Source organism: Anolis carolinensis, chromosome 3, assembly GCF_035594765.1.
Source record: "Anolis carolinensis isolate JA03-04 chromosome 3, rAnoCar3.1.pri, whole genome shotgun sequence".
Classification (NCBI taxonomy): domain Eukaryota; kingdom Metazoa; phylum Chordata; class Lepidosauria; order Squamata; family Dactyloidae; genus Anolis; species Anolis carolinensis.
The window spans coordinates 166,195,695-167,265,248 of NC_085843.1; the positions used below are offsets into that span (position 1 = coordinate 166,195,695).

General features: G+C 40.2%; 5 protein-coding genes and 3 long non-coding RNA genes across 61 annotated transcripts; 4 read left to right on the plus strand and 4 right to left on the minus strand.

Annotated features, from left to right (window-relative positions):
• The first annotated feature begins 112,538 nt into the window (after positions 1–112,538).
• Positions 112,539–239,022, plus strand: rhobtb1 (Rho related BTB domain containing 1). 6 transcript variants are annotated; one of them, XM_062977372.1, is made up of 13 exons: positions 112,539–112,625; positions 115,721–115,761; positions 119,367–119,463; positions 154,637–154,736; positions 190,954–191,155; positions 192,156–192,259; positions 213,597–213,782; positions 215,418–216,394; positions 219,525–219,643; positions 229,448–229,598; positions 230,288–230,376; positions 231,801–231,906; positions 234,866–239,022. In XM_062977372.1, the coding sequence occupies exons 5-13, from the start codon at positions 190,964–190,966 to the stop codon at positions 235,033–235,035; spliced, it is 2,094 nt and encodes a 697-aa protein (XP_062833442.1). In that variant the 5' UTR covers positions 112,539–112,625; positions 115,721–115,761; positions 119,367–119,463; positions 154,637–154,736; positions 190,954–190,963; the 3' UTR covers positions 235,036–239,022. The 6 variants fall into 6 exon arrangements, with proteins under 6 accessions (XP_062833442.1, XP_008112975.2, XP_062833441.1 ...); XM_008114768.3 differs by lacking the exon at positions 112,539–112,625 and adding an exon at positions 188,766–188,910 and having other exon boundaries at positions 115,563–115,761; XM_062977371.1 differs by lacking the exon at positions 112,539–112,625 and having other exon boundaries at positions 115,569–115,761.
• Positions 239,023–249,728: 10,706 nt separating this feature from the next.
• cdk1 (cyclin dependent kinase 1) lies at positions 249,729–272,200 on the minus strand. Its single transcript, XM_003223435.4, has 8 exons — positions 272,060–272,200; positions 267,558–267,612; positions 263,414–263,570; positions 262,251–262,374; positions 260,196–260,366; positions 257,801–257,964; positions 255,107–255,248; positions 249,729–250,069 (listed from the first exon to the last, which is right to left on the minus strand). Exons 1-8 carry the CDS (start codon positions 272,069–272,071, stop codon positions 249,953–249,955), a joined length of 942 nt encoding a protein of 313 aa, XP_003223483.2. The 5' UTR covers positions 272,072–272,200; the 3' UTR covers positions 249,729–249,952.
• A 22,427-nt stretch (positions 272,201–294,627) lies between these two features.
• On the plus strand, positions 294,628–880,774 carry ank3 (ankyrin 3). Of its 46 annotated transcripts, XM_062977313.1 has the most exons (51): positions 294,628–294,733; positions 338,594–338,632; positions 678,414–678,515; positions 679,994–680,092; positions 683,831–683,929; positions 693,391–693,489; positions 696,499–696,684; positions 697,532–697,555; positions 698,855–698,953; positions 699,891–699,989; positions 709,669–709,767; positions 721,936–722,133; positions 725,975–726,073; positions 728,970–729,068; positions 732,496–732,594; positions 732,933–733,130; positions 735,256–735,354; positions 736,416–736,514; positions 742,104–742,301; positions 748,540–748,638; positions 767,766–767,864; positions 767,967–768,065; positions 770,772–770,867; positions 774,568–774,640; positions 774,817–774,882; positions 787,473–787,596; positions 792,851–792,953; positions 808,549–808,655; positions 813,370–813,402; positions 817,469–817,693; positions 818,379–818,477; positions 824,415–824,569; positions 830,799–831,010; positions 832,055–832,262; positions 834,132–834,228; positions 836,216–836,444; positions 837,814–837,939; positions 838,483–838,605; positions 839,049–839,075; positions 842,693–842,774; positions 846,996–853,448; positions 855,454–855,528; positions 857,153–857,284; positions 861,751–861,894; positions 866,164–866,824; positions 869,375–869,744; positions 871,228–871,395; positions 875,349–875,432; positions 875,565–875,624; positions 876,713–876,795; positions 879,194–880,774. In XM_062977313.1, exons 1-50 carry the CDS (start codon positions 294,677–294,679, stop codon positions 876,776–876,778), a joined length of 12,786 nt encoding a protein of 4,261 aa, XP_062833383.1. In that variant the 5' UTR covers positions 294,628–294,676; the 3' UTR covers positions 876,779–876,795; positions 879,194–880,774. The 46 variants fall into 46 exon arrangements, with proteins under 46 accessions (XP_062833383.1, XP_062833387.1, XP_062833384.1 ...); XM_062977317.1 differs by lacking the exons at positions 294,628–294,733; positions 338,594–338,632 and adding an exon at positions 382,215–382,795; XM_062977311.1 differs by lacking the exons at positions 294,628–294,733; positions 338,594–338,632 and adding an exon at positions 552,100–554,593.
• On the minus strand, positions 313,495–314,935 carry LOC134298022 (uncharacterized). The gene is made up of 2 exons (XR_010004995.1): positions 314,833–314,935; positions 313,495–313,681 (listed from the first exon to the last, which is right to left on the minus strand). It is a non-coding gene; the product is annotated as an uncharacterized LOC134298022 (long non-coding RNA).
• Positions 578,900–594,599, minus strand: LOC134298019 (uncharacterized). Of its 3 annotated transcripts, none has more exons than XR_010004990.1 (4): positions 594,509–594,599; positions 593,413–593,491; positions 592,051–592,121; positions 578,900–583,197 (listed from the first exon to the last, which is right to left on the minus strand). It is a non-coding gene; the product is annotated as an uncharacterized LOC134298019 (long non-coding RNA). The 3 variants fall into 3 exon arrangements; XR_010004991.1 differs by having other exon boundaries at positions 592,035–592,121; XR_010004989.1 differs by lacking the exon at positions 578,900–583,197 and adding an exon at positions 590,843–591,056 and having other exon boundaries at positions 592,035–592,121.
• LOC134298020 (uncharacterized) lies at positions 867,249–908,172 on the minus strand. Of its 2 annotated transcripts, none has more exons than XR_010004992.1 (3): positions 908,042–908,172; positions 900,170–900,270; positions 867,249–873,981 (listed from the first exon to the last, which is right to left on the minus strand). It is a non-coding gene; the product is annotated as an uncharacterized LOC134298020 (long non-coding RNA). The 2 variants fall into 2 exon arrangements; XR_010004993.1 differs by lacking the exon at positions 867,249–873,981 and adding an exon at positions 898,885–899,132.
• A 9-nt stretch (positions 908,173–908,181) lies between these two features.
• Positions 908,182–960,699, plus strand: ccdc6 (coiled-coil domain containing 6). The gene is given in 11 exon segments (XM_062977374.1): positions 908,182–908,742; positions 938,095–938,244; positions 943,462–943,590; positions 950,273–950,376; positions 952,102–952,262; positions 955,473–955,629; positions 956,936–957,036; positions 957,896–958,020; positions 959,961–960,096; positions 960,099–960,207; positions 960,209–960,699. Coding segments are annotated over 11 exon segments (1,878 nt in total). The 3' UTR covers positions 960,354–960,699.
• Positions 960,700–1,016,143: 55,444 nt separating this feature from the next.
• slc16a9 (solute carrier family 16 member 9) lies at positions 1,016,144–1,050,420 on the plus strand. Its single transcript, XM_008116401.3, has 7 exons — positions 1,016,144–1,016,420; positions 1,029,945–1,030,009; positions 1,032,410–1,032,632; positions 1,037,122–1,037,265; positions 1,039,853–1,039,948; positions 1,043,544–1,044,452; positions 1,049,237–1,050,420. The coding sequence occupies exons 3-7, from the start codon at positions 1,032,437–1,032,439 to the stop codon at positions 1,049,419–1,049,421; spliced, it is 1,530 nt and encodes a 509-aa protein (XP_008114608.2). The 5' UTR covers positions 1,016,144–1,016,420; positions 1,029,945–1,030,009; positions 1,032,410–1,032,436; the 3' UTR covers positions 1,049,422–1,050,420.
• Positions 1,050,421–1,069,554: the final 19,134 nt, after the last annotated feature.

Here is a 1,069,554-nt window from a genome sequence, read left to right on the forward strand (position 1 = left end):
AAGTTTACAATGCTTTCCTTTTAAAGAGGCTCAAAGAGATGGGAGTGTCAGGGCCAAGTGAAGACATTTCACTGCCTTAAAAAAACCCAAACGCTATTTCCACTCATATGGAAACTGAGGTCAGTCAATTTATTTTGACTTAATAGGTCAGGGAATAATATATTTGCTGTTTTTTTTGTGTAATATAAAACCAGCCACCTGAAGTTAATGGTAGGGCTCACTCCACACCAAAGATCGGAGGTTGCACAATCACCCCATGACTTTCTATTTACAAAGTCTTCTAGGATTTTTTTTCCAGTCTAGGAAGTGAGAGTAAAGAGTTTGACCTATCCTTAAAAATTACTGCAATTCCTGGAGTCACATACACATGTGGTGTTTTTCACTTATCACTTTTGTTAAATAAAAGCAATTCTTCAGTTGTTGTGAGTTTTCCGGGCTGAATGGCCATGTTCCAGAAGCATTTTCTCCTGACGTTTCGCCCACATCTAGGGCAGGCATCCTCAAAGGCTGTGAGATATCAATTCTTTTCCCTCACTTTTAAGGTGCATCTACACTGTAGATTAGTGCAGTTTGACACCACTTTAACTGCCATGGCTCATTGCTGTGGAATCATGGAAGCTGTAGTTTTACAAAATGTTTGACCTTCTATGACAATGAGCACTGGTGTCTCACCAAACTAATAATAATAATAATAATAATAATAATAATAATAATAATAATAGGAACGTTGAAAAAGGCGATGGAGGGCCTGATTCTGGCAGCCCAAGAACAAGCCATTAGAACCAATGCCATCAAAGCCAAAATTGAAAAGTCAACGACAGATCCCAAATGTAGACTCTGCAAGGAAGCAGATGAAACAATAGATCACATCCTCAGATGCTGCAGAAAGATTGCACAGACAGACTACAAGCAGAGGCATAACACCGTTGCTCAGATGATTCATTGGAACTTGTGCCATAAATACCATCTGCCTGCGACAAAGAACTGGTGGGATCACAAGCTGGAAAAAGTTACAGAGAATGAACATGTCAAGCTACTCTGGGACTTCTGAATTCAGACAGACAGAGTGTTGGAGCACAATACTCCTGACCTCACAATCGTGTTAAAAAACAAAGTATGGATTGTCGATGTTGCAATCCCAGGTGACAGCAGGATTGAGGAGAAACAACTAGAAAAGCTGGCACGATATGAAGATTTAAAGATCGAATTGCAAAGACTGTGGCACAAGCCAGGCAAGGTGTTCCCAGTGGTGATCGGCACACTAGGTGCAGTGCCTAAAGGCCTTGGCCTGCACTTGAACACAATCGGCGCTGACAAAATTATCATCTGCCAGTTGCAGAAGGCCACCTTATTGGGATCTGCACACATTATTCGCCAATACTTCACACAGCCCTAGACACTTGGGAAGTGTCCGACGTGTGATCCAGTACCAGCCAGCAGAGCGTCTGCTGTGGACTCATCTTGTTGTGTTTCAAATAATAATAATAATTATAATAACTTTATTCTTAAATCCTGCCCCATCTCCCCAAAGGGATTCAGGGCAGCTCACATGGGGACCAAGCCCAGCAATATACAATAGAACACAATCAGATAAATAACTTAAAACAAAACATAAAATCATAAACATAAAATATACATTAAAACATACTCAGAACTGATAGAAATAAACAGGTGCAGTGAGCATAATCAAGCCAAAAGCTAGGCAATGTTACATATGAACAGAATTTTGCAGTTTCTATTGAATGGACCAGGAGAAAAACAGTAGCTGGATATAGGTGGAGGTAAGGGACTGGCGGTGCTCCATGCAGTCATGCCGGTCACATGACCTTGGAAGTGTCTACGGACAATGCCGGCTCTTCAGCTTAGAAATGGAGATGAGTACCAACCCCCAGAGTCGGACACGACTGGACTTAACGTCAGGGGAAACCTTTACCTTTAAGGGACTGGCGTCAATGTATAATAACTCAGTCATTGGAAAAGGCAGGTTTTTAAATCTTATCGGAATGTGGCCAGGTTGGGGGCGAGTCTAATTTCTATTGGGAGTTCCAGAGCCAGGGGACCACCGAGAAAGCTCTCTCCCTCATCCTCAACAACTATGTTTGAGGTGGTGATGGGAGAAAAAAGGATGTCAGAGATCGCACAGGCACATAGTAGGAAATACAATCACAAAGATAAGCCGAACCTGAACCGTGTATAGGTGCTATCCAGTACCTTGAATTGGGACCAGAAACTTATCGGCAGCCAGAGGAGGCATTTTAATAGAAGGTGTAATGGAGCTAATTATGACTGCCACCAATTTGGAAAGATGAAACCACCAATTGAGATGATCTAGCCACCAAAGACTCAGGGAGGAGACCTGTAAAGATGTCATGATCATTGTGTTTTATTCATGATTGCTATGTTTAGGTTGACTGTTTAAGGTTATATATTTCAGCTATTCTTATACAGAAGCTGGGAGCCTCTAAGGCATGGCCAGGAAAAGGGGCGTGGCTTCACCTTGCTGGTGGAAGCCTTAGAATTCAAATTTAGCAGTTGGAATTGGGCAGTTGGAGTTTGTCGGTTGACCAGAGCAGTTGGTTCTGTTCAGTGGGGAAGGAGTGAGATCGAGAGAAGAGATTGTGGGAGGAAGTTGAGCAGCTAGAGAGTTTTAGCGGACAAGGGCTAAAATTAAAGTTGCTGAGCCTTTAGTAGAGATAACTAAAGAGCTGAGGCTGCATCCCTAAGTCAAGGAAGACTAGGGTTGACCAGTTAAACTCCCCAGTCCAAGTTTGATCGGGTACAGATCAACTAAGTTCAAGAAGGACAGTATTCCTAACTGAAAGAAACAAGTCATATAAAGCTGATACCATACTAAGCTCAGTGAAACTATTGAGAAATCTTGCAACACTTACTGTACAGAAGTAACATCGTTCACTTCAAGATATAACATTCTTGCGACTATCAAGCTTTGTGCTATAAATAAACAAGTTACTGTTTCTTCAAATGTTGCTTATTATTTGAGCAAAGCATCTTTCAAAGGTGGTGGCAGCGACAACATTGAAAAGTGGAATACATAGAGGTAGAAGTTGAATCCTTCGCAATTTGGTGGCAGCGGTGGGATCCAAAAGATTCCATCCCTGTCATCATACTTCTTTTGGATGAAACCACCAATTGAGATGATCTAGCCACCAAAGACTCAGGGAGGAGACCTTTTACTTTTTATTCCTTTCTTCTTATCAACTTAAGATGGTAGTGTATTTGGTTCAGATTATATATATGACAGAGGCATCGATGTTGGAAAAACAAGAACAAGTTTATTCAGGCACAAAGCTTAATGGTTACAATGATGTTTCTCACGAAGAGGTATTCTTAATAACAGTTACAACTCCAGAATAAGACGAATCAACTCTCTAAATTATTACTTCTTTTACTTAAGGAAACTCTATTCCTCAGCCACTTTTATACCACAGTCACCCCTGTGATCTGCTATCACGGATTCTCTGTTCCTTACTAGGACACAGATTATATCAAATAAGTCACCAAACTTATTTTAAACTGACTCAAAATGACCAATTGAGTCTCCCTGATCCCCTTAACCTAGGATCAGTCTTCCCTGTGCCTCATCAGAGCACAGATTGGCCCTGTTTTTTTTTTAAAAAAACTCTGCACTTCTTCAGCAAAATGGCAGTTGGCTTCGCCCACTTCTCCATGGCAACCAGCCTCTGAGTGCTGAGAGCAGCAACTGCAATACTTACCATTCTAAACACAAACACACAATTAAACATAACATTTGTAAACCAAAAAATTGTACTTCATTACAGAAGGGTTGTCCGCTATCTATAATTCGCTCCCGTTAACAACCTGGCTGCTGACAGTTGTACAAGTTGAAGTTTCTGGGCCATCTTCAAGGGCAGCCCCACATACAGTGTGTTACAGTAATCCAATCTGTAAGGCATGGAGCACCATGGCCAAGTCAGACTTCTCGAGGTACAGTCGCAGTTGGCGCAAAAGCTTTAACTGTGCTAAGGCCCTCCCTACCACCACCAACACCTGAGCTTCAAGTGTCAGCGCTGAGTCCAGGAGGACCCACAAACTGTGACTTCAAGGGGAGTGTAACCCTGTCCAGCACAGGTTGCCACCCTGTACCCCGATGAATCCCAGGATCATGGCTATTACAGTGGTGCATTAATTTTATAGCGTAGATGCACCCTCAATCTGACATTTGGGATAAGGGAGTATTATGCTCGAGTTGTCTTTGTGGTTTCCCCAACTTCCATCGCAACCCAGAATTCTGAAAAATTACTCTTTGAACTGCAACTTCCAGAACCCCCCAGCCATTTTACTTGAAGTTGTTTTACAAAGTCACTTTTTTCCGGGTTGTCCCACACCCTAGAAAACATGGCAGAACAATTTAACACGGCCTAAGGTTATTTATCTTGGATTGTGCTCTTCTGAAAATAAAATAGGTGCGTGCGTGAATTCACCACAGGGAAGATGAGAGCGCACCCACACATACATAAAAATGTAAGCACATGAAATAGAATATTCCCTACAGCTTCCCAGAAGCATCATCCCTTTGCAAATGCAGAAAGGTAGCCAGAAAGCAGAGGTCTTGCTCAGTGCATTGCTGATTATAGCAATTGCTGTCTATGAATATAAATAATGAAAGATGCTGCAATGGAAGATTGCCAGCTTTCATTTTTCCTGGAAATATATAAAACCTCGGCTGGAATTAATACAGAGTCAGGTTATAAAATTGCTTGTACATGGAGGGGCTGAAATGGAATGGAAAATCACAAGTAAAGCTTCTCAGTGCAGGCATGATTTTTCAATCACATTAATACAGAGCTCTACAAGTAAATAATGGGAAGGACAGTGGGGGTAGCAGATATACCTATAAGAAAATAAACATATGGCAAAAGCGCTCTCTCTTGAACAGTGGTGTTCTCCGTAATATAGAGAAGAGTATCAGAAGATTGATTGAAGGATCAAAATAAAACCAAGCTCACTAATGTGGTCTAGTGGATGAACACAGATAATCCGCTCCTGGAATTTGAACCTGGGACCTTTCAGTCGGCAAATTCAGCAGCTCAGTGCTTTAACACACTTCACCACCGGGGCTCCTATCCTTTTGAAGTGTAACACTCTCTCTCTCTCTCTCTCTCTCTCTCTCTCTCTCTCTCTCTCTCTCTCTATATATATATATATATATATATATATATATATATATATATGGCCCCTGGTGGCACAGTGTGTTAAAGCGATGAGTGGAATGAGTGCCCGCTGTTAGCCCCAGCTCCTGCCAACCTAGTAGTTCGAAAACATGCAAATGTGAGTAGATCAATAGGTACCGCTCCAGCGGGAAGGTAACGGCACGCCATGCAGTCATGCCGGCCACATGACCTTGGAGGTGTCTATGGACAACGCTGGCTCTTCGGCTTAGAAATGGAAATGAGCACCAACCCCCAGAGTCGGTCACGACTGGACTTAACGTCAGGGGAAACCTTTACCTTTACCTATACACACACACACACACACATATATATGAGGGTGGATCAAAAAGTTTTGCCTCCTGTGTCATAAAAATGTTATGAATGTACATATAAGAGCAGAAGTTGCGACAGATCATAGCGTGACCTATCCTCCACACCAGGGGTTCTCAACCTGGGATCCCCAGATGTTTTGGCCTTCAACTCCCAGAAATATTAACACCTGGTAAACTGGCTGGGATTTTTGGGAGTTGTAAGCCAAAACAACTGGGAACCTACAGGTTGAGAACCACTGCTATACACAAAACTACTGTTCAACATTGTCACCATAAATTTGTACACATTTGCGCCATTGTTTAACCCAGTCATCAAAACAATTTTTAAAAAATTCAGGGTTTTGCTTTGCGACCCATGATTTTAAAGCTGTTTTAACGGCATTCAAGTCATTGAATCTTTGTTTTGTCCAAGAATAACAACCACAAGATGGCACTGATGTCTGTTGACTACAGTCATTTTAAGTCTTTCACTTAAAGCTGTTTCACTCAAATTTCGCTATTGCAAAAAACCAAAAGTCTGTTATTTCATTGACATCCTTGACTGATTTAAGCCTGTTAAAATGCTCTGTGTGCATCTTTTGCTGTGGTAATATTATCTTCAGTCATTGTTTTAGGAATTCTGTAATGATGACAAAAGAAAAATTCATGTCTCTTGAGTTTTGAATGTATGTCTACACATGCATATCTGTATGTGTATATACAGTAGAGTCTCACTCCAAGCTAAACGGGCCGGCAGAAGCTTGGATAAGCGAATATCCTGGATAATAAGGAGGGATGAAGGAAAAGCCTATTACACATCAAGTTAGGTTATGATGTTACAAATTAAGCACCAAAACAACATGTTATACAACAAATTTGACACAAAAAGTAGTTCAGTACGCAGGAATGTTATGTTGTAATTGCTGTATTTATGAATTTAGCACCAAAATATCACTATATATTGAAAACATTGACTACAAAAATGGCTTGGATAATCCAGAATCTTGGATAAGCGAGGCTTGGATAAGTGAGACTCTACTGTATTAGATTCAAGGTCTTGTCATATCATAATAATCAGGAATATCACAGTACTGTAAAGAATAAGAAAGGTATTATGATACAATCCTTTCTGGACTAAAAGTCATATTAATCAGGTTATGCTGACTGTATTTGACTGGAATCCAAGGGAAAAAATATGCCATAATCAGTTGTTTAGTCTATAAGATGTCACAAGGCTCTTGTATGTTTTTACTGCTGAAGAACAAAGCTAAAGCACTGGAAGACATTCTCAAGTGGAAAGCTTGTATTTTAAAAAGCATGTGTTTTCAAAAAGTAGCAAAAGGGGCTTGCCTTAAAAATGGGTCGGTGGCTAAAAACAAAATTGTGAAGAAACTGCAACTGGGGCAAAGGTTGGCAGCCAGGTTGTTAACTGGAGCTAGTTACAGGGAACGGATGCCTCCTCTACTGAAGCAGCTCCACCGGTTGCCGATAAATTTCCGGTCCCAGTTCAAAGTGCAGGATATTACCTATAAAGCCCTAAACAATTTGAGTCCTGCTTATCTTCATGACCTTATCTCCCTCTATGAACCAGTGCAAGCTCTAAGATCTGCCGAGGGCCTTCTCAGTGGTGGCTCCCTGGCTCTAAAAGTCTCTCTCCAAGGAGCTTAGATTAGTCCCCACTCTGTCTACTTTCCATAAAGATTTGAAAATTTGGATGGTCCGATGTGCCTTTGAAGAACGGTTTAGTTCCTGATCACGTCTGCCCAGACCTAATTTATTGTTTTGGTTCTTCCAGCACTTTACTTCCAGCCCTACCCAATAGTCTGGATTTTGCACAAGCTTTGCCCTGCCCTCTCGAAACATGTCCACTTTTTCCGGCTACTGGTTGTTGATGTCAACTGATGTATTTTTATGATTTTTCCCTTTTCTGGTTTTAAATTGTTTGAGTTATATTTTTTTATTTATTGTTGTTGTTTATTTATTTATTATTGTTATTTATTTGTTATATGTTTTTACTTTTGTAATCTGTGTTTATTCTGGGCTAGGTTCCCATGGGTCCCCTGGTGGCACAGTGTGCTAAAGAGCTGAGCTGCTGAACTTGCAGGCCAAAAAGTCTCAAGTTCAAATCCCGGGAGCGGAATGAGCGCCCGCTGTTAGTCCCAGCTCCTGCCAGCCTAGCAGTTCAAAAACATGCAAATGTGAGTAGATCAATAGGTACCGCTCCGGCGGGAAGGTAACGGTGCTCCATGCAGTCATGCCGGCCCCATGACCTTGGAGATGTCTATGGACAATGCCAGGTCTTCGGCTTAGAAATGGAGATGAGCACCAACCCCCAGAGTTGGTCACGATTGGACTTAACATTAGAGGAAACCTATACCTTTACCTATAGGTCCCCATATAAGCTGCCCGATTGTTATTATTATTATTGTATGACACAGCAAACAAGATAGATATGCTGGATTTTGTATCATAAAATCACAAGTTGAACACTTCCCAAGTGTCTAGGACTGTGTGATGTATTTTCGGATGATGTGTACAGATCCCAGTAGGGTGGCCTTTTGCAGTTGGCAGATCGTAATTTTGTCAATGTCTATTGTTTCCAAATGCTGGCTGAAATCATTTGGCACGGCACCCAGTGTGCCCATCGCCACCGAGACCACCTGTACTGGTTTCTGCCAGAGTCTTTGACGTTCAATCTTGAGGTCCTGATAGCGGCTGAGTTTTTCCTGTTGTTTTTTGTCAATGCAACCGTCACCTGGGATGGCGACATCAATGATCCAAACCTTTTTCTTTTCCACAACTGTGACGTCTGGTGTGTTGTGTTCCAGAACTTTGTCATTATTATTATTATTATTATTATTATTATTATTATTATTATTATTCTCATTATTCAACATTAAAGTCAAGGTTTTAATCCAATTAAAGATATATTTTGTCATAAAGTGTGCCCTCTTCTGTGCCACAAAGGACCCTGATACATACTATAGGATGTTTTTACACAATACCCAAACTCACCCAAGCTGTTTCAGGAGCCAAAGTAGCTGGAGAATATATTTGACAGGCGAACCCTAGATATATCTACACAATTGGTAAGCAAGTGTGAAGACAAGAACCAGAACAGTTATGACCTCATAATGGAGCCACATCATTTTCCCTAGTGACAATTCCAATCTGCTTTTGTCTGTTGGGACTATCTACAAAGGCCACAAAATCTGGGGCTAATTCGCCGTCTCCATCCCACCGCAGAACAGAGTCCCAACTATTGATTTGGTTGACCCTATTGAATGTCCACCCTTACCTTTGTGGTTGTTTGTCTCCGTGATGGTGTTAACAGAGCTCTGGAGAGCTGTTGGCTGTTGCTAGGTGTCTTTGCTGATGTCAACAAAGATACCAGTAAAAACTGGTGAAAGATGGGGAGAAAGGAGGGATGATCAGCAAAGACACCTACCAATAGCTGTTGTGGCAACAAACAACAAGTATATACTCATGTATAAGTCTAGAAATTTTAGTTAAAAAATCAACCTCAAAAAAACTGGGTCGACTTATCATTGGTCAATCAAAACTCTTATCAAAAAAGGAACCATCGCCTTCTCTGAAAAGAATGGCAAAAAGTCAAAAACTTAGTCCATCCTGAAATAACCCCAAAATAAACCAACTCCTTTTACTGTCTCTGCCATGGCCTTTTTGAATGCCTGGGTGGAAAATGGTGGGTGACTGCCAAGGGCAGCTGACCTCCTGATATACATAATACAAAAGATATACATAAAACAAAAGAAAAGAAAACAGCCAGCTTGTGAAAACAATTTTGCAACAGTTTTTAGAGATGGGAGAATCACAAGTGGGTAGACAAACTGGTAGTGGAATGCACACACTGTCATGTGATAGGGCAATGCCAGCTGCAATCCGGCTTGCCTAACTTGTGTGATAAAGTCCTCAGATAGAAAGAATATGCATAGGAACAGCAGTTATTTTTTGTGTTCTCTCACATTTTAGTTATAAAACCATTATTCCACATAATTGTGTATATAAAATGCTCCTGGTTTCTGGCTTCTCCAAGAGCTTTCCCCTTTGACTTTCCTTCCTGCATTTTCAGAAGTAGCCTCCTGTAATGAAGTCCGAATTTTTGATTTACAGATGTCATGTTTAATTGTGTGTTTGTGTTTTAAAAGGGTAAGTATTACAGTTACTGCATCTCAGCACTCAGAGGCTGATTGCCATGGAGAAGTAGGCAGAGCCAACTGCCATTTAGCTGAAGAAGTACAGAGTTTAAAAAAGAGAGTCAGTCTGTGCTCTGATGAGACACAGGGAAGATTGATCCTAGGTTGAGGGGATCAGGGAGACTCAATTGTTCATTTTGAGTCGGTTTAAAATAAGTTTGGTGACTTATTTAAAGTAGTCTGTGTCCTGGTAAGGAACAGAGAATCTGTGATCGTATATCACAGGGGTGACTGCGGTTTAAAAGTAGCAGAGAAAGAAGTGACACTTTAGAGAGTTTGACTTATCTCATTCTAATATTGTAACTGTTAAATAAAATACCTCTACGTGAGAAACATCATTGTAACCACTAAGCTCTGTGCCTGAATAAACTTGTTCTTGTTTTTCCAACATCGAAGCCTCTGTCGCATATATTAAAAACCAAGTTACACTACCATCTAAAGCAGAGGTCCCCAAACTTTTTAAGCCGAGGGCCGGTCCACAATCCTTCAGACTGTTGAGGGGCCGAATTATCATTTGAAAAAAAATACAAACAAATTCCTATGCATACTGCACATGTCTTATTTGTAGTGCAACAACAACAACAACGAAAGAATACAATATTTAAAAATGAAAACAATTTTAACCAACGTAAACCTATTAGGATTTCAATGGAAAGTGTGGGCCTGCTACTGGCCAATGAGATAGTCAAGTTAATTAGGATTGTTGTTGTTGTTGTGTGCCTTCAAGTCATGTCAGAATTTGTCCGAGCCTAAGTCTAAAATTAAATACTTATTTACTGCATTTATTTACTACATTTATATCCCACCCTTCTCACCCCGAAGGGAACTCAGAGCAGCTGTATGTACATACAATATATTATATTATATTAGCGTAACACAATATTAGCATTATATATTACTATATTGAACTAAACCACTATACTATTATATAATATGTAATATATAATTAATATTATTATATGGTATTACTATTAGTATTATATTGTATAACATAATATTATTATCAATATTATATGTATATACAATATATTATATTATTAAAACTGATATAAAAATATTATATTATAAAACTGAGGGCGGGGGCCAGGTAAATGACCTTGGAGGGCCGCATCCGGCCCCCGGGCCTTAGTTTGGGGACCCCTGATCTAAAATAAATAAGAAAAAGAAAAAAAAGGTCTCCTCCCTGAGTCTTTGGTGGCCGCATCATTATAAATTGGTGGCAGGGGTGGGATAAAAAGATTCCCCCCTGCCTGAAAGAACCTTAGTCGTTCTTAGTCCTTCACAAATTGGTGGCAGTCATAATTAGCTCCTCCTTTTAAACTATTCTTTTTCCTACTACCCCACTCCACAACTATAATAAACTGGCCAAGGGAAAAATGGCACCCCCAGGTAACATCTCATGTCTGTCTATAAGAAGAATTGGAGCAATTGGGCAGTGAATGAATGAAACTTTATTTATAGCCCACCCTATCTCCCCAAGGGGACTCAGGGCAGCTTACAACAAATACACAGTGACAAACAATGATATACAAACAAATCCAAAACAACTCAGTAAATGACAAAAACAGCTCAAGTAAACCAATGTGACATAATATACATAATTACAGACATATTAAATCTTTAAAATCTCATTAAAACATTTCTAAAATTAGGCTAAAATTGTTGGAGGGGGAGTGACAATAGGATAGTCAGTGTAATCTTTTCTGTTTTTTTTTGGGGGGGGGGTTGAAGTGCATTTCAGCACTGTATCACCAGTTAGTACTGATTTCTACTAGTGGCATGCCTTAACCCTCATTTTGAGCTTCCACTCTGTGAAGAAAGTTTTCTCTCAGAAGTATTTTGGAAGAAAAGGCATTTTTCTTAAACTGCTGAAATGAGAACATAGTCTGGTTATAAACAGGCTGTGGTCCTGCTGAGTGAGATTTCAATCATCTTGAAACCTCCACAGGTGAAAAGCATCAGTACTATAGCAACCAATTCATCATCATCATCATCATCATCATCATCATCATCATCATCATCATCATCATCATCATCATCATCATCATCATCTTCATTATCATCCTGCCTTTTCCCTAAGAATTGAGCTTTAAGGGTCTACCAAATTAAAATGCTTATAATATAATTTAAAAAATGCAAAAACTTAATATTGAAATAGAACACATTGTTATTAAGAGACTGCTTGAAATCTCCTTTGGAACATGATCCTCCTTGTAAAGAAAAGAACAAAAAGGAACTTTTGCTGTAATCCAGCCAACCCAAGTTTAATTCAGTGTTAAGCCTTTGAAAATTATTTTCCTTTCCATGCATATCAGAAGACAAGACAGATTTATTTGAAAAAATTAAGATAAGAAGATCAATTCACAATGCAGAAGCAAGCACTGCTTTATCACGAAGCGCTTTATTCCACCTCCATATTGGCTTTGCTGATTTGTATTGCTACAAGTCTACCTTTGTTCAGCCAGGAAATAGCAGGTTTTATATTGGTTACAATGACCCTGGAGGTGTCTATTGATAACGCCGGCTCTTCAGCTTAGAAATGGAGATGAGCACCAACCCCCAGAGTCGGGCATAACTAGACTTAATGTCAAGGGAAAACCTTTACTTTTTGTATTAGTTACATAGATTATGGATTATTTCACTTACATTCTTCAAATACTTATTCAGAGGTCTGCATGGAGTGAGTAGGTGAAATAAACCCCATTTTGATTTTGGACTGAATTCTAAAAATGTAGCCATTTGACAAAAATGTCCAACCATTGTTTGTTTGTGTAAAAGAAATATTTAATATTTATAAGTAAAATATTTCACCTGCACAAAACACAGAATTCTTCCAAAGATAATATCAAATTTAAAAAGAAAAACAGATGTTATATGTCCATTCCGGAGTTTATTCTACTTTTACTTTCAGGTATTGGCGACTCTCTTCATTTTGTGGCTCATATCTCTGGGCCTGTTGCAGTTTTAATGGAGGTGTCCAAATGATGCCTCCTGTGATGTCTCATGGGCCTTGTAGTCCCGTTCCTAGTACTATTGTGGCAGACGAAGAGGAAAACATGGGATTTTCACCGGTTCAGCTTGAATCGGAGCCCCTGCACCTGGAGGATGTTTGCCCTCAAGAAGTCAGCCAAACAAGCCTTGGGCAGAATTCTCCCCCGTTTTCCCAGAGAGACAATTATAATAGAGATAGAGGGGCGAGGGAGGCTAATCGCCGGTCTCTCAGAATCGCTGCCAGACAATTAGCTGATTAAGTCTGCTTCCCTTGGGAAATTCTAAGGAGTCATGCATCTGGACACAGTTTGGGTTTCACTTCTTGTTCTCCAGGGAAAGTGTTCTTTGGCGGGAAAACAAGATCCTATATAGGGGTTTTGCCGCAAGGGGAACCTTGCGGAGTCAATTCGTCAGCTTGAGGAGTGAGATCGTGTGTGGACTTCGTACCCCAGTTCCCTGTTCTTGGATCGAGTTTTCAGCCTTGTCTTGTTTCACGGATCAAGTTTCCAGCCTAGCCTTGTTTCACGGACTTCTTTGGACTCAGTTCTTATTTCTTGTTGCCTTGTTTCAAGTTTGTTCTAGCCAAGATTCAAGCCTATTTTCCAGCCTTGTTGTCAAGCTACCTTGGACTCTAAAGACCCTGTCATTCCCCACACCATTGCTTGGCAAGGTGTGTGTTTCGGTCAAGTGGATTATAACTTTGGACTTTAATATCTTATATTGGACATTATTTACCTGGACTATATTTGACCTTTCCTGAAAGGTCTACTTCTGAACTTTATTCTTCACTTGTTTTTATTGACTTTATATATTCCTTAAATAAAGATATTAGATAGAATCTGGCCTCTGCGCATGGTTATTGGTGTTCTGTAGCCTGGGTCCTGACACCTCCGTTAAAACCAAACTAATTTGGAACAAAGCAGTATATCCATGCTTTGTTCTGAATTAATTAAATACCTGGTAAGACCTGGATCTTAGGTAAGATCCACGTCTTACCAGGTGTAGGCCCTTTGTGAATTGGACCCAGGCACCATATCACACACAGACATCCTGGTTTTTTGGGCTCCATGAGTAAGTAAGTAAATAAGTAACTTTATTTTTCTATCCCGCCTCCATCTCCCAGCTGGGACTTGGGGTAGCTAACACGGGACAAAAGCCCGAAAATACAAACAGGTAGATCAGTTAGAATGTGTTACAATAAAAATTCAGTAAAATCAACAATTATGCAAACAGTTACCTTAAGCAAAACAATGCAATAGACCATCAAAACTCAGTTAACAACTAAAATCAGATTAAAATAAAATAGAATAATGGATCAACCAGGTTGGTGGAGGGGATAACATGGAGGGGCCACTCGAACTAAAGTGCAAAAATATAGTTCTAAAGTGCTTGGGGCCAAGGACAAAGTGCAAATGTTTCTAGACTGATGGAGTGGGAGACAGACGTCCAAATTATTATGAAAAGAGGGACCTGTGCGGAGAAAGGAGTATTAATCTAAATGTTGGTATTGGGGACTGATTTATTCAAAAGCGGCAAGGGTGGGTGCCTGCCTGATCTCCCCCAGGAGGGAGTTCCAGATCCGGGGGGCAACTATTACTTATTTTATTTATTTACAGTATTTATATTCCGCCCTTCTCACCCCGAAGGGGACTCAGGGCGGATCACATTATATACATATAGGGCAAACATTCAATGCCTATAAACACATCGAACCGAGACAGAGACAGACAGACGCAGAGGCAATTTAACCTTCTCCTGAGGGGATATTCGATTCAAGTCATGGGGGGAGCAGCTGCTTCATCATCCACTCTGACGGCAATTCCTCATTCCAATGTCATAAATTAGTTAAAATTGCCTCCTCACTTTTATAAGTGGTACCTTATTTCCTACTTGGTAGATGCAACTATCTTTCGGGTTGCTAGGTCAGCAATGAGCAGGGGCTATTTTTTATTTTTAATTGATGGGTGCTCACCCTGCCATGGGCTGGCCTCGAACTCATGACCTCATGGTCAGAGTGATTTATTGCAGCAGGCTGCTCTCCAGCCTGCGCCACAGCCTGTCCCCCAACTACTGAGAAGGCCCGCTCTCTCGTCCCCGCCAACTGAGTCTGCGTTAAAGGTCTGCAAGAGAAGGGCCTCCCCGGATGATCGAAGAGGTCGTGCATGTTCATAGGGGGAAACACGGTCATGAAGGTAGGTGTAAGAACCTGCACCTTGAATTGAGACCAGAAGATAATCGGCAGCCGTTGGAGCTCCTTAAACAGGGGAGTCGAGAGGGCACCCCCCCACACACAAAAAAACCAAAGAAACTTTAAAGTTTTAAGATCTTACCCAGCCACCATTATTGTCCTCCTCAGCTCCTCCTGGTATGAGGAAATGACACACCAGGAGACAGGGGGGAACGAGGAGCTTCGACCCCCCCCCCCGCCCTCCCAGCGCATCATTTCATATGCCAGGGGATCAGAGGAGGACCATAATAGTGGCCAGGTAACTTTTAAAAACTTTCAAGGGTTTTTTTGAGGGACTGTGCTGTGGCTGCATGCCATCCCCTCCCCCCGAGAAAGCCTGAGTTTTTTTGGTGGGAGTGGAGACAGAAATGCATGCCAAAGTGGGTTTTAAAAACCCGCTTTGGCACACATTTCTTCAGATGTCTGGAAGCGTTCTAAGAGAGAGGGGATTTCTGTTAAGGAAGTCTCAGGATCTATTTCTGAAACTACCAGTTAAAAGGTTCTACTAAAGCAAGAGCCATCAGGGTGTATTGGTTTAGGTATTGAACTCAAGCTCTGGAGACCAGGAAACCAACACAGTGACTTTGGCAAATCACTCAGCCTCAAAAAGGGGCAAAGGCAAATCCTTTAAGCCCCCTTCGCTGTCATCTGCATTGAACTGGATTATATGGCAGTGTAGACCATGGTGGTGCATCGTGTTAAAGCGCTGACCTACTGAACTTGCAGACTGAAAGATTGCAGATTCGAACCTGGAGAGAAGAGTGAGTGCCCACTGTTAACCCCAGCTTCTGCCAACCTAGCAGTTCGAAAACATGCAAATTTGAGTAGATTAATAGGTACCGCTCCGGCGGGAAGGTAATGGCGCTTCATGCAGTCATGCCGGCCACGTGACCTTGGAGGGGTCTACAGACAACGCTGGCTCTTCGGCTTAGAAATAGAGATGAGCACCAACCCTCAGAGTCGGACACAACTGGACTTAATGTCAGGGGAAAATCTTTACCTTTAACTAGACTCGCATAATCCAGTTCGAAGCAGATAATCTGGATTATCTGCTTCGATAATCTGTATTATATGACAGTGTAAAAGGAGCCTTAGACCTCATCTTTGATATCAGTGTACTCTGTAGGTCAGTTAAAAACAAACACGTGTATGAAGACATGTGTTTCCTCTTTTTCTCTGGCAGGCAATGGTCTGAGAAAGGAAACAGCAGTGGCTCCACAGGAAATCTAACTCTAAAGGCCTGGTGGAAGGAATCTTGACATAACAAGAATTCTTAGCTAAGATGTAGTAAATCTACTTTAATTTTCAGTGATGAGTTGGAAACCATTATGCAGCCACATCTGGACAACCCTTTGATAGGCCAAGCAAGTTTAACTACACTTTTTGTTATTATTGCTATTGCTAATAAAAGGAGAACAGTCAGCTTTTCCATAGATTGCTAAAACATTGTGTCCAAGTTATTGCACTAATGCAGTTTTCCCCCACACACTTTGGGTACAGATGGTTTAAATATCAAGACATTAACACTCTCTCTTTCTAAGTGAAAGGACATTGACTCTTACATCATGTAGAAAATGTCATAAACCTCAAAGCAGTAAAACTCAGCTCAAGCATTTAATTCTTAATATGTGTAGTAGTGCTTTGGAAATTACATTTAAAAACCTGTAGCATTAGCAGGGCCCATCATTTCCAAGAAGGCATAATGATTCTGGTAAAACGGCAATAAAGACAAGTCTTCCTGTATCTCTCTCTCTGTGTAGTCTTTGCAGAATACCAAATTTTCTGGCAGAAGCACTGAATTGAACATTCAAAGTGTAATGGAGAGTGAGATAAGCTATGTAGGTGTTGCTTTGACATAGTAAGCAAGCCAATCCTTAAGAAAGGCCAGAGAAGATAAAGAATTGCTGAAATAGGTTGAGCCTAGCTGCCCATTGCCTAATGCACTAGCAACAGGGTGAGATGCTAACCACAAGCAGTTGGTTTTGTGTGCAATGAATTTTGTATAATAAGAGGAGTTTCTCATAGTACAATACACTGTTGCTGTGAAATTTTCTATTTTGTTCACCAAGCTCAGATAAAGTTGGGATACCTTTGGAGCAGAGATGGCAAATGATGTGATCGTTCCTACTAGTGAAAAAGTCTTGATCGCTTTGGTTTATCCTTATCCTTTTTCCCACATGATGGGGCATCAAGTTGTATGCAAAAGTCCACTGTTCCTAGGTCAGGGGTTCTCAAACTGTGCTCCTGGGAGCTCTTGGGGCTCCACGGGTGATAGTGAGGGGCTCCGTGGCACCATGTTGCTTCCCACCGCCTCATCTTTCCCCCTCCTGAGAAATGCAGGGAAATTAAAGTTTTGAGCTGCTGGAAACAGCAGCAATAGCAGTGTCATCTCGAGCACAGGCCCTTTTGCCCCTGCCTATTTTGCTGCCCAGATTCTTTTCCTTGCTACCCAGACCCCTCCCCACACTTTCTTTGCTTCCAAAGCCCTATTTCCCTCCCACCATTCAGGTAATGCTTTGTTTATGTTTTTGCTGCATAGCAGAAGGGGGTTGGACTGGATGGCCTCTGAGGTTTTTATTATTATTATTATTATTATTATTATTATTATTATTATTATTCAACAATAATAATAATAATAGTAAAGGTAAAGGTTTCCCCTGACGTTAAGTCCAGTCTTGACAGACTCTGGGGGTTGGTGCTTGTAATGAAGTGTGATTTTTTTTATTTACAGATGTCATGTTTCATTGTGTTTTAAAAGGGTCAATATTTCAGTTATTGCATCTCTGCACTCAAGAGTTGGTTGCCATGGAGAAGTGGGTGGAGCCAATTGCCGTTTTGGTGGAGAAGTGCAGGTTTGAAAAAAAAAGTTAGTCTGTGCTCTGACGAGGCACAGGGAAGACTGATCCTTGTTGAAGAGATCAGGGAGACTCAATTGCTTATTTTTGAGTCAGTTTAAAATAAGTTTGGTGACTTATTTTAAGGTAATCTGTCTCCTGATAAGGAACAGAAAATCTGTGATTGTAATTCACAGGGTGATTGCGGTTTAAAGGCAGTAGAGAAAGAAGTGACATTTTAAGGAGTTTGAATCAACTCATTCTAGCTTTGCAACTGTTAACTAAAGTGCCTCTAAAGAGAAAGTTATTGTAACCTCTAAGCTTTGTGCCTGAATAAACTTGTTATTGTTCTTTCAAACACCTAAGCCTCTGTCACATATATTACCATCAATAGTAAACAACAAGAAGAAAGAAAAACAAAATTTAAAAGGTCTCCTCTCTGAGTAGCTAGTGGCTACATCTTTCCAAAGTGGTGTCAAGCATTAATAATCCCCTTTACATTTGGTGGCAGAATTATAAAGACTTTACTAATTGGTGGCAGTGTAGATAAACATCTTTACATTGGTGGCAGCAGTTATATAATATATATAATTATAATTAATAAAAACACCATCTCCACAGTGCTCATCTCCATTTCTAAGCTGAAGGGCCGGCGTTGTCCAAAGACATCTCCAGGTCATGTGACTGGCATGACTGCATGGAGCACTGTTACCTTTCTGCCGGAGCAGTACCTATTGATCTACTCACATTTGCATGTTTACGAACTGCTAGGTTGGCAGGAGCTGGGATTAACAGTGGGTGCTCGTTCTGCTCCTGGGATTTGAATCTGGGACCTTTTGGTCTGCAAGTTCAGCAGCTCAGCACGTTAACACACTGTGCTACCAGGGGCCCCTAATAATAATAATAAACAACTTTATTTCTATTCCACCCTTTCTCCCCGAAGAGACTCAGAGTGGATTCCAACAAACAACGGCATACTTTTAATGCCTTCATGAAACAAATATTGGCATAAAATCCCAACTAGATCCCACATATGAAAACAGTGTTAAAACCTAACATCAAATTAAGCCCACTATCAGTGAATTGAACATAACATCGATAAATTAAACCAATATAGTCGGACAGAATCAGACAAGAATTACATAGTGACATGAAATCTAAATAAATGTCCACTGTAATTTACAAAAGCCAACTGAAGTTCAGCACAGTTGTATGGGTTGGATTATGTAGCCTATGGTGGTAAATTGGGTTGACATAGACTAACCAAGCCCAGATACAGCATAGTTCTCAACAAGGATCCGGAAGTGGTCTCTAATTAATCCTCCTCCTCTCCATATGCTAATGAGCAGAAGTAGATATTTAGTTGTTTTTTGAAGAACAGGAGGCCAGCCTTATTTCTTGAAGGGAGTTCCAGAGGTGGGGAGACCAGAGAAGACCCTCTCTGTCATTCCCACCAACCGTACTTGAAATGGGGGTGGGACCAAGAGCAGGGCCTCCTCCGCTGACTGCAGTGCTGGGGCTGGTTTATTACTACTACTACTACTACTGTCACTGCTACTACTATTACTACTACAAATGCTGGATGACCATTTTTGGATGGTGCTTTGATTGTACTTTTCCTGCATGGCAGAAGGGGGTTGGACTGGATAACCCCAGGAGTCTTCCACTGAAATACTTTTAAGTTTATGTTGGTTAAAATTGTTCTTCATTTTAAATATTTATTGATCTTTCTTTCATCCTTTCCATCTTTTTTTCCTTTTTTTCTCTGCACTGTGTAAATTAGTTCACACAAATATTCTCCATCCATCTGCCACTTGTCTGGCTCATGCCTAATATACAGTAGAGTCTCCCTTATCCAATATTCGCTTATCCAACATTCTGGATTATCCAACGCATTTTTGTAGTCAATGTTTTCAATACATCGTGATATTTTGGTGATAAATTCGTAAATACAGTAATTGCTACGTAGCATTACTGAGTATTGAACTACTTTTTCTGTCAAATTTGTTGTATAACATGATGTTTTGGTGCTTAATTTGTAAAATCATAACCTAATTTGATGTTTAATAGACTTCTCCTTAATCTCTCCTTGTTATCCAACATATTTGCTTATCCAACGTTCTGTTGGCCCATTTATGTTGGATAAGTGAGACTCTACTGTATATACATTATATATAAAATAATATATAACATTTCTTGATGCTCCATAATAAACTTTTGCTTTAAAAGGGATGTGTAACTAAAAATTTTGAGAACCCCTGCCCTGGGTTATGGAGTCTTTTCCCTCTAACAACGAACCCAGACCATTCTGGTCCAGCTTCTTGGCCTTTAAGACCCACCCAGAGAAAATAGATTGCTAGATTTAAATATAAAGAGGATAATCTGTCATTGGGGCAGGATAGGAGCTTCATCATGAAAGGAAGACATCACTACCCACAGTAAATTAAAGGCTGGAGAAAACATTATGTGGATTAGGAAAAGATAAAGGTTGGGGATAGATTTTGAAGTGAGAATGACAATCTAATTTTGATGGAGATCATTTATAGTTCTTCTAGAAAGTGCAAAGATGTAGTCTGTAATAATTAAACAACTGGTGTTTTCCCACTACTCTGTTGAGCCTTCTGCAAGTACATAGATACATGGCATTGGGTCGGTTTGGGTTGGATGGTCCTTGTGGTCTCTTCCAACTCTACAATGCTATGATCCATATACTTGGCCAAACTTCCCAAGCTTGTGTCCTCCAAGGGTTCTATATTTCAGTTCCCAAAAGTCTAAGCCAGCATGGGCAATAATCAGGAAATCTGAGCACTGAAGTCCAAAACATTAGAAGATGCAAAGTTTGGGAATCACTGCACTAGGCTGTGAAGAAGGTAGGATCGTTTAAATATGTGCCTCTTGGTAGCTGACCTAGATCTACAGTGCCATATAAAATCCAGAGTTTCTGCTTTGAACTGGATTATATGGCAGAGTAGACTCATATAATCCAGTTCAAATCAGATAATGTGAATTATCTGCTTTGATAATCTGGATTATATAGTAGTGTAGATCCAGCCTGGGAAACAGGATAAAGCTCTTAGCCAAGGATTTTCCCTGAAGGCTTCAAGGTCACAGATTGTTCTGGTCTCCTCATTTTGGGAAGTGGGAATGTTCCTTCCCCTAAGGTGGACATAATCATAGTTTATCTTCCCATGTGATCCCTTCATCCTTCCTTCAACTCTTGATGAGTCAGATTTGCCAGGAACTGTTTCTATACATAGCTTGCTACATATTCTTTACTACTCCTGGCTGAAATTCTCCATGAAATTCTGGCTCTCTGATCTCAGTTAGGGGTGGGAAAGAAATTTGCATTAACGGATATTTTTCAAATACATTTATCCAGTTCATAGTTTATGAATCTTTTAACAAAAGATTTCGGTCTCCTGACATCAGAAGCGAAAATGTGCATCTAATTTTGTTATTATTAGAAACAAGTAGATGCACAGAACCAAGAAATGATATATTTGACAAATGTATGCAAACATGCATAGTCAATGGAACAAAAAGATGTATAAATGCATGCAGCCTGAAATATGTTTGGTAGGAAATATAGGTGAATTTCTATGCGGAAGGAAAATGTCATAACCAGAATGACAGGAGAAGAACAGTGGCAGAATTTTAAGAAATGTACCACAAATAAGGAGCCCCGGTGGCAAAGTGCATTAAAGCACTGAGCTGGAGACCAAAAGGTCCCAGGTTCAAAACCCGGGAGCAGCGTGAGCGGCCGCTGTTAGCTCCAGCTCCTGTCAACCTAGCAGTTCGAAAACATGCAAATGTGAGTAAATCAATAGGTACCGCTCCGGCGGGAAGGTAACGGTGCTCCATGCAGTCATGCCGGCCACATGACCATGGAGGTGTCTACGGACAACACCGGCTCTTCGGCTTAGAAATGGAGATGAGCACCAACCCCTAGAGTCAGACATGACTGGACTTAACCTCAGGGGAAACCTTTACCTTTCTACCACAAATAAAGCTTCAGATTTTCACATCCAATCCCAGCCTTCTTTCAGGTTCTGTAAATTACAGTCATCTTGGGATTGTAAACCTTCAACTGTTTCATCCTTCCATGCAAGGTCAAATTATTATTGGGGGAGGGGGGTTGCCCTGTGAGATAATACTAATATTTCTCGACTCCCCATATTTATTTGAAAGTACTCTGGAGAATTTTTCAGTGGGGAAGGATGTCAGAGTGGCAGTGGAAGATTGCGCAAAAACCACAGTTTCTGTGCAGAAAATTGTTTAATCTCTTTTTATTTATTTTTGTGCAAAAAAAGTCCTATAGAACACTACGATCCAGGCATTGTAGTCCTAAAAGTAAATTTCCCAAGCTCTATTCATATCCAGTCAGATCACAAGACCTAGGTTGAGGTCATATGCTGCTGCATCAAACATATATTTCAAGCTGTTGCTATTATAAGCTGTTTTAGTGGTATTTAGTGATATGCAGGGAACCCCGGTGGCGAAGTGTGTTAAAGCACTGAGCTGCTGAACTTGCAGACCGAAAGGTCCCAGGTTTAAATCCCGGGAGCGGAGTGAGCGCCCGCTGTTAGCTCTAGCTCCTGCCAACCTAGCAGTTCGAAAACATGCCAATGTGAGTAGATCAATAGGTACCGCTCCGGAGGGAAGGTAACGGCGTTCCATGCTGTCATGCCGGCCACATGACCTTGGAGCTGTCTACGGACAGCATTGGCTCTTCAGCTTAGAAATGGAGATGAGCACCAACCCCCAGAGTCGGTCACAACTGGACTTAACGTCAGGGGAAAACCTTTACCTTTAGTGATATGTGGTTTTAACTTCTACCCCAGTTCTAATATCTTCTTATGTTTAATATTGATAGTTATTATTTTAAATAATTGTTTTTTAGAAAAACTGTTCCAGGAACCTGATGGGGTTACTGCTCAAAATAGACATCAATTAGTCAATCTGTTACCGGCATTGTTCAAATCTACAGTATTAGAACAATCAATTCCTACCTGCTAGTTAATTTGGTAGTTTAGACATCAAACTAATCCAATGAGTCAAAATGTCTCTATCAAGGCTTACTTACCAGTGATAAGAATTTTAAACTAAAATGCAATGGTATATCTGGTCCCACAATTTGACTCTTCCCACTAGATCAGTGGTTCTCACCCTTCCTGATCCTGTGACCCCTTAATGTTGTGGTGACCCCCAACCATAAAATTATTTCCTTTGCTACTTCACAACTGCCATTTTGCTACTGTTGTGAATGATAATGTAAGTATATGATATGCAAGATGTATTTTCTTTCACTGGACCATATTTGGCACAAATACCCGATATGTCCAAATTTGAATACTGGTGGGGTTTGGGGGGGTTGATTTTGCTATTTGAGAGTTGTAGTTGCTGGGATTTATAGTTAACCTACCATTAAAGAGCATTCTGAACTCCACCAATGATGGAATTGAACCAAACCTGGCACACAGAACTCCCATGACCAACAGAAAATACTGGAAGGGTTTGATGGGCACTGACCTTGAGTTTTGGAGTTGTAGTTCACCTACATCCAGAGAGCACTGTGAGCCCAAATGACTATGGATCTGGACCAAACTTGGAACAAATCCTCAATAGGCTCAAACATGAACACTGGTGGAGTTTGGGGAAAATAGATCTTGACATTTGGGAGTTGTAGTTGTTAGGATTTATAGTTCACCTACAATCAAAGAGCCTCTTGAACCCAACGGATAGAATTGGGTAAATTGGGCTTTTGGTGGGAGGATTCGCTGTCTGTTTCCACAAAGGAAGAGGAAGATAGGTGGAGAGATCTTCATTCACCCTTCTCTGCCAAAGCGGTTCATAAGACCATCAGAAATATGTGTTTTCTGACTGTCTTTGGCAACCCCTCTGACACCCCCACATGACCCCCATGGCATCCCAACTCCCAGGTTAGAAACACTGCACTAAAGGAATACGTCTGCTGAAAATTTCTCTAAAATTTCAATCAGGTTTACATATTCTTGTTCAAAACCAGAGGTAGGAAACTGTAAAGGATGTGAGAGTGGCAGTTTTTTCCCAGTGCCATCTAAAATTAAATACAAATTTGTTCTCAGAAGTTTTTCACTTCAGATCTTGCCCTCAAATGGCTCAAAATGAATGCAAAATGCAGTGGTTTGGCTTCTCCAACCCCCAGACCTCACCACATAGAAACCTTACAGACCTCTAGAAATCTGCCGTCAAATTGGCTGAAATTAGGTAATGAACAACATGGTTTTGATTAAGTCTGACTTTTGGTGAATTTGGGGGTTTCTAACAACCTTTTGAGATATGTGTGTAGTTTAGAGGAGCAAAACTGCTGCACTTTATGGCAATATTAAGAAATTGTGGTAGTAGGGAGTTTGAGGAGGAAAACAATTCCTATAATCTTTTTTAAAGGGGAAAATCGGTTTATGCAACTTTGTTAATATGTCATTCCTGTTATCATTCCTTTCTGACTTGAGGTTTCCATACTCTGCCTTCCCTTCAATACTAAGTAAAAGGAGCAGTCAGATCATCTGGTTGTGCTTCTAGCTTTCCAAAATGCTTTTACCTTGGTTTGCCTTGCCCCTTCCTGAGCTTTTATCTGGCCTGTCCTTTGCTTTGACCCCTTCTAGGTTGTACCACCTACAACTGGTTGGCTCATCTTGACATCCTTGGCCATTTTCCTTTGGCACCATGCTGGCGTTTTTGTATGGATTTCAAATCCTCTTTGATTCAGAGTCTTCTCTGCCCTTATCTGATTCATGATGCCCGAGTACTGAACGAAGCCAATTCCTGAGAAGATAAATGCTTCAGGTTTCTGTGATCCTCTTCTTGAGTCTGTCAGTCTTTCAAAACCATGCTCCATATCGCTGTCACGTTGACATGCTGTACTTTTATATTTGGCATGTGGAAATAACAACCTGCTAAACCCCTCTAAGATACCAGCAGTAAATCTTCATACGGACACCTGCAGATTGAAAGACGATCATTTCCCCCATTCATCTGTCCACCTTTGCAACAAGTTTATGAAACCTTTTCGAAATGATGTCAGAAATGTATGTTGCTACCAACTAAGTAACGAAAGTGAAGATAACAAAGAGGTCAGCTTCCCGCTGATTTTCTTTCCTGTAGAGTCAGCCTGGAGGTGACTGAACCTTAATTACTGAAAGTGTTTTCATCGTGTGTTTTTAATGGCTTGAAGAGAAATGTGCATTTTGTCTCAAAATATATAGGAAGCCCTTGTGAAATTTAAGCATTGTGACCTAGGGGTAGTCCATTTCTATCACTGTATATTGGATAAAATTAGGATGGTTTGACTACGACCATCCTAATAGGAGCCCCTGGTGGAGCTGCGGATTAAACCGCTGAGCTGCTGAACTTGCTAACTGAAAGGTTGACGGTTTGAAACTGGGGAGCAGGGTGAGCACCTACTGTTAGCCCCAGCTTCTGCCAACCTAGCAGTTCGAAAACATGCAAATGTGAGTAGATCAATAGGTGCCACTCCAGCGGGAAGGTAACGGTGCTCCATGCGGTCATGCCGGACACATGACCTTGAAGGCGTCTATGGATAACACCGGCTCTTTGGCTTAGCAATGGAGATGAACACCAACCCCCAGAGTCAGACACAACTGGACTTAATGACAAGGGTAAACCTTTACCTTTAGTTTTACCTTGACTACAACTCCCAGAATTCACCAGGGTATCTAGGAATTGTAGTCTAAAGAAGACTGTTTCCATGTTCCCTGGTCTAATGCTACATGCATGTGAATTCAGAAACAACCACTCAGATAACAGCAGATTCTTTGACACACAACAGAATCTGAGAAAACAACAAAGGTGACACTTTAACTCTGAAATTGCACCATGGAAGAAATTTGCACTTCCCAAGACATTACATAGACCACAATGTAATGAGCTTGGAAACTCCTTCCCCACTAAATTCTGCCGCCTCCGTCGTCAACCCTTCTCCCTTGCCACAGCTGCACAGCATTGCCAAAACGCTGCGTTGCCAGCCACGCCCCCATTGTTGGAAACAAGTGGTTCATGAGAGAGGCGGCAGAATTTAGTGGGGAAGGAGTTTCCAAGCTCATTTATCGCTATGATAAGTGCCTAGATTTGAATGGCGACTACATGAGATGTGGTATTTGGGTGTGGCTTTCAACTGCATATGGTAAATGTTTTCTCCGATACCTTGTTCATTTTTAATTCCAAAACATAATGTACTTTCTGGATAGCCCTCGTATTACATTTTAAACTACGTCATTCAGCCTTGGCTCCATGTAAGCCACCCTGAGTCCCTTCGGGGATATGGAGGCAGGCTACAAAAATATAGTTATTATTGGATTGCTTCTCCTTAAATTATTTTCACCTCCAGATGCATTGGGACATAAAGATAAATGGGTGCACTGAAGTCCTCTCCTTAATGATTAAAGGCCCTTCCACACAGCCGTACAACCCAAAATATCAAAGCAGATAACCCACAATATCTACTTTGAACTGGATTATCTGAGTCCACAATCCCATATAATTCAGTTCAATGTGGATTTTATTCAGCTGTGTACAAGAGGCATTAGTTAAAATTCACCTTGGAAAGACTAATATCTATTCTGAAGTCTTCTTCAATATGTATTTGTAGCTATACAGTGTTGTGTGTGTGTATGTGTGTGTTTTAAACATCTCACGGCTCTGCTGGAACTGCAAATGCAAATGTAAGCACTCTGAGACATTATGTGGATTTGCCACACTCCCTGAAGGACTGAAACTATATAAAGCAATAAGTGAAAAAAAGAATGTGAAATTGGAATCCCTCTTTATGACATTTTACATGTAGCTGCTTAAAATAAAGTTCTGTTCTGTCTTATGATAGTTACTCTCGTGGGGTCTAGCAAGAGAGCCTTTTATACATGTGCCCTGGAAAAATGCCTTTTCTGTACAATTTTAATAGATATTCATCTTTCCACGCTAGGCTTTAAAATTTAATTTTACAATTCTGAATATCTCTAAAAGCTCCGTGTTGATAATGCTTCATTTTTATATCATCCATTTCTCATGACAAACCTCTGATATAGTCTGTGAGCTGCATTTTACCGAAACCAAGACACAATTAAAGAGAGAGAAAACAGTTCCAGGTAAGTATTTCATCCAGTGGTCCAATTCATTTTTTTTCTGGAATGTTTGAATGTGATGATGTCCCTGATAGATTCCAATGTGTTTGATTTCATACATATGTATATGTGCTGGGATTTGGTTCCAGACCCCCCATAAATACATGATTTCTAACTCCATGGATGCTCAAGTCCCGTTATATACAATGGTGTAATAAAATGGTGTTCTTTATATGAAATGGAAAAATCAAGGTTTGCTTTTTAGAATTTAAAAAAATATATATATATTTTCAAGCTAGGCATGATGGCATCCATGGATATAGAAATCATGTATATGAAGAGCTAGCTGTATATATTTTAGGTAAAGCTTGGAAAAATACTTGTTGGACTAATGCAACTTTGCAGAAAGTATGACTAGTGGTCATGTTGCTTCAGGAATGAAAGAGGTTGTAAGTTCCCCTGATTCTCTACTTTTGGCTGGCATTCTTATTTCAATATTTTAGTGCTTTTGACTCCTGGGCTGCCTGTTGACCTTTCTGTATTTATAGACCCTGAACTTTCTGAATGAGCTGCTTGTTTTCTCAAATTGGGATTGTCTATGCTTCTGCCAAATGGACTCTCACAGATAAATATGCTTTCTGAGCCCTGTTGATGTATTGTTCTCACCTGAGATTTCTCCCAGTTCAACGAGAACGAAAATCTGGTCTCTGAACCTCCTTCCTCTTTATTTATTTATTTCCTCTCCTTTCTGCAAAGCTGACCATTGCTTTGGATACAGCACATAAGCTCTAAATTATTAAATATTGTTTTATGTTGCAAACAGGTGGCAACTACTGGCTGGTATATGTTCTGTATCAGAAACTAGAGCTGATATGGTCTATCCAATGCAGTTTTCTGAATCAGCACCCCAAATAACCTAACCAAATCGAAAGTTGACCAAAATCTGATTGGTAACCCTTTTGGTACTAATGATGGAGAGTGGTCCCTGGTCAAAGTAGTCCCTGGTCAAGTAGACCCTGGTCAAAATGGGCCCTGGTAAAGTGAGCCCTGGTCAAAGTGGTCCCTGGTTATATAGTCCCTGGTCAAAGTGGGCCCTGGTCAAAGTGGGCCCTGGTAGTAGACCCTGGTCAAAAAGTGGGCCCTGGTAAAGTAGTCCCTGCTCAAGGAAGGCCCTGGTCAAAGCTGGCCCTGGATAAGTGGGCCTTGGTCAAAACGGGCCCTGGTAGTGGACCCTGGTCAAGTGGGCCCTGGTCAAAGTGGAACCTGGTCAAGTGGGCCCTGGTCAAAGTGGAACCTGGTCAAAGTGGGACCTGGTCAAGTGGGCCCTGGTCAAAGTGGGCCCTGGTCAAAGTGGGCCCTGGTCAAAGTGGGCCCTGCTCAAAGTGGGCCCTGCTCAAAGCAGGCCCTGGTAGTGGACCCTGGTCAAATGGGCCCTGGTCAAATGGGCCCTGGTCAAATGGGCCCTGGTCAAAGTGGGCCCTAGTTAAGTAGTCCCTGGTCAAAGTGAGCCCTGGTCAAAGTGGGCCCTGGTCAAAGTGGGCCCTGGTAGTAGACACTGGTCAAAAAGTGGGCCCTGGTCAAAGTTGACCGTGGTCAAGTGGGCCCTGGACAAAGCGGGCCCTGATCAAATGGGCCCTGATCAAAGTGGGCCCTGATCAAATGGGCCCTGGTCAAAGTGGGCCCTGATCAAGTGGGCCCTGGTCAAAGTGGGCCCCGGTCAAATGGGCCCTGATCAAAGTGGGCCCTGGTAGTGGACCCTGGTCAAGTGTGCCCTGGTCAAAGTGGGGCCTGGTCAAAGTGGGCCCTGGTCACGTAGGCCCTGGTCACGTAGGCCCTGGTCACGTAGGCCCTGGTCAAAGCAGGCCCTGCCAATTAATCAATCAGCTTTGAATGATTAAACTCACTAAATGACATATTGGTATGTGATATTCATTAAATGTTGATATAGGAAAGCGGAGTTTAGGTAATTCAGAAATAATGTAGTGGGGAAGTCTTTAAAAGTGTTCACCCAAACTTGGTCTACTAACCAGGCAGATAGGATATTGTTGCAGAATTCACACAGAATTAACCCTATAAGGTAGAAGAGTTGTAAACTATATCCCTAAGTTTCAGACACCTGCATTTTTAGGACTTTTGTTTCTTACAAAGAGCAGCAAAGACAAAAGTTGTCCCAACAAATCTCAATAATGTTGGTTACATTCGTTTCTTCAAGCAAGAAATAGCCTGAGGGACCTTTGGTGATGATGGAAGAGGAATGGCAGAACAACAGACCACAGCAGGAAGAAGAGCTGTATTCTCTGCCTGGCAGCCCATCCTGGGGACCTCCCGGCACGGGCACCAGGCACCTCGCAGCGCAGGCACCGGGCACCCCTACGGGCGGCGGTCAACCGGGCACCTCTATGGGCGGCGGTCAACCGGGCACCCCTACGGGCGGCGGTCAAACCGGGCACCCCTACGGGCGGCGGTCAAACCGGGCACCCCTACGGGTGGCGGTCAAACCGGGCACGCCTACGGGCGGCGGTCAAACCGGACACCCCTACGGGCGGTGGTCAAACCGGGCACCCCTACGGGCGGCGGTCAAACCGGGCACCCCTACGGGCGGCGGTCAAACCGGGCACCCCTACGGGCGGCGGTCAAACCGGGCACCCCTACAGGCGGCGGTCAAATCGGGCACCCCCACGGGCAGACGGCAACTGGGCACCCCCACGGGCGGCAGTCGACCGGGCACCCCTACGGGCGGCGGTCAAACCAGGCACCCCTACGGGCGGCGGTCACACCGGGCACCCCTACGGGCGGCGGTCAAACCGGGCACCCCTATGGGCGGCGGTCAAACCGGGCACCCCTACGGGCGGCGGTCAAACCGGGCACCCCTACGGGCGCCGGTCAATAGTTGACACAGAAAAACTGTATCAAAAGTCTGAGATGTTTTCCTTTTGTCCCCCTGCTCAGGTGTGCCTGATAGAGATCAACATTTTTTACCAAGCTGTGTACAGAATTAATCTTCGCTTGCTCTTCCTAACACATAATTCCTTTCTCTGACGCATGTTTTGCCTACATCACATGATGAGACTCTTTGTATTTTGAAATTATAATAAGAAAACTCTTTTTTGATTTCACTGCATTTGACCATTTCTAATTAAATATACTTGGCACAATATATATCTTCTAACCTTGCTCTAGGAAATGTTCCTACAGCTTATTTTGTGCACTGAAAGAAGAGAGGGCAACTTTAAAAAGAAAACACAGCACTTCTAGGTTTATTTATAATTTAAATGGCATCTGGAAAATGAATGTATGTGTTATTCTGCAGTGATAGTGGTCTCTCACCTGCCTGGTTATGAATTTGTTAGCAAAAATATATATTTGTAATGCAAACCATTGGTGTTTTTTCTCAACTGGGGTTTGGTTTTCAAACCCCCAAATTGGTATCAAAATCTGTGGATCCATGTATCATTATATAAAATTGTATATATACAATACAATGGTATTGTCCTATATATAAAATGAAAAAAAATCAAGCTTTGCTCTCAGGATTTTTAAATATATATATTTTCAAGCTGAGAATGGTGAATTTGTGACTACGAATTTTATGAATGTTGTTGTTGTTGTTGTTATTTTCTTATCCACCTCTCCTCATGGCTCAAGGTGGGTAAAGGTAAAGGTAAAGGTTTTCTCCTGACATTAAGTCTAGTTGTGTCTAACTCTTGGGGTTGGTACTCATCTCCATTTCTAAGCTGAGGAGCCTGTGTTGTCCGTAGACACCTCCAAGGTCATGTGGCCGGCATGAACTGCATGAAGCGCCATTACAAGGCGGGTTACAACATAACTAAAATACATAATCATCATAAACTATGTAAAATGCATATATTATAATGTATTTCTACAAATACATATATTAAAATACACAGAACAAAGATTAAAATATAGTGAACCTGTGATGATTCATGGGCCATGTAGTCCCATTCCTAGTGTTGTTGTGACTGATGAAGAGGAAAACTTGGGTTTTCCACCATTTCAGCCAGAAAAGGAACTATCCCAGCCAGAAATTGAGCCTTTGCACCTGCAGGAGGCTTGTCTTCCAGAAATCTGCCAAACAAGCCCTGAGTCGAGTTCTCCCCCTTTTTCGCGCCGTAATTATTATCTCCAGCAAAAAGGAGTGCAGCAGGCTAATCGCAGGAGCTTGAGAATTGCAGCAAAGCATTCAGATGATTAAGCCTGCTCCATGAGAAATTTTAGGGAGTCATACATCTGGACACAGAGATTGACTTTCGTTTCTGATTCCCCAGAGAAGTGTTCTCTGGTGGGAAAACGAGGCCTATTTAGGTTCCTTGCTCCCGAAGGAATCTTGCGGAGTCAATTCGTCAGCTACCGGAGCAGCGTGTGTGGACAGCTACTCCTGCTCTCAAGCCTTTGTTCCTGTTCCAAGCCTTCGTTCTCAGCCTTGTTTTCTCCCCGGATCTTGCCTTGTTTCCCGGACCTCGCCAAGTAATTGCCACGGATCTTGTTCTTGCTCCTCGTTTCCTTGTTGTCTTGAATCAAGCTTTGTGTTCCAAGAATCAAGTTATTTCCCAGCCTTGCTCAAGTTCATGGACTAAAGGACCTTGTCATCTCCCCTCACTTGCTTGGCAAGTGAGTGTTTCGGTTATTGGATTACAACTTTGGACCTTAATATTTCATATTGGACATTGTTTCTTTGGACTAATTTTGACCTTTCCTGAAAGGTCTACTTCTGGACTAATTCCTATACTTGTTTTTATTAACCTTATATATTTCCTTAATAAAGATATTAGATAGATTCTGGCCTCTGTGTAAGGTTATTGGTGCTCTGCAGCCTGGGTCGTGACAGAACCCAAGACACAAGTTTAAAATTCATGATTAAAACTGACTGGCTAGGCCTGCCGGAAGAGATAGGATATGGAAGGCCAACTGTAGTTTTAACATTTTCTCCAAACAGGAATATCTAGTTGGATATTCCCTAAGATATTACTCTACCTTTCTCCTGACATGGGACAAAAGACACCAATATTATAGCAAGGCAGTCCTCAAAAAAATACAACTGATATTCATTTTTATTTATTACAGTACAGTCTCACTTATCCAACATAAACGGGCTGGCAGAATGTTGAATAAGTGAATATGTTGGATAATAAGAAGGGACTAAGGAAAAGCCTATTAAACATCAAATTAAGTTATGATTTTACAAATTAAGCACCAAAACATGTTATACAACAAATTGGATAGAAAAAGTAGTTCAATACACAGTAATGTTAGGTATTAATTACTGTATTTACTAATTTAGCACCAAAATATCACAATGTATTGAAAACATTGACTACAAAAGTGTGTTGGATAATCCAGAATGTTGGATAAGTGAGTGTTGGATAAGTGAGACTCTACTGTACTAGCTTGGGAACCCGGTGGTGCCCAGGTTATTAGAAGAAGGCATTTTTGTTTGGGATGATATCATTGAAGTTTGGTCCAGATCCGTTTTTGACTGGTTCACAGCTCTCTCGATAAGGGTGAACTACAACTCCCAGATACGAGGTCAATCACCCCCAAACCAGGCCCGTATGTGCAGTTGGCCATGTTGATTCTGTGTGCCAAGTTCAGTCCAGATTTGACATCAGCTGGGTTCAGTGCTTTCTGGATGCAGATGAACTATAACTCCCAAAATCAAGGTCCATTCCCACTAACCCCTGCAGTGTGTTCAGTTGGTCATGAGGCTTCTCTGTGCCAAGTTGGGTCCCAGTTCATTGTTAGTGGGGGTCACAGTATCAGCAAAAGTACTGCAAGTCCCATTATCCATGACAAGTTGGTCCAGATCTGTCGTTGGTTGAGTTAACAGTGCTCTCTGTGTGTAGGGTCAAGTACAAGTCTTGAAAATCATGGTGAATTCTCCCCAAACCTCTTGTTCAGTTGCTAATCAATTCCTCTGTTAACTGTATGCCATAGGAAGGGGTAGGAAAGGGTTAAGGGAGAGGCAGTGGGCGGGGTCATGCAAATTAAGGAACCCTGGGAGGTCCATTCTGGAGGCAAAACAGAACATCTAGGAAGAAATTGTCCCCGCATGAAAGTCTTCACTTGGGTGGGGGGCAGAATGGTGTTTGTGGAGGACACTGGCAGAGTTTGGGCTACATGTTCATTGCACTCTCTATAACCTGCATGTCAGTGGAGGGAGGGCCATTGGTGTCTTCTGCTCAGTGGGAATTAAAGCTGTTTGTGGAGGCGGTAGGCTGTCTGTGTAAGTGGGCACCTCCTCCAGATATACATTTTTCATATTTATTATGTGTATAGATTTTGTAGAACCAAGTACTATAACATAGCAATGAGAGACACTTGCACATTGAATAATACAGCTGAGTTCTCATCAATGTATTAGTCCAAAAGGTTCACTTGACAATTGGATTGGTTCAGTGAAAATAATAATAATAAATTAAATCAAATCCTGGACAGCTGAATTGAAGAAAAGAGTATAACGCACTTCATGCTTCCCTGAAACACATGATCTACTTCTGAACATTCCCTGAGTCAAACTGTGACTGTCATTTGGTTACTTTACTGCTGAATCACTGCTAATTAGCCATTTCACCTTTTCCCTTTTTGTTTTCTCTATTGCTCCTTGATCCTTTAAATCTAGGAAAGAAGCCTTTCAAGGCAAGAAACAAGCACAACAGTGCCCCCAGACTGTCAAGAGACACTGTAGCAAGTGCATAACAATACAGTGTTCCAGTTTATTTTTGGTTGAAGTTTGACTGGAGTGAGCAATCTGGTATGAAACGGTGGCATGTGCCAGTTTGGAGAAAAATTCATTCCAAATGCCAGTTCTGAAGCCACAATCTATTCAGGGCCTAACTCCATCATAGACGCAAGCTGCTTTTCTTGACAATAATAGTCCCAGTTGGAAAGCTATTGTAAAGTAGAATGCAGAAACATTTCTTGGAATTAAACTACAGTTTTGACATGTGTCTTCAAGTTACCTCCTAACTAAAAAGTGAAAACTTTGCACAGGGGCAGAATCTGTCAGCAGTCACTCCATATCAGTAGACAACTCTCTCTTAAAGATTTGATATTAGCTAAGATACAGCTTGCTCTCAGTATCTGCAGATCCTGTATTCATGGATTCAACAATCCATAGCTTGAAAATATTCCAAAATAATTTTCGAAAAGCAAATCTTGATTTTTCTATTTTCTATAAGGGACATTGTTTTACCACACCATTATATATAGGGCAGACCAAAAAGTCACAAAGGCATCTGATTTTTTAATAAGTTTTGAAAATGTTTTTTGGAAAAGATTATACATGTAATGTCATGAAATTTCCTATTTATACTGTATATAATGGTCGTGTAAATTAGGAACAAAAAACAAACAAGTTATTAAATAAAACCTCTTTGTGACTTTTGTCCCACCCTGAGCATCTATGGATTTTTGTATCCACAGGGTGTCCTGGAACCAAAACCTTGCAGCTATCAAGGAGCCACTATAGATGCAATATTTCTATAGGGACTACCCTTCAAAGTTACCTTTTTTGGATTAAGGCAGAAACTATTTTCTTGCTGTCATGATAAAAAGGATGTATCTCTGTTCACCTTTCCTTTTCTGTAGCAATTTGCTCTTCACATTCATAAAAGTAGGTCTGATGGAGCCTGTTGCTTTTTTACAACCTCATTAGACAGGCAAAGTTGCCCGTTATATGACACTCCCTCTTCACTTGCAGCACGGCTCCCATCCTGTGAAATACCCTGTTTCCTCGAAAATAAAACATCCCCTGAAAGTAAGACCTAGTAGAGGTTTTGCTGAATTGCTAAATATAAGGCCTCCCCTGAAAGTAAGACCTAGCAAAGTTTTTGATTGGAAGCATGCTCGCCAAACATAACACCAGAGCATGCAGGATTGGTAAATGTATTGTACATGGAAATAATGGTAGTAACAAGACATTCTTGAAAGGATTCATAGTTTGTCTGGTTATGCTGGTTTGTGATGACAACTACTGTACTCCATATAATAAATGGGGGTTTTTTTGTTCAACAATAAATGTGAATTATTCTTCATGGAAAAATAAGACATCCTCTGAAAATAAGACCTAGCACATCTTTGAGAGCAAAAATTAATATAAGACACTGTCTTATTTTCGGGGAAACATGGTAGATCTACTTCTGGTGGGGCCCCATGGCACAAGTGAAGAGGGAGCATTGTAAGCTGTGGTGGCGGCAACACGGGAGGCTTCTCGTGTTGCAAAAGCAACAACGAGAGACAGGCATGTAGCCAGGGGTGGGGCTTGAGGGGCTTCAGCCTCCCAAAAGATTCTCAGGGTGGTCCACAAGAAGGCCTTACTGGTATGTGGCACTGTGGTGTCCTTGTCCACGCCTAGGCCCTCGGCGCACTCTCCTTTTCGGTGCCCTGGTTTCAGCCTTCGGTGCTGGGAGAGGAAGGAGAGTGTGCCGACAGCCCAGGCGCCAAAGAGGATGCCACCACACCACAGACCAAAAAGTATTCTAAAAATTTTGTTAATGAAAGTAAATAAATAACATTTCTTATTTAAACTGTTATGTTTATTCATATCATGATCTGATCACCATGCTCAATATATCCCATATGCATGGGGGTATTGGGATAACGATACAAAAGGTTTGCTAGGATAGATCCTCTCTCCCTCAGACTCAGCGCCCCCCCCCCCCCCCCGAATCAAAATCCTGGCTACGGGCCTGACGAGAGGCTTCCTGTGTTGCGTAGGTAACAATGGTGGAAAATCAGGCAGCAGATGCTTCATCAAGTAGTATGGGGTGAGGGAGAAGTGGGGAAATGCAGGACATGAGGCAACAGTTAGTGGAGCTAACTATAGGAAGTGTACAATGCCCCTATTAAAACAGCCCCACTGGCCACCAATAAGTTTCTGGTCCCAATTCAAAGTGCAAGTTATGACCCTATAAAGCCTTAAATGGTCCAGGTCCTGTTTAACTTTGAGACCTCATCTCCCTCTATGAACCGGTGCGAGCTCTAAGATCTGCTGGGAAACAAGCACAGTTGGTGGCGATAAGAGAGAGGGCCTTCTTCGTGGCGGCCCCCCGGCTTTGGGAAATTAGACAAGCCCCAACATTGGCCACTTTCATAAGGATCTGAAAACCTGGTTGTTTCAGCTTGCTTTTGACAACACGTAGTCCCTTGTCACATATGCCCAGCGCCTATGTTCCAGAACATTATGCTGCTATCTCATTTCATCCAATACCCAGCCCCATCTTTGCTGCTTGCACTATGCCATGCCTTTGCCCTTGTATACCCTGACCACGCCTATTGCACTATGGCAATTTCGTTGTACGCGGCTGGTTGATATTCTTACATTTTATTGAAACTGTTTTTAACTATTTTGTTGCTTTTATTGTTTTTGTTTTTATCTAGATTTTTGTATTTGTATTTTGGGGCACTTGCCCCATGTGTAAGCCACTCGGAGTCCCAATTGGGAGATGGTGGCAGGTTATAAAAATAAAGTTGTTGTTGTTATTATTATTATTATTATAATAACAGGTTTCCCGTGCCCTTTGCTGGGTCCTGCCAGATTCACCACAATGTGTGGTCTTAATGTGATGAGGGTTTTTTTTTTTTAATCAAAGTGGATGAAAATGATGCTGTCCTTTCAGAATACAGCTTTTTCTGTTTTTCTTAAAATTAGCACTGCTGGACCATGAACTGGGGTTGTGAAACTGGCCTTTGCCTTGGGAGGTAAAGCATCCATTCAGATTAACTTAGTGGGATGAACTCTCTTACTGAAGGGAAATGGATGTTATTAATTCCTTTCATTGGTAAACTCTAGCAGTAAACATTTCTGAGTTTGAAAAAGGGAAGAGTGATTGGCCAGAAGAGAAACATGTTTCAAGCCAAGTCACATGCCTGGTATAAAGATGAATGCCTATTTAACGCTGACACACAGATAATGACAGCCATTTCCTAGCATCATGTGCTCACTCCGAAAGTACCATTATTACTGAGTCACAAGACATAGGCACTTGACTGTAAGGTTATAAACCACTCGGAGAGTCTTGCAACATATCCATCTCATGCCCAAATGTTGTTTTCTTGTGCCTGTCACATTTCCCATCTCTTTTTTTACTGTGCTTCCCAGCTAACACTGGAATTTGTTATACCTGTCTCTATTAACAATACTACCCCCTGCTTCTAAAACACAGTTAATCATAGACTCTTTCCATGAGAATGAATGAACTATGCAGTTCAAAATAGAAAGCAGGGATATTGCAAAACACAGTACACCCATTTATAAAACCATTGCAACTGCCTGAGTTTAAAAACAGATCAACAAGTACATTCAAATGTGTAGAAAATTCATGATGTCCTGCAAACATTTTTGGGGAGAAGCAATCTGCATGCTCATTACCACCTCTTCATTGGAAGTTTGTTCATTGCAGGGCTAGGAAACAATTTCGGTAAATTCTTTCCAGCACAAGAATGATCTGTGTTAAAAAGATTACTTGTTTGACTTTCAGCTGAATTACAGCTCTTAAAACAAGACCCCCTGGGGATAACCGACAGCTGATTTAATTTTTAATCAGCATTTAAAAGCCTTTTTATTCTTGTAAGTTGAGCCCATTTTCATTAATTTAAATAAAGAGCCTCCAAAAAAAGCAAAAGGTCTTTAAACATTTGAAAGCACATACCAGTCACGCAGCATCAATGAGGCACTGAAGTCCTTTTTACTGTTTGTCAAGGGACTTATTAAACATAATGTGAACTGCTTGTTCCTGTGGTCAATTGAAATGTCACACACTGCATATTGCCACACTGAGCATGCACAGATAGTATATTTTGAGCCTATTTTGAAATAATCATTCAGTATTTCCCTTTTTCTGGCCCATTGTCTCCATCTAGCTATAGCACAATGCATGTCCTAAATCTGGCACATGGCTGATATTCATGCATGAATACTGAAAGTCGCAGGGGAACTGCCTGGAAAAGGAATTTACACACCTCCTTGCCTGGGTGAAAAGTATGTCCTGAGACTTTGTGAGACCTAAACTGGAATGGCAAATGTTGACAACACCCTTCTGTGAATAAGGTAAAGGTAAAGGGTTTCCTCTGACATTAAGTCTAGTTGTGTCCGACTATGAGGGTTGGTGCTCATCACCATTTCTAAGCCAAAGAGCCTGTGTTGTCCGTAGACACCTCCAAGGTTATGTGGCCTGCATGACTGCATGGAGCACTGTTACCTTCCCACCATAGCAGTACCTATTGATCTACTCACATTTGCATGTTTTCGAACTGCTAGGTTGGCTGAAGCTGGGGCTAATAGCGAGAGCTCACTCCACTCCCAAATTTGAACTGCAGACCTTTCGGTCAGCAAGTTCAGCAGCTCAGCAGTTTAACTCACTGCGCCACCAGGGGCTCCTTGGTTCCAAAGTTAAGGGTTATCTATTTGAGGAACCCTGGTGGCGAAGTGTATTAAAGCACTGAGCTGCTGAACTTGCAGACCGAAAGGTCCCAGGTTCAAATCCCGGGAGCTGAGTGAGCACCCACTGTTGCTCCAGCTTTTGCCAACCTATCAGTTCGAAAACATGCCAATGTGAGTAGATCAATAGGTACCGCTCCGGCGGGAAGGTAACAGCGCTCCATGCAGTCATGCCGGCCACATAACCTTGGGGGTGTCTATGGACAATGCCGGCTCTTCGGCTTAGAAATGGAAATGAGCACCAACCCCCAGAGTCAGACATGACTGGACTTAACATCAGGGGAAACCTTTACCTTTTTATTTGAGTATATTTACATAATTAATTGAGGATCACTGTAAAACCTATTTGAATATTATGATAAAACTCTGCTCCATAACTATACATGTAATAAGGGGTCATAAAATATCTTGTGACTAATTTCTATTAGCATTTTCAGCAAAAAAAAAAATACACGACAGCCCTAACATTCACCAGGGTTAGGGATAATGCACCTCCACAAAAGGGGGAAAACCCTGAATTTAAAAAACCCACTGTTTTTATAAATGAGAAAACACCTTTCGAGGAATATCTAGGACCTGCAGTACAACACTGTGGCCAACATCTGATGATAATTCATGAATAACCAAATCTGAAAACGTTCAAATCCACAAATGTGCAGGGCCGACAGTACAGATGTTCATGCTTTGGAGCACAGTGAAGAATATGTCTGGATGGTGAATATCTAAGCAGCAAATGGAAGACATGTAAACACATGCTTATAACATCCATTAACATGAAGATGTATAAGACATTTTTGTATACATCGGCTAAGAATAAGTACCAATAATTTCAATGGAACTTCTAAGTTGGAGGACAACCCTGTTATATGCATGCGAAACATGGACTGTCTACAGATGTCACACTCAACTCCTGGAAAGTTTCCATCAGTGTTGCCTCCGAAAAATCCTGCTAACCTCTTGGGAAGTCAGGCAAACAAATGTCAGTGTGCTGGAAGAAGCAAAGACCACCAGCATTGAAGCAATGCTCTTATGCCATCAACTCCACTGGACTGGCCACGTTGTCCCAATGCCCAATCACAGTCTCCCAAAGCAGTTACTGTACTCCCAACTCAAGAATGGGAAACATAATGTTGGTGGACAGGAAAAGAAATGTAAAGATGGAATCAAAGCCTACCTTAAAAACTGTGGTATAGACACCGAGAACTAGGAAGTCCTGGCCCTTGAGCGCTCTAACTGGAGGTCAGCTGTGACCAGCAGTGCTGTGGAATTCGAAGAGGCACAAATGGCAGGCAAAAGGGAGAAACGTGCCAAGAAGAAGGCGCATCAAGCCAATGCTGACTGGAACTGCCTTTCATCTAGAAACTGATGTCTTCTTGAATCTATGTTAAAGAAGCACATTGTAATTACATTATTAAATAAGTTATCCATATCTATTTAAAGGGATTTTTTTAATCTTTTCCAAAACATGTCTAGGAGCTGCATGTTACCTTATGTGCTGCTTTAATGTTAAAGGAAATTTCTATCCTCCTTAAAAAGAAGAACACCTGTTTTAAATTAAAACAAGGACCTATTTTCCCAGCACATGTGATCTCTCTATTATTAAGTCTGTGACTTTCTTATCAGGTGACATTAATGAAACCACTGACCTGTATCAAAAGGGGTGGGGGGAAAAACCCACACAAACTTGTTCTCTTCAGAGCCAACAGAATTTTGCTATTCCTTACCCCAAAGATGACACTGCCTTGGTTTAGCTTTTGTAATATCTATAGGCAGCCTGATAAAAGGAAGTGTTTGATGTTGCTCCCAGAATGGAATGATGTTTCAATTACTGCAATAATGGCTTTAAGCAATTTAAGCCGGTCTTGGAGCTTTTCATTTAAAAAACAAAACAAAAATCATTTTATAAGCTCTGGCCAGGAGGCACCGACCCTGCCAAGTGCTGAATGCTTTTTCCCAGGCTCTTCAGAAATACTTGAATGATTTATAACCATATGGTGTAACTTCAGTGCTCAGTGCTTAATGTGGTGCATCCTCATCGCTGCCATTGTTTTGGATTTATAGAGTCTGCCTTTTTATGCATATCTACAAGAAACTCAAGGAGCCCCCCTGTAGCGCAGTGGGTTAAACCGCTAAGCTGCTGAACTTGCTGACCGAAAGGTCAGCAGTTTGAATCTGGGGAGCAGAGTGAGCTCCCGCTGTTAGCTCCAGCTTCTGCCAACCTAGCAGTTCAAGGAGCCCCCAATAGCACAGTGGATTAAACCACTAAGCTGCTGAACTTGCTGACCGAAAGGTCAGCAATTTGAATCTGGGGAGCAGAGTGAGCTCCCACTGTTAGCTCCAGCTTCTGCCAACCTAGCAGTTCGAAAACATGAAAATGTGAGTAGATCAATAGGTACCACTCCAGTGGGAAGGTAACAGCACTCTATGCAGTCATGCCGGCCACATGACCTTGGGGGTGTATATGGACAATGCCGGCTCTTCGGTTTAGAATCGGAGATGAGCACCAACCTCCAGAGTCAGACACGATTAGACTTAATGTCAGGGGAAAACCTTTACCTTTACCTTACTACAAGCAATTCATCATTATTTAAATTGTGATTTCAGAGAGGGTTGTGATCAAAATACAGTACAGTAGAGTCTCACTTATCCAACATAAACGGGCCGGCAGAATGTTGGATAAGCGAATATGTTGGATAATAAGGAGGGATTAAGGAAAAGCCTATTAAACATCAAATTAGGTTATGATTTTACAAATTAAGCAAAAAAACATCATGTTATACAACAAATCTGACAGAAAAAGTAGTTCAATACACAGTAATGTATGTAATAATTACTGTATTTACGAATTTAGCACCAAAATATCATGATGTATTGAAAACATTGACTACAATAATGTATTGGATAATCCAGAACGTTGGATAAGCGAGTGTTGGATAAGTGAGACTCTACTGTACCTTCATATTCACTGGACCAGTAATTGCAGTTTTATTTATCCATGTTAGACAAAATACATCCCCTCTGGTCATGTTCTGGGTTCTCTAGCATGAATGACTGCATCTATACTGTATAATTTATGTAGTTTGACACCACTTTAACTGCCATGTCTCAATGCTATGGAAACTTGGGATTTGTGGTTTGGTGAGACACCCTCACTCTTCAGTCAAAGAAAGCCAAGGCCCTTCCTACACTGCTGAATAAAATCCCACATTTTCTGCTTTGAACTGAAATATATGGCAGTGTAATCCCGGTGGCGTAGTGGGTTAAACTACTGAACTCACTGACTGAAAGGTCAGTGGTTCGAATCCGGGGAGATGAGTGAGCTCCCACTGTTAGGCCCATCTTCCAACCTAGCAGTTCAAAAACATTCAAATGTGAGTAGATCAATAGGTACCTCTCCAGCTGGAAAATAATGGCAATCCATGCAGTCATGCCAGCCACATGACCTTGGAGATGTCTAGGGACAACGCCGGCTCTTCGGCTTAGAGGTGAGCACCAACCCCCAGAGTCGGACACAGTTAGACTTCATGTCAGGGGAGTGATATATGGCAGTGTGGACTCAGATATCCCAGTTCAAAACAGATATTGTGGGATTTTCTGCCTTGATATTCTGGGTTATATGTGGACAAGCCCTCAGGACATTGTAAATCTACAACCCCCATGATTCCATAGCATGAAGCCATGGCAGTTAAAGTGGTGTAACTCTGCATTAATTCTGTAGTGTAGATGCACAATTTTTCTCTGTGGAATAGATGGCCACTAATTTGGTCACTAATGTCAACACAGTACCAATCAACTCCATAAACAAGTGGCCTTCCTTCCTCCAGCCATAATAGAAATCTCATCTACTAGTCCAGTGGTTCTCAACCTGTGGGTCTCCAGGTGTTTTGGCCTACAACTCCCAGAAATCCCAGCCAGTTTACCAGCTGTTAGGATTTCTAGGACTTGAAGGCCAAAACATCCGAGGACCCACAGGTTGAGAACCACTGTACTAGTCTGTTGACGGTGGCTGTATTCTCAGTGGTGGGATGGCTTTCAGCTTCTAGTTTAAGATTTTCAGTGAAGAAATCTGTCAGAAACAAAGTCCAAGGGAATGTGCTGTACAGTTCTTTGTCACTACAGATCTTGAGAAAGTTCCTCTTTTGGACTGCAACTCCCAGAGTCTCCAGAAGACCAAGATGTGGGCGGAACTACACTGCAATTTTGGAAGAATTGCGTTCTACTTTCATCATGCATTCACACTGAAGGAAGCCGTAAAAGTTAGGTGCTCAGTAAATGATTTGCTACATGTTAGCGTATTTCAACATGTTGCTTTTTCTAACTGAATTTGGAAAAGAGCTTTAGCTTGTGTTTTGAAGAAGATCACAAAAAAGGCAATAAGCGTTGGCAATAAGTCAAGGGATGGGAATTTGGCTGCTTGTAGGGCATGCTGCAATGCTTGGATTCCCCCCCCCCCCCCAAAAAAAAAATGGAGAAAGGAATTCAGCTGGAAAACTCACGTAAGGGGCTGCAAATTAATTCCAGTTAATTCTAGAGGTCTTCTTTGCCTACTGAATGCTGTTTGGAATTGACAAAAACCCAAATACACATTGCTGTTTCAGTGACTCCTGACATCTTCTGACTCCAGTACCTATTGATAGTTGCATGTTGTTGTACTACTAGGTTGGCAGAAGCTGGGGCTACCAGAGGGAGCTCACTCAGCTCCCCGGACTCGAACTGCCAACCTTTCTGCCAGCAAGTTCAGCAGCTCAGTGGTTTAATCCGTTGCACCACCAGGGGCACCAACTTGCAAATACTAATTTATTATCAGTAAATGATTTTTATACCTATTTTATATATCTATATACCTGGGGTCATGTGAAAATGTCTCAGGCCGAAAGCGGTCCCAAGTGAAAAAGTTCAAGAACTCCTGCTCTATACCAATTGCTAGGGAACATGAGTGGGAAGGAGCTATTGCTCTCTTGTCTCACTTAAAAGCTCTTCATCCCAATCTGATTCCTCCTGTGTGGAGAGAATGCTAAGCTGAATACGTATTTGCAATGAATTATTTAAATATTGTGAAGAAATCTTTAAAAACTCCAAAGCATGAAGACTTTGGGGTGGTGGTTGTTTGGGTTTTGAGAGCAAGGAATGCATCATTTCATGATTTTACAAGAACAAGCAGTTTATTCTCCTCTCTTCCCTAAAAGCAAAGTACAGATGGCCCTGTTCTGTTATTTTTATCACAGCAGGAAGGCTTTGGTGTTCCTACAGTTTAGGCAGTTATTTTTGGCAGGGTAGAGTTGTGAGAAAAGGAGTGAATGACATCATTGTTTCACCTGCATTCATTCTACAGTCAGATTTATCATCTGTCGCTATGAATCCAAATGACTGGGGACCTTATTTCTGTATAGACCTACCGTGCTTTGCATGTAGTTTTCAGGGTAAAACTGGAAAAACACTTTTTTGCTTTCTTCTTTTATATTCAATTGCAAAAGGGTGATTTATTAGATTAATTAATTAATTTTGTGTCAAAAGCATTGTACTACAAATACATTTCAAAATGATGGAGAAAAAAAAAGGAAATCACAAGCAACTAAATAGTTTTGGACCAAAAGCGGGCAACAGCAACTGCATTGTCCGTAGCTTTAAACAACTCCTCCTCCGTACATGAGGCAGGGCATTGTGGGCAAGCATTTATTAGATAAAAATACTGTTTTGCAATATAGAGCGTCCTGTCTTCAGTCCACTGAACAGCAGAATTACAGATGTGTCCAATGTAAAAAAAAAAGTGAGTAATCGAAGACCATCACTTTTGAATGACAGCAAATCTGAGGAACTTTTCTCACTCTTCAAGTTTTGGTCTACCACTCCCATCAGTTTAACCAAAATGGCCAAGGATATAGGATGGTAGGTGAGATATGTAAAAACATATCTGGAGGCCTCTATCATGCCCACCTCTAGGATGCAGCTTTTTCTGAACTATATTAGTGAGACTTAATATTCTATCCCCTCTGCATGACTAGAAAGTAAATGTATCATTTTATTTTATTTATTTATTTACAGTATTTATATTCTGGCCTTCTCACCCCGAAGGGGACTCAGGGTGGATCACAATGCACATATACATGGCAAACATTCAATGCCATTAGACATATGGCATATATAGACAATAAGTAAAGGTAAAGATTTCCCTTGACGTTAAGTCCAGTCATGTCTGACTCTGGGGGTTGGTGCTCATCTCCATTTCTAAGCCGAAGAGCCGGCGTTGTCCGTAGAAACCTCCAAGGTCATGTGGCCGGCATGACTGCATGGAGCGCCGTTACCTTCCCACTGGAGCGGTACGTATTGATCTACTCACATTGGCATGTTTTCGAACTGCTAGGTTGGCAGGAGCTGGAGCTAAGAATCGTAATGTTGTGTGTAGTGTAATGGGGTCCCAAGGGTGGGCATGCAGCTATGGCTATAAAGTACAGTTCTCCCAAGTCCTAACCAACATAGTCAATTATAGAGGATTATCCAGCAACACTTAAAATACCACAGTTGCCCACTCCTGGTATAGACAGTCCTCAATAGGAGCAGTGTTCTGATTCGGTATTAGGCAACTTCCTATGTAAACAATTCTGGAATTATATGGTTCCCTAATTCTCCACATTTGGCAGAAGCAAAAGGAGAAATGAAAACAGAAGCCTGCCAAATTACATAGAAGGCAAAAGAAAATGTGTTTAGGGAGAGAAAATACACAGCTGACACCAAAAACATCAGCCATATGTTTAACATTCCCTAACAGCATCGAGAACTTAGTCACATTCTGATATCACAACTTTGAATCTTTCCCTATTCCCCATTTGGTATCATTGGTTGATGTTGGCAGAGATTGAATGCAAAGAAAGAGATGAGAAATTCAAGCTGTGGAAAACAAGTTGTGTTAGTTAAGTTGTTTAATGGTGCTATTTGTTGTTTTGTAAGAAAATTAAAAGAACTTGAAAACATTTGCTCCACACTACCCAATACACTAAATGCACCACATCCTATCTGATCTTGCAAGATAAGCAGGGTCAGCCCTGGTTAGTGCTTGGATGAAGACTTTAATGAATGCTAGTTGTTATGAGCTATAATTCCAAGAAAGGAACTCATGGGATTCTTGGAGTTTCCATAAATCAGCTGCAACTTGAAGACATCTACACTAGGCCTGTGTGATCAATGAAAAAAATGTTTCAATACTCATTACAAAATTAGGGGGTGGGAAAAATTGTTTTTAAAATGTTTCCAAAATTGAACGGGGTCTTTATTGTAACTATATTGAGTTAACTACCTTTTTAAACTTTTCATCAAGTAATTAATTGTGCCAATGGGAAAACTTCAGGGACGCCTTTCTCCCTCATTGGCATGAAACCAATAGCTCTTTACAGTGGTAAATCATAGAAAACAGAATGTTTCACTCATCCATAGATTTTGGGGGAATGTTCAAAGTTTTTACAAACAACTTTTTAAAAGAAAACTACAAGAGCTATCTTCTTGACTATTCTATACAATGACACAAAATAACAAGGGGTCATTTCCCACAAGTTTCAAAAATATTCACACATCTACCAATTTTGGGGATTTAAAAAAATTGATAAAAATGTTTTTAAAGCCACAACAGCTATCTCATTGAATGTCTCTCATATTAACCAATAGAACTTCAATTTAGGGACTTCTTCCCAGCTCAGCACTGATCAACTTACTTGTATTGAAGTATCAGTCAATCCTCTTCTTTGCAGATTCAACAATTTATTGGAGCTCTGGCTGCTTTCTGATGCTGAGCAGAATTCTGGGAAATGAGGTTTAGGGCAGGGCCTTTTGAATTTTCTACCATAGGGTTCCTCACCTTTTCCAAACTACATTTCCCAGAATTCTGTGCTCTTTCAGTCTCCTTTCCAGCTCACTTAGCTTTGCCCCACCCTGTTCCTAAAGAGGAATGGCAGGCTTTTTGGCTTCCCTCAGTTGTGCTGAAAATGAAACTGACTTTGATAGATTCCGGAGCATTACAGAATTCAAACGAAAAAGTATTGGGTGAGTTTTGATTCTTAAGTTTTTGCATGGGTGCTGTCAGGGATTCCTCTTCTTCAGAAGGAGAAGGGAAGCAGAAAAGTGTTCATGAATCTGAGGGTGAGTTGGAGTCTGAGGAGGAGACTTTGCTAGTACCCTCATTCCAGGAGAGGCGGAAGGAAACAGAGCAGAGACGTTGTTCAGCTAGATTAGCTTCCAAAAATGCAGCTGAGTAATTAGGAACTGCCCTAGCAGCTGTGTGGGGACCCAGGGCTATAAAAGCCGAAGCAGGTGCAGCCAGCTCTTGCTGGTAACAAACTGACTCTAATGCCTTCACTCTTTGTGTGCCTGCTCCAAGTCTGCATCTGGATTTATGCCTGTTTCTTTGTCTGAAGTAAGACTTCCTGGCTTTCTTTTGCATTATTTCACGGAGTGTACTGTACTTTATGTTTTGCTGAAATAAAGCAGTTTTCATTTACTTACCACAGTGTCTTAAAGCTGTTCTTGAAAGACAAAACAGGACAGGTGCCCCCTTCCCGTGTTTCTTAATATCTGTTCGTATATACCAAACTTGGAGCCCCTGGTGGCACAGTGGGTTAAACAGCTGAGCTGCTGAATTTGCTGACTTTAAGGTCAGCAGTTCAAATCTGGGGAGTGGGGTGAGCTCCCTCTGTTAGCCCCAGCTTCTGCCAACCTAGCAGTTCAAAAACATGCAAATATGAGTAGATCAGTAGGTACCGCTCCGGTGGGAAGGTAACACGTTCCATGCAGTCATGCCTACCACATGACCTAGGAGGCATCTACGGTCAACGCTGGCTCTTTGGCTTAGAAATGGAGATGAGCACCACACCCCAGAATCGGACTCAACTAGACTTAATGTCAGGGGAACACCTTTACCTTTAACTATATACAAAACTTACGAATCAGATACTACTAATTAAAAATGAAATTATGCACAGCCCTAATAAGCACACACACACCAAACCCAAGTTTTGGAGCTCAAAACTTTGACTTTTCCAAGTGCTTCTTTAAAGCGATAGCTTTTAAAAACACCAGAATTTTACCACAATTTTGTGATCAAAATTATGTGATCAAGAACCTGGAAAATTGGATCAAGATGATGTATAGGTGGTACATTGCACCCCAAAAATTGGCGAAAATGTACCCAAAACTGAGTGACAAATGTTGGAAATGCGAAGAAAAAACGGGGACATTTATACACATGTGGTGGAACTGCAGAATGGCTAAGAAATATTGGTCAGAGATTCATGAAGAGATACAGAAAATCTTAAAGGTAAAAATTCGATTGAAGCCAGAATACTACTTGCTGGGTATAATCGATGATAAAATGGCTGAAAACAAAGAGAAACTCTTTCACTTCTTATCAACGGCGGCCAGGATCAATTACGCCAAGGTGTGGAGATCAAAGGAGAAACCAACAATAGATCAATGGATTTTGAAGATAATGGATATTATGAACATGGACGTACTGACTCAAACACTAAAACACTTCCAAGGAATGAAATGCAAAAAAACAGACTGGTCATCATTAAAGAAATATATGTTGCAAAGGAAAATGAAAATGATAATAACGATCTAGAAGAGAAAGTAAGAATGATATAAAGCAAGGTCTAGACAAGAGTAGGGGATGCCACAGTGAATATTAATGATGCGAAAAGTATAGACCGCAAAGGAGGAGATTGGAAGTTGACGAAACCCCTCACCCCCCCCCCCCCGGTTCCCCGTACCCCATTATCCCTGGAAACAGACACATAGTATAGAGTAGATAGACCCATAGAGTAGTTCTATCCTTTCCTACTTTCCTATCCCTATGATTGTTCCCCCACTTTTTAATGTATTTTTTTTTCTTTGAAAAGAGGTTTCACAATAAAAATTTACTTGAAACGAAGAACCTGGATGTTAAATGTCATTTGTAGAAAACTGAATCCTCCTGTGCATACAAACTCAATGAAGATGCTGAATACAGCTTTTCAAAATGTAAACTTCTAATTAGAGTGGAAGCTTTCATCTGTAATCAGTGTAATGCTTTAGTTGAATAATAAAAGGACAACTCTAATTATTGAGGGCAAACCTGACTGATGACCTATGAATTTATTTATTTAGAACTTTATATCTTTACTTTTCAGCTCAAATAAGGCCCCACAACATCACAATTAAAATAATAGAGATACATTCTTGAAGTTGTTTTCATTCTGCTATAGCACTGTAACAGGAATGAAAAAGTTGTTCCAGATCTAGAAAAAGCATCTACGTTTAATTTTTGAGAATGTTGAAATACATCATAATTTCCAGTTGATTTAATTAATATCAACAGTTTTTAAAAATCTGTCAAGAGCCATATTTATATCACATTGAAATACTTTCATTTTGTTATTTTTTTTCCTTTTAATTTCACACATACTGTAACATGTTGCAACAAGAACAACAGCAGCAAAACCAAGACTCTCTTTCTCTTCATTTGGACAAATTATGCTCTGGCACTTAAAGGTTACTCTGGAAATGTGACAAAGAGCTTGGGAGTGATCCAAACAACATATTCTAAGAGATTGGGTTTTTTCATATTGCGAATAGGACCCAAGCTATGCTGTAAAGGTAGTCTTGCAGGCTCTGCATGATCCAACACAAATTTGGCTTGTCCTCCACCTAGCTAAATTTCTCTAACAGTCATAGTTCAGCCATGACTAGTATGAGATAGGAATGGCTAACCGGCAACGTACAACTTAGGTCCAGGTTATTCTATGGACTGTACCTTTCTCTACAAACCCGTCAAATATCTATGATTATCTGGAGAGAGTCTTTTCTCCGTCACACCACCCACTCAAATGTGTTTGGTGAGAACAAGGGAAAGGGCCTTTTTGGCAACTGCTGCCAAACTCTGGAACTCCCTCCCAAGAGAGACAAGGATGGCAACATCCTTGCTGATCTTCTGCAAGCAGGTCAAGGCCTTTCTCTGCATTTGGAGAAGGATAAGGGGCATGTTTCTGGGGAGGTTGTGAGTGGGATTTTGGGGGAGATTTCTGTTTTAAATGTTATTTTTATTGTATTTATTGTATTTTTCTTGTATTTTAACTTTTTATCCTCACACTAATATTTGTTTTTTAATTTGTGTATTTGATTTGTTTGAAATTGCTATTAGATTGTGTGATTGTTAACTTGAATCCATTTGGAAAGAAAGACAGAATATAAATAAAGCTAACTGGGGCCCCTGGTGGCACAGTGAACTTGCGGACCAAAAGGTCCCAGGTTCAAATCCCGGGAGCGGAATGAGCGCCCGCTATTAGCCCCAGCTCCTGCCAACCTAGCAGTTCAAAAACATGCAAATGTGAATAGATCAATAGGTACCGCTCCGGCGGGAAGGTAACGGCGCTCCATGCAGTCATGCCGGCCACATGACTTGGAGATGTCTATGGACAATGCCGGCTCTTCGGCTTAGAAATGGAGATGAGCACCAACTGCCAGAGTCGGTCACGACTGGACTTAATGTCAGGGGAAACCTTTACCTTTACTTAACAACAGCAATAACAACAACAACAACAACAACAACCAGCAGACTGAATGTTATTTGGGCCTAAATACCCTACAGGCACCAGATTCCTTCCGATCTTGGAAACTAAGTAAGGTCAACTCTGGTTAATACTTGGATGGGAGACTACCAACAGATACCAAGTGCTGTAGACTATATTTCAAAGGAAGGAACTGGCAAAGCAACCTCTGAATATTTCCTCTCTAAGAAAAATCCTAGGAAATACAATTTTTTTTTCATTGTCAGGAGCGACTTGAGAAACTGCAGTCGCTCTGGTGTGAGAGAATTGGCCATCTGCAAGGACATTGCCCAGGGGACACCCGGATGTTTTGATGTTTTTACCATTCTTGTGGGAGGGTTCTCTCATGTCCCCGCATGGGGAGCTGGAGCTGACAGAGGGAGCTCATCCATGCTCTCCCCAGGTTGGATTTGAACCCGCAACCTTCAGGTCAGCAACCCAACCTTCAATTCATCAGTCCTGCCAGCACAAGGGTTTAACCCACTGCACCATTGGGAGGAGCCCCGTGGCGAAGTAGGTTAAAGCACTGAGCTGCTGAACTTGCAGACCAAAAGGTCCCAGGTTCAAACCCCGAGAGCGGCGTGAGCGGCTGCTGTTAGCTCCAGCTCCTGCCAACCTAGCAGTTCGAAAGCATGCAAATGTGAGTAGATCAATAGGTACCGCTCCGGCGGAATGGTAACGGCGTTCCATGCAGTCATGCTGACCACATGACCTTGAAGGTGTCTACGGACAACGCCGGCTCTTCGGCTTAGAAATTGAGATGAGCACCAACCCCCAGAGTCAGACATGACTGGACGTAACGTCAGGGGAAACCTTTACCTTTTATATTAGTGCCATCATTTGGTGTTGGGTACCACCCAACATCACAGTGAATTGCTTTCCTCCCCATTATTTATTTGAAATTGGATTCCTCACCTGGTTCTTTTCTCCAGATGATTTGAAATACCCTTCCTATCAGCTTCAGTTAACATGTCCATTGTCAGGAGTGATGAGGGTCATGAGCCAAAATGTCTGGAAGGTCAACGCTGGGGGGTGGGGGAAGCTTATTACCAAATATGGAGTATACAGTCAACATACAATAAATCTCACTGCCAAATTTGCACTCTGGGAATTGTTATTACATACCATTGTCATGTACTACAACCACTCAAGTCTGTTTTGGAAATACTATTGCTTTGCCCCCATTTTAGACTTATGGGCCTTGGATCTATATTTGTCCTTGCTAGATTTTATTTTCTTTTTACCATCTCAGCTCTCAGGCTTGAGATAATGTTGAAGGTATTCACGGCTTACATTTGGAGAAACAATGAACCCTTCTCATAATATCTCCTAATAGCTTGTATATGAGATGCTCTTAAAACCATTTAAAGCAGGAACAGATGTTTACAGAAACTGTCTGATTGCAGTCCAAAGCAAACAAAGACCGATATCATTAAAGGATTGGCTGAGAGAGGAATAAAATGAAATAAAACAGAATCAACAATAGCTGCCAGGATTAAACAAGGTGCAGATGGAAAGGAAATCATCCCTTGCTGAGATTCCCATGGCTTTTATTTGGGGGTCTTTATGCAGAGTGACATGCACTGGAGCGCTAAAATGCAGGACTTCTAGAAATGTATCAATTTCAGCCTGATAGCAGATTAATGCTCTCACCAGCACTGTATTTGTTCCCCAGTTCTCCTCTGAATCTGGGGAAGGCGGGTCATCTTCTCCAGGCTTTGAGGAGGAGGAGAAACATGGCCCTGGCGAGAGGGCTCTCGCCAGGACTATGTTTCTACCCCCAGTTCTCTTCTGAGCCTAGGGAAGGCAGGCCGCCTTCTCTAGGCTCAAAAAGGAGGACACACGCTGGCGTGTCTCTGCCTCGGCTCTCCTCTTAGCCACATGCTAAGAAGGGGGCCAAGGCAGACAGGGGCCGGAGGGAAGAGGCCAGAGGTCCGTGTCCGGCCCACAGACCTGGGTTTGCCCATGCCTGCTATAGACTCATATCTATTCTACCTTGGTCAGACCACACCTGGAATACTGTGTCCAATTCTGGGCACCGCAATTGAAGGGAAATGTTGACAAGCTGGAATGTGTCCAGAGGAGGGCAACTAAAATGATCAAGGGTCTGGAGAACAAGCCCTATGAGGAGCGGCTTAAAGAACTAGGCATGTTTAGCCTGCAGAAGAGAAGGCTGAGAGGAGACATGATAGCCATGTATAAATATGTGAGGGGAAGTCATAGGGAGGAGGGAGCAAGATTGTTTTCTGCTGCCCTGGAGACTAGGATGCGGAACAATGGCTTCAAACTACAGGAAAGGAGATTCCACCTGAACATCAAGAAGAACTTCCTAACTGTGAGAGTTGTTTGGCAGTGGAACTCTCTCCCCCGAACTGTGGTGGAGGCTCCTTCTTTGGAGGCTTTTAAGCAAAGGCTGGATGGCCATCTGTCGGGGGTGCTTTGAATGCGATTTCCTGCTTCTTGGCAGGGGGTTGGACTGGATGGCCCATGAGCTCTCTTCCAACTCTAATATTCTATGATTCTATGATTCTATGTTATACCTCTTGGCAGGCCTATAGCCAGGATTTTGATTCTGGGGGGGCTGGAGTTTTGGTTCGGGGGGGGGGGGGTAGTCTGGGTGAGAATGGATCTACCCTATCATTATCCCAATATCCCCATGCATATGGGATATATTGAGCATGATGATCTGATCATGATATGAATAAACGTAACAGTTTAAATAATAAATGTAAGGCTCTCAACCCCCCCCCCCCCTTCCCGGCCTCTTGGTTACTTATAGAATTCATAAGCAGGTGTGACAACACTGCAGGATAAAATATTAGAATTCAATGCTTTTCTTTGTATGAGTTATGCAGAGATCACAGCAATCCATTTTCTGCCAGTTTCATTCACAGTGGAGGAGAAAGGCTTGTTCAGATGAAACATGACATTCTCTATTAGTAAATTGGATGTCTAATTAGTTAGAGATCTGCAATTCCAGCAAATATTCCCAGTGATGCAAAAAAAAAAAACCTAACTTAATTTTAAGACAGAATTTGATGCCTTTATTTTTCTGTTTCAACCGTTGGGATCTGGTTTCAGCTTTGGTTTGTGGAATGTCCCTGAGAGAAGCTTCTTTCAAATTTTCCTTTATTATCAGTAGGGATTAAAAAGCATTTCTCTGTGAAGAATATCTACTTTGTGTCTCATGAAACTGGGAAAAGCAAAAAAAAAAGGCATCTTGGCCCAGAAATCTAGATTTTCAAGGCAAGCAGTGTATTTTGGCGTGAAGAAAGATGAAGGCATGATTTTTTTAAAAAAATATGGAGGATAAAAAGGCAGGTATTTGGGGAAAATGGCATTAAAATATCAACAGATATTAGGGGCCACAGTGGTGCAATGGGTTAAACCCTTGTGATGAATTGCTGACCTGAAGGCTGGCAGTTTGAATTTGCGGGATGGGATGAGCTCCTGCTGTTAGCCAGAGCTCCTGCCAAACCTAGCAGTTCGAAAACATGCAAATGTGAGTAGCTAAATAGGTAATAGGTAGAGCCAGAAATGAAAGGAGAAGCCTTTGCCTTGTTCTGTGTAATGTATGTGTGTCTCATTGTATTGTAGCAAGGCATTGAATGTTTGCCTGTATATGTTTATAAATACTATAATCTACCCTAATTTGGGGAGAAGGGCAGAATATAAATAAAATGTTATTATGTTATTATATTTTAGGAAGAAAAAGGAAAAGATATGACATCGGGATAGAATGAGAAACCCACCGAGATTCTGAGAATCTGAACAAAAATGAAACTGGTTAATTATTATGCCCATAATTAATTACACATGCACAGATATACAGTACATACACAAATGGCATATTGGTTAGTCCAGTGTTTCTCAAACTCTGCTCCTCCAGGTATTTTGGATTTCAGCTCCTAGAAATCCCAGCCAGTTTACCAGCTGTTAAGAATTGTGGGAGCTGAAGTCCAAAATATCTGGAGGAGCAGAATTTGAGAAGCTATGGGTTAGTCCCAGCAACAGCAGACCTATTGGATAGGCCTTTCAATGATGAGTCAACACATAGGTAATTCCAGCCGATTTAATGAGTCAACTGTAGTCAGCACTAATAATAGAGTTTAGGGTAATGTCTTTGAAATTTTTCTTTCTCACGAAATAGGAACTCGTACAGTTAGAGATGGGTTTTGAATTGTTGTGTTGCTGTGTTTTCAAGCAATTTCCAACTTATGATGAGCCTAAAGCAGACCTATTACAGGATTTTTGGAGCTGAGGGCATTTGGCTCACCCAAACTCAGTAGGTTTCCATGGCCAAACAGGGTGTTGAATCCTGGTCTCCAGAATTGTAATCCAGTACTCAAACCACTACAACACTGTGACTCTTGACTATTGAATAGGATGGTAATTTTCCACTGAAAGCTCTGTCAGGGGGTTAATTAGCTCCAAACCACCCTGATTTATTGGTGAGTCAGGCCTCTCGCCAATCCATCTTCCATCAGACTGCTTAAGCATCTGGCTAAGCAGCACCAACAAACGACACCACAGTCGTAATTCAGCTAATCCCAGCGGTTCTGAGGCTTTATTATATACAACTATATACAATTACAAAAGCCATCGCTCATAGGACTCATGCTTTCCTAGCAAAGGCAAAGCATGTCCTCACTCTTTGCCGATCGTCTGCAAAGCAAAAACTGCCGGCAACTCCCACATTCCATAGCAGAATGTCCTGTCCGCACTTCTGAGACCGGAAAGCTCAACCTATTGGTTAGGCAGGCTATCAATCAAGCTGGTTTGCCATTGACCCGTGTACTGCTGGAAAGCATGCTGGAATACACAGTTGCAAACCTCCAACAGCACAACACTTGATTCAACATTTCACACTTACAACAAAATAACACCAACAAGCTCATCTTCATAAAATAATAAGTCTGCAACTTTTCTTAGAAGGGCAAAAGACTTCTGTTTATTAAGCTGCTAAGTAGTCTGAAGGGCAAGCAATGCACAGAAGTCTCCCAGTGGAGTCTTTATCCATATATCCTTCACACATACAAATTCTTTCTTTTACAATGGACACATGAAACCATGTATTTATCTTAAATATGTTGTTTGGTGGAAGAAGAAAGTGCAAAAGAAGAAAGATAAAAGGTAAAAGAAGTTGCAAAAGCTGGGTTGCAGTTAAACATAAAAAAAAAACCCAAGATGATGGCAACCAAACTGATTGGTAACTCGCAAATAGAGGGAGAAAACATGGAGGCAGTGACAGACTTTGTATTTCTAGGCGCAAAGATTACTGCAGACGCAGACTGCAGCCAGGAAGTCAGAAGACGTTTACTTCTTGGGAAGAGAGCAATGACCAATCTCGATAAAATAGTGAAGAGTAGAGAAATCACACTGGCAACAAAGGTCCACATAGTTAAAGCAATGGTATTCCCCATAGTGATCTATAGATGTGAGAGCTAGACCATAAGGAAGGCTGAGCAAAGGAAGATAGATGCTTTTCAACTGTGATGTTGGAGGAAAATTCTGAGAGTGCTTTGGACCGCAAGAAGATCCAACCAGTCCATACTCCAGGAAATAAAGCCCGACTGCTCACTGGAGCGAAGGATATTAGAGGCAAAGATGAAGTACTTTGGCCACATAATGAGTAGACAGGAAAGCTTGGAGAAGAGAAAGATGCTGGGGGAAAGGAAGGAAAAAAGAAAAGGGGCCAACCAAGGTCAAGATGGATGAATGTTATCCTCTAAGTGATTGGCTTGACCTTGAAGGAGCTGGGGGTGGTGTTGCACCTCAGGCTAGTTTCACCTTGCTTTATACACCAGGCTGCACATAGGTTGAAGTCTTTTGTAGCTTCAAAGAATAATCCAAGAAATCATAAGGAATAAACAAGGTCCCCTTAAGGCATGACAAAGTCCCATGAACATGAACACACAAAGGCTGCAAGATAATCCAGGAGAACGAGAGCTTGCTTTTTGACTCAAGCGAGACATTGCTTTGACAAAGGTTTGTCTCCCAACACACTGTTTAAATATCCTTTGCATAGCATGAAAGCATTTCTTTGGCCTCTGACCTCCTTCTTGTTTGCTATTCTAACATTCCTACAAAACCTGAATTCCAAATGGCCAGCTCGATTTAAAGATTCTGTTTCATCAAGGCCAGCCAGCTCATTAGCGTCTGTCTGCATGCTATCAGATTGAGAACTGTCCTCCTTTTCTGTGTCAATTTGCACCTGGCTAGTTTCAGTATCAACAACATTCCCTGCTGTGGGAAAACCTCTCTGTTCCTCATCTTCTGCAACAGGGACACTCTGAACCTGAATCCCATAGTCCTCATTGGAGTCATTTTGAACCTGAATCCCATAACCCCCATCAGAATCACTCTGAGGCTCCAGCTGAGGCTCCAGCTGAGTCGCAGCAGGTGGTGACAGATGACAGGGAGCTCTGGCGTGGGCTGGTCCATGAGGTCATGAAGAGTTGGAAGTGACTGAATGAATAAACAACAAAATGTTTTTGGGCCTTATTTTGGTACCTAGATCTAAGTCACTTCAGGATGGTTCTAAAGCAGCAGTGGAAAATTTCTAGCCCTCTAGATATTGCTTAACTGCAATTCTCATCAGGCTTAACCAGTGTAGCCAACAGTGAGGTATGATGCAGTCCAATATTATGCAGTGGGCAATATTCATGAATTGCCCACTACATAATCCACACATATATTGATTACTGTATGTGATTATTCCAAATGCAGAGATTTAGGTGCATCAAAACTCACATGGTATAGTAGATTGACTGTTAGATTAGGACCAGAGTGACCTGTGTTTAGATCCTCAATCCCTGACTCGTCACCATCTTTCCAACTAGCCTAGCCGATAAAATCAGTGCAAGAAGAATAATGAGGGGGAAGAGAGCCCATAGGAACTGTTGAGAGGAAAAATGGAATAACAAATGAAATAAATAATTAATATTCTCAAGGTGTATTTAGAATACCAAATCCTAAGCCAATATTCACAGCTGCCCAAGCATTTGGCATCTATCAAAATGCAGATGGATTTCTCTCTCTATAATCCAATACAACCTGTAGATTCCATTGAAAGATATCAGTCCTGCAAATTATCCTTCTTGCAACAATTTCATGGGTTTTACTTAGGTTCTGTATTATATTGGAGTGACTTAATGGGCACTCTTCTTAAGCTAATGGGCTGCTTTTATCAATGTTTGGAAAGTCAGCCACTCACTGTAATAAATGGTGCTATCAGACTTAACAGCTGTTGTTTATCTACCTATGATAAAGCAAAACATCCATCCAATGCAAAGAACACTCTAAGTAATCTTACCTCTCCCTTATTATCTAAAGATAATTTTCCGGTTTTACGCGTAACATTCTTGTTTATTATTATGCTCTTTCATGTCCACCACCAAGCAACTGTAAGGAACAAATGAGTACTTGGAAACCACAAATGGGAGTGTTGAGGGTGGGAAAATATTTTGTATAAAACTTAATATAAAATCTTTGTAAATATTGGTCTAAATTCTTGGGGGAAAACTAGGTGGCATGATGTATTTTCCCATTTTTCTGCTATTCTCTTTCTCTAAAGATAATAGGAAGATTTTCCCCGCATTAAAGTGCTGTTTTCTGTGAATTATGCCATCCCCATGGGACTACCAGCAATTACAGCTTATACACTCAGGAGAAAAGGATGCTTCGATAGAGATGTGAATAGGCAGTATCCACAAGGCAATTGTGCATGTGTGTGTCTGTGTATATGCAGACACAGGTACACAAAATTTGGCAGAAGGCACAATTAGTTCCAAATGAGTAACAAAAATAGTAAATGAGGTAACATTCACATTCACATACCTGGAATTTCACAGGGCAACGTGATAAGGAGGTTGACGGTTAAGCACAGCCCTTTTCTGGCTGTTCTTCCACTGCCTCACTTTCTTTCCCCTATGATCCTTTGTGATCAGGATACAATGCATAGTGCTGTGTCATTTCACAATTGCAGCAACACTAATAACTGCAGCTTTCCTAGGCCTATATTGCTTAATTTTTACTGCACCAGAATCCCATGTTAGAAGAGGCTCTACTAGTAAGTAAGTAAGTAAAAAATTATTTATATACCGCCCTATTCCCCAAGAGGACTCGGGGTGGTTTCCGACATAAGGCAAAATATTCAATTGTTAAAAAGGAGAACCATACAACAAAATTGAATATCATAAAACAAAAACATAAAAACAACCACAAAAATTAAAATCCAGTTTCAATTTACAACAATTACTATATTGTAAGCTGCCTTGGGTGCACTTGTAGAAAAGGGCAGGGTAAAAATATCTTAAATAAATAAAATAAATAATACCTCATAATGTCTCAAGGATAATATGGCTCTCTTTGTGGCTCTTTCTTTCTTTCATTCCTCCCCTCTTTTCATACACGTGTCTGTTGTGGTAATCTCTGAGCGGTTAGACTCAATTTAACCCTCTCTGCAGGAGATTCCACCAAAATCAGCAGAGTAGCAAAAGCAAAGCTTTCAAATGCAGCAGTTACTTACACGGGGTGAGCAAGGAAAGCCTTTGTCTATTTAGGATTGCAATGGACTGCAGAGTCTCAGTAAAAGTTCAAAAAGTATTTATTCAGGTAAAAAGAACTCCATTGTAGATAGAAAGGCTTGGGAGCTGTCTAGTCTACTCTAGACTGGTTTCTAAGGAAAAATAAGAAAGGAAAAATAACAAACATCTAAATAGTTACATCTTGCCAGGAGAGATGGTGAGATGCTTCTTGTTAGCTTGAAAAACAAAGGGAGAAGAGAGAACCAAATGGTTCCAACCTCATGGTCCAGTTTATTGGGGCCATAAAAGACATTCTGACCAATGAGATGTTAGTGTCCCTGGAGAGTCACATTTCTGCTAACTTCAAAGTAAGGGATGTGACGTAAACAGGATAGAGTGAAACACAGTAAAGCCTGTCTAGGTATGCTTTGGAAACAGGGAAAGGATTCCCTCAATCTAACTCTATCATCTATCTAACTACATTTAGACTTGAGTAGTCCAGGATGATTCCCAACAGTGTCAACTTTCTTTCCCAGTGACATCACAAACGGCAACATCCAATCCTTCATCTAGCAATTGCCAATTGATGATATCACAAAGGGCCACTAGATTGTCACCAACAACTGCCTTTGTGGTACAGACAAACAGATGGTCAGAGATATAGTTAAACATACTTTACTTTTTTGCAGATAGATTAGTTACAGTTATGCTTTCTATACCCACAAGTATTTTGTTGCTATGATGATTACTGTTGCACTATGGCCCTGAAGCTTCTTTTCACCACAAACCACACACTGTCCAGATGATCCAATGTAAAAATTTATTAAAAGCAGGGTATAATAAAAGCTGGTTATATGAAAAGCAAGCAAATATGAAAAAAGAATCAAAGTTCAAAAGGTTAAATCCATAAAAGCCAAAGTCCAAAACTTCATTCAAAGAAAGTCTCTAAAACAATTCTATTGAAATATTCAAACACAAGGTACATAGATCCAAGGCAGGCAAAATTATGCCTCATAAGACCAGGACGCAGGAACAGCTTTAAGACTTGATTACATGACCTGATGGCAGCATTGCTCCCACTAAGAGCATGCCAGCATGAACCACTTTTAAAAAGCCAAAATCCCTCCCATGAGATCATTTCCTCTGAACCTGGATTCCAGTTACTTATCTCTAAGTCACTTGGAGAAGTGAATCCTTAATTGCAGTTCCTGTTATCTCAACTGCAATCTTTCTGACCTTGACAAACATTTATCTCCCACAGTCTGAACTTCTGGCAAGTTCCTATGGGAACAGATCTCACATTCACCGTTTTCTTGGAAACTGACAGGAGATTCCAAAACATTTCTCCCAGGGCCCTCTGAATCTCTCCCAGCATCCCCTTCCTCATATTCTGAGCACTCAGAATCTGACCAGGTTATAACTCGTCTTTCCTCTTTGTTAAAATATGTAAAAAAATATGTAAAAAAATGTTGTTTTAATTAAAGTGTGTATGTGTGCCTTTAAATTGACTGTTGATTTTTGGTGACCCCATGAATTTCATTGGGTTTTCTTAGGCAAGGAATACTCAGAGGTGGTTTTGCCAGTTCCTTCCTCTGGTATCTAGCCTACAACACCTGATATTTTGTTAGTGGTCTCCCATCCAAGTACCAGACCTGACCTTGTTTATCTTCCAAGGTCAGATAGGATCTAGTGCCTTTAGTTTATTCCAGCTATTTTTGTAATTTTAGTTAATTACAAACACATCTGGATGTTTTCATTTAGCAGCACAGTGAAGAGCACAATCCAACATTGAAAACACATTGAGGGAACTATCCATGGTGCTGATCATATTTGGAAGACAGTGTTCAACACCTAAAAAAACTCCTAGACTATAACTCAGAAAAGATCAAGCATATCATTCACCAAAATAGAAGTCACCATGGGGCTTAAGGGGTATAAACTATATCACTGCTTGAAAACAAAACTGACACAACTATTCCAGTAAAATGCAATATAGCTTCCTGGACCTAAGATTACCTGTTTACAGTGTTCTCATTTTGTGAGGATTTAGTTTCAGTTTGTTGGCCTTCATTGAGCCCACAATTACATCAAGAGTTGGTCCACCATATTCTCATCCTCATGTCTCATCCAGATAACAAAAGTTTTCATAAACTACTGTTACCCATGTAAAACACAATCAAATTATTAATCAGGATTGTCTTTGTCAAACTGGGACAGTTGTAGGGTATGGTAGCATAAACCTACAATCGCTTTTCAAGAGGAAGGGCAGCAAAACAAATAGGTGGGAACTGTTTCTCATTTCTGTTTTCTTCTATTTGCAAATCCAGGGAGGATAGTTATAGCAGGAAAGATGTGACAAAGAATCAGGGATGAAGCGGTGAATGGGAAAGCATAATTTCCAGTGCCCTCAAAATATGAAAGGCTAGGGATATCAGAAGTATGTGTGGTGAAACCTTTCTGGCCTGATCACATAGGAAAGGGAAACACTGTTTTCTGATTGTACTGCAGCTGTTCAAGACATATAGTTCTGAGCTATGAAATGATGATGACAAGGTTGATTTATACAACTCTTCAACTCGATGTATTCCACTTTATTTTTAAGTGTGTGCACACCCACTCTCCTGAGCAAAACTACTTGAGATTTATTCAGTTCTGTTTAGAACCTCAATGCAAATTGTTAACATCAGATGCAAAATATGTTGGATTTGCATTTAATGTCTTGAATAAATACCTGAATAAAAGTGCTGATCTTGTCAAATAAAAACTGCTGGGAACACAGGCTCCAAAAATGGATAAATAATTCATTAGGCAACCATAGTGAAAGATATTTTTAAAGAGCTTTTAAAAAACAAGAGTGATTTTTTTCTTTCCCCAACACACACATATGTACACTTGCTGATGGTGTGGAATATAGAATGTCTTCAAATTATGTCCTCTTATGATCAGACAGAATGGGACAGCTGTAAGCCCAGGTCCATCAACCCACATCTGCAACAGTCACAGGTGACAATGGGATATCCATATTTAAGAGCACAACATTACACTTGAATTATTTCCATGTCAGTAGGACACTGAATCCACTGACTTTTAGTCTGAACTTTAAAGATACTATCCAAAGTGTTGAAACCATTGGAGATTTATGTTATAGTACTTTGGATAGATATTTTAAAATTCTGACTAAAACTCAGGAAATTGCACTGATCCACCAAAATGGAAGTCACAGTTGTGAATAAGAACTGTTGAACACAGCAGGTGTCGCACTAGAGCCTTAACATACCTTTTCACCACTAACCACACTCTGTCCAGGACATCCAGTAAGTAAAAGTTTTTAAGAGAAGTGTATATAAAAATAAGCAAATCTAAAAAGGAGAATCAAAGTCAAACAGCTATTTCCAAGATAGCCAAGATTCAAAAATCCTTTCAAATATAGTCTCAAGAGTCAATCCCCAGATATATCCATAAACATGATAGCATGAATCCAAGGCAGGCAATCTATGACACATGAAAATAGAACCGGGAACAAACTTGGAAACTTGAATACACAAACATAGGAACAGGAAATGAGAGATGTTCACCTAAATACAGCGTTGCTGTCACACAGGATTGTAGCAGCAGAAAATCATTTAAAAGGCCTCAAACCCTCCCATGACATCATTCCTCACGCACCTGCTTTTCCTCTCCTTATCTCTAAGCTACTTAGAAAAGCAAGTCTGTCTCTGTTGTATGTAACCATGAGTAGTCACACCCTTTCAGCCTCACAGGAAAGCAAAAACATTCCCCCTCTGAATAAATCTTGCCAAGAAAACTCCCTTGGGGTTGCCATAAATCAGAAATGACTTGAAGGCACACAACAATCACAAAAGAAACTTACATTCATCTTCAGCACAAGTTTATTTGTATCTGGTCTCTTCCAACAACAAAAAAACTTGAACATCCTTGAATGGATAGTGTATTCATTGAAGGGTAGATGTGATATATGCTTTTCCAGCTCAGACTGGAAAATGTCTTGGACCAGTCCTTGTGTCAAATCAACAAGTGTGTATTTTCCCTGCATTTCGGAGAAAACATTGCATATCCAAAGGTCCTTGCAAAGTTTAAATGTGTTTAAAAATTCTCATAATTTGTTAAGCATTTCAAAAATGTTTTCCAAATAGAACCAAAGCCGTTCAAAGAAAATATCAGTGTGACAGAACTAAAAACCTGATGACAGAAGAGTTTAACATTCATTAAATTAAGCACCATGTTGAAAATACCAATCTAATTTTATAATAGTATACAGCCTTAAAATATTTTTAATCTATTATATGTCATTAACATTGCTCTCTTGAATAACAATTAATGTTTCACATTAATATATCTGATTCCATTAAGGTTAATGGAGGTTGATGCTATTTTTGTAGGATTTTTTAGTGATTTTAATTGATACTAAATTTTTAAACACTAAAATGTTGCTTAGGCATTAATAACAAGTAATGTAAGAAATTAACACTATTAGTTTCTCTTCCGGTTTTAATGCTAAGAGATTGATTCCCATTAATATCTTAATATTAATATGTTAGTATCAATGCTACTATTTCTAACTGCTGATCTTGTCCATCATTCCACGTATTTTGAGGCTAGCCATTGAAAACAGGCTGTGCTTTAACTGAATTCTGGCTTGGAGTAAGACTTCTTGATCTGACAGATTGAGCCTCAACTCCTCAAGGAATCATTTCAAAAAAACAGGATAAAAATAGTAGCAGAGATGCTATGTTATGAAGTCTGGCTGCTGTGACTTGTTCCTTAGTCAGCGTCTTGCAAAAAAAACCAACAATTCAGCGCTCCACACCAATCTAGCAATACTGTTTTTTCTCTCTTTTTGCAGTAACTTCTATAACAGTATCTGGAACTACAGTTTTTTGCTGACTTTATTTGCTGTTCAAATCACCGGAGGGAGCTAAGTAAACACATACATCAGTTAGAGTGGAAACTGACCTTAGTAGCAAAAGAAAACATACAAGGAACTCTAAATGACACTAAAAGCAATAAAAAGGGATCAGGGCTTTCCAAAGACAGCAGCTTGAAATATATTAATTTGTTCAAAGATTAAATGACGCTTGCTGATGCCAGGAATTTTTAAACAGCAACGCAGGGTTCATCATCTACACCAGAGCTTTCCAAACTGTGTCGTGACATATTAGTGTGTCAGCTGCAGTGCATAGGTGTGTTGCGCAAACATAATTACAATGACAAAAATCTTGGAAATGTATATTATTATTTTAAAAATCATACACACACACACACACACACACACACATATACACAGATATACATATACAAAGTGTGTTAAAACACTGAGTTGCTGAACTTGCAGACCGAAAGGTCGCAGGTTCAAATCCCAGGAGCGGGGTGAGCGCCCGCTGTTAGCTCCAGCCTCTGCCAACCTAGCAGTTCGAAAACATGCCAATGTGAGTAGATCAATAGGTACCGCTCCGGCAGGAAGGTAACAGCGTTCCATGCAGTGTGATAAAAAAGTAATTATTGTATGAAAAATTTTAAATTCAATAAAAACTATTTTAAAAAATAGGTACCGCTCTGGCAGGAAGGTAACAGCTGGCCACATGACCTTGGAGATGTCTACGGACAACGCCAGCTCTTCAGCTTAGAAATGGAGATGAGCACCAACCCCCAGAGTCACCATGTGTGTGTATATATATATATATATATGTGTGTGTGTGTGTGTGTGTGTGTGTGTGTGTATATATATATATGTGTGTGTGTGTGTATATATATATATATATATATATATATATATATATATATATACACACACACACACACACACACACATACATATATACATATACAGTAGAGTTTCACTTCTCCAACGTAAACGGGCCGGCAGAATGTTGGATAAGCGAATATGTTGGATAATAAGGAGAGATTAAGGAAAAGCCTATTAAACATCAAATTAGGTTATGATTTTACAAATTAAGCAGCAAAACATCATGTTATACAACAAATTTGATAGAAAAAGTAGTTCAGTACGAAGTAAGGTTATGTTGTAATTACTGTATTTACGAATTTAGCACCAAAATATTATGATATATTGAAAACATTGACTACAAAAATGTGTTGGATAATCCAGAATATTGGATAAGTGAGTGTTGGATAAGCATATATATACTGTATATATATAATTGTGATTATTCACAATTTTCTTACACTTAACAAGAAAAAAATGTCAAAACATAGCAAGGCATGATTTTGAGACAATGACCAAACACTGCAAGACTTTTTGGCAAAACAGGTCATTTTAGTGAGAAATGTATTTTTGCAAAAATGACTTCTGTGAAAAATAATATTTTGGAAAGGTAATAATATATTATTATTACATACATATATATATTATTTGTATGATTATGTATGATGTTTTCTGCACAGGAAGTAGTTGTTTGTGCAAACAATTTTTCCCAAGAAATATCTAGAAATACAAACAAAAATTGAACAATATGCGACCTTTCCTTGCATGAAATGATTGAAAGGAAAAAAATATCAAGTGACTGTTTACATTTCTGTTCTAGAGAATGTTAAAGAGATAACATTGTAGATAAGTTTATTTTTAGATGTGATATTTGGGACTGACAATTATATACAAATCCTGATTTTTTTACATCACGCTGACATGAAGCAACTCTGGTTTTTACAAGGAAGATTGTGCTAGCAAGTCAGTAGGTGGCACTCTCCTATCTGCTTTGTTATTTATTGACCTGAGGTTATGAGATAGGCCTTATTTTCGAGAATGATGCTTTTTATTGGGAATGAATGACCTTTAAACAAGATACAGTGAATGCACCTTGTTTCTGAATGTCACAATTCCATTCCATAATAGTGCTTTCTATTATAAACAACCATTTTTCAGATTTCGAGCTGGTAATGTTATCATGTTGAATGAGAAAACCTGAGACAAATTTTGAAAGGCATCTCTGCTCTAGTATAAATTTATGTGCCATGTAGCTTAAGTCAGTGCACACATAGAAGACCTTATCCCACCCATCCCCATTTTAAAACAGTTTTAATCCATTGAGGGTATGATTTATGATGGAGCTCTTCCCACGATGCAGAGGAACTTCCTATCAGCTCCATCACGATTTATCAGTTAAACATCAGAAACAGTCATAAAAAAAGGGAAGGGGAGAAGACAATCTGAACTTGTTTTCCGGACTCCATAACAGGGATATTCCATTCCAAAAGTACAAAAACGCATGCGATAAGAGCTGTCAGAATCGTCTGCAGTGGATCGAATCTATGATATGAGCAAATGGGTGGTCTCCTAATCAGAAGTGAGTCCTCGATACACTGCCATCCTTTCCAGTAATTTATTATATATTAGTTGTGCCCGGCCACGCGTTGCTGTGGCATTGTCTGGTGGTGTCTGTATTTTATAGGCAGTGTGGAAGAGGCCTAAGTGAGGCCTAACTTTGCCTGTCCCCTGGGCTGAGTGGGTTGCTAGGAGACCAAGTGGGCAGAGCTTAGCCTTCTAACTGGCAGCAATTGGATAAAAACAATTATTCCTCTCCCTCTAATTAGGACTTTATTTTTCTTTTCTTTTTGTTGTATCAACCTAGAGGCATGGGTGAGGGGTTGTGCTGTCAATTTTTGAGGTTGTGCGGTGTTTAGTTTTGTTGTTTTGTCGGTCGCCAGGATTCCATCACTCTTTTATATATAGAGATATTTAAAACTAAGAAATATTGCTACTTTAGTAGTTTGCTATTTTTATTTGCCTTTTTAAGGCAAATCTCAATACCACAAAAGTTCGATCCCTCACGATGTTGAAGTAAAACCCTTTCTTTAAAAAGGGAGGGAGAGGGTGGAGTATCTACTCACTCATGGGATAAGGATGAAAACAGTTAGTAGTGAAAAAACCAGCAAATTCAGACGATGTGATAAGTAATGCATATGATAATTTGGAATGCTAAACGACTAAACACCATGATTACATTGTTCCCTCACTTATTGCGGGGGTTACGTTCCACATTATATTTACACATTATATTAGTAATTAGGTGGTCTTTCTCCCTTTCGCAAGCCTTCTTCTTGCGCTTCTTCTTGGCGGCCTCCTCTCCAGTGCCTGCCAGTTTCCCTTTTGCGCATGCGCCTCCCTCTCGTCGGCATCCAGAGTGGCACAGAGAGGGAGAGCACATGCATAAAAGGTAAACTGGCATCTTTTGCGCATGCACCACCACTCAGAAAAAAATCTCCAAACAGTGAGGGAGCAAAGAGTGAAACGCAAAGTAGGGAGGGAACACTGTAAATGACACTACCACTCTCCTCCCCCCCCCCCCCCCGGGCACATGGGTTGCAGTCCTTAGTCAGAAATAAGAAATAATGTGTTTTGTAGGACACATTTCCAAGTAAGGATGGCCCTACCATTAGGCAGAGTAAATGAACTGCCTCACCAGGTACCATCACCAGGGGCTCTGAGGGAAATGGCATAATTTTGCCTGCCTTGGATCTATGTACCTTGTGTTTGAATATTTCAATAGAATTGTTTTAGAGACTTCCTTTGAATGAAGTTTTGGACTGGCTTTTATGGATTTAACCTTTTGAACTTTGATTCTTTTTTCATATTTGCTTGCTTTTCATATAACCAGCTTTTATTATATCCCGCTTTTAATAAATTTTTACATTGGATCATCTGGCCAGTGTGTGGTTTGTGGTGAAAAGAAGCTTCAGGGCCATAGTGCAATAGTAACCATCATAGCAACAAAATACTTGTGGGTATAGAAAGCATAACTGTAACTAATCTATCTGCAAAAAGGTAAAGTATGTCTGTCTATATCTGTTTGTCTGTACCACAAAGGCAGTTGTTGGTGACAATCTAGTGGCCCTTTGTGATATCATCAATTGGCAATTGCTAGATGAAGGATTGGATGTTGCTGTTTGTGATGTCACTGGGAAAGAAAGTTGACACTGTTGGGAATCATCCTGGACTACTCAAGTCTAGATGTAGTTAGATAGATGATAGAGTTAAATTGAGGGAATCCTTTCCCTGTTTCCAAAGCATGTCTAGACAGGCTTTACTGTGTTTCACTCTATCCTGTTTACGTCACATCCCTTACTTTGAAGTTAGTAGAAATGTGAATCTCCAGGGACACTAACTTCCCATTGGTCAGAATGTCTTTTATGACCCCAATAAACTGGACCATGAGGTTGGAACCTTTTTGGTTCTCTCTTCTCCCTTTGTTCTTCAAGCTAACAACACGTCCTGCCATCTCGCCTGGCAAGATGTAACTATTTAGATGTTTGTTATTTTGCCTTTCTTATTTTCCTTAGAAACCAGTCTAGAGTAGACTAGACAGCTCCCAAGCCTTTCTATCTACAATGGAATTCTTTTTACCTGAATAAATACCTTTTTGAACTTTTACTGAGACTCTGCACTCCATTGCCATCCTAAATGGTCAAAGGCTTCTCTTTGTTCGCTCCGTGTAAGTAACTGTTGCATTTGAAAGCTTTTGCTTTTGCTACTCTGCTGTTTTTTGGTGGAATCTCCCCCAGAGAGGTTTAAATTGATTCTAACCGCTCAGAGATTACCACAACACTTTGTTCACCTTGGCCCTCTCTTGAGTGAACGCTGCCACCGCAACCCTGATTTTGTGTCTCATTTCTCCCCCGATGGAACATCTGCTCCATTAAAACTATGTTTAAATCTGTTTTATTGCATTTATATGTTTTAACTGTTTTATAATTTTTTTATTATTTGTTGTATAATGTGGCATTGGATTTTGTCATAATTTGTAAGCTGCTCTGAGTCCCCTTTGGGGTTGAGAAGAGCGGGATATAAATATAGTAATATAATTAATTAATTAATTAATTAAATCCCTGGTAAGATCTGGATCTTAAGGTAATATCTGGGCCTTACCAGATGTGGGCCCTGTGGGAAATGGACCCAGGTATCACGTCACATGAGTCCCACGCACAATCCATACAGCCATTTCAGTTTTCTAGGCTCCTGGGCACACCAGGATACCGGGAGGGTAGGGGGGTGAGGAGGGAATTTCCTCCTTGCCCCCTCGCCACATCATTTTCTCACTCCAGAAGTGTGTGAGGAGAGAACTATGATGGCTTTACTTTACTTTTAGGGTGCATTGGAGAGTTTGGTGAATTTTAATTGGGGTGGCATGTAGCCACATACATACACACACACCAAGAAAAGCCTGAGTTTTTTGGACACTGTGGGGACTGAAATCCGCACCAAAGCTTTTTAGTCCTGTCTGGAAGTGCCCTATGTCTTCTGGCCATTTCCTTCTCTTGGGGTGAATCTACACTGTAGAATTAATGCAGTTTGACACCAATTGAACTATACTGACGCAACACTATTGAATCCTAGGAGCTCATAGGTTCATGAGGTGCCAGCACTCTTTGCTAAAGAAGAACCCTTGTAAAACTATAACTCCCAGGATTCCAGAGGATTAAGCCAAGGCTGCCAAAGGGGTATCAGACTGCACTAATTCTACACTGTAAATGCAGCCTTGGATGATGGAATTGTGTGTGCCATGTACCCATAAAGAGACATCACTGTCTGATCCCCACGATTGATATCTCATTCATTAATCAATCCGGTTGGTCATTTTGCACCATTTTGTCAATTGTCTTAACTAGCATCAAAATATCATGGGTCACCTGTGCCTGCAAGTTAATATGCATGGGACAGTAGACTAGGGTAGCAATCCTATAAACATCGAATAGTATCTGGAAGTAAATCTCATTGGACACAGAAGGATTTACTTTTGATTAGCACTGAGCTATTGGTATAGATAGACACATAGATAGATAGATAGATAGATAGATAGATAGATAGATAGATAGATAGATAGATAGATAGACAGATAGATATAGTAGAGTCTCACTTATCCAAGCCTTGCTTATCCAAGCCTCTGGATTATCCAAGCCATTTTGTAGTCAATGTTTTCAATATATCGTGATATTTTGGTGCAAAATTCGTAAATACAGTAATTACAACATAACATTACTGCGTATTGAACTACTTTTTCTGTCAAATTTGTTGTATAACATACTGTTTTGGTGCTTAATTTGTAAAATCATAATCTAATTTGATGTTTAATAGGCTTTTCCTTAATCCCTCCTTATTATCCAAGATATTCACTTATCCAAGCTTCTGCTGGCCCGTTTAGCTTGGATAAGTGAGACTCTACTGTAGATAGGACACCATTTCACCATGCTTATCTGTGCTGGTTCAGAGGAAATATAAAAGACTTGGACCAGAGTCAAATCTATATCAATAATTTTTAAAGGGGAGTCAAAGAAAGTTGACTGTATAAACTGTATCATGTTTACATTGCTGTATAAACTGAATCATGTGATTTTAACATTTTTAATAGTTTTGCTCATTTTATTAGGTATGGGTTTTACCAATGTTATTTTGTAACACTGAGGGTTTGCATCTTTAACAAGTGTCTGATAAAAATTCAGCAGGTGAGAATTCTGATGCAGGGAATAATGGAGGTAGTTTCACTTTGGAATAAATTGTCTTTAGCAAGTACCTGTGAACAAAAACTCAGCGGGTGAGGATTCTGAGACAGGGAATCACTTTGGAAAGGTTTGACAAGCATAGTAAGCTTATATAGATGCATTTAAACACTATAGAATGAATGCAATATGACACACTTCAACTGCCATGGCACAATGCTATGGAATTCCAGGAGTTGTAACTTCGTGAAGCACCAGCACTCATTGGCAGAAAATAAAGACCTTGAAAACTACAAATGAGTCTATAACCTTGAGTTATGGTGGTTAAAGTAGCAACAAACTGCATTCATGATATAATGTAAATGCACCCTGGGTTCCTCAAGCAAATCAGATGTTCACCAGGCATCTTGAGAGGCATGTGAGTCTCTGTGCAAGAGGCCTGCAGTGTTTCTCCTCTCCCTGCAAATGAATGGGCATGTTGAGATAGAATGGTTTGGAGCTTATGAACTATAGTCTGGTTTCATGAACTGGTAAACCAAGGCAGGAACAGATCCTGGTTACATATCCAGATTAGCAAGCAGGAAACAAACCACCATTCCTAAATCTGAATGTAATGAAAACTGTGGTTTAAGCAACTGATAAAACATGTCTAAACACTGAAGGATCACACGTTAGTGGAAGTTTGATGTGGTATTCAGTTTATTTCTCATTGGCTGACAACTTATCAGGCTGAAATTATTCTGTTTGAACAAGGGCACTGTCTAGTCATCCTTGCTCTAAACCACATATCTTTACTAGCTTGGGTGCCTGGCGATGCCCAGGTAATTTGAAAAGGGCCTTCTTTGTTTTTGGATGTTTGGTCATATCAGTGTGGTCATATGTTACACTATGTCATAGAAAAACTCAGTTTTTGCTTTTGTTTTTTATGAATGTTCCCATTAGAAAATGCATAAGGATGTGGGTGAACTACAATTCCCAAAAACCTCGGGTCAATACTCCCCAAACCCCACCAGTATTCACAGTTGAACATGTTGGGTCTGTGTGCCAAGTTCGGTCCAGATCCATCACTTGCTGGGTTCTTAGAGATACACTTCTTTAATGGTTACAATGATAACATTCAATGAAACAACTCCCAAGAGGAATATTTCAGTTTAAACTTTTTCCCTTACAACTGATGTTTCTTATTTTAACTGATCACTACAGACTTCTACTGGGATTTCCTTTCCTTTGTTACTCAAACTCCACTACTAACTTAAATAAGTCACTTGACCTATTTAAAATGACACAGACTAGAACCTGAACTTTCCTGATTCTCAATACCTTAGAACCAGCCTTCCCTGTGGTTCCCTGACCACAAACTGACTCCTGTTTTTTTCAAAATCTGCCCTCTCTTACCGAATGGCAGTTGACTCCGCCCTCGTTTCTATGGCAACCCACCTCAGGGTGCTGAACTGGCTACCAATCCTCCAAGCAATGCCAACTCAAATACTTACCTTTTTAAAAAACCTCTACCTACAATTAAACATAACTGTAAACCAAAATCCACACTTCCCCACAAAAGTGCTCTTAGATTGAAGGTGAACTATAAATCCCAGTCCCTATAAATCATGGTGAATTCTCCCTAAACGTCTCTAGTATGCTCAGCTGCTGATCAATTCCTCTGTTTGCTGTGTGCCATAGAAAAGAATAGGAAAGGGTTAAGGGAGAGACAGTAGGCAGGGTCATGCAAATGGAAAGAGAAAGGAACACTGGGATGTGCTCGCTATAACCTGCAATGTCCTGGGAGGGAATGACTTGGTGGTTCCTCAGCACTGGAAACTACAGCCTATTTATGGAGGCCAGAGGATGTGTGAGCAGACACCCATGCCACATACACACATACAAATTTTCATTTTTATTACACTCATTTTGTATCTATACATTTAGATATATAGATGTGACTACAGATCTCTGCATATGTCAGTTTTATGCAAATCTGTACCCTTTAGAAGGCAAGACAAATAGATTATTTTGTTGCATTTAAATAAATTATGTCGAAGCCTGTATGGTGCACTGAACTACGATACTGGATCCACATTCAGCCATGAAATCCACCTTGGGAAGTCACACACTCTCAGCCTTAAACTAAGGCTATTTCCAAGAAAACCCAGCGATAGGTTCAACTTAGGGTGGGCATAAATCCGAAAGAACATGAAGGCACAGAACGATAGCAATAACTTATGGTAAACAGATATGGCTCTGATCAGTAATCTGGATGGAAGAATAACAGCAGACATGTGAATGTGTAATAAATGCTTTTAAAGCAAAATATTGATGGAAGAAAAATGAATTACGTTAACTGGACTTGTTTGCAGCTGATAAGAGAAAGGCACACAGATCTATAAATGTGCCCCGCATGCTGCAAAATATTAGCACCATCCTTGTCTTTACCCATCATAATATGATACATTTTTCTGGCATGGTTAAAAAGAACCCCTTCTATCCAAAATAAATTCTTTGCCTTCTATATCCTGCTTGCACAATTCATCACAGCAATCAGCTATTACTTCCAAATGCCAGCAATTCAATGGTGCACATTGAGTTCACAGATTAATATCCATGAATAGAAAGAGAGAGAGAGAAACATGTTGCTTTATAATCTTTAAAATCCTTTCATTACCCTAAAACTCTGAGGTTTTTTCTCTTGTTTTGGAGAAGAGGATTTGACATCCTTTGGCCTCAAATGCAAACAATGGCAAGCTTTTCTCCAACTATACAAACACAAGATAAGGAGTGTCTAATCTGGAGGAAAAATCGCTCGCTTAAGGGCAAGCTACGTGTGCAGGAACATGTTCCCTTCCACACTGGTAAATATGAAAGCTGAAGCAATGCTTCCCCCTGCTATCCTTTAAGTTGGAAAGCAGCTTTGCCATTTATAACACCGCGTGGCATTCCCCTGCGGCTCCTGATTGGATGATATTTTAGACTCTGAAGGAAAGATTTCTAGGTTAATAACTACAGCACTGCTGTATTATGTTGGCTGGCAGAAAGCCATTGACAATATAAACTATACTGAACTCTGTTTGAGTTTCACGGGTGCTTTATCGCCCTTTCTTTGGGGGAACTATTACCAGCTGAGACAGAGTTCATTAGTGCCCAACGCTTTGACATAACAGGAATGATCTGATGCGTCCATCAAAAGTGTTGAGGATGATAGTTAACAGAGCATCGATTTATACAATGGAATTAATTGGGATCAGTAATAATGCCTTGGTCTATGTAAGTCGGAGCCTTGCGCATGTGTGTTTCTAACCTTGTTCCACATGAATCAGAGCTGAGAAAATAGTTGCATAAATTCAACTATCTGTTTTCTTTAAAAATGATTTTATTGATTAAAATAAATTATTTACAATATCTAAAAAAGTAGGGTATGGGAAAAATTGAGGTTAAAGTGAAGTGGGGAAATATCTATATATATAAAAGAGTGATGGCATCACGGCGACCCACAAAACAACAAAACTACAGGCCCCCCAATCACGAAATATGACAGTACAACCCATCATCCACACCTCTAGGTTGATACAACAAAAAGAAAAGAAAAATAAAGCCCTAATTAGAGGGAAAGGAATAATTGCTTTTATCCAATTGCTGCCAGTTAGAAGGCTAAGCTCCTCCAACTTGGTCTCCTAGCAACCCAATAAAAAATAATAAAAAACACTAAAAAATTAATACAATAAAATACTATAATAACAGAAAATAACTAAAAATAATACAAGAAAATAATAAAATATAATAAATAAAAATATAACTTACAATAAAATTAATTTAAAAATGCAAATAAAGTCAAATAAAAATTACACAACAATTTTTAACCAATACCACCACCACTTTGCCACAGCAACGCATGGCCGGGCACAGCTAGTGTGTGTGTGTGTGTGTGTGTGTGTGTGTGTGTGTGTGTGTGTGTATATATATATATATATATATATATATATATATATGATAAAAGTTTCCCCTGATGTTAAGTCCAGTCATGTCTGACTCTGAGGGTTGGTGCTCATCTCCATTTCTAAGCCAAAGAGCCGGCATTGTCCGTAGACACCTCCAACGTCATGTGGCCAGCATGACTGCATGGAGTGCTGTTACCTTCCCACCGAAGCGGTACCTATTGATCTACTCACATTGGCATGTTTTCAAACTGCTGGTTGGCAGTAGCTGGAACTAACAGCAGGCTCTCACTTCGCTCCCGGGATTTGAACCTGCGACCTTTCGGTCTGCAAGTTCAGCAGCTCAGTGCTTTAACACACATCCCCATCGGGGCACCATCTATCTATCTATCTATCTATCTATCTATCTATCTATCTATCTATCTATCTATCTATAGAGAGAGAGAGAACCACTACTTTCTATGAATTTGGTTTAGTAAAAAAGGGGAAGGGAATGAGGAAAAAACTGACTTCCAGACTTCTTCATTCTGATTTGTAATATCTTTGTTTAATTCTTGTTGTTTTCTGCTACCCCTCTTTGCTTCTCTTCCATGTGAGACAGAGGAGCTGAGGAGCCTTATAACCAAGGTGAAAGAAGAAAGTGCAATATCTGGTTCGCAGTTCGACATTAAAAAAAAAACAAGATTATGGCAACCACACTGATGGATAACTGGCAAAGAGAGGGAGAAAATGTGGAAGCAGTGAAAACTTTATATTTCTAGGTGCAAAGATTACTGCAGACGCAGACTGCAGCCAATAAATCAGAAGATGTTTACTTCTTGGGAGGAGAGCAATGACCAATCTCGATAAAATACTCTACCTGAACACTGATAGTATCCCATGTTCAGGTATCACCCTCCTACCACTCTTCCTCGACGCAGCCAGCAAGGAACCCCGCCAAAGTAGATGTGTGTTGTGACATGAGATTCTGTGGGCTCCATGCTGGCTGTATTTATTGAGGAAATGTCGTAGGACAAGGAATTCATCTAATGTGATGGGGTCCAAAGTCCAACACCCAAACCACCACACCATGCTGGATTCTCTCTCTGTCTTTGCAACTTTTCCTACCCGATCTCTTTTCAAGTGACTATCCCTAATAATGAATTCATTACTTAACTTCTTTTCCTGAAAGACTCTAAATCAACAGCCATTTCCTTCATTCAAGTACTAGGTGCATTATCGCTAATCTGTCTGTAGAATTACTCCTTCTGCATTGATAGTTACATTACAAATGGGAACATATATTCCAATGTTGCACTGGCACATGGCCATGGATATTTTAGCAAATAATTATCAAGATTTGTGGGGAAATGTCCATTTAAAATATACTGATCTTAGAAAATCCTTCTATTGGAACAAGCTCTATGTTCATTTTGGATAAGATTGCTAGAAGAATTAAAGGAGACATTTATTACTCACATGCAGGAATACTAAAGATATCATTGTAAAAGAAAGAATAAATACACTTGAATGCTTTGTTCTGGGCCATAACTAGGTTTACTCACTTAGGGAAAGCAAACCATATTACTAAATCTCTTGTTTTCAGATTTAAACATGTATACAGCCACAAGGTTTTAAAATTCACTTGTTGTTCTTATTCTTTCCTGTGCCTAGAATAACTTCTTTCGTCCTTAGCCTTCTCTTTCTGTTTAATTTCTTTTCTTCAAGAGCTAATACTGGTCGAGCATTTCTTATCTGGTCCACCCCAGGAGACTTATGGATCCGGATGGATTCCTGACGGCTCTTGGGGAGTTTCCAGCCACCTTGACTGGTGACCTGTCGATGCTCGGGTCGCCTTCTGGAATAAGGAGGCGACTAGGGCAATAGACACGATCGCTCCGGAACGTCCCCTCTCGAGTACCTGAGCTAAACCATCTCCTTGGTTCACCAAGGACCTGGCAGCGATGAAGCGAAAGAAGAGGGAACTAGAGAACGTGTGGCGTTCAGAGTCAAATGAGTCAAACTGAACACAGCTATGTTCCTACCTTAGAGCATATGCCATGGCAATAGATGTTGCAAATAACTCCTCCTTTGCAGCTAATATTGCGTCTGCAAAGACCCGTCCGGCGGAGCTGTTCTGAATTGTCTGAAGGTTGTTATATCCCGTCTCCCAAGACGGGATCCCTGAAAACTCGGCAGCCCGCTGTGAAGCATTTGCTCGGTTCTTTGCAGACAAAGTCGCTTTGATCCGCTCTGGCTTTGACTCCATATTAACAGCAGTCTCCGAGGATGTAGCACGAGCACCTGCTTGTCCTATTTTGATGGATTCTTTTCAATTGGTTCAGCCTGAGGATGTGGACAAGGTGCTTGGAGAGGTGAGGGCTACCACATGCATCCTAGACCCCTGCCCATCCTGGCTGGTGAGAGAAGCCAGAGGGGGATTGGCCGAGTGGGTGTAGGTGGTGGTGAATGCCTCCCTTTAGGAAGGCATATTTTCAGCGAGCCTTAAATTTGATATGATCATACTGCTGTTGAAAAAGCCATCACTGGATCCCATTCAATTGGACAGCTATCAGACTATCTCCAATCTCCCCTTTTTGGGCAAGGTTGTGGAACATGTGGTGGCCACACAACTCCAGGCATTCTTAGTAGAAACTGATTTTCTAGATCCGGCGCAGTCTGGCTTCAGGCCGGGGCATGGTACCGAGACAGCCTTGGTCACCTTAGTCGATGATCTACGCTGGGAATTGGACGGGGGAGTGTGTCCCTGCTGGTTCTGCTGGACCTCTCAGCAGCCTTCGATATTGTTGATCACGGTATCCTTCTGGGACACTTTGCCGGAATGGGTCTCGGAGGTAGTGTCTTGCAGTGGCTCCGGTCCTTCCTGGAGGGTCATTCCCAGATGATGTCATTGGGGGACACCTTCTCAGCCCACAACCTTTGCCGTGTGGGGTCCCGCAGGGGTCAATATTGTCCCCCATGTTATTCAACATATACATAAAGCCACTGGGAGAGATCATCCGGAGTTTCGGGGTGAGGTGTCATCTGTACACAGATGATGTCCAGCTCTGTCATTCCTTTCCACCTGTCACTAAGGAGGCTGTTCAGGTCCTGAACCGGTGCTTGGCCGCTGTGTTGGACTGGATGAGGGTGAACAAATTGAAATTGAATCCAAACAAGACAGAGGTCCTCCTGCTCAGTCGCAGGGCCGAACAGGGTATAGGGTTACAGCCTGTGTTGGACGGGGTCGCACTCCCCCTGAAGACACAGGTTCGCAGTCTGGGGGTTCTCCTGGATTCATCGCTGAGCCTGGAACCCCAGGTCTCAGTGGTGGCCAGGGGAGCATTTGCACAACTAAGACTTGTGTGCCAGCTGCACCCATACCTTGGGAAGTCTGACTTGGCCACAGTGGTCCACATTCTGGTTACATCCCGTTTGGATTACTGCAACGCTCTCTCCGTGGGGTTGCCTTTGAAGATGGCCCGGAAGCTCCAATTAGTACAACGGGCAGCAGCCAGATTAATAACTGGGGTGGCATACAGGGAGCGTACCACCTCCCTGCTAAGCCAACTCCACTGGCTGCCGATATGCTACCGAGCCCAATTCAAAGTGCTGCACTTGACCTATAAAGCCCTAAACGGTTCTGGCCCAATTTACTTGTCCAAACATATCTCCTCCTATGAGCCAGCAAGATCCCTAAGATCATCTGGAGAGGCCCTGCTCTCGGTCCCACCTGCCTCGCAAGCACGGCTGGTGGGAATGAGGGACAGGGCCTTCTCGGTGGTGCCCCTCCCGGCTGTGGAACACCCTCCCCAGAGATATTCGACAAGCCCCAACCCTTCTGGGCTTCAGAAAAGCTGTAAAAACGTGGTTATGTGCTCAAGCTTTTAATGAGTAAATGGCAAAGTCGACATGGTCCAATTTAAGGCTGAAGCATGAGGTTTCTGGATGAATTGATATAATTACATGTTTTAAATTTTATATTGTAATTTAATAGTTTTTAATTGATTGTATGTACTGTTTTTGATTTATAACTGTGTTGTAGGCATTAAATTTTGCCAATTGTTGTAAGCTGCCCTGAGTCCCTTTGGGTGAGAAGGGCGGGGTACAAATGTTGGAAATAAATAAAAATAAATAAATAAAATCTGGATTTCTGAAATTCAAAATTGCCTACATGAGTGGCTGAGATAGCAACACTTTGGTTTTTTATGGTTCAGTGTACGCAAGCATTGTTTCATGCACAAAATTCTTAAAAATATTACATAAAGTTATCTCAAGGCTGGAGCCTCAGTGGTACAATGGGTTAAACCCTTGTGCTGGCTGAACTTCTGACCTGAAGATTGGTGGTTCAATTCCGCGAGACAGGGTGAGCTCCCACCTGTCAGCCCTAGCTTCTCATGTGGGGACAAGAGAGAAGCCCCCTGCAGAATGGCAGCACATCCAGGTGTCCCCTGGGCAACATCTTTGAAGATGACTGATTCTCTCACACCAGAAGCAGCTTGCCTCAATTCTCTTCTGACATGATTAAAATCTCAAGGCTATGTCTATAAGATTTGATCGTGCACAAGGTTCTTTAAAATATTGTACAAAGTTATCTGCAAAAGTTATGCCTGAAGGAAGATGTGAAAATCATCCAGGCAATGAAAAAGGATGTTAGAGTCAGAGATCTACAGATGTCATTTAAGATGGTCAAGAATATCTGTGTGGGCAGAGGCCACTCCACTTTTTGGCTTTGCCAAGACCGGAAAGAAATAAAAGACAGGTAATAAAATTTCAACTCCGTTAGCAACAAAAAAAAAAATCCTTGTTTTTAACCACTTTTCCCTGGTGAAGATGTTTATGAAGCTTCGTAAGCTTGCATGGCGTATTTTCTGGATTTTGGTTGGCCAATTAAAGTACAGTAGAGTCTCACTTATCCAACATAAATGGGCCGGCAGAATGTTGGATAAGTGAATATGTTGGATAATAAGGAGAGATTAAGGAAAAGCCTATTAAACATCAAATTAGGTTATGATTTTACAAATTAAGCACCAAAACATCATGTTATACAACAAATTTGACAGAAAAAGTAGTTCATTACACATTAATGCTATGTAGTAATTACTGTATTTACAAATTTAGCACCAAAATATCATAATATATTGAGAACATTGACTACAAAAATGCGTTGGATAATCCAGAACATTGGATAAGTGAGTGTTGGATAAGTGAGACTCTACTGTATTAGCAAAGTAAAAATTTGAACTTTAGAAAGCTTTCACTTAAGAGCGGGTTGGCACTTATGTCTGGATAAATGAGACTCTACTGAACCACTCTTTTCTGGATTTTGGATTTCATAAAGAAAGCCAGCTTTATGGCTGTCCATGTCACGGAAATCAAATGAAAAGTATTAATTTTCTTTCCAAAAAAATCCTTAAAAGACCACAGAATTTAGTAACAAATTGTACTTAAAGTCTCTGACAGGTATTTTTTCCCATTCACTGCAGGTTTCCTGCTGGTCCCCAACTGTGTTAGATGATATTTCAGAGGCAAATGGTCCTCTGAAGCCTTATTTTAACTTTACAAAGCTAAATTGGGACTTGTTCCCGGTTTGGTGGTTTCAAGTGGAAAAAATAAAACATGAAAGCAGCCTTCCTGCTTCTGAAGGAGTGAGACAGGCAGCTAGCTGGGCAGGAGCAGCATTACAGACTTTCCCCTCTTTGAAGTTTGTTCTTCATCTAAATGATGCTCTTTGTGGGTGGCAGAACCGAAGAGGGGAAATGCCAGCGCCATGTGCCTCTCCCACCTGAATGTTTCAGGCTTCAAAATGTGAAAGAAGCTCCCATTCTCAAAACACTGTGCTGTTCCTGGCACCATTCTCAGGATCCAACCTGTTCCAGAGTTGAATCTATTGACATATTTATCACATTTCAAATATTGTCTTTCCCCAAAGGCATTTAGGTCAACAAAGGACCCGCTTATTTTGGGATGGATCACCCTTGGCCAAGGTTAATCTCCTTCCTGTGAGCTCATGGCAAGACTGAATTGGGACAGAGACTTATTCTCAACAATATAATTACAATAATAAATAATCAAGACCTGGATCCTACCTGCATATCAATGAAACCTATGCCATCAATGCCAAATTCTCTTTTGAATTGTAACTTCCAATTTCTAAAGCTGGAGAGTAAACACAGTATCTTCTCTGGTTTAAAAAAAATTGGCCCATATGTTTTTCCACCGATAACGGAAAGAAAAATTAGCACGAGGGACTGTTATCTTCACTAAGTAGACTCATTTAAAAATTAATAACAATAGGGGCAGTTGGAGTTATTGTTTGTTTTAGGACTACAGTAGAGTCTCACTTATCCAACATAAACGGGCCGGCAGAACGTTGGATAAGTGAATATGTTGGATAATAAGGAGAGATTAAGGAGAAGCCTATTAAACACCAAATTAGGTTATGATTTTACAAATAAAGCACCAAAACATCATGTTATACAACAAATTTGACAGAAAAGTAGTTCAATACGCAGTAATGTTATGTTGTAATTACTGTATTTACGAATTTAGCACCAAAATATCACGATATATTGAAAACATTGACTACAAAAATGGCTTGGATAATCCAGAACATTGGATAAGCAAGGCTTGGATAAGTGAGACTCTACTCTGTGTGTGTGTGTGTGTGTGTGTGTGTGTATCCCCCAAATAGAATCATCTTCTAAATATTCATGCTTAAAGCATAAATCTCTTTGCCTCAAAACTTATCTTGATATCTTTCTCATATATATTTACCCAAATCATGTTGTTAGTTGCAACTAGAGTAGACTCATTCAAACAATGATATTTAGCTACATTTTGACTTATCATCAACAATCAATTCAATATGTTAAGACAGGTATATGCTCCTCTTCAGCAATTACTGTAAGTAAAAAATAAATATGTACTTTTCCAAATGTGAAATTACTGCAAAACGATTTCTCCGATTTAAATACAATGATTTGTATTTAATCAAATCAAATTTATTACAAAAATAAATAATCGGCAATCAGTCTCTAACAATATAACACTCAACCCCTAACAACAATTCATTATAATAGAAGAAGAATGCTCAAGACATAAAAAGTAGCTGCAATAAATGCTCTTAAAATGCACTCTTGGGGGCTGTTGTTGTTTTTGATAATGATTTCATCATAAATATATTCAACATCAACTCTGAAAATCTTGGCTCCTGTCAACAGAAATCCGTATGTTCAATTACAGTATTTTTATGCAGTTATCTCCCATGCGAAAAAGGAAAGAAGTAACTTAACTTTGTATTTTCTGACGCTGGCAATTGGACAGACGTGACATAACAAGGCATATGGAAATATTAAAAATATGAAAACCAGGCTATTTATATGTTACATTTATTTTTTACTTTATGTAATATAACTAATGTGGCTCCCCCACAAAGTATTCTGGGGATTGTGGTTAGGTGAGGTGCCAAGAATTATTTGTAGAACTTCCTTTCTTCATCTTCTACATTTACGTTTTGAAAAGCTCCCTTGGAAAAGAGAATATCTGCTTAAACAATTTAACTATATAACCTAACGATGTACTGATGAATCAAGATTTATGGGGGGAAACCCATAAAACAGGGTCAGGTAATAATTTGATCACCAGATGTTCTTGGACTATAATGTCCATGTTCTCTTTCTATATGCCATTGGTAGCTTAGAGGGCATCTCAGGCTGCCATTGTTGCCCATCCATGGCATTTGCTCTGCTTGTTAGGACTTAAGAGAAATTTCAGTCCAGCTATATGTGGTTGCCACTATTATTGTGTCATAGGATAATGGGAATTGTGGCATGGGGGTGTTAAAATGGATTGTCAGAGAAGAAGAGGGTGCAGATATTTGCAGGCTGTTCCTTTTCCCCACTCTTAGCCCTTCTGTTATCTGTATCAGCTATGTTTTCCCACACCACTGGTGTGGTGTTGTTGATGTTAAATGGTAGATTAGTTCATAATAATTGTATAATTATTTTCTTAGGGATGATTGGATTGACTTAGTATGTATCACTCCAATCTGAGGGAATGAGCTACAGGGATGGCCGTTAATCTCACCCAGCTTTTCCTGTTTACAGACCCTCTTGGGGATAAACTGTCATTTGGAAACCAATTAATGTGCCTAAATATAGCATGCTAAATCAGTTACATAGATGGGGCTTCAGTATTTGATGTATGTATGGTGTATAATGCCTTCTGGATAGTAATTCTAATTTGTTTATTCCTTATCTATACCGCATAGATACTTCATACAGAGTAGAGAGTCCTCCTTCTAAACCAGGCAGGGATGAGATAAGCACCTTTAAATTGTTTGGAAAATCTATAAGGTTAGAGGTAAGTGTGACACGAGATGTACAATTTTCAAATCTACCACAAGTGCCGGGAAAGCTGGCATCATTTGAAAAGATCACCAGGCCCTTTCACACTACAAAATTATAGTGCTATGGATCCACTTTAACCATCATGGCAATATTCTATGGAACCCTGGGATTCAGAATTCAAGGAGAGGTATGTAGACTTCTCAGCCAGAGACCTCTAGTGCCTTACCATACTACAAATATCAGGGTTTCATAGGATGTGTCAGGGATTCCTCTTCTTCAGAAGAGGAAGGGGTGCATGGAAATGTTCATGAATCTGAGGGCGAGTTGGAGTCTGAGGAGGAGACTTTGCTAGTACCCTCATTCCAGGAGAGGCGAAAGGAAACAGAGCAGAGATGTCGTTTGGCTAGAATAGCTGCCAGAAATGCAGCTGAGTAATTAGGAACTGCCCTAGCATCTGTGTTGGGACCCAGAGCTATAAAAGCCGAAGCAGGTGCAGCCAGCTCTTGCTGGTAACAAACTGACTATGCCTTCACTCTCTGTGTGTCTGCTCCAAGTCTGCATCTGGATTTATGCCTGTTTCTTTGTCTGAAGTAAGACTTCCTGGCTTTCTTTTGCATTATTTCACTGAGTGTACTGTACTTTTTTTCATTTACTTACCATGGTGTCGTAAGGCTGTTCTTGAAAGACAAAACAGGACAGGATGCCACCATGGAATCATAGGACTATAGCAGTGGTTCCCAGCCTGTGGTCCATGGACCACCAGTGGTCCCCAAGAACTAAAATATGGTCCACCGCCTTACCATTACTACACTGTTGCAATGAGAATGACTGGTCTTGTGAAACCCTCTTATAGTGCTGAGGCAATGGGGGTGTTGGGAGGGAGAGGCTGACTACCCACGAAAGGTGTGACAAAAAGCCTCCTGGCTGCTGCTTCTCCTCCTCCTCCTCCCTAACCCTGAGTGGATCTGCTTCATGTGGCACCTAGAAGCGAGGGCACCTTGATGTCTTTGTTTTTATGCCTGTTCCTAGGGTTATTTGGGGTGCTGATTCAGAAAATGGCATTTGCTAGACCACATCAGCTCTAGATTATTAAATATGGCTTTCTGTGGGCGAGCAGATGGCGACTGCTGGATGGCATATGTTCTGTATCAGAAACTAGAGCTGATGTGGACTAACCAATGCCATTTTCTGAATCAGCACCGCAAATAACCAAAGTGAATCTAAAGTGCCCAAAAACTGATTCATAGCCCTTTTGGTACTGATGTTGGAGAGTGGTCCCTGGTCAAAGTGGCCCCTGTTCATGTGGTCCCTGGTCAAAAAAGGGTTGGGAATCACTGAACTATAGTAATGTATAGTACAAGCCTAATATCCAATACTGTATATAAAGTTTTGTTTATCCAAAGTTTCACTTATTCATACAGGGCTGCTTGTGAAAGCTGCACTTTCTTCTTGGTACCTCTGTTGTTTGTCCCATTTAAAATAATAGGGTTTAACATATCCACAAAAAGTCTGGGAATGTATCCCCCACAGATAGGGAGGTCATACTGTATTCGAAAGGAACTAATGTGAGTATCTTGTCACATACCACTCAGCCATTCAGGTGGCTGTTAGACATGCTTTCCTAGACAACAAACTCATCCCCAGCTTGGTGGCCCAGCAGGAGTCCTTTTATGACATTTACCACATGAGTTAAGGCCAACATCTGCTGAACTTGCCATCTCAGTTGAGAACAGCAGCCAAATTCAACCTGCTTCATCTTTTGCATGCCAGATGTTGAGATTGATACTTCTGTCCCAAACTAAACATACTGTCACGCTCAGGCAGCGGAGCACTAGAACCAATACACTGAGGCCAATAACAATCTAATATCTTTATTAAGGAAATATTATAGTAGAATAAAAACAAATAGAAAATGTAGTCCAGCAATAGACCTTTCAGGGAAGGTCAAATATAGTCCAGAAATATATTGTCCAGTATTTAATATTAGAGTTCAAAGTGATAATCCCAAACCGAAACACACTCTACTTCCAAACAGTAGAGTGGGGAAAACGTCCAAAGTATTTCTAAAGTTCAAAGTAAATCCAAGACAAGGCTGGAAACAAGGCTAAATACTTGGCATAAGATGTAAAGCTGGAAACACGACGAGATAGTTCATGAAAACTTGGCAAGGCAAGACAAGGCAAGGCAAGGCAAGGCAAGGCAAGGCAAGGAAACTGGAGTTGCAGACCTAAAACGCAGTCCACACTAGGCTGGAACCGAAGTTAATCCTGAAGCTGATCTGTTGACTCCGCACGGATTCCTCGGTGCGGGGAACTTTTAACGAACCTCAATCTTCCTGCAAAGCAGGTGTCCAGAGCTTCCTTTCCCGAGGGAAAGAGAAGCGAAACACAACTTCATCCAGATGCGTTCCTCCCTGCAAATTCCCAGGGGAAACTTAGCTAATTATCGTCCTGTCTGACTGCTAATCTGGTGCTTCTCCTTGTTTGTTCTTTTTTACCGCGACTCGCAGCATAGAACTCTTTTCTTGCGAAGGGGGGAGAGGCGCTGGGAAAAGCTTGTTCAAGGTCCGTTTTAATGGGCTCTTGGCAAGAATTGTCAAAAACAGGCATCTGGAATGACTCCGTCTCCTGCTGAGACGGCAAAAAACCCATGTTGTCGTCATCATGAGCCATAATGGCGCTGGGGTCAGAACTCCGAGGCCCATGGGACATCACACATACCCAGTACTTTGTACTTTCAGGTCTTCCTAGAACACAGTTCCAATTGCTTCACCATCTCACTCACTCCCTGGAAACAGAGGTTTGCTACAGAGTTCATATTCACTTATTAGTCCCAGCAGTGATGTGGGTTATACCACAGGATTCACTCATGAATGCAATGAGTATCTCCAATTACCATGGTGGTGATCTACTGTGAAGGTCCTCATTGGGGACCAGTTAAAATTTAACACTGCTCTGATAATATGAGGGCCATTTATCTCTCTCTGTGTGTGTGCCATAATTATATAGATAGAAAATGACACAATTATATTCTGTATTAACACAGTAGTGCTAAATCCAAGTTCTACACCTTAAAACGTGCTGCAGTCTCTCGTATTTAAATATAGATATAGAGCCAATGTGGTATAGTGGTTTGAGTGCTGGACTATGACAAGGATTCAATTCTCTATTTAGCCATGGAAACCCACTGGGAGATCTTGGGTGACACTCTCGGCCCCAGAAATCCTTGTGATGGGGTCACTTTAGGGTACTGGAAATTACATGAAGGCACAGAACAAGATACAGTGTTCCCTCACTTATTGCTGGGGTTAGGTTCCAGGACCACCCGCAATAAGTGACAATCTGCGAAGTAGGGACACTATATTTATTTTAATATTTATACATTATTTTAGTGGTTATTTACTATTTTAAGTATGATAAATCGCCTCCTTCTCCTCCCGTTGCCTCTTCTCCTTCCTCCCTTCCTTAGGCTGTAAATTGTAATTTTTTATTATTTATAATAGTCTTTTAGAGTTTATTGAAAAACCGCGAAACAGCAAATCCGCGAAAAGTGAACAGCAAAGTAGTGAGGGAACACTGTAGATAGAATGACAGAGATAGATGATAGATAGATAGATAGATAGATAGATAGATAGATAGATAGATAGATAGGCAAAGCTTTCTCACTCTCCCACCACTCTGTTTTGTGGTTGTGTATGTGCTCGCATACATACTAATGAGAACCTTACAAGATTGAAGCACATTGTTACGACTATGATTCCCTGAGCAACTAATAAATCTCCTCTTAGCAAAACTAAGAAGACACTTGCAGATTGTAGCATACCTCACAGGGTTGGGATGGGTGGGGAAACAACAGCAAAAGAACATTATGGTTTAGATTTATGAAGAAATACATCCACTGACCCCGTTCCCCTGGGAATAAAGCCACATTATTCCACTTTTGTACTTGGGGGCATGCTGAACTCTCTGCCCTAAAGAATTCAGTGAAAACAAGAAAGCTTTTGTGTACCTTAACTTAAAATCCCTTCTCGAGGCTGTGTTTTTCTCGATGAGCATTTTTTGAGAGGGTGGAGGATCCTTAAATAACTGTCGGTATCTTAGCAAAGCATTTTATTACCAAGAGAAATATTCTGTTTGAATGTGGGATAGTCAGAACCAGAAATGGCGATTAAACAGATTAGCAAAGAATGTAACAGTTGACTTTCCATAGCAATGGGCACAAAGTCAACATCGTTGCTCATCATTGTCATACATGAAGTGCCTTGGAAAATTTGGCTCTTGCCATCCAGATCTTTGTTTTCACCAATAGCACATCCGCGTGGGATTTAAGAAAAATTTGACAACCCAATGATCAAATGTAAAAGGGTGTATTTGGTGATACCATTGGAGAGAGAGGACATTCTCTGACCCTGCTGAGAGCAAAAACAACATAAATAACTTGCAGTTTATTAGCGATATTGCTGTTGTGGCAGATCTTAATACAATATGAGCAATGTATTGATTTTACATTTTAAAAAAACTGAAGCATTATTGGCTATAATGTAGCTGGTGGTTTTAGTTATTATAGGCCTCTGATGATTTGGTTGGAAACTTTGAATGTTTGAAATGTAAATACAGTAGAGTCTCACTTATCCAACGTTCTGGATTATCCAACGCATTTTTGTAGTCAATGTTTTTAATAAATCGTCATATTTTGGTGCTAAATTCATAAATACAGTAATTACTACATAGCATTACTGTGTATTGAACTACTTTTTCTGTCAAATTTGTTGTATAACATGATGTTTTGGTGCTTAATTTGTAAAATCATAACCTATTTTGATGTTTAATAGGCTTTTCCTTAATGCCTCCTTATTATCCAACATATTTGCTTATCCAACATTCTGCCGGCCTGTTTATGTTGGATAAGTGAGACTCTACTTTATGTTGTTTCCAAGTCATATAAAGCCTTAAATATAGCCAAAATCTCTAAGTATTGTAGAATGTGTTACCAAGAAGATAGGCACAGCTTAGTTCCAGGGAAAATACCAGCATAATTATCAACATTGATAAACAAGGATAAAGAGTGACTTGATCAATAATGGATCCAAACACAGAAGCTACCTGAAGAGTGTTGGCTGATGAAATAAGGTGGCTGATGTAAACTGAGAAAAGGCAGCAAAGATTTAAGTGCATTTCATGTTTTATCACCTCTAGCAGTCTAATTGTTTAGATAAATGAGGACTAATTTTATTTGGTCACGATCTGTTAGCTGATTAGGTTAGGGAAGATATAAAACAAGCCAAGAAACAAAAGTTAGTTGTGAATGTTCCTGTTCTATGAAGAAGGATGTTGATAAACAGCTGCTGATTTTATTTGATAATCCAGACTATGCTGATCACACACACACACACACACACACACACACACACACACACACACACACACACACTTTTGGTTCCCAAGATTGCCAAGAACCTTAAGATAAATACATGTTGTGAAATATTTGTTCTTCTTGTTGGAGTCTACTGTGTAATATTAGTAACAAGTGCTTGTTTTAATGACACAGGCCCAAATTACTTAAATTGGGCATCATCTGCAAATTCTTCTGTATCCAGAAATTCTTCAGAAAAGTGATCATCTCATATAGTGCATCTATGGAGTGGATAAAATCTTATCCTGGATAATATAGAAGAATCCATGTAAGGATTTTTTTGATGATTTTGTTGTTGTTTATTCATTCAGTCATTTCCGACTCTTCGTGACCCCATGGACCAGTCCACACCAGAGCTTCCTGTTGGCCGTCGCCACCCCCAGTTCCTTCAAGGTCAAGCCAGTCACTTCATTTTTTGATGATATTGGAGACACTATACTCCTATACTCCTATTGGCTTTTTTGGCTGCAGCATCACATTGTTGATTCATGTTTTACCTGTTGTTCATGAGGACTCAAAGATCTTTTTCACGAGTAGTGTTATTGAGCCAGGCATCCCCCATTCTGTATCTTTGCATTTCATTTTTTCTGCCTATGTGGAATATCTTGCATTTGTCCCTGCTGAACTTCATTTTGTTAGTTTCAGCCCATCTCTCTAATCTGTTAAGATCATTTTGAATTCTGTTTCTGCCTTCTGGAGTACAGTAGAGTCTCACTTATCCAAGCTAAACAGGATGGCAGAAGCTTGGATAAGCGAATATCTTGGATAATAAGGAGGGATTAAGGAAAAGCCTATTAAACATCAAATTAGGTTTTGATGTTACAAATTAAGCACCAAAACATCATGTTTTACAACAAATTTGACAGAAAAAGCAGTTCAATACTCAGTAATGTTATATTGTAATTACTGTATTTACGAATTTAGCACCAAAATATCACGATATATTAAAAACATTGACTACAAAAATGACTTGGATAATCCAGAAACTTGGATAAGCGAGGCTTGGATAAGTGAGACTCTACTGCAGGGGTCCCCAAACTAAGGCCCGGGGGCCACATGCGGCCCATCGAAGCCATTTCTCCGGCCCCCGCCTCCTCCCTTGCCCGGTGCGCACCTTCCAGAGCTTTGCTTGTTTATAATGGTATTTTAATTATTATTTAATAATTAATTAATTAATTATCAAGGGGTGCTTTGCTAGAGCTTTTGGTGCACAAAGGCAGAAGGGGGCTGGACTAAGTGGCCCAAGGGGTCTCTTCCAATCCTCTTTATTATTATTATTATTATTATTATTATTATTATTATTATTATTATTATTATTATTGACACAAAGACACAGTATAACACAGCAAACGAGATATATACGCTGGATTTCGTATCACAAATCACAAGTTCCCAAGCATTTAGGGCTGTGTGATGCATTATTATTATCATTATTAACAACACTGAGGCTGGGTGGCCATCTGTCAGGGGTGCTTTGCTTGTGCTTTTGGTGCACAAAGGTAGAAGAGGGTTGGACTCAATGACCTAAGGGGTATCTTCCAACCCTCTTTATTATTTTTATTATGATTATGATTAACATTGAGGCTGTATTTGTTCCCGTTTGGGTTTTTTTTTTTACTTCAAAATAAGAGCTGTGCAGTGTACATAGGAATTTGTTTATAGGGGGTTTTTTTCAACTATAATCCAGCCCTACAACAGTCGGAGGTACCGTGAATTGGCCCCCTGTTTAAAAAGTTTGGGGACCCCTGCTCTACTGTATTAGCTATCCCTCCCAATTTGGTATTGTCTGCAAACTTGATGATCATGCCTTCTAAATCCAACAAGTTTATATTATAAAAAATATTTTAACCATGAAAAATGCAGTGCAGAGTTCTGAGTGATTATCCAAGAACATATACCTAAGAGTATAGCTGCAACAAAAAAGTCCAAGCTTTAAAGAATTAGCTGAATTTATAAGCAAGGCTTTGCAAGGAGAAATGCTGCAGTATCCAGCAACAGTGTAGAATACATTATAAAAGACTGCCATGATTCTTTGCTAACATTGTGGAAAGACATTTATGAAGGCATTAAAAGGGGAGGGGGGAGTAGAGAAAGAAGAGAATTTCTAGTCACTCACTGTAAAAATAATGAAGCAGGATGAAATTAATGTTACAATTCCTGAAAGTCAATTTCAAATTGCGGGGTAATGTAAGGCTGAGTCCCACTGAGGAAGTAACTCTCTCAAGTGTGCTTGACAGTGTTCTTAACAAAATCCCGCATTTCCATAAACCAATAAAATTAAGCTACCTTGTTCAGCTACCATTCAAAGTGGGAACGCGAGGAAATATTGTTAATGCAGAGAGAGATTTGCCTTAGGGGCTGAGAGATTAATGCTTCCCCTTGACAGACTAGCACAGGATTTGTTTGGTCATAAAAACAGTCAATTACAAGTAACTTAGCTATAATTTAAGGGAAAATCCTCTCTTTCTTTCTGCTTTTTAAAAGCACTCTTCAATTACACTATGCAACAAAATTTGCAAAATGTTCTGTTTCTGGTTTGAAAGTGTTATTTCCTGTTTAATTGTGTAATACGCACTTTGAAAGTAGTTGTTTTTGTGGCTGCTACAAACTATGTGGAATTGGTTGGGACTCTATGAGATATTCATTGAAAAACTATAGCAAAACGTGCTGCAGGATGTCCCGCAAAAGCAAAGTTTTTGCAGTTTAATAAACTTTTTTGTTTTTATAATAGAACCAATTAAAAATGATATTTATAACTGAGAAACAAAAATCACATTACATAGTGTTATCAGTTTAATTAAACCAGTAAGTGCTACACTGTATGACAAAACTCAGTAGTGTGCCACAAGAGAACTACTAGCATGTCATGAATCAGTTGCATTCCCCAGATGTTCTACATCTCGATATGAACTCTTTCACATCACTGATCCATCTTTAGCAGGTTATGGTTGTTTTGTGCCTTCAAGATATTTCCAATTTATGGTGATCCTAAGATGAAATTTTCCTGGCAAGATTTATTCAGAGAGGGTTGGCTTTACCTTCCTCTGAGGCTGAGGACATGTGACATGCTCAACGTCACTCAGTAAGTTTCCATGGGAAAATGAGGATTCAAAACCGCTTCTCCAAAGTTTTAGTCCAACAACCAGATCACTATACATTACTGGCTACACCTTCTATTTTTTTCTAACTATCTTCATCAAGAGCACAGCTTGCAGTATTTCTCAAACAATGGCTCTTCAGCAAGACAGGTCCTCAAAAGCAAAGGCTTTGGATACATACACATAAAGTTCAGAGAGAGTCAGCATGGTGTATTGGAGTGAGCGTTGGTCTAGAACTCTGGAGGTTGTGGTTCGATTCCCCTCTCAGCCATGGAAACACAATGTTCCTCAGCCCTATAAAACCTGGTAATAGATTCCCCTTAAGGTAAAGGTAAAGGTTTCCCCCTGACGTTTAGTCCAGTCGTGACAGACTGGGGGTTGGTGCTCATCTCAATTTCTAAGCCAAAGAGCCGGCGTTGTCCATAGACATCTCCAGGTCATGTGGCCAGCATGACTGCATGGAATGCCATTACCTTCCCGCCGGAGCGGTACCTATTGATCTACTCACGCTTGCATGTTTTCAAACTGCTAGGTTAGCAGGAGCTGGGGCTAACAGTGGGCATTCATTCCGCTCCCGGGATTTGAACTTGGGACCTTTTGGTCCGCAAGTTCAGCAGCTCAGTGCTTTAACACAGTGTGCCACCAGGGGCCCCTTAGATTCCCCTTAAGAACATCATAAGTTGGGAATGACTTGAAGGCACAACAACAACAGCAACAACAAGAATAACAACATAATCATCCTGATTTCCACTGACTTCCACCCTGGAAGTCAATATCTGCTGCACAATCTGTTTGAATACAAACATACAAATTAAACAAGGATTTCCACTGATATAACTCGGGATTACAGCAGTATAAACAACATAGAATCACATTATCATAGAGTTGGAAGAGACCTCGTGCAAGCCCCTGCCAAAAAGCAGGAAAATTCATTCAAAGCACCCCCGACAGATGGCCATCCAGCCTCTGCTTAAAAGCCTCCAAAGAAGCAGCCTCCACCACACTCCTGGGCAGAGAGTTCCACTGCTGAACAGCTCTCACAGTTAGAAAGTTCTTCCTAATGTTCAAGTGGAATCTCCTTTCGTGAAGTTAGAACAGTCAAACTTCAGTTCTTCATTTCTTTAGACAATAATAATAATAATAATAATAATAATAATAATAATTTATCCAATACCTTTTTGCAGAACATCAACCAGCAACACAGTGCTAGTCAGCCAGTGCTCAGCTTTCCTTCTTGACAGTGGTGTGCCCATGTTCCAGCCACTTCTGTCGCATATCTGTGGGTCAGGGGAGGAACAGGCTTTACTTTCCAAATCTCTGCTATAAGTACACCAACAGAGCTTTATTCTCTGCTATTTTATTTACTAGAGCCAGTATGGTATAGTGGTTTGAGTATTGGATAATATCTCCGGAGATCAGGGTTTGAATCCCAACTTAGCTGTAGAAACCCATTGAGTGACCTTTGGCAAGTCACATACTGCTAGCCTCAGAGCTAAGGCAAAACCCCTCTGAACAGATCTTACTAAGAAACCCTCACGATAGGTTCACTATAAGGTTGCTGTAAGTCAACCGTGACATGTAGGCACACAGCAACATAGTTTGCTGCGGCAAACCTGTGGTTTGAACGGCAATTTGTCTCCTTTAAAAAGAGTCCTATTAGTGAACCACAGAGATCCAAAGACTTGGAGACATACAAGAAAAACATTATTAATTTGTTTTTATTTATTTATTTGCTTATTTATTCATTTAGTTATGATTGTTGTTGTTTATTCATTCAGTCGCTTTCGATTCTTTGTGGCCTCATGGACCAGCCCAGGCCAGAGCTCCCTGTCGGCCGTCGCCACCCTCAGCTCCTTCCAGATCAAACCAGTCACTTCAAGGATACCATCCATCCCTCTTACCCTTGGTCGGTGCCTCTTCCTTTTCCCTTCAATTTTCCCCAGCATCATTCTCTTCTCCAAGCTTTCCTGTCTTCTCATTATGTGGCCAAAGTTCTTCATCTTTGTCTCTAATATCCTTCCCTGCAGTGAGCAGTTGGGCATTATTTCCAAGGATGGACTGGTTGGATCTTCTTGCGGTCCAAGGCACTCTCAGAATTTTCCTCAACACCACAATTCAAAAGCGTCTATCTTCCTTCGCTCAGCCTTCCTTATGGTCCAGCTCTCGCATCCATAGGTTACTACAAGGAATAACATTGCTTTAATTATGTGGACCTTTGTTGCCAGTGTGATGTTTCTGCTCTTCACTATTTTATCGGGGTTAGTCATTGCTCTCCTCCCAAGAAGTAAACATCTTCTGATTTCCTGGCTGCAGCTGGGTCTGCAGTAATCTTTACACCTAGAAATACAAAGTCTGTCACTGCCTCCACGTTTTCTCCCTCTATTTGCCAGTTATCAATCAGTCTGGTTGCCATAATCTTGGTTTGCTTGATGTTTAACTGCAACCCAGCTTTTGCCATTTCTTCTTTCTCCTTGGTTATAAGGCTCCTCACCTCCTCCTTGCTTTCAGCCATCAGCCATTAGTTATGATACTCATTTATTATTGTTCAACCTACCAGAGGCCCTAAGGTGACATTCCTCATTAAGGTTTAAATTTACTAATGACTGTTGGAGCCTCTGGTGACTCAGTGCGTTAAAGCACTGAGCTGCTGAACTTGCAGACCGAAAGGTCCCAGGTTCAAATCCGGAGAGCGGAGTGGGCGCCCGCTGTTAGCTTCAGCTCCTGCCAATCTAGCAGTTCAAAAACATGCAAATGTGAGTAGATCAATAGGTACCGCTCCAGCGGGAAGGTAAAGGCACTCCATGCAGTCATGCCGGCCACATGACCTCGGAGGTGTCTACGGACAAGCTCTTCAGCTTAGAAATGGAGATGAGCACCAACCCCCAGAGTCAGACACGACTGGACTTGACGTCAGGGTAAACCTTTGCCTTTGCCTTTTGTGGTACTGAAGCAGTTAAACAGTTGAAGGAATTGATGACATTAAAGCTAGCTAAATTGTTAACACTAGAGGGACATGACCTATGTGCAGGATGGCATGATTACCTCTGGTATGGTAAAAAAAAAAAAACAGAAAAAATATTGGCAACCATTTTATACGAGCCTCTCTACTTAGAATTTGGGAGAAGTATAAAAACAGACTCTATGACAAAACTCCACTATGGATATCCCCGATGGAGGCAAAGCATAAAAGAGAACTAACTAGTGAAAATTGGCTGTTCTACCAACAAATCCTAAAGGAAACCAGTAATAGAGAATTAACTATGAAATCATACAAAGAAATTAAGCAAGAACACAAACAGATAACTTGGTTTCAGTATTTCCAAATAATGCAATGTTACAAAGCAGGCACCAATATGGAATTTAAACGAGAACAAGGACTTTGGGAAATAATAATGGAAAGAAATAAAAAATTGATTGAATTATTATACCACCAAATTCTAGAATGGGCCACTGAAGAAGAACAAATCAAAGATTGCATGGTAAAGTGGGCCAAAGATATTGGACATAGTATCAAATTAAAAGAATGGGAAGAAATATAGCCTAAAAAATTAAAATTTACAACATCAATAGATATCAGGGAAAACTGGTATAAAATGCAATACAGGTGGTATTATACCCCGGTAAAGCTAGGAAAGTTCAATTAAAAAGGCTCAAACAGATGCTGGAAATGCGGCAGAGAAACAGGAATGTTTATACATCAATGGTGGGAATGTATAAACATCAATTTATACATCAATGGTGGGAAAGTTGAAAATTTGGGATAAGATTCACCAAAAGATACAAGAAATATTAAAAATAAAATTTAAATTAGAATCTAAAATGTACCTATTGAGCTTAACAAATTTCAAATTGAATGAAAACCAAGATAGATTTTTTTTTCACTTAAGTACTGCAGCGAGACTTGTATTAGCAAGAGTATGGAAGGAAAAGCAAATACCAACCATAGACGACTGGGTCTATGTAAGGGACATAATACAGATGGACTGTTTGAGTCAAAAATTGAGCGACGGAAAGAAGAAAACTGATTGGTCAGGTTTTAGAGATTTTATTAAGAAGAATGGAAATACATTTTTAATAGATACGTCTGGTTTATAAATAAGGTATCAGAAATAGGTAGCTTGGATGGACAGAAGAACTGTAAATGATGAGTTCTGAACCCTGGACAGACGGATGGGAAATTGAACCACTTTTTTTTTCTTTTCTTTTTCACTCTCCTTGTTCCCCGCTCTTCCTTTCTCCTTTCTGCTATGTTTCATTATTTTCTTTTGCAACACATTTTGTTCCCCCACTTTCACTGTATTTAACGTTGAAAACTCAATAAATAATAATAATAATAATAATAATAATAATAATAATAATAAAACACATTTGTTTTGTTCTCTTTTACTGACCATCCCCTAAGAGTACACATTCGTGGTTTATATCAACAGAGATAACAGATGGATGAGTAAAGATGACTCACCAGGCCTGGCTAGCCATTTGTGGCTTTATTTGTCCTGACTGTGAGGAGACTTTTCCCTCCTTCTTTCTTCTCCGCTGTGAAAATGGCCCTTTGTTCTTCCACATCTAATTTGTATTATATGCAAAAGTAGCATCTGCGACAACAGAATGGCACACCCACAACTTTTAGTGAATGAGGACAGGGTGATCTTTCAGGCTGCCAAAAATGTTTGCATTTCTATTTTGGGTGCCATTTCAAAAATTCCTCTGTAAATTGAATGCATTTGAGCCTTCTTTCTCAGAACTGACCTCAATCAATGACCGTAATGCTGGTGCTTTTCTGAAGGAGAACACTGTCATAATGTTCAGCTCACTACATTGGTCTCTGAACATTGTGATGTGATGATGATGCTACAACCCATAGATAAACCTGGTTGGTTCAAAAACTGTCAATGTTTACATTGCCTGACAGCAGCTTCAGGAATGGGCAAGATGGAAATCCAGGGGTTGGGAGTGACTTTCTTTATAAGGCAAGCACAGAATGATGCATGGCACTGGTATGAAATTTCTGATATTTCTCTGCCATAACATGTAAGATCACAAAGCCTTGCACTGGGAAGACTGCTGTTGGCAGAGGCAAAGTACCTCCTGCTTTTAGTGGCACATTGTGGCAAGCTAAAGAGGAAGTTAGATTTACCTGTTTCAGAAAGTTTCAGTGGAGGGTAGAAATGACCTCTCATTATAGCAATTCACAACCATCCTCAGCAGAGGATATAGAAAAAATTGGAAAGACGTGTCTCATGATAGCTTTGTTTTAGGGTCACCATAAGAAGGCACACAAAAACAGCAACAGGCAATTTCCACCCTGTTCTTATTGTGTACCTTCATTTCTGTCTTATGACGACCGTAAGGTGGGTTTCCATGATAGAGTGGGAAACTGAGCTGTAGTCTCTGGAGTCAGTGCAACACTTAAACCACTACACCATGCTTTCTAACAACAGCAACCACTTTCGTACTTCTCTTTGTAGATGCCATTTTAAATCTTAGGTAAAGGTAAAGGTTTCCCCTGACGTTAAGTGCAGTCATGTCTGACTCTGGGGGTGCTCATCTCCATTTCTAAGCCGAAGAGCCGACGTTGTCCATAGACACCTCAGAGGTCATGTGGCCGGCATGACTGCATGGAGCGCCATTACCTTCCCACCGGAGCGGTACCTACTCACATTGGCATGTTTTCGAACTGCTAGGTTGGTAGGAGCTGGAGCTAATAGCGGCCGCTCACGCCGCTCCTGGGGTTTGAACCTGGGACCTTTCAGTCTTCAGCTCAGTGCTTTAATGTTTAAAGTTGTTTGGACATCCATCCTGGCTTCTGCAGACTCCTCCCATTTTTTCCTCCTAATTAGAACTGCTTGAAATTGTACCTTCAGCAGCTCACTTTCTATCAAGAACTACCATTCCCCTAAATTTACTGAAATCAACTTTCTTAAAGTCTAGAATGTATGACTGTCTATGCTTGGCTTCCCTGTTCCACTGTACAAGAAACTCTATGAGAACATAATCACTCCCTTCTAAGGGTCCCACCATTTCCATCTATCAACCAGGTCATCACTGTCAGTTATGATCAGATCTAAAATAGCCAATCCCTTTGTTGCTTCTTCTACTGTCTGAAAAAGGAAATTGTATGCAAGGCAAATGAGGAATTTGGCAGTGTGTAACTTCCAGCAAATATCAGGACAGTTGAACTGCCCTCTCCCTGTTACTACTATATCTCCCCTTTCAAAATGTGTATCATCTGTTTTAAGAAGGGATCATCTGGCTTGAGAGTCTATAGTAGACTCCCACAGTGACATCACTGTTTTTTCTCTCCTCCATAATTTTAACCCAGATGTTCTGACTTCTACCATTTAAATCATAGATCTCCTTATAGATGTCATCTAATGTTACTCTTCCCTCTTTTTGTTTTATTTATTTCTCTGAAATAGGTTGTATGTATTCCTCTATTACTACTTTCCAGTCATGAACTCATCCCACTAAAGTTCCATGGCACCTATCATATCATATTTGCTCTCTGTGTTGAGTTTAAGTTCATCTTGTTTATTTCTCTCTCTCTTTTTTGTGCATTGATGAAGAGACCTCTAGAACCAAGGGTCATTACCCCAGCTGCTTATTTTTCTCTCCCACTATTAGGCTTTTGTACAATTAGCTCAGTTCTTTCTGTAACATTTCAAATATTATCTTCAACACTTGATGACATTCTGCCCTCAAGAAAACTATCTCTCTCCCCATGTAACTCTGTTTCATGCTCTCCTTATCAAATTTATGAACCCTTAGCAAAAACATTCCTGCCAACTGCTGTGAGATGCAATCCATCACTTGCCAGAAGTCCATCTGCGTGAACACACAGAGCACTGAAAAGTTAAGTCATTCCCAATGGCACCATTTGTGGAGCCAGTTGTGCAATTCCATGATTCTTCTCTTCCTTTTTGGACTGTGCTCTTCAATTCAGAGAAAATATGTAATCAAGGTCTTTCATTTTCCCACCCAGAGCCTCATAATCCCCTGTGATATCTTGAAGGCTATCCCAGGAAGGGTAACAGTCAGTGAGGTTGACAAGTTTTGTCAGTCTCTCTGTTACATCATGGATTTTTGTCCCAGGGGGACAGCATTCCTCTTGGAACATCCTGCCAACCCTGCAAATTACTGCTTCTGTTCCCCTCAGCAAGTATCCCCTACAATCACCACACTTCTCCTTTGAGAACTAGTTGGGGGCATTCCAAGTACTGAGTCACCTGCACATTCTCTGAGGACTGACACTGTTACTCTTGTTCCTGTTCCTTGTCATCCTGATAAGAGAGAGAGCTTTGTGTTGTAGTCCAGCCTGTCCTATTGTCTGATATGTCTGATGTCAATGAGGTTTCTGGGCCTGTGTCTGATTGCAATGGGGATAATAGTATTGACAGGTCTGATTACAATGGAGATAATGTTGGACAGGCTTGCCTTAGAGCCAGAGGTTTCTGCAGAACAGAGACAGGAAGCTCAAGGCCACATTCCTGAAAGGGGCAGGCTTTCTGAGGAGGATTTGTTAGATGCAGATGTAGAGGTTAATGAGCTGGCAGATCAGCAGCGAGACTTTTGTAATCAGAGAGAGAGTTCCCAGGTCCTTCAAAGGTCAGTTAGCCTTCAAGAAAAAAGGGCAGACAAATTATCTGGTGAGAAAGTGAAATGAAATGTGTTTTTCTCACTACAGGAGGCTTTTTAAGAGAAAGAGAAAACCTTTTGCTTCATTGGGGTCAACGTTGGTGATTCAAGTCAGTCATGCCAAGTTCATGCTCTAACTTTCCCAAATGGATTTCTAGCTACATAGTTCCTATCCTGTCAAGTTCCTGTTCTTTTATTCCAAGTATGTTTTAGTTTCAGGGTTCCAGTTTACCAAATTCATGCATTGACTATTGGGATTTACACTGCCTTGTGTTTTGGATTTTGCAGCCTTGTACCTAGTGTTTTATTCTTGTACCTTGAAAGTTGTGGACTATTGGTGATGTTTTGAAGAAACATTTTTTGGACTGTACTCTCTTTTAAAAAAAATGCTTGGCTTTTATATATTCTTCAATAAACTGCTTGCTGATAATACTCAGCTGGTGTGGTGTCTTACGGTCAGAGGGGTTCTAGCTCTGGGATACAACACTTTGAATCAATTCTGCAGCTCCAAACTCACAGAATGATCCCTTGTCCTTATATGTGTCACAGGCCTCAAAATGCCTACCTCTTGTGTTTGGGAAGTGAACTTCTCAGAGACATACCATTTGTTTCTTATGCACAATAATCTGTTCTGGTCTGTCCAAGAAAACCCCATGCTCCCTAATATGTTGAAGACTAGATGCTTGGTCCTCTAGTTGCTGGACCTTCTCTTCCAAGCAGGTTACAACTTACACTTGCTACAGGTGTAGTGAGTTACCCACATCCTCTGGCAAGAATGTAAGTATACTTCAGCTATTACAGGTGACTGCAACAGCTCTCTCACCATCCAAATCAATAGTCTTAAGTAGGCACCGAATCAGAACTTTGTCAATTCCACATTAACATCCATACAAAATGCCTGCTGGTCTTGTCTCTTAGCTGTTCACCAAGCTCCGGTGACTCGGGCAGTAGCTATAGAGAGAGCAAGTGGCTTTAGTTTGCAACATTAATATATTTTGCTTTTGTTTGTAGCATCATTTTTCTAACCAGAAAAAATACAGAAAAATGCCATCTGCCTATCAATTGTGGAAATAGGAGCCCGCAGATGTCATCCCCATCTCTCGATGGTTATTTTGTAAGGCAGAGTATTTGGATGTGACTTGTATTGATGCCTCCAGTTTCAGGCACACATCTAAATGGATGGATTGCATAACATTCACATAACTGGAGTCTCCTGCAGAAGTGTTTTGGGGTAAATCAAATTAACAACAATAACAACAATCTGTGGCTTATGTAAAATTAGGTCACACTCTGAGGGCATCGGCACAATATTAAAAAGCAGTTCTGGTTGTAAACAATACTATTTTTCACCACTGAGTAGCTAATTAAACAATATTAGTTTATTCCGAAAGCCAATAAAGGCTGAGAGAAGTTTTCATTATTTCTTAACGTACATGTAGTTTAACACACATAGGTTTTCATTTCTTCTCTCTTGATTTTTTCAGGATATTTTATATACTGAAAAGCAAAATCGAAGGCATCTGGGCTTGTTTGTCCTTCTGAGTCAAGAGTTAGACAGGAACAAAATAGTGCATGCCACTTTCAGGTTTATCTATACAAAAAAAATCTGTGCCTACCTCTATTTAGGAGCAGTAGAAACAAACACCATTTGACCCTTTCTAACAGTGAAAGCACTTCTTTTTGATTTTAATGCATTTTTCCAGAACTCCTGAAAAAAAGCTTTGTTTTTCTAGTGTATATAGATCATGGGGGAATGGGAGAGTTATGACAGATTGGGGTGAACTATTATCACCATTGTTCCTCTCACCATTGATCTCATGGCTGAGCATGTAACTTTACAAGTGGGGATCTTCTGGGGAAGTGCTTGACAGCCCCAAGGAAAAGACACAGATTATCATAGAATCATAGAATCATAAAGCTGGAAAAGACCACATGGGCCATCTCGTCCAACCCACTTACTTCAACTTTTCAAGGGTGAGGGAATCTACCCCATCACCATTGATCTGAATCATAGGTGGGAAGTGGGTGATGGTACCATGGAGAAGTGGGGGAAGTGGTCCCAATCTGAATTTGGGGATGGAAATCTGTGGCCATCAATACAATTGTGCTGTTGTATGTGTAGGTGAGGCACTAAGGGGGATGCTCATTCTCCCTTTTATCTCCCTTTCCTTGGGACTATTACCCAAAATACTTCGAATGGCAACTGGATTATTTATTTATATTATTCATTTCTATCCTGCTTTCTTCCCATAGGGACTCAAGGCAGCTAACAATATTATTATTTTTTATTAATTTTTAATTAATTAATATTAATTTGGTGGTGTTGCCAACCCGTTTGTTAAAGCCTTCATGCTGCTCAGTCGTTTAGTCATCTCCGACTCTTTGTGACCTCATGGACCAGTCCACGCCAGAGCTCCCTGTCAGCCATCACCACCCCCAGTTCCTTCAAGGTCAAGCCACTCACTTCAAGAATACCGTCCATCCCTCTTGCCCTTGGTCAGCCCTTCTTCCTTTTTCCTTCCATTTCCCCCCGCATCGTGATCTTTTCCAAGCTTTCTTGTCTCCTCATGATGTGGCCAAAATACTTCAACTTTGCCTCTAATATTCTTCCCTCCAGCTAGCAGTCGGGCATTATTTCCTGGAGGATGGACTGGCTGGATCTTCTTGCGGTCCAAGGCACTCTCAGGATTTTCCTCCAGCACCAGAGTTCAAAAGCGTCTATCTTCCTTCGCTCAGCCTTCCTTATGGTCCAGCTCTCACGTCTATAGGTTACTATGAGGAATACCATTGCTTTGACTATGCGGACCTTCGTTTCTAGTATAATGCCTCTGCTCTTCACTATTTTGTCAAGGTTGGCCATTGCTCTCCTCCCAAGAAGTAAACGTCTTCTGATTTCCTGGCTGCAGTCTGCATCTGCAGTGATCTTCGCGCCTAGAAATATAAAGTCTGTCACTGCCTCCACGTTTTCTCCCTCTATTTGCCAGTTATCAATACATGTAGTTGCCATGATCTTGGTTTTCTTGACGTTTAACTACAACCCAGCTTTTACCCTGGGCCAGTCATTCTTCCTCTGCTTTGCGTAGCTCCTGGTGTTATGATGAGAATAAATAGGGAGAAGCAGACCTACATATGCTGCCTTGAATTCACTGGAGCAGAGGTAGATGATAAGTGAAATCAATGCACATAATAATTTACAGCAAGCTGTCACAAAGACAAACTCTACTTTCAGATACTGAATAGAAGGAGCCTTTGAGATGTCTCTCCTGTGTGTTGCGCCACCTTTTCGGTGAAAACCTGCAGATTCCCCAAACATAATATTTTATCACCACCCTGTTAAGGATTGTAGATGATGTTAAATAGAAGCTTTTACATCTACCTGTGAACCAAAGTCACCCTGCAGGGTAATGAGGTGCCACTCAGTTTGGTAGAACAATTAACAGGAACTTTACTGATTTCAAAATGATCACACAGAGCAATAATATTTACAATAGTCTATCTGATTGCTTACAGAGAACAGTATGAATAAATAGTCCATTTAAAGTCCATAAAATTGCCTCAGTGCCTTAGAAATAACAGGGCCACTGAGAGCCGGCAGCCATCTTCTCTCCTGGCTGTTTCCAGTCAGTATACACGCAATCACTCTCTGAGGAAAAACCTGCTCAAACCAGTTCCCCAACAGTATGGCAGAGAAATTGACCAATCAGATTCCTAGCTGTTCGCAGGCTCAGCCAATCAGCTTCTTACATGTACTTTTCCAGTTAGCCCATCCATAATGATGTCTTTACAAACCTCAACACACCTATCAGAGTTCCTAGTGTGTTTGGACTATAATCCTGTAATCCACAAGGAATAGAGATTATGGGAGTTTTCGTTTAATACAGCTGGAGGTCAATTTGTGGGACTTCTTAAGTGTCACTGGTTGGAATGATATTGAGAAAACACATATATCTGACATTCTGAAATAAAATTTTCAAAATGCATCCATGGATATAATTCAGATTACTTTTAAATTAGCATTAAATTAAGACACTGGAGGGAAAAAAATCTTTCAATGAAATCTACTGTGTTTTTTGCCACAGTCTTTCTGGTACGTAAAAGGAAATATTGGCCTTTTTCTATCAAATTTGCTCAATATATTTTATTGGGAAATGAAAGAATCCCTTATTTATGAGCTGTGCTCATTACTGAATATGAATCTGACAGCACAATGGATTCAGGAAGTAGTAGGGTTATATTGTAATGAGTAATACAAGGCTTCTTCAATATGACATGGAATATTGTTCCTTCCAGAATATCCGCTTTCAATACAAGCACCATGGTTTTTTGAAAGGCTGCAGATTATTGCTCTGTTTGAAAAAGCATGTGCCTGTTCTGAGGATATAGTACAATTATGCATAAAACTTTAGCTGAGAGTTTTCCTCCTTTTTCATTCCAGCTGCCATTATGGAAGCCACTAGTCTGAAAAAAATAACAGCTACAACAGATGGTTCTTCCATTTGCAGCTACCTACTGCCATAGTTAATGCTATTGGAGGGAATGAAGCACCAGCTAAAATCCAGACACGTGGTTTACTGCATTACAATTTGCTGGACTTTGGGTCAAATTAGTAGTATGTCATGTTTTTTGCTGAGATGCTATCCCAAATGGGAAAAGATTTCTTTTTACTATCACATGCCACTTTTCTGTACCGATATTCCTTGCACCTATTGTGTTTTTGTTTTGACATTGGCCACAGGGGCATCTCTACCATTGGACTGAAAAAGGCAATCCCCTTGGATTATGAACCAACGGGGAATTACCTAATGATAAAGCCACCAGCTATATAGACAATACATTTCATTTTTGTAGGCAGAATGGATAATTTTTCTTCTTCCTACAAGAAATAATGGGAAACTCTGCCATTTTGGGAGACTATTAATGATTTGGATTTCTTCTGTGCACAAAATGTGTTGGTACACAACACTTTCTGTGCACCTTTTTTTCAGAATTTGGTTTTTTTCCTGCTGCAGAAAACATTTTTTTTTTTTGCACAAAACAAAACAAACTTTCTGCAGAGGAAACAAATTTCAAAAACAAAATTATGGAAAATATGGGGGTTGTTTTTGGAGAGGGGTCACTTTTGGCAGTCTGTACAATCATCCAGAGAGTTCCAGCAACTGAAATTTGGCCCACAAGCCCAGGACAGGCATCTACTCTGTTGACAAGATAGAATCATTCCTGAGCAAAATAGAAGCATATTGTATACAGTCCGAGCACTTCATGCTGACAACTAGCAGAAGAAGTAAAATTGCAATATCTGTATATAGTCCACTCTTTTTAAACAAGGATAGCTTATGCTTCGAAAGCTTTGCCAACATTTAGAACAGGTCATTTAGTTGCACTTTCTAAAGGTCATCCCTGGATATTTCCAATCAGAAAATAATGATCTTGCTTTACATCTTGGCAATAGTGACTCCAACAGTCCATCTCATGCTCAAACTGTCTGGCTTTTTTTTTTATCAAAGCCTGTTCAAAGACTTTCTGCTGCTTGATATAAATTGTATGAGGCCTATTCAGAAAGTAGATTATGTTTTGGAATTAAAAATGAACAAAGTATGGGAGAAAACATTTACAATATGCAGTTGAAAGCCACACCCAAATACCACTTCTCAGCATAGTCGCCATTCAAATCTAGGCACTTATCATAGCGATGAATAAGCTTTGCAACTCCTTCCCCACCAAATTCTGCCACTTGGGTCCTCAACAGTGTGCGGCCTGCCGCACTTGCAAGCCCTGGCTGATCCTGGCTGCTTCTCCTCGGGAGCCTACGCCGCTCTCCTCCAGGCCGCTTTCCAGAGCTTGCTCAGCAGCCAGGCCAAGCAGGCCTTCTTAGGTAAGCCCACACCTTTTCCTTGAGCCGGCAGGAAGGGAAGGGAAGCCGCAATGTTTTGATTCTCTCTTGAGATCTCCTTGCAAAAGAAGCGAGATCAGGGTTCTTCCTTGCTTGCTTTTGCTCCTGGTGCATTCATTGTTCAGCCTGGCTGTGTTTCAGCATTACAATAGTGTGGAGATTTTGCTGTTTCACGGGGACGCCCGGCCCCACGTGGCGGGTCGCACACTCTTGAGGACCCAAGTGGCAGAATTTAGTGAGGAAGGAGTTGCCAAGCTCATTCATCGCTATGATAAGTGCCTAGATTTGAATGGCGACTATGTTGAGAAGTGGTATTTGGGTGTGGCTTTCAACTGCATATGGTAAATTTTTTCTCCTATAGTTTGTTCATTTTAAATTCCAAAACGTAATCTACTTTCTGGATAGCCCTCGTAGTATGCCTGCTTATTACCAGCATTCATTAAAATTGTTTCATTGTATTCAAAGAGAATTTAGAAAAATGCCTAAACAAGTATTTTCTCCTGGCTTTCAATATGAGATAGATCAGCTGAGAGAAACTCAGTTTCATGGCTCAGCAAGGATTTCAGCCAATTTCTCTGAAGTTCTGGCCTAAACCTGTAGTTGCTTCACCACAGAGTACTTATGTGGCAACAGTTAGCAATTTCAGGGTGGCCATTGGATTCCTTGTTGGTGGGAAAGCAAATCTCCTCTAGATTTTAGTTCAAACTTGAAAGGTGCTAGTCAAGGTGCTGAACTCTTTTTAAATAGGTTCAGCCCCTTTGATAGCTCATTTGGAATGGATTTGCCACCCAACTGATACTGAAGGCACCAGCTCCCACTGGTGCACAGTACTATCGGCCTTTTCATATTATTCTATTTGCCATCCTATGATATGATTTGCAATTCAGAGACAGATGTTTCAAATTCTCAGCCAGAGAGCTCTAATGTATCACCAAACCGAAAATTCTTGGATTCTATAGGAAGTAGCCATGGCAGTTAAGGCAGAAGCAGAGTACTGCTTCTGAATCTATAGCTATGCCTGCATTCTTCAGATGTTGTGTGGATTTGGGATGGCTTTGTTGCTTCAAGGCAACTTGTCTTTATACTCTAATAAAATGAGAGCTGATGTGTCCAAGTGGTTCCAGCAATGGACTGCAGACCAAGGTTAGATTCCCCACTCAGCCATGGAAATTTACTAAGGGTGAGTTCCACACTCTGAGCCCCAAATAACCCCATGGTAGCATTGCCTGACGGCTTCCAAAAGTCAGAAAGGACTTGAAGGCACACAACAACAACAGCAACAGCACTGCAATATGTAGTGAACGATTGCAGAAGGGAAGGGTAATAAATGCAAACAGAAGACAAAAGAAGCTGAGCAAAGATAACATGCAGGACACAAAATAAATGAGAGAGCTGGCCTTACAAAATGTAGGCTAGATGAAGTTAGGTTTGTTGAAGCAAACCTGTTGAATTTTTGGCATGTTATGGAATGGTGCCAAGGCTGAACAGAGGGCCTGGAGAGTATTCTGCAATGCCCTGGTGTCATTTATGAATGCAACCTATGTCCTAAATGTAACAGAACAAGAAATCCAGATACTGGAATCAGGCTGACAAAAAATTCCAACTATCCAAGGATCCTTGCAACTAAAACAGGCAAACTTGTCCCACACCTTTAAATAATTGAAAAGAGGAGGGAAATCTAGTCTGTGGTGGTAACTGAGGAGAAGTATGTGCTGTGCAATGAACCAAAGGACTGAGTTCATTGCTTCTACTGCACTAGCTGTGTATCAAGAAGATACTCAATGGCAGACTTAAAAGCTCCAGTTCTATAGTCTCAGGAGAAAGATGTTAAAAGGAACAGACTATTGAAGGGGTAAAGGAGGCAGTGGGGTGAGGGAGAGAGATCATCAAATTAAATGTTGCAACCCATTTAAAAACACTTTTGAAAATTCAGGCTTCAGTTAGTTCTGAAAGGAAGTCCCAGATCTTCCTTTTTCTTTTCTTTCTAACACTGTCTATCACGTTCTGCTTCTCTACGGGAAAATACCCAATGGGCTATAATCTATTGAAGCAGAAACAAAGCTTTGTGTTAACAGAGCGGTGTAGCGGTTTGAGTGCTGGACTATGACTCTGAAGAATAGGGTTTGAATTCCCGCCTGGTCATTGGACACACTCTCTCAGCCTCCAAGAAAGTCGATGCCAAACATTTTGTGACTAAATATTGCCAGGAAAGCCCTGTAATAAGTTTGTCTTAGGGTCACCACAAGTCAGAAATGACTTAAAAAAACAAAACAATAACATTTTTAAAACTATCAAATACAACTTAACACTTCTTTTTAAACATTTCCAGTGGTGGTGTGGGGGGGGGGGGCTACATTAATGGATGGATAGCTGTTTGATTATTAGTCCTTCAGGTAAATCATGCGGAAAGTCTGCTTACACATGTTCAATGGAGCAACTTTCACGAAATCCAATATACCTTATATCTGAGTAGGAATGTGTAAGATGGCCCCATACATATCAGCTCAGTATACTTACACTGTGAACAGTTGACTAATATTTCAGAATATCATGAGAATAATCCACAGCAATTTTAGCAGCGGAGTAGGTTTCTGTTTTGTTTTGTTTTTTTAAGTAAGCTAATTTCAGCAGTAATTCATAGATGCCTTCTTTCTCTAAAGTCTCCCTTTTAATCGTATGGTATTTTCTTCTTTTGAACTTCAAGAGATTTCTGAAGCTTTGTAGGAGGTCTCATTTGAATGCTTCTCTCTTGGCTCTGAATTCAGTTACACGCTGAGAAGGTCTGTGTTCATGATTAACAATTTAATATAAACCATATCACAGGAGAGGCACATTGTGCACTTTTCGTACATAATTTACTGTACATGTCAATTGTGCCTCTTTGAGTAAACAGCTCCTTATGAATGGGAAGCCATGTAAATTGGCCATATCCACAAGCAATAAAGGGAGAGAGCTCTTACGGCACTAGCCAGTTTGCAAAAGCCAACATATTAATCTTACATTTTTGCTTACCAAGATTAAGCACCTACATTCTAGATGAATATCATTTTACTTATTTATTTATTATCTATTTAGAGATTTATACTCTATGGTTTGCTTAGCTCAGCTCCCAAGATGACTCCAAGTTACACTAAAAGCAAATTGGAAAAAGTAAAAGCTACTCAAAGGAGCAGCAGAAACCAGTCAGCTGAATTAAAATAAATACCTAGCACCAGCAAAGCAATCAACATGGCCTTCTATATGGGGCAAATGTGTTGGGAGGTTGTTGTATCTGTTGCTGTCAATCTCATTTTGGGCTTTTAAAACATCTAATAACATATCTGTTGTGCTCGACTGTTTTCTGGCAATTCTTGAAACCAGCTGCAATATTTAATCCCCATTCTTGAGTTGATTACTTTTTAATTTCAGGACATACGGTATTCGAACAGAAAAGCATCCTGTGCTTCTCTGTCTTTTTATTCCTCGGGGTTTAGCGCATCAATGGGAACACCCAGTGGCGCAGTGGGTTAAACCCTTGTGCTGACTTGAAGGTTGGGTTGCTGACGTAAAGGTTGCCGGTTTGAATCCAACCTGGAGAGAGAGCAGATGAGCTCCCTCTATCAGCTCCAACTCCATGCGGGGACATGAGAGAAGCCTCCCACAAAGATGTTAAAACCATCAAAACATTTGGGCATCCCCTGCGAAATGTCACTGCAGACAGCCAATTCTTTCACACCAGAAGTGACTTGCAGTTTCTCAAGTCTCTCCTAACACGAAAAAAGTGCATCAATGGATCAATGAAATGGCATCTTTGTGCTGCATCAATAGTACTCCATTTTTGGGAGGGGGAAAATAAAGTGCAGAAGAGACAATATTACATTCAAACCATTTTATCATGTTTTATCATGTGTTTTATAATGACTGTGATTTTATTTTATGCCTTTTAATTTTATTTGTGTGTTTTTTGTATTTGATACCACTGTATGCTTGTTTTATATCTGTGAGCTGCCCCGAGTCCCTCTGGGGAGATGGTGGCGGGGTATAAAAATAAAATAATAATAATAATAATAATAATAATAATTATTATTATTATTATTATAAACCATAGGAGCAAACTTTGTTGTTATTGTTGCTGCTGCTGCTGCTGCTGCTGTTGGGTGCCTTCAAGTAATTGCCAACTTATGGCAATCTTATTATGAGATTTTCTCAGCAAGGTTTATTCAAAGGGGAGTTTCCTTTGTCTTCCTCTGAGGCTAAGAGTGTGACTTGTCCAAGATTGCCCAATGTGTTTCTATGGCCAAGTGGGGAATTGAACCCTGGTCTTCAGAGTCTTAATCTGACACTCAAACCATTACACCCTGCTGGCTCTCTAGTAAACTATACACCCTGTTGTTGCTGTTGTCGTTGTTGTTGATGTTGTTGTTGTTGTTGTTGTTGTTGTTGTTGTTGTTGTTGTTGTAATTGGGACAATCTTAGTGCATATTCCTAAAATGACTACAAACAAACCCCCAAAATAACCAAGTTAGGTGATTACAACTGGCAAAATCCAACAAACACAAAAAGCTATGTCGCAAGAAGCGACACCTAGAATCACAGAATTGGAGAGTTGGAAAAGACCTCATGTGCCATCCAGTCCAATCCCCTGCCAAGAAGCAAGAAAATCTTTTTAAATATTAGCTGACCCCGAAATGACAGTAAAAGAAATACCAGGCAAGTGTCTGTGGCAGAGACATTCTACAGTCTGGAGGACAGAAAAGCTACAGCTAAAGCTGAGATGATAATAATAATAATAATAATAATAATAATAATAATAATAATAATAATAATAATATATTTTATTTCTTATAACCCACTTCCATCTCCCCGAAGGGACTCGGGGCGGCTCACAAGGGTCACATATCATACATTCCTGATATGCCAAAATTTGATTACTTAGATATTGCATTTTGTGTAAAATATGTCACAATGGTGGTCTTAATATGTGGCACATTTATCTTTTATTCACAGTAAGCAGCATACTTTGTGCTGTCTAAAAAAAATGGCACTTTTTTCAAAGTTAAGAGTGGCAATTAGAAGCCTGGCTAGAACTTGGAAAAAAATTGGGGTTGTTGTGTACTTTCCAGGATGTATGGACATGTTCCAGAAGTTCTGGAACATGGCCATACAGCCCGGAAAACACACAACAACCCAATGATTCTGGCCATGAAACCTTCGACAACACATTTTTTTTATCATTTCCCCAAACTCCAAATGTTAACTAGGAGTTGTAGTCCCAAATGTAGCCTTTCCAAGGTTTCAGCTGATCCATGCATTTTTATACCTATGCTCTTATAAAACAATGCTTGGTAACATTTAGAGAACCCAATGAAGGAAGCAATGTAGCTGAAGAAGGAGTTCCCTTTACCTGTTCAATATCCCACTTCAAATAGCAACAGGGCAGCCTGATTATTAATTTGCAAGTGAGATTTGGAGCGATTCACATAGTTGTTGCTAGACAGTTTCAGTACACTTAAACTATGGTGGGAAAAACTGACTTCTTCTTCATCCTTGTAGCCAATCAATTATGCAACCTCAAAGATATCCAAGGGAAATGAAGATACTTTGGATCAGTTTGTCACAACATTTGCACGTAGCTCCCATGTCAGAGAATCTGTTCTATAATTTAATCTGAATTCTTAAGGAGCTATTCAAGGTGCTGAACCTTTTGGAATTACCCGTATATACTTGAGTATATAGCTGACCCAAATATAAGCCGAGGCACCTAATTTTACCACAAAAAAACTGGGAAAACATTGACTCCAGTATAAGCCGAGGGTGGTAAAATTCAGAAATAAAAATAGATACCAATAAAATTACATTAATTGAGGCATCAGTAGGTTAAACGTTTTTGAATATTTACATAAAGCTCAAATTTAAGATAAGACGGTCCAAATCTGATCAAATCATTATTCTCATCTTCTTCAATGTAAATGTGCTTATGTATCCTTTTAATAATAATAGAGTAAAATAATACATGTAATAATAATAGTAATAAATACAGGAAAATAATACAAGTAATAATAAATAGAGTAAAATAATAAATGCAATAACAGTAATAATAAGATCAGAGTGAAATAATAAATGTAATAATAATAATAATAATAATAATAATAATAATAATAGAGTAAAATAAATGTAATAGTAGCAACAATAATAGAGAAAAATAATATATGTAACAATACCAATAATAATAGAGAAAAATAATAAATATGCCATATATTCTCGAGTATAAGCTGACACAAATATAAGCCAACCAGGACCCTCACCCGAGTATAAGCCGAGGGGGGCTTTTTCAGTCTTAAAAAAGGGGCTGAAAAACTAGGCTTATACTCGAGTATATACAGTAAGTTCAATTTAAAACTCAGAGGGGAAGCCACCAGACACATCAGATACATTCTCAACATGCCATGTTTCCCTTTTCTCTTTCCAAAAACAGGAAAGGCTTACTCCACTATCTCTACTAACATAGCAGCAAGGGCCCTTCTCCATGAGGTCCTTCAACCAGGTTTTTAGCTGAAGTTGGGTTATTCCTGAGGAGGACAGAAAACAAAACCCCTGAGCACCTAGATACCTAGAAAATGTCTTGGACAATTCCAGGACTTATGGACAGTTGGGGGGGGGGGATAGATTACATGATAAATTTTGATATCTCAACAGACAATACAGTACCTGTAGGGTCTGTTGTTAACTTCAAGAAAGAGGGTTCAGTTATGGATCTTGACCTAAGCTCAGTGCTATTTTTTCATATCCTTAACCCAATTGTCCATCGTAAGTTAATAATAATTATTATTTTATTTCATGGCACAGCAAACAAGATAGATATGCTGGATTTTGTATCACAAAACCACAAGTCAAACACTTCCCAAGTGTCTAGGACTGTGTGATTTTTGGATGATGCGCGCAGATTATTAGGATTGAGGAGAAACAACTAGAAAAGCAGGCACGATATGAGGATTTAAAGATCGAATTGCAAAGATTGTGGCACAAGCCAGTCAAGGTGGTCCCCGTGGTGATTGGCACATTGGGTGTAGTGCCTAAAGACCTTGGCCTGCACTTGAACACAATCGGCACTGACAAAATTACCATCTGCCAGCTGCAGAAGGCCACCTTACTGGGATCTGCACGCATTATTTGTCGATACATCACATAGCCAGCAGAGTGTCTGCTGTGGACACATCTTGTTGTGTTTCAAATAATAATAATAATAATAATAATAATAATAATAATAATAATAATAATAGGCATTGACAAAATTACGATCTGCCAACTGCAAAAGGTCACCCTACTGGGATCTGCACGCATCATCCGAAAATACATCACACAGTCCTAAACACTTGGGAAGTGTTTGACTTGTGATTTTGTGAAACGAAATCCAGCATATGTATTTTGTTTGCTGTGTCATACAATAATCATCATCATCATCATCATCATCATCATCTCATGGTCCCTACATAGTAATGGGAATCAAGCCACACTGAGGGCTAGAAGAGTAAGAAATTCTAAGCTATGCCTTGCTGGGGAGGCAGTGCAGAGGTGTCACAGTCCAACTTGTTTCTCAGCTCATTCATTTGGGACTGTGGTAGGATTTTAAGAAGGTTTTGGTCTTTAAAAACTTTGAAACATTCCATTTGCTGAGTGACGTAGGTAAAGATATAGAATAATCCTCTAAAATAATATTGAAGAAGGCCTTCATCAAGCACCACCATTGAAGAGGAAGGTTCTTCCTATGATTTGGCATGGAAGGGAAATCCAGCCTTTTGCCATGGGGGCACAAGAGGGGAGAGAAAAAGAAGGTGCAGTGGACATCTGGGACTGCTTCTCATGCCAGCAAAACCTGGCACTAGTTGCTGTCCCCAGGGTGTTGTGCCATTAGTCTTCTGTTATTTACAGCCTGCCATTTTGACTGTCGTGCAATGTGCAGCTTGTAAAGCATTACAGATATCACAGTTACTGATGACACTCCAATGCACACCTTCATGATCTCTTCCACTTTTGGTGCCAGGCAACAACTTAAATCACTCTTTGTAAAAGTCCTATAATAACAGGCCTTTTTTTTTTGGGGGGGGGGGGGTTGCGTGCCATCCCTCTTCCTATCTTTTTTAATACTGCTCTGCCCATACCCTCTTGTCCATATCGGTGAGAGATTCTGAGTGATGATCCCAACAGCTCCCAACACGTCCTGCTGCCTCCCTCAATGTGAGAGAGGAAGTTAGCAACATGCTCACATGTTGATAGTTCCATTGTGATGTCATGTTGATGTTGCCTGCCTGAAACCAAAAAAGGAGACTGTTCATTGTGACCTCATCAGGATGCTGCCTGTCTGAAAGCAGAATAAAAGGCTTCACTAAGACAGCAATTTTCAATACTGCCCTGGGGAATTCCCAGTTTCATAACAGCAAAACCATGGTGAGTATTGCGGCTAATGAAACCTTTATTTCTCTAGCTGCTGTTCTCTGCTTCTACTTTACCACTTGTAAATAATTCACAATATAGTGTCTTTTTTTCTGGTGTGTGTTTATTGAAAACATTATTTAAGACACTTTAAAAATCTGAAGTGGTTTGTTACACTATAAACCAAAAGTGAAATCCAAGTCAGTTTCAACTAGAGTGGACATGATGAAATCAATAGGATGTGTTAAGTAAACCCTTATAAGGAATCCTTTAATTCAGTGGGTCTGTTTCAATTGGGAGTAATTATTTGATTGAACCATAAGAAAATCCAACAAAATCAATTTATGGGAAAGAAAAACAACCAGAAAACATTAACATATTTCATTGAGATCATCAAGGGAAACTGATTAATTTAATGATCAGCAAAATGCCAAAGCAAATAAAGTTTCACTTGCTTGGTGAAAACATCCTTTGGAGACTATGGACCTCATCACATTGAGGTCAAAATTGCGGGTGATAACACATTGTGATGAATCCGGCAGGCAGTATGGAGAACCCGTCACACTGCATCGCCCACATCGCCATTTACCTATCCTATGGGTGGGGGGGGGGCATTGCCACCCAACTTCCCTCCATTCCTGTCAATGAGGACACAGAAGCCTAATGTGCTGAGTCTTACAACAGAGGAAGTCCCACACTTCTAGTGACATTCATATTGAGACCGAGTGTATATGGTATCCCTATCTCTCAAAGTGAACAGACTGAGGACCTAATCAAACAAGGGGCTTTTAGGGAAAATAACAGAGTTAGAGTTAGAAACAGATGAGGCAATGGATTTTGAGGGCATTCCTGCTTCAGTTCCAAGCCCCATGGCCTTGCAGGTGCCGGATATTGTGGAATCACAGGATCCGCTAATTGACGAACATTCCAAAGTCTCTCCAGTGTTACCCGTACCAGATGGTACAGACTTGGGGGAGAATGGAACTTTTAATTGGAGAGATTTTGTTACAAAAGATAGAATCTGGAAACAAGTGGTGAGAATAAGTCAAAGACTCGCTCTCAATTTGGATAATGATTAAATTTCCCATGAGAACTTTGTGGGTCCTGTACTCCCTAATTGTTGCAGACTTGGGATTCTGTTAAAAGTACTCCTCACTCTATTTTGATTGCGGTGTCAACTTTGCCTTTCCTCGGAAGAGGTTCCAGTTTCCAGCTCCTGTCTTGTCTCCTGAATCCATGCTGAGTTCCCAGTTCCAGGCGAGCTGCGTCAAGCCGCGACTCCCGAGTAGACCTTGCCTTGTTACCGCTTCCTTGTTCCTGAATTGAGATTTACTCTGCTTTGTTTACCTTGCTTCCTTGACTTTGCTACGGGACTTTTCAAGTGGATTTGCAGTGCTTTGTTTCTGCTATTGCTTCATGGACAAACTTTGATTTCTAAATGAAGCTATCGAGCTTCACTTGTGGATTACAAATTGGACATTGATAAACTCTTTCTGAATTGCAATAGACTATATATTATGGACTATTTCTTACTCTGACTGTTCCACCTTAAATGCGTGTGTGTGTGTGTGTGTGTGTGTGTGTGTGTGTGTGTGTGTGTGTGTATATATATATATATATATATATATATATATATATATATATATATTCTGCTTCAATAAACAGTTTGTGTGTTGTATTGGCTCCTGCCTGGTTTTCAGGTGCTCACGCTGTCTTGGGGTGTAACAGCGTGGAAATAATTCTTCTAGTTGCAGTGGCTGCTTCTGAAACTACACTTTCGTCTGTTTATACCTTACAGATGGGACCTTCAATCACATATACATTTCTATATGTCCATGACTCCTTCAGGTTAAGTCCGGGGGAGTGCATTTTCTTGCCCTGGCAACCCTGTGGAAAGCACACAGGTTGCCAAAAATGACAAGAATTGTTGTTGTTTTTTAAAAAAATGGAAATGCAGAAGTCCAATTCTGGCTTTGAAAAGCACAGCTTTTTAAAGGTAAATTTTTGTAAGAGGAATGTGACCTATTTAAAATATCAGTCACAATTCCTGGAAGCTTGCAGTGACAACCATCCCTTCCTCTTTGCCAGAAAATTGGGAGAGGAGAGCCGGGAGCAACAAAACAGGTGTAGGCCCACACCTTTGCCAACTGCCATTATAAGCTAAGAGTAACATTTTGAGCCTGGCAGAGTCTGGGAATTTTACTTTTGGGGATTAAATTTCCAGAATTCTGGAGCCAATATGGTCATTCTGGAATTTTGACAGTTACTCAGCCTGGGCCACTAATGCAACTGTGTATAACTGTCTGCTGTGGAACTACACAAGGCATCTGTGAACCTCTTTTCCAAGAATTTGACTCCCAATTGTTAACATAACATTTCAAGTCTACACCTCTGCTAGCACAGTGGTTCTCAACCTGTGCGTCCTCAAATGTTTTAGCCTTCAACTCCCAGAAATCCTAACAGCTGGTAAACTGGTTGGGATTTCTGGGAATTGTAGGCCAAAACACCTACGGACTCACAGGTTGAGAACCACTGTGCTAGCAGGTCTATGAAAATTTGATTTTTTTTTCTTAAAAGGAAGCAGGTTGTGTATGAAGTATTGGACTTCATTTCTTCTTGTTTTTATGCTTTAACCAATTTTGTTATTTTTGTGATCATCTTTTAAACTTTTTATAATGTAAATTTTTAAACTTTTGTTTAACTGTCCCTAACTGGACAAAAATGCTGGATAATGATAATGAAAGTAATTTATTTTATTTATATGCCTCCATTTTCCCCAGAAAGGGTCAAGATGCCTAACACTAGAAATAAAATTAGCAACAGAGTAAGAGAAACATTCAAAAGTACAGTAGAGTCTCAATTATCCAAGACTCACTTATCCAAGGTTCTGAATTATCCAAGGCATTTTTGTAGTCAATGTTTTCAATATATCATGATATTTTGGTGCTAAATTCGTAAATACAGTAATTACAACATAACATTACTGCATATTGAACTACTTTTTCTGTCAAATTTGTTGTATAGCATGATGTTTTGGTGCTTAATTTGTAAAATCATAACCTAATTTGATGTTTAATAGGCTTTTCCTTAATCCCTCCTTATTATCCAAGAGAGTCGCTTATCCAAGGTTCTGCCAACCCGTTTAGCTTGGGTAAGTGAGACTCTACTGTAAAAGGCAGTAAAAGATTGTTTATTGATTATATGTATTAAGGAAAAATTCTGCACACAAAAACACAGAAACAATTATCTCATTTATCAATAATCCTGAGAAAAGTATTACACCCATCTATAATCTGGATTTCTGTCATAGCGTAGTATTTGTTATTATGTGTTTTTAAGTCATTTTTGAACTATGGCGACCCTGGCAAAGCTATCATGGGGTTTGATTGGCAAGATCTACAAAATCATAGTCCAGTGTTCAAACCATTACACTGTGACCTGAATAACCTAAAGGCACTAATCTTTTCTGATCTTGGAAGCTAAGCCTGATCAGCCCTGGTGGTATTTGAATGGAAGACCATCAATGAATACCAAGTGTTGTAGGATCGAAACTAGAATAAATTATACAATAGAATATCAATTTTCTCAATGATTTCAATGGATAAGACTTAGACAAAACAAAAACAAAAAAGATGTCAAGTAGTGAACTAACAGGAAAGTGTGGTAAAGTGAAAATATAGGATTGCCAAAAATTGCTTCTGGGTTCTTTACACTCTAATGAAAAGGTGAAACTTTTTACATGAAATACTGTAAGTAGTATATAATTTTCTGTACTATCTGTGACTCATGTTGCTTTCAAAGGCTCCAGAGGGGAAACTGATTTTCAAAAGAAATGTAAAAACACTCCTAATCCTTGCAAGTAGCTTTGTTATTCCTCCAACCTGAAAAACAACAACCTAGCACATAAATATATACACAGTCAACCCTCTGTATCCATGGGTTCTCCCTCCATGGATTCAACTACTCATGGCTTGAAAATATTTAAAAAGAAATTCCAAAAAGCAAATCTTGACGCTGACACTTTATATAAGGAACACTATTTCCCTACACCATTATATATAATGGAACATGATAATTCATGGATTGTGGCAAACGAATGCTCAGCCAATACCAAGTTCCCACTATGTATATGTGTATCCCAAGGTATGAGTCTGTATATCTTGTCTGTTTTCATAATTTCTTCATGTCCTCCCCCTCCCCCTCTTGAACAGCCCCCGAAGAAGCCCATTATTTGCAGGCCAAAAATACATTGCACAATGTATTTTAACAATAAAATCATTTTTGTTTTCAACACAATGCAATTTTCTCTTTTCTACAATGCGTTATCATTATCATGTACCAGGCAGTAAAATGTTCTGGGTCATTATTGGTAAGACTGAAAGTTACAAAGGTAGCTTCTAAAAGGACAACAATGGTTTTCTATAAGGGAATCTCACACCCAATTTTTGCAACATTTGGAGAAGTATAATTTCTCTATCCCTTTTCTAAAGGGATCTTTCACATCTACAAATAGCATCAGTATCACTATCAAGCAATTATTAGCACCATAACTGATAAATTGATAATTGATGAATGTGGCAATCAGAATAAGGTTAGAACTGGTTCTGCCTCTGAAAGATAGATTACATCATTGATTTAGTTGAAATTAATTACTATAATGTTTACTATACTGAACGACAGTTGGGGTATAGTTCTCTGCAATGCACAGCAGAGGGGAGAGGCTAAATTTTGTATTTTCTGTCTTTTTATCATAGTAACAAACTTAAAATCTATACACATAATAAAAGTGAAAATCTTTATGTGTGTGTGTGGCATGGTTGTCCGCTCACACAGACAACCTCCGGCCTCCACAAACAGGCTATAGCTCCCAGTGCTGAGGATCCATCAAGTCACTCTCTCCCTGGACATTGCAGGTTACAGCGAGCACATCCCAGTGTTTCTTTCTCTCCATTTGCATGAGCCTGCCTACTGCCTCTCCCTTAAGCCTGTCCTACCCTTTCCTATGGCACACAGCAAATAGAGAAATTGATAGCAACCGAGAGGTTTGGGAAGAATTCACCATGATTTATAGGAGTTGTAGAGAATGGGATGTATAGTTCACCTGCAATCTAAGAGCACTCTGAACTCCACCAACAATGGACCTGGAACTAACTCAACATGGCCCAATTTGCATACTGGCAAATTGACATCCAGGAGTTATAGTTCACCTGTATTCAGAGAACACTGAACCCATCTGATGATGGATCTGGACCAAACTTGGCACACGGACCCAATATGGCCAACTGTGAATACTAGCAGGTTTTGCGGGTGATTGACCTTAGCAAGTTATAGATTACCCGTAGTCAGAGAACACTGAACCCAGCAGATGACAGATTTGGAACAAATTTGGCAAACAGACCCAACATGGCCAACTGTAAATACTGGGGGAGTTTTGGGATGGTTGACCCAAGATTTTTTAGGAACTGTAATTAATTAACCCACATCCTTATGCATTTTCTAATGGGAGCATTCATTAAAAAAAAAAGACTTGAGTGTTTTTCTAAAAAACAGCATAACATATGACCAAGCAGATATTTCCTACCATCCAAAAACAAACAAGGCCCTTTTCAAATAACCCAGGCATCACCAGATACCCAAGCTAGTATATAATAAACCAGCCTGATTTTCACTTGCAGCCTTACCTTAGTGAATAAAATATGTCCTCCCCAATTAATAACCTTTGTTTATTAAGTCCACAGTGATATAGTGTCATCAAGTATCATAATCAACACAATTTCTTTATACAGCGCCATCATTGCACATGGCACTTTACAAATAAAAGAACCCTGCCCTTTAGCTTACAATTTTATTAAGACATGACACAAAAGGAAAAACGGGTGTTAATATGAAAGGGGACCAAGTCTTACAGAGTCCAGTGTTGGAGTAGGATTTTGGGACAGATCTTCAGATTCTCCCTAGCATATGCTTGAATAGTTTACCATTTATACAGGGGACACTATTTTACTATACTGTTGTTTATAAAGGGACTTGAGAATTCACAATTTTGGAATCCATAGAGGTATCTGGAACTAAGCCCCAGTAGACAACAAGGCTGCAGTGCAATGGACTTCAGTTCTCAGAATCCCTGACCATTTCCCAGCCTGCCTGCAGGTTCTGAAATTTCCAGTCCAAATTATCTGGAAGGCCAAAGGTTATATTCTCCTATTGTACTGGGTAACCTGACAGTGATCACTACAAACGTGAAACATGCTTTGTATGTATGGAATTCTTACAAATCCATTGAACTACCATTCCTAAACCCTATGGATTTTTTCTGAGATGTCATTTCAGTCTGCACATGGTTCAGGACTTGACATTTTAGTCATGGTAGATTGCATCTTATTAGGTTTTCATCTTCCTTCATATGCTTGTTATAAAATATTATTTGTAAACACATAATGCTAATGCCAGCTTTTTCTCTTCCCTCCATTTAATTCCCAACAGAATTAATTAACAGAAAATAACTCCAAAAGAACCCTTGATAGTACAGGCAGAAGACTTCAAAAAGAAAGTGTTGTAAATAGAAGTCATAATTTAGCAGCATTATAATACTCCCATCAACGACTTTCAGAGAGACTCTCTCACAGTGACCTGATTTGGATATAATTATTTGAAAATGGTATTCAGAGGGATGTTGAGCAGCCAAAGGGGGATAAAAATCAGACGTCCATATTTATAATTCACCATGTCAATACTGAGTATTGTTTTATATTCTAGGAACTGCACTGTGGAGGGCACAGAAATGGTGCCACCCTTCAAACTTTTTGTTTCAATCAAATCATGAGCGAAATTGTCAACATCAATCTGGGCAATGGTAAGTTAATTTCCCAATGCAGTTTAAAAAGAGGACTCAAAATGAGTTCACCAAGTTACATCCCAACTCATTTGCAGTTTGAATGACAGCTATACATGTCAGAGATAGACTATGGTTTGACTCTTGCTTCTTGCTAAAAACAAAACACACCATAACCATATTACAATGGGTCTTCAGAAACTGCTTTGGTCTGTTTCTAGAATTCCCTCCACCCCATAGATACCAAAATACATGGATGCGCAAGTGTCATTATATACAGTACTAGCTGTGCCCGGCCACGCGTTGCTGTGGCGAAGTCTGGTGGTATGGGAAATAAAGTATTGAGGAATTGGTGGTAGTTAAGGTAAAGGGTAAACGTTTTCCCCTGACGTTAAGTCCAGTCATGTCTGATTCTGGGGGTTGGTGCTAATCTCCATTTCTAAGCCGAAGAGCCGGCGTTGTCCGTAGACTCCTCCAAGGTCATGTGGGATGACTGTATGGAGCGGCGTTAACTTCCCGCCGGAGCAGTACCTATTGATGCACTCACATTTGCATGTTTTTGAACTTCTGGGTTGGCAGAAGCTGGGGCTAACAGTGGGGGCTCTCTCCGCTCCCCCAATTCAAACCTGTGGCCTTTCGGTCCAGAAGTTCAGCAGCTCAGCGCTTTAACATGCTGCGCCATCGGGATATTATTTCCTAAAGGTTGTGAATATACAATATTTCTGATTGGTTTTTTTTGTCTGTTGGAGGCAAGTATGAATGCTGCAATTAGGAAAAATGATTAGGATGTAATGGCCTTGCAGCTTTAAAGCCTGGCTGTTTCCTCCCTGAGTGATTTTTTTGTTGGGAGGTGTTAGCTGGCCCTGATTGTTTCCTGTTTGGAATTCCCTTGTTTTCAGAGTGGTGTTGTTTGTGATATTTTATGTGCTTCTACTGTCTGTGGCCCTGAGAAAACAGAGGATTTTCCAGACTTGGATGATGGGAATACTTTGTAGGGAGGTGTTAGCTGGCCCTGATTGCTTCCTGTGTGGAATTCCCCTGTTTATTTACTGTCCTGGTTTTAGAGATTATATTGTTCTGCATTATTCTATCCCAGTAATTATTTCATATTAAAGTAGAATCTCACTTATCCAACATTCGCTTATACAATGTTCTGGATTATCCAACACAGTCTGCCTTTTCATAATCAATGTTTTTGTAGTCAGTGTTTTAAATTCCTTGTGATATTTTAGTGGTAAATTTGTAAATAAGTACTGTAGAGTCTCACTTATCCAACATAAATGGACCGGCAGAACGTTGGATAAGCGAATATGTTGGATAATAAGGAGGGATTAAGGATAAGCCTATTAAACATCAAATTAAGTTATGATTTTACAAATTAAGCACCAAAACATCATGTTAGACAACAAATTTGGCAGAAAAAGTAGTTCAATACGCAGTAATGCTATGTAGTAATTACTGTATTTACGAATTTAGCACCAAAATATCACAATATATTGAAAGCATTGACTACAAAAATGCGTTGGATAATCCAGAACGTTGGATAAGCGAGTGTTGGATAAGTGAGACTCTACTGTAATTACTACATAGCATTACTGCACGTGGAATTACCTTTTCTGTCAAATTTGTTGTATAATATGATGTTTTGGTGCTTAACTTGTATAACGATTACCTAATTTGATGTTTAATTGGCTTTTCCTGAATCCCTTCTTATTATCCAACATATTCACTTATCCTGCCGGCCTGTTTATGTTGGATAAGTGAGACTCTACTGTATATTGATAATCTTATATTATCTGCTTAGAACTGGATTATGTGAGGCGCCTTCTTCACAGCTGTATAAAATGCACACTGAAGTGGATTATATGGTAGTGTGGAGTCAAGATAATCCAGTGCAAAGCAGATAATATAAGATTATAAATGGGTTATATAGCTGTGTGGAAGGGCCTTGAGTCTACACTGCCATATAATCCAGTGCAAATTAGATAATCTGTGGAAGAAGCCTAAGAGAGGCCTAAATCTGCCTGTCCCCTAACTGAACCCTGGCTGTCCCTTGGTGAGTTGGTTGCTAGGAGACGAAGTAGGTAGAGATTAACCCTCTAAACTGGCAGCAATTGGATAAAAACAATTATTGCTCTCCCTCTAATTAGGACTTTATTTTCATTTTCTTTTTGTTGTATCAACCCTGAGGCGTGGGTGATGGGTTGTGTTGTCAAATTTCGAGGTTGGAGGGCCTGTACTTTTGTTGTTTTGTGGGTCGCCGTGATGCCATCACTCTTTTATATATATTGATTTTTGCACATGCCTGCCTTCTCTGTAATTTCTTAATAGCCTCACCATTTAGTCCTGATGCTTGCTGATATATTTAAGGAATGTTATTTTACTGTTATTGTTTTAATTACTGTATATATGCTGTTGTTGTATTGTTTTATCTGTTGGTTGGGCTTGGTCCCCATGTGAACCACTCCCCTCAGGGAGATGGAAGCGGGTTATTGTTGTTGTTGTTGTTGTTGTTGTTGTTGTTATTATTATTTTATTGTATGACACAGCAAACAAGATAGATATGCTGGATTTCGTTTCACAAAATCACAAGTCAAACACTTCCCAAGTGTCTAGGACTGTGTGATGTATTTTTGGATGATGCATGCAGATCCCAGTAGGGTGGCCTTTTGCAATTGGCAGATCGTAATTTTGTCAATGTCTATTGTTTTTAAATGCTGGCTGAGATCTTTTGGCACGGCACCCAATGTTGTTGTTGTTGTTGTTGTTGTTGTTGTTGTTGTTATTTTATTATGACACAGCAAACAAGATAGACATGCTGGATTTCATATCACAAAATCACAAGTCAAACACTTCCCAAGTGTCTAGGACTGTGTGATGTATTTTCGGATGATGCATGCAGATCCCAGTAGGGTGGCCTTTTGCAGTTGGCAAATCGTAATTTTGTCAATGTTTATTGTTTCCAAATGCCGGCTGAGATCTTTTGGCATGGCACCCAGTGTGCCGATTACCATCGGGACCACCTGTACTGGTTTCTGCCAGAGTCTTTGAAGTTCAGTCTTGAGGTCCTGATAGCGGCTGAGTTTTTACGGTTGTTTTTCATCAATTCGACTGTCACCTGGTATGGCGACATCAATAATCCGAACTTTTTTCTTTTCCACAACTATGATGTCTGGTGTGTTGTGTTCCAAAACTTTCTCAGTCTGGATTTGAAAGTCCCACAGTATCTTTGCATGTTCATTTTCCATTACCTTTGCAGGTTTGTGATCCCACCAGTTCTTTACTGCTGGCAGATGGTACTTGTGGCATAAGTTCCAATGAATCATTTGGGCCACATAGTTGTTGTTATTGTTGTTTTTGTTGTTGTTTTTGTTGTTATTATTATTTACAGCAGTACAGCAACATGGAATCCCTTACATTAAATACTACCTTGGGGAACCGGCGGTGCCCGGGTTATTAGAAGAAAGCATTCTTTGTTTTGGGGTGTTAGGTAACATCACTGAAGTTTGGCCCAGATCCATCTTTGGCTGGGTTCAGTGCTGTCTGGATAAGGGAAAACTACAACTCCCAGATCTGAGGTCAGTCTCCCCCAAACCAGGTCTGTATGTACAGTTGGCCTTGTTGGGTCTCTGCCAAGTTTGGTCCAGCTCCAATGGCAGCTGGGTTCAGTGCTTTCTGGATGCAGGTGAACTATAACTCCCAGAATCAAGGTCCATTCCCACTAACCCCTGCAGTATGTTCAGTTGGTCATGGGGCTTCTCTGTGCCAAGTTTGGTCTCAGTCCATTGCCAGTGGGGGTCAAGTATCAGTAAAGGTACTGCAAGTCCCATTATCCATGGCAAGTTTCGTCCAGACCCATCGTTGGTTGGGTTAACAGTGCTCTCTGGATGTACATCAAGTACAACTCTTGTAAATCATGGTGAATTCTCCAAACCTCTTCTTCAGTTGCTGATCAATTCCCCTGTTAAGTCTGTGCCATAGGAAGGAGTAGGAAAGAGTTAAGGTTGAGGCAGTGGAGGGGTCATGCAAATTAAGGAATCCTGGGAGGTCCATTCTTGAGGAAAAACAGAACATCTAGGATGAAATTGTCCCCACATGAAAGCCTTCATTTCAGTGGGTGGCAGAATGGTATTTGTGGAGGACACTAGCAGGGATTAGGCTACATGGTCATGGCACTCACTATAACCTGCATGTCAGTGAAGGAAGGGCCGTTGATGTCTCCTGCTCTGTGGGAACTATAGCTGTTTGTAGAGGTGGGATGCTGTCTGTAAGTGGACATCTCCTCCACATACACACATGCACATTTTTCACTTTTATTATGTGCATAGATAGACAGATTGAACAACTCAACAAGTGCCAGGGAGAGCTATAGGATCTGTGAAATCATGGGAGGCTAGAGCAAGGTCTTCACATCACTACAGCGCATGGTAAAATCAGTGTTTGCTTTTTTCCACTTCAGTATTTTTAACTAAACTTAATTATTTTTTTACTAATTGTTGGAGCCTCTGGTGGCCAAGGGGATAAAAGCCTCGTGACTTGAAGGTTGGGTTGCTGACCTGAAAGTTGCCAGGTTCGAATCACACCTGAGGAGATTGTGGATAAGCTCCCTCTATCAGCTCCAGCTCTATGCGGGGACAAGCGAGAAGCTTCCCACAAGGATGGTAAAATATCAAAACATCCGGACATCCCCTGGGCAACGTCCTTGCAGATGGCCAATTCTCTCACTCCAGAAGCAACTCCGGTTGCTCCTGACACGAAAAAAAACTAATTGTTGGTTAAATTGTGAATACAAAATCTGTAATAGTAATAGTTTTATACAATAATCACCATTAATAAATTAAGAACTTTTAAAATTTAAAATCACTCTGGGGGTGAGGGAAAGGAGAAATTTATTAGTGATACTGCCAGTTCACTACAACTTTGGAAGAACAGGGTTCAAATCCCCATTTAGCCATGATAATCTCTAGAACGACCTTGGACAGATCACACACTCTCCACCTGAATAAAGCAACAGCAAACCTCCTGTCAATACGTCTTGACCTGAAAATCTTTGGAAAGGGTGTTCATAAATCAGAGCTGAGTTGAAGGTACATAACAACACTGTAACATTTTTGGAATCTGCATTCTTGTGCATCTTTATTCTCAAGTGACACCAGCTTGCCAAAAAAAAGTTTCCCTTTCCCTTCGCATTCTAATTTTACTCTGCCCAGCCAACAAAGATGGAATAAATGAACAAGTGAAAACTCCCTGTAAGAAGATTATACAGCATCAAGGAATCCTATTTATAGTCCGCTTCCTTCAAGGAGACTTACCTATTATCAAGTCTGGGAAGGTATGTTCACAGACTTGGCAGATGGCAGGGAAGCAGCTTCAGCAAATTGAATGCCACTTCCCATCTCTGAAGGGAGGCACAAAGAATGGCAGAAGCCTGAATACTGGTTAGTGGTTAAGCTTCATGGGAGGCAGTGGCAGTGAAGGAGAGGGCAAAAAACATTGATTCATCCATAATTACACAGATTGGCTTGTTCTGGCTAGTTGCCTTAGACATGGTGAGCTCAGCTTGCCAGGCTAAGAAGAACAATGTCACAGTCAATATCCTTTACTGCTTTTTTAAAAAATCATGAATGGGTCAAGTGCCTGGATATACCACAGGGATGAAATAATTTAAAGAATGTTTCAGCTGCAAACAGTGTTTGAAATCAAACATGAATGGAACATAAAAGGGCTTGAGGGATTATTTCAAAAAGACACACATATTTAACAATGGACTGGAGCTTGGAAAATGTGCCCACTCCTCCAGAATACAGAGAAAAGTTACAGTACAAAAGAAAGAGCATTTTTTCCAAAATTCTGGAACCTACATATGATTTTACATGCTCTCCTGCACTTGTTTTTTTTAAGTCCAGAGGCAACATCTTTTGTAAATGCAACCCCACTCTCGTGAGCATATGTCCTACTCAGCTTTACCTCTATGTAAACCAACGTTTCTCAATCTGGGGGTCGGGACCCCAGTGGGGGGTCACGAGGGGATGTCAGACAGGTTGCCAAGGACCATCAGAAAACACATATTTCTGATGGTCTTAGGAACCCCTTTGTTATAGAAGGTTGAAGATCTCTTCGCCTGTCCTTCTCTTCCTTTTTGGAAACAGGCAGTGAATCCTCCCACCAAAAGCCCAATTTGCCCAATTCTATGGTTGGTAGGGTTCAAGGGGCTCTTTGACTGTAGGTGAACTATACCAGCAACTACAACTCCCAAATGTCAAGGTCTATTTTCCCCAAACTCCACCAGTGTTCACATTTGGGCATATTGAGTGTTCGTGCCACGTTTGGTCCAAATCCATCATTGTTTGGAGTCCACAGTGCTCTCTGGATGTAGATGAACTACAACTCCCAAACTCAAGGTCAATGCCCTCCAAACCCTGGAAGTATTTTCTGTTGGTCATGGGAGTTCTGTGTGCCAAGATTGCTTCAATTCCAACGTTGGTGGAGTTCAGAATGTTCTTTGATTGTAGGTTAAGGACAACTCCCAAATGACAAAATCAATCCCGCCCCCAACCCCACCATTATTCAAATTTGGGCATATCGGGTATTTGTGCCAAATTTGGTCCAGTGAATCAAAATACATCCTGCATATCAGATATTTGCATTACAATTCATAACAGTAGCAAAATGACAGTTATGAAGCAGAAACAAAAATAATTTTATGGTTGGGGGTCACTACACATGAAGAACTGTATTAAGGGGTCACAGCATTAAGAAGGTTGAGAACCACTGATGTAAACAGACTCAGGGTTGTACTGTGAGATCACTGCATAGTTAACAGTGCCCATTCATTTATTTACAAATGCACAACTTGCAATCATGAATGGACAAGCATCCAAATTAATACAATTAATAGCAGTGTCAGCATCTCCAACATCTAGTAGCATAACTTCAGAGCCCCTCAGTATCTTGGCTGTTTGAAAGAAAATTACAAAAAAAGACCAATTACACTGGCAATGTTCCACCTCCACAATACTACAATATTTGATTCCATTACTAGTGCATAAGCACATAAAGCTTTGGCAGAGCACACATCTAAGCTCTAGCACTATAGATCAGAGTTAGAGATTATGTGTCTCCAAAGCTCTATCTGTGGTCTTGGCCAACAACAATAACAACCATCAGCTCCCAGCCCATGGGAGAATCACACTTCTAAGGGAAACAACCGTATTCTAAATTTCCATGTTTTCCTAGGAGAAAAACTTTTTATTAAAACCAGAAATGTGTGTGCCTGGATAGACATTTAGTTAGAACTTTGAAGTTGTTATCCAAGGTGGTGAGTTCCCTATCTCCAAAATAGATTGGCACCTTGGATAGTTCCTTTCGAATAAAATCTGGAATTGATTTCATGATCCACTGATATAAAATCTTCTGGCTGCCATTTCATCAATATCTGGTAAGGCTCTTAGCGAAATGAAAGACTACTGACAAGGTCTCCTCAGTTGACAACACACAGATGCAATCTTAAATGCTTCATTACAAAAGCATCACTGAAACCACCCCTTTATGCCTGCCATCCACACAGCTCTAGTCCAGATAATGAAGTCACTTCTGCAAATGTAGCTCTTCCTGTTGACAAAATGAAAGCACTGAGAGCCAAACTCAACAGGGAGACATGGAATGGAGCCGGATTATCAATGATTCAGTTGGTGCAAACCCTTCAGGCCCTCATGGCTAAAGGCCCAGCATTGAAGAGAAAAGGTATAACTTGTTCCCACTCCAGTTACTTCCTGAAGCTCTGTTATTGTATCTGTCATTGCCAACATTTGGTAAATTACTTCATTAAATGAATAAAATGCATGGGGTCATGTTGTTAGTCTCGCTAATGCTGCAGGATTGAAAATGAGTTTACCTAAGGAGATTCTTGTGTTGCAGTCAGTTATATTTTCTAATGTATTTATTATTTTTTCATGTGTTTAATTTCTTTTCCACCTTTCATAGAGGAGATCATTTATGTGCACAAGAAAGCACTTTGGGGATCCCAATCACATCAAAGTCTTCAAGAAAAATGATTTAGACATTGGACTATAGTCATCATCACAAAGGGCTATGGATTTGCCACACATCATGGCAAATCTATGGGGTCCTGGCGGGGGGCATGGGGAACCCGTTGCTCCAGTCCCCACATCACCCAACTTACCAGGACTGCCATCCCATGGGGGAAGTGTCACTGCCCAGCTTCCCCCCATTCCTATGTTGCAGTGATGGTGGCATATGTCTTTGTTCTCTCCTTTCGGCATGGAGCCTGACCAGAAGTCCCTGTGCATTGTGCAATGGGCTCTGTGTCAAAAATGGAGAGCAAGTGGCATACAATGGTCAAATCAACCCGTCTGATGAGGTCGTATGACTCTAGAAACCTGTGTTTGAATCCCTATTCAGCCACGGAAATCCACTTAGTGATCAATGGAAAGTCATACACTCTCATTCTCAGAGAAAATTATAGTAGCCCCATGAAAGTGGGAAAGTGCAACAAACAGCTTTCTTAAGAAAGAGAGAGAGAGAGAGAGAGAGAGAGAGAGAGAGAGAGAGAGAGAACACTTTTAGGTCCTCCAGTATGATTCTATGGTCAATTTCCACCAAAGTTGGTTGTAGAATCATCCTGGAGGTCCTAGAGTTTCTTAGACAGGTTATATAAATCAAATCTGTAAATAATCAAATCTGAAAAAAGTCAAACTCACAAATGTGGAGGGCCACGTGTAATTGGGAATATTACTTTATATACTCATGTATAAGTCTAGATATTTTAGTCAAGAAAACCGGACCAAAAGAACCTAGATTGATTTACCCATTTGTCAGTATAAGTACTGTACTATAGTAAAGGTAAATAAAGGTTTCCCCTAATGTTAAGTCCAGTCACGTCTGACTCTGGGGGTTGGTGCTCATCTCCATTTCTAAGCCGAAGAGCCGGCGTTGACCGTAGACACCTCCAAGGTCATGTGGCCGGCATGACTGCATGGAGTGCCGTTACCTTCCCGCTGGAGCAGTACCCATTGGCATGTTTTCGAACTGCTAGGTTAGCAGGAACTGGAGCTAACAGCGGCCTCTCACGCTGCTCCCGGGGTTTGAACCTTTCGGTCTGCAAGTTTAGCAGCTCAGTGCTTTAACACACTTCGCCACAGGGGCTCCATCTGACTGTACTATAGCTCTGATAAAAAGGAACCATTGCCTTTTATGAATAGAGTGACAAAAGGCCAAATCTCAGTCTATCCCAGGAAAGCCTTTAAAAAGCACTGACCTGTTTTAACCTCTCATGTGAAGCATCATTTTTGGCCTTTTTGCTTCTTTGGTAAAATAGTGGGGGCAGTTTTCAAGGGCAGATGACCCCTGAGGAGGTGCTGGCACTGATAATTTCCCTTCTCCATGGAATAGCCCATGGGTCATATCAAAATTCATCATTTTGACCCCCAAACCTACCCTCAGTTTATAGAAGAGTATATACAGTAGGTATTTCTTAGTCCCTTGCTAGTAATCACAATAAATGAAACATGAAGATAGATTCTACTTCAATATTATTGCAGGGGCAACATTGGTTCTTTAGTAGAGTTTTATTGTATCTTCCCTTTGACAAATTATAAAGAAGAATACTAGAAGTTACTATGGAGGAAGACTTCCTAAATTTGGGAATAGTTAACTATCCCAAAGAGCATTACTTATTACAAGGAATGCTTGGTAAATGTTGATTCCGTATTTATGAGATCATGAACTGGCAAGCCCCCTCTGAATAAATCGTGCCAAGAAAACCCCATGACAGTCTTAGGATATATTAGAAGTCACAAAAAAACAACTTATGAGGATTCATGTGTATGGTTAATGGGTAAACACGACCCCAAACTCCTTCCTCATCAGCCTGGCAGCACTCCAGCTTAAGAGTTCCTGAGCTTTTAGCTATTGGGGCTCTGAAAATTCATATTAGCAGTACTCTCCTAGTCAGTGCATTAACAGAAGCAGTGGTAGCAGGATCATGAGGGATCTCACCACCTACCTGTTCTTGGTTGGATTGTTTTTACTGACTTATTAGTTCCCATTTCCAGCTTGTGCATGGGTAGATTCAGTCATGCTATGCGGTCATGGCATATAAAGTAGATCTTGCTGCCCAGCAGTGACGGCAAAGTGAAGAAGCAGAATGCCACATATTTCCCTGTGGAAAAAAGCAGGTGAATGAAACTCACTTGTCGATCGATAGTCTTGCATCTGGTGAGCTAATCTTGGCATTTGGGAGCTGGAGCAGGTTCAGAAACTAGTTTTCTGTTCTTGGAACTGTCTGGGCGTTATATGCATGGCCAAAAACATATACACATAAAAAGGATGGAGGAAGGAGAAAAGAAAACAAACATATATCTCTTCCCCAAACCCAGAACCAGCTCAAAAGAGAACAGATATTTGCACTGTGGAGGAGTGCTTTCTCCATTTATAGTGACCTATAGATGCAATTCATTCTTGTTTTATTTTATTTGATCAGAAAAGGGGGGTTACTGGGAGAAATGAGAGTCCCCAATACAGCATTGTGAAGCCAGTATGGTGTCATGGTTTGAGTGTTGGACTATAATTCTGGAGAACAGAATATGAATATGAATCATCCATAGAAAACAATTACTGTAAGTGACTTTGGGCAAGTCACATACTGACAGGCACAGGGGAAAGCAATGGTAAACCCCCTCTGAACAAGTGTTGCCAAGAAATCTCAGTAGGTTTATTTTAGGGTCATCATACAACAGAAACAACATGAAAGCGCACAAAAACAACAACATCAAAGCCTTGGGGGCTACATGGTGTCTTAGGGATACACAGGTCCACAGACCAATACTTAACGCACAAGTAGATTATAGCAAATTCTGAACATTTTCTTAAACTGTGGGTCTCGGCCCCAAATGGAGTCTCCTTCACTCACTATTGGGGTCACGAAAAATTTGCACAACATGCGGCCCGGGGGCTGAATGCATCCCACATAAGAAGTTGGTGCAGCCCACAGAGGGACCAAGCAACAAGGGCATAGTACTTCCACTACCCTCAGTTCCATGTTCCTGACACACAGGGCTTCCTCCCATGGCAAATTTGGTGAGCAGTGGAGGAACCTGTTGCCCTATGCCCCACATTGCCCACATCACCCACCACATAATAATGATAATAATTAATAATAATAAAAAATAATAATAATTGTGTGGGTTTTTGGCATTGTATATTTCTGCCGCTTCTGTGACTGTTCATTTGTATTTTGATTGCGTAGCCCATTTGTCGATGGATGTCCAGAATCAGCAGCATCCACCGCGGTCCTTTTTATCCTGGGCAATGACCGAGCCAGTATAGACTTCGTTTTGGTTTGATTCTCCATAATGCTAATGGGTTAGGTGCTCTTAGTTCTGCTCCTTAGCTGAGGCCTCGCTGGCCTGGTTGGACCTGCCGGTAGTTACACTACCGCCAGCACAGCCCTCAGTCATCATTGGAGCAGTTAAGCCCCCCACCACCACCACCACGTCAAGGTGGCACCTGCGGGGGGGAAGACCTGGCTCTGGTTCACAAATGGGACACTGAAGAAGGAGACAGAACACCTGATTCTTGCAGCCCAGGAGCAAGCCATCAGAACAAATGCAATTAAGGCCAAGATCGAAAAATCAGCTGATGACCCAAAATGCAGACTGTGCAAGGAAACCGACAAAACCATTGATCATATCCTCAGCTGCTGTAAGAAAATCGCACAGACAGACTACAAACAGAGACACAACTATGTGGCCCAAATGATTGATTGAAACTTATGCCTCAAGTACCACCTGCCAGCAGTAAAGAACTGGTGGGATCACAAACCTGCAAAAATATTGGAAAATGAGCACGCAAAGATACTGTGGGACTTCCGAATCCAGACTGACAAAGTTCTGGAACACAACACACCAGACATCACAGTTGTGGAAAAGAAAAAGGTTTGGATCATTGATGTCGCCATCCCAGGTGACAGTCGCATTGACGAAAAACAACAGGAAAAACAGCCGCTATCAGGACCTCAAGATTGAACTTCAAAGACTCTGGCAGAAAATAGTGCAGGTGGTCCCAGTGGTGATTGGCACACTGGGTGCCGTGCCAAAAGATATCAGCCAGCATTTGGAAACAACAGACATTGACAAAATTACGATCTGCCAACTGCAAAAGGCCACCCTACTGGGATCTGCGTGCATCATCTGAAAATACATCACACAGTCCTAGACACTTGGGAATTGTTCGACTTGTGATTTTGTGATATGAAATCCAGCATATCTATCTTGTTTGCTGTGACATAATAAAATAATAATAATAATAACACTTTATTTATATTCCTTCCTATCTCCCCAAGGGGACTCAGGGCGGATCACAGTACATATATACGGCAAACATTGAATGCTGTTTAGACAAACAGGACAGACCAGAACAGACAGACAGAAGGAGGTATGTTGTCTTGAAGTCCAAGGGTTTTTTTTTGTGCCTTGGAGATTGAGGTTGAGCTTGAATTCAGTCACAGGGGGTGCTGTTGCTCCATTCTCTTTGACAAAGAGCCATCAGGACTTCCTCCTTCCACCTTCCTCTTGGTCACCACATTTCTGGTCTTGTTCTTTAAGGTGTTGTAAAATACCTCCCGCGCAATTTGCGGTACCGAATTTCTCTACTTACAGCTCTAAGCTGATTTCAAACTGCTTAGGTAAACAGTGAGCTGGGCTTGACAGTCGAGTACTCACCCTGACCGAGCTTCGAACTAGTCACCTTTTGATCGGTAGATCTTATTACTGCTGGTGATTTACCAGCTGTGCTACAGCCCAGCATCACCTCTTACCCATCCCACGGGGGGGGGGGGGGGCATCACTTCCTGTCTTCCCTCCATTCTTCTCAATGAGAACACAGGAAGTCTCGTTGCTTCCTCTTACAACAATTTAACCTTAGTTTAGGGATGGAGCCCTGCCAGAAGTAGATGCATGTCATTTGATGGGATCTGGAGGGCTCTATCTTTGAACTGATATGAAAGTGTCATAGGATGGGTAATTTACCCATGTGCTTATGTCGTCTCTTTCTCAGATCCTTGAGCTGGCTTCCCTCTCTGTGATAGGCTCACTTTACAGTTGCCCTAAGTCAAAAACAACTTGAAGGCATACAACAACAACAACAACAACAACAATCCTAATTAATTGTACCTTTGATTATACCTTTACTTGGAAAGTAAGGTGCAAAAAAATCTATCTGCAGCCCCAAGAGGTTTAGCTTATTTAATTTCGGCCCCTTATTACTGCCACATTGAGCAGGCTTGGTGTAGACATAACCATTGTTTTCATTTCCTTGATAGGATTAGCCTAAATGCAGTTAGGAATTTTGCATGTCTCAAGCATGATCCAAAAGTCTGTAGAAATGCCTTGCTTAGGAAAGTTATACCTGTTGAATATCTGCATCTCCACACCTGTTAAAGGCACAGGAGATTCTGGAAGCTGAAGTCCAAAACACCCGGAAGACCAGTATTTGGGGAAAACTGGTCTAAACTAATGGGGTACTGAAATCATTGCCCTGGTATTACATATGAGCAGAGCCACATGGCAGGGAGGTTCTGGGAACTGTAGCAATGTTTTAAAGCTTTGTTTATATGGCAATTGCTTTGGGTTCTTGGAAGAACCATGCTTATTATAATGCAACAGTGTTAAAACAGAAGTTAGGTTTCAAACCCCACAAAGGAAACGGAGAGACCTAATTTAAAAACCTCCTTCTTTCAATTTGCCTCACAGAATGATTGTAAATATAATATATGGTACCTTCCTAGAAAAAACAAAACAAAAATAAAATAAAAATGTTTTTGATTCTGTCAGTCATGTGAATATGAAATAGATTTCTTTTTAAAAAGAAGAGTAATGGTACATTAGGAGAATTATTAAAAATTAATAAAGGTCTGTGGTTTAAAGTGCAACCTAATAAGATAATTGTTATCTCTTGTCAGTTTACTCTGCAATAAAATCCAATAGACTTAAAACTATTAGACCAATGTAAGGTCTTCTTCTTGACATCTGCCTTGACCTAAAGATAACCCTATATTGTTAGCTGTCTGCTTTGATTGCTCAATTCAGAATGATAAAATATGGACTCACTATAGCAACAATAAGATAGGGATTTTTTTCCAATTTAGTAACACTAGTGATGTGAATATATTCCTCCAGTTCCAAAGGTCAATAAGATTATTTTGGTAAGTACTTGCAAACTTCCTAGATTGTAGAAGATGGTGGGAAAAGACTGGAACTATTTGATGCTGTGATCCTGCAATGATACAAAGGCCTTTTCATGTGATATTTGCCAAACTGAGATGTAAATTGCCACCCACAAAGTCCATGTTTATCTGCCTTACTGGAAGAAGATAATATCTAGATTAAAAAGGCTATTTTAATCTAATGATTTTATCTTATATTGCTGCTATAGTCCCCTCCCTACCTTTGAAGTTGACTGAATTGCATTGGTGGTTGTTTGATATTATTACTGTTGTATAAACCTTTGTTTTAACTTCTGTTTTATCATCTTCTTGTGTTTTAAACTGTGTATATTATTAATGTATTTGCGCTGTTACTTTTGTAACATTGTGAGCTGCCCCGAGTCCCCACGGGGAGATGGTGGTAGGGTATAAATAAAGTTTATTATTATTATTATTATTATTATTATTATTATTATTATTATTATTATTCAAATATACACAGTCAGTTTTATTTATATACCACATTTGCCACAAATACATGATTGCTGTAGCTGGCTCATAGAATACAAACTGTAAACGTGATAACTATTTCTAAAACATTTTAATAATATAATGAATGACTAGGATTGATTGCTAATGTAAGAAGCCCAGAGTAACATCTCTATGCATTTCTGCAACCCTTTCGGAATCATAGACTGGATCTACACTGCCATATAATCCAAGTTATCGATGTAGGTAATCCACATCATCTGTTTTGAACTGGATTATATAAATCTTTACTGTCATATAATCCAGTTCAAAGCAGATAATCAAGATTTTATATGGCAGTGTAGAAAGGGCTTTGTGACCTCATCACATTGATGTTGCACGGGGCAATTTGCCAGCTTCCGAGGCGAATGGGCAGGGCCATGGGGCAATCCTGGTGCCCTGCACTCGGCCTCATCAATATTGACGCTTCCCCATCACATGCAGAGAAGCGTCACTGCGCAGCTTCCCCCCACGCTGGCCCTGTTGTTCCGAACAGAACATGGGAAGCCTGCCATGTTCTGGGCGCAGTGTTGTAGGATGCTTGTGCCCCAGTTAATCGACAGAGCCCCACTGGAAGTGAATGTGCATCGGAGGAGCAGAGTTTGAGGGCCCTTCCACACTTAACTAAATTCCGGGAGTAACTGGAAAATAATATCCCAGTTCCTCCCAGGATTTACTCCCCACATCCTTCCACAACCATGTGCTTTCCCTTGAGGTGGCTAGAAGCCTATGAATTCTAAGTATCCTCCAATGGGGCCATTGTAGTTAAAGTGAAATCATAATGCTATAATTATATAGTGACGAAAGGCTCCTGAATTGAACAAATTTGTTCAGCCAGGACCTGGAAAGACATGGATGGAAGAATATAGGGTTCTTAAAAGGTCACTTTTCCTAAGTGCTAATGTCAGCATGTGTTGCCTCCCACGGTTATTATAAGGTGAAACACACCAAGCTTTGAGAAAAGGATGACTATAAATATAAAAGTTATTGGACTTGTTTCTTCTCCATCAGGTGAGGAACTGGAGGCTTGCATGCTGGCCAGTTGTCCTTCAGGGATGGCGACAGGCAGGCACCAAAGTGTTTCTAGGGAGACAGAATTAGCACCAGGTCACATTGGGCAGCCTTTGAGACAGGGAGCATCAATTGAATGGCCAGTCTGTCTCCTTCAGGCATTGGCATAGGCTCATAATACACTGTGTGCGTGTATTCGCTGTCAAGCTGTCTGTTAACTAATGGCGACCTTATGAATTTCATAGGGTTTTTTAAGGCAAGGAATACTCAAAAGATAGTTTTGCAGACTGCAGCCAGGAAATCAGAAGACGTCTACTTCTTGGGAAGAGAGCAATGGTCAACCTCGATAAAATACTGAAAAGCAGAGACATCACACTGGCAACGAAGGTCCGCATAGTGAAAGCAATGGTATTCCCCATAGTAACCTATGGCTGTGAGAGCTGGACCATCAGGAAGGATGAGCGAAGGAAGATAGATGCTTTTGAACTTTGGTGCTGGAGGAAAATCCTGAGAATGCCTTGGACCGCAAGAAGATCCAACCAGTCCATATTCAAGAAAATAATGCCTGACTGCTCACTGGAGGGAAGGATATTAGAGGCAAAGTTGAAGTATTTTGGCCACATCATGAGAAGACAGGAAAGCTTGGAGAAGATCATGATGCTGGGGGAAATTGATGGAAAAAGGAAGAGAGGCCGACCAAGGGCAAGATGGATGGACGGTATCCTTGAAGTGACTGGTTCGACCTTGAAGGAACTGGGGGTGGCAACGGCCGACAGGGAGCCCTGGCGTGGACTGGTCCATGACGTTACAAAGAGTCGAAAATGACTGAATGAGTGAGACGATGACGAGTTTTGCTAGTTCCTCTGAAATACGGCCTATAATACCTGGGACTCATTGGTGGTCCCTTATCCAAATGCTAACCTGCTAAGCTTTCCAGATCAGATGGGATTTTGTGTCTTTAGGATGTTTTGGCCTTACCATTCTTATGTATTAAAGCAGCATCAATGGTTGTCATAATAGCCAAGTTTTTTTCTGCAGGATGGCAGGCAGGATCAGCATAAAGTTATAATGGCCAACTTCTCTTTGTCTGCATCAGCATGACATCACAATAGCCAGGGTCTCTTTCAGGAAAAATCAGTGTCAGCAGGAGACCACAGTGGTCAGCCTCTCCCAAATAAGACACATCAGCACCAGATCACAATAGCCACTGTTTTTCCAGAGAGACAGTATCAGCATGGGGGCATGACACTGGTTAGTTTCTTTTCTCAATAAAGCAGTAATGGTGTGGGAGCACAGGGACCACCAGTTTCCTTTCACTAAAGGCACTGGAATGTGAAGCAATTGTCTATCTGCTGCCATCACAAAATGAAGGATGGGTCCCTGAATACCCAAAATCATATACACTTCTTAGAAAAGGCTGTCTTTAACCTACTTGTACAGAAGGCTGCCCCACATCCTTGCCATTGGACCAATGGCACTTCCCTTCTAAACCGCTGTGCTGTGGAAAAATCCTGCCAATTGAAAGGTACCCGTTCAAGCCCGGGTCAGGATGAGCACCGACCATTGGCCCCAGCTCATCTGCCCACATAGCAGGTCGAAAGCAGAAATGTGCGTAGATAAATAGGCATCGCTTTTGGCAGGGAGGCAATAAAGGCGCCCTTAAGGACATCAATCAGGAGGAAGGTCCTCAGCATGGAAGATGGAGCGACAGCACCCCCCCCCCCCCCCCCCAAGAATAGAGGCATAGCCTCCAAGAAACCAGAAATAAGATGGGGAAAACTGCCTTTGTCTGTGTTGTCTGTCCTGGTGAATTGTATAATCAGCATTGCCGTATATGTGTTCTGTAAGCCGCTCTTCAGGGTGAGAAGGGTGGGATATAAATACTATATATATTTTCCCAATTCATATACTCCAGCCAGATATTAGGAGATCTCTATCACTAATAAACTGCAAGATTATCAGTTGTGAAATGTTCCTCTGCCAGTAGAATCAGCTTCATGTGGCCTGGAACATCCTGGTTTTCCATGACCCAAGTGCAATTTCCTTTCCTTCTCAGATGCTTTTCTATTCAGCTGCAGATCCAGATAGTCTTCCCTCACCCAGTCAGATATTCCAGTACTCTTTCCTTACCACAAGTTAAACATTCTTCATTCTTCTTATTTTAGTGTGCTCTTCTCTCCCACTTTCTTTTTTCTTTCCCTCTGTCCCTCCATTCAGCCTCTCTCTACTCGGTCTTTTTCTCCAGCCTTTATTTTGAACCAGCATCTTTTCTTGTTCTAATTCAATCGGCTTTCTGCTACTGATCCAAAAGAAGACTTTTCCTCTTATCCCATGCAAGTTTTGGATTTTAACATTTTTATTATGGGGGATAATGAGAGAATGCTTTTGAAAGTCTAGGGCCCCTTCTACACTGCCATATAAAATCCAGATTATCTGCTTTGAACTGGATTATATGGCAGTAGACTCATATAATCCAGTTCAGTCAATCAACATTTTATTATGGTCCAAAGACCCTTATTGCACCATAGATGTACACGGTATGCAGAATAATGAGATTAACAATTATAATCCAGTTCAAATCAGATAAAGTAGATTTTCTGCTTTGATAATCAGGATTATACGGCAGTATAGAAGGGGCCTAAGTAAACTGTTTTCCAGTTACTCATATACAGTGTTCCCTCACTTATCACTGGGGTTAGGTTCCAGGACCACCCACAATAAGTGAAAATCCGCGAAGTAGGGACACTATTTAATATTCATACATTATTTTAGTAGTTATACACTATTTTAAGTCTTTATCAACCAATCGTGTGTTGATAAATCACGTCCTTTTCCCGTTGTCACTTGGGCTACTTTTCTCTCTCTTTGGCTTCTCCTTCCTCCCTTCCTTAGGCTGTAAATTGTATTTTTTATGATTTATAATTGTCTTTTAGAGTTTATTAAAAACCGTGAAACAGCGAATCCACGAAAATTGAACTGCGAAGTAGTGAGGGAACACTGTATGTAAGCTTATTGGCACTTTTACCACGCAATATGGAAAACAGATTTTCAGCAGGACTTATCGTTCTGCATGCTTTATAATTATTTTGTAATGTATCAGTTTACCTAAAATAAATACTAACCTATTTTTATAGGATTCCTCAACCCCCCCCCCCCCCCCATTTTTAATGGCACTAATTGGCCACATCCTAATGCATCATTACAAAGGCCATTCTTAGCATTATCTTATATATTTTTAGTAGAAAGCTAGCAAATTCACCTTTGAGTTTTTAAAAAACCCATAGGTGAATTTTGTGGTATAGACTTACCATGTTTCTAAAGAATAGTGCTGAGCTGAGATCCTAATTTCATCACATCAGACTGTTCCCATAAGTGTATCTAGAAGAAAACAAATATCTATGTGAGCAACACACTATCAAGCGGATAGTAATATGCTTATGGCTGTAAATTAAACAGGAAGGACACAATCCTCCTCTAACCACATATGTATGTATCTTTTTGCTCATGTTAATACCAGAGGCCCAGCTCTCTGTCCCTGACCTCCACTATTTGAACTCTGGCAAATGGATATGTGAAACAAGAGCTTTTCTCATTGTTGCAACACAGCTGTGGAATGCTCCTGCAATGCTCCTATACCTGTCTCTATCATTCCTTGCCTTCCAAACATAAAGGCACGGTCAAAACATACTTTTGGAAGTGGACTTCTGGGGATATTACATACTGATATTCTATAGGACTGCTGATTATATCTCCTGCTGCTTCTGTGCTTTCTTGGGTTATATTGCTTAGCGTAAGTTTTGAAATCATATTTCAGCTCTCTTCATTTCATTATGATTATTGCAGCAGCTCTTCTGTATTACACAAAATTAGGATGCACTATTTAAAAATAAAGAAATACTATAAAAAGCCAATGCACATTAAATCATAGGCACTTTTGAATAAATTTGCATAATATTGGGCTGAAATCTAAATCATCCAAAAGTGTCAGTACTGCAATACTTTTCTTCAGCACTAGTTACAATGTGGCACTAAATTTAAAACAAGTTTAGCTGGGTGTAAATGTTACTGGAATAAATAAATTAAAATGAGCTCTGGCCAATAGATGGTTATTTTACTACTGTTCTTCTTGTTGCTGTATGACTATAAGTTGTTCCCAACTTATGGAAATCCAGTAGGTTATCTTGGGGGGAAAAAAGGGCTTGCCTCTCAAGCTTCCTCTGCACTGTCCTTATATCCTAGGATCTGATCCCAGATTATCTGCATATCCCAGGTTATATGACAATGGAGACTCATATAATCAAGTTCAAATCAGATAACCTGGCACCAGATCCTGGGATATAAGGACAGTGTAGAAGGGGCCTCAGGCTGAAAGTGTGTGATTTGTCCAAGGTCAGTCAGGCCCCATCTTCACTACCATATAAAATCTAGATTGTCTGCTTTGAACTGGATTATATGGCAGTGTACACTCATAAAATCCAGCTCAAAGAAGATAATGTGGATAATTGCTTTGATAATCTGGATTATATGGCAGTGTAGAAGGGCCCTGACTCTCATGGAAGCTTAAACAAATTGAGTATGCAAAATATTCACAATACAGTACTTGACACCTGTTTGGATTTTGGACTTTTCAGGTTTTTGGATATCTGTATTTGCATATACTTTGTTGAAGATGGAACCCAAGTCTAAATACAAAGCTCATCTATGTTTCATATTCACCTTATACTTAAAGCCTAATTCCATGCACAATATTTTTAATAACTGTGTGCATGAAACAAAGTGTGCATATACAGAACCATCAAAAAGGAAAGCTTTCACAATCTCAGCCACCCATGTGAAATATTTCAGATTTAGAAATTCTGGACAAAGGATGCTTAACCTGTCCCACTGATTAAATTCATTACTTTGTAATTCTATATATATTTAATTACCTAGGAGCAAACCCTATTATATTCTTCTTTGCATAAAAATGATTAATTGTGCATTGTTTGCCTTTACTCCAGATGGAAATAGTACTCATAATTATTTGTCCTAAGGTACAACAACACATGTTTCCCGGCAATCAGCAAATTCTTACAGGAAGAATAAGAGAACAGTTAAAATTGAATGCACAGTTTTTCCTGGCACTTGAAAGTTTTGAAGTGTTGTGGAAGAAATATTCTGCAGGAAAATGTGTGTTGGGGTGCAAAAAAAATGTCTGTAAAGTGGGTTTCTTGCTCAGGAAACAGAGATTTTTTTAAAAAAAAATAATACAACATCCTGTTCTCTGCAGAATAACTCCTCCACAACATTTTGAGACATTCAGATAAAAGGAGAATATTGTAGAGGAAGATTTGTTTCTCCTGTTTGTTTGTTTTTTAAAGAAAGGATTACATTATTTGTCCTCGCATCCAAGAATGAAATAGTTGAGGATTTAAACTCTTCTTTAATTTGCTAGTGAGGCACTGCTTAATAAACTGTTAGACCTGGCTTTGAACGGACTTTTCTTCATTGTCCCCATCCCACCCTTTATTTAATCTCAGAAATCACATTCTATATTTGATATATGAGATTCTTGTGATTTCATCACATGCCTTGACTTTCTGAACTTCTCAGACAGTTCTTCAAACAATTACTTGCATGATGAATCTGTGATCAGATAACCTGTTGCACACTCCCTCATTAAAGCGCATACCAGCCTTCTGTGTTTGTTTTGGGCTTATCTTTAAGCTCCTTTAAAATAGGCAAGATGGCTTTACTCGTGACAACCTTGTGATGTCAGAGGTCCAGGAAGTCCTGTAAAGGTGGCACATGGCATGTGCAATAAACCTGCATTCCTGTTGGCTTATAATGAAGATTGGTCACAGCAATAAAACACACTTCAATCTTCAGAGGATCACCAGATTCCGAGATATCTAAGTACAACCAAGTCACAAACAGCTACTCGAAAGTAAGTTGGAAATAGTTCTAATTCAATGAGTTTTAGCATGGTTATCCTTCACATTCTGTCTTCCATCAAGGCCTGCAAGACCCCTTATGGATCTATGAGTGTTAGCAGATTGTGTTATACTCAGTGGGATGTACCATACATCCAAGCAACAATGTATTGGAGGCAGTTGTGTGTGTTGCAAGAGAGACTATTTGGGATGGTGTCCAGTTGAGAGGTTATTAAAGCATGGACTATGCCACATTCAAGGTGCTAATCTTAGTATACATAGGACTAAATAAGTCAGGACCTTGGTGTTTAGAAAACTGCTGTCCGCAATACTGATCAACTTTACATGGGGCTAACAGCAGGTGCCCATCCCGACCTAGGCTCGAATCCTAACCTAACCTAATCCTCGATCGACAGGATTTTTCTGCAGCACAGCGGTTTAAAGGAAAGTCCGCAATACTGATCAACTTTGCATGTAAAAGATAAAGGTTTTCCCCTGACATGTAGTTGTGTCCGACTCTAGGGGTTGCTGCTCATCTCAATTTCTAAGCTGAAGAGCCGACGTTGTCCGTAGATGCCTCCAAGGTCATGTGGCTGGCATGACTGCATGCAGCGCCGTTACCTTCCCGCCGGAGCAGTACCTATTGATCTACTCACATTTGCATGTTTTCAAACTGCTAGGTTGGCAGAAGCTGGGGCTAACAGCGGGAGCTCACCCTACTCTGCAGATTTGAACTGCCAACCTTTCACTCAGCAAGTTCAGCAGCTCAGCAGTTTCATCTGCTGTGCCACTGTGTGTGTGTGTGTGTGTGTGTGTATATATATATATATATGTATACCCTGTTTCCCCTAAAATAAGACATCCCCAGAAAATAAGACCTAGTAGAGGTTTTGTTGAATTGCTAAATATAAGGCCTCACCCGAAAGTAAGACCTAGCAAAGTTTTTGTTTGGAAGCATGCCCGCTGAACAGAACACCAGAGCATGCAGGATCGGTAAATGTACATACCATAAAGTGTTGTACATGGGAATATTGGTACAGTAGAGTCTCACTTATCCAACACTCGCTTATCCAACATTATGGTTTATCCAACGCATTTTTGTAGTCAATGTTTTCAATAAATCGTGATATTTTGGTGCTAAATTTGTAAATACAGTAATTACTACATAGCATTACTGCGTATTGAACTACTTTTCTGTCAAATTTGTTGTCTAACATGTTTTGGTGCTTAATTTGTAAAATCATAACCTAATTTGATGTTTAATAGGCTTTTCCTTAATCCCTCCTTATTATCCAACATATTCGCTTATCCAACGTTCTGCCGGCCCGTTTATGTTGGATAAGTGAGACTCTACTGTAGTAGCAAGAAATTCTTGATAGGATTCACAGTTTGTCTGGTTATGCTGGTTTATGATGACAACTACTGTGCAGTATATAATAAATGTTCATTTTTTGGTTCAACAATAAATGTGAATTCTTCTTCATGGAAAAATAAGACATCCCCTGAAAATAAGACCTAGAGCATCTTTGGGAGCAAAAATTAATACTGTCTTATTTTTGGGGAAACACTGTATATATCTGTGGAAAGTCCAGGGTGAGAGAAGAACTTTTTGTCAGTTGGAGGCCAGCGTGAATGTTGTAGTTAATCACCTCAATTAGCATTGAATAGCTTCATCTCCTGGCTTCCAGCCTGGGGGCATCCTTTGTTCAGAGTCGTTAGCTGCCCATGGTTCCCATGTCTGGAACTCCTCTGTTTTCAGAGTGTTGCTTCTTATTTACTGTTCTGATTTTTGAGTTTTTTTTAATACTGGTAGCCAGATTTTGTTCATTTTCATGGTTTCCTCCTTTCTGTTGAAGTTGTCCATACCTCACAACCTCTGAGGATGCCTGTCATAGATGAGGGCGAAACGTCAGGAGATAATACTTCTAGAACATGGCTATACAGCCTGGAAAACCCTGTGATACTGGCCATGAAAGCCTTCGACAACACATCATCATCATCACCTAAGCCCCAGCAGTCCCCACAATCCCGCCTCCATCAAAGACTGAAGGGAAAAAAGAAGCACCTTCTTCTCCCCCCTCCCCTGGCGGTTAGAACGGGCGTCACGTGACCCCGGTGCCGCTGGTCCCAGCCAGGGGCGTGGCGCTTGGCAAAAGAGAGAGAGAGAGAGAGTGGAGAGGGGTCGAATCTCGAGGCGCTAAACTGCGCCTCAGGACGAGCGCGAGGGACCCTCTCTCTCCTCCCGCTCGCGCGCGGCTCTCGCTCTCAATTTCTCCCGCCCTCTCTCCGCCCCGTCTCATCCGCGCGCCGCTTCTGCCTCAGGGAAGAGTGTGCGCCCACTCACCCACCCACCCAGGCGTCAGGTGAGGTGCGCGCGCACGGAGGGGGTGGTGGTATCCCCCTCCCCTTCAGGGAGCGCGAGCGGGGTTCGATGGCTGCGGGCCAATGGGAAGCGAGGAAAGAAGGCGCACCTGGAGGGGAGGGGAGGGGAGGAGGGAGGAAGAGGCAGTCAGGCAGAGAGAGAGAGAAAACGCCAGCTTGCTATTTGGACATTGCAAGAGACAGTGTAAGAAAGAGAAGCCCGCCTATTTAAAAGAAAGGCAACTTCTTTATTCACATTCTTCACTTTCATGAGGGTCCTGTGCCCCAATACCCCAGTAAATGTGGAAATCTGACAGTAAAAGGCAAATAATTCTAATAATAATAGGTAAAGTAAAGGTTTCCCTGACGTTAAGTCCAATCGTGTCCAACTCTGGGGATTGGTGCTCATCTCCATTTCTAAGCCGAAGAGCCGGCATTGTCTGTAGACACCTCCAAGGTCATGTGGTCGGCATGACTGCATGGAGCGCCATTACCTTCTCGCCAGAGCGGTACCTATTTATCTACTCACATTTGCATGTTTTTGAACTGCTACCCTGTTTCCCCTAAAATAAGACATCCCCAGAAAATAAGACCTAGTAGAGGTTTTGCTGAATTACTAAATATAAGACCTCCCCCGAAAGTAAGACCTAGCAAAGTTTTTATTTCGAAGCATGCCCACCGAACAGAATACCAGAGCATCCAGGATCGGTAAATGTACGTACCATAGAGTGTTGTACATGGAAATATTGGTAGTAACAAGAAATTCTTGATAGGATTCACAGTTTGTCTGGTTATGCTGGTTTGTGATGACAACTACTGTACAGTATATAATAAATGTTCATTTTTTGTTCAACAATAAATGTGAATTCTTCTTCATGGGAAAATAAGACATCCCCTGAAAATAAGACCTAGAGCACCTTTGGGAGCAAAATTTAATATAAGTCACTGTCTTATTTTTGGGGAAACACGGTAGGTTGACAGAAGCTGGAGCTAACAGCGGGCGCTCACTCCGCTCCCCAGATTTGAACCTGGGACCTTTCGGTCTGCAAGTTCAGCAGCTCAGAGCTTTAACACACTGTGCCATCAGGGGCTCCATTCTAATAACAATACTGTAATAATAATAATATTATTTGTTATCCACCTCACGGCTCAAGGGCGGGGTACGGTAGGGTTACAACACATAGACAAAATATAGTAATAAGGCAGGAAGCAGACAGGCTTTGAAGCCGCAAGGCTATTCAATAATAATCAAGGTGGCTAACTGCAACATTCACACTTGCCTCAAACAGACAAGAGAGTTCTTTCTCTCACCCTGGACATTCCACAGATATGTTTATCTGTGGGTCAGTGTAGTTCGGAGGGGTGCTAAAGACCTTGAAAAACTACTACTATTTATACCCCGCATTTTCTCTTCAAAAAAGAGACTCAAAGCAATTCTGTAACTCCCATGATTCCATAACGTTGACCCATTGCAGTTAAAGTGGTGGCAAACTGTATCCATAGATTCCTGCAGCTTGCCTCAACCCAATGATAATGTATGAGTTTTGTGGAGAACCATCATATGGACACCCCCCTCCTCCAATACTGTTTCTAATCCAGTTAGATCTGTAGTTCTTTGAGATATTCTTTAATTTGAGAACTGTCAATGGCTGTCTTTTCTGATGCCTCCTTTCAGAGCATTCATTTCAGAGGTCTGAATGGTAAGCCGTCCATTCAGAAAACAGACATCTATTATCTGATCCCAAGCTTTTAGCTCCCATTAAAGAAGATTGCCTCTCATCATCTTGGCCGGCTAACAAGGGATTACCTTAATAAAGGTTGGGCATTAGCAACTGCAGTAGCAATATTACCACAAACCATAAAACAACAGTGTAATAACAGTGGTTATTAAATTTCTGTCTTCCTCCAGCAACTCATTTACACTTGGTTTAGATTATAGAGTTGCTTCAAAAATAATTTGATTCATAAAGAAATTGGAGAGTGGGGTCCAAGCATGCCTTGAAGTTATATACACTGCCCTCACTCTTTGACATAAGTGAGAGGGAAGCATTCTACACAAATGTAAACATATTGAATTGCTTTTGTGTGTATTCCAAGATCTAACTCTGCTGTTTAAAAACTAGTTACAGAAATACTATGCATATCTACTTAAAAGTAAGTCCCATTTAATTCATTTGGGCGTATTCCCAACTAGCAGTGCATAAGATTCCTCTAAGACTTTGTGAATTTTAGCATAAGGTAAGCATTGCTCCTTTAATTTCTTTTAAGATATACAGTTTATTTTAGGATGTCCAGTTCAGCATTTTTCCTTCAGGGCCATGTCCTCATTTTATTTCATCTTTCAGCCTGGTCATTCAGGAGAACGCAAATGGAAAAAGGAAGAAACCATATAGTCAAAGCAAGGATGCTTAAGCTCTCTTATTTTTACTGAGTTCTCTCCCACTGAAGGTTACTTAACAGTGTTTTAACTTTGGATAGATCGAACATAGTGTTTCTAAAGTGTCTTCAGAGCTACTGAAGAAAACAGGTTAAAGAATAATGAATAATGGTTTTCTGTGTCCTCTCTCCGGTAGTTTGCTCAAGTCATGTTTAATAAGACAGAATAAAAGCTCAACTACAAGTTAACATACCCTGATAGAAACCATATATCTCACCTTGTGTATATTTATGCATCATGCACATTTAACCTATGGTTTTCATCAGAGTTTTCTTCTATTATCAGATTTACCATATATACTCATGTATACATCAACCTCATGAATAAGTTGAGAGCATGTTTGGGATCAAATTAAGGATTTGGAATTTTTTAATATTATCATATATAAAAGGAAAGGTACACTGTGGATAAAAATGTCCTTGCTCTGAAGTAGTTAAAATCAGCACTGCGTAATATCTTCATTAGGATTGATGTCACAAAAGTGGTAGTGTTTGGTGTTCTTCAGGTTGGTGTTGTTTTGATTGTTTTTCACATTGTTTGCCTTCAAGTCATTTCAGACTTGTGGCAGCTCTAAGGTAGTTAAGGTTTTCTGGGGCTGAGAATGTGTGACTTGCCTAATGTGTTCTCATTTGAACACTTTCCTCCAAAGTTGCAGTTCAACACTCAAAGCTCTACCTCATGCTGGCGGCATGTTACTTATAGACAATACCCTACAGTTGTGTTTTGTTTTTCTTCCTGGATCACATGGCTAGTTTTGTTTTTATGAAACAGCCAGTTACTATTATTGTTCTTTTCAGTAAATCCATTAGATCAAGTATAATGCTGCTTTCTACTACATGATATCCTTGCTAGATCATTGCACACAAAGTTCATGTTTTGTTGTTAATAATTATTAATTATTTATGCATTTTAATAATTCATTGAAAGTTCTTATATCTCTTTTATGACTGAGCTTTAAAGAGGGGATGATACACCACATCTTAATACCACTCATAGTTTTTTCAGCTTATATAAATTGAAAAGAAGCAAGCAAAATACAACGTTGCACTTTCCCTCCTACTTTCATTAATAATTTAAAACTCTCATAATGGAAATTTGATACACCACTTCCTTGGATCACCTGGCACTTATCAAACACTATAATATAAGGGAGAATGTATCCATAGAAATTGGATAGGGCCTTAGTTTTTCCAACCCCCGGCTCAAGAGAAGACTGGTATCTTCTTGATAGAAGCTCACTTCTCTTTTCAAAAACACCTAGTAAAGGAGATTGCCACAGCTCCCTCCTGCAGTGAGTTTCCTTTGTGCTTATTGACTTTGAAATCCATTAGGCAATTTTGTATTTCATATGAAACCTTGTTGCCTAAAACGTAGTACAACATTTTGAATAATATGAATTTCAATTAAGGGTAAATCATGAACTCATCTCCAGTTCAAATCAATCAATCAATCTTTATTACAGTCCAAAGACCCAATTTGCTCAGCAGGGAAAGTGAACTCATCTCCAGTTTTCTAGTTGTTCAGAACTTTTAAGAACACTAATGTGATATAGGTTGTTTTCATCAGGTTAGTATTTGGACTTAGAGGTCCGTAAAATAGGCTTCGTATATTAGCAGATGTAGGACCTGAAGATTTTAATGACAGGAATAACATTTGCTTTCTTACTTAGTCAGTATATCTTGCCTTTCACTTAAAACTCGGATGCAGGGAAGCTTACACTAATACTAAACTTATAGAAGGAAACTACTGAAAACTATTAGAATAAAATTAAAAGCACTTACTAAAACAATTAAGTGCATAATTTAAAAAATACAGTCAGCCCTCCATATTTGCTGAGTTAGCAGCAGAGGAGGCACACAAAAGAGGGAAAACTGAATAAAAACATATTTTAACATGATGGAACAACTATCTAGGGACCTCTCTAGACAGTACCTTTATCCCAGGAGCTCCTACAGCAAACAGCAGGACGGTTAGACTCTGTTCCTTCAAAACACGGGAAAAGATGCTACAAACAGCAAAAAAGCGAGATTTTCAGGTGCAGGAATATCCCAATTGTGAGCCAAAAATGTGCATCTTCAGATGTCTGTATGTCCCTGCAATTGGAAATCATGGGATTTTTTTATCTAGGTTTGCTCCAGGGTTTAAAATGTTTGTTCCTGATTAGTTGTATCCTAAAACATTGCAACAGTTGACTAGAGGGCAAAAACTTTATCCTGGAAGGTGAAACTTCATTCTTCACATGTTTAATGAAGTTTGTGACACACAAACAAAGGTTTTGCCATGTAGTCAACTTGGCAAATCCCCACATCTTTTGGATAACAGCAATGAGGAAGAGACATGTATCACCCAGGAACAGCACTCTGAACTGGTGGCCAGGCATGCAGGCTCTGAAAAGTGTCAATAATGACAGAGTTCTGTTCTTGGCTTGTAAGTGTATGTTCCTGTTTGATTGTGCACTGCTGACTTGGGTAAAAGTGGTCCTACCCCATTAACTTTGTTTGTGGGGCGGATACTTCATTAAACATGTCGAGGGCAAAGTTTCTTTGGCCAGGACAAAGAACGGAACTTTTGCAACAATTTGCATTGCCGCTTCTTGAGTTTTTTTTAAAAAACTGGTGAAGTTTCCGGCGAATGTCCCGTAGTCCCGTATTACTGCAAAATACTGCAGCAAAGCATCAAGTGTGGACAAAAGCAAAAATCCTGTGACCAACATATCTGTTTGTGGACCTCTTCTGAAGTCTCCCTCACTAAAACCCTCAATATGGTGCTGTCTGGAAGCATCCTATGAATCTCTAGATCAGGGGTCCATAAACTTTTTAAGATGAAGGGCTGGTTCACGATCCCTCAGATTGGGGGGATTCTTTTGGTCAATGTCACATTAATTAGGACTGTTGTTGTTGTGTGCCTTCAAGTCGTTTCAGACTTAGGGCACCCTAAGTTTAAAGTTTAGGGCAGGGGCCGGGCCTCAATTTTGGGACCCCCGCTCTAGATCCTCTGGCAGAATTCTGTGGCTGAAGTTAACAAAAGAGTCATGCTTTAGGACCTATAGATTCCTAAAGAGAACATATTAACTTAATCTGTGAATAATCAAATCTGCAAAAGTGAAATCCACAAATATGGACATCCAACTGAAAATTTCAGCATCCAGTGTTAACAAACTCCATCCTCAACAACCAGCTGATTACCAAAAGCCTGCCTAAATAAAGGGATTTTAACTTGACAATGGAAAAGTAAAAATAAAGCTTAGCATCTACCCAGTAGCCCTTTAATTAATAGGAATAATTAGTGACTATTACTTCTACGCAAATTGATGGTTAAGACTTGATATGTTCTTCCTAATTTTATCTGGCTATAAAATTAGGCCCCTTCTACGCTGCCATATAAAATCCAGATTATATGGTTCGAATGGGATTATATGGCAGTGTAGATGCTTATAATCTAGTTCAAAGCAGATAATATGTAATATCTTATTCAATAATCTGGATTAAATGGCAGTGTAGAAGGGGCCTTAGTAACATTTGGAACAGAATGAGCATGATTGGGGGTTTGAGAGTTGGGCTAGGGCTCTTGAGACATAGGTTCAAATTCACACCTAGCCATAAAAACCCACTAGGTGACATTGGGCCAGTCACATTCTCTCAGCTCAGAGAAAGGCAAAAGAAAAGTCCCCTCTGAACAAATATTACCAAGAAAACCTTGTGATAGGTTTTCCTTAGGGTCACCATTAGTTAGAAATAACTTGAAGGCACACAACACTTGTCTTATTAGTAAATTACAACCAATATTTGATCGAACAATTAAAAATCCTTTTGTTAGGTCTGACTACCGGAGATCCATTGAAGTAGGGAGATTTACCTAATATGTTTACTCGCTATTCAAAAATTGATTGAATAAATCTACTTTAGTAGATTCGCTAATTTTTTTAATATGGGTTTGTTCCCAGGTTTTAGATGTTTGTTCCTGATTTGTTGGTTCCTAAAAAGAAGGTGACAATTGTGTAGAAGGCAAAAACTTTGTTCTGGGAAGGGGAACTTTGTCTTTCACCTGTTTGGTGAAGTTTGTGGCAGAAAGTTCCTGGGATTCAACAAGTACTTTTACAGTAAAAAATGCACAATGAAACAGGAACAGACACTTTCATACCGAGAACACAATGTCATAATTACTATAAATCAGTCTGGACAGATGGCTAGGCAGCCAGGCTCTAAAAATAGTAGATAATGGCAGAGTTCCGTTCCTGGCATTAAAATGTGTGTTCTTGTTTGATGACTTGGGCAGTAGTGGTCCTACGCCATGATATGTGGGAGATACTTCATGAAACGTCTGGAAGGCACGGTTTTTCTGACCAGAACAAAGAACTGAACTTTTGCAGTGATCCGCATATCCGAATCTCCACATATCTGCATCTCAGGGATTTAAAAAAACTGCCGAAGTTTCTGGCGGAAGTCCCACAGCGGCCGTCTTGGCAGCCTCTAAATCTCAGAACAAAGCATCAAGTCTGGATGACTGAAGCAGAAATCCCGGGACCAACAGGTCTGTATGTGGATCTCTTCTGAAGTCCCTGTTTAAAACACATATTTTAGTTCTGTCTGGAAGCACCCTATATTTCAGAAGAATAAATGTCAAACCATCTCTGAGTATTCCTTGCCTTAAAAAACCTTATGAAACGCCATAAATTGGCAGGTGACAGACACAAGAAGCATACACAGCATTTTTGTATTACCTGGACACAAATTAATGGCTTCATCGCCCTCCCTGCCACATTTCACCTGAAGCAGTTGGTATTATCCCACGGTGTGGCAGGGCCGGTCATTCCAAAATGTAGCAAATAGGGCTTCTGAACAATGTTGTAAAATGTTAACTGCATGTGGAGCCTATTTTATTATACAGAAATGGAATGGTACATGGCAGTTGCAGTTCTGAGTACCTCCATTAAGGCCAAAAAGAGGAAACTTAGGGTTTTTAAGCCAGCCTTCCCACAGCTTGTGATCTCTCAATTTGTTGGACTATAACTCTTGAACAAGTGTGGCTAACTGACGTGGAGATGAGAAAGTTATTTGGCAGAGGGTCAAAACTGATCTTGAAGCCGAGTTAAGATTGACTAAGGAGTCCTAGGTGGATGAGCAGCTAAGAAGCTTGGGCTGTGGGATATTTTAGTCAGTAGCTGAAAATCAGCTTTATCTATCCTGCAGCCTGCCAGCACTATATCTGCAGTTACAGGAAAATGGTGAAGAAGAGAGCAGCAAGAAAATCAACAATGGCAAGTGTGCACTAGAAGTCAGTAGTCCAGATGGAGTCTAGCTAGAAATGCCTATTCTTTAAGTGCAGAATAAAACACAATTGTTCGTGAAAGCTTCGAGACGTGATTAATTTTACAAAAACTTATCTCGTGCATGTGATTTAAATTCACTTTAAAGTATTTTAACTACTCAAACTTTTAAAATCTGTTTTGAAATTTAACTGTTTAACATGAGTTCTAGGGTTTTATAGTTATTTTAAATATTTTTACTGTTAAAATTCGTTAGATTGGTTTTAGTTTACTGGTCTTAGATTCCCAGATTAATATATTAATAAACAAATATTTTTAAAATGCAGGGAAACTTTTGTTGTTGCTGCTGCTGTTATTGCATGGCTTCAGTTCATTTCCAGCTAAGGCAAATCCATCACAGGGGTTTCTGGAACTGACTGTGAGTGACTTGCCCAAGATCACCCTGTGGGTTTCCATGGCTGAGTGAGGAATCGAAAGCCTGGTCTCTGGAGTCATAGTCCAACATCTAAAGCTTATCTATTATGACACTATGGCCAGTATAATTGATGAAAATAGGAGAGAACAATTCAAAATGTGTGTGTGTGTTCCCCTTACTATAGCTCCCAGAGTTTTCTAGCCTTCAGTGCATGCTGGCTGATGAATTATGGGAATAGTAGTCTTAAAAAGGTAACTCTGTGAGATAGGTGAAGCTGGTCCAATGTCAATAAGAGAGTCTCATGGCTCAGTTATAAGTTAAATATGCTTCACTGGGGAGGAAAACCCAGATATTCCAAACTCCAAATGAACATTTAATCACTACTCCCCAATGATTCTGATAGGAAGATAAGTACAGGATATTTCAAAAAGATGGATCTAATTTGAAATTGCTATATCACTGCAACCAGTCAACACCCATTAATGAAATACTCATGACTTGAAAGACAAGGACATGGAGTTTCAAATGATTCCTCTTAGAAGCCTCTCAGCACACAAACAGTCCCTAGCTTCAGTAAACTGTAAGAAGACAACCCTGCAACATAAGGCGTTTTGTGATCTTTTTTTAAAAATGACTGAGGCTAGGGGCTGTTTGTGTACTGAGCAAGGGATCTAGTGTTAATCAAACTCTATGCTCCACTCTACAAGTGATGATATTTTCATTCAAGGGTGGTTTGTGGTGACCAAGATAAAGCACTTTCAAACTGGGTCCATCTTTTGGGAACCCCTGTATTTTATCTTTGTTGTTAAGTGCATGTCCACAAATATTTAGTGTGCAGCAAACAGAGGAATAGTGCACATTTTGTTTATATTTGGCAGGTTATTTGGAACATATTAACAAATAACACTTGGTCCTGGGTGGTTGTTGTGTATAAGTGTTGCAAATTGAAAACATATTTTGCTTCAGTGATTGATCCTACGGTTCCATTATTCTTAATTTTGTCATCTCAACATTGGAAATTCAAAGCCAGTTCTTCCAGTGTCCTAGTCCATTACTCAAACCGTGCTATGCTAGGTCTCTTGGTTCCCAGAGCTTTAGTTTTAAAGCCCTTGGTTCCCAGGGCTTCAGTTTTAAAAGGCTATATTTGACTATTTATGTGGCTAGTTCTCTTACCTCCATCTCAGACCTATTATAGTCTTGATGTTGTGTGTCTTTCATATATTTTTTATGAAGTACCTCAAATATGTGTGGCTTTGTCCTTGATTCCTTTTCACCTTTTAAAAATGGCTAGGACCTGTTTTGGACTGAAGTTCTCATGGACACTGATATTGGCCATGCTAAATGGTACTAATGGACACTGGAGCATAAACGTCTGGAGGACAATAAGTTGGATGGGGTTGGCCTATTTGCAACTTTCCAGTGTTGGCTGGAGGATTCCAGGGTGGTGGCTAAGGATTACAGAGATTGCGGTCCAAAACTAACTTTTCCAAATACAGTTGAAATCACAACACTTTTTTTCTGCTGCCAGCAGCCAGTGTTGTGAAACACAGGCAGGGAGACATGTATCACAGTACATCAGCCAGTCCTTCATTTTGATTTTTCCTAAATTAGTTGCAATACTCACTTTCCTTGGAGAACACATGCAAGAAAGGAAAGAAGGAAGGAAGCTGTTACTGCTATGACTCTCTCAGGGAGGACATACAAGAAGAAAACGAAGCATGTGGTAATAATAGCTAATGGGACTAAATAAGGCAAATGATGTGGATACAACCTTAGAAAAACAAGTTGTTTAGTTAATGACTGATTACTGGAAAGCACCTGAGTGCCCGGGGTGGGGAGTTGAGCAAGGGTCTTGTTATCCTTTCTGAAAAACAAGGACTTTGAAAGCACATGACTCTGTGTCTTGAAACCAGACGAGAAGAAGCTTAAAGTAGTATTGCTGATATATGGATTAAAAACAATAAGAAGCATAGTTTTGGAGGCATGGCATGAACATGTATATTTACTCAGGATCACAAACCAAGGTTAAACCACTGAGAGCAATTTCTGGAGAAATCCATTTGTATAATGGGGAGTGCCAGCTGTATATACTAAAGCTCTGCATTTGTGGTTCAACTAATTCTGAAAAAAGGAAACAAAGGTCTCATTCCCACCAGATCACTTATCCTGCGAGGAATAATTTGTGTGCTGAGATTGTCACATTCCAAATAATAGAACCTACAGACAATAACACTCAGCATCTCTATAGTGTTTTTAGAATGATAAAAGAAATCTGTAAATGTCATCCCAGCAATGTTCCAGAATAAATTCTGTAATTTCCTTCCTTCCTTGTTCTAGTATACGATTTTGGCATTCTTATACTGTCATTTCTCCATGGGACTCAAGAAAGCATACCTGTCTCCTTTCTCCAGTTTATCTTTAAAACAACCCTGTGAAGTTAATTGGATTAAGAATATTATGTGCCAAGTGATTTTGGTTGCTGAATAGAGAGCTGGACTCTGGTTTACCCAGACTAAGGCATATGTAACAACTTCACCACTCAGAATTTTCACTCTTTTCTTTCTGCTTTGCTTCAATAGTTCCCTTGTTGTCTCTGTTCACTTGTGGAATTCCAGGCTTGATTGTTGCATATTACTTTTTCAAAATTAGAAACATGTTTTCCATAATTATGTTGAGAGAGAATACAATATGTTTTGAGATATATGATGTTAGCTATAGTCAGGCATCAAAAGGGGGCGGGGGAATCCCTGAAGTACATGCTTGGCTAATAGAGTTGAGAGAGGGCATATAGTGACTCCTGCCAGAGTGTTATGTAATGATCACACGTGTTAGGCTAGTGAATGATTGGTAAATAATTCCCGATAACTAGGAAGCAGGTGCCCAGAACGTCAGGAATTGTTTTTTATTGCAATTAGTGTCCTAAGTTAGTGATGGACAGGTTCCAAGACACCAGTTGGAGTATTTGGGAAAATATAGTCCTAAATAAAAACAAAATTAAGAAGTACTGTGATTGCATTAAGCACTGCTATTATTTCTCTCATAGGGAAGAATAATAAGGAAACCTGTGAAAGGTTGTTTCTAACAAAGGATCACTTGAAGAACAACCTCTTATGATGGCTGTGAACATACTTTCCTCTTCCATGGTAAGTAGAAATTTGCTTTGGAAGTGGGTTTTGTTAGAGGGTAGAAGACTAAAGGTGTATACTTGGTAAGTACATTAAATTGAACTCATTGGAGTTAGCCTCTGAGTAGACATGTTTCAAATTGAACTTTAGTGCTGCCATCGCGCATCTAGCTATTTCAGGAATATGTCATCTGCAGTATAAAAGAATCCTCCTTGTCAGAAATGTTTTCATGCTCGCTCATGGTCTAGTAAAGCTATCAGCAAACCTGCTATAGACATGCTTGGGAGTGTGAAGATGTTGTGAGTGCCACCATAGAAAAATTGCTGGGAAAGCATAACAGTGAACAAATAATCTCCTGAAGACCTACCGTGGTTTAGTTTGTGGATTATACAAGCTATAACTCAACTCTCTACTTGGGGCAGTCTTGCAAAAGGATGTGGAGATCCAAAAACTTGGACTCTGAATACTAGAAATCAAGTTTTCTAACATATCCAGTAATGTGATGTCAGCTGGAGATTATGTTGATCATGATTGATATGGTAAAAGATATTCTTTTTATTATAGTATGAAAAGCTGATAAACATAAGAAGAAGGAAGAGAGAGGGATGAAAAGGGGAATGGAGCAACAACTTTAAGATTAACTGGTTTTTATTTTAGCATTGGCTTTTGTCGATATTTGATCACAGGCACAGGTTTTTTGTGCTATGGTTTCATATCAGGAATAGTGGAGCATTACCAACGCTTTAGGCAATATCCTGGTATTCAAGATAATTTGCTCTCCATTTAACCTTCCAGGTTTTGAATAAAAATAATCTGAACCAGAAGTTAATCTATTTCAATTTTCCATCGATTAAGTGAATGCAATTTGGAAATTCAGAAACAGTGGCTATCAGCTTCTCTTACCCTTTTTACTTCTCCATTACATTTGTACACTTCTAAAGTTACCCTTACTTGGCTGCAGGTAGTGCTATGATAGCATAATTACTCCTATTCCTCTTTATAGATGTGTGTCTGTATATAGCCAATGACTGTGCTCGTCAATGACTCGTTCTTTCTAGCCTCCAAGGAGGATTTGGAAGCTTTCACTTCAGTTTTGGATTAGCTGGATCTTACTTTGACACCTGTATTAAAGACAAAATGGTTAATTTTTTAAATGGTTTGTTGAAATGAGTCAGTATGAAACTAAATATGATGCTGTCATATTTCAACAGTTAAGATCAACCATTTTATGGGGTTGGACAACATACAAAACTGTGGTTAATTTCAAATGGAAGTGGAAGCTTCCAAACTCTCCCTTTGTGGACACATAAGTGAAGGTGAGAGGTGGAAGTGCAAGCGAATGAATGCAGTACTTAAGGCTGCTCCCTGTGCAGCCTTGAGTACTGCATTCAAAGTCAGCTATAGTCTCAAAATCTGTCTGCACATTGATCTATGCAGTGTGTTTATAGTACTGCTTTTGTAAACAAGAGTTCAGAAGTGTTGCAAAACTGAACATATACCCCAACTCTACATTTCTTCTTATGTGACCTTCTTGAGAAGGTCTAAGCATAAATTGAAATGATAGTCTAAGCTAGAGTCAATCTGTTGAATCAATAGGATTTACATAAATGTTGACCCACCATTCAGTAATTGCTTTTGTAGGTATTGGGAATCAGCAAATGGATCTAGCCCTAGAACAAGCATAATTCTAAAAGTTTTAAATGTTAAAGCCCGGCAGAGGTACTGCTTTTTAAAAGCATTGTATTCAGTTTAAATGAAGATAGGATCATTTGGAAGGGTAATGTTCTGGGCACAGTTTTAAAACCTCAATATTATGGCTGCAAAGAAGTTAAAAGTCACCAATGGTGCTGGACGTTCCACACACAGTTTACAGTTTAAATATGGATCTAAAGCAATGGTTCTCAAAGTGTGCTCCTGGGGCTCCATGAAGCATATTGAGGGGCTCCACGATGGCCCCTTGGATTTCTGTTGTTGTTGTTGTTAGAAAGGCTGGGTGTCCATCTGTTGTAATAGTTTCTAATAATAAGCTGTTGGAATTCTCTTCCTGAGTGACCAACCTGGCAAGAGGGACAGGATTTGTGCCAGTCCAAACAACAGACAAAAAAAATTCCTTATTCCAACTTGAGGTCCAGTAGGCTGGAGAAATCAATAGCAATACCTCCACCGGAGATTATCACCTCTAGTCTAATTAACACCTCTTGAGTTCATTCCTTCTCTTCTTTTTCACCATAATTGTTAAATAATAAATGTTGTTGATGTAAAAAAAAGGAAAAGAAAGAAAGGCTGGGTGGCCATTTGGGGGGGGGGGGGCGTTTCGATTTCGATTTTCCTGCATGGCAGAAGGGGATTGGACTAGATGGCCCCTGAGGTCACTCCTATTATTATTACTACTACTATTATTATGACAAAGGCTGGATGGTCATCTGCTGGGGGTGCTTTGATTGTGCTTTCTCTGCATGGCAGAAGGGGATGGGACTAGATGGCCCCTGAGGTCACTCCTATTACTACTACTACTACTACTACTATTATTATGACAAAGGCTGGATGGCCATCTGCTGGGGGTGCTTTGATTGTGCTTTTTCTGCATGGCAGAAGGGGATTGGACTAGATGGCCCCTGAGATCACTCCTATTATTACTACTACTACTACTACTACTACTACTGCGACGACAAAGGCTGGATGGCCATCTGCTGGGGGTGCTTTGATTGTGCTTTCTCTGCATGGCAGAAGGGGATGGGACTAGATGGTCCCGGAATTCTCCCACTGATATACTTTTAGGTGTATGTAAGTCAAAAAGTTTGCCCATGCCTGATATATATAAATTATATATTATATATAATAAATAATATATAAACATTTATTGGGGCTTCATGAGAAACTTTTGTTTCAAAAAGGGCTCCACAGCTGAAAAAGTTTGAGAACCCTGGTCTAAAGTATAGGGAAGTAATTGTGGGATGTTGGACAGAGTACTCTAGAAGGCCTGTTTGAACAGAGGATCGGATGGAGTTTTAAGGTTTATGTCTGTGTATAGAGGGGCTTGTTCAGGGGAGGCAGTAATTGATTTTTTTTAAATATATGCGTTTACCATGTTTCCTTCTCTCTGTATCCATATTTTAATGTTTGGATTGTGCATTTTCATGTTGTAAGCTGCCTTGGGTCCACTTGCGGGAAAAGGCAGGATACAAATATCTTGAATAAATAAATAAATAAAAGGGCGTAGAAAATAGAAGTGGGTCTTTTATATGTGCACTTGTGTGGTGCTGCTTATTACAAAGTAAATTGTATCTGACAAGGCTGTTGCTCAAAGATTAGTAGTGGTTAGATTAAGCTGTCCTTGATTTTACCATTTAATCCAGCCGTCATGTTTTGATATACTGAACAAAACAAGATAATAGGGCACAATGACCATGTTAAGAATCCTAAATCCTAAATGCATATCAGCCATTACAGAACCCCTCTACAGAGCATTTATTACAGCCACCAAAACGTTGTAGACACTACTCCAAAATCAAGGGTAGGACTGTCTGTGTGTGTTTGTGTATTGCAATAAAGAAATCAGAATTTTGCAACCTGTACCAAGGAGAGAGGTTTTGCAGTTGTGCATCATTACTCTTATGCAGGTAGTTCCGCAGTGTTTGTTCAATGTAATGTACTCTTGTTTTGCTAGTCCTAGTAAAAGAATCTATGGTCTATTTGTGGCCAGCAAATGGGCTTGTTTCCAAACACTGAAATTTTAGTCTCCGTTCTAGCCAATAGGATTTCACAAGGCATTGCTCAGACACACTCAAGAACATATAATTGCTGGCTTGCCCTGGGGCTTGGATATATGTGGCATACCCATGACCCTGCTCATGACTCTGGCTGATAGTCTTAAATAAGAAACCATGGCTCAGGGCAAAATACTCCTATTTTCCTTGAGTTATGAAGCTTTGTAACTCAGCAGAAACTGTAATACTGTATATAGTACTGATTATTACCCAAGTAATAGATATACCTTACAGTAGTCCAGCTTCTTACTTGATCTTCTTAAGGGTTTTAGAGACTTCTTGCCTTATCATCTAGGATTTCTTTTCCTTTCTTTTTTCCAAATGTTTTAGGTTGTTTAGTCAAAGTGATTAACTAAATGGTATGTTGTGGATAGTGGCTGGACTCCTCTTGGTTATTCCCAGTTAGACTGGACTCATAAAATTAATTACTGATGGGTGAATCAACATTTAGGTGAATTTAAGTGATTCAGTGGATCTACTTTAGTTGAAACTAACAATATGATGAAGACTGGTAAGTGCTAATATTTGAATTGATTTTATTAAAATTATATACATAATATATAATAATTTTTACATAATATAGGTTTTTAAATGTATATATGTATGTATGTGTGTATATATATATATGTATGTATGTATCCTGCTGCTTTGATGCATTTAAATGTTTGAACCTTAGCAAAAACTGCATTTCAAGAAGTTTAATTACTCAGCTGCCCAAAACCACCATAGGTCTCAATGTATACTCCCATTTCTCACCCTCTTGTTCTAGCCACTGGCATGTGGACTAGTACTTTTCAATATTAGATTCTCCAGGTGTTTTGGATTTAAATTCCAAAAGCCTCTGTGAGCGTTGCTAATGTTCATGGCTGTTTAGAGTCGATACTCGAAACATCTGAAGGGGCAAAAGTGTAGACTTACTAAGCTAAACTGCTGCAATGATTGGGATGTTTGTATCTATATCTTCAACCTTTGTTTTTTGACCCAGTGTAGTTTTCTCAGGCTGTGATGGATATGGAATACAAGTCTTTTTGTAGCTGGATTCCCATTTAACAGCATACTGCAAAGTCTTACCATCTGTTGCATTGGTGAAAGACTCCAAGGTCATACTTGTTGCATTGTGTAACTCCAGATCTCAGATATGTTTAAGTCATTGAATGTAGATGACCTATACTATTCTGGAGAAAGGTGGGGAGGACAGACATAAAGAGCACATTTGAGATATATCTCCTATGAGTGAGGTCATGATATGTTTGGGCACATAATTTAAAAATAGGAATGTTTTAATATTCCATTGTAATAATAAGTTAGATTTTAGTGTGTATGCATCTCATTTTGGAAGGATGTGCAAGTTGGTGTTTTAATATATTATATAAATTCAGAAAATATGAAGGAGAAACCGTTTCTACCTTTTTCTCCAACCAATTTTGTCCAAAGCTACCAATGATTGTGGGAATCCTTCCCTACTGATATAGCATTTCTCTAGATTCCTTCTTAAAATTCCCCATACCAGAAAGTCTAGGAAATGCCCAATCTTGAAAATATAAATTGCTAACAAATGATGGATAAATTATGTATCACTGAGCTTCTTTGTTTTGATCATTTGTTTGTTCTGAGCAGAATTCTCTGAGGCTTCTCTTTACATTTGTGTGACACACCTACACACTGCAGCCAACACACTAATGTGCTGCGACACATACTCTGCTCTAAGAGATACTTCCAGATGGGTGGCTGCTATTGTTGTCAGTTAAAACACCTGGTACAGCTGTTCTCTTTCTCTTTTAATACAATTTTTTTGTGCCTTTGACATATGTTTTTTGTACAAAGACTATTGAAATGGATCTGTTACAGCAGTTGTAAGAGCCAGGGTGGTGTGGTGGTTTGAGCATTGAATTGCAAGTTTGGGGGATCAATCCCATCTTTGCCATGGTCACCCACTGAGTGAAGTTGGGTAACTCACACTCTCCCAACCCAGAGGAAGGCAAAGGCAAACCCTGGAATGACTTGAAGACACAGAAAACAATATTACAGTAGTCAGTCAATGTGAAACTAATATAAGGAAAAAAAATCAGCTCCTCTCTAAATGATGTCCTTGATATGAGTAACCATGACAATTTGGGAAATGCAGTCCATACCTTTTAAAACAAACTGTCTCGCTTTCATCAATGTGCGAGAAAAGATCATATGCAGGGTACTGTACTGTGGGATATTTTAAGAACATCAGAGAGCTAGGATTGCCATCAAGGCTGATGTGAATATTTTAAGTCAGGTTTGAATTACATAGTTGAGGTAGGGTAAGGATATGAATTTCCTTTGTGAAGAAAATGTTGTTATTTTGGTGTGTGTCCTCAAGTCGTTCTGAACCTATAATGGGGTCCTGGGACTGAAATTATGTGGCTTGCTCATGGTCATCCAGTGGGTTTCTGTGGTTGAGCAGGGAGTCAAACCTTGGTTTCCAGAAACCTAGGGCCCTTCCAGACAGGCCCTATATCCCAGGATCTGATCCCAGGCTTTCTGTTTGTCCCAGATTATCTGGCAGTGCAGACTCATATAATCCAGTTTAAAACAGAAAACCTGGGATCAGATCCTGTCTGGAAGGGCCCCTAGTCCTATGGTCAAACCACTGCACCAAGCTGATTCTTAGAGGCAATGTGTGCAATGCATTCTGCTTTGAGAACAGACAGGGGTTTTGTTTGACCCTGTCTGTCTCTAGGTATGGCATCAGAGATGCATGAAGTAGGTGTGTAGTAGTTACCTGGTCTCCCCCCCACTCTCTGTAATGAAAAACACGGGAGGCTGAGAAACTCAAGCAGAATAGCAAAGAAGGTGACAGTTTTCAGATGTCCCTCCAGCACTGGAGTCTGCAGTGGGAAGGATGTCTTTTCATGCCACTACTCCATTACCCAGATTTCATGACATTGAAATCTCCCCTCCCTTCAAATTTCTACTATTCTCACACTTTTCTCTTCAGCAACAGAATATACAAGTAATTGTATTCATTTCCTATAGGCAAAAAAACAGTTGGCAGGTAAAAACTGAGTGTGGAAACATTTGTGCTGTTGATGGATGTTTTTTATAATGTTTTTACTTGTCCGGTTTATTTTTTTATATGTTTTAATTATGTAATTTTGAATTACTTGATTATACTGGGCTTGGTCCCCATGTAAGCCATCCCGAGTCCCTTGGGGAAGATGGAGGCAGGTTATAAAAATAAAGGTATTATTACTATTCAGTGAGGATGATAGTCTTCTTCCCTCATAATCCTCAGTGACAACAAAATTCAGCATTATGTCCCCATTACATTGTTTGTCTTGGGCAATACCATGAGAACCAGCATGATGTAGTGGGTTGAGTGTTGGAATAGGAGACCAGAATTTGAATTCCTTCCACTTGCTCCTGTGTGGCCTTGAGCAAATTGCACTATCTCAGCCTAAGAGAAAGGTACTGGCAAGCTTCCACTGAATAAATTTTGTCAAGAAAGTGATGGATTTTATTGCTCAGTAGGTTTGCTGCAGAATTGTTCTGGGTTAATTCTGTCTTTGCTCTTTCATTATCACACAAGTTTGTGATTCTCCCATTGCATTGCATTTCCATCATCCTTTGATTGTGAAAACCTGTCAATGCACACTAATGTTGCTGCTGTTCAACTATTGGTTTTGGTGTGATAGTTTCATTCCACAGCAGTTCCAATATTCTGGTAGTCATGTGGTGTGAGTCCTTAAACAGACATCCTTAAAAAGACAGAAGTCACATTGCTTTACTCCAAGGGTCCCCAAACTAAGGCCCTTCAAAGTCATTTACCCAGCCCCCACCCTAAACTTTAGACTCGAAGGCACACAACAACAACAGTCTTAATTAACTTGATTATCTCATTAGCCAAAAGCAGGCCCACATTTCCCATTGAAATACAGGTCAGTTTATGTTGGTTGAAATTGTTCTTCATTTTAAATATTGTATTGTTCTTTTGGGGGGGGGGGGGTGCTACAAATAAGATATTTACACTATGTATAGGAATTAATTTATGTTGGGCTTTTTCCCAAACTATAGTCCAGCCCGCCCCCCAACAGTTTGAGGAACTGTTCACTTTATTCTGTTCCCCAGGATTTATTTTATTTTGAATTTGTTTTGCAGTAATTTTGCCATGGGGGAGGGGGGATGTGGCAGGGGGTTCCAATTACAGCAATGTAAGAAGCATTGAGGAGCCTCCGGTGGCTCAGTGTGTTAAAGCACTGAGCTGCTGAACTTGCAGACCGAAAGGTCCCAGGTTCAAACCTGGGGAGCGGAGTGAGCGCCCGCTGTTAGCTCCAGCTTCTGCCAACCTAGCAGTTCGAAAACATGCAAATGTGGGTAGATCAATAGGTACCACTCCAGTGGGAAGGTAACGGCGTACCATGTAGTCCTGCCGGCCACATGACCTTGGAGGTGTCTACGGACAACACCGGCTCTTTGGCTTAGAAATGGAGATGAGCACCAACCCCCAGAGTCGAACACGACTGGACTTAACGTCAGGGGAAACCTTTACTTTTTACCTTTAAGAAGCATTGAAATTGTTAAATAGTGCAATTGCATGAAAAGAATCACAGGGCATAGGCAGGAAGGCAGATTAAAGCAAAGCAGACCAATTGAGGGAATGTGTATCACTGAAGCAGCACCACAGTGCTATTGGAGAGGAGATGTGAAAGTGATGGTTTCCATAACAGTATGTTTTTGTCTGCTTGAACAATCCAGTTGCTGCAAGATAATAGCCTGGTGATAGAGTTGTCATTATTTATTGAAGAGACACATCATTGCCTGCTTTGAATCATTATGTGGGATACTCACATAATATTTGCCCCCAACTTAAAGCTTGTAGCTTTCAACATCCCTCTTCCATTCCTTTCAGGATTTTCCCTAGTATAATTTCAGGGGAAGAGGCTATTGTGTAACTTTGTGATCCACTATCGATCTGGAGCAGCTTTATAAGAGCAAGTACAGTAGAGTCTCACTTATCCAAGCTAAACGGGCTGGCAGAAGCTTGGATAAGCGAATATCTTGGATAATAAGGAGGGATTAAGGCAAAGCCTATTAAACATCAAATTAGGTTATGATTTTACAAATTAAGCACCAAAACATCATGTTATACAACAAATTTGACAGAAAAAGTAGTTCAATACGCAGTAATGTTATGTTGTAATTACTGTTTTTACGAATTTAGCACCAAAGTATCATGATATATTGAAAACATTGACTACAAAAATGGCTTGGATAATCCAGAAGCTTGGAGAAGCGAGGCTTGGATAAGTGAGACTCTACTGTAATTCATCCTGTTGGGCCCCTTCTACACTGCCATATAATCTAGTTCAAAGCAGATAATCTGGATTTTATATGACAGTGTAGAAAGGGCCTTACTCATTAAAAAAGTTTTTAAAGTAGCCTATTCTTAATTCTCATTGTGTTCGTATATGCATTAAAGTTGCCTGTCATGAGAATTTCACAGGGTTTTCTTCAGCCAGGAGTACTCAGAGGTGGCGTTGCCAGTTCCTTCCACTCAGGGCCCTTCCACTCAGCTATATAACCCAGAATATCAAGGCAGATAATCCACAATATCTGCTTTAAACTGGATTATCTGAGTCAATACTGCCATATAATCCAGTTCAATGTGTATTTTATACAGCTGTGTGGAAGAGACTTGAAATATATCCTACAGCATCTGGCATTTAGTGGTGATCTTCCAGGCAAAGCTGATTCTGTTTTGCTTCAAAATCACAGAAGACTTGGTGCTTGGAGGATACAGTAGAGTCTCACTTATCCAACATAAACGGGCCGGTAGAATGTTGGATAAGCGAATATGTTGGATAATAAGGAGGGATTAAGGAAAAGCCTATTAAACATCAAATTAGGTTATGATTTTACAAATTAAGCACCAAAACATCATGTTATACAACAAATTTGACAGAAAAAGTAGTTCAATACACAGTAATGCTATGTAGTAATTACTGTATTTACAAATTTAGCACCAAAATATCATGATATATTGAAAACATTGACTACAAAAATACGTTGGATAATCCAGAACGTTGGATAAGCGAATGTTGGATAAGTGAGGCTCTACTGTATTTAGGCTTTTGTTACTCATTCCCGATTTTGATAGGACATTTTAAACTCTGATGTTTGTATTCTCTGATTAAGCATAGAATTGGTTTTTTCCCCCCCTTCTTTCAAGAAAGTGTCAAAAAGTAACCAAAGCTTTTTTTATTATTGTTACAAGTTGAATTGATACTTGAGGAGATGTTCATTGAAAAACTATTGTGAAATGTGCAGCGGAAGGTTTTTGAAGTTTAATTGTCTTCCATGTTTTTTAATGATAGAACCAATTAGAAAATTACATTTAGAAGCCAGAAACAAAACCCGTGTCACTACAGCTCAATGTACACTGTCCTATGGCCCCTTCTAGACTGCCATATAATCCAGATTGTCAAAGCAGATAATTCACATTATCTGATTTGAACTGGATTATATGAATCGACACTGTCATATAATCCAGTTCTAAGCAGATAATCTGGATTTTATATGGCTGGATAGAAGGGGCCTAAATCCCAGGATCTGATCCCAGATTATTTTCTTAACCCAGATTATCTGGCAGTGTAGACTCATAATCTCGTTCAAAGCAGATAATCTGGGATCGGATCCTGGGATATAGAGCAGTGTAGATCCAGCAATAGGCAGCTTCTACACTGCCATATAATCCAGATGATGAAATCAGATAATACAGATTATCTGTTTCAAACTGGTTTATATGAGTCTACACTGCCAAATAATCCAGCTCAAAGCAGATAATCTGGATTTTATATGACAGTGTAGCCTCAGGCCCCTTCCGCAGAGCTGTATAAAATCCACATTGAACTGGATTATAAGGCAGTGTGGACTCGGATAATCCAGTTCAAAGCAGATATTGTGGATTATCTGCCTTGATATTCTGATTTTATGGCTGTGTGGAAGGACCCTTTGTGTAAGAGAAGGATGCAGGGAAGTTTAAAACTTCCTTTCAAAATGCCTGTTCAGTAAAGGTTGAAAATGACCAAAGGCGGCATTAAAATTAGCCTCAGTAATGAAACTAGGCTGCTGTGTGTTTTCCAGGCCGTATGGCCATGTTCCAGAAGCATTCTCTCCTGACATTTCACCTACATCTATGGCAAGCATTCTCAGAGGTTGTGCCTGCCATAGATGTGGGTGAAACGTCAGGAGATTATGCTTCTGGACATGGCCATATAGCCATGAACTCACAGCAGTTCAGTGATTCCAGCCATGAAAGCCTTCAACAACACTGTAATGAAACTTTTTTACAAATTAAACTTCTATACTGTCTAAGGATCTTTCCACACAGTCATCTAATCCATAATATCAAGGCAAGTCATCGACAATATCTGATTTGAACTGGGTTATCTGAGTCTACACTGCCATATAACCCAGTTCAATGCGGATTTTATACAGCTGTGCGGAGGGGGCCGTAAATGTCACCTAAAAGCCAGATCTTTCTTTTTAAAAAGAAAAGAAAGTTGATATTTTAAAAATAATTATACAAAAACATTAAAATGCTAGTGAAACAAACAAGGCAAACTATGCATTGTCAAAGGATTTCATGGCTGGAATCACTGGGTTGCTGTGAGTTTTCCAGGCTGTATGGCCATGTTCCAGAAGCATTATCTCTTGATATTTCCCCCCATATCTATGGCAGTTATCCTCAGAAGTTTCAAAGTCTGTTGGAAACCAAGCAAGTGCGGTTTATATATCTGTCCACTTGCCTAGTTTCCAACAGACCTCACAACTCTGAGGATGCCTGCCATAGATGTGGGTGAAACGTCAGGAGAGAATGCTTCTGGAACATCTGGAATACCTGGCTGCTCTAAATGAATTCAAGTCTCAAGGGCCGGATCAATTACACCCAAGAGTATTATTGAAGGAACTAGCGGAAGTTATTTCGGCATAAATAGGATATAAGCATCTAGATCCAGGGAAGTCATGCTCCCCCTCTATTCTGTCTTGGTCGGGCCACACCTGGAATACTGTTTTCCAATTCTGGGCACCACAATTGAAGGGAGATGTTGACAAGCTGGAAAGTGTCCAGAGGAGGGCAACTAAAATGATCAAAGGTCTGGAGAACAAGCCCTATGAGGAGCGGCTTAAAGAGCTGTGTATGTTTAGCCTGCAGAAGAGAAGGCTGAGAGGAGACAAATATGTGAGGGGAAGTCATAGAGAGGAGGGAGCAAGCTTGTTTTCTGCTGCCATGCCGACTAGGACGCGGAACAATGGCTTCAAAGTACAGGAAAGGAGATTCCACCTGAACATCAGGAAGAACTTCCTCACTGTGAGGGCTGTTCGACAGTGGAACTCTCTCCCCCGGACTGTGGTGGAGGCTCCTTCTTTGGAGAATTTTAAGCAGAGGCTAGATGGCCATCTGTCGGGGGTGCTTTGAATGTGATTTTCCTGCTTCTTGCAGGGGGTTGGATTGGATGGCCCATGAGGTCTCTTCCAACTCTACGATTCTATGATTCTACATGGCCATACAGCCTTGAAAACTCACAGCAACCCATGGCAAAGTATCTTCATTCATGGACCTTGTTTCAGAGGGTATTATGAACCCTTGTTGTCTGTGAAAGCTAGAAGGATCACAGTGTTGGGAGCCAGGCTTCTTCATTTCCCGGGGCTGTGTGAGAAAGGCCTTTCCGAGGAGGGGGAGAGGGCAGAGCTGCCTTTCGGGGAGGGTTTGTGGCTGCTTGAGTCCTTGTTCAAGGGCCGGGCCAGAGGAGGTGCCAGGGCCGCCTTGCCCTCCCCCTGCCCGCCTCCTTTACGCGCAGCCTGTTTTCATGAATGAAAAACCAAGCGGCGGAGTATAAATAGCTCCCAAGGCTGGCCGACGTCACGGGGAGCGGGACTTGTGCTTCGCAGCCTGGCTTGTTGTTGTATCTTTTGATTTGGTTTGCCCGGCGCTCCAAGATTCACCCTGGATCCCGAGGGCTGCACCAAAACAACAACAACAAGGAGGAGGAGAAGGGCGGCGTTGGCCGGGGCCGCGCCATGCTGCCGCCTTTGTGCCAAGTTGGGCGGCTGATGCTGCTGCTTCTGAAGCTGGCTGGCGGAGGGTCCGTGCGCTGACTCGCTTCTTCATCCTGCCTGCCGGGTAAGGCGCTCACCTCGACTCAAGCCTCGCCCTGCCCTTTGCCTTCCACGTGTGCCGCCTTTCCCGCAGACAGAAAGTTTGTACCCTAAAAGGCGTGTTCTGAGACTCTAAGCTGTGTCCCCGCCACCCCCTCCTTTCCGCTTTGGAAAGCGCCTCTCCCCGTCTGTCATAATGGGAACCCCGCTTCCTTTCTGCTCCCCTTTTCCCTGCAAGGCCCCTCCTGTGTTGTGCGTGTCCATGGCAACGCCCAGGGGCTGCTCTTGGAAGGGGGCGCCAAGCAGACATATTGGAATGGGAGGAGGCATGAGTTAGATTCTGCTTGTGTTTTAGTGTTGTTTTGGTCGTTTTATCCGTTGTTTAATGTTAATTAGAGGGGAGGCATAATTGCATATGAGGAGGAGGAAGTAGAGGGGCATGAATTTTAACCACACTGCCATATAACCCACAATATCAAGGCAGAATGACCCACAATATCTGCTTTGAACTGGAATATCTGAGGGCCCTTCCACACAGCCATATAACTCACAACATCAAGGCAGAATGACCCACAATATCTGCTTTGAACTGGAATATCTGAGGGCCCTACCGCACAACTGAATAAAATCCCACATTATCTGCTTTAAACTAGGTTATATGACAGTGTGGACTCAGCTAACCCAGTTCAAGGAGCCTCCGGTGGCCTAGGGGATAAAAACCTTGTGACTTGAAGGTTGGGTTGCTGACCTGAAAGCTGCCAGGTTCGAATCCCACCCGGGGAGAGTGCGGATGAGCTCCCTCTGTCAGCTCCAACTCCATACGGGGACATGAGAGAAGCCTCCCACGAGGATGGTAAAAACATCAAAAACATCCAGGCATCCCCTGGGCAACGTCCTTGCAGACAGCCAATTCTCTCCAGAAGCAACTCAAGTTGCTCCTGACAGGAAAAAAAAAGGCAGAATGACCTACAATATCTGCTTTCAACTGGAACATCTGAGGGCCCTTCTACACAGCTGAATAAAATCCCACATTATCTGCTTTGAACTAGGATATATGACCATGTGGACTTAGATAAAAAGGTAAAGGTTTTCCCCTGATGTTAAGTCCAGTCGTGACCGACTCTGGGGGTTGGTGCTCATCTTCATTTCTAAGCCAAAGAGCCAGCGTTGTCCATAGACACCTCCAAGGTCATGTGGCCGGCATGACTGCATGGAACGCAGTTACCTTCCCGCCGGAGTGGTACCTATTTATCTACTCACACTTGCATGTTTTCGAACTGCTAGGTTGGCAGGAGCTGGAGCTAACAGCGGGCGCTCATTCCGCTCCCGGGATTTGAACCTGGGACCTTTCAGCCTGCAAGTTCAGCAGCTCAGCGCTTTAACACACTGCACCACCATCAGGGGCCCCGTGGACTCAGATAACCCAGTTCAAAACAGATATTGTGGATTTTTCTGCCTTGATAAAAAGGTAAAGGTTTCTCCTGACGTTAAGTCCAGTCGTATCCGACTCCAGGGGTTGGTGCTCATCTCCATTTCTAAGCCGAAGAGCCGGCATTGTCCATAGACACCTCCAAGGTCATGTGGCCGGCATGACTGCATGGAACGCCATTACCTTTCCGCCGGAGCGGTACCTATTGATCTCACATTTGCATGTTTTTGAACTGCTAGGTCGGCAGGAGCTGGGGCTAACAGCGGGCGCTCATTCAACTCCCGGGATTTGAACCTGGGACCTTTTGGTCTGCAAGTTCAGCAGCTCAGCGCTTTAACACACTGAGCCACCAGAGGCTCCTTCTGCCTTGATATTCTGGGTTATATGGCTGTGTGGAAGGGCCAGTCTTCTACAATAGTTTGGTTTGTAATATGCTTCCATTCTGACCCCCAGCCAAATTCTGTGTTGATTGTCATTCTATTACTGATGAGGTGGCCATTGAAAACAAGATGGTTTTACAATGACTGAAGACCCTTCCACACAGCTCTATATATCCCAGAATATCAAGGCAGAAAATCCCACAATATCTGCTTTGAACTGGGTTATCTGAGTCCACACTTGGATAATGTGGGATTTTCTGTCTTGATATTCTGGGTTATGTGGCTGTCAGGAAGATACCTGAGTCCATGCTGCCATATATCCCAGTTCAAAGCAGATAACATGAGATTTTATTCACCTGTGTGGAAAGGGCCCCAGATTATCAAAGCAGATAATCTACTTTATCTGCTTTTTTATTTTGCTTTGAACTGGACTATATGAGTCTACACTGCCATATAATCCAGTTCAAAGCAGATCATCTGGATTTTATGTAACAGTCCAGAAAGGGGCCCAAGTGTCCTGTTTGAGGGAGAAGGGCACACTCCCTGGTTGGTTGTTTTTCACTCATGGCCACCCTCAAAACAGGGTTTTCTTGGCTGCAAACCTGCAAATTGCCCGTCTATCCCATCTGAGAAGAGTTGGGCCACTCTGGTGTTGACATCCCTGCTCTCTTTCTGAGGATTCAGGCTCTTTAATGAATGGGAAGACTGGCAGTTTGCTGGCCTCGGGATCTTGAATGAATGGGAAGATTGGCATTTTGTTGCTCTTTCCCCCAGCACTTCTGAGCACCTATTCTTTCAATGGGCAAGACAGGCAAGTGGAGCAGGTGAAGGTTTCTCTCTCCCAGAGGAAGAAATGGCTCTCAAAAGCCTTAAGATTTGGCTGCCTCTTCCCCCACAGAGCCTTCTTTCTCCCTTCTTCTGCTTGAAATGACTGGCATCCTGCACTCTGAACAGAAAGGGGGGGAAAGGCAAGGCAGGCAGTTTGACCGACTTGGCCGTAATGCAAGCCATGTGGTCCCAGAGCTGGCTTTGCACATCTGTTCGCAGAGATCCCTGAAGTTCTGCATATGGTCCCAGGGAGAGTGAGGAGGCCATGCCAGAATATTCGCGCTGACTGACAGTAGCTCACCCGCCGTTTGTTTTCTGTTCCTGGATGTTCTGTTGAACCACAGCCAAACATGTAGTGCCTAGCAAACTGGCGGCGTTGGATAAATGCTAAGGAGGACTAGGGCTATTTTTAAAAAGGCAAAAGAAGATTGAAACAGTGTTATGTTGTTCGTTCCTTCCGTGGCATGCATGCTTGTGCCCTCACCACTTAGCCGTAATGATGTTTGCCTTAATTACTGTATATACTCAAGTATATGTTGACTTCTTATGTAAGACAAGGACAGGTTTGGGGGCCAAAATTTTGAATTTCAGTATGAGTTATGGATAAGTCAAAGGTATTCTGTGAAGAGGAGAAAGCACTTGTGCTACCTCAGGAGGCTATCCACCTCTGGCTGCCATCTGGCTCCATTCAAAAGGCCAGAAGTGGTACTATAGCAGAAAGAGTAAAGGGGTCAGTGTTTCTTTTAGGTTCCCCGAGGACCCCGAGAAGGCTGAATTCTTTGCCACTCTACTCAGAGAAGAGGTTGGTTCTTTTTTCAATAACAATGTACAGTACTAACATTGGCCTGTAGATAAGTCAACCCAGTTTTTTGGGGTTGGTTTGTGCCTAGAATGTCTACACTTACACATGACTATATAGGGTAATTATTCCTGAGTTAATAGTTTGCACAAAACAGTTATGTATAGCTATTTGCCTCCTTTGCCCTTCTCATAGAAAGATAATGTACTTCAACATTCATTTTTATTTCTGTCTTTGTTTTAAGAAATAAAAATACTTCTGAATGGCCAATTTTGTGAGCTAGATGCATGGGATATGTTTCTTCCTGTTTTACTTTTCTCTCCAATGTCTTTTTGTGTGTACATTAATATACATTAGTAAATTGACTTGGGTACTTTTTCAAGGCCCTTTGGCTAACAGGAGTCTATGCTGCTGTTACTTTTGGAGAATTGATAAATCAAATTTGAAGTGTATTATCTTAATCCCATATTATTACAGGCTATAAACCTGAATAGGAGAAGAGTAACTTGGAATTTAATTTAGTATGTTTTCTAAGTCTAAGGAACATACAATACAATTAGATTCTTACATATGCCAACAGAAAGGTAGCTTCCATTAGCTTTTCAGCACTTTGATCTCAGTCCAATTGCTAGTTCTAACTAGAGTAGACCTATGGGAAAAGTAAATCAATACTTCCGTAAATCCACTGATTCCATGGGTCTGTAGTAGTTGAAATTAGCAACTAGATTTAGGCTTTGCATTTACTGGTTCTACAAATGTGGTTCATGTCCATTTATGAATTCGTCTTAAGTCTCAAATCTTTTGTAGGCATTTAGCATGGGACCATGACATTTGACTGTAATCATTATAATATCCATCCAGAATGAGAGAAACAATGATCAAGGCAATAATTAAGTGTTACAAACCTCTTTTTAAAATTCAGTTATACATTAATATATAATAGGACATAAAATAAAAAGATAGAAAGATCCTGGGCCTCTAATGATAATAACTTTTCTTATAACAACAATTTCCTTTAACAACTATCTGACACACCCTCCATTAATCATATTGGACTAAACAAGGGGGAGCTTTGTGTTTGTTTCCTGTTGAGTCCTGCACTACTTAAAGATAGCAGTTACCAACCAGTATAGCCTCAGCGGGATATAAAAATATCTAGATTAGATACAGTATTTGTAATGATTTCTCTTCGAAAAAGATACAAATTAACAACAATAAAATTAACCCAATTTACTAAAAACACCAATAAAACCCCTATTAATTTTTTAAAACCTATAAAACCCAGCAGGCTGCAAAAATAGCAGCTGTGTACAATCTCAGCCCCATAAAGTGCAGAAGTGAAGCAAATCACTAAGTCCTTGCGTATAGTGATAAAGGCCATAATCGCTAAACATGGTTAAAGGCTTGTTTAAAAGCTATGTTTTCAGGTGTTTCTGGAAAACTTGGTGAGTGGGGGCTACCCTAATCTCTTTGGGGAGGGCATTCCAATGCCGGGGAGCCACCACCAAGAAGGCCCTCTTTCTCATCCCCACCAACTGCTTTTGAGACAGACATGGGATCGAGAGAAGGGCCTCCCCGGCAGATCTTAGAGCCCATGCCAATTCATAGAAGGAGATGCAGTTTCTAAGGTAAGTTGGACCCAAACCGTATAGCGCTTTGTAGGTTCAATTTAATTGCACTTTGGGGCCCGGAAACTCCTCGGCAGCCAGTTGAGCTACTTTAATAGGGACATGGCTTGCTCCCTATAACCAGCCCCAGTTAGTAATCTGGCTGCCGACCTTTGCACTAACTGCAGTTTCCGAGCTGTCTTCAAAGGCAGCGCCACATAGAGTTCATTGCAGTAGTCCATTCTAGATGTGACTAAGGCGTGGCCAAGTCAGGCTTTTTGACGTATGGTCACTGCTGGCACACAAGTTTTAATTGTGCAAAGGCCCTCCCAGCCACCGCTGACACCTCAGCTTCCAGCGTCGCAGTGTGCTATCTTCTATAGATCTACTATCTGTGGACAGCTTATCCAAAATGGTTTCTGCAAACTGAGGTGGGGCCACTGTCAAAGTATGTAAGAGCCTCTCCCATCTTCCTCCTCTGTTATCTCTTTCTCTGCATCTTGCCAGGCTTCCAAAGAAAGAAATAATTACTATTAAATATTACAGATCTGGGGAAACATTTCTCACAATCAGCAGTATCATGGAAAGCCAACCTGTAGCAATCATTCAGTGATTTTGTTTTTTCTTGGAATGGAGGAGATATTTTGATATTTAGAAAGTAAGAAAATACTCCCCAATCCCTGGAATTGCTAATGGTGGAAGTCCAGCAGAACTGAGTGAGCAAATAAGTGTGTATTTTGTGGAAAAATAAGAGAACAGTAGCATTTCAGCTCTGCAATGAATAATTTGTACATGCACAGAACAGGATGGCCTTGCTATATAGTTAGAGTGTAGTTTCCATCAGCCCTAGCTCACATAGCCAGGAGTTTTGATATAATGTGAGCTTTAGCTCCAACAACATCTGGAATGCTATGAGTTCCCACCCTGCATTAAGAAGAGGAATGTTTTCATAGCCTTACTTTATACTGTATGCCAGAATATTTATACTGTCATGCTGTCATTGACCTCACTGGCAGTGTGAGCTGTTTAAGAATGTTTACATTGGACATTTGAGTTGATTCATATGGGAAGAGAATTCTTTACAACAATGGTCAAATATGTGCTCAGAGAGGGAGAGAGTAAGAAAAAGAGAGGCCAGTCTAAAGAAGATTAAGAAAGAGGTTAGGATATGATTCATATCCCTAGAGAATCAGAAGGCACAGTTACAGTATGATTGTACTCTCTAAGGAGCATGCAAGCATCATTTTTCAGTGGGGAAGAAAACAAGGAATGGGAAAAGCAAAGATCCTCAAAAATGAAGCCAGCATGTTATATGTCAATATGATCAATTTTGACTTGGAGTGAAGAATAAAGTATTAGATGAAAGGTTTCATCTGAGAGTGGGTAACCAGGACAGATTGGGGATTCTGCTTGTGTACCGACCACCCTGCTGCACAACAGATTTCCTACCTGAGGTAGCGGAGTTGGTTTCAGGCCTCATGTTGGAGTCTCAGGGGTTTATAGTGTTAGGGGACTTCAACGTCCATGCCAAATCCACCCTGTCGGGAGCGTCTCAGAACTTCATGGCTGTCATTACAACTATTAAGTTGTCCCAAGTGATATCTGGGCCCACTCATGTAGCTGGACACACTTTGGACCTGGTTTTCAAGGTGGATGGGTGAAATGTCAGTATGGAGGAACTCAAAACTTCCCTTGTCATGGATCAACCATCACCTGATCAATTTTAGACTAGCTGCGGCCTCTAACCTCTACAGGGGTGGAAGACCCATTAAGATGGTATGTCCCAGTAGACTTATGAATCCAGATGGATTCCTGATGTGTTTTGGGGATTTTCCTGTCAGGGCGGTAGACGATCCTGTCGATGCCCTGGTCAACTTCTAGAACTCAGAGGCGGCCAGGGCAGTAGACACGAATGCCCCTGAACGTCCCCTCCCATCCCATAGACTCAAGTTGGCTCCTTGGTTCACTGAGGAGCTGGCATTGATGAAGCGGATGTGACGGGGACTATAGTGTCGCTGGTGGAAGACTCAGAAGGCATCTGACTGAGCACGAGCTAGAGCCTCACTTAAGGCCTACTCCGTGTCAGTCGGAGCAGCCAGGAAGGCTTTCTTGACTGCCCGCATCACATCTGCAACAAATAGACCTGCAGAGTTGGTCCGGGTGGTCAGAAAACTCCTTCATCCTCATAAGGGGGAGTAGTCCCCTGATGACCTGACAACTCGATGTGGCGAGTTTGCACATCATTTTGCAGACAAAGTTGCTCAGATATGTTCCGACTTAGATGCCAATTTTAGAGCAGTACCAAAAGATGTAACCGAGGCACCTGCCTGTCCGGTTTTGATGGATTCGTTCTAGTTTGTTCAGCCTGATGACGGTGAAAGAGACCACATGTGCTCTAGACCCATGCCCCTCCTGGCTTATCAAACTTGCCAGCGGGGGATTAGCCGAGTGGTTTGCGAGGATTATAAATGCCTCTCTGGATCAGGGACAATTACCAGCTAGCCTAAAACAGGCAATTGTGAGACCAGTCTTGAAAAAGGAGTCCCTAGATTCCTCGGTTCTCAATAACTACCGGCCAATTTCTAATCCAGAGATTCTTGGAAGAAACTGATTATCTTGATCCATCACAGTGGACCTCCGCAGAGAGCTTGACAGGGGGAGTGTATCCTTGTTGGTTCTCTTGGACATCTCAGTGACTTTCGATACCATCAACTATTGTATCCTTCTGTGGCAGCTCTCTGGAATGGGTCTTGGGGGCATTGCTCTGCAGTGGCTCCGCTCCTTTCTGGAGGATCGCACCCAGTTGGTGAAGCCAAGGGACACCTGCTCAGAACCCTGGGCTTTGGCCTGTGGAGTTCCGCAAGATTCCATTCTATTCCCCATGCTTTTAAATATCTACATGAAACTGCTGGGGAAGACCATCTGGAGTTTGGGAGTTCAGTGCCATCTGTACGCAGATGACACACTACTCTATTACTCCTTTCCACTGAATTCCAAGGAAGCCCCTCAGATCCTAAACCAGTGCCTGGCTACTGTGATGGACTGGATGAGGACTAACAAGCTGAAGCTTAATCCAGACAAGACAGGCCCTCCTGGTCAGTCGTGAGGTTGATTGGGGTATATGGTGGCAACGTGTGCTCGATGGGGTTACACTTCCCCTGAGGACACAGGTCCACAGTCTGGGGGTCCTCCTGGACTCAGCCTTGATGCTTGGAGCTCAGGTGTCAGCGGTGGCCGGGAACTTGTGCACCAGCTGCGATCGTACCTTGAGAAGCCGGACTTGGCCACAATGGTCCATGCCATTACATCATGATTGGATTACTGTAATGCACTGTATATGGGGCTGCCTTTGAAGACGGCTCGGAAACTGCAATTTGTCCAAAGATCTGCAGCCAGGCTACTAACTGGAGCCAGCTATAGGGAGCACACGATGCCCCTATTATACCAGCTCCATTGGCTGCTGATAAGTTTCTGGTCCCAATTCAAAGGGCTAGTTATCATTTATAAAGCCCTAATCAGCTCGGGTCTTGCCTATCTTTGTGACCTCATTCCCCCTCCTATGAACCAGCACGGACTCTAAGATCTGCTGGGGAGGACCTCCTCAGTGTCCCACCATCGTCACAAGCACACTGGGGGGGGGGGGGGGAGAGGGAGAGAGCTTTCTCAGTGGTGGCCCCCCGGATTAGGAACTTCCTCTCCAGGGAGATTAGACAGTCCCCCACACTGTCCTCCTTTTGTAGGGACTTGAAGACATGGCTTTTCAGTCACGTCTTTGAGAATATTTAGTCCCTAGTTGTCTTACATAGTAATCGCACATCCTTCACTTATCCCATGCCCTTTTTCCATTACTGTAGCTGCCACTTATTTTGTTCCATTATTTACAGCACAACCATGGTGCCAATTTACCACCACAGTTTGAGGATTACAGCTTCATTGAGTCTGAATTGATGTTTTATATGTTTCATGTGTTTTAATTTATTGTATTTTATATTGTGTTCACTTTTATGTTTGTTTTTAGGCACCTTGTGCCATCTAAGCCATCCTGAGTCCCTTTGAGGAGGTGGTGGTGGGATATAAGAATAAAGTTGTTATTATTATTAGTAGTAGTAGTATTATTATTAGTATTATTATTTCATGGGAAAATAAATTATGGTCACTTGCATGTATGTGTATTAATTACCCTGGATGGAGGATTCTGAGAGTTTCATTCCCGAAAAATTATTTTTCTAAGATCTGTTAAACATTGAAATAGAGAGATTGAGTCCCCTGGGGAGATAGGGTAGAATATAAATAAAGCATTATTATTATTATTATTATTATTATTATTATTATTATTATTATTATTATTTATTGACTCTGTCTTTGTCTGATGGAGCTCAAGCAGAGACATGCATGCCTCTAAGGCCCCTTCTACCCTACCAGATAAAATCCAGATTATCTGCTTTGAAATGGATTATATGGCAGTTTAAAAGGGGCCTTAGAATGCTTTGATCTGTTTGCCTCTAACAGTGTGAACAAAAGCACCTTTCTAGAGCTCACCAGTATCAGGGACATAGGATTGTTATTAAAGTGACCATGTCCAGCCACAGTCAAGCAAAGCCTCCTCTACACTGCATTTGTAGCATAAGTCTCAGTGATACTGACAGATAATATAGACTCCAAGTTCAGTTCTACCTACCGTGATCGGACCTTTTGTTGTCAAGAGACATTCAGGAAGAAGCCAATACATAAAATGACTGCAGACATTGTGTTCATCAAGGGAGTTCTGTTAATGCTATCAGAGAAGCAAAGGGTTCTAAGAGACCACAAAGACCACTCAGTCTAACATCCTGCCATGCCAGAACCCACAATCAGAGCACTCCTGACAGATGGCCATCTAGTTTCTATACATAAATCGCCAATAAGGAGACTCCACCACCCTACAAGGCAGTGTATTTCACTGTTGAATAGTTCTCACCATCAGGATGTTCTTCCCAATGTTTAGATAGAATCTGTTTTCCTGCAATTTAAATCCATTGCTCCATGTCCTAATTTCTGGAGCAGCAGAAAGCAAGCTTGCCCCCTCCTCAATATGACATCCTTTCAACTATTTAAACATGGTGATCATGTCCCCTCTTAACCTTTTCTTCTCCAGGCTCAACATACCCAGCTCCCTAAACTGCTTCTCATAGGACTTTGCTTCTATACCTTTCACAATTTTGTTTGCCCTTCTCTGGACAGGTTCTATCTTTTCAATATCCTTCTTGAATTGTGGTGCCCAGAGATGGACACAGTATTCTAGGTGAAGTCTGCCCAAAGCAGAATAGAATGGGACTATTATTTCTCTCGATCATCTTCATCCTCCTGTATTTGAAAATTGACATGTATTGATTTACCAAGTTCCCACTTATTTAGTGGTCCCTCCTAGTTGGGGCAATCAGATTCAGCTCACTCACACAAAAGAGCCAAATGATGTAAAATATGGCCTTTCCAGAGTTTGAGTTGGGTTGTGCTCAATTCAGCAGGCTGGTTCAGGCCAGATAAGGCATAAGATGGGTTTTGTTTTCACTGCAAACATAGAATATGCACTGCATGCAAAATAAACTCTGCATTTAGTGTTGTGTTGACAAACCTTAGTTCTAATTAAACTATGAACACAGAAGCTGTTCATTTCAGAGCAAAATCCAAAATGTGTATTTTGGATGTCAGCCCTTCCCCTCCCCTTTTTTCCTTTTTGCTCAGACCACATCTAATCTAATCCAACAATCTGTTTCCACTAGCCAGCCATCTTTGTAAGCCTATGAGAAGGGCACAAACTGAAATATTTTGCCATATTTTTGGTCCTCAAGTATCATTCAACAATACACTATTTGGAGGAATTCTGGGTATTGTAGCTCCAAATGTAACTTATCTAAGGTTTGCTTATGATAAATGTAATAGCAAGGGGAAACGATTGATTTTGGATTGAGTTGGGTTTTAATTATAGCCTGTAAATTTGCCTGTTTGTTTAGTGCTGATGTGATTGGCTTCAAGCATTTATGCATACTTCTTCACTGAAGCAACCTAACCTGTTCCTTTCTTTGCATAAAAGTAAGTTGATTTTGCTGCTACCTTGAATAGAAGTACCTCATTATATAATGTTTCAGGTACAGCCATGTAGCTGGTATTTGATGCTGTGTTCTGCCTTCTTTTACTCAGCCTGTTTTGACATTGCCTTATACTCATTATATGAAATGAGAGTAGCCTCCTGCCTTCTGTTTTCCTTGAAAAATTAGAAATATTATACAATTTTTCCCATTTGAGCAAATGTACCACATTTTGCTTTTCATACAGCTCATTTCAGTTTACTTCTGCAAAACTCATGGTTTTGTCTAGTTTGGGAATCCATCTTGAGGAAAGTCAGAGTATAAATCCAATAAACAAATAGTAATAAAGTGTTTCACCAATGAAGCAATATCTCTCTATTGCTTGCTGCTTCTAAAGTTGCAATATGGAAGGATATTGTCACATCATGCTGGATGCAAGTTCTGCCAGGATTCAGTGGCTCAGGTGTGTTTTGCCTCTGATATTAACCTGGTTCAGAGGATTTTGAAAGAGTTGGAACAAATCCTAGACCCATGTTTTTCTCCACATATGAGAAAAGATGTGTAAGCTTCCATTTAATTTTTGCAAATTACACAATCTCATTAGATATAAATGTTGACCACTGTATTTTTCCTAGTTCTATTTAGTTAACAAATCAGAATAGGGCTTGCGATGATGCAATGAGTTGTGCCGGCTGAATTGTCAACCTGGAGGGTTGACAACCATGCAGGGACATGAGAGAAGCCTCCCAGCATGATGGTAACACATCTGGACATCCCCTAGGCAACGTCTCTGTAGATGGCTGATTCTCTCACACCAGAAACGCTTCTGACACAATTTTAAAAATCAGAATATTAAACCATGGCTTAATACGGAGTTGTTGTAACTTACCTGAGTTAAAATAAACCAAGATTCCCAGAAATAGAAGGTGACAGGAAATACAGTTTTTAAAAAGAACTGGGAAAAGGAGGCTTTCTCATTCTGTTCTTTCATGTGAAGGAGGGGAGGGAGAATATGTGAACTTGATGTGGCTCATTAATGATCCTCTAGTCCAGTGGTTCTCAACCTGTGGGTCCCCAGGTGTTTTGGCCTTCAACTCCCAGAAACCCCAGACAGTTTACCAGCTGTTAGGATTTCCGGGAGTTGAAGTCCAGAACATCTGAGGACCCACAGGTTGAGAACCACTGCTCTAGTCATAAGTTTGTGAACAAGAGTAACTGGTTTTTCTTCTAATTTCCTTTCTGTTTATTTAATTCTCTTTGGGCGGAAATCCTCATAATGTCAAATCATGTTATCATACTCGTATGGTAGCATTGGGTGCTGCCGTACCTGGGCAGATAACAAACAGATTTCTATGTCTCCCTGTTGTGGGAGCGGTCCCAGAGCTTTCATTAGCTTCCCCAAGGGGGGGGGGGTGTCCAAAAAAACCCCCGATGAAGATTCACTGGAGTCAGCTCTCATGAAGACAGTAATCAAAACTAGACAATTTTTATGTTGAAGTCAGGTATGATCTTACATGGGCAGATTTGCCTTCAAGAAATAACTTTCCTTGTGTTCAGTTGTGAAGTTGGTTTTGTTGTTAGTGGGGGGAGTGTACTTGTTTTATACTCCTTTTTAAAAAACAGAACACCTCTGTAAGGCAGGCTATAGATGCTAGTTGCCTCAGTTGGGAATACAAATCCATACCTTCTTAGGTTTTACCCATTTTTCTCTTGCTCCAGACTGAGCATCAGTTAAGTCCCAGACCTTTGTGTCTTAACTGCAGCTCTTCTTTGCAGTCATCACAGCTCTTTTTTATTCTTTATTTTGAGTTCTCACTGGTTCTGTGCTGCTAATAGCCTGGTCACTTTTTGGCAAGAAGTCTTTGATGTGGCACAAAGAATAAGTTATATTTCCATACTTTGTACAGTCTGTTCCATTACTTGGACAAGTTGCACCTTTGGAGTCATCATTGCAGCAGGAGCCATGATGATTGGAAGTTTCTGGGAGTTGTAGTCCAAACTCAAGTACTTTGTCCAAGCTCAATTTTTTTCTCCAGAAGAGGAAGGAGAGCATCCTGCTGAGAGTTGCAGGGACTAGAAGCTTTGCCTCAGTGTCCATCAGGAGTGATTTGGGCACGTTTGACAATAACATCACTTCTGACTCAGTCTCTATAATCTACCCTTATGTCTTACTGCAAGTCAAAGGAGGAGTAGAATATCATTTTTCGGCAAAAGTTTTGTAGGTGGACAATTTTTAAATCCTGCTATTCAAAGCTTCTCAGTCTCTAGATCCATTTTGTCCATCTTTATCTGATCAACAGATGGCCCTGGATCTTCCAAAAAGAAAAAAAAGAAAATTTTCTTAAGCCCAGACCATCCTCCCATGTTGTTGCATTCGCTTTTTATTTCATGAATGTAATCAGAAAGGAATTAAATAAACAAACAAATCAGCTCAGTTCTTTATATGTTCTTCATGTGTTGAAAAAAATGTAATTTACACAAAACTCCTATGTCAAAACTCCAAATTATCTTGGTTTGATATACCTTTTGACATCTTTTGACATCTCAATTAGTTGGAGACCCATCTTAAATCTAACCGAAAGATAAAAGACAAGACGATAGCAGCTGGGCACAAGGAGGAGAAAAAAGAATATTACCATATTTACTCAGGTCAAATGCTCACCTTTTTTGGCTAAATTACATTGCCAGAATTAAGGTGCACATTGCATTCAAGTAAATACAGTAACTTCCTTTTATTGCCATTGTTTCAACTATAACTACTACCAATAACTCAAGACTCAGAGTCAGCAGCTGCATCAGATCTCAGTAATCAGGCATATATATCAACCCCCACAGGAGTCCCCTCAGGGACCCATCAGGTCCAGCAAGACATCCATATCCAAGCAGCAGAAAACATCACTTAACCCTGATTCCTACCTGGCATGTGTGGGACCACACCATGATTTTTTCCATGTGTGGAAATCTACAGCATTAGATAGTTGGATTCCCACATATAAAATTGTGAAAAGTTATCTGCACATTTTTTCTCTTCTTTCCCAAGGTCAAACACCTCATAATGTTGCAAGCAGTTACTTGTCATTTGGAAATTAGAATATTCAAGAAGGCAGCATCCTCAGCGTCTTGAGAGGATGTTATTTAGTCTTTATTGTGCCTGAGAAAAAGTGATTGTTGAGAAATACTGGATCTGAAATGTTTGTTTGTAGGAAAATAAGTAATCCACATGGAGAAGCTTTGAAACCATTCTGAAAGCCCTGTACTTTCAGGCATTTCTGGCAACTTGAGCTCACTGAAGCCTATGGTAACATCCTGAGTCAGATATCCCACAGACAGTGTCTGACGTTTTCTTACCAAGGGCATCATTATCAATTCAAGACCCTTCCTTCTGCATTGTCCACAGCCCCCAAATATTTACTGGTAGCTCACTGGAGAAAATTATGTCTCCATGTATTCCCATCTGCATAGCCACATGGATGTCCAATTGGTGGTGCTTTCAGTAATGGTTTTCTGATTACACCATTTTTGTCCCTTACAACATTTCAAAGCTATTGTAAACACAGCCATAGTACTGATATCTTTCTTATAAGAGTCCAGAAGATCAGCGAGACCATCTACTCAGTCCTATAAGCAGAGTTCTTGGATGTCCTGTTCCTGGCGTGGCTCTGAGACATCGTGATTCAGCAATCCAGTGTGTTCTGTGGCCCTGTTTTCCTGCCTCAGTGTTGTCCTGCTTCAGTGATCACATCTTCCTTACCAAAATAACCAAGAAAATCTTCATGACCATTTCATTAATACATTGAAGATTGCACATAGATTGGTTCTGATAATCGACAACATGAAACCAAAGCCAGAGGTGGGGGCAGGATCTCTAATTTCAGAGAGTCAAAATTACCAACCATAACCAAATCTGACTTTCTCCTCTTTGATGCCAACCACATTTGAGTGCCAGATAGGTAAAACACTGATGATGCCTGGTTCCAAAAGTCCTTCAAATGATCATTTGTCAGTTCAGTCTACCAACAATTGACCTTTTTGCCTCTCTTGCATACCATCAGATTAAGAAGTTTCTCTTCAAGTATGAGTCTGAGCGCAATGTGCAGATGTACCGAACACACCTTAGCCAAATGGACTTCTGATTGTTTTTTTTTCATCAATGGCACTTTATTAGTCACCCTCTTTTGGCTGAAACAAACTTGATCCTCAGACACCCTACAGCTGTCACAAGGGATAATGGGCCCAACTGGCACTATCAGATCAACTAATCCAAGGAGAGGGCTGGGAGGGGAAGATATCCAGACATAGCTGGTTCAACCTTCACAAGAGAGGTTAATGCTAAAAGGGTTGAATTCATTGTTAACACCATATTATGCATCAGGAAAATCACATAGATTGTGATTACATGTTCTGGGCTTATCCCTGTTGATGTAAAAGGAATGTCTCAGTTATTACAAGATCTCTGTTAATTCCATACTTTTTTCTGTAGGAGGAGTTGAAAAAAAAGATTAAAGTCCAGCCCATTGAAAAGACCAAACAATAACTTCTGTCTTTCCACAGGAACAGGTTCCACCCTTGTCTTATCCACATTTTTTGTATAGTTCTTCCTTGCTGAAACTGCCAGAGTCCATAATTATATGAATGGGGACCTTCATGAAGTATTTTTTTTCTGTGAAATTATTTTAATATTGTTGTTCTGACTTGGTTTGCTTCCCTTTCGTTTCTTTTTTAATTTAAAGTAGGCATCAAGCAGGAGAAAACCATGCTTCAAGAAAAAAAGTTTTTTAAAAAGCATCAAGTAGCTCCACATTTCTAGTGATGTCAATTTTATAAAATGAAGCACTATACAAGGAAGCAAATATGTAGTAGGAAAAGTATTCAGCTCTAAAGACAGCCAATGCTGTAGTAATTTTATCTCTGTGTACTAATGAGCCCTTGGTGGTTTCCATTCTTATTATTTTCCATCATTCTCTTTTGATCTGTTCCCTTCCTTGTTTCTGCCTACTGCTTTTAAAAAACCAACTAGTGAAGGCTTTGTATTTCCTTACTTTGGAAGAGTAACCTTATAGGTTCTGACTATGACACTGTATCTTTCCCTCTGGTAAATTTTTTAGAAGCCCAGTTGTTGATCACATCTAAGCTAGTTCTTCAAGAAAACGACCTGTATTTGGCCCCAATTACTAATTCCAATTTAAATGATTTATTTTTCTTCCTTGGATGTTACTACATCTGTTGGAAATGAAAACGGGTTGAACTCTGAAATAATTTTTACACACCTTTAATGTATCCAGGCTGACAGTTGTCATTTCTTAATCCCCTCATGCAAATGAAGAAAAATGTGCTTGAGGCTTTGCTTTCTTGGGGCCAGTCACATCATCATCATCATCATCATCATCATCAACAACAACAACAACAACAACGAGATTTGCAACTTGTAATTTGAAGTGCTCAGAGCACATAACACAGCTCCTTCCATCATTTATAATGTTTACCTCTCTGTTTGCTGGGCCAGCCCCTTCTTCAGACATTTCTTCAACTCTTTACGTATCCCCTGTAAGGACGTTGTAGTCCTCTCTGGGTTTATGGGCCACATATTAAGCATTACTTAAACATTGGACCTTGTCACAATGTCAGGATTTGCCATACATCATGAATTCGTCACCCCACATTCCTCATCGCCCAACTTACCTTTGGCCTCATCTCACAGGGGGAAGTGTCCACTGCCTGATTTCCCCCATTGTTGCAAATGGTGGTGGCTCCCCGGCTGTGGAACACCCTACCCAGAGATATACGGCAAGCCCCAACCCTTTTGAGTTTTAGAAAAGCCTTAAAAACATGGCTTTGTGCCCAGGCTTTTAACGAATAAATGATAAAGACGACCCAGATTGTTATATGGATAAAGTTGGAGGATATTGGACGAACGGATTTTAAGCATATGTTTTATGTTTTATATTTTATACTGTATTTAATTAGTTGTAATATATTTTTATATGTTGTTGTTTTTAATGATGTATCAGCATCGAATTGTTGCCAATTGTACGCCGCCCTGAGTCCCTCCGGGTGAGAAGGGCGGGATAGAAATATTTGAAATAAATAAATAAACACGGGAAGCTTCACGTGTTGCTGTAGTGGCAGCAGCGTATGCCACTTCTTCTCCCCTTTTGCCATGGAACCCCACTGGAAGTAGGTGTATGTAGTGTAATGGGCTCCGTGACAAAAGAGGAGAGAAATCGGCATATGATGGGCAAATTAGCCCATATGATGAGGTTGATCATTTGAATGTAAGTCCCAGCAGCCCTGATTAGCTAGTAGTGAAGAATGGTGCCCAACAACATCTGAAAGACACAATGGTTCCAAAATGTGTTTTATACCTTTTTCTTACTCCTGGAAGTTGCCAAGCCATGCCTCTTCCTTGGTGTACTGCATTTTTTTTTGGGGGGGGGGGGGGGGACAGAAGTGCAAATTTAGGGATGGAGTGATGGGTAGGTTAAGCAACTAAAACAGTTCTATCGGTGGAAGTACAGTAGAGTCTCACTTAACCAACATAAACGGGCCAGCAGAATGTTGGATAAGCGAATATGTTGGATAATAAGGAGAGATTAAGGAAAAGCCTATTAAACATCAAACTAGGTTATGATTTTACAAAGTAAGCACCAAAACATCATGTTATACAACCAATTTGACAGAAAAAGTAGTTCAATGCGCAGTAATGCTATGCAGTAATTACTGTATTTACGAATTTAGCACCAAAATATCACAATGTTTTGAAAACATTGACTACAAAAATGTGTTGGATAATCCAGAATGTTGGATAAGCGAGTGTTGGATAAGTGAGACTCTACTGTACATATATCTGAAACCCACATGAAGGCTAGGATTCAACATCATGTATGCTGGATAGAGAAAATGCTTCTCTCATAATAGTATTGGCCCAATTGCTGCTGTGTCCCACCATAATCTGGTTTTATCCAGCTCACATTTGCTGGCCAGTTGTTAAAGTACATTTCTCCATCAAAAGCCAAACACTTGTTCTGTTTTGGCTTTTTCTGTTTAGTACATACATTTTATTATCATTTCATCTGATTACATAATAGATTGATCTGAAGCTTAAATTAGCAACTGGCTTGTTGATGTCTCTATATCTCTGACATTGCAAGTCAAAATCCCTGCAAGCCTCAGCCCTCCCGCCTCCTCTGCTACTGTCCACTTTTAATCATTTTGCTGCCTGTGTTCTTGTGCTTCCTTTTTATAAGCTGATCTACAGAATCTGCCAGCTGTTGATTGTATAATTCAGTGCCATAGTCCATAGTTTGGAAGCACTCGATATTTTAATCTGATGGCAACTGAAAAAAATTCAGATGAAAGATGTTTTTCCCCCATATACTGCCTTTTAAATGGCTATGCAACCAGGGCTGGCCCAAAATATTTTTCTTCCTGAGAACCGAGTCCCACCCTACCCACATTCCAAACACAAAAGCCAAGGTGCCTATGTGATGGGCGGCATCGGTCATGTACCTTAGGGCAAAGGTAGGGCAGACTTTAGAAAAAAGGTACTTGTTTTGGATAGCAAACAATAGAATCCAGTAGCTAGCATGCCTTTTTTTTTCAGTCCCCGGAAACTAACTTTTTAAAGCCCTTCAACTGTTCTGGTGGCTTGAAGCATACACAGTGCTGACCCAGAGTGCAACTACATTCAAGAGAAAGATAGAAGAGGCAGTAGCTCCTAAGCATACAGTACTACACAAATAGAGCTTCCATGTTCAGAAGCAATATAATATTGAAAATTAGGATTTGAGAGGAAAACAAAGGGAAGGAGAAAAGTGTTGCTCTCATACTCTGCTTGTAAACTTCCTACAAGGGTTTCCTTGGAAACATAGCATTGAAGTAGATTTGTTATTGTTACTACTACTTCAGTACTTATCTTCTGGATGATGAAAGCAGTTTGTATCAAACCTTTGTAAGCTACCTTGAATCCTAGACTGGGGGGAAAGTGGAGTATTTCTCCATCATGGCCTCTACTTCCATATTTTCTGTGTATTTACAATGAAACAGCACTGTTAAAATTCACTATAATATTTTTATTGTAAGAGCCTCTTGTATAAAACAGTAATTGTGTTAGTCCTGGTCATATGTTCACCAGTATTATCAAAGCAATTCTAGAGGACCTGTTTCTTTTATTATGCAAATTGATCTTGAATTTTCTTCCATATTTTTCTGTCTATGCTCTTTTGTTGTCTTAGTGGTTGAGGCCACATTCTCCATAAATTGAGTCCAGTTTTGTTTTCTTGATGCATCTGCTTTCTACGTAAGGAGGCAAGCTTATCAGACCATGTAAAGGTCTTGTTCCACTCTAGAATTATAATATATTATGCAAACTGAGTATGCTTTATCTGAAATACCTAGGACCAGAAGTGTTCCTTATTTTGGATTTTTTCAAATTTTGGAAAAATTACACACACATATATATACACACACAAACTCACACACATATATTGTATGTGGGAACCAATAATAATAATAATAATAATAATAATAATAATAATAATAATAATAATAATAATAATAACTTTATTTTTATACCCTGCCCCATCTCCCCGAAGGGACTCGGGGCGGCTTACATGGGGCCAGGCCCGATAAAACAAACAAATAACAGTAACAAAGCAATAAAACAATAAACCAACTCTAAACACAGAATTCCTTTATATTTTGTATACACCTTATATACATAGACTGAAATAAATTTTATATACAATATTTTAATAATGTTGTGCATGAAGTGAAGTTTATGTTAACTGAACCATTAGAGAGCAAACGTGTCACTATCTCAGCTACCAATGTGAGCATTTAAGGGTTGTTTTTTTTTACAGTACTTTGGTTGCTTAACCTATAGTGCACACCAAGTTTAGATTAAGCTAGTAAGAGAATTGGGAGAATTAAATAAAATAAATTCCAATTTGGGTAAGTTCTACTTCTAGAGTGCTGCCTTGGTACTGCATCAGGTCAGGCTGGACAGGGTTTGTCCCTGGGCCCAATCTGGGCACCTCCTCCTTGCCCAGATCCCAGTTGATATGAGCACGGCCATACATAGCCTTAGTGCCAGTTATCCTGAGTGCATCATTAGTTTAGCAGTTGGGAAATGGGGCCAAGATGAGGACCAGTGCTTGGGAATGATGGGCATAGACAGACCGACAACCAACCTCTCCCCAGGAAACTTTTTCTGTTGACCCCATGACAATATAAGAAGCTTACATGGATACACTTGTAGCACCAATTTGGGCCCCTGGTTACAAAAGGCCTTGTTGTACTGTTGATAATACAGCCACAGCTCAGATCCCTTGAAAATTTCCTTCACACTTCTCTGTGAGGGTTCTCTGTTACATAGGTAATATTTAGTTCTTCTGTTAATGTCTGAAGAGTCATGTCGGTTGAAATAAAAACAAAATTAAAATTAGTTACAATCCCTTTAGTATTAAAACATCTCATATTATGTTGTAGAAAATGTAATTGATTAGACAGAGCAAATATTGAACATTTAAAGCCACTATGAGAATGCTTTCAATGCATATTCTATAGTTATGAACAGGGTAAAACGGTGATTATGCACTGCACATAAAGACAAAATTGCTCACCTTTGTAATTATACCTGTTCCATAATATTGAAATTACTTTTCTGTGTAGCCAAATAAAGGGGAGTAATAAAAGATTTAATTACATTTTGACAGCTATTGTACATTTCCAGGAAAACTTCTATTTCAGCATGCCCAGGGATTTGTTCTCCATGAAATGTGGTGGTCTGGGTCTGCTCTTCTTTCATATTTGCCAATAATGGGGAAAACAGAACGAAGTCTTCACTTGGTTCTCTCTATTGTATATGAAGAATTGTGTATCCTCCTTAAAGAGACTGCTCATATACCCCAAATTTGCATGCTAGTACCAATCTAAATGTTTAGACCAGCATGCATTTTCTGAGATGCCCACTCGTTGCCCTGGCTCAACATAATTGCAAGGGACATTTCAGCAAAGAACTTGATTCATTTTCTCTTCTGGTGCAGACAAGGTGCTGCAGAAGACTGATGCTTTGAGCCATGCCCTACCTGCTTTGGAAAAGTAAGCAGTATCATATCTCCCATTTAGAAGTGGCCGCACTTAAATATGGAAAAGTGGCGTGAGGAGGTACTGATGTCTTTCTCTCAAATGGTAATTGGTTTCTTGTATTGGAAACTTTAATAGTGGAGGTTTGGTTTTGTGTCGGTTTTTTTAATACCACTGATTGGCATCAAAGAGCTAAGAAGGTAAGAGAAATCATGCTTCTGCTCATCTATATTTGGACTTTGCTCCATTTCACTTGTGTAAAGGTTTGGTAGAATCATAGAACCCAAAGGGCCAACCTGTCTGACATCCCTCCCCCAATGCAGGAACATATAAATAAAACACTCCCAAAAGAGATTGCTTAAAGGCTTCCATAATAGGAGAGTCCACAACACACCAAGGCAATCTCTTGCCATACTGTTGAATAGCTCTTACAGATAAGAAGTTCTAGGTCGAATCTCTTTTCTTGTAATTTGAACCTTAGTTCAGGTTCTAGTCTCTCGAGGGGCAGAAAATAAAGCTGTTCATTCTTCTAATGATATCCCTTGAGATATTTAAATATGGCTATCACATCACCTCTCAGTTCTCTAATAAAAAATACCATGAAATTAACTCAGTGACTTAGTATTTCCCCTCATCTGAACCTTGTGCTCAAGACTTGTGAGAAGGTAGAGAGAAGCAAGAGCAAGGCCATGTTGCCTTGATGCAAAGGCAGGATGCAAATGTATCTAATAATATATTTCTTCAAACTAAATAACATTTTCCTTTTTCCATGGAATTTCAAGAAAATTTCAAAACCCATGTGTAGTACTTCCTTCGGTAAGTTGGGAAAAGAACCCCAATATTTTATCAGTACCACTTGGTAACGAGAACATGTACAACTTCTTGCAGGCAATTTACTTGTTAATGTAGGCATGAATCTGAGGTGTGAACATACTGAAGTGCTCTTGAACCTTTTCCTTTAAATTGCTAGCCTTGTTTTGGGGGTTATTTTAAAATGAAAAAGAGAGAATTGAATCTACCACACACAATATAATTAACATGCAGCCATCGAAAGATCACAGGAGATAAAGTGAAGACTGGGTTTTCCTCATTCTTCATCAAAAACCACACATTCCTCTTTTTGTAGTTAGCGTTTTGTTTTTCAGCCAGATATCGTATTGCTGAATGGATAGGTGGATTTTTCAAATGCAGGTTTACAGGATTATCCAAATATTTGTGGGGCAAGATTCTATACTGTCCAGATGTCTTGAGCACCCTAGTATTCTTCACAGCTAACACAAAGGATTTCATTCAACATTAATGTAGTGGAGAGAAAGTACATTATGTGGTATCGATCTACTAGTAGTTGCACAAGAACTAGTGCAAGCAAAACCTAGCAAACAAATTTGTGAATTGTACAACAGCTTGTACATGGGGAATCAAAATATTAAATTTGTGCAAGAATGAAAGCAGAGTTTCTATGAGTAGAAGACGCTGTGTGCATTGTGTCATCGGAACAACTGATGCACAATTGCAAGACATGTTCTTGAACACCTGTAAATGCATATTTTTGAAATCTGGCTAGTTAGGTACTAGTCCTTCAACACTTGTCCAGTCCATACCTATTAGACAAAATTTGATATCAAAAGCAGTATTCAAATTAAAGTGAGCCAAACACAATCCTTACTAGACTCAAATTTAGTATATTTTTCATTTTTAATAATTTCTATTAATATGTTTATAACTGGAATTTTAAGAATTGTTTTTGTTTTCTTGTGATTTGTACCTGTTTTACTTCTGTAGTTTCATACAAAACTTTTTTAAAGGTTTAGGAATGCTTCACCTTGTGTGTTTGCCAAGTGGTAATAGTGATGTAAACACAGTTGTGTAGAAATAGCAAACCTGAAGGCACCATTGGCTGGAGCTGGTTCACTAAGCAAATTCGTGTTTATAGAAAACCATGCAGAAAATAACACACTAGCAGGAAGAAAAACAGTGGTCAAAACAACCACTTGGGTTTCTTGAACTGTATGAGGTATATAAATCAGCTTTGGCAATAGCACAGTTTTGTCTCCACTTCAGACTTTGCCCTTGAGAAAGTCAAATAAGCAGAATCCTGCTGTAGGATTTGCTCCAGTCTAAGAAAACAGTGTTATTGTCTTGTTGCAGTCTCTGGTAGATGGATGCTGACATGGACTACGAACGACCTAACGTTGAAACCATCAAGTGTGTGGTGGTGGGTGATAATGCAGTGGGGAAGACACGCTTAATCTGTGCAAGAGCATGTAACACCACCTTGACCCAATACCAGCTTCTGGCAACTCATGTACCTACTGTTTGGGCAATTGATCAGTATCGGGTGTGCCAAGAGGTATGTATTGTTAACTTTAAGATGTTGATGACAGGTTTTCATTTGCACTGATCAGTTCCCAATTGTTGTAGTTGTATGCCGTCAAGTTATTTCTGACTTAGGACAACCCTAACATGACCCTATCATGGAATATTTGTGACCAGATTTATTCAGAGGGGGTTTGCCATGGCATTCCTCTAAGGCTGAGTGTGTGTGACTTGCCCAAGATCACACAGTGGGTTTCTGTGACTGAGTGAGGATTTGAACTCTGTTCAAAATACTCAAAATATTACAACTGCCTCTTCTTCCAGTATCTAGCTTTCAACCTGGTGTTTTCTAAACCTGGTGGAAGAGTAATTCCAAAATAGGCCTCCTATTAGAAATTACAGAATGGATTGTGAACCATTTCACTCCAAATAGGCAGATATTCATTTTGTTGCTTTTCCAAGAGGGGACCCAATTTATCTTACTGATTTTGATATGACTTTAGATCAATTAAATTAGTTTGCAGCCAATCGCAAATCATAATTTGTCAATTCAACAATCATATCAAATTGTAGGGCTGTGGCGCAGGCTGATAAAGCAGTCAGCTGCAACAAATCACTCTGACCAAGAGGTCGTGAGTTCGAGGCCAGCTCGGAGTTGCGTTTGTCTCTGTCTTTGTTCTAAGTTAAGGCATTGAATGTTTGCCTTATATGTGTGATGTGATCTGCCCTGAGTCCCCTTCGGGGTGAGAAGGGTGGAATATAAATACTGTAAATAAATAAATAGGTAAGCTCTCTAACCAGACAAGTCTGAATTGAGTCTTCCTATACCTGGAGCCTCCAGCTGTTAAGGCATGCAAATCCTACCATCCCTGGCTATTTATCAGACTGCCCAAAGATGATGGGATTGTATAATCCAATAGTACCTCTGTACACTAAATTGGAAATTTAGCTCTTGAACTTTATTGTTATCTTCATACTTTTCTTTAGAGGTGCTTGCTATAAGCTTTAAATGAGCAGGAATGTTTGTCTTTCAGGTTCTTGAACGTTCTCGTGATGTTGTTGATGAAGTGAGTGTTTCTCTCAGGCTCTGGGACACATTTGGAGATCACCACAAAGACAGACGCTTTGCCTATGGAAGGTAAGTAAAAATTAGTTTTTCATTGACAAGTATCACAAAATCTAGAAAAGAAACTAGTTTTACAATAAAATGTGGTAGAGAAGGAATGATAGCTTACAGTGTCACATGAAAGACATACATTGATCCCTATCCCTTTCAAGGAATGATGCCTGTCCCAACAGTTCTAAATATTTATATGCTTGAAATAAAATATTTTTAAACTCTTAATGTGAGTTTATCAGTGGACTAAATGTTTTGACAAAAGACTTGCAGTGCCATGTATTTTGAAGAGCACTTACAGAAATTTTGTAAGAAGTAACTAGGATGCTGTTAATTGCTTGACTCCAGCCTTGAGGAAGGGTAATCAATTCACTTCCTCCTGAAATAGCTGCTGTGCCAGGTGCATTTTGAAGAACACAGTTACTTTGATTCTATAAGGGGGAGAAATCTGTTCAAGCTCCCATTGCCACACAAGGAGAAATTTGGCTCACCTTATATTTAGTTTCAGGAGTGATCCATCATTTTCCTAAAGCTGCTTTTTTCTCTTATTAACTGCTGCAGATGGAAGAAACACTTTGTGTCCCCAGTCCAAAATCTGTTGTACTCAGCACATTCCTGACAGGGTCAGAGTAACAACTTGCTTAAGATTCATGTAGGATTGCAACCTGATTGAAGTATGTTAAAGTCAATAGGAGACTTCCTCACTATTTTCTTAATTTAATTGTAACTAAAGGGATTAGGTTGCATTATGTGAATATCAAATATCTTAACTTTAATCTGACAGATCTTTGGCTGGATTCCAAAGGGCAACTTTAGCCTTACCCGTAAGAGTTTGGTATTGAAGGTAGTCTGTTAATGTGGAGTGGGGGCAAGGTACTACATGAGAAGCCTCCTTTGGCAATGCAGAATGAGTTGCATAGTCATCTTTATCTAAGGGCCTGTTTACATTGACTGTTTACACTAATCTTAAATTGCTGCTGGCTGTCTCCATGACGTCCAGGGACTTATCACAGGGCAAACCTGGTTAATTCAGTTTAGCTGTGCATTAAGGAAAGTTAGGAGATGCCCCAGAGCAACCCCACAGTTGGTACATAGTGTACATAGTGTGAGCAGCACAACTGGGTCCAATGCAAAATGGTCCACAGTAAACATGGACCATTATTGTAATCCTGTGTTTATCGCTGGGCTTGGCTCCATGTGAGCCGCCCCAAGTCCCTTCGGGAAGATGGTGGCGGGATATAAGGTTGTTGTTGTTGTTGTTGTTGTTGTTGTTATCCCCTTTTCCCTATCTGTAGAATATCACAATTTCTTGTCTGTAGAAGATTGTAATTTCTCATCTGCAGAAGGTTATTTCTCATCTGTTGAATATCGCAATTTCTCATTTTCTGCAGAATACCACAATTTCTCATTTTCTCATTTATTTATTTACTGCATTTATATACCACTTTTCTCACCCCAGGGGGGACTCAAAGCAGTTCACAACATAATAATGGTAAAATTCAATGCCTAACATACATATAAAAATCAAAACATAAAATCTAAGCAAGAATCATATAACTATGCATTAAAATCAATAAGACAATTATAAGATATAAACAACATTTAGATATGAAAATATGGAATTAAAAACACCTAATATAAACATTAAAATCACATGATCCAAATTCCTATATCGGGGCCATTCCAATTCTCAATTGCACATGTTCCATATTTATTTACTTTACTGGCCAAAAGCTTGGTCCCACAACCATGTCTTTGTTTTCTTTCTGAAGGCCAGGAGGGAGGACACTGATCTAATCTCACTGGGGGGAGAGTTCCAGAGCCAAGAAGCCACCACTGAGAAGGCCCTGTCTCTCGTCCCCACCAACCGCACTTTCAAAGCAGGTGGGACCGAGAGCAAGGCAGTTTTCTTTGGGAAGAATTGCTTCTTGTTTACCTTGAATAGAAGACGTTCCTGCTATCACCACTTCCAGATGGCTGCAGAGTTCTGTGAGAGTTCCTGGTCATCATAGGTGTCCCATCCTGACATTAGCAGAGGGCCCCACATGACCAGGAAGCTTGTTCCCCCTCCTCCCTGGTCATGCATTCATGCAGGTGCCTTTGCTGATGTCAGTATACGATCCCCATAACAGCCAGGAACTCTTCTGGAGCTCTGCAATCATCTGACACTGATGATGGCGACGGGAAAGTAAGATGACAATCCAGCAGAACCGAACCAGTCTTGGCCCAGCTGGACTGTATAGGTTCTGTGCCGCAGCCACTGCACGTTGGAGACAGAATGTGTGGCTACTTCCGGGGCCAATTGAACCTGTGTTGTTGCTGTCACCACTGCATGACGGACCACCTTTCATTGTAATACTGATTGTTCAGGCAGGATGTGTATTCTGTACATTCATAACTATATGTCAATTTTTAGTTCACCAAAAGTATTAATCTGTACATTTAAATAGGTTCTTGGATTGCTGGAGCAGAAATATAGTCACATCATTATATTCTAAGTCCAATTGCTAGTAGTTGATTCAGTGGATCTGCTCAATGTTGAGACTACCAATTAAACTAATAATGTTCAGAGTTCACTTTAGGACAGAAAAACATCAGGGGAGGGAAACGCTCCCTTCTTCCTATATGGATTCTGTTACACAGAGAATGTATAGTCTACATCCTCAGCCTTACTCAGCATTTTCCTCTGGAGAAGGAAGGAAGATCAATAAGGGCCATCTTATATGTCAATACGGGGTCTCACATGTGGACTCTGCAAAAATAGATTCCAAATGATCACACTCTAAGCAAGGGACTTAAAGTTTGCAAGCTTCTGGCCATGTACAGAGATCTGATTGTAATGGGAATCTATGTATAATGCCACATATTTCTAAACCTATTACACAATCAGACTGATACTTGTCATGGCAAGCTTACAAATATTATGGACTCTACACTGTAGCTCTTATGTGTGATGGTCCTTAGTATTTCTGTCTGAGAGTAATATAAACAGCAGTTGCAGTAGAAAAGGCTGTTAAAGAGAAAAGCGCAACCTCGGGGACCTATGGTAGCAGTAGCATTTTGACAACATAAAAAACATTTGCCTTGCTTTTCTGTGTTCGATCATCCCTGTGTGGATGGATGGATGTTCCACCTTTTTTCTTGTTTGGGGCTCAGAACAGTTTAGAGCGCTTCTATATTGCCGTATAATTCAGATTATCAAAACAGATAATCCACATTTTTTGTTTTGAACTGGATTATCTGAGTCTATGCTGCCATATAATCCAATTCAAAGCAGATAATCTGGGATCAGATCCTGGGATATCCTGCAGTATAGATCCAGCTTACTTCTCTATGAAGGGAATTCCAGTGCCATCAAAAAGGCCTTCTACTGTGTTTGCACTAGATGTACCTGTGAGGGAGATGAGAAAGAAAAAAGGCTGATCTCAAAACACGGGCAGGTTGGTAAGAATCTGATCTTTCACATAACCTGGACTTGAGCCATATAGAGCTTTAAAAGTCATACCCTTCATTGTGAATGGTGCTGTTGCAACAAGGGAGTTGTGTGCTTTTGTGTAGCAATCTGGCTTCGGCTTTTTATATCAAACACTCTTCAGCTGTAGTTTCCAAACACTCTTCAGAGGCAGCATCACATGTTACAGCGTGTTACAGAAATCCAAACAGGGTATAAGTCAGGTAGGTGTCACCATGGTGAGATCTGGGATCTCAGGGAATGGCCACATGTAACATCCCTCTGCAGTCATCATCCTGACAGTCAAAGCTTTCTGATAAGTGACTTGTTTAGTAGCCATCTTCTTGACACTTCATCTATGAAAATGCACACGTAGAGGTATAATTAAATATTTTCTTTGCCCTGGTGCACCTGAATTCCTCATGCAAAGGCTGCAAAATGTTCAAGACATTTCTCAAGTTGGCGCTAGATCCTAATCTAATCAAGGGTTAGCAAGTCTAAAATCCATTGGTTCCTGATTTAGCAGAGCTGGCTGTGTCTGTGTTGACTCTTTGCCTCCCTCCTTGATGTGTCCTTATAATATATGTCAACATAACACCCTGTCACTGAGCAGATTAGTGGAGATTAGACAGGCAAAATCAGGCATGTTCCAGAATTTGCAGAGATAAAAGGGTGGGATAACAACATACTTTGGTACTTGTTTTACAAAGATGATGCATCGTTTGTTTGAGAATAAATACACAAGTAAAGTTGCAAATAGTGTTGTGAGGCTTGGAGAATAAACTTCTCAAAGCATGTCTTTCCTCAGAACTGGTGATCAAAAATGTTACCAACACATTTGACTTTTATCAAGTGTTTTTTCATGGTTGCAAATGCGAATTTAGAAAATTAGCCACGTCTCTAACTTTTCCTCACTGGAGGCAAAAGCCAGGGTGGGATACATTAGATAGAAAAACTATATAAAGGATAGGATTTAGAAGCCATAAACACACCATTACCCATTTTCTGCTTCAAAATGAAGCCTCAGTGGCTGCACTATATATGGGAAGATAACAAAAATGTGACATATCTTGCGTGACCACATACTGCATTTTTTTGTTCTTAGGATCACTAAATGTAAAACAATAGCTACTCAGTAATAGCCATGTTCACCTTTATCATAGGTTATGCGGCTTTCCTATCCTTTGGGGAAGGTTCTGGGTTAAATGGGATTTTACTCTACATTTGTGATTATGTTTTGCAATATTATGGAGTAAATTTATTGACTAACACTGATACAAATGCTCTTCTTACACATTTATGCATGTACATATCAATATAAATTACATTTCCTTTTGGGGAATTTAAAACATAAGATTGCTTGGTGTTATTATATGATTTGATGACTGCTTTATATTCTCCTATCAGTACCCAAGCAAAAATGTTGTAATTAAAGATTAATTATCAATTCATGTTTTAGTCATTACAATGCTGCCCAATCAAGATTTCATGTTTGGGGTCTGAGAGAAAGATTCTGCCAACCAATACGTATTGTTAGAAAATATATATATTGAGTTGCTGATATCTTCAGATAATATTTATTGTAGCATTCATAGGGCACAGTGGTTCTCTTCTCAGGAAATATTACTCTGCCTTGTAGTCAAATAGGTTTGTGGTATCTATAGATGTAGATATAATAAAACTCTTAAGATAGGCCTTCTGAAAAAAGGTATATCATTACAAAAACATTTGTGTATCTCCCTTCAAGGCTCCATCTACACTGTCATATAATGCAATTTCATAATGCAGTTTAATTGCCTTTAACTGCCTTATATGACAGACTCATATAATGCAGTTAAAGGCAATTAAACTGCATAATGAAACTGCATTATATGGCAGTGTAAATGGAGCCTTGAAGGGAGATATACACACATATACCTTAAGTCACCCATTAACTTATAGTTTCCCCATTTATTTCATAAGATTTGCTTAGGCAAATCATTGTTTTCCTTTGAATATAGTCTACAGCATCTGGTATTCCTTAGCAGGCTTCTCTCCAAATCCTAACCAGAACTGACCCAGCTTAGCTTCCAAGTTCCAATGGGAATCTGGTGTGTTTAGAGTATAGTATGTCGGAGAGGGGGGGGGGAATAATTTGCTACAAAATAGACTGGACTGTATGTGGTCAGCTGACTATTAAATGTTAATCAGCATTATTTAGTTGTAGGCACAGAATAAGTTCCTGCAGTGATTTGATATTGACATTAGGGGCAGACATATACAAAATGCTGGGAAACTCATCTGCTTGAACCTTCTGCCAAATATGAGAGTATTTCTGTAAGACAAAGGCACTGGAAAGCACACAAACTTGTGAGCTAAGACATAATGCTGTATGTCATTATGTGTATGCACAATCTCCCAAGATTTTAAATCATGCAGCACATGAGAACTCAATTCCTGGTATATGGACTGCTCCAAGTGAGAGGCATTGAGTAGTAGATGATGAAATGTGATATGGAAGTCCAGGAATGTTAGTTCATTATCGTAGCCACTCAGCGTTCATGATAGTAACACTAGGAATAGACAGATCTATGAATTTGATTTTCTTCTCTTAATTTCCATCTGACTCATTTTCATATCAGGTTGTAATTTTTTAACCTGTACATGAAACTTTGCCAGCAGCCTTTGTGCGCCTTTTTCTATTCCTACACATTTTATGTTGAATAATACGACTTTTTTGCAAGCATTCCCCTAATATAATGCATTTTTATACATTGCTTTTGGCAATATATGCATTTCTGTGTCTACTGTAATTGATGGATTTGGGGGGGGGGGGTCAGTCAGAATTTCAGTGAAAACGTTGCTGACAGTATTGCAGTATAGCTCTGACAATAAACAAAACCAAGTCAAAAATTATGGTGTTCGGAAAATGCCCATCTAGACACAAATGGGTTCTAGATGCAGAGCATATAGAACAGGTTAGCTCTATTACATATCTAGGCTTAGTATACTCAGAGACTGGCTCTTGGCTGGCACACTCCCAATCTTGCACGATCAAAACTAGGGCATGCTCCAACACATTGGCAAGACTGCTAACCCACAGATATCCTGGCTCTTTAACCCCAATAATCAAAGTTTATAAAGCAAAAATCCTCCCCATGATATTATATGGAGCAGAAATCTGGGGCCTAAGCAAACTACCAATACTAGAACAAACACAATCAAAAATTTTAAGACAGATATTTGGCGTTGACACTAAGACCACTGCTGCTGCAGTTAGAGCAGAGTTAGAAATATATTCTATTGAAGGTCTTGCCAAAATCAGGGCCTTTAATTACTGGTCTAAAATAAAAAATCTCGAAAATAACAGACTGCCAAAATTGTGCTTTTTGGAACAATCTAATGGTTTAAACCAAGATTCCTGGGCAGAACAACTAACAAGGTTTCTTTCCACCTGCAGATTACAAATTACTTCCTTAGACCAGAATAGGGATGCCGAAAAAAGGACAGTAATCCAAAGGATCCTAGACATTGAAGCCCAAAAAGACATGGCCACCCTGTCAATTACAGGATCTCTGAAGCGGTTAGGACGCTTTAAACGTAATTTCCAGTGGGCGCTGTACCTAAAAACAGATATGCCAAGACACTTAAAAATCACTTTGACCAGGGCAAAATTTGAACAAATGGAGTCCATGGAGAGATACGGCAGATTCAACTACATCCCATATGAAGAAAGATTATGTATTTGTGGTGCCCCTGAAGTTGAAAATTTGAACCACATTTTGCATAATTGTAATCTATATGAAAAAGAAAGGAAACAATACTTATGGCCTTTTGTTTGTACAACAACAACAATTTATTGATTAGCCAGTTGGCCTTATCAAGCACAGACAATTTTATTTGTAATAAAACAAGCTGGGTTAGTGAGGCCAAAACTTCATTTTTGTTTGCCGCTTATAACCCCACTCTGACAACAAAAGTGGCCCTGTATCTGTTTAAAGCTGCTAAAAGGAGATCTTAGTACATAGATCAGATTGGGGTGCAGTGTATGGGAGATGAGGATAGTTGATGCATAGATCTATAGTTAAGCTACATTGGCACCAAGCAGGCAAATACCTATATATCTGTATTTTATTTTAAGTGAACCAGATAGATGTTGTATGTTGTATGTTATGTTTGTATTGTCTGTTCTTGATAAGGCTAACTGGCTAATCAATAAATTGTTGTTGTTGTTGCATTGCAGTATAGCCATTTCACTTTAGAAACTTTGGATTGGATAGCTTTGGATTTCTGTCCCATTCCTACCCTCCATTTTTTTAATCATGATGAACTTTGGAAGTATTCAGAAAACAGAGAATTCTTGTTCCTTTTCTGAATGTCATGAAATTGCAAAGTAAAATGAAATAAGACCACTCTCATCTTTGGCTCTGGAGAAGTATGAAGGCTTTTTGTGACCTTATAGAGACTTCAAAGTCATTAGAAAAGCATTTAACACTTCTCTCTACTTTCCGATTCTCTCAGTCATTTTGATTTTGGGTTGATTCTTAAAGTGGGTGAATCTCTCCTTGACTTCACATTGAACTTCTTTCACCAGATTAAAAGGTGAGCTCTCTGTTAGTAATCCTTTGGATGCATTTGAGTTTTCTGCTTGTGATTTTTTAAATGCAGTTTCTTGCGCTCTTATTTCTTGGTTAGGAAGAAATATAAAAAGTATATACATACTATAAGTTAACTTATATTTCTTGGTGTTCCTGCTTGTGACTCAGCGATGTTCAACATGTCACTAGGTTTACACTGTTCAAAAATATTGATAAAACAATCTCATAATGATTGTTCAAAACAAGCAGGATGCTGAACAGAGCGGCAAGACAATTTCCTTCTGCCTTTTGCCTCACTACAAAGAGCACATCAAAGACACTTTTTATGCTCCATTAACAAAACGGTGCAAGTATGCCGCCAAACCCATAAAGGGCATCAAAACAGCCCTTTTAAATTGAATGCAATGGAATGTCACTTAATCCACCAATCAAGTTAATGTACTTTAGCAAAGCTAAATTCCCTCTGTAAATGCACAGATGGTTATAATTTTGGTTATAAAACATTGTAAGAAGTTAATATTTAAGTGCTTCAAGTATATAAAAAAACAAAAAATATTAAACTAGTTTATAGCAGTACGGAGAGAGTTTTCTGTGATGCCCACCCCATAAAGTCTTAGTAGCCTATCATTTTTGCTGATTAGGAACAGCTCTTTAAATTCTTGAATGAAAGAAAAGAAAGAACTATGAAGTGAAGGCAGTGAGGCAGGAAGAGATCAAAGTTTAAGTTTCTTTATACAAATAATACAGTGTTCTTATGAAGTTCATTATACACAAAACATGGTTGGAGACAGGTAGATCTAGCAGCTCCCAGCCACTGGCTGAACCAGAAATTGAATGTTTCCTAGACTCAAAGAACTATTATAGGCAAACAGAGTTGTGTTTCTTCATGAAATGCTGCCTCTTACAGCCACAGGAATACAAAAATCAAGTTTCATGTTTTGCCATTATTGCAACCCTAAAGGAACCTCACATCACCCCAACACAAAAGGTAACCTTTGAGTTCTTCTTCTTGGAAACTGGGCATCTTTTTATGTTATCCATCAATATTCTGAAGATGTAGTTCAAATGGCCTGAGCCATTTGGGTCAAACTGTACATGTAAAATATGTAGCATGTAGTTCCTGGGGTTTTGATTAGTTTGAAAATGTAATTGGGGTTGGTGGTGGTTTAGATTGAACCAAAATAGTTAAACAAAAACACAGAAAAGCACCGCATTACAGCTAAGGCCCCTTCTACACTGCCATATAAAATCAAGATTATCAGCTTTGAACTGGATTATAAGGCAGTGTAGACTCAAATAACCAGTTCAAAGCAGATAATGTAGATTAGCTTCTTTGATAATGTGTATTATATGACAGTGTAGAAGGGGCCAGACTGTCATACAAGATTAATTTTTCTTCAACTCCTCTCTTATGCCCCTTCTACACAGCCATTTAACCCAGATTATCAAAGCAGATAATCCACATTATCTGCTTTGAACTGGATTATATGAGTCTACACTGCTATATAATCCAAACAGATATCTGGATTTTATATGGCAGGGTAGAAGGGGCCTAAGTATTGGCAAAAAGAGTATCTTATTAAGTGATCAATACAGCAACCAACCATTTATTGGACTTTGCAGAAAAGCACACAGAAATTTGATTCCTGGTAAAAATTTGTCTGGATATATCTCCAATGTTTCTCACATCAAATGTTTTTTTATGGAAATTATGGATTTGGTGAAAAGTGCCAAGATCTTGTATTCCTAGGTTTACAGCTCTGAAAAGAAATGGAAAGGGGATTTGTTCTTTTAAAGACTAAAGATAATGGAATATATTTGGCCAAGGTTCAATTAACTGACTGCAGGTAAGAAGTGCACTGAGACGTGTTAGACATAATATATACAGCTGCTAGGTATTAATTCAATTTCCAGCCTTATATTTACTTTTACAAAAATGGATGTATGGGTCTCGGAGAACATTTCAGGCATGATAATTCAGTTAACAAGTTAAATATGAGCTAAATGCTGAATGCTGTCTGTTCAAACTCAGCTGAGCAGCTGGCTTTGCCCACTCCAAGGAATATGTACAGGGACCCATCACAGCACAAGAGAAAATGCAGTAGTCAAATGCTTGTGATTAAACGAATGTTGCTGCTTTCATATGCAAGTTCATTTCATCTGCTTTCTGTCTACAATCTGCTGCTGGCTCCGGGCATACATTAATTCATGTCTTCCATGGTACAGCAGATACTCACTAGATCAGCTCCATGTTGTCGGTTGCGTCACTGCTGTCATTTTACATCACCAAGTCATAAAAGTTTCAAGCAGGCAGCAACAGAAAACATGTGAAGCAGTAATAAAAAGAGAATTGAACATTAATATAAATAATAGAACAGCTCTACACTTAACAAAGTCAATGGAGAGAAACAAAGTTCCCAAAATGTCCATATTTCTTCATTAAAATGCTCAAGGTGTTTCAGTTACTGGTAAGTCTTTTATTTCATAAGGGACAGGCTGACAGAGGATTCCTATGCTCTAGGAACGATGGTATCTCTGTCTTATCTCTTAGAAATGGATGTGCATCTGTTTTATCTCTTGGCTTTGTTTCGTTTTCAAATCCACACTTAATCGTATTTAAACCCATTGAAAGCAGCAGATTCCCCATTCGTTTCAATTGGTTTTTTCTCAGTTTAAGTCTGGATTCAGTTCATAGTGATTTGATCCCCTCCCTCCAATGTGGCACCCTATGGTATTTGTTTTTAAGGATTTACGAGGCTTCTACAGTGATGGATTAGTTGGGATACTCTCTCTGTATGTCATCACTTTTAAACAAGGTTGTTAAGCTGAACTGTCAGGGAAAAATAACTCTTTGAAAAAAATAACTGTGTTCCAAACCAATGATTGGTCAATGTCATCTGAAGGTAGTTGGGAGGCTGGAGAAAGGATTCTGTCCTGTCAGTTTGTTGCTTGATAAGGTCTTGGTGTTTTCCTATAATTGAGGACAACACCATTTTGGGCCCCTTTTCTACCAGAAGGTAAAATAGAAATTAACTTCATTAAAAAAATTAAGAGGGGTGCCTTTTGGAAGTTACTTGTATCTCATGAGCTGTAGTTGCTCTCCCTCGCCATATGGCTATAGCATACAGTTCGTAAAACAATTTGGATGCCCTCGACACCATTATATTTAGCCCAAAACACCTTTACAGGTTTACTGGAAGATTAAATATAAAACAGTAGTCATACCTGTTGGAGAGATTCAAAAAAGTAAAAAAACAAATGGAATTCGGTTCATTTTAGGAGTAGAAATATCTGACAGGTGTTGCTTTCCTGTTTCTGTTTGCAGGGAATCAACCAAACAATGTTAATACTTTGTAAGATTTTCTCTTTTTTTACTGTAGTATCCTTTTTTACTAAATCGTTCAAAGATTAATATTGTGGGCTTTTTAAAATAGTATTATTCAGAGTCATGACCTCTACCAGATTATTTTTTCTCAGCTCTATATAGAATTGTTATCTTATTGTTTTGCATATTTTTGAACCTCACCTTTTGATTTTTTAGCATTTACAGCAGGACCAACATGGCTATTATATAAAAAAGGCTTTTATAAATCTCTTGAAAAGCAAGGAAGGATAATAGTAAAAGGTTCTGTGGCTCAGGTTTACTTTAAAAGCCAAGCAATGTTTTCTAGTAACTCAGGTCCCTTCCACACAGTCCTATATCCAAGAATATCAAGGCAGAAAATCCCACATTATCTGAGTGTGGACTCAGATTATCCAGTTCAAAGCAGATATTGTGGGATTTTCTGCCTTGATATTCTGGGATATATAGAGCTGTGTGGAAGGGTCCTCGGTCATTGTAAAACCATCTTGTTTTCAGTGGCCATCTCATCAGTAATAGAATGACAATCAACACAGAATTTGGCTTGGGGTCAGAATTGAAGCATATTACAAACAAAACTCATTGTAGAATGGATATGAACAATTTGGTCATCTGTATTTATTTATTATTTACAACATTTTTACCCTGCCTTTCTCACCCGCAGGGACTCAAGGTGGCTTACAGGGTTCGATAAAATCAAACAGCACAATTGCATCAATTAAATACTTAATAAAAACATTATACAACATTTAAAACACATAGATAATTCAGTCAATTCATCCAAATGCCTCGTTCATAAACCTTAGTTCGGGCCATGTCAGATCATAATACTTATTTGTTAAATACTTGCACACAGAGCCATGTCTTTACATTTTTCCTAAAGCTCAAGAGGGTCGGGGCCTGCTGAATGTTACTAGGAAGGGCGTTCCCCAATTTCAATTTAAAATGGAGCAGCAGGAGGTGAAATCATTATTTCCAAATGATTTCTGAAGATGTAAACTTGTTTATCCTTTGAGGCTGTAATTTAATAATGATTGGAAAGGCTTTAAATGCAGCATATTGTCTAATAAATATTTTTTAGTCAACACTGCTTCACACATTACATTTTTCTGCATGGAGATAATTATCATCAAAATAATATTCTGTGCCACTTGAAATGTAGTATGGAGGCCACGTTTTGTATATGACAATAGTGACACTTTAGCGACTTTAAGACTTTGCCACAGTTCAAAACAGAAGGCAGTATACTTTTCAATATGCATTCGGCTCCTCTCTGTAGGGGGAAACATAAGTTGTGAAGCAATCCCTGTTTAATAAAAAATGGTATACAGTCCTCATCTGGCAGTGTAAGCTGAAATTGACTTTTTCCTTCCAAGAGATAGCTGCTGCTGTGTTTAATTTTGGATCCTATTAAGATTTCACATTTTACAGGTTCTTTTAAAAATATTCTGCATGCTCCTCATATCAGATTCTAAGTACATATCTGTATATATATTCCAGGATGTTTTGACTGTTTCACACATTATACCTGTACTTAAGAAGCCTCACCACTCTTGGTAAAGTATAGAGTTGAATTTTCTGTTCTGTTCCCACCCAGGCTGGTGCATGGTTTGCCCTGCCTTCATTGAATAGTGTTCTAGCCCTTTATATGCTAGGCCACTCCTTTCATTGCAGTCTTGTCTGTTGTGAGCATGCATACATGGGCTGCATTTGGACACTGAAATAACTCTAGTGTTGTGGCAAGAATGAGATGTATTGAATCTTAGGTTATGTGCACCCCTTCCCTCCTTCTCACAAAGAATAGGAAATTGGAAGCTTTCCATCACATTTCTCATTAACTATAGCTTAATGTTCCATCTGAATGCTAAACCATGGTTAATCCTAACTATGGTGTCATGAACCTCTAGCACCCTAAAGCCATGGTTTGGAACTGGTTTGTTTCCAAGATATCATATTTAAAAATTAATTATAGTTTTTGTGGGATTTGTATAAAACAATAAGCTAAGGCGTGCTTTCTGTAGCTTGTTTTTGTCACAATAAACCACGGTTTATGATGACGTCTGAAAGCAGCCATTGCCATTCATTTACAGATCATTTGATTATGCCTGCTGGTAACTTAAGGCCTCCTTCATCTTCATGTGGTGGCTGCTACATTTTACTAAAACCTGAATATCGTGAAGACATTGCCTTCCTTACAAGCTATATGTGCAAATGTTTGTTGTTGTTGTTTTCTTTCCTGGCCCTGAAATATGTGCATGAATGCTGTGTGCATTTAGCCAGGATAGCAGAGCCTGAGTAAATACACTTGTAGAAGATGGTTTTCTCTGCTATGACCAATATAATTGGGAGGGAATGGTAAAAAAAAAATAGTCCAATTGGGTATGTCCAAATGGAAACCTGCATCAGTTTTATTCCAGCGTAATTATCATGGCTTGCCCAATGCATCCTCAGGAATTGTAGTTGATAAGACATAACTAGCCCTGAACTATTTTTGAAAGACAAGATGGCAACCTTTCACCATTCTATTTGAAGATGTCATTGAACTGGAAGTTCAACCTTACTTCAGCTCTGACAAAATGAGAGTATTCTCTGGTAGACTGGAGGCATCAAAAAGTAATCTGGGGGGCTGAGAAAAATTGTGTGACAGAGAGGAACAGTTGTAGGGTCCAGGGGCAACAAACAGATGACTCCTACTGCTGTTGTTATGTGCCTTCAAGTCATTTTTGATTTATGGCAACCCTTAGCCAACTTTTAATGGTGTTTTCTTGTCAAGATTTATTCAGGGGGAGTTTCTCCTTCGCCTCCTTCTGAAAGAATATTACTTGCCAAGGTCACCCAGTGGGTTTCTGTGGCTAAGCAGGGCTTCAAAGCTTGGTTTCCAGGCCCATAGTCAATAGTCATGCTACACAACGGTGGCTCCCTAGTGCCATCTGTAACTGGATGATAGGACGTGATTTAATGGGCTCCAGTATTTTTGTTTTTCCTACTCCCTCACCTGGAAATGGGAAACAGAAAATGCTATAGGACTAGCCCTGAGTCAACAACACACCACAAGGCTTCTAAACAACTGAAAATTGATCTGTAACTGAGGCTCATTCTACACTGCCATATAAAATCCAGATTATCTGCTTTGAACAGAATTATATGGTAGTGTAAACTCATAAAATCCAGTTCAAAGCAGATAATGAGGATTTTCTGCTTTGATAATCTGGATTATATAGCAGTTTAGAAGGGGCCTATATGTCTGGAAGGAGTGACCACAGGGGAGTGGTACCAAAAGGAAATTGGCCCCACGCCTAGAAAAGAGCCTTTTTAGTGATCTTCTGGAACTGAACAGACAACGCTGGACTCATTTGAAAAAATATAAGGCTGATTCATTGAAGAGAAGTAAAGGAGAGACTACATTCTGTTTAGTAACTCATAGTTCAGACTGTTAATGCCATACATATAATGTAGCAAAGAAGGATAATTTAATTTCATATTGGACCCGGTGAATTCAGGAAAGTTTAGGAAAGTAGTTTTTTTCACACTGCAGTTCTATAAGTCCTCTGTCCACAATGGCCAGTGGCCCTGCTGGCTGGGTAAGTTGCAGAGTCATAGCTTCCAAAAGTATTTTTTTTTCAAGCTCTGGTCCTCCTGTGGTATTTGACTGCTGCAATAAAGAATGAAAATTAGAAGATGATATTTGCACCCTCAAACATTGCTGCTAATATAATCCCATGTATTTTTCGGTTGCATATATTGGCACATGCCAGTCAAATACAAGTGTGCTGTGTGATTTCCTTCTGAATCAGAGAAATTGCAGCTCTGCTTTTGTTTTCATAGTATTTGGTTATCCTAACAGACCCTACGTCACATGTGTCAAACCCTAGGTCAAGTCAATGTAAACCACGAGGAGTTCAGTGCCAGGGAAAAATAGTTGCATTTATATGGTCTTAAAATTACAAATGCCCCTTTGAAGGTAACCATAGGGCTCATGTGGCCCCGGTAAAAATGGGTTTGACACCCTTGAACTACATAGAAAGTCGGAAATTGAAAATAATTATGCATAAACTATGTAACGTGTTTTTTTTGTTTCTGGGTTATAAGTGTCATTTTCTGATTAGTTCTATCATAAAAACATGGAAAAGGTTTATTAAACTGCAACAATTTTGTTTTTGCGGAACATCCTGCAGCACATTTTACTATAGTTTTTCAATGAATATCTCATTGAATATCTCATTGAATCTCAAGTCTCAACCAATTCCACATAGATTGTGGTTCCACAAAAACAAAGTTTCTGTAGTTAAACAAATACTTTCAAAGTCAATACTGCACAATTAAACAGGAAATAACAAGAAAGTTTTCAAATTTTGTTACCTAATGTAATGGGTGCCGTGCCTCTTTTTTTTAGTGGCCACACATGAGAGAGCTGTATCAGTGAGATTGTGGCTTCTTCCATGGTAGTGGTAATGTACATCTCTACTCAAAAGAAGATGCTGAGTAAAACTGCATAATATAATAATAATAATAATAATAATAATAATAATAATAATAATAATAATATTATTTTTCTATCCCATCACCATCTCCCCGCAGGGACTCGGGGTGGCTAACACAGGGCCAAGCCCAAGGAACAAATAATAAACAAAACTGAATACATATAAAAACAACATTTTCAAGCAGATAAAATAAAATAAAACACATTAAAACCATAGTAATGCAATATAATACTTAACCCAGAACCCTTTGGAGTAACCTCATGCTAGATGAGAATGATGGGAGTTATTATCAAGCACATCTGGAGGACACTAGGCTAGAGAAAACTGGACCAGAAATTTCTCCCACCCTACACCAAAAATGTATTCTATGATATACTCATCTGTAGAGTCAAAAAAGTAAGCAGTTTGCTCTCCTGGTTGCAGAGTGCCATTTATTACATAGTTTGCAGTTTCTGGTTACAAATATGATTGTTCTTGTTACAAATTTTGGGTTTGAAATCCACTGGGGTTTGGAAGAAATTAATTTCTTTCAAAATACTTTGCCTTACCAGAAATACAAACAGCACAGGTCATGTGATACTATATCTAGTATAAAATAACATTAAAAGGCTGTCATCAGCTGAGTCAGTGTTCCCACATCATAAGGTTCTGTCTGGTCTAGCTGGCAACATTCAAGTACAGTAGAGTCTCAGCCAACATAAACGGGCCGGCAGAATGTTGGATAAGCGAATACGTTGGATAATAAGGAGGGATTAAGAAAAAGCCTATTAAACATCAAATTAGGTTATGATTTTACAAATTAAGTACCAAAACATCATGTTATACAACAAATTTGACAGAAAAAGTAGTTCAATACGCAGTAATGCTATGTAGTAATTACTGTATTTACGAATTTAGCACCAAAATATCACGATGTATTGAAAACATTGACTACAAAAATGCGTTGGATAATCCAGAACATTGGATAAGTGAGTGTTGGATAAGTGAGACTCTACTGTATTATGCAGTTCAATTATCTTTCCAATAAATGAAATTGACTGTCACATTACTCTACAAAGGCAAGAGCCTTAGTACCCGCTGAATTGACATCCTGAATTAGCTTTTGATATTTCAGTCTTAGGAAGTTGTTTCCTGGCAAATCTTAGATTTGACAATGATCCTCACCTTTTAGATTTAGGTTTTCCAAAATGAGATACCCAGCTTCTTGAAGAAGAGGCACATGCGGGAAGGGGGAAAAAAGATTGCAAAGTATATTGGGTTTCCATAATCTTTCTACAGCTCCAGACTCCTGTTTAGAAATATGTGACATTTGTAGTATAAGAAGAAAAATCAGAGTCCTAAACCCTAAAGCAAAGACAGGTGAATCTCTGTCAGTTTTAAGAAGTGAAGAGAAGACCTGTTCAGGTGACTTTGACAATAAAAGCAAAACAAATAGATAGTTCTTTGCAGGATGGGCAGCTCAGTCACAACCAATATACTTTTGTAAATGTCCAGTAGTGCTCCATTTTACTCCTGTGGAGATATGGAAAGCTTGAGATGCACACATTGGTATGAAACACTAGCATAATCTGCCTCTGGCACGTCACTATATGTGTTTCTTTTTCCCCGCACTGTCAGCACACCCTCTTCACACATCGCTGTGTTGCTGTAAATGGGTGATCTAGTGAAGTTCCAGAGGGAATAAAGAAGAAATATTGAGATTTCCTGGATTTGGAGGAAGGCCTCCTCAAAGTATGAGGAATATGAATGTTCTTTTGCCACTAGCCTCTTATGTTAAAGATTTCCTATAGCAGACACATACAAAACAAAAACACTTGTCTTCTTTTAAATATAAATTCACAACATAGCCTGCGCTGCACAATACTGCATTGCATTGTTCTGAGGGTTATTTTTAGATTTTGCTAAGACATGCTAGATAGAGTGGTGTCCTCAATGAAACAAGGAGAGCTGCAGTATAGTACAGGTAGATCCTAAATAATTTAGCAGGCCAATGTGGAAATTCACAGGTCTTCATCTATTAACTGTCAAGCCATGGAGGCACAAATAAAAGTTTATCCGAAATGGGTTAGGTCAGAAGGGTTTATTTTAGCTTGGACCATAACTGAGTTTGTTTATTATTTTTAAATAGCCAATTCTTTTTCCTTTACTTTTATACTTCATAATTTACTTTTCCGGTGAGAGATTTGCATTTGCTACTCATGTTTATTGTGACATTGGTGTCTGAGAATGATGATCCAGTTGCTTAATTTCTGTTATTTTAAGGCCTAGCTAATGTTCTGATTTTTAAAAAGGCAAAGCAAAACCCAACAACCCTAGGAAAATGAACAATTAACATGTTAAATGTTCATTAATAGTTTAGCAATTCTTCTCTGTAATTTTATAATAGTTATTTAATTTATATTTAATAACTGGTATGTTCAGGATTTTAAACATGATGTTTATTTAATTTAATCTCTTTCTTTCTTTCTTTCTTTCTTTCTTTCTTTCTTTCTTTCTTTCTTTCTTTCTTTCTGTCCATGTTTATTCCACTCTTGCTGAGGAATTGATACATCTTGTTGGAGCAACAGCAATATAGTGTATGACCACTATGTCCACGGGACCAGTACCTAGATTTATTCTTAATCCATGGCTGCTGGCAGTGGCCAAAGTCTTTCCACACTGGCACAATTGCTGCTGGGTTGCCTGTACCTTTCTTGGCTCAGAAAGCGGTGCCTGTCTCTCTGTTCCTCCAGATGAGGTGAGATAAAGGGATGGAGACCTCTTGCTCAGCCAAGAAAGATATGGGCAACCTGGACCTCCACTGCCTTTGATTTTAACACAGTGACTCTGTAAGAGACAGCAGCCTGGAGTCGGGTCCCTACATGGGTGGTGGTAGCCATTGCCCTAGAGCCCTGGCCATTTGCTTTGGTTACTCTTCACACTCAGCTGGCCTTGGCGCTTGAGGGGAACAAGTTGTGCCCCAATATGTGAGTCTTCCCTTTCACTATTCTCCCCTCTGTGAGTCATCCCAAGAAGGGGAGTAATGTTTGAAAATACAGTGATGCCTTAAGAGTTTAATTCAAAGGCCGGGAGGGCCTTTGCACAATTAAAACTTGTGCGCCAGCTGCGACCATACCTCGAGAAGTCTGATCTGACCATGGTGGTCCACGCCTTAGTTACCTCTAGACTGGATTATTGCAATGCGCTCTACGTGGGGCTGCCTTTGAAGACGGTCCGGAAACTGCAATTAGTTCAACGCACGGCAGCCAGGTTTCTAACTGGAGCAAATTACAGGGCACGTTCAACGCCTCTGTTTAAGGAGCTCCACTGGCTGCCGCTTACTTTCCGAACCCAATTCAAGGTGCAGGTTCTTACCTACAAAGCCCTAAACGGTTTGGGACCCGCCTACCTTAGAGACCACATTTCCCCCTATGAACCCGCACGATCTCTTCGCTCGTCGGGGGAGGCCCTCCTCTCGCTCCCACCACCCTCGCAGGCGCGGTTGGTGGGGACGAGAGAGAGGGCCTTCTCTGTCGTGGCCCCCCAGCTTTGGAACCTGCTCCCTAGGGAGATTAGGCTGGCCCCCACCCTTCTCTCCTTCCGGAAGAATCTGAAAACCTGGCTTTTCCGGAAAGCCTTTGATGAGTGACTTTTGTTGGTTTAAGATGCCTGCCTATGTAATAATAGACCCACTGATCTGCCCTTTTATTGTCACTATTGTCATTTATAGTACTTCATTGACTATGTCAATTATGTAACTATCTCCTCCCGATTTGACACATTCACCTTTCAGCCCAGACTTGTGTTTGATATACCTGTTTTAACTTTTTATCTTGTAAGATTGTCCTTTTAGATTGTTTTACCGATATTGCTGATTTATTGTTGTAAATTTGTGTTTTTGTTTTGATTTTATATTGTGATGTTGGGCAAGGCCCCATGTGAGCCGCCCCGAGTCCCTTCGGGGAGATGGGGCGGGGTACAAGAATAAACTATTATTATTATTATTATTATTATTATTATTATTATTATTATTATTATATTAAACTATTAATCCATTCCATGACTGAGCTCTTAACTCAAAATGCTCTTAATCTGTTCCAGCCCCCGAAACACCCCCCAGTCTTTTGTTATTTGTTTTTTAAATAAGAAAGTGTACTTCATAAATAACAAATAATGTATAAATGCACATTCACATGGAACAATAAAAAAAGAAAAAACAACCTTTTAATGATAGAAGCACAAAACTGTGGCAAGGAAGCACAAAGTGAAGAAACAGAAGCATCATTTTCTTCTTAATGTACTCATTCCAGCCTCCCTCCGTCTCTTGCTGTCTATCTCTCTCTTCACAAAGCCAAATATACCAGGAATAAAAACCACATGAAATCAACTAACCCCAAAGTTCCTTAAAGCGAACAAGAGCAAAGCAGATAGCAATCTCCCAAATCAGACAAGAGCACGAGGCCCAGAGGCTTCTCCCTTGAAGCCCTGTACTCTTGCACTAGTGCTCCCTCTGGCATTAGCACTTAACTCAAAATGCTGCTCTTGTGTCAAAGTGAAACCTGGGCCAAGCAACAGCTCTTAAATGAAATCATTCTTAAGTGGGGATGCTCTTAAGTAGAGGTTCCACTGCTACAACTTGCGGATTCACATAGTCACGTGAAGTCCTGGAAGGTAACCCCTATGGCAATGGTTCTCAACCTGTGGGCCCCCAGATGTTTTGGCCTTCAACTCCCAGAAATCCTAACAGCTGGTAAACTGGCTGGGATTTCTGGGAGTTGTAGGCCAAAGGACCTGGGGATCCACAGGTTGAGAACCACTGCCCTACGGATATGGGAATGGTACTGTAAATAAAGAAATAATAAAAATTAAACAATTAAAGAAATATGTATTGTTAGGCTGGAACAGAAGAAACCAAGTTATTTCCTTTCATCTCTTTCCAATTTAGGAAAGCAAAGTGCCCAATTTATAAGTAATGAAGATGCAATGTGTAAATGAGACAAGCACATTGGAAAGCATGCACTATCCAGCTACATTCAACTGAGCCGGAATTGGCAATAACTATCTTGAGTGTGTATTTGGTGGCAGATTTGGCTTTTCTGCCACATACTGTACGAAACATTTCCTCAGAGATAGTTGTTGGCTCATCTCAGTATTTCCTGACTATGTTCTATTAAATGGTTGGGCAGCTACATAACTTTTTCATGCAAATGAGGGTTTGGCATGTGGTGGTGAGAACAGAAAGCAGCCAATTCCCAGCTGCAGTGGCTTCTGTCCCATTTGGCCATTGCTCAGGTCCTCTTCAAACATGATATTTCTGTCAACTTTAGGATAATTAGGGCTTTTGCTGATGAAAGCAGACTTTTAAAAGGAACTTTTCATGTGCATGATATGTACTCTGAATAGCCTGGTCTTTATGCATCTCTCAGAAATACTTAGAATGTAACAAACACCTCCCTCCCTTATTTTTGAAAGATTGACATATAATTTAAAATAAACATATTTATTTCAGGTCTGATGTGGTTGTCCTGTGCTTTTCCATTGCTAATCCTAACTCCCTGAATCATGTGAAAACTATGTGGTATCAAGAAATCAAGCACTTTTGTCCTCGTACACCTGTTATTCTGGTTGGTTGCCAGTTGGATCTTCGGTATGCTGATCTGGAAGCTGTAAACCGAGCCAGAAGGCCATTAGCAAGGTAAAGTTGGCAAATAGAATGAATAAAATTCCCCTATTTGTACATATCTCAACTTCTGTAGACTATATAGTCTTCCACAGAATGTGCAGGAAAACAAAGTTTGTCTTACAACTCTGAAAATTATGCTCCATTAGAATAACTTTTATAAACTCTGCCCTGTGAATGTATTAGACATAGATTGAGTGAAATTATTTGTCAATAGGGTTGTTGTATGTATCAATATCTGGTACAATACTCTGTTCTGTGAGTCGATCTTCAAGACCTATGGGGAGAAGTCTCAAACCACTTCTACACTGCCTTATAAAATCCAGATATCTGCTTTGGACTGGGTTATCTAGTAGTGCAGACTCATATAATCCAATTCAAAGCAGATAATGTGGATTATCTGCTTTGATAATCTGAGTTATATGGCAATGTAGAAAGGGTCTCAGCCAGTCTTGTAGCTCCCTGAAATCCAGTAACTGGAAATATTGAGGATTGAATCTGTTGAATGCAAAGATCTTCTGTTCTGTTTTGGATCCTCCTTCACTTTTTGCATCTTTTAAAATTGGCAGCAACAGTTCAAGACAGGTTGTCCAATCTGATCTCAAAGGTCTATTTCTCAACATTTTAAGCAGACCTGCTTCCTGTTTCTCAAAGGAAACTTTGTTTTCCATCAAATAACACAAAGTTCCTATTGTGTGGACTAGTGTTCAAAACCAAGTTGTACCTTGAGAGCTCTTGATTAGACTGAAGAACAGGAGACTTAGTTGTGATAGTAGCTACTCAGATTGTTTTTAGACCTCTGCAACTAGAGCCTGAATAAAGGATCCGTTGTCCTTCCTACATTCCTGCTAGGTGGTATTTTCAGATTATTTCCTCTGACTGTTACAATGTGAGAATTTATCTCTGTGAATTTATATAGTTCCTTAAACACCTTTAAAACTGGTGGCTATCATCATATTCTGTGGTCATAAAATCCATATAGTTTACTGTATGTTGTGTCAAAGTGTGTTTTGTAATCAAATTCCAAGATAATCTGGACTTTAGGTTGAATTTCATGGAAGCCACTGTAACATAAATACAGTATTAGCAATTTGGAATGGCTTTGCAGAATTGGTCACTCTTACAGATGAGCAACAGGGAGAGAATTTAAATAAGCTAAAACCCAAAATAATATTACATATAATTCCATATTGGGAGGTAGAAAGATTGTACTATTCTTCAGCTTTTGTGAAAAATATGCCTGAAGTTTCCTTAATCCATCTACAGTTTGTTATGGCTCAGTATAAATGAAGAGATCTGGGTAGATAATGAATAATTAAAAGGATAAAAATATTAATCTTACTCTAGGGCTATTATTGTGAAACGGTAACTTCAAAACAACATCAAGCAATTTCTAAAGGCATCTCCTTACATAAAAGGATCTGAAACCATGGGTGAGGTAGGAAATAATTGAGGCTGTAAGCAAATTATATCTACATCCAGTGAGCCTTTGCATATCTGGTGAAGAAAAAAAAGAAGCGCAAGATGGGATTAAGTCAAAAAGTGCCAATAATTGCTTTGATGGGATACTAAGGATACATAGAAGTAATTAGTTGAGGCTTGGAAGCTGCATCTAGTTCATTTATGCTGCTTTGTTTGTTTCATTCACAGGCCTATCAAGAGAGGAGATATTTTGCCCCCAGAAAGAGGAAGAGAGGTTGCAAAGGAACTTGGAATACCATATTATGAAACTAGCGTATTTGATCAGTTTGGCATCAAGGATGTGTTTGATAATGCAATCAGAGCTGCCTTGATCTCCAGGCGGCACCTACAATTCTGGAAATCCCATCTGAAGAAAGTTCAGAAACCTTTACTTCAGGCTCCATTTCTACCTCCAAAGGCACCTCCTCCGGTTATCAAAATCCCAGAGTGTCCTGTCACCAGTATCAATGAAGCCGGATACTTATTGGACAATCCATTGTGCGCCGATGTCATGTTTATCCTTCAGGAACAGACTTACATTTTTGCTCACAAGATCTACCTAGCTACCTCCTCTTCAAAGTTTTATGACCTTTTTCTAATAGAATGCGAAGAAACCCCAGACGTACCTGAAGCACAATGTCATAAAGAAAAGGCTGGTAGAAGCCTGATGGACAGAGCATGCAGCTTTGAAACGGATGATAGTAGTGAGGTGGTAACCTTAAAATCTCCCAGCACCAAACTGGTATCATCAACAGATGGTAGCAGCCCCTTAACAAGGTTGGAGCTTGAAGAGGGGGAAGCCAGCTGCCTGAAGCAAGCTCCAACGTTTTGGGGCAAAGGCTTTGTTAGCATGCATAAAGAGATGCAAGTCAATCCTGTTTCAAAGAGGACGTGTGCTGTGACAGTTGTCAAGATAGATCCGTCTGTTCAGTCTGGACCTTTTAAAACTGTTTTGCAGTTTTTATACACAGGGCAACTAGATGAAAATGAAAAAGATCTCACCAGAGTCGCTCAGATTGCTGAGATCCTGGAAGTATTTGACTTGCGAATGATGGTGGAAAACATCACAAATAAGGAAGCCTTCATGAACCAGGAAATTACAAAGGCTTTCCACGTCAGAAAGGCTAATAGGATAAAAGAATGTCTCTGTAAAGAAACATTCTCTGGTAAGTATGCTGGGATATCACCTACTCAAAACAATCCTTCAGATAACACTATGTAACATGATTATTGTTCTTGGGTTATAAATGTCAGTTCGTAATTGGTTCTATCATAAAAATACAGGAAAAGTTTATTAAAAAGGATATTCTGCAGCACATTTTGCTATAATATTTCAATGAATATCCTAGACCCTTTCTACACTGCCATATAATCCAAATTATCAAAGCAGATAATCTGGCTTTTATATGGCAGTATAGGAGCCTCATAGAGTTTTGTATGGCAGCCACAAAAACAGAAGTTTCTGGAGAATACTACAGTAGAGCCGTGGTTATCCGAGATAAAGGGGCGGGCCCCATCTCGAATAACCAAATGGCTTGGATAGGGTGAGGGTTCGCCGAGGAACGTCTCCCCGGATCTTCCTCGGCCAGGCCCTTGCTGGAGTGGGGGGTTTCCTCCAGCAATGGCCTGGCCGAGGAAAACCCACAGCACACTCCTCGTTTCTCGGAGGGACACCTGAATGTCTCTGTAATGTCTAAGCAAGCCCTCGTCCCTTGGGAGGCAGCCCATGAGCGCTGCTGCAGCAGCGATCGCGGGCGCTTCTGGGTGCTTCCTCCTCCCTCTCCTTCTCTCGCGCTCCCTTCGCATGAGTGGAGAGGGAGAGGCGGGGCGCTTCCGTGGTGCTTCCTCCTCTCTTTCCCTCTCCTTTTCTCGAGCTCCCTTCACTCAAGAGAGGGAGAAGGAGGGGCACCCCCAGCGGACCCTCGGATAAAGCAGATCTCGGTTAAGCGAAACTCAGTTAACCAGGGCTCTACTGTACTTTCAAAGAAAGTACCACCCAGTTAAACAGGAAATAACACTTTCAAACTTGGAACAGTTTCTTTCAATTTTTGTTGCATTGTGTAATAGTTCCATTTGTAAAACAATTTATGATCCTTACATAAGAGTCCAAAGGAGTTTCAGGGAAAACCTTTCAGGTAAAGCAGCTCTGTAGTGCAGCTCCATGGGGGATGTAAAAAGGAACTGGTGTTCATCTTGACTCATACTGCAGGGATTCATGTAGGCAAGGAAGCTGAAAAACATACATTCACACACCTTATTGCCAGTGGCACCAAATTCTATTGGCTCGTGCACAGCTTTCCTCTATGAGGATGGGGCCTTGAGCTCTACTCCATGTGAAGGACTGCTTTGTGTATTAGAATCACAGTACAGTGGATCATAGAGCTGCACATAGCATCTAAAGACACAAAACATTTTTACACAATTCAACCCAATCAGTTCATATCTAATAATTCCATAAAAGAGATCAGTGTGACAGGACATGTCTTTTTAAAGCAGATAGCAGACTCAGTCCCAAACAGCAAGAGCAACAGATTCAAACTACAGTAAAAGATTCCACCTTAACATTTTGAAGAACTTCCTGATGGTAAGAGCTTCTTGACAGTGGAATAACCTATCCAGGAATGTGGTGGAGTCTTCTCTGAAGATTTTTATAAAGAGGCTGAATGGCCATCTGTCTGGAGTACTCTGATGGTGTATTCCTGCATGGCAGGAGTTTGGACTGGATAACCTTTGCGATTTCTTCCACTGTATGATTCTGTAATTCTGTTCTATGAGTCTAGTTGGAAGAGACTCCCAAGGACTTTCCGATCCAACCCCCTGCCATGCAGTAATACACAATCAAAGCACCTCTGACATATGGTCATCCAGCTTCTGTTGAAAAATCTCCAGAGAAAGAGATTCTACCATACTCTGAGGCAGTGAGGTCCACTGTTGAACAGCTCTTACCTTCAGGAACTTCTTCCTAATATTTCGGTAGAATCTCTTCCTCTGGTTCGACTCCATTGCTCGTGCTGGTGTTTGGGACTGAGCCTGCTATCTGCTTTAAAAAGACAGGATCTGTCGCCAATCCCTCCTGTGCAATTATTAGACATGAACTGATTGTGATGAATTGCATGAAAATGCTTTGTGTCAGATGCTCTGTGCTGCCTGCTGACTAGCTTAAAAATGTTGACTAGCTGAAATCACTTACCTCTGTGTGTAAAGGAGAGTATGATGTGTGATCCAAGGGACACTTTTAGGGCCCTTCCAGACAGCTCTATATCCCAGAATATCAAGGCAGGAAATCCCACATTATCTGAGTGTGGTCTCAGATAATCCAGTTCAAAGCAGATATTGTGGGATTTTCTGCCTTGATATTCTGGGATAAAGGGCTGTCTGGAAGGGCCCTTAGCCACAGGAGAGACTGGTTGGATCTACACTGCCCTATATCCTAGGATCTGATTCCAGATTATCTGCTTTGAACTGTGTTGTCGAAGGCTTTCATGGCTGGAATCACAAGGTTATTGTATGTTTTTCGGACTGTATGGCCATGTTCCAGAAGTATTCTCTCCTGGCCTTTCACCCACATCTATGGCAGGCATCCTCAGAGGTTGTGAGGGTGCCTGCCATAGATGTGGGCTACACGTCAGGAGAGAATACTTCTGGAATATGGCCATACAGCTCGAAAAACACACAACAACCCTGCTTTGAACTGGATTATATGATTCTACAGTGGACATAATCTGGGATAAGAAGATCTAGGATCAGATCCCAGGATATAGGGCAGTGTCGATCCAGCCTGTGTTGTGTGTTTCAAGAAATTAAACACCAGTCGACTTCTAGCTTTGCAAAAATGCAGTTCTGAGATGAAGTGAGGCAGTGTGTACGTATATACATATATGCCTTATTTTACAGATGTACTGCTACTCCTTGAGGTTTTCCAGAGCAGCAGTTTTCTTTACCGACTTTGCCCCATTCTCCAATTTGGAAACATGAGTTCCTAAGTAACCTCAAGAAGCCACACAGATGGATAGAGGCCCCATGCCCAGCCCACGTTGCCTACCCTTGACATAAAGGAAGCCCTTCATGGCTGGACTTTGTTAAGCAAAGGCTGCTAAAATTATTTCTGTGGAATCTAGGGTTTAAATTGCTTTCTGCTTCGCATTTGAAACATAACTATGTGTCCTTTCAGAGATCCTTAATGAAGGACATCCTGAAAAGGTTATCTCTCTATGATGTCCCATTCTAGTTTGTGCATTTGACTGCAAGCAATTGGCACCTTAAATTATAACTTGGTTTCTTTGATCCCATGGTTAGATGTGACATTTAAGTTGGAAGATGGAAACATCAATGCCCATAAACCACTGCTGATCTGCAGCTGTGAATGGATGTCTGCAATGTTTGGAGGATCATTTGTGGAAAGCTCAAACAGTGAGGTATTTGTCCTTTTTATGTGTAACCTCAGAAATGTACTTTGTAGTTTGGGCAGCTAAACTGTTACAGTTTTTAAAAATGTTTTATAGTGCAGACAATATTTTCACAATATTATAGATTCTAAATTATTCTTCTTGCTAACATAATCTTGCTTTAATTAGCTTTCTGCTTTTGACCCAGTAGGTCAAAGCAAATTTTGCATTTTAAAGTAAAGTCAGTGCTGATATCCTTATACTATTATAGATTAAATGGAAAAACCCAGACCAGCTCTTCGAGGTCCCATCTATACTGCCATATAATCCAGTTTCTGCATCCAGATTATCTGGTTTGAACTAAATTGTATGGCAGTGTAGACTCACATAATCCTGTTCAAAGCAAATAATCTGAATTCAGAAACTGGATTATAGGGCAGTGTCGGTCCAACCCAAGTCACTCTTCTATAGGTCAACAACTACAGAGAGTACCAGGTTTCAGGCTGACCGGTCTCGGTCACAATTCCCCCATAGATTCATGCTCCAGCAGCCACCTTTTCTTTGAATGAAAAGCAAACTATTGTCTGAATGCTAGAAAGCCAAATCTATATTCAGATGGTCTTCAGTGTTATACTAACCAATCCATGATTTTTCAGAATATCAAATAAAAACAAATGCATTCTTCAATGCAAAACTTTTAAAGACCAGCACAACATGATAAATAATGCAGAAAATTTTCTTTTAATTTTATTGTTAAATAATACCAAAGTGGAGTATTGCAAAACTGGGAGCAGTATAGAAAAATAATATCTGCTATGTTTTGGTTACGGTCTGTGCTTTAAAACAAGAGTGAAACTCAGTCCAACCTTGATTAATATTTATATAAACCCAAATATTTGGAATAATTTTCTAATTATTCATCGTACTTTAGCTGTAGCACCTTTGCTTTTGGGTTACTATTGAAAGATACACCCACATCAAGGGAAATTATTTTCCTCTACATTGCTATATCTCGGTCCCCACACCCTTTCCCCCCTCTTTATGTATTTAATATTCTGGAAGACTGCATTCTACGTATTTTTTTCTCATTACTTTTAAAACAGCAGTAAGCATAATTCCTTCCCTAGAGGTGCTCTCAGCAGGTGGTTCATTAAAAATACATACCTTGATTTTTAGTAAGCAGTGTTCTACAACAAGAACATATATTCAGTTTCTACAATCTGCTTCCTAATTATAAACCCTAATAGCTTGTTTTCTTCATGGTAACCTTAAATATTCATTGCAGAGGTATTGGATTTGCATAGCACGTGTAGTGCCATATCTGAGATCTTTAAGTTTGAAAATAGCGTGAGTATGGAAATAATATTGAGAAGTGGCAGGTTCTAAAGTATGTATAGCACCTAAACAATGAGACAAGTCATCATGAATGTAATGAGCTCCTCCAGATTTATTTATTGTTTTGAAATTCTGCAGAAAGAACTCTCTTCTTCTTTTGCAGCCATAAGTCATACATTTACATGAAATGGCCAGTAATAACTACAAAAACTCTCTCCAGGGAACAAATCTGTTCTGGTTATTGTATAAGCTGGAGCTACACTGCCCTATATCTCAATATCTGATCCCAGATTATCTGCTTTTCTCAGATTATCTGGCAGTGTAGACTCATATAATCCAGTTCAAAGCAGATAATCTGGGATCAGATCCTGGGATATAGGACAGTATAGATCCAGCCATAGTGACCCCAAGACTTACCACGATTTTTTTTTTACAAGAATTTGTTCAGGGACAGTTGCCTTTGCCTTTCTGTAAAGCTGAAAGAGTGTGACTTTCCCAAGGTCACCCAGAGAATCTCCATGACCAATTAGAGATCTCCTAAGTCTGCTAGTACAACACTTAAACCATTACATCACACTGATTTCTTTCCAATCTGCTGTACTCTAGATTAAAGCATTTCAGGAGATGGTGAATCTTTGCCCTCCTCTAGTGGCAGCTGTTTACAACTTGAAGATTTGACTCCAAATACATTTTTGTAAAGAGGCTCCACACACACATATACACTTTAGTTAAGTATTTCTCGAGAAAATATTTAGATAATCATAGCTCTTCTTCTAATAGTCACCTTCATTAGCCTAACCCCATAGAAGAAGACTCTTGAGGGGCATAATTTCTTAGAATCATAGAATCATAGAATAGTAGAGTTGGAAGAGACCTTATGGGCCATCCAGGCCAACCCCCTGCTAAGAAGCAGGAAATCGCATTCAAAGCACCCCCGATAGATGGCCATCCAGCCTCTGCTTAAAAGCCTCCAAAGAAGGAGCCTCCACCACGGCCCGGGGGAGAGAGTTTCACTGTCGAACAGCCCTCACAGTGAGGAAGTTCTTCCTGATGTTCAGGTGGAATCTCCTTTCCTGTCGTTTAAAGCCATTGTTCCGTGTCCTAGTCTGCAGGGCCGCAGAAAACAAGCTTGCTCCCTCCTCCCTATGACTTCCCTTCACGTATTTGTACATGGCTATCATGTCTCCTCTCAGCCTTCTCTTCTGCAGGCTAAACATGCCCAGCTCTTTAAGCAGCTCCTCACAGGGCTTGTTCTCCAGACCCTTAATCATTTTAGTCGCCCTCCTCTGGACGCTTTCCAGCTTGTCAACATCTCCCTTCAACTGCGGTGCCCAAAATTGGACACAGTATTCCAGGTGTGGTCTGACCAAGGCAGAATAGAGGGAGAGCATGACTTCCCTGGATCTAGACGCTATACCCCTATTGATGCAGGCTACAATCCCGTTGGCTTTTTTAGCTGCCGCATCACATTGTTGGCTCATGTTTAACTTGTTGTCCACGACGACTCCAAGGTCTTTTTCGCACATACTGCTGTCAAGCCAGGCGCGCCCCCATTCTTTGTTGTCTGAACATGATTTTGGATCCCCACTGACCAGATACATGCAGGATTAGCTTCCCATTGCTAATTCTGTCCTCTGAAAATAAATCCACATGCTTCTTTTCAGCTGCATTGCATCCAGGATTCACTCTGATTCAAGGTTTATAGGGTTTTTTTGTGGGAAGGGGGCTTTTAAGATGATGTTTTGTAATCTGAGGAACACCTAGGTAAGGAGATGTAGACAGAGGCATGATCCCCCTTATCACATGCCTAGAGTTAGTTCCAGATTTGATAGGGCCATTTGCAAAGGACCATTATTTACTCCCTCCTATATGAACATCCCTTTAAAGTTCACAAGGAGTTGAATGTATGGTGTTCTCATTTCGTTTCATGTAGCTACACTAGAGAAAGTAAATGAACTTGCTTATGAGACTAAACCATGTTGCCATTAAATGTGGAGAAACTCCAGCTCACTCAAAGCCACTCTGCAGGGCCTGCAAAGAATAAATGTGACTGGAGTTGACATATCTAAGTGCTTATGGCGTGTCTTATCCCCATGATAGGTAAGCAGTAGAGAAGCAGTTAGGAGTAAATATCTGTAACCTGAAACCCGAGGAGTAGCTTGAAGACATCACCCTGGTCTTTGTACGTGCAAAGCTTTGAAAATGCATCAGCCATATTCCTTCTGCCTTTCTTGGAGGTGTGATGTCACCCTTTCATGCTGAAGCCTAAACACGTGGCAAATGACTCTGGCCTAAGAGGGTGTATGATCATAGAGGATATATGGCCTTATTAAAATAGTCACAGCATCAAGTTTCATTAAACTGAATATATTCTATACCTCACGTTAGGAAGCAATATAAGTGAATGTGATTCTTATATACGGTTGACAAGAGACATTAATCAAAAGCTTGTTAGATTCTCCTCTTCGTTTGGGCACTGTGTGATCGTCAGATCGCTCCTGCTTTGCTGAAAAGTCGACATAATTCTGTCATGGACAGAAAAAGAAAATCGCTGCCCATCCCTCATCATTTCTTCCTCTCTAATTATTGTCAGTGAAAAGGTGAAGGGTGTTGTGTGAGTTGGGACTTGATGACAGTCTTCTACAAAAATTGCATTGGCAAAAGAGGCAGAACTGCCAGGGTTCTAGATATTTAACAGTGCCATAGGATTTAGTGTACTCATGTAACTTTGTAGTGAAAAGTCTTAATCAGTTTTCCCTTGGCCTCTTGAGTTTCATTAATACTTTATGTGCTTCCCAAGGATACAATTAAGAAATGATTCCCTATAATATTCTAGAGATGCGTCTGGCCCTTCAGGGGGGCTTGTTCCTCAATATACAAGGAGGATACTTAACATGTAATAGGAAAGATATGGATGCCCGGATTTTCACTCATTGGTTATATTTAAAGGGTATTTGAATGTTTCATGTTGCATCATAAATGCTCCTAAGTAATGTCACACTTTTTGCAGGTGACTATTCATCTTGTAGTGCCACAGTTCTAATAGAATCACCCTGCTCACATTTGGGCATGGCCCTTCTCATATGGCGTAATATGGTTCCTGGCAAAGCCTAGATGCAATTCATATCGAGGTTGACAGATCATAATCAGCAATTTCAGTTGTTTCTGGAGATAGACCTGTAGCCACTGAAGGTATCATAAAAGGAGGGTGTCTGATCCCTATAGTTGGCTGTGACCAGTAATTTAATCATAGCATTATTGACCAGCCAAAGTTTTCAAACGATTTTCAAAAACTTCATTTGCTTCTTACACCAGTGCTGGCTCATTACTACCTGGAGACCATTTTTATTTCATCAGTTCTATGACCTGATTGATTTTTAATCCATATTTAGCCCTTTAGTTTACCTTTTTGGTTTTTAAAGGTTCCTAGTGAATTTTGGGGTTTGTTTCTATTGCTGTTTCTGTTTTGTTAATCTTTTGTTACTTGTTGATCATTAGTTTTGATAGTTCCCATTTATAGTTGTTAATGTCCAAATGTGACCCTAAAAACATACCTATTAAGCTAGTCATTACTCTAACTGGAGGGTGGGCAATTGCTGGTTATTCCACAGTACATCTGCACCAGGACATGGCTGTGCTATTTCTTTTGTCCTAGTTCATTAGAGGCAACAGAAACATCTGTCTTTTTAAAGTTATCCAGGTATATCTATAGAAAATCTACTCTCAGTAGGTGTCAAGAGTCAGACGCCAATTAACGAACAAAACAGAGTTTATTCAGGAGATAGGCCAAAAAGTAAACATAAACACAGATGATAGCTTTAAACACTTAACTACCAGTGTTTAAAAGCAGTCCAAACAAAAATATATATCAAAAGTATGTTTTAGCAAGCCAACCGGATTATCCACGCAAACATTCAGATAAAACTAAAAAGGTGCTTCAATTCAGCTTCTAAAACAAATTGAGTTGACTTATAAAAATAGACAAAACAAACAAGGACTTGGAACCTTCCAAAAACCTTCCAAGAGCTACAATTAGTAGCTTAAATCCGGAACTCCCAACAGGAAAACAAAGCCAACAGAGCCGGTGCAAAAGGCACTGTGGGTCCAAGCCCTTTCTGTTGCAAACAGCCGGCTCTGTGGATTTAAAGGGTCAGTTCTCAAAAGAATCACCAAACTGGTCTGAGGACAAATAAACTGGAACTGCAGCAAACTGCTTCAAAGATGCAGATAATGCCAGGAGCTCCAAGGAAAAGGCGTCAGGGTGATCCAGGGTCAGGGCAGGAGACAGCAGCAGGGTCAGGAGGGCAAGCCAGTAGTCAAGAGCCGTGGGTAGACATCAATCAAAGGGCGAAGGCAGAAGCAAGGTTGAGTTCCAGTCCAGGGTCCAAAAGGGTGCAGTCATCAAAACCAGGTCCACGAAATGGCACAAAGAGCCAAGGCAACGAAGGTAACAGCAGCTAGAAATAGTCATCAGAGTGCAGTCCAGGGAAACCCACACAGTTCCAGCCCTCCGTTGCAGAGCAACCCAGATAACTTACATCAGAAGCAAAGTCCCAGTCCAGTCTTCTTGAACGAACAGAAATCCCAATGGCGCTTCAGCAACACCTTACCACATGCAAAGTGAAATGACCAAACATTCCCAATTTATTCCCCTTCCTCTTGGGTGTCCAAACACCCACACCCAAACAGCAGGTGTCCCGGATCTTACTCAGTCAGAACTCCACACAGCTAGAGCTCGTGGATCAGGCGTGCCTAATTGCTCATCGGAGTTCCAGTCATCCTGCCCACACTCAACCCCATGCACACTTAAAGAACCATCCTCCCTTCTCCAAGCAGCCCAAGTGGGATCTGCTCCTGAAGATACCCAAGGTTCAATAGTATCCATAGGCCCCAATTCCCCAGACATTTCCGGTGGCTGTGCCCATTCAGTGCCCACTTCCTCAGCCACCACCTGTTCACCAGCATCCATTTCTTCCCCAAACTCCCCATCTGAATCTTCCTCAGAAGATTCCCCATTGAGCTCTGTAATCCTTTTCCTGCGCAACTCCTCCAGTGAGCCCTCCTCGCGAGGATTTTTCCTTCCTCTCCTAATCCCACCACCATCATCCATAGTCCCCGAAGGCGCAGTCACAACAGTAGGCTTTCTTCTAGTGTTGAGATGAAGTGTACATCTAAATTGGGGGAGGAGGGAGCATGATGCACTCAAAGTATATGAAACACTGACATATTTATCCCTGTTACGGAGAATGGGACTGACCCATTTTCTTCATTGTGCCCAATTGCAATGCCCATAGCTGTAATTGCTCCTCATTTGGGAGAAATGTCATTGACAGTGCCTAAAGTAGCAGTAAAAACAGAGTTACTGGAAGCAATTGTCCTCAGAAAGGTAATACTGCTAGGTGCTGAAAAATAATCAGCATCCAGAAATCATTCTGAATTATTTTTAGCTACACGCTGTTTATATTAAGTTCAAGATTGAGTTAGTGCAGAGGCAAAGTCCGAAAATGACAGTGGGAAGTGACCTTGACATTATGTGCATTCATTTTCCCTATATATTATTTTTCTCCAGCTTAGAAAAGATCAAGCCATTTTCTATTCCTATTAGCATCTGACATGTGATGGTTATACACACCTGCTTCTGTGTTTCTACACAGAGATGTATAAGTAGACTAAGGTTAAACACCTATAAGGTCTTTGACTTGAATAGAAATCAAGTCAATTTTATTTATGTGTCTCTCAATGTTCCCAAATTTAACCAATAGCCCTCTATGAAGAGCCCTCTCTTTAGGGTTCCAGTCTCTGCCAGCTCACCCCTTGATGAGATATTTTTAAAAAGTCCCTCTGTGCAGAGAGAAATGACTTAAGTCGCTGTCTCTTCAATCATCTTTTACAGGAGAACATTCTTATTTGATATAGTACCATAGAGGGTGATGATCTGAAGAAAATGAAATTCACCCTATGCAATCAAGAGAAATATATGCCACCTTTAGTTATATTGTAGCCACAAAAATAATGTTAGCCCCAGCTGAGTGCAGCCAACTTTGCTAAGTCTTCCTTCATTGGTTTGGCTTTCTCACACAGGAAAGGTAGTGTGGGAGCCAAGCACATGCAGCTAGTACTCAAGATGATTTTCAAAGTGTCACTGGAGTATTCTCTACTTTGCTCCATCCTCACCTTCCTTGCACAGGGTAAGGTGGGTAAATGAATGACCCTGATAATACATTAGGAGCTGGCAGGGTCATTCATTCACCCACCTTAACTTTGTGCAGGAAAGGAGAGGATGGAGCAAAGCAGGGCATACTCCAGTCACAGAATTAGTCACCTATGCCATCCTGTCTTCTTTTCTTTAGGGAAAAATATGCACCCCCAACTTCCCTGTTTCTACATACAAGCAAGATAACACTAAAACAAGCCTATGCAGAGTCAACTGTCTTTCTTTTCTGAAAAGCATATTCACCTTTCCCTTTTGTCCTCCTTGAAATCCTGCATTCGGGTGTCATCTTGTAAGATCATAAATGTCGGCTTTCTGAATTATTCAGCCTTGTTTAATGCTGCTATCTATGTGGTGCACAGTTCTCCCTTCCTGGGGGTTCTGCCTTCTCTCTTTTCTGGATGCTTTCACTTCAATAAAGGGGTCTGTCTGACACAACCTGGGTCTCCGAATCACTTATACTCTCCCACCACCATAGTGCAATGGCCAAGATTTAGCTTTCTAAGAAGCCCAGCTTCCATTTAAATTGTTGTTTAAAAAAATCAATGTTTTAGCTTTTAAAGTTTCAAAAATACACTTTAAAATATGTATGAAGTATCTCCTGAAATCTGAGAAGTTTGAATGAATAGAATATCCAGTAGTCAAATGTTAAAGCATCTTTACTATAGTGTTCCCTCACTACTTTGCGGTTCACTTTTCGCGGATTTACTGTTTTGCGGTTTTTCAGTAAACTCTAACAGACTATTATAAATCATAAAAAATTACAATTTACAGCCTAAGGAAGGGAGGAAGGAGAAGCCAAAGGGAGAGAAAAGGGGCCCAAACTGCAACAGGAGGAGGAGGAGGAGATTTATCAACACACGATTGGTTAATAAAGACTTAAAATAGTGTATAACTACTAAAATAATGTATAAATATTAAAATAAATATAGTGTCCCTACTTTGCGAATTTTCACTTATTGCGGGTGGTCCTGGAACCTAACCCCAGTGATAACTGAGAGAACACTGTAGTTCCTTGCTTTTCCCCTCATGACACTGATCTCAATTATTCTGTTGTTGTTGTTCTGTTGGCCTTCCTCTGAGGCCCCTTCCACACAGCTGTATAAAATCACATTGAACTGGATTATATGGCAGTGTGGACTCAGATAACCCAGTTCAAAGCAGATACTGTTGATTATCTGCCTTGATATTCTGGGTTATATGGCTGTGTGGAAGGGCCCTGAGGCTGAGAGAGTGTGAATTGTCCAAAGTCACACACTGAATTTCCATGGCTGAGGAGGGATTCAGTCCCTGATTTCCCAGAGTCTTCGTCCAATGCTTAAACAACTCCAATGAAACTGCAGCACTTCATCTGTTATCTTGAGTTTACAACTTTTATAATGTGCACTTTACTTAGTATATTATCATAACCTCGCTGTTTATAATTCCCTGTTTTATTAAGTGTGTTTTTATTTCTAGAGGTTAATGTTTAAATTTTATAATTTGTGTATGTTTTTGCTCATTGATGTATTGTATATTGTTATTGCTTTTATCTGGTATTATCTGTGAGCCGCCCCGAGTCCCCTTCGGGGGAGATGGAGGCAGGGTATAAATAAACATTATTATTATTATTATATCATGCTAACTCTCAGTCTAAATTATGGTGAATATTTTAAAGAGGAAGAAAAGCAGAAAACGTTACACAAATCAAGAGTCACGCCAAATTATTTGGGACAACAGTAAATGCAGGTTGCAAAATGGGAGTCGTTCGTTTAGTGTAGAGATGGGAAGGCCTAGATCTGGGAAAAACAGTTTTTTTCCTGGTTTCTTTTTTCCAAAGCCATTTTTCCAGAAAAAAAAATTGAGGAAAAAGTGTGTAGAAACAAAAAGTGTCTTTTTGAAAAATCTTTCATTAAGGTCTTCATGGTATATATTTTGAATACTAGGTCATAGATATATTACTTATCATTGGAAAATAACATATTCTACATACTTTTCAATTGGGGGGAGGGCTGGCTTTGGAAAAAAAAAACAATTTTTCTACGCAATATTTCAATTTTTTTTCCCAGGCCTTCCCATCTTTAGTCTAGTGCACATACAGCCTCACATATAGATTTAACCCCTGTCTGGTTGGGGGCTAGCTTTTCTTACAATAAAGTGCTTCTTCTATTTTTTACTTTATTTTTTTCTTAGTTTTCTAGAATGTGGGGAAATAGCAAGAGTCACATGTCCCATGTGTTTGGTCTTTAACTGGACCAATTCTGAGTGCTACATATCCTAAATATACCTTCTTTTCTGCTCATTTCCAGGTTGTTCTTCCCAACATTAACAAGGCCTCCATGCAAGCTGTTCTGGATTATCTGTACACCAAGCATCTCTCGTCCAGTCAAGAGCTGGACACACTTGAATTAATTGCTCTGGCGAACAGATTTTGCCTTCCACATTTAGTTGCGCTGGCAGGTAAGGTTTTGCAGCAATTCACCGGTGTTGGCAGCAACTTCTTGCTAGTAATGTTGACATTATTGGTGGTTGTTTTTCATCGTCTTTAAGCAAACAAAACACAAGCATTCACTTTTGTTTTGCAAAACCAAATGAAAGTACACATTTTCAGCTCTCTTTGTGTTGAAGTAATTTAGCCCACTAGAAAGCTTGGGTATGATTAAGGAAGAGAAAGCCAATAATACTCTGCAATTCAGAGCGCCTATTAGGCAACATGATTACTCTTAATTGCCAAAGTGCGAGCATTCAACTTCCCATTGTCAATTTTGGCTTTGAGAGTCTATTACAGAGTCTTAAGCAATTTCAATTCCAGTTCAAATATGTCTACATAAAAGAAAAAGTCCAAGTTTACTTTTATTGCCCTAGTCTGACTTGGTTAACTATTGTGTTAGTAATATCATGATAGTTAATGCAAGAATTGCCAGTGTTGCTTCATTGTCTCAAAGAGAATTGGCTAGAAACAAGATTACTCCTTGGCTTGAAAATAAAACCACATGAGCTCCAAATTGCAGTGTTGTAGTAACTGTTTTCTCTCCCATTTCCTGGGGCAGTCTTGTGATGAATAAACAATGGAGTTGATTTAGAGACTGGTGTGAACTATTGTTATGTTACAAAGCATATTGGTTTGTGTTCCCTTTCAACCATTACAGAGCAACATGCGGTGCAGGAGCTTACCAAAACTGCAATGAGTGGTGTTAGTATAGATGGAGAAGTTCTGTGCTACTTGGAAATAGCCCAGGTTAGTGCTACCCGGACGTAATGTATTATTTATGGCAGTAAAAGGGAGCAGAGCTCTTCTGATCATTCTTGTATGCTTGGAAAGGTATGACAAGCTGAGTATCCCTTATTGGAAATGCGTCAGTTCAAAAGTGTTTTGGATTTCTTTTTATTTTTTATTTTTTTATTTATTGGATTTTGCAATATCTGTACTTGAATATATATTCCTAATGTATATCTTCGAGATGGAACCCAAATCTATAAACACAAAATTCATTGATTCTTCATTTATGCCTTATAAACAGAGCCAGAAGGTAATTTTATACAATATTTTATTAATTTTGTTAATGAAATAATTTTTTTGTGATTGGTCACTGCCTCAGTCACACATGTGGACAATTTGGGATTTTGAAATATTTCAGATTTTGGAAAAGGGATGTTCAACCTATATTTCCAAGGATAAAAGGATATTTAAGATTTTTTTCTAAAAAAAATTCTGTGATTTTAATTGTAGCTATTGAATATCTGTGAAATGCCTTGGGGATTTATTAGGTTCGTCTTCCAACTGTTTCTTGAAAAAGTTCAATGTGAAAATACACATGTCTTTAGGAAATATGCATTCCCTAATCTCTGTTTGCTGCAGAATTGTGGGCATGAAAGATTGGGAGAGAAAAATCAGCAGGAAGCTTAAAGAGTAGGCACATTCCTGCATTTTCCTCCAGTGGTCTAAATCCTGGATGTTGAGCCCTGGTGCGTGGAGTTGGGGGAGAAATGTTTTTAAAAAGTTCAACCTTTCAGGTCTGCTTTCTCAAGTTAGACCATTTAGATGTGGATTAGAGCTCCCTTTATTCCAGCCAGCATGGCCATGATGGGAGTTGCAGTCCACCCCATCTGGAAGGTACTATGTTGAGGAAACCTGACTCAGGGGCATCTGTGAGATTCAAGTTCCCCATTTTGTTCCCCAGTTCTTCCCTGCAGACTTTTTCCCAGCGTCTGTGCTAGCAAGACAAAATAAACACAGAAACCTCTGTCTGTCTCATGACCTCCCACTTCACCCCCAAAACTATTCCCTCTTAGCTTCTAGTGGTCTGCTGCCCCAACTAATTTCCTTTGCATTCATCTGTCACGATCCCATTCCATCTCCATTAATTTTTTGAATGAGAATCAAATCTGCAACCGTGCTTTTAGAACATTGTCTCAAAAACACATCACCTGCTCCTCCTCTGGACCTTGGCACATTTTGCTGCTGTTAATTTTAGGTTCCTCAGCCTTTATGCTTTCATTGTGCTGAACATCATGCTGTGTTCTGCGGTGATGTTAAACATTCATGATTAGCCGAGATGGCTCAGTTCCAGATTATTTTTCTCTTGCCTAAGCATCAAAACCCTTCTGTAAACCCACTGTTGACGACACAGGATATATCAATTCACTTGTCTTCTCTTCCAGTTCCATAATGCTAACCAGCTGGCAGCTTGGTGCTTGCACTATATCTGCACCAACTACAACAGTGTTTGTTCTAAGTTCCGAAAGGAAATCAAAACTAAATCTCCTGGTAAGGCTCCTTGGTGAGGTTTTTTTTGTTCAACCCTTTGTGCAATGTTTGTGCATGTGTTTTCTCTTTATTCTTTTGGTCTGTGCTTTACAAACAACAATCCAAATACAGTAGAGTCTCACTTATCCAAGCTAAACGGGCCGGCAGAAGCTTGGATAAGCGAATATCTTGGATAATAAAAAGGGACTAAGGAAAAGCCTATTAAACATAAAATTAGGTTATGATTTTACAAACTAAGCACCAAAACATCATGTAATACAACAAATTTGACAGAAAAAGTAGTTCAATGCGCAGTAATGTATTTGTTTTTACGAATTTAGCATCAAAATATCATGATATATTGAAAACATTGACTACAAAAATGGCTTGGATAATCCAGAAGCTTGGATAAGTGAGGCTTGGATAAGTGAGACTCTACTGTATCTAGATTTTCCAAGGATTTTAACATTTCCCAAAAGATTTTGAATAGGTTGAGAGTCATGGGAATAGGTGTTTTCCAGAGGGCATCTCTGCCCAGTTTCCCACCCACCCCAGAATCCCTGCAGGCTATTTGGGCCCTTCTACACTGTCCTTATATCCCAGGAATTGATCCCAGATTATCTAAATTGAATTCGATTATGAGTCTCCATTGCCATGTAATCTGGGATAAGCAGATACTCTGGGATCAGATCCTAAGATAGAAGGACAGTGTAGAAGGGGCCAAAAAAGAGTCCGGATTATTTCTAAGAGGCTTGGGGGAATACATCAGGTCTGAGGTCATCATGTTTTTTGAATGAATTATGCCCCCTGAAAGTTTCCAGGTTCATACACACACACACACACACACACACACACACACACACACACACAGAGAGAGAGAGAGAGAGAGAGAGAGAGAGAGAGAGAGAGAGAGAGGTTGAGAAATAATATGAACTGATTCCAACAGTAGGGCGCATGGTCCAATATCCTACATTGGATCTGTGTAATGTGAAAATACTTCATTCAGTTAGGCATTGATTGGGCCACACAATCCTTGAGTTGTGCAACTGCATGTGCAGCCAAAGGAATGGGTGAATGTATGCATAATCAAGGTTTGGGCCCGGCCATGCAAGAAGAGTTATCCTTATGCAGTCTGTTTCCCAGACTCAGTAAGTAAAAAAATGATCAAGGCAAGAGAACATATCAAATACAAATTTGCAAGGGAAAAAATCACATTTTCCTTTTCTTTTTTGCCTTGAACTGCCTGCTATATAACTGTAAAAAAAGGGAAATCTTGCATGTCACCAGTGGGTTAGAACCTTTCAGAAGAAAATGCAACCTTCACTCTCTCAGTTTCTCATATGTCTAGAATATAATAATGCCCCTTAGGTCTAGAATGTATTTATTTATGGGCTATCTTTATCACCGCTCAATCCACTAGGGTCTCCAAACTGAAGTGCAGTCAATAAAAACATTTTTAGCATATTAACTAACTACAAATCAGTTAAAACACTCTAGAGCTTTCTTTTTAAACTTTAAGATCATATATTTTAAAAATAGTTGGAGCAGACAGCCTCATTTTAAGATCTAAAGCCAAGGGAAATAGCAGCTTTTTCTGTCCAGTGGAAGAATATATACCAGCCCTTCCACCACATATGCAAAGTCTGGTTGGTACTGAAATGCCTTGCAGTCACTCTTGTTGCATCGCTGGGTCAGTTTGCTCAGCCGAATTAGGATCCCACTAGTCCATCAAGCAACTGCTCATGCAGCATAACATAAATAATCCACAGGCAGATTGCAAACTCTCTACTGATGACCAAAATGGTATATCTGTGGATCAATGGTTGATGACCGTGGCTGAAAACAGCTATTCCACATTGTCAAAAAATTAATAATTCCATATACATGGTGCCTGCATATGTCATTAGCAGGATGGTGGCCCCTGTGTGGCTGTAGCAAATCTGGTGGCTACAAGGGAGAGTGTCAATGGCCACATTCAGCACACTGGCAGGATGAATTATCATCTTATATTGTTCCTCTTTGTTGATACTGTGACATTAGTTTGCTCTCACATTTGTTACTGAATTTGTATTCCTTGCATTTCTGCAGGATCTTTTAACCCCACAGACTTGGCATTTCCTTTTTTGAATGTATTATATTCTAATATTTTATACTTTTCATACGTATCATTTCTAAAAAGTTGCTTCTGGTTTTTCTGTCTGAGAACACAATCTCCAAAATTAGAGAATGGGAAGAAAGTCCTGTACCTGGACTTCCCATGTATTTTAGTTCTTATGGTAGAGTCTAGAAACGGAAGAGGTGGTCTTTTTAAAGGAAAACCATCATTTTCCAGAAGTCTTATAGAGGTTCTACATTCTGAGAAATTTGCTGACACACAGGAGCAACATGGCCCTGGATCAGAGCTCTCCAAACATTTCATGTTGGTGATGCATCTATTTAGACATGCATCATTTCGCAACACAGCAATTCAGTTTTAGTAGCAAACCAGATGTTAAACCAACCCCTCATAAGAGATACTGACACATACATAAATCGTAACAACGACATGTATGGAGACATGACATGTCTCATAAAAAACTTTTTTTTGAAATATATTATTTATTGCTTATTTTGTATAGACTCAGAGGTTTCTCTTTATGTTTGCGCGACACATTGCAGCTGACACACTAACTTGTCATGACACACAGTTTGGAATGCTCTGCTCTAAGAAATTCCTCTAGATGAATGGCTGATACTGCTGTCAGTTAAAACACCTTGTACAGTTCTTCTTTTTCTTTTCACATAGACTCAGAGGCTTCTCTTTATGTTCGTGCGACACACTACAGTAGACACACTAATGTGTTGCAACATACATTTTGGAAAGTTCTGCCCATAGTATTCCACTTTATATGAAGTAGTTCAGGAAAACAGATAGGTGTCTAACTATTTGTGGAATGAAAATACAGTCTAGTTACAGCTTTCCTTGTTTTTTTTAATACAGATAATCAGGAATATTTTGAGAGACACCGCTGGCCGCCTGTATGGTACCTCAAAGAGGAAGATCATTTCCAGCGTGTTAAAAAGGAAAGAGAAAAAGAAGACATTGCGCAGAATAAACATCATTCGAAACGGAAATGGTGCTTCTGGAACACCTCCACAGTAGTTGCCTAAGGAAAGGAGATAGGTCTCTCTCAAGACCATGGCTTGAATTGGAAAACACTGCTTTCAGAAAAGTCTTAATCAAAACAGTGCTGCAGTTCACAAAGAATGGTTCATGTGCCATTGAAATGAATGGGAGTTGAACAGGCTGTGCTCTCCATTGAACTCCTGTTTGTTTCAGTGGCACCTCCACAAGGAGCCCTCCCAGCGAGTGGTGTGGAAGATGGTTTGAAAGAACAATTTTTCTTCCACCTGTGTGCATTTATGGTTTGTAAGATCAACAAAGCACAAGCTCACCAGAAGTGAGTTCAAAACAGCTCCTTAAGCAACGTCTGTATTATTTGTTGTTTCAGAAGCTAAAAGTACTGTATAAACTAGTACCAGTTCCCTCTTTTTTAAGATATACAAAACAACAACAAATCCAGCATTATCCTTTCAGTTTCCTAAGTGGAAAGTATTTTTATACAGTTGTTTATGTGAAGGTCTTAAACAAAAATCCTGGTTCATTTTCTTTCACAGACCATAAAGTAATTGTGTAAATAAGTTTTTAATTTAGATAATCAGTGTGTCCTCCCCTTCACCCAGCTGCAAGCACAGTCAAATACAAATTCCATTTCTAATGAGTTTCCTTGATAGAAATTGTGAGTCTAGCAAAAACCCAACTTTTCCTAGGTAACACTTCCCAAGAACTACCTTTTCAATAACAGGTTCAATAATGGTGAGAGTATTCATGCTGAGCAATGGGATATTACAAGATCCAACTCCATCAGAATTATACAAAATTTACCTTGCTGATCATTTGATGAATATGAAGCTTAATTTTTCTTTTCCGATGCCTGATGCCTGACAAATCCTGTATTTACCATGTAAGAGCAGAAGGCAACACCCATGTGGAACATCTCCTCCTTTGTGTATTCCTTGGATGAAGATGTGTTAGATCATCTTAACATAGAAGACCATGTTACATTTGTGTCTTTATTCACTGCAGATTTCCTTAAGAATCTAAATCCAACAGGAGTAGCACTCTTAAATTGCTTGGATGATTTCTTTCACATTATCTAGGTCTCTTCATGGAAGAAACTTTTGCATATTGAAAAAAATGTCTGCTTTGTTGTGAATATTCATCTGTCAAGGGCTGATGAGATGAATCGATCTCTTCTATTTTCAGTGTTATGCTAACAAAAAGTAACCGTTCCACTGCATTGTAACCAACACTGATCTGCCCCCTCCCCAAATAATATTTTAGTTGTGGAATAGCCCTGATAGCTCCAGCAGAAGCAGAAGCAAAGAATTCCATGCATAAATGCTCTTAACATTCGACTTCATCCATTTGCATGTAGTGGACATATCAGATTCATGGCAGATACACTTTTGTGGTGCTAACTCTGGGAATGAGCCAACCCGTAGGCTAAGAGCATTGTTACATTATTGCTCATAGAGTCTTTATACAGAGGAGGTACTCTTTCCAAAGCTACTGGTGTATCTCTTCCGTTCGTAAAGCTTTCCAAGTATTTGTTGCCTTTTCAACTGCAAAAGCAATCCTAAAGGAAAGCCCAGACTTTTCGTCACTATCTTTTTTTTTCAGGTGAAAAATACATAGCCTCCTACCAAGTTTCCATTGCTTTGATGTGCCCTGAATCAAAATCACTGACATTTTAGCGCTCCATTAGATACCGAGACTTAAGACAGTCAGTGAAATTTGGTGGGTAAGGTGCTGGCTAGCACTCATACAAGATTTCTGGGAGCTTTAATGTCACACTGTGTTATCACACTGTAAATTTCCAAGCCATCACCATGAATGTGGAGAACAGGGAGGGAGAAAAAAACCCAACAAAGTGATGAGAGCTAGGTATTAAATGGCATATGGCAAAGTTGGCAATCACCATAAGAGACTGGAACAGAGAAACATCTTGACCAGCCATGAATTTTGCAAGAAAAAGTAAATGTGATTAAAGAGCTCTGGGCATTTCTTGTTAGAATATCTATATATATTGAGGCAGAAGGTTTAGGGAGAAAAAGTTGCCCATCCCTCTTCTATCCAGTTGTCATTCCAAGTGTCTCAATTGTAACCACGATCTGTTTCATACTACACAACTGTGCTCCTTTAACTGCCATAGATTCGTCTATTGAATCCTGAGATTTGGCAGTTTTAGAACTATTTGGACTCCTCAACTAGAAAGATCTCACCAAGCTACAAATCACAGAATTCTCCTAAGATGCAGTTGAGAACGGTAAAGTGGAATTACATTACTACAATTGAGTAGTGTTAGTATTGTTTATTCTCATTCCTGGAATCACTCTCATCCATTACATGTACAAACACAGCAGTTGAGTTCAAACTCAACCACTTAGATTAGAAAGGCTTGTGCAGTGAAACCCACCCAGCTTTCCGAAATGATTCAGATTACAAGTAAGGCATCTTCTACACTGCCATATACAGTGTTCCCTCACTTATCGCGGGGGTTATGTTCCAGGACCACCCGCAATAAGTGAAAATCCGCGAAGTAGGGACACTATTTTAATATTTATACATTATTTTAGTAGTTATACACTATTTTAAGTCTTTATCAACCAGTCATGTGTTGATAAATCACCTCCTCCTCCTGTTACCGCTTGGGCTCCTTTTCTGTCTCGGCTTCTCCTTCCCTTTCTTAGGCTGTAAATTGTACTTTTTTATGATTTATAATATTCTTTTAGAGTTTATTGAAAAATAGCGATTCTGCAAAAAGTGAACAGCGAAGTAGTGAGGGAACACTGTAATCCAGATTATCAAAGCAGATAATCCACATTATCTGCTTTGACCCCGATTATTTGAGTCTACACTGCCATGTAATCCAGCTCATAGAAGTTAATCTGGATTTTATATGGCAGTGTAGAAGAGGCCTAAAATGATGTCATACCTGAACTGATAATATTACTTAAGATGGCAGAGGAGAGATTCTGTCACGTGTAGATGATTAATATTCTGGCTGCATCAACCAAAACAAACATTGTACCGTTGCAAAGGGCTATAAAGGGAAAACCAGTTTTCAATCTACTGTTTTTTTTCCCAATTCTAAGACTAGGTAAACATCTTTAAAAATAGGGTGCGTCTTCAAATCACAGTTTTATCCTATCTACATTTTTGTTGATGGTGGTTGTACTGAAATTAGGGTGCATCTTTCAATCAGTGGTGTCTTACAATTGAAGAAATATGGTCTATAAATTAATTGATTATGAGGAATCAGGAGAGTGAAGATAGAATAGTTAAAAATAAAACTGCTGTTGTTGAGGCTCACTTTTCATTCAAATGGAGGGTGCAGGATAATTTTCAAAGCATACGGTTATCTTGGGTGGGAAAAATGCAAGACTGTCCCATCCACAGTTTTTTAAGTACTCATCATTTGAACAACTCCCAGTGGCTGTGTTTGCTGGCAGATTCTGGAAGTTGTAGTTCAAAAAAAATTGAGTTTTCCAAGTTCGTTTCGCACTTATGGCGTCTAGATGTCACAACTGTTCCCAAAAGAGGAGGAAGAAAGAAGGAAGTAGGTTGAGCGCAACTGAAATGTCTTATAGAAAGAGCCTAAGGGGTATAAACATCAAACAGAAAGAAGCATTGTCTCCCCCTTGATCTCGCCGCATACAATTGGGGCAGATCAGAGTTCAAACAAATGTTCTTGATTGTACCATTACATTGTAGATTCAGCCTCCGTTGTCAAATGTCAGCAGACTATGTTTTATGAAGTATTACTATGAGGTTTTACAAAACCAAAGCTACTCTTACGATTGTAATCTTGCCAAAATGACATGGACATGCATAAATGAACTAGGAGTATATGCAATAATAACCAGCTGTATTAGTTATCAGCTACTACAACCAAGTGGCTGGTTCATTTGGTTTAATTCTGCCTATGGCCATTAAATCTTGGTGTGGGCGGGGGGGTGGGAGTTGTTTTTGTTTTAATTTTGCAAAAGAAAAACTAAAAAAGAGACCTCAATAAAATTGTTTAGCTATAAAAATGTCTGTTGATTGATTAGTGTCGTATCTGGTCATAGCATAAACAATTGCAAAGCTGTCCTTTTATGTAGCCACCAAATAATGGATGTGCCTATTCTAGCGTGATTTATTGTTATGGGGACAGAAGCAAAACACCAGCAACTTCATTCTGTTTGCACACACTCCTTCACCCCTCCCACACACAAAAGACGTGAAATATAACGTCTATGTACACTCCATAAAGAGTGAGATGTGGAGGTGCAACTACTGCTAGATATGTTGGGCCGAGGTGCCATCAGTCAATCTTTCCTGATAAAATAGGTTTGCCCTGACGTTTTGCTCTGTATGTAGACATCTCAATCTCCTCTGAGCTATTTTCTTCGCCTTGTGGTTTGGATAACCTAGAAGTTCCTGACCGAGATGTGTTTACATTGATAGAGCTCTGTTGCTGAGACGATATGCAACCATGCTATGATTTGTGATGATGTACAACAGGGCGAGATGTTCCATTATGCAAGAGATGTTCTGATTACATTGGGACATGTTGGACATTGAGATTGTTGGGCACTTACTATTCTTCAATGGTCCCAGTGGTATAGCAGCATCACTGGTCCCTTCCTGAGTATGCAAATGTGTGATGCCATAATTCAACTTGGTTTGATTGTCAATTGGTTTATGATGATATAACTTCATAGCAAGATACCAGGGCCTGTATTGTGACCTCTTGTTCAACTTCTTTGTAAATCTTAACCTAGGATGAAAACAAAAATGAGACTATGTTTCTCCTTTTATATCCAGTCCTGGATTGGATCCATGGGATTACGATCTGGATGTCTTGGTATCTGACTCATTCACATACTATTTCTTTTCCCACAGACTCACACAGAGCTGAGATAATGCCAAATAACTTTATTCAAAATAGTTAGGAGCAAAAAAATCCAAATAGAAGTTATGGGAGGAAAGTGCAATACTCATATTTAAAGCTTTTCCCTTACTCCCAAAGTCTAGGTCGGTCAATCTATGTCTTAAGGATTTACATTTAGGGAACCCAAGGATGCAAATTATTGGTGTACCCTCTAAATTCTGCCAGAATGAGATTGTAATTTAGGAAAAACTCAGGCTGGATCTACACTGTCCTATAATCCAGTTTCAGGCTGTGGAGTAACTATATTGAGCTGGATTATGCCAGTCTGTACTGTCCTATAATACAGATGAATGCAATTATAGATTAATGCAGGTCTAGATCCAGCCTCATTGAAATAAAATGAATTGAAATAAAAGGATGGTGTGATGTTTGTCTAAAGTTATGTCTGCATTTTTAACTGAAATTTTTGATTTGGCTGAAAGCAGACACCAGGAGTAAGGGCAAAGTAGCCCTCTTCTTTCATATAGTACGTTGGGACTTTGTGGCAGGACAATATATTAAATGGGTTGTTGTATGTCTTTCGGGCTGTGTGGCCATGTTCCAGAAACATGGCCACACAGCCCGAAAGACATACAACAACCCTGTGATCCTGGCCATGAAAGCCTTCGACAACACAATATATTAAATGTTGAAAATGTGCTTATCTATATACATAATAAAAGTGAAAAAGTGTATGTGTGTATGTGGCAGAGGGGTCCACTTACACAGACAGCCTCTTGCCTCCACAAACAGCTATAGTTCCGAATGAGCAGGAGACACCAGTGGCCCTCCGTCCACTGACATGCAGGTTATAGTAAGTGCCATGACCATGTAGCCCAAAGCTTGCCAGTGTCCCCCACAAACACCATTCTACCCCCCACCCAAGTGAAAACTTTCATTCGGGGACAATTTCATCCTAGATGTTCTGTTTTCATCCTAGATGTTCCTAGAATGGACATCCCAGGGCTCATAATTGGCACAACCCCACCCACTGCCTCTCCCTTAACCTTTTCCTACCCTATCTTATGGCACATAGTTAACAGAGGAATTGATCAGCAACTGAACAAGTGGTTTGGAGAGAATTCACCATGATTTACAAAAGTTTCATTTAACCTACATCCAGAGAGCACTGTGAACCCAACCAATGATGGATCTGGACCAAATTTGCCACGGATGATGGGACTTGCAGTAACTTTACTGATACTGTGACCCCCACCGACAATGGACTGGGACCAAACTTGGCACAGAGAAGCCCCATGACCAACAACATACTGCAGGGTTAGTGGGAATGGACCTTGATTTTGAGAGTTGCAATTCACCTGCATCCAGAAAGCACTGACTCCAGCTGATGTCAGATCTGGACCAAACTTGGCACACACACCCAACATGGCTTGGTTTGGGGGTGATTGACCTTGAATCTGGGAGTTGTCGTTCATCCTTATCCAGACAGCACTGAACTCAGCCAACAATGGATCTGGACCAAACTTAAATGATATTACCTAACATCACAAAACAAACAATGCCTTCTTCTAATAACCTGGGCACCGCCGGGTCCCCGAGCTAGTTGATGAAAAAAGGGAGCTAGCAATCAGAATACAACTCACTGTCAGAATACAGCACAAGGTTTTCCATGCTTTCTCTGTCCTTAATATAATGGTATATAAGTCCTTATAACTCTTGCCTCTGTATGAACACAACATAAAAGGGGCAGAAACCAATAAAAGACATGGTCCGCCTTGGACAAGGAGACAGAATAGAATAGAGTTGTTACAGTTTTGTAGTATACTCTAAACTCTCCTGTAAAGTACTTTATAGCAAATTTTGATAGCGTTTTTCGAGTGCCATATAGGAAATTCACATTGTAAGGTAGTGGTCATGTAACAGCAATTTTCTTTTTTTACAGCCAGGCTTCTAAATAATCCACATTTATCTTCTTTACACTTCGTTCATAAAAAAAAGCTGTCAGATGGAAGGAAAATGCACTTTCTTTGTTCTAACTGATCCATCAGCAAGTCAAAGGGTTTGAGGTAAGGAGAAACATTTTTGGCACCAAATACCCAAATACACTTTATAAAAAGCTTTTATATATACATATACAATAGAGTCTCGCTTATCCAACGTAAACGGGCTGACAGAACGTTGGATAAGCGAATATGTTGGATAATAAAGAGAGATTAAGGAAAAGCCTATTAAACATCAAATTAGGTTATGATTTTACAAATTAAGCACCAAAACATCATGTTATACAACAAATTTGACAGAAAAAAGTAGTTCAATACACAGTAATGCTATGTAGTAATTACTGTATTTATGAATTTAGCACCAAAATATCATGATATATTGAAAACATTGACTACAAAAATGCATTGGATAATCCAGAACGTTGGATAAGTGAGACTCTACTGTTCATACTGAATTATAACATATAATAATGCATGAGTCAGATAAAGAATATAGAGAAAACGAGAGAGCAAGTGTTGTGTAGTGATTTCCGCATTGGGCTATACATCTGGAGACCAAGTTTCAAAACTCCACTAAGCTATAGGGTCAAATCCCCACACTGTCTCAACCTCAGAAGATGGCAAACACAAACAAATTTTGCCAATAAAAACTTGTGATAAGATCGCCATAAAATGGAAACTACTTGAAGACACACAAGAGAGCTTCTGTACACCAATAATATCTTATAAATGCTCAACTTCCATTATATAATGTAGTAAAATGGTGTCTCTTATATGAAATAGCAGAATCAAGTACAGGCAGTCCCCGAGTTACAAACATGCGACCTACAAATGACTCATAGTTAAGAACAAGGGTGAGATAACAGGAAGTGAGCGAAATCTATCCCTCAGAAGCGAAATTCACTCTGGAAGAGTTATGGGGGAAAAGTATCTCAACTGAAACTTTCCACAGCAAGCCCCATTTTCCAAAACATCATGTTTTACAACAGATCAACATAAAAAGCAGTTCAATACACAGTAATGTTATATAATAATTATTGTAATTATAAATTTAGCACAAAAACATCGCAATGTATTGAAAACATTGACTACAAAAAGGCAGACTGCATTGGATAATACAAAATGTTGGATGAGCGAAGGTTGGATAAGCGAGACTCTACTGTAACACCAACTCTAACTCTAACTCTATCCTACTCATGCGCCAGGACCCAAACCCAAGCTTGTCTGAAAACTATTTTCTCAAATTAGTTTGCATAAATAGAAAATGGAACTTTGTTTAGAATTGCAACCTTCAGGTATAAGTTCACATGTTCTTGTAAAATAGTTTGGTGAAGTGGGTGGCATCTTAGATTGGGCCAAATTACTAATGCCATCCTAATTAATATAACACTGTGTATGTATTAATTAGGAAACTATGTTTCAACTCTCTCAGTTCGTAAGCATTAGTTGCACGATTTAATTCTCTCCTCTCCATTGCACTGAAGATTTCAAAAATCCCCTGCATGGCTTGGGGAAGTCGAACTGTTGACCCATGTTCTTGGTTATTGCTTTTTTAATCACGATATTAGGAAAACTTTTATTGAATCTGCCTTAATTAAATTGCCAAGGCGGTCCAATTCTTTTTATGACTTCTTCCTCCTCTCCAATGAAAATGCATCAATTACTTTTAGTGCCACTAAATTTTGTGCTGCCACATGTACCTCTTGACAAGCATATGTACCAGCCATCACCCTTCCCCACTTGGAAGTGTAAGCTGTTTTACTCCTTATCGTTCCCATTCATTTTAATTAATTTTGTTGTATGCATTTTCTTTTATAGCACATAGAATGTAATAAAGATTGATTGACTGAACTTGGATTTAGAAGATCTGATTCTAGTCCCAATTCAGCCATGAAATTTACTCAGTTATCCGTCATTCTCCCTTAAACTGACTTACCTGATAGGGTTGTGAGGACAAAGTGGATAAAGAATCTATTCCACCATGAGTTCATTGACAGAAAAGTGGGTTATAAATGTAGTAAATAAATGTTGAGATTTACACCATATGTTTAGGAAAAATATAAAGCAGCATTTCTCAACCTGGGGGATTGTGAAGGAGTGTCAAACGGGTCACCAAAGACCATGAGAAAACACATATTTCTGATGGTCTTAGGAACCCCTTGGGCAGAGAAAGCTGAATATCTCTTCGCCTGTCCTTCTATTCCTTTTTGGAAACAGGCGGCACATTCCCCCCACCAAAAGCCCAATTTGCCCAATTCTAACGTTGGTAGGGTTCAAGGGGCTCTTTGATCGTAGGTGAACTATAAATCCCAGCAACTACAACTCCCAAATGTCAAGGCCTATTTTACCCAAACTCCACCAGTGTTTACATTTGGGCATATTGAGTATTCCTGCCAAGTTTGGTCCAGATTCATCATTGTTTGAATCCAGAGTCCTCTCTGGATGTAGGTGAACTACAACTCCCAAACTCAAGGTCAAGGCCCACCATACCCTTCCAGTATTTTCTGTTGGTTATGGGAGTTCTGTGTGCAAAGTTTGGTTCAGTTCCATCATTGGTGGAATTCAGAATGCTCTTTGATTGTAGGTGAACTATAAATCCTAGCAACTACAACTCCCAAATGACAGAATCAATCCTCCCCACAACCCCATCAGTATTCAAATTTGGCCCAATGGATGAAAATACATCTTGCATATCAGATATTTACACTACAATTCATAACGGTAGCAAAATTACAGCTATGAAGTAGCAACAAAAATAATTTTATGGCTGTGGGTCAACACAACATGAAGAAATGTATTCAGGGGCTGCAGCATTAGGAAGGTTGAGAAACACTGATATAAAGTAATAGCAATTGGGAAAGTGTCATTAAATGCATTATTTAAGTAGGCCTTGCTGATTCAAATCCACACAGAAAACAATCATTGACAAACAACAACTCATTCAGTGTCATGCTGTTTCTTAATTCCCATATAGGAAATACATGGTGTGTTGTGTTTTGTTTAATGTCTTTCCTAAAAGGAAGAGATGGGAATGCATGACCCTTCAGCTGCTGGACTACAATTTCTATTAGTCCTAACCATAATAGTTTATAGTGAGGATGATGAAAAATGCAACCCAGAACCATATTGGAGGTCACGTCATACTCATCCTTTCTGTAAACTGTTAGGGTTGGTATTCTTTTCACACTTTTAACTGACAAATTGGCACGCATATACAGTAGAGTCTCGCTTATCCAACCCTCGCTTGTTCAACATTCTGTATTATCCAATGCAATCTGCCTTTAGCAGTCAATGTTTTTGTAGTCAATGTTTTCAATACATTGCAATGTTTTGGTACTAAATTCGTAAATATAGTAATTACTACATAACGTTACCTCTACTTTCTACCTTTTATTTTTCAGTGATTGTTTTTTTTTGGGGGGGGGGGCCACCAAAAATACTGTTTGCTTACACTTGAAAGTTGTCTAGGGCTGTCCCTGGTAGTAGGCCAAAACACCTGGGAAACCACAGGTTGAGAAACACTGATCTAAAGGACTGGCTGAGATCTGAGTCCAACAAAGTACCTCTTGTAGTGACATTAATAAGGTTGGTGTCACCCAGTGCAGTACTTTATGGTAGGGGTGTGTGAAACGGCAGAAAAATGTTCTTTTTTTGTTTTGAATCACCCATCCCCCATTCTGTTTTTGGGAAGATTCTTCTTGAAATGGAACAGAAATTGAACTCCAGATCCTGAATAACAAAGCCAAACAACCCCGCCTCCTAATCTCCCAGAATCTTCCTGAAAACAGAATGGGTGGGAGGGCACCCAAAATTCAGAAAGCAAATAGAACAAAGAACGGATTTCTGCCATTTTGCACACCCCTACTTCATGGTGCCATCCCAGCGGGCTGCCTCCTGCACCAGACGATATCACAATATTGTAGCTGTTGTTGTTTATTCGTTCAGTCACTTCCGACTCTTCATGACCTTAATGGACCAGCCCACACCAGTGGCCACCCCCAGGTCCTTCAAGGTCAACCCAGTCACTTCAAGGATACAGTCCATCCATCTTGCCCTTGGTCGGCCTCTCTTCCTTTCTCCTTCCATTTTCCCCAGCATCATGATCTTTTCCAAGCTTTCTTGTCTCCTCATGATGTGGCCAAAATACTTCAGCTTTGCCTCTAATATCCTTCCCTCCAGTGAGCAGCCGGGCATTATTTCCTGGAGGATGGACTGGTTGGATCTTCTTGCGGTCCAAGGCACTCTCAGAATTTTCCTCCAGCATCAAAGTTCAAAAGTGTCTATCTTCCTTCGCTCAGCCTTCCTTACGGTCCAGCCCTCGCATCTATAGATCACTATGGAGAATACCATTGCTTTAACTATGCATACCTACGCATAGGTACGTAATGTCTCTACGCTTCACTATTTTATCAAGATTGGTCATTGCTCTCCTCCCAAGAAGTAAACGTCTTCTGATTTCCTGGCTGCAGTCTGCATCTGCAGTCATCTTCACCCCTAGAAATATAAAGTCTGTCACTGCCTCCACGTTTTCTCCCTCTATTTGCCAGTTATCAATCAGTCTGTTTGCCATCATCTTGGTTTTCTTGATGTTTAACTGCAACCCAGCTTTTGCACTTTCTTCTTTCAACTTGGTTAGGAGGCTCCTCTGCTCCTCATTTTCAGCCATCAAAGTGGTATCATCTGCATACCTAAGGTTGTTAATGTTTCTTCCAGCAATTTTTACTCCAGCCTTGGATTCACCAAGCCCTGCATGTTGCATGATGTGTTCTGCGTACAAGTTGAATAGGTAGGGTGAGAGTATACAGCCCTGCCATACTCCTTTCCCAATCTTGAACCAGTCTGTTGTTCCGTGGTCTGTTCTTACTGTGGCTACTTGGTCTTTATACAGATTCCTCAGGAGACAGACAAGGTGACTTGGTATCCCTATACCACCAAGAACATGCCACAATTTATTATGATCCATACAGTCAAAGGCTTTAGAATAGTCAATAAAGCAGAAATATATGTTTTTCTGAAACTTCCTGCCTTCCTCCATTATCCAGCAGATATTGGCAATTTGGTCTCTCATTCCTCTGCCTTTTCTAAACCCAGCTTGGACATCTGGCAACTCTCACTCCATGTATTGCTGGAATCTACCTTGCAGGATCTTGAGCCTTACCTTACTGGCATGGGAAATAAGTGCCACTTTATGAAAGTTTGAGCATATTGTAGCTAAAATACTAGAAAATCTGACAAAACCAATGACTATATAAAAAAACCAGGAGCACCAACAGCTTGTAGTGTGTGCAGACAAAGTATATCTCCTTCGCAGCATCGTTGTAATTGGATAATAATGACAACTCTGACCAGAGCACATGCACATTAGAAGGACCAAAAAGGAAATTAGCAGAGAGTTTAGCCTTGGAGGTATATTAACACAGAATATGCAAGCTGGGTTTACAAAAAGGTTTTGGTGATTATGTCTACCAACTTTTTTATTTTAAAAAATTAACAAAAGTATGTTGAAACACTGAAATTTTCTGAAACAACTATTTTTATGTCAGCAATGTCTCTACCTTTTCCAGTCTTGGTCTCACTCCGCAATGGTTATTTCTTTCGCTTTCCATTTTTAAATGAGTGTCTGTATATATGTGATAGCCAGCCAATTCCTCATTAGCCAGATTTCATTGCATAAGCAAATCTTGCTCCTCTTTCTTTCCTTTTTTCTAAAAAGTGAAATTCTGAATTCCCTCCGGGGATTTCTTTTTCAAAGCTGAAACCGCTAATGAGGATTATACAGAATGACAGTTATTAGTCTTGTACCTCTCTCTGCCTAAGCATTGAAGCCCCCTTCAAGTTGGAGAACACTTATTGTCCAAATGTGCTGATCGGGGGGAAATTTTATTACTTATGCCCCATCAGGGGGGAAATGCCAGACAATTTTTAAAAAAACGCTAGCCATAAGCACCTACAAATCCCTTCTGAACTAATAAAGGCTTGTCTGTACAACATTATGACCATAATTTAAGTGGCCATAAAATCTTTTTAAAAACCCTTGTCCAGCATCTATATTTTTTCCCAGATTAAAGTGCAACAAAATTAATATAGAACCAAACTCAATCATGGCCAGAATTCCAGGCATACTCCAAAATTCAAAACTGTCCACATGAATGGCTGAAATAGGGACACTTTTGCTTTCTAAAATTTTTTATATTTCGTCCTATCTCCAAGATATCTCATGATGTACATTTGCAAATATAGATATTCTCAAATCCTTTTTTAAAAGAAATCCATAATCCTTCTGATCTCAGGCCTTTAAGAAAACAAACACTCCACCTGTATTGCCTTTTCATTAGGTAACATATTCGACAGCAGATTAGAAGATTCATCAAATATTTTCTTTTCCTAAAGGGGAAGGTAGGATTGTCAACTTTGGGAATGACAAAATCCGTAAACAAACACAAAACAAGGAGTGGATAGGAATTTCTAAGAGTCTCACTTATCCAAGCTAAACAGGCCGGCAGAACCTTGGATAAGCGAATATCTTGGATAATACGGAGGGATTAAGGAAAAGCCTATTGAAAATTAGGTTATGATTTTACAAATTAAGCACCAAAACATCATGTTATACAACAAATTTGACAGAGAAAGTGGTTCAATATGCAGTAATGTTGTTTTGTAATTACTGTATTTTAGCACCAAAATATCACGATATATTGAAAACATTGACTACAAAAATGCATTTGTTAATCCAGAACCTTGGATAAGCGAGTCTTGGATAATTGAGAGTCTACTGTAATTCCCAGCACACCCAAGCTCAAATTTCATTCTCTGGGAGATGGAAAAGAAGAGAAGTCATGACAAATTCATTTGTACAGAGTCAGCAAATCACCATCCTATTTGAGGTCTCCAGAAATCTACAGCAGTGAAGATGCTACAAAAGGTTGGTGCTTGCATGGCCACAGTGCTAGAATGAAAGGGGAGAGAGGCTAGCACAGAGTTAAATAAGACTCCAGCACATTTTCCATGCATCTCTCCATAAAGACAGCTGGGAACAAGAAAGTGGCTCACTCTCTTCTCTTGTCTAGAAATACTGTACAAAATAATCAGTTCATGTTACACAATTGTCACCAGTCTCCTTCCCTGCGCTTTTCCAGAAATGTTTAAATACGACATTGACATCTTGTGGCCACAGAGAATATGGCAACCAAACAAAAGCACACTTATGTGTTTACCTACCTATTTGATGTAACAAACTATCCAAAGGATTTTATTTCCCACTTGTATCATTTAGTGCGTATCAATTGTGTTTTCTCCTTCCTTATTTTTTATTTCAGCGCAGCACTACAGCGTTGCCTCCGAAAAATCCTGCAAATCTCGTGGGAAGACAGGTGGACAAATGTTAGTGTGCTGGAAGAATCAAAGACTACCAGCATTAAAGCGATGCTCCTTCGCCATCAACTCTGCTGGACTGACCATGTTGTCCGAATGCCCGATCACCATCTCCGAAAGCAGTTACTATACTCCCAACTCAAGAACGGGAAATGTAATGTATAGTCATGGTGAAAATATAGGTTTTTCCTTCCCCCAATCTAGTTCTGTTCTCAAGCACAAAGCTTAAATGAGTGGCTAGAATTAATTGCTTTGGGGAAGGTAATGGGGTGCACAGAAGGGCAAAGTCTGAATCGTTTAATGTTAGTTAGTCTAGCCAGAGAACCAAGCTTACCTACCTCTAACTTAATTTCTTCTTTTGGCTTCCGCTCCTTTTTATATCAATTTATTAACAACTCCGTTGCAGCATAAATGCTATTCCATCTTCCTTTAGTGGTATTCAAGACTTTGCTAGCATGTTTGAAAGGAACAAAGACCCTCACCACACTTGTCCTACATTTAAAGTTTTTATTTATATAACACTGGATTTCATTAACAGTTTACAACTTTATTGAGCAGTGAATATGTTAATATTTACAATCAAGAAAGACTTTAAACAGAGCACTCTGAAACAGGGCTACAGTTTTAGAATAAGACCACATATAAAAAACAGGAGATACAGACACTTTCGGAGTCTTTTTTTCTTTACTCCAGACACCCACAGATTTCTTAGGACAGTTAGCATTTCTTGATACAGTTGGCTGGCAGTTTGGATCTCTCCAAGTCGTCAAAGTAGGGATGATTTAAAGCAGCACGGCCAGAAATCCTTTTTGCAGGATCGTAAGTTAACATTTTCTGCAAGTTAAAATATAGTTCAGTTTATTTCAGACCAGGCAGGATACAAGTAAACTTAGAGAAAGTAAGGGTCTTTAAAAATAAAAGTCTCAAGATCTAGTCAGCCTTCCACATTCACAGAGCTTCTGAGAAAGTGAAAAACATGAATAATAAAATTGCTGGGTCATTTTACTTGAAAGAACACCTCTCTAAGAATCTCTAGGTCCTCGAAGCAAGGGTTTATGGCCAATTTATACTGGAAGCGGACTATACAAATCTATCCTTGCACTAGTCCTCCACCCAAATATTATTATTCCCCATCTTACAATTGCTTACCCCGCCCATCCATGCCTAGAAATGGACTTTATTACAGGCTCCTTGGTTGTTAGTTCAAGATTCTTTTTATTCTGTCACAACTGCTATGTTTTTATTATTGTTGTTGCTTTATTGTTTTATGATACAGTGTATGTACAGTAGAGTCTCATTTATCCAAGTCTCGCTTATCCAAGGTTCTGGATTATCCATTGCATTTTTGTACTCAATGTTTTCAATATATCGTGATATTTTGGTGCTAAATTCATAAATACAGTAATTACAACATAACATTACGTTATATTGAACTACGTTTTCTGTCAAATTTGTTGTATAACATGATGTTTTGGTGCTTAACTTGTAAAATCATAACCTAATTTGATGTTTCATAGGCTTTTCCTTGATCCCTCCTTATTATCCAAGATATTTGCTTATCCAAGGTTCTGCCATCCCGTTTAGCTTGGATAAGTGAGACTCTACTGTATTTTAATGTGATTATATTATCTTATGTTGACCCGGCTCGTCCCCATGTAAGCTGCTCCGAGTCCCCTTGGGGAGATGGAGGCGGGGTGTAAAAATAAAGTTGTTGTTATAATTATTATTATTGAATTGCACTGGATCTAGAGATTCCTAGAGAGAAGAATCTGTGAATAATCAAATCCAAAAATAATCAAATCTGCAAATATGGAGGGCCAACTGTAAATCTGTACGCCTTGCCAGTAGCCCACTCTCTTTTAGAAGTATTAATATTTAAAAACATTCATTGGGGTTACAGACACAAGATTACAAAAAAGTGGGAAAATGTGGATTTTAAAAAAATTAAACTGAGAGCACATCTCCAGGAATCTCTAGATCATCCAATATGATTCTACATAGTCAATGTTTGAGGGATACTGATGCCAAAGACGCACTGGAGGAGCTAAAGATCCTAGAGAGAACATTAATGAAATCTGCAAATAAATCCACAAATGTTAAACATGTCTTCATGCCTCTTATTTATTACTTCCAGTTTCATCCCAACATCATTTGTTCTTGCAAAGCAAGAAATGTTAGAAGGCAGAGTTGAATTTCCCAAACCAAGTTCTAGAGCTGCTTTGCCCCTCTTCCCACTGTTCTCAACTGGGAAGAAATCCAGACTAGAGACCTCATTGTGTTAACCAAATATTCTCCCACAAATACAGCAAGGAGATTGTATAAATTAGACATCTATAGGAACTGTGGATCTGCACTAAGCATCATACGAGGTGGGACAAAAAACCATTGATTTTTCTTCTACAAAGAGGAGTGATATTAAAGTTAATTTGCTCAGGCCATTAACTTCATTACATACACATGAACACAACTGATGGAAACTCAGAGAATTAAACTACATCAGACCAACCAGACAATCTGGTTAACTGTAAAGCAGAGTGTGGATGATAAGTGGAGAACAGTTTATAAAACTATTCATTAGAATAGGGCCTGGTATTTGTTTCATACATTTCATTCGTGCTTTTGTTCCGTACCCTTTCATTTGTATTGCAAGGTACGGCAGACCCCTCCCCACACAGATGAAACAGTGAAACAAAAGTGAAAGCAGCACAAAATTATTTGCTTTGCTGCTATTTGTTCTACATGGTGCACCCTGAGTGGCCCTGGCAACTCACTGCGGGCACGTCTGCTGGCCATGCTTGTTGCCTCTTGCCTGCCTGCTTATTCTTTATGCTCAGTTCTCCTCTGCATATGGAGAGGAAGACCTCTCAGAACCAGTGGTACCTTAAGCCCAGTCTTTACGCTCAGTTCTCCTCTGCATATCAAGAGGAAAACCTCTCAGAACCAGTGGTACCTTAAGCCCAGTCTTTACGCTCAGTTCTCCTCTGCATATCAAGAAGAAGACCTCTCAGAACCAGTGTACCTTAAGCCCAGTCTTTACGCTCAGTTCTCCTCTGCATATCAAGAGGGAGACCTCTCAGAACGTTTGTACCTTAAGCCCAATCTTTACACTCAGTTCTCTGCATATCAAAAGGAAGACCTCTCAGAACCAGTTGTACCTTGAGCCCAGGCTTTACGCTCAGTTCTCCTCTGCATATCAAGAGGGAGACCTCTCAGAACGTTTGTACCTTAAGCCCAATCTTTACACTCAGTTCTCTGCATATCAAAAGGAAGACCTCTCAGAACCAGTTGTACCTTGAGCCCAGGCTTTACGCTCAGTTCTCCTCTGCATATCAAGAGGGAGACCTCTCAGAACCAGTGGTACCTTAAACCCAGTCTTTACACTCAGTTCTCCTCTGCATATAGAGAGGAAGACCTCTCCGTATCAGTGGTACCTTAAGCCCAGTCTTAACGCTCAGTTCTCCTCTGCATATGAAGAGGAAGACCTCTCAGAACCAGTGGTACCTTAAGCCGTTTTTACACTCAGTTCTCCTCTGCATGTCAAGAGGGAGACCTCTCAGAACCAGTGGTACCTTAAGCCCAGTCTTTACGCTCAGTTCTCCTCTGCATATCGAGAGGGAGACCTCTCAGAACCAGTGGTACCTTAAGCCTAGTCTTTCACTTCAGGTATCCTCCGCAGATTGAGAGTAAATCATTGTCATCTTACACCCTTAGGTTAGAAGGGCAGGACCGGCGGGGAAAGAGGAAATGTTTTAAAGGAATTTTTATAGAAAGAAAGAAAAATCCCTAAAATTTGGGGGATGACCCAAACCTTGTAAGAGTTGTAGGGCTAAAAGTGTATTTGTAATGGCTCAGTTCAAGGATATGGACAAGCTGGAACGTCTCAAGAGAAAAGCGACCAAAATGATCAAATGTTTGGAAACCCTGTAAGAAGCAGCTTAAGGAGCTAGGTATGTTTATCTTGGAGAAAAGGAGACTGAGAGGAGACATGAGGGCCATCCAAAGTGGTTCTTATTGAGTTATCAAAGCCTGAGGAAAGACATTTCATATTTAATAGTGTTGCAGCTTCAAAGCCCGGCCAGTTTCTACCTATGGGAATCCTTGTTTGGCAAGCTGGAATAGCACCAAATAATCTTGCAACTTTAAAGCCTGGAAACTTCCTTCCTATGGGAAGGGGTTTGTTGGCCAGGCTGAATTGCACTGAATAGCCTCACCACTTCAAAGCCTGGCTGGTTTCTACCTAGGTGAATCCTGTGGTGGCCAGGTCCAATAGCAATGAATAGCCTTGCAGGTCCAAAGCCTGGCTGTTTTCTACCATGGGCCCAGGCTCAGCGGCAGGAGGAAGCGGAGTAGGCCCCGCTGAGGGCCCTTCCGCCTCAGGCCTCTCCTAAGCCTCTGTAACAATTGGGGGGGGGGGGGGGAGAGGGCAAGGAGGTGGTTTCTTGCGCATGTGTAGTATTGTTTTCACATTAATTTGTTTTTTGGTGTCCTTTTATTTTATTTATTTTTTTAATTAGTTGGTTACACATTGGGTAGTGAGGAGTTTTGTGGCCAATTTTGGTGTGTTTTGCTCCAGGGGTTTTGTTGTTTCTTCAATCCTAAAAACGGACAGAACACATTTATATATATATAAATTGGTGGCAATTGAATCTTTCAGCCTTTTGGTAGAGCAATGCTCACCAAAAGAAAACACTGTGAGTGTTATGGTTGAGCCTCATGGCTCTACTACTGGGAGACGTGGGCGTAAGACTCCTCGAGAGTCAGATACTCTCGAGGAGCGAGAAAGGAAGCGGCTGCGAGATATCTTTGCAGAACCATCTGACGAAGATTCTTTTGAGGGGTTTACTGAGAGAATGGAGGAAGAGGTGGTTAGCTCGGAAGAAGATGATATGGAATGGACTCGGGTAAGGGAGGATTTGGGTGCCACTGGCAATGATACTATGGAAGACGATTGGGGACCTTCAGGATTAGACCCGTGGACAAGCTGGAGGGATGGGACGGGATCCACAGCTGGGGATGCTGTGGGGCGTAGTCAGAGGTGTTCCAGTTCTGATGAGGAAAGTGATGAGGAAACGCCCGGGCTAAGGAGAACAGCTGATAGCGATGAGGACTTGTAACTGGCATAAAATGGGGGTTGGGAGCAATAGCAAATTGCATTGGGCAAGGTAATCTGGACGAACGCTTGGGATCTGTGTGGGAAGTTTTCCTGAAGACGGGTGTGATTCGTTTGCTGACTACGTAAGTTATCCTGGACATTGGGCTCAGACGGCGGGAGGAATTGTGTGGGGTTTTGTTGTGCAACCTCTGCTTAATCTTAATAGCTTTGACCTTCCGTCGTCTTCTTGACGGACGCCATCTGCTACTCTGGATTTACGGACTGAACTGACTACGGCCTCGGATTCTCCTACCTGTGTTTGTCGTTGGAACTGGTGAACTACAAATGTCTGCATCTGCCTTACGACCTTCGGAACGGACTGGGACTACGCTGACTGCTTCAACCCTCATCTGCTGTGTTTGTATTGGGAATTTGCCTGCTGTGTGGAGGAGTAACCTCTAAGTTACTCAAACATAGTTTTTGGCAGCAGAGAAGCATCTGCTGCCAATTAGTTGCATTCTTTTGAACCTTTTGTTCACCAGCTTCTGTTTGTTTAATTCCAGGCTGAAGCAAGCTGTTTTGATTTAGTCCGAATTAAACTCCGGTTTAATTCGGTTTATCTTTTGAACGTTTTTCTTGTCTCTTTTTACTTTTAAGGCCAGTGTTTGCCTAGCCCTTGTCTTTTACGGGCATTTTTGGTTCTGTAACTCCAATAAACTCTGTTATCTTTTATCTTGTGGCGTTCTGTCTTTGACAGTGAGAGTGAAATAATCACTTACAGAAAGCAAGTCTAGTCCGTTGTCGTCCAGGTGTTTCACATGAGAGGCCAAGCTGCTCGGTTTCCATTTCGGGAAGGTGTTCTTGTAATCCTGCAAGGATTCCACTTCAGGCCACACATCATTATTGGGGGTGCCCAAAGCCCTGCAGGAGAAAAGTATCCAGAGATGAACAAACAGTCTTCTGCTAAACGTCGCATTAATGGACTCTACAGAGAATTGTGAAAGTTCTTACTATAGTAAGGCTCAGGAATTCTATTGTACCAATTACATGTTTCTGAGTTGAAATCCACATAGAACATACACATAAGAAAGACTCCAGAGCCAAAACACAGCAACACACATTCCTGTATAGAAATACAGCAAAAAAGTATTTTCTTTGGCTAAGTAGAGTCACTCAAATACAGCTCATTTCCCCAACTTTTCTGGAAAAGTGTTATCAGGCAATACTCTATCACATGGATGCTCAAACTTTTAAAGTCAAGGGCTAGTTCACCGGACTAGTTTGGAAAAATCATGAACAAATTCCTATGCATACTGCACATATCTTATTTGCAGTGCAAAAAATATATATGAAATAATCTCTACACGTAAAAAAAAGGTGTGTGTATGTGGCGGAAGTGTCCACTTACACAGTCTACCGCCTCCACAAACTGCTATAATTCCCACTGTGCAGAAGACACCAATGGCCCTCCTCCACTGACATGCAGGTTATAGTGAGTGTCATGATCATGTAGCCCAAACACTGGCAGTATCCTCCACAAACACCATTCTGTATCCCACCCAAGTAAAGGCTTTCATGTGGGGACAAATTCATTCTAGAAGTTATTTTTTTCTCCAGAATGGACATCCCAGGATTCCTTAATTTGCATGACCCTGCCCACTGCTTCTACCTTAACCCTTTCCTACCCTTTCGTATGCCACACAGTTAACAGAGGAATTGATCAGAAACTGAACAAGAGGTTTGGGAATAATTAACCAAGATTTACAAGAATTGTACTTGACCTACATCCAGAGAGCACTGTTAACCCAACCAACGATTGATCTGGTCCAAACTTACCACAGCTAATGGGACTTGCAGTACCTTCACTGATACTTGACCCCCCACCGGCAATGGACTGGGACCAAACCTGGCACAGAAAAGCCCCATGACCAACTGAACATTGCAGAGATTAATGGGAATGGACCTTGATTTTGGGAGTTATAGTTCTCAACTAAGTGTGATCCTAAGTACAAGTAGTCCCTGAATTAACAACAAGATAGGTTCTGTAGGTTTGTTCTTAAATTGAATTTATCTGCAAGTTGGAACAGATACATCTTTCAAAGTGTAACTCCAGTCAAAAATATTTTGTTTAGTTTTAAATAGCACAGGGAAGGGTGAATACTCCTATGGTGTTTGTTTTGCTGTCTGTGTCCTTGTTCAGAGGATTTTACCTTACTTTCTGTCCCTACGATAATTGGATTTTGAAAAATATTGGGTTGTTGTGATAAAACTTCAATGGAAGGCCCCTTTTCCCATGTTAACTCTTAAAGGAGTGAATTTCCCTTCTTAAGGGAAGATTACCCTCTCACTTCCTGTTGTCTCACCCCCAGTCAGATGTCTGCAACTGTATAACATACTAGCTGTGCCCGGCCACGCGTTGCTGTGGCGATGTGTGGTGGTATGGGAAATAAAATATTGAGGAATTGGTGGTAGTTAGTGTATGTTATTTCCTAAAGCTTGTGAATATTCAATATTTCTGGTTGTTTCTTTTTTTTTTTGTCTGTTGGAGGGAAGTATGAATGTTGCAATTAGCCAGAATGATTAGCATGTAATGGCCTTTCAGCTTCAAAGCCTGGCTTCTTCCTCCCTGGGGGAATCTTTTGTTGGGATGTGTTAGCTGGCCCAGATTGTTTCCTGTCTGGAATTCCCGTTTTCAGAGTGTTGTTCTTTATTTCCTATCCCGATTTTAGAGAATATATTGTTCTTTTATTATACCACAGTAATTTGTATATATTTATAATCTTATATTATTTGCTTTGAACTGGATTATATGAGGCCCCTTCTACACAACTGTATAAATTCCCCAATGAACTGGATTATATGGCAGTGTGGACTCAAGATAATCCAGTTCAAAGCAGATACTGTGAATTATCTGCCTTGGCATTCTGGGTTATACAGCTGTGTGGAAGAGCCTTGAGTCTACACTGCCATATAATCCAGTTCAAATAAGATAATCTGTATTTTATAGGCAGTGTGAAAGAGGCCTAAGTGAACCCTGCCTGTCCGCCAGGGGCCAATGTGGCTGAGAGAGTTGTTATGACGTGAAGGGGGCGGGAACTGAAGGGGGTGGGGCCTACCCTTCTGAATGGCACCCAGGGAGAGAACAGCTCTTCCTCATCCTCTGTAATTTAGCCTTTATTTTTCTAGGTTTTTTATTGAAAGACATAGATTGGATGACTATGTTTTTTGTGGCCTAATTTGGTGTGACTTGGTTTTGTTGTTTACTCCATGGGAAAACATTTTTATATATATAGATTGTTTGATAATTCACCATTACAACACAAAGAAAAGGCAAGCAAGCAAGGACAGGTGTGAATTCATCGCACACAGCAAAACACAACAGTTAAACAACGGACAGAGAAGATACAACATTTTCATAAATGCGAATCCGATCTTAAACACAACGTTACGCTTCTTTCCAACGCCTTAGATACCTAAAGATTCTGAAGAGTTGATCGATTTCCGAGTCTCCATGGAAGAGCGGTTTCTTTGTTGCCATTTCTGCAAATATGGTACCTATGCTCCATATGTCTATGGGAGTAGAGTAACGTGCGGCACCTAGCAGCACTTCTGGGGATCTGTACCACAGCGTTACTACCTAGAACAAGGAGGAGGTTGTTAGGATTTTTTAAAAAAATACAGATTAGACAATGAACAGATCTAAGACACTTTGAAGCAATCCAACGTTTTTTAGGGAAATCAGTAGTAAATTTTATACATCAAAATTGCTATATTTATAGTTTAGGATGAATTATTACTAATAATCACATTTATGTCCATTCAAGGTGCTCAACTGACTAAATGATTATGCCTAGCTTGAGACTTCAAGGCAGTTGAGGAACCATATCTCTCTGATCTCGGTCCAACATCTGAGTTGGTCTGTGATAGGTAGATTTCATATAATGTTCTATCTATAGGCATCTTTTGAGAACAGTTAGCCCTCCAAATTTAATTTTTGTGGATTTGATTAGTAAGCTGTCTATTGGAATCTCTGCTGGACGTTGTCCACAAAATTGCCTTAGGAGACCTAGCGAGATGTCCTCTCAGGTTTCAGCAGGTTTTTTCATTAACTGCATTTCCACTTTTGTGGAGGTCCTGTGCATTTAACTTACTTGATTTATTTAAAATATTCATGTCCTATTCTACATTAGCACATCATAGGGTGGGATACAATAATACACTTTAAACAACATAACAAATTAAAAGCATAACTACTACAACAAAACTATATTTATATCTCGCCCCCATCTCCCCGTGGGGACTCAGGGTGGTTCACAGACATAAAAAGGCAAATATTCAGTGCCTTGTATTGTAATAAATAACACAATTTAAATAAAATACAGTTTCAATAGTATAAAACAAAGAGTTATAAAAGCAATAACAACCATCCTATAAAACACATTTAAACAACATTAGTAAAGGGGAAATTGCACATTTCATAGGCCACGAATTTAATCATTCATTTCACCATACGCTTGGGAACATAGGAAGGTTTTAAGTTGTTTCCTGAAAGAGGGCAGTGATGGGCCGTTCTGATGTTTTTCGGGAGAGGGTTCCATAGGCGGGGGCAACAGAAGAGAAGGCCGCTCTCTCATACATGCTAAATAAAACCATTTGGCAATAAAAGCTTTTTGAAAAGATTGTGTTTCAACTTGGCAGTTAAAGATGGCAATGCTGATATCAAGATGGTTAAAGAGGAGGGCATTCTACAATTGTGGTGCCACAGACACAAATAATCAGTGCCTCCAGTTCTGGTTGCCTAATCTTCCTTGTGAGCTGATGATATTTGAAATATATATGATGGGATATGGCATACCATGAGTGTAAACTAGTATCTACCGTTTCTCAATCTTTTATTCCTATGCCATCTATTAACTTTCTTACATTCCTTCCCATTAAGCAAGTTGCCAGGGATAGGACAGACTTCCCAGACTTTGTACTTCAGATTGCCTATTTATAAAACTACAGGTTGATGTTTATTATTTTGCCTTTAGAGTTGAAATTTTTAAAAGCTCGATGATTGCTAGTGTCTGCAATTCTTAGTATGTCTTATATCAAGTTTAACAGAAAATGGATCAAAATCAATATTTGTCTCCCAAACCCAAAGTGTGCTGACTGGTCCTATACTTGTACAAAAAACAATAACAATAATAATAATAATAATAATAATCATCATCATCATCATCATCATCATTTGTATACTGCCCTATCTCCCCGATGGGAATCAGGGCAATTTCCAGCATATAAGGCAAACATTTAATCGCTGGAAAGAAAACCATACAGACAATACAACAATCTAAGTGTAAACACCATGTATGGCCCCAACTGGTCAATAAATGAGAATTCTAGACCAAAAGCACAGAATGAGTTTGGTATGTATGAATTTAACATGGTACAGTTTTTGTTTGGGTTCCCTTACATAACACACCACACTAATTGTGATCAAGAATGTGGCATATCATAACAGAAAGACAAATCCATTAAATATAGTATAGATAACTGCTGGGATGAAGGTGAGATTAATGCTGTGTAAGCACACCTAAAAACCCAAAAGGCATCAGGACCTATGTGATCTTAGGAGCAGAGCAGCGTCAGATCTGGCCAGTGCTTGGATAGGAGACCACCAACAAATATTAGGTGCTTTAAGCTGTATTTCAGTGGAAGTGGTAAAAAAATCTGAATATTTCTTGCCTAAAAGAACCATGAAATTCATGGGGTGACCATAGGTTGAGAGACAAGTTGAAGGGACACAAATGCAGAATGTAGCATACTCATCTCCATTAAGTACAATTTTCGGCATTTCAGGGGATATGCAGCTAGTCTCCTTACCTCATGTGTGTAGACACGGACAGGGATGCCAAAAGCCCGGGCCAGCCCAAAATCAGCTAGTTTAATTACTCCGTTGTCGTCAATTAGGAGATTCTGTGGCTTCAGGTCTCTATGTAGAATTCTTCTTGAATGGCAGAACTCAATGCCTTGTAAGATTTGGTGCAAATAACTCTGAAAGGACACATGTAAAGAGAAAGGTTACCACAGAAGGTATGCAGGCACGTTAGAATCAATGCTTTAAGACAATAGTTCCCAACCTTTCCTTGACCAGAGCTCACTTTGACCAGGGCCCACATGAACAGGGACCACACTCCAACATTAGTATCAAAAGGGTTACGAATGAGTTTTTGGTCTAATAATAATAATAATAATAATAATAATAATAATAATAATAATAAAATAAAACTTTGTTTATAACCTGCTTCTGTCTCCCCGAGGGGACTCAGAGAGGTTCACATGGGGACCAAGCACGATCAACAGATAAAACAATTCAACAGGTACTCATTTCCATGATTTAGTTGCTGCCAAGGAGATATGTTTAAAGGGGTCCATCAACTCTTCCACTCAACTCCTGCAGTAAAGTGGTACAGTAGAGTCTCACTAATCCAAGCCTCACTTATCCAAGCCTCTGGATAATCCAAGCCATTTTTGTAGTCAATGTTCTCAATATATCGTGATATTTTGGTACTAAATTTGTAAATACAGTAATTACAACATAATATTACTGCGTATTGAACTACTTTTTCTGTCAAATTTGTTGTATAACATGATGTTTTGGTGCTTAATTTGTAAAATCATAACTTAATTTGATGTTTAATAGGCTTTTCCTTAATCCCTCCTTATTATCCAAGATATTTGCTTATCCAAGCTTCTGCCGGCCCGTTTAGCTTGGATAAGTGAGACTCTACTGTACTGCGTATAACCCTTTCTCCATAAACCTGATATCTAAGGTTTTATATACCTGCACTCCAAAAAATATTCCTCCTCCCTCCCCAGTAGTTTATGAGCCCCTCGGGGTCTTCTAGGGTTATTGTGTGGGATGATTCTGGTCAAAGTTTAGACAAAATTTAGAGTTCATTATTATCTGTTGCTTCCAGTATCCACTGCGGATGTTGGAATGTCTCCCTAGGAGAAACATGGGTTGTTCTCTATAAAACTACACCATTATAAATTTTAGTATAAAAGGTAATGCAAAGGCTTTCCCCTGGCATTAAGTCCAGTCATGTCCAACTCTGGGGGCTGGTGCTCATCTCCATTTCTAAGCTGAAGAGCTGATGCTATCCATAGACACCTCCTAGGTCATGTGGCTGGCATGACTGCATGGAGCATCGTTATCTTCCACCAGAGCGGCACCTATTGGTCTACTGACATTCGCATGTTATTGAACGGCTAAGTTGGAAAAAGCTGGGGCTAACAGCGGGAGCTCACTCCGCTCACCGGATTCGAACCACCGACCTTTTGGTCAGCAAATTCAGCAGTTTAATCTGCTGCGCCACCAGTGGCTCCAAATTTTACTATAGAAAAACTCTTAACAAGGCCTTTCATATTCGGTTTCTGGAAACTCCTGAGAATGTTGGATGACAAGAGTTGGAGGAGACTGACAGCTTCTTTATTTTTACTGAACTTTTAAAGTGATGTGCAGCTACAAGGCATGTGAAATGCTTTCCAGGCTGCACTGGTCGGTGCCACAAAGAGCCACGTGTCTTTGTATACAGTGAAATTTGTTGGAGGATTGTAACATGCTATTCATACTGCAGTCATATGGAGCGGTTCCTTGGAAGAAAGAGCGGTATTAACAATAAATCATAGGTGTAACATTACTTCTGTACACAAGTAACACAGGGTCTTCCTGTCCTTTTTTTATCCTAACAATCTTGGGAAGTATTTCAAGTGCACCGAAGATGGTGACTGACTTATGGCATAAATGTGAATTTGAACCTGTATCTCTCTACCCTGTGCTCAATATTTTAATTGCTACATCAAATTGACTTTGAAATCTATGCGGAAAAAAGGTTGTCAGGTAGGCAGTTGTTTTAGAAACACCAAATTCCTTACCTTCACAAGCATACGATCCAAAAACTGCCCAGATGGAATAGAATCCAGGTATTTCTTGAGATCCATAGAAAGAAATTCAAAGATAAGATAAAGCCTTGAGTCTTGCATAAGCACATCCTGGAGACTGTAACAGAAAAATAAAATAACACAGCTCAAACTCCTTCATAGAAGACAAAAGACATTTATTTAACTGTCCCAGAACCAAGCATTTCACGGTTTGTGTTAATAATACTGAAACAATTTAAAGCAGCTCTCACAACATTGTGTTGTCGAAGGCTTTCATGGCCGGAATCATAGGGTTGTTGTGTGTTTTCCGGCCTGTATGGCCATGTTCCAGAAGTATTTTTCTGGAACATGGCCATACAGCCTGGAAAACACACAACAGCCCTCTCACAACATTATTATATTAAAAAGAAACGCATCTGCATATCAACTTGCAGGTCATGATGTATCCTACAGCATCAATTAAAACTGAATCACACAGTAAATTTTGGAATAGTTGTAATGATTACGTGATCATTTATGTTTAGGAGGAAAAAACAACAAAAACCCTTTGTGCTGTCAACCCAGTTTAGTTCCTCGAGGTTTAATTGACCAGGCTGGATTTAGATTTAATGGCAAATGTTACATGTTTGGTTTAAATGCAGTGTAATATCTGAAATCTACACTTGTAGTCTCTTAAAATTTGAATCCTTAACACATCACACTATACATCACAAAACAAATCACACTGTGAAAAAAAAACTACAACACAACCCAAAAAGGATTCACTGGGGTATATTTCCGACTTATGATTGGTGGCGCTTATTGCCAATCAGTTCTGCATAACATTGCAATCTTTAAATGGCATATATCTGACACTTTACTCAAGTATGATAGGAATCTGTATTATTTTAAAACCCAGCACCAACTTTTTACACCAGAAACAACAACGTACTCCCCTTGAGAACTTGCTGAACCACAACTTCCATCATTCCTCACAAATGATTAATGGGAGGTAGAGTCCAACAAAATTTGGAACGCCACGTTTTTTCAGTTCTGTCTTTAACCCAGTTTAATATCAGACAGATTTCCTTGCACTGTTATGTAGAATTGCATGTACTTTCTGGATGCGAACACAGAGGGGGGGACCTAATTTTCCAACAGTCAAATGATTCCCATACCAAACTATATTGGGGTGATGTAGCTCTTTTAATAAGGAAACTTCTCTGATTGCAGTGCTAGGAACTCCTTCTTCATCACTCTCCAGTCGAATCTTCTTCATGGCGACCACTTTGCCCGTGGCTTTGTGTTTGCCTTTATACACAATGCCATAAGTACCTGTGGGAGGAAATGAAATCAACTTACCGTTTCATGATTCAAACACATGGGACATGGTGTAGCAATTTAGGAGAAGGAAGTCACTTTATTACTGTGAATACCAAAGGTAATAAAGATAATGAGACCAATAAAAGTTGGCTATTTGACTATTAAAGGGCGAACAAAAGAGATGCTCAGAGAAGCAGCTTCACTCCAAAATGTATACAAACCTCAAAGCATATTAAGACAACAGTGAATTTCACATCAGGCATTCACAATAATCCGAACCTAATCTCAAAAAAAAAAAAAAAAAAAGGAACATGCCAAATGTTTCCTCTTCCTCGTAATCCTCTGTTATACAAAAAGATTCTTCAAGAAATCTAGAACTCAGATAATTTAGCCTTTCCAAGTGTGTGGAGAGTTTAAACTTGCATGAAACAGTATTTTTCACTGTTTTTCTCTATGCCTATCTCCGTGATCGCATCTCCCCCTAGGAACCAATACAGGCTCTAAGATCCAAGCGCAATTGGTGGGGACAAGGGAGAGGGCCTTCTCAGTAGTGGCTCCCCTGCTCTGGAACGCCCTTTCCAAAGAGATTAGACAAGCCCTTTCTCTATCCTCTTTTTGCAAGGATCTGAAAACCTGGTGGATCTTGCAGATCTTTGAGTAAGACTAATCCTGGCCCTTCTATACTGTTTTACTTGACTTGCCTAGCACCTTATAGTTGGCCACTCCAACATTGAACCTTGGCCACTGTATCTTTGCTGGAGTATTTTGTCATTAGTTTTTAAGGACTGATTTCTATGTCTTGTGTACTTATGTTTTTTATTACATTATGTTTAGGTAAAGGTAAAGGTTTCCCCTGACGTTAAGTCCAGTCATGTCTGACTCTGGGTGTTGGTGCTCATCTCCATTTCTAAGCCGAAGAGACACCTCCACAGACACCTCCAAGGTCATGTGGCCGGCATGACTGCATGGGGAGCCGTTACCTTCCCGCTGGAGCAGTACCTATTGATCTACTCACGTTTGCATGTTTTAGAACTGCTAGGTTGGCAGAAGCTGGAGCTAACAGCGGGCGCTCACTCCGCTCCCAGGATTTGAACCTGGGTCTTTTCGGTCTGCAAGTTCAGCAGCTCAGTGCTTTAACACACTTCACCACCGAAGTTTAGTTTAGTTGTTGTAAAGCTTTAAGCTGTTGTATGGTTTTCTGTTATGTTGGAAACTGCCCTGAGTCCCTTGAGGAGATAGGGCAGTATATAAATAAAGTATTATTATTATTAATATTAATATTATTTGAAAAGACTAATGATATGGCGGTAAACCTTGCTTGCTCTCCTTCCTAATATTTTCAGGTTACCCTGAGCACGGCTTAAATATATTCATATTACAGCATTGCCATTTTTGGCATTTGGTGCATAATCAAGAAGCATGAAGAATGGTTGAGAATGACTATTCCACAAGGAAATACAGGACCACAGTCACCAAAGAAACCTATCCTCCCACTCCCACAAAGCCAACACCTCTTTCTTGGCCATCATCGCTTCAGATCTAGAATCATAGTTGAACTATGTGCCATCAGAGGCTTTGAAAATATGATCAGATTACTGTGGCTTAGCTCCTACTGGAGTCTGTAAATCTGTGTGTCACTTCAATCAACACTGTTTCCCACCTATACTCTCAATGTTTTCCGCTATGACTATTCCCTTCCCATAGCATGATGGATGTCAAGGAGGAAAGTACAATGGAACCTTGACTTAAGAGCATTTTGAGTTAAGCGCAAGCGCCAGCGCAAGAGTACAAGGCTTTAGGGCTTCAAGGGAGTAGCTTCCAGGCCTCGTGCTCTTGTCAGCTTTGAGGAACTTTGGGTTAGTTTAATTTTGTGTGGTTTTTATTCTGGTATGTTTGGCTTTATGAAGAGAGGGAGAGCGAGCAAGAGAGGGAGGCTGGAATGAGAGCACTATGAAGAAAAGGATGCTTCTGCCTCTTCACTTTGTGCTTCTTTGCCACAATTTATGCTTCTGCTATTTTAAAGTCGATCTTTCATTGTTCTATGTGAATGTGCATTTATACATTATTTGTTATTTGAAGTATTTCCTTATTTAAAAACATGCAACAAAATGGGGGGGGGGGGTTGGGGGCAGGAACAGATCACAGTGTTCCCTCACTACTTTGCGGTTCACTTTTCGCGGATTCACTGTTTCGCAGTTTTTCAATAAACTCTAAAAGACTATTACAAATCATAAAATTTACAATTTACAGCCTAAGAAAGGGAGGAAGGAGAAGACAAAGGGAGAGAAAAGGAGCCCAAGCGGCAACAGAAAAAGAAGGCGATTTATCAACACACGATTGGTTGATAAAGACTTAAAATAGTGTATAACTACTAAAATAATGTATATTAAAATAGTGTCCCTACTTCGCAGATTTTCACTTATTGCGGGTGGTCCTAGAACGTAACCCCAGCAATAAGTGAGGGAACACTGTAATAGCATTTCAATAGGAAAATTCACTTTGAGATAAGAGTGAGGTGAGTTAAGAGCTTGGTTACGGAACAAATTAAACTCTTAAAGCAAGGTATCACAGTACTGTATATACTCATGTCTAAGTCAACCTCATGTATACAAAACTGAGGGCAGGTATTGAGAGTGAAATGGTGGCGTTTGACATGACTCATGGACAAGTTGAGGGTCATCCTATGGAGATAGGAACGTGGCAGCATCACCTCAGGAGCCAGCCACTCCTGAGCTGCCATTGTTCCTGTGCAAGCATTCAAAAAGGCCAGAAGTAGATAGAAAGGAGGTGACCAGGATGGACTACGTTCTTGCATTTCATCAGTGAACTCAAGATCCTTATTTAGTAAGAGTGAAGGTACTGTACTTTACAATGACCCACGGATATGTTAAACCAGTTTTTTGTGGAAATTTCTGAACTAAAATTTCTAGATATATATAAGTGTATACAGTAAATAACATATTCAATGATCTCATATTAACTTGTTAAACCCCACAGCTGCACCAGTGAGGACTGAAACTCAGATTGTAAGGAAGGCTACCAGTCTCCAGTCCATTGCTTTTACGTGTCCAAAATGGTATGCTGTTCACCGATACTGACCAGGTTCAGATAGTATTGTAACAGTCAAATCGGTTTATGGCAGGCTAAAATTTATTAGATGGAAAATTAATCATGGCTCTGTTCTGGTATTTGACTGAACACCTGTAGAAATAAAACTGTGGACAAGAATGTGACTATGATGCAAACCTCTGTCACACCAGGGTCCCCAGGCAACAAGTAGTACGTTTAAACCTTTAGGCCCTGTAATTATGTCTGGCTAACTGCAGGCAATACATTCCTGTGCGTGGAAACACTGCTAACATAAAATTATCTCTCATAGGCTCTTCATGAATACATTAAATACAGTTCAAAGCCTTCTTCAAATCTTCATGTGCAATGTGCAAAGGCGTATTTTTTATGATACTCAGGAACAGGCTTATGTGTCAACCATATCCCTCTGTTTATTTCTAAGCACACTCAGATAATGAGATCTCTTGGTTTGCGGGTTGGACAAGGACACTGGGAGACCAGAATTCAAATTCCCACCTGATCACTGAGTGATCTTGGGCAAGTTACAGCCACAGTAAAAGAAACCTTCCTGAAGTAATTCTGCTAAAAAATACCCTACTCTCTTAGGGTCACCATAAATCAGGAATGACATGAAGGCAAACAGAAACAATACTTAGGTAATTAATGAAGAGGCCCCTTCTACACTGCCATATAATCCAGATTATCAAAGCAGATAATCAACATTATCTGATTTGAACTGGATTATCTGAGTCTACATTGCCATATAATCCAGTCAAAACAGATAATCTGGATTTTTATGGCAGTGTAGAAGGGGCCTAGGACTACTGGGACCATCAACATGACTTCAAGCAAAGATGTATCTCCATGCGTACATAGTGAGCTTGGAGCTCCAAGAAAGGCCTCGTTTAGCAGCAGATCTTAACTACTTACCTTCACCAATCTTTTCGATTTTTGTGTATTTATCCATTATGCTGTGATGTTGTATCTGAAATGGGAGAAGAAGAATAAGCATTTGGAATGACAGGTGCATATTAATGTTTTTTTAAATCCTTCTGTTCCAATGGCCATTTGGGGAATACTTAAACTAGCATGCATTCCTATTCCCGTACAACTTGCAACTTGGCCATTTATAATTCAGAGCAAAGATGTTTTCTTCCACTACTGCCTTGATATTAAGGAAGCAAACAAGATATCAATTTCAGTTTACTTATTACCAGTTGAGGTAGTAAGCTAAAATGGCAAGGAATGTATAAAGAAAGGTTACCCCATAGCAACTGTCATCACATACGCATGCAGGGTTTGAAATGAAAGAGGTATTACTTTATGTATACCCTGGCTTTCTCCCTGAGGGGACTCAAGGCTGCTAAGAGCCACACACAACATCTGTTCCCACTTGAGCAGAAAAATGCAGGACAGGGTTCATTTTAGGATGCCTTTGTTAAAGATGCAAAGGAATGAGCACACAAATCTATCTAACTTCAGCCAAACTCTGAATAGCCATCTATGACACCAGGGCCCCTTCTATGCTGCCATATAGAAACCAGACTATCTGCTTTGAACTGATTATGTGGCAGAGTAAACTCATATAATCCAGTTCAGATAATGTGGATTATTTGATCTGACAATCTGGATTATATGGCAGTGTAGAAGGGCCCTGAGCCAGTATTCTCTTGCTGGGAGGCATCTACACTGTAGAATTAATGCAGTTTGGTACCACTTTATTATTATTATTATTATTATTATTATTATTATTATTATTATTATTATTATTATTATATCCCGCCCCATCTTCCCGAAGGGACTCGGGGCAGCTCACATGGGGCCAAGCCCAAAAACATACAATAAAATACAACAGTATAAAATACAACAATATAAAATACATTAAAATCACACTTTAACTGCCTCGGCTTCATTGAAAGATTTCTGTCCTTCAACTAGAGTCCCCGATGGAGCAGCAGGTTAAACCCCTGAGCTGCTGAACTTGCTGACCGAAAGGTTGGTGGTTCGAATCCGAGGAGCGGGTGAGCTTCTGCTGTTAGCACCCAGCTTCTGCCAACCTAGCAGTTTGAAAACATGCAAATGTAAGTAGGTCAATAGGTACCACTCCAGCGGGAAGGTAACTGCACTCCATGCAGTCATGCCGGCTACATGACCTTGGAGGTGTCTACAAACAATGCCGGCTCTTTGGCTTAAAAATGAAGAGTCAGACACGAATGTCGGGGGAAAACCTTTACCTACCCAATTGGTTCTATCAGCACCAATCCCGCAGCGGTACCTATTGAACTACTCACATTTTGCATGTTTTCAAACTGCTAGGTTAGCAGAAGATGGGATTAACAGCGGGAGCTCACCCTGCTCCCTGGATTCGAACCACTGACCTTTCGGTCAGCAAGTTCAGCAGCTCAGCGGTTTATCCTGCTGCGCCATGCTGAACCAATTAGGAAATGACATTTATAACCCAGGAACAGAAATTCTGTTAGATAGTGTTTATGGAGTACCCAACTCAATTCTCTATTGCTCAAAGGACAGTGTCCCATCCTTCTTAAGAGTAAAAGGAGTAAAGGAATGAAGTTAGGTTATGGTTCTCAACTTGTGGGGCCCCAGGTGTTTTGGCCTTCAACTCTCAGAAATCCTAACAGCTGGTAAAATGGCTGGGATTTCTGGGAGTAGATGGCTGAACCCTTAACCTACCCCACTTGTCTATAGGCCTGCCTACACCAACACTATTGAATTTCTATGTTCCATTCAACGTTGTTCCTTGCCAAGTGGTTCCCCATCCATCATTGGAAGAGGGATGTGTATTTGAACCACCATGCTCACATCGCCCCATCATCTTTAGACTAGGCACATTCTTCCTGGTGAACCTGAATTTTTAAGTGACAAGAGTCCATCTCTTCTGTCAATATAGGTGTCTAGTTCCCTTCTACTATAGCAGTGGTTCTCAACCTGGGGTCCCCAGATGATTTTAGCCTACAACTCCCAGAAATCTCAGCAAGTTTACCAGCTTTTAGGATTTCTGGGAGTTGAAGGCCAAAAACATTTGGGGAACCATAATTTGAGAACCACTGATAGTGTTACTTCCCATACCTTGGGAAGTCTGACTTGGCCACTGTGGTCCATGCTCTGTTTACATCCTGCATAGATTACTGCAACGTTCTCTACGGGGAGCTGCCTTTGAAAACTGTTCGGAAGCTTCAGTTGGTCCAATGGGCGGCAGTCAGGCTGCTCACCGGGAGTGGCACAGAGGGAGCATACCACCCCCCTGCTATGTCAGCTCCACTGGCTGCCAGTCTGCTACCGAACATAATTCAAAGTGCTGGCTTTAGCCTAGGTAAAGGTTTTCCCCTGACGTTAAGTCCAGTCGTGACCGACTCTGGGGGTTGGTGCTCATCTCCATTTCTAAGCCGAAGAGCCGGCATTGTCCGTAGACACCTCCAAGGTCATGTGGCTGGCATGACTACATGGAGTGCTGTTACCCTCCCACCGGAGTGGTACCTATTGATCTACTCACATTTTCATGTTTTCGAACTGCTAGGTTGGCAGGAGCTGGGGCTAACAGCGGGCGCTCATTCCGCTCCCGGGATTTGAACCTGGGACCTTTTGGTCCGCAAGTTCAGCAGCTCAGCGCTTTAACACACTGTGCCACCAGGGGCCCCTTTAGCCTACAAAGCCCTAAACTAAGGCCTGGGGGCCAGATGCGGCCCTCTGGGTGCTTGCCTTAGGCTCTTTTCATTTTCCCTGTCCTCTTGGCAGAAGGACACAGTGGCCCTCCGCGTCCTTTATGTCAAAAAGATGGGGAAGGAAGGCACATAGCAGCTGAGGGCCACCTGGAGCACTCTTAGCCACCGTGTGTCTCGCCATCCTCCCAGCATAAGGATGGTGTGAGCAGCCCGATCCTTAAGCCAGGAGGATGGCTTGAGGAGGGCTCGAGGAAGGCATGTGGCGGCTGAGAGCCCTCCGGAGTACTCTCAGCCACCGTGTGTCTTGCCCACCTCCCAGCATAATGCCAAGAGGACAGCCTGAGGATCAGGGGTGAAGGATCCGGGCAGTTACCACGTATCCTGCCTTCCTCCTGGCATAAGGATGGGGTGAGCAGCACAACCTGAGGATGAGGCGCTACCCTGCCACCTCCTGATCTCGCCCCCTTCTGGACCCTTCCCACCCCAATTGTGCCCGGCCCCCCTCCCGGCCCAGCCTACAATGCGGCCCTAAGGCAAAAAAGGTTTGTCCATGCCTGCCTTAAATGGTTCTGGCCCAGTCTATCTGTCCGAACGTATCTTCCCCTATGAATGACCTTGGAGTCTAAGATCATCTGGGGAGGCCCTGCTCTCAATCCCACCTTCTTCGTAAGCAGAACTGGTGGGAACGAGAGACAGGGCCTTCTCAGTGGTGGCCCCTCGGCTGTGGAACTCCCTCCCCAGTGATATTAGACCAGCCCTCTCCTGGCCTTCAGAAGGAGAGTAAAAACCTGGCTTTGGGAGCAGAACTTTGAAAAATAGCACAGTGCAATGACTTGGAAATCATGCAGTTGATTAGGGAATGGCCTTAGACCTTGCTTTTGGATGACACGTCTTAACATTGGGATGTATTTCAATTATGTTTTCATTTATGTGCCAGGAGCCCCGGTGGCGAAGTGTTAAAGCACTGAACTTGCAGTCCGAAAGGTCCCAGGTTCAAATCCCGGGAGCGGATTGAGCGTCCACTGTTAGCTCCAGCTCCTGCCAACCTAGCAGTTCGAAAACATGCCAATGTGAGTAGATCAATAGGTACCACTCTGGCGGGAAGGTAACGGCGCTCCATGCAGTCATGCTGGCCACATGACCTTGGAGGTGTCTGCAGACAACGCCGGCTCTTCGGCTTAGAAATGGAGATGAGCACCAACCCCCAGAGTCAGACATGACTGGACTTAATGTCAGGGGAAACCTTTACCTTTACTTTTTTTTATTTATGTATTTAATTTTAATTTAATTTTACTTCAAGTTTACGTTTTTATGTCCAAGGCACTATGGTAAATAAATAAATAATACATCATAGATTTTCTATTAAGAGCTCAGCTACTCACAAGCAGGAAAAGGAAATGCATGGGCTCTTTTTTAAAAAAGACTAACATGTAAAGGGATTGTGAAGCATCCGCGTTGTGGAATGATTGCGGCGTGACTCCACTTTAACACCCCTGGGATCGTGGGAGTTAGGAGTCTTTACAAGGCCAAAGAGGGCCCAAACGACAGTTCCCAGGGTTGCACGGCAGTGAAAGTGGGGCCAAACTGCATCCATTCTCTCTACAGTGTAGATGCAGTGGATGGCTGGGGGATTCTGGGTGCTGCAATGGACGGAAACCTATGCTAGCAACACCTTTCATTCCCAACTAGCCCGGCTTTATGGGGGGATGTCGAAAAGGGCACAGCCCCCACCCCCCGCCACTCGCCCCTTACCCCGTCCTTCATCCGCGGGCGCTGCCCCTCCAGACGCACGCCGCGCTCAGCCGCCTTCCTCTCTCTCTCCCTGCAAGCCTCCAAGCAGCCGAGCAAGAAGTGGATTCAAATCAGCCGAGCCGCCGCCAACGCGCCAATGGGGACGGGCCGCCGCTTTCAAAACGGCCAATCAGCGCGCGGCAAACCACCGGCGCCAAAAGCGCTGCGGAAGAGCGGTCTTGGCTCGGGCCGAGCCCAGTCGGGCGGGCGCAGGAAACTGAAAAAAAGTTGAACAGGAACAATAAATAAATAACAAAATAAATCAATAAATAATACGATGCGCGAGCCGTGCTGCGGGGGTTCCCAGTTGCGAGGCAGGGCACGTTTTGATGACGCGGCGCCACGTTGATACATAGTTTCCCCATCAACCCTCATAAAAGGTATACATAGACTCTCCTGCTTTAGAGAGGCTTCCCAAACTTTGGGTTGCATTGAACACTTTGGAATTGATGCAGGGCTCTTCCACACAGCCCTATATTCCAGAATGTCAAGGCAGAAAATCCCACTATCTGCTTTGAACTGGGTAATCTGAGTCCACACTGCTATATATTCCAGTATAAAGCAGATAGTGTGGAATTTTCTGCCTTGATATTCTGGGATATAGGGCTGTGTGGAAGGGCCCTGGGTTATGTGAGTCCACACTGCCATATATCCTAGTTCAAAACAGATACTGTGGGATTTTCTGCCTTGATATTCTGGGATATAGGGCTGTGTGGAAGGGCCCTGTGTTATCTGAGCCCACATTGCCATATAGGTAAAGGTAAAGGTTTTCCCCTGATATTAAGTCCAGTCGTGTCGAACTCTGGAGGTTGGTGCTCATCTCAATTTTTAAACCAAAGAGCCGGCGTTGTACGTAGACACCTCCAAAGTCATGTGGCCGGCATGGAGAGCCGTTACCTTCCCGCTGTAGTGGTACCTATTGATCTACTCACATTTGCATGTTTTCGAACTGCTAGGTTGGGAGAAGCTGGAGCTAACAGCGGGCGCTCACTCCGCTCCTGGGATTTGAACCTGGGACCTTTCGGACTGCAAGTTCAGCAGCTCAGCGCTTTAACACACTTTGCCATCGACGGCTCCACATTGCCATATATCCTAGTTCAAAACAGATACAGTAAAGTCTTGCTTATCCAACCTCCACTTATCCAACATTCTGTATTATCCAATGCAGTCAGCCTTTTAGTAGCCAGTGTTTTTGTAGTCAATGTTTCCAATACATTGCGATCTTTTGGTGCTAAAATTTGTAAATACAGTAACTACTACATAACGTTACTGTGTATTGAACTGCTTTTTCTGTCAATTAGTTGCAAAACATTATGTTTTGGTGCTTAATTTGTAAAATCATAATGCAATTTGATGTTTAATAGGCCTTTCCTTAGTCCCTCCTTATTATCCAACATTTTCACTTGTCCAACATTCTGCTGGCCCGTTTATATTGGATAAGTGAGACTCTACAGTACTGCCTTGATAATCTGGTGCCCCTTCCACACAGCCTCCAGCCCCTTCTACAACTGAATAAAACTCCACATTATCTGCTTTGAACTAGGATATATGGCCGTGTGGACTCAGATAACCCAGTTCAAAGCAGATATTGTGGGATTTTCTGCCATGATATTCTGGTTTATATGGCTGTGTAGAAGGGCCCTGAGTACACACTGTCATATATTCCAGTTCCAAGCAGATAATGTGGGATTTTATTCAGTTGTGGTTTCCATTGCGAGATAACCTGGGATATTAAGCCCCAGATTATCAAAGTAGATAGTCCACGTTATCTGCTTTGAACTGTATTATATGAGTCTGTCATATAATCCAGTTCAAAGCAGGTAATCTGAATTTTATATGGCAGTGTAGAAGGAGCCTAAGTCGTGACAGTTAAAGTTGGGTCAAACTTTAAATCTGACCCCATACTAAAGAGCATGGGTGATGGGACAGCACAAAAATTAAGAATTATTGGTGCTATTGGACACTTCCCATATACACATGGGCAGCCAGTGGGATCAAACTGCATTAATTCTACAGTGGATATGGGCCCCTTAATAAAAAGCAGAGGTTCATCTACAAAAATAAAAAGATGGCTCTCCACGACCCCTTCTGCACTGCCATATAATCCAGATTATCTGCTTTGAACTGGATTTTATGAGTCTACACTGCCATATACTTAGGTGATCCCTCGTAGTTCGAGGATGATGTTCCTCCATTTCTGTTATCTTGGGGATGGATCCATAGATGGCTGGAGAGACCTATTCTTGAGCTTCATGTTCTCCCGCAGTGAGGACATTGGTTTCCAGGTGGAAGGCAATCTCGGTTAGGGTTGGCTTGATGGGCCTTCCTCTTGGCACGTTTCTCCTTTAAGCCCTCCATTCGTGCCTCTTCGAACTCCGCAGCACTGCTGTTCACAGCTGACCTCCAATCAGAGCGCTCAAGGGCCAGGGCTTCCCAGTTCTCACTATGCCACAGTTTTTAAGGTTGGCTTTAAGCCCATCTTTAAATCTCTTTTCCTGTCCACCAACATTACATTTCCCATTCCTGAGTTCAGAGTAGAGTAGCTGCTTTGGGAGACAGTGATCGGGCATTCGGACAACACTGCCATATAATTCAGTTCAAATGAGATAATCTGGATTTTATATAACAGTGTAGAAGGGGCCCTAGAGATTCCTCAAGAGGGGATTTTAATGTCCGTGAATAAATCAGACCTACAAAAGTCCAAATTGCAATCGTGTCATTTCTATTGAAGTTTGACACTAGTCTAAAGTTCTTGGAGAAGCTCATTTTGAACTTCAACTCACACAATGGACCAGACAGCATAACCAGTCGCCATGCTGGATGGAGGATTTTGAAGATTCAGCAAATAACTTCACAAGTCTTGTTACTGCAGTCATCTTAACAACTGAAACAAAGCTATTTTTAAAAAGAAAAAATGGACCAACTACTTCAGTCTCCAGAATTTTGAATGACATACAGTATAAGCCTTTCCAACTGTGGCCAATTTAAAGAATAGAAAAGAACGAGAGAAAAGAGTTTCAGGTATACTTGGTTGTTTATACCAGCTAGAAGTTGACACAAAGACATCCTGAAACTACAGGAAAGAAATGAATAATACTTTCCTGTTGTTAAATAGGACTTAAAATAAACTTGCAATGAGTGATTTCCAGTCACTTTGTTTCATTCCATCCCCAGCTAATTTACACAGAGTTTTTATTGTAGTGTTTTGATTCCCACTCAGTCCCAGTTGTTGTTTATTCGTTCAGTCGGTTCCGACTCTTTGTAACCTCATGGATCATCCCATGCCAGAGCTCCCTGTTGGCTGTGGCCACCCCCAGCTCCTTCAAGGTCAGGCCAGTCATTTCAAGGATACCATCCATCCATCTTGCCCTTGATCGGCCTCTCTTCCTTTTCCCTTCCATTTTCCCCAGCATCAGTATCTTCTCCAAGCTTTCCTGTCTTCTCATTATGTGGCCAAAGTATTTCAGCTTTGCCTCTAATATCCCTCCAGTGAGCAGCCGGGCATCATTTCCTGGAGTACGGACTGGTTTGATCTTCTTGTGATCTAAGGAATTCTCAGAATTTTCCTCCAATACCACAGTTCAAATGCGTCTATTTTCCTTCGCTCAGCCTTCCTTATGGTCCAGCTCTCGCATCCATAGGTTACTACGGGGGATATCATTGCTTTAACTATGTGGACCTTCATTGCCAGTGTGATGTTCTCTACTCTTCAGTATTTTATAAAGACTGGTAATTGCTCTCCTCCCAAGAAAACGTCTTCTGATTTCCTGGCTGCAGTCTGCGTCTGCAGTCATCTTCACGCCTAGAAATAGAAACTCTGTCACTGCCTCCATGTTTTCTCCCTCTATTTGCCAGTTATCAATCAGTCTGGTTGCCATCATCTTGGTTTTCTTGTTGTTTAACTGCAACCCAGCTTTTGCACTTTCTTCTTTCACCTTGGTGATAAGGCTCCACAGCTTCTCCTTGCTTTCAGCCATCAGAGTGGTATCATCTGCATATCTAAGGTTGTTAATGTTTCTTCCAGTAATTTTAACTCCAGCCATGGATTCATCAAGCCCTGCACATCGCATGATGTGTTTGCATACAAGTTGAATAGTTAGGGTGAGAGTATACAGCCCTGCCATGCTCCTTTCCCAATCTTGAACCAGTCTGTTATTCTGTGGTCTGTTCTTCCTGTCCCAAATTATCTGGCAGTGTAGACTCATATAATCCAGTTCATATCAGATAATCTGAGATCAGATCCTTGATACTGAGCTGTGTAGAAGAGGCCTAGGATGACTACCAGGACATGTAGGGTCAAGCAACATCACAGTATGGTCAAGATAGGGAAAAGTTATTAATGAGGAGAACACAAGCAAGGAGAGGCTTGGCCAGCTATTTTTTGGTGTCTGGATCCCTTCTTCTCAAATTGGGGAATTCATGTCTTTTAGATAGCCAAACTGTAATGTCAATACTGGTGACTAACAAAGGCTTAGGGCGCTTTCAGTCAGCACCAAATCATGGGTTTTCCATAAGGGGCGAAAAAACCTGGGACCTGAGAGCAGATCCGCACACAGGCCTGTCGGTCCCGGGATTTCCTTCTGCGACATCCAGACTTGCTGCTTCGTTATGGGATTTCTAAGCTTACAAGATGGCCACTGCAGTATGTCCACTGGAAATTTTGACTTTTAAAAATAAAAACACTTTAATACACAGATGTGAATATGCGCATCGTTCATACGAGTTTTGTTCCTGGGTCATACATATCTGTTCCTCATTGCTTTTATCCTGAAAAGATGGCGAAAGTTGACTAGAAGGCAAAAGCTTTGTCCAGGTAAGAGGAACTTCATCCTCCACACATTTAATGAAGTTTGTGGGGTTGAACCACTACTTTCAAAGTCAGGATTACACTATTAAACAGGAATGAACACTTTCAGGTCCTGAACAGAACTTAGTCATTATTATCATTCAGAGGCTGCATGGCCAACTATCCAGATAGGTTTGGTCATGTACTTGTGTCTGGGAACAACAGGGTGATGTTCCTGGGTTATACAGAACTGTTCCTCGTTGCTTTTATCATAAAACATTGGGAAAGTAGATTACATGGCAAAACCTTTGTTTGTGTGTCACAAACTTCATTAAAGGTGTGGAGGATGAAATTTCTCTTGCCAGTTTAAAGTTTTTACCCTCTATTCAACTGTTTCCATTTTTAAGGATACAACCAATCAGGAACCAACATGTATAACCCCATAACAAACCAACATAAAAAATCCCATTTTTCCTAATGTAGGACATACACATTGATACTCTGAAGTTACTACAGACTATTCCTAAGAAATAATAAGGATCAGAACTTTTGTAACTATAGTGAAGCAGCTGCAGTGTGTTAGATGGGCATGTTAACATGCCTCTGATAGCTTCCTTGATATGGGGGAAATATGCTCTACATATTATTGCAAATGGTGATACTGGTTTTATCAAGAATATTGATTTAATTGCATGAGTAATATAGACCTTAATATTACATAAATCTGCAAACCATGCAATATTTATCCATTATGTTTGGTTTATGTTCCTATGTATAACTGAGAGAAAGATTGCATGTAAACTTTTTGCCTACATCAATAATATTGAATGAATAAAAAATATATTGTAAGACAATATCAAAACAGTTCCCAGTTCATAGCATTGCTGGATTTAATTCTTATAGCATTTTATAACAGGGCAGCTCGTCTCACTGCTGTCCATTAGAGGGCAGAGTAGACTAATGGATAGACATACAGATTTATAGTTTTGACTCATTGCAGAAAGTGTTACTGCAGAGAGACATAGGTTAGACACCAGAGATCAGCAATGCATGGTCTCCAAATGTTGTGGGACTATATCTTCCATCAACCTAGCCAGCATAGCCAATGGTAAGGGAGTTGCAGTCCAGCAATGTCTAGAGAATCACACATTCCCTATGCTTGCTTTTAGTGACCTTTTCAGAAAGGCATGGTTAAATTGTAAATCTTGTGAGAAATTAATGTACCTAAGGAAAGGCAATTAGCTTTGTAAAATGAAAAATAGTGTAAAATAGAAGCAGAAATACAAAAGCATAAAACTTTGAAATGCTCTCTGAGAACTTGCAAAGTAAAGATTGCAGGGTAGGTGAAACAATATAACATGTTCTTACACATACCCAATTCAGTATATCGTTATTACGTAAGTGACTAATATGCCATAAATATATTAGCTTCACAGCCAGTTAGTCAAAAATTGCCTAGAGTCAAGTAATGGTTTTTACTCTTTGTACCTCCAGATGTTGTATGGATTCATTTCCCAGAAGCCCAAGCAGCAAGGATTATGGGAGTTGCCATCCAAAATATCTGGAGAAGAACTGGGGAACAGTGCAGATCCTATGATTGCATCTCTGCCCATAGCTGCAAGGAGCAGGAGAAAGCAGGTTGAAAGACGTCCCTCTGAGGCCCCTTCTACATTGCCTTATAAAATTCAGATTATCAGCTTTGAGATGGCAATGTAGATTCATATAATCCAGTTCAAAGAAGATAATGTGGTTTTTCTGCTTTGATAATCTGGATTATATGGCAGTGTAGAAGGAGCCTAAGACCCTTGAGAGCTACTTACAGTCGTAATGAACATGTCTAGGGGAGAGGAACAACTAGCTTGAATTGTGTCAATGTTTCCCCCAATTGGTTGTGAAACAAATCAGATAAAAAGCCACTAGAAGACTTTAAGCAAGTCACATATCCTCAACCTTAGAGGAAGGCAAAGGTAAACTGACTCTGAACAAATCCTGCCAAGGAGACCCTGTGATAGGTTGGTATTAGGGTCAACATCAATTAGAAATTATTTATTTGAAAAGGAGTAGTTCAGAAAGAGGGTGAGCCATATGAACTGTTGTCAGAGACCAAGATATCTAGGTCACTCTGGAAACCTTTCAGCTAAAAAGCAGAATGAAATCCTTTAAAAAATAGCCCCCACCTGAAAAACACAACCCCCTCCTGAAGTGGGTTTGCTTTTTCGTCCCTTGTTGTGTGTTGCTCAGAAAAGACTACAGTGCTACTATTCTTTTGGTCCCAGGCAGACCACCATCACTCCATCATAATATGAACCTTGTATTAAAGGATAAGAACTCACAGTATAACTATAACAAATGAGTTTTATTTTTTGACTAGTCATCAGCTGCCAGAGTCAATGTAGTTTTGTCTTATTATAGTTTCCTGCAGCAATGATGTCTCTGTATGAAAAACAGAAAGTATAATCTGTTTTTTACATAATGATGAATCCAAAGTAAAGTTGGTTCATGTAGATGATGAATAAGGTTCAGTTTCAAAAGATAAAGAGTTATGTGTTTATTATGGAGTACATACATTCTGACAGAATATTCTCAGTGGGAGATGAGGGTTAATAAATGGTTTGCTTTGTTTATTTACCATATATACTTGAGTATAAGCTGAGTTTTTCAGCCCTTTCTTAGGACTGAAAAAGCCCTGCTGAGCTTATACTTGAGTGAGGGTCCTGATCGGCTTATATTTAGGTCAGCTTATACTCGAGTATATAGGTAATCAGAGTTAGACAGTCTTATCTTAAATTACAATTTTTATATTCAAAATATTAAATATTCAAAAACATTTAACCTGCTGATGCCTCAATCAATGTAGTTTTATTGGTATCAATTTTTATTTTTTTTATTTTTGAAATTTACCAGTAGCTGCTGCATTTCCCACCCTCGTCTTATACTTGTGTCAATAAGTTTTCCCAGTTTTTTGTGGTAAAATTAGGTGCCTCAGTTTATATTCGGGTCAGCTTATACTCGAGTATATAAAATAATTTGCTTTCATGGTAATTGACAGAAATATGCAGGCTATGTTTGCAACACTTCTGAAATTTAAGATATGCAGATGACACTATACTATTAGACAAAAACAACAGACTTGAAACTATTACTGAAGGAAGTCAAGGAAGACAGTGAAAAGGCAGGTTTATGGCTGAACATTGAGGTGGGAAAATAATTACCACAGATTATTTAAATAACTTTAAAATAAATGATGAAGCCATTGAAATAGCTGAAGATTTTCCATACTTGGCAGCCAAGAAATCAGAGGAAGCCTAGAACTTAGAAGAGAAACTTTGGAGAAACCTGAGAAGATCTTGAAATCTATATATATGAAAGAGTGATGGCATCAGGGCAGTGGACAAAACAACAAAACTACAGGCCCCCCAACCTCGAAATTTGACAACACAACCCATCATCCACGCCTCTAGGTTGATACAACAAAAAGAAAAGAAAAATAAAGTCCTAATTAGAGGGAGAGCAATAATTGTTTTTATCCAATTGCTGCCAGTTTAGAGGGCTAATCTCTGCCCACTTGGTTGCCTAGCAACCAAGGGACAGCCAGGTTTCAGTTAGGGGACAGGCAAATTTAGGCCTCACTTAGGCTTCTTCCACAGATTATCTAATTTGCACTGGATTATATGGCAGTGTAGACTCAAGGTCCTTCCACACAGCTATATAACCCATTTATAATCTTATATTATCTGCTTTGCACTGGATTATCTTGACTCCACACTGCCATATAATCCACTTCAGTGTGCATTTTATACAACTGTGAAGAAAGGGCCTCATATAATCCAGTTCTGAGCAGATAATATAAGATTAGAAATATACAGTAGACTCTCACTTATCCAACATAAACAGGCCGGCAGGATAAGTAAATATATTGGATAATAAGAAGGGATTCAGGAAAAGCTGATTAAACATCAAATTAGGTAATCGTTATACAAATTAAGCACCAAAACATCATATTATACAACAAATTTGACAGAAAAGGTAGTTCCATGCGCAGTAATGCTATGTAGTAATTACAGTAGAGTCTCACTTATCCAACACTCGCTTATCCAACGTTCTGGATTATCCAACGCATTTTTGTAGTCAATGCTTTCAATATATCATGATATTTTGGTGCTAAATTCATAAATACAGTAATTACTACATAGCATTACTGCGTATTGAACTACTTTTTCTGCCAAATTTGTTGTCTAACATGATGTTTTGGTGTTTCATTTGTAAAATCATAACCTAATTTGATATTTAATAGGCTTTTCCTTAACGCCTCCTTATTATCCAACATATTCGGTTATCCAACATTTTGCCAGCCCACTTATGTTGGATAAGTGAGACTCTACTGTACTGTATTTACAAATTTACCAGTAAAATATCACAATGAATTTGAAACACTGACTACAAAAACATTGATTATGAAAAGGCAGACTGTGTTGGATAATCCAGAACATTGTATAAGCGAATGTTGGATAAGTGAGATTCTACTTGGATATGAAATAATTTCTAGGATAGAATAATGCAGAACAATATAATCTCTAAAACCAGGACAGTAATAAAAAAATAAAGAAATAAAGAAAGTAAATAAAGCAAGGAAATTGGAAATTCCACAAAGGAAACAATCAGGGCAAGCTAACACCTCCCAAGAAAGGATTCTTCCAGAAAGGAAGCTGAGAAGGCAGTGAAGCACTATGTATTACCAAAGTCCTTATTATTACTATCCTTACTATTATTATTATTATTATTATTATTATTATTATTATTATTATTGTGTTGCGGTCAACCGTGAAAATGAATACAATCTGGCTCCAAGTATTCAAAAACACTAAAATCAGAATATAAAAAAATTAATGTGGTATAATAAAACAGAACAATACAATCTCTAAAATCAGAACACTAAATAAAGAACAACACTCTGAAAATAGGGGAATTCCACACAGAAAACAATCAGGGCCAGCTAACACCTCCCAACAAAGGATTCCCATCATCAAAGTCTGGCCAATCCTCTGTTTTCTCAGGGCCACAGACAGTAGAAGCATATAAAATATCGCAAACAACACCACTCTGAAAACAAGGTAATTCCAGACAGGAAACAATCAGGGCCAGCTAACACCTCCCAACAAACAAATCACTCAGGGAGGAAACAGCTAGGCTTTAAATCTGCAAGGCCATTACATCCTAATCATTTTTCCTAATTGCAGCATTCATACTTGCCTCCAACAGACAAAAAAAAAAACAATCAGAAATATTGCATATTCACAACCTTTAGGAAATAATGTCCCCTGATGGCACAGCATGTTAAAGCGCTGAGCTGCTGAACTTCTGGACCGAAAGGCTGCAGGTTTGAATTGGGGGAACTGACAGAGCCCCCACTGTTAGCCCCAGCTTCTGCCAACCCAGAAGTTCAAAAACATGTAAATGTGAGTGCATCAATAGGTACTGCTCCGGTGGGAAGGTAACGCCGCTCCATGCAGTCATCCCACATGACCTTGGAGGAGTCTACGGACAACGACGGCTCTTCGGCTTAGAAATGGAGATGAGCACCAACCCCCAGAATCATACATGACTGGGCTTAATGTCCGAAGAAAACGTTTACCCTTTACCTTAACTACCACCAATTCCTCAATACTTTATTTCCCATACCACCATTCTTCGCCACAGCAACGCGTGACCGGGCACAGCTAGTGTAAAGATATATAACTGAATACTAAAGTTAGGATTGTTCGTGCTATCATATTTCCAATTTCTAGGTGTGGTTGTGAAAGCTGGGCAGTAAAGACTGGACAAAAATAAATTTCTTGAAGGAATGTGCTGATGAAAATTTATACTGATACTACTAAAAAGGCAAATAAATGGGTCCTAGAGCAAATTAAACCCAAACTCTCCTTAGAAACCAAGAATACTAAATTTAGACTATGGTACTTTAGACATGAGAAGGCTTATTAAAAGACAGAATATACCTTTGCATCATAGTTGACCTTTTTATCCACAGATGCAGCCAACAATGGCTTGAACGTATTAGAAAAAGATAACTCCAGCGTATGTTCCAGTTATTCACCATTTTATAAGGGACGCTGTATTAGCATACCATTGTACATAATGGGACTTCAGCATCCATAGATTATTATGAGATGCAGTTTAGTGAGACACCAGCAGTATTTCTTCCTAGACCTACAGGCACATTTATACTATTGCAATGAGCTGTGCATTGAGTTACCTCTATACCAAGTTCGGAAACTCCAATCAGTTCAAAACATGGCAGTCAGATTGGTTATAGGAATATCTAGGACTGGGCATGTTACACTCATATTAAAGTCACTCCACTGGTTACAAACAAGATTGCCTTCTTCCACACAATCCAGTTCTTAGGACACTGAGATCCACTGGGGTACGTTTACTCCAACCAGCCAAAACCTGACTGGCGACTGTCACCTTTTCATCAGCCACCTCAAGATTGTGGAATGACTTGCCAGAAGAGCTCCGACAGCTAAACAAGCTGTCATAATTTAAAACAAAGTTAAAGACCTATGTCTTCTGACTGACCTATCCAGTCAACTTTGAATCATGAGTTTTGAATTTGCATTCTCTTGCCACTATGTTGATTTTCGTACCCAGTGTTTTATGCATTTTATAATGGTGTATTTTTAAGCATTTTATTGTATGTGTTTCTTGTTCATATGTTTTGACTTTGTTGTATCCCACCTTGATTCATTAGAAGGGGTTAGGGTTAGGATTGACACAAAGACATAGCAAATGAGATATATACAGTGTTCCCTCACTTATCGCTGGGGTTAGGTTCCAGGACCACCTGCAATAAGTGAAAATCTGCGAAGTAGGGACACTATATTTATTTCAATATTTATACATTATTTTAGTAGTTATACACTATTTTAAGTCTTTATCAACCGATCGTGTGTTGATAAATCGCCTCCTTCTCCTCCCGTTGCCACTTGGGCTCCTTTCCTCTCCCTTCGGCTTCTCCTACCTCCCTTTCTTAGGCTGTAAATTGTAATTTTTTATGATTGATAAGATTCTTTTAGAGTTTATTGAAAAACCGCAAAACAGCGGATTCGCGAAAAGTGAACCGCGAAGTAGTGAGGGAACACTGTATGCTGGATTGTTGTTGTTGTTGTTGTTGTTTGACAGAGAAAGCTAAAGACCTTGACAACCTACAGCTCCCATGATTGCATAGTATTGAGCCATGGCAGTTGACACAGTATATGTAATTCATTTTTCATCGTAGATACACTCAAAGTGGAACTATCAAAGAGGCACTTTGATATGGAGTTGAATGGAGGGAGAGTCAAAACAGGGTGTCATGTCCCCAGCACACAGATCCTATGGAAAATTGCTTCCCAATGTGTATTCTTTCTTTTTAAAAATAATTTTATTGAGATTTAACACAAATGCATTAAAATCCAAGGGATGGGGGGGGGGGGTTCAGGGGAGGGGATGAGGGGCAAGGTATGGGGGAGGGGATGAAGGAGGAGGAGGAAGAGGAGGGAGGGTAGGTAGGCTGCACTTCCTTTCTTCTATAGTGATTTCTTGATTGAAATTTGTTTATTCTTTTGGTTAAGTTTATGGCACCTCCTCTTTTTTAGCTTATCATGGTGTTGCGTTTTCTTCTTTCTATTATATTAACATCTTGTAGTTAGATTCTTTTAGCCATTCTCTAGCTGGGTTACAGTCCATTGTCCTGCTATGTTTGCCTTGAGATTTGGATATCAGGAACATTAATTTGCCCATATACATAATATCTAATATCTTCTCTAGCCATTCTTCTTTTGTCGGTATTGTTGGTTGTCTCCAACTTCTGGCAAATATTATTCTTGTGGCTGTCGTTATGAATGTAAATACAGTAGAGTCTCACTTATCCAACACTCGCTTATCCAACATTCTGGATTATCCAACACATTTTTGTAGTCAATGTTTTCAATAAATTGTGATATTTTGGTGCTAAATTCGTAAATACAGTAATGACTACATAGCATTACTGCATATTGAACTACTTTTTCTGTCAAATTTTTTGTATAACATGTTTTGGTGCTTAATTTGTAAAATCATAATCTAATTTGATTTTTAATAGGCTTTTCCTTAATCTCTCCTTATTATCCAACATATTTGCTTATCCAACGTTCTGCCGGCCCGTTTATGTTGGATAAGTGAGACTCTACTGTAGCTTGTCTTTATTTTGGTTCCAATCCATCCCTAGCAGAAAAACTTCTGGTCATAATTGGATGTTTTGTTTTAATTTTCTTGAGATATTTCATGAATTTCTTTCCAAAAACATTGCATATTATTCCTGTTGACATAAGGCGGATCAAAGAGCTATGCAGCCCAATGCAGTCATGTCCACTGAGAATCTTTATGCACACATGCATATGCTTTTGTTTAATATACATAGACTACAGGCAGTTCCCAAGTTAAGAACAAGATAGGTTCTGTAGGTTTGTTCTTAACTTGAATTTGTATGCAAGTTGGAAAGGTACATTTTAGGTGGAACTCCAGCCAAGGTTTGAATAGCATAGGGAAGATGAATAGCCCTGTGGTGTTTATTTTGCTGTCTGTGCCCTTGTGCAGAAGATTTCACTGCACGTTCTGTCCCTGTGATAATTGGATTCTGAATAATTGGCTTGTTGTGGAAACAAGGATTGGTGATACAGCCTCAGTGGAGACAGCTTTCCTCCATGATAACTGTTCCAAGAGTGAATTTCCCTTCTAATGGGTAGATCTTTCTCACTTCCTTTCTCTCACCCCTGTTCTTAACTATTAATTGTCTGTAAGTCAGATATTTACAACTTGGGGAGTGCTTTTATATCTTTCCACCAGCCTGTTCTCCCAGGGTGCTTCCAAACAGCACCAAATTGTGGGATTTCCAGGAGGGACCAAAAAAAAAAATCCTGGGACCTCGGAGTAGGTCCCCACACTGACCTGCTGGTCCTGGGATTAAGCACGGAAAGTTTAAATTGAAAACATTCCACTCCTTTGTAGGTTTGCTGTGCAACTGTCGAATTGCCAGCTGTGATGTTTGGCCACACACCTGACTGTTTTCATCTGTGCCTGCTTTTATGCTCTCACATAGAGAGCATAAAATATATCAACCTGCAAATCAAAACAGCATGTCCCTATTGAAGGGATGGGCTAAACCAGCACAACCCCTCGGGGTTTGTTTCTTCATTGCGCAAGCAACAATGAGGCAAAGCAGGAGCTAGGAAACATTTAGATAGCTGGTGTTTTGAGCTGCTATGCTTTGAAACAGCAATAGTTGCTCTGTTCTTCCAACTGTGAATACTTCTGCTGTGTGGCCAAATACCAATGAACTAGCTATCCTAGAAAATGCTTAATTTCAAAAATGTACATAAAAGAGATGTTGCCATTGCAATATTATGCACAAGGCTAGTGGATCCAAGTTATCTCTCTGTCTGACACAGTAGCGTTGGTACAACTGTTAGCAGTTGGCCATATTGGGTGTGTGTGCCAAGTTTAGTCCAGATCTATTGTTGGCTGGGTTTGGGGCTCTTTGGAAAAGGGTAAACTACAACTCCCAGATCCAAGGTCAATCACTCCCAAACCAGGCCTGTATGCACAGTTGGCCATGTTGGGTCTGTGTGCCAAGTTTGGTCCAGATCTGACGTCAGCTGAGTGGACTGCTTTCTGGATATGGGTGAAATATAACTCCTGTAAGCAAGATAAATTCCCAAAAACCACAGCAGTATGTTTCGTTGATTATGGGGCTTTTCTGTGCCAAGTTGAGTCCCAGTCCATTGTTGGTGGGGGTCACAGTATCACTGAAGGTACTGCAAGACCCATTATCCATGGCAAGTTTGGTCCAGATCCATTGTTGGTTGGGTTAACAGGGCTCTCTGGATGTAGGTCAAGTACAACTCCTGTAAATAATAGTGAATTCTCCCCAAACCTCTTGTTCAATTGCTGATCAATTCCTCTGTTAACTGTATGCCATATGAAAGGGTAGGAAAGGGTTAAGGGAGAGGCAGTGGGTGGGGTCATGCAAATTAAGGAACCAATGGATGTCCATTGTGAAGGAAAAACAGAACATCTAGGAGGAAATTATCCCTGCTTGAAAGCCTTCGCTTGGGTGAGGGGCAGAATGGTGTTTGTGGAGGACACTGGCAGGGTTTGGGCTGCATGTTCATGGCACTCACTGTAACCTGCATGTCAGTGGAGGGAGGGCCACTGCTTAGTGGGAACTATAGCTGTTTATGGAGGTGGGAGGCTGTCAGTGTAAGTGGACACCTCTGTCACATATACACATTTTCCCTTTTATTATGTGTATAGAAGTTATGTATAGAAGATAGATATAGATATGAACATTAAAACATGATTAAATATAAACACTATTAAAAATCTCCAGTTAAAAACTATTAAAACAAACCACAGCACCCTTTGAATTGATCTTAAACATCGTCGTCTTTAAAAGCCTGCCTGAATAAAAAGTTTTAGCCTGTCGCTGGAAGGACAGCAGGAGCAGGCCATTCTGGCTGAAACAGCAGAAATCTGGAAGATTACATTTTCTAGTATGTGGATAAGCTGACAGGTAAACAGTATCAACTGAATTCCTCTGTGTGGCAGATTACTTCATTTGACCACTTAAACAGCCAACCCATTTTCTGAAATTCTTAGGGAAAAGGTGAAGGCACTCATAGAATACCAGGCTTTGGATTTATTTAAATGTCTGTACTTTTCTGCTTCAAACAGCTTCTAGATTAAACAAAAACAAAAAACCTTTGTGCTTCTCTGTAATTGCATCCCTCAATTCTTTATTCGTTCTGTTTATCATTGTCATGGCTATGGTTGTACTTGAAATTTATATATGTTGTAAAATGTCTGGAAGGCACTTCTTGTAGGGCAGGCTATATATCTAAACAAATAAACCAGCCCAAGTACTTTCCCCTGTTACACGGCAAACATGGACATTGACCATGAATAGAATAATTATAGGGGTAAGGGCAGGATGTGTGGGTGTACCTCCTTCTACCCACTGTTTTCTACTGCAAATTGTAGTTTGTACTTTCATCACTTTTAATTTGCTGCAGATGTATTGGGATAAAATCTGCTAGCAAGTGCCAAGTACTGCTTCATTCTCCTTCCTTAGTGGTGATTTTTCTGTGTCAGGTTTTCATACAGGGCTTCTGCCTGAAGTGATTGTGTTGATCAGGGCCAGATTATCAATAGTTCAACTAGAACAATTACTCCAGGCCTCTCACAACTAGGAGCCCAGTGCTGAAAGAAAAAAAAAGTGTAGCTTGTAGCTTTCTTCCTTTTCACCTTCATTTGCTTCATTAATAACAGCCCAACCAAAAAAATTATCTTGGTCTCTTGGTTTTTAGGCCTGTTGCTGGATGTTTTTAAAGTGATGATTTAGAAAATTACATTGGATAGACTGCATCAGCTCTTGTTTTTTAGGTATGGTTATTATGATTTTCTATGGGCAAGCAGATGAAGACTGGTATATGGCATATGTTCTGTATCTGAAAACCTAGAGCTGAAAGGGGGAAACTGGTGCCATTTTTGACATCAGCAGGCTCTATGACCAAGCCTTTGGGGGATCTGTGCAATAAACAAATATGGATTGACTTGTATTGACTATAGGAAAGGCCCAGATTATGCTAATGGATTATGTGATTATTTGTGATTGTTGGTTTTTAAATGTTTCTAATTTGTTTTAATTGTATTTTATTACCCCATTTTCAATGTCTTTTAAATTTTGTATTGTTCTTATGGCATGTAAAGCTGCCTTGAGTCCCCTTCGGGGTGGAGAAAGGCAGGATAGAAATAGTGTAAATAAATAAATAATAAACTAACGATATCCCAGAAACAGGTCTAACATTTGAGACACCAAAATTTATGTTGGCCAATGTAATGTTTGAGTGTTAGAAAATAGATAAATGCATTTTAGAATTGCTCCAAAGCCCCAATCACCGTAATCTGGTTCAGTGTAGGATGTTATATTGTCTCTTTGTTACTACGGTCCTTAGGTCTCAACTCACAGTGCTGCATTTTAGAACCTACCTGCCAGGCATTAGCAGAATCCCCAGGGAAGTGTATATATTTGCTAGGTCAGTTTGGTGGCTTTCTAAGTAAGAGGAGCCCCCAGTGGCACAGTGGGTTAAACCACTGAGCTGCTGAGCTTGCTGACCGAAAGGTTGGTGGTTTGAATCCAGGGACCAGAGTGAGCTCCCATTATTAGCCCCAGCTTCTGCCAACCTAGCAGTTCTAAAACATGCAAATGTGAGGAGATCAATAGGTACCACTTCTGCGGGAAGGTAATGGTGCTCCATGCAGTCCTGCCAACCACATGACCTAGGAGCTGTCTACGGACAACGCTGGCTCTTTGGCTTAGAAATGGAGATGAACACCAATCCCCAGGTTTGGATACAACTAGACTTAATGTCAGGGGAAAACCTTTCTAAGTAAGCTAAGGAGTCCAAGCTGTTGGAGGAAAATATGCAATTAGCAAGTCTAATTGATCTGAAACACACCAAGAACAGAGGTTGGGTCAGTCAGATTATGTTGGTTATACTCTTTGCTTTGCTTAGTTCTGTTGTTTTTATATGCCTCCACATAATTTTCAGCCTATAATGACCATAAAACGGTTTTCCTAGTGAGATTTTATTCAGAGGGTGTTTGTCTTTGCCATCACTGCTGAGAAAAGTATGGCTTGTCTAAAATCACCCAGTGATTTTAATGACTGAGCAAAGATTTGAATCCTGGTTTCCAAAGTCCTAGCTCAACACTGAAACTACTATTCGGTGCTGGCACTTGATATCCTTTACAGCTTATTATGAAATTGGTAGAATTGTTACTCATCAGAAGTTGACTGCAGTGCTGATACAGGCTAGGAGCAGGGTATTAATATCAGAATAACCCAGCTTCACTTTAGAGTTGTGGAGCTAAAATGGGCCAAAACAAAGGTTTCTGCTTTTGTCAACAGAAGTTGCTAGGCAGGTAGCCTGATCTTTGTTAGCATTATAAACAAAGCCCACACCGTCAACAACATTATAAAGAAGGACCTTCGAATACTGAAATACAATACTTTCCCTTGAAAGTAAACTTTACTGAACTCAGTGCTAAATATGATGGTGCCACAATGAAGGATGGATTCTCCCAATAAAACCAATTTTTGTTGTTGTTACTTGACATCAAGTTACCTGATTTATGGCATCCCTATGAATAAAAGAACTCCATGAACCCTGGTCAATGGCTTTGCGCAGGTCTTGCAAATTCAGGACTATGTCTTTCTTTATTGAATTACTCCATCTGTAAAGGAGGCCCCTTCTATGCTGCCATATAAAATCCAGATTATCTGCTTTGAACTGGGTTATCTGAGTCCACACTGCCATATATCCCACAACAACAAACCAGGGATGAGCTTGCAGTAATGCCTAGTCTGGAGGAAGTCAGCAATTCCATCAGCCAACAAAAAATACCAAAGCCAGCAGAGCTAATGGGATCCCTGCTGAAGTCTTTAAAAGAAGGTGGACCTGAGCTGACACAACAACTCCACCAGCTCATTAAAAAAAAGTGTGGGTGACTGAGAAAACTCCAGCAGACTTCAAGGATGCTAGCATCATAACTCTTTTTAAAAAAGAGGATAGACCAGGCTGCGGAAACTATTGAGGTATCTCCCTTCTAACCTCCGCTGGGAAAATCCTCGCAAGAATCCTTGCAAACCACCTTCTACCTGTCTCAGAAGACACCCTCCCAGAATGGCTTCCGCTCCTCCAGAGGAACAGTGGACATGATCTTCACTGCATGACAGCTCCTAGAAAAATGCAGGGAACAAAATCAACCTCTGTACATGGAATTCATTGACCTTGCAATGGCTTTCGACACAGTAAATCACAGTGCTCTCTGGACCATCCTCCAAAAAAATGGGTGCCCTAAAAAATTTGTGAAGCTGTGGCTCCTCCATGATGACATGATGAAAACAGTTTTGGATAGCAATGGCTCCCAAAGCGACCCATTTAAAGTGGAATCAGGTGTCAAGCAGGGATGTGTTATTGCCCCAACCTTATTCTCCATCTTCATCGCTATGATACTTCATCTTACTGATGGGAAACTTACCACCAGAGTGGAAATTATCTATCAGAGAGATGGCAAGCTATTTAACCTCAGCAGACTGAAAGCAAAGACCAAGGTCACAGCGCCATCTGTTATAGAACTCCAATATGCCAATTATAATGTAGTCAGTGCACATTCAGAAGAGGATCTACAAGCCACTCTAAATACCTTTACAGAATCATACGAGAAGCTCGGCCTCTCATTGAACATCAAGAAAACCAAAGTGATCTTCCGGCAGTCATCAGCCAATTCCTCTGCTATACCAGGAATACAGCTTAATGGTGTAACATTAGAAAACATTGACCATTTCCGCTACCTTGGCAGCCACCTCTCCACAAAAGTCAACATTGACCCTGAAATACAACACAGCCTGAGCTCTGCGAGTGCCACATTTCTCCAAATGAAGCAGAGAGTGTTTGAGAATTTGGACATCCATAGGGATACCAAGGTGCTTGTTTATAAAGCGATTGTCCTCCCAACCCTGTTATATGCCTGAAAACGTGGACGGTCTACAGATGTCACACTCAACTCCTGGAAAGATTCCATCAGCGTTGCCTCTGAAAAATCAAGCAAATCTCTTGGGAAGACAGGCAGACAAATACCAGTGTGCTGGAAGAAGCAAAGACCACCAGCACCGAAATGATGCTTCTACACTATCAACTCCGCTGGACTGGCCACGTTGTCCAAATGCCCGATCACTGTCTCCCAAAGCAGCTACTCTACTCCCAACTCAAGAACAGAAAATGTAATGTTTGTGGACAGGAAAAGAGATTTAAAGATGGGCTTAAAAACTGTGGCATAGACACCGAGAACTGGGAAGCCCTGTCCCTTGTTTGCTCTAACTGGAGGTCAGCTGTGACCAGCAGTGTTGTGGAATTCAAAGAGGCAGAAATGGAGGGCGAAAGGGAGAAACGTGCCAAGAGGAAGGTGCGTCAAGCCAACACTGACCGGGAGCACCTTCCACCTTGAAACTAATGTCTTCTCTGCGGAAGAACATACTGGTCAAGAATAGGTCTCCACATCCACCTAGGCATCCACCGCCAAGACACTACACACCTGGAGGGCCATCATTCTTGAACTACGAGGGATCACCTAAGTAAATAAAAGTACAGTAGAGTCTCACTTATCCAACATTCGCTTATCCAAGGTTCTGGATTATCCAACGCATTTTTGTAGTCAATGTTTTCAATACATCATGATATTTTGGTGCTAAATTTGTAAATACAGTAATTACTACGTAGCATTACTGCGTATTGAACTACTTTTTCTGTCAAATGTGTTGTATAACATGATGTTTTAGTGCTTAATTTGTAAAATCATAACCTAATTTGATGTTTAATAGGCTTCTCCTTAATCTCTCCTTATTATCCAACATATTCACTTATCCAACGTTCTGCCAGCCCGTTTATGTTGGATAAGTGACACTCTACTGCAGGGGTCCCCAAACTAAGGCCCGGGGGCCAGATGCGGCCCTCCAAGGTCTTTTACCTGGCCCCCACCTTCAGTTTTATAATATATTTTTATATCAGTTTTAATAATATAATATATAGTATATACATATAATATTGTTGTTTTATTGTTGTTTTTATTGTTATTTTAAAGCTAATTGTATCATTTTAATCTATTTCTGTAAACCGCTCCGAGCCAAACTGGGAGTAGCGGTATACAAGTCTAATAAATAAATAAATAAATAAATAAAATATTATAATGTTATACAACATAATACTAGTAATAATACCATATAATAATATTAATTATATGTTATATATTACATATAATATTACAGTATAGTGGTATAGTTCAATATAGTAATATATAATACTAATATTGTGCTATGCTAATAATATAATATATTTTATGTACATACAGCTGCTCTGAGTCCCCTTCGGGGTGAGAAGTGTGGTATATAAATGTAGTAAATAAATGTAGTAAATAAATAAATAAATAATTTTCGACTTAGGCTCGCCCAAAGTCTGAAATGACTTGAAGGCACACAACAACAACAATCCTAATTAACTAGACTATCTCATTGGCCAGTAGCAGGCCCACACTTTCCATTGAAATCCTGATAGGTTTATGTTGGTTAAAATTGTTTTAATTTTTAAATATTGTATTGTTCTTTCATTGCTGTTGTTGTTTTGCACTACAAATAAGACATATTTGCATAGGAATTTGTTCGTACTTTTTTCAAATGATAATTCGGCCCCTCAACAGTCTAAAGCAGGGGTCCCCAAACTTTTTAAACAAAGGGCCATTTCATGATCCTTCGGACCGTTGGAGGGCCGGACTATAGTTGGCCACCGAGCAATAATAAACAACAACAACAACAACAACAATAATAAAAAAGTGGGTTGAAAGAGACCCTTTGGGCCATTGAGTCCAACCCCCTTCTGCCTTTGTGCACCAAAAGCACAAGCAAAGCACCCCTGACAGATGGCCACCCAGCCTCAATGTTAATAATAATAATAATAATAATAATAATAATAATAATAATAATAATAATAAAGAGGGTTGGAAGAGACTCCTTGGGCCATTTAGTCCAACCCCCTTCTGCCTTTGTGCACCAAAAGCACAAACAAAGCACCCCTGACAGATGGCCACCCAGCTTCAATGTTAATAATAATAATAATAATAATAATAATAATAATAATAATAAGGGTTGTAAGAGAAGAAGAGACCCCTTGGGTCATTTAGCCCAACCCCCTTCTGCCTTTGTGCTGTGGGGGCCAGATAAATAGCTTCGATGGGCCGCATCCGGCCCCCGGGCCTTAGTTTGGGGACCCCTGGTCTAAAGGATTGTGGACCGGCCCTCTGCTTTAAAAGTTTGAGGACCCCTGCTCTACTGTATATATTCCAGTTCAAAGCTGATAAGGTGGGATTTTATTCAACTGTGTGGGCCTTAGTTATTGACAATGTTACTATTATTAACAATGTTACTACATGGAACCCCGATGGTTCAGTGTGTTAAAGCATTGAGCTGCTGAACTTGCGGACCAAAAGGTCCCAGGTTCAAATCCCGGGAGCGGAGTGAGCGCCCGCTGTTAGCTCTAGCTTCTGCCAACCTAGCAGTTCAAAAACATGCCAATGTGAGTAGATCATAGGTACCGCTCCGGCGGGAAGGTAACGGCGCTCCATGCAGTCATGCTGGCCACATGACCTTGGAGGTGTCTACGAACAACGCCGGCTCTTCGGCTTAGAAATGGAGATGAGCACCAACCCCCAGAGTCAGACATGACTGGACTTAACGTCAGGGGAAACCTTTACCTTACCTTACTATTATGTACATCCCATATTTTCTGTCTTCAAAGAGACTCAACTTGGGAGGCCAACAGTCACAACTTGTGGGCATTCCCTCCCTCCCTCCCTTCAGGTGAAGAAGAAGGAATTGCTGGTTAGGTGTGTTTTTAGGGACTTTGGGGGGGGGGGGGGAGGGGAAAAGGCGCGCGCTCGGAGCCGCTTGATGGACTCCGCTGCACTCGCGCGCTCACACACACACACCTTTGAGTGACGGGCGGGGCTCGCGCGCCCACTTTTCCTCACGCTCCTTGGCTGCTCAGGAGCGGCGAGTGGGCGTGGCTTCGCAAGGCCGGAGCTGAAGGCGCCACTTTTTTCCGCCGCCTCGAAAGTAACAGCCGAGTTAGGCGCTCGGCTGCCCGGCTTGGCGGTCTTTCCACATGGCTTCCTCCTCCTCTTTCGTGTCCTTAAGCGGGGACGCCCCGGGAGTGGAGCAGGTGAGCCTTCCTCCTCTTTTCCCCTCTTCTTCCTTTCAGTCCCTTCTCGCCTTGGAACTGTAGAGTCCATGTAGTTTTCAGCCTGTTTGGACTCATTGAAGTTGTGCTTTGACTTTAGAGTAGTCATGGGCAGACTTGAGCCTTCCAGGTGTTTTGGACGCCAACTCCCGCCATTCCTCACAGCCTCAGGCCCTTTCCTTTTCCCCCTCAGCCGCTTAAGCGGCTGAGGGGGAAAAGGAAAGGGCCTGAGGCTGTGAGGAATGGCGGGAGCTGGCGTCCAAAACACCTGGAAGGCTCAAGTCTGCCCATGACTACTTTAGAGTCTTTCCAAAGACCGCTGTGCCTCCCCAAACTGCAACTCGCCTCATTCCCTAGCATTGAACCAAGGCAAAGCAATTCAAGTGGTGTCAGGTTGCATTCATTGCACATTTTGGAGATGCAGAGTAAGCCTGGGTCTATCCGACTGGTTCTCAACCTTCCTAATGCTGCGACCCCTTAATACAGTTCCTCATATTGTGGTGACCCACAGCCATAACATTATTTTCGTTGCTACTTCATTACTGTCATCTTGCTACTGTTATGAATTGTAATGTAAATATCTGATATGCGGGATGTATTTTTATTCACTGGACCAAATTTGGCACAAATAGCTGATGCGTTCAAATTTGGATACTAGTGGGGTTGGGGAGATTGATTTTGTCATTTGGGAGTTATAGTTAATGCGATTTATAATTCATCTACAATCAAGAGCATTCTGAGCTTCACCAACAATGGAATTGAACCAAACTTGACACACAGAACTCCCATGACCAACAGAAAATACTGGAAGGGTATGGTGAACATTGACCTTGAGTTTGGGAGTTGTAGTTCACCTACATCCAGAGAGCACTGTGGACTCAAACAATGATGGATCTGGACCAGACTTGGCACAAATACTCAATATGCCCAAATTTGAACACTGGTGGAGCACACAACTCCCTTGTTACGCAAGCTCCACTGGATGCCAGTCTGCTACTGAGCACAATTCAAAGTGCTGGCCTTAGTCTATAAAGCCCTAAATGGTTCCGGTCCAGTTTGCCTGTCCTAATGTGTTTCCTCCCCCCCCCCCCCCCCCCGATGAAGCACTTCAGAGCTTAAGATCGTCTGGGGAGGCCCTGTTCTCAATCCCACCTCCTTTGCAAGCGTGGCTGGTGGGGGAGAGAGACAGGACCTTCTCAGTGGTGGCCCCTCCAATGATGGGTCTGGGCCAAACTTGGCACGAATACTCAATATGACCAAATTTGAACACTTGTGGAGTTTGGGGAAAATAGACCGTGACATTTGGGAGTTGTAGTTGCTGAGATTTATATTTCGCCTACCATCAAAGAGCCCCTTGACCCCCACCGATCGAATTGGGCCAAACTTCCCACACAAAACCCCCATGACTAATAGAAAATCCCTTTGGTGATCCCTCTGAACCCCCCGGGGTCCCAACCCCCAGGTTGAGAAACGCTGATTTAGACTCTTGTAATTGAGTGTGGATTATCTGATTTGATAATGCGGATAATATGGCAGCGTAGAGCCCGCCTAAGGCTCCTTCTACATTGTCCTATATCCCAGGATCTGATCCTAGATTGCACTGTGTAACATGATTTTTTGTTCCTGGGTTATAAATGTCCGTTCCTAATTGTTTCGATCATAAAAACACAGGGAAAGCTGGGTTGTTGTGAGTTTTCCAGGCTGTATGGCCATATTCCAGAAGCATTCTCTCCTGACATTTCACCCACATCTATGGCAGGCATCTTCAGAGGTAGTGAAGTATATAGGAAACTAAGCAAGGGAAGTTTACATATCTGTCTTCTTCTTATGCGATCTCTCAATGTCCGGGTATGATGGCCCTCCAAGTGTAGTGTCTTGGCGGTGGCGACTGTAGAGTCTTATTCTTGACCTGCATGTTCTTCCACAGTGAGGGCATCTGTTTCCAGATGCAAGGTGGTCCTGATCAGGTTTGGCTTGACATGCCTTCCTCTTGGCACATTTCTCCCTTAATTTGTGCCTCTTTGAAATCCACAGCACTGCTGTTCACAGCTGAACTCCAGTTGGAGCACTCAAGGGCCAGGGCTTCCCATTCTCTGTGTGTGTGCCACAGTTTTTTAGGTTAGCTTTAAGCCCATCTTTAATTCTCTTTTCCTGTCCACCAACATTACATTTCCCGTTCTTGAGTTGGGAGTAGAGTAGCTACTTAATGTCAGGGGAAAACCTTTACCTTTACCTAATACTGATAAGATGTAATAGTATATAATGATAATACTGTTTTATTATTGTATATTTGTATATTTTAAGTTGTAATGTTTTCGGTTGTGAGCCACTTTGAATCACCGTATGGAGAGATAAAGCGGGATATAAATAAATATAAAAATAAATATTTCGTAGCAGTATGATTGCTGATGGGAGGCATACAGATTTTCCTATCACACACAAAAACAGTGCTTCAGCAATGGAAGAATTCATAGTATTTCAATAAACATGATTAGAATTCTGCCTTCAAATAATCTGTTTTTGTGACGCTTTGCAGACAGCTTCCGATAGAATTCTGACGGGATGGGGCAAATGTCATGTGATGGGCGATTCTAAATCAGTCTGGAACAGTCTCAGAAATTGAGTATTTTCTAATGTTATAAGGTCTTGAGTCTACACTGCTAGATAATTTTGGGATAAGCAAATGATTGGGAATCAGATCCTGGGATACAGGGCCATGTAGATCCAGAGACTCCGAACCAAGATGTTCTCATGTAACATGGGTCAATCCTGGTGAAAGCAGTGATCCATAAGCCTCCAAAAGCCTTTTGCTTCAGACCGGGGTGGCATCCGAGTTTCAATCATCTTGAGCCCTGGAAAAGGTCCCACAAATTGTATTACTTTTGCTTTGAAATAAAAGGTGCAGTGTAAAGGCAGAAATGTTGATATTTTGTGATGTGGAAAAAGTTCCTGCAAAGAAAACTTGTTTCGTCTGCTGCCTTTCAAACAGCAGGTGCTGTTTTCTTTTTTTATTTCCTGGTACTGTGTTTGCATGTTAGCTCAGGGTTTTTTTTTTTAAAAAAGCCTAAATTGCAACTTGAAGGGAACATAGGATGCATCTATACCAGGGGTCCCCAAACTAAGGCCCGGGGGCCGGATGTGGCCCATCGAAGCCATTTATCCGGCCCCCAAGGCACAAGGGCATAAGGGGATTGGGCTAAATGACCCAAGGGGCCTCTTCTTCTCTTACAACCATTATTATTATTATTATTATTATTATTATTATTATTATTATTATTATTATTATTATTATTATTAAACATTGAGGCTGGGTGGCCATCTGTCAGGGGTGCTTTGCTTGTGCTTTCGGTAAACAAAAGCAAAAGGGGATTGGACTCAATGGCCCAAGGGGTCTCTTCCAACCCTCATTATTATTATTATGTGTGTGTGTGTCTGTCTGTCTGTGTCTGTCTATCTATCTGTCTATCTATCTAATCCACCAGTATCTACGTTCTGTCTGCCATCCATGCCCATGGATTCAACCACTCACAGATTATTATTTTTTAAATCTGACTATTAATATATACAGTAGAGTCTCACTTATCCAACACTCGCTTATCCAACGTTCTGGATTATCCAACACTTTTTTGTAGTCAATGTTTTCAATACATCGTGATATTTTGATGCCAAGTTCGTAAATACAGTAATTTCTACATAGTATTACTGTGTATTGAACTACTTTTTCTGTCAAATTTGTGGTATAACATCATGTTTTGGTGCATAATTTGTAAAAGCATAACCTAATTTGATGTTTAATAGGCTTTTCCTTAATCCCTCCTTATTATCCAACATATTCGCTTATCCAACGTTCTGCCGGCCCGTTTATGTCGGATAAGTGAGACTCTACTGTATAATGAGATTTGAGCATCCATGCATTTTGGCCTCCATGGTGGACAGGGAAGGGGTTTTTTTTTGGTACCAAAGTCTAGAAAATACCAAAGGCCTACTGCACATGCATATCTGTTTACATATACACATATAGTTGGATTGATGTGGACATTGTAAGTATCACAGAAGGGAAATGAATTGCAAAAGAGGATAACCAGATGCAGTTGAATTTGAGCTTTAGTTGATGCAAAACACCTACAGTTCATGGAAAGGGTTGCTGTGCTTACTTTGCATATGTCCAAATTTCTAGCAGACTTTTCAGTATGTATGCTTCTTTTAATTTTTATTTTCTTCTGACTTCACAATCTCCAATGCCAACCAAATCATATGTATGTACATTTGTCATTGTGGATGACATTTTATGTAGTTCCAGTAATCACTAATAGATTAATATCTGCCATAATACAGAGACAGTTTTGTTTAGTGAAAGTGACAATGTATAAAAAAGTCCACTTAATAGAGTTTACTTGGAGGAGGAATCGAAGGAGGAATCAAATAATTGGAGTTGGAAGAGACTTTGTGGGCCAGAGTATTTCTCTAGGAGAGATTTGCCTTTGCCATCCCCCAAGGCTGAGAGAGTATGACTTGCTCACAGTCACCCAGTGGGTTGAATGAGGATTAGAATCCTGGTCTCCCAGAGTCCTAGTCCAACACGCAAATCACTTCACTATGCAGGTTCTCTGGTATAACAAATATGCAATTGTTATCTATTTTCTGAATGAGAAACAGGCATCTTCCCCCCAAGAAAAGCACTGTTGTTTTGCAGGATCCCTTGGCACAACAGGGTACTGTTGCTGAGGAAAGTCTCCACTTATTTCTTCAAGAAAATGGAGTATTTGCAATGAGAATGAAAGCATGATTTCTCCATTCAGGCCCAATTCCCCCATTTTCTTATGTGTTTTGATGTTAACACTAATGCTCAGTCTAGAACTGAAAAGTAGCACTTTTAATGGGGTCGAGCAGAGGTAGGAATCCTGTGCCCAACCAATTTCTCATCCTTATGTATCAGAATGCCTGTTAAAACCACACATATCTTCCATGTTATATCATTGCTGGATTAAGATGAAAGTATTAATGAAGTCTCCTTATATACATTCGCCTTGGCTCCTAGCCCTGCTCAGCTATTGTTCCTGCAAACATCTTCCCTACAAACATAAATAAATACTAGGAATTTAGTTTAACATGCTACTTGATTTCTCTTAGAACAGTTGTTCCATAGTAGAGTGAATGAGGATGCAGCCACTTCAAGTAGGTGGAATAGGCAAAGCAAAATCTATCCTTGGAAATTAAGAAGCCACACAGTGAAAAAAAAGAGAGCAATCTTTGCATTTGATGTTTATTGGTGTGATTGAATTTTGGATTAGCATTCCAGATAAAATCAGCTGACTGGTGTGTGGGCTGATGTGATTTGATGTAAAGTTTCTGTGGGTGTGGCCTGAACTACCTGTTAAAAGAGTGTAATGATGTTTTGCAATCCCCAAAATATGCTTTCACTGCATTTCAGGCGTGTCTAGTTTTGTAAACTTTGCCATGAGTTTGAGTCAGAATTCGCCTCTGATATAAACACTTTTAAATTAATTCCATGTTTGCGTGAATTATGACTAAAGCATTACCTGTTCTGCCCAATTATTCAAAGCAGAATGGAACGAGTGTTTTTGGGATTAAGTTTTCTTTTGATACTTGAGAAATATATACGTTGTTGTTGTTGTTGTTGTTGTTATTATTATTATTTATTTCCATCATTTTTACCCCGCCTTTCTCCCCAGGGGGACTCAAGGCAGCTTACAATAAATAGGCAAAAATTCAATGCCTAAAAACAGTGTACAAAACAACAATTCATATAAAAACAGATACCATTACAAAATAAAATCACATTATATAAAATTTTAAACATAACCAAGATTAAAATCCATTCATCCAGAATCCTCAACATAAGCCTTGGTACAGGTCATGTAAAGTCCATGTCCTTATTCATTAAAAGCTTGGGTACACAACCATGTTTTAAAGCTATCCTGAAGCCTATGAAGTTGGTATCTGCCATATGTTGCTGGGGAGGGTGTTCCACAGCCGAGGAGCCACGACTGAGAAGTCCCTGTCCCTCGTTCCCACCAGCCGTGCCTGCAAGGCTGGTGGGACTGAGAGCAGGGCCTCCTCTCATGATCTAAGAGTTCTAGAAGGCTCATAGGGGGAGATACGTTCAGACAGGTAAGATGGGCCAGAACCGTTTAGGGCTTTGTAGGTCAAAACCAGAACTTTGAATTGGGTTTGGTAGCATATCGGCAGCCAGTGGAGCTGGCTTAACAAGGGAGTAGTTCGCTCCCTGTAAGCTGCTCCGGTTATTAATATGGCTGCCGCCCGTTGTACTAGTTGGAGCTTCCGGGCCATCTTCAAAGGCAGCCCCACATAGAGCGCATTGCAGTAGTCCAAACGGGATGTAACCAGAGTGTGGACCACCGTGGCCAAGTCAGACCTCCCAAGGTACGGGCGCAGCTGGCGCACAAGTCTTAGTTGTGTGAATGCTCCCCTGGCCACCGCCGAGACCTGGGGTTCCAGGCTCAGCGATGAGTCCAGGAGAACACCCAGACTGCAGACCTGTGTCTTCAGGGGGAGTGTGACCCCATCCAACACAGTCTGTAATTCTATACCCTGTTCGGCCCCACGACTGAGCAGGAGACCTCTGTCTTGTCAGGATTCAATTTCAATTTGTTCGCCCTCATCCAGTCTGACACAGCGGCCAGACACAGCGGCCAGACACCTGGACAGCCTCCTTAGTGACAGGTGGGAAGGAGTGACAAAGTTTGTCATCATTTGCGTACAGATGACACCGCACCCCGAAACTCCGGATGATCTCTCCCAGCGGCTTCATGTATATGTTGAACAACATGGGGGACAGTTCTGAACCCTGCGGGACCCCACAAGTCAGTGGTTGTGGGGCTGCAATAAGTAGACATAGGGGCCCTTCCAGACAGGCCCTATATGCCAGGATCTGATCCCAGGTTTTCTGCTTTAAAATGGATTACATGAGTCCACACTGCCAGATAATCTGAGACAAACAGAAAACCTGGGATCAGATCCTGGGATATAGGGCTTGTCTGGAAGGACCCATAGAGGAAGGACACGTTCAATCACTCATACTATCTAACATTATTACTACTGTCTACTCTGAGGCATCTTTCATTCTTAATTGCTAAGCATTGTTGCACTTCCAACCTGTTATTCATATTTTACAATACTTAATTGCCTCTAAAAATCTGGCCCTGCTCTGTTATTTCAATGTAAGGAAACACAATTATCTCATTGTTTTCCAGAGAGCATTTACTCAAACTATTCCAATTGGTCAGGGACTTGTGATTCTGTGTCTTGAACCCTGTGGGTAGTTTCAACTAAAGCAACCCCATTTAGGCTATTGTTGAATAGTGAATCAACATTTATGTAAAACTCACTGAATCTGTGAGACCCCTTCTATATTGCCATATAATCCACATTATCAAAGCAGATAATCCACATTATCTGCTTTGAACAGGATTATATGAGTCTACACTGCCATAAATCCAGCTCAAAATAGACCATCTGGATTTTATATGGCAGTGTGGAAAGGGTCTGAGTCCACTTTAGTTGGCCCAGCCAACAGAATTCTGATTTGTATATGCAAGTCTCTTTCAAATGATCTGTCGTGATCTAGGTGACAGAGTCAGAACCATTATGATTCTAATGTATTGAACAAACTGACCAAATTGGTGGGTTTGAAACTTTGCAATTACTGATGGTTGTAGTAATCCAACGTATGTAGTTAGAGGTTAGTATCTTGAGCATTTCTACTAGTCTACACTGCCATATAATCCAGTTCAAAGCATATAATCTGGAATTTATATGACAGTATGTAAAGGGCCTAAGAAAGGATAAGAAGAGCCTACATTTTATAATGTTTGTACAAATGGTATATTTTTCTTATTATCACATGATTTACATCCTGAGGATGACATCACATACACTGTACTGAATGCTACCTTTCCTGTTAAGAAGAAATGAAAGATTAGGGCGTTTGATTTATTGCTTTGGCTTATTGCCCAAATCTACTCAGGTGCCTTTATATTTGAAACTGTAAGATTAGTTATAAATCCAATAATGGGTGAATAGATTTTACCATCTATTTCTTTCTTTACAGTTTTCAAAGCTGCCTTGAGTACCCTAAATCTGTCTTTATAATTCCTCTTAAAATCCAGTGGTGCAGCGGGTTAAACTGCTGAGCTGTTGAACTTGCTGACCGAAAGGTCGGCGGTTCGAATCCGGGGAGTGGGGATTGCTCCCACAGCTAGCCCCAGCTTCAGCCAACCAAGCAGTTTGAAAACATGAAATGTGAGTAGATCGATAGGTACCGCTCTGGCAGGAAGGTAACAGCATTCCATGCAGTCATGCCGGCCACATGACCCTGGAGGTGTCTATGAATGACGCCTGTTCTTCAGCTTAGAAATGGAGATGAGCACTAACCCCCATGACTAGACCTAATGTCAGGGGAAAACCTTTACCTTTACCCACCATCATATTCTATTTATGTTATTTGTGTCTGAGTGTTCAATAGGTAGAGAAGTAAATTCTTTCCCACCATGCTGGCTATGTTGTAGCAGCTGAACCATTTCAAAGCTTTTTATAGGTCTAGGTGTGTCTATTAGAGTTTTATTTTGATATTGTGCATTCTGAACAATTCAGTTTTGTTGTGGAGAAGCCAACATGCTGACTGATTTCTTTCATTTATGATTGAAGAAATGATGGGTCTTTTGTCTGTGGTTCGTTTATCACAGAAGCCAGTGCTCAGTCACTAGCTGGAAGCCAGTGCTCTGGTTTACATCTTCCCTGGCAAAACACAATAATAGCCCCAGAAAGAACCATTTATTATTACTTTGGTTTGTTAAGAAAGATGAGATAGAGTGCCAGTGTTGCCAAACACATGGAAAATACTCTGATTTGTTTACGTATTATAGTTTTAGGCAAGAGAATTGGTTATTGTTTGCTAGCACGTTGCTGATCACCAAATCCAAGGTGTGGATCAGGGCCTCGCTATAGGAGCTAGGAGGGTTTTAAAGCTTTGTGTCAGATGCGGTCCAGATCCAGATCTGCCATTCTGTGTCCCTACTTATACAACAGGCATAAATGCAGTGTTGTTGTTGCTATATGCTGTGCCATGCTGTACATGGTAACCTGTACTGATCATTTGTTTTTATGTATAACTCTAACTGGATACAGTTGAATTCCTTTTCAGTATATTTTTCCAAGAGCTTTATTGTGATATTGTTTTTGTTGCAGTTGCTTAACAAGTAACAAGAACTAGCGATAAGTTATTACAACTTTTCTGTGTTTCTTTTTTCATTGTTTATGAATACCATCTCCCAAACCCTGTTGGCAATTGGCCCTTTGGGTTTCTTCTGGTTGAGGATTTATTTGCTTCCCTAACCTTTACATGGCCTATTTAGGCTAGTATCCTTTCGCATAACTGCGCTGATGATTATAATGTGCATTTAGGAATTTATTTCCACACATGTAGAATTAATATTCAAAATGCTTGAAGAAGCTGATCTATTTGAATTTAGTCCTGAAGGAAGTTTCATTTCTGCAGTGTTTGAATGGCTACACATGGTATGGTCCAGTGAACAACTTCTGTTGTGAGGTTGGGATGGGAAGATCCCTTTGGTTTTCTTCCTCCTCCATTCATTTTTTAAAAATTCTGATTTAATAAAAATAATAATAATATTTTTTTTATTTCTATTCCACTCTATCTCCCTGGTGAGACTCAGAGCGGATTACAAGTACATATATGTCAAACATTCAGTGTCCTTATACAATCGACAAAGACAGACAGTGCATAAACAGAGGTGAGGCTTCCCCTTTTTGTCTCCGGCATCTGGCTGTGCTCAACTCGGCCATGGGGAGGTGCTATTGTTTCATTTTTCCATGCTGAAGACACTGTCCATGGACGTCTTCCTGGTCAAATTTTGCCGGCATGTTTTTCAAGGTGCCTTTTATCTCCCCACCAAAGCGGTATCTATTTATCTATTTACATTGTTGTAATCTGAAAATTTGGGAAATGTTTTGAAATGAACTGAAACAAAGTTTTCTCCCATCTGCATTGTGTGGATTTAAATCCATACCTTTAAGATGTAATTGCTAAAGTCCTTGTGACTTGATGGGCAGAGAAGTGAATTTTTCTCAAAAACATCGTCATCCTCTCTTAATTCTTTCTATTCCACCCATGAAGACATTTTCCATTTTTCCCTATAACAAAGTTTTTCTTACTAAAAACCCATTGAAATTAAATTATCCCTCACTTCTGTTCAAAAGTACTGTTTGCTTATTTGTGTTACTGCTTTATTAGAATCGTGGATATTCTAGTCTAAGTAATTATTGCGAATCTGGAGTTGCTCCAACCCTTTATGCCCACCAGCATAGACTGGTGAAAAATATGATAACTAGAAAGTTATAGTAGCCTAGGTTTTAAACACCATCTTCCTACCCATCTTTTGAAAACAATAGCCTATCTTTATAGATAAACATAGTCCTGTAACTTACTGCTTACATATAACCACTGACTCATGATTCTGACATATTTCCCAATTTTATTTCATGAGCACCAATATATATCTGTAGGTGGACAGTTCTGGACCCCTTCATCCCTGTGGGGGCTGCCCTGATCCCAAATTTCAGCATTGCTGAAGCAACAGGGCCTCAGGGAAAGCAAGAGAATCTATGCATTCCTTAAAAATGTTTCAAAAAACATAATACTGTGTCCAGCGTTGCAACTATCACACTGCTAATATTCAGGGGCATAGCAACAATGGTGGCAGGATAGTCAGCATGCAACTCATGAAATTAATGATCTACATTTTTCCCAAAAACTGCATTCGAGGCTGCCACACTCAACAGGTGGCATCTCACTTGCTGGGATATTCCAGCAAAATCCGGTGTATCTCTACATGGTGTGTGACCCCTTTATATAAGACCTGGGTTATGACCTGTACAATCTTGTAAATTTGAAACTGTTGCCTATCTGTCCTGTAATACTGAGTTTGAGGCTATGCACATTTTGCCGAATGAAGATGTTCCCTTTTCCAATTGTTCTTAGTTAGCCTGAGCTGAGGCCATTCAAACCCCTGGTCAAAAACTATGGTATTGGATGACTTTCTGGCAGGGAAAGTAAACTTGCCCACCTGGAGCTATTGTAATCCATGTGCTAGTTTGCCATTTCGGCATATTGTATAGATGAATTTGGCAGTCAAGCATGACAGCAATATAAAGCTTTCTGCCCAGAATACAAGGAGTAAAGGATGGAAAATGTCTGCACCTGAGGTTGTTATAACTGGATCGCTGGAGGGTTGTAAAAATAGTTTTGGTATTATCTAAGATTATACCTCCCCTTTTGTTCTTTCTGTGGCACCTGTCATGAATGCAAGTAGAATAAGCACAGCTGTGCTGTTCAATGGTGCTTTTATTGCAGTATCTGTCATGGATTCAAGGTATGGAACACTATTCTTTTTTGTGATTCATAATATCATAAGGCCAGCTTAACATTTAAGAGACATCAGTGTTAACCTTGTTTTAAATTAAGTTATACCTTGCATTAATTATTTTTTCTGTCCAAGTTAAGCAGTATGCTTGAACACGCTTTTCTCCTTTCTGAAATTTAAAGTGGTTGTAAAAATTACTAATGATAGGATTGCTGTGAGTTTTATGGCCATATTCCAGAAGTTTTCTCTCCTGATGTTTCGCCCACATCTGTGTCAGGCATCCTCAGAGGTTGTGAGGTCTGTTGGAAACTAGGCAAGGGAGGTTTATATATCTGTGCAAAGTCCAGGGTGGGGTAAAGAACTCTTGTCTGCTGGAGGCAGGTGTGGATGTAATTAATCACCTTAATTAGCATTTGATGGCCCTGTGGTCTCAAGGCCTGGCTTCTTCCTGCCTGGGAGAATCCTTTGTTTGGAGGTGTTAGCTGTCCCTGATTGTTTCATGCCTGGAATTTTTCTGTTTTCAGAGTGTTGTTCGTTATTTACTGTTCTGATTTTAGAGATTTTTTAATAGTGATAGCCAGATTTTGTTCGTTTTCGTGGTTTCCTACTTTCTGTTGAAATTGTTTGTGGATTTCAGTAGCTTCTCTGTGTAGTCTGACGTGGTAGTTGTTAGAGTAGTCCAGCATTTCTGTGTTCTCAAGCTGGAGGAAGGATCATATTATTTGTTTCTATAACCACTTTTTCACAAAAAATGTGTACTATATTGCAGTTGGAGCTTTGCAGCATACTGATTTATGCTTTGATAACCTCCCAATTGGATTACAGCATTGCATTGTGCACAGAACTCCTATTGAAAGCCAGGTTATTCAGCAAGAGATGAAAACATGGTTAGATTTGTATTCTCTTACCTCTGAATTTTGGAGAATTCTGATCAATATTGGATTGGAAAATACAGTAATTCTTATTCATCGCTGGAAATGGGAAAATCTCTCACTTCCTCCTCTTTTCATGTATTCAGATTTTTCGAATTTGCTAAATTCTTATAGAAACCAAACTCACATTGAATTTCTACCTATGCCTACCTTCAACTGGTGCAGAACATGTGCCCACTAGATTTTCAATTGATATAGTCAGATTTTTGCATTTACCCAGTAGAGCAGTGGTTCTCAACCTGGGGTTCCAGATGTTTTTGGCCTACAACTCCCAGAAATCCCAGCCAGTTTACTGGCTGTTAGGATTTCTGGGAGTTGAAGGACAAAAACATCTGGGGACCCCAGGTTGAGCACCACTGCAGTAGAGGCTGATGCTTTTTTCTGGGTTTTCATCTAAAGTGCGGGAATTATCCCCAAAATAAGGTCAGCATCTTGAATAGCTCTTTTACTATTTTAAGTCTAAAACCTAGGGCAAATTTGCCATTCCTCTGGCACGGGAGTCAGTAGCCACCACTACATGTAACAGAAATTTTGAAATAATTCCATGGTTGTTTGTTTGCTTTTATGTTCTATTCAAGGTATCAATACTTTAAAATAGTTTGGGATCTCAAATGACTGAAGTTCTTCTAGGATTTCAGATCTTCATGATCCCGCTGTACCAAAGATATGTTTTCAGTAAGAGAGTGATGGCTTTGCAGTATTACAATGCACAAGCTCAACTTGTAGCAGTTATACTTTCTCTTTTTGTGCACCAGGTGAATGGTTTTGTTTCCTCCCTTCCTAGGCAGTTTCATTTGTTAACTATTACATATTTCTTCAATTATTTCCATGAGCATTTAAGTTGTATACTGTCCTGATATTTGTGAATTGTGCACTACACCCAAACATGAAAGGTACTATGAAAGTGTTTTAAGCAGACAGCTTTATAGATTATGACTCACACGCTTTCTCCTGTCATTTGAAGCCATACATTTATTTACAGTATTTATCACATAAAAAGAAGTGTATGCTCCTAGGTATATTCTTTGCATCAAGGTTGCATTTCAGACTTTTTGCATTCCTTGTGTATTCCTGTGATGAGTTGTATTAATCATCATTTATGTTTCCCTCTGAGGAACTTTAAGTGCCGTATCTGTCCGTTCCCGCCCCCCCCCCCCCCCCCCACACACACACTTGTAGTTTCACAACTTTAGAATAATGACTAAGGTTACCCAGTGAGCTTAATGGCTGAATAGAGATTTGAGCTTTGGTCTTCCTGGTTTTACTCCACCACTCTAACCATAATAGCACACTGATTCCGGGTAATGAATATACAAAATGAATTTCCTTGTTTCATTGTTCTAGAAGTTAGCATTGAGTGACTACCAGACCCTTTGAAATCCAATCCACTGCTTATTTGTCATTCTTTTTAGACTATTAAATTCCAGTTTCCTGGCTTAATATGCTTGTGCTATACTACTACAGAACTGATTATACCTAAAGGAAAACCATTAGCTATTTCCTGCATAGCTTGTGTGTGTGTGAAATTTACTTACTTCTTTCATCTTTATGAAATGGTATTCTTATTTAAATGCTATAATGAGACATATCAAATTTGGATGCCTCAAGTATTTATAATAATGTCCTGAAATTCTGATAAAGGATGGCACGAGTAGATTGTGTAGATTGACCAGTTGTCTACTTGGTTTGGGTTTCGTTTTAATTCTAGATATACCACCAGCACCTGATGGCATCACCATTGGTCTGTATTCCAACTTTTCATGTTTTTTTTTTAAAAAGTGTCTAGCTCTTTTAGAAGCCAATATAGAGGGTAAAATGTGGAAGAAATTTGTGCTGAAACTGCTCCTCACGAAATAAGTTTACCTGGGAAACTCAGCCATTAGAGAAGGGGAAATGAGTGGAGAAAGTGACTGAGGGCACGAAGCAAGTGGGGATCATAATACAAGGATGCAAGATAACGCAAAAGTAAAACAGATGAGAAAGTGAACGGTGCAAACAGCCAAGTGCAAAAAGTTAAGCTATTGGGGGAGAGGGAATTGGTGAGATGAGAAAATAAATAGTGCAAGTAGCAAGCATGAAGCAAGAAAAGGTTGAACTGTGAGAGTTCAAGACGGGATAAGGGAAGGAGTAGAAAAAACAAGAGGTGTAAGTGGAGGTGAGTCAAGGGAAGAGAACAGGAGAGATAGAAAAATGAGCAGTGTGAGTGAGGCCCCATCTACACTGACATATAAAATCCAGGTTATCAGTTTTGAACTGGATTATCTGGTAGTGTAGACTCAGATAATCTAGTTCAAAGCAGATAATGTGGATTATCTACTTTGATATTCTGGATTATATGGCAGTGTAGAAGGGCTCTGACTGAGTGTAAAAAAGAAAGAAGAGGGTACTGAACTGCAAGGTATGTTGAGCGGAAAACAGTAGAAGGGACAAGAGTGTGAAGTGAAAGCAAATACTACAAGGGCATGAGGCGATGTTCAGGAAGGGCTAAGAAAGGTAGTGGGAAGAAGGGGATAGTAAGTTTAGGGGAAGAGAAAAGGGAGGGAGGGAAGGAGGTTAAGAAGTGCAATAGCAGGATGAGAGGAGCAAGAGAAGTTGGCCTGGTAAAGTGCACGGGATAAATATGTTGTATCACAAGGTAAAACAAGAGGATTGGAGATGCAGCAACAAATAAGAAAGAGGGAACATGACCAAGTTTACGGAGAGAGAAAATTGGAGTGAGCCATGTTAGAAACACCTCACCAAGCACGAGGCAGTGGCAGTAAAGATATTCTGGGTTGGAGAGATGTTGTAATTATTTGATTTCACTCTGAGGAAAGGAGGACCTGGGAAAAGGCAGGAATGCCTGGAAACTGCCAATTACTTTTCAGGAAAGGTACAAAGGTGTTAATTTTGACCTTTAAAGCCTGACATGGTTTGGGTTACCTACAGGATCGACTTCTCCTGTACAATCCGCCCCACACACTGATGTTCTCTGGAGCATCAGCCAGAACTTGGCTGGCAACTGTCACCCAGAGAAGCTTTTCATTGGCTGCCCTAAGATTGCCGGAAGAGCTTTGGCAGCTAAAAGAGCTGTTGGAATTTAAGATGCAACTGAAGACCTGTATCACCCAGCCAGTTTTAATCATGAATTTTAAACTCATGTCTTGTGTTTTAACCTTTTTTCTGTGTATTTTAGTATTTTGTAGAAATATTTTTAATATGTGCATTTTATGGAATGTTTATGATGTAACCTGCCTTGAACCATGAGAAGAGGCATGTAAGAAATAAGATTATAATGATGATTAAAAGAGTATAGATGGCAGCTTCCTAATATTGGTGTTTGATGTGCATCTTCATACATTTTCGGAAGTTGATTGAAACAGTGATCTAGAAAAGATGGCATGACATTGAAAAAGTCTGATCACACATATTTTACAAATTTAAATGTGTACTTTTACAATATAAATACTTCATCAGGTAAACAGAACAGTAGCCACAAGCGTGAACATTGAAAGGATTTATTTAAGAAGTACAAGGATAGGGAGAAACATATTTAGCACACTTAATTTTCAGATGTTAAGAAGCTGGAATGTGTCCAGAGGGAGACGACTAAAATGATCATGAGTCTGGAGAGCAAGCCCTATGCAGAGCGGCTTAAAGATCTGGGCATGTTTATCCTGCAGAAGAGAAGGATGAAAAGACACATTATGTATACATATGTGAGGGAAAGTCATAGGGAGGAGGGAGCAAGCTTGTTTTCCGCTGCCCTGGAGACTAAGATGTGGAACAATGGCTTCAAACTACAGGAAAGGAAATTTTACCTGAACATTAGGAAGAACTTCCTCACTGTGAGAGCTGTTCAGCAGTGGAACTCTCTGCCCCGGAGTGTGGTGGAGGCTCCTTCTTTGGAGGCTTTTAAACAGGCTGAATGGCCATCTGTCGAGGGTGCTCTGAATGTGATTTTCCTGCTTCTTTGCAGGAGTTGGACTGGATAGCCTACAAGATTTCTTCCAACTCTATGATTCTATGATTCCCCAAATGATACATTATAAACTTTTAAGAGGGTAGCTTAGTTTGGCTGTTGCAGCAAAATACAAAATGATCTTTGCAAACTGCAGTGCCACTGAATGATCATCACTTGTCTTAGTTGGCTCTAATTAGTAAGACAGGAGGGAATGGAAACTCTTAAAGTATAGACATTTATCATTACCTTAATTGACATTAATAGACAATAACTGAGTCAGGAAACAGATGTCTTAGCATGTATGAGCTGCTTAGTATGTACAGTTTTATGAAAAGTGAAATAGGTGAAAGAAAGTTCTAGTAATGTTGAATATTTTCAGGTTATAAATAATAATACGTCTATCTCTGAAAGAAATCAAACCATTTGTTCCTCTTCAGTTGCTGTTGTTTGTTCTTACTTTCCTGTTTCCTTTAAATTACCATATGTATTCAAGTCTAATGTACCATTGAATCTAAGGCGCCCTTTAATTTTCAAAACCCTGAAAGCCAAAAAAGTATTTACAGTGTTCCCTCACTCATCGCTGGGGTTAGGTTCCAGGACCACCCGCAATAAGTGAAAATCTGCGAAGTAGGGACACTATATTTATTTTAATATTTATACATTATTTTAGTAGTTATTCACTATTCTAAGTCTTTATCAACCAACCGTGTGTTGATAAATTGCCTCCTTCTCCTCCTGTTGCCACTTGGGCTCCTTTTCTCTCTCTTTGGCTTCTCCTTCCTCCCTTCCTTAGGCTGTAAATTGTAATTTTTTTATGATTTATAAGAGTCTTTTAGACTTTATTGAAAAACCGCAAAACAGCGAATCCGCGAAAAGTGAACCGCAAAGTAGTGAGGGAACGCTGTACCATATTATTCAAATCTAATGCTCTCCCTAATTTTGGGAAGGTAATTTAGTCAAAAAAGGCGAGCATCAGAATTGAGTAAATACAGTAGATTCAAGTCTATGAATCAGGAACTTTATGGGTCTGTAGTTTTTTGTCATCAGTGAAAAATTGATGGATATTCCCCCTCCCTCCAGTGATTTGATGGGAATAGTATTGGAAATGTCTGTGCATGACAATATATTAATATTATTGCTGTTGTTATTTCATTTGTAATATACTATGTATTACATAATGAATGGTCCACTTAATATAGTTTCCCTCTGCCTTTAATCCCAACAGGAATCCTATAAGGTAAGTGATGGAAGTGAAAATTCACATAGTAAATTGCATGATCATGCACTTGTTTGAACTTGGGCCTTCTGGTTCTATTAAAACACTTCACTCTAAAGGTTCTCTTAGTTCACTTATAATTGATAAAAATGCTATGAAGGTCAAGAAATAGAAGAAAAAATGTGACACTGCATCTATTACACATAGTTGAAATAGTTTGCAATAGTTTGAAAATTAGATGCACAGATTTGGGGAGGTGAAATATGGCAGGTGAAATGTGGCAACCCCAGGATTATGTGTGCAGCTGAAATAACTGTAGTGGAACCTTGACTTAAGAGCACCCCAACTTAAAAGCATTTGAGTTGAGAGCTGTCACTCAGCCCGTTTTTTGCTTTGACATGCAAGCAAAGTTTTGGGTTAAGAGCTGGTGCCAGAGGGAGCAATGTCCAAACGCATCTCTCTCTATGAACCACCGCAGAGATTAAGATCTTCAGAGAAGGCCCTGCCCTCGGCCTTCCACTGTCACAGGCGCAATTGGCAGGGACGAGAGACAGGGCCTTTTTAGTGATTGCCCCCTGGCTATGGAACTCCCTCCCTGGTGAGATTAGAGCAGCCCCATCCCTCCTATCCTTCAGAAAGATGAAAAAGACATGGCCGTGGGACCAAGCCTTTCAGGCAGTGCAATAATGGCAGCAATAGGAAATTTCACCCTGTTGACTGGAAACGGATTAATAAGCACTTCAATGGGAAAATTGCTTTGAGATAAGAGCAATTTGAGTTACAAGCTTGGTCATGGAACAGATTAAACTCTTAATTCAAGATATCACTGTATTTAAAAGGCCAAAAAAGAGAGAAAAGAATGGGCGAGGTTGTTTTGAAGTAATTCTGCATACCACCTTGATGTTAGGAAATATTTATGTCTAACTTTTCCTCTCTGAACTTTTCAAACTGCATTCATGGGGAAAAGGGTAGGATATAAATAAAACAAGTAAGTAAATAAATAAATAAAAGTTCTGTTATTATAAGGTTAGCTCTATACAGCCAGGCCAGAGGGAGATCTGCCAAAGACAGCTTCATGTATCAGCTATGAAAATTTTTAAATTAATTGCTAAGAATTCCATAAAAGAAAGCTGTAATCACTGATTTAAGGACAATATAAGATATGGCAGGACTCAGCTGAGACAGAATAGAGCAGTCACTAAAGAAATGAGAAATGTATGACTAAACAGTCATTCTCTGAAATCTTTTATTCTCCTTTCCAAAAACCGAGTAACTCTTTTGATCATAGTCAACAGACATCTCCACTTTGTCCTCTTCAGCTTAATGGCCATTCAGTAAGGCAATATCTCACCAAGGGTTGGTAAGTTTATAAATCCCATTTTTTGCAAACTGCACATCAGCACCAGCTCTTTACAGCTGCTTACATGCGGAAACAGAAAATAAAAACATCATTGTTGCAACTGTGGTAAGAACCAGCATGGCGTAGGGGTTTGAGTATTGGACTAGCGGTCAGTGAGATGTAAGGTTCAAATCATCACTCAACCATGAAAACCACTGAGTGAACTTGGGGAGTTATGTTCTTGCAATCTAAGTGGAAGCCAAGGGCTAACCTCCTCTGAATAAATCTATCTGAGACAAAATGTAAGATCTTCTCCATAAGTCAGAGTTCACTTGAAGACACTTAAGAACAACAGAGCAACCATGGCAGTCAGTTATGCCAGCATTTTTGGGGGGAAATTACAAGAACGTAAAATGCTTTTTGAAATGCCATTGGCAACCTCTCCCGGGCAGTGAGAGCCTGGGCAAAGTTATCCATGCACTGGTGACATCCCCTCTTGCTCTTTCCCTGGGGATATATTTCAGTCAACTGACAGATCGAATATTTCATTAGTCTAAAAAAAAAAATGACCTACTCCCCTTTTAGCAAAAGATTTTAGAAACTAACTTCAATTTGTAATAACGGTTGCTTTGTTTATATTTTAATTGCTTTTTCTTTTATATCTGACATTTTACTCTGGTTGTCGAGGATGAAACAGTTAAACGTTTTCATTTATAGAAACTTCACTAGATATTGCTATGGTACTTTATTCTAACTGCAATTACCATAGTAATATCTTGCCATTTCTATAAATGCATTTTTTTACATTTATAGAAACATGACTACATATTGCTATGATAATTGCAGCTATTTTAAAATTATTTAATATAATTACAGTTATTTTTAGTGTTAGTGTCATTGGATTTGCAATAATGATTTTGTTTATTAAGTTTCCTAAAGATAAAATCTACTGATTATTTCCAAACATTACCTTCTATTCCAGTGGTTCTCAACCTGTGGGTCCCCAGTTGTTTTGAGCTACAACTCCCAGAAATCCCAGCCAGTTTACCTGCTGTTAGCATTTCTGGGAGTTGAAGGCCAAAACATCTGGGGACCCACAAATTGAGAACCATTGTTCTATTCTTTAAAAAGTCCATTTGTTGTAGTTGACTGGCCATACTTGTTTTGACTAGTCTGATGTCAACTCTACCTTATGAGCCCAAATACAATGTTTTCCAATGGTACTCACACACACATCCATGAGTAATGTAACCCTATGAAGATATTACAATTTGGTTTGTGGAACCTGCAGTGAGGAAGCAGTTTTCCCTCTGAGCCCAACCCACTATATGTCCATATTTACACTTTAGATGTCATAATAGAATAGGGCCTTCCAGAACCTGACTCAAGGATTCTAGAAACTGGTGCCTCAATGACTAACATATCAGCTAACTAACAAGATAGGTTCTGTAGGTTTGTTCTTAAGTTGAATTTGTATGTAAATTGGAAGAGGTGCACTTGGGTCAGTGTAGCTCCTGGAGCTACACTGACCCAAGTGCACCTCTTCCAATTTACATACAAATTCAGCTTAAGAACAAACCTACAGAACCTATCTTGTTTATAACTTGGGGACTGCTTGTAATGGTAATGATAATGAATGAATATATATATATATATATATATATATATATATATATATATATAGAGAGAGAGAGAGAGAGAGAGAGAGAGAGAGAGAGAGAGAGGCACTTTGGATAGTATAGGGAAGGGTTAACACCCCTGTGGTGTTAGCTGTGCTGTTTGTGCCCCTGTTCAGAAGATTTCACCTCACTTTCTGTCCCTGTGAGAATTGGATTTTGGAAAATGTGGCTTGTTGTGGAAACAAGGATTGGTGAGACAGCTTCAGTGGAAAGACCTTTCCCCCATGATGACTCCCTTCCAAGGGGTAGATTTCTCTTATTTCCTGTTGTCTCACCCCCATTCTTAACTAGGAGTTCTGCGTAAGTTGGATGTTTGTAACACGGGGACTGCCTATACTATGATCATTGCATGTATTTTAATATTACAATTATAGAGATAATACAGAATATTCAACTGTGATCTCCCATTTTTAATTATTCTATTTTTTGTAGTTATAACAGCTAGCGGTCCTTAACCTTGTCACCCCATATTCCATTTGTAACTCACTTTACTAAAGAACTATCTTTAGGAGTGTATGGGTGTAGTTGATCAGATTCCAATTGTATACTCCTGATTAATCCTGTGATCACTGCTACTCATTCATGCTTCTGAGGTGATAATCGATTTTATGAAAGGAACAGATGATGTACGAATAGAGCTGCTTCAATCTATAGAGACAGAATCTATTCTAGTTCTAAATAAAATTGGTCAACAAAATAATGGCCTATCCATTAGAGATGTTCAATATATATTCTAGTCGCCAAGAAAAGGGGATGTCAAGGTCATTACATTAATTTCCTGTGCAAGCAACATTAGGTCCGAAATTCTACAATAAAGTCTTTGATCATATATTGACCAAGAGATGCCAGATATTTACTTGGGTTCAGGAAAGGAAGAGGGACAAGGGATCCTATTGCAAACTTACGTTGGATAATGGAACGCACCAAAGAATTTCAAAAGAAAGCCAGCTTCTGCTTTATAGATTACTAGCTTGGGGACCCGTCGGTGCCCGGGTTATTAGAAGAAGACATGGTTTGTTTTGGGATGTTAAGTAATATCACTGAAGTTTGGTCCAAATCTGTCATTGGCTGGGTTTAGTGCTTTTTGGATAAGGGGGAACTACAACTCCCAGTTTCCCGGGGCAATCACCCCCAAACCGTGCCAGTATTTGCAGTTGGCCACATTGGGTCTGTGTGCCAAATTTAGTCCAGATCTGTCATCGGCTGGGTTCAGGGCTCTCTGGATAAGGTTGAACTACAACTCCCAGATCCCAGGTCAACCACCCCCAAAGCAGTCCTGTATGCACAGTTGGCCATGTTGGTTCTGTGTGCCAAGTTTGGTCCATATCTGACATCAGCTGGGTTCAGTGCTTTTGGGATGCAGGTGAAGTATAACTCCCAAAATCAAGGTCCATTCCTACTAACCTCTACAAGTATGATTAGTTGGTTATGGGGCTTCACTGTGCCAAGTTTGATTGTCCATTGTCAGTGGGGGTCACAGTATCAGTGATGGTACTGCAAGTCCCATTATCCATGGCAAGTTTGGTCCAGATCCATCATTGGTTGGGTTAATAGTGCTTTCTGGATGTCATTTGGGTGGGGGCAGAATGGTGTTTGTGGAGGACACTGGCAGGGTTTGGGCTACATGTTCATGGTGCTCACTATAACCTGCATATCAGTGGAGGGAGGGCCACTGGTGTCTCCTGCTCAGTGGGAACTATAGCTGTTTGTGGAGGTGGGAGCATGTCTGTGTAAGTGGATACCTCATCCACATCCACATTTTTCACTTTTTTATGTGTATAGATAACAAAGCCTTTGAATGTGTGGTCATGAGAAACCATAGATTGCTTTGAAAGAAATAACTGTGCTACAATATTTGATCATCTTCATGCATAACCTATACTCAGGACTAGAGGCTGCTGTTAGAACAGAATATAGAAGTGGAATGGTTTCCAGTTGGCAAGGGGACCAGAAAAGGGTACATTTTATCTCCCTATTTGTTTAAATTGTATGCTAAACATACCATATGTAAAGCAGGATTAGACCCAGAGGAAAGAGGGCTGCAGATTGGAAGAAGGAACACAAACAGTTTTAGATGTGTAGATGATACCCTGCTACTAGCAGGAAATACCAAAGATTGGGAATGGTTACTGAAGAAAGTAAAGAAAGAAAATGCAAAGGCAAGTTTACTTGAACATTAAGAAAACAGATATAATGACTACAGATGATGATATTGAATGGAGACTGCAGTCAAAAATATAGACAATTAGAACTTGGAAGGGCATTAGAAGAAAATGCAGTGTAGAAATGTATCATTGTATACTAAAGTTAGGATTGCCCATACCATCATATTTCCCATTTCTATAAATGGTTGTGAAAGATAGACAGTGAAGCTGATAGGAAGAAAATCAATTAATTTGAAATGTGGTGCTGAATAAGTATTCCATGGGTGTTGTAGACTTTTTTTAAAAAACCAATAAATGGGCCCTAGAGCAATTCAAGCTTGAACTCTCCATGGAAACTAAGATGACTAAATTGAGATTGTTGTATTTTGGCCATATCATGAGAAGACACATTAGAAAATATGCTAATGCTTGATAAGGTAGAAGGCAGTAGGAAAAGAGAAAGGCCATATTCCAGATGGAGAGACTTAATCAAGGAAGCCATGGCCTGAGCAGGTCTGTTGATGATAGTTTGACTTTGAGGCCTTTTATTTATGGGGTCTCCATAAGTTGAAGTCGACTTCATGGCAGTTAACAACAAGAAAGATTATACACTTAAGGAAATGAGATTTATAGTATATAATTTGGCAGCCATTTGCTAATTCTCATTTTACCTAGACTTATCTTTGTTGTTTATTTGTTCTCTTTTTAAAACTTAAATTGCTTTGGGAGTCTTTATGGGGGTCAGTGCGCTGTGAGAAAAATATCACTAGATGGTGCTATAATCTTTTATATAAAGATATAAAAACAACAGGAAAATAAGATGTTCACTTGAAAATATATAGAATCCTGATATTTTCTTACTCCTCTCAGTCCTTGAACATGGCTAGACCTTTCCAGTAGCTTCTTCAGATAAAATTGCACCCCGTATCCCTCATTTGGATGCATAAACTTCCCTTTTTTGTTTTTAAAAAAACAGATGTCGTAGAGATTATGGACAGTAATCATTTTTCTCTGGTGATTTTTGGTCTTCCAGCCCAGCCCCTGAAACAGCAGGAGAGTAGACATGATATGCAGTATAGCTTGAAATTTATCATAGTGGGTTTCTCCAAAATAAACTCAGTTTTTTAAAGCTGTCTCCATAAATAAAAAACCAAGCCATGCACCTAAACGAATAGTGGTGATCAATTTCTAGATAAAGTGAGTGTGTTCTTTCATGTATCTGTGTCTGTAAAATCTCTTGCAAGTTAAAGAGAGAAAATAAATATATTCTGGAGCTAGGAAACTATATGGTGTGTTCAAGGCCACCATATAAATGTATTGTCGAAGGCTTTCATGACCAGAATCAATGGGTTGCTTTGAGTTTTTTTGGGCTCTGTGGTCATGTTCCAGAAAGCATTCTCTCCTGATGTTTCATCCACATATATGGCAGGCATCCTTAGAGGTTGTGAGGTATCACAACCTCTGAGGATGCCTGCCATAGATGTGAGTGAAATGTCAGGAGATAATGCTTCTGGAACATGACCATACAGCCCGAAAAACTCAAAGCAACCCAGCATATAAATATTGGGCCAGATTTTATATTTAATTAGAAAACTACAGAGTCAATATAGTGTAGTGGTTTTAGTGTTGGGTGATGAGGCTGAAGAACGGGATTTGAATTCCTATTCAGCTATGTAAATCTATTGGGTGACCTTGGGTAAGTCGTATTCTTGGCTTCAGAGAAACTCTGAACAAATCTTGCCAAAAAGATCCATTATGGGTTCACCTTAGGATCACTGTAAGTCAGAAATGTCTTAAAGGTACATAGCGAGAAAACTCTGCACCCCTCTTGTACATTCCTAGCTTAGAATCAAGAGAGCAGGTAACTATTATTCATTTGACATCAGTAATAACATACTGATTGCAGCAGAAATGTTGATTTGTACAGAGTGTTATCTGATCTCTGAGTCAGAATGGCTGGACTGAGTTGCTGTCCCAGTTCTCATTCATACTTGGCCAGGATCCTTCTTCATCAGGTTTTCATGCTCTTCACCTCATCTATGAAGGGATATGTGACCTAGGCATTCACTCCACGCGGGGGTTCAGTTTGGATGATATGATATAACAAGTGAAGATGAAACAGGAATTTGTGTGGCTATTTCGTGCATATAGACTTTCATAACACATTATGTCAGCATTTGCCTGCTCATTTCAGGTACAAAACAGGGCTCTAATCATGTGACAGAAGGTGGACAGGCTTTTGAAATGTGTGAATATAAAGCTTTGCTTCTGTTTAAATCATCTTATGAAGTACTGTAATATTCCTGCTTTTACTCATTAGTCTTAATACACAGTTTACTTGTGAATGCTAAGGACTCTGAAGTGTGACTTTGGAGTCCTATGGAGGGATAGTCAATACTCCATAAGACAGGAGCAGAATTCAAAATAATCTTAAGAGATTAGAGTGATGGGCCAAAACTAACAAAATGAAGTTCAATAGGGACAAAAGCAAGATGCTCCATTTAGGCAGAAAAAAATGAAATGCGAAAATAAATGGAGAACACCTGGCTCAACAGCAGTACATGTGAAAAAGAGACCTTGTGGACAACAAGGTAAACATGAGCCAACAACGTTATGTGGCAGCTAAAAAAGCCAATGGGATTTTAGCCTGCATAAATAGAAATCTAGTGTCAAGATCCTCTATTCTGCCTTGGTCAGACCACACCTCAAATACTGTGTCCAATTCTGGTCACGCAATTTAAAAGGGATGTAGACAAGCTGGAATGTGTCCAGAGGAATGCGAGTAAAATTATCAAGGGTCTGGAGAACAAGTCCTATGAGGAACGACTTAAAGAGCTGGGCATGTTTAGCCTGCAGAAGAGAAGGCTGAGAGGAGACATGAAGGCCATGCATAAAGGGAAGTCATAGGGAGGAGAGAGCAAGCTTCTGCTGCCCTGGAGATTAGAACTCGGAATAATGGCTTCAAACTTCAGGAAAGGAGATTCCACCTGAACATTAGGAAGAACTTCCGCACTGTGAGAGCTGTTTAGCAGTGGAACTCTCTGCCCTGGAGTGTGGTGGAAGCTCCTCCTTTGGAGGCTTTTAAACAGAGGCTGGATGGCCATTGGTTGGGGGTACTCTGAATGCAATTTTTCTGCTTCTTGACAGGGGGTTGGACTGGATGGCTCATGAGGTTTCTTCCAACTCTATGATTCTGTGTTTCTGTGACTTATGTTTCAAAGTATTCGTTTGGCACAGGGGTACAACACAGACTGCTTTCTCTTCTAAATCAAACTGTTAATCCCAAATAGAATACACCCAGGGAGATTTATCACACTGTTGACTTACCAAATTTCCATTGATTTAATGGCCCTAATGTAGGTGTGACTAGCCAAATTGGATTAAGTAGCATTTGATCTTATCTGTCTCTATTTGTACTTGTCACAATTTGTCATCCTTCTGATTACCATCATTTTTAGATTTATCTTATATGTGTTAAATCATTTAGATAGTAAAGTTTAGTTGAAGCTGTTTAGACTATTTCTACTGCTTAGTGTTGAGTAGTTTAAATCTATATATAGTCATTCAAATGAGTCTTTTTATCTGGAGGTTTTTCCTCAGAAGCTGAATTACCATCTGTCAGAAATGTTTTGATTGTGTCTTCCTGTATGGAAGGCGGTTGGACTGGATGGTCCTTTCGGACTCTTCCAATTCTGAGACTCTATGAAAACAGCCAGAGATTATCATAACCCTGCCTAAATGTTATGATGATTCAAAATGATTCTTTATTCCTGCCATCTTACTTGAAGGCTAGAAGGAGAGATGTGGGAATGAAGTTTGAATTCTATAATTTAAACTTTACTTCTCACACTTAAGGAAGCATTACTTGGGGCCCAGACACATATAAGTATTACAAAATCGACTAGGTTAGCGAATTTCTTCTCTCACATGGAGAAGGCAGAAAGAGAATGTTGTAAGACCACTGTTGCCTCCTGGATTGAAATTTCATCCTCTGATAGATATAGTTTCAGGAAACGAGGCTGTCTCCTGTCATCTAGCATACATAACTCTTCTCCTGATTTGAACTCCCGACCAAATGTTCTAGGCATAGCTCTGTTATCGGTGTTGGACGGATCCAAATCAGACTCCCGGCAACTCCATGATGTAAAACCAAAAGTGTTGCATCTATTATGTAACAAACGAGAAAGCCTTTGGGAAAGGCAGCTGGTGCCAGATTTCCCATTATTGCCCAGAGGGACATTTCAAAGTCATACCAATATGACTACAGCAGAGAAAAGCAACATAATTCCGAGGAACTAGGAAGAAGAAAACGTGTGCATGTCTGCACACATGCCACACACTTGAGAAAATGTGGGACTACCATAGAAAGTTTCCCATTGTATTTCATTTAAATATATTTAGGACTGAGCTCTGAGGTAGGTGGGAAGAGAATGATAAATTATTCTTCAAGTCCAAAGGAGAGATGGTTTTACATAAAACAGACTGGCACTGCCATGTCTCTTTCTCAACACACTCTTCTCCTTTTGTTTAAAATATGCATTAAATGATGAATAGGAGCACCAGTAAATATACATGGGTCACTTTTTCTATTAATCAAAGGGTGGGACTTCACTGATCAACTATAAAGCTCACTATGGAGCTCTGTGACTATTTCTCTTTAGCTCAGTAGTTCTCAACCTTCCTAATGCTGCGACCCCTTGATGCAGTTCCTCATGTTGTAGTAACCCCCAACCATAACATTATTTTTGTTGCTACTTCATAACTGTAATTATGCTACTGTTATGAATCGTAATGTAAATATTTGATATGCAGGATGTATTTCGATTCACTGGATCAAATTTCGCACAAATAGCTGATAGCTCAAATTTGAATACTAGTGGGGTTGGGGGGGGGGATGAATTTGTCATTTGGGAGTTGTAGTTGCTGGGATGTATAGTTCATCTACAATCAAGAGCATTCTGAACTTCACCAACAATGGAATTGAACCAGACTTGGCACACAGAACCCCCATGACCAACAGAAAATACTGGAAGGGTTTGGTGGGCCTTGACCTTGAGTTTGGGAGTTGTAGTTCACCTACATCCAGAGAGCACTGTGGACTCAAACAATGATGGATCTGGACCAGACTTGGCACAAATACCCAATATGCCCAAATTTGAACACTGGTGGAGCACACAACTCCCTTGTTATGCAAGTTCCACTGGCTGCCAGTCTGCTACCGAGCACAATTCAAAGTGCTGTCCTTAGTCTATAAAGCCCTAAATGGTTCCAGCCCAGTTTGCCTGTCCGAACGTATTTCCCCCCATGAAGCACTTCAGAGCTTAAGATCGTCTGTGGAGGCCCTGTTCTCAGTCCCACCTCCTTTGCAAGCGTGGCTGGTGGGGATGAGAGACAGGGTCTTCTCAGTGGTGGCCCCTCAACTGTGGAACTCCCTCCCCAGTGATGTTAAATCAGCCCCCTCCTTTCTAGACTTCACAAGAAAAGTAAAAACTTGGCTCTGGGATCAGGCTTTTGGTGATTAGTACAGTGCAATAACAGACATGGAAATACAGATAATTGATGACGGAACGGCCTTGGACTATGATTTTTGGATGATGTGATTTTAATATTGAATGTAATGTTTTAAATGTTTATTATGTATTAATTTTAAATTTAATTGATTTTAAGTCTCTGTTTGTATGTATCTTAAGGCATCTAATGGTTGCCATATGTAAGCCACCTTGAGTCTCCTTCAGGGTAGAGAAAAGCAGGGTAGAAATATGATAAATGAATGAATAAATAATTGAGGAAAATAGACCTTTACACTGAGCCCCGGTGGCGAAGTGCGTTAAAGTGCTGAGCTGCTGAACTTGCTGACCAAAAGGTTCAAACCCCGGGAGCGGCCGCTGTTAGCTCCAGCTCCTGCCAACCTAGCAGTTCGAAAACATGCCAGTGTGAGTAGATCAATAGGTACCGCTCTGGCGGGAAGGTAACGACGCTCCATGCAGTCATGCCGGCCACATGATCTTGGAGGTGTCTACAGACAATGCCGGCTCTTCGGCTTAGAAATGGAGATGAGCACCAACCCCCAGAGTCAGACATGACTGGACATAACGTCAGGGGAAAAACATTACCTTTAGACCTTTACAATTTGGAGTTGTAGCTGCTGGGATTTATAATTCACCTATGATCAAAGAGCCCTTTGAACCTCACCAATGATTGAATTGGACCAAACTTCCCACACAGAACCTCCATGACCAACAGAAAATACAGAGGAGTCCCAGACATGGGAACCAGGGGCAGCTAATGACTCTGAACAAAGGATGCCCCCAGGCAGGAAGAAGCCAGGAGATGAAACTATTCAATGCTAATTTAGATGATTAACTACAACATTCACACTGGCCTCCAACTGACAAAGAGTTCTTCTCTCACCCTGGACTTTCCACAGATATATATAAACCTTCCTTGCTTAAGTTTCTCCATACCTCACAACCTCTGAGGATGCCTGCCACAGATGCGAAACATCAGGAGAGAATACTTCTAGAACATGGCCATACAGCCTGGAAAACATACAACAACCCAGAAAATACTGATTTTCGGTGACCCCTCTGAACCTCCCTCGCAACCCCCCTGCCCAGGAATTCCGACCCCCAGGTTGAGAAACGCTGTGTTATAGTAACAAAATTTTCACTAAATATACTTTAGAAACACTTTAGAAATGAAGCGCCGGTATCCCTCAGTTTTATAATGACCTTTGATCTATTTTCAATGACTTGACCAAGTTGTGTTTCTATGGCTGAGTAGGGATTCAAAACCTAGTCTTTGGAATCATAGTCCAATGTTCAAACAACACCGCCATTCTAGCTCCGATCCTTTTATTAACATGAAAACACATTTTCCAGAGCATGATGTTCAAACTGCATGACATCACTAGGCTCAAGCCATTGATATCTAACTCTTTTTCTGGAGGGATTATTTTTAATAGGGCTATTTCTTGATTGTGAAATTTCTCCATTGGAATTCTGAAGGTAAATGTTCAAGCTGCAGATTGGACCCAAAGTCTTCCTTGCCAGTAGCTTTAAATACTACTGTAATATTTCAGGCTTACCCAAACAGATCTGCGAGTTGATATAGCGAAGGTTCATAGTGGTGAAGAGTAACCATAGCAACACGGTACAACTACACATTTTTTTCTATGGCAACCTGGCCTCGAAGGAATACTAATGAGTGTCCATGGCAACAGGAAGTGGAAGTGATGATGTCTGGAGACGAAAATATTTCATGTATCATTTATAAAGGGAAAAGGGCTTCCTAATTGTACACATTTAATTCATAGATATCCCTGCCTTAGAAGCAAACCAGATAAAATGTATAAATCCATTGTGAGATGTTAAGCGGTGCTTTTATGTAAAACAAAACCCCATAGTAATATAGCTTATTGCTATACTAAATGGGGCTTTTTCGAATTTAATAAAGACAAATCTATCGGTGTAGCACATCAGAATGAATTTTGCATGTTCCAACAGCTACAGTTGCTAAACGAAAGGCAAATGGTAAGAGATGCCCAAAGTGACAATCTTTGCTGTTCTAATCTTCACAAAACTATGTATTTGATGCTTCTCCACCATATGGAGCCCCTGGTGGAACAGTGGGTCAAACCACTGAGCTGCTAAACTTGTTGACCGAAAGGTCGGTGGTTCAAATAGGGTGAGCTCCTGCTGTTAGCCCCAGCTTCTGCCAACCTAGCAGTTCAAAAACATGCGCTCTGGCAGGATGGTAATGGCACTGCATGTAGTCATGCCGGCCACATGACCTTGGAGGTGTCTACGGACAATGCCGGCTCTTCGGCTTAGAAATGGAGATGAGCACCCTCAGAGTTGGAAATGACCAGACAATGTCAGGGGAAAACCTTTACTGTTACCTACAACCATATTAAGTTTGGAGAAAGTTGCATTCTGGACATGTAATTTCCTATCAGGAAATTATCAAGAGTCAGGACGGTGTATTGGGGTTTGATGGGAAATTCAGTAGGCCAGGGCTTGAGTTCGAGTATGGAAATCTACTGGGTAACCCTGAACAAACCAGACTTTCTCAACTTTACAATTACCTCTAATCAAATCTCCCATAGAAAACCCCAGAAGTGAGAAGGCAGAGGAGGAGGAGGAAGAAAAGGAGGAAAAGGAGAAGGAGAAAACAACTTTAGGGATCATGGGTGGAGATGAAAGAGAAGATTCATCCATCATTTTACCTATAGAGACAAAGGTCTTGCTGCATTGGTAACATTTATGAACTAAGTATCTACAAAAGTTTGCATGTCAACAAGCAATATGATATGAAGTCCAGTGCACTGTCCATAGAACAGAATGGAAGCCCAATGCAATCTAGATTCTCAAGACAATTTGGTAAGATTCCCCAATGAACTAAACAATAAATAAGTGGGAATTCCAGACAGGAAACCATCAAGGCCAGCTAACACCTCCCAACAAAGGATTCCCCCATACAGGAAACAGCCAGGCTTTGAAGCTGCAAGGCCATTAAATGCTAATCAAGCTGTCTAATTGCAACATTCCCACTTGCCTGAAACAGACAAAGAGTTCTTTCTCCCAACCTGGACATTCCACAGATATACAAACCCCACTTGCCTTGTTTCCAACAGACCTCATAACCTCTGAGGATGCCCGCCATAAATGTGAGCAAAACATCAGGAGATAATGCTTCTGTAACATAGCCATACAGTCTGGAAAACTCACAGCAATCCATTGATTCTGGCCATGAAAGCCTTTGACAACACATTAAACAATGAAACTCCTTCAGCATAATCTGATACAATACTGTGGGGTAGTAATTGCTAATACTTCAACTACATTGGAGGAAGACATCACCCTATGAAACAGAAGTCATATGGATAAGCAATTCAAATGAGAAGCATCCATACAATGGGTCTGTGTAACACATTGCTTCTGACTGTCGTGTTGTCTACATTTGCTCTCTTACAACATCAATCATGCTGGCTGTATATCTGATGGAGATTTAATCCACTGGAGATAGAAATAAAAAGCTATTTCTCAGAGAAAAGCATACCTCACCAGAAATGCTAAATGTATCACCATAACTCATTTACAAGGTCTAACACAGGCATGAGCAAACTAAGGCCCGGGGGCCAGGTGTGGTGCTCTGGGTACTTACCTCAGGCCCTCCTCATTTTGCCTGCCTTCTTGGCGTAAGGCCACAGCAGACCACCACATCCTTGTGCAGAAAAAGTGGGGGGAGGAAGGCACACAGCAGCTGAGTGCCCTTTGGAGCACTGTCAGCCTCCATATGTCTCGCCTTTCTCCTGGCACAAGTACGGTGTGAGCAACCCTGTCCTCATGCTAGGAGGACAGCTTGAGGAAGGCATGCAGCAGTTGAGAGCCCTCTGGAATGCTCTTGGACGTTGCCAGTCTTGCCCTCCTCCCAGTATAATGCTGAGAGGACAACCTGAAGATCGAGGGAGGAGTATTGGAGAGGGGGATTGGGGCAGTTGCATGTCTCGTTTTGCTCCCGGCATAAGGATGGGGTGAGCAACCCCATCCTTGTGCCAGGAGGACAACCTGAGGATGATCCACCCCCTCCTGGTCCTGCCCTTTCCCAGGCTTTCCCCCTCCAAGGTCCATCCCACCCAGTATGTGCCTGGCCACCCTCTTTCCCAGCTTCGCCCTCCTGGCCGGCTCAGAATGCAGCCCCAAGGCAAAAAAGCTTGCCCAAGCCTGGCCTAACATGTACTTTGCTGTTGTTGTGTGCCTTCAAATCATTTCCAACCCATTGCAACCCTATCACGGGACTTTCTAGACAAGATTGGTTCAGAAGACATTTGCCATTGCCTTCTTCTAAAGCGAATAGTGTGTGATTTGCCCAAAGTCAAATAGTGGATTTCATGGCTAGAAAGGGCTTCAAACCCTGGCCTCCAGAGTTGCAGTCAAATAACCAAACAACTGAACCACTCTGGTTCCTTAACATGTAACAGGCATTATAAAATAGCTTTAAATTGAAGAGGTCTAACCCAAACGCTTCTGTCTATCATTTATGTTACCTTTTTTCCCAGAAGTTTAAAGGATGGTTCAACTGTATAAGTATCCCCATTCCACTGCCATCTTTTTCGCAACCATATAAGACAGCTTATAGCAAGAGTGCCTAAGACAGCTAAAGCAGTGTTTCTCAATCTGGGGGTCAGAACCCCTTGGGGGGGGGGGTTGCCGGGGGGGGGGCATAAGAGGGGTCACCAAAGACCAGTATTTCTTGTTGGTCATGGGGGTTCTGTGTGGGAAGTTTGGCCCAATTTGGTCGTTGGTGGAGTTCAAGGGGCTCTTTGATTACAGGTGAACTATAAATCCCAGCAACTACAACTCCCAAATGTCAGTGTCCATTTTTCCCAAACTCCACCAGTGTTCACATTTGGGCATATTGAGTATTTGTACCAAGTTTGGCCCAGATCCATCACTGTTTGATTCCACAGTGCTCTCTGGAATCAAACTCAAGGTCAATGCCCACCAAACCCTTCCAGTATTTTCAGTTGATCCTGGGGGCTCTGTGTGCCAAGTTTGGTTTAGTTTCATTGCTGGTGGAGTTCTGAATGCTTTTTGATTGTACATGAACTATAAATCCCAGCAACTGCAACTCCCAAATGACAAAGTCATCCTCCCACCAACCCCACCAGTATTCAAATTTGGGCATATCAGGTATTTGTGCCAAATTTGATCCAATGAATGAAAATACATCCTCTATTTACATTACCATTCAGCCCTCAATATCAGCTTTTCTTTTTTTTTTTAGTTACAGCCACCATTTTAGAAATGAGTTGGAAAGGATTGCACAAGGGTCACATGGCGAGAGTATAGTCACAGGTCTAATACTGCCTTCTGGTGAAATATACAGTAGCATTTTGGTACGCGTGTATTTTATACTGCATTCAACAGTGCTGGCGGGCCACACATTATATGGCCTTATATGTGAATCAAAACATACCAGCAGAATTAACATGCAAAGACCAGGAAGGGAGAATAATTTGAGTTATCATAAAAAGAGAAACACAGAAGATATTAGTATGTAATATATATGCTCCTAATGGCCCAAAAACAAATTTTGTGGAAAAGATGTCAGAACTAATTTACGGATTAGAAGTTGATGAACTGATAACAATGGGAGATTTCAAGGGGGTTATGGACAATTTAATGGATAGAAACAAACAAAATGGAGGAAAGAAAGAAAAAGGAATTGGAAAACTGCCTAAAACATTCATAAACCTACTATTACAACTTGAAAGATGCTTGGAGAACTCACCATCAGAAAGATCACCATAAGAGCTGGTCAAGAATCAATATGATCTGGCTATCAGATACAGTGGTAATGAAAGTAAGTAAGATTAAAATCTTACCAAGAGAGGATTCTGACCACTGTCCCATAGAAATGATAATAAAACAAATAGAATGTATACATCGAGATTAAATGATAATTTATTAAAATTTGACATGAATATCCAAAAAAAAAAAAAACCCCAAGGAAATCTTAAAAGACTTTTTCGGCTTGAACGACATACCTGAAACACCAATAGGGACCATATGGGATGCCAGTGAAGTGGTAATGAGTTGACATCTAATACAACAAAAGGCACACAAAAACAAACTGTACAATGAAGGTGCAGACAGCAATAGTGGAAATAGAAGAGAAATTTAAAAAGAACTCGAGAGATATAAAACAGGAGCTAGAATTACTAAAGAATCACATATTGTTGATTTTATGACAAAGATTGTGATCCGATGGAAATTTGAACATGGGCCGCAATTGGCCCATGGACCAGACTTTGGTCATGCCTGCCGTAGGGTCTCAGTAAGTTAGAAATAGGTTTAAGGCACACAACAGTAGTAGTAACAACAAATTTGGGACCCCTAGCAAATTCTGGTTTTACTTCACTTGTCTTCTTGGCTATCTCCATACCATATGTAGATTGTATGGAAAGTACTGTTGCCAGATGTTCGAAATGGCAAATAAAGGCAGTCAAAATTCATGATCACAGGGTTGACAATTGGAAAGTAGTTACTAGCATGTTTGTATTCTACCTAAATATGAAATATTACTTTCAGTTAAGCTTGTCTTGTAGTTCTCTGCAAAATGAACACATACATAAACTACATAATACAGACATTTCTGTCTTTATGAAGGGCACACATCCCACAATATGAATGGGTTGGGAATCATGAATCTATATAAAAGGAAAAGCTTTCAATCCTCAAATAGGGAATCCCTGCCAGTCCTGTAAGAGACAAGTTTTTGATTTTCAGATGAGAGATACCATTTATAAGGAATCTCTGGCAATTCTAATGGGAAGTTTTTAGTTTATGCTATTAATTGTGTCATTGCAAAATTTCAGTTGCCTTTTTTAGTCCAGATAAAAGGATGAACAGTGTTCAGACTTTTATTTAACCAAACAATACTCTTAACTCTTGAAATCACAGTGGTAGGGAGCAGCTTTACCCAAAGACACATACAGTAGGCCTGCCTATTTTGCAGGCTCATAATGTGCATGTTCAATTATACATGGACCCTCTCTGTGGATGAAGGAAAGGACAGTAAGGAACCAGGTTGCCTTTGCTGAGCTTTCAAAAGCAGCTCCCTCCCTTGGTGCTAAATCCAGTGTGATGCCCAGCTACATAGAGCCATAAACCTCTATCTGCCAGGAAAGGAGTTTGTCTCCTCCTGCTGAGAGAAGCATAGCCAAGCTTCCATCGCTTCTCTTGGCAGAGAAAGGACTACATGGAGTCCTCATAAGTCAATGAGCAACTTGAAGCACATACACACATTTCATTAAAAAGGTGCCCCCAGGTACAACTTAGGTTACAGGGTCACTTCAGGAGTTTCTGCCAAAGTTCTCCAATCGATAAAATGATTTAAAATCCTGGACTATTAAAGTTTAAAGTAGCCTTTCTCTAACCCAGCACCCTCCAGGCATTGTATTACAACTCCTATTATACATACCTTCCTAAGAGTTTGAGGTTAGAGAAATCATTCTGTTAAAGAATGGCTGTGTGCTTATATAATTTGCATCCTTTCTTTCTCCCAGCATGGCATTCAAAGTTTTAAAATCAAAATCAAAATTTGAAAAGCCCCTCAGTACAAAAAGTTAAAGCACAATTTTAAGAAATGCAACTTAAAAATAAGTTTAAAACAACATGAAAGGATGCTTTAAACATAATAAAATTAAAATATCCCTCCACTACCACCACCCTTTTTTTTCATGTCAGGAGCAAGTTGAGAAACTGCAAGTCGCTTCTGGTGAGAGAGAATTGGCCATCTGCAAGGATGTTGCCCAGGGGACGCCTGGGTGTTTTGGTGTTTTTACCATCCCTGTGGGAGGCTTCTCTCATGTCCCTGCATAAAGCTGGACCTGATAGAGGGAGCTCATCTATGCTTTCCCCGGGCTGGATTCAAACCAGCATCCTTCAGGTCAGCAACCCAACCTTCAAGTCAGCAGTCCTGCCAGTACAAGGGTTTAACCCACTGCACCACCGGGGGCTCCACCACCACCCCATTAAAAGCCTTATCTGCTATAACATGCTAAAAAGCAAAACATTTCCTTAAATAAAAAGTTCTTTACTTGCAGGTGGAAAGATAGCAGAAAAGTGTCCAGTTGGACTTTCTGGGGATCTCCCTTCCTCACATAAACAAAAGAATGGGTTTTTAGTGCGTGGGTAGAGAAAGGTTTCTTTTTGGGTTTTTTTTTTTGCAGCTGTCATGGATAAATAGGATCACAGGCAAAAGGATCTGTCCCTGGCGAATGCAAGCTATGCCAAATGGGCCGGGACAGAGAAACAACTCATTGAGTTGAAGATAAGCCACAGAGGTTTATTAAGTTCAGTTGAACAGGATGTGAGTACAAGGAGATGCTTCAAAAGTACAAGCATAACATACAGAGAGAAGCATGATTTTTTATAAACATGACAACTATTCAAAACTCCTGCTTTCCTCTCTAACTGGCCAAGGGAGAGGCCAGTCTGGATCTGTGCCCTGATTGGCTGAGGGTACTGCTGACGTTGTGGCCTCCAGGTGGAGATTGCCTTTTGCGGAAAAATTGTGGTATGGGATTTGCCATCCCAGAGCCAATCAACTATTGGGACAATCCACTGGGAGAGGGCATTCTTCATGGAAACAACAGTCAAAGAGATGATAATGTGTCCTTGATAGACTCAACAGTCCAATTCCAAACCTTAACAAACATGTGAGTTCCAGGAGACAAAAGGTGATGATCCTGGCAATCAAGGATTGGGATTGTAATAAAAAGGTTAAACAAATGTACGTTTTTTGAAACTCTTTTTCTGCGGTCAGTAATCTCTCAGCCCAAGATGGGCCCTTAGTTAGACAAATATTTACAGGCTTATTTGGTCTGACACAGAAACCACCTATCTCTTTGCATGTATGTACAATAGATCATGATGATTGTTCTGGCTGGGAATGGCCAGAGGGATTTGCCCAACCTTTCCTGCCCAGGAAATGTCACAGTGGGGCTACAAAAAGTAATGACACCTGGGTTTTGCTTTGCTACACTTTATCAAGAAATATATACATGTTATATGTTGGAATAGATACAATGTAAATAATGATAAAAAGTAGACAGAAGGTTACAATAAAAAAGATACATTTTATTATAGGGTTGAAACAATAAAGTCTTTGTGGGGTAGCCGCTGCTGCTGGTCTGCTCTCAACCTCTGATGCTTCAAAATAGTGGAAGTTTAGAAAAGTTCTGGAATTTTTTTAAAAATTATGAAGCCCTTGGGAAACTATATATTTATTAAGGTACGGTTATCATGTTTCGACAACAACTGAATCAAAGAGGATCTGATGGAGTGGTTCATTATCTTCCCGTTACTCACTTGGTCAAATCAGAAAGGCCCTTTAGATATATGTACATCTTTATGTAAAAGATGTTCAGAAAGTATTTTTGTTCTAGTGAAATGTGGGTGAGAACAGCCACTAAAACAGACTTTTAAGAAATCTATAAGTGAGAAGGAGGAGGCAAACAGCATGGTGTCCTTGCTTGTTTTTAACCGACATGCAATCACTTTCAACACATTCTGCTCCCAAAAAAGGATCTTGGAATAAGCACACCTCTCAGCTATTTTATGTTTCTTTGAATCCAACCTGTATATTTCCTGTTTTTGTTTCAAGCTGAGCTGTGAGGCCTGGTAGTTCATGAGCACTATGCATGGATATGCATGCATGTGTCAGGGTACACTTTTCTTAATGTTTGTGTTTTTCTTCATCCATCCATTCTTATATGTGTGTGGGATTTTTCTGATAATGATTTTTATGTTTGTATTTCATTTAAAGATATACATTTTGAGTTGTTTATTTCCATTCATATTATTTCAAACCAGAAAAAGTGGAGGAATTGCAGTGGATCCCCACTTTATATATACATCAATTGCTTATGAGGATAACATCACTGTCAGAAGTGAAATGATATCTATCACTGGAAGCTGACCTGAATAAGAAGCAGGTGATGATATATTATTATAATCTATATATTGGTTGTCATCCCCCCACAGCGAAGCTTGTGAACCAGACAGACCTCTTTGGTGGAGGGTGGATGGCAACCTGCAGCTTCAGGAAGCCAAGTAGCAATGATTTCAGTTGCCAAACAGCTCCCACAAAATTCTTATGAACCAACAAACTTGGGAGGGGTAGATGGTGAAAGTTGAGGGGGTGCTTTTGTGCCTTCCCAAAACTGTAGGGAGCAGAGAAGTAGTGATCTCAGTCACAGAATCATAGAATCATAGATTTGGAAGAGCCATCCAGTCCAACACCCTGCCAAGAAGCACACATTCAAAGCACCCCTGAAGATGGCCACCCCATCTGTCATCAACCACCCCCATCAAAGTCTTCTGCTTAGTAGACTTTGATAGGTGGTGTTTGGTGACTGAAATCACAGCACCCCTCCATATCTGCCAACTGGACAAGGAAGCCTCACTCTGTTCCTGGAGATAGTCAGGGTTTTCTCACATTTGTGTGGATTCTTTACCACTAACCCAACCTCCATGAATGTGGAGGGCTGACTCTAAAAGTAAGTAAGTAATTTCTAGCACCTATTGTAATTGGCAACCACATCTTTGAATGAAAAGTCTATGGATTTGTTCACACTGATGTTGGATGTGTCGGGGTGACATTTGAAGATAAGGGGTTTTTGAAAAAGCAAAATAAAAGAAAGCTACCAAGAGAAATTGAGGGGAAACGAATTGTAACCTAGATGCAGCAGTCTGAAACCTGCTGAGAGGGATAATTTTCCACATTCTGAAATAAGCCAGTGCTTCAAGCCTAGTCTCTTTTGTTCTCTGATCTCTTTGGTTCTGCATTCATATTTATGTGAATGCTTTGGAGTCCAGCTGTGCTGTTGATTAGAAATCTAGCTTTAATAGTTTCTAGCTGTTGGCTGCTATCTGCTTCCTACTCTGACCAGTGTGTGTTTATGTGCCTTCAAGTTGCCTGTTGATTTACAGTGAATCTATAAATTTCATACAGTTTTCTTAGATAAGGAATACTCAAAGATGATTTTGCCAGTTCCTTCCACTGCCATATAGCCTACAGCATCTGGTAAAGGTAAAGGTTTCCTCTTGACATTAAGTCTAGTCATGTCTTACTCTGGGAGTTGGTGCTCATCTCCATTTCTAATCTGAAGAGCCGGCGTTGTTCATAGACATCTCCAAGGTCATGTGGCCAGCATGACTGCCAGGAGCACCGTTACCTTCCTGCCAGAGCGGTATCTATTGATCTACTCATATTTGCATGTTTTTGAACTGCTAGGTTGGCAGAAGCGGGGCCTAACAGCGGGAGCTCACCTCGCTCCCCGGATTCGAACTGCCGACCTTTCAGTCAGCAAGTTCAGCATCTCAGCGGTTTAATCTGCTGCACCACCGGGAGCTCCACAACATCTGGTATTTGTTCGCTATTTCCTGTCTAAGTATTGACCAGAGCTGAACCTGCTTAGCTTCCAAGAACAGATGGCATCCGGTGCACTAGTGTATTTAGGCAGTACTCATCTCTAAATAATTGTGATTTCCTTGCAATAGGAGCGACAAAGTATATCCCTTTAGATATAATTGGACTGCAGCTCCCAGGATTCCTCACTATTGGCCAAGCTGCCTAGAACTGATGGGAGTTGCAGTATAACAATATCTGTAGGTTCCACATCACCCCCCCCCCCCCCACACACACACACACACACTTCTACACACTAATTTGGCTCAATTGATATTGGGAACATGTTTTCATCGTCACTCCCTTCTTGGTGTAGTACAGATACCTGCTTATTAAATTTCCATAGCAACTTAATAAGCAGGTATGTGTGCCAAACCAATTGTATATAGGGTAATAAATGAGGTGAGGTGAGTGAATATGCCTCTAAAAGTGATCTTCCTTAAGACATTTGTCTGTCACCTCCCAACACACCAGGGCTTCCAAGTTATGAAAAATGAATGAAAATGTTTGAAACATTAAATAAGACACTGGGTTGTTGTGCATTTTCTGAGCTGTATGGCCATGTTCCATAGCTAAGACAGTTAAAAAGCAATGCAAGACTCTTTAAAGATTGCAGTTCACCTGACTGGGAAAAAACCTGTCTGCTATAAGGAAAACTATTGAGACTTTAAAAGTGATGAATTGCTTTGGACACAACAGTAACTCAAAATGATAGCAAACAGCTGTAATTCTGAAAGTACTACGGGAGTTTTTCTTCCAGTGCGAATAATAGTTGGGGATGCATTCTTGTTAAAGAAGGCATTAAACTCTCTTTTCCTCTTGTGGTACTATTTACATATTTTATAATCATTTTAATTGTTTGGCTTTGGGTGACTGATTTTTTTAAAATGCTAACTTAATTCCTCATACCTCCCTTGAACAAAGTGATCTATATCCCCTGTGAAAGTGTTTTATGAGCAGGTCTAATCTAATATATGTTTGTGTTATTGCAATGCTGCGATGTCATTGGCCCTTCAGATGTTTTCACCTACAAATCCCCAAATCTTACTCAGCATTGCCAACTGTAATAGTTTGCGGAAGTTGTCCAAAATTCCTGAAGGGTCAAAGATTCCCTATCCCTTCCCTGCTGGTATCTATGCTATACAGCCTTGGATAGTTACCATCATGAGGAACAAAGGAGCCCAAATATACTGACTTGTTCAAAAAACAAGAACAACGGTGTTTCACACAACTCTCCCAACTTCTGGAGGGCCATACAATTTCTATTCTAGTGTTTACAGTTAAGCAGTGCTGAGGACTCAAAAGGCACTGGGGCGTTCTACAATAGAAGATAAATCTTTCTTGAACTTAGTTGTTACTGAACAGCAATACCTTTTTATGAAAACTGCCATAGGGGCTTCTTTTCTGGTGCAAAGAGCAGCTGAAGAGGCATTCTTGTAGCAATCCCATCAATGGGAAATAGGATCTGTGGGGGAGAAGCTTTACTCAAATTAATAATTAAATGCTTTCTGTTTCTCAGGGAGACTAGGACTGTTCTTGTAGTAACAACCAGATGTGTAGAAATTAAACCTGCCAGCAGTTCTCAAACAATTTTTCCCAGAGCGTCCCAACAAACTCAATTGAACACCACTGAGATATTTCAAATGTTTACTTCTTGGAGGTGGCCATTCCAGGAGGACCTCATCCTGTTCAAGAAAATGTCCTTCATAACAAAGGCTGAAGGTTGTGGCTCTAGAAATGTACAGCCTTACTGTAGTCCTGTGATGTCCTCATCAGAGTAGAGTTGGCCAAAGTTATCATTGACTGTCCTGAACTGTGGCTGAGTTTGAAAGAGCTGTGGCTGAGTTTGAAAGTAGCAGGCCTTTGACTCACATGTGAAGGATACGGGTCAAAGCAGGGGAGTCTCATTTTGAATATATGCAACTACCCTTTCTAGTGCCAAACAGTGAATCTCGAGATCTTCTGAAGATGCCACCCACAGATGCTAGAATACAACCATACAACCCAGAAACCACATAACACCCCAATCTAGAGAGTAGGGGCAATGGTATAACTCATATGCCAAGTCAAAATACGTGGTAATTTAAATATGTACTACGCCTTCCCTTTTCTCGTTGCCTCATGCTGTTTAAAATTGTGGAGCACAGCAGGGGAAGTTCGGCCCTTTTCTCCTGAATTTTGACCTCCTTCTAAAATTGTTCTCTTTGCAACAGTTCCTAGTTATAAAGAGACTTCCTTAGATTCATGAGTTCTGTTTAAATTTGCTATTTCTGCATGGGGTGGTTAGGGAAAAAGTAGCTTTAGCCTTCTTTATGTATTGGAGTCCAAATCTTGTCCAGTTTGTCAAATTGAAATAGAGCTTTTTTGTGTGTCTGATTTGACCCTGTGATGATTTAATAAGATGTTGGCACTGAATATATAACCTTGTGCATTTAGTTCACGGGCTTCCCCATGTAAGGCAAAAATGCTATTTTATTAATCACTGTTTTCAATATTTTCTGGCTAATTAATCCCTCTTTGTGCTCACGTACACCTGGATAGTGGTGATGGGGGTTCATATAGCTCTCCAGATGTTGTCGGACTTGACTGTGTTGTCCATCAACATGTGAAGGATGGCATGATTCCCACCTCTACTGTAATGGATTAGGAATTTTTTTTTTTTGTAATTGATTGGATTGATCCCCCAAGTGCATAACTTTAATAAATACCTATAATAGTTTCCATACAATCTCCAGGTCAAGAATGGTCCCTTTTATCTTAGGGGAAAAGGTAGCTGCAGTATAAGCAAGAACAAATCCCCAACCCCAGAGTAAGATGTACACAGTGCAAAAACGGAAATTGCCTACATCATGCAGTAAACAAACAACAAAATGGACTTAGCTGAGCCGATGAATTAAATAAAGATGATATGCATGGCTTTTGACTATATAAGATTATTGCTCCATTTAAGACCAGTATCACGTGCTCTTAAATTTTGGCAGTTCTCCAAGGTTTTAGGTCTCCTATATATTCTTAGATATAATCCGATTATCTAGAGCTTCTTCTTTTCATGTTTCTTGCTCGTTTGGGATTATTCTTTTCTGTTTTACCTTCTATCCATGTTAATATGGTTATGCACATATACTTTGAATGAGTTCTGAACTCATGGTTTCCTATGCCTCTTGTAAAGTGTGGTACCTCTGCTAGCAGTTTTTCAATTGAGTGTTGTCTATGCGGGAGCAGTGTACGTCAATGTGATGTTGCAGGTTCCAATATTCTCATGTTTCCTGTAGCAGCAATAAGACAAACATTCCCACTTCCTCTCCATCCAGCAGATTGCTGGAGATGACCATTGGGAGAGGTCCCCTTTTCTGCTTTTTCCCATTGTTCCACCTACCCCCCCCCCCCCCCCCCCGGTCCCAATATTTTTTTCTCTGTGGCTTATTCTTGTCTGAATTGGCTGTTGGTTGTACACCCTTGTCAAAATGTTTTGGAATATTCAAATGGGGAGAAGGCAAAATTTAGCAGTGAATAGATAGGAATTGGATAGTGGCTGCTTGGGTAAAGTAAGCACACCAAATTTGGAAAGGGGCACAATGTATAGACGTTTTTTTGTTATTGCTAATGCAAGCAGCCTCCAAAGCAAGACAAGGAGTAGGTGCAGATCTAGACTGTTTTGTGGCAGATTAGAAATAGCTGTACTAGACATAAACAAACATCTATTGAGAAAGTGAATAGATATCATACAATTAGCAACTATGATTCTGTGGAATCTCAAGATTCAGAGACCAACATGCCACTAATGTTGTACCTATAGAAAGGAAAGAATTTAGGGATGTCTGACTTATGGATGTGCAAGAAGCATATATTTGGTTAGTGTTAGAAACCATATATATAAAGCAGGCTTATGTTTATGTTGTTACTCTGCTGCCTTGTTGCTCTGTCTGATTTTTCCTGATATGGATTTACTATGCTCTGATGTTATTGTAGTCAGTAACCCCAAGGCCTCCCCTTCCATTTGATGGAAAGTAATGGCTAATCCTTCTCCAGATTTCCATGCCTTGTATATATATTTGCTTCTTCAAGCACTTACTTTTCTACTTATTGCTGTTCTCCCTTGGTACTCTATGTGGATGTAATATTTTTCTTCAACCAGCAAAAAGATGTTTTTTTCTCTTAATTAAAATTCTGTTTCTTTTCTTTTTAGATTCATCACATACGCTATCCATCTGGAGGTCCTAGAAAGGTAAATAAATATATAAATATATGTTCAGGCATTGGTACCTATTAGTACTCAATATTAGAACTTCCACATTAACCACAACTTTCATGACAGGAAACAGGAGTCCACCCGCATTACCTTCTAGGTTTGCCCTTTCAGGAAGCATCAAAGACACAGTAAACAATACTTCCAAGCCCCATTCCAACAAGGCAGCACAGAAAGATGTCATGGTTAATGAGCATTAAAAGCCACTGATATCCATAAAAAAAAACAGATATCCAGGTTTATCTCCCAAAATGACCAAAGCTGTCTTTTCCCCAGTCTGAAATGGATGTAGGTAATGTGTTTCATCCAGGAACCTCTGGGACTAGGTGGCCACCACAAACTTCAGTCCTTTGCCCAGAATGGAATGTCGAAAATTGGCCATTGATTGGATAGCAGCTATTAGAGCTGTAAGAAAGCCATGGATGTACACCAGGCAAGAGCAAACTTTGACCCTCCAAGTGTTTTGAACTTTAACAGCCAATAAGCTGTTAAGAATTGTGGGAGTTGAAGTCCAAAACACCTGGTGGGCCGGAGTTTGCCCATGAATGGTGTACACTGTTGGCTGGGATTTGCTGAAAGCAAAGAAGTCAGCTTGGTACACAATACATATTTGCTTCTGGATTTTGTGGGGAGAAAACCTTTGCATGACCGGCTTTTGGCTATCACATCATCAAAGGAGCTCAGTCAGGGCAAGAGCACGTGTAAATCAACTACATAAATTAACAAATCACAGCCAACCGGGATCTTTAGACCCAGTCCTTAAAGTATATAAGGCAAAGGTTACCCCCATGCTCTTATACGGAGTGGAAGTTTGGGGTCTAAACCAGGTACCATTATTAGAGCAATTGCAGTCACAGCACCTGCGAAGTTTTCTAGGAGTGGACAAAATGACCCCAGCTGCCACAGTAAGAGCAGAACTGGGAGAATATATATTGATGGCTTATCCAAAATCAGGACCTACAACTACTGGGTAAAACAGATTGCTATGGCAAATGATAAGCTACCAAAACTGTGCCTGTTAGAGCAGATAAAAAATCAACATGAAACCTCTTGGCTAGTTCATCTGACAAAATACATTAGGAGTTGTGGACTTCCGATTTGGTACCCAAATCTCTTAGAAGAACTAGACCCAAAAATAGTTGCTCAACGAGTACTGGACATAGAAGCCCAAAAAGACATTGCCACCCTCAGTAAAGCTGGCTCATTGAAATGGCTAAGTCGCTTTAAATATACTTTCCAAACAGCCCAATATCTAAAGACAGAAATGCCTAAACACCTCAGGAGGGTATACCAGAGCTTGATTTGAGCAGCTGGATACAATGGTGAAATATGGAAGGTTTAATCAAGTCCCATACAACAAATGATTTTGTATTTGTGGAGCATCAGAGGTGGAGGATATCGCACATGTACTGTTCAGCTGTGAATTGTATAAGAAAGAGAGAGACCAATACCTTGGGCCATACATTATTCATAAAACACACTGGGACCCACATATTTAAAACTACATCTTTGTTGGCCGGCCAGAATCCTAAAATAACACACAAAACAGCCATTTTCTATTCAAAGCAACACAGCTGAGAACTGCAAAGGTGATGCAGATATTTGACCTGGACGGGATCTTGTTAACAGCTTGTTTATTTTAACTTCTTTTGTACCGTGGGTTGTATGTTGTATGCATGTCTATGTGTTAAATGTTTTGATATGGCCAATAGGCTAATCAATAAAACGTACTACTACTACCTTTGCATGAGATATTTTAAGTAATAGGAGATGAAAATATACCAGTGCCACATTCATAACATAGTGTGATAATTTCATAAAATATTGCTATAAGGATGCTCTAATCTAATCTATTCAATTTTAATATGCAAGATCTATATATCAATTATTTCATCTAGTACTTTTATTTTATTGCACTTGTATATTATATTCATTTGTGAATATGTGAATGAGCTGTGACCTAATTCAGGGGTCCTCAGACTTTTAACTTGGATGTTCATGGTCCTTCAGACTGTTGGAGGACAGGACTGTGGTTTGAAAAAAATGGGTGTATTCCTATTCATGCTGCACATATCTTATTTGTAGTGCAAAAAATGAAAGAACAATATAATATTTAAAATAAAAAATGTAGCTAACATAAACTTACTAGCTTTTGGCTGATGAGGTAGTCAAGTTAATTGGGATTGTTGTTGTTGTGTGCCTTCACATCATTTTAGATTTAGAACAACCCTAAGTTTATGGTGACGGATGGGTAAAGGTCATAGGGCCACATCTGGTCCGCAGGCTTTAGTTTGCAATCTGGTCTAAAGGATATGTGATTTCAGCTCCACTAAAATTGGGGGTTTAGGACTTGGAGTGTCTATCTTCCCAGAAGCCTGAAAGAGACACAAGATGGGGTGAAGGCAAAATCAGAAGTTTATTTTCAATGGCCAGAGAGGATGTCAGTGGAGAAAGCACTCTAACGAACTGACATTTGGCAATAGCGAGCACAGAACATTTTTATTTCATTTGGCAGCTATTCTAGAAACCCACAACAGCTCCTGATTGGTTGAGGAACCGTCTGGCTGTGATCTGCGTGCATCCTGTTTGGCTCAGGACTTTGCTTGACATCATCATTAGTTAGCTCTTTGTGGTGACAGGAAGTTTAATAAATTTTCAGTCCCTTTTTCAATCTGCCTCTGATTGGGAAGGAATATGGTGTAGCAATTGTCAATGGACTTTTTGATGGGCTGAATGGTTTGGCTCCAGTGGACGGAATAGTTTTAGTCCAAAGTACACAATAGATGCTTGAAAGTGATGACCCTTTTAATGAGTGAGGCTGGCTTGCGGCATGGGAGATGGATCTTTCCCACAGATAGCTCCAATCATATCAGAAGAAACAGGAAAAAGGACCCAGGAGTTCTGACACAATTCTACTGTAAATTTCCTTTGTGCCTCCCAGTTAATTGTAAGAGAATTATGGTGATTTTAAGGTATCGTCCTGGGATCCGGTGGGGTGTTAGACAACATTCCAAAGTTAATTCATACAAAGGATTATTGTAGGGCAAAGGCTATCTCTGAATCCCAATGGAGCCATGTCTCATAATTCACGCACTTTATATATATTTAATAATTTGGGGATTTAATTACTCAGTGTCATATCCAAAACACTAGCCATCTACTGAATGGACCACAAAATGAGAATACAGTACAAGTTTTTTTGGAAGGTGGTGGTAAAATTCTATGCTCTGGTGTGTACTGTATTTTAAGTTTCAAAAGTATTAACATCATTGTTTTCCTGGAAACATTGGAGTTTTTCTCTATTTTAATTTGATATCACTGGAAAATCTCTCGAAAGTGCAGAACAATTTTCGACTCCATCTGAATGAGGGAAAGTTATGCTAAACTCAATGGGTCTAAAACATAATTTGGTTGGATTGTGTCAGTTGCATTGTACTTCCGTTGAGTGGCTCTTTTTTAAAAATAGAACTTCTTACCTGTCATCTTGGATTTAGGAGAATAGTTTTTACAATGTTGCTGTAAAAAACGTTGATCTGAAAGAACTTAACATGCTGAATTTTCATGAGGACTGTATTCAAAAGCTAATCCCAGAGAATATTATCTCCAAGGCTCTGTTCTGTTTCTGCATGAAATCCCCCCAATACAATTAATATTTTTAATGCTTTTTCCCCAAGAAGAAAAATGCATAACTATTTCTATCATTTTAGTTGGGGCTGAAATATGAGTTAGTAATATGCGTGTGCAGACTAATACAGAGATGTCATCTGGTTCATGGTAAGAAAGATACAAAATCGAATGCAAAATGCACTTCTAACAATGTGATCACTTGCTGATAATACAGGTTGAGCACCCCTTATTTAAAATTCCAAAAATCTGAAATATTTAAAAATCCAAAATTATCCACATGGGCAGCTGAGTAATGACAGTTGAACGTGCTAGGTTTATTCTTGGATTTATTATGTGCTACTTATTTTTTATTTTCTTTTAACCTATGTGTTATATTTTTATCTGGAAACTTTTACATATTTAAAATGCACATTGCTCCGATATATTTTTTATTATCTGAGCAATGTTTTTTTAAAAAAATACTATTTTTATTTTTAAAGACTCTTGTTGCCTTGCAAGATTTCTGATATTTATTGATGCTTCTAATTAAAATCAGAATGAAAGATGTGCAGTGATGTAGAAAAAAATAAAATTTTTAAGGTTGCCGGATTGCCTTTCCCTTCCTCTGTTTCTCCATCTCTTTTTCTATTTCTCTTTTGCTAAAAGCAAATCAACAAATTATAATAATATAAGAAAAGATGGAACAAGAGGCAGCCTATGGACCAGTTCTCTCAGCCATTTTGCCTAATTCTTGGCAGTTCTGTGTGTCCTTGATGACTGAAGGAAACCCCATGAATTTAATATGGTTTTTAAAGGCAAGGAATACTGAGAGGGGCGAGCTCTTACTGTTAGCTCCAGCTTCTGCAAACCTAGCAGTTTGAAAACATGCAAATGTGAGTAGATCAATAGGTACCACTCTGGTGGGAAGGTAACGGGAAGGTAACGGCGCTCCATGCAGTCATGTCGGCCACCTGACCTTGGAGGCGTCTACAGACAACGCTGGCTCTTCTGCTTAGAAATGGAGATGAGCACCACTCCTCAGAGTCGGACATGATTAGACTTAATATCAAGGGAAAACATTTACCTTTACCTTCCCTATGTACTAGTAGTCATTGGTGATCTTTCATCCTACCGGGGTTGACCTTGCTTAGCTGCCTAAATCAGACAGAATGTGATTCCTTTCACTATTTAGGCCTCTATTGTTATTTAAATTAAAGTGTTGCCTATTGGGTACTCATGGCTTCTCTTGTAATGAAAGAAGGAACATGCCTAATCTCGAAGAAAGTGAGATTTTGTAGCATTTAATTTCTCTGATTTCTCATTTATTCATATTACGTGAATGTTTTGATTTTTTATTTATTAATATCAATAATGTATTATTGTTATGAATCTTTAATATTATGATGTTCTCTTCATTGATGTTATGCTAATATGCTATCATTGAATGCCTGGGCTTCACAAATGATAAGACTTAATATTTGATGGAGACAGCTTTCTTAATCAGCCTCAGTATTCATAAGATGAACTGTTTGCATGGTGAGATGTACCTCTGCCCCCCTTCTTTTCCTGAAAAGAGTGGCTTCTGAGAATAGAAAATGTGTCTCTTCATGGTTTTGTATATTTGAGGAAAGTATTTTTAAAACACCATTTTTAAAATAGAGATTAGAGAGCCAATGTAGGGCAGTGGTTTGAATGTTGGACAACTCTGGAGATCACACACTCTCAGTCCCAGAAAACTCTATCATAGAATCTCCTTAAATCATAAATGACTACATTCATGCATAGAGAAGCTTCATTATAGCTCAATCTACACCATACGATTAATGCAATTTTACACCACTTTAACTGCCACGGCTGATGGCTGTGGAATTATAGCCAAAGACAATTGGTGCCTCACAAAACTCTCAGAATTCCCAATCATAGTGCTATGGTAGTTAAAGTCGTGTCAAACTGCATTAATTTTATGGTGTAGATCAATGGTTCTCAACTGTGACCCCTTAAGACAGTTACGCATGTGGTGATTCCCAACCATAATATTATTTTCGTTACTACTCATTTTGCTACTGTTATGAATCATAATGTAAATATTTGATATGCAGGATGTATTTTCATTCACTAGACCAAATTTGGCACAAATGCCCAATATGCCCAAATTTGAATACTGGTGAGGTTGTGGGGGGGATTGAGTTTGTCATTTGGGAGTTGTAGTTGCTGGGATTTATAGTTCACGAGAGAGAGGGCCTTCTCCGTTGTGGCCTCCCGGCTTTGGAACACCCTCCCTAGAGAGACCAGGCAGGCCCCTACCCTCCTCTCCTTCCGTAGGAGCTTAAAAACCTGGCTCTTTCAAAAGGCCTTTGATACTTAATCTGGTGTCGGTCTGATCGATCTGCCCATTTTATAATAGCGCCATTCTTGAGGTGTTGCCAATGCTATATTGCACTTTGTCTATTTTAACTGTGAAATTACCTTCCCCATTTCGGCCCATTTCGGCACATGTTGCACGTTGCCTTGTTCTATGAATTAGTCTCCAGTGTTAATATTGTATGTTTTATGTTGATTTTAACAATTGTTTTTACTGTAATTGATGTTTTTATTGGATAACTGTTTTATTGCTGTGTTTTGATATTTGATTGTTTTATCGGGCAAGGCCCCATGTAAGCCGCCCCGAGTCCCTTCGCGGAGATGGGGTTGGGTATAAAAATAAAGTTATTATTATTATTATTATTATTATTATTATTATTATTATTATTATTATATTATTCACTTAGAATCAAAGAGCATTCAAAACTCCACCAGCTATGGAATTGAATCAAACTTGGCACACAGAACTCCCATGACCAACAGGAAATACTGGAAGAGTTTGGTGGGCATTAACCTTGAGTTTGGGAATTGTGGTTCACCTACATCCAGAGAGCATTGTGGACTCAAACAATGATGGATCTCGACCACACTTGGTACAAATACTCAATATGCCCAAATTTGAACACTGGTGGAGTTTAGGGAAAATAGGCCTTGACATTTGGGAGTTGTAGTTGATGGGATGTATAGTACACCAACAATCAAAGAGCCTCTTGAACCCCACCAACAATCAAATTGTGCCAAACCTCCCACACAGAACCCCCATGAACAACTGGTCTTTGATGACCCCTTTGAACCCCCCTCGTGACTCCCCCGGGGGTCCCGACCCCCAGGTTGAGAAACACTGGTGTAGATGCACCTTAAATCCCTGCTTCCAACCATCATGCCAACTCCTGACTTTGAAATGTACAGCTTTCATAATTCCTAATCTCTAGTTCTGGTTGGGGATTTTAGACTCCAAATATCTCAAAGGCAAACCATTCCTGATTTTCAGTTCTTGGTTGGTGGGCAAGCCAGATGTATTCAACAAAACAATTTGTTACTCATGTGTTTTAATCCCATGCATACGCGTTTATGCATGGGATTAAGCGCTGAGCTGCTGAACTTGCACACCGAAAGGTCCCAGGTTCAAATTCCGGGAACGGAATGAGCTCCCGCTATTAGCCCCAGCTCCTGCCAACTCTAGCAGTTCGAAAACATGCAAATGTGAGTAGATCAATAGGTCCAGCTCCAGCGGGAAGGTAACGGCACACCATGCAGTCATGCTGGCCACATGATCTTGGAGGTGTCTACGGACAACGCCGGCTCTTCGGCTTAGAAATGGAGATGAGCACCAACCCCCAGAGTCAGACATGACTGGACTTAACATCAGGGGAAAATCTTTACCTTACCTATACGTGTTTATGGGTAACTCCAATGGAACTCATGGGGGTTTAATTCTGCAAAGACATCTACAGTACTGAGTCCTTTCACTTGTAATTGATTCAGTCTGGATTTGTACTTCTATATAATCCACTTTCTGAATCCAGATTATCTGCTTTGGATTATTTGGATCACTGTTTTGTAATCTAATCCAAAGCGGAAAATCTGGATTCAGAAACTGGATTATATGACAGTGGAGATGGGCTCTCCGAGTGGAGCTATGGCTGAAAATGGCAGTCCTGGTTTGAGCTTTTTGAAATTCTAGTGCAGTTTGTGCATATCCTGGCATTAATTAATGCCATGTGCGGTTCTTGTCCATAGTGTTAGTAGGCAGTGAAGTCAAGGCCCAATAAACTATAGAGGTGGTGGAAGGAATCTGTAACAGGACTGCCATTTTCAGCAAAAGCACCATGTTTTGTGATTGGGACTCCTGCCAATAGTAAAGGCATTTGCTGACATTTCATCCTCCCTTGTAATTTTCTCCAGAGCTTGGATGCAATGAATGATAGCATTTAGCAGTGCATTATTTGGGAATAGGGCTTTTACAATGAGCTGTGAAGCAAACTATTTTGTTTCATAATGGAAAAGGCATCTGGCAACTTTGTAAAAGAATGGGAACCCCCTGTATCATTATTTATAAAGAAAAATGTAAGAATGCTTTCAAGTTTTGAAGAATAAGTACAAAAATAAGATAGACAAAAAGAGAAAAAAGGAAGACAAAGGAAGGGAAAAAAGAGGGGAAGAAGGAAGGAAAAAAGAAAAATGAATGGAAGAGAAGGAAGAGAAAGGCAAGAAGTGGGGAAAAGTGTATGAGGGAAAGCAAGGGAAGAAGAAAAAGAAAGGAAGAAAAGAGAGAATTAGAAGGTGTATGAGGGAAAGGGAGGAAGGAAAGAAAGCAAGAGCCACAAAGAGATCCTGCCCATTGTTACCAGAGCATTGCCATGGAGGCATTGTGAGGTATGTCTTCTCAGAGCTGGAGAAAAGAAAAGAAGGCAAGCAGTGGCCGCTTCAACACCTGGGAAATGCAAGGTATATATGTTAGTGTATGAATACAAAAAAAGAAGAAGAAAAAAAGTAATTTTCAAAATTCTGCATTCCCCCCGTTCTTTCACATGATAGTGTCCTTTCATTTGTTTACTGAACTGTTGCCTTTTTTGTACTACCATGTATTTTAATTTATTTTTTAAAAAGATCATCTCAATATCATAGATTGAAAATCACTTGGGGCCTTAAATCTTCATAAGTAAGAAATAGAATTGAGCAGTTTCACAACATCAATGTTCAGCAAGGGGCTGCTGTTAAGTTACTATATAGAGCAGTGGTTCCCAACCTTTTTTTGACCAGGGACCACTTTGACCAGGGACCACTTGACCAGGGACCACTTGACCAGGGACCACTTTGACCAGGGACCACTTGATGGGGGCCCATTTCACCAGGGACCACTTTGACCAGGGATCACTTGACCACGGACCACTTGACCGGGGACCACTTGACCACGGACCACTTGACTGGAGCACATTTGACCAGGGACCACTTGACCAAGGACCACTTGACTGGGGCTCATTTGACGAGGGACCACTTTGACCAGGGATCATTTGACCAGGGACCACTTTGACCAGGGACCACTTGACGGGGGCCCTTTTGACCAGGGACCACTTTGACCAGGGATCACTTGACCACAGACCACTTGGCCACGGACCACTTGACCGGGGGCCAATTTGACCAGGGACCACTTTGATCAGGGACCACTTTGACCAGGGACCACTTGACCACAGACCACTTGACTGGGGCCCATTTGACCAGGGACCAATTGACCAGGGACCAATTGACCAGGGATCTCTTGACCAGGGACCACTTGACCATGGACCACTTGACAGCGGACCACTTGACCGGGGCTCATTTGACCGGGGACCACTTGATGGGGGCCCATTTGACCAGGGATCACTTGATCAGGGACCACTTGATCAGGGACCATTTGATGGGGGCCCATTTGACCAGGGATCACTTGACCGGGGACCACTTGACCAGGGTCTGTTTGACCAGGGAACACTTAGACCAGGAACCACTTGATGGGGGACCATTTGACCAGGGACCACTTTGACCGGGGCCCATTTGACCAGGGACCACTTGATCAGGGACCATTTGACCAGGGACCACTTTGACCAGGGACCACTTGACCAGGGACCACTTGACTGGGGCTCATTTGACCAGGGACCACTTGATGGGGGCCCATTTGACCAGGGATCACTTGACCAGGGACCACTTTGACCAGGGACCACTTTGACCAGGGACCGTTTGACCACGGACCACTAGACCAGGGACCATTTGACCAGGGACCGCTTTGACCAGGGCCCACTTGATGGGGGCCCATTTGACCAGGGACCACTTTGACCAGGGACCACTTGACCAGGGACCACTTGACCGGGGACTATTTGACCGGGGACCACTTGACCAGGGACTACTTGACCACGGACCACTTTTTTTTTTTTGTGTCAGGAGCAACCGGAGTTGCTTCTGGAGTGAGAGAATTGGCCATCTGCAAGGACATTGCCCAAGGGACGCCCGGATGTTTTTTGATGTTTTACCATCCTTGTGGGAGGCTTCTCTCTTGTTTCCGCATGGAGCTGGAGCTGATAGAGGGAGCTCATCCACGCTCTCCGCGGGTGGGATTGAAACCTGGCAGCCTTCAGGTCAGCAACCCAACCTCTAAGGCTGAAAGTGTCACTTTCCCTTGATCAGTGGCTCTCAACTTGTGGGTCCCCAGATGTTTTGGCCTTCAACTCCCTGAAATCCCAACAGCTGGTAAATTGGCTGGGATTTCTGGGAGTTGTATGCCAAAATACCTGGAGACCCAAAGGTTGAGAACCACTGCTCAGCGGAGTGGAGATTTGAGCCCTGGTCTCCACTCCAATGCTCAAACCAATACATTATGCTGTCTCTATTTGGGAGAAATGGCAACCATAAATCCAACAAACAACAGAACACTTTTAAAAAGCAAATGACTGAAAAGCACACTGCCATGAACCAAGATGTCTGTATTTAGATATTATGCATAAATGAGGAATCTTAGATATGAAACTCAAGTCTAACCACGAATATTCATTTGTTTTTCAGAAACAGCTTATACACATAGTCTTATGGTCATTTTAAATAGTATTTTAATAATTTTCACAGGAATCCCTATGTCAGCCACCCATGTGAACAATTTTAGGTTTTAGAGTATTTCAGATTTTAAGATTTTGGATAAAGAATGCTCAAACTATACTGACACTATGAGGAATAATATATTTTGGAAAACTTAAACTTTAGAACCACTTGACGGATCACTTAACTGGGGCCCATTTGATCAGGGACCATTTGACCGGTGCCCACTTGACTAGGGACCTCTTTGACCAGGGACCACTTGACCGGGGACCATTTGACCAGGGACTACTTGATCAGGGACCATTTGATGGGGGCCCATTTGACCATGGACCACTTTGACCAGGGATCACTTGACCAGGGACCATTTGACCAGGGATCACTTGACCGGAGACCACTTGACCAGGGACCACTTTGTCCAGGGACCACTTGATGGGGGCCTATTTGACCAGGGACCAATTGACCAGGGATCACTTGACCAGGGACCACTTGTCCAGGGACCACTTTGACCAGGGACCACTTTGTCCAGGGACCACTTGATGGGGGCCTATTTGACCAGGGACCAATTGACCAGGGACCACTTGTCCAGGGACCACTTTGACCAGGGACCACTTGACCGGGGACCATTTAATAATAATAATAAAACTTTATTTATACCCCGCCACCATCTCCCCTATGGGGACTCGGGGCGGCTTACATGGGGCCATGCCCAGACACCATACAATATAACAAAATAAACAGCAAATCATAACACAATATAACAGTGCAAAATCATCATATATATATTACAACCCAAATCGGAGAAAGCAATGAAAACCAGGGCAGGCCACATGAACACTTCATTAAAAACTCGGGAGAGAGAGACATAGGAATAAGGGGAAACAGGGAAATAAAATGGTGAAGCAGTCTAAAGGATACAAACCAAGGGGAATAGCCAGAGTAATATAGTACATTTACTCCCCAAAGGCACATCGGAAAAGCCATGTTTTTAGATCTTTCTTAAAGGCTAACAAGGTGGGGGCTTGCCTAATCTCAGTGGGCAATGAATTCCACAGTCGGGGGGCCACAGCAGAAAAAGCCCTCTCCCTCGTTCCCACAAGACGGGCCTGGGACAGAGGCAGTGGCGAAAGGAAGGCCTCCCCGGATGAACGAAGGGAACGAGCAGGTTTATGGTAGGAGATACGGTCCCTAAGGTAGGTGGGTCCCAAACCGTTTAGGGCTTTATAGATGATGGTCTGCACCTTGAATTGGGACCGGAAAGTGAACGGCAGCCAGTGGAGCTCTTTAAACAGGGGAGTAGATCGTTCCCTGTAGCTCGCCCCTGTTATTAATCTGGCTGCCGAGCGCTGGACCAATTGTAGTTTCCGGGCCGTCTTCAAGGGAAGCCCCACGTAGAGCGCATTACAGTAGTCCAGTCTAGAGGTAACTAAGGCATGCACCACCGTGGTCAAGTCAGACTTCACGAGGTATGGTCGCAGTTGGCGCACAAGTTTGAGTTGTGCGAAAGCCCTCCCGGCCACCGCCGACACCTGAGCCTCAAGCGTCAACGCTGAATCCAGGAGGACCCCCAAACTGCGGACCTGTGATTTCAGGGGGAGTGCAACCCCGTCCAGCACAGGTTGCCACCCAATACCCCGATCAGATGGGCGACTGACCAGGAGGGCCTCTGTCTTGTCAGGATTGATCCTCAGCTTGTTCCTCCTCATCCAGTCCGCCACAGCGGCCAGGCACTGGTTCAGCATCCGAGGGGCTTCCTTGGAGTTAGATGGAAATGAGTAGTGGATTTGCGTGTCATCTGCGTAGAGATGGCAACACCCTCCAAAACTCCGGATGACCTCTCCCAACGGTTTCATGTAGATGTTAAATAGCATGGGGGATAAAATAGACCCTTGCGGGACCCCACAGGTCAATGGCCAGGGGTCTGAGCAGGTATCCCCCAGCTTCACCATCTGGGAACGACCCTCCAGGAAGGACCGGAGCCACTGCAGAACCGTGCCACCGAGCCCCATCCCGGCGAGCCTCCCCAGAAGGATACCATGGTCGATGGTATCGAAAGCCGCTGAGATGTCCAAGAGAACCAGCAGGGTCACACTCCCCCTGTCCAGCTCCCTGCGGAGGTCATCCACCAAGGCGACCAGAGCCGTCTCGGTACTGTGCCCAGGCCTGAAGCCAGACTGCGAGCGGTCCAGAAAATCAGTGTCATCGAGAAATTCCTGGAGCTGCGTGGCAACCACCCGCTCCAGAACCTTGCCCAAAAACGGGAGGTTGGAGATTGGTCTGTAGTTGTTACAAATAGATGGATCAAGCGAAGGCTTTTTTAGTAGTGGTTTTACTACCGCCTGCTTAAAGTAGGATGGAACCGACCCCTGAACCAAAGAAGCATTTATTATGGTCACAAACCAATCCAACAACCCATCTTTGGCCAGCTTGACCAGCCAAGAGGGACAAGGATCCAGAGCGCAGGTGGTCGCCCTCACAGACCCAAGAATCCCCTCCACGTCATCAGGAAGAACAAGCCGGAAAGAATCCCATAAGATCGAACAGACAGGTACCTCGGTTACCTCCGCTGAGACCACAATTGAGCTGGAGTCTAGCTCAAGGCGTATCTGAGCAACTTTGCCTGCAAAGTGGTGCGCGAAATCGCTGCACCCAGTTGCCAAGTCATCGGGAAGCCCCTGGGCCTCAGGAGGCCGCAGGAGCTCCCCCACAACTCGGAACAACTCCGATGGCCTGTTGGCTGCAGACGCTATGCGGGCAGTCGTGAAAACTTTCCTGGCTGCTCGCAGAGCCACGGAGTACGCCTTAATAGCGGCTTTAGCCCGTGCTTGGTCAGACACGTCCCGAGATTTCCTCCAGATGCACTCTAGTCCCCTCCTCCTACGCTTCATCACAGCCAACTCCTCGGTAAACCAAGGAGTCGACGCGACTCTACGCAGTGAGAGGGGACGTTCGGGAGCGATTGTGTCCAATGCCCTTGATAGCTCACTATTATAGCGATCAACCAGGACATCGACAGGATCGCCGGTCTCCAGGACAGGAAGATCCCCAAGAGACCTCAGAAGTCCATCCGGATCCATCAGTCTCCTGGGGCGGACCATCTTAATGGGTCCACCACCCCTGCGGAGGTTAGAAGGCACGGCGATACTTAAACAGATCAGATGATGGTCAGACCATGACAATGGAAGAATATTTTGCTCTTCCACTCTGACTGTCCCACCGTCCACAACAAAAACAAGGTCCAAGGTGTGTCCTGCCTGATGTGTGGGCCCTTATATAACTTGAGACAGCCCCATGGTTGTCATGGCAACCATGAAATCCTGAGCTGCACCTGTCAATGTGGACTCGGCATGAATGTTTAACCGGGGCCCATTTGACCAGGGACCATTTGATGGGGGCCCATTTGACCAGGGATCACTTGACCGGGGACCACTTGACCAGGGACTGTTTGACCAGGGAACACTTTGACCAGGAACCACTTGATGGGGGACCATTTGACCAGGGACCACTTTGACCAGGGATCACTTGACCAGGGACCACTCGACCGGGGACCATTTGACCAGGGACCACTTTGACCAGGGACCACTTGACCAGGGACCACTTGACTGGGGCACATTTGACCAGGGACCACTTTGACCAGGGACCACTTTGACCGGGGACCACTTGACCGGGGACCATTTGACCAGGGATCACTTGACCAGGGACCACTTGACCACGGACCACTAGACCAGTGACCGTTTGACCAGGGACCACTTTGACCAGGGACCACTTGATGGGGGCCCATTTGACCAGGGACCACTTGACCGGGGACTATTTGACCAGGGCCCAGTTTGACCGGGGCCCACTTTGACCAGGGATCGCTTGACTAGGGACCACTCGACCGGGGACCATTTGACCAGGGACCACTTTGACCAGGGACCACTTGACCAGGGACCACTTGACTGGGGCACATTTGACCAGGGACCACTTTGACCAGGGACCACTTTGACCGGGGACCACTTGACCGGGGACCATTTGACCAGGGATCACTTGACCAGGGACCACTTGACCACGGACCACTAGACCAGTGACCGTTTGACCAGGGACCACTTTGACCAGGGACCACTTGATGGGGGCCCATTTGACCAGGGACCACTTGACCGGGGACTATTTGACCAGGGCCCAGTTTGACCGGGGCCCACTTTGACCAGGGATCGCTTGACTAGGGACCACTCGACCGGGGACCATTTGACCAGGGACCACTTTGACCAGGGACCACTTGACCAGGGACCACTTGACTGGGGCACATTTGACCAGGGACCACTTTGACCAGGGACCACTTTGACCGGGGACCACTTGACCGGGGATCACTTGACCAGGGACCACTTGACCACGGACCACTAGACCAGTGACCATTTGACCAGGGACCACTTTGACCAGGGACCACTTTGACCAGGGACCACTTGACCGGGGACTATTTGACCAAGGCCCAGTTTGACCGGGGCCCACTTTGACCAGGGACCACTTGATGGGGGCCCATTTGACCAGGGACCACTTGACCGGGGCCCATTTGACCAGGGACCACTTTGACCAGGGATCACTTGATCGGGAACCATTTGACCAGGGATCACTTGACCAGGGTCCACTTGACCAGGGACCATTTGAGCAGGGACCCCTTGATGGGGGGTCCATTTGACCAGGGACCACTTTGACCAGGGACCACTTGACCGGGGACCTTTTGATCAGGGATCACTTGACTGGGGCTCATTTGACCAGGGACCACTTTGACCAGGGACCACTTGACGGGGGCCCATTTGACCAGGGACCACTTTGACCAGGGATCACTTGACCATGGACCACTTTGACCCGGGATCTCTTGACCGGGGACCACTTGACCAGGGACCACTTGACCACAGACCACTTACTGGGGCCCATTTGACCAGGGACCACTTGACCAGGGATCACTTGACTGGGGCTCATTTGATCAGGGACCACTTTGATCAGGGATCACTTGACCAGGAACCACTTGACCGGGGCCCATTTGACCAGGGACCTCTTGACTGGGCAGCCCATTTGACCAGGGACCACTTGACTGGGGCCCATTTGACCAGGGACCACTTTGACAACAGGACCCAATGCAAAATGGCACCCAGTATGTGGTGGGACCGATGCACAATTGTAACTGATGCTCAATGGAGAGAGCAGTGAGGAAAGCAGGCTGATGAACACAGGGAACCAGTGCACAATGAAGCATGAGCTAAGGAATGCTGATGAAGCTCGGTAGAGCCCAATGCACATTGAGACACTCTTGCCAGTATCCCATTTTGCATCTTTGCAATTCATTAACACGATTCATTAGTGTCTTTGCTACATAGCTATGTGTATATAAAGATATGTTTCTTAGACCATAGTACAGAATTTGGCCATAATTTGAATACCTTGTAATTATTTGCATAGATATCTGGGTTAGGAGTTCTCTAAATAAGTTACAGCAATTTTGATTCCCCTGTATCTATCTCACTATTTATGAAACAGCTGTTCTACAAAACAGCTCGTAATTCCAAGCATTGTTTTCCCCTATGGCTTCATCTGTCTACACAGCAGAAATGATTAATTCTGTTCTGGAAATGCAAAGTTGACTGGGCTTTCTTCCAGGCATCCATTATGTAAACAGTTTCTTATAGCTCTGCTAGTTGCATTGGAGTGGGGTATAGAAAATAAATGGATCTCGACTGGGAGTTTCTTGAAACAGTCAGCTGAGGACAAGGATACTTCCAGCTCTAGATGAGCTCAGTGCTTTCAGTAAAATCCAGAAAGTATACAACAGCAGGATGGTCAGGTTTTAAGAATGACTGAATGGATGACACTTTCTAGTCCCTGTTATTTGTGAACATTTTTTGAGTATGAAGAACTGTTCAGAAATCTTTGACTTCTCCCTCAAGCCTGTGTATATTAAATAAATGGAAGAGATTGCTTAAAATATGCATTTCTGAAATTGTGGAGTGTGCAGCAAACTAAAATTATAATAGAAGGTCAGTTATCTTTTTATAAGCTGAATTGGAATTTAAAAAGTGAGATTATTTTTAATATGTATAGGCAGTCCCCAAGTTAGGAACAAGACAGGTTCTTTAGATTTGTTCTTAATTTGAATGTGCATTTAAGTTGGTACGTTTTTGTTACTCCAGCCAAATACAAATACTGTAATACATGCAAGCTTTGGATAGCACAGGGATGGGTTAACACCCCTATTATGTTTATTTTGCTGTCTGTGCCCCTGTTCAAAAGATGTCACTTCACTTTCTGATTCTGTGATAACTGGTGAGATAGCTTCAGTGGAGACAACTTTTCCCCATGACACCTCTTTCAGGAGTGCATTTCCCTTCCAGAGGGGTAGATTTCTCCCTGTTGTCTCACCCTCATTTTTAACTAGGAGTTGTTTGTAATTCAGATGTTTGTAACTTGTGGACAGCTTGTACATGCAAACTTGTTTGAGAAGTTGTACAACAGAAGTTGGACATTTCTTCCCTTTATAGCAGGGATGGGTAATTCTTGCAGGCTGGGGACAATTTCAAAGAAATATCAGAAATTCAATTTCTTTAATCCTGAAAAGGCATTATTGTCATGATTTTGGGCTCTCTGGACTAAGCTGCACTTTTCACACCCCTGGTATATGATATCCTTCTCCATGGATCTGATTAGGATGACTTAATCAATTGGTTTGAATCTTGACCACAACCTGAGCAGATAGTGTCAAAACTAACTCAAAACTACATTCCTTATTTGCTTAATAGTATGGAAGAAAGAATGTTCAGTGCTAAAAATGGGATGAGGTGGCATCCCATTTCTCTTCACATACATGATATTGAGTTTAATCATCCACCCTACTTCAGGCAGTGAACGTTGATCAGTTTCGTGGAGTTTTTGAAATGATGGAAGCAGTATAATGTATGTAGTGCTGCCAAGACTAATGCTGTAAGCATACCAGTAATGATGAGGATCATGCTTCAGACCTACAGTACTTTACTCCTACAATACCTTTTGAAGTATTGATGCAAAAATAATCTGTGCCAACAATGATGAGATATAAGGGATAATTGATTAGTTGTCTCCTTAATTTGAGTTACACCATGCTGTATGTTATATTGTTATTTGGCATCAAGTCAGCTTCAACTTATGGTGATCCTATGAATGAAAGATCTTCAGAAGCAGCAAACATCAATTGCCTTTCTCACTCAGGTCTTCCAACTCATGAGTTATGGCTTCCTTGAGTGAATTAATCTAGTTAGTACAGTCTTCCTCTCTTTCTAGTGCTTTCCATGTTACCATTAATGGAATTCAAGACAAACATTATTGACTTTTCCAGAGTTTTCTATCTATGTTGTATATATGAGTTAATTGCAATATCATATTTTACATGAACTCCTGTGTATACTATTTCTGTAGATGAAGATTTCAACATCTGATAAATGAAATATAAATTAATACAGAAAATGAAAATACAAATGTTTTCTGTAATAGTCCGGATGGTACATCTGACAGCTGACATACAATCATTATGATATGGAATAAATGATCTCAGTTCAGTGCGGACATACTTGTGCTAAGACGTTTATAAGTTCATGCCATTTTTTGGTTACCAATTCTATTCTTCAGGGGAGCAGTCCTTTCTTTATGCTTTTCTGTTGGTTTTTCGTCATCAGTGATAGTCAATTATGCTGTATTAATTAATGTTTCTAACCAAGATTTGATTTCACCTGTTAGCTGGGAAAAACTAAAGGCCACTTATTAACTAATTGTAGAACTTATCCTAGAAGTCCTTTGTCAGTTCATCATAGACAAACTGTAGAATTGAGGTGTGATCTTGTAGACATTAAGCAACTTCAGAAACATGTGGAATGGCTTCCTGTATGAGATATATCAGCAAAGGAAAGTTGCTTTCGAACCATGATTGTACCTTCTTATAAGATTGGATTCCATTGATTTTTCAAGAGAAATAAACTGCTTAGTCATGAGACATCACATCTCACTCTGTTGTGTGAGTCATAGTGAATCACCAAAGATGGGAAAAAATAGGCAAATACTAATAGCAATTCCAAAAATCATTTTGTGTTATGAAGAACTCATTTACAAATGTAAATATTATTCCTCTGCTTCGGCTATTTTGTGTGCTCACGAAATACAGTCATTTGGTAAAATAAACAGTTTTCAACATTAAAGTTCCACATTACATGGTGTGGATTAGACTAAATTGGTTGAGTGAACATTTTTGTTTTCATTCCCTTTCCTATTACAATTTATTGCCATCCACAGGAGCCATTTCTACAGTACTGGCAATTTAGTATGTCTGGATGGTCCCCCAAGTGGCTGCATGCGATCTGCACAGATTGCTTTTATTAGAAATGGTAATGAATGCAGCTGTTTAAAAAATACATATTTTTCTGCTTCTTAGTTATTCAGTAGTTTTTACATGGACCAGAAGTTTAACATTAACCCCAAAATCCCTCCTCAGACACAATCAATGTATGTGTTTTGCTTTTAAGACTTGTACTACTTCATTTGGCTTTTTTGTGAAAGATAGCTGTTGAATATAAGCAAGTTAATGGACCATAGCACAATGTTTTGTATATTAAACTTTAATATCTCTGTCTGACATCATGCTGTTCAATGTAATGTACTATGCAACAACAAATAAGCCCACAACAGCTGCTGTAGTAGTCCATAAAACAAAAATCTGAATTTGATTATAGAAGGCTTCGATCCAGTTCAGCCCAGCCGTTCTTACTGAGCATGAAGCAGAAAGCTTACCTTCCTGTTTGGTAAAACTATGAACTCTAAATATGAATGCCCCAGATTTGGTAACACTCTACTATTTCAGAGATGAACACTGGGGCACGTGTGTTGGCCAAAAAACAACAGTGTGATCAAGATGGCAAAAGTTATCCAGGAGAGCCTACAAGTCGCTTTTGCCAGAGCTTGCTAAGAACGTTTAGGCTCTGCCCCACCTCTCCTTTCTTTCCAGATGAATTAACTGAATGCAGAATACTTTTTTACTTTTAACTGAATTTGCAGCTATCAAAATAAGCTGAGGGCAAAGGGGGGAAGATAGAAACTAGCACATTTTAAAAGTGATTTTAAAAAAGGTGGCGTATCAAAGGTTTAATTAGGATGGCCTCTGCCAAAATGGGAAAAAAGAATGATATGATTGTAATCTCCACTCCTATCTTTTACAGTGCAACGTTCAGATATGTAACTGTGCAAGAAATGTAAAGGCTGTTGTTGGGATCAACATTGGCATGCATATGCATATTTAATAAGTATATAGCCTGTCCCACTTCTATCATGGAACTCAATGTGTCGTGTCTGTGGTGGCCATCTACACAATGAAGTGTCATTTTTAGGGCACTAGTAGATGGCTCCTACAGCATTAGTTAAGTCTTACCAATGCTTCATATATACCAGTGGTTCCCAGCCTGTGGTCCGTGGACTACCAGTGGTCTGCAAGAAATAAAATATGGTCCGCGCCCTCTCTGTTACTACACGGTTGTAACGCCCCATGGACCATACCACCTTCCTTGTGGCCATGAGCCCGTGGCAGGGAGGCAAGAGAAAGCCATTAGGAACAGTTTCTTGGATCTTGTGCTCCACTTCTTGTATTTTTTAACCACAGCCCCCCCCTTTTTCACACAAGCATTAACAAAATCCATGGATAATAAAAAAAATTCTTAGCGTCTTTGTTTTTAGACCTGTTCCTAGAGTTATTTGGGGTGCTGATTCAGAAAATTACATTGGATAGACCACATCAGCTCTAGACTATTAAATATGGTTTTCTGTGGGCAAGCAGATGGGGACTACTGGATGGTATATGTTCTGTATCAGAAACTAGAGCTGATGAGGTCTATCCAATGCAATTTTCTGAATCAGCACCCCAAATAACAAAACTGAATTTAAAGTTGGCCACAAACTGATTCGGAACCCTTTTGGTACCAATGTTGGAGATTGATTCCTGGTCAAAGTGGTCCCAGTTTAAAAAAGGTTGGGAATCATTGATATATACCTTATACACATAACCAGAAGGTAATTTGATGTACAATATTTGTAGTAATTGTGTGTGTGAATCCAAGTTTGTGTACATTGAACCATCAGAAAGCAAAAGTATCACTATCACAGTTACCCACATAGATGATTTTAGTGCACTTTGGATTTCTGTATAAAACATACTCAGCCTCTATGATATTGTAGCACTTAAGTGAGCCCTTCACATGGATCTTTGTAATCCTGGTTGTCTGGATATAGTCAATCTGTTGTGCATAGGCTTGAAAAATAAAATCTTTGCAGTTACTTTATGTATCCTTTTAGGCAAGTTTCAAATATGCCTTAGTGTGAAAGAGAGAACAGTAGGCTAAGATTAGCAGATTAACTTTCTTCATTCTACCAGAGCTTGTTGCCTGGCAGGGGATGAGAATACTGCAGAGAATATTGGAAATGAAGGTGAGAATTAGAACACATTAGGAAACAATGGCCATAATATGTAAACTTCAAAAGCCATGAGCATGGTTTAAAAGACAGTTCAATATAATTACAACCTTCAAGTTCCGAAAATAGATATCTGTGCAGAACAATCATAATGAATTAGTTGATCGAGTATCAAGCAATCAGCTCCATGCAAATAAGGAAAGACTTTAATCAAACCACTACAGTCTTATATAAATATTATACAACTAAAGCAAGTCATAAAGTTTTATGCCCCTCATTTGCAAATCTGTCTCATTTCATGGAAGACATGTGCCAAGTCAGGGACATGAGTACAATGGGTGTCAGCATAGACTGACCTCTGATTTAAAATTCCCTTTTCCTTTTTTCATTTTGAAAAGTGCAGTCAGTTTCATAGGCCAAGGGACAGATTGCACTTGTCTGTAAAAGAAAAGTTATCCAGGCATTGCAAAGCAGTGTCCTTACATCTACAGTGTGAGCCAACATAAATGTATTGTTAATATTATTATGAGATAGATGCAATCTATATATAAAAATGTAATGTTTGTTTTTACTATGGAGTAAACAACAAAGCCACTGAACAAAATCACACCAAATTTGGCCACAAAAGACATAGTCATCCAAAATATGTCTTTCAATAAAAAAAACCCCTATAAAAATAGTCCAAATTACAGAGGATGAGGAAGCGCTTTTCTCCCCTTGACTGCCAGTTAGAAAGGTAGGCTCTGCTGCCTTTACCCCCCCCCCCCCCCCGCTGCCTTTAGGCCCAGCCCCCTTCATGTCCTAGCAACTCCCTCAGCCAAGATGGCACCCAGGGCACAGGCAGTTAGGCCTCTTCGACACAGCCTATAAAATACAGATTATCTGATTGAACTGGATTATATGGCTGTGTAGACTCAAGGCCCTTCCATACAGCTATATTATCCAGAATGCCAAGGCAGGATAATCCACAGTGTCTCCTTTGAACTGGATTATCTAGAGTTCACACTGCCATATAATCCAATTCAGTGTGGATTTTATACAGCTGTGTAGGAGGGGCCTCATATAATCCAGTTCTAAGCAGATAATATAAGATTATAAATATAATGTGTAATAATTACTGTGGTATAATAATACAGAACAATATAATCTCTAAGACCAGGACAGTAAATAACGAGCAACACTCTGAAAGCAGGGAAATTGGGAATTCCAGAAAGGAAACAATCAGGGCCAGCTAACACCTCCCAACAAAGGATTCCCCCATGCAGGAAGCAGCCAGGCTTTGAAGCTGCAAGGCCATTAAATGCTAATCAAGGTGCCTAATTGCAGCATTCATACCTGCCACACCGAGACTATTAATTGCTATTCAAACTGGCCAACCAAGGATTCCGCAAGGTAGAAAGCAGCCAGGCTTGCAAGCAGCAAGGCTATTCAGCGCTGTTCAACCTGCCAACCAAGATTTCCCCTAGGTGAAAAACCCTCAGGCTTTGAAGCCACGAGACTACTCCGTCCTATTCAACCTGGCCTAGCAAGGATGCCCTATGTAGAAAGCAGCCAGGCTTTTAAGTTGCAAGACTATTCAGTGCAATTCAATCTGGCCAAACAAGGATTCCCCTACAAAGGAAGTAGCCAGGCTTCAAATGATTTGATTGAGGGTGCTACTCCAGCTCGCCAAACAGGGATTCCAATAGTTATAACACAACCAGGCATTGAAGCTGCAAGGCTATTCAGTGCAATTCGAACAGACCAACAAAGGATTAACCTTGGTAGAAAGCAGCCAGGCTTTGAAGCACTGATACTCCTCTGTACTATTGAAGCTGACCAACCAAAGATTCCCCTAGGTAGCAAGCATCCAGGCTTTGAATCAGTGAGGCTATTTGTTTCAATTCTAGCAGCTCAAAAAACCATTCCCCTAGAAAACAAGCACCCAGCCTTCCTAGCATCAAGCCTATTCCATTGCATTCCAGCTCACAAAACAAGGATTCCCATAAGAAGAAAATGGCCAGGCTTTGAGGCTGCAAGGCTATTCACTGCTATTCCACCTGGCCAACAAATGATTCCCATAAGCCACAGCAATGCGCGGTCAAGCAAAGCTAATAAAGATATAAATGCAAAGTACTTTTATAGAATAAATAGCTCAGTCCCTGATCCCTTTTAGCTTACTGGGCCAGAATTTACAATGGCAACAACAATATTCTTCTTTGTGATGCCCAGGTGGAGGGCTCGGTCATATATCTGCCCTAGTGCACAATATATTTTAAATTTTGTTAAATTTAATCTGTGTAAGTCATTATGATATGATTAGTTTAGTTGTGATTTTTTTGATTTTGTCGTTATGTATTAAGTGTTATGTTTTATTCTTGCTTGATTTTATATTTATTTGTTGTAAGCTGCCCTGAGTCCTTTTGGAGAGGGAGCAAGATATAAATAAAGTTATTATTATTATTATTATTATTATTATTATTATTATTATTATTATTATTGCCAAAGTAAACTCATAGAGAAATAATAAAAATGTATAAGCCTAATCCCTTTGCTCAAGTACTGATAAGATAACCAAATCATTCATCTAGAGAAAAATAGGAGAAAGAATTGGATGATGCTTGGTATCTGCAGTCTTTTCCTCAAGGATTGCAGAATACCTGAAAAGACAATTTCATACTCCTTTGCCTCCAAGAAAAACAGAATAGTTCTTGAGGGAATAAAGAATACTGACAGCTTGTGATGTTTATGTTTGTTTACTCATAATATGTAAGTTAAGCATGTGGAGGGCAGGCAAGCACCAGATGGTGCTAGCTTTTAAAGTGGGATCAGCTTTCTCAAAAGTCAGCAGTGTACACTTGCGGGGTGCCCTAGCTAACTGCAAAAGGTAATTGCCATATCCTCCTACATTTCACAAATGAAAAGCAAAGCCCAAACTACACTACCAAAGTATGTTCCTCATTCACAAATGTTGTGAATGAGGAACAACACAAAAGCTGGGAGGGTCTACAGTGTTTGCTTTTTCCTGAGTCTACAGGAAGGGCAGCATTCTGCCACCGTTTTCCCGCTCTTTATCTCCACTGACTTGAGTGCAAACTACTTGTCTCATTTGACCTCAGTTTGCAGCAATTGAAGAAAGCAGAAATCAAAGGAAAGGAGTGTGAGGAGAGAGAAACTTGGGTATTTTAAAAGAATATGAAAAAGGGATGGCAGAAGACTAACTAGGACTGCCAAATTGGGACATGTGGAGACTTTGTAAAATTTACATGGCCTTTATAATAATAGGTAAAGGTAAAGGTTTTCCCCTGGCATTAAGTCTCGTGTCTGACTCTGGGAGTTGGTGCTCATCTCCATTTCTAAGCCAAAGAGCCGGCATTGTCTTTAGATGTCTCCAAGGTCATTTGGCCGGCATGGCTGCATGGAGTGCCGTTACCTTGCAGCAGAAGCAGTACCTATTGATCTACTTACATCTGCATGTTTTTGAACTGCTAGGTTGGCAGAAGCTGGGTCTAACAGTGGAAGCTCACCCCGTTCCCCGGATTCGAACTGCTGACCTTTCAGTCAGCAAGTTCAGTAACTTAGCAGTTTAACCCGCTGCGTCACCAGGGCATCCTGTGCCACCATTATAATTATTATTTATAATAATAATTTATTTATTTATTTATTTATAGTATTTATATTCCGCCCTTCTCACCCCGAAGGGGACGCAGGGAAGATCACATTATACATATAAGGCAAACATTCAATGCCTTGACATAGAACAAAGACAAAGACAAACGCAGGCTCCGAGCTGGCCTCGAACTCATGACCTCTTGGTCAGAGTGATTGGTACCAGCTTGCTGCTTACCAGCTTGCAAATTTTATTTGTATACCGCTCTATCTCCCTGAAGGGATTCACGGCGATTTCCAACGTAGATAAAACATTCAATTACCAACACAGAACATACAACATAGCCGTAATAAAAAAACAAACATAAACATATTATATACACATATACTCTGTGTATTCATGTTTTCATTACTTCCAAAGAAGTAGAAAATGTTAAGTATTTGGTAGCCTTCAACTGTCAAAAGTTGTTAATTAAACAGTTCTGACTATTTTTGGTGATAGACACTTCTCTATGATTTTGAACTGAATAAAAACATTCTCAACAAAAACATTCTCAATATTGAAATTGCAGTTTGCTAAATCCAGTTGTGTTACTTTTAACTAGAATTTGTTGTTGTTTATTCGTTCAGTCGCTTCCGACTCTTCGTGACCTCATGGACCAGCCCATGCCAGGGCTCCCTGTCGGCCGTCGCCACTCCCAGCTCCTTCAAGTTCAAGCCACTTACTTCAAGGATACCAACCATCCATCTTGCCCTTGGTCAACCCCTCTTCCTTTTTCCTTCCATTTTCCCAGCATCATTCTCTTCTCCAAGCTTTCATGTCTTCTCAGTATGTGGCCAAAGTACTTCATCTTATTCATCTACTAGAATAGACTCACTAAATCAGTGGTTCTCAATCCGTGGGCCCCGAGGTGTTTTGGCCTACAACGCCCAGAAATCCCAGCCAGTTTACTGGCAGTTAAGATTTCTTGGAGCTGAAGGTAAAAACATCTGGGGACACACAGGTTGAGAACTACTGCACTAAATGAATGAGACGTGCATTCACTTACCAAGGCCTATGGATTTAGTGGTTTAATGTAAATATGTTATCTATTTTAAATATTGATATATTGCAATTTATGTGTTGTATGGCACCTTCATGTGCTATTTTGTAAGCTGCCCCGAGTCCCTATGGGAGATGATGGTGGGTTATAAATAAAGTTTTTTTTTATTATTATTATTATTATTATTATTATTATTATTATTATTATTATTATGTTATTATTATGACACAGCAAACAAGATAGATATGCTGGATTTTGTATCACAAAATCACAAGTCGAACACTTCCCAAGTGTCTAGGACTGTGTGATGTATTTTCGGATGATGTGTGCAAATCCCAGTAGGGTGGCCTTTAACAGTTGGCAGATCATGATTTTGTCAATGTCTGTTGTTTCCAAATGCCGACTGAGATCTTTTGGCACGGCACCCAATGCGCCGATCACCACTGGGACCACCTGCAGTGGTTTCTGCCATAGTCTTTGAAGTTCAATCTTGAGGTCCTGATAGCGGCTGAGTTTTTCCTGTTGTTTTTTGTCAATGCGTCTGTCACCTGGGATGGCAACATCAACGATCCAAACCTTTTTCTTTTCCACAACTGTGATGTCTCATGTGTTGTGTTCCAGAACTTTGTCAGTCTGGATTCGGAAGTCCCACAGCATCTTTGCGTGCTTATTTTCCAATACTTTTGCAGGTTTGTGATCCCACCAGTTCTTTGCTGCTGGTAGGTGGTACTAGAGGTGAGGTATGGAATTGTGCATACCTCACAACCTCTGAGGATGCCTGCCATAGATGTGGGCGAAACGTCAGGAGAGAATACTTCTGGAACATGGCCACACAGCCCAAAAGACATACAACAACCCAGTTGTGCCTCTGTTTGTAGTCTGTCTGTGCAATTTTCTTACAGCAGCTGAGGATATGATCAATGGTTTCATTGGTTTCCTTGCACAGTCTGCTTCTGTTTATGTGATTGTCTTAGTCAATTATTCTGGGTTTTGTTTTGGTTTTTTTTGTATTTTTATAGCATTTTATAGTGTTCTCTGTGTTTTTTTTGTACAATGTTTTATGCTGATTTTATATTGGAAACCGCCCTGAGTCCCTTTTGGGAGAGAGGGCGGTATACAAATAAACTTTTACTTACTTACTTACTTACTTACTTACTTACTTACTTACAGTCTGCATTTTGGGTCATCAGCTGATTTTTCGATCTTGGCCTTAATTGCATTTGTTCTGATGGCTTGCTCCTGGGCTGCAAGGATCGTGCCTTCTGTCTCCTTCTTCAGTGTCCCATTCATGAGCCATAGCCAGGTCTTCTCCTTATCAGCTTTTCCTTCAATTTTGTCAAGGAACTTTCCATGCAATGTTTTGTTGTGCCAGCTGTCAGCTCTAGTTTGTAGTGCGGTTTTCTTGTACTGATTTTTTGTCTGCTGTGCTTTAGGGGGTTTCTGATTTTTGACTTCAATCAAAGCAGGTTCTTCACTTTGCTTTACATATTCTGCCAGGGCATGTTCTTCTTCTTTGACTGCTTGTTTGACTTGTAAGAGTCCTCTGCCCCCTGATCTTCTAGGCAGATATAGCCGGTCAACATCACTGCGAGGGTGCAGTGAATGATGAATGGTCATGAGTTTTCTTTTTTTTCTGTCCAAATTGTCCAGTTCCGCCTGTGTCCAGTTTATACTGCCAGCAGCATATCTTATGACAGGTATGGCCCAGGTGTTTATGGCCTTGATGGTGTTGCCTCCATTGAGCTTGCTTTTGAGAATTTTTCTGACCCATTGTGTGTATTCTTTGCTGACCACAGTTTTCACATGTTCATGCTTGATGTTGTCCAGCTGTAGTATGCCCAGATATTTATAGGCCTCTGGCTGGTGACACTTTATTGTTTGGCCATTAGGCATATTTATGCCCTCACTTTCAATGATTTTTCCTTTCTTCAATGCCACTGTCGAACATTTGTCCAAACCAAACTCCATGCTGATATCAGTGCTAAAAATTCAGTGTTGGTCAGAGACTGGATTTCAGTTTCCGTTTTCCCATACAGCTTCAGGTCATCCATGTACATCAGATGTGAAATTTTGTGAGATTTCTTAGATGTTTGATAGCCGAGATTTGTTTTTTGTAAGATTGTTGACAGAGGGATCATGGCAATAATGAAAAGCAGAGGGGACAATGAATCTCCCTGGAAAATTCCTCTTCTGATGTTAACAAGTCCATAGCTTTCATTTCCAACAAACAGTTCAGTTTTCCAGTGCTCCATCATGTTTTCAATAAAGGTGCCAACGTTTTTACAAATCCCGATGGCGTCCAGGCACTTGATGATCCAGCTGTGTGGGAGTGAGTCAAAGGCCTTTTTGTAGTCAATCCATGTCATGTGAAGATTAGCTTTTCGGCTCTTACAATTCTCCAGAATCATTTTGTCAATCAATAACTGGTCTTTTGTGCCCCTGCTTTTCCGTTTGTTGCCTTTCTGTTCATCTAGCAAGATGTTTTTTTCTTCAAGATAATCTTGAACTTTGTCAGCTATATTGTTATTATTATTATTATTATTATTATTATTATTATTATTATTATTATCATTACTTGCTGTAGCTGATACAAACCAATAGGTTTATCTCAATTCAAAACAAAACATCATTTCTACTTGCAAAAAGCTCTTTTAACATACTTTAATTCTGCAAAATTATGAAGTAACTTGAAAGAAAACCACATGGCATTGTTAATTTGAATTATAACCTGCAGGAGATAAATGGGATTGAGGATGCTCTGCAATATGACCAGTGATGTGAGCTAATGAAATTGAGGTAGTGAAGCTCTTACTTTTGCAGTCACCTCCATCTCTACCTATTACTTATGCAAAATAAGTTATCTGCTCCCTTGATACAGCACGTTTTTAAGCTTTTTGCACTTCTAAGAAGTAGCAATTCTTCATATTAATATTCACAGTCATGGTTATTTAAATATTTGTACAGCCACCCATGAAATAAAATATATTTGAGTGGAGACAGAACTTCATGCAGAATGACAATTACAGTGTTTTTATACTTTGGAAAAAATCCCCCAGCCATTACCATTCATAATTTATTCAGTGCATCAAGAGATTAATAATCAGCCTAAGTTAATCAGTGCATCCTGTCACTTATTAATCTCTAGAAATTCCACCATTAAGTACAGTATTTTTTAATGCAGGGGCTGTTCCTTTCTCCCTATTGTGGTGTGATAATGAGCTTGAAGCTGTATAACTGGACATGAGAGTCCAAAGGGATTGAAGCAATAGCTTGCAATTTGCAAAATAAAACAGTACACGGTTTCTAAAATGTGAACTTCAGAAACAACTACAATATTCAGTGGAATTCCTCTGCTGCTGTACATTATCAACCCAAGGATAGTCATTAGTGTTGAAGACTGCTCATAGCCATCTGAGGTTAGAAGCACTCTCAAGTATCTAATGTAGATTAGATATTCCTATTGGATAATGTGCGAGAAATTGCCTGCAAAAAACCAAGAGGAGATGGTTGTTAAGCTGCAGATTATTTCCGTATTGAGAGAAATGCTGCTCTTCCTTGGCTCCTTGTGACACCATATCATGCTTTAAATTCATGTATAACTTTGCTTGCAATGAAGTAACTATTTGGGTTAAAACCAACACATCCTAATAAGGTAAAGGTTTTCCCCTGACATTAAGTCTAGTTGTGTCCAACTCTGGGGGTTGGTGTTCATCTCTGTTTCTAAGCCAAGGAGCCGGTGTTGTTCATAGACGTCTCCAAGGTCATGTGGCTGGCATGACTGCATGGAGTGCTGTTACCTTCTAGTGGTACCTATTGATCTACTCACATTTGCATATTTTTGAAATGCTAGGTTTGCAGAAGCTGAGGTTAATAGTGGGAGATCACCCTGCTCACTGGATTTGATACAACCCACTTTTGAGGCAATAGGGCTCCTTCACAAGGCAGAAGTCAGAAGCTGGTAGGATTGTGGCTGCCCTGTGCCCTTTTTAGTTGTCAGCATCTTGTGTATCATCATCATAGGCTATCACCCGTGGCCAAGTATGATTGTCTTCCAAGTGTAGAGTGTAGTGGAAATGGTCAACGTCTTCTAGCGTTACACCATTAAAATTTATTTCTGACATTGCAGAGGGATTGGTTGGTGCCTGCTAGTAGAGCACTTTGGTTTTCTCGATGTTCAGTGAGAGGCCAAGCTTTTCATATGCTTATACAAAAATATTTAGGGTGACTTGTAGGTCTTCTTCTGAATGAGCACGGGCTACATTATCATCAGTGTGTTGGAGTTCTATAACAGACGTTGTTGTGACCTTGGTTTTGGCTTTCAGTCTGCTAGAGTTGAAAAGCTTGCCATATGCCTGATAAGTGATTTCCACACCGGTGAGAAGCTTCCCATCACCATGGTGTATAATCATTGCTATGAAGATAGAGTATAAGTTTGGGGCAATAACACATCCCTGTTTGACATCTGATTACACCTTAAATGGGTGACTTTGGGAGCAATTGTTTATTATTTATTTACTGTATTTGTATATTCCTTTTTTCTCACCCCTGGGGGGACTCAAAGCGGTTTACAACATGGTAATGGAAAAATTCAATGCATCACATACATGTAAAACCAAATCATATAGCCATTGCTCTCAAAGATTGTTGCCATGATGTCATCATGGAGGAAAGAGCCCGTGGTGGTGCAGTGGGTTAAACCCTTGTGCCTGCAGGACTGATTGCCTGAAGGTTGGGTTGCTGACCTGAGGGTTGCTGGTTCAAATCCAACCCGGGGAGAGCATGGATGAGCTCCCTCTATCAGCTCCAGCTCCATGCAGGGACATGAAAGAAGTCTCCCACAAGGATGGTAAAAACATCTAAATATCCAGGCGTCCCCTGGGCAACATCCTTGCAGATGGCCAATTGTCTTACACCAGAAGGGACTTGCAGTTTCTCAAGTTGCTCCTGACACAAAAAAAAAATCATGGAGGAACCACAAGATGTTCATAAATTTATCAGGGCATCCAATTTTTAGGAGGAAGGTGCAGAGAGTATTGCAATTCAGTGTCAAAGACCTTCACAAGGTTGATGAATGCCATGCACAGAGGTTGGTTTTGTTCCCTCATTTTTTTTAAAATGTTGTTTAGAGAAGGTCTGGTTTAGAGAGTTCTTGAAGAGCTTGAGTATTCATTTTAAGCCTTATCTTTATTCCTCAAAGTCTACGTTTAGGAGCAATCTTGATGGGCATCATGGATCAAATTAGTCAGTGGTCTGTCCAGCAGTCTTCAGCACTCTTGTGTATCTCAGGATGTTACAATGTATTTCAGTTCCAAGTTGTAACAACAAAATGTGGCAAAATTAAAGGGAATTATATACAGTATTTCTGCAAGGCATTGTACATTGTAGACATTGTGCACTGTGAATCTAAAAAGGCAAGTTTTGTGTTAAGATTTCCATGGGAAATTGAACAAAATTGTAGTGAAAGGGGGAACAATTATCCTGTACAAATATTTCAAGTTATTTCCAGTTCCTTAATTTCTAGTAAATTATTATTTTAGTTTTATCACAATATTTTCCTGTGAAGAAACAATGAAGTGCCACTGATGCAAAAAAAAAATCTAGAAGATTTTCTGGTTTTTTGAATCAGTCTACAAGGGCAAAGAATAATAATGGTAAAGACTGTATCTATTACCTATCTGAACCAACTCCAAGAGAATAAGTAAATGAAAACCTCTTTTTTTTGGTAAATGAAAATTATTAGTTTTGACTTTCATGTTAGCTGATATCAAAACTCCAAATGGCAGTCAGGATTCTTCTTCGTTGTGTGCCAAAACCAGGACAAGCATGACAGTATTGCTGGCAGTAGCAGCATTCGGTGAAATCAGATAGAAGAAGCAGTAAATATATTTTAAGATGAGGTTGCTAGCTGTTCCTGGAAAGAGCATGTATTATATAAGACTAAATAACCTTTTACCTATATGTACAAACCTTATCCAGCTAGGTGCTTATTACTGTCTTGTCTTTTTTTGTATTTTTTCAAATTAAGCTTTTCCAAAATACAGAGTTTTGCACATCAAATTCAGGGCTGCGGTGGTGCAATGGGTGAAACCCTTGTGCTGCTGAACTTCCAACCTGAAGGTTGGCAGTTCAGATCTGCAGGACGGGGTTAGCTCTTGCTGTTAGCCCTAGCTCCTGCCAACCTAGCAGTTTGAAAACATGCAAATGTGAGTAGCTAAATAAGTACCGCTTTGGTGGGAAAGGCATAAAGACGCTCCAAGCAGTCATGCCAGTCACAACGCAGGCTCCTTGGCTTGAAATGGAGAAGAGTACTTTCCCCAGAGCCAGAGATGAGCACTGTCTGTGTGTCACATTGTATTGTAACAAGGTATTGAATGTTTGCCTGTATCTGTTTATATATACTGTAATCCACTCTGAGTCCCCTCAGGGAGAAGGGCAGAATATAAACAAAGCGTTATCATCATCATCATCCAGCATTCATGTGCAAAATACTCATTTCATCTCCTCCAACATTTCAACAAATAACATAAGAGTACGAATAAAATGGTAAAAGTTATTAATGAGGAAGAATATAAACTAGGAGAAGCAGCATGATTTGCTTTTGCCTGAGTCTATAGGGAAAGGAAAGTACACTTCTTTCTTTCCTCTCCCCACTGCTGAGTAAACTGAGTTTAAACCATGTTTGGAGTTTAACTTCATTTGCAGAAACTGAAGTAAGCAGAGAACAAAGAGAGAAAGTGATATGGGGAGAAAAAAATAGAACATTTTCAAAATAGTGAAAAAGTGGGACAAGAGGGAATTAATTAGGACTGTCCCTGCCAAATTGAGACAGTTTCTTTTAATCGTGCCAGAGGTAAATTGAAGCAAGTCCCTTCTGGTGTAAGAGAATCAGCCGTCTTCAGAGACGTTGCCCAGGGGATGCCCAGATATGTTACCATCCTGCAGGAGGCTTCTCTCATGTCCCTGTATGGGAAGCTAGGGCTGACAGATGGGAACTCACCCAGTCTCACGGATTCAAACTGCCAACCTTCAGGACAGCAGTTCAGTTGGCACAAGGGTTTAACCCATTGCACCACCATGGCTCCTTATGGAGACAGTTGATGAGTATTCCATTCTGCGAAGGAAATAGATAAGTACAATAGTAAAACCATGGGCCAGAATCTTTGATAGTGCATATCCGACCCACCTTTTAAGGAAGATGTTTGCTGAAGAACAAAGAAAACAGGGTATTTTTATTGGAACAGAAATAAAACATTAACATGCATATCAGCTATGATGTAACTTTAGTCATCTTAGTTGGTTGAAATGGCAATGACTGCCAAGGAAATACATCTAAGGGATCTATATTCCCATCTCTGCGAAGGTTCCAGTCCTTTAAATCTTAGATCTTAAGATTTAACTTGAAGGTATATCCCCTTCTCATTGAAGTGATGAGATACGACAATCGCAAGCTGAAGCAGAAGTTCTGCATTGACTGATAAGTATATGTCATTTCTAGAACTGGAGGTAGTAGATATATGACTGCATGAATTTTGAGATGAATGCATGGATTTTGAGAATTTTCTAAAGAGAGTTATTTTAAAATAACAAGACATACAGAAAGATGGATGATGCAGATGTGTCAGTTCAAAATATAAGAATCAGCCCTTTTTTACATGTGTTAAGTAAGTGTATTTCTAGGCACAAAGGTTACTGCAGACACAGACTGCAACCAGGAAGTCAGAAGACGTTTACTTCTTAAGAGGAAAGCGATGACCAATCTCGACAAAATAGTTAAAGAGTAGAGGCATCACAATGGCAATGAAGATCCACATAGTTAAAGCAATGGTATTCCCCATAGTAACCTATGGATGTGAGAGCTGGACCATAAGGAAGGCTGAGCGAAGGAAGATGGACACTTTTGAACTGTGATGTTGGAGGAAAATTTTGAGAGTGCCTTGGACCGCAAGGAGATCAAACTCTAGGAAATAATGCCCGACTGCTCACTGGAAGGAAGGATATTAGAGGCAAAGATGAAGGACTTTGGCCACATAATGAGAAGACAGGAAAGCCTGGAGAAGAGAATGATACTGGGGAAAATGGAAAAAAAAAGGAAGAGGGGCCGACCAAGGGCAAGAGGGATTGATGGTATCCTTGAAGTGACTGGCTTGACCTTGAAGGAGCTGGGGGTGGTGACGGCCGACAGAGAGCTCTGGTGTGGGCTGGTCCATGAGGTCACGAAGAGTTGGAAATGACTGAACAAATAAAAAAGCAAGTAAGTGATATGTTAAGTCTAATATGATATGTAAATTTCCATTCCTTCACTATGGTGCCCTTATTCTTCCTATGTGAGTCTTCTCACCTTCTTTCCCCAATTTTAGTCTCTGTGGGAAAGCAGTCTTCAAGGTGCTGGCTGTTTCTCCAACTGTGGCAAGCTGGATCTTACCAGCATTTGCTCATCTGGCAATGAGCTTGATTTGGCACAGAAAAGGTTGAAAGTGTTTATAAGCAAATATTGGTCCAAATGCAGTGTATAATTTATGGGCTGAAACAAGTATCTTTCAGTTGAAGGTGAGGGCAGGGTGACTATATCTTAATTTATATGCCAAGTACTGGCGGGTCCACATCCAGGGTTGCCAGCTGGACAGGTTTATAGTAAAGCATAAGTTTGATCCACCTTTCTATGCATTGTGTTGTTGAAGGCTTTCATGGCCAGAATCACTGGGTTGTTGTGCATTTTCCAGGCTGTATAGCCATGTTCCAGAAGCATTATCTCCTGGTGTTAATTGCTTCAGTCCGTCTATGATAAGCAATGAAATTAACAATGAGTGAAATTCTGCTGCAACTGATTTTATTGTAGCTATGTGGACAGGCAAGGTGATCAGTCTTTTCCTCTACCATCCCTTACTGAGTATTCATGACCAGCAAAATGAACAGAAAAGGGAGAGCAATTAAGGCCTCCCTCAATAGCTATCCCTGGTATGTTGTTTTTTTTAAAAAAACCCAAACATAAATCTGTATGCCTACCAAACAAAATGGAAAATAAAATAAAATATTTGGACTGTGTCCAACTTGCTGTATACATTTGTGAACAACTTCATAATACTTATTTTATTTTTAGTGAAGCAAACCTGTGAAAGACTACATTAGGCCAGGCGATCTCTTTCAGGTTGCTTAATCATTATTGGCACATACCCAGGAATCAATGAGTCAAATATTTTTACACTCTTTTTAGCTGAATTTAGAGTTTCGATACCATGCCAGCCAGACATCTTGGAGACGGAATTCTCATCAGCACAGAGAACAAGTGCAGCATAAATCACAAGTGGTGTGTAAGGGGCACAATTATTTACGTCTGTATGGGATGGCAGAACTAACAGACTTGTTTCTGAATTCTGGAAAAAAGTATTATATTTTTGTGACGCATAGTAATTATAGTAAAGCTTAGGTCTTAGAATGTTGTGTTTGAAAATTAATTCTATTTTGTTGTGACACATAGTAATTATAGTAACGCTCAGGGCTTAGAAAGTTGTGTTTGAAAATTAATTTGATAATGTTAACTGTTAGATCTTGGGAAAATGATTCACTAATATAAATACTAATGAGTTATCATTAATTAACTAATTGATCAAAATGTCAGTGAACAACATAGACATAGTTACCAAATGGTGAGCACAACTTAGCTGTTCTTTTGCTCCACAAGTCCAGTTATCTCACCAGAGCTCTACCAGATTTTCTCTCTCCTTCTCCATGTTCTCTGTTGTCTTCTCAAAGAAATCATCCAGATTAGCCCACTAAACAACAGTGTCACATGAAATACTTTTTTCAGTCCTAATATTTCTTCTGAGACAACAAGTCTTTCTTTTTTCCAGAGGGAGAGGCTCTCACAAAGATAATTCTAATGACTTCATTCTTTAAACTCAGTTTTAACTCCAGTGTTAATTGTGGAATTTATAGAGTTAAGTGAGATCACTTGAAAATCAATAGTAAATAGTTAACTCAATGGGTTAGCTAATGGGTTTGGTCCAAGCACACATCTTCTAAATAAATAAATAGATTTGTGCATTTGACATTTGTAGTCCATAGTCTAGTTTAATTGTCTTTTGACAATCATTTTTCATTTGCAAAGTTTCATGAGTTGATGCTTAAGGGAAAAATAATATGTCATGTACACCAGGGGTAGCCAGATATCAGGCTACTGATTTTTACTTTGTACTTTAAACATTAAAGTTACTGATAGTTGGCCAAGGGATATAAAATGGTGGTTCAGAGTGATGCTATAAGTCTAGATCTAAATTGGGATCAGGTCTCCTCATATAACAGTATATCAGAGTTACAAAGAGGTCTTGTGAAAGGCAACACATGGATACTCGTATTTTACAGGATGAGAACGCAGAAGCTGAGAGAGCAGTGAGTGATATGTTATTGTCTATGTTATTGTTTTGTTGTAATGTTGTTAATTTTTATTGAGATATGTTTTAATCTATGTTTGGTTTTACTCTTGATTGGATTGGTGTTGTCCCCATGTAAGCCATCCCGAGTCCCTTCGGGGAGATGGAGGCAGGATATAAAAATAAAGTTGTTGTTGTTGTTGTTGTTATTATTATTATTGTTATTATTTAGTAGTAGTAGTAGTAGTAGTAAACTGTCACAGAATTTTTAAAAGGTGCCCTTTTAATATTATTCAGGGTCAGAAGTCATTGGTAACCTACTTAATGCCATCCAGAAATCTATCAGTACATTGATTTTTATAATGGCCAGAGCCAGTGTTAGGCAAAGTAAGATAGGTGTCTCAGGCAGGAGTGACAAAGTAATTTCTGAGCACCCACCCCTAGAGACAGACACCAACTTAGGTAGGTAAGAGATGATGACATTATGAGAGACATCTTCATGATGCTAGGGGAAAGAAATGAACAATGGACCAAGCAGTGCTCTGTGTGGGAAGGGTGGGAGTACCTCACTGTGTGGTTATATCCATACATCTATGTGTATGCTTTGGTTATACCCCATCCACTCCTCTTTCTCTTCTCTCTTTAGTTTGAAAAAATGTTTCAAATGCTATGAGATGTCCATATTTCTAGCCAAAAGATACCTTCAGCACGAGGTGCCTCTGGCATAAAGAAGATGGGAGTCTTTTTTCTATCATGTTGATCCTTCTTCCCTTACCCCTTACATTTTGTGTCCACAGTGGGACTAAGGGCAAGGGTATTCACAGGGCAAGGTTAATGCCTCTAACAGTAGCTCTTGAACCCAATCCTGCCCAAAAATGTTCCTCCCATAGCCCAAAGGAGTGGAGTAGGATGTGTCAGCTGCTTGCTTTGTATAAGCTTTGCTGGTTGGAGCCAGCTGTGAACAACATGCTGGTAAAGCGGGCAAGGTGTTCTACTCCTAACATAGGGATAGGTATAGGCAGGGAGAAGTACAGTAGTCCAAATCCAAACATACCCTTAGTTTATCCTGGATACACCCTTTCAGACCTGAAGGAAATCTGTGATAATTCTCTATAGTAGTACATATACCGTATGCCGTGTTCTCTAGACATGAGTAATAGCACATGTACTCTTGTGTAAATATATATGCGAGAAAAGAGGGAAGGTAGATGATCAATTAGAGCTGTGGGGCTACTATTATGTGTGGATGGAGATGCTATATGATATCTATATCTATATCTATATCTGGGATAGTTATGGAAGCACTGTGTTTCTTGCATCAGATGACAAGAGAGCTTGGACTCTTCCTATCTATGGTAGTGTCTCCCAGCCATACTTCTATTTTTCTGACGTTGTGGAGTTTTCACTTTGCAGATTAACACTGGAGTTGCTTTTAAGGAGATAATTGTGTTAGTTTATTTTGTCTGAAGATGGAAAAGTATTGAAGGCAGGGGGGGGTGGTGGAGTTCTAGCAGTACTTTTGGGACTAATTGTTACATTTCACCATAAGAGTCCATGAAAGCTTATGTTGGTATAGATCAGTTAATTTAAAAGGTACACTGAGATCTTTCCTCTCATAATGTTCCTACTTAGACAAGAAGGCAGAGGTTTCTCCCTTTGCAGCATAATGTCTTTGGGTTCTTGACAGATCATGTGATGAAGGCACCAGATCCTATCTGATCTCAGATACAAAACATGATCAAGCCTGTTTAGTATTTGGAAGGGAGACTGCTATAACTACCTTAGGCTATATTTCAAAGGAAGGTAATAGCAAACCTTCTCAGAATAAATCTTACCAAGAAACTGCTTCTGATAGGGTCACTGTAAGTCAGAGTTTACTTGAAGTCACACAACAGCAAACTACCTAGCACCGATGACACTTTCAGTTAAGCTCATATGATCAGAAAATGGTCTCATGGTCCATCTTCCTGCATTTTTTAACCTTTAAAAATATTGATCACTTTAGCTTAAGGACTAAAAAGGAAAATCCTGAAAGAGCAACAGGGGATACCTTAATTAGTTATTTAGTTTAATCTGATCAGAGATCCAGTTAAATTATCAAGCAATTATCAAAACTGAATAGGGCTCCAGTCATGCGTTCACTTAAATTGGATGAACGTAGTGGGATCCTGAAAAAATACACGAGCTGTTGAGCTCACAGGTTAAACAACTAGTCTTACAGTATTCAGTAGCAGATATTGGAATGGAAATGGGAACTATTTGAAAGTTCAAATGTAGTAAAGTGTATGAAGTGTAATAGCATTATATATGGTGAATAAAGTAAATAAGAAAATCTGGAAGCTGGTGCTTTCATAAGAACTGTCTGTATTTGGATATGTTTTCTCTTGATGCTGCCTTTAAAGCAGTGGTTGTCAATGTGGGGTCCCCAGATGTTTTTGGCCTACAACTCCCAGAAATCCCAGCCAGTTTTATCAACTGTTAGGATTTCTGGGAGTTGAAGGCCAAAAACATCTGGGGACCCCAGGTTGAGAACCACTGCTTTAAAGCAACTCAGCTGAGAACTGCCTATTTGGAGTCGATTGGTATAAATTGTAGGGGTGATGCAGACATTTGATCTGGTTCAGGATCTTGACCCCTTGTTGTTAACAGTTTGCTTATTTTAACTTTGGTTGTAATGTGGGTTGTATGTTATATGTGCTGAATGTATTTGTCAAATATTTTGATACGGCCTATCGGCTAATCAATAAAACATGCTACATGAGGTACGAGAGACCTTGTCCCTGCGCAGGGATACACTTGCAGCATACTAGAGCAGATTACATATGGCATAACTGATAGCAGAGAACATTTAATCTACGAAAAAGAAAGATACGTCTCCTATAAGTACAGTCTGTTCCATGCTTTATTAGTTCCAGCTACTTCTGTCACTTCCAGTGTTCATTTGAGGCTCATCTTCATAACCTGTATTACCATGTATATATGACCTAATATACATTAATTTGCAATAGAAAGCAAATTGTTGCTGGTTCTTCTTAAAACGACCCTCCTACACGGGCTCCATGCCCCTTCCTTTTCCATGCATGAGATTATAAATAGAACTGCCCTGGTAGACACCACTTGGCCTACCCTGTTGTCCTCTTATGCGAGTTATTTTTTGATCTAAAAATAGAAACTCTGCTAGTAGATCTGCATCGTCGAGATTCTGAAAGTTCACATCTAAACCATGCTGTAATTAAGCAATGTGTTAGAAAAGTGCATGGGCAACATTGCTGTTCACAGTCGTCACAGCGTGAAACCATACTACTTCTGAGACTCAAGACTATATTAAATGTTAAGAACCTTATGTCGAAACACTTTTATAAAATATAATGATAGAATGCTAAAATGTTCTTATGGAAGCATAGGAGTTTATATATGGTTCAAAGTGAAAACGTCATGGAATCTGGATTGAAAGAAAGAAAGAAAAAGGCCATGTTCCACATTATCAGTTTCGGTGTTCTAGAGTAATAATAGCTAAATTCCTAGAACAGTTCTGAATTCCTGCTTTGATGGAGAAATACAGTGTTCTTGTTTGCTCTTGCATATAGTGTCTTGAGTGGGGGTAAACCTATTAAATCTTTGCACTAGAATATTCCACACCAGAAGTATCAGTAAATGCTTTCATGGCCATAAGTGTTCAAAAGGTAAAGGTAAACGTTTCCCCCGACATTAAGTCTAGTCATGTCCGACTCTGGGGGTTGGTGCTCATCTCCATTTCTAAGCCAAAGAGCTGGGCGTTGTCTGTAGACACCTGTAAGGTCATGTAGCTGACATGACTGCATGGAGCTCCGTTACCTTCCCGCCAGAGCGGTACTTAGTGATGTACTCACATTTGCATGTTTTCAAACTTGGCAGAAGCTGGGGCTAATAGCGAGAGCTCTCCCCGCTCCCCGGATTTGAACCACCGACCTTTTGGTCAGCAAGTTCAGTAGCTTGGCAGTTCAACCCGCTGTGCCATCGAGGGCTCCAAGTGTTCAAAAACAAGTCTTTATTCTATGTTTTTGGAAGAAATTGCTGTACATCTCTTGGATTCTACTGACCTGAAATGTTATACTAGCAATATGTAATATTTATGTTACAACAGAGATGGGAACTAAAGACCTCCTAGATGTTTGCTGTCTGGATTCCCATGATCCATCAGCACTGTTTTAGTTGTATAGTGCTGCTGAGTTTCATTTCAACAACATGAAAGTCCACACTTTATCTACTATTGCTAAAAGACAAACTGGCATCCTCTTCCATTAAGCATAGACAAATCTGTATTGACTAATTTAACATGGAGGTAAGAGGCAGTTCATGACTGTTGAGAGGTGTATTTATATGAGACAAGTACCTGTAAATACATCATCACATTTGTGCATTTTTTAAAAAGAAGTACACACCTAAGCAACTGTGAGTGAGAAATGCCCTCCCTACCTTTTCACAGTAGTGGCTTTATTTCTGTACAAGTGTGTGTTTTGTTTTTTAGAACAGTAATAAAACTGCAGTGACTAACTAAAGCTTAGTTCATGCTGAAGTGGTGAACCTTCCTCAAGGCCCCTTCTACACTGCCATATAAAATCTGGACTGTCTACTTTGAACTGGATTATATGGCAGTGTAGTCTCACGTAATCCAGTTCAAAGCAGATAATATAATCCACATTTGATAATCTGGATTATATGACTATGTAGAAGAGGCCCTAGACTTCATGTTACAAATTGGAGGCTCATATGACTTAATACTTCCATATGGAAGACACATTTTCAGCGGATAGGAAGCTACAGTGGGCCTTTGATATCCATTGAAGTTTGGCTTCAGGATCCTTGAGGATACCAAAATCAGTAGATGCTCAGGTCCCATTATATACAGTGGTGTAGTAAAATGGTCCCTGTTATCTAAAATGGCAAAATCAGGGATTGCTTTTGAGATTTTAAAAAAATGTTTTCAAGATGTGGATGGTTGAATCCATTGATGCAGTCCATATTTTTATCTGTGGGTTCCTAGACATTGTCCAATACCTCCTACCATTCCCAGGCATTGTCTCTACCGTCTAGGGATGATAAGAATCGTGGCCTTACATTATCCAGGGTGGGTTGGAAAAGGCTGCTTTAGATCGAGGCTCAAATTGATGAGTACCGGCAATACATACTTTGCCTCAGAATCAGGTGATATCTATGTAGTTCAGCATGATTTGAGCATTGGGCTATGACTCTGGAGGTCAGGGTTCAATTCTATGCTTGGCTATGTAAATCCATTGGGTGATGTTGGGTGAGTTACAGCAGCCTTGAGTCCCCTCAGGGGGAGAGAGTGGGTTAAAAATAAAGTATTATTATATTATTATTATTACACATTCTCAGCCCCAGAAAACCCTGTGAAAGCTTTGCATTAGGTTGGTCATAAGTCAGAAAAGAACTGAATGCATACAACAAAGACATTTCTATGTTTTTAATTTTTTTTAAAAATAAATGTAAATATTTTGACTTATTTAAAAAAGTAATCTATAATATGATTTTAGAACTATAATTATTTTTTACCAATTAAATATAAAGTTTATCTCAAAAATCTTACAGAAAATGATGAGACAGAGAAATAATACTGGTATGATCAGTTGCCACTTCTAAAATACTTTTCTGGAAGTGTTCATATGGGGGAAATAAACACCATAGATGTGTATAATTGTCAAAGACTTTCACGGCTGGAATCACTGGTATGTTGTGTGGTTTCTGGGCTATATGACCATGTTCTTCAGATCCTCTGAAGATGCCAGCCACAGATGCAGGTGAGATGTTAGGAGAAAATACTGCGAGAACACGGCCATATAGCCCAGAAACCACACAACACTCCAACGTGTACAATGTTTAATATTATTGATTAATATTTTTGGGAAGTCTAGAATTACTGTCAATGGCAAGATTGGGGCACCAGTGATATTATCAGACTCCACTTTCCACTTGCCCTTGGGATCAGAGATTATGTGAGTTGTGATCAATAGCATCTAGAACAGTACAGGTTCTCACTCTTGAGAAATGAGTTTACTAGCATCTTGGCACAGGACAGAGGTATGGCTCATCATGGTTGTGCTTGAAATGTTCTAGATTAGTCCCCAGTTCAAAAACTGTGGAGCCCCTGTCTGAGACCACAGAGGACCATTGCGAGTTGAAGAAGCAAATGGAGGGTTGTGTTGACTTGTAGCTTGAAATAGTCATGCACCTTGTGGTAGTATTTATTTTCACATTGGTTGAGAAGAATTGACAAAGGGAATGTCTGAGGTGGGCAGCTGAGTTTTGCTGTCTCAGGGTCTGCTCCAGTGGGCCATTGATGTTTTCTGGGAACTATTGTTAGAACAGTTGTTCTCAACCTGGGGTCCCCAGATGTTTTTGGCCTTCAACTCCCAGAAATCCTAACAGCTGGTAAACTGGCTGGGATTTCTGGGAGTTGTAAGCCAAAAACATCTGGGGACTTCAGATTGAGAAACTGTTAGAAGAATGAGCTGAAAGGTCCAATGCATAAACAGGATAAGCTGTTTGAGAGCTGAATAAACAGTCAGAGGGTGATGAGCTCTTCTTCTTTTTAGATATTTCAACAGAGGTTGAGTGACCATCTTTTAGGGGTGCTTTAGTTGTGTATTCCTATATGGCAGGGAGTTGCATTAGATGGCCCTTTGGAGTCCCTAATAGCACTGTGATTCTTGAATGCCATGCATGGAACTGTGGATCTTGGCCACTTTATGTAATGGATTCTAGCTAAGGCAAAGTGTTTCCTGAAATTCTATTGCATTAAAAGCTAATTTGTTAGCTTTTATTTTTTAATTGAACCCAATTAAATGTTTTCATGACTCCACATACAATGCATTGGTATAAAGGTAACATGATGGCATCTCCATTTACTACTACTCTTCGGAGGGGGCTGTTCTTGTGAGGCCCATACATGTCTGGCCAAAATATTTTGCTGAGTAGGGCAGCAGTGTGTGGAAACATGATCCAGAAACTCTCCACGACTTTGGAGATACCTCATTCAAAGGCATGTAGCACTTTCTCCATGAGACCTACATTGGAGAAGGTTGTGGGGTGGGGGGAAGCAAAGGGGAACTGCCTATAAATCTAACGTCACAGGCAAGAAGGCACATCGGTTGGCCACTTCTGAGAGGATAATCATTGTAAATCTTTCATTTTATGAAAATATCTGTTGCTTTTATGTGATAAATAATTAAGGAGTTAATACATTTTAATGTCAATATGGGCAATTTGACGTGCTCATGGAGCATGAAGGGCTGTGTATGTGGCTCCGGAGAGACGTCAACATTAATTCAGCAAGGAATGTTGGCCATCTTTCTTGTTTTAATATTTTTCTATGTATAGGTCTACCCCCCACCCCCACCCCCAAATGATAACAATAAAGAACAGGGCTGAAATAATAATTATTGAGAAGCAGAGTGCCATTATTTTCATTCTCTCCCCCATCAGCTGTCTTTGCAATCTCTTGAAGGCTTCCCTGCCTGGTGGTGTGTGTCCTGATACATTCAACACATGGGCTGGTACTGTGCGCTCTCGGGAATCAGACCAATTTACGCTCAGTTTCTCCGCCTGCAAGGAGCAGCAAATCATCCGCTGGTGAAAGCTTCTGAGACCTGTCAGCAATCTGCAGCTGAGTTCTGTGCTTATCGAGACCATTTAGAGACTGGGGAGGCACTGTGGATGGAATAAGCTACAAAATCTTGCCAAGATCTTACCCCCAGGGGTAAGACTCAGAACAGAACAAAGGAGGGGAAGCGTTTCTCTTTCCAGTGGAATAGTGGCATATCTGAAACTCGCTCTGCTCCTTAAGGGAGGCAGGAAGAAAGAGCGAGAGGGAGGGAAGGAAGGAAGGAGAGAGAAAGAGAGGGGGGAGACTAGAAGGAGGCTGTGAGTAGCTGTACAAGCTTATGCAGGAGGAGCTGAGGCTGTGTTTAAACAGGACTTATTCTGTTACTGGTCTGAGAAGCGTCAGCAGATGGACTTTGGTTTCAATGCTCTGATATTTCCACGGGCTTTGGATGTTGGAATACAAGTAGTGGTCTTCATAGATTGTACATTTTACATGCTGCAAAATGAGTGAAGAAGCAAAAGAGAAGAGTGCAAAACCTGCTCACAGGAAGAAGAAGGGAAAAAAGGTAACCCCACCACCTCAGAGGCTCCCCTGCCTTTTATGTTTGGATTTAAGGGTTTCTTTTCCCCTTGGCTGGGCTCAGAAAAGGATTTTTGTTGTTTAAAAATGCTGAAAACAATGTGAAGATGCTAGAATGGGGATGTTTTTGTTTGCGCTGGGTGGGTACTGATGGGCGTGTTCCTAGCTAGAAAGAGAAGGTAGTATTGTAATTGTTTTATGTTGTTCAGATGTGCAAACATTGAGAAATGGAATTCCAACTCTATTAAGAAGCAATCTGGTTGGATGTACCTTCAATAGTAACCTGCTGGTCCACACCCAGTGTTCATAAATCTACAGTCCAGTTAAGGTTTGAAAGAAACTCTGCCTAACGACAGTGTGTGCTTAGTGATAGATGTTGTTTGTGGATGTTTAAGTTTGAAATAAACTTGTGTTTGTGTCTGTGTGATCCATCAAAAAATCTGTATCAAGAATGCCTTAACCAATGTAGTGCAGTTTTCATTCTGTCACTGAATAAACTGGGATAAAATTTAAGTGTGGATACAAAGCCTGCTTGTGATATGTAGCCTTTTTATTATAGTGAGCCACACAGGTGGTTCTCGGACAAATTTGCTAGAAAACCTTTATTTGTGGCTTAATGTGTATAATCTATTTTTATTTTTAGAATGATTTTGTTTGCATTGGCTGGAGTATCAGCTACTGAGCCTTTTAATGATGGATAAATGACTTTGTGGTTTCTACTCATGTTGGCTACAGTCCGTAAAGCACTACCAAGTCAGTAGAAGGGATTATTTGAAATTAGGAATCGCTATGTGACCCTTCATTATCTAGGTCTCCCACTCCTGCCCCACACAAATTTTTGAGGGTTGAGTCCAATTTCTAATGGAATCTACTTATGAGGAAGTACACTTGGTGTTAACTGCCCGAGAACCCAACTGTAAACATGCTTATTTAGATGCATATCCTGCTGAGCTCAGTGGGGGTTACTTCCTGGTAAATATCACAGCCTTAGCAAATACCCAAACCAGTTAGATTAAACCATTTGAAATTAACTTACATTCAAGTATTGAGGTTTAAGTGATCTACAGGTTGGACTATATATAACAAGCTGGGATGGAGCACTATGGATTTACTCTTAATGGCATTATGGAAGGAAATCAAACATGCATCTTTTCCAATAACCTGTGTCTCTATGTGGGTGGGTGATTCTTCTTTGGGAAATATATGTTGGGGTTTTGCTTTAAGAACAACAGGATCCCAGAGCCTTTTCCATGGTGGAATAAAATGCTCACATCAAATGAAAAGCTTCTCTCTGACATGGTAGTCCTTCAGGGTGGGAAATACAGTTCACTGTGGGTTTATGATGTTGCTTTTAAAAAGATGAGTGCTCTTAAGAAATGTAAGCAGTTGGACTGTTTTCTACAAGTGTTATTGTTAAACCTAGCACAGAAGAAATAACATATGTCCCTGAAGTGACAATTCATCAATAGAAAAAGTGACTTCAAATATCAAGTCATTATTGTGGGCTGTGTTTACATTAGACTGAGCCCCATTGAGAAAGGTGAGAGTTACGTCCAAATAACTAAACATAGGATCAGAGTTGTTTGGATTATTGTGAGCCAAAACAAGCAGTAACTTCATTGCTAAAATTCTTCTGTGAAACATGGATCCAAAATCAACATAATCACATTCATCATTCAGGATTATATAGAGACAAACTGATGGCTATTTCCGTCATGTACTCTTCAAAGGAAGGAAACTATTGGTGTTTACGGAGTGTTTCTGCCTGAGGAAGACATTTCAGATTACATATACAGATGAGCTACATGATGTTGGAGTATTCACATTTGGTGGCTTTTGAGTTGCCATCTATTCCCTGTCCTCCATCTTGGTGTTTTGCACCCATCGTCTGTATGTGTATGTGCAAAAGCAAAAACAGCTTATTATAGTATCCTCTATAAATACTAATGCACAAAATGGGGATGTTCTTGCTATTCTACTGTATTCCAAAGCTTTGCACCATGAAATGTTTTTATGATGTGTATGGGCATGTCTTCACCAGTGCTCAGGATTTGTTGTTGTTATGTAGCTTCAAGTCGATTCTGAGACATGGCGACCCTATCATTGGGTGTTCTTGGCAAGATTTATTCAGCAGAGCTTTGCCATTGCATTCCTTTTAGGCTCAGAATCTTCTGCCCAAAGTTAGCCAGTCAGTTTTCATGGTTGAATTGGGATTTGAACCTTGGTTTCCCAAATTCGTAATCCAAAACTCAAATGACTACACCCAATTGGCTCTAAGACTGATAAATATGCATGCACATAGAATGGATTAATATTATACACTAATATATAAATAATCTAAGAAGTAGAGTGCAAATACAATTATAATTCCATGATTTCAGTGGGAACTCTCTTCCATTGTTCACTGGATTAGAGATCTCATAATTTGTTTTTGCCCTTTAGTCTCACCTTGACAGATGATGGGCAGAATGGAAGGATTCTGGCATATGCTCTTCATGAACCTATGTGGTTGCTTGAGAGATATGAGAAAGCTGGACCAATCATTTATTTGAAAGAACAGCTGTTTAAACTTCACAACATATAGATATTTTTCTTACCTAGTGTGAGTCTTTTCAGACAAGGCTGTTGACTTTGCTGTTTTTGAATCTTGGGGAAGACTCTGGATGATGTAGGAGGAGGGTGTTTTGGCAGCTTGAAGCACTTACTTTAATTAACTTAACTGAGCCCTCTGAGAAAGTTTTTGGAAAGTACAGCATGTTTGGAAATGAAATTAAACAGCCAAATGTATATAAACCATTATTATGGAGCTGCCTGAACCTGACACCATTAAGTGAGTATCAAGTGGAACCCGGAACAACCTATGGTATCTTTTTTCTTTGGATTGTTTACACATGGAGATAGGATACACACATGATATTTTTGGCACATCCTGTGTGCTTCCTAATCTTATGTCAGAGTTCCAAATAAGTATATCAAGACTTAGCTTGTTTTAAGTTAGGCATTCAGCAGGTCTCAATCTATTTATTGATTCATTTTAGAATTGGGTAGCAAGAGAGAAAGAGGGTGAGGATGCTACTGAGTTATTTTTGTCATGATCTGACTGCCAAGGAGCAGTAGCAGGATGTAAGTCTCACTAAACTCAGTGAGATTTCCTACCATATGTTTGGGACTGGGCTAATATCCAACTGGTTTTTAATCTCGTTTGAGTCTTGTTAACCAGAATGCAAAGTCTAGGCAAGAGCTTTTCAATTGTTTAAAAATTGAATTTAAAAACACAAAATCAAACCAAAAGCAGTACTGGTGCTTTTGGTGGCCAGGCAGATGTTCTGGCTCTTGTCAGATCCAGAATAAATGTGCAAGGTGGGAGACAGAACTGAAAGAAATAATGTTGGGCTTTTGGTTTCAGCATTTCCCCCCATTAATTTAGAGCATGTATACACCATCATTCAGTCAAAATGCTCCCAGAATATCTTTAAAAGGGTTAATTTAACAGTTCACTGCTTTAAGGTTTTCAGTCTAATAAGACAAGACACTCAAGGAAATGGGGATGGTAGTTGGGGAGGGGATTCAGCCCAGAAGATGTTGGCTGCGTTTCTTTCCCTTAGACACTGTAGCAGATGCATTTGGTATGGAGGGAGGGCCAAGGCATGTTGGAGCTGTTTCTACCTGCTGGTTTCTCCTTCTGAGGCCATGACATAGACGAGACATAGGTCTAGAGTTGACAAGACATACATGAGAGGGAGCTACAAGGATTTGGAAACGTAGCACTTCTGTGTCAGAGGACCTCTGAGGATGGATCTACACTGCTCTATATCCTAGGATCTGATCACAGATTATCTGTTTATCCCAGATTATCTGACAGTGTAGACTCATATTATCCAGTTCAAAGCAGTTAATCTGGGATCAGATCCTGGGATATAAGGCAGTGTAGATCCAGCCTGAGATCACCTCTTTGGGAAGGCTTACAGGACAAGAATTGGGAGTGAGCAGATCCAAATAGGGCAAGGCAAGATGTATACAAGAAAAAGAACATGGGAACTAATCAGAGAACCACAAGTTAAGAGGTAAGGCAAAACAAACACAGAAAACACAAGGGACTCACAGGATTTATATCAATAGCCTTTCATTCCAGGTGAGAAACAGTCATGGAGTGTGTGGCAGTTCAGCACTTCCCACTATCTATTTTAGGTGTATACATGTACATTAATATCCTCAGCTACAGTTGGGATAAGTGAATGGCATTTTCAACATTTTAAGAATGCCAGTGTCCCAAATAGCCCATAGAATCGTAGAATCATATAGTTGGAAGAGGTCTCATGGGCCACCCAGTCCAACCCTCTGCCAAGAAGCACGAAAATCACATTCAAAGTACCCCCAAAGGATGGCATTCCAGCCTCTGCTTAAAAGCCTCCAAAGAAGGAGCCTCCACCACACTCCAGGGCAGAGAGTTCCACTGCTGAACAGCTCTCACAGTTAGGAAGTTCTTCCTAATGTTCAAGTAGAATCTCCTTTCCACTTGTTTGAAACAATTGTTCTGCGTCCCAGTCTCCAGGGCAGCAGAAAACAAGCTTACTCCCTCCTCCCTTTGATTTCCACTCACATATTTATACATGGCCCTCATCATGTCTCCTCTCAGCCTTCTCTTCTGCAGGCTAAACATGCCAATTTCTGTTATTTATTAGATACCATATTTTCTGTTTAATTTTGTGTTATTTGGTTTACAATTCTGCAGAGTAATCCATTTTTTGAACTGAAAGGTATTCAAATACTGTTAAGAGAGAAAACTGCGTTGGGAAAATTCATCCAGTTGGAATGCATACAATAATTTGGCATGTTCGCACACACTACATACAACTAACTGTAGTACAAGTGTTATTATTTCATTTGAGAATTGTTATGTGAATTAAAGGATTGCAGTCATATATTAATGTGAAAATGTGAAAAGTTATCTTCATGTGAAAATGAATCCTCCTCCTCTTCCATGAAATAAATGTAAAGCAATATGAATACAATATATTGGTCTGTGGTGCAGTTTGTTTCTAACCTTTCCACCACATTTGTGTACAGTACTCAAAATAATGGTGTGTCACAACAGAAAAGAAAATCATGTGAAGTTTATAGTGTTGTGTGGATACTGATCTTTCAAGCTTCATTCTCAACAAGAAGTCAGCTTCTGATATTGTGACCACCAGATGCAATTCAGTATATTGGAGTGACTAGATGTAAAACCAAGGGGTTGTACTTCGGCCCTATATGAGTTGCACATGACACAAATTGTTAATAGAGAAAGTGCACTAATTTTCCATGGCTACTACTCCCTTGCCTCTACCTCCACTTCTTTTTCAACCTTCCATTTTAAATTGGTGTCACAGGTGTCATGAATATTGGAATCTGTAGTGTTGCCACCATCTTGAACTTCTTAAGCAGAGGGCCAGTTCACGGTCCCTCAGACTGTTGGGGGGCTGGACTATAGTTTGAGAAAACATGAACTAATTCCTGTGCACACTGCACATGTCTTATTTGTAGTACAACCCCCCCACCCAAAGAACAATGCAATTTAAAATAAAGAATAATTTTAGCCGACATAATCTTACCAGTGTTTCAATGGGAAGTGTGGGCCTGCTTTTGACTGATGAGATAAAAGTTAATTTTATCTTCAAGTTGTTTCAGACTTAGAGTGATCCTAAATCTAAAGTCTAGGGTGGGGGGCAGGTAAATGTCCTTGGAAGGCCATATCTGACCCACGGGCTTTAGTTTAGCCCCTGATTTAGAGCATGAAAGAATGGGTGGCTCCAGCCAATGGAAGTAGAACATTGGATGGCAGTGAAAATATTAGGTTGGTGCCATAAGTTGAGAGTAAATGCTTTCGCAAAATAACTGAAATATTTTTTTTTAAAAACAAAAAACTCACAGCAACCCAGTGCTTCTGGCCATGAATTGATTGATTGATTTTATTAACTGTATTTGAAAATTGCTTTTCTCACCCCTGGGGGGACTCAAAAGCGGTTTCCAACATAAGCCTTTGACAATACAAAAAATATCACTTGTTCTGGCCCTTCTTCAATTATTTTCAGGAGATGAATACTTATGGATGAGGACCAAGTTAGTTCTGGCAATTCACACGAGTTTCCTTCTCAAACTCTTGCTTTAGATTAGTTTATTCCAAAAAACTCCAAAAAGTTATGAATGAGAAAATCTGATCAATTAATTGATTTTAAACTGTAGAACTAAATTTACAGGTTACATGGCACTAAAACGACTTTCTAGTTTTCTGAGTAAAATGTTTTTTGAGGTATTTTAGGATTCATGCATCCAGTTTAAAATCACACAGTGCAGGTATCATGAACTCTCAGATAAACTGGATTGTAGAAGCTGATGGATTCTTCCCTTGAAGGAAGAAGGTGAAATATTTGTGAATGAAACCATGGAAATGTGGCAGTTACAGACTCTGGGCTTCCCACTGACATCTGGTTGTCCACTGTGGAAGAAAAGATTTTGGATAAGCCTTGGCTCTGGTGTTTTTAAGTCTGAGGCCCCTTCTACGCTGTCCTTCTATCCCAGGCTGTGATCCCTGGTTATCTGCTTTGAACTGGATTATATGAGTCTCCACTGCCATATAATCTGGGATAAGAAGATAACCTGGGATCAGATCCTGGAATATAAAGACAATGTAGAAGGGGCCAGAAGTGCTCCGAATGTCTCACATTCCAGTTACAACCAAAAGCCAATCCACTATTCAATTATAGTAAAAGTGGTTCTTATTGAAACTATGCTGTAAAAATGATTTGATAATAATAGAATTACTAAATTCCCAAGGGATAAAACCAGTGTTGGTCTTACTTAGAATAGGTGCAATTGAATTTAGTTCCAGTTTCCATTTTTAAGTGTTCCCTTTCACTGATGTTTTTCACACGCATCCTTCTAAAATATTTAGATTGTGTTGTTGAAGGCTTTCATGGCCGGGATCGCAGGGTTGTTGTATGTTTTCCGGGCTGTATGGCCATGTTCCAGAAGTATTCTCTCCTGACGTTTCGCCCACATCTATGGCAGGCATTCTCAGAGGTTGTGAGGTATGGAGAAACTAAGCAAGGAAGGTTTATATATATCTGTGGAAAGTCCAGGGTGAGAGAAGAACTCTTGTCAGTGGAGGCCAGTGTGAATGTTGTAACTAATCACCTTAATTAGCACTAAATAGCTTCATCTCCTGGCTTCTTCCTGCCTGGAGGCATCCTTTGTTCAGAGTCGTTAGCTGCCCCTTGTTGATTCATGTCTGGAACTCCTTTGTTTTCAGAGTGTTACTTCTTATTTACTGTTCTGATTTTGAGTTTTGTAGTACTGGTAGCTCAGACTACACAAAGAAGGCATTGAAATCCACAAGCATGTGGACAACTTCAACAAAAAGGAGGAAACCATGAAAATGAACAAAATCTGGCAATCAGAACAGTGCAATAACATGATAGGTGCTGAGAACAGAAAAGCCTAAATGAAAGATAGTACTATTGACTTTTAATCAGCAGTAAACCCACCTTTAAATGGGAAACTGTTTCAGAACATCTCTTACATTTTGACTTTTGAATTTGCAAAAACACTAATATAGAAAAAGTGCTCCAAGGCACAATCAGAATCCTGTGATCAGTAAAATTAAAATTCTCCTTAATGCTGTTGTCAAAAACATTCATTTAACTAAATGATCAGTAATGTGTTCTGTGGGAGGATACAGGTAGGAGGTGTCTTCCGCACAATACTGTATCAATGACTCTTGAGTCACGTCTACATGTTAGACAAGAGCTCAAATAAGTGTCAAAATAAACAGCACTGCATGTTAGATCATTCTGATCTTGGAGGAGGAAAGACAATATATTTGTGTGTCATATTAAGAATATGTGAACTTTATATCGAAATGTGTGCTAGGAATTCCAGCTTCCTGAGTCAAGCCTTATTTATGAACTCATTAGGTGGTCTTGAGTGAGTTTTACATTCAAAACTCATCCACCTCTTACAGTGTGGAAGCAATAATACTGGCCTGCACATGCCTGCCTTTCCTATAATTTCTTAATAGCTCCACCATTTAGTCATGATGCTCACTATGTATTTTCTGAATGCTATTTTACTGTTATTGTTTTAATTATATATGCTGTGGTCGTATTGTTTTAACTGTTGATCGGGCTTGGTCCCCATGTGAACTGCTCTGAGTCCCCTCAGGGAGATAGAAGCTGGTTATAAATAAAAAAATTATTATTATTTATCATTATACTTCTACAGGCTTTTAATGGGGATGATTGAGGTAATGCATCAGAGCTCTCTAGACAAGCTGCTCCTAACCAGTCACCCATTGAATGTCTCAGATAGTTCCCATTAATCCTCAGGTCATAGTAGCTGGGCATTACTACAGGTTGCAGGGCAGAGGGAGGCTGGCCAACTTTTTTGAATGTAATATAAGTACAAATTATTCATGCATGGAAGCTGTTTGTGCTGAGCTTCTAATATCCATTCCATGTACCACAAAGCCTGTTCTTTAGGAAAGATGATATATCTCAAACCATTGCAAAGCTTGTAGCAAATTTAACAGATGTGGTAGATTGATGCCTTTCACATTTGTTGCAAGCACAAAGGGCAGCATAACTTATGTAAAAAGCAAAACAGATGAAGATAATTTGAGAAGATGAACATCATAATGAGTGTGTTATTGGAGAGGAAGCAGGATTGTGGCAACCATGCTCTCAGCCTATGATCAGAATGATGTTCAGTCTGTATGGTGCACACTTATATCTCATCCCTGACAAAGGCAGAGTTACCAATTATATGTGCATGCACAGTTTGTACACATACTGGGGTGATGCTCAGTAAGTGGGAATTGTGGGCAGTGGGTGTGATCTTTACTTTATGTCAATTCACACTCATACATAAAATTTGCTCACAATCTGCTTTGCTATCTATTTCTGGCAGCTGTCCATTTCACCATACTGTTGAGTTGGCTTTTGACTAGCTCTCTTAGCATTAAGCTGGGAGTAGCATTTCCTGCTTATTCTGAAGTAGTAAGGCATCTCGTCCCATCCATACTTCACTGCTGCACATTAATGTGGGAAAGAACTGGAAAATGTTTAAAGCTATGAAGTACATTTTAAAGATGGCGAGCAGCTCTTGTTTTGTTTCAAACAGAGGTTTTGCAGATTGAATTGTAACCTCACAAACCTGACAAAAGAGCTGAATTAGACATAAGGTAGAAGGATGGGAACCATCACATATAATATTGACTTATAACGTTATCCCATGGGCAGGCAGGAAGGGAGGGGGAAGCAGAGGAAAGCAGGAAGAAACGTCCTTAATATTTATTTTTTATTTATTTACAGTATTTATATTCTGCCCTTCTCACCCTGAAGGGGACTCAGGGCGGATCACAATGTACATATACATGACAAACATTCAATGCCATTAGACATACAACATACAGATGGAGACACAGAGGCTATTTAACATTTTCCAGCTTCTGGATTCACGAGGGTATGCTCGATTCCAGCCACAGGGGGAGCTGCTGCTTCATCATCCACTGTGATACCGAGTCCTTGATGGAGTACTTCCTTATTCTTCTGCACACACATTGCTGGACATTTTTATGGTGATGTAAATTAGTTACATTAGCCTCCCTGCATCAGCGGTCACTAAATTTTCCTACTTGAAAGATGCAACTGTCTTTTGGGTTGCTTAGGTAAACAACGAGCTAGGCTATTTGACGGTCGAGCACTCAATCCGACCAGATTGGTTTTGAACTCATGACCTCTTGGTCAGTAGTGATTTATTGCAGCTGGCTACTAACCAGCTGCACCACAGCCAGCTAATAGTAGGGACATGACCTAGCCAAGCAAGATCCATCTTTGGGGATGGTCAGCCATCCCACAACATTTCCGTGTTTTCCTCCACAGGAGTTGAGGGACATCTGACTCCTGGAAAAGGACTACAGAGACCATCTTTGCATCCTGGCTACATGGATTTCAATACAACCACCGGAAGTGGCTGTGCTTCGTGGAAAAACGTCTGAAGAATTCCGTTATGCCAGTGTGAGAAGATGGTCAGAAAGTAGGGGAAATTTAGTGTGATATAAGTTCCCTAGAAAACAAAGTGGTTCAGGGTATGAAGATGGGGCACATGGGACTGGCAAACAGTGGGATAGAGAGATCTTTACTTGAACACCAGAAAGATATCATGTGACGAATTCAGGGAGTTTGATATAATTATCTCAAACCTGAATGAGCATTGCAACCAACCAAAACACAGCTATAAATTGAATAAGCGTTTTTGCGCTTCTTGCTTCGTTTGTTCTTGTATTTTTGTTTGAAGGATTTTAAGCCATGTTGCTCACATTTGCACAAGGTGGTTAGTCCAAGAGTTTGGACTAGCTCTCCATTGTACTGAATATACTTACTTTGTTTGTATATTGCAGTGGTTCTCATCTTGTGGGCTGCGGCCCAGCAGTGGGCCGCGACAATCAAAATCTGGTCCACGAACCTTCTTCCTCTCTATTTACTTATTTTATTTATTTTATTTCTGCTCCTTTCTGCAGAGCTGACTATTCCATTGTATAGACCACATCAATTCTAGATTATTAAATATGGTTTTCTGTGGACGAGCAAATGGCGACTGCTGGATGGTATATGTTCTGTGTCAGAAACTAGAACTGATATGATCTATCCAATGCAATTTTCTGAATCAGCACCCCAAATAACCAAACCGAATCTAAAGTTGACCAAAAACCGATTCGTAACCCTTTTGATACTAATGTTGGAGAGTGGTCCCTGGCCAAATAAAAGGTTGGGAACCACTGATATATTGGGTAAGAATTGAATAACCCTCCAGATGATTTTTGTCTGAAAGCCTCACCAGCCAGAAACAATATAGGCAAAGCTAAGGAATAATAATTATTATTATTATTGACACAACGACGTTGTATGACACAGCAAACAAGATAGATATGCTGGATTTTGTTTCACAAAACCACAAGTCGAACACTTCCCAAGTGTCTAGGACTGTGTGATGAATTTTCGGATGATGCGTGCAGATCCCAGCAGGGTGGCCTTTTGCAGTTGGCAGATCGTAATTTTGTCAATGTCTATTGTTTCCAAATGCTGGCTGAGATCTTTTGGCACGGCACCCAGTGTGCCCATCACCACCGGGACCACCTGCACTGGTTTCTGCCAGAGTCTTTGAAGTTCAATCTTGTGGTCCTGATAGCGGCTGAGTTTTATGATGATGATGATGATTATTATTATTATTCTTTTATTCTTATATCCCGCCCCATCTCCCCGAAAGTATTTGGGGCGGCTTACATGGGAACCAAGCCCAGTGGAACAAAAATTAAACTACAACACCATAAAATACATGTACATTGCAAAGCATAACCACATAAAAATATGTAAACCATCATTCAAAACATAACCTCAACAGAAATTGATACCAGTAGCCAAGCCCAGTAGTAAATTTAATCCATGGTTTGTGGTACACTGCTAACTTGCAGAAGTCAGGGAGATTCTCAATGAACTGTTCTATTTCCCATTATACAGAAAATCTCAACCAAAATCTATGTAATTAAAAGCTGAGGTGTTCTTATTGCTCACCCACCCCAGTGGCACACGACTTCCAGACATACCACACGGCTACCAGAGCTAAAAGGTGGGCCAGAGCTTGTGCAATATACTCCAGGGATGGGGCTGGTGATAAAGTGCCAGGGCTAGATATTAAATAGGACATGAAAGGCCAAATTTCATGAGTGGGGGGGGGGGGATATCACCGAGACAGTCCTCTCCCTCGTCCGCACCAACCGCACTTGTGACGGAGGTGGGAACAAGAGAAGGGCCTCCCCAGAAGATCTTACGGTTTGTGAAGGTTCATATCGAAAGATGCGATCGCAAAGATAGGCTGGACCCAAACTGGAATGCTGGGAAGTGGAGGTCATCAACATCTGAGGGTTGGATTATTTTTATTCTGAGTGTAGATTAAATAAATTTATAAGTTGTCTTGAGTACTGTGGAAAGTTACTCTGGACTCCTGCTGTTGGTTTACTCAAGGATGGAGATGCAAGGTAATTATAGCCCAAGGCACCAGTCTACTCACTAAAGTGGCCTATTGGAACATCCTGTTGCTACAGCTGTCCTACTTTCTTTCCACATTCTCTTATCAAGTGGTAGACAAGAGGTTGTCTGTCAGGAAGACTAGGTGGCAATTTGGAGACTCATTGCTCACCTCACTATAGATCATTCTGCCCTTATTTTTATCATCACTTTTAGCCCATAATAATTCAAATTTCCTTGGTTTCACAAATCCAAGAGTTTTTTAAAAAACCTAACAGAAAATATGGAGCTGCAATTACTGTATTATCCCATACTCCATTTCTAAATGCTATAGGGCAGTATTAAAGGCTAGTAGGCACCTAGATTCAAGACCCTGACTATCCTCCACTGAACAGCTAGATAGTAGATGCATGAGAGTGAACAGCTAATAGAACCATGAGAATGAAAGGCAGAGTAAAAGAGAAACTGTGTTGTCGAAGACTTTCATGGCCGTGATCACCCTAAAAGAGAAACTGTTTTGAAATGGTGGGATAAGGAATGCCTAAGAGTATTTCCAGTCACTGCTTTCTTTTGAAATGTCATCCTTTTAGTTTCTTTTCCTGTTTTGATACTTTTGCTTTTACTTATCATGCTTTTGTCAGAGAATGGTGAAGATGCTGCTTTATTGTGCCTGTCAACAAAAGGCAAACCAGACATACACAAGTGTATGTTTAAACAGATATGAAAGGTATCACCACCTGTATCAAAGTAATTTTTTTCAAATCTGCATATGATTTTGATGAGAAAATGAATGAAATAAGGTAAAGGCATAAGATCCTGCCTGATCTTGAAATCTAAGCAGGGTTTAACCTTGGATGGGAGAACACCAACGAATATCAGTACTGTGGGCTATATTACAGAGGAGCAAACTGACAAAAGTATTCCTTGCTTAGGAAAATCCCATAAAATTAATTGGGTCACCATAAGCCTACAGGCAATTTGAAAGCATATATACACACAGAAAGACCTGGCTAGAGTACAAAGACCTGGGGAGAAGAAATATGTTTAAAGCAAGGAAGACCATTGAAATATCAGCAGGGGATGAAGACTATAAAAATAGGAAGTAAAATATGGATGAAGCAATCAATGTTTGTTTTGTAGAACAACAGTGAACTAATAGGAATTAGTAATTTTTGTGGCAAGTAGAAACCCAGAAGCAATGCAGATGAAACATGAACATAATTTGCAAACCTGAAGGAACCCAAAAATGAGATACAGAAATGGAAGAATAGTAGACATTGGTGGACAGTAAACAACCTGCATGTTTTAATTAAGAAAATGAGATGAAAGCCAAGGATAAACCACAAGATAGCATTCTGAAAAGTGAGATCGGAAACAGAAATAAAAACTTGTAGATAGTTAACCTTTTTTGAGTAAAAATAATACACAAGAGTTAATAAAGGAAGACTGATGGCTGAAATGAAACATGAGCTTGATGTTATGCTAGGAAACTGGGAAGGAGTGACTGGAAAGGATAGAAACAAGCCCAGAACAGTACATCATCGGAAACGTACAACAGCACAATCATCTAAAAAAGCAAGTGCTCAAATAAGCAAGTAAGCAAGCAAGAAAATAATGATCTGCAGTACTGGCATTGGGTTTGAGGGGGCTAATCACAAAAAATTGAACAGAGAGAAGGCCCTGAAGTGTAGCAATTCTACCATTAGAAATGGGATATACCAGACTGAGCAGGAATGTTGGACATCAGCACTGAAATCAAAAGGAAAGACAGCGAGAGGACACTGGGCCCACCAAACTATTTAAGAAAGTATTTTAGACAAACAAAAACAGTAGAACTCTCAAAATGGTTCAGATTGCTGTTTATTAATATGCTTTTTCTTTTAAAGATTGGGGTTAGAATGCACTATTTGAATAAAGGAGGTGATAAATGGAGGTTAATGATGTATTTTATGAATCAGGGTTGTTGTATGTCTTTCGGGCTGTGTGGCCATGTTCCAGAAGCATTCTCTCCTGACGTTTCGCCCACATCTATGGCAGGCATCCTCAGAGGTTGCCTGCCATAGATGTGGGCGAAACGTCAGGAGAGAATGCTTCTGGAACATGGCCACACAGCCCGAAAGACATACAACAACCCTGTGATCCCGGCCATGAAAGCCTTCGACAACATATTTTATGAATGTTATTTTACTGTTATTGTTTTAATTATATATGCTGTCATCGCATTGTTTTATCTGTGGATTGTGCTTGGTCCCATGTGAACCGCGCCAAGTCCCCTCGGGGAGATGGAAGCGGGTTCTAAATAAAGTTTTATTAGTTTATTATTAAATATATAAAGAAGATAAGAAAGAAAGTAGGATCGAGAAAGGGGAGAAGATAAACCTGTTTTTACTGAAATACTGTAATGTTACATACGTATATGATTCTGTGTTGTACATGGAATAGCATGTATTCTTTGATAACAAGGATGTATGAAATACAGAAGTAGTAGTGAGTTATGAACAAAGTTATATTCCCAAAGGGACCAGAGGCCAAAATTCAGTTGCTACTGCAAACAATCATTGATTCATTGTGTCAATTGCTGAATGGTTAGTCACATAAAGTCCATTGGTTCAGTGGATCTTATACGTACTTGAGACTAGCAATTGGATTCAGACCAGTGATCAGTATTTCAGCAGCTTGGAGCCCCTGGTGGCACAGCGGGTTAAACTGCTGAACTGCTAAACTTGCTGGCCGAAAGGTTGGCGGTTCAGATTCGGGGAGCAGAGTGAGCTCCTGCTATTAACCTCAGCTTCTGTCAAAAACATGCAAATGTGAGTAGATCGATAGGTACTGCTCTGGCAAGAAGGTAATGGCACTCCATGCAGTCATGCTGGTCACATGACCTTGGAGGCATCTACAGACAACACTAGCTCTTTGGCTTAGAAATGGAGATGAGCACCAATCCCCAGAGTCGGACACGACTAGCCTTAATGCAAGGGGAAAACCTTTAACCTTTATCATCAGCTCTGTCAAATATATATGTGAGCCATCAAACTCTTCCTTTCTCTGCTTGGATTTCACCTTGATTTATGACTCTTGATTTTTTCAGTGTGGACTATATCGATCTAAGCGATCAAGCAGTGGAATATAGTTATTAGCACATTATTGTTCTTAAAAACAGTATACAATTGTTTTCCTTTATATGTTATCTTGGTTTGAAATCCCTTTGCTGTCCAATGTCTGCTGCCTCATTAGTAGTACTTATAAAGAGGTCCTCTGAACCTCATGTCACACAGTGATTCAGACTTCCACCTCTGTATTGCCCTCTGGTGTTTGATAGAGCTCTCATTCAGCTGTCGTTCGCTCCATTTTACCTTTTGGAGTTGTTTCTCTGAACTTGTTATGGGCTTTTGTAACTGGGATGCAAGATGTCTTAGGCTGATTTGTAAAACGTGGTGATCTTACTAGTATTCACAAACTTTCATTGGCAATCATACTTTAAATGAGGGGGTGGAAGCTGGGAAGGAAGATTTTCTTCCTTCTCAGCTTTTTCTGGCTCACATGTGTTGCTGTACTTTTCCTTGCCTCTCCCCCTTTCTCAACTATCTTAGGAAAGCCAAGCAAAAATAATTTGGAGAAAGAGGGTAGCCTCACATTTTGCATTGCATTCCAAATTTATATTGGAAGAAACTATGAAGCAACATTGCATGTTACAGAAAAAATACTTTCTAACAGCGCACATACTTGAAATCTACGTATAATGGTTGTAATGTGTGCATGTATGTTTCTTTGTTACCCAGCGTGATGTAGTAATTTAGGTTTTGGACTACTGGATTATGACTGCCGATCATGGGTCAAATCCTTGCTTTGGCATTGAAACCTACTGGGTGACCTTGGACAGTTCACACTCTCTCAGCCTTACAGATAGGCAAGAGCAACCCAACCCCCTTGAACAGATCTTGTCGGTAACACCAACCACCCAGGATAGTTTGCCTTAAGTCAACCATAAGTTAGAAACAAGCTGAAGGTGCACAACAACATTTCCTTGTTCCGTATTCCAGAGAACTGGCTTTCAAACAATAATTCATTTGCTCACCTGTGGCGAGCAGGAATTGTCTCCAGCTAAGCAAGCAAACAAACAACCCTTTTGTGAGCAAGGTAAACAGGTGCGTGTTGTTGGTGTGCTGTAAATGAATCACTGTAATATATGTGAGAGGGTGAACTACTATAACATTTTTGTATTCGTAAAATTTTTACAGAATGATTCCCAAATCTGCACCTCCAACAAGTTCTTTCTTCAGTCTTAACTGGTTTTCTGTTCTTTCAAAGTTGTAAGCTGATATTTCATTGCTGGGAGCGTGAAGTGTGAATTTCTCTCTGTGTGGTATATATCATGAAACAGTACACTGAGTATTATGAGAATGTTTTTACTACTGTCAGCTATTAAATGATGCACTAGGATCGAGTTGCTATACAATGAGCAAATTCTTGGCAAGAAAAAGGGTTGGTTCAGACCTTTTTTGAAAAAAAAGTATAGACTGCAGATCTCATGCCCATTCCTCTTTTCACTGTGGCTGAATTCAGAGCATGGAGTAGTTATTTTCCTTGTTTACTATTCTCCAAATCCATCCAGACGTAAAGCTAGTTTCTCCTTCTGTAACCTCTGTTAGCTAAACCATAGTTATTACCAGTTGTGATAAAGGTGGGTATCACTTGGCTGTGATAAAAGTGGGTAACATTCATTCATCCTGGAAAGGGGAGATGATGTGAGACCCACTTGTTTGTTTTCTACTGTGAAGAGAGCCCAGAATGTGATCTTTGCACCAGCTCATATTCTCACAAAGAAACAAAATATTTGTGTGTCCCTCCCATTAAGGAATCTCTTCACATGGTTCTCCATTTTCCTTCTTCTAAATCAGCATTTCTCAACCGGGGGGGGGGGGGGTCATGAGGGGTGTCAGAGGAGTCACCAAAGACTATCAGAAAACATTAATTCACAGTGCTCTCCACAGGTAGGTGATCTACATCTCCCCTAAATCACAGTCAATTCCTCCCAAATCCCTCCAGTATTTTCTGTTGGTCATGGAGGTTCTGTGTGGGAAGTTCGGCCCAATTCTATCATTGGTGGGGTTCAAGGGGCTCTTTGATTGTAGGTTAACTATAAATCCCAGCAACTATAACTCCGAAATGACAAAATAACCCCCCCCCCCCAAGCCTACCAGTAGTCAAATTTGGGCATATCGGGTATTTGTGCCAAATTTGGTCCAGTAAATGAAAATACATCCTACATATTAGATATTTACATTATGATTCATAACAGTAGCAAAATTATAGTGATGAAATAGCAATGAAAATAATTTTATGGTTGGGGGTCACCACAACATGAGGAACTGTATTACAGGATCGTGGCATTAGGAAGGTTGAGAATCAATGTTCTAAATAGTATACATTAATGACATCAAACAACACCAGTTCTGTCTTTCTACAGTCACAATCTCATCAGTGCATGTCCCCCTCTATTTTTTTTTTTTACTGAGAAATGAAATTGTATGCAGGGAGAAAAATATAAAATCTCGGATACCCCGGGGAGGCACGGGATCTTATTTTAAAACTTAGTTTACAAATCAAAACCACCCTGATTTCTGGTGCGTTTGAGCCTAAAAAGACTAGACAAAGAAAAAAAAAAGGACTCTGGGTTTTGTTTTTTAAACATCTGCCTTAGTTCATGATAAGGAAATTGCATGAGGTGCAGGGAACACAACTCTCAAATTAACTATGCTAATCCTTCAATTCAGGGACAAAGGATTATGAAACTAAGCAATTTTTTTTGAAAAAGGCACTAGCTATAAAGGAGTTTCTTTTCTGAAATTCAAGGAGTTGCTATGATTTTTTTTCCTTCTCAGGATATAAGACAGAATTTGTGATAGATGTGGCAGAATACCAGCCAGAATAAACCAGCTGAAGACACATTTATATTACAGACTTAGACTGATTCTGTAATGATTTGCTGCCTCACATGGACACTGAAAAGTGTACTGTTGATCTGGAGAAGGCAGGAATCTGTAGCTGAGTTCTTAACACCATTACTGTACTACAGTTGAGTATCTTTTTGAGAACCCATGAGAAATAAATGGGTGTAAAACAAAGATAGCAAAATGATGGCTGTAACTTATTAAATTACTAGAACATAATAACTTCTATTTAATTTGGGTTCTGTTAGGGATTCCTCTTTTTCAGAAGAGGAAGGGGTGCAGGAAAGTGTTCATGAATTTGAGGGTGAGTTGGAATCTGAGGAGGAGATTGTGCAAGTACCCTCATTTCAGGAGAGGTGAAAGGAAACAGAGCAGAGACATCGTTCAGCTAGAATAGCTGCCAGAAATGCAGCTGAGTAATTTGGAACTGCCCTAGCAGCTGGGCGGAGACTCAGGGCTATAAAGCAGAAGCAGGTGCAGCCAGCTCTTGCTGGTAACAAACTGACTCTTCGCTCTTGTGTCTGCTTCAAGTCTGCATCTGGGAAACTGCTCCTAAGGATTTATTGCTGTTTCTTTGTCTGAAGTAAAACTGCTATTTGATTTGGGAATTTAACAGAGACTAAGAACTGTGTTTACCCTAAGACTTCCTTGCATCCTTTTGCATTATTCCACTGAGTGTGCTGTACCTTATGTTTTGTTGAAGTAAAGCAGTTTTCATTTACTTACCTCAGTGTTTTAAGGCTGTTCTTGAAAGACAAAACAGGACAGGTTCACAGTGCTCTCTGGATGTAGGTGAAATAAAACTCCCCCAAATCAAGGTGAATATCCCCCAAAGACCTCCAGTATTTTTTGCTGGATATGAGGGCTCTGTGTGCCAAGTTTGGTCCATTTCCATCTTTGGTGGAGTTCAGAGTGCTCATTGATTGCAGGTGAACTATACATCTCAGTACCTACAACTCCAAAATGTCCATACCAATTCCCCTCAAAACTCACCAGTATTCAAATTTGGGCATATTGGGTATGCATGTTAAGTTTGGTCCAGATCCATCATTGTTTGAGTTCATAGTGCGCTTTGGATGTAGATGAACTACAACTCCTCTAAATCCCCCCCCCCCCCCCCCAAGACCTCCAGTATATTTTGTTGATCATGGGGGTTCTGTGTGCCAAGTTAGTTTCAGGTCCATCATTGGTGAAGTTTAGAGTGCTCTTAGATTTCAGGTGAACTATACATCCCAGGACCTACAACTCCTATAAATCATGGTGAATTCTCCCCAAACTTCTCCAGTATATTCCTCTGTTTGCTGTGTGCCATAGAAAAGAAAAGGAAGGGGTTAAGGGAGAGGCAGTGGGCAGGGTCATGCAAATTCCATATCAGTGGAGAGAGTCAGATGCACTGGAATGTCTGTGATGGAGGAAAAACATAAAATCTAGGATGAAATTATCCCCGTATGAAAGCCTTCACTTAGATGGTGGGCAGGATGGTGTTTGTGGAGGACATTGGCAGGGCTCTTGGACATGTTCACGGTGCTTGCTATAACTTGCAATGTAATTGGAGGGAGGGCCATTGGTGTCTCCTGGGAAGTAGGAGCTATAGCTATTTGTGGAAGTGGGAGCTTGTCTGTGTAAGTGGACACCCCAGGCACACACATAAAAACATATTTTCACTTTTATTATGTGTATAGATTAGAATTCCATGTCTGCCAATAAAAGACCTTTGATACTAAAGAACAGGGAGTTTCTGAACATGTTCTCAGATTTTAGGTGGAAAAATAATTTTATTGCCAATATTGTTAAACAATTGAATTAGAAGCTTATGACTGTCTGCTGCAGAGGATGCTTTCTGAACTTCCTACGACTTCCAGAATTGTAGCAAAGAAGCTACCCATTTGGTTCATTTTTGGGAATGTGGAGAGAGATGGACAACCAAATGTCTATTCATCTTGATATTGGCATCACTGGATTCCTTTTGCCTCAAGGCTGCGAGTGGGTTTCTTTTTTCCAGGGATTCCTGGTTGTCCACATATTACCCATGTCTGTTGTTTTGATGTCTAAGCAACATGCTCTTCTAATTTCTTGTATCTTTGGACACATGTACATCTTGTTTCCAAAGCAATATATCCTACACACATAAAACCTCTCCACATTTCAAAACAATGTTAAATGTGAAGCTGATGTTGAATTTTAAGTCAAAAATGCTCCTAAGGGGATATGTTGAAAATACTATTTTAACATCAGATTGTGACCAACAAAGTGTGCATGGCATTAATTAGAATAAAAGCTTTGTGAATTTAACCCCAGTACAAATATGATGTTGAAACTGATTGAGAGAAATCAGTCTGTGACATAGTGAAATATATGTAAATCCACCTCTAGAATGTTATATCATTAATCACTTCCTACAACAAATACTGTCAAGAATACAGATCTTAGAATCTTGCATATTATGACTGTGAATTCCAATATGCTGGATGAATTAACTTTGTTGCAGCTGGTCTTGATTTTGCAAGGAACCATGTACACCACTATTCTGTCATTCATACTACATTTCTGAACAGCAGCTGCACACAGTCATCTTCATGGTTTTCTTGGCCAAACAAAAGCAAGCCCCATAGCTGTGAAAACTTTAAAAAAATCTTTGAAAGATCTTTGCATTTTTAAAGAAGTAAATAGGAGTTGAATGGGGTGTTCTGAGGTTTATTGTTTTTCCACTGACATCCATCAGAGCTGTCATCATCTAATTGCAATGTGAAGACCAGATGATAAAAAGAGAGAGACAACATCTCTCCTGTGTCTGTGTGCTGATAAAATGCCTAATGGGTCCAAGGGGAAGGATATTCGTGTCCCCTCCCTAGATGAGTTAGCAGTTTTCACATTTTCTGCTAAAAGCTTTATTGGGGCTGTGTTGGCCTGACAATGTAGAACTTGCCTCACATTGAACACTGCAACAATGTTTGGGCGTGAATGATTGCTTCAAAATACACATAAGAAACCCAGGTCCCACCAATGAAATAGTTCTTACTTTTAGGCCTTCCAGACATTTTGATCTTCAGCTCCCAACATCCCTGACCATTGCCTATGCTGTCCAGACTTTCTGGGAGTTGTCAAACAACAGCGGAAGGGCCAAAGATTAAGAACTCTCATACTAATCCAGTGGTTCCCAAACTTTTTTTTTAACCAGGGACCACTTGACCAGGGACTACTTTGACCAGGGACTACTCTCCAATATTAGTATCAAAAGGATCACGAATCAGTTTTTGGTCAACTTTAGATTCAGGTTGGTTATTTGTGCTGCTGATTCAGAAAATTGCATTGGATAGACCACATCAGCTCTAGTTTCTGATACAGAACATGTCATCTAGTAGTCGCCATCTGCATGCCTACAGAAGACCATATTTAATAATCTAGAGCTGATTTTCCCCGCATGTCTCACAGACCTTATTTTAGGTCTCACTGGGAACCACTGCACTAATCCATCAAACTGTTTCCATCAATAGCTAGCCAGAGTTTTCCAGGAAGTCGGAGAAATATGTTTCTGTTTATTAGTTCTCAAGCTAATAGCTTGCTCTCAGTATGGTGGCCCCATTTGAAAGTGAGCATTTGCCTCAACCCATTTATCAGGGGAAATGAGGAAAACGTTCTGTGGTCATAATGGCAGGAAGATTCTGGAAGTTATAATCCACAAAAGTATTTTTTCAAGATATTTTGAATGAGTATCTGTACCATGATTTTTAACGATGTTAGAATCTAAGATATTTGGGATTTTGCCCACAAACTCTTCCTATGTGAAATATTACATATGTACGTATGCACATAAATCTGCATGCTTCTATAAGCATTAATTTATAAACCTCAGCCTGGGGGGTAATCTGTAGTGATCTATTTGCATTTGGGGAGATTATACGTTGAGACTGATGCTTTCCATAGCCCCAATGCCATGTACAATTTGTATGTAGTACATAGAGAGAGATGGAAATATGAACTTTCAAGGGTATAGTAGTCTGAATCCTGGATCTGTTGAATGAAGTTGGGAAAAATATGTTTGAATGCTCTATAAGTAAACTCTCCACACTCTGTCAATTTACTGTTTTCACAATGCCTGGAAAATATAATAGGTCTTCCACTGGGGTTTGGTTCTAGGACTCCTCCATTAATGCTGAAGTGCCATTATATACAATGGGATAGTAAAATGGCATCCCTTATATAAAATGGTAAACAACTCGAGACAAGTGCTGGAGAGAGCCTAGGGATCTGTGAAATGGCAGAAAGCTACAGCAGGCATGCCTTCATGTCTACTGTTTGGCAGAGCAAACAGTCATATGCTGTGAAACGTGTTAAGGGACAATTGATTTTTCAATTGCAGGTTTGGTTTTGATTGGATTGTGTTTTTTTCCATTTGTTGTTTCTTTTAATTTATATTACATTGGTATATGGTTCAGAATAGTTTTACTGTGCAGGGATAGTAGAAATTGCAAGAAATAGGACTGTCTCATGGAACTGGTCTCAGGTTATCTATTTTATTGGGTTCTGATGCTTGTGTTTCACAATAATGGGAGCTTACTAGGAATGTCTTTCAAATATATGTAAATATGGGTATTTACAAAATATGATTAAATAAGAGGCAAATATATTTTTTCTTAGAATTTTAAATTTTAAAAGACCATCAAAGCATCTTAATGTGTTTGTTGCATGTAGAAAGCTGATGGGTGATCTAAAAAGCTTCTTCTCCAGAAAGGAGGACCACCTTAGGTTCACCATAACTTGGAAACAACTTGAAGACACACAACAACGAGATGCATAGATGGTTAACCAAAAGAAACCATGCTCCACCTCTTGTTGGATGGGTGCCCGCCTCTCCTTTAATAACCATCGCCTGTCTGTATTTTTCCTATTGGTAGAATTAAAGTGGTTGAACAAGCGGTTCATAATCCAGCTCCAGGAACCCTTGGAGGTAGCTGGTTTTCCTAGATTCATATCAATGGAAGTTCAGAGCAGGATTCAGGACTTAAATGAATTTCTTGGTTGCCTTGCCAGACAATTTGGATTTTGAGTTAAACAGAACTGAAGAAACGTGACCTTAATCATTCCTCTTTATCTTTAGTCAAAATTGATCCTAAGACATTGTAGATCCCAGATTATCTGCTTTGAACTGGATTATATGATTCTAGACTTCAAGATAATCTGGGATAAACAGATAACCTGGAATCAGATCCTGGGATATAGGGCAGTGTAGATCCAGCCTATGATTAGTAAACAAGAATCCTATAGACGGTAGACTTTCAGTTAACTGGGACTCAAGCAACCAGAACTCTCATGCAACCAACAAAAAAACTCAAATACATAATATTTTAAGTTAAAATTAAAATATATTTATAATACAGTTTTGTTTGTCTTTATTTGTCTTTACCTGTTTTTAATTGCTGTATTTCAGTATTACTATTAAGCCAATGCAGTGTTTATGGTATGGTATAGTATGGGGTATAGTATTATTTAAGCCTATTTTTAATAATAACTCTCAAACACCTGAGACTACATTTATCAGGCATCTACCAATCCCCATGGGTACTGGTTAATTGAGAGTCTACTGTATGTATACAGACTTTTCAAGATTGTCCTCTTGCCCTGAGATTCTTCCCACTTGTTCTAAGGATTGTGGAACAGGGACCAGGTCCTAAGGTCTGGCAGCCCTAATTTGGATCGACTGAATTAGTTTATTGGTGGAGGAAATGCTTTGCAATTCCACTTTCCTGTCTGTCACATTATTTTAATTTAAAAGGATGACCCAAACAATTAACTTCTGGTCAGCCTCACATCGATACCAGGCAAAATTTTGAAAAAGATCATTAAAGAAATGGTGTGCAAACACTTAGAAATAAATGTGGTCATCACCAATATTCAACATGGATTTATCAAAAACAAGTCATACCTGACTCATCTGATCTCTTTTTTCAATAGAGTTACAAGCTGGGTAGATGCAGGGAATACGGTGTATGTAGCCTATCTGGATTTCAGTAAGGCCTTCGCCAAGGTCCCCCATGACCTTCTGGCAAACAAACTAGTTAAATGTGGGTTAGGCAAAACAACGGTTAGGTGGATCTGTAATTGGTTAAGTGAATGAACCCAAAGGGTGATCACCAATGCTTCCTCTTCATCCTGGAAAGAAGTGATGAGTGGAGTGCCATCCGCAGGGTTCCGTCCTGGGCCCGGTTCTGTTCAACATCTTTATTAATGACTTAGATGAAGGGCTGGAAGGCATGGTCATCAGGTTTTCAGATGACATCAAATTGGGAGGGATAGCTAATACTCCAGAAGACAGGAGCAGAATTCAAAATGATCTTAACAAGTTAGAGAGATGGGCCAAAAGTAACATAATGAAGTTCAACAGGGACAAATGCAAGATACCCCACTTAGGCAGAAAAATGAAATGCAAAGATACAGAATGGGGGATGCCTGACTTGACAGCAGTACATGTGAAAAAGAACTTGGAGTCCTCGTGGATAGGAGGTTGAACATGAACCAGCAATGTGACGCAGCAGCTATTTGGCCTGCATAAATAGGAGTAGAATGTCTAGATCAGGCATCCTCAAACTCCAGCTGTTTGGGCCTCCAACTCCCAGAAGCCATGGCCAAACAGCTGGATGGCCACAGTTTGAGGATGCCTGGTCTAGATCCAGGGAAGTCATCCTACCCCTCTATTCTGCCTTGGTCAGACCACACCTAGAATACTGTGTCCAATTTTGGACACTGCAATTTAGGAGAGATGATGACAAGCTGGAATGTGTCTAGAGGAGGGCGACTAAAATGGTCAAGGGTCTGGAGAAAAAGCCCTATGAGAAATGGCTTAAAGAGCTGGGCATATTTAGCCTGCAGAAGAGAATACTGAGAGGAGACATTAAGGCCATGTATAAACATGTGAGGGGAAGTCATAGGGAGGAGGGTGCAAGCTCGTTTTCTGCTGCCCTGGAGACTAGGACACGGAACAATGGCTTCAAACTTCAGGAAAGGAGATTCCCCCTGAACATTAGGAAGAACTTCCTCATTGTGAGAGCTGTTCAGCAGTGGAACTCTCTGGCCTGGAGTGTGGTGGAGGCTCCTTCTTTGAAGGCTTTTAAGCAGATGCTAGATGGCTATCTGTTGGGGGTGCTTTAAATGCAGTTTTCCTGCTTCTTGGCAGGGGGGTTGGACTGGATGGCCCATGAAGTCTCTATGATTCTATTATTCTATGAGTTCCTAACTGAAACCTTCATCTGTCAGAATGTTATAATGTTAGCCCCAACCATCTATCATTTACTTTACAGATCTCCCTGGGTACAGTAATTAGATGTTATGTTGAAAGACAACAAGAGAATAAGAGAAATTGTAAATAGCTGGAAAGGATTTGGTACAAATCTCAGCAAATAAGAACTTGTCATTGCAGTGTCTACTAGCAGCACAGAACAGAGTGCATCCGTGCATATGGCCTAAAAGAGCCTAAAATAACCCAGAATATCTGAAATTTGACTAGACAGGAACTGTTTACAGTGGAGCTGTGTGAAGGGCACAGTGACTTTAAATAAAGACCCAGTATCTGAGGGGGTGTAAGAGAGCTTTGCTTCATTTGAGGAAGAAGAAGAAAACCTTAAATTAAAGTATCAAGGTATATGCAGTGGTTGGGAGAAGAAGTGAGAGATTGATCTGAGGATGAAGGCAATTATCAGCCAAAACTCTACCTAGTTGGGCATCTGGTTTCACTGATGGACTTCTAGATGACTACTATTTCTTTTCCCCCTCCCTGCCATTCAGCAACTGTAAATGGGCATTTCCTTTAGCTGTTATGGCAGCTGACCTATCTACTATTTCCATTTGTTGAATATTTTCTCTTATATATATCTGTTCTTTTTGAATTTGTGCTTCTCAAACTTGAATGCTCTGGTGTTAATGGACCAACTCTCAAGTAGTTCCAGCCAACACAAAGAGTAGTCAGGATTCTGGGAACTGCAGCCCAGTTTGGGAATCAGTAATCCATGGCCACTATGTTCTGCTGACAAGTTCCCGAAGTTATTGAAGGTTAGATGTGAAAAAACAAGCATGCTTTGCGTCATCTCGAATTGATTGCACATACATTTCCATCACGAAAAATCAATCGTCGTCTAGGTATGTATTAAAATTATTGAGAATTTGGCTATCCTTTTCTGCACTATTACATTCAGTAATGAAGCATATATCACATACGCAATTTCTTAATTGCATCAATAGTATTTTAATTCTCATTTACACAGAGTGAGTGGGCATTGGAAGCACTTGCATTGCACTGAAATTATCCTTGGCCATGAAACAACAGTTACATTACTGTATATACCCGAGTATAAGTTAACCTGAATATCAACCGAGGCATCTAATTTTACCACAGAAAACTGGGAAAACTTATTGACTCGAGTATAAGATGAGGGTGGAAAATGCAGCAGATACTGGTAAATTTTAAAAATTAAAATTAAAATAAATACCAATAAAATAACATTAATTGGGGCATCAGTAGGTTAAATATTTTTGAATGTTTATATAAAACTGTAATTTAAGATAATAATAAGACTTTAATAAGATAACTCTGATTACCTATATACTCGAGTATAAGTCGACCCAAATATAAGCTGTCCAGGATCCTCACTTGAGTATAAGCCGAGGGGGGCTTTTTCAGCCCCCCAAAATTGCTGGAAAACACGGCTTATACTTGAGTATATATGATACATATATTTTGATAACAGAAGTTGTATGTGCTTTGTACTAAAAGTCAGTGGTATGTAGACCTCAGGGTGGATTTTTTGGTTAGAAAAAGAAATCATTATTTTTACTCAATAAAAAGGGAAGTTAACGTTACTTTTAAAATGTTGCAGCTATAATGACAATTGATCGCTTTGTAGGGCCTTGGAGCTATAATGGTGACTAATACTTTTTAAAGGTAGCTCCTGAGATTTGCCTTTTAGTTTATTTAAACGTACTGATTTTCTAACAGCGAAACCTGTTGACAATCTTTGTTGATATAACATGATGGGTACTCCTGCTATAGCTCTGTTCTTTCTTGCATAAAGTGATCCAAATCATTTCTGTTCTTTGGCCATTATGTTGTCATTTTTTTTCTTCCAAAAAAAGACTTGGAGAAGTGCTGCATTGAGATCAGTTAATTAATATGTCCTGTCTGGAAGTATGAATCTTGTTGTGATTCACAATGTACTGAATGTGATTTAGGCCTTGCTCAGAAATGAATCACATACACTATGAAAAGTCACCTTATTTTATTCTCCATTTTCTAAAGAGTTATGTTAATGTTCAGGCAATTCGTTACTGTTTATTATTGATTTATTCTGCAAAAACAGGTGAGATGGTCAGTTCTTCCTCTAAAAATGAGAGGAAACACCAGCTTTCTCTGATATGTAGGTTCACCAGTTTCTGTGCAGCAGTTAGTTTAATACATTACCGACATCTCTGAAAAAAATTCAATCACTTTGTTATGTAGAATTTTGAGATGTCCCCATTTTTTCACTATGAAGATTAGTTGTATGGACAGTGTGGTTGCATCATCTAACTTTGATAAGAGCTGGTAAAAGCTTAAGTTTTTACCAGAAGATTGATACCAAAATGTCATTTTTAGATACTGAGGCAAATAACTATTATTTTGTCAGACCCAAGATCATCAGCTAAGGCCCTTTTCTGGCTTTCTTTGCCAAATGAGGTGAAATGGCACCAGATCATTTCCATCATTTCTGCAAGTGCTTTTTTCTCCCCATTCACTTTATATTACTTTTATTGAATGCAATTAGCAGGATTTCTTTTATTTGGTGGGATTTTGGCTTGCATAAATAGGATTTTAGCATCTAGCTCCAGGGAAGTCATGCTACCCCTCTATTCTGCCTTGGTCAGACCACACCTGGAATAATGTGTCAAATTCTGGGCACTGCAGTTGAAGGGAGATGTTGACAAGCTGAAAAGCATCCAAAGGAGGGTGACTAAAATGATCAAGGGTCTGGAGAACAAGCCGTATGAGGAGCGGCTTAAAGAGCTGGGCATGTTTAGCCTGCAGAAGAGAAGGCTGAGAGAAGACATGATAGCCATGTATAAATACGTGAGGGGAAGTCATAGGGAGGAGGGAGCAAGCTTGTTTTTTGCTGCCCTGTAGACGAGGATGCGGAACAATGTCTTCAAACTACAGGAAACGAGCTTCCACCTGAACATTAGGAAGAACTTCCTCACTGTGAGAGCTGTTCGGCAGTGGAACTCTCTGCCCCGGACTGTGGTAGAGGCTCCTTCTGTGGAGGCTTTTAAGCAGAGGCTGGATGGCTATCTGTTGGGGGTGCTTTGAATGAGAATTTCCTGCTTCTTGCAGGGGGTTGGACTGGATGGCCCATGAGGTCTCTTCCAACTCTACGATTCTATGATTCTATGATTTTATGATTCAATGTGATGCAAACGAATGGCGCTATTGGGGTACATAATGAAAACAACAATGAGAAGAATGAATAGTGTCAATAGTTTTCCACTTATGTGGAAGAAATGAAGCATTTGGTGCAATTTTTGGATTTCCAACAGGGAAACCTATGGTACAAAGTGTTTTCTGAAGATAGTTTTAAAAGTGCAGAAAATCTGTTTTCTCTGAAAAAGGTAGCGTTTTCTCATATAATGATGTATTTTGCACAAATCCACAAGGGAGTCCTGTATAAGTTTGTGCAAATATATTGTTTCAGAAGTCCTGAAGTGTGAAGAATCTCATAACTACTTTCCTTACCCTCCCTCTGAGTCAGGCATGCTATTTTGATCAAGGATGTGAAATAAACATGTAGCCTTTACAGCCCTCCATAGAGAAGTTTGTCTAGCACCTGCATTATAGTATTTTGGCACCTATTGAAGACTTGTTTATCCCCCTAGTATTTAAAACAGCGATTTAGTTTTTGTACAACTTTATATGTTTATCCCAGCAGCTAGCAATTTTTATTTGGTTTTGTTTGTAAAATTCTTGTATTATCTGCTATTGGTATTATCTTAGTTTTCCATTTTGGTTGCTTAGTCATTATTCTACTGTGTGGTGGTTATATTTTTTGTGCTATGACTGGTAACCAGGTTTGAATCCCAGTTCGGCTATGGAAACCCACTGGGTAATTTTGGGCAAGTCACACTTTTTCAGTCTTAGGACCTCTTCACGCAGGATTATTTTCAGCAACAGTGACAGGTTTTTGGCAGGTTTGCCATGGAGCCTGCTGACTCCCATCACACCCCAAAAAAGTACTTTGTGTCTCAAAATTCCTGCCACCACAAAATAGCCAGCAGCGAAAGACAGAAGGCATCAACAAGTTGAGCCTGCTTACTGATGCTTCCCCCCATGTGATGAGGTTGGGGTGAAGCCGGGACTGTGCAGGGCGTGGTGCGAGAGGTCCCCACATCCTTTGGGCAGGCACCTCCAAGCTTGCTGGAATCCGTGGCGATACTCGGTGATTCTGGCGGTGTGTGTTAAGAGGTCCTTAGAGGAAAACAAAACCCTCTCTGAACAAATCTTGTAAAAATGATGATAAATTCAGCTTAGGATTGTCATAAATTGTCATAAAGCTTTAAGGTACACAACAACACTGCTGTGAGTAGGCTTGTCCGATCGATGGAAAAATTGTTTCAATTCTCGTTTCTAAAGTAGGGGGTGCCGGCTCTTCGATATAGAAATTATTTCTAAATGTTTCACCCAAAATTTTTGAATATTTCCGAAAATTCGTAATGTTTCTAAAATGTTTCTAAAATGGCGGACACGCATGCGCAATCGCCAAAAAACAGGAAACCAGGGGGGACTTTTCTGGGGGTCTCCTACCCTCATTTCTTGAGCTATCCTCATCAAATTTGGTACAGTGGGAGATCACATTCAACACTCTTTGCTCAACAAATTGCAGAACATTTCCTGTCTCCTATGATTTTTGGCGAATTTTCATAACTTTTTATAATACACTATTTTTCAATATTTGAAGAAACCTGTTCCTGGTTTGAAAGACTTATTTCCTGTTCAATTGGGTTCTTATCACTGTAAAAGTCCCTCTTCTACTTGTGTAGACTTTGGATTAGAAACGCAGCACACGCCAAGCAATGCCTTGGCAGGAGTGCCACTGTCCTTTGGAAACTATAAATTGCCTTTGAACCTTTTGATCAATGGTGCCACTGGCTGACCTTGTGATTGCAAAAATGAAACTCTGGCTGAGGACTTTGGATTAGAAATGCAGCATACGCCAAGCAATGCCTTGACAGGATTGGCAACGTCCTTTGGAAACTATAAATTGCTGTTGACCCTCTATTGAATCAAATCAATGTCTGACTTTGTGATTGCAGAAATAAAACTCAGCCCAAGGCTTGGGAATAGAAATGGAGCGTGAGGGAAGCAATGCCTTGGCAGGAGTGCCCACGTCCTTAGGAAACTATAATTTTCTAGTTCCCCCCCCCTTTCAGGATTGGAAAGAAGGGCTTATGTGGTGAATGATTCCAAAAAAGAAAAAAAGAAAGGCAAAGGGTCTCCCTCAGGAGTAGGAAAGGAAAGCAAAAGCACCCCTACTGCTTACAGGGACACAGACGTCCTTTGGAAAATAAAAGTTCTCTAAAGCCAGCCACAGCAAGGACTCTGCCCCAAGCCAGTTTCCCCCAAAAGAAACACAATATCGAACCAGCAACAACAGACACTCTACCCCAGTCACTTAGCCCTCTCTCCCCCAAGCAAGCAAGCAGCTTCCCAGCGCGCGCGAAACACCCTCTCTCCTCGGTATCCTAGCCCAGAATGGCTTGGCTCCGTTGTGGAGGACGTGGACGCGGAGGACGCTAGCCCCCACCTTTTTCAGCCATCGTGGAAGACTGATTGGCCAGGGAGCGGTAGCCATGTTAGGCTGCGCTAGGCTCCCATTCATGTTAGGTTGCAGAAACAAAAAAATAAATAAAAAATAATTTTTAAAAAATATTAAAAAATAATTTGGAAGGAAAAAAATTAACGAAAATTTTAAGAAACAATTAGAGAATGGGCCAACGATGGTTCGAATTACATTGCCAGTTGCGCCCAGGGAAAACGTTTCAATACTCGTTTCAAAAAACGAGAACAATACGAAATAATTACGAAACAAGAATTATTACGAACATATGGACAACCCTAGCTGTGAGATTTGTTGGTTATTGAGTGATTTGTTGTGCAATAAATGCATAGTTGCATCTGTGGTTGTTACAATGTTGACAGCAATTACATATTGAATCTTGATATTGTTCCAAAGCAGGGCTGCAGCAATATTGCACATGAGTTGAATGCAGCCCCTAGGGCCACTCTGCCATGAATCTCCATCTTCCAAATTTTTGATTTTAAAACATTATTGAAAAATATTTCTCCTTTGATGCCATCTGATAAAGTTTTCACTATATGGTTTTTGTTTGTACTAGCCTGTTGTTGTTATTAATTGCCATCAAGTGGCTTCAAATTATGGTGATACTATAATAGGTTCAAATCCCGGGAGCGGAATGAGTGCCCGCTGTTAGCCCCAGCTCCTGCAAACCTAGGTACTGCTCCGGCGGGAAGGTAACAGCGCTCCATGCAGTCATGTCAGCCACATGACCTTGAAGGTGTCTACGGACAACGCCGCCTCTTCGGTTTAGAAATGGAGATGAGCACCAACCCCCAGAGTCGGTCATGACTGGACTTAACATTAGGGGAAAACCTTTACCTTTACCTATAATTAAGAGATCTCCAATTCCTATCTTGCTCAAGCCTTGCAATCTCAGGCTTGTGGTTTCCTTGATTCCTTGATCTTCCTCTTACCCTACTGCCTCCCACTTTACAAAGCAAACATAACCTTTTCTAATGCATCACAGTATCGCATGATGTGTCCAAAGTATGATAGCCTCAGTTAGATAATTTCATATTAGTCTAGAGTGGTTTTTTCCACCCAAAACTGGAAATGGCTGAAGAAAAATGCTTCGTGTAGTCCTAAAATATTAGAAGTAAAATTTCCATTCACTGACATGTGAGAGCACAAGGGGATTTTTCAGCAAAATAAAGAGCTGTCATGAAGAAAGGTGTAGGGAATGGAAAGAGTTGTGACCCATCCAGGTCCAATAAAGGATCTATGGCAGTCTCAGTTCTGTTGCAGTTTCCCCCCTGTTATAATCTCAGAACTTGAGTAATGGTGAGGGCATGCTCTTTGTCATTCATGCACACAAACACAAACATTTTAGTTTTAGAATAAAATATTTTATGAATTTTATAAGGTCGTATAAGGTATTTTTATAATGGTGCTCCATGTAGTCATGCCGGCCACATAACCTTTGAGGTGTCTACGGGCAACGCCACCTCATTGGCTTAGAAATGGAGACGAGCACCAATCCCCAGAGTCAGACATGACTTAATGCGAGGGATAAACCTTTACTTTTACTATATGGTGGTAATTTTGGTTGTGTTTTTTTGTGTGTGTATGTTGCAACATTTTAGGCTGCTTTTGTTCTTTAGGAAACACTGGACTAAATCGGTCTTAAGCAAGAAGAAGTAAATAAATAAAGCTTTTGAGATGAAAAGGGTTCCATTGGTTTTAGTGCCCCAAATTGCCGTGAAGATGGATAGCTCATAAAATGCCACAGACAAGCAGCAAAATAATATTTTGCTTTCAGGAAGATGCCTTTCATGTCTCATGAACTTGATACGGAGATTTATAATATGGAATGAATTCGGCTGATGGCTAATCCGGTGGAGGATTTAAATATCTGAATTAACTCCAGCACTTCCGCTGCTTCAGACAAGTGAGACGTTGCATTGCAGGGAGGCATACTCTTGGCCAAAGGAGCAATGATTGCACTCCATAGCGTTTCCTGTGCTCAAATAGTTTTACTTACTATTAAAATTCTGGTCTGTGAGTTAAAATTAAAGTAATTCTGCCATTAATGGCTGGTTACCTATATTGAACATATCTTTTCTTTGACTGATTTAGTGCTATACATGTTGTAAACCTTCATTGCATGGCCATTTCTCTGTCATTATTTCCCTCTTCTGTCTCTATTGCTCAATATCACTGACTTCAGTTGGGATTATTTCTGAGTAAATATTGGAAATATTCAATCTACCAGGGCAATAAAGTTGCTGCGTTCTAAAATTTCATTTAAAGGTCAGGCGAAATCTCTGCTGCTCCATGGAGTGCTTCCATTGTGTTCCATTTCTCTACATTATTTATCACAAGCTAGGCTACCGGCACAGCCATTTTGTAATGCCGTGAAGAGCACTTACTGATAGAAACATTAGTCTTAGTGCTCATTTGGCATTGGTACATAAACTGAGTTCACATGCTTGCAGTTATTTTGATAAATTTTGATGAAGAAAGGTGTGGAAGGAATCTTTTTGGAAAAGAACATAAAGTCAGGTGTAAAACTTTTAAATATTTTTGTGGCATCTCCATTTTCCCCTACTGTTATTTTGTGTGTAAACCAAAGATAAAGTATGACTGTGAATTTAAGGCATGGCTCATATATTCATCCATGTAAATATGTAATCGCGGGGGGGGGGGGGGATGGGTTTGCATCAGCTGGCTGGCTCTGCTTTCAATTTCCACGTATTCACGCCAACCTATAAATACATTCTTGGCATTACAACTTGTATGTGTGTGTGTGTTTTTTAAGGAAAGGAAGTGGGGGAAGGAGTCTTATGGCACCTTTCAGAATTTTTTTAGCATAATTTTTTTTCTGGACAGCGCTCCACTTTCTTGAATGCACTGAGGAAGTACAATATTCTTCCTTTGGGTATAAATGTACCATTACAGTGACCGCTCTGTAACCACAGATTCTGCATTAAAAATATTTCCCTCTCCTAAAAGTAATAATCTCAAAAAGCAAACTTTGATTTTACTTTTTTATATAAGGGCATCCAGGGAGTGGGGTGAGCGCCCGCTGTTAGGCCCAGCTTCTGCCAACCTAGAAGTTCGAAAACATGCAAACGTGAGTAGATCAATAGGTACCGATTTGGCGGGAAGGTAATGGTGCTCCATGCAGTCATGCCAGCCACATGACCTTGGAGATGTCTACGGACAATGCTGGCTCTTTGGCTTAGAAATGGAGATGAGCACCACCCCCAAGAATTGGACTCGACTAGACTTAATGTCAGGGGAAAATCTTTACCTATATAAGGGACACTATTTTATTATATCATAGTATATGATGAGAATCAAGAATTCATAGATTTGGATCCTAGAACCAAACCACAGTGGATGCTAAGGCCCACTGTATGTAGTCATAGACTGGGATCAGACTGAAACGTGAAAGTCTTTCTGTGATTCTGTCTGTGTTATGATTTAGTGTTACATTTAAAAATGGTGTCATTGATATCATATTTGTCAGTTCAGTATCTCTCTTGTTTACCAATCCATTACCAACATGTTCTATCCTGAACTTTCAAACATTATGTGGGGAATTATGTATAAGAAGTTAGATACTATGGATGTTTGGTTGGAGAAGGCATGGATGCTTGAAGGTTTCCACTAAACCTTTACTCGTTTTGATTTCTACTGAAGAACTTCCATGTCTAATCAGATAAGTTGTTCTCTTGCTCTTGGGCTCTAGTATCCATGGGCACATCTACACTGATAACTTAGGTTAGAATAGGTCCAGATCAGCTCCATTGTGGCCAAACACTACATGGAGCTTATCTGGGATAACACAGGACAAGGCCACCTTATTGCAGTATTGCCTTATGTAAACCAAATGTAAGGGGATAGTCCGAATTCTGGACCAGAATTTGGAGAATCTCACAACATTGGATTTGTCTGAATTGGCTATACCTCATTACCACCCCATGTTTCCAGTGCTCAGGTGGCTGGGGGACACAGGATGGTACTTACCAACCCTTCTTCTCCTCCATATCACAATAGTCTCCAGGGATCCTAACTGTCCACTTCTGCCTGCAGTGATTCCTCCTCTCTACCCAACTCCCACATCCTCTTCATCCTTTTGCCTTGGCCAATGCCACTGCAGAAGATGGCAGACAAATAGGACCATGGTCAGAGACCACCGAGACATAGAGAGTGGCGGGAGAGGGGGAAAGTATCCACAATTTTCCTGTCTCCCTTTCTCAGGCTTCTCTCAGCCCTTTGGGGAAAAGTCATTCTTCTCAATTCTTCTGTATTCCTCCTGTTTTCATTCAGTGCATTCCACCGCTTCTTTGTCAATCCAGTGCTCACACATTTACTTCTAGGGGCATCTACAATACTTGCACCCCCTCCAAAGTTAATAGTTGAACACCAAACCATAGCCTAATATCACTTATTAATTGTTGTTAATTTCTAATTTATTAATTAATAAGAAGACAGATGCTGTATTTTTCTAACAAATCTTGTTAGAAATGGCTGAAACGTATTCTAAATTCTGACTATGTTTTTGAAGCAGTTTCTATACTTATTTTTTAAGACAGCGGATAATGATTTTTCACACAACTATGTCGTTATTACAAGTATCAATATTTTCATAGCCCACTTGGATAGTTCTGGAAAATCTGATCCCAAAAATTTGGAAAGAAAACCTCCAACCCATGAATATTTCTATGAGCTTGTCTTTTTCTGCTGCTATGAGCCACTCTTGTTCATAAACATTTACTGAAAATGGATCTCTAATTCAGTTTTTTGCTTGCATTGGGAACAGGAAAATATTCACAGAAGCTATGCTGCATTTTCTATCAACACATTTAAAATTAGGGATGCCTTTATTGTAAACACAGTTGCTTGTTCCAGAGGATCTAACACACGCTACAACCCATTTCCAAACAATGAGACATTGTCCGAGTTGTTTGGAAATGATAGGAGTTGAAATCCAATTCCATGGAGAGTTCCATATTTAGGAAACTTGTCTAGCATATAGAAGTGTTTATCTGCAATTACTTAGTTTTATTTTTTAAACACTTTTAAAGCCCCCTTTCCTCAGACATACACAGATCCCTCTTAAAAGAAGGTCAATGTAGGTCATAATTATTTTTTCACAGCAGAAAACTTGTAGAATGTTACATTCAGTATGGGTTCAATTTTGGTTATGAATTTGATAAATGTTGTATGCCATTCTTCTGTCCGAGAAAATTGAATTTTAATTTTGCAGTATTGGTTTCTAAATGTGGGACATTAACAAATGCATAGCTTTCCTTTCTAAATCCCCTGCCCTTCTGTGTTGCTTAATATAGGCTAGACAGGGGGAAGCCCAGTGTGTGTGTGGTGAGAGAGAGAGAGAGAGAGAGAGAGCATGTGAGAGCGACTGTCTGAAGCGGAGGCAGAAGAAAAATGACTCAAGATCATGTGACAAGGAAGCCAAGTGTGCTGAGGCATGCATCATGATGAAGTGATTCCACGATTATGGTATTGAGAAAGTCTCAGCTGTCAGGGTCACTTGAGGAAATGGGAAGTCAGAAAAGGAATTTCATCCCTTACAAGCTCCACCAGTGGGAAAAAAAAATCAGGAGAAAGTGTTGATTGTGAAATCACCAAGTCAAGAGCAGCTCCCGATGAGCAAGTGAAATGTATAGCCTCAGCTTGAACTTCACAAGAGAAAGAACCACCAGCATAAATCCTGTGCTAATGGTTGACCTGTGAAGAGGAATGTATGCCTAGAAATTTCAGAAGGTCCTCCTGGGAGAGAGCAGTTTTTGTTTTATTTTGCTTCATATTTTTCTTTTTCTGGGGTTTGGAAGCACTGCATGTGTCATCTGCATAGTAAACACAGTATTTACTAAAACAAAGAAAATTTGATGTGATTTCCCATAGCATCATCTGCATGTTATATATATTCTGGACATCTAAGGTTCGGTTACCATGTTAAATCAATATCAATGAGGAAAGTGAATTACATAACTTGGCAGAAATCCAGCAATGTTTTCCTGGTACTCTAAGCTCATTTGCAAAATATTTTGCTAATACTTAGCACCTGTCATCTCTGCTCATTTTTACCACCACTGAATGTATTTCAGAGTATTTACATTAAGCATCTTGACCTGAATTGGCTCTCTTCCTCACATCTGTTTTCTTTTGGGAATTGGGGGAGGGAGCGGGAGGGGGCATGCAGGGACTAACACTTGTCGGTCACACAATTTTTACAGTCAATCGCATTCCTTTCACTTGCCAGATTTCCAGAGATTTATTAAATTTAGAGTGATTGTTATTCTAACATGTAACATACAGGTATGAATAGAGAACAGCGTTAAACTGGACCTGAAGACTATCTAATTCCTTTCTTGATTAGGAAATCTGAACTAAAGTGTCTCCAAGAAATTACTGTCTAGTCTCGCCTTGAAAACCTCCAGCGAGATGAAAAGGCCATTAGTTCATGCAGCTGGTTCCATTGTTAAACTGGTCTAGCTTTTTAATCCCCAGCATTTCACAAATGAAAACCACGACACACAATACCAGCATATTGCCATAATGCCAAACCTATTACTGAAGATCACACAAATTAAGAGATGCTATACTTCAGAGGTGGTTTTACAAGTTTCTTCCTCTGAGATGTAGTCTGCAACAGGGCTTTTTAAATTGTTTCCTCTCGCGACTCCTTTTTGTCTTAAGAAATTTTCACACAACCTGGGTATATAGGTCATCATAGACGATCACTTGTGGCCGAGTATGATTGTTTTCCAAGGGTGGGCCTGTAAGTAACTGTGGAGACATATTCTGAATCCACATGGTCTTTTGCAATGAGGACATAGATTTCCAATAAAAGGCGGTCCTGACAAGAGTTTGTTGTATGCGCCTTCCTCTTGACACATTTCTCCCTTTCACCCTCTATTCATGCCTCTTCAAAATCCATATCACTGACTAGAGCTTCCAAGATTTATTTATTCCACATTTTTGAAGGTCACCTTTAAGCCCATCTTTAAATCTCTTGCTGTCCACTGACATTCTGTTTTCCATTCTTGAACTGGAAGTAAAGTAACTGCTTTGGGAGACTGTGATGAGGCATTCAGATAACATGGAAGCCCAAAAAAGCTGATGTCATAGGATCATTGCTTCAATGCTGGTGATCCTTGCTTCTTCCAGAACACTGATGTTTGTCCGCCTGTCTTCCCAAGAGTTTTTCAGGATTTTTTAAAGGCAACGCTGATTAATTTTTCCAGAATTTGAGAGTGACGTTTGTAGATGGTCCATGTTTTGCAGGTGTACAAGAAAGTTGGAAGGACAATCTATATATATAAAAGAGTGATGGCATCAGGGCAGCGGACAAAACTACAGGCCCCCCAACCTCGAAATTTGACAACACAACCCATCATTCACGGCTCTAGGTTGATACAACAAAAAGAAAGGAAAAATAAAGTCCTAATTACAGGGAGAGGAATAATAGTTTTTATCCAATTGCTGCCAGTTTGAAGGCTAAGCTCCGCCCACTTGGTCTCCTAGCAACCTACTCAGTCCAGGGGACAGGCACAGTTAGGCCTCACTTAGGCCTCTTCCACAGATTATCAGATTTTAACTGGATTATATGGCAGTGTAGACTCAAGGCCCTTCCACACAGCTATATAACCCATTTAGAATCTTATATTATCTGCTTTGAACTGGATTATCTTGACTCCACACTGCCATATAATCCACTTCAGTGTGCATACTAAACATAAAGACAACCATACAACAGACATTCAATACCACAACTACCTCAACAATTTCTCACCAACACAACCAGACAATGCCACAGCAACGCGTGGCCGGGCACAGCTAGTAGCTTTATAAACAAGCATCTTGGTATCCCTACAAATGTCTTGATCCTCAAACGCTCTGCTTATTTTGAAAAAAAATTGTGCGTGGTGATGTGTTTTGGTCTAAATGTCTACTCTTGTGGAGAAGTGACTGCCTAGGTATTTATAGGTATATAAATAGCTATACGAATCAAACATTGACTGATAATAAATCATAAAGAAATGTATTTTACAATAATTCCTCTACGTATCATCTCTAAAATTATTTATAATTTATAAATATAATTTTATTATTTATAAAATGAAATCAATTTGCATACTAATGACATAGGTATGCTTGTTTATTTTTACATAAAGAATTGCATTTTGATGTAGAATTCTGGTCATAGACCGTAATAGATTGCTGATACTGATACAGGATGTAGAGCATCTTCAACATGTTTTCATGCAATTTTGGCATGCTTTGTTTGCAGCCTCAAATGGCAGAATATATTAGCCTCCTGTTTTCTCCTGATTTGCTGACACAATGGAGTGTTTGTGAGGTCAATAATTCTAACTTAAAAGGTCCCAAATGGCAGAGTGGGCCATGTGCAGATTTCAATTTGATCAGATGTATTTTTGCCAGGTTAAATTCCAGGGCTGCTTCAAAATTAAAGAAATATTTAAGACCTGAATTTTATTGTTATTTCTGCTAAAACCTCAGTATTTATAAGCCAGAAACTTGTACATCCAGTTGGTCCTTGCATGAACTAACCCCAGTCAACAGCTTTCAATGTTGTATTGGAAGCCACTTGATATATATTCCACCTTAAATTTGAACACCCCCCCCCCCCAAATAAACCATAACCTTTCAGAAAGTCATAAGTAAAGGTAAACGTTTGCCTTTGACATTAAGTCTAGTTGAGTCTGACTCGGTGGGTTGGTGCTCATTTCCATTTCTAAGCTAAAGAGCCAATAGGGCTACCTATTGATCTATTCACATGTGCATGTTTTCGAACTGCTAGGTTGGCAGAAGCTGGGGCTAACAGTGGGAGCACACCCCACTCGCCGGATTTAAATCATCCATCTTTCGGTCAGCAGGTTCAGCAGTTCAGCAGTTTAACTCATTGTGCCACTGGGGGCTCAGGAAGTCATAAAAAGGTAAATGTTTTCCCTGACGTTAAGTCCAGTCATGTCTGACTCTGGGGGTTGGTGCTCATCTCCATTTCTAAGCCGAAGAGCCAGCGTTGTCCATAGACACCTCCAAGGTCATGTGGCCAGCATGACTGCATGGAGTGCCGTTATCTTCCCGCCGGAGCGGTACCTATTGATCTACTCACATTGGCATGTTTTCGAACTGCTAGGTTGGCAGGAGCTGGAGCTAACAGGAAGTCATAGAAGCTACTAAAACACAGGAGAAGCATACTGCCGTTTAGTATTCACTAAACAGAAAAATGGAGTGTAAATGTTTATAAGGTTGTTTTAAAAACTGGTAAATTAGCTTTACCTCATGGCACATTACAGCTGTAATGAAGGAAGATCACATTTCTGCTATCGGTCATGTAGCATATTCATTTTATTTCACAAGAGTTATGAATTACTTAGATTAAGAAAATTCTAATTAACATAAAGTAAAATGGTAATAAAATATATGGAAGATTAAATGAGACAGTAGCATAAAAACAGGGTAGATTGAAACTACCTTTCTGGGGAAACTTCTTGATACAGGCAAATTTCCAATCAGTACTTAACATGTAGAAGAGATGACCTTTTTAAAGTAGTAGAGTAAGACTCCCGTAACCATGAAACCCATACTTTCACTTACTACCTTGTCACACGTGCCACTGGAATGATGCTGTCTCGCCATGTCCCAGCAGCACTCACGCAGAGGGCATGGAGGCCCCCTTCTCCTTCGCGGCTTCTCTTTGCCTCATCACTTGGGGGGAAGCCTGTTTATGGCAGCTCAACCCATCTTTCCTAATGGAAAAACAGGAAGCCTGTTGTCCATCACGACCATTTTTTCTGCGGTGGCAGCAGTTCAGCCACAGAGATGCCCTAGAAGTAGTTCTCTAGGATGTGAAGGGAGCCATTGGGCTCTGTGGCTAAAGAAGAAAAACCCAGTTGCGTCATCAAAAAAGATAAGTGTGAAGCGATTCTTAATCACACCCTGAGAAAAATTGTTTTTCTAGAAATTTGCTAGGTCTTCTAGTTCAGCATTTCTCAACCTGGGGGAGATTGCACTACAAGTGGATTGATTAAGTCATGGACATCTCTCATTCATAGGATCACCATAAGTCACAATCAACTTGCTGGCAAATAACAACAAACAACAGAATTAAATAATAGCATGTTGTGATTGTTTCTTATGGTCTTCACTGTTTTGCGAGTTGTATAAGTTTTTAATTTTGTGTTATAATGTGTGTATTGTGTTGCTTATTTAATGTATGTTGCTGTTTTTATGCTTGTAAACCGCCCTGAGTCCCTTCGGGGAGGGAGGGTGGTATATAAATAAAATTTTACTTACTTACTGTAACTGCAAAAGGATGGGTTTTTTTTCCAGTATTTAATGGGTGAAATGAGGGATTATCTTATAAAGGACTTATAGTAACTGCAAAAGCGGAGATTGCCAGAGCTTGGGGAAATGCCAAGGACTTTCATTTCACAGATAGCATAATAGAATAAGGTCAGTTGCACTTGCAGGAACATTAACCAGCCATTTTGGTATGGTGAGATGAGAAGCATAGGAGGGTAGCTTTGTAGCAAAATGATATCAATTTAAATGAATTTTTAAGGACTGAAAGTGGAAGATGGATTTCAAAGTAATAAACTGGATATTTTTTCATAGCATATAGGAATATATTACAAAAAAGAGCATATATATAGGGTTGTTGTATGTTTTCCGGGCTGTATGGCTATGTTCCAGAAGTATTCTCTCCTGACGTTTCGCCCACATCTATGGCAGGCATCCTCACCTCACAACTTCTGAGGATGCCTGCCATAGATGTGGGTGAAACGTCAGGAGAGAATACTTCTGGAACATGGCCATACACCTTGGAAAACATACAACAACCTTGCGATCCAGGCCATGAAAGCCTTCGACAACACATTGAACATAGATCAGGCATGGGCAAAACACCCTCCAGGTGTTTTGGACTTCAACTCACAGCTAGGTTGCTGTGAGTTTTAGGGGCTCTCTCCTGATGTTTCACCCACATCTGTTGCAAGCATCCTCAAAGGTTGTGAGGTATGTTGGAAACTAGGCAAGAGGGGTTTATATATCTGGAATAATATCCAGGGTGGGAGAAAGAACTCTTGCCTGTTGAAGGCAAGTGTGAATACTTCACTTGGTCACCTTGATTAGCATTGAATAGCCTTGCAGCTTCAAAGCCTGGCAGCTTCCAGTTTACTGGCTGTTAGGAATTGTAAAAGTCCAAAACACCTGGAGGGCCGAAGTTTGCGCTTGCCTGCTATATATGATTAGATAAGTAATAAGCTAAGGTATTTGGGGTGGACTGAGCAATAGGGTTGAATTCTAAAAAGGAATTAAGTATTTTAACCAATCTTTTTAGAAGACATTGCAAATATTCTGAGTGGCAGAGAAAAATGCCAAAGGTTTGCCACAAATTTTGATCCCTGTGATTAAATCCTGTGATACTCTATTTGCTGATACAATGCTGACGAAGTTTTCCTCCAATATTTTTGTTCCTGCTGTGGATCTAGTGACTGACTACTGTCATTGTCTACAGGAAAACTAGCTTTTAAAATTGTATCCTTCCTTGTAATTTAATTGTCATTGATTAGGTAGGCGTATATGCTCTTGTTGAAAGAAAAGATGCTAAAACTAGCTGATTTGGCTAACTGAAAATATAGCAAAGCTGTGGGGGTGGGAGACATGACACAAAGTTGTCTCAACCTAATAAGGAGAAATCAGAAAGGCAAACAGAACATGGTTATTAAGATTTTCTGCAGGGATTGTGAAGTGCAGCCCTGACGCCATACAACAGGCATCCCCAAACTAAGGCCTGCGGGCTGTATGCAGCCCTCCAAGCCTATTTAACCAGCTCCACCCTAAACTTTAGACTTAGAGTCACCCTAAGAGTGAAATGACTTGAAGGTGCACAACAACAACAGTCCAAATTAACTTGACTATCTCAGTCAAAAGCAGGCCCATACTTCCTAATAAAGCACTGGTCAGTTGTGTTGGTTAAAATTGTTTTTTATTTTAAACTAGCCTGGGGACCCGGCGATGCCCGGGTCATTTGAGAATGGTATTATTTGTGTTTTAATGTTTATTCTGTTCAGAGTGGGTGAACTACAATTCCCAGAATTGTGTGGTGCAGTACTCTGTGGATGGGGGTGAAATACTGCAATTTCCAGATTCCCTATCTATCAGTAGTCACAACAGGCAATATTCAGTCTGTGTGCCAAGTTCAGTCTGTGTGGCAAGTCTAGATTCGTCATTGGCTGGGTTCAGTGGTCTTTGGATGGAGGTGAACTACAACTCCCAAAATCAAGACCCCTTCCCACAAGTACCTGCAGTATGTTCAGTAGGTCATGAGGCTTCTCTGTGTGAAGTGTGCTCCTAGTGTATTGTCGGTGGGGGTCAGTGTTTATCTGGTTGCAAGTGAACTATAACTCCATTTTCCCCAAACTTGTCCAATATGTTGTATTGGTTATGGGGGCTCTGTGTGCTAAGTGTGATGCTCATTCATTGCAGGTGAACTATAAATCCTAGTACCTACTGCTCCTGAACTTCCAGTCCAGTTCTCCTCCAAACCCACCAGTAGTCAAATCTGGGCATATCGGGTCTGCATGGTAAGTTTGGCCCAGACCCATCCTTGTTTGGGTTCATAGCGTTCTGGGTGTAGGTGAACTACAACTCCTGTATATTCCCCAGTAGGAGTGACAGTGCTCTGACTTGATGCAGGGTGAACTACAACTTCCACCATGTGGAGTCAATCCCTAAACTCCTCCAGTAAGTTTAGTTGCAGCTCAGTTGTGCTCTGTTTGTTATGCAGAGAAATTGGAAAGGAAAGGGCAGTGGGCAGGGCCATGCAAATGCCACAGCAATGGAAAACCTTGGGATGCCTGCCTGTGGTGGAAGAAAAAGCAAAATCTAGGAGGAAATTGTCCCCAAATGAAAGCATTCCTTGAGTGGTGGGCTGTAGTGTTTGGGAAGGACATTGGCAGGGTTTGGGCTGCATTTTCATGGTGCTCGCTGTAACGACAATGTCAGTGGAAAAGAGTGACTTGCTAGATTTTTAAGCCTGGGAAGTGTAGCCTGTTTGTGGAGGCCGGAGGTTGTCTGTATGAGCAAACATCCATGCCACATACACACATACGTGTTTTCGCTTTTATTATGGATTTAGATATTGTATTGTTCTTTCATGGTTTTTTCCACTAAAATAAGATATGTGGAACATTAGGAATTAATGCATGTCTTTTTTCAAACTATAGTCTGCCCCTCCAACAGTCTGAGATACCATGAACAAGCCCTCAAATTAAAAGGTTTGAGGACCCCTGCCATACACAGTCCTCCAAATCTAGTTTTATGACATTTGAACCATCCAAAGAACAGTGAATCTACCCATGCCTTTCTTTTCTGTCTCTCTCCATCTCCTTCTTGCCATGTTCAGGAAGATTGGTGGGATGTGATGGTTATGAAGAGCACAGGTCTCTGCTTGTCCTTTTCCTTTTCTGAGGAATTTCAGAGAAGACCATATACACATATGTGTGGAACAGATGGCTGAATCCATTCTGGACTCGCCAATCAACCCTGGAGTCCTTATTTTATTTGATGCTGTCATAGCACTTCATAATGCACGTTTCCGTTATGGAGAGCACTGTGTATTTTTAGGTCACGTATAGCACTTAGCTTTGTACTGTGTACTTTTTCAATATACGTAAGACTTTGCTAGGTGTTTTAATGCACGCATCATTTTATTATGCACATAGAGAAACATGCTTGCCCTGTGAGGCACTTGCGATATGAATTTGTCACTGTGGAAAGACTACAAGGAGAAGGAGAGGAATGGTTTGGAGGGGAAGCTGGAACAGACAATAATCTGTAAGAAGGGACAAATCATTCCCAACTTACTTAAAAAGCATTTTCTAAACATTTTCAAAATAAATACACCCCATTGCACATCTGTTGTCATTTAAAAGATGAATGAAGTTGGGGTGGCCTTACAAACATCTTACAAATGGTATGATTACCCATTTCTGTTCATAAGTACAGTACCTAGTGAGAAACTGCCCACACATTTGTCCTGGAAACCACAAACGTGATGTGTATGAAAACACTTGATCTAACACATTTTGGATTGTGTTTACATTTCGCTAACAGCTCTCCTACCTTCTCAGATTTCTCTTTCACTTCTCCACCTTCAGAGTTATTCAAGTCCTATCTGTTCCACTCTTCCTCTTTGCACATCAAAATTTCACTTCTTGGGTTGTCCACTTGTTAATACCCTTTGTGTATTGTTTAACATAATAATGGCCCATATTCAAAACTCTTACAGTACTTTTAGTTCAGAGGGAGATGCTCTCACGGTTGAGCAAGGGCCAAACTTTGCCTACTGTGTATCTGTCAAAGGAAATATTGTTTGTTCCCAAAGTTGAGAAAGACAGAAACGTTGGTAAGGACACAAAATGTAGGTGAAAAATAAACTTTTCTCTTGAATAAATTCAAATGTAATGGCTTATTAGAATGTGATTATTTTTACTGTAAGTAGTGCCAGTAACACCACAATCTCCTCGACAGAATTCTTTTCTAGGCTATTTTCTCAGCCCTTGAGTAAGGAAGCTAGAGGTATCTGCTAGAAGTTTTTGGATCCTAACCTCATACTCCCTGTATCCCCCTCTTTTCCTTTTTCTCTGAGAAATTGAGTCTTGAGTAAACTGAAGTGAACCTACTTATCTCTCTTCTCTCCCTGAAGAATAGTGCACCCTGTGTACCTGATGAGTCAAAGTTCCAGTGAAGTTCAGAAGAAGGTTTAAAGAGAAAGTTTAATTCTAAATAAAAAGGATTGCATTGGGCCAATAAGGCATCATACAGCTTGGTGACCTCCTGCCCCTGCCAGGTTATAAGCTTAAGAAGTTACAGAGTTCTAAAAACAAATTACTTTGCATTATATTTGAAAGCAACCATTAGCTAGATAACATAAAATTCCTGCAGCCCATTGTTAAATGATCCCTCTTTACTTACACTGAGATAAATATTCTCTTCTCAAGTTTTCTGCTGTTGAAAAGCCACAAGTATAGATCACCATCTAGCCTTAGGCAAGCCTTCCCTGGAACTCTGGATTTTCTTTGTTTTTTAAAAATAGCCCTGGGCTCCAAAGATTCCAGATGTTTTCGGAGTTTTCCTTTTTTCCGTGGGGTATCATTGGAAAAAGGTCCCTCACCTGATCTTTTGTAACACTGAGATGGCTAAATTAGTTCTTTGTTAACTAGAAACAGCTAGTTTCAGAGTTAATGGCATGGAAAGACATTAGCACAGACTTGTTACTAGTCTTGTGCATTTGTATAGAATCACTATCCATTTCTATTTGTACCATTCGTATGGCCCTGTTTCTGTTTCTGTTCACTGCTTATGGAAATGGGCGCATATAAAATTAGCTTTTCCATCCAAGGTCTGAAAAAAAAAACCCAAAGATTTTTGGGCCTTGGGCGGCCCTGCCTGCTGGACCTACAAGCGTCGAGCGTTTGGTTATAGGCCCTGCCTGTTGGGCCTATAAGCATCAAACACTTGATGGCTCATAGGCCCGGCTGGCAGGGCCTACAGTCGAGTGCTAAGTGCTCGATGGTCGTAAGCCCAACAGGTAGGACCTATGAGCATCGAGCACCCAGCACTTGGCTGTAGGCCCTGCCAGCCAGAGCCCACAGCCAAACGCTGAAAATCAGCCGATGAAACGACTACCGTTCCCCCCCCCCCTTTTTTTTTTTACGTTTCACTGCTTCTTTTGTTCTGGAGTGGGTTGTATCGTTCCGTGCCATCCAAATGTATGGAACGGTACAAAACCATGAATGAAACAGATGAAACAGGATTTGGGCCCAACTCTACTTGCTACTAGTGATTCCTACAAGTCCCATGAAACCTAGATCTCTTGGGCCCCTGCTACACTGCCATATAAAATCCAGATTATCTGCTTTGAACTGGATTATATGGCAGTGTAGAATCATATAACCCAGTTCAAAGCAGATAATGTGTATTATATGGCAGTGTATAAGGGCCTAGGACAACTCCAAAACATATACATTAAGAAGCATTCATAGTATTATATCATTGACAGTTTGTTGATATAGGAAGCTATTTCTTGAATAGACATTTTGTTGACCAATACAGTGTTCCCTCACTACTTCGCAGTTCACTTTTCGCGGATTTGCTGTTTCGCGGTTTTTCAATAAACTCTAAAATACTATTATAAATAATAAAAAATTACAATTTACAGCCTAAGGAAGGGAGGAAGGAGAAGCCAGAGAGAGAGAAAAGTGCCCAAGTGGCAACGGGAGGAGAAGGAGGCGATTTATCAATATACAATTGGTTAATGAAGACTTAAAATAGTGTATAATTACTAAAATAATATATAACTATTAAAATAAATATAGTGCCCCTACTTCATGGGTGGTCCTGGAATCTAATCCCAGCGATAAGTGAGGGAACACTGTATATACAAAAGGGCAATAAACTTATAGGCATTCATTCATCAGAACTGGATATGCCAGTTCTCTAATGTATCCTTGAATTCCATGTCATATTGATTTATTTAATTGTTGCTGTGGATACTTGGTTGGCCTCAATGTTTCTAATGTTAAGGAAACCTCAAATGCATGTAAAACTGCAGCGTCAAATCAGGATTGTTATAAATGTTTCAGTTGGTTCCAGGACACCCTGTGGGTACCATAATTTGTATCATTATATACAGAGTTGTAGCAAATATTGTCCTTTATGTAAAATGGCAAAATCAAGATTTGCTTTTTGGATTTATTTCCCAAGTTAGGATGCACATTAGATTCACGTAATATGGTAAATACCTTTTGGCTTTCAGGATTTTGAAAATTGAGGTGCACATTAGATTCGATGGCGCATTCGACTCCAGTAAATACGGTATTTTAAAGCTGTGAATAGTGAGTGCAGAATCCACACATAGAAAGAAAGGCAACTGTATTACCCAAACTGAAAAAGAGAAAAACTCATCACCATCAGGAGAACAGACTAGTGTAGAAGAGATCAGTGTTGATCTTGGATTGAGGTGTAATTAGGTAGGAAAATATTAAAACTATGATAGAGGAAGGGTCAAGCTGAAAAAGTCTATATATTTATTTTAAATCACGCTCAAGAAACATATGAGCTATTTTTCTTGTGCTGCAGGTGTTTTTTGTTTTGTTTTCCTTTGCTTTGTTTTTTCATGTTTTTTTTATAAATTGGAAGATTGTGAAAGTTTACACTCCTGTGTATCGGCTGATAAGGGATGTCGGATAAACTTAGGAAGAATGAGAAGCTGATGGCAATCACTTGCTCAAAAAGATCACTTCAGTTTCATTTTCTGTTTCCAGCCAAGAGCTGGAATACTTTAATTTGGAAGACAAAGTCCTGGCTTATCACTCTAATTGCTTTTGCATTACTTCAGCTGCTTTTAACCCAATTAAAACAGAGATTGTGTCTATTCACTGCACACAAGCCTTCAATACTTATTTGAATAAGCAATTAAGCCGGAGGGAATGTTGGCTTAAACAGTAACATGGCTTGGGCAGGCTCCTTTTGGTTACCCAGTTACCGCATGAGTGTTGTACCTTTGCCTGGAGTCATGGGGGCAAAGAGGATTGCTTCAGATAGTTCTGCGTCTCAAGATGTGGAAAATACTTTATTCTTCCTTCAGGGTCTCTTTTGACTCAAATTCTCTTAATTTTTTCTCATGACTTAGTTCTATGTAATCCATAGTCCATGAAACAGAGTACAGCCCATATCTAATGTCCCACAGCTTATTTCAATAAGCTTCCAGCTTTTGTTGCCAAAACTAGGTCATTTTCAACATGCTGTGAAATACGGCTACAGATTTGTGGTCTGGTTTTACGTCACTCTTGCCTGGGATTTCCTCCTTCAACTGGCAGCAATATTTTGAGATGACAGGTCGGGTCTCCCCTTTCCTTGATGTTAGGAATGCTCTCCCCTGGGTTAGAAGTATTGCTTTCCACTCCTGTCCTGTAGTCTCCAGAGAAACCTACCAATTCTTTCAAGTACTTTTAGTTTTTCCATGCAACCTCTTAGACTGAGTCTATACTCCTGCCTTGAAGTAGTCCAGCAAGCCAGCTAGTAATATAACAAGGACCCGTGATGAGCCAGACCAAAGGTCTAACTAGGCCAGTAGTTCTCAAGCTGTGGGTCCTCAGATGTTTTGGCCTTCAACTTCCAAAAATAAATATAAAGAACCATAAAAAAGGGAAAACAGAGCTTTAAAGGTGCCCTTTAGCAGTAGGATTTCTTCTACACTGCCCCATATTTCAGGATCTGATGCCAGATTATTTGCTTTAAACTGCATTATGCGAGTTTTCATTGCCAGATAATTTGGGATAAGAGTATAATCTGGGATCAGATCCTGAGATATAGGGTAGTGTGGAAGGAGCCTCACTTACCTCTACAGCAGTAATTCTCAAACTGTGGGTCCCCAGATGTTTTGGCTTTCAACTTCCAGAAATCCTAACAGCTGGTAAACTGTCTGGCATTTCTGGGAGTTGTATTTATTTATTTATTTACAGTATTATATTCTGCCCTTCTCAACCCGAAGGGGACTCAGGGCGGATCACATTACATATATAAGGCAAACATTCAATGCCTTAACATAGAACAAAGACAGAGACAAACGCAGCCTCCGAGCTGGCCTCGAACTCATGACCTCTTGGTCAGAGTGATTTGTTGCAGCTGGCTGCTCACAAGCCTGAGCCACAGCCCGGGCCCGAGTTGTAGGCGAAAACACCTGGGGACCCACAGGTTGAGAACCACCACTGTACAGCAAACTGAATAGACATATGGTTCACCTGCTTTGTCTCCCTTATTATACTGTGATGTACTTGTCTTATTGAAATTATGAGAATTGCTTCCATATTTTGAGAAATGTTTCTTCTTTTCTGATGATATCTAATAGGCCATCTTACTGCTGAAACACACTTGCATATTAAAAAAAAAACCCCAAGATATAGTTCCCAATATTTCCATTTAAAATGATGTAAGGGAACAGGGTTAGGGGAAAATCTGACTTGATATCTTGGAGTGTTTCCATAAGCTAATGTGGAAGAATGCATCCAGCTATCCTTTATTTTTTATTTTTTATTTTATTTTACTTTTATTTTTTGTGGGGCCCCGGTGGCGAAGTGTGTTAAAGCACTGAGCTGTTGAATTTGCAGACCGAAAGGTCGCAGGTTCATAGAATCATAGAATCATAGAATCATAGAATAGTAGAGTTGGAAGAGACCTCAAGGGCCATCTAGTCCAACCCCCCGCTAAGAAGCAGGAAATCGCATTCAAAGCACCCCCGACAGATGGCCATCCAGCCTCTGCTTAAAAGCCTCCAAAGAAGGAGCCTCCACCACGGCCCGGGGGAGAGAGTTCCACTGCCGAACAGCCCTCACAGTGAGGAAGTTCTTCCTGATGTTCAGGTGGAATCTCCTTTCCTGTAGTTTGAAGCCATTGTTCCGTGTCCTAGTCTGCAGGGCAGCAGAAAATAAGCTTGCTCCCTCCTCCCTATGACTTCCCCTCACATATTTGTACATGGCTATCATGTCTCCTCTCAGCCTTCTCTTCTGCAGGCTAAACATGCCCAGCTCTTTAAGCCTCTCCTCATAGGGCTTGTTCTCCAGACCCTTAATCATTTTAGTTGCCCTCCTCTGGACGCTTTCCAGCTTGTCAGCATCTCCCTTCATCTGCGGTGCCCAAAACTGGACACAGTATTCCAGGTGTGGTCTGACCAAGGCAGAATAGAGGGGGAGCATGACTTCCCTGGATCTAGACGTTATTCCCCTATTGATGCAGGCCAAAATCCCATTGGCTTTTTTAGCTGCCGCATCACATTGTAGGCTCATGTTTAACTTGTTGTCCACGAGGACTCCAAGATCTTTTTCGCACACACTGCTGTCAAGCCAGGCGTCCCCCATTCTGTATCTTTGATTTCCATTTTTTCTGCCGAAGTGAAGTATCTTGCATTTGTCCCTGTTGAACTTCATTTTGTTAGTTTCGGCCCTGTTGAACTTCATTTTTGTTAGTTTGTTAGTTTCGGCCCATCTCTCTAGTCTGTCAAGATCGTTTTGAATTCTGCTCCTGTCTTCTGGAGTGTTAGCTATCCCTCCCAGTTTTGTGTCGTCTGCAAACTTGATGATCGTGCCTTCTAACCCTTCGTCTAAGTCGTTAATAAAGATGTTGACGACTTAGACGAAGGGTTAGAAGGCACGATCATCAAGTTTGCAGACGACACAAAACTGGGAGGGATAGCTAACACTCCAGAAGACAGGAGCAGAATTCAAAACGATCTTGACAGACTAGAGAGATGGGCCGAAACTAACAAAATGAAGTTCAACAGGGACAAATGCAAGATACTTCACTTCGGCAGAAAAAAATCTCGTTCAAATCTCGGGAGCGGAGTGAGCGCCCACTGTTAGCTCCAGCTCCTGCCAACCTAGCAGTTCGAAAACATGCCAATGTGAGTAGATCAACAGGTACCGCTCCGGGAAGATAACAGTGCTCCATGCAGTCATGCCAGCCACATGACCTTGGAGGTGTCTACGGACAACGCCGGCTCTTCGGCTTAGAAATGGAGATGAACACCAACCCCCAGAGTCAGACATGACTGGACTTAAAGTCAGGGGAAAACCTTTACCTCATACTTTATTTATGCTACAGTCAAAGTATCTCTCTGTCTGACATACTGTACTTGTTCATGTTCTTGATCACAGAGTTACCAACTTGGCATTTTACCTAATGGGATCAAGGCAAAGATCATAATAAAGATTTGGATCTATTATATACGAGCTATATGTTGGAAGCTATTGCAGGCATCTCATGAACAAGGACTTCAGTTTTCCATTATTCTTTAAAATGTATATGTCTATACATTAATATTGACCAAAGTTGATGTTTAGATTCAGGATAACATACCAAACCTTTTTCATGGTGATTTGAGACTAACTGGCAAAACACATTTTTTTCTCTTTCAAAAATTGCTAGGTTGGATCCATTTTATATGGAACTTGGCATGAAACAAATTTTAAGGATTGTTGTTGTTGCAAGTCAAAGTCTTGTTTCTGGAAGATGGTGAGAAAAATAATCAATATTAACCCGGGAAAAGCCAGATAAAATTTCTACTAAGTAATAGTTGAAATAGCTGGGGGTGGCAACAGCCGACAGGGAGCTCTGGTTTGGGTTGGTCCACGAGGTCATGAAGAGTTGGAAGCAGCTGAAAGAATAAACAACAACAACAATAATTGACTTGGAGGTCTATCAATCATGGGGTTGCCATAACTCAAAGTCAACTTAACAACAAATAAAGTAATAGAGTCAGGTGCTGTAGACTTGATGAATAGCAGTTAAAGGTATGAATTGAGTGAATGTAGGAAAAGCTCTGTCTATACCGGTAAGGCACCTTCCACACAGTTGTATAAAATCCAGTGTGGACTCAATCCAGTTCAAAGCAATGTGGATTATCTGCCTTGATCTTCTGGATTATATGGCTGTGTGGAAGGGACCTTAGATAGCTTTTGCCTGCAATCACTCTTCACACATGTATTAGCTGAGCTGTTTATATGTGAACAAGCTGTGTTCAAAATGCAAAAACCAAAGCTCTCCCTTGTTTGTGATCTGACACAGCATTTGTATTAAATGAAGTACTCATGTTTATATCTTGAACTGAGAAATGTAAGATTCCATTTATGCCATCTTGTGTGGCATTTGATGATAAATTTTGTGCAACTTCAACATATGATTACTCATTTTGCTCAAATGCTTAAATGTATCTGTGCTTATTTGCCAAGTACATGATATTTACATTTAATAGGGTTTTTTTTCAACTTCAGAGAAACACAAGTATTGTCTGCTGAATGCATCATATACTTTACCCAGCTAGGGCTGGATCTACGCTGCCATATAATTCAGTTTTTAGTCTTTAAACACTCAAAATCATGTTTTCTGCCAATGAAAATTAATTATATAAATTTACTATATTTGCATTCAGTGTCATATTATGTTAATAGTTTGTTTTTCCAATATAGAAAAACCTAAACTATACAGGATAAAATTTATAATTTAGGCATGTAGGATAAATGACAATTGGTTTTATATGATTATTTTATAATAGGTTTTGTACTCCATTCTTAAATCTCAATTAACAGTAGGATCTCATAATATATCATATCATAACATATAATAATATAATATATCATATCATAGCAAGGGTGCCCCCATTGGCACAGTGAGTTAAACTGCTGAGCTGCCAAACTTTCTGACCAAAAGGTCAGCAGTTCGAATATGGGGAAGCAGGGTGAGTTCCCATTGTTAACCCCAGCTTCTGCCAACCTAGTAGTTTGAAACCATGCAAATGTGAGTAGATCATAGGTACCACTGTGGTGAGAAGGTAACGGTGCTCCATCCAGTCATGCCAACCACATGACCTTGGAGGTGTCTATGGACAACACTGGCTCTTCAGCTTAGAAATGGAGATGAGCACCAACCCCCAGAGTCGGACACGACTAGATTTAATGTCCGGGGAAACCTTTACAGTTACCTATCATAATATAAGGAATTTTGTGTGTATGTGCCTAAGCAGAGCAGTTGATGATAGGGTGATTTGGAGATCTCTTAAGCCCCTTCTACACTGCCATATCATTCAAATTATCAAAGCAGATAATCCACATTTTCTGCTTTGAACTGGATTATATGAGTCTATACTGCCATATAATCCAGTTCAGAGCAGATAATCTGGATTTTATCTGGCAGTGTAGAAGGGGCCTTGGAGTCCCTGAATAGGTATGGAGCTAGGTAGCACCAGATAACATTTCACCTAGTAGACTGACTTTGAGCATTAGTGTTATGAAAAAATATTATATTAAAGGGAGTAGAGAGAGAAGGGCTTTTTGGCACATGGGTGGATTCCAATAAAAGATTAGCATGGAATTAGAAATTTTTAATATAACTACCAAATTGCATTACATTTCTCATATTTCTTTTTGCTGTAATACAGTATTGGTTCTCTAATGGACAAGGCTAAAAGATATTTAACCCAATTTCCAACATGTAGTGGATGATTTTATCATATGTTCTGCAGTAACTTGACTTCAGTTCCCATTAACTTAAATTAGCTTTGTTCCTGGCGCACTAAGGTTTTGTTTACACAGTTGTTTGTCCTACAGGAAAAGACGTTTCATCCAACTCAATTCTTTTTGCATATTCTTTTTAGCTATATTATCTAATTTATGTAATGCTGCCTTAAGTCTGGTTTGGGGGAAAAGATGGATGTAAATATCATCTATCATTACAGCATTACCATTTGCAAAATCATCAGTATTATCTTCATCATTGTTATAAATGTGGAAGTAAGACTCTTATGTGAGTTTGATTCAAATTGATAGAGTTAGAACTTTTATTGTGTCTGAGAAAAAAAAGAGTACTTGGATTATAGATGTGGTATCCTGGGGGAGGAGAGAGCAGAAAAGCTGAAGATGAAGAGAGGGAAAGGTTATGAAATATTGAAATCTACAAGTAGTGATTCAGTATCTATGTGAAAAGAAAACAGCTGTGGTTCCAGTGGAGATAGGTGGTCTGGGAGCAATTCCAAATAGACTGAGAAAACATCTGAGTGAAATCACCATAGAGAGAATCACAATAACATAATTACAAAAAGCAGAACTACTTGGAATATGCTGCATTATTCATCACAGTGTAGTTGCCCTGTCATGCTGCTGCCCTCCAAATCTGCCCCTTAAAACTTCAGTCACTTCTGCAGTTTTGGATTGGGATTTATGGTGTGGAGATGGCTTGCTATTTTGATAGGTCACCTTCGATTGTTTGGAAATGAAAACACATACTAGTTGATGAAGTGCTAATCCTAATATAATTATTTTGATTATTCTTTAAAATCTGCAAGATTTTATGGACCCTTTCCTTATTATGAATTCATTGTTTTCTTCATCACCTCTAGCATTCTTTATGCTGATATAAAACTGCTCACAATGTCCAATATAAAATACCCCTCTACATGCTAGTTTAACATGATATCATACTGTGTATTGATTTCCTAAAGAATGCCACAAAAACAATTTTTTTCCAATAGCTGGGAAACACATTTTAATGCTAGGCTATAAATTATGTTAAAACTGGCAATGTATTCCTTAATGCACTTACCTTTTAACCACTACTTATTCACTCAAGTTATTCCTCATTAGCCATTGGTTCTTAACATTTTTTCTTGCTTTTGCTATTCTGCTCTCTCTGACTTTATTCTCCTTTTCCTTTATGTAAACTGCGGCTGGATCTCCACTTCCTTATCTCCCAGGATCTGATCCTAGATCATCTGCTTTGAACTGGATTATATGAGTCTACAGTGCCAGATAATCTGGGAAAAAGAGATAATCTAGGATCAGATCCTGAGATATAGGGCAGTGTAGCTATGGTGCTATTTAAGCATTGATCCCAGACCATTAGAATAACCATCAAGTAAACCGAATGCCTCTGAACCTAGCAGAAAAAACCCCACTTAATTATTTTATTATTGAAGTGATGAATAAATGATTATTATTGATCCCCTCCTTGCTGTAATAAATTTACAGGACCAAAGGGTAATCATCATTCAGATAATGATAAGGAAATATTTATTTTCCAGCTCTAAACTCCAGTTTAACAAACATTGGGTCGACTAACATAAGAAGCGTAGCCAATTTAAAAGAGATGTTTAGTTGAAACAGTTTAAGATGAATTTCACCAAGCATCCCATTTTTGCAAAAATGGGTGTGAGACATCCTCTTGAAGAAGGGTGAAGAAAAGGGCTTTCGGAGGAGAGAAGATGCTCTAACAACTCAGTAAATTTAGTTCTCATTGTACATGTTCATGAAATGGAGTTTCAGACCTGGAGTAAGGATGTTTGAATCTCTGAATCACCTTCAGGTTGATTGAATGAGTTTGAGGTAGTCACATCTCTCAGCCCATCATGGTATCCCTTGTCCAAAATGCCTAGGACCAGATGGTTTGGATTTTTAACTGATTTTGGAATATCTATATTTCTGTATACACATACAATGAGATATCTTGGAGATGAGACATCTGAACATTAAATTCATTTATATTACATTCCCTGTTTCCCCCAAAATAAGACCACCCTGAAAATAAGACCTATCATGATTTTTCAGCATTTCTGAGGATGCTCGAAATATAATAACTTTATAATAATAATAACTTTATTCTTGTATCCTGCCCCATCTCTCCAAAGGGACTTGGGGCAGCTCACATGGGGACCAAGCCCAAAATACACCACAAAATACAACAACAAGGTAATTTTAAAACATATAAACATATAAAATCAAAGGCGTATAAAATTCAATATAAACATACAATAACTAATAGCCTAATAGGTGCAGTGACCATAATCAGGATTGGTGTTAAGGCAGTAAGATTTATTTATGTGCAATATCTTGCAGCCTCAGAGCTGGGCCAGAATAAAGTGGTGGTGAAAGGACACTGTCAATTTGTGCTAAATCAGTTAAATGCACATTGAAACAGCCAGGTTGTCAGCTCTTTCTAGAATGTGACCAAAGTGGGGCTAAACTTAATTTCCCTCGAAAGGGATTTCTAGAGCGGGGGGGGGGGGGGGGACTATCGCCGAGAAGGGCCTCTTACTCATCCACACCAACCATGTTTGAGACAGTGGCGGGGATCTCAGGGATCGGGTAGGAAATGTGATCACAAAGATAAGCCAGACCCAAGCCATTTAGGGCTTTATAGGTGATAATCAGCACCTTGAATTGGGACCGGAAATTTATCTGAAATATTAGCCCTATTTCTAAAATAAGCCCTAGATATAGTTCATTTAAAAAGTCAATTTGGAAAAACAAGACTGCCCCTGAAAACAAGCCCTAACACATCTTTTGGCGCAAAAATTAATATAAGACCTTGTCCTATTTTTGGGAAAATGGTATATACCTTATACATGTAGTCTAAAGGAGTTGTTATACACAATATTTGTAATAATGTTGTGATGAAATGAAAGCTTGTATACATTGAACCATTAGAATAGAAAGATGTTACAATCTCAATCATGCATGTGGACAATTTAGGATCTTGGAATATATTTGGATCTCAGAATTCCAGATAAGGGATGTTCAACCTCTATGAGGATAAAACTGTGGTAATTTTGTGAATGTACATATCACTACACTAATTTATTTAACAGAGTGGAAAGTTTTCTACAAATTAGTCTCCTGTTTTTAACACTGTATCCTGCTTGTTGATTTTAATGATTGTTTTTATTGATGTTGATGTTTTTTACTGGGATAATTGTTTTATTGCTTTGTTACTGTTATTTGTTTGTTTTATCAGGCCAGGCCCCATGTAAGCTGCCCGGAGTCCCTTCGGGGAGATGGGGCGGGGTATAAAAATAAAGTAGTAGTTGTTGTTATTATTATTATTATTATTATTATTATTATTATTATTATTTTCATGAGATGATTTCATAAATATTGTTTTTCAGTAGGTAGTTCCATCAGTAATGGTTGCAGTTAGGGGTGTGCGAAACAGCAGAAATCTGTTCTGTTTTCATTTCGAATTTTGGGTGTCCCTCCCTGTTCTGTCCCCCAGGGGTTTGATTTGCATTGTCCCATAGTTGTAGGAAATAGCACCCTTTTTGCGTTTCTTTCAGGGTTGCTACAGACTCAGCAACACCCTGATAGTTAACCATCAACAGAAGTTTGTAGCCAGCCTGCAAAGCCTTTGCTTGTTGGCTTGCAAAAGTATCTTTTTGATCTTGAGGGCCGCCCCTTTTTCCTGGGGATAAAATCTCCATTTGAAAAGCCCTTTTTGCCTTCTACCAAATAGAGAAAAGAACTCAGATGTGCTTGTGTGGTCAAGCCAGGCCAGCTCAGACAAGCCATCATAAGTACTAACCTCTTGCCTTTAAAACTAGTTCTGAGTTTAGATAGGGAGAGACCTGCTCTTTCTAAAATAGCAACTCAGCACTAGGGCAGAGAATATCCCACAGTTTCTCTGCCATTGGAAGAAGCTCTAACCACTTCGTCTCCAAGCTAGCTTTGAGTTTAGATAGGGAAAGACCTTCTCTTTCTGTTATAGCAACTCAGGGTTAGGGTAAAGAGCATCCCAGGATCTTTCCACCTTTGGAAGAAGTTAATCCAGCAGCTAAGGGGAAACATCTGCATGATTCATAAATTGACTGTTTGTATTTGTAACCTCAACAACTTGTGCCAGGCCTGTCAAGAACTTTGAGAAAATAAAAATCTTGCTTGATGTTCAATTTGGAGTGGCCTTAGTTGCTGGGACTCCTGCGCTTCAAAGTAAGGCCCCCGCGATCCACCCGGCAAAGAAAGGAGCACATCTTCATTTTAACTAAAGGTGCCTGGGTGTGAAGGCACACTCCCATTCTGGTTTTGGGAAGATTTTTCCCAAAATGGAACTCTGGATCCCAAATTATGAATCCAAATGGCCCCTCTCCTAATCTCCCAGAAACCAAACAAAACAAAATTGATTTCTGCCATTTCGCATACCCCTAGTTGTGAATGATTACAAATCTGGAAGTTTATTTTTGCTCCATGGTCTCAGTGTGACAGAGAGCTATACATGCCACACTTTATATGTTTTATAAGCTATGTTTAATAAAGGGTGTTAGAATTTCAATTTCTTGCTCATTGATCCTTGAAAGAATAAGCAAAATGCCACCTTTTCCTCTGCTAGAAACTGTCATCTTACAGTATGGTCTGAATAGAAAGATCTGGCCAAAGAGCCTCATAAAATGGAAATAAAAATGTCCTTTGATGTTATGCATAAAGAAGCAAGGGATATTATTTAAACATATGTTTGATAAGGAAAAGTGCAAGAATCAGGAAGCTGCCCAAGTTGAAATTGATCGCATTTCCTTTCCATATTGTATAAAGGACGTTGTTTTTATTAAAGAGCTGGAAAGATGGCTGAATCATTTGTTGAAGGCTTTTCTTAACTGCCTGAAGAATTAGTGTTGATTTAAAAAGATGATCACTAGAGAAGGTTGGGAGAGAACGAGAGAGAAATGTTTCTGGGAGTCTGTACTGAGAGAGCCCTGGGCTAGACTGTAGAGATGGCAAGGCAAACATGATTCAGAATGGATCAGTATTTAAATGGGGCATTAGAAACATCATGAGAGTAATTTGGAAGAAAAGCTCCAACACCGAAAGCTAGAAGCAGTTGCAGCAGCCATTTTGAAGAGGAAAATCATTTCTTGAATAACTGCAGATGCTGCCCTATGCATAAATCATTTTAACAAACTAAACAGCAGCAGTGTCAGCCACAGCACATATACTAAATCTCAAAGGAATCTCCTTTTTTAGTATGTATGTGAAAGATGAAAGCCAGAATGATATTGTGGTTTGAGTGTTGGACTAGGGCCTCTTCTACACTGCCATAAAAATCCAGATCATCTGCTTTGAACTGGATTATATGGTGGTGTAGACTCATATAATTCAGTTTAAAGCCAATAATGTGGATGATTTGCTTAGATAATCTGGATTATATGGCTGTGTAGAAGGGGCCCATGACACCAAGCTTTGAATCCCCAGTTGGCCACAGAAACCCACTAGGCAAACTTGGGCACATCACAGTTCTTGCCTAAGAGGAAGACAAGGGAAAAGCCTCCTTAACAAATTCTGCCAAGAAAACTCAGATCACCTTTGAGTTACATAAGTCAGGAATTATTTGAATGTTTATTAAAGGTGTTTTCCAACTAGGGAAGCCCACCACAAGAAAGGTCCATAGCTTTTGGCTGCCAGTTGTCAAGCATTACAGAGAAGGTGCAAAAAGTAACCATAGAAGTAGAAAGTTAATTTTTCATTTCATTGCAAATGCAACCAATTTGCCTGGTAAATAAATCAAAAGATTTGTGGATAATCAGTTGAAGAACAGTAAACGTATAGGCAAGGATGTTCGAAATCTTCCTCACTTTAACAAACAGGTGGCTTGTTGTATTCTTTGAAATTAAATATGTATTAGGCATTAGAGGGGGGGGGGGAACCAAATCTAAAACACGTGGTCATCTCATGTAGATAAAGGTAGCCTAATTTCTCCAAATGCCTGTGGTCTAATTTCACCATTCCTGACCACTGGCCATGCTAGATGGAGCTATTGGAGCTATGCTAGATGGCCATGCTAGATGGAGCATGCTAGATGGAGAACATGTAAACCATACCCTTAGGCTCTTTCTACACTGTCATACAGTCCAGTTCAAAGCAGATAATCTGGATTGTATATGGAAGTGTAGAAGGGGCCATAGTTTTCTTGAATGCAGAAGTGCTGCTGGAATGGGATTAATAAAAATGGTGAGAAAAGGGAAGGAGTTTGTATACATTGCCCCACTGACATGAACACCTTGTAGACATTTTATAACAAACCAAATGTCATAATAGGTCCACCTCAAAATTTCAGTTGTACTGCTCCAGAAGGTAGAACAATCCCTAGGAGAAATGTGGGAACATAGTAAAGGCATTCTGAGGCCAAATATTTTGGCATGGACCTGTGGCCCCTTTCAGCATACCACAAAAAGCTTGATAAAGTTGTAGTCAGAAAAAAAGTGTTCCTCTGTTAGAGAACATTGTGCCATAAACGACAAGAGCCAGAATATTCTCCAGGGTTATTGTCTCAAGCTGATGCTGCCAAATTCCCTTAATAGAGCAGAGTGCTAAAATGACTCGGATCCTTTGGGAGATTTTGTTTTCAATGCCTTCTGTTTGGGAACACCAGTACTCCTGAGACCGATGAGAGGAAAATTGACAAAGGTGACCAGAAATGTGATGGGAGTCATGGTTTTCAATACATACTCTTGATGGACGACGTCCTTAAAAACATGGAAGAACGCAATGAAAATGCTTGCCCTTGTTCTAATCTGATTCATGAGTCTAGACTAAAAAAAGATTTTATCATCCTTTTGGCAGAAGACACAGTGCTTCTTGACTAAATCATTGCAGGACACGCATTAGTCCTATATCTAGAGAAGATGATGTCATTTTGCAAACACTAGTGGAAATACAGATCTGAAATGCATGGGATCATTTTGATACCGATGCCTTCAAAAGGTGTTCTTTGAGACAACATACCTCCTTTCTGTCTGTTCTGTCCTGTCTGTCCAAACGGCATTGAATGTTTGCCATGTATGTGTACTGTGATCTGCCCTGAGTCTCCTTGGGGAGATAGGGTGGAATATAAATAAAGTGTTGTTGCTATTATTATTATTATTATTATTATTATTATTATTATTATTATTTTGTGCTAAACATGCCTTCCTTTAGCCTGGATTTTTCCCTTCACAAATTACAAAACTCATAATAGTATTGTACTCGGGGAATAATCCAGTTGAGGGATGCTGTCCCAAAGCATGGGGGCCCATCTTATGTTGTAAAACAGTGGGAATAATAAGGCAACAAGGAATCAGCTGGAGAGAATACCACATTGTCTCATGAGCTGCGTTGTTGTTGTTGTTGTTGTTGTTGTTGTTGTTGTTGTTATGCTTTTTTCTCTTTATGCACTCCAAAAGGTCACCACTTCTGTACAGAGAATCATTGGTTACTCTCTTCCCTCTTTGGAAGCCCCATAGCCTTAAGAGCATTCTTGGAGATCCATCTCACCCAGCATATTGGTTTTTTGAATTATTACCATCTGGCAGATGATACAGGGTGACACAGGCAGGGACAAACAGACCGGGAGGCAGCTTTTAGCCTAGAGCTGTGGCTATGTTGAACTCCATGGTTTTGCATTGATGTGGCATTTGGGGCTGTGTGGTGATGGTTGGAGTGTGGAAGGATGGGTGTGTTGTTTTGTGGTGTGTGCTGGGGAAAGCATTTAAGTTCATTGTACAATGTACAATGACAATGAAGTTATTCTATATTATTATTATTATTATTATTATTATTATTATTATTATTATGTGAGTCTACACTGCTGGATCATCTGGGATCAGATCCTGAGTTATAGGGCAGTGTAGATCCAGCCTAAGTCAGCTTCTATACAAGTGTAGATGCACCCCACATCTTGTTCAGTTTACTTCTCCTAACATTACCAAATTATAGCCAAATTCATTTACAGGAAGACAAATAAAAATTCTTAGCATGACATAGAGTGTATTCTTACTTTAGACTAGCCAATCTTATAAAAAGATTGTTACTAGACCAGTGGTTCCTTCAAGAGGTTTTAGACTTCAGCTCACAGAATCCAGGCCACTAGCTATGCTAGTTGGTTCTCGCAGAAGCAGAGGAAGCAGGAGGACATTTTTGCTCCCTGGCTTCAGGTAGGATTTGGCTAAGATTTGGCTAAGATTTTAAACTGAGTTTGGGCTTGGCTCCTGTGGTCAAAGTCTAACTGTTGTGTGACTGTTGTGTTGAAAGAGAGCCAGGTACTTAAGTTGATTGACAGCAGGCATTGTCCCCTGTTAATTGAGTTTCTGGGAAAGCTTTATTTGCCAGTGTGAGTTTCTGCCAGAGCCTGATCCCAGAAGGGCAGTTGGTTCTCGCAGAAGCAGAGGAAGCAGGAGGACATTTTTGCTCCCTGGCTTCAGGTAGGATTTGGCTAAGATTTGGCTAAGATTTTAAACTGAGTTTGGGCTTGGCTCCTGTGGTCAAAGTCTAACTGTTGTGTGACTGTTGTGTTGAAAGAGAGCCAGGTACTTAAGTTGATTGACAGCAGGCATTGTCCCCTGTTAATTGAGTTTCTGGGAAAGCTTTATTTGCCAGTGTGAGTTTCTGCCAGAGCCTGATCCCAGAAGGGCAGTTGGTTCTCGCAGAAGCAGAGGAAGCAGGAGGACATTTTTGCTCCCTGGCTTCAGGTAGGATTTGGCTAAGATTTGGCTAAGATTTCAAACTGAGTTTGGGCTTGGCTCCTGTGGTCAAAGTCTAACTGTTGTGTGACTGTTGTGTTGAAAGAGAGCCAGGTACTTAAGTTGATTGACAGCAGGCATTGTCCCCTGTTAATTGAGTTTCTGGGAAAGCTTTATTTGCCAGTGTGAGTTTCTGCCAGAGCCTGATCCCAGAAGGGCAGTTGGTTCTCGCAGAAGCAGAGGAAGCAGGAGGACATTTTTGCTCCCTGGCTTCAGGTAGGATTTGGCTAAGATTTGGCTAAGATTTTAAACTGAGTTTGGGCTTGGCTCCTGTGGTCAAAGTCTAACTGTTGTGTGACTGTTGTGTTGAAAGAGAGCCAGGTACTTAAGTTGATTGACAGCAGGCATTGTCCCCTGTTAATTGAGTTTCTGGGAAAGCTTTATTTGCCAGTGTGAGTTTCTGCCAGAGCCTGATCCCAGAAGGGCAGTTGGTTCTCGCAGAAGCAGAGGAAGCAGGAGGACATTTTTGCTCCCTGGCTTCAGGTAGGATTTGGCTAAGATTTGGCTAAGATTTTAAACTGAGTTTGGGCTTGGCTCCTGTGGTCAAAGTCTAACTGTTGTGTGACTGTTGTGTTGAAAGAGAGCCAGGTACTTAAGTTGATTGACAGCAGGCATTGTCCCCTGTTAATTGAGTTTCTGGGAAAGCTTTATTTGCCAGTGTGAGTTTCTGCCAGAGCCTGATCCCAGAAGGGCAGTTGGTTCTCGCAGAAGCAGAGGAAGCAGGAGGACATTTTTGCTCCCTGGCTTCAGGTAGGATTTGGCTAAGATTTGGCTAAGATTTTAAATTGAGTTTGGGCTTGGCTCCTGTGGTCAAAGTCTAACTGTTGTGTGACTGTTGTGTTGAAAGAGAGCCAGGTACTTAAGTTGATTGACAGAAAAAGGCACCTTTACTAACTATCCTTTGCAGTACATACAGGAAACAAAGCAACATAAACAAATACACAAAGACGTGGTTTGTTGCAGTCTGCACATAAAGTGCGTGCATATTACTTAACTGTACAAAGATCCCACTTGGCCACCACGCTCACCAAGAGATGCAACAAAAGCAAAACATTCCCATCACATGCACCAGCTGTGGCATGTTCCGCTTTTTCACACAAAAACTAGACAACTACATCTGCTCCAAATGCAAACAGATGACTCTGATGGAGCAGAGGATCCAACAGCTCGAGCACCGTATTAAGACCCTTAAGGACATTCAGGCACTCGAGCTCTTCTTGGACACTGCACAACACGCTGCTGTAGATCAGCAGCCTGCATCACACCAACACCACCAAGACCATGATCAGGAACCTTATGGGGAGATCAACTCAAAGGTAGACAACCCTCAGGCTTGGAAGGAGGTCACCCATAGAAGGAGACGCAGGACCAGGCAGCCTCCACAGAACTCCTCTGCTCAGCTGCATTTACACAACAGATTTGAAATTCTTACATCACTAACATACAATCAGGAAACACATCTTGTGGAGGACCACAGTTTCTTAGATACCACTCAGTGGACCATCCTGGATCAATGCGCAGGGGATAGCCCTGACAGGGACAGTGCATCACCACAGTCACACTTATGTAATCATGCAAATGCTCCATCCCCAATCATAGACCAGGAGCAACAGGAACATCCTTGGGAGAGTAATGGGCTCTCGGATGTATCTCAATGGATTGTCATTGATGAATGCACTGGGGATGTTGAGGAGGAGGACAACACTTTACACCTACATGATTCACTTCAACAGGAACACTCTTCAGGGGACATACACACTGTCTTGCACAAAAGGGACCCTGTCAATCCTCAAAGGAAACAGGTCTTGGTAGTAGGTGACTCCCTCCTTAGAGGAACGGAAGCCATCATTTCCAGACCGAATGGGATGGCTCGAGAAACATGCTGCCTCCCGGGGGCAAAAATACACCATATCACTCAGAGGCTCAGCAGGCTCCTAAAGCCCCATCACCCTCCCCACCTTATGTTGATTCATGTAGGTACCAATGACACCGCTAGGCATACTTTTCAAAAGATCACAAATGATTTTCGAGCTCTGGGAACAAAGCTAAAACTGTATAATGTACATGTGATCTTTTCATCCCTCCTCCCCGTTGTAGGACATGGCTCTACAAGGGCCGGAAAAATAGTACAGGTCAATAACTGGCTCAGAAAATGGTGTCAAGAGGAGCATTTTGGCTTCCTTGACCATGGTCTACTCTTCCAAGAGGATGGACTACTGGCAAGCGATGGGGTGCATCTCACACAAGTAGGAAAACATCTTTTTGCACACAGACTCACAAACCTCATCAGGCGCACTTTAAACTAAATCCACTGGGGGAGGGGAACAACAGCCTGGCGAACACTATATTACCCACGACCACAGGGAACCGCCGTAAGGCTAAACGGAGGGCTGCACAAACACAGCAAGGACCAAGTACAGAGAGCACAATAATCCCAAATAAACAGTTCGAGGGGAGGTCACAGGGGCTTACATGTCTTTACACTAATGCTCAGAGCATGGGAAATAAGCAAGACGAACTCCAACTCCTAGCACAGCACCACACATACGATGTCATAGGCATCACTGAAACCTGGTGGGATGACTCCCATCACTGGAATTTAACCATTGAGGGCTATAACCTCTTTCACAGAAATAGAACAAAGGGGAGAGGAGGGGGAGTAGCTTTATATGTCAAAAACAGTTACGTTGCAGAAGAAATGCAAGACTGTAATCCGGGAAACCAGCTTGAAAGCATCTGGATAAGAATCAAGGGAACTGGGACTCAAAAAGATCTTGTCGTGGGTGTCTACTACAGACCTCCGAGTCAGGATGAAGGACTTGATGAAGCCTTCTGTCAACAGCTGACCAAACAGGCACAAAGAAGAGATATAGTAGTCATGGGCGATTTCAATTATCCCGATATCTGCTGGAAAACAAACTCAGCCAAGAGTACAAAGTCCAACAAATTCCTCACTTGCCTTGCAGATAATTTTATGGTCCAGAAGGTAGAAGAGGCAACAAGGGGATCAGCAACTCTTGATCTAATCTTAACAAATGTGGAAGACCTGATCAATACAGTTGAAGTGGTTGGATCCTTAGGGGCAAGTGACCATGTGCTCCTGCAGTTTGCAATACAAAGGAATGCTGAAACTAAGACAAGTCAAACACGCATTCTGGACTTTAAGAGAGCTGACTTCCAAAAAATGAAGGAATTACTGAGCGGCATTCCATGGACGCCGATATTAAAAAACAAGGGAGTTAAGGATGGATGGGAGTTTTTCAAAAGTGAAATACTCAAGGCGCAAATGCAAACAGTGCCAACAAAGAAGAAAAATAAGACAAGTGCAAAGAAGCCAGAATGGATGTCCAAAGAACTTCTAACTGAGCTAAAGCTCAAAAGTGACATGCACAAGAAGTGGAAAAGGGGAGAAATCACCAAAGAAGAATTCAAACGTATAGCCAACTCCTGTAGGGAAAAGGTTCGCAAGGCTAAAGCGCAAAATGAGCTCAGGCTTGCCAGGGACATAAAAAACAACAAAAAAGGTTTTTTTGCTTATGTTGGTAGAAAAAGGAAGAAAAAGGAGGCGATAGGGCCACTGCAAGGAGTAGATGGGGTGATGGTGACAGGGGATAGGGAAAAGGCAGAACTGCTTAATGCCTTCTTTGCCTCGGTCTTCTCACAAAAAGAAAGCCATCTTCAACCTCAGCAACATGGAATGGACGAAGGATTGGGGGAAATCCAACCCCAAATAGGGAAACAAGTTGTCCAGGAACACCTGGCCACTCTAAACGAATTCAAGTCCCCAGGGCCAGATCAGCTACATCCAAGAGTATTGAAGGAACTAGCGGAAGTTATTTCAGAACCACTGGCAATCATCTTCGAGAGTTCTTGGAGAACAGGAGAAGTCCCAGCAGATTGGAGGAGGGCGAATGTGGTCCCTATCTTCAAGAAGGGAAAAAAGAACGACCCAAACAATTACCGTCCGGTCAGCCTCACATCAATACCAGGCAAGATTCTGGAAAAGATCATTAAGGAAGTGGTCTGCAAACACTTAGAAACAAATGCGGTCATTGCTAATAGTCAACACGGATTTACCAAAAACAAGTCATACCAGACTAATCTGATCTCTTTTTTCGATAGAGTTACGAGTTGGGTCGATACAGGGAATGCCGTGGATGTAGCATATCTAGATTTCAGTAAGGCCTTCGACAAAGTCCCCCACGACCTTCTGGCAAACAAACTAGTAAAATGTGGGCTAGACAAAACTACGGTTAGGTGGATCTGTAATTGGCTAAGCGAACGAACCCAAAGGGTGCTCACCAATGCGTCGTCTTCATCATGGAAAGAAGTGACAAGTGGAGTGCCGCAGGGCTCCGTCCTGGGCCCGGTTCTGTTCAACATCTTTATTAACGACTTAGACGAAGGGTTAGAAGGCACGATCATCAAGTTTGCAGATGACACCAAACTCGGAGGGATAGCTAACACTCCAGAAGACAGGAGCAGAATTCAAAACGATCTTGACAGACTAGAGAGATGGGCCGAAACTAACAAAATGAAGTTCAACAGGGACAAATGCAAGATACTTCACTTCGGCAGAAAAAATGGAAATCAAAGATACAGAATGGGGGACGCCTGGCTTGACAGCAGTGTGTGCGAAAAAGATCTTGGAGTCCTCGTGGACAACAAGTTAAACATGAGCCTACAATGTGATGCGGCAGCTAAAAAAGCCAATGGGATTTTGGCCTGCATCAATAGGGGAATAACGTCTAGATCCAGGGAAGTCATGCTCCCCCTCTATTCTGCCTTGGTCAGACCACACCTGGAATACTGTGTCCAGTTTTGGGCACCGCAGATGAAGGGAGATGCTGACAAGCTGGAAAGCGTCCAGAGGAGGGCAACTAAAATGATTAAGGGTCTGGAGAACAAGCCCTATGAGGAGAGGCTTAAAGAGCTGGGCATGTTTAGCCTGCAGAAGAGAAGGCTGAGAGGAGACATGATAGCCATGTACAAATATGTGAGGGGAAGTCATAGGGAGGAGGGAGCAAGCTTATTTTCTGCTGCCCTGCAGACTAGGACACGGAACAATGGCTTCAAACTACAGGAAAGGAGATTCCACCTGAACATCAGGAAGAACTTCCTCACTGTGAGGGCTGTTCGGCAGTGGAACTCTCTCCCCCGGGCCGTGGTGGAGGCTCCTTCTTTGGAGGCTTTTAAGCAGAGGCTGGATGGCCATCTGTCGGGGGTGCTTTGAATGCGATTTCCTGCTTCTTAGCGGGGGGTTGGACTAGATGGCCTTTGAGGTCTCTTCCAACTCTACTATTCTATGATTCTATGATTCTATGATTCTATGATTCTATGACTGAGACTTCTGGGAGGTCTCAGAATTTGGAGAGCCAGAGCACTTCTGTAACAAGAACAAATGAAATATGAATATTTGATATGTTGGTATGAATGGAAGAATGAATGTGAGCTAGTAAATTTGAAGACATCAGTCAGTAGACTAAGGCCTGCAAACCATTAACAACCTGCTCAGGAATTGTAATTAAAACCTGCTAATGAGACCTGAAATAGTTGACCTGCCTGGTAAACTGTGATAATAACTGTGACAGTGATAAGAGAAATGTTTACAATTGTTAACAAGGAAGTCAGCGCAGAGCTGCTTGTATTTGCTAACACCAATCAAGAGAAATCAACATCTGGTCCAGGAAACTGAGGATGGAAGATGGCTATCATTCATTTACAACTTTAGGACAACATCAGCAAAACTTTGCTATATAAGTTACCCTATGACAGTCCGGAAAGTGTGACAGACAGCGACGCTGTTCACCCACCATGCTCAGTGGAGATGGTGTACTTGGGAGTGGCAGATCTGCTATGGGAAAGCAGGATTCTGTTCACTTTTTGGGGCCTCCTTTTCTCAGGGAAAGACGAAGGAGTGCATTTTGAAGTCATGGTCTTTTTGGAGTTTTGGCGTTTTGGCATTTTGGAACTATGTGTTGGCAGACTGCAGTGGAAGCTGGGTCTGGCCTAAGTAGGTGCTTTTCCAAGGAGGGAGAAAGAATATGATAATATTTGTGTGAATGAAGATGGATGCATGTTGTGTGTGAATGCTGAGTGAAAATGTAACTCCTCCCCCCTTGTCTGTTTGTTAGCCAATGTAACTGTAGGTTGTTGTGAACCCAATGTAGTTGCATAGAATCTGTATGTCTGTATGTCTAGGGTCATTCTTTGTTGTTCTGCAAAAGTTCTGCTATACCTCTCAGACTGAAATTGTAATAAAAGGAACTTATACTTTAAAGTTATTGAAAAGTTATTCATAACACTTCCACACAGCCATATAACCCAGAATATCAAGGCAGAAAATCCCACAATATCGGCTTTGAATTGGCTTATCCGAGTCCACACTGCCATATATTCCAGTTCAAAGCAGATAATGTGGGATTTTATTCAGTTGTGTGGAAGGGGTCCTAATTACTAAAGAGATTTATTCAGCTAAACAGCTGAGTTGAAACAAGACCAAGAAGTCAAACTTCTGAAACCTGGAGATCCAAATTTTATATCAAACCGGGTACTGAAAATACATGTCTATCCCCTACTAATGTACAAAGAAGGAATGCATCATTCAGATCATGTTCTGCCATGATTAAAAGCAAGCTGTTTTGAATAAATCAATGGCTACGTTTTCCTGTTCCTGTGAAGGAACAGTCAGGCAGTGTAGAAAGAGTACCTGAATGCTCTTCTAATCAGACTGTTCCAGAGCCAGCTGGACTCACAGTGCTGTCAGTAATGAGATCATCTCCCATTCTGCTCGAGTCATTCCAAAGCCTGTGCGATTTGCAGACGTGACTGATCAAATACATTCACAAGGTATTTGCAGTGATATTGGATTTTTGCTTGGTTTAAATACATAGCAATGTGTGTCTACGTATTTGGAGAAAAGGAGGAAGAAATCTGTGAAGGAATGATCATTTTCCCCATGACTGAGCATAGTGTAGGGATTTTTTTTGGCACATCTTTTGGCTTTGTTGAATTGGCATCTTCTGAGAGCTAGGCTAAGAATGGGATGACCCCAGATGTTGCTAGACTGTGACTCTTCGTTCTTTGGCAGTACTTCCACTGGTTAAGGCTTCTAGAACTTGGTATGCAGTACATTCTGGAGGGTCTCATGATTCCCACAACTGTTTTATAGCAGTAAAAAATATGGGCTTCCTGAGTTTAGAATGAGGCTGGATCTAAAGGTAAAGGTTTTCCCCTGACATTAAGTCTAGTAGTGTCTGACTCTGGGGGTTAGTGCTTATTTCCATTTCTAAGCTGAAGAGCCAGCGTTGTCCATAGACACCTCCAAGGTCATGTGGCTGGCATGACGGCATGGAGCGCTGTTACCTTTCTGCTGGAGCGGTGCCTATTGATCTACTCACATTTGCATGTTTTTGAACTGCTAGATTGGCAGAAGCTGGGGATAACAGTGGATCTACACTCCCCTATAATCCCCTATAATCCAGTTTCAGAATGTGGATGAACTGCATTGAACTGGATTATATCAGTCTACACAGCCCTGTAATTCAGATCAATGCAGTTCATCCATACCTTGTTTCCCCGAAAGTAAGACAGTGTCTTATATTAATTTTTGCTCCCAAAGATGCTCTAGGTCTTATTTTCAGGGGATGTCTTATTTTTCCATGAAAAAGAATTCACATTTATTGTTGAACAAAAAAATGAACATTTATTATATACTGCACAGTAGTTGTCATCACAAACCAGCATAACCAGACAAACTGTGAATCCTATCAAGAATTTCTTGTTACTACCATTATTTCCATGTACAACAATCTATGGTACGTACATTTACCGATCTTGCATGCTCTGGTGTTCTGTTCAGCGGGCATGCTTACAAACAAAACCTTTGCTAGGTCTTACTTTCAAGGGAGGCCTTATATTTAGCAATTCTGCAAAACCTCTACTAGGTCTTATTTTCTGGGGATGTCTTATTTTAGGGAAAACAGGGTATTCTGAAACTGGATTTTAGGGCAGTGTAGTTCTGGCCTGACAGATAGTCCTAGGTCATCCAATGAGCTTTCTGGTTAAATGTGGATTTGAACCTCTGTCTTTTGGTCCTAACATGCTCGCTGTTCTGTACCAGCTACATTAGGTAAAGGTAAAAGTTTTCCTCTGACGTTAAGTCTAGTTGTGTCTGACTCTGGGGGTTGGTGCTCATCTCAATTTCTAGGCCGAAGAGTCAGCATTGTCCGTAGACACCTCTAAGGTCATGTAGCCGACATGACTGCATGGAGTGCCGTTACCTTCCCGCCGGAGCGGTACCTATTGATCTACTCACATTTGCATATTTTCAAACTGCCAGATTGGCAGAAGCTGGGACTAAGAGCAGGAGCTCACTCTGCTCCCCGGATTCGAACCGCCGACCTCTCAGTCAGTAAGTTCAGCAGCTCAGTGGTTTAACAAACTGCGCCATTGGGGGCAGCTACATTACCATCTCTTATGTGACAATAAGAGTCAGTGCAATGCAGTAGTTTGAGACTAGGATTCTGAGAGACATGGATATGAATCCTTGCTCAGCCATGAAAACCTACTGGGTGAGCTTGGCCAAGTCACAATTCTTCAGCCTCAAAGGAAGGTAATGACAAATCCACTCTATACAAGTCTTGCTAAGAGGAATCCATGATCCTCTTCACCATGAATCAGGAATGACTTGAAGGCACACAACAACAAACCTGACAGTAAATATTGCATCACCAAGATCACAGAGATGGGGCATCTGTATCTGCTCATACCAGTATAAGAGTTATGCATGCACAGCATAGCTGTTGAATAATTGAAAGGCTCAGCATTGTTTTCTTAAATTTCTTACATTCTGCTGAATGCTTTTCTTTTTTAGCAACTTTAGTAGATAAGTAAGAAAACCATGCTTCCCCTTCTGCTTGGCATAGCACAGAACAACCTTCCAATTATCTTAGTGGCGCCGTTCCAAAAAAGGGAGTCGATTTTCTTTTCTTTTTTTAAGGTCTTCCCTAGCCTACACTGTTAGTGTTTTTTTTTTGTTTTGTTTTTTTGGGTCACACAGCACTAGTCTTTAGGGAAGAAATAAGATGCTTTCTCTCATCAGGTTTTATTTTGAAAGGACCCTTCAGACTTGGCTTTTATGACTGAAGAGAACTCAGTCGGGCTGTTTTTGAAAAGAAGAAATGTCACATACATGTCTTTGGATGAAGCTGCATTTTCTGTCTTGTTATGTGTGAAAAAGAATTCATGAATTCTGCAGCGGGAATGTATGGGATAAAATACACGTCGCATCTGTGTCATGACACAGAGCAAGTCTGAATGGAGCTGCCTTAATACAGCTGTTTCAGATATTTCCACTTGGCTATTCCTATCCAAGTGGAATACAGCTGTTCTGTGACTTCATTCTCCAGATCATTTGACACCTGTGACAACTTGCAGCAAGAAATGATCCCAAATACCCAGAAGGAATTTTCACACTTATTAGGAAGTTAGTTTCACACTTCCTTTGAAGCAGAGAATTAAAAAAAATGTGCAGCTTAAATACGTTATAGCTGTTAGGTGGAACTGTAGGGTGACTAGCCCTATTGGGAGGCAATACGGTGAAAGTGATTCAGGACTACCAGTGTCTAGCTTTCAAAAAGTTTGTCCTTCCAGAAAATGCAACTGCAGGTAAAGTGTGCTGAGTGGAAGGGAAGGGATTGAGGAGATTGGACCCCAAAATAGAATCAACTGAAATCCATCTCATTGTAATAAGGCATTCACTCCACTCCTTTCTCCTGGCCTACTCTCCTGGCATCCTCACCTGCATAAAGACCAGAAGAGTCACCCAACAGGAAACAGGACTGGACACAATCATTGATAAAGATGCTATTTCCTCATGATTTGCCTTTAAGTTTCCACCCATGCATATTGGATGGAAATGGTCATGCTGTCCATAAAATTGTCTTTATTTCTAAGCAGGATAGGAGGAGGTTTGAGAGGTGGATCCTTGCAGTCAAGAGTGGGGACGTTAAACTCAGGCTTACCTTCTTCTTCCGTCATCTCTTTTTTCCGGCATATTGGCAGAATAGGAGACTGGATCTTGGCTCACAGGCAGCTCCTCCTGCAGATGAAGGGAAGTGATCAGCACTGTTACCAGCTGTGAAATAGGAGACACGGCTTTCAACGGGAGTGTGCTGCTGATGTGCCTGAAAATAGATCCAAAGCTTTCCCCCAAAGTGTCCAGAACTGCAGTTTAAAACATTGAGTTGAGTCTGTGTTTGGGAGGGACTGATTTCCTTCTCTGGACACTGCAAAACCCGAAAAACTTCTTTGTTGTGACTGTATTATCTAATGTGCAGTTAGTAGGAAACACTTTGTCATGAAAGGGAAAATAATTGGCAGCCCACTAGCTTCGTGAGCACAGACGTTTGTTGTGATTCTTGAATTCCGGTTTTCAAAAGAATACACAATTTTTGTTATATTTCCTTTCTTGTGCATATCAAGCAACTTTGCATATGTTCAAGAACTGGAGATGGCGGAAAATTTTGATCCCATTCAAGATAATATACAAGGAAGTGAAGTATGAATGCTATATTACTGTGATGGTTTGAGTGTTAAACTACTATTCTGGAACCCAAGATTCAAATCCCTGCTCAACCATGGAAGCCCACTGGGTGACCTTGTCCTTTGCCTGAACAAATCTTACACCAAGGATCTCTTTGAGATCACTATAAGTTCAAAATCATTTAAAAACACACAAGAAAACTTAATTAACTGCTTGTAACTTACTCCTTTTTCATTCTCTGACAAACAGTTCAGCACCAAGAAGAAAGGATGTGTTAAAATTCTCATTCCTATACAGCCAGCTTTTATGTGTGTGTCAGGAATGACTTGAGAAACTGCCAGCTAAGTAGATTGCATATGTACCAGGATAAATTGCACTATGTAACAAAATATTGTGTTCCTGGTTTGAAAGTGTTATTTCCTGATTAATTGCACAGTACTTACAGTACTTTGAAAGTAGTTGTTGTACTCCAGAAAGTTCATTTTAGTGGCTACCACAAACTATGTTGAATTGGTTGAGACTCGAATGGTTGAGACTCAGCCATACACTCTCACCTACCCAAAACCCCATGATAGGTTTCCTTAGGGTCACAATACATTGGAGAGTTGAAAGCAAATAACAGTAAGACAATGTAACAAAATTTGAAAAAAAATCTGTTCCTGGTTTGAAAGTGTTATTTTCTGTTTAATTGTGCAGTATGTACTTTGAAAGTAGTCATTATACTCTAGAAACTTCATTTTAGTGGCTACCACAAACTATTGAATTGGTTGAGACTCGGTGAGATATTCCTTGAAAAACTATCGCAAAATGTGCTGCAGGATGTTCCGCAAAAACAAAGTTTTTGCATTTCAATAATCTTTTTCCATGTTTTGATGATAGAAGTAATTAGGAAATGACATTTATAATCCAGGAACAAAAATCGTGTTATATAGTGTTATCTGTATTTGTCGTGGCCTTAATCTTGTAGAATGTTGGTAATTACATCCTCTGTGATTTACATACAAAATTCAGACTCCACCAAGGAAAACATTATTTTAGTTAAGGTATGACTCACCAGCCTTTCAAATCTGGTGTACGCATTTGAAACTGGTGCCACTGTGGAATGGACATTGTCAGAAAATATTTATTTTGCGGGGGGGGGGGGGGCAAACAGACGAATCTAAATGACAAAATATGCTCATGATGCTGATACAAAGTAGATACATCCTGTGCCCACATGTGCGTACACACACCTCTAATATCATTTGATTAAACTAACAGATCTGACTTTTCCAGGGTTAGCCTCAGCAGTTTTTTTCTCCATGTGTCATCATAGGCTATCACTCGTGGTGGGGTATGATTGCCTTCCAAGTGTAGGGTCTTGGCAGTGGGTCTGTAGGTGACTGTAGAGACCTATTCTGGATCCGCATGTTCTTCTGCAGTGAGGACATTGATTTCCAGATGGAAGCCGGTCCTGACAAGGATTGGCTTGATGCACCTTCCTCTTGACATGTTTCTCCCTTTCACCATCAATTTGTGCCTTTTGGAATTCCACAGCACTGTTGGTCACAACTGACTTCTAGTTAGAACGCTTGAGGGCCAGGGCTTCCTAGTTCTAGGTGTCTATGTCACAATTTTAAGGTTCGCTTTAAGCCCATCTCTAAATGTCTTTTCCTGTTGGTGGCTGCCAAGAAGCTGGAGGAAATGGATGCCCGGTGCAAGGTGGAAGAAGTCTGCAAACAGAAAGCTCTGCAGCTGGAAATCACCTGAGCAAAACTACTACTACTACTACTACTACTACTACTTAGGGAACCCCTCGTTGTCTAGGTATGAGTATACACTCTCCATGTGTATGTGTATCTCCATCCTCTTTTTCACTTTATCATCCTCTGAATCACCCTTAAACACTCTTGTCAGTCCCCTAAGTTCCCCACAGATCTCTCTAATGTTCCCAAACCACAGCTGGTTGGCCTGCAGCCCTGCTCAAACCTTGCAAGATATGCAGATGGAAAAATCATTGGGGAGCCCAGAGTTTTCCCCCCCAAACCCTTATCTCATATGCCAGGTTCCAGTCAGTCAATCTCTTAGTGTTTTTTTTTTCTACATTAATTTTTATTCAGAAGTCCAGAAATATAAAAAGGTTTGGTTTTTAAAAACAATAAATCCGACCCTGAGGTCTGTCCATGCCATAGCTCAAAAAGTTATTTCTAAGGAGCTATCCAAGCCCCCCCCCCCCCCAAAATTGACTATTTTTCTGTCATAATATAATTTTGAATGGGCAATTTCACTTGAGATAGATCAGAACTTTAAAAGTACCCAAACCACCTCTTGCAGAAACACTGATGATTTTTGTCAACAGTTAGAACAATAATATTCCATTTTAAGTTTATTTTATATTGTTTCACAATGTAGTTTACTTGCAGAGGCACTGGAACTATGATGCATACGTAGGAGAATATGCCTTAACATTTCCTAATTGGTTCAGTCTGCGTTCTGAATTTTTCCTTGCAGCGTTTCCTCCCCTAAGGAAAAGGGAGCGATTTTGGCTTTTAGCTATGATAGTGTTCCTTGAGTGATGCACTTTGAAGTCGTCACAGTGAGATTGTGTAGAATTCTCTGTGAGAAATAATACAGAAATAAAAGATTTCCAGCTTGTAAGTAAATGTTGTACAGGAGAAAAAGTGGCTGATTACCCGTATTTTTACAAAGAGAAGCTACTATTCATGGAAGATCTAGATTGAAGTACTGGTATTATTTTAACGTACAATATACAGAGGAAAGCCACTATTTTTCACATGCGATGGCTACTATTCAGATTCCCCATGGCAACAAGTTCCATTTTCTATGGCAAAATCACCAGTCCTACATTCTGTGTTTTGAAAAATGGTTGAAGAGATCACTACTTTGAACATGGACCAAAAGCACAATCACCACAGTGGGGAGTTCACATGTAACTGAAATAAAATTCTAATTGTGTCTTTGTAATGTAAGGGGACATAATTTACCTGCTGAGTAGCAAACTCAAAACTATATTGGCTGCAGAGCAACACATACTTATTAATTCTAAATAATAGTCTTTATTGAAGTGCGGATCCTTCCAGTTCATCCATTCATCTCTCCAAAGTGCAAGGAGAGGAAAAGAGAGGTGAAGAAAGGCAGTTCATCACTTTGGAATCTATTCCCAGTCTTGGTTGGAATTATAGCAGGAAAAGTACTGCCTGAAATATGCTCTTCAAGTGGTTTTTGTAGCACAGAAGTCCAAGTTGCTTGTTTATTCTGAACAAACCACGAGGTGCATATTGTGGATAGAAAAAAATAATCCCAGGTGCTGAATTGTATTACTTGGATGCCATCTCTGCTTCCAAATCAGTATCTTTTGATTTCTTTACTGTTTTATCTTGATTAAACAAGAATCAAGAAATAGTTGTGGCACTGCATTAGGAGATTCATTGACAAAATCAAAATCTATTGATGTGAATACAGAGATTGGTTCACAAACACATTAATTTGCTGACTTACCTCTTGTGACTTCAGTCATTACCATTATTCATCTATGCATCTTTTACAGTGATAGGCTTATGCTTTGTTTGTTTTTTTACTTAATGTAGTATTAAGCAGGAAATGACATTCTGTAAAACTGGAAAATGTTCACAAATGTGTGTAGAAAAGATTTTTCCCCATAGAGCCCATTTTGATGCATAGGAACTGGAAGAGCCATTAAGGTAAAGGTAAAGGTTTTCCCCTGACATTGTCTAGTTGTGTCCGATTCTGGGGGTCGGTGCTCATATCCATTTCTAAGCCGAAGAGCTGGCATTGTCCGTAGACACCTCCAAGGTTATGTGGCCAGCATAGAGCGCCATCTTCCTGCTGGAGCAGTACCTATTGATCTACACACATTTGCATGTTTTCAAACTGCTAGGTTGGCAGAAGTTGGGGCTAACAGTGGGCTCCCCGGATTCGAACTGCCGACCTTTTGGTCAGCAAGTTCAGCAACTCAGCGATTTAATCTGCTGCGCCACCAGGGGCTCCAGAAGAGCAATTAGATGTTATCAAAGTTTCTGCACGATGTTCTAAGACAGTGGTTCTCAACCTGTGGGTCCCCAGGCGTTTTGGCCTACAACTCCCAGAAATCTCAGCCAGTTTACCAGCTGTTAGGATTTCTGGGAGTTGAAGGCCAAAACATCTGGGGACCCATAGGTTGAGAACAACTGCTCTAAGAGCTGTTGCTACTGTACCTTGACAACAATTAGGGCTTGGACTATCCCATCAGGAGTCTCAGTGGGATTTCAGTTGCACATCTTTTTCTTCTTCTTGGTAAAACGCATCATTCAGTGTTTTTTTCATTAGGTTTCAGGAAGAGGTCGCAGTTGTTTCCTCCCTCCTCTATTGGGGCTATGAGAACCTGAAGTTTTTAATTTTCAAGAGTAATGTTAGGGATCGCTGCTATTGTGAGCATTACCTTGCTTAGTTATTTTACATATTTTGGTGTCCCAAAACCCTGCAAATTTTATTGCAGGGTTGACTTAGATAGGCTTCGTTCCCAGTCCTAGGAGAAAAGTGAAGCCCGGGTTGGGCGTGAGTGCCCGACCTTAAGCCCAGCTCACTGCCCATCTAGCAGATCGAAAACAGCTGTGAGTAGATAAATAGGTACCTCTTAATTGGGGAGATATTTAATGGACTCATAAGGAAATACCAGACAAATGCTGGCAATTTGATAAAAAGAGGAAGTCTGTGAACAGGGCTCTTTGGCATCGTGGATAGGTTGACAGCAACCCCCAATGTCCAAAATCAAGCACAGCCTCCAAGATGCTGAAGATGGGAAAAGCCTATATACCTCTATCTATGTACTGTGTTTCTCCTGTCAGTACATAACGGCATTGAGTGTTTGCTGTATATGTGTTCTGTGATCTGTCCTGAGTCCCCTTCAGGGTGAGAAGGGCAGAATATAAATAATCTAAACAAAGAAACAAATAAAGTGGGATACAAATGATAACAACATATGCAAATGCAGGCATTTCAAATTAAGAAAAATAAAAATCATGAATTTTGGATAAGGGATACTCAGGGCTGTATATGCAATTTATACTAAGTCCACAGCTTTTCTTTAGCAGAAGTGAGATCTGGGAAGGGCCAATACAAGGTATTCTTCTTTTCCTAATAATTGCAAGAGTCCAGAATGCATTTTATTCCACAGCTGGGATGTTAGGTGGAGCAGGGAAGATATCAACACGAAACTGAAATGAGTGTGCCAGGGTTTATGGCTACTATTTGTAGCTCCTGTGAGCAACCAGTTGCCTAGGAGATGACTGGCATAATCCCAGCAACTCCTTGCACCATGTTCGGCTCTGAAGAGAGGCCAGCAGCAGATCTAGTGGCAATCATTAGATGCTTCCTGAGAAAACACCCAGGGTGGGTGGGTGGGGGGGGGGGGGGTTGAAGGCTCATATTCCTGCCACCTGTTTCATTGTAATATCTGCTCTTCAGCACACCGAACCGGAAATATGCATTCATTTTGATCTCCCAGTAAATATATAGTACTCCTGATTTTGTTTTCCAAAGGTTAGGCCGAATCAAGATCAATTAAAAAACCACAAGGTTATTTATTTCCTTCTCAGCAGCTTTGCAATCCTTCTTTGAGTCAAAGCTAATTTGCCATGATTGTAAAGAGCTTAGTGAGCTGTGTGATTAACCCATTCAACCTTTCCCCCTCCTTCTTTTTTTCTAGGTAAGTGAATGTGGCATTGACCATCCCTGACTTCACCCAAGCGCTTTCTTTGACTCGTATTTGCTGATGCCCAGTTATGGAATAGAAACAATCATAGTCAGTTAGGGCAACTTGACATGCAGGTATTGTGGATACACCTGGAGTGCATGTATTCTGAAGAAGATGGTAAGTACATTTGTGTTTTCCATGGTGACCTTATCTGGCCCATGGCTTCTCTGGAGGGTCTGAATGTGTTGTTGGCGCCTAGCAATTCCCTCCTGGTAACAAGCTCAATTAGTCACTGCAGAAAGGAAGGCGAGCAAGAGAGCTGCTTTGCTAGATTGTTGTGTATTGATTTTTCTACAAATTTCTTCCAGACTACAAAGAGTGAGGGGGTGGCCAGGAGCCCACAGATACATGTCAGCATTTTGCTTTAGATTTATGGATATAGGATTCAGATTTGAGAGTATTTCAGCATGGTCTGCTGAAGGAAGCATTTTGAAGTGGAGTGAAGGGAAAGTGTAGGAATGGTTCAAAACTGTAGGCCAGAATCAAAATAAGAGTGAATTTCATGGGTATAAAATAGCAGGCTCGGCAGGTTTGTTAAAAATAATTTAAGGAAGTGAACAATTTGGGTTTTTTTCCCCTATGTTATTTGTCAGTGATACTGTATTTTCAAGACGCCACTTACAACCTAGGAGTTGTTTACCGCATTCATTCTAATAAGTGTGATCCCTAAATGACTAAGAGCTGTGCTCTCCTTTCTAATAACATCCTATGTTGTTTATATCATCATGTGTATATTTTTAATTATTTGTAAAGGCAGCATGATCTGTGCTCTCTATTTAAATGTATCTATCTATGGCTTTTAGTAAAACAGCTGTTGAGAAAACCAAACATCTTGATTTAGTCTCTCATATGTGGTGTTAATATTTTTCTCTGATGCTTTGAGGACATCATTTCTTTGCCCTACTTATCTTCAAAGAGATCCTTTACCTACTTTCTGACTCCCAGTGGACAGTGTTTTCCTCTTCACTTTGGGTGTTAAGACTTTAGAAAGGTCTGATCTGAGTCAGTGCCACATTAATTTCAATCCCAAGGCAAAAGTTGGTGAAATATCTTCAGAAGACAACTTAGACTTAGAGCAGTTGTCTGATAGCCATCCACAGTGAGACTAACAGTAGTCTCAAAACCCATACAAATTAAAATGTGTGAAGTAGCTCTTTGGGTTTCAAGATCATTTAAGACCCTGTCTTATATGATGGTGTTAATGAAGCGTGCAGAACAAGTGTGTAATACAGTACGATTCCTATATCTGCCGAACCAATATTACTTATCCATATTTTCACTTATTCTGTTGTTCACTTAGGTCCTCCCAGGGCTATAGCCAAGGGGGAGGTATAGGGGTTCAACCCCCCCCCCCCCCCGAAATTTTCATTAAAAAAACTGGCTTACTCATGAATTTTAACTGATTAGTCAAATCCCCATGAGTGTCCACTGAAGTTTATCGAAGGAGCCTGATTTCTAAATTATTTTGCATTATGGAACTACTCTTCATGATTCGCTAAAAAAAAAAAGAGTTTCAACCCCCCCACCCCTGATTTTTTTTACTGCCTATGGTCCTGGGTCCTCTTGTACAAATCACCCCCTCTTATATGTACCTCTGTTGTTTGTTTTATTGAAAATAATTGGGTTTGCTATTATCTGTGTTTTCACACAATCTTGTGCTTGGCCTGTGATTGAAATAATAAAATTCATTCATTCATATCTATGTGAATCCCAGGATCTTATTCTTTGCAGATATGGGGATCTTACTGTACAAGATAAAGAAATATGCTTCAAAGCTTGTGAGATCTACAGCAGTGTTCTATATTTTAAAGAGCCAGAATAAAGGGGGAAGTTTGTCAGTAACAATGAACATATATTGCTTTTGATTATATCTTGAAAAATGAGAATTGTCTACTGGTTTTTGCAGTATAAAGTCGCTTGAGAATTAGCATTATCAAAAACATTGCGTTAAGGGAACAAACAACACATACAGCGCATTTTTGTTGATGCATTTCTTGGCTTGTAGAAGCCAGTCTGTCGCTCTAGTCATAGAGAATGGAGAACATGATTGATGTTCACCTGTGACATCTCTGGAGGCTGTTTTTGGCTGCAAATGAGTCTCGGTGTGACTGGAGTAATGTTTCTGTGGAGCAATGAATTAAAAGTGTGACACGTAGTTATTTCTCATATTAAGTCAAGCTGTAGTAAAACTCTGCATTTTAATGGCCCAGGTAAATGTAAGAACTGTTGTGTTTTCCCATGAATGCCTGCTTATGTTAATCATTACATTTCCAGGATATGAAGCGAAACTAGCATTTTGACCTTCTAGCATTAAAGGTTTCAGGGCAGGAGGGGGGAAACACAAGTATGGACATGTTTGGAAACATTGTGCAAATCCTAGGTGCATCTTGGTACATATTTATTTTAAAAATACATGACTTTATGCTCTTGTGTCATGACGATGCAGCATGCACCCCATGAATGTGAAATGTACGTTTGTGGCAGTGTGCACATATGCTTCAGGGTTCAGGGTGCGGATGCAGAGGAATTGCTTTGATTATGACATTAGTCTTCTTTTTGCAAGGTTATACGAAACACAAGGTGAAGTGATAATCCTAAACAAATGGTGACTGGCGTAAACCTGAGGTGCAACCATGTTTTAAATTTTTCACAAATTATTTTCCATATTTCATAGTAAAACAATATGATGCATTAGTGCAAATGCAAGCAAGCTTTCAAGGACTAGGATGCTGTTTGTGGAATTAGAGGGAGTCATCTGTCTTCTCCATTTTTTGGACCATGTGAGTTTATTCAAGATCACATTTGTCTTGGAATAAATACAATCAAGGATCTTGAAATTGTCTGCCTCCCTTTCATCTAATCTGTATTTTATTATTTGGTTTATTTCTATATAATTAGGAATTCATAGAAATCTGTAGCATTGTCCAGAAAGGGGTAGGATGTACATGCTCAGAATTTTGTATTAGAATCAAATCTTAGGAAGCTGCAAATGATACTACCAGGTTGGGATAGTTGTGGCAGGACAACTCTTAGAGACATCCTTCTGTAAATGTTCACAAAGATGGTTCTGTTATTTGTTCTGATATAAATGGCATAAGTGGTTTGGGAGAACTGCCATTTCCATTGGCTGCAGGATTCTAATGTCATGTTACTTATTCAGAATCTAAACCTACTCCAAGCCCTGTAAAAATAGGATCATCCCTAGCCAAAGGTGTTTAATTCTCTTGATCAACAGAAAAGGAGCAGGGAAACGAAAGGAGGGAGAAGAGCTACTGATAAGGCTAATTCACTAATCACAGTAAAGAATGGGGTTTACAGATGGTTTGTTTAGTAGATTTGTAAAATGGTGTGGGTTTCTATATGAACACTATTTCTTAACCGCTTAGAAAACTCCAAATTGACAGTGGTATGCAGCTTTATCCTTCCACAAAGGTGTGTGGATTAATGTGTTGTCAAAGGCTTTCATGACCGGAATCACTGAGTTGCTGTGAGTTTTCCAGGCTGTTTGGCCATGTTCTCTCCTGACATTTTGCCCACATCTATGGCAGGCATCCTCAGGGGTTGTGAGATCTGTTGGAAACTAGGCTAGTGGGGTTTGTTTATATACCTGTGGAATAATGTCCAGGGTGGGAGAAAGAGCTCTTGTCTGTTTGAGGCAAGTCTAATGTTGCAATTGGCCACCTTGATTAGCATTGAATGGGCCACCTTGCAGCTTCAAATCCTGGCTGCTTACTGCCTGGGGGAATCCTGTGTTGGGAGGTGTTAGCTAGCCCTGATTGTTTCCTGTCTGGAATTCCCATTTTCTGAGTGTTGCTCTTTATTTACTGTTGTTTTTTTTAAAATACTGCTAGCCAGATTTTGTTCATTTTCATGGTTTCTTCCTTTCTGTTGAAATTGTCCACATGCTTGTGGATTTCAGTTGCTTCTCTGTGTAGTCTGACAGGGTGGTTGTTAGAGTGATCCAGCATTTCTGTGTTCTGAAATAATACACTTTTTTATTTGGGTGATGGTTGGAGTTTTTATGTAGGTATCTATGCATGCGTGTAGGTTTTCTATAAACCGTGTGGCCTAATTGTTGATTGGATTTGTGGATGACTAGGACAGCTAGAAATAGCAATTTTCTTTCATTTTCTTTTTCCATGGTGAATTGGATGTTTGGGTGGATGTTGCTGAGGTAGTCCAGGAATGTTTTTATTTCTTCTTCTCCATGACTCCAAATGGTGAAGGTGTCATCCACATATCTGAACCATAAAGTGATTTTTTTGTTGGTGCTTCCAGAGCTTATTTTTCAAAGTGTTCCATGTAGAAATTTGCTATAACCAGGCTAATAGGGCTTCCCATGGCTACTCCATCTTTCTGTTCTGGAAGGAAGTGGCAATTCAACTAATTTATCTTCAGCCGTTCCTAACTCAGAATCATTCTTCTCAATAGTATTTTCTTCTTTTTATAACTGAAAAGGAGATACTCATCTCCCTATCTGTTCTTTTGCTGAGTGAGAAATTGTAGGTTTCTGAGTCTTCCATGAAAAATGGTGGGAGGCAAAAATGAACAAGGAGTCCCTTTGCCTTTATCAGTCGTCCATTTAAACTCCATAATTTCAGTAAAAAAACAAATCTTGTGTGGGAGAAAAAAGAGAATATGCATCATGTTTACTTTGACAATGATACTTCAGCTGAAGAAATAGCTTAGGTACATACAAAATGGCTATGATGAAAAGACAAATTTCTTGGATTGGATGGATAACAACTCCCATCATTCCAAGCCAGTACTAGTGCTTCTGTTTGGGGGCTGAAGTCAAGCACATATGGAGTGTGTGGTTGGAAAAGGAAGATCAAGTTAAAGAAGTATAAGCCAGAACCCACACCTAAGAATGATACAAGATACTGTTATGGTGTCTAATAATATTAATTGGGATTTAAATAAATACATTTACGTCAATATTCCAGATCACTGTACCTTTTTAAAATCCCATTGGTTTCAATTGTGGTTGGGACTGTCACACAGGTATGCTATTCAAAAAATGCAAGTTCAGTGTCATTGTGTTGAATATGAATGAGTACTGTCACTTCTTTGAATGCTGGTCATTTCACTGCGATCAGCAGAGCCGGTCCAACAATGAGGTGAATTAAGCGGTCGCTTTGGGCGCCAAACATACGGGGGCGCAGTCGAGACTGCTTTTTCTGTTGATTTGTTATAAAACTTGATGTTTTGGTGCTTAATTTGTAAAATCTTAATGTAATTTGATGTTTAATAGGCTTTTCCTTAATCCCTCCTTATTATCCAACATTTTCGCTTATCCAACACTTTTATTTTTCAGTGATTGTTTTGGGGGGGGGGGGCGCCAAAATTTTGTTCACCTACACTTGAAAAATACCTAGGGCCGACTCTGGCGATCAGTGTGTCATCCCATTTAGCTTTCCAGATAAAGTCATCCAGGGTAGTTCAAGATGAAGGAATTCACACTGAAACTAGAGTGCCAGCAGACTTGCAATCATTCCCCCATTATACACACAGTTTATTCTCCTTGAACCTGCAATGGTTTTGATCTGACACAGAACCATCTCATTCTGCTTTCATGCCACCAGAGCCTCAGTCATGAGAACATTTCATGCATTGCAGGAAAGCAGCTGCCACCAGATTTTGTGTGCAAGTGGACCCCTGGAATGCGAAGCAAAAAACCTTCCAGTTCATCCACAGGCATGACTGGTTTGGAATGTCTTTTTGGACCTTTGAAGAGGGCCTGGCATGAGAGGATGTGGGCTTGAGTAACAGTCCCAGAAACTTCCTCTGTATCTTAATGCTGGAAAGGTTCCCAGTCAATGTTGGCAGGGAGAGTAAACTGCCAATGCATGGAATGTGTTTTGTAAATCAATTTGATAGTGCTAAAGGGTAGAAATGGGAAAATTAATTCATTAGCATCAAGGCTAATACTATTAATTAGTTGGTTAAGTTATCATTGCTTAACTCACTATTTAAAAATTAGGTTGGAGACATTCCTTGGGATTTACAGGAAAAGGTCATGGAGGTTCTCACTGTTGGCTCTGGAGACACATTTTGTTATGGACCCCTCCAGATGTGCTATTTTGTATCATTCCAACCCATTTTTTCCTATCTGGACTACAACACATCTAATATAACACTATATTTATTTATTTACAGTATTTATATTCTGCCATTTTCAACCCCAAAGGGGACTCAGGGCAGATCACAATGTACACATACATGGCAAACATTCAATGCCAAATGAACATAGAGACAGAGACGCAGAAGCAATTTAACATTCTCCAGCTTCCACCTTACTGAGGGTATGTTCGATTCAGGCCACAGGGGGAGCAGCTGCTTCATCATCCACTGTAACACTGAGTCCTTGATGGACACTTCCTCATTTCAAACATTGCTGGACAATTTTTATGGTGTCGTAAATTACTTAAATTAGCCTCCCTGCATACGTGGTACCTAAATTTCCTACTTAATCGATGCAACTATCTTTCGGGTTGCTTAGGTCAACAAGAAGCAGGGCTATTTTTTAATGGTCGGGTGCTCACTCTGACACAGGCTGGCTTCGGACTCATGACCTCTTGGTCATAGTGATTTATTGCAGCTGGCTACTAACCAGCTGTGCCACAGCCCGGCCCCTATGTGACATGATTTTTGTTCCCGGAATATAAATCTCATTTCCTTATTTGTTCTACCATAAAAACATGGAAAAAGGTTATTGAAATGCAAAAAATGTTGTTTTTGTGGGACATCCTGCAGCACATTTTGCTATAGTTTTTCAGTGAATATCTCGTAGAGTCTCAACCAATTCAATATACTTTGTGGCAACCACAAAAACTCAGTTTCTGGAATATAACAACTACGTTCAACGTAAGGACCATGTAATTTAAATGGGAAATAACACTTTCAAACCAGGAGCAGAAAATGTTTCATATTTTGTTACATAGTGTAATTGTTGCGTATGAGAGAGTTCTATATGTTTGGGATTTTCCAAGTTGGGAAAGGCTATCCTAAATCATGGGATCTTATCCTTCAACTTCTTCTATTGGAAATGACAACTTTCTTCAAGAGTTCCCTAGTAATGTTTATCTATGATGCTGTTGCTTACTGTTCCTGTAAGTATGTTCTGGTATGCAGCTTCCTTTACTCTGTGGTTCCTGAGAAGTTATAAAAGGGGCTACAGACCACATAATCACTTCAGACTACTTCAGACCTCAGATCACACACTTGCTTGGTGTTTTGTTGTAAGAGATGTCCTGGCTAGATGGGACAGAGAATTATCTCAAATGTATCTGAAACTAGGCTAATAAGTTTTATTCCTGTGTATGATGAACACATGAAGGTTTTGAGTAAATCAAATATGTTATTTTTTATCAAAATCTACTTCATTTTTGTCTCTTGAGTACATGATATAAAACAAGTTTTTTATGGGAGTGTGTCTGTCTCTGTGTGTGTGTGTGTGTGTGTGTAACTGAAAAACACTTCTAAAGCTTTGCTGATTTTAGGCAGTGACAAATCTCTGTTTTCCTAACACATCAGAGATAACAGGTTATTCAATCTAACAACTGAAACCATTGCCTTGCATAATTATATCTGGTTGTATACCACAAGAGAAGATTCTCCTCTAAAGGATTTTGGCTCTTCTCCAAAAAGCCATGCTTTTCTAAAAACGTTATGATTTCCAAAAAGTGTTTTTCCAAAAGGTTATAAATGCCATTTTCTAAAATCTTCAACTCATAACTATACTTCTTTAAGTTTCTGTCTCAAAACTCCCAGTCAAGGATTGTGCTCTGAAAATACCAATGGTGGAGCACACATTTTGCAGGCAAGAATCTTGAATTCATTTAAATGAAGTGTTTAATTAACTATGTAATTAAAAGGTGGTAAAAAGAGAAAGGAAGGTTGGGAAGAGAGACACAGACAGGGCCAGAACAGCCAAGAGAGAAGAAATGTGTGGGGGAGGTCAGGGAAACATTTCATTATAAAATAAAATGTCATTTTAATTGAATTACGTAAATGCATAACACTAGACAAGCAAAATAAGATTTTGTTCTCTAGAAACTTTTCTCACTTTCCTAGCAATTATGTCATGTATTTTCTCCAGTCTTAATCCTTGAGGCAAAAGGCCTTCCTGTTTTACTGTATGTGTTAGACAACATCCCTATTAAAATCTAGCAAATTAGTAACTAAACAAGTTAATTAACAAGTTAATTCAAGATGGAAACTGGTGCTAGATAGGACTGAAATATCTGCCCTACTGCTTCCCCAGGAAGCAGAGAACAGAGAACAAACAATACCCGTATTTACTTGAGTCTAATGTGCCATCAAATCTAATGCACACCTTGATTTTCAAAAGCTTGAAACCAAAAAAAAGTATGTGCTGCTGAATGTAATACACACTGGCAAAAGTACACTCTTTGTAATTTAGGACATCAAAGCTTCCATCAATGGGGGAAAAAAAACTCTTGGGGTGTATCTATGCTGTAGAATGAATTCACTTTAATTGCCTTGGTTCAAGGCTATAGAAACCTGGGTGTTCTAGTTTGATGCAGTTTTAAACCTTCTCTGCTGAAAATAAGTTGAACCTTCTCTACTGAAAATAAGTTTGGAAGGGTGCTTGGAGGATTCTTTTGAAAAATAAAAACTTACTTAGGTTGTTGTGAGTTTTCCGGGCTGTGTGGCCATGTTCCAGAAGCATTCTTTCCTGACGTTTTGCCCACATCTATGGCAGGCGTCCTCAGAAGTTGTGAGGTATATTGGAAGCTAAGCAAGGGAGGTTTATATAGCTGTGGAAGGTCCAGGGAGTTGGACGCCAGTGGTTTTGGTTGGGAGTTGTGTATGAATTTGTAGAATTTGGTTCCAATTCATGTTATAAAGAGTTGAATCTCCCTCCCTTCTGAAATGATCTCAAATAATTCAGAGTCTCTCATTTGGAATGTTGGTGTTGACTTTTGGAAGCCTCTGAAAGTTAGCATGGTCTCCCTCTCCCAGGGAATGTATTTCCATGGAAATAAAGCTAATCTTTCAAGTTCAAATCCCAGGGTTCAACTCCAGGTTCACTGATCTTTCAAAAATGTTACACCTCCATCTCTCCTGCTTTGTTTAAATTATCTCTCCCCACACACAAAAAATCCCCATAACTTTCTGGTTCCTTCCCTTTGTTGTTATTTTTCTTTCTCTTTGGTTGCCAGACATTCCAGAGGAAGAAAATTAGCCCTGGTTTGGGCTCTCTAAACCTCCCTATAAAAGGACTAAAATACTTGTATTGCTCTCCAATAAGTTACTGTTTTTATATGAGTGTATCCTGCGGAAGTTCCCGTGCTTATATATGCTGTAGATCTCTCCCATGTGAGTCAATTATTCTGTGTTTCTATTATTACAGCCCAAACCCTTATATTTTGGTAATGAGTAAAAGAAAGGTGTGTGCTTGCTGTATGCTTTTTGTATCAATTTACGGAAACAAGAGAGAAGGTTTGAAAGAAAGAGAGAAAAATGGGATTACCCTTTCATTTTATTTTCCAAATAAGTCTGTGGCTAATTGGAGCAGTCCACATGATTTCCCATCAGAAATGGTACACAGCAATCCCATTGTGACAGCTTCCTCCCCTTCGTTTTTCATGCATGCATTGTCAGGCAGTTTAGAATACTAACTTTGGAGTCAGCTGCCAAAATTAGTTTTCCAGCTCTTTACTTGGGATAAATCCTACATTTTTTAATGGAACAAGTTCATTTGGCATTGAATAAACTGCAGTTGATATTTAGATTGTTTTGAACTTAGTCATGCACAATTGCATTTCAAAATGAAGTGAGACTAAGTTAAATGCCATAAATGAGAAATGATTTGAAGGTACTCAGCAACAGGAGCAGCAACAACAAAAACAACAACAAGTGTTGAAAAGAACAAGATGCAATTACTGGAAGCATTGCAATGCATTAAGTTGAAAGGTGTGTGAATCTTTGTTTCTAAAACACTACCAAGACACAAAAGCATCGCATTTCCTGACTGGAAGACTGTTTGTATGCTAATGCTTATCTCCAGTCTGAGACCTCGATCTTAGAACTTCCTCAGTGCATTAGATAGCAATGGAGCAAAAGGAAATTGCCTGAAAGACAGAGAGTAGTAAATGCATTTTATAAGTTGTGGACTTATCTGATATCTAGCAGAGCATAGCTTTTCAGCTGTGGTGCCTGTTTTTTCTTGCAAGGCTTTTTCTGACTTGGTAGCAGTGTCCTCCAAAGATCCCTGGCCTGCAGCCAAAGAGTTTGGTACTTATGTCAAATCAATGTGTGGACTCTCCTCACTCCTTCCTTCTCCTTTTCTTTCAGATCCCTTCCCCTGGCTTTTTCTTTTTTACTTCATTTCTTTAGAATTCATCCATTTTCTTTTATGTTCCATCCAACTCCTACATATCATAGCTTACTACCATCTTAGGGCTTGCTCTACGTCCCTATGTCTTTCCCATGGCCCTTTTGTCAGCCCACCAGAACTTGGACGTAGTCATTTAAAAGCAATGTTATAGCCATTTTAACTTGACAACAACAAAAATAACGTCTTGACAAAATCTAGGCCTGTAATTCTAACATTTTCATTTTTTTCATTCTCCTTATGATTTTTAATACCATTGCCTGAAGAGGAAGCCAATGGAACTTCAAAAGCTTGTATGATGTATTTTGTGTATGCTTGGTTGGTTCAGTAAAAGCATGGCTCTTTTGTGGATTTGGGGTGCTGTTATATTTTATTATGTGGCTCACATGGCTTTCTCTAGATAGGAAATAACTTATAGCTAGTTACCACTCCTTGCAAACCTTTTGGGAAATCAGCTGTACTTCAAAAGTAACATCATGGGTTGCTTCAGTGATGGAATGAGTAACGTTTTCTGGTTACTTAATCAGAACACATAGTACAATGATGTAAGGGCAATGAATTAGGTAACTGTTCATATTTTGTAGTCCTCCCCATTCCAGAGTGTGTGCGTTCAGCCATAGTAGAGCTTGAGAAAGTTACCCTTCAACTACATCTCCTAATAGTGATACGACTGGGAGTTTCTAGGAGCTATAAGAAAGGAACTTTTCCAAGTTCAAGATACTACCAGACTTATGCTTGCTCTGTTCCCATTCCTGTCAGAAATTTCACTGCTACTACAACATTTGAGCGTTTTACAATACTGAGCAGAGTTGTGTGGACAACAGAGGAGAAAAGGGCATTATTCTGGACATTTTACCTCCTTTTGCCTTGGTGCAACCATAGAATTTTATCTCCAGGATCATATGGTCCAAGCTACTGGTCAGTGGTGAATCTGCAAAGTAGGAATCTGAAATACAGCTACTCTGAGTAATGCTCACCTATCCTCTACTTTATTAATTCTAGGAAAGAATAGGCTATCACCTCCAGAACCAACCTGTCTTTACTATCAAATATCTCTTTCTCTTAGGAAGTTCCAGAGGCAACATCACAACTAGAAACTTCTCAGTTTTACAGTTCAAATAGTCTATATAACTAACATCTTGTTCATCTTTTTTTGTAATAGCATATTTGTCATACATGCATCTAATCAGCAAAATTATAGTTTGCAACAATGGATCTCCTGTTTCCCTGTACAAGGAGGCTCTACATTTCATCTCATAATAACTCTATCCAGTAACTAAGACTGGATGTTTGTTTGACAATAGCCAAATTTAAATAGGAAGCTTGTCCATGCAGTGCAGAAAGTGTTACTTGAATGAAACATTAATATGAAATTAATGATACTCATGTGGATGATAGTCACATTATTGAATTGAATTGTCCCGTGATTGTAGTGCAAACTTTTTGCCATAATCTTGTTGATAGTGGAGGGAATCATGTATCTTATCCAAATATTTCTCCACAGTGTGTCTTACAAGTTTAGAGACTTGTTCATATGAAAAGCTCCTGGTAGCCCTGTGCAAGGAACCCAGACTTCTGGGATACTTTCATGCATTTGGATACTGACTTTCAATTAACTTTTTAAAAATAATGGCTTAACTATGTGCTTTGAAACACATGCTGTTAAAGGGGACAGTGTTTATTTATGTGTTGCAATTCAGCAACTAGTTACTATTGATTTTAGAAAACATCACGAGATCGTTTTGAATACCATAGGATGAATGTTCTAGCAAGATCTGCCAGCTGGATCCTATTGTATTTGTGACCTGAACAAATGCAGGCTTCTCCACCATTCCCATTTTATTGTGCATCATCCACATGGGCCATTGCATGAAAAATAATTAGCAAAATTAGTTGCCAGACAGGTGGAAGTAGAAAACAATTTTCTCTATGATAGTGAAGATAAGTCCATTTGAAGCCTGGGTATTTTCCTGTCGTTAATCTTAAACTTTTGTTGTTTTGGAGACCAGGATAAGACACATTCAGTTCAAATCTTCGGAGATCTGTCTGCTTCATGAATAGACAAAGAAGCATTTCAGCATGTTTTGCTTCCACATGATTGGGGCTACATGTGAGAAGTTCTCAGTCCATAGAAGGTCAGCAGATGTGAGATCTTCTTTGAAAAATAAGACAATATAAATATAAACAAATTTGTCTAAAACTATCTTCCCTTATCTCTCTGTGTTTGGGTACATATTGAAAGAGAGATCTTGGGATCAGTTCCTTATGAGAGGAATTTCGTAGGCATGCAGAGACAATCCTCCACTTCAGCAGTCGACTTGGAGCACTCCATTTCATGCTTTGCCGTGACTGTGAAGCATTTGTCATGTTGTGCTGACCATAGTACTAAAGGATCAGAAAGTAGAGCACTTCTCTTCAGCAGCTATGAGCTTCTTGGGTGACTAGCTTATGCTTTAGGGGTAATTGATTTGACCCGTATAATGGGTTTTCATTTCCATTGGACTCTTGCTGAGAAAAGCCAGCGTGACCTGCCAAGCCAGGTGAAAAGGGGTGGGTGGGACATTGTACAGTTGTGCCCTGAAATGTAAATGGCCACAAATTACTCTATGTAAAGCCATGACTCTTTGAGACTTTTTGAAAAAGACATTTTAATCATTTGTAGTCTGGCAGTGAAAGAATTAGTCCTTACACTGCTGGGCTGTGTCCCTTTTATAATGCCCCTGACTCCTCTATCTTTTCAGATGTCTCATTGTGGATGGATAATTTTAGAAGTGTTAGACAGATCATGTTTCCAAAACATATTTGCTGTACTGTTATTGACATAATTATTCCAGGTTCACATACTTTTGTCTCCCCCTCCCTCCATCCTTCATGTGGACAAACAAATCCATATTGTGTTCCCTGTCTTGTGCTCCCCTCCTTTCCCTGTTCATATCACTGACATCTCTCATTTGAACTGTTTGGTTAGTCCTCTCCCCAGCAACAAATGAGGTCAAGGAAGTTATTCGGTGCAGTCAGTGTCGTCTGAAACCACAAAGCTTTTCTTGAGCCTTTCCTGAGCTCATTGCTTCGGTCACCATCACATATGTACCTGCGTTGCAGACTTCACCTGCTGGTCTACCTGTTCCTTTGCTGTAGAATGAACAGCACGTATGTAAAATATCAAACAAAAAGTTGCTTTTAGTGGCACCTCGCAAAAAACTTCCCTCATCCCTGACTTCAGCAAGAACAATTTCAAACGTAACTGATTTTTTAAAAAAGGTAATGCTACTGAATATAACAGCTATAGATGAAGCAAAGTCCCCTTTGTAGTTCTGGAAGATCCCATTTTTTACCATGTCTTGTTGCAATGAAGTGGATTAGAAAGAGTAACATAATATGATGAGAAAAGGATACAGGAAGACATTCTTGCCAACACTGAAGAGGAGGATGGAGTACAATACAAAGATGCAATTTTCAGGAGCAACCCTTTGTTTCTTGCAACATGGAGTTCCCCTTATCTGCTATGATCATTTTGAGCCATTATTGGACATTTTTAGACAACACAGGGTTGTTTTGATCATAACAGTGGAGGTAGAACCATGCATGTTCTCTGGAGAGCCTTGGAAGATAGTAGGATGAATGCTGTATGAAGTGGTTTTTATATATTAGTATGGAATTGCATGTAGGTTTGTATTCAGAAGTGTTTGCTTTTGGTAGCCTATATATTGTTAAAAGGGCCAATGAAGTAGACTACTTCTCTGTGCATTAGTGAATGCACAGACTCACATATTTCCACATTCTTATACTGTTACTGATGTTAAGCTAAAAATGACTCAATTTTGAGTTTGTTTCCCTTGTCAGGCTTAATTCCCCTTTGCCCCCACCATTAATGATCTGAATTTTGATATGGGTTAAAACATCATTTCCTGTAACATGTGCATTAAGTAGTGATTCAGTAGTTCAGTACTCAAAACTGCTGTGTAGAAGAGAAAAATGGATTTAAGCAGGCAAGAGGAAATAGATGTTGTTCCCGTAATGCTTCTTAGTCACTGTCTTGTTTCTAGTGGTAAATATTGATCGTTATTGAAATGAACCCTGGTTTTCAAATTGAAATGTTGCTAATTTAGTAGAATGTGGAAACCAAACTCAGTAGTTAATTCTCTTCAAAAGCAGATGAACTATCTGACAGTTCTAAAATGCATAGATTTAAATAAGTGCATATTTTAAGACTCTCCCTGCCAGAGTACATTGATTCAGTTCAAGTTGATGGATTTATGGGATTTTCAAGTGTGTGTGATCAATAAAATATATAGATTCTGCCATTCTTATTTTGGGGAAGCTGGCATCTTAATATCTGATATAGAGGTCCTAGCTTCTTTTATTAACTGTTCTTTGGTTCAATGTTTGAGTGGCCTCACAGCATTTTGGGATTATTAATAATGGTTGCGATCTGCTGGTGCCATTTTCTCCAGTTGATTAAAAATTACCTCTTGTGTATTAATTGTACTAGAGAGCTAAGATATTTTTCCTCTGGATTGTCTAGGGCAGTTGTTCTCAACCTGTGGGTCCCCGGATGTTTTGGCCTTCAACTCTCAGAAATCTTAACAATTGATAAACTAGCTGGGATTTCTGGGAGTTGTAGGCCAAAACACCTGGGGACCCACAGGTTGAGAACCACTGGTCTAGAAAGATATGAAATATTTGCTGAGGATAATACAGCCTCTCATTGTTTACTGGATGCATTTATTACATTTCCTTCAAGGATATTAGGATGGATTCAGTGGAATTGTCCTATTTTGTTTCATTAGGGCTTAGTTGTAGAGCATCTCCTTTCCATGCAGAAGATTCAACCCCAGACATCTCTAGTTATGAAAGTTTCACATCCTTGGTATCTTTCCTCTACATCAGTAGTTCTCAACCTGTGGTCCCCAAATGTTTTTGGCCTTCAACTCCCAGAAATCCTAACAGCTGGGGAACTGGCTGGGATTTCTGGGAGTTGTAGGCCAAAAACATCTGGGGAGCCCAGGTTGAGAACCACTGCTCTACAACTTGCATTTTTCTATGCAATCAGCTCCCCAATGGAGAACGCTCCTTTGGGGAGGGGGCTTTGACAACTTATGCTCCCAATTTCAGGATGCAAATCTCCCATCATCCTTTAGACCAGAATTTCCCAAGTATTTTGGACTTCAACTCCAAGAATCCCTGAAGCTTCTGAATGTTGAAGTCCAAAATACCCGAAGGACTAGAGTTTGGGAATCACTATTTTAGACTGTAAACATGATTTCCTTGTACTCAGTGCTGCTGCTTGGCAAACATAGGAAAGTGCAGCTATAAAGATTGCAGTCATCTCTTCCATAGAGACTCACTTGAAGATGAGGTCCTTTGCTGAGACAAAATCTCCTTATAGCTTAGCTAACAGGAGCTGTCCGGGGTCCTGACTGCTCTGACTATATCAGTGGTGAAACTGAACCATACCATAGCTTGACCTACATAAGCTTGACTAGTGTTGAACAGGCCCACCTGGTTGGTCACATCCTGGAAAGTCTACAGGACCTACCCTACTTCCTTTTCTTGTGACTAAATTTACTTGATTGTAATTGCATGAAGTCCACCTGAATATTCCTTCTTTTCTTGCAAACCCCAAGATTTAACCATCACATGGAAGACTTCTAGTACTGGAAGGCCATTGGGAATTGGAGTTATCTGTGTAGGGGCAGATGTTCCATCATCTGATTCAGGACAAAGGAGCTTCAAATAGCCAGGTTTAATCTAAGATAGGGTGGGAATCATACAGGTTTCCAAATGTTGTTTCACTGCATCGTCTAGTATTCCCCACCATGGGCTATATCTACTGGGGCTGATGGGAGTTGCATTTCAGCAATATTTAAAGGGCAATATGATTCCCTCCTCTGGTATAAGAGGCTGTTTAAAGCATTAATTCTCAACCTTTAGTCCTCTAGGTGTTTGATACTTCAACACCCAGAAGCCCCAGGTAGTTTGGCCAATTGTCCAAGTACCTAGTGAACCAGAGTTTGGAAATCACTGATCTAGAGCTGTGATGCTCAACTGTGGGTCCTTCAGATATTTTGTACTTCAGCTCTTAGTATCCATGACCATTGATTGTTTAGGCTGGGAATTCTGGAAACTGAGGTCCCAAACACTTGGAGGACCAGCATTTGAGAACTGCTAGTCTAGAAATCAATATCTGCCTTTCCACAAATGGAAGAACTATTTCATTCACAGAAATCACTTAATCCAGCAAAGCATTTCTACTATCTGATCGGAGGGAGAAACAAAAATGGAGGGACTCCTTTGAGCATGGGGTGCTAAAGGAATGGAGCTTGCTTCATTCTTTGCTTCCTAGTAGCTAGAGTCTCCTCAGCTGAGCTCCTCTTATAGAGGAACTTGCCAAGTGGAGACTCTAGATTCAAGTTTTCAATTGCCTAAAAATCACCCATTATAATCAGGGAGTGCAATGAGACTGGTATTACACTTTGGCACTGCTTCTCAGCTTCAGCATTTCAAGATATTGCTAATAGTTATGCACTAAAAATGGGTGTGGGTGGGGTTGCTGCACAGTGTAATTTCTCAAGTAAATGTATATCTAATCTATGGAAAAATACTGCCTTTAAGGTACTTAAAGAAACAAGTCTAATTGAGTTCATTGGACTTTCAAGGAGGCATGCATTAGGATTACGCCATTAGCTATACCAGAAGCCAGCAATCTGAATTTGTGCCAGTTGATGTATTACCACTTGTAGTTCTTTTGAGAAATAGGCTGTGGATGAATAATAGTCTGGGTGATTTTATTTGAAATAAAGTGTGTTTGTGTGTGTGTGTGTTAGAGAGAGAACACAAGTGCACATGCATTTCTCTAAAATGGTACTGGATTTTTCTTTTTTAGAAAACTGTTTGCCACCTGTGCTTTGCAACTGATGATAAATTATGTTTGTGTTTTAATTAAGCATAGAGAAATCTGTTTATTTAGATATTTTTAGAGTTTCTGTATGACAGGGCACAAAAAGGAGCATAAATGCAGAGCAGATGTGTGTATCTGGGGACGAATCAAACGCTGCTGAATCCATTCCCATTTCTCACATTGTTAGACATAAAATTGCAGCTCTTATCTACACTGTGTAACCATGGCTACCATGTGATTATTTTCAGCCGAGAATTATGTACAAGTACAGGAGAGAGTGGCCTTGTCTCAGCTCAAACCATATGTATTTGGCTGATAACCATGTTAATTGGCTGTCATCCTTATCAAGGTTGCACATTTGGCTGTTTTAAATAGGGAGAGATTTAAATCTCCGTATAATTTCCCTCCCTTATATGGAAAAAATGCTACAGCTTTTGCTTAAAATGCAATCAATGATGGTGTGTGTGTGTGTGTGTAATCTCCCAATCAAGTGGATCCATCTTGCATATTTATATGGGTAATTATATGTTATCAGGAACACAGGACTGCCATTGAAATTGGTAGCCTTCCATCAGTCTCGCTCTGCAAATTGCACAGCTCATCATGCTAGTTCCTGTGTTATTTCACAGTGTGTTTGTTTGTTTGTTTCTTGTCTCCACTTCAGATTATTGGTGCCCAGGAATGGGAAAATAATGATCACATTGAATTGCATGTTTCAAAGGATGTGTGTGTGTATGAGGAAGGGGAGATGCACTGTGAAGCTATTTTCTTTGCAAGTAGCCCTCTTATTTTGGAGAATATGTTTATATCTAAAAGAAGGGAAAGAATAGAGGAAAAAAAGACCTGGTGTGGTGTAGTTTTTATAGTGCTGAACTAGGACTTGGGTGATCCACATTCAGGTCCCTACTGAGCAATGAAACTCACTTGAGTAAGACAAACTGTGATTCTCTCAACTTCCTCTTGCCGTCTTTCATTTCTTTATTTATATTCTACTCTTTTCCCCAAAATCTAGACTCGAGATAACTCTGTTTTGGACTAATGTACCTCTCAAGGTTGATGTGAAGGGTGATATGAGGAAGAAGTAGGCTGTTTATACAGTTGGCCCTCCAGACTTGGAGGTTTAATTTTTATGGATTTGTTTATTTGCAGATTTGATTAATATTATTCTCCCTAGGTTTTCCAGTGTGACTCTGTGGTCAATTTCCACCAGACGTTGATCTCATAATTGAACCGAAGGACGTATGAATTCTTAGAGAACAAAATAATTACTTTTTTCCATTTTGGGGTGGGGTCCTGCGACCCTAACTCCAGCAAATTTGGAGGATTAACTGCACTGTCTTAAGCTACCTGTTGGGAAGACAGAATATAAATACAGTAGAGTCTTGCTTATCCAATGTAAACGGGCTGGCAGAACATTGGATAAGCGAATATGTTGGATAATAAGGAGAGATTATGGAATAGCCTATTAAACATCAAATTAGGTTATGATTTTACAAATTAAGCACCAAAACATCATGTTTTAGAACAAATATGACAGAAAAGGTAGTTCAATACACAGTAATGCTATGTAGTAATTACTGTATTTACAAATTTAACACCAAAATGCGTTGGATAATCCAGAACATTGGATAAGCGAGTGTTGGATAAGTGAGACTCTACTGTACATTGAATTAAATGTTGTAAATACCTGACGGCTGGGTTAAATCCATAGAACTACTATGGATTAGTCCAGACTTATTGTGCTTTAAAATTTATCCTGAAATAATTCTGATGTCTTCCTACATCAAAGGGAGCAAGATTTATATATGCATCACATGTCACTGAGACTGATGTACATGTTCTTTAGTTTTATTTAGTTTCTTCAAAAAGAGCATCTGTTTCAGTATAAAATGGGAATGGGGGATGAAGGAACTTTTGAGACCAAGGGCCCTTTCAAACTACACAGTTGTAATGCTAGAATTCTACTTTCATTGCATGGGGCATTTTATGAAATCCCGCAGTTTCTAATTTATGTGTCTTAGATGTTCAATATATTCACTTGTATGCAGCGCATTATACCAAAGATACAGAGGCATGATAGCAATATGATTGTACTTTCATTGCCATGGCTACAATCTCTGGAATTCTGGGGTTCATAGTTTGGGGTTCATAGTTTGGTGAGAACATTTTCCTAGAGAATTTTCAGCAGCCCTTTCTAAACTACATGTTCCAGAATGTACACATGGAACTGTGGGTGTTAAAGGAAAATTATACATATGAATTGATAGTTTAAAAGAATCCTATCTGATTGGTTTTAGCATGAGCTTTTGTGGCTATCAGAAGTACTTATGAAGTATAAGACTGGTATTCTTAAAAGCTCATGCTAAAATAAACCAGTTAGCCTCAAAGGTGCTGCTTGATTTCTTTATCCCTATATCATTCCATTTTAGGCTATGTTAGAATGATCAGGAGCCCCCGGTGGTGCAGTGGGTTAAACCACTGAACTGCTGAACTTGCTGACCAAAAGGCTGGCAGTTTGAATCCAGGGAGCGGGGTGAGCTTCCTCTGTTAGCCCCAGCTTCTGCTAACCTAGCAGTTAAAAAAAATGCAAATGTGAGTAATCAATAGGTACCACTCAGGCAGGAAGGTAACAGTTCTCCATGCAGACATGCTAGCCTTGGAGGCGTCTATCGACAATGCCGGTTCTTTGGCTTAGAAATTGAGATGAGCACCAACCCCCAGAGTCGGACATGACTAGACTTAATGTCAGAGGAAAACCTTTACCTTTACTTTAGAATGATCAGTGGTCTAGCTTGGTATATATCATAGTGTATTAAAAGTCCATAATAGGTTTATCTTAGGGTTGCTATAAGCCAGAAACAATTTGGAGGCACACATTAACAACATAGGGAACAGAAATGGGGAATTGTTAAGTGATGGGGAATTGTATTGTTCACTTTCTGTTAGGAAACACACTTCCTCTAGTCTAGATCTAAGCTCAATGGGAAAGAAATATGACAACATTGCTTCCATGCTCTCTAGGCATGGAGCATTTGGAGGCATTATGAGGCAAAATTTAAAAGAAAAGTAAAAAAATTGAGAAGACAGTGGCTTCAAAAATTAGCCCAGGGTTGCATGAGCCAAACCTTCTCCAGCCTAACATAAGGGATAATTTTATATAAGGGAATTTCTTTTAGCGTAAATTAATGCTGCTTCACATTTAGTAGTGTTTCTTCTGTTCTCCTCTTCAATGAGACATGAAGTTCTCTCCAGTTCCAGAAGATCTGAATCAATTTGCTCCTGGAAAAAAACAAGAGCCCAGAAACATTACAGAAAGAGTAAAGCTTCCTGTCCCAGCCTATGTCTGATGCTACTTCTTGATACCTGTAAAGATTTTTACATAAAGTGTTGAACTAAAAGAAATATAGCTCGTGGTGGCAATATATATATACTAATATTCTAATATCCTGCTCTCTGCTTCTCTTTGTCTATTTGAAGACTGACAAAATTCAGTGTCTACAAATGCCTGCCAGTGCTGAAGCACGCTTCTCTCCTTGCATTGTTTTGGCACCAGTGGAACCTTTTAAAACTAAAATGTCTGGTGATTAATGGTGTCCATGTTGCAAAATGTGCCACCAATTATATCTAGCCCAAGGAGGTGCAGAAGTTGCTGTATCCTCTCCTGGCATGCTTCAGATTGCTTGGACTCTTCCCCAGAATGTGAGCCATGAGAAGATCTTGCAGGGAGGGAAAGAGAGAGATTTTCTTCATGTGTTCTGTCCATGTGTCAGCCTTGGAAACCTGTCTTACACTCTTGAATGCACTTCCTTTGGACTGGACTTTACAAGCACAAAGGCCTGAGTGCTGGTTGCTTCTTGGAACCAAAAGCGGAATAGAAGGGTATTAATTTGTAACTTGGAGCAAAGCCACAATTTCCATTTTGATCAAATAGCAAAATGCCAAAATATAATTGCTCCTGCCCTGAGAAAGTTGATTTGTGTTCTATAAACTCCGACTTCGAAAATATAATTTTGAATGGAATCTGGTTACAAGTGACTATTTTGATATAAAATTGAATTTTGTACTCTAAAATGTAACCTCTATTTTTATTTTGTTCTACACTGGTAAGGGCTGATGTGAGTCGCAGTCCAGCACTGTCTAATGGTCTATTTATTTCCCACCTTACTTTTCATGCCACTAAAGTAAAAGTCATTTTCATTTAAGCATTTCAAACTATAGGGTAAGCACTATCAATATACTAATAACACTATGTAACACGATTTTTGTTCTTTGATTATAAATATCATTTCCTAATTGATTCTGTCATAAAAACATGGAAAAAGTTTATTCCACTGCCAAAACTTCATTTTTGCAGGAAAATTTGCAGCATATTTTACTATCTTTTTAAAATTAATATCTCATAGAGTCTCAACCAATTCAATATAGTTTGTGATAGCCACAAAAAACAACGTTTCTGGAGTATAACAGCTGCTTTCAAAGTAAGTACCACATAATTTAAACAGAAAATAACATGTTCAAACCAGGAACATATTTTTTTTCAAATTTTGTTGCATAGCATAATATAAGACATGTTCTCTGTTATCAAACTATGCAATAGAAATGTGCAGAAACATGAAGCAATGTTTTATTTACATTGTAAATGTATATTCTGCTTTCCATTCTATTTTTAGCATTTAATCTCGCTCCATGACCTATTTAATTAATCTTTACCCATGGTTCAGAGATGTTTTTGGAAGTATATACACATTTGGTAAACAATAAAATGATATTAATATGTTAGTCACTGGCACATTTTAACTGACCCTAGTGTTTCTACTAACAAAAACAGTCACTTGATGTTTAGTGGTTTAAATATCTATATGTTTTATGTTTTATATGTTTAATTATTACATAGTTTATATTGATGTGTGACATTCTTGAGTTATACTCCATCCTATTTATTATGACTTGTTTTTATTTCGGATAATTTAACTTTGTTTGATTTTTTATGTTTTTTTAATTATCATGTATACTGTTGTCTTATTATAAGCCGCTCTGAGTCTCTTTGGGAGATGGGGCAGAGTATAAATAAAGCTTCAATCATTCATTCACTCCTCTTTGATATATTGTATTTCTCCTTTGTGTGTATATTTGTAGCGTTTAGTGGCTGCAATGGTTCATGTACTGATTTTGACACAAAGTGTACTGAATTATGGCATTGTACAGTAGAGCCAGCATGATGTAATAATATGAATATTGGACTATGACTCAGACCAGTAGAGCCATGGAAACCCATGCTCAGCCATGGGTTAGCCATACACTCTCACCTACCGAAAACCCCATGATAGGTTTCCTTAGAGTCACAATACGTTGGAGAGTTGTAAGTACATAACAATAACAATAACACCATGTAACACAATTTGAAAAAAAAATGTTCCTGGTTTGAAAGTGTTATTTTCTGTTTAATTGTGCAGTATTTATTTTGAAAATAGTCCTTATATTCCAGAAACTTTGTTTTTGTGGCTGTTACAAACTTATGTTGAATTGGTTGGGACTCTACAAGATATTCATTGAAAAACTATAGCAAAATGTGCTGCACGATGTCCCTCAAAAACAATATTTCAGAGTTTAACAAACCTTTTCCATGTTTTTATGATATAATAAATTGACATTGATAGCCCAGGAACAAAAATTGTGTTACATGGCGCAATAACAACAGAAGGAGGCAGCGGAAAGAGGAGTGCCATTCAGTGGCTGCCATAGGCAAAACACACAAGTACCACTCCTGTTTGACAAATAACGACAACACTCAAATACAAATCTAAAGCAGAGGAAAGTGCATTTTTTATTTTTTGTGAGTTGCCTTGCCTCCCAGTTCTTGAGAAAAAATACCAACAAAATTCAGGAGAAGATGAGCAGCAGCAGTGACAGTAGCAGTAGTATGTCTTTGAGAGTGGAAAGAAGACTGTATTTAGAGATGAGAAGTCCTTGTTCTGGCATGTATGAGTGTGATTGACTACTGGAGGCATGAACAGAGGACTGCTGTGGATTGCTAGAGGAGAACTGAAGTGTCAGCCATCTCCTGGTTCTTAGTGATACGCTGCCTGACTATTCTTGCAGCTGGGCAGAGGGAGTGAAGAAGGGCCACCAACGTGCCTCTTTCTCCTTGGTAGTACAGGGGTTGCCAATAATAATGGTTTCTTTGCCAAGATATTTTACTGCCTGATACTGAGACCATGTATTTATGTCTACTAAAGTTAAAATGTACTAAGAAGACTTGCTGCACTCTTCTCTAGCCATGCTGATGTGTAGTCCAAGAAACCAATCTTTCCAGCCTCTCTCTTCCCCGCATGCACATCACTGAAGATGGTTGTCTTCTGCATTGCAAGGTGAAGCTGGTCCTGAAACTTGGCATGCCACTGAGAAGCACCAAGTAGTAACACAGTTTTGCCCTTTAGCAAAGTATTTCATCAGGGGCAAACAAATGAATAAGTTTTTGATATGTTTATGCTTGAAAAAAAGGAGCCCTGGCGGCGAAGTGTGTTAAAGCACTGAACTTCCAGACCGAAAGGTCCCAGGTTCAAATCCCGGGAGCAGAGTCAGCGCCCGCTATTAGCTCCAGCTTTTGCCAACCTAGCAGTTTGAAAAACATGCCAATGTGAGTAGATCAATAGGTACCACTCCGGTGGGAAGATAACGGCGCTCCATGCAGTCATGCCAGCCACATGACCTTGGAGCTGTGTACTGACAATGCCGGCTCTTCGGCTTAGAAATGGAGATGAGCACCAACCCCCAGAGTCAGACATGGCTGGACTTAACGTCAGGGGAAACCTTTACCTTTACCTTATGCTTGAAAAAATGGAGTATCAACATGAGAGTACTCTGAGATTATTCATGTTGCTGGCTAATTTGTTTTCTTTTATTTTTCAAGCTTTAAATGACTTTGAGTACTATGGATTCTTAAGTGGTGCCTCATCCCTTCAACAATATGATTGATATATTAGCAATGTTAATAGATTCTACAGATTAGCAGAATGGTACAAAATCTCTAGTAATGATTGGAATAATCACACTATGTAACAATATTTGAAAATAATTCTGTTCCTGGTTTGAAAATATTATTTCCTATTTACCTGTGCGGGATCTACTTTGGAAGTAGTTGTTCTACTCTAAAAACGTTTTTTGGGCTGCCACAAGCTATGTTGAATTGATTAAGACTCAATGAGATATTCATTGAAAAGCTATAGCAAAATGTGCTGCAGGATGTCCTGCAACAATAAACTAGAATCAAATCATGAATTATGCAATAAAACATAATAATGAAAAAGGTTAGCACTTTCAGATGGTATTAAATAATAATGGAGAGACATATTGCGATTCCCTGTGCCAATGGTGGAAACAAAGGCTGCTAATTCACGCTGGATTATCGAACATAATAGTGCCTGATGGCAAATGGGCTGGACAAATAGAGGGTCAATTTAAAACTTAATTTAATACAACATATTATATGAAATACACGAGATGAATCAGGCCCTACTACATTTTCGTATATGTGTGGTTATGTTTCATCAGGCTTTTGTGGTGGCCCAAATGATGATGAATTTTGATGACTGGGGAAGAGCAAATCTAATTAGATTTTGTGATTTGCATCTGGGAAATTATTTTATGACCTTCAGTAAATTAGGCGGTGGAATGCAAGACCTTCTAGGAGCATGCATTTAGAAACTATGAGTAAGGAGTCCTGTGGAGAAAGTGTCAGTAATATCTGTTGCCAGGGAGACCTCTTTTTAACATGGAAATTCGATAAAAGCTTACTTAAAATCAGAGGGAGCTTACGTACAACTGAGCCAGATTATTGGACTTTTCCCTATACTAGATGGCAGCTGCTTTCCATGATTTCTGGCAAGAGTTCATCCCAGCCCCTGTGTGAAAATGCCAAAGATCAAGCTGCCACAAAGAAGTATGAGCCAGAGCACATAAAAGGATGTATCCCGTCACAAAAACATAACCTTAATGGAAAAATAAAGGTGCAAACTCGACAACACTAAATCAATTCAACAAAGTCCTTGTCAGTGCTATAGGAATACTTTCTAAAAACATGTACAGAAATGCATTGCTGATGCTACTGTCATCATTAAAACCCTGAATTCTCCCTAAAAATGGGACACCTGGGTAATATGTGAGAAAAATAGAAAAATATATCAAGCAAAAAATGAAAAGCTCATAAAGAGATCCTAAAACAATATTGGCTTTTGCTATTTATATTTTAAAGTCTATGGAGGTATGAACCATAGATTTTTAAAAATCCATGGATATACTTTGCGTTGAAAGCCTTTCTCTTACAGACCCTTAATAGTTTTGCAAGTAAAACACCTCTAAAGAGAGAGAAACATAATATTAAAACAGGAAAATAAAAACTGTAAAACAAAATAATTGACAAAGTTTGCATACGAAAGGATATTGTAGCATCTTTGAGCAAAAAACTAAGAGAAAGAAGTAGGTCGAATATGTATTTATAATTTCAGCCTACTTCAACAGATGTAAGACTGCTTTTGGGAGTTCCTATTAATGTATGTGCTGAAGATAAGAACTTAAGAAAACCAAACTATTACTTGTCAGTGGAAGTTTTTATTAGGCAATTGAATTATTTATTGGGCATATCCAGCAATAATTGTTAAAGTGGCAGTAAGAGAAATTTCTTATAAATACTTGATCAAAAACCTGTCAGTAAGAATAAAGAAAACATATTGTGCCATTTCAGAGAGACATTTGAAATGGGCTGCATGTTAAACTGTTGAGGGTTTTTTCATATTTAGCATTAATGTAAAATCATGCATACTTTTTTGTTCAAATTATTCAGAATAGTTAAAATGTTGTGGGTGATATACTTTGTCCCTCTCCACAGGTTCCAGCATTAAAAGAGATGCAGAAATAGAAGTAGGTAATTTATTGGCTGTTACTAAAATGATGTAGCATAGAATTTGAACTAGTATTTTAATGTTTAAAATGCAGAAGAATGGAAAGGTGCTGGATATTATGGTTATGTGCCAATTAATTTCCTTGCTTAAGATAGGATCTGGCAGATTTAACGTCAGGTGGAAAAGATATTGTGAGGGAGCAAACAGTGTTGTAAAATAAATAAACACAGTTGGAGTGTTTGTTGTGTATTTTTATATGACAAGATTATCACCTTTTTAATCCATCACTTCTTTTAAAATGTCTGCAGTGCTTTTCTCACCTTGCATTTGGATTTTCACTCAGAGATGTTTGCACATCACCAGTAACAGAAGTCACACCAGCAGTGGAGAATCTCCTCCTAGTCATGGTAGCTAGGGTTGGTAAGAGCTGGAGTCCAACGACATCTGAAGGCCATAATGTTCCTCATCCTGAGCTTGGCCAAGTGCTTTATTTGGAAGGAGGAATTAGAGTTGTAGAGCAGGGACATACCCATTATTCTGCTACAGAGATGAGTGTGTATATGCATGTTGTAACTCCTGAATTTTGCAGTCCTAGTTAACAGACAAGTCTATCTGATAAGTCCATCATTTAAAGTTAGATTGTCACTTCAACTAGAACTGCCAGTGAGCTAAACTACAATTCAAAAGGCTTGCAGACAGTAGATGCAATGGAACTTAGATCCAAGTAAAAACACATAGGATTACTATGTTGTATATTTGAATTATTACATAATTGACCAGTCAGCTAAAAACATCTCACTGTTCATTCCTGGAGTGCTTTCCTGTACACTCATCCTTAACATTCCTTTTTTCTTTTTGCGTACTCTGTTGATTTTCATATCCTTGATCGTGATAACTGGTTATGTTCATATCAAGAAAGTAGTGAATTAACTCTGTTAATCTGGATGTAAAGGAGCTATCTGAGGTGCTGAACTGTGTCTCCCAAATAGGTTTAGCACGTTGGATATCTCCTTAGGCAAAGTGGATTCACTACCTTACTGAGATGGAAGTCATCAAATGCAACAGTATTTCAAGGGTTATTATAATTATAGTTGTTTCAAGCTTCTTTGCTTCTATTAGTTAGTTAGGCGATCCCTCGTCGTTCGAGGACGATAGTCTTCCCACCTTGGTATCTTGGGCGTGTGTTCTTAGGTGACTGAAGAGACCGATTCTTGACCCGCATATTCTCCCGCAGTGAGGACATCGGTTTCCAGGTGGAAGGCGGTCCCGGTCGGGGTTAGCTTGACGCTCCTTCCTCTTGGCACGTTTCTCCCTTAAGCCCTCCGTTCGTGCCTCTTTGAACTCCGCAGCATTGCTGGTCACAGCTGACCTCCAATTAGAGCACTCAAGGGCCAGGGCTTCCCAGTTCTCAGTGTCTATGCCACAGTTTTTAAGGTTGGCTTTGAGCCCATCTTTAAATCTCTTTTCCTGCCCACCAACATTCCGTTTCCCATTCTTGAGTTCGGAGTAGAGGAGCTGCTTTGGGAGACGGTGATCGGGCATTCGGACAACGTGGCCAGTCCAGTGGAGTTGATGGCGTAAGAGCATCGCTTCAATGCTGGTGGTCTTTGCTTCCTCAAGCACGCTGACATTTGTCCACCTGTCTTCCCAAGAGATTTGCAGGATTTTCCTGAGGCAACGCTGATGGAAACGCTCCAGGAGTTTGGTGTGACGTCTGTACACAGTCCACGTTTCGCAGGCGTAGAGCAGGGTTGGGAGGACAATGGCTTTATAAACAAGCACCTTGGTCTCTCTACGGATGTCCCGGTCATCAAACACTCTCTGCTTCATACGGAAAAATGCTGCACTCGCAGAGCTCAGGCGGTGTTGTATTTCAGTGTCGATGTTGACTTTTGTGGAGAGGTGGCTACCGAGGTAGCGGAAATGGTCAACATTTTCTAATGTTACACCGTTAAGCTGTATTCCTGGCTTTGCAGAGGGATTAGCTGGTGCCTGTTGGAAGAGCACTTTGGTTTTCTCGATGTTCAGTGAGTGGCCGAGCTTCTCGTATGCTTCTGTTTAGAGTGGCTTGTAGGTCTTCTTCTGAATGCGCACAGACTACGTTGTCATCAGCATATTGGAGTTCTATAACAGATTTTGTGGTGACCTTGGTTTTGGCTCTCAGTCTGCTGAGGTTAAATAGCTTGCCATCTGTCCGATAGATGATTTCCACTCCGGTGGGAAGCTTCCCATCAACAAGGTGAAGTATCATAGTGAGGTTCCAGCAGTGGTGTGGTTAACACAACGACAGTGGCTTCTCAGTCTGTTGCAGCCTTCTTCCGCCTTCACAGCCGTTGTAACATGTACCATGTTATCCTCCGCCTGCTCCGCCGTTGAGGTCTTTGGGTCTTCGGATTGTGCTTGGTCTGGAACCTCCCCTGCGGCCACTCCTGGGAGTGCATCACTCCAGTGGTTGTGCCCACAGGTTCATCAGAACACGCAAGCCCCCTCACCACGGCAAGGTGACAATCCATCGAGGGGGTTTGCTTCTATAACAAGTTTTAATTCCATTGTAACTTCTCAGAAAACTCACTGCAATTTCTGGATAACTGTGTGCATGTGGATAGATTGGAGACATGCTTTGAGATGCACAAAGAAATCAGTAGTCTCGTTTAGTTAACTACTTACTGGCCCAGCTCACATGCTGGGAAATACAGATGAGAGTTTATGAGGAATGTGCTACTGTATGCTGTCCAATAGTACTTACCTGGGCAAAACCTCCAATTTTCTGCCTGTGCCTTGTTTCTTATCATGACTGAAACCAGCAGTCTGGCTTACCTTTTTCTTGATATGCCATCATTTCCCCTTAGTATTGCCTTATGATTGTAGTTTGTTTCAATGAGACTTCATATGAAGGGTTTTCAGGGGGGAAACCCTAATTTTTCTGAAGTTGTCCACGATTCCATGTCTCCTTTTAATCAAGTTTCATTTTTTAAGTTTCTTCTTGTCTTGTAGGAAGAAATATCAGATTTTAACGACTAGAAGATATTTTAATGATATATTGTTTTTATTATATAACTGTGGCACTGAATTTTTGGCAAAACCCGTAAGCCACACTGAGTCCCCGTCAGGGTGAAAAGAGCAGGGTAGAAATATTAAGTAAATATCTCAGTCTGCTAGGTTCAAACATCATGGTCAACAAACAACAGATGGAAGATCTGCTATTCATTTAGCATGGGGATGATAAGATGAAGCTTTCCAAATGTGGTTAGATTGGAACTCACCATTGACCATATTAGCTAGGATTAGCTGGAGTTATAGGGCAACAAATTTGCATGGTCACAAGATTCCCACCTTGAGTTCAGATATTGCTTTAGCATGTATAAATATGCTTCCCTATTCACAGCATATGCAAGTACCTCCTCTGATTAAACCCTAACTTTTTGTTTGGATGTTTATGTTTGTTAGGGTATAGATAGATTTATGTCTAATTAGCTAGCATCAGAGGCAATAGTGAAGTTTGGTTTTATTACTAGTAAACATTGGAAGATGGCATTCTGTTTTGGACAGAACCAGGTTACTTTGATCACTCTTGATTTGTGAAATAACCTCATTATCTATGTTTTATTTTGTAAAATTCAGTTTTACATGCCACCTAAGGCCTTTAATCTAAGAGCAGGGCACACAAATACAAACAGTGGGAGGATTAGTTTTATCTTGTCCCAGAATCTGTATTGAGTTTTTTAAAAATCAGGTCAGCAACTGCTACAAACTTTTCTTTCATAGCAGAATGTTGAAATGGGGGGGGGGGCGGGGTATCAGATAGAGGTAATACATACCTACAGGACTAAGGACAGCTCCAAGATCTTTCTACAGATTTACGTCTGAGGTTATTTATCAGACAGTGTTTGCAGCACCATGGAGAGCTTCCAAGCCTTTGTGTAGCAAGATCAACTCTCAACTGAGCTGCAATAAATCAGATCTCATGCCAAAACCTTGGGAGACGGGCATAGTTTTGCCTTGCATTGTATGCTCCATTGCTTCTGTATAACCTCTAGAAGCAAATTCTGTGATAGTTTGCATGGGGCTTTTGGTAGGACATTGTCTCTGCATTAGGGCTTGGAAATGTTATGTATTTAGACTACAAGCTCCCCAGTCCCCCTACTGTCATAATTGAACACGATGCAAAGCCAAATGGTAGCTAATTGGCTTTAATTGGTGACTGTTAAGATTGCATGTATGTCATGTTGTCTTCCTTTGGGATGGCTACAAAATTGTTATTTTTCAGATTGTTCCATCCGTAGGCTTAGAAATCCAAAGACATCTAAGAAAGACTCTTCTATCTTACGGTACTCTTTGTTGTTGGGTGATATAAAGCCTTTCTCTCAATATACATATATAATAATGTGCACATTCTAGTGCATTTGCAAAATATCCAATACCTAGACTATTTTCTCTAAGTAAATCTTGTAATAATTAGCCTGCTTTGCATTTATAAGGTTTTAGGCAATTAATAGCTTAAAGCCTTCCAAAATAAAGGAATGTGCATTCTCTCATCTCTAGGCTAAGTGGAACAGAAAAAAAACTGTGCTAATAGTTCTTTTGAGAATATAACTTCCATCTCTCTGAAAGAGAAAGAGTTTTCATTTCATGAAATAATACAGAGTCTTGTTATTGCTCAGCACAAATCTGACATGTGGAAAAACTGATGAAGACATCTTGGCAAACGTTGGCTACTGAGACACATTCTGATATTATTCTAAAACAATAATTGCTTAGCACACTCCAGTTAAATTATGGTTGAATTGTTTCAGACACAGCGTTCTTACAGAAAGTACATGTTTTTATGCTAGCCCTTAAAAATAAGAAGAATAGAGACATATTGCAGCCTAGGTAAAGTTAAAAGTTTTCTCCTGACATTAAGTCTAGTTGGGGGTGGTGCTCATCTCCATTTCTAGGCCGAAGAGCCAGCATTGTCAGTAGACTCCTCCAAGGTCACGTGACCGGCATTACTGCATGGAACGCCGTTACCTTTCCTCTGGAGCGGTACCTATTGATCTACTCACATTTGTATGTTTTCAAACTGCTAGGTTTGCAGAAGCTGAGGCTAACTCTTCTCCTTGGTATTGCAGCCTAGTGACTTTCAAATGATTTGGACTGCAGTTCCCACTTTGTCTAGCCAGCAATGGCTATGCTAGTTGGAGATGATGGGGGCTGTAGTCCAAAGCATCAGGAGGGAATAGCGGATATGTTGGAATGGCAGTTCTAGTTGTTCTTCTTACTGCAATTATTTCCCCTCTTTTCCAAGCCCTAGGATTCACAAAAGTGTTTTATAAAAGTTAAAACAGATACAGATAAAAATTAACACCATGAGAAAACTGACAAAGGTTAAAACTCCATCTGTAGAAATAACAGTTCTCTGTGGAAACAAGGTGTATCCATCTGGTGTCAGGGAGTCAGTCTGGTTTCCCCAGGAATGGTCTCCGCATCACGAAATAAAGAGACCAGACAAACAAAGCATGGCAAGTCATACTCTCTCAGCCTCAGAGAAAGTCAAGTTATCCACCACCAGGCTCAGAAGGTGTCAAGTCACGCTCTTCTCAGCCTCAGAAGATTTAAAGTAATGCTCTCAACCACCAATAAATTAAGATTATACAGTCTCGGCCTCAGAAATAAGTCAAGTCACATTCTCTCAGTGTCAGAGAAAGTCAATAATTGGGAAAGACCTCAACCTACCATGAGACCTGAAACCAAATAGCTGATTCTAAATAACTGGCAAAGTCCTACGGCTTAATATGAAGCCTGAAACCTAATGAAAGCCTCCAAATAGTATGCCACAGCAAGTACTGATAAGAATCCAAAATGGTTGCCTAAGAACAAGTGTAGGAGATGATATGGCTGCCCAACAGCAAGTGTTACAGAGAATCTACAATGGCTGCCTAAGAACTATTGTAGGAGGCAACATGGTTGACCAACAAGTGTTGAAGAGAGCCTAAAATGGCTGCCTAAGAACAAGTATAGGAGACAATATAGCTGCCCAACAACAAGTGTTAAGAACCGTAAATGGCCACCTAAGAACTTGTGTAGGAGACAATTAGCTTTCCAACAGCAAGTGTTAAGAACCATAAATGGCTACCTAAGAACTTGTGTAGGATTAGCTGCCCAACAGCAAGTGTTAAGGAGAATCTAAAATGGCTGCCTAAGAACACGTGTCAGAGACAGTATGGCTGCTCTACATCAGGTGTTAAGAATATTCTAAAATGACCGCCTAAAAACACGTATTGGAGACAATATGGCTGCCCAACAGGAAGTGTTAAGGAGAATCTACAATGACCAGCTAAGAACAAAAGTGTAGGAGACAATATGGCTGCTCTACATCAAGTTGAAGGGAGATGTTGACAAGCTGGAATGTGTCCAGAGGAGCATGACGAAAATGATCAAGGGTCTGGAGGACAAGCCCTATGAGGACGGCTTAGAGAGCTGGGCATGTTTAGCCTGCAGAAGAGAAGGCTGAGAGGAGACATGATGAGGGACATGTATAAATATGTGAGAAGTCACAGGGAGGAGGGAGTAAACTTGTTTTCTGCTACCATGGAGACTAGGACACAATAGAACAATGGCTTCAAATTACAAGAAAGGAGATTCCATCTGAACATGAGAAAGAACTTCCTCACTGTGAGAACTGTTCCGCAGTGGAACTCTCTGCCTCGGAGTATGGTGGAAGCTCATGCTTTGGAGGCTTTTAAACAGAGGCTATATGACCATCTGTCGGGGGTGCTTTGAATACAATTTTCCTGCTTCTTGGCAAGGGGTTGGACTGGATGGCCCACAAGATCTCTTCCAGCTCTATGATTCTATATATGTTCAGGATTACTATCAAGAACTGACTTCAAAAGAAAGGCTGGGTGATCATCTGTCAGGAGGGCTTTGATTGTGCTCTTCCTGCATGGCAGGGGGTTGGATTGGATGGCCCACGAAGTCTCTTCCAACTCCATGATTCTATGATTCTATAAGTGTCAAGAAGATCCTAAAATGGCCGCCTAAGAACACATGTTGGAGACAATATGGCTGCCCAACAGCAAGTTTTAAGCAGAACCTAAAATGGCTGCCTAAGAAGACGTGTAGGAGACAATATGGATACCCTACTGTAAATGTTAAGGAAAGCCTAAAATGGCTGCCTGAGCCCAAATGTGAAGAAAACAATATGGCTACCAGACCGGCAAGGCTTAAAGCTTGAACATGTAGCCTGAAAGCAAATGGAAGCAAATGGATACACTAAAATACTGGAAATCTCTTCTCAATAAGAGGTTTTCAGAAACAAGAAGCAATCCAACATTGTCCTTTTTCAGTGTGTCTCTGTATTTTGAAATATTTTCCTACATTTTACCAATTCTTTTTTTTTTTTGACTATGCAGTTGAAAATGTGTGATCTCTCTAAGATTTGGGATTTTTTTGGGTGAGATGGAGATAGCTTCTGTATTTCATTTGTATCTTCTTGTTTGCAGAACTATGGTGGTTGATGTCGACGTAGCAGTGCTTAATTTCCCCCTTGACGTTATTCCATTAAGCAGAATCAATCACTGGAGTGGCTTTCCTTAATGGGACAATTTCATGCTTCAAAAGGAATTTCACTGAGTTTTGTGACATCTGGGGATTCGAGACCCTACAATCCCAGCAACGGAATTTACATATTATGCAAATAAGCTACACTACTTAGCAGACCTGTCGCGCTGCATTAGAATGGCTAAACATTGAATTTTCTGCACTGCCAGAAATCAGAAATGAGTGGGACGTCCACCCTCTTGATTTTATGTTCTGCATAAATATGAGCAGATGCTAGACTCTCCCACCAATTGTCCATTTTTTGGGGAAAGCCAATGGCATCAACAGTTTAATCTCTGCATCTATTCTTTTGGATAAGGTGGACTGGAGATTGACTCCCATTGCAAATAGGAAGATTTGCAGCTGCGACAAACATTTGCAGGCATTGGTTGGGTTACATTTCCCCATCCACACAAATGATCAGATGTCGAGGGGAAAAATAATACTTTATACAAGAAGGTTAAAACAAGTGTGAGTCATCATTGGCAGACTTCGAATGCAGCCTTCTGGAGGGAAATGCACAGACCGGCACATTTAGAAATCTCAGAACTAAATGCATTACTAGTCTAACATTGCATGGCAAAGCTCGTATAATAATTAGTTCGATTATGGCTTACGGAAGCAGAGCCCTTTCAAACACAGTATTTACTCCTCCATGCTTGGAGATGATAAATAAGGAACAAAACAAGTGAGTTTGCATTTATATTAGTGATAGAAAGAGATTCTGTTGTGATTTGCACGTTTGGTGAAAACGATATTTCTGCATCTCAGCCTTGATGCGAGAAAATACACCCCATGTATCGAGTATTTGCACACTAGCAAGGTATGAAGGACATTTCCAAAAAAACATATTGCACACAAAGCCATGTTTCTATTTAGGAATAAATTAATAAATATGCATAATTGAAAAAATATTTATTCAGAGATAAAACCTTAAATAAATTAGTTGAAATTTGAATTCCCTTTGGGAAGATAAAGCGAGGTATAAATAAATATTATAATAATAAATGCTCTAGTTCAATGTGCGTATTACTAGAAATGTATGAAAATGACATCAGTTTCATTTTTGGAAGAAAGTCTAAGGTCCTTTCTATACTGCCATATAATCCAGATTTTCAGAGCAGATGATCCATTTTATCTGCTTTGAACTGGATTATATGAGTCTACACTTTAGATCTTCACTGAGCTATGGAAACCCACTGGGGCCCCTTCTACAAAGCAGATAATCTGGATTGTGTATGGCAGTGTAGAAGGGGCCCCAGTGGGTTTCCATAGCTGAGTGAAGATTTGGACCATATTATCCAGAATCATACCACTTTGATGGCTGAAAGTGAGGAGGAGCTAAGGAGCCTTATAACAAGGTGAAAGAAATTGCAAAAGCTGGGTTGCAGTTAAACATTAAAAAAACAGACTATGGCAACCAGACTAAGTGATAACTGGCAAATAGAGGGAAAAAACGTGGAGGTAGTGACATACTTTGTATTTCTAGATGCAAAGATTACTGCAGACACAGACTGCAGCCAGGAAATCATAAGACGTTTACTTCTTGGGAGGAGAGCAATGACTAACCTCGATAAAATAGTGTAGAGACATCACACAGGCATTGAAGATCTGCCTAGTTAAAGCAGTGTTATTCACCATAGTAACCTATTGATGTGAGAGCTGGACCATAAGGAAGGCTGAGCGATGGAAGATAGATGCTTTTGATCTGTGATGTTGGAGGAAAAGTCTGAGCGTGCCTTGAACCGCAAGAAGATCAAACCAATCCATACTCCAGGAAATATTGCCCGACTTCTCACTGGAAGGAAGGATATTAGAGGCAAAGATGAAGTACTTTGGCCATATAAATGAGAAGACAGGAAAGCTTGGAGAAGAGAATGATGCTGGGGAAAATGGAAGGGAAAAGGAAGAGGGACCGACCAAGGGTAAGAGGGATGGTATCCTTGAAGTGACTGACTTGACCTTAAAGGAGCGGGGGATGGCAACGGCCAACAGGGAGTTCTGGTGTGGGCTGGTCTATGAGGTCACAAAGAGTCAGAAGTGACTGAATGAATAAACAACAAAAAATCCAGAATCGTAGTCCAATACTCAAACCACCAATCTATACTAGCTCTCTCCTTTTACAATCCATATTATGGGCAAAGAAACATGGTGGCTTATTGCTCAGCCAAATACACAGATATGACTGAATAAAGAAACTTTAAAATTGTACATTAAAAATCAGATAGTGCAACAACTATCCTCAGTAATAAATCTAAATCCTGCATACTCCACCCTCTACTGTTGTCATCTACAAAATCAGCTAAATGACAATGATTGGAATCAGGAAAAGGATAGAAGAGCATTAGCTAAGCCCAATTTTAGCATTTTACTACATGATGTTCAGCCTTGAAGGAGATGGAGGTGGTGACGCCCAACAGACAGGTCTAGCGTGGGCTGGTCCATGAGGTCACGAAGAGTCGGAAGCGACTGAATGAATAAACTACAATAAATGTAACCTGATAACGAAACCCGTCATAGAGCTTTATATTTTCCAGACATAAACAAAGGATAAGCTGGAATTTCTGTATGTGCTTGCTGCTTCTGCCATATTGCTTACTATACTTACTAAAAGACAAATGGTGTTGGTCCTGAGTTCAGAGCACAGAATCGTGTTAAAGATACAACTCACAGCGAGGGTCTTGTGTGCATGTTTCAGTATAATAAACTGGCAACAGCAATGCTGTACTCTTTTCTGGCATACATTCATATCAGTGGACCTTAGAAAAGGAACTGAAGGAGATTTGTGGGGGAAATGTACATTTTTTAAGATGTGTGAATGTTATCGTAAGAGCTATTTCGGCTGACCATGTTTGAAACCATAGAAGGAAAAATAAAACTTGACTTGAATGTGTCATCAAACCATTGGTATTGCTGTTAGATTATTCAGAGATGTGTCTTTCTACGTATTATGATAGAGATGTAACTTGACTGCAGACATTGTTACAGGACTCAAACTCTTTCCAGCTTAGCTCAGAGATGCCATATTTTGATGAAACATTACTTGTTATATAGTCCTTAGGGTGAGAATGACCACACGGTTTATTATTACTTATTTTTTTGCTTGCATGGAGTTGCCTTAAGATACACTTTTCGCTAACTTGCGTTGTCATTGATCATGATTAAAATTGACTAGATGCTACAGTTTACATTTTAGCTTAGTGATATGAAGATAAAAATAACGCATTAAAATTGTGATTAGGATAACACAGAGATGAAGTCCTTTAAAGTAGTGTAAAGCACATCTTTCGATACATGTTGATAATGTCCCATTAGCTTCACTGGTGTCAGCAACCTGCTAGAGTGCACTCTCTAATCAAGGACTCCTAATTAGTCCTTTTCTCCCTGACTTAGATGTCAGTTGAAGGGTATGTTTTGAACTACAGCACATCAAGCACTGTTTGATTTCAAAAGCTCAGATTTGAGCATTCAAATTTAAATAACAAAATTAATTATGCAATCCAGCAGTGGTTTCCATGTGTTTGCTGTCTAACAGTGAAGGGGACATGGGCCCCTTCTACACTGCCATAAAAATTCAGATTATCTGCTTTGAACTGGATTACATAGCAGTGTAGATTGATATAATCCAATTCAAAGCAGATAATGTGGATTATCTGCTTTGATAATCTGAGTTATATGGCAGTATGAAAGGGGCCTTAGATATTTCTGGCATCATTTCATAAAATTGCTTCCAAACCACCCGCAGATAAAACCAGAAGTAACACGACATCACAGCAGGAAAATTGTGTAGCAGTTGGAGGGCACTGGGGTGAACCATGGCCCCTGACCCATCTTCAGATGCCCATTCCTAATGTGGTGGGTCACATGTTCCATTTCTTTGCCCCAGAAATTGGTTTCTAAACTCTAGGAAATATGGTGGAGGTGAAAAAAGATTGTGGCAGTTTCCCACTGCAGTTGCATTCTTGTCTGTCCTTAAATATGTCAGAGCATTCTGGCAACGAGTCACAATAAATCACAGAATATCAGCCACACTGTAATGAGGAAAAGGTGGTCTTCAAAGATAATCCAACCTATATGATTATATAATCATATAACCTATAATTAAATGCAATAATCAATTTCCTGATTCATCCCAAACGGGTCTCGCAAATAATGCAACCTTGGCCGCTTTTATACTGCTATATAATCCAGATTATCAAAGCTGATAATTCACATTATCTGCTTTGAACTGGATTATTTGAGTTTACGCTGCCATATAATCCAGTTCAACGCAGATAATCTGGATTTTATATGGCAGTGTAGAAGGGGGCCTACTCTTGCTGTAGGAGCTGTCAGGGAAATGCAAGCCTCAGAGGTTTGTCTAAATGGTCTATTCTACCTAATAAGTAAACATCTGTTATCTAAATAACATAATATTGAAGTTTAAAATCTTGTTCAATCTAACAGCTTTAGTGTAAAAAAAAAAACACTTTCTCTTGAAAGTTAAAAGTTTTAGCTGTTTGGATAGTTTCAAAACACTAAATTGTACCTTGATGGAAACAGGAATTTTGAAACTTTGTAACAATCCTTTTATTTTCTGACACAGGTACTAAAGCCTAATGATGGTTATTTGCATGCTACGGTTTTGCAAATTCACATCAGATCTTGATTTCACCATCCATAATCATTACTTTAGCATAACAATGAAATACAGCTAGGAAAGCTTTGAATTGAATTTCACATCTACACAGAACCTTGGTAGCATTCCCCCCCCCCCACTTGAACTGCTGAGCTGTTGAACTTGCTGACCGAAAGGTCACCGGTTCGAATCCGGGAAGCTGAGTGAGCTCAAGCTGTTAGCTCCAGCTTCTGCCACCTAGCAGTTCGAAAACATGCGAATGTGAATAGATCAATAAGTACTGCTCCAGTGGGAAGGTAACTCCATCCAGTCATGCCAGTCACATGACCTTGGAGGCATCTACGGACAATGCCAGGTCTTTATCTTAGAAATAGAGATGAGCACCAACCTCCAGAGTCGGACACAACTGGACTTAATATCAGTAGAAAACCTTTACCTTAGAACCTTAGTGTCTCCATATTCTGCAGAAAAAAGGGGAAACCTTTGGTACTATGGGGCTTAAACCCAATGATAGCACTGGGGTGAAAAACTCTGTTTTGCTGTGACTATCTCTTACACAATGATAACAAGAGATGACATATGCAGGATATACTGTATATCTGGTTATGCGATGGAAAACTGTCCTGCACCTTTCCATTTTGCAAACTCTGGAAAGCCATTGTTTTTTCTCAAGAGGAACCGTATGATCTCCCCACAGTGAATGACAAAGACAGCTGGCATCTTCAGTTGTTAGACTGAAGATCCCAGCTGTCTTTGCCAGTCACTGTGATAACCAGGCGTGATGGGAACTGCAGTCAAACAACATCTAGAAGGCTACTTGAGTCCAGCCACTGTGCTAATCCAATGACATATTTAAATTCTGGCCCAGATATTTTAGTCCACAATAATTTGTAACCCAGCATAACAACAGCTAGCTAATGTGGAGACTGTAGGCAAAACGCCTGGAATGTTCTGCACTTCAGTTCTAAAATAGAAGGAAGATTCAATAGGAAGATTCTACTGGTCACTAGGTTTTCTCATCAGAAGCAACTGTTTAACTGTTGCTTCTGGCTGGCAAGACAGTGGCGTGGCTGATCGACCTGTGGACATTGGATTAGACCAGATTTTGTCCTATCCAGTTGTTCACATTTCCAAAATTCTGGGATGATCCCATCCCTTGTCCCAGATAAGGGGCTAAATTCAGTCCTTCTGCTCTAAATCCAACCCGGTGGGGCTTTTCTGTTGCTTTTGCCCAGTGAGTCCTCTTTATTTGGACCATGTTGACATGGCCACTGCTCCATTTTTTTACTCTCTTGAGCCTGAATACCTGAAAACTGGAAAGAGGGGAAAGGAAGGTTTTATTAATATAGGTTGCAATTATTTGTGGAAAATCTAATATTTTATTTTATTGATGTCACCATTTCCCTTCATCCCATATCAAGGAAGTTAAGACAAAAAATGACTCTAAAATGTGACCCTTTAGGCTAGGATAACATTTATTTTGTGTAGTTTAATTACATTCATGATTCCTTCTTTCTCTCTGACTGTTCCCCCTCCATTTTTCATTGGGAAACTCATTGTCAAAGATGTTTACATTCCTACATAGTCTGTTAAAAGGCTGCTATCAATAGCATTTCCTTACAGGTCCCTATGTAATCTCTTGCAATTTCTGGGAGAGGGACTGTGATTACATTAATGGGCTCCAGTATTCCTAGGCATGTTTAAGATGTTTCACAAGGTGCATGGTACTCAGAGTGTGCAAAATAATATTTGTGAGTACAGTTCAAAAACACAGCTATGTTAGTCAGGAATAACAGTAGGCAAAGGGATCTAGAAACCAAGTGAAAGTTGGTAACATAAGCTTTCGTAGACGGAGGTTCATCATCAGTGGCCAGAAACAGAGATGCTGACCTGGTGTGGGATAGTCTGAATAACATTGCTGACACCTCTGCTTTATATAATGGGCATGAGCTGCTGAAGTTATTGATAGAAATCCTATCACAAATTAAGAACAGCGGCCATATAACCTATCATTCAAAATATCTCTAGACATTTAAAGCATATATACATTCATAGCTTTTGAAATGTAATAATTTCACATTGGGCAATTTTCACATTGGGTTTTCCAAATGCTCCAATTTTATTTTATTTTTGTTACATGAATATGCATCCATGTAATTTGCTTTGCATTTGTGTGACCTATTAGGAGGAGCCCAGTTCTATGGCCCCATCTACACTGCCATATAAAATCCAGATTATCTGCTTTGAACTGAAATATATGACAGTGTATACTAATATAATCCAGTTCAAAGCTGTTAATTTGGATTTTCTATGGAATAATAATAATACACTTTATTTATATTCTGCTCTATCTCCCTGGAGGGACTCAGAGTGGGTTACAGAACACATATAAGGCAAATATTCAATGCTCTTTACACAAGGAGATACAATGCACAGACAAAGGTAAAGGTTCCCCTCCCTTTTTCATCTCTGGAGTCTGGAGGTGATGTTCAATTTCTGGGCACAAGGAGGCCCTCTTCTTTCATTTTTCCATGCCTAGGAGCCTGTCATCCATAAATATCTCCAATCTGTTGCCAGCGTGTTTTGCATATCTACATGGAGGCAGTACCTATCGATGTATTTTCATTGCATTACTTTCGAACAGCTAGATTGGCAGAAGCTAGGGCTGACAGTCGGGAGCTCAACCTGACTCGTGGCTTTGAACTGGAAGTCTAGATGGGTCCTACATCCTTGGCTGTCTGGTTATTCTTAAAACTGGTTTGACTTGGGGTTCTTGAAAACAGAGCACATTTTGTTTTGATCCTTTTTTGTCAAAAAGCCTTCATTAAGAAGGTATTGTGGCAGGTCTAGCTTACAAAGTTGCTATTAATCTTGGTTAATTTATTTTGCTTAGTCTGTTATTTGCTCAAACCCTTGATAATTAATGTAAACAAAGCTCTGGTTATATGTCAATTTTGATTGTATTTGCACGTGTCTATCAGGTTCTACCTTCCTATCCCATGACGAAAACCAAGACATTTAAAATAGTGACATACATAACATCATTTTATAATATCTCTTCATTTTCTTCCTTCCTTTATTCATCTTCAGGATGTCAAAACTGGGTGAGGGGGGAATCTCTTGGTTGCATAACAGTGCCTACTTCCATGTCTGGGAACTGTAATAATACAAGCACCTCAGGCAATTCTTTCCTGTTGTCAGGTTTCTCCTTTTCCCTTCATTCTCAGTGACGGTTCTGCCCTTTGAAAATGAAAAAACGGTAAAGCTTTAAGATATACTTCTTGATAGATTCCATTTGTCTGGCAATGATGAGACAGTGTTCATAGGGAAAAGGGGAATGAAGGGAGGAGAAAAAACCCAAAGTCCTCTGGGGGGGGAAATTAACGTTGAGGAAGAAATGTGTCATACCCAATACTAGTTCTCTTTTCGTAGATAGTCAATCAATTGAAATGGTGTGTGCACACATTTTTAATGTTGGGGATAATTTGATTTTTAAACACAGGAGAGAGCAGTGATTGGATGTATAGAATACTAATACTGCTGTTATGTCTGGGCAGACAGAAGAACTGTTTAAAGCTACAGACAATGCAGTTGCTGTTGCCCGTTTTGGATCTAAAATTATTCGCAGCTTGTGATCCCTTTATTTTATCAGTTTTAAACATCTATTTAGGCAATGCTTTTGATACAAAACAAATAAAAATAAATTTCCAAAGTGACTCCTGCTTGAAGAAAAGTAAAGTGGAAAGGATGAGGGCTTTTCATAGAAGTGTGCTAGAGTGTTAAAAGGCTAAAAAGATTCCCAGTTTTGCTCTTTTTTTGGGGGGGGGGGGTAGATTTTGTAATTACATTAGGGGAGAAAGTATGTAGAAACAGGTCACTGTTTAGCCAAATTAGGAATAGATTTGAACCAGAGTCCAACTTTGAATTTTAAAGTTCAGACTTAAAAGCATGATTTTTAAAATTGGAGAATTTTTACCCCGCTCCTTAGCTACAAAAGTGCTCGGAGTGGCTTACAAAATGTTAATTTGCCCTCAGGCTTTCAATGTACATAAGGTCAGTAATTATTCCATAAATGTTGCTGTGTCTTGCTGGCTGCCTCCCTCCCACTCTCTATAATAAATAAAGCATGTTGATGTCTGATTCTTGCACTGTTTCCAGGTTTTCAAAATAGCAGTAACTGATAGTTGAAATTCACAGAAAGCTGACAATCAGGAAGTCACTGATAAAACAAGTCTGTGTTCTACCTGAATGTAAAATGAAAGCATTGATTTCAATTAACCTAGCCATGTATTTCCCTGCAAAATTAACATATTATTCACATTTGCATGATGTACACATTTCTGTTTTCATGAACTCTCATACCTAAAAAATATAGGATATTTTGGCACCTTGTTCGGTGTATGTAAAAGGAAAAGAAAACTTCCCAACCTTCAAATTGAAGCATTCCTTAAGATAAAAAAATACCTGCCACTCTACTAAATAATATGCTTCTGGTCCTCAAATAAGGAATACTATATAAGGAATACTTGACAACCCTAGTTTCTCTAGTAGGCATTCATATTCATTGGACTTTTGGTGACCACTGTAAATGTGCTATTTGTTCCGTTGACAGTTGTTTTTAATAGTTTTACCTATTTTTCTTATGCTTTGGTTTTGATTTGCATTGAATATTACCTGCCTTGGGAGCTATTTGATGGGAAAGCAGGATACGAATGCAACAAATCAGTCAAAGCCTTTATTGTAGGACTTGTGATGGGTATATCAGGTAAGACTAATTGTGACCCAATTGTGAAGACAAAGCAAACCATTAGTCTATGCACCTTATCACATTGGGATAGAATCTGTTTATATCAGTATGGATCCCATTTTTTTTTTTTAGGACTGGATACATATGGTATTGAGATGGGATGCATACTCTCCTCATCACACCTGATCATTATGTCTTATGTTTTTGAAAATACTGTGCTTTGATTCATCACACCATAGAAGGCTGGCTCCTCCCTATCCATTCAAAACACCCCCTACGTCATTCTATGACCTTTTAAAAAGTATTGTTGCTGAGGGGATGCATACAGATTTTTCTATCACATGCAAAATCAGCACTTCAGCAATGGAAGAATCTATAGTATTTCAAAAAACTTGATTAGAATTTCATCTGCAAATAATCAGTTTCTGCGACACTTTGCAGATGGCCTCAGATGGGATACCGATGGGATGGGCCAAACATCATGTGATGGGACCCATTCAAAATCAGTCTCCAAAATGAAGTATTTCCTAATGTGATAAGGTCCTGAGTTGACCTGAAAGAATAATTATGGATATATACAGGCTGAGTATGCCACATCCAAAATGCTTGGGAGCATAATTGTTTTGGATTTTTTAGTTTTGGAGATTTTTGTACAGTTGTCCTTGCATATACGTACATAGTGAAATATCTTCGAGATGGGAACCATGTCTAAACATGCATGCTTCGCTACACCTTATACATATAGCCTGAAAATAATTTTATACAATATGTTTAATTTGTGGATGAAACAAAATGTATGTACGTTGAAATATCAGAAAGCAAAGGTATCGCTATCTGAGTCACCCACTTGTAGAATTTTGGATTTTGGAATATTTTATATTTCCGAATTCTGGATAAGGGATGCTCAACATGTGCATACTTTCTTGCATGCACATGCATATTATATCCTTAGTATACAGGGGGTGCAGAACAGTATGTCAGAGGGGCTAGGAAAGAGCTTTACTATCATTTCAAATATATCCTGGCAAGTGAATGGCAACCTCTTCATTCTTCCCTGTTAGAAGTAGTGGGAAGAATTTAAATTATTTTAGCATGGACCATGGTTGATAATCTATGACCTTCTAGTGGTTTTTGGACTACCTATTTTATAGTTCCTCACGTTGGCCATATTAGCTCAGACAGATTAATATTGTAAAACAGAAACATTTAGAGATCCTTAGTTGGCAGCCCTTTTCATAGTTCTACTCCATCTTTAGAGCCTAGTCTTGGTTTCCATTTGTGATTCTTGGTGGAGCATGAAGATAGAAAAGAAGTGGGATCTCCCTGAGGATGGATCTCTGGCTCCTTCTACACTGCCATATAATCCAGAGTATGAAAGCAGCTAATCCACATTATATCTGCTTTGAACTGGATTATATGAGTCTACACTACTATATAATCCAGTTCAAAACAGATAATCTGGATTTATATGACAGCGTAGAAGGCCCCTACACTGCTCTATATCCCAGGATCTGATCCCAGATTTTCTACTTTAAACTGGAGTATATGAGTCTGAGATAAACAGACAATCTGGGATCAGATCCTGGGATATAGGGCAGTGTAGATCCAGCCTGATTTGCTTGAGGTCAATTTAATGCATTTGAATGCTTTTTCTGGTTTCTTGAGCAAACAAGAATCTGTTGCACATAAAATATTAATAGAAACAAAGCCTAGACAGTAACTGTGACCAAGAAATATTAATTGCTTTGTTTGTTTGTTTGTTTTAGAAATGGTTAGCCTTTGATAAACAATAATATGAGAATAGGAATGGCAGATCCTTTTTGGAGGACACTGTCGGTTAATAGCCAAGAGTAAAATGTTCATAGACATTCTTAATTACATCCCATCAATTTGAGTGACAGATTTCTCTTCAATTTGTTTGATCCAGGGCATTGTTATTCATGTAATACGCTCTGTTTCCAACTAGGTGCCAGCAAAACTGGCAGACATCACAGACCTTCTTGGCTGTACAAAGCCATACTTCCCCCACTCCCTTCCAAATGTAGAAGTACAATATGACACCCCCCCCCCCCAATGCTTCAAAAAGATCAAAAGGAAAAGATTTCACTTTTTTCATGGGGAGGAGCAGGAAATACTGTGTTTGTTTCTTCTCGTAGTTCTTGTTCATGTAATCTCTAAAAATGGCTGACTGGTTGAATGAAAGCAAGTCAGAAAATGGCCTGCATGGTTGGTGTTAATAGTGATGTCACTGCACAAAAAGCTGCAGGGCAGCTGGAAAGTATTAAATCAGCCAGGAGGAATTCAGCAGAAAGAAAAGGGCAAAGGAAAGGAAAAGGGTGTCTAGGGAGGTAGACATGAGCTGTAATGACAGGGAGGATGTGCTGTCATACGTCCATGTCTAAAGTAGTAAACAAAACAAATGCTTGCTCTATTTTTTTAAGGCAATGTTTAGACATACAAAATACAAAATACTGTTTATCTAGTCCTGTTGTATTATATCAGGGCAATGAATGCCAGGCCATCAGCTCTCCAGATGTTTTGGGATTCAAATCCCATCATATCTTGCTACTGGGTAGGGTTTATCAGCATTGAAGTCCCAAACATTTGAAAGCCAATGTTTCATCACCTCTAGTATGAACTATAGTATGAACAACATATCATAACCTTATTATTCTGTCTCACCAAATGCTCAAGCAAGTTTGGTGGGAACTAACTCCTTCCCAAGACAGACCAGGATGGGTGGGATTTTGTGGGGTATTAGGTGTTTTAAAATGCATTTTAATTTTATTTATTGTGTGTTCACTATATTTTTAACTTAACAGACACAATACTGTTTAATTGATTTTTAATTTTTGTATTTGCTTTGTTTTAAATTGACCAAAGTGTAGCCACCTTGTATCCCCCAGGGAAGAAGGGTGGGGTTGAAATGATGATGATGATGATGATGATGATGATGATGATGATGATACGGCTTCTTTGTTCAGCAAATCAGCAAACTAATGAAGTATATACATTGTGCTAAGTACTTGTGAAAAATGGCTTTCTTTCTCTACTTACACAGCCTTGGACTTGTTGGTGTGCAGTAGCAGGACCCTGAGACTTCGTTGTGTGAAATGTTTTCCCACCTTTCTGCCAGGGAACTTAAACACATGTGCTGTTTGTGTCCCCCATTTTACTTTCATAACAGCCTTGCAAAGTAGGTTAGGCTATAAGCTGATCTCTGTCCAAGATCACACAGAGAAGTCAGGAAATGCATGGGGGTTTGAATCCAGGTTTTCCCATTCCTATTTAAGCAATCTCTAGTGGCTAGTCCAGGTACTTGAATTTGTGCAACATGTCACATACCAGGACAGGAGCTAAAAAAGAACAATTTTGTTTTGCAATCCTGACTATATAGATAGTGAAAAGCAGAATATTCACAACACAGTTTGAAGTTTAGAACTATCTCAAAAAGATTTCTGGTAGATTTCTGGGTGATCCTCTTCCCCAAAGTACAGTGAAGTGTGTTATTAGCTTGGGTTTCCCTTTTTACATACTTTCTTCCCATTCACCCAGTCTGTATGAATGAATATATGTAGTATGAAATTAACTGTGTTTCATGGATTGTTTCTTACTGTAGGTTTTTTTATAGCAAAGCATCAGTCTAGGACATTTGATGTCACACTTGGGACAGGTGATGGTTTGAATATCTAGAATAGGAGACAAAGATCTCCTGCTTGCATACATTGTCCTTTCTTCTGAGGGAAAGGGTTGGGATGAACAATGCTCTTGGTGTCTCTCCATAGATCTTCTCCCCAGTGCAGGCCTTCTGATTAAACATTGATAGAGATCATGTGTGATAGAGATCATGGTTGGTATCAGTTTGGAGGTTTGGAGAGTCAAAGTCGAGTGACAGAGAAGAAATATCAGCAATTTTTTCCTCAGCAAAAATGGTGCAGTACCAACATTTGGTTTTACAGTAGAGTCTCACTTATCCAACATAAACGGGCCGGCAGAATACGTTGGATAATAAGGAGGGATCAAGGAAAAGTCTATGAAACATCAAATTAGGTTATGATTTTACAAATTAAGCACCAAAACATCATGTTATACAACAAATTAGACAGAAAAAGTAGTTCAAAACGCAGTAATGCTATGTAGTAATTACTGTATTTACGAATTTAGCACCAAAATATCACAATGTATTGAAAACATTGACTACAAAAATGCGTTGGATAATCCAGAACTTTGGATAAGCGAATGTTGGATAAGTGAGACTCTACTGTATTTTGTTTTGAATTCTGCCAACGTGATTACTCCTCCAGGATTTATCTCTTAGGTAAGAAAATAGATAAAGGCACCAGGAAGTAAGGAATATTGATAAGAGTATGATCTGGTTAGCTCACATAGTCTATGAAGGTGATATTGGATATTGATATTGTGTGCCAATGTAAAGAAGTTCTCTGTCTACTACTAGGCTCCGTTCCTGGCACAAAAGATATGCCTGTTGCTAGTTGCAGGTCATCATTCATTGCAGTTAATAATCATACATGTAATGATTTTAATTCTGCCAAATGTTCTAACATGATATAAATGGGAGTTTGCTGTGATGGATGGAAATTACTATATCACAGTTCATACTCCTTCTTTTACTGGGAAAAAAATGTTCAGAGATATCAGTAGCAGGTCATTTGCTATTTTCAGACTAAGATAAGAATAAACAACTGATTTTATCTTTTCTGTCAGTTTGGGGTTTCATGGTGCTTAAAGGTCAAATTTTGAAGAAGGTATTGGGAATTGTATTCAGAATAAATTATGTAGGTATTTCACCATCATCTTGATTGATTTACTGCAGGAATTGTTATATGATGACACAGATTTCTTACTGCTTTCTGTTTTTATAACTTCAGCATTTAGTGGTGAGGGGGAAGTAAAAGATTGAGGGAAACCATAGACTGTGACACCACAGACGACTATTGTCTGGTAAACTGCATTTCTTTGAAAATAGCTGTCAATTTGAATTCCTTGGGAACCTACGCTTGCTAGACAGAGTTTCCGTAGAAGCTGCGATTGTCAGATATATTTTCTGGCAGGCCCACGCTTGAGAGATCATGTTGCTAGGGAACATAGGAACATAGGAAATGGCCTTAGACTGAGTCAGATCACTAGTCCATCGAGTTCTGTAGCATCTGAACTGATTAGCAGGGTCTCTTTGGAGATCAACAGGATTGAACCTGAACCCCTTTGCATGCAAATAGGGCTCACTTCACCAGAGCTTTTTCCTTAGTGGAAGAGACCAGCAGTTGCCCTATGCTCTGACAAGCATAACTAGTCAACAGGAGTGGCTGGAGTAGTCCCTGCAGCTCCTAGATGAGGAGACAACAATGACAATTCTGTCTCTCCTCTCCTTTTGCCTTGAGATTACTTTGTCTGAGCTAAGTTAAAACATTGAAATGACATTGCAAAAAAAGGAAAGGGGAGTGAAACAAGGAATCATTGCAAACATGTTCACGCTTACCCATTTGTTTGCCTTCTCATTACAAATACTTAGCTGTTTATGCATAGAGCATAAAATCATAGAAACATAGAGTTGGAAGAGACCACATGGGCCATCCAGTCCAACCCCCTGCCATGCAAGAAAAGGACAATAAAAGCACCCTAACAAATAGCCATCCAGCCTCTGTTTAAAATCCTCTAAAGAAGGATCCTCCACCACACTCCAAAGCAGAGCGTTCCACTGCTGAGCAGCTCTCACGGTCAGGATGTTGTTCCTAAAGTTCACGTGAAATCTCCTTTCCTGTAACTTGAACCCCTTGCTCTCCATTGCAGCAGAAAACAAACCTGCTCTCTCTTCCTTTTGATATTTTTTCAAAAATGTATACATCGCTGCCATGTCTCAACTCAGTCTTCTCTTCTGCAGGCTAAACATATCCAGTTCTTTCAGCCGCTCCTCATAGGGCATGATCTCCATACCTTTGATCATTGATCATATCTGAAAACAATCTATCAAACTACCAGTTTACAATTATAAGCATGGTTGTTGTATCTGCAAAGAATATTCAAACACAAATGGGGCTTTTGCATTGCATGTGTCTGGAAGGACAGACTTTCATGTCCCTGTGTCCTTGAAAAGAGGGAGAGTGTGAATGTAAATGAGGTGGACAATAAGCCCTTTGGCTCTGGTGTATGTATAAATCTGGCATGGTACCAGAGCTCTGAAGAAATCCAAACAATATAATTGGTGGTGTCATTCCTGTTGTTTCTTTTTCTGGAAAAACACCCACGCATGAAATATTCATCGTTTGCCAGGTGTTCACATCATTGTAAGATCTTCAACTCTAAATGGATTATTGATGTCAGTGATTCAGAGGCTTATCTTTTCTGACTTTTTTTCAGTAGAGTAACAGAACCATTACATGCTGTGGCAGTAGGGAAAGGGAACTTACGGGAAACAGACAACTTGCTTAAAATTGACAGATGCAATCTTGTGTGCCTTCATGTTGGTTCTGATTTATGGTGACCCTAAGATGAACCAAAGTCAAATCTCTTTGAAGATTTGACTTTGCTTTCCTCTGAGACTGAGAGAGTATGATTTGCCAAAGTTGTCCAGTGAAATTCCATGGTTAAACCACTACACCACACTGATTCTCAGATGGCACCTTAGGGCATGTTCTTGTTGTTATTGCAACTTTATTTACAACTGAATTGCACAAATAAGTATTTGACATTAGAAAATTTATCGGCTCTCACTGAGGGAAAAGAGTAATAGTCTGAACTTTAAAGAAGCCTATCCCTGAAATTGGGTCAGCACCTTGGATAGTGCCTTTAAGGTATTGACTAAACCTAGAAGTGGGATCATGATTCTGATGACATAGAAGCCACCAAAGTCTCCATATCTCATTTAGATGGAACCCTTTACTCCATGGGCTGCAAAGTGAAGTCTGACAGGGAACAGACGTCATTCACAGTCAACTAGAAGAACAGGTTGCGGGGAATAAGGTGATGTTCCAGATTCTTCAGCATACTGAAGAAGCTTCTAATAGTGGAACAACATTTCTCAGTCTGATTCTGAAACTATGGCAATTCCTAAGCTCTGGCTTAGAGTTGTATCTTATTGCATAACTGAATTTGTGATGTCTAACGTGCCTATTCTTGGATAGTTTGAGGACTTATAAAGTGTTCTCATCCTGTTTCTTCTCCCTTAGAGAGATCTTGGGTGAGCTATCCATCATGCCCTAAATCCACTGGCCTATAGGCCTGAGCATCGTCTTAAGCAAACTATTCTGTCTCAGGGTTCTGAGAAACATGTAAAACCACTTCCTTTTGACCACTCTACCAAGAGCTCCCATTTTCATTCAACCACAGCCCCATTCTCATCTCACGATAATGAAAGTAGCACAGCTTCTCAAGGATATTTCATTATCAACCTGCATCCTAACATCTCATTTTAGCTGACCTGAAATACTAATTTTTTATTGTTGTTGTGTGCCTTTGGGTATTTCTGACTTTTGCCAACCCTAAGGCAAATCTATCACAGGGTTTTCTCAGCAAGGTATGTTTAATGGAGGCTTGCCTTTGCTCTCCTCTGATTTCCCAAAGTCCTGGTCCAAAACACCTATTCTATTGCAGTCTCGTATGTGGAGATGTCTATGATTCAGCAACAGCATTTAGTGTGTTGTCTTTGCTTTTGGTGCCATTTCTGCATGACAGGAAGATCAATTCTCGCCCTTCCCTTGACTGTCTGCAGAAAGCCATCAAAAGTTATTGAATAGCAACCCCTGTCTAAGTAGAGTCAACCATACCATTTAATTTGGCCTATACATTGCAGCAGGCTGCCTGCCAATGATAAAGGAATTAATTCACTGGGATCTTCCAAGGAAAGTGTTGCTACATTTCTATTAGGCTTGTTTGTCTTTGTCAGAGATGAGAGCAGTAGTTGCCAGTTAATCAAAAGCAAGCTGAAAGGTTGTGCAGAGCTCGTTCCTGTATATCTACCGGGGTGCTTAAAATGCAGGTGAAAAGACAGATATAGTAGCTGTGTGAGATAGCAGGGGTTCCCATGCGTGTTTGCCCTTATAGCCTTAAAATGTTCCTTTAACCCCTTGGTTCTTATCAATAACCAGAACAAAGCCTTCCTAAATGAGTCTCCATGTAAACACATTCATCTTTCATGATGCTTGTCTCCATCTTTCTGCCCTTTGATACTCTTACAGTCAATATTTAAACTAAAATCTCTTTGGGGACAGGGATTTGGTTTTAATGTGTACTTATGCTCCTCTTTAAACTACAACATGCAAACTGTAGATCTAATAATAATAATAATGTGAAATACAGCTTTTGGCAGTAGTCGTGATTAACAGTCAGAATGCTTTCCAAATCATTGCATTCTTTATTAGTAAGTGTGCAATCTCATCACCAAGAAGTGTACACTGAATATCATTAAGAAATAACATGTATCTGATAGCGGTTGCAAGATAAGATTTCAAGTAGCTGAGAGTGGCAAGAAAAGAGCAGCCACAAATATAGTGAATATGGAGAGCTGGCAATAGAAAAATAATGAGTACAATATTCAATATAGTTAGCCCTTGTGAATCAATGTCTTTACTAACACCTACATTTTAATAAATCTGCAATCTCATAAACTGTCAGCTGTTGAATATTAAATCTCATTGCATGTGACTACTACATATTCTCAGTTTTTCTGTGCCACTGCATGTCAGGTATCAAATACTATGAAATATCAGCTGTTAGTGAATACAGTTGTGTATAATAGGATCACAAGTATGAGTGTGAAATGTTTTGAAAAAAGGGACTGCCATTTTCAACATCCATGTATTTTGAGCAGACTGTTATATAAATCATATACATAACTTAATTGTATCTGTAGTCCCAATTAAAAATCTTGGACAAGGTGTGAGCTGGTTCAGGTACATTGCATCAGATCTTTGGCACTGGGATAAAGAAAGAGCTCACTCTATATTGAGGCCAGGGAATTGGAAGTGGATAAACATTGGCTTGAATCCCATTCTAGAAGAAAGACGGGGTATAAATACAAAAAATTAATACATAAATAAAAGTAGGGGGAGATAATTCTTGCAGACTTGCATACCACCCGATTAGCACAGATAGGTAAGATTAGTTGTGTTAATTTTAGCTCTAATACCGAAGTGATATTATTTTGTTTCACATTATTTATTTTATTTATTTATTCGAAACATTTATATTCCATCCTTCTCACCGTGGACTCAGGACGGAGCACAACATATATACGGCAAGCATTCCATGCCGGGACATAAAATAATTATAAATATACACAAACATTAAAATCAGTTATGTCTACTTTAAAATCAGCTGTTTAAACCAACTCAGGACACCATGCTGGCAGAGTAGGTTTCCTATTATTGCGTCATTGCACTGTATCACATTATATTATATTATAAACATTTTTTTTTAAAAAAAATTATGCCAGTTATTTTTATCTTTCATTCTGGAAGTGTCTCTCTGTGTGCGAGAGATGACTGAGAGAGAAGGAGACAGAAGGAGAAGAGAATTGTTAAGAAAATGGTGTCAATTCGCTTTGAGATGGCGTGTTGAAATTTAGTGAAACCAGGTCAGGATCTAGCAGTAAACAAAGCATTCTGTTTCTGCTTTTAATATGAACTCAACAGAATTTCCATACAGCCCTGGTTGCGTGCAGCTCTGTTTTTCTGTGGCAGAAGGAAATTTAATCCCATTTAGAAAGACTGCAAAGGCAATCCCAGTGCCAAAGATTTGATGCAGTGTACCTGAGCCAGCAATTGTGAATTCTGGCTGCCAGTGCCAAATATTTAGTTGTCTGAGGATTTTCATTGTGAATATTATTGGTCCAAAAGAAAAGGATGTAGCCACCAGCAACTGGCCCTTCAGGGAGATTGATAGACAGAGCAGGATGTTGGGAAAAGCCATTTTATACTCAGCTTGTTTCATTTTTGGTAAGAGCTCAGTAGTAAACATCATTTGTACCACTGCTAATTTGCCTCATTGTGTGCGTCAAACATGTCATTGTTGTTCCAGCATAACGGACAGAAGTTAAAATTGTTAATCAAGATCTTGAGAAGACAAGGCAGCACTTAAATCGTATAAAATCCCTCTCTGTTCTTTGTTGACCCAGTCTGTGGCTCTGAGAACCCCTTGGCTTCACTTCAACAGATTTCATCAGGAAACCCCACGGAGTATTGCAAAATGACATCTTGTGAGCTGTGCTTGATAGAAAATGTATCTTCTTAAATGGAATAGGATTTAAAGCTCAGTTTTTGTTGTATGGGATAGTACCAAATAGTTCTCCTAAAATCATATCAGATTCAGCATCCTAATGCTAATCCTAATCTCCTAAAATCATATCAGATTCAGCATCTTTGGTGGCTGGATGTCAAAAAGAATAACACAATAATTAGTGTACAAGGTTGGCTTAAATGGAAATTGCTAAATGTCAGTCTCCTCCTACAAATCTAATACCTTTGTTCTGATGTTCGACATATGATTAGTGGCGGTTCATTGTGTTAATATATAAATGTTTATTTTAGAAAATGTTGAAAATTTCTATTTCTGTTTGACTTTTGATATTGCGTCTGGACCAGTTTATTTGAGCCAGTAGATTATATCCTCTTAGTTCCGCCCATTCCAATGCAGATGTTGATGTTCCTTATGTAAAATATTTTGCTTTATGTGTTCAGGTCTAAGAACTGTGGTTATCTGCTAATTAACTGTCTTGAAGCCCCTTTTAAAAATTAACTGTCTTGAAGCCCCTTTGTATTTTGCGTGTGAGTGTGTGCATGCATGATATTGCCAAAAATAAATTAAATGGGCAACTGTAGACCAATGTATTGTTGCCTGTTCTGTTAAAATTCAATTTGTAGCCTTTGAGTCAAGATGCTAGACAGAAAAAAACAGGATTCAGGGATTCTGTTTTATTGTTGAAATCTCAATTCTACCCTTGCCCTGGATCAGAATAGCAATGTTTATTGCCTAAATACATCATTTTTATGGCTCCTTTTGACAAGCAAGGCAATTTTGCCACCTAGTGGTTGCTATGACATATAACACAATTAAAAACCACAAGGAAAAATAACAAGGTGGTGGTATGGGGAGGATTTTCTGTGACAAGACTATCATTTTTTTTCCTTTTTTGCTTTTTAAAATATGAATATTAATTTTCTAATAGTATATTGATATAATCATAGAGTGCCCTTTCGTGCATGACTGTATTTGTTATCTTAGCAGTAAGGAAACACACATTTCAGTGGCATAATTCTACACATGGAAATAGCTTTAGTAAACAAATAAGAAAATGTCAAAATGCTATGTCTTATCTTTTCAGAAATGTTACATGACTGTATTATAAAGCTAAATATAATGTTAGTGTAATATCTTCATGGATACAGCCTGAAAAGAAGAGGGCTACATGGCAAGCATCTGATGGTGTGCCTGGAGAGTTTTAACTCTGAGGTTTTCAATATTGACAGTGTTGAAGTGATGCATTGTTAATGATATCAACATGTATTTCAAAGGTGAGTTTTTAAAATGGGCTGGGAAACAGATACATTAGATCCTCCAAAAGGGGAAAAATAGTGTCTTGAGACAAGCAGACAGAGACAGGGGTAGGGACAGGGAGGAAAAGAGAAAGAGAAGTCCCCCTGATTTCTCCCTTCTTCAACTCTGAGGCCACTTCTACACTGTCTTTATATCCCAAGATATGATCCCAGCATATTAGCTTTTTTTGTGTCAAGAGCGACTTGAGAAACTACAAGTCGTTTCTGGTGTGAGAGAATTGGCCATCTGCAAAAACTTTGCCCAAATGTTTTGATGTTTTTGCTATCCTTGTGGGAGGCTACTCTCATGTCCCCGCATGGGGAGCTGGAGCTGACATAGAGAGCTCATCCATTCGAACCGGCAACTTTCAGGTCAGCAACCCAACTTTCAAGTCATTAGTCCTGCTGGCACAAGGGTTTAACCCACTGCGCCACCGGAGGCTCCATAGATTATCTGCGTATCCCAGATTATATAGTAGTGGGGACTCACATAATCCAGTTCAAAGCAGATAACCTGGGATCAGATCCTGGGATATAAGGACAGTGTAGAAAGGGTATGAGAGGGCCTGCCTCACAATGATTCCATAGCAATGTTGTGACAATGGTGGACAGGCTCTCTTTGTGGTTTTCTTTCCTTTCTCCATTTCCCTCCTAATCCTTCTCCCTCTCTATTTTCTTCCTTTCCTTTTCTACCTTTCTTTCTCTTCCCTTTTCTTTCTTCATCCTTTCCTTTGTCCCTTCTTTCTTCTCTTCTTCTTTTTTCTCTTTTTCCTCCTTACCTCACATACCTTTCCCCCTTTCCTTTTTCTTCTTTCCCTTCTTTATTTTTTCTGTCTCTCCCTTTCTTTTATCTTTCTTTCTTTCTTTCTTTCTTTCTTTCTTTCTTTCTTTCTTTTCCTTCCTTTTTTCTATCCTTCTCTTCCTTTTCCTTTTCTTTCATTTCTTCCCTTTTATCTTTTCTCCTTTTCTTTCCCCTCCCTTCTCCCTTTTCTTCTATCCCTCCTTCCTTCCTTCCTTCCTTCCTTCCTTCCTTCCTTCCTTCCTTCCTTCCTTCCTTCCTTCCTTCCTTCCTTCCTTCCTTCCTTCCTTCCTTCCTTTTATACCTTTCCCTCTTTCCTTTCCTCTTCCTCCCTCTCTCCCTTATTATTTCTTCTCCCTCTCTCCCTCCTCTCTCCCTTTCTTTCCCTTCTCTCTTCTTCTTCCCACTTCTATTCCTCCCTTTCACACGGATGTCACCATTTCACTCACTTTATTTGCCAGCCACATGGCAGAGGGACACTTTACCTATCCACAGCCAATCAACTTTGTTCTTTTTCTTTCCCTCTGCTCTGGGCTGAAAAGGACATTTTTTTTAGTTCAAACCTCTCGATTATTTTAGGTTTGATACTAAAGAGTATGTGTGCCAGATTTGGTCCAGATCCATCAAACCATGTAGGAGCTTTTATGGTACAAAACAACCAATCAACAAAGTTACATACATACATGCATGCATATAATATGTATTCTATTACACTCATACATATATAATAAATCTATATTTATGTTGCAGCCCAGTCACCAGTTTGACCCCCTTTCACCCAGATACCATACAGTTCAACAATAATAATGAGTTTATTAAAAAAAAGGAGTAAATACAAAGTAACAGCTTCAAAATCACACAGTCCTCTAAAAGTCATTTAAAATAAGCAAACTAAGCATGCTAGAAAGCAACATCAAAGGCCAGATTGTAAAAACAGTATTGAAGTACATCCATGAGCTAGATATCAAGAGCTTGTCAGAAGGCAAAGAGCATCTCTGAGCGTGAACCCCAAAATCCCAGAAGATAAAACAAGAAACTGTAATCCCAAGGTAGTGGCACTCATAAGTAGAGGTAAAGGTTTTCCCCTGTTGTTCAATCCAGTTGTGTCCAACTCTGGGGGTTGCTGTTCATCATCTCCATTTCTAAGCTGAAGACCCAGCATTATCCGTAGACACCTCCAAGGTCATGTGGCTGGCATGACTACATGGAATGCCGTTACCTTCCCGCCAGAGCAGTACCTGTTGATCTATTCACATATGCACATATTCGAACTGCTAGGTTGGCAGAAGCTGGGGCTATCAGCAGGAGCTCACTCTACTCCCCAGATTCAAACCACTGACCTTTTGGTCAGCAAGTTCCACACCTCAACAGTTTAAACCACTGTGCCACCAGGGGTCCCGGTGGCACTCACAACATGACTATAATTCCAAAGGCTTGAAAATTCGAATTTGACTATAATCCCAAATGCTTGAAAACTTGAAACAAGATTTGTAATCCAAACAGGAGACATGCAACTTCAACAGGAAAACAAGATCCAAAAATTAAGGACCAGAATTTCTGACTTGGAACTTCCAAGACAGGTTACTTGATACATTAAATTCCAACGTTGATCTCCACACCACACAAAGTCTCAGATCCCTTAAGAAGTCTCCCTCTTACCTAAACATAATTCTTTCTCACACCTGGGCTCCCTTTGTTTATCTTTCAGTCTCTGAGAAACCTGAAGCTGTCTCTGTCTCACATCCTCCCGTCTGAGACATAAATGCTAGGTTATTGGTAGCCCTCCATTCTCCCCCACATGCCTTTCACAATCAGTCTCTGGGAGATTCTCATGAGAAACAATGGTCTGTTTCCCTGGCAATGATTCTATCCAAAACATCTCGAAAAACGCTTTCACTTTCCACCTGCAGAAGTTACTGCCTCACATAAAAAATCCTCGACCTCATTCTCAGAGGCTGAAGTTCACAGGTTTCAACAATTTATTAATAAAGAGATAGGTGAGATTATTTGTTTCAAAATTTGGGACAAAAAGAACCAAAGGTATGAAAAAAAAATCTCAATACAGGAGAAAGCAAAAATGCCAAAATTCCCCATCTTTGTGTTATTGCTTTAGAAGATTTAACAACACAATGGAATAATTTGCACTGAATAGTAGACCCACATTAGTACTCTGGGGTGTGTGAGGTTTCAGCTTATAAACGAGTCAGAGAGCAGCTCAGGTGGAGGTAGGATTTTCTGAAGCCAGACATTACCTGTTACCTGTAGTCAGCGGATGTCTTCATGGATCTGCAGAAAGGAAAAATCATCTCAACTAGTGACTGTCAACATAATTGTAGCCTCTAGAAAACAGTTGAGGGATATGACCAGTCAGGCTTGCTTAGAATAGCTGCCATATCTCTTTGTATAATGGGAAACAGTATCTTGTAATGAGTGCATTTTTATTGCATGAGAGAGACAGGGAGAGGGAGCAAAAGAGAGAGAATGTGTCTTGTTGATGTCAAGAAATGACAATCCTAGAGCAGATGCAAATACATCTCTGTGTATTTACCCACCGCATCAAACGTTGGCAATTTATTTAGCAAATAACAGAAAATGTCATTTCGTGTAGCTCTTGTGTTGTAGCTCTAGTAAATGAGGGCGATGTTTTTTAATCTGACATGAGGATGCATGTATTACTTTAATCCATTGCTTAATGTTTTAGTGTATTAAGTATGCTTATTGTAAATAATAGCTCCCATGCTTATTGTTTTTCACGTCTCAGTAAAACAGTTGTTGGGAAAATGTTATGCATGACTAAGTTGGAACATGGCTATGTAGCTTTCTTGGGCTAATTTTGAGATGTCCCAAATTAGGTAACTCATGGATATGTGTGTGTCTTTCCTATTGTTATTCTGCAGAAGTCAACAGATTGAATCAAAGTGTATCTTGTTTCAGTGATAGGTGTCAGAGGTAGGCCCTGTTTGTCCTTCAGGGTCCTAGAGATTAAGTTGTTGCTTGTCCAGTATGAAATTCATGCTAAACTGTAAGCAAAGTACCTCCAGATGGTGATGTCTATCAAAACGTATATTTGGTCATTTCCCTTCCTGACCTTATTTCCTTTTCCTGTACAATGAAGAGAATGAAGGAACCAAGCTAGACTCCTAGCTGAAGAGTTGGGTGGAAGAGAACCTGGTGTGATCCAGCCCATAAAGGGCATAGATATTATCGGGCAAAGATATTATTGGGCAAAGAGCCCCAGACTGTGTGGGCATCTAGATGACATTCATTGATCTTGCAAAGGCATTCGACACAGTGGATCACAGTGCTTTTTGGATCATTCTCCAAAAAAAGCGAATGTCCTGACAAATTTGTGACCATCTTGTGGCTCCTCCATGATGACATGATGGCAACAGTCTTGGATAGCAATTGCTCCCAAAGTGACCCATTTAAAGTGGAATCAGGTGTCAAACAGGGATGTGTTATTAACTCAGCTTTGTTCTCCATCTTCATTGCTATGATACTGCACTTGTTGATGGGAATCTACCCATCTGGAAACTGATGTCTTCACTGTGAAAGAACATCCAGGTCAAGAATAGGTCTTTACAATCACCTAAAGACCTTATACTTGGAAGGCAATCATACTTGGACATGAGTTTGCATGGAGGCATGTAAGAAAAGTGAAGAATCCCTGGTCATCCTAAACCAGTACAGCTAGCTGTGCCTCCAAGAAAGAAAGTAAAGGACAACTTAACACACATTTCTTTTCTCCTGAATTTGATTAGAACTGATTGTAAGGGATTGGTTTTTTTTAAAATATTTTTGATTTGTAAAACCAGTCCTTTGTAATCCATCTTAAACTAGTGATATTGTAGGTCCATACTAATATATTGTTGCACCAAGAGAAGAAAAATAGACTTAAGTCTAAAACCAGAGAATATACACTTGTGTCTTGATGGAAATACTGTAGCATAATTAAACAGGCTATGGGGTTGTTGTATGTTTTCCGGGCTGTATGGCCATGTTCTAGAAGTATTCTCTCCTGACGTTTCGCCCACATCTATGGCAGGCATCCTCAGAGGTTGTGAGGTATAGAGAAACTAAGCAAGGAAGGTTTATATATATCTGTGGAAAGTTCAGGGTGAGAGAAGAACTCTTTGTCAGTTGGAGGCCAGTGTGAATGTTGTAGTTAATCACCTTGATTAGCATTGAATAGCTTCATCTCCTGGCTACTTACTGCCTGGGGGTATCCTTTGTTCAGAGTCGTTAGCTTCCACTGGTTCCCATGTCTGGAACTCCTGTTTCCAGGCTATGTCTATTTCCAATTTCAATGGATATGGTCTACATCACAGAGTACTTTTGTATGTTCTTATTATAACTAGACATATAAGATAGTGTAGGTGTTCCCACTGCTATCTTTTTCCTTCTGCCACTGGTTGCACACATTGCCCAGAGCAGACAGGCTTAATGATTGCAAAGTAGCACTAACAGCATAGAGCTATTTGATTACATATCCAGACCTAAATCGTGCAGGTTTCCCCAATTCAAGTAATTCAACTGAGTTGTTGGATGTAGAATCTACAGAAATAAGAGTGTCCCATAGTATTCAGGCCCTCATGTACTAGTTAAATTCCTGATGTTCAGAACACCATGATGACGACGAAGATGATGATGATGCTAAAAAGGTAATCTGCCAAATGGTGTCGGGCTGAGCATTATTTTTAATATGCCAGGGACACCAAAAATTTAAAATATGCAAATGACATCACATTACTAGTAAAAGAAAAATAATAGCAAACACTTAGAACTGCTGCTGATGAAAGTTAAGAAAGAAAAATGCAAACCAAAAGAACGATGGTACAGTAGAGTCTCACTTATCCAACGTTCTGGATTATTCAACGCATTTTTGTAGTCAATGTTTTCAAAACATCGTGATATTTTGGTGCTAAATTCGTAAATACAGTAATTACTACATAGCATTACTGCATATTGAACTACTTTTTCTGTCAAATTTGTTGTATAACATGAAGTTTTGGTGCTTAATTTGTAAAATCATAACCTAATTTGATGTGTAATAGGCTTTTCCTTAATCTCTCCTTACTATCCAACATATTCACTTATCCAACGTTCTGCCGGTCTGTTTATGTTGGATAAGTGAGACTCTACTGTATTTACATAATTTCAAAATGAATGATGAAGACATACCATCTCTTCACATGGGGCATTTTTGCCCCGCTTTGCTGCTTTGCTTCGTTGCAAGGACAGGGCCTGCCATTCACCATAACACGACGAAGGCAGGCCCCACCCACTTTCCTCCCAAAGTCTGGGGGAAGTGCCGAAAAGCACTTACTCAACTACAGGGAGGAAAGTGTATTTTGGGTAGCTCTGATGGAGCTAAGCAATTTCCTCCCCATTTTGCAGTGTAATGGAGGAAAGGGCAGTGGGGCAACGCGTGTTGCTGCGCGTTGCCTCCATTTCTGCCATCTGATGGGGGGAAGGGTGCCAATGCACCTTGTCCCATCCCCTCCGTGTGATGAGGGGAGGAGGGAGCATGCATGGGGCACCAGAGCCACCCCACACACCTTCCCTTTCGCTGATGATTTCCGGCGCAACAGCTTGGCCCGAAAGGGCCATGTGAAGAAGTCCATAGATTTAAAAGATTTTCCATATCTTGATTAATTCATTAATCAAAATAAAAACTATAGCAAAAAAAACCAAAAGAAGATTAAGATGAGGAAGGGCAGCTATGAAGGAACTAGTTAAGAACCTTCAGCAAAAAGATGTTTCATTTAATACTAAAGTCAGTATCATCTATACTACAATATTTCCAGATTCTATGTGTGATTGTGAAATCTGGGGAATGAAGAAAGTTGACAAGAAGAGAATCTTGAAGTAGTATAAACAGTTATCTTCTAAAAAAGGAACACCCATAAAATATTTAAAAATATAGATGTTAGAGTACAAAATGCTAAATAATCTAGTAAAGCCATAGTGGAAGCATGGAACTACATCATGTTCTCTCATACTGCATTCTGAGTTACATTCACTAATTGTAATAATGTACTCAGAACTACATTTATGTAGAAAGCTCTCACTGGTGATGGCTATCCTTATTTTCAGACAGCAGTGCTTCACATTTTGAAGAATTTTAGTTGGGAAGAGACAGATGAAGTTCTTTAATATTACTGCAGCCTATCATGCATGATCTTGACAAGAGAATGGGCAACTCTCTCATATTTCCATTGGGCCACAGCATGGCAGGGAACCAATGAAAATAGTTCCATCTAAACAGTGCAACAAGATTTCATTTAAGCAGGTGATAGATACCGTCTCCAGACTGATCTCATAATTCATTCACTTTCACAGTTCCACACACATAGTATACAGCAACTCTTGTTTCAAACTAATATTTTTCAATTAACTCTTTGCACACTCTCAGCTCCATAAAACCCAATTCAGATTTCTCCATTCCTCTCATTTTAAGTAGCCTTCATACTTTTTTCTGAATCCTTTAATCTGTTCCATCTTTCATCTATCTCTGTGTTTAAGCGGCAAACCTGTGGGTTATTTTCTTCCCTTTCACAGCATTCTGAAGACTATGACTAGGTAGCTTCAACCAGGCTTGCCTTTCCTCTTCCCATTTACATGGGAGATTTGGGGCTCTTCTTCAGCTGATACTTTGCCTTGAGGTAACTCTGAACAAGACAGTGTAGTTCTGTTTGTGAAGAAATATTGGCTGGTTCCAGGATCAGTCTTTGAGAAACACCATGGTTGTGAGCCAGTGTGGCATAGCGGTTTGAGTGACAGACTATGACTTTGGAGGTGACCTGTTCACCTTATGGTCACCATAAGTTGGAAAAGACTTGAAGGCACATCACAACCAAGTGTTCATATATCCAACACAGAGCTAAGATGTGGGTGACATGGATTGCATGGGCATTCTTGAGTTGTAAGATTCAGCTAATTGAAAGATTATCATTTGGCCCAGGTTCTGTTTATTTGGTTGGGTTAGTTGCATGGTGTATGGAACAGGCTCTTCTATTTTTGCTCAGTAGTTTTCTGAATAATTGATTTGACTGGCAAGTAAAAAAAAATGTGCACTCTTTGGCTTGCTGCAGAGAGGTGTGGGGCAGAGAGGTTTTATTCATCTTTGTCGTCATCAGGTAATCTGAAAAGCAAATAGTGTGTATTATAACATTTCTCAAGCAGGGCTACCTTTTCCTTCTTGATCTTATTGTTAAGTATCAACATTACTTTGCTTGAGAATGGTTTCTAATTGTCTGGATAGACAAATTTCTGGCTCCATAGAAGAAGGCAAAACTTGGAAAAGTTACTTTTTTGGACTGCAACTGACAGTTTACTCTACAAGACAGGTTGGGGATTCTGAAAGGTCAAGTTCAAAGCCTGACTTTTCTGAGAAGTTCAAGGTTCTGTAACTTTTTCAAGAATTAATTTATAGGTAACTAGCTTTGCCCAGCCACGCATTGCTGTGGCTTATGGGAATCATTTATTGGCCAGGTGGAATAGCAGTGAATAGCCTTGAAGCCTCAAAGCCTGGCTGTTTTCTGCAGTAGCTGGAGTAGCACCCTCAATCAAAGAGCCGCTTTGAAGCCTGGCTACTTCCTTTGTAGGGGAATAATTGTTTGGCCAGATTGAATTGCATTGAATAGTCTTGCAGCTTAAAAGCCTGGCCGCTTTCTACATAGGTCATCCTTGCTAGTCCAGGTTGAATGGGACGGAGTAGCCTTGTGGCTTCAAAGGCTGGGGATTTTTGACCTAGGGGAAATCTTGGTTGGCCAGGTTGAAAAGCACTGAATAGCCATGCTGCTTGCAAGCCTGGCTGCTTTCTACCTTGCTGAATCCTTGGTTGGCCAGTTTGAATAGCAATTAATAATCTCAGTGTGGCAGGTATGAATGCTGCAATTAGGCACCTTGATTAGCATTTAATGGCCTTGCAGCTTCAAAGCCTGGCTGCTTCCTGCCTCCAGAAAACCATACTTAATAATCTAGAGCTGATGTGCTCTATCCAATGCAATTTTCTGAATCAGCACCCAAATAATCCCAGGAACAGGCCTAAAAACAAAGACACCAAGGTGCCCCTGCTTCCAGGTGCCATATGGAACGGCTTCTCAGGGGGAAGGAGGAGAAGAAGAAGCAGCAGTTAGACTTGTTGCACCTTTCGTGGGTAGTCAGCCTCTGACATCCCCATTGCCTCGGCACTATAAGATGGCTTTGTGAGACCAGTTGCTCGTGTTGCAATGGTGTAGTAACGGTGAGGCTGCGGACCACATTTTAATACTTGGGGACCACTGGTGGTCCACAGACCACAGGTTGGGAACCACTGCTCTAAAGAAATGTGTATTTTGTCATTCAGAGCAGATAGAGGATGCCTGACCTAGAATAGAAGTAACTTTCTGAACTGACTCAGTAAATCTTGGCTCCAACTCTAGTCAATGTCTGGGTTTTTCCAACATTCCCACCCAGCTTTATGTGAGGACTTTAGAATGTGTTATTTTTGGCACAAGGATGCTGACAAAAATATCTTTATGGAGGAAAGTCCATGGGACAATGACTTGAGCTTTACATTAATTTATTTGAGAGTTTTACTTGGTTTTGAATGGTAATGATGTCCTGACAGGACTCTCTGTTGGGAACCATCTTACTTGCCAAAGAGTTTTAATAGCAAGTGCAGTGGCTGGAACCTTGACAGGAAAGCGCTGAAATTTGGTAACAACATCAGTGCAGTTCTCCATGGACTAGGCATCCCTCTCAAAACACCTATCTTAAAGGGTTTTAAAGATCTGCCCACTGACCAATTAAAATATTCCGGCTCTTGCAATGGGCCTGTTTTGATCTCTCTATCCACACAGGGTGTTTACGCCTGGATGCGGAGATTGTTAATGAGAAAATCAGGTTCAAGTGTTGTGGGCTTTCATGGAGCTGTGTCTCTCAGGCCCCTTCTACACTGCCATATAATCCAGATTATAAAAGCAGATGACATTATCTGCTTTGGATTGAATTATATGAGTCTATACTGCCATGTAATCCAGTTCAAAGTAGATAATCTAGATTTCATATGGCAGTGTAGAAGGGGCCTGAGAGAATTACGGTATTTAGTTTAGCAAGGTGTGTGGAAGGAACAGTTAACAAATATACTGAATTGCCTGCCCTCTTACCAAACCTGAGTCTCTTTGTGCTTTCATTTCGGCACTGCAAAATAAAGAGAAAGATGGAAGTAATACCAAAATTAACATTCACTAAATCAACTATTGGATTGCAAATTCAATCACTGCACCATAACCTGTGGTGAAGATCATGGATGTGTGCTGTCCAACAGCATCTGAGCTGTGTGGAAGGAGGGAACAATGTTTTTAGATTCCTTTTATTTCTTACCATTTATTTGATTGCTTTTCTCAGATAGGCCACAAGATGGTAGTGCTCCAAGTTGATTTATGCCACTGAGGTAGAAATGCAGAGCATAAAATGCAGTAACTTTGTAGAAAGGCCTTTTCAGGCTGGCAAATTGACAAGGCAGAGTAAGGAAAATATAACTGCTGTTCTTGCTGGGATGGTGTAGCTCATTGTGAAGCTGTTGTAGTGAGTATTCATTGTGTGGGAACAGTAATGAGTGAACATCTGCAGAAACAAATCTGCAAGAATACCCTTCATTTCACAGGGCCTTTGTAAGATCCATGCTGATATTAGGGTCAGAAGTCAGGGTTCCCACTCCAAAAGAAGTGTCTGCTTCAAGTGCATGATACCTGGCTCAGCATGTTTTATAGCCAAATAGATTACTTATGAAAGGGTACTCCATGAAGAGTATGAAATTCATCCTACTATATAAGGTAAAGGTAAAGGTTCCCCCTGACGTTAAGTCCAGTCGTGTCCAACTCTGGGGGTTGGTGTTCATCTCCATTTCTAAGCTGAAGAGCCAGCGTTGTCCATAGACACCTCCAAGGTCATGTGGCCGGCATGACTGCATGGAGCGCTGTTACCTTCCCGCCAGAACGGTACCTATTAACCTACTCACATTTGCATGTTTTCGAACTGCTAGGTTGGCAGAAGCTGGAGCTAACAGCGGGGACTCATCTTTTTAAGTGGGAGAACTTGTACAATTGGTAACTGACTAAATACTTCCCCCCCCACTGTATATATAAACATACACACGTGTGTGTGTGAGTGAGTGAGAGAGAGAGAGAGAGAGAGAGAGAAATATTAATGAGGAAAAGGAATGAGAATGTGGTTGTAAAAACAGAAGGAGACAAATGTATGGAAAATGACCCAGCACATAGTGGGTTGTAGTTGGAAGCAGTGCTCCCACTCCCTTACTCCTCCTTTGCCCAAACCAGAGCAAAAGATTTGTAAATACTAGGCCCTTTGTATCCAGGGAGAGGTTCCAGTACACACACACACATGGATACAGAAAAAGGTGCATGCTCATGTCCCTATTAAAAATGCATTATAAACTAGTAATTCTAAGACATCCGTAGAAGTAAAGTTAATGCTGCACGGTGAGGAAGTAAATGGCTAAGAGACCCTGGAGGGTATCTGGGAAGAAGGCACTGAATAATTAACCGGAGGCTGGTGGCAGTGGTGTTGGGGAGGATATTAAAGTGGGAACGAATCTGTGTGAAAGCACGCTGGGCATTTAACCATCTGAAAGGAAAATGAAGAGCGGTGATGGATGAAGAAATATGAGGCAACAGAGAGACACATAAGTGGGAGTGTATATGTGGAGGGGTGTTTTTATGGTGACTCTGGCCCAACTCTGCTGCTTTAAGTGCTTATGGCTAGCCAATGGAAATGACATCAATGAGAAAGAAAGGCAGCTTTCGCCTTTCCATCATCTTCTCTCTTTTTTGGCCTAAGCTGTATTCAGCAGCAATTCGAGAGAGCCTGGTGGATGGGATTTGCCACTACCTCCATGCCACTATACAGTATGTTTAATAGGGGGTTTGCCTCACATTCACAGTCTCTCTGCAACACAGAGAGACAGAGAATGTGAGGTGAGACGTATGCAGTAAGCCTCTATTGAAAATGGTACTCCACTCAGTCTCAAGTGCCAGAATGGCAAGGAGCCCAGGGCTCATCACACTGCCACTAGTATCATCAGTTCCAGCATTGACCGGTGGATATGTTGAACCAGATGTTAGATTAAAATACAGTAGTCTCGCTTATCCAACCTTCGCTCATCCAACGTTCTGTATTATCCAACGCAGTCTACCTCCTGTGCGGATCCACAGCTGTTTCTCTAAGCAACAATTCTATTTTTATTTGTAGCCATTTTTTTTAGTAGTCAATGTTATCAATACATTGCTATGTTTCAGTGCTACATTTTTAAATACAGTAATTACTGCACAGTGTTACCATGTATTGAACTGCTTTTTCTGTTGATTTGTTGTAAAACATGATGTTTTGGTGCTAAATTTGTAAAATCATAACGAAATGTGTCGTTTAATAGGCTTTTCCTTAATCCCTCCTTATTATCCAACATTTTTGCTTATCCAACGTTCTGCCGGTCCGATAAGCAAGACTCTACTGTAGCAAGATATTATGTTCAATTAGCCTCAGGTATAGATGAAATGCAAAATAAATTCCGTGTTACTCCAGAATTTTAAACATTAGTTGAGCAGAAAAAGGTACCCTCCTGTCATTTTGTGCTTTAGTTTAGCCTTTTTGGTCCTGCTTATACCTGTGAATTTAATTTGCCAAATGTAACTGAAAAACACATTATTTTATTTTATTTTAGCAATAGTCTAATAAAAGATAATGCAGTACATGTTTTTTTTCATCTTTCTTAAGAATCTTTTATCTTTTTGGCAGTCTTTTCTAGCATTGGCTGCCACTCAAGCCTAGAGCTTAAGCTCTCCAAGGCTCTGACAGGGTGGCTAAGGGCACCTTATCTTGTCACACAATTGCACCAGGAGCCGGATGCTGATCTCAGACTCCAAGATCTGATTTGTATGTAAATACCAAGCAGTCACCTCACAGAGAGTGCAAAAGGAAAGGAAGTTGTCAAAAGCTTTCATGACTGGAATCACTGGATTGTTGTGCATTTTCCAGGCTGTATGGCCATGTTCCAGAAGCATTCTCTCCTAACATTTCATCCACATCTATGGCAGGCATCCTCAGAGGTTGTGAGAAATATTGGAAAACTACGCAAGGGAGTTTATATATCTGTGGAAGGTCCAGGGTAGGGGAAAGGACTTTTGTCTGTTGGATGCCAGTGTGAATGTTGTAATTGATCACCTTGATTAGCATTAATGGCCTTGCAAGCTTCATTCCTGCCTGGGGGGATCCTTTGTTCAGAGGTGTTTAAAAGGTAAAGGTTTCCCCTTACGTTAAGTCCAGTTGTGACTGACTCTGGGGGTTGGTGCTCATTTCCATTTCTAAGCCGAAGAGCCGGCATTGTCCATAGACACCTCCAAGGTCATGTGGCCGGCATGACTGCATTGGAGCGCCGTTACCTTCCCCACGGAGCAGTACCTATTGATCTACTCACGTTTGCATGTTTTCGAACTGCTAGGTTGGCAGGAGCTGGGGCTAACAGCAAGCGCTCATTCCGCTCCCCGGATTTGAACCTGAGACCTTTTGGTTAGCTGTGTTAGAGGTGTTAGCTGCCCCTAATTGTCTCATGTCTGTAATTCCTCTATTTTCAGAATGTTGTTCTTTATTTGCTGTTTTTTAATACTCTAAAAGTCTTTCTTTTTAGAAGTCAAGGGATTTGGGTCTTTTAAAAATAGAGATTATTTACACATCTGCATCCTTCTTAATTTTTGCCTGTAACATAATAAAATTGCCTCCATTTGAGGGGAATCAACATTTCTTCCATTGGGTGCATAGGAATTCCTTTGATTTAGGAGGCATTTCCAGTATGCAGGGATTGTACTTATTTTATTTTCTCTGACTTTATTTCACGTTTATTCTACTTTGTGTTTTCTTGCTATCTGGGTAGAACAACTTTGAATCTGTACACACAGATTCTCCTTTTGATGTGAGGTATTTTAACATCCCACCAAACACTGCAGTTCTCACATGTCACACAGGGGAAGGTTGCTGTTGCTGCTTGCAATCCTATTGCCTGAAGTTTAAAGACATATCAAGATTTGGGGTAATTCAGGGGGGGGGGGGGAGGGAAAAAGACTCAAGGGAATTAAAATGGACATTTAACTCTACCCATGTCATTCACTGTCAAAATGATATGTGCTGTCAAATTGAATAGTCACTGCTGCTTAGCTATAACTTCAAATTCATTTGAAAGCTGATAGTACTTTCCAAAATGGTCTATTTCTCTATTCTGAGAATGTTCCTTAGGGCTCTTTTCTTGGCAGCAAGTTTTATATCTGAGTATTGATTACACGATTTTTGTTCCTGGGTTAGAAATGTCATTTCGTAATAGGTTCTATCGTAAAAACATGGAAAATGTTTATTAAACTGCAAAAACTTGGTTTTTGCGGGGCATCCTGCAATACATTTTGCTATAGTTTTTCAATGAATATCTCATTGAGTCTCAAACCAATTCAACATAGTTTGTGGCAGCAACAAAAGCAAAGTATCTGGAGTATAAACAACTACTTTCAGAGTAAGTATAGCACAATTAAACAGGAAACAACACTTTAAAAGTTTGTTACTTGGTGCTATTCAGTGGATTCTGATTGCTAAAAAGACAAACAAATGGGTCTCAGAGGAAATCAGACCAGAAGTCAAGATGAGGCAGTTGTGTGTTTTGAGCATATCATGAGAAGAATTTAATCACAGGAAAAGACGAGAATACTTGGTAAAGTGAAGTACAATCAGAAAACAGGAAGATTACAATCCAGATGGAAAGATTCATAGTCCACAGTCCTGAGTCCATGAGACCTGAGCAGGCTGGTTGAGGAGACAGTGACTTGGAGGTCTCTCATTCATAGGGTCACCTAGGTCAAAGTAGACTTGAAGGCAGTTAACAACAACAAATTGATTATTGACATTTAACTGGGATCAGCTGCAAGCATCATTGTACAAATGGAACATTACACATTATTGTTTTGTAGCAGTGGCGGCAGAAGGGTGTAGCAGCACCACTTTAAAGCTTAGCACTTTAGCTGCAAGCAGTAAAGAAATGTGCTTTAAAACAGAAAGAGAAAAGTGGTTTGGTAAAAAAAATTGATTGTGCTGCTAATTCAGAGGAGCTACTTCACAGCGCTTCCCCTCTGCCTTTCCCTGGCTTTACAGGAAAGGAAGGGTTTGGGACTAGAGTATGACCCCTATGTTGCAAGGTTTATGTTTCAGGACTTCATATGAATAGGTGAAGCCATAGGTAATAGCATTGAACAAATCTAGTGGAAACATACTACTGAGTTGCACTAGAGGACCTGGAGGTGGCACCTTTCTAGGCATTGCTAGGTCCTTCAGCGACAATTTCCAGCAGAGGCATACCATAGAATTACCTAGCGGATTTGGAAAATGCCTGGAGAGGACATATATTGTCAGATGAAACCATAAATGAAACTATGGCTACTGGTCCTATGGATACAATGGTTTTATTATTTTCTTCATCTGTTCAATTTAGTGTTTATTTGTTAAATTACCTATTCTACAACTATGGGTAATGATTAATGAATCATGCTGAATGGCACCAGAAATGGTTGACTCTTATGACACGACCACATGTAATATAACAATGGGCATCCCTAAGTCTTGTAAAACTGCAACTGCCATGATTCCATAGCACTGAGTGGTGTCAACTGGCATTAATTTGACAGTGTAGATGTGGCCAATAATTCCAATCATCCCTATGGTTGGAATTGCTATCTTTGCCAGCCAATCTGTTTGGGGCGGATGACAGCCGTTATTCAATATTCTGGAAGAAGGCTGCCTTGGAACACTCAGTAATAATAATAATAATAATAATAATAATAATAATAATAATAATAATAATAACTTTATTTATACCCCGCCACCATCTCCCCAACGGGGACTCGGGGTGGCTTACACGGGGCCATGCCCAAGACAGTACAATATAACAAAATATAAAAACAACATATCAAAATACAATTAAACAATACAAGAATAACAATGCACAGTACAGAACAAAATCAAAGCAAAAGCAACATAACAAGGGCGGGCCGCATGGACACAAAGTTAAAACTCGGGGTAAGAAAAGATAAGAATAAAACCATGGGGAACAGGGACATGAGATAGTGAAAACAGTCTAGAGGATAGATGTTGGGGGGAGTAACAAAGGAGGTATATAACAGTTACTCTCCGAAAGCACACCGGAAGAGCCATGTTTTTAGATCTTTCCTAAAGGCTAAAAGAGTGGGGGCTTGCCTGATCTCAATGGGCAGCGAGTTCCATAAACGGGGGGCCACCGCAGAAAAGGCCCTCTCCCTTGTTCCCACAAGGCGGGCCTGAGACAAAGGCAATGGCGACAGGAGGGCCTCCCCTGATGATCGAAGGGCTCGGGCAGGTTTATGGTAGGAGATACGGTCACGAAGGTAGGTGGGTCCCAAACCGTTTAGGGCTTTATAAATGATGGTCTGCACCTTGAATTGGGACCGGAAAATGAACGGCAGCCAGTGGAGCTCCTTAAACAGGGGAGTAGATCTCTCCCTGTAACTCGCTCCCGTTATTAATCTGGCAGCCGACCGCTGGACCAATTGTAATTTCCGGGCCGTCTTCAAGGGAAGCCCCACGTAGAGCGCATTACAGTAGTCCAGTCTAGAGGTAACTAAGGCATGCACCACCGTGGTCAAGTCAGACTTCACGAGGTATGGTCGCAGTTGGCGCACGAGTTTGAGTTGTGCGAAAGCCCTCCCGGCCACCTCCGACACCTGAGCCTCAAGCGTCAATGCTGAGTCCAGGAGGACCCCCAAACTGCGGACCTGTGATTTCAGGGGGAGTGCAACCCCGTCCAGCACAGGTTGCCACCCAATACCCCGATCCGACGCGCGACTGACCAGGAGGGCCTCTGTCTTGTCAGGATTGATCCTCAGCTTGTTCCTCCTCATCCAGTCCGCCACAGCGGCCAGGCACTGGTTCAGCATCCGAGGGGCTTCCTTGGAGTCAGATGGAAACGAGTAGTGGATCTGTGTGTCATCTGCGTAGAGATGGCAACACCCTCCAAAACTCCGGATGACCTCTCCCAGCGGTTTCATGTAGATGTTGAAAAGCATGGGGGATAAAATAGACCCTTGCGGGACCCCACAGGTCAAAGGCCAGGGGTCCGAGCAGGTGTCCCCCAGCTTCACCATCTGGGAACTCAGGGATTCCTCCATAGGGAAATCAGCATAGAAAATGGTAATTTAGCAGCAGGAAGTTAGGAAATAAGTTTCAAGAATAAAGGGAATGGCGATCGTATTAGCAAGCTAGCAGATATAGGAACACAAACTTTAGGTTCATTTGGAAGCAATGCAATGTTTTAAGTATCACTTGCTTTTTATATCTTGGATTTGATTATACTTATGGTGACTCAATCAACAGGGTTTTCTTCTCAAGTTTTTGTTTAGAGAGGGTTTGCTATAGACTTCTCCCAAGTGGATATGAATTGCCCGGTCATTCAGGGCTTTTCCACACAGCCATATAACCCAGAATACCAAGGCAGATAATCCACAATTTGGCTTTGAACTGGATTATCTAAATCCACATTGCCATATAACCCAGTTCAATGTGGATTTTATACAGTTGTGTGGAAGGGGCCTCCATGAGTTTCCATGGCTGGGGTTTGGACCCTGGTCTCTCAGGGTCCTGGTGCAATTCTCAAATGAGTACATCCCACTGACTCTATACATATTACTGAATTTGAAAGCCACTCTCAGATGAAAGGGCTTGTTTTTGCTGGTATCTCTTGGACCAGATAAGAATACAGCTTCTCCAAAAAGGAGTGAGAGGACATTTCTAAAAGCGAAGCAATAAACATTGGCTTTTGTTCAACACAGAAGGCTTACCAGCAGCAAATCTCTCAGTAGCTGAGTATCAAATTATTCTAAGTCACCTAGAAAGAGGTGGTTTGATGCTGTGTTATGTTAATGCAGTGTTTCTCAACCTGGGGGTCAAGACCCTGGGGGGGGGGGTCATGAGGAGTGTTCAGAGGGGTCACCAAAAACCAGTATTTTCTGTTGATCATGGGGGAATCTGTGTGGGAGGTTTGGTGCAATTCGATTGTCGGAGGGTTCAAGGGGCTTTTGATTGTAGGTGAACTACAAATCCAGCAACTACAACTCCCAAATGTCAAGGTCTATTTTTCCCAATTTCCACCAGTATTCAGATTTGGGCATATTAAGTATTTCTGCCAAGTTTGTCCAGATCCATCATTGTTTGAGTCCACAGTGCTCTTTGGATGTAGGTGAACTACAGCTCTAAAACTCAAGGTCATTGCCAACAAACCCTTCCAGTATTTTCTGTTGGCCATGGCGGTTCTGTGTGCCAAGATTGGTCCAATTCCATCATTGGTGGAGTTCAGAATGCTCTTTGATTGTAGGTGAACTATAAATCCCAGCAACTACAACTCCCAAATGACAACATCAACCCCACCAGTATTCAGATTTGGGCATATTGGGTATTTGTGCCAAATTGGTCCAGTGAATGGACATACATCCTGCTTATCAGATATTTACATTACAATTCATAACAGTAGCAAAATGACAATTATGAAATAGCAACAAAAATTATTTTATGGTTGAGGGTCACCACAACATGAGGAACTGTATTAAGGGCTTGCGGCATTAGGAAGGTTGATAAACATTACTTCTCTTTCTGCTGTTATTCCAGTGCTCTGTTCTGAGAAGTTAGTAAGGCATCAGGAGGATTATAGTAGTTGTTGGGAAATGGCACATATTTCCCATAGTTATTTTTTTCATGGGAAAAAAGAAGATGCTTCAGGAGTTCAACATATTCCAGGGAAGGGGAGGGGAGATGCTGTAGCATTCCTCTATTAGTTGTCTCCCTAGAAAGCCAGCTAAATTAAATTCATTGCTACCCCATGCATAGCTTCCAGATTGCCACTGCCCTCTTTGACCCCAGTGAAGTAGTATAGATGGGATCTTATGCATTAGCAATAAGTAAATTGGTAATACGGTTGACAAGGTGCGGGTACAGCAATCTGGTTAATGTGATGATTCTGTGTCATGTCATTAATATTAGTCCGATTTGCCATGACCTAAGACTGATATGTACTTTCTTTAAAATAAAACTCTGTACCTGGGCGATCAAGATTCGGCAGCTGAATCTGACAGCTTATATGCACAGTGTTGTGTTTGGATACTTCCTTTTCTTTTAAATATATATTTTTTCCAGTTTAGAGAAGGAAAAAAAAAAGAGCTGCATAACCTCCATAACATTGGTTAAGATACAGCAGTGTCTCCTCCTGGGCATGTTGTGAGATCAAAATGGTCACAGAAATACACTTTGTTTTTGTTTTTTTATTTTCAATATACATATTTATAACAAACAATGAAACAAATCTACATACATGTGTATTTATATATGTGTATATTTGTATGTCTGCCTTCTTCCATAACTGTGCATATAGTATCCTTGCTGCTATTACTATGTAGTGCAATATTTCGTAGTTTAATTATTGGAAATGAACTGCATGGTTAATCTTTGCCCAAACTCTTCTTAAGCAAATGAGAGCTGAACAGGATGCTTGGTATGAATCCTTACTCATCCAGGACAACTATACTCAAAAGACTGTGGACTATTGATAAAGACTGATACCCTGTGTTTTCAACATAGAGAGAAGAAGCTATATCCTATCTGTAACTGAACTTTATTAAGAAATGTGCCTGTATGATGAATTAATACAAGATATGTTTGTGTTGTCGAAGGCTTTCATGGCCGGGATCACAGGGTTGCTTTATGTTCCAATAGCTTATGCAATAAATTTTGTTTTGCAGTAGGTTGTGAGATGTCCAATAGGTTATGGAATGTCCAATATATAATTATTCTAGAATAGGTAGGATTAAATGCCCTTCTCAGGATTGCCTCTGGTTTTGATGTATTAAATGGCTTAGGTAATTGACAAATCATTCAGGGAATTTTGATAAAAGTTTACCGTTTCAATGTAAATTCTCAGCTATCCGTACTCTGCACTTCCTGGCAGCTTCTTCCTTCTCTTCGGTCAGGTGCCAAATCTCTTGCCAGGAAAACACGTTGTTTGATTTTAGAGTCTCTGGACACCCAACCCCCAGCCTAGGTCAGCCTGCCAGCCAGCACTTGGGGCCTTTCAGGAATTGTACTGTATGCCAGAATCTGGATTGCAACAGATCTAGCCTGTGGATAGAAAGAGAATGCAAATCCAGTCCACAAGTTTGCCCCATTTTAAAAATGATTTTTTTTTGTCTTGGGATTACCAGTTTTTCAACCGCATTCTCACAAATTGTCTGCTCAATTTGTCTGCTGGCAAGAAAAATGCATTAAAGAGAGACGCACTTGATTGTCAGAGGGATAAAAAAAAATCACCACTTGTCCAAGTTTAAATATTTGTGCTGCACACTTCAGAGGGCTCATCTACTATTTATGTCCCATTGCTTCTTTGAACAAAGTTCTGTATGTGGTCTATATAAATAAAACAGTAGTTGGGAAAGAGGAAGCAGCCCATCTTGCTTTCAAACAGTGTCATACACTGCCATATAAAATCTGGATTATCTGCTTTGAGCTGGATTATATGGTGGTGTAGACTCATATAATCCAGTTCAAAGCAGATAATCTGGATTATCTGCTCTGATAATTTGGATTATATGGCAGTGTAGAAGAGGCCTCATCTGCCATCCCAGGAAAGGTGTTCTCTCTTGTAAAAAGAGGCATTCCCACTCATGCAAAGGACCAATGTCTTATTTAAGAAGTTACCTGCATTTAATGCATTTCTTTGTGCTTGGGTAGAAAACAGATTTTTAAAAGTGTTGACCGATTAATCAATGTATGCATTTAATCAGCCCCAATATTTGATCAGTTAACTGACTACATATTACAGTTCTAGATTTAGAGTAATGTTACTTTACTGAAAAACTGATGGCTCCCTGGGAACATACTCAGATTAGCACCTCCCCCAGAATCTATTCCTGGAAATGCCTGTGGAGTTGTTCTGGGCAGCAGGTGACTGCATAATATCTTGGTGTCATCATCAATCAGCACTCTACTTCACTTTGGTGCTAGGAAACTGAGTTTCTCATTAGGCAGAGGCCCACTTTCCTGCAGTGGGTATTGAATAAACTCTATGTTTGTAAAGCTATTTTGGGAAAGAGTTTCAACCCGTTACTTGATTAAGGTTTTTCAGAATATTAGGATCCAATTGCTACTATTCCTTGCTAGAGGAGACACTGAATCAGTTGCTGGATAGTAAACCAACACTTATCCAAATCCCACTGAAACAACGGGCCTGTTCTAGTTGGAACTAGCAATTTATCTTAGGGTCCTAGCATTCGAACCAATGTCTGGAGTCTTTTTCATCCTAATACCAGATAATTGATGATATCAAGGCTCCATCTCCAATCACCTTTCTGTGGCAATACAAACTGACTTCTCCTGCTCTTTTGCACCACTTTCTGAGACTTCTTTCTCAGGACTCTTCTATACTGCCATATAAAATCCAAATTATCTGCTTTGAACTGGATTATATGGCAGTGGAGACTCACATAAACCAGTTCAAAGCAGATAATGTGGATTATTTATGTTGACAAACCAAAAGGTTGCCGGTTCGAATCCGGGGAGCAGAATGAGCGCCTGCTGTTAGCCCCAGCGTTTGCCAACCTAGTAGTTCGAAAACATGCAAATGTGAGTAGATCAATAGGTACCGCTCCGGCGGGAAGGTAACGGCGCTCTATGCAGTCATGCCAGCCACATGACCTTGGAGGTGTCTATGGACACTTTGGCTTAGAAATTGAGATGAGCACCAACCCCCAGAGTTGGACACGACTGGACTTAACGTCAGGAGTAACCTTAACCTTTACCTAATTTAGATTATATGGCAGTGTAGAAGGGGCCTGAAGGGAAGCTAGAGAGACAATTTTGTCTCTTAGGCTGGATCTACACTGCACTATATCCCAGGATCTGATCCCAGATTATCTGGCAGTGTAGACTCATATAATCCAGTTCAGATAATTTTGGATCAGATCCTGGGATATAGGGCAGTGTAGATACAGTCTTACTCTTGGATTTAGGCAAAAATGCATTTGATTTCACCCCTTGCGAGACCTACAAAGAGGTGTTAGATTTTGGAGCAGATGATAGAGTTCATTGTTAAAGATTGTCATCCAGTTTTTGCTAATTGTTTCTGAGTCACTACACATTAATCTTAATTATTTGATGAGATAAAGTGTTGATACATTTATGGTAGGTAATAATATTGTCACATATGCCAATTAAAATGGGCAGTGTTTTAACCAGGCTGACATCTTCCTCTCCTCTTCTACATTTCAAAACTATTGATTTTATGTTCTTTAAATCCGTACAGGGAGGGGAACCAGTACCTGTTATGATCAAGAACACAATTCTCACCATTGGACAACTGATAAATTCACAAAAAGGGGAGGGTTTAAAAGTGTTTACATTAAAAATGTAATGGCTGAATGAGCCAAATATGCAATTAGAAGGAATGAGGTTCATCTCCTTGCAGACATTGTGCTGTGTATATACAGACACTGGGGACAGAAGTCCTTGGTGTGGCCAAAATCTGTTTGCATGTAGCAGAAACTTTTTTCACTTTTGAATAGGGACAGGTTTTATCTGTTGTATTAATGAATGGCAGAACTGCTTAGAGCCCCTGGTAGTGCAGCGAGTTAAACCGCTGAGCTGCTGAACTTGCTGACCAAAAGTCAACATTTCAAATCCGGGAGCAGGGTGAGCTCCCTCTGTTAGCTGCAGCTTCTGCCAACCTAGCAATTCGAAAACATGCAAATGTGAGTAGATCAATAGCTACCGCTCCATCGGGAAGGTAACGGCGCTCCATGCAGTCATGCTGGCCACATGACCTTGGAGGTGTCTATGGACAACACGGGCTCTTCGGCTTAGAAATGGAGATGTGCACCAACCCCCAGAGTCGGTCATGACTGGACTTAACATCAGCGAAAACCTTTACCTTTACATATTCTAAATCAGAAAACCAATAATTGAAGATTGCCCCCATATTTGCTGTAAAAAAGTAATGAGTGAGCCCCAGTCTTTCTTAAATTTAGTCAAGAATTTCTCCTTGATCAATATCGACAATTTGTCCAACTCAGCTCATTCACATATAAGCCATCATCAGCCATTCTTCTTGTGTCGGGATAACTCATTCTTTCCATCTCTGGGCACAGATGATTCTCAGTGCAATGATCCTGTATAATAATAATCTAACACCTCTCTTTTCTAATTGATCATCCAGCATCCCCAACAAATACAGTTCCAGTTTCATTGTAAATTCAACGCTTACAGTATTTCCTAACATCATTCAATACTTCTGGGTCTTTTTACAAGGCCATAACATATGGTAGAATGTGCCAACATTTTTCTCACATTGCCAACATTTACTGGAACTGCTTTTATACATATTGGAAAACCTCTCTGGCTTTCTAAGATGTATAAAAACATTCCCCAACTTTTCCTATAATGAGCTAAAAATGTGTTCACCGTTTTTACCCCACATTGAGGGCTGGATGACCAAGAACAACTTCTGGCCTGATGTAGATAGCTTGTGTTTTCAGGGCCACTTTTTGATATGAATTTATTTCATCTCAAGGACAAAAGAGTTATTGGCAAGACACTCTTATCGTCATTGCCGCACATTACTGGAGGTTTAACAAAACACAACGTCTGCTTTCATTAGTGCTGCACTGCATTATCATTTATCGTTCTTCAAGAACCATTGATTATTTAAGATGATTTGGATCATCAAAAAATATTAGAGGTACTCTTTGCAATACATCCTTGAAATTGAAATGATGCATGTGCTCTTTAATGGTGGTCTTTCAGAAACTAGCTGCACTACTTAAGATGTCCACAAATCATTTTTCTTGGGAACGTTAAACATTTAATGAGCATATATGAACCAGCGCATCTAGGATGGACAGGGAAACAAATTCACAAAGGTGGCTGACAATATTTAAATAGGTTGCCATGTTCAGATTTCAGGAAGTTACATTGAAAGTGAAATATGTACCAATATTGTTGAAAGCCCTCAGAAGGAGTTAGTAACTATTATAGTAACCATTTGGTTCACTATTTTCAAAAAATAGCTGGTTATTTAAAAAACAAACAAACAGAATACTGGAAAGCTATTGATCTGTATTAAAAACAAACCACTTTAGAAGTGAAAGTGTTGAGTAGATGTTGCCTCTAAATCAGCAAGCGACCGATGAAGAATGGAGTTCTGGGCTCAAATGAGCTGTTTGGGCCCTATCTCCTAATTCCCTGCCTTACCCAGTTCTACAAAGTTGTGAAAGTTTGACATATTAATCTCAATAGCAACAGGATGCATTTTCCAGTTCAGGACACTGTATTTTTGTTGACTAGGATAAAGAGTAGTTTCATCTTTCCAAAGTTCTCTCTAAGGTCTCTCTAAATTGAGCTGAAGTGCATTTGTCTCTGATTCCATGTGAACCTAGTCCCATCAAATACAAAGTTGAGTCCTGATAGAAGGTCACATTTCAATCTTCCTGGTTTGCTCTATGTGGGAGAGGATGGTACATTTTATATTTCCTGACATTTTGCCCAGACAACACACTTCTAAGTGAACTGAAGCATTATTTGTAGAAGAAGGTCTCCTTGTCTCTGAAGAAAGTATCACCTGAAATGCAGTGAGCATATTATGTTGTGAAGATATTTTGTTTCAAGCATTATTTTGGAGTGAGCTTTCCCCCTGGTATCTTGGCCAATTTTTTGGCCTGTATGTTTATTTTCTAAATACAGTGGAATCTTGCTTATCCAACCTTTGCTCATTCAGTGTTCTGTATTATCCAACACAGTCTGCCTTTTAGTAGCCAGTGTTTTTGTAGTCAATGTTTTCAATATATTGTGACGTTCTGGTGCTCAATTCGTAAATACAGTAATTATTACATAATGTTACCATGTATTGAACTGCTTTTTCTGTCCATTTGTTGTAAAACATGATGTTTTGGTGCTTAATTTGTAAAATCATAACGTAATTTTACTTTTAATAGGCATTTCCTTAAACATTCCCTATTATCCAACATTTTCGCTTATCCCTGTCGGCCTGTTTATGTTGGATAACCAAGACTCTACTATATGTTATCCCATGTTATTGCTAAAGTTTCAAAGGCAACAGTTACTATGAATAAAAATGAGTCTTAACCTGAATACATTTTTGTAGCATTTCTGTAGCATTAGGATCTTAACATTGAAACCATGGTTAAGCAACATTGTTATAAAAGTCTATAACCAGGAAGGTTTCAGCTTGTTAACCATCTGTTTTTGTAAACATTTTTTTGGAAAACTATATTCATTCATCAATGCAACAGTCGACCTTCCATATCTGCAGATTCTGCATCCATGGATTTAACCATCCATGGCTTGAAAATTAAACAAAACAATTTCAAAAGGTAAACCTTGATTATGCCATTTTATAGAAGGGGCATCATATTACTGTGGCACTGTATATAATGGGGCTTGAACAACCATGGATTTTGGTATCCACAGGAGGTTCCGGAACCAAGCCCCAGTAGATAATCTGTACAATGTTAGCTAAATTTGACTTGAGACGGACATAATTCCAGGTTCAGATCTAGGTGCATACAATGGACCAAGTTGATGTACTCCTAAAATATTATGCAGAAAGCGGTTTTGGACTCCAGTTTCTTAGATTCTGAAAATACCAGACAGCTTATACACATTTCTTACTAGTAAAAGAGATCCTTGGTAGCTGTAGCTATAATTCAGAAGACAGTTTACAAATGAAGAACAAGCACTTGCTTTTAGTTTATTTCATTCAACTACAGTAACTAGGAACCTGTAGATGAAACTAGCTAAGGTAATCCAACTGTTCAATTTCATTAATTTCAATAATTTACCTATAGTGTTTCTCTCCCCCAGTAACATTTTTGCTGTCTTATTGTTAAGTTCTAATTCATTCTTCCTGCAATATGAATTAACAAATCAACCAACCTGTTTAGTTAATAATTTCATATCATCTGCATATTAAAAGGTATTCACTATGATATGAGCATAAAAGCATGGAACAAAGGAACTGAAGATATTATGGAATCTTCTTCACTTGTTACTTTCAAGGAGCAAAACATTTGTGACAGATAGTTTGAGGTGGTGTGGAATATAATTCAAGGCAACCAAAGCTCACTGCAATAAAAAAAAAATCGAATGTGGTTGATCCACTTTATGTATGACCTACTTTATGTATATATGGTGATTCACCTGGAAGTTATGGACCACCAAATTAATTCCCCATGGCTTGATGATCTGTTGTTCTTTCATGTTTTGATAGCTCCCACTAAGTGATGTTCTGTTTCAGTTTATAATACAGAATTAGGATTGGTGCAATTGCTCACAGGGTGTTCTATATTGGAACTTGCCAATATGTCAAGGCTCTCTTCCAAATAATTTTGTGAGATTTGCAGCCAAAAATGTATAAGTGGCAGTCCTATCCAACTCATTAGATGTTTCTATCCAGAAGTTACAGTACAGTCAATAATGTCTATGTCTCTGTCTTTAGTTCATTGTCAGTTGAACTGATTGGTTTAAAATGGGTATGATTTACTAGAATTGTGCTCCCAATTAGAGATAGCAGATATTTTGTTTAAAAAGTTATTTTTATAACATTACTACTAATAAATAAAATGTGGGATGACTGATGCCAACTTAGAAGAGGCATTCCTTCTTCTTTCTCCCACACAAGACTGAATTCTTACATGATACAAATTGTGACCCATACATGCATCATCTCAAAATGAAGATAACTATCTCTCCCTCCAGAGCTGTTGTTTTGCTCGTATGCAGATTTAGCTGGATTGTGCTCTTGCTTTCATTGAGGAGGCAGATGGCATTTGGAAAGAGGGCTAGGGATGGAAACTAACGGTGCTGGGCTCACAGTTCTCTGTGAAAATATCCAATTTACACCTCCCAGAGATGAAGTGGGATGAAGTGCATCTTATGCTGGAAATCCATTTGTGTCCAAGTTTACAATTCATTTCAGCAAAAATAAAAGGCAGACAAAAGTATGAATACAAGTGCAAGATCAATGATGAAAGAATATGGGGCTTTGGGGGTGGGTTACAAAAGCATACAAAACATGCATGAAGACATCTTGCAGCTCAGCATGGAACTAGGTCAGTATAAACACACCATTCAGATTCCAAAAACAATTAAAGGAAAAGGAGGCTGACAGACTCTCACATCCATAAAGAAAATAGGTTTTTTTTATTGTGGAGAGTCACGGAACTGGCTGATGTCTTTCCCAGGAAGACCTACCCTTTTCATTTAATTGAATCACATCCTGGTTGTGTTTTCAATGACTATTGCTTGAACTTCACCTTTCGTACAATTGTATCTGGTCCTAATAATTGTTTTATGCCATTCCAGTTTTTGCATATAGGTATAGTAATAGCAATCCCATTTCTTCAAGTACTGGTCCCTGTGTAGCCAAAAAGAGTACTAACTGTGCATGAAAGGAGAAGTATGAACAACTATGAGAAGAGAAGAGTCAAAACTGGAACATAACTGTAAACAATCTTAATGGTACAAGAATCCTTCAGAGACAGTGCCCTCTGCATGGCAGACTGAGCATCCTTAGCAAATATGGATTGCTGATTGTAGTGGTTGGTGACAGAATGGTGTGCTAGATAGAGTAGGGCTCGAATCCTGTTTCATCTGTTTCCTTTGTGGTTTTGTACCGTTCCGTCCATTTGGATTGCATGGAACGGCACAACCCCACGGGAACAAAGGAAACAGTGAAATGAATTTTAAAAAAGGAGCAGTAGCTGTTTGGTCAGCTGATTTTCAGCGCTTGGCTGTAGGCCCTGGCTGGCAGGGCCTACATCCAAGCACCGGGCGCTTGACGCTCATAGGCCCTGCCTGCCGGGTCTACAATCAAGCGCTTGACTGTAGGTGCTGTGAGCCAGGCCTACGAGCCATCGAACACTTAATTGTAGGCCTGGCAGGCAGGGCTTATGAGCACTGAGCACCCAAGGCCCAAAAAATCTTTGTTTTGTTTCAGATTTTGGATGGAAAAGCCCATTTGTATAGGTGCCCATTTCCGTAAGTGGCAAACGGAAATGGAAATGGGGCCATATGAATGGTACAAATAGGAACAATAAGTAATTCCATTTATTTATTTATTTATTTATTTATTTACAGTATTTATATTCCACCCTTCTCACCCCGAAGGGGACTCAGGGCAGATCACATTACACATATAAGGCAAACATTCAATGCCTTTAACATAGAACAAAGACAAGACAAACATAGGCTCCGAGCTGGCCTCGAACTCATGACCTCTTGGTCAGTGATTTGTTGCAGCTGGCTGCAGCTGGCTGGCTACTCACCAGCCTGCGCCACAGCACGGTCCCATTCAAATGCACAAGACTAGTATTAGCAATTCTCAACAGAAGCACTCAATGAAAGAAATTTTTGTTACGAGTTCCATTTTTAAAAATCTTATTGTTATGTTTTTAGCATTCTTGTCAAAAAAAATTGGTTGAAAGCAGGGGTCTTCTAAATAAGGCCTGCAGGCCGAATGCGATCCTTCGAGGTCATTTACCTGACCCTAAGCCTGAAATGACTTGAAGGTACACAACAAACACAATCCTAATTAACTTGATTATCTTATCAGCCAAAAGTGGGCCCACATTTACCATTAAAATACTGCTAAGACTTATGCTTGTTAAAATTGTTCTTCATTTTAAATAGTGTATTATTTGTTCATGGTTTTTGCACTTCAGATAAGATATTGTAGTGTGCATAAGAATTCTTTCTTTTTTTTTTCAAACTATAGTCCGACTCCCCCAACAGTCTGAGGGACCGTGAACTGGCCCCCTGATTAAAAAGTTTGAGGACCCCTAGTCTAAAGCAAGGATATGTTGTTGTGGGGCAGTGGTGATGTGCCTTTGTTACTGATGTATGGACAACCCTATCACAGGGTTTTCTGCATCTGAGAGGGTATGACTTGCCCAAGGTCATCCAGCAGCTTTCCTTGGCTAAGCAAGGAATCAAACCTGGATTTTCAGAGTCATTGAGCAGTGATGCAATGGGTTAAACCATTGTGTCATCAGGACTGCTAACTGAAAGGTTGGCAGTTCGAATCCAGGGAGTGGGATGAGCTCCTGTCTATCAGTTCTAGTTCCCCATGCAGGGATATGAGAGAAGCCTCCCACAGGATGGTAAAACATAAAATTTGGGTCTCCCCTGGGCAATGCCCTTGCAGAGGGCCAATTCTCTCATACCAGAAGTGACTTGCAGTTTTTCAAGCCACTCATGACATGAAACAAAGAGTCATAATCCAGTGCTTGAACCACTCCACTCCACTGACTCTCAAGAAGGATATAAATTTTAGACATAAATAAAATTACTCCATTTCACATTTTTTATAAACAAAATCCGAAAATGACTTCAATTTCTATATCACTATCACTTGAGACAAAAACACGTATTTGTTGCTCTGTCTTCAAAATTGTCTCATTGTCTGTGTTCATAAATACTAAAAGGTTTGATATTCCTACTTCTCTTGTATATCTGCAGTGAGAAAGCCAGGTGTTAAAATAACTCCTGCAAATGTGCCATATAGTTGTATCAGTGGAATAGTCATGTATTACCACCTAGTCTTGCTCAGCTAGTTGGAATATAGTTTCCTGTGATATGTTGTTTCACTGTCCCTGGCCCGATCCTTTTATAGTTGGCCACGTTCATCTTGTAATCCTGTCCACTGGTTTATTGAACCTTTTATTGATGGAGCTACAATGAGATGGAGCTTTAAAAAATATTTTATTTTTACTTTTAGTGTGTTTTAACAAGGTAATTATGTTGTGTTATAGTGTTGAATGTGTCTATTTTTTCTATTGTCTGAATGGTTTCTTTCGTCAACTGAATGTTTGCCTTGCATGTTAGAAACCGCCCTGGGTCCCTTTGGGGAGATAGGGTGGTATATAAATAAAGTTTATTTTAAAGTTTATTATTATTCCCAGTATCCCAGTCCCAAATATGGAGTGTTTGCTTGAGTGTGTATGTGCATATGGGTACACCATTGTGCCATTTAAATCTTCTGCTGTTGGTTGTCATTTTGGCCATCATCATACCAGTCCTGTTTGCGGGTCAGGAGGAAATAATGTATTTGATACAACTATCTTTTATACTTTAACAAACCCTCAATTATCTGAGAACTGGTATAGTACAACACTCTGTGTTAGATCCTTTTCCTGTTTTTTTCTATGCAGTTGGGGGGTGTTGGTGGTCTCATTTTTAGATGTGGGAGAACCAAAAATGTCATCTCCTGACCTTAATCTGATTTGGTACCGTCCACCCTATCATTTTATGATTTTAAGATTCTAATTAAATCATTGGGTAGGCTAGTGGAAAGGTTTGCAGTTTTGTAACTTTGGTGGACTTAACAAGGCTGCACCAGACAAACCTTTTCTAAGAAAATATGAATAAATGTACTCAGTTAATATTCTGTGTATAAAGCTTTGTTGAACCTGTTACATTTCGTGAGAGATTCCCAGAGGTGGATAGCTTTTCCTTTAGAACAGAATTGGGAAGGGCAACCTTCAGACTTTGTACTGTCTCAAAAGCAACATTAGCTGACCTTGAGACATGACTAGAGCTTGTATGAGGAACTACTGAGATGGCAATGTGGATCTCTGTGTCTGATTTATAGCCTTATGATCTACCCAGTTGGAGAGATCTTACTGAGCTTTATTTGGCTATGCTCCCATTGTCCAGCGCTTTGATGCTATTGGAGCTGATGAGGAAGTTGCTATGATGAGTCTCAAAAATTTTGGCTGCTGGCCCTTGCTTCTGCGTCATAGGCAGATCCATTTGCTGTGGGTAGATTACTTTACAGATACTACTGAGGATAACATGATTCACGTACAATGTTTCTGCTTTCTGTTTATCCCTTATGTGCATGCTTCTAAGTAAGTGATATGAACGTGGATCAGTTGAACTGAACGAGAAGTAAAGAAAAAGCACTGAGATAACAATTTGCCCAGTACAAAAATTCTCAAGCCACGTTTTTGGCTCACACCAGCAAGATCTGGCTGGGGGATTCTGGGACTGATGGTCTTCCTCTCCTGGTTTAGGTATATCTTCAGGGCAATTTTAAAAAAGCAGATTTAGCAAAACTTTGTCTAGCCTGCATTAGATTGTTTTCAACATTGGCCTGTCAAAATGCTTCTGAAGCTCAGAATAGGGTCCTAACAACAACAACAACAACAACAACAACAACAACAACAACAACAACAACACTATTATTATTATTATGGAGCCCCCGATGGCTTAGTGGACTAAAAACTCATGAATTGAAGGTTGGGTTGCTGACCTGAAAGCTGCCAGGTTCGAATCCCACCCGGGGAGAGCGCAGGTGAGCTCCCTCTATCAGCTCCAGCTCCATGCAGGGACATGAGAGAAGCCTCCCACAAGGATGGTAAAAACATCAAAACATCCAGGTGTCCCCTGGGCAACGTCCTTGCAGACGACCAATTCTCTCACTCCAGAAGCGACTCAAGTTGTTCGGGATGGATTGTATGGAAGAAGGCGATCTGGTTGATATACCTCCATCCCCAGATTAGGGCCCTTGATAGCAATTAAGTTTTAGTTTCAAAGGAATTTAGAAGAAATTATACGTACAGCTTCTGTAGTTGCAGGTTCCACTTAGCTGACATTCCCTCCATTTTTATTATTCAGCCTGTGGGTGCCGTGGTTTACCGAAACGATGTCATTTACACACAATACAATGAAGAACGTGTGGGCTCAAGAAATACCAAAACTGATTCCGGGTTGTTTTGTGTTTTACCGGCTGTATGGCCATGTTCCAGAAGTATTCCCTCCTGACATTTTGCCCACATCTATGGCAGGCATCCTCACAACCTCTGAGGATGCCTGCCATAGATGTGGGCAAAACGTCAGGAGAGAATACTTCTGGAACATGGCCATACAGCCCGAAAAACACACAACAGCCCAGTGATTCCAGCCATGAAAGCCTTCGACAACAAAATTGATTAAATTTGGTGGTGGCGAGGAACTGAAAAGTAGATGGGGGAGTTGATCTGAAAGCAAATATTGCCAGTTGAAACAGTGAGGGGATCACTTCTCAATACAATATTATTGTCAGCTTGCACTTAACATATTAATAGGCTTTGGCAGTACTGCCCTCGATTAATATGGTGTAGTCCTCATTCTTCCTGCTTTGGTTGCTCTTCATGATCCCATTCATTTCAAGTAGTGCTTGCACGGGCGAAATTTCGTATGAAAGCACAGATTTTGGTACCCAGCTTCTTGAGTGTAATAAATAGGTCATGAAACCTGACCTCATTCTGTTTGTTTTTCTTAGAGTGGGTGTAGAGCTGCATTGCAAAAATTAATTATTCACCAGTCCTTAACATCTGTCTCGAAGTTATACAGTGACAGACTTCAGAAGCCTACAGAATGTGGACTGTAGAAATATTATAAATTAGCCTGAACAAAAGATCTGTTATCTATCTGAACAGGCTATCTCATGCTCAATAAATGAGAGTGACAAAAAGGAGCAGCAAGAACAAAGTTGCTTTGTTCTTTTTTCCTTTTAGAAATATATAGAAACTCGTAGGAAATGTTATGTTTTAACTGTGCATTTAAACATCTTAATTACAAATGCAACCATTATTTACTTGCAAAGACATGTTTCATACAGATAAATTCCTTGGAAAAGGCAGAAGTCAGTTGTTTGCACCTTCCTGTTACGTATACATACAGTGCCAACCCTGGATTTGCCATCATGTACTGTGTTGAATGACTCTTGGGGGAACTGTATGTTGCAATTAGATTTGAATTGTTCCTCCTTTTATTAATTTTTCTCCCAAGTTGCAGAGCAAATATGGGTAATTCAAGAAATATTTCAACTATAAAATATAATTATATTGTTTAATAGTCATCAGCAGAACGGGAAGTGATACATGAACAAAACATAAAAAGAGAAAATTACAGGGAATGGAATCTTGCAGCACTTTTAGGAATAACTTATTCGTTTTGGCATGAGCTTTCTTTGGTGTCAGTTCACTTCTTCAGAGGCACTGGTGGAATACAATATTAAAGCCATAGAAATGAAACAAAACAGAACCACTTTACTTTTCTTTTTAAAAACTTTCTGCAATGTCATCAGCTGCCCAAAGACTGGGATTTTTTTTTTTCATGTTAAGAGTGACTTGAGAAACTGCAAATCGCTTCTGGTGTGAGAGAATTGACTGTCTGCAAGGATGTTGTCCAGGGGACACCTGGATGTTTTGATGTTTTTACCATCCTTGTGGGAGGCTTCTCTTATGTCCCCACATGGAGCTGGAGCTGATAGAGGGAGCTCATCCGTGCTCTCCCCGGGCTGGATTTGGACTGGCAACCTTCAGGTCAGCAACCCAACCTTCAAGTCAGCAGTCCTGCCAGCACAAGGGTTTAACCAACTGTGCCACCAGGAAATGTGGAATGACCTGCTGGAAGACCTTCAATAGCTAGATTAACTGTCAAAATTTAAGACACAATTGAAGACCCATCTCTTCCGCCAGGCCTATCCAGTCATTTTTAAGTTGTGAATTTTAATCTGCATTTCATCAGTGAATTTTAACTTTTATTTTAACTCTGTGTATCTTGTTGTATGTCTTTTAATAGCATTTATCTCTTGTTTTAATGATGTTGTATCCCACTTTAAGCCGAAGGGAGAGGTGGACAATAAATTCATCATTATTATTATTATTATTATTATTATTATTATTATTATTACTACTACTCACTTTGACAGGGATCTCCTTCCTGACAAACAAGTGATGGGCAAGATGAGGCCCTCCAAATATCTCCTATGCCTGTAATCCATTAATAGAATAGAATAACTTTATTGTCATTGTACATTGTACAACAAAATTAAATGCACACCTATTGTGTTGTCGAAGGCTTTCATGGCCAGAATCAATGGGTTGCTGTGAGTTTTCCAGACTATATGACCATGTTCCAGAAGCATTCTGTCCTGACGGTTCACTGACATCTATGGCAGGCATCCTCAAAGGTTGTGAGGTTTGTTGGTTAGCACTGAATGGCCTTGCAGCTTCAAAGCTTGGCTGCTTCCTGCCTGGGGGAATCCTTTGTTGGGAGGTGATTAGCTGGCCCTGATGTTTCTTTGTCTGGAATTTCCCAGTTTTTGCGTGTTCTTTATTTACTGTCCTGATTTTATCGTTTTTAAATACTGGTAGCCAGATTTTACCCCAGACAAGAAGCAGCCAAGCTTTGAAGCTGCAAGGTTATTCAATGCCAATTAAGGTGATCAGTTGCAACATTACACTTGCCTCAAACAGACAAGAGTTCTTTCTCCCACCCTGGAACTTCCACAGATACATAAACCCTACTTGCCTAATTTCCAACAGACCTCACAACCTCTCAGGATGCCTGCCATAGATGTGGGTGAAACGTCAGGAGAGAATGCTTCTGGAACATGGCCATACAGCCCGGAAAACACACAGCAACCCAACACACCCATTCCTCCACACTCCCAAAATGATGAGGGATTTGTGCTTTTTAAAAAGGAATCCTGGGACCTCAATATTCCCTTTTCTTCAGGCCTTCAATGTTTCTTACCTCAATCTAGTTTTGAATTGGTCATTGCCACTTACAGATCCTGTTTATAAATTAGCTTTGTGGCCCCAAATGAGCCACCTACTTGAATAGTCTTCTCTGCCCTCCCTTCCCCATGACATCTCCTTCTCATCTTATGTCATATGTAAAAATCAGCATAGACTCATGAGACTGAAAATGCACTTGGAGGTTATCTATTTCTCTTCCCCACTATCACCACCCTGCTCAGAGTAGTAACTTTGCAATTTCAGTATTCCTGAGAAATGGGCTGCTGCTTAAGCACTCCACTCAAGTAGAGCCCAGATTATCCCATTAATAAATATTTTGGGAAAATGTCTCCTAATGTTTAGCCAAAACGTGTTTCTTGGCATTGATTTCCCATTAATTGTGTCCCTGCCTTTTGGAACAACAGAGAGCTGGCCTGATGCATCTTCTTTCTGGCAGTCCTTTGGTTGAAAACAGTTGTTATGTCTTCCCTCAGACTTCACTTCTCTGCTACTGCTCCTCTGGACATTTGGTCACCCCTGTAAAGTTTGGTTTCATGGTTTATTCTCTCTGCTCTATAAGTGTTTTGACTTTTAAAAGGGGGGATGATATTATTTTCAATTTGGTTGAAGTGTTTAAAACCAATATAGAAGGAATATTGCTAAGTATTCCTTGCCTATGAAAAACCTATGGCATTCATGGGGGTCACCACATGTTGATAGGTGACTTGAAGATATATGTATGTGCATATACACACAGAGAGAGTTTGAAAAGCCACATTTTGCCTAGCTGCACTACTTATTTATTTATTTATTTATTTTATTACATGCATTTATACCCCGCCCTTCTCCCCGAGGGGACTCAGAGCGGCTTACATTCTGCCACGAGGGCCAGCAACAAGTATACTATAAAACAAACAATTAAAACATGATAAAAAGTATACAAAAATTAAAATGCTGCAAGGCAGCGATATTGCACCATCCTCAGTACACCACTAGTACACCACTGGGGTATACTAGGGCCCCTTGTACACTGCCTTATCATCCAGATTATCAAAGCAGATAATCCATATTATTTGCTTTGAGCTGGATTATATTAGTCTAGGTAAAGGTAAAGGTTTTCCCCTGACATTAAGTCTAGTTGTGTCCAATTCTGTGGGTTGGTGCTCATCTCCATTTCTAAGCTGAAAAGCCGGCTGTAGATACCTGCTAGGTCATGTGGCCGGCATGTCTGCATAGAGCACCATTACCTTCTCTCTGGAGCGATACCTACTGATCTATTCAAATTTGCATGTTTTCGAACTTCCAGGTTGGCAGAAGCTGGAGCTAACAGCGGGAGCTCACCACACTCCCCGGATTCGAACCAGCAAGTTCAGCAGCTTGGCGGTTTAATCCGCTGCGCCACTGGGGGGCTCCTGTATGAGTCTACACTGCCATATATTCCAGTTCAAATCAGATAATCTGTTTTTTTTTATGGCAGTGTAGAAGGGGCCTAGGTTTCAGCCTACTTTCACCCATCATCTATTTTACCTTGGATCTCCCTATCCAAGATGAACTTTCCAATCCCAGATTGGATGATATAGAGACGAGAGGGTGCTGCAAAGAAATGAAAACATCAGTACCGCTAATTATTCCCAATGTTCTGGACTTCCCTGGTTTAAGAGGAAATAAGATGACATGAAAGGCTAATTTGGACATGCTGACTGTGTCTTGAGCCTAAGAAGACTAAAAGAAAGGCTGGGGGGAGAATAAGGCCATGCCAGCCTGCAGTGTACTTTCAAGGTTCAGTAAAGGTAATTGTGAGGATCTCAGAGAAGCCAAAAGCCTCTGAAAAACTGAGGATTCCCATTGCTGGCCTTCAGCACCATCAATCAACACCAGGCAGAGAAAGGCACACAGCTTGCCTGCATTGCGCTGGGCAAGGAAGGGTAAGAACTGGGTCAGCACTCCACTCCCTCTTCGAATCAAGATGTGTATGTCAAGAGACAGAAAAATCTCTGTGTATCCCCAGCATCCATAGAGAATACCTCCAGTAGCGCCAAGGGGAATCTGCAAGGCCCTTTTGTCACTGAGACTCCAGTGTGTGTGTCTGGGATGGTGCAATGCATTTAGAATGATCCTCTGTTAGGAGTCACAATTGCATTGCCTCCTAAAAGGCTGCTGTTCCCTTTAGACAAGCTGTTTCCTCCCCTGCCTGAGTTCCCGTTAGCACTGCTGTATGGAAGCAACACACTAGCATCTGTGTTTGTAAATGTATGCACATGTATGCTCTTGTATATCTGTAACACCTGCAGCATTTTTTAACTAGATGCCCAAGGATATCCAGGGAGGAGGAAAATGTGTGTGCAAATCGTCTTAATTTGCTTTGAGTCCATGCTAGTTGAAAATGCCCCTGCAGGCCTTTTATACTGATGCTGCTCTACCTCCCATAATGAATATTCAGAAGCTGCAGTCACTGAGGACTCAGGTGGCAAAAATAGCAAGGTGATTGAAGCAAGCTCTGACATAAAAGGCTAAATCTACCTTGCTGAGAGCACAAAAAAACGGCTTTGGTTTATCACACTCATATTCCTGGTTGCTGTGTGGGGTCTCTCTTTTACTTTACTGACCTAAGAGAAAACTGCCAGAAAATGTGCAATGAATTGGATGCCTTTTTCCTACACTTGCATGATCACATCTTCCCCCTTCCTCTCACTGGAGATGTGTTGTAATATGCGTGTGTGGTTTTTTTTTTAAAGAAGCCCTAAAGACAACAGTGCTTTCTGTAATTCTTGCAGCAAGATTGAGCATTCAGCATAAAGGGCACACTGTTAAGATATAGCAATGCATGCATTGTTTTCTACATAATGCAGTCAGGGTCTCCATGGTAAAATGAGAGAAGGAGAAAGAGAGAGAGAGAAAGGGAGATTATTTTATTTATTTATTGTCACCATCAGCAGTTAATCTAAACTAGGAGCTGCTCCATTTCATTGTGGGTTAAGTGGCTTACCATGCAGAACCAAGTGAGGGAGTATAAATCATCCTCATTGCTTTTGGGGGGTGGATTTCAGCAATAGATTTGAGGATTATTGAAGAAAAGCACCAATGCTGCAGCAGTTGTTGCTCTGGAGTGTTTCTAAGAGGGAAGCGTCGTCTTCGGCATACCCCCTTCAGAGGAATCACTTAGACACTTCCAGCTGGTGGCAGGGGATACAGCCATAATACCGCTTTCTCTGTCCCAGCTGTCTTTCTCATTACGCTAAATGCATTGGGATAGTTGCGCTCTTTTTCGAGGCTCAGGTATGGGTAGGTACGGGAAGAGATCTGCAAGCATGAAATCGTGTAGCATCTGCCAGCTTCATCAAGTCCTTTGAATCCTGAATGCCTTCCTGGCTCTGGCCAAAAGCTTTCTTCCAGGCATTGCTTGGAAGGGCTGCTTGAAGGTGCCTGAGGATATCACCTTCTCAGTACCAGAAAGGATTTGTTGAAAAGGGTGTCCTTAATGCAGCATGGCCCATGCAGCATCGCAGCTCAAGAAAAACAGAGATTTAGAACTTAACCCCGAAGAAGAAAATGAGAAAAAGAGGAAACACAGGAAAAGATCGAAGGATCGGAAGAAAAAGGTACCTTTATTTGTACTTGCAAATCGTTTACATGGATTCCTTTGTTTTACTTTCCCCCCACTGCAGTGTGAGATGTCATATATCTTGTACCGGGGGTATAACTTGGTGACTGTGGATAATTGTTAAGACTGTGAAATGTCACTGAACCGCAGCTTGAGGTGGGGGGAGGAGGAGGGGGGTCTTTGAAAGGCAAATAGGTCTTTAAAGTCAGATCCGAGACTTGATGCGGTGACAGGCACCGGTAGCATGCATGCGTTTTCCCAGGGAGATAATCACATTGCCTTGGGATATGAGCTTGTTGTTAAGTGCAATGCTAACCTGTTTAAAAATGGTAATTTTACAGATTAAGCAAACAGCATCTGCCTGGATCTCACTAGAAAATGGAAAAGTTGCTCGGTAGTCATTTGGCATGAATATGTGCAAAAATAGCTGTTTCCTTTGTGCTGGGACCCTGTCACATGTTTCCTTTTGAAATAATCCAGCCATTTAAAAAGACATAATTGAATGAAGTGTTGCACCACTTGTCTTTTAACTAGTAGGCCTGTTTCATTAGGAAATAATCTCTTAATCAACTGTTGTCATCCTCTTCCTTTTGTCAGGTGAATGACCTCAGGTGAAGAGGTACTTAGGACAAACTGAGTCCTGACCATTTTGTTCACTGCACTGGGCCGGGCTGAATTTTGACCGAAATCAATCAGCTCCTGCCATTCCCAGCACAAATTACAAGAGTTGAGGAGGATAACCCCAAATAAAGATTCTTTATTTGAGAGCTGTATGGCCTTGCCCTTTAAGAGGACACCTTAAGGAACAGAAAAGGCCCAGGGATGGTTTCTTGATAATCAAGGACTCTGATTTTTTCCCCCCTTTTGAAAGAAGAAGCTCAAATGTCTACTTGCAGAATGCAGGAATGAGGTTACATTGCATTTTGGTGTGTCTTTGTGATATTCCCTAAGGGATGCATAATCGAACAGGCTTTGAGCATTGGTGCATGCGTTTCCTTAAAGGATGTGTTGTAAATTCCCTCCATACATATGTGCGTCTTTGGCTCGGGTAGCAACTTCTCATTTCCTTGGCTTTCTTCCTCCCCGCCCCCACCCCCAAAAGGCATTGTTGAACCTGAAAAAAAAGCACTAAGAAGTCTACTCTGAGACCATTAGATGCTTCTTTGTATAGATGGCTGCAGTCAGTGTGTACTGCAGCATGTAAGCTGTGGGCATTTCTTCCATTTAAAGGGCCAGTCCTTCCATCATTCCCCTGGTTTCTTTTATGCAAAGATGAATTGATGGCAAACCCCAAGGGTTTGCTCTCAAGCTTTTTCACCTCAAAAGCAAGAAGAAGATATTTGTCATTCCTTGCCTTTGGGTTTTTATTGTATGCTTAGGAAGAAAAACTAGGGAACTGTTACTGTCAAAGGGTTCCTCCTCCAAGCATTCATGGGAATGCAGCTTTCAAAAAGGGTCACCTCTCAATAATATGTGCATGAGAGGTTGAAATGCGTCAGTTCACAGTTAACTTTCTTGTGGCTTGCAGAGCTGGTTGGCTTCTTACGTAGACTGAAGTGCAGTACCTATGTGCTCATTCAGATTGTCATAGAAGCAGAATATAGAAGTGGAGGATGGTAGGGGTGGCCATGTCTATAAGTGCTTCTAGATTCAGCAATATGGACAATGGTTTTGTCAATAGAAATAATCCACCAGTGTGATTCTTAAGTAGGAATGTCCGCAGCTAACTAGGCTGTGGTTTGGACAATGCAAACCCTACATTGCACCAGTATAAATGTGATTGGAGGATGGATGGATTGGGGAAAGGTTGATGTTGAAGGTTGATTCTTCTTTTTCTTTCCCCCGCACACATTTGTGTTGAGGGAGAAAAGGTTACACAGAGCAACAAACCTATCTGTTGTTCATACCTCTCTACTATTTTGCCTGCTAGATATGTCTTGTAGATATCCAACATTCATTTAAAGAAGGAAGAGTAAAAAAAAAGAACCTAGAACTGAAATGGAAAATAGGGGTTAACACTGATGCATTTGCAGGAAATGCATCATCCAGGAGGCACATTCAACTGTGGTGCAAATTGACTGTAGAAAGAACCATCCTGACCTTCCTTTCTGCAGTATGGAATCAGCACATTAAGGTGGGAGCGGTGTCACTTTTTGATGCGACTCCTCCTTTCATAATTGCAAGCCACTTCAGACCTACAACCAAGCTGTAAAACGTTCTTACTTACTCCTGGCCAGTCATGTGACAAACTTTTGCTAGGATAGTCCGCATTCTCCATTTGCAGGATTAACCTTTGTGGCTTTGATTCATGTCTCTAGGTTCTCCAGTGCAACCCTTTGGTTATCCTTTGCCCAAAGTTGACCTCTGAATTGTCCTGGAAGTCCTAGAGATTTCTAGAGAGATTCCCTCTAGGAATCTCTTCATCCATCAGCACAACTCTGTGGCCAATTACTGGTGGAAGTTTACCATAGTCAACCTGAAGGATAAAGAGATTCTTAGAGTGGTTTTCTCAGTGATAAAAATAGGGTTGTTTAAATTTATAGTTTTCACTTTCATGGGGATCCTATGCCCCTATCCCCAGCAAATGTAGAAGGCTGACTGACCATAATGCCCTGGGAGAGTGTTCCAGTTGCCTAACAATATTGAAGAGATATTGGATTTCCTTGCCAACTGAGGCAAAAGAGATTCAAGCAAGTGATGATCTCAGTTTACAGAACCGAGCATCTTAGCCATAGTTCCCATTCAGTTTCAGAGTTTCAGTAATCAAAATTTCATAGTTCTGATATTTTAGGCCTTTTTCATGAAGCTTTATCTCAAGACATCCTTTGAAAATGTTATCAGAGGTGTTGTCTCTTTGAAATCACCTTCCAGTAAAGCAGTGGTTCTCAAACTGGGGTCCCCAGATGTTTTTGATCTTCAACTCCCAGAAATCCTAACAGCTGGTAAACTGGCTGGGATTTCTGGGAGTTGTAGGCCAAAAACATCTGGGGACCCACAGGTTGAGATCCACTGCAGTAAAGCAAAATGAGTGGGATTTAAAGATATATTTTAGGTGTGAATGCTGCAGTTTAATACATTGTATGTGTTTGTTCAGTTGGTTCATTCAGATGTACAAAAAGGCCAGTAGTTTGTGGCTTGCTGAAGTTTTAAAATCTATGATGACTCAAGTTCTGTATTATATAACAGGCTACAAACTAGCTATTGCTTCCCTTTGTGTGAGTCTCCTTTTCTTCTTGGCTAAATCAAAATGTTATCATCCTCAAACATTTCACAGATAAAAATAGGGACATTTCATGATGTACCTAGGGAGCAGGTGAGGGAAATGAGACTCAGTAGTCAATTGGCAGAGGCCAAGAACATAATCTACCTTGATCTTTCTAGGGTGATTATTCTGTTTGTGCCACACTGTTGTGATTCATACCTGTGAACAAGTGATGCAGATATTAAGCTACTCCTTTTAATATCCCAGAATATGAATCTGTATTTGTAAATAAATGGCTTGAAATTGTAAAGAAGTCATGAAGAAAACAGTTGTTTAGGCTTATATGCAGAATGTTTGTCTATTTGTCATCTGAAGAGGGATTACAAAGAAGTCGTGATTTCAGGCAAGCTTAGTTCCTCGCACCTTTCATTTTAGAAGTACAGTATGTTTTACAAGTTCCAGAAACACATGAAGTGACAATACAAGAAGGCGCCCCACACATGTATAGCAGGGTCTATGTTCTCAGATAAATCTGCCAGTAGGGATCAAGTGGCTTCCTGAGACTGGGTGTGGTTTCAGCCTTGTGTGATCCCAATCACTTCCAGTGAACAATTATTGCACTCTGAACAGATAGCTGGAGCTTGGAGATAAGCTTACTGCTGTTGTGAAAAGAAAACTACAAGTAAGAATGCTATTCACCTGGCTGCTACTGCTACAACTGAGAGCAAGTGTTGGACAGGCACTTGAGAGAGCCATGCTCTATTTCCCACTGTGCCATGAAACCCAATTTGCAAACAAGGGAAGTCCCCCTCTCTCAGTCTGATCTACTTCATGAGACATTTGTGAGAATACAGTAAAACAGAGAAGACCCATTTGTTGGAGAAAAGGTGGGAGGTAAATATAGTCAGCAAAGAAGAAAGCAGGACATGGACACACACAGATTGGGAACCAACTAGTCTTCTAATTGTTCAAAATAGCTCCTAGGGTGCCATACTGAGCCTCCTTCCTTTGATTTCCATCAATTTCTTTGGCTGGCTGAGGAGGAAAAGTACAAGAGGCAAGTTATGGGAAGTGGGTGGATAGGTAGGTGAACACTGAGTTTTAGAAATGTTGGATTTTCAACTAGAACTCCCAGAATTCTCCAGCAAAATTTCCAGGTTCTGGGTAGGCAGTTGCTTTAGCTCGGTTGATCAAGTTTCAAATTTTGTGACCCTATGAACTGTTTTGTACAGCTGTAGTCCCTGTGTGTCCTGTTTTCTACTTTGCTGACTACATGTTGAGCCAAGGCTAGTCATTCCCACTTGGGTGCATGCAAATATATAAACATAGGTACAAACATAGATGCACGTAAAATTTCCAGAAAACCAGTGTCAACTGCCAATCTTGGGATTTTCAAAGACAATAACATATCTGACCTACTGTTTGGAAAATCATTACCATTTCAAGTAAATGCATGGCCCACAGAGAATATTTGCGAATGTTTCTGTCAGATTATTTGGGGACAGTGAAATGCTGGAAATAATAAATATACACAAGGAAAATAGAATGTAGCTTGGGGAAAAACTCATGTAGCTGAGAAAGAAAGAGAGAGGGAGATTATGCTAGAAAACTAATTTAGTGTGATGATAGTCAGTACTTAGTAATAGAAGGATCTTCTGTCTTGGGAACTGTGGTGACTCGGCCTTTGTGTGACTCTGATGGGGATTATGGGATTCAGGTGCAGAGTGTTCCTGCTGTGGGAGATGAGGAGCAGGGAGGCTTTCCCATGGGAAGAAATGTTGTTGTTAATGATGATGGTTTTCAGGTGCAAGAAGCAGAAAGGGAGAGTGGTTTCCAGCCTCAGTCTGATAACACTAACGAGCCCTGTGGCCTTGAAAGCGAAAGCGATGAGGCCGTGTCTCTAGGTCGGGCTAGTCATTTGGAATTTTGGGGGTTGCGCAGAAGTCTCAGAATAGCAAATAAGAGGGAGTTCAAAGGGCAAATAAATGTCTTCATGTTATGCTATTAAAACAGTCTGCTGAGAGGGAAATCTTTGTCAAAGCAATTTCCTCACTTGAATCAAGAACCAAGTCTGCTTTCCTATATTATCTTATAGCCTGGATGTACCTCGTTTCTGGGACTTTGGCTCCGTTTTAAGGACCTTGTTTCATGCCTAACGTTTCCATGGATTTGTTCTTACAGCCTTGTTTTTTTAACTATCTTTTGGAACTGAACGTTTGCCTTTTATGAACTATCTTTTCCCTATTTCCTAATAAACTACAAAAGACTACATTTGGTGTGCAGTGTGGTGTCTTTAGCAAGGTGAAGCTAACCTGATGAAATTTTGGGCAAATTATGTCTTCCCGAACACATTTTGGGGGCAAATTAAGCCCCCTAAATATGATGATTTGAGTTCCCTTGCCCCTTCTGCCTCTCCAAACAAGAAAGGTTTTCTACCAAAAACAGAAAAATAGTGATGCCACATCTGAAGAAAGGGTTAAGATGGACTGAGTCAGCCATTTTGAAAAAGAGGCGGAAGTTGGCATCAGTAGGTGTTATTTAGAACTTACTGGTGGTTTGCAGGGTTTTATACAGTTAGCTATGGTACCCTCCTGAACTGACTTTGAGCGGTAGGGGCTGGTGGGCATATTGCAATATTTCTGCTTTCTACTGCAGTTCTAGTGAGTAACACTGGAGGATTTGGTCCCTGCACCTTGACAGTTGTTTTGTGTGGTTGCTGCAAGGAACAATCTTTACAATAATTTTTAGTGTAGGAAGCTACTGGAGAAGTCATTAGAAAATTTAGGTAAGATGTCATCACCATGAAGATGTCACTCCATTTCTTTGTGGTTTGGTGTGCCCTTGTGCAGTTTAGGTAGAATGGCGGACTGTGCAGGGGCTTTGAAATGGCATCTTGGAAATCCACAGGTCTTGTGCTTGGGCAGCTCCCAAGTATCTGAGTTGGGTAATTTATCTTTTTTGATGGAGATTACACTTATCCTACAATGATAAGTTTGGAGGTATTCTTGCACTTGTCTCTTAACATTAAAACCCCAATTGACCTCAGTGGTGATGCATGCCATTTCTTGTGTAGAAGATCCTGTTTTCTGCAGAAAGCAATCATGTGCAAACTTTGCATAGAATGGTTAGTAAGGAAGCTACGACTTTTTTAGACAGAGATAGTCTGGCCACAAGTATTGAGAAATGCTGAGAAAAAAAATCTTGAATGGATTTGAACTTTTACAGCTCAGGATTTATTCTGTGCAGAATTTGCACAGGATTGTTTTCTGAAGAAAGCAGAACCTGTTACACAGGAAATAGTATTTATGTGCTGAATATTCTGTTTGTTGAGCAAATGTATCATATGCAAATTTTGTTCAGAATAATTTTTTTTTACTACAGATTGTTGTTAAATAACATTCAAAAACTGTAGTTCTCACAGCAAAATGACAATTGCTTTAATTGCTTGTTGCTTTTTAAAGAAGAAACTTAATAAAGAATGAATGTGATTTTCCTGCTTCTTGGCGGGGGTTAGACTGGATGGCCCGTGAGGTCTCTTCCAACTCTGTGATTCTATGATTCTATGACATTTTTACTCAGGATTGGGTTATCTGAATGACTGAATTTCCCTGTATAGGGCTATCCTCCAGAGGTCTCCAGAGATGGCTCTGATTACTATGGTGTAGCCAAGTGTGAGTTGTATTGCAGAGAAGGACATATTCTTGGACATATAGGACATATTCTTGGTTTTTAACTTTGTCTCATCTCTGTTTTTGAATTTTTTTAAAGATACTGAATTTTTAAAAAGGTTTTACTACTTTTAACAACTGTTTTTTTATATCTCTTTTTATTTTCCATCGATTCAAGATTTTTAAAAATGAAAAGTGGAATGGAAATAGGTCTAACTTTGAAACAAACAAATGAATCTGTTGTGCTCTCTGAAACAACAGGTCAATTGGGAAGTGTACATTTCCATTCAGCTATGACCACCAAGCAGATTGGAGAGATATGATGCTTCTCACAAATTCCTCGTCCAGGTGTTTTGGACTTCAAGTCTCAGAAGCCTTAGCCATCTTGGTCAACAATCACAAATTCTGGGAGCTGAAGTCCCAAATGGTTGGAGGATCAAAATTTGGAAACCACTGATGAAGAGGGATGAAGAGTCAACATCCTTGAAGTAGGGGTCTATGCATTTTTAGCCTAATTTAACCTCTGAGAAGACTAAAGTTAAAATTATATCATCATGTCTGTCTGATCAGGCAATGTGCTTCTGAACTGCAGGCTGGATGTCTGTGGCAAAAGATTTGGGGGGAGAGAGAGAGAGAGAGAGAGAGAGAGAGAGAGAGAGAGAGAGCACGAGCGACCCTTATTCAGAATGGTCATATTAGCTCTGTTTGAATGTTATACTGTAGGAGGTAGGGAACATGCAAGGTGGAGGGCAAATATGCTATGTACACCTCTCCTGCTTATCTGTGATAAAGAGCCTTTTAGTAATATGTGTTGGCATCCTGGATTACTTCAGTTGGATTTCTAAGTTGTGAGAGGAGCCCACATAAATAGTGAAGCAGCACTATTCTAGACTTTCACCTTCAATACATAGAAGGCCATGTGGTGTTGAACTGATGTCTTTTCAGACTACAGAATTATAGCGTTGTGATTCCACTTTGACAAGCATGGCATCATCCCACAAGATTTCTGAGATTTACAATTCATGAAAGAAGCATTGACAGTTCTCAGACAGAGAACTTGTCTGGTACCTAACACCAAACTACAAGCCCTAAGATTTCATAAAATGTAGCCATAGTGGTTAAAATGGAATCATAGCACTATAATTGTGTAGTTTGGAAGAGGCTGTACTCTCTCAACTTTGGATTGTGGATCTTGGTTTTTTTAGGAGAGCAACTCCCTTTAGCATGAGTTATAGCAAGTTAAGAGACAATTGCAGTTGTTGTCCAACAGTATCTGAAGAACCATGAGTTTACCACCACTGACTGTAAAGCAGAAATCATGAACTGGGTTGTAGTATCTCACAGGGTTTGTTGAAGAATAAGAACTAAAGAGCTGCAGAGTGTCGTTGGGTGGAAAAGCCTACAACCTTTCTCAGTCTCCATTTATTTATTTATTATTTACAGCATTTATATTTACAGCATGAGTCCATCCCTAGAAGGGACTCATTGTGAGTTGTTTGGGAGGATGGGAACTATGGTGGTAGTGCTTATGTTGAAGAATTTGTGTGAGTTGACATCTCAGAAGAAGTTTCCTTTAAATGCTGATATACTCGAGGACTTAGAGACATAGTCTAATACCTCTAACATTTCACAAATGAAAACCAGGACATATATGGCCAAGCAAAATCAGAATGTGGTCAAGACAGTGAAAGCTATTAATGAGGAAGAACATACAAATAAGGAGAGGCTGAAGCAGGGAAGGCCAAGATTTCACCCCTTTTTGTCCTCTCCCCCCCCCCCCCCCCGCAATTGAATACAAACCACTTTGGCAGTTGAATTCAGCTTGTAGCAAATGAAATGTTGAGAACTAAGCGGGAAAGTGGGAGGAGGGGATAAGAAGCTGGGACATTTTAGAACAGCTTAAAAAGGTAGGATGAGAGAGGATTAAATTGGACTGTCCTTGCCAAATCAGAGCAGTTGGAGGGATGTGCAGTCTGCTCTCCATTTCGTATAAGGAATTTTGTTGTTGTGAAGCATCTGATTACAAAATGACATAAGCTGTCATTCTTAAGCAATCGTACGTTAATAAAAGCATCTTGAAGAGAAAAGATTATTTACATCCCTTTTTTCTCAGTGTTGTCCTAGTTTGTACACAGTCTAGCTTAGGAAAGTAGTTTTAATTTCCCATGTGCCCACCATGTGGAATGTCTTTTTTAAAATTTTCATTATCAAGATTCTATTAACGACAGAACGGTTTTCATGCCGAGGGAGGGGAGGCAGATTATAACCACTGAATAAAAATGTATGTCTTGCTTGCAGATACTTGTGCAGTGCTGAATGGCTTGGAACTAGTTGATGCCATGGGAATTTGACACCAACTAGTTACCATATCTTTAGATTTAAAAAAATAACCATTGGGGAAATATCTTTAAAAGCTCTTTGCCCCAGTTCTGCTACACTAAGGGATCACATTTAATCTGTTTTGAAGATTGGCATGCATTAAAAATTCCTTTCATATAGGAAACTTAGGGCTTCAAGAAATTTAAGTGTAAGGAGGAGGGAAAGGGTGGGCTCCAACCCCTCTCTGTGACCTCTAGCTTTCAACAGTCACAGTGCATTGGTTTTAATGTTTGATGGTTTTGATATATTTTGGAATATTTATTTGTGCGAGTCCCAATAATTGATATAGCCAAGGCACAAAGTTACCAATCCACTGAGACCTAAGTTATTGGTTGAGATCCAGCCAACATGCTCCAAGTAAAACTTTTATTTATTTATTTATTTATTATTTACTCTATTTGTAGCCCACCTTTCTCTACCTTGAAGGGAACTCAAGCCGGCTTTACATATGGCAACTTTTTGATGCCTTTAGACAACAGATAATTAAATATATTTAAGTTAAATTTTTAAAATGAGACTTTAAAAGCACATTAAAACATATAAACATTATAACCACGATTAAAATCACGCCATCCATAATCGTAATCCTGGGCCGTTCCAAGAATCATTGCACATATTTCGTAGTTATTATTGCACTATAGTTAATCTCCAAAGGCTTGACCCCAGAGCCAGGTTTTCACTTTCATTCTGAAGGCTAGGAGGGAGGGGGCTGATCTGATGTCACTAGGGAGGGATTTCCACAGCCGAGGGGCCACCACTGAGAAGGCCCTGTCTCGCATTCCCACCAGACGCGACTGCGAAGATGGCGGGACTGAGAGCAGGTCCTCCCCCGATGATCTTAATCTCCTAGATGGTTCATAGGAGGAGATACGTTTGGACAGATAAGCTGGGCCGGGACCGTTCCCATTACATCCTTAGTATCCGCTGGGGTTTAGTTCCAGGACCCATGCTGCCCATCCCAATGAAAAAGAAAAACTATTAACAAAGTAGTAAATTTTAAAAAGCTTGATTATTTAGGTGTTGCAACAGGCCTCTACATTTTTTTACAAAGAGAATGATTGTTGAGGTGACATACTAGCAACATATGGTTGAGGATAGCATTTTAAAGAAATCCAAACGTATGTGCTATCTTGCTAGACATTTGTGCTCACATGCACATAGGGCAGTCTCCTTGCTGTTATGTTCTTTATGGGAGGCAGGGAATGTCTTTCAGCGCTCAGAACTCCCAATGAATTTGTCAATTTATGTCATCCATCTTTCAGAATTTTCTGAGGGCTTCTTCCTATATTAGAAAAAAATGTTGCATAAATGTAGCGTTTCTGCTTTGTATGTGAAGTCACTCAACAGTAAGAGGTTGAACAGATGAAATACAGTTTTCTAGAAATGAAGCATTTCATACTCTGAAAAATGCTTGTATTTGATACTCTTGATCAGTGGTTCTCAACCTGTGGGTCCCCAAATGTTTCGGCCTTAAACTCCCAAAAATCCCAACAGCTTAAACTGTTCAAAACACCTGGGGACCCACAGGCTGAGAACCACTGCTCTTGATGATGTGCCAGATTAACTGCTTTGGATTTCATTTGAGAGAAAACTGTAATCTAAAATAAATAAATAACTGGATCAATGGATGGATGTTTCTTTGGCTAGACTCTTTCTAAATTAAGTAATACTTACTATTTTTTTTTACTATTTAAGGTGTTATTATCAGGTGGTTGTCAATGGGGAAATCTCCAATAACTATAGAGTGGACATCAAGCTAGACATTTACAAGTAATTGTGATTTTGGTAATGAGAACTGAACTGAGAGTATTTGGCTATGATATGATGTATGTATGGAAACATATAATGAACCCAATTCTTGGTTGTGAATTTTGTGTGCAAGAAAGTTTCCTGTTAGTCTCTTGAACAAATAAGTATCCCCTAGTACTATGAAGGTCAATGAAATTATCACAGCATAAGCTTTGGTGGATTGTAACTCACCTGAAATGCCCATACTTTAATACATTCAATACTCTTTCAGCAGTTATAGAACTCTTTGCTCCTTTCAGCATATTATCACTCTTCTGTAGTAACTTTTCCCTCAAATCTCAGCTTTTTCCATTTTGGCCCTCTCAACCTAATCTTATTTCTATGACATATTCTAACTTACTATTTTCTTCCACTTTTCTACATGTCCATTTTTTATTTTGTTTTAAAAATATTATTCTATGTTTCTAAAGAAGTTCTGTATTACTCTTGCAAAAACATGAGATTTTCCCCCTTATTTTGTAATGCCTGAATCTTCCTCATGTAGACATTTTACTATTATTAATACTTTTAGTTTTATAATATTATGAAGCAGTTTCTCCACATCTTGTTTTTATGCTTTGCTCTCAGCCTTGAGTCAGCCTTTTCTGGCTCTTTCCCATTTTCTGATTTCAGTATAACTCATCTTATCTGTTAGTTTTCACTTTGTTACTATGGATGATCATTCCATCTTCTTTTCTTTCTTTTTTGTGATTTCTACTTCACCCTCATCACGTGTCATAAATTTGGTGGAATCTCTAATTCATCTGGACTAGGAATTGGCAACCTGACCTTCTTTAAAGGTGTCTTTTTCTCACAAGGGAATATATTGTGGCTCAGAGATATGAATCTTTATAACTTTCAGAGCTGAGAACAAATAGTTTTATTGTTTTTTTCCTCCCGGCTGAAAAGCGCTTGCTTCAAGATTTATTCTGCAAAGCACACACCCAAGCGCACAGAGGGGATTTTTGTACACAAAATGGTATTTTCTGCACAGAAATGTTAACAGACTTTAACTTACTGAGTTACCATTGATTCAATATTACTGCTACATGAAGTAATGAAGAGATTCTCTTCCACCAACACTTTGAGGGTTGCAAGTTGCTCCAACCTGTTTCAATGATTATGAATAAAGTAATATAGATTACAATATATCCCCTGTATCCATAGGAGATATGTTCCTGAACTTACTGTGTAAACAGGAAACCATGTATAATACTGAACCTTTGAATTGAATTACTTTAATTGTAGATTGCCTTAAGGTCATTCTGGAGGGGATATTTTGTCAGATGCAGATAAGTGCAACCACAGGTTCCAGTCCCATGGGTACGAGGTCATACTGTATTTAAAACTAATAAAGTACAACCCCTGGAATTGGAACCTGTGGTTTCACCTCTCTGTCATTAAATACTCCTCTCTTTGCTTTCAATCTGTCACGTTCTATATTCTGTCTTCACCATTCTTTGTTCCATGTTGTCCACAGTAATCAATCTTTTTATCTCTGTCTTCTGCACTTTCATTGGCATTACTCTCTTTAAGCCTGGTACATTCTTTTGATTTGCAGTTTTCACAGACTTCATTTCATTTTGATGCTCAGTCTGCTGTTCTGTAAGCCTATTTCTTGGAACATTTCTTTCCTTCAGTGCCTTTTCCCCTACTTTTAATTCATATCTCCGCCCCTCTTTTTCTCCAAGCCCTCCTACTTCTCCATTTCTTTGTACATAACATTTTCTTTCCCCCTTCTTATCTTTTGTACTTCTCTATTCTCGTTCCTATATATCCTCTTAATCATTTTCCTGAGAGCCTTTTGCCTATGTATGTGTTCCTATATCCCTTTCTTTTCCCATAGTTTTTCTTTCTTCATCTTGGGGAGTTGCTACCGCTACAGATCAATTTACCTCATTTTAGTTTTAGAATTTTGTTATTACAGTTTTTCTCTTTTGAGTCAATATTTTACTCTCTTCCCACTGTTATTTATACCCCCATCACCTTTAGTAAAAGTCAACTATTGTTGACTCCTTATACCATTTCCTTCTTATATTGTAATTCTGTTTCTTCTTTTTACCTTTCAACCCAAGCGTTTTTGTATGTCCTGTTCTTCCTTAATGTCTCAATTTTCTTTCTACTCCTTCAGCATTAGCTCATTTTTTAATATGGGTGTTCTTGTCATTCCACTGAATCTACACCCACTCACATTTTCAATTATCTTCTGCTTACTAAATCACGTGGCCAATTTTCTGTACTTTTACCTAATTTATCTTCATTTTTTGACACCAGCTGATCATTCTTTTCTCTTTTCTCCACAATCATTGTGGACTTGTGAGCATGTCCTTTTTTCGTTGCAGTCTATCTTTTTTAGTATTTCTTATATGTGTGTATGTGTGAGTGTGTGTGTGTGTGTGTGTGTGTGTGTGTGTATACATATATACATATACACACACCCTTCTATTCTTTCTCAGCTTATTCATGGCATAAATAGCCGCCCTGAGTCCCCTCTTGGGTGAGAAGGGCGGGATATAAATGTTGTAATAAATAAAATAAAAAATTTAACCCCCATACTGGGTAATATACACTAAATTTTTTCCAGCATACCTTCCTAGTGTGAGTAAGTAAGTAAGTAACTTTATTTTTCTACCCTGCCACCATCTCACAGCAGGGACTCGGGGCGGCTACACAGGACACAGGCCCGAAGATACAGAACAAGTAGATCAGTTAAAACATATTGCAATAAAAACACAGTAAAAACAGCATTTATACAAAACAGTTACTTTAAACAAAACAATACATTAAACCATAAAACTCAGGTAACATATAAATCAGTTAAAAATAAAGTAGGATAAAATGGACCATCAGGTTGGTGGAGGGGATGGCATGGAGGGGCCACTTAAACTAAGGTGCAATAATACTGTTCTAAAGTGCTTTGGAGCCAAAGAACAAAGTGTAAACATTTCTAGACCGAAGGGGTGAGAGACGGCCAGCCAATTTGTTATGAGAAGAGGGACCTGTGCGAAAGAAGGTGCATTAATCTGACTTTTGGTCATGGGGACTCAGTCATTCAAATGCGCAGCGAAAAAGCCAGGTTTTTAGCTGCTTTTTAAAAGAAGCAAGGGTGGGGGCCTGCCTGATCTCCCCCGGGAGGGAGTTCCAGATCCGGGGGGTGACTACTGAGAAGGCCCGCTCCCTCGTCCCCACCAACCAAGCCAGCAATGGTGGCAGAAGCGAGAGAAGGGCCTCTCCAGATGAACGAAGTTCATAGGGGGAAATACGGTCACGAAGGTAGGCGGGTCCCAAACCGTTTAGGGTTTTATAGGTAAGAACCTGCACCTTGAATTGGGACCGGAAAATAATTGGCAGCTGTTATGAAAAGTTGCCATGGCTCCTATCCTGATGAGTTAATACTGGAAAACAATATCCTCTTCCAGCTCCCTAAGAAAGCTTGGAAGTATTTGGTATATTAGCATTCCTATTCATTCCATTCTTTTTCTCCAAAGATGTTCAGGTCCTTCATATGGGATTAACTAATTTTCTCATCACAACGAGCCTGTAAAATAGAATAGGCAGGTGCATGCCAACTCATCTAGTGAGCTTCATGGCTAAGTGGGGATTTTATTTTAGGGCCTACATCCAATTGCTCGTCCCAGGTAGCTATAGACCTGTCAAATCAGTGGGAACTTGGTGAGTCAACATGTATATACAATCAGCCCCCCTCCCATTTTTTTCCTGTCAGGAGCAACTTGAGAAACTGCAAGTTGTTTTTGGTGTGAAAGAATTGGCCGTCTGCAAGGACGTTGTCCAGGGAATACCTGGATGTTTTGATGTTTTTACTATCCTTGTGGGAGGCTTCTCTCATGTCCCCACATGGAGCTGGAGCTGATAGAGGGAGCTCATTTGCGCTTTCTCTGGGTTGGATTCAAACTGGCAACCTTCAGGTCAGTGACCCAACCTTCAGCAGTCCTGCTGGCACAAGGATTTAATCCACTGCACCACCGGAAGGCGCCCCCCCCCCCCCCCAATAGCTGAGGTTAAGGATGCAGCACCCCCGCAAAACTGGAAAGATTGAATAAAAACCTTTTTAACCAGGGATGTTGCATCTCTAGGAATCGCTAGGTCCTCCAGCACAACTTGGGCTGGAAATTTACCATAGTTTCACTCTTCTGGTAGAAGTTGACCATAGAGTTGTACTGGAGGATCTAGAGATTCCTAAGGAAAAGGCATTCATCAAATTTCCAGATAATCAAATCAAAGTGAAACCAGCTAATGTGGAGGACCAACTGTAATTTCCATTGATTCAGCAGGTCTACTCTAGTTGGGATTAAGGACTTAATCAGATGAATGGAGTAAAAGTGGAGGAAGGTGAAGGAAGCTGTCTTACCCTCTTCCTTACCATCTTCTGGGATGGCCAGCCATCCCACATCTTTTCCCTGACTTTTCCCATCTTTTACTCACTATCTCAGGTTTGGAGTTGGGTAACACCCGACTCTTTAAGATGGACTCCTGACTTTTCATATGCTGCGGAAACAAAGCCCCATGGACTCCCACTAGATGAGCCCTCGTGTCACGTGATTGCCTTCGTGGGACTTCTGTGGGGCTACATTTCCAAAGTGGAAATTAGGCCAGGAGTCTGTCCGATGAGGTCCTAACAATAGGATTTAGGCATAGGTTTCCATTATTCCACAAAACCCATTATAAAATACATGATGATGGGAACAACCCGAATATGAATATGTTGGTCTAGTAAGTCCAGAATGGCAAATTATTTTAAAGGCAGCAATAGTGGCAAAAGGCACTCTCTGCTGGTTTTATAGATAAAATGAGAACTTGGGAAAGTTGACTGGGAGATTCTGGAGTTGGTAGTTCCCAAAAACTTTAAATAAGTTCTAGCTGAAAATTTTGCCAAGAAAGCTGACACACCACACTGAATCCTTCTCTCAGCATTGGAAAATGGTGATACCAAGAAGACTACCACTTAATTGCAATAAAAAATCTTTTCTTCCAACCTGAAGAAGTGATTTGTTCTCTGATAATATATCTTGAACTTAATTAGGAAAATTAATGAAATTTTCCAGAACCCTCAATTTTAAAATATTCATGTCTGTTCAGAAATAGATTGGGAATGGATTATGTTGTGGAGAAAGGAGTATTTATTTTATCTACACTTTGAGCATTTCTTTTTTGGATCTTTACCATGACTATTTCCCAGTCTTTGGCATATATTTTCTTCTAATTATAATTTTTTTCAGAATGGAAATCATGCAGACCCAAATGTTATATTAGCACTTTGAGAACTCAGTTATTATTTATTTCCTTTGAAAATCTGTAGATTATAGAAGCAGTCACCAGACAGTACTAAATATAGTTTTTGAGCACACTGAATTTTGAACATCAAAACATATCAGGGCTTTTGAAGTTAGATTTTGCAGACATTTCCCCTCCATATACATTTCCATGTATGAATTCTTCTTGCAGATGATCTTCAGCCCTTATATATTGCAGTGCTTGAGATGCTGGTGATACTGTAATTAATTAATTAGTATTTATATGATTATTTCTCTGAATGGCCACATGTCCTACATTCATTATTAAAGCAATCTTTACTAAAATACTAACATGTAGACCAGTTCTATTATTCCCATATGACAGATGATGCATTGCTAAGCAAAATGCCACAGCATGATGTCTTTCTATGTTAGATTGCCATTGCTTTGAAATATTGAGCTTTGTTGCTCATATTTGTGTATCTAATTGATGCTGAATAGAAGCAACATTGTGTACCTGTCACGCATTTAAGAGAACTGTGTTTTTCTGCTCCAATAGGGGGAGTAGAGAGGTTGGGTGCTTCTTTTGGGTTCTTCCAGGATAGACTAAGCTCTTACCTATTCGGAGAAGGCAAAGGTTCATTTTTTCATAGGAGTTACAATACAATACTGACATTGAACTATGGATTGGTTGACCCAGGTTTTGGAGATTGATCTTTTGACTAAAATTTCTAGACTTATACATGAGTATATACGGAAATCATAAAGCCAGTCAGGGTTGACTTTGTGTCAATATCATTGAGGGCCAATAGAATCAGTTCAGAGTGTTTGAGTCAAATGGGTTTATCTAGCTAGGCACAACTGATTTAGTGGGTCTGTTCTATCTGGGACTAACCAATGGGTCTTATTGTGGCACTGATACTAGAAAGAAACTTTATTTTCTTATATATATGCTATAGAAGGGAGACCAAAATAACATGATACAATCATTTGGGCCCTTTTAAGATTTTTGTTCAGCCTTGTACTGAAAAGGCTGAAATATTAATTGGAGAACATTGGCAATAGGAACCTGGGAGAATGATTGCCTTGTCCAAAGGAACATTGAATTTCTCAGTTCACCGGCCATAGTTTTTACTGCTGTGCCATCTCAGCTCTTTTTAAAGGTTCTCCTGTTCTCTTGTGTGTAATGCTGAAGATGATGTAGAGCAATCATTTGCATCCTATTGCCATATTACATCTTTTAGAAGTCATTCCCATCTAAGTGTATCGACTTTTTTTTGGTTAAGGTTTCCACAATGTGAGTTTTTATATTGTTGACCTTCCATTTGACCAAAATTTTTAGATTACCAGACATTTACGTCTCCTGACAAAACGTCCTATTCATTCCACCCACACAAATTCATATTAAGGTCCTGATGGGTCCTGAAACAGTTCTAAGGATACCCCCCAAGCTGTGTTGTGTGTTGATGGACTCCACTTACTGACTGCCACTACAAAGGTCAAATTGCAAAAACAGTATGTCACAGTGTGGAGAGGAGGCAACTGAGACTAGATTGTTGTCTGCCCTATATGTCATATTGGCTGTAATAAAACACTTTTTAAAGTTCAAGAATGTTTTATTCACATATATCAGTATGTAGTTTTATTTGTGTGATTGCCAAAAAGCTGTAGTTAGAGAAACTATGACTCAAGGTTTCCTGATGGATTGATTTTCAAGAATGTATCAAGACACTTTCAATTCAAAGGCCAATAGGCACTATAGAAAGCTTAGTTTTTGTAGAAGGCTTCCAGTTGTAAATTTATCCCAACTTGGTAACGTCTTTATAGTTCTACTGTAATTGTAACCAACTTTGGGGAGGTCTCTGAACTCTCTGAGTTCAAATTGTTATTTTATATATTAGTGGTTTTATTTTGTATTGTACAAGTGTTTATTTTAAGCCATCCCGAGTCCCTTCGGGGAGATGGAGGCGGGGTATAAAATTATTATTATTATTATTATTATTATTATTATTATTATTATTATTATTATTATTATTATTATTATTAGGGCCCCCTGGTGGCACAGTGTGTTAAAGCACTGAGCTGCTGAACTTGCGGACCAAAAGGTCCCAGGTTCAAATCCCGGGAGAGGAATGAGCGCCCTCTGTTAGCCCCAGCTTCTGACAACCTAGCAGTTCGAAAACATGCCAATGTGAGTAGATCAATAGGTACCACTCCGGCGGGAAGGTTACAGCGCTCCATGCAGTCATGCCGGCCACATGACCTTGGAGGTGTCTATGGACAACGTCGGCTCTTCGGCTTAGAAATGGAGATGAGCACTAACCCCCAGAGTCGGTCACGATTGGACTTAACATCAGGGGAAACCTTTACCTTATTATTATTATTATTATTATTATTATTATTATTATTATTATTCTGTAATTGGAAAAATCAATTAAGTCTTGAAGCATCTTAAGATTGGCAAATTTGTTATGTGTGAGTTTTTGTGGGCTAGAGTCTCACAAACAAAGCTCCCTTACTGCATGCGGGGCAATATTTCTGAGAGTTAAACTACATTTTTAGTTTTCAATAGACAGACAAAAACTCTGGCAAGAAGACATTTCCCTTTGTACAATTTGCTTGACTAAGCAAAGAAAACATCTTCAAGGGGAATTTATGAATGTGCTGATTGTTTTGATATAATCCGAACAACCAGCACTTTGAAGCTGTTGAAATGAATTTTTTGATAATTCAAGATTGCTGTTTTCTCTGCCAGTGGAAGAAAAGATGAAAAGTCAGCTGGGAGAAGATATTTCCTCTGACAGTAAGAGTGCAATCAAAGTATCTATGTAGGACAGTCCTCCATAGGAAGGAGAGTATTTTTCTACTGACTTCTAAAATCTGTTATTCTCTATTACTTCTTGCAATGTTACCTGCTTTAGGCTGCAACCACATACCTACTTGCATGAAAGACAGGTGCCATTGAACTCAGTAGGATTGAATTCTGAGTAATGATGCATAGGATTGTATAACTTTAGAAAATGTTGAATTGCATGAAAATAGATGCAAAAAAGAATTGGGACTTTTATTTTCCCAGTAAGAATAATAGAAGCTCAAATTTGGAAGGGACTAAAAGGGCCATCTAGTGTAATCTCCTGCCATGCAGAATACAAACTAAAGCAATCCTGAGAAGTTCATTTAAAACCTGTTTAAAGGCCTTCAAAAAGGAGAGGCCACTACTCTCTGTGACAGTCTGTTCCACTATCAGATAGATCTTATGGTAAAGAAGTTAATAACTGCCCATTGCATTTATTTCTGTCTTATTTGGGACAGGATAGAACAAGTTGCATACCTTCCCATGTGACAGCCCATCGAATATTTCAAAAACTGATCTCGAGTATCCTTTGGCTACTCGTCTGCTTCTCTAAGCTACACATACCTCTTTCTTTCAAGCTACTTTTCTTAGGACTTGCTTCCCGTATTTTTGACCATCATCACTACTCAGTCTTCTCAACCTTATTCTGAGCAATGCCATTTCCAGTCAATACTTGGCATTATATCCAAGATTGGTAATTGGGACTTGGCCCATGGGAGCCGAGAAAGATGTGTCATTCCAGGTCAGGTTACACTATTCATCTGGCATGGAAGTCTTTTATCTGATGGACAGCAGCTTTCCAGGTTGTCAAGCAGTGATCTTTTACATCACTTGCTACTTGATCCTTTCTAATGGTAGCCACTTTAGGTAGAATCTGTGCTCTTCTGCATGCAATGCCTGTGTTGTACTATTCTTGACAAAATATGCAATCTGTAGATGCATTTATTAAGCATCTACAAAACTTAAAAGGGAAGTTCTACACAGATTAAACACAAACCCATTGAACTACTTAGTCAAGGGACAACAAGCAATTCCAGCTGGTACACAGTATGATCCCACTATGTTCCTGAAGCTTCAGCGGAAACAAGAAATTATGGGTAATAGTGAACCCTATTGAAAGGAACAACTTCCAATAGAAGCTACTATGAAGTGCACAGAATCTTGTAGTTTCTTCTTCTGTCCCTGTAATGGGAATATAAACTTGAATAATGTTTATAATGATGCATTTGCCCCATAGTCATATTATATTATTCAGTCAGACTTTGCATTATATCCTCTGACTTTTGCTACATCTCTTCTCGCTAAAACACCACCTTATTTCTTTGTACATGTTTATGTCCTGAGTAAAGCACAAATGATCTGATGAAAAAGTTCCCATTCTTGTTCACTTTAACTCATTCACCCCAAATATTGCCATGTTTATGCATTACATTTCTTGTATTACCATGTCTAACTTCTTATGATTCATGCTTCTCACATGCCATGTTCCTATAATGTGTGTTGTGCAGCTACAGGCTTTTTTTTTTCAATTTAGCATGTCTCACTTGAGTCCAGCTGCATCTTTAGCCACAGCACTACTTCTCATTCTCTTTTATTTTATCCCAGCAGTTCGTTGAGTGCCTTCCAACATTGAAACCTGATCTTCTAGGACAATCTTTAGTTTCATTTTGGATTGTCTCATCATAGGATTTTCATAGTATAAGATATCCAAAGGGTTTTACTATGCATCTTTCTCTGCAGTCCTAAGAAATGTGCCACCATGGTCAAATTCAGTTTATTACGGTCAATAACCAGCTCATAAGAAAAGGGACATATTTCTGCACAAACACATCAGGTCTAAGGGTCGGGAAATTTAAAAATTTAAAACTTTAAAATAAGTGCATTGCCAGGACATCAAGACAATTATATCAAAGCCCAACACAATTAGTGGAATTAAAAGAAAGGGAATCTGAAGGGAGGGAATTGGGGTGCTCATGTGGCACAAAGTCCAGTCAAACAGAGGAGGGAGTAACATCCATACTATAATTAAAAGACTATAATCCCAATTTCCTGCTAGTATGAAGTCTTGACTTGTACTTGCTTGTGGTCGTCACATTTTAATTGCTGCTGTGCAGAACTTGGCAACATTAAAAGTTATAGCCGGGTTTGTATCTGAAAGCAGCAGGGAGATATAAAATTGTCCAGAGTGTTTATATAGCTGTGGCGTAATGAGACAGGATCGAATATCTCTATAGAACAGGCACTGAAGAAGCACATATTCCATTGTCTCTATATGTCCTGAGTCACAGGAGCATATAGGGTCTTCCGGTAATGATCTTCCAATATGGCAGATGGGAGGGCCTGGCAATGTGCCAGAGTGAAGGCCCTCCAATGCTACCATGGTCATCTCATAGAAATCCTTCACCAGTGTTACCATTCACTAGTACTGCTGCCTAGTTCCTATTTGGTATATTTAGCCAGACATGGGAGATCTTAGCAGCACTGTTACCAGCAGCATAGCCTCTTACCTCAGTCTCACCACTACAGAAAGGTAGTGTCATTAGAAGCACTAATGTTCTGTATATCAGTGGATAGTGAAGATAGGAGACTACTGTTGCCTTCACATCCTGCGAATGGGCTTCCCAGAGGTATCTGGTTGTTCACTTTGTGTATAAAATCTTGGATATGATGGGCCTCTGGTCCAACCCAGCAAGACTATTATTTTCTTCTCACCGGTTGTTCAACAACAAAATAAGGCTACTGCTTTTATGTCATGACTGTGAACTTGTTGGTGACATCTCTGTGGTCACTGTGCGGTGTAGGCTGCTGGCTTTGGTCTAATCCACCTGAGCTTTTAAAAATATTCTTACAGTGTTTCCCCGAAAATAGGACAGTGTCTTATATTAATTTTTGCTCCCAAAGATGCGCTAGGTCTTATTTTCAGGGGATGTCTTATTTTTCCATGAAGTAAAATTCACATTTATTGTTGAACAAAAAAAATGAACATTTATTATATACTGTGCAGTAGTTGTCATCACAAACCAGCATAACCAGACAAACTGTGAATCCTATCAAGAATTTCTTATTACTACCAATATTTCCATGTACAACACTCTATGGTATGTACATTTACCAATCCTGCATGCTCTGGTGTTCTGTTTGGTGGGCATACTTCCAAACAAAAACTTTGCTAGGTCTTACTTTAGGGGGAGACCTTATATTTAGCAATTCAGCAAAACCTCTACTAGTCTTATTTTCTGGGGATGTCTTATTTTAGGGGAAACAGGGTATGTACTGGCAATATTAAAAGCATGCAGAGACGTATAAAGTATTGCTAGTTATATAATATAAAAGTACCTGAGTGTCCTTCTCTAACCCCCTGAGACACTGTCACCTGTCTCTATATATTTAAAATAAAGGATAGTGATTTCTTCCCAGATCAGACAGCAGGACTTCCATGCAGGCTTTGACTACCATGCTTTTTGCTCAGGACAAAATAAAATCATGCAATATCATCTCACCCCCTGGCAGCCTTATGAGTACACAATCCCAGAGTACTTCTGAAAAACACATGTTTGGTAATCCCAGATCACTATGAAACTTTATGTTGTTCCTCAGTATTTTACCAGTGATTATATTAATGAGAAGAACTACATATACACACAAACACAGAAAGAAGAGCATGGACACCAGACTTGATGGCCTCATATGTTGTAAGGCCCCAAAAGAACAGAAACATTTAATCAATGGGAAGAACCTGTGTGGGAATAAAACAGCCCCTCAGAAACTGATTAGTTGCCAGTCTCAAAAGTTCTCGAACATATAGGCAAAGAAGAAGAATGATGGGAGTTGCAGCCCAACATCTGGAGGCAGGATTTCCATATTTGATATGTTCGAATACAGCATATGCTCATTATTCAGCATTTGATTTGTATTCTAGTTGGGACTAACCAGTAGAAAATAAAGAAAATTGGGATTGCTATATTGATAACTGGAGAGAACTGCGTAGAAAAGGGGATTTCCACAGATTTTGCTAGTCAAGCAACTAAGTAACAAGCAAAATCTGCAGAAATTCTCTCTGCCACACAACCATTAAAGTTATAGGAGCATTCTCAAAGTTTCCACTCTGGTAACTCTTAAGGACAACCCTTTTTGTTCCAGTAGACCAGTGGTACTCAACCTGGGGTCCCCAGATGTTTTTGGCCTACAATTCCCAGAAATCCCAGCCAGTTTACCAGCTGCTAGGATTTCTGGGAGTTGAAGGCCAAAACATCTGGGGAACCACAGGTTGAGAACCACTGCAGTAAACCCTTGGACTGGTCTACTGTTCCTAGAAGTCTTATTTGTTTGGATAGTGTGTTTGTTTGTTTGTCATTGTTGCTTTTAAATTGAACTGTTACTGTAAGTTTTACAGCAGGATTTTGTTTTTATTTCATATGTTATTATGGTCAGTCACTTTCATCACCTTTTTCCATCAGGATGTTGGGGATTACAGGTTTATTTTAATTGAATAGTATTTAGAACTGATATAACCAGGTAAGAGCCATGCATGATGACAGATATAAATGACTTTAGAAAAAAATGCTTTCAGTTGCAAACTGCACAGATATATTGCAAAGACAAAACAATGTTGAGAAATGAAGACAACAAAAATTAGATTTTCTATTATCTGCATGGCATGTATTCTATTTGACAACAGTGGAATGAACAATATTTCTCAGTAATTTCTCTCAATTCAAGTGGATGACCCCTGCCTTCTGTTATTCTTCTTGAAGCTAGATTTTAGAGATTTTGGCCATCTCTGCTCTTCCATAGGCCCAATTAGGTATAACCATTGAGCAGATCACAATAAATTCAGCTTGAAAGGCCACATGCTCAATCTGCCTTGGGTCACAAACCCAAGAGAAGCTGTGTCTAAACAAGCTTTTCTGTAAAAGCTTTTCCAATGCGGTACTCTGCTTCCAACAGTTGTCAGAGTCCAAAAAATATACTTACCTTCCCCCACCTGCCCCGTGGCATCTTTAAGTGTATAAATCACTAATTAAAGCAGAAGATGGGTCTGTAAAAAAGAAAGGTCTGTGCCGAAGGAGCGGGAGATAAATAGGTTGGAAAGAGGCTAAAAAAGGCAAATATCAATTGACCAGAGAGCAATATTTTTGTGAACATGAGTTTTGGTCGAATGTTGTACTTGTTATCATGTTGTACTTTTTTCCATCTTTTTTATTGTAAATAGTGCTACATAAAATTATACAAACGTTCAGAACATTTTCCATTGGTAACACATGTTGTACTTGAAAGCAATAGGCCATACTAAATTTAATGTGAAATGCATATCTTTAGTTTTGTTTTGTTTTGGGCTGCGGGGAGGCAAGGGAATTTTAGTGTAGGAGGAAGCCACAGTGTTCAAAGGCGTCCTCCTGGCTATGTTCAATATTAAATTTATATTTATAGTTTATTTGGACAAGAGTGTATTTGGGTGGATTTCAGCTAACAGTGTGTTCGGGTAGGATTTATTCTGGTATCTTTGTCATGTCCCATAATAAATATCACTATGGTTGCTATTTAAAATCTTCACAAAAATAGAGTGTAGGAGGTGGCTTCTCTTCTCTGTCTCCTGGCAGCTGAGCTCCTAAAGAAATAAGGATGCAGAAGGACATAATATGATTTCTCTACCAGCATTCAAAGTCAACACCTGGCACCTTCAGGCATTTGTTGTTGTTTTTTTGGGGGGAGGGGCAGTGCCATGACAAGACCCAACAACACTGAAACATGACCTAAGATTTCTTATGTTTGTACGTTGACTTGTGGCAACCCTATGAATTTCGCAGGGATTTCTTAGGTGAAGAATATTCAAAGATATTTTGGCAATTCCTTCATTTCGAATATAGCCTCCAGCACCTGATATCCATGTGTGATCTCCCATCCAAATGCTAACCATGTCTGAATTGGGTCAGAACTGTGCTTTCTAGCAATACTTTGGAGATTTCTCCACTCCTCCTCTATGCCTGTGGATTTCCTTGAGATATTTCCTTCCTGCCTCCAGTGTCACCACGGCCCCACGTATTGGCAGAGAGAAGGCTGGATGCTACTTTGATAGGCTTAGAACGAGGAATGCATCTAACACACTATCACAATTTTTAAAAGCTCACATTGGCTCCTCTGTAATATCTCCTACATACCAATGCCAGTGCATTAAAATTATCCCGGAACAAACATCTTTGTAGTAGACATTGTGCTATAAGAGTATTGTACTACTGGAGTCAATCGAGTCTCTTTAGGCTAAAATTATGTAGTGGCAGGTGAACTCCATTGGATCTATTTATTTCTAAGCAAATATATTTCTGCTATGGGATACTTGGATAAAGCACAAAGTGGAAGGAGAAGATGATGGCTTGTTAATTGGAAAATACAGCGTGAAATAATCTATTATTTAGTTGCAGAGATTCATAAAATATGAACACCACTCTGACATGAATTAATGTAGACCTATCCATACCCTCCACCTATCCTGATTCGTCAGAGGCAGTCCTTAATAATCCTCTGTCATCACGCTTTTTCCAGCTGCTTTTACAATGCCCCAGTTTCTGTATCCTCTTCCCACTACCCCCCTTTGTCCTCAGTGTATTTTAGTTGTTGCAGCCTGACTCAGAAGGGAAAAGAGGAGAAGGTAATATCTAACTCTTTTTGATTGATTCCAGCAAAAGCAAACTGTTACAGGCTCTGCAAGCTTGCCGTCTTGAACTCACTTCTGGTTTTTAATCTGGCTGTGAAATGTGGTAGGGCATGTTTGTGAGGTCTTGAATCCAGCTCCAGTTCCAACTTTTGAGGGTCACTAGTCAAAAGAGACCTTGGGAGTCTCCTTGTTTCTCCTCCTTGTTCCATGAGTCTATTTTCTTGCTGTCATTCTCATATCATTATACTCTTCTCATCAGTCATGCTACTTGTTTGTTTGCCATCAATGAATAGTTAGGCAGTACCATCTCCTCTTCCACCTCACCACTACTAATAATGTCTGAGTCAGAATGAAAGGTGAATGAAGAATGAAGAAGCTGTTTCCCATGGAGAAAGGGAGAATTATATGGGAATTAATTATTGTTGTGTTCTCGATTGAATTTCCTTGCAGTTTGCTGAGTGTCAAGACTGTTTCCAGCCTTTTTCTTTCAGGGTCCTATGTAGTTCTGTGACATACTCTTAAGTTTCCATCTCATACAGTAATTTATTTTCGGGATAGGCAACACACCTTCCTTCGTCTTATATACAAAATAAAGTGATTGTTTCCCAAGCGGGTGATGGAGCGAATGTGATCCTAAATCCTCTTTTTTAACGGCTATTTAATGTGTTCGAATGTTTTTTTTAAAAAAAAATCATTATTGTAAACTAACCTGGGATTTGGGGGAGATGCTAGGAACCAAAATACAAAGAAACGACCTTATGATTGTTGATCTGGGTGAGAAGTGGGGAAAAGCGAGCGAAATGTGTGTAACAGTGCTGTAATTTTTAATAAATTAATAAAATGGAATATGGGAACCAAATGGCGAGTCCTTTCATAAAGGGGGTTGTTAACATATAAAGGAATTCCATCTACAATATCTTCTACTCCAAAAACAAATGAATTATACAATATTATACTACTAATAATACAATATAATAATATTAATTATATATTATATATTAAATGTAATATTACTAATAATATTAGCATATAATGATATAGTACAATATAGTAATTTAATGCTTATATTGTGCTATGCTAATAATATATTGTATGTTCATTTGATTTGTAAGCCGCTCTGAGTCCCCTTCGAGGTGAGTAGAGCGGGATATAAATGGAGTAAATAAATAAAGTCAGAAGTTGGAATGCGTGTTTTTATCATTTGAAACATTATCTGGATTTTGATACACTCTTGATAGTAGTAGAGTATCTCTTATCTGAAGTTGGACCAAAAGGATTTTGGATTTTGTTGGGATTTTGGAATACTTGTATTTGCATTTAATACGTTATGAGATATCTTGGAGGCTGGAGTATGCTATTCATATCTCATGTTTAAAAGAGATGCCTATCTACTTCAGCTGATTTGTGGCCAATTTTTCTTGTTTCCTCAAAATAGCCTTCTATAAAACATAAAGACATGTGATATTACAAAAGAGAAATCCATTAGTAGAGAATATTCCTATTCAGTCTTCAGTGACATAAGCCAACTCTAATGAGAAATCGACTGGCTGGAGATCACGCAAGAAGTGCCAACAAGTAGAAATCCGAGTCTTTGAATTTCTACATTGTGTCCTGTTATTGCAAAACATAAATAAAAAAATGCATTGGGGAAATGTTCAATCTTTAGATGGGTTTGCAATCTGTGCACCTATATACAGGCAGTTCCTGGGTTATGAACAAGATAGATTCTTGTAGGTTTTTCTTAACTTGAGTTTGTATGTAAGTTGGAACTGTCAAACCATAGTTAGTAGCCTGCCTATTTAGTTTGATATGCAGAGCGCAGAAGATTGCTATCCTGTTAAGGATATAGCAGCCCTTTTATGCTGTGTGTCCCTTAACTCAAGTCCTGATGAAAGAAAAACGCTTGTGTCAGCTGTGCTTTAAAGTAGAAACTGAAAGTAGTTCATCCACTTTAAGGTAACAAAAATATGTAACACAGTTCACAGTAGATATCCTCACTACAAAGAAAAAGTAAACAAACATTGTCTCCTTGATAAATCTTCTCTTTGATAATAGGAAGGAAAAACGTCTTTCCTTACTAAGGTCCAAGATGCCCTTGACTGGTGCAATGAGAGGAACACCCACTCTTGGCTTTTTCTTTAGCTTCTCTTCAGTTCCAACTTCAGCAGCATGTAGTTGCAACACCAGTGGCTAGCAGTCAGTACCACTAGCTGCATACACCAGCTACTTACACCAGTAGCTAACAACCAGCAACAGCAGTGAGCAGCTAACTCACAGTTTGTTTTATTCACTAGGGTTGTTAACACACCCATCTAACACACTGCAGCTGCTACACTCTTGTTGCAAAAGTTCTGATCCTTATTATTACTTGGGAAAAGTCTGTAGTAACTTCTGAGTATCTACAGGAACAGGTACATTTTTATCAATCAACAGGTACATTATCTATCTATCAGCAACATAGGAAAGGATTTTGCTGTTGGTGCCCCTGTTCAAGACATTCCACTTCGCTTTCTGTCCCTGTGATAATTGGATTTTTTAAAAAAATGGCTTGTTGTGGAAGCAAGGATTGGTGAGAAAGCTTCGGTGGAGACACCTTTTCCCCATGATCTCTTTTTCAGGAATAAATTTCCCTTCGGGGGGGGGGGGGGAGTAGATGATGATGATGATGATGATGATGATGATGATTCTTCTTCTTCTTCTTCTTCTTCTTCTTCTTCTTCTTCTTCTTCATTGCCATCATCAGCTTTGTATCCCGCTGTTCTTCTCATGGGGACTCAAGGTAGCTAACATCTATCCACACTAGACAGCTTAAAAAGACAATATAAAGGTTAAAAAACAATTAAATAGTAACAGATTTATTTCACTTCCTATTGTCTCACCCCTATTCTTAACTATGAGTTGTTTTTAAATCAGATGTTTGTAACTCTGGAACTGCTGTACTGCATCTCCCTCTGTAATGTCCATAAAAGTAGAACTGTGAAGCATCTACATCTGTTTACAAGGGGTGTGTTTTAGATTTCAATAAACACTAACCTGCAACTAGATTAAGCTGATTTGAGTAGATTTAAAAGATGTCTCAATTGAAATGGGAGTGCTTTGAAGCAGACCAAAACCAAATCTGAATACTCCTATAGATTCATTGGAAGAGTGAACTTAACTGGGTCACAAGGGTAAAGAGTTTGCTGCATTAGTCTTTTGCAGGATAAAAAAGCAGAAGGTGTGAGGAAGGGAGAAAAAAAGGAATGTGGCACAATTTAAGACTGGCTTTAATTTTAGCATGAGCTTTTGCTGATGTAAACCCACATTTATACTATACTGTATAAGGTAAAGGTAAAGGTTTCCCCTGACGTTAAGTCCAGTCATGTCTGACTGGGGGTTGGTGCTCATCTCCATTTCTAAGCCGAAGAGCCGGCGTTGTCTGTAGACACCTCCAGGGTCATGTGGCCGGCATGACTGCGTGGAGCGCCGTTACCTTCCCGCCGGAGCGGTACCTATTGATCTACTCACATTGGCATGTTTTCGAACTGCTAGGTTGGCAGAAGCTGGAGCTAACAGTGGGCACTCACTCCACTCCCGGGATTTGAACCTGGGACCTTTCAGTCTGCAAGTTCAGCAGCGCAGTGCTTTAACACACTTCGCCATTGGGGCTCCTACTATACTGTATACTGTACTGCATTTGAAGAGGTAAATGTGATCCATCTTTCTCAGTCCCTTCCCAGCTCTCTATGTAAGGAAAACACCATAATTAAAGAGTTAAAATTTTATCATGGTCTCAGATCCCATGATTTGAGAATATGTTGAAATAGAATGTGAGGTTATCAGAAGAGTGTTCAAATATCCAGTGTTTTTGACAAAGTGTCCAGTGCTTTGTGTTAGTTTCTTTCCCCAAACCAGGAATGTTAGATCTGTTTTGGTAAATTTGGTGGGACCTGGGCATGTTTTTAATAATGATTATCTGTTTGGAAAATGTTAGATGTTCAACTACCGCAGTCTTTGCCACATCCAACATCCAGACATTTGTGACTTTGTGAACAGAAAAATAATCAAAACTGGGTTGCTGTGAGTTTTCTGGGCTGTATGGCCATGTCCCAGAAGCATTATTTCCTGATGTTTTGCCCACATCTATGGCAAGCATCCTCAGAGCTGGCCTATTTCCTATATACCTCACAACCTCCAAGGATGCCTGCCATAGATGTGGGCAAAACATCAGGAAAGCATGCTTCTGGAACATGGCCATCCCGTCCAGAAAACTCAGAGCAACCCAGTAATTCCGGCCATGAAAGCCTTCAAACAAAACATTTTTATAATGTATCCTAGCTCCCTACCCTGCACTCATCTTTTGCAATTTTGCAGCCTTACTTAATTATGCTTCCAGCCACCCTTATAGGTATTGTCATACACTCCTTTCCCTAACAAACCAAAACCAAGGTGGTGTAGGCTGGACTTCTCCTTTTGGGGGAAATCATCCATTTCTCAAGGGTGCTTTTTACCTGAACCACTTATTTTTCTAAAACTTTGCAGGTTTATTACTGGAGAAACAACTACTTTTGCATATTTCCTCCAGTACTAATAAGCAAGGGGAAAATTACAGTGGCTAATTCATTTCTAGTAACAATTATGGGAAATACAAGGATACAAATTATCAAATTTATATAGTAGACCCTCCAGAAATGAGAAAACCATGAATAAAGTACCATCTATTTTTACCTTTGTAATGGTGCTCCATGCAGTCATGCTGGCCATATGACCTTGAAGGTGTCTGCGGACAAAACCGACTCCTTGGCTTAGAAATGGAAATGTCCGCCAACACCCAGAGTCGTCGGGCACAACTAGACTTAATCTCAGGAGGAAACCTTTACCTTTACCTAAGAATCTCTAAATCCCCAGAGAAACTATATGGCCAACTTCCATCATAGGTAGATCATAGAATCATACTAGAGGACCTAAACATTTCTAGGATCGAGCATACTAATCACAAATAATCAAAATCTGATGCCATGCATAATGAATACATGAAATACTGTGCTGTTTTTGTTTAGGTATTCAAAAGCCAGCTCACACCATTGCATCCTACTCTTGTGTTATACCATCACATTCTGTACCCCATTCCCTGACCTGATCTCTGTAGGCATATTGGACCTGTTCTTGTCCAAAAACTTTGAAGAGCACTGGATTGGAAATCCTTCTCTAGCATGGTCAATAAAAGGAAGTCAGAGTTTTGCCAACATAATTCGTTTGCTTCCCATTGAGCTCATGTCGTCAAGGACAGATACTTAAACTGCCTAGTGAAATCTGAAACTTTATTTTATAGGTAGAAGTGCCTGTGGGGTACTGAACTGCTTGTTCTTTGCCTCCGTTTCCCTTTCTTTGCTTCCAGTAGATCTTTTTTCTCTCTGATGGCAATTTGTGGGCTGAATTTCCCAAAACAATATGAGCTGTTTATATATCTGATTGATTCTTAGACATATTTGTTTTATTTATCATGTCAGAAGCCAATACAGTTATAATGTATAGAAAAACCACAAAGTTAAAAACTTGGCATTATACTAAATTTCCTTTGACCAGAAGCTGGCCACTTCAAGTGCCTCTGGTATCACTGTAAGAAGGTTCTCCATAGTGCATGTGGCAGGGCTCAGGCTGCATTGTAGTAGGTGGTTTGTGGTTTGCTGTTCTCCACACTCACATGTCATGGACTCCACTTTGGAGTCCCATTTCTTAAAGTTGACTCTGCACCTCATGGTGCCACAGCACCAAGTTGCCCAGTCTTCTGTGTGCCCGGGGGGAGTTTCTCATCTGGTATTAGCCACTGATTGAGTTTCTGGGGTTTAACCTGCCACTTTTGGACTCTCGCTTGCTGAAGTGTTTCTGATGGTATCTCTGTAGATCTCAGGAAGTCTTAGACATATGAATAACTGCATGCCAAACCCACACATCTGGTATCCAAAACAGTTTCCAGACTAGAGGGCATGATTCTTAGGCAAGACCGAGTCTCCTCTGATTTCATATTTTAGATCAGTGGTTCTCAACCTGAGGTCCCCAGATGTTTTTGGCCTACAACTCCCAGAAATCCCAGCCAGTTTATCAGCTGATAGGATTTCTGGGAGTTGAAGGCCAAAGACATCTGGGGACTCCAGGTTGAGAACCATTGTTTTAGATAGACCTTAGTATTCATGATTACTTCCACTGTTGAGTAGTAGATTATGCAACTGTTCCATCAGGTGAATGTAAGGACTTTCTGGATCCTTTGCTGTTTCTAATGAACAACCTGTTTGTGGTGCTGGCATGGTAAACATTGTGTTTATCTTGCTCAATTGCATCTTGAATTGCATGGCTATGGGGAATGCTTTTGCACTGGCAGCTTGTAACCTTAATGGATATCCTGCTGGTTGATGAAAAGAATTAAACAATTGTCTAGGCCTTACATTAATAATGTGACTAATCTATCCAAGAAATCAGTCTAGTTTTGTACCTTTATTTTTCATTTAGAAAAATTAAAGTTGAATGCTTTAATCCCTGCATCATTATGTTATACCCAGTTTTATAGTGTCTGGTTTGCTGTGGTCACACTATGAAATAATTTCCTATTTTCCTTGTGGTCCCAACTATATCTACCAGCAGTTCCCACACTTTATCCCTGCCCTTCCTCCTATAGGTTTAGTGTTTTAAACTGACGTTGCTCTTTTACTTCTAATTTACTTCTAACCCCAACCCTTGCATTTTTGTCCACCAGCCCTGTTCTGAAATACTATTGAACAATTCCCTTTCCCCCGAATTTCAGTACTCATACTACTCCGACTATTGGCTGTTGATGATGCTGTTTTTATGTTATTGTCTTGTTGTAATGATGTTGATTATATTGAGATATGTTTTAATCTAGGTTTGGTTTTAATTTTTGATGGATTGAGCTTGTCCCCATGTAAGCCGCCCCGAGTCTCTTCGGGGAGATGGAGGCGGGATATAAAAATAAAGTTATTATTATTTAATAACATATATAAACAACAGGGCTCAGACCAAAGCAACTCTAGAGGCTAATGTCAAGGTTAAAGTCAAAAATAGAGCTTGGGAAGTTGCTTTTTTTAAAAAAAAAACAACTAATTACAGTGACTATTATTTGGCTCCTCTATAGTGAGTTATTGTTGCCATCTTTGAAATCTAATTATTTTCACCTCTGTTCAAAGCCATTTCAGACTTTTAAATTACTTCTTAAAAACATACTATTTGAATGTTACAAGCCATTGAACTTTGATACACAATACTTTTTTCTCCTCTCCATCTTGCCATTGCCTAAACAGAAAACAAAGCACAAAAGACAAGACAAGCCAGCATCTGAATCAGAAATGCCTAAAAGGGAGTGTTGTTGTCCCTTGTTTAGATGTTATATCTTCTTTACTGGAAAAAAGAACTAAGAGTGCATCTGCATTGTAGATTCAGTGCAGTTTGATCTCACTTCAAATCGTCATGGCTCAATGCCGTGGCATTATGGGAGGCGTCGTTTGGTGAGGCAAAAAGTTTTATTTTTTAAAGTGGAAGTTTACAATCATATCTTAGTAAAGTTACTTTTTTGGACAATTGCAGTATCCCTGGTCAACATGGTCACTGAGAGTTGTCATTCCCACAACTTAATTTTCTGAGTGTCTACATGATAAGAGCCAAAAATATAGAGAATCTGTGATCAAACATTTTAGTTATTTTTATCTTTATAACTGCTGAAGTGGGAGAAGGAGGTGTGTTAGTGAAAACTGATGACAGAACTGATTCAGATTTATATGCTAGTCTTTTCACCACGATCATTCTCCCCAACTGGCTGTTATTACCTGAGAGAGTAATGTGATGGATACGTCAGTCAATCTGATATTTCTATTTTGTTACTTTATTTAACTTTCATTCCACATTTTGGGCCATAACAAGTCCACAAGGCATGTCATTAAAACAATGACAAAGCGAAAGCCAGATAAATTATATATAGATATCTTGGCACCTTCTGCACCTTTATGGGTCATTCAACCTAATTTGGAAATCTGTAACAACTGGTGAGAATAACATGTTTGAATCCCATTGATGTCACCATCTCAGTCTGGATCTATACTGCCTTATAAAATCCAGGTTATCTGCTTTGAACTGGATTATATGGCAGTGTAGACTCAAATAATCCAGTTCAAATATAATAATCTGGATGATCTGTTTTGCTAATCTTGATTATATGGCAATGTAGATCCAGTCTCAGGCGAAGTTAGAAACAGGGCTTGATTGAAGAGTGATACATTGGTAAATAAATAGATATTGTCATGGTTTGCAAAGGCACTGTGCTGTGTGTGTTAACTGGAAAATGAAGTGCATAAAGCCAATTGGCTGAGCCTGCAAAGATTTGGGGATTGAATTGATACTGTTTCTGTTCTGCTGCTGCAGAATATGTTTGGACAAGTTTTTAATGCTGACTGAGTACTGCTGGTGGAGAGAGAGCAGTGTACTCAGAGAGGTCTTGCTATTTTGAGGCCTGTTTGCTGCTGAGAAAAGAGGGAGAAGAACCAGGACTATATTCTTCTCTGAAGCAGATTTGTAGACTGAGAAAGGATTATCTATGACTGTGGACTTCTGTAAGTGATCAGATGGAGAATTGTAAATACTATTGTTTTTGATATCTTGGAATCAATAAAGTTCCTGTGTTTTTGTTTTGCAAACCTGAGTTGCATGTTATTGTTCTACGGGTGACTCTGGATCGCGGGCACACGTAGAGCTTCCATTTATCATCATCAATCCACTACAAATATATCACTTTCAGACTCTGCCACTTTCATGAGTTCTCAATTAGAAATCTGTTCCATTTTGTCAATTTTAGGAAATATTATATACATTTAAGTATTATTTTAGAATTTATTTCTCTTAAAGTAGCCATTTCTAAACACATTTTACTTGTTTATGTCTACCCATTTTTGTACTGATCACTGCCAAGGCAGCGGAGGCTTCTAGGAGTTGAAGTCCAAAACATTTGAGGTTTGGGAATCACTGCTTCAGTCTAAATGTGCCTGCAGTAGCTTGAAACACTGATGAATCCCTGGTCTATCTTTCATAAGGTATATTGGAAAGACAACACAAAGCCATTTGTCTTTTTCAGTTTTCCTTGCCCTGTACATGGCTTAAAGATCACATTTGTAACTAACTCATTTGCTCTGGCAAAAGTGTCAAATGGATAACCTCAAAGCCTTTAATAAAATTTTGGTCAGAATTATTATCACTTATCACTGTTTTCAAGTTTTGCAGTATCCAGCATGTAAATGTCATTATTTCACTATCTAAATCTTGCTGTGGAGCAGGGCTTCTTAAACATTTCTGCTTGCGGCACAAGTTTTTACATAGTATATAGGTATATAAAATAGGTATAAAACCAAACATTTACTGATAACATCTCAGCATTTGCAATATTTGATGAACACTCTGATTTTCCTTTTTTTATGAAGTACATCTGAAGCATTTGTAAACACTGCACAATATATTAGTCTAAATGTCTAAAACAGCCATTAGGTGATTCAGAAACTTTTTAATGTTGCTACATTTTTGGGACCACAACATTGAGCTAAGAGGATCCCATTTGAGACTGACGCCCCTTTCACACATCTGAATAAAATCCCATATTATCTGCTTTGAACTGGAATATATGGCAGTGTGGACTCAGATAACCCAGTTCAAAGCAAATATTGTGGGATTTTCTGCCTTGATATTCTGGATTATATGGCTATGTGGAAGGGCACAGAGACTCACGGTTTCAGGAGCAGTGATATAGGGCCCTTCTACCTGCCATATAATCCAGAATATTAAGGCATTATCTGCTTTGAATTAGATTATCTGAGTCTACACTGCCAGTTCAAAGCAGCTAATCTGGATTTTATTCAGATGTGTGGAAGGGACCAATGTTGTGGTCCTGAAAAATGTGGCATCAAGGCAGATAATCCGCATTATCTGCTTTGAATTAGATTATCTAGCAGTGTAGATTCAGATAATCTAGTTCAAAACAGATAATCTGGATTTTATTCAGGTGTGTGGAAGGGACCAATGTTGTGGTCCTGAAAAATGTGGCAATGCTAAAAAGTTTCTTGAGATCCAGAATATCAAGTCAGATAATCCACATTATCTGCTTTGAACTAAAATATCTGAGTCTACGCTGCCAGATAATCCAGTTCAAAGCAGATAATCTGGATTTTATTCAGCTGTGTAGAAGGGGCCTTAGAGTAAGAAATGTATAATGAAGAAACACTGTGTATCTTGGTTTTTAAAAAATGACTTTTGGAAAAAAATAAAATAGTGGGTGTACTCCTTATGAGTGCTATGTTTATTTTTCCACCAGCAAAATCCCTTTAAGTAATAACATTATTCATTATTTATAAAGTACTTTACTGGCAAGGCACTGTAAAATAATTAATGCCCAGCGGCTTTTAGAGATGATAAAATGTGGTTTTGTTTCAGCATCAGAAGTACACCCACAAATCTAACCAAGTCACATGACAAACATTTTCTTTCTGTAATGAAAAACGTGTCTTTGTATAATAAGATTTTAATGAATTTCTCGTCACAATTGCGGTGAAATTTGAAATTGCTCAACATTATATAACTAAAATAGGTGTAACACTTTAAAAATGCATTCTTCTTGCACTCCTCCTTTCGCTTTCCACTGCTGGAGAGATAAATGCAACATGATCATTATACGTAGGGTGTAATCCAAGAACAAATAACATGGTGGGATTAATGAACAATTAACTCTGATCATATGTTATAGGCAGCCCTGATTAGACTCCACACACTTGCTTCCATTTACAAAATATCTGTTTTAATTCCCCGTTTGTGCTGCCGTTATTCTTTGAGGAGAGTCCTAATTGCTCATTCGGTCTGTAACCATAACTGCCATTCCCTTGGAGGTAGGGCTCATATCATTCAGTGCTCATAGCAACCAGACAAAGAGCTGTTCTGTTTCCAGTGGCATGTGTGGCCACGTGAGCGCAAGCGTCGCTGTCAAAATCGAACCGGAAATTATTATTTTCCCCTCCCTTTCCCATCATGTTAATTTCGAAGCGTTTCTTTCTCCTGTTCTGCCAGGTTGTGTAGCAATTAATAGAAAATATTTTTTAAAAAACATGCAGGGAATATGTGTGTGTGTTTGTATGTGTGTCTGCAGTAGTTTTTTAGGATGTGGGGGTTGGCCAGCCTTTGTTTAAATGTATGCTGTGTAAAAGGAAATGAGATTTCTCTGCTCTCTGTAATTTATTACCTTATTAAACCAGGCAAACATAAACTCCACCATAGCTTCCCATCTAGATTGTCAGTGGGTTCCCAGTTTAACATGCATTTAAGATGTTTTGGTTAATGCATGCTAAGTGTAATCCGTGAGTTTATTTTCAAGTGCATCCTCACTGCGGCTTTCAAAGTGTCACCCAAGATGCGTGCATACGGGTGTGCTTGTGAAAACAGCTTCTGTTGAAAGGGTGTGTCCCCGTGCAATGTTAATGTCACTGGGGGACACATAAAGAACAGGCTGAGAAGCTGCAGTGCCGCAGCAGGCAGAGGAAGAGTGAGCGTGATGCACAACCATTTGCTTCCTCCGCCATCCCCCTAGGCACCTTGATCATACCGAAAAGCGAAACAAAAGGAAAATTACCATGTCTGTGGCTAACCTTGAGTGTTGAAGCAGAAGTCTTTTATCCATTTTTATTGCTTGGCATCCTGCAGCGGGAAAGCCATGGAGCTGGAAGAGATTGCAATGCAGGGCAATGTACATCAAGAACATCAATTATGGAGCAGGCAGTGGATTCCAGCCCCTTCCCTCTCCCCCAGCAGCTGCCTCTTCTTGCAATCTGGCATAGATCCCATTGTATGATGCAGGTTGTGTGACATTCAAGCTCAAAAATATGGAATGTTTAAAAAGTCAGAGGGTCTTTGGTCAAGATACGACATAGAAATAATCGAGACTTCAAGTTTAATGCTTAAAGTCTTTGGATTTTTTTAATGAGCTTTTTAACTGTTGTTGTTATGGTTTGCCTTCAAGTCATTTTATAGTTATGGCAACTCAGGGTTTTTTTCACAGAATTAGTTCAAAGAAGGATTTGCCTTTTACTCCCATTGAGACTTGAGAGTATCAGTATCACCCAGGGGGTTTCCAAGGCCAAATAGGGATTGAAATACTGGTCTCCCAGGTTGGATCTACACTGCCATATAATTCAGGTTATCACATTAATCAATTAATCAAATTAATCCAGATTATCTGATCTGAACTGGATTATATGAGTTTACACTACCAGACCGAAAGGTCCCAGGTTCAAATCCCGGGAGCGGCTTGAGCACCTGCTGTTAGCTCCAGCTCCTGCCAACCTAGCAGTTTGAAAACATGCCAATGTGAGTAGATCAATAGGTACCGCTCCGGCAGGAAGGTAACGGCGCTCCGTGCAGTCATGCCAGCCACATGACCTTGGAGGTGTCTACGGACAACGCTGGCTCTTCGGCTTAGAAATGGAGATGAGTACCAATCCCCAGAGTCAGACATGACTGGACTTAATGTCAGGGGGAACCTTTACCTTTACCTTGCACTGCCATATAATCCAGTTCAAAGCAGATAATCTGGATTTTTATGGCAGTGTAGATGGGGCTCCAGAGACCTAGTCCAACACTCAAATTTATTTATCATATCTTGGAATCTGTAGCCCCAAGGAAATTATTTTAATTGTTTTACCACTTCTACAATGAGAGGAGCCCCCAGTGGCACATTGGGTTAAACTGCTGAGCTGCTGAACTTGCTGGCCGAAAGTTCGGCAGGTCGAATGTGCAAAATGGGATCCATAGCCTAAACGATTGCATCATATCATTTTGCTGCTGTTCAAAGTTTCCCTTCTATAGCATATCAAAAAAATAAAGTTTCTTTCTTGTAACAGTGGCACAATAAGACCCATTGGTTAGTCCCAGATAGAGCACATCCACTGAATCAATTGTGCATAGCTAGATAAACTAGCTAGCGGGTTAAACCACTAAACTGCAGAACTTACTGATCAGAAGGTCAGCGGTTCGAATTCATGGGGCGGGGTGAGCTCCTGTAGTTAGTCCCAGCTTCTGCCAACCTAGAATCTTGAAAACATGCAAATGTGAGTAGATCAATAGGTACCTCTTTGGCAGGAAGCTAACGTCACTCCATGCAGTCATGCCGGCCACAAGACCTTGGAGGTTTCTACGGGCAACACTGGCTCTTTGGCTTAGAATGGAGATGAGCACCAACCCTCAGAGTCAGTCATGACTAGACTTAATGTCAGGGGAAAACCTTTACCTTTACCTACTACTTCATCATGGGGAACATGCCTCAGGGCAGTTCCAGACAATACTTTTAACCTCAGCTTAGTTGCGTTTCTTAAACGCGCTTGTGCCTGGGTTGAAATCCAGACATCTCCCCTAGCATCTGCACTTTCCTGGGGTAGTGCCCAGATGCCCTGCTGGACTTTCTGGCAGGGCAATGGGACACAAAGCAACCCTCCCCCTCCCCCCCCCCCCCCAGAAAAGCATTAAAAATGGAAAATAACTTACCCGGCCACGATTCCCGCTACTCCGAAGCTCTCCTGGCATGTAGAAATGATGTGTCAGTAGAAGGTGGGACCAGGAGCTATTTTCCTCCTCTCCGCCTCTCCATTTCTATGCACCAAGAGAACTACAGAGAAGGGGAAATGGTGGCTGGGCAAGTTTTTTTCTTTTTTAATGCTTTTTTGGGGGGGTGTTGGGGGGCATTAGAACCCTCTCAGATATTCTGGGCTCATGGAGCCCAGAAAACACGAGAGGGCTGTGCAGATGGGCCCCTCCCAGGACTTCTGGGGAAGCAGTCCAGACACGGCCCTCAGCTCAAAAGACCAACGTCTTCTAAGAACAAAGCAGGGTTTTCCTGCTTTGAAGCAAAGGCATTCATTTTTACATGGGACATCATTTGGATGCCCCTCGTGAAAATGCGGAAGGACACACACTTTACGTGCTGTCTGGATGCACCCCCAGAATAGTTGCTTAGCTGTTGGTGTCATTGCCATTATTGATGTTGTTGCTGTCGTTGTGTGCTTTCAAATCATTTCAAATTTATGGTAGCCTTAAGATGACCTTATCACCCACTGGGTTTCCATGGCTGAGCAAGGATTCAATTTCTGGTCTTCCTGGTTCAATGCTCAAGATATGACACTATGCTGGCTCTTAAAAATAGCCAGTTTTATGTCCATGGTAATGATGATGACAGCAATGATAAATGTCACAATGGCACCATGAGAACAATAAGAAAAAGAGGAGGAGGTGAAAGAAAGGCATGAAAAGTATACTTAGGACCTTAAGGCCCCTTCTCCATTGCCATATAAAATCCAGATTATCTGCTTTGAACTGGATTATATGGTAGTATAGACTCATAATCAAGTTTAAAGCAGATGATATGGATTGTCTATTATGATAATCTGGATTATATGGCAGTGTAGAAGGGGCCTAAAATGGCAGGCAGCATTTAAAACTATGAGGAGGGAGTCATCTTGAAGGATGAGTATGCAACGGAAATGTCATAGTATGAGAAAAGAAACATTAATGACACATGTCACCATGATCTCTGTAGTGTATACGGGCAGGTAATTAAATGTAAAGCCAGTCATTCCTAAGTTAATGTCTTAACTTCAAGGAAAGTTGTAGACTTCTATAGACATTAGTGTCACTGTCTCTGTTGAAAGGCAAAACTGATAAATCAAACCTTTCAGTCATAAACTAAGGAACCGGAATGTTGGAGACCCCCTTTACATGGGTCAATAGGAATGAGGAGTAGGCAAGGCATTTTTAGCAGGATTTTTCAAGTGCAGTCAGATAGGTAATTTCTTAACTTTATTCTAAGGAGAAGCCACTTGGAGTGCTGTTGTCAACATCAAAGAACACATTCCTTTGAAAGATTTAGAGTGGTGTTTTCCAAATTGTTGTAAGCCTGACAGCAGATCATTAAATTAAAGTTGGGTTAAATGCTACATTTACTTCAAAGCATTATTTTTGGAATGGAGGAAAGTAAGAGTAACCTGTCCAAGAGAGGAAACTACTGAAGCCTTTAGATGGAAGTTACTTTACTGTTGCTAATGGACTTGAAAATGTATTGCTTGTCTTTTATTGCCCCTTGTCTTTGGTCTTCACATGGATAACAAAAATAACATCAGAGATATCTGTGATTCCGACATTGTCACTTTTCTTCTCCTGTTTGATTGTAAACATCTTAGCCTGGTGAAGAAGCGAATGAAGCTTCAAATGTTTGCACAGTGTATTTTTTTTCTTTTTAGTTGGTTCAATGACTGTAAATTTATGGATGTTTTTCCATATTGCTGTATGGCCAACACAGCAACCCCTCAAGCCTTGTTGTTTCAATCTGATGATATGGTTGCACCCAATGCTCAGAGTTGTTATCAGCCAAAGTTTATCAAAAGTATGCAAGGATGGGTATCTGTTAATCACCGGGTCACAGGAAATTGTCTAGGAGCCCCTGGTGGCGCAGTGGATTAAACCCTTGTGCCAGCAGAACTGCTGACTTGAAGGCTGGGTTGCTGACCTGAAGGTTGCCGGTTCGAATCCAACCCGGGGAGAGCACGGATGAGCTGCCTTTATCCAACTCCATGCAGGAACATGAGAGAAGCCTCTCACAAGGATGGTAAAAACATCAAAATACATCTAGGCATCCTCTGGGTAACATCCTTGCAGACAATCAGTTCTCTCATACCATATGTGACTTGCAGTTTCTCAAGTCACTTCTGACACCAAAAAGAAAAAAAAAGGAGATAGTCTACCTTGGGTAGTAGCCTTTGATCATATTGTTGTTATTTCATTTATTTCACACCATTAATATGGGAATTATAAGTCTTAGAGAGTGTTGAGGCTATCAGAGAAGAGAGGGGGAGAGGGCAGATATTCCAGGGAAACTGAAATTTGAAAAGGTGATTTTGGGATAACAGCTAGTTGACAAGGAAAGAAAGCCCAAGCCCATCTATTGAACCACACAGTCAAGATTAGAATCCAATGCTGGCTAGCAAAGAAAAGGTATGAGCATTGAATTGGAAATATTTATTGCAGGGACACAAAAGTTGTCTTATAAGCCAAGATGAACAATTGGACCGAGAGGCAGGGAGTGATAGTAACGTAAATCTTTACTTGCATTATGTTTACATGCAAGAACAAAGGTTTCTCCCTGCTGAGAATATCTCATCAAGTCTCAACTAATTCAACATAGTTTGTGGCAACCACAAAAACAAAGTTTCTGGAGTATAACAACTATTTTCAAAGTAAGTAGTGCACAATTAAACAGGAAATTACACTTTCAAACCATGAACAGGAAAAAATTCAAATGTTGTGACATAGTGTAATGGGATAGCCATGTAAACAGTTTTGGTTGGTTCTGTCTTGCAACCAGCCCAACTGCTTCCATGGGTCCAAAGTCAGAGTTTGCTTTGGATTCTGGGGGATAATTTGGAATAACTCAGAAATTTTGTTAACACGGTTCAAGCAACTTTGGCTCACGTTAACCTGGATCAGCTCCATGCCTCATTTAGCTGTCATGGAACTGATTTGCTGACCCTTTATGCTAAGTGGTTAGCAGGGCCGGCCGGAGATATTTTTTGATGTAAAGCGGGGGTGCTGAAAAGCGCCCCCGCCACCGGCGCCCTGGCCCCGCCCAGCGTGCCCTGGCCCCGCCTCCCACGCTGCGTGGGAGGCGGGGCCAGGGCGAATAGTGAGGGGGCGGGGCCAGAGTTGGCCCCGCCCCCCGTGCCCTGGCCCCGCCTCCCACGCAGCGTGGGAGGCGGGGCCAGGGCACGCTGGGCGGGGGGCGGGGCCAGAGTTGGCCCCGCCTCCCACGCTACCCCCGCTCGCCCGTCTGGCCTTTTGTAGCAGGCCAGACTCAGCGGAGGTTTCTCCAGGCCGCGATTGCGGCCTGGAGGAACCTCCGCTGAGTCTGGCCTGCTACAAAAGGCCAGACGGGCGAGCGGGGGTAACGTGGGAGGCGGGGCCAGCTCTGACGCCGCTCCCCCCCCCCCCCGCCCAGCGTGCCTTGGCCCTGCCTCCCACGCAACGTGGGAGGCGGGGCCAGGGCACGCTGGGCGGGGGGGGCGGCGTCAGAGCTGGCCCCGCCTCCCACGTTACCCCCGCTCGCCCGTCTGGCCTTGTGTAGCAGGCCAGACTCAGCGGAGGTTCCTCCAGGCCGCAATCGCGGCCTGGAGAAACCTCCGCTGAGTCTGGCCTGCTACAAAAGGCCAGACGGGCGAGCGGGAGTAGCGTGGGAGGCGGGGCCAGCTCTGACGCCGCTCCCCCCCCCCCGCCCAGCGTGCCTTGGCCCCGCCTCCCACGCTGCGTGGGAGGCAGGGCCAAGGCACGCTGGGCGGGGGGGGGAGCGGCGTCAGAGCTGGCCCCGCCTCCCACGCTACTCCCGCTCGCCCGTCTGGCCTTTTCTAGCAGGCCAGACGGGCCAGGGCGCACTGGGCGGGAGGCGGGGCACCGTCAGGGCGGTGCCCCGCCTCCCGCCCAGCCTGACGGCGCCCCCCCGGGCCTGCGCCCGAGGCGGCGGCGTCAGCTGCCGCATTAGTGGGGCCGGCCCTGGTGGTTAGATATAGATGTGCCTTAAAATTAGTTGAGCCTGTCCTGTGAGACTTAAATCTTGCCTTAAATTCTATCTTATTTCCTCTGTGAGATTTGCATTGTTATTCCATCTCAAACTATGGTCATATTCACAACAGAACTTATGCTTTCAGCTAACCATATGGCTGTCTAGAGTTGGGCAAACTGAGTTTCTTGGACTACAACTCCCAGCATTTCCTAGGTAGAGTATTCTAGAATAGTAGTACTGTATTTAAAAACAACTTTTCCAAGCTTTGTGCTTAGTGGCCACTTGTAGGATCCTGTCTGGAGGGAGAAACGGCTAACTTTTAGGCCTATAACACTTCTGTGGTTCTACAGTTGTTGAAATCACCTCCTGATTATATAAACCAGCCCTCGGTGATGGTTTTGAATAGTGATAGTTACTGTGGCATATTACTACTGTATTAAGTTAACATATCACTTCTGTTGGGGTCATTATATTCCTCATACTTCTAAAATTGCCTGTATTTTTTCCCCAGCATTTTCTGTGGTTCATCATTTGTGACTGACATTAATGAGTTTGGCAACTCATTCTTTTTGTTCTGCAGATTAAGAGATTTGTCATTTTTCTACATTTTCCTTGAAAGATAAAAAGGTCATTTATAATAGCATGACTTCTCCTATCCTGTTATGTTGATTGCTAACTGCGAGACTCTTGTCAAGAAATCAAATGTTGACGTGTTGTAAATTCAAGCAATTTATAATTTTCTTTGTTCCTTTCCAACATAGGAGAGTTTGACTTCTAATTATATAGGTGGCTACACTGTAAAGGAGTCCTTGATTTCTGGACATGAATAGCCATGTATGAAAAATGAATGAAGAATGTATATAAACTTTCCATGTGGTTTTATAAAGTTGTATGATGATGGAGAAGGAGTCGTCATCAAGTGACTTTCAGTCCACACATGCTTTCTTAATATGAATGTTCACTAGTGGGTAGATTGATGGATGCGGGCTGTGATTGCAATTGACCTTGACTTCACCACTTGTCTGCTTCTCCTAAGTTCATCCAGAAGATTTCCTGCCCGCCTTTCATTGTTGGGGGAGGCAAAAAATGTATGTGAACCAAGGTAGTCTGATCACACTGGCAAGGGAAAGTCAAGATATAGTTGAGATTGGAACATGTTGTCCTCCTTGTTGGGCCCTTTCACACTACACAGTTATAGCACTCTGAATCTGATTTAATAGCCAGGGCTGCATCCTATGGGTTTGTAGTTTGGTGAGGCACTGAAGTTTCAGGGTGAGAACTCTAAATACTCCTAATTGAACTATAAATGATATGATTTCATAGAAAGTATCCATGGCTATTGAAATGGAATTGGAATTCCAATATTTATCTGTTTTTGAAGACATTGAATGTATTCCGTTGTTTGTTGGAATCCGCCCTGAGTCCCTTCGGGGAGAGAGGGTGGAATAGAAATAAAGTTTTATTGTTGTTTGTCCTGCTCACTTCAAAGGATTAGTCTGAACGCAGATCAGAGATAACTGCTCTCAAATCCAATCTTTATTGAAGAATACATGACTTTGGAAAAGTCAGGAATGACTCAATGTTTACATACAACTATTTTTATAACTTTTGATGCTACGTAACACCACACGTAAATATCATCATCAAGTCCCACCCCCAATATCACATTACTACCATTTTCACACACTAGACCAATTATAATTGTTTATACTTTCGGCCCCAAGTTCCCAGGCATATTCTATCTTCTTCTGCCAGGTGCTCCTGGGATTGTTTATGTTATGACTCCCAGTTACAGGGCTGAATTACCAAAGCCCTGTAACTGGGTTCCATGACATGGTGCCCTCCTTTTCTTCGTCCTCCTCTTCGGTTCTTCTTTCATCACAAGTCTGAAACAAAACAATAATTCTATGTGTCCATTTTGTCCAAAGTACCCATATATTTTTTCAGTAAGCTACGATGGAATACAGGGTGTATTTTCCCTAAACTTTTTGGCAATGCCAACTGGAAAGTCACCTCGTTGATAACACCCTGTATTCTAAATGGTCCAATATATTTAGGGCCCAATTTTTTCGAAGGTAGCCCCAGTTTGATGTTTTGGGTACTTAGCCACACTAAATCTCCTTTCTCCAATTTATCACCTTCCACCCTCTTTCTGTCTGCGAATACTTTATACTTTTTATGTGCTTCTTTTAAGGATGCAGTCACTTGACTCCAGCATTCCATCATTTGCGCTTTCCATTTCCCTGCCTCTGTTCCCTCATTCTCTGTCCATCTTGGCAGCTGGGGCAGAGGCTGTATTTCATACCCGTAAACTACTTCAAAGGGGGTTTTATTTGTTGCTGAATGTATAGTCGAATTAAAAGCTAGTTCTGCAAAAGCCAACCACCGAGACCAGTCATTTTGTCTCATGTTAGAGTACATTCGAAGGAACTGCCCAAGTGTCTGCTGAGTACGTTCTACCGCCCCATTTGTCATGGGGTGAAAAGCAGAACTTAAACTCCTTTCTGCTCCTAGCATTTCCAGGAATTTTTCCCAAAATTTTGCTGTGAATTGTACTCCTCTGTCACTGACTACTCTACTGGGACATCCATGCAGTTTGTAAATGTGGTTTATGTACAATTCAGCTAGTTTCTCGGCTGATGGTAGTTTCGTCAGTGCTATAAAGTGGGCCTGTTTAGAAAACGGGTCCAATACTGTCCAAATATAACGATGTCCTTTGCTAACCGGTAGTTCCCCCACAAAGTCCATAGCTACACATTCCCAAGGTCTGGTAGGTTCTGCTACTGTTTGTAATAATCCCATTGGCTTCCCTCCTCTCGATTTATTTCTGGCACAATCATCACATTGAACAACATGATTTTTTATGTCCTTCCTCATCCCTGGCCACCAGCAATGTTTTGCTATTGCTTTTGTTGTTTTTGTAATTCCTGTATGACCAGCGCTCTGGTTATTGTGAAAACGATGCAAAATCTTGATCCTTAATGTTGCTGGGATATACAGTTTCTTGTTCACAAACCAAAATCCCCCCTTCTGCTCCCCCTGTTCTGCATTGGATGCGATCCACTGGTCTCCTTCATAAGACTGTTTCAGCTCGTTTCCCCAATTATCTTTTCCGTCGAGTTCAACCATAGCAGTGTTCTCCTTTTGGGTTTGTGCTCTTGTTCTGACAGCTAAGCCCCATTGTTTATCAGAGAATATTGTTCCCTCTTTTGCTGTGGGTATTCCTTCGTGTTGAGGCATGCGTGAAAGAGCATCTGCCAAGACATTCTGCTTCCCTTGAAAAAACTTTAATTGGAAATCGAACCTGCTGAAGTATTGTGCCCATCTAATCTGTTTGGGGGACAATTTTCGAGGGGACTTTAAATACTGGAGGTTCTTATGGTCAGACCAAATTTCAAATGGGATTCCGCTTCCTTCGAGAAAGTGTCGCCAGCATTCTAAGGCTTTTAATATGGCTAGTGCCTCTTTTTCCCATATCGGCCAACATTTTTCAGTTTCGCTGAACTTCCGGGACAAATATCCACAGGGTTTTAAGTTCCCATTTTGATCCTTTTGCAATAGTACTGCCCCATACGCACAGTCTGAGGCATCGCAATGGATTATGAAAGGGCTCCTGATATCGGGGTGTTTTAGAATGGGTCCTTCTGTGAAGCATTCTTTTAGGGTTTCAAATGCCTTTTGGCATTCTGGCGTCCAACTTAGTTTGGCGCCAGGAGCTTTTACTTTTGCTGTCTCTCCTTTCCCTTTTGTTTTTAAAAGTTCAGTAAGGGGTGCGGTTATTTGCGCGAAGCCTTTTATGAAGGATCTATAAAAATTTGCAAACCCCAGAAACGATTGCAATTGCCTCCTTGTTTGAGGCACTCCCCATTCTTTTACATCTGATACTTTAGCTGGATCCATAGCTAACCCTTCTGGAGATATCCGATACCCCAGAAAGTCAATTTGAGTTTTATTAAATTCACATTTGGACAGTTTTGCGTACAGCTTTGCTTCTCTTAGTCTCTGCAAAACTTCCCGGACCAATTTCACGTGCTTTTCCTTATCTTCAGTCACAATCAAGATATCATCAAGAAATATGAATACCCCTCTGTACAACAATGGGTGCAGTATTTCATTTATAAGCTGCATAAAGCACCCGCCTCCATTTTTTAATCCGAAAGGTAAAATTTTATATTCAAAATGGCCGAATGCGCAGGAAAATGCAGTTTTCCAAGTATCCTCCGGTTTGATCCTTAATTTATGATATGCTTCAATTAAATCAAGTTTAGTAAATATGCTCCCTTTTTTCAATACGGTAATTAAATCCTTTACTAAGGGCATAGGGTATTTATTGTCCTTAGTAATTGCATTTAAATTCCGATAATCAATGCACAATCTTAGGGAGTTGTCTTTCTTTCTCCTGAATAACACTGGGGCCCCGAGAGGAGAATTGGATGGCTTAATGAAGCCCCGCGCCAGGTTTTTATCAATGTATTTCCTCAATTCCTCCTTCTCCTGCACAGACATGGGATACACTTTTGGTTTTGGTAAGTTTGCTCCGGGGGTTATTTCAATTTCTACTTCTATATTCCTTTTGGGAGGTAATTTACTTGCCTCTTTCTGATTGAACACATCCACAAAGTCTCTGTATTCAGGTGGCAATAGCTGTGGGTCTATTTCACCTTCTTCATCTCCCTCGTCCTCCTCTTCTGCAATCTTGCTTATCTCCCATTGCGTCTGCTGTTCTTTAAATGCTAGGCTCTTTCCTCTCCAATCCACTTCGGGATTTGCCTGTTCGAGCCATGGTATCCCTAATATTACGTGGTATGTGGCAATAGGGGCTATCACAAAGGATATTCTTCCTTCCCATTTGCCTATTTTACATGGGACCTCCCGTATTTCCTTTGTAGATACTTCCCCAGTAGCAACTGATCCGTCTAGCTGCGAAAACGCAATTGGGGAGTCAAGCGCCATCTGCTGGCATTTCAACGCTCCTGCTAACTCTGGAGTTATAATATTCCTGGAACAACCACAATCCACAAATGCCTTGCAGGTGGCCCGATTCTCTAGCCCCGAGAGGCAGATTGGCACTACTATCATGCGTTTGTCCCGACTCACCAATTTTTCTGAAGATTCTGGGGCTTGCACCTCCTCCTCCGCACGCCTCCCGGTTGCTGGCTTGGGCTTTGAGGGTTTTGGCGGCCCCCCCTTCCGGGCCCAGCATTCTGCTGCTCGATGGCCCGTCTTCCCACATACAAAGCATCCCGGTTTAGGTTTGTTGTCATCTCCTCTGGAGGGAATCCCCGGTCTCCCTCCGGGTCCTTCCTGCTTCCTCGTTTCTCCTCGACCTCTCGCCACCGGTCTTTGCTGGCCGCCGCTGCTCCTGAAGCGCTTTACTTGGGCTAGGGTGGATTCAACGCGCCCCGCTAGTTGAATCCATCCCTGTAACGTTTCGGGGTCATCTCTGTGCGCTGCCCAGCTGAAAACCTCGGGGCGTAGTCCCTCTTTAAATATTTCCACTTTGGTTACTTCGGACCACTCTGGCACCCTTTCCGCGAGGTTGAGGAATTCCTCTGCGTACTCGGGCACCGTTTTGTCCCTCTGCTTTATTCCTTTAAGCTGGTCTCGGGCTCTCAATTGCTCTAGCCGGTCTCTGAACCGGTTTTCCAGTGCGGCGAGGAAGCGGGGCACTGACCTCAGGCATGGGTCCTGTCTGGCATGTAGTTGCACATACCAGCTGGCCGCTCCTCTCTTTAGTGTGTTGCCGATGGCCCGAACCCTGCTTGCTTCGGAGGGGAATGTGTGTGCATTGTCTTCCATGTATCCCCTGATGCTAATTAGAAAAAAGTTCAGTTCGGCTGATTCCCCTCCGTATTCTAGCTTGAGATCTTCCCTTCTTGGCATCCATTCGGCGGCCCGTTGATGCTGTCTGGGAGGCATGGGGAAGGTTTGCATCGGGTTTCCTTGGATGGCCCCTTGGAACACGCCGCGCCCCACTCCGGTGGTCATTCTGCGCGGCTCCCGAAATCCTGCCGCCGCTGTCGGCCCTTCCCCCCATCCGCATACTGGCCTCGCTGTAGCCCCCGCATCTCGCCCTTCCTCGTCGTACGGCACATCCTCCTCCTCTTCCTGGATCTCCTGCTCCTCTCCGCCTTCGTCAGCTAATCCACTGGACCCGATCCCTGGCCCCAGTGGTCTTTCTACTCCGACGCCCATTCGGGGGGTTGGGAGCTCTGTTGGGGTTGGCGGCCTCAGAATTCCCAGAGCTTGCTGGCGCTCCACTTCGCGCGCCATTCTGTCCCGGAACTCCAGCTCTTGCCAATATTCCTCGTCTCCCTCGTCCCTTGCCGCCGCGGGACTCTGCGTTGAAGCTCGCTGTCCCCTCTGGCTCCAATCGCCTCCTTTGCCTGGCTCTCTCTCGGCGCCATATCGGATGTGCTCTTTTTGGAGATTCTCTTCCAATATTGGCACTATTCTCCCCACGGTATCCGACAGCCTGGATAAATGAGTTTCCAGGATGGATAACCGCAGGGCCACGGTCTCCGGCATGCTTCCTCCAGATCCCCAACTGGTTTCTGCCGCCGCCGGAACGCCTCTTCCCCCTCTGGGAATCCTCTGGGTCACGCCGTCCGGCTTGGGGTACCCCGTAGAGGAAGCTATGGCTTGCAATGTCTCTTCTGCCAACGGCCGAGCTCCCAGCGAAGGCCCCTTTGCTCCGTCATGGCTTTGATCTCCTTCCCTGCTCATTATCACTTCACTGCAAATTTGCAGGAGGGTGAGAACGGGATTCCTGACTTAATTGTCCTGCTCACTTCAAAGGATTAGTCTGAACGCAGATCAGAGATAACTGCTCTCAAATCCAATCTTTATTGAAGAATACATGACTTTGGAAAAGTCAGGAATGACTCAATGTTTACATACAACTATTTTTATAACTTTTGATGCTACGTAACACCACACGTAAATATCATCATCAAGTCCCACCCCCAATATCACATTACTACCATTTTCACACACTAGACCAATTATAATTGTTTATACTTTCGGCCCCAAGTTCCCAGGCATATTCTATCTTCTTCTGCCAGGTGCTCCTGGGATTGTTTATGTTATGACTCCCAGTTACAGGGCTGAATTACCAAAGCCCTGTAACTGGGTTCCATGACAGTTGTTATTATTATTTTGTTATAATTTTGTAATAATGCTCTGAGGTCTTTTTTTAGTACCAACAACAGAGTATGTACCAACAGCGTGAGCCCATATTTAAGCTATGTGATTTTTCTCCTACACTAGATTGGTCAGCTGCACTATATAAGCATGACTGTCCTCTGCTACAATTTAATCCATCAACATATGGATTGCAAATAACTTTTGTCATCACACTGCACAAAAGTGGTGTTATTGCTATATCATTCAGAATATAGTTTTGTTGTTGGGTGCCTTCAAGCTGTTTCTGAATTTTGGTGACCTTAAGGTGAACCTATCATGTGATTTTTCTGGGGCTGAGAGTGTGAGATCATCCAGTGGGTAACCATGACCAAGCATATGAGGAAACCCTGACCTCCCGAGTCATAGACCAGTGTTCAAATCTCTGCATCACACTAGCTGTCCACAATATAGTTATGCCTCTGTTATTGAGGATCACGAATAACATAGTTTCAAGTCTGGCTTACACTGAATAAGTAGGGGGCTGGGCACATCGATCTTTGAGGTTTTGGAACAGTAGTTCTCAACCTGTGGGTCCCCAGATGTTTTGGCCTTCAACTCCCAGAAATCTTAACAGCTGGTAACTGGCTGGGATTTCTGGGAGTTGTAGACCAAAACACTTGGGTACTCACAGGTTGTGAACCAGTGTTTTAAAAGATCTACTCAGAGGTGAGTCCATTGCTGTTAAGGTTTAACTCCCATTTATGGGTGCAAAGGAATGAAATTGCACTTGTGATGCTTTCTTAAATCTCTGAATAGTATTTGGACCCCAAATCTGATGATGTTGATGGCATGATGTTGTTTGGCATTCTGTTGAACAGCAGTCAAATGCTTTTGGCACTTATATCATCTGGAATTTCTCCTTGGCTTTAACATAATGTTGTAGACATATTTCCATACACAACGGGTTTAGTCAGGACTGCACCAAGGAAGGTATGTTAACAAGAACAGGAAGAGCAAAGGAAGAAGCAAAGAAAATATTTATATTCTACTGTGACAGTTGTTGTTTTTTTTCTCAAAGATGCCAGCAGCTTCCTCTGTTTCTGTTCACTGACTGCACTCAACATACATTTTGGGTTCATTTGCTTTACAACCTCTAGCCATCTGTGCATCATGACCTATAAGGATGATTTGTGGTCACTTTAACAACTCAACAATATGACAGACTGACAGCTCAGATGAAGCCAGGTTGTCCCAGTAGCCTTTTCAGCTAAAAAAGATACAATCATGGCTCCTTGGCTTTTGTTAAAACATTTTGAAGAATTTCACCAAAAGCGATGTTTGCATGTATAGGGTGAAGCACATTTTATGTTGAGACTTTGTTTTGCTTGAACGAATATCAGTTTGGGATTGCTTTTTGGATTTGCCACTTGGAAGAGTAGCCAATAACTTGTGGGTCACTTACTTGTTTAGTTACTACAGTGGTGATAATTTGTGCTTACTGACATTATACTTAAAGGCAAATCTGGACATAGAGTAAGGTAAGGTAAAGGTTTTCCCCTGACATTAAGTCTATTCATGTCTGACTCTGTGGGTTGGTGCTCATCTCAGTTTCTAAACCGAAGAACCGGCGTTGTCCATAGACGCCTCCAGGGTCATGTGGCCAGCATGACTGCATGGTGCGCCATTGCTTTCCCGCTGGAGTGGTACCTATTGATCTATTCACATTTGCATGTTTTCAAACTGCTAGGTTGGCAAAAGCTGGGGCTCACAGCAGGAGCTCACCCTGGTCCCTATATTCGAACCGCTGACCTTTCAGTCAGCAAGTTCAGCAGCTCAACGGTTTAATCCACTGTGCCACCGGGGCTCTGGACATACAGTAGTTACTGCAATATAACATAGATACTCGTTCAAACAATCAATCAAATGTTTTATTTATACCCACCTTTTTTCTGGGAGTGGAGTAACCACCTTTTTTCTGTTCTCCGAGAAAATTCCATTCTACAGAGGGTTATCTGAAGACCAGAAATGCATTATGTAAAATGAGAAATACTCTCATTATATTGGGAACCATATTCTTTTCTTCAGTTGGGAAATAATGGGTTTCCAATTCTATAAAACTTTTATTAAAATGTGGTGGCGGTGCCTGGGGGCAAGGAAATTTGAAGGCAGGATCCTTTCTGAGAGATTTCAATGTGCCATCCTTGCATTATTACTTTATTACATTTGAGATTTCACATAAAAAGTGTTTCATGTGGTTTAGGTTACCAAGAATAGCAGCACTTCTGTACATATGATTTGACAGAAGGCTGAGCAGGTGCTACTGCTAAGAAAGGTAGGTCTGGCTTAGGGGGCAGTTGCAGATCTTGGCATTTTTAGCATCAGCAGAGTGCCAGTATATGACGCGTGTGTGTTTTAGTTGATCAAAACAGAAATCATGGTACGTTGTTCCTTCCATTTCAGCTAGATGCACACTTTGGGATATTTCCTATTTAGGATTACAGCTTTTCAAGTCATTACCAGCAGCAAGGCCATTGAAGATGCAGGCTGGTGGATTCTGGGAGTAATTGCCCAAATAAGTGCTTTATTTAGGCTTTGGGATCAACTTTAATTGCTGTCATGATTATCAAAATCAGGACCAGTCCAGAACATACTGCTACCAGGGTGGGGGAAACTAGATGGAGCTTCTCTCCCTTGTGTTCTTTGTGTCAACCAGACTTGCAGTGAAATTTCGGCACCTATAAGAGAATCTGTTTTTATCCTTCATGGCTCTTGAGGTCATCTGGGGTGTTCAAGGGGTACAGGGCAGGTCATGTAACAACTCTGTCAAGTCTCGGTTGCTTGAGGTGACCACTTCAGTGTGCCTAATGTTAAGCTTGGCCTTGCTCAGAATTCTTCCTGAGGGAGAGATTAGCGAAGATGTCCAATTGCACCGATAAAGTTGGAAATGTGGGAAAGAAAAAGGCACATTTTACCACCTGTGGTGGTCATGCAACAAAGTAAACAACTACTGGAAACAGATTCATGTACATCTAGAAAAGATATTAAATACAAATTTTAAAATGACACCACAAATGTACCTTTTGAACATGCCTGAAGAATTGGAAAGGAAATACGGAAGAATTTTGTTTTACATGACAGTGGCAGCTCGGATAGTATATGCTAGATATTGGAAAACCTCAGAGGTACCTCCCTTAGCAGAACTGGAACAATGTATTACAGAGTTGCTGATAATGGACAAAATAACTGTACACTTAAGAGGAGAACCTTTAGAGAACTTTGTTAATGAATGGCAACCAATGATCCAATATCTCAATGTAAAATTAATTTTAAAATGTACATAGAGGAAGCTAATAGATTGAAGGCAAGGAGGAAATGAATATTAATTTGGACCTTATAATATATTTATATGTACTATTCAAATAAAAGATTGTGACCCCTTATTGAAAATATATTGTCTGAGAAATTATTATGAAAGACTAATAGATGAAAGTATTGCACTGTATGCAACAAACACTTGCAATGTATGTATATTTGAATGAATTAAAATAAATAAATATTAAGAAAAAAATTCCTGAGGGAATACAATCCATTAGCTTAATTTATAGATTGCAAAATACAAGTTTTTGAGTTCTTATGAGCTTTTGACCACATTATACATAGTCTCCATACTACCATTGCTGCTGTTACAAAAAAAGGAGAGGGATAATAATAATAATAATTATAATAGTAGTAGTCATCATCGTAATAATCATAATCATAATCATAATAATAAAATCGCACATACAGACTACAAAGAGAGGCACAACTATGTGGCCCAAATGATTCATTGGAACTTATGCCTCAAGTACCACCTCCCAACAGTAAAGAACTGGTGGGATTACAAACCTGCAAAAGTATTGGAAAATGAGCACGCAAAGATACTGTGGGACTTCCGAATCCAGACTGACAAGGTTCTGGAACACAACACGCCAGACATCACAGTTGTGGAAAAGAAAAAGGTTTGGATCATTGATGTTGCCATCCCAGGTGACAGTCACATTGACGAAAAACAACAGGAAAAACTCAGCCGCTATTAGGACCTCAAGATTGAACTTCAAAGACTCTGGCAGAAACCAGTACAGGTGGTCCCTGTGGTGATGGGCACACTGGGTGCCGTGCCGAAAGATCTCAGCCGGCATTTGGAAACAATAGGCATTGACAAAATTACAATCTGCCAACTGCAAAAGGCCACCCTACTGGGATCTGCACGCATCATCCGAAAATACATCACACAGTCCTAGACACTTGGGAAGTGTTTGACTTGTGGTTTTGTGAAACGAAATCCAGCATGTCTATCTTGTTTGCTGTGTCATACAACATCGTTGTGTCAATAATAATAATAATAATAATAATAATAATAATAATAATAATACAGTACTTTATTTATACCCCGCCACCATCTCCCATAAAGACTCTGGGTGGCTTACAAAATAGCACACAAAGATGCCATACATAAAGTACATAATACATAAAATAAAACACATCAAAATGAAAACAATACTAACATTACATAAACCAGATATATACATTGGATAAAACAACCTCTATTAAAATAGAATCAGTTAAAAGATCCATGAAATCAATATTATTGCCCAGCTGAATGCACAGGATGTAGATATAAAGGGCTATGTGAATGGCAATCAGTTCTGGTTACTGTCAAATGCCTGCTGGAAAAACCAAATGTTTTCTAAAGTGTTATAATGTAGGGACTTGTCTAAGTTCCCTGGGGAGGGCGTTCCAAAGCTGGGGAGCACCACCGAGAAGACCCTCTCCCTCGTCCCCAACAACCGCACTTGAGACGGAGGCAGGACTGGTTCATAGGGGAAGATGCAGTCACAAAGATAGGCTGGACCCAAACTGTGTAGGGCTTTATAGGTGATAACCCGCACTTTGAATTGGGACCGGAAAACCTATCAGCAGCCGGTGGAGCTGCTTTAATAGGGGCATGGGAATCTAGCTGATGGTTAAGCCACAGAATTGCAGTAAAATATTAAGATGGAAAGCAGGAAGAAGCTATCCATGGTGGCATATCTGTTCCAGATTTTAGTTCAGAGGAGCTATCCAACATGCTGACTCCAAACAGATTCAACCCCTTGGCTTCTTTAAAGTCTGAATTTAAACCCTTAGTACATTCACCATGCTTAGCTAAACTCAACCATCTACTCTTGTCCTGCTGTCATTCAGATTCATTTCAATATAGCATCCTAAGATGTGTTGCCTTCCTTGTGTGTTGCCATTAGTGCATTTGGTGACTATGTACTGTCAGATTTAGGGAAGGAAGGGGGGAAATACAACCCTACTGTTCTTTATTTTGTAGATCTTCCTTCAAGGGATGGCCTCCCTTGTTTTTTTGAAATATATAGGATGTCTTCGCCAACATCCCACACTAAAGATTCTTCTTTCAGTCACACAATATGTAGAACATGGTATAATTCAAAGTCTAGTATAGTTTTTTGTGACATTTTAAAAATAAACAAAATCTGACTTTATGCTGCTTAGAATTTTAAAAAGTGGTTTTACGATAATCTACTCCTGGTCTTCTGTCATTCAATTGTCTGCCGTAGGATTCATTTAAATATGGCATCATAAGACCTAGAATGTATGTGTTTCAAAGGCAATTTTAGGTGTATTTATTGTATTTTAATTCGGTTTTTACCACATTGTTACTATTTAATTCTTTTTTATTTTTGTATTGCACTTTTTTCATTTTTATTGTAAGGTTTCTAAGCAACTTTGATACAGTTCTTATAACAACAAAAATCGTCTTTTCTGAATACAATAAAACATTGTACACTATATACAGACTATGTGGAAGTGGAAAGGAGTGGGGGGCATGGGGAGGGTAAATAAATAGGGAAAAATGGAGGCAATGGGGTCAGGTAAAAAAAACACAAGATATAAAAAAGAAGGGAAAAAAGGAAAAGAAATAATAATATACATATACACAGTTGCTATACTATTTGTTACTTCCAGAGCCCGTGGCGTGGCTCATTTTTGTTTTCCCTTTTTACCCATAAGTTTTATCTTTGTAATTGTATAATTTACAATACATTTATTTTATATTTTCACCCTGGTGATTTTCATTAATATGAGTATATATATTCTCTTTTTGTAAATACTCTATGAGTGGTTTCCATTTCGTTGTGTTAGCTGGTGTTCTGTCCTGAGCCATTTTTTGTGTAAGTCCATGTTCATTATATCCAACACTTTACTGAGCCATTTTTCCATAGTGGGTACTTCTTCAGTTTTCCATTTCTGCGCCAGTACTATTCTTGCTGCAGTAGTCAGGTAAAATAATATCTTATCAGTGTTTGCATCAAGGTGGGGGTCAGTAATTCCTAATAAAAAAATTCTGTCTTAAATTCAAACTGTTTTTGCAAGATCTTTGTTATTTTTTTATGCACTTCATGCCAAAAAATTTTTTTAATCCTTTTACACTCCCACCACATATGGATGAAAGTGCCGCTATTCTTCCCACACTACCAACACTTATTAGTTATTTTCCCTTTGTTGTATTTTGCCAATTTATTCGGAGTCAGATACCACATATAGAACATTTTATACCAATTTTCCTTTATTTCTGTTGCGTATGCGTATCTTAATTTCTTAAGATGTATTGTACTTTTTAAATGTGTCTAGTGTGGATTGTTAGCCACCTTGAGTCATCACAGGGAGAAAGGTGGGGTATAAATAATAATAATAATAATAATAATAATAATAATAATAATAATAATAATAAATTCAAGATTTTGACTTACGTGACATACATGTCTCTTCAAAACCCAAAGCCTAGGAAGGGAGGGAGGGAGGGAGGGAGGGAGGGAGGGAGGGAGATGTATGTATATATACACCCATATTTAGTCAAGTCTAATCACCATTGAATCCAATGTGCACCTCGATTTCCAAAACTCTGAAATCAAAATGAAGTATTTGCAGGCGAATGTAATGCTCAGTGGCAAAAAGTGCACTCTTTGTCATGTAGCCAAAAAAAAAGTGTGCATTGTAGTTGCTGCCTTTTTAGGATTCTTTCTTTAAAAACAAAAGTGTTAGAGCACCAAAACTTCAAGCAATGGAAAGTAAAACCTTGGGATGTGTCTATGCTTCAGAAGGAATGTACTTCAATGGCCTTGGTTTAAGGCAATGGAAACATTTTTTTTTTCGTGTCAGGAGCAACCTGAGTCGCTTCTGGTATGAGAGAATTGGCCGTCTGCAAGGACGTTGTCCAGGGGACGCCCAGATGTTTTGATGTTTTTACCATCCTTGTGGAAGGCTTCTCTCATGTCCCCGCATGGAGCTGGAGCCGATAGAGGGAGCTCATCTGCGCTCTCAAAGGCCTTGAGCCTTCTCTGCCAAAGAATGCTGATACCTTACCAAACTACTAAATCCCAGGACTGGACAGCATTGAGCCATGGCAATTAAATGATAGGTCTTCTTCTTCTTAGGCGATCCCTCGTAGTTCGAGGATGATGGTCCTCCATTTCTTGGAAGATGCCAGTGCGTGATTTTTTTAATGTGTGGAGGTCGGTGCACGGCCGGTCAACACACAGTCTTCACAGAGTGAGGTCCCAGCAGTGGTGTGATTAACACAACGAGAGTGGCTTCTCAGTCTGTTGCAGCCTTCTTCCACCTTCACAGCCGTTGTAACATGTACCATGTTATCCTCCGCCTGCTCCGCCGTTGAGGTCTTTGGGTCTTTGGATTGTTCTTGGTCTGGATCCTCCCCTGCGGCCACTCCTGGGAGTGTATGACTCCCGTGGTTGTGTCCTCAGGTTCATTGGAACACGCAAGCCCCTCACCACGTCAAGGTGACAATCCATCGAGGGGGGTATGATAGGTGATGTCCTTCAAATAGGAACTCCAGGGACAGCTTTCTTTTTGAATTTGGCTCAGCACTAAAATTACAGTGTGACATGAATCTAATGTGCACCGTTAAGTATGGAGAGGTCATTTAACCAAAAATAGTAAGCATTAAATTCAAGTAAATACAATATACTTATACAGTATATATGTATGTATATGTATATGTGTGAGTTTGTATATATGGGAGGTTAAGCAACTCTTTTAAGTGAAGTTTTCAAAGAGTTTGCAGCTTCACTAATGGGTCCAGGGTCATTCCCTCTCTGTGTGGGACGTGGGTGAGAATCTCTTACATCATTGAACAATATACAATGGACTCCATGTTGGTTCCCAGCTGAGGGTGAGAGGGGGTGACCAGAGAGATCGTCATCAAGTGGAGGCTCCAGCACTTGGCAGCACACAAAGGGGCCAATTCTCTTGCTCACACCTGTGTTATTCTCATGTAAGTCCATTTGTGTGTGTATGTGTGTAATGCTGTAGCTGTTTCTTAAGAAAGGGCTCCATTCTTTTACTGAAAATGGCAAGGCAAGGGGGAGATTGAGAACAGGGTAGAGATTCCTTCTTTCTTTCTTTGGCAACCAGGCATTCCGGGAATTGGTGCCCCAGAAGGAACTTTGCCAAGGGAAAGGTTGTGTTGATAGTTACAGTTGACTAAGCTGTTAAGATGTTTAACTGTGTTGAATCTCAGCGCAGTTGTTTCCTGGGGTTTTGATTCTGGCCTTTCTGCAGTCAGCCCTCCACGTTTGTTGGGGTTAGTGGCATAGGACCGCCATGAAATTGAAAAAACTGTGAATAAAGATTTTTTTTAATCTGAAGGCCTTTCCGTACAGCCATATAACCCAGACAAGGACTGCTTTGAACTGGATTATCTGAGTCCACACTACCATATAATCCAGTTCAATTTGGATTTTATACAACTATGTGGAAGGGGCCTGAGGGAATAACTCTATAACAGTAGTTCTCAACTTGTGGGTGCCCAGATGTTTTTGGCCTTCAACTCCCAGAAATCCTAAAAGCTGGTAAACTGACTGGGATTTCTGGGAGTTATAGGCCAAAAACATCTGGGAATCTATAAGCTGAGAACCTCTTACCTATAAGAATGTGTCTATATCTACTTCCACTGGAAGCTGACCATAGCATCGCCTTGAAGGAATAAAAATCCCTAGAGAGATGTTTTCTATAGAAATATATAAGTCCTCAGTCATGACTGGAGGATGTTGACTATAACAGTCTCAATGGAAGATCTACATATTCCTAGAAATAACATTTTTATTCAAGTATGTGAATGATCAATCCACAAAAGACAAAACTGCAAATGTGGGGGGATGATAACATATGTATGTTGATGTTGTTTATCTTTTACTTTGCAACATATCAAACAGTGAATGCGTTCTGTGGTTATTATCTATTATTAGCTACAATGCATAAGGTACACTTTCTAGGTTGTTTTCAGTCCTCCAAGGAAGCCCCAGAATCACAACCATGGAGTTGTGAGTTTAAGATAGGAGTCACTGATTTGCTGAAGGGTCTAAACCTCAAACTTTGAGTTACTTGGAATTCTCAGAGAAAGAGCTCTAGGCCCCTTCTACACTTCCATATAATATCCAGATTATTTGCTTTGAACTGGATGGCCATCTGTTGGGGGTGCTTTGAATGCAATTTCCTGCTTCCTGGCAGGGGGTTGGACTGGATGGCCCATGAGGTCTCTTCCAACTCTACTATTCTATGATTCTATGAACTGGATTATATGATTGTATAGATTTAGTGTAGACTTTGATAATCTGGATTATATGGCAGGGTAGAAAGGACCATAGTGTTTCACTAAACCAATAGCCCCAGAATTCCACTGGATGCTACCATGATAATGATAAAGGAACCATCATGCTATAAATCCACTAGCTGTGCCCGGCCACGCGTTGCTGTGGCAAAGTGTGGTGGTATGGGAAATAAAGTATTGAGGAATTGGAGGTAGTTAAGGTAAAGGGTAAAGATTTTTTCCTGATATTAAGTCCAGTCGTGTGTGAGTGTGTGGGTTGGTGATCATGTGTATTTGTAAGTCGAAGAGGTGGCATTGTTTGTAGAGTCCTTGGAGGTCATGTGGGTGGTATGACTGTATGGAGCGCTGTTAGTTTTCTGTCAGAGGAGTACTGATATTTGGTTGTTTATTTGGATGATATTGGATGTAGTGATATTTGGATGTTTTGGAACTGTTGGGTTGGGAGAAGGTGGGGTAATAGTGGGGGTTGACTCCGTTTTTCGAATTCAAACGTGCGACGTTTCATTGGAGAAGTTGAGTAGGTTAGCGGTTGAGGACGCTGCGTCATTAGGGGATATTATTTCCTAAAGGTTGGGAATATACAATATTTGTGATTATTGGGTGTTTTTGTCTGTTGGAGGTAAGTATGAATGGTGTCTAAGAGATGTTGTAGGTGTTGTGAATGGGTACATTATCATCGGTATATTAGAGTTGTATAAGAGATGTTGGTGTTGTGAATGGGTATAGAGTACGTTATCATCGGTATATTAGAGTTGTATAAGAGATGTTGTAGGTGTTGTGCATGGGTATAGAATACGTTATCATCAGTATATTAGAGTTGTATAAGAGATGTTGGTGTTGTGAATGGGTATAGAGTACGTTATCATCGGTATATTAGAGTTGTATAAGAGATGTTGTAGGTGTTGTGCATGGGTATAGAATACGTTATCATCAGTATATTAGAGTTGTATAAGAGATGTTGGTGTTGTGAATGGGTATAGAGTACGTTATCATCGGTATATTAGAGTTGTATAAGAGATGTTGGTGTTGTGAATGGGTATAGAGTACGTTATCATCGGTATATTAGAGCTGTATAAGAGATGTTGGTGTTGTGAATGGGTATAGAGTACGTTATCATCGGTATATTAGAGTTGTATAAGAGATGTTGTAGGTGTTGTGAATGGGTATAGAGTACGTTATCATCGGTATATTAGAGTTGTATAAGAGATGTTGGTGTTGTGAATGGGTATAGAGTACGTTATCATCGGTATATTAGAGTTGTATAAGAGATGTTGTAGGTGTTGTGAATGGGTATAGAGTACGTTATCATCGGTATATTAGAGTTGTATAAGAGATGTTGTAGGTGTTGTGAATGGGTATAGAGTACGTTATCATCGGTATATTAGAGTTGTATAAGAGATGTTGTAGGTGTTGTGAATGGGTATAGAGTACGTTATCATCGGTATATTAGAGTTGTATAAGAGATGTTGGTGTTGTGAATGAGTATAGAGTACGTTATCATCGGTATATTAGAGTTGTATAAGAGATGTTGGTGTTGTGAATGGGTATAGAGTACGTTATCATCGGTATATTAGAGTTGTATAAGAGATGCTGGTGTTGTGAATGGGGATAGAGTACGTTATCATAGGGATATTGCAGTTGTGCAAGTGATGTTGTAGGTTTTTTTGTGAATGGGTATAGAGTACGTTATCATCGGGATTTTGTAGTTGTATAAGAGATGTTGTAGGTTTTCTGAATGGGTATAGTGTACGTTATCATTGGTATATTAGAAATGTTAGGATTGTATGATGATGTTGTTGTTGTTATTATTATTATTATTATTATTATTATTATTATTATTATTATTATTATTATTATTATTATTATTGAGAGGCTGGGTGGCCATCTGTTGGGAGTGCTTGGATTGTGTTCTGCATGGCAGATGGTGGGAGGTGTTAGCTGGCCGTGATTGTTTAGTGTCTGGCATTCCTGTGTTTTAAGAGTGTTGTTTTTTATTTGGTGTTGTGATGGTAAGCTTATTATAATATTAGGAGTCAGATTTTGTTGATTGTCATGGTTGATAGCATATATTTAAAATATTGAGTGTTAAAATGGGTTGGATATTGTAGAAGGGAGAGTATATGGAGAGAAATAATTCGGATGATGGGCGGGTGCTAGGACCCAGGGGACAGCTTTTCCCCTTTGCCTGCCTTCCCTGTTGCCGGCGGCCATTATAGTTTCTGTTTCCCTCCCGGCATGGCTCCCAATGGGGCGTTGTGGGTTCTCTCCATGTGGAGGTGCATGAAGTGAGTTTGTGTTGTTTCAACCTTAAGGCGTGGATGATGGGTTGTGTTCTCAAATTTCGAGGTTGGGGGCCCTTTACTTTTGTTGTTTTGCTCGGTGCTCGAATTCCATCACTCTTTTATATATATAGATAGTGCTAAAGGACTCCAGGGCTCCATTTCAAGAAGACTACATTCCAAAATGTATCAAAAGAATAGTCAATTTGGAAGTAGGGGGAGATGGACACAGAACAAAATACATACATATAGACATAACAGAAAATAATAAAACCAGATGTAGGCGAAATAAGTGTTCAGTGTCCTATACCAGAACCTTAAACAAAACGTACAAGCCCTGCCATGCATTATAAGGTATATCACAACTCGTAAGATAAAACTGTATTTTTTGTCTGAAAAAAGATTCTTATAGTTACAAGCATTATGAGAGTTACCTTCAACGTGTTTTGTCTAAACCTGATTTTAGTATATGAATATGATATTTCTTTAAAATATGTTCTATTTGGATACTTTAAAAAAAAATCCTCCCTTCTATTCTTGTAAATTGATGGAATCCTCTGACTCAAGTTTTCCCATCTGCAAAATCCTTTAAATCCAAGAGAAAAAACTGACTATAAATTAATCTTTTGTGGCATTATGCATAGGTAAAAGGTTTTCCCTTGACATTAAGTCATGTCGTGTCTGACTCTGGGGGTTGATGCTCATCTCCATTTCTAAGCTGAAGAGCCAGCGTTGTCCGTAGGCACCTCCAAGGTCATGTGGCTGGCATGACTGCATGGAGCACTGCTATCTTCGCGCCGAACCGGTACCTGTTGATCTACTCACATTTTGCATGTTCTCAAACTGCTAGGTTGGCAGAAGCTGGAGCTGACAGCAGGAGCTCACTCACCAATCCTTATTTCCACAGCAAGCCAAAGTTTTCAAAATTCAATTACTGCAGGGACAGAAAACAAGGTGAAATCTTCTGAATAGGGGTATAGACAGCAAAACAAATACCACAGGGTGTTAACCCTTACCAATGCCATCCAAAGCTCTCTCTCCCCTTCTCTCTCTCCCCCTCCTTGTTTATAACTTGGGGACTGCCTATATACAATAAATAAGCCCTTGATTCAGAGTACCCAAAATATGCTGCTTGTTCCATTTCAGTTGCAGCAATTATGATAATAAAAACACAACATCATGAATTCATTTTTCTTATAATAATGTCCCTATGTGGCACAAGCATGGCTGTATGGGAGTTTCTATTTGTTTGTAAACAGATACCATTGTCCTTTACTTGTCATTTTAGCTGTTATTTCGTTGTCTCACATTGTCCTCATTCATTCCTGCATTCAATATGTGTCATTGTTTTCAATGGCTAGCATGCAATAACTGAGTAGCAATTGCCACACAATTTGCCAGTTGTGAATAATCTCTGTTGGATCTGTTTTATATTTTAGTTAAATTAATACTGAGTTTAAACCTACTGTATATCCCAGCATTCTCAGCCAGCTCTCAGTTCTGATAAAGGGAGAGGCAGTAGGAGGGGAAGATAAGAGAGAAGTGAAAGTAACAGTACAAATATGAGCAAAGGCAATCTTGTGCCTATATATTTTTTCCTATGATAAGGATGACAGCTAAGAAGTTAATCCAAATGCTTTGCAGAAAAAGTTGACTTTGGGTAAGGAATTATTATAATGTGTGTATATAATTTTCACCCTTGCATCAATGCTTCCTATGCAGGATTATTACAATCTTCTGTTGTTCTTGGGTATCTTTTCATGCAGACTGACACACAATATATGACGTAAGGGATGAGATACAATGAACCCAGTGGGCTGTTCTTTCTTTTTCTGAAGAACAGCCTGCGATATCACCGAAGTGAATAATTCTATATTTGGCTGCAAGATATGTCAACTGCAAAACCCATAAACACAGCAGACGTCCTTCCTGGCGTGTTGCCATTAGTGCATTTGGGGACTGTGTACTGTCAGATTTTTTGAAGGAAGAGGGAGAATACAACTCTGTTGTCCTTTGTTTTGTAGATCTTCTTTAAAGAGATGATCTCCCGCATTATATATATATATATATATATATATATATAGATAGAGAGAGAGAGAGAGAGAGAGAGAGAGAGAGAGAGAGAACATTTTCACCATCATCCTACATTAAAGATTCTTCTTTTGGTCACACAATATGTAGAACATGGTATATTTCAGATTGGTCTGGTTTTTGTGACATTTTAAAAATAAACAAAATACGACTTTTTATGCTGCTTAGATTTTAAAGATCTGGCTTTATGAGAATTGTGCATTCTCCACCCTGTGATTGGAGAATGCAGGGTACTGGGTATGCACAAAAAGCAATTTTAAAACAATAAAACAACGTAAACAATTTAAAACAAATCAGCATAATTACAACACTTCCTCTTCCTAAAAACCAAGCTTGAACCAGGCTCACAGGTCACAAGGACTCTAAATGTTGAGTGAATATTTATCATTTCACATTGAATTGATGCTGGTCAGACTTGCAAGGACTTGCATTGCTCAGCGGAAGTGCCACAACACAGAAAGGTATTTCTTGTATCCCCATATAAAATAGACAAAGCATAGTGGGCTCTTGGTATCCACTGCCGTTTGGTTCCAGGACCCCAGTGGAGACCAAAATGTGTGTCCTCAAGTCTCATTATATCAGTGGTTCTCAACCTGTTGGTCCCTAGATGTTTTGGCCTTCAACTCCCAGAAATCTTAACAGCTGGTAAACTGGCTGGGATTTCTGGGAGTTGTAGGCCAAAACACCTGGGGAACCACAGGTTGAGAACCACTTCATTATATACAATGACATAAAAATGATGTTCTTTAGATAAAATGGCAAAATCAAGGTTTCCTTTTTGGAATCATTGGGCTGGGGGAGAGGGATTATTTTCAAGCTTTGGAAGGTTGAATCCATGGACTTACTATGTGCTCTAGCTCCCATTTTAGGACCCTCATGGGCTTCCAGCACTTTAAGATGAAAATGTATAATTTATTCCTTGGTTTGTTAATTTAAAAAAACAACAACACTCCTGAACATAAAACAGCCCAGAGGAACAAAACATGGTGGAGAGACGATACTTCACAGCAGGAATCATAGGAGTTTCTGGACACCTGGAAATGGCCTTGTGCATATGCCTTGTTTTCAAACTTTCATATGAAAATGTGTTATCGAAGGCTTTCATGGCCGGGATCACAGGGTTGTTGTATGTTTTCCGGGCTGTATGGCCATGTTCTAGAAGTATTCTCTCCTGATGTTTCACCCACATCTACGGCAGGCATCCTCAGAGGTTGTGAGGTATGGAGAAACTCAGCAAGGAAGGTTTATATATATATATATATATATCTGTGGGAAGTCCAGGGTGAGGGAAGAACTCTTGTCAGTTGGTGGTCAGCGTGAATGTTGCAGTTAATCACCCTTATTTGCATTGAATGACTTATTCTACTGGCTACTTTCTGCCTGGGGGCATGCTTTGCTAGCTGCCCCTAGTTCCCATGTCTCAGAGTGTTGCTTCTTATTTACTGTTCTGATTTTTGAGTTTTTTAATACTGGTAGCCAGATTTTGTTCATTTTCATGGTTTCCTCCTTTCTGTTGAAGTTGTCCATATGCTTGTGAATTTCAATGGCTTCTCTGTGTAGTCTGACATGATAGTTATTTGAGTGGTCAAGCATTTCTGTGTTCTCAAATAATATCCTGTGTCCAGGTTGGTTCATCAGGTGCTCTGCTATGGCTGATTTCTCTGGTTGAGTTAGTCTGCAGTGCCTTTCATGTTCTTTGACTCGTGTTTGAGCATTGCGTTTGGTGGTCCCTATGTAGACTTGTCCACAGCTGCATGGTATACGGTAGACTCCTGCAGCGGTGAGAGGATCCTTCTTGTCCTTCGCTGACCGTAGCATTTGTTAGATTTTCTATGTGGGTCTGTAGATAGTTTGTAGGTTGTGTTTCTTCATCAGTTTGCCTATGCGGTCAGTGGTTAGCTTGATGTATGGTAAGAACACCTTTCCTCTGGGTGGATCTTTGCCTTTGCTCTCCTGGCTTGCTCTTGGCCTTACAGCTCTTCTGATGCCCATAGTGGAATATCCATTGGCCTGTAGAGCCCAGTTTAGGTGGTTTAGTTCACCTTGGAGGAGGTGAGGTTCACAGATTCTTTGTGCACAGTCTGTCAGGGCTTTGATTGTGCTTCTTTTTTGACTTGGGTGATGGTTGGAGTTTTTATGAAGGTATCTATCTGTGTGTGTAGGTTTTCTGTAAACTGTGTGGCCCAATTGTTGATTGGGTTTGTGGATGACCAGAACATCTAGAAATGGCAGTTTTCCTTCCTTTTCCTTTTCCATGGTGAATTGGATGTTTGGGTGGATGCTGTTGAGGTGGTCCAGGAACTTGCTGAGTTCCTCTTCCCCATGGCTCCAAATGGTAAAGGTATCATCAACATATCTGAACCATACAGTTGGCTTTTTTGGTGCTGTTTCTAGGGCTTGTTTTTCAAAGTGTTCCATATAGAAATTTGCTACTACTGGGCTGAGAGGGCTCCCCATGGCCACTCATAGAATCCATTGTCCCACTGACAGTAGCAAGTGGTGAGACAATGATGAAACAGGGCTGTGATGTCTTCTGGGAAGTCTTGTTTGATTAGTGTGAGGGTGTCAGTTACCGGGAACTTAGTAAATAGGGACACCACATTGAAGTTGATAAGGATGTCCTTGGTGCTTGGCTTGAGGTTGCTGATCTTTTCTATGAAGTGTGTTGAGTCCTTGATATAGTGCGCAGTGAACCCAATATGGGTTTGTAGCTGTGTAGCCAGAAATTTTGCCAGGTTGTAAATCGGCGATCATATGAAACACCAGTATGGACGGAGATGGGGAGGCATCTCTCCTACACTATGTACCATAAGCATCACTATGTAAGGTTTTTGTTTTTTATATCTCTGTTATGGAGTGTTATTTATAGGATAGCAGCGACAACTTCATTTCCAGTTCATGATGTCATATCAAGGCACCTTGCTAGTATTAAAAAGTCTGTAGTACAGTAGTATAGTGGTTTGAACATTGGACTACAGTTCTGGAAGCAGAGTGCAAAACCCCGTTTAGCCATGGAAACCAACTGGATGATTTTGGGCAAGTCACATTCTTGCAACCTCAAAGGAAGGCAAAGTTGACTGCCCTCTGAATATATCTTGCCAAGAAAACATGGTGATAGAGTCATTGTAAGTCAGAAAATACTTGAAGGTACTGTACATGGCAATAAGAGAGATTGGGGGAGAGAGAGATGAGTATTGGAGGACTTTTTCTGGGGACCAGTAAAAATCTCTGCAATGCTGTTGCCCTCTGTCTTTCTACAGTAACTGGTGAGGCATCTGCCCCTTTCCAAATGACACAAAAATTATCATTTTCAAAGTGAGGTTGATTATAAATTCTGAAACCTTTGGACCCTAAACAGAAGGAGAGGCAGCAATATTACCCCTAGACACATGCACACACATTGCTCTCTCTTGCCTGCTGTTCTTTAAACTATGCAGTGTAAGCATTTCATTCTATTGCCATCTGTGCCAGCAATAACTCTTATACAAATTCTGTCTTCCTCCAGAGTGGATGTGTAATGTTTGTTAACAAATTATTGTTATGGCACACATTAAGCATGGGATAAGTATGAGATGTATACTATGGTTGCTTTTTGTGCTCATAGATTAAAGGTCCAGTCAAACATGGAGTTCTGGCTGGAGTTACTTCTTGACCAGACTACATTCAGGCTCAAGCTCTTGATCTGTTTTGGGAGGACATCTGTCAAGACATTGGCAGTTGCCATCTTGATGGGCAAGTGTTAGTCATGCACAGCAGTGATTTTGTGCTTGGGCAGGGGATTACAAAACGGGTGCCAGTGACATGTGCTGTCAACAATACAGCCGTTCATTCCTTTTTCTGATTCTTCATCGCTGATCCATTGTGCATGTGTCCATCTGCAGGTGTTCTCTTGAGTTTGGATGAAGGAAAGGAAGAGTTATGATCAAATTGTGTGGATAATCAGACTGTGTAATGGGCAGCAAGGCGACAAGGTTTTGTGGTGCTCTTGGAGAGACCGAACTGCATGGTACTCAGTATGCAGTGTGGCCTACAGCTCTGTTGCATCGACTTCTGTTTTTCCCCCAGTTCAGTAGATCTGTATTAAACCCACGCCAAAGCATGTAATATTCTCCACTCAGATCAGCCCTTCTGCTGACATTTGTGACATAGCTATGGCCCGTGCCTGACTTGAGCTCAACAGCATGTTCTCCAAACAGCATGCTCAGTGATGTAGCTGGCATGACTTGATGCATTGTGTTCTGATGACATAATCCCTCCTGAGACAAAGACAGATTGTGATTGCTTTGGTGGGGGAAGAAGGGAGGGTGAGATAGCAAGTGTTTTCCATTCACTGTGTGTGCTGTTTCACTATTGTAATGCAGAGCAAATGGTGGGATATCCCAAGGAGAATGTGTGTATTGTCCCAGCAAGACTGAACAGGGGCATAATGTAATTATAACATTTGCAATATTTTTATGAATGATGTGTTTATCCTGTTTTTCTTCCAAAGGGTCAGGTTGGTGTAAATTACTTTCTTTCCCTTCCTATTTTGTCTCCACAACAGTCCTGTAGTTGACCAACTAAACCAGGCATGGGCAAACTAAGGCCCGGGGGCCGAATGAGCCCCCGGGCGCTTACCTTAGGCCATCCTCATTTTCCCTGTCCTTTTGGCATAAGGACACAGTGGCCCACCTCATCCTTATGCCAAAAAAAGTGGAGGAGGAAAGCACACAGCAGCTGAGAGCCCTCTGGAGTACTCTCAGCCACCACATCTCACCCTCCTCTTATCATAATGCCAAGAGGACATCCCAAGGATCAGGGGAGGTGGATGGGGAAGAGGATCAGGGGAGCCGCCCCATCCTAATGCTGGGAGGATGGCTCAAGAAAGGCACATGGCAGCTAAGAGTCTTCAGGAGCACTCTCAGCCACTGCATGTCTCACCCTCCTCCCGGCATAATGCCAAGAGGACAGCCCAAGGATTGGTGGGTTGGGGGTGGGGGGGTGGGGAGGAGGATTGGGGCAGCTGCCGCGTGTCTTGCCTTCCTCCAGGCATAAGGATGAGCCAAGTAGCCCCATCCTTATGCCAGGCGAACAACCTGAGGATGACCAGGGCCCTGCTAAACTGCCTCCTTACCCTGTCCTCTCCTGGGCCGTCCCCTTCTCAGACCCACCCTGCCTAGCATGTGGCCAGCCATCCTCTCTCTTGGCCCGTCCCTTCTGACTGGACCCACAAGGTGGCCTCAAGGCTAAAAAGTTTGCCCATGCCTGAACCAAACTGATGGTCAAATTATCCTGTGAAGGTTTGAATACTGGTCTTTTCTGGGGCCTAAAACATCCAGACTAGTACCTATTAATTTATTATCAGATTGCTTCTTTTTGAAACATTGGAGATATTATGCCTCTTAATCAAGGAGGTAGTCTTGTTAAACAGATTGAGTGTCCCTTATCATATATACAGTAGAGTCTCACTTATCCAACATAAACGGGCCAGCAGAACGTTGGATAAGCGAATATGTTAGATAATAAGGAGGAATTAAGGAAAAGCCTATTACACATCAAATTAGGTTATGATTTTACAAATTAAGCACCAAAACATCATGTTTAACAACAAATTTGACAGAAAAAGTAGTTCAATACGCAGTAATGCTATGTAGTAATTACTGTATTTATGAATTTAGCACCAAAATATCATGATATATTGAAAACATTGACTACAGAAATGCTTGGATAATCCAGAAAGTTGGATAAGCAAGTGTTGGATAAGTGAGACTCTACTGTATATGACAAGTATTTCACACACACACACACACATATACACCAATTTTTGAATACTTGCATTTATATAAGGGAATGGGATTGTTTTAGGATTTGTGAGCTGAAAAGATGTGATGCCTTCAGAGGTCTGGCATCTCTAGCTGAAATACCTTTAGATAGTAGGATTATGAATGACCAAGAGTTTGGTAACATTACATTTTAGGACCTCATCCTGCACATTCTGGGTTCCGTTTCCATGTGATTAGGGCCTTTTTTTAAACCTGAAAATGTAATTATTTTAATAGATTCTTGTTACATTTCTATTCATTTCATTATTAAACCCATCTCTACAATTCATATAGTTATTTCTTCCCCTTTCCCACATTGTGCTTCGGACCTAAGGCACTTCCACTGAGTCTCCATGGGACTCGATTTCCGCAGCGCATGGAAACAGAGCCCAGAATGTGTCTTTAGGAGTTGGGTGCTACCTGACACCAAACTGAGGAAAATGGGAGAAAATAGGGAAAAAACAGGGGAAAGGACGTGATATAGTTGGCCATCCCCGAAGACAGACTTCAGCAGTAGGGAACGAAGTAAGACTTCCACTTTCCTCCGCTTTCTACCTACTTATGGGATGAGGCCCTTAGACTACAGTTCTCAGAATCCTCCAGTCCCCGTTGCCAGTAGCCATGCCTGTGGTGGATTCTGGGAATTGTAGTTTTAAAAATAACTTGGCCAGACTCTGGAGGAGACACAGAGTTTCCTGACAGAGCAAAGAGTGCAAGCAGATTAAACACATCAGTGGTCTGATTCAGTAGAAGACAGCTTCAGAAGTTCAAAAAAGGCTGTGGGTGTGTGTCTGTGGGTGTTACCTTGAAATGGCCCTGAATCACAGTTTGTCTGACTATCACATAACTGTTCTGAACTTGAACTTTTATGTTCTTTTAAGTTGAATTGAGTTACCAATCAGATTTTAATGAATGAAGACTGTGAAAGGGCTTAGTCTTGCTTACATCCATTATCCTGGCAGCCTCATTCTTTTTTGTGCTTCAGCCGTTCTTTCTCAGTTCAGTGACTTTTTTTGACAATTGCTGCTAATGCTCTATTAAAAGCATGGAGCCACATGATGAGATAAATAAAATGCCATTGCAAAAACACCAGAAGCAACAAAGCCTCTGCCATACCATTGTCACAAAAAATGCCACAGAACAGCACATTTATCCGATTATTATTTTGCAATGTTATTTTGTATTGTGGAGGAAACTCGTTCCACTCATCAAAACAGTGTTGCTGTTGTTTTCCATTTTATGTTTGTTAAATTTCTGGTAGTTTCACTCTTGAATAATAAATCTGTGTTGTATCCTGGGTACAGCCTAGCTGTGACAGTGAGCCTGAATGTTTTGAAATGTACACTTTCATTGATCTATTTCAACGTGTACAGATCTTCATGACTGATATGATCTGTTTGATAAGGATAGGTCTTTTTGATAAGGATGGAACAAAATAAGTTGGTGTATGTGTGTTTGTGTTAAGGAATACAAAAGAGAAATATTTGCTTCTTAACATGTGATAAATGCAAAGGAACACTACTGGCAACATATTTGTGTATTCTTACTTTACAAGATGATAATGAAGACTTGCATATTTTCAGGTATAACTTTAATATTTGGATATTTTTTAAATACAGAGCTTTTTGATACAGACATAAAGTCATGGACCCCTTATAATTCCCATTACATACCCTCTGCCCATCTTAATGATGGACATTCTGTCAATAATTATACAATAATAAGTATGCAGTACATAGAAAATTGAAACCAATTTTGCCATTCCATAAACTATGACAAATGATAGCTTCTCATGTTATTACTAGTAGTTTGTTGCACAATGGAATTTGTCTCGTGTTTCCTAATTTGTAGTTTTACCTGTCTGTGAAAAGCTATTATAATAGATTGCTCGTAGCCACAGTGCATTCATTAGTCTGAAAATTGGGGTCAGCAAAATATTGGTAGCAAGGAGGAAGTGAGCAGCTTCTACAAATTGATAGTATCTGGCAAGATGCTCTGATTTGAACAAGACTGCTGGCTATGGTATCGTTTTCTGTTTCTGATTTATCTATGAATCTTCTAAAACTGGTTCTTTCTGTGATCATGTTCTATATTTTATAGTTATTGGTAGCAATTACACAGTCTTGAAGAGCAGTGATAATAAAGCTATCAGTTTCCTACTTTAAGATGACGCACTTTCAGGCACTTCAGTGAAGAGGCTACATACACATTTCTTCTGTTAAGGCTTTCGGGGTATTTCCCACACAGGGCTTTAGTTTTCCATCTTTCAATCCCTTCCTTTGTTTTTAATTGATATAGAAACTAGCTCAAATGAGTCATCACTCTGGTCTGAGGGGGAACGTTTCCACTAACCTTGACCTCTCCTTAGAAAGCCAAGTGATCAAACATCTTGAAAGGGCATCAGTGTATCATTTCATCTATGTTCAGGCAAGAGTCCCATGGCTTGCGTAGACAAAAGTGGAACCACCCATAAATAAGACAAGACATCCAAAGTGAGCCACAAGATTTGGAGAAATACACCCACATCTCCACCGGACTGGTCACATTGTCCGAATATGCAATCACCGCCTCCCAAAGCAGCCACTCTACTCCCAACTGAAGAATGGAAAATGGAAGGTTGGTGGACATGAAAAGAGATTTAAAGATGGGCATAAGGCCAACCTTAAAAACTGTGGCACAGACACTGAGAACTGGGAAGCTCTGGCCCTTGAGCGCTCTAACTGGAAGTCAGCTGTTACCAACAGTACTATGCAATTTGAAGAGGCACAAATGGAGGGCGAAAGGGAGAAACGCGTCAAGAGGAAGGCGCATCAAGCCAATCCTGACCGGGACCGCCTTCCACCTGGAAACTGATGTCCTCGCTGTGGAAGAACATGCAGGTGAAAAATAGGTCTCCAGAGTCACCTACGCATCCACCTCCAAGACCTACGCTTGGAAGACCATCCTACTTGGACATGAGTGATCGCCGATGGTGATGATGATGATACCTGATGAGGAAGAACACCACCCCCTCCAAAAAAAAAAAACCAACAACTAATGATGACTGAGAAAATGAATGAAAGAAAATTGGTGTAGGAGCAAGAAGGCAATAGAGTATTATGGACTAAGGCAAGGACATCTGTTTGATTAGAACGGTTCTAGCTTGGGTAGGGATATATTGAGCAAGGATGGTGGAAATAATTGTCTGAAGATCACTTTCAAATGCACCACAAATTACCAAGGCACAGGTTTGCTTGCACCTGAATCCAAATAATGTTGGAGAATCATCAACTGAGCCATCTGTCTTTAGTCTATCTTTAGCCCAGTCTTCTTCCAGGAGCAGTCCTGATTCACAGCACATGTCCAAAACCACTGATGAAGGAAAACATATGACACCATGGCAGGGAGACTAGAACCTGATGAAAGGCTAGTCTGTGGTGGTATTGTTGTTGTTTGTTGTTGTGTGCCTTCCACTAACTTCTGACAAAGGGCAATTCTAAAGTGACCATTTCCAGGTTATTTTCCCTAATCTTAAAGTAGCTGTATATCATGTCTTAGAGCCGTTGCAAAACTTGGGTACTCCATGTCCTTTAGACTTCAGCTCCCAGAATCCCCAATCAATGGCAATACTGGTTGGATCTTCTGTGAATAGATATCCAAAACCTATGAAACACCTTTGTTTTAGAGTTTGAAAATGGTCAAATAATAGATGGGTGGGCATGCAAGTGAGGGGCAGTTGGATGGGCATTTACAGCAGGAATGTTGCCTGCTAGTAAATCAAGGATGCGACTATTATGTGAGGAATTTGAAAATACCTAAACCGGGACCCCCAAAAATGGGGGTGCCACTATTATGCAATGGTGACAATTATGCATTGAAAAACAGCATTAGTATATCAAAAATACAATGGCCCCTTGGTATCTGCTGCCGTTTGGTTCATAGATGCCCCCCCCCCTTCCTGGAACACCAAAATCTGTGGATACTTAGGTCCTTTTATATGTCATACTATCTCTCATTTACAATGGCAAAATCAAAGTCTGCTTTTTGATATTTTTGGCAGGGAGGGAGGAATGCAGCAACCATGACTACTGAGGGCTGCTTGTATAGTTACATTGTGCCATTATGTCATATTGTTAATAACTTGATTAAAATTGGGCAGGGAGACGAGACCTATAACCACAATAGCAACTAACTGTCAAGACCCAGGCTGCAGAGCACCAATAACCATACACAGAGGCCAGAATCTATCTAATATCTTTATTGAAGGAATATATAAAGTTAATAAAAACAAGTGTAGAAAATAGTCCAGAATTAGACCTTTCAGGAAAGGTCAGAATTAGTCCAAAAAAGCAATGTCCAATAAGAAATATTAAGGTCCAAAGTTGTAATCCAATAACCGAAACACTCACTTTGCCAAGCAAAGTGAGGGGAGATGACAAGGTCCTTTAGTCCATGAAACTTGAGCGAGGCTAGGAAATAACTTGATACTTGAAACAAGGCTTGAACGTGGAACAAGGTAACTAAGAACAAGAACAAGGTCCGTGGAATAACTTGATAAATCCGTGGAACAAGGCAAGGATTGATCCTGGGAAACAAGGCAAAGTCCGTAGATAAACAAAGGCTGGGAAGCAAGGCGAAGGCTGGATAGCAAGGCAAGGCTTGAGCAGGAGCGAGGCTTGAATCGGAGCGCGCTGTCCAGACACGACTCGCTCCGTAGGCTGACGAATTGACTCCGCGAAGTTACTACGCGGGTAAAACACCTAAATAGAGTCTAGCTTTCCCGCCGAAGCAGTTCTCTGGGAATCAGAACCGAAAGCTAACTCTGAGACCAGATGTGAGACTCCCCAAAGATTCTCACGAGAAGCAGTCTTAATTGGCCACATTCTTAGCTGCAATCCTCGCACTCCTGCGCGAAGCTGAATCCAAACTTCTCTGTTGTTTACAAAACTCCCGGCGCAAGAATACGGGAGAAGTAGGCTCTGGGCTTGTTTGACATACTTCTGGGAGACAACTTTCTTGCAGGTGCAAGGTTCCCAGATCTGCCTGGGGAAGATCTGGCTGAGAGGAATCCAGTTCAGACTGGGAAGGTAAAAAACCCAAGTTTTCATCTTCATCAGGAATTACAATGTCCTGAGCAGGACTACAAGGCCCATGGGTCATCACACTATCCCCCTCCTCAAGGCCCCTCCCAAACTGGGGCCCTCTCCCCGAGGCGCGAGGTCGCGGCTTGGCGGGATAGGTCTGATGAAAGCGACGGGTTAGATCAGGAGCGTGAACTGTGGAGGCGTCTTCCCAAGAGCGCTCCTCAGGGCCAAAACCTACCCAGTCAATGAGATATTGCAGGCGGCGGCGGTGAAAGCGAGAATCCAAAATGTCCTCAACCTCGAACTCCTCCTCCCCATTCATCAAAACAGGAGGGGGGGCCGGTTGGTCTGTATCAGGACGCACACCTTCCGCCGGAAGGAGCAGGGAACGGTGAAACACTGGATGAATGCGCATTGAACGCGGAAGTTGGAGTTTGAAAGTCACGGGGTTTAATTGCGCCACCACTGGATAGGGACCAATGAAACGGGCATCTAACTTCCGGCAAGGGCGGTGGGAGGGCAGAAAGCGAGTGGACAGGAAAACCCGATCTCCTACCTTGATTTCGGGGCCCGGCTGGCGATGTTTGTCAGCGTGGCGTTTATAGTCCTCCTTGGCTTGGTCCAGTTGCTGGAGCAAAAGTTGTTGCACCGCTGTGAGTTCCTGCAGCCAATCCTCTGCTGCGGGAACCTCTGAAGTTTCAATGACAGGGGGGAAGAAACGTGGATGGAAGCCGTAGTTTGCAAAGAACGGCGTTTCTTTTGTAGAAGCTTGAACTCCATTGTTGTAGGCAAACTCAGACAGTGGTAACAGAGAAGCCCAATTGTCCTGTTGATAGTTTACATAACAGCGAAGATACTGCTCCAAAGTGGCATTGGTGCGCTCCGTTTGCCCATCTGTTTGGGGATGATGAGCTGAAGATAAGCGAGAGTCTATGCCCAATAGTTTTTGTAGTGCCTTCCAAAAACGAGAGGTGAATTGAGATCCACGGTCTGTGACTAAACTCTTGGGCAATCCATGTAGTCTGAAAACATGTTGAAGAAATAGATCCGCAGTTTCCTTGGCCGTGGGGAGGCCTTCGCAGGGAATGAAATGGGCTAACTTGGTGAATAGGTCCACCACCACTAAGATCGTGGTGAATCCACAGGAAGGTGGTAGGTCAGTGATGAAATCCGCGGAAATTATTTCCCATGGGCGAGATGGGGTAGGAAGGGGGTGTAAAAGTCCTGAGGGCTTCTCCCTTCGTATCTTGGAGCGCTGGCATACTGGGCAGGTGTTGACATATTTTTCCACATCCTTGCGGATCTTGGGCCACCAAAAATCCCTTAGGATCAAATGCATAGTTTTAAATAGTCCGAAGTGTCCTGCTGGTTTGCAGTCATGACACAGACGAAGCGCTTTTTCCCTGCCCGGTCCGGGTGGGATATAAACATGATTTCTATAGCAGAGCAGCCCATCTTTAAGCGAAAAGGGGAAATGCAGACCTTGGCGAAGTTGGTCCTGCGCCCAGGCATCTGCTTGCTGACTAGCCCTGATTTCTTGAGCACAGATGGGTCCTGGAGTAGGGGAAGTTGAACCAATGGGAATGGATTTGGTGTTCCCCACCGTGAGCGTGGCAAAGTTCTCAGGTTGTAGCAGTTGGGATTCAAAGGTCTCCTTGCGTCCTGCAGCGTATTCCGGTTTACGTGACAGGGCGTCTGCTTGCTTGGTTTGGGCTGGGGTCACATAATGGATCTGAAAGTTGAAACGTTCAAAGAATAAAGCCCAACGTTGCTGCCTCTGATTTAGTTTGCGGGCAGTTCTTAGATGTTCTAGATTACGATGATCAGTGTGGACTTCAATGGGAAATTTGGCCCCTTCTAGCCAATGTCTCCAAGTTTCAAAGGCTGCCTTTATGGCCAGTAGTTCTTTTTCCCAAATGGTGTAATTCCTCTCTGGTGTGGTTAGTTGACGAGAATAAAAGGCACAGGGGTGGAGGTGATCTCCCACCGGTTGTAAGAGTACAGCCCCAATTGCCACATCAGAGGCGTCCGCTTGCACCACAAAAGGGGTTCCAGGATTTGGGTGCTGTAGAATTGGTTGGGAGGTGAATAGTTTCTTTAGTTGCTGGAACCCTTTCTCTGCTTGATCAGTCCAGCGGAAAGGCTGCTTTCCACGGATGCAGCTAGTGATGGGGTCGGACCAGCGGGCAAAATCTGGAATGAACTTGCGGTAGTAGTTCGCGAACCCCAAGAAACGCTGCACCTCTTTCTTGTTAGTTGGCGCCCGCCATTCCAATACTGCTGAAACTTTGGCTGGATCCATGGAAAGCCCTAGAGGCGAGATGCGGTAACCAAGGAAATCTACCTCTTGTAGATCAAAAGCGCATTTTTCCAGCTTGGCATAAAGTCCATGATCCCGCAATCGTTGTAACACCATTTTGACGTGGTTCTCATGTTCTGATTGTGATCTGGAAAACACCAAAAAATCGTCCAGGTAGATTATCAAGAACCTGTCTAGATAGTCCTGAAAAATGTCATTGACAAAATGCTGGAACGTTGCGGGGGCTCCGCATAAACCGAAATTCATAACTCGGGACTCAAATAATCCGAATTTGGTCTGGAAGGCGGTCTTCCACTCGTCCCCTTCCCTGATGCGAACTAAGTTGTAAGCCCCCCGAAGATCCAGCTTGGTGTAAACCTTGGCTCCTCGAAGCCGATCCAGTAGATCCGAGATTAAGGGCAGGGGATAGCTGTTCCGCTTGGTGATATTGTTCAATGCTCTGTAGTCCACCACCAAGCGTAGTTCCCCTGACTTCTTCTTCACAAACATCACTGGGGAGGCGGCTGGGGATTGAGAGGGTCTGATGAATCCCTTGCGAAGGTTTGTCTCTAGGAATTCCCTGAGAGCTTCTTGCTCTGGTTCAGTCAGGGAGTAGAGATGCCCTCGCGGGATCGGGGCCCCCTCCACCAAGTCAATGGCACAGTCATAAGGTCTATGTGGGGGTAATTTTTCGGCTTCTTTCTCATTGAATACATCCCAATACTCGGAGTACTTCTTTGGCAAGGTGATGATGGGCTCGGTGTCTGTGGCATGGCATACCTTGGCTACGAGGCAATGGTTTTGGCAGTACGGTGAAGCAAACTGCAGTTCTCTGTTGGACCAGGAAATGTTAGGGTCGTGGAGAGTCAGCCATGGAATTCCCAAAATCACAGGGAAATGGGGGACCTCGGTAACAAAGAAGGAAATCTCTTCCATATGTTCCCTTATCCACATCCTGGTGGGTTCCGACCACTGACTTACGGGGCCCGTCTTGAGGGGACGGCCGTCTATGGCTTGCACCACACGGGCATTCTTGAAATCATGATATTGTAATCCCAGAGAGTCGGCATACTCTCTATCGATGAAATTGTTGGTAGCTCCAGAGTCTATCATGGCGTGGATCATGACGGGTCCCCTTTTTGCTGACCATAATGTGACCACGAGAAGGAACAGGACCCCGGTTGGCGGCTCTTGGATGGATTTTTTGACCGGGTTGGCGAGCCTCTCTACACCCGGTCGTTGGCTTCCCCCGCCGGCTGTGTGCCAGTCGGCTCAGACGCCTTCGTCTCCGTGGAGGACGCCGCCGCAAGACGGGCGGCAGGCTTCCCTTTGGCTGGGCACTCTCTGGCGAAGTGGCCCCCGTTCCCGCAGTACCAGCAGAGGTTTAAGCGTTGACGACGGGCCTTCTCGGCGGCATCTAGTCTGGGACGCACATTGCCCAACTGCATCGGCACCTCCTCGCCTCCTCTGGGGTATGGGGTTGGCGGTGGGGGTCTCCACACCGGACGTGGCTGAACGCTGGCGGGAGCGGGGGGTTTTGCCCCGGCTCTACTGCCCTGGCCTCGAACCCACTGTTTTCTGTTGGCGATCATGACTTCAGCCCGTAAACATTGATCAATGAGTGCCTCGAGGGTCTGGGGAGGATCCACCTTGGAGATTTCTTCCAGCATTTCAATGTTGAGACCCTCCCGGAATTGTCCCCTGAGGGCTACATCGTTCCAGCCGGTGTTGTGGGCCAGCACTCGGAACTCGGCTATATACTGAGACATAGGTCTGTCTCCTTGGAAAAGGCGACGGAGTTTGTGACCGGCTGCCTCCAAATTGTCCTCGATTCCCCAAGTCTCCTTGAGGTGGTCCAAGAAGTGTTGCGCTGATCTTAGGTGTGGAGAGGCTTGGTCGAACAGTGCCGTCGCCCAGCTGGCCGCTGGCCCGTCTAGAAGACTGTAAACCCATGCCACTTTGATGTCTTCTTGGGGAAACTCGGCAGCACGGGCCTCCAGATAAGCTTGACATTGGCGACGGAAGACATGAACCTTAGAAGCTTCTCCAGTAAACTTGGTTGGCAACGCCATGGCCGGAAGACGAACTCCGCGTTCCTTCAAACCCCTTATTTCTCCATCCTGTGCATTGAGCTTATCGCGGATTCGGTCCACCTCTTCCTTGTCGATGGTGTAGGTAATCGGCTGGCCGCTCGGCCCAGGTACGACTCCGGTAGACATTCTGGCCGAGGTTAATTGGTGCTTAGGGTGGCGGAGTCAAACTGTCAAGACCCAGGCTGCAGAGCACCAATAACCATACACAGAGGCCAGAATCTATCTAATATCTTTATTGAAGGAATATATAAAGTTAATAAAAACAAGTGTAGAAAATAGTCCAGAATTAGACCTTTCAGGAAAGGTCAGAATTAGTCCAAAAAAGCAATGTCCAATAAGAAATATTAAGGTCCAAAGTTGTAATCCAATAACCGAAACACTCACTTTGCCAAGCAAAGTGAGGGGAGATGACAAGGTCCTTTAGTCCATGAAACTTGAGCGAGGCTAGGAAATAACTTGATACTTGAAACAAGGCTTGAACGTGGAACAAGGTAACTAAGAACAAGAACAAGGTCCGTGGAATAACTTGATAAATCCGTGGAACAAGGCAAGGATTGATCCTGGGAAACAAGGCAAAGTCCGTAGATAAACAAAGGCTGGGAAGCAAGGCGAAGGCTGGATAGCAAGGCAAGGCTTGAGCAGGAGCGAGGCTTGAATCGGAGCGCGCTGTCCAGACACGACTCGCTCCGTAGGCTGACGAATTGACTCCGCGAAGTTACTACGCGGGTAAAACACCTAAATAGAGTCTAGCTTTCCCGCCGAAGCAGTTCTCTGGGAATCAGAACCGAAAGCTAACTCTGAGACCAGATGTGAGACTCCCCAAAGATTCTCACGAGAAGCAGTCTTAATTGGCCACATTCTTAGCTGCAATCCTCGCACTCCTGCGCGAAGCTGAATCCAAACTTCTCTGTTGTTTACAAAACTCCCGGCGCAAGAATACGGGAGAAGTAGGCTCTGGGCTTGTTTGACATACTTCTGGGAGACAACTTTCTTGCAGGTGCAAGGTTCCCAGATCTGCCTGGGGAAGATCTGGCTGAGAGGAATCCAGTTCAGACTGGGAAGGTAAAAAACCCAAGTTTTCATCTTCATCAGGAATTACAATGTCCTGAGCAGGACTACAAGGCCCATGGGTCATCACACTAACTGAAGTTGAGGATTCTTGGCCCTATAAAGGAACTTTTGAAGCTCTGCTTCAGTGCATGTGTAAAAGTGAATGGAGTGGTAGATGAATAAGTAGAAACAGTACCCATGTCACTTCCCAAGCTCTGTGAATGAAGTAAGCATTGAAGGGTGTTGTCGAAGGCTTTCATGGAGAGAAGCACTGGGTTGTTGTGCATTTTCCAGACTGTATGGCCATGTTCCAGAAGCATTCTCTCCTGACGTTTCACCCACATCAATGGTGGGCATCCTCAGAGGTTGTGAGATATGTTGGAAAACTGAGCAAGGAGGTTTTATATACTTGTGGAAGGTCCCAGGTGGGAGAAAGGACTCTTGTCTGTTGGAGGCCAGTGTGAAGTAACCATTCTCCTGTGACCTAAACTGGGCTCTACAGGCCAATGGATACTCCACTACGGACATCAGAACAGCTGCGAGGCCATGAACAAGTCATGAGAGTAAAGACAAAGATCCACCCAGAGGAAAAGTGTTCTTACCATACATCAAGGGAACCACTGACCACATAGGGAAGTTGATGAAGAAACACAACCTACAAACTATCTACAGACCCACAAAGAAAACCCAACAAATGCTACGTTCAGCGAAGGACACCTCTGTAGGAGTCTAGCATGTACCATGCAGCTGTTGTTTACACAGGGACCACCAAACACAGCGCTCAAACACAAATCAAGGACCATGAAAGGCACTACAGACTAACTTAACCAGAGAAGTCAGCCATAGCAGAGCACTTGATGAACCAACCTGGACACAGTATATTATTTGAGAACACAGAAATGCTGGACCACTCAAGCAACTGTCATGTCAGACTACACAGAGAAGCCATTGAAATGTATTTATTTATTTATTTATTTACATTATTCATATTCCGTCCTTCTCGCCCTGAAGGGGACTCAGGGTGGATCACATTATATACATATAGGGCAAACATTCAATGCCCATATACACATAGAACCAAGACAGAGACAGACGCAGAGGCAATTTAACCTTCTCCTGAGGGGATGTTCGATTCTGGCCACAGGGGGGAGCAGCTGCTTCATCATTCATTGTGACAGCACTTCCTCATTCCAATAAATTAGTTAAATTTGCCTCCCCACTTTTTTATAAGTGGTACCTTATTTCCTACTTGATAGATACAGCTATCTTTCGGGTTGCTAGGTCAGCAACGAGCAGGGGCTATTTTTTATTTTTTAATTGACGGGTGCTCACCCTGCTACAGGCTGGCCTCGAACTCATGACCTCATGGTCAGAGTGATTTATTGCAGCAGGCTGCTCACCAGCCTGTGCCACAAGCATGCGGACAATTTCAACAGAAAAGAGAAAACCATGAAAATGAAGAAAATATGGCTGCTGGTATTAAAAAAAAAACTCTAAAATCAGAACAGTAAATAAAGAACAACACTCTGAAAACAGAGGAGTTCCAGACAAGATTCAATCAGGGGCAGCTACCACCTCCGAACAAAGGATTCCCCCAGGCAGGAATGAAGCTTGCAAGGCCATTAATGCTAATTAAGGTGGTTAATTACAACAATTACACTGGCCTTGAATGGACAAGAGTCCTTTCTTCCACCCTGGACCTTCCACAGATATATAAACCTCCCTTGCTTAGTTTTCCAATATACCTCACAACCTCTGAAGATGCCTGCCATAGATGTGGGTGAAACGTCAGAAGATAATACTTCTGGAACATGACCATACAGCCCAGAAAATGCGCAACAACCCATTGAGGGGTGATTGGAAAGGAAAGGCTGTGTCTGGGTGTTTTTGCTTCTCCATGTATGGAGCAATGTTACTTACTTGCCTGGTTTTAGGTGTGCTGCTGGTTAATATATGTTCAGATGCAGTTGTCTTTGAGATGGTTCCAGTCCTCATGGAAGTTGGCCAAAAGAAATGTGTGTGTGCAGGATGGGAGAAGTCATCTGAATAAGAGCAACTCAAGAGCCAACAGAGGAGCTTTAAACCTTCAAGGCTTCCCAGTGCACACATATACCTTGCCAAGATGACACAGCTGCACACCGCAAGAGCAGGTGAAAACCAAAATACAATGGTGGCGGCTAATTCCTCATGCATAATGTATACCTTCCCAGGTGCATTGATGCACCTGCTCTTGTTTAAGTCCCTGAGTGCTTGTATTTTCAAAGCCAGAGGTTGTCCCAGCACTAACTTAACACTTTTTGTTGAATTTTATCCTTCCAAACACCCACGCCAGTGTTATAATTTCCCTCCCCCACCCCCTCAGGTTTTGAAGGTCTTTTTATTTTCCAGATTAGATTCAAAATTTCATTAGGGTGATCATGCATATTCAACAGGATCAAGCGTGTAATGAATTTTATTGAATATGAGAACGTGCGTAAATCCACAGAGCATATAGTTCATCATTTTCATGACTGAATTTGTAGTCATATTAAAGTAATTGTTTCAGAAGTGGGTCAGTAGTGAATTTGGCCTCGGAGAGACATTTAAGTGGGCCACAGGGTGACAACAAAGGCAACTGACTTGGAGGGGGGCGCGGGGGAGAGATTTTTTTCAAGATATCCCTCTCTCACTGAGTGCTCACATTAAAATCTGAGAATATGAAACAGTCTGCAAAAGCGATCTGGGATTTTCCTATTAATAGGATTGTGTTGGTTGCTGAACATAGTCACACTGAACATGTATAATTCCCTTATATTCCGTATGTACAATAGTGTTCCATTCCCTATTCAGAATCAAGGACTAGACTGTTTCCCTTTTCAGACTCATTTCTCTTCCAGAAGAAGACAGTGGTAGTAATAAAACTACAGACCTAATGAATGCCACTTCAAATAATGTGTTATGCACTGTACATGAAATAGCTTTTTATGCCATTCAAGAAGTTGTGTCTTCTCTCTCTTTTTTTGCGTGCCTCGCTCTATCATTCCCAATTCTTCTCTCTAACTAGGGATCCTTATCTAGTCTTCTCTGCCAAAATGTACTGATGCCTCACCAAATGACAAGTCACAGGATACCATAGCATAGAACCATGGCAGTTAAAGTGATGCCAAACTGCATTCATTCTACTGTGTATATCACTGGTTCTCTACCTCCCTAATGCCACAACCCCTTAATACAGTTCCTCATGTTGTGGTGATTGCCAACCATAAAATTATTTTTGTTGTTACTTCACAACAGTAATTTTTCTATTCTTATGAATCATAATGTAAATATCTGATATGTATTTTCATTCACTGGAACAAATTTGGCACAAATACCCGATGCGTCCAAATTTGAATACTGGTGTGGTTTGGGGGGGTTGATTTTGTCAGTTGGGAGTTGTAGTTACTGGGATTTATAGTTCAACTACAAACCCCGGTGACAAAGTGCGTTAAAGCACTGAGCTGGAGACCGAAAGGTCCCAGGTTCAAACCCCGGGAGCGGCGTGAGCGGCCGCTGTTAGCTCCAGCTCCTGTCAACCTAGCAGTTCGAAAACATGCCAATGTGAGTAGATCAATAGGTACCACTCCGGCGGGATGGTAACGGTGTTCCATGCAGTCATGCCGGCCACATGACCTTGGAGGTGTCTATGGACAACTCCGGCTCTTCGGCTTAGAAATGGAGATGAGCACCAACCCCCAGAGTCAGACATGACTGGACTTAACGTCAGGGAAAACCTTTACCTTTACTTACAATCAAAGAGCATTCTGAATTGCACCAACAATGAAATTGAACCAAACTTGGCACACAGAACTCCCATGACAAACAGAAAATACTGGAATGGTTTGGTGAACATTGACCTTGAGTTCTGAAGTTGTAGTTCATCTACACCCAGAGAGCATAGTGGACTCAAACAGTGATGGACCTGAACCAAACTTGGCATGAATATTCAATATGCCCAAATGTGGACACGGGTGGAGTTTGGGGAAAATACACCTTGACATTTGGGAGTTGTAGTTGTTGGGATTTATAGTTCACCTCCCTTCCCTGCTTGAAATCTCAGAAGCAGCCCTTCCCTTGGCTGTGGAAGGAAGGCTTTTGGTGGGAGGATTTGCCATCGTTTTCCGAAAAAGAAGAGAAGGACAGGCAGAGAGATCTTTGGCCTTCTTTGCCAAAGAGGTTCATAAGACCATCAGAAATACGTGTTTTCTGATGGTCTTTGGCAACCCCTCTGATACCTCTCTCATGACCCCCCCTCCCCAGGGGTCCCAACCCCCAGGTTGAGAAACACTGGTGTAGATGCACTTTGGGATACTTAATATAAGCTGGGCTGGTCCAGTCCAGTTTTTGAGCAGGTGACAAATACTTGCCAGCAGTAGTAGCTGTTCTCCCAGTATATCTTCCTGAACCTTGTGGCTGCAGAGCTGAACTGGGCTTGGTACATAGCCCAGTCTGCACTTCCTACAACTTGCCTATTATTCAGCCATGTGTTTCTGGAACCCTGTCCCACAGAGAGCCTTGACGTAAGATTCAGCTGCTTGCCTAGCTAGCGCCACTATCAGAAATGGAGGAAGACATCATCTTTGCCTCAAGCAGCAAAGTATTTCCAATTGGCTCTGAAGATAAGCACATGGAAGCATTCATCGTTTCACACTGAAAATGGAAACGCACATGTATTTCCAATAACCTCTTGTTCGGCAACTAGTACTCAAAGAAATAGCTTGAGGCAACCTGAAGCACTAGGCATATCCTTTTTCATTTAAAGAATATATCAAAGTGCTTTTGGAAAGTTGTTTCAGGAGTAGCTTGCCTGGCAGGAGGAGCAGATAGCAGATGAACTGCAACTCCCATCACGCCCCACTATCAATCCAAGTTATCTGGAGGGGAGTATGTTAGCCAAGTGTAGGAAACAGAGAGGATTGCTATTTGATAAAAGCAAATTCAAAGCCCTCGTGGGGCTCCAGAAGTTGTTGCTTGCTTCTGCAGACTTTAGATTTTTTTGTACTTGAAAAAATATTCTTCTGATGTTATTTATATTCTAATATTACAGAATCTTCACATTTTACCATCCATTAAAAGTATAGTAGTAGCAGCAATAGCAGCAGCAGGTGATGATGATGATAATGTCCTCTCCCCACCATAGATATTTGTCTGCCCATCTAGCCAATCATAGAATCATAGAGTTGGAAGAGACCTCGTGAGCCATCCAGTCCAGCCCCATTCTGCCAAGAAGCAGGAAAATCACATTCAGAGCACCCCTGGCAGATGGTCATCCAGCCACTGCTAAAAAGCCTCCAAAGAAGGCACCTCCATCACACTCCAGGGCGGAGAGTTCCACTGCTTAACAACTCTCACAGTTAGAAAGTTCTTCCTAATATTCAGGTGCAATTTCCTTTCCTGTAGTTTGAAGACATTGTTCCACGTCCTAGTCTCCAGGACAGCAGAAAACAAGCTTGCTCCCTCCTCCCTATGACTTCCCTTCACATATTTATACATGGCTATCATGTCTTCTCTCAGCCTTCTCTTTTGCAGGCTAAACATGCCTAGTTCTTTAAGCCGCTCCTCATAGAGCTTGCTCTCCAGACTCTTGATCATTTTAGTTGCCCTCCTCTGGACACCTTCCAGCTTGTCAACATCTCCCTTCAATTGTGGTGCCCAAAATTGGACACATTATTCCAGGTGTGGTCTGACCTATCTAGTAAATCCAAGAAAGTAGGATTGTAGGTGTTGTTGAATAACTATTGTGGTATAATGGTTTGAGAATTATACTACAACTCTGGAGACCAAAGTTCAGTTCCCAACTTGGGCATAGAAACCCACTTAGTGACCTTTAGTGAGTCACACACTCTCAGCCCCACCAAAAAAATAATAGGTTTGCCTTAGGCTTGGAAAGGATGTGAAGGGACACAGCAACATTTTGTTTCCATTTTAAACAAAGCCTTGTGGGCATATTGTTTGTTTTGTCTTGTCTTGTCTTGTTGTTTGCCAGATGCATTTTAAGCAGCAACAATTGCCTGCTCCACTTTGGTTCCCGAGAATATGGTAAACATTCCACAAATATAAATATTCCTGTAATGCTACTCATAACAGTAAATACAAGGTTCTTTTTTATTATTTGAAAAATCGAATTGTACCAGCAATTATGCAAATGGAATACTGATAATCAGCAAAGGAGGATGAGGCTTCCTGATTAGCTGCTCTATGATTGGAATAGAGCTCTTTTTTCCTTTGCATATCCTCACTCTCCTAATGACAAATCACACTTTTTTTGCTACAAAGGGAAGATGTACATATTCATGAACATTCTTTCTCTTTCATTCTGCCTTTCCTTCTATTTATTTAAATTTGCACAAAATCCTTATAACCTCTCTCACACACTCTCCCTTTATTCACTAGGACTCCTTCAGATGATGCTGTGACGGCTGCTGCGGCATTATTTGTCATAGCCAACTGCAGAAAGCCAGCAAAAAGTTGAGCTCCTACTCCTTGCTTCTGGCAGGTCTTCCCTATCCTTTCTCTAACCCTCTTCCCTCCTCGTATTCAGATACCCGCAAAGTCGTGGGGCTTTCAAAATGAGCGGTGTCCTCCCCCTACATCTCTCAGTTCTCCTTGGTTGCTTAACTGAACTCCGGAGAGAGCTTCTCTCCCCAGATGTGTGGGTGGTGCTGCAGAAGTTCGTGTACTACATCGAAGGGAACACTGCAGTAAATAATAGCTCTTCAGGGTGCGCCTTTGTTTGTACTAAGCCATCGCCAGGCACAGTAGGAACCGAGAAGGAGACCATTCTACGTGTGTGCTGTATTGATAAATGGGGGCCTTGGCAGGAATGCAAGTCCAGCTGTCCCCAGCCCTTGGCAGCATGTCAGAAAAATGCAAACAGAGTGATGTGCAGAGAGGGATAACCCACTGGCAGGACAACACCAAATTGCTCAGGACACCACTAAATGGCCCTCATATAATAAATCATGGTGCCGTTTGTCACACTGCCTATCTGGGCAGGCTTTTTACCTCTTCCATTTTTAGGAGAGGTTTCTGTTTTCATGTTTGAAAGATTCATTCCATTGGTACCAATAGGGAAAATTTAGAGACTTGTTTCTCTGTCATTTTTAGGCCTATCAGCATGAAACCCGCCTCACTTGTAGGCCACATCTTCTACTGTAAGCCTGCCAAGTGTCAGAATGTTTCACAAAGAATGTTTGGGAATTTTAAAAAGTTTTTACCATTATATATAGAGTAGAGTCTCGCTTATCCAACATAAACGGGCCAGCAGAACGTTTGATAAGCGAATATGTTGGATAATAAAGAGGGATTAAGGAAAAGCCTATTAAACATTAAATTAGATTATGATTTTACAAATTAAGCACCAAAACATCATGTTGTACAACAAATTTGACAGAAAAAGTAGTTCAATATACAGTAATGCTATGTAGTAATTACTGTATTTACGAATTTAGCACCAAAATATCATGATATATTGAAAACATTGACTACAAAAATGTGTTGGATAATCCAGAACGTTGGATAAGCGAGTCTTGGATAAGTGAGACTCTACTGTAAATGCACTCAAAATAACAAATGGAAATCCAAAGACCGAAAGTAAATTGGAAATGAACCTGACCATTGGCCACTTTAGGTGGGACTGATGGAAGATGCAGCCAAAACAATCTGGAGACCACTACACTTCCTGCTCTTGGCATTGTTGGATAAGTGAGACTCTACTGTATGTATATACATATATATATTAAAAACCACAAGAGCGGGTTCTGGGAATTGAAGTCCCAAGTGTACACCACAAGAGGGGAGGAGAATGGACTGGCACAGTCAATGAGAAAGAAAGTGAGAAATACACAGAGAGAAAAACCTCAACTCCCATCATGCCCTGGGAAGGAGCACAAGGCTCCTTCAATGCTTGTGCTGTACAATTTACTGCTGGGAAAGAGTGCCGCTCAGCCCCATTAGTCTCCATTATTAGCCCCCATTATCCAAAAAGATCCCGCTTCTCTGATCCGTTTCAACTAAAGCTTTGACTGCCCCACACTAGGCTCGTTTTCATGCATTTGTCAACTGAATCCTCCAAATCATTCAAATCCCGTACACAAAAATGAAATTGTGCACACTCCTAATAGGCTTGTGTTGGTTTTAATGTGAAGACAACAAATTTTAGTGTTTATGTATTTTTATGGTTTATTTTATGTTCCAGCATTGAATGTTTGCCGTATATATGTTGTGCACCACCCTGAGTCCCCTTCAGGGTGAGAAGGGCGGAATATAAATGCTTTTAAAAAATAAATATAATAATGTGCTGTGAAATAATGTATCTCAAGCTATCAGGTGTGGGGGACCTTCCCCCATTCCTTGTCCTCCCTGATGTGCCAGAATTGGTACTGTATTGGTTCTTGTTTATTGCTTTTATTGGAATTACTTGGACCAGCAGCCTATGGTTCACATGGACCACTATTTTGTGTAGTACTGCTTTAGATCAATGCTTCTTATGTGAGGGACTGATTCCTGCTCCCTCCCTTAAGATACCAAGTACTGGTACCGTATTTGTGCCAATTGGCTGCCACTGTTTCTGTTTTTTCTTAGAAGCTTTCGAGGAGCTGGTAGCCAATAGCTTGGAGACTGGCATCTGTGGACTACCACTTTGGGATGGCATTATTTGTTTGTTTGTTTGTTTGTTTACAGTATTTATATTCCGCCCTTCTCACCACGAAGAGGACTCAGGGCGGATTACAGTGCACATATATATGACAAACATTCAGTGCCATTATTAGACATGCAATATATAGATAGACATAGAGGCAATTTAACATTTTCCAGCTTTTGGCTTCATGAGGGTATGCTTAATTCCGGCCACAGGGGGAGCTGCCGCTTCATCGTCCACTAGTCACACCAAGTCCTTGATGGTAGTGTTTCCTCATTCCTTTCCGCACACTGCTCGCAGTTTTTATGCTGTCGTAAATTAATTAAATTAGCCTCGCCACATAAAGCGGTACCTAGAAGTTTCTACTCAACAGATGCAACTGTTTTTCGACCTGCTTCGGTGGGCAGCAAGCTAGGGCTATTAATGGTCGGGAGCTCAATCTGACCTGGGCTTCGATCCCATGACCTCTTGGTCAGTAGTGATTTATTGCAGTGGGCTACTAACCAGCTGCGCCACAGCCTGGTCACAACATTTAATTTTGTTGCGTGATGTACAATGACAGTAAAGATATTCTATTCTATTCTATTTAGCTCACATTGTGCAACTTGGAGATGGGATGGAACTGAAGATCACTAACCTACTTTGCCTCCAGTGTTCTGGCTGGAGGACCTTCTTGGCAACTTATTGTATTCCCTTTATGTTGCCTTTGAGATTTCCGTTTACCTTACTAGTAAGATGGGTTATGTACTAAGATGCTCCAGTTTGCTTAAGAGAAGGCATGTAGAATACATTATAAGAGATTTCCGAGATGCAGGAACACTTTGTAGCCAAATGGGAATTCTGTGAAGCTTGGCTCAAGCTCTTGTGCTACCTACTCTCCAGATAATATTAAACTCCAACGGTAAACAGTGGTGAAGCAGTGAGTGGAGTTACAGTTTAAAAGTCAGTAGAGACCCACAGGTTCCTCAACCTTGTGTGAATCTATGCCAAGAAGCCACTAAAGTAGTTTCAGGTTCTTAAGAAGTCTGCCACAAAAATATTTGCATTAAACCCAGAGGGTCCAAGTACTTCATTTATGTAGATTCAGCCACAGCTGAGCTGTCAAAGCTCTGATGATATTATTCAGCGATACAAAAAGTGTGGAATTAATAATTGCCCTGCACTAATACTAAGGGGAAAACATTGTGGCATTTTTTTTAGCTTCAATCATGTCCAGTTACTTCTTTGAACACCACCTCCAAGTGGCATAGGCTTTTATTTGAGATTCTTCAAAGCCTCCAAGATAAGTCAATAAAGGCATCTTAGGCCTTTTTGTGTAGTTTTCCTTCATTGGTAATATTTTTAGTCGTTTGCAGGCAGACAGTAAGATAGTAATTCTGTATCTGCACACAAGTGGGCAATGTGAAGTCATTCTGCTACTTCAGACAATTAGAAAATACTCATGAACTCTCTCTTCCCGCTTTTCCTTTTTATCTCCTTAAGTTATGTGTAGTTTTTAATTTTATTTAGTAATAGCCTATCTAAACTAATTGTGTTGAATTTCGCTCCTCATTTTGTAGCCTTCTCGGGAATAATAGAGTCAGCTCTAGCTGTCAAAAAGCAGATCATGTGATTCTCAGTCAATGGTTCTGGTTTTGTAAGAAATTCTTGAACATGAAGCTTTCTTACTGCAACACTTCCTAAAACCACTGAGGTGTAGAAACGTTCAATACGCTGATAAATAGGTCCGCTAGACCCAAGGTTGCCTGCTGATCTGGAAGAGTGTCAGTTAGAACCAGATACACTGTTATCCACTGTCCATTGATTTTTGCAATGGATACATAGTCCTATTTTTAAATGAATAGCTTTGTCAGAGGTGACCTTACTCAAGGGTTATGCTAGTCTTCCCAAACCTGGTATCTTCCAAATATATTGGACTACAATCCCTATCACCTCCAGCTATCAGTCATCCACATCGGATAGAAGGTGTTGGATTGGAGAAATCTGCAGCATTAAAGCAAGTCTTAGAGAGAATTTCATTCTTTGCCTCCCAAAAATTATTGCTCCAGACTACTAGTTTTAGAGTGAAGTTGCGATACGAATACTTATATACCTTAGGTGACAAAGTAGATGTGTTGCTGCATTTCCTGAACAGAAACTTTGGAATCAGAAATAGAAATAACACAAAAAATGGGATAGCTTCCCATGTCATAAAAAGGAAGAGCAACACAGCATGCTTTGGCAAACGTTATATTCAAAACTAACATTCATTACATGTGAAATGAAACAACAAGGTCCAGCCAGTAAACCTTGCATAAGTAAGTAAAAGGTTTTGAATCCTCTGGTGTCCACTTGACATCTTTCTTATCAAATATATCCTTGGATGGTTTTTTTTCTTTCAACAGTTTCCACTTTTCTTTTGATTTCCAATTTGGTGATGAAACATATAGGTAAAGGTTAAGGTTTTCTCATGATATTGTCTAGTCATGTCCGACTCTGGGGGTTGGTGCTCATCTCCATTTCTAACCCGAAGAGCCAGCGTTGTCCTTAGACACCTCCAAGGTCAGGACTGCATGGAGCACCGTTACTTTCCCGCCAGAGCGGTACCTATTGATCTACTCACATTTGCATATTTTCGAACTGCTAGGTTGGCAGAAGCTGGAGCTAACAGTGGGAGCTCACCCTTCTCCCCAGATTCGAGCCTCCAACCTTTCGGTCAGCAATTTCAGTAGCTCAGTGATTTAACCCACTGTGCCATCGAGGGCTCAAATGAAACATGTACTGTAGAGTTATACTTTTTCAATATGCCAGGGTATCTGGTGAGGCAAGTTGAGCTGTTTCCCCCTTTTCTTTCTCTTTTGCTCTTCGCCCATGCCTAGTCAGTGTTTCTGGAAGCAGCGGTTTAACTTGACTGCTGTATGTAACGAAGCAAGTTACAAGTACAGCAAAACTTCTTAAAACTTTTTCCACTTACAACTGCTTTCCACCTGAGAGATTTTTTTCATGACCCCAGGTATATAGGTATATAAAAGAGATTTTATTTATTTATTTATTTGCAGTATTTACAGTATTTGTTTATTTACAGAGATATGAAAATCAAACATTTACTCAGTATTTGCAAAGCTTGCTAGACAGACTGATTTTCCTTTGTATAAAGTACAGCTGAAGCATTTTCTGCAAACACTACAGGTTGTTGCTAACAGAGTTGCGTAGACCTTTTACTGTTGCCAATTTTTTCCTGACCTCCAACGTTGAGCTAAGGGGGCTCCATTTGTGATCAAGATCCATAGGTTAAGAAGCAGTGACCTAGAGTATAATCCTGTTTTTCACAAGGACATGCTTTATTATATTGCTTACTTTAGGCATACTGCTGCAGCCGAGCACAGAAAGTCTGTCTTTTTCCAGCCCCTGTTTTCAAAACTTGCGGCTAGACAAATACATTAAAAACCTATGTGTAAACTGTCTTTTCTGGACATTAAACCCTTTTTTTGTGCAGTTTTTTTAAATTAAAAAATCCCACATTTTTCTCCGAGAAAAAAATCTCTAAAACACTTTTGAATGCCAGGAAAACATTGCACAAAATATTATTCTTACTGACACATTTCCCGACTGCCAAGACATCCATTTGTTGCCTTGTGAATGAATTATTAAGAATATTCTTTTTATATGTTTTGAATTTGTGTGCTACTAAAACCAGCCTTGTAGCTTCTGCATGTTGTTTTATTTTTGTTTTGGATGTTACAGTAAATCTCTCTAGTAAATCTGCTCAGTGCTTATTTTTCTTCTGTAATGGCTAATGTATGCGTTTTTCCTGATTAGCTAATTCATAAGCTTTGCAGTGCGCTTTAATTCCTTCCTCAAGGGTTTTCAAGAAGTGCAGGGCTAGACACAAATGAGCTAGCCTGCTTGAGTTATGGTTGCCGCTGGAGGAATGATTCCCTGTTGTTCAGACACAACTCGAGCATTGCTTGAGATTTCCATCTGATTGTGGGGCTTCTAATTATCTCATGACCTTGTGGCACTATTTCTGTAGAGATCAAAAGAATCCTGGAAGACAACTTGGAGGCAAAACTTTAATTTGAATATTATAGGGTCGATAGTGACAAAATGTAGCCTTGGTATTGCAAGCCAACAAGTGTATGTCCCGGATGGTCACTGAGAGCAGTCCCAAGGTCTTGTTGAGAGTTTGCATATTGCAGAAAAATAGGGCCAGCCCATAGCATTTTATTGCTTGAGGTGAAAGACATTGCTTGAGGTGTCCTCCATGCATTCGTGTTTGAAAGTTGATTGTATTGGGTTTTGAATCTTACTTTTTGTCTGTCGGGCAGCTATTTTAAGGGGAAGAGAAATCAACCCTAATAGCATACTAGAGACGACTGAAATGCAAAAAATGGTGGTGTGTTTTCAAACTGATGAGTTGAGAGAGGATTTTTCATTGACTTCTATGAGGCTGAGAGAGTGTTTAAGGTCACTCGAGGAGTTGATGTGGCTGAGTGGAGATCCAAACCCTGGTTTCCTTGAATTCTAGATCAACATTCAAACCACTACAGCATGTTCATTATATTTAGAAGTAAAATGGGAGGTCTTAATGGAAATGAGATGGCTGTTTACGTTTACATGAAGGAGGAAGCAAGATGGTGTCGGCACGATAGGACGTGACTTAATGGGCTCCGGTATTTTTCTTTTTCCTATTCCCTTTCCTTGATATGGGGAACAAAAAATGCAGTAGGACTAGCCTTGAGTCAACAGCACACCATAATGAAAATGAATACAGTGTTCCCTCACTTATCACAGGGGTTACGTTCCAGGACCACCCACAATAAGTGAAAATCCGCGAAGTAGGGACACTATATTTATTTTAATATTTATACATTATTTTAGTAGTTATACACTATTTTAAGTCTTTATGAACCAATCATGTGTTGATAAATCACCTCCTTCTCCTCCCGTTGCCGCTTGGGCTCCTTTTCTCTCCCTTTGGCTTCTTCCTTCCTTCCTTATGCTGTAAATTGTAATTTTTATGATTTATAATAGTCTTTTAGAGTTTATTGAAAAACAGCGAATCCGCAAAATGCGAACCACGAAGTAGTGAGGGAACAATGTACTCTGAAAAATTCAGTAGACATTTTACTGATGTAAGGACTTACAAATCATGTTTGGTGCTCTTAATTTTATATAGAGAAAAACTTTGGATGGGTCTATCCTTACCTCTATCCTTAGCTCTACTCTTCCAGTAGAGTAGAACAGTTGCTCTAGTGACAAGTGTTGAAATGTGGGAATAGCACTGAATTGTTTACCTAAGGTGCTGTGGAAAGATGATGTCCCTTTGTCAGTTTTGAAATAAGATTAATTTTCTATACAGTCATCTTCTGTACATGGCATAGGATAACCTTCCTGATGCTGCGACCCCTTAATACAGTTCCTCATGTTGTGGTGACCCCCAACCATAAAATTATTTTTGCTGCTACTTCATAACTGTCATTTTGCTACTGTTATGAATCGTAATGGTAATATCTGATATGCAGGATGTATTTTCTTTCACTGGACCAAATTTGTCACAAATACCCAATACGCCCAAATTGGAATACTAGTGGGGTTGTCATTTTGTCATTTGGGAGTTGTATTTGCTGGGATTTATAGTTCACCTACAATCAAAGAGCATTCTCAACACCACCAACAATGGAATTGAACCAAACTTGGCACACAGAACTCCCATGACCAACAGGAAATACTGGAAGGGTTTGATGGGCATTGATCTTGAGTTTGGGAGTTGTAGTTCATCTACTTCCAGGGAGCACTGTGGACTCAAACAATGATGGATCTGGAACAAACTTGGCACAAATACTCAATATACTCAAATGTGAACACTGGTGATGTCTTCATTGGTTTCAGCTACAGCAAGGCTAGTGAATGTAGGGGCATGTCTACATGGGCCTCATTAATGTAGACTCACAGTCCTGGGCTGCATTGGGATAGCTCTGGAGTGGTTTACTATGTATTAATTGGATGAGTGTAAATCTCAGGTTCAAATTCCAACTCCATTATTAAATGGAGTAGTCTGAGGTAACCTTTCATCTTCTGTCTTCATCTACTTCACAGACTTGTTTTGACATTGCAATAAGATAAACTTTGATCATTGCAGTTAAACTGCAATGACAGGAGAGGGGAAGGAAACAAAATGTGTTATTTTGAACAGAAATGATCTTGGCTGTTTGCGTTCAACCTTTTAAGAGTAAGACATAGACATATTCCTGGTGTACATGAAACATTTAGTCAGACTGGAAAGTCTACTTAGATATATTTGAGATGGTTCAGAATATAGTATTGGATATATTGAAGATTAAATTACAGAATTTTTGTATATTATAAGAACATTCATTGCAAGTAAGAGATCTGAATCAATGTATCATTTGTATCTGTATCTCAGCAATGCATGACATACCATTCACAGCAATGTGTTTAATGGTTTGAAATAGGTACTTACTTAGAGATAAAGATGGTCCTAAAAACTCAGGGAAGGAGACCTATTCTGTTGTTCATAGAAGAGACTGAGCATACTTTATCTGGAATTCCAATATTTGAAATACTTCAAAATGCAAAATTGTCCAAATGAGTGGCTGGACAGTAACACCATTGCTTTCTGATAGTTCAGAAAGCACATATGGTTTTCATTGATAATAATATTTAAAGTATTATATAATTTCACCATCAGGTTATGTGTATGAAGTATATATGAAATATAAATAATATTCATCTTTAGACTCAAGTCCTATCTGGAAGCTACCTTGTTTTGTATGTATATGCAAATATAGGTATTTCCAAAAAAAAAAAAAATCCAAACCACTTCTTGCCACAAGTATTCTGGATCAGAGATACTCAACCTGGAATTACTCAGAGTCCTTCTAAAATTGAAATGAAGGTCCTCAATGCTTGTTGCAAGGGCACTCTAATTGCATTGACATATGTTTCCTTTTGTTTAATGTCTGATGCTGCTTCCACCACTGCAGATTATGTATCCATACAGTTTTATTTTGTTTTCTCCTGTCCCTCTTCAGAAAAATAACCAATTGAGTTATTGAGTTGGGACTGGATGGCCCATGAGGTCCCTTCCAACTCTACTATTCTATGATTCTAGGTGGTGCAGGATTCATTGGGTTGAATGAGCCAGATATATATAAAAAAGAGAAAGCACAGAGTTCTGGTACTGGAGTTTAACTTTCCATGTTGCAGTGTACCACACAGCTTTTTTTCCCCGTCAGATGAAAGTGTTCTCAGAAATTATCCTGTTACTTTACAACCTATGTGAGATATGAGAAAAAACTGTAGGAGGATTCAACAAAGAAATGGAAACTGTTTCTAGATGTCTTGGCATTGAAGAAGTCATCTTTCTTCCTAGCATTAAACAATTTCTAATTCTATCTCTTGTTGGGCCAAACCTATAAGAAGTATGAGGAACACATCAACAATGCCTCCTTATTCCTAAAAATTTAGGACAAGATTAGGTTGCATTGACCTGACAGTTGATGGCATCTGTGGGTTACTCCTACACATCTTCCTTGTTACTGAATGTGACTGCTTTCAGCTTTTTTTGGATCTTGTGGTTGTTGTTGATTTTGACAGGCATCAAATATGTAATTTTGTATGCTTTGAAACCAGCAGTAATATCCCTACATGTCATCTACCAAAATATGTCAAAACTAGACATTCTGTTGCATGTTCACTATCAAATAGGAAATGCTGTTCCGAGCCACTGATCAAATACTGTTACATTATAGTGGCCAAATATAAAGTATTTTGTATCAAATATCATTACATTTAATAGTTAGCTATCAAACCATCCCGTACATTTTAAAGTAGCCCAAAAAAATCAAATAACTGTTCAGCCTCAGAACTGAAAGGACAGCAGTTTCATTTCAGCTGTAATTGCATGAAATGCACATGTGTCTTCATCAAAGGGGAGGAAACAATTTGCTTAAGGCAGTGGTTCTCAATCGGTGAGTCCCCAAATGTTTTGACCTTCAACTCCCAGAAATCCTAACAGCTGGTAAACTGGCTGGGATTTTTGGAAGTTGTAGGCCAAAACACTTGGGGACCCATAGGTTGAGAACCACTGGCTTAAGGATGGATTTTTCACAGTCATTGATAAAGTAGGATGTATGTGTATCGTGGGTAGTACAGTAGAGTCTCACTTATCCAACATTCTGGATTATCCAACGCATTTTTGTAGTCAATGTTTTCAATATATCGTGATATTTTGGTGCTAAATTCATAAATACAGTAATTACTACATAGCATTACTGTGTATTGAACTACTTTTTCTGTCAAATTTGTTGTAAAACATGATGTTTTGGTGCTTAATTTGTAAAATCATAACCTAATTTGATGTTTAATAGGCGTTTCCTTAATCCCTCCTTATTATCCAACATATTCGCTTATCCAACATACTGCCGGCCCGTTTATGTTGGATAAGTGAGACTCTACTGTAGTACAATTTGAGAGCATGGTATGGTGTGAAGTCATGTGGTGTGCCATCCTCGCTGCAATACATTAAGTCTGAGGGCCCATTTAAATTGATACATGCATTCATGACCAATTTGCAGCAATGCTTCTTCAGATCAGCCCCAGATTCTGTGGAAGTATTTTGACTTTCCACTCTTGTACTGACAATAGCAGCAGCAGAGTCTTGACTGTCAGTTGGGTTCAATCTGGTTTGGCCTTGCTGAAGATCCCTCCTCCCTTTTCTATTATATGTCACCCTGGCCATGGAGCTCTGGACAGCTCTCGGGCATTGCCAAGCATTTTTGCTGACTTCCTAAGGGAAGTCCTAACATCAACAAGGGTACTCCGCAACAGCCAGAATATCTAGAGCTAATGCTGCAGTGACAAAGGTGGGAAAGATAAGTGTCATATCCTTTTTCCTATTCTAGAGAACACAATGAAAATAAGATGGAAGCACTCATCTGCGTGAACAGTTCTTGTTGTTTATTCGGTCAGTCGATTCCTACTCTTCGTGACCTCATGGACCAGTCTGCGCCAGAGCTCCCTGTCATCCGTTGCCGCCCACAGTTCCTTCAAGGTCAAGCCAGTCACTTCAAGGATACCGTCCATCCATCTCGCCCTTGGTCGGCCTCTCTTCCTTTTTCCTTCCACTTCCCCAGCATCATGATCTTTTCCAAGCTTTCCTGTCTCCTCATGATGTGGCCAAAATACTTCAGCTTTGCCTCTAATATACTTCCCTCCAGTGAGCAGTCGGGCATTATTTGCTGGAGGATGGACTGGTTGGATCTTCTTGCGGTCCAAGGCACTCTCAGGATTTTCCTCCAGCACCAAAGTTCAAAAGCCAAAGTTCTATCTTCCTTCTCTCAGCCTTCCTTATGGTCCAGCTCTCGCATCCATAGGTTACTATGGGGAATACCATTGCTTTGAGTATGCGGACCTTCGTGGCCAGTGTGATGTCTCTGCTTTTCACTATTTTGTCAAGATTGGCCATTGCTCTCCTTCCAAGAAGTAGACATCTTCTGATTTCCTAGCTGCAGTCTGCATCTGCAGTGAACAGTTAGGATGGTTCAAATTAGACCAGCTCGGCTGTTCACATAAACCCCAAAGTGTTGACTACTCCAGAATTTTAGGGTAGCTCTGGAGCATTCAACAACTTTTGCCAATATGAGGTAAAATTGGGTTAACCAGTATTGCATTGCATTAGGAGCAGAAATCTCTAAACATCATATGGACGTCTAGGAATGACTGAGGACCTCACCCACATTCCCATTCACCAACCTCCATGGCAAATCGGTGAGGCAGTGGGGCAATCCTAGCACCCCGTTTTTCCAGCAGTGACGCTTCTCCATCACATGTGGGAAAGTGTCACTGCACGGCTTTCCCCTGTGTTAGCCCTGTAGTTCATAATGGAATATGGGGAGGCTCCCATGTTGCTGGTGCAGCATTGTAGGATGATTGTGCCCTAGTTGAGTCACAGAGCCACAACAGAAGTGTGTTTACCTCATCTGATGAGTGCCGTGGGTCTCCGCAGCTCAACTGGGGCAGAAATGTCCTATGACACTGAAATATACTCATATGATGTGGCCCTTTCCACACTGCCCCTCTATCCCAAGATCTGATCCCGGATTATCTGCTTATTCCATATTATTTGACAGTTGATACTCATATAATCCCATTTTAAACCAGATAATCTGGGATCAGATCCTGGGATCTGGGGTGGTGCAGAAGAGTAATCTAATTAACATAACAGGTTTGGGATATCTATATTATACACAGTTACTGCTGATACAGGGCCCCTGGTGCCACAGCGGGTTAAACTGCTGAGCTTGCTGACCGAAAGGTTGGCAGTTCGAATCCAGGGAGCAGTGTGAGATCCATCTGTTAGCCCCAGCTTCTGCCAACCTAGCAATTCGAAAACATGCAAATGTGAGTAGATCAATAGGTACCGCTTTGGTGGGAAGGTAACGGCACTCCATGCAGTCATGCTGGTCACATGACCTAGGAGGCATCTACGAACAACGCTGGCCCTTCAGCTTATAATAATATAATAATTTTATTTTTGTATCCCGCCCATCTCCCTGAGGGGACTCGGGGCAGCTCACATGGGGACTAGGCCCAACAACATACAATAAAATACCACAGTATAAAATACAAAATATAAAATACAACAATATAAAATGCATAATAATGGATTTTTTAGAAATGGAGATGAGCACCAACCCCCAGAGTTGGACACGATTAGACTTAATGTCAGGGGAAAACCTTTACCTTTACTGCTGATACACTCATGAAAGATAGTGTAAAGTTTGCTTTGCAACGACTGTGCTGATACTTTTTTCCCTGTCATTCTCAGCACTTATATTTGTATGCCCTTCTGTCTGTCTGGTCTGTCCCCATCTTCAAGCACCAGGAGTTTGATAATAACTGTGTGCCTTTACTGGAGTGGATTTGTATTTATAAAGGAATTAATTATACATATGCTATTTGCCTGTGGCTCACTTGTTTGTCTTTAAAGTGCTATGGAACTCCTTTCTGAATGGTCGGTTAAGACCAAATGGCATACATCTGTCAAGAACTCATTCCCTGGAAAGTTATACTGTAGCTGTAGTAAAGTGTGGATATAAGAGTAAAAGTGGCCTTCTTCAGCAGTGCTCATCCAGAGTGAACGGAAAATCCCTGATTATGTTGCTTCTGAAAAACAGGCTGAACCAGTCCTCCTTTCACTGGGAAACAGCTGATAAGCAGAATCACAAAAGCTCATTTTAGGAGTGATTCCAACTTACTGCTAGAGTTCTTCGAACCAGCTGATTTGGTCGCTATTTTTGGTATTCCACATCGCACAGTTACGCATGCAGAGAATGAGTGGAGAGATTACAACTGTGGCAAAGCAGCCCGAAATCCCAGGATAATTCTGCCTTGCCGGTCGCCCAGTCCTTCAATACAGACGCTCCCTTGTCTTTTGGCAGTTTAAAAATAGTTGAGGAAGTCTAACAAGTGACCATGCTCAGTTGTTTTGTGGCACTTCCGGGCTTTGCGGCTATTTTTAGCCATGTCGCGGTGTCCAAAGTGTTAACTAATTGAGTCATCATATTTCATATTTGGCCTCAGAAAATGGCAGTGGAAGAAGGAGAATGCTTCCTGGACCAAGTAAGCTCTTGCGGATGCTGTTTAACAAGAGTGGTTTTTTGTTTAAATGCACCTGCAGGATGGTAATGAGTTTTTGTTTTCATTATCACCATTAAAATGAAGCATCTATATAGATGAGTTATTTGTTTGCAATGAAATGTGTGTATGTGTGGATTTACCTAATTCTGTTGACATCTTATAGTTTTGCAAGCTTGTAATTGGAATTGTGTTTTTGTGATGGGGGTGCTGCATTGAGGCTCTTAGGAAGAACTGTAAAGGGGGTTCAGAGGCCTAGAAGAGCTCGGATGTATATTATTCTATTGTATTTTCATTGTGTAGTACCTTGCCTGGCAATTTCTTCAGTGAGCAAGGACAGGCTTAATGTATATCAACTGTGCCTGCTTTAATTGGCATCTGTGTTGTTGGTAATGAAGTTAGAAGTGCTGATGCTGTCGTTCCTAATCCTGCGACACAGAAATCCTGCAATTTGCACTGTAATTTGTCCTAATGACCTTAAAAGTGGTGCTTGTATGAAACAGGGATTGCTCATCTGAATATTAGTTTGCAGGATTAGGTCGCAGAGCTGTCAAGTGCATAAAGCAGCATCCAAGCAATTAATGGGAAGGCAGATAGGGATTACTAAGAGAAAGTTAAACATTTTTCTTTTAGAACAGCAGTAGTTGCAAGGATCAGTCACCCTAGTGAAGGTTATCATTGCTGATAATAACAGAATAAATCCCCCTTGAAGGTCAGTAGCCTGTATTGGACAAATCAGGATTTTCCTGATAAATCATTATGATAAAAATATTTGAAAAGGCTAAATTTTAGCGTATTACCATGTGCAATCTCACCATAATGCCAAAATTAAATTGCATATTATATGCTGATGAAGATATAGAGATGTTTTTATTCTGGGTTGATAGAATGTGTGTCTAGATCCTTGTACATATTGTACAAACAGACATGGTATTTAACTCACTCCGTCATCATAATAACTCTGCATATATATTTGTGTCATGTTACATATTGATGAAAAAATTGTTGTGATATATGCAAAACTGATAACCAATTTTTCAACAACAAAAAAATAAACCTTCACAGCGTCTAGGAATGGAAGGAGGGAAGGAGGAACACGGTTAACTTGCATCGTAAGGATCACTATCTAATTTATCTGAAATATTTTTATAAGCTTATTTTCAAACAAGTAACTTAAATTGCTGGATTACCCACATATTAATGTCCAGTAAATATGTAAAAGCTGGCAACATTATCATGCAAGGAAACACAGCTGGCATCAGCCAAGGATAATCACTTTATGCCAGTTGCGTGCGGTGATGTGGGCATCTGCTTGAGAGTGATGCCAACTCCATTGCAGATTGTTTGTTCCTGTCCTCTGTGCCTCTGGCAGTAATGCCATGAAGCCAAAATTAAAGAGACGAAAAACTGCCCTATGCATGTATTGGTGCTTCTGTCAGTCTTTCTGTTCTGATCAAAGTTTCCATGTTCCTCCATATGTGTACAAATTGCAATATTTTGAAAAGTTGGTTTTTTGGATTACAGTACCCACTGCCCATGTTAACTATAAGAATCTAGATGTTATTTTTGTACTGTGCCTTCAAGTCATTTCCAACCCATGGCGGACGTATCATTGGGTCTTTTGGGCAACATTTGTTTTAAAAAGGTTTGCCACTGCCTTCCTCTGAGGCTGAGAGTGTGTGACTCGCCCAAGGTTATCCAGTGGGTTTCATGGCTGAGCAGAGAGTCGAACTTCCATCTACAAATCCATAGTTTGGGACCCAAACCACAACACTATCCTGACAACTTTTACATATTATAGTTTTTAAAATCCTTTCCAAAGCTGCATAAAAGCTATAATGACTTTGCACAAGAGGGTGGTGTCTGCAGATTTGGTGAGACTGGCAGGGGTTCTGAAAATCTGTATATTTAAAAACAAAGAATAGTCTTCACTAAGAAATCTAATAATACTCATTGTATTAAATATTGATTTCCTAATGGGGAGAAAAAACTGACAACAGATTGGGATAATAATGGAATAGATTAGCTATAGAAGAAAGATGGAGGACCAAATACGCATATGTTAAATAAGTGTAAGCAAAACTATGCATTCTCTAGATAGATAATTTTCTATTTTAGCATGAGAAGCCATTTTAAAATGTCTTTCTCCGGGGAGAGAAGTGAATGGCCTATAGACCTCAAAAGGTACATCTAAGATCTTAATGTGGCATCCTCAAAATAGACAAGAAGGCTCAAAATCAAGGAGTATCTTCACTTGACACAATTGCTGTCTGTGAGTTGGAGAAAAAAAAATTAACACAAAAACCATTTGAGAGAGTGGAATAGTGCCTGGATATGACCATTATTCTGCACTGTAGCATTTGTTCTGACTGTTTTTCTGATGCTGATGGGTGAGCATGATTGTTTATGTGGTCGAAGTATCAATATCCACATATAGTAGAGACATGTTTGAGGTTTTCAAACCCTAGAAAGCCTATTTTATAAGAGATCTGAAGAAACAGGGCAGCACTCATGCCCTTTTGTGTATCAGGAGCGACTTGAGAAACTGCAAGTCGCTTTTGGTGTGCGAGAATAGGCCGTCTGCAAGGACGTTGCCCAGGGGATGCTCTGATGTTTTGATGTTTTTCCCATCCTTGTGGGAGGCTTCTCTCATGTCCCTGTGTGGAGCTGAAGCTGATAGAGGGAGCTCATCCGTGCTCTCACCAGGTTGGATTTGAACCAGCAACCTTCAGGTCAGCAACCCAACCATTAAGTCATCAATCCTGCCAGCACAAGGGTTTAATCCACTGCACCACCGGGGCTTCTAGTACTCATGCTGAGGGGCCATAGACTTCAAATTGATAAAAGCTGAGTGAAAATGAGAGACGGGAAGGAGAGCATGTCCGGCTGGCAAGGAATGCATAGCAAGGAACAGGGATATTACACTTGGAAACATTTTGTTGCAGTAGACCTTGTTGTTGTGTGCCTTCAAGTAATTTCTAACCTATGGCAAACCTATCACAGAGATTTTTGGCCCTGAGATGTGTATTTTACCCAAGACAACCCAGGATAGATCTACATTGCCATATAAAATCCAGATTATCTGCTTTGAACTGGATTATATGATAGTGTAGATTGATATAATCCAGTTCAAAGAAGATAATCTGGATTATCTGCTTTGATAATCTGAATTATATGGCAGTGTGGAAGGGGCCCTGGTGGGTTTCCATGGTTGAGTGGGGAATCAATCCCTGGTCTCCAGAGTCATAATTCAATGCTCACACAACTACACATTTCTGAATTACATATAGATTTGTATGTAATACAATTGACATTCCACATTTGTGGGTTTTGTGGATTTGATTATACATGGATTTGGCTAATGCATCTCTCCGAGTCTCTAGATCCTCTGGCATAATTCTACAATCAGCTTTCAGTGGGAGTTGACCCAACAGTTGCCCTGGGAGTTCTAGAGATCCCTAGAGAGGTGTTTTCTCAAATAAAAAAGAGCATTTTTAAAAAATCACTTTTGCGGCTGTCCAGTGCCCCTAACACTTCAAAAGTGGAGAACCAACTGCACTCCCATAACAGAGACAAGTTGATAAAATATAAAAGTGATGGAGAGAAAATTAGGACATTTAGGTGAAATGACAGAGAAGTAATCAGGACTGTCCCTGCCAGTTTGAGTCAACTGGAAAATATGGTTGTGGACAATCCCAATGTAGCTGGCTATCAGAACAGGAGGAAGTATAGATCTGTGGTAACAGGACCCGAACCTTCTTTCTATAGCAGTGGTTCTCAGCCTGGGGTCCCCAGATGTTTTTGGCCTTCAACTCCCAGAAATCCTAACATCTGCTAACTGGCTGTAGGCCAAAAGCATCTGGGGACCCCAGGTTGAGAACCACTGCTCTACAGCAAAGCCTGCCCCTGAATTTTTATTTCTTGGATCTGGTTGTACAGTGCTAGCTTCTGTAATTTTGTAAAAGAGGAGATAAATCCACGTAAGCTTGAATTCTCAGCAGTTAGCCAGAATGGCCAAAGTGGATTCTCTGTGTTTTGAGGCAATACATATTCCTCAGTGCCAAATGCTTCAGCAGTGGGTTGAACTCGTGAGCTTGCAGCAGCATCTGGTTGGCTTTCGTTGGAAACAGAATCCTTAGCTGATCTAGCAAGCCAAGAATCCTCCTCTTATCATTGCTTTATGATATTAGTTTTAAAGGTCAACTCACAATATCATTAGATTGGTTTAAGCGGGAAAATATACACCTATTTACTGAAATCCAATGCTCACCTTGCCAAAATTAAGGCACACATTAGATTTGCATAATGTGGTCATCTTAGTGATGAGCCAAAACCAAAGGGGAAGCTCCTTCTGGAGCTCCTCTTTAAGGGATGTCATCTCTAATTTATCTCTCATTTATTGGCCATGGCTCAATGCTATGTGATCCTGGGTTTTATTGTTTGGTGAAGCATCAGCATTCTTTGGCAAAAAAAGCTCAAGATCTTGTAAAACTTCCCCCCGCCCCCGGATTCTATAGCATTGAACCAAGGCAATTAAAGTGTATTCATTCTACAGCACAGATGCATCCCAAAGGTTTTTTTTTCCATTGCAGGAAGCTTTGGTGTTCTAAATTACTAAGAGTGGACTTCTTGCCCCGCTGCACATTACATTCAGCAGCAAACAGTTTTTTGGTTTGTTTTTTTGGTTTCAGGGTTTGTTTTTACTAACAGCTGATTTCTGGGAGTTGTAGACCAAAAACATCTGGGGACCCCAGGTTGAGAACCACTGATCTAGAGATTCCTAGAGGTATTCTCTCAGGTTTAAAAAAGGGATATTTAAAATTCATATTTTTTCTGCTTTCACAGGGATCTTGTACCCCTAACTCAGTGTACGTGGGAAGCTGACTGTATCTTTCTTATTTAACAGCTTTTCATAATACATTAATCCAGGTTTTGCAGTAGTTGTGCAGCAACATGCACAAAAGCACATTGAAAATTACCTGGAACCGACTTTGGAATTAGAAAAACATAGCTAGTTTTTTGCCTGATTGCATGAAATAGATCATCATCCATGATCAGAAAAATGCCAGCTGCCAGGATATCACTATTTCCAAGCCTGCGTTGTAGATTGTTTTGTGCATCCAAACTTCACTGTGTGGACTGTGTACAGAAGAGCTGGAATTGTTTTGCCCTGGAGCAGAGGCTTTGGAAGTGTGCTGACCCACTGCACACTGTTCATGAGCATTAATGCAGTTGTGCTGTTTTGTTAGAGGTGAACAAAAGCCAAATTCTCTGTCAGTGCGCACAGAAATGGCTTGAACAGAGGACAATATGAGAGGCGAATTAAGCAATGGCTGGAAGCAGTTCCCAAAGGGTACGGTACTTGTTTGCTTATATTGCTTCAGTGGTTCATGAGAAGAATGGTTTCTTTTTCTTTATTATAAGACTTTCCAAAAGGTGTGAAAAAGAGGTAGCATCTGATCTAAAGGCTATACAGCACAGCTTAATACTACTGACTCAGAAGCAATGCTGTTGATAAGTGTTACTGGGGGGCAGACTTGTGTGTATGCTTGAACAAGGATTGATTAGATACAGACCTTCATATACGATAAGGATTATTTTCAGCTCAGTTACAGGACAGAGAGAACTTATCTTCAGCAACAGAGCTCAGAATGATGATGAAGAAGAATGTGATAGCAATAATGATGTTTTAAGATGTCATGTGTTGCATTCTTTACATTTTAAAATAATACTTTAAAACTAATTTGTCTTCTCTCGACCTGAATTATCAAAACATTTTCTATATCTTATAAAAATACAGTGACAAATTCTACAAAAGTTAGAAATAGGCTTGGTCTTCTCGTGATATTACTCTTAGTATCAGTTTAAGTCAGTAGTTCTCAACCTTCCTAATGCTGTGACCCCTTAATACAGTTCCTCATGTTGTGGTGATTCTCAACCATAAAATTATTTCCGTTGCTACTTCATAATTGTACTTTTGCTACTGTTATGAATCGTAATGTAAATATCTGATATGCAGGATGTATTTTCATTCACTGAACCACATTTGGCACAAATATCTGATCCACCCAAATGTGAATACTTCTGGTGGGAGGATTCACCATCTGTTTCCAAAAAAGGAAAAGAAGGACAGGCAGAGAGATCTTCAGCCTTCTCTGACAAAGGGGTTCCTAAGACCATCAGAAATATGTGTTTTCTGATTGTCTTTGGCGACCCCTCTAACACCCCCCTCAAGACCCTTAGGGGGGTCCTGACCCCCAGGTTGAGAAACGCTAGTTTAAGTGGTCCTGGATCCTATTGCACTGAATGTTCCAAGAGCTTGAGTTGGTGAGCAAAGTTTGGGGAATAGACATGAACTGCCCGGAGGTTTGTCAGTCTCCAGAAGTAATATTTCCAAGATTGTAGTTACATAATTTGAAGCTGATTTATACTGCATTTGATTCCAGAACTGTCTGTCTTGTTTACTTTCTAAGTTCTCCATTTGGGGGAAAGCATTATTAGAAGTTGTTTCCTAAGAATTCTGCCGGAACTATTCTCTTACCATGTTTATTCTAACTGTTCCAGTTTATCAGGGATAATCCATATTTTCTGGTCATTAGCTTTGGGACATTGTTGTGCCTGTTTTGTCCTGTTTTAACTTCTTGGTGATACTATATGTTTAAAGTATGAGTTTTTAGCACCGTCACACTTTCATGTTGAGCTCATAGGGTCACTGCAAATTACACATGAATTGTTGGCTGATGGGTTTGTCTTGGAAGCAGCAGAAGAACATGTATTTTACTTGCAGAAGTTCCAAATTCAGTGTATGGCACTTTCAGAAAGGGCTGGTAAGGTCTCCTCTTTGAAAATGTCTGCTAGTTAACGTAGCTATAGTGGGAACCACGCTGCTCTCTATGGGCCCTTCAACACAGCCATATAACCCAGAATATCAAGTCAGAGATTCCACAATATCTGCTTTGAACTGGATTATGTGAGTGCCGTTTAATCCAGTTCAATGTGGATTTTATACAGCTGTGTAGAAGAGGCTTGTAAGTTGTTGGACTAAAGCTCATAACAACCCTAACTAGCCACTGTCGAGGAATGTTAAGAGTTGCAGTTGAACAACAAGAAGGTTATTTGTTTTCTTCCCTGATGTAGACAGTAGTGAAGTATGCGGACCAATGCTCTGACTCCACAGAAGGACACTTCCCGTTTCCATATAGATAAAAATGTGGGCACTGATAAAACAATTTCATGTGGTTTAGTCTGAAAAACACAATAATTGTTACCATATAATGTGAATGGATAATAATGGATTGTAATCTAATTGTGTCTCTCACCGATATATCTTTAAACAAAAAGACGTTGGCTAGCTGCATTTTTAAAGGACAGACTACTGCAGAATAATAAATGCAGCCAATGAAATGGGATGCTGCCTCCACTCTCAGCAGCAGATGAGGCAGATTTGTTTAGGCAGTAATAATTAGAAGTTCTTGTTTCCATTTGTGAAACGTTACAGAGTATGCCTAAGAAACCCCTACAAAATCATGTAAGTCCAAGGCTGACTTGATGGCTATGCCACAATCAGCTCTCATGATACATAGAGAAAAAGAGAGAGCGACAGAGAGTATCACCAGTGTGCTAGACATAGTGTTTGCCACTCAAAACAATCTTTCTACCAACTTTATTTGTAGATCCACTGGGATGTGATTGGAAACAAGTCAGGGCTTAACAGCGAATAATGAGCCTATGTTCTTAGCACAGCAAGAAGTGAATCAGAGTATCGTCTTTAACGACTCCAAATAGAATGGTCCACATTTCAGAAGCTCCCATGCCATGGATATAATGTGAGAAAATGTCTTATACCAGAGTTTAGAAGAGGTATCTATTATTAGAAATTCTATAATCCCTGTCCTGGTTTGGAGATTGTATGAGTTGTACTCCGAAAAGTAATATTTTGGGACTACTACTTGAAGTTACTCACATTCATTTGCCGATGCCACCAATTCTGTGTGTACATCTAGCATGTTTTGCCTGTTTATATTACTTCTGTGTTCTGTGCAGTATCTTAGAACACTGTTGGCACCGCAATGTTAAAATAAATGTTTTAACCAAATTACTTCAGTGCAAGATGTGCTAATCTGACATTTCCTTTCTTCAGAAGTACTCAGTTCAAGTTTGTAAAATGTAGTCATTTAACTGATTCTTTTACAACATGTTAGATCCACAATAACAGTCCAAAAATTAGAGTAATATATCTCCTGTCATACCAAACTGTAGAAGAATGGATGTAGAATGCAGTTGTATATAAATATTCTATACAAATGCAAATGGAAATGTTTCATGCACTTCGAAATTATTTAAAGAACCTTGTTTGACTGCTAGAAGTTGGGTTGAGTTATCAGTATTTTATGAGGACATCATCACCTTGCTTGGTTTGGGTACATCAGAAGGACATCATTCTGCACTTCCAATTACATGGTAAATCCTTGCTTTTATTAATGCAACTGAAATGAAACAAGCATAAGGAAAGGCTTAACAGGGTCACATTACTGAAAAATGAAAATAATTCTTTACATTGAAATTTGCTGCATCTTGTTTTATAGTTGTGTTGAAACTTCTAAATCCATAGCATGCATAGCATACAATAATTAAAATGCTGACCTTTCATTATCATATTGAAAAATAGTTTTTGTTTATGTGACACATTTATTCATTTAAAAAAAAATAGTTGGTTTGTTTCGGAGATCTGTTTGGCATATGAAAGGAGCATTTCATCTTTGTTAGGTTGCTTCAATCTAAAACAAAAGGGGGGAAGTTCAACCCATGGGCCATAGCCAACCCTGAACCTCAGTCCTGGGGCCCCAAGGGTCCTGGGATTTAAAATAACATTTTTTGCCAAGTTTCAAGCAACGTTTGCCCTCAAACTGGCCAAAATGGCTCACCTACCATCCAGAATTATGCTGGTATTGGTCAGCCAATTAGCCTATGACTCCCCTACCCAAATTGTCCCAAATGGCACCTAGACGGGATTCTGGGGAAATATTTGGAAATGATGCCACAGCCACATTAATGGTAGGGCTGTGTGAGTGAAAATTGCTTCCTGCTTGAAGGAGAGGGACTAGCTATTGTGACTGAGACCTGATGCTGCCTGTTTGAGTGAGAGGGACTGTCCATTGTGACTGAGTCCTGATGCTGTTACCTTCTTGAAAGAGAAGGACTAGCTATTGCGATTGAGTCCTGATGCCACTTCTTTGAAGGAGTGGGACTGTCCATTGTGACTCAGTACTGCTGCTGCTTGCTGGAAGGATGGGGATTCAGGCTGGCTCCTGAAAGGCAGTTTTTTTTTCATTGTGATATTTATGCCACTGCCTACATGGCAGCCCTCCTACATGAAGATTGTGTGGCATGAAGGCCACCATCCAGACATATTGTTCCTTACCAAAATACAGTCGATCCACTTGCTTCACTGTTCAGATATTTCAAACAACTTTCATGTTAAAATTTCCACATTTTAGTTTGCACAGAGATGAGCTCTGGTGTTGTCCTCACTACTTTGTTACGGTGGTCAGTGCTGTGGTGACCAATAAATTTCCCAAGTGAAGAAACTGTTCTCATTATTTCATTTTATCCAGGTTATCAAATCTAATCATGGAAAGAACATTTTACTTATGGATTTTGTAAGATAAAAATGTGGGATTTGACTGTTTTCTCATATAACAGAACTTCCTGATATACATTTTGTTAGACTTAGAAGGGAGAACAAGATAAACTGTGTTGTCGCATTGTCTTCTTTTTGCCCTACAGATGTGTTGTCCTATATCCATGATAACTGGGGATGATGGTTGTTGTAGTGCCACACATCTGGAGGGCTGCAAGTTGGAGATGGCTTATGTACTAAACATCTTGGTAAAATGTTAATAGTAAAAACCAAACAAGTCAAAGACCATAGTTAAAGGTAAAGGTTTCCCCTGACGTTAAGTCCAGTCATGTCTGACTCTGGGGGTTGGTGCTCATCTCCATTTCTAAGCCAAAGAGCCGGCGTTGTCCGTAGACACCTCCAAGGTCATGTGGCCGGCATGACTGCATGGAGCGCCGTTATCTTCCCGCCGGAGCGGTACCTATTGATCTACTCACATTGGCATGTTTTCGAACTGCTAGGTTGGCAGAAGCTGGAGCAACAGCGGGTGCTCACTCCGCTCCCGGGATTTGAACCTGGGACCTTTCGGTCTGCAAGTCGAGCAGCTCAGTGCTTTAACACACTTCGCCACCGGGGTTCCTAACCATAGTTACCTATGGAAAAGAAGGTTTGCTGATTCCAATATTGCGGGCTGGACATGGAAAGCAATAATAGCAACACTTGTGAGTTCACAAATAAAACACTGCTGACATATTGTAAAGCAGCCTCATGCCACAAGGGCACCCTGTGATTTAGATTTCAAGTGAGGGCGCATTTTGGCACTTGTAAATAAATTAAGCGTTTCACATTTTAGAAAGATAAAGATTAAAATTACGTCATTTTATTATGGCTGAATATGGCTGGTGATTAAAATGTAAGCAAACAAACCGTGATGTTTTTAGTATTTGTCCTTGTTTTGTCAGATCGTACTATGTTAATGACATTTAATGGTTTATTCTGTACAAAACTGAAGATGTAAAGTGACATAGCAATGTCCGGGTTGAACACTAGAACATGGAGGTTAAACGTTGCAAAAGAAATGTGTTTTCCTTGCCCTTCCAGCTGTCTTTTTAAATACCTTGTACCTTCTTCTGAGTGAGTCAGCAGATGGTGGAGATTAACAGTCCAATTCAGTGCAGAGAAGTAGCAAACCCATGCTAGATATACATTGCTTCCCATATTTTATTTTCCAGATTATTTTCCAGATAAAAGACTACAATCTCAGAAATGGTTGGAAAATGCCAGTGTTAAACTTTTCCAATCTAACACACACCAGTATTTGCTTCCAATTTCAAGTTGCCAGCATTCCAACTGGTTTCTGCAGTATTTAAAAAGGCAAATCAGTTTGTAAGAACCGTGGTTAGTGACACATTAGCCAAGTTGGCTGACTAAAAAAAGAGAATGCTCAGCCACTAACATAGCAAAACCTGAGACATAAATTAGCTTCAGTTTGGAGACATGGTCCTACTCGAGGATAGTATGTGACTCCAAGTCTTGAAATGAGGCTATATATAACTTTTATTAGGAATATAAATATCTTTCAATGTTAATTTTCCTGATTGTCTCTGGATGATCTTTCTGTTTTGCTCTGTAGAAGGGTTTTATCCTCATCCTGCACTTAAATTCTTACACACTTTTCAACATTTCCCCTATGGGTTGCTGTGAGTCTTTTGAGCTGTATGGCCATGTTCCAGAAGCTTTCTCTCCTAGGAGAGAAAGCTTCTGGAACATGGTCATACAGCCCAAAAGATTTACAGCAACCCAGTTATTCTGACCACAAAAGCCTTCGACAATACCCTATGTGATGTATAATGAGCTCTTTGGATCTGCAGGGCTTTGGTTCCGGGATACACTCATACCCTGACATATGCCAAAAAAAAGTGGATGATCACGTCCCATATTATTAAATTGTGTTGATGTGTGCTCCAGGACATTTGCCAATGTGTGTACAGAACATGATGGCCAACTGTTCATGGAAATCGCAGATCTGGAGCACACAGATTTGGATGTTCCAATGTATTTATTTGTGAAGTTAAATTAATCTAAGATACAACTTTCCCCCTTGAGATGAGACAAGTTTTTGCATATTTCCCTCAATTTGTTTGCATTGTAGCCATTCACATTTTAAAATCTGCCTTTTAGCTTTTGTGCAAGTCTTGTAAATGTGCAAATGCTAAAGGCATTTTCTTGTGATAATTGTTAAGGGAAAATGACATTTTTTTTGTTGAGAAAGTTCAGTCCAACAAAACACCTTTCCCTCCTGAAACGTATATATGTGAGGTTGGGGGAGGAGGCTTCAAGGGTAAATGAAAACAAGTTTATATTTAATATATGATGAGTGAGTAATGAAAAAAAAATGTAAGTTTCATCCCAACAACTATACACAAGTGATCATATGTTTACATTACTACTATATTTTGAATTTTGCCATGTGTTGTTATTGTATTAATAGCAAACCCTTGGTCCAATGTTCAAGGAATCGTTTGTTCCATAAACCTGAGAAGACTTTAAATCAGACTAATCCCAGTGACCACCATTGGAAATTGCTTATTTAAGTAATTCATTTCTGGGCTTCTTCACATGGCCTTTTTGGGCTGTGCCGTTTCACTGGCAATTGCCAATGAAAGGGAACTTGTGCAGGGCGACTCGTGACATCCTGTGTGCCCTCCCTCCTCCCTCCATCATATGGTGGAACTACCCAAAACACACTTTCCTCCCCGAGTGAACAGAGCCTGACAGTTCCCTCCGCTGTTCCCCACTGTCCCCCACTTTTTCCCTTTCCATCTGATAAGGTCCTAAGATTATTTCCTGTGGCTACAGAACCCAAGATGTGATAATATCCATTTTACATTTTCAGTATTAATAGTTGCCCCAAATCAGTACTGCTTTGGGTGGGAGTAATTTATTTATTTATTACAATATTTATATCCTGCCCTTCCCACCCAACAGGGGACTCAGGGCGGCTTACAAAAAGCACATATATAAAAATTGTATAGTGCACTATAAATCAGTTAAAAAATTATTATTAACTTACATCAGTATTCATAAAATACATTATAAAATACAGATAGGTGTGTTCAGTTCAAAAGACTGGGTCTGTCGATTGAGTTCCAGCGTACATAATAATAATTAACGCTGCCAATTGTTATTCGAAAGCCTGGGTCCACAACAGAGCCGGTCCAACAATGAGGCGAATTAAGTGGTTGCTTGGGGCACAAAACATACGGGGGCGCAGTCGAGACTGCTTTTTCTGTTGATTTCTTGTAAAACATGATGTTTTGGTGCTTAATTTGTAAAATATTAATGTAATTTGATGTTTAATAGGCTTTTCCTTAATCCCTCCTTATTATCCAACATTTTCGCTTATCCAGCTCTTTTATTTTTCAGTGATTGGTTTGGGGGAGGGGGCGCCAAAATTCTGTTCGCCTACACTTGAAAAATACCTAGGGCCGGCTCTGCCCCACAACCAAGTTTTAACCTTCCTACGTTTTTCCCCATTCCAAAGAGAGAACCCAATCAGTGTTTGCTTTGTGGATAAGTAAATATATCCTAATCATTTCTTCATAAGAAAGCACAGGAGTGATAGCTTTAGACAAACTTCATGATTATTTACTATTTTGTCTAAGCTAGCATCTAAATGCTAGTGGGTATGGCCTTGTCTAATATATGAAGCAGAACAAAATGGGTAAATTACATTACCAAACACTTTATTTATCTTCAAATTGAATACGATTTCCTGTTTCTTGGCAGGGGGTTGGACTGGATGGCCCATGAGGTCTCTTCCAACTCTATGATTCTAAGTAATACAGCAGGATTGGTTTAGTTCTATCTCAGTTTTCTTTATGTCCAGATTTTTTCTTTTAAATGTTCAAAAGTCAAATTCCAATATACCACATATTGATATCTCATCTGTTTAATGCTGCATTTGGTCTACCTCCTGTATATAACCATGCTACATGCAGCAAGCCCAATAAAGTTTTCAAATAAATTCAGCCTTTGAAAATGAGATTGTTGCTTCTGTTTCATGAAAAATATCAGTTGGGACCCAAACCAGAATGTGTTCAGATTCAGAACAAAAGAGAACCTGCTAATGCTTTCTCTATACAACAGTTAAAATGGTGAAAGGGAGTTAAACAACAACCAAATGCTCATTTAGAAATCCTTGTTATGCCAGCAAGGACATTGCAAGTAATGTGGAAAAGGTATAAATACTGGTGTTGGGATAATGCTTTCCAGATTATGTTATCTACAGAGATAAATATGATCTCATCAATGGAAAGATCCCTGATTTGGATAGGTCTTCTACATACAGTTTTTCACCATCACATTAACAGCTTCTCCTGTTTATATACACCAAGTAGGTTACATGCTGGGAAAATGCTCTATTTTCCCTACAATGTCACAAAGACCAGGATCTCTCTGGACGTGAGTCAGAGACACCAGAGCTAGCTTATCCATTAGATGACAGCAGTTTCAAGGAGCACAACACAACTGGCAGCACAGCAACACTAAGAAGGAGACCCACCGCCATGCCCACAGAGGAAATATATAAGGACACTCTGAGGACAGGCATGGTGTGCCTCCTCATCTCAGGTAACAAGAGAACAGTGTTCACAGGGTCTCAATAGGAAAACAATGATAAGGATAAGTTTCCTTGGGGGCAGCACATTTGAAAGCTGGCGATGCCTTGAACCAGAAGAGCCCAGTTTAAACCCCCACTTAATTATGATGCTGACTCACTCGCTTTGAGCAAATCAACCACTTTTCTCACAGGGCGGTTGTGCTCCCATGTCAGGCTAAGTAAAATGCAAAATTGGCAGAATTGACTCTGCATGCAAAGTGCTAATTATTTGAGTTCTTGTTCAATGCACACAAGAAAGCCAAATGTTGCCTTGTATCTGAAATATTGACATTTAGATTCTTTTGTAAAAGGAATGGCCCATCGGTTTGCAATGATAATTCACAGACTTCAGAAAGGAATTCTGATAAGACAGCACTTTCCATCCATGTGCATACCACATAGGCTTCAGCGACTTCTTTGACCATGTCTAATGTGCTGTTATCTGCACTGCAGCTACAGGGACTCTATAATTAATGCAGGATGGGAATATTACTGCATATTCAAAGCATGGGCGTGTAAAGTCACTACACAGAGAATGCAGCTGTAAATGTTCAAAGTTCAGCTCATTTTCATGTGTACCCTACTTCTAAGGTTTTGGATAATGTATGACCCACGAGAAGGAGGGGCTTTTCCTCTTTTTTGTTCATATAGTGGTGATTAAAAGGAGAGGGGGAGCTCTGACCTCCGAGAAAGGTTGAGAAGTGGTGCAAAATGTGCTGTGTTTCTTTTTTTCTGAAAGACACTCTAAGCCTGTTCTCTATTTCAGGCCAGTCATTAAAACAATTGAAAAAAAATGCACAGTGCACAAGAGCTCATAATAGCATGCCACAAATAATTATCCACTCGAGAGATAGAATGTGGATTGTTTACTGCTCATGTTTATTGCATTTGGAGGTGTATGTTTTAAAGGTATAATTGTTGTGGTTTTTGACCCACTTACATAATGTAATCCCTGGTTTCCCAAAATCTGATGAGTTGCCTAGGGCAAACTGTAAAAATCAGGGCCTTAATAATGAATTGCAAGTCTCAGGTGCTTGGTTTCTCTACCTTTGTTGAACATGACTCATAACATGGTAAAAGAGAAAATGTCTCTGTATTTGTCCCTGTTGAGATAAGGTTGATTCTGTCTTCAAGTGGAGTTAGGTAATCACCTTATATGGGAAATTTGGAGTGCCATAAAATGACAGCAAATAGTCATTTGTTTTTATTGTATTTTTATTGCCAAGAATAGGGGGAAGCGTTTATTGTATTTTCTGCATATGAGCCAAAATAACATAATTGCTTTGGAGCTCCATTTACTGGTCTGCCAATCAACAAAATGTCTAACCCTGGAACACAAGTATCATTATGTGCATATGAAGATCACCCACATGTCTGTTCAGATGCATGTATCAATTATTGACAACCCAATATACATTGTAATTTTAAAAGATTGGTTATACATAGCAAAATATCATTTATCTATGTACATGTATAGTCCTCCTGTACCCTAGGTAAAGGTTTTCCCCTGACATTAAGTCTAGTCGTGTCCAACTCTGGGGGTTGGTGCTCATCTCCATTTCTAAGCCAAAGAGCTGGCATTGCCCGTAGACACCTCCAAGGTCATGTGACCGGCATGACTGCATGGAGCGCTGTTACCTTCCCACCAGATCTATTGATCTCCTCACATTTGCATGTTTTCAAACTGCTACCCTGTTTCCCTGAAAATAAGACATCCCCGAAAAATAAGACCTAGTACAGGTTTTGCTGAATTGCTAAATATAAGGCCTCCCCCAAAAGTAAGACCTAGCAAAGTTTGTGTTTGGAAGCACGCACGCCAAACATAATACCAGAGCATGCAGGATCAATAAATGTATGTACCATAGATTGTTGTACATGAAAATAATGGTAGTAACAAGACGTTCTTGATAGGATTCACAGTTTGTCTGGTTATTCTGGTTTGTGATGACAACTGCTGTACAGTATATAATAAATGTTCATTTTTTGTTCAATAATAAATGTGAATTCTTCTTCATAAGTCATCCCCTGAAAATAAGACCTTGTGCATCTTTGGGAGCAAAAATTAATATAAGACACTGTCTTATTTTCGGGAAAACACGGTAGGTTGGCAGAAACTGAGGCTAACAGCAGGAGCTCACCCCACTCCCTGGATTCAAACCACCAACCTTTCGGTCAGCAAGTTCAGCAGCTCAGTGGTTTAATTCACTGTGCCATCAGGGGCTCCATCCTGTAGCCTACAGAGGGGGAAAATCACTGATATTGGCAAATGCATTTGCCAATAATAAGAAGCTGGAGTTCTGAATTTATCATAATGTATTGTGAAAAAGAATATACTGGTGTTCATCAACTTCCACTTTGGTCAACACACTTGGGACCTCATCAAACTAGAGGAGGGAAGTGGGAGTAGCACCTTCTTCCAGCAACTTTCCATGGCATTCTGTCTTAAAACAGAAATTACTCACTCCCATTACACAGGATACACGTTTTAAGTTAAACCATGAACTTCATTCCTCTTCACACAGTCATCTGTTGTCTCCTCCCATTCCATCATACATGGAATGCCTATATCACAAGTTTTTCTCCTTTTTAAAAAAAAATTGCACGGGAAACTGTCACTAAGGCAAAATTACAAGGTTTTAAAATTGCACAGTTAAAAGAGAGGAAATAATTATTTACCAGTCCTTTTCTACAGTATGTCGGAGGAGTAATGGCAACAGAAAGAGCATCAAGGAGCATGAAAAGACCACCCAAATACATGTCCACATGGAAACATTGCAAAACAAACTGAAAACGGGCAAATACACCATTTCCCATCCCATGGGAAAATGCCAGTTTTTAATCATTTCTAAGTGCAGGGAGATGAGTTTAGCTAATTCCAGTCCATCCTTCAAATCCACCCATTTCTACACATTACGGAGATAGAGTCTTATGGGCAATCCACAGAATGAGTTGTTGATTGTTTGATGGGATCCATGGGATTGCATCTTCAAAGCATGTAGAAATAGAGTGGACTTTGCACTGATGAAGTCCTTGGAAAGAAGAAACCAGAAGTGAACCATGCACTGTTTAGTAGATTGGAATAATGTGCAAATGTAGCAGTTGGTTTTGAGGAACCTTGAGTACCGAGTTTCCTACTGAATAGTGGATTCACTTGGTTACTAAATAAAAATATTGATTGCAGGTGCTGTGGGTTGGAAGAAGATAGAGATATAGAGGATAATGTGATGGTTAATATTTGAATAGAAGACTACCAACAGATGCCAAATACTGTCAGATTTATTTCAGATGAAGGACTGGCAAAATCACACCTTGGTTATTCTCTGCGTAAGAAAATCCATGGAATTAAAGGGTTCATCATAAGTTGACAGCTGACTTGAAGGCTCACACACTCACACAGAATGCATGAATAGATACAATAGAGTTTTTGCCTTAGATATTCAGGCCCCTGGGTTTAAAAAAAATCCAAAAGATTAGCAGCTTATGGCACCATTTCTTTAAGAACCTGTCTTACAGTGGGCCACTGAAACATGTAAGAAGGTACTGTATGAAAATCCTGTTGTGGATTTGTGCAGGTTAAGATTAGCATCTGCTATACATTCCATACAGGACAACACATTCTGTGAAAAGGGTCAGATTTTTAGCTGAATTTCCCACTCTTTATAGCACAGCCTTTAATTTTAAAATGTTTGGCTCTTTGTTTACACTAACGTTTTTAAAAAATGTTCTTCATGCTCCAAGACTTTTCTAAAATGCAGTAATCCCAATATTCAAACCTAAATTAGGAAGAACCATCAATGTGAAGTTAGATGACTGCTAGAGGTCACCATTGAGGTAATTTTGATGGCTTTTGAAAGGCTTTGTTCTGAAGGCTTTTTCTCTGTTCAGCCCTGCTTCCAGAAAGTGATATGAGAATGGGTGCACAAGCCATGTTCCCTTCTAAACCGCCCTGGCGGCCTCTAGCCAGGAGCGACTGCAAACTGCTGATGTTGATTTTTTACCCACCTGCTGACTGTGTCAAATGGGCAGTTTGTTACATTGTGTGATGGTGGGAAAAACATGCTGAAAGACCTTTGGTAATCCTGATAAAATGCTGGCTTTTTAAATAATAAGTCTTTGTTTCTGCTAGTTTGACATAATGTCAACAGTACTTGCCCCCAGTAAAAATGGCTGTTCCTCATAGCCATGAGTATATTGCTTGGAATGATTTGGGTTGTCAGTTTTGGGTCTTTAGAAATAATTTCCTTTTTGGATGGGTTTGTGGTCTTACACAGTAGAGGACATTCATTTACCAAATTCTCTTAGGAACGTTGACTTTCAGAGTCAGGGTCTACAACACAGATGTGGCCAGCTTGATGGGTTGATTCATGGACTGTGATAAAGCTCCTTGGCAAGGATGTTAAACACAGGACTTACGACAGGATTTTCCATAAATCATAGGAAGAGTGGCTTAGTTATTCAAGGACAGTACAGGCGTAATGGATTGAGTCTGAATAAAACAAACAAATATATGATTATAGGCCAACTCTTGCCCTTATTTAATCATTATGTGCATGTGTCTTAGAAACATTAGTATTGTTTTGTGCCTCCCACCCGCAATATTCTCTGTACTTGGAGATGTTTCTTTTCAGTAGCCTTCCATGGCCATGCCATGCTGGCTGGAAAAATTGAGAAATTGTTTTTCGGAAAGGATACCAGAATTACTAGCTTGGCTGTAATCATCTTATTCTACAACACACGATATTACTTCTCTTTTTTTAGCTTGAATCTTCAGATAAAGATGAGATCATAGAATAGTAGAGTTGGAAGAGACCTCATGGGCCATCCAGTCCAACCCCCTGCAAGAAGCAGGAAATTGCATTCAAAGCACCCCCGACAGATGGCCATCCAGCCTCTGTTTAAAAGCCTCCAAAGAAAGAGCCTCCACCACAGTCCGCGGGTGAGAGTTCCACTGCCAAACAGCTCTCACAGTGAGGAAATGCTTCCTGATGTTCAGGTGGAATCTCCTTTCCTGTAGTTTGAAGCCATTGTTCCGTGTCCTAGTCTGCAGGGCAGCAGAAAACAAGCTTGCTCCCTCCTCCCTATGACTTCCCCTCACATATTTGTACATGGCTATCATGTCTCTTCTCAGCCTTCTCTTCTGCAGGCTAAACATGCCCAGTTCTTTAAGCCATTCCTCATAGGGCTTGTTCTCCAGACCTTTGATCATTTTAGTTGCCCTCCTCTGGACACATTCCAGCTTGTCAACATCTCCCTTCAACTGCAGTGCCCAGAATTGGACACAGTATTCCAGGTGTGGTCTGACCAAGGCAGAATAGAGGGGGAGCATGACTTCTCTGGATCTAGACGCTATACCCCTATTGATGCAGGCCAAAATCCCGTTGGCTTTCTTAGCAGCCGCATCACATTGCTGGCTCATGTTTAACTTGTTGTCCACAAGGACTCCAAGATCTTTTTCATATGTACTGCTGTCTAGCCAGGCGTTCCCCATTTTGTATCTTGCATTCCATTTTTTCTGCCGAAGTGAAGTATCTTGCATTTATCCCTGTTGAACTCAATTTTGTTAGTTTCGGCCCATCTCTCTAGTCTGTTAAGATCGTTTTGAATTCTGCTCCTTTCTTCTGGAGTGTTGGCTATCCCTCCCAGTTTGATGTCATCTGCAAACTTGATGATCGTGCCTTCTAACCCTTCGTCTCATGCAGCTCTCCAGTTATTTGGAAGCTGCAATTCCTAGCATTCCTTACCTAGGCTAGGGCTCCTGGGGCGTTGCAGTTCAATAACATCTAGAGCAGGGAATCTCCAACTTTTTCAGCCACCGAGCCCTTTTTGAAACAAAAGTTTCTTGTGGAGCTGCAAGAAATGTTTATATACAGTAGAGTCGCACTTATCCAACACTCGCTTATCCAACGTTCTGGATTATACAACGCATTTTTGTAGTCAATGTTTTCAATACATCGTGATATTTTGGTGCTAAATTCGTAAATACAGTAATTACTACATAGCATTACTGCGTATTGAACTACTTTTTCTGTCAAATTTGTTGTATAACATGATGTTTTGGTGTTTAATTTGTAAAATCATAACCTAATTTGATGTTTAATAGGCTTTTCCTTAATCTCTCCTTATTATCCAACATATTCGCTTATCCAACGTTCTGCCGGCCCGTTTATGTTGGATAAGTGAGACTCTACTGTACTATATTATATTATATATAATGTATATATTAGTGGTGTGCATTCAGGTAAAAGCTTGTCCCGTTTCATTTCCGGCTTTCCTTGTGGGCCCGATCAGTTTTCTGAAAGCCTCCCAAAATTGAGAGGGTTGTTTTCGTTTGTTTTGTTTCGGGGCCCGAAAATCAGCCCATTATGGGTGGGGTGGGGGCTTCCCATCCACTGGGTCCCCTTCCTGAAGTGTTCGACAGCTTATTCCCTTCCTCCTCCCTCCCTCCGATCCGCAATACCCTGCAAGGGAGTCATGGCCGGGCAGCCCCACATCCAGACTCAGCAAGTAAGCAGGAAGAAACCACTGCCCCTCCCCCGGAGAGTGTGGTGGACAGCGGGGCATGTGTGTGCAGCCGCTTGGGTGCAGGCAGGCACTGAGAAGCATGCACAAGCTTTTCAGGCCTGCCTGCATGCCCCACACCACACATACACTCTCCCTGGAAAGAGTGTGTGTGTATATAGTGGGGCACAGGCAGGCCTGGAAGGCTTGTGTGTGCCTCTCAGTGCTTGCCTACAGCCAAGTCCTGGCACAGTCACACCCCCACACACAAACACCTGGGAAGGTGGGAGGGGCGGTGGCTTCTTCTGCCCTGATGCTGAGATCTGGATGTGGGGCTGCCCAGCTACAACTCCCGTGAGTGAATGCGGGGCATTGTGTGGGCGAGGGAAGGAGGGAGGGAGGGAGGAGGAGAAAGAGAAGAAGTGCACACACATGAACATTTGGCTCCACATGAAAGCAGACTTTTGTGTAGAGCTGAATTTCATGTGGGGAGGGGGCTTCCTGTTTCGTGCTTCTGGATAAATGAAAGACACGGAAGAAACGGCAAGAACGAATTTCATGCACATGTCTAGTATATACAGTAGAGTCTCACTTATTCAACATAAACGGGCCGGCAGAATGTTGGATAAGCGAAAATGTTGGATAATAAGTAGGGATTAAGGAAAAGCCTATTAAACGTCAAATTACGTCATGATTTTACAAATTAAGCACCAAAAACATAATGTTTTACAACAAATCGACAGAAAAAGCAGTCCAAAACATGGTAACGTTATGTAGTAATTACTGTATTTATGAATTTAGCAACCAAAACATCTCAATATATTCAAAACATCATCATCATCATCATCATTTAATTACTTATTAATCGCCCTCCATCCAAGATGCTCTAGGCAATTTACAACCTAAAAACATTGACTAAAAAAATTGGCTACTAACAAATTGACTACAAATAAAAATAGAATTGCATAAAATGAACTTACAGTAGCAACATTGTTGGAAATTAAATCCATAAAAAGTTCAGTCTTTGCTGCCTAGAGAAACAGCTGTGGATCAGGGTGGGAGGCAAACTGTGTTGGATAATAATAATAACATTGGATAAGCAAATGTTGGATAAGTGAGACTCTACTGTATATCAAGCATCAAACTTTTTGATGCATTGCATTTTAAAATTTGACAGACGGGCCGAGCCAGTGGCAGACGGATGCAGAGTGTTTGTTTGAAGTACTTGGGGGGGGGGGAGGATACTGCATATATCTCATTTGTAGTGCCCCCCAAAAAGGGGGAAAGGGCAATATAGTATTTAAAATGAAGAACAATTTCACAGTATTTCAGTATTTCCCATCCTTGTCTACTTGTAATGTGGAGTGTATGTTTCTTTTGAGATATATAAGAGCTTTGTTTATTATTTGTTTATTTATTGTTTGTTATAAATGGTTATACCTGAGAAGTTAAGAAAAAGATTGCCCTTCCTTCCTTCCTTCCTTCCTTCCTTCCTTCCTTCCTTCCTTCCTTCCTTCCTTCCTTCCTTCCTTCCTTTTTCTAGCTGTGTTTCTTTCTTTCCAAGATTTTTCCTGTTTACCATCTAACATGTACATGAGTGATTACTACGATGCATGTGGATTGCAATCAGGCAGATTAATTCTACTGAAGACATCTAACAAAGGAGTTTTTTTAAAGTTTGCATTCAAAAGAGTGTGTATAAAATATATTATTGATATATAACATATGAATCATCTTGTGGGGAAAAAATTCAGCTCATCTATGTCTTTGCCTGGTTATAAAACATAATGAGCAATTGCTATGTCATCTGAATTCAGTTTTTAAGATTTTTAATATTCATATTTCCTTTTCTTTTTTTATTTCAGTGTGACACCAATGCAAGTTACCTACGAGCTGCCCGAGCAGGCAACTTAGAAAAGGCTCTTGATTATTTAAAAAATGGAGTGGACATCAACATTTGCAACCAGGTTGTAAAGATATTCAACTGATTCTTCTTTTGCTTTTAGTGCTTACATGTACTTACTTTTTAACAATGTCAGAAGATAACTGAAGTCTTCAATAGTTGAAACTAATTGTTCGAGTTGGATAATTAGCATCCTCTAACTTTAAATTTTAGCTACTGTACAAGAAATAAAATTCATTCCCACCAGAATTGCTCACCACTGAAAGTATGTATCATATAAGGAATGAGTGAAAAGGAAAATATCAAAAAGCAGATGCAGTCCACTTAGTTGCAGAAAAGTTGCAATATTAGAGTGACAATATGCATAGAATTGTGTTGTAAACCAGCTCAACAGGCCACAAAGTGCTTTTCTCAGACCTGTATCTTAGTTGTTAGTTTCTGCAATTCATCAAAGAGTTTTTTTTCTAGAGATTATGCCCCAAACTCTACTTAATGTTGATACTTTTCAACAAATTATACTTATAGCTGAATTTATAAAACCCAAGTAGGGTTGTTGATGACTTGGAAGTCTCTCTTTCATGAGTTGTCATAAATCAAAGCAAATTTAGCAGCAGTTGACAACAAAAAAAGCAAATTTTCCAGGAATGGCATTTCCCTGGCCTTTTTTACATTGCCATATAATCCAGATTATCAAAGCAGATAATCTGGATTTTATATGTCAATGTAGAAGTGGCCTAAGATTCACATTCTCTCCTTTGAACTGGATTATATGAGTCTACACTGCCATATAATCCAGTTCAAAGCTGGTAATTTGGATTTTATATGGCAGTGTAGAAGGAGCCTAAGATTCTCTAGGTCTTTCAGGATGGTTCTGTGGTGAACTTCTGGCAGATGTTGACCTTAGATGCAAGTGGAAAGACCTGAAGATTCCTAGAAAGAACATATTAATTAAATCTAGGAATAATCAAACTCACAAAAGTTAAACTTGCAAATGTGAAGGGCCAATTATATTTGAAATGCCACTGTTTGGGTTCAAAGGGAAAAATTAGTATTTCAAACTATCTTTTTTTGAAGGAACATAGTTCCTGGTTTGAACGTTTTGTTTATTAATTGCTTATGGATGAATCCATGTGAAATGAAAGTATATTCTAAAATAATATTCCACAGAAGTATGCAGAGGAATTATACTTTAACTGGTATCTTTGTATTATGCTTAAACCTTCTTAGATGGGAATAAATCCATTTGAATTCAACCAAACTTTATATATAGTATCTGTGTGCATTGTATTATAGAAGCAATAGATGATAATGATTATACTTATCCAAAGGATGAGTAGACTAGATTTGTAGCATTTTATACTACAATGGCACTCCTTCACTCTAACAATTGGTTAGAAAGAGTGTTTGAAAAGGTTCTTCCTTCCTTCCTTCTTTCTGCAAGCTCTCACTATGTTGGAATGTGACCTTTAAGCCTCTTGACATATTCCTTGCTGTTCTTGGCATTGTGCATCAATCATTCTCATTCCTCTTTCTTTTTATCAGAATGGGTTGAACGCCCTCCATCTCGCCTCCAAAGAAGGCCATGTCGAAGTTGTTTCAGAACTGATACAGAGAGGTGCCAATGTGGACGCAGCAACAAAGGTTGGTAGCTGATATCTACATAGTGTACTCTTTTCCTATGGTGACACCACACTTGCAGAGTGTCAACAACTTGACTGCAGGCAGCGAATCTTTAATCCAGGCCTGTAGTCAGACACAGAAAGTAGAGGGAACGAAAGACATATTTTATGTGTTACCGATTACAGAGTCCAGAAATAGGCAAGTTCACATAAGGTGATGAGTCTTCATGACTTTAGTTTCCACGTGAACTTGGAAAAAATATTTTTATTATTACAGTTTCCAGAATCCCCAAGCTAACATGGCCATGGCTAGTGCTAGGTCGGGCTTCTTATGGTTCCCCCAAAGTAATCTTCCGATTTCTGGTTCATGCCTATTTTCCTTGTAATCAGTGATTTGTGATGAGGCAGAGACAATGCTTCACATGCTGAAGGCATTCCTTTAATGGCAGAGTCAGTTAGTCAACATTACCATAAAAAGGAGCCAAACAAGATCTGCTAGAAAACCTTGCTATGGCTGCTGACCCAAGTCTCTTCTACACTGCCATATAAAATCCAGATTATCTGCTTTGAACTGGATTATATGGCAATATAGACTCACATAATCGAGTTCAAAGATGATAATCTGGATTATTTGATTTGATAGACATGGCAGTGTAGAAGGGGTCCCAGTGAATTCTGAGCAGGCTCAGTAGTTGAGTACCTACCTATTGAGAGGGATGAGAATAGAAAAATGGGAATGATAGAATTCCTGTTTGAATTTTATCCAGCTTGTAGATTTGAGGAAGACAGGTCGAGCCTGACTCATAGAAACATCCTTATTAGGAAGTTATAGCACAGTAAGACCACAGTATCTATGAGGGATATGTTCCCTGCTGGACCGCAATTACCTGAAAATACAGATATAACTGAACAGAATTAAACTGGTTGGCTTCCAGTCATAGCATACTATGGGGTTCCTCTGAAAGACCTAGCAAAATACTAGAGCTGATACCTCTCCAATCTAGGTCCTCCAATGCAATTCCATAGAATTGCCTGGAGGACCTAGCAAATTTCTAGAAACAGTGTGGTTCCCCTGGGTGTATGTAAGTGGATATGGGTTATGTGATAATAAGGGTTTTACTGTGCATTCTTTGGAAACAAGTCCAGAGTAGACATAACAATGATTATGCGCCCATTAAAAACAGAAGTGGGGGCTGCCATGAAACAGTAACCTGCAGCGTTGGCCAGTATCTACAGCAAACCTCAGGGCATCCTCTGCTACAACTGCCTTAGGTAATCTTAGGCTGGGATGAAGAATGTTTTAGGCTTCTTCAAAATAATGATTTCAAGCTATACCAGCAACATGTGAACAGCAACACATTGCCTCAGGACATACCTCAAAATCACCAGTTTTTAAGAAAAGGTTGACAGAGAAAATGAATGCCTCACAGTCATAATCTATCATTATAGATAATGCTGGGCTAGGTGAACCAGTGGTTCAATTCAGCATAAGCCTGCATCATAATGTTTAGTCCCTTTCATTTAAGTTGTGTTTTTTCACAAAGTCTTTTAAAAACCAGTTTTGTGTTAAAAGAGTCTTTCTGACATTTTCCCTTTTCATTAACACAAAGCAGGGACCAAGAATGTGGTGTTATCCTGATTTGTGGACTGCTTTTTATAAAAAAAATTATGCCTAAGCGAGAAATAGCAATAACATATACTGTAGAGTCTCACTTATCCAAGCTAAACGGGCCAACAGAACCTTGGATAAGCGAATATCTTGGATAATAAGGAAGGATTAAGGAAAAAGTAGTTCAATACGCAGTAATGTTATGTTGTAATTACTGTATTTACGAATTTAGCACCAAATATCATGATATATTGAAAACATTGACTACAAAAATGCCTTGGATAATCCAGAACCTTGGATAAGCGAGTCTTAGATAAGTGAGACTCTACTGTACATGCACTCAAAATAACAAATGGAAATCCAAAGACCGAAAATAAATTGGAAATGAGCCTGACCATTGGCCACTTTAGGTGGGATTGATGGAAGATGCAGCCAAAACAATCTGGAGACCACTACACTTCCTACTCTTGGCATTAACCAAGGTTGAGGAATCTTTGGCCCTTCAGATGTTTTGTATCTCTACTTCCAGAAGCTCAACCCAGCCAATGTTAAATGATTGTGTATTTTATAGCCTACATTTTATGCCCTAATACAGGCATGGATGAACTTTTTTGCCTTGAGGCCACATTGTGGGCCTGGCCAGGAGGACAGCCAGGCACATGCTGGGTGGGACAGGCCCAGGAGGGAGAGTGCTGGGATAGGGAGGGACCAGGAGTGGGTGGGCAAGGTCATCTTCAGGTGGTCCTCCTGGCATAAGGGCCATCCTTATGCCAGGAGGAAAACAAGACATGTGGTGATTGCCCCAATCCTCCCTCAATCTTCGGGATGTCCTCTCAGCATTATGACGGGAGGAGGGTGAGACAAGTGACGTCCGAGAGTGCTCTCAGCTGCTGCGTGCCTTCCTCCCCCATCCTTTCTGCATCAAGATCTGGTGGGCATCCTTATGCCAAGAGGACAGGGAAAATGAGGAAGGCCTGAGGTAGGCGCCCTGGGGGCCACATCTGATCCCCGGGGCTTAGTTTGCCCATGCGTGCCCTAATATATTTGGATGGCCAGAAGCTCCCTCTGGTATACATGGCCATAGAGAAACAAATGATGAAGGGGCAGGAGGCCAGCATATTTGACTATTCAGTCCTGCATGCTTTTTTTTTCCGTGTCAGGAGCAACCGGAGTTGCTTCTGGAGTGAGAGAATTGGCCGTCTGCAAGGACGTTGCCCAGGGGACGCCCGGATGTTTTGATGTTTTTACCATCCTTGTGGGAGGCTTCTCTCATGTCCCCGCATGGAGCTGGAGCTGATAGAGGGAGCTCATCCACACTCTCCCCAGGTGGGATTCGAACCTGGCAGCTTTCAGGTCAGCAACCCAACCTTCAAGTCACTTAGTCCACTACGCCATCTGGGGGCTCCAGTACTGCATGCTAGTAGACTGCATTCAAATTAGCCTGATTGATGGAAAGACACAGGCAGTGAAAGGTTTTGTTTTAGCTGTAGAGTTTTCCAGCCAGAAAAGCTGCTGAAGCTCCCAGGTGTTGCTTATACCTGCTGTTCATACACTTAGGTGCAGTTCTAGGCATTGACATTTTAAAAATGAGATAAATATTGCCAATTACAGAAACTAGCTGCCTTATTTGCCTCCTTGGTACTGAATCATTCATTTGAATCGCACTGTTTGCATGCAGTCAAGATTAAGGGCAGACAAATGAACAGAAGCCCCATTGGGTTGTACCATTTCAGACTGCATAAAATATGCTACATGCATATCAAACTTGTGTGTCAAGAGGAGGGCAAAGACAAATACTTTCTAAAATTATATATTGCCAAGAAAACCCAATGACAGCTTCAACTTAGGGTTGCCATAAGTCAGAATTGACTTGAATGCGCACAATGACAATACTATCTCAGTATTTGTTCAACTACGATCCTAAGAATATAATGTATGTGTAGGTATGTGTTATTCTAAATCTGTAACAAGTGGCTTGCCAAAATACATAGTTAGGAAGACCCTGGTAATACCAGGCTATATATAGAATCTCTGAAGGTAAAACCCAGAATCCTCTATGCTGCCAACATATTTGACAGTGTCTTCCTGCTTGCATCTGCTGTTGGGGCGCTTTAAACATTTTTCACATTCCGTCCTCTTCTCTAATTTCAGAAAGGAAACACAGCTTTGCACATAGCATCTCTGGCGGGACAGACCGAAGTGGTGAAAGTGCTGGTGACAAATGGGGCCAATGTCAATGCACAGTCTCAGGTAAAGCCGCTTTGTTTGGATGTCTCAGTGCTAAAAGATGTGAGCTGGTGTGTGTTTATATCTGTTATGTCCTTTTCTTTACTTATGCAATGTGTGTTGATGACTGGTCATGTTCATGTGATTATTACTTGGGGAAGGTTTCTGAGCTGGGTGACTTGTGAAATAGCATTTTGTTTCATTACATGCCTTCCAGTTCGGGTTGAGGGAGAATTTGGGCATAGTCCTTGTTTAGCTCAGCCCAAATCTTTTCCTTCCCAAATCTCCATACAAGTGAGAAATGAAGATGGCATCTATATGAATCATAGAATCATGGAATTGGAAGAGATCTCATGGGCCATCCAGTCCAACCCCCTGCCAAGACGCAGGAGATTGCATTCAAAGCACCCCTGACAGATGGCCATCCAGCCTTTGCTTAAAAGCCTCCAAAGGAGCCTCCACCATACTCCGGGGCAGAGAGTTCCACTCACAATGAGGAAGTTCTTCCTAATGTTCAGGTGGAATCTCCTTTCTTGTAGTTTGAAGCCATTGTTCCATTGTGTCCTAGTCTCCATGGCAGCAGAAAACAAGCTTGCTCCCTCCTCCCTATGACCTCACATATTTATATGTGGCCCTCATCATGTCTCCTCTTAGCCTTTTCTTCTGCAGGCTAAACATGCCCAGCTCTTTCAGCCTCGTAGGACTTGTTCTCCAGACCCTTGATCATTGTACTTGCCCTCCTCTGGACACATTCCAGCTTGTCAACATCTCCCTTCAATTACAGTGCCCAGAATTGGACACAGTATTCCAGGTGTGGTCTGACCAAGGTGAAATAAAGGGTTAGCATGACTTCCCTGGATCTAGACACTATACTCCTATTTATGCAGGCTGTAATCTCATTGGCTTTTTTAGCTGCCACATCACATTGTTGGCTCATGTTTAACTTGTTGTCCACCAGGACTCCAAGATCTTTTTCACACTTACTGCCCTCAAGTCAGGCGTCCCCCATTCTGTATGATGTAGATACTCTCTAGTATTTGTGAGATAAAACCTGCACCTCTCCATGGTTGGAAGAATTTTAAAAGGACAAGGGATTGTTCGATTGTCCCCAGTGAACCAAGTGCCTTTTCCAGTATTTCTCCTGTTGAGGTTGTCTAAACAACAACCTTAAACTGCCATCTAGCATAATGGAATACAGTAGTACTGGATTTAGTAGTAGTGTTAGGGTGCAATAACAGACCCAAGAGTGCAAGAAAAACACAGTGTTGTTTGTGTGAAGCTGTGTCTGTAAGATATTCCTCAGGTATTTGCATGACTTCATACAGTCAAAGATCCTAGAATGAACAAGAAGACATTGCAATGATATGAGAAGCTTAATGATATTACTGAATATTGATAATCTCGCAGCCAGCTAGATCTTGCTAACTTAATGAGGTCAAATGTAAATAGAACTAACATGAAATACTATTTACGGAATTCATCACTGCATTTAAAAAGAGACCCTGTCAAGTTGTTAAGGGTGTAGAAAAGGACAACCAAAATTATCAAAGGGTGGAGTGATTATAAGGAAAGGTTATAATATCTTCCAGTGTTTAGTTTAAGGAAGAGGTGGGTAAATTGGATATAAAATTAAACATGGTATGAAAAAGTGGGCAGGAAGAGGTTTACATATCTTGAGCTCACTAGACTAATGATGATGGATCTAGGGTAAATAAAGAGAAATGAAATGTTTGTTAACATGGCCTATAACCATAGTGATGGCTGCCAACTCCAAAAGCAGCTTAGAAATATTTTTGGAGGGTACAGCTGTGTTTACTTTTCATGACACCTGTGTGTTATATCTAACATCAGATGCAGTATGTTTGGGACGCTTGAACAGAGCATACTATTGCATCCTTTTTTGAGTTATGGGCTTCCAATAGAGCAGTGGTTCCCAACCTGATGTTTTTGGCCTTCAACTCCCAGAAATCCTAACAGCTGGTAAACTGGCTGGGATTTCTGGAAGTTGTAGGCCAGAAACATCTGGGGACCCCAGGTTGAGAACCACTGCAATAGAGCATTTGCTTGGTTGCTATGGGACAAGAATTTTTTTTTTCCGTGTCAGGAGCAACTTGAGTCGCTTCTGGATAAGAATGCAAAAGGTTATTTCATGTAACAAAAAATGATAGTTTTTATGCTCAAACAACTCTTCAGCAAGTGACATTTATTTATTACAATAACACAAATTGAGCATCTCTTCTCCAGAATTCCAAAATCGAAAATATTCCAAAATCCAAAATTGTCCACATGTGTCATTGGGATAATGACACCTTTGTTTCCTGATGTGTCCCGTGCATATAAACTTTGTTCCATGTACAAAACAATTTAAAATGTTGTATAACATTACCTTCAGGCTATGTGTATAAGGTATATATGAAATGCGTACAAAGCTATTTAAAGTGCTGTATAAAATTACCTTCAGGCTATTTGTATAAGGTGTATATGAAACATACACATAGCAATGGATGCAAAATGCGGGACAAAAATTCCACCTAAACATTATGAAGAACTTCCTGATGGTATGAGATGTTTCATAGAGGAACATGCTGCATCAGAGGGTGGTGGAATCTCCCTCTCTTGAAGTTTTTAAGTAGAGGCTGGATGGCCATCTATCGAGGGTACTTTGATTCTGTGTCCCTCCTGGCAGTGTGTTGGACTGGATGCCCCCTGTGGTTTCTTCCAACTTATGATTCTATGATTTAGGACATCAGCAGATGCAAAGAGGAGCACCTTCCCTTGGCTTCTCTCCACTGCCAGAATGGAGTCTTACGGGGCCCATCACATGATGCAAGTCAACATCTGGTGGGACTCTATGGGGCTCCATTTCAGCAGCGGAAAGCAAGTGGAGCCCAGCATGCACCTAGAGAAAGTGAAAAGGTAGCATGCAAAGACAGATCTGAAGGGGGAAACAATGTGGTAATACAGGAGACAGACCCAATGGGAGAGAACAGAGCCTGGCAGTGCCTTCTGCTGTCCCTCGCTTTATCCCTGCCCATCTGATGAGGTCCTTAGACTTGGGTCTCATCTCCAAGATATTTCATTAATGTGCATATATGCAGATCCAGGTATTCCAAAATTTGTAGAAATCTGAAATCCAAAACACTTCCGACCTCAAGCATTTCAGATAGGATACTCAACCTAGTAAAACGTAAAGGTTTTCCCCTGACATTAAATCTACTCGTGTCCGACTCTGGGGGTTGGTGATCATCTCCATTTCTAAGCCAAAGAGCCAGCGTTGTTCGTAAACATCTCCAAAGTCATGTGGCCGGCATGACTGCATGGAGCGCTGTTTCCTTCCTGCTGGAGCGGTACCTATTGATCTCCTCACATTTCCATGTTTTTGAACTGCTAGATTGGCAGAAGCTGGGGAGTGGGAGCTCTCTGGTTTCAAACCGCCAACCTTTCAGTCAGCAAGTTCAGCTCATCGATTTAATCCGCTGCACCAGCGGGGGCTCCCACTCCACCTATAATATTATAATAATTATTATATTATTATGGTATTATATTAATATTATTAATAAGAGAAGAAGGTAGATGTGGAGAAGGAAGAGGAAGAAAATTTAAAAATCACAGTAAATATGGAAACACCTAGCTACCTATCTATATATGTATTTGAAAATCATAGAATCATAGAATAGGTAATGAAGGTAGTTTTGTCTTAGCAATATTTCCGGCTCTTAATAAAGGAAGTCTGGGTGAATGCTGTCTTCCTTGGAAGAATGCGAGGCAAGAAGTCTGGGAGGAATGAAATCCTTCCTGAAAATGCATTCCAATAGGCTCCCGAGCTGTCAACTAGTGAGCATGAGATAAATACTAGCCTTTGTCTTCCTGTGACCCAGAATGGTCTGTCAGCTGTGTTTATAAGTGTCAAGTAACACAGAGCAGAGCAAAACATTCACACCCTTCCGCTTAAGGGCTGCTCTCTTCAACATCTGAACTTCATTGCTACATGGCTAGAAAGGCTAATTATCAACTAAAGCAGGGCAATTGAGAAGGCCTGGGCTTACTGTAAATTCACCAGAGTTGAACCATCATGCTGGAAGCTACTTCTCACTTTCCATGGCATTTTAGCAAAAATGCCAACATTGAAATTGTTTTGAAATAATTTTGGAACAGTGTGGATACTATGAGGCAATGAGAATATAATCCCGTTTCCACTGGATGTATTAATGGAAAATGCAAAGCTTGGAAATATCTATATGTGTAGACAGACAGATATATATACACACATACACTCAAACTGTCAGCAGAATCCTCCAGTCCATATTGGTTCTGAGAGTTATATTTTTTTTAAAAGAATAACGTTTCAAAGCTCTGAAATTGTAATTGTAAGGAAGGTTTAAAACAGACTAGTGCCTCTACTTACATTGGATAATAACTTGTATCAACTGTATCCAACCTGGCCATTGGGGAGACAGATCTGACATCTTGTACAGGTTGAGAATTCTGAAATCACCCACAAGTTTCATTTCATGCATAAAATTATTCAAAATACAGTAGAGTCTCACTTATCCAACACTCGCTTATCCAACGTTCTGGATTATCCAACGGATTTTTGTAGTCAAAGTTTTCAATACATCATGATATTTTGGTGCTAAATTCATACAGTAATTACTACATAGCATTACAGTGTATTGAACTGCCTTTTCTGTCAAATTTGTTGTTAAACATGATGTTTTGGTGCTTAATTTGTAAAATCATAACCTAATTTGATGTGTAATAGGCTTTTCCTTAATCTCTCATTATTATCCAACATATTCGCTTATCCAACGTTCTGCTGGCCCGCTTATGTTGGATAAGTGAGACTCTACTGTATTGCATAAAATTACCTTCAAGCTATACGCATAATGCGTGCATTATGATGCATGTTTAAAGTTGAGTATTTCAGGTTTATATCCAAATCTAGGTATTCCTGAAATCCAAAACAGTTCTGGTACAAAACATTTTGAATTAGGAATTTGAAATAATATATCTTCCTCGCTATTCTAGTGGTCTTTTAAAAATATCTGCCATTGACACACACAAAGGGAGAAGCTTCCAATTTTACATTCTTTATGTGAACAGGGTGAGATGATTTTGAATTATTCAAGGTCAGTTTGACTTAATATCCTTCATTCACAGATCTGGGTCATTAAGTGTTTCCTGTGGATGTGTAATGTATGAGGGGAAAAATAGCCCATCACAAGGGGCCATTCATGCCATTTTGAATAGGCCATTTGTCTAAATCAATTTTGATATTGATTAACTTGGCCATGATCCTAATTTCTTCCACATCTGATAAGCCTAGTATGGAGAGACTCGAGGAGGATGCCTCCCTCCTCTCCCACATTCACCTTCCCTGGGAGATGGCTTGCTGTTTTGGGGCACCATGATGCAGGAAGCCATTTGTTTCTCATTGATTAATTGTCTAATTTATTTATTTTTACCACCAATATTCTATACACATAGTAACACATTCAGAAAATACAAGCAAAGTAATACAATCAGAAAATTAAGAAAAGAGAGGGAAAAAAGAAAGGAGAGAAAGAAGGCAGAGAGAAACACATATACCTAAAACAGTAAAGTCAGACTCCCTTTCCATTCCTATACACAGATTACTACACTGTTAGATTTTTTTATTGCTGAACAAGTCCATAAATGGTTTCCCTATCCAAAAGGTCTTCAGTTGACTTATCCTTTTGAACTCACATTGTTTTGACAATTTGGGTCAACTCAGCAACTTCAACAATGCAGTAAACCTTGTGTATCAAACAAAGAGAGCCAGTGTGGTGTAGTTGTTTAGTGCTGTACTACAGCTCTGAAGATTAGGGTTCAATTTCCCAAACAGTGGTTGTTTCAAACCCACTGAGTGATCTTGGATGAGTCATTCATTCTCAGCCCCATAAAATACTATGGTAGGTTTTACTTAGGCCCCTTCTATACTGCCACAGAAATCCAAATTATCGATTTGAATTGAATTATATGGCAGTGTAGAAGGGGCCTGAGACTATAACTCACAAATGACTTCAGCAACAAAGATCTCAAGATGATTCATCACATGATTTAAATTCTAATATTGAAACACAATTATTCATATCATCCTACTAAAACAATAGCTGAATGTAAACACATCAGAAAAAGAAGTATAAAATAGCCTTCAGTTTATAAAACCCTGTTCCTTAGTAGCCAATCAGTTGCCAAAAGCCTATCTGAATTAGTAGTTTTCTATTGTGTCACGTATTTAGTTCATTTTTGTTGTGCGATTTGGTCTCAACTAGCTCCTTCAATCAATAGCTACAAAAATTCCATCAAAATCCATTTAAACATTGTAGCCTCCTAACAATAAAATAATCATGAAATCTAAATTAAAATGCAGGAAGCCAGCAGAGCGATAAAACTAGCCAATAGCAAAGGATGACTGAAGATCTTCCGACACAGAAAGTCTTGACTAAACATCTGCTGATCCTCTGTTTGCATTCATCAAACATTAAAAACCCCTTGAATAACCCACTTAACAGAGCTTATTTTCATTGGTTGCAGGAAGTTTTCTTTTTCATGTCTGAGCCTACACTGGCAAAGAGCACAGTTCTGTCACAGTTCTGGTGAAAAAGTGCCTTTGGATTTAGCCAGGGTTTTTTTCCAGTTGGACACCACATTCAGTTTTACCAGCTGTCATGCAGCTAACTAGGAACAGCTGGGTATCTCATGCCCATCTGGTTATTTTGATACCTGGGTTGAGTTCTCAGAATGATCCTGGAACATGACATCTCTTTATCCAGGCGTGATGTTCCCCTAAAAAATGAAACAGAGCACTTACGTAGGAATGAACAGATCTGAAGTATGTACTTCCTGCCACAAGAATGAAGGACCATAGGCGCTTCCTCTTCTTTAGACGAAGAGTCAAAATTTCACATTCCAGTAAGAAATAAATTATTCCAGTGTGGAATTAAAAAAAATAACCACAACATTTATTTTGTACAATTTATAAAGCTTGGCCTTCATGGAACATGGACCCATTAATTGGGCAACCCATCTGTCAACTAATGCCACCTCGAGTGCTGGAAGGAACTTGTAGGGACAAAGCAGGGATTGTACAGAAGTTCAAGTTACTCTGTGAGTCTCCTGCCACCTGAGACCAAAATCAGACACCACCATCTGGCATCTGGGTGTATCTTATGGAGCCTCAACTCAAGATCATAGAATCATAGAATAGTAGAGTTGGAAGAGACCTCATGGCCCATCCAGTCCAACCCCTTGCCAAGAAGCAGGAAATCACATTCAAAGCACCCCCGACAGATGGCCATCCAGCCTCTGCTTAAAAGCCACCAAAGAAGGAGCCTCCACCACAGTCCGGGGCAGAGAGTTCCACTGTCGAACAGCTCTCACAGTGAGGAAGTTCTTCCTGATGTTCAGGTGGAATCTCCTTTCCTGTAGTTTGAAGCCATTGTTCCACATCCTAGTCTGCAGGGCAGCAGAAAACAAGCTTGTTCCCTCCTCCCTATGACTTCCCTTCTACATGGCTATCATGTCTCCTCTCAGCCTTCTCTTCTGCAGGCTAAACTTGCCTAGTTCTTTAAGCCGCTCCACCTAGGGCTTGTTCTCCAGACCCTTGATCATTTTAATTCCTTTAAGGGGACCTCATAAGACAGTGAACAATAAATAGATCCTCAGGGTCATTTCTCCTCAGCATTATCAACCCAAATAGCCAATAGTTGTGACAGAACAAAGATAAATCAGAGCACAACACATAAGTATCAGATAGTCAAAACTATCCTACAGGAAGGGAGGGATGAAGAAGCTCCTTTTGGGATTTAATGCTAGCACTCCTTCTGGTGGATGGTTTTGTGTCCTCCATGTGGACTTGACTAAAGCCTTCAATAGTCCTCAAAAGCTAGTCACACTAAGGGCGCTTCCAGACAGGGCCCAAAATGCAAGTCCTGTCAGACTTTTACCGGAGGCATCCAAATAACACCTCTGGTAGAAAGGTAAACCCTGTTTTGTCCCAAATTATTTTGATGCCTCATTAGACCCGTATCTTCCTGAAAGACCTTGGTCTAATGGGGTCAGACTGACCACAGGGTCAATCACCAAGGTCCATCTTGGTCCTTCTGGTTTCCAAAAGCCCAGAGAACTGAGGAAGGCACCCTTCTCCTCCCCAACCCCCCTCCAAAGCCCTTAAAATAAAATAAAAAATCATGTGCCAGGAGGCTGGGGTGGGGATTGTTCCCCCCACCTCGTGACGCATCATCTCTACACACAAGGAGGCTTGCTGGAGAGGTGGACCTGGTAAGATTTCTTTTAATTGTAAGGGCTGGGGAGTTTGGGGTGGCCCCATGCCCTCCCAGAAGTTAGTGGGAGAGCATGGGGACACCCAACCAGGAAAGCCTGGGTTTTGGGGGGAGATGTAGGAACAGAAATGAGCGTGGAACCCACATTGGCGCACATTTCTGGCGCACAATCAAGAAGCGCTCTATGGCTCCTTCTACACTGCCATATAAAACTTTGAACTGGGTTATATGGCAGTGCAGATTAATATAATCCAGCTCAGAGCAGATAATCTGGATAATGTGGATTATATGGCAGTGTAGAAGGGGTCCTAGAGGTGTGTCATTTTGGAAATCTTGAAGTCATGGGCAAGGAATGGGTTTTTGTGTTTGTTTTTTGCCTTTTCCTCTTTTTTGTTAAGAATGTAGACAGAATGGGAGAAATTAAAACATGCAATACTTTTATTTGGCACTCTTTATTAACTTAACGTCACCTTGGTAAATTTAGGAACCAACATTTTATAATATGTTAGGAATGCTAGGTTGAAAGTTGAACAGTGCTTCTGCAGCTTTTAATAGAATACCTTCTTCTTCTTCCTAGCATTTGTCCCACAAGATTGCAGGGTCTGCTTTTAATAGTTAGGAGACTCTGAATCAGAAAAATATATTAAAATGTGCTGCTGAGCAGACCTATCGGCTCCATCACCACCCACATCCACTATTTTTCTCATGCCTTCATATCTGTAGTCTGCAGGGCATGAGAAACATAGATTGTCGATCATTTGCTGACATTAACAAAAAGTAAGTAAGATGCCTCATAAGAATTCTCCCCTGAAGCTGAACACACACTTATCCTGGCATTGACTCTTTCATATTTTCCCCAAAAATCAATAGTTGCTGATTGCTGAGCCAGCAATGCCATCATATAAGAGCACACTCAAAGCTTTTGCAAGCAATAATATGGCCTTATTGAGATGAATTTGGCATTATGTCAAAAGTGTCCCAGTGGGGGGAAAAAAAGTACATTCAAAAATGTGATCCTACACATGCAGTGCTTCTGATACCTCAGGACTATACCATCTCATTTTGATGTGTGGATAGATTAAGGGGTGAAATAGCCACAAAAGAGAGGATCAAATGTTTCCTTGAGCTGAACCTTAGGTTTTCACAGAAAGGCTGATGTTGTTGTACTTTCTTTTTCAGAATGGCTTCACCCCATTGTATATGGCAGCCCAAGAAAATCACCTGGAAGTGGTTAAATTTCTTCTTGACAATGGGGCAAGTCAAAGCCTTGCCACAGAGGTAAGTATTGCTTTTATGTATTCTAAAGTTGTAAATTTACTTAACAGCTTATTAAATTATGGGACTGAGGGAAGTGTACCACTCCACCAACCCACTGTATAAAATCACAGCAACTGATCTTTAGAATGAAATCTTCTAATGCAGTAGTTCTCAACCTGGAGTCCCCAGATGTTTTTGGCCTTCAACTCCCAGAAATCCTAACAGTTGGTAAACTGGCTGGGATTTCTGGAAGTTGTAGGCCAAAAACACCTGGGGACCCCAGGTTGAGAACCACTGCTCCTGCTTATGCTTACAGCCCTGCAGCTGCAAATGATGAGCATTTCCTATCCATGCAGCATCCTGAAGCATGTTCCTGTTTAGTAACAGATGAATTTATTACTATAATATAATATAGACAAATAATAAAATAACACTGTGTAACACGATTTTTGTTCCCGGGTTATAAATATTATTTCCTAATTGGTTCTGTCATTAAAACATGGAAAAAGTTTGTTGAACTGCAAAAGCCCCAAAAACAAAGTTTCTGGAGTATAACAACTACTCTCAAAGTAAGTAAAGTAAAGATTTTCCCCTGTCTAGTCGTGTCCAACTCTAGGGGTTGGTACTCATCTCCATTTCTAAGCCAAAGAGCCGGCATTGTCTGTAGACACCTCCAAAGTCATGTGGCCAGCATGACTGCATGGAGTGCAATTACCTTCCCACCAAAGCGGTACCTATTGATCTACTCACATTTGCATGTTTTCGAACTGCTAGGTTGGCAGAAGCTGGGGCTAACAGCGGGAGCCCACTCCGTTCCTCGGATTTGAACCATCAACCTTTTGGTCAGCAAATTCAGCAGCTTAGCAGTTTAATCCGCTGCACCACCAGGGGCAATTAAACAGAAAATAACACATTTAAACCAAGAACAGATTTTTTTTTCAAATTTTGTTACATAGTGTTAATTGTAGGTTGATCCTAGTATACATTTATCTCTTTGAGTCAAATCAGTTTCAAATCTTCTCATCTAGCATTTAAAAAAATCTGTTTAGCTTCTCTGTGTCTTGCTTTTTCTGCACTTGAAATATTTTAATTACTAAGCCCTTCAGAAATACTTGTAGGTGGTTCACACTTCCAGGTTTCTCAGTTCATCATTTAGCATGCAAATGTTGTGTGTGTATGAGCCATTCTGTTTATTGCAAGTATGATGTTCATATCACCAACACTTTTTAGTTGAGTCACTTAACATATTCACACATATACAGCTATTATTCATTAAAAACTAAGTAAACATGTATGAAACATCTTTTAAAGTTAATCATTTAAGAACAATGAAGGTTTTAAATACTAGCATCTATGCAAAATTTGATTCTAAACCATACTTTAAGATGTCTAGCATGTAAATCCAATTCTACTCCCATAATTAGGGTATAAGAATAAAAGTACAGTTGTTCCTCCACATTTATGAGTTTGATTTTTGCTGATGTTAAAATATGGCTCTGTGGTCAACTTTACTAGAGTTATCCTTGAAGACCTAGAAATTCCTCGAGAGAAAGCCTCAATAGGCATCTCCAACTCCTTCAATGCAATTTTGTAATCTACTTCTAGTCCTGGAAGACCTAGTGAGATGTTCTCTCCAGTAAAAAAAATAAAATAGTGTTTGTGGTTTTGTTCATTTTTGCAGGGTTCTGTGCCCCTAACTCTAGCAAATGTCGAGGGATAATTATATTTGATATTTGTTCTGTATATCCTTTTGTTCTCAGTTGCAATATCAAAGTGTGCAATGCTTGCACGTATTCTGTGATCAGCCCTTGTCTCTCATAAATTTCTAATGTTTATGTCAAACAATCATAGTGCTACCAATTCTAGGAAGGAATGTACTTTGCTGACATCCTAGTAGCCTAAAACCAGTACAGTTATGGGATATAGTAAAATTATATATCCAGGCAATCCAGATTCTTCACCAAGAAAGGCAAAGGTTAAGGACTTTTACAAATTATGCAAATCAAAGGTTAAGTCTTTATAAGAGATACGGACACATACATAAACTGTTCATAACAAAATGTATGGGAACACAACATATGGAAGCTTTTCAGTTACAGTAGAGTCTCACTTATCCAAAATAAACGGGCCGGCAGAATGTTGGATAAGCGAATATGTTGGATAATAAGGAGGGATTAAGGAAAAGCCTATTAAACATCAAATTAGGTTATGATTTTACCAATTAAGCACCAAAACATCATGTTATACAACAAATTTGACAGAAAAAGTAGTTCAATATGCAGTAATGCTATGTAGTAATTACTGTATTTACTAATTTAGCACCAAAATATCACAATGTATTGAAAAGATTGACTACAAAAATGTGTTGGATAATCCAGAATGTTGGATAAGTGAGACTCTACTGTATATATATTTAAAATATGATTGGTAAAATAATAAGATACATTTCCAATATTTTGTCATTTTTGAGTAAAAATGTGCAAGAATTCAAAAACTTGTATTATGCTGATAAAATAGCTACTTACCATTTTAGCGGGATGTACAAGGTTGATAGAATGGACACAGCTTTTGAATATTTCATGGAATATTAAATAAAGGTGCTCACATTTTGTCATCAAGCATTGTTAAGCATCCATGTTTCAGTGGTCACATAAACAGATGTTTTTTGTTCTGTTTGCATGGCTCACCTACACACTACAACCAACACACATGTTGCGATACACAGTTTGGAAAGCTCTGCACTAAAGGGAGGGATGTTCTATGCTCAGCCACATCTCCAGCTTTTTGATTTTTCAGAAAACTTTGTGCAATGTTCCCACCCACTTTTGAACAATATGGCCACCTTTTCATTACAAGAGCTGGTAGCATGCTAGTTTCTGTGCCCAGCATTACACGCTGTGTTTTGTCTGTGCTCCTGAAGCATTTTGATTTATGCAGATCTCTTCCTGCTGCCTATAAAATTTGTGCATCACTAATCTGGTTTCCCTAGAGGCATCTCTACTTGATGGTTGTTATGTGTTCATTTGATAGGATGGCTTCACGCCATTAGCAGTGGCTCTTCAGCAGGGTCATGATCAGGTGGTTTCCTTGTTGCTTGAAAATGACACGAAGGGAAAAGTTCGGCTCCCTGCTCTCCACATCGCCGCACGGAAGGATGATACCAAGGCTGCCGCTCTATTGCTGCAGAACGACCACAATGCCGATGTGGAGTCCAAGGTTAGTTGTTATTTCATTTGGTTAACAGTATGTGCTGAAGCATATATATGTATACAGTCTCTCTCCTAAAAAATATGTAGAGATGTTCATAAGAAATCCTTGTCAATTTCAGGTTTTTCTACTACATTGTAGCATAATATATGGCATTGTTGAAAGCTGGACCTATCCTATAAGTGATCCACCAAAGCAACTTTTAACGCACCAGTTTTGGAGTGTGTTTTGTCAGGCCATCTGCTTTTGGAGCCTTAGGAAGACAGATGAGTCAGGAGGTTTACTGAGATTTTAGCAGGCCACCCACCACCCCTGGCTGTGTTTGTGATGGATCACAAGTTGTGAAGGCCTGTTTACATTCAGTATTCTACTGTGCCAACAACCATGAAGGAAAAAAATTAATTAGATTCCATGCTGTTAGGTATTAGAAATAAATGCTGATGTGTCCAGTTGAGATTAAATAATTAAATTTGGAATTAAAGCTGTCCTGAGCTGCTTTTATTTATTACGTATTGTATAACAGAGCTAGGTGTAGTTTTCTTCCATAATGGTAGGTGTGGAACTGAAGATTGATTTTTGTCGAAGTAGGTTAGAGTTGAAGGCTGAAACAAGGAAATGCTCTTGAAACGTGATTCTTACTATGAGCAAACTATGAAACCTCATTTTAAATACACATGCATTCATGTTTCGGGAGGGAGATAGCCTGTCGTTCAGCCATGCTTTCCTTTAGTGCCTATTTGTGCTTCTGTTGTAGCACCCATACAGCAGTCACAAAGCTTTCTGCATCCATTATCACTGGTAGAGAACTAACCGTTCATTTTTTCCCCCTTCTTTGCTTCCAAATGTGTTAACCTAGATGATGGTGAATAGAACGACCGAGGTATATATAAAAATATTATATATATATATGTATATATAAATATATATGCATCATCACTCTTTCACAATGTAGAGCTGCTGCATCATTCCTTCCTTTTCTTCTCTGCATTGCCTTTTAGAGGAGTAGACCTGCTTTAGACTCAATCAAGTAGCATGTGCTAGAGAAGAATGTAGTTCTAGACTAAACCAGGGCTTTCTGCAGCTGAAACAGGTGTATTTAAAAACGGACATGCAATTTTCCTTTGAACCTAATTGCTAGCACTGAAAAGAGCAATTCTGCATTAGAAGAAACAGTGCCAGCAGGCTGTTTTACCAGCCATGTCACAAGCTGCAGACATCCCTGACACACTTTTGCATCCAGGACGTGGTCCCTTTAGGCTCCTGCATGACACTTGGACATCAGTGTCAACCAAAAAGGGGGGGAGGTTGGATTTTCCAGGTGACTCAGATATGTATAAAATCCTCTTCAAGTGGAGACAGTGGCAGCTAGCATGGCTAAAGAGGCTTGCTGATGATTTTAGAAATGCGTCAAGTTCCCTCTATGAAGTTTCACACATTGTGGGGACTGAATTGCTGCATGTTTTAGCATACTATTGGGGGGGGGGGATCTTGCTTTAAATGGCTTAAAAACAACTCACTGAACAAGTACGATCAGCTAGGCACTTTCTCTTGACATCTGGGATACTGTAAGATTAACCTTTCATGACTGATCACTGTAGAAGACTGGTCTTTTATCTTTTGTAGAAGGAATTGTATTATTTTGTGTTAGCAATATCGCTCACATCCATCTCTATTGAAATGGACTTTGATGTTTTAATTTGCATCAGATTGGAACTTATGAAATCTGTTCAGCAATTTATTATCACATGACTTTGTCTGAACTTCTGTCAAGTGTTAGACTTCCAAGGATTGTAAAAATACTAATAACAAGTAGATATTTCCAGTAAGAAATTGATTTGTGAAAGTATAACACTTTCATTCTACTAACTTTCTTTGGCATATTCCTCATACAAGAGCCAACCATCATGTCCTGCTTATATTCTCCCAAAATAGTAATAGTAACACATCTTCCTCTGTCTGCTGATGTATTTCTATTCACAGTCTTCCAACAACCCTTGAATTAGTTCAGTCACTGAACCTTGAGTAAGGATGCACACTGTGTCTCTTGATATAATTCTGTTTATGGAACTCTGTCTATGCTGCAAGCCATACATTTTAGGAGCTGCTGGGAGGCATTTTAAAAAAGAATAATTTATATTTTGCGGTATGTTTGTTTTTCTTTCTTTCTTTCTTTTTCCAGAGTGGCTTTACTCCCCTCCACATAGCTGCGCACTATGGAAATATCAATGTAGCTACGCTGCTTTTAAATCGTGGTGCTGCTGTGGACTTTACTGCAAGGGTATGTGCTATTTCTCAGGAAGTTCCCTTAAAATCTTGGTATAAGCAGAATATGTATTCATGGTTAATGCAAACTGTGTTTTATTATTTTAACTATCTCGGATATACGGTAGAACCTCTGGAGGTATAGGAATGTACCAATTCCAATATTGCATTTAAGTTTATTAGTCAGAAGACAAGTTTTGTTCAGACAGATTTTGAACACTATAATAGAACACTGAAGAGGGACTGTCTAACATTATCCTATTTTGAAATCTGACCAAAGTCCATTGAATCAGTGGGATTTACTTATATGTCGATTGAATATGGATGCTTATATTCAATATTGTAAAAGCATTACTACTTTTGGGTAATTCAGCAGGACATGAACAGCATCTCGCTACATCTTGCATATTTGCGCCTGAGTGAGCCTGTCACGTAATTGTCCTGAATGTGCAGCCTATTTGCATATGGTTGTCTGGCTAAACAGAGTCTGAAATGAAGATGAGAAATTTCTTTTCAACTGTATGCATACATTGGCAGTCTCTCATCACAGAGTCTTTGCCCCAGGCAGCAGATTTTGGATGCCATTGAAGATGGCACAGAAAGAAGTGGTTGGGTGGTGAGAGTTATTTTCACTTGATGTCTTTATGGGTTACGTTTCTATATCACCTTCATGGAACTCAAAGCAACATACATGGGGTTGCCCTAGCAATTGTCCCATTTGCAAGAGCTAATGGGCTCTTTAATATGAATTCGTACTGGGCTCTGGTGCCCAGTACAAGCCATACAGAAATTCTCTGAAAATGCATACTTAATTCTACTTTTGTGGGAGATGGGTTGCATTCTGGGCGTAGCATAAATCTGAAACAAATAAAAATATGGATAGCACATTCTTTGTAATTTAAGTGGGAATGATTCTATAAATATAACTGTGATGCTTCTGTTTTCTCCCACAGAATGACATCACTCCTTTGCATGTAGCATCAAAGAGGGGGAACACCAACATGGTTAAGCTGCTTCTTGATAGAGGGGCAAAAATTGATGCCAAAACGAGGGTAAGACTAACTATGAATTATTGTATTATCCTTTATTATGTTGAACAAATGTGAGCTGCACCTTGCCCAAATGAGTTATTGTGTGTGTGTGGTTTATTTTTATATGAATAATCCTTGGGACCTTGAAACACTTGACAGTAAAACAAGCTGGAAAGGAGATGAACTCTACTAACACATCCAAGTAACCAGTATGGCCATGGGATTGTGTTAGCTGTAATCTAAAAGGATAACTTTTCCAAGCTCTGTAACTGACAGTACTTAGTAATAATTTACCCTAAAACAACCTAAACTCCTAATAAACAGACCGTGTGCCCCTGTACAAGCCTGCCTAAGTTTTAAGATCTTTGTTGGAAATCTTTCTCTTGGTTCCACCACCATCACAGATATGTTTGGTTAGGACAGGGAAGAGCTGTTTTTTGTTGGCTGCTCCTAGATTGTGCTTTTCTCTTTCATAGGAAGTTTGGTTTATCCATTTTCTTCTTTTCTACTGGCAAAGAAAGAGTATTAATTAGGTGAGACTTTGGATTATATGAGCCAGAAAGAGAATTTAATGGTGCTATGCTTTTATCTTTTGATTACCATTTTCAATTGTATAGCAAGTGTGTTCATTTTGTGGTTTTAACATAACTGTTGTCTAAATTTGCTTTGAAGTGGACGTGGGCTGCTTTGGAAGGGGGAAGGAGGACGAGTTTGCTTTGTATAGTATCTTGACTATTACATCCAAAGGTTTTTCAAAGAAATAGCCTGTGAGCAAGGCAATTACTGAAAGGAGTTGCCATGCAATGGGCCACTCAGTGTAAAAATGCTCCTTCCACCACCAGTATTAGCATTTCAATAAAGAGATGAAATCACTGTAGGAGTTATACATACCTTTACAACAGTGGTTCTCAACCTGTGAGTCCCCAGGTGTTTTGGCCTACAACTCCCAGAAATCTCAGCCAGTTAACCAACTGTTAGGATTTCTGGGAGTTGAAGGCCAAAACATCTGGGGACCCACAGGTTGAGAACCACTGCTTTACAATATCTTGAGCCCTGATAACAGCTCACCTCCCCATTTAGACTATAACTTCCAACCCATAGGGCCTTTCCTTTTCCGCTTGTGAAGTGACTCCTCAACTAGGTGGTTTCCCAAAATTACAGGATTGATTTTATATCTCATCTGAGGTTTAGCTTCATGATATATAAATGAACTTTTTTGTTTCAGTCCCTAGCAGCTGGCAACTGATGTAGACACTAAAGGTAGTAACACTGATAGCCAATAAAGAGTGGTCAGTTTCCATGCTTTGACAGCTGCACAAAACATCAATGGCAAAAGTCTGTTGCTTGTTTTTTTCAGAAGAATTTCTGATTTTTTTTTTTAAAAAAACACTGCTGCTTGCTTCATAAAGTCCTGTACAAAACAGTGCCTCTCCAGTTGTCTTTCCTTTCCCCCCATATTCCGGAACAGATTTTAAGTAAATAAAACACACTTAGTACATTGATTAAGTTAGCTTGACTTAGTTTGGCAGCCTGATACTCTGCTTGCCAAGATGAATTTGTGTTTGTCGTACACAGTAAGCACATTTTACCCAGGATTAGCAGTAAGCACTTGTAATCTTCAATCAGCTATGTTGCTGCTGAGCTTGAAAGGCCAGCTCTCGGATCTACAGGAAAACATGCTGCACATATAAGCTTTAAGATCTATTGGGGCAACTTCTATCTTCATAGCAATCATAATGGACTGAAAAGCCTGACTGTTCCTCTCCTGAAGGATTCTGCATTTGTTCTCCTTCCACATTCCCCACATGGAGCTATGTACTGATGGCACCACAAAGTCAGATTATTCAGAGTGAAAGAACTCAATATATTAAATTGCCCAGAAAAAATGAAAGGATGCTTAGATAAACTCCCCAGAGAGGGAACATATAGCTTCCATGCAGAAACTCTGTGATACCATTTTTGGCCAGAACAAGACCCTTTTCTGGACCTCTGGGGAGTTTCTGCCAGTTATGTAGACTCTATTAAGCTAGAAAGACAGTAGTTTCTCCCTGTATAAGTCTGTTTTTCTGCCTGCATTGTGGAGGCAGAAAAACCTCTCTCGCATATGCAGGAGTGCTTGTCGTCCACTCTGCCTGTTATATTATGCCTGTTTTTTTTTCTTATCAGTGAGAATAATATCTACCTATTTTCTTGAAACATTTTGACTAGAAAAAGACTTCACTGTGAGAATTGGGAACACACAGCTCTGAGGCCGTCTAGCAGCCACTATAGCACTGACATGGGTCTGATCCGTCCCCTTTTTCCTGTTCTGATAAATGCAGGGGAAGGTGACCTGTGTGGACAGCAAACTGATCTGAATTGAACGTGGTTATCCTGCCTATACTTCACTGAAGCTGTAGGGTTGCACTACACTTTCAGGCAAACTCTGGAGCATCCTATAAGGGCACTTCCAGACATGGTTTAAATCCACATGGATGTGGGTTTTTCAAAAAACCCCGCTTTGGCATGGATTTTAAACACCCGCTTTGGTGTGGATTTAAATCCACATGCCCCCCTCCCTCCCAAAAATGGGCTTTCCTGGTGGGGTGTCCCAGTAACCACGAGAATGGCATGGGACCACCTCAAAACTGCCCTAAAACTTATGCCCTGTCCTTCTCACTCCGAAGGGGATTCAGGGCAGTCTCACAACAGGCAGCCATTCAATGCCGAACGTACAATTCCAAAAATAACAGTTTCAATTAAAAACCAGTATTACAACATCAATCATTAAAACATCAATTAAAATCATGCAAGTTCAAACTCATAGTCCAAGGTCTATCCATTAGTGAACCATCTTAAATTATTCTCATTATTGCACTGCTACAATTAATGCTCAAATGATTGGTTCTACAACATGTCTTACCATTTTTCCTGAAAGACAGGATGGAGGGGTGCTCTGATTTCATTAGGGAGGGAGTTCCACAGTCAAGGGGCCACCACTGAGAATGCCTTGTCCCTCATTCCCACCAGTCGAGCTTGTGAGGGTGGTGGGACTGAGAGCAGGGCCTCCCCCAATGACCTTAACCTCCAAGATGGCTCATCGAGGGAGATACGTTCGGATAGGTAAGCTGGACCGGAACCATTTAGGGCTTTATAGCCTAAAGCTAGCACTTTGAATTGTGCTCGGAGCAGACTGGCAGCCAGTGGAGCTGAAGTAACAGGGGAGTTGTGTGCTGTACGCCGCTCCTGTGAGCAATCTGGCTGCCGCCCCTTGGACTATTTGAAGCTTCTGAACTTACGTAGAGCACTAATCTATTTGGGATGTAATAAGAGCGTAGACCACCATGGCCAAGTCTGATTTCCCAAGGTACAGGTGCAACTGGTGCACAAGTTGAAATTTACCGGGTTACCATTACAGCAGTCCTAGAGTCTTCCTGACATGTAGTAATGACACATCAGGATACTGGGGGGGAGTGAAACCCCGCCCCCCATAATTTCTATGAGCTAGGAAGACTCCAGAACAGTTGTAATGGGGCCCAGTATGTTTTTACAAGTTTTTAGGTGGGTTAGAGAGGGGGTGAGTGCCATCTTGCTCCACCGGGCTTTTAGAAGCCCAAAGAAGCAAGACGGCCGTGGGGACTCACCCACAAGTACTCCTAGGGCAATACCCCATTAGAACTGGGCCTTTCAGGAAAATCCAGGTCTAATGGGGTATCTAATTAATTCAGGACAAATTTGTCCCAAATTAATTTGCTTTTACCTGAGGTGTCGTTTGAATGCCTCAGATAAAAGCCCGACAGGCCACGCATCATTGGGCCTGTCTGGAAGAGCCCTGACCTTTCTTAGTGCATAGCTAAACCGGGCAAACCCCGTTAACCTGGTTTACAATAACCACTAAAAGTTGCAGAGCAGCATGGAGACCTCTAAAATTGAGTGCATACTAAATACAGGTTATAAAGCAGTGGTTCTCAACCCCAGGTGTTTTTGGCCTTCAACTCCCAGAAATCCTAACAGCTGGTAAACTGGCTGGGATTTCTGGGAGTTGTATGCCAAAAACATCTGGGGACCCCAGGTTGGGAATCACTGTTATTAAGGGATTTCAAACTCCTAATTGCAGAGATTCCCATTCCATTCCTAACTCCAGCTAGCACGGTAATTGAGTATGTCCACTGCTGGTGTCTAGGAGCTGTCAAATTAATCTCTGTATGAAACAAAGATTACATTTGTTTGAAAATCTGATTTTGAGTGGCGTGTATACCATAGGTATGGAGGGCAGTAGCTGTATTCAAATGTGTTCTGTTGCATGAAATAAGGGGGCATCCTTGTTCCCTTTCTTTTCAGAGGGCGACCTGAAAAGATAGTATCACTGTGACCCCTTATACACTGGACCTATATCCCAAGATCTTATCCTAGGTTATCTGTTTATCCCAGATTATCTCACAGTGGAGACTCATATAGTCCAATTCAAAGCAGATAACCTGGGATCAGATCCTGGGAAGCCAGGTAAGTAGAACCAGTTACAGAATTCAATGGAATAGAAAAGTCTTCCTTATGACGGTTTCCAGTCATATGGAACTCTATAATTACATTAAACTGAACCTGATTCACTTTGCAGAGGGGGGAACCTTCCCCAGCAACACAGAAAGATTAGGAGGGGAATTGTTGGGCTGACATCCATGTGTGTTACCCCTCTGCTTTTGTACAGCAATGTGAATTAAACCACTTCTGCACTGCCATATAATCCAGATTATCAAAGCAGATAATTTGGATTGTATATGGCAGTGTGGAAGGGACTTTAGGCAAGTCCAACCTGGGGATTTGGGTAATAAATAACGAAGTATTGCAGTTGTAATTCATGTACAGCTCAAGTTTGATGGCACCTCATAGAAAGCATGTTGTTCTTTTGATTATTAGAAAACAAACAGGAGAGTCACTATTTATGTAAATATTGTTACTCTAATTCTTCATCTAAAGAATCACTCTTCTTTTGGTCTTACATATCTACAAGCTCCTCTGGAAGACTAGATAAAAGAGATGATACATTTAATCTTTGTCAGCGTACACTTAGGAAGCCCTTAATCTGCCAGTAGCCATAATCATCTCTGGATGGTTTCCCTGAGTTTTTGCAGGACTGTTGTATCAGTGGATTGATGCACTCTAATGCCAGTAATATATTTTATGCTTCATATATTCCTACTTTATATGTGCCCAGAAAACAAACATACTGGAAAGCCCTTATTTCAGAAATGGTGTAATTTTTATGAATGTGCAGCATTCACTTTTTAACCTCTATCTCCTCCCGTGCCATCAGCATTTAAAACTAGTTGATTTTCACATCATGTTCAATGGCTTGTTTCCTTTTCTATGCCATTTTGGATACATGAAAATGAAGTAGTTTCTGGTAAATTGCATAGAACTCAAGAATGTATCTTTCATTCATTCTATTTCTGAAAGTGTACTTCTTCCGAAACTCAGACTTCGGTTTATTGATTCACCTATCAGAGAGGTATACCTTAATCAAAATATGAATTAGCAAGATAAAATGAGGGAAGAGGACTTAATCTCAAGCTCCTTCCACACAGCTGTATAAAATATCACATTATCTGTTTTGAACTGGGTTATATGGCAGTGTGGACTCAGATAACCCAGTTCAGATATTGTAGATTATCTGCCTTGATATTCTGGGTTATATGGCGGTGTGGAAGGGCCTGTAGATTAACCGCAAGATATTTCAAGCTTGATATCTTAAAGATAGCTTCTGGACTCAGAACAGGACTAAGGAAAGTTATTTTGGACTACAAGCCTCAGAATCCCCTTTATAGCATGAATAAGGGATTATGGGGGCCAGAGTCTCCTGGGGCCCTGCCACACAGCCCTATATACCAGAATATCAAGGTAGAAAATCCCACAATATCTGCTTTGAACTGGGTTATCTGAGTCCACATTCAGATAATGTGGGATTTCTGTCTTGATATTCTGGGATTTGTGGAAGAGCCCTTGCTCTCTCAAACATCCATTATTTCCATGCTCTGGAAGATGAAAATAAATCTTGGAGCGCTTTTATTTTATTGTATGTGTGCCTGTGTGTGCCTTTAGCTCACTTGCCAACTTATGATAGCGCCGACTTTCATAGGATTTTCTTAAGCAAGGTGTGCTTTTGACAGTTTCTTTCACTGAAATGTCATCTGCAGCACCTGGTATCCGTTGGCAGTCTCCCATCAAAGTACTAACCAGGACTCACTTTGTTTAGCTTTCAATATCAGTCAGGACTTGATGCCTTTAGGATGTCTAGGCTCTATTCTCTTCTTCTATGGCAAAGAGAACTTGTGCCTTCTTCCCAGTGATTTGTGCCTGCTTAAAAGACCAGAATCTTAGAACTTCTGTGTCGTACCTCAGGCTAGTTTCATCTTGCTTAATACACCAGGCTGCACACAGGTTAAAGTCTTTTGTAGTTTATTAGGAAATAGAAAATAAACAGTCCTTTAAAAGCAAAAGTAAAGTTCCAAAAGATTGTTGCAAAACAAGGCTTCAAAGAATAATCCAAGAAGTCATAAGGAATAAACAAGGTCCCATTAGAGCATGACAAAGTCCCATGAACATGAACATACAAAGGCTGCAAGATAATTCAGGAAAATGAGAGCTTGCTTCTTGGCTCGAGCAAGAAGTTGCTTTGACAAAGGTTTGTCTCCCAACACACTGTTTTAATACCCTTTGCATAGCATGAAAGCATTTCTTTGGCCTCTGCCCTCCTTGTTTGCTATTCTAACACTCCTGCAAACCCTGAATTCCAACAGCCAGCTCAATCTAAAGATTCAGTTTTGTCAAGGCCAGCCAGCTTGACTGAGAATCATCCTCCTTTTCTGAGTCAGTTTGCACCTGGCTAGTTTCAGTATCATCAACACCATTCCCTGCTGCTGTTCCTCATCTTCTACAACAGGGACACTCTGAACCTGAATTCCATAATTCCCATCAGAGTCATCTTGAACCTGAATCCCATAATCCCCATCAGAGTCACTCTGAGGTTCCAGCTGAGTCACAACATTCTGATTAAAATAAGGCCTAATCTACACTGCCATAGGAATTACCTACTTTGAACTGGATTATATGGCAGTGTAGATCCAGCCTAAATGTAAGCTTGATGACATTTGTATTGCTATTTTTTTTAAAAAGTACTTTGCAAAGACCTGGATTGTTTCACGCTTTTGCCCCTTTATGAGTGTCTTCAGACCTAGCCTCCCCAGACCGGGAACCCTTTCACACTGCATTGTTATATCACTATGATTCCACTTCAACTGGCAAGGTTCACTCCTACAGATTCCTGGGATTGGCATTTTAAGGAAGGTGCTTAGTATTCATCTGCAGGCTACAAACCCTGGGATTTCACAGGATGCAGCCATGAGAGTTAAAGTGGGATCATGATGCTATAATGGTATGGTGTGAAAGGGCTCCACACAAGGTCTTTTGACAAATGAAATGATGATGTAAAGCTCACAGATGTATTTCAGTCATTACAGTACTTTGCTTGGAAGCATGTTCTGAGGATTTTTTAAAAAATGTCATTACTGGGCAGAATTTCAAAGCGTGAGTTTAGGAATTCAGGAGGAACCACCTTGCTATTTCCAACCTACTGTGTACTATTGCAATGTTAATATGAGGATCCTTCGTGCTCCAAATGCATCAAAATGCTTTTAAAAGCAAAACCCTGAAGTGCTTAGGAAAGAGTTGATTGATAACTTTGTAAATAAATAAGAGGGTTGGAGTGATGCTTAAATTGCATGCTAAACAGATGCTGTTTACAAGTTTCATCTTGCTGTCATTTTGAAATGTCATTTTCATTCAGTGTTTTCGCATGAAGACTTGGATTTATTTGGAATCCTTGGATTTAATCCTTTCGCAGAGGGACCACATGTGAATGATCCTGTCTCATTTTAATAAGCTGAATCTTGGGCTTGCTTTTTGCTCAAAACTCAGACCAGATAGTTTTACATTAAAGGTAGTTTTATGTTTCTTGAAAGCTGTAAAACATTTCCTGTATTGCATAGACAGTAAGACAGCATTCAATCATAATGAAAAAAACCTAAGGCAACAGGTAAAATGTGTTTTGGCCTGTACATCTATAAAATGAAACAGGATCAATGTTCTGGGTCATTTTCACTAAGGTCCCTTCTACACTGCCCTGTATCCCAGAATCTGATCCCAGATTGTCTGCTTTGAACTGGATTATATGAACCTACACTGCCAGATAAACTGGGATAAGCAGATAATATGGGATCGGATCCTGGGATATAGGGCAGTGTAGAAGGGGTCTAAGGCCTCATCTACACTGTCAAATAAAATCCAGATTATCTGCTTTGAACTGGATTATATAGCAGTGTAGATTCATATAATCTAGTTCAAAACAGATATGCGATTTTCCTGCTTCTTGGCAGGGGGTTGGGCTGGATGGCCCATGAGGTCTCTTCCAGCTCTATGATTCTATAATTCTTTGTAATTATATGGATTATATGGCAGCGTAGAAGGGGCCTGACACTCTTGCTGTTATTGGTGTTGCTGGTAACAAATGTTATTCTTGTCTTACATTCTTAATGTATCAAATGATGAAACTGAATGACTTTGTCACCTTTTAAACACATTTTCCTTTGCTTTTTAAATTCTGTATATGCCTTATGTTTTTAATGTAGCATTATATGTTGAGATGGTACTAGTTGTAATGGCTTTCGTTAAACTTTAATTCAATATTTTATGTTTTTCTAAGGTGTGTAGGCACAACATGGTTATAAAGCATTTGGGGAAAAATTGTTAGTAGCCCAGATAAGATTAACCATTTGTGGAAATTATGGAACAGCAAGAAAAAAAATTGAACTCTAGGACATTGTCTGACTAGAAATGTAAATAGCCCAGCCTAAGACATTGGCACTTACAGGGTTGGAACAGCACATCCGTTACCAAATCAAAGTCCAACAGTGCCAAAGGTCTTTCAAGTTGTTCTGACAACTAAATCAGAAAATCACATGAGTGCCTTTTTTCCTTCCGTAGAAGTAAAAACTATAATACTGTGTTTTTTCAATTCTAAGACACACTTTTTCCCTATATAAACATCTTTAAAAATTGGGTGCATCTTAGAATGGCAGGTGTGCCTTATGTGTTTTTGTTGGTGGTACTGAAATTAGGGTGTGTCTTACAATCAATGGCATTTTACAGTTGAAGAAGTACAGTAATAACTGAATGGTGAATAGTTTGCTAAGGTTTGAAAACACCCAGAACCAGCTGCCTTAGTCCCCTTCTACACTGCCATATGAAATCCAGATTATTGGCTTTGAACTGGATTATATGGTAGTATAGACTCAAATAATCCAGTTCAAAGCAGAAAATGTGGATTATCTGCTTTGAAAATCTGGGTTATATGGCAGTGTAGAAGGGGCCTAGGAGATAGTACTGTACTGACATCCCTCAATTTTCACGATTTTTACACTAGCTGTTTTAATTATCTATGAGCTTATATTGGAAAGAAGACGGGGTCCGCAGAGTAAGTGAAGCCGCAGCAGCACCTCATCGCCTCTCCCTCGAGATATTGATAGTTTTTCTGCTTTTGTTGGAAGCTGTGCCCCTAACCCCCATAAAAGTGGAAAAAGAGAGAGCATAAACTACTATTTCAGTATGGTAACAGTATTTTATTACTTTATGTGTCAAAATGATAAGTTGTGCCTTTCATATTCCATAGGATGGTCTGACGCCTCTCCACTGTGGGGCACGAAGTGGCCATGAACAAGTTGTGCGTATGCTGCTTGACCGAGGAGCTCCCATTCTTTCTAAAACAAAGGTAATGTGAAATTTGGGAGGTGGAGAGAAATATTAGGATCTTCCTCAGTATTTTTTATTTGGTGGGCATGCCAATATCTCTGCTCAGTCATTAGCAAAACTTAGAAAAGTTTTGATTGTTGTTGTTGTTGTTGTTGTTGTTGTTGTTGTTGTTGTTGTTTTGGAAACACATTGCCCAAAATCTTCTAGAGCCCTCATGCTAGCTCAAAAATTCTGGTAGATATCATCTTCAACCTCTGTCATTGAGTGAAAAAATTTGTATTGTTGTTTGCCTTCAAATCATTACTGACTTATGTCAATCCTAAAACAAACTGATCACTAGATTTTCTTGCTCAGATTTGTTCAGAAAGTAGTTGACATTTCCTTCCTTTGAGGCTTGGAAAGCGTGACTTGTCCAAGCTTTGCCAGTGGGTATCTGGCTGAATAGGGATTCGACTCCTTGTCCGTAGAGTCATAGGCAGGATCTACATGGCTATATAATCCAGATCCAAATTATCTGATTTGGATTATATGAGACTACACTGTCATGTAATCCAGTTCAAAACAAATAATTTGGATTTTATTTGGCAGTGTGGAAGGGGCCTGATATAGGACTTCATATTGGACTTGACTATAAAGCTGAGAAGAAGGCATGATAAATGTATACACATAGAGAGCTATGTTATTCTCTCCTCTTTCACTCTGTCTCAACTGTGCAACATTTTCAATAAACTTGGAACTCCTTCCTGGGCTCACTCTTTGTCTGTGCCATATAATAATCAGGTTTCTCATGATGAGACATGTTTTTCCCCACTTTCAACTCTAGCCCAGTTCATATGACTATTTTCCGGATACAAATAGGTATGACAAAATTATAATTGCTTGAAGATTTATCCACTTTCCCACAGTAGAATCTTGTCAAACAGGGTTTATGGGTTTGAAGGTTTTGGCTTCATTTAATGATGTATGTGTTTAAAAATAGTAGGGAATAAAAAGTTGTTTGTGTGCACCTGAAGAACACTGCCCTTCATTTCTTCTTCTTCTTCTTCTTCTTCTTCTTCTTCTTCTTCTTCTTCTTCTTCTTCTTCTTCTTCTTCTTCTATTATTATTATTATTATTATTATTATTATTATTATTATTATTCCCCATTTTATTTCCTCCGAAGGGGACTCAAAGCTGTTCAAATCTTTGAACTATTTGTATACTGCCTGTTCTCACTTCGTACTCTTTTTTAATTCATTGCACAAGTCATGCACAAGGCTTGAGAACCTGAAGCCAGAACCTATTCAGAGGATCTTCTTCTTCTTCCTCCTCCTCCTCCTCTTCATCACCTCCTCCTGTTTATTTATATCTCACTTTTTCTCCCCATAAGGAGATGTCAAAGCGGCTAACATTAGAAGTGTTACAATATAATTTTAAATATATAAATATACAAACATTAAAACAATATTAAACATAATTACTATTAAAAACAATTCAGTCTTCAACTATCCGCACTCTACTTCACTCCTAGTCCCTCTTTAAGCCACAAAGAAGCAGGAGTGTGCAGCTTTGTCCAAACTGACTTAAAAAAATGCTAAGTGGCTTAAGAAGTGGTTTTAGACTTTAAAAAATATTTTTGATCATTAGATTTTGGGACAGTACATTTTGAAAACTATGCGTATAGTTTTCATTCCCTTGTTGTTCCGGATAAATTGCACCAAAAGGCAATTTGTTGGAATCCGGCAACTGAAAGTTTGACCTTTTGCACTTCTTTGCTAATTTACTGAGCATTTTCTCTATCTGCTTCACTTGAGACCTCAGTCCTTTAGGCCTTGATGCCAGGCCCATGGGCAAACACCTATTTTGTTGGATTACAGCTCCAAATATCCTCCAGCAAGTATCCTCTAGCTTAGTGGTTCTCGACCTGTGGGCCATGAGAACAAAAATCCAGTCTCCGAATCTCCTTCCTCTTTATTTATTTTATTAATTTTATTTCCGCTCCTTTCCGCAGAGCTGACTATTGCATTGGACAGACCACATCAGCTCTAGATTATTAAATATGGTTTTCTGTGGGCGAGTAGATGGTGACTACTGGATGGCATATGTTCTGCTTCAGAAATTTGAGCTGATGTGGTCTATACAATGCAATTTTCTGAATCAGCACCCCAAGTAACCAAACCGAATCTAACGTTGACCAAAAACTGATTTGTAACCCTTTGGGTGGTCCCTGGTCAAAGTGGTCCCTGTTCAAGTTGTCCCTGGTCAAAGTGGTCCCTGGTCAAATGGGCCCTAGTCAAAGTGGTCAAGTGGGCCCTGGTCAAAAAAATGTTGGGAATAACTGCTCTAGCTAGTATGGCTAATGAGGAAGCTTGCTGGGGGAGTCTGTGAGCTGTAATCCAAAACAAAACTCTTCCTGTCTCTGCAAAATATTATTAATATTATTTCCTTTATTTATACCCTGCCTTTCTCCTATATAATGTGTTTGCTTGTTGCCATCATGGCTTTGTGATATACAAGCTGATACAGTGTTCCCTCACTTATCGCGGGGGTTATGTTCCGGGACCACCCTCAATAAGTGGAAATCCGCAAAGCAGGGACACTATATTTATTTTAATATTTATACATTATTTTAGTAGTTATACACTATTTTAAGTTTTATCAACCAATCGTGTGTTGATAAATCGCCTCCTTCTCCTCCCGTTGCCGCTTGGGCTCCTTTTCTCTCCCTTCAGCTTCTCCTTCCTCCTTTCCTTAAGCTGTAAATTGTAAATTTTTAGGATTTATAATATTCTTTTAGAGTTTTTTGAAAAACCGCAAAACAGCGAATCCACGAAAAGTGAACTGCAAAGTACTGAGGGAACACTGTATTTCATGTTATTCCACTATGAAACTTCATCATTACTTAATGACACAAGTGAATTGCTATTATCATTTTTTTATCATTGTTAGTCACTTGCCTGGGAATACTAATTTAAAAGACATTATGCTTTCTCCCGTTTTGGGAGAAAAAAAGAGTTTAGAAGTAGCTCTTTCAAGAATTAAATCAACAGCTGTGCTTCCAAAACCTTGAAAAATGATCCAACGCTTCTGAATTTGAAAGTCCTGTTTTGTACAACGGTCATGGCAGGATGCTGGCCTAGAAAAAGACTTATGTAACTGTTCAGCAAAGCAACTCTTCTACTGTAATATACATGCACCTCTCCTCCTTCAGAAGAATAGTTGCTTCACATTAAAGATGAATGTGAGTTCTGCATTTGGAATCTTTGTTCTCTGATATGATAATTTTGACCAGGTATTTTAAAGAAGAGACGGGAGAACTTGTAAATGACATTAATGAACCCATTCGCATGGCACAGAGCAACTGCAATTATCCATCATCTTAAAATAGGGTGGGGATGTAACTCATGCAGAACTGACATCCTTGGTTTTCTGAGTTTTAAAAAACCTGCTTCTTTTGGTTTCATAATTCTATTGTAGTTTTTTAAAATAAAAAATAGAACTAAACTTATGAAAAAGGTTCAGCTTGTTCTTTAATTTTTCAGACAATTTCCATGCAGAGCAGGAAAAGAGGACAACCTGTTTCTCAGGGCCCTTCCAGACAAGCCCTAAATAATAATAATAATAATAATAATAATAATAATAATAATAATAATAATAATAATAATATAATGGAACTGTCAATATCAAGAGAGGAATTTTCCAGAGTGACTCACTGTCACCACTGCTGTTCATCATTGCAATGGTCCCTCTGTCAGTAATTCTACAGAAAACAAACCTGGGCTACCAAACAGCAAGAAATTCACCAAAAAATTCCCACTTGCTGTAGATTGATGATCTAAAGCTTTACGGAAAATCAGAAACAGAAATCCAGTCACTGACCAACACAGTCAGAATCTTCAGCACTGACATCAGTATGGAGTTCAGCCTAGACAAATGTGCCACAGTGGCATTAAAGAAAGGGAAAATTACAGTGAGGGCATAGAGATGCCAAATGGACAAACTATAAAATGCAATCAGCCTGGAACCTATAAATATCTGGGCATGCTACAGTTGGACAATATCAAGCATGGGTATGTGAAAAATGTGGTCAGCAAAGAATATATCCAAAGAGTCAGAAAGATTTTGAAGAGCAAATTAAATGGTGGAAATATGATCAAGGCTATCAACACCTGGGCCATAGCCGTCATTAGATAACACTGCTGAAATTGTGAACTGGACACAAGCAGAGCTAGATGATCTGGACAGAAAAACAAGAAAACTGATGACAATCCACTACTCATTACACCCGCGTAGCAATGTCGACAGACTTTACCTGCCCAGAAAATCAGGAGGTAGAGGGCTTCTGCAAGTGAAACAAACAGTAGAAGAAGAGAAACATGCCCTGGCAGATTATGTGAAAGGCAGTCAAGAACCAACATTGAGGGAAGTCAACAGTAGTAAACTGCTTCAAGTTCAAAAGACAAAGAGTGAATATCGTAAAAACACAATCCAGAGAAGGAGAAAACTGGCGAAAGAAGGCTCTCCATGGACAGTTCCTGGGAAAAAAATGAGAGCCAAATTGACAAAGAAAAAACATGGTTGTGGCTCACAAATGGAACTTTAAAAAAGGAGACGGAGGGCCTGATTCTGGCAGCCCAAAAACAAGCCATTAGAACCAATGCCATCAAAGCAAAAATTGAAAAGTCGACGACAGACCCCAAATGTAGACTCCTCAAGGAAGCAGATGAAACAATAGATCACATCCTCAGCTGCTGCAAGAAGATTGCACAGATAGACTACAAGCAGAGGCATAACACTGTTGCTCAGATTATTCATTGGCCACAAATACCATCTGCCTGCGACAAAGAACTGGTGGGATCAAAAGCCAGAAAAAGTTATAGAGAATGAACATGTCAAGCTACTCTGGGACTTCCGAATTCAGACAGACAGAGTTTTGGAGCACAACATTCCTGACCTCACGATCGTCTTAAAAAACAAAGTATGGATTGTCAATGTAGCAATCCCAGGTGACACCATGATTGAAACAACTGGAAAAGCTGACATGATATGAGGAATTAAAGATCGAATTGCAAAGACTCTGGCACAAGCCAGTCAAGGTGGTCCCAGTGGTGATCGGCACACTGGGTGAAGTGCCTAAAGACCTTGGCCTGCACTTAAACACAATCGGCGCTGACAAAATTACCATCTCCCAGCTGCAGAAGGCCACCTTACTGGGATCTGCACGCATTATTCACCGATACATCATACAATCCTAGACTCTTGGGAAGTGTCCGATGTGTGATCCAATACAACAGCCAGCAGAGTGTCTGCTGTGGACTCATCTTGTTGTGTTTCAAATAATAATAATAATAATAATAATAATAATAATAATAATAATAATGGCTTTTAATTAAATGACTATACAAGGATGACATTTGAGATGCTAATGGCTTTCCTTCTATTACCATGGGTGTTACTAATAGGATGTGACACAGTGTTATTTGATACCATTCTAGATCCCATTTGGGTTTTTCCCCCCTCTCTCCTCCTCCTAATAATAATAATAACAACAACAACATCAACAACAAAACAACCAAACAACAACAACACTTTATTTATATTCCGCCCTATCTCCCTAAGGGGACTCAGGACGGATCACAGTACACATACACGGTAAACATTCAATGCCGTTTGGACGAACAGAACAGAACAGACAGACAGAAGGTGGTATGTTGTCTTGAAATACCTCCCCCACAATTTGCGGTACCTAATTTTTCTACTTACAGCTCTAAGTTGTTTTCGAACTGCTTAGGTAAACAGTGAGCTGGGCTTGACGGTCGTGCGCTCACCCCGACCAGGCTTCGAACTGGCCACTTTTCAGTTGGTAGATCTTATTACAGCTGGTGATTTACCAGCTGTGCTACAGCCCACCAAACAGATAATCCGATCCCAAGATCTGATCCTATGTTTTCTGCTTTAAACTCGATTATATGAGTCAGCACTGCCAGATAATCTGGGATAAATAGAAAACCTGTGATCAGATCCTAGGATATAAGGCCTGTCTGGAAGGACCCTCACTCTCCCATGAAAATAAACCAGGCAAACTGTTGATTACATGCCCTTTTCTGTGGATGCTTCCATATGGAGGAATACTAAACACATAGGAGTCCTGCCGAATTCAGCCAAACGTATTTTCCTCCCACAGTATCCAAGCGATAGCCCATTCACATTATACTATCGTAGCACTATTATTCTGTTTCATCTGCCATGATTCCATCCTGGGGAATCCCGGGGTTTGTAGTTTGGTGAGGCACTGGAGTGTTCTAATTGAGGATTGTAAAGGCTTTTCCCATGACAACTGCACTATAATTCTATAATGTGAATAAATCCCCATTTCCCTGAGACACTGAAAAGCAGCCTGTAGGTACAGCAGCAATTTTTGCTGATGTCTCCACATAGTCCTATTCTAAGCATGCGACTCTTCGGAGGTACTATTAATTTACTGATTAATTTTTTATCATGCCTTTCTTCTAAGCTTTTAAAACTGAGTGTGCGATCTCCACATTTCTCCAGCAGTGATGTGAGGCATGCATGAAAGATCGTGGCTTGTAACCAAGAGTCATCCAGTGGGTTTTATGCCTGAGGCCCCTTCTAAACTATCATATAAAATCCAGATTATCTGCTTTAAAATGGATTATATGGCAGTGTGGACTCATAATCCAGTTCAAAGCAGATAATCTGGAGTATCTGCTTTGATAATCTGAATTATATGGCAGTGTAGATACAGTCTGAGTAAGGATTTAAAATGCATTTCTAGTCTAATGATCATTTGTGCAGTGTAGGAAAGTGTTAGCCTGGTACATCCAAAAAACTCACACAAGTTAATACATTTAAACCTGGGGTAAACCATTTAATAGAGCTTGACCCTGGGAGCACTTCAACACTGCCATATACTCCACATTATCCACATTATCTGCTTTTGGAACTTGGCTAGTGTTATTTTTTTAAACCCAGGCTCCTTCTACACTGCCATATAAAATCCAGATTATCTGTTTTGAACTGGATTATATAGCAGTGTAGATTCAGATAACCCAGTTCAAAGCAGATAAGCTCTACTAGATCATAGCTGGCATAGAGTATAATCATTGTATAATTTATGCCGACAGTGGTCACATGGGGGCACCAAATGTGTAATAAAAAACTCTTTCTTCTTTGGTGGCTAGTAGAGTTTATTAATCTGATTTGTAATAGCCAATACAATTGGAACTGTAGAAGAACATACATACATATGACTGTATTGTGATCACATGTTTATTAAGCCAACAACAGAAAGTTAAAATTCTGATGATGATATTCCCATAATGTGGGTTTTGGAATCTGTCTCATGAACAGCACATATATCACTGAATGCAAATTCAGTATGGTAGTTTTAGCATGGGAAGTTCAGATAAACTGAAAATTAAGCCTACAGATATTTCCTAATGACTCAGTTGCTTCATGGCCTAGATGTGTTGTTATATTACCAGTATGATAAACAAAAGTTTGCAAACCACTGTCTGTCATGTACCTGTATTTCAGTAAGGCCTTCGACAAGGTCCCCCATGACCTTCTGGCAAACAAACTAGTCAAATGTGGGCTAGGCAAAACTACGGTTAGGTGGATCTGTAATTGGCTAAGCGAACAAACCCAAAGAGTGCTCACCAATGCATCTTCTTCCTTCTGGAGAGAAGTGACAAGTGGAAGTGCCACAGGACCCGGTTCTGTTCAACATATTTATTAATGACTTAGATGAAGGGTTAGAAGGCACGATTAAGTTTGCAGATGACACCAAATTGGGAGGGATAGCCAATACTCCAGAAGACAGGAGCAGAATTCAAAACCATTTTAAGAGATTAGAGAGATGGGCTGAAATTAACAAAATGAACTTCAATGCAGGATACTCCACTTAGACAGAAAAAATGAAATGCAAAGATACAGAATGGGGGGTGCCTGGCTCGACAGCAGTACGTGTGAAAAAGATCTTGGAGTTCTCGTGGACAAGTTCAACATGAGCCAACAATGTTATGTGGCAGCAAAAAAAGTCAATGGGATTTTGGCCTGCATAAATAGGAATATAGTGTCTAGAATATATAGGGCATGCTACCCCTCTATTCTGCCTTGGTCAGACCACACCTGGAATACTGTGTCCATTTCTGGGTGCAGCAATTTAAGAGAGATGTTGACTCTAAGCTGGAATGTGTCCACAGGAGGGCGACTAAAATGATCAAGGGTCTTGGGAACAAGACCCCTGAAGAGCAGCTTAAAGAGCTGGGCATGTTTAGCCTGTAGAAGAGAAAGATGAGAGGAGACATGATAGCCATATATAAATATGTGAGGGGAACCAAGCTTGTTTTCTGCTACCCTGGAGACTAGGAAAACTACAGGAAAGGTGATTCCTCGTTGTGAGAGCTGTTCAGCAGTGGAACTCTCTGCCCCGGATTGTGGTGGAGGCTCCTTCTTTGCAGGCTTTTAAGTAGAGGTTGGATGGCCATTTCAAATGTAACTACTCTTACAAAATGGAGCTTCAGAACTATAATAATAGAATAATAAAATCAGATTAGGAAGAGATCACATGGGCCATCTAGTCCAACCCTTTGCCGTGCAGGAAAAGCACAAAGTACTCCTGACAGATGACCATCCAACTGCTGTTTAAAAGCCTCCTGTAAGTGTGTATAATTGCCTTTTTGAGCTCTGAGTAATTGTCAAGATTAATAACATGTTCAATTACTATTGGGACCAAGAACAGTTGGATGGAATGAATTTAAAAGAGAGGCACAAAGTGTGATGCTGTGGCCCTCTTCTAATCTTTTGAACCATGCATTATTGTCTTTATTTACTCAGTATATTTTTATCTTGCTGTTTCAGACAAGACAGCCCCTTGGAGTGGCTACTGACATAGTTGTAAAAGAGAAATTTTAAAGTTCATATCTGAATAGAGCAGAACAACAGTCTGCCTATGATAAAGCAAACGCAAGAAGAATGTGTTAGGGGAATAGACTAAGGATGGATCTCGATTATCTGGCAGTGTAGACTCATATAATCCAGTTCAAAGTATATAATCTGGGATCACATCCTGGAATATTGGTAAAGGTAAAGGTTTTCCCTGACGTTAAGTCCTGTCATATCTGACCCTGGGGGTTGGTGCTCATCTCCAATTCTAAACCAAAGAGCCGGCGTTGTCCGTAGACATCTCCAAGGTCATGTGGCCGGCATGACTGCATGGAATGCCGTTACCTTCCCACTGGAGCAGTACCTATTGATCTACCCACATTGACATGTTTTTGAACTGCTAGGTTGGCAGAAGCTGGAGCTAACAGCGGGCGCTCACTCCGCTCCCGGGATTTGAACCTGCAATTATCTGGCAGTGTAGATTCATATAAGCCAGTTCAAAGCAGATAATCTGGGATCACATCCTGGAATATAGAGCAGTGTAAATCCAGCCTAAAAAGGTCAGAGGGAAAGATGTTTTTTTGGGGGGGAGGGGGGGTGTGGAAACTTTTTTAAAGCCAATCATCAAGAGTAGTTCCATAGCATGAAATAATTTAGAAATCAGGCTCCATCGATAAACTTCAGAGGACACTAAAGACAGATAAACTTCACTGGACACTCATGGGGATTTGGTTAATCAGTTAAAATTCACCAGGTTATTTTTAAACCTGAAAAATTAGGGTGCTGGGGTTCAACCCCTAAACCCCCACCCTTGGCTACAGCCCTGCAGGTTCCCCCCAGACTTCTCAAGGGGAGGATCCTATAAATAGTTAAACTGATGTGGGACATGGTAGCCTGAAAATAATCTAGTCAGGGCTTCAAAGACTTACGATTTGACCCACTGGCATAATTTTCCCTTTAAAACTGCCCAGCGCCAACAAGCAGCTATAATTTCCAAATTGTCGTAGGTATGCTTTCCAAATTGCCCTTAATGGCAGTCTCACTTTCAATGTATTGCAGTATAGCAGGTCCTCCCCCCCCCCCCCCCCCCCGGAGAACAAAGTTTGGTTTTTAAACATTTTCATGTCTTTTTCAAATTATGGATGTTCAATCCATAGATACAGAATTGTGAATACAGAGTGCTGTCTATAATACAAATGGTATTTTTTTTACTCAGGCACTCTTTAATCAGGAGAGAGGTCATACCTGGTTCTGTTAGGATTTCTAGGAGTTGAAGGCCAAAACATTTTGGGACCCACAAGTTGAGAACTATTGGACTAGAGTTCTGGATCCCAGAGTTCAAATCTCTGCTTGGCATGGAAACCTGCTGAGTGATCTCGGGCAACCCACACTCTCAGCCTCAAAGAAGGGCAATGGTAAACCCCTTATGAAGAAATCTTGCAAAGAAAACCTTGTGATAGGTTCATTTTAGGGTCATAAACGACTTGAAGGCACTCAAAAACAAGTGATACCATCTTCCAGGATCCAACTGTGGTGTTTCAAGATGGATCCACACTGCCCTATATTCTAGGATCTGATCCCAGATTATCTGCTTTGAATTGTATTATATGAGGCCCCATCTACACTGCTATATAAAATCCAAATTATCTGCTTTGAGCTAGATTATATGGCAGTATAGACATATAGTTCAGTTCAAATCAGATAATCTAGATTATTTCCTTTGACAATTTGGATTATATGGCAAATCCAGACTAAATATACATTACCAGATAATCTCGGATAAGAGGATAATCTGGGATCAGATGCTGGGCTTTATGTTTCAGGTTTTCCCCCGACATTAAATCTAGTCATGTTCGACTTTCTAAACTGAAGAGCCGGTGTTGTCCATAGACACCTCCTAGGTCATGTGGCCAGCATGACTGCATGGAGTGCCATGATCTTCCCACTATGGGGGTACCTATTGATCTACTCACATTTGCATGTTTTCAAACTGCTATGTTGGCAGAAGCTGGGGCTAACAGCGGGAGCTCACCCCACTTCCCAGATTCGAACCGTCGGCCTTTTGGTCTGCAAGTTTAGCAGCTCAGTGGTTTAACCCACTGCGCCACCAGAGACTCCTGGCTATAGGGAAGTGTAAATTCAGCCCCAGAGAGAGCATAGTTCACTGCAAAGTAGAGAATCCTAGTTTCATAACTATGGTTTGTGGGTCAGGAATTTAGGACCCTTCTACACTACCATATAATCCAGATTATCAAATCAGATAATCCAAATTCTCTGCTTTGAACTGGATTATATGAGTCTACACTGCCAAATAATCCAGTTCAAAGCAGATAATCTGGCTTTTATATAGAAGTGTAGAACGGGCCTTAGTGAAGTCTATTTCGATCTTGTGTTGTTAGAAGTGTTAGGCCCCTTCTACTCTGCCATATAAAATCCAGATTATCTGCTTTGAACTGGATTATCTGGCAATGTAGACTCAGATAATCCAGTTCAAAGCAGATAAGTTCTACTAGGTCATAGCTGGCATAGAGTATAATCATTGTATAATCTGGATTGTCTGCCATGACATTGTGGATTATATGATAGTGTAGAAGGGCCCTTAGACTTCAAAGCAAATAATCGAACAATTCTGCCTATGTCAACATGGGAGCCCCCGGTGGCACAATGGATTAAACTGCTGAGCTGCTCAACTTGCAAACCGAAAGGTTTGCGGTTCGAATCCGGGGAGCGGAGTGAGCTCCCGCTATTACCCCAGCTACTTCCAACCTAGCAGTTTGAAAACATGCAAATGTGAGTAGGTCAATAGGTACCGCTCCGGCGGGAAGGTAACAGCGCTCCATGCAGTCATGCCGGCCACATGGCCTTGGAGGTGTTTAAGAACAACGCTGGCTCTTCAGCTTAGAAATGGAGATGAGCACCAACCCCTAGAGACGGACACAACTAGACTTAATGTCAGGGGAAAACTTTACCTTTACCTTATGTCAACACTAACAGTAACAAACAACTCCTTCCTCTTCCTCCTCCTTTTTTCTTCTTCCTCTTCTCTTTTTTTCACTGAGGAGGAAGAGGGAGAAGGAGGTTGTTCATGTTCCCAGGTAAGGGTTGACTGAATAAAGTGTGACTAGCACCTAAATGAAAGGCTTTGGCTAAAGTGTTTCCTTGTTAATGTTGCCTCTCTAAAGCTTTGTGATGAAATCCTTGCATGGCAAGGCAGAGACAACCCTTCCCTGTGTCGTGGGGCCATGGTTTCCAAGCATTGCCTTATCCAGCTCCTCAACACCCTTTCTGTTTTTCCTCCTAGAATGGTTTATCTCCACTGCACATGGCAACGCAGGGGGACCACCTCAACTGTGTTCAGCTCCTGATCGAGCACAATGTGCCTGTGGACGACGTCACCAACGACTATCTGACAGCGCTGCACGTTGCCGCCCACTGTGGCCACTACAAAGTTGCAAAGGTCTTATTGGACAAGAAAACTAACCCTAATGCCAAAGCACTGGTGAGTACCCGGCAAGGCTCCGGTTTGCCTGCGAGCAAAAGCTCCTGTTTTTGGCCCCTTCTACAGTGCCATATAATTATCAAAACAGATAATCCACATCATCTACTTTGAACTGGATTATATGAGTCTACACTGCCATGTAATCCCGTTCAAAGCAGATAGTCTGGATTTTATATGGCAGTGTGAAAAGGGCTTTTGAATGTCCTGACATTCCAGGAGAGGAAAGACTGTAAGTACTGTGTTGTCGAGAGCTTTCATGGCCAGAATCACCGGGTTGCTGTTAGTTTTCCGGGCTGTATGGCTATGTTTCAGAAGCATTTTTTTCTGACGTTTTGCCCACATCTATGGCAGGCATCCTCAGAAGTTCTGAATTATATTGGAAACTAAGCAAGGGAAGTTTTATGTATCTGTGGAAGGTCCAGGGTTGGAGAAAGAACTTTTGTCTGTTGGAGGCAAGTGTGATTACCTTGATTAGCATTTAATGGCCTTGCAGCTCAAGGCCTGGCTATTTCCTGCCTGGGGGGTTCCTTTGTTTGGAGGTGTTAGCTGGTCCTGATTGTTTCATGTATGGATTTCCTCCGTTTTTAGAGTGTTGCTCTTTATTTACTGTCCTGATTTGAGTTTTTAAATACTGGTAGCTAGATTTTGTTTATTTTCATGGTTTCCTCCTTTCTGTTGAAATTGTCCACATGCTCGTGGATTTCAGTGGCTTCTCTGTGTGCTCTGACATGGCGGTTGTTATAGTGATCCAGCATTTCTGTGTTCTCAAATAATATACTGAGTCTAGGTTGGTTCATCAAGTGTTCTGCTATGGCTGACGTCTCTGGTGGAGTTAGTCTGCAGTGCCTTTCACGGTCCTTGATTCATGAGATCCTTAATTCCCTCTTGTGGGGTCTGTTGCATTTTATCTTACAGTTTGTATATTATGTTCAGACTCTAATGTTCTAATGTTTTGATATTGATGTTTTATGCTGGTTTGTATGTTTATACTATTTTACCTGTTTTACATTGGTTTAATTATGCAGTATTTTATTGCATGTTGAAACTGGGCTTGTCCCCATGTGAGCTGCCCCAAGTCCCCTCTGGGGAGATGGGAGCAGGATATAAAATAAAGTTGTTATTATTATTATTATTATTATTATTATTATTATTATTATTATTATTATGATGATGCCTGGGCAATACTACTGTGTTTAGTGGCCCCTATGTAGACTTGTCCAGAGCTGCACATGGTATACAGTAGACTGCAGAGGTGAGAGGATTCCAGACAAGAGACAATCAGGGCCAGCTAACACCTCCCAACAAAGGATTTCCTCAGGCAGGAAACAGCCAGGCTTTGAAGCTGAAATGCTATTCAATGCTAATTAAGATGATCAATTGCAACATTCACCTTTGCTTCCAACAGCCAAGAGTTCTTTCTCCCACCCTGTACCTTCCACAGATATATAAACCTCCTTTGCTTAGTTTCCAATATACCTCACAACTTCTGAGGATGCCTGTCATAGATGTGGGCAAAACGTCAGGAGAGAATGCTTCGGGAACAAGGCCATAAAGTCTGGAAAACTCACAGTAACCCACTGTAACTACTCATTGAGAAAAGAGCTGTGATGCTAAAATTAACAGTACAGTTCTGGTATAATCTGTGTGTTTCTCTACTGTTAAGGGGGAACAAAGTTTATGCAATTGTCTATCAGCAAACTGAAGGGGATTTGTGTGGAATTTTTATGATTTCTTCTTGGTATAAAGGAAGTGGATCAAAATAGCATTTGATTCCTGTTGTTAGGATAGAATGAATGTTTAAATCCCCTCCTTAGTATTTGCATCAGTTTGGAAGGTTCAGATGCAGTGTCTAGCCTTTAAGGGAAAAAATGTTTGGGGAAAAATTAAATGCTTAGATTTTAAAAGCTCCTAACATTTGCAAAACAAGAGTTAAACTAGAGGACAAATACAAGGTTGTGAATGGACTAGAGAGAGATAGGATAACACCGTGTAGCACAATTTTTGTTCCTGGGTTATAAATATAATTTCCTAATTGGTTCTATCATATAAAACATGAAACAGTATATTAAATTGCAAAAACTTTGTTTTTGCGGGACATCCTTCAGCACATGCTATGGTTTTTCCATGAATATCTCAAGAGTCTCAACCAACATAGTTTGTGGCAGCCACTAAAACAAAGTTTCTGGAGTATAACAACTACTTTCAAAGGAAGTATCACACAGTTAAACAGGAAATACCACTTACAAACCAGAAACAGAAAATTTTTCAAATTTTCACATAGTGTAATCTAAGGACTGAAAGGTAAACATTTATACTACTACCAAAAATGTCCTTTTCTATAGGCTTGTCTGTATATGTGGTTAAATCTGCATTTACAAACTATTCTAAACAGAAGGTTGTTATCTCTAGGCTGTTTTTGTTGTAGTCCTGAGTTTATGTGAACTTGCTATACTTTAGAAAGATCTCCAAATTGAAAGTTGATTTTAGCTCTTCTGTCTTTGCCAGTAGTAATCTCTCTTGCTGGAGCAAAAAGATCATGTTTCCTTTTTTGCAAAATCTCACTCCTGTACTCTTTATTTTTATTGGATTTTTATTGGTCTTCTTCTGGGATATATAATTTTTCCATTTTCTGCATTCTGATATGGTACCACTTGCTACACTAGCTGTTGTTTCAGTACCATTTATGAAGCCCTCAGTGGTGGTTAAACCCTTGTGCCAGCAGGACTGGTGACTTGAAGGTTGGGTTGCTGACCTAAAGGTTGCCGGTTCGAATCCAATCCGAGGAGAATGCGGATACGCTCCCTCTGTCAGCTTCAGCTCCATGCAGGGACATGAGAGAAGCCTCCACAAGGATGTTAAAAAAATCCAAACATCTGGGCATGCCCAGGAAGTGTACTTGCAGATGGCCAGTTCTCTCACACCAGAAGCGACTTGCAGTTTCTTTAGTCACTCCTGACACGGGAAAAAAGTACCATTTATGGGGACTTGATTGGAGCACTTGTACAACTTGCCACCTAAATATTTCCTAATGTAAAATTGATAGTAAAGTGGCGGAATTGGAGGATTCCTCCTTAGTCAGACTATCCAAGAAAGTTTGAGAGAAATCAAAGTAAATTTAGCAACATCTCTCAGAGGAGCTTTCACACATCCCTGTGCTTTAAGGCTCACGACTTATCCGCTTCCACTTAAAAGATCTCAGTTTACAAGAATGGGAAAGATGGTTAGCTCTATTTACTGATGCATTTTCCCCAGATCATTATCCCTAATAATTAAAAGAAGAAGAAAAAGTTTGTACAGAACTGAGAAAGAATCGACAATGACTGGAACCGTCTGTTTTCACTTGGCTAGAGCAGGCAGCAGCCCTGACTGTTATGAAAGCAATCTGGTATTTAAAACTCCTGTTGGGAAAGTAGCTATTGTTGATCAGATTGAAGGCCTAATTCTGTCAGCTGTTTTAAAAATATGCCAGTGACGCCCCTTTGATACATATATAAAAGTTGTCATCAAGATCTAAGCAATGCTATGAGCAGGAGGATATGGATCTTTGATGTTCAGGAAGCCTTGTTTTCTTGCTTCTTTTGCTTCACCCAAAATGAAATTGTAGCTTATCTTTGCATCACGTTGCATGGTGCAGATATACATGTAGTATTTCCAGAGCATATTCATTATTACTGTTTCAACCAGTAAAGTAAACTTTCTTTAATAAAGTGAAAGTTGGCAGCTGCAGGATATCAAAAGAGATATTGCAAATGTTTTGAAGATAATTGAGAGAAGTTGTATTTTATTACTGGCATCTTTGTTTCCTCTGGGATCTTTGAAAGTCCTTTTTGTACTTTTGCAGAATGGTTTTACACCTCTCCACATTGCCTGCAAAAAGAACAGAATTAAAGTGATGGAACTTTTGCTGAAACATGGAGCATCTATCCAAGCTGTCACAGAGGTAATGCATTTTCAGTTGCACATACTGTCATGTTGCCCATCAACACACAACATTCACTCCTTCAATATAAGAGCTGAAAAAAGCTGGGTATCTTTTTATTACTTGTCTGTGTAAGACATTTGCATAAAATTCTGCCTACAGGGAGCCCTCAGCGTCCACAGATTCTGCACCCACAGACTATCCACACTTGAAATTTTTAAATAATAATAATAATGGATTCTGCTATTTTATACAAGGGAATACATTTTATTACATTTTTGTATATAATAGGTCTTAAAGTATCAATAGAATTTGTATGCACAGTGGTCCTGGAACCAAACCCCAGCAGATACTAAGGACCCACTGTGTTTACTTTCCTGATAAAACCTTACTCCACTTGCATTTTACATTACAGAGCATTCTGGGGTATACTATTCTTAGGCACACCTTGCTTTTTGATCTGTTGATTCCGTGCAGAGAATTGATAGTGTCCTATTCATTTTAGCACCCTGTTCCTCCGCAAGGTACTATATGGTTGAGAAAGCAGTGGGCAAGCTATAATTTTTTTTAAAAAAAATGTTTATAACCAATATGTTCAGAGCAGCCCACAAACAATATAATAACATAATAAAATTTTATAATCATAATAAAAGAGGCGAAAGCAACAGGCATTGAACACTAGCTACTTCAGAAAATAACTATTACAGGCAAGAGTGGGGAACTTTGGGGAACACTCATAGGGTAGATTTTGAAATGACTGCCATCATGTGCTGTCTTTGGAGCTGGGTCAAATGTAGCGTTGACAAATGTCCTTTTCTTTAAAGCAGTAGTGAAAATCTGTCACCTTCTTGTTATTGTTGGAGTGTAGTTCCCATCAGCCTCAGCCAACAGAGCCAATGATAAAGTCTGGCAAAACCTGGGGCTCTTCCAGACAGGCCCTAAATCCCAGGATCTGATCCCAAGTTTTCTGCTTTAAACTAGTTTATATGAGTCCGCACTGCCAGATAATCTGGAATAAACAAAAAACCTGGGATCAGATCCTGGGATATAGGGCTGGTTTGGAAGTACAGTACCATTGAGAAGACCACAGGTCGCCCATTTCTGCTTTCAAAGTGCTACATGACTCAGAACTGAAAGCTTCTTTTCCAAAATTACAATGGTAGTTTTTGAAACCCTTGGATCTTGAATCCTAGAATTTATATTTAGTATGATTCTTCTATAAATGTGCCTTATGTGTTCTGCATAAATAAGATGGTGTTGAGGTCCTCAGGGATGACACCAGATAGAAAGGAAAAATAGCACAGTGTGTGCCAGTGAGGCTACAAACCATACAACTTCAAGGAACACCATGTTGGTGCTAATGGTATCTGGTACAACCAAAGTAGTGAAAGTGACAATTTAATTCAGGTGGTTTCCTTAAACTATAGTAATTGCTCGATAGCTGGCTTTATAGCCAAACAAAATGAACAGCACAGCAGAAAACTTTCAGACCTCTATACTTCTCCTGGAAGGAGGAAGGAGAGATAACAGTCTTTCCAAAGGCCAGTGGCAACTTTCTAATACAATGAAGAATAAGTCCCCTCTTAACAATGTAGAAGGTTTGTTTAGTAATCTGGTATTGTTCCATTCTCCGCCTTCTCCGGAACAGTACCAGTAATCTTTGTTTGTATAGTTAAATATGGAGCCCATTAAATGGCCCACGAGCTTGCTTACTGTCACTCTCTTTTTAAATAATTTTAATTAAGTGCATAAATGGTATAGGTAAAGGTTTTCCCCTGACGTTAAGTCCAGTAGTGACCGACTCTGGGGGTTGGTGCTCATCTCCATTTCTAAGCTGAAGAGCCGGCATTGTCCGTAGACACCTCCAAGGTCATGTGGCTGGCATGACTGCATGGAGTGCTGTTACCTTCCCGCTGAAGTGGTACCTATTGATCTACTCACATTTGCATGTTTTCGAACTGCTAGGTTGGCAGGAGCTGGGGCTAACAGTGGGCGCTCATTCCCCTCCAAGGATTTGAACCTGGGACCTTTTGGTCCACAAGTTCAGCAGCTCAGCGCTTTAATACACTGTGCCATCAGGGGCCCCAAATGGCATACAGAACGGAAAAAAAAACCAAAAGACTCAAATACACATCAACCAGGCTAGCTCTTATGGGATGTCTATAGAAGTCTTTGGTGACCTTACCTTTCTCCAACCATAAGTATGCATGCCGTCCACATCCTAAAATATATCCCTCTAAACTGAGTAAAGTTCTATTTTCTAATCTAACCCACTCCTTTAACCAGCGGAAGCCTAGTTAAAGCTTCATAGTAATACCCAAGGTTTGGCAGTGCTAAGCCCCCTCTATCTTTGGCATCTATTGGGTTTCTATATGCAATTCTAGCTTTTTTCCCCCTATTCCATATAAATTTGACCAAATCCTTCCTCCATTGTTCAAAAACCTCCACTACCTTAATTATTGGTAGATTTTGAAATAAAAACAACTTTTTGGGTAAGACGATCACGTTTATCACAGCTATCCTCCCCATCCAGGTTAGTTGAATTCTTTACTGTCTTTCTGAATTTTCTTTAATCTCCTTCCATACTTTTTCACTGTGTTTTGATATAAGTTGATATCATGATCCTAGATATTTTACTTTCGTCACTACCTTACAAGCAGGTAAATTCTCCCTATTTGTCAGTATTACTTTTTGACACATTTTTGGTTAAGAACATGGATTTATCTTCGTTTATTTTAAAACCTGACATATTGATAGTTTCCATCAAGCTTTGAATACTCTTTATTGGGTCTTCTATAGTGCACACTCTCAGGTTTAGCTCAGCTTTACCATAACTCATACTATGCTTCTTCACAATGCATAATGCTATCCTGTAGTGATTTTTCTTCTCTCCTCCCCCTACTTCCTTTTTTTCCAGTCGGGTTTGACTCCAATCCATGTTGCTGCCTTTATGGGACATGTAAATATTGTTTCACAGCTGATGCATCATGGAGCATCGCCCAACACAACCAATGTGGTGAGTTTGTGCCCACTGTGCCTTTTTCTCTGCGTATATGTTTTTCTCAGTAGATATTATGACAAGAGTTTTGAATCACTGCTTTTTATCCTCGCTGTTGGGATGGGTTTGCTTTGTGATCAGAGCAACAGGTACATCCTCACCCCCAAATCTCAAAGTGAGGCAACCCCCTCCTTTGGCCTAGAGCCACCAGCACATTTTCTGTTTCTTCTTGCGAGCCCGCATTTTTGACATGGACCTACATAAGTTTACCCATCTTTAAAACTGCATTTCTATTCTGCGAATAAGGATTATCCACAAGATATATCCTGCTCATCTAGTTATGTCCTATAGTTGTCCCATTTGACAACTTGAAAAGCTGCATTCTAGACAAGCTATGGCATGTACGGCCAACATTTATAAACTGCTTATAGTAGTATGTTCTGTGGTCAGTGATCATGTTTCTGTGCACTTCATTACATTGAGGGGGAATATGCTGCACAATATATGATTTAGCCACACAATGTGATAGGTGGCAAGCAGATAAAGTATTACTCTCATATCTGTGGGGCTGGGATCTGCAGGTACATTTATCCACATCTAACAAAAGATGACCTTTCTAGGTATTTTCTAGCTCCCCCAGTGCACCTCTGTCATATTCTTAGGCCAGAGTCTTCCACTTCAATAATTTAACTTTTATCCAGTTTCATGTATCCACCAAAAATCTGGGAACATATCCTTCCACTGATGGGGATCATACAGTATAGCTGTTTGTGTGAAATACAGTATTGTGGCCTATGCATGCACATAGCACATTTGGATCAGTTGCAGGGAATGCAAAAATATGCAAAATAGGGGAAGCTGTCAAAGGACAGCGCAGTATCTTTCAGTGCTGGATGTAGTCCAGCTAATTGGGAGGGCAGCTTTTCAGAAAAAAACTGCAACTTGAGGCAAATATATCAAAACATGTCATACCATGGAGGAGTGGGCGAACAAGGAAAGGGAATAGAGATAATGCTCGGACATTTAAATGTGAGAACTCTGGGGTTACTCTTTTTGCCTCTTGTGTTTGTTCAATTGAATTAAGGTGCAAAAATATGGGGTTTCTTGCCTCACGTCAACTTTATTCAGTTGTTGCTGTGAGGCAATTACTCTATTTACTCAAATCTAACTCACCTTTTTGGGCTAAATTACCTTGCCAAAATTAGGGTGCACATTAGATTCACATAATAGTGTAATCTTAATGCTGAGCCAAAGCCAAAGGGGAAGTTGCTTCAGGAGCATCTGGAGCTTCTATGTGACGGACATCATTTCTAATTTAATGGCCAGGACTCAATATTATGTAATTCTGGTATTTCTAGTTTGATGAGGCATCCACACTCTTTGGCAGAGAAAGCTTAAGGCCTTGAAACTACAGCCCCCATGGTTCCATAGCATTTAACAAAGGCAGTTAAAATGGATTCATTCTACAGCATAGATAAACCCCAAGGTTTCTTTCCCATTGTTCAAAGCTTTGGTGTTCCAACACAATTGTTTTTAAAGAAAGAATTCTAAGGGCGCATCCAGGCAGCCCTTTATACCGGGAACATTCACATCTGAAAAACAAATGTCCCCAGGTCCTAATCCACACATGGCTCAGAAAGTGCATGTACTCCTGGATCCTTCTGGGAAAACACCTGGACACCCTAGCCCCCACCCCAAAACCCTTTTACAACTAAAATAACTTACCCGGCCTCCATTAGAGTGGGGTCAGAGCTCTCCTGGCACGTAGGAATAACATGCCAGGAGAAGGGGGGCCAAGAGCGATTTGGAAGTGCTGTAAAGACAGTGCTACACTACTCTTATATATTCAAGGCTTTCAACATCTTGGATATTGCTTACTAAGCATGACATTAAAATGTTTTTTATGAATACACAAATTACAACATACACAACAAACATACAATGGCAAACATATATATTCTACATATATTCTGACTAAGGAGTTTGGATACAATTCCTAAATGAGTGTATGATTTGCATCATGGATTTTGCAATATGAAATGTGGAGAGGTTGCCCTCCAAAATTGCTCAGTTTCCACTTTACCTCCAGTGCTTTATTAACATGGATCCTATTACAATCACAAACACACAAATTTGTGTTAAGGAGGAGAGTTGAAAGTCTCCTTGGACTTCTGTCCCACTTTCCTCCCCATCTCAGTTCTTACCCAGACTTGTTTTATCTTCTTTCGCACTGAAAAAAGGAAGAATATTCTGCCTAGTTTCAGACAGTTGTGTTCAGCTCCTTGGCCTGAATCCAGTTTTTAGTTCCAGTTAAATTATACCCAGTAACATACGTAAGTGTTGAGTTACCAAATCCCTATTGATTCATTGGTTCTGTTGTAGCTGGGACTAGCAATTGAATTTAGCTTCTTTGCAGCACATAACCTCAGAAGATCCCAGCACATAGACACGCACATGCTGAAGCAAGCTCTGTTGATGTTGCTAACAGATTGCAGCAGATGATCGAGACATATTGCCTGTGTCCAGCACAGCCATGCTAGAGTGCCCCTGTGCTCCCAGAGGCACTTGGTGAAAGGTGTTAAAAATGAAGCTGCTTTCGATGCAGCTGTGAGAAACTGAAAATAATTGAGCTTCAGAAAACACAGAGACACACAACATAGCATTTTTACTATAGTTTGATGCTAACTGTTCTTTGCCAAGTTGGAAGCCCAAGAAGCAAGGTATTGGTACAACAGAGCATTGCCTTTGTCAGTTTGCCCTGTAAATTACAGGGGCATTCAGCAACACTATTTGTGCTATAAATAATCTTTGCTTTTAAAGATACATGGATTGCAAAAGATCGAGAAAGCTGTTCACCTTTTCCATATCTATGTTCTTGGTGTTCTTACAATGTATTTTCTGGCTAAAGCAGATGAAGCTTTGCATTTTAAAAGCAAACTTGAACATGCTTATTGATTTATTTTGATCTGCCCAACAGAGAATTTGTTTGCTGACGGCATATGCCAGGGTTATTAGAGTACAATCGCTGAGAAGCAAATGGACAAAAAATGTGCATATCTGAATATATAAAGCTTGGCATAACTACAAATGCTTGACCAACTGTGAATGACCACTTAGCACAGTGTTGTGTTGGTGCTCTGTGTGGAGCACCACATTTTTAAATAGATAATTCTCCTTGACAAACAAGAAAACACTCATGTATTTTGATAGTTAGAAAATCGATACTGGAATAAATTACTTTCTGAGGACCAGAGTTAGAGGGCAAATATTGACTGGGTTCAGTGTTATGTTCCCAAACAACTCTTTCAAAAGTATTCATGCTGCGCTGGTTTCTGACTAAAATAAAAGCTTTTGTTCCTGTTGATAAAGCATTTTGTGACTTCTAACATTTTGAGGGGAGACTTTAAAAGTACCTTAATATTTTAACAAATTTTTACTTTCATAGAGGGGAGAGACAGCACTTCATATGGCTGCCAGAGCTGGCCAATCAGAAGTTGTTCGATACTTAGTCCAGAATGGAGCTCAGGTAGAAGCCAAAGCCAAGGTAAGCTCCTTATTATTTGATGTGTGACCAATATTGCAAATGGCATTCACCTGTTCCTTCAAAAGAAGAGAGAGAGTGCTGCTGTTCAGTCAAGAAGTGGGTCAAAGAGTGGGTGCAGGAGGGCATGTCTTCTAGACCATTTGGGGCAGAATCAATACTTGTGGAATATTGCCTGGATATTGAAATCCAGATGGGCTGGATTTGGCATTGTGTTCTTGCATCATCCAGACCCTCCTTAGATATATGCCAGTCACTCATAATAACAACATTTTAAATAGTAATTATTATCCATGACTGTTAAACACACTATATATGGCTCCTTTTTCTTGCACATTTAGGATGACCAAACACCACTCCATATCTCTGCGAGATTGGGTAAAGCTGATATAGTGCAACAACTGCTACAGCAAGGAGCTTCTCCAAATGCTGCCACAACTTCAGGATACACACCATTGCATCTTTCAGCACGCGAAGGACATGAAGATGTAGCCTCAGTCCTTTTGGACCATGGAGCATCCTTATGTATAACAACCAAGGTAAGAGAACTTTAGGTGCAGCAGGCAGACCAGGTGGGAAACCTTTTAAAATCATTCTGGAGTGGCCAAAAACATCCATGCCAGTGAATATAAATTGTTCCAAATGGACTACTGAACAGTAGGGTAATTTTCTGTTGTGTTGTCAATATACCCAACAATGCATCCCTGCCAAATAGGTAAATTAAGAAATGTCTGTATTAGAATGAGGACTATGCAGCCTTTCAGATGTTGTTGAACTCATCCCCCAGTATTCTTCACTGATCGCTAGGCTGGCTAGTAGGGTTGTGCGTTTGGTTCAGATGTTCTTTGAATTCGGATCTAATTCGGAAGTTTAGCACTTTTGAAGCGAGTTCTGACTCATCTGCTTGCTGCCCCCCATTATTAAGAATTTGAGTCACAAGGAGCCTACGATTCTTAAGCCTCGGATGTCTTCAGATGTAGCTGTGACAAAGCCCTGCTGAGAGGTGAAGCCAAACTTGTTGGCATGCCTCTCAGCCAATCAGGGCTGACTGGGGAGGCGGAGGTCGCTCTTGTAGTCTTTAAAAAATGTTTTTTAAAAACTTTGAAAATTCCCAAAAATTCTGTGGATGGGTAAAATGTTATGAAACTTGATAGGCAAAGAGGGATAAATGTGTTCTACCATTGTAGCAAGTTTCACCCCAATAACTAAAAATGAGGGGAAAAGGAGCCCCTGAATTTTCTCCATTTATAGTTATTTAGTGGGAAGTGAGGAGAAGCCACATGCCTGCACTAAAATACATTTCCCAGAATGCATTGGGCTGGAGCAACTAGCTGTGGTGTTGAGAGACAGTCTAATTATTATAATATATATAAAATCATAAAATCTGCAAAGAGGACAGTAAGTAATAGTATAAATCTGTGCTAAGTGGTGTGGTTATGTGTCAATAGGGGAAGCATATTAATTGGATCTCCGGAGAGTTTGGGTTACTTTCTGATCAGAAGAAGGGGGTCAGTCTATGTCCATTGATGGTGTCTGTACTATGATTTCTGTTCCTGGCTTATATATGGCAATTTCTAATTGGTTCTCTCATAAAAAAAAACATGGTGAAAGTTTATTACACTGCTAAAACTTTGTCTTTGTGTAAGGGACATCGTCCTATATAGATTATTTAGCACATTTTGCTTTGTTGAATCTCCACCAATTTATGCCACAAAAACAAAGTTTCTGGAGTATAACAATGACTTTCAAAGTAAACAATACACAATGAAACAGGAAATAACACTTTCAAACCAGGAACAGATTTTCTTTATTATTAAAAATGTTTTTTTATATATATAAAACCTTTGAAAATTTGCCAAAAATCTGTGGATAAGTCTAACATTCTGAAATTGGTGAGCTAATAGAGGTAAATGTGTTCTACCACTGTAGCAAGTTTAATCAGGATAGCTCAAAAAATGAGGAAGAGGGAAGCCCCTCAAGTTTCCCATTAGCAGTAATGTTTTCCTTAATGCGTATGCACAACTGCTATTATGAAGATTCAGAAGTTTCATTAAGTTTTGAAAATTTTACCCCCAAAATTCGGAAAGGACTTCAGAAACCAAGCGCCAGTGCCCCCTATTTTTAAACACAATTTAGAAACTTTTTTTCAATCACACATGCCTACTGGCTAGTATACTGCTGTTCAACAACCTCTGGAGGGTGGTACAATTTCCATCAGTATCTATAGCATATGTTAGCTCAGTTTGTGTAGTTCTGTGATCATTCCAAGAGCCCCTTCTCCACTGCCATATACTCCATATACTAATTATCAAATTAGATAATCCAGATTATCTGTTTTGAACTGGATTATATGAGTCTACACTGCCATATAATCCAGTTCAAAGCAGATCATCTGGATTTTATATGGCAGTGTAGAAGGGACAAAAATTTCTGCAGGCATTCTACATTCTATACTTAATTGAAATAAAGAAATTTTATGTTGTGTTCTCTATTTTGTTATACAAAGTTTTAGCAACTCACTTTAATAAAAACAAAATAAGAAAAGGTGTAGCTTTCAGGAAACAGAATTCTGAGTCCAATGTTCTTCCAAGAATGACCTCTTTTACAGAGCCCTGCCAGGCTTGATGTTAATGAGAAGTACTGATGAAAATGTCTCTCTTGCAGAAAGGGTTTACTCCTCTACACGTGGCAGCCAAATATGGCAAAATTGAAGTAGCCAACCTCCTGCTTCAGAAGAATGCATCTCCAGATGCTGCTGGAAAGGTAAGATGGGTGAAAGCCACTTCCTGCTTCTACAGACTGTGTCATGCCTGGATTTTTCCATATATGAACCCTCCTGTGTGAAGGAGGCAATTTACGCTGGATGATAACACCTCAGACCAGTGATTATCACATCTAGTGCCTGTTCTTCATCACCATGGTGGCGTGATGCTATTTCAAATCAGAGATCTTTCCATTATGAGTCCAGCAATAACTAACAGCAGTAGCAGCAGGTGTCTCTTGTATAGTTAAACGTCTACATACAGATTTCCATGTTTTTATTAAGTTGGTTCTAGATAAACAAGGATGGTGGTATCTTGATTGTGCGCTGTCATAATCCATCTATGTTATTATAAACCTGTCATGACCTGGATCAGTGTGACCCACTTGCTGCCATAATCTATGCCAATCGTTTGTGATTGCATATAGAATACACACACAAATGTTTACATGAAAATAGGATTCTCTGGGTCAGACTAATATTCTATGCAACCTTTTCCAAACCTGAATATTTTGGAGATGCGGGGAACTGGGACAGAGTTAATTTCATGATCAACTGCTCATCTACTTTAAAGTTATTTCCTGCACATTGAAACTATTATGTCATGAAGAAGGCTGTGCTTCTTCAATTCAATGGAATAGGTCTGTTTTAAATGTCCAGGGAAGTTTTGATGTAGGAAAGCATGCAAACATACAGGTCTCACCCCATGAGCATCCTATTAAAATCCAGGCGGCATCCTGCTTTCTATTAGAATCAGTTATTTGGTTCTTAAGGAATGCATGAACAAATGCCAAAACAGTAGTTCTCACATGCATTTATTGGACGGTTAGCAATTATTATTGAAATTAGGCACCTTAGTCTACCTCAGAATGGATGTGAAAGAGAACATTTGCCTGCAAGTCAAAAAGAATTTTGTGTTGTACAGTGTTGTTGTTGTTTTACCATTTCAAACCTTAGTTAATACCACAGTAATCTCACCAAATCTAGTTTAACCTACTTTTTTCTGAGCCTTTATGTAAAGTGGTTTTCTAACAATGCCTGTTTGTTCTGCATGTGTTTTTAGAGTGGTTTAACTCCACTGCATGTTGCGGCACATTACGATAATCAGAAAGTGGCACTTCTGCTCTTGGACCAGGGAGCTTCACCTCACGCCTCTGCAAAGGTACTGGTGCTTGCTCTGTAAAAACAAAAGGCCAGCCAGTTTACCTTCACACAGCCATTCCCCATCTCTAATTTGGACACATCACCTGGCACCCTGTTTGTTCGGTTGAGGAATGTATTACACAGACATAGATAAAATTAGAAAAGCTGTCAGGGAAAAGATTGGATGTGTGAACATAATCTTTCTATGAATAATAGAATTGTAGAGTTGGAGGAGAGAGTTGGTCCAATCCCTGGCATACAGGAATACATGACCAAAACACTCCTGACTACAGATGGGAAGGCCTAGGGGGGAAAAAAACAGGAAAAATGGGTGTGTATGTGGAAAAAAACTGTTTCCCCCCCCAATTTTTCCATTTTTTCTCCAGATTTTTCCATCTCTACTCCTGACAGAAAGCCTCTGTTTAAAGACTTCCAGAGGTGCAAACTCAGGACCCTTCCACATATCCATATAACCTAGAATATCAAGGCAGAAAATCCCACAATATCTGCTTTGAACTAGGATATCTGAGTCCACATTGCCATATATACCAGTTCAAAGTAGATAATGTGGGATTTTATTCAGCTGTGTGGAAGAGGCCTTAGGCCCTTTTCCCACTGCCATATAATCCAGATTATCAAATTAGATAATCTACATTATCTGTTTTGTACTGGATGATATGTGTCTACACTGCCATATAACCCAGTTCAAAGCAGATAATCTGGATTTTATATGGCAGTGTAGAAGGGGCCTCATCCTTTGAGCACTTACAAAAGCCAGCTTGTCATTTGGTGACCTTCCTTCTAATAATTCACATCCATAGTCCTATCCACAACATCCTACCAGTAAAGCTATGAGAAAAGGACACAAAGCAGAACACTCTAGATCAGCCCAAAATGTAGTATATGACAATAGTATAAAATGAGATTGCCAGGATCCCGATGAAGGCTAGAATATGATGGAATTAATATGTTTGAGAACATTCCTTGAGAATCAGTGTAACAACTGATCTTGAGGATAATGTTGCACTCTTACTTTGAACCCCTGTGTAATACACTGGGTATTCTAGGAGACATATTTACATCTTCATAGTATCTCAGCCTAATATACATTAATGCAGTGGTTCTCAACCTTTGGTCCTCCAAGTGTTTTGGACTTCAGCTCCCACAATTCCTAACAGTAAGATAGCTGGGATCTGAGTTCCAAAACAATGGAGGACCAAAGGTTGAGATCCACTGCATTAATGCATCTCCATTGGTTTAAAAGGCCTTATATTAACCTAGTTAGACATTCTAGGACACAAGAGTCCAAGGTAACATCAGGCCATTCTGTTGCCATTATACATACAAGGATTGCTTTTTGTAATATATAGGAATAATAAGTAAAGTGAGTAAGTGATTCCTTAAAAGAACCTAAATTTAAGACCACATTTCTCACCTGTTCTTCTCGTGGGCACCAGCTTTATATCTGAGGGTAAAATATCACCTGAATAGGGTGCATTTCTGTCTATTCTTTATATCTCTAATCCTGTAACAAGGGACATGAAAGGTAAGCAAGAAAAAGTCCAGGTAAGATCATTGCATGATTGTTTTATCCATATCTGTGGCATCATAAGTGTTTGTGAGTTATTTAGAAGTAGAAAAATAAAAATGTCCTCAGCACATTGCACTTCAGAGTACACCAGGCAATTAAGAGTTTCTGTACATGGGGGGAAAATAGTAATTTAAAGGAAAAAAATAGATTTGAGAAAGTGGTTATTAGAGCCAGAGGAGAAAGTAATGTGAACTCTTCCTACCTCCAGCAATACATTTATCATTTTACATTATGAGGGAAATTATATGATGTGTGCTTATGTGGAAGAATTCAATGGTACTTGTTCCTAGAGAAGTAGAGATAAGATTTCAGTGTTAATCTCATCCATCAAAAATAAAAGTGACACCATTTTAATTAAAAAGTAAAACAGGCTTTTACAAAACTGACTACAATGTTGTTGTAAGTAAGAATTTGTATGGCATCTTATTAACACTAGTCTGGAAAGAGACACAAATGATCATTCATTCATCTGATGGAAAAGATCAGAACCACTTCCATGTTTGAGGATCCTGGCCAAAGAAACGTCCAACCCCGTTTCCCCTTTCTCCCATTTTGAATGGAAGTCCTTAGGCAATGTCGGTAGTCAAAAGAAAACCCAAGAGCAGTAGCTCTGGCAAGAAGCTGTCATTTTCACCATCGTCAGATTGAAGTAATACTTGGATGGTGTAGCTACCAAGGCACTCTATGAAATGGAATTATTGGTAGTGTATAGATTTCTTAAATGTAGTTCTATAAACTCATGGACCCAAGCACCAGGTGGCCATTTTGAGCTGATCTTAGATGGTTGTGAGAGCCAAGGTGGTGTGGTTATTTGATGTAAGAGACTCATATCCAAGTCTGAATCTCAATGCTTATCCTTTGGCAATTCACTTATATATAAGCAGTGTTGCAAGCAGTCTTTGCTTAGAATTAATACCCAGTTACTCTCAGTGCACAATTTTAGTGGGTTATCCCCTCCCTACTGAGACAAAACAATCTTACAAATCATGTCTGATAAAAAAAATGCAGGATTAAAAAAATCTAACTCATTCTCTCTCTCTCTCTTTGCCCATAAGCTTTAAAATAAACCGGGGCTGAAATATGTTCCAATACCATAACAATTTATCTTCCTCATGCCCAACGATAGATCTCTTTAATTTCAGGGATATATTTGAAGACTTTGTCAAAAGGGTTTTTTTTTCAAAGTTGCATGAAAAATTCCCTTTGGATTGCCTTCCAGTGGATGATTAAAGGCGTAGTTGTCAGATCCTTTTGCATGAATAGAGATAAAGAGGATCATGGAGAAAAATCATAGTATAAGCTGTGGGTCACTTACTATGTATCGGGTAGGAAAGGCAAAACAAATTCGTATGAAGAGCTTGAAGCGTAAGCAGGACCTCGTTTTGTGGGTGATATGCCTTCACCGCGCTTCAGGAGATGCTGAGCTTGACTTCCAAATCTTTAACATTGCCGTGCATTGACATGAAATAATACAACAGCTTAAGTATACCCTTTATATAGGGGACAGGACGCTGACCTATTTTAATTCTGAAAGAAACTAAGCTGTTGCAAAGCATCTTTCTTTTTCCTAGAGGCAGAGGCTATTCTTGCTCCCAGAGCCAGTGGTTCTCCATAACAAAGCAACAGTAATAAAGATGAAAGAATACCAGAAATTATAGATTGGGTCACTTGATTCGCCTGTCTCTGACCAAATGGGTTAGCAGCTGTCACTTTGGTGTTGAGGCTCCTGCCAGGAGACTTTCTTAAACAAGGCATATTTCCGTATGCAAGGCATAGAAATGAACTAAACTGAGCATCAGTCTTGGAATTAATGGCAGCCTCCCCCACTGCTTTAGGCTGCATGTTGTGCAGTCAGCTAAGAGATTATATGGTGATAGCAGATGATTTCCTACTCCCATTAGACGTTTGGTTTGATAAATAAATGTCCTATTGCTCAGACAGAAATGGTCTCCTAGTAGCTTTTTGTCTTTGCGGTTCTCTCTCCCTCTCTTCCTTTCTACTTGATACTTTAGAATAATTTTCTGCATCAGGACGCCAGGAAGCTAATAGCTGCACACCAGTCTCTTCATGTACCTGAGAGCTATAAAGACATACCAAGCATATGCTGTAATAAGCTTATGCCCTAATAAATTTGTTAGCTTTTAAGGTGCTACAGTGCTCTTTGTTGCTTTCAAAATGCACATCTTTTCACCCCCGGCTATCCGCCCTTTCCAACTAGTCCCTGTTATTCATGTATCTTGTATATATATCCCTTCCAAGTGCATTCATTTGTTATTTTTGTATCCATAGTAGCCTGTTTCTGGAAATAAAATTAAGAGACAGGATGTAACTACTTCAAACAAATTGGAGATGAGGGGAATCAAGGAACCGAGCCTCTTGAGATAATTAGAAGACATTAAGAAATGTTTTCTCTTATTCACATAGAATATTTTCCCTTCCAGGCCCCTATCTACTCAATTAGCCCTTTCTCAGGTTATCAGGCTCTGCAAAGATTTCTCATTTCTCAGGGTTTTATGGCTAGGTTGGTTTCTGTAAATGCAATGGCAGGCAGCAAGACCAGTTCTGCTCTTAGCCTAAATAACACAAGATCCTACCCTTCACCTAAATGCTTTCCTGTCTATTGTGCAGGAAAATAAAGTGAGAGATTCCAGCATGTTTCTGAGATCTTCTTGGAGGATAGATCTCTACTCTTTTATACAAGGGTTCAGCTTCAGCCTTTCTTAATATTATCATGAGTCATTAACCTTCTATCACAGTAGTTTCCAACCTGTGGGTCCCCAGATGTTTTGACCTACAACTCCCGGAAATCCCAGCCAGTTTACCAGCTGTTAGGGTTTCTGGAAGTTGGAGGCCAAAACATCTGGGGACCCACAGATGGAGAATTACTGTTCTATCTTATATCTAGTCCTGTAGATTGACAGTCCCATTGCTGATGCTCTTATTGTTTTATAGTCTCAGTGTTTTCCTGGGATCAGGTTTCTACCTTCATGTTCACTTTACTGTGGGCGTGAAGGGGAGAAAAACAGACTAACAGGACAAGCCCTGTTTTTTCCTAATGGGTTTATTCTTGATGTATCTAGAATTTTTTAAAAGCCAACAATTTATTTTAACAGTCAAGCAAACAGAAAGAGTCATATGTATTTTGTGGAATTCAGCCAGTAAAGTATCCCCATATCTAGGAGATAAAAATCATTTAAACCTGTATTGGTATCTTTTCACAAGAGCCTGAAAATTAAATAATGTTTCCCTACCTCTACACCAGATCCCCCAGTGGCGCAGTGGGTTAAACCACTGAGTTGCTGAACTTGCTGACCGAAAGGTCAGCAGTTCAAATCCAAAGAGCTGGTGAGCTTCCGCTGTTAGTCCCAGCTTTTGCCAACCTAGCAGTTCGAAAACATGCAAGTGTGAGTAGATCAATAGGTACCACTCTAGCAGGAAGGTAACGGTACTCCATGCACATGACCTTGGAGCTGTCTATGGACAATGCCAGCTCTTCACCTTAGAAATGGAGATGAGCACCAACCCCCAGTGTCGGACACGACTAGACTTAATGTCAGGGGAAAACATTTACCTTTACTACCTCTAAACCAGTGTCTATGAACAAAAGAAACGTCGAAAATATGGATATGATTAATATTGAAGAGCTTTCTCATCTTTGGCAACCAAGATGGTCTGAACACATTCCCTTGAAAAAATAGTTAAATACAATGAGAACAGGAACACCAGCATTTACTTAATTGACACTAAGTGTGAACAAATGTATTTCATGCAAACTCCTATTGTATGCAAAAATGCCTGTTTTAAAAACTGCAAACATTAAAATGTCCAAAATTGTTGACATTTCACTAATCGCAAAGAAAACATTTGAATTTGTATTTCTTCTGTACAAGAATGAAGTAAGCAAAGTTATGTGTTTCTGCTTAAAGAGGCTTTGACACAGTCAGGATATGTGGAAGAAAGTTTGTATTACTACTATGTCTTGTATAAGCTGATAACCAAACATCTTTTGGTTGACAGAATGGTTACACACCGCTGCACATCGCTGCCAAGAAGAATCAGATGGATATTGCAACTACATTGCTGGAATATGGTGCAGATGCGAATGCTGTGACCAGGCAGGGGATTGCTCCAGTGCATCTGGCCTCACAAGAAGGCCATGTGGATATGGTGTCCTTGCTTCTCACAAGAAACGCCAATGTGAATCTGAGCAACAAGGTGAGTAGGCTTTATGCTGTATGCCTAATAGCCCATTGGCACCTTTGAAATGGAGCATAACCTTGGGCTACTGTAGATGAATTGGCAGAACTAGGTATTCTGTCACACGCTGGGCCTGTAACTATTGTCTTGGTATAGGACGTATACTTTATGCCCAGCGGGAAGCCAGGGCGCCTCAAAAGAGAGGTTGCTGAGAATTTTCCTGAACAAGGATAGTCCTTTGGGTCTTTAATGAGATAACAAAGTCTTTATTGATGAACAAATAATAAATCTTCAAGGAGTCAAATAACACTTCAAGGTTTCCTTAATGAACTGTTGGCACTTTCAGTCTTGTCCCCAGGGGACAGGCAATTGGCTTTGGCTAACTGTGCTTTCTCTATAAGAAAATCCCCTTATAACCTCTCCCAGGCTGTCTAATATCTGGGCCTAGCTGATGTGGGACCCACTACCGACTCCAAATGTGTCTGGGTATCGAGTGGACCTACCAACCAAGGCTTGCAGATGTTTCAGCTGGGGTTCTGTGGAACTGTGAAACTTTAGGGCTGTTTCCCTCAGGAGCTGTGGGGATGAGAGTCTGTAAGCTCTCATACAGAGCTTTTGGGACCTTTTCCCCTGGAATTTCTGTTTCTGTTTTCTCGGATGTTCTATATCCCCGGATGTTCTTGGGATATGAAGCTTTTCTACGGGATGAGCTGATCTACGTCCTATAGCTTAGCTTCCTTAAGTGAGACTGACTTAAAAATGGCTCCTTCCCTCCCAGAGCCCTGAACAAGGGGCGGAACCAAACTTAATGATGATTGACAGGCGGCTTGTCCTATGACTGCAAACATTAGCAGCAAGAAAATAAAGTCAGAGCTTCTGGTACAGGCGTACCAGCACACTAGGCCTGCAGTGTTGCCTCTGTGCTTCAAAGACAATGCCAGCTCAGCTTCAAGCTTTCTGTTTTTAAATTATACAGAAGCGAGTGATAAGCATACTTCAACCCCATTCCTTGCCCTCTGTTTACAGGGAAGATCTGCAAAGGGATCAGTAATGGTATTCTGTATGATTACAGAAGTCCATGTGATACCTTTGACCTAAAGTAGTTACAGCTCTTTTGGACTTCCCTATCAACACAGAACAGTCACTAATGGAGAGAATAGAGCTACAGCATGTGTCCCTGCCTATATAATTTCCTCACAGCCATGGGCTCTGCATAATAGGTAAACTTGATTATACATGATTAGTTGATATAGCTGAAACTTGCAACTTGGTCAGTGGCAAAATCCATTGCAGTTGAGTTAGCTGGACTTAGAGGAGGGTAGTGCTCCAAACCTGAAATCTGACTTTTCAGGGGGAATAAATCTGTCATCGTCATTACCATAGGTTATCACTTGTGGCCAAGTATGATTGCTTTCCAAGTGTAGGGTCTTGGTGGTGGGGCCGTAGGTGACTGTAGAGACCTATTCTTGATCCACATGTTCGTTCTCAGTAAGGATATTGATTTCCAGAAAAAAAATCTGTATGTTGGAAATGGTAGCCATCAGCATGAAGTAGACTGTGCTCTTATTGACATCCCATCTGTGGGTGGATTGTAGAATTTGGGAAGCAGGCAACAGAGGGGAGCACACAGGCTGTATCTTTGAGAAACTTTGTTTCTTCTTCAATCCTCAACTCTTTTGCCTCTTGTGTCATCCTTTTTATGATGTAAACGTAGGCTGGGAGCCTTTTGTTTTGGTTTTTCGTTTTGCTGAAGTGCAGGTTAAATTCTTGATATACTTAAGTCCAATGTCAAAAGTGGACAAAGATTGTAGGCAAGATTAGTATAGTGACATCAGAGAGTAAATGAGCTGGTACGTTGCTCCAATATTATGGCAGCAGCTGGTCTTGCCAACTGCCAGGCAGGGTCTGCACAAACAGATGATACAGGTACGATGTTTTGGTCTGAATTTCCTCCCAGTGTTCATATGCACATTCACAAAGATAGGGAGAATGTTATATCAGCTATTAATAGAGTAGGAGCCTCCTCTCCAACTATGACCTGTTTCATGCTGCTGCTTCCACTTCAACATTAGTAACGTGGAAGTAGCCATGCTAGCTGCTCTGGGACTCCTGACAGGAGGAAGAGACATAAATTTTCATTACCACCACTACTCCATTAGCTTTTAGATGTTCAGTTGCTCTGAAGCTACTGGCTGAGTGGTGGACTCAGCACATTGGGGCACATAGTTGGTCTGTGGAGGCAATGGTTTGTGCATCTCTGTTATCTTTTGCATTAAAAGTAATCATGCTTTCAAAATAATCCCTAGAAGAATTTGTGCTGATTGTTTGCTCTTGTATCCCTGGTTTACTGATGAGGGGGGAAAAGGACAGGAAAGGCACAAGATGCAGAGGAGACTCATATGTACCAGACCAATTACAGCTGGTCAAAATAAGAAAGAAAATGATAGAGTTCATAGCTCAATTCTCTGAAGAAGAGAAGGCATACTAGAGTGAATTTTATATGACTCAAAATGCAGTGGGCAAGTTGTTTAATTTGTGCAAGAGGTGAATTAGCAGCAAACCACTTCCTTATTACTTGTCCTCAGTGCAGGCAACTCCGTTAATTTCCCACTGGACCATATGCTACATGCACCCACGGGAACTCCCTTGCAGTGTTTTCCTTTTAACATTTTCTTTTGTATACCTCCTGCCTGGGTTTAGTGCTCAGTCCATTCCTAAGGGCATCTTTAATCCAGTCCAAGCATTAAATGGATGGCTTCTTAGGAATGCTCCCTGCTATTTCAGGCAGTGAATGGTTCTGAAAATCTATTTGTGTCACAATATGTGTACTCCATTAATCTCCACTCCTGTCCCCAAGAAAGCCTCACACTTATTTCTGCATCCCACTGGCCAAATCACAGTATTATTTTGAGGATAAAGAAGATCTGCTGTGTGGTGCTATTTGTGCAGTGAAAGACACATACTGTATATACAATAAATCTCTCTATAGATAGTTTATTTCTGTCACATTCCATCATGACCTGTGTAAGACCAAATAGGATACAACTGACCAAAGTAGTTGTTGATAAAATGCAGCGGGGGATAATATCTTAACTGAGAGCAATGGTGTGTGTTGGGATGTGTGTGTGTGTGTGTGTGTGTGTATATATATGTATATGAGTATGTGTGTGTGTGTGTGTATATATATATATATACACACACACACACACATACACATACACACATACATATATACATATACATATATACACACACATACACACCCATACATACATACATATACATACTGGTTTGGTCACGGGTACCATTTCAAATACATTCTCTCCACTGTAGTAGCAGATAAACAGTAATTAAGGCAAGTGCTATGTGAAATAAATAGCATTGTAGGAAACCATTCTTCCCAGTCCTAAATTAATCTCATTTCTAGGGCAAACACTACTATTAGGTAGAATGAGACAGTCCCCTAAAGCACCAATTTCTTAGGAGGCAGCAACAAGATGTGGAAGGAATATGCTACGTGTCTTGCCTTGTGCCTCTTTGGCTGCCCTGGTACTTTCGGGTATGCTAGAAGTTGCTCTTCCATTGACATTGTGGAAGAAGTGTGCAGCTGACAATTAGTTAGATTTTTCACAGAGAATGACGGGGAGTGCCATCTTGTTCATGACCTCAAGCAGCAGTGGTAGGACAAATGGCTGAAGTAATGAAAAATGAGCAAGAATCTTAAAAATTGATATTCCTTGAGAAGTTAGCCAGTTGCTGCTGGATTCAGAGGATTGAAGAAGATGGACCCATAGTTGAACACAGAAAAGTAATTGTGTGTGTGTGTGTGTGTGTATAGGAGGCCCCAGTGGCACAGCAGATTAAATCGCTGATTAAATTTGCTGACCAAAACGTTGCCGGTTCGAATCCGGGGAGCGGGATGAGGTCCTGCTGTTAGCCCCAGCTTCTCCCAACCTAGCAGTTCGAAAACATGCAAATGTGAGTAGATCAATAGGTACAGCTCCAGCAGGAAGGTAACACCGCTCCATGCCACATGACCTTGGAGCCGTCTGCAGACAGAGCTGGCTCTTCATCTTAGAAATGGAGGGCCCGGGCTGTGGCGCAGGCTGTTGAGCAGCCAGCTGCAGCAAGCTGCAACAAATCACTCTAACCAAGAGGTCATGAGTTCGAGGCCAGCTCGGAGCCTGCGTCTTCTGTCTTCTTTCTTCACTTCACTTCACTTTATTTCTTAATTAGTCACTCTCCACCAGAGTGCTCCGAGCAACTTACAATTTAAAAATATCATTCCACAATATAAAAACATTCAACATAAAAACATTCAACCTAAAAACATTCAACCTAAAAACATTCAACTGTGAGTGTTTGGCAAATTAAATCTGATTTACTTAAATGCACAACCAAACAGCCAAGTCTTGAGTGCTTTTACAAAAGGTCGCAACTCCGACATTGCTCTAACTTATGGAGGCAATGAGTTCCACAAAATAGGAGCATAGATCGAATAGTTCTATGTTAAGGCATTGATGTGTATATGTGTAATGTGATCCGCCCTGAGTCCCCTTCGAGGTGAGAAGGGCGGAATATAAATACTGTAAATAAATAAATAGATGTCACTAACCCCCAGTCAGTCATAACTGGACTTAATGGCAGGGGGAAACCTTTACTTTTACACACACACACACACACACACACACACACACACACACACATATATATATATATCTGTGCCAATAACACTATGTAACTGGATTTTTGTTCCTGGGTTATAGATGTCATTTTCTAATTAGGTCTATTATAAAAAAAAACATGGGAAAAGTTTATTAAACAGCAAAAACTTTGCTTTTGCGGGACATCCAACACGTTTCGCTATAGCTTTTCAGTGAATATCTCATAGAGTCTCCACCAATTCATCAGTTTGTGGCAGCCACAAAAATGAAGTTTCTGAAGTATACATACTTTCAAAGTATGTATTGTGAAAATAAACAGGAAATAACACTTTCAAACCAGGAACAGATAAGTCAGAACAGGAATGGATTCAGTTCACGTTAGTTAGTCCTTCATCATTCTTCTTTATTGCCTTTCGTATATGTTCCTGCCTCAGTATGCTCTGTATTCTATTATTGTTCAAGTGAGGCAGCATTCTTCATGAGATTATCTCCATGCTGGCTCACTCCCTTTTTAAAGCTGCTGAATAATTTATCTTGCTATTGATACACATACATTTGCCTGTTTGTGTGTGACCTATATCTCAAAAAGTTAGAACTAAGCCAGCTTTCTTAAAGAAAAGAGACATGTCTGGATGTTATGATAATAGTTTTGCAATGTTGGGCTTTGTGTGCGTATATGTGCACATTCTCCTGTGTCTGTAAATTTGTGCCTTAAATTGTGCAGGTTTGAAATCAAAATGAAGAAGCCTAGTTTTTTAACCATAAAAAATGTGGATATTCAACAAATGTGCATTTCTGGTCGGCAATAAGCCTAGGCCAGCAAACCATTTAAGGTGGGCATTACCTGGATTCTGTTCAGTTTAATGAGAACCATTTGGATCTGTGGGGAAAAGAGCTTCATCAACAAAGTGCTCCTACCTGCCTCTTAAATCATCTGTCACTTACTGCAGTGTCACCTATCTTGTTAGCAGAACTTGCTTTAATAGCTTAGGGTAGTGAAAAGGAAGGGGGAAAAACCAACTGAGTTAGGGTAAAATAGCAGCCAGCATTGCAGATTTGTTCTCAGGCAAATTTGCAAATAAATGTTTGCAAAACACTTTGAAACAATAAAAAGTACCCAGGAATGTTGGGCCTTGAGATGTTTGCGATTGCAGCTCTTATGATCCCTAATCAGAGTAGTTAATGATGGGATCTGATGGGAATTACAGCCCAGTGACCTATAGCCTATAGTACACAGATACAAGAAGCTGGTATTACTCTGGAGTAAATTTCAACCCAGCACCAGTTTCCCTAATTGGATTAGTCTTCTACGTATCACATTAATGACCAGAAGAAATGGATTTTGAATTATTAAAGCTAGCTAAGAAAAGTGACAGAGTGTTCATAGTGAACATAAGTAATATTTCCTTTTAAAAACAATTGGCTTGCCACCATGTTTTCTACTTGTTGGTAAGTGTTACATGTAATTGGACATACTTAAAGAGTGTTGAGACAACACAGGGCCATGTTCTACTCATTAAGTTCAGGACAAAATCATAACCCTTACTGTGCACCTTTTTGCAAGGAATTAATTTGTGATTTCTCCTTTACAGAGTGGGCTGACTCCACTTCACCTGGCTGCACAAGAGGACCGAGTCAATGTGGCTGAGGTTCTTGTCAACCAAGGGGCTACTGTGGACGCGCAAACAAAGGTACATGTTCTTGAAGTATTGTTTTTACAAGTTTGCAGAAGAGATGAAAATTGATGTAGCTTGGTATATTTCGGTACTGTTCCATTATCTGGGTAGGGGGCATCAGGGGGCGCTAGAGAGAGAAGAATAGTTCATTTTACAGGGGAGGAGTTGAAGGAGGAAAACCATTTCTCCCGTTTTCACTGGTTGTTCCCCCTCTCCACTTCTGATTTCATAAACAAGAGTTGTTTCCATGACGAGGACATGGATGGAGGGAATAACAGGAAAACAGGGGGGTAATGGTTTTCCTCTTACAACCGACCCTCCACCCCGATAAAATGGACTATACTTCTCTCTCTTGTGCTCTTTTGTGGCCTCGCCCAGATAATGGAGCAGTACCCATATTTCTTTTTTTATGGCTTTCCCAAAGCTGTTGTGCTGGAACCACCAGAAACTACTTTTCCAACGAGTAGCCAAATACATACAGAAAAGGTCATCCCTATCCACCTATGCAGGAGTTGTTGCTACAGCTACAAAAGTGAGACTATTAATCCGACTTGCTCTGCTGCTTTTTCCATCACCTTCTATACATCGAAGGTGACTTTCTGAAGGGGAGAGTCTCTCTGGACATAGGGTTCCCCCCAGACGTGGAATCCCTTGAAAAACTACTTTCCTTGCATAGAAGGAAATGGACTATCATGCTCACCCTCACCACACGTTTATTCTGATAGTGCATATATAGGGCTTAAATATATGAATATGTTTGTTGTTTTCTGCCCATTCTAATTCTGACATTAGAGACTTCATGGGGGTTGTCATAAAAACAGCACTTTCAACATAAAAATACTGATTTCTTTAGAGCAGTGGTTCTTAACCTGTGGGTCCCTAGGTGTTTTGGCCTACAACTCCCAGAAATCCCAGCCAGTTTACCAGCTGTTAGGATTTTTGGGAGTTGAAGGCCAAAACATCTGGGGACCCACAGGTTGAGAACCACTGCCTTAGAGAAAACTACATGCAATTGTTGCAGAGGTAAGTCCTGAACTGCAAAGATTATCATCAATCCAGGATTCTTGCTGAGGTTTCATGATACTCACAGAACATATTTTTGATTATTTTGTTCAGATACTTTTGAATATCCTTTGCATTTCTACTATTTTAGCTACCCAAAATGTTGGGGCAACTTGAGGATTGTCTTTTCCCAAAGCAGACCTGGAGTGGGATGATGATACCTGACTCTAGCTGGGACAAGATTTCTCACTTCATTTTTTATTCACGCATGAGGAAGGAAACATGTTCTCGTTCTCTGGTGCTTGATTGCTGGCCAACATGGCTACTATAATTCATCAGTATGTGTGTGGTCTCACAGGCCTGTTGTTTAGAGAAGGACTACAGCTCTGTCCCTGCATTTAAGGATACAACATTGCTGACTCTGTCTTGCCTGATGCTATAATTAAAGGTCTGTCAGCCTCTTGGCTATGGCATTGGGGGGGAAACATGTCACAGTAATAATTACCTGCCAGCGTCCTCTTATCTAAGGTTAGGCAGCAGATTATTGACTCATAAAACTCAGGAACGTTGCTATTAGCCTGCAGAAGCAAAATCCATAGATGGGAAAAGGAGACAGAGGAGAGAGATGGGGAGAGAAAGGGAGAAATGAAACAGCGAGGGGAGAACTAAAGAGTGATTATGAATAGCATAACTATTCTTTCTACTTTCAGCTTTGGTCATAAATAAGCTGGCATGTTTCCTGTAGGGAAATGGAATTCTCTCAAAACAGCCCTCCCCTATTCTAGAGATGAACCTTTCATTGGTTTGGCAAGTTTTTAAAAATCTAGAAAATGTTTTGGCTCTGAGTTGACATACAGTTTGTAATAAAGGAAAAATCAAACCATGGATTTTTTTAAAAAAATATTGAGCAGTATGGGGTTCTTTTTATTTATTGGAAGCATTGTGTGGAAATGATGTGTTCTGAAACAAGCTGTGTAATGCTAATTTTATTGTTATACAGTTAAAACTGTACCCAAGAGGTCGTTAGCTTTCCATTTTTCATTCAGCCCCCACACTGCTATCATTAATGTCTCCAGTAAACCGTTTTTTGAAACTTCATGAAATTAAAAGTGGCTAAGGAAGACTGTATGCTTATTTAAGTGCTCATATATGAGCTTCATTGCCTAACAACTGCATCCAGACTAGCTTAAGGATCGGCCATGAAGGACAAGAGACATAATATCTCCACTTGTTTGGATGTTATAACACCTTTTCCAAGGGGAGGACATGGCTGCAGTGTCTGCAGCTATTTTTATTGCATACTTTTTGTATTTATCTTTCCACAGACTTTTGGAACTGTTTGCTGGGGATGGTATATAACTGAAACTATGCACATTTAAAGCCTTTTCCTAGAGCTATATCTATACTGTCAATTTGACTCTTGTGCTGGGAAGACTTTGCCTGAAAACTGCATAGCTGGCGCTCAGGGGGCAGGGGAATGACACTGAAATATTTCCTGTGTCTGCAACACAGACCTATCCATGAAAAAATATAGTGATAAATCAAGGCCAATACCAGCTGTGAAGAAGCTCTGATGCTTCCGATATTGTCTAGGTACAGTTCCCATCATCTCTGGCAATGGAAGTTGGAGCTGATGGATTCTGGAATCCAACAGCTTCTGGCGATCTATAGGTTCCCTTGCCTTAATTGAAAGGTTCTTGTTATTTCATGGCTTCAGGTTCCACTGATCTAACCAGTGAAGAAACTAGGAGCAGAGTCTGTCTCTTTTGAACTCTGAATACATTCTAAATCCATAAATCTTATATTAGTAGAATTTGGCTCGAGCCTCTTTTATGTAGTTGTCTGAGCCTTCAAGTTGCTTGTTGAGTTATGATGACCCCATGAATTTCCTAGGGTTTTCTTAGGCAATGAATACTCAGAAGTGATCTTGCTAGTTACTTCCTCTGAAATATACCTTACAGTACCTGCTAGTACTCACTTGGACTGACCTTGCTTAATTTCCAAGATCAGAGGGGAACTGGTGCCTTTTGGGTATTCAGATACTATATCAGATTTTACAGCCAAAAGCATAAACAAAAGTGCTGCATATAGTCTCTACTAGTGTTGTGCATTTGTATGGAGTTGCAGTTTGTTTTATGTAGTTGCATTTATTTTGTCTCATTTTTGTATTTGTCCCTGTTTCTGAAAACAAAACGCCTATACGAATGTCGCTTACAAAAAAATGAAAAATTTCATGCCATTGGCTGCAGTGGAAGGGCTTCCAATAGGAGGGAGGAAGGGGGTTTTAAACTAAGAATAAAGAAGACCCCCCACACACACACACACACATGCCCCAGCCACTTGAAAAATCCCAGCCCCTTCCCTTCAAAGGATTTTTTTTAAAAAAAAAAAATAAGGCAAGCAGCCAGGCAAAACCCACAATTCCAATCCCCACCAGTGCCCTCACTAGCAGGGCAAAATCCCAATCCCCACCAGTGCCATCACCAGGTGCCTTTTTACCTTTGGGCAGGCATGCTGAATCTCTCATAGAAAGAGGTGGAGTTGTGTCATCAATCTGGCAAAAGGCAAGGCAAGCCAAACCAAACTAAATGGAGACACAGTAATAGCAACCCAGCCAGGCCCAGCACCCAGCAGCAGCAGCAAGCACGATGACTGTGCGTTTTTCATTTTTGTGTCACCTCTCATTTTGTACAAAAATGTCATCATTCATTTCACGTAGACAAACCGTCGACACGAAAGGACTGCAAGTAGGGAATGAAGGGAACATATATGGTGCACATCCCTAGTCTCTACTTCATGTACAGCACTGATTCCCAAAGTGGGCACTACCAACCCCTGGTGGGCACTGCAGCGATCCAGGGGGGCAGTGATGACACCTATTAGGAGAAGGGATGGGGCCAGGGGAGGGGCGGGACCTCTTCCCAAGTGCCGGAGACAGGGCTAAGCATCTGAGGTGCCTGTTAGGACACAGGGGGCAGAGCTAGAGGACTGGGTGTAGCTTCTTCCCAAGAGCCCAAGACAGGGCTGAGAATCTATCTATACCTCTCCCGTGGCACCTGTTAGGACACAGAGGGCGGAGCTAGGGAAGGAGGCGGGGCCTCCTTCCACGAGCCCGAGACAGGGCTGAGCCTCTCCTGAGAGGCCTTTTAGGACTAAAGGGCGGGGCTATGGGCAGGGGCGGGGCCTCTGTATACCTCCCCTGAGGCACTTGTTAGAACACGGGGGCGGGGTATAGAGGTTCAGTCCCGTCAGGCACTTGGGAAGATGCCCCTCCCCCTCCTCTAGCCCCACCCCCTGTGTCCTAGCAGGCTCTGCAGGACAGGGATAGAAGCTCAGCCTTGCCTCTGAGCTTGTAACTCCGCCCATCCCAGTCCTGGCAGCCCATTTGTGGCCCTGCCCCCCTCCCAGCCCTGCATCTTGGACTAGGGGAGAATCTCAGCCCCACCCTCTTGAGCAGGAGCCATGCCCACCCTTCTAACCCCTCCCCCCCTTTCCAGGGGGCACTGAGTAATACTTTTTCTGGAAAGGCGGTGGTAGGCCAAATAAGTTTGGGAACCACTGATGTACAGTAAAGAATAGAGAAAACATGGTCTTTTAAAACATGATAAGCAGCAGATGGGTTCTTTGTATCATTTTGATCAACCAGCCTCAGATCTGTGTTTGCTGTGTGTATATATGCGCATGCACTTGCAAATAGGTTTTGTTTTACACAGGGAGAAAAAACTGTGGGCAGAATCCTTTTAGATTGTAGTGAACATGTAACCAAGAGTCACACATTCCTGACTGCTTTGTATTACACTCACTATCTATTCCTTTGTTTAAGGGCTACGTAGGACTTAGGAATAAACCTGAATCCCCATTTACCAGCAGCAATTGCCTTTGACAGGGTTCTGCTCCACTCTCTCTCAGAAAGTGATTGATTGACATTCTCAAACCTCCCCACTCATGCAAGTGATCCACACTGCAAGGGGGATTGTGACAGGGATTCTGTTTCAACCTTTTGTAATTGATATCACTCACATGATGGACTGGGACCATTAGTCAGTCACATCCTGAACATGAGGAAGACCAGATCTCTATCAATCACAATAGCTGTTTCTCAGTAAGTGCAGGTGAGGGAGAGGAGCTGGGATTCACTATGCAGCTACATGATTACTGTAGTTATATGGCAATGTAATGCATAGAAGATTTGGGCCAATAATTTTGTCCGAGAGACATTTTGTACAAGTTATGGAAAAATTGACAAAAAATAAGTATCTTCTGACTTCTTTTGGAGGTGAAAGATCTCATATGTTTTTTAAAAAACCTCTCAACAAAGAGGCTATCTGGTTGAGAATGAGTCATTGTGTGAGATTTCTTCATGCTTTCAATTGCAACCCACAACTGTATTGCATTAAATTCCTTTTATTTTCCTCAAAGCTGGGATTCAGGAAGACTTGGCTTGTAGAGGAATTCTCTCTGTTCTTTAACCGGGGGAGATTGAGCAGACTCAGAAACATCTCAGGGGATCATAAACTGTGTTTGTTGCTTAAAACTCTGCTGGATTGTTTTGGCATACATTCATGCTTACTCAGATATGTGTCCAGAAATACAGAACAGCTTCCCAAAGCGGAGCTCCCTCAGTCTTTATGATACTCCTTGGGCTCTTCTTGAATCTCCTAGCCTTTAAATAATCTTTACTCCCATATTCAGAAAACTAAGAGGGTGATTTCCCAGTCTTTTTATTTGGCTGTGTACAGAGCCCGGGTGGCGAAGTGTGTTAAAGCACTGAGCTGCTGAACTTGCAGACCGAAAGGTCCCAGATTCAAATCCCAGGAGCAGAGTGAGTGCCCGCTGTTGCTCCAGCTTCTGCCAACCTAGCAGTTCGAAAACATGCCAATGTGAGTAGATCAATAGGTACTGCTCCGGCGGGAAGGTAACGGCGCTCCATGCAGTTATGCCGGCCACATGACCTTGTAGGTGTCTACACTGTCTCTTCGGCTTAGAAATGGAGATGAGCACCAACCCTCAGAGTCGGACACAACTAGACTTCATGTCAGGGGAAAACTTTACCTTTTACTACAGAGAAAAAAAACCTTCCCATTGGCACCCTTCCCCATAATCTTCACTGGATGCACATCTGTATTAAGAGGGTCAAAAAATTAGAGTAGATGGAGGTGACTGCCAATGACAAGGAGCTTGGCACTGAAGCACAGTCTTTAATTGGGAGATTGCTCATATCCTATTCAGTCTGACAAATCAAGCAGACAGTTTGGGAATTAGCTTTTTATCTTACTGTTTTGGCATGGCATAACGATTGCAGATGTAGACCTCTGCTGTGGTAAGCTTCTTCTTTTAACACGGAGCTACTTCATCATGGAACAGGCTGTATTGTCATGACAGATCAACTTCAGTTGTCTTGATTACTGTTATTCATTGTGCAGGACATTGTTTTTGATGTAATATGACACAAGATGGCTATGAGGAACGGGAAGCTTAATGGCATGCCTTCTAGAGTCGCCCGGTGGCTATCTTAGTATATCTGTTGCAGAGAGGTCAAAGTTGAGAACAGGAATGTATTGCTTTGCTCTCAGGATGGCAGGTGCCTTTTTTTGCCTTTCGGCAGGCATGCTGAATCTCTTATGGATATGACATCAATCTACTATACTACACTGAGCCCACAATGCTCTTATCTTCAGACAACTGTTCCCCAAATTTCTAATGGCTTGTGTGCAGATGGTTCAAGCTTCTTAAATGGGAAGAGTGGAAATTGCCTCCCCATTGGGGAGTACACCCTACTGTTTCTCAGTGTGAGTTCCTCTTGTGTGTAATGTCTCTTTGGGAGCAGGCAACATAATGTTTCAGTAACAGAAAAGACTTGACGGCACACAACAGCAACAACAAAACAAAATGATTAAATGACTCATCTGCAGCTGAAGTGGAGTTGCAGCCGAATTAACTCCCTGCAGTGACTGGAAAGGGAAAGCAACCTGGAGATTCAAGAGACCACCCATTAAATGGATGGGTACTGTGGGCTAAAATAATCCATTAATTAATTAATGTGATAAATTACATAATAGTATGTTGAATGTGAAGCCAGTTAAAAACTCCCACTCAATTATCTTTTAGTTCTGTTGTAATGAAGAAATGCTCCTTTCTCAGCCATGGCCTTATGCAATCTTGAAATCCACTGGATCTGACAGCTTGCATATTTAGAGGAAAGAATGCAGAAGCAGCCCATTGGCCCAAAAAAACCCTCTTGGAACAACAGTGCTTTTAGGGATATCTTGCAATATTTCAATAGATGCCATGCCTATATTTTGTATCACTTGTGGGGCCTGTGTTTTCTCACAGTTGCTTCATAGGATTACTCAGTGAGCTACATGATAAAATTTCAAAGTGCCTAAGTAATTGCATGGTACTCTTTTGAGGCATCTCAGTAGTGCACGGTTTAGGATTTTAAGACATCCTAAACTGTGCAATACTAAGATGCATTTTAAATGTCAAAAGTATCCTGAGCTGCACCTCCAAAATAGTTCTAGACAGCAAAATGTCATGCTGGAGTACATTTACATGTCCCAATAATCTGTCTTTGGCAAAGAACAGTTTGGAATCCTAGTAGTGATGAAGAAACTATAAAATACTCCAGCTACTCTTAGTCATAATATGTACTGCAGTCATTTTGTCTTATCTGAGTTTAAATAATCTGAGTATGTACATTATTCACATCAACTGCATAATTAAGTCATTAACTTGCACCTATATATGAGCATCACAACAAATCACAGATACAACTTTCTAATAAGCATTAGTACATTGTCTTTCAGTGGAATCAGTGTATACAATCAGTTTTAAATCATCGTGTGTTCTACAATACATGTGTAAACTGTCCTTTACTAAGGGATCAATTCAGTTGTGAGTAGATCCTAGTGATGTGTGCGGTATTTGTTTCATCTGTTTCATTCGTCTATTCGTTTAGTATCATCCATTCGGATGCACTAAACGAAATATGCCATTTTCGGACGAAACAAAAGATGACACGAAAGAGAAATCTGCACGGTCATCGTGCTTGCTTTCGTTTTCCCTTCATTTTGGGCTGCATAACAATAAGCAGGTACTGACAGAGAACTACTTTCCCATTACAGCTGATGTGTATCAATGGGTGTTAATAATAATATTAATATTAATAACAATAGTTATTCTGGGACCCTAAGCTGAGCCTGAGAGAGGTCTGCTTCCCCATGACATCTGATGTGTACCAATGGGTGTTAGTAATAATATTAATATTAATAACAATAGTTATTCTGGGACCCTAAGCTGAGCCTGAGAGAAGTCTGCTTCTCCATGAGAGTTGATGTGTACCAATGAGTGTTAGTAATAATATTAATATTAATAACAATAGTTATTCTGTTACCCTAAGCTGAGTCTGTGAGAGGTCTACTTCCCCATGACATCTGATGTGTACCAATGGGTGTTAGTAATAATATTAATATTAATAACAATAGTTATTCTGGGACCCTAAGCTGAGTCTGAGAGAGGTTTGCTGCCGCATGATAGCTGATGTGTTCCAATGAGTGTTAATAATAATAATGTTAATCATAACAACAGTACTCTGGGGAAAACCCAAATGTTTTTAAAGTTGGTGGTCTAAAAGGGGTCAAAATGTCCTCTTATGTGGCAATTTTCACTAGCCCTCTAGCCCAAAAACTGAGCCGGAGGGTGTGAGCCTCGGAAGGTATCCCATTGCCGCAATGGTCTGAAAATTTTCATTTTTTTGTAAGCCAGACGAAAGTTCCATTCATATAGGCATCCCATTTTTAGAACTGATACAAAATGAATGAAACTAAACAAAACAAACAGCAATTCCATACAAATGTAACCATCCTGCATAGTTTTTGTCATGCAAATATCAAAGTACAGTAGAGTCTCACTTATCCAACATTCTGGATTATCCAACGCACATTTGTAGTCAATGTTTTCAATACATCGTGATATTTTGGTGCTAAATTCGTAAATACAGTAATTACTACATAGCATTACTGCGTATTGAACTACTTTTTCTGTCAAATTTGTTGTATAACATGATGTTTTGGTGCTTCATTTGTAAAATCATAACCTAATTTGATGTTTAATAGGCTTTTCCTTAATGTCTCCTTATTATCCAACATATTCTCTTATCCAACATTTTGCCGGCCCGTTTATGTTGGATAAGTGAGACTCTACTGTAATGTTAAAAACATGTATGGATGCTGTATTCATATGTCAGTAAGCCACAATTAAGAGAGTGTTGTGTATATTAATATGTTCTATTGAAAACCTGAGACACTAGAATATATACAAATGTTCTCTGTAAACTTGAACTATTTCACACTACGTTATATTTAGTAAGTGCCTATGCGTCAGAAGATTAACCATTTTATTGTTATTCTAAGTGCTAGTCATTTCTATATTTAACACACTTCAGTACAAAAAAATATCAAATTACACTGACACTCTTGTGAACAATTCCCTTCATGCATTCCCAGCTCAACTCTACTAAGTAAGCATGTTTCTAAAGAAAGGCGAGATCATGTTATCTTCATGCAGGCTGATGGGGCAGGAAATGATAATGGCCTTTAAGTATAATCAGATTATGACTGTTACGCTTAGACCTTGAGGATAGCTACACTTTTTTCCAAAACAAAAGTTGAATTATATTAAGAGAAACAAAAGCCTGGAACATGGAGGTGTTAGCTGCTATCATTACTGTAGCTTGATTTAAATGAACTCCATTATGCTCTCAAAGATCGATGTGCACATTACGCCCCCATATTAACAGTGCTACCTGTCAGGGTAAAAGAGTAAGAACAAGCAAACTGGCATTCTTAGTGGTTTCCCCAAGACTCTGCTCCCACTGGAAGACTACCATGGCAAATCTGCTTAATAATCACTCACCAGAATTCCTAAGACCCAACTCATGTTACAAGACTCAACTGTTTGAGTCTCAAGGTTCAGAAAATGGAGAAGGAGGAATGTTTTTAAACTGATATCCTTACATTCTTGTATGGGTGGGGATGCCAGAGCTTTTTACCTTCAAACACTCAGCTTTATAGCGTAAGGTAAAGGTTTTCACCTGACATTAAGTTTAGTCGTGTCCGACTGGGGTTTGGTGCTCATCTCCATTTCTAAGCCAAAGAGCTGGCGTTTTCTGTAGATGCCTCCAAAGTCATGTGGCCACTATGACTGCATGGAGCACTGTTACCTTCGCACCAGAGTGGTACCTATTGATCTACTCACATTTGTATGTTTTCGAACTGCTACTTTGGCAGAAGCTGGGGCTAACAACGGGAGCTCACTCCGCTCCCCGGATTCGAAACACCGACCTTTTTGTCAACAAGTTCAGCAGCTTAATGGTTTAACCCATTAAGCCACTGGGGACTCCATTATAGTGTATACAGCTATAAACCAAACATAGAAAGCACCATGTATACATTACAAACCCTATATCCATAGCTGATACATTCCTGACCTTACTGTGGAAGTAGAAGACTGCGAATAATAGGTAAAAGGTAAAGGTTTCCCCTGACGTTAAGTCCAGTCATGTCTGACTCTGGGGGTTGGTGCTCATCTCCATTTCTAAGCCGAAGAGCCGGCGTTGTCCGTAGACACATCCAAGGTCATGTGGCCGGCATGACTGCATGGAGTGCCGTTACCTTCCCGCCAGAGCGGTTCCTATTGATCTACTCACATTGGCATGTTTTCGAACTGCTAAGTTGGCAGGAGCTGGAGCTAACAGCGGCCGCTCACGCCACTCCCGGGGTTTGAACCTGGGACCTTTTGGTCTGCAAGTTCAGCAGCTCAGCGCTTTAACTCACTTTGCCACCGGGGCTGCTTTGTGAATAATAGTAAACCCTATTTAAATGAATGGTCTGTCCCTCAAATTACCATAACTTTGCTTGGAGGATTTAGAAATTATCTAGAGAAGACATACTTCGTCAGATGTGGGTAGGTGAAACCATAGTTACTGCTCCTGTGAGCATGGAGGCCATACTTTATTGTGGAAGAAGTGAGAATGATGCAGCAGTGAACAAACAGATCATTAGGGCAGGTCCTCCAGAAATAGTGGCTGCACCTCTGTATCAGTCCTGCAACAACCTACTTAATCCTCTTTGCAGTGTAAATTAACATAATTGCAATATAGATACACATCCATAAGCTGTATTTCTACTGTATTGTCCTGTAAACCCTCAGGTCAGGCTGTGGTGCAGGCTGGTTAGCAGCCAGCTGCAACAAATCACTCTGTCCAAGAGGTCATGAGTTCGAGGCCAGCCCATGCCTGCGTCTGTCTCTGTCTCTGTTCTATGTTATGGCATTGAATGTTTACCTTATATGTGTGCAATGTGATCCGCCCTGAGTCCCCTTCGGGGTGAGAAGGGCAGAATATAAATACTTTAAATAAATAAATAAATAAATAAATAAATAGGACAATATTGTGCAACCATAATTCTAGGTTACTGCTATTTTTACAGGGAATTGCCTATAGTATTGTACTCAACAGAATGAAATGTATTTATTACTAAAAGTAAAGGTTTCTCCTGACGTTAAGTTTAGTCATGTCCAATTCTGGGGGTTGGTGCTCATTGCCATTTCTAAACTAAAGAGCCGGCGTTGTCCATAGAATACCCCCAAGGTCATGTGGCCAGCATGACTGCATGGAGCGCTGTTATCTTCCCGCCAGAGCAGTACCTATTAATCTACTCACATTTACATGTTTTCGAACTGCTAACAGCGGATGCCCACCCCGCTCCCCAGATTCGAACCACCAACATTTTGGTCAGCAAATTCAACAGCTCCGCAGTTTAATCCGCTGCGCCACCAGGGCTCCTCCTTAATACTAAGGAAAAGATTAATTAGGTTTTTAAAGCAAATTAAAGCTCATTCTGGTAAAAGGAGAAATTGAGGGATAAGACTGGCCAAGACATATTTTGGTGCCTGAAATGTTCTGGGTATAGTTGACCTGCTGATTCCAAAAATGGCACCAGTTTTCTCCCTTGAGTTGCAAGGAGAGGAGGGTAATTAATTATATTGTTGCTGTTGCTGTTATTATTATTAATGTTATTATTCGGTCCGATTCATATACTTTCAGATTTCTTCATTAGAAAGCAGCCTTTGGCATCATGTAGATGGGTTGGACTACAAGTCCCATCATCCCAAGCACTATAATTGCACTGACCAGGAGTTGTAGTCCAACACCTCTGCATCACATCAGTTGGAAAAGTTTCCTGTAAAGCAGTGCTTCCTAAACTACCTGTGTAACATATGGACAGAGTTTCTTTCCCAATGTTGTAAGGACCTGCACCATATTTGTGCCTATGGGTTCTTTCTTGGAAACTTGCCACAGATTGGCATCTAATAGCTTGTGAACTGGCACCAGTCCATGGACCACCACTGCTTTAAAGGATTTCCAGGGCAGTTTCCTAGAAAATTAATGGGCTGTTCTGCCTTTAGGTATAGTCAATCAGATGACTTTGAATCACATTGTTTCTTTCTATTTACATCAGGGGTCCCCAAACTAAGGCCCGGGGCCGGATGCGGCCCTCCGAGGTCATTTACCTGGCCCACGCCCTCAGTTTTATAATATAATATATTCTATATACATATAATATTGATAATAATATTATAATGTAATGCAATACAATAATAATACCATATAATAATATTAATTATATATTCTATATTACATATAATATTACTAATAATATTACAGTATAGTGGTATAGTTCAATATAGTAATATATAATGCTAATATTGTGCTATGCTAATAATATAATATATTGTGTGTACATATAATTTGTAAGCCACTCAGAGTCCCCTTTGGGGTGAGAAGGGTGTGATACAAATGTAGTAAATAAATGCAGTAAATAATAAATAAATAAATAAATAAATAAATAAATAAATACATGTTAGACTTGGGCTCACCCAAAGTCTGAAATGACTTGAAGGCACACAACAACAACAACAACAACAACAACAACAACTCTAATTAACTTGACTATCTCATTGGCCAGAAGCAGGACCACACTTCCCATTGAAATCCTGATAAATGTATGTTGGTTAAAATTGTTTTTATTTTTAAATATTGTATTGTTCTTTCATTGTTGTTGTTGTTGTTGTTTTTGCACTACAAATAAGACATATGCAGTGTGCATCGGAATTTGTTTGTATTTTTTTCAAATGATAATCCGGCCCCTCAACAGTCTGAAGGATTGTGGACCGGCCCTCGGCTTAAAAAGTTTGAGGACCCCTGATTTACATTAACTAAATTTAACACTGGAATTAACACTGGAAAAATTCTAAATGCCTATAAGCATTGCGAGATTGTTGGGAAACAATATGATATGTGAAAAAGAATAAAAGGTCTTCTTGTGGAAATACAGTTGTGATGTCCTGGGAATTGGTTCATAGCAGTGGAGAGGCAGGCATTTAACCCTTTCCCACAGCCATTTTCCCTATCATAGTCAGCATTCCCAGTGGTGCAGTGGGTTAAACCACTGAGCTGCTGAACTTCCTGTCCAAAAGGTCGGAAGTTCGAATCCGAGGAGTGGGGTGAGCACCCGCTATTAGCTCCAGCTTCTGTCAGCCTAGCAGTTTGAAAACATGCAAATGTCAGTAGATCAATAGGTACTGCTCCAGTGGGAAGGTAACGGTGCTCCATGCAGTCATGCCGGCCACATGACCTTGGAGACATCTACCAACAACACCGGCTCTTCGGCTTAGAAATGGAGATGAGCACCAACCCGCAGAGTCGGGCACAACTAGACTTGATGTCAGAGAAAAGCCTTTACCTTTACCTAATCAACATTCCATTCAGCTTCCTCCTGTGGCTCTTGATGTATACTTGTTTTAATCTAGAACTCTCTGCAAAGGGGTTGGGGTTGGAACACGATCCTTCTTTAATTTGGATCTCGTTGACCCACCCAATTTTGCAGTGCCTTCTCTTTCGAGTATGTTCAGTGCATTTAGTAGGTCATGATTCTCTTTCATTTTAACGTCTTGCATGTTCACCAACTTACTGCTGATAGTTTGCCCTTGACAAACCCAGCAAAACAACAATGAGATCAAAACTCGACGCATGTGGTGCCTACTCTCACACAGTAGCACCATTGTTGGCAAAGTTCCTCCTACACAGCCAGGACTGGCAGAGCCAGTTTTTCGTCATCTTTCTGCTGCTACTGGGAAAACAGGAGGAGTAGAATGTTGCAATTATTATTATTATTATTATTATTATTATTATTATTATTATTATTATTATTATAGGCACAAGACATTTATTTATAAACATAGGTCTATATTAATTACTTTCTTTGAGGAACCAAGGTCTTTTCCACACTGCCAGATAATCCAGGTTATCAAAGCAGAAAATCCACATTATCTGATTTGAACTAGATTATCTTAGAGCAGAACCGAATGAGTCTTGTTTATGATTCTCCCATCCTGTTCTGGGTCTCTGCACTAAAGGAGAGATCACTGCAATGTAATGCACAGAATACTCATAGAATCCTAAAATTGGAAGAGACCACAAAGGCCATCCAGTCCATCCCCCTGCCATGCAGGAAAATACAATCAAAGCACTCCCATCCAGCTTTTGTTTACAAACCTCCACAGGACGAGAACAAGGATAGAAGAGGGTGGGCTCTGGACAAAGTGGGTATATATGTAATGATTATATATTACCACGTGTTTTCCCACACCACATCCCTCTCTGTGGTCATTCCACATCTGAAATCATAGACTTGTTGCCAGAACTTTGGGGTTTTTTAAATCATGTTAGAAGTGACTGGAGAACATATTGTGAGTTGCTTCTGGTGTGAGAAAATTGGCCGTCTACAAAGATGTTGCCCAGGTGACAATGCTAGGAGGCTTCTCTCATGTCCTCACAAGCTTGAGCTGACGGATGAGAGCTCACCCCGTCTCACGGATTTGAACCGGCAACTTTCAGGTCAGCAACCCAACCTTCAGGTCAGCACTTCAGCTGGCACAAGAGTTTAACCCATTGCGCCACTGCAGCTCCTAGAGGTTTTCTGCACCCATTTCAATAGCTGTAAGCAACAACCTTATACTGCAGACTGTTAAATAAACAGAGAACTCAAAGAGTCCTGGAGCAAATCAAAGCTGAACTCTCCCTATAAGCCAAGATAACTAAACGGAGATTGCTGTATGTTGGACATATCATAAGAAGATTTGACTCATGTCACAACTCACCCTAGACAATTCAGATGGATAGGAGGAGGCAGATTCCTCAAAATCTGGAGCTCCTGATCATAGAATCATCGTAGGCCATCCAGTCCAACCCCCTGCCAAGAAGCAGGGAAAATCGCATTCAGATCACCCCCGACAGATGGCCCCCCACACTCTGTTTAAAAGCCCCCAAAGAAGGAGCCTCCACCACAGTCCGGGGCAGAGAGTTCCACTGCTGAACAGCTCTCACAGTGAGGAAGTTCTTCCTAATGTTTTGGTGGAATCTCCTTTTCTAAAACTATTGTTCCACATCCTAGTCTCCAAGGCAATAAAAAACAAGCTTGCTCCCTCTTCCCTATGACTTCCCCTCACATATTTTTACATGGCCCTCATCATGTTTCCTCTCAGCCTTCTCTTCTGCAGGCTAAACATGCCCAGCTCTTTAAGTCGCTCCTCATAGGGCATGTTCTCCAGACCTTTGATCATTTTAGTCACCCTTTTCTGGACACATTCCAGCTTGTCAACATCTCCCTTCAATTACGGTGCCCAGAATTGGACACAGTGTGATTCCTGGTGTGGTCTGACCAAGGCAGAACAGAGGGGTAACATGACTTCCCTGGATCTAGACACTAGACTCCTATTTATGCAGTCCAAAATCCTATGGGCATTTTTTTGCTGCCGCGTCACATTGTTGACTCATGTTTAACTTGCTGTCCACAAGGACTCCAAGTTCTTTTCCACACGTACTGCTGTTGAGCCAGGCATGCCCCATTCTGTATCTTTGCATTTCGTTTTTTCTGCCTAAGTGGAGGATCTTGCATTTGTCACTGTTGAACTTCATTTTGTTAGTTTTGGCCCGGCTCTCTAATCTGTTAAGATTGTTTTGAATTCTGCTCCTGTCTTCTGGAGTGTTGGCCATCCCTCCCAATTCGGTGTCTTCTGCAAACTTGATGATTGTGCCTTCTAACCCTTCATCTAAGTCAGGGGTCCTCAAACTTTTTAAGCCGAGGGCCGGTCCACAATCCTTCAGACTGTTGAGGGGCCGGATTATCATTTGAAAAAAAATACAAACAAATTCCGATGCACACTGCACATGTCTTATTTGTAGTGCAAAAACAACAACAAGAACAATGAAAGAACAATACAATATTTAAAAATAAAAACCATTTTAACCAACATACACTTATCAGGATTTCAATGGGAAGTGTGTTCCTGCTTCTGGCCAATGAGATAGTCAAGTTAATTAGGATTCTTGTTGTTGTTGTTGTTGTTGTTGTTGTTGTTGTGTGCCTTCAAGTCATTTCAGACTTTGGGCGAGCCTAAGTCTAAAATGTATTTGTTTATTATTTATTTATTTACTGCATTTATTTACTACATTTGTATCACACCCTTCTCACCTCAAAGGGGACTCAGAGTGGCTTACACATTATATGTACATACAATATATTATATTATTAGCATAGCACAATATTAGCATTATATATTACTATATTGAACTATACCGTAATATTATTAGTAATATTATATGTAATATAGAATATATAATTAATATTATTATATGGTATTATTATTATTAGTGTTACATTGTATTACATTATAATATTATTATCAATATTATATGTATATACAATATATTATATTATAAAACTGAGGGCGGGGGCCAGATAAATGACCTCGGAGGGCCGCATCCGGCCCCCGGGCCTTGGTTTGGGGACCCCTGATCTAAGTCATTAATAAAGATGTTAAACAGAACCAGGCCCAGGACAGAACCCTGTGGCACACTGATTTCTTTCCAGGATGAAGAAGACGCATTGGGGAGAATCACCCTCTGGGTTCTTTCACTTAGCCGGATAATGAAGGTCTCTTTGGATTCAAGGATTCAGGGGATGAAGCAGAGGAGGGACACTTTTTGGGTTTTCTCTCCATCTGGCTGGATACATGTGACTGAATTAACTCCTCAACAGGTCTTGTACTGTAATCTCTAGATTCCTAGGGCACTTGCGGATTGGAACATAGGACAACTTAGCACCAAAGGTAGAAAGCAGTAAGAATAGAGGAAGATAGATAGATTCAATCAGATTCTAGAGTAATATAGTCAATCAGGGAAGCCACAGACCTGAATCTGGAAGAACAGGGTTGTTGATTGGTGACTTGGAGGTCTTTTGTTTATAGAGTAGTCATACATCAAAGTTGACCACAAAGGGGCAAGCTTATGACATGGCTTTGTGCGCAAGCATTTAATGAATAAGTACTATATTGACGTGGTCTGAACTTAGGTTTATGTGCAATGGTTCCTTGGAAGAATGGTATTAAGTATCTATATGTTTTAAGCTTGACTAATGTATTTTATGGATTATTGTTAATGGTTTTAGACGTGTTGCTGTTTTTATTGATCTGTTTAGCATTGAATTTTGCCTGTTGTTGTAAGCCGCCCTGAGTCCCCTTGGGTGAGAAGGGCGGGGTAGAAATGTTGTAAATAAATAAATAATAAATTTATCCTTTATCCAAATGTGTGTCATTATGAATCCCTCACATTTTCCTTGTTTTTAAATAAAAATGGAATTGGAAGTCCGTTTTTTCTAAACTTTGATGGCTTTCCTCTGTCAGCTTTTATGTTTTAATGTGTTTTTAAAAGAACTTTTAATGATTTCCACATTGTACTGATTTTTTGATTAGAGACAAGCATAAAAACTGTCCAAGTATGTGTCCTGCTCCACAGTTGATGGGGTGTGAAGGTGAAACCAGAATTGTTGCACTCAACCTTAAAAACAGAAACAACAGAGTACAGGATGCGCTCTAGCTTTGCTTCATATGCCGTCCAATTCCATTCTGAAAGTCAAATGTCTATTTTTGCAATAAGGCAAGGGCACAGATTCGTAGCATAACCTCATCGAAGATCTGTCTCTTCACCATGTTTCCCCGAAAATAAGACAGTGTCTTATATTAATTTTTGCTCCCAAAGATGCTCTAGGTCTTATTTTCAGGGAATGTCTTATTCTTCCATGAAGAAGAATTCACATTTATTGTTGAACAAAAAATGAAAATTTATTATATACTGTACAGTAGTTGTCATCACAAACCAGCATAACCAGACAAACTGTGAATCCTATCAAGAATTTCTTGTTACTACCATTATTTCCATGTACAACCGTCTATGGTACATACATTTACCGATTCTGCATGCTCTGGTGTTCTGTTTGGTGGGCATGCTTCCAAACAAAACCTTTGCTAGGTCTTACTTTCGGGGGAGGCCTTATATTTAGCAATTCAGCAAAACCTGTACTAGGTCTTATTTTCTGGGGATGTCTTATTTTAGGGGAAACAGGGTAGTAAAGTATCTCACATGAAACATTCTTTTTCAACTTTGCACCCTGAGCAGTTTAAGGAGATCCATGTACTTAAACAGGCTTAGCACTTGTACAAATGCAAATTGTGGGTATAAATGAAGCAAACACAGAAATGGTCATCAGTGAGTGGATTCTATCTTCGGGAGGGTCACTCAAACATCTACATCTGTCAATTTTCTGACACAATTGGTGTAGGTAGAGATTTCCTTTAAATACAATTGCTTGTCTTGTCTTTTTTCCCAAACTGAGGCTCGAAGTGGCTTACAACAATTTTAAAAATCAGTAAAAGACATTGATAATTATCAGAGTGGTTTCATGGTTTCAGCATTGAATCATGACTCTGGAAACCAGAGCTTAATTCCCTGCTCAGCCTTGGAAATCTACTAAGTGACCTTGGATGAATCAAATACTCTCCATTTTTTGGGCTGTTCTTTGTGGCTGAGAATATATGAATCACTCCAGGCCATTTCATCATAAGTTACAGATGACTTGAAAACACACCTCTGTTGCCAAAACGTGAATTATATTGTCCTTCTAGACATGTATTATTCATTCATTTCCCTTCTCTTCTTCCTTTCTCTTTTTTGTGCATTTCAGATGGGATACACACCGTTACACGTTGGCTGCCACTATGGAAACATAAAGATGGTGAATTTCCTCATGCAGCAATTTGCAAAAGTCAATGCCAAGACAAAGGTGAGGTTTTCATCTTTTTCTCATATCTCTCTTTCCTTAGTCTTTTTTTTTGGTGTGTGTGTGTGCAAAACAGAGGCACTAGTTATTTTCTCTTCTGTTTAGAATGGTTACACTCCTCTACATCAAGCAGCCCAACAAGGGCACACCCATATAATCAACGTCTTACTCCAGAATGGCGCATCACCCAATGAACTCACTGTGGTAAGATAGATGTCTTTTCTGGTCTTCCTTTCCCTGATGTATCTACTTCACTTTCCCTTTGAATAATTATATTGGTTTTATAGAAGTCCTTTAAGAGTAGGAAATTGTGGGATTGGTATGATAGCCTTCACTCATATTCCAATATACTACATATTTGCAAAAACACTAGTATATAACAAAAGGGATAGGTTTTTTCTAGAGCAATCCCCAAATGAAATAAACTTATTAGCATAAAATGTACTCACATCCTGAAAATATATATAGAAAACCAAGTCCTTAGTTTTCTTCAAGTAATAAACTCCAAGCATATACTGCTAGGCGATTTTTTTTTTCTTCCTCACTGTCTGCCAGAAAAGCAGGTTTTGGTTGTGGCTTCCTCCATTTCTAGTCCAGCTCAGCTTCACATTTAAAGACTCATACCGGTGGCAAAGTGTGTTAAAGCACTGAGCTGGAGACCGAAAGGTCCCAGGTTCAAACCCCTGGAGCGGTGGGAGCAGCTGCTGTTAGCTCCAGCTCCTGGCAACCTAGCAGTTCGAAAACATGCCAATGTGAGTAAATCAATAGGTCCCGCTCCGGCGGGAAGGTAACGACGCTCCATGCAGTCATGCTGACCACATGACCTTGGAGGTGTCTACGGACAATCCCGGCTCTTCGGCTTAGAAATGGAGATGAGCACCAACCCCCAGAGTTGGTCACGACTGGACTTAACGTCAGGGAAACCTTTACCCTTTTACCTAAACAATACATAACATCATATTCAAATATATAGATAAACAAAGAGAGAGAAATTGGCATTGTGAGAGCAAGGAAGAGAGAGATCATCATAACCAATGAGTTTCTGAATTACATACAGTAGAGTCTCGTTTATCCAACCCTCGCTTATCCAACATTCTGTATTATACAATGCAGTCTTAGTAGTCAATGTTTTTGTAGTCAATATTTTCAATACATTGTGATGTTTTGGTGCTAAATTCGTAAATACAGTAATTACTACATAATGTTATCATGTATTGAACTGCTTTCTTTGTCAATTTATTGTAAAACATGATGTTTTGGTGCTTAATTTGTAAAATCGTAATGTAATTTGAAGTTTAACAGGCTTTTCATTAATCCCTCCTTATTATCCAACATTTTTGCTTATCCAACGTTCTGCCGGCCTGTTTATCCTGGATAAGTGAGACTCTGCTGTATAATAAATTTCTATTTAACTTAGAGAAATTTTACTCCTTAGGTAGCAATCATATTTTTCAGAAGCATGCTGATGAACACACAGTAAAAAGACATGGCAAAAAGGATAGGCGCGGTTTTCTAAGTGTTCAGTGCCGTGCATTGAGAAGTTATTATGCATCCCTCACAGTGTCTGCATGTTTAGGAATCATTTATTATTTATTTATTTACGTCATTTCTACCCTGCCTTTCTCACCCGAAGGGACTCAAGGTGGCTTACAAGTCTGGCAAGAATTCAATGCCAACAATAAAAATAAAACGTAAAAACAGTTAAAACAATTACCATAAGGCAATAATACATATAAAACAGTATGGGAAATCTAAAAGAAAATAAAGTGCATAAGTGGCATTCATCCAAAAACCATGCTCATAATGATAGTTCTTCCCTCATTGGGTTGGTTGCAGAAAACATTGAAGAGGGGTCGCTACAACTGTGGCCAGCATAACTACTACTGAGAGTTGCCCTCCAATCATGTTGCTCTATGGTGATCCCCTTCATAAAAGTGTGTCATATTTTCTGGTGAAATGTGGAAAATATATTTAGTACAAAATACCCCTTCCACAAAGAACTCTTAGGATTTCAGTCCTGAGTCAAGGCATGCATTTAACCCCTCTGCTCAAGGTACCATAAGATTATTTTCAGGTGGAACAATGTCAATTGAAGAGTGAAATGGAATTAATCTATATACTCGTGTATAAGTCTAGAAATTGTAGTCTAAAAATCAATCTAAAAACCTGGATCAACTTATCCACAAGTCAATGTCAGTACTGTATCTAAACTCTTGTCAATAAAAGGACCCATCCCCATCTCTGAATAGAGTGGTGAGGGACAAGAGCGTAGTCTATCCTGGGATTTCTGAGACTTTTTGTTTCTACAAATGTCTTTTCTCAATTTTTCTGGAAAAAAATGACTTTGGAAAAAAAACAGGGGGAAAAATGACTCTCCCCCCCCCCCCCCCATTTTTCCAGGTTTTTTTTTTTCAGGTCTTCTCACCTCTAACCCTTCCCTCAACTTATACATGAGATCAACTTGTACATGAGTATGTATGGTAATAGGACCTCATAGTGTGGAGAGTGTCTTAGGAGAGCCCTAGAAATGTATGTTTTCATCACTCTTCTTGGTTGTATTTAAAAACTGCACCCACAAGACTGTACCCCTCATCTAAGAATTAATTAGATCATCTGCACTTGTTCTTTACTCCTTGTGTTTCATACACATAATACATAAAAGACTGATTGCATCAAGAGCTTGCAATCCCACTTCATCTAAACTGAGCAGGTAACATGTAGGTTTGGATGTAGAAGAAGCCAGTCTTTCCATTTTTCTGCATAAACATTCCACTGACATCCTCTTACAGTGGAAGTAAGCGCTGGTTTGGGCATGTTTTATTGAGTGTAACTAAGCTGTATGTCTAGCTACCTCATTATCTGAAGATTGTGCTAACATTAATTGTTTTAATGAACTTTTCCATTGTCCAGAATGGGAATACTGCCCTGGCTATTGCAAAACGACTTGGCTACATTTCCGTTGTTGACACACTAAAGGTGGTGACAGAAGAAACCATGACAGCAATTGTAAGTATGGCTACATTTCAACAGTGAAAGCACTACAGTAATCAGATTTTTTTTTCTTTGACAGAGAAGTGTTTAGTTTGGAACAGTCACAATGTAGCTCAACCTACAAAACAGTTTGGCAATTTGTCTTCAAGATGATTTCATGCAGCATTTGTTAGATACCTCAGATGCCCCCTCTCAAAGGTTTACGGTTATAAAATATTATTATTATGCTTATTTATACCCCACTTTTTCTCTCCACAAGGAGACTCAAAGTGGCTTACATTAAAAGCACTTCAATACAATTTAAAATCTACAATAACTCATTGTTATTAGAACTAAATTTGAAATATGTAATGTTGACCAAGTTGCAACCTCTAATTTGAAATTTATTTTCAAGCATGACTTCTTTTCTGAGTCCACTATTAATGCATATTAGTAAAAAGGTAAAGGTTTCCCCTGACGTTAAGTCCAATCATGACCGACTCTGGGCGTTCATGCTCATCTCCATTTCTAAGCTGAAGAGCCGGTGTTGTCCATAGACACCTCCAATGTCATGTGGCCGGCATGACTGCATGGAGCGCCGTTACCTTCCCGCCGGAGCGGTACCTATTGATCTACTCACATTTGCATGTTTTTGAACTGCTAGGTTGGCAGGAGCTGGGGCTAACAGCAGGCGCTCATTCCGCTCCCGGGATTTGAACCTGGGACCTTTTGGTCCGCAAGTTCAGCAGCTCAGTGCCTTAACACACTGTGCCACCAGGGGCCCCTGTATTAATACATATTACAGTTAATATAAATATATGGCCAAGATTGCTTAACTTACTTCCAGTTGTTAGTTCAACAAACAGTGTGATGTCCTGGACTATGATGAATGGAAGACAAGGATTTGAATTCCCCACTCAGTAATGGAAACCCACTGGATCACTTTGGGCAAGTCACACTCTCTCAGCCTCAGGAAAGCAAGGGCGAACTCCCTCTCAATAAACTCCATGATAGTTGCATTCAGTCAGGACTGTCTCGAAGGCACACAACAACAACAACAAGACAGAGAATCTAATTCAGACATCATCTTAAATGATGATAACCATTAGCTTTTTTGTTAATTGCCTTCAAGTTAGCAGCAATTTATGGCAACCCTCCATGCCAACACCTTAAATCAAGAAATAGTTTTCTAAAATTTATAGAAATACTCACAGAACTCCTCAGCAAGTGAGAGTCCAAAAGTGGCAGGCTAAAACCCGGATCCTCAAGCCATGGCTGATACCGAATAAGAGACTCTCCCCAGGCACACAGAAAACTGGGTGACTTGGAAGGCTCTGAACAGACTGCGCTCTGACACCACGTGATGCAGAGCCAACCTTAAGAAATGGGGCTACAAAGTGGAGTCCACAACATGCAAGTGTAGAGAACAGCAAACCATAGACCACCTATTACAATGCAGTCTGAGCCCTGCCACATGCACAATGGAGGACCTTCTTAGAGCGACACCAGAGGCACTCTTAAGTGGCCAGCTACTGGTCAAAAGACATTTAGTATAATGCCAAGTTTTTAACTTTTGTGTTTTCAAATACATTACAACTGTACCCTTGGTTCACTTCTGACACAATAAATAAATAAATAGCAACCCTAGGAATGAGAAACTTCCAAAGGTTATGGTCATCAACAGTCCTGCTCGGGTCATGCACACTCAGGTCTATTGCTTCCTTGGTTGAACCAATCCAGTTAAAGTATGGTCTTCCTCTTTTTCTATTGCTTTCAACTTTACTGAGTTTTGTCATTTCCAATGAATCATGGTGTCGTGATGTGCCCAAAGTGTGATAACCTCAGTTAGATCATTATAGTGTCCAGTGAAAGTGTCCTTAATTCATTTGTTTGTCTTTTGGCAATCCATAATATCTGTAGGAGCCCCGGTAGCAAAGTGAGTTAAAGCGCTGAGCTGCTGAACTTGCAGACCAAAAGGTCCCAGGTTCAAACCCTGGGAGCGGAGTGAGTGCCCGCTGTTAGCTCCAGCTTTTGCCAACCTAGCAGTTCGAAAACATGCCAGTGTGAGTAGATCAATAGGTACCGCTCCGGCGGGAAGATAACGGCGCTCCACGCAGTCATACCGGCCACATGACCTTGGAGGTGTCTACGGACAACGCCGGCTCTTCGGTTTAGAAATGGAGATGAGCACCAACCCGCAGAATCAGACATAACTGGACTTAACGTCAGGGGAAAACCTTTACCTACCTAATATCTGTAGAATTCTTCTCCAGCCTGATGGAGCTTTTTGTACCCAGTACAGATTACACATTAGGATAATCAGATGTTATGGCATACCCATTTTAAAGAACTATTCATAACTTTTCACAATTTATACCATTATTTTGATATCTTCATCGTCCACTTTAAAGTGGATAATATCTTCTGGATTAGAACCTGGATTATTTAGTTGCTCTGGTCTTTTTAAGTCTCAAGTGGGAGCGACTGTCAAGACCCAGGCTGCAGAGCACCAATAACCATGCGCAGAGACCAGAATCTATCTAATATCTTTATTAAAGGAATATAAAAAGTCAATAAAAACAAGTGAAGAATAAAGTTCAGAAGTAGACCTTTCAGGAAAGGTCAAATATAGTCCAGGAAATTAATGTCCAATATGAGATATTAGAGTCCAAAGTTATAATCCAATAACCGAAACACACACTTTGCCGAGCAAAGTGTGGGGAAATGACAGGGTCCTTTAGTCCAATGGAGCTTGACAACAAGGCTGGAGAGCAAAATAGATTCTTGGCAAACAAGGCTTGATTCAAGGCAACAAGAAGCAAGAGACGAGAACAGGGTCCGTGGCGAGGTCAGTGGCAAGGTCCGGGGAAACAAGGCAGGGTTGGAACAAGGAGTAGCGTAGTCCACACACGATCTCACTCCCGAAGCTGACGAATTGACTCCGCAAGGATTCCCTTGCGGTTAAACACCTATATAGGATCTTGTTTTCCCGCCAAGGAACACTTTCCCTGGGGAACAAGAAGTGAAACCCATACTGTGTCCAGATGCATGACTCCTTAAGATTTCCCAAGGGAAACAGGCTTAATCAGCTAATTGTCTGGCAGCAATTCTGGCGCTTCTGCGATTCGCCTCCCTAGCGCCTCTATCTCGATTATAATTATCCCGGCGAGAAAACGGGGGAGATTTCTGCTCAAGGCTTGTTTGGCTGACTTCTTGTGGGCAAACATCTTGCAGGTGCAAGGGCTCCAATTCTGGCTGAAACGGTGGGAAACCCAAGTTGTCCTCTTCATCTGCCACAATAGTACTAGGAACGGGACTACATGGCCCATGAGTCATCACAGCGACTGAACAGAGTGTACACACATACTTATTTCTTCATAATAATTGTGATAGCAAGTATTTCTGTCTAGAGCCATTTTATGTCACTCATGCTTTGTTTATTTCAGAAACTGAGAATCCAGTTATATATTTCCAACTTTCCAAAACTGTCTGCAAAATTTTGTTTGAAAGATGGTTACATCTGAAATACAAAAGATCTAGCTCTCAAAAAGCAAGAAATAATTAAAACAACAGATGAAGTAGCTACAAAATAATCTATTTAAATAATAATGAGTGACAATATTGTGACAAGAGGGCATATTTTTTACAATGGTGCTTGTTATTTATTAATACCTGCCCTGTTAGTGACCTTTTGTTTTGATTTTGGTAACAACTAATGTTGCTTTCTTTTTAACAGACTGTCATAGAAAAGCACAAAATGAATGTACCGGAAACAATGAATGAAGTTTTGGACATGTCTGACGATGAGGGTATGTATGATAGAACTACTTACTTGACATTCTTTAACAGGAATTTGTGTTTTCTGTTTTTCAATAGAAAGTTGTTGATATTGGTTTGTGTTTACAGTATTAAGTTGTTCTCTTGAAATCATTTTTTCCACTCATTTTTATGATGACCTAATATTTTGTTCACTTAAATTGTGCAGTTCGTAAAGCGAATGTTCCTGAAATTCTCAGTGATGGTGAATATATTTCAGATGATGGTGAAGAAGGTATTTCTAACTTCTTTTTTTGGTACTGCAGTGGGATCTGCCCTTCATCCTTTTCAATTTCTATCCTAACTTGACAAATCAAAGCTGCATATATGCTGTCATTTTTTGGGAGCTGTTGCATTCCAAATGCATTTCCTTCTCTTGAATTGTTAACATTGCGTCACTATAACAATCTTGAAAGACTTGAAACAATTAGAAAGCATATTGCATGGTCTGCACTAGAAACACATAAGGAAAAATGGACTTGTTATTTGCTATTGTGAAAGAACAATGCACTTCTAGTGAAAGATATAAAAGGACTCTAAGGATCTCACACTTTTCTTTGGAGGGCTAATACATCAGCATCTCCAATTTATGGAGGCTGGCCAATGGCCACATCTTGGTTACAGCTCTGATCATCCTCAACTAGCATATTCATTTGAACAGGCTGTCTGATGAATTCTGGGATTTATAGTCTGAAAATGATGTTTTCAAGTTATTCGCTAGGAACATAGTAAGGACACTGAGTCAAGGCATAGGTATATCACAAACAGAATTGCTGCCTTTTACTGGCATGAGCTCTCCAGAGTCCTACACAGAGGCCTTTCCTATCTCCTGCTACATAATAATAATAATAATAATAATAATAATAATAATAATAATAATAATAATAATAATAGTATTTCTTACCCACCTGCTTGAGATGGGTTACAACATTGCTAAGACACATAATCATTTAAAAATACTCCGTAGAATATACAAATTAAGACATATTTCCATAAGATACATATTAAAATACACAAAACCAAAGTATGACATGAAGTTTAGGATCCTATTATTGGTGATGCCAACGTTTGAACTGGAGACTAAATGCATGCAAGGCGTACACTCAGTAATGAGCTCTGCCAGTTAATTCCAGATATATGTGCACTTACTTCAGTAGGTAAAAATTTAAAAAATAACAGTAAGGATTACAATATGTAACAATATTTGAAAAAAATTCTTTTCCTGGTTTGAAAGTGTTATTTCCTGTTTAATTATGCGGTACTTACTTTGAAAGTAGTGGCTATACTCCAGAAGCTTTGTTTTTGTGGCTGCCGTAACCTATGTTGAATTGGTTAAAAATCTGAGATATGCATTGAAAAACTATTGCAAAATGTGCTGCAGCATATTCTGGAAAAACAAAATTTTTGCAGTTTAATAACCTTTTTCCATTTTGTATGATAGAACCAATTAGGAAATGACATTTATAACCCAGGAACAAAAATCATGCTACACAGTGTTATAGACCTCCTTTAGTAAAAAAAAAAAAAAGTATCAGGGTGGTATATATGCAGCTGTCTTCATTTTCATTAACCTTCCTTAAGAATTCTTATGACTTCACTGTGACTCTTATACATTATACTCTTGTAATTACCGCAATTGCTAAAGATAACCCCCTGATTTTATCCAGATTTCTTTCTTCACCATTATAATCAAATGGCTACTAACATTCTTCTTGGGTAATTGCTTATGTTACTGCTGTTTTTCTTGAAATAAACATTTTGCATATTAGAATTTTAAATCAAACTGATGAACATGAGTAGATATGAAAGTCTTCAGGAGGAAAAAGGACAGATGCCTATCAAGAATGTATGTGTGTGAAACGACACTGTTTTAATATCCGGTGTTTGCTTTCAGAGTTATGAAAGGTTTTGGAAAATTACTGATTTGAAAAGATGATGATACAGGTTCCAAAACAAAAAGAACTTTCTTTTGGGAGAAATCCTCAAATTCATGTACTGTATTTTATAGACTAACAGCTCTACCATGGAGAGGCATCATTCTTTATATACTTTTTACAGTAAACCAGATTCTCTTGCCAAGTTGATAAATTGGCTGCTCGTTGTTGACAGCCACACTGAAATGGGTCATAAGATGGGAGGAGCAAGCTTTGATATGTGTAATCTGGGGAGTACTACTTAAGTGAACAAGGAATAATTTTGGTACAAAAGGTGTACTTTAAACCCAGGGGTATGGATAGCTTTCTGTAGAAAATGTGTCAATAATCTAAAGCATAAAAGGAAAGAATTTTTTTTACATGTGCAATCCATAAAAAAAAACATGATCAATGTTCTAAGTGTCAATTATGGAGCAACAATGTCATGTTTAAGGCTGTACTTAGCATAATTTGAGGGAGACGCGTCTACAAACAGGTGCTTTTGGCTAGGATCCTATTCAGAAATCCTGCTCTTGCTTGATCAGAATAATGTCATTTATTTATGCACAGTGGGTTAAACCGCTGAGCTGCTGAACTTGCTGATCGAAAGGTTGGCAGTTCAAATCCGGGGAGTGGAGTGAGCTCCCACTGTCAGCTCCAGCTTATAATAATAATAATAATAATAATAATAATAATAATAATAATAATAATAATTTTATTCTTATACCCCGCCCCATCTCCCCGAAGGAACTCGGGGCGGCTTACATGGGGCCAAACCCAGTCATCAGCAGTTCGAAAACATGTAAATGTGAGTAGATCAATAGGTACCTCTCTGGCGGGAAGGTAATGGCGCTCCATGCAGTCATGCTGGCCACATGATCTTGGAGGTGTCTACAGACAACACTAGCTCTTCGGCTTAGAAATGAGACCAATCCACAGAGTCGGACACGACTAGACTTAATGTCAGGGGAAAACCTTTACCTTTTATTTATGATACTCTTTCCACCATCCCAACAATGAGTGTCATCTAAAATACCTACATTATCCCTGACACCATGGACTTATTTATATGCTACAATTCCAGCATTTCTCTCCATTGATCAAGATCAGGAGTGATGGGTATTGCAATTCAGCAATATTTGCAGTGGCCACACTTTGTACACCTTGTTGTAAACCACTTCATATGGATGTCATTCAAGAAAGATTGTCCAGACTATGCATACTGTCTTTCCTATATAGCAGGGATGGGGAACGTGCAACTCTCTGCACATTGAGCTGCACTTCCCATGATCCCAGTGCCAATGCTGGCTAGGGCTAGGAGGATTTAGAGTCCTAAAATAGCTATACATCCACACATTTCAAAGTACGAGGGTTATCCAGAAAGTAGATTACGTTTTGGAATTAAAAATGAACAAAGTATAGGAGAAAACATTTACCATATGCAGTTGAAAGCCACACCCAAATACCACTTTTCAACATAGTCGGCATTCAAATCTAGGCATTTATCATAGTGATGAATGAGCTTGGCAACTCCTCCCCCACAAAACTCTGCTGCTTGCGTCCGTAACGCAGTGTTTTGGCGATGATGCGCAGCTGCGGAAAGGGGTGACCAGCTGGTTGAGGACACAAGCGGCAGAGTTTTTGTGGGGGAGGAGTTGTCAAGCTCATACCTCCCTATACCATGCTTCCAATGTGAGATCGGTTACTATCTTCCAATTCCTTGCAAGAACCCCCATGACCATAAGAAAATATTGGAGGGATTTGGGTTCCTAAGACCATCAGAAATATGTGTTTTCTGATGGTCTTTGGTGACCCCCTGAAACCACCCTCGCAACCCCCTCAGGAGTCCTGACCCACATGTTGAGAAATGCCGTGTTAGGGCTTGTTTTCAGATGCAATCTTATTTTTCCAAACTGACTTTTTAAATTAACTATATCTAGGTCTTACTTTTGAAATAGGCCTTATATTTCGAGCACCCTCAGAAATGCTGAAAAATCATGTTAGGTCTTATTTTCAGGGTAGGTCTTATTTTGGGGAAACCAGAGTATATACATTAGTGTCAACTAACAATACAAGCAATATGCTAGACTACAAAAATTAAAGTCCTGTTGCATATTATAGGAGGACTGGGAGAGATAATATACGTGCTTTGTAAATCTTTTGCACTTCATCGGATTTAGATCAATTAATACCCTGAGAAGAAAGAATTCTTTACATTTCAGGAAACAGGAAATCACCTCCAAGATGCTGATTTAGAGATAATGGTTTGTTTACCCACATTTACGTCTGCCAGTCTTCTCTTTTGTTTGTATTCAGATCAAGCCCTCTTAAGAAAGAAAGCCCTTTGTTTTAAATAAGGTAGAGATTTAGCAGGCATTAATTGCAAGAGTTATAATAGCACTGCGAAAATGGTTGGAAGCTAAAACTCTCTAATTGTTAAGTAAATACATTCAAAAGATTTCGAGGAAAGGGAATTTCAACTTTAACATTTAGTTAGAATACAAAAGCTGGGATTTTGGAAGGGGAAAGTTTGACTTGCTTGTTGATATTTTAAAAGACAGCAACAAGAGCTGTTGTTTCACCAGTAACAGAGCAAAAGAGGTTGCTATTGAATCAATAGCTGCATCTGGCTATCCAGAACTGGGCATGGGAAGACACTAAACATTCTGTTCATTGAATGGTTCTTTTCCGTCAAACGTCTGACTTTCTAATTGCCCATATTTTTAATGTGTGGCTTTGCTTGCTTAGACATCAGCTTCATGGATGCTCTTGAAAATATTAGCTTCCTCCACACTTTATGTGTTCAAGCTTGGAAAAGGTATTATTTGGGACTATAACTCCCAGAACCCATATATAGCAGGAATAGTGGATGTATGAACTGCTGAAGTTGTTGGGTTGCAGAGATGTCTCACCAGGATCTAAATCCAGAGAAGTATTGCTCCCCTTCTATTCTGCCTTAGTCAGACCACACCAAGAATCACACTGTGTCCAATTCTGGGCACTGCAATTGAAGGGAGATGTTGACAAGCTGGAATGTGTCCAGAAAAGGGCGATTAAAATGATCAAGGGTCTGGAGAACATGCCCTATGAGGAGCGGCTTAAAGAGCTGGGCATGTTTAGCCTGCAAAAGAGAAGGCTGAGAGGAGACATGATGAGGGCCATGTATAAATATGTGGGGGGAAGTCACAGGGAGGAGGGAGCAAGCTTGTTTTCTGCTGCCCTAGAGACTAGCACATGGAACAACAGCTTCAAACTACAGGAAAGGAGATTCCATCTAAACATTCGGAAGAACTTTCTAACTGTGAGAGCTGTTCATCAATGGAACTCACTGCCCCGGATTTTGATGAAGGCTCCTTCTTTGGAGGCTTTTAAGCAGAGGCTAGATGTCCATCTATCGGGAGTGCTTTGAATGTGATTTTCCTCCTTCTTGGTGGGGTTTGGCCTGGATGGCCCACGAGGTCTCTTCCAACTCTATGATTCTATGATTTTAGTTGCTTATGCTGGTTAAAGCTGATGTGATTTGCAACCTCATCACATTACTCATGGATTCGCCACACATTGTGGCAAATCTGGTGTGGGGTGTGGGGAACCCATCACTCCACACTGCATTGCCCGGCTTCTCCTTTTTCCCATCCTACAGAAGGAAGTTTCTGCCACCAAGCTTCCCCTTGTTGTTAGCTATCCCGTTTTGCTGTGGCAGCGGCTTACAACATTCCTATTCTACTTGCATCCTGGAGCTCAACTGATGAAGTCCCAGAGTCCAATCTGGAAGTCAACACATATCCTGTCTTCCCAGAGAAATGTTCAATTTTTGCCTTTGTTGTGCTTCGGACAGGAGAAGTAATGAAGTCCTGGTTTAAGTGGTGTGGAGGGGGTTTGTGACTCAACATTGCTTTGTTAGTGTTTTACTCCCTTTCCAGAAAGAGAGAAGGGACTTTGAATTCATTCTGCACCCACACAGAAGGGCTTTGGAGAGCAATATCTTGTTTGTGTGTCATAGTTTCTTTCCGTGCAACAATCAGTGAAGAAGATTTAGGAGGGGGGCGGAGGAGAAACTTGTAGCAGTGAAGAGAGGGAGCCTATGAATTTAAGAAACTTGCCAAAATAAGGGAATATTAGTGTTAGCATTGGGCTAATACTAACACTAATATTCCCTTATTTTGGTGAATCTCTTAAATACATTTCTGTGTACTGTACAAAATGGTGTATGGTGAGCAATAAATAAAAACATTAAAATGGCCATCATGACAATAAAAACACAAGAAGAACAGTACTCAGAAAGTAATTACAGAAGCCTAGACAACCAGAGATAATTCCATTAGCCATTGTACAATAATTAAATACATTTTAGTTGATATGAAGGTTCATAATTCATTTGTTTCACTGTGATAATTTAGAAGGACATCAAGAGTGATGAAGGTTCTTCTTCCAACCCTTTCCTTTTCCCCATGATTTAGCCTAGACGGCAAAATGTAATTGGCTGAGGTTCCCCCATGAAGCTTCATGCCGTAGAAAGCTTCATGACTTGGATCCAGATCTCCCCAATTCTTACCATAAAACCCTGGCTGTTTTATGAACGTGTACATGTGTATTTTCACACAAACGTACTTTCAGTATTCCAAGTATCACCCTGGATCCTGCCCCTCCATTACTATGAACTATAGCTTGAAGGTGGCGGCGCAGTGTGTTAAAGCGCTGAGCTGCTGAACTTGCAGACCGAAAGATCCCAGGTTCAAATTTCTAAGCCGAAGAGCCGACGTTGTCCATAGACACCTCCAAGGTCATGTGGCCGGCATGACTGCACGGAGAACCGTTACCTTCCCGCTGGAGCGGTATCTATTGATCTACTCACATTTGCATGTTTTTGAACTGCTAGGTTGGCAGGAAACTAAGGCGTGGGCCACCATAATCAAGTCAGACTTCTCGAGGTACAGTCGCAAATGGCACAACAGATTTAACTGTGCAAAGGCCCTCTTAGCCTCTGCTGACACCTGAGCATCAAGTATCATTGATGAGCCCAGAAAGACCCCCAGAATATATTCATTGTTGTCTGTATATGTCTTGGAATCATATTAGCCTAACATAGTAAAGGTAAAGGTTTCCCCTGACGTTAAGTCCAGTCGTGACCGACTCTGGGGGTTGGTGCTCAACTCCATTTTTAAGCCGAAGAGCCGGTGTTGTCCATAGACATCTCCAGGTCATGTGGCAGGCCTGACTGCATGGAGCGCCGTTACCTTCCCGCCAGAGCGGTACCTATTGATCTACTCACATTTGTATGTTTTCGAACTGCTAGGTTGGCAGGAGCTGGGGCTAAAAGCGGTCGCTCATTCCGCTCCCAGGATTTGAACCTGGGACCTTTTGGTTTGCAAGTTCAGCAGCTCAGCACTTTAACACACTGTGCCAGGCATGTGTTATGAGATCTGGTAATGAAGGTTGCCAGAGAGAAGTGAGTCAACAAAAATCCGTACCATTGAATGTTGAACACTAGCATTATGTCCAGATTCAGAACCAGTAGGGGATGGTACGAGGTGAATGTAGTCATTATTCTTGTTAAATAGGTACACTGGGAACTTGCTCAATCTTCTTGATGAACCAGACATTCCAGCTACTGCAGGCAGTCCTTTCCTGCTCCCTTTTGGAGGCTCCATCTTGCTGATATATTGGTGCTCTCTCCCTTTTATTGCTGCCCGGAATGTGAACGCTGCTGATGTTAATGATTACCAAAACCATTCCTGGTGACCAGCTTCTGATATCTGCAAAGACTGGGAGAGAGGGGGCAGGACGGCCCCTTTGGGAACTTTTTCTGGTACCATTTATTGGCAATCAGGTGCCGATAACCATCACCTTGGTGGTGGAAGGTGGATATTCTCCAGACTTTGGATCTCAACTGTCTTTTCATGCCGTCTCCTGAAGAAAGCTGGAAAGAAATGCCGCCGGGTTGGTGTCCTTTTGAGCTCTGATCGCAGCTCTCCTTTCTGCCACCTCACCACTCACTAAGCTGTCCCTTCTAAGCTCTCTTAGTTCCTAAGAGTCAGGTTAATTGTAAAACCTCTTTTGGCAAATGAATTCTTTCTTCCTTTCTCCCCTATCTTTGCAGTGATATCCTTCTGTCTGGTTTCAGTCTGTGGCAGTGACTGCCCGCTTAACCTAGAAGCCTTAGTGTCAAATTACAGGGAGAAGGGAGGGGGACTGACACCCAAGCTGTACCCTTATTTACATACAAATAACTCAAGCGCTGGTCTGTATGTCACCATTCAGTCCTCTTGTTAGAAGCTTGCCAGAGAAGTTTGCAATCCAATCAGGAGACACTTTGGAAGGATGTAGAGGGTTTTTCCTGCTTTTTTTTTTTTTTAAAGAGAGAACTTTACCTCCAACAGCAGCTGTCATCTTCTGCCTTTTCAAACTTTGAATTTGGAACCAAGCCCTTTGGGACTTCAAGGGACAAAGGCACACATTCCGTAAAATGCCTGCATTGGAAGAACTCAAGATGTTCAGAAGAGCACCGTTGGTGTGTGGAAAGTGAATATGACCCACAGAGATTAGGTTCTTATACTGGTTTGGAGATTAACTATAAATCGCTGCTTAAGGATTAATACGACTAATAGGAGATCTTGGAAACATCAAGAGGCAGGGGGAAAAAAGTTTTTATAGACCTGGCGGGTGAAAATGGCTTTCCAAAACAGTAAGATTTTCCTACCTTAGTAATTACTGTGGTCCCCCCCTTCCTTTTCCTGATTTTATGTTTCTCTTGTGAAATATTTCGCGCAGGTTTATAAGCTTTTGAAATGCTAACTTTCAATAATTGCGGTTGCCGGGTTGCAGGAAGAAAGTTGATCTGTTATTTTGTCCCTCGCAAGGCAGCAGCTTGCAGGGTATTTTTAGAACTGATTGGTAGCTTGAAAATGGGGCCTCGTTCATGTTCCCCTCCCACAAAAGGGAATAGTTAACTTCTGACTCTGTGGCACTGAAAAAGGGGGTAGGGGGAATTGACTTGCTTTCACTCACCCTGGGAATGATCTGTGTCCAATGCTCATTTTTAACCATCCAGCCTTCCAGCAATTCGGCTATTTATCCAAGAAAAAGAAGTGGGGAAGACAAAGTGTAAATTTTCACATGGAATGAATGGCTCTGCTCTAAAGCAAGGCACAGGAGGGAAAACCCTAAAACCACAAGGACCTGTTTCAGAATATCCTTATCACTGCTGGAATGTAGCTTCGCCTATGACATAATGGGGTGTAGATTAAGTTGGCGAAAGCAAGTCGCTGATAGTTAACCCCTCCATTGCTGTGGTTTTGTATTAAAGGGCCAGTATTTGTTCTGCGGAGTATTATATCTTTGAAGAGTTTTAAGAAAGCAGCAACAACACCTGGCATCTTGTTCAGTCATATTTGATGTTCCACTTAAATGGATATACATTACCATACATGAAATGATCCTGGTCCAAAGTAATGTTCAGATGAGCCATGTTTTAGTTCTAATTCAAGAATCATTCTGGCTCAATATTTGTATTAATTGCTTGTATATTTATATTTTCACTTCATTTGCTACTTCCTGAAGTAATTCCTGGGTGTCTCTACCTGAAAAATAATAACACAAATAGTGGGATATATAATCATTCACTGAAATTTAGAAGTCTTAGTGCCATATGTTCATATGATTTTTTTATATACAGTAGAGTCTCACTTATCCAAGCCTCGCTTATCCAAGCCTCTGGATTATCCAGGCCATTTTTGTAGTCAATGTTTTCAATATATCGTGATATTTTGGTGCTAAATTTGTAAATACAGTAATTACAACATAACATTACTGCATATTGAACTACTTTTTCTGTCAAATTTATGGTATAACATGATGTTATGATGCTTAATTTATAAGATCACAACCTAATTTGATGTTTAATAGGCTTTTCCTTAATCCCTCCTTATTATTCAAGATATTCGCTTATCCAAGCTTCTGCTGGCCCGTTTAGCTTGGATAAGCTTGGAGACTCTACTGTATTAGAAAGATGCAGGAGTTGTTGAGTAATTGCATTATCATAATGTTTATTTTTCTAAACCATTTTTCTCAGCCTCCCACCCACTTACTCATACTCACACACTTATTCCCAAGCACAGAAATCAACACAGAAATGTTCCACTCAACTGTATGTTTTGTGGTCGATTCCTGGTCTTGTGAACCTTCTCATGGCTGTGGCACTGCGCCAACATTGGTGTTGGAAGAAGATTCAGTATCTCAGACTCTTCCTAAATGAATCTGGAGAAGAGAAGAGGGTGGAGGTCCCTTGGCAGAAAGTTCCTATGTGTTCCCTGCCTCTGTAGTCTTTGTGGTTACTATACATAGCATAGTGGTTTGGGAGACTACAGTGTTAGACATCTACTGTTGGAAGGAAAGTAACTCTGGTTTTGCATGCTGACTATTCCTCATTGCTGGAACTCCTGTAACCTATGTTTCTTGGTCTGTCCATGGGTTGGAAGGAAAATAGAAGTGTATGTAGTGTGATGCCTTGGAAGAAAAATAGAAGTGTATGTAGTATGATGGATCATTATGCTTTCACGTCTATACAATTATTATTAACTACATTTCTATCCCGCTCTTCTCACCGCGCAGGGGACTCAGAGCGGCATACAACATACATATAGGCAAAAATTCAATGCCTCATTATACAAAGCAAATAACATAACATAAAATCAATAGAAACCATCAACATTTAAATTCAATTAAAACCATTAACATTAAGAAATTAAAATATAAAAATAGCATCTAGATACATCCCCCCCCCCCCATCATCATGATCTTAAGGTCTTCTTTGGCTGTCTAGGATGGTGCTGTGTCTAAGACTGAGTTACATTATTTGGGATTCCACATCTCCCCTGGGAGCCTAGGCATGGACTTGGACAAAGTCTCCTCTCCTGTGTGAAGTCTTTTGTGGCTCACCAAGGCTGAACGGGAAGCAAAACATTTTCCACACTCCTGGCATTGGTATGGCTTCTCTCCTGTGTGGAGTCTTTTGTGGCTCACCAAGTTTGAACTGGAAGCAAAACATTTCCCACACTCCTGGCATTGGTATTCTCCTGTGTGAAGTCGTTTGTGCCTCACCAATGTAGATAATATCCAATATAACCAGAGACTATGTGGATGCTTTCTCTTTTACAAATCTTTCCAAAAGCCTCTGAACTTTGCATTACTTGCAATTATGTTGCTCCAGCGTCCTTCCACTCTTTTACTAGTACCCTTGTCTTTTGCCAGTACTCATGTTATTTGTGGATGTGTTTCATGTGCTGATGGAAAATTACAATCTCCCAGTCTCCCAAATCAATTAATATTACTGGTTTCATTTCTTCAACATCCCGTTTCTGGAAGTTCCATGTGGTTTGTTCTCTCAGTGTTTTATGTATGGTTCACATGAGCAAAACTCTAAATTACAATGTTACAAGTAAGGGCCAGTGATGGTCAACACCAAGCACAAGCAGGATTTGAAGCTGGCTTTTAAACACCTGTTACTTTGAAGTTGAAGTCGGAGAATGGATTGCTCTCGCCCTTTGTGCTTATGTTTATTTAGCCTTTGAGATTGCTTATCCCATGATGTAGTATTACTAGTATGAGCAAAACAGACCAGTGTTTTGTCCTCCTGGCCTTTACTTTAAAGAGCAGTAATACTAAATGAATTAGATATTTCTAGAGTCCCCTGAAACCGAAATATTAGCTGCACTTTCTCCAGAAATATTCTGGTGATATTTAGGAATTGGAAGTTTGAAGCAGAAGGGTCCAATGTGTTAGTACTTTTTGCCCTCTTATCCCTCTAATACAAATTGTTTACCCTCTAGGCAGGTAGTACATCACTTTTGGTGTTCTGCTCTGTATTTTGAACAGAGTTGACAATAAATGAGCAGTGAATTGTCAGGAAAAAAAACAGATTATATCTAAAACTGCTCCATCCTGTTTACCTCTCCTTGACTGTACAATAAGGAATACTCCATAACATTTAATTTGTCTGCAAAGCAAATGAAGGTCTAAATGGTAATATAGTTAATATATTGGAGTGCAGAATATGAAGTCATTTTCAGTGTCCAGTATTACTCCCATACCTACAGGACTGATATTTCTGATTCCTTTTAGAATCCACATCCAACAAATTATGCCATCTCCAGGCATTCTCTAGATCCTTCAGCTCAGCTCTGTGGTATACTTGGGTCAGAAATCTTTCATTTTAGTATCTGCAGTTTTGCAAAGTCTGCGAGATTTGAGAGCATACCTCTCACGGATTTGGGATTATGCTATATAGGTTTTCATTTCATGAATATGTGGTGGGACGATGAGAGGAAGCTTTGAGAGGTGATTTGTTCAACAAGTGTGTAGATTGCGGATCAAACTTTGGAGGCCGCTTGGTTGAATGTAGCACAAAACTTCACTTTTCTCCCAGTTGCCAACTGAGAGGTGAAAGACCAGCAGGGCATTTGTTGAAGGAGGTTTATCATCTTGATTTACCATCCTTTTCTTTTTGCTTGCAGTGGTCTTTTTCTTGGGGTGAGGGTGTGGACAGGGTATTACATGCTAATGATCTCTTTTGCGTTATTTCTGTCCAAAGTTGTTAAGAGTGATTAGACTAGCATCACACCTGATATAACCTGCTAAACTGGTGGATTTACAAGGCTAAATGTCATTCTTTATGCTTAAGCATCTATTAATTGCTCTATGGGTTATTTTCTTCTTAAAAGGCAGACAAATAACTGGGAGTTGTTAACTTGCAGTTCTCATAACAGGTGATTGACATTTTTAATACCATGTTTTCAAACCCATAGGGGGTGCAGTAAGTTTACTTTCTAGCAGTCCTACTAAAAGACAAGATGTGTTTACAAAGAAAACATTCAGTCAAGTGTGATTACTGATTTTAGCTTCCTTGTTGTGCCAACAGGTGAAGATGCAATGACAGGAGATACAGACAAATACCTTGGGCCACAGGATCTGAAGGAACTGGGGGATGATTCTCTGCCTGCAGAAGGATACATGGGCTTCAGCCTAGGAGCCCGCTCTGCCAGGTATTCAGCAGGTTCTGCTCAGAAACATTGAAAAACAAACCCTAAACACAGTACATTTTATCACCCTTTTCCCTTTTTCTGAAGCTTGAAGCAAGTCCTATACGTTTGCTGCTTGATCGCTCTCAATCTTTCAAATATGCATCTACAGTCAGCCCTCCACATTTGCACATTTGCTTTGAGCAGATTGGATTATTCATAGATTGGATTAAAATATACTCTTTAGGAATCTTTAGGTCCTCTAGTGTAACTGTATGACCAACTTACACCAGAAAGAACTAGATATTCCTAGAGATGTGTTCTCTCTGGTAAACAACAACACAATTTTATTATTGTGGGGGGGGGGGGGAGGGGGTTCACATTTGTGGAAGTCCTGTACCCCTAACCTTAGCAAATGTGGAGGGCTGACTGTATTATTCAGTTTCCTGCTTCTCTGTGCCCTGTGATGGCTTTATTATGGCAATAGCTCAGAGCACATGAAGTCTTCATTTTTCTCCCATAGTGTCCTCTCATGCTCTAAATATGTCAGAAGATTTCCTTTGGAAACAGCTGGAAGCCTCTGTTTCGAAGCCAGACTGTTTAGCCCACAATGACCGTTTAAGCCAGGATAATAAAAAAAAGGAGGGGGGCTTTTGTTCATTCATTTGATAGTAATTCTTATTGACGCTAATTTTTCCTTTCTCTTAAGACTAAAAAACAACATCATCTTATACAAAAGAAACTGAAGATGGCTGCTTGGCTAATCTAGTCCCTTTCTTTTTTCCCCAAGAGTGTAGATGGTGAATACTAATAACTTATAAAATGTTGAAGTCTGTTTACAAATAGCTGGGAAAAAAGCACCCTTACAATGTTTTCTTTCCAAGAAATGTGCCACTTTCTTGCAAGGGAGGAAAATAGGTCACGGTTTTATGAGAATGATTGCCGACTTTGCATTTCAAGACATGCAAATGTTTTTTATTATTGGAAACGTCTATGTGATATTTTTCTGCCTTGTCTAGCATCTGGAACCCAGTAATTCGGGATTATTTCCACAGTTGTGCATTAGTAGCCTGCTTATGGACAGTAGAATTGTTTGGAAGCTAATAATTAAACCTCTCAAGCTTGTAGCCTGCAGGCATTTTCCTATAGCTTAATGATCTGTTGTGAAAAGCCCTTCCATTGTCTAACAGGGAGTGGCACCTCCCAAAGGTAAAATTCAGATGCTTGTATGTATATATAATTTTGGCTTGGTTGTTGTGGCTGCATTCGGTATGGTAGCATGTCCAAGACATTTGCATGGAAGTCTTTTCAGTCCACAGTGCAGAATTATAGTAGTTTGACATCACATTAACTGCCATGACTCACAGCTATAGGATGCTGGGGTGTGCAGTTTTCTGACAGATTTACTCTTCTCTGTCTGAGAGAACTGGTGCCACAAAAAACTACAAATCTCAGGATCCCGTAGGATGGAGCCATGGCAGTTAAAGTGGTGTCATACTGCTATAATTCTGAAGTGTGGATGCTCTCTTAGGTTACTTTCTTTTTAATTACATCTGAAGAAAGTATTCTGGAAACTAGATAAGAACACTATTATGAATTTTGAAAGTAATCTCAACTTACTTATCAAACCAGAATAAAATCCATTTCTCTATATATATACTTGTCCACAGTATATAAACTGTGGCTTCAAAGGGCATCTTAGTAGTAATCTATTTGGTGGATCTGTAAAGGTTGCGTAAACCTATACATCCTGCTTATATTTATTGAGATGTTAATGTATCGTACCTGTTTCCTGTCAATCAGAAATCCTCAGTGGGCTTGGCTTCTCTTTGATTTCCTTGATAGAGCCTGAAAATTCATATGCTTCTGATTTACCAGTACCATTGTTTTTCTCTACGTAGCTCATGTTTACATCTGCAATATCTTTTATGTGTGTTACACTCAGAGAAAACAAGGACATTTGAACATATCAACACACCATATATCTATCTCCATTTGATTCTAAACAGGCATGGAGACTGTTAATGACTGGAATTTTTAAAACAATTCTCCTATGTCAAGGGGGTCTAAATTAATGATTTTATTAGGAATCCTATGAATTGGCTACCTTTTGCATACAAAGCGTATGCGCTAACCCTAAGTTATAACTTATTCTGGTAGTGGGAGCGTTTAGTGGAAGAACAAGTTGTCTTTCATCTACAATTCTTCGCCTTTTAGGAGCATTTGGTAATATTCTAAGGCACTCCCCTAAAACTATTTGAAAACCAACAATACAGTCAAATTACACATGTGTTTTTCTCATGTCACTGAATCTGAGTGTAATATTATGCAGTAAATTACATTAAATGTCTAAGTCACCCAGTCCATGGCACTGTGCTTTCTCTGCTGTCTGATACTTGCTTTCTTTCCTTGTTCCTTTTCCCCCCCTTTGTCCATTTCTAAATATAGTCCTAAGGTCAGGTAAGAGAGCATGACACCCTTTTGACATTTCCCTGCTTTTCCATTCCACATTTTCTAATTTTATTTACTCAGCATTGTGATGTGATGTGAGGTTTTCAGTGTGTGTCCCATGTTAGACAATGCCGTTTTGATTATTGCAACATAACAAGTGACCTGGTTTTGTTTACTGTATTTAGCCTAGCGAAAAAGATAGATGGGTTTTAATGTTCCAGTGGCCAACTCTGTTTTATTTTTGAGCCAGTGGTAACATTATAAATGGGATATTTATTGGGATGGAATCTTGTAAAAGTCTTATTCAGAAGTGCCAAGTGCATGCATCCAATCTGCTAGAGCTATATGCTTTCTTTTAAAAATAAGTTGAAACGTCTTTTTGTTTTGCTGGATGCATTTATTTTCGTAAACCATTTTCTTTCTTTTCAGTCACAACAGCAAAGCATGTCTGAATGTGTGGCATGTTTTCTAACATATACCTTATGTAGCTTCCAGGGTTAATGGATAAAACATTGAGATTCAGTTCATTCTGATTGTTTCCCTCTGAGCAATTAAAGAAAACAATAGCTTTAATAGATTTTCTATATAGATTTAACACCTTTCAAATATTCAACGTACTTTATGTACTTTATCTTAGCAATCCTCACAATAGCCTTTTAAGACATGGCCGTATTGTTATCTCCATATTGCAGGTGGAAAGTTCAAAGCCAAAAAAAGAATTGTCGTGCGTAAATCATATAATTAGTATGTAACTGAAGTCATCAGACATGTATGATAACTGTGTTACATACTAATTTTATTGGGAATATATCAGGAGCCCCTGGTGGTGCAGTGGGTTAAACCCTTGTGCCAGCAAGACTGCTAATCAACAGGTCAACGGTTCGAATCTGGGGAGAGCAGATGAGCTCCCTCTGTCAGCGTCACCTCATCATGTGGGGACATGAGAGAAGCTTCCCACAAAGATAATAAAACATCAAACATCCAGGCGTCCCCTGGCCAATGTCCTTCTAGACGGTCAATTCTCTCATACCAGAAGTGACTTGCAATTTCTCAGGTTGCTCCGGACATGAAAAAGGCATGTATGCACATAAAAGGAGCCCCTGATGACGCGGCAGGTTAAACCACTGAGCTGCTGAATTTGCTGACCAAAAGGTCGCCGGTTTAAATCCATGGAGCGGAGTGAGCTCCCGCTGTTGGCCCCAGCTTCTACCAACCTGGAAGTTCGAAAACATGCAAATGTGAGTAGATCAATAGGTAGGAAGGTAACGGCACTCCATGCAGTCATGCCAGCCACATGACCTTGGAGGTGTCTACGGACAACGCTGGCTCTTTGGCTTAGAAATGGAGATGAGCACCAATCCCCAGAGTTGGACACAACTAGACTTAACATCAGAGGAAAACCTATGCACATAGAATGACTTCCTTTACTTCTTAGATTATATTGTTGTGCATTCTGCTGAATGCGTGATGCCAATTGCTGTTTCAGTCTTTTACTTCTGAGGAATAATCAATACAATAATGAATTTGAGGCCAGTACAGGTTACATCCGGCTTCTCTGAAAGCAAATGTTTTAGCTCTTGTCTATGATTGCTGGCTGGTTACTTTTTGAACTGCGGGTCCCAGAATCCACCACCCATGATTGGGATGGAAGTTGTAGTAATGAAAAATAATATTTACAACCTCTGCCATCTTCTATAATTCCGATATGTTCAAGGGGAACTTGGCAAGCTCAGCTTTTCTTGCTCCTGCATCTTTGCAACGGCAGAAATGGATCTAAGAAAAATTTCTCCTGGAATGTCATACAGCTCTGCTGGGGGGAGGATTCTGGACTCATTGTGCAAAAAGATTTAACTCTTCCAAGCTTTCCATAGAAAACATAGAAACGAAAAGGCAACACCCTGGCCACACTAGGCTGGGACATATTGGTGTGTAAAAAGAGTAGTTTTCATTCTGAGCCACAATGTACTTTAAAAGACCTTGGTAGCCAAAAATCTTCCTTTGGATGATGTGTTTTACAAGGTTTAGATTTATCTAATTCTGTAGAGGGAGAGTCTCACATTTTTTCAACCATGGAGCCCTTTTTGAAGCAAAAGTTTCTTGTGGAGCCCCAAGAAATGCTTATATATAATACTAGCTTTGCCCGGCTACGCGTTGCTGTGGCTTATGGGAATCCTTTGTTGGCCAGGTGGAATAGCAGTGAATAGCCTTGCAGTCTCAAAGTCTGGCCATTTTCTGGAGGAGCTGGAGATTTTTGTTGTATGAACGTAGAGGCATGGATGAGGGGTTGTGCTGCCAAGTTTTGTGTTTCTGGGATGTGTAGTTTTGTTGTTTTGTCCTAGGCCAAAATTTCACTACCCTTTTATATATATAGATAAACATCTGGGGAGCTGGATGAGCTCCTGCTGCTAGCCCCAGCTTCTGCCAATCTAGGAGTTCGAACAGCAAGTTCAGCAGCTCAGCGGTTTAACCCGCTGCGCCATCAGGGGCTCCAATACTAAATATTTCCCAATATCCTTCCTCCTAGAGCATCCAAAGTTTGAGTAGTTTCCTGAAGCATAATAAAAACAAGCAATGACAACCCCAAACTGTCATACATAATAGATTATGTAAATTCACATACTCCACAAATTATTTTGCAATAATAAATAAGCTTATACTATTGTAGTTTAAGGACCCTTCAAAATCACAGATAAACAGATGTCAGTCTGAAATACACTTGTTTTTAATCATCTTAAACTTGTTCCCTGGAAGTTGCATGCATTAATATTTTTTTTGTTCATCTCATTCTCACCTTCACATTCTGTGGTAAAATTGTAAATACAACCAGCCTCCGCTCCTTCAGTTCGGATAGGTCTTACACTTTGAACCGGAGCTCCTACGTGCGGGACAGCATGATGATTGAAGAGCTGCTGGTGCCATCAAAAGATCAGGTAAGTTCTCTCAACCTTTGGCACTTAATACTTTTGCAGGGAGGAAAGAAAGGAGAAAGGCGAGGAAAAAAGAAAGAAAGAAGCCTCAATGGGTGTTGAATGTTTATTATGTGTATTATTATATGCGCTTGACCAAATGTATACATTTTAATATATCATTCTGATCACAACCTAAACTCCACACATTTCCATTTGCAGTGCAGTTTATAAGACTGTGTCTTTCCAGCCCCAAAATAGCAACACAAGAAAATTAGCAAGCCACTAGTGGATTATCGTATATGGCAATGTACTGTATATACTCGAGTATAAGCCGATCTGAATATAAGCCGAGGCACCTAATTTTACCACAAAAAACTGGGAAAACATTGACTCCAGTATAAGCCGAGATACCAATAAAATTACATTAATTGAGGCATCAGTAGTTTAAATTTTTTTGAATCTTTACATCAAACTGTAATTTAAGATATGACTGTTCAACTCTCATTAAACCATTATTTTCATCTTCTTCAATGTAAATGTGCTTATGTATCCTTTTAATAATAATAGAGTGAAATCATAAATGTAATAATAATAATAATAGAGTAAAATAATAAATGTATTAATAATAATAAAAATAGAGTAAAATAAATGTAACAGTAGCAACAATAATAGAGTAAAATAATAAATGTAATAATAATAATTAATAGAGTACAATAATAAATGTAACAATACCAATAATAATAGAGAAAAATAATAAATATATAATATATACTTGAGTATAAGCCGACCTGAATATAAGCCCACCAGGACCCTCACCCGAGTATAAGCCGAGGAGGGCTTTTTCCAGTCCTAAGAAAGGGCTGAAATACTAGGCTTATACTCGAGTATATACAGTATATATCTTATGTAATTTGTAAACTTTTTATAATTTCATTTCTAAAAGGCATTAATACATGCGCTTCCTGGGTTAATCAAAGGAAATTTAATCCTTTGTATTTTGAAATGTATTTTGTTCAGGACAAAAATGTATGCTTAATAGTTTCTCAGGCTATTGAAGTGCCTGAATGCAACTATCTCTGGCCTCTTCTGCAGTGCCATATAATCCAGATGATCAAAGCAGATAATCCACATTATCTGCTTTGAACCGGATTATATGAGTCTACATTGCCATATAATCCAGTTCAAATCAGATAATCTGGATTTTATATGCTAGTTTAGAAGGGGCCTAAATTGTCTTTGAAACTATCTGCAAGAGAAAATGTGCCTTCTTAAAATTGTTTTCCTTTGTGTATGGTGTTGTAGTTGCAAAGATTGGGAATGTAAATTGAGATTAGACAAGTATTTGCCTTTGACTGATGAAGATTATCTGAGGTGTGACCAATCACCCTTACATTCTGATAGTATCATAACCAAACTTGGGAGATAGAAGCTTTTTGTAGCTACTAAACCAAATCAGCATGCCATTCTCTCATTGGATGTCTGTCTGTTTAAATGTCATAGAATCATAGAGTTGGAAGAGACCTCGTGGGCCATCCAGTCCAACTGCAAAGAATCAGGAAAATCACATTCAAAGCACCCCCAACAGATGGCCATCCAGCCTCTGTTTAAAAGCCTCCAAAGATGGAGCCTCCACCACACTCCCCGGCAGAGAGTTCCAGTGCCGAAAAGTTCTCAGAGTTAGGAAGTTCTTCCTAATGTTCAGGTGGAATCTCCTTTCCTGTAATTTGAAGTTTGAAACTACAGGATTTCATGATCTGGAAGATAGCAGATCAGGTTGCTCCTCTTTTAATTTTCCTCCTGAAGGAAACTGAAAAGAGTGAGAAATGTGAGCTGAATCAGGTTACATAACAGAATCCCAGCAGAATTAAAATATATATATAGAAGAAACAGCACTTTGTAGGAGAGGAGATTGGAAGAAGGTTGAGAGCCAGAGTGGCAGATTGGTTTGAGTGTTGGAAACCAGGGTTTGAATCCTTACTTGGCTTTGGAAACACTGAGACTAGACATGGGAAGGCCTAGGAAAAAAATGGAGGAAAATAGAGTGAAATGGAATATTTCTGGGCTTTTTTTCCAGGCTTTCCCATCTCTAGGCAAGACAAATCCTCTCCGCTTCAGAAAAAGGCAAAGGCAACCCCAGAGTAGGTTCGCTGTAGCATTGCCAGGAGTTGAAAGTAATTTAGCACACAAAACAAGGCGAAGAAGGAGACAAGGATTAACCTTTTCTCCTCCCTGTTCCTCAAAAGCCATGTCCGGCAGATTACTTTAAACAAAGGGAGGGAAATATATTAAAATATCAGTGAAAAATGTAACATCTAATTCATTGGCTGGCTTTACAGTGTGAGATGCTGCCCTCCTTCTCTCTCTTCTGTTTTTAAAGTTACGAACAAGGCGAGGCTTAGATCAGTTACAGACATGTCAGAGGGAATAGTTGCTTTGGTTTTTTTTTTTCTCCAAGAGAAAAGAGATATTTCTGATGATATTTCAGATACTGGGAATTGTAGGTACTAATTTTGAGGAGGTGGGCACAACATTTCTGCACAGCGCTGAACTGATTTGGTGAGATAAGTCCTTTGATTGCAAATAAAGAGATCTGGGAAAATGAGTTAGATTCCATCTACACTGCCATTACAATGCAGATTGAACTGGATTATAGGTAGTTTAGATGGGACCCAAGTGCTCTTCCAGACAGGCCCAATATACCCTGTTTCCCCGAAAATAAGACATCCCTGGAAAATAAGACCTAGTACAGGTTTTGCTGAATTGCTAAATATAGGGCCTCCCCTGAAAGTAAGACCTAGCAAAGTTTGTGTTTGGAAGCACGCCTGCCAAACATAATACTGTTGTCAACCGCGCTTTAGGGGATCGGGCCCTTAAGGAGAGTCCCGATCCAGTCCTGAGAGAACGGACCTTGGCGGAGCCAATAGGAAAATATGAGCCGCAATACAACCTGAAGCCGAAATGAAGAAGGTCCGCCAAAGTTGAAGGAAAATCCGCCAAGGAGTCTTTATTGAGCGATTCAGCTGAAAAGGACTCTAGTAGTGATCATTCAGTCTACTAGGGTACCATATATCAAAAATAAAGCCATATTTATACAGTGTTTCAGTCTGACAGCCCCTTGAATTTCCCGCCCCGCTCCCCCGCCCATCTGATCGCGGATAGGCTAGAGGGTTGAACGAGGCGGGCTTTCGTTTCCCGCCTTGCTCTGCTGGCCCAATAGGGAGCTGCTTTTTGTCCCCACTCGAGCCAATCAGGGAGGAGAAGGCGGGAGTTATTGAAACAATGAAGTGACTGAGCAGGAAAGATCGGATTAATTCCTGCCCGGCCGAATTCTAAAGGGATTAATGACAGCAATCAAGGGTTCCTGTCACGTATACAGATTTCAGATATGCCTTGGGGTGTCAGAGGTGGAAGTAGGGATGGGTGGTGATGGGCTCAGCAGGGCGCCTTCCTGAGGTGTCCTGGATTTCCTTTTGGAGGAGATATGACAATGTTTGCCTTGAGGGCGAATCACCTTTAGGTCAATACTCCGAATTCGGCGACTCAAGCCCTATATTGTCCATGCAATCTGAATTTGATTGGGTTAAGCTGTGGCAGATTATCCTTTTGTTTTTGGGAAGGGAAGCCTGGGTCATAGGATCTGGGGTTCATGTTGAGTTCAAAATATTTCCTATTTGATTTCATGATTTGACAATTATATGAAATAAAATGAAAAATAAAATAAAGTTGGAATATAAACCCAGTTGGGAAAAATACATATTTTCCGGGGATCCCAAAGAGTACAAATACATATAGGCAGATAGATGGATTTCAAGGAAATAAGGGAGAATCCATAGAGGTGGGTTACATTGCATAAAGGGGAATCATGAATGATATAAACAATTGAAAACATTTGATAAGAACGAAGTTCACAACATCTGGGGAACCCAATATGGAAATTCATAGAAGTGGAGTTCTAGCAGCATGATCTCACAATTCATGAAGTTAGCCCAACGATTAGAAATTCATACAACAGTGATTCATGAGGGTGTCCAGGTACATAGAATATGAAAATTCACGGATACATGAGGAAAAGAGTTCATCTGTGGTGGAAGGAATTCATAGAGATGGCATGGGGAAGAGGCACATGTGGGTTGCAGTCTTTGGAAGTATAAGATTTCATAAGTTCAGGGATAGGTCTGGTGAAGAGTGTTCGTCTCCTTCATAAAATTATGAAGGTATGAATGAAACGTGGAGGGCGCCCGTCCAGGCACCCTCCTGGCAGCTGTAGAGAGGGTGAAGGTCCTTGGAGAACTATGTCTCCCCAGCGGGAGAGCGATCCCCCATCCCCAGTTCGCAGAAAGGGACCAGGGATCTCTTAAAACCATCCCGAGGGTCGCGGGGAGAGGAAAGTCCGGGATAAGGCTGGAAGGGAGCAGTCTGGCTTGAAAGGAGCAGTCGGTTCCGTTTGACAGTCAGCTGATGAGGTGCCGAGAACTGGACCGATTTTGGTTCCGTTGGTGGTCCTTGAGTCAGGAGCCTTAGAAAGGGTTAGGACTAAAAGAGGAGCGTGCTAGGGGTAATTTTGATAAAGATATGAGCCAATTTGTATCGCCCGCCGTATTAACCTATGGCGGGCGAAGCCTCCGCCAGGGTTTAAAGATCGGACGGGTTAGTGAGAGAGAGAGAGAGAGAGAGAAATTGCGTGCAAAGGAAGGAGTCAGAGAAAGACACAAAATAACCAGATAGAGAGTGTTACAGTTAAAATAAATGCTACTTTTATTGGGGGGTTTGTTACATAGTTCAGGGAAGGGGAAAGTGAGAAAAAAAGATCTTTTAATAATAGTCTGCTGCGGTCCCGCTCCGTTCCTTTTGGTGATGGATCTGCGGAACTCTCCGCTGCGGGTTCAAATCAATTTGAAAGCCGGGGTGACGGTCATCAATACCAGAGCATGCAGGATCAATAAATGTATGTACCATAGATTGTTGTACATGGAAATAATGGTAGTAACAAGACAATCTTGATAGGATTCAGTTTGTCTGGTTATGTTGGTTTGTGATGACAACTACTGTACAGTATATAATAAATTTTCATTTTTTGTTCAACAATAAATGTGAATTCTTCTTCATGGAAAAATAAGACATCACCAGAAAATAAGACCTAGCGCATCTTTGGGAGCAAAAATTAATATAAGACACTGTCTTTTTTTCGGGGAAACACGGTAGCTTAATGCAATCATGGATTCGGCACATGTGCAATGACTATGGAATGGCCTCTGACTATGATTTCTGGATGGCGTGATTTTAATATTGAATGCAATGTTTTTTTAAAATGTTAATATGTATTAATTTTAATTCAGTCCATTTTAAGCTTAGTGTTGTATGTGTTAACGGCATTGAATAATTGCCACATGTAAGCCGCCTTGAGTTCCCTTTGGGGTAGAGAATGGCGGGGTATAAATAAATAATAACAAATAAAATATATCCCAGGATCTGATCCCAGGTTTTCTGTTTACCCCAGAAATCCAGTTTAAAGCAGAAAACCTGAGATCAGATCCTGGGAGATAGGGCCTGTTTGGAAGGGCTGTGAGAGTCCAGTTCTACTAGCCAATTTTTCAGTAAACAATTACTAATGGAAGGGTCAGTTGTACTGCCAGAAAGTCCTTGAGCACAACAGGTTGCTTTTTATACAGAGTAGTAATTTAGATGAAACAGTAGGCCAGACAGTACAGGGAGTTCCTCCCTGCTCTGCCACTTGGCTGTTACTCTGATTATACAACCAGGAGACTGAAAGGGTGGGAGGCATTTGGGAAAGCGCTTTTCTTTATAGGAGAGAGTTTATTTTTGTATCAGCTCAGGGTGGCTGCAGCAGGTTGGACTGAAGCTTGAAATGGTGTAGCTGCTTCAAATAGCTTGCCATAAAATTTTATGAAAGGTCTGTTGGTTTATTATGTAATTCAACTAGGCCCTGTTCCCCTAGATGACAAAAAGAAAACAAACACTGAATTTAGATGTGTTTTGTCTTTTCGGAAATAACTAGTTTGAAGGAGAGCTAACAGTTTTTTAGATTTCAACTGAAACACCTATACATATGAGTCTGTATGTCTGTGCTTTCAAGTTACCTATCGGTTTACAATGAATTTAATAGCTTTTTAAAGCAGGGAATACTAAAAGATGATTCTTCCAGCTCCTTTCGCTGAAATATTTGAGGCCCCAGCGGCACAGCGGGTTAATCCACTGAGCTTCCGAACTTACCGACTGAAAGGCCGGTGGTTCGAATTTGGGTAGCAGGGTGAGCTCCTGCCGTTAGCTCCAGCTTCTGCCAATCTAGCAGTTTGAAAACATTCAAATGTGTATAGATCTGGCGGGAAGGTAACAGCATTCCATGTAGTCATGCTGGCCACATGACCTTGGAGGTGTCTACGGACAACGCCGGCTCTTCGGCTTAGAAATGGAGATGAGCACCAGCCCCCAGAGTTGAACACGACTAGACTTAATGTCAGGGAGAACTTATCTTTACCTTATCTGTCATTAATTAGTAATTCCCCATCCAAGTGCTAACCACAGCTGACCCTGACTAGTTTCCATGATCACATGGGATCTGGTGTTCTAGGGCATTTTAGGCACTCACATACATACGTATGTACATGCTTGCATACTTTTGTGTCTCGTTTGGGAAATGCTTTGAAGTGAGAAGCTCTATTATGTCTTGGCTGATGATCTCAGAGCTGTTACATTACGAGCATATATAATAGGATATTATTATTTTATTTTTTTAAAATTGGAAAATTTATTTTAAAGAAGCAGGTCATATGAAGCAAAGGAAATAATTGTTCCAAATCTGGGAAGACCCTTGTAGAGAAGTGTGGCCGGAATCCTGTTGGGCAGTTGCAAATACAAAATATATTCATGATGAATGTATCCAAGATCTCTAATTAGCACCTACCGGTAGTTCAGGACCATGAATTTACCCCAAACCTCATTTAATGATAAGCAGTTGCTGAAACCAATGGAGTCCATTCTTCTGTCTTTCGAGAATTGGTTGCCTGACATTCCCACTCCCCTTGAGCAGGTGGTCACCGGTGCAAGGAGGATTCATGCCAAGAGTCCTTTTTCTGCCTGTCACATTGGGAATCGTTCAAAAGAGGGTTGGGAACATCAAGCAGTTGTTTCTAGATTGACTAGGGAATGGACTTCTGTCAGTCACAGTAACTGCTTGCTGTTAAGTGTATTTCAGGTTTGGAGTCTGGTAAGAATCCACTATGCAACACTACAATAGTGCTATGGTGCTATGTAGTACATAATGGTCATATTTTTTATTTTTAACAAGCATTTAAAATTCTGTACAATTTGTACCTGTCAAATTCAAGAGATATAGTTTCAGAGAGCTTGTGCCACAACAGAAAAGCCTAGTAAGTTGCTTAGGCTGAGCAGCTAGGCCCGAGGCAGCCATCATGTAAGGAGTCTGCTTTTCCCTTTGGTAGAAGCTGAGTGCATGGAGCTGATGCCAGCACTAGATTACCTGATGTCACTGGTACCAATGTAGGAATCAACAGGTTTACTTTGTGTTTACAACCACAAAGAACTGGCCCATTCATTGTAGGAGGAGGACACAAATAAATATGGAGTGGCTTATTCTGGTGGCTGTTTTAGGAGCCCCTTTCTACTAATATGTTTTGAGTTGAGAAGCTCTGTTATGTTTTGTCTGATGACTAAATGCCTGGTATTGAGTGTAGGAGACCACTATGTGATCTTCCTCCAGACCAGGGGTTCTCAAACTTTTTCAGCCGCTGAATCCTTTTTGAAGCAAAGGTTTCTTGTGGAGCCCCAAGAAATGTTGTATCTATCTATCTCAGGCATGGGCAAACTTTTTGACCAACCTAAACTTAACAGTATTTCAGTGGATGACCCAGGAGCCCCCGGTGGCCTAGGGGATAAAAGCCTCGTGACTTGAAGGTTGGGTTGCTGACCTGAAAGCTGCCAGGTTCGAATCCCACCCGGGGAGAGTGCGGATGAGCTCCCTCTATCAGCTCCAGCTCCATGCGGGGACATGAGAGAAGCCTCCCAAAAAGGATGGTAAAACATCAAAACATCCGGGCGTCCCCTGGGCAACGTCCTTGCAGACGGCCAATTCTCTCACTCCAGAAGCAACTCCGGTTGCTCCTGACACGAAAAAAAAAAAAGTGGATGACCCCAGGGGCCATCCAGTCCAATTCCCTTCTGCCACGCAAGCCTCTACTCTCCCTAGAAGCCAGGATGACTACACTGAGGCTGTCATACTTTGGTTGTATCATGAGAAGTCATGACTTACTAGAAAATACCATAATGTTTGGGAAAGTATAAGGCAGTAGGAAAAAAGGAAGCTGCATTGCAGTTTTCGAACTGCTAGGTTGGCAGAAGCTGGGGCTAACTGTGGGAGCTCACCCTGCTCCCCGGATTTGAATTGCTGACCTTTCAGTCAGCAAGTTCAGCAGCTATGGGGTTTAACCCACTGCACCCCTGGGCAGTGTAGAAGGGGCCTAAGAAGTTGTTTATCTATAAGTTCATTAAAATGTACTTGTCAACGGTTTATAACAGCAACAACAACAATTTACTTGTGCATCTGTAATGTTGTGTCATTTGAATAACTACATGTACCCGGTGCCGTAGTGGGTTAAAGCCTTGTGACTTAAAGGTTTGGTTGCTGACCTGAAGGCTGCCAGGTTCGAATCCAACCCGGGGAGAGCTCCTTCTATCAGCTCCAGCTCCATGCGGGGACATGAGAGAAGACTCCCACAAGGATGGTAAAAACATCCAGGCGTCCCCTGGGCAACGTCCTTGCAGACGGCCAATTCTATCATACCAGAAGCGACTTGCAGTTTCTCAACACAAAAAAAACCTTTTGCTTTACTAAGAACAGTGAATGAATATAACAGATGGCGATCTGAGCTTAAGTCCAGTTCTTGCTTTCCAACTACAATAGACCTATTGAATAAGTAAACCATACATTTGTGTGTTGTTTTATCAAGTACTCAGTAATTCAGTAGTTCTAATCCAGTTGGGATAAACAATTGGATTTATGCCCTAGTGCTTATGTTGTAAAATGGGGGGGGGGGGGTTCGCAGAGGTTTGTTTTCTCAAAGGAATATGAAGGAATCCTTAATCCTCTAACGAAAAGGCTTTAAGACATGGCACTCATTAAACGTTTAAATGTAACATTCTTGTGCAGTGAACTGGATAGCAATATTTTGGTATTCCTATCGTGCTTAGCAGACTTGTGTGCCCACAGTGGTTTTCAGAATGCTTGGGTTACTGTTCCTGACCCTGAATTTTGGCAGGAAAGGCAAATCGCAATGATAAACCTCTTGTATTTGTAGAAACCACTGAAGCAATCTGATGGAGGTTGAATCAACCACAATTATTCAGTGTCAGTTTTGTTTAAAATAGAAAACTGTGCGAAAGGTATTTGCCAACAACATGGTTTAATGCAAAGCTAAGAAATCGCATTTAGGATGATGGTTTACAGTACAGGCTGAAAACTATACAGTGCATATATATATCTGCAGTATTCAATGATCTCTGACTCACTGTATGACACATTTTTAAGGGCTGGAGGGCTGCTCTTTAAAGGAACAGGCAGGGAAGTCTACTTCTGCCAGCCAAGTCTCACATGTTTAATTTTGGATTAAAACATAATTTAAAAACAGAGCTAAAATGATAATCACATGCAGCATCAGTGTAGGGTTATAATGTTTTTTACAAGAAAGTTTTACGTAATTTGAGGATATGACAGTGACAGACAACCCTAGTTGTCTAAAAGGAGGCCAATAAAAGGCAAAGAGAAGATCTCATGTGTTATAAAATAATTGTTTATATTGCAGTTTCACATACAGTAGAGTCTCACTTATCCAAGCTAAATGGGCCGGCAGAATCTTGGATAAGTGAATATCTTGGATAATAAGGAGGGATTAAGGAAAAGCCTATTAAACATCAAATTAGATTATGATTTTAAAAATTAAGCACCAAAACATCATGTTCTACAACAAATTTGACAGAAAAAGTAGTTCAATATGCAGTAATGTTATGTTGTAATTACTGTATTTACAAATTTAGCACCAAAATATCATGATATATTGAAAACATTGACTACAAAAATGCCTTGGATAATCCAGAACCTTGGATAAGCGAGTCTTGGATAAGTGAGACTCCACTGTATTAGATTTCAGGAAAGCTTATCTGAAAAAATGTACATTGCACAGGTCACCAAAGATCTTGCTCTGCATTTCACTACCTTCATAGCCTCAAAGTCATAAAATGGAATTCTTTTCCACTTCCATGTCTGCTTATTTATTTATTTCGTGTCAAAAGCATTGTACAACAAATACATTTCAAATAATGGGGAAAAAAGAAAAAAGAAAAAAAAAGAAATCACAAGCAACTAAATAGTTTTGGACCAAAAGCGGGCAACAGCAACCGCATTGTCTGTAGCTTTAAACAACTCCTCCTCCGTACATGAGGCAGGGCATTGTGGGCAAGCATACATGTGCTGAGTTGTTTGTTCAGCTCCACAGTCACACAAGGTGGAGGATTCCTCCAGGTAGTGCCACCTTGCCAAGTTGTCTTTTGATCTGCCCACTCCACTTCTGAGTCTGTTCAGGGACTTCCAAGTTGCCCATTCTTGGTTTGCCCCTGGAGGAAGACCCTCTTGGGGGGGCATCCAGTTGGAATTGCCAGGTTTAGCTGCCCAGAGAGACACCCTTGCTGCTGCTGGAGGAACATCAAGAGGAGTGGTGGTTCTCATGAAGCCCTTCCTTGATTTGAGTCTGGTGGGAGGAGGGTGATAGCCATGCAGTGGGTGGCTTTCACAATGTTCGACCTTTTTTCTCTCACCGTTAGCAGCAACTTCCCGTTGCACATCAGGAGGGGCAATGCCAGCTAACTTGTAGAGTTTATCAACAGGTGTAGGTTTAAGGCATCCCGTGATGATTCTGCATGTTTCATTCAGTGCTATGTCCACCTGCTTCGCATGGGCAGACTTGTGCCAAACAGGACAGGCATACTCTGCAGTTGAGAAAGACAAGGCCAGGGCTGAGGTTCTTATTACTTGTGGGTCTGCTCCCCATGCGCTGCCAGTCAGTTTCCGCAGGATGTTATTGCGTGCAGCTACTTTGTGCTTGGTGTACATGCAGTGTTTCCTATATGTTAGTGTTCGGTCTAAGGTGACACCAAGGTATTTAGGATGGAAACAGTGTTCGAGCTCTTGGCCTTCCCAAGTAACTTTCAGTTTCCTGTTGGCTTCGCGGTTACGTAGGTGGAAAGCACACACTTGTGTCTTGGAAAGATTAGGCTTCAGGTGGTTCTCCTTGTAGTAGCTGGAGAGATCTTTCAAGGCATTGGTGAGTTGCTTTTCAACTGTTTCAAAATCTTTTGCTTGTGTTGTAAGGCCAAGGTCATCAGCATATATAAAGCTCTTTGTGAGTGGTGGTTGTGGCTGATCGTTCGTGAAGATATTAAATAAGGTCGGTGCAAGAACGCTGCCTTGGGGTAAACCATTCTTTTGCCTCCTCCATCTGCTTTTCTGGCCCTGAAACTCCACATAGAAGCTGCGGTTTTCCATGTCTGCTGTGATGGCTAATTATTTGGATAACTTTAATAGGGATTATTATATAAAAGGTTTAGGATCATTAATGCTTATTTGCCAGGACGGCATTATTGTTGTTGTTTGACGTCATTTCCAGCTTATTGTGACCAGAAGATGAATTTATCATAACATATATATTTTTGGCAAAATTTCTTCAGATGGAATTTGCCTTCCTCTGAGGCCAAGAAAGTATGACTTGTCCAAGGTCACTTAGTGGGTTTCCATAACCAAAGGGGTATTTGAAATTTTTTCCCACAGAATGTTAGTCCCACACTCCTACCATGTTAGGTCTGTGATGGCAATATATCACCTCCACTATCAGAGACAGTATATTTGGGCGCATAAGTTTCTTGGGAACAAGAGTGGAAGCACCCTGTTGCACTCATATCCTTCTTGCTAGTTTTGTATAGACAATTTTTTAGCTATTGTGCATGATAGAATGCTGAACTAGGACACATCTACACTATCCTCTTAAGTCAGTGTGAGACTGGCAGAAGAGAAAGTGATTTGAAGGCAGAGCTAGTAATGTGGAAAGACCTGGAACCAGGTTGAAACATGGAGAGTGCAAGTAACCCAGTTCCAGGATCCACAGGATCCATGGCATCATAGCTGCAAAGGATGTGGGATTTTTTTTCAACTCTCCCACCACAATATGCATACATGGATTGCCAACGTGACCGTCCTGTAATTAGTTTTACCGCATAATGTGGTTTACATCTAAGCACACTGATGTACATTACGGGCTCTATTTCAGAGTATCGCCCTCTTTTACATATTTCAGTTTAACTTGTTGCTGCATATCTGCAAACCATGTGTTTTCAAGCTACGCCCTTAGATGAGTTTTTGGTCTAACCTAGTGCATTTTACCATTCTTTTGCTAGGATGTCTGATGGAACTCATTAATTTCATCAGATCTTTATTGTGGGCAGTTGCTCTCTTCTTTTTAGTTTCTTTTTATTCCTTTTCTTGATGGTTGTATTCTGTTATTTTTCTATTAAACATGTCAGGTGCCTTGGGTTTGGTCTGAAAGGTTGAGTAAAAGGCCTTCCTAATTTGCAGGTTTTATTTTTGCCTATTTGATGATTTATGGATTTGATTAAAATGTTCTCTCAAGAAAGTTGACTATAGAGTCATGCTGGAGGGCCCAGCATGAGAAAATCTCTCTAGGACTCTCTAGGTCCTCCAGTGTATTTCATATTCCAGTAGAATATGACCACAGAGTTGTGTGGGAGGACCTAGAAAAACCCTAGAGATGTTCCCTCAGGAAAAAAATGCATTTTTTTTTAATTTTGCGGGGGTCCTGTGCCTCTTGTCCCAGGGAATGTAGAGAGCTGACTGTTTTAAGATAAATGGGCTGAGAATCATGCATGAAGTGTTTTAAGCACTGAACCTAAATAAGGTACATACTTAGATATGACAAATAAATTTGCAGACAGAGTATTCATAGATGTATACCTGTCAGGGAGCCATGATTGTCTTCAACCACTTCTTGAATGTACATTAAGGTATGAACCTAGATTTCGTAAGGCATAACGTGACATAGTCTTGGAACGAAAACATGCTTGGCTGTTTCATATACTCAAAAGTGAAGCACTCAAAGCTGGGGAAACCTAAGAACAAGAACATTGGAAGCTGCATTAGCATTTTATCTTGGGGGGGAAATGCCCTAGCCAACAGAGGAAGTGAGAATGTTTCTAATCCCAGCTTGTCTTTAGCTTCTTAGAAATGACTGCACATCCTTATGCATGGCGCATTTGGAGATGGAACTGATAAATTATTCTTGACAATGGGAACCTAAAAAATTATTTTTGAAGCCGTCTGTGAGCTTGGAGGGAGGATAATAATAGACTCAAGCAAATTTCATATAGTCAGAACTTGCTATCTTTGTTCGTACTTTTTTAAAGGTGCCAGAAAACATGTACTGTTCTTTGGTTAGATTTTGTACTGTTATTTTCTTCGTACAAGATTTCATGTCTTTAAGGTCAGTGAGGCCAGATCTGGTTTAAAGTCAGAATGTGTTTATGGATCTAAAATATAGCAGATTATTCATTTGACTGATTCTTAGAGTGTGGAAACACTGTTTTATAACTCCTGGAATCTTCCTGCTACCATAGTGGACTATTTAGCTAGTACCGTGTTTCCCCGAAAATAAGACAGTGTCTTATATTAATTTTTGCTCCCAAAGATGCAAAGATGCTTATTTTCAGGGGATGTCTTCTTTTTCCATGAAGAAGAATTAACATTTATTGAACAAAAAAATGAACATTTATTATATACTGTACAGCATAACCAGACAAACTCTGAATCCTATCAATAATTTCTTGTTACTACCAATATTTCCATGTACAACACTTTATGGTACGTACATTTACCGATCTTGCATGCTCTGGTGTTCTGTTTGACGGGCATGCTTCCAAACAAAAACTTTGCTAGGTCTTACTTTCGGGGGAGGCCTTATATTTAGTAATTCAGCAAAACCTCTACTAGGTCTTATTTTCTGGGGATGTCTTATTTTAGGGGAAACAGGGTATGCAAGCCAAGGCAAAATATAATTTTATTCATTTAAACTGCCCTTTAAGGTATTCCTGGGTGCTGCTTGCAGTTGGTTTATGCTGGTTTCTTTTGAAGAGATTGCCCAATGTGATTTGTGGCAAATACGGCAGTGCCCAGCATGGGAATCTGTTGCCCCATGCCCCGCATTGCCTGGCTTCTCTCCTACTTCATCCCATGGTCGATCCCAATGTAACACGGGAAGCTGAATCCTCTTTAGTTCAAGTCTTGCCAGAAGTAGCTGTATGTCATGGGAAGTGAGCTGATGTTGAAAAACTAAAGAGGACACTGCATTACTGCCGAAATTTACCCTGTCTGAAAAGGTCAGATCTCACCTCTATTGTTACCTTCCAGTGGATGTTAACTGTAGAGCCATGCTGGATGAACTAGAGATATCTAGAGAGAACACTTCTGTAACCATTAATAGATCCTCCAGAATGATTCAATGAGAAGTTGGCCATGGAGTCACACTGGAAGATCTAGAAATTCCTAGAGAGGTATCCTTGGGGATTTTATTCATGTTTCACCCCACTTTCACAGGAATCCTTCACTTATAACCTCAGTACAACTGGAGAGATGACTGTGTATAAATTCCTATGAAGATGAAAGTGCCCAGCTTTTAGACATCCTGTGTAAAAAGTGGACACCGCAATCAGTTCATTTTGCAGCTCCAATAAGTGCTGAATAGGCCAAGCTTGATCAGAATTGTCAGTGTGTGTATTTATAAGAAGGGCACATGTTTTCATCTGGCACAGTTTCGTTTCAGGGTGGGTCTCTGTTTAGTGAGGAGATTACTAATGGACTTGGATTGTTGGTGCCAGGAATAGTTTACTGAGTGGGTGTGGGAGTTTTGGCATAAACCACAATCTCCCCACCCCCTTACCTCATTTTCTTATTGGCCAGAACAGAGACAGTGTGATGTAGTGCTTATTAGGAATGCAAAGTATATTCTCATTTGTTTTCACCTTGAAAAAAATCACATTTTGGGAGTTTTGGGGAAAAAAACGTGGACGTAGGTGCTGTGCAGAGAGCAATCTCTTTTCACATAGGCCACTGCTTTCTACACAGATGTGTTGTTCTGAGCGTTGTCTTTTTACCAAAATTTGCCACACATTACAACGACTGTTTTGCAAACAAAAATATCCCTAAATGCAACAAAAAAGAGGGGGCATTGATTTTTCACAATCTTGTTTAGTGGCGCAAAAGGTTCTGAATTTCTTTATTATTCGATGCAGAATGGAAAAAAGCAAACCTTGATATCCCTAGTAGATTTGGATTGACAAAAAGCTGGTTGATATCTACATTCAAGCATGACACTACTTAATATTTTGTACAGATATATGACTACTTTATAATCATTTTAATTGATATAATTTAGAGGACATGATCATTTGATGACTTGATTGTAATGAAACAAATTTCTGACTTGGTTTTCCCTGCTAACACTTCTTATTGTTCATTTCTTTGAAGCACCAGACATTTCCTAAAGAATACGACTCTGACTCTCTTAGACACTATAGCTGGGCAGCAGACACCTTAGACAATGTCAACCTTGTCTCCAGCCCCATACATTCTGGGTAAGTGATTTGAAACATTTCCTGTTGAAATTCTGTATAAGACCATGCAGTGGCAGGGGAGGGTGCAGGAATAATCTGCTAAACTTTTTTCAACCGCAAAAAGTCAGTTATGAAATTAATAAATGTCATGCACATACGTTTCATATCCACTGCAGCTGCAACTAGAAACTACGACTTAAGATACTTACCCTGAAAAAGTTACATGTCTACTCATGGAAGTCAATCCATATTTTAAAAACGAATTATATATTTTCTAAGATAGATAAAGCTTGCTTTGCATAGGTTATAATGGTAGGATTCAATTTCCTCCATTTTAATGCAGGAAATTAATGTTCCTAAAACAGCTGCTGAACTTTGCATATATTTCCAGCATTCATTCCTGAGACAGTTACAAACATGTTCAGGCCTGTGGCTGATTACCCATTGGGGGAATTTACTGTCACAGCTACATGTGTGAACCTAACTCATATGTATGCTGAGAATCTGGGATTTACGTTGCAACCGTTATAAATTGAAGGGGATTGTGACTGCCATTCCAAAACTGGGTGGTGAATTTCCATTCCCCCCCCCCCCAGCCGCCGCCACAACAAAAACCCTAAAATAAGCATCTCTTTGTTTATTGAAAGATTTTTCTAGTTTTCCAGTTAATTTACCTGTAAGACATATTTCATTTCCTTCTTTTTCATTCAATAACATGTCTAATGGGATATAATTAAAACAATATTGTACCCTAAATATAAAGATTTTTTAAAAAAATATTAGAGTGTTATTTAAATTGGTTTAGATTTTATGTTGTCTGTTCATGGGAAGTTAGAAAATATAAGAATTAGGACTTCATCCCACACAGTAAAATCAACATTCCTACACATTTAAGAAATGGCAACCTACAGTGGCTTTTACACAATCCAAGCTTCAACCGTGGGGTTGAGGTATTTTGCCATTTCTAAAGTGTTGGTTTCGCTGATGATTCCTAAACCAGTTGGCAGTTGACTTATTTTTAAATTCTCTGCATAAAAGGTAAAGGTAAAGGTTTCCCCTGACGTTAAGTCCAGTCATGTCTGACTCTTGGGTTGGTTTCATCTCCATTTCTAAGCCGAAGAGCCGGCGTTGTCCGTAGACACCTCCAAGGTCATGTGGCTGGCATGACTGCATGGAGCGCCGTTACCTTCCTGCCAGAGCGGTACCTATTCATCTACTCACATTGGCATGTTTTCGTACTGCTAGGTTGGCAGAAGCTGGAGCTAACAGTGGGCGCTCACTCCGCTCCAGGGATTTGAACTTGCAACCTTTCAGTCTGCAAGTTCAGCAGCTCAGTGCTTTAACACACTACGCCACCGGGGTTCCTCTGCATAGAGGCGGGCAAAATGGCCAATTTCCCCATGTGATGTTAATCCCTGTTGCCCACTTGTAAATAAAACAATGCAGTGTGTTGGAGGATCCAAAATGCCAATTTCCTCAATTATAAATCACCTCTTACAATCGCCAGTGCAGAAGCTTGGGGAAAGATTAATATTAATTTAAAAATCACTTCCTATGATCACCAATACAGAGACTTGGGGAAAGATCAGGATTAATTTAAAACCACTTCATATGATCCAGGCTGATTTTCTTTTTTTAAAAAATCAGTAATCAAAACGGACAATGGGAAAAAAGAAATCTCTGAATGGACAATGGGAGAAAAGAATCAAATGGATAAATGCTAAAGAAAGCGAAGAAAAGGAGAAGGTGTGATGGGGGTAGGAAAATCATCCATTTAATTTCGAAACGGGGTATTGCGAACCTTAAGGGAAAACCAACAATCCCAAACACTTTACTTATCCCATGGGATGAAGTTCTTAGTTTCAAAATATAAAACTAGAGCTTCCTTTTCATTTTGAAATCAAAGTGCAAACACAATGTCTGTGTCTGTGTGGGATAGAGAAAGAGAATAACATTACAGCGAGAAGCAAATATATTAGCCAAGTGATATATTCCACTGTATGTGGTTCTTAATTTTCCTGTGACACTACCATCATTTTCTGTTTTATCTGAAATTGTAAGATTTTGTTCAGTTTATTCCAAGAAAACAAAATAGATCAGTCCCCAGCCTGTTAGCACTCACGAGCTATGTTTAACTTTGTGGAAGGAAGAAGAGACCCAGTAAGAAAACATACTCAGAATAGGATCCCAGAGAGTGTCAGCATCATTCATATTCTTAGCTGGCACACCCTTTAGAATATTAAAATAGATAAATGTGATTGCATTTCAAAGAGTACCGCTCATGTTACACTAATAGAGAAGTATAAAAATGGCCACTGGCTCCTTCCACTGAAAGCTTTAAGGAGCAAACATGCAAATTCTCAGTCCAGGAAGTATATTGGTAACCTTGAAATGTCTTCAAAGGACCATCAGCATTAGAAAGGTTAATCCTTGGGTATTATAGGTATTGGGCTATTGGGGGAGATGTGGTAACAAGCAGAAGCACTTCTTTCCTAAATGATTTTAATATCATGCAACCCACTGAATTATTAATTTTCTGGAATGCAGGTGTTGCTGCTCATAATAACTCACCTTCTTCCTGAAGGTTGCTGCCTTAGCATTGAAAGCAATGGCCAACATAACTGCTGTGAAAATAGATATTGGTCATATCAAATGAGCACATTTCTACAGCTATATGCTAATGCAGAATTTTGTGCCGTCTATGCTGCTTACAAGAATCAGACTATCTTGGTCTTTTCTACAATATCTCAGTTTTGCATGCAATAAATATATTTCCCTCTCCACCTTTATAGCTGTTAATTTGCATGACAATGGTGAGAAAACAATTGGGTTTTAGATCCTTGATCCTTTGCCATTTGATATCAAAAAGAAGGGAATACTTTGGAATCAGAATAGAAGAACTAATGAATGAGATCAAGATACATTTCCCAATTTCCTACCAAATCAAAACTGAATGGTTATAACTTTTAATTAGTTGCCAAAGCTGTACCCATGTATCTGTGGGTATGTGCTATTGTTCTTTTTGGGGTTGATTTCTGCATACATTTGCAAAGGTTTGAATTTCTTTTGAATACATGCAGCAAACTCAGTAATCTGAACAACTTCTGGTATAGCTCTGAGCAAAGCTGTAGTCAAGGGGGTTCAAACCCCCCCCCCCCATTTTTTTCAAGTTTTTTTTTTTAATCTGGTTTACTCATGAATTTTAACTGGTTAACCAAATCCCCATGAGCATCCACTGAAGTTTATCGATGGAGCCTGATTTCTAAATTATGTTGCACTATGGAACTATGCTTCATGATTCACTAAAAAAAGGTTTCAAACCGCCACCAAAAAAAATTTCTGACTACAGCCCTGGCTCTGAGGATTTCATAAACTTTCACTGTTGACTGTATCTTCTATTATCTGTGACGAATTTTTATTATGGGTAATTTGAAATTTGCCAGATGGTGATATTTTATTTTAATAAAACCTAGTTAAAATTAACTCCAGTTTAGGTTTCAGGGTAACAGAACAACGGAGATGGATGACTCAGTGTTCGTTGTGATGTCTAAATTTAAAAATGTCTCAATCTCTAAAGGTCAACCTTATTGGCATTTCCAATTTCTACCTCAAAAATGGAGCCCCCGGTGTCACAATGGGTTAAACCCTTGTGCCGGCAGGACTGCTGACCAACAGATCGGCAGTTCGAATCTAGGGACAGCGGGGGAGCTCCCTCTGTCAGCTCTGGCTCCCCATGCAGGAACATGAGAGAAGCATCTCACAAGGATGGTAATACATCAAACATCCAGGCATCCCCTGGGCAACGTCCTTGTAGACAGCTAATTCTCTCACACCAGAAGCGACTTGCAATTTCTCAAGTTGCTCCTGACACAGAAAAAAACCCTAAAAAATGTGTTCCAACTTGACTTTGTGTCACTTTGTCACTACACTGAAATTCACACATTTTACCATGCACATTTTCCCACACAAACACATTTTGTGTGTGCACTTTCCACATTAGCTAGAGTTTGTTTGTGTGCATTTTCACATGAACACATTTTCCCCCATTCATTTCCATCTATCATATCTAACTTCAGTTTTTCCTAGCTAGCCACAGTCATCAGAAAGTGAAATCAAAATACAGAGGTGCTGGTACTAAATGTGAACATTATCATACAAGTTTTTTTCACACATGTAACCTTACATATGTATGTACTCTGGGATATCAGAAAGGTAATGTTCAGTTGCTTCTGATTATTACATTCTTGCATATTATTATCCAGAAAATATGAGTGTTATGATATTGAATTTAGAGACATTTTATTGATTCTATAATATTACAAATGCAAGGTTTTTAAAAAATGAAATGAAATGTGTGACCATAAAAATGATAATGGTTGCTTCTACATGCATATGAATATAATTGAGATTCAGAGTGTGATGTAGTACTGCAACCAGCCAAAATGCTAAAAATAATGATTCTATCATTGAGGTATTTTCAAAATGAAGGCATGTCAAACTTTACATGAACTTGGTGAAGTTTTAAAATGCAGGAAAATGCATATTTTGTATTACAGGACTTGCATTTAAAAAAAATTAAAACATAAGACATGATCTCCCACCGCCCATGATCAAACGGAAATGCTTTGCTTTTATTATTATTTTGCTTTTGCTTATGATTGACAATTTTTGTTGCTTGCTTCTAATTATCTCACATTAATTTTTTTCCAATTTGCTTTTCTAAATTATTTTGCAGCTATTCCTCTCCACTCCCCCAATATGATTCAAGGTGATGATACTGTCTGTGATCCCCATCATTGTTTTTATTTATGTTGATCTCTCCGACAGTTGAATGTGTCTAGATGTGTTTAGTGCATCCAATTTATCCCCAGTCTGTTCCAGCCTGTATTGTAGACATCCACATTTATTAGTGTTTAGCATTGTGTTTTAGAAGTTGTTCTGTACCCCACATCATTAGCCTGACAATAATTTAGATAACCATCAACAACTAATTGTATTCATACAGTGTGCATGATATGTTTAAAAACATATGAATGGTAATATTTAGTAATATTTTGTGAATAAGTTTGTAAAAGAGATGTCAAAATCTGTCCAAGGACCCTTTTATTTATGCCTAATTATTGGGGGATTGTATTCTTTCTAACTACAGATGAGTTTGATTCACAGATCAGAAATAGTGTAAAATCAGCACAAAGTTGAGCAGTGAGCTTGTAACCAGTTTATTCATGAAAACCCAAAAAGTTCATGTAAAGTATTTAAGCCCTTGTATTATTTGTGCATTGTACTTTATGAGAGTCATAAATCAGAAGAAAGTCACTTGCTGAATGTATACATTTTAATCACACTCCCATCATTTAATGGATAAGTCTGTATTTAGAGTAGACATTTACACTGGAGAACTTGCTGGTAGGGATATACTACAATTGAATTGCATCCCTTATAAAAGTGAGGATTTAGTAGTCCAGTGTCAGAAGCAGGGAGGATAGACTTTGCCTTGTTATTTTTCATAGGAAATAGCAGGAAAAATACTTCTAAGACAGAAAATATGGGAATGCATTTTGGAAATTTTACTGGGAGTAAACCTTTCTCCTACTTTAAATGATCTCATCCATGTTAGCTCTGTTCCGGTTTTTATACCCCGTCCTGGATTTTTTAAAAGTTAAAATAGATTAACAAAATCTTGGAAAATGTCCTTTTAATACAGAGATTAGAACTTTAGAAAGGTAACAACCAATTTAAGTATCACTCATGAAAACACCCTTATAAAGATTTCCAAAACTATCTGCTTTTTCAACATTAAAAATTAGAACCCTAATTCAAATTAACCACTGGTAGAGACAAAAATAATATTCTTTTATTCTAGATGGGATATCTATCTATCTATTTATTTATTTAACACATTTATATTCCGCTCTTCTCACCCTGAAGGGGACACAAGGCGGAGCACAACATATATACAGCAACACTCCATGCCGATAATTACATAAATTACACAAACATTAAATCAGTTATATCTGCTTTAAAATCAGCTATTTATATGTTCAGTTGCTTTTTATGAGCAGAGTTAAGGTAGACTAAGGGATGTATTGTTACCTGTGCCAAGCTGTTTGCATGGAACAAAGTATATATACGATTGCTGGTGTAAATAACTTGCACTTTCGGCTCAGTTTCTTTGGATCTAATCCAAGATTTTATCAGTATATCTTTATGTGATTTTTATGACTTGTTTTTATTGTTGATGGATCTGTTTTATTGCTTTGTTTTTATATTGTTGATGTCCGGGCTTGGCCCCATGTAAGCCGTTCCGAGTCCCTTCGGGGAGATGGGGCGGGGTATAAAAATAAAATTATTATTATTATTATTATTATTATTATTATTATTATTATTATTATTATTATTAAATGTGAAGAAAAGCAGAAGGAATTTTCAAGATTCCCTCCATGAAAACCTACTTGCCAGTGCATAGGATCTGTACTCTTCTTCTAACATTATAGAGATAAGGAGTCTTGTATCTATGCAGAATTGGACAGGTAGCAATGTGTGCTGCTGGTAGGCTAGTTGCCTATACCAATAATGAAAGCAGAGGAGTGTTTTCTTGCCTAAAACTAGAACTTGGGCTTGGTGTCTGGGAACTTTTGGAAACAATTGTCCCAAAAAGATACACTTCCAAAGTGTGACATTTCTACACTTTTATGATAAAGTGTGACTTTATCATACAAGCCACAGGAATCGCCATGAATCATGGCGAATCTGGTGGTGCCCATTGGGGCATGGGAAACCCGTTGCCTCACGCCCCACATTGCCTGACTCACCAGTAACTCCATTCCATGGGGGAAAACATCAGACACCTGGCTTCCCTCATTGTTGCCGATGCAACATGGGAGTCCTCCTGTGGTTCCACTATATTTAAGCCACAGAGCACCACCAGAAGTAGTATTACATTGTGGGATGGAAGCCGATGGGCTTCATGGCTAAACTATTGCTGAACCAATGTATGCAGCCAAAAAAGTCCTGTCTGATGAGGTTGCCAATAAAAGTGACTGAGAGGAGATTAAGGACCTCATCACGTTTGGGAGGAGGACGGAGAAAAGCAGAGGGAACCTTCTTTTTTTTTTGTTCCCTACCGTCGAGGTACCATGTCTTTCCATTGTCTGTGATGTCAACAGTCAGTTGCCATCACATGTTCTTTGTCCTCCATTAGCTGCTTTTATCTTTCTTCTGTCATTGAGAGTCAGGTAGCACCTGACTCCTGAAAACCCACTTCCCTCCGTTTCCCTGCGCTGCCATGATGGAGACCTACAGACAACCACCAGAAATGGCCTTGCATAATGTGTTGGCTTCCATGGGACACCTTTTCAGCAGCACAGAGAAACTGAGAGAAGACTGCATGGGATGAGGTTCATAATGTCTCTTCTCCTCTTCTCCCAAGGACTTTATTTTTCTCCCCAACATGTTAGTGAATGTTAATAGGTGTCAACGATGTGGTCAAAAGGAGGTCAGATTGTCCTGAGCACTTAAGAGGTGTACCTTACTTCCATAACCTTTCTCTCAGTTTGGTATCTACCCACACCATTCTTCCTGCATCAAAGATCCATTCACTTCTGTACATAGGGGACTTCTTACCACTGCCTTGTATCAGCAGCATAGCTTTCTCTATATGTCTCAGAAGCAGTGGTGACACGCTGAGTTATCTACTCAGTGCCTCCTGCCAGAATGGATCCTCTAACAAATGAGAGTTTTAGTTCATAGGAGCAACCACTGTGGATAAAGCAGACACATACAGCATCACATTTATACCCAAGTTGAGCAGCATTGTACAGCTGTAGTTGTTGGGCAGGTATCTTCTGTCTTCAACTGTGGACTAGAAAAGAGAAGGCCTGTCTTTCATAATTGATCTTCCCATTTAGAAACCATATGCGACTTTCAAGGTTGCTTCATAACATGCTATCAAAGTCTGGAAATGTTATTTTCGAGGAGCACCGTTTGTTAAATTCCGAAGCCAGCAAGTGCATCCCTGGAGCTGTAATCCAACTTCTTCATATGCTTTTAATCATAGCATTAAAAAGGAGAGTTTAGATTCTACTACTAAGACCATTTTGGCAATCTGTTCTATGCTATTCTTGAAAGACCAGAAAAGTACTAAAATAATTATATGTTTTTGTGGAATAAAATTCTAAATTACACTCAACATTCTGAATATATCTGTTTTGCATGTCGGCGTTGCTCTTTGAAATACGTGATGCTACAGATTAATTTAACACTGCAATGTTTTTGATTTAATGCATGAGTGATACATTAGAAGTTTCATTGTCCTTGACACAGGTACATGTATTAACCATGACAATTTTGCCGTAGCCAACATTGTCATTTTGACTAATATTTATTAGCACTCACACACACCAACTTTGTGTAGATGATTGTGCCTAGCAATACCACAACAATAGAAATCATGATAAGAATGACATTTTATACCCTTTGTTGGGGAGGTGGGTATTATGCGGTTGATAGCATAATCCTATGAATATCTACTCAGAAGTAAACCTCATTTGGTTCATTGGGTTTGCTCCAAGGTAAGTGGGTACTGAATGAGCCATAGGCTTAATGGGATTGATATTTGAGTAGATTTGTAGAGAAGTGAGCTATTGGTGTTATTATTGTATTTTTAAGTAAGCTTTCTTCTTAATTGTTTTATTGCAATTATTTCATTTAATCTACGTTTTTGGAAGTTTATATACTATATATTTGTTTGTTTGTTATATTTTCTTTTTATATTTGTGTCTCCAGCTTCTTTTGATATTTTTTTCCTTTTCCCTCCTTCCCCTTTCTCTCTACAGTTTTCTGGTTAGTTTTATGGTTGATGCACGCGGGGGTTCAATGAGGGGCAGCCGGCACCACGGCATGAGGATAATAATTCCACCACGAAAATGTACAGCGCCCACCCGGATCACCTGCCGTTTGGTAAAGAGGCATAAACTGGCCAGCCCTCCGCCGATGGTTGAAGGAGAAGGATTGGCTAGTAGGCTTGTAGAAATGGGGCCATCAGGTGCACAGTTTTTAGGGTGAGTTTTGTGAATCATTCGCTGTGATCTTGCATGTGTAACCCCCCCCCCCCCCAAATTCCCTTTGGATCCATATATATCCTGTTGGAACACTTGGAACATTAAGAGGTAGGCCTTCTTTTGCTTTACTAAATAACTTGAGTCTTGTAATTTTATCCTGTGTAGAGTTCTGCATGATCTGCAGAAAAGCTTATCCACAGAAGTCCTTCATGTTTTAGAGGAGGAAAAACAATAAACTAAAATCTTCTCCGACCACTTTTGGTAGAAATCCATTAGACATAGATGTCAACAATGGCAGCTGTTTGAAGTACAACAAACATATGCGCAGCACCCATGGATGCCTGAATGCCATTGATTCTCAATGTTTGTTTGGTAGAAAACTCCTCCTCCACCCTTAATAGCTGCATGTCTATACCAAGAGAAGAATGGACAACTAAATGTGCATTTTGTAGCAATTCATATGAACCACCTACTAACACAAACGCCAACAAGCAGATTTTTTTTTTCAAGGCTAACATTAGGGCAAACAATCCACTATGATATGGGATACCTAAATATATATTTCTTTACAAGGTATGAGAAATCAAGATCTTACCTGGTCCCTAGCAGAAAGTCCTGTTGGGAATGACAGCTTGTTCCTAATTTCCCCTCTTGTTTTTCTTCCTGCTGCATGGATGTTATTCAGTAAACTGCACCTTCCTACCAATTCTCCCCCTCTAAATGAGGGCGAGAGCATGGTTAGCCGAATCCTGCAGCTTGGGCCTCAAGGAACAAAATTTATTGGGTAGGATTTTTATAAGAAAAGATATCAAATGTCTGTAGTATTTTTCTTTAATTCCTTTTTGTTCTGACTTGCGTTGATTTTTTTAAGTTCATTTTTCATTTTGCATTTTTTTTATCATTCCCATTTTTAAGTTAAGTACAACAACAACTGCCAAACCAAGAAGCTTTCAGATGATTTAGCTATCACTGAAAGAAAAATCATAGTGGCTTGATTTTATTCTAGCACTGCTCCTGTCCAATTGATCTTGTGCTTGTAGGCATGTGGAATTCACTGCAAGCATTTCTGCATTCATAACTTCTGTGCTTTTTTCCTATTTTTTCCAAACAGAGTTTAACTGTTTTCAGGGGCATTGACTAAATTATACGTTCTTTTTTTTAAAAAAAACAAAAACTAACTGCACTCATGGTGACAGTCCTTTTTATTTCAGTCGTGTTGTTAGAGAAGGTATTTACATGGTGTTGAAATCAGCTTATGGCAAGAATAGCGTGGCCAAAATTGGACAATTTTCAGCAAATAGGTTTTTGTAAAAACAGGGGTGGCCAATTACAAGTCTTAGGCAGTGTTGCCCAAATTCTCCCATGGAACCATAGGGTGGTCATCACAACCTGCAGTTCAATGAAGATTTATCACTGTAAGGTGATGGCCGTCATTATTTATCTTTCCTAACAATGGAGAATACTCAAAGGTATCCCCATAAATCATGTGTGGTGAAGCCTTAACTGGACTATAGAAAAATCCTAAAATATGTCCTAGAAACAACAGAAATAAACTGATTTAGAGTAGCTTCCTTGAGCCTAGTGCCTGACCTATGGTTTGACCTACATATTCCATCGCCACTGAACAATATCTGAGATAGATAAAACAAAAACACATAGGCAAAAGAAACACTAATCACTATGCTAAAATAAATTAAAACACAATAAAACTTGATTAAATAATCAATTTGGTAAAATGAGAATTTAGATAAGTTCATGACCATGACAAGGGACCCTATTTTGTGAGATAAAGAGATCTCAGGCGGACAACTTTTATGATGAATTTGATTTGCAGCGGACTAAGTTTATATTCTCCACAGAAATAGAATGCTGTAAGACATTTGGACAATTGGGTCCCAGTTGGTTGTTCTGACCAATATCTAAGACGTCAGGGGCAAAAAGACTTAAAGATTTCAATAAATAATCCTACAAATTGAATTAGTCCTAAATATCTAGATGAGCCAAGTACAAAAATGAGGTTAATATGTCCAGCTATGTATAGGTAATTGGAAAAAATTTTCAAAAACCACATTGCTATCTTGTTAACTACGTTGTGTGACCCTTTGATTTGAGTTTTGATAATTGCAACAAAACAGTTTTCTCTTTGTACCATCTGTGAACAGTAAAAAGCCATAACAATCAGCCTGCATGTTGAGAGTTGTTGTTATTATTTTTTACCTCACTTCATCTCTCCCAAAGAAGATTCAAAGCAGTGCATTAGCATACAATTCAAAATATACAAATATGCAAAAATTAAAACAGAATAAAATATGAACAGTATTTAAAAAATTCAGTTAAAAACCATTAAAACACATTAAAAACCACACACACTGAAGAACCGACTAAATGTATAGATGGGTGAGTCTTTGGTTCCTTTTGTGCTCAAAGTATTCCTCTACAGCAGGCCTGCACAACCTGTAACTCTCCAAGTGTTTGGGATTCCAACTCCAGAAACCTGGAGGACCACAGATTGTGTGGGCCTGCTCTACAGTAAGGGCACCAGTAACATCGAATACCTTTCTTAAAATGCCAGTTTGGCCACCCCTGTGACCAGAATTGGTCCTCCTTATTAAAAGGTAACAAATGATCTGGTTGAATAAGAGTATGAAACCTTAACCATTTTATTACCGAGTTGTGTTTTAGATTGCAAAACAAAACGTGAACGTAGAACATGTATATAACACACTTATATTACTCAATAATTAGAAAACAATATACTTAAGATCTTTGAAAGACTTGGCTATTTTGACTGACTGCATTTGAGTGAAATTTAATGTAGCATGTTGTTCCCAGTCCTGTGTTCAATACCTGTTTAATACCTTCTCTGTGAGTATTGTTTATATTCATGAAAAAAACATGTGTGGGTCTTATACGTAGAGACAGTATCTGACATATTCACCTGCAAAGATTGTATTCCAGGGACAGTTTTCAGTGTGCTTAAATGTTTTCCAGGTTAGGAACTGTGATTAAAGATAAAGAAATCAAGTGGAATAGCCACAAATATAGTACTTAAGTAACAATTAAAAGTTTGGAGAAACCATAATCTGTCACAGTTAAAAACTTTTTTACTCTGTGTCTAGTACACTTGAGGAAATAAGTGTGATGTATTAGTGATTAATTGGATTCTATTTCAAATTGTATTTTAAAAACTATTGCTACGATCACTATTTTTGATTCTCATTCATATTGAAAAAAATACAAAGACTTGGACAAAACTCATACTTGCCTCTACCTCATACCAATTGCTCGCTATTTGATGTTTACATGGCATGATGAAGTCCTATGTAATACAAAATATATCAAGTTTTAGATCTTCTTCCATATATACACAACATATATACATAAGAAGTAGGGCTATGTACAACCTCTGTGGGAGATTAACGATACTGTCTGCTTAAATGTCTTAAAGGTACATAATCCACAACTGTTCATGTTTCTGTGATGAAACCCTTCAAATGCTTTCCTTGCCCGTGAGCAAAAACAGTGTTCATCTTGTTAAGGAATGGCATGGAAAACAAAGACTTGAACCTAGTGTATTTTTACAGTCAAAATTATGCACTTGTAATCTTGGGCTGAAGGCACACAGTCAGATAATTTTAGACACACCTGTCTTAATAATGTTGGTGAAGTATTGCCACGATTTTCCAATCTGAATACATTTAGTTTCATTGTCCTGTCACAGGACTGGGCTAATGGGAACTCGCCAAGCTCAGATGGATGAACCTTAATTGAACTCAGTAAATCTCTCCTAGTTGCCTACACAAAACAATACATGTATTTTGATTCTTGGTGGGTCACAAATTGTGCAATCCTATTCTGTTTAACTCATCCCTCCAACCAACAGACGTTGGGTAGTACTTCATTGTTTGAATTGATTGGCACCCAAGAGTGTTTCTGGGGCTTGGGAGACCAAAGATTGTGACACTAAGGTTGTGTGGAAGAGCCCAAGATGCTGAGTAAAGTCAGCTCTAGCTGCAAAAAGGTAATCCAAGAAATAAGAAGATGACATGGTTAATCATTCGGTCATCTCTGGCCCAATACTAATATTCCCCATTTCCTAAATATAAAAACCACTGGGTTCTTTAATGCCTGTCTCTATTCAGTCCTTGTGGGAAGATGACTTGGGAAAATGCTTGTGTCATTGGTAAGCCATCACACCACCACCCTTCATTGGTTCTGAGGATCAAACAGACAGGTATTAAAGAACCAGGCAGCTCTCAAAAAAACTGGCTGCTCCTAGGAAAACCTATGCCAGGTGTCTACTCTCCTAGTCTTATGGCAGCCTGGATAGCTTGAATGTCTGCCACGAATACAGGGACGTCTTGGGTATCTTCCTATGTGAATGTAGAAATATCAACCTTCTTGTGACAATGCAGAAGGCCCTAGAGTCCATTCTTGGCATCTCCAGTTAAATAATCCAGGTGATAGTCCTGTGACTCTGAATAGCTGACTATGATATTGCTAAATGAAGAAATAGTCTGGTCCGGTATCCCCTTGTGTAATGTTAAACCTACACTTCATTATACCAGAACGAAACAAACCTACAGTTCTACTCTTTTTCTACTTATATACCGTGCTTCCCTGAAAATAAGACAGTGTCTTATATTAATTTTTGCTCCCAAAGATGCGCTAGGTCTTATTTTCAGGGGATGTCTTATTTTCCCATGAAGAAAAATTCACATTTATTGTTGAACAAAAAATGAACATTATATACTGTACAGTAGTTGTCATCACAAACCAGCATAACCAGACAAACTGAATCCTATCAAGAATTTCTTGTTATTACCATTATTTCCATGTACAACACTCTATGGTATGTACATTTACCAATCCCGCATACTCTGGTGTTCTGTTTGGCGGGCATACTTCCAAACAAAAACTTTGCTAGGTCTTAATTTCAGGGGAGGCCTTATATTTAGCAATTCAGCAAAACCTCTACTAGGTCTTATTTTCCGGGGATGTCTTATTTTCAGGGAAACAGGGTAGTTCTAGTTCTTAGATATGTCCCAACTAGGTAACTGCATCAACTTTGAAACCTGGGATTCTTCTTTGTTGTGGTGATAAAGTGGTTCTCAACCTGGGGTCCCCAGATGTTTTGGCCTGCAACTTCCAGAAATCCCAGCCGGTTTACCAGCTGTTAGGATTTCTGGGAGTTGAAGGCCAAAAACATCTGGGGACCCCTGATATAAAGGTATTCTAAATAAAACTAGGTTCACTACAGTTTATATCTGATCGCCATTAGCATAGATTTTCCCATATAATACACCCAGAAACAAACTTGAATTCACACAAAAGGGGGTAGAAGAAAATAAATGCCCTTTGGCAAGTTATAAAAAGTTACTTGAAAGTGAGTCCGTTCGAATGCAGTGGGCTGGATTCTTAGTAATGAAGTATCAGGACAGTTCTGCTCATGATTACGTATTCATTATGTCCCTGTGTTCATTTTACATTTTTTCATCTACATGAAAAACTTAATCTCAGTGTTACGTTGGAGAATGGTGTATGTTTTCCATGAAAGTCAATGTTAAGGTGGCATGCCAAGGGTTATTCCCCCGCCCCTTGAAGTCTGACTGTGTCTCTTCTGCATCTTAGAATCTAACTTTGTCTTTGCCTATGCTGGCGTATCACCCTTTGATACAGATTAAAGAGCTGTGTGTATTCTGTGACTCTGCGCAACAGGCAGGATGTGATATTTGGTATATTTGGTCTCCTGATATGCCCAGAAATTCTTCCCCCTCCTTTAAAAAAATGTCAAGTCCTTGTAGCTATGTAGAAGAGATTGAAAAGTAATATGAGCTCCCATGGTTAGGGGCTGGAGCTTAAGTACCCTTTTATATCTATGTCTCCTTGCAGTTCTCCATTAAAAAATCTATATCATAAGGAAGGGAGCAGAAATGTGACCCCCCCCCCCCCCGCCCCAGATTATATCAACTGGAGAAATTGGCTTCCTTATAATGCGTATCAATAACTCAGTACAAAATATTTTTGTAATTTCTTTTTTGACTTCTTTGCAGACATGCAGCCCAGAGTAAATAATGTTACATATCTAAAGGGCTATGTGTTTGTATGCATGAGGGAGAAAATAAGATAAGAGGGGAAAAAAGAGAGATTCTGCTCATCAAATTCAATATGATTTCTAACAATTGAGTCCTTTGGATCTTCCTGTAAATAGCAGAAGTAGAAATAGCTTGAGCAAACTGAAACAACTTTAGCCAAATTAATTTCAATTGGATAATTTAACCAGCTTTTCATGGCACCAAATTTAATTTCTTTTTACGCAGCAGAACTTTGACCTTTAAAAGTGTTGAGTACACACAGCCCTGAATGTACATGGCACTGTGTATGCATAGCCAAGCACAGGATCGGCTTGCCTGCTGAAACCCTTTCTTTTTATTTGCATATATGTATTTTTGTAATCTCTTTATTTTTGTGAAAATTGGTGTATGTCAGCACTCCTGTGTGTGCTTTTCTCAGTGTGTAATTGATCACTGAAACAGTCATTTGCAATTTGAATTGGAAAGGGTTTTGTAGCTTTGCCAGTTATTAACCATTTTACCCCCATAAGCGTGCTTGTTATAACTGTATGACAAATAAGAGAACGGCGAGCAGAGGTGTTCAGCAAACTGAATAGCACATGTACAATATGAATGGCTTCTTCTTCTTCTTCTTTTCTTTGGTGTAGCCCCGTCATAGTGGAAATTCCTCACTTTGGATCAATGAGAGGAAAAGAAAGAGAATTGATTGTACTTCGAAGTGAAAATGGTGAAACGTGGAAGGAGCACCAGTTTGACAGCAGGCATGAAAATCTCTCCGAGATTCTGAATGGCATGAATGAAGGTAAATATATCACCTGTGTTAATGTGGAATTTGTGTATTGATAGTGTTTAAATGTAATTTGTGCCATGCTTGTATTGCAACTGATTGCATCATCCAGAATGTACCATAGTGTGGAAAGAGTTAATTGCCAAGAAGCTATGATGAATGACCTTGATGTGTGGCTGGAACTAGGGAGTATCCAGACACAAGTGTTTGTGCATAATGATTGCATCAGTTCAGTTGAGTTCTGTTCAGTTGAGTTCTGTCTGCCTAGAGTTTGAGTCAAGTTTTGTTGGAGAACAGAGCAGTCCTGTGTTCGTCTGTCGTCTGCAAGTCTATTTGTGTTGATTACTGCTGCATACAGTAAAACTTTGTAAATAGTTTTACCAACGTCTCTCAGTGTCTCTTCGTTCTGCGTTCCACTGCTTCCATCCAACTACTGCTGCTGCGCTGCAAATACTCTGACAACCTGAACTACTGGAGAAATAGCAGTTCAGACATAGGTCTTTTCATTCATTCTTTTAAAGCATCTTTATTAATATAATACAATCATCAGGGATTTTGAGCAGAAATAGAAAGCTAGCATTGGCTACCATTTATGTCCATTTCTCATTTTAAATATAGGCAGTGTTTTCCCATGATCAATCTTTGTCTCACTCTGTTTATTTCCTGTATCTTTCAGACTGGATGTTAACTTTCACGTCAGTGCCAAGTTCTCTACTCATTTAATCCAGTTTCCTATAGGAAAGCTATTAATGCTTTTCCAGTGGAGAATAATTTCCAAATGTACAGCCACAAATAAGAAAACAATTAATTTCTTAAGGTTTAAGTTTTTGTGTAGATTACAATGTACACTTGTGTACAGATTGAGAGCAGGTTTTGGGTTCAAAAATATGGAATTTTATATGACCCATCGATACGTTGAGGGTCATTCCGTAGAGAAAGGGAAGTACTAATGCCCCCTTAAAGGGCCAGTCGCCCTTGCTGTCACTCCCATTTCCTCACCTAAACATTCAAAAAGACCAGAAGCAGTGATATGGCAGAGAGAGTAGAGGGCGTCAGTGCATCCAAGTGAGATTCCTGAGAACCAAGTTTGTTTACTATTCAAAGATGTAGCCATGTTAGTCTGGAATAAGCCTATGAAAGATTATAGTTTTTTTCAACAACCTTGTCATAAAGGCACTCCGCTTTACCTGGCATCCAGGAGAAAAGAGAAGGGTTGCGGGGCGAATCTGTAGCTCCGTGTGCAGTTTCCTCTCAATGGTGCCCCATGCTGGCTCCATTGGAGCCAGCACAACACAGAAAGCCTCCCGTGTTGGAGGTGAAGCCACATGATATCATGTGATGGGGTCTATCCGTTAGACAGGGTGAACACTAAATTCATCCCATCTGATGAGATCGTTAGTTGGTCTCTTAAGATCTACAAGATCCCCTTACATACTGATCTCTAATGCATTGTCTCTAACATTACTTCATAGATTGACGTCTTCTTGTTGGCTTAACTAGTATAGTTTCAAATTGGTCTAAAGGTCTTTAACCTTATTAATATATCTAAATGTGATATTAAATTTATGACTAGATGTGTGTGGACCCATGTTGGCCTCTTTGCATTGGTTTGCATTGGTTTGGTATTGTTGAAAAATCTGTATGAATCTTCTTGTCCCTATGCTTTATACCGCTGAAATTTATAGTAGGTAAATGTAATGAATGAAATAATAGTGGGATTAAAGAAGAAGAGAATTAGAAATATTTTGCCTTTCCATTTGTGCCATATGGTGACCATATTAAATCAAGAGGATTGTTGATTGTAATAAGGTGTTTATAACTGAACTTCTAGAAATTATGAAATACTAGCTTTGCCCGGCCACGCGTTGCTGTGGCTTATGGGAATCATTTGTTGGCCAGGTGGAATAGCAGTGAATAGCCTTGCAGCCTCAAAGCCTGGCCGTTTTCTGCAGTAGTTGGAGTAGCACCCTCAATCAAAGAGCCGCTTTGAAGCCTGGCTACTTCCTTAGTAGGGGAATCCTTGTTTGGCCAGCTTGAACTGCACTGAATAGTCTTGCAGCTTAAAAACCTGGCTTTCTACATCGGGCATCCTTTCTAGGCCTAGTTGTATGGGACAGAGTAGCCTCGTGGCTTCAGAACTTGGGGGTTTTCTAACTAGGGGAAATGTTGGTTGGCCAAGTTGAATAGCACTGAATAGCCTTTCTGCTTGCAAGTCTGGCCGCTTGCGGAATCCTTGGATACCTTGCGGAATCCTTGGTTGGCCAATTTGAATAGCAATTAATAGTATCGGTGTGGGGAAAAACAGTTATTCCTCTCCCTCTAATTAGGACTTTATTTTTCTTGTTTTTTTAATGTAAAAACACAGTCTGGATGACTAAGTCTTTTGTGGGCAAATTTGGTGTGATTTGGTCATTTAGTTTTTCTGTTTAAGTTAATGGAAAAAATGGTCAGAATATTTATATATATAGAGAGAGAGATTGAAGTTGAGTTGCACAGTGGTTCTAGGGTTAGTGGATGTTTTAACCCTGAAACTTCCCAAGGTCAACCTCTGATATTTTTAGGTAGGGCTGGAAAAACGTTTGCCTAAAAGCCTGGAAAGTTTGTGCCCATTAGTGTTAATAAGACTAGGTTGGGTGGACCAGTGGTACCACTTCCTTTGGGCTTCATACATTCTTGGGGAACTCATGTCACCCCATCACTCTGTTTTAGAAACACACATACCACTTCTATTCCAATTATGGAATATCAAAAAAGGCTAACAAAGTGGTGAAATGTCCCTAAGTCTGTGACCTCATAGGCATATGTGGCTCATGGATAGGTAAGTTGCTCACCTATACTATAGATGACTTTTTGTGAGTATGAAATTGCAGTCAAGAGAACTACGAGTGCAAAAATTATAGGCAATAAAATTTACCTAAATGATGAATTTTCATTTAAGAATCAAAATTGGGTTGTAATACAAACACCCCTGCATAGATGACTTGACTAACCCAAGTAGTGAGACAAAAAGCCTTTGTCCTTATTCAAGCGACATGATAAAAAGTTCCGCCTGATTCTTGTTCTGCAGTTTCCCTTTGAAATCTGTCTTTGAAGTTCTTTTTCGCAAGGATGGACATCTTGAGGTCAGATACAGAGCGTTCCGGGAGATCTGCCAACTTGGGGCAATTACACAGACATTTGATGAAGTGGGCTGCAGTCCATAAAAACCCATGCCAAATGTGTAAATCTTTAAGGTGCTGAAATACTCTTTCTAGTTCAAGATTTCCCATACCTTGGCTCAGTAATTAATCAGAATGGAGGCTGCAGTCAAGATAACAGAAAAGGCTATGACTTGGAAGGACAACTACGAAGTATCTAGACAAAGTCCTAAAATGTAAAGATACGTCATTGAGTACTAAAGTTCGTATTGTCCATGGCATTGTATTTTCCATTTCTATGTGTGATTGTAAAAATTAGACAGTGAAGAACATTTTTCTTCAGTCAACTCATTTGAAATGTGTTGCTGGAGGAGGGTTCTATGGATTGCTAAAAAGACAAATAAATGGGCTCTAAGAAAATAAAACCCAGTCTTCCTAGATACCAAAATGACTAAACTGAAATTGTACTTTGCAGTATCATCAGACGACAATAAGGCATGGTAAAGTAGAAGGCAATATGAAAAGCATTATCCAGATGAATAGACTCAATCAAGAAAGCCATGGCCCTAGGTTTCATAAACTAAATAGGGTTGTTGATGATGATGTGATTTGGAGATCTCTCATTCATAGAGTAGCCAATAGCCATACATTGAGGTCGACTTGCCTGCTGTTAAAAAGAAAGATGTTCTTGTGAGTCCTGCTTTTCAGCAGTTGTTGGCATTATGAAATTGCAGTGTTTCCTCAGTACTTCGCAGTTCACTTTTCGCAGATTCGCTGTTTTGCGGTTTTTCAATAAACTCTAAAAGACTATTATAAATCATAAAAAATTACAATGTACAGCCTAAGGAAGGGAGGAAGGAGAAGCCGAAGGGAGAGAAAAGGAGCCCAAGTGGCAACGGGAGGAGAAGGAGGCGATTTATCAACACACGATTGGTTGATAAAGACTTAAAATAGTGTATGACTGCTAAAATAATATATAAATATTAAAATAAATATAGCATCCCTACTTTGCGGATTTTCACTTATTGCGGGTGGTCCTGGAACCTAACCCCAGCAATAAGTGAGGGAACACTGTACTGTCAACTTGTATGGTCAGCTAAAATAATACTGCTGGTAGTATCCAGAGATGGGCTAGATCAGACATTATTTATCTTGCATATTTGTGGAAAGACCTAGAATTTTCCTATAAAAAATGTAATTTATTTCTGAACTAACCTTAAGTGGTGTGATGTGGAAACAGTAATTACTACATCCTTGAATGATATTGGCCTCCTGATAGATGAGCAGCGTCGCTATTTCTATGTCTTTGTTATCTAAACACTAAAATCAAATACCGTGCAGCAATTCGTTTTTTCTCTCTTCTCCATTTTAATATTAAGCAATGTTTCATTTTCAAGAGTTTAGCCCCATCTGCTGGTAAAGTTAGATATCAAATGCAAAACTCTTAATTCTGCAAATCTTGTTTTTATAAAGGGCAAACCTCTGTAAGACAGATAGCCTTGAAAATTCATTGGAAATGTTTTTAATTGAAGGACAGAAGTGAATACAATATAGTATCTTTAGCATTGTGTACAATCAAATCATTATGAACTACTGCAGACATTACCTTATGAATTTTGGGGCATAACTCTCCCATCCCAAAACTATCCCTGCAACAAACTGGTGGGTTTGAGAAATTTATGCGGGTATTGTGGGCTGTACCTAGGGGTCCAAAGGGCCACACTTTGCCCACTCCCAATTTAAGAGCTATATGATCTGCCTTTCATTAATATGCATTGGAACCACTGACTTGAGAGGGTTTTTTAGGTCATGGGTGAGCAACTTGAGGAATTCCCAATTTTTTTGGACAGCAAAAATCAGTTTTTATTGTTGGCTCTGCCAGTTAGAACTGATAGGAACAGCAAAGCTAGAGTACCACACGTTTTCCACACCTATTTTATGTGACCCTTTAACTTTTTCCTATTTATGCAAGGAGACAGCTCTCTGCAGATCAAACTCAAGTCACCATATTAAACTGGGGGGGGGGGGGAGAAAATGAGTGTCAGTTATATTTTTTATGCATTCCAGTCAATGCTCAAAATGCACAGTATAGCTACTTGAGTTACTTCAAATTTTTCTTCAAACTTAATTTGCAAAGGAGGAAAAAAGATGTTATTGAGATGATGTTAATCCTTGCTTGGCTCAGGACATTTTTTCAGTTTTGAAATGGAACATAAAGAACTTGCCGAAATCATTCAGTTATAAGTCAATCTATATTGTTTATTAGGTTACCGATTACAGTAGAGTCTCAGAGCGGAATACAAATAAAGTTATTCTTATTATTATTGACACAATGACATTGTATGGCATAGCAAACAAGATAGATATGCTGGATTTCGTATCACAAAATCACAAGTCGAACACTTCCCAAGTGTTTAGGACTGTGTGATGTATTTTCAGATGATGTGTGCAGATCCCAGTAGGGTGGCCTTTTGCAGTTGGCAGATCGTAATTTTGTCAGTGTCTATTATTTCCAAATGCCGGCTGAGATCTTTTGGGACGGTATCCAATGTGCCGATCACCACCGGGACCACCTGTACTGGTTTCTGCCAGAGTCTTTGAAGTTCAATCTTGAGGTCCTAATAGCAGCTGAGTTATTATTATTATTATTATTATTATTATCATCATCATCATTATTATTAATAATGGCCGAGCAGAAAGTTAGATAAGCAAAAATGTTGGATAATAAGGAGGAATTAAGAAAAAGCCTATTAAACATCAAATTATGTTATGATTTTACAAATTAAGCACCAAAACTTTATGTTTTACAAGTCTGCCACTTGTTTGGGAGTGTGGCTGCACTTGTGTTGTTGTTGGGCGTGTTGGCCTTCTGCACGTTGCTGTCTAGAGAAACAGCTGTGGATCCGGGCAGGAGGCAGATTGCATTGAATAATACAGAACATTGGATAAGCGAAGGTTGGATAAGCGAGACTCGACTATATTTAAAGCTATGTAAGGATAAAAATACTGAAGGACATCCTCCTCGAAAAGTCAACTCATAATCTCCTGCCAGTGATATTTTCTACCTGGTTTTTAAAAAACTTTATGACTGTTTTTATTTTATATAGAGCTTGATAGTGTGGAAGAGCTTGAGAAGAAGCGTATCTGCAGGATTATCACGAAGGACTTCCCACAGTACTTTGCTGTGGTTTCGCGAATAAAGCAAGAGAGCAACCAGATTGGACCAGAGGGTGGCGTCCTCAGCAGCACGACTGTGCCGCACGTCAAAGCTTCTTTTCCAGAAGGAGCACTGACAAAGCGAATACGAGTGGGCCTTCAGGTAATGACATCACTTAGTTTTGAAGATGAGAGGTCACCTTTTTATAAACCAAGTCAAGTGGTAAGTCTACCCTGCTCTGGCCCAATACAAACAAAAGTGTGGAGGGAACTGTTTATATGCATACAACATGGAAATAAAACATGGAAATGTGCACAGTTCAATATTTTTATAGTAATTTTGTTGATTTCTGATTGAATAAGAAGATCAACAGATCAGATGATATTTACATTCATGGATATAATTCATGAATGTGCAGAGTTTGGTTTACTGGGCCCCCCAGTGTTGGTTCTGTGGGCCACCTGATATTCCCGTTGTGTTTTCTTTTTCGAATTCTCTAATGGATTTTACCACTAAATCTTGGATTCACATAGTTATTACAACATGCATAAAAACAGTATGACTTTGCATAGATATACAAAGTCACAATAGTAAACTTAATTGAAAGGAAGGACTTCTAGTCTAAATAGTACCAGAGTTATACTGGAGGAGTTAGAAAATGCCTAGAGATCTCATATTTTGTTGGGCATGTAAAAATGAAAATGTAGATATAGAAGTCATACTATATAACTTTGATTAAATGAAAATTTGTGCTTTTGAAGACCAATTTTTTTTAAGCACCTGTCGAACTGAGTAGACAAATATTACACTGGCCAACACGTATTTTGGTGCCTCAAATGATAGACCTGTTTCTGGGTATATTTGACCTGCTGATCCCAAAAAAGGAACCAGTTTCCCCTAAACTCTAGTTTTTGGGATGCACAACATAAGCCATACCAGTCTTCACTTGCTCACCAATAGAAAATCATGATAACCATATCTAAGTAACTAAAGCTGATACGGTCTATCTAATGCATTGCAATCCATGCCCCAAATAACCCCATGAACAGGCCTAAAAACCAGGAAAAAATGTTTTGTAGAACTGTGTTATCATCCAAGAAACTTCAGAAAGGTCAAGAAGGAACACTTCAGCTTTCCTTAAAACAAAGCAAATGTATGGGATATTAATATGTTAAGTTTAGACTCTCTTTTTTATGTTAATAATAGGCTCAACCAGTTCCAGATGAAGCCGTCAAGAAAATCCTTGGCAACAAGGCAACTTTCAGTCCTATTGTGACTGTGGAACCCAGAAGAAGAAAGTTTCATAAACCAATCACCATGACTATTCCAGTGCCACCCCCATCAGGGGAAGGGATAACCAATGGATACAAAGGCGACACAACACCCAGCCTTCGACTACTGTGTAGTATTACAGGTTAGACCATGGGTGGGATACCACCCCCTTTTCTCTCACTGGAAATCTCTTGGGGGGTTAGATGCTGATAGTAGGTGGCACCTAAGCCAGTAATGGATTGCGCCCCTAGCTTCTCTCTTTCTCTTCAACTTTGCTTCCCAGTGGCACTATATGATTGAACATAGGAGCACCTCATGTCTTCTGCACAAGACCAGGTGTAACACCCACACAGCCCAAAGCTCTTCACATTTAGGCTGAGGGAATCTTTTTCTTAATATCCCACACCTTTGCCACCATTAAACATGCGACCTCAATTCCCACTAAGACAGGGGGCAATCCTTATTTCGGGATCCCAGCCACTGCCAGCTATAAACACTTGAGCGTGTGCGTGCGTGTGAATGAAGTGATGTGACACTGAGGGGAAGAATGTGAGACAAATCTTCGCTGTCTCTATGTAGAGCAATTCACCACTCAATGACACTGTCTTTATTTAAAAAAAACAAAGAAATGTTTATTTATAGTTTTTTTAGCACAATAAGCGTAACTTGTTACAATGGTTTCTTTCTTCAGTTCCACTTATATAAAATAGTTAATATCTTTCATTCTTTAACATCAACAATTTGACTGAAACGATCTTAACAGACTAGAGAGATGGGCCGAAACTAACAAAATGAAGTTCAACAGGGACAAATGCAAGATACTTCACTTCGGCTTCTTGCTTCTGGAGTGAGAGAATTGGCCGTCTGCAAGGACGTTGCCCAGGGGACTGCCGGATGTTTTGATGTTTTTTCCATCCTTGTGGGAGGCTTCTCTCATGTCTCCGCATGGAGCTGGAGCTGATAGAGGGAGCTCATCCGCACTCTCCCCGGGTGGGATTCGAACCTGGCAGTTTTCAGGTCAGCAACCCAACCTTCAAGTCACGAGGCTTTTATCCCCTGGGCCATCGGAGGCTGGAAACTGAACTGAACACACAGAAATCTTTCTTCTATCTCCCCTCGCTAGAACCTACACACAATTGAACTACAGACGTCTTCTTCCTAGCTCACCGGCCAGAGAACTCCAATAACTGAACACTTTTTAAAACATTCCCTCCTTTTTTCTTCCAGCTAGCTCCGCCCCCTTCTTACTGGCCTCACCAAACTGTTATATTTCTACAGAAGCAGTTACGTTACCATGGCGACTCGCAGCCAATCAGAAGTAGCCGACTCCTGTCCACCTTCACCATTTAAACCACAATAAATAACATAGATAAAAATCCCCATTAAAATAAAGTTTTACGTTACACCAGGCATGCTCTTTCTATTCAAACCTTAAGCATTTAGTGCCTTTGACATTAGGCCAAGGGGACTGTCTGACCTTGAATTAAGAATTAACAAATTGCATCCATATTTACTCACCAGATATCTCTAAATCACTGCCACAGCAACATGATCCACTAAAAGGTAAAGGTTTTCCCCTTGACATTAAGTCTAGTTGTGTCCAACTCTGGGGGTTGGTGCTCATCTCCATTTCTAAGCCAAAGAGCTGGCGTTGTCCGTAGACACCTCCAAGGTCATGTGGCCGACATGACTGCATGGAACGCCATTACCTTCCCGCCGGAGCAGTACCTATTGATCTACTCACATTTGCATGTTTTCGAACTGCTAGGTTGGCAGGAGCTGGGGTTAACAGCGGGTGCTCATTCTGCTCCCGGGATTTGAACCTGGGACCTTTTGGTCCGCAAGTTCAGCAGCTCAGTGCTTTAACACACTTCGCCACCGGGGCTCCCAATGATCCACTAAGCTCTATACAAAATAAAGTCTAGAGATAGCAAAAGATCCCTTCAGCAAATTTCAAACCAGGGCAAAGTTATTTGAAACATATCTGACTTGTACATCTTTCACTTCCTAGGAGGTACTTCACCAGCTCAGTGGGAAGACATTACAGGAACCACGCTGCTGACCTTTGTGAATGATTGTGTCTCTTTCACAACCAACGTTTCAGCCAGGTATAATAAAAGCAAAGTAAAGCAAATGTTCTTTCATGACGCTTTGCACATATATGACAACACTTCAAGTGATTTCAGTGACATGCATGAATATATCTTGTTCAACATTAGGGCCATTTGAATATGAAGAAAAGTATGATAGTTTATATAGATTCAGAAGTAGATGTGCTTTAAAAAAATCTGCATCTGAAGTCTCCTCAGATGCTAATAATCCACATTACTTGGTGTTGTTTGAAGAGTAGGACTATGATGCAGTTGTAGTCCACCACACTTCTTGATTTCCAGACTTTGTACAAACCGTTGTCAAAGGCTTTCATGTCTGGAATCACAGGGTTGTTGTGTGTTTTCCGGCCATGTATGGCCATGTTCCAGAAGTATTCTCTCCTGATGATATACCTCACAACCTCTGAGGATGCCTGCCACAGATGTGGGTGAAACATCAGGAGAGAATACTTCTGGAACATGGCCATAGAGCCCAGAAAACACGCAACAACCTTTGTACAAACCACTGGCTATGATCAATTGCGACATCTTTTTACTTAATTGCGTCAAACTAGTTCCCTGTTTTTCTATTTGTAGTAAGAAGAAATTTTTCTGTAATTCCTATAGTTCAGGTTACTCCATGAGCTTTTACCATTGGCTATTCCGGCTATAGCTGATGAGAGCTGTAGACCAGTAATAGCTGGAGGGTCAAGTTGTCCACTTCTGAGGATACCAATGTACACAAGTTTTCTTACATATTAACATGATCCCATAAAGATGCCTTTCTGTGTAGTATACAGTGTGGTGTAGTGGTCTGAGTGTTGGACTAGGACATTGGAAGATCAGGGTTCAAAACCTCACTCAGATATGGAAACCTGCTTGATGACTTTGAGCAAGTTTCACTCTCTCAGCCTCAGAGGAAGGCAAGGGGAACCCCCCTCTAAAAAATCTCTTCCAAGAAAAAGCCTGTGATAGGATGACTTGAAAGCACGCAGTAAATACAAGGACCGGATACTAAATGAAAAGAAAGGTCATCAGTCTGCATCTGATTTATATGTACTAATTTAGGAATTGATTTAGAAATTCTCAAAATTAAATTAGAACAAGCTATGAGTCACAGAGCAGTCATGATTCAACACAAATGGAAGCAATCCATTTATTGATGATGTATGTTCTGCTAGCCAGAGATTATGAATAATCAATGTGTTTTTTCATAATGATAGAGCACTGTATCAGTAAATTCTTTGCATATACATTCTTTGGATACAGAAGGCAGCCCCTGACCACGCACTTAAAAAGGACCATGTCATCAAGTGAAGGAAAGGGCACTTTCTTAAAACCCGGAGAGCTGTTGTTGACAGTCACTAGAAATAATATTGCACTGGATGGACCAGTAGCCTGACAATTTCATATGACTTGGAGCAGTCTGATCAATTACTGTGTGATAAGGCATGTCCATCAATCAGAATGTATACCTTTTATACTTTATTTAGATTACACAATAGAATCTGGCAGGCATGCTCAAAGTCAGCTACCAAACAGAAAGTTAGATAAAGCTTAAACATTCTTAAGAATTCATGCCAGACAGTGTCAAAATAAATTGCTGTGTTCACCCTACTTTGGACGTCATTTCTAACTTTAAAGGAGCTAAAATTTTCAAAAATGCCATCATGATCATACTAAAACCAGGGCACATTTTCTAAACACTGAGAAGTCAATGTTTCTTTTTGTTATAGATAATTGGTTTGACCTTCAACATATTTGTAAAACTGTTTTTCCTGATCACTCCAACATTACTGGGGACGGAATTTGAAAATGGATTTTAAATCCAAGGATCATACACTGATAACACTAGTAGATATTTTCAGGGGATGTAAGATAAAACAGGAATACGCACCCATTTGTTATGAAAACCAAACGTCTATTCAGCCTTTAACTTACCACTGCATGAATTTGATTTCTTTCACCTAATAACAAGCACTTCTGCATTTTTCTATTTATCCAGGTTTTGGCTAGCAGATTGCCATCAGATTGGCGAAACTGTTGGGCTGGCCACACAGCTTTATAGGGAATTAATATGTGTTCCTTACATGGCCAAGTTTGTAATTTTTGCCAAAATGAACGATGCTGTGGAATCCAATTTGCGTTGCTTCTGCATGACGGATGATAAAGTTGACAAAACTTTGGAGCAGCAGGAGAATTTTGAAGAAGTTGCAAGAAGCAAAGATATTGAGGTATGTCGTAATTGGACAGTCATGGCACTTCATTACAACCTTTTTTACAGTCTTTGGATGTTTTTTTAAAAAATTATGAAATAGGAACAAGAACACAAAATTTCATACACATTTGAGTTAACCAAGTTATAGATTGTATTCTAGTGAATCGTGTTCATTTTTCTTAAGTCGTTGCTGTTCTCAATCAGAATTTTGTTGTTAATTCATTCATTTCACTTGTTTTAAGCACTTTGGTCAGCTAGGGGATTATATAGCTTTATTCCAAAATGCTAATATAGTCAGCTTTTCGTATCTATGGAATTCGTATCAATGGATTCAACAATCCATGACTTGAAAACATTTAAAAATTAAACCTTGATTTTAGTATTTTATAGAAGGGACACCATTTTACTATGCCATTGTCTAAAATGAGATTTAAACATCTGTGGGGTTGGCGGTTAATCCTGGAACCAAATCAAATCCATTGTACATTAGGCTTGTGCGTTTGTATGGAATTACTTACTGTTTCTGTTTGTTACATTTGTATGGCCACAGGCATGTAGCCGGGGGGGGGGGGGGAGGGGGGGGGAGGGGGGGGCTTGAGGGGCTTTAGCCCCCCCCCCCAAATTCTCAGGGTGGTCCGCGAGAAAGCCTTACATTTATTATCTAAAGTGTTATGTTTATTCATATTATGATCTGATCACCATGCTCAATATATCCCATATGCATGGGGGTATTGTGACAACAATACAAAAGGTTTGCTATGGTAGACTCTTTCCCGCTCACACTCAGCCCCCCCACCAAACCAAAATCCCAGCTCCTCCCAAAACAAAATCCTGGCTACTGGCTTGTATGGCCCTATTACCGTTTCCATCCGTTGCTTACAGAAGCAGGCACCTATATGGATGGTCTTTTCCGTCCAAGGTACGAGAAAAACAAAAAAAAAATTCAGGCCTTACGTGGCAAGGTGGCAGGCCCTGTGAGCCGGATGTACTGTTGAGTGCCAAGCTCTTGATGCTCGTAGGTCCGGTAGGCAGGGCCTACAAGCATCAAGCGCCTGGTGCTTGGCTGAAGGCCCTGTGAGCCAGGACCTACAGCCAAGGACCGAAAATCACCCGACACACAGCTACCATTCCCCCCTGCCTTTCGTTTCACTGTTTCTTTTGTTCCCATGGAGTTGTACCATTCTGTGCAATCTGAATGGACGAAACGGTACAAAACCATGAAAGAAACAGATGAAACAGGATTCGGGCCCTACTCTATTGTACATATAGTTTTAAAAGAGTTTTCATCTTTTAATTCTTTTTTATATCTAGCTAATTGTATTCCCTGTGGTTGCAATACTGTGAACGCTGGTATTGCTCTAACCAATGCCTTTTTGACTCAACAGGTTTTGGAAGGAAAGCCTATCTATGTGGACTGCTATGGGAATCTGGCCCCTTTGACAAAAGGAGGACAGCAGCTAGTATTTAATTTTTATGCTTTCAAAGAAAACAGACTGCCATTTTCTATCAAGGTAAAATGTAACCATTGGAATAGTCACAGGTTTACAATCACTAATAATGTGGTTTTAACTTTTTTGTGTGCTACTTGCCAGTACATTTCAGCCTTTCTATTAGTAATAGTAGTTGAATGCCCCTGAAATCCTCTTGGGCAGCTAGTTTGGAGGCAGAAAAGGGGTCCATTGGTCTGGAATGAACTTCCAAAAGATGGACATCAACCCATTTTCTTGCTGATCTTGAGAAAACCTTGTTTTACCAGCTTCTTTTAAAACAAACTTCCAAAGACCAACCTGCTGGGCTTTTGAGTTTAACCAGTAGTATTGCTTGTTTGTGTGATTTTGTCAGGATTTTAATCCTCTTCATATATATGTCTACTCAGAAGTTTGGAGATGCAGGTTAGCAGTGCCATAAACTAGTTGGTTAACTGAGATTCTACTGCATGTGACAATCGATCGGTTTTTGTTTTGAAATCAGAGGCAGCAGCTTGATTCAATGAATAGGATCTGAAATAGCTAAACATTTCAAAACTAATATACAGACATTTTATTAATTTATAGATTAGAGACACCAGCCAGGAACCTTGTGGTCGTTTATCATTTCTGAAAGAACCAAAGACTACAAAGGGTCTGCCACAGACAGCTGTTTGTAACTTGAACATCACTCTGCCAGCACATAAAAAGGTATACTTGCTTAAACACATTCAGTATCTTTCGATTAACTGTTGTTGTTTTTTTGCCGATTATCATGAAGCATTAGCAATGGGAATGAATGCCTTGCAACGAGATTAAGCCTGCTTTATGTGTTACTGTTTTCATGTATGCTGAGAGTGTTTTGAATTTTCTTGTACTATGGTGTTTACTTCATTTTTTATGGTTGGGTCGTCTGTTCATAGTTCATGCTTCTGCTTAGAGCTCATAGACTTATGCTTATAACAATGTCATGTGTTTATTTGCAGTCAATGTACAGTTTTGTTTGTAAATTTACTTTTTGTTGACATTTCGGATTTGCTTTGACTTTTACAAATTACCTTGCATTTTTGTGCTCCCTTACATATCCTGATACTCTTTTCCCTGCTGTCCATTATAACATTCCTTGTCTCTGCAATGCCTCTTGGGACCAAAAGGAAACAGAGTCAGATCAAGATGACGAGGTAATATAAACTGTCTTTTATTTCATTTTTATTTGAATCAGAATTTGTGTTCATTAAAAAAATATAAAGGAGCACATAAATACAATTAGTCAACTTCCGAGTTGTTGATTTGCCTTGGCTTTAATATCCTTTAAAAATGGAGACATGAGATAAAATTTAAGGTTGTGCTTAGAAAACCAAGTGTATAGTGCTCACTTTTCTATGCATGCACTTGTAAAGCAGCACACTTGAGAGAGAGGTCCATTTGTTCTTTCCTCCCTTGAAATCTCCATTATAAGGCATGCAGTTGCGTGCCTGGCCAATTCTAAAAAGGGAAACCCTTGTATTTTTTTTTAAAGTCTAAGAATTGAGTCTACTACTGATCTTAGCATAAGTAGTTTGAACACCTAGAGAGGAACGCACCACTGGCTAGTATAGGAGTGAGCGAATCCATTCTGTTTTCGTTTTGTTTTCATTTCAAATTTTGGTTGCTCCCCATTCTGTTTTTGGAAGATTCCAGGAGATTTGGAGGGGGGACAGAACGAAAACAGAATTATGTGTTGTTTTGCACGCCCCTACTGGCTATACAAGTGATCTACCCTAGACACTCAATATAAGTTTTCAAATTTTATTCAAAAAATATCAACCAAAAATATCTGGATTGACTTATTTATGGGTCAATGTGAGCCCTGTACTTTAATGCTTCTCAAAAAAGAAACTGTGTGGACGGCACTCTAGTCCATCTTGGGAGAACCTAAAGAAGCACCGATCCTTTCCACTTTCTCTGTCATTGTATCACTTCTGACTATTTTGAATATTTTGCTAACTCTGAGCTGGCACTGGTTCTCTCTGTGTAATGACCCTCAACTTACCATTGGTGATATCAATATCCATAACTTTGGCCACAAAACCAACCCTCAGCTTACACATAAGTGTATAGAGTAACCATTTTATTTCATTGAGCTAATTAAACCAGACAACAATGCCTAATAAATTTGGGTTACTACGTATTGCAAATTACCATTTAGGATCTAACGGTGTGCCCTTCAACATGCAGAAGTTGTTTTCTGCTTTTAAAAGGACTGTTTCACACACCTAAAGTAGAATACAAATCTTTCTTTAAACCCTCTTTAATAGAAGGCACCATGAAAAAACCATATTCTCTTGAAATGGTATTACATTGGTTCAGTAAGGTACCAATCATCTAATGCCTAACTTCTCTAAATATATATATAAAACAAATTATGATTAGAATTAGTCTTTAATTCTGATTTTTATTGATTTCCAAGATAATATGTTTCATAAAAATACATTCTGTGATTTACTAAGCAATTTTATGGGGGGAAAACTGACGGGTTATCAGTTAGCAATTGTATTGCAGTTTCTAATTCACCTCCCTGCATTTGTGCACATTTAAAAGAAAAAGAATACATTTTATTGTGTTTTTTTGTCCTTTATGTATTATTTTAAAGTAGGTGTACATTGTGGTTTATGTATTAATTTGGGGAAATTATTTATTGCCCTAAGTTATAGCTATATTGTTGTTATGTGTACCTGTAGCATTTTGTGTGGGTGCTTGTGTAGCCAGAAATGATTACAGTAGTGGTCCTTTACAATGAGAAAGCCAGGATATAAATGCAATATAGTAGAGATGGGCAAAATCATAATACATAGTTCAAATAAGGCATAGCATAAAGAAATGAATGAATGATATAATTCCCGATCAAGTCCTCCATGCTCACCAAACTACTGGGTCCATTTTTTATTGTCTTACACTTTACCAGTATTAATGTTAAAGATGCATGCTGGTAAAGCACAAGATATGGATAATAGTGAACCATACTGAAATGAAGGACCTCTGGTTCAAGTGTCATGCTGGAGAACATAGAAAATGCATAGAGAGGACATGGATAAATAAAACTGGAGTTACAAGTCCTGCAGATTTGGGGGTCATGTTGTATACATATCTGCTTCATAATCTAAATAGCACTTTCCCTGCATAATTTTCCCTGGGATTATAGTATTGACTATAGTATTATCAGGGGAAACCTTTACCTTTACCTTATAGTATTGACAGATTTCGAGCTCACGCTTCCTTTCATAAATACTTCATTCAAACTCTCTTCACCTCCCTCACTACATATAGAATAATAGGGAGATCTGTTTTTACATCAAACACAGAATCTCTCTGCTGTTACAAAATCAAATAGCATTTTTATTGTTGGTCAGGATAGATACGACTTTAGTTCCCCAAAATAAGACCAAGTCTTATTTTCAGGGGATGTATTTTTTAGGTACAACCATCTACATTTGTTCATGTACTCATATACTAAAATCTCTTCTCCAAAGGCACCCACTTGGTTATTTACAAATACTTAAATTATAATTTATATTTTAATCTACTTTCAGTACTAGTGTCAATATTATTTACTTATTTATATTAAATAATATATTTATATTATTGTATAATTCAGTTAGTCTATTATGTATTGCAATGGACATACTCAATGTGTCTGTCTGGCTGGAGCTTTTGGGGAGTAGGGCTTATATTATGAGCATCCTGAAAATCACGCTACGGCTTATGTTCCCACTTCAGCCTTATTTTCGGGAAAATAAGGTCGGTCCAAGACAGAACTTGCTCATTACATCTCCCAGAACTCTCTTCAAAAACTTTCAAAAATGCTTTCAAAACATCCAGAACCAACCTATCTCATATTGATCCCTACAACACATCAAAATACCTGCTCATATGGCCATTTCCTCTAAAAGAAATGTATTTGGGAAGGAAACTGATGTTTTATATTAAAGCATTCATTTTAAATCATAAACCATAAATGCATGGGAGTAAGCATAGCCTCATATATGGCACCGGGTTTTTGAGAAGAGAGTGAACTAGTGAAGGAAAGTAGGATAACTTTTAAAACTGAAAATAAAGATAGATTAGGCTGTAATGTAAAACCTGTTTGCAGAAAATTGGAATTGCTACAGCATATGGAGACATAAGCTCCTTCTACACTGCCATATAAAATCCAGATTATCTGATTTGAACTGAATTATATGGCAGTGTAGAAGGGGTAATAGAAACATACCTTTGTGACTTGGCTTGGGCATGGGAAAAGTAAGTTTAAATCCACTTTCAGTCAATAAGAACATTGCTTAGGTTTAGGACTCTCATTGTGCCTCACACTGGTCAACCCAAGCATAATAGTGGGGAAAAAAACAAGGAAATCCTTTATCCCAGTGGTTCTCAACCTGGGGTCCCCAGATGTTTTTGGCCTTCAACTCCCAGAAATCCTAACTGTATTAAACTGGCTGAGATTTCTGGGAGTTGTAGGACAAAAATATCTGGGGATCCCGCATTGAGAACCACTGCTTTATCCCCTTCAGTTCTGCATTGGAATTGATAGCACATATGTACAGATAGCTCTTTAAAAGGTCTAAGAGCAGTTAAGACAGTTTTCCTTCCTCATTTTGGACAGGCATTTGCGTATCCTGACATATTTGCAGAAATGAGATATCAAGAATTGAATAAAAAAGAAAAAAGGAATATGCTAAAGATGATAACGGTCTTCTAAAAGATATGCTAAAGATGATAACTGTCTTCTAAAGAAACCAAATGGACATTTGTTTTTTTGCAGACGGAAAAAACGGACCGGCGCCAGAACTTTGTGTCCCTTGCTTTACGTAAGCGCTACAGCTATCTGACTGAGCCTGGAATGAGTGAGTTTCTTAACAAATGTACTAATTTTGCAAACTGATCTCTCACAAAAAGAGACATTTTTTCTATAAATGTTGGTTTTGGTATTGTTCGGAAAGGCTTGATCTAATAAAAAGTAGTCAATCAGATTATCCAAGAGCACAGACAACTCAGGACATTCAGGCTAATTAGCCCCATGTCTGCTCTTGAAGGGTCTGTGGACCCTAAAAAAAATCAATAATATAGGATCTACGTTTACATAGCAAAAGAAGATGGGTTTTCCTCCTACATTTTATGGAGGCAAGGTGGTTAAAACTCAACATGTCACAAAGGAATACCGTATTTCATTGCATAATGGTTGCAAGGGGGTGGGCTGTGATTATTAACACGATATTTTCCAGTTTCTGTAAATATGTTTTTTACAAATAAAATGCCTTACCTCTGGAAGAGAAGGAGGAAGGACTGTGGAAGAGATCCGGCAGCTAAATGAGCTGTTAGAAATGAAAATATATCTCAAGATCTATCTCTTCCCCAGACCTTCCCATTCTGCTGGAAGGTTTCCAGCAGACCTTCCCAGTGAATTTTAATCCCATATCTTGTGTTCACTATATTTTAATGTTTGTTCAATGTATTTCATATATGGGTTTAATAGAAATATATTTTAATGTGTGTATTTTATATAATGTTTATGATTGTATATTTTTAGCTATGTTGTAACCCGCCTTGAGCCACAAGGAGAGGCGGGTAAGAAATAAAGTTGTTGTTGTTGTTGTTATTATTATTATTATTATTATTATTATTATTATTATTATTATTATTACCATCCTGTCTCAAACAAACAGGTCTATTCTTGTTTGTTTGTTTTTTTTAAACTGCAGAGCTATTTGTGGCTGATTTTGCCTTCTTTCTTTCTCCGAAGGCAAGGCAGTTTAAAAACTATAAAATGGAGGTTCCTTCCTCTGAGGCAAGACAGTTTAAAAAACCTGAAATGGAGGTTTCTGAAACTGGGATCTTCCCTCCTTCTTCCTTTCTCTAAAGCAGTCCAAAGAAGGAAGGAATGGAAAATCCGCTTCAAATGGGGTGCAACTATTCTGCGAGCAAAACAAAAATACCATGTTGTTCACCCCCCAAAATACTGGTGTGACTGTTATGCAATGAAATACGGGTAATATACTCACAGATCAAAGAATGACATGTATGGACAGAACAGAACTGCACATGTAACTAATGCTCTCATTCCATTGGAGTTCATATTGCCAAATGATTGGCAACTTTCACTTCAATAGCTCCCATTGACACACTGACAAAATTCTTTTCACACTTAATGTATTCAATTTACTTTATGTTCTTTGTCCACAAGGCTAGTTTTTCCACTTTATTGGAGGATGTTCTAATACAGCGAAGCTGGCTTCTAGATCAAGAAGAGTCATCTACCTGCTATTTCACAGTTGGGTTGGCCATCAGTGATAATGTATGAATTTGTCATTGTTGTATCAAAAGATATTGGGGATGGCATACCCATTGCCATCTAGAGCTGACTGTTCTAGTCAGTGGCTTGAATTTTTTGCTATTTTATATCTTATCTATCTACTAAAATATTCCCTAGGCAGATTACAAAATTGTTATCATTAAAAACAGGGGAATTGCTGATATGCTGTCTGAATAAATTGATTGAAAACACTTTGAAACCAACAGTGGTGATACCAAGAACTTCAGACAGTAAAACCATTTTATATAGGCAAATAAGAAGAACTTAACTTTATACAGGTTGAATATTCCTTATTTGGAATTTCAAAATATTCCCAAATCCATTTAATAACAATGTTGATAATGAAATTTCATGTATAAAATTATTAAAATATTATCTATACCCCTGCTTCCTAAACTGTGGCTCCAAACCCCAAATGGGGTTCCATTAGCTTAATGTTGGGTCCTGAAATTTTTTTCTGAACTTCACCTAATGGCTGTTTTAGACATTTACATGTATCGCTGTGCAATGTACAGTAGATTCTGCTGAAGATGCCTCTGCTGTACTTCATAAGAAATAAAATCAGCCTGCTTCGCAAGCCTTGCTTTGTTGTAAGTTAATGTTTTATTTTTATACTTATTTTATACCAGGAGGCATGTAAAAAATTTCTCAAGCCAAATGGGTTCCTGAGAGGAAAAGTTTACAAAGCCTGATCTATACAATTACCTTGTAGCTATGTGTATAAGAAACATCAATGAGTTTTGTGTTTAAAATTGGGTTCCACTTCTCAAGATATCCCATTATGTACCATTTCAGTTAATGGATATTCAACCTGTATCTAAAATAGGGCCAATCCTATCATTGGACTCATTGATACCATTGGTAGTGTGCTCATGGTGGCAAATTGCTAACTTTTTCTACTTCCATGTGGCAAACCCTTTCTCAATTAAATCATAGAGCAACACAGCTCTCCAAGTACTTTTCTTGACTGTGGCAATACTGCCTTTCCCCATCCCACCCTGTTCTCGCACCCAAGAGTCAACCTCCTCCCATTCAGAAAAGAGCGAGATGGTGACAGCTGCGAGAGCTTCAGGCTGTGACACCAAGAACAGAAGCAATGATCATTGATGTGCTCATGGAAGTAGTCATAGTAGTAGTCTATGAGTCAGAGCTTTTATGAATGCTTGGCTCTGGATCTTCAGAAATCAGTTTTCCTGGGCATTTTTGCCCCTCCCACAAAAAAACGGGCTGTCGGATCTTTTCCGTGATCATGTATACACTTTGGTTGTTGCTGTCTCCACTCTCGCAGCTATGAGTTCTACAGCTACCATTGCTGTGGTCATCATTGTTCCTCCTTTGTGGATTGGAGTGACCAGCTGGTTAGTAAGCAAGCAAGGGTGCAAGCAAATGACAATTCTCCTCCAACTCCTCAATGGGGGAAAATTTCCATAGGTAGTGTAGTGGAGGTGGCAATATGTTTGACTGTCACCTCAAGTGGCAAAAGAGTTGGAATATCCCTGATGTAAAAAAGAACAAAAATAAAGTACATAGTAATGAATAACAGTCAACATTCATGGTTATAAACACAAGTGTTAAGTAATTACACTTCTTTTAAAAGATCCAAGCTTGTACTCTTCACGACCCACTCGCCTGTCTTTGAATTGCTATGAAAACTGTCCTTAAAAGGTACCCAGAAATTTCTTCCAGTAGAAAAAGTGTGCTCTTCTTTTAAAATGCCTCATGTGGAAAAATCGAACTTTTATGTATTTTGCATAAATGCACTGTACATAGTGTTCTATTCCATGTGCTTGTTTTGACATGATAAACTGCATGAGTGAATTTTTGGTTGCTTTGCCTGCTCACGTTTTTTCATCAACTGTTCTCCCCATTTTTTGTGTATGACAAATGCTTATTAAAGCCATTTCATGTGAAGCTTTTTTCTTTTAAGTTTGACCAAGTAAAAGGGATACCGCATGAAAAAAAACCCCAACAAATGCAAAATTCGAAGTGTTTCTTTTCATTCTTCAGTTAGAAAAGTTCTTGCTCTTATTGGCTTTGTGAGCGTGAAGCATATACGAAATGTGCATGGGAGAGAGAGAGATTTGACTTTATTCCCGTTGCTTCACAATTTGCACATCAATTGCCTGTCACTTTAAAGGTATTTTGGGTTCTGCATGAAATAGTTCGGAGTGGTTTTCAAAGCAGACTTTAGCTACTCAATGTCATTTGCACAAGTTTATACTGTTTTGTATTAACTGGACTGCTATACAATTATACACTGTATTAATGAAACTGCTCAAGATATAATTACAGAAATTTCCCAGAGGACAATTTTGGTATTTGCACAAAGCAAAGGCATACTGATAACAGGCAAACTCGAGATGAGATATTTCATAATTCAAATTTAGCACATCAGAAAGTCAATAGGAAGTAAGAGAAGATTTTTTTGTTGTGGCTATTACTTTGGACCATTATGGACTCCTCCTTAGTGTTTTCTGTTTTTTTCCCCATTGTTTGCAAACTTGGTTGCCTTGTGCTTTTTTGTTTCCCATTTCATGTTGTTTTTATGTTCATCCATAATTATGTGGCTCATTCCTATTTTCCCTTCCTGTTTAGCTGTTAATTTTACCTACGTCATTATAATTCATACAAACAGTTGTATTTGCTTTTTTTGTAATATTACAGCATTTACTGACCAATTTTCTTCTCTGGTCTCTCTGTTTTTCAACTGTTTTTGTTAATTTTTACGTTATACTTTTTGGTTTAACAATTTAAGAAACAGTTGAACGAAGTGCAGGAGCAACAAGATCCCTACCTGCTACCTATTCATACAAGCCATTCTTTTCAGCAAGACCCTATCAGTCATGGACAACAGCACCAATCACTGTGCCTGGGCAAAACAAATCAGGCTTCACTTCTCTATCAAGCTCGTCCTCTAACACTCCAACAGCATCCCCGTTAAAATCAATATGGTCGGGTTCTTCTGCTTCACCAATCAAATCCACATTAGGAGCCTCCACTACATCTTCAGTTAAATCTGTTAGCGATGTAGCTTCTCCAATTAGATCATTTCGGACAATCTCCTCACCAATAAAAACTGTGGTTTCGAAATCTCCATACAATAGCCAAGTCTCTTCTCGTTCTTTCATCAGAGCTCCTGCAGTCACAGAAGCCACTAGTTTGAAAGGGCTGGCATCTGCTTCCACATTCCCCTCTCGGACATCTCCCGTGACTACAGCTGGGTCTCTTTTGGAGAGATCATCCATTACCATGACGCCGCCAGCATCTCCCAAATCGAACATTAACATGTACTCTTCAAGTTTGCCATTTAAATCAATCATCACATCAGCATCACCGCTTTTATCTTCACCTTTAAAGTCAGTGGTGTCTCCTGCTAAGTCGGCAGTTGATGCCGTTTCACCATCTAAAGTCACAATGGCTTCATCTCTCACATCCCCTGCGAAACACACAATTGGGCATACAGAGGTAGCAATGGTTAACGGATCCATGTCACCTTTGAAATATCCGTCCCCTGCCAGTTTAATCAATGGATCCAAAGCCACTGCCACATTTCAAGACAAGATTACTTCAGCAGCCAGTTCTGCAAGTTGTGCTGTTAATGCAGCCACTGATGCCGTTGAGAAAATACTTCCAGCCACTTCTGCAATGCCATTTTCTCCACTCAGGTCACACGTGTCTTCAACTCCATCAGCCTTTCAGTCAATAAGAACTCCTTCTGCAGGTGTACTGTATACATCTCTTGGGTCAATATCAGCAACTACCTCGTCAGTAACCTCATCAACAATCACAGTGCCAGTATATTCTGTAGTCAATGTTTTGTCTGAACCAGCACTAAAGAAGCTCCCAGAATCATCTTCCCTTACAAAATCGGCAGCTGCGTTGCTCTCGCCTATTAAAACATTGACTACAGAGACACGCACACAGCCTCACTTTACCCGAACCTCATCTTCTATAAAATCATCCTTGTTTTTAGCACCCTCTGCTCTTAGGTTGTCCACACCATCTTCTTTATCTTCTAGTCAGGAGATATTAAAAGATGTGACTGACATGAAAGAGGACCTAATAAGAATGAAAGCAGTATTGCAGACAGATGTAATCGAGGACAAGGCATTCCAGCCAGAACTAACAAAAGATGATAGAATAGGTGAAGAAGAACCTTTAGAAATTGTTCAGAAAGTAAAAGAGGGCCTAGTGAAAGTTAGTGAGATACTGACACAAGGTGTGTATTTAGACAAAGAATCAACCAAGCTATCCAAAGGTGATGAAGGACACTCCTCTGAGGATGAATGGGTAGAGTTCAGTGCAGATGAGATTGATGAAGCAAGAAGGCAAGGCATGACATGTCCTCCTATATGTATTCCTGAAAAGATGCAGATTAAAGCAAAGGCTGTATCTGAAAAGGATTATAACTTGACTAAAGTCATTGATTATTTAACAAATGATATTGGTAGCAGTTCACTGGCAAGTTTAAAGTACAAATTTGAAGAAGGGAAAAGAGAAGGCGAAGAAAGACAAAAAAGAGTTTTGAAACCAGCCATTGCATTGCAAGAACACAAACTTAAAATGCCTCCAGCCTCTATGAGGCCTTCTACTTCAGAGAAAGAGTTGTGTAAAATCGCAGATTCCTTTTTTGGAACTGATACCATTTTGGAATCTCCAGATGACTTTTCTCAACATGACCAAGACAAAAGTCCTTTATCTGACAGTGGCTTTGAAACAAGAAGTGAGAAAACTCCTTCAGCCCCACAAAGTGCAGAAAGTACAGGGCCCAAACCACTTTTTCATGATGTACCAATCCCCCCTGTCATTACAGAGACAAGAACTGAAGTGGTTCATGTTATTCGTAGCTACGAACCTTCACCAGAAGAGGTTCCTGAACCACAAACAGAAGAGCCGCCATCTCCCAGAACAGCACCCACTTTTATGGAGCTGGAAGTCCGGCCAAATGGTGGATCTATCAAAGATAAAGTGAAAGCATTTCAAATGAAAGCCAGCAGTGATGACGATGAGCACAAGAGTGTTCTTGGTAAAGGTGTCCGGGTGAAAGAAGAAACTCATATAACTACTACAACCAGAATGGTTTATCACAAGCCTCCATGCACTGAGAGTTCTTCAGAAAGAATTGAAGAAACAATGTCTGTTCGTGATATAATGAAAGCTTTTCAGTCAGGACGTGATCCTTCCAAAGAGTTGGCAGGTCTGTTTGAACATAAGTCTACGGTAACACCAGATGCTAGCAAGTCTACTGAAATTTCACCGCAACGTACAGAAAAGGACAGCAAAATGAAACCCAAACTGGAGCGTATAATAGAGGTCCATATTGAAAAAGGTAATGAGGCTGAACCTACTGAAGTCATTATTAGAGAAACAAAAAAGCGTCCCGAGAAAGAAATGTATGTTTATCAAAAAGACTTGCCTCGTGGTGATTTGGAAAAACATGAGGCCTTTCCTTGTTCAGATGAACAAGGTCAGCAAGAAGAAGAAGAACTTACAGGAGAAGAGTCACTGCCTTCTTTTCTGGAGTCTAGAGTAAACACTCCTGTGTCTCAGGAAGAAGACAGTCGCCCTAATTCTGCCCAACTTATGTCTGATGACTCGTACAAAACACTGAAGCTATTGAGTCAACATTCAGTAGAGTACCATGATGATGAGTTATCAGAACTAAGAGGGGAGTCCTACAGGTTTGCTGAGAAAATGCTTCTCTCAGAAAAGTTAGATGTGACTCCTCAGTATCACTCTGATACTCCTCAGTATCACTCCGATACTGAGGAGTCAGTTACTGATCATATCCTACCCCATAGCTCAGACTCACAGAGGCCTGATAAACGATGCAGAGAAAAAATAGCCACAATTCCCCCAAAAGAAATCCTCACCAAAATCTCTAAAGATATATCAGAAAATGGTGTAGGCAAAACATCTAAGGATGACCATTATGATAAAGTGACAGTTTTACATTATACCGGAGATGTTAGTAGTCCAAAACATGCAATGTGGATGCACTTTACTGAGAACAGGTTAGATAGAGGTAGAGAAAAGTTGATGTATGAAGACAGGGTGGACAGGACTGTTAAGGAGGCAGAAGAAAAGCTGACAGAAGTATCACAGTTCTTCCGGGACAAAACAGAAAAATTGAATGTTGAACTGCAATCACCTGAGAAAAAGCAACAGAAAGGACATGGGAAAGAAGCTCAGTCGGGCCACAGATCAACTGCCAGCAGCCCTGAAAAGGGGACAGTTTCTGACTTTCACCGTTCGAAGGATGATTGGACTAGAGAAGGACTCTATGGCCGTGATGGAAAGGGCTTCCCAAAAACTGATGAAAGAAGAGCAGCAAGTTTGCCTAGCAGCCCTGAGAGAAGAGCTCTCATGCAACAGACTGAGGAGTCTAAGCGGTCAACAGAACAAAAAGGAATTGCTCAAAAAGGTAGGACACCTGAAGCTTTGCCAACTGGATTTCAACTGAAGCAATCCAAACTCAGTTCTATTAGGCTGAAGTTTGAACAGAGCATAGGCTCAAAGAATAAGGAGCAGCTTCAAGAAGATAAGAAGCAAGATCCTCAGTCTAAAATCCCAGTGAAGAAATTGCAAGACAGCAAACTCCCAGTCTATCAGTTTTATGCCAGAGAAAAGCATGCAAAAGAGAGAGACCTTACAGATGGGACTTTAACATTACAGAAAGAACCTTCTGCTAGCAAATTAAAAGAAAGCACCCAGTGTAAAGGCAAAGCTGTAGAAGATGCTTCTTCAGATGTAGTCAAACACAGAAGCGAAATCCTAAGTAAAAATGTTCCAGACACTTTTGCAGAGCAGAAGGTGAAAGGTTTGGCATACAGCACAACTTCTGAAACTGCACCAGCCATGGGGCATTGGGATAAGAAAATCTACAGAACATGGGAAAGTCCTGGGACGTCTAATCACAAAACACAGAAAGAAAAGCTTTCCCATGTCCTGGTTCAGGATGCAGTGAAAGAAAATCACCTTGACCATCCTGAGACAGCAGATACAGTCAAAGACAATGAACTTATTGCTGTAAAACAGCATGAGCATAAAACTTCAACAAATGGATCCTGTTCAAAAGAGGTGAAGGAAATGACTGTAAAATCTCCATCCAAAAAGGTCCTTTATAGAGAATATTTTGTCAGAGAAGGGGAATGCCCCAGTGAAACAATGGATAAAACTTTAAAGAAAAAAGAATCATTGACTACATCTCACATTCCAGTCAGAATTTCTGAAGAAAAAAGAATGTTATCAGCTGGTGCTCCTGATGGCATTCAAGAACAGCCCAAAACGGCAGGACATGAACTATCAGCTAAAGTGTCCCATGTCAGTATGGCTAAGGAAAGAGCTGAGAGACATTTTGAATATACAGAACATGATAAAACTAAGTATTCGGATTTTTGTCTGAGTAGCAGCAGACAACATGGTTATTCCAAATTAAGCCCTCCTGTGGAGGATACCGAACTGTCCCCTAGCAAATCACCTGACTCTTTAGAAATGAGCCCAGGAAAGGAATCTCCCTCACGGGACTCTGACCCCATTCATGGTGACAGTTTGGTGAGATCTGCCCCTTTGGCAACAGCTGAGGGAACAAAAGACATAAAAACCCTGCCCGTTTATGTTAGTTTTGTTCAAGTAGGGAGGCAATATGAAAGGGAAGTGCAACAAGGAAGCATCAAAAAAATGGTAAGCCAGGAAAGTAAAACAGTGCAGGAGACCAGGGGGGGCTTTTACACAACTAGGCAGCAGAAGCAACTTCCTTCTCCTCAAGGTAGTCCAGAAGATGACACGTTAGAGCAGGTGTCCTTCATGGATAGCTCTGGGAAAAGCCCCCTAACTCCTGAGACACCTAGCTCAGAAGAAGTGAGTTATGAGTTTACATCTAAAACACCAGATTCACTTATAGCTTATATACCAGGCAAACCCAGTCCTATCCCAGAGGTTTCTGAAGAATCAGAGGAGGAGGCAGAGGCTAGGTCAACCTCTGTAAAACAAATCACCGTAGAGCCACCCAAAATTGACAAAGTCTTGCCCAGTAATCTAGACAGGGATTCTAATAAAAGACACAAGGGAAACAGGGTTGCCTACATTGAATTCCCACCTCCTCCTCCATTAGATGCCGATCAAACAGAATCAGAAAAGCACCGCCACTCCTCTGAGAGTGAGATGGAGATGATAGAAGTCAACCTACAGGATGAACTTGACAAATTTCATTTGGCTGAACCAGTCATAAGAGTGCAGCCACCTTCTCCAGTCCCACCAGGAGAAGATTTCAGTGACTCTAGTGATGATGAATCCCTCTATCAACCCATTCCAATTAAAAGATATATGTTTAAACTGAGTGACATGGAACATGACCAGAAAGAAGCCACCAAGCAGAAATCATCTGAAAAGAAGGAGACAGGGAAATCTAGTGAATTTGATCTTGGCCTTGATTCTCCCCAGAATGATATTGCACAAAATGGGAATAATGACCAGTCTATCACCGAGTGTTCCATAGCGACTACTGCAGAATTCTCCCATGACACAGATGCAACTGAAATAGATTCCCTTGATGGGTATGATCTGCAAGATGAAGATGATGGTCTGACTGAAAGCGATTCCAAACTTGCAGGTCCAGCAGTTGAAATCAAAAAGGATATATGGACTACAGAAGGCATTTTAAAACAGACTGACCGGTGCTTTAGCCAAAGCAAGCTGGAAGTTATTGAGGAGGAGGAAAAAGTCAGCAATGAAGAAAACAAGCCATTATCAAAATGTCCAGCATCTGAAAAAAGTGCCAATAAGACTGAACAAAAGTCGGGTGCACAGTTTTTTACTCTGGAAGGCAGGCATCCTGACAGGACTGTGTTTCCTGACACATATTTCAGTTACAAAGTAGATGAAGAGTTTGCAACCCCTTTTAAGACAGTAGCCACAAAAAGCCTAGATTTTGACCCTTGGCCCAATAATCGTGGTGACGATGAAGTTTTTGAGTCGAAATCCAAAGAGGATGAGTCTAAGCCTTTTGGCCTTGCTGTAGAAGACAGATCTCAAGCAACAACCCCTGACACAACACCAGCCCGAACGCCAACTGATGAAAGTACACCTACTAGTGAGCCCAACCCCTTCCCATTTCACGAAGGGAAGATGTTTGAGATGACTCGCAGTGGCGCAATTGACATGAGCAAGAGGGATTTTGTTGAAGAAAGACTCCAATTTTTTCAGATTGGTGAGCATACTTCTGAAGGGAAGTCAGGGGACAAGGGGGAAGGGGATAAAAATAAAGTCACTGCCATCACACAACCACAGTCAGGGGACAAAACTGTAGAACAAAACATAGAGAGAGAAGTAGAAATACCAGCAGTTGAACATAAGCTCATCATCCAGGCCAATGGAGATTGTCTGGAAGCAACATCGGGTAGTAACTCACCGGAGAAATCATCAGCCACTGTTAATGCTTCTAAAGTTGATCCCAAATTGCGTGCACCTATTAAAATGGGAATTTCTGCTTCCACCATGACACTGAAGAAAGATGCCTCTGGAGAAGTGACAGATAAGCTAGAGGCTGTGACACCAGGTGCTCAGGGGTTAGAATGTGAAACCATAGAGGAGGTTGCAAGTACAGCTATAGTTAGCCAGCCGAGTGTTAGGGAAACAGAAAAGCATGATTTCCAAAAAGATAATTTTAATAACAACAACAATTTGGATCCATCCGCCATACCTACCAGTAGTGTAACTTGTAAAAAAGTACTAAATGAAGATTTTGAGGCAAAGTGTCCCACACAGAAAGCTAACCCAATGAAAAACACTTCAGGAAATGGTAAAGGCACAGCATATGAACACTGTAAGCAAAAAATACATGGAGAACAGAAGCCATCAGAGGCTGTAGGTAATAGAGTAAGATCAAAACTTCCCATAAAGGCTACCTCAACAAAAGAAGCCATTTCACTTAGAAGTAGCCAACCCCACAAAGTGAGTAGAGTCAGACAAGATAGTAAAGTCGAGAAAAGAAAACAAAACAGCTCATCTCCACATGTAGAAGTAAGGTCAAAGATTCCTGTAAAAAATACACAAAGGCAAAATTTAGCCATAGTTAGAAAAACCTCAGCAGCTCAAAACCAAGAGCAGCTAGAGAGAAGCAAAGGCAAACCACTTCCTTCTAAATTACCATTAAAGGTAAGATCTACCACCATATCAAACACAGCGACAGCAACAGTTAAAGTAAAGCAAAGTCAGCTTAGGGAGGTATGTAAACATTCTATTGAATACTTTAAGGGAATTAGTGGTGAGGCTTTAAAGCTGGTGGACCGCCTGTCGGATGAAGATAAAAAGATGCAGACAGAGGTGTCTGATGATGATGACGATGAAGAAGAAGACAGTACGTCAAGAAACACATCCTTGTCTGAAGCCACTCAAGTTTTCCAGCCTTCCATTACAACGAAGCCTGCTAGAGATATGAAAACAGAGGCAGCATCTTTAAAATCAAAGAGTGAAAAATCCGACAGTGAGAGGAGGAGGAGGAGTAAGAGAAGGACTGGTGAGAATGGAGGGAGTCAGGTTTCTCGAGCTCTCGGGGCTCACCTCGTGGAGATCAAGCCTAGTTTGTAAAATTTTCAACTTGTTGATCCTAGTGCATGAACTGTTGTGATTGCCTGTGAAGTGACTTACCGTAGTTCTCATTATGTCATTGTCATCTGTATGTGCTGTCTTTTATACCTTCTTTCTTCCTTTTAAATGAAGGCTTAAATGAAAGTAGACAAACAGCTAGCACAGCATGCCAAAGACATTCATGTAGTAATTTGGTGTTAGGAGATTTTACTTTGACAAGCAAAAATTTCATGTTGTCAAAATAAACAAACTTTTTTTTCTTTTAAATACTGACGGATTCTTTTACATCTTCTATCCATCAGTAGTTAAACCACTGTTGAGAAATTTAGTACATTGATTGTCAGCATGTTTGGTTTCATTTACACAACATCATGTAGTTTGACACGTGGCCTTACAAAAGTGAAAATTTTCAAATTTTTGATAATATAGCTATCAGAATATATCTATCAAAATATATATCTATAAATATTTAAATATAGATATTTTGTAGGATTTTGAGGGCACTCAGTCATTTTTGGTAATTGATCGGAGCACTAGCTAACATACCACAGTGTATTAAAATACTGTTAGTCAGTGATGTAAATTCTTTCACAACCTCCTTTTAATTAAGAAATTATAAACCACAGGTCCACAGAGTCCATGTGAGCGGACAGATATAAGGATGGCAATAGTGGCTGATCACCTGGGACTTAGCTGGACAGGTATGATTTTATGATGTGATGTCAATTTATTTTATTTATTTATTTACAGTATTTATATTCCGCCCTTCTCACCCCGAAGGGGACTCAGAGCGGATTACAATGAACACATATATGGCAAACATTCAATGCCAACAGACAAACAACATATATAGACAGACACAGAGGCATTTAACATTTTTTTTCCCAGCTTCACGATTCCGGCCACAGGAGGAGCTGTTGCTTCACTGTGCACTAGTGGCTGTACTTCCTCATTCCTTTCCTCGTGTTTTGCTGGCAGTTTTTATGATGTTGTAAATTAGTTAAATTAGCCTCCCGCATAAAGCGTACCTAAATTTCCCTACTTGACAGATGCAACTGTCTTTCAGGGCTGCATAGGTCAACAGCAAGCCAGGCTATTTTATGGTCGGGGGCTTAACCCAACCCGGGCTTCAAACTCATGACCTCTCAGTCAGTAGTGATTTATTGCAGCTGGTTACTAGCCAGCTGCGCCACAGCTATGTCAACATAGAAACCTTTGAACTTTAGGTCACTGCATGTATATGGGTAAAGTTTACCATCTTTCATATGGCAACTGCTTTTCTAACAATACAGTATAATGATTTGGAGACAAAGTTCTCTAGTTTGGGTGAAGACTGGACTAAATGTGAGCAGAAAACTGGTCTGTTAACACATGGGAGGGGTTTTAATTTTTACCCATCAGCTGGAATTGCCTACCACAAACCTTAGACTCCTCCATAGTCTGTCTTCATCCTTTGGAGTAAGTGGAAAAGGGACAGAGAAGGAAAATTTACAGACAGTGCATGATTCATTCATGAAACATTCACTATAAAAGTTTGAAATGAAGCTAATGAGTTTCTATATCAGATAGTCATCAGTAACTGGCTACTGTGAGGTCATCAGTAACTGTGAGGTCATCAGTAACTGGCTACTGGTGCTAAACAGTAGATAAGTGAATTCTATGGAGAAATATATTGGGATCCATTGTGGTGTAGTTATTTGAGTGTTGGACTAGATTCAAGGTCACTAGGATTCAGATCTGTGTTCTGATACAGATACCCATTGGGTGACCTTCAGCAAGTTATATTCTCCCAGACTTTGAGGAAGGCAATGGCAAACCTCTTAATAACCCTTTCCAATAAACCCCTAAGATGAAGCCACCATACTTTGAAATGGTATGGTAGAAGCTCCTTCCTTGGAGACTTTTAAACAGATGCTGGATGGCCATCTCATGGGGGTAATTTGATGTTGCTTTTCCTGCATGGCAGGGGGTTGGACTGAATGGCCCATGTGGTCTCTTCCAACTCTATGATTCTATTATTCTAAGTTTACTTGAAGACACAGAAGAACACCAATGTGTAATATTGACCAAGGAAAGGTACACCCCAAAGGTCTGCAAATTGGGGTGCTAAACTCTTAAATGTCAAAATAGAGCAACTTCTGCTCTTTCTCAAAGCATTCTGTCACGAGGGCTGTGTACAGAATATTAGACTGAAGCGGGTTAGATAACTTTCTTATCCAAACATCTCTTCTGTATAAGTTTTATGTGCTTATATATGAAAGCTACTAATTATTCAAAATAAGACTTTTGTTTCTCTCTCCCTCCCCATTTTTTTCCACATCGCAGAACTTGCAAGAGAGCTGAATTTCTCTGTTGATGAAATTAATCAAATCAGAGTGGAGAACCCAAACTCTTTGATTGCTCAGAGCTTCATGTTATTAAAGAAATGGGTTATCAGAGATGGGAAAAATGCTACAAGTAAGTTTAGCATTAAGGATTATTTAGAAACAAGTTTGGGGACCCGGCGATGCCTGGCTCATTTGAGAATGGTATTATTTGTCTTTTAATGTTATGTATTCTGTTTGGATTGGGTGAACTACAATTCCCAGAATCGTGGCTGAATCCTCCTGAAACCCTGCCAGTATTATAAGTTGGTCATTTTGGGGGTGTGTACCAGGTGTTGTACAGTACTCTGTGGATGGGGGTGAACTACTGCAATTTCCAGATTCCCAGGGCAATTGCCCCGAAATATCTATCAGTATCCACAGCAGGCAATATTCAGTTTGTGTGCCAAGTTTGGTCTAGATTTGTCATTGGCTGGGTTCAGTGGTCTTTGGATGGAGGTGAACTACAACTCTCAAAATCAAGGCCCCTTCCCAGAAATACCTGCAGTGTGTTCAGTAGGTCATGAGGCTTCTCTGTGTGTAGTGTGGTCCTTGTGCATTGTTGGTGGGGGTCAGTGTTTATCTGACTGCAGGTGAACTATAACTCCCTTTTCCTAAATTTGTCCAATATGTTGTATTGGTTATGGGGACTCTGTGTGCCAAGTGTGATGCTCATTCATTGCAGGTGAAAATCCCAGTACCTACTACTCCTCAACTTCCAGTCCAGTTCCCCCCCAAACCCACCAGTAGTCAAATGTGGGCATATCGGGTCTGCATGGCAAGTTTGGCCAAGAGCCATCATTGTTTGGGTTAATAGCATTCTGTGTGTAGGTGAACTACAAGTCCTCTATATTCCCCAGTAGGAGTGACAGTGCTCTGACTTGATGCAGGGTGAACTACAACTTCCACCATGTGGAGTTAATCTGTAAAGTTCTCCAGTAAGTTTAGTAGTCGCTCAGTTCTGCTCTGTTTGTTATGCAGAGAGATTGGAAAGGGAAGAGCAGTGGGCGGGGCCATGCAAATTCCACAGCAATGGAGAACCCTGGGATGCCTGCCTGTGGTAGAAGAAAAAGCAAAATCTAGGGTGAAATGGGCCCCCAACGAAAGCATTCCTTGAGTGGTGGGCTGTAGTGTTTGGGAAGGACATTGTCAGGGGCTGGGCTGCATGTTCATGGCGCTTGCTGTAACCGCAATGTCAGTGGAAAAGAGTGACTTGCTAGATTTTTAACGCTGGGAGCTATAGCCTGTTTGTGGAGGCCAGAGGCTGTCTGTGTGAGCAGGCATCCGTGCCACATACACACATACAGGTTTTCGCTTTTATTATGGATTTAGAATATAGATTAGATTAGATATGTATGTCTATAGCAGGCAGCATGGTGTAGTAGTTTGTGCACTGGACTTCAAATTGAGAGACCAGGGGTCAAATATCCACTTGGCCATAAGAACCATAGGGGAAGATTGAGCAAATCATACCTTCTCAGCTTCAGAGGAAGATAATGACCACCTTCAGAACAAATCTTGCCAAGAAAACCCTTTGATAGATTTGCCTTAGGGTCACCATAGGTCAGAAACAAGTTGAAGGACACAGCAACAACAGCATATGTCTATACTTCGTGAAGTTCTTGTATGGCACAGCTCAATCTAAATAATCTGCAGCCTCAAGTGATAATTTATTGGTGTGAATGAAACTATCATAGAATAGGGACTATAGATTGAAATCACATAGGCCGTGTTGTAACCTCAAGCACAAATAATCTTGTAAATAATTTTATTTGAAGTCAAAAAAGCACCAAAAAAAGAATGTTTGCACAGATTCCAAGTTTTGATATTTTTAAAAAAGAACTACTAATACTACCCTACTTCTAAAAGCCCACTGCAGGTAACAAAATGTAAATTCACACATGAAACAAACAAGGACAGACACCTACACAGAAAGATCAATACAGTGTTCCCTCCCTACTTCGCGGTTCACTTTTCGCGGATTTGCTGTTTTGCGGTTTTTCAATATACTCTAAAAGACTATTATAAATAATAAAAAATTACAATTTACAGCCTAAAGAAGGGAGGAAGGAGAAGCCGAAGGGAGAGAAAAGGAGCCCAAGTGGTAGCAGGAGGAGGAGGTGATTTATCAACACATGATTGGTTGATAAAGACTTAAAATAGTGTATAACTACTAAAATAATGTATGAATATTAAAATAAATATAGTGCCCCTACTTCGCGGATTTTCACTTATTGCGGGTGGTCCTGGAACATAACCCCAGCAATAAGTGAGGGAACACGGTATTAATAAACAAACAAAAACTAGTCTATGACATCTCATTCACTGTATGCTGATTTTTCTCTCTCTTTAATCTATTTCCTCTAGATACCATTATATAAACACCTTTCTACTTTTAATAGTATTCTACTAATTCCTAAATCCTACAATAAACAAATGCCTCCCACCTTCATTATCATAAGTAGTGAGTTAGAAAGTCCCAATCTTACTTGTAGTTGGACAGATATTTCTCCTTCGTCAGCCTAGTTGATTTGTCCATCTCAACAGATTCACAGATCTTCATCAGTTGTCATTGTCTTGTCATGTATACCATCTTGGTTTTCTCTTTCCTTCTGTATGCCAATCTTGCTCTCAAATTTCTTCCTCAATCAAATCACTAATTTCCCATCTTACAGAATTCAACTCCACATGTTTATAAACTAAGTTTTCTCTGACTAACCCCAAGAAAATCCAATTGATTAGTCTTGTTTCCATTATTATTATTATTATTATCATGATTATTATTATCATGTCAGAAGCGACTTGAGAAACTGCAAGTCGCTTCTGGTGTGGGAGAATTGGCCGTCTGCGTCAGGGGATGCCTGGATGTTCTGATGTTTTTATCATCCTTGTGGGAGGCTTCTCTCATGTCCCCGCATGGAGCTGGAGCTGATAGAGGGAGCTCATCCGTGTTCTCCCCGGGTGGGATTCAAACCTGGCAGCTTTCAGATCAGCAACCCAACCTACAAGTCACAAGGCTTCAATCCACTATGCCACCGGGGGCTCCATATTATTAAGATTTTTGTATTGAACTTCCATAAAATCAGCACAGACTTCAGACCTCTTGAAACTTCCATCTGCGATTTTGGCAGAACTTGTGCACTTATGATTTTCTTCTGTTCCTTAACATTTGGGAGTGTAGTTACTTCCACAATTTTCTCCTTATTTCTTAAATTTCTGTTTGGTTTTTTGTAGTTTAATAAACTTTTTCCTTGCTTTTATGATAGAACCAATTAGGAAATGACATTTATAACCCAGGAAGAAAAATTGTGTTACATAGTGTTGTCATTAAGGAATAAGTGATCAGATTATATTTGACTATAGGATATAGGATCTTATTACTTCCACCCCGCAATGTGGTACTCGTTTTGCCAATTTTACATAATTTTGAATGTTGGAGCTCCATGCGTGTTTATGAACCCTTTGTGTGTGCACATATACCTACATTTTACTGCTTATGAAAAAAAAATATTGGAGCCATAGGATGGCAAATTGTTGTGTTTGTTTTTTTAATGATAAAGCTGAGGTAGTAGCTATACAGTTCATTTTAATGCAGAAAAAAACTTTATCATGCCCATGTAATCTTCTAATCTAGTCAAGTCCCTGCCTTTGTTTTTTAAGCTCCTCTCATGATTTAATATTTCAAGATTGCAAACTTGCAATGTATTGTCACTGTTAATATAAGAACCTTGGATTCAAACAATGCAATTGCACAATAGAAAGAGTGTAGTAGCTCAGTGCTGTGGAATCATGGCAGTTGTAGGGACACGTTTTGCGTGGGATTAGGTGTTTGCATTTTAATTGTATTTATTGTATTTTAACTGTATTTTAAACACAACATGCACAATATTGTATAATTTCTTGTTGTTGCTGTTGTTGTTGTTGTTGTATTAGCTTTGTTTTAAACTGATCAAAGTGTGTGACTGGTAGCTGTCTTGAGTCTCCTTGGGGAGAAAGGCGGGATATAAATAAAGTAAACAACAACAATAATAAATACAAAGTCTTTAGCCTTCTCTGCCTGTGGAAAAACCGGATACATGGAGCCTGTTTCAAAAAAGAAGAACTGTCCTTCTGGGCTTTGCTTTGGTGGATTTATATTAAGACAGTATGAATGTAGGAGTCTGCCTTGAACTATATCAGAACATTGATCCAACTAGGGTAGGATTGTTGACATTGACCATCATCAGCTGTCTCTTTGAAATAGAGTCTTTTACCATTTCTTTTTCTGTGGAGATGCTGGGGGTTGAATGTGGATTTTTCTGCATGGGTTTTGCTTCTGAACCCCAGTCTTCCACAGAGTTGTCCCATAGATGTAGGGCAACTGCTGAGAATTCATTCCTGGAATGCTCAGGATTTATTAAAGTTCAATCATTATTCACTGTTCACTGAAATCTTTTATACCCTGAAACACTTTTACACTCTGAAACACATTGAGAGTTTTGACAAAATATGCTACACTACTGATAAAATAAATACGATGTTCGCTGAGGACCTATTTTTAATATATATTGTTCTCCACAGCTGATGCCTTAACTTCTGTATTGACAAAAATCAATCGGATCGACATTGTCACCTTGTTGGAAGGACCAATATTTGATTATGGAAACATTACAGGCACCAGGAGCTTTGCGGACGAAAATAATGTTTTCCATGATCCTGTTGATGGTAAACCGAACTTGTTTCATTTTGATTATTTGTTTCTTCCAAGTGAGTGACTGGAGGAGATCTTTTTTATGTTAAAACATAGTATAAAATAAAATAAAAATGTATTTTTGCTTTTCAGTGGTAAAGCTAGTTACTCTTGAAATGACCTATAAATAAAGCTATGTTTATCTTCTATATATATAAAAATGTTCTGACCATTTCTGCCTTAAAGTAAACACCCAAAACCCACGAAACATGGCCACAAAAAAAATGGTCATTCCCGCTGTGTTTAGACATCAAAAACAAAATTCAGACTGGAAGTCACTCAAAAAACCCTCAAAAACGAATACTACACTGTGCGCATGCGCGGAGGAGCCGCCCCCGCCCAACTAAAAAAAACCGGAGGCTGAGACAGCTGCGCGTGAGGCCAAACCGAAGTTTAGTCACCCTTTCCCAGGAAGGCACAAAGAGGGCACCAAATCAGGAGAAAATGTCAAGCGAGCCTTCTTCTTTCCCTCAGAAAGAGATGAAAGGAGAGGCAGGAAGGAAGGCGCTGCAGCCTTCTCCCCCCCCCCCCCGGCCAAACGGTCAGGAAAATGGAGCACTGCCTCCCCCAACTCAAATAGGTAAACAGGGATCCGGACATGGGTGTTTTGGAATGGCTGTGGGTCGCTTTGGGTGAGGAAAACGAGGAGGGAGTGGCTGCCATTGTACTGGGGGGCGGCTTCCTGGGCGTCCCGTTAGCACATGGGTCCGAACCAGCCCTCGAGTAGTGCCAAGGATTGTGTTTATGTCACCCTTCTCTCTGTTTTGGGGCACATAGGGCGCCCCCTAAGTCGCCCTACATGCTGGAGGGGAGTTGTAATCATAGGCCCTTCCCACAGATCCGTATATAATCTGCATTAAACTGGGTTATATGCCAGTGTGGACTCAGACAACCCAGCTTGGACATTGTGGCCTATCAGCCTTGATATTCTGGGTTGAATGGCTATGTGGAAGGGCTCTTATTGTGCTTTTGAACTGGGTAATATGGCAGTGTGGACTCAAGACAACCCAGCTCAGATATTGTGGACTATCAGCCTTATATTCAGGGTAGTATGGCTATGTGGAAGGACACTTAATGTGCCATTAAACAGGGTTATAGGGCAGTGTGTACCAAGACAACCCAGCTCAAATATTGCGGACTATGACCCTTGATATTCAGGGCTGTATGGCTGTGTGGAAGGGCCCTTAATGTGCCTTTGAACTGGATTATATAGCAGTGGGGACTCAAGGCCCTTCCACACGGCTATATTACCCATTTATAATCTTATATTATCTGCTTTCAACTGGATTATCTTGAGTCCACACTGCCATATAATCCACTCCAGTGTGCATTTTATACAGCTGTGTATAAGGAGCCTCATATAATCCAGTTCTAACAAGATAATATGAGATTATAAATATACAGTAGAGTCTCACTTATCCAACATAAACACCCCGGCAGAATGTTGGATCAGCGAATATGTTGGATAATAAGAAGGGATTGGAGCCCCGGTGGCGAAGTGCGTTAAAGCACTGAGCTGGAGACCGAAAGGTCCCAGGTTCAAACCCCGGGAGCAGCCGCTGTTAGCTCCAGCTCCTGCCAACCTAGCAGTCCGAAAACATGCCAATGTGAGTAGATCAATAGGTACCGCTCCAGCGGGAAGGTAACGGCGCTCCATGCAGTCATGCCAGCCACATGACCTTGGAGGTGTCTACGGACAACGCCGGCTCTTTGGCTTAGAAATGGAGATGAGCACCAACCCCCAGAGTCAGACATGATTGGACTTAACGTCAGGGGAAAGCTTTACCTTTACCTTAAGAAGGGATTAAGGACAAGTCTAAACCAGGACAGTAAATAAAAAGCAACATTTGGAAAGCAAGGAAAGTGGGAATTCCAGAAAGGAAACAATCAGGGCCAGCTAACACTTCCCAACAAAGGATTCTCCCAAGCCGGAAGAATCCTCGCTTCCACTATTACAACAGTCTTACTTACTCTGGAAAAATAATACAAAACAATATCATGTATAACATCAGGACAAATAAAGGGGAACCAACTGAAAGCAAAGGGAATTCCACAAATACAACAATCAGGGCCAGCTAAAACCTCCATACAAAGCATTCCCCCAGGGAGGAAGCAGCCAGGCTTTGAAGCTGCAAGGCCATTACATGCTAATCAAGGTGACTAATAACAGCATGCATACCTGCTGCACCGAGAGTATTCATTGTATTCCAGCTCACCAAACTAGGATTCCCTTAGGAAGAAAACGGCCAGGCTTTGAGGCTGCAAGGCTATTCACTGCTATTCCACTTAAGCCACAGCAACGCGTGGCCGGGCACAGCTAGTAATTGTTATAAAATTATTTTTCACTTTTAAGCTCTGTTGATAGATTGCTTTCCAAATATTTCAGGCGTCTTTTTATAAGATGTGCTTTTCTAGATAATTATAATCCTATGTTCTTGTGAATGTTTTCTTATGCTTATTTGTTTAAATACATATCCCTTTTGCTGCCTTCTGCAAGGATTTTCTGGCTGTGTGCAGAGCATATGAGCTTATTCATCCCTCAGCAGTAATATCACCACGCTACAGAAATAAGTTCTGTGAACATTTTAAGAAATTCCTCTTGAAATGTTGCTTGTGCGGTTTGATCATAAGACAAAGTGTCTTTCCTACAAAGAGAATGTGCTTCTCTTTTGTTGCTTTCTGTCCTTCCTCTCCTCTGAACTTTCCTCAAGCTTCTTGTCCTCAACAAGACCAGACTACATTTACCTTTCTCTCAGTTGATTCAGAAAGAACTCATTAGTGTACATTACTCTCTAGATGGCACAACTTAACAAGCTCTTTTTTTCCTTCGCTTTCTCAAGCTGTCCAGATTAATTTTTACATGTGGGAATATAATTAACATGTCATTTCATGTGTTTGTGTGTTCAGTCTAACCACTAGTGCAGAGATGGACAAACTGTGTATTCCTTGTAGCCACTCTATCTATCCAGCCAGTATTATTGGCATTTTAAATGCTTTTCACACAATCTAAACTAACACGGATGCCCAGCTTTTATAACAAAGTTGGCATTACATTGAAGAAATAGTTTCATGGCAATCAAACATTTAGACAATGTAAGTTCATGGACTGCTGGGCAAAGGAAAATTTCTGGAAACATGTCTTAAGAAGCTAACCAGCAGCTCTTTTCTGCCTTTCCAGTATGCCCTTGAAATTTTCTGTGGAGAAATATTTGGTTAACATTTGGTATACCATATTCAATTGCTTTAAGGCTGGTTGTGGCACAAAGGTTTCCAGTTGACCATCCCTGTCCTAGAAGATTTTTGTGCTCTCATGTTCATTGCCTATCTTTTCTTTTCTCTTTTTATTTGATCAGTGTTTCTGATTGTACCCATGTCACCAAGATCGCCTCAGTCTCCAAGATCTCCAAGATCTCCTTACTCACCTGAGTCCTCTCATCTTTATAGTTTTGCTGTTCCCGAAATTTATATCTAGATCCTCCCCACTCTGTAGCTTCTGGTGTACATCCTCCTATTGTTAGATTTTGCTTCTGCTGTGTTTAAGAGTGTGCTACACCTTGATGTCGTCATTGAGATTCATTTCCATTTTTAAAATAACTGCATTCTCAGAGTGCAGTGACTAAATTGAAGTACCTAGGATTATACATCTCATGCCTAATGATACAAGGCAAGTTGGTATATCTTGGGGAAAGCATATATTGTGAAAGCGACTATCAAAATAATCAAGCCCATTTTTTGTGGAAGAGGTTTATTGGAAAACTTGCCTGTCCAGTATAATCTTATTCTTTACTATTTATACATGGTGAATGACTTTAAAATGAACAGAGATGATTTTTTAAAACAAAATTCTAATATTGACATCCAACCAGATAGAACCAATCTATTCAGCAACAATCTATACCAGATTCTGCCATTTGGTATTATCAAAATTTCTCTAGTTACAAAACAAATCATTAAAGTGATTGGAAATCCAGTCATTTTAAAACTTTCAACAATGTGTATAGCAGGACTATTCATTTAAAATAGTAATAAGCAATAGACCTGCTATTCTAGTGGGGATTTTTCAACTACAGATTTGTTGTTTCCTCTAAGGAGATTGCACTCATTGATACATTTCTAAATCAATTACTGTTGTCATCTCATGTATTTGCCATATATTATATTATTAATGAGCCATTCTGCATGCTTCCTTATATGTATCGCTCCATGCTTCATTACAATCAGTCCAATGTACCTGTCTTCCCTAGGTTATCCCATGATTCAAATGGAACTGGAAACTCCCACTGGGTTGCGCTACGTGCCACCCACTCATTCCCATCAAGATGATTTCTGTAGTGATTTCTCTAGTATAGAGTCACCCCTTAGAACTCCCAGTAGACTGAGTGACGTGTTAGTAACTTCACAGGGCTACGTAGATGATACAGCAAAAGGACCTCCAGTGGTGATTGAAGAAGACACTTCACTGGAAGACGGCAAACAGCAATTCTCAGTGCCTAGAAAAAGAATATCTAAAGATCCAGGCCAGATCCAAGTGGAGGAAATGGACCTGACTGATTACCCTCAATATCTCGGCAGCTATGCTGGGATTCCAAAACAAATGCAGTGCGAAGAAACTAGTCCGACCCTAGTGAGAACTGAACAGCATGAGAGAGAAAAGTCTGGTACTGATGAGGAGATGACGGAAGAAAAACTTAAATCTCTGTTTGAAGATATTCACCTTGATGAAATAGTTGAGTCTGAGGAGATGACGGAAGAAAAGATCTTGTCTATTCTTAAGTATGTGAAGCAGGCAGAACAGGAACTATCTTCAATTACAGGTTGGCAGAGTGAAGCCTCCAGTGTCAACGTGGAACCGCCGACACCAGGACGCAGAAAAAGTGGGGATTTGCTGGATCAGCTAGATGAAAGGTATGGAAGCGGTTAAGCAAGTCTGTTTCAGTTTCAAAATAACCACATCTCAAAATCTCAAATCTCAAAATAATTGCAATGTTCTTCAGTTCGTATATAGTCTCCACCACCCCTCCAACTGCCGCTTAAGGTTTCTAAACGTTGTTTATATAAATAAACAACAGTCACAGTAATATTTCTCTATCAATGGTATTTTATTAATCACTTTTCCAGAACATTGGAAAATGCAACTAGTATCAAAAGGTGAAACTCCATTACACACGTATATAAGTTAACCTCATGTATAAATTGATGGCAGGTTTGGGGGCCAAAATTATGGATTGTTTCATTCGTTTATAAGGGTAAAACTTAGGGGCATGTAACAAACAAATATTTCCCTCTTATTTTAAAAATGCATAGAAGGAATATGTTTAGGAGTTAAAGAGAGGGAGGGGATCTGTTTATTTGAATGATTACAATTGAGGAAGTGTGTGAAAATTGTATTGTTAATCTTAAAATGTTTGCATCAGTACAAATATAAATGAGGAAAAAGAATAAGAAAGTAGTCTGAAAAAGGAAGGCAAAAGAGCAAGGAAATCCACCTACCTCTTTTGTTGGTCCAATGCAAACACCAGAGGGCAGGACAGTACAAAGAAGCGGTGTTCCCATCCCATTACCTCTCCCTTTCCCAAATCAGGGAAAGAAAGGTAGCCATCCCTCCTTCTTTCTTGTACAACTTTGGGCTTCTTTTTTCAGTAGTAATGCAGAGGAGCCCAAAGAATACATCACAGACAACATTTTGTACACATGGGGTGGAGGGGAGCTGTGGTGGCCATTTTTAATAGGGATTAATAAGTTCTGTACCATTTTGGGCACTTGAGATGGTACAGCGTGATGATGAGCATTTTTAATAGCCTATTGTAGACCTTCTGCAAGTCTTATGAGGCTTGCAGGAAGACTACCAAGCCTTGCGACGCTTATATAATAATCCAAGAATTCTCAGAAGTGTAGTCTTAAAAGTATAACTTTCCCAAATTCTGATTCACCTAGCTTGTGGTGTAATGGTGAGTCTCTAGAGGTGAGACAGGGTAACAACTTTTATCATCTCGAGTCCTGTCAGGTGAGAAAGGCAGGATACAAAAGACATAAATATTAAATAAATAAATAATCAACCAATTGCTTTTTCTCCATGGGTTATTCCCCTTAATCTTGTTAGTTTTCATTTCTGAGGGACTATTCTCCTGAAGGACTATGCCACACGAAGGAACCAGAATAATGAGCAATGGACTGGAAGATGTTGCCTGCCATATTAGCTACAACCAAAGTGCATCACACCTTTTTGTTTTCTTTGGGGTCTGTCAATCATCTACATAGATCATTCTGCTCTTTTCCTTTGTACCTGGCTTACCTTTGAAGCAAAGGGACAGGATGAGAAATTTTAGTGGAAGTTAGGTGCTGTTGCCTTCACAACAACACCTTACAGTTGATACACAAGCTATACGGGCAGCAGGCTTTCACATTGCAATGCTCTCATGACTCCCTTGCAATTCTTCTAGTCCTGACCTCAAGATAGAGATGACCAAGAGGTTTATATTTTGATGGCAACATCTGTGCCTTCATCTTGTCGATATGAATATAAAAGTCATGATGATTCAGACCACAGCCTATGTAGTACAATATTCTAGTCACATTACCAGTAGGAAGACCCTCTACAGCAGGGGTTCTCAACCTGTGGGTCCCCAGGTGTTTTGGCTTACAACTCCCAGAAATCCCAGCCAGTTTACCAGCTGTTAGGATTTCTGGGAGTTGAAGGCCAAAACATCTGGGGACCCACAGGTTGAGAACCACTGCCCTACAGCATGTGATTGCATCCTGAATCTTGTGAATCCCAGAAACCTATATACAGAAGCATTCTGTGTCTGATATTTCTTGTGATAGATAAGGCATCCTGACTAATTATTATTGATGGCATATTCCCTTTAATTTATGCAGTCCCACCTGAAAACCATCCAAGTTAGAGGCATTTGGTGGCATTAATTCTACAGTTTTAATTGTGTGCTGTGTGAAAACGAATTTCATTCTATCTGTCCTGAATTTCCTTCACTTTCAACTTTAATAAATAATGCCATGTTTTTGTTTTATGACAGACTGTCCTATATACTTCCTCTGCACCATGCATTATTTTATATCTAACTGTCATGTCTCCCCTTACTTGCTCCCCACCACAAATGTGAGAAGTGGGATTCTACCCCCAAACCCCATTATGCATTGTTTCCCACTTGACTTAATTTGAACCACAATTGTCATTTTACAGTCTATTCTCTCAATTTGAGAAGAACCTTTTGGAACTCATCTTTTTTTGTTCTCACTTGACAATTTAATGCCACCAGAAAATGTGACCACAACTCATTCCTAACCCTTGCGGTATATATCCACACTGCAGAATTGCAGTGAGTTTGTAGCATTTTAAGAGCCGTGGGATTTAGTTACAATTCCCAGCTGTTAAGCCATCCCTATATCCTGGTGTCATTATTTAATTGTTTGTCTATCTGTCCCTGCTTCCTTTTGTAGCCCTGCCCAATGTAGAGATTCTATTACCTCATACCTGAAAGGAGAAGCAGGAAAACTGGAAACCAATGGAAGTTACTCAGAATCTGCAACAGCAGTAAAGACAAAGTCTTTTGCTCAGGAGTCTGCGAACGGTCTAAGAAAGCAAAGCGAGAAGGAAACTGTGAAACCAAAAATGCAAAGTGCTCTCCGAACTGAGCAGCACATGATCTCGCATCAGAAATCTTTACAAGAATCTAGCAAGCCAGCAGTTGATGCGCCTAAAACCTCTGTGCCTGTCAGCATGAAAAAGACAAGCGGGAATACTTCCAACGACAGCAAAATGAGACTAAAAGCTGAGGAAGAGGCGGGAGCAACAGCCTCCGAACCAAAGGTATAAATCCCAGCTGTTTTTGTTCATACAGAATGGCAATTATTCTGTGGCTACATCCTATTGCACCCTTTTTTATATCTCCAAGGGCCAACATCCAGAGAATTGCATTGCTAGGGCCCAGCTTGCCAAGATTTAAGTTTAGGAAAAGGATGGAAGAAATGGCACAGCCACATCAGATCTACAGTTAATATAGGGGAGCAGGGATTGGGGAGTGTGTTAATTTTCATACATCATGCCATCTCCTCACAAATCTGATTTTTAAAAAGATCTCAAATCCACCATGGTTCTCTAGCAATAAGAACCACAACCATCATTCAAAACTGGTTGTGTCATTATATTAGTGATTATATTAGGAAATGAAATATTGGACAGATAATATTTAAAAGAAGTGGCTCAGGGGGAGGGAAGCACGCTAGTGAGGGATAGAAATATATAAGCGTGAAAGCAACAGTGGATATAAAAAGATTTATGAGGGGTATTGTATATTGTATTGTGTATTACATGCCTGCTTTATAGCAAATGTATTGCACTGTTTTAAAATAAATAAAAAATTAAACTATATTAGTGATTGTGGACATGGTTTGGTAATTATTTAGTACAGCTTTTCAAACATTTCCCATGTCCTAAAAGATAAAAATGTCTTATTATAATCAGATAAACAAAGATGGTCTATGTATCTTTCTTCAGCCATGACAAGAGAGACTGTAGATTCAGAGGGCTGGAAAGAGAGGTCATAGAGGATTGGAAAGGATTTCTATTGGAAACCTTGCCTCCAAATTGGATGGATAGGGCACTAAACCCTCCACACTAAAAAAAACAAACATGTTTGGCCAAAGTGTTAGGTGTGTGTTTACTGCCATCTGTTGCCAGTCGAGAGCCACATGAAGGTGCAATCATTGGTTAGCTAGAGATGAAAGTTGTATAAGTGAAGGAAAGAGCTCGGTGGATTTGAAATTCATCTTTAAACCCAAAGCCATTTTGCAGCCTATACAAAAGGCCACAGAGGCCTTATGTCACATGTGGAGAGCCCAATGGAGATAGTGCTAGCTAAGTCCTCATAAGGATCCTGTTGCCCACTTAGCTTCACAGAAAATATAGTTCTGAGAAACATGTTTAGTACCACTGGAACGAGAGCAAAGAATGGGAGAAGGAAATCTTGAGGATGAACCTGACCTGCAAACAGTAGATTACCAACAGAAGAAACGGAGAGTTTTGTAATGGAGTTGGGCAGGTTCCCAAGGGTTCATCTCTGTGAGTAAACAGTGTCTTGTAAGGAAACAGCATAATGGCTGTACCTGTACAAACCCATGTTGGGTCTGAAAACCTCTAGAGGTCAATGTTGCCATGACCGTAGCAGAGTGTCCCCAAATTCAAACACTAGCCAACCCCGAGAGCAGATTTACACACATTCCTATTGTGTTGTTATAGGGGATGAACTAATGTTGGGAATAACCTTTTCCTCCTCCCCTCTGTTCCTGCTTAGATTCATGTTTGTCTTTTAAATGAGCTGGTAAAATGTACTAAAAACTGCATTTATCAGGAGTTTAGTGACAGTGACAGTGACAGTGACATTGTGATTGGGAGTGATTCAAGCTCAGATGAAGAACAGAGAATCACCACGAGAGTGTATCGCCGGCGTTTGATTCTGAAGGTATCATATGTTAAGAGTCCATTGGCATGGCCTAGGTCCTGGACTGTGATGCTAATATAGTGCTGTTCACAATTAAACTCCCCTGTGTGGTTTGATATTTATTCCATAACTGGCAAGTTAAAAATGAGATTTTGTGGTGAGAAACCACCAAACTGCATGATGGATTGTCTTTCATAATCCCACTGTGTACTGCATGGTTTCTTCTTTCATAGGTATATATAGATATGGACAAATGTTGCTGGATATAAGAAAATTAAACTGGATTAAGGGCAATGAAAGATTCATGGCTAGGAACAACACTCAAAATATTGTATTTTGATTTCTTTTTTTAGCTGCCTGTCCCAGTGGGATAGGCAACTTGTAACTGCTGGTGGTAGGAATATGCCATAGAAGGGGCCAAGGGAGCAGTGTGTGATGCCTGAATAAAAAAAATCCACAATTTCCATTAACATGAAGATGTATGGAAATGTGTTTACCCAAGAGAATACCTTACTAGAATCTCTAGGTCAGGGGTCCCCAAACTAAGGCCCGGGGGCCGGATGCGGCCCTCCAAGGTCATTTACCTGGCCCCCACCCTCAGTTTTATAATATAATATTTTTGTATTAGTTTTAATAATATAATATATTGTATATACATATAATATTGATAATAATATTATGTTATACAATATAATACTAATAATAATACCATATAATAATATTAATTATATGTTATATGTTACATAACATATAATAGTATAGTGGTATAGTTCACTATAGTAATATATAATGCTAATATTGTGCTATGCTAATAATATAATATATTGTATGTACATATACCTGCTCTGAGTCCCCTTCGGGGTGAGAAGGGTGGGATATAAATGTAGTAAATAAATGCAGTAAATAATTAATTAATTTTAGACTTAGGCTTGGTCTGAAATGACTTGAAGTCACACAACAACAACAATCCTAATTAACTTGACTATTTCATTGACCAGAAGCAGACCTACACTTTCCATTGAAATCCTGATAGGTTTATGTTGGTTAAAATTGTTTTCATTTTTAAATATTGTATTGTTATTTCTTTGTTGTTGTTGTTTCACTACAAATAAGACATGTGCAGTATGCATAGGAATTTGTATTTTTTTTTTCAAATGATAATTCGGCCCCTCAACATTCTGAAGGATTGTGGACTGGCCCTCTGCTTTAAAAGTTTGAGGACCCCTGCTCTAGGTCCTCTAGCATGTGATCATAGAGTTACTCTGGAGAACCTAAAGATTCCAAGGGAAAACATTTTAATCAAATTTTGTGATATTCAAATCTGCAAATGTAAAAGGTCAATGGTACATGGTTATTTTGGTATCACAACTGCACACAGTAATAACAGAAGCAAAACATTATTTGTGAGGCATGCTAACCTACTGATCTCAATACAGTATGATCCCTCTCTCCAATATCCACAGGGGATGTGTTCCTGAACTTAGCATGGATACATCAAACCAAGGATAATAGCAAACTATAATTTTCAATGGGATAAATTGATAAAGGAGCCTCGTGGCGCAATGGGTTAAAGCCTTGTGCCAGCAGGACTGCTGACGGACATGTCGGCGGTTCGAATCCCACCTGGGGAAAGCACAGATGTGCTCCCTCTGTCAGCTCCAGTTCCATGCGGGGATATGAAAGAAGCCCCTCCCACAAGGATGTAAAAACATTAAAAACATCCGGGCGTCCCCTGGGCAATGTCCTTGCAGATGGCCAATTCTCTCACACCAGAAGTGAAACCATGTATATTGGTCCTACTGATACAGGGCATTCCGTATCACGCTCATAGATGGGACAGATTATTATTAGTAGCTTTACTTTTCTTTAATCTTATGGAGATACACAGCTTTTCCAAGTGACAGAGATATGACTGTTACATTTCCTAATACACAAATCAATATGTGCACTCTAGTGCAACAAGAATGGTTTTTGGTCACAGCAAATAAGTCAAATGTCAGCAGTGGTTAGGTTGTCTCCCTCTCAGTCATCTTTGAAGACACTTGTGGAGTTACAATTTAAGTCTGCGATTTCTAGCTCTCCTCCCTACTTTCTCTGCATATAGACTACACTGGGACATACTTCCCATGCCAATAAGCGAGGGAGGTGTGGCATTAAAAGGGTAAACTGGAAGCCAGCACTAACTTGCCTTTCAGGTGCAAGGTGAGGGATGCTGGTGCCTGCAGCAAAGGACATGACTTAGAGACTCTGAATGTGGAGATAAGAGGTCTCAAGGATTGAACCAAGAGGAAGGTAGAAGATTAGGCTGCATCTTATCACTGTGACATTTTATCTAATACATTTGCATTAGGTTTTTTCTGCGCTGCTTTTATTCAGAATCATTGAAATCTCAGAAATGGTTGCTTCAACTGGAGCTTCTGTACAAAGTTCTATGTTGAGTAGTCAAGCTATAAAACCAAGTGTGCTGAGAGCTCATCAGTCTTTTTTCTTCTCCAATTATTAATGCAGTTCATTCATAATTCACCCAAAAGCAAGCAGCACAGACTATTTGTCTCTTACTTCCAGGCAACTGATAGAAGATGGTTCCCGTGAATGCTTATGGGACCTCTGTAAGACACAAGTTGGGTTTTTGATACAACACAGAGTCGGCCAGAAAGATTCACATGTATTACATGGCTTCCTCACCCGCCCACCCCCAAGAGCAGCTCTATGGGCACAGCCCTTTTGTGACTCTTTTGCTTTCAAATATATGTGCTTGGTCTCCTATATTACGCACAACCCCTCCTCTGAAAGTTGAAAGTTAGCACATGGTTCAAAAAACTTTCTAACTAGTTTCTCTCCAAAACATCATAGCTATTCATTGGCACTGGAGTAAGGTTCAGGCTTTTTAAATATGCGTAGATATATATATACCCCCTGTTTGAGTGACAGTTTACACCAGTGGTCTCAACCTGTGGGTCCCCCAGGTGTTTCGGCCTACAACTCCCAGAAATCCCAGCCAGTTTACCAGTTGTTAGGATTTCTGGGAGTTGAAGGCCAAAACATCTGGGAGCCCACAGGTTGAGAACCACTGGATTACACCATCATTTATGCAACAGCTTCCAAATCAGAATGAGGAAGGTCATTTTCAAAATGAAAAGTTTTTAAAAGGTTGTGCAGCAATTGTGAGTGAGCAGAATCCTGTCTATTCTCTGCCACCAAGAATTGCAGTAAAGGCTTTTTTAAAGCAGCCATCTCCAAAGAATATCCATTTCAGACAACTTTGTCTCATGGAAGAATGAGGCTGCCATTCTGTGCACACTTTCCTGAGAAAAAGGTACATTAAACACCACATGACTTCATTATGAGTAAACACATAAATGTGAAGTAGCAGCTTAGCATTTAAACAGAGCATGTTCTGAGGAATAGATTTAATGCACACGATTTTGGAGGACCAAAAGTAGATCATTTTTCAGTTCAGGTACTAATTTTAAGCCATTGTTGTCACATAAATAAGGGAAGGTATAAATGTATGTCCTGCACACAGTACCATAAGTACAAGTGGCATCACTATACCCTTATGGTTAGATCCATTCTTGGAGGAAAAAGATCTAAGGTCATATGGACAAGGTCATATTTATTTATCTGTCCCCTAACTACGCTAACTCTTTGGTATGGCTGGAATCCAGAGATGTCTTTGTGTGCACACAAATGCAAGCAAACAAACCTAACAGATGGGAAATAAGTGGGTGAAAAGGATTGACCAACCTTTCCTTCTAGTGGCAGCCTCTTATAGAAGACTTGCGATTGTATATTTCCACAAAACTTTATGTGACACTACATTGTAGAAACAATTTGGAGGAGAATATTCCAAGTCACTGTTTGCAGCAAGTAACATCCAGCCTGGCATGATTATGGATTGCTTGGTGTGATGCTGAACCTCCAGAGCCTGTGAACATGGGTAACCATGGCTAATCTTTTAACACGTTCTTTAGGGTGAGGAAGCAAAAAACATTCCTGGTGAATCTGTTACAGAAGAGCAGTTTACTGATGAAGAGGGCAACGTCGTCACTAGAAAAGTAATCCTACTTTCCCATTTCATTTGTCGCTTTCTCTCTCTGTTGATTTCTTTTTTGACCTCAACTTTGACCTTTCAGATTCAGGCAGAAAATAAAAAATTATTTATTTATTTCCTATATTGCGTCCCACAGGTTACCCGGAAAGTATTAAGGCGTGTTGTTATCCCCCATGAGAAAAAACATGATGACATGGTAATCAAATTGTGTGGTGGCCTTCTAAAACCTAAGCGCTGCTGAATGATTAGTAGCTTGCAGCTTAACATTGGGCCATGCAAAGCATAAATGCCTGTGCTTTTGACAAGATGTGCATCAAAACTCAAAAAAAAGAGTTAAGATTCTGATCATTACAGTCTCCTGACAAGATTTTTGTTTGTTTGTTTGCAGTGGTGTCACTAGAGCTGGTGTCACCCAGTACGGTAACTCATGGTGTCATTCCTAGGGACTTCTTACTGTACTATAATATTCTAGATAAAATAACAGGATCTTCAAAGAATCCATATCCGCCCACCCCTCCTGCATTCTGGGATTGTGCTTGTGTGCACTCGCGTACACATATGCGCACACATACATTACACCATTCCTTGCTCTTGATACTGCCAAGACACTAACAGTAGTGAACTGGGGACACCTCACAAGAGAGCAAGGAAAGATCCAGATAATTCAAAATGTATGGTTAGCTCATTCCACAACAGGAAATGTGTCTCTCAGCAATCAGAATTGTAAATCAAGCCTATATTTAAATTAAACTTTTCACAGATCAAAGCAAGGAGCCCTTTGTGGCGCAGCGGGTTAAGCCATTGAGCTGCTGAACTTGCTGACTGAAAGGTTAGCGATTCGAATCCGGGGAGTGGGGTGAACTCCTGCTGTTAGCCCCAGCTTCTGCCAACCTAGCAATTCGAAAACATGCAAATGTGAGTAGATCAATAGACATGTGCCCAACAATAATATCTGAATATGATTTTGGAAGGTGAGAAAAAATAATTCAATTCTAAGTAATTTTAAAGACATTTAGACTGTGATTAGTCCACCAACTGATGTGATATTACCCCAGCTCACCACAAAGTTCATTGTAGGACTGTCTCTCCCATACCAGAGGTGATTTTGAAAGCTTGTGTTTTGCAACTTGGTAGAGTGGCTAAAGCTGTGGTTTGTGTGCCACTGAAATAATGTGCTCTGATTTAACAGCTTTGTACCTATTCTATTACAGCTATATGGGCCTCAAAGGAATAACTTTGACAATAGCCTATGATTTCTAAACATATACCTTTTCTTTAAATCAGGGAGAAGGATATAAACTGAAGACAAAGAAAGAAGTCCGGCACATGGAGAAGACAACATACTCATAACAGCCAAACAGCAAATGGTTAGTTTGATGTAGTCTCTTTTCTCACAATTCTAAGGAAATGTGATTCTTAGCAAGCAGCATATACTTCAAAATAGTTTTGCTCTACACTCATTAAGTGTACAATCAAAAGTCAGACCACTGCATTTACTTTTCCTTTGCATGTAATTAAGGCATGTGCATGGCATCTACCATTCAAAATGTTGTGTAAATACTCAAGGAAGCCAAGACAGACTTTATAGGTTTCAATCAGCTGACATAAAAACAAATATGAAATGGAGTTTATATTGCTGTAAGCCAATACAGACAGTTTACCTAGAAATAAACAAGAATGAGCTAAGATTTAATAAAAGCAATATGTGGAAAACAATAGCTGAACTCTTGGGCCTGAACTGAAAACTGCCTATGTGCACCATGAGTCCCTCCAGGGAGATTGGATGGTCTACAATTATTATTATTATTATTATTATTATTATTATTATTATTATTATTATTATTATTATTACTATTACTACTACTACTACTATTACTAGTATTAGATCTCAAAAATCTGCCCAGTTTCAGAGACATTATCCTTGCAAGTAAAAATATCCTTATATAAGCAAAATATTGAATTTCACAGAGGCTGCTTGTGAACAGCTACATAATCCAAATCAGAATGTGGATTAAAGATACCCAGTTCCACTCCGGAGAGTCTCCACATGCACCCTGGGAACTGTGAAAAGTTCCAGCTGAGTCCCCTCATGCCAAATCAATCCAATAGAAAGACATTTTTTATTCTTAACTCATTGTGAGAAATGTGTTGAACTGCAACAATCCATCGGATGAGAATCATTAATGGAACTCATCTTCCAACTCAAAAACAAAAAGTAGAAAGTGATTTCCTCCTGGGGGGCATGGTATTTGTTTGTCTCCCTGAGAGTGCCATATCCAATTGCTTCATGTGAATTTTCCAGCAGTAGTGATGCTTACACGAGCTCTGCACACGTTCCTTCCACATTTCTGCTTTGCAGTGTCCATACACTGATCATCTGCAGCACATTTTATTGCCAGTTTTGGACTTTTTCCTGACTTTTTTAAACATATGTTTTCCATGTGGATGAGCATTGCAGAATACATTAGAAGTGCACATTTTCAAGTGCCCCCCCCCTTAGAATTAGAATCCACATCATTCTGGATTTTACAGTATGTATAGATGGGACCTGAGTGAAAACATTTAGTTCAGCTTATCCAATCATGAGAGTGCCTAACTGTCATAGGTAATATCAAGGAGTGGGCAAATATAGTTAAGAAAATAATCTTTTTTGAATTCTGCAGATTGAAAAGCCATAATTTTGTTTTGTCCAGATTATATTTTAGTTTTGTTCTAAATCAGCGTATGAGGAGACTAGCCTTGTCATTCCAATCTCATCTGAAATAGGCCATCTGGGCCAGTATAAGACAGCCAATAATCTGTTCTTGTCAGTAATATAAAAGCTAACAAAGATGTCATCTTATCTTCCAAGGCTGTTGTAATAATGACTGAGATAATCTCTGTGGACCACAATATAAATGATCTCAGCTTGGTGACCTTCATACTTTTTTTTTTGGAGTGAAGTTGCTGGAATCCCCCGCCACCCAGCTAGCCAACCTCCAGTTTGGAACAGGCAATTTTATGGCCATTAGAACAAAGCAATCTTACTCTGCACTTGTTTCAGGAGAAGTTGATTATGATATTGATGTGCCTCTTCTAAACAAATAATTATTTATTATTATTTATTATTTACCCTATTTGTACCCCACCTTTCTCCACCCCGGAGGGGACTCAAGGCAACTTACACATGGCACTTGTTCAATGCCTTAAGAGGACATATGTTAGGGCTGGACTATGCTCCGATTGCTGCTGAAACAAATTAAGCATCTATTATTTATTTATTTACTACAACATTTCTACCGCACCCTTCTCACCCATTAGGGGGACTCAGGGCGGCTTACAAATATAAAATACATATATAAAACCGTTGCAATCACATTTCAAATCACTTGAATTAAATTACATTAAAACTTATGCAGAATTCCAACATCTAAAATACTCCAAAATCAGGGGAATAGCCACATGGGTGGCTAGAGCTTGGCCTTCTGGTGGTTCATTGCACACAAACATCATTTCAAGCACAAAATTGTTAAAATTATTCTGTATGAAACTGCATTCAGGCTAATAGTATGTGAATTTTGTGTTTAGACTTGGGTGCCATTTCAGAGATATCTCATTGTGTACATATGGGCAAATATGGATGCTCCCAAACACTTCTGATCCCAGATATTTTGGATAAGAAATATTCACTGTGTACCTGGAATTTGATAATGTTCTCAAATGTACATTATGGATATTGATACCACTTTCTCTCTTTTTCTCCACCCTCTTCTCCTTTGACACAAGACTGTGTGTGCTTTTACTGCCAGTATTTTAGAGGAAAACTCAAGGAAGAGAAAAATCAACAGGAATTATCAAGCCACTGATAAAAGTGTGTGTGCGTGTGTGTTTGCTGCTTCCACACATTAACCGCATGGTTTTCATGTGAAGAACACCATCAAAACAAAACAAAAATTCATTTAATTTTAGCATGAGCCAGTTCTACCAGAGCATGGAGATTCACTTTCGTTCACGGCATTGGAGAGTCTGCAAATGGAAGAATGGTGCAGTGTATAAGCAAGATGCCACACTGGAACAGCTTCTTGGAAGCAACGTGATGACATCACAAAACAAAAGAATTCCTGTAGCAAAAGGGGATGTAACAACGTGAAAAAATGGTTCAAACCACAGAGAGACACTAAAAATATACTAAAATCCACAACAGTTCGCCTTATTTTTCTTGGACCCAAACTGTCAGGGTAACAAAACACTCTTTTGTTTCTTTTTTTTTAAAAGAAAGACCTAACATCAATAATTTCACTGTAAATAAATAACACTGTATAAATTCTAAGGAGAAGTAGAATAAATGTTGATAAGGCACTGCCTCTTAGCTCACAAACGGGATATTGCATTCACGTTGAACAGTGTCTCAAACAGCTACACCTGCAGGGGTATTCTGGGTGTATCTTCACAGATTCTTGTATATTTAGCAATTATATTGTTTGTATATGCAAAAACGCTAGCTTGATTTTAAAAAAATCTTTAAAATCTCCTGCAAATTTAATGATTCCTGAGATGAGGAATTCTGTAGTTCTGTGAAAAAAAAAGATGATTTTTTTCCTTCAGAGTACTAATATTTTGATGCATGCATCTCACCTTATTTTGATGAACTCTTTTTTCCAATTTTGCAAACACTAGGACACAACTTGAGAAGTGAGATTCTGGGGGGAGGGCGCATTCATTTAACCCACCGTTGGACTCGGACCTGAGTGCCACCGAAAATGAAAGGTAGTCAGGCAGCGATAGTACTTGGCAGAGGGTGCCCTTTTCTCGTCAACACAAAGCCCTTCATCTAATATTTGTTGCTGTTGCCAATTTTTTTAAGGGAAATGACCTACAGTTTAAAGAAACCGTAACATATACAGTAGTTGCATCACAGGGGGAGGGGGGTGTTATCTGTTCTTGCTTTATCCCAGGGGGAAATGCTTGCAGCTTTTAGGAGTGGGTTGGTGCTCTTGTAAGCACAAGTTTGGGATTTTTAAAAAAAAAAAATTAAGAGAAATTCTTAGCTAACAGACTGGCAGCACGCTGTAAAAAATATTACTGCATTGTGTACTGGCTCAAAGATGTAGAATCTTTAAGTAAGCCAATCATCTGTAATCATCCTAGCAGTGTAATATTAGGTTGTTAAGGCTGCTGTGTTTTAAAGGGCATTTTTATTTGGGGTTTTAGTGAAATACTTTAATTTGTTAATTATCTTCATATGAAAGCAGGATTCATTGATAATAGCTCTAATTACATATGTATGAGAAGAAAACACCACAAACACTGGATGATCTAGTTGATTATTTAAGCATAAAATAAATTGTGTTAAAACTCTTCACTTTACATGTATAGTGTGGTGTTTTTTTTATATTCCTGTGCAAATGCTGGGCATGCTATGTGTTGAAAATATGACGGCATGCCTGAATGGATCACTACGTGCCAGTTCTCCCGATTCCCTGTGGCTTTGCCTTGCCTTCTTTCCCTAGATCTCCAGCTCTTGTGTTCTGTCATCCACTTTTAGCTGTTGTCCCTTTTTGACACCTTTGTCTCCTTCTCTCTTCCTGGGAGCTGTACTCCCCCATCCCCTCATTTCTCAGCTCTCGTAATTCTTCAAAGACATGCAGATTTTTGGATTCTGCTTTATTTTATTTATTATTTATTTATTTCCAATATTTATATCCCGCCCTTCTCACCCGAAGGGACTCAGGGTGTCTCACAACATTGGCACAATTAGATGCCTATATAAAATCAATCAACAGTACATAAAATCAGTTAAAAAACAATTAAATACAATATAAAATTACAGTATATAAATTTTAAAAATATATATGCTCAGATCTGTTCATCCGAAAACCTCGTGCCTTATCCATAGGTCAGTCTGTGTCATCTTTATCGTTTATTCGTTAAAATGCCTGAGCACATAGCCATGTTTTAGGGCTCTTCTAAAGCCCAAAAGAGTTGGAACTTGTCTGATCTCAGGATTTCAGATAATTCTCAGATAATTCAGAGGATTTGCACTCAAGGGGGGAAAAAAAATCAAATTTCTGCTTAAATCCCTGCATCATTTCTGACATGTTGACCTTTTTTATGATTCCATCTGGGCCCATTGTTCTTGAGCTCAAGACTATACTTAGGCCGATCCAACTTTTGACCTTGTCCGTTTTCTCTTCCACATTCTCTTCTCTTTCCTAGATTCCTTCTGTTTATTTGTTTGTTTATTTATTTATTTACAACATTTATACCCCGCCCTGCTCACCCGAGGGGACTCAGGGCGGCTTACAAAAATTGGCAAAATTTAATGCCCAAATTGCAATCATAAAAACAAAACAATATAAACAGATCTGTTAATAACATTGTTAAAACACATTATAAAAACCTTAAAAACATATATATAATTAATTCCATTCGTCCGAGATCCTCATGCTTCATCCTTAAATCAGGCCATGTCAACTTTGTCATTTACTCATCAAAAGCTTGGGTACAATTCTCTGCATTTGCTTGCCTCTATATTCTGCTTTCTGTTTAACCCCTGGATCTCAAAACCAATTGGCATTCCCCTCTTTCATTCCTGTTAACCAAAGTTCACCAAATCTAAAGTCCCATTGAATGTAAAGTGGAAATGAATTTTTTTTGGAGGGGGGGGGCAGAATTTCCTTATAATATCTCCCACGTATTTATTTATTTATTGACAGTACTTATATTCTGCCCTTCACACCCCAAAGGAGAGATGCAGGGCAGATTGCAATGCACATATACATGGTGTAAAGCACCCACATAATAAGCAAAAGAAAAAGACTTCTCACACAGGCAGGGGACAATCCTTATTTCAGGATCCCAGCCACTGCCAACAATAAACACGTGTGCTTGCGTGTATGAAATGATGTGACACTGTGGGGAGAGTGAAGAACGAATCCTCGCTGACTCTATGTAGCGCAGTTCACCACTCAAAGATGCCGTCTTTATTAAAAACAAAGAAATGTTTATTTATAAGTTCTTTGGCACAATAAGCATATCTTGTTACAAAGGTTCCTTTCTTCAATTCCACTTGCATATAATAGATAATATCTTTCACTCTTTAACAGCAATAAACCGACTGAAACTTTGTCTCAACAGTTTCTTTTACTTTTTCCTCAGCTTTACCCAGCTGAGAATCAGGACCTAAACAAGTCCTTTTATACTTCAATACAGCATTTGTAGCTACACACTTAAACTCATATCATCTTCCCTCTAGCACACAGGCTGGAAACTGAACACATAGAAGTCTTCCTTTTATCTTCCCAGCTAGACACTAAACATAACTGAACTCAAGACATCTTCTTTCTAGCTCCCTAGCTAGAACCTGAACATAACTGAACTAACTTTTAAAACATTACTTCCTTTTTTCTTCCAGCTAGCTCTACCCCTTTCTCCTAGCCTCTCAGAATACAGTAGAGTCTCACTTATCCAACATAAACGGGCCAGCAGAACGTTGGATAAGCGAAAATGTTGGATAATAAGGAGGGATTAAGGAAAAGCTCATTAAATGTCAAATTACATTATGATTTTACAAATTTATCACCAAAACATTGTGTTTTACATCAAATCGACAGAAAAGGCCGTTCAATAAACAGTAACGTTATGTAGTAATTACTGTATTTACGGATTTAGCACCAAAACATCACAATGTATTGAAAACATTGACGACAAAAACATTGGCTACTAACAAATTGTGTTGTCGAAGGCTTTCATGGCCAGGATCACAGGGTTGTTATATGTTTTCCGGGCTGTGTGGCCATGTTCTAGAAGAGAATACTTCTGAAACATGGCCATACAGCTGGGAAAACATACAACAACCCTACTAACAAATTGACTACAAATAAAGATAGAATTGCATAAAATGAACTTATAGTAACAACATTGCGGAAATTATTAAATCCATAAAAAGTTCAATCCTTGCTGCCTAGAGAAACAACTGTGGATCCGGGCTGGAGGCAGACTGCGTTGGATAATCCAGAACGTTGGATAAGTGAATGTTGGATAAGTGAGACTCTACTGTAGCTACATTTCTACAGCAGTCTACATTACCATGGCGACACGCAGGCAATCAGAAGTAGCTAATGCCTACCTTCCCCATTTAAACCAACATTAAATAACATAGGTTTTCCATTACATACACCCCTACCTCTAAAAATATTGCGGACGATGAGTATAAAACTTATTGGAAGCAATATACAACATTAACATTAAAGAAGGACACATAAACATTTATATTAACATTTGTATCATTACATCTTCAGTATCAGTTATACTCCACTAACATACATCTTACATTACATCATATATAAATATTCATTACATACCACTTATCAATGCTTTCCTTCCTTACACAAACAAAAAGACAATAAATACATTTCCTGAAAGAAAAACACTTTGACAAAGGTAATATAGACATTTATTATCTTCTTAGTTTACCTGTATTCCATATTCCCTGTTGGCTTGAACAATACAATTATGAGATAATTGCAAACATATAAAACGTTTCAATTGATACAGTCATGCAATCACTATGCATTAACCCTTCTATACATATGTTCAGTCTTACCATCTTTCCTTTTGATACGATTCACAAACCAAAATCAAAAGACATTTTAAAAACACATTTTCCATAAATCATACTTCTAACAGTTTAATCTTTATCCTGTGTTATCCCCAAGTCTTTATTTATGCACTGACGCGCCTAGCCATTTTTGCTGACACGCTGCCGCATGCAGATTGATTGGATGACTAATGTCTTTTGTGGCCAAATTTGGTGTGATTTGGTCCAGTAGTTTTGTTATTTACTCCATGGGAATTATGCACATTACACACACACACACACACATATAATCATTCTATTATTATTCTATTATTATTGTAGTATATTATTATATTATTATTATATTATTCATTATTCATGACTACATTGAAACTACAATAGAGAGAAATCAGCATGGAAATTGCAAGAGCCACTATAGATTGTTGTACATGGAAATAATGGTAGTAAATAGTTTTTGATTTCTTAAATAAGTTATATATTACAATTATATATTTTTGTTATTTAAACTATATATATTGGGAAATTATGGTTTTTTTTCTCAAAGTGACACACCACCCAAATCATGCTAGGTTTTTTGGTGAATTTTGACACATCAAGCGCAAAAGGTTGCCCATCATTGCCCATCTCATAGTAATCTGCATCTCCAAGACACTTGTTACAGTCCATCAATGTTTCACCCTGCGGAGCATTCCAATGGTTATGTCGTTGGGGACAATTATATTTTCTCCTCCCAACATTATGAACTTCCTTTGTCCCAAAATGCCTTTTATGAAACGTCCAAGAGTCATTCAAGAAATCTTGGGAAACAGTTCATGTACTTTCGTGGAATCTTGGAAGCAAACTGCCAATGGTTGAAACTGCGAAACCCCCAACGCTTAGGGGTCTTTAAAACTCTCTCAGTCAAAAACAACCTTAGTTTCCTGTGCTTAGCGATAACTCTCAGGCTCAAGATGTCTGTCTTCTTCTTTTCTCTCATAAAGACGTTCCTTGAGGTACTGGTCACTGCTCTGTCCTCCTTCCAGTTGTCCATTGCTCCCTTAGGCCCTCCTGCACATGGTAATTCAAGTCAACCAAATCTGGCGTTTTTTTGAGCTAAATCTTTTTCTGTCCACAACTGTTGACTGGATTCTGTATTTGCAGTGACTAAAGAGGTAACCACTGAGTAGACAGAATCAGTTGTTGTCTGTGAAGAAGCATCTAGATCTCTGCCTTTTGTAATACTGGACTTTATCTGCAAAGTCTGTGTTATGATTGAGCCTCATGGCTCTGCTTTTGGCAGACGTGGACGTAAGACTCCTCGAGAGTCAGATACTCTCGAGGAGCGAGAAAGAAAGAGGCTGCGAGATATCTTTGCAGAACCATCTGACGAAGAGTCTTTTAAGGGGTTCACGGAGAGAATGGAGGAAGAGCTGGTTAGCTCGGAAGAGGATGAGATGGATTGGACTCGGGTAAGGGAGGAGTTGGGTGCCACTGGCAATAATGGGATGGAAGATGAATGGGGACCTTCAGGATTAGACCCATGGACAAGCTGGAGGGATGGGACGGGATCCACAGCTGGGGATGCTGTGGGGCGTAGTCAGAGGTGTTCCAGCTCTGATGAGGAAAGTGATGAGGAAACGCCCGGGTTAAGGAGGGCAGCTGATAGTGATGAGGATTTGTAACTGGCATAAAATGAGGCTTGGGAGCAATTGCAAATTGCGTTGGGCAAGGTAATCTGGACGAACCCTTGGGATCTGTGTGGGACGCTTTCCTGAAGACTGGTGTGTTTTCGTGTGCTGATACGTAAGTTGTTTTGGAATTTGGGTTCAGACGGCGGGAGGAATTGTGTGGGCTTTTGTTTGTGCAAAACCTCTGCTTAATCTTAATAGCTTTGACCTTCCGTCGTCTTCTTGACGGACGCCATCTGCTACTCTGGATTTACGGACTGAAAACTGACTACGGGCTCGCTTTCTCCTATTGAACTTGGAAAACTGCAAACGTCTGATTCTGCCTCTCGACCTACGGAACGAACTGGGACTACGCTACTGCTTCAATCCTTGGCTGCTGAGTTTGTATTGGAAATTTGCCTTGCTGTGTGAAGGAGTGACTCCTAGTTACTCAAAACATAGTGCTGGCAGCAGAGAGGCATCTGCTGCCAATTAGTTGCATTCTTTTGAACTCTTTGTTTCCCAGCTTCTGTTTGTTTATCCCCAGGCTGAAGCAAGCTGTTTTGTTTTTACCCGGATTAAACTCCGGTTTAATCCGGTTTATCTTTTGAACGTTTTTCTTGCCCCTTTTTGTTTTTAAAGGCTAAAGTTGCCTTGCCCTTGTCTTTTACGGGCATTTTGAGTTCTGTAAATCCAATAAACTCTGTTATCTTTGATCTTGTGGCGTTCTGTCCTTGACAGATTGCCCAACGCATTTAAAAAGTTTACTGCAGTAATAAATCTCGTCAGGAAGACGATGGATGAGTGAAAGGCTAAGTTTGACCAATTACAGGCGGCCTTTAACGTCAGTCAAGCAGCCCATGCTGTTAAAGGACATGTTTTGACCCCTGAACGCTTTGACGGATCCAGGTGCAAACTGCCAACTTTTTTGGCACAAGTTGAGCTTTATTTTTCTCAGCTCAGTGCTCATGCTTACCCTACGGACACTAGCAAGGTGGCATTTATTTTGAGTTTGTTGACTGGTCCTGCAGGACAATGGGCCACCAATTTGATTTTGGGAAATGACCCAGTCAAAGACAATTTGAATAATTTCAAGAAGCTTCTAACTGACACTTTTGGGGATCCCCTCCGTACGGAGAATGCTGGGTGGGCTCTGTATCGGTTGAAACAGGGAAAGGGGACTGTTTTGGATTACTTAAATAAGTTTAATTTGTACCGTCACCAGCTGGATTGGGGGGAAAATGCATTCATGCTTTTGTTTACTGCTGGTTTAAGTGATTACCTCCAGGACGAATTGGCACGCTTGGAGCCGGCTGAAAATTGGGATGCCTTAGTAGCTAAAGTGCTGCGTTTGGACGCCAGGTTCGAGTCCCGTAAGCACTCAAAAGCAATGTGTGCGCCACCTATGCATGTAACCAAGGCACCTGTGGTGATGGGGGAAGAGCCTATGGAGCTTGGGGTCTTTAAAAAGCTGTCTACTGAAGAAAAGAACCGTAGGAGGCAGCTGGGGTTGTGTTTGTACTGTGGGAATGCTGGGCATTTTGCCAAAAACTGTAATGTGAAACCTTCCCAGCTGTCGGGAAAAGGCCAGCCCTAGTGCGACGTGAGTCCAACGCATTAGGGCTTCTAAAGCAGTCAGCTGAGGGGAAGAAGCATGTTTTCGTACCCATTACGTTATCTGTTGGGGGAAAGGAACTTGTTTCTACTTTGGCACTGCTGGACTCAGGGGCTACGGTCTCTTACGTAGATATTGAGTTTGCTAGGAAGCATGGCATTCCTATAGTGCGCAAGGCATGCGACGTGTGGGTGGAAGGTGCGGATAGGAGACTATTGGAGACTGGGGTGGTTAACCATGAGACCTCAGCAGTAATGTGGGAAGTGCAGGGAGTAACGGGAACGTTTGTGTGGGATATTACGAGCTTGCCCAGATACGACGTGATCTTGGGGATGGATTGGCTAGCCGTAGTAAATCCACAAGTGGATTGGGTGGCACATAAGCTGACCTTAAAGAGGCAGGGTTGTTGTACTCTGAATACTACTCAGCCTGATATGGAGGGAGTGCCTGATGAGTATGGGGAGTTCGCTGATGTATTCTGTAAAAAGGAAGCGGACAAGTTACCGCCGCATAGGCCGTATGATTGCGCCATTAAACTAGCGGAAGGTGCAAGATTGCCAGCGGGAAGGCTGTACGCCTTGACTGTACCGGAAAGGCAAGCTTTACGAGAGTTCCTAGATGAGAATTTAGCCAAGGGGTTTATTCGCCCATCTAGCTCTCCAACTGCGGCGCCGGTATTCTTTGTGGCCAAGAAGACTGGGGACCTTAGGTTGGTTTGCGACTATCGTATCCTTAACAAATACACCATTCGGGATAGGTACCCGCTACCTTTAATCTCGGAACTGCTATCAAGGGTGCAAGGGGCTAAGGTCTTTACCAAACTTGACCTGCGGGGGGCGTATAACTTAATCAGAATACGGGAAGGTGATGAATGGAAGACGGCATTTAACACGTGTTTCGGATGCCACGAGTTCCGAGTCATGCCTTTCGGACTTTGCAATGCGCCCGCGGTCTTCCAGAGGTTCATAAACGATGTGTTTAGGGACCTAATTGATCAATTTGTGGTAGTTTATTTGGATGATATCTTGATTTTTTCTAAGGACGAGAAAGAACATCGTCAGCATGTCAAGCAGGTTCTGCACCGCCTGCGGGCTAGTGGGCTCTTCGCCAAGGCTTCCAAGTGCGTCTTTCATGTGCCTGAAGTGGAGTTCCTAGGTCATGTAGTGTCAGGTAGGGAACTTAAAATGGACCCACATAAGGTTGACGCAGTCAACTCATGGCAGGAGCTCAAGACCAAGAAGGATGTGCAAAGGTTCTTAGGGTTCGCTAATTACTACCGGGAGTTTATTCCGAATTTTGCCAGGCTCACGGTGCCTTTGACGCAGCTCCTGCGTAAGAAACAGCCATTTGTGTGGGGGCGGGAAGCTCACGACGCGTTTTTGCAACTAAAATCTAGCTTTCAATCAGACAACATACTAACACACCCTGATGTAGACAAACCGTTCGTGGTAGAAGCGGACGCTTCTAGCTACGTATTGTCTCAGAAAGATTCTTCAGGGACCTTGCGTCCCTGTGGATTTTATTCGCGGCAACTAACACCATTTGAGCAGAACTATACCATATGGGAGAAGGAGTTGTTGGCGATTAAGGTGGCGTTTGAGGTGTGGCGGCACTGGCTAGAAGGGGCGCGACACCAAATCGTGGTCAGGTCTGATCATAAGAATTTGGAGCACTTGCAAACAGCTAAAAAGTTAAACCAGCGTCAAATCCGATGGGCTTTGTTTTTCTCCAGGTTTAACTTCAAGGTGCAATTTGTGGAAGGGAAGGCAAACTTGCGGGCCGATGCCTTGTCCCGCAAGCCGGAGTTTAAGACCAATGAGCAGGTAGTATGTCAAACCATCTTGCCTACTGCCTCTCTATGTGTTGTAGATAATGAGCCCGGGTTACATGACCAGATCATTGAAGCTCAAAGAGAAGATGTGTGGACTCAGGAACAATTCATGCTGTTGTCAGCAGGTAACCGTACAATACTGCCTCACCTACAAGACCAAGACGGAGTATTGGTACGCAGGGGGCAGGTCTATGTACCAGTGGGGGCCCTCAGGTTAGAGGTAATTAGAGCCCACCATGATGAACCCATGGCTGGGCACTTTGGCAGATTCAAGACCGTGCAGCTCATTACCAGGAGCTACTGGTGGCCAAAGATGCGGCAAGACATTCTGCGCTTTTGTGACAGCTGCGCTGTTTGCCAGCAGAGTAAGACGCCTGTGGGGCGCCCTAGAGGGTTGTTGTCGTCTCTACCTGTTCCTGAGAGGCCATGGCAAATCATTTCCATGGATTTCATTTCAGATTTGCCTAAGTCTGGGGGTTATACTTGTATTTGGGTGGTGGTGGATTTATTTAGCAAGCTGGCTCATTTTATTCCTTGTTCGACCATTCCGGCGGCCCCTACGTTGGCCTTATTGTTTACTAAGCACATCTACCGTTTGCACGGAGCTCCTGAGATGATTATTTCGGATAGGGCTCCACAATTTGTGTCACGCTTTTGGAAACACTTCCATGAGTGCTTAGGTACTAAGTTAAACGTCTCTTCAGCGTTTCATCCGCAAACGGATGGTCAGTCGGAACGGGTTAATGGGCTCTTAGAGCAATATTTACGTTGTTTTTGTTTAGATCAACCCACTGCTTGGGTGAAGTGGCTACCGGTGGCGGAGTTTGCTTACAACAATGCGGTGCACACGTCTAGTCAGCATACGCCATTTGAACTGACTTATGGTTTTCACCCACGGGGAGGTGTGGCGCCGTCGACCAATGTGGTCTCTTCTGACCCTGTGTACCGCTCCTCGGAAATGGCTGCGTTGCATGATGTTGCCCGTCGCTTACTGTTGGAAGCTAAGGCAACGCAAAAGACTCAGGCCGATCGCCGCAGGCAGGCAGGGGAGGAGTTGGAAGAAGGGGATTTGGTGTGGTTGTCTTCCAAGCATATTAAACAGGCTGGGGGAAAGTTTGCGCCTCGGTATTTGCGTCCCTTTCCTATAGTTAAAAAGATCTCTTCCATTGCGTTTCGTTTGCGTTTACCGTCTAGTTTAAAGGTCCATCCAGTGTTCCATCGTTCGCTGTTGAAATTGGATACCTCCAGTCGTCGTAATGCTATAGCGGAGGATATCACTGCCACCTCTCCGCCTTCGGGGGAGGAGGCCTTTGTGAGAGGGGATAGTGTTATGATTGAGCCTCATGGCTCTGCTTTTGGCAGACGTGGACGTAAGACTCCTCGAGAGTCAGATACTCTCGAGGAGCGAGAAAGAAAGAGGCTGCGAGATATCTTTGCAGAACCATCTGACGAAGAGTCTTTTAAGGGGTTCACGGAGAGAATGGAGGAAGAGCTGGTTAGCTCGGAAGAGGATGAGATGGATTGGACTCGGGTAAGGGAGGAGTTGGGTGCCACTGGCAATAATGGGATGGAAGATGAATGGGGACCTTCAGGATTAGACCCATGGACAAGCTGGAGGGATGGGACGGGATCCACAGCTGGGGATGCTGTGGGGCGTAGTCAGAGGTGTTCCAGCTCTGATGAGGAAAGTGATGAGGAAACGCCCGGGTTAAGGAGGGCAGCTGATAGTGATGAGGATTTGTAACTGGCATAAAATGAGGCTTGGGAGCAATTGCAAATTGCGTTGGGCAAGGTAATCTGGACGAACCCTTGGGATCTGTGTGGGACGCTTTCCTGAAGACTGGTGTGTTTTCGTGTGCTGATACGTAAGTTGTTTTGGAATTTGGGTTCAGACGGCGGGAGGAATTGTGTGGGCTTTTGTTTGTGCAAAACCTCTGCTTAATCTTAATAGCTTTGACCTTCCGTCGTCTTCTTGACGGACGCCATCTGCTACTCTGGATTTACGGACTGAAAACTGACTACGGGCTCGCTTTCTCCTATTGAACTTGGAAAACTGCAAACGTCTGATTCTGCCTCTCGACCTACGGAACGAACTGGGACTACGCTACTGCTTCAATCCTTGGCTGCTGAGTTTGTATTGGAAATTTGCCTTGCTGTGTGAAGGAGTGACTCCTAGTTACTCAAAACATAGTGCTGGCAGCAGAGAGGCATCTGCTGCCAATTAGTTGCATTCTTTTGAACTCTTTGTTTCCCAGCTTCTGTTTGTTTATCCCCAGGCTGAAGCAAGCTGTTTTGTTTTTACCCGGATTAAACTCCGGTTTAATCCGGTTTATCTTTTGAACGTTTTTCTTGCCCCTTTTTGTTTTTAAAGGCTAAAGTTGCCTTGCCCTTGTCTTTTACGGGCATTTTGAGTTCTGTAAATCCAATAAACTCTGTTAACTTTGATCTTGTGGCGTTCTGTCCTTGACAGTCTGTCCTGACCAACTGCCATCTTCCTTTTTTTCTTCACTGGGAACCACATTGTTTGCTTTGCTAGCATTAAGTAACATCATCTTCCTCTGGTAATTTTGTTAGGGCACAGTCACTTTTCAAAACATTACTCTTCTCCTTTGTCAGGCCCTGAAATGCTTGATTCTGCCATTTCCCAAAATTCCCTCAAAACTTCATCTTCCTTCTCTCTCTCCCATAAGGCCTCTAAAGTCTCTTCAGTTCTCTGTTCCGTTCATCCAATGCTTTTGGATATCGAGGAAGGCTATGAGAAAGGCTGCATTACGGGAACAGTTTTTGTGGACCTTACGGCAGCCTATGACACGGTGTAACATAGAAAAATGCTGCATAAAGTCTACCATATCAACCAGGACTTTGACTTTACAAAAACTGTCCAGACCCTCCTAGAAAACCACAGCTTCTATGTGGAGTTTCAGGGCCGGAAAAGCAGATGGAGGAGGCAAAAGAATGGTTTACCCCAAGGCAGCATTCTTACACCGATCTTATTTAACATCTTCAGGAACGATCAACCACTACCACCACTCACAAAGAGCTTTATATATGCTGATGACCTGAGCCTAACAACACAAGCCAAAGATTTTGAAACAGTTGAAAAGCAACTCACTAATGCCTTGAAAGATCTCTCCAGCTACTACAAAGAGAACCACCTGAAGCCTAACCCTGCAAAGACACAAGTGTGTGCCTTCCACCTACGTAACCGTGAAGCCAACAGGAAACTGAAAGTTACGTGGGAAGGCCAAGAGCTTGAACACTGTTTCCAGTGTTCAACTCCACATATGTATACTTGCCCACAATGTCCTGCCTCATGTACGGAGGAGGAGCTGTTTAAAGCTACGGACAATGCGGTTGCTGTTGCCCGCTTTTGATCTAAAACTATTTAGTTGCTTGTGATTTCCTTTTTTTTCATCATTTTAAAATGTATTTATTATGTAATGCTTTCGACACGAAATAAATAAAAGTTCTCTGTTCCTTTTTAAATGCCTCAGCATGCATACACTAGAATCTCGCTTATCTAAGCTCCGCTTATCCAAGGTTCTGTATTATCCAATGCAGTTTGCCTTTTAGTAGTCAATGTTTTTGTAGTCAATTTTTCAATAAATTGCGAAATTTTGGTGCTAAATTCATAAATACAGTAATTATTACATAACGTTATCGTGTACTGAATTGCTTTTTCTATCCATTTGTTGTACAGCGTGATGTTTTGGTGCTTAATTTGTAAAATCATAACATAATTTGATGTTTAATAGGCTTTTCCTTAATCCCTCCTTGTTATCCAACATTTTCACTTATCCAATGTTCTGCCGGCCCGTTTATGTTGGATAAGTGACTCTACTGTGTTTTTAAAGCTACAGCATCCTCAGTTTCACCTACCGTTTCCCCTAAAATAAGACATCCCCAGAAAATAAGACCTAGTAGAGGTTTTGCTGAATTGCTAAATATAAGGCCTCCCCTGAAAGTAAGACCTAGGAAAGTTTTTGTTTGGAAGCATGCCCAATGAACAGAACACCAGAGCATGCAGGATCGGTAAATGTACATACCATAGAGTGTTGTACATGGAAATATTGGTAGTAACAAGAAATTCTTGATAGGATTCACAGTTTGTCTGGTTATGCTGGTTTGTGATGACAACTACTGTACAGTATATATAAAATGTTCATTTTTTGTTCAATAATAAATGGGAATTCTTTTTCATGGAAAAATAAGACATCCCCTGAAAATAAGACCTAGTGCATCTTTGGGAGCAAAAATTAATATAAGACACTGTCTTATTTTTGGGAAAACACGGTACAACACTTGAAGGCATTTCTTTTGCTGAACTACCCCTATCTTCCTCTAACTTTTGACTCCTTGTAACAACATTCATTTCTTTACAGTGTTCAAGTAAATCATTCTCACTAATGACTGACACTTCTAAATCCTCCATTACTGCAGCTTGCCCTACTCCTGTGTCATTACGGTATTGAATAGGGATCTCAGCTATTGGTGTTTCATTGGCTTCAGCCTCGTAATGAATCTTAAGCTGTGACTCAGACAATTTCTCTTGGAGGTTTATGATTCCTCCATCTCCAGCAGATCCTTCTGCTTGGTTAAAATGAGAGCTTACAAGATCAGTAGAGTCGTTGTTTTGACATAGCTTCAACTCCAACGGATAAACTTCTACTTTACAGTACTTGAGATACTATCCATACTTCACAACTTTTCTCTCAGTTGGTCTCTGTCCCTTTATACAGCCATACCAATTGACTAACTTGTTCCAGGCTGCAGTAGGAACCAACTCATAGTCCACTTTATTAATGCAATACTTTTTTAAAGTCTGAGTTTCTGAATCTGCAAAAAGTCTAGAGTTGTCAATGGGTCCTGGGTGGAGATTAGGCTTTCCCGCATAATACAGGTCCCAACATTCAAAACCCACGTACTTCTTCCACTTCATGAACCACTGAAAGTCAATCAGGCACCAAGAATCCCCTGGGCACAATGGCATTTTCACAAGTGGTGTGAGCTCAGCCTGTTGCTTCCCCACATCTGGCCTCGAGCTGACTGTGGTTCTGTCATCCTCGGACCTCACTTCAGCAGTCGCTCTGACAGTTGGGTATGTTTCTCTTGTCTCAGGCCTGGCTAATTTGATTCTTTCCTCAGACACAACTTCACTCTCAAATCTGTTCCTCTCTTTCTCTCCTGCAATTTCAATTGAAACATCATTCTCTTTATGTTCCCTTTCCATCCTTCTCATCTCTAATTTTATTCTCAAGATTTCAATTGATTGTCCCTGAGGTTCCTCTTCTACTTCTTCCATTTGTACACCCCCTCTCTCTGCCACATTCTCCTTACTCATTTGCCTCGTTTTAGGAGGTGCCATTTTTTTTCCCTGAGGTAAACCTCAACATTAAACTATGCTGTATTACTTCGTGTTCTGGCTTTTCAAACCACTGGATTTCGGGTTTATTTGAATAACAACTTTTAAACTGAAGTACGTTGTCCATAGACACCTCCAAGGTCATGACTGCACGGAACGCCGTTACCTTCCCGCTGGAGCAGTACCTATTGATCTACGCACATTGGCATGTTTTTGAACTGCTAGGTTGGCAGGAGCTGGAGCTAACAGCGGGCGCTCACTCCGCTCCCGGGATTTGAACCTACGACCTTTCGGTCTGCAAGTTCAGCAGCTCAGTATTTTAACACACTTCCTGTTCAATTATAAACCTAACCAAAACAGAACATTCCAGTTAGGGAATAAAAACAACCCTGTATCTTGCAAGTATGCCCGATGACATAGACTGCAGCCCCTAAACAAAGAAATACAAATTCACTAGAGATATGGTAGCAATCTGATGAAGCCTCAATTACCTCCAAAATTTTGGAGAAATCCCAAACAACAACAATGCCCTAATCATAGTTTAGAAAATGTTTCAGATATAATCTCTTACAACAGTCCACTTAATTGTTTAAAAAAGGAAAGGGTGCAATTTTGTGGGAAAACACCAGATATTTTTAGAATCATTGAAAAAATGCAATATTCATATACTTTACAGCAGCATTTCTCAACTTGGGGGTTGGGATCCCTGGGGGTGTCGCGAGGGGGGTGTCAGAGGGGTCGCCAAAGACCATCAGAAAACACATGTTTCTGGTGGTCTTGGGAACCCCTTTGATTATAGGTGAATTCTAAATCTCATCAACTACAACTCCCAAATGTCAAGGTCTATTTTCCCCAAACTTCACCAACATTTGGGCATACTGAGTATTCGTGCCAAGTTTGGTCCAGATCCATAATTGTTTGAGTCCACAGTGCTCTCTGGATGTAGGTGAACTGCAACTCCAAAACTCAAGGTCAATGCCCACCAAACCCTTCCAGTATTTTTTGTTGGTCATGGGAGTTTTGTGTGCCAAAACTGGTTCAATTCCATTGTTGGTGGAATTCAGAATGCTCTTCGATTGTAGGTTAACTATAAATCCCAGCAACTACAACTCCCAAATCACAAAATCAACCCTCCAATCCCACCAGTATTCAAATTTGGGCATATCGGGTATTTGTGCCAAATTTGGTCCAGGGAATGAAAATACATCCTACATATCAGATATTTACATTACGATTCATAACAGTAGCAAAATGACGGTTATGAAGTAGCAATGAAAATAATTTTATGGTTGGGGGTCACCACAACATGAGGAACTGTATTAAGGGGTTGCGGCATTAAGAAGGTTGAGAACCACTGTCATAGAGTCTCAACCAATTCAACATAGTTTGTAGCAGTCACAAAAACCCAAGTTTCTGGAATGTAACAACTATTTTCAAAGTACGTACCGCACAATTAAATAGGAAAGAACACCTTCAAACCATGAGCAGAATTTTTTTTCAAATTTTGTTGCATAGTGTATTACTTTTCAAAGCTTAAGAGTTACTTCTTGTATTACATAGTTCAAGAAGTAACTCTTCTAGGTTTGATCCTGCTACAGGAAGAGTGGCTGAAATGGCCCTGCAATTGTCCTTGCATTCAATCAAAATGCCAAAGTAAAAAAGGAACACTCCAATCCTAGCCTGATGACTCAAAAGTAAATCCTACTGAGATTAGAAAGTGTACAAAGGGAAGAGGTCAAATTTCCTATCCATACAAGGACAAGATGAAAAACTACACAATTGAATGAGGCTGCCACTAGAGAGCCATTAAATAAGAACGAAAGGCAAAGGCCACTGCATGGAATGACAAATAGATGACTCTTACAGCAAGATAATCAAATTCTCCATATGTGGTTATTACAGGAATTACTTATTTTGATAAAAGCCAAAGCAGCTGCATAAATAATTGAATAAGTACCAATTATTTAGACTTTGTTAACAGGTGACTAAAAGCATATTCATTTTGCTCTCTCTGTTTTTATATGTATGGGATGGCGAAAGGCCACATTTTTCATCAGAGGTGCGGGGTGGAAAACATTTTCAATTATGAAGCCATGTGGCTGGTTTAAAGCTGGCTGTCCTCTCTCTGCAGTTGGGAAGATCTGGGTAGGAAACAGAAATTTGGGAGACAGAAAAAAATCCAGGCAGATTGTTTTGGTATTTGACAAAAAGATTATTTCTAACAACTTAGAACCAGGAACAATAATTGTTCCTAAATCAATGTGCAGGATCAGATCATTGCAATTCATGGTCTTGGTTTCCTTTTCTCACTTGTTTCCAAGGGAATTAATGCTTTACACCTGCTTGTCTAAAGGAGCAAAATAATATCCTTTTTACTCACGATGCTGAGCTGATTTATTTTTATTTTACTTTGTCTGCTTTTCATAATCTGGTAAAACCAATGGGATTCTTTACCGTTCAAAGCCTTGTAGTTATAATTTTAATAAGAAATAATATCTTTTGAAAGATTATATGCCTCTATATATAATTGTCTGCATAACTATACTTTCCAGTCAATTTTGAATTGTGAATTTAAAATTTGCATTCTATTCACATCATGTTTTAATCTTTGTATTATGTATTTTGGTATACTGTATATGTGTTTTGACTATGTTGTACCCTGCTTCAAATTGTAAAGAGAGATCGGTTATTGTTGTTGTTGTTGTTGTTGATAATAATAATAATAATAATAATAATAATAATAATAATAATAATGTTCTACAATAACAGACTAACTTTTTGTAATGTATGTCACATTTTTACACTAATTAAAAGGTAAAGGTTTCCCCCTGACATTAAGTCCAGTCATGTCTGACTCTGGGGGTTGGTGCTCATCTCCATTTCTAAGCTGAAGAGCCGGCGTTGTCCGTAGACACCTCCAAGGTCATGTGGCCGGCACCGATACCTTCCCACCGAAGCGGTACCTATTGATCTACTCACATTGGCATGTTTTCGAACTGCTAGGTTGGCAGAAGCTGGAGAAACAGCGGGTGCTCACCCCGCTCCGGGGGTTTGAACCTGGGACCTTTCGGTCTGCAAGTTCAGCAGCTCAGTGCTTTAGCACACTTCGCCACCGGGCTCCTTTTCCACTAATTACATGAGGAAAATTCCCCATAGGTTCAAAATTGTTGAGAACAGATAAAGAGTCTTTGAGCTTGTCTACATGAACAAAATTATTCTGTTTGACACGACATTTTCCCATTCTACATTGCCCCTACAGTGAACTCATCAATGCCATAGCCATCAGGGTGAGATTGCCATAAATAGCCATACATTTCTATCGACAACCTAACTTTGCTCTTAGGGAGAAGCTCACATTTCCGGCGGCAGCAGCATGGTGGACCCTCTGTGCTCAATTTTTGCGCCATGGTGCCTCACCACTGGGAGCAGCAGGGGCGGTTTTTGAGTGCTTTTTTTTTGGGGGGGGGGGGGGGGTTAGGGGCGTTGGATACTACGAAGAGTCGGATGAGCCAAAGTCGGATAACAGACTCGACTGTAGCTATTAACAAGTTTGCATTGTGTGCCTTCATATTGTTTCTGGCCTATGGAGGCCCTAAGGACTTCATCACATTGAGGTCAATAAGCCGGGCAGCAGTGGGGGGATTCGCCTCCCTCCATACTGCTGTGTGGTGAATATGGTGGGAAGTGTGTGTGTGTGTGTGTGTGTGGAACCATTGCCCTGTACCCCGCATCACCCACCGTATCCCTTACCTTATTCCATGGGGGGAAAGCATTGCTGCTTGGCTTCCCTCCGTTCTTCTGAATGAGAACATGTTCTCTGGGAAGTGTCTTAGCACACTGCCAGGATGCTTCTTCTATGGAGTCCCTCCAGAAGTAACCTTATGTCATGTGATGGCCTCCGGCAGGTTCCATCAAGGAAGCATCCTGAATCATCCTAGGATGCTTCCCCAAGACAGTGTGATGAAGTGGTCAAGCATAGCAATAACGGGGGTTTGTTGCCAAGTTTTGTTCAGAAAAGGATTGCCCTTGCCTTGCTATGAGGCTGAGATCGTGTGATTTGCCCAAGGCTACCAAGTGGGTTTGCACAGCAGAGTACACTGACGCCCATTTGCCAGGTCTATAAGGGACATGCCTTCCAGCAATCAAACAAAGTATGTTTTTTCTATTTGACTCTGCAAAGAATAAATTGTTTTGCTTCTTCCAGAGCTCATCAAAATACACAATGGCACACTTCTGTATGTTATCAGAACACCTGTATTTTCTATTTCCTGCTGTTGTCTTTGCTGTGCACCTGAATTGTTTGGAGGAGATTCACCTTTCTCTTCTGTGGCTGAGAGAGAGCGAATCTCCAATGGTCAACTGAAGGGTTGCCACAGCTGAGTAGGGATTCAACCCCTACTCTTGGGCCATAGTTCAACATTCAGTCATAATAATAAATCTTTATTTGTACAGTGTTCCCTCACTTATCGCAGGGGTTAGGTTCCAGGACCACCCGCAACAAGTGAAAATCCGCAAAGTAGGGGCACTATATTTATTTTAATATTTATACATGTTTTAGTAATTTTAAGTCCTTATCAACCAATTGTGTGTTGATAAATCGCCTCCTTCTCCTCCTGTTGCTGCTTGGGCTCCTTTTCTCTCCCTTTAGCTTCTCCTTTCTCCCTTCCTTAGGCTGTAAATTGTAAATGTTTATAATAGTCTTTTAGAGTTTATTGAAAAACTGCAAAACAGCGAATCCACGAAAAGTGAACCGTGAAGTAGTGAGGAAACACTGTATTCCACTCTATCTCCCTGAGGGGACTCAGGGCAGATTCCAACATACAACAGCAAACATTCAATGCCTTCATAAAACAAACAAATATTGACATAAAATCCCAGAGAAACATTAAAAACCTAACATCAAATTAAAACCTAACATCAGTAGATTAAATCTAACATCAAAAAATTAAACTAGACGTAGTCAAATAAAATTATATAATAGCATGAAATCTAAGCAAACATCCACATTAATTCACAGCAGCCAACTAGTTCACAAAGGAGTGTAGGCTGGTTAGAACTCTCCAGTTCCTATTTATTTTTTCACTTAGAAAGTAAGGAGACGTATGTTTAGACAAACCATGACCTGCCTCTGGGAAACACCCCAACTGGCTCCTACTTATTGCAGAAAAAGGTCAGTAGCTGAGAAGAGGCCAATATGATGTTCCCACAGACACAAGGGCACCCCAAATTGCTGCAGCCTTGCATCTCCTATTCCTCTCTGCCAAAAATATGTCAAATATCTTGCTACTTTGACATGTAACAAGACTTCATCTCTTTGTACCATTTCCTTCCCTCCTGCCTTACTTCCTTGATTCCCACTTATACCATTGGGAAATTTTGCAACACTATTTATGCTTTACCACACATGATGCATGACTAGTCTAATTGAAAGAGGATAGTAAAGGTAAAGGTTTCCCCTTGACATTAAGTCTAGTTGTGTCCGACTCTGCGGGTTGATGCTCATCTCCATTTCTAAGCCAAAGAACCGGCATTGTCCGTAGACACCTTCAAGGACATGTAGCCAGCATGACTGCATGGAGCTCCATTACCTTCCCGCCAGAGCGGTACCTATTGATCTACTCACATTTGCAAGTTTTCGAACTGCTAGTTTGACAGAAGCTGGGGCTAACAACAAAAGTTCACCCCGTCCCGTAGATTTGAACCACTTACCTTCCATTCAGCAAGTTCTGCGGTTTAGCAGTTTAATCTGCTCCACCACTGAGGCCCCTTGAAAGAGGATAGCTGTGACTTTTTCATACTGCTGTCCTGTCCTATAATAATAATAAATAATAAAACTTTATTTATACCCCGCTCCATCTCCTGAAGGACTCGGGGCGACTTACACTGGGACAAGACCAAAACAATATTACATCAATAAAAACAGTAACACAATAAAATTACAATATAATAACACATCTTACAAAAGTTAAAATAACTTGAAACATAGACAGTAATCCCAATCCGTGGTCAAGCACCATAGGCCACGGGCCATTTTAAGGGGAATGGAAACCTGAAAGTGCATATTCTTTGGTGACTAGGGATGGGACTTTATACTGATTATACTACACTGATTATAATGTCTAATCACACATTAAAGTACTGCCAGATGAAAATAATATTTTTTTTACCTTAAGAGAGGTAAATCTTCACTATAATTGAACAGTACAAAAAGCAAAAATAGTTAAGAGTGGAACAAAATGGAAGGAATACTGTTAGATCTGAGTTTCCATGTTGTATTGTTTCTAGCTAATTAATTATTTTTTAATTTAATTTTTTAAAAAAGCATTTATCAATCAAAATGTATAAATATACCTCCTTTCCCCCTTTTACAATATCATGGACAGGGTGGTATGCCATATTTTGCACAAGTAAAAAGAAGAAAAGCAAACACACATTAAGCATACTTCTTATCAGTTTTTAACTTTCCTCAATTACAGCTTATACTACATATACCTCTACTACACATCTTTTATCTACTTATACATATTTTATTTCATCATCATCATCATCATCATTATATCTCCCCCCTTACACTTATTTTGTGCCACCTTCACGAGGACCAACTCATTTCATGAAACCAGCTAATTAATTCTAATATTATTCTTAGGAAATTTTCTTTCCAAAACCTTTACCAAGATAATGGCCAAATTGTCTTATTATCCAGAAAGGATCCAGGTAGGTTGAGAAATAATGTTAGAAAACTATAAAATGAAGACAGCTCAAATCCACAATCCTGCCTAAATTTGAGCAACCTAAATGTTGTTTTATTAAGGCAGCAAGTGGGATGTAAAAGAAGGCTTTTTAGCAGGAAGACGGAAATAATTGAGAAGGTTTAGACAAGAGAAGCGAACTCAGGAAGGTGATGTGACAGCGGTCCCTAAATGTTTGAAGGCCTTCAACTTGAACAGGGGAAAATCTTGCTTCTGTTGCCTTAAAACTATATCTTACATCACAGAAGGCTAGATTTGGTTGAACAGTAAAAGGAGGAATTTGAACAGTAAAAGGAGGTTGGAAGGGCAGATGCTACTGAGCTTGCTTTGTCAATAGCTTACACATTAATAAGTCTGCAAAAGAAATCAGGACATTTTGAACCAACAAACAAAAATACAATTTTTGTATCTTCAAAGTGCTTTGCAGGTTTAAACCCTCAGGAGAAATATAGTCCATGAATAAAATTATTAAACTGGTTTGCTTAATGTAACTGATTATTTCCGTAGGGAAAGGGTAAGCAAATGTGTTCCACAAATGTTACTGAATTGCAATGTCCACCGCTCATTACTCTTTATTTTATTTTATTCATTCACTTTTTAATTTAATTTATATGCCACTTTTCTTCCAGAGTGAGACCCAAAGTTGCTTCCAAAAACAGTAGTTTAAAAAACATTTGCCACATAATCTAAAGACAATTAAATTCCTATCATAATACATTTTAAAACCAGTAGAAAAGACACGAAAAATAAAAGATTTGTAAAACGTGCCCAATTAAATGTTTGCTTAAATAAATAGATGTTGTGATCCAACAGCATCTAGAACACTGGTTGCCAAATGCTAAGATCCAAAACACCTGGAGGAATGACGTTTAGCAACCATTTTTATCGTGTCAGAAGTGAATTGAGAATACAGTTATAATGTATAGAAAAACCACAAAGTTAAAAACTTGGCATTAAACTAAATTTCCTTTGATCAGAAGCTAGCCACTTTGAATGCTTCTGGTGTCTCTGTAAGAAGGTCCTTCATTATGCATGTGGCAGGGCTCAGACTGCATTATAGTAGGCGCTCTGTGGTTTACTCTTGTCCACACTCGCATGTCATGGACTCTACTTTGTAGCCCCATTTCTTAAGGTTAGCTCTGCATCTCGTGGTGCCAGAGCACAGTCTGTTCAGTGCCTTCCAAGTCTCCCAGTCTTCTGTGTGCCCAGGAGGGAGTTTCTCATCTGGCATCAGCCACTGATTGAGGTTTTGGGTTTTAACCTGCCACTTTTGGACTCTCGCTTGCTGAGGTGTTCCTGCGAGTATCTCTGTAGATCAGTGGTTTTCAGCCTGGGCTCCCCAGATGTTTTCGGTCAACAACTCCAAGAAATCCCAGCCAGTTTACCTTCTGTTAGGATCTCTGGGAGTTGAAGGCCAAAACATCTGGGGACCCCAGGTTGTGAACCACTGCTATAGATTTTAGGATTTTATTTCTTGATTTAGGGCATTGGTTTGCTGGCTGATGTCCGGACAGAGGATGGGACGGAGATGTTTATGTCTTGGTCCTTTCATTAAAGGCTTCTCGACAGATGTCAGTTGGTGCAATGCCGGCTAAACAGTATAATTTCTCCAGCGGCATAGGTTGTAGACATCCTGTGATAATGCACCATGTCTCATTAGAGCCACATCCACTGTTTTGACGTGGTGAGATGTATTCCACACTGGGCCTGCGTATTCAGCAGCAGAGTAGCAAAGTGCAAGGGCAGGTGTCTTCATTGTGTCTGGTTGTGCCAGTCAACTTTCGTATTATATTATTTCTAGCACCCACTTTTTGCTTGATATTCAAGTCAGAGCATGGTCCAGGGTAAAGGTAAAGGTTTCCCCTGACGTTAAGTACAGTCGTTATCGACTCTGGGGGTTGGTGCTCATCTCCATTTCTAAGCCGAAGAGCCGGCGTTGTCCATAGACATCTCCAGGTCATGTGGCCGGCATGACTGCATGGAGCACTGTTACCTTCCTGCTGGAGCGGTACCTATTAATCTACTCACATTTGCATGTTTTCAAACTGCTAGGTTGGCAGGAGCTGGGGCTAACAGCGGGCGCTCATTCCGCTCCCGGGATTTGAACCTGGCACCTTTCGGTCCGCAAGTTCAGCAGCTCAGCGCTTTTACACACTGTGCCACTGGGGTAACTTCCAAATATTTTAATGTGCTGCAATGCTCCAATGGGATTCCTTCCTAGGTAATCCTCAGGGCTCAAGATGCTTGTCTGTTCTCAAAATGAAAAGCACACGCCTGTGTTGGCAACCACTGATATAGATGGACACATTTCCCATCCCTGCTCCTTGAGGATGCCCGGAGCTAGCTATTTCACATACTTAAAATTCCAAGAGAAATTGAATCTTTCTGTTCTTTAAATAGGTTCACCAGCTAGACGAAGATCTGTGAAGGGCCTGGATAATTTATTATCAAGTCCTATTTTTAATGGAGGCCTGCATTTGACTTCAAACCAATTATGCATTTAGCAAGCTCAAATGAGCTCTGCGGGACTTACATTTGAGTAGACGTGCATAGGAGTTTATTGTCTATCCCCAGAAAGAATTTACTGGTATATATTTAAGACAAAGCAAGATTGTAACCTTAGCTTTTATCCTTTAGATAACATAAGGGCAAAAAGCTGAATAAGAACCAGCTCTTTGATCTGATTAAATTTAACAACTCAATCCTACAACTGATGCTACTGTTTACAACATGAATGTTTTTGCCTCCTATTGGCTTTTATTACAAAACAAGAAAGAGCTATCACTTTTCCTTTCTATGCTATCCAAAACTCACATGCACAGACACATGTTAGAGCATGCAAAAATCAGTTGGTGAGGGTGTTAACTGAAAATGCAAAGCACGAAGCTAATTGGTTGGGTTACACCAAGGGAGCTAACTGAGCCTGGGAGTTTCAGAACAGTTACAGTTTTCTGTGCAGCAGCTTACCAAGAGAGATTTGCTTCTGGGTTGCTGGAAGACCTTTTATATGGACTCCTAAGGACTATTAGAATCTTTCTCAAAGAATATTATGTGAGTCAATGCAACTGTCCATATGACTGTATATATGTTCTCCATTTTGAAGAGTAAACTTCTTGTTCTTTACTGGTCATCTGTGTGGCATATGTTTTCTCTGGCAAGACAGTGTATGGACTGGTCAAATGTGAACTACGCGTGATTTTTCATTCCGCCACAAAACATGGCTGGTGTTACACTTAAAACATGTACCTGTTCCGACTTAGAAAGAAATTCTACTTAATACTTAAGAACAAACCTATTGAACATATCTTGTTCATAACTTGGGGACTACCTGTATATGTCTATATATGTTTATATGTATGCGATTGATATATATATATATATACAGTACAGTGTTCCCTCACTTCGTCACGGTTTGCTTTTTGCAGATTCGCTGTTTTGCCATTTTTCAATAAACTCTAAAAAAATATTATAAATCATAAAAAAATACAATTTACAGCCTGAGGAAGGAGAAGCTGAAGGGAGAGAAAAGACAAGGAGGAGATTTATCAATGATTGGTTGATGAAGACTTAAAATAGTGTATAACTACTAAAATAATGTATAAATATATAGCATCCCTACTTTGTGGATTTTCTCTTATTGTGGGTGGTCCTGGAACCTAAACTCCGCGATAAGTAAGGGAAACTATATGTGTGTGTATGTATATGTATATATATATACACACACACACACATACATATCAGTGCTATGGAGTCCTGGGTGTTGTATTTTTACAAGTTGTTTAGATTTTGCTTCCAAAGAGTACTAAACCCTCACCAAATTGCAAATGTCAGGATTCCATAGCATTAAGTAATGGTCATCAAATTAGTGACAAACTGCCTTAATTCTACAGTGTGGATGCACCCTAGGTCTAGCTACAGACTTTATCAGGCACCTGTGCTCTTTGGCAGAGAAGGCAAAAGATTTTGTAAAGCTAGAACTCCCACAATTCCACAGCATTGAGCCAGAGCAGCTAGCATTTATTATAGTTATTTATTATCTCTATTTTAGTTACACTAAACAAACACAAACACTTTCCTGGTTTGAAAGTATTATTTCCTGTTTAATTGTGCATTACTTTATTTGAAATGAGTTGTTCTACTCCAGAAACTTTGTTTTTGTGGCTAGCACAAACTGTGTTCAATTGGTTGAGATTCAGTGAGATATTCATTGAAAAGCTACAGCCAAATGTGCTGGATGTCCTGCAAAAACAAAGTGTTTACAATTTAATAAATCCTTTCCATGTTTTTTATGCTAGAACCAATTAGGAAATTGACATTTATAACTCAGGAAAAATGTGTTACATTGTGTAACAATATAAATATTATTTTAACATTCTTGAACATATTAAGCTCTTTTCAATCCTTTAAAAAGAGGTTGGTTTCAGTTTAATATGAGTTAAAGTACAGTGACCCATGGATAAGTCCACCCATGAGTTTTGGGTCAATTTTAACTAGGTTTTTTTTGTCATACAGGAGTATATACAGGATGTGTGAATTTCAAAGAAAACAATGGTAACTGAACACTGACTGTGCTACAAATTTATGCTGTACAATTAAAAACCACTGGAAATATAGAGAAAGGATCCATATGGAAGATCATCCAGCCCAAACTGATTTCAATAGGTGAGCTAAGCATGTACCCTCTCTAATAAACTTAAGGAAATGCTCACAATGATTGACAGCTGGTTGAATTGCTCTCTTTTGTCTGTTAGGATTTTCCACTTGGCCTTCGTATCATAACTATAGGAATTATATGGTGAGAAATTATGCACACATGTCAAAAAAAGCTAGAATCCATGACTGCAATCTTCCCCGAGAAAATGTAAGACACATAACTAGGTTATGCTGCAAAAACATTTGTAAACCCAATGACACTTTTGAGTTATAGTCCTGTAAACCAAAAACGAATAGGGGAAGTGAATCATCCTTTTTTAATGTTCAAGCTATTCAAGCAGGAACGGCTGAATGTGCTAAACCACACGAGGAAAGGGGAAAAAAAGACTTTCATTGCAAAGCGAAACCAAACAATTTCTTTGTGCAAAATGAATGGAAAGAATGTATTTTGGAATACATTTCTTTAGACACTGTACCGGCTGATGCTGCAAAATACACAATCTGCTATTGTCATCTAACTTTCTCTGTAAATCGGTTCCTTCTCTATCAAGCAATGCAACATTGTCGGCTTTTAGAACAATACCTTGCTAAAATGTGCACTTTCAATCATACTATCTTCTGATTTTTCTTCGACTGCTTTTAAAATATTTGTTGAGACTTTCAGGAGAGGGAGTCTCGCATTGAGATATTAACAAGCGGGAAGGTGTCCAGAGGAGAGCGACTAAAATGATGAAAGGTCTGGAAACCATGAATCCCTATGAGGAGTGTCTTAGAGCCCTTCCACACAGCCATATAATAATAATAATAATAATAATAATAATAATAATAATAAGTTTATTTATACCCTGCCTCCATTGTCCCCGAAGGGGACTCGGTGTGGCTTACATGGGCCAAGCCAGCTGCAACAAATCACTGACCAAGAGGTCATGAGTTCGAGGCCAGCTCGGAGCTTGCGTTTGTCTCTGTCTCTGTTCTATGTTAAGGCATTGAATGTTTGCCTTCTATGTGTAATGTGATCCGCCCTGAGTCCCCTTCAGGGTGAGAGGGCGGAATATAAATACTGTAAATAATAAATAAATAAATAATACACTTTATTTATATTCCACTTTATCTCCCTGAAGGAACTCAGAGAAGATTATAGTACATATAAGGCAAACATTCAATGCCTTTTTGCATAATGACATATAATATAATAAACAGACAAGGTAAATGCCTTTTTCATCTCCGGCGTCTGGAGGCAATTCTTAACTCTGGTCATAGGGAGGTGCTCTTGTTCCATTTTGTCCATAGATATCTCCTATTGTGTTTTGCTGGCATATCTGCATGGGGCACCCTTTTACCTTCCCCCCCGAGGCGGTACCTATTGATATATTTGAATTGCATGCTTTCAAACTGTCAGGTTGGCAGAAGCAAGGGCCAACAGTCAGGAGTTCACCTAGACTCATGGCTTCGAACTGCTAACCCACCAGTCAGCAGCTTTTCCTGCAGCTAGCAGTTTAATCTGCTGCACCACCGTGACCCCTAACCCAGAATATCACAGATAATCCATAATATCTGCTTTGAACTGGGTATCTGAGTCCACACTGCCAGATATTCCAGTTCAAATGAGATATTGGGGATTTTCTGCCTTCATATTCTGGGTTATATGGCTGTGTGGAAGGACTCTAAGTTTACACTGCCAGATAATGTTCATTTGAATGTTTTCGAACTGCTGGGACTAACAGCGGGTGCTCATTCTGCTCTCCGGATTCGAACCGGCGACCTTTTGGTCTGCAAGTTCAGCAGCTCAGCGCTTTAACACACTGGCACCAGGGGCTCCAGGAAAGAGGTTACACTGAAAATATTAGGAAGAACTTCCTGAGAGTAAGAGCTGTTGGAGAGTGGCATAGGCTGCCTCGGATTGTGGAGTTTTAACACACTGCACCATCGAAGGCCCCAACCTAGCAGTTCGAAAAAAATGCAAATGTGAGTAGATCAATAGTAGATCAATAGGTACCACTCCGGTGCGAAGGTAATGGCACTCCATGCAGTCTTTGGCTTAGAAATGGAGATGAGCACCAACCCCCAGAGTCAGACACAACTGGACTTAATGTCAAGAGAAACCTTTACCTGAAGGCTTCTATTACATTTTTCCATTACAGGTCTAGACTTAAGGTTAGGGGAAAACCTTTGCCTTTACCTTTGAACCCTTTAACCGCTCCCCTTGGCTACTGTACGGACTTGGTGATGATGGGTTTCTCTGAGGTGATTCTGGGTTTCTTTCTCAAGCTTCAAAACTTCTCTAGCTCGTGGTCTTCACTTGGCGGTGCTTGGGCTGCAATGCCCCTATTGGCGGGTGGCGTCGCTGTGGGTGGGGCGCGAGGCGGCGCGAGCTATCGGCGCCGGCCTTGGCTTCTTGGCGCCGAGCGCGCGCGGCTTCCCAAGGCGCAGGGAGCATGCGCAGTCGTCCTACTCCTCCTCCTCAGCGGGTGGCTCCGCCTTCGGCCCTGGCTGCAGCCCGCGGAGCAGCGAGGCGAGGCAGGCGAAGGAGGCAGGCGGAGGCGAGGCCGCTCTCGGAGCCTTCTTGGGATGGCGGACAGCGCCAGCGAGAGCGACACGGACGGCGGGGGCGGCGTGGGGGCTCCGGGCGCGCCGCCGCCGGGCTGCCCGTCCTCCTCGCCTTCCTCCTCTTCTTCCTCGGCGGCGACGTCGTCCTCGGCGGGGCCCCCGAAGGCGGGCGGCATCGTGATCTCTCCTTTCCGCCTGGAGGAGCTCACCAACCGGCTGGCCTCGCTGCAGCAGGAGAACAAGGTGCTCAAGATCGAGCTGGAGACCTACAAGCTCAAGTGCAAGGCGCTCCAGGAGGAGAACCGCGACCTCCGCAAGGCCAGCGTCACCATCGTGAGTCCGGGGTGGGGGGCGGGGGGGGGCAGAGAGGGAGGGGCTCGGTTGCCAGGGAAACGGGGCTCGGGTGGGGAGGGGGGAGGGGCCTCCTCCTGCCCTCCCTCGCGCCCTCCTCTTTCCTCCTCAGGTGTGTCTCTCTCTCTCTATCAGAGAATGCATTTACTCTTCCTGCTATGGCTCTGGAATCCTGGGAGATGTAGTTTTCTAAGGCCTTGACCCTTCTCAGACCAAACTCTTCCCCGCAGGATTCATGGAAGTTCATTGTGTGTGTGTGTGTGTGTGTGTTCGTGCAAGCCCTTAGCCAGAAAAAAAAAACTCGGGAAGGGTTACCCCCCCCCCCCATTGACTTTTCAAGGCAGTGTTCCTGATCTGGCAGGGGATCTCAACAAGCTATACCAGGTATGGGCACCGTCCTATCCTTCCATGTTTCAAGATTTAAAAGGGTGTCCCATTGAGGAGGAGGGAGGGGAGAAACTGACTTTCTGCTGCTCTAGAGACCAGGCCACAAGGGAGCAATGGGTTCACATGGCAGGGAAAGAGATTTATTTATTTATTTTGTGTCAAAAGCATTGCATAACAAATACATTTTAAAATGATAAAAAAAAGGAAATCACAAGCAACTAAATAGTTTTAGACCAAAAGCGGGCAATAGCAACCTCATTGTCCGTAGCTTTAAACAACTCCTCCTCCGTACATGAGGCAGGACATTGTGGGCAAGGATACATATGCGGAGTAGTTTGTTCAGCTCCACAGTCACACAAGGTGGAGGATTTCTCCAGGTAGTGCCACCTTGCCAGGTTGTCTTTTGATCTGCCCACTCCAATTCTGAGTCTGTTCAGGGACTTCCAAGTTGCCCATTCTTGGTTTGCCCCAGGAGGAAGACCCTCGTGGGGGGCCATCCAGTTAGAATTGCCAGGTTTAGCTGCCCAGAGGGACATCCTTGTTGCTGCTGGAGGGAAAGAGATTAAGGTAAAGGTTTCCCCCTGACATTAAGTCCAGTCATGACCGACTCTGGGGGTTGGTGCTCATCTCCATTTCTAAGCCGAAGAGCCGGCGTTGTCCATAGACATCTCCAAGGTCATGTGGCTGGCATGACTGCATGGAGCGCCGTTTCTTTCCCGCAGGAGCGGTACCTATTGATCTACTCACATTGGCATGTTTTCGGACTGCTAGGTTGGCAGGAGCTGGGGCTAATAGCAGGTGCTCATTCCGCTCCCGGGATTTGAACCTGGGACCTTTTGGTCCGCAAGTTCAGCAGCTCAGCGCTTTAACACACTGGCACCAGGGGCTCCAGGAAAGAGGTTACACTGAAAATATTAGGAAGAACTTCCTGAGAGTAAGAGCTGTTGGAGAGTGGCATAGGCTGCCTCGGATTGTGGAGTTTCCTTTTCTGGAGGCTTTTCCGCAGAGGCTGTCTATCAGGAGTTCTTTGATTGTGCCTCCTTGCATGGCAGGAGGTTGGACTGGATGGTCCTTAGGGGTCTCTTCAGGCACTAGTACTCTAGGATTATATATCTGGAGTAGGCAATACTGGGTCTCATGGAAGCTCTTTTTCCTCCCCCATCTACCATCTCATCCTGACCATGGCTAACCTTTTTGTGATCCAAACGTTTCCCATCTTTTTTCACTTTATGACTCTGAAAGAGAAGAGGAAGGGGAGGAAAGGGCAGGGAGGGGACTTGGGGAGAACCTTCTCTCTCCCACCCTTCCCTCCCCGCTCTAGCTCACCACCTCACTCCAGTCCACCATGCAGCCCCCAAGTTAGAAAGTCTGCTCATGCCTGACCTATACAGTTCAGGCCCAGCCTCCTTGAGAGACCGTATCTCCTTCTACCAACCTATTCAAGGCCTGAGGTCCTCAGGAGAGTCCCTTCTCTCAGTCCCACCATCATCGCAGGTCCATTTGGTGGGTACGAGAGAGAGAGAGAGAGAGGGCCTTTTCGGTGGTGGCTCACCACCCCGCTCCAGTCCACCATGCAGCCCCCAACTTAGAAAGTCTGCTCATGCCTGACCTATACAGTTTGGGCCCAGGCTGCTTGAGGGACCGTATCTCCTTCTACCAATCTACTCAAGGCCTGAGATCCTCAGGAGAGTCCCTTCTCTCAGTCCCACCATCATCGCAGGTGCATTTGGTGGGAACAGAGAGAGAGAGAGAGAGAGAGAGAGGGCCTTTTCGGTGGTGGCCCCGCAGCTCTGGAACTCCCTCCCTAATGTGACACGATAAGCCCCCTCCTTACTGGGCTTTCGTTTGCAAATTAAAACATTTCTGTGGAGCCAAGCCATCTCAGACAAATGATAACAGGCACTGCCAGTCTGGTAAATATTTTGATACTTGACAAATAACTTCAGTGGTCGGAAGTTATGGATATCTTTAAATGGTGCTTGCTGTAAGTTTTTAAATTTTTATTTGATATATAAATTGGGTTTTTATATTGGGATATAATGTTTTAACTGCTTATGTATTGTGGTTGGATGTGTTTGTATGAAGTTTATATGTTGTACGCTGCTTTGAATCTCACTCACGGGAGAAAGGCGGGATAGAAATGAATAAATAATAACAGCAAGGCCCTGAAATTACCATTATTGTGCACAGGTTCTTCACAGATAATATTGGTGCTGAATCTTTGCTCCCTCTTTAAGTCAGTTCTTGTCGGCCACAAAGAATATAGTTTTGACAAATGGCAAAAGTTACTTTCTGTTTTCTTCAGCTTTCATGGCCGGAATCATGGGGTTGCTGTGAGTTTTCCGGGCTGTATAGCCATGTTCCTTGATTAGCATAAGCATGTAACAATTTCAGCAGAGGAAATTGGAGAAAACCATGCGGTTATTAGCTGGCCCTGATGGTTTCATGTCTGGAATTCCCCTGTTTTTGAGTGTTGTTATTTATTTACAATGTATTAGTAAAGAACACAAAAATGCAGACCAGTCTGTGACAGTCACCATGTCAGATGTCACAGAGAAGCCATTGAAATCCACAAGCATATGGTCAATTTCAACAGGAAGAAGGAAACCATGAAAATGAACAAAATCTGGCTACCAGTATTAAAAAAAACTTTAAATTCAGCACAGTAAATAAAGAACAACAGAAAACGGGAATTCCAGACATGAATCAATCAGGGCCAGCTAACACCTCCCAACAAAGGATTCATGCAGGCAGTAAGCAGCCAGACCTTGAAGCTGAAATGATATCCAGTGCAAATCAAGGTGGCCCGTCGAAACATTCACACCTGCCTCAAGCAGACAAGAGATCTTTCTCCCACCCTGAACATTCCACAGATATATAAACCCCATTTGCCTAAACCTCTGATGATGCTTCCCTAGATGTGGGTGAAATGGCAGGAGAGAATGCTTCTGGAACATGGCCCAGAAAACTCACAGCAACCTAGTTTCTTCTTACTTCTTTTATCATGGTGACTGGTTATATCAAGATGTTTTCCACTGTGAATTTGCAAGAAGTTTTCAGCCAAGCACAAGTTATTCTTATCATATTCTGTTTTTTGGTGTCTATTGAAGACTTATGTTGCATCTTTCCATCACACAAATGGTTTTGCAACTAATGCAAAAAGCTGCTGATGACCACCTTTACTCCCCAACTTCTTCAAATACCACACAGTACTTTCAGAGTGCAACTTGTACATGACATGTGTAGGCCAACCAGGGAAATCTGCTGAACCAGTTGGGTTGAAAACTTATCCACAGGAAATCCACAGGAAATACATATCCTGGCAATTGCTTCTATGGGGTCTGCACTAATTAAGCTTTCACTTGATCATCAGAAACAGTCTTGTTCATATAAAGTCCAAGGTGTAACAATGACACAGCTTCTTGTCTTTGTTCCTGTTTCACGGTTTCTTTGGCAGGATTTGGATTGGATGAACCAGTGATAGACACCTTGTTTCCACTTGCAATTCAGGTCAACTACCCCCTCCTGGCACACCTTAGACTTTGCCTGCTGGCTATGGGTAGATCAACATGGTAACTTCCACTGTGTCAGCTATTGTTGCTATTGAAATGTAAATTTGTAGAAAAGTAGGTAATAACAGTGTAAATAATCAAAATTTGGTTGAGATAGTGACCTTCTGATTCCAAAAATGACACCAATTTCCCCGTATTATTTCTACTTCTGAGAAACAGAATATATGGCATTTACCAGTCACCATTGGATCAACTATAGAAAACCAGGATAACCATATCTAAGAAACTAGGACAGGTGCAATCTATGAGGTGCAATTTTTGAATCAGCATCCTAAATAATACCAGGAACAGGCCTAAACACCAAGGCAAACTTTTTTCTTGTTCTGTGTTGCTATTACAGTAGAGTCTCACTTATCCAACGCTCACTTATCCAACATTCTGGATTATCCAATGCATTTTTGTAGTCAATGTTTTCAATATATCGTGATATTTTGGTGCTAAATTTATAAATACAGTAATTACAACATAGCATTACTGCGTATTGAACTACTTTTTCTGTCAAATTTGTTGTCAAACATGATGTTTTGGTGCTTAATTTGTAAAATCATAACCTATTTTGATGTTTAATAGGCTTTTTCTTAATCTCTCCTTATTATCCAACATATTCACTTATCCAACGTTCTGCCGGCCCGTTTATGTTGGATAAGTGAGACTCTACTGTATTTGGAATTCCAACTGCCATCATTTGTAGAATCAGATATTAACCAAAATTTTGAGACTTGAATATATAGGAAACCTAGGGAAGTGCAATTTGGTATCCAGATAGTGGTGGACCCCCAGGTCTGCTTTTCAGGAGCCTCTCAAATTTGATCGGGAAACAAAAATCTGTTTTTTGATCCGGCAACCAAATGATCCAGGAAGATGTGGCCCATTGGCAGCAATGGGAAACTTATGAGGCTCCCTTTCCCGTCATTTTTAGGGCATCAGTCTTAAGAAACCACCCTTTCTGAGATTCTTTCTCCTTGGACCTCTTCAAACATGCCACTGGTGGCGCCAGCCCTGCGCCTGCACCATCCAGGCTTCCCCCTCATCACATGGAGAGAAGCCTAAGCCTCAGTAAGTTGGCTGGGTTCAGGCTTTAAAAAGGGAGACCTGGCTATTTCTCCTTCACCTATTCTTATTTCCTAAGCTGCTTTAAGCCTCAAGCCGGCTGGGTTCAGGTTTTAAGAGAAACCTGGCTATTTCTCCCTACACTCTCCCTTCATTTCTCAGCCTGGGTTTCACGTTGCCAGAGGTGTCCCGTACCGTCCCCCTCATCACATCCTTTCTGGGATCCTTTCTCCTTATTTCCTTCAATAAGACCTGGGTTAAAAGCATCAGACCTAAGAAACCACACTTTCTGGGATCCTTTGCCATCAACACCATTTCAGTGAAGCTGAATTAAGGGAAGCACTCTTTTTAAACCCTTATTTCAGTGGGAGCTACATCACCTGAAGGAGCATTAGCCATTTTTTAAATAAAGATATAAATTATCTCTTCATTTTATGACAATTTTAGAAATGGTAAGATACGTTCTCTACCCCACATTTAAAGCTTGCCTCATGTGAAGGGCACCATCTGTAGCAGTTTCTTACGTGTGTAAAAAGTAAACTGCTTATTGCTATTTGAGTCAAAAAGCAAGCCAAGCCATGCAGAGCTGCAAGCAGCACTGAGAATTTAGATCATGGATCTTTCTTGGCTGAAAGACTCATCATGACTTTCTTCTTTTCTGATTGGCTCAACAGGCAGGACTCATAGGGAAACGCCGTGCTGGCACATGACTGCCTCTCCACGCTCCACATGTAGAAACAAAAAGCAGTAGGTTTTGGCAGCCATGTGGTCTGTTGCGACTGGGAAAAAATGACGGCGGAGCCTGCGCTGTTGCACCTGGCCAAAAGGGCTGAAATAGCCAGAACCCATTTGTAAAAATGAAAACGTGCACAACCCTGTAGGGAACCCTTTTTCACTCCATGGAGTTCAGGGCACCATGTGTGATCCTCTTTCTCTCTTCCCCACACTTTATCTTTATAACAATTCTGTGAGATATATATCAGACTGAATGGCAATAACCCGCCCAAGTGAGTTTACTGGCTCAGTGAAGGCTAACAGGAATCTTCTAAGTCCCTTGTCCAGTACACTAATCATTACACCACATTAAATACAGAAGAAGAAGAAGAAACCCTGAGCAGTCATCTTAAAAGTACTGCATGCTTCGGATAGAAAAGTCAGGTCCCAACAGTCTCTCCCATTCTCCTGGCATTGCATCAGTTCTGATGTAGGACTGGAAAACATGCCACTCCTCCTCAGATATTGCTGAACTCCCGCTTCCATTTGCCCAAGCCTATATTGCTCACAGAGAGGTTGAGGTATAATGGGAGTTGCAGGCCAACTATCATTGCAGGACCACATGTTCCAGAGTCCAAGCAAATGGGGCATGTTTGTGCAAGTAGTAGCTGGTTTGGTTTGCGGGTTTCTCGAAGGGCACAAAGCAAGTGTAGCCTCTACCTCAAAAGGATCGCCACGTCCTCTGCTTTACTTTCTCCTTTCTAACAGAATTATTGCCCTTCACATCTAACATGGAGGAAGATAGGTGGCTGCACTTGGTTATATTGGTGAAGGCTGTCCAACCTCGCAGTATGTGGCCTGGCCCTTACTGATGCTTTATTGCATTGAATGTACTACCCCATGGGTCCTTCCAGTATACAGTAGGTCTTCGACTTTTGTGGCATACAAGACCCCTGAAAAAATGGGCGGGGGACTCACATGATTAAAAAAAATACTACCCTTAAGTGGCTTTCAATTCTGAAGAGAAAATTCTGTGTTCCATGTTTTATAGTAGTTTAAGGGCTATATCTTCTGTCTGTAGGGTGATGAGGAAGAATATGAGTCTGCCATTGCATTTCTTTTGAGGTTCAACTTTGTATGATATTTATGTGGTGTGTCAAGACAAAAATGTGTTTTAATATCCAAGTGGTATGTAGCTGGATTTTAGTTGTCCAGAGTAGTTTGACAAATAGACCATGCCTTTTATTATGCATTGCTAAGCCCAACCATGATGAAGACCCTTGGGAGTTGATGCAATACCATTGTTGGTACAGGGCTGAGCTTTTAATATGCTGTAATGTGGCACTGAATATATGGGCCTTGTGTCAACCTAGACTTGGTTTTGTCTGGCTTGTAGATTAAAAAGAATCCAAGCCAAGACAGATGGTGAATCTAATGTCTGTTATAAACAGAGATGACCTGCTCACAGATGTATCATCTGAATATTTACAATAGCAATAAAATCTAATGGACAAAACAGTTTTACTCCAATAAAGATTAACAAGACGTTTTTTAAAAAAAATAATAATCAAAAATTGCAATCAGCAGACCATTGGTCATAATACCATCAGCTCTTCCAACTTCATATGCTTTCCAAGTTTATTCCAGAAGGCTCATGACACTTCCCAAGTATTGTCAATTTGCCGTATCTCAGGAATAGCACTGTTCACCTCTAACCATTTGCAGTCTATTTAGACTGCAAAAGGGCTATATTAATACACAAAAGACACATCTAAAATATATATCACACTTTTTAGGCTATTGTATTGAAAAGAAAAACAGAGAATGTGAAACCTTGCAAATGTTGAGTGGCAATTCCAATTGGTTAAGGCCAAATTCCCCAATCCATTATAGGTTTGTGGGTTCTCAGAGATACCAGTAATTTTAAAAAAAAATCAGTGTAGTGTCTCAACTAATTTGGCGCCTCTCTCCCTCTCTTCTTCTTTTAGCAGACAGGAGCCTTTGGGGGACTAGATAACATCCATACTTCTGTAAAGCTCTTTGTGTGCATACATTATCTGATGTCTTGTTTAAACACCTCAGAAAGGGTAGTTTGTAAAAGAACAGGTAGGTTAGCTTGCAGCACAAAAGGCCTACAAAACTGTAAGAGTCAGAGGTAACATGACTACACCTGCCTTAGCCTATGCAAATAATAGTACCCCCCCACCCCGAGCACAGTAGCCAGACTGTAACTATATCTCTGTTCACCTTTCCTCTCTAGTTAAGCAGCTTTGGTAAATTGAATACTTAAGCAATTATTTGCATTGGGAACCAGCTACAGTCATATCTGTTCTAGAAATGTAAATTTTGGGAAACGGTAAAGGCATGGAAGGCAGGAAACCAGTGTTTTCCCCATGGTTTTTAGATAAAACTGAAATACTGGGTGAACTTTATAAAATCATACTGACATGTTTATGAAATGTAAGAATACACACATACAAAGCGTTTTTTTCTATAAGGAAATGGTGACCATGTTCTGTATTACAGAAGTGAATTGCAAATGGTTTCACCTTGTGCTATCTAAATATATTTATTTAATTTGAGTTTATGAACTTGAAAGGTAGGGAGAAATGAAAACAGAAACTGCAAACTATCTAATTGTTTATTGTTTAAAAGCAAAGTTCAACAAAAGCAATCACAATCTGAAGGATTAAATTAGTAGTATATTCAGCTAAAAAGTTTAAGCTTATACATGAAATGTATTGAACTATTTAATAGTGTATTATCATAAGTGAGAGCAAGTGGGGTGTTGTGCTTTGAGTGATGGACCGGGACACCGGGAGTTGTTTTGGTCTTATGGTAACCTAAAGGCAAACCTATCATGAGGTTTTCTTGGCAAGATACAATCATAGAAGGCCCAGGATTCAAATCCCTACTTTGCTGTTGAAAGGGCAAACCTCTCCTGAATAAATTCTGCCAAGAAAACCTCATGATAAGAGTCACCATAACTCAGAAATGACTTGAAGGCATACAATCACAACAATTATCATAAGCAATTAAAGTTACCCAGAATGTGCTTCTTTTGAAGAATTGCAGTTTGAGTGTTGTATGTATCTAATGCTTATGCAATAATCTATGGAGGATCTTGTAAATTGTCATGATGTACAGTTCATAGCATCTTGAACGAATAAAACTTTGCCTTAAAAGCATTTCACAAGTGCAAAAGAAAATACTTTAGAGGTGGGGGGTTTTTCCTGTCTTCTCCAAAGTTTCCACTTTCCCCATTGGAAAAATTAAAGGTTTCTCATAGGGAATATGGTGGAAATGTTCTTTTCTAATTCTTGTTGGAGAGATTTACATTTATGTTGTTTCTAAGGCTATGCATATCTCTACAGCACATGAAATAGATCTAATAGCTTCACAGATCTAAAAACTGCTGGTGAGGAACTCTATATTTAATGTAGTGGCCCAAAGAACTGGCAAAACCGTCTCTTGAGAATTCCTTGCCTAAACAAACCTTATGAAATTAACGGGGTCGTCTTTACAGCTAACTTGAAGGCATATATACACACATACAAACTTGTTTCCCTAGTGACAGTCATTGCACAGGCTTTCATACAAGTCAATAATAAAGTAGTGTGATTAACTTGATGTAATCACAAGTTCATTTTTAGCTCTTCCATTTCACACTTAGAAAAACCTTAGAAAATAGTAAACAGGTGTTTTGTGAGTTGATTTGGATTCCTCCCCCCTCCAAAGATTGCTTAAAATGCAGCAAAAAAAAAAAAAACCCTGGCAAAGCCAGTTTGACCTGCAGCAGTTCTGGGTTAAAAAGCATGTGAAGCTCTATCCTGTGATAAGTGATATCTTTACCATACAGGTCCACCTCTCAGGAAAATTTTGTACAATCATAACTAGCTAAATTTCTTGTGAAATCAGTGTTCATAGGCAATCGTTGAGCCATAACCATAGTAACTTTTGTCTTTCGGTGGAGTAGCATATTGATGTTTTATTTAATGCTTGGACTTTCACACATGTTTAATTTCTTCTGCTTTTAGAAATCCATTTGCTAATATTTCATTGTTCATTATGGGAAGAAATATCCTTTATGTCTTGGCTATCCTAAAAACCTAGTAAGTTTATATCTTGAGCATTCAGTCTCTAAAAGGCAACTTCATGGAACTGATACAACTTTGGTTGCATATTCTTTGGAGGATAGTATCCAGGTCAGGGAATAGCTCATCTTCCTTGTCTAGACAGAGTTAAATATAGGACAGTCTTTAAATAATTTGCAACTTTTTCTCCCTACCATTAAAAAATAAATAATGGAGCATCTACTGTCTAGTAATTCCACTAACTCTTAATGTAGCAGAAGTGTTACCACTTCCCCCTGGCATTAGAGAAGGAGCATGTCCCTTAAAAAGCATAGCTGTTCCAACAATCATGATGCGCCATGAACCAAAGTGCTACTGAATCTCATATGTTTTTCCACATATGGCAGTCTGACATGGTGGCTTCTTCACAGGTATGCAGTATATAGTCATTGATTTTATAGATGTTCTGTCAGACCTCTGTCATATAGAAACATCTTTAGATGCCTGTGGATTTCTTCATACTAAAGTGAATACAGAAATAATGTATAACTTACCTAGAGAAAGGCTTTCTGTAAGGCATGGATCTTGGAGATAAAATACCACATTTTGCAGAACCTTTGCTTGTGTTAACAAAAGATGTATTCAGTTGCTTTTCAAGTGTGGTATTGACTGGCATAACCATATGACCTGGGTTTGCAAAATGGCAATTTTTATTTATGTCAGTATTTATAAGCTGCGTTTTAGGGTTATCACATTTGTGGTGACTTAAAACAATTTAAAACATAGAACGTTGTAACATGTTGCAGACTATACAATTACAATTTAAAATATAAGCACATCTAAGAATGAAATAGCAAGTATCAAAAAGAGCTGCAGGAGAATAAAAAAAATCTAATTATAAAAATATGCACCAGTAACTCTTTTTTAACCTAGTTTCCATATGGTGGGGTAAGTTAAGGATACGTTGGTTGTTGGCTCATCATTGGTCCTTTAAAACTGAGCTTTTGTACGCTCTTTGTTAGGCGACAGTGGCTCAGTGTGAAATGCCATAATTATATGTTCACTAAATGACAAAATTAGTGGTAGTGGTTGCTGTGAATATTTATTGTGCTTTCACGTTAATGTTCTAAAATATAACCTAGATTAGGTAGCATATCTGGTGCATTCAAGTTTAAAGGGATAATTGATGTTAGAGCAAATACAGCTTTTTCTTTTTTAGAACAAAATAGTCCTTTAGTTAATGAAATGTAACAAATGATAATTACTGTGAAAGAAAAACCATACAGAATGGATTACTGAATGTATGTGCTTATGCACAGTACTGATTTTTCATGTGTTACAAAGAATAATCATGTTTCTATTCCAATTCTTCATTGCATGTTGGAAATATTAGTTTCTTTATACCCAGTCAAATATTCTGTTTGACCCTTACCTGGTCTAGGCCTATTGACATCTTCCAGACATTCCAGGGGTTCACCTACATGGTCATGGTAATCTGTGGCCGGTCTGGAGCATTGCTGTTTCAAACTGGCTCTGGATTCAGGGGAGCTGTTTATACACTCTGCCTCTGAACCACAGCAGGAGTGAAGTCCACATGATTCAGTCAGGTGGAACATGGTTTACTGCGCTAGATGGTGAACCTTACCGAGATTATTATTACTGTTGCTGAGGCACCCAGCTGAAAGCTCTGGCCACCACTAGGTGCCTTTTTATGATGTCAGCAAACGTGTATGGCAATAGGCAGGAACACTCAGCTCTCAGCTGGCTGTCCCCTGTGCAGCAGCATACCAGGAAAAAGGGATGCTTTTATTTATTTCGTGTCAAAAGCATTGCATAATAAATAAGTTTAAAAGTGATGAAATAAAGGAATCACAAGCAGCTAAATAGTTTTAGACCAAAAGCGGGCAACAGCAACCGCATTGTCAGTAGTTTTAAACAACTCCTCCTCCGTACATGAGGCAGGACATTGTGGGCAAGCATACATATGCAGAGTTGTTTGTTCTGCTCCACAGTCACACAAGGTGGAGGATTCCACCAGGTAGTGCCATCTTGCCAAGTTGTCTTTTGATCTGCCCACTCTGCTTCTGAGTTTGTTTCCAAGTTGCCCATTCTTGGTTTGCCCCTGGAGGCAGACCCTCATGGGGGGGGGGGGGGCATCCAGTTGGGATTGCCTGGTTTAGTTGCCCAGAGGGATATTCTTTCTTCTTTGCCATAGGAACATTAAGAGGAGTGGTGGTTCTCATGAAGCTTTTCCTTGATTTGAGTCTACTGGGAGGAGGCTGATAGTCATGCTGGATGGCTTTTACAATGTTCAACCTTATTTCTCTCACAGTTAGCAGCAATTTCCCATTGCACATCCAGCTAACTTTTAGAGTTTATCAACAGGCATCCTGTGATTATTCTTCATGTTTCGTTCAGTGCTGTGTCCTCCTGCTTTGCATGGGTAGACTTGTGCCAGACAGGACAGGCGTACTCAGCAGTTGATGCTGACACCTGTCCATGTGTACAGTGGATTGGTCCAAATTCGAGCCCGTCCAAGTGACCATACTGCTTGAAATGTAGGACTGCTTCAGAGATTTGCCGAAATTCCAAAGCATTCCCCAACTTTTAATGCAGGATTAAATCAGGTTAATCAGTTTTGCCCTGCTCTTATCATGCAGGAGTGGGTTTTGGTTTTAACTAGGGTATAGGACCAATGTAGACAAGCTCTAAGGCACATTTAAATCCTGTTCCGTTATTTGACATGTGCAATGTGCTAAATAATTTTTGGTTCCAGTGAATGGAAATACTGGCAATCTAACAGGAAGGATGGGTGGAACTGGCCTTGTGTAAAATAATGTAGTCATTGCTTCTGCTTTTATCCTATAATATCTGATAATGTTTCTACTTTAACATTTGAATATTGGAGCAGGTGCTAATAACGAGATAGTAAGTGTTTACTGGAATTTGGAAGAGCAATACACAGGGGGATGGAATAGAAGGCAAGAAGGTATTACTCTTGGAGAATACTAATGCATGAGAAGCTATTCAGGTGGCTCTTTTCTTTTCTGAATAATTTAAAAGGAAACTGCTGGGAACCTTAACATTATTTGTCATTTAGGTATAAAATGAAGTGACTTCACATTTATGAAACATTTAAAAAACTTAATCTTGAGACATACAAAAATCTGCATTTTGAGACAGACAGATAAATGCCGTATACATTTGTACAATATAAATGTGTACAATGCCTTTATTAGGACCAACCTGGGGGGGGGGGGGGGGTTGCATTTGAACTTCCTGATTTTTCATCAGGCAAGAAAAAGTGGAGGAAAAGGTTACAAAAATAGACAGATGTTTTCAAGAAGTTTGCAACCAGGCCTAGGGTGAATTCACACTGTAGAATTAATGCAGCGTGACACCAATTTGACTGCCACAGCTTAATGCTGTGGAATCCTGGGTTTTGCAAATTGGTGAGGGACTAGCACTCTTTGGCAGCAAAGTCTAAACAACTTGTAAAATAACAACTCCCATTGAGCAATGCAAGATGGCAATTGCAGACGGGATGAATCACTCACAGATGTATGCGTATCAGGTGATATCTGCTAGCCTTAGACTGTAATACCAAGGACAATTCAGATAAACGAAAAAAACAAACAAATGCTATACCAAAGTGATTTCCTGAAATAGTAAAATGAGCAAGGGAGAACAAGATCTATAAATATGAGTTCTGTGTATTCATCCTTGCAGTAAATGTTAATGCAGTAAACCTCAGAAGATGATCTGCAAATAGTTTTAAGTATTTAAGAATTTAGTAACACAGGCAGTTTTGAAAAGATGATAAAAAATGTGGAGATCTGCAATATTTCTATAGCAATCTGTTTTTAGTTACGTTTTTATATAGTTGGAAGTTTCTGTATAGCGAGGATTTAGATTCCTATAGATTGTAACAGCAATTTAGACCGAAAAAGTGAATTAGACACCATAATGTGAAACACAATGATATTCAAATCATCTATTTATTACAAAAATATATGGATATACAAGCAACAAGAAAAGGAATCGAGTCCTAAAGAAGAATAGGATGTTAATATAAGTACATATTCATTATGTTTTTAACTTTTAGAATCATTGAGATTACTAAAACTTCTTTCAGTTCATATTTAAAAATGGCTCATAGTTTCAGTAATTTTTAAAATTATAGCATGTATAATTAAGATTGTGTTTGTATGAGGTTCTTGGAAATTGAATTACACTTTTGTGAAATAAGTGTAATTTAAAAGTTAATATAAAGCGTTTGTTTTTTAAATCCAGAATTAAAAGGTAATTCCTGTATTTACTGCTAAAGACTGCTATTATTACTACACATTCATTTGTGTTTAGCCCTAAAGGATTAAAAAGTAAGTTTCATAACATTGCAAGCTGATAGGAGGAGGAGTGGGTGGGAACTGTTGCTCGTGCTTCTGACAAGTGAGGCGGTTTTCTCCTAAATTAAAACTGGAGGCCTACATCACTTGTATATTTTATTGTGTATCTGTCCTCAAATGAGATTTTCTTTTGTGTCTCTGAGCCATTTTCTCAGTGTGTAGCATCTCAGGATAGGTAACTGCTGTATCACTGCACTCAGTGAAACTTATTGATCACACCTCCTTTGATGAAGATGCATGTGAAAAGAACCCTTTACCAAACAGATTGGAGGAGAGATTGCAAGGTTAAAACAGTGAGTCATGCTGAGGTACTCTCAGCAGCCTTGTTTGTAGATTAATACTTTGAATTTACAGAAGACTCGTTTTGTGTCATCTTCTTACAGCGCCGTCTGATAATTGAGAATTAGTGGAATAGAGTGCAAAATTCTGTTGGGAGAAGGGAGTGCCTCTGTGTTAGTCCTATACTGATTCCTGGCATCCAAACAAAGCATTTGCCTCTGGACTTGTACAATAGGTGACTAGCACTGGAATAATTCTGTTATGTTTTGCACAGAAGTCTTCAATTTCAGAATTGGTCTAGTACTGAGTGGAAGTATCAGTTCATGTGTCTGGTTAAAATCAAGAGGCTTAGCTACAGACATGATCAAACAGTTTAATTATAGTTCAGAAAATTGCCATTCTGCAGTCAGCTAAAAATCAGTAAGCCATTGAGTACATTTGAGTTTCAGAAAGTCAGTTTCCCACCTAAACCTCAGATAGCTGGAACTCTGTTTATGGAGGCTGAGTAACAACAGCTTCTAACACTAGAGCTTTAGGAACATGTAGTCCTGATCATCTTGAATTCTAAGCATTCCTCCACAGTCAGCATTCCAGTCATGACACGGACAGGATTCCTGTTACAGTGCCAGCATTAGAAAGGTACCTGGTCCAGGGCCAGCATCTTTGCCTTCCTTCAAACCAGTGCCAAAGGGCGTATTTCCAGACTATCAAGAAGCATGCAGCAATGACTGTGCATGAACTGGTGAGGCCCCTCTAAGGTAGCCATGTTTTGTCAAGTGCACATGAACCCTTTCCTTCCTGGGGCTGCCCCCATTTTATCTTGTATCATCCACCCAAATTCTCACAGGGGATCTAATGCTAGTGCTTTATAGCCCTTGCAAAGCATTTTTCAGCTAAAGCACTCTATTTCTTACCTAAAGGTGGTTTTATTTCACTCAGAAGATTAGGAAAACATGAATCAGGAAAGGCCTTTTTGTGTCCGTCCGCATCTCCTCCCAGGCTCCCCCCCCCCCCAAACTCCTGGATAGTTGGATATTTTTTGCTACATAGAGTCTTTCCTCATTTCATTAAAAGTTCCTTCTGTCCCAGTAGGGGATATTGCAAAGGCTGGATGTCAGGCAGCCACCTTAGCATATACTTCAGAATAGGTGTGGAGATTATGCAGCCCATTGATGCAATGGAATAAAGTATCTCAATCTGTAATCAGAAGGTAGATGATTGTTTACTAGCCCTGTTTACTAGCCCTGTTCACAAATATCTTGTATCATAGCAGAATCAGTATGGCAGATCATGGCCCCAATAGCATGAGACAAATACAGGATACTAAAAAAGCAGCAGTGTAGCTCAGTCCATCTGTGCTCATATGTAAAACTGGAAAGTTCATATCTACTCAGACATTATTCAAGAGCAGGATCTTACATTGTTATAAAAAGAGTATCCAGCCCACCCCAACCCAATTTTAGGATATTCCATATGGATATCCATTTACCGTCTTTCTCCACTCCTCTGCTAACTCAGAATGAGAAGAGGGACCTACCATGAAATACATGTGCCTGGCCTATTTTCTATCTTACTTAATGATGGGAGTTTGGTGCAGTCACATTCATGCAGTACTTTATAATAATTAATGTATATTTTGAGAAGTTTGCTCTGAAAATCTTGTGTTTTACTTTGTTATGTTTTGCAGTTTTAGTTGTAGTAGGCCATAATTTATTTCATTGTTGAGGTGTTAGGGGAGGGACGGGACTCTGCTGCTGCTTCTGTGAAAACAAGTTGTCCCTACCTTCTGTGGAAGAGGAGTGTTTCTGTGCTCAATCCCATATCCAATGATTAATTTAAAAATCTTTCTGTTTCATGATCTGTTGTAAGAGAAATTCAATCACTATGGACAGACTGTATGTGAATGGATGACAAGACTATTGGGAAGTTCAGTAGTATTTTAATAGGAAAAACCTATTATTATGCCTTTAAAAAAAACTAACCGCATTTTTGTAGCTCTCCTATCTGTAGCGTATGTGTTTGTAATATTCAGTAGAGTCTCACTTATCCATAATTCGCTTATCCAACGTTCTGGATTATCCAATGCATTTTTGTAGTCAATGTTTTCAATACATCGTGATATTTTGGTGCTAAAATCGTAAATACAGTAATTACTATGTAGCATTACTGCATATTGCACTACTTTTTCTGTCAAATTTGTTGTATAACATGATGTTTTGGTGCTTGATTAGTAAAATCATAACCTAATTTGGTGTTTAATAGGCTTCTCCTTAATCTCTCCTTATTATCCAACATATTCACTTATCCAACATTCCGCCGGCCCGTTTATGTTGGATAAGTGAGACTCTACTGTATACCTAAGTAGAGGATTGTGTAGTTTTTCAAAATGTGTTGATCTCCAGTAGACCTGTGTGCTCAATGAAAAAAAAGTTTCAATACTCATTACTAAATTAGGGGGGGAGGGGCACAGAGAATTGTTTACTCTGGCCTCACCATCTTCCTCAGGGCTCTTTCGGGGAACCAAACCCAGTGCTTTGGGTGGAGAAGCGACGCCTGCAAAAGAGACCTGGAGTCATTTTCGAGACTTGCAGAACTCAACCAAAGTCATAGGCCAGTGTTTTGATTCTTAGTTGTTGTTTTTTTTGCGTGGCCACCCCTTGTGTTTCTTAATATTGCTTCGTATGTACAAATGTAACAAATTACACACAAAAAATGAATTACAAAGTTTTGCACACCCTAATCTCCAATTCTTATTCTACCTAGCCAGCCCTGACAGTAGTGAATTATGAGTTCTCCTTCTACCCAGCTGATGGCGGCGCAGAGTGGGCTCCCTGGAAATGGGGTGTGAAAGCCAAGCGATTTCCAAAATGCAATCTTTCCTTCCTTTACTGCTCTAGGGCTAAATGGCTTAAAAATTCTTAGGGTATTGTCAGCTTGTCCTGAAGAATTCAACCTGAAAGTAGATTAGAATATGTCAGAAGAGCTAATCTGCTAAGATATTTGCCACCTGTGTAAAAGTTTCATGGAAGCAAATAGTTAAGCAAAGGTTATTATTATCCCTCGTTTCATTTTCGGAACAAGTAGCTCTTTGTGTGTTGCATTTCTCTGGAGGATGTCAAGGTGTGGTGGCAAAATGTATTGGATTTAACTCAAGGAAGAATTCAAAATAGACATTTTAATGTTTGTACAGTGTCTAAAAATGTGCTTAGTGGGTTTTCATATGTTGTTTGATTTGCGTGTTTTGTTTTTGCAAAACTGACATGAGAATCTGTTTCTTGCCAGGATTTTAAATTGTGGCCCGAGTCGAAAGAAGAGACTTACGCAAATTTATTCTTGTTTTTGAATAGCACCTGCTTCTACATGGCACATCAGCAAAAACCAAGAAGAATATTTAAACAGCAGCTTTTTGTAAAGGCATAGAGTGTCCAGTAGTCAAATCGTTCTTTTAAATATTCCATTGATTTAGTACATGTTATTGTGTGTGCCTAAGAAGTTTTTTGGACTCGAGACAGTTTGTAGGAATATTTAGTTACATTTGGGATGTTTGCTATTTAAATACTTCTTTTCTTCTTCTTTTTGTTGATAATCCTTTGACTTTGTGTTTATTGATAGCTTTTAATGTAAGAGCATGATGGAAAATGTCAGTGTCAACCTATACCTCCAAATTGATTTAACTTAAGCAGAAAATGAGACTTGTTTTTGAGTGACATATCCTAGTTTTATTATTTGTCAAATTTATATTGCTAGTCAAGGTAGTTTACATTGTTTTCCCTGTTTTATCTTCACTGTTTTGCACGATAGATTAAGCAGAGAGGATACATTTTGGATGAGTCCAGGACCAGTCCACCAGATTTTTCAGAGCATCAAATGTTATTCTCTTCCTGTGCTCTGGCAGTACCCCATTAAACAATATCCATTTGTAATTCTTTTATGACACCCCAAGTAAGTTATTATGTGCAACTACCTTGTTCAAATAATAGGCCGGGCTCAAAATTCCCAGGTGAGCATAATGGCTAAGTGAGGATCTTCTCCAGCTATGTAACCATAGTCCTTTCTCAAGTGTTTGGTGGGAGAACTATAGAGTCCTAAATTGCACCAAGATGTTGCTGAAAACAGGTCAGCATTGAGGCAGACACTCAGGGTCCAAAATGCAATACCTGTCTGGATTTTTACCAGGCACATCCAAATGATGCCCTTGGTAAAAAGGAATTAATTATTCCCTTCCTGAAAGGCCTGGGTCTAATAGGTTATTAGGCCTGTGGGAGGGACTCAAACCTGCACCAAAGCGGGTTTTTTAAACCCCCTTTGGCATAAGTTTGAGTTCTGCCTGGAAGCGCCCACAGACTACAAAACAGTTGTCAAATGCAGCCACAGGTGTGGAGGAGATGGAAGAATGATCTGAAATGGCAAGTCAAAGCAAGAAGCTAACAGTGTTTGCATAGTTGGTTTGCATTAACTGTGACAATTAAACTCCCTTGAAACAAGTTGTTATTAAACCGGATTCTTAACAGAGGCCGACATGGCATCCTTTTGTTCTGATGCTGAGTTTCATTTTCTTTAGATTCTTTGCTAGATTAGTTATATAAATGCTGGTTTTGATTTTCTTACATCTGTGTGAGTGTGTTGTACTTTCCAGTCTAATAAATACTGGAATGGAGTACTTGCTTTAGAAGATAAAATGGATATACAGGTTGTTCTGTTCCCAGAAAAGGGAGAAATAACTACTTTCCTGTGCAGTCTCTTATGGGTAGGGGTGGTTTGGCAGAAAACAAGAGATGTGTATGTTAAAACACTAGAGATTAAATTGTAATTAAATTCCCAACCTTTTTATTTACCTTTTAATCCAAAATGTTGTTAGTTGTGAAACAGTTGCATTTTGTTGTTGACTGTTGTAAGATTTGTGGTCAGGAATTAAAACACGGTAGAAATAGCATTTCCAAGAGCTTAGAATTAATTGATCTGAGAATTACTTTATTATTGCTGACCGTTAAAATTGAGGGAAGTAATTTGTTGCTTTTAACAGGAATGTCCGAAATGGTTTAATTTATTGCATTACATTAATTAATCCATAGCTTGTTTTTAAAGCTGAGATTTTCATAGTGCGGGATGCAGGTTGCCATAATTAACCCCAAGGGGCACCTTTTTATTGAGTCCTTCAAAATTACTCTTTTTGTTTTTTTTAAATTTGCCTTCTCTGACCTGGCATTTTCTGAGGTGGATAGCAAAACCCTAGGTGCATATCTGGAAAACTTGTAATTTGTTGCAGTTACTAGTCTTTCCCTTTTCAGCCACCCCACCAACATGTACTCACCCTTCAAATGCCTTATTTGTTACAGGTTATTAAGAAATGATGTTGGAGGTTGATAAGCAGTGAAGTATTTATTTTTCTTAGCATCAATCAACTGAAAATGTGATTATGAAAATCATTCTCAAGTAATCAGCTCAACAGTTAAGCAGAGCTTCTGAATATATGCAGAGGATTTCCTGAAATTTCAGTTGGGTAATCTAGGCAGTACAACCACATAGAAACTTCTTCCATGTGGCAAATTAAACTTTGGAGTGTAGTTAAGAGCTGGAAAAACTATTTCTGATAATAACACATAGGTCTCTTGTTGGCTAAAAAAGTAGACTTTAAAAAAATAGGTGGGCAAGCTGAAGTGAAATGTGAATTACAGTAGAGTCTCACTTATCCAAGCTAAACGGGCAGGCAGAAGCTTGGATAAGCGAATATCTTGGATAATAAGGAGGGACTAAGGAAAAGCCTATTAAACATCAAATTAGGTTATGATTTTACAAATTAAACACCAAAACTTCATGTTATACAACAAATTTGATAGAAAAAGTAGTTCAATACGCAGTAATGTTATGTTGTAATTACTGTATTTACGAATTTAGCACCAAAATATCACAATATATTGAAAACATTGACTACAAAAATGGCTTGGATTATCCAGAGGCTTGGATAAGCGAGGCTTGGATAAGTGAGACTCTACTGTATTTGTTTTTGGGCCCTGGTCTATTTTCAATTGTCATGATTTAAACTCGACTGAAGCTTCAGAGTTGCAAGAAAACAGTAGCTTGGAAAAAGAGTACAAAGTTTCATACTTGTATTTAGGACTTGTTTTGGACATTTATTAAAAAACGTTGTCAGAGTGTAATGTAACTTTTAACAGTTGCAGGATGTAGGACTACAAGCTTCCTTCTCAGGCAGTAAATAACAATGCTGTGAAATCTAACATTTTGTTCATTTCACCCTCTCCTGTTCTGAAAATGTAATGATCATTTCAATTTTCTTGAGACATAGTGTGTTTCACTTTTTGTTTGAGATTCGCTTCATGATTGCCTTGTTAGACAAAACAGGCAAAGATACTTCTATTCTCTTTTCTGCTGTAAAGCGGACTATGTCCTCATCTTTTAGTACTATTCAAAAAGAAAAATCAGGTGGAGAAACTAAAAGATCACCGAGTGCAAAGGGTGATAGTGATCTCATAGAACAACTAAACAGATAGGACAGTTTGAGGTTGGTTTCTAATTTGCTTCCCACATGCTCTAAAATAGCTGTAGAGTTTTGTGTTTGCCACAAGATACTAAACTGAAATATTGACTTTAAAGATCATGAAAAATTGCATATGGTTAAGTATCTTTATCCGAAATGCTTGAGACCAAAAGTGTTTTGGATTTCAGATTTTTTTTTGTTGATGTAGACAGTCAGTTTAGACTGTCCAGGCACTATACACAATGGTGGAATCAGGAAAGGCAGTAAAAACACAGCAATAAAATTTGGTTTCCCATTTCAGAACACAAAAAACTTGCCCATACACATCAGTTCTATATGTCTCTGATATGTAACACACTTGCTACCTTTTGGAAGAGTTCCTCTAGTATCTGAAAATTAATTTAGGCGCTGGATCAGATAACATGTTGTGTTGGCTGACCACATGTCAGGTAGAATTGCATGTAGCTCAGCCTGGTTATGTGGTACTTGCTCAAGTGTGCCTTGTGTGCTTTTACAGACTAGTCCCAAAGTTTCAAACATCTATCCATCAGAAGGGAAGTTCACTCCTGAAAGAGTTATCATGAGTAAACGGCGTCTCCACTAAAGCTTTATTACCAAGCCATGTTTTTCAAAATCCAATTGTCACAGGGACAGAAAGTGAGGTGAAGTCTTCTGAACAGAGGCACGGACAGCAAAACAAACACTGCAGGGGAGTTAACTCTTCCTTATGCTATTCAAAGCATGCATATATAGATATATGGCTGGAGTTACATTTTAAAAATGTTCTGACTTACATACAAATTCAACATAAGTACAGACTTACAGAGCCTATCTTGTTTGTAACTTGGAGACTGCCTGTACATATACATTTGCAAGTGAATATATTAATAAAATACATTAGAATCATTTGGTACTCTCTCCCCTCTCATAGAGAACTGATCCTATGAATGCTAGTTACTGTTTAGAGCAATACAGAATACAATAAAGTAGTAGCAAGAGGGGAAATAGCCTTGCTGGGTGAAGGAGACAGCAGTGGTGAAGAAAGGAGAAGGGTAGCGATTTGGCCTTTTGTGACATGCTGTTGATGGTGGACACCAGGGACCATGATAACTATGGCTGCTATCTCCTTCCATCCTAGGAGAAAAAGGAGGTGGCACCTCCTTCGCGGATACTCAAAACCATGGATACTATGAATGTTATAGTTTGACTATATTTGGGCTGGAAGCAAACCATAGAATCACTTTGGAGGATCTAAAATAGCCCACAACCACCTGGGTGGTATTTTGGTGTGTGTGTGTGTGTGTGTGTGTGTGTGTGTGTAGGGGGAGGGGGATGAAACTAGTAATATCACATCCGTGGTTAAGGGGGTCATAATGTATAAGAAGAACCAAAGGGAGGATAGTGTCAGACCAATGTGTAGCATCGGGTCTGATGTTGAGACTCTTGCTAAGTACACGGCAGGAAGGAGGAGCTAGTACATATAGCCCTGAAAACAAGAAGAAGAAAAATATTTTCTAAAGAAAGAGGTAAATTTATATCCCACCTTTGTTCCATTGTGGAACTAAGGTGGCATTTATGGGGATCTCCACTCACTTTTCTTCCATCCCCTGATCAGAAGCGTGCACCCAGCCATATATGCACCTCTTGTTCCCAATTGGTATCCTTTTTTGCACCCTAAATAGCCTTCTCCATTGAGGAAGATCTCAGATTAATTGCTACATAATTTGTGTAAATAGAAATTACATTAACATATCTGTCCACCTTCAAAGGAAGGCTTAGTTAGCATTCTGGAACAAAACAAAAATCTTTAAATCCTGAAGTTGACAAATCAGGAAATAATTGGGTGCAATGAGGCGAGCAGCAGTCATTTTGCTTCACACACTGCCCCTCATCTAATTGTGTTTTTCTTCTTTTTGTCTGATCCCCTTCCCTGGTGTGTGTTGTATGTGTATCAGTGTGTATGTGCTCATGTGCCTTTAAGTGGCCTGTTGATTCTGTGGCAACTCCAAGAATTTCCTGGAGTTGTCTTAGGCAAGGAATACTCAGATGCAAAGGATTTTGGCTAAAATAGTAGCAAATAAACAGCCACTCTCCATATTATATATGTGTGTGCGTGCACACACACACACACACGGAGATGGGTAGAGATACAATAGGGGGACAATCCTTGCAGATTTCCTTGGAAATGAGTGCAAGTGGTGAATAGAATGAGATTGCTGACATAATCTTATAAATTTGTGATCGTACTGATTTTGAGTCATTTCACATTAAACAGCAAGGAGCAGCAGCCCCATTGTTCTACTTGCTGTGTTCAGCACTCCCACAGAGGCACTGTACTTATGAAAACAATTTCCTCCACATGGAGAATGTCTGTATGAACACTGCAATTTGTGTGATTTTTTGTCAGCTCAGAAAAAGGACTGCTGCAATTATGGTGGCCTCATGGGGGTATTGACTCACACAAGCACTTCTTTTGTGTGAAACCTGCCTGTTGTATCTTGAGATTAGGAGCACCCTCAACACTCTTGGGTTTGAGATGGTTGTATACTGGGCCTTAGTGATTAACTAATCGTTACTTTTCTTTCTTGTATGTTCCTTTCATATTGTAATTAAGCACAAGAATAAATGTAGCACATTGCTCTCCCTTGGGGAGATAGAGTGGGTTATAAATATATTATTATTATTATTATTATTATTATTATTATTATTATTATTATGTGAAAAAAAGTTTAGTGCTGAAGTGTGTTTTCTAAAATGACATTTTCATTGCATTTTGAGCATTTGCAGTGTGTTTACCCATGTGTTTTCAGTTTCACAGGTAGGGAACTGGTGTGAGGAATGTGAGTTCCCCATGAGTATACACAAAAGTGCCATAAATCTGGGAGAACAAAGGAAAGCTGAGCTTTCCAGAGGACTGGTCTTGTTCTGAAAACAGAAATCAATTATTTTCCCTGATCTTGTTGAGCTCATTGAGTCCTAATGCAAGTTCTTACTGCTTTAGGCTGTGAAAAATTACAGACATGTTTAAAATACACGCACACACCATTGTGACTCTGATCTCCAGGGTTACCTCTGGACTGTCATAATGAACACTAGATGCTGGATGCTACGCCAGAATGTCTGTTCATTTGAAGTGATGGGAGCAGAGCTTATCTGATATATACTGCAAAATAATATTTTGTTATGTGACTCCCTTTGAGAGTTCGGCTATAAAATTATACTGTTTCCACATCTGTTCTGTCCACTCTCAGATGTAACATACAATCTGTATAGTTTTTGGCACCAAGTACATGAGTAACAAGTCTGTTCTGCATAAGTCTCAGACATCCATCTTTGAGCATACTAATAGTTTTTGACACCCAATCTTAAGCATTCAAGGGATATCTGATTTTTTTTAAAAAGAGTCAGTAATATGGATCCTCCCCAACAGCTCTTCTATCATGCTGTGCCCCCTTTCCACAAAACCTTGCTAGCAATCCCTTTTCTTTGTATTAGAGAAAGGGGTGTCATTCTGTAGTTCATAGTGGAAGGATCCTATCTATGACCAGTGATTGGAATGGGTGGCAAGTGAGCATTATAGGAAGAACTGCCTGGTTGGTGAACTGGGATCTGGTTAGGAAAGTGCATTGTAGATAGGAGGTCTGTGCCTGTCCCTGAATGTTATGTCTAGGAAGAGAATCTGGCCCTTGGAATGTTATATCACTTAGTCATGAATAGGTATGCATTAAAAGTCAGTAAACAATATCATACAACCCATACCCACATTTTGTTCCACGAAAACATTGGCTGTAGTTTTACCATCTCTTTAATATGTCTGGAGGATGTACCAGCTACCTAGAGCTTTTTAAGTATTTTGCTTAGGTAGCATGACTAAGCTGAGACATTTACCTGAGTAAAGGAAGTAGTTGGAATTCTCTTCTGTCCTTTTAGAGAATGAAACTGTGAACATGTAGTATGATTCCGTATTTCCACTTTCTGGTGCTGCAGGCAAAACAGGTTCCTGTGTAGCTCTAAGCAAGGGGATAATTGATATGCTCTTCTTCCTTTTGTTGTTGTTAACTGCTGTCATGTTGACTTGGTTAACCCATTAATGAGAGACTTCCAAGTGACCTTGTTATCAGCAGCCCTGTTCAAGTCCAACAAATTCAGGCTTCCTTTTTTGAGTCTTATCAGTTTGTAATGCTGTCTCCCCCTTTTCCTACTGTGTACCAGTTTTCCTCACTGTCCAATTTTATATAGAAATTGGAAATACAGTGGCATGGACAATCCTCTAACTTTGGAATTCAAATGGTAACTTTACACTTAAGGATCTTGTCTAGTTTTTTCATACCTGCTCTTAGAGGTCTTAGGACTTCATCAGAGCTGGGGAAAATTGTCTTTGCCTATAGAATTTATTTATTTATTTATTTATTTATTTCAATCATTTATACCCCGCTCTTCTCACCCGAGGGGACTCAGGGCAGCTTACAAGTGGCAGTTGATGCTGTTACACTGATATACAATGAACTAAAACGTTAAAACAGTCATAAAATACAATATACAAAGTTTAAAACAATGCAAAGTGCTTATGCCATTCATCCACCAGACCTTATACAAGAGCCGTAATTCAGACCGCATCGAAGCCAACACATGCTTATTTTTCAAATGCCTGCGTACATAGCCAGGTCTTCAGTTTTTTTCTGATCCCCAAAAGGGATGGGGCCTGCCGAATGTCACTGGGGAGGGAGTTACACAGCCAGGGAGCCACCACCGAGAATTGCCTTCTTTGTGTGTGATTCCGTCTTTAAAGAACATGGAAAATTTACTCTCCCCTCCCCCCCCCCCAAATCACATAGGATCATCTCCTCCCATCTCTAATTCAGCTATCTGTAGGAGAGACAGAAGGCCTTAAGACAGACACCACTACTTTGGGTTCGGCTCCTTTCCCTCCCTTATCCTAACGCCAAAGGAGACAGAAGGCATTGTTCTTAAAGCAGGCATCACTTCTCCTTTCCTTTCCCTCCCAATCTTCTTACTCTCAGTAAGAACCTCAATAAGGACATGTGAAACCTACTTGGCACTAGAACTTACAGTAATTGGCTTTTTAAAAAGGGAAAATGAAGTTAAAAAGCAAGCAGTAGCACAATTTTGAAAGCCAAGATTGCTATGAAGGAGAAATGAGAGGAAAATCACAGTGGTGATATCTTGAAATGGCTTAATTCCTAATGATTAAATTAAGTGAAATAAATTATCATGCTAGACTCATTAAACAGGATTTTGGGAGAGAAATGTCAATGCTCGGTAGGAAACCACCCATAGAAATGCCCATTCCTCTACGTCAGTTGAGCAATTTAACATGTACAAAGTTGACAGATCCCATCCCACATTTTTTGTCCCTGCTTTCTCCCGTTTCCACATGAAGTGGGAGCTCAGGAGGTGCTTTTTAACAGAGTTCAGCCCCCATGCGCCCTCCCCCCATTTCCCTATGCTGTACTTCAGAGACAGATCACAGACAAAGTAGCATGGGCAGGAGGCAGAAGTCCCCTTGTATCATATGATGGAATCTGTGTTGCTTCTCCTATGAACAGTTTTAGAAGTGTGTGGGGTGAGGGCTTGTATGTAATGAGGTCCTTAATCTTTTTCTGATACGATAACTCTGTCTGCGTTTTGATAAGTGGCTGAGCCAGGGTCTTCATTGCCTACTTTAATAGAAGATGCCAATTACAAAGGAAGAACAAGAGTTCTCTTCCATAAGATCTGAGAAATCAAAGAGAAATGTAAACCAAGTGTGGGAATGCTCTACGACTGGCAGCAAAACACAATGCATGACCAAATAGAAATAGAAACATTGAAACAAAACAATGAAGAACTATATAAATGAGTTGAAAAGATGGCAGATTCATTCAAGGAAAAGCCCTTCAAAGATGAACATACCATTTTATAAAAAGAAATGGAAGCTGCATTCTGAGAACCTGGGAAAAATAAATCATTGAGAACAGATGGCACACAAATAGAGTTGCTTCAAACTACAGACAGAATCTACTTTAGTTCTAATTAAAATCTGTCAACAAATATGAGAAGCAAACAGTGGCCCACAGCTTGAAATCCATAATATAAATACCTTATCTCCAGACAACAACTGAATAGGAGTTAAAGTGTATCCATGCTTATATCTGCATCTTTTTTTAAAAAAAAAAAGCTTCTGAAGGAATAAGTGGAGGTTTTTTAAAAGCCTGATTGCCCCATGGGAAGGGGATGTTGGTTTGTCTTCGGAATGAAATAGGTATCCTCTTATTCACTGGGGCACCTTCTATATTGCTATATAATCCAGATTTATCAAAGCAGAAAATCCACATTATCTGTTTTGAAATGGGTTATATGAGTCTGCACTGCCATATAATCCAGCTCAAAGCAGATAATATGGATTTTATATGATAGTGTAGAAGGGGCCTGCGGCTGTGTTGCCATCCCACAGTACTTCAGTTAGGTTTTTTAACTGCAATAAGGTCAATGTTCTCCAGTTTCCATGGGAGCAAGCCACTTTTCCCCTCACTTCCTTGGGAGGGAAGGCAGTAAAGCTGATAAAAATACTTTGTGATATTTAGTCATCTGACAAGCTTGCCCTTTCTTCTTTCATTTTTAAAGTGTTCATGATATCTTTGCCTATTGTGAGAGAAAGGAAATTAACATTTGAAATGTTGTTAATGAGATTTGGTTCATTTCTAAATGCTGTTTGAATATGCTTATTAAAAGCATGGTGGGGACTTCTTCAGTCCCCTTGTTGGGTTCCTTTCAAAGCAAATGGCCTATCCGAAACTGGTGGAACAGTGGTTTGTGCTATTCACACACCGTGATTATATTGGATGTTCTGTTGGACCCGGCAGGACACTTAGGGTTGAATGGGAGAAGAGAAACTTTCAGATACAGCAAAGGTAAAACCTACAAGGACCCATTGCTATGGTTTGTTGTATTATATTACAGATTGAACATCTATATAACACTGTAGCTCTATTAAAAATGTGGAGGTCTAAAGATTAACAACAATAGGAAGTATTTCCACAGTGATGTAATACTGTGCTAGCTTATAACATACTAAGTCAAATGGCTCTGTATGAAAAAATAATGGTTTGTGGGTCTAGGATGATCATGCATAAAAGAGGACAGAACTTGTGTTGTGAAGAATAACACATTTCAGTACGTGAAAATAGCAATAAAATGCAAAGTGGATTGGTATGGTGATTGTGTGACAGGTTCAGTTGTAACTGTGACTGTGGAGGGAGTTCTTGGAATGTAGTGTGATGCTGGCTGGAAAACAGAAAGGAGATGTGATAAAATGGTCACGAGAGCCCTCATGAGGCAAGGGTGTTAACAAGTGTTATAATTTATGCACTGTGCCAGGAAAATGTAGTCTCTGTTCAACCCCCTGTTGATGGCCTTTCTAAGTCTGATTTGTAAAACAGTCCTTAAACAAAAATCTGCAAAGAAATAGTTGAAAGCAAAACAGCAGAGCAGGAATATATCCCAAACTCCAGTTTATTGACAGAGGGCAGGGCACTGTCAAATTAACAATTTATAAGTACCAGATTCTGTCTCATCTTGGAAACTAAGTAGCATCAGTACTTGAATTTGTTAGTACAGTAGAGTCTCACTTATCCAAGCCTCGCTTATCCAAGCTTCTGGATAATCCAAGCCATTTTTGTAGTCAATGTTTTCAATATATCATGATATTTTGGTGTTAAATTCGTAAATACAGTAATTACAACATAACATTACTGCGTATTGAACTACTTTTTCTGTCAAATTTGTTGTATAACATGATGGTTTGGTGCTTAATTTGTAAAATCATAACCTAATTTGATGTTTGATAGGCTTTTCCTTAATCCCTCCTTATTATCCAAGATATTCGCTTATCCAAGCTTCTGCCGGCCCGTTTAGCTTGGATAAGTGAGACTCTACTGTATTTGGATGGGAGACCTCCTCAAACTACTGGGTTCTGTAGGTTATATTTCAGAAGAAGGAGTCATGTGGTCATCGTAGGTTGACAGATGAATGGAAAGCCCATAGATATCTCTACAAGCCACTCTGAAAATCTTTTTTGCTGAAGGGTAGGATATAATTGCTCTAAATATACAAATAAATGTTAAATTGATGAGACTGTCAGTAAGTTATCATGGATTTTTCTAAACTTCAGAAGCTCTGATGGAGGGCCATGTGGGCATAATTCTATTTCAACAAACTCAATGAAAGGGTAACCCGTACCAATACATCAGTCAAAGTAGTTTTCACATGTAGGCCTGAATTGGTTCATCATTTTCATAACCATATTTTACACATATGCTTCTTCATATTTTTACAAATATGTTTTCTTTTTCTTGTAGCAAGCAAGGGCAGAGCAAGAAGAAGAATTTATCAGCAATACTTTGTTTAAGAAGATCCAAGCATTGCAGAAGGAGAAGGAGACACTTGCAGTGAACTATGAAAAGGAGGAAGAATTTCTCACCAATGAACTTTCAAGGAAGCTGATGCAGGTATATATTCCATTATTCCAAAACCTAACCGGTAAGGAGTAAAAAATAGTTCAGAGCCGAATTTAGGTAGGCCTGTTTGAGGGTATGTTTGGTATAACTTCTACCGCTTCAAGAACTTGAAAGCAAATGCTGAGTAAGTTTTAAAAAGACTCAGAAGACAAAACAGGTTTGACAGGTCACCATGAATGATTAGGCCCCCTTCAACACTTCCATACAATCCTTACTATTAAAGCAGATAATGCACATTATCTACTTTGAACTGGATTATATGAGTCTAAACTACCATATAATTCAGTTCAAATTAGATAATCTGGATTTTCTATGGCAGTATAGAAGGGGCCTTGGACTTTCCTCACTGTGAGAGCTGTTTTCCTCTGTGAGAGCTGTTCGGCAGTGGAACTCTCTCACCCGAACTGTGGTGGAGGCTCCTTTGGAGGCTTTTAAGCAGAGGCTGGATGGCCATTTGTTGGGGGTGCTCTGAATGCGATTTCCTGCTTCTTGGCAGGGGGTTGGACTGGATGGCCCATGAGGTCTCTTCCAACTATACTATTCTATGATTCCAAGGCCCCTTGATTGTGGAGGAAGGTATTGCTTCCTCATCTTTCATAGTCTACAAAGAAATGGAACATGGAGAAGGTGTAGGGGTAGTGGAAGATTATGGTGTGTTTTTTTCCTACAATAATGTAGCTATCTTCACAGCCATTGTGGAAATTCAATCTGCGAGTCTTTTACCAGAATTGGGGGGGGGGGGGGTGGATAGGCCAAAACATTTATTTTACAAGACTTATATAAAAACAATTAAGCATATGTATTATTGTTGTTGTTATTATTATTCATGTCAGGAGCAACTTGTGAAACTGCAAGTCACTTCTGGTGTGAGAGAATTGGCAGTCTGCAAGGACATTGCCCAGGGGACGCCCGAATGTTTGATGTTTTATATCGTGTGGGAGGCTTCTCTCATGTCACCGCATGGGGAACTATAGCTGACAGACGGGAGCTCACCCCACTACCTGGATTTGAACCGCCGACCTTTCGGTCAGCAGTCGTGCTGGCACGAGGGTTTAACCCATTGCACCACCAGGGGCTCCATTATTATTATCTTTATTTATACCCCACCTTTCTCCCTGTGGGGACTCAAGGCAGCTAAATTAATGAGCACGCTTACCCAGAGGTAATCCCTGCTGAGTCCAATGGTGCTTGTTTGTCAGCAAGTGTGCATAGGCATAGAATAGTATTTCACATTTGTTCTGAAGTCATATGAGGGAGTATTCTCCAGTTTTAGCTTGGTTTAACATGGAAACATCTTTTCCCCCCTGAACAATCTCTTTTTTGAATCTTTCTGTTGATTTTGAGTGAGTGGTGAATCAGAGAGCATGGGATTGTTTGTAGAGATGTTGTACTTATGGAATGCCCTCCAAGCTCTGGTACACCTGGTCCTTGCACTAATTTATTTTTATTTATGGCATTTTCTACCCCACTCTTTCGCTGGAGGTACTCCCAGCATCGTTCATGGATGAATAGAAAAATGAGACAGTTCTACCCTTAGGCTTCCAGTCTCAAAGAGACAAAACAAAAGGAAATGGAAACAGGAGATAACTTTTCCATGTCAGATGAAATCATTCCTGTTCACACAGACATTTTTGCACATTGTGTCTAAGCATTAGTGACTTGAGGTCTGTTCTTTTCTATAATTTTAATTGGTTTTGATCATGTACTGTGTTTTTCACCTAAAGTAGATCTTTCTATGTATATAAAAAAGCACACTATAGTTTTATTAGCTATTTTGTGTTTGTATTATTGCAAGCCACATCAAATTATTCAATACAGGTCAGATACGCTCTTACTAAATATATATAAATAACCTTGTAATAACACTACGCTTTTAAGTCACCACTAAGGATCTTCTGAGCTCTGTCAAAAATTTAATCAGGTATCTATTAATGCCTTTCCTTTTAACAACTTAAAATTACAGACCCTTAAATGTATTAAATAATTGAAGTACTGTATCTAATTATATACATTTTTCAGAAGTCCACAATGCAGCAATCTTTATTCAGTCAACTCCAAAGCATACTGTAAAATACATCATACAAGCTTTCGAAGTTTCCCTGGCTTCTTTATGGTTCAGAATTGGACCAATAAAGGTATTACTGGTTTGTGTATTTTGCTGCATGGCCAATATGACTACCTCTGAAGACTTTCCCAATTTTAAGGGTAGAGGGGAAATCAATACAAATGGAGTCATATTTTGTGCTCAGAAATACATCTATGCTTTCTTGAAACCTTAAACCAAAGTGATTATAGATACTTCCTCTGTTTTTCAATTTGAATCTGCCCTTGGCTATTATCTCTTTTAATGTACATATTCCCTGGAGGACAGTGATTCCCAAAGTGGGCACTACCGCCCCCTGGTGGGTGCTGCAGCAATCCAGGGGGGCAGTGATGACACCTATTAGGACACAGGGGAGGGGCGGGGCCTCTTCCCAAGTGCCGGAGACAGGGCTGAGCACCTGAGGTGCCTGTTAGGACACAGGGTGCGGAGCTAGAGGAGAATTAAAACTTGTGCGCCAGCTGCGACCGTACCTTGGGAAGCCAGACTTGGCCACGGTGGTCCACGCCCTTGTTACATCCCGTTTAGACTACTGCAACGCACTCTACGTGGGGCTGCCTTTGAAGACTGTTCGGAAGCTTCAATTAGTCCAACGGGAAGCTGCCAGGTTAATAACTGGAGCGGCGTTCAGGGAGCGTACTACTCCTCTGTTACGTCAGCTCCACTGGCTGCCGATTAGCTACCGAGCACAATTCAAGGTGCTGGCTTTAGCCTATAAAGCTCTAAACGGTTCCGGCCCAGCTTATCTATCCAAACGTGTCTCCCGCTATGACCCACCTCGAAGCTTAAGATCGTCGGATGAGGCCCTGCTCGCGGTCCCGTCAGCCTCACAGGTGCGGCTGGCGGGGACGAGAGACAGGGCCTTTTCAGTAGTGGCTCCCCGCCTATGGAACGCCCTCCCCATTGAAGTCAGGCAGGCTCCCTCCCTCCTATCCTTCCGTAGGAAGGTAAAAACTTGGTTGTGGGGCCAGGCTTTCGAATAAGAATCAGCAGCATTAATTACTATTATGTATACTGGAACTCAATTGACAGACCCAGTCTTTTAAACTTGTACACGCCTATCTATATTTTATAAATGCATTTTATGAATGTTATATGTAAGTTAATTTTTTAACTAATTTATAGTGTATTGTACTGTTTTTATATGTCTGTTTTATTGTAAGCCGCCCTGAGTCCCCTGTTGGGTGAGAAGGGCGGGATATAAATATTGTAATAAATAAATAAATAAATAAATAAACCCATTTGTGGCCCCGCCCACCTCCCCCTCCCAGCCCTAGGGGAGAGGCTCAGCCCGTACTCTTGAGCAGGAGCCACGGCCACCCCTCTGAGCCACGCCCCCCTTTCCCGGGGGGCGCTGAGTAATATTTTTTCTGGAAAGGGGACGGTAGGCCAAATAAGTTTGGGAACCACTGCTGTAGGAGAATGAAAAGTGATGATTTTCCGTAGCAACCTAGACAGGGCCCAGTTTGGATGCAATAAGCTGTGATTTATTAAACTAGGAGCTGATCCTGGTTTCATATTGTAGCTTAGAGTGCAAACTTATACTATAATTTCTAACTCCAAATGGACTTGAAGGTTAGATTTCGTTCAAAATTTGGAAATTATATTTACTTATTTATTAAGTTATTTTAACTTTTGTAAGAAGTGTTATTATATTGTGATTTTATTGTGTTACTGTTTTTATTGATGTAATACTGTTTTGGGCTTGTCCCAGTGTAAGCCATCTCCTTCGGGAGATGGAGTGGGGAATAAATAAAGTTTTATTTATTATTATTATTAGTGCTAAAATTACCCAAATCCGGCCAGTCCCAGCAGCAGTGATATAAGCAGCAAAAAAGTGTGTGTGTGTGGGGGGGGGGGGGGGGTGTCAAATGAATAAACTCATTCCTGTTTAATAAACTATGTTTTATTACGCTGGAATTTTTTGTCTGAAATGTCCACACTTTCAACTGTATCATGAAGTTATCGAAAGTGTAGAGTATTTGAATGTTTTTGCATGTGTGAGCAATGGATGCTATGCTCTTTTTAGTTGCCCTAATATAATTTTCTCATTTAATAAATCAGTTAAATTCTGTGATTAGTGGGCTACCAGCTCCTGTAAATAAAGAGAACTTATTCTGCAGTATAACAAGCTGTGTAATTTTTACATTAACGTTTGCTTAATATAAGAGACGGGTCTCTCAGAGCTGTTTTTTTTCTGCAGATTTTCAGGGTCCCTGAGTACTGATAACGTCATGCCATTGCAAAACACTTAGCAAAGCAGCTGTCTAATAATGCCTGAGCGCTTGCATTGTTAAACTTTGTGTTTCACATTTGGGGACTTAGTGGATTCAAAGTGGTATCTAGAAAAAGCTTCCAGAAGGTTTTTTTTTTTCCAGCATACTGTAAATACAAAAGCTGACTATGAGTGTGAGAGCTATAGATCTCCCATTAGCAGTTGGCAGGCATTTTCCAGATCAGCATGATTCGCATTGTCATTGAAGCACACTGATGTGTCTGTTTTTCAGTTTTAGTGCAAAAAGGTATAGATTTGAAATATGCTTAAGCATGACAGCTAATTTTGAAATAAGAATCCACATACACGTATAAGTGAACCATTTCCTCAGACGCCCAGCTCCTCTGAGAACATTTTTTTTCTTCACAGAAGGATGTCATAACACATTGCGCTAGTGTGAGCTGCAAAATGCCTAGATGGTGCTTTTAGCAAAACTCTGCAGTTCTTTATTGGCCTTGTAAAGCTACTTTGTTCAATTAGATTTACGTGGCACAGTAATTGGTTACATAGATAATGCACTGCAGAAACACAGTGAAGAGGAATGAGCCTCTTATGAGACATCTTGGAATAGATGGTATTAATTAAAAGAAGAACTTTTACAGAGACACTAATTGTTATGGAAAGAAGTTTTCTGAGTGGTATTCATTTGATTTTTGGGCTATGGGAATAGATTATCAGAATTTTCTTTACACCATTGGGTTTGAATTCTGACATTTAGTTTGAGTTCAGAGTTTGGAAAGTTAGGTGCACTTGTCTCATGGTCAAATATTGTTTTTAACAGCTTTGTCGTTTCAAAACATTTACTTTCAAATTTCAAATTTTCTTTTTATAGCTACAGCATGAGAAAGCTGAACTTGAGCAACATTTAGAACAAGAACAGGAGTTCCAAGTGAACAAATTGATGAAGAAGATTAAAAAACTGGAAAATGATACCATTTCAAAGCAACTCACCCTGGAGCAGGTAGGTATCCCATTGTCTATTTTGTCCTCTTGACCCTTAAGTTTTGATGCTGCTTAAGGTGGTGTGTTGACGTAGAATCTCCCTTGCACAGGGAACGTGATCATTTTGAAGCACAGCATCAGTGAAGGAAGAAAAGTGTTTTCGTTTTGATTGAGGTTAATAAATACTTTATAGTGAGAAACTGAAGATTGGAAAGAAGGTTTCATATATGAGTGGGAAAGCCTAGAGGCAAGGAGAATGGAAGAAATGGTTCTGGGTAGACTGAAAAAGAAAAACATTTCAAGACCAGTTGAGAGCGAAGGAGAGAGTAGGGCTAATTTGCAGTTAAAAAGGAAACAGACATACAAGGTCTCTACTATGATTTAATTTCGTGTGATCATCATATGTTGGGAGTGGCTCCCAAGAGAAATTCATTTAAATCATTCACATGGGTTACACTTACTGAATATATTTAATGTATGTTGAGGTTCCATGTATACAAGAAAAGCCAGATAATATAATGGTCACTTTTGTCATACCATAATTGCCACATAGCTTGTATAATTTTGCCATGGATGTATTTTGCATTTTGCCAGATTAGCTTCAGAAGAAATAGAGGCTCTGAGCAGTTTCTATTGATCAAGAAATCAGCAGTATGCATGCTCTTAGCATGGAAATGGCTGAAGCATTGCCTTCTCAGTCATATTTCAGCATGACGCATCCTGTTCAGTCAAGTGGCATGTATAAAAGATAGCCTGTGCTTTCACGTTGTTATTTTTATTGGCGGATCCCCCATGGAATGTGGAAATTGTAAGAAATGAACAGCAGTTGAAGCAGTATGCATGGAAATGGAAATGGTTTAGTAGAACTGAAAATGAATACAACTATCATTCAGAAAATGCTGGCTGAGCACTGGGAGAAACTATTGTGCAAAAGTCAGGTACATTGCTAGTTTATGCCATGAATGGTGAGAGAGACATAGATATGTTTGATGAAACCTACTAGCCATATCATTGCAGGCTTTTAATTTTGTGTGCATGGGAGATAATGTATCTTCAAGTAACACGTGAGTTTATTGAATATCATAGGTGCTTCTTTGGTAAGGAATATTCAAAGGTGGATTTGCCAATTTCTTCCTCTGAAATATAGCCTAAAGCACCTGGATTTATTGGCAGCCTGTCATCCAAATACTAACCAGACCTAACTTAACTTCTAAGATTAAATGGGATTTTGTGCCTTTGAGTTATTTACCACTGAATGTATGTTAGCCCGACATGGTATACATTGCCCTACTATGCATGGCTTCTTTCAAAAAGGCAAGGGCATGTTATGTACTTAATGCAATACATTTTGTCTTTAAGTCTGTGAGATGATTTTGGGCAGGTTATGAGGCATAAAAGAGAGCAGTCAGTGACTGGACAGTGTCATAAACTGGAACTCTTGTGCCCATTGCAAATAATAACTTTTGTTAGGCGTGTGCTACTAAATACAAGTTGTGTATCCCTTATCCAAAATGTTTAGGGTCAGAACTGTTTTGGATTTAAAAAAATATTTTGAAATCTTTGTTGTTGCATATATGTACACAATGGAAATAAGACCCTATTCTAGACCAAGAATTCATTTGTGCTTCATATACACCTTGTCCACATAGGCCGAAAGTAATTTTATGCAATGTTTTTAATTGAGGCATACAGCTACGTTTGCATACATTAAAACATGCAAATCTTCAGTGGTCTTCAGGAAGGTCTTAATAACCGGTGGCCCTCTGGCTGTTTTGGACTTCAGCTCCCAGAATTTCTGACCATTGGGCAAGCTGGCTGGGGCTTCTGGGACTGGGAATCCGAAATACCTGGAGGAATACAGGTTGTTCAGGTCTGGTGTAGAGGGTTATAGAGCACATATTAACAGCTCAAGCAATATTAACTTATAGAATACTTCTAGCATTAGAACAGCAAACAGATTTGTAGTCTAGACCACTACTTAAACTGTGGGTCATAATGTTGGGGGCCACGAAAAAATTAGCAACAGCAGTAAAAGGTTTCTAAATGGCATCAATTTACATCCCACAAAAAGGAACACCAATCTGTTTAGCAAGCATTGCAAATGCTGTTTTATTATTATCAGTAAATGTTTGGTTTTTATACCTATTATATATACCCATATATCTAGGATCACATAAAAAATTCTGAAACTGAAAGGGGCACGAGTGGAACAAGTTAAAAAGTTCTTGTCTAGACATCCTGCATGGAATGGAGGTTTTCCCCCAACTGGTAGGGTATAATCTCAGTATTCAGCTGATAGTTCCTCAGAATACTCAATTGCTTGATATCTCAATTTGAAATGGAAGCTTACACATTTTTCTCCAGTATCCCCCCAATCTAATTGTGGTCCTCTAAATATGTCTAAAACACAAGAAGAAGCATCATAGCTGAAATCAAATTATTTACATAGGTCAACATTCTACTGAAAGAACAAGAATACATTTGCACTCTTGCTTTTACATCTCTAGCAATTGATATATCGAGGAGTTTCTTCTAATACTGAAGTGATAGACAGATTTTTCAGCAAGCATCTGCTGGTGGTCCTGGGGTTCATGGACTTATATAAAATCCCATTTTAAAGCCATCAAAAGTGACAGCCAACCTAACAGCTTGTGGTCGTGAATTCTACAGTTTAAGTATGTACTGTGTGAAGAGTCACTTTCCTTGATAGTTCCTCAATCTCTCACTATTCAGCTTCAGTTGATGATCACAAGTTCTAGTGCTGCATAATGAACTCTTTTAGCTCTAGCTGTGTACCTTAAAATTTATGGCAAAGCAATTCTTTCCCTTGGAGTACGGGACCATATTAGAGTCTGATTGCACTTGCTTCTTTGTTAATGCCATAAAACTGTGTGTGCTTCAACAGAGAGTTAGTTCCCTGGGAATTACCTTAGAACGTTAATGCTGAGATGTCACAGAGCCCATGGGAAGCTGCTGCCAGAAAATTGGTTGTGTTCGTTCATCGTCGGTGGACAACAACATCCTTTGACGACTGCCTCATTATGGCATGGTCTTCCATGTCCTTGAGCCTGCATGAATGAGAAACATGAAGTGCAATCTTCACCTGACAGGTGTACATATGGATATGTGCGTGTTTCTAATGAAAAACACTGTAAACAATGCAACCATATAGAACTGCTTTAGTTACAGTTCTGTGTAGAGTCTGAACTTCCTGAGCTCTTATCAGATAACATTCTAGGACCCCATCTACACTGACATATACAATCCAGATTATCTGCTTTGAACTGGGTTATAAGACAGTGTAGAATCATATAATCCAGTTCAAAGCAAACAATGTGGATTATAATCTGGATTATATAGTAGTCTAGAAGGGACCTCAGAAGAAGACAAAGAAAAAAACCTTTTGAATAAACCTTGCCAAGAAAATCGCATGATAGTGTTGCATTAGGGTTACCATGAGTCAGAAACTATTTTGGGGGACACAAGAACAATCAGCCTTCCTTAGATTTCCTGTACTTAATTAACACCTGTAATAAAAGAAGAAAAGAGTATCCATACAGAGGCTTCAAACAACAGAAAGGGGTTTACTGGTCACCTTTTGTTCAGCAATGTTTTGCTGGATTTTTCCTTTCCTTTCCATAAAAACAGTGGTGTTTAGTTTATCAAGGAAGTGACCTGATATACTGGAATATTCTCCCACTGGTGTTCCTTTCCTTCCATAGAGAATGAGTTCTTTTTACTATATGGGGCAGCTGGGGAACTTTGTTAGCAAGTGTTGGTATGTAGCATGATGAGGGATGAGTTTGTGAATGATATCAGATTATCTGTTTATCCCAGGTTATCTGGCAGTGGGGACACATATATTCCCATTTAAAGCACATAATCTGGGGTCAGATCCTTGGATAAAGGGCAGTGTGGAAGGGCCCTGAGTTATCTGAGTCCAAACTGCCATATAATCCAGTTCAGTGTGGATTTTATACAACTGTGTGAAAGGGGCCTCTGTTTCGGTGGGATAAATGGATTCATGGTTTGTTAAATTGAAGTTTTCCATCTCTGCCAAAAGTGCCACTCAAGTAACTAATAATGATAAAATACAAATAAAAAGCCTCGGATTTGGATTATATAGAAAAATACAATATTAAAGAGAAATATGCAGCAATCAGTACATTAAAACCTTTTCAGCTGATAGAAAAGCTTGAAGATCTGTCCAATTTGCTGGACACTGATTTTTGCATATCTGCTATGTGGCCTTCTAATGAGTACCCATTTCAATTTAAGTAGTTAATCAAAGACAGGCTTGGAACAAATTTAGTTTTTATATAAGATTCAAATGTAGAGAGCAAAATGTGTAGCTATATAAAACAGTCAGTTGATATTTTTTTTGCAAAATTTTGATTGCATGTCTTTTCTGTACTTGCACAGTAGCCTCAAGAAGGTCAATCTTCTTCATGGATTACTCCAGACTAGTTTGCGAGAAAGGGAGAAAGTTTTTTAAAATGTAGATGTAGTATAACATTTCAGGGATAAAATACAGTAAAAGAAAATCAGCAAACAGGCTGCAATATGATGATGATGATGATGATGATGATGATGATGATATTTATTTATACCCCGCTTTTTTTCTCCATGAGGAGACTGAAAAGAGCTTAACAAACTGGGTTCCAAAGAACGAACATATTTAAAAGAGCAGATTATAATCAAGACATAGGTGTTCACTATCCTGATGTTATGTGTTGGCAAATGATAATTTGCATTTATCTTCCATCTGGACATACTCAAGTAAAATTAAAGGTGGAAAGCTCTGCTGGTATTTGAAATCTAATTCTGTCTCTGTAGAGCTTCGATAGAGCTCTGCCCCTTCCAGGCTGCGCCCTTAAAGTAAAATATGCACAAAAGCCCAGTGTGAAAGCTTTTCACATAGTCTGACCATTATCCAAGGCTGCACAGTGACACTAGGTGGAGCAATAGTATTGGACAGAATGTCATGATCCTCCTTTCTTGGCTAACGGTTTCATTTAGTCCAAAATTATAGGGGAGAAAGTGGAACAAATTAACTAACCACAGAAGATATGTGAGTAGTTTGAATTACTACAGGGGATTACTAAACATCTGGAGTTTAGAAGTCATCAGTGCTTGTTTCATTGAGGAGAACAAAAAGGTCGTCTTGACATTTTGGCATATTTGACTTTAAAATCCTGATTAAAAATGAAATAAATACAAAGTTAACATGGAACTATATTTTTGGTGGGGGTATTTATTTATTTATTTAATTTATATACTACTCTTTCCCAGGGGGACCCAGAGCAGTCTTACACAATAGCAGAATAAATGCCACATATAATACAATATGTAGAAAAAACCAAACATAAAACACAAATAAAAGCCAATATCCAGATCAAATTAAAACAATTAAAATCATATGACCATTACAACAGGGGAAGTTTCGAGCCAAAGTCAGAGCCAGTCTGTCTTCGACTTAATATTCATTATTAATTTTTCTTTTTTATCAAGTATTGTTTCCAAGTCTTAACCAATCAAACAGCTCTACTTTTCTTAGACCCCATCTACACTGCCATATAATCCAGATTTTGAACACAGATTAACTACTTTGAACTGGATTATATAGCAATGTCAACTCATATAATCCGGTTCAAAGTAATTAATCTGCATTCTGAATCTGGATTATGTGGCAGCATAAGATTTGGATTACAGCTGTTCCTGCCAATTGTTACTTCTGTTGTCAACTTCCCTAGTGAACTTCAAAATACACTACTGCTATAGAATTTGTCTTATTTGGTTTTCAGAAGTTGTGCCATGGCACTTACACAATGCTTGTATAACATGCTGTTGGTGTTGCTGAATTTGGTTTGTTGGTGTGTAGACGAGCGCCCTTCCAAATGAATGGTTTCCTGTTCTTGCTGGGAGGCATTTATTACTTGAATCAAGATATTTTCAACATGGTGAGAAGATTTTAGGGAAACAGTGAGATGAGCACACATTGAGCTTTGAGTTAACCAAGTTGGATTTCCTTTGTCTTGGCAGTACATTGAGGTCTTTTGGTTGCACGTTGTTGGGTGTTATAAGGAACATGCCACAAAACATGTTTTTCTTTTCTAGTAGCTCCCCGCCTCCTAGTTGTCAGAGATGGTCGGAGTGCTTCTGCTCAAGCATCATGACAACCAGCCATGGCATTTTCACATATTTTCTTCACCTCCAGTTTTCTGTTCTAATTTTCCAGATGACCCTCCTCATTCTTGAGCAGATTCAGAATGCTCAGTCCAGTTGGGTTGTATTTTGAGGCAGTGGCTTCCTTAGACTGACACATTATTATTCTCACCTTGTTATCAGATTGAGGCATGATAAACATAGTGTGGCAGTGGCCTTGGAGCTTCAAAGTACTTTTCATCCTTGTAACCTAATATACCAACTGCAACTCTACCAGTATAGATATTGGGTTGCTGCTGTTGTGGCATTCTTTCATTTGGATTTCTGCAATCTGGCATACTTAAGATTCATTGGGGAGGGGGGGGGGGAATCAAACTTCAGAAGTTAACCCAGAAGTTAATTCACGTTGTTAACTGGAACGATAATGTGGCCTTAAATTATTTTGCCTCCAAATATATTGCTGTAATGTTCCAGCTAAATTTATAAAAATTAATATCTGTGTGTGCATGTATGTTTAAAAAAAAATTGTGTTCTAGCTAAGACGTGAGAAGATTGATCTTGAAAATACACTAGAACAAGAACAAGAAGCACTAGTGAATCGTCTCTGGAAGAGAATGGATAAACTTGAAGCAGAAAAACGGTTTGTCTTGGCTTTCTTTTTGTCTGCAATTTTTATTTCATTTTCATATTGTTGTGAAAGATTTGTGTCAGGAGATATGGTCTTTTAGATCGCCTGGACCTCAACCGCATAGGACAGGGTCCTCAAACTTTTTAAGCAGAGGGCCAGTTCATGGTCCGGTCCCTCAGGCTGCTGGGAGACCAGACTATAGTTTGAAAAAAAAAATGAACGAATTCCTATGCATATTGCACATATACCTTGTTTGTAGTGCAAACAAATTGAAAGAACAACACAATATTTAAAATAAAGAACATAATAGCTGGTAGGCTGTTAGGAATTGTGGGAGTTGAAGTCCAGAACACCTGGAGGGCCTAAGTTTGCCCATGCCTGTTCTAGAATCATCTTCTTGGAGCAAGAGAAAGAATGCTAATCTGATAAAATGCAGGTGCTGTTATCTGTTTAAGATGATGTGGTGATGCAAGGTGTTGCTGAAGACATAAGAAAGCAGCAATACTAATGTTTTGTTCAGCCAAAGGCAAACAAATGGAGTGTATATCACGTCAGTGTAACTTGCTTGGAGTCACTGTTATACCCTATGACAACCTCTGCCTTTAATGTTATGAAACTTGTTTCAAACACTGGAAAATTAATTTTCATGCAACTCTCTTGACTTATCTTGATTTTCATAGGAACAGACATTTCACAGCATGTCTTGAATTCCCCAGAAGCAGAGAAATCTTTGAACTTCAATAAGAAAATGTATTTTGTAATATGGCAGTTGTTAATCTAGTTAATGAAAGATTCAGAATGTGCATGATCTTTCTAGTCCCATGACCATTGATTTGATATTTCAAAACATATAGAGATGAAAATGTTTTTGTTACAGTCTGGCACAGCAGTAAAACAGATCTTGTGCTCTTGTGCTCCATTTAGCTCATAATGTGTTTTTAACACATAAATGTTCAGTCACTGCAGTGAGCCCTTTGTATCTACGGATTCTACATTTGTGCATTCAGCAATCCAAGGCTTGACAATGTTTCAAATTATTCTGCATATTTGTGTGTTTAATGTAACAAAGCCAAGCTTTCTCAGAGAATTTAATCTAGCCCTTAATTATGATAACTGTGAGAATATATTGATTGATTGATTGATTGATTGATTGATTGATTGATGGATTGATGGATGGGAAAAAGCAAATGCTATTCTGAAGCTTTGTCCAGTTAGGGTTCTTGTCTAAGATATGCAAAAGCAACAAAGCACAAATAATTGCAAACTGAAGGATGAAAAGAAGATTGGATGTAGCACTTCAAAGTCCAGCTCCTCATTTTCCTGCATTTAATTAATATATTTGTAGTAAAGTGTGAATTTTCTTGGAATTTCAGTATAGTTTCTTATGCTATGGCCATCAGATGTAAAAGTGTCCCCATTGAAATGTAGTGGTAAACCATGGCTTGTTATTATGTTTATGACTTTCACTTATGGTTTCTTATTCTCCTTGACATGCATTTATGGATACTCTGGTTTGTGAATAAGATGCACAAGCCAAATATTCATTTTGGCTAATACATTTTACAGCAAACTATTGTTTGTCTCTGATCTGAACTGAGCTAAATTTCAGAGGTAGATTTACCAGAAAGAACATTTACGTCTTCTTTATTTCTTGGCATGATATTATGTTGAGTTCAAGCAAAATTACACATTTATATCAGTTTGTTTCAGGGAAAAAATAATTTATTTAAATTTCAGAATTTTGCAGGAAAAATTAGACCAGCCTGTGTCAGCGCCTCCATCACCAAGGGACATATCAATGGAGATAGACTCTCCAGAGAATATGATGCGGCATATCAGGTTCCTAAAGAATGAAGTAGAGAGGTTAAAGAAACAACTTAGAGCTGCACAATTACAGCGTAAGTCCAGCTCATCTTGGCTATGTTCCCTTGTAGAGGTATGTTTTAATGAACTTTAATCATTTCAGCCTGGAAAACCTCCAACAGTTCAGATATTTAATTACAGTGTTTGTAGTAACATTAACATTTTGTGGTATGCTTTGTGAGGGTTTTTTTTTTTTACTTTATTGGGCAAGTATATATTTCAAGTGATGTTGCTATAGACTATACACCAGATTCTGATAACTAGTATTGGATTTTTACATCATTCTTGATGACAAAACTGGAAAGAACTTTGACACATCTAAAGAAGCCTAAAACAGTTTTATTGCAAGATTACATGCCATTGTTTGTCTTGGTTTGCTAAGATACACACACTATGTTTGTTTCTGATCAAGTAAATATACTGTGGCAGAAGAATTATTTAATATGCCTGGCTTATCAGAATTTTTTGCCAATTCAAATAGAAAAATATTTTAAACTCAGCATGTTGCTTGAAACTGCCAGTGTTATGCACAGCTTTCCCAAGTTGATGCTTTCTAGAAGCATTGGGGGTGCTGAAAATGCTTCAGCTGTACTTCATAAAAATGAAAATCAGCCTGTTTAGCAAGCCTTGGAAATGCTGATTTATTATTTATATATTATCAGAAAATGTTTGATTTTCATACCTATTTTATATACCTCTGTACTGGGGTTGCATAAAAACTTCTCCGGAGGAAAGAGATCACAAGTGAAAAAAGTTCAAGAATATCAGAGCTAGACATACTTCCCTTCTTCTGAATTAGTTGTTTTTAGACTTGGTTTTAATAAAATATTTTGGAAGATCAGTCTGACAAATTAGTTATCTTGCTTTCTAGGGAATTATGCATTGCTGAACATGATTGTGTTTTAGGGGGATAATGAGAGGGCTGAATTTGAAACCTTGTGGGCAACTTTGGAAAATTAATAATATGTGTCAAAGGAGTTAAAGCATTAATCTCTGGGAACCTGCCAAATCTCTTCAGTACATTGCTTTTGCTTGCTGTACTCAGAAGTGTGAACAAGGTCTCTGGGTATTTACAATTGCTAGGCTGATTTATTAGTAGAAGGATGAAACCTCATTTTGCTGTACTTTAAATTCAGAATGTTCTGTTCTTATCCTTGACTCCATATATGTGGGTGAGTTATCATATCATATTCTGTCATGATACGGTCAGTCTTCAGAGCTCAAAAAATTATATGAAGGCTTCCAAACTGTTTCCAAGATGGTCAGTATAATTCCTTCTATCACATTTCAGCTTCGATGGCTGATTCTTCATTACATGGGAATTTCTTCTCTGTGGCATTCCATAACACCAAGGTTGCCTTATGGAAGCAAGTTCAGAAAGATGATCCTCTGAGCCAGTGCTGGACCACTGTTAAGGAGAGGCAACCTTGTCGAAGGCTTTCACAGCTGTGATCACTGATGTGTTGTGTGGTTTCCGGGCTGTATGGCCGTGTTCTAGCAGCATTTTCTCCAGACGTTTCACCTACATCTGCGGCTAGCATTTTCAGAGGTGAAACATCAGGAAAAAATACTGTTAGAACATGGCCATACAGCCCAGAAACCACATAACACCCCAGTTTTTTTTTCGTGTCAGGAGCAACTTGAGTTGCTTCTGGAGTGAGAGAATTGGCCGTCTGCAAGGACATTGCCCAGGGGACGCCCGGATATTTTTTGATGTTTTTACCATCCTTGTGGGAGGCTTCTCTCATGTCCCATAACACCCCAGTGATTATGGCCATGAAAACCTTCAACAAGGTTGCCTCTCCTGAACAGTGGTCCAGCAATGGCTCAGAGAGCTATCTTTCTGATCTTGTTTCCATGCTATGAGGATCATGGTGCCATTGGCTTGTTTACTACAAGCAAAAAGATGCCAAGATAGTGGAAGATGTGGACTGTAGAAGCTTTCATTCTCAATTATCAAATTAGCATGGTGATCCTGTATTATTCCTCATCTCTGAAGCTAGTCTACCTACATGAATGAAACATTAATTCTGCTTTTAGAAACTTTGCGGATGAGATGGGATAGCAATCCTACCTTGAATTACCCTTACAAATCTTACAACATTTGATTGAGGTGTCAAGGTCAGCGGTTCATTATGCTGTGTATCTCTTGCTTCTGTTATCATAACCAGCTCCTAAGGTCCTAACAGGAGTATTGCACTTGTGGGGAAACAACCTGCACAAATAAAAATGTGGATGTGTTAGGTCATTTTTATTATTAGATCATTTTATTACATAGTTTTTATGGTTTTTGATTTCCATATTTGGACTTGCCAACAATAATTCTGACCATGTTGTACTCTGATGTGTCACTTGCATTTGTGGAATATTGTTCTCGAGCCTCAGATGTAAAGAGCAGGAGATACTATGATTTATACACTTGTTATGGTATTTGTTTTTAAAAAAAATACTAATTATAATACAATATGTGACATTTTTCTTTTATTTAAGGATATAATTCCTGTTGTAGGATCTGTTTTAATAATATATATGTGTGTGTCTATCTATACACACATACACACAGTATATATGGGGGGGGGGGGGGGAGCTTTTTAAATAGCCAGTTTCTGTTCTTCAGAGGTGGAAGGAGCTTTACTCCTAAACCAGCAATTGCTAGTGAATGTCTGACTCTGATATTTTTATCACTTCAACATGGAAGATCTCCATGTTCGGCACACTAAAACAGATGTTCCCTGATTATTCAACAAGTTAGGGATATGAGCACTCAAAAACTGCAAATCGTCAGAATGCTAAATCTAAACTTTTAAATGCTTTTTAATAAAAAAAGAAAATTGTACAGAGCCTCAGATATACGTGGAAGGTCATGAAAACATATTAAAAGGGTGGGATAACATCTCAAATGTATGAGTTCTGGTTATAATCGGAAAATGCTGAAAGAGCAGATTATTGAAAAGCAGGCAATCAAAAGGTGGGGAATGTTTCAAGCCTTCTTCAAATGATCATCCAACGTCCAATTCCTCCGGACACACTGAGGCAAGAGTAATTGTTTACAGGCATAGATAGTTAAAACAAATGAGACAAAACTTTTGGTCTAAGTTGCTATATGTTTAACTACCTCTGTACTTGTCATCTGATAAATGCACAATCTCAATTCAGCAATATTTCTCAATATTTGTAAAGACTTTACAGAACATAAAGCTGAGTTAAGCAATCAACAATAAATGTAAAAAATCTTGATGCTTCAGATTCAGAGAAGATGGCACAGTACTTAGAAGAAGAACGTCACATGAGAGAAGAGAACTTGAGGCTCCAAAGAAAACTGCAGAGGGAGATGGAGAGGAGAGAAGCCTTGTGCAGACAGCTCTCAGAGAGTGAATCCAGTTTGGAAATGGACGATGAGAGGTTTGTTTTGCTGGTAACCTCAGGTGATCTGTTTGAAAACCAGGTTTCTCCATTGTAGATAGGAATACGAGGCTACCACCAATAGCAGAAGGACCTTGTCAAGTTTACACCCTTCTTGCATCTTCTCCTTTCTATATTGTTTTACTGACCACTTCACTGGGGAGCAAGAGGTGGGGAGCGACACAATATAAAAGCACTGGCATGCAAGGTAAGTTAATCTACAGGCTGGGACAAGTGCTTTGCCACAGGGTTGCTGTCTTTAAGGAACAGATAAGTTACCTGATGAAACTTGCTAAATTTGCTCATGAGTAATAGCTTCAGAGAGAAAGGATTAACTTTATTTTTTGTTTAAAGACTTCCGGAGATATCATCAGTAAATACAGTGGAGTCTCACTTATCCTACATAAACGGCCCAGCAGAACGTTGAATAAGCGAATATGTTGGATAATAAGGAGGGATTAAGGAAAAGCCTATTAAACACCAAATTAGGTTATGATTTTACAAATTAAGCACCAAAACATCATGTTTAACAACAAATTCGATAGAAAAAGTAGTTCAGTATGCAGTAATGCTACGTAGTAATTACTGTATTTACGAATTTAGCACCAAATCATCACAATGTATTGAAAACATTGACTACAAAAAATTGACTACTAAAAGGCAGACTGCATTGGATAATCCAGAATGTTGGATAAGTGAATGTTGGATTAGTGAGACTCTACTGTAAATGGCTTTACTTTGTAACAACAGAGTGGGAATGCCACTTTTGCAGTGGTGCATGTTGTCTGTAGTTCTTGGGTCAATGGTGCTACAGTCAGAAATAAGGAGGAAATATATTTGATTAAATAGTCTCACTCTTTCAATCATCAGAAGTCGTCTTAAAAATAGTTCATAAATTTAATCTGAACACTGACATTGCTTTAGCATGGTGTGGGCAAAGTGTGGCCCATGGGGATGGTGTTATTTTTGGTCTCCAGGCCAAGTGATTTTAACAACTTCGCCTCAAAATGATCACTATGACATTTCCATCACATCTTGATCCTCCAAAACATATTAGACAAATCTAAAATGCCCTTTAGGAGGCAGGGAAGGGCATTTCAGGTAAAAAAATGTGTGTAGAGTTTTGGGTGGGGGTGCAGCAAATACAAGAGGTCTCTTGGAATAATACCTTTCAGAGTTGCCCACCTTTTCTCTAGCATCTTATTACTTTTGTTTTACTGTCTGTTATCAGATAGGTGGCAGAGGAAAATAAGATAAAAGGAAAAGTTGTGGGAGGATGATATTCTATGCTTATCTCTTACATTAGATATTTTAATGAGATGTCCGCACAAGGATTAAGACCTCGCACTGTGTCCAGTCCAATTCCATATACACCTTCACCAAGTTCTAGCAGACCTATATCACCTGGTAAATATGCTTTCTACTTTTTGTGTACTTTATGTTAGTTTTTAGCATAAATTTAATAATACGCATATAATTAATGATATAAATGTAATATATTTGTTTTTAATGTGTCTATGATTTAATCAAATTTTTGTTTCTGATCACATAAATATATTGTGGCAGAAGAATTATTTAGTGCCATCTTTGGTAAAACACATTTAGATTTTATAAATAATATACTGATATCTGTGCCTTTCAATGTGTAATCTTTATACAGAAACAGCAAATGTGCATTTCAAATGTTGAGTTTTATTATCTAAGAACTATAATGTATTGTTATATATTACAATAATAACACATAGTGTGCCACTAAATGTAACTGAAGCATTTTTAATGCAAGGAATTAAAATAATTCACCCTTACTTTAAAACAAAAACCCTCAATGATTAGGTTTATTTCATTCCCTAGTTTAAATCTTTTGCCGTTATCTTCCAGTTTTTTTTAACTGACTTGGGAGTGTTGTTTTAGGAGTAATAATTCATAAAAACGAGTAACTTTGAATGCAGGTTCAGTAGTGAGAGGTCCTTCTTCAGAGATCCTGTTGGCAAACACAGATGCTCCCAGTTCTGCAGGTTTAGGTAGGTCCATATTGTTTCCCCAGCTACTCACCAAATGTCTTGAATGAAAAACTTAAGAAATGACAGCAACTAAATAGTATCACATGCCTTTGTCAAGACCACTAAACACTGTCATTGTGTTCCAGTGCAGTTTATTTGCCCAGTATGAAAGATAATGCCTGTTTTCTTCTTTGTAACATGTTTGGAGTTTTTGGGTTCATCAAAATCCATAAGCATATCTTGCCTTGCTTTTCCCATCATTCTAGGTCTCTCATATGCAAGTCACACAGTTGGTTTTACTCCCCCAACTTCACTCACCAGAGCCGGCGTGTCTTATTATAACTCCCCAGGCCTTCATGTGCAGCATATGGGACCATCCCATGGTATTACAGTGAGTATTTTGAGGAGTAAACATCACAGTCTCTTAAAGCGCTTGCCTTTTTTTGTTGCCGTGAGGGTTTCTTCAAACTAAAAAACTATTTCTCCCTTATTTCCCTTTTTCCACTAAATAATTTTTATTCCAAAATATAGAAGAGTAATCCCTTTCAAACTTGTGTTCTCCAATAGGGACGTGGAATGCGTGTTCCCAAGAGGGCTACCTATCTCGGCAGAGCAAATTCCATCTGTTAATATTTTCTCTAATTGTCTTCAAATTTGTATAATCAGCTTGCCAATGATTTCACCCTTTAAAAAAAAAAGAAGAAGAAGCTTGGAGAGGTTTTTAAAGCACAAAAAATTGTAACCAGCTGCAAACCCACATCAAAATAGTCTAACAAACACAACATTATAAGGAGGGATTGTTTTGTACGGTAAGGCAGTGATACTCAAAAACTCAGATAGTTGCCAAATTTAAAAGCTTAGTTATTTGCTCAGTGACTGATATGTGAAAGTTTTGGAGCACAATTATCGGAGAATAACCCAGAAGAAGGTATATCATTGGTTATATTAGATCTTTCCGTCTTTTGATAATAACAATATCAAAAGATAAATGCAATGCTCCACTGTGAGGTTCAGCATTTATTGTTCTGTGGACTTTATTGTATCTTCTAGTATATTTATTTGTATCCATCTAGTATATTAGAACATTAAACCTTGCTAAAAGCCTTCCTGTTATTAGGAATAGTGAGCCATCCGAAATAAGGCATTCCATCTTTCACAAGAAAGGCATAATATACCAAGGGACTAGGTCATCAGTACATTTGGAAAAACAAATATTAATCCTTAAAAAATGAATTTCTCCAAGAATGAGAAAACCATTGGTGCCCCAAAAAAGGTCTGAGAAGCAATTTTGACTTCCAGTGGGAGAATTTTCCATTTTTGTATGTGTTTTTTAAAAGATTATAATTTCTTCCACATTTTCTTTGATATGCTATTGTTGTGTCCAATTTATCTAAAAGTCAAAGTATGTTTGTTTGTTTGTATGTATGTTAGTTTGTGCCACAAAGGCCCCAATATGAATTGATGGATCTGGACCAAACTTGACACATATATTCTTCATTATCTCATTTGAAATAATTGAGGGATTTGAACTAAAAAAAATCAGCCCTTTTGGCGCAGAGCAGAGGGAAAGAAAAGGAATAAAGTGGATTGGCTGTTGCTAGATGAAGTGGCCTTCTGTCATGTAAACAGAAAATAAAGAGAATGAAGCAAATTGGCTATTATTAGGTGACATGTGTATAAGGGGGAGGGAGGCAGGGTGGAAAGGGGGAACGTAGGAAAGAAAGAGAAAGAAGGTAAGAGAAAGGAAGGTAAGAAAGAATGGACGAAGGAAGGGGGAAGGAAGAAAAAGAAGGGAAGAGAAAAGGAAATAAAGAGGAGGGGGGAAATTGTGAAGGAAAGCAAGGGAAGAAGAAAAGGAAGGAAGGAAGGAAGAAGGAAATGGAAAAAGGAAAGAAGAGTCACAAAGAGAACCTGGCCATTGTTGCCAGAGTATTGCCATGGAGCTATTGTGGGATAGGTCTACTCAGAGCTGGAGAAAGTAGTCAGCAGCAGCCCTTTCAACACCAGGACAATGCCGGGTATATAGGCTAGTAGGTTAATTAAACCACATACTCAATACAGTTAACAGGAAATGTACAATGTCTGTACTCTCACAGTTGCATACAAAATGGATGGGATCAAGTACAGTACAATGAAAGCTCAGCAAAGCTTGATTGAGGTCTCCTACCATACCTTTTTCCTCCTGTATTGATTGTGCTTGCCAGAAATTAGTTAGAGTTGAAGCTGAGGTGTGAAAGGTGTGAAGGAAAGAAGCACAGCAGTGGAGGGTTGAGTAGGTTTTGTTTTGCCACCTGCAGGCCTCAACCCTGGTTTCCATGTTTTGTCCCACAGCGGCCTTCGCCCCGAAGAAGCAACAGCCCTGACAAATTCAAACGCCCAACTCCTCCGCCTTCTCCAAACACGCAGACTCCGCTGCCTCCGCCGCCACCCGTGCAGCCTCCGGGCCAGTCGCCGGCCTCCCAGTCAGCTACTTTCCCACATTCGGTGCATCCTTCCTCTCAGCCTTAGTGCATGTGCTCAGCAAACCTGTATTCAGAGTTGGACTCATAACACAGAGCAGTTTACTACAAGCCAAAGGCTTACAATGGTATATTTGGATTTGACTTATTTGCACTGAAGTTCCTGAGGCTTCACTGTTTAATTGTGTTGTATAAGTTTGTCCAAGGGCCGCCTCCAATGTTAGCACAGGTTTCCGACATGGAAAGCACTTCCACCAAAGGGTAAGGAAACCTATGAAACCTGCGTGTAGATAAACACATAGTGGTTTTCCCTGGCTTTTAAAAAAACATGGAAGTGTTTTCTGTGTCGAGAAGTGTGCTCTATTTGCAGTTGTTGCAAAATGCAGTCAGTGTTGTGGAGCTACAACACTAATTTCGAAAACAAATTTTCATCAGTGTTTTGGTTGAATTTACATGTATGTCCATTCTCTGGCTGGAACATTGGCTAGTTTTGTTTGGTATTATGGCATTATGTTTTGCTGAGCTCCCAAAGCTTTATATTTTTTCACCTGTTCCCCCTTCCCATGCCCCAGCTTCTAGGTTTGTAAAATAAAAGGGACAGCTTTTGTTATTATTTTTTCATAACAATTTGCATATGATTACAGGTGTAGTCTGTATATTATGGACTCCTAGATATTACCATATGTTCCAAGCATAAACATAATTCAGCACTACATTTCAGTAATGAACAAAAATAACTGCTTTTAGTGCAGAAGTGAAAGTCGGACATTTTAATGCCCAAACTCACTGTAAAAAAACCCCAGTATCCCATTAATTTTCAGGTAACAGCAGTAAAACATACATGACACAACCGTACCTTTTCTTGAGTGTGTGGTACAGTCTAATGTACAATGTGGGAAGCCTGACTTGTCAAAGTATATAGAATGTATTGATCCATGGACCTTAAGAGTTGATTGTTTCATTTCTTATTCACGTTGACCTGTAAAACTGTCCGTACTGTTGTTTTCATCACAATGATCTTCTGTAAGTGTGGTTCTGCCAGCAAGATCCTTGTGGCTGATTAAATTGTGCGCTCTTGATTTTCTGCTGTAGAAAAGCAATTTGTATTTTTTAAAAGGCTGATTTTTCCCACTTGTTTAAAATATATTAAATGTGTGATTCCCTCTCCTGAAAGTCTCAACAAATATTTTAAGCAGTCGAAGAAAAATCAGAAGAGGGTGTGATTGAAAGTGCACATTATAGCAGCATATTGGTATAAATGCCGAAAATGTTGTATCGCTTGGTAGAGAAGGAACAGATTTACAGAGAAAGTTAGATGACAATTGCGTATTTAGCAGCATACGCCGGTACAATGTATAAAGAAATGTATTCGAAAATACATTCTTTCCATTCATTTAGCACAAATAAATTGTTTGGTTTCACTTTGCAGTGGAACGAAGTCTCATTTTTCTTTTTTTGTGTGGTTTAGCACATTCAGCCGTTTTTGCTTGAATAGCTTGAACATAAAAATGATGATTCACTTCCCCTATTCATTTTTGGTTTACAGGACTGTAACTCAAAAGTGTCATTGGGTTTACAAAAGTTTTTTCAGCAAACGTTAACTGCATATAGCACATTTTCTCAAGATTGCAATAGTGGATTCTAGCTTTTTTGACATGCTTGCATAATTGGAATTTTTCACCATATAATTCCTATGGTTATTATAGGAATGCAGAGTGGAAAATCATAGCAGACAACAAGAACAATTCAACCTAATGTAAACAATTGCAAACATTTCCTTAACTTTTATAAGAGAGGGCACATGTTTAGATCACCTACTGAAATAAGTTTTGGCTAGATGATCTGCCATATGACTCCTTTCTACATATTTCCATGTAATGGTGTGGCTGGATGTAAGCATAAATTTGCATAACAGCCAGTGTTTAGTTACTATTATTTTCTTTGAAATTCACATATACTCATGAATGACCAGGAAATTTAGTAAAAAAATTCACTCAAAATTCTGGGTAAACTTATCCATGGGTCAGTGTATTTTAACTCATATTTAAATGGAACCACCCACTTTTCAGAGTAGAATGTTGAAAAGCGAGAGCTCAGTCTGTTCCAGGAGAACGTTAAGAGAATATTTATATTAATATTTATCAACTTTATTTCTACCCTGCTTTTTCCCCATGGAGACTCAAGTTGGCTTATGATAACACGTCACAACCCAATAAATTCAAAATACAGTTAATAGTCAATAAAAATACTCATACAATTAAAATTACATTTAAAACTAAATATCCACCCCACCCTGACACACACACACACACAATCTCCCCAGTAATGTGCCTTTCATCCTCCTCAAAATGCCTGATGGCAAAGAAATGTCTTAACTTCCTTGAAATAGATCTAGGTAACCAGTTTCTTCCAAGAAATCTTCAATCTGAGAATCCACCACTTTCTCCAGAACCTTGCCCAAAAAGGGGAAATTTGAAACTGGCTGGTAATTTACCAATTGAGCAGGACTTACCCTTGTGTCATATCAAAAACTGTAATTTTAGTGCCCCAAACCTACCCTCGACTTATACATGAGGTCGACTTATACATGAGTACATACGGTAATTGCCCTAAGGATCCTGTCTTCATATTGTAGAAGGCTTTCATGGCTGAAATCACTGGGGTGTTGTGTGGTTTCCAGGTTGTATGGCCGTGTTCGAGCAGCATTTTCTCCTAACGTCTCTCTTCTGAATCCTCAGAAGATGCCAGCCACAGATGCAGGCAAAACTTATGTCCTGCTAGAACACAGCCATTCAGCCCAGAAACCACACAACACCCAATCCTATCTACTTTTTCACAGGCAAAGTGCTGGTATACATTGCCTGATAGCTGCTGCTTCTGCCATTGGGAGCCAGAATGTAATCCAGAAGCAAAGGCCTAGCATTATACCTCAGTCAGTGTTCCTTTTGCCCTTCACCTCTCAAATCAGAATTTGAAGCTAGACCTTATCATTCTTTTTAAGATTCTTCATATATTTTTGCCCAGTTGAGATGTCTGATTGTTTGAGTGATGCTCTGTCTGTCTTCTAGGGCTGGAACACAAAGTGGTTTACAACATAAGGATTTCCAGGAGACAGGATTAATTATACATATTAAAATGTGAATTACAGTAACTGCACAATTAAAACAATATTTTCTGTTTGTAACTGGCATGCATCCACATAGATTTTTGGAACACTTATGTTTTTGCCGCCTGGTTTTGAGTCTCGCCAGAGGCAGTAAAAAGTAAAGCAGGAACTGTTCCTGAAGAACTCATGACTGGTGAAACAAAATGTATTTGCCAGTTTTTGCCTTGCTGTGAAGGAATGCAGTCTGTGTGTCTGTCTGTCTGTGGCCATGTGCATACACGAAAATTACAAATACAAATCCTTATGGAATGCCTACATATATATCAAGTTTAAATTTTCATTCCATCTTTTTTCACCCTGTAAAGGACTTTAACCTTTTTTCTCTATATTAATTGCAACATAGACATAGTGATATGGAAGTTGACTAACAGTATGAGATATTTCCGAGGTTGCTTACATTTTATAATATAAAATTATCAGATGATATCAGATGGGACCACGAGGTGGATGATGATGATGATGATGATGATGATGATGATTGATGCCCTGTATTCCAGCATAAGTGATTGCTTTCAGTGTTATTGTGAACTCCCCTATTTGCTTTTCTTCTGATGTCTTATCAGCCAAAAGCAGAGATGGAGTTGAACTGAAGATCCGTACATCTGCATTTTTATCTGTGAATGTTGAATGTGGGGTTGCAACTTAATTTCCTCTAATATTACAGTCATCCTGCGTTGAAAACATTTTTTGGTGGCTCAAATTTCCTGTTTCAGTTTGCTTTAATAATAGTATTCTTTTTTAATGAAAACAAAAGGTGACAACAATGTCATTTGAACATCTTGTCAATAGTAATCTGTATAGCATTGTGTAGGTTATGAGAGGGATGATCCCAAAGACCTAAAATGGTTTTACTTGATGTTCTTTGAATTGACACAGTTGTGTGGAGTAAGGTTATATCCGAGAGCTCATGATATGTGTGTCCTGTTTATTTTCCTTTACTAGTGTGACTCAATGGTAACTCCTGGCAAAAGCATACTATAGAATTGCCTGGAGGATCTAGACCAGTGGTTCTCAACTTGGGGTCTCCAGATGTTTTTAGCCTTCAACTCCCAGAAATCCTAACAGCTGCTAAACTGGCTGGGTTTTCTGGGAGTTGTAGACCAAAAACATCTGGGGATCTCAGGCTGAGAACCACTGATCTAGACAATCCCTAGAAAGGGACATATTTTATCAGATTCAAGTAGTCTTGCGGATATTGGGGGGGGGGGTGTCATACTATATTTGCTCACATTCATCCTATTGTCTGGGTTTAAAAAAAACCTCTCCTGCTGTCAACATAGCTACAATATGAGGGCACTGCCCCTCCAAATAAAACTACTGTCTCTTCTTCGGCCCCCAAATTCCTCAAATTGCAGAAAAGGAGACACAGTGGACCACCCCTTATTTACTGTGTTTGCATTATCCTGGGGACTTTGCCTGCTCCTTTTCCTTGAATGCCTAGCCTGTATTTCTTAACTGCTCACCTGACATTTCAAAGCACCAGTGCTAGAAATTTATATAAATAAAAATATAATGTCCATCAGTGAGGGACCTCATATCTTCCAAACTACTCCGCCAAATGCTATGAAATTTGGCCGCAACATAGCATTTGAACTGGCGTATGTTTAAACCTACTCTCACAAACCTGACACACCTGAGAAAGGTAAAATCATACCTCAAACCATCAGCCAATCAGTCTCCTTATTTATATTTATATCCCGCCTTTCTCAACTCATGCGGGGACTTAAGATGGCTTACAAATGGCACTACATAGTGCCTACAACATAAAACATAAAAAGTTACATTAAAATAAAAATAAGCATACATAAAAGCATATTTAAATCCAATCCAATAGCATCCAAAGACAAGGTCTAAGGCCAATCCAGAGCCAATTGCACGATCTGAAGTAAACTTATTGTACAACTACTTCTCGAAGACTTGCTCCCAAAGCCAGGTTTTAACTCTTTCTGAAAGCCAGGAAGGAGGGGGCTGACCTGACATCACTTGGGAGGGAGTTCCACAACTGAGAGGCCACTCGTAGTATGGATACTAAAAGAGCATTTCACATCAGAGTGGCAGAATACTTATTTGAGGGGAAAAGTCCCCCCTCCCTTTTGCAATTACACCTTTTGGGAATAGGAACTTTTTTTCTTTTTCTAAATTTACCCTACAAAGCATAGTGTGCACTACAATGAGGATAGAGTGGGCTTCCAGATTACATTGGATTTGCTCATTGGCTGGGGGATTCTGGGAGTTGTGTTTCAAAATAACTTTGTTAAGCTTTGCCAAAAGGGATACATGTGTTTGTTTATCATCGTACCAATCTCTCAAAATTGGAGCAACTAAAAACGAATGGAGAGAAAAACACACACACAAAATAGGGCACGATGGTGTAATTAAAGGAATCATAATATAAAACACAATATTTTTTACAAGTATAGTAGAGTCTCACTTATCCAAGCCTCGCTTATCCAAGCTTCTGGATTATCAAAGCCATTTTTGTAGTCAATGTTTCAATATACAGTAGAGTCCCACTTATCCAACACTCGCTTATCCAACGTTTTGGATTATCCAATGCATTTTTGTAGTCAATGTTTTCAGTATATCGTGATATTTTGGTGCTAAATTCATAAATACAGTAATTACTACATAGCATTACTGTGTATTGAACTACCTTTTCTGTCAAATTTGTTGTATAACATGATGTTTTGATGCTTAATTTGTAAAATCATAACCTAATTTGATGTTTAATAGGTTTTTCCTTAATCCCTCCTTATTATCTAAGATATTCGCTTATCCAAGCTTTTGCTGGCCCGTTTAGCTTGGATAAGTGAGACTCTACTGTACATCAAATACCGTAAGTGCAGCATCCACCCATTAAAAGCCCCTTTCCTCATTGAGTTAGTTGTCATTACAAACATTTTCTCTGGAATGCGCGCTGTCCTTTTGGAGTGACTGCTTTTGAAGAATCTCTTTGTTGTCTCTGGCTGCTTTGTGTACCTAAGTCTCAGCTAACTCAAGTGCTCAAGCTTCCTTCCTGTGAGATAATTTGGCCCGAATGTATTCATATTATTTTAACCTCCTCTTGTCAGGTTTACTTGAGGCTTTTCAATGGAAAAACTGAAAGTGAGCGACAGATTGTTCACAAGAATTCAGGCTACTAAGTGCAGCTGAAGAACACTGAGGTGGCACTGTGCTATTCACAAGTAGCTGCTACGGTAAGATGCACTTTCTGCTGCTGCCGTACAAATGGTTGGGCTGGATTGAGTCTTTGGAAACAGGAAGAAACTAGAGCAATCTCTTTCCTTCTCCATAGCTATCTCCCAGCAGAGACGTAACCCGTTCTTCTCTAACAACGTGATAGCAATCCCATTCTGTTCTCCATGCTGAGAGAAATACTACATATAAAGATTCCCCAGGAGGAAGAACAGCTGGCAGTATGGAACATAGTAGTCTGTTTTGGTGAATAGACATGCTGAGCTTTTAAATTGAGGACGATGCACTAGATTGCTAATGAATTTGCTGTTAGCATTCTGTGCAAAACAGACCAGACTGAAATAAGCAGAGAGGGACCGGCTTTGATGCTCAATAGTTGTGAGTCGTGGGAGTCGGGAAGTGCCTTTAGCCTCTATTTGGATTCCAGGTGCACACCTTAACCTTCTATGACAGAAAGTAAGCCAGGAATGAGAAAAGTTTCTTCCATGGAAGGTATAGGAAGGTATGGGTGGCCTAAAGTGTGTGATCTTTCAAGATCCAGACCTCAGGAAATCGTTATTCCATTGTGCAGGGCAGGAGAAACCTGACCACCCACCCCTATACTTGGCATTTCACAAATATTTTACTAGTAGAAACAATGCTTAGCATCTATGTCCTTCTGTTTAAATATTTTCAAGTACAGGCAGTCCTTAAGTTACAAACATCCGACTTACAAATGACTTCTAGTGAAGAACACGGGTGAAACAACAAGAGGTGAGAGAAATCTGTCCCCCGGAAGGGAAATTCACTCCTGAAAGAGTTATTATGGGGAAAAGGTGTTTCCAGTGAAGCTTTCTCGCCAATCGTTGTTTCCACAACGAGCCAAATTTTTCAAAACCCAATGATCACAGGGACAGAAATAGAAGTGAAATCTCCTGAACAGGGGTACAGGCAGCATAACAAACACCATAGGAGTGTTAACTCTTCCCTTTGTTATCCAAAGCTTATCGATCTATCTGGAGTTACCCTTTAAAAACATATCTGTTCCAACTGAAGAACAAACCTACACAACCTATCTTGTTTGTAACTTGGGGACTGCCTGCTATAGAGTTGTTGTGTAGCTCAATGTTCTTTAATATAAATGTTTCATTTGTGTATTGTAACTCCCATTAGTCTTCTAGCCAATCTAGCTGATGGTGGGGTGTAATGAGGGTTTTGGCTTATGATGTCCAAGTGTTTGCAAGCTGCCCACCCCTGCTTCTGAGACATGCTGTAGACGAGTTTGCTACACGGGAGCTTTTTTCTCTCCTGTGTTCCATTTTTGCACAGATTTGAATTCTTTCAAGCAGTACTGATTGCACAAGCCAAACATTTCCGACAGCCTGCAAGCAGCTATTCTGGGGAGGCCTTGAGGCTGAATTGGCACTATCCCAGGATCAGATCACTTATTTGTCCTCTTGCCCCAGTGTTTTCTTCAACAGACTCTTAACGTCCAGAGCTATCCCTGTGTAAATAAGAATGAGCACTGTGGAAAAAAATAGCAAAGACTTGGGGTTTGTGCAGATGTTTCTTCATTTGAGAAATGACAACATGCAAATATCATCTTGCAGGATAAAATAATGTTTTCCTTCCAAGTTGCATAATTAGAACTGGGGAACCCAGCGCTCATAACAAAATTTTGATTTGCTGTTGCTGTGCGACATCCAATTAATTTCTGACCAAAGATGTTTTGGTCTTTTATTGGCAAGATCTGCTCAAAGGATTGCCTTTTGCTTCCTCTGAGGCTGAGAGAGTATGATTTTCCCAAGCTCACCCAATGGGTTTTATTGAACTCTGGTCTCCAGACTCGTAGTCCTGCTCCGAAATCACTACACCTTGCGTAACTTTTGACTTTATGTTTAGTAATACAGATATTATTACTATATTACAGAAATTACTATATTATTACCACCGGAGCCCCGGTGGCGAAGTGTGTTAAAGCACTGAAGCTGCTGAACTTGCAGACCAAAAGGTCCCAGGTTCAAATCCCGGGTGCGGAGTTGAGTGCCTGCTGTTAGCTCCAGCTTCTGCCAACCTAGCAGTTCGAAAACATGCCAATGTGAATAGATCAATAGGTACCGCTCCGGCGGGAAGGTAACGGCGCTCCATGTAGTCATGCCGGCCACATGACCTTGGAGGTGTCTACGGACAACGCCGGCTCTTTGACTTAGAAATTGAGATGAGCACCAATCCCCAGAGTAAGACGTGACTGAACTTAACGTCAGGGGAAACCTTTACCTTTAATACAGATAAATGCATTTTGTGTGCAATCCAGACACATAGTAGATAGTACAATTTGGTTACAGTTGCATTTAATCTAATGAACCACCTGAATCAAAACTCCAGCTTTAAAGAATGATGCATCTTCGCTCTAAACCAGTGGTTCCCAACCTGTGGTCTGTGGACCACCAGTGGTCCTCAAGAATGAAAATATGGTCCGCAGCTTCACAGTTACTACACTGTTGCAACAAGGTTGACTTGGCTTGTGAAACCCTTTTATAGTGCCAAGGCAACGGGGATGTCGGGAGAGAAGAGGCTGACTACCCACGAAAGGTTCGACAACAAGCCTCCTGACTGCTGCTTCTCCTCCTCCCTCCCCCTGAGCGGAGCTGTTCCATGTGGCACCTGGAAGTGGGGGTGCCTTGATGTCTTCATTTTTAGGCCTGTTCCTGGGATTATTTGGGGTTCTGATTCAGAAAATTGCATAGGATATACCACATCAGCTTTAGATTATTAAATATGTTTTTTGTGGGTGAGCAGATGGCAACTACTGGATGGCATGTGTTCTGTATCAGAAACTAGAGCTGATGTGGTCTACCCAATGCAGTTTTCTGAATCAGCACCCCAGATAACCAAACCAAATCTAAAGCTGACCAAAAACTGATTTGTAACCATTTTGATACTAATGTTGAAGAGAGTAGTATGGCAAGCATTCTCAGAGGTTGTGAGGTATATTGTAAAACTAAGCAAAGGAGGTTTATATATCTCTGGAGAGTCCTTCGGCAACACATTGAACTTCTCTTAAGGGTTGTTATATGTCTTTCGGGCTGTGTGGCCATGTTCCAGAAGTATTCTCTCCTGACGTTTCGCCCACATCTATGGGCGAACCTCACAGCCTCTGAGGAGGCCTGCTATAGATGTGGGCGAAACGTCAGGAGAGAATACTTCTGGAACATGGCCACACAGCCCGAAAGACATACAACAACCCTGTGATCCTGGCCATGAAAGCCTTCGACAACACAACTTCTCTTAACTTTACTGCCTATTGTTCTAATGCTAACATAACATCAGTAAAAACTATCAGTTTCATAAAGAGCATCTCCCCCTCTTCTTCCAACGTATGATTAGATTTTCTATATGGGCCAGCTTGGCATTATGTTTTGGGCTTGGACTACAGCTCCAGAGAACAGGATTCAATTGTTGTTTGCCCTGAAAACTCACTGGGCGACTTTAGGCAAGTCACATGCTCGTAACCTCAGAAACATCCCGTGATAGGTTCCTCTTAAGTCTAGAATGATGTGAAGGCACGCAGCAGCCAGCAACAACAAGCCACAAGGTCTATGTCTCACCACTTGGCTGGAGCCTTCAAAAGAGATAGGAGTATCTGGCAAGAAGATTCTTAACCAAGAAAAGAGAAACATAATCACCCACTCATCTTATTTGAACATACAACACATTCAGTGTGAAAGCCCATATTCCGAGTGAAGAGGGACTGCCAGAACATATTTGGGAAAATATAAGTAAAACCTCAATACTAGAAGTAAATAAAAGGATTTCTTCTATGCGGCTCTCACTTTTAACTCAAAAATGGCATTCACGGGCAAAACATCCTGCTTGTTATAAGAAAGTACTGGTATGATCACACTTTCTTCCAATCCAGTTTTTCTCTTCTTCCAGTGTTTTCTTCAAACTCCCTGGGGATTGGAGCATAGCTTCAACACACTTCTATAAGCTGTTGTTTGTTGCTATCACAGTTTTTCTATCATGTCATATCAGTTGCATAAACAGATTACCACCACACACACATCCCGGAATATTTTAGACTATTCTCTCATGGGATCATAGTAACAGGCTTATATTCTCTTTGTTTTGCAAGAGTACTTTGATCAGTATCTCGAAAAATTAGCACTTTAAAAAATCCCTTTTACTGAGTAATGTAATTTCACAAAATCAATAAGAGAAAATCAAATATACAACCTGACAGCGTTCGTTAGCAAAACATTTGCACTTTTGATCCCATGAATTTGAAATTGGAAAGATTGTTTAAAGTTTGCCCTGCTTGCCTTTTTTTGGAGGAACTTTAGTCATGTGTTTTGTGGCGTGCTTGGCTTTTGGATTGTGGGCCCATGACCTAGAGGATATTCTTGAAATTACCAATGGGAAATTGGAGACAGGATTTAATACATCCAGGAAACAATCATTTTTACAACATCTCCTTTATCTTTCTCCAGCATCCCTTAGCCTTAATTTGTTCATTGTGCTCTGTGTCCAGGTCATCCAGTTTGTTTTGGAGATCTATAATTATCCTTTGTCATTCCTACTCCTTTATATCATTGGAAATACCTAGCTGTAGCACTTTGTTTCTTGCCAGTTCTAGGGCAGCTACTTTGTTTTCCTGAAGTTTTCTGCCAAGTTGTCTGATAAACATCATGATTGGCATGTCAGGAATAGGATTCCCTTGGAATCTTTCACCTTTCAACCCCTAGTAAGAATTCAGCACCATTTTGAAAGTTCCTGATATGTCTTTCTTATCACTAAATAACACCTGATTTTTAAGTTCAAAGAAGGCTTTTCAATTTCTTTCCACTGACCAAAAACAAAATCACATTTGCTTGATTTACAGTAAATATTGCTTGACCTCATTATTGCTACACATACCAGACACATTGTGGTTAGATTGCCATAACTGGTCCAAATTCTGAGTTCACTTTGTGTAAAGGTGATCCTCATCTTCAATCCTTTTTTTTAAAAAAAATATTTTTTTATTAAAAGTAGAGTATATTTCTTTTACATAAAAAGTGGGGGAACATTTCCAAAAAAAAGAAAAGTAGGAAAGAAGAAAAGTAGAAGAATGTTTCTTCTTCATGGCAGATAAAAAAATAGTTTTTCTTCTATTCATTTGATTTTATCTTGTTTTTCTATAACATTTAGTGGTAGAGATTTCTTTGTATTGTTCATTTTGATTTTTCAGTCTTTTCCTGTTTTAGATTGTCCATTTAACTTTATTGTTTTTTAACCATTCAGTAAACGAGGTCCAATCTGTCTCTTTCATGTTCTTCTCTTGCGATTTTGCAAGTGTTACTGTCAGTTTGTCCATGTTCATTACATCTATTACTTTTCTTATCCATTCCTCTTTCTCCGGGATATTACTCAGCCTCCATGATCTGGCATATACTATTCTTGCCGCTGTTGTAAAGTATGCAAAAAGTTTGTCTGTATTTATTGTCCATTTAAAGTTAGTCATTCCGAGTAAAAAGAGTTCTGGGTTCAGCAACTTTTGGTCAGCAACTTCAGCAGCTCAGTGGTTTAATCCGCTGCACCACCAGTGGCTCATCATCAGTTAAGCTACTACTCTTCCTGCGATTCTTTCCCTTTCATCTGTAGAGGAAGGCGCCTCCGGTGGCATAGTGGATTAAAGTCTTGTGACTTGAAGGTTGGGTTGCTGATCTGAAAGCTGGCAGGTTTGAATCCCACCCGGGGAGAGCGCGGATGAGCTCCCTCTATCAGCTCCAGCTTCATGCGGGGACATGAGAGAAACCTTCCACAAGGATGATAAAAACATCAAAAAACATCCGGGTGTTCCCTGGGCAATGTCCTTGCAGACAACCAATTCTCTCACACCAGAAGCGACTTGCAGTTTCTCAAGTTGCTCCTGACACGAAAAAAAAATCTGTAGAGGAGAACTGGGTTTAATGCTTCCTTAAAGCCATTTCTACTCTAGAGGAGGCTGGCTGCACCTCTCTTTCTGCTTGCAGCTTTCCATTAAGGCATTTCAAGGAGGCTTCCCACTGGAAAGGAAAAGCAATAACCTGGAGCTATCCTCTGGGCTTTGTTTAAAAAGCCCTCTCTTTTCTCTTGATTTACTTTTGCACTGCAGGACCTGCCTGCCTCCCCCCACCCATCCCCACACACACCTTTTCGCTTCGGGTTTAATGCTTCCTTAAAGCTGTTTCTACTTTCTACTCCAGAGGAGAAGTAACTAAATACACTGAAGTCTGGATGCAACTGTGATGCCGAATAGGGGAGGAGGAGCCTTGATCATTTGCCATGTGGTCCATTATGGACAGGAAAACGTGATGGCTGGGCCCTTGCCATTACAGCCAAACGATAGAGTCAAAGAAGCCGGTTTGGCCAAAGTAAAACAGCTAAAATGGATCCGTGCACAATTGTACTGCCCACCACTAACTACTCCCCCCAACTCCACAGTGATGCCATCTCCAAGGGCCAGCCACATCGAAATGTGTCTGAATTTCCTGTAAACCTATGGAGTAAAAGACAGGTTTTTGCGAACCGGATTCAAACCATCAAGAGCCACATTCCAAATGAATTGTCAAGAACATTGCAAGTCTGGATCACAGCAGCTACAAGATGAGCATGCTTTCTAGATTAGACAACCCCTCAGATCTGGCTACCATTTGCTGCTGGTTTACATATATGATGGATTTGTGGGTGTTTCAATCCAGTGGCTGAGGGGATGAAAGCCTTGTGAGTTGAAGGTTAGGTTGCTGACCTGAAGGCTGCCAGGTTCGAATCCCATCCAGGGAGAGTGCGGATGAGCTCTCTCTATCAGCTCCAGCTCCATGCAGGGACATGAGAGAAGCCTCCCACAAGGATGGTAAAACATCAAAACATCCGGGCGTCCCCTGGGCAATGTCCTTGCAGACGGCCAATTCTCTCACTCCAGAAGCAACTCCGGTTGCTCCTGACACGAAAAAAAAAATCCAGTTTTTACCAGCTAAGCTGGCTTTAAAAAATGACTAGGGTGCTATACAGAGGGAAAGAATTATGCCACTGTTAGTCTCTATATTAGGCTCCATACACCCTGTTTAAGTAGATTAAACCTGTTTGGTTTCCTGTAAGTGAATGTCCTGTTTTGTCTTTCAAGAACAGTCTTAAAACACTGTGGTAAGTAAATGAAAACTGCTTTACTTCAGCAAAACATAAGGTAGAGCACACTCAGTGGAATAATGCAGAAGGAAGAAAGGAAGTCTTGGGGTAAACATAGTTCTTAGTCTCTGTTAAATTCCCAAATCAAATAGCACTCTTACTTCAAACAAAGAAACAGCAATAAATCCTTCGGAGCAGTTTCCTAGATGCAGACTTGAAGCAGGCACAAGGGGAGCAAAGAGTCAGTTTGTTACCAGCAAGAGCTGGCTGCATCTGCTTCTGCTTTATAGCCCTGAGTCTCCTCACAGCTGCTAGGGCAGTTTCTAATTACTCAGCTGCATTTCTGGCAGCTATTCTAGCTGAATGTCTCTGCTCTGTTTCCTTTCGCCTCTCCTGAAATGAGAGTACTTGCAAAATCTCCTCCTCAGATTCCAACTCACCCTCAGATTCATGAACACTTTCCTGCTCCCCTTCCTCTTCTGAAGAAGAGGAATCCCTAACAGTGAAGCTCATTACAGTTCCCTATATCCAACAATGTCAACCTTTCACTTATATGAGAGGGAAACACCAAGATATGGGGCTGGCTAGGAGCTGTATCTCCTCCTGATGACTGCAGTGTTTGCTCGCCAAACACATCCTAGGAGTAATTTCTTTCCTAGGACTCCTTACACAACACACTGTGGCACAGGAGGGAGAGCAAGCCAGCTGCAACCAGCTGCAATGAATCACTCTGACCAGGAGGTCATGAATTCAAGGCCCGCTCAGAGCCTATGTTTGTCTTGTCTTTGTTCTATGTTAAAAGGCATTGAATGTTTGCCTATATGTGCAATGTGATCTGCCCTGAGTCCCCTTCGGGGTGAGAAGGGCAAAATATAAATGCTGTAAATAAATAAATTTGGTATCTGCTGAAAAGTACCCATCAGTTAAAGGGTAATCATCATAGCATAATTGTACATTGTAAACAACAGTCTCCTAGTTTCTCTTTCTCTGCATCTTGGCTTCCATTTTAGGTCACAGTTGATGTGATACTACAATATTAGCCCAAAAGATATTGAATGAAGAATTCATAGTGTTTGTACCTTGAGGACTAACAGTGTGTTCAAATTAAAACTGAATATAAAATGAAACAGGCATCTTTTAAAGTTACAGGTTGCATCGCGATCAAATTAGCACTAGCTTCCTTTTCCCTTTGATTTTAAATGTGGTCTGAGAAAACTGGACAAATGAGAAGAGGATGTGGGTTTGTTTACAGCTTTATTCATATCGACTCCTCTGTGTCTGGAACAGATGGGATGCATCAGCAAGAAGTAGTGTGAATCAGCACCAGGGTTCACACTATCTGAAATTCTTTATATAGAAATAGTCATCTTAATTGTGGACAGCAGCAACAGGAAAAGGAGGAAATGAAATGAGAAACTGTCACTCCTTATGTTCCCATAAATGTTGCCCTAAGATGGATGAAGGCATAGCTATAACAATTTAGTCAATAGTCAGAAACCTGAACAATTCAGAGTGACCAACTCCAGGTCTCCTATATTTAGGCCACAGAATAAATATTTGTGGTATAAAAGGTAAAGATTTCCCCTGACGTTAAGTCCAGTCATGTCTGACTCTGGGGGTTGGTGCTCATCTCCATTTCTAAGCCGAAGAGCCGGCGTTGTCCGTAGACACCTCCAAGGTCATGTGGCCGGCATGACTGCATGGAGCGCTGTTACCTTCCCGCCGGAGCGATACCTATTGATCTACTCACATTGGCATGTTTTCGAACTGCTAGGTTGCAGAAGCTGGAGCTAACAGCGGGTGCTCACTCCGCTCCCCGGATTTGAGCCTGGGACCTTTCGATTTGCAAGTTCAGCAGCTCAGTGCTTTAACACACTGAGAACCCCTTTCTTACTACATAATCATAGCTCTCTGATTCCACTTAAACTGTCACAGTTCTATCCTAGGATTTGTAGATTACGGAGGTGAGAACTACCAGAGAACCCCAGAGCTTCAGCAAACTACAAACTCTAGCATTTCATAGGCTGTAGACATGGCAGTGACCCTTCCTTCTCAGCTCTGGCAGAGTCACCTGTGGTCCTTAGACATCAGAGAATTGCCCTCCCCTATGCTGATGTCAAGAATATTTCCTAGTAAATGGTTTCAGGATTATAGTCTACAAGATGTCTATCCTAAGATGTTTGCCTATTTTTTTTTTGGGGGGGGGGGGTAATTTAACTAATTTACGACACCATAAAACCTTCCAGCAGTGTGCAGAAGAATGAGGAAGTACTCCATCAGGGACTTGGTGTCACAAGTGGACAGTGAAGCAGCAACTCCCTCTGTGGCCAGAATCGAGCATATCCTCATGAAGCTGGAAGCTGGAATGTTAAATTGCCTCTGTGTCTGTCTATATATGTCGTATGTCTAATGGCATTGAATGTTTGCCATGTATATGAGCATTGTGATCCGCCCTGAGTCCCCTTTGGGGTGAGAAGGGCGGAATATAAATACTGTAAATAAATAAACAAACATGGAGACAGGCCACAGGAATGAACATTAGATCTCCACACAAAATTCAGGAAATCTGGAATATAGCTCTCCGGTGGCACAGTGTGTTAAAGCACTGAGCTGCTGAACTTGTGGGCCAAAAGGTCACAGGTTCAAATCCGGGGAGCGGAATGCGCACCTGCTGTTAGCTCCAGCTTCTGCCAACCTAGCAGTTCGAAAACATGCAATTGTGAGTATCAATAGGTACCGCTCCAGCGGCAAGGTAACGGTGCTCCTTGCAGTCATGCCAGCCACATGACCTTGGAGGTGTCTACGGACAACGGCGGCTCTTCGGCTTAGAAATGGAGATGATCACCAACCCCCAGTCAGACATGACTGGACTTAACGTCATGGGAAACCTTTACCTAAGATGATGTTGGAAGGCATGGCTGACATCTGCATCCCAACTGCTTTTATGTGTCGAAATATGGATGTCTTCCTCACTCCCTGGCTCGTAAAGCAAAATCAGACAAAGGGCAGTGAGACCGTCAAAGCAAAACTGCATCATCCCCTTCAGTGGTGGCTTAACAAATGATGGACCTGTGTCCATTTTTTTTGGCAGCTTTATTAGATCATTAAGTGCTAGATGAGCCCTATAAAATTAACTCACATACACACACACACACACACTTGATTTAAAAGAAGCATTTACCATTTATTTGATTTTGTGTAGCCTGCTTTTACACCAAATTGTTTTTAAAGCAAGATACAATGAAAAGAAAAATGAATTCCCACAGCAATACCAATAAAATATAATCGACATGTTAAAAACAGAATGTGCAGTAAAATGTCCAAGACACAATAAAGCTCGCTTGAAACAAGCAGTCTTGGCAGCTTGTTTAACTGAGCGAATAATACATAGCAGATGAAATAACTGTTTTATACCAGGCCAGACAATTTTTTTTTAATTTACAGTATTTATATTCCGCCCTTCTCATCCGAAGGGGACTCAGGGCGGATCACATTGTACACATATAAGGCAAACATTAAATGCCATATAACATAGAACAGAGACAGACGCAGAGGCAATTTAAACCTTTCTCCAGCTTCCTGAGGGTATGCTTTTGATTCCGGCCACAGGGGGAGCAGCTGCTTCATCATCCACTGTGATGGCAACTTCCTCATTGCAATGGCAGATGGATGATTTTTATGGTGTCGTAAATTATCCTCCCCACATATAAGTGGTACCTAAATTTCCCACTTGATAGATGCAACTATATTTTGGGTTGCTTAGTTCAGCAACGAGCAGGGGCTATATTTTATTTTTAATTGTCGGCTGCTCACCCCGACACGGGCTGGCCTCGAACTCATGACCTCTTGGTCAGAGTGATTTATTGCAGATGGCTGCTAACCAGCCTGCACCACAGCCCGGCCCCCTGTGTAGTCTGTGTAGTCCAATACTTTGTTAGTAGATCTCTAGGCTCTCAGGCAGGAGCCATTCCCATCACCTGCTACCCCATCCTTGTACCTGGTGATGCCAGGGAATGAATCATGGGTCTTTGTTTGCAACACATAACAACAACAACAACAATTTTTTATTGTGTCAGAAGCGGCTTGAGACAAGTCGCTTCTGGTGTGAAAGATTTCACCATCTACAGAGACATTGCCCAGGGGACTCCTGGATGTGTTACCGTGCTGCTGGGAGGTTTCTCTCATCTCCCCGCAAGCTCACCCCATCTCACGGATTTGAACTGTCAACCTTCAGGTCAGCAACTCAGTGTTCAGGTCAGCAGTTCAGCCAGCACAAGGGTTTAATCCATTGCGCTACTGCGGCTCCATATAATAATATAAGTATATTATATTAATATATTATTTTAATTATTTTATATTAATTATATTAATATTAATATTTTATTATATTAGGAGTAGTAGTAGTTTTATTTCTTGTTCGCATCTCCTCATGGCTCGAGGTGGGTTACAGCATTACTAAAACATAAACAAACATAATTTTAAAACACTCCACAAAATTGTTGTTTTGTTGTTTTTTTGTTTAGTCGCTTCTAACTTTTCGTGACCTCATGGACCAGCCCACGCCAGAGCTCCCTTTCAGCCGTTGCCACCCCCAGTTCCTTCAAGGTTAAGCCAGTCACTTCAAGGATACCATCCATCCATCTCGCCCTTGGTCGGCCTCTCTTCCTTTTTCCTTCCATTTTCCCCAGCATCACTGTCTTCTCCAAGCTTTCCTGTCTTCTCATGATGTTGCCAAATTACTACCCCTTGTATAGGGTATCACCTATGGCTGAGTATGATTGTTATCTGGATCCTAGTTTCAAAAAGCAAGGGGGAAGCAAGGGAAAGTGAAAAGAAGACAGGGAAAGGTTGTGAGATGGCTGGCCATCCCTGAAAATGGACCCAGTCAGAAAGAACAGGATAAGATGTCTTCTGCACCCAACACTTTCCCCTCTACCCCCCCCCCTTTCCTCTGCTTCCCTCCTGTCCGTCTGATGAAGTCACTAGACTGTATCTACACTGCAGAATTATAGCAGTTTGGCACCACATTAACTACCCTGTTTCCCCTAAAATAAGACATCCCCAGAAAATAAGAACTAGTAGAGATTTTGCTGAATTGCTAAATATAAGGCCTCCCTCGAAAGTAAGACCTAGCAAAGTTTTTGTTTGAAAGCATGCCCAACAAACAGAACACCAGAGCATGCAGAATTGGTAAATGTACGTGCCATAGAGTGCTGTACATGGAAATATTGGTAGTAACAAGAAATTCTTGATAGGATTCACAGTTTGTCTGGTTATACTGGCTTGTGATGACAACTACTGTACAATATATATTACATGTTCATTTTTTTGTTCAACAATAAATGTGAATTCTTCTTCATGGAAAAATACGACATCCCCTGAAAATAAGACCTAGCGCATCTTTGGGAGCAAAAATTAATATAAGACACTGTCTTATTTTCGGGGAAACCCGGTATTATGACTCAATGCTATGGAATTCTGGGATTTAGAATTTTGCAGAGTCCCGGTGGAACAATAAACTGCAGATTCCAGGATTCTATAGAATGGACCCATAGCAGCTAATGTGATGATGAACTGCTATGAGGGCTATCCAGAAAGTACATTACACTTTGGAATTAAAAATGAACAAAGTATAGGAGAAAACATTAACCATATGCAGTTGAAAGCCACACCTAAATACCACTTCTCACGTAGTCGCCATTCAAATCTAGGCACCATAGCAATGAAGGAGCTTTGCAACTCCGCCCCCACTAAATTCTGCCACTTGTCCTCAACCAGCCGGTCACCCCTTCCTGTAGCTGTGCAGCATCGCCAAAACGCTGCGTTGCCAGCCACGTCCCCATTGTTGGAAACAAGTGGTTGAGGAAACAAGCGGCAGAATTTAGTGGGAGAGGAGTTGCAAAGCTCCTTCATCGCTATGGTAAGTGCCTAGATTTGAATGGCGACTACGTGAGATGTGGTATTTGGGTGTGGCTTTCAACTGCATATGGTAAATGTTTTCTCCTATACTTTGTTCATTTTTAATTCCAAAACGTAATGTACTTTCTGGATAACGCTTGTATAATTTTGCAGTGTGAATGGTCTCTAGTCCAATGTTCAAAATACTACATCATTCTTGTTCACTCATGCCATAAATGGTCAGAGTATTGGGAAGTGCTTAAACCTGTCTCTTTCTTGAACCACACATAAAGCAGCCTCTGTTGACATAGGTATTGTATTAAACTATGAGCAATTTGAACTTAACCCTCTTGGCTTGGCAGAGGTATCTCTTTTAATAATTTGCGAAAGATGTTTTTGTTCAAACTCTATCTAAAAGCAAAACAAAATGACAGCACTGTTGGGGAGTACGATTTTCTAAATTTGGCAAGCTGGTGATGTTGTTGCTGCCTGGCATCCTTATAGGCTTGTGATCACTGTTACTAGAAACGTTCAGGGACAACTTGCCCAGGAAAGCAAAACAAGTGATTGCATGTTGTCTGTTTGGAAAGCACATGACAAAAATGAAATATGTTGGTGATTAAGAACATTTAATCTGATTCTTGAAACCAAATCACTCTGAGTCAGCACAATTAAACAATGTAAATTCAGGCCATGTTTATACAGGGAGATAGTTACTAGGAGACTACTTCATATATAACAAGATACCTCTGTGGTTTTGGCTTTGGCCATTGAGAACTTAAAATCATTCCCAGGTACCAAAGCTGACATTTTGGTTTTGCTTCATTTTCTGGACATAATACCATGGTGCAGGGATTTTCATATCCTCCAACTGGCAGAGGAGGCCATAGTTAATCCTTTGTCATCCCACTTTTATAGCTGCTTTGAAATAGTCCTATCTCTTTCTACTTTTCCCACATTTCCCTCTTTGTTCTCAGCTGACTTCAACTTCTGCAAACTGAGGCTGGATCTACATTGATTCAGTTTCTGAATCCAGATTATCTGCTTTGAACCAGATTGTATGAGTCTACACTGCCATATAATCCAGTTCAAACCAGAATCTGGTTATGAAAAAAGGAAAATTGAAAAAAAAATTGGTAACCATTTTATTAGATCGGCATTAATAAAGATTTGGGAAAAATATAAAATACGGTTCTATAATAATAAGTTCCCAATGTGGATTTCATCCCTAGAGGCCGAACAAAGAAACATCTTAGGATGGGTAACGTGGCCAAAATATAAGGATGTTTTGATAAAAAAGAAAGAGGGATACATGCTGAAATCACAAGAAGAAATAAAAGAGAAATTTCCTGGTACCTCATGGTTTCAATTTGCCCAACTAAAAGAACAGTTTAATAAGGATAAAAGAATTGGATTCGGTGAGGCAGATAATCGATGGGATAAAATTATGATGAGTAAGAAGAAAACAATATCTAGAATCTATGCTATATTATTGGAGTGGGCAACAGAAACAGGAGATTAAGAATTGTATGGTAAAATGGGCTAAAAATATTGGACGTCCAATTAAATTAATAGAATGGGAAGAGATTTGGAATAAAAAGTTGAGATACACGTATGCCTCGGATTTGAAAGAAAATTGGCTAAAAGTTTTTCACCAGTAGTACATGACCCCCCCAAAATTAGGCCTAATGTACAAAAAATATGACAAAAAATGTTGGAAATGCAAAAGCCAGGAAGGATCGTTCTACCATCTATGGTGGTTATGTAAAAAATAAAAAAAAATTGGAAAATGATTCACCAAGAAACACAACTACAGTAGAGTCTCACTTATCCAAGCTAAATGGGCCAGCAGAAGCTTGGATAAGTGAATATCTTGGATAATAAGGAGGGATTAAGGAAAAGCCTATTAAACATCAATTTAGGTTATGATTTTACAAATTAAGCACCAAAACATCATGTTATATAACAAATTTGACAGAAAAAGCAGCTCAATATGCAGTAATATTATGTTGTAATTACTGTATTTACGAATTTAGCACCAAAATATCATGATATATTGAAAACATTGACTACAAAAATGGCTTGGATAATCCAGAAACTTGGATAAGCGAGGCTTGGATAAGTGAGACTCTACTGCAATACTACAACTGAAGTTCCCATTAAAACCAGAGTATTATTTATTAGGAATTGTAGATAGTGAGACTAAATTTGACAAAGATGATGATATTTATTTATATTGTGCTACAGCCGCTAGGATGACCTTTGCGAAAGCGTGGAAACTGGAGGAAATCCCGAAAAAAGACTTGGATCCATAAACTAGAAGAAATACAAAACATGGACAAGCTTACATTCCTTTTGAGAGAAACGAGAGGAAAACCTGCTAGAAGGACAAACTGGAATAAACTGGAAGAATATGTTAAGAAATGATTCGAATTATGTTTAACAATTCTGATTAATTGGAAAATGATAATTTTGAATACAGTGTTCTAAAGTAGTTATTTGAAGAATGGAAGTTATACTTCCCCTTAGATTGATGTTCCCTGAATTTGTTTACTCCCTATCCTTTATCCTTTGTTGCTTATCCCCCTCTTTTTTTCTTTTTTTTCTTTCTCTTTTTCTTTAAATCACAATCCCTACCCCCCTTCCCCTTTGTTTTGTGTGTGTATATATATACACTTCCTTTTGTATCTGTCCTTGTGTTTTTGCACTTATTCCCGTTTTTAAATGTGCACTGTATTTGAAAGTTATAAATAAAAATTAAAAAAAACAAAACCAGAATCTGGATTCAGAAACTGGATTCAATGGCAGTATAGGTAGGGCCTGAGTTCAAAAGTAGTTTGTGTTACAGATTGATGATGATAAATGGAAGCTCTTATGTGTGCGCACGAACCAGAGTCACCCACAGAACAATAACATGCCACTCAGGTTTGCAGAACAAAAATATAGGAACTTTACTGATTCCAAGAGATCAAAAAACAGTAGTATTTACTAGGCATGGGCTCTTCGGAATCAGTCATTTATCGTAATAAATTCGTTATTCAAAATAAATCCGAAGGGGTTTCCGAGGTGGTTTGGCACTTCGGAATTAACTTTCCAATTTGAAGTGTTGGTGCCCATGCCTCTAAATACTTTCGGATAACCTTCGGATATATGGGAAAGTGTTTTAATTCAACCAATCTTTGCTATTCAGGAGAGAAATCCCCCTTCCCTTTTTGGAGTGGTTGCTTTCTATGGGTCAATTCCTCAATTATGCATGCCTGGTATTTTGTAGAGACAAGTTATAAGTCCTGTCACTTAATGTCAAAAGCAAAACAAAAAATATCAGTATGCTTCTGGTTTACGAAAAAAATATATTAGGTAAATAATTTACCTCCTAGCCTTTGCTCTATTTTTGTGTGCACAATTCACTTCATTTATCTTCCCACAAAATGTACTGGGTTGAACATTTTTTAAAATTGTGGCATTTTTGATATTACTGCACCTATTTTGGTGTATTCTGGGTAGATTCCTAGGGAAAGGGACATGTACACAATTGAACCATGCACAGTCTCTCTTTCATACCTTTTCGTGGGGTAAAAAAAATGCTTTTTAAAATAATTTTTCAAAACAATCAAGGCAGTGAGAAAAGGTTCATCATGTACGTTTTTGGATGTTTAAAAAACATCATGGACTCTTCGCATACAACGTCTACACAGCTGAATAAAATCCCACATTTTCTGCTTTGAACTGGAATATTTGGCAGTGTGGACTCTCATAACCCAGTTCAAAGCAGATATTGTGGGATTTTCTGCCTTGATATTCTGGGTAATATGGCTGTGTGGAAGGGCTCTAAAAGCGTGGCAGCTTTGTAATGTTGATAGTGTGCCAGCTGAACATTAGGGAGAGTTGCCGCATTCAAAATCTTGCTCTGTCATTCTCAGCCTTTTAGGGTTTTTGTCAAGGTAAAATGGGGATAGGAGACAGACTGAATTATTTAAGAGGGGGAAAAAAGAAAGTGTATTGATGAAAATGTGCTACATTATTGCATGCCAGTATAACTGCAAAAAAGATGCACCTCATTCTACAGAAACATAAAAGAAGGTTGGGAATATTACAATATGCAAAGATACATATGGGGGACGCCTGGTTCGACAGCAGTATGTGTGAAAAAGATATTGGAGTCCTCATGGAAAACAAGTTAAATACGAGCCAACAATGTGATGCAGCGGCAAAAAAAAGCCAATGGGATTTTGGCTTGCATAAATAGGAGTATAGTGTCTAGATTCAGTGAAGTCATACTATTCCTCTATTCTGTCTTGGTCAGACCACACCTGGAATACTGTGTCCAATTTTGGGCACCACAATTAAGATGTTGACAAGCTGGAATATATCCAAAGGAGGGCAAATAAAATGATCAAGGGCTTGGAGACTAAGCCCTATGAGGAGCGGCTTAAAAAATTGGGCATGTTAAATAAGGCTGAGAGGAGACATGATGAGGGCCATGTATAAATATGTGAGGGGAAGTCATAGGGAGGAGGGAGCAAGCTTGTTTTCTGCTGCCCTGGAGACTAATTGAACCATGGCTTCAAACTACAGGAAAAGAGAGTCCACCTGAACATTAGGAATAACTTCCTCACTGTGAGAGCCGTTCAGCAGTGGAACTCTCTGCCCTGAAGTGTGGTGGAGGCTCCTTCTTTGGAGGCTTATAAGCAGAGGCTGGATGGCTATCTGTCGGGAATGCTTTGAATGCGATTTCCTGCTTCTTAGCAGGGGGTTGGACTGGATGATTTTATTATAAATGCTCTGTTTCTCGTTATCTTGCTTTTCTGACTGAGGAGGAGATGGAAGAAGGCCTTTTGACACGTTGTAAAGGAAATATTCTGCATCACTGGATGATCCGAAGACTCAAAGGGTTTTTTTGCAGACGCTAGTCTCATGGAAACCCTGATAAAAGAAATATTTATGAAGTTGGAGTGTATTTTGAAGTTGGAGTGTATTTTGTTTATGAACAAATAAATGTTCTGCTTCATGGAACTTTCCTATGCAGTATTAACTTTTAGAATAACAACTATGAGGTTTAGTTTCATATCTCCCCATCCCTGCCTTGGAAAGAAAGGATTATGCTATCAGATTTCTTTACCTGAGTGACTTGTCTTATTTCCAGGTCCCACTAAGATAAACATTGCATGCATTAGTTTAAAAAACAGCGTTTGAGACTTAATTTAAGTGGGTTGAGTGCACATATAACAGAAAGAGAGAGAGAGAGAGGGAAAGAGAGAGACAGAGAGAGAGAGGGATGTTTTTGGAGTAGATTTTGTTTGGGATAGTGGGATGATTTATTATCCTTGGGATTTTCATTTAATCATCTTAAAAGCTACAGAGAAGACTGTAGCTTTTAACATGCCATTTCCCATCTCTTAACATTTTCAAGAGATAGGGAACTGGCAAGATTCACTGTGAAGACTGGATTCTCCTCTGGAGATTTCAAGTTGCCTGTCAACCTATGGTGGCCCCATGAGTTTTATAGGTTGTCTTAAAAGGTAAAGGAGGAGCCCCGGTGGCGAAGTGTGTTAAAGCACTGAGCTGCTGAACTTGCAGACCGAAAGGTCGCAGGTTCAAATCCCGGGAGCGGAGTGAGCACCTGCTGTTAGCTCCAGCTTCTGCCAACCTAGCAGTTTGAAAACATGCCAATGTGAGTAGATCAATAGGTACCGCTCCGGCGGGAAGGTAACGGCGCTCCATGCAGTCATGCCGGCCACATGACTTTGGAGGTGTCTACGGACAATGCCGGTTCTTTGGCTTAGAAATGGAGATGAGCACCAACACCCAGAGTCAGACATGACTGGACTTAATGTCAGGGGAAACGTTTACCTTTCGGTCTGCAAGTTCAGCAGCTCAGTGCTTTAACACACTTCGCCACCGGGTCTCCCCATATTCTTATTCTTAGGTAATGAATATTCAAAAGCAGTTTTGCCAGTTCCTTCCTCTAAAACAGTGGTCTTCAACCTGTGGGCTGCAGCCCAACTATTCTGGTCCACAAACCTTCTTCCTCTTTATTTGTTTTTTTTAAAATTAATTTTATTGCCACTCCTTTCTGCAGAGCTGACCATTGCATTGGATAGACCACATCAGCTCTAGATTATTAAATATGGTTTTCTGTGAGCGAGCAGATGGCGACAACTGGATGGCATATGTTCTTTATCAGAAACTAAAGCTGATGTAGTCTAGCCAATACTACTATAAAAAATCCCAGAATACTTGTAAAGTATCTACACAAACACGAGATGGTCTATGTACAAAGAAAATATGTCCAAATAGCATATAATATTATTAAAGTTCCCCGTACAAAGCTCAATTTAGCAGTACCAGACAAAATGAAAAGGAGCAACAGCTCTAATACAAAAGTATCCAAGTCTGATATTTGGTTCCAATGTATATAGGCTTCAGTGATACATAGTCAATGAAAATATCTTTCAAACAAAGTAAACAGACGGTTGGTCATGTTGCTGTATACTGGAATGAAGAAAATAATGATGGAGCACCGCTCTCAAAAAAGTCTTCGCAAGTAAAGTCCAAATAAAGTCCCAAGTCTACAGGGGTTCCCGGGTATTTTTGTACCCTGTTTCGTGGAGAAAACCCCTTTCTTCAGAAGTTGGTATACTCAGCAACAATGAACTTATATATAGTGCCTAATTGCTTACACAGAGTGACTCTGCTTGTGGTGATTTCAACTCTGTTTACTTTGTTTGGAAGATATTTTCATTGACTATGTATCTCTGAAGCCTATATACATCAGAACCAAATATCAGACTTGGATACTTTTGTGTTAGAGCTGTTGCTCCTTTTCATTTTGTCTGGTACTGTTAAATTGAGCTTTCTACGGGGAACTTTAATAATATTATAGGCTATTTGGACATATTTTCTTTGTACATAGACCATCTCGTGTTTGTGTAGTCTAGCCAATGTAATTTTACGAATCAGCACCCCAAATAACCAAACCAGATCTAAAGTTGACCAAAAACTGATATGTAACCCTTTTGGTACCAATGCTGGAGAGTGGTCCCTGGTCAAAGTGGGCCTTGGTCAATAGGTCCTGGTCAAAAGAAGGTTGGGAACCACTGCAGATATGCTGTATTTAAGATCCCACTTTTTAACATAAATATGAATGCATGATATCTTAATACTTGACAGAATGTATAAATGTTGACACTTGACCATGCACAACCAAATGCTACCATAAAATGAGAACTGGTTCTCAGTTCCTTGGAGTGTTCCCCCTATAAAAGTGGTTCTCAACCTAGGGTCCCCAGATGTTTTTGGTCTTCAACTCCCAGAAATCCTAACGGCTGGTAAACTGGCTGAGATTTCTGGGAGTTGTAGGTCAAAAACATCTGGGGACCCCAGGTTGAGAACCCCTACCCTAATGCATACTGCCATAGCTAGAGAATCATGAGAGCTCTGGATTATGTACACTGAAGTTTCATATAAAATGCCACATGAGAAGGCAAAGTACTCATGTTTTCTTACTGACTGTAATCCATTATAAGAATAATAATTTTATTTTTATACCCCGCCCCATCTCCCCGAGGGGACTCGGGGCGGCTTACATGGGGTCAAGCCCAGGCAACAAGCAATATAAAACTCAACAATAAAAACAAATCATAAACAAATAAAATCACATATACCAATAAACAATAAGCACACTTTGATAAAAAATCTGTTGTCCCTTTTGGACCAGATTTCAATAAATGGTTGAGAATATGCAAAAAATCAATCAATCAATCAATTTATGGACTGGAGATTGTACTTCAGTGTTTCCAAGGGTTATTTGATTTCTGTTTTTATCCTTACATTCAGCACCAAGCAGAACAAATCTGAATTTGTCTAAATAAATAAAATAAATAACTTTATTTATATTCCGCCCTATGTCCCCGAGAGAATTCGAAGATCTATTGTTTTGATAGACACTCACATTTATTTATTAATTCATACATTCCTTTAAACTGTTAATGCACTACATATTCCTATAAAAGTTCAAGGTGGTACATAAACATAAAACTCACAGGGCAAGAGATAAGAGTAGTTTAGACCGCAGCAATAAAATGTAATTAAGAATCTATAACTCGGGCTCGTTCTTAAGAAGTAGCACGGTCAGGTCTTTAAAGACCAAAGATCATTTAAATAGGGATGTTTTTATACCACGGCCTAAACATAACACATATACTGTGTAATGTGGGTCTCCGTGGAGATAAGGCAAACATTTTCTCCTTCCCACCAAATATGTGCTTGGGACCTAAAGGAGGATCTCTGAAGATTACCTTAAATGTAATGAAATCTCATGCTGGACAGGTTGCAATCTTCTATCCAAATTCAACTTCTAAATAGACACATATAGGCTTCCGCTGTAATTCTCCACAATACAAAATTCAACAGAAATGTAATTCATCCTACATTTTAAAAAATATGTACTATTGATATAATAAGGGCCTCCCGGTGGCACAGTGGCTTAAAGTGCTGAGCTACTGAACCTGCTGACCGTAAGGGCCAGGCTGTGGCGCAGCTGACTAGTAACCAGCTGCAATAAATCACATAAATAATATATGGGAGCCAGTGTGGGGTAATAGTTTGAGTGTTGGATTCAAACTTCTGGAGACCAGGATTCAAATCCCTTCTCCACCATAGAAAACACTGGGTGACTTTGGGCAAATCACATTTTCTCAGACTCAGAGGAAGACCACATGAACAAAACTTGCCAAGATGAACCTGGTAGGTTTGCCTTAGATTTGACATACAGTAGAGTCTCACTTATCCAACATAAATGGGCCAGCAGAATGTTGGATAAAAAGGAGGGATAACACCTCCAAACAAAGGATTCCTGCGGGCAAGAAGAAGCCAGGACATGAAGCTGGCAAGGCCATTAATGCTAATCAAGGTATTAATGACAACATTCACACTGGCCTCGAACAGACAAGAGTCCTTTCTCCCACCCTGGACCTTCCACAGATATATAAATCTCTTCTGCTTAGTTTTCAATATACAGTAGAGTCTCACTTATCCAATGTAAACGGGCCGGCAGAACATTGGATAAGCGAATATGTTGGATAAAAAGGAGGGATTAAGGAAAAGCCTATTAAACATCAAATTAGGTTATGATTTTACAAATTAAGCACCAAAACATCGTATTATACAACAAATTGGACAGAAAAGGTAGTTCAATATGCAGTAATGCTAAGTAGTAATTACTGTATTTACAAATTTAGCACCAAAATATCACGATGTATTGAAAACATTGACTACAAAAATGCATTGGATAATCCAGAATGTTGGATAAGTGAATCTTGGATATGTGAGACTCTACTGTATATCCAAAAAATTTTGAAGGCACAGAACAACAATGACTGATATAATGTGTCATTTTCTTGCCTGTAGATGATTTCAGTGTATTGTGATTGCAAATATAATTATCCAAAGAAGCAATCATCCTGTTGGGGTTAGTATCTGAGACCATAAAAATTGCTGCAAAGATGGCTGTGCTTGTTCAAACATTGGGTAAGTACACTCTTTAATTATAATTCTAAGAGCACACAGATATCTATCACTATTGTTTGACTTGCTGGCTAGGAAGCTAAGTGGTGGCAAGGCAACAAGTGAACTTAAGGCCTTGCAGAATTGATTATCTAACTGTAAATTCAGCACAACTGCAGTATGTTAAGTATGTGCAGGATCATGGCCTGTGCATTTGCAGAATAGACTATTTCACAATCTTAGAACAGCCAGTGACAGAAAACACAAGGTATAAAATAATAATAACTTAACAGTTTTTGCTACTGATATTATCAGGCTATAGGGCCCCCGGTGGCGCAGCATGTTATAGCGCTGAGTTGCTGAACTTGCTGACCGAAACGTTGCAGGTTCAAATCCAGGGAGCTGAGTGAGCGCCCGCTGTTAGCCCCAGCTTCTGCCAACCGAGCAATTCAAAAACATGCCAATGTGAGTAGATCAATAGGTACCGCTCCAGCAGGAAGGTAACAGCGCTCAATACAGTCACACCGGCCACATGACCTTGGAGGTGTCTATGGACAACGCCGGCTCTTCGGCTTAGAAATGGAGATGAGCATCAACCCCCAAACTCGGACACAACTAGACTTAATGTCAGGGGGAAAACCTTTACCTTTACCTATTATCAGGCTGTATGTTCTATCACATTGAACTGCAATATCTGTTCCTCACATTTAAATCAAATTTACTGACACTTCAGTTCAATCTCCTTGCATTTTTGCTAGCCATTTTAACCTAATACATTGTATTTGCTAGGGGAAAAAATACCCTACTTGGCAAAATGGATAGTTTTTCCCCCTCCAAAGTAGGTAGTATTTTTTAAAGAAAAACATACCGTATATACTCGAGTATAAGCCGACCCGAATATAAGATGAGGCACCTAATTTTACAACAAAAAACTGGGAAAACATTGACTCAAGTATAAGCCAAGAGTGGTAAATTTCAGAAATAAAAATAGATAATAATAAAATTACATTAATCGAGGCATCAGCAGGTTAAATATTTTTGAATATTTACTTAAAACTGTAATTTAAGATAAATCTGTTCAACTCTGTTTAAATCATTAGTCTCATCTTCTTCAATGTAAATGTGCTTATGTATCCTTTTAATAATAATAGAGTAAAATAATAAATGTAATAATACGAATAAATACAGTAAAATAATAAATGTAAAAATAAATAGATTAAAATAATAAATGTAACAATAATCGTATTGGAGTGAAATAATAAATGTATTAATAATAATAAAAATAGAGTAAAATAAATGTAATAGTAACAATATTAATAGAGTAAAATAATAAATGTAATAATAATAATAAAAATAATAATAATAAATAGAGTAAAATAATAAATGTAATAATACCATTAATAATAGAGAAAACTAATAAATGTACCATATATACTTGAGTATAAGCCGACTCGAATATATACCAGCCAGGACCCTCACCCAAGTATAAGCCGAGGGGGTCTTTTTCAGTCCTAAAAAAGGGCTGAAAAACTCGGCTTATACTCAAGTATATATGGTAGTTGAAATTTGGTAACACTACTGGGCAGCTGACAATGTCATAGAAAGACTATAAGGTTTTTCCGTGACATGAAGTCTAGTCATGTCCGACTCTGGGGGTTGGTGCTCATCTCCATTTCTAAGCTGAAGAGTCGGCATTGTCCGTAGACACCTCCAGAGTCATGTGGCCGACTCTTCGGCTTAGTTATCTATTTTATCTATTTTAACTGTAATTGTTTTTATATATTATGTTTTATATTGTTTTGTTCAGGGTCTAATGATGCTAATTGTAAGGCCGCCCTGACTGATGTGATCTATAAAATTAAATAGTCCATGCATGAAAAAGGAGAAGTAATTTTAGAATAAGGAAGTTCATAAATGTACTTATATGTCAGCTACATTCTTATGCATAATATGTACCAAATCCGCTTCTAGTGCCTTGAAAAACAAATGTGGAAAATGTCTTTTCACTTGCTGATGTTTTTAACAAACTTACCTGCTGTAATGAGAGTGTCAAGAAACTGGCACATTCCAGCTAGAACCCAGAAGGCTGAGCCATTTTGAGGAAGACCAGGCTAAATAATATGAAAACAAGATGAGAAGTTGCAGGTGTAGTTTCTCCTTGGTTTAATGCCAATAACTGTGTTTACTGCTTTTTCACTTAACCAAAGTCCAATTGCCTGTGCTATTAAGTGGCGGAAGACAGAGACTCACCAAATGATGTAGACATTTACCTTTTTGTTCTACTGACAAATGAAACATCTAAGGGCCCTCTCACACTAACTAATTATAGTGTAATATTTTACCCTAGCTGCCATTGTTCCATTTTTGTATTTTCAGTTTAGGGAGAGGAATCTAGAAGCCAGAAAGTGCTTCTAGGGTCTCCAGGATTTCATTGGATGCTTCCACGACAATTAGGACTTCATCAACCAGTCTTCGGACTCTGTTTCCATGCGTTTAGGAAATGAAGCACCACGGAGGCCATAACATGACATGAGGTGCCTTCTGGTGGGACTCTGTGTTGCTCCGACTCCTAAGTGCGTGGAAACAGAGCCTGAAGACCGTTTTCAGGAGTCATATTTTATCTGACTCCAAACTGGAGAAAGCGTGAGAAAGAAGGGTGAAGGCACAGAAAGAGCATAGGATGGTTGGCTATCCCAAAAATGGGGGAAATTGTAGGGAACAGGGTAAGACAGTTCCCTCCATTTTACTCAGCTTTCTCCCACTTTCCTCCTGCCTTTCTGATGAATACTTAGACTGGAATCATAGTGCTACAATGATATAGTGTGGCAGAACCCTATCTCTGTATATGAACATCCCTGCAAGTGCAACTGTCTTGGACAGAGTCTCAAGAAAGCTGTGACAGGATGAGTGACTGCCTCTTCAATGCATAATCCATTTCCAGAAAATGCATAAATGTCCTTAAAGAGGAGTTGAAAGGTTCATATTAAGAGTCCATACTTGAAACATTTAATACTAATTAACAAAATATTAGATAATGAGTTACCTTAGTTCACTCTTTATGAGTGGGTAAGGTTATCTTTGAGTTTCTTATTTTCGTAGTATGACCAGATACATAGGCTCAGTGCTGCAAGATAGGTTAACTTTTAACTGTTAATAGATATTTTTTCAGGCAATGTTGAGAACCTGTGTGGTATTTCATCTTAGTATAACTCTAGTTAATCTCCTTTGACTCATTATTTCTTATCTAGTGAACTTTGAGCCGAATGCGATTCCTTCATTTACTGATGATAATGGGTCCAGGTGCCTGCAAGCAGAAATGAGGTTCAACAAAAGTGATAGTTAGGAGTACTGGTAACTGCCATTTTTTTTTTTTACAATGGAGTTAAAAATGAAGCGCTTATTAAAATCATAACATGGTTACATATCTAGCTACCTGCTCCAACTATTTTAATTATTGAATATAGGCTAGTGAATATAGGCTGGTGGCGAAGTGCGTTAAAGCACTGAGCTGGAGACCGAAAGGTCCCAGGTTCAAACCCTGGGAGCGGCGTGAGCGGCCGCTGTTAGCTCCAGCTCTTGCCAACCTAGTAGTTCGAAAACATGCCAATGTGAGTAGATCAATAGGTACTGCTCCAGCGGGAAGGTAATGGCGCTCCATGCAGTCATGCTGGCCACATGACCTTGGAGATGTCTATGGACAACACTGACTCTTCGGCTTAGAAATGGAGATGAGCACCAACCCCCAGAGTTGGTCACGACTGGACTTAACATCAGGGGAAACCTTTACCTTTTTAGTGTTATTAAACATCAGAACCCCAAAACCCATGATTCTGAGAGCGCCTAGAAGCGGACACCACAAATGATCTTTCTCCTAGTTCCAGGCAACTTCCCAATAAATTTGCCAAAGTTCTACAAGCACACATACACACACCCAGGAAATGTCCCACCATTTGGTCCAGGGAGAGTCCTATTCCTCTCATAATACCCTGAGAGTTTCATGATGGACTTAAGAAGAATCATGGAGTTATTATCAGACCTCATCCCTGGGAACGATTTTAGACCCCCAATTGGCTCTGCCAACACCCTTGTCACCCATTGTGTGGCCAGCCAAAATCCATTGTTCCATTCCAGGTGGACAGGAATGAAGCTATTGGCCCATCAACACTCTGCCTACATTCCTTTCCTCCTGCACCCCTCCATGGCCAGACCAAAGAAACAACCATAAGACTTCACATTGCTTAATGAGAGTTTATTAAAATTCCCATCGAACTTGCAAACCAACCAACAGCGTCGGCAAATGGTGTGTGTCAACTCATCAACAAGCATATCTTAGCCCCAGTCTGAACCAATCAGCAGCTAGAGTGGCAAAGTCTTTTTGTTTCAAATCATTGCCAAAGTGCTATAAATAAATCTGTATGTTTCCAATGGTTTTTCTGACATTCTTTAGAGTGCAGACTGCGGACATTCACTTTGGAGAAGGTGAATAAAGCCTCTTTCCTTTTTGCCTTCAACCCATTCATGTCTCATTCCATCTTTTTTGCTAGACACATCGGGTCCCAAACCCACGGTTTTAGTGGAGTTGAAATAACTACACTAGGAAAATAGTTTTCCAATTCCAAATGATTGATATATGACTTCATCAGCTATTTTCAGAATTGGGAAAACATTATCCATTGCATTGCTACAAAGCTTTGGTTTTTTAGACATAGTTGCCATTTTTATTAAAAAGAATTGAAGGTAAGAATGACTGAAGCTGGGGCACACAAATCTGTTTTTTTTTAAAAAATGCTTTACCCATGCTAAGTTTTCATATTAAGGTACATTCCAATGGTTTTTGGTGTGATTTTGCTGTTCTGCTTTTCCACCAGATTTGCAAACATCCATATCCACAGAATACTTATCTACAGTAACAGTCTGGAAGTAAAATAGTTTTGCATTGAGATCCTAAACAATTGTTTCTGGTTCTATGTACAGTAGAGTCTCACTTATCCAAGCCTCGCTTATCCAAGCCTCTGGATAATCCAAGCCATTTTTGTAGTCAATGTTTTAAATATATCATAATATTTTGCTGCTAAATTCGTAAATACAGTAATTACAACATAACATTACTGCGTATTGAACTACATTTTCTGTCAAATTTGTTGTATAACATGATGTTTTGGTGCTTAATTTGTAAAATCATAACCTAATTTGATGTTTAATAGGCTTTTCCTTAATCCCTCCTTATTATCCAAGATATTCACTTATCCAAGCTTCTGCCGGCCCGTTTAGTTTGGATAAGTGAGACTCTACTGTAGTTGCCATTTTTATTAAAAAGGATCGAAGGTAGGAATGACTGAAGATGGGGCACACAAATCTGTTTTTTTTTTAATGCTTTACCCATGCTAAGTTTTCATATTGAGGTACATTCCAATGATTTTTGGTGAGACTTTGCTGCTCTGCTTTTCCACCAGATATGCTAACATCCATAGCCACAGAACAGTTATCTACAGTAACAGTCTGGAAGTAAAATAGTTTTGCATTGAGATCCTAAACAATTGTTTCTGGTTCTATGTATTTGAAATGGCATCATATGAGAACAAACCTTTCAATTTAAAGCTTCCTAATTACAACTGACAATGTACGTGCAATCAAAGATATTTCCTATAAGTTGAAAACTGTTATTGGGCCTAGGGTGGGTGGAAAAAAAATAAAGAGAAAATTGAGAAGAAGAATTCCAAATAACAACTGAGGTGTAGAAATTCATGCTCCCCAGCAGAAAGCCACAGACACTCCTAATTATAGTTATAGATAGCATATGTCTGTTAGAAATTTGTACATGTAATTTTAATTTTTTTTTTACATTCACAATTCCAATATGTTTTTCACAGCAGCTGTGTATTGTTGCATAGAAAATTAATCCTGGGGGGAAATTACTCATACCTTTCAAATGTGGTTCCTACCATGTGGTTCATTCAAGCATCCACGTGTTCCTTGTACCCCGCATGAAACAATAATTGTTGCTTGTTTTTAATCTTATAAAACATACTGTATATTCTCGAGTATAAGCCAACCCGAATATAAGCCGAGGCACCAAATTTTACCACAAAAACTGGGAAACTTATTGACTCGAGTATAAGACGAGGGTGGGAAATGCAGCAGCTACAGGTCAAATTCAAAAATAAAATAGATATTAATAAAATTGCATTATTTGAGGCATCAGTAGGTTAAATGTTTTGAATATTAATATAAAACTGTAATTTAAGATAATAATAAGACTTTAATAAGATAAGACTGTCCAACTCTGAATACCTATATACTCAAGTATAAGCCGACCTGAATAGAAGTCGGCCAGGACCCTCATTCGAGTATAAGCCGAGGGGAGCTTTTTCAGCCCTAAAAAAGGGCTGAAAAATTAGACTTATACACGAGTATATACAGTAATTTGAAGAAATTTTATTCATTAAACTTATACGCATTTCCCCCTCTTTTTTTCTTCCATTTCTCTCTACTTGCTTTTTTTGTTTTGTTTTTTGTATCACACTGTCTCCATGATCTGGTTGACCTTTGCAAATTCCCATTTTTCAGCCTAGATGGAACTGAGTAATCAGTAATACCACAGCCTTGGCAAGCATATGGGTAATGTCCTTGAGACACATACATAAATCTATGAATTGTCAATGGGTCTCTTCATTTGACCCTAAACACTCCAACTAGTATATCTATTAGAAAGCTGCTTTTAAAAACTTAATTCATCAAATCTTTGTTTTGGGTATGGCTGAACTGATTCTTTCTTAACTTAAGCATGAGTAGATGTCAGCATGCTGGTTCCTTCCAATACTAGCAAAGATCCACCATATAAGGTGTTCAAATTGCTGCTGAATCAAGACAAGAATCAAGACAAATTACTATTTCTTATTGGAACCGCAGCAAGACTAGTTGTAGCTAGAATATGGAATCAAAAGGAGGTACCGTCCATCAACGATTGGATTTTAAAACTGTTTGATATAATACAAATGGATACTTTACCTCAAAGACTAAGAGAAGTCAATGAAAAAACAGATTGGCTGGGCTTCAGAGACTTCATTCAGAAAGAAGGATATAATTTAACAATAGACTTATTAGATATGTGATATACATCAAAACTACAAGACTGTTAATACCAGAGATGAAAATAGACTATAAGATTTTAAAACCCTCAAGAGGTCAATGGGAAGTCATTCAAAATTTTCTTTCTTTTTTCTCTTTTCTCTTTATTATCCTTATTTTTTCTTTTTTTCCTTTTTTTTCTTTTTTTTTTTTAAATTTTTTCCCCTCACACCTATTTTTAAGTTTATTATTTATTTTTCTTTTTTCTCCTGGTTTTATCTTCTTCTTTTTCTCGGTCTCTGGTCTCTACTTTCACCCCACTTTCTAGACACAATTGTTTTCCTCGCTTTCACTGTAATTATAGATAAAAGCACAATAAAAACTATTTTTTAAAAAATGCTGCTGTTCCACAAGTACAAGCAGACTCTGTGTGAGATTCAAGATTCCTTAATGAGAGGTGAATTACACTATAGCACCCTGCTTTCACCTGAGAAATGCTTGAGGTTATATGACCTAGTGAACTGACATATACCATCTCAGACTAAAAAGGTAAAGGTTTCCCCTGATGTTAAGTCCAGTCATGTCTGACTCTGGGGGTTGGTGCTCATCTCTATTTCTAAGCTGAAGAGCCAGCATTGTCCATAGACTCTTCCAAGGTCATGTGGCCAGCATGACTGCATGGAGTGCCGTTACCTTCCCGCCGGAGCGGTACCTATTAATCTACTCACATTGGCATGTTTTCCAACTGCTACATTGGCAGGAGTGGAGCAACAGCGGGCGCTCACTCCGCTCCCGGGATTTGAACCTGGGACCTTTCGGTCTGCAAGTTAAGCAGCTCAGCGCTTTAACAGGCTGTGCCACCAGGGCTCTATTTGTCCATATTATCTTCTCTGATGGGGTTCTCACTGTCTGATTTGGTAGGGTCCTCCACCATCTCATGGAGAAATCTTTCCCATTTTCTGCTATACAGTTCTAATAACAGAAGACATTGGCAACAGTCCCTGGGAACCTTTGTAAAGAGTCATTGAGCAGCAAAGGAGTCTTGAAGGTCATCTGTTCAACAAAGGAACTACCCTGTTTTCCCTAAAATAAGACATCCCCAGAAAATAAGACCTAGTAGAGGTTTTGCTGAATTGCTAAATATAAGGCCTCCCCCGAAAGTAAGACCTAGCAAAGTTTTTGTTTGGAAGCATGCCCGCCGAACAGAACACCAGAGCATGCAGGATCGATAAATGTACGTACCATAAAGTGTTATACATGGAAATATTGGTAGTAACAAGACATTATTGATAGGATTCACAATTTGTCTGGTTATTCTGGTTTATGATGACAACTACTGTACAGTATATAATAAATGTTCATTTTTTTGTTCAACAATAAATGTGAATTCTTCTTCATGGAAAAATAAGACATTCCCTGAAAATAAGACCTAGAGCATCTTCGGGAGAAAAAACTGATATAAGACACTGTCTTATTTTCAGGGAAACACGGTATTAAGACAGAATAAAATATCCTTAGTTGATTATGTCCAGTCTTTCCCTATGCATTTCTAGTGAAGGAGAACCAACCACTAGTTGAGGCCGACTGTTACAGTAATGAATAACTCTTACCATTATGAAATTTAAGAAACAAAAATACTTTTCTGAAATTTCCACCAATTTTGTCCTGACATTGAGAATAACAGAAAATAAATCTGCTTCGTTTTCAGTGTGAGTGCCCTTCAGATAACTAAAGGCATTTGCCTCCATCTTCTCTTCTGTGTTGTCGAAGGCTTTCATGGCTGGGATCACAGGGTTGTTGTATGTTTTCCAAGCTGAATGGCCATGTTCCAGAAGTATTCTCTCCTGACGTTTCACCCACATTTATGGCAGGCATCCTCAGAGGTTGCCTGGCACAGATGTGGGCGAAACGTCAGGAGAGAATACTTCTGGAACATGGCCAAACAGCCCGGAAAACATACAACAACCCAATCTTCTCTTCTGTTGGCGGAACATAACCAGCTTTTTTTTCCAATACATTACCCTGGGACTGATGAGCAGAAGAAGAGCACACTATATGGTTTCTCCCATTGGGAGGTGGACCTATGCTTTCCAGGAATGTTAGCAGAACAAGAGGAAAGCCAGCCTAGTCTTGTCTACAGACTAGAGGAGAAATAAAAACAGGGAATGTGTTTTTTCCTTCTTGCCAGAAAGACTCACTCAACCATAACACAGTGCGCTGAACAAGAAGAAAGGACATCATCAAGACAAAGGAACAAGAGATACCAGCCAATTGGCATGAGCACCCCAGCAAGGAAAGCTGCCCTGAAATGCTTGTAAATACCTGCTCAAAGTTGATTACTTTATTCTGTCCTCAAAGTATGTCAACTAGAGTATGTTGCATTTCTTAGCTTGTTCGTCAGAAGGCAGAGTCTACAAATCTATATATATAAAACAGTAATGAAATTTCGGCCTAGGACAAAACAACAAAACTACACATCCCAGAAACACTAAACTTGGCAGCACAGCTCGTCATCCATGCCTCTACGTTCATACAACAAAAAGAAAAGAAAAATAAAGTCCTAATTAGAGGGAGAGGAAGAATTGTTTTTATCCAATTGCTGCCAGTTAGAAGGCTAAGCTCTGCCCACTTGGTCTCCTAGCAACCCACTCAGCCAAGGGGACAGGCAGAGTTAGGCCTCACTTAGGCCTCTTCCACACTGCCTATAAAATACAGATTATCTGATTTTAACTGGATTATGTGGCAGTGTAGACTCAAGGCCCTTCCACACAGCTATATAACCCATTTATAATGGACTTAATGTAAGGTAAAACCTTTACCCTTTACCTTAACTACCACCAATTCCTCAATACTTTTATTTCCCATACCACCATACTTCACCACAGCAATGCGTGGCTGGGCACAGCTAGTAAAATATAAATGAACGATTCCTGAAAGGAGTTTCAGACTACTTATTTCTAGACAACCAAACTTCTTGCTTATCTTTAGATTTACTCCTGTTAGTATGTATCACATTCAGTATAGAATAAATCAGAACTATTTCTCCCCATGCATGTGGCATAACAATAAGAGATCAAAAGAATAGCAATAAAGAACTGTGACGAAAGAATTGTGGTATGTGACGTGGTCAATAAAATCTATGAGGCAAAAAGTATATGGGCAGGGCATATAGCACGAACAAAAGACAACCAATGGACATGCCGACTGACAAACTGTATACTAAGAGACCACAAGCGGCCCTTGGGCAGACCTCGCATTCAATGAGATGAACCAATGATTAAGCTATTGGGGCAGAAATGGAAAAGAAAAGCACAGGGTGGATCACATTGTACACATATAAGGCAAACATTCAATGCCATATAACATAGAACAGAGACAGATGCAGAGGCAATTTAAACCTTCTCCAGCTTCTAGCTTCCTGAGATATGCTTGATTCCAGCCACAGGTGGAGCAGCTGCTTCATCATCCACTGCGACGGCAACTTCCTCATTCCAACGGCAGATGGATGATTTTTTTATGGTGTCATAAATTAGCCTCCCCACATATAAGTGGTACCTAAATTTCCTACTTGATAGATGCAACTATCTTTCAGGTTGCTTAGGTCAACAACGAGCAGGGGCTATATTTTATTTTTAATTGTTGGGTGCTCACCCCGACACGGGCTGGCCTCGAACTCATGACCTCTTGGTCAGAATGATTTATTGCAGCTGGCTGCTAACCAGCCTGCACCACAGCCTGGCCCCTGCATGTTATCCTTGAAGTGACTGGCTTGACCTTGAAGGAGCTGGAGCTGGCAATGGCCAACTGGGAGCTCTGGCGTGGACTGATCCATGGGGTCACAAAGAGTCGGAAGTGACTGAATAAACAACAACATTTAAAAAATTACTATAGTGGCGGCGGTTTTCTTCTTTGCCATCTGAAACAAACATCAGCAATGAGTGACACTATACAGGAAGAGGAAACAGGGATCAGAGACCGCCCACAAGTCAATGTCATTCTGAAAGATGTAAACACCTCAGGAGCTCACAAGTACAGGCGATTTCCCCATCCCACGACAAAGAAAATGCTGAAGATGTGACTGGAGATGGGTGAAGTGGGTTCTTGACTACAAAGATGGCACAAGAGGAGCGTCTTGACATGGGAAGTGTCAGATATCATGGGTTTGCCTTAAATAATGCATGCAATTTCAACATGTGATGCGGTCCTGAGACTTACTGATTTCTGCACAGACGCAAATATTCACTATTCCTGTGTTGCTGTGTCTGCTTTTTTTGAGTAAGACATGCATCTCATTTGCAGTGTTCAAGCCCGAGCCTCACCTCTACAAATTGCAGTGACATCTATTAGATTGTACTTGTCTTCCCATATGCATGAGAGTTCAAACCCATTCTTTAGTTACTGGTGAAAACACCATTTAGATCTCCTTGACCCAGAGGATTGGAAATCTAGTCAAGATTTCTATTTCTGGCTGCATTAATAATTCCCACAGAGATCGGTCCATAGCAATCAGTGTGTGTGATGAGTCTTGGCAACAGCTCTGTCATATCTTGAACACATATGCTTTACTTCTTCATAGTATTCCCACCCTGCATAGAAGATACTGGGGAAAATGTATCTAGGCAATGGCATGGAAATTCATTTGTCAGTCAGGCTAGCACATGTGCCAAGAAGCTTTCAAGTGTTATAGGCTCTCGGAGTACTGCAATGGAGAAATGTGTTTGTGGTTGTTAATTAGTGGGTGTAAAATATGAAAATGGGATGTAGGAAGTTGCTTTAGAAAGTGTCAGTTCCTTTAAAACTGTCTATGCTGGCAGGGAGGAACTTCTGTATAGCCTCAGACACAAGTTTTTTTCTAGCCCTGCTGCAAGTTCTTTGGAATGAATCTGGGACTTTTGGCATGAAAGACATCTGCTTTACCACAGAATGATGGTTCCTCCCATTCAAGCGGCTCTCTATGTATGTGAACGATGTATTCTAAATAGGAAAAATCAGTATGTAATTACCATACATAGCTATAAACTATAACTATAGAGTCAAAATAGTTCAGTATTTTGAGAACTGGGCTCTGACTTTAGAGACCAGAAATTGAATTCCTGCTTAATCAGGAAAAACCAATGAGTATTTTTATTTATTGTGTCAGAAGCTAATTGAGAATACAGTTTTTTAAATAGTTTTTATTGAATTTAAAATTTTCATACAATAATTACTTTTATCACATAGCAGATATATAATGTTTCATAAAATACTTGCATCATTCATTTATATCTACTGTTGATTTATCTATATATATAAAAGAGTGATGGCATCACGGCAGCGGACAAAGCAACAAAAGTAAACACCCCACAACCTCGAAAATTGACAGCACAACCCCTCATCCATGCCTCTAGGTTGATACAACAAAAAGAAAAGAAAAATAAAGTCCTAATTAGAGGGAGAGGAATAATTGTTTTTATCCAATTGTTGCCAGTTAGAAGGCTAAGCTCCGCTCACTTGGTCTCCTAGCAACCCACTCAGCCCAGGGGACCCTTTACCTTAACTACCACCAATTCCTCAATACTTTATTTCCCATACCACTATACTTCGCCACAGCAATGCGTGGCCGGGCACAGCTAGTATCTACTACAATGTTAACATTGTTAACAAATCTCATTTCTTCCTGAGGTGGTAGCCCTCCATCCCTTTTTTGGAGTCCTTTCTCAATAATTTCCCCCATACATCCTCAAAATCATTTTTTTCCATATCCCTCTTTTAACTTTTAATTTGCATGTTAGCTTATCATTTATTGCCAATTTCCATACTTCCTTATACCATTCTTCAATCTGAACATTTATTTCTTTTCTCCAGTTCCTTGCTATAAGCAATCTTGCTATTGTCAATAAATTTGTTATTGCTTCTTTTTCTTTTTTATCCATCTTATTGTTATTATAAATTGATAATAATGCAATACCAGGGCTTCTTTTCAATTTGATGTTCATTATATCCTCTATCTCTTTAAATATTTTATACCAAAATTTCCTTACATATTTACAATGCCACCACATATGTATATATGTTCCCACTTCCTGACAGCCTCTCCAGCAATTTTTTGGATTGTTTTTATTAATATTTGACATTTTAATGGCATTAAATACCATTTCCAAATTATCTTATAATAATTTTCTTTAACTCTTATTGATAAATTTTTCTAGTGCCTTTGTTTCCACAATTGCGACCATTCCATTTCATTTATTTTCATCTCTAACTCCTCCTCCCATATTTCCTTAAGAGTGGTATTTTTCTCTCTCCTTCTTTTATTCTACCCAATATTCTATAGATTCTACCAGTTACACCTTTCAATTTTTTATAGTCATCTGTATCCCTTCCATTTTGTATTATTTGTTCAAATTGGTTAGGTTCCTTCCTGTGATGTCTCAGGGACCTTTGGCCCATGACCCCACAGCCATCATAGATCAAGCCGAAGATGATTTGGGCTTTTTCCCATCTCAGCAAGATTCTGTTCCATTCCAGATGTCCCCTGTTGACATTTTCATGCCAAAGCCAATTACGGACGCCCTCGAAACAGAACCTGGTTCCCCGGAAAGTGTTGTGTTTGATAGGAAGACCTTTCTCAAAACACATTGCTCCCATAAGCAGTTTCTAAGATGAAGCGCGAGATTAGCGGAGAGAGACGATTGTAATTAAACCGTTTCCTTGGGAAGTTTCGGGGAGGCAGGCATGTTGAAACAGCTACGTTCTCTGGGAAACTTTGAGGAGTTAAACACCTGTTGGGGGAAGCTCTTGAACTTCCATAAAAGTTCTGCACTGAGCTTTCCCTATCATGGTGTCAACGTGACAATTCAAAGAAGAACATCGTCCCTTGTTTCCGAGCTCCTAAGCGGCCCTCCGGTGCGCTTACTCACGAGTAGACCGGGAGTTGCGTTTTCACTCCTGTTCAAGTTTGGACTGCGTTTCAGATCCACCACGAATTACCTTGCCTAGCCTCAAATCCTTGTCTGGACTTTACTTCAAGAATCTCCCTGCGAATCCTTGCTCTTTCCCCATTCAAACTTCCAAAGAGTTTGAGTGTGTTTCGGTTATTGGATTGTAGACTTTGGACTCTAATACTGGACATATAACTTCATTTATTTGGATTATTTTTGATCTTTCCTAAAAGGACAATTGCTTGACTATATACTCTGCATACTTTTGTTTTATTCTTTTATTGCATTAATAAAGATATTAGATTGTTTATTGGCCTCCGTGTTGGTTTCCAGTGCTCACGCAGCCTAGAGGCGTTACACTTCCCCTCTTTGTTATTTTTTGCCCAATTCTTATACCATTGCTCTAGCTGAACTCCATGGAACCATGTCAACTTTATTTCCCCCAAATTCCTCCTTTATCTTTTCCTTCTTCATTCCACTCTTAGTCCAGTCCCCTATTTTGTCTAGGTTTTTTTCCCTTAATACTTTAGCCATTATATTTTTTAAAAATTTTGAGAACTTCCTTTCCATTATAACTGTAATTATTCTTGAACCCTCCGGTATTAACTTTTTCTTATATTTAATCCATATATCTAATACATTCTTTAACATTGGGTTTCCAATTTCCCTAAGAGAATACAGTTATAATGTATTAAAAAACCCACAAAGTTAAAAATCTGGCATTATACTAAATGTCCTTTGACCAGAAGCTGGTTACTTGGAGTGCCTCTGGTGTCACTGTGAGTAGCTCCTCCATTGTGCATGTGGCAGGGCTCAGACTGCATTGTAGTAGGTGGTCTGTGGTTTGCTGTTCTCCACACTCACATGTTGCGGACCCCGCTTTGTAGTCTATTTCTTAAGGTTAGCTCTGCATCTCTTGGTGCCAGAGCGCAGTCTGTTCAGCGCCTTCCAAGTCACTCAGTCTTCTGTGTGCCCAGGGGGGAGTCTCTCATCCGGCGTCAGCCACTGATTGAGGTTCTGGGTTTTAGCCTGCCACTTTTGGACTCTCACTTGCTGAGGTGTTCCTGCGACTATCTCTGTAAATCTTAGAAATCTATTTTTTTAAATTTAAGGCATTGGCATGCTGGCTGATATCCGAACAGAGGATGGGCCGGAGAAGTCAATGCCTTGGCCCTTTCATTATGGGCTGTTACTTCCTGACGGATTTCAGGTTGTGCAATACCAGCTAAGCAGTATAATTTCTCCAGAAGTGTAGGATGTAGGCATCCTGTGATAATGCAGCATGTCTCATTAAGAGCCACATCCATGGTTTTAACGTGGTGAGATGTATTCCACACTGGGCATGCATATTCAGAAGCAGAGTAGCAAAGCACAAGGGCAAATGTCTTCACTGTATTTGGTTGTGATCCCTATGCTGTGCCAGTCAGCTTTCTTATGATATTATTTCTAGCATCCACTTTTTGCTTGATAGTCAGGCAGTGCTTCTTGTAAGTCAGAGCACAGTCCAGGGTAACTCCCAAGTATTTTGGTGTGCTGCAATGTTCCAGTGGGCTTTCTTTCCAGGTAATCTTCAGAGCCTGAGATGCTTGTCTATTCTTAAGGTGAAAAGCACACATCTGCATTTTAGATGGATTAGGAATCAGCTGCTTTCCCTGTAATAGGCAGTAAGAGCACCTAGAGTTTTGTAGAGTTTCTGTTCAACCATTTCAAACTCCCTGCTTGAGCGGTGATGGCATTCTCTGTCCCTTCTGGCAGCAAGGGACACAATGGGTTACCTTGGTCAATTCAAACACACTCAGCCTAAGACTAATGAAATGGCAAACCTCTATATATATATAAAAAAGGGCCCCTGGTGATGGCGCAGTGTGTTAAAGCGCTGAGCTGCTGAACCTGCAGACTGAAAGGTCCCAGGTTCAAATCCCGGGAGCGGAATGAGAGCCCGCTGTTAGCCCCAGCTCCTGCCAACCTAGAAGTTCGAAAACATGCAAATGTGAGTAGATCAATAGGTACTGCTCTGGCGGGAAGGTAAGGGTTCCATGCAGTCATGCCGGCCACATGACCTTGGAGGTGTCTACGGACAACGCCGGCTCTTCGGCTTAGAAATGGAGATGAGCACCAACCCCCCAGAGTTGGTCACAACTGGACTTAACGTCAGGGGAAAACCTTTACCTTTATATATATATATAAACCTTTACCTTTATATATATATATATATATGAGCAGTTTGCTTTTGCTCTGTCTTCTGGGTAACTTAGTGTAATGTATGTGTAGTTTCATGTTTTGGTGTTAGGACTAATTTACTCATGTTAGGCTTTTAATTTGATGTTAAATTTATGTTGAGTTTTAATGTTATTTTCATATGCGGGGTTTCTCTGGGATTTTATGTCAGAATTGTTTTACAGAGGCATTGACTGTTTGCCATTGTATGTTGGGATCCATCCTGAGTCTCCTTGGGGAGATAGGGCAGAATACAAATAAAATGTTTATTATTATTATTATTATTATTATTATTATTATTATTATTATTATTATTATTATGTCTGTACATGGTTTACCTGAGAGAGAAAAGAGGGGTGCTTTGGGAAATGTGCTGATGGGACTGTAAGGCTCAAGAGGAGGAGGGAGAAGGAAAAGAGGAGGAAGAAGGTCGGGCTCTGGCGCAGGCTGGTTAGCAGCCAGCTGTAACAAATCACTCTGACCAAGAGGTCATGAGTTCGAGGCCAGCCCGTGCCTATGTCTGTCTCTGTCTCTGTCCTATGTTATGGCATTGAATGTTTGCCTTATATGTGCAATGTGATCTGCCCTGAATCTTCTTCGGGGTGAGAAGGGCGGAATATAAATACTGTGTGTGTGTGTGTGTGTGTGTGTGTGTGTGTATGTGTGTGTGTGTGTGTGTGTGTGTGTGTGTATATATATATATATATATGTTGTTATACAATTACTACCTTGCTATCTCAAAGCTTTGCTTCATATTCAAAACCCACAAGCATGTTTACATTTTCTTTCTTTCCTTGTTTATAAATGATAGAAACGGTTCCCATTCTTATAAATAGTTATTAATTGACTTCGCCTTTATCACAAAGGCTAGCCTATCTATTTCTGCCAGTTCTAGAGCCTTTAATTTTTAATTTTAATTAATTTTAATTAATTTTTAATTCTAAAGGTAGTTTTTTAAGTTTTCTATTTTTGTACATAAAGTAGCTTTGCTGTAATAACTTGAAATCCATGTTTTTTGTTTGGTAGTTTGGTCGAAATAAAGTTGGATCTAGCTGTATTCTGAATTTAAATATCCCTTGTAATAAATTTTGTATCAGCCTTGGATCTTCTTGTGCTTTGTCGCATGACTATCACAATGGGAATCTTTCTCTGGGCGCTTCCAGACAGGCCCTATATCCCAAGATCTGATCCCAGATTTTCTGTTTATCCCAGATTATCTGGCAATGCGAACTAAAGCAGAAAACCTGGGATCAGATCCTGGGATATTGGGCCTGTCTGAATGGGCCTTCTGAATAAACCTTGCCAGTTCCCTCCACTGACAGGGTTGCTGTAAGTGGGAGATTACTTGAAGGAGCATAACAACAATAATGATAAAATTCCAAATGCAACAAATGTGCAAGAAACTAACCAAGTCCTGAAGTGCTTAGGCATTTAGATAGTGTCTATCGGCACGGAGCAGTGAAAGCACTGACAAAAGAGCACCACTGCCTGTCTGTGCCTATTCACTTGGAGGTACATCCGAATATGTTCACTGGTGCTTATTTCCAGATAAGTTTGTTTTATGACTATGTCTGTAAAGAGATTAATGAATTGGAAGGGGCAGGATGCTGGTAGCAGACAGTGCTAATGAAATGAAGAAGATTTAGAGAACACCATAGCATGTTAGGATAGTGGACCATCTGGAAAAAAGGCACTTTCAAGACAAGGGGCATCTCAAGATTCAGATAAGAAAAGGATTAAAACTACACACAATCTCTGGCTTACAAACAAGTTAGGTTCTGTAGGTTTGTTCTTACATTGAATTTGTATGTAAGTAAAAACTGGTGCCCTTGGTGGCGCAGCGGATTAAACCGCTGAGCTGTTGGACTTGCTGACCGAAAGGTCAATGATTCGAATCCGGGGAGAGGGGTGAGCCCCCACTGTTAGCCCCAGCTTCTGCCAACCTAGCAGTTCGAAAACATGCAAATGTGAGTAGATCAATAGGTACCGCTCCATCGGGAAGGGAACGGTGCTCCAAGCAGTCATGCCAGCCACATGACCTTGGAGGTGTCTACAGACAATGCTGGCTCTTCGGCTTAGAAATAGAGATGAGTATCAACCCCCAGAGTCAGACACAACTGGACTTAATGTCAGGGGAAACTTTTACCTTTACCAAAACAAATACATTTTTAAGTGTCACTCCAGCCATTTTAAAAAAAGTTTTTGATAGCATAAGGAAGATTTAACAATTCTGGAATGTTTGTTTCACTGTCTGAGTTGCACTGTTCAGAAGATTTCACCCCACTTTCTGTCCCTGTCACAACTGAATTTTGAAAATGTTGGGTTGTTGTGGAAGTAAGGATAGCAATAAAACTTCAGTGCAGACACTTTTCCTCCATAACTCTTCCAGGAGCCAATTTCCCTTCCGAGGGGTAGATTTCCTCTTAATTTCTGTTAACTCACTCCTGTTCTTAAGTATGAGTCATATATAAGTTGGATGTTTTTAACTGTATAGGAAAACAGGTTCCACATAAGTATTAGAGAGGGCTTCCTGACAGTAAGAGCAGTTCAACAGTGCAATAATAATAGCAGGGGTCTCCTTATTGGGAGGCTTTTTAACAGAAGCTAGATGCCAGCATCTGCTGAAAGTGCCTTGTTTCCTGCTTTGGGGTTTCTTCCAACTCACGTCAATACCAGGCAAGATTCTGGAAAAGATCATTAAGGAAGTGGTCTGCGAACACTTAGAAACAAATGCGGTCATTGCTAATAGTCAACACAGATTTACTAAAAACAAGTCATGCCAGACTAATTTGATCTCTTTTTTGATAGAGTTACAAGCTGGGTCGATACAAGGAATGCTGTGGATGTAGCGTACCTGGATTTCAGTAAGGCCTTCGACAAAGTCCCTCACAACCTTCTGGCAAAGAAACTAGTAAAATGTGGGCTAGACAAAACTATGGTTAGGTGGATCTGTAAATGGCTAAGCGAACGAACCCAAAGGGTGCTCACCAATGCGTCGTTTTCATCTTGGAAAGAAGTCACAAGTGGAGTGACATAAGCAGGGTTCCATCCTGGGCCCGTTTCTGTTCAACATCTTTATTAATGACTTAGACGAAGGGTTAGAAGGCATGATCGTCAAGTTTGCAGACGACACCAAACTGGGAGGGATAGCTAATACTCCAGAAGGCAGGAGCAGAATTCAAAACGATCTTGGACTACTGTGTCCAATTCTGGGCACCACAATGGAAGGGAGATGTTGACAAGCTGGAACGTGTCTAGAGGAGGGAAACTAAAATGATCAAGGGTCTGGAGAACAAACCATATGAGGAGCGGCTTAAAGAGCTGGGCATGTTTAGCCTGCAGAAGAGAAGGCTGAGAGGAGACATGATTAGGTAAAGGTTTTCCCCTGACGTTAAGTCCAGTCATGTCTGGGGGTGGTACTCATCTCAATTTCTAAGCCGAAGAGCCAGTGTTGTCTGTAGACACCTCCAAGGTCATTTGGCCGGCATGACTGCACGGAACGCCGTTACCTTCCCACCGGAGTGGTACCTATTGATCTACTCACATTGGCATGTTTTCGAACTGCTAGGTTGGAAGAGGCTGGAGCTAACAGCGGCCGCTCATGCCACTCCTGTGGTTTGAACCTGGGACCTTTTGGTCTGCAAGTTCAGCAGCTCAGTGCTTTAACACACTTCGCCACTGGGGCTCCTTGGAGACATGATAAAAGGTAAAAGTTTTCCCTGAGGTTAAGTCCAGTCATGTCTGACTCTGGGGGTTGGTGCTCATCTCCATTTCTAAGCCAAAGAGCCGGCGTTGTCCGTAGACACTTCCAAGGTCATGTGGCCGGCATGACTGCATGGAGAGCCGTTACCTTCCCGCCGGAGCGGTACCTATTGATCTACTCACATTGGCATGTTTTCAAACTGCTAGGTTGGCAGAAGCTGGAGCTAACAGCGGCCGTCACGGAGACATGATAGCCATGTATAAATAGGGAAAGTCATAGGGAGGAGGGAACAAGCTTGTTTTCTGCTGCCCTGGAGAGTATGACGTGGAACAATGGCTTTAAACTAGAGGAAAGGAGATTCCACCTGAACATCAGGAAGAACTTCCTCACTGTGAGAGCTGTTCAGCAGTGGAACTCCCTGCCCAGGCGGAGGCTTTTAAGCAGAGGCTGGATGGCCATCTGTCAGGGGTGCTTAGAATGCGATTTCCTGCTTCTAGGGAGGGGTTGGACTGGATGGCCCATAGATCTCTTCCAACTCTATTACAGCAGAGTCTCACTTATCCAAGCTAAACGGGCCAGCAGAAGCTTGGATAAGTGAATATCTTGGATAATAAGGAGGGATTAAGGAAAAGCCTATTAAACATCAAATTAGGTCATGATTTTACAAATTAAGCACCAAAACATCATGTTATACAGCAAATTTGATAGAAAAAGTAGTTCAATATGCAGTAATGTTATGTTGTAATTACTGTATTTACGAATTTAGCACCAAAATATCATGATATATTGAAAACATTGACTTTAAAAATGGCTTGGATAATCCAGAGGCTTGGATAAGCGAGGCTTGGATAAGTGAGACTCTACTGTATTCTATGATTCTGTGAAAAAAGAGCTTGGGATGTTGAACTCCAGAAACCAGGAGCTGTGAAGGGTTCAAGGCTGAGGCAGACAGAGGAGGAGACTGCACAATGTGACTCTGTGCTTGTTTATGATGACCTGGGTCCCTTTCTGTGGCTGGGTCTTTGACAAGGCAGTCTGCATTCAGAGTGCCCCATGAAAGCATTTTGTGCTGCAAGGTTTGTCGTTCACTAGGGCTGAGGGCTGAGCTGGCAGAGAGTTCATTCCACTCATCTCTTGAGTGAAGAGGAGGACAGAGAGTCCCTGGGTGAAGAGGGAAGGAAGGGAAACTTCCACTTCGCAAGAGTTGGCCGCTTTTCCAGCCCTGGCCTTTTCTCCCTGGCAGGGTCAGGTCAACGTCTGTCTGGAGGGTGTCCGATTTCATGGCCAGACTTGGAGCAGGCCTGAAAGGAGGAACGCTCTGCCACTTTCTTGGAAAGATAGAATCCCAGGTATAGATCTATGAATATACCACAGGGAGCAGTTGCCACCTCCTCTGGCCGAGTTAGTACCACAGAAACCTGCTGCCATTTGCAAGCTGAATTGATTTCTTGCTATAAGTTACAAAGATGTGGTTGGAGGGAAAAGGTCTATGTCAGGGGTCCCCAAACTTTTTAAACAGGGGGCCAGTTCACAATTCTTCAGACCGTTGGAGGGCCGGACTACAGTTGGCCACCGAGCAATAATAATAATAATAACAACAACAACAATAATAAAAAAGAGAGCCCTTGGGCCATTGAGTCCAACCCCCTTCTGCCTTTGTGCACCAAAAGCACAAGCAAAGCACTCCTGACAGATGGCCACCCAGCCTCAATGTTAATAATAATAATAATAATAATAATAATAATAATAATAATAAAGAGGGTTTGAAGAGACCCCTTGGGCCATTGAGTCCAACCCCCTTCTGCCTTTGTGCACCAAAAGCACAAGCAAAGCACTCCTGACAGATGGCCACCCAGCCTCAATGTTAATAATAATAATAATAATAATAATAATAATAATAATAATAATAATAAAGAGGGTTTGAAGAGACCCCTTGGGCCATTGAGTCCAACCCCCTTCTGCCTTTGTGCACCAAAAGCATAAGCAAAGCACTCCTGACAGATGGCCACCCAGCCTCAATGTTAATAATAATAATAATAATAATAATAATAATAATAATAATAATAAAGAGGGTTTGAAGAGACCCCTTGGGCCATAGAGTCCAACCCCCTTCTGCCTTTGTGCACCAAAAGCACAAGCAAAGCACTCCTGACAGATGGCCACCCAGCCTCAATGTTAATAATAATAATAATAATAATAATAATAATAATAATAATAATAATAAAGAGGGTTTGAAGAGACCCCTTGGGCCATTGAGTCCAACCCCCTTCTGCCTTTGTGCACCAAAAGCACAAGCAAAGCACTCCTGACAGATGGCCACCCAGCCTCAATGTTAATAATAATAATAATAATAATAATAATAATAATAATAATAATAATAATAAAGAGGGTTTGAAGAGACCCCTTGGGCCATTGAGTAGAACCCCCTTCTGCCTTTGTGCACCAAAAGCAGAAGCAAAGCACCCCTGACAGATGGCCACCCAGCCACAATGTGAAGAAGAAGAGGAGGAGGAGGAGGAGGAGGAGGAGGAGGAGGAAGAAGAAGAAGAAGAAGAAGAAGAGGAGGAGGAGGAGGAGGAGGAGGAGGAGGAGGAAGAAGAAGAAGAAGAAGAAGAAGAAGAAGAAGGGTTGTAAGAGAAGAAGAGACCCCTTGGGTCATTTAGCCTAACCCCCTTCTGCCCTTGTACCGTGGGGGCCGGATAGATAGCTTCGATGGGCCGCATCCGGCCCCCGGGCCTTAGTTTGGGGACCCCTGGTCTATGTAATCCTTCTCTAAGAACAAGATGGATGAAATAGTAAAGGTAAAGGTAAACGAGCCGGCAGAATGTTGGATAAGCTAATATGTTGGATAATAAGGAGAGATTTAGGAAAAGCCTATTAGGTTATGATTTTACAAATTAAGCACCATAACATCATGTTATGCAACAAATTTGGCAGAAAAAGTAGTTCAATACGCAGTAATGCTATGTAGTAATTACTGTATTTACGAATTTAGCACCAAAATATCACAATGTATTGCAAACATTGACTACAAAAATGCATTGGATATTCCAGAATGTTGGATAAGCGAGTGTTGGATAAGTGAGACTCTACTGTATTTTTAAAAAACCCTCTAAAATCAGAACAGTAAATAAGGAAACAGAGGAATTCCAGACATGAATCAATCAGGACCAGCTAACTGCTGCTCAGTCATTTATAGTCGTTTCCGACTCTTCGTGACCTCATGGACCAGTCCACGCCAGAGCTCCCTGTCGGCTGTCGCCGCCCCCAGTTCCTTCAAGGTCAAGCCAGTCACTTTAAGGATACCATCCATCCATCTCTCCCTTGGTCTGCCTCTCTTCCTTTTTCCTTCCATTTTCCCCAGCATCATGATCTTTTCCAAGCTTTCATGTCTCCTCATGATGTGGCCAAAATACTTCAGCTTTGCCTCTAGTATCCTTCCCTCCAGTGAGCAGCCGGGCATTATTTCCTGGACCAGCGAACACCTCCAAACAAAGGATTCACGCAGGCAAGAAGAAGACAGGACATGAAGCTGACAAGGCCATTAAGGTGATTAATGACAACATTCACACTGGCTTCGAACAGACAAGAGTCCTTTCTCCCACCCTGGACGGTTCATAGATATATAATCCTCCTTTGCTTAGTTTCCAATATACAGTAGAATCTCACTTATCCAACACTTGCTTATCCAACGTTCTGGATTATCCAACACATTTTTTAATTTTTTAAATGATTTTTAATGCCTTTTAAATTTATTTGTGTGTTTTTGTATTTGATATTATTGTATGTTGGTTTTATATCTGTAAGCTGCCCCGAGTCCCTCTGGGAAAATGGTGGCGGGGTACAAAAATAAAATTATTGTTATTATTATTATTATTATTTTTGTAGTCAATGTTTTCAATACATCGTGATATTTTGGTGCTAAATTCGTAAATACAATAATTACTACATAGCATTACTGCATATTGAAATACTTTTTCTGTCAAATTTGTTGTATAACATGATGCTTAATTTGTAAAATCATAACCTAATTTGATGTTTAATAGGCTTTTCCTTAATCTCTCCTTATTATCCAACATATTCTCTTATCCAACGTTCTGGATTATCCAATGCATTTTTGTAGTCAATGTTTTCAATACATTGTGATATTTTGGTGCTAAATTCGTAAATACAGTAATTACTACATAGCATTACTGTGTAATGAACTACTTTTTCTGTCCAATTTATTGTATAACATGATGTTTTGGTGCTTAATTTGTAAAATCATAACCTAATTCAGTGATGGCCAAACTATGACACGCGTGTCAGTACTGACACGCCTAGCCATTTTTGCTGACACGCTGCCGCATGCAGATTTATTGGACGACTATGTCTTTTGTGGCCAAATTTGGTGTAATTTGGTCCAGTGGTTTTGTTGTTTACTCCATGGGAATTATGCACATTACATTTATCTATCTATCTACTATATATATATATATATATATATATATATATATATATATATATATATATATACATACACACACACACACACACACATATATATATATATATTTTCTATTATTATTATATTATTATTGTAGTATATTCTCATATTATTACTATATTATTATTATTATATTATTCATTGTTCATGACTACATTGAAACTAGAATAGAGAGAAATCAGCATGGAAACTGCAAGAGGTACCATAGATTGTCCTAGCACTTTTGATGGCTATGACACTTTGGATAACCACTCCCCCCTGATGATATCAACATAATTAGCCCAGTTTCCTACAGATTTTATCCATGATTTTATCATGATGTATTGTATGTGTTTTTATAACCTGTTTTATTGTTGTTTGATTTGTTTTACTGCTTGTTTTTATATTGTCGTGACCGGGCTTGGCTCCATGTAAGCCGTCCCGTGTCCCTTTGGGGAGATGGGGCGGGGTATAAGAATAAAATTATTATTATTATTGTACATGGAAATAATGGTAGTAAATAGTTTTTGATTTATTGAATACAGTTATATATTACAATTATATATTTTTTGTTATATAAACTATACATATTGTGAAATTATGGGTTTTTTTTCCCCCTCAAAGTGACACATCACCCAAGTCATGCTAGGTTTTTTTGGTGAATTTTGACACACCAAGCGCAAAAGGTTGCCCATCATTGACCTAATTTGATGTGTTGTGAAAGGCTTTCATGGCCAGGATCACAGGGTTGATGTATGTCTTTCGGGCTGTGTGGCCATGTTCCAGAAGTATTCTCTCCTGACGTTTCGCCCACATCTATGGCAGGCATCCTCAGAGGTTGTGAGGTATGGATAAACTAAGTAAGGAAAGGAAAGAATATATGTCTGTGTAGAGTCCAGAGTGTGGCAAGAGTCCTTTGTCACTGGAAAGCCAGCATTAATGTTTCAGTTAATCACCTTAATTAGCATTGGAAAGGTTTTGTCTCTTGCCTGGGGGCATCCTTTGTTCACCCATAAGCTGCCCTCTGCCCTCAGAGTGTTGGTTCCCATCTATTGTTTTGATTTTAGAGTTTTTTTAATACTGGTAGCCAGATTTTGTTCATTTTCATGGTTTCTTCCTTTCTGTTGAAGTTGTTCACATGCTTGTGGACCTAATTTGATGTTTGATAGGCTTTTCCTTAATGTCTCCTTACCCTGTTTCCCTGAAAATAAGACATCCCCAGAAAATAAGACCTAGTAGAGGTTTTGCTGAATTACTAAATATAAGGCCTCCCTCGAAAGTAAGACCTAGTAAAGTTTTTGTTTAGAAGCATGCAGGATCGGTAAATGTACATACCATAGATTGTTGTACATGGAAATAAAGGTAGTAACAAGAAATAATAATAATATAATAATAACTTTATTCTTGCATCTCACCTTCATCTCCCAGAAGGGATTCAGGGCAGCTTACACAGGGATAAGACCAACAACAACATAAATTTACATACAAACAGAAATTTAAAAGAGTAATTTTAAAACAGTATAGCAATAAAATATAATATAGAAATTCTTGAAAGGATTCACAGTTTGGTTATGCTGTTTTGTGATGACAACTACTGTACAGTAGATTTATTTATTTCGTGTCAAAAGCATTGGTACAGCAAATACATTTCAAATAATGGAAATAAAATAGAAAAGAAAGAAATCACAAGCAACTAAATAGTTTTGGACCAAAAGCGGGCAACAGCAACCGCATTGTCTGTAGCTTTAAACAACTCCTCCTCCGTACATGAGGCAGGGCATTGTGGGCAAGCATACATATGCTGAGTTGTTTGTTCAGCTCCACAGTCACACAAGGTGGAGGATTCCTCCAGGTAGTGCCACCTTGCCAAGTTGTCTTTAGATCTGCCCACTCCGCTTCTGAGTCTGTTCAGGGACTTCCAAGTTGCCCATTCTTGGTTTGCCCCTGGAGGAAGACCCTCTTGGGGGGGCATCCAGTTAGAATTGCCAGGTTTAGCTGCCCAGAGAGACGCCCTTGCTGTTGCTGGAGGAACATCAAGAGGAGTGGTGGTTCTCATGAAGCCCTTCCTTGATTTGAGTCTGGTGGGAGGAGGGTGATAGCCATGCAGTGGGTGGCTTTCACAATGTTCGACCTTTTTTCTCTCACCGTTAGCAGCAACTTCCCGTCGCACGTCAGGAGGGGCAATGCCAGCTAACTTGTAGAGTTTATCAACAGGTGTAGGTTTAAGGCATCCCGTGATGATTCTGCATGTTTCATTCAGTGCTATGTCCACCTGCTTTGCATTGGCAGACTTGTGCCAAACAGGACAGTAGATATTACAGTAGATAATAAATTTTCATTTTTAAAAATTCAACCATAAATGTGAATTTGTCTTTGTGGAAAAATAAGACATCCCCTGAAAATAAGACCTAGCGCATCTTTGGGAGCAAAAATTAATATAAGACACTGTCTTATTTTCGGGGAAACAGGGTATTATCCAACATATTCGCTTAACCAACGTTCTGCCGGCCCGTTTACGTTGGATAAGCGAGACTCTTCTGTACCTCACAACCTTTGAGGATGCCTGCCATAGATGTGGGCGAAACGTCAGGAGAGAATGCTTCTGGGACATGGCCCTACAGCCCGGAAAATGCACAACAACCCAGTGATGACGGTCATGAAAGCCTTCGACAACACAACTCCCGATTGTCCCCCCCCCCCCTCCTGTCTCGAAAGACACCCTTCTCGCCTCTTTTCCTGCGGCAGGAGGATCCCAAAGGGCGCTGTTGTGCCAAGGCAGCAGCAGCAGCAGCAGTCGCCTCCCTTTTCCTTCCCGAAAAAAAAAAAACCCAGCCCCGCACTCTCGCTCAGTCGCAACCGGTTTGTGCCGGCCGCCGGCTTGCGCGCTGATCCAAAGCCATGGGCTGCCTTTCCTCCTCCTCCTGAGGCTCCAAGGAAGGGGGGGCCTGGGGCTGTCTGGCCCACTGACCGGCCGCCCTGCCCTTCTCCTCAAGGCGCCCATAAAGCTCCTCCGGGAAAAGGCAGAAGCCTCTTGGAGCACCAGCCCGGCGCCTTGGCTGCCTCCGCCGCAGGTAAACCAGGAAGAAGGCGACTCTGGCGGGGGAAGCGGGGTCTTGGGAGGGTCGGGCTCCAAGGTTTGGGGAAAGGGATGGCCAGAGCCCTGTCTTGGAAGGGATGCACAACAGCCTAGACCACGGTGGGGTGAAAGGACCCTCTTTCCTCCCCCCAAGAGCCCTCCTTTTGGCCACTCTCCTGCCAGCCTTGCTTCTTTCTCCCCTCCAGTGTCATATAACACTCCAGCTAGCTAGCTAGGTCTCTTGATTGAGGATCAGTCCACTGACCATATTCGAGCCACTGCATTCTATGGCCAGAACAGGACGATTTGTAAATCTATCTATATATATAAAAGAGTGATGGCATCACGGCGACCCACAAAACAACAAAACTACAGGCCCCCCAACCTCGAAATTTGACAACACAACCCATCATCCACGCCTCTAGGTTGATACAACAAAAAGAAAAGAAAAATAAAGTCCTAATTAGAGAGAGAGGAATAATTGCTTTTATCCAATTGCTTCCACTTAGAAGGCTCTAAGCCAGGGGTCCCCAAACTTTTTAAACAGGGGGCCGGTTCACGATCCTTCGGCCCGTTGGAGGGCCGGACTATAGTTGGCCACCGAACAATAATAATAATAAAAAATCAAGCATATCTATCTTGTTTGCTGTGTCATACAATAAAATAACAACAACAACAACAAAGAGGGTTAGAAGAGACCCTTTGGGCCATTGAGTCCAATCCCCTTCTGCCTTTGTGCACTGAAAGCACAAGCAAAGCACCCCTGACAGATGGCCACCCTGCCTCAATGTTAATAATAATAATAATAATAATAATAATAATAATAATAATAATAAAGAGGGTTGGAAGAGACCCCTTGGGCCATTAAGTCCAATCCCCTTCTGCCTTTGTGCATCAAAAGCACTAGCAAAGCACCCTTGACAGATGGCCACCCAGCCTCAATATTAATAATAATAATAATGTGATTTTGTGATATGAAATCCAGCATATCTATCTTGTTTGTTGTGTCATAAAATATAATAATAATAATAATAATAATAATAATGGTTGTAAGAGAAGAAGAAACCCCTTGGGTCATTTAGTTTAACCCCCTTCTGCCCTTGTGCCATGGGGGCCGGATAAATGACTTCGATGGGCCGCATCCGGCCCCCGGGCCTTAGTTTGGGGACCCCTGCTCTAAGCTCTACCCACTTGGTCTCCTAGCAACCCACTCAGCCCAGTGTTAATAAAAGAATAAAAAATGAAATAAATACAAATAATATAATAAAAACACTAAAAAAATTAATACAATAAAATACTATAATAACAAAATAACTAAAAATAATACAACAAAATAAAATATAATAAATAAAAAAGATAAGTTACAATAAAATTAATTAAAAATACAAATAACGTCAAATAAAAATTCCACAACAACTTTTAACCAATACCACCACCACTTTGCCACAGCAACGCGTGGCCGGGCACAGCTAGTATATATATAAAAGAGTGATGGCATCAGGGCAGCAGACAAAACAACAAAACTACAGGCCCCCCAACCTCAAAATTTGACAACACAACCCATCATTCACAGCTCTAGGTTGATACAACAAAAAGAAAAGAAAAATAAAGTCCTAATTACAGGGAGAGAAATAATAGTTTTTATCCAATTGCTGCCAGTTAGAGGGCTAAGCTCCGCCCACTTGGTCGCCTAGCAAACCTACTCAACCCAGGGGACAGGAAGACTTAGGCCTCACTTAGGCCTCTTCCACAGATTATCAGATTTTAACTGGATTATATGGCAGTGTAGACTCAAGGCCCTTCCACATCTATATAACCCATTTAGAGTCTTATATTATCTGCTTTGACCTGGATTATCTTGACTCCACACTGCCATATAATCCACTTCAGTGTGCATACTAAACATAAAGACAACCATACAACAGACATTCAATACCACCACTACCTCAACAATTTCTCACCAACACCACCAGACAACGCCACAGCAACGCGTGGCCGGGCACAGCTAGTCTATATATATAAAAGAGTGATGGCATCACGGCGACCCACAAAACAACAAAACTACAGGCCCCCCAACCTCGAAATTTGACAACACAACCCATCATCCACGCCTCTAGGTTGATACAACAAAAAGAAAGGAAACTAAAGTCCTAATTAGAGAGAGAGGAATAATTGCTTTTACCCAATTGCTGCCAGTTAGAAGGCTAAGCTCCTCCAACTTGGTCTCCTAGCAACCCAATAAAAAATAATAAAAAACACTAAAAAATTAATACAAAATACTATAATACCAGAAAATAACTAAAAATAATACAAGAAAATAATAAAATATAATAAATAAAAATATAACTTACAATAAAATTAATTAAAAAATGCAAATAAAGTCAAATAAAAATTACACAACAATTTTTAACCAATACCACCACCACTTTGCCACAGCAACGCGTGGCCGGGCACAGCTAGTATATATATAAAAAGGTAAAGGTTTCCCCTGACGTTAAGTCCAGTCATGTCTGACTCTCCATTTCTAAGCCGAAGAGCTGGCATTGTCCATAGACACCTCCAAGGTCATGTGGCCGGCATGACTGCATGGAGCGCCGTTAACGTCCCACCGGAGCGGTACCTATTGATCTACTCACATTGGCATGTTTTCGAACTGCTAGGCTGGCAGAAGCCGGAGCTAACAGTGGGCAGTCATTCCGCTCCTGGGATTTGAACCTGGGACCTTTTGGTCCATAAGTTCAGCAGCTCAGCGCTTTAACACACTGTGCCACCAGGGCCCCCGGGAAAACCTTTACCCCTTACTTTATATGAAAATATAGAATTAATCATATCATTTAAATTATTTTGTGTTATGGAACTACTCGCCACGATTTGCTAAAAATATTTAAAAACACCCCCCCCCCCCCCCCCGAATTGATCCGTAATGAAAATAAGACAAGTTTGGCAATTGGGTCCCAGTGGGTTGTTCTCACCAAAAAGCGGTTGTAAATGAGTCTCACTTTGGCATAGAGACAGGAATCTAACCAAATATTCTGGACAATATTTGACTGATGCACCAGAGAGCTCACCCCGCTCCCTGGATTCGAACCTCCGGTCTTTTGGGTCAGCAAGTTCAGCCACTCAGTGGTTTTACCCGCTCCAAGGTCATGTGGCATGGAGCGGTGTTACCTTGCTGCCGGAGCTGTACCTATTGATCTACTCACATTTTCATGTTTTCGAACTGCTAGGTTGGCAGAAGCTGGGGCTAACAGTGGGCGCTCACTCCGCTCCCGGGATTTGAACCTGGGACCTTTTGGTCTGCAAGTTCAGCAGCTCAGTGCTTTAACACATATCGCCACCGGGATACCTTTTGTATCTCTGGTGCACCAGCCAAATATTATGCACAATATTTGGTTCGATTCCTGTCTCTATGCCAAAGTGAGATTCAAGTACAGTAGAGTCTCACTTATCCAAGCCTCACTTATCCAAGTTTCTGGATTATACAAGCCATTTTTGTAGTCAATGTTTTCAATATTTTGGTACTAAAGAGTATTATTATTATTATTATTATTATTATTATTATTATTATTATTATTATTGTATGACACAGCAAGCAAAATAGATATGCTGGATTTTGTATCACACAAGTCGAACACTTCCCAAGTGTCTAGGACTGTGTGATGTATTTTCGGATGACGTGTGCAGATCCCAGTAGGGTGGCCTTTTGCAGTTGGCAGATCGTAATTTTGTCAATGTCTATTGTTTCCAAATGCCAGCTGAGATCTTTTGGCACAGCACCCAATGTGCCCATCACCACCGGGACCACCTGCACTGATTTCTGCCAGAGTCTTTGCAGTTCAATCTTGAGGTCCTGATAGCGGCTGAGTTTTTCCTGTTGTTTTTCGTCAATGCAACTGTCACCTGGGATGGCAACATCAATGATCCAAACCTTTTTCTTTTCCACAACTGTGATGTCTGGTGTGTTGTGTTCCAGAACTTTGTCAGTCTGGATTCAGAAGTCCCACAGTATCTTTGCGTGCTCATTTTCCAATACTTTTGCAGGTTTGTGATCCCACCAGTTCTTTACTGCTGGCAGGTGGTACTTGAGGCATAAGTTCCAATGAATCATTTGGGCCACATAGTTGTGCCTCTGTTTGTAGTCTGTCTGTGTGATTTTCTTACAGCAGCTGAGGATATGATCAATGGTTTCGTTGGTTTCCTTGCACAGTCTGCATTTTGGGTCATCAGCTGATTTTTCAATCTTGGCCTTAATTGCATTTGTTCTGATGGCTTGCTCCTGGGCTGCAAGGATCAGGCCTTCTGTCTCCTTCTTCAGGGTCCCATTTGTGAGCCATAGCTATATTATTATTATTATTATTATTATTATTATTATTATTATTATTATTGTGTTTATTTATACCCCACTTTTTCTCTCTACCAAGGAGACTCAAAGCAGCTTACATTAAAAGTGTTTTAATACCATTTAAAATCTACAAATATACAAACATTACAACAGGATTAGCTATCTGGTATTAAACAAATAAGTTAAAATCCATAAAGATATATTCAAAAACTAAAAACCACAGCACCCCCTGACGTGATCTTAAAAACTTTCTTATTTAAAACCCTGCCTGAATTAAAAGGTTTGGAGAGAAGGACAAACTAGGGAGGGATTCCCAATGGGAGATGCTAATGTACTGTAGAAATCTGGAAAGACGAAACCATCGTCAGCCCTTGATATCCAGGACGATCTGTGGATACAGAAACCATGGGATGGTGCTAATGGGAAATGCCATTGGCCTGGCTCCAGTGAAGTCGTATGCTTGAGGCATGTGTGACACCTGCAGGACAGTAAGCCTTTCGATGATCTTTGTTTCTCTTATTGTATAGACGGCCACTGCAGAAATCTGGAATAGGGAAAGTACAATGGCTCTTGGTATCCAATGGAATTTGCTTCCAGTACCATTTGTGGGTACCAAAATCTGTGGGAAACCAGGGAAGGCTTGCCATTGGGAAATGCCATTGGCTCAACCCCACACTTGAGGATAGAAGCCTTATCTGGACTTTGTCTTGTGGGGTGGTTTCAGGTCGGGAGAGGTTTCAGCGCTTGGCAGTATATTCAGCAGCGGGATTGTTATCTGTGTCCGTGAAATTAAGACCCATGGACTAACAACGGCAAACAACAACTGCTTTGAGTCTCCATGTGGAGAGAAAAAGTGCAGTATAAACATAACCATAATAACAATAATAATAATAGCAGCACTCCATGCAGTAATGCTGGCCATATGACCTTGGAGACGTCTACAGACATTGCCGGCTCTTCAGCTTAGAAATGGAGATGAGCACCAACCCCCAAAGTTGGACACGACTAGAATTAATGTCAGGGGAAAACCTTTAACGTTACTTAATAATAAAATTTATATCTTGTTTCTCATTTCACCAGTCTCCCCACTAGAAGAAACTTGGTAGCATAGAATCTTTCAGGTGTCCTTTGTTACTCTCAATAGGTATTACTGGTCACTTCAGGAATCTGGATGAGTAACAATATACTGTATATACTCGAGTATAAGCCTAGTTTTTCAGCCCTTTTTTTAAGACTGAAAAAGCCCCCCTCGGCTTATATTCAGGTGAGTGTCCTGGTTGGCTTATATTTGGGTCAGCTTATACTCGAGAATATATGGTACATTTATTATTTTTCTCTATTATTATTGGTATTATTACATTTATTATTTTTCTCTATTATTTTTCTGCTACTATTACATTTATTTTACTCTATTTATATTATTATTAATACATTTATTATTTCACTTTGATCTTATTATTGTTGCATTTATTATTTTACTCTATTTATTATTATTTGTAATATTTTCCTGTAATAGTAATAATAATAATTACATGTATTATTTTACTCTGTTATTATTAAAAGGGTACATAAGCACATTTACATTGAAGAAGATGAGAATAATGATTTGATCAGAGTTGGACAGTCTTATCTTAAATTCGAGCTTTATGTAAATATTCAAAAACATTTAACCTACTGATGCCTCAATTAATGTAATTTTATTGGTATCTATTTTTATTTCTGAAATTTACCACCTTCGGCTTATACTGGAGTCAATGTTTTCCCAATTTTTTGTGGTAAAATTAGGTGCCTCGGCTTATATTCGGGTCGGTTTATACTCGAGTATATACGGTAGTTGGCCCTTGATATCCATTGGGATTTGGATCCAGGACCATCCATGGATATCACAGTCTGTGGAGGTTCAAGTCTCATTATATACAATGGCGCAGCAAAGTGATGTCCCTTATATACAAAACCAAGGTTTGTCTTTAAAATTCTTTGGAAAGAAGAACTTCAACCTTTGAGTTTTTGATTCCTTGGACAGGAAGGGCAGACTGTGCATGCTTTTAAAGTATGAGCTTTATTCATGTCTTAGGAGGACATTATTAGGTTTTTGGGATAAGGTATGTTGAGCCCCGGTGGCGAAGGGTGTTAAAGCGCTGAGCTGCTGAACTTGCAGACCAAAAGGTCCCAGGTTCAAATCCCAGGAGCGGTGTGAGCGCCCGCTGTTGCTCCAGCTCCTGCCAACCTAGCAGTTCGAAAACATGCCAATGTGAGTAGATCAATAGGTACCGCTCCGGCGGGAAGGTAACGGCGCTCCATTCAGTCATGCTGGCCACATGACCTTGGAGGTGTCTATGGACAACGCCGGCTCTTCGGCTTAGAAATGGAGATGAGCACCAACCCCCAGAGTCAGACATGACTGGACTTAACGTCAGGGGAAACCTTTACCTTTATGTTGATAGAATGAGTGTGGTGTAGTTGTTGGAGCACTGGATTATGGTTCTGGAGAGCAGAGTTTGAATCTCCTCTTGAACATGGAAATGCACTGGGTGATATTAGGTAAGTCACATTTTCTCAGTCTCAGAAGAACACGGGAGGAAACCTCCTGTAAAGCAATGTTGCCAAGAAAACCCCACAATAGGTTTGTTTTGGGGTCACCATAAGTCGGAAACAACAGCAAAGTTATAGATATTCAGTATGATCAATATAGATATCAATTCACCCCTTATATATAGCATTCCCTCTTTCATCATCTGATTAATGAAGAAGAAGAAATAAACATATGGGACAAAGTATGTGAATGCTGGGGCTCCCGGTGGCGCAGCGGATTAAACCACTGAGCTGCTGAACTTGCTGACCGAAAGGTTGGCGGTTCAAATCCAGGGAGTGGAATGAGCTCTTGCTGTTAGCGCCAGTTTCTGCCAACTTAACAGTTCGAAAACATACAAATGTGAGTAGATCAATAGGTACCGCTCAGGTGGGAAGGTAATGGTGCTCCATGCCAGCCACATGACCATGGAGAGGTGTCTACGGACAACGCTGGCTCTTCAGCTTAGAAATAGAGATGAACACCAACCCCCAGAGTTGGATACGACTAGACTTAATGTCAGGGGGAAAGCTTTACCTTTACCTTTATTAATTTGGAACTGTAATAATGCTTATTTAAAATAGTCTGTAAAAACTATATTCTGTGCAAGACCACATAATATGAACAAAATCAGAAATGTTTTCTCTTTCTCTCCCCATTACCATTGTGATGTGCTCTCATAGTTGACGATTTATAATTGTTTATATGTTGCAATTTTATGTTCATGAAACGTAGCAGTAAATGCATGTGAATGCAAGTTAGATGTCCCCATCAGTGACTTTTAAATTGGGTTGAGAAATGACGTTGTTATGTCTTTTACCTCTGAGATGTCATACTGGAAATGTAAGCAAGTATGCCTCAACCTTATTGTAAAAATTCCACTACAAAGATTTCACCATCTGTAAGTTATCCTCAGATGGTCTTTGAGTCACCTGAGAAGTGAAGTGTTTATGTATGTTGGGTCTGAAAGGCATGCTGTTTTGTGACAGCCTGTAGTTCAATATGTATTTGTGAATGTCAACTTTATTTTGAAGCTACATTATCCAGCCGTTTTGCAATATTTTGCCCCGTCTTAATGTGCTAATGTACATGAAGGATGCTATCAACTGCTTGGCATGTGTTAAGGAAAATGCCTCTTGTCCTTTGATGAAGCTATCATATTACCACACACTCTTTATGAGAATACAAAATCCTTTTGTTGTTATCAGTAGATCAGTGGTAATTGTTGACATGTGAGAGACCATTATGACATCAAAGAGCGGTAGTGCATAACATAATTATTCCAAAATAACTATCTTCTGGATGTGTTGGATTACAACTGCTTTTGGTCATGCTGGCCAGGAACGATGGGGATTGTAGCCTAATATAGGATGCAGCCACCACACTGGGAAGGATTTACAATGTAATACCCATTTTTGTAGAATCAATGTACACTTAGTATTCACTGAGGTTTGGTTCCAGGACCCCTGTGGATACCAAATCCATGAATGCTGAAGCTCCATGATATACCATGGTTTAATAAAATAGTGCCTCTTATATACATTGGCAAAGTCAAGATTTGCTTTTTGGAATTAATTTTGGTTGTATTTTCAAACTATGGATGTAGAATCCGTGGATATGGAGGCTGCTCAAACCTTAACTGTATTCATAATTACATGGAAATACAGTAGAGTCCGACTTATCCAACCTTCGCTTATCCAATGTTCTGTATTATCCAAGGCAGTCTGCCTTTTAGTAGGCAATGTTTTTGTAGTCAATGTTTTCAATACATTGCAATGTTTTGGTGCTAAATTTGTAAATCCGGTAATTGCTACATAACGTTACCGTGTATTGAACTGCTTTTTTCTGTCGATTTGTTGTAAAACATGATGTTTTGGCGCTTAATTTGTAAAATCATAATATAATTTGACATTTAATAGGCTTTTCCTTAATCGCGCCTTATTATCCAACATTTTTGCTTATCCAACTTTTTAAAAATTCATTTTTATTAATTGCACAATAAACAGATCTGAGTGAACAATCCATAAATTATCAATGTAAACACATCATATATAGTAAATATTCTTCCAATACCTTTAACTTAGTCTTTTCAGCTCTCATCATCTTCATTTTCTACTCATATTATTCTTAACTGTAGATACCTGAGTTAGTTTTAACATAAAATAAGTACATGTTCTATATTTATCTAGAAGTTCTAGATCCTGCAGTATTTCTTTTTCCATGTCAGGAGAAGACTTGAGAAACTGCAAGTCGCCTCTGGTGTGAGAAAATTGGCTATTTGCAAGGATGTTGCCTAGGGGATGTTTTGATGTTTTACCATCCTGTGGAAAGCTTCTCTCATGTCTCCGCATGGGGAGCTAGAGCTGACAGACGGGAGCTCACCCCACTCCCCAGATTTGAACCGCCAACCTTTCAGTCAGCAGTCCTGCTGGTACAGGGATTTAACCCATTGTGCTACTGGGCGCTCCATCTTGAAGTATTATCTTCTTATACACAACTAAATTTATTTGTTTGTTTCCAAGCTCTATCCCAGGTTAACAAATAGAACATTGTGGTCCCATCAAATTTCCCAGTTTGTATCTCACGTATCCCGAGTAGTTCTATTCAATCAGATTTTTCTTGTTAATGTTCTTCTTTTTGCCGTTCCTAATAATTTATCATAAAAATGGTTAACAGCCAATCTTCCTAAGCTTTTTTTAAATAATTCTAAGAAAAAAAATATGGTCTTTACTTGGAAGCCTTTGGCTTTTAATTGGAAATCTTACTGAAAGCATTCCTGTTTAAACGCTAAGCTGTAGTCCATCAAATGAAAGCTGGGAAGCATCCAGTGTCAGTGAAAGAGCAATAATTCTTCGCCAAACTACAAACCCCATCTTTCCATAGCTTGCAGCCCTGGCAGTTCAAGTGGAATGATGGGGCTATAATTGTGTAGCCTGAAAGGGCTGTTTTTTCTATTTCTTTTCAGTCAAGCCCGACAGAACTGTGAGTATCAAGGACTCTTTGTTTTTCTGAAGAAGAGTTTAAATATTGACTTTCTAAACCACAGCGAATGAAAACGCTTTTACCTTCAGATCAAGTGCTCTTTTAGGGGAGATGGCTAACTCATGATACCTGAAATGGTGTATTGTGTGGCATAAGTAATTGTTCAGAACAGGTTTGGGAACAGTGATTATAACACTATGTAACACAATTTGAAAACAAAACTCTGTTCCTGGTTTGAAAGCGTTATTTCCTATTTAACTGTGTGGTATAATTTACTTTGAAAGTTGTTGTTATACTCCGGAAACTTAGTCTTTTGTGGCTGCCATAAACTATGTTGAATTGGTTGAGACTCTGACATATTCACTGAAAAACTATAGCCAAATGTTTCTGCAGTTTGACAAACTTTTCCCTTGTGTTTATGATATAATTAATGAATTAGGAAATGACATGTACAGTATAACCCAGGAACAAAAATCGTGATACATAGTATAATCTGCAGTTGAGATGTGTGTGCTGTTTCAAAGATTGCCAGTGTGATGTTTGTGGCGTTCAGGAAGCATTTGTTAGAAAACGTTTAATTTTATCAAAAAGTACACAGATGACAGACTTCTGGATTAACTAGTAAGACAAGATGAGACTCTAAAAGGAACCACCATGAATTTGTGACATAGAAGATAACATAAGGTAAAGGTAAAGGTTTCCCCTGACGCTAAGTCCAGTCATATCCGACTCTGGGGGTTGGTGCTCATCTCCATGTCTAAGCCGAAGAGCCGGCATTGTCCGTAGACACCTCCAAGGTCATGTGGCCGGCATGACTGCATGGAACGCTGTTACCTTCCTGCTGGAGCGGTACCTATTGATCTACTCACATTTCCATGTTTTCAAACTGCTAGGTTGGCAGAAGCTGGAGCTAACAGCGGGCGCTCACTCCGCTCCCCAGATTTGAACGTGGGACCTTTCGGTCTGCAAGTTCAGCAGCTCAGCGCTTTAACACACTGAGCCACCAGAGGCTCCGTAGAAGATAACATATAACTTTGTCCTAACAAATCTCTATTTGCATCAGGGGAAATGTTCCGGAGTAGCTGCCACAGACACCGCAGGGGCACCCCAAAGCAATTCTGCTGTCCAGACATTGCTACCAGTGACCTTCATTGGTACCAGTGACCTGCCACCACTGTTTCACTGGCTAGAACCAGCTCCCTGACATATTCTTGCTGGTCATGTTGCTTTTGGTGAGATCACAACTGGGGCCCCAGCCATGTAGGTCTTTTTGTCATGTGGACACTGGATTGCCCTGGATCCAGCCCATATGTCAAAACCACCGACGGTCACTCCAGAATCACAGGGTTGTTGTGTGTCTTTCGGGCTGTGTGGCCATGTTCCAGAAGCATTCTCTCCTGACGTTTCGCCCACATCTATGGCAGGGATGCCTGCCATAGATGTGGGCGAAACGTCAGGAGAGAATGCTTCTGGAACATGGCCACACAGCCCGAAAGACACACAACAACCCTGGGTCGCTCCAGAGTTTCCTAGAGTAACCTGTGGATCTTCTTGTGCCACGTTAACAGCTGGAAGCAGTGCTTCTGTTGCACAACTAGCCATATGTCATGTGGATTGCTTGTATTGTTTCCAGAGTGAGTACATTTTATTTGGCTTATGTAAACATGGGCTAGGAGCCTCCGGTGGCGCAGTGGATTAAACCACTGAGCTGCTGAACTTGCTGACCGAAAGGCCGACGGTTCAAATCCGGGGAGCAGAGTGAGCTCCCACGGTTAGCCCCAGCTTCTGCTAACCTAGCAGTTCGAAAACATGCATACAAATTCCAGCCTTCTTTATTGCAACCCAACTTGATAAAAACCATTCTTCCTTTCCCTTCAGAATCTGCAATATGGGGAAATATTAGCCTACGCTAATAAATCTGCTGCAATAAATCACTCTGACCATGAGGTCATGAGTTCGAGGCCAGCCCGTGGCAGGGTGAGCACCCGTCAAATAAAAAATAGCCCCTGCTCATTGCTGACCTAGCAACCCGAAAGATAGTTGCATCTATCAAGTAGGAATTAAGGTACCACTTATAAAGTGGGGAGGCAAATTTAACTAATTTACGACGTTAGAATGAGGAAGTGCCATCACAGTGGATGATGAAGCAACTGCTCCTCCCTGTGGCCAGAATCGAACATCCCCTCAGGAGAAGGTTAAATTGCCTCTGCGTCTGTCTCTGTCTTGGTTCTATGTGTATATGGGCATTGAATGTTTGCCCTATATGTATATAATGTGATCCGCCCTGAGTCCCCTTCGGGGTGAGGAGGGCGGAATATAAATACTGTAAATTTATAATTTATGTTTAAGATGTTTTTTAAAGATGTTTTTAAGATGTTTTTTAAATTGTTGGTTTTAGCCGGTTCTTGTAAGCCACTCCGAGCTCTAGGGGAGTGGCGTCATATAAGTTTGAAAAATAAATAAATAAATAAATAAATAAAATACCTTTTATCTGTAAGATTTTTCAAGTGTGTGAACATTTGCAAAACAAAAACATAAATTCAGTATTGTTTATTATATAAAAGAAGCTGTTGTGATATGTCTTTAAATCAGCTCCAACCCTTTCAGCAGAGTTTTATTGGCAACATAGAGGCAAGGTTCACCAATGCCCTCCTCCAAGGGTGAGAGAACATGATTCGTACAAGAGCATACAGACTTTATCTACACTGTCCTTGATCCCAGATTATCTCCTTATCCCTGGTTATTTAGCAGTATAGACTCATATAATTCAGTTCAAAGCTGATAATATGGGATCAGATTGTGTAGTGTAGTGTAGATCCAGCCTCAGTGGCTTTCTGTGGCTGAAAGGGGATTCAAACCTGGTCTCCTGGTGTTTTAGGTGGATCTACACTGCCTTATATCCCAGGATCTGATCCCAGATTATCTGCTTTGAACTGGATTATATGTATGTATGCTGCCAGATAATCTGGGATCAGATCCTGTGATAAAGGGAAGTGTAGATCTAGCTTTAGTCCAACTCTCAAACCACTACACTTTGCTGACTGTCTTATAAGAAATTCTGAATTTTAAATTTCAAAGCTTAATGCAGTGGTTCTCAACCTGTAGGTCCCCAGGTGTTTTGGTCTACAACTCTCAGAAATCCCAGCCAGTTTACTAGCTGTTAGGATGTCTGGGAGTTGAAGGCCAAAACATCTGGAGAATCACTGGCTTAAAGGTCAACATGTACTCATTGGTGTTGGCGAGGATCCGGAAATTAAGAAACTCAGAGTTATGGAAAAATATTGCTAACAAATTTATCATCATTATGGGGTGAATTTTTTAAAAGCTTTGCAAATTATTACCAAAAAAATTGAGCCTCAGATCCGCCCCTCCCAATGTTTGTTAACCCTCCTTTTCCTTGGGTCCAAGGCTGTTGTCAAAGCCTGAGTAATGACGAAAGTGCTTTGTTTTGTTTCAGAGAAGATGTTTAGAAACGTCCGAAGCTTATCAAGTGTATAAAATCAGCTTAGGACCTAACAGGATTTCCACAACTTTGGGACTACACCGTTTGCACAGTTGTTCTTGTCCAAAACTTGTTGCTCCACAGTTGAATTGCTTCAGCTAAAGTATCTGATATTTCTTCATAGGCTGAAGTGACAGCTGTTCCAACACAACATGTTCTAGAAGCCTGGATGATTCAAGACTGTTTTTTGTAAGTAATATATATATTTACCCTAATCAGTATGGTGCACTTGTTATATCCGTTGTGAGAGTTGTGGGTCCCTCCAGATGTTGTTGAGCTTTATCAACTATAATCCCCACCACTGACTATACAGTAGAGTCTCACTTATCCAAGCCTTGCTTATCCAAGTTTCTGGATTGTCCAAGCCATTTTTGCAGTCAATGTTTTCAATATATCATGATATTTTGGTGCTAAATTCATAAATACAGTAATTACAACATAACATTACTGCGTATTGAACTACTTTTTCTGTCAAATTTGTTGTATAACATGATGTTTTGGTGCTTAATTTATAAAATCATAACCTAATTTGATGTTTAATAGGCTTTTCCTTAATCTCTCCTTATTATCCAAGATATTTGCTTATCCAAGGTTCTGCCGGCCTGTTTAGCTTGGATAATTGAGACTCTACTGTACTTGCTAGGACTGCTGAGACTTACAGTCCAGTGACCTCTGGAGGAGTTATCTGGTTTCAACCCCTCATTTATATGGATTTATTCTGGATTTATTGGAATTTCATTAAGTACAAGATGGATAATATATTCAGCGTTTGGATACTCCACCACAGACATCAGAAGAGCTGCAAGGCCAAGAACAAGCCATGAGAGTCAAGACAAAGATCCACCCAGAGGAAAGGTGTTCTTACCATACATCAAGGGAACCACTGACCGCATAGGCAAACTGATGGAGAAGCACAACCTACAAACTATCTACAAACCCACAAAGAAAATCCAACAAATGCTACGGTCAGCGAAGGACAAGAGGGATCCTCTCTCCTCTGCAGGAGTCTACCAGATACCATGCAGCTGTGGACAAGTCTACATAGGGACCACCAAACGCAGCGCCCAAACAAGAGTCAAAGAACATGAAAGGCACTGCAGACTCACTCAACCAGAGAAATCAGCCATAGCAGAGCACCTGATGAATCAACCTGGACACAGTATATTATTTGAGAACACAGAAGTGCTGGACCACTCCAACAACTATCATGTCAGACTACACAGAGAAGCCATTGAAATCCACAAGCATGTGGACAACTTCAACAGAAAGGAGGAAACCATGAAAATGAACAAAATCTGGCTACCAGTTTTAAAAAACTCTAAAATCAAAACAGTAGATGGGAACCAATACTCTGAAGGCAGAGGAGCCCCAAGGACGGCTATTGACTGAACAAAGGATGCCCTCCAGGCAAGAGACAAAAAACCTTTCCAATGCTAATTAGGGTGATTAACTGAAACATTAAGGCTGGCTTCCCAGTGACAAAAGACTCTTGCCACACCCTGGACTCTCCACAGATATATATTTTTTCCTTTCCTTGCCTAGTTTCTCCATACCTCACAACCTCTGAGGATGCCTGCCATAGATGTGGGTGAAACGTCAGGAAAGAATACTTCTGGAACATTTGTTTATTTACAGTATTTATATTCCGCCATTCTCACCCCGGGGACTCAGGGCGGATTACAATGAACACATATATGGCAAACATTCAATGCCAACAGACAAACAACATACATTAGACAGACTCAGAGGCATTTTTTAAACATTTTTCCAGCTTCACAATTCCGGCCACAGGGGGAGCTGTTGCTTCACCGTCCAGTAGTGGCTGTACTTCCGCATTCCTTTCCTCGTGTTTTGCTGGCAGTTTTATGGTGTTATAAATTAGCCTCCCGCATAAAGCGTCCCTAAATTTCCCTAATTGACAGGTGCAACTGTCTTTCGGGGCTGCATAGGTCAACAGCAAGCCGGGGCTATTAATGGTAGGAGGCTTAACCCGACCCGGGCTTCGAACTCATGACCTCTCGGTCAGTAGTGATTTATAGCAGCTGGTTACTAGCCAGCTGCGCCACAGCCCGGCCCCAACATGGCCACACAGCCTGAAAGACATACAACAACCCTGTGATCCCGGCCATGAAAGCCTTCGACAACACAAAGAACAAAACTCTTGATACAAAAGCAAATTTCCAGGAAACTCAGCTCCAAAACTAGTGTCTCAGGCAATACTAGCTGCTCTTAGGAGAACAAGCTGAACAGCTGGTTGCGACTCATAGAAAAACCAAGAACATCCTGGCCCAAACTGACACAATACTAAAATATCAGCATCAGCAACATTGGGGAGGGATTAAAGGAGTGCCTGAGAGAGGATGGGACTTCAAGTAACCTGCTTCACTGGAAGCAACCTTACAGGACAGTACACTCCTCTTGTTCTTTTAGCTGTACACATTTTCTTTTTGGGTGGACACTCAAGGCTGGGCAAGGTAAGTGTGCTTTCTACATAAGTATGTGGATGCCTTTCTTTGTGGCATTAAAAGAAAGGCAATGCACTTCTTCTGTTTTACTCAGTTTTCCATTTGTATGTGTTCTTTTGCATAGAGCTGTCCCCTGACTTGTTCCCGGAAGATGGTGTTTCAGAAGCCACCAGATGGAGGATGGGGCTGGGTGATTGTGTTCATATCCTTCTTCACCCAGTTCTTGTGCTATGGATCTCCTTTAGCTGTTGGAGTTCTGTATCTTGAGTGGTTGGATAAGTTCGGAGAAGGAAAAGGAAAGACTGCATGGGTGGGATCTCTTGCCGGTGGAGTTGGACTACTTGCAAGTAAGTCTTTAATGAAAATAATTTTTAAAACACTGTCTTTATTAACTTTTAATATTTTTTTAAAATGCCGATGTTATATTTCTTTCCTATTGTAGTTAAATAGATGCAATGGCGGTGTAATGTTGGAAATTGAAAGATTGGATTAGTTGTTTTGCTAGGGTTGTTGTGAGCTTTCCGGGCTGTATGGCTATATCTCAGAATTCTGGAACATGGCCATACAACCTGGAAAACTCACAACAACCCAGTGATTCCGGCCATGAAAACCTTCAGCAAGTTATAATAATATTATAATAACAATTTTATATTTATACTCCGCCCCATCTCCCCAAGGGTACTCGGGGCGGCTTACATGGGGCCAAGACCAGTCAAAACAGACAATATAAAACACAACAATAAAAGTTATCTTGCCACTTTGAAAATTCAAAATACATCATTTGTGTGCTCTGTGGAGAAGTGTTAGTGGGAACTGAAGATGAAAGAACATGTGCGTAAATCTATTGGGTTCAGATAATGGAGACCACAACTTTATTTTGGTACAGCTGGATAGTGTTGGGCTGGCATGATCTATGAGCATTGCACAATCCACCTGTTATCAAATAAGCACCCAGCCTCTTCATCCTGTTTCTCAGAAAGTGATGGGGGAAGAGATAAGGCTGCAGGATGATACAACTAGATTGTTGTCTGAGGCAATTTACAGGAACATGTAACTCCCTTATTACAATGGCTCTCCTGGCTATTAATCTATTTCTAGACAGAATTTAAACATAACTGATAAAGGACCTCATCAGAGGGGGTATTTTTCGCCGGCATATGCCAGTTTCTCTTTACATTTGCAATGGAGCCAGCTCCCATCTCACAATGTACAGATACTTCTGGTGGGGTTCCATCACAAAAATAAAGAGCACTAATAATAATAATAATAATAATAATAATAATAATAATAATAATAATAATAATAATAATAATAATAATAATGTGCAAGGAAACCGACGGAACCATTGGTCATATCCTCAGCTGCTGTAAGAAAATCGCACAGACAGACTACAAACAGAGGCACAACTATGTGGCCCAAATGATTCATTGGAACTTATGCCTAAAGTACCACCTCCCTGTCATAAAGAACTGGTGGGATCACAAACCTGCAAAAGTATTGGAAAATGAGCACGCAAAAATACTGTGGGACTTCCGAATTCAGACTGACTAAGTTCTGGAACACAACACACCAGACATCACAGTTGTGGAAAAGAAAAAGGTTTGGATCATTGATGTTGCCATCCCAGGTGACAGTCGCATTGATGAAAAACAACAGGAAAAACTCAGCTGCTATCAGGATCTCAAGATTGAACTTCAAAGACTCTGGCAGAAACCAGTGCAGGTGGTCCTGGTGGTGATGGGCACACTGGGTGCCATGCCAAAAGATCTCAGCCGGCATTTGGAAACAATAGACATTGACAAAATTACGATCGGCCAACTGCAAAAGGCCACCCTACTGGGATCTGCGCGCATCATCCAAAAATACATCACACGGTCCTTGACACTTGGGAAGTGTTCGACTTGTGATTTTGTGATACGAAATCCAGCATATCTATCTTGTTTGCTGTGTCATACAATATAATAATAATAATAATAATAATAATAATAATAATAATAATAATAATAATAATACCTCCCTATCTCTCTGAAGGGACTCTGGGCAGTTTCCAACATAGGTAAAACATTCAATTACCAGTACAAAACATATAACACAACCATTCTGCCACTGCAGCAACATGGGAGACTTCGTGTGTTGCACTAGCAACAATGGGGGGAAGCCAAGTGCCAGTGCTTCCCCCCGTGGTATCTGTTTTCTTGTAAGTTGGGCAATGCGGGCCGTGGGGTGATGGGTTCTTCATGCTCCTTGACGGGCATCACTGGATTCACCACAGTCCGTGGCAATTCTGGCAGGCCATATGATGAGGTCAAAAGTCTCATAAGAACTATGTATTCCTCATAGATATTGGGATTACACTGAATTCCATTCTCTTATTTTCCTCAGGGGAACTCTTATCTTAATCCTTGGTTCATATAGCAGACTATTTCAACATAGGTGGCAACATTCAAGCAAATGATGGAGAAAGTGTTGAATCAAATCTCAAACAATCTGGTTGACTCTTTTCTCTAGTACTGCTCCTTAGGTTTCTAATTTAACATTGAATGGCTAGGAGTGTTAAATGGTGCCATTGGGGTGCAGCCTAAAGAAAGATATTGACAGAAAATAGGAACTTTTTGATTTGAACATTTCTATGTGGCAATGGAGCCCCGGTGGCGAAGCGCGTTAAAGCGCTGAGCTGCTGAACTTGCAGACCGAAAGGTGCCAGGTTCAAATCCCGGGAGTGGCTTGAGCGCCCGCTGCTAGCTCCAGCTCCTGTCAACCTAGCAGTTCGAAAACATGCAAATGTGAGTAGATCAATAGGTACCACTCCAGTGGGAAGGTAACGGCGCTCCATGCAGTCATGCAGGCCACATGACCTTGGAGGTGTCTACGGACAACACCGGCTCTTCGGCTTAGAAATGGAGATGAGCACCAACCCCCAGAGTCAGACATGACTGGATTTAATGTCAGGGGAAACCTTTACCTTTACCTTATGTGGGAATTAAGGTTGGATTGAAATATATGCCATCAGTACTTACATGACGTCCTTGAAAAGCGATCATCTGAATTTCAAGGAATGGATCAAATGGACATCATATTAAATTCAGAAATGACACTGTTAGCAGAAAGGGAGCAGGGGATTCTGCTACTCTCTCTCTCTATGGCAACTAAATCTCCGAGGAAGTACATAATCAAAATCACTAACAAAACACTCAGCAAAATTTCTCAAGCATTGTTCCCAAATTCTTTAAAACCTTGCTAGTGAAAAGCTTGATTTCTCCTCTCAGAGTCATGTAAAATAGAACCACTCCTATTAAATATCCTTTATATGCTTTCTAAAAATACCATTTCAACATTGGCAGGGACAGATAAAGAATATGGATGATCAAGTGATGGCTAATGTGAATTTTGCTACATAACAATTCAGTTATCTATAGATATAAATGTGCGGGCATTAAATAAGTGTCCTGCTTCATTAATTTATAATAATTTATTGGAGTCCCTGGTGGCACAGCGGGTTAAACCTTTGAGCTGCTGAACTTGCTGATCAAAAGGTTGGTGGTTCGAATCTGGGGAGCGGAGTGAGCTCCTGCTATTAGCCCCAGCTTCTGACAACCTAGCAGTTTGAAAACATGCAAATGTGGGTAGATCAATAGGTACTGCTTTTGCGGCAAGGTAATAGTGCTCAATGCAGTCATTCTGGCCACATGACCTTGGAGGTGTCCACGGACAGCTTAGAAATGGACATGAGCACCAACCCCCTAGACTTAATGTCAGGGGAAATCCTTTACCTTTACCTTTATTAATTTGGAACTGTAATAATGATTATTTAAAATAGTCTGTAAAACTATATTCTGTGCAAGACCACATGATATGAACAAAATCAGAAAGGTTTTCTCTTTCTCTCCCCATTACCATTGTGATGTGCTCTCATAGTTGATGATTTATAATTGTTTATATGTTGCAATTTTATGTTCATGAAGCGTAGCAGTAAGCATAACAATTTTGCTTTTGAAGTCCGAGACTAGTTTTTTTTACCTCTCCAGACTTCCTAGACTGCCTATTTTTGGCACATAAGGGAAGAACTGTATTTTTGGAAGCTTCCAGGAGCTGTAATTCAGATTCTGATTGTGGACTCGTCTACTGTCATATAATGTAGCTTGAAATGACATCATATGGTCAGTGTAGACTCATATAGCGTAGTTTAACTACATTATATGAGTTTAGCAACATAAGAATACCAAGGAATCTAAAATGTAATGCTGGTTTCTTCGATAAACACAAAACTATATTCTTCTAGGTTGTGATGATTACTACTAATAATTTCTACTAATACAGTAGAATCTCACTTATCCAACTTTTGCTTATCCAACATTCTGGATTATCCAACACATTTTTGTAATCAATGTTTTCAATACATCGTGATATTTTGGTGCTAAATTTGTAAATACAGTAATTACTGCATAGCATTACTGAGTATTGAACTACTTTTTCTGTCAAATTTGTTGTATAACATAATGTTTTGGTGCTTAATTTGTAAAATCATAACCTAATTTGATGTTTAATAGGCTTTTCCTTAATCCCTCCTTATTATCCAAGATATTTGCTTATCCAACATTCTGCCGGCCCATTTATGTTGGATAAGTGAGACTCTACTGTAGTTTCTACATACCTGTTTAAGGATTCTCTCTGATCTAAAGGCAGAAACACAGATACAGCTCAAGAACTGTGAAAGAGTACAAAATGTTCAATTTCCTACATGAGAGCATTTCTTTTATGGGGGGAAAACCTCAAGGATAAGTTTAAGGAACATAATAGTACTTTTCTCCATCTTTTTAAAACCCAATTCTTATGTAGGTCCCATATGCAGCTCGTGTGTGTCTGCTTTTGGAGCAAGATCTGTAACCATCTTCAGTGGCTTTATGGTTGCTGGAGGCTTGATGATCAGCAGCTTTGCACCTAATATCTACTTCCTTCTCTGTTCCTATGGAATCATTGTTGGTAAGAGAATTCACAGAAATAGTTTTTGGATTATCTGTTAGCTGAATAGATGTTTTATGGTGACTGTTGAATTCTAAATTGGACCATGATATTTCAGCTTACTCTTTGATTGTGCAATGGCTTTGAATTGTACAGAGGTTTGCAGGAGTTTGTCTTCCAAGTTCTTTGCAAATTTAGAGAGGACGAATACCTTCCAAAATTTCATAGATGAGACCTGGGACACTCTTGGCCAAGCAACATCAGAGTATGCTTAAGAAGGCAGAAGTTACTAATGAGGAACAAGATATAAGTTAGAAGAGGCTGAAGCAGTTTGCTTTTTTTCTGAAGGCCCTTCCACACTGACCTCTATCCCAGGATCTGTTCCCAGATTATCTGCTTTGAATTGGATTATAAGCGTCACAGGGCTGTAGCCAGAAAAAAAAATCGGAGGGGGTTTTGAAAATTTGGGGGGGGGGGGATGAACCCCTAACCACACCCCTCCCGCCGGCAACAGACCTGTCAATATCTGCTTGAGATAGTGTCTGGAGGGACTCTTAATTTTTTGCGTCTCATAGACTTAGCATGGGGATTTGGTTAACCAGTTAAAATTCATGAGTAATCCAGGTTTTTTTTTAACCTGAAAATCTTCAGGGGTGGTTTGAACCCTTAACCCCCCCCCCCCCCCCCCCCCCCCCCGCTACAAGCCTGAGCATCTACACTGCCGGATAATCTTGGATAAACAGATAATCTGGGATCTGCTCCTAGGACAATGATGGGCAACCTTTTGCGCTTGGTGTGTCAAAATTCACCAAAAAACCTAGCATGACTTGGGTGGTGTATCACTTCGAGAAAAAAACCCATAATTTCGCAATATGTGTAGTTTAAATAACAAAAATATATAATTGTAATATATAACTGTATTCAATAAATCTAAAACTGTTTACTGCCATTATTTCCATGTACAACAATCTATGGTACCTCTAGCAGTTTACATGCTGATTTCTCTCTATTCTAGTTTCAATGTAGTCATAATGAATAATATAATAATAATATAATAGTAATAATATGATAATATACTACAATAATAATAGAATAATAATAGCATATATATATATATATATATATATATATATATATATATCATAATTCCCATGGAATAAACAACAAAACCACTGGACCAAATCAAACCAAATTTGGCCACAAAAGACATAGTCATCCAATCAATCTGCATGCAGCAGCGTGTCAGCAAAAATGGCTAGGCGTGTCAGTGCTGACACGCGTGTCATAGGTTGGCCATCACTGTCCTAGGATATAGAGCAGTGTGGAAGGGGCCAGAGTCTCCTCTTCTCTCCCTCTACTGCAGTGGTTCTCAACCTGTGGGCCGTGGCCCAGCAGTGGGCTGCGAGAATGAAAATCTGGTCCATGAACCTCCTTCCTTATTTATTTATTTATTTATTTATATTATATTATTAATTTTATTTTTGCTCCTTTCCGCAAAGCTGATCTTTGCATTGGATAGGCCACATCAGCTCTAGATTATTAAATATGATTTTCTGTGAGCTAGCAGATGGCAGGAGCCTCTGGTGGCTCAGTGTGTTAAAGCGCTGAGCTGCTGAACTTGCAGACCGAAAGGTCCCAGGTTCAAACCCTGGGAGTGGAGTGAGCGCCTGCTGTCAGCTCCAGCTTCTGCCAACCTAGCAGTTCGAAAACATGCAAATGTGAGTAGATCAATAGGTACCGCTCTGGTGGGAAGGTAACGGTGTTCCATACAGTCATTCCGACCACATGACCTTGGAGGTGTCTACGGACAACGCCAGCTCTTCGGCTTAGAAATGGAGATGAGCACCAACCCCCAGAGTCAGACACAACTGGACTTAACGTCAGGGGAAACCTTTACCTTTACCTAGCAGATGGCAACTACTGGATGGCATATGGTCTGTATCAGAAACTGGAGCTGCTGTGGTCTATCCAATGTGATTTTCTGTATCAGCACCCTAAATAACCAGACCAAATCTAAAGTTGACTAAAAACTGATTCGTAACCCTTTTGGTACTAATATTGGAGAGTGGTCCCTGGTCAAAATGGGCCCTGGTCAAAAAAGGTTGGGAACTACTGCTCTACTGAGTTAATTGAGTGGAGACTATTCATTCACCTTGAATTCAGTTTGTCACATTGAAACTGAGGACAAAAGATGGAAAGTGGGAGGAGGACAAGGAAACTGGGACATTTTAAGGCAGCTGAAAAAGTGGGATGACAAAAGCTTTATCAGTGACTCTTTCTACACTGCCATATAATCCAGATTGTCAAATCAGATAATCCATATTATCTTCTTTGAACTGGATTATATGAGTCTGCACTGCCGTATAATCCAGTTCAAAGCAGAAAATCTGGATTTTATATGTCAGTGTAGAAGGGGCCAGTATTGTCCCTACCAGTTGGAGGTTTGAGCATGTGCTATGTTGGGGCTTTATGAATGGCAAAATTGCTTTTTCTCCCTGTTAACTGAATGAACCACCTTGACATTATATTCAAAATGGTCAAAATGTTAATTTGCTACGATGAATGCCTGATTTTTTTTTGTACTATTACATATTTTTTATATTTTAAGGTCTCGGCTGTGGCTTACTGTACACTGCAACAGTAACTATCACATGTCAATATTTTGACAAGCGCAGAGGACTTGCACTTGGCCTGATTTCTACAGGTATGTTTTATTCTGTTTATCTACCTGTTCTAAGTGTCCTTATCTAGAAATTATCACTTCATTAAATGGGAACTCTTCATCTCAATTTTGAAACTGTGAGTAAGGATAGTAACACACCGTGGTATTATCATATCTAAGCATTACATCTGTCCAGAAGAAACCATGATTAAATTCATTTCCTCACTTCTCCAGCCTCCCTAAGCGATGCACAGATCTTGTTGGTGACTTTGGGTGCATCTACAATTTTATATTAATCAGTTTGACCACTTCTAGTTTGTTAATTATTCTCCGTCATATACTTCTGTGCAGAATACATCCTGAACTGCAAAGATGTAGGGTTTGCCAATATTTGTGAAAATGTTTTTAACAATTTTTGAATATTTTTTGAATATTTTTTTCTATCCTTAATCTGAAGTAAATATAAGTCTCTCTTCCATTCAGTAATATCTGTTTTTAAAACCAGACTTTCATGCATTCTGTTTCCATCTGCAATTAATTTTCATTTTCTTTCCCTTTTTTTTGCAACCTGCTATATTACATTATGTCATGCTAACCTGGTATTTTGCCTTGGTCAGACCACACTTGGAATACTGTGTCCAATTCTGGGCACCACGATTTAAGGGAGATGTTGACAAGCTGGAATGTGTCCAGAGGAGGGCGACTAAAATGATCAAAGGTCTGGAGAACAAGCCCTATGAGGAGCGGCTTAAAGAGCTGGGCATATTTAGACTGCAGAAGAGAAGGCTGAGAGCAGACACGATAGCCATGTATAAATATATGAGGGGAAGTCATAGGGAGGAGGGAGCAAGCTTGTTTTCTGCTGCCCTGGAGACTAGGACACAGAACAATGGCTTCAAACTACAGGAAAGGAGGTTCCACCTGAACATTAGGAAGAACTTCCTAACAGTGAGAGATGTTCTGCAGTGGAACTCCCTGCTGCGGAATGTGGTGGAGACGCCTTCTTTGTAGGCTTTTAAGCAGAGACTGGATGGCCATCTGTCGGGGGTTCTTTGAAGGTGTTTTTCCTTCATGGCAGGGGGTTGGACTGGATGACTCACGAGATCTCTTCCAACTCTGTGATTCTATAATTCAGCTGAGACGAAACTCTAGAAAATTGTGTCTCTAAAGATACAGTAGAGTCTCACTTATCCAAGACTCGCTTATCCAAGGTTCTGGATTATCCAAGGCATTTTTGCAGTCAATGTTTTCAATATATCATGATATTTTGGTGCTAAACTCGTAAATACAGTAATTACAATTACATTACTGCATATTGAACTACTTTTTCTGTCTCATTTGTTGTATAACATCATGTTTTGGTGCTTAATTTGTAAAATCAACCTAATTTGATGTTTAATACGCTTTTCCTTAATCCCTCCTTATTATCCAAGATATTCACTTATCCAAGGTTCTGCCGGCCTGTTTAGCTTTGATAAGTGAGACTCTATTGCAGGGGTCCCCAAACTAAGGCCCGGGGGCCAGATGTGGCCCTCCAAGGTCATTTACCTGGCCCCCGCCCTCAGTTTTATAATATAATATATTGTATATACATATAATATTGATAATAATATTATAATGTAATACAATATAACACTAATAATACTACCATATAATAATATTAATTATATATTCTATATTACATATAATATTACTAATAATATTACAGTATAGTGGTATAGTTCAATATAGTAATATATAATGCTAATATTGTGCTATGCTAATAATATAATATATTGTATGTACATATAATTTGTAAGCCACTCTGAGTCCCCTTTAGGGTGAGAAGTGTGTGATACAAATGTAGTAAATAAATGCAGTAAATAAATAATAAATAAATTTTAGACTTAGGCTCGCCCAAAGTCTGAAATGACTTAAAGGCACACAACAACAACAACCCTAATTAACTTGACTATCTCATTGGCCAGAAGCAGGACCACACTTCCCATTGAAATCCTGATAAATGTATGTTGGTTAAAATTGTTTTTATTTTTAAATATTGTATTCTTTCATTGTTGTTGTTGTTGTTGTTGTTGTTGTTGTTGTTTTTGCACTACAAATAAGACATATGCAGTGTGCATCGGAATTTGTTTGTATTTTTTTCAAATGATAATCTGGCCCCTCAACAGTCTGAAGGATTTTGGACCGGCCCTCAGCTTAAAAAGTTTGAGGACCCCTGCTCTATTGTATATACATTCATTCTTTCAGTATTACCTGATCAAGAAAAAATGAGTTCTGTTGTTTCTGATGACTTTAAAAAGAAAACAATACAGATATTCTTAAAGGTATATAAGAATATACTGTATATACTCGAGTATAAGCCGACCTGAATATAAGCCAAGGCACCTAATTTTACCACAATAACTGGGAAAACTTATTGACTCGAGTATAAGAGGAGGGTGGGAAATGCAGCAGCTACGGGTCAAATTCAAAAATAAAAATAGATATTAATAAAATTGCATTATTTGAGGCATCAGTAGGTTAAATGTTTTTGAATATTTATATAAAACTGTAATTTAAGATAATAATAAGACTTTAATAAGATAAGACTGTCCAACTCCGAATACCTATATACTCAAGTATAAGCCGACCTGAATAGAAGCCAGCCAGGACCGTCACTCGAGTATAAGCCGAGGGGAGCTTTTTCAGCCCTAAAAAAGGACTGAAAAACCAGGCTTATACTCAAGTATATACAGTACTCTTTTCAAGAATTCTAGGTAGAATTATTTGATGGACATTACACTTAACTTTAAGATTTGATTGTTGCTTCCTCCGCAGAAAGCAGTGTCTTCAGATAAAGTTGTATGGGATTCATATAGTATAGTGACCTGTTAGCTTTGCCAAACCTATACAACTTATGAACCACTGTGCCAAACTCAGCATGGCACCTTCTAAGGCCCCATCTACACTGATGCTGTAATGCAGATCCAAATGACTCAAAACTGAGGCAGCCACCAAATGCACACTGCTGATGCATGCTGTAGAGTGCATTTATGGGTATACAGGACATTAAAAGTTGCAGGAAAGTTCAGGTTCAGCCAAATGATGCACTGTGGCAGATGCTACTGTATCCAAGATCCAGGGCGAAATCAGCTTCTCGAGATGCCATTGTGAAATACAGTGTTCCCTCACTACGTTGTGGTTCACTTATCACAGATTCGCTGTTTCGCGGTTTTTCAATAAACTCTAAAAGACTATTATAAATCATAAAAAATTACAATTTATAGCCTAAGAAAAGGAGGAAGGAGAAGCCAAAGAGAGAGAAAAGAAGCCCAAGTGGCAATGGGAGGAGAAGGAGTCGATTTATCAACACACAATTGGTTGATAAAGACTTAAAATAGTGTATAACTACTAAAATAATGTATAAATATTAAAATAAATATAGTGCCAATACTTCATGGATTTTCACTTATTGTGGAACCTAACCCCCGCGATAAGTGAGGGAACACTGTATACTGTTTTGAAGCTGGGTTCATCGCTTCAAAATAACATATATATTCGGAGAAAAACCTCTTCTTGTTACAAATCCAGTGTCGAATCAGTGTCTAATATAGCTTGTTTCAAAATAATTTAAAGTTTTTCTGTTTTCCCTTTTCAGGCTCCAGTCTTGGACTTTTTATATATGCCGCCCTACAAAAAGAACTCATTGAATTGTATGGACTGGATGGGTGTTTGCTTCTTGTTGGAGCACTGTCTCTAAATATATTAGCATGTGGGAGTCTCATGAGGCCTTTGCAGTCAAGCGGGTCCACTTTGCCGGGCCAGCCAAGTTCTGAGAAAATTCCAGATCAATACCTCCTTTATAATGAAAAAGAAAAGAATGTTTATGAAGACAACATAAAGATATTTGAAAAAGCCACGGATGATGGAAAAGGTGTGCCTTGTACAGATTGTAAGCAGGATGCTCTTACAATAAAAAACAGTCTATTATCAGTAACACCAGGAGAGACAGGCACATACAAAAAGAAAGTTGCGGAACAGACATATCTCTGCAAACAGTTTGCCAAGAAGAAATGGCACCTATATTTAGACTACTGGGAGGAAACGCTGGAACTTTTTAAGAACAAAGTATTTTCATCACTTTTTATTGCCATCTTCTTCTTTGACATTGGTGGATTTCCTCCTTCCCTACTGATGGAAGACATTGCAAGAAGTTCAAACATCAGTGAAGAAGAATGTATCATTCCTCTCATTTCTATCATAGGCATTATGACTGCCATTGGTAAACTTGTTCTAGGAATCTTAGCAGATTTTGCCTGGATTAATACTTTATATCTGTATGTCTTGACTTTAATATCGACTGCAGTGGCACTGGTGTTGATTCCATTTGCCCAAAGTTATATTACACTGGCAATTCTTTCAGGCATTTTAGGCTTTCTGACAGGCAATTGGTCAATTTTCCCATATGTCACAACAAAGACAGTGGGCATTGAGAAGTTAACACACGCATACGGGATACTGATGTTTTTTGCCGGACTTGGAAACAGCCTTGGACCACCAATAGTAGGTAAGAGTGCATATTAGCTGCATATACATTTACTCTGAATAATCATTTTCTCTTTTTGAAATACATTTATATACAAAATGTTATTGAAGAATGTCCCGCCTATGGAACGCCCTCCCCATTGAAGTCAGCAGGCTCCCTCCCTCCTATCCTTCCATAGGAAGGTTAAAACTTGGTTATGGGGCCAGGCTTTTGAATAGTAATTGGCAGCGTTAATTATTATCATGTACTCTGGAACTCAATTGACAGACCCAGTTTTTTGAACTGAACACGCCTACCTGTATTTTATAATGTGTTTTATGAATACTGATGTAAGTTAATAATATATTTTTAACTGATTTATATTGCACTGTATAATTTTTATATATGCGTTTTATTGTAAGCCGCCCTGAGTCCCCTGTTGGGTGAGAAGGGCGGGATATAAATATTGTAATAAATAAATAATAATAAATGTAAGAAATACTAGGCCAAGGGCAAGGTGGGTGGATGGTATCCTTGAAGTGACTGGCTTGACGTTGAAGGAACTAAGGGTGGCAATGGCCGAGAGGGAGCTTTGGCGTGGGCTGGTCCATGAAGTCATGAAGAGTCAAAAGCGACTGAATGAAAAAACAACAACAACAAGAAATACTCTTTACAAACATAGTGTTCTAAGTGCTCCATTGTATGCTATCTTCTGACTTGCATAATTTGAAAAGCAGTAATTTTTATTAGATTTGACTTGCCCCAGAAATGTTATTAATGACATGCCATCATATTTGAGAGTTAATATAAAACCTATTTTGTGATGGTGGGAGTCTGGAAGTTAAATAAGCAAAAGGAGTAGGGATTGTGAACAGGATATACTGTCATACTAGAATTTTTTGGCATTTGTTACAGTCCCATACCTAGGACTGTGTACGTTACAAGTAACAAGAGAACATAGAATCCTATGTACTAAACATAATATAAGAATACAGAGTTCCCTCACTACTTCGTGGTTCACTTTTCGCGGATTCGCTGTTTTGCGGTTTTTCAATAAACTCTAAAAGAATATTATAAATCATAAAAATTTACAATTTACAGCCTAAGGAAGGGAGGAAGGAGAAACTGAAGGGAGAGAAAAGGAGCCCAAGTGGCAATGGAAGGAGAAGGAGGAGATTTATCAACACACAATTGGTTGATAAAGACTTAAAATAGTGTATAACTACTAAAATAACGTATAAATATTAAAATAAATAAAGTGTCCCTATTTCACGGATTTTCACTTATTGTGGGTGGTCCTGGAACGTAACCCCCGTGATAAGTGAGGGAACACTGTATTGAACAGATAAATCCTTATATCTAGGGATGTCTTCTACTAGAGGCCCATCTATATGGGCCACAAAATGTGTGGTTTGGAGTGAGAATAAGTTGAACTGGTTGAACTTATAAGTTGAACAGGGCTGGAGTGAGAATAAGTTGAACTGGTTGAACTTATAAGTTGAACAGGGCTGGTTTGGAGTGAGAATAAATTGAACTGGCTCCGGAGGCAGCTATGTTATCTATCTTCATTTTACTGCTGTAGTGGGACAAAATCCTGATGGTGGGGTAAAATCAGATTGATTGGTTTTCCTTTGGAAGATCTTGGACATCCTCAGTAAGCCCAAGTGTAACTTCTGGTCGAATTCAGGATTTGTGGCCTGTAGTAAGAGTGTGTGATATGCCAGAAATCAGTTCAGTTTTCATTTCAAATTTTGGGTACCCCCCCCCCCCCTTTGTTTTCGGGAAGATTCTTCCCGAAACGGAACTGGAACTCCGGATCCCGAATTACGAATCTGAACAGACCCCCTCCGAATCTCCCAGAATCTTTCCAAAAACAACATGAGAGGGGAGAAACCCAAAAACAGAACGGAAACAGAACAGTTTTGCACACCCCTACCATATAAACAAGCCCTAATTAACACCATTCATCTATTCATGTTATCTACTGTTATTGTCAGTGGCCCCCAAAGTTACAGATAGAGAGTATTTCCCAATCCTACCTGATAAATGTGCAAAACTGAACCTGGATTGTTCAGAGTGCCATGACTCCCCAAAAAAACCAAACCAAACTAAACAAAACCTTAGAAATGTTTATTTTCTGCCAGCTCAGTACTAAACCTTGTAAGTGGCCTTGTAAGAACTCTCTATATTGTAGCAGAACAACAAGGAGAGCAGCAGGCTGCTTCAAGCTTAGTTTGTCAGCAGATGGGAATGTGGACATAATGGCAGATAGTAATTTGCACAAATTACCCCAACTGCGTGGATAGCCCTACTATTAGACGGAGTGACATGTCCGCCTCGGGCAGGAGATTTGGGATGTGATAGCAGGGGAACAAATTTTTTCTTGATTGATCGTTATTTTATTTTTACGGCCAGGGATGTTAAAAGGTGTTTGTGGGAATTCCTGACACATGTGCAATAACAACTCTCCTGCCTCCAGACACAATGTACCTTTTCTTGGGTGGCCTCAACAAACTGACCTCAATCAGCAAATTGTCATTGGGCTAGATTTACCAAACCATCCTAAAACTATGATTTGATATCATAATTTGGCAGACTGTCCTAAACCATGGTTTATGAACAGACATAGATTCTGATATTAACACAAATCATGTTTTAGCATGATGTTTAAATATAGCCAATGTCTTATTTCACTCGGAGATATGACTATTTATTTACCCTTTTAATGGACAAGCAGAAAGCAGTCTGTTATTTTTAACTGCCTAGAATAATAATAAGGAGCCCTGGTGGTGAAGTGTGTTAAAGCGCTGAGCTGCTGAACTTGCAGACTGAAAGGTCCCAGGTTCAAACACCAGGAGCGGCGTGAGCAGCCGCTGTTAGCTCCAGCTTCTGCCAACCTAGCAGTTCGAAAACATGCCAATGTGAGTAGATCAATAGGTACCGCTCCGGCGGGAAGGTAACGGCGCTCCATGTAGTCATGCCGGCCACATGACCTTGGAGGTGTCTACAGACAACACCGGCTCTTCTGCTTAGAAATGGAGATGAGCACCAACCCTCAGAGTAAGACATGACTGCACTTAACATCAGGGGAAACCTTTACCTTTTCCTTAGAATAGTAATAAAATTCTGCTTTTGCAGAAGTATGTGTTGCATGTGGTCACACTCCCCCTGAAGACACAGGTTCGCGGTCTGTGGTTACTCCTGGACTCATTGCTGATCCTGGAGCCTCAGGTGTCAGTGGTGGCCGGGAGTGCTTTTGCACAATTAAAAGTTGTGTGCCAGCTGCGCCTGTACCTTGAGACGCCAGATCTGGTCATGGCAGTCCATGCTTTATCTCATCCCATTTGGACTACTGTAACACTTTCTACGTGGGGCTACCTTTGAAGATAGTTCAGAAGCTTCAGCTGGTACAGAGATCTGCAGCCAGATTATTGACTGGTTCTCCGGTCTAAATACAAAATGCTGGTCATTACCTTTAAAGCCCTAAACAGTTCGGTCCCAATCTATCTAGGAAACTGCATCTCCTTGTACAAGGCTTCAATCAACTGAGAAGGCCCTACTCTCAGTCCCACCCCTGTCTCAAGCATGGCTGGTGGGAATGAGAGAAGGAGCCTTCTCGGTGGCCACCCCCTGATCAAAATGGTCACCTCCTTATTCTCTTTTAAGAAGCAACTTAAAATAGTCTTATGCTCTCAGGCATACAATGAGAAGGAGGAATAAAGTTCATAGCACCGATTAATGGAACAGAAAGGGATTTGGCATTCTACCTCAGCTGGCTTTTAATTGTTTTAATGATAATTATTTGATGCACTTGTTTATTTTAATCCACTGCGTGGAGCCTCCGGTGACCTAGGGGATAAAAGCCTTGTGACTTGAAGGTTGGGTTGCTGACCTGAAGGCTGCCAGGTTCGAATCCTACCTGGGGAGAGTGCGGATGAGCTCCCTCTGTCAGCTCCAGCTCCATGTGGGGACATGAGAGAAGACTCCCACAAGGATGGTAAAACATCAAAACATCCGGGCGTCCCCTGGGCAATGTCCTTGCAGACGGCCAATTCTCTCACTCCAGAAGCAACTCCAGTTGCTCCTGATACACACACACACAAAAGCACTGCGTAATGTATTATATTTTTTTCTTGTTAAATTTTCACTTTTGTTTATATAGACATTGAATGTTTGCCTGTTATCATGTTGGAAGCCGCCCTGAGTCCCCTTGGGGAGATCGGGCGGGTTACAAATAAATGATGATGATGATGATGATTACAGTAGAGTCTCACTTATCCAAGCTAAACGGGCCGGCAGAACCTTGGATAAGCGAATATCTTGGATAATAAGGAGAGATTAAGGAAAAGCCTATTAAACATCAAATTAGGTTATGATTTTACAAATTAAGCACCAAAACATCATGTTATACAACAAATTTGACAGAAAAAGTAGTTCAATACACAGTAATGTTATGTTGTAATTACTGTATTTACGAATTTAGCATCAAAATATCACGCTATATTGAAAACATTGACTACAAAAAAGGCTTGGATGATCCAGAGGCTTGGATAAGCGAGGCTTGGATAAGTGAGACTCTACTGTATTATTATTATTTTATTATGACACAGCAAACAAGATAGATGTGCTGGATTTCATATCACAAAATCACAAGTCGAACACTTCCCAAGTGTCTAGGACTGTGTGATGTATTTTCGGATGATGGGCGCAGATCCCAGCAGGGTGGCCTTTTGCAGTTGGCAGATCGTAATTTTGTCAATATCTATTATTATTATTATTATTATTATTATTATTTTCCTCTGATGGCTCTTTTTATTCTTTCTCAGGTTGGTTTTATGACTGGACAAAGTCTTACGACATGGCATTTTACTTCAGTGGACTTTGCGTTCTGTTTGGAGGACTGCTTTTGCTGGTGGCAGCCCTGCCATGTTGGAACAGCACAGAAAACAGCAGACAATCGGAAAAGCCACATCCAAATATTTATTCCTATACAGGTGCATCCGTTGCATAGGTTACAGTGTGGAACAGCTGCTGATGCGTTCTCTCTCTCTCTCTCTCGTCTCTCATTGTTTTATACTGCACTGCAACATATTTTAGTAATTTTTCCACTTATTTATAATTCAACTTTTTATACTCCTTTGAAATGCTTGTAGCATTGACCAGAGCCTCTTCCATGGACATTTTTTTTTATCTGTTTCTGGCTATGGCAGATGAGGCTCCTTTAGCACGAAATACCTTTTGCTTTTTCAATCACCAGAAAGCCTTTTTATACCACTTGATTACAGCCTGTCCAGTTTAATATATGCTCAGGAACAATATAATACATAGGTGGAGTACCACTGGAAGAACTTTGCCACAGCCTTTGGTGTTGAACACTTTGCTACTACTCTCTAATGCTGGATGTCAGGTGGAGGCGTTATACTATACATACTTAATATTATAATTCTGAAAGGTTGTGTGCAGATCTGCTCTGTGCCCAGTGAATCATACAGTGAGATCTGATCTGGAGCCGGCACTGTTTGCTCTTCTGTGACCTCCTTTCTCTTTCTAGTACTGTTCTGTATTACAAGTTTCATCAACTAATTATTTTTGTAATGGAACGAAACCTATTTTATACAGACTTTTATATAAGCAGTTTGTGTTTGTTTATCTTTTGACAAAGATAAATCTTGCTTCAGAAATCTTGATAGCCCTGTAAAGAGAGACTTTGAAGACAATCTGATCATATCAGCCTGAATGTAATCAGCGTTTAGTGCTTCTTTCTGATAGGATAAATGTTATGAAATGTTCTCAAGGTCTCATATGTTGACATGAGGAAGATTTTATTCACATCGCCTGAGAAGTAAATTGAACTGCCAAAAAAAAAAGGGGGGAGGGGGAAGCTTCCAGAAGTGGCAGAAAGTTCTACACTCCAAATACGTTACCTCTCACGTCTTCAGAAGTTTTTTGTTTAAAAACTCTGTTAAACCCAAAGTGATAAAACCAAGGAATAAATACAGGTTGTAAAATATTCAGTCACGCGATCTTCATATATGTTTACCCCAAGTCACTGTCTCTTTACTAAAAACTCTTAACAGGAGCATCCTAAGTATTCAAAACATTTTAAAAGAGACAAATTTGCAGCCTCTTCTCTTAGACTCCTTCTGCACTACCATATAATCCAGATTATCAAAGCAGATGGGGTTTTTTTGTGTCAGGAGAGATTTGAGAAACGGCAGGTCGCTTCTGTTGTGAGAGAATTGGTCATCTGCAAGGACGTTGCCTAGGGGATGTTTTGATATTTTTTACCATCCTTGTTGAAGACTTCTCTCATGTCCCTGCATGCAGCAGGAGCTGTCAGAGGGAGCTCATCCACTCGCTCCCTGGGTTGGATTCGAACTGGCAACCTTCAAGTCAGCAACCCAACCTTCAAGTCATCAGTCCTGCCAGCACAAGGGTTTAACCCACTGAACCACGGGGGGGGCTACAATCATTATCTGCTTTGAAATGGATTATATGAGTCTACATTGCCATAAACGTAAAGGTTTTTCCCAACATTAAGTCCATTAACTCTGGGGGTTGGTGCTCATTTCCATTTCTAAGCTGTAGAGCTGGTGTTGTCCCTAGACACCTCCAAGGTCATGTGGCCGGCATGACTGCATGGAGCGCCGTTACCTTCCCTACGGAGCGGTACCTATTGATCTACTCACATATGCATGTTTCCAAACTGGTAGGTTGACAGAAGCTGGGGCTAACAGCGGGAGCTCACCCAGCTGACCTTTCAGTCAGCAAGTTCAGCAGCTCAGTGGTTTAATCCACTGCACCACCGGGGGTTATTGCTTAATTTTATGCCATTATATTATGGGGATATAATTAAGCAATACCTTCTGAATCGGAACCCAACTGTTTCCTACTGAGGTTAGCATGGCAACGCCACAGACTCTATCAGCTATCATGTGTGTAAAACATACTCAATGTGATATGATGAGTATAAAGTAGAGTCTCACTTATCCAACATTCGCTTATCCAACATTCTGGATTATCCAACGCATTTTTGTAGACAATGTTTTCAATATATCATGATATTTTGGTGCTAAATTCGTAAATACAGTAATTACTACATAGCATTACTGCGTATTGAATTACTTTTTCTGTCAAATTTGTGGTATAACATGTTTTGGTGCTTAATCTGTAAAATCATAACCTAATTTGACGTTTAATAGGCTTTTCCTTAATCTCTCCTTATTATCCAACATATTTGTTTATCCAACATTTTGCCCGCCCGTTTACGTTGGATAAGCGAGACTCTACTGTAATTAAAATAATTACACACAAAAAATAGAACAGTTTGCCAATTTGCTGCCAAAGTATTTAACAAAAACAGTTTCTAGTCCTTATACAAATTTGGAGGGGTTATAAAGAAATACAGTCATTGGCTCCTCTAGTTTCTAAGAAAAACACATCACTGTACATTTCTGTCAGATTTTCCTATGAACATAAAGAGTGATCCCTCCTGCCTGCATGAATATAATTAAGAATTAATTTTTAACCCTCTTGCTAACTTTAGGAAGGAAATTATGTTCAATCCCACCCCCCAACCCCAATCCAGCTCTTCTGCTATCAAGGCTGATCAGCTGTTTAGTAAAGGGGGAGTAGTAACTAATTTCAGCCCCACTTCTTGTTTTCCAACTGAACAGCTGGCCAGCACTATTACTGGTTTTCTTGCAGAATTTCTTACGCAAAGCCACAGCAGCTGGATTGTTTGTGTATGTTTGGGGTGTGAGTGTGTACTGCAAACATAGCATCTATTGTTTTTTTTTCCCTTCTTCAACCATTTTAGGTTTCATAAGTTGTCATTGCCGGCCATGTGGAACTAAAACCCAGTTACACTGTTTTTCCACAATTTCCCAGGATGTGATCATGTGTAATCCTGCCATAAAAGACCACTTTTCATATCAATGAAGATAAACTGAATCACAAAGTGAGCACACGGGAGAATAATTTTAGAACCTTGTGCCTCAGAAATGGTGGTGTGAATTAGATCCAAGTGTATTAATATCAACGGTAATAATAATAATAATAATAATAATAATAATAATAATAATAATAATAATAATAATAATAATGCCTTATGCCTCAAGTACCACCTCCCAGCAGTAAAAAATTGGTGGGATCACAAACCTGCAAAAGTATTGGAAAATGAGCACGCAAAGATACTGTGGGACTTCCGAATCCAGACTGACAAAGTTCTGGAACACAACACACCAGACATCACAGTTGTGGAAAAGAAAAAGGTTTGGATCATTGATGTCGCCATCCCAGGTGACAGTCGCATTGATGAAACACAACAGGAAAAACTCAGCCGCTATCAGGACCTCAAGATTGAATTTCAAAGACTCTGGCAGAAACCAGTGCAGGTGGTCCCAGTGGTGATCGGCACATTGGGTGCCGTGCCAAAAGATCTCAGCCGGCATTTGGAAACAATAGACATTGACAAAATCACAATCTGCCAACTGCAAAAGGCCACCCTACTGGGATCTGCACGCATCATCCAAAAATACATCACACAGTCCTAGACACTTGGGAAGTGTTCGACTTGTGATACGAAATCCAGCATATCTATCTTGTTTGCTGTGTCATAAAATAATAATAATAATAATAATAATAATAATAATAATAATAATAATAATAATAATTCTATCCTGCCACCGTCTCCCTGAATGGACTCGGGGCAGCTAACACAGGGCAAAGCCCGATAACAATAAAGCAAAACAAGACGGATAAAAACAGGATTCAAATAAGTGAAATACAATAAACCAGACATAAATCCATATACAATGCAATAACAATAAAATACAATTTTAAAACATGAGGCAATGAGACAAAAACCACCAATTTGGAGAATAGAGAATATACAGAAATTCAAGGGAGATGCACACAGTGGAAAATCAGTCCTCATGACAAAAGACTGATAGAAGGGCAACCATTGAGAACAGATAAAAGCATATATCAGTTATATCATTTTGGTAAAAATGTAAACGCAAATGTAAAATAGTTCACGGAAAATATTAAAATACTAACGGAGAAATAAATGAAAAATGTTGCTGCCTCAAAGCGAGGATGGGAGAACTCTGACTGAACTCTGGCCTGGTATAAGCTATCCTAGGGCACTTTCACTTTAAAACTACGGGTTTTAAACAGGGGCAAAAAATCCCAGGACTTCAGACGAAGTCCACATACTGACCTGTTAGTCCTGGGATTTCTGCCTCTGTTGTCCAGACTTGCTGCTTTGTTCCAAGATTTAGAGGCTCCCGAGAAGGCCACCATTGGATTTTCACCGGAAACCTCAGCAACTTTTTTTTAAAGTCCCTGGATGAGGATATGTGGATATACAGATATGTGGATCTTTGCAAAGTTCCGCTCTTTGTCCTGGCCAGAAAAACTGCCCTCCAAACATTTCATGAAGTATCTGCCACATGAATAAACCTCATGGCGTCAGCACTGCACACATTTTCAAGCCAGGAACTTTGTCATTATTGACACTTTTTATAGCTTGGCTGCCTGGCCATCTGCCCAGACAGATTTGGTTGTGTACTTGTGACATGGAACAATGGGGTGTTGTTCCTGGGTTATACATGGCTGTTTCTAATAGCCACCTGCATGACCTTGGCTCTCAGTATTTACATTCCGCTCCTGCACATCTACGTCCCAACAGCCAGTAGTAAGTTTTTGCTATTTACTAAATTGTACACATGTCAGCATACACCCAATGAAGAACAAACATGTATAAACTAGCAGCAGCATCCTGTTGTTCCCTGGCACAAGTACACCATGAAACCTGTCTGTACAGATGGCCATACAACAAGGTCTGACTAATTACGGTAATTATGACATTCTGTTCCTGGTTTGAAAGTGTCTGTTCCTGTTTCATTGTGTACTGCTTACTGTGAAAGTACTTATTGCACCCCAGGAGCTTCATTTTTCTTCCACAAACTTCATTAAATAGGTGAAGGATGAAGTTCCTCTTCCCAGGACAAAGTTTTTGCCTTCTACTCAAGTGTAACCATCTTTTTAGACCAATAGGGAAAAAATATCTAAAACCCGGGAACAAACCCAGATTAAAAATTCCATGATTTCTGATTGCAGGGACATACAGACATGCGAAGAGCTGGATATTCAGCTCAAAAATATTCCCGCACCCGGAAATCTCGCTTTTTTTGTCTTTTGTAGCAATTGCTTCTGGGTTTATAGGGAATGGTATCTGGCCACTTTCCTGATTGTTGTGGGAGCTCCTGAGATAAAGGTACTATCTGGATGGGCCCAGAGTTCCCATTTGACTCATCAGCTTCTCTCCAAGGCTCCCCATCCAACCACAAAGCCTAAATCCAGTTGTTTCTTCCAACTCAGAGTATATTTACAAACTAGGGTGGGTGAGTGCCAAGGGGACCTGCAGGGTGTTCTGGCATATTCTGTTCTGTCAGGCAGGCTCTGTCAGGACACAGACCCCTTTGAAAGAGCCACACACAAGAAGTATAAACAACAAACGTTTAATAAATAATATTCTGAACCCAGGAACACTTAACTTCAGTGTTCCTAGTAAAAGTAAAAGTCTTTTGCTTCAAGAAAGGCAAAAATGCGGGAACAGAAAATAATCCGGATTATCTTGCTTGATAATCCGTCTTAACTTCAGCCAAGAGTCACTGAAACTGTGGTCACGCCCAACTACATTACGGGAAGCCAAGAGAGAGCCAAACGCACACCCGTAGCGAGAGCAAGCGATGCCAATGTCCAAAAGCCAAGCCGAATTCAGGAACTGAAAGAGAGCCAACTGGGAATAGCGATGCCATCGTCAGGAGCCAAGCCGAATTCAGGAACCGAAGGAAAACGAACCAGCAGTAGCGATGCCGTCGTCAGGAGCCAAGCCGAATTCAGGAACACGAAGCTGTACAGCCAGGAGCCAAGCCCAACAGAAAAATTGGCAGCGACAACCCAATGTCCAAAACAACACCTTGCCTTCTGCAAAGAGTCTTTACTTCCAAATCCACTTTTAACTTACACCTCGTTATCTGACGATGATGAGGCCTCCACTCTGTCATCATTATCCACAGCTGATCTTGATCTCACACGTGAACCTCGCCCATCATCCCTCCAGTCCCTCCATCTTCATTCAAGACTTAGATCTCCCCATGTCTCTGGTGTACCAGTAGTTTGCCAATCTCTTGATGCACCCCCAGAAACTGGCTTTGCATCCACATTTACTTGAGTCCAATCTGCAACACTTTCCATCTCACTGCCAGACCCATAATTCCTAGAAAAACCCTCAAATGTTTCATCTTCCATGGGAGCAGTGAGTAAATCCCGGATCTTCTTCCTTTTCCTTTCCTCATCTGACTCTTGCTCCCGAGTTGTCCTTTTAGTCCCTCTACTCTCTGTTAACCTATCTTCTTCCAGCATTGACTCCTCATCGCTAGAGAACCCTTCAAACATTTCTGACTCAGAAGGAGCCATAAATATTTCCCGGAGCCGCTTTGTTTGCTGTTCCTCATCAAACACCTGCTGACCATTAGCTCTTTTCCTCCTACTAGCAATTCTACTACTAGTAGTATCACTGCCCCCTGGCCCAACTATGATAGGCTCAGTATATGGGTTTCCATCAGCCAGCAGTCAGGTCAAATGAATGGATCGCCATTGGACAGCAGGTGGATAATCTGATGCCTGGATCCAGAACCATGCTGTGGACTAATTCTGTTCAGTTACAACCAATAGAACTGTGATCTTTCAATTTTAACAATCTGATATGTGCTTACTTTTAAGAAATCATGCTGGTTGTTGGCTCCACAAGTCATGTTGCATCACTTCTGGTGGCCATCTTTGGCTAAAATACAGCTGAAGAAAATATAATGTGAGTTCTGGGGTTAGGAAAGGCATATCATTATGTCTGTGAGCGCTTTGGGGCGGTTTAGTCTGCATGTGTGTGAGTTTGGTGAGGATAGGGAGCAGTTTGGTAAGAGGATTGCATACAGCCCATCTGCATTAAATCTATAGGGACTTGGTAAATCAATTCAGACTTGGTATTTAATTCTATTTATTCTACTTGGGACTAACAACTGACTTTAAGGCTTTGATTTCTGCTTAGTAATTGACTGGAGATAGGATACTTGCCTTGACGAAAACCTCCCCTTCCTGATCTTTTGCTAGAGATTTCCCTTGTTTCCTCATTTGGGCTTTGCAAAAGCTTCCATTGGTTCATGTACTTGTTAGTAGATGTTTTAATTAATATTTCCTCTTATTGCTTCATATTTTAGCATTATTCTATCTAATGATTAGAATCCAGATAAACTCTGCTTCAATTATGCAGTGTTGAAAGCATTGGCTAATGTACAAAGACCTTCTTTGCCATTGTTATTGAGGTAAGGATGCTTCTTTCATGTGGCCTGGAGCTGCTAAGACAAGATCTCTTTCTCATGACCCTTGGAGGAGGGGCAACACTGCAGCATGAAGGAACTGCCTTGTGAATTTGTCCCATGTTGTCCAAGATTGCTTATATTACCTAAAGCAGTGGAGCCCCCGTGGCGAAGTGTGTTAAAGCACTGAGCTGCTGAACTTGCAGACCAAAAGATCCCAGGTTCAAATACCAGGAGTGGAGTGAGCACCCGCTGTTGCTCCAGCTTCTGCCAACCTAGCAGTTCGAAAACATGGAAATGTGAGTAGATCAATAGATACTGCTCCGGCGGGAAGGTAACGGCGCTCCATGCAGTCACGCCGGCCACATGACCTTGAAGGTGTCTACGGACAACACCGGCTCTTCGGCTTAGAAATGGAGATGAGCACCAACCCCCAGAGTCAGACATGACTGGACTTAACGTCAGGGGAAAACCTTTACCTTTTAGTGGTTCTCAACCTGGGGTCCCTAGATGTTTTTGGCCTTCAACTCCCAGAAATCCTAACAGCTGGTAAACTGGCTGGGATTTCTGGGAGTTGTAGGCCAAAAACATCTGGGGATCCGAGGTTGAGATCCACTGACCTAGAAAAATGGAAAGGAACTATATTACCACATCTCCTCTGTTGCAACAAAGCAGTACTCTGTTTCCACGGATTCAACCATCCATGGCTTGACACTCCACTCTGCAACCAAGAGTCAACCCTAGATTGTTTTTGCTATATTTTATTACATCACTGTCTATAACGGACTTGAGCATCCATGGATTTTAGTGTTCATGGGGGTGAGGGTCCTGGAAAAAAATCCTAGCAGATCCCAAGAGGTTCACTGTACAGCTAAAAACAAAAATGCAATGCGATGAGGAAGAGTTTGGGCCCTTCCAGACGGGCCCTATATTCCAGGATGTTGCACCCCAAGGCAGTGTGAGCACTGGAAACTAGACAGAGACCAAAAATCATATAATATCTTTATTAAAGCAAATATAAAGTCAGGATTGCATAAGTGGAAAGGATGAGTGGGAAATAGTCCTTTGTGAAAGGGTAGGAATAAGTCCAAAAAATGAAGAGAAATGTCCAATATAATTGTCCAAAGTCCAGAAACTGAAACATGCTCAAACTGTTGGAAAGTTTGAGTGGGGAACAACAAGGAAACAAGGCTGAATAACAAGGTCCGAAGTCACTAGGAGGTCGTGGATATCAAGGCAGGAACGAGATGGAACGATGATCAAGCTTGATTCAGGAACAAGGCAAGGAAGAGGATTTATTCCGGTTCTACTTGGGAGTCATGGCTCGGCTTGGCCGCCAGGAGCAGGAAACTTGGCTGGGTAAACACTAGGAGCTAGAGTCGGTGAACTGTTCTTAGGTATTTGCTACGTTGACACTGCAAAGTGTTTGCAGTGCAAAACACTTTTATGGAACGAAGATAAGATTCCAACGAAGGGAGACCAAACTCCCCTAAAGTTCCCAAGGGAATCTTGTTATCCACAATCCCCTCGAGATGCCAAGCGGTTACTCCTTTGAAGCCCTTGTTTTTCTGATCTCTGGCGATGCAGAAATTCCCTTCGGTTGAAGGGCACATTCTCTGGGGAACTCTGGACATCTGGTTCAGCCACGGGAGTAACATCTCCAGTATCTCTCCCAATTAAGGAAGCATCTGAACTATCAATAGCCAGCAGCTGTAACTGAAAGGAGCTCGGAGGACTGGGCAAAAGGTCAGAATAAGCTTCATCCTGGTCAAAGTTCATTTCTGAATCGGGTTCAGAAACCAAAGGTGGCTGGGGTATGACACAGGATCTGATCCCAGGTTTTCTGTTTATCCCAGATTATTTGGCAGTGTGGACTCATAGAATCCAGTTCACTAGCATCCTTATAAACTGTGACCCCCACCAACAATGGACCAGGACCACACTTGGCACAGAGAACCCCCATGACCAACTGAACATACTGCTGTAGTTTGTGGGCATTGACCTTGATTACAGGAATTGTAGTTCACCCTTATCCAGAGTGCACTAATCCCAGCCAACAACTGATCTGGACCAAACCTGCCACACAGGCCTAACATGGCCAACTCTACATACACACAGGAGTTGGGGGTGATTGCCCTGGGAATCCTACTCATTCCAACCAACATGGTGTTCAAGTTCACAAGACTTCAACTTCCAATATGCCTTGTGATCACAATGACTATCAATAAAGTGCAGGGGCAATCTTTGCAAGTGTGCAGTATGAAATTAGAAAACAATTACTTCTCTCATGGGCAATTATACGTCGCATGCACCAGAGTCGGTAAACTGTCAGATCTTACTGTTTATGCAGAAAAAAAGACAAACCAAAAATGTAGTCAATCCACTAGCTTTACAATAAAAAATGATTATCATTCATTCCACATAGACACAGCAACACAAGGCAGGGTATTGAAATGAATTACCGTATATACTCGAGTGTAAGCTGATCCGAATATAAGCCGAGGCACGTAATTTTACCAAAACAAAAAAACAAAACAAAAAAAGCAAAAAAAAACAAAACTGGGAAAACATTTACTCCAGTATAAGCCGAGAGTGGTAAATTTCAGAAATAAAAACAGATACCAAGCATCAGTAGGTAAAATGTTTTTAAATATTTACATAAAGCTCTAATTTAAGATAAGATTGTCCAACCCTAATTAAATCATTATTCTCATCTTCTTGAATGTAAATGTGCTTATGTATCCTTTTAATAATAATACAGTAAAATAATACATGTAATAATAATAATAATAATAATAATAATAATAATAATAATAATAATAAAACTTTAAAACTCGGGGCGGCTTACATGGGGCAGAGGCCCAAACAATATAGAACAAAACATCGGCAACATAATACAAATCATACTATAAAAAGATAAAACAGTAATACAATAAATCAATTAAAACAAAATACATGATAAAAAATTGCATTTAAAACACATAAGTGGTAAAATCGTAATAAATACGGGATAGATTATTAAAAACCCTCTGGGGCTGATTAATTAATTACTGTATCTCCAATATTATTACATATTATTATGTAATAATAATAATAAATAATAATACAGGAAAATAATACATGTAGTAATAAATAGAGTAAAATAATAAATATAATAATAAGATCAGAGTGAAATAATGAATGTATTATTATTAATAATAAAAATAGAGTAAAATAAATGTAATAGTAGCAACAATAATAGAGAAAAATAATAAATGTACCATATATTCTCGAGTATAAGCTGACCCAAATATAAGCCAACCAGGACCCTCCCCCGGGTATAAGCCGAGGGGGGCTTTTTCAGTCTTAAAAAAAAGGGCTGAAAAACTAGGCTTATACTCGAGTATATACAGTATATGTTTTCTCAGTGAATCAATGTTCACTACAATACTTATATTTACTTTCACATTCATAACATATCATACTAAGCTGCAGTGAAGCTTGGCCAGGTTTCGCTAGTACTACATAAACTACTATATGAACTAGCTCTTGTATAGTTAAAAACCAAGTAAAGTTCAGCATTATTACAACTTAGGCCAAAAACACTTTGGGATATAGATAACTACACTGTGATTAGGTTATAACATCCCCAGAACAGTCAACTGCCATATCAGTAATTAATCTTGCCCAGATTTTCAATGCTGCCAGTGATTGTTGCATTGTTTACTCCATATTTTTCTCTGCAGCTCAATACATAACATTTCTCCAGCCTTCCTTTACCATCTTCCCAATGCTGCTGCTGCTTATAATGAACAGCAGTCAAGAAATAAATGTGTGGATTGGCAGATTAAAAATGGTGCAAAACAGCTTATTTATTAGAGGCTTTCTTAACTGAGGTATGCCAGTATTTAAAGCATTTTTACCCTGCTGTTTATCTCAGAAATTCTTAGCCTGGGAGAGAGTTTAATAGATTCCTTTGAGAATATGATTGAAAGTTGAGGACTCCCTTCCTAGAAAAAATGCAGATAACCACATGCACGTGAGATTGTGTATGCAAGTAATTATCTTGTAGTGGAAATTCATTTTCTTTCTGTAGAAAGACTCCCTGGAAAGAATAATCTCGCTTTTAGTCTTGTTTTTCTTGCCAAAAGTAATGATTACTTCCTGAAAAAGCAAACAAGCAAATTCAAATTTGGCAAACATAGCAATTTTGGCCCAAAGTGAATTTCAATGGGAAGGCTGATTTGGCTTGAATACAAAATCAAAATTGTGAAGTGCTTTTTGTCATGGCAACATACCTGTCATGTTTTAATATTCAGTCAATTCTGACAGTTTTTAATGGCAAAAAAGAAAATAGGTTCCCTGGAACTACAAAGACAAGTATCCACTATTCATTAAACCTAAATTTAGTTCAATACATCAATATGAAAACAGATACAGGCGTTGTTAAACAATCAAACAAAGAACTGTTACATTCACAGTAGAAACAAGATTTTTCTCTTGAAGGATGAATTTACCCCTCTTCTCATAAACAATAAATGTTCTTTAGTTCTTTGATTGTTCCACATACACAAATTGAGTCCTCTTCTTATATATAATGATTGTTCTTGTTTCTTTATTATGGATAGTAGACTGCAAAACCACAACCGGTTTCAACTCAAAAGAGTCTTCAAAGGCATAGATTTCCAGACAAAGCTCCTACAGCGTGGATCTTTTTGGATTTTCACACTCCAAACGGAACATCCAAAGGGGTTGAACAATACCAACTCTTATGATTGTTTCTTGTAAAGATTGATAGTTTTCCTTTAAATGTGACTCTGGAGTAGCAGCAATTACATTACTTTACAATCACCTGACCATTGTGCTTGCCATTTAAGAGTGAAATTAGTTACTCAGCTTCATACTCGCATTGGAATCAAACTGTTTGCAGAGTATGAGTGTTTAAAACTTGGATCTTTCTGTGAGTATGTTTACATTATCTTTGTTGTGTATCGTGTATGTCTCATGTAACTATATGTATTGTAAATAACTGGTAGCCACTATATATGTTCCCTATAGGATCCACATTTAAAAAACTAAAAAAAAAAACAACTAAAAAAAAGGACTACAATCCACCTGATGAAGACTCTTTTGAGTTGAAACCGGTTGTGGTTTTGCAGTCCACTATCCATAATAAAGAAACAAGAACAATAATTATATATAAGAAGAGGACTCAATTTGTGTATGTGGAACAATCAAAGAACTAAAGAACATTTATTGTTTGTGAGAAGAGGAGTAAATTCATCCTTCAAGAGAAAAATATTGTTTCTACTATGAATGTAACAGTCCTTTGTTTGATTGTTTAACAACGCCTTTTGTATCTGTTTTCATATTGATGTATTGAACTAAATTTAGGTTTAATGAGTTCTGTATTACTATAATAGTGGATACTTGTCTTTGTAGTTTTTAATGGCAGCCAGTAATGAAAATCACAAAGCTGTGTTGTAGCAAATGGAAACAGAGCTCCTGTAAGTCCCCTTTCAAGTTCCTCAATGTTCAGCTAAGATTACAAGTTACACATGTCAGCTTCAGATGAAATAGCTGTCTGGGTTTCATATAATCAATAACAAATGAGATACCCTGTTTCCCCGAAAATAAGACAGCGTCCTATATTAATTTTTGCTCCCAAAGATGAGCTAGGTCTTATTTTCAGGGGATGTCTTATTCTTCCATTTTATTGTTCAATAAAAAAAAATTACTGTACAGTAGTTGTTATCACAAACCAGCATAACCAAACTGTGAATCCTATGAAGAATTTCTTGTTACTACCATTATTTCTATGTACTACAATCTATGATGCATACAGTTAACGATCCTTCATGCTCTGTTCTGTTTGACGGACATGCTTCCAAACAAAAACTTTGCTAGGTCTTACTTACGGGGGAGGCCTTATAATTAGCAATTCAGCAAAAACTCTACTAGGTCTTATTTTCTGGGGATGTCTTATTTTCGGGGAAACAGGGTAGTTCTCAGACTCTAAAAGTCATACTACAAAAGGGAAAATAAGAAGGGGGGTGGAAAAAGAAAGCAGTCACTAATTCAGCTCAGGGTAATGGAGAGACAGATGGAAACAATATTTTATTGGAACCAACAGAATGGCTCTGCCTTCTAAGGAATTTTGATCAGGCCTCTGCATGTTAATCTTAAATTAAAGGAGAGAAGGTAGAGGGTTTTATGTAAGGAGAAATGCTTTCTGGCAAGCAATGTCTCAAAATGTGATGCAAAAACTGAATTTTAACAGATTCCAAATGGCTTTATGGAGCTAGGAATAGGTGGGTTGAAGATGTGATAGGATCGAACCTTCCCACATATTTTTCATCTGAGTGCAGAGTATATCACAAATGCAAGATTTCAGTGAGAAGGTTTACGGGGAAAGCCTGATGTTTTATCACCCCCTTGTGGTCACAACACAGAGCTAATGCATCTTATAGAGCAGGGGTCCTCAAACTTTTAAAGCAGAGGGCCAGTCCACAATCCTTCAGAATGTTGAGGGGCCGAATTATCATTTGAAAAAAAAAATACAAATTCCTATGCATACTGCACATGTCTTATTTGTAGTGAAACAACAACAACAAAGAAATAACAATACAATATTTAAAAATGAAAACAATTTTAACCAACATAAACCTATCAGGATTTCAATGGAAAGTGTAGGTCTGCTTCTGGTCAATGAAATAGTCAAGTTAATTAGGATTGTTGTTGTTGTGTGACTTCAAGTCATTTCAGACCAAGCCTAAGTCTAAAATTAATTAATTATTTACTGCATTTATTTACTACATTTATATCCCACCCTTCTCACCCCGAAGGGGACTCAGAGCAGGTATATGTACATACAATATATTATATTATTAGCATAGCACAATATTAGCATTATATATTACTATAGTGAACTATACCACTATACTATTATATGTTATGTAACATATAACATATAATTAATATTATTATATGGTATTATTATTAGTATTATATTGTATAACATAATATTATTATCAATATTATATGTATATACAATATATTATATTATTAAAACTAATACAAAAATATTATATTATAAAACTGAGGGTGGGGGCCAGGTAAATGACCTTGGAGGGCCGCATCCGGCCCCCGGGCCTTAGTTTGGGGACCCCTGTTATAGAGCCATTGCAGTAGGTGTCTATGGACAACGCCAGCTCTTCGGCTTAGAAATGGAGATGAGCACCAACCCCCAGGGTTGAACACAACTAGACTTAATGTCAGGAGAAAACTTTTACCTTTAGACAGCTGCATTACCAACCCTCCTCATCCTGAAGACACTGTAGGGTTTTCTCTTAATGCAAAGAAACATTGGGAAGAATGACTCCCCTTGGAGAGGTAGAGTGGGTTACAAATAAAGTTGTTGTTGTTGTTATTATTAATGATGTGGAAAAAATTTACCTTCAGTATTTGATTCAAGGTCCTACTTAACACAGGGGTAACATACACTAATTTTTGGGTGTCATACATAAAGTAAGCTATGCATATACTTTAAAATCCACATAGTTTTGTTTCCACTCTCCCCAGCTGTGTACTTCTAACTGAACTGAAATGACCTAGGATGTAAAGAGCTACTTGGGATAGATAGAAGTGGGAGATAAAGGTGGAATCAGCAATATTAATATTACAGTAGAGTCTCACTTATCCAAGCTAAACGGGCCGGCAGAACGTTGGATAAGCGAATATGTTGGATAATAAGGAGGGATTAAGGAAAAACCTATTAAACATCAAATTAGGTTATGATTTTACAAATTAAGTACCAAAACATCATGTTATATAACAAATTTGACAGAAAAAGTAGTTCAATACGTAGTAATGCTATGTAGTGATTACTGTATTTACGAATTTAGCAACAAAATATCACAATATATTGAAAACATTGACTACAAAAATGCGTTGGATAATCCAGAACATTGGATAAGAGAGACTCTACTGTACTAAGAACATATCATTTGATATGTATATTGAAATGGTGATGGATTTTGATATTATTTTCCCTGTGTTTACAATAAAAACATATTGAAAAAAAGAACTATTTGGGATCAAAAGTTATAACCTAAATGTTAGGTCATGCCCAGTGCAAAATGTGATGTGTTATCACAGTCAGTTTGCCATATAGTACACAAGGCTGAAAAGATAAAGCTAATATTGCTTTGAGCCAAGAGAATAAGTTACAGAGTTGTTTGCTTTCCAGTTTTTGTCTTAGTTTAAATTTTTACTCCCAATGAAAATAATATTGCTTATCAAAAGGTGAAAACTCTTTTAAATTGGATTTGTGCATGCAGTCATGGACAGGGGTATATATTTTGTAACTGTGAGCCTCTTAAAAACTATGTTGCATTGGTTTTATTAGAGTTATATAATTTCTTAAAGGCTTGGATTGGGCAGCAAAATACATGCATTTCTGGCTTCCAGACATGCCAGGGAATATACTGTAACCCCTATGAACTCCACATTTGATTTTGATATGAAGTCAGTTACAAGCTGGATAGATGTTATATAGACAAGGAGCTTTAAGTTCACAATTGTCGGAGGCTGATAAATCTGCTCCAATTTTGCATTTGAACTTTAAGGAAGCTATCCAAGGTGCTGAAACCTAGTACAGTGTTCCCTCACTACTTCGCAGTTCACTTTTTGCGGTTTCGCTGTTTCGCAGTTTTTCAATAAACTCTAAAAAAACTATTATAAATCATAAAAAATTACAATTTACAGCCTATGGAAGGGAGGAAGGAGAAGCCAAAGGGAGAGAAAAGGAGCCCAAATGGCAACAGGAAGAGGAGGAGGCGATTTATCAACACACAATTGCTTGATAAAGACTTAAAATAGTCTATAACTACTAAAATAATGTATAAATATTAAAATAAATACTGTCCCTCCTTCATGGATTTTCACTTATTGCGGGTGGTCCTGGAACCTAACCCCCACGATAAGTGAGGGAACACTGTAATAGAGGCCAGGGGCAGAGGAAATAAAAGTGAAATTTATCATAGTTTAAGGTAAAGGTTTCCCCTGACATTAAGTTCAGTCTTGTCTGACTCTGGGGGTTGGTGCTCATCTCCATTTCTAAGCCGAAGAGCCGGCGTTGTCCGTAGACACCTCCAAGGTCATGTGGCCGGCATGACTGCATGGAGTGCCGTTACCTTCCCGCTGGAGTGGTACCTATTGATCTACTCACATTGGCATGTTTTCAAACTGCTAGGTTGGCAGGAGCTGGAGATAACAGCAGGCGCTCAAGCCGCTCCCAGGATTTGAACCTGGGACCTTTCGGTCTGCAAATTCAGCAGCTCAGCGCTTTCACGCACTTCGCCACTGGGGCTCCTGTTATCTTAGTTTATCACAGCCTAAATCAAATTTTGTTTTTTTCCTTGTGTTTGTCAAAATAGGACCCTCCTATGGTTTCAAAACTTGAAAATAAGGAATGTAGTTATTTGCAGTATTGTGGATGGTCTGGGAAATTAATGTAACAACAACAACAACAACAATAAAAACTTTGTGTCCTGCACTATCTCCCTAAGGGGACTCAGGGTGGATTCCAACATTCAACAGCAAACATTCAATGTTCCCATAAAACAAACAAATACTGACATAAAATCCTAGGAAAATCTGACATGAAAACAGCAATTAAAACCTAACATCAAATTAAAGCTATGAACAACAAATTAAACCTAACATCAATAATTTAAACCAATATAGTTAGACAAAAATTATACAATGACAAAATCTGAGCAAATGTCCATATTAATTTGCAGAAGCTAACTGGAGTTCACAAAGTTGTGTGGGTTAGTTGTGTGGCCTATGGTAGTAAATAGTGCTGGCATAGACTAGCAGAGCCCAGATGCAAAGTAGTTCTGAACCAGGGCCCTGTAGTAGTCACTCATTGAATAATCCTCCTCCTCTCTATATGCTAGTGAGCAGACTTACTTACTTAGGTGATCCCTCGTAGTTCAAGGATGATGGTCCTCCGTCTCTGTTGTCTTGGGGATGGATCCGTAGATGACTGAAGAGACCTATTCTTGATCCGCATGTTCTCCCACAGTGAGGACATCGGTTTCCAGGTGGAAGGCGGTCCTGGTCAGGGTTGGCTTGATGGGCCTTCCTCTTGGCACGTTTCTCCCTTAAGCCCTCCATTCGTGCCTCTTCGAACTCCGCAGCACTGCTGGTCACAGCTGACCTCCAGTTAGAGTGCTCAAGGGCCAGGGCTTCCCAGTTCTCAGTGTCTATGCCACAGTTTTTAGGTTGGCTTTAAGCCCATCTTTAAATCTCTTATTGCCCACAAACATTATGTTTCCCATTCTTGAGTTGGGAGTAGAGTAGCTGCTTTGGGAGACGGTGATCAGGCATTCGGACAACATGGCCAACCCAGCAGAGTTGATGGTGTAGGAGCATCGCTTCAATGCTGGTGGTCTTTGCTTCTTCCAGCACGCTGACATTTGTCCGCCTGTCTTCCCAAGAGATTTGCAGGATTTTTCTGAGGCAGTGTTGATGGAAACATTCCAGGAGTTGAGTGTGATGTCTGTAGACCGTCCACGTTTTGCAGGCGTAGAGCAGGGTTGGGAGGACAATGGCTTTGTAAACGAACATTTTGGTATCTCTACGGATGTCCCGATCATCAAACACTCTCTGCTTCATTCGGAAGAATGCTGCACTCACAGATCTCAGGCGGTGTTGTATTTCAGTGTCAATGTTGACTTTTGTGGAGAGGTGGCTGCCAAGGTAGTGGAAATTGTCTACATTTTCTAGTGTTACACTATTAAGCTGTATTCCTGGCATTGCAGAGGGGTTAGCTGGTGCCTGTTGGAAGAGCACTTTGTTGTTCTCGATGTTCAGTGAGAGGCTGAGCTTCTTGTATGCTTCTGCAAAGGTGTTTAGAGTGGCTTGTAGGTCTTCTTCTGAATGCGCACAGACTACGTTGTCATTAGCATATTGGAGTTCTATAATAGATGTTGTGGTGACCTTGGTTTTGGCTTTCAGTCTGCTAAGGTTAAATAACTTGCCATCTGTCCGATAGATGATTTCCACTCTAGTGGGAAGCTTCCCATCAACAAGGTGAAGTATCATAGCGATGAAGATGGAAAATAAGGTAGGGGCAATAACACATCCCTGCTTGACACCTGATTCCACCTTAAATGGGTCACTTTGGGAGCCATGGCTGTCCAAGACTGTTGCCATCATGTCATCATGGAGGAGCCGCAGGATGTTCACAAATTTGTCAGGGCACCCGATTTTTTGGAGGATGGTCCAGAGAGCACTGCAGTGGGGTGCAGTGTAGGGGAGATGAGGATAGTTGATGCATACATCTATGGCTAAGCTACATTGGCAAATACCTGTATATTTGTATTTTATTTTAAGTGAACCAGATGTATGTTGTATTTTGTGTTTGTATTGTCTGTGCTTGATAAGGTTAATCAATAAATTGTTGTTGTACAGTCAGTCCCCAAGTTATGAAAAAAATAGGTTCTATAGATTTGTTCTTAAGTTGAGTTCATATGTACGTAGGAACAAGTACATTTATTAAGTGTAACTCTCTCTCTCTCTCTCTCTCTCTCTATATATATATATATATATATATCCTCTGACATTAAGTCTAGTCATGTCCTACTCTGGGGGTTGGTGCTCATCTCCATTTCTAAGCCAAGGAGCCAGCGTTGTCCGTAGACACCTCCAAGGTCATTTTCTGTCTGTACCCGTTTAGATTTCAGTTCGCTTTCTGTCACTGTGATAGTTGGATTTTGGAAAATGCAATTGTCATGGAAACAAGAAGTAAAGATAAAACTTCAGTGCAGCCATCTTTTCCTCATGATGACTCTTCCAGGAGTGAATTTCCCTTCATAAGGCTAGATTTCCTCACTTCCTGTTCCCTCAGCTCCATTCTTAACTATGATTCATTTGTAAATCGGATCTTTGTTCTTGTTAACATTATTGAGAGACAGACTGATTTGTTATTTGTTCTGTTGCTTGTTGCTTTTTTGTTACTCTTAAAAGATGTGGATTGTTAAAACAATGGCATAAAACTTGAAAAATATCACCCAAAATGTCAACACGTGCCCTAAAATATAATTAAAAAATGTCTTCCATTACCCACAAAAAAGTAGAAGTTTTAAAAACAACCAGATGTGTTACAGCTGTGCCCATACCTTAACACATCAGATCTGGCCATGGTAGTCCACACCTTAGTCATATCCTGTTTGGACTATTGCAATGCTCCCTGTCAGAGCGCGCGGTTTGGATAAATACACATGCAGCGGAAGATCAACGAAGAATCACTAGCACCAATAAATAGGCTGAAGCCTGTTTGGCTTTCTACAAAAGATTTACTGACAAACGGAAAACTCTCAAGACGACATATACATACAGAGTGCAAATAGGCAGAGAGCAGAGGGAAGAACAGATAACACAGCAAGCTATTTATAACCACCTCTGCTGTCTGATGCAATACACAGTTAACTCGCATAGTGGACAGCAGACAGCATGATGCAATCTTCAGCTCACATTGCAACACTATAACTCAATTACATTTAAACAACTCTATATACAATCATTCCCACTTCAACACTCTCTATGTGGGACTGCCTTTGAAGATAGTTTGGAAGCTTCAATTGGTTTAGAGATTGGTGGCCAGACTGCTAACAGGAGCTCTGTACAGGTAGAGATTCACTCCCATGTTACGGCAGCTCCACTGGCTTCCAATCTGCTTCTGGGCTGAATTCAAAGTGCTGATCATTACCTTT

What these genes read in the sequence shown, in the direction of transcription:
- rhobtb1 (XM_062977372.1), top strand. Translation starts at nt 190,964, where the DNA reads ATGGATGCTGACATGGACTACGAACGACCTAACGTTGAAACCATCAAG. An exon ending in GCCAGAAGGCCATTAGCAAG is followed by an intron (nt 213,783 to 215,417) that starts GTAAAGTTGGCA and finishes TTTCATTCACAG; the next exon opens with GCCTATCAAGAGAGGAGATA. An exon ending in GCTACTTGGAAATAGCCCAG is followed by an intron (nt 230,377 to 231,800) that starts GTTAGTGCTACC and finishes CTTCTCTTCCAG; the next exon opens with TTCCATAATGCTAACCAGCT.
- cdk1 (XM_003223435.4), bottom strand. An exon ending in AATCGAAAAGATTGGTGAAG is followed by an intron (nt 263,571 to 267,557) that starts GTAAGTAGTTAA and finishes TTCCTCCCACAG; the next exon opens with GTACTTATGGCATTGTGTAT. An exon ending in CAACTCTTCAGAATCTTTAG is followed by an intron (nt 255,249 to 257,800) that starts GTATCTAAGGCG and finishes TTTCTCCTGCAG; the next exon opens with GGCTTTGGGCACCCCCAATA.
- ank3 (XM_062977304.1), top strand. Translation starts at nt 554,480, where the DNA reads ATGGCCCATGCAGCATCGCAGCTCAAGAAAAACAGAGATTTAGAACTT. An exon ending in TTTCCATGATCCTGTTGATG is followed by an intron (nt 861,895 to 866,733) that starts GTAAACCGAACT and finishes CTTCAATTACAG; the next exon opens with GTTGGCAGAGTGAAGCCTCC. An exon ending in CAACAGCCTCCGAACCAAAG is followed by an intron (nt 869,745 to 871,227) that starts GTATAAATCCCA and finishes GTTCCTGCTTAG; the next exon opens with ATTCATGTTTGTCTTTTAAA.
- slc16a9 (XM_008116401.3), top strand. Translation starts at nt 1,032,437, where the DNA reads ATGGTGTTTCAGAAGCCACCAGATGGAGGATGGGGCTGGGTGATTGTG. An exon ending in TGGAGTTGGACTACTTGCAA is followed by an intron (nt 1,032,633 to 1,037,121) that starts GTAAGTCTTTAA and finishes ATTCTTATGTAG; the next exon opens with GTCCCATATGCAGCTCGTGT. An exon ending in TTCCTATGGAATCATTGTTG is followed by an intron (nt 1,037,266 to 1,039,852) that starts GTAAGAGAATTC and finishes TTATATTTTAAG; the next exon opens with GTCTCGGCTGTGGCTTACTG.